At 36.0% G+C, this 947145-nt stretch overlaps 3 protein-coding genes, 1 non-coding gene and 6 pseudogenes across 4 annotated transcripts; 3 read left to right on the forward strand and 7 right to left on the reverse strand.

The window, feature by feature from the left end:
* Positions 1–88160: 88160 nt before the first annotated feature.
* Positions 88161–88591, reverse strand: LOC110208656 (small ribosomal subunit protein uS10 pseudogene; annotated as a pseudogene).
* Positions 88592–159309: 70718 nt separating this feature from the next.
* On the forward strand, positions 159310–160611 carry LOC110208652 (NADPH oxidase activator 1-like; annotated as a pseudogene).
* Positions 160612–182130: 21519 nt separating this feature from the next.
* Positions 182131–190817, reverse strand: VIP (vasoactive intestinal peptide). Its single transcript, XM_020986772.2, is given in 8 exon segments — positions 182131–182926; positions 183877–183950; positions 184252–184333; positions 184336–184370; positions 184574–184678; positions 185973–186116; positions 189351–189464; positions 190599–190817. Coding segments are annotated over 7 exon segments (519 nt in total). The 5' UTR covers positions 190607–190817; the 3' UTR covers positions 182131–182926; positions 183877–183919.
* A 6055-nt stretch (positions 190818–196872) lies between these two features.
* Positions 196873–197826, forward strand: LOC110208640 (F-actin-capping protein subunit alpha-1 pseudogene; annotated as a pseudogene).
* Positions 197827–224590: 26764 nt separating this feature from the next.
* MYCT1 (MYC target 1) lies at positions 224591–303086 on the reverse strand. Its single transcript, XM_020986622.2, has 2 exons — positions 302909–303086; positions 224591–227213 (listed from the first exon to the last, which is right to left on the reverse strand). The coding sequence occupies exons 1-2, from the start codon at positions 302958–302960 to the stop codon at positions 226702–226704; spliced, it is 564 nt and encodes a 187-aa protein (XP_020842281.1). The 5' UTR covers positions 302961–303086; the 3' UTR covers positions 224591–226701.
* Positions 260497–261378, reverse strand: LOC110208633 (F-actin-capping protein subunit alpha-1 pseudogene; annotated as a pseudogene).
* On the reverse strand, positions 278077–279723 carry LOC110208558 (F-actin-capping protein subunit alpha-1 pseudogene; annotated as a pseudogene).
* Positions 297558–298905, reverse strand: LOC110208559 (glyceraldehyde-3-phosphate dehydrogenase pseudogene; annotated as a pseudogene).
* A 62104-nt stretch (positions 303087–365190) lies between the features above and the next one.
* On the forward strand, positions 365191–925997 carry SYNE1 (spectrin repeat containing nuclear envelope protein 1). The gene is given in 148 exon segments (XM_078155071.1): positions 365191–365332; positions 374231–374513; positions 470329–470390; positions 493468–493563; positions 502266–502349; positions 507144–507236; positions 508329–508507; positions 513236–513432; positions 517812–517921; positions 526449–526556; positions 528893–529030; positions 533570–533734; positions 547154–547266; positions 547827–547995; positions 555902–555998; positions 561824–562026; positions 566112–566276; positions 567673–567825; positions 571764–571907; positions 574580–574753; positions 578456–578614; positions 578977–579141; positions 581089–581223; positions 582092–582250; positions 582447–582655; positions 583934–584042; positions 587079–587243; positions 588209–588376; positions 590888–591058; positions 591511–591651; positions 601447–601607; positions 604444–604594; positions 608317–608544; positions 609008–609106; positions 609814–610001; positions 611228–611351; positions 613410–613576; positions 614296–614449; positions 622025–622424; positions 622427–622652; positions 623865–624044; positions 626088–626238; positions 626895–627053; positions 627898–628080; positions 629818–629919; positions 632679–632882; positions 635701–635908; positions 636841–636953; positions 638085–638290; positions 639930–640085; positions 643536–643827; positions 644631–644803; positions 646102–646411; positions 651294–651458; positions 655887–656243; positions 662082–662218; positions 662899–663076; positions 664190–664372; positions 667057–667134; positions 667136–667201; positions 667549–667704; positions 670778–670942; positions 681465–681637; positions 681909–682062; positions 683589–683732; positions 686232–686396; positions 692145–692462; positions 693256–693411; positions 693576–693746; positions 695248–695574; positions 697203–697355; positions 697917–698084; positions 702492–702668; positions 707080–707226; positions 711270–711395; positions 712883–713059; positions 717623–717888; positions 720725–722879; positions 726568–726905; positions 727144–727288; positions 728021–728239; positions 729052–729314; positions 731629–731794; positions 733826–733981; positions 736597–736749; positions 737892–738074; positions 741009–741146; positions 742219–742404; positions 742567–742689; positions 743754–743936; positions 746718–746861; positions 760485–760679; positions 761784–761924; positions 770389–770556; positions 770752–770913; positions 778848–779042; positions 779997–780170; positions 782863–783054; positions 787446–787577; positions 788776–788882; positions 796358–796514; positions 798059–798190; positions 798533–798688; positions 799246–799455; positions 806087–806188; positions 808213–808332; positions 810076–810276; positions 812656–812829; positions 817415–817546; positions 818225–818421; positions 820422–820554; positions 820981–821163; positions 821889–822038; positions 824108–824284; positions 824711–824866; positions 829047–829199; positions 830020–830190; positions 832917–833050; positions 833558–833762; positions 835034–835216; positions 836591–836737; positions 840249–840403; positions 840833–840980; positions 842858–842952; positions 848140–848374; positions 849240–849434; positions 853013–853138; positions 857508–857663; positions 861809–861967; positions 862802–862968; positions 876783–876945; positions 887219–887406; positions 888285–888435; positions 892360–892542; positions 892936–893073; positions 894527–894718; positions 895269–895602; positions 896107–896175; positions 898085–898227; positions 900924–901049; positions 902166–902378; positions 907598–907798; positions 910955–911083; positions 912206–912299; positions 912302–912417; positions 913398–913490; positions 915137–915195; positions 924865–925997. Coding segments are annotated over 147 exon segments (26403 nt in total). The 5' UTR covers positions 365191–365332; positions 374231–374443; the 3' UTR covers positions 925106–925997.
* LOC144458041 (U6 spliceosomal RNA) lies at positions 853488–853592 on the reverse strand. The gene has a single exon (XR_013487599.1). It is a non-coding gene; the product is annotated as a U6 spliceosomal RNA (small nuclear RNA).
* Positions 925998–947145: the final 21148 nt, after the last annotated feature.

Consider the following 947145-nt stretch of genomic DNA (forward strand, 5'->3'; position numbering starts at 1 on the left):
GAATTCATTGGGTGGAATAAAAGACCTAGAATTTCCAGGGAAATAATGAAAAATAAAAGAAGGAATGAAGGAAGAATAATACTTGCAAGCTTGAAATTCTACTATGAAGCAATAATCATCAAAGCTATTTAGTGTTGATAAAAATAATAAGTCACTGAAACAGAATAGATAAGAATCAAATTTCAGATTCTGAATATTGGATTCTACAACCCAGTGTCCATTAAGCCTAAGACATAGATTGGTTGGGAAGAAGTTCCTTATTTGGCAAGAATTCTGATAAAATGGAAAGTAACTTTGAACACATTAGTTTTGGAACAATATATAATCATTAATTTAGAGCCAGAAGGGAATTCAAGGCTTTCTAGTCTAATCCCTTCATTTTATAGATGAGGAATTAAGGAGGCCTAAAAATATTAAAGGATAGCTTTCCAGATAGTGAACAGGGGTAGGATATGTTTGGAATTGTAGGTGAAATCAAAGCAAAATGGGTTACTTTAAATCATACAGGTATTAAGTGGCCGAGTCAGGATTTGAACCCAGGTCCTTCAAGAACAAATACAGTTTTTTTCCTCCTATATAACATACTATCTCTAGGATATTTTAAATCATATATCACAATAAATTGAAAGGATTGCATAACCTTAAAATTAAAGGTTGTATCATAAAAACAAACAAATGAAAAACAGTTTAATAAGTAACTCACAAGTCAGAGAAAGTGCTCTTAACCAAGCATGGGTTAAAAAAGGGGAAGAGAAAGGAATAAGCATTTTTCTACTGTGTATTACATGCCAGGCACTATGCTAAATGCTTTTTACAAATATTTCATTTGAGCCTTACAAAAACTCTGAAAGGTAGATACAATTATTATACTCATTTAATCGTTGAGGAAACTGGGACAGAGGTTAAGTGACTTGCCCCAGGATGACAGAGTGCATGTCTAAGGCTGAATCTGAACTCAGGCCTTTCTGACTCTAGACTCTGATCTATCTACTCCACCACTAGTTGCTTCTAGCTGCAGACAAGATATAAAACAGATAATTTCAATTACAAGAATTTGAAAAGGTTTTGCACTAATGAAATTAATACAACTAGAATAAGAAGAGAAATTGTTGATTGGGGGGAAATCTTTGCATCAAATACCTCTGATAAGGGCCTAATATTGAATATAAATATAGTAACCTAACACAAGTACATAAGACTAGGTAGGTAGGTGATATCAAATAAAAAAGGTACTAATAAAATTGTTTTGAAAATTTGATAGAGAATTTACCCAAGATACATGTAGGTGCTTAATAAAGGTTGATTGAATTGAAAGGATAATGATCTAGGCCAGAATTATCATTTTAAACAGAAAGCAATTGGTAAGATATCACAATTTTTTAGTAAATTAACAACTTCTTCTCCATCTCTTATCCTCAAGCTAAAGCACAAGTTTTCCTATTCTACTCGGAATAGAAATCCCAATCCTATTCCTATTCTAGTCTTTAAGGCCAAGTTTTAAGAATATCTAGAGAAGAGAAAGAAGTTAATAGATATGTGATAAATCAGACTTACCTCTAGAGAAGAAGAAAAGGAATTTGCAGAAAAGTAACAAATTATTGGAGGGCCTAGAAAAGCAAAATTTAAATTGTAGTTTTTACTCACAAGAGGAAGTTGGTATGGTTGTCTAAATACAGTTGATATTAAAATATCAAGATTTATACTAAATTTTCAGTAATCTTTCAATATTAAACTAAATTATTATTGATCTATCATATGTTCATTAATAATTGATATTCAATAATAAAACAATAAATGAATAATTGTTATAACTAATTATTATTAAAATTAAATAAAATTAATTTTTAATATTAAATTTCAATATTTCTAATTGGGCCTACAAAACAAGCAGACTTAGAAAAAATCAGTCATTAATTAAGAACACATTTCAGAATTCATGTTTTTAAACAATTCACCCTTTTTTGTAATTTTGAAAATAATTTTCATTACTTTCTACTGCATGTTTCCCTGAATGATTTTTTTAAACTTTATTAATCTTTCCTGAAGGACTCAACTTTGAACATTTTAAAATTAATTAAAAAAACTTTATCAAACAAAAACTAACAAGATGCCCTTTGAAGTTTAATATACTAAATAATTTCTTTAGTTGATAGAGCCCCAAATTCTAATAACATGTACTTCATTGTAGCTAGATAAAGTCAGGAAGACTCATCTTTCTGAGTTCAAACCTGGCCTCAGATTATTAACTCTGTGACCCTGGGCAAGTCACTTAACCCTGTTTGTCTCAGTTTCCTTATCTGTAAATTGAGCTGGAGAAGGACACAGCAAACCACTCAGGTATCTTTGCCAGAAATAAAACAAAACAAAACAAAAAAACAAATGGGGTCACAGAGTCAGACACAACTGAAAAATGACTGATAAAGAATAAAAACAATGAGGATCAACTGGAAGTTGAACATTTGGTTCAATAGTTTGCTCCATCTCGTGTTCTTTATTTGACTAATTTTTTTTTTGTTGAAATCATATTTGCTGAAAAACAAGATCATCTTGTAAAATTTATAAAGCTATTAACTTTTTATTGTATGAGCTAAAAGGAAAGAGGATTCTTCAGTGTTTCAGTGGGTCTGTGACCTGATCCATTTAGGTATTCTCTTCACTTACATATTCCATTTATGCCTTCTCATCCTGAGTGATTCTAGTCTATATTCTTTCATAGGTCTTCCACAGAGGATCCACTCTGAGTGCTTGCTAGTAGCCTTCTTCTAGGTCCTTTTATAATTTGTGGATATCAGGGGATCATTCTGGTTGTCCATCTCTTAACTTTTATTCTCTTTGTCATTTTTTTCAATTACATATAACCAAAAATTTTAAACATTCATTTAAAAAAATTTTTAGTTCCAAATTCTTTCCCTCCATTCTTTTCCCCCTCCTTAAGAAGGCAAGCAATTTGATATAAATTATACAAGTGCAGTCACACAAAACATTTTCATATTAGCCAGGTTGCAAAAGAAAATGCAGACCGAAAAAAAACTAAGAATGATAAAGAAATTTTTTTTTAAAAAAGTATGCTTTAATCTGCATTCAGACTCCACATTCAGACTCCAGCAGTTATTTCCCTGGAGGTGGATAGCATTTTTCACCATAAGTCCTGCAGAAATATTGTATAGCTGAGAATAGCTAAATCATTCATTCACAATTGGTCATCATACAATATTGCTATTACTATGTACAGTGTTCTTTGGTTCTGCTCATTTCTTTTTGCATCAGTTCACATGAGTCTTCCCTGGTTTTTTTTGAAATCATCCTGCTCATCATTTCTTACACTACAATAGTATTAGTCCTCACTATTGTATATGGCTCATCTCTTTTTCAGAATGTACATTTCCTTAGTAATACCCCTTCTATATACTTCTTGGGCATGGTTAATCATTGGAAACACTCTTATGCCTACAGAGACAGCTGGTGGCACAGTAGATAGACTGCTGGGACTAGAGTCAGGAGTACCTGAAATAAAAGTTGTCTTTAGACACTTACTTGCTGGGTGACTATGGGCAAGTCATTTAACCTCTTTTTGCTTCAGTTTTTTTGACTGTACAATGGACATAATCTACCTAGTGCATGCCAAAGAGTAGGTGCTATAGAAATACTTATGCCCCTCTCCTTCCCCTTCATACTCTCTATCCCCTTGAGCTACTCACAATTTAGAACCTTTAAAGATTGTAGTGTCTTGGGGAGATCACTTGTGTTTAAAAAATAACAATGGGGAGCAACTTGGGATCCTTAAAAAAATTAATTTCAGAAACATTGTTCATGCCACTCTTCTCTAAGTCTGGGCATAATTCATGTACATCCACAGTACCTGTCATTTAATTTAAAGCAACAGCCATCCAATGCATTCTGTAGGCTGGATAAGATTAGGTTGAAGAAAATGTACAATCTCTTAAAAAATGACTATAAAAAGACCTCTCTACTCCATACGCACATTCTGTTAAAGTGTTTACCTAATATCTAACATATGACTCCTATCTAGCATTTACCATAAGTAGGGTCTAAATACCTAGCCTCAATCAGCTTTTTCCATAATCAAAAATAGTTAGAATTCTAGCTTTGATAATTCCACTGAGTTGTTCTACTAGAATGAGGTAACATGTCAATATCTCCATTACAAAGAAAGCTCTATTTTTTTCCTCACACACATAGATGTACATATGTACAATATATACAACTATATCTGTAGTATATCTGTAGGTAGATATAAGAACTATGTACACACATACACACACACACACTATATACATATATATATATACACATATACACATATATACATATATATACACATACACACACACACACACACACACACATATATATATATATATGTATGTATGTATGTATGTATCTTTATATATATTCTCTGCATCTCTCTTAAAATTTTTAAAGAGGGGGGCAGCTAGGTGGCACAGTGAATAGAACACTGCTCCTGAAGTCAGGACCTGAGTTCAAACCTGGCCTCAGAACAAACACTTGATACTTATTAGGTGTGTGACCCCAGGCAAGTCACTTAACCCCAATTGCCTAAAAAAAAATTTTTTTTAAAGAGGAAATCTGACTTTATTAGATACACTGACAACAAACTTTAAGAGTGTTTTAGTTGAAAAAATGCAAAATGGACTTTTGTTTCTATATCATCATAGTGTCATCACAAGAAAGCCAACTACATAATCCAAAAACTTCTTTAAAGGTGATAATGAGTACATTGACAGCCAAAACATTACTCTTTGCTCTGTTTCACTCCCTTAGTTTCTTTTTTTTTTGTTTAAATTATTTACTTCTAACTTTCTTTTAAACAAATTTTTGAATTACAAATTCTCTCTTTCTCCTGCCCTTCCCCCTACTGAGAAGGCAAGCAATATATCAATTACACATGCAAAACATATTTCCATATTAGCCATGTTGTAAAAAAAAATGAAAAGAAACATAGAAAGTGAAAAAAGTATACTTTAATCTGTACTCAGAGTTCATCCATTCTCACTCTGGAGATGGATAGCATTTTTCATCTTGGGTCCTTTGGGATTGTCTTAGATTGTTGTATTGATCAGAGTAGGTAAATCTTTCACAGCTGATTATCATTTAATATTGCTGTTACTGTGTACAATGTTCCCTTGGTTCAGCTCGCTTCGCTTTACATCAGTTCACTTTATATCATGTCTTCCCAGGTTTTTCTGAAACTATCCCCCTTGTCATTTCTTGTAATACAGTAGTATTCCATCACAATTATATACCACAACTTCTTCAGCCATTTGCCAATTGATGGACATCCTCTCAATTTCCAATTACTTGCCACCACAAAAGATCTATGACAAATATTTTTGTACAAATATATTCTTTTCTATTTTCTTTGATCTTTTTGGGATACAAACCTTATTGCTGGATCAAAGGGCATGCAGTTTTATAGCCTTCTGGGTATAGTTCCAAATTGTTCTCTAGAATGGATGGACCAGTTCACAACTCCACCAACAGTACATTAATGTACCTATATTTCCACACCCCCTTCAGCATTTTTCATTTTCTTTTTCTGTCATGTTAGCTAATCTGTTAGGTGTGAGGTGGTATCTCAGAGTTGTTTTAATATGCATTTCTCTGATCAGTAGTATGTTATCATATGACTGTAGATAGCTTTCATTTCTTTTTCTGAAAACTGTCAGTTCATGTCCTTTGGCCATTTATCAACCAGGTAATGGCTCTTATTTTTATAAATTTGGCTCAGTTGCAGGCAAAAATTCTTTATAATATTATAGTGGAATTTTAGAAATTTGATGTCATATTTGCTTAAATGGCTTGCCTAGAGTCACACAAGGAGTAATAATAACAATTTATATTTGTAGAGTATTTTAAAGCTTATAAAAATACTCATATACATTATCTCATTTGAACCTTACAACAGCTCTGTGTAGTAGGTGCTGTAGGTACTACAGGTATGATCATTCCTGTTTTACAAGTGAGGCTCTGAGACATTAAGTAACTTCAACAAAGCCATTCAGGAGTAAATATCAGAGGCAGGGTTTGAGCCCAGGTCTTGTTGACTCCAAAGTTCATCACCCTATCCAATACACCATGATGCGTTTCATATTGTGTAGTCACTTCTCTTATAAAACCTTGCTTTTACTTGCATGTGATTTTGTGAGGAATTATCTTGCAAATTGTTATTTTACATCTCTTAACCTGCAATTTGTCTTAGTTTCTTCTGAATTATTTTAATTCATCTGTCTAGCCAGTTTTAAATTAGAAATTGGTAATAGAGTATGAAATTTTTTTGCACTTAACACTTCTTAAAATTATATTTCTTCTTGCTGTAAACAATTCAAACCAAATTTTGAAGCAGATACTTTGAAGTCATTAATTTTCCCCTGAGAATGTTTCTTTTTTCCTCCCTAATTAAAAAAAACCCTCAAGGTATAATTAAGTCATAAGTGATTGAACAATTGTGTCTGAGCATGCCTAGGTGGGATTAGTTAATTTTTATTTTAGGAAGCTAACCACAAACCAAGATAAATGAGTTCATGAATAATGGCAACAGAACACATGGTAGTTTGCCTAAATGAGTTCAATCTAAATATTATCAATCTTATACTATGTAGTTTAATATAGTATAATTAATAAAGCATAAATAATGGTAAAATAAGTGAATTTACTTTTTAGGTCATTAATCTTTATGTGTCACATTGTATGAGTCAATGGCTTCCTTAGATATTGAAGTATACTGTTGACTGGAAAGTTTCTTTTCTTGTTTTTTGAATTTTTCATGCAAGCTGATAAAATGGGAAGGTCATCTTTCTTCTTCTTCTTAAATATATATATATATATACACATATATATATACACATATATATATACATATATATATATACACACATATGTATATATATATACATATATATATATATATATATATATATATATATTTCAGTTTTGATTGACCATAGTAGATACACCAAAACTAGAGGCATTAATTTTATCTCATCCTTTTATAGTATTTTTCTTTCTCATTGAGACCATAGATGATTGGGACATGCCATTTTTTGTACTTTTTTTTGTTTGTCTTTCTAAATATTGCCCAGCTTAAAAGTCAACAAATAATGAGAGAAATAAAATGCAGGAAAGAAAAGCCACTTGAAAATGGCTATTTTTGCCCCCATCAAGTATAAAATTTGTTGGGTAAATGTACCCTCTGTGATTTTTAAGGCAGCTTAGACTGAAATAGTTTCCTCCCTCAACAGGTTACAGAAAATGAATACAATCGGGTCAAGGTCAACTTAGTGTTCAAAGACCTCCTGATTAACTTTTACTGAAAAATAAATTGCATAGCTCCATGACACGTTAAAGTTCCATTGATGAAACAGGGTACGTGATGACCTAGAAATCTTTAGAATTTGTGAGATGGAAGAAATCATGACAATGCAAACTCTCTACATCTATGGTCAGTTCTCAGCGGATCAAAAATAACCATTATGTGAAGTTCTGTACTGCCTACCCAGTCTCTTTTCAATTGGTCAGAAATCCCTTGGATGACTGATTTTCCTCTTCAGTTTACCTTTGTGGATCACAGAACTTCTGTTGGCCTAGATTGGTTTCTGCACCTTGACTCATTTCCCATTAAGTTCCTGAAATGGACAATTAGTGATAGAGTAAGATACTGATGCTCAAATTTCACTCCACCGTCATTTGCTTTTTCACGTTTAATAAATTTTTGATTTTTGTGTTTGTTATTCTGTTACCTAAATAATCTTACCTTTTACTAGGGAAAAAAATATGGGATTTCATAGATGCATTGCATCCATCATTATATATATCGTCAATTATTCATTAAGGAAAGTCCTTTTTTGTTTGCTATATTCAATTACCTCTTGGGCAGCTAGGTGGCACAGTAGATAGAGTGTCTGGCCTGAAGTCAGGAAGACACATTTTCCTGAATTCAAATCTGGCCTCAGACACTTGCTAGCCTTGTGACCTTGGGCAAGTTATTTAACATTGTTAGCCTCAGTTCCTCACCTGTAAAATGAGAAGGAAATGACAAAGCACTCCAGTATCTTTGCCAAGAAAACCCTAAATGAGGTTACAAAGAGTTGGACATGACTGAACAACAACATTCTATTATGGCTATGCAAATTTGACAAGGAGTAGAAATTCCTCCTTCTCTGACTGCTTCTTTTTATTGATCCATTCTTTGTTTCTTAAATCTTTTCCTAGAGGGTAGAGAAGAATCATACTTAATATTTATTATTCTTCTAGTTTCGCTCTCTAGTATTCTTACCTCTCACTACACAATAAGCTGCCTATATACTATTTCTAGTCTCTTAAGGTCCACATACTTCCATCGTACTCTGACTCTGAGTACTTGGGTAACCATGGGCAAGTCATGACTTCTGCTAGAATGGAGTAAGAATAATTTTGTACCTTCCTCACAGGGTTATCTTTGGAGGAAAATGCTTTGTAAATACATGGAAACTCAACTCAAACCAGTCAGTGACTATAAGCGCAAAACTATGTTTGAGATAATGATTACATATAAACAAAAAGGAAAACATATTCCCTGTCTTCAAGAAGCATACATTCTACTAATAGCTTAAATAGAGCATTCAAATAGATAAATAAATTCAATTTAATTTGAAAGGAGGGACAGAGCATTACCACTTACAAATGTGAGTTATTTTTACTGACCTCCTTACTGATATTTAAGGTATGACTAGAGTGCCTCTGTCTCTATAAAATTCCAAATTTCATTTTATATGGATTTATGGCATATGGGCTAGACCAGTAGCATATAATCAAAGGGAAATAAAGAATTTGATTGAGTCTTATGATGATATGAAAAATTTAGTTACAACATAGATTTGCTAATTTTCTTGTTTGTATACATTTGCTCTGTTTCATTAATTGAAGGTGCAATGTGATGAGTTTTGAAAGGCTTTGTAGAAACAGTGGGTCCTGGGAGAAGTTTCAAAATAAGATGAGGAAATAACTTTCTAGGTTACTTGAACCTGGGACAGAACGAAAGAATAAGAAGATGTGAAATTGATAATATTCATTTTTTTTCACTTTCAAAAACAGAGTATTTCTGAGAAACAAGGAATGAGAGAAAAAAACATTAAATGCAAATAATTTAGATCTATATTGGCTGGCTAGATTTACTGTGTGTGCAGTAGCCATTTAACATGAAAAAAAGATGATGAAAATGAGGTTTGCTGGCATTGCTGCCCTTAGTACAAAGAGCTTGTGCTGACATCCTTATGAATACCATCACCAAGAATGTACAACTTGCGTCATTAGGAAGGTTTAGGTCAGAGTAAATGTATAGTAATATACTGTGCTAATTTTCAGTGTATAGCCATAATTTTTTCCTTCAGTATCTATAATAGTTTTCAAAACTAATATTGTAGAAATGAAACTTCCTATGGTTTGGAATGAACTTGTCATCTCTTTCACTGTTTTTTCAATACCCTTAATATGATATTCTTGGAACAAAATTCAGTCCTTATGGGACAAATTCAGCATCTAGTGTAAAGATTCAGTGGAGCCCAAGAGAGAGAATATTATCATATTTCAGCAGCCTGCCTCTTGCAAAGGACTGCCCTGGGATTCACAGTGAGAGCCAAAACCTAGGAGAAGACTCACAATGTACCACTTAGTGTCACCTACCAGGGCACATGCTACTTTTCTGTTTGCTTTTAAATTTCAAATGTTAATAATGATGCTTTCCTCAGAGGATTCTCCATGTTACAGTAATGTGTATTTAAGTGATGGTTTATCGCATAGATTCTCTGAGTCTCAGAAACTTTGGTTTGCTATGTCTACATTGGTTGACGCTACAATAGTAAAGCAACTTTATGGAGGCAAATAAGTGGCATAGTGCATTGGAATGCTGGGCCTGGAATCAAAAAGACCTCAGTTCAAATCTGACCTCAGACACGTACCATCTATGTGACCTTAGGCAAGTCACTTAACTTTTGTTTGCCTCAATTTCCTCATCTGTAAAATGGCATTGATAATAGTAACTACCTCCAATAGTTGTTTTGAGGATCAAATGAAATAGTATTTGTGAAGTGCTTAGCACAGTGTCTGGCACATAGCAGACAAAATATAAATGTGAGCTGTATTATTATTATTATTATTATTATTATTATTCAGTCCATCAAATCTTACCTCTTTGGATGTAAGGAATCCCATTGATTTACTGAGTATGTGACTTCATTTAAAATTCTAAAAAAAGGTAAGAGGGTGATTACTTGGCAATTGTCTGGGAAAAAAATTGAAGCCATCAAATATGAATAGGCTTTTTCCCCTCAAGCTAGACTGCCAAATGACATATTTTACCCCTATTTCTTTAAAGCTATCTTCTCTCAGTTAGCATTTTAAATTTCATCATTAATCCATCTTTCCTTTTCTGATATATCCACCGTGTAGATAGATGTCTAGAATAAATGCTTAGAATGCCTTACATTTGTAGTTGTTCATAGTTTGAGTGAGCAGCATGGTGGAGTAGATAAAGTGATGGACTGAGCATCAGGAATACTTGAGTTGAGGTCTGACTGCTGACCCTAGATTTATGACCAAGAGCAAGTTACTTACTTTCACTAAATCTAAATCTGTAAAGGGAATGGATTGGGTTGAATATCCTTTAAGGTCCATTCTAGACCTTAATCAATAGTCTCATGACATTCTGGACAATCCTAAAAAATGCCTCGGTAATTTTATATAGTTTTTAGACATGGGGATGAAAAGAAAGAAAATGAATGTAGAAAATTATATAGAATCATTTATTCTTCATAATTTTATTCCAAGATAGTAAGCATCACTAAACTTTTCAGTATACTCATCAAGCTTTTCTTTTGCAAGGTCAGGTAAGCCATGTCTATGCAAGTTAATGGGCAGTAGGAATATCAGAAAGGGCAAGATGGATTGGTGATGAAGACTAAAATGTTAATTAAAAGGAGATAACTTTAGGAAGTGGAAACAAGATGTTTCATTTGGCTCTTAAGCTTGAGTGGCAGAGGCCTAAATGTATTTGGTGGCTACAATTTCTTTCCCAATCAATTTCCAATTAATCATCCTTTTGCCCTTTCTTAGAATTCTAGATGAAATTACATGCTCATTAGATCAATTATGTCACAGGAAAACTACATTTGATTTGATAAACCATGTGGATGCATATCTTTCACTGCTTACATACAAAACAGGATGGTGTTAGTCCCAAGCAAATTAGACAGCAAAAACCTACTCCAAGTTTTCTACAGTTTTCTACAGAACTCCAAAGTTCCCTAAAGTTCAATGATATCTAGGTCCAGATGCTAACTTTGGCCAAGTTTCTGTTATCGTGACCAAAGGGTTTGTTTGCAAAGGTTTGAACAGGAAAATATCTGCCACTGAAATACTTATTCATTTGCTCAACAGTCATTTTGGAAGTTGAAGGGCTATTGCATAGGGTTGGGCTCTTACAGGAACCCATATATAAGTAACTATGAGAATACTGATAGGGTATCTCTCAGTGAATTCTATTCTGAGGAGGATTGAAGAGGGTCCAGCCAGTAAAGCCCTTGCCATATAACTTGGGGTATACAAGAAGTCTGCAAAAGTTTAACCTTCAGAGGATTTCTCACCCAAACTGCTCAGGTCAAAGATAAGAGTTCCCTATTTAGCAATAGTTGGCACTTTCAGGTAATTATGGTGTTAAAGTTTCATAGGTGTTAAAGATGATAGGACTTATCATTTTAAAGATGATAAAATAAGCCCAAAGAGATAAGGTGACTCAACCAAGGGCCCATCACTAATATGTGACCGAGGAAGGACTTGAACTTGAATCTCCTGGATCAATCCAGTTCTATTGCTACCACATAACAATTCTGGTGTCTCATCCCAAGAAACACTGGGGTGACCTAGGAAGATGGATACCCAAAGAGAGAGAAGCACATAGGGATTTATTCTGGTGCCTAGGCATTTTTGACAAACTAATATAATGTAAAAGCTGGGTACTGGATCGGAATCCTTCATCAGTTGCCTTAATTGCTAGAAGAAATTTTATCATTTCAAAACCCTGATAGTTTATAAAATAGAATTATAACTCTAGACTTGGAAAGGACCTCAGAATCAAATCCTCAATAAAATGAATAGATGCGGTAACTGAAGCTCAGGAAGGCTATGCAACATCCAAGATCACAGAGCTAGTAAGCCTCAAAGGAGGGATTTGAACTCAGCTCTTTATTATACCATCGTTCTACTAGAGCATGCTGCATCTCTTATATCACTGTTCAGCTTAGGTGAATGAGTAAGAGCAAGATGATTCATTTAAATAAAAATATGGCATAGAGGGTAGGAACTGGAGAAATTTGTTCGTGGGTTGATCCAAAGAATTGTGATTGTCTCAAAGAAAATGACTCAGAGTGAGGTTACTGTAACTCCAATGAGTTCTTTTAATATATTGAGATTTTGGGACAGGGAGTTGACTAAGAAACTTTCCTAAGAACTAGATATTTATCAGGGCAGGGGTCTGTTTGTTTTTGAACAGCACTGAAATCTGACTAGCAATGCAGTTATCTTCCCAATATGGCAGTGTGTGTGTGTGTGTGTGTGTGTGTGTGTGTGGTGGTACTTTCACAAATAATCATGAGAAATTGAGAGGGGCAGTGATAAAAATGTTTTTGTTCTTCCATAAGTTATGATTCTGTCCAATGTATTAAGAGCCTTCTTATACTCTATTGACATGATGAAGATGCCAGTGGAGTGTATGGGCTATCAACTGCTTATACCTCACTTTCACAGTGTGACCAGCTCATCATTTTGAGCATGTATTTCTTTTATAACATCCTTTACATCACTTATGTGCAATCCTTTCTTTGTAATGTTCTGCAGCTTGCCCATGCATATTGTGTATTTCTTTGTGCTCTCTTGTGTGATCTTCATCTTACATCAGGGACTGACATTTTGACTGATTTGCATTCATAAAACATCACTGGAAATATTAAAAAGATAGGACTTGGTTTCAGGTACAAGCTTGGAGTTTTAAAAGAACTTTTTTATTTCTCAAAGGCAATCTCAACTCCTTCTGTTCCTCCCTGCTTATAATGTCTATCCAAGATTTATATTAAGTTTCATTTAATAGCCCATACTGCCCTCAGATTTGAGTAAATGAGGCCCCTGCCCTCAGCCCCACATCTCTGAGGGACTTGGACTTGAAAGGCACTGCTCATTATAGGCACAAAAGTTATTAAGATAAAAATGAAGTAAGCTGAATGAAACAAAATGATTATGAATACCTCACAATCAAGTGAGTGTTACCTTATTTGTATGGGATATATTGTATGGACTATACAACATCTGAATACACCTAAATTAAGCCAGCCAATTGTTCTGGGTTAAATTGAATAGTTCCAGATTTACATAGCCCCAAATCTGTGTAGCAAAGACTCCCAGAACTTGTTCTACATTCACCAAATGTGTTGTATTTGCCCCGTGTTTTCACCAAATCACTTGCGAGTTTATAGATTTATTACTCATTGTTAGCTGTGATCAGTCACTTGAAAGTACAATGTATATTGTTCCCTAAATACATTGCTGTGGATGACAAGTTTAATGATAACATAAATGCTTATTAACATATCCAACAATGACATATGTAGAAGAACCTTATGCATGTAACTAGAAATTTGAGAAATGAATTGTGATTAATGATGCTAAGTTAGAAGTCAGTTACAATAGAAAACTTGAAATCTGGAAAACATTGACAGTAATATTTCAATTTATGACCTGAAGTCAGTATCAAAACATTGTTGTTGAATTTAAGGAGCTTCTTTTGACACCTCCTACATTTCAGGTTTATGACATGAAAACATATTTCATTAGGGCTTAAGAATATTAATCTTTAGATATTGATATTAGTAACATGATCCCTATTTTCTGAGTTTTTGATGTCCTATATTTGCTCCTTATAATTTCTAACATGTCCTGCTCTGGTTACTTAAAAATTCTGGTTGGCTTATCTAAATTCTTAATAATTCACAAAATAAACCATGATTTCTTCAAATTTGCTTAAAATATAACATAATCATTAATTTTATGACTATAAATACAATAAATAATTTTAAAAATAAGTTTATACCAAAAATTGAAATATGTCACTTAATTTCATTTTCTAAAATTATAATTTTGATGTATTTTATATCATTAATACGAAATGATTATTTCAATTTTGTGAAAAATTTTATTATCATATCTGGAGTTTCAAAAATATTCTCTCAAATATAAAGACAGAATTAATATTCCCTTCTCTGGCTTATTTGTACTGCTAACACAACAAATAATATTTTTAAATAACAATTGAAATTTTAATGTAAGGCAAAACATTATCTTTAAAATTTTTATTCTATGAAAATGAACATCATGATCAGGTTCTTCCATGAAGGGCCTTTTTTATGTGAAAACTGCCAAAACAGAATTTTGATCTACTAACAATTTTTTAACTGTATCTTATTCTTTGATACACACTGTTGCAAAAAAAAGCAACATTTTAAGTTTTTCTTGGAAGTGTATTATTGTAGTATAATTGCTAGTTATTAGAGGTATTTTAACTTCCAAGTATCAGGTATTAAATGGTCTTGAAGACACTTTCTGAAAATGAAGCTGTGAATATTTTTGCATGTTGAAGGATTGCAGGCAGTATAGGAGTGAGGTGAACCAATGTGAACTATTTTTCTGAAATATCTGAAGAATATTGTCTCAAATAGCAAAGAAGGTAGATTGGGGGGATTCACTTTTTAACCAGCAGTGGTTTTACATGCTGCATAGATTTGTCAGGTGAGTGATTATGTGGGCTGCAATATTAACCCAAATTTAGACATTCAGTTATATATAGTTTGGTGTTTTAAATTATAATACTTCCTGTGAAATGGTGAATGTTGTAAACAAAGTATTCTAAATTTTCATTAATAAATCAGAAGACCTCAGATGGGACCATGAATTCTATAATATATTTGTAATTGAGTTATTTATATAGACAGGTGCCCAACAACAACAACAAAAATTGTCTGGGGCCTCTGCACAGCCCACATGACTACACTGTCACCCACGTATGAATTGACAATTGACATTCTTCATCTTCTCATTTTTTTTTCTACAGGGATAGTTAGAGCAAACTCTTAAATGATTATGGATCTTATTTATGGGGGCTCTGCAATGTTCTGGGAATTTATGTAAGTTTCACATTATCATCAATAAACAGGATCATCTGGAGAACCTTATCATCTACAGGGAATCCCCTTTGTCTTGGAATCTGTTGGATTTCCTTCATGACAATGGTGAATAACTTTGGTGAGCATGTCTTTCTTTTGTATGCCTTATTAAATATAAATGATCACAGAGTCACTGAATAAGTTTATCAATGTAGTTATATCTTTCCAGGAATCTTATAAAATTTTAACCAATGCATGGAAAACACTTTCTGTGGAGTGGAGTCTTTAAAATGGCATTTTGTTCTACCAAATTAAAAAAAAAATTTTATTGTGTCAGACAATAAATAGAATGGGGAGGGTGGACCCAAAATGGTGGAATAAAGGCAGGGACTCACCTGAGCTCTCCCAAATTCCCCTCCAAACAATTTTAAAACAAGTAATTTTTGATTTAATATTCAACCAATTTGAAGTAGCCTATATCTACATATATACCATATGAAATCTGTAGAAATAATTGACTAATTTTAACAAAACATTAGGTAAAATATCTCATTCTAGTGTGAAAGGTAGAGTCATGTAGACTTTATTTAATATTTTATTTTTCCAATTACATATAGAAACAATTTTATATTCATTTAAAAAAAAATTGAGTTCCAAATTATCTCCCTCTCTCCCCTCTGGCCTCATTGAGAAGGCAAGTACTTTGATATAGGTTATACATGTGCAGTCAAGTAAACATATTTTTATATTAGTCACATTGTAACAGAAAATATAGATTCCCCCCCAAAAAAAAAACTCAAAGAAAAAATAAAGAAGGCAAAAAAAAAGGGTATGTTTCAACCTGCAACTCAGACTCCATCAGTTCTTTCTCTGGATGAGGATAGCATTTTTCCCCTAAGACCTTCAGAATAGTCTTAGATCAATATATTGCGGAGAATAGTTTAGTCATTCTCAGCTAATCATGGTAGAATATTACTGTTACAATGTACAATGTCTTCCTGGTTCTGCTTACTTCACTTTGTATCAGTTCATATAAGTCTTCCCAGAAGATGCCAGGCATCTAAAAAATACACATAGTGTAAAGAATTGGAGTAAATTTAATTCTGTAAAGATCACTGCTAAATTTTACATTTGGGTTTGAAAAATCAATTTTTAAAGTATAACAGGGGACAGCATTGTTAGTCATTTGCCTGGGAAAAATTTGATGGCTTCAGTGGACTGCAAGTCCAATATGAGTCAGTAGTGTGATATGGAAGCCAAAAAAAAAAGTGACTTTTGTTACTTAGAACAGTCTAACCAGAGGGACTGAGGAAATGGTAGTCCTCTAGACTCTGTCCTGGTGAGACTGTACCTTGAGAATTATTTTCAGGTCTATGTACCACCATTTAGGGAAGACAAACTGGTAAACTGGAGGGTGAACAGAGGAAGGTAACCAGTATGGTGAAGGGTCTTGACTCCATGTCAAATAAGGAAGGACTGATGAAAGAAATGTAATATTTAGCTAAGAAAGGAGAAGACTTGTGGGTCATGGGAGCTGCGTTGAAATATTTAAAGCTGTTACATGAAAGGCGAATTAGACTTTTTCTTTTTGGCTTCAGAGGGCAAGTGCAATGGGTGGAAGTGGGAAAGAGACAAATTTAGGCTTGATGTCAGGGGAAAATTCCCAACAGCTGGAACTATCCCAAAGTGGAAAAAAGCTTCCTTATCAGAGAATAGGTTTCCCCTCATTGGAGGTCTCCAAGCAGAGGCTGGATGCCCACTTGTTAGATGTGTTATAGTAGTGACTCCTTTTCATGTGTGTATATCTTTATTTCAATATAACTGGTTTTCATTGTAATTCTTTGGATTTTATTTTATGCATTTAAAAAGGAGGGGTCTATGACATAGAAAAAGGTTAATAACTCATGCCCTAGGTCAGTTCTACACTCTAGCCCAGTCTAGCTAAGGATCCTTCTAGCTCTAAATCCTATGATCTAATAAATAGAGTTCCCATCTCCCTCCTTTTACCTATTTTATGACTTCCCTTAAATTTGACAGTCAGGTATGTTTTTTCTCAGTGTAGCACATTCACATTTCTATATCTTGTTTACCATGCCCACTGCTAGTTTTGCCAGTCCCTGCAGTAGGATTTCTGAAAGAAATCTTGTAATCAGTGCTTCTTAAGTTGTGGGCTTCCAGCATCTATTAATGTCATTCTCTCCCTTTTAACATAAATATCCTTTAAAATTTCTCCTTTCTTAGTGTGCTCTTCATTTCAACATCTTTCAAATGCTGCTGAAAATTGTTGCCAAAATGAAATAGCAGCTACAATTGCAGGACTAAAATTCTCCAAGTAGATGTTCTTTTTGGGGTCCAAACTCAAGTGGGAAGCAAAGGTGACTTTTAAGAAGTCCTGTCCAGAGATTTCCCAGGTCCCCCACCGAGAGATTCAAATTGTTCTATGAAATAGCTGCGTTTCCTAGTCTCAATCAAAGGTTCAGTAGAGAGTTGAGGTTATGAAATGAAGGTTCAGAACTAGGAGGGCAGTCTATTATTAGAATGCACAGATGGCCTAGGGTTCTTTCAAGGGGTGGCTTTCTGAATCAGATCCATTGCAGCTGGGTTATGGATGAAGGGATCAGGTGGCCTTGGCTTATTTTCAAGAGAGTAACCACACCATAGAATTGGACCCTAATACAATTCTACTGAATTTCAGTACATAAGGCCTTGTGGTTCCACTGTTTTCTCTCCACAAAGAGGATATTTCCTCTTTTCCTCAGAGGGTCACCATTTTTGAGTTTGTGGAGTGCTGTAAGCTCTGTCATGTCCAAGGACATCTTGAGGTAACTTAACCTAACTGATATCAAGCTTTTACTTGAGGGAACTCTGTTATTGTGCCTTTGCATGAACCTTTGGGGAAGCTTTTGCCATTTATCCTCTTAAGAAATTCATACTGAAGAATAATTCAAAACCTTAATTATTGGGAAAGAGAGGCAATCAGGCCAGGTCTCAGTTTATGACTGCCTCTTCCTTATGTGCAGCATGCCATTTTCCTTAAACTTTCACATGTTCCTAAGAGATGTGGTTAAAAGAAAAATAGGCACCATCTACTTTCAGGCAGAAAAGAACTATTGCTCAATCTTGGCAGCTCTGCTTTGTACACACAGGTGATAACATCAGTGTTACTACTTGGTTGGCTTCCACAGAAAACAATGTTTGACTGTGAAATGATATAACAGAGAGGAAACTTCTTGACTCAGAATGTGATAACTGATGATGATAATTGTAGCTTTTGCTCCCAGAGCTATAGAGCTTTACAAAGATGTCACATAAATATACTGTATTCTGTCAGGCCAAGAAACCTTCTTCAAATATCTGCACCTCTGCTCTCCCCTTATAATTAACCTCTCATCATGCAGATCACCCTTCAATCGACTTCTATATTCCTTTATGCTAATTGTATAATATTTCATTGTCAGTTGCATGTATACTACCATCTTCATCATTTAACCAAAGCTAGATATTAAATCTAAGCCTTCATAAGGGATGGGAGCAAGGTGGGAGGTAGGGTAAATGAGAACAGGGCTCATAACTGTTACTCAAATGTATGTTGATTAAAAACGACTTATTTTCATCAAACTATGGAGAGGCAAGTTTTAAATGTCAATTCACATCTCTGTTATCTTCTTTTTTAACCCAATCACTTGCATCTTGAATATAGATCCAAAAGCTTATTTGAATTGAAAGGGGCCATAGACATTAACTTGTCAAACTCTTTCATTTAACATTTAGGGACACTGAAGACAAGAGGGTTAAGTGACTTTTCAAATATCACATAAAGGGGGCATCAGGTCAAAAATGCAGATTTTCTGACTCCAAGACTCTTTCTACTATACCATACTACTTTCTAATTTAGGGTTTCTCTATATTTTTTATTTGTAGAGCACCAAGTACAGTATTAAGAACACAGTAAGTATTTGATAAGGGCTTGATCAGCTCCAAATTTTACACTGTAAGTATACCCTGTGTTGAAAATTTTTCCATTGTCATTAACATATGTATAAAGGCAATAGCAGAAATGAAATGCTTTGAAATTGGACTTGTCAGAGGACCAAACAATACAAGAGGAAAGAAACATTTAGTCTGATAGGGCAAATTGATCAAACACATTATTTGCTGAAACAAATAGGAAAGTACAGGCTAGGATTGGGAAAAGGAGTTATCTTGAGTAAATTGTGTACATACCATTAAGGAAGTGATGCATTCAAAACTGGAAGCCAAGTCACTAGACATTTAATGCTGTGTTAAAATACTTGGAGCAATACTGGTAGAATGGAAAGGAAACTGACAATGGAAGCTTGGGTATGGAGCCAAATGTTACTTCTCATTCTTAACACTTTTCCTTATGGCAGTATTCCTAAATGCTTTGAAATTTTCCTGCATAGCTAAGAAAATGAGCCACCAAGAACTATTAAAGTTAAAAGAGTAAAAAAAGAAATAGAAGCAAATATAAAGCTGCCATTTTCTCTTGTGCCCCTCATAGCAGACAACCAAGGTCAGTGAGTCTCAAACTTTTTAAATCAAGTACCATTCTAAATCATCCTGTACTTTCCTGCCCCCAAATATCCTATGGTTCTTTATTCTCCATATCATGTCTCCACTAAGAAAAAGTAACCACAGTTATCCCTCTTTGGCATGAGAGCAGATATTAAAGACAATAAGGAATATGTAGAGAGGACCTAGGAAATTAGGAGACTGTTTCACTCAACTGATCAAGTCTATAGTTATATGGAGCCAGTATATGATTTTATTTTAAAACTATTCAGTTATTTAATAATTGTTTTAGTGCTTAATAATATCAAACCTCTCTTTCCCTTGGGAAGCAAATTGGCTTTGAATCAGTGGAAATGACAGGTTCTAAAGAAGTGATCAAGGAAGTTCTTCCAATCTTCAATGGATTATGAAAGTATGTCATTATCAGCTTTGTTCTTCCAATGCATTCTCTGTTCAAATGATTTATGTCCATGTCTTTCCATAAATCTTCCACAGAGGATTTGTCAAAGATCCTACATACTTGGATACCAAGAATCAAGCTTGAAAAAAGAGGTACAAAACCTAACCTAAGGACAAAACTCCCTTAAATCAGAATTGGCCAAATAGAAAATAATGATTCCATGATCCATCAAGAAATATTAAAATAAAGTAAGAAGACTGAAAGACAGAAGAAAATTTAAAGTATTTCATAGAAAAAAATAAAACCAAAACTAGAAACTGAACTGAAAATTAGGTGGAAGAGAGTCACTATAAGAATAATTGAACTACCTGAAAGCCATGACCAAAAAAAGAGCTTAAACAACACATTTCAAAAAATATATATAGAAGAAAATTATCTAAGTCTACTAAAATCAGGAGGCAAAATAGAAATAAAAAGAATCCACCAGTGTCTTCCTGATAGAAATTCCAAAATGAAAACTCTCAGACAAAATCCAGAGTTCCCAGGTCAGATTAAAAAAAGAAAATACTGCGAATTTCTAAGAAGAAAGAATTCAGGATTGAGGAACCACAGTCAAGATCACATGTGATTTAGCAGTTACATAAAGGAATGGGGAACTTGGAATAGGATAGGTGGGAGTTGAGGGGAAAGGGCAACACTTGAACCCCACTCTCATCTGAACTGGTTAAAGTTGGGTAAATCAAGATATTTCACCTAGTAGGGAAATAGGAAGGTAAGGAATTAAGGGAAAGGAAAATAGGAGGGAGAATAATTTAAGGAAGGGATTAGTCATAAGCAAAACAAACTCTTAAAAGTGACAGGAAACAAAGAGAAGGTAAAGTCATCAACCCTGAAAAAATAAAGCACCAAAGAGTTCACAGAGGTTATAGGCAAAGAAGCCTTCTTTATTCCATGGGAGGAGAAAAAACTAAACACATGTGCTGGGTCTATGACCAAGGAGACCCAAGGAAGTGAGTCTAAACCTTGATACATTTACATGTGGAGAAACAAAGAATCAAGCAATGGGTTGTAACGGTAGCAATGCCAAGTTTGTCTAGTAACAAAAAGTAACAAAAAGTTTATTTATAGCAGACATTCATGACTGAGATGTGGTTCCGGTAGGTGCTTTCCCAAGCTCAGGGAGCACTTGCGGCTGTTTCGGAGCCAGTTTCACATAGCAGAGTTCATCCAGAAGGTGATCGCAAACGATTGTTGTTAATTCCATACTCAGGACACAGCTTGCTTGCTGGGCCTTAGCCCTGGAAAGCTAGAGAGAAATATAAAATTAGCAGTCATAAGTGTGAATGTGAATGGAATTAACTCACTAATAAAATAGGAGAGGAGGACAGAACGGATTAAAAACTAGAATCCAACGATATGTCATTTATAAACAACATACTTGAAAAAGAACAATACACATAGAGTTAAAATAAATGGCTGGAGCCAAAAAATCTATTACACTTTAGTTGAAGTAAAAAAAAAAAGGTAGCGGTAGCAATTATCTCAGACAAAGCAATAACAAAACAGACCTATTTAAAAGAGAGAAACAGGGAAACAACCTTTTTTTTTTTAAAGGAACATCAATAATTAATTACTATCAGTACATACAGGCACCAAATGGCATAGCTTCTCAACTAACTTCTCAATGGAAAAGTAAAGGGGATTGTAGGCAGAAGTAGACAGTAAAATATAACAGTAGGAAGCCTCACTTTGCCTCTCTCACACCTAAACTATTTTAAAAAATGAAGGATCTAAATATAATTATAGAAAAGTTAGAAAAGAAAGACCTCTGGAGGATAATTAGAATAGAAAGTAGTAATACATATTTGTTAGCTGTGTGTGACACCTTCACAAAAATTGACCAGATATTAGGAGATAAAAACAAAGGCAGAAATATTGAATGCATCTTTTGCTGACCATAATGTAATAAATTGTATTCAATTCAAAGCGTGTGAAGCAGAGATTAAACATTAACTTGAAACTAAATAACTTAATCCAAAAAAAAGTGGGTGGACCAAAATCAGAGAAAACAATCAATAATTTCATTAAAGATAATGTCAACAATGAGACAACCTAACAAAATGTTGGGGATTCAGTCTTAGCAGTACTTAGAGGCAATTTTATTTAAACACTTTCATCAACAAAAGAGAGAGTAGGTCAATGAATTAGGTATACAATTAAAAAAATTTGAAAACATCAAAATAAAAATGCCCAACTAAACACAAAAATAAAAATCCTGTAAAATCAAAGGAGAGGTGAACAAAATTGACATAAAATATTTAATTAATAAAAGTAGGATATAGTAAGTAAGGATGAGGTAAGTGAGGGTTTTTTAAGAGTTGACTTTATGAATATTGTATCATTTGATCTTCATAAAAACCTTGTGAATGTTAGGAATACCATAAGTATGACTGATCATATCAATACAAAACCAACAAAAATCATATGATTATTTCAAGGGATTCAGGAAAAGCTTTTGACAAAATACAATGCTTATTCCTGACTAAAAAAAAAACAACACTACAAAGCACAGTTAAGGAACTTTCCTTAAACTGATAAATAATATCTATCTAAAACAAAGAACAAGCACTATCTGTAACGGGAATAAGCTAGAAGCCTTTCTAGGAGTGAAGCAAGGATGTCCATAACCACCATTATTATTCAATATTGTATAAGAAATGCTAGCTTTATCAATAAGACAAGAAAAAGAGATCGAAGGAATAAGCATAGGTAAAGAAGAATTGAAACTATCAATGTTTGCAGATGACATGATATTTTACCTAGACAACCCTTTTAAAGAGTCAACTAAAAAAATAATCAATACAATTGACAACTTCAAAAAAGTTGTAGGACATAAAATAAACACAAATCATCATTATTTCTAGATATTATCAACAAAATCCAGCAGGAATAGACAAAAAAAAAGACATTTAAAATAACTACAGAGGGTGTAAAGTACTTGGGAGTCTATCTGCCAAGACACAGGAACTATAAGAACACAATTATGAAACACTTTTCATACAGACAGATATAAATAATTGGAGAAATATTAGTTTCTCATGGTTTGGACAAGACAATATAATAAAATGCCAATATTAGCTAAATTAATTAATTTATTCATTGCCATACCAATCAAAGTATCAAATAATTACTTTATAGAGGTAGAAAAATAATAACAAAATTCATCTGAAGGAACAAAAAGTCAAGATTACTGAGAAGATCAATGGAAAAAAAAGGGGGAAGGAAGGAGGTCTCGCAGCACCTCTATAGTAAAGGTACTACTATAGTAAACTACAGTAAAAAACTAATCTTCAAAACAATTTCCTATTGGATAAGAAACAGAGTGGCTCATCAATAGAATATGCTAGGTGCACCAATATACAGAAGCAAATGAGCACAATAACTTAGTGTTTGATAAACCTGAAGATATTAGCAATTGGAGCAAGAACTCATTATCTGACAAAAACTACTGGGAAAACCAAAAAGTAGTGTGGCAGAAACTAGGCATAGACCAACATCTCACACTTTATACCAAGATGGGCAAAAATGGGTGCATGATTTAGACATAAAATGTGATATCATAAACAAATTAGTGGAGAAAGGAAGAAATTATCTGTTAGATCTACAGATAGGGGAAAAGTTAACAAAGAAACTAGAGACAGAAAGGTTCAGGGAGGTAAAATGAACAAATTTGATTACATAAAATTAAAAAGCTTTTGCACTAACAATAATTCCATAAATTAATTTACAATACAGACTCAAAGTATGGATTGAAGCATTTTTTTTCTTTCTTTTTTTTTGGGGGGGGACATGGCTAACGAAGCAATTTGTTTTGCATGGTTTTATATATTTCTAATAGGTTTTACTTATCTTACCTTCTAATTGGGTGGGAGAGGGAGAGAACTTGGAACTAAGCAAGGAATAAAAACTCTATGCTTTAAAAAAGGAATAAAAAGAAGTAAAAATCTAGTATGGATTCAGTATTTTTATTTCAAGTAACAAATCTTTTCAATTCAGCATTTATTAAGCACCTTATACATACCAGGCACCATGATAGATGCTAGAGATGCAAGAACAAAATAATCCCTTCTCTCAACAATCTTACATTTATTTCCAGTATTTTTCTATGTATACATAATAAAGAGCACATCAAATCTACAATATCAAGATTAAACTTTGAAAGCAAAGGGATTTTATAAAAATTAATTTCTGAACCCACCATTAATAAGTCCAAATATTTTAATTCTTCTAGGAGAATCTATTGGCCTTTGTGGAAAAATGTACTTCCTTAAAAAATGGTCATTAATTGAAGATTGATCTCCCACTTCTCACCCCCAACACACACATATACCAGACTGAGGTCTCTAAGTGTTAATATTAAAAAATGAATTGAAGTCTTTAGAATATTTAAAGATCCCACAGATTTTCAAAGACATATATGTAGTATGAAAACCTTAATCCATACACCTCGCACAATCCAGATATTTTCTGCCATTGCTTCAGATTAGTTCATTTGCTACGAGCTCATACCATAACACATATAATTTCTCCACGGGATCCCTTTGAGGGAATATACATCTCTGATAAAAGATATTTCAGATTAATTGAGTATCTTTGATCTTGAAAATTCTGGGATTTTTACTTGCTCTGTGGTCTCCAGCTGCTGAACTCAAATATTATGGCAGTCTTTAACAAATTCACCTAAAATTCTTCCCACATCTCTAAAGTGGCACTTGAAGAGTCTGTGTAGGATATATGTACCCCATGAGCAAATGCTGCAGTGGAATAAAGTGATTTCTATTGAACAGTTGATTGATTCACTTGACCAGATAATTAGTTGAAGTTTATTAAATTATCTCATTGCATTGTATCTCATAGCCAACAGATGTGTTCTACTATTAGGCAATTCATCTCTTATTAATGACGTACTTAGGTATCTGAATGAATCTTTAAAATCTATTCACACTGGAAAGCTGTACTATAAAGCATTCAGGTACTGATACAACAATTTTCCTCCATACAAACAAGTGCTTTGTTGTTCTATTTTTATTTTTTGCTCTACCTAAATTGCTGTTTTGTTGAAAGCTAGTTTCTTTTGAGAATTTAAAAAAGGAGTTCTATTCTATGCCTTCATCCAAATAATTAATTACTTTCTTTTCCCATATTGTTCTCCTTTTCAAATTAATCATCCATTCATGAAGAAATATCATCATCTTTAGGCCTGAGTTGATAGCAATAGAAATTCAATTTCCCTGCTGTTTCATTTCTTTGTGTGTGTGTGTGTGTGTGTGTGTGTGTGTGTGTGTGTGTGTGTGGTTTGGTTAGGCAATGGGGTTAAGTGACTTGCCCAGGGTCACACAGCTAGTAAGTGTTATGTGTCTGAGGCCGGATTTGAACTCAGGTCCTCCTGAATCCAGGGCTGGTGCTCTATCCACTGCACCACCTAGCTGCCCCTATTTCATTTCTTACTGCTATATTTATACCATAAATATGATATCATCAGCATGAAGAAGCTGTTGGGTAAATTGATACCAGGATTAATTCAAACATGATAACTCTTCTATAGTATGAAGTAAAACAATCATTTGTTGGTTAATTTTCATTGGAAAAATGAATTGAGTTTCTAAAATATTGGTGGAAAATTGGAGAGGGGAAGAAGTAAACTGGTTTTTGAGAAGAAATGGTGAGATCTCCTAGTGTAGCTGGATATTCTGGATTAGAAATTGGTAGAGAAGTTGGCTTACAAAAAAAAATTGGTATTATCTGTATCAAAGGACATAGAGGTAATCATTGAAGCCTTTAAAATGCAGCTGATAATAAAGAAATGTGTATTTGGTTAGATACTATTTTAACATATAATCAGACAATTTAGGTATTTTAGAAAGGGCAATTGTTTTTATGTTTCACCATTTCTATGGAGATCTATTCCCATTATATTTGTGATAGAAACCCTCCATTTGGATTATAAAAACTCAGTATCTAATATTGGGTTGGACCTGGTATAATAGAACACAGAGTGTTCTCATCTCAATCATTTCTTCTTATTTCCTGTTTATTTTAACCTTGCTCAAATCATCCACTGATCTAAACCATTTTGTACTTCTTTCTATTTTATGAGTTGCCATGGTCAAAGAATTCATTAACCAGTGTTCAACCTGTTATGATGATAGGTTCCTTGGATGCTTCTCAAATATCTGGACCTTGTTGTAGTTTGTTGGATGGACCACATTGTTACATATCATGTACCAGAAGTGTCTTATTTATTTATCCATATAGTAAATATTCATTGTATTCCTACTTGTGCAATTATCAGCTCTCTTCCAGAGAGCAAATACTGTTTCTCCTTAAGTTTCAGAAAAAAAAAACCTAGTATCACTTAATATTAGTAGTTGTAATCATCATCATCGTACTTGACATTCATAAACAGCTTTACAAAGCGCTTTTCTCCTGATGATCCTGTGAGGAAGTTACTTAGTGCAAGTATTGTTATTCTCATTTTACAGATGAGGAAATTGAGACTCAGCAAGGTTAAGTGACTTAACCAAGGTACCCAGGTAGTTGGCCAAAGAATTAGGACTTGAATCCAGTTCTTCCGTATCCAAGCTCAGATCAATCTGCTACAACAAATTGCCCATAATTTGTTGGCATTGACAAGGTGTTTAGTAAGTGTTTATTGAATGAATTCATGAATTACTTTGTTCCAGACTTTCTTTCTTGACTCTATTTTTTCTTTATTTTGACTTCCTTTCACTTTTTCTTATAGACTTTGTGTCTATATTCCAAGATATTCTTTATGGATTTCGAACAAAAATGTGTTGTCTACAGTCATTTCAGAAATTTGCCCTTATTTTGTGTGAGTTGTACTGAGTGGTGTTTGGGCTCAGAAAAATTGCTGATGTCCAGATCAAGAGGCTGAATATTTAAAACCATACCAAGGAGAGAAACAGTTAGCCAACCAACAAGCATTTATTAAGTGGTTATTATATACCAGATACAATAGTAAGGGCTGGGGATGAAAAGAAAAAGAAAAAACAATTCCTGCTTTTAAGGAGCTTATATTCTAATTGGTGAGAAAAGAAAAAGATCAATCATCACACATAAGAAAGGTACAGAATAAAAAGAAGATAACTTCATAGATGAAGGCATTAGCAGCTGGGGGGCTGGGTAGTACATATTAAGCATCTACTATATACTGAACACTAAAGTACTGAGGATACAAAGACAAAAATGAATCATTCATTCAACAAACATTTATAAAGTGGGTATTATATGCCAATCTCTGTGCTAAGCACTGGGGATACACAAAAACAGGCAAAAGAAAGCCACTGCCCTCTAGGAGCTTACAGTCTAATGGCAGAAAACAAATATGTACAAACAACGCATGTGCATGATATCTAGGAAATAAATTACAGAAGGAAGACACTAGAATAAGGAGAGGTTGGGAAAGGCTTCCTGTAGAAAATGGGATTTTAGTTGAGATTTAAAGAAAACCAGGGAAGCCGGTAGGCAGAAATGAGGAGGAAGAGAATTCCAGGGATGGAAGACAGCTCAATCCAAAGAAAATGTCCAGAGTTGAGAAATGGCATATCTTGTTCATGGAATGGCAAGCAGAGCAGGCTCACTAGATTGAAGAGTATGTAAAGTGTAAGAATACTGTTCAGGTAAAAGGGGCATAGGTTATGAAGGGTTTTGAATGCCGCAGTGTTTTGTATTTGATCCTTGAGATGAAAGGGAGCCACTGAAGTTTACTTAGTAAGGAAATAACATGATTGAACCAGCACTTAAAAAAAAACACTTTAATAACCGAATGGAGGATCAATTAGAGTAAGGAGAGATGTGTGGCAGGCAGACCTCCCAATAGGCTATTGTAAAAATCCAGGCATGAGTTGATGAGACCCTGTACCAGAGTGGTGGCAGTGTCAGAGGAGAGAATGGGGATATTTGAGAGATGTTACAAAAGTGATATCTACAGGACTTGGTGACAGATTGGATAGGGAGGTGAGAGAAAGTGAGGAATTAATGTTGTGAGCCTGAGGGATTGGGAGGATGGTGTTGCCCCCTATAGCAACAGGGAGGGTAGAAGGTGGGTAGAGTTTAGGCAGAAAATAATGAGTTTGGTTTTAGATACTTATTGGACATTTAGTTCAAGATATCCAAGAGGCATTTGGAGATGCAAGATTGGAAGTCAGCAGAGGTAGGGCAGGATAGCTAGATTTGAGAATCATCAGCATAGAGATAGTAATTAAAACTATGGGAACAGATGAGACATCAAGTGAAGTAGTGTAGAAAGAGAAGAAAAGAAGACCCAGGACAGAAGTCTGTGGGACACCTACAGTGACAGGGGATGATCTGAATGAGGATCTACCAAAGGAGACTGAGGAGAGCAGTCATGTATGTAGGAAGAGAACTCAGAGAGAATGCTATCCCAAAACCTGGCGAAAAGAGAGAAGTATTATATATATCAGGTGTCAAAGGCTGCAGAGAGGTCAAGAGGATTGAGGAGAGGTCACTGGATTTATCAGAGATCATCAGTAACTTTGGAGAGAACAATCTCTTTGGAGAGTTCAGTTCAGTGGAATGATGAGGTTGGAATGAAACCATCTCAACCCTCATGAAGCTTATTTAGATTCTATCAGGGGAGACACTATGTACGCTGAATATATGTATATGTTACATATACATACACATTTATGTATATGTATGCGTGTGTATGTACATACATAACACAATAACTTTTGCAAAGAAATATGTATTTCTAAATTGTAAAATTACAAACATACAATCTTTCTTCCCCCAAGATGTGGAAGGCATGATCATCTTCTCCCCTTGCATCACCTCAGCCTCTGGGGAGCTCATATCTTAGCTCTGGTCCCATACAGTACAGTCCCAGTTCCAAGTACCAAACCCCTCTTTGGCCCAAGTCCCAGGCACCGTGGCTTCAATGCTTGAGTAGTTTGATGTACCACCCTGCCTACAAGACTCAATGTCCCATGAGGATCATCTCTGGCACCCAAAACTGGGGAACGAGTACCACCAGATACATTCCTCAGAGCTGGGGTCAAAGAGAGGTAAGAAGGAGAAGGGAGGGAGAGAGAAAAAAAAAAGAGAGAGGGAGGGAGAGAGAGAGAGAGACAGAGACAGAGACAGAGACAGAGAGAGACAGAGAGACAGAGAGAGAGAATGCTCTACTGATTTACTGATGTGTATGGGCAACTGTTCTGTAATTTGTATATTCTTAGGCTGCCTAAAACAATAAGAAATGAAGTGACTTCCCAAGGCAGTCTCATAGTCACCAGAGGGAGCTGTAACACAATCAAGTGTTCCAAGCTGTTTAACAAGTCTTAATGGCCTAAGATTAGGCTGGCCTGAGATAATGTTCTTACTACTTCATGGAGTAACATTTTAAAAAATCTTAACACAAAACAGAATGAAGATGACCCTTTATAATTGCAGAATGCTCAAATATGTGCTGAATGTACTTTTTTTTGTTAAATATGTTTTTGTTGTTATCTTTTGTTTTTTACATCCTATTTTCCTTCATCTCCCAGAGAGTCATTCCTTATAATAAAAAATAGTTTCTTTTTAAAGGAAGACATATGAACAGAACTGATCAATATATTGAAAAAAATCCAAAACGTGTGTAGTATGTAATACTGTTTGATTTCCAACCTCCACTAAGGGTTGGGTTGGGGGTGTCCTTTCATATTTGAGTCATAATTGATCTCTTTGTAATTTTACTACATTCACTTTTAAAAAAATCTTTATGTGTGTGATTGTTTTTTTTCCATTTATATTATTGTAGTTACTTTGTATATTTTTTTGGATCTGCTTACTTTACTCTGCATCAGTCATGTAGATCTTTCCATGTTTCTCTATATTCATCACATTTATTATTTCTTTACATATCATTCATCCCAGTAATATTCCAGTACACCCATGTACTGACATTTATTTAGCCATTCCCCACTTGGGGATTTTGCTCATGTCTGCCAGTATTTGTTTATTTGTTTCTTTCTTTCTCTCTTTTCCTCCTTTCAAACAGAATCTTTTCTGTTCTTCAGTAGAACTGAAGCATCACTGAGCAGCTATACAACTGCCAAGTGCAGCAATATGCACCCTCAAAACACTCAATAAATGTTACATCAAATTACAGTGAATTACATTGATATAACAGGCAAAGTTGGTTTCTGAGCTAAGCAGGGAAATTATTACAATTTTACTACATTATTGCTCCACAGGGGGGAAAAGGTACACAGCATCTACTGATCAGCATAGTCTTGCTGTTCATCCTTACTTCTTGAAGAGGACCAATGACATCACAAAAGTGATGCCTTGACTTACACATGAATTACATTTAAGTGAAGCAGAACTGCACAAAGGTATCAACCTCACTCTCTCCTCTGGAGTCATCAAAGTGCAGTGGCAAGACCAGTGGTCAAGATGATTGGGGATGGCCCAGGATGCAGTGGGTGACCTTAGCCTTTCTAAGTGAAGGTCTTTCCCAAGTCTCAGTTTGTCTGAGGCCATGCCCATTCAATGACTAGAAGCAGGTGAAAAGGTTTATCAGCTACTTTGTAGAGCCATTCCAACACTAAGGAATGATGAGGCTGAAGAGAGTTTAAAGTTGTCACAGAATTGAGTCAACCTACCTGGATATCAATCTCTCTAACAGGCATCAGATTGTCCCACTGGGCAATTGACCACATAGGAGAACCCAACTCTTTACACACAGTAAGTGCTTGACAAATGCTTTTTTATTCATTTATATTTCACGTGTGAATTCTCTCTCTCTCTCTCTCTCTCTCTCTCTCTCTCTCTCTCTCTCTCTCTCTCTCTCTCTCTCTCTCTCTCTCTCTCTTTCATTCTCTTTCTCTCTGTCTCTCTGTTTCTGTCTGTCTCTCTCCCCTTTCTTTCTCTCCTCTTCCTCCTCCCTCCAATTTCTGTCTCTCTGTCTCTGATCTGTAATAGCTTTAAAATTGTCTGGACCTATGACTTTTGGCACCTCCACATTGTTCTTCGTGTTATATTCTTTAGCTTTAAGTATATATGTGCATGTGTAACTGCTTGTTATCTGTTATTAGCTATTGTTAATATCTCTAAAGTATTGTTACAAAGAAGTATTGTTATAACATTCCCAAGTATTGTTGACTAAACCTGACATTCATTTGACCAGCCATTTCACATTTAGTCATTAGCAACAATTGTACTCTAAAGGCTTCTATTCTTCCCACCATTTTGAGTTACCTATATTTACAACATTAGAATGTTGTTCTGTAAGATGATATTTAATGTCCAAGATGCTTTTTGAGCCATTTAAAGCAAGCTTTCTTAAGACCAAAAGGATCTGTTTTTCCCCTAAGAGATAAACATTTCCCTCTTTACGTTGCAAATGCACCAGTTGTGAATATAAAATTTGACTCATTTTGAAATGGTCATAAACTCTTGGAAATATATTTTTCCTGTTTAGGACTTTTATGCAAGGGAAACAGTTTTTTAAAAATGTCAAGCCCTTAGCTAATAATAATCTTATGAAACTGTATGTAAAAAGTGATAATAAAAAAAAATTAAATGGCTAAGTTTAGGTGAACCAAGGTGGGGAAAGGAACAAATGAAATGATAGACCATATTATGGCATAATAAAGGAAGGAAACAGATATTTGTTAAATACCTACTATGTCCTGGCACTATGCTAGATACCTTACAAATATTATTTCATTTGATCTTTAGGAATTTTGCTGATGTATGTCAGTCTTTCTTTCTTTCTTTCTTTCTTCTTTCTTTCTTCTTTCTTTCTTTCTTTCTTTCTTTCTCTCTCTCTCTCTCTCTCTCTCTCTCTCTCTCTCTCTCTCTCTCTCTTTTCTTCCCTTCAAACAGAAATTTTTCTCTTCTTCACTAGATATGGAGCTTTACTGAGTAGTCATACAACTGTCTAGTGCAGCAATATCCACCCCAAGATCACTCAATAAATGTTACTTGGAGTTACAGTGAATTAAATTCAAATAATAGGCAGGGTTGGTTTCTGAGCTAAGGAGTGGAGTTATTACAATATCTACTATATTACTGCTCACAGAGAAAAAGAAGTGTTGTCAATAATTCATTTAAATAGATCAGATTATAACTATTTTCATTGTATACTGTATATTTTTCTAATTCATATTCCTTCTTTGTAATAATTTAAATTTTTTTTTCTAAGAAGTCAGTGCTCTGGTTGTACAAAGGTGAGTCAGAAATCACTCCCACTATGTCATTTCCTTTTAAATAAGACCAATTTTACTTTTGCTATGCTATTTGGTGCTTGGTATTTGGTGCTTTTTTTCCTCAAAGAAAACATTCATAAGGTAGAGTTGTGAGGTTTCTGTATAGTCAATCATTGGCCTTTGACCTCTCTTATTTCTTACTTCTGGGTTTTTTTGTTTTGTTTTGTTTCATTTTTTCTAGGCAATGGGGTTAAGTGACTTACCTAGAGTAACACAGATAGTACTTCCCTTACTTCTGAACCATATTTTTTGGCCTCTGTCATCTTTTATTTCTGAACCATATCATTTAATGTATTTTCCTTTTCCTTCCTTAGGCCCACTTTTCATTGAACTCTCAAAGTATATGTTTATTTAATTTGGTTTTCACCAAGTTCTTCATAGAATTTCTCTACCACTCTTCTTCCTTGTAAATCTTTCACACATGGTGGAACCTTCCAGAGTTTATGGTCTACTAGCAAAAAACCCAGAATCATTTCCAAACCACAGTGAGGAATAAAGTTCTTTGTGTGAGCTATTATGAGACTCAGATTCAATATTGTGTGTAAAATGTTTTGTAACTGTTAAAGACAAGGATTATCACTATAAAATGTGAGCCATTATTCATAATAATGCCAGACAGCAGTTTAGAATGAGGTGACTCTTTTCAATTCATTTCAGCTCAACAAATATGTAGTCTGCTATGTGCAAGGCTTTGAACAGTAATTGGTTCTAAGAATATAAATGTAAGAGTGAGTCATTCAACCACACAATTATTCCACCTGTCTTAAGTAACTAACAAGATGCTATGCTCAGATACCTTAACCAGGTGAGAACACTTCTATTGAATCAATCAATAAAAGGCTTTAGACTAAACATGAAAAGTCCTTGTTCAATTTAGAAGTCCTTGAAAGCCACTGGATGAAATGGAGTAGTGTGATTCAAAAAGTATATTCAGATTGGTTGAGGAGACTTGGTCACCTCCTGTGAGGTTTGTTTAAAACCAGAAAGCTAGTTTGGAATTGCATATTTGAACATCTGGCAGCTTAGTGCTAGAAGCCTTCTTGCCAACCCCCTATGAAGAAAACTCTTGGGAATAGGGGCCTTGGTCTCTATTTCTCTTTGACCAGAGGAGAAACTTTTGGACTTTGGAGGGTCGGAGGATTTGGAACTTCTCATTGGTGTCCTAGGTCCTAGAAGCATTCCTAAAATAGCAGTAACTGGTGGCAGTGCCTGCCCTGGAGACGCAGACAAATTAGACATGCTAAGAAAAGGCTGCCTTAGAACTGTACAAGGATCCCAGCAGAAGTTACATCATACCATTGAATATCTTGAGGACTCCAATAAAAGAATTCCAGGAGCTGTAAGTTACCCCCTGTGCCACATCTAAGCTAAACTTCTATCTAGTTTCCCATGGACTCCGTATATATCGGGGGAAGAGAGTATCATAGACTTGGGTCAGAGGGGTTGTTTTGTACCAATTTTTTTTTTTACTGAGGTACTTTAGTAACTATAGCTAATTAAATCTGCATGACTCAATGGGGCAGGGGGAGGCTAAAGTAATTTTTAATGGAAACTAAGTTATTAATTATATAAGTAAATTTATATAACCCAAATACAGATATATTTTGACAAAATGGTCCACTGTGGGAAAACTAGGATTTCTAGGACTACAGCTTGAGGGAAGAGAAGGCAAAGTAGGAAGGACTTTCCTTCCCCACTCCATTTAGTAACTCTCCTTCATTCCCCTATTCTCACGAGTAGGGGAGAATCATCCTTGGACATCAAGTGTTGTTAGGAAGGAGGTAAAGCCAGAGGAGTTGAGGGGGAAGAGTATGCATTGTGGGCATGCTAAAAGACCCAAGGCAACACTGGAAAGCACCATAAAATAAAATACAAGAAAAATATTTAATAAGCAAATTTGTCTTTAGTAAATATGAACCGCCGGAGATGGATGGAGGAAAAAGGTGGAGAGAAGGAAGAGGAGTGGAGGAGAGAAACAATACCTTTACTACATAAAAAAAAAATCATCATGAGAAGATGGGAAGGAGACTCTGGAATTAAAAGGGGTGGAAAGATGGAATTTATAGTTGGGGGGGTTAAGTGGTGTCAGAGCAAAACTGGAAAAATTTCAATAATCAGTATTTCAATAATAATCTGATAAATTGATAATCATGGGAAGAAGTACACCAGTAGGGGCTCATGAGTTATAATATATTTTTTAAAAAGCCCACTACCTTCTAGTCTTCTGGGATACCCTTAGAGTAGAAAAGTAACTAGTTTTATTCTGAAGACTTGTCCTGCCAATAGATACACGGGGGGGGGGGGAAGGGAATACAACATGTGTGCATCTTAACATATAGTAAAAGAAGCCACTTAAGATGACCTGGAAGGAATATATGCATTCTAGAAGAGGAAGTGAGTAAAGAATCCATTGCGCATGTTTAAAGGGATGAAGGCAAGAGATAGAATGTAATTTAGGCTAGTTTGACTAGAATAGTTAATGGGTGAAAGGGAACAATATAAAATGAGACTCATAAGGTAGATGGGAGCTGGATTGTTGGAGGGCTTTAAATGTCAGAATGAGAAATTTATATTTTCTAAGATCAATAGGACTTCTGCTCAAAATCATGGAGGTTAACTATAAATTTTAGACATAGGCTTATTACAGTAGCAGACTATGAGGTCAATAGTAGCAGCCGCAAACCAAAAGACTGTCATGTCTGAGTGTTGGGAAAAGTATTGTCAATGCTATGGTTGTTTCAGGCCCAGAAGCACACCTGTGTAGTAGCAGTAACTTCTTTTGATCCATAAGAATGGTAGTATGTTTCCTTCTGTCCTCTTTCTCCCTTTTCCTCATGATACCATTCAATTGCTAACCAGTGCAATAAGCCACCACTAGTAACTCGGAACCATGAATAGTAAATGGCGAATGAAAAGTGAGTCCAATTCATTACAAATCTATGAATGGTGTTGTTGTTTGTCCTTTGTTCTTGAAGAGGACCATGACATCAGGGAGGTGATGCCATGACATGCAAGTGAATTGGATTTAAGTGAGGGAGGGCTGTGCAGAGTCACCAGCCTCAATGATTGAGCACCTTCTATGGGCAAGGCCCTAGAGAGAATACAAAGATGAATAAAGCTGAGTCGCTGCCCTCAAAGTGGTTACAATTCAATAGGAACGCTAAATAAGTATGACTATAGGGCACTCCTAAAGTCTTAGTGAAACCTCAAGTTTCAATAGCTTATTGAATATTTTAAGCTTTTAATAGATTCAGGGGCACTTTGTATAAATATAATTCAAACCCGACTGTATTTTTTAATATAATCAGAAGAGAGGTACTTGAGGTACAGAAAGAACAGTAAGGCCTATGCTCAACAGTACATCGACAGAGGAAAAGAAACTTCAAGTAGCAAAGATGTTTTTAAAATCAGCATTTATAGTTGCCAGCATAGTCAGAACTTGAATGCTAAGCTGGCTCCTAGAAACAACGAAACTCTTATTATCAGATTTTCCCTTTTTCAGGTGACCCTGACCTGGGCAGGATAGGAACTTGACATAAAAGAGAAAGGTTTTGTGCATATCTAATTTCCTCTTCATGTGGTGTTAATGAATATTTAGACATTTAAAAATTTATTAGAGTGGAATAGGTGCATGCTTAATTTACATGTAGGTGCAACTCTTGTGAGTTGTGGTGAAAGGCTCACACGACAAGATGTCTCATTGTACTGTAGAATTTGAGAGTTGGCAAGAACCTTAAGGAATTTTGTCTAGTCCCTATGAGAAAGGAGTATGGATTTCCTAACTATTTGAAACTAGCACTCATCCTGCTTTTGCTTGAATACCTCTAGAAGTAGGTAGCACCACATCAAGATGTGCTCCATTTTTTTTTTGGCAGAGAAGGAGAGCAATATTGTACATACACACACACACACACACACACACACACACACACACACACACACACACACACACACACCTCCCCACACACACACCCTCTGCTTGTTTGCTCCTTGTTCTGCCCTGTGGGGTCAACAATATGTATAGAATCCATTTATTACAAGATGTATCCACTAACACTTCAAGTTTTTCAAAGTGGCTATCTCATCCTTCCTGAGCCATTCTTTCTTCAGGCTATATATCTTCAGGTCCTTCACATGATTCTTACATGGCTTGTTTCTATACATTGCTGTTTGCATGTTGTCTTCCATATTAAGCTGTGAGCTCTTTGGGGGTAGGAGTCTTTTTTTTTTTGCCTTTCTTTGTGTCCCAGCACTTGGCACAGAGTCTCACACATAGTAGGTGTTGAATAAATGTTAATTGACTGACTTATCATTGTCTTCAGGAAGCATTCTAACCTTCTCTCTCATATCTCCCTAAAAATTTGGCACTTGTGACTAAGCATGACAGGGTCTGACCAGGGCAGAGTACAGAGGTATCATCATTTGTTTTGTTCCAGATACTATACTTTTCTAAATTTCCCCTAAGATCAAATTAGTTTTTTGCTGTTGTTGTTGTTGGTTTCCATAGCATATTTTTGCTCATGTTAAGTTGACTGTTCACACCCAGATCTTATCATATGAACTGCTATCAAGCTACTTCTCTGCCATTCTGTACTCATTCAATTGGTTGAGTTTTTTTTTTATGCCAAGTTTAGGATTTAGAAAGAACGTAGTTTTGTTTCCATTCAATTTGTTTATTTTATTCATCAAATGTTTTGTAACAATATTTAATCAATCAATTTTTAAGCACCTACTATGTCCAAGGCATTATGCTAGCCATTGGGAGTACAAAGGTAAAAATGAATGGCCCTGGCCACAAGGACAAGGAGATTAGATTCCAGTGAAGGACACACACACACACACACACACACACACACACACACACACACACACACGTATATATGCATGCATGTGTATGCATGTATGTATATGTATATATACACACACATGAGTGTGTGTATAAAATAAATGTGAAGAAAGAAGCACAAGCAACTGGGATTCAGGAAGGGGATGGAGAGGAAAAAAATACTGTTTGAGCTATGCTTTAAAGCAAATTAGGGATTCCCAGAGGTAAAGGTGAGAAGAGAATGCGTTTCAGGCTAGTTTGGCTGGACTCTGTAGTGTGTAAAGGAGATTAATAAGGCTGGAAACTTAGGTTAGAGCTAGGTTGTATATGGATTTAAATGCTAAGTGGGATTTTCTATTTGAACCATGTAACTAATATGGAGCTACAGAGTTTATTGAACAGGGAAATATCCATAGTTAGATCTGTGTTTTAGGAAAATCACTTTGGCAATTGTGTGAGAGGGGAGGGACTTGAGGTAGTGAGAACAATTAGGACGCTATTGCAATAATTTAGGAGAGGTGATAAGGCCCTAAATTAAAGTGTTAGTTGTGAGGGATGTTGCGGAAATAGAATTAACCAGGCTTGGCAGCTGATTAAATATGTGGGGTGAGTGAGAATGAGGGATTGAGATGATTCGGAAGTGGCAGTCTGGGAAATGGAAGGATGATGGTGCCTTCAGGCAGAAATGGGGTCTGGTTTGGTTTATGGTTCAATAAATTTGAATTCAGTTTGTATTGATTGATTAGACTGTTAAGTTCCATAAGGTCAGAGATTGTGATACCTTCATGTAAATTAATTGAATCATATCACTTTCAATAATAAATAGATAAGAAAATGGAATTTTGAAGTCATGATAAAGAGAAGGAGGAAAGGGCAACCCTGGAGCATGAGACAGATTAGTCCTGGTGAAAGTTAACTATGAGGAAATTTATTAAGTCAGAAGGCAGTATAAAGAGCTGGGGGTGAGGAGAGATGAGAGGGATCTATCTATCTATCTAATCTAATCTATCTAATCTATCTATCTATCTATCTATCTATCTATCTATCTATCTATCTATCTAATCTATACATATAGATATAACAGAAAGAGCTTTGGAATGGAATATAAAATCCTCAATAAAATAACCCCAAGAAATCTGAGATCACAGGAGGACTCTTTTCCCACTTGCATTCTAGAAATCAGTATGCGAAAATAAAAGATCTTTATAACTCTCACTTTAGAGAAGAAAGTTGCATGGGTTTGGGAATCCTTGAGTATAGAAAAAAAATAGAATCCTAAAACCCAAAAGAGCTCAGAAACTTGATCTATCCACAGAATGAAACCAAAATCATCAAGCTTTCCATGATCTTCCCCTACCCTAATCCTCAAAGACATAAGTGATTTCATTTTCATTAATAAATCAGAGTTTTCAAGATGGAAACTTTCCAGTACAGTACGTGCTTTTTATTGCTACCAAGTCCTGTTTATGCTTAGTTACTGTAATTACTTTTCAGCAAGGTAATAATGCAGGCCACATAGCATCATGACATTTTCATTTCTGGGGGAATTCCCACGAATCACAGTATTATAGAGCAGCTGGTCCATTGTAGAATTCTCTTTGCATCATTTATTTTGATAAAGTAAGCAGAGAAAATAAAATAGGAAGATCTAAACCAGGGAAGGAGGCAAAGAAGTCCAAAGAATTATTGTGTTAAAGTACAGGGCAGCATGTAAGATTATATTAACAAAAATATATGTCCTCCTGAAAATTTATGACTAACTTCCCAAAGGCAAAGTTTACATCACAAGGGTATCAGGTTCAGCCTTGGGGGGTTGATGAGATGGGAGGGTCTGATGACCTCCTTAGCAGATATTCTATCTAGTGTTCTGCTGACTAGAACTAAAGATTAAGCTATCTGTTAAAAGAAAGGTTAGTTTTCCAGGTTAGAGCATGTTTAGGAATAATCTATTTTATTTCAGGATTTTCTTTCCATTTGAAGAGCTGCTGTGTTTGAAATAAGTTTCCTCCTCTACTTTTCCTTTGATGTTTACTTGTTTAATGTCTAAAGAAAAACAGCAAGAATACTATTTTACCTACAGATAATAATAGTTATTATGTTGGGGTTCCATAAGCTACTAGTTTCACTTCTCTCAGTTCCCTTCTCCTATCCTGGTTTGACAATGAAGAATTTCAATTTTAAAGAATAATTTCAATTTTAAGTTGGGGGAAGGTAAGTGGCACAGTGGATAGAGTGCTGAGTCTGGAGTCAGGAAGACTCATCTTCATAAGTTCAAATCTGGCCTCAGATGCTTACTAGCTATGTGACCCTGGGCAAGTCACTTAATCCTGTTTTTCTCAGTTTTCTCACCTATAAAATGAGCTGGATAAGGAAATGGCAAACCACTCCAGTATCTTGGTCAAGAACACCCCAAATGGGTCACAAAGAATTAGACATGACTGAAATGACTGAACAACAACAAATTTCAATACTGAGACAGAATTGCCAGAAGGTCTTTTTTTCCCCCCCTTTCTCTTTGAATATGTGAAAAGACAAATGAATAGTATAGAACAATGTTTGAACAGATATACAAAGTGGTTTACCCACCTAGGCATAATCTGAGAGATGGCTTATCTTTCAACACATCATAAATAGCACGTAGTAGGCTCAAAGCTAAAAGACCTGAGTTCTAATTCCAGCATCTCTAGGACACTTAACCTCTCTAAAACAAAATCCCTATTTATATAAATGGAAGCAAAAGTCAGATGCTCAAAGTTTCTGCCCCCAAATGTTGTGAGAATCAATTATATCATATATGTGTAATATTTTGAACACTTCAAAGACAGGCATAAAATTCAAGACATTCACCTTTTTGTCTCCTTTTGTGTGCACGTGGAAATGCTGGACCAATGTCCTTTCTGACTATAGAGCTCCCTACAGGTAGATTATGCAGGAGGTTGTGTAGGTAGTGAATAAGAGCAATGAATTTGGATTTAGAGGAAAGGGGCTGAGTGCTATCTCCTACTATTTGTATGACTTTGGAAAAATAACAACCTCTCTAAGCCTCAGTTTCCTCATCTTTAAGAATACAATAGTAAAATCTAGCCTACCTAACTCAGGGGTTTCTTGTAAGGCTTAAATGAGGTATAACTCCTCCTCTAGTGCTCACTCACTAACTCTAACTAGCACTTACAGGTTAAGACTCCACAGTGGTAACTGTTATTTTCCACTCCAGATTCTTATGTTAAGTTTAGTTGGGTCTCCTGGGTATAGGTCTCACAAGCAAATCTGTTTAAGCATATAGGAATGGATTAGCATGTGGGGTGGTTACTCGACTGAAATAAATACAGGGGACAAGACTCCTACATGAAATAAATATATTTCATCTAGGGGCAGCTAGGTGATACACTAGATAGAGTGCTTGGCTTGGAGTCAGGAAGCCTGAGTTCAAACATAGCCTCAGACCCTTACTAGTCATGTAACCCTGGGCAAGTAATTTAACCCTGTTTGCCTTAGTTTCCTCATCTGTAAAATGGAACTGGAAAAGGAAATGGCAAACCACTCCAGTGTCTTTGCCAAAAACACCCCAAATGGGGTCATGAAGAGTCAGACACAAGTGAAACTACTGAACAAAAGATCTGACATCACAGGTGCTAGAAGAGGTCAAAGTTCCTACAGGTCAAACTGACTTGCTCAGGTGAAGGTGGTTTTCAGAGTTAAGCCCACACTCTCAAGTAAGAGTTGACCAGGGCCTGGTGATGACCACATGTAAATTCCAATAGAGAATCTCCAGGAGACCTATGTATGAGGTATATGTATATGTATATATGTGTGTGTATGTATGTGTGTGTATGTACATATATATATGTATATATATGTATGTGTGTATATACACACACAACACACACACAGATATGTATTAAAGGGGTAACTCATAACTCTTTGTGGTCAGTAAGTTCTTTCTTTTTGTTTTTGTTGGCTAGGCAATGGGGTTAAGTGACTTGCCCAGGGTCACACAGCTAGTAAGTGTTATGTCTGAGGCCGGATTTGAACTCAGGTCCTTCTGAATTCAGGGCCGGTGCTATATCCACTGAGCCACCTAGCTGCCCCTAGTAAGTTCTTTGTTTAGTCCAAAGTCAACCTTCTCGTCTGGTGCAAGAGGGGTATATTCCTTGAAGCTACCTTCCTCTCTGGGTGACTTTTTGTTTTTTGTTTTGTTCATTTGTTTGTTTGTTTGGTTAGGCAATGGGGTTAAGTGACTTGCCCAGGGTCACACAGCTGGCAAGTGTTATGTGTTTGAGGCTGTATTTGAACTCAGATCCTCCTGATTCCAAGGCTGGAGCTCTATCCTCTGCATCACCTAGCTGCCCCATTGGGCAACATTTTTTTTTCACGTCTGTCTGTCTTTGGTGTGCACCTCCGCTCCTGTCTGGATATGTTGTCTGCTACTAGTCCAATCTCTTTGATTCCCAGCAAGATGCATTTTGTGCTCCTGATCCAGTCTCTGAATAATTTAACTAGGGTTACTACAGTAAATAAAATAACAAAAAACCTATAGACATTGCACTATCATTGTGTTTTTGCCAGTATCAAGGAACAACTAACTATACGTCCCAAAATGCAAGTGGTGCATTCACTAGTGAAAAAATGAAATGGTAGAAGGAATGTCCCTGTACTGTCCTGTACTATTAGGGATAATTTCTGGACAAAATGAAAAAAAGCTTCAATGGGAGAACAAAGAGGAAAAAGAATCTAAAAAAGTAGACAGGAATTTCAGTCTACTTCATCAGATTGGAGGATAAAAAAAATGTGTCAGAGAAAGAAGAAAGGAACTGCTGAACCTTTGGAGCTTATGTCTGAGACTTTCCAACTATTTGGGGATGGGTTGGAATGTAGATGAGTATCTATACATAACAACAGGAGACTTAACTATTCAGTACTGGAAAGACCTGAGACATGATGGCTTATGATTCCTTCTAGAGAGTTACTGGGGCAGTTGTGTGTCCAGTGGACATGAATAATAGTTATTTTGACTTCCTAGAGCATGTAGCTGGGACATGACACTTTTTGTTTTTTGGTGAAGCAATCAGGGTTAAGTGACTTGCCCAAGGTCACATATCTAGTAAGTGTTAAGTGTCTGAGGCTGGATTTGAACTCAGGTCTTCCCTGACTCCAAGGCCAGAGCTCTATTCACTGCGCCACCTAGCTGCCCCCTGACACGACACTTCTTGAGACTTGTTAAGACTACTGACCACCATTCAAGTGGAGACAAGTGGCAGAGGAAAGCTAGAAAGCACTTTTGGAATTATAACGTACTGGCCAATAAACTAAGAGACAAATGGAGACTTTTTTTTTTTAGCTGCTGATTGAAGGTAGGCTTTTCAGAAGAGAGCAGATTATTTGATAAGTGATTTGATAAATTTCTGGACTGTGGATGAAATTATAGGAATGATGATTTCTCAGGTAAACATCTTGTTCATCAAACATGGACCAGGACTGGAGACTTTTGAAGATTTGAATAAGAGGATTTTGAGCTGAAAATGGAGACTAAAGAAAGAGAATGCCTCAAACATCCACCAAGCCAGATGACACAGTGTAGAGCAGGCACAACCTAAGAGGAATGTCAGGGAAGAACAGTAATTTGTAATTCATACGTCAGTAGGAGGAACATTGTGATCTCAGGTCTCTATCCATAAGTGAAGAGTATGACTCATAAATCAGACGACCCAGAGATATTTATTCCGGAGATAAATTCAATATCGCAGAGGTATCACTAAGACCTAGGACTTATAACTGGAATTTGGCAGTGTATAATTTGTTGAGACTGAGGCCTCTCAACCACTTACCCACTCCATGCCATGTTGCTCTGGGCACTGCTTTCCTGTTCCCCTCCTTTTATACATTGAGTTTTCCCATTAGAAAATAATCTCTTAGAGGGTGGGTACTATCTCGCTTGTATTCATATCCCCAACGCTTAGCACAATGCCTTGCACATAGTAAATGCTAATAAATGTACTTATCTACGTATCTATCCAAGAGAATTTTTCAGTTAGAAGAGACTTTAATGACCATCTACTTCAAAACATAACTCTTCTAATGGAGAACAAAAGAAAAACAAAACCCATTACAAACACGTATAATCATATAAATTTCCACATTGGATGTGTCCAAAAAATGTTTATGTACTATTTATACGTTTATATACCGTAGCTTACTTTATACACACACACACACACACACACACACACACACACACACACACACACATATAACTTACTAAGGCCCAATTTATTGATACTCTCTCAGATTGCATCCTTTGCCACCTCAAAAAGAGTTATAAATATTTTGTAGATCCTTAGAATTTGTTTTGCCTAATGTTAATCTTTTCCTTGATCTACCCTCCCTCTAATTCCCACCACACCTTCTCCCATTTCCCTGTCTCCCTGTTGAGTGAAATGTATTTCTGTACCTAACTTTGTGTGTATCTCTGCATCCAGTTTCCTTCCTTTGACCAGTTCAACTGAGAATGAGGTTTGAGTGTTAGCTGCTCCCTTTTACCCCTCTTCTTTGTCTATATAGATGTGTACTTGTGCACCCTGATTATGTGAGATCAATTTCCCTAATTTTACTTCCCCTTCTTCCCTCCTACTCTCATTAGCAAGGCGGCACAATGGATAGAGTGCTAGACCTGGAAGGAGGAAGACCTGAGTTCAAATCTGCATTCAGATAACTTACTAGCTGTATGACCCTGGGCAAATCATTTAACCTGTTTGCCTCAGTTTCCTCAAATGTAAAATGGAGGTAACTATAGCATTTACCTTCCAGGGTTGTTTTGAGGATCAAATGAGGTAATATTTGTAATAAGTGCTTAGTGCAGCGTTTGGCAGAAAGTTTGTGCTATATAAAGACTTATTCCTTTTCTCTCCTCCTTCCCTTCTTTCCCCTCTCTCTTAATTCTTCAGATCATCATGACACAAAAGAAAAATTTCCAGGCTGTGTTTAATTGTACTCCTTCAATGAATCCTGATGATGTTAGAGTTCAGAGGGGACATGTGCATTTTCTCCTCATATTTGAATGTAAGCAGCTTAGCCCCTTCTCATTGTGCATTTATGCTTAGCTTGCTATGTTTCTCTTCACTTCTACATTTGAACTTCAAAGTTTGTCTCCAGCTCTGACATTTTCACCAGGAAGGCTTGGAAGGCCTCTATTTAATTAAAGGTCCATTTTTCCCGCTGTAGAATTGTATTGAGTTTTGCTGGATAAATATTCTTTTCTATAAACCCATATCCTTTGCCTTCTGGGATATCCTACTCCATATTCTCTGGACTTGTATAATGGTGGCTGATAAAACGTGAGTGATCTTAACTATGACTTCTTGGTACTTGAATTCTTTTCTTTCTGGCTGGTTGCAGCATTTTTTTTCTTTGACCTGGAAATTCTAGATCTCCCAGAAATTTTCACTTCAGGGTTTTTTTCAAGAGGTGACCAATGGATTCTTTTTCTTTCTAGTTGAAGAGATCTGGGTAGTTTTATTTTAGAATTTCTTGAAATATGGGTTCTTTTTAGGAGTCCAATGATTCTTAACTTTTTTCCTTGATCTATTTTCCAACTCAGTTGTTTTTGCTGTGAGATACCTTACATATTGTATTTATTTCAGTCATTTGTTTGTTTCAATATTTTTTGTTGCCCCAATTGGCTTCTACTTGGTCCATTCTAATTTTCAGAAAATTTTTTGCTTGGGCAAAGTTTTGTATCTTTTATGTTTTTAAGGCTTTGCAATACCTCTGGAGGGAAGTTCTAGACTGGTCCTGTTGTTGTTTGGAGAGGGGAGTGTTATTGAATGTTGTGTTATTTTAGGATCTGACAACCTGGCGACCTGCAGGTTTTGGGTGCTTCCAAAGTGGTCTGCTTCAGGGCAAAATTTGATTGCTGTCCCCTCGCTCTGAGCTCTGCAAATTCTGACCTGGGTTTGGGTCTGTGCAAAAGGAGACTGCTGATGGATTTAACCCCTATCAGCCAGTTGTTATAAGTTATAAATGAGTTGCTAGTCTTCATTAGTGGAAGGAGTTTTCCACACTGATAAAATCACAGTTATGTAAAAAGATAGGGAATTTACTGCTGTATAATATCATCAGTGATAGTATGAAAATAAACATGTAAAAATATACTAAGTGACTTAAGAATAATTGCAAAATAACCTTTCAACAAGTGCCAAATATTATAAAGCAAAATGAATACAGACAAATGCTATGTAATCATTGAGATAAGAAGCTTAATCAAGCTCAAGACAGACTTACATAAGAACTGGGCAGGCAGCCTCCAGCTGGACAAGACCTAAGAGACTTGACAGGAACTGCAGTTCAAAAACATTCCTGACATGGTGATATTTCTTACTGGTTTCTTTAAAATGGCAATCCCTCACACACACAGCACTTTGTATCATTGGATCATGGGCTCTGTGAGGGCAATAGTCTTTTGCCTCTTTTTGTATCCCTATCACTTAGCAGAGTGAACTAGTACACAGTGGTTACTTAATAGAAGCTTATTGACTAACTTTTGAATGCTTTCACATGTATTTGGCTATTTCAACGAATAATGGTAACTGGAGTGGTCCTTAGCAGCCGGGCAGAAACATCCAGCCCTGGAAAGCGTATGTTGCCGCTAATTTGGACAGATGCCAGCAAAGGTAAATTGCCTTATGATTTTTAGCTTTATCCATCTTTTATGCAAAATATTTTATGCAAAAATATCCTTCTTTCCTTAGGTATGGCATGTAACTAATGTTCGTGTAGTCCTTAAGGTTTGTGAAGCACTTTTCATGCATTATTTCACTTTACATATGAAGAAACTGAGGCTAGAGAGGGTAAGCAACTTGATAATATTCATTGCTGGTAAGTGTAGAACATAGGATCCAAATGCAGTTGTCTCTATCACAAGTCTATTTACTGCCACTTTGAGTAAATGATTTGCCTTGCAAGGTAGAGAAATAATGAGCTGAAGTAGATAGCAATGTTAAACGTAGAGAATGGCAATTGCTACAATAAATTGGATTAAAAGTGAATGGGAGGGTGCTAGGTTGAATGGGTTCTTCTAAGTCAAATGCAGTCAGTGATGAAATGAATTTATTTTAAATTGAAGTCTAAATCTTTGCAGAGAATTAATGAAGAGACGACCTGGGTTTGAATCACAACTTGCCAATTACTGTTTGTATACAAAAAACATCAATCTCTCCAGGTTTCTGTTTCCTCAATTATAAAATAAGGAGAGTTGACTAAACTAAATCTGTGATCTTTTTTATGGTGCATAATTTCTCAGCAGAAACTATGGTCCAAACCCACATTAAAGACTTCTGGGATTTGGATTTTTTTGTAAGTGTGTTCATCTCTTGATATAAGTAAATATCTTCTGGTATGCTGATGGGAGCAGGTCTAGAAAAGAGCCCAGAAAAGGCAAAGAATAAACATATGGAGAGAAGGTGATGTACTGCCTCTGGGCAACTTGGAGAATCAGACAGGAGGAAGAAGTAGTAAAGGTGGCTATAGAGTAGGGGAGCTGGAATAGCAGAATGAACAGCAGCCAGATATTAACATTTCCCTTCCCTGTTTGTTGTTCAGTCATTTTTGAATTGTGTCCAACTCATCATAATCCTATTTGGAACTTTCTTGGCAAAGATACTGGAGTGGTTTGCAACTTTCCTTTTCCAGCTTATTTTACAGATGAGGAAACTGAGGCAAACAGGATTAAGTGATTGTCCAGGTTTACATAGCTAGTAAGTGTCTAAGGTCAGATTTGATCTTAGGAAAATGAGTCTTCCTGACTTCAGACCTGGGACTCTTTCCACTACTGTCTAGCTTCTCTTCACCCCCTCAGGTCACCAAAAAAGGAGGGAAAAATAAGGAGGAACAGCAAAGGAGGTACTATAGTGGCTGATCACACCTCACCCATTCCACTGGGTGCAAGTGGTACCTATTTCTAGGCCTATTTCTGTACTTTCTCATATAATTGTGTTATCTCCTCATCAGCTCCTGCGGTCAGCCCAGGCACGTGTATTTCCTTGTGTCCATTAGTTCTAGGCGTGAAGGTATAGGGACAGTTCTGGGAACAATGCAGGACAGATAAAGATGTTTCCTAATTCAGGGTAGGGATCCTCACTAGAGCCCATTGTTAAAGTCTCTTCCACTTTTTCTTCTTCTTGTCCTTCTCCCTCAGATAATCACAAGACATACTGTAACTAAACTTACAAGGGCAGAATGAACAAAGACCTAGGCCTTTCAGTCTGCCTGGTCAGACTTTAAGCCTAACCTTTGGTTTTGCTGTGTAATTCAGGTGCTTTGCTTACTAAAGAGGGTGGGTGGTGGTGGTGGTGCTGCTGCTGCTGGAGCTCCATAGTGATACCCAGTGTTGTAGATGAATAACAAAATGCTATTTCTTCTTTTGTTGTTTTGTCCCAAGTCATTTGCATATTAGTTTTGAGTAAAATGGGATAAAAAAAGAAAAGGGGAATAAAGTCAATTTATAGAAAAAAGTTAATAAGCTAGAGGAAATTAATGGATAAAAATGCAAAGGACAGGGGATGATTGCCAGAAGAAAGTCTTTTGGAATGTAAACTTTAAGAAATTGTTTCACATATAGCTTTGTATTCCTCATGCCTGGCATAGTGCCTGGTATGTAGGGGTCTTTAATAAGTGCTTAGCAGCTAGTTGATAGGAGGAGGTAGAAGGAGATCAATGAATTAATCAATCAAAAATTTGTCAAATGTCTACTATGTGCCAGCAATTTTACCAGGCTCTGGGGAGACAAGAAGGAAAGATGAAACAGTGCCTGCCCTCAAGGACTTTATATTCTATCAGAGGGGACAGTGTGTGTGTGCATGCAAGTATTGCAAAATATAAGATAATATAAGGGGAATCCTTAGGAACTAAGGGGGCCAAGGAGGATCTCATGTTGAAGGTGGCATGGATGAAAGTGGAGTCCTAAATAATCTGGAGATTCTAAGAGGTAGAGATGAAGAGAGAATGAATTTCAGGCTTGGGGAGTGAGGGTGCAGGCTGGGAAAAAGTTAGAGACAGGAGATGGAGGATTGTTTGTGAAGAATAGTTTTGCTAGATTGTATAGAGTTCATGAGAGGAACATTATATAAAGCTAGAAGAGTATGTTCAAAGATACTGTTGGAGAGGTTAATCATGGCACAGAGGTAGGCCAATTTTCACTCTGAGACAATGGAATAAAGAAGAGGATGAGTATAGATACAATGGGCTTTTGAGGTTTGGAGAAAGAGAATTGAGGGCTTTCAGGTTGGAGAGCCTTAATCTTTCCAATCAAGTAGGAGCTAAAGCCATTTGCTTAGGAGGAGGGACTGCATTACTGATGGGCAGGAGAAAAGATGGGAATAACCACCGGCAATGTAATAGGAAGTAAGGAATCTATAAAAGAGAGCAGCTAGTGGTTAAAATGGATGGAGTGCTAAGCCTGAAGTCAGGAAGCCTCATTTTCCTGAGTTCTAATCTGGCCTAAGGCACTTACCAGCTGTGTGACCCTGAGCAAGTCATTTAACCCTATTTGCTTCAGTTTCCTCATTTATAAAATCAATTAAAGAAGGAAAGGACAAACCACTCCAGTATCTTTGCCACGAAAGTTCCAAAATGGGGTCACAAAGAGTCAGACGCTATTGAACAACAATGATCTATAAAAGGAATGCTAATCATTGGTGAAGGCTCAGCTGAAGTTACTTAGCATGAATCTGCTATGGACCTAATCAACACAATTTCATGATCCTTACCCCCTCCCCAATGCCCTAGAAATCTCTTGCAGTCAGGTAATAATAAAGAAAGAGAGTGATAGGGGCTACCCTAAGCTTGGGAATAAAGGTGGATATGGACAAGGGATTGAAGGATTCTAGAGTACTATCAAGAGCATTACTCATCATGGAATTTAGGATGGCTATGAAAGCAAATGATGCTAGAATGTCATCTACTGATAGACTTGGAACATATATGGCCAAAGGTCTATGATGAGCAGAAAAAGCAGCTAGAAGAGTATGTTCAAAGATATTGTTGGAGAGGTTGGTCATGGTATGGAGGTAGACCAATTTTCACTGTCTGAGACAGAATGGAATAAAGAAGAAGATAAGTGATTTTTTTTTACTCTTTGGGAGTGAATTATTGGGAGAGGTGGGAGGATGCTCATGGTCTGAAAAGAAATTTTGGAATTTGAGATCTTTTAGGCCAACTGAATAGTTCTGACTGATAATGAAGAGATGGCCATACAAATACACTTGGACAGAATAATTTACTGAGAAAATTATTAGCTATTGAAATCATTAAGTGTGAATCAGTCAATTAAATCTTTTCTAGCATCAGAATAGCTGAGAGCTGGGAAGGAATAGTACCAAGCACATATACCTTTCGATGAGATGAGAATGAAGAAAAATCTAGAAGGTGGACATAGTCCTAGGAGGAGCACTGACAGCGAGGTAGAATCTAGGACAGTCAGGGAGTGACAAGAGGACAGGATAAAGAAGAGGGGAGGGAAGAGGAGGATAGCTACATGGTTGGGAAAGGAATGCAAAAAGGGGATGTGGGAGGGAATTAAAAGTTAACTTTGTTCCCTTCAAAATGTTGTCCAGTTGTTTCACCACCTATGGGCCCTCTTCTCTTCCTTTTTAATTATATTGCATTTATTTATTTGCTTAAATGTTGTATCCTTTCTCTCCCCCCTCAATAGAACATAAACTTGTTTTTGTATTGTCTTTGTATCCTTTTGTGCCTTGCACATAGTAGGTGCTTACTAATGTAATTTCATTGAATCGATTTTATGAAATGATAAAGATGCATCCAAGAGTTTAATATCTATCATCATAGGTACAAGGGAGACTTTGGTTTTCACAATGATATTGAACAGTAAACAAAAGATTACAGAGGCAAGGAATCTGGTAGGTTAATAAAAGAGTTTATCATCCTCCAGCTGGGAGGGGATCAGTGACTTAGGGTAACATATTGCTGTTCATTTGCTGGTTTAGATGAGATAATTCATCTAAAGATCAATTTAAGGCTGACATACAATGTATGAACACAATGAGTCATTTTATAACAAACATACCATAAGAAAATACACAAATGAATATGAAAATAACTGGCATTTATATAACCTAGAAATTGTTAACCTGAGTTCTTTCTCCCTTAGAATCAGTCTGTCAATCAACATTAATTAAGTACCTACTAAGCCCTGAGGATAAAATAGAGGCAAAGCAGCTGACAGTTCCATGAATAGAGCATTGGATGTGGAGTGAGGAAGACCTGAGTCTATATCTGACTTCAGATACTTACTGTATGTATGACCTTGGGCAAATCATTTGGCCTCTATTTTACTCAGTTTCCTTAACTGTAAAATGTAATAATAGCTTCTCAGGTTTGTTGTGAGGAGTAAATAAGAGATTTGTAGAAAATTACTTAGCACAGTACCTGGAACATAGTAAATGCTATGTAAATATTTAGTTCCTACTCTGAATACAAAAAAGAAAGATAGTCACTTCCCTCAAGGAGTTCATAGTCCAATGGGGAAAGACCACACACTGAAACACAAATTGAAAGGTGGGAAGGAAAAGATACATAGTACATAATGGAATCTAGTCCAAAGGAATATAACTAGGTCGGCAGTGAAGAAATGGCTAGTCTGAGAGCCCTCTTTAAAAGGAGGCTTTGGAAGGAAGTTTTTTCCTCTTCTCTCTAATAAGAAAAGTAGAGGGCACTGATGAGGTACCGTTTATAAGAGTCCATTGATAGATTTCAGGAGCTCCATAGCATTGGATGGAAACATTTTTTTCTTTATTTTCACTAACCTCTAGCTGAAATTTAGCATTTCCTTAATTATGAATGCAAGAAGCAAAACATTACTCTGAGAAGGATCTGTAGTTTTCATTGGATTGCCAAGAGATCCATAACACAAAATAAGAGTGAGAACCTCTGATCTATCCCTTTAAAGCTTGTGATACATTTTACATGTGTTATGTCACTTGACCTTTATAATAACAGGTGCTGTAGGTACTACAGATATTATTATCTCCACTTTACTAATGAGGAAACTGAGGCTCAGACAGGTTAAGTGACTTGACAAGGGGCACACAGCTGCTAGGTATCTAAGTCAGGATTCCAATCCAGGTCTTCTTGCCTCTGAATCTGGCATTTTATCCACTCCCTCAGACTCCCTATTTTTCTACTTTTGATTGAACAAACTTTGAATTCTTTAGACTCTTTCAAATATGATAAAGTCGTTAGACCTTTGGAGGCTCATATGCCTTACCATTAAATATCTGAATTCAACATTTCCCCCCAAAATGTTTATTTCAACATACCCTCATTGTAAGCAAGAGCTAAAGGGTTTGTGGTTTTTTTTTTTTTGCTTGAGTCATCCTTCTTAATAGGCAGCTGGTCTCTCTTACCAGCTGATATTTCATATTAAATTGTCCTCCAGATATTTCATCAAAGTGGTTTGTGGCATATACCCTGCATTTACCTCATGTCCTTTGTGTGGCTCATTGTAACTTTGCACAATGGGGGAGTCTGGGTGGCAGCTGCAAATTTTCTGTTTCTCAATACACATAGCATATTTGTCAGCAATTATGTCTCAGCTTCTCTTTTTGCACTTGTATTCTTGGTATAGAGCAGAGATGGCAAATTAATTACTACAATGATCTGCACTGTGCATTCCCTTCTCTTTAATGCACACTGAAACCCTTTCAATTTAGCCACAAAGAGCACACACACACACACACACACACCCCAAAGCAAAAAACATGGCCTCAGTGTGATAGAAAATTCTTTATGTCTCCAGAACTTCTATGCCCAAGGGTGGAAAATATTTTTAGTAATTTCTCTCTTCCTCTCTCCCACCCCAAATAAATGGATCACATTATTTCTTGGTCTATAGGAGTCTTCCCAGGGAATCTAAGTTACCTCTGCTTTCATTTTGGGGTTTTGCTGATCCCCTTAAAAAATTAATTGACACTAAATTTTGCCATCCTAGAAAACATTTATATTTTATAAACAAACATGCTGAATTTAGGGTCAAAGGACCTAGGCTTAAATACTGGCCCTGCTACTTCCTACTTGTGTGACCTTGGGTAATTTACAACTCCTCTTCACCTCATCTCATTGTTTGTATGATGAGATGGCTTTTCTAGATGCTCTCCAATTCAATCTTTAAATCAACAAATATTTATGAAGCACCTACTGTGTGCAAGACAGTATTAGGTTCCAGTGATGTGGAGACAAGAGTGATGTAGTCCCTGCACTTGAGGGGCTTATATTCTGTCAAGGAAGACAGTATATACATATATAAGTGTATGTAAAATAAATATAAATTGATGGGGGAGGGTAGAGGATGAACTACTATTTTGGGGGCAGGAGAGGGCTAGTATAGAAGGTGACATTTAAACTTAGTTTTGAAGGACAATAAACATTATAGGGAGGCAGAAGTGGGAACGAAGTGAAGTCCAGATATGAGAAACAACCTATGTAGAGTGAAGAAAATAAGAGACAGAATGACATAGGTGAGGAACAGAAGAAGGATAGTTTGGGCTATACAGTGAGTGAAGGGGAGTAATAGAATAAAATTAGAAAGATCTGTGGAACAGATTATAAAGGGGTCAAAATGTCAAAAAGAAGATCCTAGAAGTAATAGGGAGTCACTAGAATTTATTGAGTAGGGATGTGACATAGACCTATGCTTAAGAAAAATCACTTTGGCTGCTGTGCAGAGGAGAGGGATTCTATTTTCCATTCCCCTCCCACCAGTTTGTACACTAATAACTACCTTAAAAAATTAAGCTGGTGAACTTGTGAAATCACTGAAGAAAATGTTTCCTTTGAAGCTATGGCATTAGGAAACCCATAAAGTGAAGACCCAATCACAAATAGCAGAAAGCACCTATGAACAGAGGCTTTCGGCAAAACCAACAGATGATCTTCATTGATGTGTCATGTTGACACATTTCTATGTTCAACCATATTCACACACATGATCAAAAATGCCCAAAGTAGTAAAGTTTTAAAACAGATACCTCTCTGTCTGTATATATATATGCATACATACACTGAAACTAAAGGCTTACTTTGCTCTGCCTTCTTTTCCAGTAACTCCACATCTTAGCTAATCCTCATCCTTCATCTACTTTTCATGAAGGACTCATTAGATGTTAGTCCTTTTAGTCATGTGACATGATATCTGGGTTCCATCTATCTTTTACTATTAACCTAGGTAGGCACTAATTTCCCTAAGATCACTATTCATCCTAAAAGCTCCATGAATACGTCATGATTTACAAAGTAAGCCTTTTGTTGTCTCATGTTACTTTATAATTTTAAAGAATCCAAGATTTAACATGCAAGATGCACAGAGGACTTTGAGAACCCAATATCCTTACTCTTGCCTTCAGCTTAACTTCAATCACTCTTAAGGTAGGAACACCTCAATTTCCTGTCAAATAGGCTTGTGAGTTCTCTTCTAGTTCTCAGTTCTTATGAACACCAAGGACAAAGCCTACACCTTTGCTTGGTTCTTGTTTTGGCCTTCTTCATTGACAGGTACTATTAGATTCAGCACCAAATTTCACTACCCAGAACCCAAGCAGTTTTACTATATGCTGGTTCCAGCACAGGGACACCTGTTGATGTTAGCATAACAAGAGAGGCAGTGTGGCTGAACCACATGGGCAAGGAGGGACAGCAGAAATCAGCCACCCTGGGGAATTCACCAGCCTCCTTTCTAAAATCCAGCTCCAACTGAAGCCAAGTGCATTTATTCAAAGCTTGGACTTCTGCAGCTGGTATTTGTAAACAAGAATCCCACCATTCTGGAGAGCAGAGCTCTTGTTGTTGCAATTGTTGTTTTTGTTGTTGTTAACACTTTTGAAGAGGACCAGTGATGTCTCGGGATGATATCTTGACTTGCCTTGAATTGGATTTAAGTGAGTCAGAATTACAAAAAGTTGTCAGCCTCACTCTCTCTTCCAAACTCATCTAAGTCCAGTGGCAAGACAAAGTGTATTACCTTGGCTTCTTTGATGTCTTGTGACCTTGACGCCACATGTGGCCTTCTAAATCCTTAAGTGCAGCCTTTTGAGGGAAGGGGTTCAGACTAAAATTTTGTCTACATGTCAGATTGAATCTCTTCTGTCAAAAGGCTGAACTTAAGGATCTAGAAGGCCACAAGTGGCCTCAAGATTACAGGTTCCCCACCCCTGCTCTAAGCGTTCCACAGTGTCTGCTTCAGCCGCCTTCATAGTTGTTGGAACAAATTGTTCTTATCTGCCCACTCCACTAGGGGAAGTCTTCACATGCTTGGGGTAGATATCTCTCTAACTCACCTGCAGGTTTGAGGCCCATTGGTTACCATCAGCTTGGTTTAGACAGCCTGCCAACAAGGTTTTTCTGGGGTGTGGCTGCAAGTTCTTGGAGTCACAGGTGAGAGTTGAATGCCAGGTAGACACCAAAGGAGGATGAACAGCCCTGAAGAGGGCTCAGCAAGCCCTCACATAAGAGGTGCCAGTCCCCCTGTGCTCCCTGCACATCCCAAAGAACAGAGCAATAGGTGTAGGCTCAAGGGCAGCAGATCGGACTTAGGTGGTGAGAATCCAAAGCATATATCTGTTCTTCTTTATATGTATTAGCGATTTCTGGTTCACTGACCTTCATAGATTAGTTTCTGTCTTTGCTGTAGTTGAGATGTTGCCCTGGAGTGTTGCACACTTAGCACTTTTCAGGAGTAACTGTGATGACACTGTTTTCAGGGCTAACACATGTTAGAAACTGCCCAATTCCTATCCTAGACTATCCCCCTTTAAAACATGATTGTTAGGTCCTAGAATGTGACAGGAAATCTTGGTTATAGGCATGTTTGAATTGTATTAAACTGAATTATCCCTGTGTGACTCCACATTTGAAGGAAGGATGCAAACAAACATTTATTAAAAGCTGACTGTACACTAGGCTCTGTGGTAAGTACTTTACAAATATCTTAATTTTATTCTCCAACACCAGGTAGGCATTGGTATTATCCCCATTTTATATTTGAGGAAACTAAGGAAGAAGTTAAGACTTCTAATAACAAGTAAGTGTTTCTGGTCAGATTTGAACTTGGGTCTTCCTGACCCTAGATTAAGGGCTAACTACGATGTTACCTACAAACTCCCCCTTACAAACATTTTTCGAAATCCGACTAGAAAGGAAAATATAGAAATGAAATGACAATAGATCACTATGTCTAATTTGATTAGGATTGAAAATTACTGTTTCATGGTATCTCTTAGCTTCTCATTACAGAAAGAAGTATGCTAGCTATCCACTGGGATTCATATATGCAGAGATGACTTTTGGGTGGGCATAAGAAGAAAACATCCTAACAATTAGAGGTTCCTAAAAGAAGAATGGGTAGCCATGGGAGGAAGGATTCCTTTTCCTTAGAGGGCTATAAACATAGGCTAGATTTGTTGGGTATCTCCTAGAAGGGATTATTGTTTAAGCCTCAGTTGGACTAAACGGCCTCTAAAGTCCCTTTCAGGGCAGCTAGATGGTGCAATAGTACACAGAGTGCTGGGATTGGAGTCAGGAAGACTCATTTTCCCAAGTTCAAATCTAGTCTCAGACACTTACTAGCTGTGTGACTCTGGGCAAGTCACTTAACCCTATTTGCCTCAGTTTCTTTATCTGTAAAATGAGTTTGGAGAAGGAAATGGAAAACCATGCTAGTATCTTTTCCAAGAAAACCCCAAATGGGGTCATGAAGAGTCAGATGTGACTGAACAACAAGGTCCCTTTCAACTCTGATTCTTTGATTCTCTATTCTAGCAGAATGTAAGCTACTTGAGGGCAGGGAGTATGTCATGTTGACATGATAGAACATTTATTAAGTGCTTACTATATGTCAGACACTATGCTAAACACTAAGTGTATAAAAACAAGAAAAGATGGTTCCTTCTCTCAGAGAACTTGCATTCTAATAGAGGAAGACAAAACACAAAAAGAAATTGGAAGACTAGGAAGGAAGGAAGAGAGTAGGGATGGAAACTACTCCCTTGTGGGCCAGGAATCCACTATAGAGGTAGAATAGGCAGGAAGGTGAGCCAGAGGAACCAGAGCTTTCTCATGATATAGCTGTTCTCATCAACCATTAAGTCAACCTCAAAGTGGGGTCTTTGTATCTTCCTAGTACAGATCTTTGCACATTTTTTTTTTGGTTTGTTTAGAGGGAGGAGAAGGGGTCCACACTCACTGGGGACATAGGAAACTTCTAGTGTGGAGACTTCCTCTGCCAATGTACACAGGAATGTCATCTATAACTTATAGTTCGAGAGAATTATCTGAGAGTGCTGAGAAGTCAACTTGCCCGTGGTCATGCAGATTTGAACTACATCTTGTTTCCAAGGCTGTCCCTTCATTCTACAGCATACTGCTTCTCTGCCATTCACATGGTCAATATTTAGCAAATTTTTGTTGAGTTGCATTCACACTCCTGGGTTACCAAGAATGGCTGAAGCAAGGCATGAGTCTCTACTTAACTGAGCCCACTACTAATTTGTGCTACTAGCCTTACTTGAAATTTTACTGCTAAAAGGGCAGAATTGGAAAATCAAGTATATTTTCTCCATTTCATTCAGATGTAAAATTAGTGTAGGTTCACTAAAAGTTATTACAGAATTTCTGGAAATACTCTTTTTCAAACATGAAATGGTATTATTTATAAATATATTATTATTGACGTATTATATAATATGTAATTAATATTAGTATAGAATTAATAATATATAATTATTAATACATCTTAGCACTTGTCCCTGTTTAGACACCAAGAGAAATTATTATTAATAGCAAATGATTTGGGGAGATCTAGAGTTTTCCCTTTTTCTATGGTCCTCATTTCAAAGTTCTGCCTCTTGAAGGACATTACTGATAATAAGATTGAATTAGCTTTCCTCAATCTTGGTCAGACCCCACCTAACATTAAAAGGAATTTAATTCCATTGTGTTCTACTCAGGTTTTGGGGGGGGGGAAGTGAATCCTTTGATTGAATTTCTGAAGGCTAGGGGTAATTTACAAGTAAATCACATGACAAAGTTCATTAGAATAAGTCTAGCCCCTCATCATAATATTCATTCCCTCTCATTACTTGTTCACCAGTCAGAGTTGATTATCACCCTCTGGAACATTGGTTTTTCCAAGGGCGTATAAGCCTTTAGCCTGCTGCCATGATTGTCTTTGGCATTTGAGAGTGTCACTGTCCTCTTTTATTAAAATGCTAGCATTATTAACAAAATGCCTAATTACTCAGAAATTATGTCTCTCAAACTTTTTAAACATCACGATAGTCACACACGGAAAAAAAAAGTCACTAGAAGTAATCACGCTTAGAAATGGACGTGTTCCCTATTGGTCCACATGCCTTTCATGTGTTCAAACAGTCAATCAGCAAGCATTTGTTGATCACTAGTTAAGTGCCAGGCACTATAATGGGCCCTGGGGTACAAATATTCTTATTCTCAAAGAGCTTGCATTCTATCAGGAGAGACATGTATAGTATCTTTTTAGAATATACAGTATTATTCTGCATATTCATATACAAATAGGAATAAGGATAGGGACTAGAACAAAAATTCTTTTCCTGGAGTTGGTGAACTTGTTTAGAAAAAAATTTTGATAACCATATAAGTTGATTTCCTTTGTAATCTTTCTGCATTTTATTTTATGCATTTAAAATCATTATTCTGATAGGAGTCCATAGGTTTGAATAGGCTACCAAAGGAACTCCTCTCGCAAAAAAAAGAAGGACCCCTAGACTAGTCCAATATAGAGGGGTGATAAAAATGCCCACTACCAGTGCAGATGTTTTCTACAACTTAAAGTCTTTGAGATCAGTGATCTAGATCACCTTTAGATCACTGAGAGGTTAGGTGATTTGCCCAGGGTCACACGGTCAGTATGATTCAGAGATAGGATTTGGACCCAGATTTTCTTGCTTCTGAGGCCAGCTACTAAGCAACACAAGCAATATAATGTACATTTTTGGTCATGTTCTAGGCACTTCATAGCAATGGCGAGCAGGGAGAATCCAAGCTAAGAATGTGAGGTCATTATTTCTATTTCCTATTGGAGCTTCCTCCAACCTTTCTAACAAATGCTTATCCAATCTGTCTGCACACATCCAAGAACACCCTTGTAAACAATACATTTCATTTCTGAACAGTTTAAATTACTAAAAAAAAAAACCCCTTCTATATATTGTGCCAACATATAATATAAGGCAGAATTAAAGTATTTTTGTGTGATAGGATGTTTTCAAAAAGATTTCTGGGTTTCAGAAATCTGGATCAATTTTTCAAAACAACTCTAGCTAATAGCTTCCAGTTACAGATTTTAAATAAGTACATTTTTATTTCACATCTAGAAAATAAAATTTCCTAGCCATGCAATAGATAATAAGAACAAGAACATATTTCTGAAAAATAACTAGTTCATAATAATAATAGCTAGCATTTATATGGCACCTAGTATGTTATAAGCACTGTGCTAAATAAGCGTTTATTAAATGTCTACTATGTGTCAGGCACTATATAAAGGGCTTTAAAAATATTATCTCATTTTATCCTGAGAACAACACTGGGAGATAAGTACTTTTATTATTTCCATTTCATAGTTGAGGAAATTGAAGCAGGGAGAAGATAAATCATTTGTCCAAGGTCACACAACTAATAAATTTCTGAGGTCAAATTTGAACTCAGATCCGCCTCACTCTAGGCTCAACATTCTATCCCTGAGCAACCTAACTACCTGGGTGGGGAGGAAGAGGTATGAAATTAAATTTCAAAGAATTCACTGATTTCATTGTTATTATCCATTTTTATAGTGCTTTAAAGTTTACAAAGCTCCTTACACATATTTTCCTATTTCATCCTTATAACAACCTTGTGAGGTGGGTACTACTTATTACTGCCATCTTATAGATAAGACGACTGGGTCTAAGAAAGATTAAGAGACTTGCCTAGGGTCACAGAGCTAATAAAGTACCTGAAGCAGGATTTGAACTCAGGTCTTTGTGACAGCAAGTCCAGCAGGCAATATGCTACCTAGCATTGCCATCATCACTATCTACATTCTAGGCCATGTACAAGGAACAATCCCCATCCTCTAGAAGCTTATAATATAACAGACACCATCAACAGACACTGACCAGCTGCCAGACCAATGGGTGTGTTGTATTAATAGGGTATGAATTCATATTGTAGTATTTCATTATATTTCAATTTAGGCAAAGGACAAAAGCAAATGTAGAAAAACTTGAAGGTATTTCCCTTCAAATATTTATGTACTGGGATCTCTAGAGGAATTTAAACTCCCCATCAAGGTATATTTGCTTCACTTAGAGTATGATGATTAGATTTTCAAGTCTCTGAACAGCAGCTACAGATACATATTTCTCCTATTCTTTTTCATTACTAGCTGATAATTCTATCTTACACTGCTTTGGAATTCATCTCACAAAGTACTATAAGTTTTCACACTCAATTGTCCTCCTTGTTGCCTGATTCTCATTGACAACCCGCACGCATGATGAAAAGCTGGCCATGTTATTTCTGTGGCAGCATTTGATCCCTGAAACATTTACCAGTCGAATAACTAAATGAATGATGGTGAGGATGAGAAAGGGGATAAAGCTATGCCCAGGGGAAACTGTGTTTCCTCTGAGATTTTTAAAAATGGAAATTGACTTATAGACACTAAATATATTCACATAGTTGAGACATTATAGATATTAGAAATGAAATCTCTGCTGAAATGTGGTCACAAATGACAGATGATGGATGGCCTTTCTCATGATCCAAACAGAAAAGAATCACAGAGAAACCATCTTGAGCTCTGATAGGTGGGCTGTCATATTATCTTTCCTAAAATCAAGACTCCATCTCATTTTGCAGCCAGGTTGCTCAGTGGCTAGAGCACTGGGCTTTATCAGGTCAGGAGGACTAGACTTTAAATCTGGCTTCAGACATTTACTCTCTGCCTCTAAAATCAGGATGATAATAGCACCTACTTCCCATGATTGTTGTGAGGATTAAATAAGTTGATATTTATAACAGTAATAGCACAATGCCTAGCACATAATAGGTGCTTAATACACATTTGTTCCCTTCCCATTTCCATTCCTGACCATCCATGGAAGCATGCTGCCTCCATTCCAGTCATGATATGGCTAGGGAAGTGGGGAACCTCCTTCACAACAGGCATGTGGAGCCCTCATACTCCTAGATTTTTAGCTCCCTTTTATGTATTATTTCCTGACAACAGGGACTATACTACTTGCCTGTTTTGTATTTTCAGCACTTAACAGAGTGCCTGCCACATAATAATTATTTCATAAATGCTCTATCTAAAAATGAAAGTGTCATAACAATGGGCTGGTCTTAGTGTTAGGCAGAACAAATCCCTTCTTACGTTGTACAATTTTAGGGATGCCAGGAAGAAATTTTGGTTCTTCCGAAAATATACTAAATCTGATCCTTTAAGAAGGAAATTTGACAAAACATTTCATTTTACGATAAAAGGTGGGGATTAAAATGTCAATATCACTCTAAATGGAAATGATAGATTTAAATTTCACCAAGATATAAACGATAAAAAGCCTTTAACTGGGAGCAAATATTGATATGAGGAAGAATGGAGAAAAATGAGGGAACTGGGAATTACAGTGGGAAAGGGTGTTATGGGTAAACAGTGTCCATGGACAGTATAGAAAGTGCAGAGAGGAAAGACTGAGTTCCTAGAAGATAAAGATTGTCTAAGAGAAGCAGTATTGTGTATGTATTAGAAAAAAGTAGGAAAAGGAAAAGTGACCTTGGGAGCCAGAAGACCTGTAGGTCTTGTAAGAGCAAGAATTCCCCTCTACCATCATGACCCTAATTTTCTGTCTATTCCTCTTCCTTCTTTTAGTGTTGTTCTTCCATTTTCCCTAAACCCCTTAGTTGGGGGGAGGGGGAGCATAACAACAGCAACAACAACAAAAACCTGTTCCTATTTTGGAGAAGTTTGAGAAGTTGGGAGGATCAAAGAAAATAGCTAATCTTACGTCTTGTTGGTCACATGATCAACAAATGGCTTCCCTGTATGTTCATGTTATGTAATCTCAATTAGATCCTTGCTCCTCCATGGCTGTCCTTTTCTTTTCCCCTAATTGATTCTCCCTTGCACTTCCCACAATAGATGATCCAAACCTTTTCTTCTCTCCTCAAATCTCCTTAATTACCACACCTTTCTGCCTCTCAGCGGAAAACCTCACCTCCTATTTGACTCAAAATACAGATGCCATACCTTATGAGTTTCCTCTTACTCCATCGCCTACTTTTCAATTTGGCATGTCTAAAAGGGAATTTAGTATTTTCTCTTCTAAACTTGCCTCTTCTCCAAAATTTCCTTTTCTATAGAATATACTACCACCTTTCCAGTTACACAATTTTGCAACTTCCGAATCATCTTTTATACATCTTTTACCCTCTCAAATCCAATCAGTTTTGGAAATTCTTCCTGCACAACACATTTCTCATCCCTGTTCTTCTCTTGACCACGTGGTCACCATCCTATAGCAAGCCTTTTCTGAACACCTAGTTGTTAGTGCTCTTCCCTTTTCTCAAATAATCTTATGTATGTACTTAGCAGTTTAAGTTTTATATCCTCCCAGTAAAATATAAAGTACCTCATGTCAGGGTCTGTTTTTCATTTCTCTTTTGTGTCTCTAGCATCTAGCACAGTGACTTTTACATGCTTAATAAATGCTTGGTGCTTTGGGTGTCCATGGCTGACATCTATTGCTTATTTTCTGGATTTCAGCTGCTTCATGGCCTTTTCCTCACAGGGGAATGATCTCTCCAGTTCTTCAATCTTCTTAGCCCCTAGTTTATTTCAGCCTTTTTTGATTCAGCTCCCTGGATGTAGTCATCCAGTCAGCCAAAGAAGATCTTAGTAATTGTCTTTTGAATTTTTTTCTCCTTCAGTTTCCCCTTTTGATTTCAGTCTGTTCTTCAAATCAGAGTGAAAAGTTTTGTTTAAATGTCCATAATTCCTGTCGTTCTTAACTGAGCCTATCCAAATCACTATCACATTTTCATTCAGATAATTTGAAGGTTTGGGAGAGAGCAACGTAGAATTAATAACATTTTTTTTGTTCTGAAATTCTGTCAGTGACAAAATCACTGTTCTCAGTACACTGACAATTTAACTGCAAATATAACACATAATTGCATTTGTAATTAAAATGGAGATTTGTTGGGGGGGGAGTTTCCATGGAATTAGAGAAACTGACCTTTATAAAATTGTTAAAGCAAATTTAAGCCAGTGGCAAATGTGATTTGTATCCTTTGGTGATTCAGTACTTCACATATATCTATTAAGTAAGTGAGAAATCCCTTCATTATTAAAATATTAGACAGGATTTTTAAAAATAATTAAGGAAAAGCAATATTCTTGCTCATTGGAAAAAACCTCTGCCTGATCTTCCACATTGCACAAAAGAGAAACAACATTTCATTCTGAGTATAGTATTTCTGCAAACAAAAGTGGGCCTTCACTTATTTCTTACCTTTATTATTGGGGCACACTCCTTAGGTATCAAAACAAGTTTGGTAGGTATCTAACCAGAAGGGACAAAATATGCAAGGTATATCTTGTCTCTCTAATTGTTTCACTATAGCTTTACCTCTCCAGTGCCAACTGTCACTAATTTTCTCTATTTAAGAAGTATATCATTTTGCTTCTCTTTGTACAGTATCACTTAAAAGTTTCCATTATTAATGATGAATACACATAATAGAGCATGATAGTGCTAAACTGCTACTAACTGTCTGATTGTGTTGAGGAACCTTCTTGTTTGGGATAGAGGTTTTTCAAAATTTGGATCCAATTTCACCTTGGGAAATTTAGAAACTCAATAACCTGCATTTTGATTGATTAGTTTTCTCATAGGTTCATGAAGACAAGCCTTTTTTTGGGGAAATGGCATACATTAAAATTGAAAAAAAAAGTTCCAAATATTTATAAATGAAAATTAGAAATTTATCAGTAAAAGTCTACTTTTCATATAATGGCACAAATTTTTGTTACCAATAACATATTTGAGGCATTAGCAAGTTCTACATTTTAAAAGTCACAGAATAAATTGATGAGCAATATCTGAGAAGGTTTAACTGACTACATTTTTTTTAACCAGAAAAATAATTTAGATAAAAGCACCATCCTTTCCCATGGGAATTGATTGCATAAAGAAAAAGAAAGATTAGAAATTTTTTTATTCTGAAACTTAGAAATTTCAAGTGAAGCCCCAAGAGGGAATATCCTCATGGATGTGTTAAGGTACTTTTTATTCTGTTCATACCATTTTAGTCTAGATACTTAAAGATAGCATAGTCCAGTGACAGAGAGGTACTGAGTGCAAAGACAATGTGAAATGATTAGAGGTGGAGTCTCTAGGGTTGGCACAAAAGGTTAGCTGAACCTAACTAAAGGGAAAGGATCTCCAGGCAAAACAAGGCAATAATTGCTTTCAGAGAACCATGACAGACTAGGGGGGAAAGGTTTCTGCTAGAAGGTCTTGTCTCTGCTAGGAAATTCACTTAATTCTTTCTTTCTCCCATTTTAATGTTAAGCAGCAGAGCAAAATAACTGCTGTATCTTTAAGGAAAAACATTGCTTATAATTATCTTCCCTCTTTTTTCAGTGTCTCTGGAGGCCTTTCCTTTGCTAAACATCAGAGTTTTGTTGTTGTTGTTATTGCTGCCCCAAGCTAACATTGAAATGACAAAACTATCTATGAAAATTATCTTCAAGATAGCTGGCTGTTTGAGGCAAAACTAAAATAAAGGGTCAAACTTTTTCATGGTTATGTAGTTTTACTTTCAAAGTTTTATGTGATATTCCTCCTTATCAAATTTTCAATAGTATTTTAATAACAAGAGCTACCACTTATATATCTCTTTAAGGCCTGCAAAATGTTTTACAAATATTATCTCAACTTAACCTCAAACAACCCTGGCAGATAGGTGCTAAACACTCAGTCTACAGATGAAGAAACTGAAGTAAAGAGAAGTTAAGTGACTTGCTCAAAGTCACACAGTTAGTAAATGCCAAGGCTGGAATTGAAATGTCTTCCTGAGTCCAGGCTTATAGCTCTCTATTCACTGTACACCTGGCTGCCTAAAGCAAGGGGAGTATAGTCTATGTTGCAAAAAAGTCTCTTCAGGAGAGCCAGGAATAGAGAGGAAAGTGTGGGATTCCTGTTTGCACTTGAAATAGAGCTTAACACCTTATCCTACACTCTTCTCAGAGCCTCAGAGACCTAAACTACAGAATTCAACCCTGTAGCACCAATACTGCAGTTCTCTGAACTTCTGGTGTCAGGCCAAAGATCTGAGACAATGGAACAGGTCACTGGAAAAGGTTGCTTTATGTTTGTGTATGGAGAGGGGAGGAGGGGTGGTATGGCACTCCACTAAGCCTGAAAGAAAGAGCTCAGAATCCAACTGGGGCAAGTTCTACACCTCCAAAAGTCATTTGGGGGCAGAGACCTAGGCTTAATTGAGATCCCAGACCCAAGGAAACCACCATCAGAGGACAGGGAGTCAGAAAGTGAGCAACAGGGGAAAATAAGAGAGAAAAAAAGCTGAAATTACCAAACATTTCAGGAAGAAAAAACTCAAAGACTTTGAACATAATCAGATAAAACAATAAGAAAAACACCAAGAACAGAAAGAAATATGGCCTCTAGATCTAGTAAATTAATTCAAGTATCTATGGATAAATACTACAAAATAAAAGAAAATGGTCCAACACTGGATGAGACAGAAGACCTTGTGGAAGGTGAGGTTTGTGGAAGATGAAGAGAACATAGTCACAATACATTATACCTGAATGGTTCAGAAGAGATGAGAATGGAACTCACAGCATGCACAGCAAAAATAACAGGTAGAATAGAAAAACTGAATTCTATCATGGCAAATCTCACCCATAGGCCACATGTTTGACAGCTCTACCTTACATCAACATAGTTATACCTACTATTCTTCCCCTTTCTCCTCCCAAACAGCTATTCCTTATACCAAATGGTATTTTTTTAACAAAGGAAAAAAAAACAGTGTAATATGCTGATACATTGAAAAAGTCCCAAGATCCATTTAACATGTAACACCTGTGCACCTCTCACCTTTATAAAGGAGTGGGTCAAATCTCAAATCTCTTAATTTGAGTGGTTCTTGATCGTTATAGTTTTGTTACATTTACTTCTGATTTTTTTAGTGTGGGGTTCTTTCTATTTCTACTATCATTACTATTGCATGTATTGTTTTCTTGGCTCTACTTACTTCACTTTGCATCAGTTCATCTAGATCTTTATCTGCTTCTCTATATTCATCACATACATCATTGCTTATAGCACAATAATATGTCATTACATTTGTGTACTACAATTTGTCTAGCCATTTCCCAATCAATGGGCATCTATTTTGTTTCTAATTCTTTCCTATCATGAAAAATACTGCTAAAAATATTTTGGTGTATATGGAAACTTTCTTCATGTCAATATCTTCCTTGGGATATAATCCCACTAATGGAGTCTCTAGTTCAAAGAATAAGAACTTCTTAGTCACTTTATTTACATAATTCCAAATTGCTTTCCAAAATGGTTGTACTAGCTCACAACTTCACCAATGTGGTTTTTGCAAGTCAGTATTAGAGATCAGACTTGAAGCTGTTCTTCTGTCTCAAAAATATTTGTCATTAAGGCCTATTCCCTTAATAGTGTAAGTAGGAGTCTACATAAAAGGCGTGTTATAAATGTAATACAACATAATTTCAGATTAATCCTCTAAATTTGTAACAGTGCACCAAAGTCTTGTTCTGGTACCTCATGATAATATAGAGGTGACTGGATATTTGAAGACTATGTCAGTGGAAGGTAAGTTCCAGAGAGCTCTGCAAAACTGGAATGCTCCAGGGATAGACCATATGCCTGTCATTTGAGAACCAGCCTAGTAAAATAGGAAGAAGTTTATAACCAAGTCATTATCAGGGTAATGAATTTTTGTTATCTCATAAACATTCAAAGATTGTTTACTAATCATAAAGAGATTTCAAATTGCATCATTGGGCAGGGCAGCTAGGTGGTACAATGGATAGAGCATTGGCCTTGGTCAGGAGGCCTTGAGTTCAAATCCAACCTCAGACCAAACACTTGACACTTCCTACCTGTGTGACCCTGGGCAAGTCACTTGCCTAAAAATAAAAATTTAAATTTTTTTTTTTTAAATTGCATCATTGGAGGCCGCAGATAAAATCACAATTCCTAGAAATGTTTATTTTTTCCTGTAACAACCAGGGCAGGAGTTTCAAAGCTCCTGCTATATATGGTCTAGTGATCTGATAAGAAATTGTAGTGGCAATAGTGACAGGTTGGAAAATGGCCACGGTTAAAATTCATCATAGAATCATAGATCTAAAATTGGAAGGGACTTCAGAGGCCATATAATCTGAGTTTCTCATTTTATAGAAGAAATAGAGACTCAAGGAGAATAAGGGATTTATTCTCTAACCCAAGAGTATGATAAGGCTAAATATGGTCAGGTGTAACCCATCAGCACTGCCTAGTGTCATTGTGTTGCTCTCTGATAGGCCTGTTCACTGCTTGTCCTTTGGTATTGTGTAACTGTCCCTATTGGTTTTTAGGTATCCAGATATTTTCAGTGTCACCTAATGCTCTGTTTGTTATTCCTCAGGGATTTTGCAGTAAGTGAACCTTTCTAACATGAAGGAGGGCTGCAAGTTTCTTCAGTCACCTTTCTCATGCAATGGTGATAAACTCTCCCCTTTATACTGCAGGTAAGTGAAATCCAGGCTAAGATCACATTGACCTCTTCCCTTTGGCATTGTAAAATGGTTCAACATCATTGATCAATGGCAATGATATTAAATAAGATGCATTACCATCTGCCTTGCTGCTGTATGCAAGGACTTCAGAGCCTTTCTATGTGACTTGCTGATAAACCTCTTTTATGCGTTGTCTTCACCATTAGAATGTGTGAGCTCCTTGAGTTGTGCTTTTCTTTTGGTATCCCCGGGACTTAGCATAGTATTTAACATATCACATAGTTCCTCATTCACCCCATCCATTAATTCATTCTCTGAACTACCTTCCCTTTTACTATCTCCTCTGAGTCCTTCTGTTCAACTTATATCTGAACACATTTTTGCAATTTTTTCCTGATAAGTAAGCTTTGGGAAGGCAGGGACTATTTCATGTTTATTATGGTATCCCCAGAGCCTAGTGTAGTCCTTGGAAGTTGGTAATTGCTAAATAATAAAAGAATAAGGCACATCAAATTGTGACATAAATTATTATAATTTGACATTGGAAAAAAATTTGCCTTTATTACTGTGATGACTTGGTAGATAGAGCACTGGCCTAGAGCCATGAAGACCTGAGTTCAAATTTGGCATCCACTAGCTGTGTGACCTTGGGCTAGACACTGAACCTCCTAGGGTTGTTGTGAGGATCAAGTAAGATAATATTTATAAAGTGCTTCACATAGTTCCTGGTGCATAGTAAACATTATCTAAATGTTATTTATCATCATCATTATTATTATTTGCACTGCATTAATTAATACCATTGGATCATTTGAGATATTCCTAAGTCCTTGTATTAATGAATGCTTCTAGATGATTGATTGATTATGGTTAATCAAAAGCCCATTTTAGTGCTTAGGTCTTTTCTAAATGGATGAGGAAAATATCCCCAAAGCTCTATAATTCATAAATTCTATGGACCTTCTTCCTTTGCAGAAAATTTTCCCTCAATTCAAATGACTGCCTTGGCCCTCTCCAAGTTTCCCTGTTTAGGCAGTTCAATATATATTTGATTACTTTAAAGGAAGAAAAACACAAAGAAGTAAAAAAAAAAATCCATCCTTTCTTAGCTTCAATAGCCATGGTTCTCCTGAACTTTCTTGAGTTTCTGTGCTTATTTATGGAAAAGCAACTTTGACCTCTCACTAGTCTGTCTATAGACTCTGGTTTTCACCAAGGACTTAGTTAGCCCTTTATCCCTTCAAAATTTGCCCTGAAGATAGAACCTTAAAGATTTGAGATCTGATAAGATGTTTGCTTTCTCTTACAGAACTAAGAATTTCTCTAAACAAGTGTTTTGGGTGGGCTAAGCTTCCTTTTATCTTTCTTTTCTTTATGAAATTTCCTAGTGCTACTTCCAGTCTCCTAATAGGAAAATAACATTTAGATCCCAGGGTGTACAACTCAATTGTGAGACTGAGAACTGACCTCTGGGTTCTGTGTGTCTCCAGTACAATTATTTTAGCTATATAACATTAAAAAACTCAGCCACTCTGTCATTTTTTAGCAATTTCCTGAATAATTTCCAATTTCCAAGTCATTTGTACACAGGAAACTGCTGTTTAACAAAGGTTGTATTCAATGAATTCGAGAGCAGTCCATCCAATTATCAACTTGACCAGACATAACTTTTCATATCAGAAAACAATAAGATGGAAATGATAACATAGGATCATAGGTTCATAAGTTTAGATCTGGAAAGGATTTCAGAGGCCATCTATCTAATTCTCTAGTTCTATAGATGATGGAACTGAGGCAGAGGAATATTAAGTGACTTTCCCTAGGTTTATAAGTACTGAATGTTAAAGCTATTCTTGGGTCCAAATCTTTGTGTCCAATGGTAAATCATTCATTGCTCTGAGCTCTAGTTTTCCCATCTGCACTAACCCATGGTTGTAATGAGGAAAATATTTTGTAAACTCTTAAGCATTTGAATGAATTATCAGCACTAACCTGTCAGTGAAAATTTCAATAATGGAGGGAAAAAAAGAGAAAAAAGAATATTGTATTTAATGTCTTGGTCAATTTGGAAATAAAGTGAATCTCCAATAGGTGTCACCCAGTTAGTTCTCATTTATCTCAAATGTATGAAGGGCTAAGGGCAGCTAGGTGCTGCAGTGGAGAGAGTGCCAGGCCTGAAGTCAAGAAGACTCATCTTCATGAGTTCGAATCTGGCCTCAGACACTTATTAGCTGTGTGACCTGGGGCAAATCACTTAATCCTGTTTGCCTCAGTTTCCTTACCTGTAGAATGAGCTGGAGAAGGAAATGGCAAACCATTTTAGTATCTTTACCAACAGCAACAACAAAACCAAACCCAAAAGGGGTCACAAAGAGTTGGACACAGCTAAAAAACAATTAAACAACGTGAAGGGCTAAAGGGAGATCCTGAAAGGAGATGAGTGCTAAAGATGGTAGACTATGAAAAGAACCCTCATAGAAAATGGAGACAAGCTATTACACTGCCTTACTTTGCCTTCCCCTGGGGTTCGTTACTCCACTCCTGCTGAAGGGAAAATGGAATATGACTGTTATAAATATCTAAATGAACACAAAGAACACATGCAGTAAGATGCTTTCTGTATCCTGAGAAAGAACTGATAAATAGAAGCATGTATAGAATGATTTTATACATGTATGTATTTGTACATGTATGTGTTTGTATATACACACATATTTATGTCTAATAGAAACCGTCTCTAGGGTGGGGGAGGGGAAGAAGAAAAAGGAAAAAAATAAATTTATATCACAATATATATATATATTTTTTGGCTAGGCAATGGGGTTAAGTGACTTGCCCAGGGTCACATAGCTAGTAAATGTCAAGTATCTGAGGTCAGATTTGAACTAGGGTCCTCCTGAATCCAGGGCTGGTGCCCTAAACACTGTGCCACCTAGCTGCCCCCAATAATTTTATATATTTAAAGGGAACAGCAAGTTATACATAATTTGCAGTTTCATGTCCCCTGCCTTTGCCTCCCTCCCTTTTCAACTTCCTTTTGTGTATTCCCCCAGTTGACTATAAGCTACTTGAGGGCAGAGCCTGTCTTTCTTTGTGGACCCCAAAACTTGGCATAGTTCCTGGTACATTGTAGGCACTTAAAAATGTTTATTGGCTACTAATATTAGCCACTAAGAACGTATCCAAAAGGTGAATAAGGAGCTAACTAGAGATGACCAACTGACAGGTTAGAGCAACCACGGTTGAAGATGAAGATGTCAATGTGCCAGGCTTGTGACACTATCAGGTGCTGCGACAAGACCGTAGCTGTATGCTTCATTTGCAAAAACAAACTAAAAAACCCAAACCTATTTGTGGCAAATACACAACAAAAAGTATGCAAAGCATGATTCCTAAATAAGGAAATACTGAAGCATTTCAGTCATGTCCAACTCTTCATGGCCCCATTTAGGGTTTCCTTGGCAAAGATATTGGAGTGTTTTTTTTTATTTCTTTCTTCAGTTTGTTTTCCAGATGAGAAAATTAAGGCAAACAGGATTAAATACAGCTAGTAACTGTCTGAGGCTGGATTTGAACTTAGGTCTTCCTAACTCCAGGCCCAGCACTCCCTCCACTGTCCACCTAGCTGCCCACAAGGAAATATATTTGATGATAAATATTTTATTTCTCTTATCTGTGCAAATGTACTTTATATACAAATAATTACAAGTAAATATTCAGTTTATCTGATGTAGCTAGCCAAGTTTTAAGGCTACTTTACTGAAAGATACACAAGACAATAATTCGTAATTGATCATAAGTCGGTGAAAGTTTTTATATCAAAAAGAGGAATCTCTTTTAGGCTAAGGATTGAACCTGTGAGTTCATCTACAAAGGGAGCTTCAAAGTGAGGGAATGCACTCTACCAGTGCAGGCCTGAATCTTCTGTGCAGTTTATTGACTCTTCTCTATTTACTAGGCCACACTACCTCTCATAATTGTTTACTATTTTTTTTTTGGCATGGTTTTAGGGGAATTATTTGATTTCATTATTTAAAATTGTGCTATGTGTGCAATTTCAAATAAATAATGAAATCAGCTGCCCTAAAGAAACCATGCCAATGATTTTCAATCAATCAAAGATTTAATAAGAGCCTACTGTGTGCCAGGCATTGTACTATGCACAGAGAATAAAAAGAGTCAAAAAGCAGTCCCTGGTCTCAAGGAATTTGCAATCTAATGGGGAAGGCAACATGCAAATAATATATAAAAACAAGTATTTATTAGATAAACAGGAGGTGATTAAGAAAGGAAAGGCACTGGGATTAAGAGGAGTTGGGGAAGGCCTCTTGTAGAAGAAGGAATTTTAGTTGGAACTTGAAGGAAATCTGGGAAGTCAGCAGTTTGGAGAGGAGGAGGAGAATGTTCCAGACACAGGGGACAGCCAGAGAAAATTGGAAGAGCCCTGAGAGAAAGTGTCTCATTCCTGGAACAGCCAGGAGGACAATATTGCTGCATCCAAGAGTACTTGTGGGAGAGTAAGATGTAAGAAGACTGCAAAAGCAGGAAGGGTCTATGTTATGATAGGCTACCAATATCAAACAGATAGTTTTGTTTTGTTAGATCCATTTGCAGTTATGTCTCATAAAATTGTGCTTTCTGGTTGACAGTATTTATCCTGGAGGTGATAGGGAGCCACTGAGTAGGAGGGGTGACATCCTTTAGCATTTTGGAGGACAGATTGGATGAGGGGAGACTTAAGGCCCACCAGCAGCAGTTTGATTAACTAGTTTTATACAATTATTTTTCAGCTAGACAGGACTAAGAAAGAGGTCTTCCTCAAACTATATTTGTTACCTCCAGCCTCTGTGCTTTTGTGTAGCCTGTCTGGGTGATCCCTCTTTTCTGACCTGATCTTCAGGTTCTCCCCTGCCTAGATTTTTCTTGAGCTCCTGGTATCTAGCCTTTGAACTCATTATATCCCACCCTGCATTACAGTCATTTTCATACATGGCATAACTTCTAAGCCCCACAAAAGCAGGCATTGTGTCTTTATTTCAGTAGTGGCAATGCCTAATCAACAAGCATGTATTAATAGAGCCTCCTATGTATCAGGTACTGTGCTGATTTCTGGGGATAACAACACAAAAGGGAGACAGTCCCTGTCTCCAAAGAACTTGTATTTTACTTATGGGAGGCAATGTATTGACAGATGATTAAATACCTCATTTTGAGCATGTTCAGTTTACCTAATAGGGAGCCCAATGTGTCCCCTGCCACATGGGTGGGGTAGTGTCCTTTGATTGGTTGCCAGTGCCTTTAAAACTGGTGAGCCTGAGTCATAGTTCTCTCTTTTCACCATTTTTCTGGCTGCCTTCTGGATGCAGGCAGTCAATTAGAGGAGGCTACCATATTCCACAGATAATCAGAGGAGGCTAACTGAACATACTTAAAGAGGGGTTCCATGTACAAAATAAATGCCCAATGATTTGGAAGATCCAGGCCCAAGACCTAATGAGTAAATGACATCACATTCCTTAGATTATCTGTTAAATTGTTTGTATTCTTTCTATAGTTCAATTTTAGTGTTTCTAGACTTCAAAAGCATGGACTTCACCACTTTTACTTACTAGCCTATTTTGTAGTTTTTCACTGATATTCTATTCTGTTTAGAAATTTTTTTGAGAAAGTTCTGATTGCAAAAATAAAACATTATTTCTTTATGAATGCTTTAAAGCCACTTTCTAATAATAAAAAGAAAACTGATGGTGGGAAAGGAACAGAAAGCACAGGACAGATTGAATTGGACTCCTGAAACATTAAGTAACATGTAATGATAGTAATTGCCTTGCTCCTGTGATATCATCTGACATTAATTAAGGGATTCCATGAACAGGATGAAGCAGTGACAAAAGGTCTGCTTTCATCTACTGCACATTCAAGTAGCTTATAACATGTTATGCAATAAGACAGCTGCTTCCAAGTTGTGTAGAGCATGCCTGCTTTTGTATGCTGTCCACTTCTGAAAAGTTTCCTTAGCTTTTAAATAAGAATGAAACCTGGGTGGTTATTTGAATTTACAGCAAATTGCGAAGCCACTTGAAAGATTCCCTGACATGTGATTCCCTCACAGGCAACCATTTTTCTAAGCATTGCCGTGTTTAGTATTTTGCATTAACAAAATTGATAAATTAGGAGGTAACTTCATTTTATAAAACCTGAAGAATAGTGGAAAGGTGCTAAAGTTGAATTAGAGTATCTAGGCTAGAGTTCAAACTCTGATTCTAGTAGTATGACATTAAGGAAATCTTAATTTGTCTGATTCAGTGTCCTTATCTGTAAAATGGAGAAAATAATACACTCTTCAATTGGAGTAGATAGCGGCACTTCCATTTAATGTGATACTCACTTCGAGTTCAATTTGATGTTCAGCATATGTATATTGAAGGAGAAGGAAGAGTAGTTATATTATAGTTAGTGGTATAGCCTGGACTAAAACCTAGAAGGCCCAGCATTTTATATGACTGGCTTCTATGTCTTCCCCTTCTCATTACGAGTTTTTGATTCCATATACTGGTGGAAGTTCTTTTCTATGGAAATATGCCTCCAATTTTGCTGGCACACATCTATTCTACAGAGTGATGGACCTCTGTAGAGTATCAATCAGTCAATAAATCAGCGAGCATTTATTAAATACTTACGATGTGCCAGACACTGTGCTAGGTACTGGGGATAATACAAAGACAAAAGCAAAATAGTTCCTACCCTCAAGGAGCTTACATTCTACTAGGAGAGACAAGTATGTATGTGTGTGTGTATGTATATCTGTATATCTGTGTATGTATGTGTCATATATACACACATATTTATATATAAATACACATATGTATACATGCATACACATATACATGTATGTATATGTGTGCATATATTTCTATATATATGACACAAAATAGAAATCAGGTAATTTCAAAGAGGAGGAAGAAGAAAGAACTCATGGAGAAGGTGGAATCTGGGCTAATTCATGAAGAAAATTAGGGAGTTTAAGAGAAAGAGGTGGAAAGAGATTCTATTCTATATAAAGGCATGGAGATGGGAGATGGAGCTGTGTGAAGAATGATGAGGAGGTCTGGACCTGGAAGAAAGACAGTGGAGTAATGTATAATTAGATTGAGAAGGCATGTTTTGGCCAGGTTGTAAAAGGTTTTAAAGATAAACAGAGAGTCCTGAAGGTGAGAGGGATGCATTGGAGTTTGTTGATCAGGTGAGTGAAATAATCAGATTGGTATTAGGGAAATCGCCTTGGCAAGTCTACAGAGAATGAATTGGAATGGAGAGGGTCTTTAGGCAGAGAGAGCAATTAGGAAACTATTGAAATGACTATTTCATGCCTTGACTAAGGCATGAAGTGATGAGGCTAGGGTGGTGGCTATGTGATCATGGTGAAGAGGATGGATACAAGAATTCATGGAGGCAGAAACAGAATGATTTGATGATTGTGCTACAGATGAAGTGAGACAATGAAAAGTCAAGGGCACCCTGAAGTTACAAATGTGGGTGACTGGAAGGATGATGGTACACTTGATAGTTCAAACAAGAGGTGAGCTTTAGAGGGGAAGATAATGGGTTCTGCTTTGGACATGTTGAGTTTGAGATTACACAGGGCATCCGATTTGAAATATGCACTAGGCAAGTAGTGATGCAAAAGAGATAGTAGAATGATTTTGTTCTTTCACTCTTTTCTTTAATCTTTGCCCAGGTGTCCAAGAAGTGCTCTGAATGAGAGATAAGTAAATTATTCTGTTTTCAGCAGTGGAAGAATTGATTTGTATTGTCCTCCAAAAGCCCAACACCATCTTCTAAGCTATAAAGGCCCTTGTCTATTTTTCTCTTAACAATAAATCAAATGACATCAAATGAGTGAATATATTTGCCAATTCTGATCATTCATCCAAATTTTCTCTTTCCTCAGCAATTGTGTTTTTGATCTTCAGATATCCAAATAACTGCCTCTATGATCACCTTCATTTTGACTATGAGACACAATTTAAAAGATTTTTTAAACAAAGTTTTCACATTTACCCAGAAATTTGTACTGTTTCTCATGTCTTACAAGTACAGAGTTCTTTATGTCTAACCCAATTTTTCATGGTTCAAGTTAAATACATTTCCTCTCTTTCCATTCTTCTTGGCCCATTGAACTAACAGTCTAAATTTAGACAAAGAGAAAAGAAAGGACAGGAAGGGAATATTTTCACTCCAAGGAAAATGTTTGTGAAGATATGAAGGTCAACAGTGATGAGTAAACCTTTTTTTGTGATTTTTTTCTAGGGATTTTTTTTTAAATTCTGGGAATTCTGTAAGACTATTTCTTCACCTCTGGCTCCGCAAATAACAAGTTCAGAAAGTACTGATAATCTTTATTAGTGTGTTATAGGAAGAAAATAAAAAAAACAAATCTAATCTGTTCAATGATCACCCTCCATCAAATGTGATGTTTCGATATATTGTGAATTTGACTGTTCCTTTTTTAGAGTTTTGTGGGGGTTTTTGACTGCATTAATCTTTTGAAAGACTTCAGTCTAGATCATATTAAAGAATTCAATTAATCAAATATTTCTTGAATGATTATTATGCCTGGAATGCTCTCCTTTCTCATCTCTGCCTACCAGCTTCTGTGGCTTCCTTTAAGTGTCAACTAAAATCCCATCTTCTACCACAAAGCTTCCCCAACCTCTCTAAATTCTAGTGCCTTCCCTCATTAAATTACTTCCTGCCTTTCCTGTATCTAGCTTGTTTGTACAATTTATTATCACTCCAATTCGATTGTTAACTCCTTGAGGGCAAGGAGTCTTCTCTTTTTCTTTCCCTATAAAGAAATTACTTTTTTTATGCTCTAATCTCAGCATACTGCCTGGCCTGTAGTAGGCACTTAAAAAGTGTTTATTGACTCACTGACTAAATGGCTTGATCTGGATATCATCTGGCAGCTGTATTGTATCTCATACTCCTCTCCACCCCTCCCCCGACTACTTCCTGGAGTGATGGTTGGAACCTAAACAAACCAAAATGTACCTTTTCCAGTAAAAAATTCTGGATTTCGAGCAACATGTGCACTAATTGGGGACTGCTTTCATCCAGGAAAATCTTTAGTCATATAGCTTGCAATAGAGGCAGTACACTATGCATTGTTTATTGTTTTTACTGTTCTTATGCAATAAGTAAAACACTATATACAACTAACAGTTACCATAGGAGCAACTTTATTATGCAATAAGTGTTCATATTCAAGGTTTCCAGGAGAATGGGACAGGAAAGAGGTGGCTCAGAGCTTATTTTGATTACATAAATCTCACTAGTCAACACCCTAGATGGACAAGGTCATCCAAAGAGAGGTAGAGCCTGGCAGGTAGAAGGCTAGCCACTCTCTGAGAACCACAGAGAATTATGTAATTCCTCAGTACTTCCACTTAGTGGGATGAAGCAGATAGGTACCAGGGTGATAATGGGACTTTCCTAGATTTGTATCTTCAGGGCTGTGGCTACTATTATGGACTCTACATGAAGTATAAACAATGGGTTTCTATTGTATGAAGAGAGTAAAAAATTAAGTACCAAATGGTAAACCTCTTCACTGCACCTTTGGCTGTATTTTTATTTGGGAGTCAAATTGTTCATATTGGGGCCCATGATAAATGGAAAGCTGTTGCTACTGGTAACATGTAAGAGGCCATGGGAAAAGTGGAGGGGGTGGCCCTAGAACGGAAAAAATGATAATCTCAGTACATAGAAAATTGTTCTAGCAAGAACTAAGTATTAGAATTTTTTATTAGCCTGAGCCTTCTGTTTTTAATGCATCTGTTCCTCAGGCAAAAGCTGTTCTGAAGAGAGAAAATGTTACGTTGTTGAGATATACAACAGTGTACCATACTGCCACAGTTACGGTCAGGAACAGAATAATTTCTTTTCTGCTCAAGACGCACCAAGAGCAAAAAATCCCAACAAAACTAAAAACTCCACCCCTTGGCCCAGAATAGATTTGTTCTTTAAAAGATACTTTAATCTTTAGTGCAAATTATTAGGAAATCACTGTTCTGGTGTTTCTTAGATTCAAAGCAATTTTGATTCTCTTAAAAACAACTGTTGCTTTCATAGTATTTGATGAATTGTAAATGTTTTGCACTTTTTATCTTGTTTGATTACCAAAACCTCTTTATAAGGTAAGTACTCTGAGACCTGACTGCAAGTAAGTTATCCTCATTTTGCAGATTAAGAAACTGATGCTCAGAGAGATTAAACAACGTTTTCCATGGCCATATAACTAGCATATTCCGGAGGCAGAATTAGAAACCAGTTTCTCCTAACTGTATTTCTAGTAGTCTTTCTACCAATTCAGATTGCCTCCCTCTACTGCTTTGAATAGGGCTGGCTGAAGTCTTCTGAGTATAGAAATCTTCCTCTGGGTAGGTGTCACTTAAAAGAAACCGTGTTTGTAAAAGTGCTTAGCACAGTGCCTGGCATGTAGCATGCCCTATAAAATCCATATTCCCTTCCCTTTTGCCCTTTTTTATGTATACCATAAAGATTATCTCTTAAAATGCATTTCTTTTAGCGTTGCTGGACTATGAGAACAGGCAGATTTCTTGTAAAAGAAAATAAAAATGATGATAAGCATTAACAGAAAGTGATCTTCAATCCTCACTTGACCAGAGCAAACTGACCATCATGCCCTGTCAGAGTTTATACTCTGACACAGAAGATATGGACAGATGCATTAGGAATATGAATGGAACACTGTTTTACCTTTTCTGCTGTTATCCCCAGTATTTTGTACATTGTGTGTGTGTGTGTGTGTGTGTGTGTGTGTGTGTGTGTGTGTGTTAGAGGGAGAGCTGCATAAAGTGAGGCTGAGAAAATGAGCAAACAATAAAATAAGAACCTGACTATAAAAAATAGTTACTATGGTTACAGGAAAGATCAAGACCCAAACTCAGAAGAAGACAATGATGTCAAAACAGCTGCAAGAAAATCCTCAAAGAAAACTGAATTGGACACAAGTCTAAAAGGAATTCCTGGAAGAACTCAAAAAGATTTTAAAAATCAAATAAGAGAAGTAGAGGAAAAAATGGCAAATAAATTAGAGTGATGCAAGAAAATTATGAAAAGACCCTTAACAATTTGATAAAAAAAAGCATAAAAAATACTGAAGAAAACAATATAAAAACCAAAATCAATCGAATTGTAAAAGAGACACAAAAATCCACTAAAGAGTAGAACTCCTTAAAAAGCAGTATTGGCTAAATGGAAAAAAAAGATACAAAAGCTCACTGAAGAAAATAATTCCTTAAAAATTAGAATTGGGCAAGTGGAAACTAATGACTCCATGAGACATCATGAAACAACAAAATGAAGTCAAAAGAATGAAAAAAAAAATAGAAGACAATATGAAATATCTCATTGTAAAAGCAACTGACCCAACCCAGCAATGCCACTTCTATGTCTGTATCCCAAAGAGATCATGAAAATGGGGAAAGGACCCACATGTACAAAAATATTTATATCTGTTCTTTTTGTAGTGGCAAAGAATTGGAAATTGAGAGGCTGCCCATCGATTGGGGAATGACTGAACAAGTTGTGGTATATGAATGTAATGGAATACTATTGTGCTTTAAGAAATGATGAGCAAGTAGGCTTCAGAAAAACCTGGAAAGACTTATATGAACTGATGCTGAATGAAATGAGCAGAAACAGGAGAACACTGCACACAGTAACAGCCACATTGTGTGATGACTGATTTTGACAGACTTAGCTCTTCTCAGCAATGCAAGGATCTAAGACAACTCCAAAAGACTCATGATGGAAAATGCTATCCACATCCAGAAAAAGAACCACAGAATCTGAATTCAGATGGGAGCGTACTATTTGCTGTCCTTTTCTTTCATTGCTTTGCTTGATTTCTCCTTTCTTGTGGTACCTCCCATTAGTTCCGATTCTTCCATACATCATGACTAATGTGAAAATATGAAACCCACAATAAAAAAAAGAACCTAGACTTCATATTTCAAGAAATTATCAAGGAAAATTTCCCTGATATCCCAGAATCATAGGGTAAAACAGAAATTGAAAAAATCCATTGATCACCTCCTGAAAGAGATCCCAAACTGAAAATTCCCAGGAATATTACAGCAAAATTCCAGAACTTCCAGTTCAAGGAGAAAATATTGCAAGCAGCAGGAAAGAAACAATTTAAATATCACAGAGTTGCAGGCAGGATCACACAAGATTTAGGTGCTTCTATATTAATGGACCAAAGGCCTTAGAATATGATATTCTAGAAGGTCAAGGAGCTAGGGAGGATTACAACTAAGAATAACTTACCCAGCAAAACTGAATATGATCCTTCAGGAGGAAAAATAGATATTTAATGAAAAAAGGACTTTCAAGCATTCCTGATGAAAAGACCAGAGCTAAGTAAAAAATGTGATTTTGAAATACAAGACTTGAAAGAAGCGTTGAAAAGATACATGTGAAAGAAGAGTCGTAAGGGATTCAACAAAGTTAAAATGTTTACATTCTTATGTGGGACAATGATACATTTAATATTCCTGAGTCTATATTTCACAATACAATGCTTAAACTAAGAAATATTCACTGACACCCAAGTTACTAATACTGTTCAGGTTGGCATTTGTAATGTAAACTGACAGAGAACACACGAGAATATTTGAGGTATTATCTAAAACATATTAACATGACTATAGTAAAATCAAATTGAATCTTCAAACTGAAACAGAGCAGTTAAGGTAACATGCACTAGCCAGTAATCAAACTAAGGCTTACTAATTGAATTGAGCTTCAGGAGATAACAACACACTTGACAATGCCCAGCATGTTCTGTAATTGTTGGAAATTGCTGCTACGTTTGAAATAGAACAGTAGCTGTATTTTGACTGTTTTCCAGGCCCAAGAAAAATGCCTGAATATCATTATAGATTGAGAGATGCTTGAGGATTTAAACACTATATATTTTAAGAGAATTATTTCATACTTGTGGAAGATTTTGGGTTTTTTCCCGTTAAAATAAAGGGGTCAGTGAATGCAGTCTACCTTTCCAGCCTTATTTAACATATTACTAACTTCATGCATTTCTCGGGTTCAGCCAAACTGGACTTCTTCTCACACATCTATCTATCTCTCATCTCCCCAGTTCCATGCCTTTACAAAGGCTGTCCTCTATGCCTGGGACATACTCCCCTTTCACCTGTACCTCTTAGAATCTCTGGCTTCCTTCATGACTCAAATTCCACTTTCTAAATGATGCCATTCCTGGTCAAGACCACCCAGCTCCTACTATCTTCTCCTGTTGACATTTTCTTGTCTTCAGTATGTTGTGTATACTTATTTTTATCTTTGTATACTTAGCAGCTAACCAGGCCTTGCCACATTATTTCCTCACCTGTAAAACAGGGTTAATAATAGTGCCTACCTTGGAGAACAGTTTTGGAACTATGCCCAACTATACAAAAATGTGCATACCCTTTGATCCAGCAATAGCACTTCTAGGGCTATATCCCAAAGAGATCAAATGGGAACAGGACCCATATGTACAAAAATATACATAGCAGCTCTTTCCGTGGTGGCAAAGAATTGGAAACAGAGGATGCCCATCAATTGGGGTATGGCTGAGCAAGTTGTGGTATATGAATGTAATGGAATACTATTGTGCTGTAAGAAATGATGAACAAGCTGACTTCAGAAAAACCTGGAAAGACTTGTATGGTCTGATGCTGAGTGAAGTAAGCAGAACCAAGAGGACTTTGTACACAATAACAGCCACGTTATGCAATGACTAAGATTGTTAAACTGAACCTTTCTCAGCATTATGAGGATCTAAGACATTTCCAGAGGCCTCGGGATGGATAATGCTGTTCACATTCAAAGAAAGAACTATGGAAGTTGAATCGCTATCACTTATTTTTACCTTCTGTTGAGTTTTGTTTCATCTTTCTGATGGTTCCTCCTATTGGTTTTAATTTTTACTTACAACTTCACTAACGTGAAAATATGTTTAATGGGTATGTAAATGTAACGCCTGTATCAGATTGTGCGCCGTCTTGGGGAGGGTGGAGGGGAGGAAAAGGGAGAAAAATTTTAAACTCAAAAGCATATGGAAAAAAAAAATTAATAAAAAAAAGAAAGAAAAAAATAATAGTGCCCACCTTCCAGGGTGATTGTAAGGATCAAATGGGATAATATTTGTATAATGCTGGAGGCTTGGCCCGTAGCAGGCATTATATAAATGCTAGCAATGATGATGATGACAATCTCAGTTGGTGCTGATTGATAGGTTGCGTCCATCAAATACAAACTATAGCCCACCTATCCCAACATTATTAATCTAAAAGAATAATCTAAAGGTCTAGAGCACCATACTATGGTGTTTCAAGCTTTGCAAAGTGCTTTCCTCACAGGTAGCACTATAGTAATGCAAATATTATTTCCCCAGTTTTACAGATTAGGAAAACTGACCTGTGAGATTAAATGAATTAATCATGTAGAAGAAATTATACATCCTTGAAATACTTAAACCTTGAAGAACACCATATTAACTCCTTTGGCTGCTACATTATAATGTTAACTCACATCCAGTGTAAAGACAAACCCTAGGCCTTTTTCACATGAATAGCTTTCTCCCTCAAATCTAATTGCTTAGTGTATTTATATTTTTTTATTTCCTTGGTAAAATGAACTCAACAGACATGAACATCCCTATATACAAAGAGCAGAAAAAAATGATTATATAGGAAATTGTAAATCTCCATTTTATCTAATTTGCTAAATTTAGTGTGACAGTAACAATTCTTCCATGTTTCTCTCTGTCTCCTCTGCACTTCCTTCTACCTTCTTTTGTGTATTTTTAAATATTTCATTGATATTTTTCCTTTATTTTTTTTGTATCACTATTACTCTTCCCTCATTTCTCCCCCAATGCTCCCATCAAAAATAAAATAAATCCCTACTTTGTAACAAATTAATATAGTGAAGCAAATAAATTCACATATTTATCATGTCATTCTGAGCTTCTATTTCATCACCTCTCTGCCAAGAGGTGAGAAGCATGCTGTTTAATTAGTCTTTTGAAATTATAGTAGATGATTGTATTGATTAGAGTCTTTAAATCTAAGTTGTTTTCCTTCATATTAATTTAATCATTGTTTAAATTGTTCTCCTGGCTATTGTTCACTTAACTCTTTATCAGTTCACACATATCTTCCTACTTTTCTCTGAAGCTATCCCTTTTGTTATATCTTATGGAGCAATAATTTTCCAATATGTTCAAGCTATATGACCATTTTCCAATTGAATGACATCTGTTTTATTTCCAGCTCTTTGCTACCCAAAAATAAAAAAAAGTCATTATAAATATTTTGAACTTACGGATCTTTTCGCTTTGTCCTTAATCTCTTTTGGGTACATACCTAATAGTGGTATTGCAAGGTCAAAGGATACATACAGTTTAGTGACTTTTTGAGTATAGTTACAAATTGCTTTTCAGAATGGTTGGATTATTTCATAGCTCCACCAACAGTGAATTAGGGTGTCTATACTCCCATATCTCCTCCAACAATAGCAATTTCCCTATTTTGTCATCTTTAGCAATCTAATGGGTGAAGCTATTTTGAAATTTTCTTCCTCTTAAAAAGAAGTTGGAGTATTTCCCCATGATTTTTGATAGCTTGCATTTCTTCTTTTAATAACTTCTTACTCCTGGGGCAGCTAGGTGGCACAGTGGATAGAGCACCAGCCCTGGATTCAGGAGGACCTGAGTTCAAATCTGGCCTCAGACACACAATAACACTTACTAGCTGTGTGATCCTGGGCAAGTCACTTAACCCCATTGCCTACCCCCCCAAAAAAAAAACAACAACAACTTCTTACTCCTATCATTTGATCATTTCTCTATTGGGAAAGGGCTCTTTGCTTGATTATTTCTATCTGTTCTCTCTAATGGCTATAAAGCCTTTATTATATACTTTTTTTGCAAAGTTTGTTTTGGTCACATTAATTATATAATGCTAACTGCACTGATCTTTTGCAAAAGTTTTAAAATTTTACGTAATCAAAATTATCCATTTTATCTTTTATTATCATTTCTAATTTTTGCTGGTCAAAAACTCTTCTATCTATAGCTATGAAAAGTATCTCCTTCCCTTCTCTAATTTGTTTATGATATGATTCTAAATATCTAGGTCATATATCCATCTGGAGTTTATTATAGCACATAGTGTCAGGTATTGGTCTAAACCTAATTTCTCCAAAACTAAAATTTATTGAATAATTTTTGTTGAATCTCAGTAAGGTTAGGGGTTTATCAAACACTGTGCTATGGTAGTCAATTGCTTTTAAGTCTTATCTATCTCCTTACCTAATCTGTTATGTTGATCAACTGTCCTATTTTCTAATCAGTACTATATAATTTTGATTATTACTGAATTGCAGTATAAATTGAGATTTGATACTGCTAAGATGCTTTCCTTTCATTATTTTCTTTGAGATTCCTTAAGTTTTGCTCTTCCAAATTAATTTTGTAATTTTAAATAGTTCTATAAAATAACTTTTTGGTAGTTTTATCAGTATGACAGTGAATCTGTAAATTAATTTAAGTAATATTGTTACTTTCTTATATTACTAAAATTAGACAATGAACAATTAATATAACTCTAAATATTTACATTTCCTATTATTTCTATAAAGACTGTTTAGTAATTGTATTCATGTAATTCCTATATGTGTCTTAGTACATGATCTTGCAGGTATTATGTACATTTTGTAGTTTTTAAATGTAATTGATTTTACTGTCTTTTCTATGAATCTTGTTGGTAACGTACAGAAAGAGTAATTATTTTGTGGGTTTACTTTATATTCTGTTACTTTGCTGAAGGAATTATTTCAATTAATTTTTATTGTTGAAACTCTAGGGTTCTCTAAACCAGTTTATTTGTTTCTTCTTTGCTTATGTTTGTTCCCTCAATTTATTTTTCTGGTCTTATTGCTACAGCTAACATTTCTAGAAAAATATAAAATATTTTTGACATTATAAAATATATTTGACAATAGAAATCCTTGTTTCATCTCTAATTTGATTGGACAGACCTTTAGTAATGATAGTCCATTATGAGTAATTCTAGTTCTTGGTAGATATTATTTAGCATAATAATTTATTTCTATGCTTTTTTATGTTCTTTACATAAATAGATTTTTAATTTGTCAAAAGTTATATCTCTTATACAATTAGATTATATATAATAGCTTATATTCTATTGATGTAATCACATTCATTTTTGTTTTAATAATGATCTATTATGTTATTGTTTCTGTATTATTATTGTTTCTTTTTGGTAGCTGTTATTTCACATTTTCTGTGTTGTTTCTTTGATTTTCAAGAATACTTATTTTTGGTTTTAGTTTTTTCATTTGTTGCTTGTCAATTTTTTTTTTAGACCTACATGCTGAATTCATTGAGTTATTCCTTCTCTTTTCTGTTGGTGAAAGTGTGTTTAGATATGTAACTTTTCAATATTTCACTACTTTGAATTCTAAAAGTTTTGTTTATGTTGTTTCATTACTTTTTTTTGGTGAAATTATCTTTTTTGTTTCTTTGAGTTGTTCTTTGACTCGTTCTTGACTCACAGGTTCTTTAGGATTAGTTATTTGCTATTTGAGATTATGAATTCTTTGAATTCTTTCTCATTTGTCCTTTATTGATTACAATTTTATTGTGTTATCATGTTTTATGTTATGTTTTTATTGACTACAATTGTATTGTAAATGTTCTTTAAATATGTCTACTTTTTATATTGATTTATGAGTTTTTATGCCTTTATAATGACATCACTATCCTTCTAAACACTCAGCCTTCTTTTACTTACAGTCTGCTTTTGATTCTTCTCTTTCCCTTAGCTATTCATTCAACCACTTGCCGTGTCTTGATGCTCTATCTCCACAATATCCTTTTTTTTTTTGGTGAGGCAAGCAGGGTTAAGTGACTTACCCAGTGTCACACAGCTAGTAAGTGTCAAGTGTCTGAGGCTGTATTTGAATTCAGGTCCTCTGGACTCCAGGGATGGTCCTCTATTAACTGCCCTACCTAGCTGCCCCTGCCACAGTATCTTTCAAATGAGTCCATTCCTTTCCACTCATACTACCATTCAGCATGAGTATGAGTTGGGGCTCAGAACCTCCTTACCACTTACTTGACCTCTTATCTTCCTTCTCCAATCCATCTTCCATATATCTGCCAAAATAATCTGACAGCATAGGTCTTACCCTGTCACTTTGCTACTAAAACACCTTCAGTTGCTTTCTATTTTCTACAAGATAAAATAATAAACTACTTAGCCTAACATTCAAAACACTGTACAATCTCTCACTCACTCATTAAGCTTTATTTCATTCTATCTCCCTTCATATTCCCCAAATTCTAGCTTACCAGTTCTCAAGCCTTTTGATCTCAGGACTCCTTTATGCTCAAAAATTAATCAGGACCCCACAAAGAGCTTTTGTTTGTGTGGGTTTTATTTATTTATATTAACCATATTAAAAATTAAAACATTTTAGTGTTGTAAAAGTTTTTGCCCTGTAGAACCCCTAAAAGGTTTTTGAGTACCCCCACAAGTCCACACATCATAATTTGGAACTGATGGTCTTATGTAACTGACCTACTAAGCTATTTACTGAAGTTTTCCCCCTCCCCTGCCTAATGCATTCACACAGGTTATCCCCTGTTCCTGGGGCAAACTCCTTATACTTTTCTATCTACTCAAATCCCTTCAAGGACAGGCAGCATAGTATTGAGGAGAGGGGGGGCTGCATTTGGAGCTCAAATCCTGAATCTGCCATTTGCTACCTATATGACCCTTAGGCATATCATTTAACCACTCTGAGCTTTAGTTTCTTCACCTATAAACTGAGGCTGGGCAAGATGACATCAAAGGTCCCTTCCAGTTCCAAATCTATTATCTCATGAAATCCCAGAGTGAAGTACTACACCTATATCCTTGAGGGAAAGAACTATTTACAACAACAACAATAAGAAGAAAAAGTTTAGTTCCTCAGTACCTAGCTCAGTGCCCTGAAAGTACTGGATGCTTAATAATACCTGTTGTATTGAATTCAATCAAATTGAATTAAATGGAGGATGTTAATAAAATGTGAGAATGTCTCTCAAGAACCCTTAGCTATGGAAAGAAGATGTATGTGTACCTGAAATAATTAGGAACAATATAATGCAATAGATATTTGAGCACTGAATTATGTGGAATGGTGTACACAGGACTTAGAGAAGGTACAGTGAGGTAAATGGAGCTTAGAATGGACAGAGAGACTTGACCCAAACCAGGACTTGAAAAATAGGTTGGATTTGAAGAAATGGAAAGTAGAAGGCTCTCTTTCTCTCCAATCATGTAGTATGGAGAGAGGAGAACAATAAAAGCAAACGTAGAGGCTGTATCATGAGCAAGACATATGCGGGGCCAGGAAAAGAGGCAGCTTAGACAGTAAGGAGACCAACCTTGATTAATCTGGTAATTTTATCTGTGTCTGATTAAAGTCTCCAACTTATTCTATTATTTTTTTCTTTTGGCCTAGATAATAACATGACCAGCAAATGTCACACATCCCAGGCCTTTGTGACTAGCCTTGTCAGAATTGTTTTAATTGCATTTGGTGGCTCCTGGAGGTTTAGATTACCAGAATCCCACATCTTTGGCAGGCCAAATGACAGCTCAGAACTTCCAGGAAGAATCTTGACCATTTCCCTCACAGAATGTGGAGGTGGGTTTTGATGAGAGAGAGACTTGTCTCCTCCCATACAAGTTTTTGTAGTTTGAAAAGCAGGTAAACAATAACAAAGAGTCCATAATTGTCCCTGAAATGGCTAGGAAGAAAATTCTGGCTGCCCTAATGACTAGAAATGAGTTTTGAAGTAAAAAAAAAAAAGAAAGAAAGAAAGAAAAAAAAGAAAAAGAAAGAAATTCAAAGCTTCCTTTCAGTGCTCTGACCCTAACATTCTTGTGGGTAGGACCATGAACACAGGAACACAATTTCACAAACACAGCATTCTTTTCTTTTCCACAGGGTATACACAGCTACCTGGCACAATGCTTTTGATAAAAACCACAGAAATCAGAAAGGAAAAACTCAAATGAAAATAAAAACCAACTGGACATACAAACAATAACTAGGAGGTTCACTTATTTTAAATGAAGGATGGAAACCATATGCTATGCTTTTAATTGTTTTTTTAAAAGAATAACTAAGCAAAATTAAGCTTCAGCAAGTAAAGGTCCTAAGACAGTTCCTCAGTTTCCAGTTGGAATCTGTGATTTGTATTCAATTTATTCTTCAGAGAATTAAAGGAATATTGGCAATGACCTTTCTTTTTTTTTTTTTAGTGTTCTACTGAGTCAAAGGATGCTCTTTGGGTTTAGCACCTATTGGCTGGGGGAAGGGGAGACCCTCCATGTGGCATTCAAAAGATTCCCATGCCATCTGTGACTGAAAAAAGAAAATATTTCAACAACTATGATCAAATAAACATTTGTTGAATGCCTACTGTGTGTTTAGCCCTCCTGTGAGGGATACAAAAAAGCATAATACATAATTTGTACCCCGAAATAACTCACAGGCTAGGGGAGATGAGATATCTCCATACTATGTTGCCTGTTCTCCAGTCTTCATCCTTATTCTGATCTCACTGTCACCTGGACTCTGCCTTGGGGATTCCAAGCTCTGATAGGTGATCTTTTGCTGTATCTCACCCAGACTACATCACTTCCCAATCATCTCTATGCCTTGCTACTGTACCGTGCATCCCTTCTGCTTCCCTTTACATGTTTGCTTCCTTACTAGAATGTCGTAAGCTTCTTGGGGGCGGGGAACCATCTCGCTTCCTTTATTTGCGTCCCCAAGGCTTAATACAGTGCCTGAAACACAGTAAGTTCTTTTTTTGTTGTTGACTCCAAAGATATCAAAGAAAATTTAATAGTTGCAATCAATTTATTAAACGAGATGATTGGTTAGGCATCTGCAATGGTGACTTCAACTTCTACACCTGGTTCAATGCTGATAGAAGTGATCTGTTTAACAATTTCAGAAGGACTGTGCAAATCAGTAAGGCGTTTGTGGATTCTCATCCGGAACCGATCCCAAGTCTTTGAACCTTCACCGCAAGAAGTTTTTCTAGTTGTGATTCGAAGTGTCTTAGTGGGCATTCGAACAGGTCCCTTCACTTTCAAGTTCTTTTGTTTGGCTCCTCTAATTAGGTCAGCACACACTTTCTCGAGGAATTTCATGTTGTGGCTGGTGAGGGTGACCCGGATTCGGTGAATGGCCACTTCGGGCTCCACGAGGGTCTTGCCGGAGGGTGTTGCCAGTGTCTTTGAATGCCATGGCAGTGGAGCGGCTTCCTGACCAACTTATTCCTCGGTGAGAGCGAACAGGGTGAGTCACGAGGAGGAGAGGCAGCGACTGCCGGCTCCACGCGGCTGCAGCGGCGATCCCTTCATCAAAGAGACCATAGTAAGTTCTTAAAAGATGCTCTAGTTATCCATTTATCTGGCAGCTATGTGGTGCAGTGGATAGAGAGCCAGACTTAAGTCTGGAAGATGCAAATTCATATCCTGCCTCAGGTGTCTACCAGTTTGATACGGGACAAGTCATTTAACTTCCCTCAGCCTTATTTTCCTCATCTCTAAAATAAGGGACAAATAAGTGTGTCATATTTGACAGTGTTCCTCTACCCTTTGAATTTCTACTTATTTGTCCAGGTCACTTATTTGGTACATTATTTTCAACCTGGTACTACCTTATCTTTCTTTGACACAGATGATAATGACAAAAACTGGCATTTATATAGCACTTTAAGGTTTACAAAGCAAGTTACATATTATTTCAACACTGTGAGGTAGATGCTCTTATTATACCCATTTTAGAGATGAGGAAAATAAGGCTGAGGGAAGTTAAAGGTTTACAAAGTTAATTTACATATTATTTCAACCCCAAGTAACAGCAATCCTAAATTATGCCTAATAAATGTATCCAAGAAGAGAAACAAATACTATAAGAAGTCAGAACTGGTAGAGTCTTGGAAGAATTCCAAAAAGATCAAAATTAGACCTTAAAAAGCTACATATGATCCGAAGAGATAGAGAGGAAAGTGTTGGCTTCCAAGATGAGCCACAAGCAAAGGCAAAGAAAGAGCTTAGAGTAAAGGTAACAAGGTCAGTGTAAAGAGTAGGCCAATCTGATTAGGTTAAAGGGCTTGTTTAGATCAGAACAATAATGATAGTAGAGTTAGACTCCTCCTCTGGGCTTTGAAAAGTTGTAGTTGAAATGAAACAGTTATAATACTGAAATGTGATTTCTAATATCTATGAATCCCCTAGTGACAGTCTGTTTATGAATCTCCGTAATTATAGCGAACAGAGGCTTGACTTGTAACACCGGACTCTTTTATAGCTCAGGTGAATAGCTGATTTTGATGAATGTAAACTAATCATAGTGGCTTACCCATGGAAGTTTGGTGTAAATTCTGAAAGCAATGTCCACATCTCAGTGTCAAGCCCTCTATCCCCAAATGGGAATTCTTGCTTATATTTAAGTATCAATTCTTAGTGTCTGTAAATGTTACACCCAGACCTTTTGATTTTTTTCTTGGATTGCTTCAACAACTTGTAAGCACAGTAAATGTTTATCCAAGTATGCTTCCACCCTTATGAAACTTGTTTATTGTGGTACCAAAATATCTCTTGCCTGGTACACGCTTCTTGTAGACTCAGTAAATATAGTCCTATTTGTGTAAAGAGATGATCTTATGGTAGTTTAATAACTTTTCCCTTGCTTTTGACAAAGATAAAGTTTATTAGGGAAACTTTTCTTTTTGATCTCCTTAAGTAAAATTATCATGTCCTGGAAGTGTCAATTATCATTATCTCTTAAAGTCCCTTCCATCTTTTTTCTCCTGAAATCTCTCCCTTTGTTCAAGGCCCAACTCAAGTGCTATATCCTTCATGAAGCTTCCTCTGATCACTTAAAGTGAAAATGACCTCTCCTTCTTCAAATATATCATGACTCATTGATAGGTTTTATTTTGAAATAAATAATTTCTGAATAAACCCTTCTTCATTTCCTAACCCAGTGAGTTCTCCCTTATAATCATCTCCATTGTGCTCTATCTAGGATAAAGTTATTACCAGGTAATCTCATCACCAGAAAACATTATCATCATCATCATCACCACCATCATCATGGAGACTGGCTTAGTTTTGCTTCTCACATCTCATCAATACCTTCAATTGCTTCAACCTCTCTGATTGAAGGGCTGGAGAAAGGAGCAAAAACCTCCTCCCACAGCCTCTTTTGATAGAGGGCTCAAAACTCCAGCCATCCCTTCATTTGCTACCAGCTCTTCCGCTTGGTTTCGACTTCACCATCATTTTTATCATTGCCTCCTCTCTTGCATTATACCCTCTGTCACTCTGTCCCTTTTCACCTTCCTTTTGTATGTTGTCTTCAGCCATTAGATTGCAAGCTCATTGAGGGCAGAGATCATGTTTCCTTTTCTTTTTTGCATCCCCAGTGCTTAGCAAGTCCCTGGCAGATAAGTAAGTATTGATGAGGAGTGAGTAACCCAAAATGACAAAATCTTAACAGCATGATGAGTTTCCTGAACAGCAATGAAAATACAAATGTCCAAGGTCCAAACTAGTAAGATTTGACCTCCCCATCTCAAAGCCCCATGAATTTGTGATATGTGATATTCTTGTGAAAAATAATGACTGTATCTGAATTTATTTTGTTTTTGCTCAGTGTGTATGCACACATGTGTGCATGTGTGATTGTGCATGTGACTATCTGCATACCTTCAATATACTTTGTTCCTCTGATTGGAGGGCTAGGCAGAATGAAAAACTCCTCCCCAATTCTCCACTTAAAGAGGGATCCCAGAACACCCAACTCTTCGTTTCCTATCAGTTGTATTCCTTGGACCTTTACTCTACCATCATCGTGCTCCCTTTTACCATCATTTCATCAGCTTTAGTACTCACATTCTTCGGTACCTTCTACCTTTTTATTATCCAATCATAAAAGAACTTTTACTATAGCCTCCATTTAAAGAGGGATATCAGACCAGCCAGCTCTTGAAGTTATTGTATATATTTTTCCTAGTTCTGTTTACTTCACTTTGCATCAGTTCATTCAAGTCTTCTCACGTTTCTCTGAATCCCTAGCATTCATGATGTCTTATGGCACAATAATATTATATAACTTTTATGTACCACCATTTATCTAGACATTCCTTAATCAGTGGGTACCCACTTTGTTTCAAATTCTTTGGTACCACAAATAGTGGTGCTATGAACATTTTGGCATGTATATATTTCTGTCTTTCTTTGGGTATATTCCTAACAGAGGAATCTTCAGATCACTTATTTCATTACTTTTTTTTGTAACTACAATTTTAGTCTCTTAGTCCTTTACCCCATCGCCTCCCCCACACCATAATACCAACCTGTCTTCCGGAATAGTTGGACTAATTCATAACTCTATTAACAATTAATAAATGTGTGTGTCTACCTGCAGCTTCTCTAACAACTATAATCTCCAACCTTTGTTATTTTTGCCAATTTTCTGGCATAAGGAAAACTTCAAAGATATTTTAATTTATATTTCTCTTATTAATTATTTGAAGTAATTTTTCATATTATTGTCATTAGAATTATCTGTTCATATTCTTTAATCACTTATATATTGAAAAATTAACCCAGGTCCTGTATATTTTCATTAATTCCCTGTGTATCTTGTATATCATAACCTCAGAGAGATAGTAGATGCAAAATTATTCCCTATCTTTAGCTTCTTGTTCTTCAGTTACATTAATTTTGTCTGTGCAGAGACTTTTAAATTTCATATAATTTAAAATCTATGCTTTATCTTTTGTGATCTCTTCTATCCTTTATTTCATTGAGAATTCTCCCCCTGTCGATGGATGTGAAATGTACCATTTCCCATTTTTCTTCAATTAAAAAAATAACAGAATATTTTGAAAGGACCTTGCCTTGGTACTTACCATACTCTCTCTTAAAGTTATTTGCATACGTGTCTTCCCTTTCCTCAGTACACTATAAACTTCTGAAGAGTAGGATATATATATATCTTCATAACCCCAGTGCCCTGCACATGGTAGGAGCTTATGTATTTGTTGGATTGGTTTGAATTGAATTATATTGAATTGAATTCATTGTCAAAATCACTAAATCTTTTATTTATTGCTTACAAGATTATAATCTTACTCTTACTGGCCAAAACATCTGTGGCTGTAGAATCAATTTTGCATTAGCTGCAAGAAATGTCTATGTGTACAGGATTTATAGAATTTCTAGATGTCTTAATATCATACTATAGTGTGTTCAAGAGCTCTGTTTTATCTATGATTGATTTTGACATTTCTATATTATTTTTTTTAGAGAAAGAAATATATAGCAGTTTTATTTCTTGTCCAGGAAAAGAAGATCAGTTTAAGAGTAGACAATGAGTTGTAGATTGGGTTTAATAGAACCAGCAGATGATTCAAGGAATCAAATAACAGGATCAAAAGAACCAACTATAAATAGTTTTGTAATGTCCTACCTAAGCTGTTGGTTGAAAGTACAAAGAAAAGTGGATGGCAATTTTTTATTTTATTGAAATTTTTTGTCTCAGTCATGTCTGACTCTTCATGACTCCATTTGAAATTTTCTTGGCAAAGATCCTGGTTTGCCATTTTCTTCTTTAGCTGATTTTCCAGATTAGAAACTGAGGCTGCAAGGTTAAATGACTTGCCTAGGGCCATATTGCTAGTAAGTGTCTGAGGCTAGATTTCAGCTCAGGAAGATGAGTCTTCCTGGCACTCTATCCACTTCACCCACCAAGCTGCCCATTTCATTGAAACATGGCATGCAAATAGATGAAAAAAATAGATAATTATAGAATATGGAGTCCATTCTTATTTATTTGTTAGGGGAGATGAACCATGTATTTTAAACATCTGGATTTGTATGAATCAGCCTTCCTTCCCCCCGAGAACCTTACCATTTCAGGATTGCAAGCTGAATGCTCTATAAAATGATTCCATCACTTAGAGATGGTAAAAATAATTCTCCTTGCCATAATAATTAAATTGAATTCAGCAAAAAGGACTACATTCCACCAATAATTTCATAAATGGATGAAATTTAGCCAGCTAAGGATTTGACTTTCTTCTTAATTTAAGGACTGAAACAAATTCTTATTGCAAATATGCCCAGTATCAAATGAAAGCATTAGACTAGATAACTTAATGTCTCTATCAGTTCTAAATCTTACAAATTTTTTGGCCCCAAATCAATTATAGGAGGCCATGTTACCTGTTAGTGCATCATCTGTAATTGAAGTACAAAAATTATATAGTCTCCCATTAATTCTGATAACAAAAAATGACCCACTATATTTACATAGACTAAGAGTTAATATTATTCCTGAATGAAAGTATTAGATGCTTTTTTGATTTTTGAACTCTGGATGATAAAATAGCCATATTGTTGTAGGAAAAAATAAAACAGACAGAACACTCAATTGGGAATCTGTTGGCCTGTTTCTGGTTGTGACTTTGCACTGGAATAAATTTTGTCTAAACGGTAAGCTCCCTGAATGCAGGAACTATGTTTTATATTATTCTATTTTCACAAATTATATCTAGTTCAGTACAGAATCAAAATAGATATGAAAGCAGTATAATTGATTGTGTGACCTCAGAAAAATTATTAAATATTTATGTGCCCTGCCCATTATGCAAATGAGAGAGAGGGAGGTAGGGAAGGAGGGAAAGAGAGAGAGAGAGAGAGAGAGAGAGAGAGAGAGAGAGAGAGAGAGAGAGAGAGAGAGAGAGAGAGAGAGAGAGAGAGAGAGAAAACACTTTTGCCTTTACCCTGGCATATAGTAAGCATTCAACAAATGCTTCTTACATGCTTGCTTCACTTTCCCTTGTTATCATTTACTTGTTTACTTCTTTTTCTCTGATGCATTAGATAGATTCTAAGTTCCAAAAAAGGAGGAATCATATGTACATCTTTGTACCCTCCCACCTAGCACAGTGTTTTGAACTTTTAATCACAGAATCACAGAGTAAAGAGAATTCCAATAGGTTCTTCTACTCCAAATCATTATCTAAACAAGAATCCCCTCTGGAACAATCCCAACAAGTAGTCCCCTAGCTAGCTGGTACAGTGGATAGAGCATCAGGCCTGGAGTAAGGAAGAACTGAGTTCAAATCCAGCCTCAGATAATTACTAGCTGATTGATCTTGGGTAAGTCACTTAACCTGTTTGTCTCAGTTCCCTCAACTGTAAATTAGGGATAATATTACCTACCTTCCAGGTTATTGTGAAGATCAAATGAGATAATATTTGTAAAAGTGCCTGGCACATAGTAAGCATTATGTAAATTTTAGCTTTTGTTTTAGTAAGAGAAAACTAACACCCATCTGGCACAGCCCATGTCCATGTCTAAACAACACTAATTATCAGAAAGCATTTCTTTAAACCAAGTTGAAATTTATCTCTTCAATTTCTGCCCAATGCTTTTAGGCCTGCTCTATGGGCTTCAGGAAAAACAAGTCTACTCCCTTTTCTACAGTACTTAGCACAGTACCAGGCATATTCTAGGAACTTAATAAATACTTGTTGACTGACCAAAAAACCTTCCAATAAAATGGCCCCATGAGTGTGGAAAGCAGACTCCAGCTTTGGAGTCAGAGGACTTGTGTTCAAATCCTGGCTCTGGCTTTCCTATTTGTGACTTTTAATAAGTCGTCACCTCTAGGCTTCAGTTTCCTGATCTGTAAAATGATAGTGTTGGATTGGATGATATCTAAGAACATCGGAATTAAGGATTGTCAGCCTCCTTGTTACCATCACTGAATAATCAAGTCACCAAAATCTTAGATTTGAGAGGGACCTCAGAGACCATCCATTCCAACTTATCCTTGAACACAGATTCCATCTACAATGTATCCAACAGCCTGTGCTTGAAGATCTCTGGGAAGTGGGAACCCATTACTTTCTGAGGCTACTCAATCTGCTTTTGACTAGCTATAATTTAAGGAAGTATTCTGGCCAAACAGAACATATGTAATCCATCTTCTATGTAAAAACCTTTCAAATACTTGAAAAAGTCACTCTAAGTCTTCCCTTCACCAAGAAAGCAGGAAATAAACATTTATTAAGTTCTTACTTCATGCCAGTTTCTGTGCTAAGCACTGGATGTATAAATACAAACAAAAAGAAAGACTGCGTCTGCCTTAAAGGAACTTATAGTCTAATAGAGGAAGGAAATACATAAAAAAGAGCTGAAAGGTGGAGAGTGTTAGAAAGTACCCATGCTTAAGAATGGGGGAAATCCAGAGAATCAGAAGTACAGCAGGGAGCAGAATGAAGCTTGATTAATGATCCTGTCTCCAAACCTAGAGGTCCCTGGAAGAAACTCATCAATAGGAGAAGGGGGCTGGCATAGTAGATGAATATTCCATAACAAGAAGGTGTTAAGTTAAACATCTCCATCAATTTTAACTCAAAAGCATGTGATCAAGTCTGTAAAATCATAAAACACATTAAAATAGAAGGGACTGGGTGGTGCAGTTAGATAGAGCATCAGACCCTTCTCCTAGTGCATCCATCTTTCTCACTCCATTTTTTTTTGTAGATCATTCCAATATATTTGACTCACATCCATGTCTCTGTCTATATATACTCCTTTTAACAGCCCTAATAATGGTAAAGTTATTAAGAATTACATGAATCATATTCCCACATAGGAATATATACAGTTTAATCTTATTGAATACCTTTTGAATCCTCTTTCATGTTTACCTTCTTATGTTTCTCTTGAGTCTTGTGTTTGAATGTCAGTTTTTCTATTTAGCTCTGGTCTTCCCATCAGGAATGTTTAAAAGTCCTCTATTTCATTAAATATCCATTTTTCACCCAAAGGATTATATTCAGTTTTTCTGGGTAGGTTATTCTTGGTTGTAATCCTAGTTCATTTTCTTTCTATGATATTATATTCCAAACCCTCTGCTCCTTTAACATGGAAGCCACAATATTTGAATTGTTTCTTTTTGACTGCTTGCAATATTTTCTCTTTGATCTGGGAGCTCTGAATTTGGTTACAATATTTTTGGGAGTTTTCCTTTTGGGATCTCCTTCAGGAGATGATTGGTGAATTATTTCAATTTCTATTTTACCCTCTGGAACTAAGTAATATCGGGACAGTTCTCCTTGACAGTTTCTTGAAATATGATGTATAGGTACTTTTTGAAATCGTGGCTTTCTGGTGGTCCAATAATTCTTAAATTATCTCTTTCGGATGCATTTTCCAGATCAATTCTTTTTTTTTTCTGATGAGCCATTTTACCTTGTCTTCTATATTTTCATTCTTTTATTGTTTGTTGATGTTTCATGGGGTAATTAGCTTCCAGTTGCCCAATTCTAATTTTTAAAAAGTAAATAATTTTTTTCAATGAGCTTTTGCGATTATTTTTTTACATTTGGCCAATTCTATTTTATAAGGAGTTCTTTTCTTTAATTTTTGTACCTCTTCTACTATTTGGTCAATTCTATTTTTTAAGGTGATATTTTCTTCAGTATATTTTGTGCCTCTTTTACCAAGTTGTTAATTGTCTTTTTATAATTTTCTTGCTTTATGTTAATTTCTTTTCTCAATTTTCCCTCTACCATTTTTATCACTTTAACTCTTCTAGAATTCTTGTTGGGCTTGTGTCCAATTAGCATTTTTTCTCTGAGGCTTTGGCTATAACTGTTTCACATTGTTGTCTTCTGGATTTGTGTTTTGGTCTTCACTGCCACCATAGTAGCCTTTTAGGGCCATGTTATTTTTGTTGTTGTTTGCTCATTTTTCCCCAGCCTATTTCTTGACTTTGACCTTTTTGTTAAAGTTGTAGCTCTGCTCACCTGGAGTGGGGAAGCACTATCCCAAGCTTCATGCCTTTTTGTGTTACTGTTTTCAGAGCTAGTTCTGGGAAGTTTTTGGTGCTTCCACAGTGGTGTTATGCTGGAAGAGGTGTGGTCATTGCTTTCCTTATCTGCACTCTGGTCTTTACCTAGAAAGGGTCTCAGCTTCCCTGAAGCCACAAGCATTAGAAGCCCTCTTGTCCCTGGAACTGTGACCAGGGCCCCTGCTCCCCTGTGACCAACAATAAGCACTCTATTTTATTTTAGGACTGCAACCCAGAACTGCACATGGGCATCAGAGTTACCAGTCAGTACTAGCTGTACCCAGTCCCAGCAACAGGTCTCCAGTAATCTCTTTTGACTAGTTGTCTGACCCTCTTACTGTCTGTGGACTAAGAGCTCCTGAAACTGTGCTGCTGTGGCCATAGGCCAATGTGTGTGTGCTCTCTGGACAGGCTACCTCCCCTGTGTCACAGACCTCTCCTGTTACCACCCTGGTGCAAGATCTCATCACCTTATACCTGGATTATTGCCGTAGCCTTCTGGTTGGTCTCCATGCCTCAAATCTCTCCCTTCTCTAGCCTATCTTCCACTCAGATGTCATATTGGCCTTTTTAAAGCAAAAGTCTGACCCTACCATCCCAACTCTATCCCTATTCAGTTAACTCCAGAGGCTCTCCTTCATTTCTGAGATTAAATATAAAATTCTCGATTTGGCTTTTAAAGCCCTTTATAAGCTGGCCTATTCCTCCATTTCTAATCAGCATATGCCTTATTCTGCCCCTTCTCTCCACATATTCTGCAATCCTGTGATACTGGTCTCCTTGCTTTTCCTTGAATAAGACACTTTATCTCTGGACTCAATGCATTTTTCCTAGCTATCTCTCAATCTTGGGCCACTCCCCTCTCTTCATCCCTGCTTCCTAGCTTCAATTCCTTCAAGTCTCAGCTGAAGTTCTATCTTCTGTAAAAAGTCTTTTCCAGTTCTTCTTAGTCTTAGTACTGTCCCTCTGAGACTATCCCAAATTTTTCCTGTCTATATCTTGCTTATACATAGTTCTCTGCATGTTGTCTTCCCCATTAGATTGTGAATTCTTGAGACCAGCCCTTTTTTTTTTTCCTGTATATCCTGAATCCTTAACACGTGATGGCACATAGCAGGTACTTAATGGATGACCTACTTATTGACTGTCAACACAAGCAACCTTCCTTCACTTTGTAGTTGGTTCTTAACAAGTTTTTCTGAGCAAAAGAAAAAAATTTGTTTTTAAATTTTTAAATCACCTTTTGACCAACTTTCTGGTAGATCATAGGATCATAGTTCCAGACTTAAAAGGGACTTTAGAGGCCATTCTGTCCACCTCCTTTTAAAGTTGAAAACACTGTGGCCCACAGAGGTTAAGTGGCTTTCCTAAGGTCACACAGTTAGTAAGTGAACATTTTGAATGGGCTCAGGGCTGGAGCCTTTCCAGGCTAAAACCTGCCTGTGTTTGTACACTGCTGGCATGACCTTTGAGAAACCAAGGTCATCACTTCCATGCCAAGATGAGACATCGGAACAGGACTTTAGTGTAAGGTGACACACTAAAAATATTAAATTGCCCTGCAATTACTCAGGGATGAGAAGAGATGATAGACCTAGAAATGACTCAGTTGAACTAGAAGAGATCATGGCATGAAATGACAGGCACATCACTCATGTCACTGCACAGTAGCCTGTTTAGTGTCTGCTCCTGGCTTACAGCCAGCCTTTGCAAATTAGTGTCTGCATTTTTTTTCTCTGAGCTCACTCAAAAGGTCCTACTCATAGGAGAACTGCAGAAATCTGAATAGAGAGACAATAAAATTGGATTCCTTGAGAAACTATCCTTGTTCATAGGCCTGTAATACATTTAATGATTTTGCTCTTTTGGTTTACATGGATATCTGAGCAAATCTAGTACTCCAAATTTCAGCAGCCTGACTCAATAGTGATAAACTCTCTTCTCTTTTATCCTTCGGTATCAACCAACATATCGGTCTTGCGATCATTGAATATGTTTTTATATTGTATGATCAACCTCCCAAAACAGGTCAGGAAGACTTTAGTTCACATTCGTCTCAGATACTTACTAGCTGTGTGACCTTGGACAAGTCAATTAACCTCTGTCTGCCACAGCTTCCTCAACTATAAAATGGGGATAATAAGAGCACCTACTTCACAGGATTGGTGTGAGGATCAAATGAAGTGATATTCGCAGATCATTTAGAACAGTGCCTGGCACATAATAGATGCTTAATAAATACTGGTTTCCTTCCTCCCTTCCCTTACTAAATTGTAAGCTCCAGGACTTAGAGGCTGCGTCTTATTAGTTTTTGTGCCTCTCTGAGGGTATTGTATATAGTCACCATTTAATAAATTATTGTTAGATACAATTGAAATTATTAGAGCATTGTGTCATTAACAGGATTACTCATTTTCAAGTAAAGATAATTTTTGGATTATACCTAGGGGGTGAAAATATTTCTTAGCCTATTTTCTGATGATGGAAGTATTTGTAAGCTAATACTTTGAGGACATGTGTGATATATACATTTTTGTTTTGGTTAGTTTGGGTCCTCACCTATGATTTCATTGATGTAGATAATTCCAGGTGAAGAAGTCCCTCTACCAATATAGACTGGCACTTGCTGTACTAGTCATAATCCTAGTTATTTATTGCCCAGTGTTCTAGAGTCAGTATGAGTCAGAGATATGATGAGCCCAGGCTGGCTCTCTATCTGCTAGTCTAAGCTATACTGCATAAATACATATATGCATATGTACATATATTATATATGTAAAATAAATATCCAAAGTATTACCATTTAAAGATGGCAAAAGAAGCTTCTTTTGGGTGCTGTTTTCAAAGAAATTGTTTTGTTTTATTTGGAGATCAGAGCTGCTTTTATGTATATGTAAGCAGAGCTAATTTACAGATTTGGATAGATAGTTAGATAGACTAGTTATAACAGCTATGTCCATATTTACCTCTTCTCATAAAATCCTTAACAGAGTCCACCCAAATCAAGGCATGCTATTTCACTTTTGGAGTTCAGACTGAATGACCAGAAAGGAAACATAAAAGCAAACTAGATAAAAAGGGTTGTTTTAATGTCTTTAGGAGCAATGCCAGGCCCATCTGGACAAATCACTTGTATTTAAATCAACTTTGGTCCATTCCAGGATTTCCCTCAGTATTCCAGACTAAATTCAGGAGAGCTCTAATCCCAAAGATCCTGAGAATGAGCATCAATTAGCATCATTAACAAAACTGAGGAAGCTAGAAGGAGCCTTATAGCAGTGAGGTTTACTGGAAGTTCTGGATTTGAAAACAGAGCCTGTGTTCAAATACCGGTTCCGCCATTTATCATCTATATGACCTTAGATAAGTCACTTAACTTGTCTGAAACTCAGTTTCCTCATCTATGGAATGAGGGAATTGGAGTAGGTTACCTCTAAGTTGACTATGATCATGTGAGTCTGATCTAACACTCTCATTTTCCAGGTAAGAAATAGCCTAGGGGTATTAAGTGACTTCTCTAAAGTCATTAAGGAAATGAATTACAACAGCTAGAATCTTGGTTTCCCAACCCTCCATTCTGATGTTTTTTCCATTATATTCCATTGCCTTGGTCTCCACTTAAGATTATTTAAAGGCCACCAGTAAGGAGAAACTTGCTACCTTCCCAGGCTTCTCTCTCTCTCTCTCTCTCTCTCTCTCTCTCTCTCTCTCTCTCTCTCTCTCTCTCTCTCTCTCTCTCTCTCTCCTTCCTTCCTTCCTTCCCTCCTTTCTTTCTTCCTTCCTTCCTTCCCTTCTTTCTTTCTTTCTTTCTTTCTTTCTTTCTTTCTTTCTTTCTTTCTTTCTTTCTTTCTTTCTTTCTTTCTTTCTTTCTTTCTTTCTTTCTTTCTTCTCTATTAGGAAGAATGGAAAATATGATGGAAGGAAGGATTGATGGAAGGATGTCATTTCATGCCATGATCTCCTCTAGTTCAACTGAGTCATTTCTAGGTTAATCATCTCTTCTCATTCCTGGTAATTGCAGGATAATTTAATCTTTTTAGGTGTTACTTTACACTAAAGTCCTGTTCCACTGTCTCATCTTGGCATGGAAATGATGACTGTGTCCTCTCAAAGGCCATACAAGCAGGGCACAAACCCAGGAAGGCTTTAGCCCACTGGAAAGGCTCCAACACTTTCCAAATGGAAAGAAGGAAGAAAACAAGCGTTTAATTTATTAAGCACCCACTATGTGCCAGGCACTGTATTAAGTGCTTTACAATTATTATTTCATTTGATTCTCCCAACAACCCTGGGAGGTGGTGCTATTCTTATTCCCATTTTATAGTTGAAGATGCTGAGGCAGACAGAAGTTATGTAACTTACTCTGGATAAGTAAGAAGATAAGTAACTTAGCCTTATTACTGGAAGATAGCTTCTCTTAATTTAGTTCCAAATTTCATTAACTTTCTTAGCTGTTATATCATTTATCTAGAATGTGCAGTTTATTAAAACTCTCAGAACTCTTCCAGAAAAAGTGCTGTCTTCCCATTCCCCCTTCCTACCCCCTCATTATACATGAGAAGTACTTCATGATCCAGTCACACTGGCCTGAGCAAGGAAGAAAAGAGTCATCTTATTATCAAAGACTGAGAAAATATTAAAAAAATACTATTAGCTTCAATATGCAGATCACACGTTCATTTTGAGTTATGATATATGGTGTAAGATGTTAGTCTAAGCCAAAGATTCTTAAGCTAGACCTAGTTTTTTTTAAAAAAAATCTTTTTAACTGTATTTCAATATAATTACCTTCCTCGATAATTTTGAGTATTTTATTTCTTTTTATTTAAAAATATTATTTTGAGAAGACATCCATGGGTTTCCCTACACGGCCAAAGGGATTTGTAACACACGTAAAGGTTATAGACTCCTGCTACTTACTAATCCCAGGCATCAGGAAACCTGGAAGCTCACTTTCCTGACATTTTGAAGCTCACAAGTCATGGTCCCCAATCCCTTCCTAAAACATAGACTAAACATAGAGTTAAAGGACCAAGGCCTGTTTCATAGGACCAAATATTAGCCTCTATGAGGAGAGCCCAAGGCCTCCTCCTTTACAGCATTGTCTCTTAGCAGACATCATCAGTAAAAGAGTCAAACAAAAAGAAAGCAGCCTAAGAAAATGGCCGAAGTTAATCAGAGCCTTTTGAAGGCACATGTAGGCAATCAAAGTATCCTCTCCCAATCATGTTTTTAGCAGACCACAGTCACAGAATGTGTAGACACGCTCTGCACTCTCTCCAAGGTACCTCTACCACATGTCATCATAATTTAACTGGAATCAGGCTCTCAAGTTTTCTCCACATAGGGAGATGTCACCAGAGGCATTCTGTGCACATGCCAATCCATGTCATGACTAAAGCTGTAAATTAATTTTAGTAGACATGGCCTACCCTCCTGGGGCCCTATTCCAATCATGTACTCCAACTTACCATATCTACCACGGCTCAGGGAAATAATTTGCTTCTTTGTATTAAGCTGCTAGAAAAAAAATAACGTTCATTTGGAAGAGCAAAAAGTCAAGAATATCAAAGGGACTAACAAAAAAAAGTAAAGGAAGGAAGTTTAGCAGTACCAGATCGTAAATCATATTATAAGGCTATAATTTATCAAAACTACCTGGTACTGATTGAGAAATAGAAAGGTAGATCAGTGGAACAGAGTAGACACACTTCACAGCAGGAAATAAATATAGTAACTGTCTATTTGACAAGTGTAAAGACAAGTTTTTGGGATACGAATTCATTATTCGGTAAAAATTGTTGGGAAAACTGGAAAGCAGTCTGGCAAAATTGGGCATAGACCAATATCTTATACCACTTGCCAAGATAAGATCAAAATGGATATATGACTTAGATATAAAGAGAGATATTACAAGAAAATTTGAAGAACATGGAATATGTTACCTATTGGATTTATGGATAGGTGAACAATTTATGAATAAGCAAGAGATAGAGAGCAAAGTTAGATGTAAAATTGATAATTTTGATTGCATTAAATTAAAAAAGTTTTCTGCAAATAAGTGTACCCAAGATCAGAAGGAAAGTAGAAAATTAGGGAAAAAATTATAGATAGATTCTCAGATAAAGATCCCTTGCTTCTTTGCATGGATGTTTCATCCAGGCTCGTGAATTGCTGGGTGGCATAATAGATAGAGTGCTGGTCTGGACTTAGGAATAGCTGAGTTCAAATCTGGCTGTGTGAACATGAGCAATTCACTTAATCTCTGTTTGCCTCAGTTTCCTCATCTGTAAAATGTGGATAATAACATCATCTACCTGTCAGCATTGTTGTGAGGCCCACATGAGACAATAATGGCACAGTGCCTAGCACATAGTAAGTACTATGTAAATGTTAGTTGTTGTTGTTTTTGTTATACATTGCTTTGGACTCTCATCTTCAAGGAAAAGTGGCAATGAACTATGAAGTTGCCTGAAAATGACAATGCTGCAGGTATATTAGCCAGCTTGATTATGGACTCTTCTTCCAAAAATCTGTACCACCAGATTTTGTCTACAAGTGGTATCAGGGCAAACCTCTCATCAACCTCACAGCAGTCTTATTGAATTGATGAATGAAAGAGGGTGAACACAAAAAAAGGTGGCTCTTCTCCCTTCCTAAAGAGGAGAGGAAAAGAATCAAACCTAATAATGATGTAAAGACTCAGGGAAAATCTACTATTAAATACTATATGTTGATTTAGTGTTCATTGCTATAATTCTTTTTTTCAAACCTTTTATTAAGGTCAGACATATTTAACAACTAAAGAATAAGCTGCTTAATCTTGTCATCACTTTTACATAACTGAACTGCCTTAAACAGCTCTAAAGGTACACAGAAGTCGGTTTTCTCTAGGCTGTAACAAAATTTCAAATCAGTGCAAAAAATTCATGTGCAATGCTTTTTCTCTAATAAAAATATCCTGTCTTTCAGTAGTGTCCGTTTCAAGGGCCAAGCTAATTTTTATATTGATTCAAACTCCACAATTTCACTGTTTTCTCATGGAAGTGATCATTAATTTTGCCATTAAGTGATTCCAATTCATTGCTTCATCTTTAAATACCAATTGAACTTTGATCTAGTGGGATATGAGAGAGGGCTGAAGACGGGGAAAAAGAAGGATTTGGCAGCAGGAAGAGATGGGCAGAAGAAAAGGGATATAAGGGATAAATAGCAAAGAGGAAAGCAGAAGTAGATCATAGGATTTAGAGCTGAAAAGGACATTAGAGAATACCAGGTCAAATACTTTATTTTACATAAAAGAAAACTGAAGCCTAGAGATGCAAAATTTCTTGCCTAAGTTCACAAAGGTAATAATTAGTGACTCTGAACTCAATTCTTTCTTTATTCTATCAGAATTCCATAATGATGGAAATAGGAATGGGTAAAAATTTGAGTATAAGGATCATTTAATATTTAGGTTTTTAAAGAATGCAATTAAGATGAAATCAGTGGCAAACTGTAAGTACCTAACTAGATCCATAGACCTATGTAGCCCATAGGGATAGGACATCCATCCAATTTTGTTTGCCATGGGAATAGTTCACAAAGTTTCTATAACCATACCCTTGTGACCCTGCTCCCACATATTACTCAGAAACCCACCGAGAGCTTCACCACAGGGCAGAGCTAACATTCTGATCCTTCCTCTTATTCACAGATGAGGTGCAGGGTCAACTGAACTCATTCCTCTGAAACATAAATCTGTGAGCATTAAAAGACTCTAGTAGCTTAGATTAAGAAAACTATTCAGTGTAAGCCTTTTAGACAACACCAGAGGCTAAAGATAGTTGTAATCACATTCTCATATATAGTCGCTAAACTTAACCTTCGAAAAGATATCTCATAAAAATGCACTAGCACTTTCAGAATATAAGCTTTATAAAGTCTTTTAAAATTGTGACTCAAGGGTAAGAGTCATTGTTAATGTATTTAAGAGAGCCAAAAAACATTAGAGAAATCTAAAAACAAATCTAATCTAATGTTAAAAACACTGAAAGAGTCTCTGCAATATCATGTCTAGTGAGATAACTGATGGGAAAAAATAGAAAAGCAGTGCTGACTTTACAGTATTGTCTAGGACACCATCATCCTCCCAGTCACCCAGGCTTCCAACCTGTGTCATCATCCACTTATCACTCTCACTCATGCAACATGTATAATCCATTGCCAAAACTTGTCATTTCTGTCTTCCCAATATCTCTTGTATGAGTCTCCTGTTCTCCACTCATGCAGCCATACCTCTCATTCAGTCCCTTAGAATCATTTGCCTGGACTATTGCAATAGCTTCTAATTGTTCTCCATGCCTCAAGTTTCTCCTTTCTTCCTTCTCCTTCTTTTACTCCATCTTCTACTTAACTATCTAAATAATTTTTCTACATCATAGGTCGGACCATGGTACCATAACTACTCAATAAAGTCATAATTCCTTTAGAATCAAAAATAAAGTCCTTGGATAGGCATTTAAAACTCTTTGTTATCTGTTTTTCTTTTCTTATCTACTTACTGTTTCTTGAAGAGGGTACTCTGTCTCCTACCTCCATATTTTGGCCCTAATTGTCCCCTACTCCTAGAGCCTCTCTCTCCTCATCTCCAATTTTTGATTTCTCTGGCTTCTTTAAAGCCTCAGCTCAAATCTTACCTTCTTCAATGCCATTGTCTTCCTTCCCCTGTGATACTACCTTCCATGTACTCAGTATGTATCCTATATATACCAAGTTATATACATATATTCTCTCCCATTATAATGTACACTCTTTGATGGCAAGGATTGTTGTCTTTCTTTCTATCCCCAGTGCTTAACATAAAGGCTGGCACATAGTAGGTACTTAATAGATGCTCATTGACTTGAGTGGGCAATTCTTATTGTTCTGTCTGTTTTCAAAGAGGAACAACATCATGAAGGTCTTTGGGCCCCAGTCAATTGGATTTAAGTGACTCAGAGTTGTATGAAGTCATCAGCCTCACTCTCTCTTCCAGAGTCATCAAAGTCCAGTGTGAGATAAACGATTATTAAATAACCAAATATTGGGGAGACACAGGATTTCTCCCCTTCCTCATTTGGAGATTAGGTTAAAACTTAGTTCTCTGAAGGCCAGGGCAAATAATGAGATGAATTCTTGCAATTGTTACCCCACCCAACTAGAGAACCTTACAAGACTTTAAGGTGAATTCCAGCCCAATCCATACCTTTGTTCTTCATGCCTAGAAAGTTACATTCCCCAACCCTGGACACTTCCAACTTCTGCTATTGAAATCTTATTCTTCCTTAAATGCCCAGCTCAAATACTCATTTCCCTGATTCTTTTCTCCCAAATGAAAGTGTAATCACTCTTCTCAATTCTCATAGTATCTTGAACCTCTCTTATGGATGAATTGTGCCCTGCTTTGTATTTTGTTTATTTGAGCATTTAATTCATTGCGCATTTTATCTTCCCTATTAGACTATCAGTTCCTTGAGGGCAGGGACTGTATCTTATTCATCTTACACAGGACCTTATACAAAGTAGGCTAATTTTCTAATGGAATAAGTGAATGAGGAGAGGAAAATTGGACACAGAGCAAATATATTGTAATAATGTGGAAGGGAGAGGGTATGCTGTAGCTTTTGTAGAAGGGCAGGCCTAGATAAGGTGCTACAGTTGGATTTTCTGGGCAGACAGTGCCAGATTATGGAGATGGAACCCAAGGATAGGCTGCTAGGAAGGAGAAGGGAGTAAAGTGGACATGGGGCAAGGAACTAAGGAAATTTTGTGCATTTCAACATTGAGCAGCAAATCAAGAGAGTTGCTGTCATCCAACAGATGGGCCACAAACCTGACATTGTAGGGTGGATTGAGAGGGACCATGTCCTCTTCAAAGAAAGCTTACTAATCTCCTTTCAACAAATTTGATGTTTGTGAAGCTGCCTTTCCATGTCCAACCATAACTCTTCCTGAAAAATAAGTTCATGGGTGAGTAGTTGAGGGAACAAGAACTCTGAGGAACAGCAGACCTCACATCATGATAATCAAGGAAGGAAGAGATCAAGGGGCTCTAATGTTCAGCTCCAAACAGAATGAAGATCAGAGCAAAAATAAATAAATAGAAATGCTCTTTTGTCCTCATATCCCAAAACAATAAAGAGCTGGGGGAAGACCATCAACCAAGGAATGGTTGAACAAGTTGCGGTATATGAATGTGATGGAATACTATTGCACTATAAGAAATGACGAACAGGCAGACTTGAGAAAAACCTGGAAAGACTTACCTGAACTGATGCTGAGTTAAGTGAGCAGAACCAAGAGAACGTTGTACACAGTAAGTCACTTTATGCAGTGACTAACTTTGATAGACTTATTTCTTCTTAGCACTGCAAGGATCCAAGAGAACTCCAAAAGACTCATGATGGAAAATGCTGTCCACATCCAGAAAAAGAACTATGGAGTCTGAATGCAGATTGAAGCATATTATTTGTGCGCTCTCTCTCTCTCTCTCTCTCTCTCTCTCTCTCTCTCTCTCTCTCTCTCTCTCTCTCTCTCTCTCTCTCTTGTTTCTTCTTTCTCCTGGTTTCTCCCATTGGTTCTAATTCTTCTTTATAACATGACTAATGTGAAAATACATTTAATGTGAATACACACATACATATGTGTGTATATATATGTATATACATATGTACATATATGTTGAGCCTATATCAATTTACATGCCATCTTGGGGTGGGGGAGGGGAAAGATGGGGAGAAAAATTTGGAACTCAAAACCTTATATAAGTGAATGTTTGGGTTTTTTGTTTTTGCTTTTTGGTGAGGCATTTGGGGTTAAGTGACTTCCTCAGGGTCACACAGATAGTGTTAAGTGTCTGAGGCTGGATTTGAACTCAGGGCCTCCTGACTCCAAGGCCAGAGCTCTAGTCACTGTACCACCTAGCTGCCACAGAAGTGAATGTTGAAAATTAAAAATAAATAAATAGATTTATTTAAAAAAAAGAACTGGGGGGCAGAAAGGCCATATAAACCCCAGGGGAGGATAAATAATGTCAGCCAGAGGAAAGGGAAACACAAATGGCTTAAGAATAGCCACAAAAAGTAGCAGAATAAGAACACAGATGATCAAGGAAATGAACTGCCTTTGGAAGATTAAAGGAACTAGCAGGTGTATAATCACTAGAGGGTGATTTTATGAGTGTATAGCAGACTATCCATTCTTCTCCAAAATCACAGAATAAAATTATGCAAAGGGAAAGAAATAGAAAGGGCAGATGACAATGAGAAGCATTCATCTAAGATCAAGATATTCCATCTGTGCCTCTCCCATAATCACCTACCTTCTGGCTAATCCACAAACAGGCATATCAAAAGTGGTAGGAGAAAGTGAGTGAAAATACTTTAGAATATATTATTGAATACTTCTGTCAAAATAATGTGTTATATTCTCATGTGTTGGTAAAGGAAACCAAATAATGTAAGCTTATTTGTTACGTACTATACTGAGCACTTGCTACTTTCTTAGAAAAATCTTCAAAATATGATATTAAATTTCAAAGATTATTTTATTCACCATTGGGTTTCTATTGGAATAAATTGACTTCATTTATATTTCATTTACCTTAAGAAAGAAGCAATGGTGACACAGGACCTAGAGGGCTTCCTTCAGGCAGGATAGAGATACACTATGTAGTATACACTCATGCAAGGAGATGTAGCCTGGGATGGAGAGGAATTTCTAAATGGCATTATGGAAAGAGCACTGAATTTGAAATCTGAAGTCTGGATCCTGAGTTCCAGTGTACCACTTTCTAAATGACCTCAAGTTGATTGTAAAATGATAGAATATTAAGGTTGGAGGAACTTTAAGGATATTTTCTTTCACTGGGTTCTCATCTTCTTTTCAAGGATTTACTACATGCTCAAGGTTCTATCCTTATCCCACTTCATTTCTCTCTCTACACTCTCTCACCTGGCAATCTCACTCCCAGCCCTTTGCTGATGTTTTCAAAGATACATCTCCAGTCCTAATTTCTCTTCAGAGCTTTAGACCAGCACCTCCAATTGCCTATAGTGTATGTCCATCTCAATATCCCACTAACATCTAAGACTCAGCATGATCATAACTAACCTTGTTATCTTTCTTCATAAATCTGCTCCTTTTGACTTTACTATTTTTCTCTGTGAAATCACCATTAATTCAGCTTCTTACATTTAAAACCTTGAGTTTATCACAGGATCCTGAAATAATAAATTTAGAGGTGGAAAGGACATTAAAATTCATCTAATATGGTACCCCCACTTTACAGATAAGAATCCTAGAATCCAGGGAAATTAAGTGATTTCCATAACCAAGTTTACACAGGTAGTACGTGAAAGATTCAAATTCTTTCATTCTTCTTCCTAACTTCTTATCAGTAATCAGCCCCCAAATTCTATTGATTTTGTGTCCACAAGATCTCTCACACTACCTTTCTCCTCTCTCTCTTTTTCACTGACACAACTTTGAGGCAGGCAAGAATTCATGTGAAGATCAATGGAGAAGGGAACAGAAGTGATTTTGTCATTGAAGGATACTGGAGGCCACTTAGAAGAAATTCGTGAGAAGTTTGGGAAATAGATCACAAGCTTGATGGAGCAATGAGAAACTCTCAAGAATAAAATTCTAAGGCACACAGAGAAAGAATTCTGAGGAGGAGGAAAAAATGAGAGTTGTCTGAAGAAAAAGAAAAAAGAAAAACTGCTGTAGATGCCCAGGAAACTCACCAACTTACTGTCATTTAAAAAAAAAAAGATGGATAAAAGATGAAAACAAGGAAATGTAATTGGGTTGTGCAAAAATTACATCATCAGTACTAAAGCTTAGAGTGATATGAACTTATGAAGGAAAGCTAAAACCAACAATAATTTTTTCAAGTTATATTGAGGAAAAGAGGAGAACCAGAGAAGGGGGGTGCTTAAGGAGGATTGGACAATAATAACTGACAACAGAGAGAGAAAGCAGAGCTGTTCAATTCTCATTCTGTTTCTGTTTTGTCTGCCAAGGAGAATGAAACTTTGCCCTGGAAATCACAGAACAAAAATGACTAACAGAGAGTTGATTTCCTAAGATAAGTGAGATGATAGTTGCTCTTTAAGAATTCAACTCACCTGGACCAGATAAACTACATTCTCAGGTACTCAGAGACCTGACAGATGTGATTGCTGAGTCAGTGTCATTGATGTCTGAAAGATTGTGGAATATAAGAGAGATGCCATGAGACTGGAAAAGAGTGAATGCTGTACAGTGTTCACAAGATGATGATCAACATGATAAGAGTATCATTTAGCCAAGAGAGAAGGCTTAAGGGAAAGAGAGGTTTCCAGTTTGGGAAGTCTAGGATCATTTGCTGTGGTCTGCCTGTGTTGTATACTGACCCCCTTCTCCTATTTCACTTGACCATTTCTTATATAGCTTGTATATAACAAGTTGTATAACTCAGGCTAGAAACTTCCATACCCTTTTACTCACAAGGCTCAGACCTCATTGGCCAATTATTAGCAGCTTCCTAACAGCAAAATCAGTAACATATAATATGTAATCCAATTAGATATCCACAAGTGAGAACTTACCCCTTCCCTAAAAAAATCATGACCTTTCTGACCCTCTACATATTGCCCTAGTGTGTTGACAAAGGTCGCGGACAGGCATTCCATACATTGATAAGGCACAGTGACAAAAGCTTGATAGAAGCTAGATGAGCCAAGGCTAAAGGCAGCCTCTTGCAAGACCATTGCTGAATCTCATCCTCTTGCTGATGCCTGATAACCTTGTCCTCAACATTTTTAAGAGTCTGAATGTATATGTTTCTCTTGTGCCGAACTCTCTAATCCCTTATCCCTATTCCCCCTTATCCATACTCCTAGTTTTCTTATTTTACTCCTTGGACCTTCCCTGGAATGAGTTAGTATACCCCAGAATAAGACCTACCAATCTATGCATTATTGGACAGTGCCTGTCTGTCTGTCTCCCTCCCTCTCTCCTTTTGTCTCTTCCTCTCTCTCTCTCTCTCTCTCTCTCTCTCTCTCTCTCTCTCTCTCTCTCTCTCTCTCTCTCTCTCTCTGTCTCTCTCTCTCTGTCTCTCTCTCTCTCTCTGTCTCTCTCTCTCTCTGCCTCCCTCTTTCCCTGCCTCCCTCTTTGTGTATGTATGAATCTCCTTAAGTCCTAATACTATGAAATGAATTGGGAAGGAGACATAATTATTACATTCAATTACTTGAAGCTCTGTCAAATGGGAGAGGGATTACTTTTGTTCTCCTAGGCTACAGAGAACAAAACTAGGAGAACTTGAAGTAATAAACTAAATCTGTAGAGACATATTTACGCATAATATTAAGAACTTCCCAATGCTTGGATCTGTCTAAAAGTAGAAGGTGCTACATTAAGGGACTGGGAACTTCCTATCACTGCAAGTTCTCAAGCAAAAGCTAAATAATCTAGACTTCTGGGGATGCTTTAGTGAAGATACCTACTAAGCTATAAGTCAAACCAGATAACTCTAGAGGCCCTTTTGAGATAGGAGGTTCTATGATTTTATAAGTCTATAAGACTGCCTGCTAAAAGTCACATGAGAAAGGTGTAGCTATTTTTTAAAAAAATTTTTAGTTGGATAGAGAAAGTTGTCTCCCAGTGAATTAAATTTTGGTTAATTTAATAAGCATTTATTAAGCACCTACTATAGCCCTTTTCTATATAAAGGCAAAAAATGAAAGAGACTTGTTCCTCAAAGAACTTACATTCCTTTAATAAGGAAAATGTACAGAGATAAATAAATGTGTAATAAATAAAAAGTAATTGTTATTATTGGAGGTATTACAGATATTAATATTTATTAAATACCTACTATGTGCCAGGCACCATGTTTAGTGCTGAGGATTTTTAAAGAGGGAAAAATTTTACTACAAAGGACATAAGAAGAAAGGTGATATCTGTATCCAGAGAAATAAATGATAAATAGAAGTATGTATAGAATAGTTTTACATATCTAAATGTATTTGTGTCTAATGGTAGCTATCTTTAGGATAGCAGGAAGGGAAGAAAAATAAATTTGTATGATAATTTTTTGTATATTTGAAAGCAAGGTGTACATAGTAGATTTGCAGTTTCATGTGCAATCATCTTTTTTACATTATCAAATGCTTGTTTTATTCCATAAGTTAAAAATAAAATTATTTTTAAAAAACCTTATGAGATGGGCAGCTAGGTGGCACAGTGGATAGAGCACCGGCCCTGGATTCAGGAGGACCTGAGTTCAAATCCAGCCTCAGACAAATAATACTTACTAGTTGTGTGACCTTGGGCAAGTCACTTAACCCCATTGCCTAGCCAAAACAAAACAAAGTAAAAACAAAAACAAAAAGCTTATGAGAAATATCAACCAGAAAAAAAGTGGGAAAGATAGTTCTTACCTCAAGCAGTTCATGCTGTAATGGAGAAGACAACAAGCAAATCAATATGTACAAACAAGCCATATGCAAGCTAAATAGGAAATAATTAAGAGAGAAAAGGCAGCAGAGTTAAGAGGTATTGACAAAGACTTTCTGTAGGCAATGGTTTTTTTACTTTGAAGTTGAAGGACACCAAGGAAGCCAGGAGACAGAGACAGGGAAGGAGAGCATTTCAGGCATGGGGGACAGGCAAAGAAAATCTCTCTTGTGGAGAGATGTAGTATCTTGTTCACAGAGCAGTCTGGAGGTCAATATTGTAAGCCAACTGGAAAGGGGCAGGGAGGGATTCTGGGTTATGAAGGAGTTTGTACACCAAACAGATAATTTTATATTTGATCCTGGAGGTGATAGGGAACCACTGGGGTTTATTGAGTAGGGAAATGTGTGACACGGTTGGATTTGTGCTTTAGGAAATTCATTTGGGCAGGTGCATAGAAGGTGGTGTAGGGAGAGAGTTAAGGCAAGCAGACTCACTACTAGGCTATTGCAATAGTAAAAGCATGAAGTGATAAGGGCCTCTACCAGGGTAACAGTATCAAAGAAGAGGAATAATATTCAAGAGATGTTGAACAGATGAAATTGACAGACCTTGGAAACAGATTGGATATGGGGGTGGGGGAGATAGTGAGTATTTGAGAATGACACCTAACTTGTCAACTCGAGGGACTGGGAATATGGTAGTGCCCTTGACAATATCAGTGAACTTGGTTGGGGAAGGCTTAGGGAGAAAGTTCCGTTTTGGACATGTTGAGTTTAAGACGGCTATTGGAAACCCAGTTCAAGATCTCTGAAAGGCAATTGGAAATGAGAGACTGGAAGTCAACAAAGAGAGTAGGATAGGGTAAGTAGTTTTGAAAATCATCAGCATAAAGATGATAATTCAATCTATGGGAGCTTGATGAGATTACCAAGTGAAGTAGTATAGAGGGAGAAAAGGAGAGAGCCTTATGTGTAACCTATAATCAGAGGACTTGACTTGGACAAGAATACAGCAAAGGGACTGAGGAATGTTCTGATAGGTAGGAGAACCAGGAGGCAAAGATATTCCAAAAAATTAAAGAGATGAGAGTATCAAGGAGAGAGTTATCAGTAGTGTTAATAGCTGCAAAGAGGTCAATAAGAATGAGGATTGAGGAAAGGCTGTTGGATTTTGCAATTAAAAGATCACTGGTAATTTTGCAAAAAATGGTTTTGGTGGAATGATGAGGTCAGAAGCAGAGTTTTAAGGGATAACAAGAGAATGAAAAAAGAGAAAGTGGAGGCACCTATTGTAACCTATTGTAGATGGACTTCTCAAGGAGGTTAACCACGAAGGGGAGAAGAGATATAGAAAGAAAGTTATTGAGAATTGAAGGATTAAGTGAGGGGTTTTTTGAAGATGGAGAGAAAGGAGCATATTTGTAGGGAAGGAGCCAGTAGACAGGAAGAGACTGCAAATGAGTGATAATGAGAATGACAGAGGAGACAATTTATTGGAGGAGATGTTATGGAATGGTATCACTGGTGGAGGTAGAGGGGTTTGTTTTGGTAAAGAGTAAGGCCATCTGTTTGTATGAGACGGTAGTAAAGGGGGAGCTAGAGACAGAAGGCACGTGATGATATAAGATGAGGAAGAGGAGAGAAGAGGGGGTCCACAAAAGTGGCCTCAATTGTTTCTGTAAAACATAAGGCAAGTTTCTTGGCTGACAGGGTGTGGGGAAGGAGATCCATGGGAATTTTGAGGAGGAATAAAAAAAGTTTGGAAGAGCTACTATGGAGAATGGGCTAGTAGTGAGTTGATAAGGAAAGTGTAGAAAGGTTGCCTAGCAGTGTTGAGATCCTATTTGAAGTTGTGTTAATATAAATTTGTAACAGAATCAATCAGAATGAATGTATGATTTTCTCTACTTTCATTCAGCAACATGTGTGTAGAAACAAAGGTGATGTGGTGGTGTTCTAAAACTAATTGATGCTTAGCAGGGTGCAATTAAAGATATGATAAGGATTCAAGAGAAAAGGACACTGTAAAATTGAATTTGTTGAAAAAGAGAGAGTGGCTAGTGATGGACTGGGAGAGAATTGAGGGTTAGAGAGATCAGGGGCCATGATATGGATGAAGGGTAGGGTTTGGTAAGGAAAGGCAGAGGGAGAGATGGAAAACCGTAGATTATGGTTAGATAAGGAGATTTTGAATTCTTGAACATGAAAATGTTGCAGTTGAAGGTGATGGCAAGATCAAATGTGTTACTATCTTTGTGTATAGCTGAGTGATTAAGATATTCGAGAAAGAAAGAGTTAATATTCATGTTGAAGTCCCGAGCATGAGGGCCAGAGTTAAGGAGAGAAAATTATGAGCCATGTATTGAATTCATTGAGGAAAGAAGGAGAGTGACTTGAAGGGCTGTAAATAACAGTTCTCAAGATTTTGTTTGGGTAGTAAATATGGATTATATGAACATCAAAGGAGAAGTTACTAAAAGTAATGAAGATGAGCAAGACCCTGGAAGTGGCATTGGGGAGTAAGGAGTATTTTAACTCCCCCACTTCAATCAGTGAGCCCACAGGAATGAATGAAAATACAAGTACTACTGGAAAGGGTAGCCAGGGAGGCTGTCATCAGCAGGATGCAAAGTCTACATGAATTCTAGAAGATGGAAAGAGAAGGGGAAGAAAAAAATTGGATGAAGGAAAGTTTGTTGCCTATGGAACTAACATTCAAGAAGCACAGTAGAAATAGAATAGGACTTTGAAGTAGGAGAGTTGAGGGGAAATGAGAATAAGGAATCAGGAGATGGGAGTGGGGAATAGTGTTTAGATGATGACTTACAGGGGTTCAGGATCACTAGGATGTGTAGTGTGAGAATGTTCTTCATTCACTGAGTGAAAGGCACCACTCTGCTTCACAGAAGAGGCTGGAGATCAGGCAGGAGATGGAAGGCACATGGTCAGATGGGAAGAAGGGATGGAGATTAGGCAGGAGACTGTGCAGTAGGAGATGGAAGTCCTCCAAGAAACTTTCCTCTTCTTCTTCCTTCAGAAGAAACCTGCAGCAGGAGATGGAAGGTCAGTGGAAGGGGCCTACTGTAAAAAGTGGCACTTAAGCTGAGCCTTGAAAGGAGTAAGAGATTCTAAGAAGTGGTAAAAAGAGAGAGGATCCAAAATTTCGGAGACAAAAGGGAAATGGAATGTTATATACAGAAAATATCACTCACAGTTTTGTTTGGAACAATGATTGCATGAGGAGGAAGAATGCATAAGTTTTTCCTGGAATCTATATTTGATCTGTAATCATACATATCCAATTTATATTATGTTAGAGGTAATAGGGAGCCACTAAAGCTTCTTGAACAGGAGACTAGCATAGTTAGGTTAGACTTGTGCTTTAGGAATAACCTAGGAGAGATGTGATGAGGCCTAAATATGAATGATTTTGGTCTTAGTCAACAGAGAGATATTTAAACAATGTTTCAGAGGCATAATCAATAAGACAGTAAGTCATACAGGTAAAAGAATTAAAAGATAAGTGTCACAACAATCCATGGAGGAAACTGTGCCAAAGAAGATGGAGTGGCCAGCAATTTTGATCATTACTGAGAGGACAAAAAAGGAAAAGAACAGAGAAAAGTCTATTTGATTTGGTGATAAAGAGGTCTGTAGTGATCTTGGAGAAAACCATTTTAGTTCCGTGATGGGGTTAGAAGCCAGACTGAAAGGTGTTGAGATCTAAATGGGAGGTGAGAACATGGAGGCATGTGTACACAGTTTTTTTCTAGGTATTTGGCTAAGACAGGGAGGAGAGATTTTGGAAGACAGCTTGAGGGGATGGTGAAGGTTCTTTTTTTACGTTGTTGTTTTTTTAAGGTTGGGGAAGATCTAGGTATGTTTTCTTAGCAAGAAAGGAAACCCAGTAATGAGAGATTGAAAATTAGGGAAAGAAGGGAGATGATCAGAGAGATAAGTTGCCAAAGGAGGTAAAATAGAATAATAAAGGTATAAACTCTGAGTCACTTATAGGATGGTCTAGATGGTCCTTGGTGTGAAAGTCATTGTAATTATTATACCTGTGATGCTCCTCATTTTCAGTTATTAAGATCATGATCTATAAAGAAGGTAATTTGTTTTTCCTAAGTACCTTACCTCATTTTTATTTTGTCTTTAGTTTTTTTTTTCTGGAAGTTAGGTGAGAAGTAGGCAGAGGGAGGTGCAATGCATTAATATTTTATTTACTTAGAAGTTTTCTTCAGAAAACAAAACAGGATTTCACAATATGAAATTTCCAGTTAGTTTAAAATGGAAACCAACATCAGTGTTCCTTCCTTTGACATTTTTGTTTCTGACACTGAAGGCTATTTGATTTCTAGTGAGATGCTTGGGAGACGTAGGTTTGGGAGATGTTGTGTAGGTAAGAAAGCTCTCTAAGATCCCATAAGCCTACCACGAATGACAAATCTGTGTTTTTCTTCTTTTGGAAACCCTGGAGCTTTGAAGTAATACAGATCTAAGACGGGCTGTCATCCTTAAATCATCTAAGCTGGAAACCAAGCAAGACCCCTAATCTTGACAATTCTTTTTAATATGTGCCTCCCTGTCGTCACCAAAGGTCGGCACTACTGACTCATGCATCCTGCCCCTCTGGCTAGAGATGGAGCTGTCTATCTTTTGAGTGTGAGTGTGTGTGTGTGTGTGTGTGTGTGTGTGTGGTTATTTTTACTTGTTGTGTTCACTGATGCTATATCTTCTGATAGCAGATTTGAGATTGATTTTAGGAGGCTGTATCTTGACTTCTTGTGGATAGAGATAAGACAAATCCTAGGCAAACAGTCATATGTCAAAAGGGACCTGATGTCAAGGGTCTGCAAAGATAACATTTTGATTAGCCATTTCTAAGATAGCACATGTGTATGAGAAACAAGTTTGGGTGGGTGATCTCTAAAAAGCAGCAAAGAGTTCCAATAAGGCCTAGTTTTTTGGCAATTTTCACAATCAGCCTCTCCTTGCTCCTCTTTTCCTGACACTAGGAAAGTGACAGAGTAGGGATTACTCTGTAGGTGACCTCTCTAACTCTGGATGGAAATGCCTGCTCTGCTTTTCAGTCTTTATAGCATATCCTTGCATGGCACAGTTTGAGGGATGCTCTTGTCTTTGTTCTCCCCATCACTCTCTTGCAGGTCAATGATTTGTCATGAATTCCTTTGTTTTAAACATACATTTCCAACTTCAATGTTCTCTTTTGTTTTAATTAGTTTATTTTGATTTATCAACGATCACTTCCTTATGCTTTTGAGTTTAAAATTTTTCTCCCCCTCTCTCTCCACCTCCTTCCCCAAGAGGCTATACATATACATTCCTATTAAATATATTTTCACATTAGTGATGTTGTAAGTAAGAATTAGAACCAACAGGAGGAACTACCAGAAAGAGGAAACAAAACACAACAGAAGAAAAAAAAAGGAAATAGTATGCTTTGATATGCATTCAAACTCCATAGTTCTTTCCTCTTTATGGATAACATTTTCCATCACAAGCCTTTGGAGATGTCTTAGATCCTTGTATTGCTGAGAAGGGTTAAGTTTATCAATATTAGTCATCTCACAATGTGGCTGTTACTGTGTACAATGTTCTTCTGGTTCTGCTCATTTCACTCAGCATCGGACCATACAAGTCTTTCCAGGTTTTTCTGAAGTCAGCCTATTCATCATTTCTTATAGCACAATAGTATTCCATCACAATTATGTACCATAACTTGTTCAACCACTCTCCAATTGATGGGAATCTTCTTAATTTCCAATTCTTTGCCACCACAAAAAGAGCTGCTATAAATATTTTTGTACATGTAGGTCCTTTTCCTATTTGTATGATCTCTCTGAGATATAGCCCTAGAAGTGCTATTGCTGGGTCAAAGGGTATGCACATTTTTATAGCCCTTTGGGCATAGTTCCAAATTGCTCTCCAAAATGGTTGGGTCATTTCACAACTCCACCAACAATACATTAGTGTTCCAATTTTCTTCTCCATCTTCTCCAACATTTATCATTTTTCTATGTCATGTTGGTTAATCTGGTAGGTGTGCTGTGGTAGCTCAGAGTTGTTTTGATTTGCATTTCTCTAATTAATAGTGATTTAGAGCATTTTTTCATATGACTATAGATGGCTTTAATTTCTTCATCTGAGAAGTGCCTGTTTATATCCTTTGACCATTTATCAATTGGGGAATGACTTGTATTCTTATAATTTTGACTTAATTCTTTATATATTTTAGAAATGAGGCCCTTATCAGAGACACTGGTTGTAAAAATTCTTTCCCGATTTTCTACTTTCCTTCTAATCTTGGTTTCATTGGCTTTGTTTGTGCAAAAACTTTTAAATTTAATGTAATCAAAATTATCCATTTTGCTTTTCATAATGTTCTGTATCTCTTGTTTGGTCACGAATTCTTCTGCTCTCCATAAATCTGATAGGTAAGCTATTCCTTGCTCTCCCAATTTTCTTATAGTATCAGACTTTGTATCTAAATCATGAACTCATTTTGACTTTATTTTGGTATGTGATGTGAGGTTTTGATCTATGCCTAGTTTTTGCCAGACACTTTTCCAGTTTTCCCGGCAGTTTTTGTCAAAGAGTGAGTTCTTATCCCAGAAGCTGGGGTCTTATAAAGTCACTAACTTCCAATTGCTCTATTCTAATTTTTAAGGAAGCATTTTCTTCAGTAAGTTTTTGGACTTCCCTTTCTGTTTTTTAAGGCCAATTCTGTTTTTTAAGGCATTCTTTTCCACATTGGCTTTTTTGACCTCTTTTGCCATTTGGATTAGGCTATTTTTTAAGGTGTTATTTTCTTCAGTATTTTCACTATTGACTTGTTTTTCGTGATTTTCTTGCATCACTCTCATTTCTTTTCCCAGTTTTTCCTCTGCTTCTCTTACTTGCTTCTCAAAATCCTTTTTGAGCTCTTCCATGGCTTGGAACTAATTCATATTTTTCTTGGAGGCTTTGGATGTAGAATCTTTGATATTGTTGTCTTCTTCTGGTTGTATGTTTCGATCCTCTTTGTTACCAAGGAAAGATTCTATGGTCTGACTTTTTTTTTGTGAGGCTTGGTCATAATCCCAGCCAATTACTTGAGTTTTAAACTCTTTGTTAAGGTAGGGGTCTGCTTCCAGTGTGGAGAATGTATTGTCCCAAGCTTTGAGGGCTTTGTGCAGCTGTTTTCAGAGATACTTCTAGGGAAATATAAATTTTCAGCTCTTCCAAGGTGGTATGATAAGGGGCGAGGTGTTTACTCCTTTCCTGGCCTGTGCTGTGGTCTATGAGTGACTACAAGCACTCTTTTCTGCCTTAGAACTGTGAAGAGGGTTTTATCCTCACCACTAAAAGCTCTACCTCCTCCTCACCCTAGGACCGCCACCCAGAACTGTGACCCAGATCCAAACATGGGCAAAGCAAGAGAATCCTGCTTCAGCACCAGTAAAGAGATCCCTGCAATCACAACCAAAGGGAACATCAGAATCTTCCCAAAATCACATTTTACCTGTGACTGACCGATCAGTAATATTCATTGAGTGTCTCCTGTTCACAAGAGCTCTCAGGGATCTATCATTTTAATCCACATCTCCATGACAATAAGTGGAGAATTTTTTTCTGGGAATAATCCTGTACACATGGTACCAGAGACAGTAGTTCAACTAGAAACTGATTCTGCTCATTTCATCTATTTTTTACTTTCTATCTTATTGAAAAGACTTTTTAGTAAAAGGAATTCTGACTGATAGTTTCCCAGAAAACAACTTCTTGAATAGCTATGTAGACTCTGGGTCCCGTCTTCTCTTGTCTTTCATACCTTTTCTAGTCCTTAATAGACAAATAATACAAGGGATGATTTGCATGAAACATAAACTCTGGTGGGGTAACAATTAGCCAACACTTGTCTTTTATTCTTTGTCCTTATTTTTAGATCTCTTTTTTGTGCTTTCTCTACTTCTTTGCACTTGACCTTTTGTGACCTCTTTCATTAAATATAATGGTCCAGATTCTACCACTTCCTATAGTGGCACAATGTTTCAAAGGATAAGATGGTTGGAGCAATGGTTCCAAATGGTTTTCCAGAATAGCTAGACTAGTTCACAACTCCAGTGCATGGCCATCTTTTGACTTTGTCTTCATTTAATCTATGAAAATCAGAGAATATTTTGTGAATAAAGCCAAATGTAGTTTTGACTTATATACAAAGATTTAGGAATATACTTCCTATTTTAATTATGTGATATATATATGGAGGCAGTACAGTCTTTAGCATCACACTTTACTCCATTGTACTTTCATTTATTTACAACAGTGGGATGTGGCAGAATAATTCCTTGGCTTGACATCCTGCCTCCTGGTCCTGGCTGCCTTGAAAGATTGACCACATGACTTAAAATTTTTAAGCATCAATCTTCCTCTGATAAATAGGATTAAGTATAACCTACCCTGCATCTACCTTACAGGGTTATTGTGAAAATGTGCATGAAAGTGTATCGTAAATTATAAAGTGCTATCTACAAACATAAGGTATTATTATTATTGTGATACAGTGGAAAAATCATGGATTTTGAATTAGAGTGACCAGACAGCCATTTGTGATCATTGTAAAGATCCTTCATTTTGTCACTGAGTTAGATTAGATGGCTACTGAGGTCCTTTCCAACTCTCAATTTCTGTGAAAGACCTGGTTTTTGAGAAGCTCTTAAGAACCTATTGTTCCATAAGGAACCTCAAGAGCTTTCAGGAGGTTTTGGAGGATATACCACAAGAGATCAAAACTTTTACATCTTGAAAAATTCATTTTATGAAGAATAATTAAAGCATTATCTTCATGTAGAAAAGGAAATTGTTCATTTTAAATATTAGAAAAACTAAAACAAGGTATAGATGGCATATCAGAATAATTGTTTTTATGTCAGAAAAAATATTGCCTAGATAGAAAAAATGTTGAAAACATATATAACTAAAACTCAATATTGCAATGTCAATAGGAATAGATTTCATTTTACCATTTGCCAAAATTTTTACAAAGAACTGTTAGTCCTTTGAAGCAAATAATGGCAAGGCCTGGGAATTCTTAGGCTGAATTAGAGCATCTGCCTGAGATGCATTGTTGTTCTCTATGTGAAATGAATCAATCTTTCATGACTTAATTTTACTGAATCACATTCAGATTAGATAAATGAGATTTCTTCTGAAGTACATACATAAATACATACACACACATACATATTATATATATGTGTGTGTACATATATATATACATGTACATACACATGCTATATATATATATATATATATATATATATTAGTCTTACCATTTTGAAACCAAATCTCTTTTAAAAGCATCAACTAATTTTCTGATTCAAGAACATACTTGTCTTCACAAAAAACTTTTGTTTCTATAGCATCTCTCTTCTACAAAGTTCAAAGTTTTTAATAGATGGTCTTACTTAAATTGTGAATGTGAATTATTGTGATACTTTAATGAGTATCTGCTGAATATCCATATGAAAGAATCAATGCAATTTAAAATGGATGCTTATCATTTAGTTCATTGCATTTTCTAGAACTGCTAAATGCACAGGCTTGTTGGATGGGAAGCACAGAATGCTACAATTTATATTTTGTTTCATGCCATATATGAATTACCCGAAGTTTGATTTATTTTACCTTATTTTACCTAAGTCTGAGAGAGGGAAGAAAGAAAACAAGCATTTCCTAATGGCACTATGTGCCAGACACTATACTAAGAATGATACAAATGCTGTCTTATTTCATCCTTATTTTACAGTTGGGGAAATTAAGGCAAATAGGTTAAGTGATTTGTTCAGGGTCACATAGCTAGTAAGTGCCTGAGACTGAATTTGAACTCAGGTCTTCATGACTCTGGGTCCCAGTGTTCTATCTACTGTGCCACCTAGCTGTCTCTGACACACACACACACACACACACATACACACACATCAAATGCTTTGTATATAGGATAAAAGATTATACATAACCATTATGCATCAATAGAAAGTAATATCATCATTCTTTTTTCCTCTACAGCAAAATGTAGAGACTGAAGAGGCTCTCATCCCTACAGGCATCTTGGAGTAGAAAACTCAGGCTAAAGCTATCTGCTCTACTTACTGCTTCAGAAACTCAGGGAAATTCCAAGAAAAGGTCTGCCCTTCCCAGCTTCTCAATGTATTTTATTTATTTTTCTATCTGAAAGTTTCCTGTAGATAAATATAAATACAAATTAGGGCAGAGAAAGAAAGAAAACCTCTGCCTAAATGTTGGGAAATTTCCTAATTTGGAGATCTGATTGATTATGATGGTACTTCTAACTTTTCATTTAACACAGACTCCATAAAGCAACAGAGGAGGGGATCACGTGGACTTGAGTGGCTATCTTATTATCCTTTGGCTTAAAAAAAAGCCAATTATTGTAACATGGTATGGCTTATTAAATCCTCAGAGACAGAGAAGGTTGGGAGGAGAGGGTGGTAATGATTAAGCCAACAACCACAACCATTACAGGTACAAGCATCTAAGTGTCTTCTCTAGATTACCTTCCCTGTCCTCTGTAGATATCTTGTATGTACATAGTTTTGGTTGCATGTTATCTTCCCTATTAGAATGGGAGGTCCTTCAGGGTAGGGAACACTTTTTTTGCCTTTTTTTGTATTCCTAGAATTTAGCACATTGACCAGCACATAATAAGTACCTAATAAATTCTTATTCACTGACTGACTCTGAAACAAACACTGGATTCAGATTCAGGAAATGTGTGTTTTAATCGAGGCTCTATTGTGTCGCCTTGAACAATCCACTTGACTTCTTTGGAGCTCAATTTTGTCATCTATAAAATGAAAAGTTTGGACTAGGACCTAGTCCTACATCCATGTGGCCCTCTAGGTCCTCAATGGTGGCCCTTTGCCTAAATCCAAACTTCACAGAACAAATCTCCTTAATGAAAGCATTTGTTCTTTAAAACTTGGATTCAGTCAAAAGGCTACGCTAGAAAGCCACATGGTCTCAAGGCTGCAGGTTCCCCAACCCCAAACTAAGTGATCTCTAAGGCCCCTTTCCAGTACAGTCATTCTAGGATAATTCATGTGAAAGAGTAAAATGGAAAAGAAAAGAGAAGAAAAGAAAAGAAAAGAAAAGAAAAGCAAAAAGAAAAGAAAAACAAAAAACTAATCTTACTTCCTAAGAGGATTCTGAATGATGAGAAGAAAATTCCATTTTCTACCCAAAGATACCCTAAAAATTATAATTAAGGGGAAAAAAACAGATTAGTTGTACATAACATAATTTGTTTTAATTCTTTCTGTCACATAGATAAACCATTTTTGAACATATTGCCAACCATACCCTTAAAAGATACCGGTAATATTTTAAGCCATTCTGAAAACTGAGAATGAGATGAATTCTCACCCTGAGGCAACAATAATGGTTAATCACTTTTCTTTAAAGTTTATAGATGAGCCAGAAGTGCTGAAGGTAGCAAACATTCAGCCCAAATGCATTTTGTCTACTCATACTTGGATTAGGTAATCTGTTTGGGACTACTAAAATGATAGAAAATAGCCGTACATGTTAAGTACAAAATAACATTTCTAACAGTTTGCTAATGTTATGTGATGTCTGAAGCTGAGAATAAGGATTTTATTGGAAATTCTACTTCAGATACTGTTTCCATCCTCAACTCTGTGATTCTATGATTCTTCCAGGTTAAGGATTTAGAGTTTGTCTTAGAAAGCTGTATCTATTACCATTTTCTGTAGTACAACCAAACGTATGTGGGTGGAGCCAAGCTTTTTACCATATATATGAGATCCAAACAGCCTTTCAGTGTTTGTATGAAATTCAGAAGTATAATAAATAATAATAATAATAATAACTATGGAGTGGTGGTGGAAATATGAAATCCATTTAGGATGCTTCCTCAACCAAAGTCTCCACACCAGTAACATTTGGAGAAATCCTTGTGGAACATTTATAGGATCATAGTGGTCATGAAGATACAGTATGGGTGGGTTATGTCACTGCTATCAGTTTTATAGGAATGCTTTATCAACTAGATCACAGAGCCTTCAAAAGAGAACTTTTAATCTCAAATATTAGTAAGGAATATGGGAGATCTACTTATTTAAAGCAAAATAACAGGGTTAGGAATATAGGAATTCTATATTACTATAGAAATGAGAAAATGCACAAGTGATGGCAATGATCATAGTGATGATGATGATGATGATGATGATAACAAATCAATTTTTTTTATAGCACTTGGTGGTTTACAGAGTACTTTCCTCACAGAAAAGAAGCAGTGAATAGAGAGGCAGTCTCAAAGCCAAGAAAACCTTTCTTGGTTCAGGACAACTAGGTGGCCCAGGGCATAGAGCACTGAACCTGGAGTTAAGAAGATAACCAGAGTTCAAATCCAGCCTCAGACATTTACTAGCAAGTCACTTTAACCTCTGCTTCAGTTCCTCATATTCTATAAAATGGGGATAATAACACCTATTTCAGGTTGTTGTGAAGACAATGAGATAATATTTGTAAAGCACTTTACAAACCTTAAAGTACCACATAAATGTGAGTTGATCTTGTGGTGGTAATCTTGGTGGTGATGATGATGGTGATGATGTCCCACCTCTGACTCATAGTAACCCTGGGCACATGTCTTAACATCTCAGTTCTCTAGGCCTTTGGTGTCAAACTCAAATAGGAATGGGGCCATTAAATCCTACAGGCTGGTATCAGGTTAGAAAGCCACATGTTAACATTATCTATGTTCTATTGTATTTTATTTTGTTATATAGTTCTCAATTACATTTTAATCTAGTTCTAACACACTCCCAGAGTCCTGTGGGTTGCAATGCCACTGGAAGCTTCTTGTTTGACACCTCTGCTCAAAGCAACTCTATAAGATTTTATGTTGCAAGAAAAACAAAGTACAGACGTGCATTGTTAGAGGAAATTTTTTTTACCATGTTTATCAGTTATAGCTTCCCTCTCTGTTCAAATCCCAGCCTCTATCATTCCTCTTGATCAATTTCTTTTTTTATTTCTCTAACCCTCTTCCAACTCACTACTATATTAATTCAACCAAAGGTCCAGTCCCTGTTTTTCTTCAGAACAACTGTGTAAGGAAAGTAAAACACTTCTTATCATCCTCATTTTACATGTGAGGAAATGAAAGATTCAGATACATCAAGTGGAGTGCTCAGAGTCACAAAGCCAGTAAGCACAGGAGGAAGAACTCAAAGAATGGTCTAGTTCTCTTTCTACTCTGTCCTGTAAAGCTTAATTTGCTTGATTTCGTATTTCTAATTCTGGTTAAGTTAGCATAGGGAGAAATTAGCACTGTGTCTGTGTGTAAGGAAGCAGCTATGTTAAGGAAATATAAGGCCTCTGACAGAAAGGATTGGAGGAAAAGAGTTTTCCTTCACACTGTCAATCAGCCTTGGTTCCCAGGTAGCAAAAGAGAAAATGAAGGTCAACTTTCTTCAGTACTCCAGTATAGATTTGTATGTCTTCAGTATTGCAGTAATAGAAGTTGATATTTGATATTTAAGACTTTTGTCAAAAGCTAATTCATTCTGCCCAGAAAACCTTAGCTTTCCTGTAGTACTTATGAAGAATTCAGTTCATTTCAGCATGGCAGAGAGTATAAAGAGCCAACCTCAGAACCAGGAAGGACCTAAGCTTAAGTCCTTGTTTTGACAGGAGGGAGGAAAGAATGAAGGAAACAAGCATTTAATAAGTACCTACTATGTGCCAGTCACTGTACTAGGCACTTTTTAAAATATCTCATCTGAATCTCACAATACTGTTTTACAATTGGGGAAACCAAGGCAGATGAAGTGAGTCGTTCAAGGTCACTGTTGGTCTACTGTCCAGTACACCAACTAGCAGTTAATAATTTATTAAGTGTCTATTTTGTGTCAGGCACTGTCCTGCACTCAGAAATACAGAAAAGACAGTCCCTGCCCTCAAGGAATTTACTGTGTAAAGGAGCTTACAATTCAATGGGAGAAAAGCTATAAAGCAGGTAAGTATGTATGGTAAGGGAGGTACCTTACATGGGGCCATGGTGTAGGAGTCAAAGAAAGTTCATCTGAGATCACATTTGACTGAGGTCTTCCAGACTCTGATCTAATTTCTCTATCAACTATACCATCTAGCAGCAGCTTAGGTGTCAGAGTTTCCCATCTTTCATAAATACAGAGAAAAGGTAAACCGAGTCTTGAACCATTTGCATAAGCGTATCATCACAGTCCCACCTGGACTCATATGTTACCCTGATCTTCATAAATTCCTTGCAGGACCAGACTTTGAGTTGATTCTCATGGCAGATCCCACTTGGGCATCTCCAGTGATGGTTCTGACAGGTCCTAGTTTCTGATGTTGGCTCACTGTTTTTATTGTTTGCTTTCAGACTTAAACAATATACACCTTTGAAAATTATCTCTACCTTCTTTGACCTTGGTCTTTGGCTATCCTTTGTGGACTTCTGAGCACTAAGCTGCTAAGTAGCCCCAGGCTGTGACAGCTTCAGCATGAGAGAGCCAGGAATCATCATCATTATCACCATCATCATTATCACCAAATAGTATTTATTAAGCAAGCATTCATGTGCACATGGCATTGTTCTGGGCGATTTGCCAGGATAAATTTTACAAAGATCTTGACTACTAGGGTTTACAATCCATAAATAGTATATATGTTACAGCTTAAGTCTAAGCCAACAAAATGTTAACATCAGCTGTGCCTTTTGGTTAATGTCCAATGTCTTTTCAGGGAATCAGCAGTTTCATCTTTATCCAGCTAATGTTGATATTAGGGGTTTAATTCATGTAAAGTTTAACAAGCTCTGGTTCAGAAAACCATATATTTTGATTCCTACTTAAGCCATCTGGGTTGAGGTAGTGTTTCTGTCACTAATCTTAAGCATTTGTAGATACTTCCCAGAACCTACTTTGTTATTCTTCATGATTGAATATGACATTATGGAGAAGTACTACCTGTATTTATACATGCTGTTAATTTTTTTTTTCAAATAGCCCTTTCTGTACTGCACACATTAAGATTGTTACCTTACTTGCCACTAAAACAGTTTCTGGAAAGGTCTATCTCAGTTTGCCTGTTAGAATCATCCACCCAAACCCAACCCTCTTTGCTGTATCCGAGGCACCTCCCATTTTCAAGTTGTCCACAATTATTTTCAATGTTGTCCAACCTCTTGAATTATAGTCTAATATATTTATGTGTGTATGTGTGTGTGTATACATATACAGACAAAAATAAAGGCAGGTATTTTATCAAGATGTAAAGGAAGAAGGATATTTAAATTGCTTGTTTTATCATTTTCAAAAATCATTCCTTAAGCACCCACTTGAGTTTTTTCTATTTTATTGTGATAATAATAAATGATAGTGAATCTTTGTAGGAGGGCTCAAGGAGTTGGTATAAGAGCAACTAGGAAGTAAGTTGGAAGAAAGTTAAAGAATTAAGGGAAGAGAAGTCTCATGAGGTAAAATGCTATCCACATGCAAAGAACAATAGAGTTTGAATGCAGATCAGAGCATACTATTTGCTTTTTTCTTCTGTTTTGTTTTGTTCTTTCTTGTGGTTCTTCCAATTGGTTCTAATTCTTCTTTACAACATGAATAATGTGAAAATATGTTTAATAGGAATGTAGATACAGAGCCCATATCAGATTACATGTCTTCTTGGGGAGGAAGGTGGGGAGGGAGAGGGAGAAAATTTAAAACTCAAAGACTTAAGGAAATGAATGTTGAAAACTAAAAATAAATTAATTAGTTTAAAAAAAGAATTAAGGAAAGAAACTGAGAAATGACAGAGGCTGGGATTTGAGCAGATAGGAAAGCTATAACTGGTGAAGTTTTGAATTCATTATTTGGGATAATAATAATAATAACAAGAAGAAATAGTAGCAGCTGTATTTATATAATGTTTTAAGGTTTGCGGAATACTTGGCATACATTATCTGATTTGATTCTCACAACAACCCTTGAAAGTAGGTGATATTATTATCCCTATTTCAGATAAAGAAACTGGGAGAGGAGAGTTTAAGTGATTTGTCCAAGGTCACACAGTTAGTAGGTGTCTGATACAAGATTTAACTCTTGTCTTTCATGACTCTAAGTCCAATGTTCTACCCTATAGTTCAAGCACATGACTAAGAGATTTTATATAATAAACAATATAAAATATGCCAACTGTTACTCCATGTTTTTTCCCCTTCAAATATATGAAGTAACATCAAAGTGTATATAGAGGGGTGATCAGAAGAACCTCTAGTCAATTATATGACTCCCCATAACTAAACTAGACAAGATTTCAAAGTGTGGATCTTTGTTAGATGGAGTAACTCTCTTGGAAATAGACATGCTCCCTACCTCACTAGAGAGGGGACTTCTCTGATTAGTTTCCTGTAACTAGATCTGATGATTGGTGGCTGAGGCCCATATTTAGGAACTGCCCTTCTTGTACTCCACAAAAGTAAAGTTTAACCTTTTTACCCTAGGGACCCTTTTTCAAACGTTCTGTCCCTTGGGTTTCTAGACTGAAATGTAGTGTGGTGGTGGGGAAGAAGAATTTCATCAATACTTCCTCCCTTCCCCCACAAAGCAATGGCAATGTAAAGAAGAAACACATGACAAACACGGCCTATACTTGCATAGGCAAGCCTGAAACTGGAGTTTCTACACCTCCTAATTCCTGGCTGCCTTCTTCTGCATTTTTGTTCTTTTTGTGATCATATCAGTGGCTAACAATCAGACACAGGGAAAATGTGATAACTGTCTTCAGCTGTTTGAAGGATTGTCATGTAGTATAGGAATAAGGCCTGTTCTATTTGACCCCGGAGGGCACAACCAGGAGCCTGAGTGGAAACTGCAGAGGCAAATTTAGGCTTATAATCAGGATAAACTTTCTAACAAAAGTAGAACAGACTAGTTCCAAAGGTAATCAGTTCTTTCTCCTTGAAGGCATTCAAACAGAAGTTGGATGACCACTTGGGAGGTATGTTATAGTAGGGACTCTTTTGGTATATTGGTTGGACTAGAAGGTCACTAACATACCTTCTAATCTCTCCCCTCCCAAACCCCAATATTTCCAGTCTTCTCATACATCACTCTTTTCCATGTTCTATTTGACCCAGTGACATTAACTTCCTGGCTACTAAGGACAAGACACTCTGTCTTTCTGCTCTAGGCATTTTCTCTGGCTATCCACCAAGCCTGGAATGTGCGCTCTCTCTCTCTCTCTCTCTTTCTCTGTCTTTGTCTACTGGCTTCCTTGGATTTCAAGTCACAAATAAAATCTTATCTTCTACAGGAAGGCTTTCCCAATTCTCCTTAATTCCAGGACTTTTCCCCTCTTATTTATTTCCTATTTCTCCTATATGTAGCTTTTTTTTTGTACATATCTGTTTGGTTGTTATCTTCCCTCTTAGACTATAAGCTTCTTGAGAATAGGGACTGTCTTTTGCCTCTTTTTGTATCCCCAGTCTTTAGCACAGTGCCTGACACATAATAGGCATTTAATAAAGATATATTTCAACTCTCAAATTCTGTGATTCTGTAGATCTGGTAATGTCCTGTAGAAGAAATGGCAGGAAGTAGATGGGAAGTGGGGAAGGGACAGAATGCTAATTACAGAATCACTTATCTTTATGTGGCATCTCAAAATTTACAAGAAATAGCTTTTTTTCTTTAATATTTTCCAAATCTAGAAATCAGGAGACTTTCTATTTCCCTAGATATTTTAAACTATACAATTAAGTTATAGATTCCTAAGCATTTCATTTTAACTGGATAGACAAGATTTGGGAGTTTTCATGAATTATAATTCAGTATGAGTTAATAGTGTTGTATGATAGCTAAAAAAACCCAAATAATGCAATTTTAGGCTTCATTGAAAAATACTGTCCAGTTTAGCAGGGCATCCTCTCTTAACTGGTACCTGAACCCAGAGATCAGACAGAAACTTAATAGAACCATCTGGTAGTGAGATTGTGGTGAGATTGTGCTGCCTGATGCCACACAGACAGACCCCAGTGCAGGAATCTTTGTGGTACAAATGAAACAGTTTCCAGTGGGAGTATTCAAAAGACAGTTAGCTGATCCATTAAACACCACACTTGGATGATATTTGCTGAAAGTATCTCTTTGTAGTTCTTATAAGCAAATGGTAGGAAATTTTAAATGTGTTATTTGATCTCAGATAGGTAACTTTTTTTATGAAGTATGTAATCCATTAAGCAGTAGACACCAGCTCAATATTGGCTTTACATACTAGATGCGAGAGAGTCATTTCAAATATATATATACATGAAGTATATATGCATATATTTGACATATATACCTACACACACACACACAGAGACACACACAAATCCACATATATACACATACACACATATGTGTGTATGTGTATATATGTATACACACACAAACTATTTTTTGTGAGTTTTTCCCAACCTTAATGTCATATTGTCTCCTATGCTCCACATGTAAAGGAGATAAATCCAGGTTTAAGAAGTGAATATGACTTTTCTTATCTACTTGTAGTCAATCAGTCAATAAGTATTTATTAACATTAGAAGAACTAGATATGTCAATTACCTCTACATGTATTTATTATAATTTTAAACATAATATATTTGTATCTAATGGTAGCCATCTCTAGGGCAGGGGTGGAGAAGAAAAAAAAAAGAAAGTTATATGGTAATTTTATTATATATTTCAAAGAAATAGCAAGTTGTACATAGCAGATTTGCAGTTTCATGTATAATCATCTCTTTTCTATTCTGTTGTTATGGAGATCCTTATCTTATTTCTTAAGTTTAGAATAAAATAAATAAACTTTAAAACAAATATAAATATATATACACACATAAATTTATTATGATTTCTCCTACTGGGCAGATATACTTTAAAAAACAAATGATTACAAGCAGATATTTTAATTTTACTTTGAAATAAAAGCTTTCATCTATCTTGATTTCCTTTGTCGTACACGTTTTTTTTTTTTAAATGCCCTGTGTCAATTGACATAGCTTGGTCCTTCCAGGTATTCCTAAATTCTGATTCTTCTAGTCTATTAAGCACCTTCTAGATACCACATAGCTTAACATAGTGCCTGGCACATAGTATGTGATTAACAAATGTTTTTTGATTGATTGATTGAATGAATGTAGTGTAACAGAGTGCCTGTTTTGAAGCCAAGAAAGCCTAGTGTTATGTTCAGCCTTTAACTCACTCTGCTTGCATGGCTCTGGGTTTGGCATTTAACCTCTTAGTGCCCTCCAAGCATAACTCTTTAAGTCTACAAATCCGAGGAAGGTGCTGAGCTGAGTTCAGAAGGTTACTTCTCTGAGAAGTAACAGAAGTAACTGATTTCACTCTACTAGTGAAATCACAGGTTGGGTCCTACCCCCCTGGGCTCAGACACTATATGATGTTGGTTGTTCTTCACTTGTGTCTTACTCCCTTGAACCCGCTTGGGGTTTTCTTGGCAAACATACTGAAAGGGTTTGCCATTTCCTTCTCCAGCTCATTTCAAGGATGAAGAAACTGAGGCAAATAGTGTTAAGTGACTTGTCCAAGGTCATACAGCCACTAAGTGCCTGAGGCCAGATTTGAACTCAGGACAATGAGTCTTCCTGACTTCAGGCCCTGCACTCTATCCACCATGCCACCTACCTGCCCCAAAATTGAAATGTCTATTGATTAATCAGAACATAATTAAATGGCATACGAACAAAATTGAAAGTAATTGGATTAAAAAAACTTTTTAAAAAATAGTGAAAACGAAGAAAATGAGTAAGGAAAAAAATCAAGGTAACAAAAAATGATGTTCCCCTGGTTTAGGTATTTGATTAGCAGCCAGATGAAACATCTTATCTTTTCTTCAAATGATTCATTGTTGCAGATTGTTAGAGAGCTTATCATACTTAGTGCTTAGGCTTTAAAAATGTAGAGCCCAAACTCAGGATTTGGGTCTATCCTGGGTCAACCCAGGAACAAGATTTATTTTCTTATAAGGAATAAAAACAGTAAAAAGTCTTTTTAAAGATACCAAATCAAAATGAGCTGTAACTGAGATTATTACATGGAGGAATTACCTTGGAGAACTCTACTGTTCAAGAGAACTTTGAAAAGATCACAGCTAAAAACTAAGGGAGAGACCCAATTAAAAATAAAATGAAGTAGGAGAGAACAAAGGCTGTTAAGTATTCACATCATCATGAATAAAAAACATGCAAAGAGGGAGAGGTTCTGTGTTGTAGATTAAAGCAGATTATTCAAATCAGAGTTCCTCTTTCTCTTCCTTTTTTCTTTCCTTTGTTCTTTCTTTTCTCTCCCCACCTCTCTCTCTGCCTTCCTCCTTCCTTCTTTACTTTTTTCCTTCTCTCCCTCCCTCTCTCCCTTCCTTCCTTCCTTCCTTCCTTCCTTCCTTCCTTCCTTCCTTCCTTCCTTCCTTCCTTCCTTCCTTCCTTCTTCCTTCCTTCCTTCTTTCCTTCCTTCCTTTCTTCTTCCTGCCCACCCTATAACTTCATATAATGGCACTCTGAATTCCAGACACAATATATTCTTTAAATTTTCTTCCCATTGGATCTTTGGTTGGACAATCAATCAACTAATATTTAATCCACTTTCTACTATATGTTAGACATTGTGCTAAGTGCTTGGATACAAAGAAAGATAAAGACAGTCCCTGACGTTAAGGAAGTTATGGTCTAACAGGAAGAGACAATATGCAAACAATTATGTACAAATAAAATGAATGCAGGATAGATTAGATATACTAGCATTAAAGAGGAGTGGGAAAGTTGAGACTTTAGATAAAACTTGAAAGAAGCTAAGGAATCCAGGAAGTAGAGATTAAGAGAAAGAGTTCCAAACGTGGGGGGGGGGGCAGTGAAAATGACCTGAGTCAGATGGAATATTTTGTGTGAAAAATAGTGAGGAGGCCAGTGTCAATGGATCACAGAGTTCTTGCAGAGGAGTAAAATTTAAGAAGACTGGAAATATAGAAAGAGGTTGGATTCTAAAGAACTTTAAAAGCCAAATACAGGATTTTATATTTGATGCTGGAAGTAATAGGGAGCCACAGGAGTTTATCAAAAGGGAGGTTAACGTGGTCAGATTTGCACTTTAGGAAGATTGTCTGACAAGAGATTGGAGGATAGACTAAAGTGGAAAGAGGTTTGATGCATGGAGATCAATCAGGAAATTAATTCAGTGGTCTAGGTGTGAAGTGATCAGGGTACCAAGATGGTGGTAGTATCAGAGGAGACAAAGAGGTTCCCTCACAAGAAAGAAAGGAAAATTCTAATGAGATAATGCAGTTTTTAGGGATAACAGTTAATTGTGTCTGCAGGTACTGGAAATATTTTTACGTTTCTAACAGCAATTTTCTTGACTATTGTCATGGAGTAATTGCATAAACGTGGTTTGTTTTATCACTGTTTTGCAGGTGGCTTCCAAAGTAATTTGTTTACATTGTTTTTAAATTTCCAGAGAGAGGTAGTAAATAATATTTGTATCTTCTAGATGCTGCCTGCCAGTCTGCTTGCCCTTCCTGTCACAAGGGAGTTAATCACTGAAATCTGAAACAGGTGTGACTGAATTCTGTGAAGAAGGAAGCTAATGCAAAATAGATATTCTAGAAGGAATGGGAGGAAAATAATACCTTAGTGAGTGATAGAGTTATGTAGTCTACACTACATGGACTATAGAATGCAATTCTTAAAAAGTTTTTGGCTACTCTATTTTGTTAAAGCCCAACCAGGGCATAACAGGAAATGAGGGATCAATAGCCATCATCTCCAGAGGAGAACAGGACTGGGAAAACCAAATTCATGAGATTATGGTGATTAAAAGGGGAGGCAAGGTAGAAATCAGAAATTTCCAATCCTGTGACAAAAACCAAACGTGACCAAAGTTAATAGAAACAAATGAAACTATACTGGACAGATGACAAGGAAATTCAGATCTGAGAAACCAGGCGTCAAAACCGTGGAGGAGCTATATAGATGTATATGATTCTGGATCACTTTGTACATAAATAAGAGCCTCCATTTGTTGGAGCTGAGTGGCCAAAACTGGTATCTTAAGAATTTACTATATAGGAAGCCAGACATATGAACCATGTTGTTGTTCAGTCAATCAGTCCTGTCCAACTCCTTCTGACCCCCTGGACTGTAACACACCGGGTTCTTCTATTCTCCACTATCTCTCGAAGTATGTCCAAGTTTATGCTCATTGTTTCCATGACATTATTTATCTATTTCATTCTCTGCCATCCTCTTTCCCTTTTGCTTTCAATGTTTCCCAACATCAGGGCCTTTTCCAATGAGTCCTGTCTCTCATTATGTGGCCAAAGTACTTAAGCTTAAGCTTCACCATTTGACCTTCCAATGAATAGTCTGAATTATTTTTTTAAGTATTGACTATTTGATCTCCTTGGTGTCCAAGGAACTCTCAAAAGTCTTCTCCTGAGCCACAATTCAAAAGTATCAATTCTGAAGCTCTCATATTTCCTTATACTCCAACTCTCACAGTCATACATTGCTGCTGGAAAAACCATAGGTTTGACTATATAGACCTTTGTTGACAAACTGATGTCTCTGCTTTTTAGTATGCTATCCAGATTTGCCATAGCTTTCTTTCCAAGTAGTAAGCTTCTTTTAATTTCATGGCTTCAGTTGCCATCTGCCATGATCTTGAAATATGTGGTTCATGAATTTTGTGCTTTTTTCTTTAAATCTTATGTCCCACTCACTGTATGTTTCTTGGAATACATTATATGCCTGGTTCTGAAAGAATTTTTATATCATTTTCATATTGATTGTTTTTATTCACAATTAGGAAATTATTTTTCTATTCCTCTAACCATTTGTTTTCTGATCATAATTTTAGGCTTGTCTCATCATCATTTCTGAACATCTACTTCATGCAAGACCTTGTACCAGCAGAGCATAATGCATAAAAAAAGCCAGATTTTTCCTCAACAGTTCATAGTTTAAGGTGGGAGGGAACGGAAATGAAGTTGAGTGATAGGCAGAATTGTGGAGTAGAATTACAGAATCTGAGAAATGGAAAGGATCTCCAGAGATCCTAGAGTCCTGCATCAACATCCCAGGTAGCAGCAGCAGCAACAGCAGCAGCAGCAGCAGCAGCAATGTTGAACCCCAACCATGTAAAATAATGGAAAGAGCAGAGGGTGAGGAATCAGGAAGAGTCATAGATAGATATATAGACAGGTAGGCAAGTAGGTAAGTAGATAGATAGATAGATATACACATACAGGTATGTATGTGTGTATATATAAACATCTATCATTATAACAATCTCTATACATATATAAAGATCCATAGATCTCTATAGATAGATGTACTATATACTCTCGATATGCTATATACATGTTTATGTGTGTGTGTCTATAGATACACACACATATATGTAGCATTCCCCTTGATATATCTATAGATATATAGATATGCCATATAGATACATTTATGTGTATATGTGTGTATACACACATACATATAGCATTCCTCTTGATGTATTTATAGTTAGATCTCTATAGATAGATGCTAACCTAGACTTTTGAAAGGTGTTTTATTCTCATGTTATTCTATTGGAAAATATATAGAAATGTGGGCTGGACTACTTTTAGTAGTTGATTGAAAGACCAAGCACAAAAAGTAGTCATTAACGGCTTGATAACAACTTGGTAGGGGTTCTCTAGTGAGTGTTTCAGGGACTTGTGCCCAGCCCTGGGCCCTTAACACTTTTTTTAGTGAAGTCACTATATTCACTATATATCAATTCACTGTGTCATTTGCAACATGCTTAACAAATATGCAATTGACAAAGCTTAGAGGGATAACTAGCATACTATATGATAGAGATGGCATCCAAAAGATCTTACTAGGCAAACATATTGGGCTTAATTCAGTAAGATGAAATTTAAATTGAAAAAACAAATAAAGTCTTACACTTGGGATCCAAAAAATCAATTTCACAATTCCAAGATGAGAGAGACAGGATGAGATGGCAGTTTGACTGAAGAAGATCTGGGATTTCAAAGGACTGCAAGTTTAATATAAGTTTAACACTAGAATATGGAAGCCAGGAAAGTGAATATAAACTTCAGCTCCATTAAGAGAAGAACAAGGATGCAAGAGTCTCATTATATTATGCTTTGATCTGACCACATCTGAAGTATGATCCTTAATTCTGAGAATAACATTTTAGGAAGGATATTAATTAGCTGGAGAGCATTTAGAGGTGACAAGCAGGATAACAAAGTGTCTAAACTCCCTGATGCATTAGGATTGACTAAAGGTAATGGATTTACTTAGCTTGGAGAAAAGAAAACTCTAGGGATAAGTGATACTTTCAAGTTCATGAAAGGCTCTCATGAATAAAAGTCATTAGGCTTCTTCCATTTGATTCTAAAGAACAGAACTGTGAGTAATGGGTAGGAGTTGCAAAGAGGCAAAATTAGGCACGTTGTCAGGAAAAACAAAACAAAACAGAAACTTGCTATCAGACCTATTCAAAAATGAAATGTGCTGCCTCCAAAGGGAGTGACTTCTCAGCATCTACGTTCAAGCAAAGGCTAGATGATTATTTGCTAGAAGGGATTCTTCTTCAAGTTTGAGAGATGATCACTGAGATCCCTTCTAGCTCTGAAATACTGTGTTCCTATAATTTTTTTTATGAACATAACTATTCTGTATATGTGCAAGGCTGTTATAGGGACACAAGATGTTTTAATTTCTCATCTACTTCACTCCTTTGAACTTCCTCATCACATACCCAGGAACCCCAAAGATAACCACATTCTACTTCTAGATTGCATTAGCCTTGGTACTCAATGCCTCGTGTGCCTCATCTATACCCTCAGTACTCCCTGCCCTTCTGTGGAAAGGCTGAACAAAGAGCTCCTTCCAAAGTTTCCACTTAAGAAGGACACTCGGGCCAGCCATCTCGTCATTTCCCCAGCTAGCTGTACTCCTATGGACTTCATCACGTCCTCTGGTAGATACCATCTTCCCCTCTTAACCCACTACCCCATTTTCAGCTTCTTTTTGTTCTCTTCCCCCAATAGATTTTTTTTTGTATCCCCAGTTCTTAGAATGGTAACTAGCACATGGTAGGTAATTAATAAATGCGTATTGAGTGACAAGAGAAGCATACATACACATATTTACTCCATGGCTTGGTTGGGTTTTTTTTTTTTTTTGCATACAATGAAAACATATTGTTTTCACTGAGCAAATTAGAATTTTTTCTCTAAAACATTCAATTGATTTAAGGCCCCAGGGTACAGTGATTTAAATCATGGCATGGAAACCTTCTCAAGCAAGACTCCCTGGGTCTCCATTTCTCCATCCGTAAAAGGGAGGATTAGGCTAGAAGGTCCTCAAGGGTCCTTTTCAGTTCCAAATCGTCAGTCTAATAATATATGTAAATAAGAGGCCAATTTCTTGTTAAATGAAATCTTTCTAATCCTTAGACCTATTTATTTAAACAGTTAGAATATGCATATGCATATTATCAATGACCACTAGTTTGTGTGTGAGAGCATGAGAAAGACAGAGACGGGGAAATATAATCTTTTTTAACTATGTAAATGTTAGTGGGGCAGCTGGGTAATGCAGTGGATACATTACCAGGAGCCTGGAGTCAGACAGACCAGAGTTCAAAGCCTCAGTCACAGATTAGCTATGTAACCCTAGACAAGTCACTTAACTTTTTTTGCCTTCAGTTTTATCATCTGTAAAATGAGCTGGAGAAGGAAATGGCAAACCACTCATATCTTTGCCAAGAAAAGCCCAAATAAGGTCATGAGGAATATTACTGAATATTAGTGGAGTGGCTAAACCAATTGATAATCCAAAAGTAATTTATTCTTGGCTTTGCAAACGATTGAAAATTGTACTTAAAGATTTCACCTTACCACTAAATAGGTTCTACCCTCATCAGTTCAGAGTGGGGGAGATTAGAGAAGAAAGGTGTGTTTTAGAGTCCAGGGGAGAACCTGTGGTCTCCAGGCCACATGTGGCTTTCTAGGTCCTGGGTGTGCCTTTTTTGATTGAGTCCAAGTTTTACAGAGCAAATCCTTTTATTAAAGAGATTTGTTCTGTGAGGTTTGGATTTAGTCAAAGGGCCCCATTTGAGGACCTGGATGGCCACAAGTGGTCTTGAGGCCGCAGGCTCCCCACCCCTATTAGACAGTTGAAATAGATTCATAGAGAAGGAATCTAGTAGTGATAGACTACAGAACTGTTCATTATTTGTCGGTGATAGGAGCATTGAAGAGATATAAGAATGAACCTGTACTGTCCAGGGTAAGCAAAACTGTGGTAACATGAGCAAAGGAAGACAGTGAAAAGAGAGATATAAGGTTCAAAGTTGTTAAGTTGTGTGAAGATGAAGAATAGGGTTTTAGAGCAGATGGATACCTCAATTCCTGAACCACAAGTGTCCTTTGAGGAAGCTGGGTGGAGGTCAGAGGGGTGCCACAGAAAGAAGCACTAAGAGAAAGCTATGATTGAAAAGGGGCAGAGCTGAGTTAGAAGTAGTCTTGTGCTAGTGAGGCCAGTGTCAGAACACCATCAAGAGAAATGGGTGATTTAAAGGCCACCTTGCTTTCAGTGAACCTTGGAGTCCATAGGGCATAATTGAATTAAAGGTAATAGGACTTTTCTCAGGAAACAGCTCACTTTCCAGTGGATCTCTTGGAAATTGCAGGTGGATAATTTTGTTTCTGCTTTGTGAATTCAGAGAGTCTAGACCACTCAGCCTCAAACAACTCATCATACCAAGCCATCATGGTTTCAATGATAGGGCTTCCTGAGATGCCCCCAAACTCATACAACCCTTTGATCTCTTCAAATTACCTCCAATTCTTGGTGATTTAGGTTTGTTTGCAATGTTTTCACAGAAGACCTAACTGAAAATAAGGCTGGAATAACCCCATAAAAGCATTCAAAGTTCACCTGAGATTTGAAAGCAGATTTGAAATGACAAAATTAGAATATCTTTTTCTCAGAAATCTTGGAGAAATTTCTTTGCTTTATCTAGAAATTATTTATATATTTTTTAATTAATGTGTTTATGTGAATCTTGTAGAATATGTTATAAGATGGGAATTGTGAGGGGATGCTAATAATTTCACCTTTAAATAAAGATGCTTTGGGTGATCTTACAAGTAGTTTAGGATTTGAGGCTTCATACTAAAGTCTGTCTTACTTCAACTTTCTGAATTCTCACAGTATAGTTCAGTATCTATTCATTTTTATGGTGTTAATGTAAGAGTAAGAGAAGCAACCTGGGTTGCTGTAAAGTTGGGATGACTATAATGGAGCCTGGGAGGTAGAAGTATTGCTTTCCTCTCTAGCAACCCAAAGTGTTTTCATTTCAGGGCCTGGGGAAGGGGATGAAAGGGTGATTCAATTCCAGGAAATCTTTTAAGTCAAAATAACTATATAGATCTCTGGGAGGTTTCGATTCACTGGAAGGGGAAAGAACATTTTTTTTTGACTCTTTATATGCTTGGGTGTGAGCTTCTATTCCCTTGCCTCAAGTTTATCTCTTTTCCAAACCACACAGCTGCAAAAGTGATTTTCCTAGATTAGATTTGGTTGGGTCCTCTCTGTTCTTCCACCACCCTATCCTCTCCCCACCCCCCCAAAAAAAACCTTCTATGTTTCCCTTTTATTTCCAGAATCAAATATAAACTCCTATTAGGCATTTAAAGCTCTTCATACCCTAGCCCTTTCTTTCCTTCCCAGAATCCTAATATATTACTTCCCTCTAAATACTCCAGAGATCAGTAACATAGGCTTTTATTAATAACATTTATTAAGCTCCTACTATATGCCAGGCTTAAATTTTACTCCTATTGTTATTGTTGTTGTTCAGAAATTCAGTCATGTCTAACTCTTCATGACCCTATGAAGCATACTGCATATGGGGTTTTTTTGGTGAAGATACTAGAGATGTTTTCATTTCCTTCTCTAATGTATTAAGGCAAACAGAGGTTAAGTGATTTGCTTAGGATGACACAGCTAGTGTCTGAGGCTAGATTTGAACTCAGGTCTTCCTGACTCCAGGCCCAGAGCTCTATCCACTGGGGCACTGGGGCGCAGGTTGTTGAGGGAGCAATGAAGTCCAGGAGAGCAAAGAGGTAGAAAATTATAGTTACCTCTTTCCCCCATTTAGTAAACTCCAGTGACTCCCAATCACTTTCAAGATCAAATATAAAATTTTCTGTTTGTATTATAAAACCCTCCTAGTATTTTCTTTTCCGTTCTGACCCCTTCCTCTGATCCGTTCCTAGTCTTTTCCTTTCTGTTCTTCTTTCATTTCATCTCCTACCACATACTCTGCAATACATTAATACTGGTCTCTTGGCTGTTTCTCATGCACAACGTGCCATCTTCTAGCTCTAAGCATTTTCATTGGCTGTCCCCCATGCCTAGAGCTCTCTCCTTCTTCATCTTTACCTCCTCTCTTCCCTCGTTTCCTCCAATTCTCAGTGAAAGTCTCACCTGCAAAAAGCCTTTCTAAGTCTTCTCTAATCTTAGTGCCTTCTCTCTGAGACTACCCTCAACTTATCCTGTCTGGATCTTGGGTGAACATTGTTTGCATATTGTCTCCCCCATAGACTATGAATTCCTTGAGATCAGGGACTGTTTTTTGCTTCTTTTTTTATTTTTTGCTATCCACAACACAGCACAATACCAGACACATAATAGATGCTTAATAAATGCTAGTTGACTGACTTAATAAATATTTTTATTCATTCATCCATTCATTTAGTTCTTTTGCACTGTCTGTCCCTTATGCATGGAATTCACTATGTCCTAACCTCCAACTCTTGGAATTCTTGATTTCCTTTAAGACTCATCTTAAGCACCACCTGTGCAGGAGAACTTTCTTAGTAGTGCTTTCTTCTCTAAGGCTACTTTCTTTCTTTCTTTTTAAATACAGTTTTATTTTATTTTCAGCTCCAAATTCTCTTTCTTCCACCTCTCTCTATCCCTCAATGAGAAAGCAAGAGACATAAAACTTGTGTACACATACATATATATACATATATATATATATATATATATACACACACACACACACATGCATGCACACACACACACACATCCACATTTGTGTGTGTGTGTGTGGTCAAGCAAATCAGATTCCTTTATGAGCCATATTCAAAATTTGTGTGACACATCAATCTGTACTCTGAGTCTATCACCTCTATATCAAGAGGTGGGTAGCATGCTTCATCATGAGTCCTTTGAATTATGGTTGGTCATTGCATTGATCATATTTTCTAAGTCTTTCAAAGTTGTTTGCTTTACAATATTATTATGTAAATTATTCTCCTTACTTCATTCTGCATCAGTTCATAAAAGTCTCCCAAGGTTTCTCTGAAACCATCTTCCTCATTGTTTCTTATAGAACAATAGCATTAAGTCACCTTTATATACTATAATTTGTTCAGCCATTCCCTGATAGATAGACACCTCTTCAGCTTCCAATTCTTTGTCACTGCATAAAGAGCTGTTATAAGTGTTATATACATATAGATTCTTTTCCTCTTTTTTTTTTTGATCTCCTCAGGATATAGACATAATAATGATATCTTTAGGACAGAGTGTATACAGAGGTTAATAGGTTTGGGACCATAGTTCTAAATTACTTTTAAAAATGGCTAGACTAGTCAAAAACTCCAATATTGCATTAATGTATCTATTTCCCCCAAAAATTTGCCAATCAAATGAGTGTGATGGGTAACTTAGAGTTGTTCAATTTGTGTTTCTCTAATTATTCGTGATTTAGAATATTCTTCATATAGCTATTGATGACCTGGATTTCTTCCATTGAAACCTGTCTATGGCTACATTCTGTCTCCTTTTTAGGAGTTTGTATATACATAAATGTATGCATGTACATGTGCATGTACACACATATACACATGTGTATGTATGTATGCTATACCCATATATACATATACATACATACATGTATATATACATATATATACACACATATATATGTGTGTGTGTATATATATTCATTCACGTCTCCTCCATTAGAATGTAAGCTTTTTGAGAGTAAGGGCTGTTTTTGCTTTTTCTTTGTATCACTAGTGTTTTGCATGATGCTTAGCACATGATAAATGCTTGATGCATGCTTGTGTGATTGCTTAATTTATTAAAAAACCAGTAGTAAAATTATCTATAGATCCTAAAAGCCTAGAAGAAGTTTTTATTAATTGATCACCTAGTATCACTCAAAATAAAAGTTTAGCCAGACATCCTGAATAACATATTCATTCCAAATCAGCTAATTGCCTATTGACGAAATCATTACTTGGCAGGAATTTAGGTACTTTCACAGATATATTTTCACTATCCCACTGAGGTCCTGGGGTAAATGTAATGCACTGAATTATTTCAATTTTGACCTGCTGGGTGCTGGGTGATATACAGTAGTTCTTTTCCACATGGGTTTTGTAATCTAGTAGGTGAATATGACACACACAATAATAACTACAATGTGAAATAATATGTAGATTATTAGATCAGTGAAAAATAAAGCTACATCCCAATCTTTGGCATTTGTTATCATTTAAAGGACAAACCAAAATATTTTAAATTAGCTCCTTATATTTACTTCTTTCAGAGGTGAAATGTGTATTCATATATGAAAACAAATATATTGTAGATTCATAGATAGATTAATTCCCTACTTGCATGAATTGTTTGTGAACTCTTCAGAAAGCATCATGTTTTCCACAGTGAAAAATGTAAAAGAGAGGGCAGGGGAGATTGAAAACTCAGGCTTAGCTCAAGTGCCACCTCCTATTGGAGGCCTTTTCTTTTCTGATCCTCCAAAGTGTTAGTGAACTTCAATTTATTTTTTATTTATTAATCTGTGTACATGTGTACACCTTCCAGTAGAAGGTGAGCTCCTTGAAGGCAGTAGCTCTTTCCTTTTTTTTTTTTTTGTCTCTATATGCTAGTCACCTAGGACAGTGCTTGGAACAAAGTATTTAATAAATGCATATTGAATTACATTGAGCTATATCATTATATTACCTTCCTATAAAAGAAACAAATGTATATTAACATATTTATTATTCATTTAAAAACTCTGCATTATGGTACACTTTTCATTCACCAATATGGGGAATAGTATTATAGGAGCCCAGTCAAGGGTGTGCTGGAGCCAGTTCAAACTGGCTGACTAGGGCTGATTGTTAAATTTTCTGCAGGAGTATTTATACCTGAGAACCTAGCAAATGCTACAAATCAGAGTTTGATTTATTGTTTTGTTATTTGTGTAGACTTGAATAAAATGATGGAGAAAATGTTAATGATGCAGATTCAATTTAAAAGTGTATTATGTACACATTTTTTGAGAGTCAGTTGTTAAACATTCACCATCATGCTGCTGAACCCAGCACACAATGAAAAAACATGAAGAGTTTTTTTGAAAGAATGTCACCAGTTACACAAATCAGGTTACATAAAACCAAATCTCATCTTTTACAGTCATGTAACATAGAAGCATGCCCAGGCATCTATGTCATAATGGGAAAGAGATAAACTGATATTCTATTCTTTTAATATTTCAAGTTATTGCTGTCATGACAAATCCATTGTGGGTCTAATCTCACATGATTTAAATAAGTCCAAATAAAGAAAGTCCTTGAAAGTATAATTCTCTAATGTGCTTTAGTCTGGAGTGGGGTCTTATTAATTAAATGAGTGAATTGTCCTCTGACTGAATAAACAGTTTAATTGAATGATCTGTACAGTATCTAACTCTATAAGAGCCATGAGCAGGAATAGTCAATTAAAAAACAAACAAAAGTAGGATTGTCATTAATCTCTAAGCAGAGTTCTGTTCTAAGAAGAGGAAAGGAAAGGAATAATTACTTATATAGTGTTTACTACATGCCAGACAATGTGTAAGTGCTTTTACAAATATTATCTCATTTGATCCTCACAACAACCCTATTGTTATCTCTATTTTACAGTTGAGGAAACTGAAGCAAACAAAAGTTAAATGCCTTGCCCTGGATCACATAGTTAGTAAGTATCTGAGGCCAGATTTGAACATGAGTATTCCTGACTCCAGGCTTTACTCCATCCACTACACCACCAGCTGCCTGTAAAAACAATGAAGAAAACTTGTGCCTACAAAGTGATTGACAGTTATGAAGTATGCCCATATGGACATACATATGCACATGCGGCGTGCGCACACACACACACACATATCAGAGTCCTTTGAGATAAGTATTCAAGGAAGTCTAATCTAGATGTGCAAAAGATGATAATGGATTCATTCAATCAGCATTTATTAAGAACGTACTATGAATGAACTAATAAAAAAATTCAAGTGTTTACTATGTGCAAAGTACTGTACTAAGTTCTAGGGACAGAAATAGAATAGTGAAAAAGTCTCTGATCTCAAAGAACTCATTCTGAAAGGGGGAGATCACACAAGTAGGTTTTGGCTTCAAGTCAGATGAAAATGCTTCATGACGAGGAAGATATTAACCCATCTGCTTTTGTGTTATTTTTACTCATAATATGGTATTCATTTTTATGGTGATGGTGCCCAAAGACTTTAGTGGTGAGAAAATGTTCTTTTCTAAGTGTTGAGGCTGGCCGACAAGGACTGAAAGGTTATAACACCTGCAGAAGTAGTTGTTAGGTCCAAACTCTATAAGGGTTGATAGTTGGATGATCGTTATGTGAACTGGTCTAGAAGCATTGTGGTGGTCTGAAGGACTATTTTTCTTGAGGTTCTTGGGATCAAGATAATGAGTGGACTCCATATGGATTGGAGGGGAGATATTAGACATGGTTATCCTTGACCTGGAACATATCCCTTCCTTTTTCTCCTTCAAGGTACATTACTGTTTCTGCTAGACTGACTTGCCTGTCCTGTAGGTGGCACTTGGTTGGTGATTGGTAGAGATGGTTGACCCTTCATCTACACTGGCTGCTCCCCTTGATGATGTCTACAGAGACCAGGACAAAAGGAGGGCCATGGTCTAGTTGAAACAATGCTATCCTAAGCTTCTTGGGCTTAGGATCTTTGGCAGTCTCCAAGGGTTTTATGGGAAGGTGGTGGTTGAAGATGTGACAGTGGTTTTCATTTCCAGGCACATGCCACCTCTTATACCTTGCTGCTTAAAGCTCAGTCCTATGATGCTAAATATTGTCTACATGGAAGAAGATGTGATTCCCAATTGACAGAAAGACTGAAGTAACTAAGGAAAAAGGAGAAGTAGATAGAGGAGAAACAGATAGAGATTGGGAGAAAAGTATGACTTTTATTGGAAGACAGAAGACTTTTTTTTTTTTGGTTAGGCAATTGGGGTTAAGTGACTTGCCCAGAGTCACACAGCTGTGTCTGAGGCTGAATTTGAGCTCAGGTCCTCCTGACTCCAGGTCTGGTGCTCTATCCACTGTGCCACCTAGCTGCCCCAAGACAGAAGACTCTTGTGTGTTCTATCTTGCAATATAATCTATTTAATGTCCCCAATTACTATATTACTATTTATTTTGATAAGTATGTTTCGTTGCTCTCCCTGGTTGATGTAGTTCTGGAAGTACTATCAATAGCAATGAGATGTGAGAAAGAAATTAAAGTCATAAAGATAGGTTAAGAGGAGATAAAAATTTTCCTATTTGCTGATGGAATACTTGGAAAAATTCTAGAGATACTAGCTCAGATACTAACTAAGGCAATTAACAGCTTTAACAAAGTTACTGACTATAATATAAATCCTCAAAAATCAGTGGCATTTCTAACTAATAGCAAAATAAAAGAAGCAATAATAGAGAAATCCCATTCTAAATAACTACAAAATGCACAAAATATCAGAGGATTGACCTATCAAAGAACATAAAAGACTTGTGTAAATTAAATTATAAAGCATTCCTTAAAGAAATAAAGAATAGCCTAAATAACTGGAGGAATATTCAGTGTCATGGCTAGGTCATGCCAATATAATAAAAATGACAATACTACCAAAAGCAGTGGACATTTTCAATGCTATACTAATCAAATTATCAATAGTTTACTTTCTAGAATTTGTTAAAATAATAATAATATTCATTAAAAAAAACCTAAAGGGGCAGCTAGGTGGCGCAGTGGATTGAGCACTGGCCCTGAATTCAGGAGGACCTGAGTTCAAATCCAGCCTCAGACACATAACACTTACTAGCTGTGTGACCCTGGGCAAGTCACTTAACCCCATTGCCTAGCCAAACCAAACAAAAAAAAACCACCCCTAAAATATACAGGGAAATGATGCAAAGAAATAGGGACTAAAAGAGAATAACACTTTCAGATCTCAAACTATTATAAAGCAGCAGTCATCAAAGCCATCTGATGTTGGCTAAATAATAGAGAGGCTGATCAATGGAACAGACTAGACAAGAGAAACAGAAATAATAGAATTGAATAACCTGGGGTTTGATAAAGTGGAAAACATAAATTATCTAGGAAAAATTCCTGATTTGGAAAAAAAACTGTTGAGAAAATTGTAAGGCAATCTGGCAGAAATTAGACTTAGACAAACATCTTATGCCATATTTCACAATGCATTGTAAACAGTTATCCAACCTTAATTTTAAAAAATTATTTCTTGTTCATATTAAAATTTTGTTTTAAAATTTGAGTTTCAAATTTTCTCCTTTCTCAGCTCTCTCCCTCATCTACACAGAAGGCAAGCAATATGATATCAACTATATATGAGAAAATTATACTTAAATTTGTACTCAGTTCATCAATTCTTTCTCAAGACGTGTATAGCATTTTTCATCAACAATCCTTTCAAATCAATTTTGATCATTGTATTGATCAGAGTAGCTAAATCTTTCACAGTTGGTAATCTGTACATATCGTAAGCAATATTGACTATTATTGGGTACAGTGATCTCCTGGTTCTGTTCATTTCACTTGCATCAGTTTTTATAAGTCTTTCCAGATTTTCTGAAACCATCCTGCTTATCATTTCTTATAGCACAACAGTAGTCCATCACAATTGTATGACATAACTTGTTAAGCCATTCCCCAACTGATAAGCATCCTCTCAATTTTTAATTCCTTGCCACCAAAAAAAGAGAGGTCATAAATATTTTTGAACATATAGGTCCTTTCCCTTTTTTAAAAATCTTTTTTAGGGAAAAAACCTAGTTATTAGTATTGCTATATCAAAGGGTACACACACACTTTTGTAGCCCTTTTGGCATATTTTCAAATTGTTCTCCAGAATGATTGCATGAATTCACAACTCTACCAGCAATTCATTAGTGTGCCTATTTTCCCGCATTCCCTCTAGCATTTGTCTTTTCTGATAGGTGTGAGGTAGTACTTGGGAGTTATTTTAATTTGAATTTTTCTAATCAGTAGTGATTTATAGTACTTTTTCCTATGACTATAGGCAGTTTTGATTTCTTCTTCTGAAAACTGCCTTTTCATATCCTTTGACCATTTATCAATTGAGGAATGGTTCTTATTTTTATAAATTTGACTCAGTTTTCTCTATATTTGAGATATGATGCCTTTATAAAAGAAACTTGCTCTAAAATTTTTTCTATGTCACTTCATTGTTTATGGCACCTTTCAGCAAAACGTAGTTTCCCTGATTATCTCTTTAATTAGGTGTGGTTTAGCTTTTGCTTTATCTAAGGTCATGATTGCTACCCCCCCATCTTTCTCTCTCTTTTTACTTCAGATGATAAAGATAATAGATTCTGTTTCAACCCCTTATTTTAATTCTTTGTGTATTTTCTCACATGTTGTTGGATTCTGGTTTCTAATTCATTCTGCTCTGTTTCCATTTTATGGGTGAGTTCATCCCATTTACATTCACAGTTATGATAACTAACTAACTGTGTATCTCCTTCCATCTCATTTTCTTCTCTTTCTTCTTCCTTTTCTTCTGCTTCTCTTCCTGTTCCTTCTCAAAAGTCTATGTTGTTTATTACCATGGTATCCCTTAACTTACTCCTTTATATTATCACCTCTTCCTGTTTTTCTTATCTCCTTCCCCTCCTACTTCCCTCTTGGGTATGTTAGATTGCTATACCCAATTGAGTGTGTGTGTGGTCTTCACGTTTTGAACCAATCTGATGAGAGTGAGGTTCAAGCATTGCCCACCCTCCCCTGCCCCCATTTTTCCTTCCACTGGAAAAACTCTTCCTTCCATCCTTCTTTTATGTAAGATAATTTCCCCTATTCTTTCTCTCTTCCCCCTTCTCCCATTGCATCCATCTTTCTCATCCCTTTATTTTTTTGAGATAATCCCAACATAATTGACTCACACCCATGCCCTCTGTCTATGCAGACTCTTCTTAACTGCCCTAATAATAATATAGTTCTTAGGAGTTACATGTATCATCTTCCCATACAGGAATATAAAGAGTTTAACTTTATTGAGTCCCATATGATTTCTTTTTCATGTTGATCTTCTTATGCTTCTCTTGGGTATGGTGTTCAAATGTCAAATTTTCTATTCAGTTCTGCTCTTTTCATTAAGAATGCTTGAAAGCCTCTATTTCATTAAAAATCCTTTGTCTCCTAAAGGATTATACTCAGTTTTGCTGTGTAAGTTACTCTTGGTTGTAATTTTAGCTCCTTTACCTTCCAGAATAGCATATTCCAAGCCCTCCATTCCTGTAATGTGGAATCTACTAAATCTTGTGTGATCCTGACTGGCTCCACAATATTTGAATTATTTCTTTCTGGCTATACGACTTTAATGTTGAAGAATATATCATATTAAAAAATAAAAGATAAACAGGTCATATGTCTCTCATAGCTATGGGTAAGAGATGTATTTTAAACCAAACAACAGTACAGGCAATTACAAAAGATAAAATACATAACATTGATTACCTGAAACTGAAAAGCTTCTCTAGAAAACATAACTAATGCACCTAGAGTAAGAAAGAGAAGAAACAATCAATTGAGGAAAAAAAAAATTATTTGTATCTAGTTTCTCTGATAAATGTTTGGTATTCAAGATACATAAGTAATATATTTATCAATAATTTTCTAATAGATAAGTGGTCAAAGGATATGAACAAACAGTTCTCAAAAGAAGAAACTGCACAGTATTCAAAACCATATAAAAATGCTCCAAGTCACTGATAATAAGAGAATGGCAAATCAAAACAACCACAAGATTTTACTTCATACCCTAGCAGTTGGCTAAGATGACAAAAAAATGGCAATGGGGCATGTTGGAGGGATTGTGGAATGATAAGCACATCAGTACATTGTTGGTAGAGCTGTAAAATGATATAACCACCTCGGAAAGGATTTTCCAGTTATGGAAATAAAGTGACTAATATGTCCATATGCTTTAAACCAGAGGTCCCATTACTAGAATTGTACCCCATGGAAGTCATGAATAAGAAGTCCCCATATACACCAAAATATTTATATAGGTATTTTTTTCACAGCAAAGAATTGTATGCACATTAGATACCCATCAACTAAACAAATTGTGATGCGTGAATATAGTGCAATATTACTGTGCTGTAAGTAATGATGTGTGTGATGCATGAAGAAAAGCATGGAAAGATCTGTAGGAACTTATGCAGAGTGAAGTGAGAAGAGCCAAGAAAAGAATATACAGAGTAGCTCCAACAGTGTAAATGGAAATAATGACTATGCACCAAAAAAAAAAATCAAAAGTGAATCTAACAAAATTATAAAGATCAATCAGGACTGGAATGAAGAGATTTGAGAGAACATCTCTAATCCATTCCTTTGTAGTGGTGGGAGGTCCACAGGTATTACACATTGAATGTAATTTTGGACTTTTCCATTGCTATATGGGACTGCTCTCTGGGAGGGGCAGTGGAAAAGATATTTGGGATAACTATGATGATGTAAGAAACAGATGATATTAGTAAAAACTTATTTTTTGAAAAATTTACCTTTCTATAAGTAGTGACCCCAGTAGTCCTCATATTATTTTCCCATAATCCCCAAATAATTATTTGACTCATATTTTGTTTTTAAAACCCTTAAAATTCTAAGTGCCATCAAATGAACTGATGGACTACAAAATCCTACAAGTATCCTTACCTCACTCATTGCTCTGACTTCAAACAGGTCTTCTCAGTAAATTCATATGAGGGACAGTTTTCTATCTGATCCTCAGAACAATCTATCTGTTTTCAATATTTTACCTAAGAGATTGATTTTTTGTCATTTTTCCTCCATACAAACATTCTTTTCTGGCCCTTTCAGCAACTACACTGTTCATATATGAAAGGGGTAATGCTTTCCTTTCACATGGAAAAAATGACATACACAATATAGGGTATACATGGTCAGAAACAGAAGTTAATCAGTCATGTAACAAGAAGAAAAGATAACAGATGGGCAGGGTTCTATCATATGTGAGGAGAAGAGTCAATAACTCAACAATAAGCATTTATTAAGTACTATGTGCCATGCATTGAACCAAGTGCTGGATATACAAATACAAGCAGAAAGAAAGACATTCCTTGCCCTCAAGGAGCTTATATGATGGGGAAAGACAACATAATATAAGAAATCTATAAAGAATTGTTGTGGGTGGGGCAGACAAAATAGCTGGGGTCTGAATTCCATGGCTGGAGTTAGGCTTTAGGATAAAGAGCTGAGGGGTGGTAGAGGAAGTCCAGAACACATTCTTCCAGGGAATAAGAAATAGCTGACCTGGGCACTCTTCTTAAATGGAAGTTCTGAGAAGAGCCATCTAATCAAAAGGAAAGGCCTCTTGGATGAAAGGGCTTTCTCAATAAAGCAGATGCTAAGATCCTTAAAGTGGTTGGCTGGATGGAATACTGCATCCCTTGAAGGCATAGACTTTTTCATTTTTTTCTTTCTATCTTCAATATCTAGCACAGTACCTGGCACATACTATACACGTAAGTTTTTACTGAATTGAATTTTTCAATATTGCTAATAGAGGAAAGAGTCAGGACTATAACCTAAGTCTCCTAGGACTTTTCCATTGCATTAAACTGCTTGTAGCCGTAAAAAAAAAAAAATTGGAGAAATGGAGAAAGTGGAAGATTATCTTTATTAGGAACTTTTGAAACTGAAGCTATTCAGAGATAGGTTCCAGTTCAGACAGGTACCCAACTTGGCTTTCCAAAATGAATCTAACACCTGGGTTCTCTTGTTTTAGAAATTTCCTACAATTAGTTTTCCATTGTGTGTGTGATTTCCATAATTATATACTTCAGATATGGATTTGATTAAATTGACATATCCCTATGAATTTTTTTTTTAATTTCTAGAAAGAAAAGGGAAATGGAAATCACCTTGAGTATCTTGCATTATACAAAAAAGAAAAAGATTCTCATTTCCACTAGACATAGAACAAAAACATTTTCTTTGCTTTTGTATGATTGGAATATCTGTTTTGGTTCTACTTTGTTTAAGGTTAAAGATTTGTGTAAGATTTTTCTCCTTGTTTTGCGTTTTTACCTGATTTTTGCCTTTGTTGATAGTTATTAATTTTCTCACTTAAAGAGACTGTTAAGTTGCTTTACTTGAGTAAAAGGTTTTATAATATACTTTTATACATACCAAAACACATAAATAATTTGTATTTTCTCTAAGGAAAGGATAAAACATTAAGAAAAGCAGAAGAGAGAACATTTTGTTAGATGAGAAACCATTAGCAAGGACAGCTTTTCATCTACTGATCTATCTCTAGCACTTGGTAAAACCAAGCTCTTAGAGCTAGTGAATGAGATAAATATTCACTAAATGTGTCAGCAAAGCCTAATCTGATGCTTGCCTACAGAGGCTGTGCTCTAGGAGTGAGTCTTCATTCTGCCCAGGAAGATTGTAAAACTCTTTGACTGAACTTCAATCAGAAATTGGACTTATTCTTCAAGGAAGTAATATTCATATTCATGGTAAATGCTATTGAATTTCCAGCCAACTAAACAATATCTTCAGAATGTTAGCATTTTTTCCCCTCTAAGGTACATAAGATTAAACATGTGTAGTCACCTCTGTTAGAATGATTCGTGATTTATAAGTCAATGAGCTCTAACCTGAATAGCTTTCTTAGTTGGAGCTCTTTATTCTTACATAGCAGCAAACTAATAATGTACAAGGAAATCAGCCCAGTGAATTGACTTAGCGCTTAATAAAAAATAAATTTTCCCCACCCCTACTCACCATGGCTGTCTTTGAAGCAGCTAGGAGGTGAGCTGTATTATCAATCCCCCACAAACTCCAAGCTCAATTGATAGTCATTACATTTCCCTTTCCATTTGTTTCAAATTTATTCTGGGTATATCCTATGTGAGAAATGGTGACTCTCTTGGACAAAAAGTCGGGCTCCAAATCTCATTAATCAGTACAATTTCAGTTGTTCACATGCTGTGTAGGCACAGCTAGTAGAAAAGCCTAAGGTTCTTCCAAGGTTATCCTATCCCTTGTTCTCTAAGATAATGATCTTTAATCATTCTCACACTTGGATATTCCCTCTGCTTCTGTCTCTCTTCCTACTCTCTCTGGACACTTGAAAGACATGGTATTTCTCCTGAAGCTGAAAGTGTGGACAATTTAGAGGTTGCTGAGCCTGAATTCAGTGGGAATGCAAAAGGGGTCACTCTCATTCTCTCTGTTTCTGTCTGTCTTTCTCCTTCTCTCTCAACTTTGAAAGTTCTTTGCTTCCCAGAAAGCTGAATGGGAGAAGGGTTATAGCCTGGTTTCCCACCAGCCCATGTGTGAGCTCATAGTCATCTCTTTATATCTATTCTTTCCTGATCTTAGGTGAACAAGTATCCCAAAACGGAAAGTGAACATTTGGATTCAAGAGATTCAAAATTCCCTCTAATGTCCTATTGGTGGTCACAGCTGAATGATTTCAATAACCAATAGTATTCATTGAAGTGGTAGAGGTCAGTAGTTGTAGGATGTCTTCATTAGGAGTAGAAAGACACAGTGAGGACAAATAGATGAAGAGAAATGGGAAGTGGTGCCAGTCTCTGGCAGTATGTCCTGTCATGGCAGAAAGAAGTACCAGCTATTGACTCAAAGAAGATACTGATCCTGGGAGCCTGACTGAATGGTCTGGCCAGTAGATAGCTAAAAGAAATTTCAAAAAGACACTAGAAAGTGGAAAAATGACTTTTAGGGCCAGGATTTTTGAGGTACCCCACTGTCACACATGTTCTTCATGTACATATGTATATATATATATATATATATATATATATATACATATATATCCCATACTACTATTGAATTTTAATAATAATAATAGCTAACATTTATGTAGAGCTTTAGTGCAGCCAGGTAGGACAGTGGATAGAGTGCAGGGCCTGAAGTGAGGAAGTGTCTGGCCTCAGACACTTTACTAGCTGTGTGATCCTGGGAAAGTCACTTTACCCTCTTTGCCTCAGTTCCTTATCTGTGAAATGACCTGGAGAAGGAAATGGTAAACCACCCCAATATCTCTGCTGAGAAAACTCCAAATGATGTCACGAAGAGTTAGACATGCCTGAAACAAGTGAACAACAAAAAAAGAGCTTAATCTGTGCCAGTTACTGTGCTAAGTTCCTTATAATCATTATCTTTAAGTTTGAGCCCATGTTCCCCATGGGTATTGTATATATATTGTGGAAGAAGGCACCATAGGTTTGTGGAGGGGAATGTTTTGTATCAACTGTTCTTGCTATATTCCTGTATGAAATATCTTTTCTAAAAGCTAATTAAATCTGGAAGGCTAAAATTTTTCATGGGGAGCACATTAGTTGGAATTCAAGATCTTTATTCCTAGAAACACAGTCCCTTACCCCAAACTGAGTGTGAGTGTAGGTCATGAAAGTACTCCAGAGGGGTTATTATATCTCTCTCCTTTCTCTCCTTCTATTTCTCCATGTATACATATATACCTGCCCACAATTTTATACATATATATATATACATATATATATATATATATATATATATATATGTATACACAATCCACATATATATGTGTGTACATGTACATGTACGCATATACATATACACATACATATATTACCCCTATATATGCATATTATGTATATATGTATGCACGAATGCATATATTTATGTATGTATTTGTCTCCTGTATAGAACGCAAACTCCTTGAAGGCAAGGACTCTTGCCCTTTTGTCTTTGCCTCCTAAGCACCTAGCATTGCCTGGCACATAATAGATATTTAATCAATGCTTGATGATTGTTTGATTTGTATAATGATTGTAAAATCTTATGAGGTGAAGTAGGATCCTTGTGACTTATTTCCTCTTTATCAGAGACAATGAGCAAAGAGCATCACTGTCTACTGTGCCATACCAAGAAATGTGAGGTTAGTATGTCCTCAGAGGAAAGGGAAGGTCATAGAAAGATTCTTCAATTAACAGTTGGCTAAGTTTTCTGGGCTTTTATCTCATCATTGGTTAATTCCTTCAGTGTCGGCTTTGAGTGCACCTTGCCTTCGTGGCACTAGACATATAAAACACATGCTTCTGTGGCTATTATACAAGGAAGACACACATAAAATGCATTTCTTCATCTCCTTTCTAGTCTGGAGGGGGTGTAGTGAGTTACATAGGACATATAGAAGGCATTGAAGGCCCTGAAGAGGATGAACTCCCTTATGTTTGTTTCTCTTACAATTGGACTGGATTTCATGCTACTACTGTAAAATAGTACTAGCTAGTCTAGGATATAACAAGAGCTAATAACCTTGAAATTCTCAAATAGCCTATCATTGATTACTGTTGCCGCAGCATAACATTAGCACTAGGAGTCCACACCTGTATTCAGGTCTCTTCCCCCACTCTCCACCATTGGAATAAAAATTCTTCTCTCTGTATCTGTTCTTGTCAGGATTCCCCTTCCCCACCCTTTTAGGGCTCCTTCTCCCTTTCCCTGATGGGTAAACAGGCCCTCTTTAGGTACTTCTCATTGAAATGGCCAATCTATTCAAAGTTGGTGCCCTCTGTTTGTTAAAAGGTCTGAATTTTTGGTCTTTCTCCCTTCCTAACTGATACTTCATTGATACTACTCTTCATTGATACTACTATTGTTTCTCTTACAGACCAAGATCTCTTGTACTATATCTTTTTTCTGATTTACTCACTACCAAATGGGCTATTGTCACTCTTGTGGCAACTGCGGGAATTCTGGTTGGCATACAGATTTGATATACTATACATGAAAAATGAGGGTAGTTCTTCCTGGACCTAGATGGTTCAGAGAATCATAGAATTTGAGATTTGGGAAGGATTTCACCAGTCAATCCATACACTAAAAGAATCCCTGCTGTTTCATCATACATGACAAGTGGTTGTTCATTTTTGATCAGGTTGAGCATTTAAATCTCTGAAATGGCTCCAGTTTCTGGATAGCCAACCCTAGAGGCCCTATTATTCTCTAGCAAATGCAGATTCTACTGGTTCCAAAAAGGAACCTTTATTTTTCCATCAGTCTTCATGCCACCTCTAACATGTCATTCAAGCTTTGTTTTGAAAATATTCCTCCCTAGCTAAGGCGACCTCATAACATATCTGTGACATAGAGGTTAGAGGTATAGGTATAGCTTAACTTTATATAGATGGACCCTTTTTACTTCTTTTCCCTAAAGGACAAAGTGCTGTTGATTTAATGCTATTCAACAAGTATTTATTAAATGTCTCCTAAGTTCCAGGAGCTGTCCAAGGTGCTAGAAGTATAAAAGCAAACAAAAGGAAACAGTCTCTGTCCTGAAGAAACTTCCATTCTACTGGATGGAATTAACTTAGACCTCAGTAAGGAAAACACAATATGTACAATAGACATGCAAAATAATTTGAGAGAAATATTAAAAGCTAAGAATCCCTTTTACAGAAGGTGGCACCTAAACACAGGTGAGGAGTGAGAGCCCTATGGGTATGGAGGAGAGCCTGTATGTAGGCATGGAGACAGGCTTCCTAGGACATGAAGTGCTAGTAGACTGGCTGGATGGTTAGAGGGAAGAATAGTATAAGATTCCATGGTGATAAATTGAAAGTAGCAGAAGGCAAAGGTCTCCAAGGGCAGAGAGTAGGAGTGGGAGAGTTAGGAGGCAAGAGCATCCACTCATACTGTCAAACATGCCAGCTCAATGTCTTGGGTGCACAGTCCTCCCAGCCCTTCTGTGGCTTGTTCCAGATGGGTAAGGGGCCCAACCCTTGGCTGGGGCTTGATGGCTTGATTGCTCTATGCTGATGATCACTGACTTTCTCTACCTCCCTTAGAGAAATTTGGGCCTATTGGAATCCATTAGAAATATTTCTGTGATCCCCCTAGAGAAAGGCAGAACATGGAACAAGATGGTATTTGTTTATAAAGTATTCTTAAATAAACATGCCCTTAAGTGTGTTCCTTTGTTACTCATTGCCTCTAGGAAGGAAATACCTATGTGTTTATGCATGTGTGTATGTATGTATATGTATACATATACACATACATATAAATTTCATTTAAAATATTATTTTCAAATAGATAGATGGATGGATGAATAAATATTTAAAGAATCCGTCAGCAATAATGGCTCTAATCTCTGTCCTTCTCTCCACTAACTCAAGTTATGTCTTGCTTTTAGTAGTATCCCATAGTTGTTATGCAGGAAAGGAAGATGCCTCTTTTCTGTCATCCCTTTTGTCTTCGTCAGAGCAAACCTCTGTTGACCCCAGACCTTAACAGTCTGATCACTAGTAGGAGGAACAATTGTTTATGCCTTAGGGTGGGTACTGGGACGAGGAACAGAAAAGAATAAAAGTAATCAAAGTAGAAGGCCAAGTTTTGAGGCAGGGAGAGAGAGAGAGAGAGAGAGAGAGAGAGAGAGAGAGAGAGAGAGAGAGAGAGAGAGAGAGACAGAAAGAATTGCCAAGCCAATGGCAACAACAGAAGTAGAAGTTGAAAATTTGGGATAAGTCAAGTACATAGGGATACAAAGTCCGGACAAAGAAAAAGAAATAAGGCCATGACAAAGTCAGGAAAGGTAACTCAAGCTGGGATCACAGCTCCCAGTTGAGTAACAGTTGCTTGGCTGAGAGTGCGCTCTAGTAGAATGTTCTTTGTTGGTAGTTTGTTGTATGATGGATGTCGTACCTGGAACCAGGGTGGGATGACTTAAGATTTGCCTTAGGACTTATACATTTAGACAGAACTGACAACACTTGTGGTATTTCAACATCAAAGACACATCTAAGTCAAGTCCTGGTGAGCAAGATTAATATGTTAAAATAGGAAGTTACTTAATGATGTATTCCTCTTCCTGGTGGCTACATCCTAGGTGAGATCTTTGGTGCCCGCTCCGGACTCATTTCTCCCCCATACCATTTCCTGTGGTGAGCCTCTCATTGTTACAGGCTCTATATGCCTAGAGGATGGCCCAGGATTTCTGTCTCCCTACTACAAGGCTGTGTCCTGTAGTCTCCCCCACCCCCTCATCTCCAAGAGCCACAACATTTGTCTTTCAAAATTGATTTAAGAACATATTATTCTTTTTGCCTTGTATAAATTTTGTACTCCACAAAGAACAATTGCTACTTACACCTGTCACATGTATTCCATTCTCTTTGTATCCTTTTTCTCCTCTCCAAGACTCAGAGACTAGGCCTTCAGAACTCCTGTTGGGTGAAAAGAGCAAGGCTGACGTGTGCTTTATCCTGCAACCCTACTATCGCAAAGGGAAGGGCCACTCCTGAACTTGATCCATTGATGTTTTCTTCAGGCAGAGGGTCTCATTAAGGCCTTACTTAAAAAATTTGGTTCTGACTCAAATTTATCTCTAAAAAATTTATTCTCATGACCAATGTCCATTTGTAGTCTAATAAAATAATCAACCAACTTTTTATAGTGAGTGCTCCCCCAACCCCGACTATGTGTCCAAATTCTCAGTCCTTTCCACTTATATGTTAAACATGCATGGCCTTGTTTACCTCTCCTCAGGGAACATAATGATTGATGTTTCTATTGCTTTTCAGCTGTTGAGGAGATTCAGTCTTTTTCTGGCATTTGATAATTTGATTTAGCAAGGGTTTTTAACTCAGGTTCTGTGTTTGTGTAGTTTGTTTTCACTTTTGATAATTGTAATCCAATATAATTGGTTTCCTTTGTAATTCTATTTATTTTATGTATTTAAAAAATCATTGTGAGAAGGGTCAATAAGCTTCCCCAGATTGCCTAAAATGAAAATGATTTAAGAACTCCTGATCCAGAGGAATCTTTGCAATCCAATTTAATTCAACATGTGTGAGTAGAACACTCGCTTTGTACTTGCACTGTCTGTGTGCTCTGGATTATATTAAAAATTCATAAGAAATAGATTATAAATAACTTGAAGGAAAAACAGTTTCTGGAAAGAAGACATATATTGTTAGGTATAAAAATGAATGCTATAGACAGCCTTGCAGCTATAGGGTGCTCACTCTATACCTTTTCAAAGGCTCTTTATTTCCCAAAGAGTAGCTAGGCCAGCGTACTTTGGGGTCATCCTTAATGTCATACAGAGATTTGGTGAAGGGATGGCGTGAAGCTGTCCAGACTTTGTATAGGGAAGATTGGGATTTGGCCTTGGAACTATCCTCCAGAATTGAAGAATCTTCTTCCAAGATCTGCTTCAACATGGGCTGTATGCATCTACTAACTGGGAATCCAGACACAGCCCTGCAGGCATCGGATCAAGAAGTGACTAAGGACTCTTGTCTGGCTGTTGGATTCTTCCTGAGAGGAGTGGTTCTCTTTTGACTAGAAAAGCTCCCAGAAGCTCTTTCTGATTATGTCCTGGCCTTGGTCAACCTAAGAAACAATATATTCATTGACTGAGTTTACAATACAAGCTACAAGCTTAGAAGGTGTTGTACAACATAGCAGCTGTGCAGGGCCACTAGAAGCTTAGAAAAGGCCATCTCCAAGAGGCCAGAGGGGAGTTCAGTCAGTCTATAGGCTGCCCTGTACTGGGTGCAGAAACAAATCTTTTTGGACCTTCTGCAAATTCCTGAGGGTCAGATCTTTCACCCCTAGAAGAAGGATGCAGAGCAGCTGAATTCCATGGATTTCCTGGAGAAGCCCAAGGTCATTTCATCTGTCAATACTAATGACAAGTACATTGGTTTTGAGCCTCTCAGGCCACAGAGAATTGACTGGCCACTTTCCCTGATGAAGCCCTTCAACCATGTGAAAGGGGATAAAATGGAAAGTCACAATGGAATCCCATATTCACCCACAAAAGGACTTCCCAAAAAGTCCCATTTAAACCAAGTTGGAAAGCCAATTTCTCCACTTCAAGGACTCCCTCCTCCTAAAGTATTCAGCCCAGGCTCCATTGGTACCATCAGCCCAAGGAGAGGTGTCCAGCAGCCCAGACATTTCTGGGCTTAGTGGGCATTGTACCTTCACTGTAACCTTGGAGGTGAAAAGGAGACCATCTGTGCCTGTCCTCACAGCCCTGCTGAAAGACAAGCTCTTGCAGCAATTAGAAGGTGCACAACTTAGTTATAGCCACCAGGACAGTGGGGAGTTCGTTACAATTTCTGAGGAAGAGGCATATAAAAAGATGTGGCAAGCAGCAACAGCCGAAAAATGTGTGTTCTCTTGAATGGTTGCTCAGTACAGTTACTCTGCACAGGGACCTGAAGACATAGAGTTCTAGAAAGGGATGTTCCCTCTGACGTGAATGACAAGTGGCTGGAGGGCCATTGCTGGGGTCACATTGGGATTTTCCCCAAGTGTTTTGCTCACTTGGCTAGTGTGGCCAAAGAAGAAACCCCAATTGAACCACCCATGATGTACAGCTTCTGAACACTCCTCCCCAGGACAGCCAGGACCAGGGAGTGCACAAGGATCAGGCTCCTTGCCATCACTGGAGTTCCCATTCCCACACCTAGAGTATTCCCCTGTAGTCTCATGTACATGAAGATTTTCCCCCCAACCCTCCCCCTTACTTTTTTAAAACATTCTGCACTTTGTTTTAATAACTGAAAACTGCACCAAGATGCTTTGGGCACCCTACATACGCCACTACAATAATATCAACAACCCAGTATACACCACGGTGAAAAGAACGTATAATGGCACGGTGAAAAGATTGGCAGAGATTTCCTAGAGATTTTGGAATCTTTTGTTTACTCTAAAATCCTATGAGAAAGAAAGGGATTGATTGGACCTGTGATCACATTGGTATAAGGGACTCTCAGGTCAGAAAATTCCCTCTGTCAGTGCAGATGTTGTCTGGAATTTATGGTCTTAGAAAGTTGTCTAGAGCACTGACAGTTTCAGTGACTTGGCCAGGGTCACACAACCAGCTTGTCTCATTTACTTTAGAAGACCCAGGCATCTAGTTCCTGGGAAGAAATTACTTCCTAGGACATCTGCTTCCTAACTAATAGGATCATAGGATTTCGAACTGGAAAAGGGAACCTGAGAGGTCACTGAATCCAAATTCCTCATTTTATGGAGGGAGAAAACAAGGCTCAGAAAAGAAGTGACTTGCTCACAGTCACAAGACTAAGAAATAACAGAACATGGATCTGAACCTAGGTCCTCTTCCTCTAAACCCAGTGCTTTTTCCAGTGCCCAATAATTATTGAGGTAAAAAGAAGCTGGAGGACAGCCAGATCATTCCTGACTACCAGCTTTAGAACCCAGGATTCCAGACACCTAGCCGATTGCTTTAGGTATGTTCTAGACTGACCTCTTCATTTTTCAGATGAGGCCAGAGAGGAAGAAACTTGCATAAGATCAAACAGTGGCAGAGCCCAGACTATACTTCTTCATCCTCCAAAGGGGAAAATACCTTATGAAAAATATTATTACAATTGTTAGCTATTATTTTAAAAAATCTAGCACTATATCCAATTCATGCCTACAGTTAATAAAAATAGCAACATTTGTGTAGTACTGTTAAAAAAAAAGTGAGGTGGGGAAGTAAAGCAGATCCCCATTAATTCAGGGAATGGCTAAACAAATTGTGGTAAATAAATTTGGTAGAATATTCCTATGCTGTATGAAATTATGAATATGAAGAATTCAGAAAAACGTAAGAAGGGGGATGGATCTCTACATCTTTTCTGGCTCTAAGAGGATTTACCTGTGCTCTGACTCAGGGATGAAGGATTTGTACTTTGGGGTGACACAGCAGACCCTTCTTGGTCCCTATGATTGGGGGCTTTGTCAAAGTGGACAGGAAGAGCCCCACCCCACCCCACTCAGTAAGTTGTAAGCATCCAGCATCTTTGGGTCCTGCCTGGTTTAGAACACAGATCTCCCTTGGGCTTCTGGCAATTGGGAAAGGGGAGTAGGAAAATAATTTCTATCTCCTCCCCCCAACCCTTAGCAGCAGCTAGAGGCACATGATCCACCAATGCGTACTTGCCTAGGTGAACCAGAGACTGCACTTTAAGACCTTAACCCTCTCTTCTGTTTTAAATTTCCTCCTCTGAGCATAAATAACCAAATGGAGATCTTAAGAGATGAGCATTTCCCTTCCTTCGGTTCTATTTCTTGAGTTTGAGAGATTAGGAGATCTTGAATTAGTGCTGATTGCCCAGAAGATGACCATCTTTCGGTGAGGGGAAGAACACTACTACCAGAATTCAGCAGCCAAAGGACTAAAGCCAAGAGCCTTCTCCAGATAGACTGCAGATTAAACAGCATAGGTGTGAGGTAAAAGTGAAATGTTTGTTCAGCAATCCCACAAAGTACCTTTACTTTTGGGGAAAGTACGATGTGTGTGTGTGTATGTACGTATGTGTGTGTATGTTTATGTGTGTATTTATGTATATATACACACACAGTATTATACGTTTATGTTTCAGGTATTTATTAACATATACTCATGGATCTTGTGTGTTTTAAGTATTTCTCTTATAGTGGGACAAAAAAAATTAGCTGCCTTATACCTGATATCTGTTTATTATATTGAATACTTTTACTAGAAGGAACAATGCTAATTCTTTTTAGGGTAGACCCTAGACATGAGCTTTACCTAAGCTTTATTGTAGAAATTTTCCTTAGGACTCCAGAGTAGGTATATAACAAGCAGGAGAAAATGTGAATCCCTAGACCTAGGGCATATGCTTGGCTCCAACTCCTGCTAGAGAAGCCTGGGGAAAATTACATGAATAAAGATAAGAACAAGGAAAAACAATACACACAATGACCATAATAATGTAAGTAGAAAGAATGAGAAAAGAAATTATGTATAGGGGCAACTAGGTGGCACAGTGGATAGAGCACTGATCCTGAAGTTAGGAAGACCTGAGTTCAAATCCAGCCTTGGGCCTGTGTGACCCTGGGCAAGTCACTTAACCCCAATTGCCTTAAAATAAATAAATAAATGAATGAATGAATGAATGAATGAATGAATGAATGAATGAATGAATAAATAAATAAATAGCTGTAGAATTATGATTACGCTTAACCCTAGTGAAGAGATGAGAAAATGCATTTCCCCTCTTTGCAAAGGTGGCAAACTATGAGTCTGGAACAATGCAGTGCCTGGCATATAGTAGGCACTATATAAAGGTTTCTTCCTTTCCCTTCCCCTTTTCAGTTGATATTAGTCCTGCTAAGAAAACATTTTTTTCTCTTTTTATCCTTTGTTACAAAGGGATAGGACCTTCAGTCCCTGGCTACCTCTTCTGTTTTGTATTTCTTTCCCTGAGCACAGGTGAGAAGAGGAATATATGCAGAAATAAAGTTAATGTATTTAAAAAGTTGTAAATAAAAATGTTTAAATTAACAGAATCCTAACAGTACTTTTCATAGTAATGAAAACTAGAAGGGAAAGTGGGTGATTGTCAATTGAAAAATGACTGAATAATTGTGGTATATTAACATCTTTATACTTTTAAGGAATGACGAATATAAGGAATTCAGAAAAACATGGAAAGGCTTGCATGAATTGATGCAAAGCAAGCAGAACAATATACACAGCGATTAGAATAATATAAATGAATACTACAATAAAAGGCAGCCAGATTCAGATTAATTGCAGTGTTGACCAGTATTGCTCCCTAGAAACCAGGTGATAATATACTTGTCCCTTTTTTAAATATAGAGGTAGGAGGCTTTGTGAACATAGCATTGCATGTTTTCAGATACAATCTTTTTGCTGTCAGTTTTACTTACCTGTTTTTCTTTATTACTAAGAAGCAAAGTTAATGAAAGATACCCCCCCCCAAAATGAATGATATAACAATAAGCATTACAATAAGCAGAGCAGAGAGAAATCAGTAGCAGCTGGAATAGTCAGAGAAGGCTTCCTAGAAGAGGGGAGAGTCTAATGGATAATGTTTGGATTAAGAAAGTAGAAAACTGAAAATGGACATTCTAGGTGAGGAAAATAGCAAGAGAAAAGGCATGGGGACAGGAATGAGTAGGCTTTGAAGAGATCAGCCTAACTGGAACAGAAGAGACATATTGTGAAACTGGGGAAAATAAAGACCAGAGCTCTTTTTAATATTTTTTTTAATTTATGGACTAAAGCATTCCCATAGCATAATGTGATTTAAAAAAAAAAGATGATTGGCATTATGCCCAAATATTTATAGCAGCTCTTTTCTGGTGGCAAAGAACTTGAAATTGAGAGGATACCCATCAATTGGGGAATGCTAAACAATTTATGGTATATGATTGTGATGAAATACTATTGTGATATAAAAAATGATAAGCTAGATGCTCTCAGAAAAACCTGGAGAGACTTACATGAGCTGATGTAAAGTGAAATGAGAAGAACCAGAAGAACATTGTACACAGTAACAGCAATATTGTAAGATGATCAACTGTGAACAACATAGCAATACCATGATCTAAGACAGCTCTGAAGGAACTATCATGAAAAATGCTATCCATCCACAGAAGAAGAACTAATGGAGCCTGACTACAGATCTAAGCATACTTTTTTACTTTCTTTATTTTTCTTGGGTTTTTATTTTGGTCTATGTTTTCTTTTACAACATGACTAATATGGAAATATGTTTTGAATGATTACACATGTACGACATATCAAATTGCTTGCCTTCTCAATGAAGGGGGGTGGGAAGGAGGGAGGGAGAGAATTTGGAATTCATTTTAAAAGTGAATGTCGAAAATTGTTTTTACATGTAAATGGGGGAAAATAAATAAAAATAAAAAAATCTAAAAACCTTAAAAAATAAAAAAATATAATTGTACATATAAAACTGCAAATCTACTGCATACAACTTGCTATTCCTTTCAAATATATAACAAAATTATCATGTAAATTACTTTTTTCTTCCCTTCCCCCCCACACTCTATACATGGCTACCATTCGATACAAATATATATATGTAAAATTATTCTACACATACTTCTATTTTTCAGTTCTTTCTCTGGATGCAGATGGTGTCCTGCTAATTTGGGTATTGATAGTAGACAAAAGAACTTATTTGCTCAAAGTCATTCTTAAAACAATATGCTGTTACTATATCCAGTGCTCTTTTTTCAGGTAAAGACTGAATGCTTTGTCTTCTGCTACAAGTAGGTCACCCAAAATAAGGCCAGAGTTGATTTTGAAATTAGTCACTTCTTGATTAATCCATGGTAACAGAGAAGAGTTATAGCATTAGTAATATAGAAGTCATGTATACCAACAACTTCAATGAATTTTTTGTTTGTTTGCATTTGAGAGTCTGTCTGATTTTGTGAGACCCAACCCTCATAATGAGAAGGCTATAAAATAATTCTGCGTTCCATTTCATTCTCAATTCCACTCATCCTTCACTTCATACTTCAAAGGATAGTGATGACATTGATCTCTGCTGTGGTGTAGATTACAACCCACCTATGATTTCTTCCTGTGTGATTCTTGCCAATGTCTTTCTGTAAATCTACAAAGGTTCTACTCAGGGTACTAGAGGCCTGCCTCTACAAACTAAGGCTGCTCTCCATCATTCACACCAAAATCAATCCCCATCCTGTTCTAATTACATATTTCCTATGAGATACTTTGTAATACTTTTTATGTGAAAGCATGCATTAGTAATGTACTATTTCTATTTTAAAGAATCAAAGATTAGAACTATAAGAGAACTTAGTGACCTTAAAGTAAATGAGCTTAGAGGTTATAGAATGAAGTCCCCTCCAGTAATTTACTGAAGAGGAAACTGAGGCATAGAGTGATTCAAATGACTTGTCCAAGGTAATGGATATTGTATCAGGAGCTAGGAATGGAACCCAGGCCTTCTGTATCTAAAGCCATTATACCATATATCAAATAGCCCTCTGGGATCCAAGGTATAAAAATCCAAATGTAGCAGTTCCTCTCTCATTGGTAGTGAAAACTGTTTATTATAACAACTCTGACAAATCTATCCTTTTTCTTTTAAATTTTGCATGTGAAGATTTTTTTTTTGTCCTTCCCATTTTATCTATAAATGCTCTTGGAATGCCTTGACGCAACTGTGTCTCATGCCAAGCATTCCGCTGGCTTGTTTGGTTTGTTCCCCCTTCACTGCCCTTCACTCTTTTGTGTGGCCATACTGCTTGTAATCTTCTACTACACTCCTCTGTCATGTTTTGCAAATGCATTTATATTCTAGACTGGTGTTGCCCTTGGCTGTCATGTCTCTCCCCAGGCAAGGAGATCAACCATTTTATTTGCTGGCTAAAGTTTTGGGGCCTGCTTTTGAATTAGTTAAACTTGTAGAGAATTTGGGTAGTCCACATCAATGACCAATGTCCTTTCCTTTGCCTATTTCCTATTTTGGGCATGAATGGCTCATTTGCCTGGGTTAGGTTAGAGCTATTTCAGCTTTTCAGCCTCTGCTTCCTCTTAATTTGATGCCAACTTTGATCTTTGTTCTGCCACTATTTGTTCAGTGATCTGACTGTGTAGGGATGATTCTAAAATGACTCCCACATCAGGATCATTTTCCTTCTTTCAAGGTGAGCAATACAATTGTGTACGTATGTGTGTGTTTGAGGTATATATTTTCTATGATTACTACCTTTGGTTTTCTTTTTGAAGAAAATATTTTTGAGTTATGATGCTTCCGTATATTCTACATGTCTTTGACTTATTTAATTTCTTAATCTAGAACCATATTTTGTAAAAAATCTTTACTGTACTCTCTATGCACACTTCTCAATGCATGTGTCAAGCTGGTTTGAAGAATCTTGCCAAGTTCTTCATGTAATTTCTTTGCCTCCCCATCCTCTCTTGCTTTTACTAAAGTCCTACTCTGATGCTTCCTCATGGCATTGAGGTGGATTCTTAGAGATGATATCAACAGAATAAAAGTTCTAGAAGATTCTGTGGAGGTAAAAAGGCACTGAATATAGTCTTGGTCCCAATTATACCTGTTATCTAAAGACCGGTCCAAATAATTATGGAGAACTTCATCATTTATGGTCTAATTTCTAGGTAATGAATTCTTTGGCCATAGTAATTCGTCAAACAAAAAAAAATGGTTTTCAGTTTTAAATAGCCTTCATCTTTTGCAGTGGCAGTATGGCAGAAAAGAAGGCAGAGTGAAGTAAGAATCACAGTTTAAAAACAGTTTATAAAAATTAATTAGTAATAGCCAACATGGCGTAGTGGATAGAGGGCTGGCCTTCAAGTGGAGAAGACCTTGGTTCAAATCCTGTTTTTGATAAGATCACCAGTGATGTTGACCATGAGTAAATCACTTGACCTCTCAGCATCCCAAGGTGACTTTCAAAGATTCTAAGCAATAGAAGAGTTGCTGATCTCAATCAGTGAAGGGAGGCTCCACATTAGGAATTCTGTGCACTGATAAAATTATACATCCAGACCCTACTCTGCTCCCTCCCCCAATTTGTGAGATCTTTGTTCAATAAACTTATTCACATTAATATTCTATCTATAAATGAAAAAAGTATACAATACAAAGTGGAAGTTACATGGACGTTATAGTCATACAGAAGGATGGATCACAGGTCTTCCTTTGGAAAGGAAATGAAAGAGTTAACAGAAATGGTGTCATTGTGCAACCAAAGGCAAGAAGAAACATAGGACAGTTGTTCATCTTTTCAAAAGTGATCAATGAGTCTATCCTCTATTATAATGTTCTATAATTGAGATAGCTAGGTAGTAAGTACAGTGCATAGAGCTCCTGGAGTCAAGAAGATCTCATTTCAAATCATATTTCAAATATTTTCAGTGCATTAAATTCAAATATTCAAATACTTGCTATCTCTGTGACCCTGGACAAGTCACTTAATCTCTGGCTGCCTCATTTTCCTCAACTGTTAAGTGAGGATAACAATTATACGTACCTCTAGATATTGTGAGGACAAATGAGATAATAGCACAGTGCTTAAGTAAGCACTTAGTAAATGTTTATCCCCTTTCTTTCAGCTATGGTATGAACCATAGCTGCAAGTTGGAATGGAATACTATCCATTTTTTTAACATGATTTTTCCTGAAAATGTTCCTCATCCAGGACCCTTTTGTTCCTAGATTCTGTCAGTATATCTCATATGGCATTATAAGAAAAAAGGAAAAAAAAATTAGAGAAATGTAGAGCTCCAACTGAGCATGGCAATATTTGAGACCGCTGCATCTCAGGAGCAATTGATGTCATCTGTACATAATTCTGGCATTATAAACAGAAGAGGCAGAAAGGAAGATTGTTCTAGCCCTGAGAGGTTCCATTTATCAAATTGTTATATAATGATTTTTGATTGCTGGAGATGAATTATTATTGTTGTTGTTATTAATAGCTAAAAGATAGTACTTTAATGTTTGCTAGGAGCTTTACCTATTTATTTTACATTATTTGATCCTCATGACAGCCTTGAAAGATACTATTATCATCCCCATCTTACAGATGAATAAACTGAAGCTAAAAAAAAAAAAGTTAAATGACTTGTCCAAAGTCACATATCAAGTGAATGTCTGAGACAGAATTTAAACCCAGGTCTCGCCAACACTAACACTATCAACTGTGCCACCTAGTTACCATTGCAGGGCTGATCCTATTGAGACGAGAGCAGCCTTTGGGAACCATCCAAAATGCTTCAATAGGCACATCAGCGAAAGGTTGTTTCTAGTGTATAGCTACAGTCCAAATATAAAATCCAGTTTAGACTCCTTTGCTGAAGATTTACAGAATGCCCCTAGGGACAAAAGGCCTAGTGCAAATAAGATCTTTATCTTCTTGATGATTGGTTCACAGAAAAGTTAATTCACTTGCCTCAGGTTACTTAGTGCCATAGACATTTGATAAGGTCTTTTCTTAATGGTTATCTTACTATCTTGGATATGGAGTCATTTCCTTGGGCCTTCCAGACTGAGTCTGACTTCAGGATCCCAACTGAGATGAGACCTGATGTCATGTGGAAATCTGGCTTATTCAGGCCTGCAATAGCCCATAATCTAATCAAACGATCAGTAAACATTTATTAAGCAGCTATGCTAAGTGCTGGGGATGAGAATCCCAGTCCTTAAGAAGCTTGCTTACAATTCAGTGAGAGAAGACAGCACACAAAAGAAGGGGAAGAGGGGAGACAGAGAAGGTATCACAGCAAGAAAAGATGGAGGATATATAAATCATAAGCAGGGAGTTTGTTGTAAAAGTCACAGGTTTATTTATTGACTATCCCACTGAATAGGGCTTCTGAACACGAGACCCGTAGAGCTATTATATATTAATAATATAATATATATATATATATATATATATATATATTTAATATATATATATTTATATATATATATATATATATATATTTATATATATACAATTGCATTTTATCATAATTGGTTTCTTCTATAATTCTACACATCTTGTTTCTTGCAAAATGTGTGAAATATGATTTTTCACCAGGGGTCTATAGGCTTCACCATACTACCAAAAGGGTACATGAAATTAAAAAAAAAAAATTAAGAACCCCTGCCATAGAGTACCCTTTTCCTTGTGTATAATGTGAATAAGTTAACTTAATGCCTGATGTGATTTTTAATATTTGTCCACTTTTAAATTGTCTGCCTTTTCCTATTCAGCTGCACTTCTTTTGGACTTCTCCATCATGCTCTCATGAACCCCATCATTGGGAAATCTCATCTTCATGGAGATTGCTTCAGTTTTGGTGCTCATAACTCATCAGTACCCTTAGTTGCCTCTGACTGTCTTATCAGCAGCTAGGTGGCACAGTGAATAGAGTTCAGGGCCTGAAATCAGGAAGACTCACTCATCTTTGTGAGTTAAATCTGGCTTCAGGCATTTACTAGCTCTGTGACCTGGGCAAGTCATATAATCCTGTTTGCCTCAGTTTCCTCGTCTCTAAAGTGAGTTGTAGAAGGAAATGACAAATCACTCCAGTATCTTTGCCAAGAAATTCCCGAATAGGGTCACAAAGAAACAGAACTGAAATGACTGAACAACAAAAATTAAAAAAAAAATTAGAATGCCCTACTTTTCTGTTTTCCCTTCTCCCAGAATACACTCTGTTGATCCCTTCCTACATCAGCCTCCTTTTGTCTTCTGCATAAGACTGAAAGCTCTTTGAAGGACTGTCTTTCTTACTTGTGTTCCCAGCACCTAGCATTGTGCCTCGCTCCTAATAAGTGCTTGATAAATATTTATCACATTGTATTGTAAAACCATGAACTCCTAAACCTCTATTTAAGGAGGGGCCCAGGGAAGTTGATTCATTTCCCAACCCTGATTAGTATAACAGACGTTTCCCATAGACCTTCCAAGATGTCTTGGGCTGGAAATTTGTCTCCCTCTTTTTGTGGGTTCTGCTGCTCTAGAATTTGTTTAGAGTATTTTTTACAGATATTTGAGGGTTTGGGGGGAGAGCTCAGGTGAGTCTCTGCCTTTACTCTGCCATCTTAGCTTCACCTCCTCGACTCCTTGTGTTTTAAAGAGGTGAGAGGTTTGAGACAATGCTGACCTAAGAGAAACAAACCATCAGGGTGGGCTTCAGCCTGCTCCAGCTGTACTTACATTTGTGTTTTTGTTAGATTTATTCTGTTAAGGAAGATATCTGCCAGATTTGATATTATTTTTCATAAACACCTGTGGGCTAGCCTATTCTCTATTGCTAGATGTTTCTTTGTTTACAGCATGAAGCTACATAGGATCCACACAAGAGGGAGTCAAGTCAAGTCAATAAGCCAATTAAGCACTTACTATGTGCTAGCCACTGCAGGGTTTTAGAAAATTTTGCTTTCTAACTGGGGGCATAAGCATGAGCCATTCTATAATCAGGCTTGTAAGTGCAGAATTACTAAGAATTTAGGCCGTATTTTGTAAATCGGCCTCATAGATGCCAGCCATAGATTACATATACATGTACATACATACATACATATATACATATATACACACATACGTACATACATTATATATATACAATCATTTGTATCCATATATACATGAAAAATATGTTGTTGCAGTAAGTAGGTACAATCCTAGACCTGGAGTTAAGAAGACCTGAGTTCAAATCTGCACATGATGCGGTTTAGGGGTCTTGGGACCCCAAAATCACAACAGACGGGTCCTGCCTGAAAGAATTTGACCCAAGCCTTCTTTCAGCCAAAGACAAGGTTTATTAGAACATCTATCATATTGGGCAGACTTATTGGCTTATTGGCTAGATTATAAGAATTTAAACAGTGGCTAGATTTTGGGACTCTGAGCAGTGGCTAGATTATAAGAATCCCAGCATCTTAATGGAGACAAGATGGACTTTATATACAGAAAGACTGTGGGAGAGATCTAGGAGTGGCCAAGTAATCCATGAGGTAATAGAATTACCAAAGGTGGGAAGTGGCCTAGGGCCTTAGGGAGGCAAGACAATGGAGGTGAGGATTATAGCCTCAGGGGAACACCAGAGATTTAGCCCTGCAGGAAAGTCCAGGGTTTTTCCTTTTGGAGCTCAGATCCCAACCCCATCAGATAGATAATAGCTATGTGATCCTACCCAAGTCACTTAACCTCTTTCTGCCTCAATTTCCTCATTTTTAAACTTGCTACAATAATAACACCTACCTCCTAGAGTTAGAGTGATGATAAAATGAGATAATATTTGCAAAGCAATTTGAAAACCTTAAAGTGTTATGTAAATGTTGGCTACTATTGTTGTTATTATTTTATACATATATGTGTATTTTATATGTGCCTCAGTTTCCTCAACTATATAGAATTCACCTATAATTTCATTAGTACAAGAAACTCCAGATGAGAAAACTCCTTTTACCATGTAGGTCAGCACCTTCTCTGAAACTTAGTTGTATAAAGTTATCTGGAAGTTGCTGCAAGCCAGGCCGTTTGCTTATTGTATTTAAAAACATACAAACCATCCTTACCTGGTGGGCTCATTCAAAAATAGGCAGATAGACAACACAAGAAGGGGTTTGCAAACCCTTGATCTAGAGCATAGAGAATTGTAACCTGCTTAGGGTTGGTGCCACAGCTACTATATGTCAGAGGTGGGGATGAAACTCGGGTCTGCTAGCTCCAAGACCATTTTTCTATCTATATTGTTATTCTGCCATTCAATTCTGATTCTATATTTTTTGGGGAAAAAATCAGGTAAATGTCTTGGGAGTGAGAATTAGAAATTGTAGTTTTCAGAGAAAAGAAAGAGAAGTTTCCCTATCTGTAAAATGAAAGACCATGTGCTCTTTGAGGTCCCTTTCATCTTTAACATTTTCTAAAATTTCATTATCCCAAGTCATATAGATGTAAGAAATCAAAATTAAGAAACTGAACTTTAATATATTTCAGAGGAATGACCTGAGTAAAGATAAATTAAACTTTTAAGAGTAGAATTTCTTTTCAAACACAAAAGCAAACCAGCATGTAGGAAGGGCCAGAAACATATAGCAAAATGTCAAACTGGCTAAACCCATAATGATAAAGAGTAGAAAAGCAAATGAAAAAAGGAGCAAGATGTTGAAACCAGGGTAGGTCACCAAGGAATAGTATAAAGAAAGTGCACAATTATGTAGGGGGTGAAATGAGAAAAGTTAGAGGAGGAAAGGAGATGAAGCTTGTAAGAGCAAACAATGGTAAAAGAAAACCATTCTTTTAAGAAGAAAGAGAAGGCCCAAAGAAAATGTCTCTAGCATTCAAGAAGGGAAAGTTGTTAACAGAGAACTATAAAAAAGTAGATGCTTTGTGTGTGTGTGTATGTATGTTTTCTTATCTCTTTACAGAAAGTATATCTGGGATCAATTGTCTACACTAAGCTCTAAAGCTGAAGTACAATAGGCAAAGAAGTAATCAAGGTTTAAAAAAATACTATGTAGAAATCTGTACTTCTTAGCATTCTTAGGAATTGGAGGATGCTATTATGGAGCTACTATCTGTGATTACCAAGAATTCTTGAATAATAAGAAAAGTCCCCGAATCTCAGAAAGGATTAAATAGTGACCACTCTCTCAAAACAGCAGAAACCAAGAATCAAAAAGAGAAAAAGAAAACAAACTTTGGTCATTACAAATTAGTTAACCAAAGTGCCTCATATATCATTAGACCATTAAACATATGGAATTGATTATCCAAGAGATTTTGTTGGCCTAAAATTAATATATACATATACATATTTATTAAATGGTTTAGATAATTTAATAGATGATAGATTGACAGTTGGCAATAAAAAGGTAGGGACATTGAAGGTATGCTCCTATTCTATGAGGATGCCACATAGCAAGAAAATGCCCTGCTTTGACACAAAATAGCCCTTAGTGGTGCTGTCAAATACAGGACAATAGATTGGATTCAGAAAGGAATTACTAACATCCATGTATCTTAGATTCAATTCAGCAAATATTTATTAAGTGCCTGCTTTGTATAGAACACTGCTAGGTTCTGTGGAAGAGGTACGAAATTCAGATTAAGATATGGTCCCTGTTTTCATGGAGTTTACAATCTATAATTCTGAAACAACACATGCACAAAGAATGATAATTAAAATCATTGGTATTTATTTACTAGTGATGCATAAAACAATGTGCTCCATATGATATGGGGGAGAAAAGATCATTCACTGACTACAGTGAATAAATAATGAAGTAAATACTAATGAATAATAAAGGCAATAATATTTGAGCTGAATTCCAAAGGGTTGGTAGAAGTCCATAAACCAAAAAGGGGAGGGAGGACATTCCAAGCAAAAGGAACAGCACGATTAAAGGCCCAAAAGAAGGCAGAACAGGTTTTTCTCAAGTTTCCAAGTTTGACTAGAATGAAGGGTATGCATGAGATAAGGGGAAAAGGTTGAGTGGGATCAGTTTGTATAATGCTTTGAAATGGAGGCAAAGGAATCTGAATATTACTCAGTAGGTATTAGACAATCATTGAAGATTAATGAATAAAGGACTTTTTCTATGAGATGGCCTGAGCCTTTTCAGCAAAAAAAAAAAAAGGGGGGGGAAAGGATCTAACTCTAGGAAGTCCTGTACTCATCTGGGTGATTTTTGACATCCCTCTCTCTTCCACTTATTTGCAAGTGCCATTGGTGGGGAAAGTGGGTAGTGTAGGTATGTGTATGTGATCCAAATTCTCTATGGTTCCCATAGATGGGACCAACTTCTATCTCCCAACTCTGTCTCTCTCTCTGGATGGTTATGCTAACTAAGCTATCATGAGGATATGGATTATTGTTGATTTATACAATTAGAATCAGGTCTTGAACCCCCTCCTCTGGCAAAACCCATCTCTTCTCTAAATTTATTAGCTTTTCCTAAGTTCTACTCTCCATAATGATGGACAAACATCTTTCTTCATCATCTCCATTATAATTTAGATCAAACAAACATTTTAAGGTTTACAAAACACTGTAAGTATGTTATTTTAGTTATTCCTCCCAATAACCCTGTGAAGGTGGTGCTATTATTTAGACAAGAGAGGTTAAGTGACTTGCCTTTAATGTGACTATAGTCACATAGTAAATATGTCAGGCAAGGATTTGAACTCAAATTCTCTGGAAGTGAAGTCCAGTGCTATTTCTACCATGCCAACTAGCTACTTCTTTGCATAGTAAATGAAACATCTACCACAGAGCTTCATTCTGAAATCTCTCCCAGATCTAGGCTAGCCCAGTGAGGTTGAAGACAATTCCAAATCAAGGAGTTTTGGGATAAACACAATTCGGTTTTTATTAAGTCCCATAGCTTATCCTTCTGTAAACCTCCATAGAATTGTAGACAACATAAAATAGTTTGCAACCAATATTTAAATCATGTACAAACAGGGTCAGTTGTTACATGAAGACTAAAGAATCTGGTACCAAGGAGTGAGAAGTACTTGCGTGAAGCAATAGAAAGAGCACTGAAATTGTAGCCAAAGAAGCTTGGTTCAAATGTTGCCTTTGCCACCTACTGTTTGTGCAAATCATTTAACTTCTCTAGAAATTAATTTATGTCCTATAAAGTGAAGGGGTTAAAATGATTTATAATTCAAGATCTAAATCTACAATTCTATGTTCTGTCACAGCATGGAGTTCAGAGATTCAGGATATGGTGAGAGCTGAGATTCCCAAACGGCAGTGCTTTTCCATTGGATGTCTTATCACTGTCTCAAAAACACATTGGCATGATTAGTTCATCAAAGAGCAGAGGGATTACATTCATCCACCAGTCCTGGCAAGGGGAGTCATAGGGTATCAGAATGACACACCTTTTCCAGGAACAATGAGAAAACTGATGATGGTTTCAAAATTGGAAAGGAGATAGGAGGGAAGGAAATAGAGAGTAAACATTTATACGGTGTCTCCAATGTGCCAGGGCTACTATATGCCAGACATTCCATTAAGCACTTTACAAATAATAATAACCATAATAATGATAGTAAGAACATTCATATAGCACTATGTGCCAGATACCATGCTAAGCATTATGATAATAATAGCAAAGAAACAATTATATAATGTTTACTTTCTGCCAGACACTACACTATGCACTTTACAATCATCATCTCTTTTGATCCTCACAATAACGTCATTGTTTCTGTTTTACAAATGAGAAAACTAAGGCAAACAAAGATTATACGACTTGCCCAGAGACACACAGCTGGTAACTGTTTGAGGTCAAATCTGAGCTCAGATTTTCTTGACTCTTGGTCCGGTGCTCTATCTACTGTACTAATTGCTTCTAGGGAGGAAAGCCAGAAATGTGTGTGTATGACTATATCTTCATTCTATCCTGACACTTCTCTTTGATCTCGAGAACTTAAATCATGGCAAATCTTTCCTATGACCATTTTCCATCACTTTTCTGTTGCATATTTTGTTCTCATTCCTCCATTGGCCAAAAACTCTCTGTCTCTATGGAGATGGTGGGAAGGTAGATAAACAGAGCAGAGGGATGTTAGTCACATGACCAAATTTTCCCATAAGGAAGAATAGCCTTGATTTGTATGAAGATGGATTAGGTTAGGGGATTAACATCCTAAGACAGTAAGTGGTTTGATATAGATTATGCATATGCAATCATATTTCCATATTAGTCATGTTATAAAAGAAGAAACAGGCCAAAAAAGAAAGAAATATGAAAAAAATAAAGTGAAAATAGTGTGTTTTGATCTGCACTCAGACTCCAGCATGGAGGTGGATAGCATTTTCTATCATGAATCCTCTGGAATTTTCTTGGATCATTGTATTGTTGAGAAGAGCTAAGTTCATAGTTCATCATTGCACAACATTGCTTGTACTGCATATAATGTTCTCCTGGCTCTGCTCACTTCACTTTGGATCAGTTCATGTAAGTCTTTCCAGTTTTTTTCCGAAATCTACCTGCTTGTCACTTTTTTTAAGGCAATTGGGGTTAAGTGACTTGCTCAGGGTCACACAGCTAGTAAGTGTCAAGTGCTTGGTCTGAGACCAGATTTGAATTCAGGTCCTCCTGACTTCAGGGCAGTGCTCTATCCACTGCGCCACCTAGCCACCCCATGCTTGTCATTTCTTATAGCACAATAGTATTCCATTGCATTCATAATATACCACAACTTGTTTAGCCATTCCCCAATTGATGGGCATCCCCTCAATTTCCAATTCTTGGCCACCAAAAAAAGAGCTGTTTTAAACATTTTTGTACCTATGGGTCCTTTTCCCATTTTTATGATCACTTTGGAATACACACCTAGATGTGATATTACTAGGTCAAAGGGTTACAGTTTTATAGCCCTTTGAACTTAGTTCCAAATTGTTCTCCAGAACGGTTAGATCAGTTCACAACTCCACAATAGTACATTAGTGTCCCAGTTTTCCCACATTCCCTTCAAAATTTGTCATTTTCCTGCTTTGTCACGTTAGCCAATCTGACAAATGTGACGTGGTATCTCAGATTTGTTTTAATTTACATTGTTCTAATCAGTGGTGATTTAGTTCATTTCTTCATATGAATATAGGTAGCTTCAATTTCTTCACCTGAAAACTACCTGTTCATATCCTTTGACCATTTGTCAATTGGAAAATGGCTTGTATTCTTATAAATTTGATTCAGTTCTCTTTAAGAAAGGAGGTCTTTGTCAGAGATACTGTGAAAATTGCTTTCACCTTTCCCTCTAATCTTGGTTGCATTGATTTAGTTTTTGCAAAAACCTTTTAACATAATATCAAAATTATCCATTTTACATTTTGTAATGCTCTCTGTCTCTTGTTTGGTCATAAATTTTTCTCTGTAGATCTTACAGGTGAATTATTCCTTGCTCTCTTATTTGCTTATGGTATCACTCTTTATGCCTAAATCATGTACCCATTTTGGTAGAAGATGTTGGTCTATGCTAGTTTTTGCCATATTGTTTTTTAGTTTACCTAGCAGTTTTTGTCAAATAGTGGGTTCTTATCCCAGAAACTGGGGTCTTTGGAAAACACTAAACTCTTAATACTTTTTCTTGGGCTGGCAATATCCACACTAAATCTATATCTTAAAGGCATCAAAGAAATAGTAAAAGGATCCACATGTACAAACCTATTTATGATAGCCCTTTTCATTACAGCAAAGAAATTTGGAGAATGACTGAACAAATTATGGCATGCAAACGTAATGGGTTATTTTTATAATATAAGGAACTGATGGAAGCAATAGTTTAGAGAAATTTGGACTTTGTCATTGTACCACAAATATGTAACTGTAAAAAAAAATGTAACCACCCTTCTCTCTTATCACTTCTCTGAGCAATATCAAGTCTTTCTCCTTCCCCAAACTTGATTCAGATCACAGTGCTTGTAAGACAGCAAAACTTGCAAGTGCTTTTTACAGCATCTTTTGCCCTTTGAGTGACACTTTCCTGAATTCGTTAAAGCCAGCCTCAATAACGATGAAGGTGAGCTCAACAGACATCTTAGGATAATTTTCAGCTATATTAATATTAATAACAAAACAACAAAAGCTAACATTTATATGGCACTTACTATATGATATATCTGTATAAATATGAATTAAGGGCTTAAGTGTGCTCTGTAATTATTATCTCATTTGATCCTCACAACAATGTTATTACTCCCATTTTATAAATGAGGAAATTGTGGAAAATAAAGGTTAAGTGAATTGCCCAGGGTCACCTAGCTAAGAGTGCAAGGATAGGTTTAAACTCAGATCTTTCTGATTTCAGACTTTGTACTCTATCCACTGTACCTTTTAGGTGTCAGTAAATTAGATACTGGCAGGAAGATATAAGCACTACCCCCCTCATCCCAGGTGCCTTCATTGTTTCTCTTTCAGTACATACAGAAAAGTCATCACCTCCAAACACAGTGCCTTCAATCTTGTCTCACAATGTCATGACTTTGAAAGTGTCCAACGCCACCAGCTACAGGGCTGAAAAAAAGGCCTGCTGCACACCTCCAGCCTGCAACTGAGATTATCTCCCTTTGGGAGGGCCTAAGCCTTCCCATCAGGACCTGGATACCCCCTTCCATTCCAGTGGTTTCACACTTTCTTTAGGAAGAAGGAAATATTGCTTGGGGATTTTTGTTGTTAGTGTTATTGTTAGGGACTGGGAGGGAAGAGAAAAGAATGGAGAAGTACCTTACAGAAACTGCCTTGCCATACATTGATCTGTGGAAAGTCTTGTTGTTGTTTGTCCTTTGTTCTTAAAAGAGGACTGTGACATCAGGAAGGTGATGCCATGACTTACAAGTGAATTGGATTTAAGTGAGGGAAGGCTATGCAAAATCACCTGCCTCACTTTCTCCTCTGGAGCCAGCTGGGTCCAGTGGCAAGATATAGATCAGGAGAACAGGAGATTGCCCCAGATACAGTGGCCTTTTTAAAGTAAAGTCTTTCCCAGGTCTCAGTTTGACTGAGGCAACACCTACCCAGTGGTTAAAGATAGGTAAAAAATGAGGCAAAGACTGGCCTCTTTTACCGAGTTAAAAAAAAAAAAAGAATCAATCTAGGAGGGGAAGACCCTTGGTGTTTCTAGTCAAAACAGAAACAATTACTATTTACGATTACTCTGAGCCTTCAGGACACAGACAGTGACCAAGGGAAGCTTGGAACTATTGTTGGCCAGTCAATGAGAGCCAGAGTGATTTGGGTTTCAGAGTCTAATCCATGGGAGGAGAAGGGGAGAAAATAATGAAGAATATAAATTCTGTGCCCTCTAAGACTTCCCTGAATCCACTTCTTCAATTACTTTTATTTGTATTTTAGGAAGTTCCTTTCTAAGTTTGGCCCCAGTGTTTCTGGGTGACTATAGATATATTCAGAACAAGCTTTAATACTGTATTCTTATCTTTGCTGTGAGCAGGAAGTACAGTGCTATTCTGAGGGAAAGAGATAAAGAGATTATCTGAGGTTGATAGTGCTGTTCTCAATATTGTGTTCAGCCAAGACATTCCTCTAGCATGGCTGTACTCAAATCCATATCTTATGAAATGGAAAGAATTTTTAGGGTTTTTACTTGATTTTTTCTTAAAAATTAACTCCATGATAAACTCTAATTTAGTCTAACACTTATTCCTAAACTTTATAAGGCATGAACAGTGTCATTGAGTATGAGCTCTGAATTTTGCCCTTTCTGCCATCTAGACCCTGGGCTCACACATACCCAAGCCTTAGCTAGGTCCTGTACTTTCTCATGTTACTGAGAGGAAAAGGGACTTGTCCAAGATCACTCAAGTAGTGAATATCTTAGCTGACATTTGAACAGAGAATTTCATATTATAAATCCACCAATACATCATCCTCCCTCTTCTACTTACTATCTGTGTAACTTTGGGCAAATTATTTCACCACTCTGAGTTTCATATTCATCTATAAAATAAAGGAATTTGGTTTAGGAAATTTCTGAGGTCCTTTTAAATCTCCAAAAGTCAATTTTATACAATTTAGTAGCTATAATTATAGAGGTAGCATAACATAGGTGATAGCACATTGGTCAGGAAGACCTGGGTTACACCTAACTGTATAAAGAAGGGCAAATTGCTTAATTTCTCTGAACCTCTGATTCCCCATCTATAAAATGGGGAGACAAATACCTGTAGTGTATACTTGAGATGTCTTTTTGAGTCTCAAAAGAGAGCATATATACAATATTCTATGCAAACCTTAAAGTGTCTTATAAATAAGAGCTTTAATTAAGCATATAATATTCACTGGACAGAATATACTGTGATTCACATCTCCAGAGCAGATCAGACAAAAGGCATTAGGCTTCAATTTTTGTTGTTGCACAGTTATGTCTGACTTCATGACCTCATGGAACATAGCTGTCCATTGAGTTTTGTTAACAAAGGTGCTGGAGTGATTAGCCATTTTCTTCCCCAGTGGATTCAGTGGATCTTTTTTATCAGTCAAATAGAGGTTAAGTGACTAGCCTAGGATTGCACAGCTAAAAAAGGCTCTGAGGCTGAATTTGAACTCAGGTCTTCCTGATTGACTCCAGTTCCCAGTGCTTTATACACTGAGCCATCAACAGCATCTGTGGCTTCAATTTTAGGGAAAGTTTAAATGTGAAAATTGAATCAAAGGGTTCATTGAACATAGAACTCATTTGGAGACAACATATTTTAGAAATCACTACATTTTTTTTTCAATCTGATGATTGTTTTTGGCATTGAATCTTTCAAGGAGAGTCTTTTTATAAGATCATTGACTGTCTGTTCTGTGCCATGGTCAACTTTATCCTAGTCCCACAATGGGCCAGATCCTTGGCTTCCCTTGCATAAAGCATGATGTTTTCCCAATCATGTAGTACTGTATATTAGAAAGAGTAAAAGAAGAAAAGAAAAGAAGGAATAGAAGTATTTCCTACTTCTTAAGAATATATTTATAATTGTGTTTCTATGACCCCCAATATCCAATCAGTTGCCAAGTGCCACTCTTTCTTTTCATACCTTTCAAATCTATCACTCTTTCTTTCCATTCAGTTGTCACCACAGAAATCCAGGTTCACATTTACACTACTGGAATAGCATCCTTATTAGTCTCAATCATTTCCCCTTTCTGATTATTAATTCCTCCTAGATTATGTTCCTAGAACACCAGTTTCATTGCTCAAAAGACCTCAAGTGGCTTCTTCACATCCTGTCTACAGACTTAAGTCCAAACTCCTTACTCACACCTTGTACAATCATGTCCCAACCTACTTTTTCAGACCTATCTAGTATTCTAGATGGACACATTCTGTTTCTGTCAAATTGGTCCAGCTCATCCAGCACACATACTTCAGGTATCCCCTGTGATTCCTGCCCTTTGTTATTCAGTTTCCCCACCTCCGCCTCCTCTCTACCTATGAAACTATTGTACCTATAATTTCAAAGTCTAATTCAAATGTTAATTTTTTTCTGCAAACTCTCCCTTGACCACTTATCCAATAGTGACCTCTCCCTCCTCACCTGTTGCCTCTGGTAGGTTTTAGTAACTTTATGGTATCATTATCATTATATGTACATATTTCTTAGATCCAGAACAAGGATGTTATTTGAAGGCATGAATAGTGTCTCATCCTTTTCTTTTTGTATCCCTAACATAATGTATTATACATAACTGATTCTCAATAGAGAATATTCATAGGGTACCCATAGTCAGATACAATGCAAGCAAAGGATATAGTGTGTCCAGTTCACCAATGCTGATGAAACACCCCTTCAGTGGTGCAATCTGGTATTTGTGACTTAGTGTCTACTTTTGAATCCATGTATATTGGTTATGGTGGCAACACTTGAATTAACCCAAAACATAGACTTATGTTTGAATCTGCTTTTTTCATGTAAATGCCAATCTATAAGTCATTACTTTTTAGTCAGTTCTCTAAGTATCTACATTTTTCTGAATGTCCTTTTCATAGATGGCTATGAAGCCCTAATTGATTCACTGAATCAAACACGTAAAAATATTGACATTGAAACTCAAATGTCTTTATTGTCTACATTTCATTAGTTACATTCATTTGCGGGAAAAAAAATTGTGTCTCTGGATCCACCTTCTCTATGAGACTGTTAATGTCACTGGAGATTTATAATGAGAGTCAATGGAGAAAAGCTTTGCTCCTTTAGAACAATAAGCCTGTCTATCCCAAAGTCATTGCATACCTCCCCAAACCCAGAATCCAATGAGAGTTACATGCACCAGAACAACATCCACAGAATCAAGTCCCTAAATCAAAAGTGAATCTATTCCAATGCATATGCATGCTTTGGAAATTGTAAAGCTAAATGTGGATAGTTTCTAATGATGCTCTAATGAAGGCTCTCTTTAAGAGCTGGAGTAAAAAAAAAATCCAAAAAACAAAAAGATGCTAGGTTCCATGAACATGAGGGCATACATTACTTTTCTTACTTATGTTTACAAATTATGGATAGTAAGCAGAACCTCATAGCACAGTTTCTTATGATTTTTTTTCTCTTACCATACTTCTAAAAAGCCAGGAAAAAAGGAATATTGAAAACCAGTGTGCACTTCTTTTTTCAATGCATTTATTAAAAGAAAGGATACATAACATATGAAGCTATAAGGTTTTACTGATTCGAATATAAGATTTAGGCAAAGATCTCTAAAATGATATTTACAGTGTAAACATCACTTTTATTACATGAGAAGCAAACAATCACAACTTTCACTACAACATATATTTATTTTGGTTTTGATATTGAAGATGTTTCTTTGATAGATTTACGTAGAACTCAAAAAATTGTCAATTTGTTCATCATGGATTTCTTTCAAGAATTCTGAAAAATAAAAATAATAATTTTAAGAACCAGCATAATTTTATTTCAAAATTTTAGTTTCATTTTAATAAGAAAGCTCTTAAAGTTAATCAACACACTGTAGGTAATCACAGTGGCTCAGAAAGGGATCTACTTTTCAAAGAATATGACCCTAACACAAGGAAATGAAGTATTAGAGGCCTAGCAGGTATAGCATTAAATATTGGACATTTCTATACAATGAATCAATAGCATTCTGCCTCAGAGAAAATTTGCATATATTAAAAAGATATCTAATCAGAGAGAAAGAATAAGAATAGACTTGGCTTAAAAAAAAATCAGGACTTGGTTCTCAAAGGAAAATTTAATTTCTGTTCCACATTTCAGCACAAGAAAATTTGGGGGGAAGGGGATGAATGGAATCAGGGCACCATTCAGAATATCAAACTGCTCCCTCTTAACTCTTGACACAAGTGATGATAGGAAATCAAAGTGAGTTATTCTAAGCTGATTAGTGGATTGGGTTCTACATCAATAGAAACCAAAATCATATAGCCTGAAGTGGTCCACTAAAATGAAGTGCCCCACTCTTCAGAGGAGATATTTCTCATAAGGAAGGAGCATGTTCATGCAAAATGACTCTTGGATATAGAAGGGGAGAAAGGGAATAGGAATTCGTATAATGCCTGCTGCATGCCAGACCCTATGCTAAGTACTTTATATATATTATTTATCTGATCCTCACAACACCCCTGGGAGGACAATAATATTCCTATTTTAGTCAAGGAAACTAAAGCAAAGTTAAGTGATTTGCTGAGGGTCACCCAGCCTAGTAAGTGTCTGAGGCTAGATTTTAACTCAGGTTCCTGCCTCCAGGCCCACTACTCTGTTCATTGTGCAACCTTGCTGTAGACTTAGAGGGTGAGGCAGTTGTCCCTACAGCAGAATGATTAATGTTTAGTTAGACTTACCATTAGGAAGCAATGCATCAGCTCTACTTCTAGAGCATCACTTTCAAGGTTCCAGGTTGGGATTATCTTCTTCACTATGACAGATCAGGGAAAAATGCTTTTTGAGACTCTTAGACAATGAAGGTTGGGGCCCCCTTTACCAACATTTGGGAAAACCTAGATGTGAGCTGTACCCTGAGAATAGTTAGAGTGACCCCTGGAGGTGAAAGCAATGAGCCACCATGAGAAGATGGTGGTCTTGTGGATAACTCCTTACATTGGAACCAGTAGACATAGTACTAAGTCTTGGCATTAACTTAGTCCATTTACACACACACACACACACACACACACACACACACACACACACACACACACACACATATTGCCCTTTACCTTCTCTTTCCATTCAGAATTTTTTCTAAATATTTCTTCAATGCCTCCTTCCTCAGGAATTGGCTGTAACTGTCAGTGAAACTGAATCAGAGTGACGCTTTTCTAGCATACGGAGCTTGCTAAGGACAGTAAGGGAAAGGAAACATGTCAGATTTAAAAGTTTTAGCAGATATGCCAACAATGCAATAATTCATAAGTGTGAATAGACCAAAAATAATAAAATAATTTCTATTTGATGCACAAAAATCAAATATCATGTTTACTGAAAAATAAACTCATGATTGTTAGATTAAAAATCAGTTAGTAAAAACAAATAGCTCACCTATCTCCTTTTTCAATAAGATATTTAATGAATTGTCTAGCAGCAAGTTCCTCCAAGTATTTGCTAACATCACTGGTGTACATCCCCTTAACATGTCTCCTATTTCTAAAATGGGGGGAAAGGTCATTTAAAGGTTAAATATTCATATTTGCTTGAAAGATAATAGAAAATAAGTGTTGCCTTTCAATACTATGAAGAAAATTATTTGGAATCAATTTTTAACAAATTATTTTAGTGCTTTAAATGACAATTATTATTTCAATCTTATCACATTAAATGCAAAATGATCTTTATCTAAATTTTATGACAGTGACTTCTACTTGTTAAAGTTCCAATATATCCAATTACAGCTTTAAAATAATTTGGAAAATAACCTATAGTCAAATTTATAGCTTACTTTTCTGCTTTTTTGAAGGGATTCACACCCGATTAAGCAGATTCTCACACCTAACTGCATTCATTGTCTTTATTTCTAATTGACTGACAGTTTAAACTTGTGTTAAGGTGAATGGAACAAAATACATTTGCTATCATAGAATAGTGGAATAGTCATTAAAGTCTAGGCCAATTTGAGTAAAGAATCTGCTACTCTCCTATTCTCAAAAATTGACCATCCAAATACAAATAATTCTAGTGACAAGGAACTCACTAACTTTCAAGACAGCAAGTTCAATCTGAATCAACGTAATGTTTTTGATTTCATCAACCTAACTCATTATAATGTATACAGCAAACCCATAATAGTAGGGAATAAAGAAATAATGGTATATGAATGAGCTGTGGTGAACTATGTTGATCAACTTTATGGTACACACAGTACTACCATGTTATGGTATAAGAATGGCTTTCAGTAGTACAATATACAGTATCTCAATGCAATAATGATGATGATAATGATAATAACAATAGCTAGCATTTATATGATATTTTATGGTTTGCAGAGCAGTTTGCAAATATGATCTCATATTGTCCTCACAACCAGCCTGGGAGTCATGTGGTGCAGTGGATAGAGTACTGACTGGAGTCAAGAGGACCTGAGTTCCATCCCAGAATCAGAACTTACCAGCTGTGTGACTCTGGCCCAAGTCACTTAACCTATTTGCCTCAATTTCCTCAATGTAAAATGAGACCCCTAGAGATGGAAATGGCAAACCACTCTAGTATCTTTGCCAAGAAAATCCTATAAAAATGGGGTCATAAAGAGTCAGACCTGACTAAACAACTTAACAATGACAACATTATGTGTTTACAGAGAGGAAACTGAAGCAGCAGTTGTGATCCACCTAGGTTTACAAAGCTAGTGAGTATCAGCTCAGATCTGATCTTTGGTCTTCCTGACTCCAGGATCAGAACTCTGCCTAAAATTCTCAAATAACAAAACAAGTATAAATGACCTCACCTGTTCAACACTCGGGGAGCATCCAAAAAAGACAAGTAATTTTCAGGTAATGAACTTTCCAGATGATCATTTTCCATATTTAATAAACCTAGATTTTGATCAGGTTCATTAGGGCCATCAAACAGCATACCATTGCCAAGCCTACTGGAATGGAAAACACCATGAGCTTGCTATAAACTACCATATGACAAAGCATCCTAGAAATATTAAAAACCATTCTAAGCAAGACACTTACAAATGTATCCTAAAACTAATTCTCTATTAACAGTGAACAGATAATAAATACAGAAAATTATTTACTTTCCCACGATGTGCATGCATGTGTGCAATATAGATTATACAAATTGAAAAAATACCAAGCAAGGTCTGAAGCATCTATTCCTATCATGGGGTAAAATGAAAAAACAAAAGGGGAGTTGAGAATGACTATCACTAAAAACAAAAGAGGGAATGGTGGGGAAGAGTGTGAAAAAAGAATGAAATGCAAAAGATGAGAATGCCTTGTTTCAGGCTGATTTGAGAGACAAAAATATGAAGTTCCGAGGAAGACAGACAAGGCAGTCAAACACAGGAACAAAAAAAAGGAAGATGGAAAGATATAGAAGGAAGAAAAAGGCAGGAAGAATAAAGTTGTAGGAGGAATCTATGTTTGTAAATGTAGATGAGGAGGAACCTTACAGATTTTTAAAGTTCACAAAGTGCAACAGGTGGCACAGTGGATAGTGTGTTGGGCCTGGAGTCAGGAAGACTTGAGTTCAAATCCAGCCTCAGACATTTATTAGACACTTAGCTGTGTGACCCTGAGGAAGACACTTGATCTCTATTTTCCTCATTTTCCCCAACTTAAATAAGGATAATAATAGCACTTACCTCACAAAAGGTTGTTGTGAAGATCAAATAGATAACATTTGTAAAGTGCTGGGGACTTTATAGGGGAATGCAATTTGGTAAGCACTGTATAAATGTTTATGCCCTTCTCCCATCTCCCTTTTCCCCTGACAATCCAGTGATGTGTATAGTGTCAGTATTAGTATCTTTATTTTGCCAATAAGAAAAAGGCAGGCAGAAGTTAAGTTACTTGCTCCTGATCAGATAGCTAGCAGTCCATGTCAAAGCTGAGATGTAAATACAGGTCGACTGGCTTCAAGTCCACCAGTCTTTCTACTTTACCCTGCTGCATCTCATTCTGCCCACATATCTCACACACACACACACACACACACACACACACACACACACACACACACACATACACACACATAGATATATACATATATAGAAAAACATATAATACTGATGTATTTATGTGCATAATACATATAGACTTATATTTGCATTATGGATGCTATAAAAATGTGAGGAGTAAATTGGATATGTAAATTTTACTTATACTTTTTTTCTCCTTAAGACAGACATCCATTACATGTATTAAGTCAATAAAATGATCGTTAGATTTCTCGATTACAAGACAGCAAGATGCTTGTTGCATTCTATACCTGTAAATGGATTAATGTGCAGCCAGATTCTGCTATCGTATTTTCTAAAACTTGCACTCCTCAAAGTGATTTCATCTGGGACTTGTCTAAGGCAGAAGAGGAACTGTATGAATATGGTAACTGCCCTCTGTGTAATAGTAATTGGTGAGAATTTGGTGTGTGTATAACAAAAGTCTTCTGCCAGAAACTGTGAGTTTATTCTTCCATTCACTTGGATTTAAATCAGGATAAAAATTAGAAGAGCTAGAGAGGAGCTCTCCTTACAGCTAGTTTACTAAGTTATCCTAGGAAATGTAGGCTCAGCATTTGTTATTCTAGATATCTGTGACTGGCTATGCACATTCTTAAAAGAGCCAATAGCATGAAATGAGACATCATCTCTTAGCATTCCTCTGAAGATTAATAAGCTCCAGTGTTGTTTCTTGGAATCATTGCATTTGGCAGGTAGCTGCCCCCTATATTTGTGAACGGGAGTGCTTTTACTACAGGTAGAGACCATTATACAGTAGGCAGATGGGGAAGATGTGCATATGAAAAAAGAACATTTTATATCCCAAATTATTAAATAAAACTGTGTTTCTAAGAACGAAATTAGGAAGTTGGTTTGAAAAATCAGACCATACAAATAATAGAAGCCTATTTAATTACATCAGCCTATTCAAAACAAAGTGCTCAAGGAAAATGTCAGAAAGTGTCAATCTTTTCAAAGTTCTTAAATTGTGCAATGGTGCAGCATCCTACATGGGAACGTACTCCTCAGCAAGCAACATTGGTCAGGACTGCAACCTGCGCCATGAAGGTGGGTGGCCATAATAACTTTGTGTCTTACACTCCAGAATAGTCTGGTGGTGCTGCCACTGAGCTGCCTCAGAAGTGACTGCTTTCTGGACAGCTTTCAGAGACATACAGGAGCCTGCTATATTGATTGACTGCCTTGGAGACTGAGTACTCCTGATAAAAGAGCAATTTTTACTCAGCTGCGTAAAATTCTGATGAAGGGTTCTAGGGGCTTGCAAAGGATTTTATCTACAAAACTAGGAGAGATTCAGACTGGGAATTTTTTTCTTTCCATTTTTGAGATTTAGCACAAAATTACTTTATATTGACCTCCTCTCAATTAGTATAGGAATTTTTTTTAAAGCTCTGAAATGCGGCATCCATGATAGAGGATGGAATAGGTAAATATTTAGGAATAAAAATCAAATCATATTACAAATGGTTTACACTATATATGATTTGCTTTTAAAAAAGACCTTGTATTGAATTAATTCTGTCGATATCTATTGTGTAGAGCTTTGAGTCATTTTATTTATATATGCAAAATTATCTTATCTGTTTTGGTTGTAATACACAATGTCAGAATCATGGCCAAAGTGCCACAAGTGAAAATTTTGGATAAAACCCCCAATATTGATATCTATAATATTTCCTGAAAATTTTATCGAATATGTTTCAGAAGAAAGTAACTAAAATGAAAATGCCATGCAGATAATTGAAGTTACATGAGAAGGTGCACCAAGTTAATGATGGTTACAAATATTTTGTACTAATGATACCCTAATAATGAAAGAAAAGAAGAAAAGCCTACTTTGGGATTATATGGAGATGTGTTCTGGCCTACCTACAGCCTACATCCTAATACTTTAGCTGGTGCTAGAGAAGTGAACTCCAGGCACCTTTATAATCATTGAGATTGTAGTCTGGAATTGATTGGAGAGAAAAATGAGTAAGAACATCAAATCACTGAAGATCAGCAAATAAAAAAAAAGATTCATCTGAAATATCTCTAAGTTTAAGTGGTCAATAAGATATGTCCCCTCATCCTACTTCACAGCAGAGATGAGAGAGAGATAGCAACTTCTCAAGTTAAAAGACACCTTACCTCATGGCAGAATATGTTTCAAGAGGTAATGCCAGTGTTTGTGAGCAGAAGACACTAAGAAACATCAGTGATACCAGGAGATGGGAGTTACTTCTGGCTTCCATCTTTGTGTATCTGAAATAAATGAAAAAGAAACTTTTAGATCACCTTCAGAAGCTACAGATGTCATCTGCTAAACAATCCAGAACATCACATAGAAATATACGAAGTTTTTGCCAAGTTCAAAACAGGGGACTGTCATTCCATCCAAAGAGATAAAACTGTACCAAGGTTACAGATTCAAGCTATAGAATTTCTACCATTTCCCCCCGTCACTTTGAATATAAATTAGCCTCCAGTTGTATGTAACACACTACATATGGATTTCACACAATTATATACTATATACTGGTTTTTCAAAGAAGCACATATGAATCCAAGGGACACTAACCCCTTTTTGAAGAGAGGCATAAGTAAGCAGTGAAATTGAAATTTTATTCTAACCAATGAATAATTGAGCTCTCATGCAGTTCTTATCTTAATTATCTAGTAAAGATGAGAAAGTTATGGAGAAGCACATAGACTGAGTTGTTGAAACATAGATTTACTCTCAACTCTCTTCCCTTGGTCCTGCAGTCAGACACCTTAAACCCTATTAATAGTAAAAAAAAAAAATAATGCTAAGTTCCATTGAAGAACATATTATCATTCAAGTAGTTATTCTTTTAGAGGTATATAGAGGAAGTAATGGGGTATTTATATCCTTTCTCTTAACATATTTCTGCAAGTTTCTAAAGAGAAACAGAGGATTTTAAATTCTCCTTCTATAGGAGGATTAACAAAATGAAATATTTAAAACTGCAAAAAGCAAAGACAATTTCTGTCATAATGAAGCAACTGAATATATAATAAAAACTTCAGTGCTTGAACAAGACACAAGTTAAAATCTTGTCACAACCACTGATTAAGGAGTGTTCACCTGCAAGACATAAAGAAATTAGTCTTGAATCAGGAGAAATCATGCAATAGTAACTAAAACTGAATGAAGAAGAAAGCAGAATAAAATATTTACAAACCAATAGAGTGAATAAAAGCAACCTATATAAGATAAGCTTTCCCACTTAAGAGTATTACCTGAGAAACTTGGCTTTGTTAGTAATGTAAGGGAAAAAAAAACACATGGAAAACTTCTTGTTAGAGAGAGAAAATTCTATATAACCTGTGGGAAGTTCCAGAGAAAAGAAAAAGAGAAGTAGCGTTTCTACTCACCCTGACATGTAATGTCCTCTCTGTGATGAGGTGTGCTCCCCTCTCAAAGATGCTGGTGAATGTTTAGAATCTTCCTGTGCAGTGAATTCCTGTGAAGCCACAAAGGACTTCACCTGTTCACTGAAGTAGATCTTAAGCTTGGCTAAAGGGAATGCTTTTCTTCCTAACTCCTGAGCTGACTCCTCGTCTCTTCACTATACTCTGACCAGCATTTCAAACACCCTCCTTTTTATAGGGCTTACACATGGGGCCAAGCAATCACATAGCTATCTGTGATAGACGTCACAATTGTTACTCCTCCGGATGAATGAATGATTTCCCTGCTTTGTGAGGTAGAAGATCCTATGTAATCCATGAAAAACACGCAATGTTCTTATTATGAATGATTTATATTAACTTATGATGAGTAAGTTCAAGATGTAAGGTGCAGGGGAAAAACTCAACTTATTTAAATAGCCATTAGGCCCATTCTTAATAGGAAATAGATTTTTTTTCTTTAAATGAATGTGAATATAATAAGATAATGATTATTTAAGTGGGTTTTCCTGGTCATGAAGCAATGTTTCACAAGAGACATTTTTCCTGAAAAAATTTCAAAGGAATTGGAAATAAGATCATTCTGTGAATCAAAGTAATGGAATCATTTGGGAGCTGTGTGTATGTCTATGTCTGTGTAGTCTCATGTGCAAAGACATGCATCACATATATGAAATGTTAACTATGTGTTATTACTTATTCTTATTCTATCAACAAAACACTATTGTTTGTACTTTAATTATTTGTATTGCATTTATGTTATTACAATTTCTTTCTCTTATTTAGTGACATTTATGAACTATGGTGAGGCTTTCAGAACAAATTCAGGGTCATTTGGACATTCAGGGGTTATTGATTAGTCCCTACAGAATATTGTTTTAGGACATTAAGCCTCAGAAGTTTCATTTCTTTAAACTAAGTTATTTTCACATTTCCTCAGGTCTCCCATATACTATAGGGGTATTTCATTTTATCTGTTAGGTTTTTATTTCTTATTGAAATCCAACCTTATCCATATTTTCTGAATAATTTAACTCAGTGCAATATTACATATATTACTCTAAGTACAACTCTAGTTTCTAATGTTTTACCATTGAACTTTGAGAGAGAGAGAAAAAAAGAAACTCATGAAATGCCATGTTAGTAGAGAGTTTGTCTTTGAAAATGGGATGTAACATGGATTCCTGGGATGGATTTGGAATCAGATGTCTTGGGTCTGAATCCTCTCTCTTCCACTAGCTTAGCTGTAAGTTCCTAGAAGCCAATCCCTTAGTTTTTCAGTGGATGAAATGATCTCCGAATTCCCTTCTACCCCTAGAATGATCATTTCATCACCTACTATTTTTCTGAAAGGAATATTCCCCAAATGCCCTGCATCAGAACAACTAACCTTGTAAAGGATGTAGGGGTTTTTTTTGTCCTCAAAATATTTCAAAATCAATCATTGTGGCTCAGAAAGTTACAAGGAAAAAAAATGGAAAAGGCATTTTATAATAATCTCCTTTCTGTTTATGAAATATTCCCATTATGAAAGCACCATGTAAGGGAGGAAGAGATTTAGGTTCAGCTAAACAACTCTATGGACATCTAAGCAAACTGTGATCAATCAACTCCTACTTTTGGTTTCCTGTGAATGTCCTTTGTGCGCTTGTTTAAAGGTACCTACTGGGAGAATGACTGAATCTCCCTCCTTATTCTTGTTTTCAGAGTTTAGTATATCTGTTTGATTCATTCTAAGATAGTCTGGAGTAGCAAAGGAATATTCTGCTATTCTTAATCACATCATCTAATCCATTTACATGAAAAATTAAATGAATTAAATTTCCTAATGTCTGGAAATTTGTTTCCCAGCTGACAGCTCTGACTTAAACCAGAGTTCCTGTAGTGGCTTAATTCCAGGAAATATTTTTTTTACCTTATTATTATAAACTGAAGATCAAAATAATTCTCATTTGGAGGGGAGGAGGTGGCATTATTTCTTCATCTTCTAGAATCCAGTGAAGTAGTTTTATATATGATAATCACTATTGGACTGCATTTGGTTGATTGAAGCAATGGATTAAGCACTGGATTTGAAATCAAGAAAACCTCAGTTCCAAACTAACCTCAGACACTTACTAGATGTCTGACCACAGGCAAGTCACTTAAACTCTGTCTGCCTCTTTTTCCTCATCTGTAAAGTGGAGTAACACTAGCACTTGCCTCCAAAGTTTGAGAGGATGAAATGCAATAATATTTATAAAGTGGTCCACAAACCTTGAAGCAGTAAGTAAATGTTATCATTTTTATTGTTGTTTTTATAGTCACGGAGTTTTCAATGATAGGTAAATCATGGGAAGGAATCAGAGAAAAAATAGACAAAATTTCACTATAACTAAAAAAAATGTAAGGAAAAGGCAGGATACTTAACTTTTTCAAAGTGAAAATCTTTCAGTTAAAAAAAAATCTTATACCACCAGTTTGTTAAAAAAAAAAAAGAAAATTATACAACTTCTAAAAAATATTATTAGAGACACATAAACTCATTTTTTAAAACTAAATCAGAGGTCCACAAAATGAAATAAAGTAAAAGGATATTGTTGTTTCCTAAAAACTGAATCTAAAAAAAAGTTCAGCCTATAGTTCTAATGGTATCAGAGCACCATCTACAGGCTAAGACTCTCATTTCATATATTAGTAAAAAGGTGGAGCTCATGCCTTCAACTTTTCTAGGATATTTGAAGGATGGCATTTGTTTGGTCTTAAAAAAAAACAAACAAAAAAACCTATTAAAAGAGATGTTGGGGAAATGTTTGATTTAATCTTAATATCTTATTATTTATGGAAATATTATAATCAAGAAAATGCAAAAAATTTGTATTACTATGCACAACCGTATCTCTCCAGTTTTAGATCTTATCTGCTCTGATCCCAGAATATTTTAAGAATTTAGAAGTTTAATTCCAATGTCTATGATTCACACATCTTTTTAACTACATCTCACTTTTTAACTGCAGGTTCACTGATGTGGTAGTGTTTACAATGCTTAGACCCATCATCAAATTTTAGAGCTCAATTCATTCTGAAAGATTATCTTGTCCAACCCCTTTCATTTTAAAAATGAGGAAATTGAATTGTCAAGAGATTTTAGAACTTGTCCAAGGTCATATAGATAGTTAATGGTAATACGGGGTTGAGAACACAAATCTTTTGACTCTTGGTTCAGTGTTCTCTCTGCCACACCAAAACGCTTTTGAGTAATTTGCATAAATATGAAAAAAAATTCAAAAGGGACACTATCTCATTTTTAAGTGGAAGAAAGTAGACAGAAATTCAGAATTCTTTTTGAAAAGATACTAGAGATAAGGAGAGGAACAGTAGTGTGAGGGATGGAAGAAATTTTTTAAAATAAATTTTCATTTATGCTTTCTGCTGTTTTTTTTTAAATTGCCATAGTTATCTCCACTATCCTTCCCCTACCCATTCCAGAGAGCCATCCCATATAACAAATGGTATTTTTAACAACAGAAAAAGAAAAAGAAAAAATTAGCCCAACTAATCAATATATCAAAAAAGACTGAAAATACGTGCAATATGTAAGAACTGTGGACCTCCCATCTCCGTGAAGGGATAGGTTTATGGTATCTTCCTGTATTGATTGCTTCATTACAGGCATGATTTATCTGGATAATTGTGTTACATTCAATTTTCACTTTTGTGTATGTGTATGGTTATTCTTTTCACTTACATGCTCTGGTAATTGTGCATATCATTTTCATGGCTTTCCTTACTTTAATATCCATCTATTCATATAGATCTTTTCACGTAGCTCTATATTCATGACATTATTTCTTCTAGAACAGTAATCATTTATTATATTAAGTACCACAATTTGTTTTTCATCCCAACAATCAATGGGAATTAACTTTGTTTCCAATTCTTTGCTATAATGAAAAATGTTGCATAAATATTTTGGTATATATAGAGATTATTATCTTATCAGTGATTTCCTTGGGGTATAAGGTCCAGTAGTATAATATCAGGTTTAACAAGTATAGATATTTTTATCACTATATTTACATACCAATTCTTGGCTCCACCAACAACATATTTGTGTATCTACCTCCCCACAAGATCCCCAACATTGCCATTTTTTGTCATCTTTGCCAATTTGTAGGATATGAGGTAACACCTTAGGGTTGTTTTAATTTTCATTTCTCTCATTATTAATTTGGAGCATTCTTTCATGTGGTTATGAATAGTTTGCAATTCTTCATTTGAGAACTGTTTGTTCATGTCCTTTGACCACTTATATATAAGAGTATAGCTATTAGATATAGATAGTTATATTCACATAGATTATATATATATTATTTCTATCTTGGATACCAAAGACTTAGAGAAATTTAGTACCAAGCTTTTTTCCCATTCGAGTGCTTCCCTTCTTGTCTTTGTTGCCTTAATTTTGGATGTGCAGAAACTTTTTAGTTTCATATAATCCAAGTTATTCTAATTTATATTTTGTGATTGCTTGTATATCTTGTTTGGTCAAAAATATATCTCTGACTAATATCTGAGAGGAATATTATCTGCTTCTTTTATGTATATTTTTTCAATAGAGCCACTAGGTGGCTAGAGTATTGGGTCATTTGGGTCTCTGTCTTTTATTTGTGGTTCCTGAGCCCAATATTTTTATTACACTGTAGTCAATAAAGGATTAACCATTTCTATCTTTGTACATTTGTTTGAAATATTTTTGTGCACTAATACATGTTCATTTTTTGTTTAAAAAAGTTCCATGTGGTGATGAGAAATACATAGATTCTTTCTTATTCCCATTTAGAAGATACCACAGGTTTTTTAGCTTTAGTTTCTCCAGCATTTTTTTTAGTTCTATGTTTTCTCTTGTATTTACCTTTTTGTTGGATTTATCCAAAACTGAAATTGGAGTTTCCCTTCACTATTCTATTATTCTCTGTGTTCTTGTAGCTCAGTTAATGTTTCCTTCATGAATTTGGATGCTAAGGTATTTGGAGCATATACATTTATTACTGATATTGGTTGGTTGTTTATGGTTCTTTTGAGTATAATGTAGTTTCTTTGTTTATCTCTCTTAATTTTTGAATGTTTTTCTTTGTCTACTAAAAGGACTAAAACTCCTGCTTATTTGGATTCACTTTATGCTTGGTAATTTTTTCCATCCTCTCAGTTTTATTTTGCAGTAGTGTCTTTGTTTTAAAAATCTGTTTCTTCTAAGGAGCAGATTATAAGATTTTTCTTATTCAATCTTTTACTCTTCTCTTTTATATTTTATTGGATTGTTTAATGCATTCACATTTATTTATGAAGTTATATTTACTTTCCTTCATTTGTCTCTAATGCTGTTTTTTAAGCAATGATTTCCTCCTTCTATAAACTAAGTGTGATGTCTCTTCAGTTACTTTAGTTTAGTCTTCTTTTAAGGCAGTCCCTATTCTCACTGTCTCTCTTTCCCTTCCCTCTAATCACCTCCTCCCCTTTGTTGCCCATTTCCTTTTGGAGTTTTGCTTACTAGAGTCATTAACTTTTTGGGGTGTGTAAGTTGTTCAGGGAGGACAAGATAGTCCCTTTAGTGTGAGGGTTTCTGAGCTCTTTTAAGTGTTGCTCATATACCTTTGGTGTCTACCTGCCACCAAAGCTGTGGCTCCAAGAAGCTGTAGCATGGACAGTGGCCACACTCTAGTGCCAGGTGATCTCAGCAAATGGGCTAAACCAGGTTGAGGGTAACTCGTAGGACTCAAAAACATCAGTGAGTTAGGACAATGTCTATCCCAAACATATGAGACTTCCCTAAGCAGAATGGGTAGATGAGAATAATTTGTTTTAATGGCCATGAAGGTTGTTGAAGCAGGCACTGTGCAGCACTTAGAGCCTGATCAGACATCTGCCAAGGTCCTGGGCCATTACCAGTAGTCTTGAATTTGTCTAGCCACTGGACTTAGATGACCAGGGAAGAGAGAGTGAGGCTGATGACTCAGTGCAACTTTGCCTCACTTAAATCCAATTTACACAGATGTCAAGACATCACTCATTACCCCAACATCATGATGTCACTGATCCTCTTTGAAAAGGAAGGACAAACAACAGAATCTCTTTTACTTTTCCACTTTTATCCAGTCATTTAATTCTTCTCCTCTTTTTCCCTCTCAGTTAAGCAGATTCCTTCTTCCTCTCCTCCACTTCACCTAGTCCCATGAAAATTTCTTTCACAGAGCAGCCCAAGATGGCCAGCTTTTAGGATCAGGTATCAGATGAGGAGAAGGTACAGATAGCTGCCAAGTTCATCACTCATGTTCCCCCAGAATAATTTAATAATTTAAGTGTTTAATGATGTCTGATTACTACTTAACAATGAAAATCTTCTTTGAAAAGGGGTAGTTCATGCATTTGCCTATTATAATATGGATAGTTCACTCTAATTTAGATAGAAAGATATGATGAACAGGTCTTCATTATAGAATATGGTGACCTGGGTAGTGGCAGATTTTTAGATCCAAGAATAAAATTCCTTTTAATTTTGATCATTTATGGAAAGAAGCAAGTGACCCACAACCTGAGGACATAGTTGGAACTCTGAAGACATGGAGGGAATCCTGTGACAGGGCATTAAGGGCCTATGTGAAAGATCGTTATTCTGATGGCTTTTGTACTGATTATGCTAAAATTATAGATGGGCAGAAGACTGTTATTGCCTATATTGAGAGTCACCAATTTCAGGCTAAAAAACTTCTGCAATGGTCATTGGAGATCAGAGTGGAAGTTTCCCATCACAATACCTATAGCTCAGGTGGTTGGAGTACTAAAGATTCAGGTCCATTGCTATGAAGATGGCAATGTTCAGTTAGTTTGTCACAGAAATGTGCAGGATTCAAAAACTGTAACCGATAATGTACAAGCTGCCAAGGAATTTATTAAAATTATAGAACATGCTGAAAATGAATATCAGACTTCAATTAGTGAGAACTATCAGATAATGTCAGACACCACATTCAAGGCCTTGCACCAGCAGCTTTCAGTAACCCATACCAAAATCAACTGGAACAAGATGCCCTGCTACAAGATTGGCAAAGAACTGAAAAAATCCTTAAGGGTGGATGTGAAATTCTCCAATTGTAACATGCAAAAACAGAAAAAGAAGGAGGGAAAATTATTCAAAGTATGGTCTTATAAGTAGGTAGTTTATAAACAAGTGTTAGCCCATCTCACTTTCATTTTTACCCCTCTTTCCTTATGTACATTTTGAAAGAAATCTCTTTTGTTAGTGTGTTGCTGTTGCTATCTTTAGCTGATCCATTCATTCACCCCTCCTGCACTTCTGTTGTCTAGGATGTTTGAGAAGCAGATAATCTCTTCAGTTCTGGTTTTCTTTTCTAAGATGGTTTAAAACACCTCTTTATTCTTGAATATCCATCTTTTTTTTCATTTCTGATTAAGCCAAGATTTGCAAGTAGGCTGCAACTTGAGCTCCATTGTTCTTCAGAACACATTATTACATTTTCTCCCACATTCTCTAATGTGTACAGAATAGTCTTGTATTATTTGAATTTCCTTTCCTTTATATTTGGAGATCTTTCTCCTGATCACTTGCAGATTTTGCTGTTTCTCAACTGAATTGACCATAATATTTCTTAGAGGTTTTTGCCATGGGAGTTGGTCTTTTTTTTTTGTTTTGAGGTGATCTATGAATTATGTTGACTAATATTTCATTTTCTGTCTTCAAAAGTTCTGGACATGTTCCTTGTATTTTTTTTTACATCATGGTGTCTAACATTATATTTAGTTCTTTTTAGTTGTGTTTTACTGGGAGACTTAAGATTGTTAGATTTCATCTATGAATGCAGTCTTCAAGATCAATATGTTTTGCTTAAATTGAGAGCATGGTTTCTTTTAATGCTTTTTTCTTTGACGTTGTCATCACTTCTGCATACTTATATTCTTAATATGTTATTCTCTCTTTTGTTTCTCTGGTGAGACTTGCCATTACTGATTCAAGTTTTTCTATTTCAACAATTATTTCTGCTCTGCAGGCCAATAAATTCTGTTTTCAGAATTCTCATTTTTCATTTAATCTACTTAGGAACAGCATGTTGGCTCCTCAAGTTCCACAGGGTCCTCTGTCTCATTCAGTATTGAGTCATACTTGTTTGCTTTAGTAGGATTTATTCATAGAAACTTGTTTCCTTCTGCTGTTGATTTTTTTCCTGTGATTTATTTGCTTATGTCTGAGGTCTTTGAGTTTTCTTCCTCATGAGATTTTGGCAATTTTAGACCTTTTTCCCATTACTTTCCCCTATTGCTCACTTTCTGAATCCCCCTCCCTCATGGCAGTTTGCTTGGACATTTGATCTAAAAGTACCTCCGACTTTGGGTAATTCACAGTTCCCCAGCCTAAGTCTCTGCCTCAAATGACTTCTAGCAGGACAGTACTAACCCAAATTAGTTGGTGGACTCTTCTCTTAGGCTTACAGTCTCCCATGCCCTTCCCCTACCCCACAATATCCTGTCCCATTCTCTCTCTTTGTCAGTTTTTTGACCCAGGAAGACAGAACACTATAGCCAGGGTTGACTTCTCTGGTTTGGGGTGTAGATTTCCTAGGTTCTGGGAAGAGGGGTATTAGTGTGGGGTTGAACTTTAATTCAAGCCCAGATATGTGTCTTCCCATTTACTCTGTTCTTCCACTGTCTTATATAGATCTTTTTGTAGAACAGAGTGTTGCCATGGAGCTTTCCATGAAGGCCCCAGAAATCTTCAACAGACTAAATTATGGATCTCCAAAGGACTAGAAAGAGGGAGAGAAGACCAGAGTCTGAGGTTGACTTTTGATGTAAAGGCATGGATCAAGCTGGCTCGTGAAGCCTTGCTGCTGGTAGTTTGGTAGGTAGGAGTGGGAGAGAGATACTAAATGAACTCAAGATAGATATTATCTCCTGGGCGTTTCTTAACCTTCCTTTGTGTTCTTGGTATCCTAAACCATGCTGATAGCAGAAATTGCTTTATTTTTGGTGCATATTTCCCATTTTGGAAAGGTTGGAGAATTGTCAGGATCAGATAAAATGTCAAGTCACATGACCTAGAAGTCAGGAGGAATTTTTATTCATTCTTGCTTCTTCCCTTATTTTCTGGGGGGGGGGGAGGGTGTTTGCTACAGTCTTTAATATACGGTGGATCTTCCCTGGATAACTCCTTTGCTCTCATGTATTACAGTTGAAAGTTAACAACCTCCTTCTTTACATACATTGGAGCCTGATTATTGATTTATATGATAGTTTCTGAGTCATAGACTTCTAGCTCTTTTCCCTAGCTGTTGTTTTAGACCTCCCAAGGGTTCTGAGGGACACTTACATCTTCTAGTCAATATGGTTTTTATTAAGATTTTGAAACTAAGGTCATTATAAGAGATGAGGTTGACTGTCCCTTTCCTAGCCCTGTAATATTACTATTCCATTTGACAAGATCTTTGTATCATGAGAAGTACTATGGTACTTTGGACAGAGAACTGGACTTAGAACCAGAAATACCTGTGTTGATGTCCTGATTCTTACACATACTAGCTGTGTAACTCTGGACTAGTGACTTCCTTTCTATTGCTCTAATACATTTCTCAAGACTTCAGAGAAGTGGAAAACAGGGGCTATATTTATAGAAGGGGTGATTCTTTTTTGGAATTTCCTTACACCAATGATATTATAAGCTTAGTATCTATTCACCTTTGTATCATCTTCAAATTCTTCCTTGTTTTAGGCATTGCACCTTTCATGGAGAGTCCTTGTACAGGATAATAGACTGTGGCTATTCTGTGCCATGGCCAATTTTGGAATCTTAATCCCACCAAGGGCCAAGTCCCCAGCTTTCCTTGAATAAAACATGATGTTTTTCCCATCATAGTATTGGATATTGAAAAGACTATATAGAAATATTTCCTACCTCTTAAGAATCTGCTTACAGTTGCGTTTATATCATCCTCAACATTTAATTAGTTGCTCATGTACTATTGCTCTTCATGTGCATTCTGTTGTCACCATAGAAATTAGGTGCACATTCTCTTACATCAACACTATTGCAGCAGCATCCTTATTGGTCTGTATTTCAAGGCATTCCCCCTTTCTGATTCATTTCTTTATATTGCTCCTAAATCATCTTTCTAAAATGCCAATTTTGCTATGTCACTTTATTGCTCAAAGGGCCTCAAATGGCTTCCTCATATCCTGTCTATAGAATAAAGTACAAACTCCTTATTCAGGTATTCCACAATCATGTCCCAACCACCCTACCTTTGCAAATTCATCTCATGGTAATTCTATAGATGGACGCCTTCTGTTTTTATCAAATTGGACTGTCTCATAAACAGTGGTTCAACATCCCATGTGGTTCATGCCTTTTACTTGACAGAATTTCCCCGTCCCCTCATTCTATCTAAAATGTCAAAGTTCAATTCAAATCCTAATTTTTTTTTTCTATAAAGGCTTTCTTTATCACCTAACCCAAAGTAATCTTTTACTCCTCTCCTTTAGCTTCCAGTAGGCTGTGGTAGCTTTGTGGTCTTCATCTTTTGTTTTACCCAACATGTAGGGCCTTATATTAGTCATTATCATTTTATATAAATATTTCTTAGATCCATAACTAGAATGTTCCATAAATGTAGAAATAGTATCTTTTCCATTTTTTCGTATCCAAAGCATGATGCCTTGAACATAATTGGTGCTCCATACTAAATATTCATGGATTGACCCAAAGGATATAGTTGGCCCAATTCCCTATCACAGGTGAAACTGCCTACTTAATGGTAGAAACTGATATTAATGATTTAGCCTCTACTTTTGAATCCACATATATTGGTTGTGGTGGCCACACTTTAACCCAAAATGAAGATTTATGTGTAATTTTGTTCATCTCATATAAAAGCCAATCTATGAATTACTACTTTTTAGCCAATTGTCTAAATATCTATATTTTTCTGAATGTACTTTTTGTAGATGGCAGTGGCACTGGTATCTTGGATCCTGGAGACTCACAGCTAAATCAGTTCATTGAATCAAACCCACAGAAAATATTTGCAATGATAATTAAATGTCTTTACTCACAATGAATGAATAATGAATACAGATAATTTTGGTCATTCCATGATATGTGTGTGTGTGTGTGTGTGTGCGTGTATAAAATACAGATCATATCAACTGAAAAAATACCAGACAAGGACTAAAGATCAAAATGCTATCATGTTGCAAAATAAACATAAAAATAAATACAAGGTAACAATTAAAATCAGTAGAAAAATGGGAAATTGGGAAAGAAGCCGAAAAAACAATGCAGATTATTTCAATGCCATGTTTAGACAAATTTTTTGGCAAGAATATGAAGCTCTGAGGGAAAAAAGGTCAAAAAAAGGAAGAAAATGGTTCAGCTGGAAAATATTCAGTATAAGAGACATGGGAGAAAAGATAGGGTAGGAAGAATAAAGCTAATGAGAGTGAGCTTATATTTGAAAACCTAGATGAGGAGCTATTGTTCTAGAATACATTTTAATAACATTTTAAGATTTACAAAGAACTTTCTTCACGACCCAGTGATATGGATAGTACTATATTATTTTTCCTATTTTACAGATGAGGAAACAAGGTTTGAGAAATTAAAAGTTTAGTCTAGGTCACACATTGAATAGGTATCTGACTGTGGATTTGAACCAAGTTCTTTCTGACTCCAGGTCCAGCATTCTATCCACTGCCTCATTTATAGACCTTAGAAATATTCTTGGCTATAGGGGCAGCTAGGTGGTGCAGTGGATACAGCACCAGCCCTGAAGTCAGGAAGACCTGGGTTCAAATCCGGCCTCAGACCAAACACTTTACACTCACTAGCTGTGTGACCCTGGGCAAGTCACTTAACCCCAATTGTCAAAAAAAGAGAACTATTCTTGGCTAAACAATGGGCAACATAAAGAACTCACCTGTCCTTGGCTTTGATATCCTCAACATAGGACTGCTGATCTTCAAGTTGTGAACTTTACTGGAGATCATTTTCCATTTTTAATGAAGCTTCAGTTTTACTAAGTTCATTTTGCACATTAAGCTTTCTTCCTTTACTTATCATCTTATAAGGGAAATATATCATAAAATTACTACCTACTATATGACAAAATCTTTCTATGGACTTTAAAAGTCATTCAAAGTAAGTCCATTCTGTTCACAGTGGATGAATAATCAATAAAGACAATTGTTTTGTTATATCCTGATGTGTGCACATTGGTACATTTGGGTGTACATATGTTATATGTTGGTATGTAATGGAGATACAAATTGCAATGACACCAGAGAAGGATTAAAGGTCTAAATCCTACTATGGAATAAAGTAAAAATGAAAGTGTGGAAGAGAATGTGAGAGAGAGAGAGAGAGAGAGAGAGAGAGAGAGAGAGAGAGAGAGAGAGAGAGAGAGAGAGAGAGAGAGAGGAAGGTCAAACCATAATGTAATGCAGATGATCAGAATGCAATATTTTAGGAAATTTGGTGGACAAGAACATGAAGCTCCAACTAAGATAAAAAAATTAACTTAGACCCAGAAGAAGGGGGGCAAGATGGAAAACATTTAATTTCAGAGATGTGGGAGTGAAAAAGAGAGAGGAAAAAAAATGGTGATGGGATGAATGGGGGGCCTAAATTTCCCAACAGAAGAGGAGGAGCTATTCTCATAGTTGACAGTTTTATATAGCTTTTTATGGTTTGTAAGGTGCTTTCCCCACAATAACTCTGTGAGGTAGGCAGTATCAACACTATCATCCTTAATTTACAGATGAGGAAACTGAAGCTTAGAGACATTAAAAGACTTGCCTAGAATCACAAATATAATAAGTGTCTGATGATAGATTTGTTTGATGATCTGATGATAGATGATAGATCTGATGATTGAGTTTTTCATAACTACCTGTTCAGTACTCTATCTATTGTTTCACCTAGCTGCATGAAAAACATTCTTGGACTGCTAATAACCAATATAAAAGAACTCACCCCTTCTTGGATCTGGGGACATTCTTAAAATAGGGCCTCTTGTTTTTTAAATTGTGAGCTTTGCTGGAGATTGCTTTCCCCTTTTAATTCTGCTTGAGTTTCAACAAGTTCATTTTTTATATCAAACTGTCTGCCTTTGCTCAATGCACTGGAAGTAAAAAAGGACCATGAAGTCACTATATATGACTAGATAATAAATATAATTTAAACATCACTCAAAGAAAGAAATTTATAAATGAATTCTATAAAAAAAACTGTTCACAGTAGATGAATAATGAATATAGACAATGCTTTTTTTAAAAAAAAATTCCATCTTATACATAGGATGTGTGTCTGTGTTTCTATGTATGTAATGCAGGTTATAAAAATTGAAATAATGCCAAGCTTGGTTTAATCATCCAGTCCTATGATGGGAAAAAGTGATAAAAAATACAATAGAAGGAAATTAATACCTGTAGAAAAAATGAGAACAGAGGAGAAAGATGTGAAAAAATGAGGAAATATAGACAATCAGAATGTCATATTTTAGGCAGATACAATGGGTAAGACTATAAAGTTCTGAAGAAAAAAGAAAAGGTCAAGAATAGGAAGAAGCAGGTCAAGACAGAAAATTTTCAGTCTAGGAAATATGGAAGAAAAGAAAGAATAGGCTGAAAAAGGGTTTGAATGGGGAGTCTATGAGGGAAAACATGAGCAAGAGCTATTGTTTTTGCTCATATTTGCAAAATATTTTAAGATTTCCAAAGAGTTTTCCCTCGAACAATCCTGTGAAATGGGTAATGTCAGTATTACTATCCCCATTCAACAGATCAGAAAATTGGCACTTTGGTTAAATGACCTACCCAGAGTCACATAGCTAATAAGTGTGTGAGGATGGATATGAACTCAGATTTTCCTGAATCCTGGTTCACCATTCTATCTACTGTACCACTTAGTAGCCCCAAAATTATTTTTAGATAACCAACACTCAATGTAAAAAAACAAAAACAAAAACCTCATCTTTTCTTGGATCTGGATTTCTCAAAATAAGACTACTAGTTTTGAAGTTGTGAATTTTGCTGAAAATCATTTCCCCCTTCTAATGCTCTTCAACTTTCAGTAAATTTATTTGCACTTTCAAACTGCTTTTTTTTTTTTGTCCAGCCTACTATAAGGGAAAACTCCATTAAGATTAAAGTAAACTACCACATTACTAAATGTTTCTACAGATATTAAAAGTCAGTCAAAGCAAGACATTTACAAGTATTTCCTTTAAAAAAATTCTCTATTCATAGTAAATGAATGATAAATGCAAAACTTTTCATTACCCCATGATGTAAAATGTGTTGGTATGTATGTAATATAGATCACACAAACTAAGGTAATATTAGGCAAGGTCAAAATCCTATCATGGGTCCAAGTGGGGGAAAAGAATAGAAAAGATTCATATTAGTAAAAAAGAAAGGAGAAGGGAAGAGAAGAGAAGAAGATAAAAGAAAAATGGAATACTAACAATAAGAATACTCTATTGCAGACACATTTGTGGACAATAATATGAAGCAGCTAGACATTTACAAATGTATCCTTTAAAAATGCTCTGTTCACAATGGATGAATAATGAATAGTCATTTTTTTTGTTAATCCATGGTGTGTGTGTGTGTTGTCAATTCTACAAATTGAAATAATGCCAGTCAAGGACTATACATCCAAATCCTATCATGTTATAAAGAGAAAAATGAAAAAGTGGAAGAGAATTCTTAGTAGAAGAAAAGAGAAGGGAGGGGAAGTATAAAAAAATCATTGACTGAAGATGATTAGAATGCCACATTTTAGCATGTTGTATTGATAAGAATATGGGGTTCTATGGAAGATAGAAAAGGAGGTGAAACATAGAAAGAAGGGGAGGATAGAAAATATTTAATTTAGAAGATATGGAGGAAAGTGTAGGAAGAATGTTTTTGAAATTTTTTAATTTAAAAAAATTAATTGTCTGGTTTTATTAAAGATAAATTGTGTCTTTCAGGATTAATATGTGTTTACTTACTATATAACATATAAACATCTGTATTTGAGAGCTTTCCATGAAATTTCTGATGACAGCTATGACTCTTAGTACTTAATTAGGACTCTCTTCTTTCCTTTTTAAAAAATATTTTATTTTTAATTTATGGAATAAAACAAGCATTTCCATAACATAATATAATAAAAAAGATGATTGCACATGAAATTACAAATCTTTTGCAAATGTATGAAAAGGAACTATTGCTATAGTCCACATTCATAAGCACTTTATGGTTCACAAAGTACTTTTGCTAAACTGCAAGGTGAGTAAAATCAGCATTATTAACGTTCTTTTACACATGAGGAAACAAGTTTAGAAACATTAAATGCCATGCCCAATCAATAGGTATGTGTGGCCCAATTTGAACTCGGGTCTTCTTGATTCCATGCCTTGTACTTTATCACTGCCCCACTTAGCATTCTCAAAAGTATTCTTGACTAAACAATATTCAGTTTAAATGAACTCATCTCATCTTTGCTTTGGGATTCTGAAAAGGAAGCTGTTCATTTTGAAGGAATAAACTTTGCTGAAGATCACTGTTCTTTTAAATGCCCCTTGAGTTTCACCAGAGTCATTTATGCTACTAAACTGCCATTTTTTTGCCCATCTTACCAGAAGATAAAAACATCTGATAATTCTAAATTACCACATGACAAATAGTGTCTATAGAGTTCAAAAGTTATTCAGAGCAAAACATTTGCCAAAATATCCTGAAAAAACATCTCTAAAAAAACTCTATTTCTAGTGAATGAATAATGAATATAGACTATTCTTTATTGTGTGTGTACATAAGCATGGGAATAATACAGATTATAGAAATTAAAATAATATCAGACAAGGACTAATGGTCCAAATCCAATCATGAGTTAAAGTGAAAAAAAGTGAAAGAGAATTAAAATCAAGAGAAAAAAAAAGAAGCAAAAGGGGAGGAGGGGAGAAGAAGGTGAAAAAAATGTAATGCAGATGGTTTGAAGATGAATATAAAATTTAAAAAAAACCAAGATCTTGGTAACTGGTCCCACCATTTCCTGGCTAGAGAGAGAAGAAATTGAAGCAATGTCAGATTTTATATTCTTGGGCTCAAAAATCACTGCAGACCATGACTGCAGCTATGCCCCATTCATCGTACTCTGGTAAGTAGAATCATATAAGTGACGAAAGGAGTACATATGGCTTCTGGGGAAATAAATAATGAAGGCAATAGATTTTCATTTTTCTTCTACTATAGGAAAGTCATAAATGGGTGGGTATTTTAATTGGTTTTGAGAGTTGTAATATTTGATCCTAATTCTATTTTTAAACCTTTCCTATGCACCTGTACTATTTAGAACACTAGATTAGTTAGCGGAGGAGATATAAGCTTTTAATAAGGAATACTGCTCTTCAACTTTAATTCAGAAAATTATAGAAGCCAGAATAATCAACGAAGTTGTTATGTATCAAATAGGAAAATTTGGTCAGGCATTCACTAAAGACAGAATTAAACTTAAAGACCCTGACTCAAAAGACTGCTCTTGTATTTCATTTTCTCATTTTTCAGTGTTACTGATGTTGAGAAATTTTTTAAGTGGTTAATATGATTACTCATACTTCCATAAAAAGCAGCATTGTGTAATGAATTCAAAACTGGTGTTAGAGTTAGTAAGATCTGAGATGAAGTTCTTTATTTGTCACATCCAGACTCCGACCCAGGACAAGTTGTTTAATGTCTCAGTGCTTCCTGCAAGGTGCAAAGCAATTACTGATCTGCCTTGTTGGAGGGAGGGAGTATCTTTTTCACAGGATTGTTGGAAGGAAAGCTCTTTAAAAATCTTAAAGTGATGCATAAATATGTCATGTAATAGATCATCAGTTTTGTTGAAACTGTGACTATACACATCAGAAGATGCAGAAGTGAAGCTGGTTAATTGAGTGCTATGCTAGCAGAGTGTGAGCAAGTCAGAAAGGTTTCCATAAAGGTTTTAGGACAATCCCAAGGATTAGCTCAACTTTTTATCATGAGAAGGTTAGCAAAAGATAATTATTTGGAGGGGAACAGAAACTTAAGAAATGCATCAATGAACATATGAAAGGGTTATGAGCTACATTTGGGAAAGATATATAGTTTGGGCAACATTGAAGATTTTCTGAAGGTGAAATGGGTATAAGACTATACTGGGTACTTTTAGTTTACAAAAATAATGTCCCATAAGATTAATAATATAATCTTCCTTGAAGGACAGTTCTGATTTCCTCATCATGGGAAGAAGATGACCTTCAGGCCTTGAAAGTTATGCTATGGCATAATTTCTAACAAGCTCTGACATACTGAAAAAGTTTCAAGTACAGGCCTGCTATAAAAGCACAAATGTTGTTGGTTTAACAAATCTCATAACTAGGACACTGCTAATTCATTTTGGCCAAAGCAATTCATAAAGATTATTTGCTGCATCAAGGGAGAGAGCATCCATGTCATTGTGTGATACTTAGACCTCTTAAGGCACTGCTTTGTAAATTTAGTACTAAGAGGGACAGAAAAGGTTTTTGGTGGTGGTAGTTATTATTTGCATAAAAGAAGAGACAAATCAGTAATGAAAAGATTTAAAATATTGCTATTACTGTTGATGCACATTTTGGTGCTTAAAGGAAAAGAACTTTGGTTTAACAAAAGTGCTAAAACATGTGGATGAAGAAACACAGCTTTCAAATGGGATTTGAGCAGTTTGAGGCAGAAAATGAACAGTGCCATCCAAATAAAATCACTAGTGAAAAATGTAGGGTGATGGCCCACTATAGATGAAGATATTGATTGTTTAAATGGACTGAGAAATAACTTCTATTGCTAGCTATGAGAAATAGCAACTCCATCCCCTCTTCTCCCTTCTTTCTATACATACATACATACATATACACATATATATACATATATACGTATATATATATATATATATATATATATATATATATACGTATATATACATACACACACACACACACACACACACATATATATATAATCTATCTATCTATCTATCTATCTATCTATCTATCTATCTATCTATCTATCTATATATCTTAAATGATCTTTCTTTTTCTTATTTAATTCCCTCCATAGGCTTTGAAGACATTAGGGTTCTGAAGGGATGCTTGTTTCTTCTCCCTCACTAGAATGTGAGCCCTACATTACCATACAGTTCCTTTTAATGGTTCAAGTAAATTTACATTTCTAGATTTTTTGTTCTTGCTTTTATCTTTCAAAGTTCCTACTCATCTCTGGTCTTATCATCAAAAATATTTGTCTTGTATTTCATTAATGCTACATTTTCCCCTATGTAACTTTATTGTTTTTCAGGATAAATTTTTCTTGTTTGTAAGTCTAACTCTTTTGCATTTTAGAATATTGTATTCCTCATTCTCTCCTTATTTATAATACAAGCTTCTAGTGTGATGCTGTATGACTTTGTCTTTCCTTGATTCTTAGACTATTTCTTTCTAGATTCTTTTGGTATTTGTTTTTCATTGATGTGGAAGTTCTGGATTTTGTTTATTCCTGAGACTTTCCCTTTGGGAGGCCCTTTCAGGAGGTAATCGGTATATCACCTCCACCTTTCATTTTTGTTTTAATATATCTGAGCAGTTTTCATTTATGTTTTCCAATGATTCTTAAATTTTCTTTCAACTTGTTTTTTTCTGGCATTTTAAAAAAAGCAGATAACTTACATTTTCTTCTATTTTTCTGCTTTTTGAATTTATTTCAACATTTCAGTTTCATAGAAAGATTTATTCATTTCTGTTTTCTCTGCTCTAGTTTTCAAGGACTCAATTGCCTGAACAAGGGTTTTCACTACATCTTCTAAACCATATCTTCTAAACTAAATTCTCCTTCCAGTTCTTTCATCCAATACTTTAATTTCTTTTTTTTCTTTCTTTCTGGATTGTGGGAAGTTCATTTTTGTCCTTTGTCTTTTGCTGCTTCTTCTTGAATATCTCTACCTCTACCCATACATTTAAGACTCTAGATGGAATATATATAGATACATATATGTATATGTGTGTATATGCTATATATACTTACATATATGTGTGTATATACATACACATATGCACATATATAATATAATTTATATATTATATGTACATAATATATAAGCAATATATTAATAAATATGTGTGTATGTATATCTCTTTGTCTATCTATCTGTCTGTCTGTCCACAAATATTAGTTGTTATTTTCATTGATTTTCTTGTCTCTCCAGCTTTAGTTTCTGTACTAAGACTTTGTACCAGGGCCAGGCTCTGACACCCCTCCCCCACACTGTGCTTTTGGGTAGTTTTGTGTGTGGTGTCTGGCCCTGATTGGTCTCACCCCTGCGTTCTTGTGCTGGCATCTACCTCCTGGAGTTAGACCCCTCTCCCCACTCACCCCCCCCCCGCCATAGAGACTCAAAGTGCTAGATCACCAGGGCCTTATCTGCCATCTCAGGACATTGTGTTAGGGACTGTGGAGCCTGAGTCTGGCCTGGCCTGTTCTGGGTCCTAGGACACCACAATATTTGACACTACTTGTCACTCTTCACTGCCTGTTGCTGTTTCCTGTGATTTCCAAAGTCCCCACCTGGGAGCTTTCTCAGGAGATACTTCTGTGGGCTTTCTCAGGAGAGCCTTCAGTTCTTGCTGACACTGGATACAGCCTTGCAAGCTACATATGTTCTATCTCTGGTTGAACTAAATCTCACTTTCCTCAAGGGGCTTTGTGTCCCTTTGCCATTGCTATGACCTGTAGGCTTCTGGCTTTCTGGACAGTTCTGGGCACCCTACTAGCATTCTGTACTGATAACATTCCCTTCCTAGAATCCTATTCCCAGATTCTTTGTCAGCCTATCTGGTACTACCTTGCCAAAACACGAAAAATGGAATTTGGAGGTTCTTACTGGAGATAGTAATGTAGCCCACACATTAAAGATTCAATACCATGTCTCAGGAATATATATTTGAGGGCAAGGACTGTCCTTTGCCTTTTCATGTATTTATAGCACTTAGGACAGTGCCTGGCTCATAGTAGGTACTTAATAAATGCTTATTGATTGATAGAATGTGTGCATGTGTGTGTGTGTGTGTGTGTGTATACACACACACACACACACACACACACATATATATACACATATAAAAACACTATGCAGACAAACATACAAATATCTATATCTACATATTCAAACAGATATGTGAGAGATAAGAGGAAGGAAGGAAGAAGAGAGAGAGAAAGAGAGGGGAAGGAAGGAAGGAAAAGAAAGAAAAAAGAGAAAAAAAGAAAAGAAAGGAGAGACGGCTGAATGAAAGAAAGAAAGAAAAAACTGAGTGAAAGGAAGATCATGACATAGATAAAATTCCATGACCTGAAATTCTGTAGGGTAAACCAGGCCAAAACTTTTGGAAAGATGTCAAGATAGAAATTGTGAAGAAAGCAAGCAATTTTATTAGCAAGGAAATGGAGAGTTCCTCACTCTCTATATCCAGGCATCCTTTCTAGACTTGTTAAACATTATTCCCCTTCACTTACTCTTCAGATTATCCAAACATGATTTTCCTCATACGCAATACTCTGTCTCTCCTCTACGTACTTTTGAATTGACTAGTTGATGCATTGAATGATTATCTAAAGAAACTTATTTGGTTGCATGGTACCACTTGATTTGTAATTAGGAGGTCCATGGATTTGAATTCCACTTCTCTTACTTGGTAGCTGTATAACTATTGACAGATTAATGAACCTTTCTGAGGTTATTGTTGTCAAAAAGAACTAGCAACAAGGAAGATACCCATGTTATCTAATTACTCAATAAACTGCTCTGGCTCTCTTTTATCTCCAGGATCATTTATGAAAAAAACTCTGTTCGGTATTTAAAGTCCTTCAAAACTTGACTCTTTCCTATCTTCCCAGGTTTGTTGGGGGTTTTTTCCATATATATATGTGTGTATGTATGTATATAGATATATACATGTATGTGTGTGTGTGTGTGTGTGTGTGTGTGTGTGTGTGTGTGTGTGTGTATATATATATAATGTATTCTCCTCCACACACTCTGAAATCCAACTACACTCACATATTTACTGTCCCTCCCACAGCACTCTATCTCCTTACTCCTCCATTTCATCCACTGCCCTCTCTGCCTGAAATGCTCTTCCTCCTCACCTTTGCATCCTGGCTTCCCAGACTTCCTTCAAAATTCAACTAAAATTTTACCTTCTGCAGTAGGGGCCCTCTCTCTGGTATTGCCTTTCATTGACTAAGAGGAAAATAGCACAGTAAATAGATCCTGGCTCTTCACTGAGGAAGACTTGAGTTCAAATCTGGCCTCAGACACTTAGTATTTGTGTGAACCAAGTCACTTAACCTCTGTCTGCCTCAGTTTCCTCTGTGGTAAAATGGGGAAAATAATAGCTCCCAGACTTGTTGTGAGGACCAAATGTAAAGTTCTTAATACAGTGTCTGACAAATAATAGGCATTGAAATGCTTACTTCCTTTTTTGTTCTATCTGAGATAGCTAGGTGGCTCAGTGGATAGACTGGTATGCCTAAAATCAGGAAGACCTGGATTGAAATGCAGTCTCAGATATTTACTAGCCATGTGACCCAGGGAAAGTCATCTAACCTCTGTTTGCCTCAGTTTTCTCATCTCTATAAATCATAATAGTAGCACCTATCTCCCAAGGTTATTATCAGGATCAAATAAGATAATAATTGCAAAGTGCTCAGTTAACATAGTGCCTAGCACATAGTAGGTACCATATCATCATTATTATTATTTATACAGTACATATAGATATACATAGATATACATATCTTCAAAAATGTATTGTGTATATATTTGTTTGGATCTTGCATCTACCATTAGAATGAGAGCAGGGATTGTGTTTTTGTCTTTCTTTGTAATTCTAGTTCTTAGCACCATTGAACAAGGACATTGAAAGTCCTTGATAATTCCTAATGATTCACTTGTTTGCTCATTGGCTGTAAAAAAAAATAAAAACAAATATATTTAGTATCAGATGATCTCACTTCCATCTTCTATACATGTTTCGTTTTATACCTGAATGAACCCCTGAGTTTACTCTAATTCCACATCTGTATCTTTACACAACTCCCCTTTTTTCCTAATCAGAATAATTTTCTTTAGAATCTCATTTTTGAAAACTTTCCATATTGCTCGAGCTGGTTTAACACATATAATTTTAGGCCATGGAATCTTGATTCTATTTTCTCTGAACCCTCTGTAATTAGCTCTGTTAATATCCCAGATATATGTTTGACCCTGTCTTTCTTTTGAGGCAACTAGGTGGCACAACAGTTGGAATATTGGGCCTGGAGTCAGGAAGATCTGAGTTCATAACCCAGTCTCAGATACTTACTGCCTGTGTGACCCTAGGCAAGTCACTTAATCTCTGTTTGCCTCAGTTTCCTGAACTGTAAAATGAAGATGATAAAAATGCCTACCTAGTAAGGTTGTTGTAAGGATCAAATGAGATAATATTTGTAAAAGCATTTACACTTCAAATTTCAGGGCAAGTACAGATTCATTAACTGGCTTAATAAAAGCAGTTTCTTATGAGGAGATAAGAAATAAGAGATGTGAAATAAGAATTAAAATTTTGTCCTTCAGTAAATAATCTTAGCCCATAATAGGAAGATCATTCAAGTCAAACCAAGTGGAAGAGCTAGGGAAAGAAAAGTGGAAGTTTTTTATGGATGGGGCATTTATTTTAAAATGGCAGTAAAAAAGGTAGAACTATATTATTTCTGGTTTTTTGTTTTGTTTTGTTTTATGTTTTGCTATGTTGTTGAAAAGTTCATCCTTCAAAAGAATCAAAGAAAGGAACTTCTTCTGAGGATCTGATTCTCACCAGAAAAGGAAGAATTTATTTCTGAGGTAAACATATATAGCAACCTTTATGAGGAGTAACCATTTCTTGTGATTTGCAATAGGAAAGAAGAGGAAGGGGATGGGAAATGAGCATTCATATAGCATGTGCCAGTTACTATAACAAATGCCTAACATGCCTAAGTGCCTACTACATGCAAGACACTATACTAAATTCTTAGTATGTGTCAGAGGTGAGACTTGAACCCAGATCCTCTGTACCCTGAGGCCAGTGTCTATGCACTACTTCCTACTCTTCCCAGAATGATTTTTTTTAGGCAATTGAGTTTAAGTGACTTGCCCAGGATCACACAGCTAGTGTCAAGTGTTTGGTCTGAGGCCAGATTTGAACTCAGGTCCTCCTGACTTCAGGGCTGGTGCTCTATCCGCTGTGCCACCTAGCTGCCCCCCAGAATGATTTTTAATATATGTCTGACCATATCACTCCATTCCCTACGCTGTCAATAAACAATACCTCCCTGTCATGTTCAGGATCAAATACAAAATCCTTTAGCGTTCAAAGCCTTCATAACCTAGCCCTCCCCTATCTTTCCAGCCTTCTTAACACCTTTGATCCTTCCATCCCTCCACCATATCCTTTGATCCAGCCACATTGCCCTCCTACCGTTCCATGAACAAAGCACTGCACATCATTTTCCCTGACATGCCATTTCACATTGACATTACCCCTGCCTGTTCCTTACGCCTAGAATGAATTCCCTCTTCATCTCCACTTCCTGACTTCCTTCAAATCCCACCTTCTATAGGGAAGCCTTTCCTTCTAATTCTAGTGCCTTCCTTCTGTAACGCCTCCCCCCCCCCCCATTTGTCCTGTTTGCAGCTTGTTTGTATATGTGTTTGCTTATTGTCTCTCTTATTAGATTGTGAGCTCTTTGAGGTCAGGGGCTGGAATTTGCCTCTTTCTGAATCCATAGCAAGAAGCACAGTGCTTTAATAATATAATAATAAGTAATAATTTAGGAAGTGTTTAATAATTGCTTTTTGATTGACTGACAATCAAACTCATTAATAATCTGATTTTGGACAACTATCCCAAATGTAACCCTTGTTAAAATGCTATCAAAGTTAAGAAGTACTTCATGTTGTGGTTGTTGAGTTTTTGTTTTTGTTTTGGTTCATATACATTTGTAGGGCAGGTCTACGCTAAAATTTATTACAATTAAGAAATCATCTCAGAAATCTTAAGAATCACAGAACTCTGTTACTAGAAGGAATCTCTTATTTGATTAATGAATCAATAAGTATCCCTTTGTCCAGATGAAGAAATGGACACTCAAGGAATGAAATTATTTTTTCAAGGTTACACAAACAGTGAACAGCAAGGCCAGGATTTGAATGCACATCCTCTAAATCCAAATCTAGCATACTTTTCACCATTTCACACCAATTAGAGGACTTCCTTTCCAAATGTTTTACTGCTTCTAGTCAGAGCCAAAACTTAAAATTCTTGGCTTGTTTTAGGACTCACAGGCACCTGGGACAGGAAGAGTCTATTAAGCCAGGATGTATGGTCCTCTGACCTTTTCTTCAAAGTACAGTACAGAAAGTCACAACAGGAACCCTGAGCACTGTAATTCAAATGATGAATGGCTTTAGAATAGAATGAATAGCATCTGGAAAACCAGTTCTAACCTTTGCTAAATAACTGCCCCCTTATAACTTCTTAAATATGGTTTATACTTGGGTGACTCCAAAATCCTTAAAGCTTTGTTATTGGCAAAGAAAACCATAGAATCAAAATTATAACCTTTGAGGGATTCTTTAAAAATAATGTACAATAAATATCAGTCACTGAGTGAGTCTTCATAGATGACTGCTGTTGTTTTAGTTGTCTGTCAAAGACCACCATCACCACCACCACCAATACCAACAATCAGGCCTAATAAGAAGTTACACCTTTTTTAGTTAATTTGATAGTAATAGTTAAAAGATTGGAAGTACCCTTAAAATTTCCAGTTATCCCCAGAAATAGTAATTTTTAAGATCACTAGGACAATCATGTCCTTAAAAATCCTCCAACAGATAAAGGTAAACTAGCAAACTTTTGGATTGTGAATTAAAGTGAACATGTTCATGACAAAAATCAAGATTGGATGATTCTGGGAGCTAAAAATCTCTCAACTTCTCACAAGGGTCAGGGACTTTATATCCCATTTAGATTTTCCTGTTTTGGAACAAATAAACATACTAGACTTCAAAAACCTTTGCCAAGATTATAAACATGCGGATTACAAATTGTCAGAGTAATTCATTCTTCCTTGGCAGGAACCTGAAGCTATCGTGCACAAGAATTATTTTGCATCAGTTCTTCTCCGAGACTGCCATAGTGGTTACAAGTAACATTGAATTCAGTTCTCTCTTACTTTGAACTTGGTATGCTCCTTCCACTCTGACTTAGTCTCATTGGACCAAGTACTTAACACCCAAATGGAAGAGGTGGGCTAAATAGAAACAGAATAACCACTGAATACATAAAGGTATCCACAAATGACCAAAGGAACCTTGCCAGCCACTGCATCGGTTCTTATCCAGAGAGTCATGATTCAAAAGTATGTAGCATCTACTTATCCAAGAATTGTGCATTTACAAATGGCTGTAGTTCTCGGAAGACTCTTATTTCTGTATGTAGTCTCAGAATATTTGACTAGCTCCTGAATGTACTTCACATGTTATTTGGCATGTTCCAATATAGGATAAAGGAATATCCAGGTAGTTCTGTGGTATCCTTTGCTTTCACACCAATAATTTGTAATTAGATAAGTTCTCTGTTAGCATGAAGAGAATCCCTTGACTGGATGGAGGAAAGCCAATGTAGACCATAAGCTGAAAGAGTCCCTATGGATATTAACATCATCTATATTTTCCTGCTTATAGACAGCATTACATTTATTATGTAATGTGCTACAACTCTGCAGCCTCCTAAACAGATGAGCAAGTACTCAAAGTAATCTCTTCTAACAAGCTTCGCAAAAAAAGATAAATGGATGGAAAATGTCTCCAGATTGTGATTAGCAGTTAGATAGAAATCAAAAGATCCTATCAGTGTATACATATATCTATATCCTATATCCTGTATCCAACCTTTTAAAACACTCCAGAACCAACCTATTGTCCATTGTAAATGTCTCTGTCAGAGACTGGACATATAGGATAGATATTTATCCCAGGGAAAGGCATAATAAATTCACAACGAGTTGCAGCCGAAAATAGGCAAGAGGAAGAGAGGAGGCTAAATTTCAAAGCTTCTTTAAAGAACCCAAAATTTTTCAAGAATCAAAACCCCATATTTTTTAAGTACCGATATCATACTTTTTTGTAAGATGCATGTAAGATATGGAGTAGAACAGTTTTTGAAGAATTGAAAATAACAATTACATAGAAAACAATAGAAAGAAATGGGAGTGTGAATATATTTGAAATGATAAAGTGTGAAGGGTGGCTTTACGATATATGGGTAACACTAACTTTGAGTAAACTTGAGTTTCTCTTAGAACTTTAATAAACTCACATAGCACTGGTTTATAGTTAGGCTTATATATAATTCATATTCCATTTTGCCTCTGGATCCAGTCATAGCAACATGGCATAGGGCAGCAGGCATCATGTTTTTTGGTCTTAGGACCCATTTACACTTTGAAAAAATTACTAAGGACACCTGAAAAAACTTTTGTTTATGTGATTTATATCTCTCAATATTCACTGTATTGGAATTCAAATGTCTTAATAATACAAGAAAAATAGTTTTGACCTTGTAACCCTCTGGTCTCCAGGATTCTTAGAGGTCCCCAGACTATGCTTTGAAAAACTGGCATCTAAGAAGAAATATAGTCAGATGTAGTTAGATAACTTGGTTTTCAATTCTTATGCAATATGCTACTTTTAACTTTCATGTTACAGATGAGGAAACTGAGACCCAGAGAGATTTAATGATTTGCCCAAGGTAACACAGCTAGTAAGAAGTAGAAACAAAGGTAGAACTTTAACCTAGATTCTCTGACTTCAGACATTTGACTCTCTTTGCCTTGGCTCTTTATCAATGAATTAATTGGATGGCACTAATTTCTAAAGGCTCTTCTATTTCTGAATCTATTATCCTATAATTCTTTGATTAGAGACCTCTCCTTATATAAGCAAATCTCATTTTCTCCTCTATGTCCATTCTCTGTGTTGTTTACCCTCATTATAGCATCATTGGTAAGCAACGTTATTATGCTGTATATGTTTAGTAAAGGTTACAACTGGATGGTTCCTCTGTCATCCTTATTCTACTGTACTTAAATTTTGGTGATTCTGGCTAACTTGACCTTATTTCAGCTGATTCTTCATTCCTTTGATCTTCTTGTGGCAACCTGTTCCCTTTTCAAATCTGATGAATATTTATCAGCCTGAAAGCAGAAGTTTCCCTCTCCTTTGTCTCATGTCCCTTGAATCCCTGAGATAGTATGTTGACAATAATATATTCTTAAAATAAACCTAAAAAGGTTAGTACTGATACCATTGAGAATCCCACCTTCATATCCTGAAACCCTGAACCTGCTTCTGTCTGGCTCCCACCACCTCCAGGCCCATCCATTCTCAGTTCTTAACTACTAACTTAACTCAGTCCCTTAACTACTAAAACTGTTCAGCTAACACAAATATTCTCTGACTCTATTGACATGGATTAGCCACAGCCAACAGCCTATCAAAACATAATTCTAGCAGTTTTGAAATATAGTAATTTTTTATTTTGTATTCCTAGTGCTTAGCACATTCCTTGGTACATATTTTCCTTTAATAAAGCTTTGTTGAATAAATGAGTGAGTGAATGAATCAATGAATCAATGGTGAACACATATTTGTGTATATTCAGTCACAATAAGCATTTCCTCCTCTTCTGGCATTTGTTTCTACTTTCTGCAATTTTTTGTTTTTATTGAAAATAATCTAAATTCATTCACAATTTATAGCTTTCTTCTTCTTCTTCTCCTCCTCCTCCTCCTTCTCATTCCTCTTCTTCCTCCTGTCTACTATTGAATGCAGGCAAATATGATTCTCTTTTTTTAAAAATGTGCCTCAGTAATGGTTCAGATAAATTTCATTCCTGGATCCTTTTTCGGCAGTAACATTACCTCATGAGCACCAACTAATTTTATAAAGTGTCTGTAGATCAGGGATCTGGCATATTTCATTTTATTTTTGAGAAGATATTTCCAGTAAATGCAGTCTTCAGTTTACACTTATGAAGTCAAAATGCCAAGATGAGTCAGAAATCATGTTAAATTGCAAGTGAACTTTGCAGATTTGATTTGGCAAAGATAGAACATATTCAAAGCAATTGTATACCCACAGTATGCCTGAGTAAGCAATCAGAAATCATTTAGTAAGAAAATGTCAAGAGATAGAATGAGAGCCACTTACGTTAATATCTTAGGTTGCAGCAAACTTATTAGAGGATTTTTTTCTGACGTGGAAAAATAATTCAGGCCAAGTCATGTGAGATATACTACTGGTGTGTCTCCTCTAAAAAGTATCCTATAAGGAGTGATCTATGAAAAATCTTGCTTTTCTAAAATCAAAGATAAATCATTCCCATACTCAGAGAACAAAATCATAGATTTGGACCTAAAAGGAACCCCCACCATTCTTTAACTCTAACCCAGTTTTCCATGTGAAAAAAAAAGGGATGACTAGCAAGATTAAGTGATTTGTAGTACCATGTGATAGGTGAAGTATTTTGATTCAATCAAATCTAAATCCAAACAGTCTTCCTTCTACACCATAGTGCCTACCAAGTATTGGGAGAAATGTTCTTTGAAATTTCTGCATGTGATTTACATAAAACTAGGGTCAATCAATTAAGATATACTTTATAAACATGTCAATCGAAACATACTCTCCCAGTGTGTGCTTTTTTTTTGATATTTGAAAGGTCCATTCAATCAACATTTATGTGGACATGCTCTTAATAAATATTTCTTAACGCAGTTTCTTCAAGTTCACTGATTATTGAAGGGAAACAACATATGCACAGAAAAACAAATATAAAAATATGTAAAATAGATTAAAGTATGACTTCTGAAGGAAGAGCACTAGAAATTGTGGTGGTGGTGGGGAGACACCAAAATAGGCTTCTGATTGGAGGAGCACTTGAGTTGAGTTTTGAAGGAAGCTAGGGATCCTACAGGTTGGAAATAAGAAGGGAGTACATACATTTCAAGCCTAAGGGATTATTGGTCAAAAGGCTCGATGTGGGAAGTGGAATTGCATGTATAGGGTAAAGCAAGTAGGCCAGTTTGATTGCAACATTCAATGTGAGAAGCAATGTACATAATAAGTAAAAAAAAAAAGTATGCTGGAGCCAAAGCATAATGGGCTTCACGTGCCAAATAGAATTGTTTTTATTTTATCCTAGAAATAAGAGGTAACAATGAGATTTTCTAGAGCAGAGGCATGACTTAGTCAGATCTTTGATTTAGGAATATTGATTTAGCAGCTAATGATGTCATTTTAAATGATTAAGTGTACTCATACAGGTAGGGTTTATGAGTGGGGAAATGGGTCCCAGGACCTTCTCCATTCCATTCCATGGAGATTGTTGTAAGGGCAGAAAGAAAACTTTCCTCTAATCCTTTTGATGCGTACTCAGTTCCAGCTTAGTGACAAATTAAAAGGCCTTTCATTACTACCTAGTAAATTGATAGGAAATAAAGAATGACCCTCCATGCTCTGAAGCAGGGAAAGGACCCTCCATCATATATCTTCTCATGAAGACTCACCAGTCCCTCATGTAGATTGCAGCGTGTAGGACATATTGTTCATACTTGAAGGATTAGACCTGCATTTGGCCCAAGTCTTTGTTATACCCTCACTTGCAAAAGCCTGTTTGCTGAAAGAAAATCTCCATAAAGCAATAAATCTGTGATCTTATTGATGTGGGTACCCTTTGCAGATCACAATCCATCCCAACCTTCTTATTCTATGTAATTTTTATTTTTGTCTTCATTTAAGTCCTCCACTGATAGTCTAGTCAACTTACGAGGGGAGTTCCAGATTTCTTGGCATTCTTGAAATATTTGCAGAACATAAGTTTGTCCTTTTGATGGCTTCTACTCTTGCTCCTTGTTTTGGATCACCTGCCTCCTTTAATTCTTTGGAGTCTATAGTATTTTGTGCTTCACAGACATATATTATCTCAAGAAGGATACTGGTCTTTAAGAGTCAGTCAGTAAGTAAACATTATAAACATCCTATGTGCAAGGCTAAGCACTGAAGATACAAAAGAGGCCAAAGACTCCCTGCCCTCAAGGAGCTCACAATCTAATGGGACAGACAAGCAAACACACACATACATATATGTAAACAAGTATAAGCAGGATAAATAAGAAATGATTAAGAGAGGGAAGGCACTAGAATTAAGAGGAGTTGGGAAGGGCTTCTTGCAGAAGGTGGGATTTTAGCTGGGACTTGAAGGAAGCCCTGGAAGCCCTGGAAGACAGAGATGAGGAAAGAGATCATTCCGGATGTGGAAGGCTGCAAGAGAAAGTCAATAGATTGGTTAAATATGGGATTTCTGAATTCTTGAACATGGTACACTTGTGGTTGATAACAAGATCAAAGTTAAGACCATTGCTATCACAAAGCTGAGGCAGGATCAGGAGGCAGGTCATAGGAAGTAAGTAGTTTGAGGAATTGAGTGGTGATGTTGCTTGAGGGAGAGTGAATATATATATTGACATCCACAAATATAAAAGCAAAAATTGAGGAGGAAAGAAAACTTATGAGCCAGTTACCACACTCAGTGAGGAAGGAAGAGAAGTAATATGGAGGTCTATAGATAAGTTACCAGGATTTTAATGGCAAATATAAATTATGTGACACTCAAAGGAGGAGAGATTACTGAGTGATGGAGGTAGAGAAAGAACTTTGAAATGGCAATAGGGAGGAAAGATTATTCCAACTCTCAGCCAGTATTAAGGGGAATGAATGAAGATACAGCCAGTAATTTAGAAAGGTGCATCATTTCTAAAGGGAGGTCATGGAGGCTGTGTCATCAGTGGGAAGACAAATTTCAGTAATAACTGAAAGATGGAAGGAATAAAAGAGAAAAAGATTTAGGATGAAAGGAACTTTGTTGACTATGGAACAGACATTCCAGAGGGTATAGTGTAAAGGTTGGGTGGTGTTTGATTGGAATTTTGGTGTAGGAAGGTTGAAGGGGATGGGAATAAGAAATTGGGTGGTGGGGATGAGGAAGGTGGTTTAATGATGACCTACAGGGATTCAGAATCTCTGGGATACGTAGAGTATGGCCAGGTGTAAAAACATTCATCATTGAGTGAAAGGTGCCACTCTTCAGAAATGTCTACAGATCAGACTGGAGAAAAGTGGAATGAGACAGAAAGCAGATGGTTAGAAAAGATGTCCCATTTCACTGCTTTTCTTCCCTCTGAAGGCTGAAGATTAGGCAGGAAATTGCACAGAAGGAGATGAAAGTCCTACTCCCACTGACTGACATCGCTGAAGAGAGAAGATTGAAGTCATTAAAAGCACTGCTCAATTTCCCAATCATAATACATCCTTTTAAATACAAAAAGATAGCTATCATGTCTCCTCTCTGCTTTTTCTTTTCCAAGCTGTCAAAAATTAATAATAAAAAAGATTTATTGAGCATATACTATGCATCAGACCTTAAGCTAAGCTACGGTCTTGATTCTCCTGAAGCATTCTATAATCACTGCCCTCTTTGTTCTTCGTTGGACACATAATGACTTATACTTCCTTGCTCCTAAGGAGTATTACGGTAAGGCATTTAAAGCCTTCCACACTTTGGCTATCACCTGCTTCTTTTAAATAAGTTTTATGTTAAATGAAACAAATTTAATATATATTTTCCCTTCCCACCACTTCCCCTGCCTTTGAAGACATTACCAACCTGTTGAAAGACAAAATGTACTATTCCAGGGTAACTCATTAGCATGGACTACAGAAGACTTTGCTAATCATGAAACTTCTTTAGGGCTTTTAGATTATTTTGTACCTTGACACTACTTATGTTCCCCTGTGTTTTTAATACAGCCAAGCATAATTGTTTAAGCCTTAACATTTACCTTTATTTTAATGCTAAGTTCTAATTGAGCTGTTCAGTATGCTCTGACTGACAAAAAGCTCTTTAAAAACAACTGCTGTTGTAGCTCTCCAGGTTTAGGGTTCCAAGATTCACAAAGGAAATACCCTGTTCTTGTATGAATGTTTCTTCCTTGGTCCTCAGCCCATCTTCCAGAATGAAAGAGAATAAAAAACCTCTCAGCTGAACAATCATTAACTCCAAAGTTATCCCTCTACACTTACATGTGATGACATTATTTTTTAAAAAATTTGGGCATTTGGTTAATGCTCATTCATTTTGTATACCTACAATCTTACCTGCATAATAGCAAAATAAGTTATCAGTTCAAATGAAATTATTTTTTAATCAGAAAAAATAGTTATTTAGAATGATATAGACAGACCAGTCAATTGAGGGCTTAAATTATTTTCATTTTTCCAACACAAATAGAACTAAAAGATAGCTATAACAAACATAATTAATAAAACTTTTCTTTTTTTATCATCCTCAATACCATATAGCTTTATATTAAAATGCCTGGAGGCAATATAGGGCAGCTAGGTGGTACAGTGGTTAGAGTGCTGGGCCTGGAATCAGGAAGACTCTTCTTCCTGATTTTAAATCCTGACTTAGACATTTACTAGTTGTGTGACCTTGAGCAAGTCACTTAACTCTGCCTCAGTTCCTCATCTATAAAATAAGATGGAAGAGGCAATGGCAAACCATTTTGGTATCTTTGCCAAGAAAACCCCAAAATGGGGTGACAGAGTTGGATACAACTGAAACAACTGAACAACCACAACAAAGGAGTCCATATAACCTCCTAATTATTCTCTCTGCCTTGTCTCTCTATTTTCCATGTGATCCTCCATGCAGATGTCAAAGGAATATTGCTAAAGTACAAGCCAAATCACTTCACTACTCTGATCAAGGAGTTCTAGTAGCCTCTGGGATGAAATACAAGCTCCTCTCTTAGGTATTCAAAGCTCTATGCAATATGGCCCTATCCTTACTACCATTATTTTTTCTATGCTTATTACTATTCTCCATGCATAGTTTCTTCTGGATAAGTTGGCTTATTTATTGTTATTCATTCACCACATTCCATTTCAGATCTTGTCTTTTTACAGGCTATTCCCCATGCCTTGAATGCACTTCCTTCTTATCTCGGCAACTTTAAGTCCTTTTTTCATTTCAAAGATCAGCTTACAGGCTTTCCTGGCCCTGCCCCCACTGCTAGTGTCTATCTAATTACTTTGTAAGTATTGTACTACATCTTCTGTTATTTGTACAGATGCTATTATGTTACAATATTCATGTGGATTTCCTCTGATAGGATGTAAGCTACTTGAGGGCAGGAATTGATTTATTTTGTCTTTATATTCCAGTGCCTAATACAGTTCCTAACACATGATAGGCACTTAGTAACTTCTTGTTTATTGATCAATTGACCCAATGACTTTGTATATCATTCAAATAAGTCCAATGTATATTGTGTCTTTTATCCTCTAAGACAGTGATAAAAGTTATTCATTGAGATATAATAAATGGATGACTGTTCAGCTATGCCATCTGGTTTTCAGCAACATTTACTGTAGTTGGATATACAACGACAAAATCGATGGGAAAAGAATAATTAGCCAACAATTACTTGACAGTTAACTCATGCATAATTGGGGAGGGAGCTCTAATTTCCCTCAGTATGAAGATATTTTTTTTCTGAATTATGTCAATAATTATGTCAATTATAGCTGCCTTCTGACTTTTCAAAAATTGTAAGTTTCATTGTAGTTGTTACCAAATAATTCCCAAATAGTTCTCTGTAATGTACAAATCATTATAAACTAAAGCTGCAATTAGTTTTAGTCAAATATTTACCCAAGAAAAATGTTTATAGAAAAACAAAAGATTTTATTTTGGTCTCCCCCCCCCCAACACACACACACATACACACACACATATACACATACATTCTACGGTCTCTACCATCTTTACAAAATACTTATTTGATGAATGTTATGATTATTTTTTTAATCATCCTACCTACCAAGTTGTTAAATGTATTGGAAGATTTTAGTTTTTGTTTCCTTTATGGTAAGCCTTTTATTTCCAGTGTAAATTTCAGACTAAAACCAAAATAATATGTATTTTTCATTCAAGTTACAAATGTAAAGCTTTCTTTAAAATCTGTCTTATTTTGATAACAAAAGCTCATCTTTAAAAATCAATCCTCATTAAAGAGCAACTTTTATCAAATCCATTATAGGATTTTCTGAAAGAATATAACAATAAAGGGTATATATCTGAAAGGCAATATTCAGAATAAACAATTTCACTTAAAGAACAAAAAGACATAAAATAAGTCTAATTAAAATTATTAAAAAGATCCTAAGTAGAACATCAGAATTAATTTTTAAAATCAAATTTAGGCCCATATTTAGCTACTATTAATGGTACCACTCATTGACTTTTAGAAAAAAAGATGAAAGATCAATCCTTAACAAAATGTACAATTTTTATCTGAAAAATAAACTGTTTTTTCACTATAACTGAACCCAACTATGGGTCTCATTTATGTTTTGAACCCATTGCCTGACAAAGGACACAGCATCAGCATGAAATTGGACCAATTACATTTCCAGCAGCTGGAGACATGTTCTTTAAGAGGATGACAACCTATAAAAATAAGTCCTTTAAACTGCATAGATCCATGTGCCCTACGTATGTACCCCATGCAATTCAATATACTTTATCATTAAGCAAAAAAATCATAGGAGATTTTGCAACCAACATATCATATTGGTAAATTAGGAATGGTTTCTTTGAAACAAAAGTTAACCTTTATTTTTATAAAGGATAGGATACCTTACGTGCAAAGGAAAAAGATGATGATAGAAATGCATATTTAGATTTTCTGAGATATAAATCAGATCTAAATGTTAGTGTAATAAAGAAAAGCTTGTCCTTTAATGCCATAGAGTTTTATTGTAAAATTCATTCCTTTCTTGGCATAAAATATAGCTGGATTTTTTTTTCAGTGATGACAATTGCTAATAAAAAAAATGGAAGGTAGTGATAACAATGAAAGCTCTAATATCCAACTAGTAGAGCAGTGGATAGAGTACTGGACCTGGAGTCAGGAATATCTAAATACAAATTTGGCTTTACATATTTGCTAGCTAGGGGACCCTGGGCAATTCATTAACTTCATTTTCTTTAATTGTAAAATGGGAATAATAATAGCACCTACTTCCCAGGGTTGTTGTAAGGATCAAATGAGATATTTGTAAAATATGCTTACCACAGTTGGCACATAGTAGCACTATATAAATGCTTGTTCCCTTCCTTTCCCTCTATGTATGAGAACTCCACAGTGACTTTATTGACATGAAAAATCATGAATGAGAAAAAAAAACTGTATAATGGAGTCTCTCTGGAAATGAAAAAGTCTAATACTACTTCTGATGATTGTTTTCTTATGGTATCATTTCACAGGTCAATGCAAATTAGTCTCTTTTTGTTACAATTTTAAAGCTACCAGATGATTTAAAAGTGTTTTGAAATGGAATTTGATGTCAAAATGAAGGGAGTTTTCTCAAAAAAAAAAACAAGTTTTCATCATGAAGCATAAGGATGGATATTTAAACATTTTCCCCCACAATAAACATAAGACAAAGCAGAAGTTTCTTAAAAACATAGATTCATCAGTTATGTTAAAAACCACTAAAGGGGTATGTAATATTTCAGCAAACCCTTTACTCTATTCTAAAAGCTTTATAATACAGGAATATAACATTACATATATGGTAGAACATGAAGTTTTTGTGGCACATAGGCACTTTCTTTGGAACAAACCAAACAGTGCATTAATTTCCAACATTACCAGAATAACACAGTCCTGGGGACCCTCTAATCATCTTGACTATACCCCCTTCCACAAAATTTATTTAATTTATTTGTGATTATGTCTTACAAAAAAGAAAGCACAGATAATCCTCTATTCAAGAATCTGGGAATGCCTTTATAATAGACTCATAAGCTGGTGGAGGAGTTTGTGTTGAAAGGCCAACACGAAGGCTATTATTAGACCAATGAAAGTCTGGGCGGCTCAAACTGTGTGTGGCATTGATGATGGCGGAGGTATTGGTGGAAGGAAGAGTCATTAGTTGACTGTCAGTTTCCACAGGTAATGGAGGACACTGTAAGAAAGGGTGGAAAGTAGAGGCCCGGAAACTTGATTTTCTAGGAAAGGAATTAGCTTGTTCCAGGGAAGCTTGTCGCTGGAAGGTTAGGCTGGCCAAGCTGAGGTTGCTGCGACGTTCACAGCCACTGTGCCGATAAAATCCAGTCCTGTTGAGACTATGGGAATAAGGTCTGGAACGACGACTTGAACTCCATCGGGAGATGGAGGCGCTGGCTCTTCGTCTGGACAGACAGACAAGCAATGCCCAGATGATACCTCCGATGACAAGCCCAATGGCCATGGATACTGTGAAGGACATTATAAGATCATCTAAAAGAAAGAAAATGTTGAAGTAATTATTTAAACATTCAGCTAAAGAAAGTGGCAAAATACAAGGTTGCATATTATTCAAATGATTTTAGGAATTCATTATTCAATAGAATTACTCAAGTAAATAATGAATGATGGCCAAAGTAGATCCAATTATTAAAACAGTATAATGCATAATGTAGTTCTTTAGTAGCCCTGAATATGTTATTGTTTGAGTTATTTTGGCTTTCTGAAAGAACTTAAAAATAAACATTTCTCATAGGGGCATAATAAGTTTCCAACACTTTGTCAAAAGACTTAGTTGCAAGAGTCCAAGGATTTCCAGAACTTTCTTTGAGAGATAATCCCCAAATAGACCAAACTGGAGGGTGGTAGTCAGGGTAGAGAAATGATTCATTCAGGTATACTTTGCTGCACTAGGTACCAGAAGTACACAACTTCCAGTTGAAAAAGGTAGTTTCACAGTTAACAATTTTACAAAGACTCCCATTAAAACCTTCTTTAAAATTCTCCTATCCAATGGGACTCTTTTTTTTCTTTTGATGCTTTGCAAGATACATAATTATACTCAAGTTGATTCTCCTTCCACTAACTCATATCACAAGCCCTCTATATTTCATGAGGTATGGCCAGGAAAACATCATTTGGATCAACCTTCTGAATAGAAAGGAGTCAGTGACAGCCCTTGTGACTTTTCTCTGAGGACCAGCCTCACTTAGCCACTTAGCTAGTCCCATCATTGGAGAAAAGTCACAGGGTCTGCTACTGACTCCTTTCTACTAGGAATTTACTGCCTTAGCTAGAAATAATATTTTAATCTTAACTCTTGCAAAACTTACTGGTTATGCCATTCATTTAGCATTTATATCTGCTGTTTAATTTATCTTCTCAACCAGATTATAAATTCTAATATTCCATGATTCAGAACATTAACAAATTAAATAAGCATAGTTATAGCTTCCTATCTTCTCTTCTTCCACTTGATAATCTTCAGCATCCAGGCACAAGAGAATTGGACTGGGATTCAAAAGACCTGGGTTCAAATCTTGGCTCTGCCATATACTGGCTGGTGACCTTGGGCAAGTCATTTAACTGGTTCCTTTAGGAGATGATTTTAGGTGAAACAGTGTTATGAGCCAGCTAATTTTGTATTAACTGTACTTTAAATGGATGACTCATCAAATTACATTTCAAGGTTTTCCCATTTTAAAGTGAGGTTGGTATATCAAATTGCTTACCATCTTAGGAAAGGAGGGAAGGACACAATTTAGAACTCAAAATTTTATATTAAAAATTAATGTTAAAATTATCTTTATATGTAATTGGAAAAAACAAAATACTATTTAAAAGAAAAAATAAAATGAGGTTAGGTTATTGCTTATTAAAATGTTATTACAAAAAATGTTTTGCTAATACATTTTGTTTTGCTAATGCATTCATTATTTTTGGTAATGCATTCACTATTATTCCCATTACTAATGGTACCAAGGTACCATATAAACTGTTGTATGATGTACTGAATAAAATTTGAGTAATCATTGACTTCATTATTGAGAAGTCAGTAAACCCACAAGCAAGCAGTTGACAAGGACTCAAGGCTGTGTATAAAGTGCAAAAGATACTAGACTTAAAGTCAATTATGACTTCAGACAAGTAAGTCACTTAATTTCTCTGGACTTTGATTTCATTATATACTTAAGAAATGAGGAAGTTGGTGCAGCTAGGTAGTGCAGCAGATAGAGCTCTGGCCTTGGAGTCAGGAGGACCTGAGTTCAAATGCAGCTCCAGAAGCTTGACACTTACTAGCTGCGGGACCCTAGGCAAGTCATTTAACCCCGATTGCCTCACCAAAAAAAAATATTAAAAAAAGAGAAATGAGGAAGTGGTACTCACTAATCAGTAAGATCCCTTATAGCTCCACTTTTATAATCCTATTCCCTGGTAACAATCTTAATTTTTTGCCTCATTGGGATTATGCATACTTGAAATTCCTCCATTAATTGTGTGACTATAAAGATGTGTTCTGCTATAGAAAATGATCTTCCTTTTTTATCATCTTACAAGGTTAACCTGATATATATCATTCTCATAAACATTTTTAAAGGATGGGAAAGTAGATACATGAGTTGGTAATTGTTATGTCTTGTTGGTCACTTTTTATTTATAACTGTACCACCTGGGATTTTTTCCCCATTCTTTTGGAAACTACACATTTTTGAGATAGCTTGAATAATAATCCTGAAATGCCTTTAAAGATGTCTTAGGGGTGAGGTCCAGTTGAATTTTCAAGCTTTATCTGAAGTGCCATTGTCACATAGCAGATGCTAAAGTGGTAGAATGTGAATGATCTTGGTCCATTGATGAAGAAAATAGACCATCCATGCATTCATTTATCTATTTTCTTGTTCATTAATATTTTTTGTTGTTTGTTAATTTAGTGTTAACTTGTGATTTTATTGCTATAGGCAGTCCCTATATAGAAATAGTACCCTGTATAGGGGAGCTAGGTGGTCCAATAAATACAGTGCCTGGCCTGGAATCAGGAAGACCTGAGTTCAAATTTGGCCTCAGACACTTACTAAATGTGTCACCCTGGGCAAGTCACTTAACCCTGGTTGCCTCAGTTTCCTCATCTATAAAATGAGCTAGCGAAGGACATGGCAAACCACTACAGTATCTTCACCCAAAAAACCCCAAATGGGGTCACATAGAGTCAGACATGACTGAACAACAATAAATATAGAAAACTCCATCTACTTATGCAGATATGCAGAAAATCTTCTGAAACTTTTGACCTTAGAGAGTTACCTGTAGCAATAAGAAGCTGAATGCCTTGCCCTTGGTTGCATAGCTAGTAGGTGCCAGAGGAGAGATTTGAAGGCAGGTCTTCTTTACAACATTAAGCAATTATTTTTAAGGCAAAATCTTAGCATTCTATTGTTCAAGTCCTTCTGTTTGATATGATGTATTTATGTAGATGTGGGTCTTGACCTGTGATTTTATTGCTATATGAAATTCCCAGCAAATTCCTTTTTTAACAATATGAATGAACTGTTCTATTAGTCATAAGAGAGTTTGAGGCACTGAGAGATGAAGTAACTTGAGCCACAGTCATTCAAACTATGTATCATAGATAGGACTTGAAATAAAGTCTTGCTGACTCTGATTTACTATAGGATGCTGCCTCACTGGTCTGCTAGTAACAGAAATAAAAACACTAATGAATTCCAACAAATCAATCAATATCTATTTACTGAACTCCTATAAATTATAAGACATTATGCTAAGATTAGTGAAAACCAAGGAACATAAGTTTATGTATCTGGAAGCTTACACTTGTTATCAGGAAGAGTTGTCAGAAGGATTGTCAGAAGGGAGTGAAGTAGATTGAATCATATTAAAAATATTTTTAAGATCCACAAGTGTTGCAATTCGCATGTGTTTCTGGACTTTTTCAGTGTATTGATCCTTTTTTTTGGTCTTTGAAAGTATAATTTCTCATATGAGGTGGCTTTGGGAGGAAGAAGGGTAGTGATATTGGTGATAACTATGATGATATAAAAAAAAAGATATCAATATAAACTTATTTAAAATTTTTAAAAATTATAGCCAAAAAACCTTTTTAAATTATCAGTGAAATTAAGGAGTAATAACCTGCCTCTCCCTCCATCACCCACAGAATAAATGGTTCACCTTGGATCTTACAGTCCAAGACTAAGAATCTGTTCCTTCTAAAAAGAACAAAAGAAAAGGAATAAGGAACATTTTAACATTAAAAAAATAAAGTTGGTAATACACAATAACTATAAGAAACAATCTAAAATTTTCATTATTGTTCATTGGAAAATATAAAATTTAATTAAAAAAGAATAGTCTAGCATATACTTTGATAGAAAAATAACCTTTATGTGATACAGAATCAATGTCAAAAAGGAAAAAAAATGCTATAGCTTTCTTTGAGTGTCAATGGATGCATTAAGAGAAGAATTAAAAACTAAAATCTTAATATTTATGAATATTATCCCTTCAGAGTGCATCCCAATAAAATTATTAAAGAATATGGAACTGACTAAACAATATAAAATATTTAATTGTGTTGATGTTGTTATTTTAAAGACAAAAAGACGAAACACAAATGTGTCTGGAAGCCTTTGACTTCAGATGGTTTGTAAACAATTGTGACATGGTTACAGGAATAAAAATTAGGAGAGATCTCCCTCTAGTGGCCAAAAATTCATGCCTCCCACATTTGAAAATAACTGCAATCTTGAGGATTTTTAAAAATATTAATTTCTTTTTATTTTTATTGACCAAAATTTTCCCCTCTTCTAGACCTTGTTATTAAAGCTTATAGGTCAGTGGCACAGTGGAGAGCATACTGGGCCTGAAATCAAGAAAGTTCATTGTCTTGATTTCATATCTGGTCTTAGATACTACCAGCTCTGTGACCCTAGGCAAGTCATTTAATCCTGTTTGCCACAGTTCCTCATCTGCAAAATGAGCTAAAGAAGGAAACAGTGAACCACTCCAATTATCTTTGCTGAGAAAACCCCAAATGGAGTCATGAAGGGTTGGACACAGAACTGAAAAAAAAACTGAACAATAAAATAATAATTCTTAATATTCATAAAGATCATTCAAATTAATATCAAGATTTACTGTGCTTTCTAAATCATCAAAGGTTATATTCAGCATTATTTTAGTGTTATGTATGATTACCAGCCTCTGAACAAATGGAGCAGCCCTCATATAAAAGGGTAAGAAAAGTAGTTCTGAGGTATAATCTCAAAAATAACAGAATGATATTTGTTCTAATCCAAGGCAAACTATTCAACATCACAGTTATACAAGTCTATGCTCCAATCACTGGTGCTGAAGAGGCCAAAGTTGATCAGTTCTTTGGGGTTTTTTTGTTTGTTCGTTTTGAGGCAACTGGGGTTAAGTGATTTGCCTAGGGTCACACAGATAGTAAGTGTCAAGTATTTGGTCTGAGGCCAGATTTGAACTCAGGTTCTCCCGACTTCAGGGCCAGTGCTCTATCCACTGCTCCATCTAGTTACCCCAATCAGTTCTTTGAAGACCTACAACATCTTTTGGAAATAACACCAAAAAAAAAAAAAAGATGTCTGCTTCATCATGGGGGATTGGAATGGTATAGTGGGAAATCAAAAGATAATTGGAATAACAGGCAAATTTAGCCTTGGAGTACAAAATGAAGGAGGGCAGAGACTACTAGAGCTTTGTCAAGATAATTCACTGGTCATAACAAACATTCTTTTTCAACAATCTAAAATGCAACTCTGTACATGGACATCACCAGATGGTCAATGTAGAAATCAGATTTATTATATACTTGCAGCCAAAGATGAAGCTATATACAGCCAGTTCAAACAAGATCTGGAGCAAACTGTGGCTCATATCATGAGCTTCTTATTGCAAAATTCAGACTTAAAATGAAGAAAGAAGAGAAAACCATTAGACCATATAGGCATAACTTAAATAACATCCCTTATGAATATGAAGGAGAAGTGGCTAATAGATTTAAGAGATTAGATAGAGTATCTGAAGAACTATGGATAGAGGTTTATAATAACGTACAGGAGGCAGAAACCAAAAAAAAATTCCAAAGAAAAAGAAGAGCAAGAAAGCAAAATGGTTGTCTGATGAGGCTTTACAAATAGCTGAAAAAAGAAGGAAAGGGAAAGGGAAAGTAGAAACTAAATGTAGAATTCCAGAGAATATTGAGGAGAGATAAGAAAGTTTTCTTAAATGAGCAATGCAAAGAAATAGAAGAAAACAATAGAATGTGAAAGACAAGAGATCTCTTCAAGAAAATTAGAGATATCAAGGATACTTTTCATGCAGTAATGGGCATGAGAAAAGGAAAAAAATAATAGAGATATAAGAAAAATGGGTGAGAAGAAAAAGAACTACTGAAGAAAGATCTTAACATCATCAATAACCACACAATTGTGTGGTTACTGATCTAAAGGCAGAAATCCTGGAGAATGAAGTCAAGTGGGCTTTAGGAAACATTGATAACAATAAAGCTAGTAAAGGTAATGAAACTCCAGTTGAGCTATTTAAAATTCTAAAAGATGATGCAGTTAACATTCTGTACTTAATATTTCAGCAAATTTTTGAAAAGTCAACAGTGGACACTGGACTGGAAAAGATCAGTTTGTGTCCCAGTCCTAAAGAAGAGCGATGCTAAGGAATGTTCTAGTTATCAAACAAGTGTGCTCATTTCACACACCCAGCAAGGTTATGCTTAAGATTCTACAAGCTAGGCTTCAGCAATATGTGAACTAAGAATTAACAAAAGAGCAGGCTGGCTTACAAAGAGGTAGAGGAACTAGAAAAGCAATTGCCAGCAGACACTGGATTATGGAAAAAACAAAGCAGTTCCAGAAAAAAACATCTACTTCTGCCTTATTGACTGCACTAAAACCTTTGACTGTGTGGATCACAAGAAAATGTGGCAAGTCCTCAGAAATGGGAGTATGAGATCATCTTACTTGTCTCCAGAGAAACTTTTATGTGGGCCAAGAAAAAAACATTTAGAACCAAAATGGAACAACTGATTGGTTTAAGATTGGAAAGGGAATATGACAAAGCTGTATGTTGTAACCTTACTTATTTAACTTATATGCTCAGTACATCATGTAAAATGCCAGCCTGGATGAATCAAAAGCTGGAATTAAGATTGCCAGGGAAAAAAATTGACAATCTCAGATATGCAGATGATACCATTCTGATGGCAGAAATTGAAGAGGAATTAAGAAGCCTCTTGATGAGAGTGTAAGAGGAGAGTGTGAAAGCTGGCTTGGAGTTTAAGATAAAAGAACTAAGATCTTGTCACTTGGTCCCATCACTTCCTGGCACATAGAGAAGAAATGGAAGCAATATCAGATTTTATATTCTTGAGCTCAAAGAACACTGCAGACCATGACTGCAGTCATTATATTGAAAGATGCTTGTTACTTAGAAGGAAGACTATGGCAAATCTGGATAGCATACCAAAATGCAGAGACATCATCTTCCTGACAAAGGTCTGGATAGTCAAACCTATGGATTTCTAGTAGCAATATATAGCTGCAAGAGTTGGATTGTAAAGAAAGCTGAGTGCCACAGAATCAACACTTTTGAATTGTAATGCTGGAGAAGACTTTTGAGAGTTCCTTGGACAGCAAGGAGATCAAATCAGTAAATATTTAACAAAATTCAGACTATTTATTGGAAGGTAATACTAAAGCTAAGGCTTAAATACTTTGGCCACATAATGAGAAGATGGAACTCATTGGAAAAAACCCTGATGTTGGGAAAAATTGAAAGCAAAAAGAAAAGGGGATGGCAGAGGATGAGATAGATAGATAGTGTCACAGAAACAATAAAACTGAACTTGAACAGACTTTGAGAGGTAGTGGAGGATAGAAGGGCCTGGTATGCTATGTTCCATGGGGTCATGAAGAGCTGATTGAATGACTGAACAAAAACAACAACATATGTTACTGCAGTCTTATTTTACAAAATGTGATCTACAACTCAATTTCAAATAACAGAAAGTCTGCTGTAACTACATTTATTTCATTTTGATTTTTCAAATTTCAAAACCTTTAACATCTGTTTTCTTATTTTTATATCACAAAAAGTAAGTTAAGGAGTACACTGATTTTACAAAGAATGTTAATCTTTGCAGGAATTAAAGGATTTCATGTACCTAAAGACACACAGTGAGTGGGTGTGAGACCTAGGACTAAATCTAAGTCTTCTGACTTCTTTTTCTCTTAGAGGATATTGCTTTCAAGACCCAGAGGAGTGTGGGATATTCACAGCCTTGACCTAGAAAATTGTCATAGTATATGTTCATAGGAGATGCTATGATTTGTCTCTGGGTAATCTTTATATTTACTGAAGTCATCAGCTTTTTTATCACTTTCAGGTTGCCTGCAGTTAGTAGAATAAAGGAGATAGTTTCCAACCAAACAGTATAATTCTGAGAAATCTAGAGTTATCTGTGTGGGTTTCCCCATATCTGTGTTTATCTGTGTTTCCCTGTGCTGTGTGTGTCCCTTTGGGAGTCTTGCATATCAGGCTATGTTGTAAGTACCTGAGGTCTTAAGAACAGAGCATATACCAAGGAGAACTGCCCATAAGTCTTTGTCTCAAGGTCAAAGGACAATTGTATTCCTGATGAGACATTATGAGTTCTTTCTTATCTATAAGGTGTATGTCAGACAATTTACAGGACCTTAGCAATCAGCAGTTGTAGGACCCTTATATTCAGAGGCCTACATAGGGAGGGGGTGAGCAGTGATGACAGGGAGAAGAAGGGAGGGGCAAAGAGTCTATACCATTAACTGGCAATAAAACCATTGCACTTAAAAAAAAAAACTATTGCACTTATTACTTTGGGGAAAAAAAAGTTTTGTTCCAAGTTCTAGGTGAATAATAAATTATATTATATTTTCACCTTATAAAAGAGAAGATATAGATAGACTTAGGGTGCAGATGGAGAAATAATTTGGGGGACATCTAGTTACAAGGAACTGATTCTGCTTGACTGTTTATTTCTTCAAGAGTTTTGTTTTTCTTTCTTTTTGAATGGGAGAGGAGAGGTGAAAGGGAGGGAAAATAGATTTTGTTTACTAAAATGAAAATAATTTAAAAACTTTATTTCTTCTCACTATTATCATCACATAGTTTTGAGACATTTTGGACTATGTTAATCTATAATATAGGCTCTATACTGTCAACATTGGACCCATTATGTGGAACAATCTTCAAAATGTGTGGAGAACTTAATAATGAGTAAGAATAACTAAAAGTAGTATAGCCATGCATTGCTTACATCGTTTACTTGGTATAATTCTGAGAAGGGAATTCATTTTCAGGTGTAGGAACAACATATACTGTTTAAAGTTACAACATGTCATGTTCCCTATCAAAAAATTGTCAGTGGTTTTCTATTAATAACATTAACTCGAGTAAGATCCAAACTCTTTAACATGACCTTCAAGGTCCCCCATACTATGAGCCCAACCAGATTTAGATATGGTGTAAGGGGGAAAAAATCCCTATAATGAGATCTATCTGAAAGTGAGCTGGACTGTGTTGGGAACTGGTAGCTTCTCCTTTACTAGAGATTTTTAGTAAAAGGACAGATGAGCACTTTTTGGATATTTTATAGAAGAGATTTTTATTAAGGTATTGGTCAAAGAAGATAACTTTGGAGGTCCCTTCAGACTCTGATGCAGTATTCTATAAAACTGGAATACCCTTTTCAGCCTTATCAACCACTGTACATATGTTGGAACTATAACCAAATTTATCTGTCAGCTCCTTACAGTTCCTCATTTCCATATGCTTTTTCTTCATCTTTCCATGTTTGCTCTTTTAACTTACATGTGGAATGTTCTCTAACTGGGACCTCTATCTGATGAAACTTCTTCAGTCCCTCAAGACAACTCCTAATGTTCAGCTACCATTTCCTCCATCAAACTTTCACTTCCTTCTGTGATTGGATGTGATGGTTCCCTCTCTCTCCTCTGAATCCCCACAATACCTTGTTTGTATCTCATTTGTGCCTTTGTATTCTGTCTTATGGTATAGGTCTTTGTACTTAGTTTACTCCTTTGTGTGATATAAATCTGCCTTATTTACTTTTGCATTCTTCGTGGTGCCTTGTACACAACTCCTTGAAAACAGTGGATGACAAGGCTACCCTTTTAAAGAAGTCAATGACAAAAAACAAACAAATAAACAAAAATTCACATGAACCAAAATATTTTTAAGAGTGTAGTGTCAAAGAACCAGAAACACAGGAGATGCCTATTAATTGAGAAATGGCTGAAAGAGTTGTGGTACCTGAACGTAATGGCATATATCTGTGCAGTAAGAAATGATGAATATGATGAATTCAAAGCATGAGAAGACTTACATGATTACAACAATGAAAATAGATATAATAAAAACTAATCAAAATTCAAAATGATAAAATTGAATGACTAAGCTTTCCCTCAAAGAAGATAAGAGAAAGTACCTTGCCCATTTTATTTTTACAGAGATAGGGGACTATGGGTGTGAAACATTTCATACAGTCACTTTTTTCACATTAGTAAATTTTGCTGAATTGTTCTTTTTTCTTTTTAAATTTTTATTTAAATAAAGACTGTCTCCTTGGGATAGAAAAGGAGAAGGAATACATTGGGAAGTACAGGTGATATAACAATAAAAGAAATCCAAGACAATTTAATAGTTAAAGAAAAATAGTGTATACCCAACAAATATTTGTTGAATCTAATTTTGTTGTCTTTTTCTTAATTCACACAGTATTTTTTTTTTGCTGAATCTATGATTTCATTGGTATACGGAGGTTTTAGAAAGAACTCATTTTACCTTTCACACATCTACTCTGCAATTTATAATCTTAAAGAGTTGTCTTGGACTCTGAAAGGTAAGTGACTTGCCCAGGGTTACCCAGGCAGTTTGTATTCAAAGATGAAAGTTGAACCCAGGTCTTCTTGGCTTTGAGTCTACTAACTGAGGCTCTCAATTATGTCCCTGCCACTTCATCTCCATACTTACATTAAAAAGAATAGCAGTCTATATGTTGAATAGTTTAATCTGAAAGAAGTGAATGCAGTGAAAAATATAAATTCCCATCATTTGATTTTAGAACCTTGTGTTATTATGACTCTTTGTTCCTCACAGGGAAGAAACTATGCATTACATTCTGACATCATTTAACTTGGTATTGGGATTTAAGTTAAATGGAAGCTTTTGTTTCTGTAAATTGTTGATTCATCAACAGTGCATAAAACCTTAAAAACTGACAAGTGTGACTCAACAACTTTAATTGTGGAAAGCTTCAGGTATTTTTAGTCACATGGGAAGACAACATCCTCAGAGCAAAAGTATAGAAATGCCGGGCACAAATGTAAGCATTTCAAATGAACTGATCATATCTGACAAATCATTTTGCTTCTAACAGTAGTCAATGGGAATAATGTTCTGGTATGCTGAGCATGTGATGTCCCTGCTTATTACTGCACTGTGGAAGGAATCCTGGCTCATATCCTCTTAGGATATGATTAGCTAACTGTCCATGATACAGAAACATAAAGAAATTGAGATAGAGATAAAAAAAAATGAGCTTTAGCAAAGAAGTAGAATATACTGGTGAGGAAATGTGGTGATGGTGCCTTATCTCAGGAAACCTTGCAATCTCTGAATAAGACAATGCAATTATGCCAACATTATGATGTCTGACCTGGAGTGGATAGAGTACTATTCATAATGTGGAAAATAGAAGTGAGAGACAGGCAAATGTACTGGTTTTCCAAAAGGGGAATTGTCCAGGTTCTTTAAATTATATTCTAATGAACTGGAAAAACTTTTGTTGTTTAGTTATTTCAGTAATGTTTGACTCTTCATGACATCATTTGGGGTTTTCTTGGCAAAGATACTGGAGTATTTTGCTGTTTGCTTCTCCAGCTCATTTTATAGATGAGGAACCGAGACAAATAGAGTTAAGTGATTTGCCCAGGGTCAGACAGCTAGTAAGTATCTGAGGCCAGATTTGATCTCAAGAAGATGAGTCCTCCTGACTCCAGGTCAGACACTCTATCTACTGTGCCATCTAGCTGCCCCTGGGAAAAAAACAAAAAACAAAAAACAAAAAAACTTTAGAATGCATTCTTAAGGGCGAATGATTTTGTGAACACTTGGAAAAAGAAATGGTGATTGTGGTGAGCTAATATGAGCTCATCAGGAAAAAAAAAGTCATGCTAACCTCACTTCCTATTTTTGATAGGATTACTAGACTAGTAGTTCAAAGAAATAGGGTATTTCTGGATTCCAGCTAATTATCAACAAAGCTTCTACATGATACTTTTATGAGTGAGAAGGACAGATGAAGACAAAATGATAGTATCAACAGTGGACTCAGAAACTGGTTAGCAATCAAACTCAAGGAGTATTGATTGCTTGATAGAGGTTAATCATTAAATAAGGTCTCATAAAGTACTACAAGGTTCTGACCTTGGCATTGTATTATTCAGTATTTATATCAATGACTTATATGAAATCATTACTTGGAATGACAAATATGAAGATGACATAAATATGAAGTAGGTAGCTACTACATGGTTGAATGATACAATTATGTCCAAAAAAGATTTAAAAAAAGGCTGGTTCAAAAATGAAATATGACTAAAAATGGTAAGATGGAATGTCTTGGTTTATAAAAATAGCTTCAGAAATGGCTTGAACAATGGGGAAATTGTTGGGAAAATCACTCAGGTCTGATGATGAATATATTTAGAGCTAGATGTTTTCTTATTCTTTCCCCATTTTTTGAGGCTTCAGTTACCAAAAAAGAAATTTATTTGGTATTTCACAGTCTGAAATCATTGTCCTTAATAGAAAAAAAACAGAAGCAAAATAAAAGTTCAAAAGTTCTGATGCCTCTGCCTATGGTTATATTTCTTTCTCTCTCTCTTTTTAAAGTTTTTGGAGGCAATCAGGGTTAAGTGATTTGCTCAGGGTCACACAGCTAGTAAGTCTCAGAGGCCAAATTTGAACTCTAGGCCTGGTGTTCTATTTGCTGCACCACCTCGATTCCCTTTGTGGTCATATTTCTATTATTTTTTCAGACCTTCAAAGGTGACTATACTTTGAAAAACAACACACACATTTGCATATATATGTTATCCCATGTTGGTTAAACAAATCTCAGTATTTTATAGGCACACTTCAGATATCTTATGTCCAAAGACTGGGTGCTTATTGTTATAGAATGTCAGGGTTAGAAGGAATCTCAGATGCCTTCTAAAGTTCAACCTAAGCCTAAACAGAAATCCTTTTTTATAACCCTAATTGAAGGTCTTGATGTTGGGAAACCTTCCAAAGCAATCAATTACATTTTTTAATAGTTTTCAACATAAGGGAGTTCATTTCCTCATATGAAGTTAAAATTTATCACTTTGCAACAACTCAACTACCTCTTCCATATGACAGCCCTTCAAATATTTGAAGACAGTTATATTTTTTCCTTCTTTTTCTCTGTGGCATGGTCTCCAGCCCCATCTCCATACTCTTAAAGTTCTTCAGGACAGAATCCAGTTCATAAAATGTGGTGCCTAAAACTGGTCTAATCAGTGAAAAGGAGCACTGACACCGTGCTTTCACAATATAGGCCAAAACTGAGGTATTTTTGATTGTTATGTCACTTGACTCATTAATCTTGTAAACAATTAAATATTTTTAGCCCCTTATCTAGTCATCTTTCCTTCCTATATTTATTCAGTTGCTATTTTTAAAGCAAATGCAAAACTTTTACATTTATTCCTAGTGACTTTCAGCTTCTTCAATTTCATCTGATTCATCTAAATATATTCAGCCTTCTCAAAGCTCTGGTCTGATACCTCATTGTGTTATGGTGGTGACTCTGCATTTCTGAAGGCTATATCAATGAATTATAATCTTTGGTAAATTCTGCTGTGCTGGAAAGTCTTTGAGTATGGCACTAGTAATAGACCAAGTCTGTTTCCCAAGGACCAAGCAAGATAATTATATAGATGCTCACCACTAGTAGTGTGGCCACTTGTTGATGATTTAAGAGAGAAGAGGACTGACAATACATGATACAAAGAAAAAATTTTAAATGGTTCTAGTCCTGTGCATCCCTCCTTTCTAACTAAGGTCAACAGCAAAGAAGAGGAAAAAGGGATAGAAGATGTTAAAAATATAAAGTTCAATTTGACTGCTGGTATGGGACAGTCTTGTTCAATGTCCAATGAGTTGAATGAGTTGATCTATTACTGGAAAAGCTAAATCAGATCAAACTTGATAGTCTTTCTACAAAGGAAACCAGAAAATAAGTAGCCAAGGTAGAACAGAATTGGCAAAGACGGCCTTACCATATGTTTAGAGGCAACAAAAATATTGTTTTGCAGGATAATAAGAATTAAAATAGCCAACATTTATATAGTGCTTACACTTCACAATTATTTCATTTGATCCTCACAACAACCCTGGGAGGTAGGTGCTATTATTACTGCCATTTTACAGAAAAGGAAATTAAAATAAATAGAGGTTAAGTGATTTACCAAGGGTGACACAGCTAGTAAGTGCTGAAAACTGGATTTGGGCTATTGGTGATCATCTATTTTAACACCAAATACACAAATTTGCAAAGAGACCATTCTAAAATAATTGTAGCTTATACACCAATATCCCTTGCTGAAGATAAACTGGTAGAAAATAAATTTGTGAGGAATTTGATAATTGCCTCAAAATCAACATTTAATATTTTGTGACTTCTCTGCAAACATAGGAAAATATGGGAATAGGGAGAAATATATGACAAAGTGTGGTACATGAAGAAAGAACGAGAGAAGCCAACAATCTAAAGATTACACAAAAATCTCATACCTCTACATCTTGAACACTGTCATCAAAAAAAAAAAAGAATTGGTAGACATTAGATATGGTAAACACCAAATAATACCATGAAGAATGCAATAAATTATAGTTTGGCAGACAAGAAAAAAAAAACTTGTTATGGACGTAGGAGTTAAATCTGAGTCAGACGTTTGTGTGTAGTCAGACCACTGACTCATCAGAGTTAAGAGCAGAATTAGTTTCAATTTAAAAAAAAAAGCAGGAAAAATGAGAAAAAGATATTTCATGCAAGTGAAATGACAGACCTAAATCATTTAAGCAGTTAATTACTCAGAAAGAATGCACCACTAGGTTATTGAGGTTATTGACAAAAAGAAAGGTCCCATATACACCAAATAATTATAGCAGCACTTTTTGTGATAACAAAGTATTGGAACAAAGTAGATGCTCATCAACTGGAAAGCTAAAAAAAATTGTTAATTTGAATGTGATGGGATACTCTTGTAATATAAGAAACAAGGAAGAGAAGCATGGAAAGACTTACATAAATGGGACAAGAATGAAGTAAACAGAGCCAGGAAAATAATATACACAATTTCTACAACAATGTAAATAGATAGAGCAATAACTATTAAACAATGAAAATTGAATGTTATGAAATTATAAAGGAAAAGCTCGGCCCCAAAGAAGATATGAGAAGACACCTCTCCCCAATTCATTATAGAGGTTGAGGTTCACAGGCATATAACATTTGTAGTATTTCCATAGTCTACAGAGTTTTCAATATTGATCTATTTTATCTTTTTCTCTTATTTCTCTCTTTCTCTCTTTGTAACCAGTTATTCTTTGAAAAGGAAGAAGAGGAAATATAGAGGTATGTATATGCAGATATTGCTTTAACAACTAGCTTTCTGGGGGAAAGTGTATGCATGACATAGTATTAAGTTTTATCTGCATTAACATTTTCCCTTGGTCATTTTCTTAAGTCTAAAACAATCAACAAAACAATAAACCAAGCCTTGATTTGCAGCATATGTCAATTTTGAGGTGTAAATAATACTGAAAATTTAATAATCATCCCTTGTGAGCTAGTATGAACTGACTCCTGCATACCACTAAATACAAGGGGAAATTCAGGCAATATAGAAAAAAAAATCAATAAAATCTTTTTTTAAAGTAACTAAAGAAAACCAACTTCTTGATAAATAAGGGGCTGAAAATCAAAACTATGACAGGACAAAAGAAATGACATTGACACCAACTATAATAATTTCATCCAGAAGTTTTTATTTCTTTTTTTATGAGGCAATCATAGTTAAGTGACTTGCTCAGAGTCATATAGCTACTGAGTGTTATATGTCTGAGGCTGGATTTGAACTCAGATCCTCCTGATTCCAGTGCCGGTGCTCTATCCACTCTATCTAGCTACCCCTAAAAAGGGTTTTGTAGTTGTGCTCATATAGTTCCTAGGTTTGTTATTTTATTTATTTTTTTTGTGAATAGTTCTGGAGTTTAGGGTTCCTCAGTTTTATTTCATTTATTTATTTATTTTGGGCAATTGGAGTTAAGTGACTTGCCTAAGGTCACACAGTGGTAAGTGTCAAGTGTCTGGTCTGAGATTGGGATTTGAACTCAGATCCTCTTGACTCCAGGGCCAGTGCTCTATGCACTACTCCACCTAGCTGCCCCTATCCAGAACTTTAACCAACATAAATTAATTCCCACAATGAAGAGATCAAAGAGACCCACAAAGTGCTTTACTTGGCAAACAGCTGACTCATTGACCACAGGCAATATGATTGACAAAGTAACACTGGATAAGACGCTAAAGTCATTTATGAAAATCTTACAAAGAAGAACGATTAGTGATTATGATGAGTATTGTCTTATTAACTTAAGGAAACTATGAAAAGTAAAACCAGTTTAAAAAGTTTAAAGAAAGGTTGGCTACCGAACAAAATCATAAAAAGGGTATTCAAGGATAAAAATGATAGGAGGATTACAAACAGAAGCAAATAGAAAGTATTTGTAAAACCAGCTTATCAGATTGCTTTTTCCCATCAAAGTCGGTAGAACCACACACTTGGTTCTTAACAACACAGTATCTGAAGGGTTTATAAACAAGGTAGAAATGGCATTCAAGATAACAAAAAAAAAAAAGCTAGACTAGACCATACGTGCATGTATGTATGTAGAGATATAAATATATATAAATATGCAAAGGTGTACTAGAGCTAGCTTGAACTTGGTAAGAGTTAAGTTAGCCAATTACAAACTGGTCAATTGTTAAGTTTTTTATATGAACAATTTCACCTCAGAAATAAGCAAAAAACTACAAAAAAGGACTTGATTTATTGTCTTATTCGCTGTCTAAACTTAAGAAAATGATGAATAAAATGTTAATAATGCAGATTAAACTTAAAGTATGTCACATGTACTTTTTATTGACAGATAGTTGTTAAACATTTACCAGTATACCCCCTCATGTATGTAGGTATGTATACATATATATATACATATATATATATATATATATATATATATGTATACATATACATATACACATACACATATACATACACTCATGCACACACACACATATATTCAGGGGTTTTCTGGTAAATGTTTATCAACCAGCTATTGAAAAGATTGAAACTGCACTAAGACTTTTTGGATACCCTGTATATGTATCTTTTCCTTAGATATTGGTCCCTCAACTCCATTAGAATTATATTACCTCTGGCATGTGTGTGTATATACATATATTCAGTGGCTTCAGTTTTCTTATCTATTAAAGGAAAAGGCTAGACTACACGATCGCTAAGATTCCTTCCAATATTAAAGTTCTTTGTCATATTTTCATGTATGAATTAATTGTGACAGGGAATTTGAAAAATATTTCCTCCAATAACTTCATAAAATGATGTTTTAATATACTCCATACTGATGGCTTGGACTTTGTTAATTAATGCTTTGCTTCCGTAACACACATTTATGCTTATAAAAATAAGGTTTTAAACATTTTAGTAAATTTCATTCAATACTCTGCTCATGCTGCTAACAAGATTGCTTCTTTCAGAAAATCATCATGTTAACAGTGTTGAACTGAATTCAAAGACCTAGGTTCTGATCTTTGCGCTGTCACCTTTTCCCTATTAGAGGGCTCATGATCTTTTTTGAGTCTTAGTATCCTCAACTGTAAAATGAGGATAATAATACTAATAATAACAATACCATTTAGATAATACTTTACAGTTTGCAAAGTGCTTTATTTTGGGGAATGTCTAAACAAATTGTGGTACAGGAATGTAATGGACTATTCCTGTGCTATAAGAAAAGATGAGAAGTATGGTAAGATAGACATACAGAAATGTATACAAAATAAAGTAAGCAGAGCCAGGAATATAATATGCATAATGCCTACAACAGATTAAGCAGCATTGCTGTGAAGATCAGATGAGATCATGTATATCAAAATGTCTTGATACATGTATGGAAGAAAAACTCTGTACTTGGCATTTTAGTCACATATCTGCCAGAAAGAAATTCATTAATTAAATAATTCTAAGAATTTCTGCATAGAGAAATAAAACCCAAAGGGACAGAGATCCAACCTGCCTTTGAAAATCTTTCTGACTTTCCATTAAAAAGGTCAAGAACAGACAAATTCAATAATCAAAATCAAACCAGGGTCAAAGTCTAAGGCAACAGTTTTTAATTCTTCACCCAGAGCAATAGTCACTTAACTGTTGGGGAACCCTAGAGAATCATTTTCTTAAAACCATTCAAAATGTTTTTAACTATTCCCCTTAAAGATTTCTCTTTCAGCCTCATCAAAAGTGAAGAACTCAAGAAATATGTCTATTAATAAAATGAATGAAAATTCTTCTTCCTTCTCTTACTCTAATTATTACCCTAATGAATTTCAGAGAGGATTCCTTCCAAAGTTGATCAGGCCCCAACCTTTGATTAGGTCCTCAATGAAAACAATATTAAATTTTTAAGCACAAGGTATTGTTTCAGAAATGTAAAGGAAAGACTAAGATTTCTCCTACAGATTAATAGTTAGCATTTGTACAAGGCTTTAAAGTTTGCAAAGGGCATTATATATGTTATCTCATATTGATCCTCACAACCTGGTGAAGTCCTGAATCCAGGGCTAAAGCTCTCTACACTGTGCCACCTAGCTGCTTTGATTAGGTCAAGAATTTTAAAGTCAGATTATTTTGTAATATGGAGCATTGTGGGGGAGGGGAGAGAAAAAAGTGTTAGTATTCTTATATCTATCCCATTTTAGAAATATTTAATTTCTCACCACAATAGAGCATACTTGCAGAATTTTTCACTGGCAAAGGACCATAGCAATTTTTCTAGTCCAATCTTCTTGTTTCCTATACTTATTTCAATACATCAAGGATCTGAAATCCAAATGGGATTTTAGTGAAGGCATTCTCTCTGTGTCAGACTGAATTTGGAACAGTGGCTAATGCCTACTCTGGGGAAGAACAACTACTAAATATGTTAAATTTTGAATTCAATGTATACTATGATCAAGGTACGATATTTCTCTACTCTCCAATCCACTTTCCATTTGGCTGCCAAATTGATATTCCTAAAATACAAATCTAAGAACATCCTTTACTCAAAAATGTTCATCAGCTCCCTGTTACTTCTGATGATAAAATACATGCTCCTAGATCAGCATTTAGAACAATTCACAATCTAGCTTCCATCTACTTTCCCAGTCTTATTTCCTATTCCTCTCCTTCATGTTTTCTGAATTTCAGGCAAATTGACTTTTTAATGCTTCCTACAACTTCATTAATGGCCCAGTAGAAAGATGACTCACTGACTCTGAAGGCAGAAAATCTGAGTTCAAATTCTATTTCTGGCATGGGACATTAGGAAAATCACTACCCCCTGGGCCTCAGTTTCCTCAGCTGCAATATGAGGTCAGTGGACTAGATGGTCTCTAAGGTTCCTTCTAGCTTTAGATCTGTGATCCCATGTGCCTTTGTGCAGGCTTCCCCTCATACCTGAAATATACTAGCCCTTTTGAGGTTTACCTCAGGTACCATTTGTTCTGCAGTTTTTCCTGCTTTCCTCATTTGTCGTCACTCTCTCCCCTTGTTTAATTCCTTTGTACCTCTTTATATATTTGTTGTATCCTTCTGGCAGGCTATAGGTTTCTTAAAGTATTGAGGGTACACCTGGGCTGTAATTCCAACTGTGGCCTTGGATAACTTATTTTACAGCCTAGTGACTCAGTTTTCTCATCTATTACATGAGGATATGTAATATTTGATGTTTAAGGACTCCATTTCTCATTTGATCCTTTCCTAAAGGAAATTACTTTTTGGCTTTCTTTGCCAAATATCTACCACAATACCTTGGACATAGTAGTCATTTATTGTTTGCTGGAATAAATCAGAAATGTAAACATATATGTAACTCACTTCTCTCCTTCAAAAGGCTTGCAGTGTCAGTGACAAGGAACCAAGTCATCCTTAATTAGAACATGATGGCACATACAGGGTCACAACACTCCACAATCCATCTCAGAGTACAATAGGCAACAATCTGCCCCCCCCACATACATACAACACACATTTCTGAGCACAGAACCAGGTTGGTTGCTTATGAATTAGCTGAAGTTTATCCTAAAACTGTAGAGAACTCACCACCAAGATGGGAAAACCTGGATTCCCAGAGAGGAAGAAGTGGTGTGAGTGAGTGTATGTGTGTGTATGTGTGTAATTGTACTATCAAGTGAATCTAACACTAAGGCTATTTTAAGTATACAGTGTCAAAGTCAGATTTGGGTCAGAGTTCAGGATCAATGACAGTGTTACCACCACCCTCCCCTACATCCTAGTCTTTGTCTATTTCCCTGTAAACAGCAAAGATAGAATAGAAGTTTGTCTGTGTCCAGCACTGGACCCTCCCAATGTGTCTGGCAAAATTCAAAGAAATCTCCTGAGATGAAGACAAGCTTCAGGCCTACTTTACATATGAGAAGTAGGTATATGGCTATGAGAAGAGATTTGCACCAAACTTAGTCCTTATTCAACATTACAGAATCCACATTGGTGAGAAACTCTATGAACGTGATCAGTATAGGAAAACTTTCACCATGTACTCCACCCTGATGGACCTTCAAAGAATCCATCTTATGAAAAAGCTCATGTAATGAGTGTGATGAGTGTGGGAAAACCTTCAGTGTAAATGAACATCTACACATGGGAGAAAAACTCGATGAGTATGAGCAGTGTAGGAAAGCCTTTAGTATGTGACTCACCTTTATTGTATATCACAGAACCTACAATGGAGAAGGAAACCCTATCAATGTGATGTGTGTAGGAAAGTCTTTGGCATAAGGATACAACTAATTACGCGCCAGGAATCTACAATGAAGAAAAACACAATGAACATCACCAATGTGGCAGTCTTTAGTCTCAGCTCAAAACATATAAAATGTATAGGAGAGAAATGTTATGAATGTCATTGGGTGGGAAAGCTTCCAGTGTGGCCTCAGTGATGAATTATCAGAGAATCCACACTGAAGAGAAAACTAATGAATGTGGGAAAGACTTTTTTACGTGAAATTCAGCTTTTAATAATCATTAAGAAATTTACTCTAAAAAAAAGTCTTCTTGGTGTGGTGAGGATGAAAAATCTTTACTCAAATTTCAACCTTTATTTGCTACCAGCATTGAAAAGAAAACTTATAATAATAGCTAGCATTTATATGGGATTTTCGGGTTTGAAAAGTGTTTTACATATGTTAACTCATTTGATCTTATTTAACCTTATTAATCGATGTGTGTGAGAAAGCTTCCGATGGGAACTTAAGCCTTACTAATATCAATGAATCCACAAAGGAGAAAAATCTCATCAGTGAGATGCATGGTTAATTTTGGACTTTTTTAACATCAAGGAATTATTGAGGAAAAGCTAATCAATGTAACAGATCCAGTTTTATTGACTGATACTCATTCTTTTTAAGATATTAGAGAAGCAAAATTGGAAAACAAAGAAAAAAGGCAACAATTTAAAATAAAATTAAGATTCTGTTAAAGACTTTTATCCTTTTAATTTTATAATATAATTTCTAATTAACTTCACTGATGGAAGGTAGCACTTGTGTAGTTTTATACACCCAATCTAGATAATTCCAATTTCATAATGTATTCTCCCTCTTTAAACATTCCTAGAGCACCTTGTCTGTTTCACTTTTGCTCCCATCAATCTATGACCTGGTAGAATAATTATCTATGTAACTATTCCCATTCCCAGTAGAATTTAAAGTCTTTGAACCTATCGTGTTTTTGTCTTTTTTAATTTTTAAATTTAAAGTTATATCCCTTGCCTAGTAGAATCTCATTTCGAAGCTGTTTTATATTTGTATTTGTATTAGTGTCACATCTGTTTAGTACAACTCTTTACCTACAACAAATATTTAATAAATGTGCTTTTAATTTAATTGCATTACCTTTTGGGCACTACATTTTTAAATGGGTGCCAGCAAACTAGAGGCTATCCAGACAATCCAGAATAGGGAAGACACTCAAGAACATGCCATACAATGATGTAAGGACTGGCCTATTACTAGACAAGCTATGCCCCAACCAACAAAAGTGCCTCATTGTTTGATCACTGATTGACTCACCTACATACTGCCAAGTTCCTGTGAACTGAGACATTCCTATGTACCCAATGTTTATTTAGTCAGCTACATTTAAGTAATAAACATAAGGCTTAAATGAGCATAATCGGTTTAACAAAGTTCAGCTAAACTAGATATACAAGTTTGGCAAACCTTTCTAGTCTTTTAAAATGCTTTTATTATTAATAAGGGGTGCAGGGAGAACTCACAGGCCAGACCACCCTCTTGTTAACTGCCCATAAGGTCCCCCTCCCACTCATTCCCTATGGATCTTCTCAGCAACAACAATCAAATATGAGAGCAGAGATCCAGAGATCTAGTTATGCATCCTACTGTATATCTGTTCTACCATCTGTGATCCCTGTGGGACTGTAAGTCTGGGAAGCAGCAGACTTATATGCTTGTGAGAAATGAACAGTTATCTTTTGAATGCTTATGTTCCTTTTAGAGTAGACCCTCTCACACAATCTCCTTAGGAAGGATCAAAAAAATGCACTGGGGGTGGGGCTGGGAGGCTGGAGGGCTGGGGAGGTATTTAAACTGGAGTAGAGAAATCTTAAAGGGAACACAATAGCTGTCTAAGTATTTGAAGGCTCTGCATGTGGAAAAGGGACTAAGGGTGTTTTGCTTCTCCCCAGTGGCCAGAAAGTTTCAGGGAGGTAGAGTTAGTCCCAATGTAATTAAAAACTTTCTAAAAGAACCAACCCCAAATTATGTAATGTACTGTCCCAAGAGGTCTTCAAGCAAAGGCTGGAATGTGTTGGGAATATTTTGGAGGGGATCCTTGGTCAGTTATGGGTTGGGCTAAATATCCTTTGAGATACTTTCCAATTCAGATATTCTGAATAGAATCCTCCTGGTGAAAGTGAATAATAATTTTCCCCCAGAACATAGTTAGTGAAGAGCAAATACAGTGATTACCACTTTCCTTTGGCAATAATAATGCAACTGTACTGATCATAACCCTGTGGAATCACATTTTTTCTTTTGTTGTTTTTAAAAGCCAGTGAAGGTCGGAGGTACAATTGGGAAAAGATTGCTAAACTATATAAAATATCTAAAACAATGACCTTTATGCTAGCATCTAAATACCCTGTAGTTATTAATTAGTGTTATCCAACCTCTATTTGAACTTGTAATTCTCCCTTGTACCACAATTGTATTAATTAAAAGTATAAGATTACATACTTTAAGATTAGAGTGGATTCAATTCGTCTTGTTACTCAGAAGCCATTTATTTTATTTGAATTTATTCCTAATTGAAAGAAATATTTGAAAATGAAGTGGTAGGATTTCACACATATACACACACATGCATACTGAGTATCTAGTTTACATCTCTATAAATGAGTAAAGTGCCTTATCAAACTTAAAGCATTGCATGAGTGCTAGCTGTTATTACTAAGAATGACCTATTTCTCTATTTCAAATTCCTTCTAGAATGGGAACATGAAGATAAAAGATTAAGAAATCTAAAGAGCTTTTACTTTTAGATCACTAAACATTTTTATTACTAAATATTTACTAAATGTTGTGAGAAAATGAGCTATCTATATCTAGTAACATTTATGTAAGAAAATTCCTCAGTGAAATTTTCATTATAAATTTTTATTTAAAGACAAATACTCTGTAAAAGCCAAGACCACAAAATGTGAATAACTTAAAACACTTCATAATAAAAATGCTGCTTAAGTCATATAAACCAAGGACTTTAAATTTTAAGTTTTCAGAAGTAAATAGAACATGAAATAGATCTAAAATAATTTATATGTAAGAAATTCAAATTGCAGGAAATCTGTAAATATACTGTAAACAGGGGAAAACACAACAAAAGAGGCTTATGCATTTAAATAAATAAATCACACAATATTTCCATACTTCTGTTCACACCTTAACAATTCCCAAGCCAGATTCCCTCACTAATTATGCAGACTTCTTTCTGAGAAAAAAGTGCCCTTTTTGATGCTATATTGCCTGTTTGAGGCCAGTGGGATCTGATCTAGTATATTGGAAGAAATTCTTGAGAGTACTTCAGTTAGCTAACTGTTTATTATAATAGACAATTATTAAGCAAATATATACAAGATCTCTAGTTTTCTAGGTACTGGGGATACAGAAGTGAAACAAAACACATACTTTACCTTGAAGAATATAGAATCTAATTAGGAAAATAAAACATATATACAGATAACTACAATGTCAGTTAGAATGTGAAAAGCACAAGGAATTCAAAAAAAGGCAGATTTGAGGAGGTAGAGATCAACTGTGTTTTAGGGTAGTCAAGTATATCTATCTTGTCTCTAAATAATTTTTTTATGTGTTGAAGAGACAATAAAAATCTCTCCTCAATGATCAAGGTAACTATTCTACTTTATTCCATTTAAAAGAAAAATATTATTATCCAGCTGGGATTCAGTGGTATATTTGGTGTAAGCTGTGGTTCTAATTCCATTTCCTGCCAAATTAACAACCAGTTCTCCAAACTATATTAGTTAAATAGTGAATATTTTCTCTAATTTAAATATATGTACATATGTACATCTATCTCTATATATCTCAGTCTATCTATATATGTACATAATGTTTTATTGGTGTATCTGTCCTTTGATATCAGGAATTCAATCCATGACTTGAAAGGAAATTGGATTTAAGTGAGAAGTTCATAAGTAAGAATGCTAGAATCGTGATTGTCAAAGTCAAAGTTTTTTGATTTATTGATTTAAGGTATAGTGGGTGTGGTTCTCTCTTTTGGGGGGCAGCTAGGTGATGCAATAGATAGCTGCCCCCCAAAAGAGAGAACCTTGATAAAACCAATAATTATCTCTGTAACATTTCCTGAAAGTTTCTATCCATTTCTTAAAGTAGACAAACTGGCCCATCTTTTGCCTCATTTCTTACCTAGCCCTACTCACTGAATGAGTTTTGCCTCAGTCTAATTGAGACCTGGGAAAGACTCCAGTACAGTTCACAACTTGAAAACAAGCAATCCTATTTTGAGGATGCCAAAGCCAAGGAGAGCTGAGTTCTTTATGTTGACTATTATTTAGCCAAGAATACTTTCTATGTCCTATAAATGGAACAGTGATAGAATGCTGAACCTGGAGTTAGAAAGAATTTGGTTCAAATTCATCGTCAGATAACTATTCAATATGTGACCAGGACTTACCTTTTAATCTCTCAAAATTTGTTTCCTCATCTGTAAAAGAGGAATAATAATACTGACACTATCCACCCCACAGGGTTGTGAGGGAAGCTTTTTGTAAATTTTAAAATGATATTAAAATGTGTGAACTAAAACAGTAGCTCCTCCTTATCTGTTTGCAAACATAAGATCACTCTTATAACATTTATTCTTCCTACTCTATATTTTGATCTTTAGTCCTTATCTGATATTTTTTTCAATTTGTGTGATTTGCATTACATACACACACAAACACATGCACACACACAGACATATACACACATGCACACATCATGGGATGACAAAAATTGTCTGTAGTCATTATTCATCCACCGTGAGTAAAGAATTCTTTTATGATACATTTTAAAATGCCTTTTTTTATTAATTTATTTTTAGTTTTCAACATTCACCTCCATAAGCTCCCGAATTCCAAATTTTCTCCCCCTCCCTCCCTGCCTCTCTCCCCAAGATGGCATGCAATCTGATATAAGTTCTACATATACATTCCTATTAAACATATTTTTCACATTAGTCAAGTTGTAAAGAAGAACTAGAACCAATAGGAAGAACCACAAGAAAGGAGAAACAAAAGAAAAGAAAAGAAAAAAAGAGCAAATGAGTATGCTTCCATCTGCATTCAAACTCCATAGTTCTTTCTCTGAATGTGGATAGCGTTTTCCATCATGAGACCCTTGGAGATGTCCCAGATCTTTGCATTGTTGAGAACAGTCAAGTCTAACAGTTAGTCATCACACAATGTGGCTGTTACTTTGTAAAATGTTCTCCTGGTTCTACTCACTTCACTGAGCATCAGTCCATGCAAGTCTCTCCAGGTTTTTTGTAAGTCTGCTTGTTCATCACTTCTTATAGCACAATAGTATTCCATTACATTCATATAACACAACTTGTTCAGCCATTCCCCAATTGATGGGCATCCCCTCAATTTCCAATTCTTTGCCATCACAGAAAGAGCTGCTGTAAATATTTTTGTACATGTGTGTCCTTCTCTTATTTTTGTGATCTCTTTAGGATACAGCCCTAAAAGTGCTATTACTGGGTCAAAGGGTATGCACATTTTTATAACCCTTTGGGTATAGTTCCAAAATTGCTCTTCAAAATGGTTGGATCAATTCACAACTCCACCAACAATGTATTTTCCACATCTTCTCCAACATTTATAATTTTCCTATTTTGTCATGTTAGCCAATTTGATAGGTGTGGTGTAGTACCTCAGAGTCATTTTTATTTGCATTTCTCTAATCAATAGTTATTTGAAGCATTTTTTCATAAGACTGCAGTCATATCCTTTGACTATTTATCAACTGGGGATAAAATGCCCTGCTTTGAATGAATTTTAGTCCATAGAATTTTTTGTTATGCTATAGATTAGGGTGACCTTATGAATTCTTTCCTTCCAGTGAACTAAGCAAAGGAAGGCAGTTCAAGACCCAAAATGACTATGATGAAATTGAAGGGGCCTTAAAAGAGAAAAGTGTTCTTCAGCAACGTTCTTAACATGAAAATGAGTAGTCCTATTTTGAGGATTCCCAAGCCAAGAAGAGATGAGTTCATTTAAATTAAGTATTGGTTATCCAAGTATACTTTTTAGAACATATATATATTTCATTTTTAATTTATGGAATAAAATAAGCATTTCCATAACATAGAATAATTAAAAAGGTGATTTCATATGAAACTGCAACTCTATCGTGCTATTCCTTTTAAACACAGAATAAAGTTCTCATGTGAATTATTTTTCTTCCCCCTCTTCCATCCCACCATAGAGAGGGCTAGCATTAGACACAAATAAGTGTGTGTGTGTGTGTGTATGCAGGCATGTATCTAAAATTATTCTATGAATCTTATCAGTTTTTCCCCTGGATGCAGATAGTGGCTTTCTTCATACATTTTTTATTTTTAATTTGTGTATTTGTAATAGTCAAAGTGACTTAGTCACTGAAAGTTGTTCTGAAAATGACAATCCTGTTGCTGTGTAAAATGTTCTCTAGGTCCTTCTCACTTCTCTTCACCATTTTGTTCATCTTTTTTGCTTTTCTGAGATCATTGAGCTCATCATTTCTTATAACACAATAGTATTCCATCACAACCCTATACCACAACTTGTTCGAACACTACCCAGTTGATGGAGACCCCTGTAATTTCCAGTTCTTTTCCACTACAAAGAGAGCTGCTATTGACATCCTATTCACAAGTCTACTTTTGGATGCGCTAGGTGGTGGAGTGGTTTGAGTGCTGGACCTGGAGTCAGGAAAACCTGAGGTCAAATCCAGCTTCAGATACTTTTTAGCTGTCTATCCCTAAACTTCTAGTTTCTTATCTATATAATAGGAATACTGATACTGAAACTGGTGTTTTAGGAAGATGATCTAGGAAGTAATGTGAAGAAATGTATTAGAAAGGAGGAATGACTTGAAATACACTGACTAATAAGGATGCTCTTGCAATTGTGTTGATGTAAGAGCATATGTACCTGATTTCTGTGCTGACAATGGAATGGAAAAGAAGAACAACAGATATAAGAGGTAGTACAAAAGAAGAAAGAGTAGGACTTGGCAATTAATTAAATGTCGAAGGTGATGTAAACACAACTGTAAATAGATTTTTAAGGGGTAGGAAATATTTCTATATCATCTTTTCAATATCCAATACCATATGATTAGAAAAATATCATGCTTTATGCAAGGAGAACTGGGGACTGGGGACTTGGCCCTTGGTGGGATTAAGATTCCAAAATTGGCCATGGCACAGAATACCCACAGTCTATCATCCTACAAAAGGACTCTCCATGAAAGGTGCAATGCCTGAAAGAATCAGCATTTGAAGAAAGTGATACAAAGATGAATAGATACTAGGCTTGTGATATCATTGGTATAAGGAAGTTCCAAAAGAGGATCATCCCTTCTATAAATATAGCCCCTGTCAGTTCCTTCTCCACAGTTTAACATCTTGAAGAATGTATTAGAGCCAGAAAAATGAAGTCACTAGTCCAGAGTCACAGAGCTAGTATATCTAAGAAGCAGTACATGAATCCAGGTCTTTCTGGTTCCAAGACCAGCTCTCTGTCCAAAGTACCATAATACTTCTCATGATACAAAAATCTCATCAAATGGAATAGTAATATTACAAGGCTAGGAAAAGAAAAGTCAACCTCATCTCCTGCAATGACTTAGTTTCAATATCTTAATAAAATCTATATTGACTAGAAGATACAAGTATCCCTCAGAACCCTTGGAAAGTCTAAAACAATAGCTGAGCAAAAGAGCTAGAAGTCTATGATTCAGAAACCACCATGTGGAGTCAGTCTCCTAGGTATGTGAAGAAGGAAGTTATTAACTTTCATTTGTAATATATGAGAGCAAAGGAGTTATCCAAGGAGATCCATTGTACACTAAAGAACCTAGCAAAAACCCTCCCAGAAAATAAGGGATGAGGTAAAAGTGAATAAAAATTCCTCCTGACTTCTAGGTCATGTGACTTGACATTGTATCTGATCCTGACAACTTCTCAAACGTCTCAAAAATGGAAAATATGCACCAAAGATAAAACAATTTCAGCTGTTGCCATAGTCTAGGATACCAGGAACCCAAAGGAAACTTGACAAAACCCATGAGATAATATCTACCTTGAGTTCACCTAGCATCTCTCTCCCACTACTAACCACCACAGTACCAACAGCAAGGCTTCACAAGTCAACCTGATCCATGCACTTAAATCAAAAGCCAAACTCAGACCCTGGTCTCCTCTCCCTCTTTCTAGTCCTTTGGAGATCCATACTTTAGTCTGTGGAAGATTTCTGGTGCCTTCATGGAAAGCTCCATGGCATCACTCTGTTCTACAAAAGATCTCTATAACAGTGGAAGAATAGAGGAAACAGGAGAGGACACATATCTGGGCTTGAATTAGTGATCAATCTCACACCAATGCCCCCTTTTCCCACAGCCAAGGACTTCCAAACCTCAAACAAGGGAAATCAACCCTGGCTGTAGTGCTCTGTATTCCTGGGTCAGAGAACTAATAGACAGAGGAATTGGGACAGGACCTTATGTGTGGGGAGGAGCAGGGAGAGACAGTGTGGCACTCCAGTAAGCCTAAGGGAAGGGGCGAGCATCCAGTATGAGTTACTACTGTCCTGCTAAAAGTCACTTGTGGCAGAGACCTAGGCTGGTGAACTGTGAATTGCCCAGAGTGGGAGGAGGCAGAGATGCTTTTTGATCAAATGCCCAAGGAAACCCCCATGAAGGAGGAGGAGTCAGAAAGTGAGCAATAGGGGAAAGTAATGGGGAAAAAAAAGGTCTAAAATTACCAAAATTTCATGAGGAAGAAAACACAAAGACCTCAAACATAAGCAAATAAATCACAGGAAAAACATGAACAGCAGAAAGAAATATGTTTCTATGAATAAATACTACTAAATAAAACAAAATATGACTCAACACTTATTGAGACAGAGGACCCTGTGGAACTTGAGAAGCCAACATGTTCTTCCCAAGTAGGTTAAAAGAAAAATGAGAATTATGAAAACAGAATTTATTGGCCTGCAGAGCAGATATAATTATTCAAATGGAAAAAAAAACTTGAATCAGTAGTGGCAAGTCTTCCCATAGAAGCAAAAGAGAGTACAACATATTAAGAATGCAAATACACAGAAGTGATGACAATATCAAAGAAAAAAAAGCATTAAAAAAAACCATGCTCTCAATTTAAGCAAAATGTATTGACCTTCAAGACTTCATGCATAGATGAAATTTAACAATCATAGGTCTCCCAGAAGAACACAAATCAAAAAAGCTAAACACAATAATGTAAGAAAAATATGAGAGAAATGTCCGGAACTTCTGAATGCACAAAATGAAGTCTCAATTGAAATAATGCATGGATCACCTCAAAAAAAAAAACACACCCATAGCTAAAAACTCTAAGAAATATTGTGGTTAAATATAAAAGATCTCCAAATATAAAGGAAAAGAAATTTGAATAATATAAGACTTTTCTGTGCACATTAGAAAATGCAAGAGAAATGGAATAATGTGTTCTGAAGAGCAATGGAGCTCAAGTTGCAGCCCAGGGTGATCTTCCTTGCAAATCTGAGTTTAATTATAATTGAAAAAAAAGATGAATATTCAAGAATAAAGAGGTGTTTGAAACATTCTTAGAAAGAAAAATAGAACAGAAGAGATTATCTGCTACTCAAACATCCCAGACAACAGAAGTGCAGTAGGGGTGAAGTAATGAATCAGCTAAGGACAGCAAGAGCAACACACTAACAACACAGAGACCACTAATGGATTTCTTTCTAAACATACATTAAGAAACAGGAGTAAAGATGAAAGTGAGGTGAGAGGTAACAGTGAAAAGGTAGGTTGTGGGGCATTATGGGTGGAATTTTGTGATTTTTACCTACTTTTGAATCAACATTTTTTGTGTGTGAAATTATATTACAAAATGATAAGATGCATAAAAAAGAGAGAGGGCAACTGAAGATAAAGGAGAGTAAATGACATATCTGGTTAAGATTGAGTCCTAGCAATGAGGATGAAAGATGATTTCTTTGGTATTTCATGAGGAGAAGAGCCTACAAGGAAATATCTGAGGAGGAAGGGGAAAGGATTGAAAAGTGAAGGGAAGGAGAAATAGGACTTATTTTGATAGTGGGAATGGGTTCCACTGATGAATGCTCTCATGGGTAAAAAGAGATATTCTGTAAAGGAAGATAGGGCCCATGTGTTGGGTATTGTCTGTGGGAATTTGGTACTTTAAAACTGATCTCAGTGGGATGGCAAAGGCAAAAACCCACTGAAGAGATTTTGAAGCAAATAGAAAAGGAAGATAACCAAAAGGAGAGTGTTAGAAGATGGACTTCATAATCAGAGACAAAATGGTGGAGATGGTTGCATTGGGTAGTGTCTCCTAAATTCTAAGAATAGATATTTTTTCAGGGAGTGGGAACGGAAAGGGGAAATCTGAAGAGTAAACTCTACAAGGTAGTGGCAGAAACTGTTTAGAGTAAGAGTACAGAATGGATACCTCAGAAATTTTAACTCTTTGAGGAATACAGAAAATAGAGAGAGATTATATAATTATCGGCGTCATGAACCAGAGTAGGATGATCAAGAGTAGACAAAAAGAGAGGATAGATAATGAAGAAGGTGAGTAAAGGAAATTTTCTTTTTTTTTTTTAAGAACAAAACCATTATATTTATACTAGCAGGCATAAGGATTTTGTAATATGGAGGGATTTTATGAATGGCAAATAATACAAATACTCTTTATTTTGGAAAAAAATAAAGTTTACTTAAGTAATGGGACACTTCAGAAACATTCTTGCTTAACTATGTTACTGAACAAAAACAATGTCACCTTAAGCACAAACATCCTCCTCTTCAATGTGTATCTGGAGATAGGAAGACAGCACTTGGTTTTAAAAAAATGACCTCATGTTAAGCCCTGGTCACTTAAGTGTAAACAATGTAGAATGATTTCACCACCCATAGTTCTGATTACTAGCTATGGCAAATCTGTAGTGCCTCTGTGTTTTGAGAGCTATGGGACACATGTCTTCACTCAACCTCCTGGAAGGGCTACTGCATCATAGTCTAAGTTGAGTTCTTGGTAGGCAAGATGGAAGAAGAATATCAAACCAGTTTTACAAACCATTTAGAGTGAATTGCCAATGTTCCCATTAAGAAACAAGTAACAATAGACAGATATTGTTTAGAAGTTATTCTCACTTTAGCGCAAATCTTTTTTGTTTTTATTTGTGATTTATGCACTTGTCTGATTCCTACACTTACAGTACAAACTCTAGTAACCTGCCACAAGTCATTACAGCACACAATATGCCCATTATTCCTTAGGCATCTGCATTTTTCAAGGATTAATGCTTATTCTTCTATATCCAGACTGTCAGCAGTTCTTGAATATTATGTATGTACATATGTATGTATATATATGTATATATATATATATACACACACACACACATATATGTGTGTGTGTGTATATATTATGTGTACATATAGATAGATATAGATAGATATATTAATAGGGTAACTATGTTCTAAAAATGCATATGCCAATAACAACCATGTTACCAGGGGGAAGAGAATTTTCAGAAAAGGGGAAAAGCAAGTAAGTTCCCTCAGAGAGAATGCGGTTCAAGTCTTTGGATTAAAAAATAAACAACACAGTCCTCCATCCCTCCAGAGAAACTGGTCATTACGGAATTTCCAGGAAATGCCCTTTTTCCACTAAAGGACTTTAAAAACCCCATTGCAAATATTTAAAAATCTACAGCTACCAGGTTGCCATTAATTGGCAATCAGCAGTGAGAAGAGAAAAGACGTCTGTTGGTACATCTTGCAGCATAGAATCTTTAGCTCTTGGTTGATCTGTAAAAACCACTGGTGTACCAAAAGTGCTATTGAGGGTGAGGGTGAGGGAATATTGAAAACTTTATCTGCCTGTTTGTGAGATGGCTTTCATGGCTAGGAAATTTTCTAACCAGTACAAAAATTCCAGGATATATCTCTTTCTCTTTCTTTTTTGTTCTTAAAAATAACCTAATTTTAAAAAATTGTTTAAGTAGATACATTGACAATAGGAAGTTATATGGCAAGGACCATACACACACACACACACACACACACACACACACACACACACACACATGCATGCACATACAAAACCATGAAGACAATGCAATTGGTTCAATAGTGTTCCAAGAATGTAGAAAACCAGTTAGCTTTGAAAGCCATAGCAAAATACCACTTGATTATAAACCACCTGCTTGTAAGACCATACTTTGAATCATTTTTTTCTTTCTTTTCTTCTCCCTGTTCTTCTCCTCCTTCTCCTCCTCTTTTTTCTTCTCCTCCTCCTCCTTCTCCTCCTCTTTTTTCTTCTCCTCCTCCTCCTCTTCTTCTTCTCCTCCTCCTCTTCTTCTCCTTCTTCTCCTTCTGTTCCTCCTTCTCCTTCCTGTTCTTGTTCTTCTTCTTCTTTTTCATGTTACAGTTGGAGAATTTCACATCCAGCCTTAAACATTTTGCATATCTTTGCCAATCTTATAGCTGGCCTTCTTGTTCCAGGAGATTTTGGTGTGGGTGACTGGAATCCACTGGCACAAGGCCTTGAATGTGGTGTCTGACATTGTTTCATTCTCAATACCACTGGTCCCATACTGATTTTTGTCACGTTCTGTCATTTTAATACATTCCTTGGCAGCTTGTACACCATCAGTAATAGTTATTGAATCCTATTCATCTCTGTGACTAACCAATTGAACCTTGCCATCTTCATAGTAATGGACATGAATCTTTAGTACTGCAAGCACCTGAGCTATAGGTGGTGTGATGGGAAACTTCCACTCTGATCTGTAATGACCACTGCAGAAGACTTTTAGACTGAAACTGGTGGCTCTCAATACAGGCAATAACAGCCTTCTGCTCATCTCTAATTTTAACATAAACACTACGGAAGGCATTAGAATTATGATCTTTTACATAGACCCTTAATGCACTGTCACAAGATTCCCTCCACGACTTCAGATCTCCATCTGTGTTCCCAGATTGGGAGTCACTTGCTTCTTTCTATGAATGATCAAACTTAAAGGAAACTTTATTTCTTGGATCTAAAAATCTGCCTCTATCCTGGTCACCACGCTCTGTAATTAAGATCTAATCATCCTAACCTTCTATCTTCACTGGAGTGAACTGAACCATATTAATCTGGGCAAATATATGAGCCACCCCTTTCCTGACAAGATTTTCCTTGTCAACTAGTAACTGGACATCATTAAACACTTCATTAAATTATCCTGGCAGAACATGAGTAATGAACTTGGCAGCTATCCGTGGCTTCTCCTCCTCCAACACCCAATCCTCAAAGTTGGCCATCCTGGACTACTTTGTGAAGAGAATTTTCACAGGACTAGGTGAAGGGGAAGAGAGGAAGGGGGAATATGATTAACAGAGAGGAAAAAAGAGGAGAAGAATTAAATGACTAGATAAAAGCAAGAAAATAAAGGGGTTTCTGTTGTTTGACCTTCATTTTCAAAGACCAATGACATCATAATGTTGGGGAAATGGGTGATGTCTATGTAAACTGGATTTAAATGAGGCAGAGTTGCACAAAGTCATCAGCCTCACTCTCTCTTTCAGAGTCGTCTAAGTCCAATGACAAGATAATTGGCAATGGGCCAAGATGCAATGGATGACTTTGGCAGATGTCTGACCAAGCTCTAAGGGCTCCATAGCACCTTTTTCAACCACCTCATGGACATTGGAACAAGTCATTCTCATGTACCCATTCTGCTTGGGAAAGTCTACATATGCTTGGGGTAGACGTCCTCCTAACTGACTGATGTGACCTACCAGTTACCTTCAACCTGGTTTAGCCCATCTGTCGAGATGAACTAGCACTGGAGTGTGGTCACTGTGCATGCTACAGCTTCTTGATTCCACAGCTTGGGTGGCAAGTAGAAACCAAAAGCAGATGAGCAACACTTAAAAGAGTTCAGCAAACCCTCACACTAGAGGTGCTAGTCCTTACACACCAGAAAGTAAAAGAATTAATGAGCAAAGCTCCAAAAATAAATGGGTTACAAAGGGGAGGAGATGATTAGAGGGAAGAGGAAGGGAGGCAGTGAGAATAGGGGCCAGATTAAAAAAAGATTAAACTAAAGTAACTGAAGAGATATCACACTGCCTTACTTTATAAAGGAAGGGTGAAAAATCATAACTTAAAAAAATCAATATTACAAAAAAATGAAGGAACACAAATTTAACTTCATAAACTTAAATGTAAATCAATTAAACAATCCAATAAAACAAAAAAGAGAAGAGTAATAAATTGGATAAGAAAAACTCAATAATCTGCTCCTCTGAAGAAACAGATTTCAAAAACAAAAAGATATACATAAAATAAAAGTGAAAGGATGGGGCGGAAAGCTACTATGCATCAGGTTAATCCAAAAAAGCAGGAGTTTCAGTCCTTCCAGCAGACAAATAATAAACATTAAAAAATTTAAGAGCATAAAAAAACTACATTATGCTGAAAAGAAACATAGACAAAAATACAATATCAGTAATAAACCTATATACTCCAAATTCCTCAGCATCCAAATTCATAAAAGAAACATTAGCTGAGCAACAAGAACACATAGAGAATAAAACAATAGTGACAGGAAACTCGTTTTAGTTTGGGGTAGGTCTAACAAAAAAGGTAAACAAAAGAGAAAATATAGAACTAAAACATGCTGGAGAAACTAAAATTAAAAAGCTTATGGCTTCTTCTAAATGGGAATAAAAAAGAATCTATGTATTACTCAATGCCACATGGCACATTTTTGTTTAACAAAAATTGAACATGCATAGGGCACAAAGATATTGCAAACAGATGTACAAAGATAGAAATACCTAATCCTATATAGACTGTACTGTAATAAAAATAACCATTAGGTTCAGGAACCAGAAACAAAAGACAAAGATTCAATGGCCCAGCACTCTATTTACCTAGCTGCTCTATTAAAAAAAAATTAGAAAGAAGCAGATCATATGCCTCTCAGCTGTGAGTGAGAAATGCGTTTTTGATCAAATGAGACATCAATCCAATTGCAAAATATAAATTAGAATAACTTTGATTATATGAAACCAAAAAGCTTCTGTACATCCAAAATTAAAGCAATTAAGACAGGAAGGGAAGTAGTTGAGTGGGGGAAAAAGCTCAGTACCAAATTTCTCTAACAAGTCTTTGGTATCCAAGATATGAATAATATATGTAAAATATGTATAAATGTGTGTACATATGTAAGTGGTGAAAGGATATGAAGAAAAAGTTCTCAAATGAAGAACTGCAAAGTATTCATAAGGACATGAAAGAATGTGCCAAATTAATAATAAGAGAAATGAAAATTAAAATTACCCTAAGGTTTTACCTCACAACCTACATATTAGCAAAGATGAAAAAAATGGCAATGTTGAGATCTTGTGGGAAGATAGACACGTAAATATGTTGTTGGGAGAGTTAAGATTGGTATGCAAATATAGTGATGAAAATGTCCATATTTGTTAAATCATTGATTCTACTACTTGACGTTAAACCCCAATGAAACCACTGATAAGAAAAAAGTCTCCATACACACCAAAATGTTTATAGCAACCCTTCTTGTGATAGTAAAGAATTGGAAACAAAGTAGATGTCCACTGATTGCTGGAATGGTAAACAAATCCTGGTACTTAATATGAGGAATGATTAGTGTGCTATAAGAAATAATATCATGAATATAGAGATACATGGAAAGATCTACATGAACTAATGGGTATTAAAGAAAGTAAAGCCAAGAAAATAGTATGCACAATTGCCACAGCACCTAGATGGAAAGAACAACCATACATATACACAAAAGTCTAAATTGAATATAACACATGGCTTCTAATGAGTATATAAAAGGGGAAACTGCAAACCCATTCATTCATGCAGGTGGGAAGTCCACAGTTGTTACACATTGCACATATTTTCAGACTTTTTCAATATATTGATTAGTTGGGTTAATATTTTTCTTTTTTTCTGTCATTAAAAATATTATTATTTTATGGGATGGCTCTTTGGATTGGGTAGGAGGAAGCATAGTGGAGATAACTATGATGACAAAAAAAACACAGAAGAAGGCATCAATAAAAAATATATATAAAAAATTCTTTCTATCCCTCACATTACTATTCCTCTTCTTACCTTTGGTATCTTTTCAATAAGAATTCTGAGTTTTATATCTCTGCCTTCTTGCATTTAAAAATGAAGTAGTGTCCCTTTTGAATTTTTTCATGTTTATGCAAATTACTCAAAAACATTTTGGTGTAGTGGAGAAAACATTGAACTGAGTCAAAAGACTTTTGTTGTCATCCCAGCATTACCAGTAACTATCTTTATCAACTTGGGCAAGTCCTGAAATCTCTTGAGAATTCACTTTCCTCATTTGTAAAATGAATGAGGTGGGACAAGATAATCTTTCAGAGTGAATTGACCCCTAAAATTTGATGATGGGCCCACACACAATAAGCACTGTTACATCAATGAAATTCCAGCTAGAAAATGAGATGAAAAAAGATGTTATTCATAGGTGTGGTCATTGGACTTCTAAATTCTTGAAGTACTGTGGGAATGGAGGATATGTACAGACATGTCTGTGGTTAGAAAAGTAAGATTTTTGCATTTTCTTGATTTATAATTTTTTTCATAAATAATGAAACATTAAAATTAAATCAAAATTTCTCCCCCATCTCTATTTATAGGTTTTTGGATTTTAAGATCAAACTAATACCATCCCTAAAATATCCTTGAAATGTTGAGGGCTTGCTCACCACCTTTTTATTAATATATGAAATGAGAATCTCAGACTGCAGATGGTACTCTGATACCATGTAGAATTATAAGTTAAACTTTTTTAGATTCAGCTTTTGGGTAACCATAATATTCCTTTACTTTATTTCAATGTTGTTGACCTCTAATTTAGTTTCAAATTTTTAGTTCATGTACCTCTAATAATAATTTCAAAGTTTCCATAGTTTTCATTTCTTTTTTAATGAATTAGTATAATAAGATTTTCTTTTCTTTTTTTATATAAATTTATTTTTGGTTCTCAACATTCACTCCCACAAGTTTTTGAATTCCAAATTTCCACCCCATCTACCCCCTCCTCCCACCCCAAGATGGCATGCATTCTGAATATCCCTTCCCCTAGTCTGTCCTCTCTTCTATCTCTCCCCTTCTCTTATCCCCTTCCCCTTCTATTTTCCTGTAGGGCAGGATAGACTTCTGTACCCCATTTCCTGTATTTCTTATTTCCCAGTAGCATGTGAAAATTTTTTTTAAACATGTTTTTAAAACTTTAGGTTTCAAATTTTCCTCTTCCTCCCTCCCCACCCACCCTCATTGAAAAGGCAAGCAACTCAATATAGGTTGTACATCTGCAGTTATGTAAAACACTTCCATAGTAGACGTGTTGTGAAAAACTAACTCTATTTCCCTTAATCCTATCCTGCCCTCCCATTTATTCTATTCTTTCCTTTGACCCTGTCCCTCCTCAGAAGTATTTACTTCTGATTACCCCTTTCCCAATCTGCCCTCCTCTCTATCATCCCCCTGCTCTCTTGTCCCCTTCTCCCCCTATTTTCCTGTAGGGTAAGACAGATTTCCATACCCAATTGAATGTGTATGTTATTCCCTCCTTAAGCCAAATCCTATGAGAATAAGATTCACTCATTCCCTCTCACCTTCCCCATTTCCCCTCCACTGTAAGAGACTTTTCTTTTCTGTTTTTTTTTGTGAGATAATTTACCCCATTCTACCTCTCCCTTTCTTCTTCTCTGAGTATAATCCTCTTCATCCCTTAATTTTATTCTCCAGATATCACCCCTTAATCTTCAACTCACCCTGTGCCCTCTAATTACTATCTATCTCATTATCTATCTATTCTCATCATCTATCTATCTATCTATCTATATCTATCTATCTATCTATCTACATATACATACATATAATTTTTTCCTCCAACTACCCTAATACTGACAAAGGTCTCATGAGTTATAAATATCATCTTTCCATGCAGGAATGTAAACAGTTCAATCTTAATAAGTCTCTTATGATTTCTCTTTCCTGTTTACCTCTTCATGTTCCACTTGAGTCCTGTATTTGAAAGTCAAATTTTCTATTCAGCTCTGGTCTTTTCATCAAGAATGCTTGAAAGTCCTCTATTTCACTGAATGACCATTTTTTCCCCTGAAGGATTATACTCAGTTTTGCTGGGTAGGTGATTCTTGGTTGTAATCCTATCTCCTTTGCCCTCCAGAATATTATATTCCATGCCCTGCGGTCCTTTAATGTAGAAGCTGCTAAATCTTGTGTTATCCTGATTGTGTTTCCACAGTACTTGAATTGTTTCCTTCTGGCAGCTTATAATTTTCTCCTTGACCTGGGAACTCTGGAATTTGGCTAATATTCCTAGGAGTTTTCCTTTGGGGATCTCTTTCAGGAGAGATCTGTGGATTCTTTCAATTTCTATTTTGCCCTCTGGTTCTAATATATCAGGGCTGTTTTCCTTGATAATTTCTTGAAAGATGATGTCTAGGCTCTTTTTTTGATCATGGCTTTCAGATAGTCCAATAATTTTTAAATTCTCTCTCCTGGATCTATTTTCCAGGTCAGTTGTTTTTCCAATGAGATATTTCACATTGTTTTCTAATTTTTCATTCTTTTGGATTTGTTTACTGTGTTTGATTTCTCATAAAGTCACTATCTTCCAATTGCTCTATTCTAATTTTTAAGGAAGTATTTTCTTCAGTAAGCTTTTGGACTTCCTTTTCCATTTGGCCAATTTTCTTTTTAGGGCATTTTTCTCCTCATTGGCTTTTTGGACCTCTTTTGCCATTTGGGTTAGGCTATTTTTTAAGGTGTTTTCTTCAGTATTTTTTTGGGTCTCCTTTAGCAAGCTGTTGACTTTTTTTCGTGATTTTCTTGCATCACTTCAGTTTTTCCTCTACTTCCCTTACTTGCTTCTCAAAATCCCTTTTGAGTTCTTCCAAGGCCTGAGACTGATTCATATTTTTCTTGGAGGCTTTGGATGTAGGAGCTTTGACTTTGTTGTCTTCTTCTGGTTATATATTTTGATCTTCTTTTTCACCAAACTAAGATTCTATGGTCTGACTCTTTTTGCAGTGCTTGCTCATGATCCCAGCCAATTACTTGAGTTTTAAACTCTTTGTTAAGATAAGAGTCTGCTTCCAATGTGGAGAATGTATTGTCCCAAGCTTCAGGGGTTTGTATAGCTGTTTTCAGAGATACTTGTAGGGACCTGTAAATTTTCAGTTCATCCAAAGTGGTATGATAAGGGGGAAGGTTTTTACTCCTTTCCTGGCCTGTGACCACAAGTATTCCTTTCTGTCCTGTAACTGTGAGGAAGGGTTCCTTTCCACAGCCACTCCAAGCTCCACCATGCCAGCGTTCCTCCTTACCCCAGCACCGCCACCCAGAGCTGTGACCCAGATCCAAACACGGGCAAAGAGATCCCTGCAGTCCTCCTCTGATCAGCCACAGTCTGTGGGCGGGAACTAGGGAAGCAGCTGCCCGCTACCAGGGCCAAGTTCTTGGGAAATGGAGCTGAAACCCCACCTTCCTGTCTCAGCACCAACAGAAACAGACTTTTCCCACTGACCTTCTAAGTTGTCTTTGGCACTGGTGGATTGAGGAGTCTGGAAACCTCCACAGCTGCCTGAGATTCAGTCCTCTGAGGCCTGCTCCAGGTTCGCTGCGGCCTGCGTGTCCAGCGCGCTGTGCTGTGCTCCCAGCCTGGTGTGATACACCTTTCTGATCAATCAACCAGGTTGTCTTGGACTAGAAATTTGTTTCACTCTGTCTTTTTGTGGGTTCTGCTGCTTCAGAATTTGTTTAGAGCCATTTTTTATGAGTATTTGGAGGGGTTTGGAGGAGAGCTCAAGCAAGTCACTGCTTTTACTCTGCCATCTTGGCTCCACCCCCATAACAAGATTTTTTTAAATTGAAATATATTTATTTGAAAAAAAAGATAAGGATGCTCCCTTTTTCTTAGATTTTTGCTACCATTTTTGTTTTAGTGAAATTTTGTCAATTTTTTCTCTTTGTCTTTCCCATGATTTACTTATAAAAAAACCTGAGATCCCTGATTCCCACATTTGCTGCTTTCATAATGTGTATATTTCATAAACAGAAATGAGAATATTATAAAATATCCTTTCCAATTTTTCTTTGCAACTTTCTAAACCACGGTGATTGATTTGGAAGTGTTTGGAGGGTAAAAATAATCTACACCATTACTAGAATAGTTGCTCTGATGCAGGCCTTTGGGGAATATTCCTTTCAGAAAAAAAAAAAAAGTAGCTGAAGTAATCATTCTAGGGGTAGAAAAGAATTTGGAAATCATTTAGTCCACAGAGAGGCTAATTGATTGGCCTAGGAACTCACAGCTAGTTAGTGGAAGAAGAAGGATTTAAAGCCAAGGCCTCTGACTCCAAATCCTACATCCTTCCCAGGAATCCACGTTACATTACATTTGGAAAGAGAACCTTTCTACTAGAGTGGCATTTCACAAGTTTCTTTCTCTCTCTCAAAGTTCAGTGGTAAAACATTAGAACCTACACTTGTACCTAGAGTAATAGATGTAATAATGTACCAAGACTTATATTATTCAGAAAGAATCAATATGGTTGGATTCCAATGAGAAATGAAACTTAACAGAGAAAATAAATTCCTATAGTATATGTGAGACCTGAGAAAATGTGAGAATAACTTATTTTAAAGAAATGAACCTTCTGAGGCTCAATGTCCTAAAACAGTACTCTGCAGGGACTAATCAGTAGCCCCTGAGTGTCCAAATGATCCTGAAGCTGTTCTGAAAGTCTCATTATTATTTGTAAATCTCACTAAACAGAGAAATTTTAATCATAGGAAGGAAATACAAATAATTTAAGCTTGAACAACATTATTTTTCTCTTACAATAAGAATAAGACATAATATATAGTTAATATTTCATAAATGTGATGCATGTCTTTGCACATGAGATTTCACAGACATAGAGACACACACAGCTCCCATACAATTCCATTACTTTAATTCATAGGATGATCTTATTTCCAATCCCTTTGAAATTTTTTCAAGAAAAACCTCTCTTGTTAAACATTGCTTCATGACCAGGAAAACCCACTTAAATAATCATTATCTTATTATATTCACATTCATTTAAAGAAAAAAAAACTATGTCCTACTAAGAATGGGCCTAAAATTATTTAAATAAGTTGATTTTCGCCCCCCTGTACCTTACATCTTGAACTTATTCACCATAGGTTAGTATACCTCGCTGATAATAAGAACATGGAATGTTCCTCACGGATTACATAGGATTTTCTACCTCATAAAGCAGGGAAATCATCCATTCATCTCCGGGGAGAGTAACAATTGTTACATCTATCACAAAAAGCTGTGAGACTCCTTGGGCCCATGTCTAAGCCCTATAAAAAGGAGAGTGTTTGAAATGCTGGTCAGAGTATAGTGAAGAGGAAACAAGGAACCAGCTAAGGCATTAGGAAGAACAGCAGTCCCTTCAGTGAACAGGTGAAGTCCTTTGTGGCTTCACAGAAATCCAATACATAGGAAGATTCTGAATATCCACCAGTGTCATTGAGAGAGGAGCATATCTCATTACAGAGAGGACATTACATGTCAGGGTAAGTAGAAACTCTACTTATCTTTATCTTTCCCCTGGAACTTCCCACAGGTTATGTAGCATTTTCTCTCTCTAGCAAGAAGTTTTCCACATTTTTTTTTCTTTACATCTCCAAATGGGTAAATGGGGGCACATCTCCAAATAATCCAAAAGGAAGCTTTTCTTCTTTTTTTTTATTAGGGTCTCATTAGTACAAAATATTTTAAAACCATTATTGCCTTGATGCACATTCTCATGTAACATTCATTATCTTCATGGTATTTTTGTTTCATTTACTTCTTCAATGCATTAGATAAAAATTTTAGGAAATATTACAAATATCAGTAATGGGGCTTTTTTCCCAAAATTTTCTCTTTTAGCACTTTGGCCATGTTCTGATATTGTGTTACAACCAAAAGAGATAAGATCTTTTTGGATGTATGAATAAACTGACTCAAAGCTCTAAACCATATTGTCAGAATTAATATGATAAGAATAGATAAGGTAAGAATAAGATAGATATAGATAACATAAGAATATGATATATTAATAATATAATATAAAAATGTTATAATAATGTATGATATAATATGATAAAATAGAGTACAACATAATAAACTATAATATATATAATATAATATATAGAAATTAATAATATAATACATAAATGATATTATATCATTAATAATGATAAAATACATATTATGATAATATGTACACTATAGAATAACATATTATTGTATAGTATATATTATTAATAATGATGCTGTAATATGTTAATGATACTATAATATATTCAAATATATTATATATAATATATTCTAATATACTTAAGAATACAATATAAGATATATAATATATTATAATATCATGTAAGATAAGATAAAAATAAGATAAGAAGAGAAGCTTCAGGCCTTACTTGGTATTTTTTCAATTTGCACACTCCATTTTTGCACATACATGCGCACACACACACAAATACACACACTTGCAAATCATAGGAAAGCAAAGAACATCTTTATTTATTATCTAGTCATCAGTAATAGATAATTATTTTTAGAATACATTTGTAAATGTCTTGTTTTAAATGGTTTTTAACGTTTCTATATTTGTCATGTGGTATTTATAGCAAGCTCATGATGTTTTCTATTCCAGCAGGCTGGGCAATGGCATGCACTTTGATGGTTCTAGTGAACCTGACCAAAATTTAGGTTTATTAAAGGTGGAAAATGATCACCTGGAAAGTGACTTGTCTTTTGGGGATATCCTAGAGAGTTGGTCAGGTGAGTCCATTTATACTCATTGTTTTGTTACCTGAGAATTTTAGATAGAGTTCTGGACCTGGAGTCAGAAAGACCAGAGATCATATCTGAGCTGAGATACTCACTAGCTTTGTAAACCTAGGTGGATCGCAATCTCTGCCTCAGTTTCCTTTCCATAAACATAATGTTACTGTTGTTCATTTGTTTAGTCATGTCTGACTCTTCATGAGCCCATTTTTATGATATTTTCTTAGCAAAGATACCGGAGTGGTTTGCCATTTCCTTCTCCAGGGTTCCCAGTTTACATTGAGGAAATTGAGGCAAACAGGTTAAGTGACTTGGCCAGGGTCACACAGCTAGTAAGTGTCTGATGATGGAATGAACTCAAGTCCTCCTGACTCCAGGCTCAGTACTGTAAGCACTGCACCACCTAACTCCCAGGCTGGTTGTGAGGATGATAGGAGACCATATTTGTATACTGTTTTGCAAACCATAAAATGCTATGTAAATGTTAGCTATTGTCATTATCATCACATCATTATTACTACATTAAGGTGCTGTATTACTACTGAAGGACATTTCTATGCTACATTGTAGTACTGTGTATACCACATAACTGGTCAGTCTAGCTCTCCATAGCTCATTCATATATCATTACTTCTATATCCCCTACCTTTATGAATTTGCTAGGCACCTCATAACGAGGCAGGTTGATCAGATCTTTCAATAACACCCAGTTCTACAATACTCATAATGTCTTAGTCTGTGACATCCACTAAGAACATTAAATGTTCAAGGGCTAAATTAGAGTTGCTCTCCATGCAGCCGAGAGATCTTAGCTTGATCCAAAGAACATTCAAAAACTATAGATAGGCAAAAATTGTACTTGCCGTCTAGAAATATAGTGAGTTGCCTGTCATTACAAATTTTTTATTTGCATGACCATTCGTTAACAATGGGAGAGCAGAAGATTTTTTACTTAGATTGGACTAGACTTTAATGTCTAATTTCATTCCATCATTCTAGGATTGCAAATGTATTTTGTTCCATTCACCCTAACACAGTAAATTAACCAATTGAACTATCAGTCAGTAAGAAATAAAGATAATGATTGCAGTTAGGTGTGTGAATCTGCTTAACTGGGTATGAATCCCTTCAAAAAATGCAGAACACAAAGCTATAATTTTAAACAATAGCTAGGGTCCTGTCATTTTCCAAATTGTTTCAAAGCCATAATTGGATTTATTGAAACTTTAGCAATTGGAAGTCATTGTTATAAAATTTCGATAAAGATAATTTTGAATTTAAGGTGATAAGAATGGAATAGTAATTGTCATTTAAAGCACTAAAATAATTTGTTAAAATTTGTTTTCTTCATAGTATTAAAAACATCTACTATGTTTCAAGCAATATGATTATTTAACCTTTTAAGGACCTCGCCCCCATTTTAGAAATAATGGCTTGATGAGGGACATCCACCAGTGATCTTTCCAATTATTTGGAAGGACCTGCTGCTAAAGAATTCATTCAATATGCTATTGACAATCTATCTTGGCGAGCTATTATTTTTACTAAGTGCATTTTAATCTACTAGTCATGAATTTATTTTTCACTAACAATGATAATTTATTTTTACATAACAAATGGATCTTATTTAAGGATTTTTTTGGCCTATTCACACTCATAAATTATTGTTTTATTGGCACACTTGCTAAAATTATTAAATCTGATGTGTTTCCTTCCCTCCATAGCAAGAAATCAATCATGACCCATTCACTAGAAAAGCAGAACGCTGATGCAGACTTCACTAATGAGTATACTAAATTTCTGGCGAAGGAGGGACTGATGAAATATTTAGAAAGCATTTTCAATGGGACTTCTAGGTAAAGGAAATATGTGTGTGTATATGTATGTGTGTATATATACATGTATTCACACATATACATATATGTGTGAGTATATCTGTGTCTGTCTCTCACTATATATGTATGTTTACATGTATGTATGTATATGTGTATGTGTGTATATGTATATATGTATAGGAATAAGGTGACAAACTATGCATTCCCAGACTTAGTACTGTGTCTATTGGACACAGTGGAAAGAATAAACCCAAATGAGAACCCTGAAACTGATGCTCTAGAATCAGTGCCAATGCATTGCTTCCTCATGGTAAGTCTAACTAAACATTAATCATTAGGCTCTGAGGACAATTGCCTTACCTTCTAAGTCTACAGCAAGATTACACAGTAAACAGAGTGCTGGGCCTGGAGGCAGGACAACCTGAATTAAAATCTAGTCCCAGACACTTACTAGCTGTGTCATCCTCAGCAAGTCACTTAACTTTGCTTACCTTATTTTAATTTTAGTAAAATGGAGATAATATTATTGACCTCCCAGGGCTGTTGTAAGGAACAATGAACAATATATATATAAAGTAGTTAGCATAGTGCCTAGCATGTAGGAGGCATTATATGAATTCCTATTCCCTTCTCCCCTTCTATATCCAAGAGTTTTTTTGCATGAATGTGCTTCTTCCTTAGGAGAAATATCTCCTCAAAGAAGTGGGGCACTTCATATGGCTATATCATTCTGGTTTCTATTGATCTAGAACCCAATGCAATAATCAGTTTAGAATGACACATTTTGGTTTCCTATCATCACTTGTATCAAGAGGGAGCGGTTTGATATTCTGAATGGTTCCCTGATTTCATTTATTCCTTTCTCCCCAATTTTTCTTGTGCTAAAATGTGGAACAGAAATTGAATTTCCTTTTGAGAACCAAGTCATGATTTTTTCCTTAATCCAAGGTCCATCTGTACCTTTTCTTCTTAACACATACGAATTTTATCTGGTTCAGTATACTATTGATTCATTGTATAGAAGAGGCCAAAAATTAATTCCATACCTGCTAGGCCACATTTCCTTGTGTTAGGGTCACACTCTTTGAAAAGTAGATCCCTCTACAAGCTAGCATGATTGCCTATAGTGTGTTGATTAATCTTAAGATCTTTTTTTATAAAAAAAGAAACTAAAATTTTTAAATAAATTGATGCTTGTTCTTAAAATTGTTTTTTTTACCTTTCAGAATTCTTGAAAGAAATCTATGATGAACAAATTGACTATTTTTAGAGTTCTACATAAATCTATTAAAACATTCAATATCAAATCAAAGCAAATATATGTTGTAGTAAAAGCTGTGATTTGTTTGCTTCTCATGTAACAAAAATGGTGTTTACACTATAAATATCATTTTAAAGATCTTTGCCTAAATCTTGCATTCAAATCAGGAAAACCCTATGGTTTCATATATTACGTATCTTTTCTTTTAAGAAATGCAATGAAAAAAGAAGTGCATACTGGCTTTCAATATTCCTTGGTCCCTGACTTTTTAGAAGCATGACAAGAGAAAAAATAGTATAAAAAAAACTGTGCTGTGGTGGTCCAGTTATAAACTATCCATATTTTGTGAACATAAGCAAGATTAGCCCATCCCAAAGGAAAACTAACATTCCCTCATGTTCACAGAAACTTATTATTTTTTTTTCTTTGAACTTTATTCATTCTAACTGTAAAAGACAGCCTTCATTAGATCATCATTGGAAACTACCCACATTTGGCTTTGCATTTTCCAAAGCATGCAAATGCATTGGAATAGATTCACTTGCGATTTAGGAGACTGACTCCATAGTTTTAGCTCTGGTGTATGTAACTCTTACTGGATTCTGGGTTTGGGGTGGTGTGCAATGACATTGGGATAGATAGATGTGTTGCTATAACAGGAGCAAAGCACTCATTATAAATCTCCAATGACATTAGCTGTCTCACAGAGAAGGTAGATTGAGAGACACAACTATTTTTTTTCCAAAATGAATATAACTAATGAAATGTAGACAATAAAGACATTTGATTTTCATTGTCAATATTTTTATGTGTTTGATTCAATGAATCAATTTAGTGATTCAGAGCCTTCTATGAAAAGCACATTCAGAAAAATGTAGATACTTAAAGAACTGACTTAAAAGTAATGACAATTACTTTTCAAATGGAAAAAAAAGCATATTCAAACATACATCTGCATTTTAGGTTAATTCAAGTGTAGCCACCATAACCAATGTACATAGATTCAAAAGGAGGGGCTAAATCATAAATATGAGATTCTACCACTGAATGGGTAGTTTCACCAGCAATGGTGAATTGGGCACACTATATCCTTTGCTTGCATTGTATCTGACAATGGCTACTACATGAACATTTTCTATTGAGCAACATTTATTTACAACTCATCATACTAGCGATTCAAAAAGAAGGATGAAATGCTTTCATATAACTTCCTAGTTGTGGATCTAAGAAATAATGTACACGAAATATAATAAGGGCATAAAGTTACCAGAACTTACCAGAGGCTACAAGTGAGGAGGGAGAGATCACTACGAGCTAGGCAATCAAGGAAAACTTTGCATAAGAAATTAAGATTTGAACTGAATCTGGAAATTAAAGGTCCAATGGTTTCATACGTAGAGAGGAAGTAGAGGTGGGGAAACTGAATAACAAATGGCAGGAATCACAGGAGATACCTGAAGTATGTGTGTTGGATGAGCCAGACTGATTTGATAGAAACAGAATGTGTCCATCTAGAATATTAGTGTAACATGAATTTGGAAAGGTAGGGAGGTTGAGACACGATTCTAGAGGACCTAAATACCTGAATAAGGATTAAGGTCTTTTTTCTGTAGACAAGATAAGGAGGAGCCTTTTGATAGGAGCCATATGGAAAAAAAATGAATCAGAAAGCAGAAATTACTTGAATCATCGAGACTAATAAGGATGCTATTCCAATAGTGTAAATAATATAAATGTTCTTTCTGTGGTGGATTTCTATAGTGACAACTGAATAGAAGGAAGAGCAATAGATTCTTAAGAAGTAGGAAATATTTCTATTCCCTCTTTTCTTTTCTTCTTTCATTCTTTCTAATCACCAGTACTACATGATTGGGAAAATGTCATGCTTTGCAAAAGAGTAGCCGAGGATCTGGTCCACTGTGGGACTACAATAAAGTTGGCCATGGCACCAAACAGACGCAGTCAGTGATCTTATAAGAAGACTCTCCCTGAAAGGTACAAAGCCAAAAGCACTAATCAGATTGAAGAAAAATGTAATGATTCCTAAAATGTTGTCTCTAAATGAGTTCTATGTTCAATCAACTGTTTAATTCACTTTTCATTCAGTTTAAGTGTTCCCTGAAATTGAAGCTACACAGGCTACCGATGTCTCAGTGGATAGAGCACTGGGCCTGGAGTCAATCAAGAAGACTTGAGTTCAAATTCAGCCTCAGACTCTTTTTAGCCATGTGATCCTGGGCAGGCCATTAACCTCTATTTCACTGACAAAAAGATCCACTGAATCAAATGGAGAAGAAAATGGCAAATCACTCCAGTGTCTTTGCCAAGAAAACTCAGTGGATCAGCTATATTCCATGGGGTCATGAAGAGTCAGACAACTGTGCAACAACAAAAAAGATTTTTGTCTGATTTGCTCTTGGGATGCGAATTATAGCATGTTCTGTCCAATGAATATTATGTGCTTAATCAGAGCTCATATTTATAAGACACTTTAAGGTTTGCCTAGAATGTTGCATATAGGCTCTCTTTTGAGGCTCAGAAAAACACTTCAGGCACTACACATATTTGTCTACCCCTTTTGAAGATGGGTTATCAAAAGTTCAGAGAACCCAGGTCTTCTTGACCAATGTGCTATCACCTCTCTAATTATAGTTATTAAATCATTATGGAATTGACTTTTGGAGACAAAAAGGACCTCAGAAATTTTATAATGCAAATTCCTTTATTTTATAGATGAATATAGAGCTCAGAGTGGTGAAATAACTTCTCAAAGCTGCACAGATAATAAGTAGCAGAGGAAGGGTGATGTATTGGTAGATGTGTAGTAAGAAGTCTACTGTTCAAATGTCAGCTAAGACATTCACTACTTGTGTGAGCTTGGATGAGTCCCTTATCCTATTAGTAACATTGAAGATTTCTTTTGTTTCCCTTCAGTTCACTGCTATTCTCTTCCCTTCCCTCCCCTTTTCTTCCTGTCCATATGTATGTGTGTGTGTGTATGTATGTATATACAGGTTAACTATGTCTAAATTGCATATGCCTATAACAACCATGTTACTAGAGGGAAGGGAATTTTCAGAAAAGGAAAAATCAAATAAGTTCTATTGGAGGAAATGTGGTTCAAGTCTTCGGATTAAAAAATAAACAACATAGAACCCCCGCCCCAGATTTTCCCCAGAGAAGCTAGTCCTTATGGAATTTCCGGGAAATGCCCTTTTTCCACCAAAAGGACTTTAAAAACCCCATTGCAAATATTTAAAAATCTACAGCTACCAGGGTGCCATTAATTGGCAATCAGCAGTGAGAAGAGAAAAGACGTCTGTTGGTACATCTTGCAGCATAGAATCTTTAGCTCTTGGTTGATCTGTAAAAACCACTGGTGTACCAGAAATGCTATTAATGGTGAGGGTGCGGGGGTATTGAAAACTTTACCTGCCTGTTCATGAGAGGGCCTTCATGACTAGGAAATTTTCTAACCAGTACATAAATCCAAGGACATATCTCTTTCTCTTTGTTTTTTCATTCTTGAAAATAACTGAATTTTTTAAAAAATCTTATACGTAGACATAGTCACAATAGGAAGTTATATGGCAAGGACCACACACACACACACACACACACAAAACCATCAAGACAATGCTATTGGTTCAGTAGTATTCCAAGAATCTAGATAACCTGTTAACTTTGAAAGCCCTAACAAAATACCACACTTGTTTATAAACCAATTATTTATAAGACCATACTTTGAATCTTTTTTCTTTCTTTCCTCCTTCTCCTCTTTCTCCTTCTTCCTCCTCTTGTTCTTGTTCTTGTTCTTGTTCTTCTTCTGCTGCTGCTGCTCCTCCTCCTCTTCCTCTTCCTCCTCCTTCTTCTTCTCTCTTCTTCTTCTTCTTCTCCTTCTTCTTCTTCTTCTCCTTCTTCTTCTTCTTCTTCTTCTTCTCTTCTTCTCTCTTCTTCTTCTTCTTCTTCTTTTCTTTTCTTCTTCTTCTTCTTCTTCTTCTTCTTCTTCTTCTTCTTCTTCTTCTTCTTCTTCTTCTTCTTCTTCTTCTTCTTCTTCTTCTTCTTCTTCTTCTTCTTCTTCTTGCTATAATTGGAGAATTTCACATCCAGCCTTAAGCATTTTGCATTTCTTTGCCAATCTTGTAGCTGAGCATCTTGTTCCAGGAGATTTTGGTGTGGGTGACTAGAAGCTACTGGCACAAGGCCTTGAATGTGGTGTCTGACATTGTCTGATAACTCCCACTAACAGTAATCTGATACTTATTTTTGGCATGTTCTATGATTTTTATACATTCCTTGGCAGCTTGTACATCATTAGTAACAGTTATTGAGTCCTGTATATTTCTGTGACTAACCAACTGAACATAGCCATCTTCATAGTATTAGGCCTGAAACTTTAGTACTGTAACCACCTGAGCTATAAGTGGTGTGATAGGAAACTTCCACTCTGATCTTCAATGACCACTGCAGAAGTTTTTTAGGCTGAAATTGGTGGCTCTCAATACAGGCAATAACCGTCCTCTGCTCATCTCTAATTTTAGCATAAACAGTACAGAAGGCATTGGAATTGTGATCTTTCAAACAGACTCTTAATTTACTGTCACAGGATTCCCTCCATGACTTCAGAGCTCTATCTATGTCTTTAGGTTGGGAGTCAGTTGCTTCTTTCTATAAATGATCAAACTTAAAGGAAATTTTGTTTCTTGGATCTAAAAATCTGCCACTATCCTGGTCACCATGCTCTATAATTAAGATCCGATCATCATATCCTTCTATCTTCACTGGAGTGAACTGATCCATATTATCCTGGGCAAATACATCAGCTGCCCCTTTCCTGAGAAGATTTTCCTTGTCAACTAGTAACTGGACATCATTAAACACTTCCTTAAATTATCCTGGCAGAACATGAGTGATGAACTTGGCAGCTATCCATACCTTTTCCTCCTCCAACACCCAATCCTCAAAGTTGGCCACCTTGGGCTGCTCCATGAAAGAAATTTTCACAGGACTAAGTGAAGGGGAAGAGAGGAAGAGGGAATCTGCTTAGCTGAGAGGAAAAAAGAGGAGAAGAATGCAGCGCAGGGCCTTGGCAGATGTCTGACCATGTTTTAAGTGCTCCACAGTACCTGTTTCAACCATCTTCATGGACATTGAAACAAATTATTCTCCTCTACAGATTATGTTTAGAGAAGTCTTCACCTGCATGGGGTAGATGTCCTTCTAAATCACTAATGGGTTTGAGACCTACCAGTGACCTTCAACCTAGTTTAACCCATTTGTTGAGGTGACCTGGCACTGAAGTGTGGCCACTGTGCCTGCTACAGCTTCTTGATTCCACAGCTTGGGTGGCAAGTAGAAACCAAAGGTGGATGAGTAACACTTAAAAGGGTTCAACAAACCCTCACACTAAAGTTGCTAGCCCTTACATCCCAGAAAGTAAAAGAACTAATAAGCAAAACTCCAGAAATGAATGGGTAACAAAGGAGAGGAGATGAGTAGAAGAAAGAGGAAGAGAGGCAGTGAAAATAGGGGCCATCTTGAAAAAGGATTAAACTAAAGTAACTGAAGAGATATCACACTGCCTTACTTTACAGAGGAAGGTAAAATATGATTACTTTAAAAACAATATTAGAGACAAATGAAGAACACAAATGTAATTTCATAAACTTAAATGTGAATTCATTAAACAATCCAATAAAACAAAAAAGAGAAGACTAACAAATTAGATAAGAAAAACCCTATAATCTGTTCCTTATAAGAAACAGATTGTAAAAACAGAGACATGCATAAAATAAGAGTGAGAGAGTGGGGAAAAAATTACTGTGCATCAGGTTAATCCAGAAAAGCAGGAATTTCAGTCCTTCTAGTGGACAAAGAAAAAACATTCAAAAATTTAGAGGAATATGCAATGAAACTACATTATACTTCAAAGAACCATAGACAAAAATCCCATATCAGTAATAAACTTATATGCTTTAAAATCCTTAGCATCTAAATTCATAAAGGAAGCATTAAATGAGCTACAAGAACACATAGAGAATAAAACAATAGTGAAGGGAAACTCTAGTTTTAGTTTGGGGTAGGTCTAACAAAAAAAGTAAACAAAAGGAAAAATACAGACCTAAAAATATTACTGAAGAAACCAAAGCTAAAAAGCTTTGGTTTCTCCAACTGAGAATAAAAAAAATCTATATATCTCTCAACACTATATAAGGCATTTTTTAAAGCAAAATTTGAACATGTATTAGGGTACAAAGTTATTGCAAACAAATGTACAAAGATAGAGTGAGCCTCTATCTTTTAAACACTATATACTGTAATAAAAATAACCATTAGGTTCAGGAACCACAAACAAAAAACCCAAATGGCCCAGCAGTATATCTATGTAACTACATTGTTAAAAAAAAAATAGAAGAGAAGCAGGTCATGTGCCTCTCAAGTATGAGTCAGAGATGTATTTTTCCCAAACAAGATATAAAGCCAAGTACAAAATATAAATTAGAATAACTATGATTATATGAAATTAAAAAGCTTCTGCACATCCAAAATTAAAGCAACTAAGACAAGAATGGAAGTAGTTGAATAGATAAAAAAGGTCAGTATCAAATTTTTCTAATTAGTCTTTGGTATCCAAGAAAATATATGTGTAAAATACGTGTATGTATGTGTATGTATGTGTGTGTGTGTGTGTGTGTGTGTGTTATATACACACACACATATACACACACACATATATAATGCACACATATATGTGTATGTGTGAGTGTGTGTGTGTGTGTATATATATATATATATATATAAACAAACTATATTTATATCTAATACTTATGCTTCTATATATAAGTTGTGAAAGGATAGGAAGAAACAGTTCTCAAATGAAGAATTGCACAGCATTCATAAAGACATGAAGGAATGCTCCAAGTTAATAATAAGAGAAATGAAAATTAAAACAACTCTAAGGTTTTGCCTCATATCCTATACATCGGAAAACATGACCAAAAAAATGGCAATGTGGTGATCTTGTGGGAAGACAGATACACAAATACATTGTTGATAGGGCTAAGATTGGTATGCAAATATAGTGATGAAAATGTCCTTACTTGTTAACTCTTTGATTCTACTACTGGAGCTTATACCCCAAGGAAACCACTGAGAAGAAAAAAGTCTCTATATACACCAATATGTTGATAGCAACCCTTCTGGCGATAGTAAAGAATTGGAAACAAAGTAGATGTCCATTGATTGTTGGAACGGTAAACAATTCCTGGTACTTAATGTAATGAATGATTACTGTGCTGTAAAAAATAATGTCATTTATAAAGACATACATGGAAAGATCTACATGAACTGATGGATATTAAAGAAAGCAAAGCCAAGAAAATGGTAGGCACAACTACTACAGCACCTAAGTGGAAAGAACAACCACACATATACACAAAAGTCAAATTGAATGTAACACAATTATCAAGATAAAGCATGGCTATCTCATGAATAGGTAAAATGGGAAATTGCAAACCTATCCCTTCATGGAGGTGGGAAGTCCACAGTAGTTACACAATGCACATATTTTCAGACTTTTTTCAATGTATTGATTAGTTGGGTTAATTTCTTTTCTTTTACTTTTTCTATATTTAAAAATAGTATTTGTTTTATGGGATGGTTCTCTGGAATGGGTAGGGCAAAGGATAGTGGAGATAACTATGATGATTCAAAAATTAAAACCATCAGAAGGCATAAATAAAAATGTATATAAAAATCTTTCTATCACTCACACTACTGTTCCTTTCCTTACCTCTGGTATCTTTTTTTTTTACCTTTTTTAAATTAACTTATTTTGAATGTTCAACAATCACTTCCATAAGCTTTTGAGTTGTAAATTTTTCTCCCTCCTGATCTCCCTAAGTTGGTGCGTAATCAGATATAGGCTATACATATGCATTGCTATTAAACATTAATATAAAATAATATAAAACATTAGTGATGTTTTAAGTAAGAATTAGAACCAAAACAAAAAAAAAGAAAACAAAACACAACAGAAGAAAAAAATAGCAAACAGAATGCTTCTATCTGCATTCAAACTCCATAGTTCTTTCTTCTTTGTGGGTAGCATTTTCCATCATGTGGCCTTTGGAGATGTCTTAGATTCTTGTATTGCTGAGAAGGGTTAAGTCTATCAATATTAGTCATCACACAGTGTGGCTGTTACTGTAAAAAACGTTCACCTGGTTCTGCTCACTTCACTCAGCATCAGACCATACAAGTCTTTCCAGGTTTTTCTGAAGTCTGTCTGCTCATCATTTCTTATAGCACAATAGTATTCCATTACATTCATATACCACAACTTGTTCAGCCATTCTCCAACTGATGGGCATCCTCTCAATTCCCAATTCTTTGCCACCACAAAGAGCTGTTATAAATATTTTTGTACATCTGGATCCTTTTCCCATTTGTGTGATCTCTTTGGGATATAGCTCTAGAAGTGCTATTGCTGAGTCAAAGGGTATGTACATTTTATAGCCTTTTGCATATTCCTTCTGGTATCTTTTTAATAAAAATTCTGGGTTTCTATCTCACTGCTTTCTCGCATTTAAAAATGAGATACCATCCCTTTTGAACCTTTTCCTGTTAATGCAAATTATTCAAATGTATTTTGGTGTAGTGGAGAAAATACTGAATCAAGAGTCCAAAGACTTTTGCTGTCATCCCAGCATTACCAGTAACTGTCTGTATCACCTTGGGCAAGTCCTGAAATCTCTTGAGAATTCACTTTCCTCATTTGTAAAATAAATGGAGTGGGACAAGATAATCTTTCAGGGTGAACAGATCCCTAAAATTAGGTGATGGGCCAACACACTATAAGCACTTTCACATCAGTGAAACTCCAGCCAGAAAATGAGATATAAAAAAGACGTGCAAAGGAGCAGCTAGGTGGTACGGTGGATAGAGCACCATCCCTGAAGTCAGGAGGACCTGACTTCCAACCCAGCCTCAGACCAAACACTTGACACTTACCACCTGTGTGACACTGGGAAGTCACTTAACCCCAATTGCCAAAAAAAAAAAAAGGTTGTGCAAATTGTAGGTGTTGGTATTGGACTTCTAAATTCTTAAATTGCTGTGGGAACAGAGCACATATGATCCAAAACTGTAGAGACATGGCTGTGGCCAGTAAACTAAAATTTTTGTATTTTCATGATTTATATTTTTTTCATAAATAATGAGACATTAAGATTAAATCAAAATTTCCCCCATATTTCTATTTATAGGTTTTTGTTTTTTTCAGTTTTTAAACCAAATACCATCCCTGAAATATACTAGACAAGTTTAGGTCTTAATCACCACCTTTTTTACTAATATATGAAATGAGAGTCTCAGCCTGCAGATGATGTTCTGATACCATATAGAACTACAGGTTTACCTTTTTTAGATTCAGCTTTTGGGGAAACCATAATATCATTTTACTTTGTTTCAATTTTGTCGACCCCTAATTTAGTTTAAAAAATTTAGTTCCTATATCTTTAATAAAAATTTTTAAAGTTCCCTAATTTTCATTTCTTTTTTTAATAAACTAGTGGAATAACACTTTTTAAAAATGAAAGATCTTCACTTTAAAAAAGTTAAGCATGCATCCTTTTTATTAGTTTTTTGTTACCATTTTAGCTACCATGAAATTCTGTGTATTTTTTCTCTTAGTTCTTCTCATCATTTACCTATAATTGAAAACCTAAATCTCAGACTCCTTACTTGCTGCTTTCGTAATGTGCATAGTTCATAAACAGAAATGAGATTTTTATAAAATATACTTTCCACTTTTCCTTTGTAACTTTCTAAACCACAATGATTGATTTTGAACTATTTGGAGTGTAAAAAACAACTACTTCCTTCGTTAGGATAGCTGTTCTGATGCAGGATATTTGAAGGACATTCTTTTCAGAAAAAAAATAAGTTCTGAAATAATCATTCTAGAGGTACAAGACAGCTTGGAAATCATTTAGTCCATAAGGAGGTTAAGTGATTGGACTGGGGATTCACAGTTAGTTAGTGACAGAAGGAAGATTCAAACCCAAGGCCTCTGACTCCAAATCCCACATGATTCTCAGCAAGCCATGTTACATTGTATTAGCAAAGAGATCCTCTCTACTAGAGTGACATTTCATGAATTTTCTTTTTTTCTCCCTCAAAGTTCAGTGGTAAAACATTAGAACCTACACTTGTACCTAGAGTAATAGATGTAGTAATGTACCAAGACTTATATTATTCAGAAAGAATCAATATGGTTGGATTCCAATGAGAAATGAAACTTAACAGAGAAAACAAAATATTGTTATAGTGTATATGAGACCTGAGAAAATGTGAGAATAATTTATTTAAAAGAAATGAAACTTCTGAGGGTTAATGTCCTAAAACAGTACTCTGCAGGGACTAATCAGTAACCCCTGAGTGTCCAAATGATCCTGAAGCTGTTCTGAAAGTCTCATTATTATTTGTAAATCTCACTAAACAGAGAAATTTTAATAATAGGAAGGAAATACAAATAATTTAAGCATGAACAACATCGTTTTTCTCTTACATTAAGAATAAGCTATAATACATAATTAACATTTCATAAATGTGATGCATGTCTTTGCACATGAGATTACACAGACATAGACACACACAGCTCCCAAATGATTCCATTACTTGGATTCACAGAGTGATCTTTTTTCCAATTCCTTTGAAATTTTTTCAGGAAAAACCTCTCTTGTGAAACATTGCTTCATGACCAGAAAAACCCACTTAATCATTATTTTATTATATTCACATTCCTTTAAAGAAAAAAAAAAGCTATGTCCTACTAAGAATGGGCCTAGAGATTATTTAAGTAAGTTGATTTTTTTTTCCCTGTACCTTACATCTTGAACTTATTCACCATAGGTTAATCTAACTCACTGATAATAAAAACATTGCATGTTCTTTATGAATTCCATAAGCTTTTCTACCTTGTAAAGCAGGGAAATCATCCATTCATGTCCGGGGAGAGGAACAACTGTGACATCTATCACAGATAACTATGTGATTGTTTGGCTCCACGTGTGAATTCTATAAAAAAGAAGTGGTGTTTGAAATGTTGGTCAGAGTATAGTGAAGAGGAAACAAGGAACCAGCTCAGGAGTTAGGAAGAACAGCAGTCCCTTCAGTGAACAGGTGAAGTCCTTGGTGGCTTCACAGGAATCCACTACATAGGAAGATTCTGAATATCCACCAGTACCATTGAGAGAGGAGCACAACTCATCACAGAGACGACATTATATGTCAGGGTAAGTGGAATCTCTACTTATCTTTATCTTCCCCCTGGAACTTCCCACTGGTTGTATAGGCTTTTCTCCCTCTAGCAAAAAGTTTTCCACATTTTTTTTTATTCACATCAATAACAAAACCAAGTTTCTCAGGTAATCTTCTGAAGTGAGAAAGCTTGTCTTATAAAGGTTGCTTTTATTCACTCTACTGGTTTGTAAATATTTTATCCTGCTTTCTTCTTCATTCAGTTTTAATTACTATTGCATGATTTTTCTTGCTTCAAGATTCTTTCTGTCTTACAGGTGAACACTCCTTAATCACGGATTGTGACATTTTACCTTGTGTCATGTTCAAGCATTGAAGTTTCCATTTTATAATCAATTGCTTCATTGTGACAGTAATTAAGTCTTTGCTTTTCACAATTTTAAATATTTTATTTTGTTAATCTTCTTATAGAGGGAGAATTTAAAATCCTCTGTTTCTTTTTAGAAACTTGGAGAGACGTGTTTAGAGAATGGATATAAATACCCCTTACTTCCTCTATACACTTTCTAATTTCTAAAGGAATAAATATTTGAAGGACAATAAACTTTTTTTTTAGGCAATTGGGGTTAAGTGACTTGCCTAGGGTCACACAGCTAGTAAATGTCAAGGTTTGGTCTGAAGCCCAATTTGAACTCAGGTCCTCCTCACTTCAGGGCCAGTGCTCAATCCATTGTGCCACCGAGCTGCCCCATTAATATACTTTTCAAAGATAATTTGGCATTATTTTTACCATTAGTAGGGTTTATGGTGTCTGACTGTGGATGCAAAGGAAAGAAGTTCTGAGTAATCTTTCTGTGTTTCAACATCTCTGTCTATGCATCTTCCATACCTTTCTCATCTTTACTATACAATTAAGATAAGAACTGGAGCAGAAATCAATTATTCATTGGTCGCCTTTTTGAAACTCATTTCTTTAGTTAGGAAAGGATTTCAAGTTGTCTGCTTACTTATGCCTCTGTTCAAAAAGGGGTTAGTGTCCCTTGGATTCATTTGTATTTGTTTGAAAAACCACCATATAGTATACAATTGTATGACATCTACATGTAGTGCTTCACATAGCTGGAAGCTATTTTATGTTCAGTGATGGAGGAAAATGACAGAAATTGTGTAGCTTGAATCTGTAACCATGTTGCAGTTTCATCTCTTTCGATGGAATGACAGTCCCTTGTTTTGAACTTGGTAAAAAGTTGATATATTTTTATGTGAAATTCTGGTCTGTTTTGCAGATGACATCTGTGGCTGCTAAAGGTGATATAAATGTTTCTTTTAGACTTATTTCGGATACACAAAGATGGAAGCCAGAGGTAACTCCAAGCTCCTGGTATCACTGATGCTTCTTAGTGTCTTCTGCTCAGAAACACTGGCATTACCTCTTGAAACACATTCTGCCGTGAGGTAAGTTGTCTTTCAACTTGAGAAGTTGCCATCTCTCTCCCAACTCTGCTGTGAAGTAGGATGAGGGGCCATATCTTGTTGACCATTTAAACTTAGAATTATTTCAAAATGATTCTTTTTTATTCATTGATCTGCAATGATGTAATGTTTTTACTCATTTTACTCCCTAATGAATTCCAGAGTATAATATCAATGATCATAGAGGTACCCTGGAATTCACTTCTTTAGGGTTGGTTAAGGAAGTAGGATGTAGGCTGTGGGTAGACCAGAACACATCTCCAAATAATACAAAAGGAGCCTTTTCTTCTTTTCTTTCATTATGTGGGCCTCATTAGTAGAAAATATTTTTAAATGATCATTGCTTTGATGTACCTTCTCATGTAACATCAATTATCTGCATGGTATTTTCATTTCGGTTACTTTCTTCTGCAATACATTAGATAAAAATTTCAGGAAATTTTACAAATATCAGTAATGGGGCTTTTTCCCCAAAATTTTCTCTTTTAGCACTTTGGCCATGTTCTGATAGTGTATGTTGCAGCCAAAACAGATAGGATCCTTTTGGATGTATGAATAAGCTGACTCAAAGCTCTAAACCATAGATAGTGACAGAATTAAGTCAATATGAGGTCTTTTTAAAAGCAAACTATAAATAGTATATACCATTTGGAATATGATTTGATTTTTCTCCCTAAATATTTAGCTATTCTATCCTCCATGATGGATTCCATATTTCAAAGCTTAAAAAATTTCTTACACTGCTTGGGTAGAGCTCAAGACAAATGTATATCTTTCATGGTGTTGTATAAAGTAACTTCATGGTAAATCTCCAAAAGGAAAAGAAAAAATTTCCAGTCTGACTCTCTTCTTCTGATTTCATAGATAAAATCCATTGCCAGCCTCTATAATGCTTCCTTGTTCCCTACTCATCAGACTTTTATCCAGCTGAGAAAAAATTGCTTTTTTGTCAGGAATACTCAGTCACTAAGGTAATCAGTCAAAGTAGGCTTCTGTATGACTCTGAAAGCTGCACAGAAACCAGTCACTTCTGAGGCAGAACAAAGGCAGTACCAACAGAGTATCCTGGAGTTTAAGTCACAGTGTAATCAGGGGTCATCCACCTTCTTGGCCCAGGTTGCAGTCCTGACCAACATTACCTGCTGAGGAGTACACTCCCATCTAGGATGTTACACGTTGCACTTTTTACGAACCCTAGGAAGATTAACACTTTCCTTGAGCACTTTGCTTTGAATAAGCTAATGTAATTAAGTAGGTTTGTGTCATTTATGTGGCCTGATTTTTCAAACCAACTTCCTAATTTCAATCTTAGAAACACAATTTTGTTCAATAATTTGGAATGTAAAATGTTCATTTTTCATACATACATCTTCCCCATCTGCCAGTTGTATAATGGTCTCTACCTGTAGTAAAAGTGTTCCCATTCACAAATATAGGGGGCAGCTACCTGCCAAATGCAGTGGTTCCAAGAAACTACATTGGAGCTTATTAATCTTCATGGGAATGCTAAGAGATCATGTCTCATTTCATGCTATTGACTCATTTAAGAACGTGCATAGCCAGTTAGATTTCTAGAATGACAAAAGCTGAGCCTACATTTCCCAGGAAAGATTAGGAAACTAGCTGTAAGCAGAGCTCCTCTCTGGTTCTTCTCATTTTATCTTGTTTTAAATACAAGTAAATGGAAGACTAAGCTCATGGTTTCTGGCATGAAACTTTATTAGACACACCAAATTCTCACCAATTACTATTACACAGAGGGCAGTTACCATATTCATACAGTTCCTCCTCTGGCTTAGACAAGTCTCAGATGAAATCACTTTGAAGAGTACAAGTTTATAAAATACAATAGCAGAATCTCGCTGTGCATTGATCCATTTACAGGTGTAGATTGCAACAAGCATATTGCTGTCTTGTAATCGAGAAATCTAATGATCACTTCATTGATTTAGCACATGTTATGGATGTCTTTCTTAAGGAGAAAAAAAAGTGTACGTAAAATTTACATATCCAATTTACCCCTCACATTTTTATAGCATCCATAAGATACTAGAGTGGTTTGCCATATCCTTCTGCTGGGTTCCCATTTTACACTGAGGAAATTGAGGCAAACAGGTTAAATGTCTTGGCCATGGTCACACAGCTGGCAGGTGTCTGATTCTGGGACAGAACTCAGGTCCTCCTGACTCCAAGCTCAATACTCTATCCACTGCACTATCTACTAACTCCCATGTTGGTTGTGAGGATTATAGGAGATCATATTTTTAAACTGCTTTGAAAACCGTAAAATGCTATGTAAATGCTAGCTGTCATTATTTTCATTATCATCGTCATTATTATTACATTAAGGTGTGGTATACTGTACTGCCGAAGGCTATTTCCATACCACATGGTAGTACTGTGTATTCCATAAAATTGGTCAGTCTATCTCACCATAGATCATTCATATATCATTATTTCTATATCCCCTACCATTATGAATTTGCTAGATACGTAATAATGAGTCAGGTTGATCAAATCTTTCAATAGCACTCAGTTCTATAATACTCATAATATCTTACACTGTGCCATCCACTAAGAAATCTTAGCTCTTTCCAAAGAATCTTCAAAAACTATATGTAGACATAAATTGAACTTGCTGTCTTGAAAAGTAGTGAGTTGCCTGTCGTTACAAATATTTGTATTTGGATGACCATTTGTTAAGGATGGGAGAGCAGCAGATTCTTTACTCAGATTGGACTAGACTTCAAAGTCTAATTTCGTTGCACCATACTATGATTGCAAATGTGTTTTATTACATTCACCTTAACACAATTAACTAATTACTTAAACTATCAGGCAATAAGAAATAAAGATAATGATCACAGTTAGGCATGTGAATCTGCTTAATTGGGTATGAATCCTTCAAAAAACACAGAACACAAAGCTATAATTTTAAACAATAGCTAGGTTCCTGTCATTTTCCAAAATGTTTCAAAGCTGCAATTGGATATATTGAAACTTTAGCAATTGCAAGTCATTGTCATAAAATTTGGATAAAGATCATTTTGCATTTAAGGTGATAAACCTGGAATATTGTCATATAAAACACTAAAATATACCTTAAAAATTTATTCCAAATAGTTTTCTTCATAGTTTTGAAAGGCAACACTTATTTTCTATTATGTTTCAAGCAAAGATGATTATTTCAATCTTTAAAGGACCCTCCCCCATTTTAGAAATAGAAGACTTGGTGAGGGTACGTCCACCATTGATGTTTCCAGTTACTTGGAGGGACCTTCTGCTGAAGCATTAATTCAATATCTTATTGATAATGTAGCTTGGTGAGGTATTTATTTTTTACTAACTCCATTTTAATCTACTAATTTACAAAATTATATTTCATTAACAATGATAATTGATTTTTGTGTAACAAATGGATGTCGTTTTAAAGGTTTTATTGGCCTATTCACACTCACAAATTATTGATTTATTGCCATATTTGCTAAAATTTAAAACTTTGATGTGTTTCCTTTCTCTCCATAGCAAGGAATCTAGCACAACCCATTCACTAGAAAGTTGTCAATCTGATGCAATCTTTACAGACATGTACAGAAGATACAAGGTAAAGCAGAGATTGGAAAAGTATTTAAAAAAAGTTTTGGGAAAATCTTATAGGTAAAGGAAATGTGTGTGTGCATTTCTGTGTGTGTGTGTAAATGAACAAAGGATGAATGCCAAGATTTAGTACTGTGTCTACTGGTGCCAACACAGGTTGCTAAACCAAGAACACCATCTTTTCATGATGGTTCATTGTTTTCATCTCTATGGTTCACTCTAACTATACTCAGGGTACTGCTCATATCTAGTTTTTCCCAAATGTTGGTAAAGGGAGCCCCAATCTTCAGTACAAGTAATTATGGTTGTCTAAGAATCTCAAAATGCATTTTTCCCTGGTCCATCATGGAAGGAAAAATAAACCCAAACAAAAACCCTGAAAATGGTGCTCTAGAAGAAGTGTCGATGCATCACTTCCTCATGATAGTCCAGCTAAACATTAATCATTCTGCTCCATTGCCTCACCCTTTAAGTTTATGGCAAGGTTGCACAGTGGACAGAGTGCTGGGCCTGGAGGCAGGATAACCTGAGTTAAAATCTAGCCTCAGACACTTAATAGCTGTGTGATCCTCAGAAAACCACTTAACTTTTACTTGCCTTATTTTCCTCGAGTAAAATGGTATACATTATTGACCTCCCAGGGTTATTGTGAGGATCAAATAAATAATATATAAAGTACTTGGCATAATGCCTGACATGTAGCAGTCTTTCTATGAATTCCTATTTTCTTCTCCTCCTTCTATATTCAAGAGTCATTTTGCATGAAAATGCTTCTTCCTTAGGGGAAATATTATGGGACACTTCATATTAGTGGACCACTTCAGGCTATTTAATTCTGGTTTCTATTGATGTAGAACTCAATCTAATAATCAGCTTAGAATAACTCATTTTGCTTTCTTATCATCACCTGTATTAAGAGTTAAGAGTGAGCAGTCTGATATTCTGAATGGTGCCCTGATTTCATTTATATCCCTTGCGCCAATTTTTCTTGTGCTGAAATGTGAAACAAAAACTGAATTTCCTTTTCTGAACCAAGTCATGATTTTTTTCTTAATCCAAAGTCCATCCTTACCCTTTCTCTCTGATTAGATATCTCCTTAATACTTACAAATTTTCTCTGAGGCAGAATACTAATGATTCATTGCATAGAAGAGGCCATAATTTAATGCTGTACTTTCTAGGCCTCTAATACTTTATTTCCTTGTGGTAGGGTCACACTCTTTGAAAAATAGAGCCATTTGTGAGATTAGCTACAGTGTGTTGATTAATCTTAAGATCTTTTTTATTTTAAAAATGAAACTAATTTTTTTAAAAAAATGAGATTTCTTCTTAAAATTATTTCTTTATTTTTCAGAATTCTTGAAAGATGAAAAATTGAGTATTTTTTAGTGCTACAAAGTCTATCAAGAACATATTCAATATAAATATCAACACAAATATATGTTGTAGTGAAAGCTGTGATTTGCTTCTTGTTTAATAAAAGCGGTATTTACACTATAAATAAAATTTTAGAGATCTCTGCTTAAATCTTGTATTCAAATCAGGAAAACCGTATGGCTTCTTATGCTGTGTGTCCTTTCTTTTAATAAATTCAATGAAAAGAGAAGTCCACACTGGTTTTCAATATTCCTTGGTCCCTGACTTTTTAGAAGTGTGGCAAGAGAAAAAATATTATAAAAAACTGTTCTGTGAATATCCAATTACAGACTATCCATAATTTGTGAACATAAGATTGTTCCTTCCAGAAAGAAAACAAATATTCCCTCACGTTCACAGAACCTTATTTTTGTTGTTGTTGTTCTTTGAACTTTATTTATTCCAACTCTAAAAGACAGCCTTTGTTAGATCATCTTTGGAAACTGTTCACATTTGGTTTTACATTTTCCAAAGCATGCATATACATTGGAATAGATTCACTTGTGATTTAGGGGCTTGACTCTGTCTGTGTAGCTCTGGTGTATGTAACTCTCACTGGATTCTGGGTTTGGGGAGGTGTACAATGACATTGGGATAGATAGGTGTGTTGCTCTGCAGGAGCAAAGCTTTTGTACACAGGCACTCATTATAAATCTCCAATGATATTAGCAGTCTCACAGAGAAGGTAGATCCAGAGACACAAATATTTTTTTTTCCAAATGAATGCAACTAATGAAATGTAGACAATAAAGATATTTGATTTTCTCTGCCAATATTTTTTATGTGTTTGACTCAAATAATCAATTTAATAATTCATAGCCATCTATGAAAAGCACATTAGGAAAATGGAGATACTTAGAAAACTGACTAAAAAAATGACTCATAGATTGCTATTTATACAAAAAAAGCAGATTCAAATGTAAGTCTTCATCTTGGATTAATTCGAGTGTAGCTGCCGTAACCAATATACATAGATTCAAAAGTAGATGCTAAATCACAAATACCAGTTTCTACCACCGAATGGGTAGTTTCACCAGCAGTAGTGAATTGGACACACTATATTCTTTGCTTATATTTTATTTAACTATTCCTTCCCTTCTCTTTCCTTTCCCTTCCCTTTGGTTCAAGATATAATAAAATTTAAATGCCTAAAAGAGTAGCTTATACACAATCCTGTAGGTAAGCAGAACCCTTGGGTCTACTGAGCAAGGGAAGTAGGGTGATGACAGGTTAGGATTTATGATTTAGGAAAATCACTTTGGCGGTTATGTGGAGGATGGATTGGAGTGGGGAAAGACAAAGCAGGGAGATCAATTAAAGGTAATTACAACAGTAAAGTAGAGTGCTGGGGAGGGATTGAATTAAGGTAGTGGCTGTGAGAGTGGAAAGATGGAGAAGCAGAGATATTATAGAGGTAGATGTAACAAAATTTGGTGAATTATTAGAGAACAAATCATGGTTAACAGAACAGGTGGCTGGAATATAGCCAAAAAGAAGTATGAGGAAAGGCTAGAAAAATAGGCCAGAAACAGACTGTGATGGATCTTGAGTGTTGGAATAAAGAGGTTATATTTCAACCTGTAAACCATGTAGTGGTAAACAAGGATTTGAGAAGAATGATGAGAACAGACCCCGGCATTAAGAAGTTGTTTGTGTTTTTTTTTCTTTTTCTGGAAGCAATTTATCCATTCTTTCAGTGGGTATTTCCATTTCTGTGTTCAGAAGTTCTAGGCACTTTTCTTATATTTCCTCTTGCATTTTGATATTTAGGTGGTTTTTTGTTTGTTTGTTTGTTTTTAACATTCCATGTTCTTCTGGACCTTAGGTTGTCTCTACATATCTGTGTTCAAGATCAGTATGTATTGATTGAATAGTAAATATATTTTCTTTTCATGTTTTTTTTCTTCTCTTCTAGATTGTTCTTCAGTCCTGCATATTTTCATTGCTAATCAATTGTTCTCTCTTTTCTCTTTTGTTTATTTAGTGAGACTTGCTATCCTAGATTCATATTTTCTATTATGCCAATTATTTTTGCTGTGAAGGCCATACATTCTTTTCTCATAATTATTACATCTCTTTTTAAGCTACTCTATAAGCAGTGTGTGGTCATTCTATGTTCTCAAATTCTGCAAAGTCCTCTGTCTCATCAAATATTAGATCATTTTACATTATTTTGTGGTATTTATTCACAGAAACCTGAATTTGTTTACTAGATTCAGAGGCTACATTTCTTTCTGTTGTTAATGTTTTCCCTGTTGATTCAGAAGCTTGTGTTCAAGGTCTTTGAATTTTCTTTTTCCTGACATCTTTGGTTATTTCAGTCTGCCCCTCCCCCTTATTTTCCTCTATTACTCACTCTCTGATTCCCTTCCCTTCAATGGTGGTTTCCCTTAGGGCTGTATCTCAAAGGTTCTTAGTCTCTTCCTATGCTTGCTGGATAATTCATGGTTCACCAACCTAGGTCTCTACCCCAAATGACTTTTAGAGGGGACAGTACTGGCCCGAGGTGAATTCTGGTCTCTTTCCCTCAAGCTTAGTGGCATGTCATGCAGCCTCTCCTCACTTCCCATGCTCATGGTTTCTTGTCCCATTCTTTCTGTTCCTCATTTCTATGGCCTGGCAGCTTAAAGCACTGCCACACTAGTGCCACTGTATCTGACTTTGAGGCTAGCTCTCTATTCATTATGCCATACTGCTCTTAGTCTGTAATGGTTCTGTGCTTAGCAGAAGACTTCTATTTTCTGTGACTACCTCCTTCTCCTGTAAGTATGACAGGTAGGGATGAGGGACATGACAAAAAATATTCAAAGAGCAGCCAGTTAGGAAAAAAACCAGATATTCTGTAGGGATCTAGTGGTGAACGTCTTTTGATGGCCTGATGGGAAGTTGGAAGTACTGTCCTCCTCTTGTTTTTGAAGGATTTTTATCGTATGACCTTCTAACAGCTGAGACTTACTTTCATGTTGAAGCAGTCCAGTAAATCTTCTAGTCCTGCCTCTGACACATACTGACTGTATGACTCTGGACAAGATACTTAAACTCTCAGACCCCTGTAGGTTATAAGTTAAATAGAAGTTGCAGATTGGCACTGGTAGACAAGGTTCCTTTAGTGTTATTTCCCATATCAATAATATCATAAATTCAGTCAAAATAAATATTTTAGAGAATTATCATAGACCAGCTCCCAAATAGTGTTCACTATTTTAAGACCTTTATGTTTGATGATATGACCAGTGCTCATCAAGATACAATTAGTAAAATAATACACATTTCATTCCTACCTAGATGCCTCCCTCATGTACCAATAGAACATACAAACACACATTGGATAAAAATATGCAAGGAACTCAAACCACTGCAACCATGCCTGCTTCACTGCAATGCTTGTCCTAATCACCTCCTTTACATTCTATTTTCTCTGTTTCTTTGCCCCTCAGAAGTCCTATTAGACTTATTTTCTATAATATAAATAGAAAATTCATTAAAGATATTTATACATACATATATGTATATATTAGATATGTGTATACATGTATATGTGCATGTACATATATGTGTGTATATATACACACATACATATACACACATATAAATATATATTTGTATGTGTTTATCTATATGTGTGTATATATACATATATACATATATATGTGTGTCTATATATACATATATATGTGTATATATATGTAGTGTGTGTATATATATATGTGTGTATATATATATAATACATATATATGTGTATATATGTATGTGTATATATATGTGTGTGTATATATATGTTGTGTATATATATACATATATATGTGTATCTATGTATGTGTATATATATATGTGTGTGTGTGTGTATATATATATATATGCATATATATATATATATACACACACACACACACACACACACACACACACACACACATATAAAATGATTCCTCTGGTCTCATTCCTAGATGGAGCCAAGGCTAGAATTCATCTGAGTAGGAGATCCCTATAGTACCAAATAAGACTTCCCTAGCTAAGAAATAGCAATAAGTTCTGGCTAGACAGTCCTACTTAGAGAAAGTATAGAAGCATTATCAGTCATAGACAATGTGGGATCAATTACCAGGGATTTTACAGTTTCCAAGTCAATGAACCAGAAGTGGGAGAATATAACGTGATCAGAAGTACAAGTCAGCTTCAGAGCTCAATATACGAAAGAATAGATACACTTTGGGCATCTCAGGCTAAAGGGTTCAATATCAGCAAAACAGATAAAGTTGTAATTCCATAAAATGAGATATAATTTGTACTTCCCAACTTCTTATGGACGTGGTGAATGATTTCATGAACTCATGAATGAGCTTAGTATTGCCTTTTAGCTTTCTCTGACATTGCTTTATCTGAATAGCCCTGCCACATTGTCATTATTATTTGGTTTCCCTTGGTTCAAAATTTGTTACTATTCAAACTGGACCCATAAAAGTTTTCTCTTTCACTGACATCATCCTATTTTTTGTCAAGAGCTAAAAGCCTTCTGGGTTTTGTCAGAAAACTTCTTAGAGGTCTGTTCTCTTTCCTCCAGAGGCAGCTAGGTAGGTGGTGCAGGGGATTGAGCTCTGGGCTTGGAGTCAGGAAGACCTGAGTTCAAATTTGGCCTTAGATTCTTACTAGCTGGGTGACCCTGGGCAAGTCATTTAATCTTTACCTGTTTCAGTTTCCTCAGCTGTAGAGTAGAGGTCATCATAGCACCTGACAGTTGTAAGCATAAAATGATCATATTTGTAAAGCACAGTGCCTGTCATATAGCAGATACTTAATAAATGCTAATTCGCTCCCTCCTCCAGAGGTAGAGCCAGGCTGACCTGGCTATCCACTCTCTCTAAGCCCTCAAGCTACTCTGATTCTATACAATTGGTAAAGGCAGGTCTCAATACATCAGCAATTGTTCTATTGCTTCTCACAACATAAATATGCTAGTACATCCTCGTATCTTGTGCCTGACAAGGCATATGCTCTCCCAATACCACCCATGATGCTCAATCGCCTTTCTGTTTTATTGTGTTAGCATTCCACCTGCCTTAACTTTTGGCCTATGCTTCAGTCCTCCTACCTCCTGTCCTTGTCCCACTAATACTTGACCTTGAATCCTTTATGCATCTTTCTTTTAGATGTTCATTGCTGTTAAGCAAGTGGTCTCCTCCCTCTCAAACTCAGTCTCTCTCATTGCTCCCACTATAGTCAGTCAGTCAAGAAACATTTATTAAACAGTATGTGCCAGGTATTATGCTAAGCACTGGGGATACAAGGAAAAGCAAAATAGGTCTTGTCCTCAGGGTTCTCATAGTTAAATGAGGGAAACACATGGAAATAATGGTACATATCAGTTGTGTATAGTGCAAATAGAAGATAATCTCAGGGGGAATTCCCCACTAGCTGTGGGGAAGGGGGAGGGCAGACTACCTGTAAAAGGCTTCCTGTTGAGCTGAGTCTTGGAGGAAGCCAGGGAAGCCAGAAGGCAGAGCTGTAGAGAGAGTATTCCAGGCATGGGGGACACTAGTGAAAAAGAGTAATATTAACTATCCGTCTGAGTAAGGCTCTCCTGCCCTCTAACAGCATGAGTAAAACATATGAATGTTTTTGGCTCAGTTCTTATTACGTCTGTCAGGCCTAGAGCCCTTCCTCGGGTTGAAACTCTGCCCTCCTTAGCTAGAATCCTAGTTTTATTTCCTTCTGTCCAGCCCTGGCTACTTAGAGCTCTTCCCTCAGACTCTAATCAGGTAAGCAATCCTACACTCTAGGCCCAGTCACCAGAGATGCATGCTTCCCTTGCCTTTGTTTTTTCTTTTTGTATCCCCAGTGTTAAGCACAGTGCCCGCAATTTAATAAGTGCTTAATAAATACATGTTGACTAATTTTTTTCCACACTGAATATGTTGACTTTATTGATGGCACACACCACAGGACTCTACTTCTTCCCACTATTATAGGGGTGTTTGGAGGCAAGGACAGTGAATGAGGCATGGGATCCCTGTTATAGGAAAATAGATTAGATCTGTGGGCTCTCTTTTGGCTGGAGATCAAGACCTGTGATTTTCCACTTTTTTCCTTGGAGGCCATATAGATCATTAGGTCTACTATTTGGTTGCTGTGACTATATTGATGTTGTACCAGGAAATGAGCTTGACAAAATGGTCATTGAGGATAATACCCGTGCCAGCAAGAAAGATAGAAGAGTGGGTGTCATTGTTAAAATCACAGGATACAATTTGGTCTTCTGTGTAGCCCAAGATGCACTTCAAGGGACCTCTGATGCTTGTTTCACCACTTCCTTATTACTGTTGTATTTGGCAGATTTCTCCAGGTGACAGGTCAGATCCACAACAGATGTACTGGGAGTAGGAACGTGGAAGGCCATGCCTATATTCTACCCACTTAGCTTGGGTATGACCTTGCCTATCGCCTTAGCAGTAACAGCGGAAGCAAGGATATTTTATACAGTACCATGACCATCATGCCACAACTTGTCAGAGGGGCCACCTATTGTCTTCTGGGTAGCAATAATGGCATGGACTATGGTCATGAGTCATTCCACAATGCCAAAGTTGTTATGAATAACCTTGACCAGGGGTCCAGAAATGGATAGTGTAGGAGGCGTTACTAACAATCTTAAAGGAATTACATTTCTCATGATTCACTTCTATCATAAATGTAGGGGCATCAGGAAAAGAGGAAGAAATAATGACACTTAGCTTCATCTTTCAAGTGAGCCCCATCTTTTTCCATGGTGGTAAAGATACCAATGGACTCCACTACATACTCAGCTTCAGCATCTTTCCATTTAGTATTGGTGGGATCATGCTTCTGGAAGATAGCAAGGGCTTTTCCATTGATCACCAGCTTTCCATTCTCAGCCTTGACAGTAAGCCTGAACTTGCCATGGGTAGAATCATATTGGAACATATAAGCCATATAGTTGAGATCAATGAAGGCATCACTGATGACCGCAATATCCATTCTACTTAAGGTAAATGCAACCCTGGTCACCAGGCACCCAATATGGCCAAATCCATTGACTGCAACCTTCACTACCTTATCTTAGAGATGTGGCTGCAGAAATGGATCCTGACACCAAGCTTGGAAGAAGAGCTGAGACAGACCCTAACCAACTTTTCCTAAGAGGTTACAGCACTGAGGGTTGGAGGAAGAGGCCTTAGCTATCACTTAGTCCTCCTCTCTTTAACAGAGCCTAGAACCTCAACTAAAGCAGTATCATTAGGCATAAGGAAACGTATGCTTTTTCTGGCTCTTTTGAAGATCTACCAAGAGGATTGTCACATTGCCTTTGGAATGTCTTATCCATGTTGCCTAAACTTTGCTCCATTGCTAGGTGTCTCCTAGGTTCAAGAAACATCTCCTGATAGATCTGGAATGTTAGCAACCTGCACCTCTTTCTGATGATGTTGAATTTATGAAAAGTTCTCTTCCCCTTGACTCCTAGAAAAGGAAATCTCAATGTTTCTAAGCTGTAGAAACCTAGATTTATTTTGCTGGAACCTGACTCATGTGTACATCCTGAAATATAATGTTCTTCCTTTGTAAAAAAAATATTTGGTTTCTGTTCCTGTTGTTTTACAAGCACCATCTTACTTGGAAGGCTCTCCCTCCTCCCTTTCACTTACCTGGTGGATCCCCAGCCTCCTTCAAAATTTGGCTCAAATCCTACCTTTTGCAAGTGGCCTTTCCAAGTCCCCCCCCCACACTGCACTGCCTATGCTATGCTAGTGCTTTACCTCTAAAATTACCTCCTATTTATGCTTTATGTTTTTATATAAACAGCTTGGTAGTACAGTAGACATAGTACTGGGCAGGGAATCAGGAAGACCAGAACTCAAATTCAACCTCAGACATTTGTAGTTATGTGATCTAAGTCACTTAACCTATCTGTCTCAGTTTCCTCAACTGTAAAATGAGGGAAATAATAGAATTTACCTTCCAGGGTTGTTGTGAGGAGATATTTGTAAAGCATTTAGCACAATACCTGGCACATAGTAGGTGCTTAATAAATGTCTAATTTCTTTTCCCTATTAGTACATTGCGTATTGTATCCCTTCCTCTCTTAGAATGTGAGTTCTGTGAGTTCAAGAACCATTTACCTTTCTCTGTACTGTCAGTTCTTAGCATAGTGCCTGACACATAATAAGTGATTAATAAATGCGTATTGACTGATGACTGACTTCAATTGATGTGACTAACTTAGTCTCGTCATAATCCCTTCTAGGCTGTAGTAGTGGGCTGTGGATGAAGCTGTCTAAGAATAGCATTTATATGGCACTTGAAAGTTTGCAAAGCACTTTCTGTGTTATCTCATTTGATCCATTAATCCGGGGATGCCCACTCTACGAAGCTTCCTGAGATCACCCCAGCTGGAAGCATAGTCTCCTCGTTATGAATTATAGTAATACATAATTTTGTGAGTATTCTTTCATTTTTTTTGTCTATGCTCATGATTTCATTGATACAGAGGACTCTAGATATGTACCCTCTCCCATCCAAAATTTAGATTAGCAACTTCTAAGCAAACTACAGTCTTAGGGAGTCTTCTAAGGCTGTAAAAGGCCAAACACCCCCAGAGTCACTGCTTAATTAGTATGTAACAGAAGCAGACTTGAATTCAGACCTTCATGTCTCTAAGACTGCCCTTTTCCAGGTACCTCTCATTTATCAACCATAAGATGTCATTTACTTGTCATTTTTTTAAAAAATTGCTTACCTATATTTTTTCATTTAGAGTTGTTTCATTTTTGGACATATTACGGAAGTACTAACTTAAAAAATAACTTGTTTTAAATATACCCTAGAAATTTGCATGTGTATTTAGTACATTCAGTCTCTTCATAAGTGAAAATAGCAAGCCACATTGTATCAGAGATAACTTCCTTAGGAAAGAATTAATTTCACGGAAAAGACTTCACAGTCTAAGGCCGGTTATTGTTCCTTAGTGTACTTATTGGAATTGGCTAGCATATGAATACTTGACTATTTTTACAAACATAATTTACTTTATTCAAACCAATTTTATAGATTTTTTTTCTTAGACCAGAGATTCATCAGTATAAGGAACTACTAGGTGAGAAAACTCCCTCTACCCATGCAATTCAGCACCTACTCTGCAATTTAGAATTTTTGAGAGTTTGCTAGAGCCCAGAGAGGTTAAGTGATTTGTGTAGGGTCATACAACCAATATGGATTAGAGGCAGAACAAAGGTCTTCCTGGCTCTGAGGCTGGCTTTCTATTTACTATACCACACACATATTATGAATAGATTACATTCCTAATATCTATTGCTTTAACTACTCACCTTTTAAAAATTGTTATTCTTTTTATCTTTTCTACCTTCGAAGCTATCTTTCTTTTTATTCAACTTAACAAACACTAAGTAAGATGAGCATTGCCATGTACAAAGCAAACCATAAAAAGAGGATTACACATGTAGCCTCAAATCTGCACAATGCACAATTTGTTTCTCCCCCAAGTACACAACAAATTCAACATGTTCTTTTCAGAGCTGCCCTGATTGTATTTTATACTGATCGTACTGTTCTTTTCTGTGTAATTTTAAAAATTTTATTAATTTTTTTCATTTTGATAATCGTATTGCTTGCTCCCAATTATCTCTACCCCATTGAAATAAAAACAAAACATAGAAAATACGCATAGTTGAGCAAAATAAATCCCCACATTTCTCCCCAAAACTAATTGGGAAAAACATCTGTGACACTAGACCACTAGGGGGCAATTGCAGGAGCAGCATGCCTTTACTGCTCACTATCCGTCTTCTGCCAGAGAGATGGAAAAGCACATTTTACTCCTTAAGCCAGTTAGTAAATTGTCTCAGATTTTCATATAAATTAGAACTGGAAGGAAACTCCAAAATCTTCTAATGTCAGAGGTTCTTAATTGTGTGTGTGTGTGTGTGTGTGTGTGTGTTTTATGATCATTTGTTGCTCTGATGAAGCCTATGAATCACTTCCCAGAATATTTTTAAATGTGTAAAATAAAATACACAAGATTACAAATGAAACAAGTTATATTGAAATAGTTACCAAAATATATTTTTAAACCAGATTCCTAGATCCTAGTCTTAAAAAACCCTGATTCTAGTCCAACTCCATCATTTGCTTCATTGATACACAGTTATAGAATACCCTATGAATTTAGGATTAAGCTCAGAATTGCCTCTTTATTTCTAAAACGACTTGTGATCTCAAATATTTCATAGAAATTGCAGCTTTCCTTATTCTTTCTCTCTCTGTTCCTTTAGTATATCCTCCTTCCAACTATTATACTTTCCCTGCAATGATTGCCATCAGTAACAAACTTGCCCTCTGTCCCATACTCATCAATTTGCTCTTTTCAGATCTCTACTGAAAACGTTTTTCTCTTATTTATTTTTCAAATTTTCTTTACCCCTGATATTATTTCTTTAATTATTAATATATAGCAATATAACCCTATATCTTGTATTGTTAAGCTACATTTTACATTTGGCTTCATATCTCCATAGCACGTATATTTCACCCATGTCTATAGTTCATGCGTACTTAAGCCACGTACAAAACAATTTCCTTAAAACCAAGTGTGTGTGGTTTTTTTTTTCTTTCAGGTTGGATCTGTGAGCAAATAGCAAGAACAAAGGAAACATGACTGAAGGACTATTAATCCTATGAAACAAGGACACACATTACAGTGTGTGCTACAGTGACTAATAAAACAAACTTTGTTTCCAAAAAATTATAACACTTTTCCATTCCTGAGTTGCCACTATGACCACTCCCTTTCTCTTCCATCCCAGTATTAATTTTTAATTCTTTCTTGAACTCTACTTACTTTATTTCTGTGTCCTGTATTCTTTTCCAAATACGTGTTAAAAAATGAGATGTTCTGTTATATCCATATAGCCAAATTATGCTAACTTCACTCAGATCCTAGGAACCTACTTATTTGAGAGATTATGAATGCTTAACAAATTAGGCAAAATCTTTTTCTATACTAATTTAAATTAAAAACAAAGAAAAGACCTTACCCCAGAAATTTTCCGGCCATGGGCTTCCTAAAGAAGTTGTCTTATTAGCCATAATATCCACAAGAAAGAGAGGAGAGGGAGGGGGAAAAGGAAAACTGAGAGATCCAAAAGGAGGTCTTTGATTCTATGCTTTGGTTCAGCCCAGGAACAAATACCTTACCACTGCCACTCACATACTTTTGTTTGCATAAAAGGAAATAAGAATATCATGTTTCCTGCTTTTATACTCAAATTAGCAACTGTTTGTCTTATCTTGGAATGCCACATGGTTCCCGAGACAAAAACAGTTTCCTTCTCGTCATTTCCTCAGCCCAGGAGTACATGGACATGGGGTTAAATTACTACATGCCCTCCTCTCAGAAATTTTCAAATCTTGGGTTGAAGAAGGGGATTATTTGCTTTCATTTCTTTCCCTTACTGAATCTGCAGAGGAAGACTCTACACAGCTATTATGTTGTTGTTCTGTTGTGTCCAACTCTTCCAGGACCCTGGTGATTTCTTGGCAAAGATACTGGAAGGGCTTGTCATCATTTCCTTCTCCAGCTCATTTTACAGATGAGAAAACTGAGGCAAACAGAGATAAGTGACTTGCCCAGGGTCACAGAGCTACTGTCTGAGGCCATGTTTGAACTCATGAAGATGAGTCTTCCTGACACCAAGTCCAGTGCTCAATCCATTGTGCCATCCGTCACCATCATTATAAAGAGATAGAATGTATATGACACTTTAAGATTTGCAATATTTAGAAATATTATCTCATTTTATCCTCATAATAGCCCAGGGAAGTAGCTGCTATTATTATCCCTATTTTAATTCTGGGAGGTAGGTGCTGTTATTGGAGCAGCTAAGTCGGCACAGTGGAGAGATTGTGGGGTTTGGAGTTAGAAAGACACATATTCCTGAGTTCAAATCTGGCCTCAGACACTTGCTAGCTCTGTGATCCTGGGCGAGTCATTTAACCCTCTTTGCCTCAATTTCCTCATCTATAAAATGAATTGTAGAAGGAATTGGCAAACCACTCCAGTATCTCTGCCAAGAAAATGCAAAAGGGGGCACAAAGAGATTGACATGACTGAAAAGATTAAACAAAGGTGTTATTATTACCTGCATTTTACAAATGAAGAGAAAGAGGTGGACAGAAGTCAACTTAACTTCTTGCCCAGAGTAATACAGCTAGTAAGTGTTTCAAGAAGCATTTGAACTCAGATCTTCCTGACTCCAAGTTCATTGCTTTACCCCCTGTATCACCTAGCTGTCTCTTAGAAATAATAATGGATAATTTGACAAAAAAAGAGAAAGGGAAGATATGGATGTCTTATAAATGACTGCTTTATATATATTTGTACACGTGTAATAGATTTAAGTTCTATTTCAATGCTTGTAAGTCATCTTTAGTCAATTAAGGAAGAAAGACTAAAAAGAACTTAATCCTTGTGTATGCTGCTTTATTGAGGAGTAGAAGTGGAAGGAAAGCACATCTCAATTCCTGGTACGAAATTCTCTCCACCTGTGCAGGTCACCACCTTCTCTGAAACTTACTGAAAGTTGCCTGGGGACACGGAGAGGTTACTCAACATGTCCAGAGTCACATGGCCAATGTGTCAGAGGCAGAGTTGGAAGTCAGCTCTTCCTCATTCTTAGGCCAGCTCATTACCTGATATTAAGCCATTCTGCCTCATCCAAATACAAATAATGATAATATTTTACTTTACTTCATAACTCTCTTCTTCTCTAAAAAATCAGTCATATTTATTCCATCTATATGTCATCTCTTCCTCTTTTTTGTAACTATTCATTATAATTTTAGATAGATCAAAGGTAATTTTAAAATATTGTCAACATATTGTATGGAATACCCACTGAACACTAATATTCACCGTTTTCATGCTAAAGTTGTTTAATTAATGGTGCCTATGAGATAATAATAGGTAATATCAAAAGGATTTGGATTTAGTGATTCAAGTTGTCTCTGTGCAGAGGATAATCCAGGGTGATAAGTCAAGAGTTACTAGAAGCTACATTAATCCTTATACTTGTTACTGGAGTACCACTGGGTATACTCAAGGAGTAAGTGTATTTTCAAAATGACTCATAGGGTCCTGAACAGTTTGTGAACTGGAAAATGTAAAGGAATGCATGAAGTTCATCCTAAAATAATTCTTTGAAGCTCTATTTGTCTTTGTGTTTGTCTATCCAAACCCTCTGAATTTAGCAGTGGAAAATTATCTTAAATGGATGTTTGGAATATTTGTTACATGAAAACAACCATATACAATCGATAAATTAAAATGTTACACCAAACACTAGGTGGCACAGTTAACAGAGCATTGAATTTGGAGTCAGGAAGACCTGACTTTAAATACTTACTAACTGTGTGACCCTAGGCAAGTCATTTCACATCTCTCAGCCTTTTTTTTCAGTAATCATGAAGACTTTTCAACATAAAGATATGTAACATATTGTCTATGTATATGTAAATATTCATATATTTGCATGAAATACCTCTATGTGTATATTTCTAATTGAAACAATCTTGAAAACCCTCCTATTTCTTCAAAATTACTTTTGGATATTTTTTTAAAAATTAAAAATATCATCATTATAGGACCTTATCAAAATAAACAACACAAGAAGATTGAACTTGAACTCCATCTGGGTTTAAATCTTGTCCCAACTCTTCCTAGCTGTGTGGCCTTGGGTAAGTAACGTTAGTTCTTTGGCATCCAATTTCTTTATCTGTCAAATGAAGGGGTTGGAAACTATATGATCTTTAAGTTTCCTCCTAGCTCTGTGATTCTATAATTTCAACAAAATCTGTTTACATGAATTATAATTCATTAATTACATTACATTAATTAATAATTAATGGTGTAACTATAGATGTTGCTATAGAAACAGATAGATATAGTTATCAATATTGACATCAATATCAATACATAGATTGCATTTTCCCTCAAACTCCCCAAAAGAGGAGTGAAGTCAATTAGACTTCGGCTTTTAATAAATTATCTCTTGTACAAAACAGCAGTCTTTCCAGCTAAGGTTGTGTTTTAGGCTGGGATTTCCTTTCATTGTTTCATGCTTTAGTCATTTAATATTTTCCCTGTTGGCTTATAATTTTACAGATGGCCAAAGCCTGAAAAGTCAAACTTTACAGCAGGAATTGGAGGTAGAATTAGTTTATGTACCACTAAAGTAAAATTTCCAATGACTTTGGGGGTCAGAGAATGGAAGGCAAGGGGGTGTCCTGTTTCTGTAATGCAAACATCCCAGCTGTTAACAGTGCTTAATTATCATTGGCAGAGATCCATTTGTGTGTCTGTGTATATGTGCACTAAGTAAAGCACATATTTATGGGAATCCTGTGACTTATAAACCTATACAGGAAGTTAAGTACTAACATTGCCAAAATGTACATATGACTTTTCCTCTATTTGTCGCTGTGCAATAGAACATTTAGATCTGGTATTCCCTGCTGCTAGCAAAATAGATTTTTCCTTAAGTTTCCTCACTTCCATTAAATGTTTCTAACACTTTAAAAAGGGAAGCTCAAGGGGGGTGGAGCCAAGATGGCGGAGTGAAAGCAGTGACTTCCTTGAGCTCTCCGCCAAACCCCTCCAAATACTCATAAAAAATGGCTCTAAACAAATTCTGAAGCAGCAGAACCCACAAAAAGACAGAATGAAACAAATTTCCAGCCCAAGACAACCTGGTTGACTGATCAGAATGGTGTATCACACCAGGCTGGGAGTGCAGCGCGGCACGGCGTGGGCGCGCAGGCCGCAGCAAGCCTGGAGCAGGCCTCAGAGGACTGAATCTCAGGCAGCTGTGGAGGTTTCCAGACTCCTCAATCCACGAATGCCAAAGACAACTTAGAAGGTCAGTGGGAAAACTCTGTTTCTGTCGGTGGTCAGAAAGGAAGGCCGGGTCTCATCTCCATTCCCCAAGAGCCTGGCCCTGGTGGGGGGGCAGCTGCTTCCCGAGCTTCCGGCCCACAGACTGAGGGGGAATCCAATGGCTGATCAGAGGAGGACTGCTGGCATCTCTTTGCCAGTGCTGAGGCAGGAATCATCTGCCCGTGTTTGGATCTGGGTCTGCGGTGCTAGGGTGAGCAGGAACGCTGGCATGGTGGAGCTTGGAGTGGCTGTGGAAAGGAACCCTTTCTCACGGTTACAGGACAGAAAGGAATACTTGTGGTCACAGGCCAGGAAAGTAGTAAACACCTCGCCCCTTATCATACCACTTTGGAAGAACTGAAAATTTACAGGTCCCTACAAGTATCTTTGAAAACAGCAATGCAAACCCCTGAAGCTTGGGACAGTACACTCTCCACATTGGAAGCAGACTCTTACCTTAACAAAGAGTTTAAAACTCAAGTAATTGGCCGGGATCATGAGCAAGCAGCCAAAAAGAGTCAGACTATAATCTTACTTTGGTGAAAAGAAGATCAAAATATACAACCAGAAGAAGACAACAAAATCAAAGCTCCTACATCCAAAGCCTCCAAGAAAAATATGAATCAGTCCAGGCCTTGGAAGAGCTCAAAAGGGATTTTGAGAAGCAAGTAAGGGAAGTAGAGGAAAAACTGGAAGAGTGATGCAAGAAAATCATGAAAAACAAGTCAACAGCTTGCTAAAGGAGACCCAAAAAAATACTGAAGAAAATAACACCTTAAAAAATAGCCTAACCCAAATGGCAAAAGAGGTCCAAAAAGCCAATGAGGAGAGAATGCCCTAAAAAGAAAATTGGCCAAATGGAAAAGGAAGTCCAAAAGCTTACTGAAGAAAATACTTCCTTAAAAATTAGAATAGAGCAATTGGAAGATAGTGACTTTATGAGAAATCAACACAAAACAAATCCAAAAGAATGAAAAATTAGAAAACAATGTGAAATATCTCATTGGAAAAACAACTGACCTGGAAAATAGATCCAGGAGAGAGAATTTAAAAATTATTGGACTATCTGAAAGCCATGATCAAAAAAAGAGCCTAGACATCGTCTTTCAAGAAATTATCAAGGAAAACTGCCCTGATATATTAGAACCAGAGGGCAAAGTAGAAATTGAAAGAATCCACAGATCTCTTCCTGAAAGAGATCCCCAAAGGAAAACTCCTAGGAATATTATAGCCAAATTCCAGAGTTCCCAGGTCAAAGAGAAAAGATTACAAGCTGCCAGAAGGAAACAGTTGAAGTACTGTGGAAACACAATCAGGATAACACAAGATTTAGCAGCTTCTACATTAAAGGACCGCAGGGCATGGAATATAATATTCTGGAGGGCAAAGGAGATAGGATTACAACCAAGAATCACCTACCCAGCAAAACTGAGTATAATCCTTCAGGGGAAAAAAATGGTCATTCAGTGAAATAGAGGACTTTCAAGCATTCTTGATGAAAAGACCAGAGCTGAACAGAAAATTTGACTTTCAAATACAGGACTCAAGTGGAACATGAAGAGGTAAACAGGAAAGAGAAATCATAAGAGACTCATTAAGATTGAACTGTTTACATTCCTCCATGGAAAGATGATATTTATAACTCGTGAGACCTTTGTCAGTAAAAGGGTAGTTGGAGGAAAAAATTATATGTATGTATATGTAGATAGATAGATAGATAGAGGGCACAGGGTGAGTTGAAGATTAAGGGGTCACATCTAGAGAATAAAATGAAAAGATGAGAGAGGATGATACTCAGAGAAGAAGAAAGGGAGAGGTAGAATGGGGTAAATTATCTCACAAAAAAAACCCCAGAGAAGTCTCTAACAGTGGAGGGGAAACGGGGGAATGTCAGGGGGAATGAGTGAATCTTATTCTCATAGGATGTGGCTTAAGGAGGGAATAACATACACATTGAATTGGGTATGGAAATCTGTCTTACCCTACAGGAAAATAGGGGGAGAAGGGGACAAGAGAGCAGGGGGATGATAGAGAGGAGGGCAGATTGGGAAAGGGGGTAATCAGAAGTAAATACTTCTGAGGAGGGACAGGGTCAAAAGAAAGAATAGAATAAATGGGAGGGCAGGATAGGATTAAGGGAAATAGAGTTAGTTTTTCACAACATGTCTACTATGGAAGTGTTTTACATAACTGCAGATGTACAACCTATATTGAGTTGCTTGCCTTTTCAATGAGGGTGGGTGGGGAGGGAGGAAGAGAGAAAAATTCAAACCTAAAGTTTTAAAAACATATGTTTAAAAAAAATGCTTTCACATGCTACTGGGAAATAAGAAATACAGGAAATGGGGTACAGATGTCTATCCTGCCCTAAAGGAAAATAGAAGGGGAAGGGGATAAGAGAAAGGGAGAGAGATAGAAGAGAGGACAGACTAGGGGAAAGGATATTCAGAATGCATGCCATCTTGGGGTGGGAGGAGTGGGTATATGGGGTGAAAATTTGGAATTCAAAAACTTGTGGGAGTGAATGTTGAGAACTAAAAATAAATAAATTTGTATTAAAAAAAAATAAAAAGGGAAACTCAGAGACCAGAGACTCAGAGAGTGGACAGAGCAGAAAAGGTACAAAGAGTAAAATTCATAGCAAGTGAGAGCTCGAACGCACCTTAGAAATCATCTTGTTCAATGCTCTCATTTTACAGATGAGGGAACTGCTCATAGATTTAGAGTTGGAAGGGACTTCAGAAGTCATCAAATCTTATGGGTAAGGAAACTTAGAATTTAAATGACTTGTTTAGGTTTATACAACTACTAAGTGTTCCAGGGACAAGTTGAACCTAGGTTCCTGGCTCCAAATCCAACAAGTTATCTACTATACCTTCTACTTTTGGTATTAACCAGATTGAGACCTCAAGATTATTTTTTTTCCTTTATATTACAGGTCACACTAATAAAAAGCAAAATAAACTACACATCGTTGCATTTCACTCACAGTATTTTTAGTATTAAAATGCTGACGTTTCCTTCTTTGGTTATTATTGATTTTTTATTTCATTTTCATTTTGTTAAATTTTTATTTATTTTATTTTTAATTTATGGAATAAAACAAACATTTCCACAATAGCATAAAAAAAGATGATTACATATGAAACTGAAACTCTACTACATACAAATTGCTGTTCCTTTTAAATATATAATAAAATCATCATGTAAATTTATTTTTCCTCCCCTCTCCCTCCATCCTAGAAATGGCTACCATTAGACACAGTTTCTTAAATATATTCTAATGACATACAAAACAGTTAGCAAAGGGGCAAGTTTGATCTACACAATTTAACTGGTAGTACTCATACTACCACTCTGAGAGAATTGACATTGCAATATATTGTTTGGTCTACCCTTAGGGACCCAAACAAAAAGGAAGTTTACCGTCTGCAATGACAAGAGAGTTTAGGGGAAAAGGAAATAAAAGCATTAACTTATTTAGGATTGGTGGGTAGATTAACTAGAAAAACTGTTATCTCCTCAAAGGGGAGAAGTTAGGAAAATTGGGAACTTTGGGTCATAGATTTAGAATTGGAAATGACTGCATAGACGATCTAGTCTAGCCTCTTCATTTTACAAATCAGGAAAGTGAAGCCTAGAGAGTTTAATTGACTTCCTCTTAGTGAAATAGATAGTAAGGAACAGAGCTATAATTTGAACATAGACATCATGTCCAGAATTAGAGAGGTGATGGATCCTCTGTACTCGATCCTGACAAGACCATGTCTAGAAGACCATCTTCCTTTTGGGTGTCACATTTTAATAAGGAAATTGATAAAGATCAATAAACATCCAAATTAGAATATTTAATAAACATCTAGCTGAGGGAATGGCCTCAAGTTCATGCTGCATGAGGATCAGTTGAAGAGACAGGAGAGGGTGAGTTTGAGGAGAAGAGAGCTATCTTCAAGTATTTGAAGATTTGTACAGTTGCTAAAAGAATAAATAGTTTCTGTTTGGCACCAGAAGTCAGAAAGAAGAGCAGTGAGTGGAAAGTTCTAAGAAATAAACTTAGGCTGGTCTTAAAAACTTAAAAACAACAACAATAATTTCCTATCTATCCAAAAGTGAAATAAATTCTCTTGGGGAAAGGGAAGGGAAGGGAAGGGAAGACACCCTCACTGGGTATCTTCAAGCAGGCCACATATTGGTTAAGCTGTATCAGGAATTCTTTCCCACATAAAGCCTCTTCCAGTTCTAAGATTCTATGATTCCCTGAACCCAGGACCCTTTACTTCAAAACCTGTTCTCTTTCCACCACTTTGGTTTGTTGCTGAAAATTACAGGAGTGACAAAAGGAAGGCCCTGAAAGTGATTAGTACCTTAATCCCCAAAACAAACTACATGACTAGCATTAAACTGTACTTATAATATACCTTAACTGTATATAGTTGGTAAAATGAAATTTCACTTTATTCTAGTAAAGTTCAGGTATAATCTTGATTCAACTACATACATAGGAGTACAGAGGACAGGTTATGAAAGGAGATATTGTGGAGGAAAAAAAAGGAGTGGGGAAAAAGCACCAAGAAGGCCATGATCTTTAATGAATGAAATCTCTCTCCCCACTTTACTCTGGGTAGCAGCAACAGTTAGGAAATATAAGAAATATCAATGGATCAGAAGGGATACAATCCCATGTTTTGTCAGAACTTGCCCACTCTCATAAATTCAATTTTTTTCTTGATAATGATTCCTACATAATCAGAATCACAGATCAAAGGGTTTTAAAGATGGAATGAACGTTACTAGCCGTTCAATCAAATCATTCCTAAAACAAGCCCCCTCGTTATAATAAATCCCAACTGTTATCTCTTCTAGTTGAAACATTCCCCATTACATGAACCAATCCTCTTGTGACTCAGACACAAATGCCACTTACCATCCTGTCTGCCATCCTCTCATGCTCTCTACCTTCCCAGTGACCTTCATAAACTCTAGTGGCCAGCACTTAACACAATGTTAAAATGTAGTCAGTGGAACTATTACTTCATTCTTAGAAGTTATGCTTATTTTAAAGTAGTACAAGATTATATTAGCTTTATCTGGAAAATAACATTGGTGACTCATCTTGAGATTACAAGTCACTAACACCTCAAATCTTTTAATAACTGCTATCAAATCATACCTCAAGGGCTGGCTCAATGGATAGAGTGTTGGGCCTGGAGTCAGGAAGACTTGGATTCAAATCTAGTCTCAGATCCTTACTAGCTGTGTGACCCTGGGCAAGTCACTTAACCTTGTTTGCCTCAGTTTCCTCATCTGTAAAATGAGCTGGAGAAGAAAATGGCAAACCACTCCAGTATCTTTGCCAAGAAAACCTCAAAAGAGGTCATGAAGAGTCAAACATGATTGAAAAATTACTAAACATCAAAAATCATGCCTCTCCTGTATTTTATTTGCAGAACTGATTTTTGAACTCATGTAAGACTTTTCACAACGAACACTATTGAATTGCATCTTATTATATTTCACCCAATGCTTTAGCTTAGGGGTCCACAACCTGCAACCTGAGGCACAAATTAGGCCACTAACTCATTTTTTGTGGCTTCCAAGAACTGGAGGTTGGAAGATGAGAATGTACAGAAAGAGGCAGCAGGCCAGATTTGGCCTTTGGGCCATAGTTTGATAGCCCTGCTCTATGCTATCAAGATCTGTTTGGATCCTGTCTCTGCTGCTCTATCCCTTCCAATTCTGTGTCATCTTCAAATTCACAACATACTAGGAACTGTCCCTTGAAAGTCCCTTTCATATGGAGCACTTTAGTACTGAAAAGGGAAAGAAAAAAATGTAGAGGAAAAAAATAAATCAATTAGTAAAAGGTATAAGATATTACTATTCTCATAAATGTGCATTTTGATGCCTAAAAGGAATAGGAAAAGAACTTTGGTTTAATAAAAATTGTTAAAATGTGTGTATGAAGAAAGTTTTCCAAAGGGATTTCGAGCAGATTTTTTTGGGAAAATGCATTGTAGAGTAAACATAAAGACATAAATCATCTGTGAAAGAAAAAGTGAGTCCTTGTTTGCATGTAAACAGTTTTATGTTTTAAGAGAGCAGATAAAGAACTTTCATTTGTTAAAAATGGGAATACAAAGAAATAGTTTCAAGAACAAAAAATGAGATGAGGACTATGTCTGAAATTTAGCACAGCAGGGACCATGGTCCTTCAGCATCGGTTTATGACTAAGGAGGGTGAAGATTTAAAAAATGATTAATCATGTGAATATTTGGAGACTAAGGTACAATTTTTTAAAATGATTAATTTCATAGGAAAAATTTGTTGTGACCTTTTAAGGGAAAGATTCATCACTGAGGGCCAGGAGCCTCTGTTTTGAGGCATGTAAGTATAGAGGACAGAGATACAGGCTGATGTTGTGAACAAATTTAAGAACCTAGAAAAAAAAAAAAAAAAAAAAAAAAGAAAGACCAGAGCCAGGAGCAACTAGCTGACAGAAAGCTTCGACTATGTCATTCCTGATTGGCTGGAGAGAATCCTCATTATACAAGAGCTTTCTGTTCCAAATACTGCTCCTCAGCCCCCTAGAGCTTAAGAAAATTGAAATTTCTCAAAAGTGAGTATGCTCTTTGCTGCTCTCCTCTGAATTGAAAGGGGAAGGAAGGTACTGCAGCAGCTTTGCTGAATGAACAAAGTTAGCTAGACTGATTTTCTTCACCTAGAGAATCAACTGAAACTTTTCACAGTAAGCTCTGTTTTTATAGGATAACATGATCCTAGTCAGTGAAACACTGGTTAGACTGATCTGTGGTACCCAGAGACAGTCAGCTTGAAAACTTTGTAGTTCTCTAAATTAATGAGAGATGCTATGCAATGTAAGAAGTTAACATTTTCTAATCATTTTATGTGTGATTGCAAATTGAAAAAATAGCTTGCAAATGCTACATTGGCTTGGATACAGTAGGGAAGGAGATTTATTTAACTGGAGAGCAGTGAGAACCAACTGACTAACAGCAGAGAATTGGTTTTGTGTGGCAAAGATATTCCTAAATGGACCAAAGACGACAAAGTCTAGAGTTCAGAGTTTAATGAAACCATGCACATGAGTTTCTCCTACCTTTTGTGCTTCCCTGCTAGATTTATGTAAGTGTGCCCATTTTTCCCCCAGAATGCGTTCTTGGGACTGGTCAGTTTGTATAAATAGAAATGCATTGATGGGGGTTTAAGAGCTAAATTGGTGAATAAGGGGATTATATTCTCTTTTTTAAGGATTACTTCTAAGACCCTGGGAGCATTTGGATGTTTCCCTGTGCTGGTAATCTGTCTCTGGGAGCCTAGACCTGCCAATGTGAGAGCAGATTGGAATGAGATAGGCAGCTCAAAGAATGAGGTCACATGTCTATGTAAGTGGTGAGTATGTAGTGATCTCACCCATTTTACCACATATACCCCATATAGGTAAGCGGATGGCAACCCCACTCACTCATTACAGGAGCATTCCATCTCTTCCCATATCCAAGTCACTGATAAAAAAAATGATAAAAGTAAAGTACATGGAAAGAGCACTGAATTGGGAGTCAGAAGATTTACATTACAAAAATATATATGATCTTTCTGCCATTTATAGCACTTGTGACGTTGGGCAAGTCACTTAATTTCTCTGGACTTCAGTTTCCTCTTTCGCCAAATGAAGGGGTTGGATTAAATGAGAGTGTCTTACTGTTACATCCTAGATACATGGCATAGGAAGACAGCATTTGGTTCTCATAAACAACCCTGTGAGGTAAGGGCTATTGTTATTACCATTTAGCAGACCAAAAAAACATGATGAGCAATTAAATGAATTGCCCAGGATTACATAGCTAGAAAATGTCTCAGGCAGAATTCGAACTCAGTTTTTCCTGACTGAAACTCAGCACTCTTATCTGCAGTGCTAAAGTAACTGTAAGAATAGTTGATACAAAATCATTCTTGCCAAAAGTCTGGAAATATTCTCACATAAATACAACATGATCCAAGGGAAAGTAGACTCAATCTTAGCACATGTGGCAAAATGATTCCGAGTTGGATGACATCCTTTTCTCCCTTTTTTGAGTCTTCATGACATTCTCCTGAGGTGTAGCTCTTTATTGGACTCCAAGGTTTGAAGCTCTTGTAGAAACTTGAAGCTGCCTTTCTTCAATGTGTATAGTTTGTCCTCAGCTTCCTATACAGCGGCTGTCATTAGACACTGCTGTTACAGGGACACTCGTATTGCCATGAATAGGCTGTCAAAATCGTCTGACCTTTTAAACTTTACAAGGTCTCTTCCCCTTGAGAGTCTCCCTCAAGGACACAGCTAGAAATGTTCTTCCCCTAGGCTGGTCGACTATTGAAATCCTGGATTCTGAAATAGCCTCCTGTTTTATCCACAACCCACCAGCTGTGACTGATTCTCTTCAGTCTGTTCCAAAATATATAGTGTCAAGTAACTTCATTTGGCTGGAGGCATTTCATCCCTTCCCTAAAAGTAATTAAGGTCTTTTCCTATAACTAGTTTATAGTTCTGATTGATTAATATATTTGATAGAGGTTTATAGGAATTGTTTATATTCATTTTATATCTTTGATGGATTATGCTATCACATTTTAAAAGTATAAGCACTATAGCATCTTGATAATTACCTTCAGGTTATGAGTAATAAACATACCTTTTAAAATAATCCTCTCTGTACCTCGTTTTCCTTCACAGTAAATGAGGAATTTGGACAACATTTTTTTCTAAAATATCTTCTAGTTCTAATGTACTATGGCTTTATAATTTGACTTAAAAAAAAACATTTCCTATCTCCAAGGCTTTCCTTTATGTTATTCCCAAGGTGATAACTAGCTAATCTGTAGAATTAGTTCTGTTAGACTTCACAGAAGAACTTGGAGAATGTAATTTACTGAATATAGGCCAGTTTCTATGCCATGGAAACATTAATTTTTTTCTGAATCCCTTGCTGATTTTTTCATATTCTTAGGTGTTATAGATCTAATGCAGGAAAATATTTTTTTAGCTCTGTCATCCCAGAAGGCCAGTGACACTACATCCCATTTTTCTTGGGTTTTGACATAACAGTAATGAAAGAGATGTACATACAGATAAAAATATTAGATTATGGTTCTTTAGTCTTTAATGTCTGAAGGCCTGCTGGATCAATGTTCCAAGTTGGAAAAGAATGCTACATTCACCATTTCAAACCTCTTCCTCCACTCTGTATAATGCATGCTTGAAATGTATTCTTCTCCCTTATTGACGATGCCATTGATGAGGATGGTTTTGTACTAAAATGATTTGGAAAAAAAAATAGGGACTTTTAAATTAATTGACTATTCATCTGAATAAGTTGTCTACCTCTAAAATATCTTAATAATAACACCCTTCCACAAAAGATAAGGAATGGAGGAATCATATACCTGAAGACATTATTTTCATACAAACTGAATTTTGTTTTGTGTTTTAATTTAAACAAAGCACTTGATAGTGAAAGAGTAAGAACAGAGAAGAGGGAGTCAGAAATACAATTGTAGGAAATAGCTTTCAATGAGCCTTAAGTAGAGCATTTTCATGATCAGCACAATTGCATTGCATTTTGCACAATGGACTATTTCTTCAATATTGAAAATAATGTTCATTTGGGGGTTTTCTTGGTACCTCTAAATATCTATTTGAATCCTAACAAAAAAAAATCTGTGTTTTCCCATAGAAATTATTCTGCTTCATAACTGCCATTCATTGGAAGGAAATTCAGCTAAGGGGAGGTAATATCATAAAAAAAGAAAAGGCTGGTGTGAAGGCAGAGGGTTTGGCTTTGAATCCCCATCTCTAGAACTTGTTTACCTATTTGACCATGGTCAAGTTACTTAACTTCTCTGGGCTTCTGTTTCCTCATTTGTCAAATAAGTGAACTGAATTAGATAACCTTCTACCTCTAAGACTAGAATCATAATACTGAGACAATTCCCCCCAAACTGTGAACTATTTCTTTAGCTGAAAAAATTGGAAGAATATTTCTAGTACCTAACTCCCAGGGTAGTAGTGAAGAAAGTAGTGAAATTGGGCAGCTAGATGGTGCAGTGGATACAGCATTGGCCCTGAATTCAGGAGTACCTGAGTTTGAATCTGGCCTCAGACCAAACACTTGACACTTACTAGTTGTGTGACCCTGGGCAAGTCACTTAACCCCAATTGCCTAAAAAAATAGTGAGGAAAAGAAACACATTCATGTTCTATCTTTTATTATCATTTTTATTCTATTCCTTTCCTGTAGCTAAATGGAACCTCTTTTGAAGTTTAGAGTAAAACACTATAATATATTGACAGTACATTTCTTTAAACAACCTAGTTTTCTTCTGACTTTCTAGTCATCATTCTTTTTTCCCCTCTTTTCAGGGAAGCATTAAGATTTCTAGAAGAAAGGCAATTTTATTGCTTAAGCAGTTGTTTTTAAAATTCATTAATTTTTTCCCACAACTCATTTCCTCTTTCTTAGTGTACAACCTGGGAGAAGAATTCCTGGGCAGGACATAACAAAAAATAGGAATGTCCTTAAAAGTTGCGGATAATGAGTAGATCTGTATTCGTTGTGTTTTTTAAAAAAAAATTAGCACTAGAAAGACCAGGTGATTCAATGAATACAAGTTTTTTTTGTATTTTAAAAATAATTTAATAATTTTATTTTTAAACATGTATATTTAATATTTAAAATATCTTATGTAAATTTTATTTAAAAGCTAAAATATTCTAAAATATTTTTAAAATTATGGTTATAATTTATGGTAACTTGGCTATGTTCACATAGGGAACCAAGTGGTAAACATGAGGATACAAAGCCAAACCCTCTGACTTCACACCAGTCTTTTCTATTGTACTACCTCCCCTTCATTGAATTTTCTTCTGATGGATGGCAGTTATGAAGCAGAAATTTCATATGCTTATAATTATATGGTTTATAATTGTATATCATTATATGTGGTTGTTATTCTTCTCTCTCTAAGATATACCTTAAATATATGTAATAACAAGCAGATATTAAAATTACTCTTTGAAATAAAAATTTTCATCCTACTATCTCTAGTACACACAAAGGCACTGTATCGATGGACACAGATTAATCAATTGAAATATTCAGCTCCCATCCTTCTCACCCATGTATAGTCACAGTGGATAATGGCTACCTATACATCTAAAATCCTCAGAGTCCCAAGCTTTCCACCCTTCAGCTGAGTTTCTTTCATCCAGTTCTGTATATATAAAATCTACCATCTGCTTCAATTCAATCTGAGGCAGCTCTTGCTAAAATGATTGCCAATCAATCAACAAGCATTTATTAAGCAACTACTACAGGCAATAGACATGTTCCAGGTAACTATACGCATATCCAAGTTTGATTAAATAGGATCTCATTTTCATTATCCAGGGGAAGGTCTCTATTTCTTGATGATAAATCTTTTTGTAAAGTGAAAACACCTTTTGTGGTCTTTATTATCCTAATTATCCTAATTCTTTAGTAAGTATAAAACTCAGTATCTTAAAACAGGAAATCATAATTCTCTAAATATCTTAAAGCAAACATGGAAGAAACAGACTTTTAACTTGGAATATTAGTTTTATTTTTTTATTTTTGAAAGGATTTCTAGGAATAAAGAGGTCACTATTTGATTCTCAAGGTTTTCCTTTTATTTCTTTAGTTCACTAAACACTGAAAGCTAGAGTATGTTAATGTGGAGGTGATACCTGAAGGTGTGGAAAGAATAACGTCAAGTTTATTACACTTTTAAGAGCTTAATATACAAATACTGATGCATACAAAGACAAGGACTGATGCAAGGTAATAAATAAAATCAAGTGCTAATTAAAAGGTGTTGAAGGAAAACTCTATTTCACATTAAAGCTAATTAAGGCAATTGAAAGCAAAAGTGGTAAAATTTTAGCATGAGAATTTTTAAATGGAGTTAAAAGTAAGCTAAAGTAGGAAAGATTTTCTATAATGACATAATGTGATAATAAAACAGCATTTGAGGGGAAAAACTTTTCCAAAAATAATTTTCATGATAGTACTCGTCAAGAATTTATGAAATTTCATCTCCCTACCTTTGCCTCATTGATATAAATGTAAGGAAAAGTCAGAAAGGATCCAGTGTAGAGGGAATAGTGCTGTATGGGGACAGGTGAGGGAACAGAATGGAGCAATTCATTCTAACAGAGATTGAAAGATATATAATAATTGGATTTGGAAAAGCAATTGTAAACTCCCTCCCTGCCCATGCAACACCATGGGCCAGTTTAATCAAAGAGCACATATGGCTTTGGGATGTCATGGAGGATTGTTGCCCATATACTTTCTCCTCCTCTCCTGTTTCAGTGGAAAAGATGGTCCTACTTCTTGCCAAAGCATACTTTTTGATCCCTTTTCCTCATGTCTTCCCTGGGACCTCAATCCTTTAGTTATCCCCTCTTTTTTCTTCTTCCAATGTTCTCTTCTATAATGACTATGAGAACTGTCAGTCATTTTACTCTGCCCCATCTTTTTGTGGTCTAGGCCAGTTCACCTTTGGAATAAGTCTTTCTCTTCAATCACACCCTTGGCCCATCCCTTCTGGAGACTGGTTTGCTTTCAAATTAGGTCATGGGCAATGGAACATACCTGTTTCAATTCTAGCCAGTTAGCTTTCTTCACTTTTTTTTTTAACGCCTAGAGAATCTTCAGAGAATGTATCTCTCTGCACTGAAATATTAGTAAAATAAATCAATAACTCTCTCCTTTGATTCTGAGTGCTCACTCAGAAATTTCATTGTGGTAGATACCACAGTTTTAATTTTCGCTCTCCAATTCTGTTGCTTCCAATACTTCCCCTCCCCAACATGAAACATTCAAGGAATAGTTTCTACAGTTTAGCCAACATTTCCAGCTTAATAAAGAAAGTAAACTTTTAAACACACAAGAATAGGCATCTCCATAGATCCAGGAAAGTACCTTAGGATAGACAGAAAAAGGAAAGGGGGATCAAAATCACTCACCCAAAGGCATTCTAGAAGTAAGTAGGCCCTGTTTCTGATTGTAAAAATAAGGCCAAATTCAGCCACTAGAAGTCTCCCATCTTTTCTTCATGGAGGTAACTCCTCTGCTTCTACCTCTCCGGCCCCCAAAGCCCTTCTGACTTCCTACTTCCTTAAATCCAAAAGGTAGGTGATATAAGCTTAGGAGTCAAGATCAATTACCTCCACCAGTGAAGGTAGATGTCCCCTCCCACATCTCTTGAATCACTGTTCCCTGATGTGCTCAAGACCTGTGACAGTCTTCCCTGGGGTCAAGAATTTTTTAGTGCTTTGAAAAACACTGGTAAGTCAATCAGTAGCCGTGGCTCTTGCCCATACCTCAGCTGTTATGTTGTGAAATCTATGCCCGGTGAAGTTTTTGCATGTATGAGAAACGCCACACATTGACTGAAATTTTTTCTAGTCTTAGTATCCCTAACATGTTTGGAAAGTATGCAATTAAAATGCTGAGGTTCTGTGTTTCTTTGTGCTTGGTTCCAATTTCATTTTTCTAAAAGTGAAGAGTTACCTTAGATTATAGCAGACTGAGGTGGAGAGGAAGACTATTAAATCAGGCCCTGAATTAAGAATTAAGAGAGAATGTCTTGGGAGTCAGTAAATAAGAGCTACAAGAATTTGGATTGGACCAGAAATTTAGATTGAGGGAACCTTAGAAAATGAATGTTGATGGGATAGAAGAGAAAGGGAGATACAGTCTGACATGTAAAGTTTTTTTTCACCACCTGCTTGGAATTCCTCCTCTTCTCCAAATCTCATTCAATGTCTCCCAACTGCCCAATTATTGATTCCCACCCACCTAATCCCCTATTCTATACTCCAGATCTGTCAATGCCTTTTATTGCACCCTTTGGGTTCCACAATTAACAAATTGTTACCCTAAACTTTTTCTTTTCTTCTTCCTTTTATCTATTGGTACTCATTGAGACCTGGTTTCATCCTGATGATACTATATACCCGGAACTCCTTCCCATACTGTTTACCCTTTTGCTCATACCCCTTTAGTAGTAGAGCAATAGGAATTCTCTTTGATCCCCATTGTGGGTGAATCTAAGAGTTGGAGGAACCTCAGTAGCAAACCTAGACACCAAAGAAATCTCCAGTAAAACATATCCAAGTCTGGTGATCTCATTAGTTCCAGTATATTCAATTATCATTTCTATGCTATGATGATTCTCAGATCTACATATGCAGTTCTAACCTCTTTGCTGACTTCCAGTCTCTTATCTCCAACTGCCTTTCATACATCTTGAACTAGATATCCATATCTTAAATTCAGCATGTCCAAAACTGACCTTATTATCTTTTCCAAAAGTTCTCCCCAACTCCAAAGTTCTCTGTCATGCAAAGGACACCATCATCTTCCCAATCACCCAGGCTCACACCCTAAGTATCATCCTTTGACTCCTCACTTTCTCTCAGTCCCCTCTCCCATCACCAAATCCAACCTGTTGCCAAGGCCTATTGATTTTACCTTTGTAATATCTCTCATACCTCCCCTCATCACCCCACTCCTAGACTTATTGCAATAGTCTGCTGGTTGGTCTCCCTGCCTCAAGTCTCTATTTATTCCAACCTGTCCTTCCACTCAGTTATGAAATTAATCTACTTAAAATGCAGATCTAACTATGTCAGCCTCTTCTTCAGTGAACTCATGTTTTCCTAGCATCTCTAAGATTATTTTTTTTAAAAAAATCTTCTATTTGATGTTCAAATCCCTTCACAAGCTGGCTCCTTCCTACATTTCCATATTTCTTATACTCTATTCCCTCTCCCCCTGTCCACGTGCTCTGTGATCCACTGAATGGCTTCCTTTCTGATCCTTGAAAAAGATTCCCTATCTTCCTACTCTTGACATTTTCACTGGCTATCCCCCATGTCTGTAATGGTCTACTTCCCCATCTCCACCTCCTAGTTTCCTTGGCTTCCTTCAAGTTCCAGCTAAAAATCCATTTTAAGAAGCATTTTTTTTTCTTATTCCCTCTTAATCCTAGTGCCTTCCCTTTATTGTTTATCTCCAATTTATTTTGTAAACACCTTATTTGACTATAGTTGTGATTTTTTTTATGTTGCCTCCCAGATTAGATGGTGAATTCCTTGAGAAAAGGGCCTGTCTTTTCCTTATCTGTGTATCTTCATTACTTAGCACAGAGCCTGGTAACAGAAGTAGTGTTTAACCTCTTTGGAAATCTGTTTCTGAAACTAATGGACCCCAACCCAGAATAGTGCTTTTTTTAAAAAAAAAATAATTGGAACAAATTCTGAATTTCAATTATAGGTAATGAAAATGAAGACATAATTCTTTCCCATCTAAGTTCATAGACCCCCTGGTGTCTATGCTTGTTCAATGACTCAAGGTTAAAAACCCCTGCTTCATGTTATCTAACTGAGGGAAATAAATGGGGAGTCTTCTCCCATCCTTTTTAGTTTAATGGATTTAGTTTAAATCCATTTTAAATAATATTTTCCCCAATTACACATTTTCCCAATTACAAATCATAAAAATATTTTTAACATTCATTTTTAAAAATTTTGAATCCCAAATTTTCTCCCTCTCTTTCTCCCCTCCCCCTTCTTGAGATGGTAAGCAATTTTATATAGGTTATACAGGTGCAATCATGCAAAACATATTTCCATATTCATCATATTGTGAGAGAAAACAGACCAAAAAACCCCCCACAAAAATAAAGTAAAAAATAATATGTTTAGATCTGCACTCAGAATTTATCAGTTCTTTATCTGGAGGTAGATATCATTTTTTCATCATAAGTCCTTCAGAATTATCATGGCTCTTTGTACAGTATTACTGTTACTGTGTACAGTCTTCTTCTGGTTATGCTCATTTCACTTTACATCAGTTCACATAAGTCTTTCCAAGTTTTTCTGAAAGATCCAGCTTGTCATTTCTTATAGCACAATAGTATTCCATCACAATTATATACCACAACTTGTTCAGTCATTTCCCTATTGATGGACATCCCCTCAATTTCCAACTTTTGCCACCACAGAAATAGCTGCTATAAATATTTTTGTGCAAATAAGTCCTTTCCACCCCACCCCACCCTTTGTTTTTTCTCTTTAAGATACAGACCTAGTAGTGGTATTGCTGGGTCAAAAGGTATGCACAGTTTTATAGCTCTTTGGGCATAGTTCCAAATTGCTCTCCAGAATGGTTGGATCAGTTCACAACTCCACCAACAGTGCACTAGTGTCTCAATTTTCCCACATCCCCTCCAACATTTATAATTTTCCTTTTCTGTCAGATTAAGCAATCTGATAGGTGTGAGGTGGTACCTTAGAATTTGCATTTCTCTAATCAATAGTGATTTAGAGCACTTTTTTTATATCACTATAGATAGCTTTGATTTCTTTATCTGAAAACTGCCTGTTCATAGCCTTTGACCATTTATCAATTGGAGGATGACTTATATTCTTATAAATTTGACTGAGTTCTTCTCTATGTATTTGAAAAATATATAGGCCTTTATCAGAGACACTTGATGTAAAAAATTTTCCCAGCTTTCTGCTTTCCTTCTAATCTTGGTTGCATTGGTTTTGTTTGTACAAAATCTTTTTAAATTTAATATAACCAAAATTATTCATTTTATATCTTGTAATGCTCTTTACCTCTTGTTTGGTTAGAAATTCTTCCCCACTCCATTGATGTGATTGGTAAACTGTTCCTTGCTTTCCTAACTTCTTTATAGTATCATCTTTTATGTCTAAATAATGTACCTATTTTTACCTGCATAAGATATTGAGCTATATCTAGTTTTTGTCATACTGCTTTCTAGTTTTCCCAGAAGTTTTTGTCAAATAGTGAGTTCTTGTTCCAAAAGCTTGGGTGTTTGGGTTTATCAAATACTAGACTACTGTGGTCATTTATTATTGTGTATTGTGTACCTAATCTGTTACACTAATCCACCGTTCTATTTCTTAGCCAGTACCAGATCATCTTGATGATTGCTACTTTATAACACTGTTTGAGGTATGATATGCTAGGCTATCTTCCTTCATATTTTTCCATTGATTCCCTTGATATTCTTCACCTTTTGTTCTTACAGATGAATTTTGTTATCTTTTTTTCTATCTCTATAAAATAACTTTTTTCTTTTTTTTGCTAGTGAGTGGTATGGCATTGAATAAGTAAATTAAGTTAGGCAGAATTGTCATTTAAATTATATTGGCTTGGCATACCCATGAACAATTGATATTTTTCCATGTGTTTAGATCTGACTTCGTGTGAAAAGTATTTTGTAATCAGGTTTATATACTTCCTGGGTTTGTCTTGGCAGGTAGACTCCCAAATATTTTATAATGTCTACACTAACTTTAAATGAAATTTGTCTTTCTATCTCTTGCAGCTGGATTTTCCTAGTGATATATAGAAATGCCGATGATCCATGTCAGTTTATTTTATATTCTGCAACTTTGCTGAAGTTTTTCATTATTGCAACTAGTTTTTAAATTGATTCTCTAAGCTTCTCTAAGTATATCATGATATCATCTTTAGACTGATAGTTTTGTTTTCTCATGACTATTCTAATTCCTTCAGTTTATTTTCTTCTGTTATTGCTATAACTAACATTTCTAGTACAAAATTAAATAATAGTAGTGATAATGGGCCACTCTTACTCTTATTAAGAAGACTTTTAGCCTATCCCCATTACAGATAATGCTTGCTTATGGTTTTTGATAGATACTATTTATCATTTAAAGGAAAGCTCCATTTATTCCTAAGTTCTCTAATGTTTTTAACAGAAATGAGTGTTATATTTTGCCAAAAGCTTTTTTTCTACTTTTATTGAGATAATCATGTTTTCTATTGATTTTTTTTGATATGGCCAATTATTCTTCTAGTCTTCCTAATATTGAACTAGCCCTACACTCCTGGTATAAATCCCATCTAGTCATAGTGTATGATCTTTATGATATATTGCTATAATTTCCTTGCTAGTAGTTTATTTAAACATTTTTTTCATCAATATTCATTAGGGAAATTAGTCTATAGTTTTCTTTTTCTGTTTACACTCTTTGTGGTTCAGGTATCAGCAAAATATTTGTGTTGCAAAAGGAATTTGGTAGGACTTCATCTATTTTTCCAAATAATTTATATAATTTTAGAAATAATTGTTCTTTAAATGTTTGGTAGGATTCATTTGTAAATCCATCTAACCCTGGGTATTTTTTCTTAAGAAGTTCAGTGATGGCTTGTTCAATTTTCTTTTCTAAGATGGTGTTAAGTATTCTATTTCCTCTTCTGTTAATCTGGGCAATTTATATTTTTGCAAATATTTATCTGTTTTGCTAAGATTGTCAGACTTATTAGCATATAGTTGGGCAAAATAGCTCCTAACAATTGCTTTAATTTCCTCTTCATGGAACATTAATTCACCCTTTTCATTTTTGATACTGGTAATTTGGTTTTCACTTTTCTTTTTTAAATCAGATTAACCAATGCTTTATCTATTCTGTTCTATTTTTTTTCTTAAATAAAACCAGCTCCTAGTTTTATCTATTAGTTCAATGGTTTTCTTACTTTCAATTTTATTAATCTCTTCTTTGATGTTTAGGATTTCCAATCTGATGTTTAATTAGAGATTTTTAAGGTGGTGTTTTTCTAGTTGTTTTTTTAAGTTACGTGCCCAATTTATTGATTTCCCCTTTCTCTATTTTATTGATGTAAACAATTAGAGATTTAAATTTCCCCCTGAGTATAGCTTGGGTTACATCCCATAAATATTGGTATGTTATCTAATTGTTGTTTTCTCTTTAATTAAATTATTGATTGCTTCTATGATTTGTTCTTTGACCCACTCATTCTTTAGGATTAATTTATTTAGTTTCCAATTAATTTTTAATCTCTTTACACACCCTTTTATTGTAATTTTTATTTCATTATGATCTGAAAAGGATATATTTAATATTTCTGCCTTTCTGCATTTGACTGTGAGGTTTTTATGCCCTAATACATGATCAGTTTTTACATAGGTGCCATGTACAGCAGAGAAAAAGACATACTCCTTTCTATGCCCATGCAATTTTCTCCAGAGGTCTATCATATCTAAGTTTTCTAAAATTCTATTCACTTCATTAACTTCTTTTTTGTTTATTTTTTGGTTAGATTTATCTAGTTCCAAGAGAGGAAAGTTAAAGACCCCACTTGTATAGTTTTACTATCTATTTTGTCCTGTAACTCATTTAACTTCTTTAAAAATTTGGATGCTATACTATTTGGTGCATATATCTTTAGCACTGATATTACTTCATTGTTTATGGTACCTTTTAGCAAGATATAGTTTCCTTTCTCAGCTCTTTTAATTATTTTTTTATTTTTTAAGATTTATTTTATTAATTTATTTTGATTTATCAACAATCACTTCCATATGCTTTTGAGTTTAAAATTTTTCTCCCCCTTCCTCCCCACCAATCTCCCCAAGACAGTGCACAATCTGATACAGGCTACACATTTACATTCCTATTAAACATATTTTCACATTAGTGAAGTTGTAAGTAAAACTTAAAAAACCAATAGGAGGAACCATCAGAAAAAGGAAACAAAACTCAAAAGAAGAGAAAAAAAGATAGCGATTCAACTTCCGTAGTTCTTTCTTTGGATGTGGATAGCATTTTAGTTCATCCCATTCACATTCACAGTTATGATTACTATCTGGGTCTTTTTCTCCATCCTTTTTTCCCCCATTTATGCTTTTCTTTCTCCTTTCTCCTTCCCACCCCACTAGTGTTTTGCTTTTGACCACCACCTCCTTCAGTCTCTTCTCTCTTCTATTATTCCTTTCCCTTTTCTTCCCCTTTACCCTTACTGCTTCTTCCCTCCCTTCTATCCCCCCCCTTTCCTTTCCCCTTTTCCCTCCTACTGCCTATAGGGCAACTTAGATTTCTATACCTAACTGATTATGCTATTCTCTTCTTGAGCCAAATCTGATGAGAGTAAGGTTCAAACAATGCTCACCCCTCTCCCTTCTTTCCTTATGCTATAATAGGATTTTCTGTCTTTTCCTGTAATGTAATTTACCCTTCTCTGCCTTCTCCTTTCTCAGTACATTTTCTGAGATCAGGCTAACCCACTTACTTGGATCCATTTAACCCATTTGATTAGATTTTTTTTTTATCATTACACCAAAGTCAACTAATATCCACCCCCTTTATGTATACTCTTTTAACATGGTGTAATAACATATAGTTCTCAAGAGTTGCAAGTGTCATCTTCCCTTGTAGGGATGTAAACAGTTCACCCTTATTAACAACATTTTGTATCTTTCTGTCCTGTTTACCTTTTTATGTCTTTCTTGAATCTTGTACTTGAAGATTAAATTTTTTGTTTGAGGTTTGGTCTTTTTATCAGGAAGGTTTGGAAGTCCCCTATTTTGTTGAATATCCATCTTCTCCCTCGAAAAATCATGCTCATTTTTGCAGGGTAGTTGATCTTTGGCTGTAATCTAACCTCCGTTGCCTTATGGAATATCATGTTCCATGCCCTGTGGTCTTTTAATGTAGAAGCTGCAAGGTCCTGTGTAATGCTGACTGTGGTTCCATGATATTTAAATTATTTCTTTCTGGCTGCTTGCAGCACCTTCTCTTTCATCTGGTAATTTTGGAATTTTGCTATTATATTCCTTGGCATTGTCAATTTGGGATCTCTTTCAGGTGGTGAGCAGTATATTCTTTCTATGGTTATTTTACCTTCTGGTTCTAGGACTTCCAGGCAGTTTTCCTTTATGATTTCCTGAAAGATACTGTCCAGGCTCTTTTTTTATCATGATTTTCAAGTAGTCCAATAATTTTTAAATTGTCTCTCCTGGATCGATTTTCCAGATCAGTTGTTTTACCGATGAGGTATTTTATATTTCCATCTATTTTTTCATTTTTTTGCTTCTGTTTGACTGATTCTTGCTCTCTCATAGAGTCATTAGATTCCATTTGTCCAATTCCAGTTTTTAACAGATTGTTTTCTTCTGTCAGTTTTTTTTTACTTCCTTCTCCAATTGGCCAATTGTATTTTTAAGGGATTTGTTTTCTTCAGTATATACTTTTTTCCAGTTTGCCAATTGTGTTTTTTAGGGACTTGTTTTCTTCAGTGTACTTTTTTTCCAATGGGCCAATTGTATTTTTTTAAGGACTCTTCTACCTCTCTCATTAGACTTTTAAAATACTTCTTGAGCTCTTCTGAGAAGGATTTTTGGGCTTCAGACCAGTTCACATTCCCTTTTGATGTTGCAGATGTGGGTGTGTTGACAATGTTGTCCTCTTCAGAATTTCTGTCTTGATCTTCACTCTTCTCATAATATGAATCTATGGTGTGTTTCTTTCTACTCATAGTTTCTTTATTCTCTGGCCCTTAAAAAGATTAGCTCTTCTGCTGGGGAACAGCAGGCACTGACCCAAGCTTCTTGTGTTGGGAGCCTAGGTCTTGGTCGCTGGCTTTGTGTCCTGGGGCCTCTTATGTTGGCAATTGGAGGTTGTAGGGTTCTGGAAGCTTACCTCGTGTTGGGCTGGAATCAGCAAGGCTGGAACTTTCAGGCAATTCTAGGTTGCCTGATTTTCCTTTCCTTTAGCTTTCTTCAGCTCTTTTTAAATGGTGCTGCAGGGTGTTTATCTTTCTGGGGCCCCTTGCTATGCTGACTCCCTCGTTTCTGCTAATGCACTGGGAGATTCCTTTGAGGCATAGTGCCGAGGCACCTGGTGGTTTTCTGAGCTGGTTTCCCCCTGTTCCCCCACCTTCACTGAGGCACTCAGAGATCCAGATGTTGGTGTTTGCCTGCTCTACCACCTAGGCTTCAGGATCTCCTCCTGGTTGACAGTTGGAGGCTGTAGGGCTCTGACAGCTCACCTGGTGTTGGGCTGGAATCAGCCAGGCTGGGACTTTAGGAAGACTACAGGTTGCTTTCTTCAGCTCCTTTCAGATGAATGCTGCAGGGGGCTTGTCCGCCTGGGGCCCTTTGTAGTGCTGCTGCCCTTATTTTTGCTGAGGCACTGGGAGATCCCTTTGATGGGCTACCGCACTGCTGTTCCCCACCTACCTTCTGGTTCAGCTGTTCCAGGGTTTTTTTTTTTCTGGGGTGATGTTTTCTGGGTTTTCAGGGGCTGATAGGGGAGGGTGAGAGCAACTACCTTTTTACTCCACCATCTTGGCTCCTCAGCTCTTTTAATTGGATTTATTTTTTCTCTTTTTTTTTTGTCTGAGATCATGATTGCTACCCTTGCTGTTTTTCTTTTTACTTTACTTCAGCTGAAGCTTAACATATTCTGGCCCAGCCTTTTAACTTTATTCAGTGTGTCTGTCTGCTTCAAATGTGTTTCTTATAAACAATATATTGTATGATTCTGGTTTTTAATCCACTCTGCTATCCACTTCCATTTTATGGGTGAGTTTATTCTGTGCACATTTGTAATTATGATTACTAATCGTGTATTTTACTCCATTCTATTTTCCCTATTTATTCTTCTCTATCTTCTTTTACCCTGTCCCTCTTCAGCAGTGTTTTGCTTCCTTCTATTTCTTTCCCTTCCTACTTCCCTGTATGGTAAGACAGATTTCTGTACCCAGCTGATTGAGTATGTTAATCCTTCTTTGACCAATTCCAATGGCAGTAAAGTTCAAGTGATGCCTCTCCACTTCCCTCCTCCTGTAATAGGTCTTTGGCACCTCTTCATGTGAGATAATTTAACCCATTCTACCTTTCCCTTCCCACTTCTCCTAGTGCAATCCTCTTTCTCACTTCTTAATTTTTTTTATATCATTCCATCAAAGTCAACCTAAACCTGCACCCTCTATGGATAATCCTTGTAACTGCCCAACAGTGATAAAGTTCTTAAGAGCTACAAGTGCCATCTTTCCATGTAAGGATGTTAACATTATGACCTTATTGAATCTCTTATATTTTCTCTTTCCTGCTTGCCTTGTTATGCTTCTCTTGAGTCTTATATTTGAAAAATCATATTTTCTGTTCAGTTCTGGTCTCTTCATCAGGAATGCTTTCTAAGTCCTCCATTTCATTGAATATGTATTTTTCCCCCTGAAGAATTACACTCAGTTTTTTGGGGCAGGTGATTCTTGGTTGTAATCCCACTTCCTTTGTCTTCCAGAATATCATATTCTAAACCCTTCAATCTGTTAATATAGAAGCTGATGAATACTGTGTAATCTTGGCTGTGACCTCATGATATGTGAGTTATTTCTTTCTGGCTACTTGCGATGTTTTCTCCTTCACATGGGAGCTATGGAATTTGGCTATAATATTCCTGGAGGTTTTTATTTTGGAATCTCTTTCAGGAGGTGATCAGTGGATTCTTTGCATTTCTGTTTTACCCTCTAGTTCTAGGATATTAGGACGGTTTTTATTGATAATTTCTTGAGATATAATGTCTAGGCTGTTTTTTTTTCCCATAACTTTCAGGTAGTCCAATAATTCTTCAATAATCTATCCCAGAACTATTTTCCAGGTCAGTTGTTTTCCCCAATAAGATAGTTCACATTTTCTTCTATTTTTTCACTATTTTTGTTTTGTTTTATTGTTTCTTAATATCTTATGGAGTCATTAGCTTCCACTTACCCAATTCTAATTTTTTAAAATTTATTTTTAGTTTTCAACATTCACTTCTACAAGATTTTGAGTGCCAAATTTTTTCCCCATCTCATACCTCCCCCCACCCCAAGATGGCATGCATTCTGAATACCCCTTCCCCTAATCTGCCTTCCATTCTATTTGTTCCCTCCTTTCCCCTTCAATTTTCCTGTAGGGAAGGATAGATTTCTATACTCTATTTCCCATATAACATTTCACAGTTGCATGTGAAAACAATTTTTTAACATTGTTTTTAAAACTTTGGGTTCCAAATTTTCCCCCTTCCTCCATCTCCACCTACTTTCATTGAGAAGGCAAGCAACTCAATACAGGTTATACATGTGTAGTCATGCAAAACACTTCCACAGTAGTCATGTTGTGAAAAACTAAGTATATTTCCCTTCATCCTATCTCATCCCCCATTTATTCTGTTCTCTCTTTTGACCATGTCTCTCCTCAGAAGTGTTGGTTTCTGATTACCCCCTCCCCCAAATCTGCCCTCCCCTCTATCATCCCCCTGCTCTCTTGCCTCCTTCTCCCCACTCATTTTCCTGTAGGGTAAGATAGATTTCCATACCCAATTCAGTGTGCATGTTATTCCCTCCTTAAGCCAAATCTGATGAGAATAAGATTCACTCATTCCCTCTCACCTTTCCCCATTTCCTTTCCACTGTAAAAACCTTTTCTTGTCTGTTTTGTGGGAGATGATTTACCCCATTCTACCTCTCCCTTTCTCCTCCCACTATAATCCTCTTACCCTTAATTTTATTCTCCAGATATCACCACTTCATATTCAATTCACCCTGTGCTCTCTAATCATTGATCTATCTATCTATATATACATACATATAATTTTTTCATTCCAACTACCCTAATACTGACAAAAGCGTCATGAGTTACAAATATCATCTTTCCATGCAGGAATGTAAACAGTTCAACCGTAATAAGTCCCTTATGATTTTTTATTCAGCTCTGGTCTTTTCCTCAAGAATGCTTGAAAGTCCTCTATTTCACAGAATGTCCATTTTTTCCCCTGAAGGATTATACTCAGTTTTGCTGGATAGGTGATTCTTGGTTATAATCCTATCCCCTTTGCCCTCTGGAATATTATATTCCAAGCCCTGCCATCCCTTAATGTAGAAGCTGCTAAATCTTATGTTATGCTGATTGTGTTTCCATAATACTTGAATTGTTTCTTTCTGGCTGCTTGCAATATTTTCTCCTTGACTTGGGGATTCTGGAATTTGTCTACAATATTCCTAGGAGTTTGCCTTTGGGGATCACTTTCAGGAAGTGATCAGTGGGTTCTTTCAATTTGTATTTTGCCCTCTGGTTCTAAAATATCAGGCTAGTTTTCCTTGATAATTTGAAAGATGATGTCTAGGCTCTTTTCTTGATCATGGTTTTCAGATAGTCCAATAATTTTTTAATTGTCTCTCCTGGATCTATTTTCCAGGTCAGTTGCTTTTCCAATGAGATATTTCACATTGTCTTCTATTTTTTTCATTCTTTTGGTTTTGTTTTGCAGCGTCTTGATTTCTTATAAAGTCACTAGCTTCCAATTGCTCCATTCTAATTCTTAAGGAAGTATTTTCTTTAGTAAGCTTTTGGACTTCTTTTCCATTTGGCCAATTCTGCTTTTGAGGGATTCTTCTCCTCATTGGCTTTTTGGACCTCTGCCATTTAGGTTAGGCTATTTTTTAAGATGTTATTTTCTTCTGTATTTTGTGGGTCTCCTTTAGCAAGCCGTTGACTTCTTTTTCAAGATTTTCTTGCATCACTCTCATTTCTCTTCCCAGTTTTTCCTCTACTTGTCTTACTTGCTTCTAAAAATCCTTTTTGAGCTCTTGCATGGCCTGGGACCAATTCATATTTTTCTTGGAGGCTTTGAATATAGAATCTTTGATATTGTTGTCTACTTTTGGTTATATGTTTCTATCTTCTTTGTCACCAAATAAAGATTCTATGGTCTGACTTTTTTTAAAAGGTTTGCTCATGATCTCAGTATATTACTTGAGTTATAAACTACTTGTAAAGGTAGGAGTTTGTTTCCAGTGTGGAGAATGTATTGTCACAAGCTTCTGGAGTTTTGTGTAGCTGTTTTCAGAGATACTTCTAGGGACCTGTGAATTTTCAGTTCTTCCAAGGTGGTATGATAAGGGAAAAACTGTTTACTCCTTTCCTGGCCTGTGCTCTGGTGTATGAGTGACCACAAGCACTCTTTTCTGCCTTGGAACCGTGAGGAGGATTTTCTCTACACAACCACTACAAGCTCCACCACACCGGCACTCCTCCTCACCTGAGGACCACCTCCTAGAACTGTGACCCAGATCCAAGCACAGGCAAAGCAAGAGAATCCTGTGCCAGCAAAGAGATCCCTGCAACTCCCCTATGATCAGCCACCCAATTCTCCCTCAGTCTGTGGGCCAGAAGCTCCAGAAGCAGCACCACTCCAGGGCTGCCGCTGGGACTAGGGCTGGGACTGAGCTTTTCTCTCACTTCAGTCACAGGCTTTTCCTACTGACCTTCTAAGTTGTCTTTGGAATTCATGGGTTGAGAAGTCTGGAAACCACCACAGCTGCCCATGATTCAGTCCTCTAAGGTCTTCTCCAGGTCCTCTGAGGCCTGTTTTGCTTGCATGCCCAGACTGAACTGTGTTCCTCTCCCAACCCAGCACAATATACCTTTCTAATCAACCATCCAGGTTATCTTGGGCTGGAAATTTGTTTCACTCTGTCTTTTTGTGGGTTCTGCTGCTTTACAATTTGTTTAGAGCCATTTTTGCAAGTATTTGGAGGAGTTTAGGGGAGAACTCAAGCAAGCCACTGCTTTTACTCCAAAATCTTGACTCCACCTCTGATTCTAATTTTTAAGGAATTATTTTCTTCAGTGAGCTTTTGTACCCTCTTTTACATTTGGCTAATTCTGTTTTTTTTTTTAAGGATTGTTTTCCTTCAGTAAATTTTTGTAAATCTTTTTCCATTTTTTGTGTTTTTTTTTTACCAAATTGTTAACTTGGTTCTCTTGAATTACTTTCATTGCCTTTTCGTGATTCTCTTGAATTACTTTCACTTTTTTTTCCATTTTTCTTATATCTCTCTTTTTTGATTTAAAAAAAGAATGATCTCTTCCAGGAGTTCTTTTTGGGCTTGAGACCAATTTACATTTTTCTTTGAGTCTTTGCACATAGGCATTTTGACATTGTTGTCCTCTTCTGAGTTTGTATTTCAGTCTTCCCTGTCACCATACTAACTTTCTATGGTCAGGGTTTGTTTTTTGTTTATTTGTTTGTTGCTTACTTTTCTAGCCTATTTTATGACTTTTAAAGTTGAGCTCTCCTCCTGGGGCAGAGGGGTTACTGTCCCAAGTTTCTTGCACCAGAGGCACAGGGCCTCCTATTGCACTTTCCCTCATCAAAGCCTCACTTCTTTTTTCTTTAGGAATGCTTCTTTCTCCCCTACAATCTAGAGTGTGGAAAAGCATTCTTTGAGTCTCTTCCCCTTCAGGAGAGAGATCAGCAGGAACACATATGACAGTCACTTGATTATGGCAGAAACACAAACAGTATATTCTCAATTCATTTCACAATTTTCTCTACTCTTTATAGTAGTTGAAATTTATAATGGTGCCTCTTTGACCTACTTGTGGGTGTTTACGCCTCAACTCTAGCATCTGGTTAAAATTTGTATAGCCGATTATCACCTCTTAGTAACTTGACAGTTCTTCTTAAATTATTTTCATTTGTCTCAGTAACTCCACTGCCACAGCCATATCCAGCTACCTTTCAGCCTTATACCAATCTCTAGTCTATTGCAAAATTTGCCTCACCCATCAATCCACTCTTTTAATATGCTTAACCCTTTAATTGTTTCACTTACCTTTCCTTACTTACCTTTCTCTGGTATTGCCATAAACTCTCTCCTCACCTTTCTTTGACTACCTCTTCAGACTTTAATTCTCTCTCAGCCTCTTAACCTTTTAAATCTTCCATAATATTTTTATATTCTATTTAATTTTCCTTGATCCTGCTTATCGTTCGATCTGGAAAAATAACTTAGAACCATATCAGGGTCTGTAGATTTCTTCAAAATTTCCCAAATTTCTCCTCCTCATAATCAAACTCTGAGCTATTTCATTAGTTCAAACCCCCTCAAGATTTTCTTCTTATTTATCTCAAGTTCATTTCTCTTTCCTACTCCTTTTCTCCCATTGCTCTCGTAAAGACCAGAAGTAAAATGCTTCTTTTTAAAAAAAATCCTGATCATAGGTGATCATTAACATATATGAGATAAAAATAACTTTCAATTAACAAAAATTACCTTTCTCCTAAAATTCTTGAAAGAACAATATTACCCTGCCAGTAGGAATATTTATCTGTATTTTCACAACCAGAGCTTTCTTAAAAGAAGTTGATTGCCCTGGCCATATAGAGAATAATCTTCCAAATCGTACTTTGATTAGTGTCATGTAAAAAATGAAAACCTTATGAGAGCAATATTACTCAGGCTTTCTATGCATCTACCCTAAAGACTGACCATGGTTATTAGTCACATGATTCCTAGTATCTTCCAGCATGTATTTAAATCCATTCCAAAAGCACACTGAGTAAGTAAGCAGAACCAAGAGAACATTTATACAAGAACAACAATATTAGAAAAACAAATAACTTTGAAGGACCTGGTAATTGATCAACAAAATGACCAACCACAATTCCAGAATGCTCATAATAAAACATACTGCTCACCTCCTGATAGAGGTGATGGACTCAGTGTACAGATTGAGACATATCTTTTTGGATATTACTAATGGAGGAATTTGTTTTGCTTGACTATCCATGTTCATAAGGGGTTTTGTTCTGTTTTTATTTTCTTTTTTTCTCTTTTTCTCTTTATTTATTTTTTTAAATTAGTTTTTAGTTGAGTTTTTTTAGTTGGGGTAAATGACTTGCCCAGGGTCACATAGCTAGTAAGTGTTATGTTTTTATTTTCTCAGTGTGGGAGGAGGTAGGGAAGATGTTCAGTTGAAAATAAAATTTAACTTAATTTTTAAAATGTAATTTAATTTAAAAAATTAAATTTAAACAAATTTAAATTTTAAAAATTTTAATGTAATTTTAAAAGTAATTTACAATCAAAATTAAATTATAAAGAAGCACACTATACAAGACAAAAATTAAACTGTCCCTGAGTTCAAGGGACCATACTGACATCATAGTAGAAGGTAAAGTGGAGGAATACAGTTATCCCTTTCACATCATGACTTTCCCCATTGTACTTTCAATATATCCCAGGTTGGCAGAAGAAATTAAATGAGGATATTTTGGAACTTTTGCAGCAGTCAAAGATTATATGTGAAGGTGAGTAGATGACACAGAAAAAGTTTAGAAACTCAAGAAATACCTAAAATATGTGCAGACGATTGTATATTATCAACCCAAATTTCACAATAAGGTACTGTAAACACTTCATAAAAGAGAAAGAAAAAAAGCAGATTTTTTCTCTGATATGAAGGGAAGACCAAAAAATTTTAGGAAAAAAATTTCTAGATCGCACAGGTGCTGGACCCCAAACCCAGGTGTGATGTGAAAGGCATAATTCTAGTCACTTTACTAAACAAGCTTTTCTTCCTTCCGTACAAAATTGAGTACCTAGTTATGATTATTAAAAACTGGGCTCTAAAGTTTCTTTCTAAAATTCTGTGATCTTTAAATAAAGCCTTTAAAATTTATAAAATGCCTTTTGAATATAATACTTTATAATTTTCAAAGTACTCCCATCTACTTTATCCACCTTGATCCTCACCTTTTCCCTGTGAGTTAGTTTAGGGTAAGTATTATTATGAACCTTTTAAACATTGAGCAAAGGTCTTCTAACACACTTCACATTGGCATGGCATTTATTATTTTGAAACTCAAAATTTTTCTCCACTACATGGTGGAAATCTTTGCATTATATTGAATTTTCCATTTCAAGCTCTTCCTGCCCTCAATCTTTTTGTACATGACTTGCTTTAATTGTGGCATCTCTTTAAAGGCTGTAGGTCTCATTCTTTCATCAACAAAGTATTAATAACTACTTTGTGATGTTAATAGAAGAGAAATGTACTTGCATAATCATTAGACCTGTCTCTAATTCAATCTGACACTAACATGTGTGGGCTTGGACAAGCTACTTCATGTCTCTCATTTGCAAAAGATTGAGTTGGGACAGAGAAATTGATGTTTCACATTATGTAAAATTCTGTAACTTACCAGGAGGTGGCAGCAAATAATTATGAATAGACTGCTATTTAGGGTTGTATAAATCGAATGGGCACAAAATTGTTATTTAGCCTTAACTAATATGACCATTACCATAGCAACCTGTTGCTTTATCTTTTAGCCTGATTCTTTTTCTTTCTTTCCTCCTCCTTCCTTCTTTCCTTTCTTTTGTTTTCCTTCTTTCTTTTTTCTTTCTCTCTTTCCCTTTCTTCCTTCCTCCCTCCCTCCCTCCCCTTTCCTTCCTTCCTTCCTTCCTTCCTTCCTTCCTTCCTTCCTTCCTTCCTTCCTCTTCCTTCCTTCCTTCCTTCCTTCCTCCCTCCCCCTCCCTCCCTCCCTCCCTCCCTCTCTCTCTCTCTCTCTCTCTCTCTCTCTCTCTCTCTCTCTCTCTCTCTCTCTCTCTCTCTCTCTCTCTCTCTTTCTTTGTTTCTTTCTTCACCAAGTGGTATCTGTTGTCAGGATCAAAACATTTATAATTTTCAGATAGTTTAAAAATAGAATGAATTACCTCCATATTTAAGGATGGAAATCATTTTGCTACCAACTCATATACAAGTTTCAAAAATATAGGTTCCCAAGAAATTCTGTGCACATCTGTAGAAAAAAAAATCTGTCTTTGAGATGTTAAAACTATTTTTATATATTTATCATTGCCTTAGAGAAAAAGATCATAGAATTTAGAGTTAAAAGGAACCCATATCCTTCCCTCTATAGAGGAAGAAACTGGAAGGTTTCAAGTAAAGGAACTTGCCCAGAGTCACACATATGATAAGGGGTCAAAATTCCAGGCCAGATTCTCAGATATCTAACCGAGGATTTCTTCCACTGTACCATGGAATATGAGAGCAGTGTTTAAAGATATAGTGTGGAATTTCATACTAAATAATAGTCAGCACTTGTTGATTCATTTCTGTTAAACACGTACTTGTGTGTTTACTGTACTGGAAAAATTTCAAGAATGCTTCATTTTCTTGGAAGCCACCAACCACAAGGAGACCCTTTTCACACTCACTAACAAGACCAAAATGTGTTGGTGTTCTGATTCAAACCTGAGGTGTAGGAGCCCTGAGGCTCCTACTTTTAAAAAGGAAAGCCGGTGAGAAATATGAATATTTATTTCTGACTTAGAAGAATGACTGTGGATATAAGCACACTATTAATAGTCAAAAAAAAATAAGGGATTTTAGATTTTGTCACCTAGTGACAGAAAATTGGGTCTATCAAGGAAGATTGAAGGAAAATATTTGCTTGTTCTAAAAGTCAATTTGATTTCAAGTCATAGTCAATATTAGACTGATTTCTACGTGGGAGTACTGAAAGCTTCTGGAGTTGACACTGTGGTAATGAGGTTAGACATATCAAACCATTATGCATCTGGCCAGGGCTGTGCTAGAGCCAGCTTGAACCAGCTTGTGAAAGAAAATTATTAAATGTTTGGTGTGAGCATTTATTTATACCTCAGAAAACTACAAATCAGTATTTGAGTTACTCTTTTGTTGGTTGTCTAGAGTTTAAAAAGTGATGGATTATTATATAATGCAAATTATACTTAAAAGCATGCCATGTGCACATTTTCCCCAAGAAAACTGTGTAAGTATTTATACATCTCTGTAACTAGCCCTGAACTATATCAAAAAGATATTGTGACAATGAAGATATTATGGTATATCATCTACAAATTAATCTAAATCTTTTTATCATTAGGATAACCTATTACAGAGTTTTGTCATCTATGAATGCATCTAAATATATTTGTATTTTCAGTCTGTATCACCTTTTTGGGTAGAGTTCCACAAGTTTACTCCTTGCTTTATAAAATGGTACTACCTTTGATTTGTTTTAAGTTTATGTATTTAAGATAAATATCTTTTTTTTAAATCCTTTTAAATGCAAATCAGCAAGATGTTTTGGTTTGTTGCTTGATTGCTTTGGTCTTAATTTATGTATTGCTGTGAGGAACCCATATGGTAATTCTTAACTATTAGAGGGAGGTAGATAGTAAATGAAAAAGCCTGGGACCTAGAGTCAAGAAGACCTGTGTTCAAATCCTGCCTCCAAAACTTACTAATTATGTGACTAGTTATGTGACCCCAGGCAAATCATTTATACATTCTATGCTTCAATTTCTTTATCTGTAAATTGGGAAAGATGATCCCTCACAGGGTTGGGAGGATCAAATGAGTTAACATATGTAAAGTGCTTTTCAAACCTTAAAACAATATACAAATGCTTGGTAGCTCTAATATTTCTTGAGACTGCTAAATGAGTCAGCATTTGGATAAAGACTGGCTATAGAAATCAGGCAGGGATCAGCAAAGAAGTAGGCCAATATTTAGCTATCAATAATCAGATTTAATAAGTGAAGTACCTGAAATTTCTAGGAAGTATATGGGAGTACAGTATAGGAAAAAGTAAGAAATAGAGATGTTAATGGTTTTATAGAAACTATATTTGAGGAAGATGGGAATTAGCTTGAGTAATAGGGGTTTGCGGATGTGATCTGTGATAAAAATAACAGAACACTAAACCACCAGAGTCGAAAAAGTGAGCTCAAGAAAGGTATAAATTCCATCAGAAATGCTGAAAATAATCAGTCACAGTATTTTCTAGTTATAAATTATTAGGATCAGAGGAAAAAAATCTGTGGACCATGCCACAATGAAATAAATTCTATCCTTGATCTATTAATAATATTGGATTTACCACTGATAGCTTATGAGCCATTAAAACATTGAAGAGTAAAGAAGTGTTTTCTACTCACCGCCTCCCTCAGGCTACTATTACTCAAACTCTGCTTAAAGCTAAACTATATCTGAACAGACAGAAGAAATCAATTGTAAAACCACTTGACTTGAAGACACCCCAGAAGTAATCTATCCAGAAATCTAGAGAGACGTATGGAAACTTAGGCCAAAATCTCAATGAGCCCATCTCTTTTTGTGATTCTCAAGGGAGCCACCCCCCTCTTCTTCTCATCACACTCACTTCTTTGCCACAGCTCTAAATGTCATAACACGCATAGCCCCATGTAGGCTAGTGGGAATAACAGGTAAGCCAGTCAATGGAAAATATGTATTGGGCTTTTACATGCTGCCTGTCCTCAAGGAACCCATATTCTGAAAGGAGAGACAACATGCCAAAAAATATGTACAAGATTATATACCCATAAATGAAAGATCATATTAGAAGGAAGGCATAAGAGGGAGGTGCTAGAAAAGGCCTTTGCAAAAGGTGGCATTTGAGCCTTAGAGGAAGCTAGGAGGCAGATAATTTCAGGGGGAGACAGTTCATTGGGGGAAACATATACACACATACACATATAGACATATACATATATAGACATACATCCCTATTCACATGAAGACACATATACATATATACATATATACATATATGTATATATATATATATAAAATAGCTTGAGAGAAATTACTATTAACTAACGATTTGGGGAGATTCAGAGTTCCCACTTTTTCTATGTTCAAGACCTCAATCTCTGAAGGTTGAGTCAACCTTCTCTGTCTGACCCCACTCAACCTTACAAGGAATCTCTAGTATCAGGTGAATTCAATTCACTCAAGCGAGGGTGGAGACAGCTGAGGGTGGTCTGAGTATAGAGGTAGCCTCTCTGGCCAAGGGTGACATGATGTCACTCTCAGCCCCTCATTGTAATATTCATCCCCTCATTAATTGTTAACCAATCAGAGTTGATTCCCACCCTGGGGAACACCTACTCTTTGAAGGGTATATAAACTGTGAACCCACTGCCATAATTGTCTTTGGTCTAAGAGAGATGGCCAAATGACCATCCTTTTATTAATAAATGTGCTGGCCTTATTCATGATTAAATCACCCAGAAATTATGTCTTTTGAACCTTTTTAATCACCACAAGCTGATTATAAATATATAGAGTGCTTTAATGTTGACAAATCACTTTACAAAGTTTACATGTGTTATCTCACTTGTTCCTTACAACAATCCTGGGAGGTATTATTATTATTATTATTATTATTATTATTATTATACCCATTTTACAGATAAGGGAACTGAGGCTGAGAGGTCAGATCACTTTTGCAGATTATGAGAATACACATAAAAGAAAGTTCAGATGTAGGGCATATATGGAAAGGCCTAGAAATCCTAAGGAGGCAGCAGCAGTTCAAATGGCAAGATTCAGGGGTTCTTAGGTTAGATAAACAGGTCAGATTACAGTATCAGGGGACTACTAGGTAAGGGAGAAGGGCAGATGATAAGACCTGATGGTCCTTCACAACATCAGAAGGAATAGATCTGTTGACTTCTGTCTTATCCAAATTGCCTGAGTAGACAAGCAGCCCGGATGAAGGAAGAAAGTAGGAGAACCCAATACTGGAGGGTCTTCCCGCTGTCTTAATGATCTTGTGAGTTAGAAAGGTCTGTAGAGAGTGATGGTGGAACACAGGTGGCTGGCAACAAGGAAAAGGTATGTATCAGAGACTATGACCACCAGAACTGGCTACACCCTGTATAACTGGCATATTATAGACAGAAATATTAAGATAGTGAGCGATAAGCCAAGGTTAAACATAAAATGGAAATTTAATAATATTGAAAACTGTTTTCTCTGTTCTGAGGAAGTTTAAATATCAGCCTCCTAGCAGGTAATAACAGTTGTATGCTGTTGCTGACCTCTGTTCTAATTTTTCTGTGATCCCTTTATCCTTAGCATTCCCCCTCTCCATTTTATTTATTTATTTATTTTTGTAGAAATATATTACCTCTTCCACCCTTGATTCATATTGTATGCAGCCTTTATAAGTTCTGGGGCTCCTCACCCCAATTCACACTCATATTAATGAGTCAGGCTGTCCAAGTGTCCCCCTCAGGATTCTCAGACACCCCTAAAGGGTTATAAATGCTCTCTGTCCAATGCTAACCACAAGTGATTAGTCACTAGTTTCATGTAACCAATTAATATTAATTGGCTTTCACAAAAGTGTATTTACTGAGACGAATAGGGAGAAAAGAAGCTACAAACATATGCCCCCCAACACCCAAGGACATCTTCTTTCTTATATTCAGGACTGGGGGAAGGGAGGTAGGTTCCAAGGCACTTGTTACAATCATTTGTTTTACCAAGCTCACTTCCTAATTTGGCACAGCTGTCTGCCTTCAATTGATGTTGGGTCAAATTGGGTACTCAGACTTTGCTATTCTGCATCTCAGCTTCCAATAAATTCCAACATAGATTCTAGGTCCTGGACTTCTGGCTCTCACTCCTCTGACCTTTTGAAGCTCACAAGGTTGTAACAATCTCACGGTGGTATAGCTGATGGAAAACAGGGTTCTACAGAGGAGTTTGCTGATGAGTGTTTAACAATAGGTTCGGGGCAAGAGAGAATGTATGCACAGTACACGTTTAAATTTTAATTTAATTTGCACTATTAACATTTTTTCCATTAACTTTTTTTAAATCTAGACAATCAACAAAATAATACATTTAGTCCTGATTTGTAGCTTGCTGAAATCTGAGGCTCACGTTGAAAATTTAACAATCTGATTAGTGGCTACCTCTAGCACATTCCTGGTCTTGCAGGTTATTCATCAAGGCTTCTGTTTCTACCCAGCCACACTCAGCCGCAAGCAAATCCTGAAATGAGCTCTGGCTCCCAGACCCCTGGTAGCTGACCACTCTAACAAGGTCATGACCACTTCCAATGCTCCTTCACCTGAAGCAGGAAAGAACAAAGAGGCAGAGAACAGAGGTCTTATTTAAAGGCCTCATGTCAGCCCCAGGTGAGGAGAGCTAAAGACCTCTCTACATCATAAGGCTTATACTTAGAGCATATCTCTCTTTCTCTCTCTCTCTCTCTCTCTCTCTCTCTCCTCTCTCTCTCTCTCTCTCTCTCTCTCTCTCTCTCTCTCTCTCTCTCTCTCTCTCTCTCCCCCTCCCCCATTCCCTAAACTGCCAGTCAGAAAAAATGAAGACCAAGAGACTTGTTTTGGTGGGATAATGCCTTTTGAATATGCCCCAGTTTCAGGTCAGCAACCAACATTTTACCACTTTGCCGGGTGGTTAGCAGACCAATTACAGAATATCTGTACCTGCCCCAAATCAAGAAGCAGGGTTTTTCTATTACATGTCATTATGTTTAGCTGGAGGGCACCTAGATGGCACAATGAATAGATCATTGGATCTGGAATCAGGAAGATCTGAGTTCAAATGTGGCCTCTGATACTTATTACCCACATGACTCTGGGCAAGTCACTTAACCCTGTTTGCTTTCACTTTCCTCATCTGTAAAATGAGTTGGAAAAGGAAATGGAAAACTACTCCAGTATCTTTGCTGAGAAAACCCCAAATGGGTCATGAAGAGTTAGACATGACTGAAACAACTGAACAACAAAATGTTTTCTGGAAGTAGGCTACCCGTATTTTTCTATGTGGAATGGCAGCAAATAGAATACACAGTACATGCTCAGGGATAGAGCTTTGAAACCCTTTGTTAATTCTCTTCTTTGGGGGAAACCAAAGCCATTCGAGCCATAATATCCAGGACACTTTTGCAAACCAAGGAATTTTATAAAAGGGAGGTCCTTCTCATCAAAAGCAGATTGCCTGGGCTGAAGCCAGATAAGGTGAGAACCAGCTACAGGATCTCCCTTAATCCCAGAGGTTGAAGGAAAGAGGAAAATGACTTAAAAGATTGTAATAAAAGGCCCTGATCCTGACCTTTGTTCCTCCATCTTCCCATTTCTGCCAGAGTGAGAAAAATAGAAAAAAATTTTTTTTCATTTGAGACTCTTTCCATACTATCCCAGACTAGATTTGTAAGGGTACCAAAGCAACCCTATAGGACCAATTTGAAAAGCAGATATTCCTTGAAATAGCCCTTCTCCCAAGCTCTACCATAACACTTTCTCAAAACTGTGCTTCTTAAGGATGAAAGGAGATAGCAACCCTACATGTAGCTACTACTCATCCTCAATGTTTTTCAGGTTGCATCAGTGGGACTGCAGGGCACAGCCTAGTACATGCTAACTCTTGAGTTTCTAGTATCACTTGAGTAGCCTCTCCATCAAGCTCCACCTATGCTCATCCTTAAGTATGGTTGAAGACTCTGTTGACAGCACCTCCAGGGAACTGACTCTAGATAGAGAAAAGATTTTTCTGTAACCAAGTCCAAAAAAGTAGAGATGACAGAAGTTTCCAGAAGTCCTATAATGTATCATTTCTACCTCTTTCTCTTCTTAAGAACAGAATTTCCTGTTCAGAAAACCTGTCCAGAGATGGAGGGCAAGGCCTAAGACAGGGTTGCCTCAGACAAAATCATCACATGTTTGGCTGATGACCCTGTACTCTTCTAAACTTAAGTGGGAAGTGTTTAACTTCCTGTCACCTTCTACCAGAGGATTTTGGGACCTGACCTGTGCATAGGCAGGATATAAGAGCTCTAGATCACTAGCTCAATGACTCAATCTTACTGCTGGTGCCATGTACGTCTTGACTGCCCATTTCCTCAATAATTCGAATTCTGACTTGTTAAACTGTGATAAGACCCTTGCCGTGCACTAAATTTCTCTTGTGACTCTATTTCTTTTATTTCAACTTTTTGGATTAGACTTGTTAGGTATCTTAGATCTCTCATTCTTGAACCCTCTCCCTCTGACTGGTCCTTGATTTGAATAATCAGTTAATCAATCAATATGTTGCAGGCTGAGAGGCTGAGAGGTTGTGACTCCTCAAAGACTGAAGTACATGGTGGGTCGTCTGGAATGAATTCACTGACTCAAGCATTCTTTAAGTCAAGGTGGCAAAGTTTATTGTTACTCTTTTCAGCGGGCAAGGATTCTTAAAGGATCCTGCAACCTTAGAGAGGTACAGTTAAAGTTTATATAGGATAAAATACAATAAAACATGTGCCAAATATGCTAACTAGGGGATTTAGGGTGGGATTAGGGAGTGCTTAAGGAGTGGTCAGTTCTTAAAAGAACATGCACTTCTTGTACCTACTACACAGGCGTTTTACCCAGAGTTCATTAGGAAAAGCCCATAAGGGGGGCCACATGGAGGTGTGGTTTTAGGCCTGCTATGTCACTAAGTGAACTAGAGTTCAGGGTAACTGAAAGTTGTCCAGTCTGCCACCAATCAATGTCTTGTTTGACAAGATAGAAGTAGGGAGTATACATATGTCTTAAGTCTGGAATACAGTTAATGAGGAGCCCAGGATGTAGATAATGAGGTAGGGGGTAGGATAGTATAGTAGTGGGTAAGAATATCTTTATGACCCAGTGCAAAGCCAGTTTAAACTAATAAATCCTTCAGGTGCTGTTTGGAACTGCACCAGGGAGAGAGATGAGGGTTTTGCTGGGGCCCACTCATGAGTAATTGCTAAGCACAGGGTCCTTGGGCTGGGGAGAAACTGTCAGGGATAGTGTTTCTGAGACTAGGGAGAAATTGGGGTCCAAGGATAAGCACCCAAACACAAGCACCCAAGTACCCCATCAAATACATATTTTATTAAGTGGCTATTATGTGTCAGACACTGTACTAGGCACTGGGGACAAAGAAAAAGAAAAGAAACAATCCCTGACCTCATGGAGCTTACATGCTATCAGGGTAAATAACATTTGTGAAATAAATACAAGTTACTAGGACACAGGAGGCATTAGTAGCTGGGGAAATCAGGAAAGGCCTCATGAAGAAGGTGTCAGCTGAGCTGGGCACTGAAGAAAAGAAGGAATTCCCTATCACCTCTAGGATCAAAACCAAAATGCTCTGTTTGGGATTTTAAAACCTTCAAAATCTAGCCCCCACATGCCTTTCTGGTTTTCTTACACCTTATTCCCTGACATGCACTATTCAGACCAGTGACACTGGCCCCCTCCCAGACAATCTTTGCCCTGGGCATTTTCCTTTGCTGTCCCTCATGCCTGGAATGCTATTCCTCCTTACCGCTGCTTACTCCCTTCCTCAGCTTCCTCTAAGTTCCAACTGAAATGCCACTTTTTCCAGGAAACCTTTCCCAATCCCTCTTAGATTCTAATATTTCCATTCTTTTTTTAGGTATTTCCTATTTAACCTCTATATAGCTTGTTTGCTTGTTGTCTTCCCTTTTTGTTATCCCTTTGGGGCAGAAATTGCCCTTTACCTCTTTTTTGTATACCCAGTCCTTAGCAAAGTGCCTGGCACATAGTAGGTGCTTAATAAATGTTTATAGATTGAGTTCAAATAGGTGGATGTGAGAAAGGAGTGTATACTAAGAGTGAAGGATAGGTTCAAAGACAGGAAACAGAGGGTTGTACATGCGAAAAACAGTAGGAAGGCCAGTTTAGCTGAATCAAAGAGTATTTAAAGGGGAGTAATGAGTAATATATAATAAGCCTGGAAAATCGGGATGGGGACAGGTTGACCTTTCCAGTGCCCTGCAGCAATACAACTGTTGGAGACAACAACTAAGTTAGTGCATTCATTTGTCCCCTAGTTTATTGTCAGATTTTACCTATACCATACCAAACTAATGGCTACATGAACTACACCAAAAGATACAAGGGAAAAAATAAATAACATTTTTTTAAACACCCTTCACTGACAGGAAGTTCATCCTCCTATTTAATCTAAATCTTTCCGTTAATACTTAAATCCATTCATGTGTAATGAAGAGAGAGAACAAAACATCTCATTTTATAGTTGAGGAAATGGAAGCTAAAGAGATTACATTTATCCAAGTTCATTCAGGGAGTAAAAAAAAAAATGAGGGAGATTCATATCTGGGTCATCAGCCTCCTCCAAACTCTTGTACTCTCAGAAGGGAAGGGACTGTCTTTTGCCTCTTTTTGTATCCCCATAACTCAGCATAGTGCCTGGCACATGATATGCACTTAATAAATGTTTATTGATTGTTTGATCGATAGTACCAAACTGCTTCTTTCCTAAGAGCTAAGCATGTGGATCGATTAATTGGCCAACATCCCCTATTCTACTCATTACAGCCAGTAGAGATAAGACTAAGCATAGATAAGCAGGCTTTCAGATACATATGTGAACCTAGTTATTGAGATAAGTGAAATTTGTTTTGAACATGAGATGGTTAGGAATGTTTGGTCCACATCTACACTCCAAATATTACCTTTTAGAAATGATTGATGTATAAATTGGTTAGATATTAGCTCTGTTTAAATGGGAGAGGCAGCTTGACAGGTTTCCAAGCTAGGAAGACCTGGGTTCATTTGCCGTCTTAGACAATACTGGCTGCAAGATCTTGGGCAAGTCACTTAACATCTCAGAGGTCTTGGTCACTCTCTAGCACTATAAGATGCAGAGAAGGTGCTGACCTGAGTTGGTGGATGGAGTTTTCTACCTGGAAATTTTAGGATAAAATTGCAGGTCCAGTCTCTATCCTTAGCCTCTCCCTACCTCCCTATGAATGACAGACATAAATAATCATCTAAAAGAGCAAAGTATTATTATTATTATTATTATTATAAGGTTTAGGTTTTTTAAAAATCAAAGTCCTTACCTAGACCTTAGTAATGATAATAAAAATTATAATAAATATAATAAAAATTAGCTAGTAATAGCTAACATTTACATAGCTGTGTGGCCCTACTCAAACTTTCTCTCAGTTTCCTCATCTGTAAGTGGGAACAAAAACACCTACCTCCCAGAATTGTTGTGAGGATCAAATGAAATAATTATAAAGATTTTAGCATAATTCCCAGCACATGGTAAGAATTCTATAAATATTAGTTAGTATTGATTATTAATATCATATAATATCTACTATGTGCAAGCACTGTACTTTTTACAAATATTATTTCATTTGATTCTCACAAAAATCCTGCAAGGTAGGTGCTATTATTATTCTCATTTTACAAATGATGAAATTGAAGCAAATAGAGGTTGAAACTTGCCTAGGGTCATACAGCTATTAAGTGTCTGATGCTAGACTTGAACTCAGGCCTTCTGGCTCAAAGTCCAGCACTAAGGTAGATGAAATTACAAAATTTATATGAAGTATATCATAACTGTAAAGCATTATGAAATTATGGGCTGCTATTCTTCACACATCCACAATTATAGCATCATACCCTATTTCCCTGTGTATGTACATCTATGTTTCTGGTTCAGGTGCATTTGTATGGGCATGTGTATGCATACACACACACACACACACACACACACACACACACACAGAGGAAGAATAGAAGAAGGGATAATTTTTTTTAAAAATCAGGTAACCAAAATAACTTTTATCATATTCAAATCAAAGGATCTTAGGATTTAGAGCTGAGGGGAAGCTTAGAGATCAGGGAAACAATTCAGTATTGTTAAAAGAACACTGATGGGGGAGCTAGGTGGCACAGTGGATAGAGCACTGGCCCTGGAGTCAGGGGGACCTGAGTTCAAATCCGACCTCAGACACATAACGCCCACTAGGTTGTGTGACTTTGGGCAAGTCACTAATCCCAATTGCCACAAACACACACACACACACACACACACACACACACACACACACACACACATCCACATGGCAGGATTCCTTTATGGGGACAGTTAGGTGGTACACTGGGTAGAGCACCAGCCCTGGAGTCAAGAGGATCTGAGTTCAAATACGGCCTCAGACACTTACTAGCTAGCTGTGTGATCCTGGGTAAGTCATTTAACCTCCATTGCCTCCAAAATTAAAAAAAAAACCACTGAATTTGGAGTCATAAAACCTGTATTCAATTTTAGGCTTTGCTACTTAATAGCTTTGCAACCTTGGATAACTCACTTAGTTTCTATCAGTTTCCATTTTCTATATGTCATAGAACTCTGTCCTAGATACCTAGGTTCCTTCTGGTTCTCAGTCTACAATCTTATTATCTTGTCCATTCCCTCTTATTCTACAGGTGAAAAGATTGAGACAGAGAGGTGAAGTGATTTGTCTAGAAGATCACAGATAGCAAAGGGTAATGTAATTAGATTTGTCCTCTCCTCCTTCCATCACACCATGCTGCTCACTGTATGTTTCAAGAACTCCTAACACTTCAACCATGGGGCCATTGCCCAGATTTAAAAACACAAAACAGAAAGCTATAATGATCTCAACTGTCAATTCCTTCTGCTTCATTATCTCCAAAGGAAATTCACCATTTCTCAAGTGTAAGGCCTGGAACCAGTCTAAATTGAGTCAGTCTATTCAGTTCATACATTTTAGGCAATTAAGTGTTTGATTTAAAATGCTTCCTACTGAGTGCTTTTAGGATAAGTCAAGTAAGAGAGAATAAAAGCATACCATCAAGCAATATTATTTACTCTGTTTAATTATATAAATAGATCTTTAAAGCAGGATTTGATGGTAATAATCTAAAAAAAGGATAATCCATTCACACTGATCCCATTCTCTTCCCTGCTCCCACTCCATCTCTGTCTCTATCTTTCTCATCTATGTTTGCTGTATAAAGACCTAGGGACCCTGCTGGATAAGATTTATAACCACTCAAAAACTTATCACCCTTCACTCAGATGTCAAATTGACCTCCCTAAAGTGCAAATCTGACCATGTCATCCCCTATTCAATAAACACCAGTGGCTCCCTATTACCTCCAGGGTCAAACATAAAATCCTCTGGCTTTCGAACTCCTTCATGACTTGACCCCTTCCTACATTTCCATTCTTCTCGCAGCCGACTGCCCTCCACATTGTCTATGATCCAGTGATACTATCCTTGCTGTTCCTCAAACATAACACTTCATCTCCTGACTGGGCATTTTCACAGGATGTCACCCACACCTGGAATTCTCTCCCTCCTCATTTCTACCTCCAGGCTTCCCGGGCTTTGTTTAAGTCCAACTAGAATTCCACCTTCTGCAAATAAGCCTTTCTCAGTCCATCTTATTGTTAGCACCTCCCTTTGCTGATTAGCTCAAATGTATACTGTATATATCCTGTTTATTCATAGCTGTTTGCAGTTATCTGTCCCCTTAGAAGGTGAGCTTCTTGAGAGAAGGAACTATTGTTACTTTCTTTATATTCCCTAGGGGTTAACACAGTGCCAAGAACTAGAAGGCACTTTAAAATACTTGTGACATGACAGTATTTTTGTTCTAGGGGTGGGACACCTGTGGCCTGAAGGCCACATGTGGTCTTCTAGGTCCTTGGGTGTGGCCTCTTGACTGAGTCCAAGTTTTACAGAAAAAATTATTAAGGGGACTTGTTCTGTGAAGTTTGGATTCAGTCAAAGGATTGTACTTGAGGACCTAGAGGGCCACATGTGGCCTCAAGGCCACAGGTTCCCCACCCCTGCTAGACAGATACTACAAATGGATAATGAGTTTGGCCCACAATTAAAAAAGCAGTGGAGAACATTATGGATTGCCTTTAGAAAATTGCAAAGCTCCTGTAGTGAACCCAAACTTCTCCCTCAAATAAAAGCTCATTTTTTAAATACCAGTATTTTATCAGCATTGCTTTATGGCTGTTAGCCGTGGATCACTGTCGTTTCCAAAATATTAAAAATGATTATTATTCAGAATGCAATGAAAGTGTACATTCCAAGTTGCAACACATAATAAATAAGAAAATATAAAGAAAACTTAGGTAAAGGGCGCCGTCAGAGAATTTGCATGATCAAAAAAGATGGTGTAGTCGCATAGAGAGTGGGGAATGACTAATGGATGACTGTGTGCTGCGTTGGAATCCTCTCAATGTCAAGAGAAAGTGAGGAATATTCCCAAACTTTAAGCCCCTTTTGGGGAATAATTCAATTTTATTTTGTTTTCAGCTCCGAATTATCTCCCTTCTAGCCTTCCTATCTAACCTCTTTGAGAAAGAAAGAAAAAATAAAAGTTACAAACATGTATAGTGAAGTGAAACAAATTCCTGCAACATTCCCCCCAAGCCCTCCACCAAATGGCCTCGCCTTTACCCTGATCCTTCAGTTCTCTACAGGGATATGGATAGTATGATTCATCATGGCTCTTCTGGAATCGTGGTTAGTCAATGTATTGATCAGAGTTTCCAAGTCTTTTAAAGTTATGGTTGTGATTGTATAAATGGTTCTCCTGCACACTTTACTTTTCATCAGTTCATGAAAGTCTTCCCATATTCCTCTAAACCATCCCTTTCATCTTTAATTATAGTACAATAATATTCCATCAAATTCACATATCATAAATTGTCCAGTCATTCCTGATTTGAGGGGCATTTTCTCTGTTTCCATTTTTTTTTTACTAAAGTGAAAGAGCTGCTATCAATATTTTTGTGCATGTGGTCCTTTTCCTCTTTCTTTGATGTCTTTGGGGGGTGCAGATGTGGTAGTAGCATCACTAGGCTAAAGTATATGCACAATTTAATAGCTTTGGGGGCATAGTTCCAAATGGCTTTCGAGACTGACTGCCCACTCACAGCTCCACAAATAGTACACTAACGTAACTCTTTTGCCATAGCCCTTCCAGTATATGTCATTTTTCTTTTTTTTTCCTTTGGCCAGCTTTGTCAATCTAATGGGTATGAGATGGGACCTCAGAATTATATTAATTTGTATTTCTCCAATTATTACTAATTGAGAGTATTTCGCATATAGCCATTGATAGCTTAGATTTCTTCCACTGAAAATTGCTTATTCATATTCTTTGGCCATGTATCAATTGAAGAATGGCTCTAATTCTTAAGAATTTAAATCAGTAACATATATGTATCTATACATATACATATGTGTATGTATACATATGTTTATATAGTATGTATAATTATGGCTTTGTAATACAGTTTGAGACCTGGTGCTATGATCTAACCTGCTTTCCAACTATTTTTCATCAATTCCCTTGATAATTTTCATCTTTTGTTTCTCTAGATGAGCTTTGTTGTTATTTTTTTCTAGTTTTATAAATTAATTTTTTGGTATTTTGATTAGTATGGCACCAAATAAATTAAGTAATTTAGAGTAACATTGTCATTTTTATTATATTGAATCAATCTACCCTTGAACAATTAATGTTTTTCAGTTATTTAGATATGAGTTTATCTGGGTAAAGGGCATTGTGTAATTGTGTTCATATAGTTTTTGTGTGTGTCTTCACAGTTGGACTCTCAAGTATTTTACATTATCTGTAGCTGTTTTATTTTGTTTTTTAAAATAGTATTGTATTCAGGTAGAGCCAAGATGTCAGAATAAAGGCAGGGACTCACTTGAGCTCTCCCCACCAAACCCTCCAAATACCTTTTAAAATGACCCTGAACAAATTCTAAATCAGAAGAACCCACAAAAATATGGACTGAAACAAATTCCCGGCCCAAGACAACTTGGAGGATATGCACAAAAGGTCTGTTGCACAAGGGTGAGAGAGGAATATAGTGCAATACAGACTGGGCTCCAGCAAACCTGGAGCAGGCCTTGGAGCAACTGAATCCCTGGAAGCAGTGGCAGTTTCCAGACCTCTTAACTCACAGACACCAAAGACAACTTAGAAGGTCAGCAGGAAGGGGCTGTCACACCTGGGTGAGAGTGGAGTACAGTCCAGCACAGGCTGCACCATCACAACCTCAGCCCCAGGAAACCAGAAGCAGACTTGGGAGCCACTGAATAAGCCGTGGCAGTGGCAGTGGCTGCTTCTGGAGCTCTCAGCTCACAGATGGTTAGGGGATCAAACAATTGAGTGGAAGGAGACAGGCAGGGCAGCTAGGTGGCACAGTGGATACAGCACTGGCCTTGGAGGTGGGAGGACCTGACTTTAAATCTGACCTCAGACGCATAGCACTTACTAGCTGTGTGACTCTGGGCAAGTCACTTAAACCCAATTGCCTCACCAAAAACAAAACAAACAAAAAAAAAGGAAATTGCAGCGGTCTTTTTGTTAGCACTGAGGTAGGACACTATTGCTTTGCCCATACTCAGATGTGGGTTACAATCCTGGTTGGTAATCCCAGAGCAAGGAGGAGCACTAGCACACCAGAGCTTGCAGCCACAGTGGAGGGAGCACCCTTCTCACAGTTCTAGGGCAGAAAAGAATTCTTGTAGAGGCTCACAGAACAGAGCACAGGCCAGGAGAGTAGTAAACACGTCTCCTTAGATCATCCCACCTTGGAAGAACTGAAAACTTACAGGTCCCTACAAGTATCTCTGAAAACAGCTGTACAAACCCCCGAAGCTTGGGATAATACATTCTCCACATTGGAAGCAGACCTCTACCTTAATAAAGAGTTTATAACTCAAGTAATTTTTGGCTGGGATCATGAGAAAACCTTGCAAGAAGTGTCAGACCATAGAATCTTTTTTTGGTAACAAAGAAGATCAAAACATACAACCAGAAGAAGACAATAAAGTCAAAGCTCCTACATTCAAAGCCTCCAAGAAAAACATGAATCAGTCCCAGGCCTTGGAAGAGCCCAAGAAGGATTTTGAAGAGCTAATAAGAGAAGTAGAGGAAAATTAGGGAAGAGAAATGAGAGTGATGCAAGAAAATCATGAAAAACAAGTCAAAGGTTGGGTAAAGGAGACACAAAAAATACTAAAGAAAATAACACCTTAAAAAATAGATGAAGCCAAATGGTAAAAGAGGTCCAAAAAGCCAATGAGGAGAAGATTGCCTTAAAAAGTAGAATTGGCCAAATGGAAAAGGAGGTCCAAAGGCTCACTGCAGAAAATAAGTCCTTAAAAATTAGAATGGAGCAAGTGGAAGCTGATTATTTTATGAGAAATCAAAAAAAAATAATAAAATAAAACCAAAAGAATGGGAAAAAGGAAGACAATGTAAAATATTTCACTGGAAAAACAATTGACCTGGAAAATAGATCCAGGAGAAATAATTTAAAATTGTTGGACTACCAGAAAGCCATGATAAAAAAAAAAGCCCAGTTATCATCTTTCAAGAAATTATCAAGGAAATTATCCATTTGGCCAAAATGAAAACTCCCAGGAATATTGTAGCAAAATTCTAGAGTTCCAAGGTCAAGGAGAAAATGTTGCAAGCAGACAGAAAGAAACAATTCAAGTATGGTGGAGCCACAGCCATGATAACACAAGATTTAGCAGCTTCTACATTAATGAATAAGAGGGCTTGGAATTTGATATTCTGGAAGGCAAAGGAGCTAGAATTACATCCAAGAATCACCTACATAACAAAATTGAGTATAATTCTTCAGGGGGGGTGGAAATGGACATTCATTGGGATAGAGGATTTTCAAGCATTCTGGATGAAAAGACTACAGATGAATAGAAACTTTGACTTTTAGATACAAGATGCAGGAAAGAGAAATCATAAAGGACTTACTAAAGTTAAACTGTTTATATTCCTACATGGGAAGATGTTACTTATAACTCATAAGCACTTTCTCATTATTAGGGCAGATAGGAGTATACACAGACAATGGGCACAGGTGTGAGTTAAATATGAAAGGATAATATCTAAATGATATCTAAAAAAATTAAGGAGTGAGAAAGGCATATACTAGGAGAAAGAAAAAGAGAGAGGTAGAGTGGTCTAAATTATCTCATGTAAAAGAGGCAAGAAAAAGCTTTTGCCGTGGAGGGGAAGAGAAGGGAGGTGAGGCGGAATGAGTAATCTTACTCTCATCAGAATTAGCTCAAAGAGGGAATAACGTACAAACTCAATTTGGTATAGAAATCTGTCTTACCCTACAGGAAAGTAGGAAAGGAAGGGTATAAGAGAAGGAGGAAGGGTGATAAGAGGGAGAGCAAATTGGGGGAGGGGGCAGTAAAAAGCAAAAGACTTTTGAAGAAGGGCAGGGTGAAAGGACAGAGAGCATAGAATGACTGAAGGGGGATAGGATGGAGAGACACACTAGTAACTGTGAAAAAAATTTTGAAGCAAATTTCTCTGATAACGGCCTCATTTATCAAACATATAGAGAACTGAGTCATTTATAAAAAAGAAGAGCCATTCCTCAATTGATGAATGATTAAATAATATGATCAGTTTTCAGGTGAAGTAATCAAAGCTATCTACAAGCTATATGAAAAAATACTCTCACTATTGATTAGAGAAATGCAAATGAAAACAATTCTGAGTTACTGCCTCATACCTATTAGATTGACTAATAGTACAGAAAAGGTAAATGACAAATGTTGGAGGGGATGTGGGGAAAATGAGACATTAACACACTGTTGGTGGAGTTGTGAATTGATTCAACCATTCTATAGTGCAATTTGGAACTGTGCTCAAAGGGCTATGAAACCATGCTTACCCTTTGACTTAGCAATACCATTAGTACATCTGTATTCCAAAAGAAATTTTAAAAAGGAAAAGGACCTGTATGTACAAAAATATTTATAGCGACTCTTTTCCGGGGGCAAAGAATTAGAAATTGAGGGATGCCCATCAATTGGGAAATGGCTGAACAAGTTATGGTATGTGATTATGATGGGATACTATTATATTATAAGAAATAATGAGCAGGATACTCTCAGAAAAACCTGGAAAAACTTGCATGAGATAATGCAAAGTGAAATGTACTGTGTACAAAGTGACAGTATTATTGCAATATGATCAGCTGTGAATGACTTAGCTATTCTCAGCAATGCAATGATCCAAGACAACTCTGAAGGACTTAAAATGAAAAATGCTATCCACCCCCAGAGAAAGAACTGATGATGTCTGAATACAGATTGAAGCATACTTTTTTTTACTTTATTTAAATTTTTTTTGTTTTTCTTTGTTTTCTTTCACAGCATGATTATTGATAGTTTTGCATGACTATACGTGTATAACCCATATCAAATTACTTGCTTGCCTTCTCAATTGGGGGTAGGAGGGAGGAAGGGAGAGAATTTAGAACTCAAAGTTTTAAAAATGAACATTAAAATTATTTTTACATGTAACTGGGGAAATTAAAAAAAAACAAATAAAAATAAGTATTTTAAAAACCCAATAAAACTATTGAAGGACACAACATATAACAATAGACTCTGAGCAGTCAACATTAAAAAAAAATAGTATTGTATTTTTTCCCAGTTACATGTCAAGAAAATTTTTAGCGTTCATTTTTACAAGATTTTGAGTTCCCAATTTTTCTCCCTCGCTCCTGTCCCTTCTTCTGAAAATGGTAGGCAGTTTGATATAGTTTATATATGTGCAATCATGGAAAACTATTTCCATATTAGTCATGGCTGAGAAAAAAGAAACAGATCAAAAGAGGGAAAAAAACCACAAGAAAGAATAAAGTGAAAAAATATGCTTCGATCTGCATTCAGAGTCTCTCAGTTCTTTATTTGTATATGGATAGCATTTTCCTTCAGGAGTCCTTTGTACTTGTCTTGGATCATTGTGTTGCTGTGAGAAGAGCTGAGTCATCCATAGTTGATCCTGTAGCTGTTTTAAATGGAATTTTTCTTCCTCTCTTTCTGTTAGACTTTGGTGGTAATATGCCAAAAAGGTAATATTTTACTTGGGTTTATTTCATTTCTTGTAACTTTGCTGAGATTGTTAATTGTTTCAATTAATTGTTTAGTTGACTCTCCAGAGTTCTGTAAGTAAATCATCTGCAAAAAGTGATCTTTGCATTTCCTCGTTGCCTGTGCTTATTATTATTGCCTAATACCAATTTCTTTTTGTGTCTTATCACTACAACTAGCATTTCTAGAACTATATTTAATAGTAATTTAATAACAGTCATCTTTGCTTTACCCATAATCTAATTGAAAAGACTTTTTGCTTATCTCCGTTATAAATAATACTGGCTCTTTTTTTTTTTTTTGTAGATACCAGTTATATTAAGGGAAGATCCATTTATTGCTATGCTGTTGGGTACCTTTAACAAGAACAGGTATTGCATCTTGCCAAAAGATTTTCTGTACCTTTTCTCTGACATCTCTTTCATCAGCCTGGCTCTTCCATGAACAAGACACTCCTAGGACACTCCTCTCATCTCTGGGCTTTCTCTATGGCTGTCTCCCATGTCCAGAATGCTCTCCCTCTCCCTACTGAATTCCCTACCTTTTTTTTAAGTCCCAAGAAAAACCCCGTCCTCTAAAGGAAGCCTTCCCCAACCCTTCTTAATTCTAGTGCTTTCCCTCTGTTAATTTTTCCCTATTTATCCTGCATGTAGTTTATTTTGTATATATTTATATACATGTTGTCTCTTCCATTGGACTGTAAACTCCTTGAAGATAGGGACTATCTTTTGCCTCTTTTTGCATCCTCAACAATTAGCAATGTACCTGGCACATATAAGATACTTGATAAATAATAATAATCATTGATTAATCCTAGAAGTTTTTGTTTTTGCAATTAATGTGGTCAATTATTTTTATAGTTTTCCTAATACTGAATCAGCCCGGCATTTCTGGTATAAATCCAGCTTGGTTGTAGTGCATAATCTTTGTGATATTTTGCTGAACTACCCTTGACAATATTTTAATTACACCAATATTGATCTATAGTTTACTTTTATTTTTTTTAACTCTTCCTAGTTTAGGTAGCAAGACTATGAATGAATCTTAGAATGAATTTAGACTCCTTTTCTTATTTTTTTTCAAACAGTTTATATACTACTGGAATAAATTATTTTTTTTATGTTTGAAAGAATTTGCTTATAAATCTATCTGGTCCTGAGGTTTTTTTTCCTTTGGAAGTTTATGCATGGCTTGTTCAATTTTTTTTTGTCTAAGATAGCTATATAAGTACTTTATTTCCTGTGCTGTTAATCTAGGCAATTTATAATTTTTGTAAATATTTATACACATTTCACTTAGATTTGAGTATTGGAATATAACTGGGCAAAATCATTCCTATTGGTTTCTTTTATTTCCTCTTTCATTATGAATTCACTTTTTTTTCATTTTTGATACTGGTCATTGGCTTTCTTTTTTTGTCAAATTTTCTACTAAGCTCAGGTCTTTCATCAATAATACTTGGAATTCCTCTATTTTACTAAAGTTCCATTTTTTTTCTCATGTAAGATAACTAGTCAGTTTTTTGGGGGGTAAGTTATTCTTGGTTGTCAACTTTAATCTTTTGCCTTCTGGTATATTATTTTTCAACCTCCCAGTTCATTTATAGTGGTGGCAGCTAAATCTAACATGATCTTGTCTGGCTCCTTGATACTTGAATTCTTTATTTCTACTTATTTGTAGTATTATTTCCTTGATCTGAGGATATTGGATTTTAGCCATAATATTTCTGGATGTTTTCATTTGGGTTCTCCCCCACTCCCTGGGAGGTGACTGGTGGATACTTTCAATTTTTGCTTTGCTTCTGGTTCTAACAGATCTGGGAAATTTCCTGATCTCTTGAAATATGATGTCTAAGATCTTCTTTTGGTCATAGATTTCAGCTGTCCAGTGATTCTTAAATTATCTCTTCTCAATCTGTTTTTTTTTTTGGTCACTTTTTTTTTCAGAATGTATTACCTTACATATTTTTTTCTTTTAATCTTTTGACTTTTTTTTTTAATATTTCTTGGTGCCTTATGGAGTAAAGCTTCTATTTGGTCAATTCTAATATTTAAGGAAGATGTGGTTTTGGGTTGGGTTTTTTTTTTGGTAAGGTTTTATACCTCTTGTTTTAAGTTGTTAATTTTTTTTCCTTTATCTTTTTTTACATAGCTCTCACTTCTGTTCCCACTTTTCCCCTACTCCTCTTATTTGTTTTTTAAGTGAATTTTTGGCTCTTCTTCACCTAATGCTTTATCTCTTCTATGACTTGTGGTTGAACTTGTGTCCAAACTAATTTTTTTTGACACTTTGCTTATAGATGCTGTGGAGTCATTTTCTTTAAGTTTCTATGTCAGCTTCCCTGTTACCAAACTAGCACCTTATGGTGTTATTTGTTTGCTCATCTATCCAGTCTACTTCTGGGCTTTACACTTTATGTCAGTGCTAGGTTCTACTCCTGTGGGGAGGGCAGAGAATATCTGGGCTGAGTTTCTGTCTTCTTCAATCCTTCTACTGCTCTTTTGGAATATGGAGTGAATACAGCTAAGATGGGGGACCTGCAAGATTTTGTTGCTCCCAAATTGATATGATCTAGAGTGAAATCTGTTCACTGCCATTCTGGCAAGTTCCAGATACAGGTTTAGGTCTGATCAATACTTCTGTCAGTATGTTCCTGCCTGGAAGTTTGAATTGAGTGCTGCTGGACTCAAGCACTATTACCCCAAAGGGCAACTCTACAGGTTCTGATTAAGTGAACTGCAGGTTCTCCTTTGGCCTGCTATTCACATCCTAGTCATTCCGCTTCAGGCTACAGCCAGAGTTGGAGGCTAGAAGACAGTCTTGACTCTGCTCTGGAATCAGAGCTACATAGCTACTATTTATTTTTCTCTCTGTACCCAGATAAGCCTCATGTCATGACTGCCCCTCTTTGCCACTCCTAGGTACAGATTCCTCTCCTTAGACTATCCTGAATCTATAAGCTGGAACTGGGTAATGAGCAACAGAGTTGCCAGATGGCACCATTCCTTTACCCCGTACCAGTTTAGGACTCTCTGGGGACCTCTTTCTGTTGTAGTGCTTTCTGTCCTATTATCTAGTCTCAGCCCTCTTTCAGCCTTCCCTGGGTGATGGAATGCTCTGCATGGTGCTCAGGGACAGGCCCTGTCCCCAGTGTCTGCAGACCTCCCTATGTATCTTCCTAAGCAAATGGAGTAGGAAAAAAACCTCACTGTCATCTTTTTTCTTGAATTTCTCATTCAAAAGTCCATCTTTTTAAAAGATCTTTATGGAGCAGGTGTGTGTTGGTGGAAATTGGCTAAGTTACATTTCTTCCTGATACTTCTCCACCTTGACTCTTCTTCTACCAATCTTTATTTTCTACAAAGCCTTTGACTCATTTGTTCTACACTAATGACATAAAATAGATTCAAGGAGAGTGAGAATGCTACAATATTTGATGGCCACATGGAAAACTGTTTTCTATTTTAAATATACTACCAACAGAATAATGTCAAAAACAATTTATAAAATGTGTCATCTTCCAAGTGGTGTAACACCAAAGCATTTTATTAACCACTTGATATATAGGGGTGACATCTAGTTGTATTGCTCCAGTGAAAAGCATATTAAACAGTTACTTCATTTTATGGAAACTTTCTTCAGCAATATCAAAATGTAATTTGAACTTGATAAATGTAAAATTCCTAAAGTTTGAGAAGTTAAATCTGATTAAAAAAAACAAAGATTAATTGATATTTTCAGATGACATGATTAACAGTTAAAAAATTTACAAAAATATTTTTAGGATAAATGCACCTCATAACACAAAGCAATTATAAAGCCTAATAACAAGTATTCACAATTGGATCTATCAAATATTACTGAAAGTGGTTTATCTTTGGATAGAGTTTATGAAGCAGCAAAGACCCAAGAGTGGAGTCAAAAAGGTGTTATTGGTCAACACACACACGTGAATGAAACTAACATCATGTCAGCAAAAGAGTATTAACAAATGGCTAATACAGCCTGGTGTGGCAGCTCATTTCTGTAATCCCATCTACTGGGGAAGATGAAGGTGATGGATGACTTGAGTTTAGCTGGACTGGACTAACCCAAACTAGATCTAGCATCAATTTTGCAAGCTTCTGGGAGTAGAGGACTACCAGGCTGCCTAAGGAGGGGCAAACTGAAATGGAGTGGGCCAAAATTCCTATGCTGTGATTGTGTCCTTGAATGAGTCCTGCCCTTCCAGCCTGAGTGTGATAGGGAGACCTAGTTTCAAAGAAAGAAAGGAAGAAAGAAAGGAAGAAAGGAAGAAAGGAAGAAAGACAGAAAGAAAGAAAGAAAGGAAGAAAGAAAGAAAGACAGACAGGAAGGAAGGAAGGAAAGAAAGAAAGAAAGAAAGAAAGAAAGAAAAAAGAAAGAAAGAAAGAAAGAAAGAGAAAGAAAGAAGGGAATGAGGAAGGAAGGAAGAAAAAAGAAAAAGAAAGTAAAGGACAAAGAAAGGAATGAAGGAAGAAATGGCTGAATCTGTTCATCAAAACAGAAATGTTTATGATAGCAATCCAGGATTGAGTCATTTTCATCAGAAATTACAAAGAAAACCATAGACTCATTGATTGATGTAGATTTTGGAGTTAAGTATAACTGTACTGTGTATCACTACAGGCTGCAAAAAAAAAAAATTAGTATCTACTGGATAACTAGAATGGCAGGATCAAGTGGTTGGACTTTTACATCAGAAGCTCATTTTCTTTTGTTAACAGATGACAAATCTCCATACTATAACTATAGACCCTAAAATAGAATTAAGAATACAGTGAATTAACTATCCTGGAAATGAAATATCCTTATAGACAACACTATTTCTCAAAACCACCCAAATACAATATTGATATGCAAAAATAATTTAAAATTAAATAAATGTTACCATGCCAAATACTCATAATCTCCAAACTATATGGGATGAAAAGCTTTCAAAATGTGGAAGCCAAGTAGAATAAATTAAAATAATGTGGAAACAGGACAAGGTTCATGTCATCTTGCCATCCTGTCTGCCACTTGAGTTGCCCAGAAGATACTTTCAGTAAGTCTACCAAAGATAAACTTGCATCCCAATGATCTTCTCCAATTACATAAGGCAGTCATTTTGTCTATTTGTGCAACAGTCTCAGAACATTAAACATAAAATGATGATAGCAGGTCACTGACCTATTCCAGGATCATTTCTGTTGGTTCTATAGAGCAAAAGATGAGAGCAAAATGCATGATAACATAAAGAAGGTAATATTTTGACAGGTAGAGATGGAGAACAATAGGATTCTGAGAGGAGAGATCAGCATAAACAAAGTCGCAGAGATCAGATGTTCAGGGATCCTTTAGAGAAAGTTATTTATCCTTTCTGCCTAGTAGGATTCTTACCTATTTAAAATGAGGATATCTATGAAAATTAACTATAAAATAAAGCAGTCTATAAATGCAAGATTATAGGATCATGAAGTTAGAGTGAGAAGGAACCTTAGAGGTCATCTAGTTCGTCTCTCTCTCTCTCTCTCTCTCTCTCTCTCTCTCTCTCTCTCTCTCTCTCTCTCTCTCTCTCTCTCTCTCTCTCTCTCTCTCTCTCTCTCTCTCTCTCTCTCTCTCTCTCTCTCTCTCTCTCTCTCTCTCTCTCTCTCTCAACTAAAGCCCTCAAGTTGAAGTGACTTTACCCAAGATTGCATAAGTAGTGAATGGCAGAGACAGGATTTCAACTTCCAACCACAAATCTAGCACACATTCCTCTGTGCCATCTGTGACATATTAACAAATTAGCTGGGCTCTAATCCAAGCATCTCTTGAATGTTGTCAACATTTGTCTAGCCAGAGTGATCCACAGGTAACAGACAGTATGTAAAACAAATTAGAGGACAAATATTCTCTAATCTAAGTTAAAAATTTTTTCTTTGTTCAATACTGCTGCTCTTGTGACTTCTTTGCCCTCTGAAACCTACCTATCCAGCCTACCTGCCATGGCTGAATTCACTGGATTTAATCCAAAAGCTATATAGACCCTTGTATATTCTAAACCCCACGTGCGTGGCTAAACTCTCCTGCTTCTGACTTCCTGGGCAGCCCTCCCTATTCCTGCTTGCATTCTAATGTGAACAAACTGTATTTCATCCTACTTGTTTTAGGACTGAAATTCCACTCCTAAGGGTTTCTCTATTGGATTAAGACATTTGAATCCAAAAGACTATAGTTCATATGTAGCATTACTTGTGTGATACATTGTTATCATTTTTAACCATTAACACAATAGTGTACATTAGTTTATCTGATTATTAAGTTAAAGCTCTAACAGAGGGAGACGAGGGGAAGGTACAGTGTGGCATGGAAATCTAGATTCTCATATGTTTTGCCAGTGGAGCAAAAACTCCATTAGGTTTTCATTCTATAGCCCTGGACACATGCTAGGTAAGGACTAACTTAGCTAAGAAAGGCTTCTTGGTGATGATTCTTTTTTTTTTTTTTTGACCATGGTGACCCACAAAGCAAATGTACACACACATACATATATTCACATATATATATACATGTATATATACACACATATATTTATAATGGCCCTCAGTCCTGTGTATTCCCCTGCTAAAACTACAACAGTTATGGCGGAAGGGCAGAAAATGGATAGAAGGTATCGAGAATCATAGTTTTTGGATGATAAACAAACTTTTATTAACTATGGGTACTCTAAATGTGTATGGGAGAAGTAGGAAGTGCAGTGGATAGAGCACAGAGCCTGGTGTCAGGAAGATCTGAATTCAAATCCCACGTCAGATACTTACTAGTTGTTTGAACCTGGACAAGTCACTTAATCCCTATTTGCCTGAGTTCTCCATTTGTTAAATGGGGACACACTGGAGAGAGAAATGGCAAACCACTCCAATATCTTTGCCAAGAAAATCCCATGGACAATTCCATGGGATCATGAAGAGTCAAACACAGCTGAACAACTGAAAAACAACATTCTAAATATGTGCTCTTTGTCCCTTGGCCAAAGGATTGACATATTGATGGAGCTGCTAAATCACATCAGTCTTGACATTTTTGCTGTAAAGTAAAAAAAGAACAAGGAAGTCACTGCCAAACACAAGTATTTCTTGGAGAGGTGAAGAAAAGGGTTGACAAAGTAGGCTTTATTGTACAAATCAAAGACAACAAGAAACATTATTTTGTGGTATGTTTGGTCATCAGGTATTGCATTAATGCAACCAGGCTGCAATATATAACCAATGAGGAATTCTGAAGGACAAAATAAAAGAGCCTATCAAAGAATTGTATAATTGGAAGAGAAAATTGGTTGGTCATGTATCAAGAGTAAGTGATGATCCCAAGTGGACAGTCAGAATGCTTCATTTTCCAAGATCCTTAATCTTTGCAAGATTAGGAAAAATTGAGAAAGGTCTCCAACACACTAGATGGACCCCTATAGAGAATTTAAGTGAAGGAATGGACAATACTCCATAAGCTGGCATGGATGAGTTACAATTGTCATCATTGGCAGGAATTGAATCAATAAGATCACAGACCCATTTAAGTATTTTAGTGTGAATTTTATTTTGTTGATGTGTAGTGTGAATGAGTTAGTCAAATTCTTTTCTAAGAACATATTTTGAGAAAAGGGAATAAGGACACTGGATACATGAAGAAGCATGTGGAAGTACCACTGAGTATCATAGTAAAGGATATAGAAAGGTATAGGATGGGCAACAAATTTGAATTTTACATTTTACCTACCTCAAAACTTTTCCTAATGTTGAGCATTTCAATTTGCAAATCAGAAACAAACTTTTGATTTGGTTGATAAAAGGCAGACTATTTGTAACCCATGTATAAACCTTTCAGTAGGGAGAACTGATCTTTGAGTTTGTCACAGTTGTTGGCAGGATTATTGCTTCCAGGTTTGGTTAGTAAACTATGATTTAGAGATTTACTTCAGCCATCTGTCACCACTGACTCATTTTCATATCATCTTGAAGAAGCAGAAAGTCAAGGCCTGAGGAAAGAACATTGGTGATCATCTAATCTAAATCCCTCATTTTACAAATGAGGAAACTGAGACCCAGAGAAGACAAGTGATTATCTAAGTCCCACAGCTCACTCTCAGTGCCAGACCTGGGATCCAAATCCAGATTTTCTGACTCCAAGTTCAGGGTTCTTTCTTCTTTGAGAGGGCAGGCAGGCCTATGATTTCTAATGCATATGTACTCTATGTAAACAAGTTTCCTCTACTTACTCAAATCAGAAACTATTCTGTGGCTTTAGTTTTAGAGAGTGGCGGGGGGGCAATGAATAGTAAAGACTTACCCAAGGTCACCCAGGCAATTATATACCCCAGACAGGTTTGGAATCTGGTTTTTCCGGATTCTAAAGCCAGTTCTCTTAGCACTACTCCATAAAATGTATTTTTCTATTCCCTTAAAATACCATACTTTCATCTCAAACATATCAGCAAAGTGGGTCATTTTGTAGCATATGTGAAAACAGCAACATATTGAAAAATTAACCGAAGGATGACTAATGAGACAAAGGGCTTTGGAATGTGTCAGTTTAATTACTGACATGCAGCTTTTCACCTTCAGTTTTAGTGTTTACTGTTTGACCTGGGTCACAAAACAGATGGTTAAATTAGTGACTGCTAACTTCCATGAGGACAATCCGCGTGCACCCTTATTATGAAGCCAACTTAAATTGTGCAGGGGGTTGAGGAAGTGGTGCACTGAGGGGCCACTTCGTTGCTCCGGAATCCCTGCAGGAGGCTTATGTTGGAGGAGCTGAGCAGCTACCACACCAGGCCAAATCAGCTCTGAGCGCTCCCACAGCTGCGGTATAGCAGAGGCAGCATCTCCCACTGACATTTCCGCTCCGCCCTCAACCCCAGCAGGCAGGTCCGGAGTGGATGGGAGGGCGTAGGGGAGGGTGGAGGACCCACACCACTTAGTCTGCTTCTGAGAGACACCACCAGGGTGCAGGCGAGGTTGTGTGTATTTCAGCTAAGGGAAAGCCCTTTGCGTAGCTGCCCTCCCTTGTCCCCGCCCCCAGCTCATCCAGGGGGCCGATGCATCCTTTCGATAGCAGAGGCTAACTAGGACGTCCAAGCTGAGCCAGCCAAGGAAGGGTGGGAAGGAGAGGGATTGGAGAGCGACCCTGGCCAGAGACACTGGAGTTTTCCCTTGCCTCTTCTGGACCAAGAGCGCGAGAGGGAGGTGAGAAAGCAAGCTCAGGTTTGATGCTGGGAGGAGAGGACACTGGTCGGCAGGGCCCGCCAGGGATCTGATTGCTAGAGGGAGGGAACGACACTCCGGCGCTGCTAGGTGCAGTAGTGAGTGTGCGTGCGTGTGTGTTGTGTGTACACGCTTATGTGTATCTGTCTGCTCGGATGGAGCTAGGGTGGGATTGTTGTACCCAGTAACCAGGGAGGCCAAGGCTTCCCGTCAGCACCAGAGTTCTCGTAAAGACAGAGGGAGAGAGGAAAGAAGGGGGGGGGGCGGCTGCTGCTGCTGTGCTGCTGCTGCTGCTGCTGCTGCTGCTGCTGCGCTGCTGCTGCTGCTGCTGCTGCTGCTGCTGCTGCTGCTGCTGCTGCTGCTGCTGCTGCTGCTGCTGGTGGTGGTGGTGGTGGAAAAGAGCAGGATTGAGAGGAGAGCACGAGCGCCAGGCACAAGAGCGAGCTCTTGGGCATTTCCCGCGGAGCCCGGGAGAAGCAAGCCAAGGTGATTTTTCAACCGCTGCTCTTGGCAACGGTGGAACAAGACGAGCCAGCCGCCTTAGGAATAAGGTAAAACATGCAAAAACGAGGACACATCCCTGGCAAGTTTGCGCGTTGTACTCTAGGGTCCTGCCCAGCTGAGGGTAGGGGAGGTGGAAAAGAAGGGAGATTTTCTCCCTGCAATCAGGTGCCAGGAGGTTTCTGCAAATTTCTCCCTCTTTCTATATTGTCATTTCCGCCCACGGCACATCCTTAAGCCCATACTAGTGCAGAAAGAAGCGAAAGTCCCCCTCTCCCCTACCCCACCCCCCCGACCCCAACATCCCCTGTCATTGTACCGGTGACTGTTACTATCAGATAGGAGCTCTAGGGCGTCAGACAGATTCTTGGAGCCTCCCTTCCTCCGCCTTCCGTGCTATTTTAGGAAAGGTTGGGGAAGGGGAAATAGGTAGCAAAGCAAGAATTGTGTGCGGGGCTGGACCCATCGCATTCCCCTCCCTGTCACCGGATCAGTGCACTAGCGCTGTCTGCACTAGAGGGCAAAATAACTTTCAGCCAGCCTAGTCGAAGACTCGTTTTCCGACTCAGATTTTACATCACTGCCCAGGGTATGGGGTGGAATGGCGATTCAGAGAGGGCTGGTGCACTCACTGCAAAGGACAGTCAAATAACGCAAAGGCAGCAGAAAGCAGCAGCCAGGGAAGGCAGAGAACTTGGAGAAAAGCTGTCCTATGGACTAGGTTGGTGTAAAGATTTTTCGTAGGATGTGATAGACTCAGGCCCTCTTTTGTAGGTAATTTGGGCAGGCTTTCCAGGGGTAGCAGCTATAGGCCAGTCTTACCATACTGGCATTTTTTAATATAATGTTTTATCACATTGGGCTGGTTAGTTTTTCTTTTTCTGAGGCTGTCCTAAAGCAGTTCCAAAAATTGAGGGAGAAATGCTTCCCCTCCCTTTGAAAATACCAATGCTCACCTAATTTTGTTGCCACATTTTAGTAGCATTTTCACAGGAAGGTCAAATCACACCAAGGCATAGTGTAATGATAGGCAATGAAACAAGAGTGTAAAATATGCAGAAAAGCTATGTTAGATGTGAGTCATGAAGATTCTTGGATCTGGCTTTTTGAGAGAAATGATGGGATGTATTGCTTAGGATGTCTTGACACCCAAGGAACAGCATGCTTTAAATTCCCCTCTTCTTCACCACCTGTTCACTGCTTTGAGGTAGATTTAGAACTAATGCTAACTTTAACTATGTAAACTTAAAATATGTTCATGTTAAAGGGCAGGAGCTGTTTTCAGGATATTCCAGATAGTACTGATACTATTCTTTAAAACTTTTACCCCCTGGGCTATGGCATTCTCCTCACTTTTATCCTTCTCAAATAATAATTTTCACAAAATGGGTTACACCTGCTCACCATTTTCTCTCTCATATATTCTTCTGTACTTGATTCTCAATGTTACTTTTCTGCAGAGAAAGAAAAAAAAGAGTTGCCTTAAGCTTAGAAATCTTTGAAAAATGCTTGCCACAGTAGTGCATAGTATAGCCTTCAATCTGATGATCATTTGCCAGGCAGCTTCTTGGAATGGAAATGGGGCTGTAACTGGAAGAGGTTGTGTAAGAAATACATAAGTGGGCAAAGGCATTCCATTTTTCTTTCACTCCAGCTTTAGTTATGGTTGACCCCACCCTACAGACCCCATGGTATAAGGCTAGCACGTATGACATGGGATCTAATGAAATCCTGACTACCTTTCTTCTTTTTCCTTTTTTTTTTTTCCCTACTGTGGCCTTCCATTTGGCATAGACTAATAAGATCTGAAACATGGGGTTTATTTGGGTTTTTGCTTGGTTTTAGTTCTTAGATGTGTTTATTACTTTAAAAAAATGCACTCCTGGTAAGTATATGAGAGAATGGTAACTGATAATCTTTTTTATTGGACAACTGCTAATCCTCTTGATCAAACTGAATCATGACCTAAATTTCTTTTTACACTAATCAACTGAGTACTCTGTCTTTTGGTTAGAGGACACGTACATCAGATGTTCATTATGCATTCATCTTCCTGCTGAGTAGGGACAGAATTCAGAACACTGCCACCCACCCCCTGGGTACCCAGCACATTTTTTTTTTGTAATGATGATGCAGGAGCTGAATATCCAAATACTTTGCTCCTCCTCTTCTTCCTCCCTTCTGTATGCTTTTGGCTATGTTACAGGTTGCTAATTCCATTCTTTACCCGTGGGTGTATAGGGTAAAAAAAAGATGAAGTAAAACTCAAATATTTTTTTAAATTTATGAATGCCAACAGACCTTAATGAGTAATGAAATTGAAGTTATTGCTTAAGTTAACTGAAAAATGAGCAGATTTCATTACCTATTCTATTAATGAATAACATTTGTATAGTTTATATAGAGTTATATTGATCTTTAAAGCCTATTGCTGTTTTCTGACCTGAATCTTTACCTAGTAACCTCACGTTAGTTTATCTGTCTTTGGTTAGAAGTGAGTCAGCCCATCTCTGCTCTATGGTCTAAAGTACTCAGTTGTTGCTTCCTGGGTCTTAATACCTCAGCTTTTTTTAATTGTTTGAAGTTATACTTCAAAGTGTCTTAATAATTTGGCAGCTAGGAGATTAATGTCCATGCTAAGAAGCAAAGAAGGGAAAACTTATTGTGGTGTTGAAGCAGAAGACGGAGCTTGAGGATCCTCTGGGATTAAAAAATTGGTGGAAAAAATTATCTTAAACCCGTCTCTCCTAATTGTGAGGTATTCATCCCTATTACCACAACTGGGAAGAACCATCATTTGGTAATCAGTTCACTCATGTCATAGTGAAAAAAAGGAATGAGTTTAGAACTTCTGGTTCTCCAACTCATCACCTGTGATCTTACACAAATCACTTCCATCAATAAGCATTTATTAAAATCCTACTATGTGCCAGGCATTGTGCTAGGCACTAGGAATATAAAGACGAATGTTAAATAGTCACTAAAGGAACTTACGTTCTAATGTTGGATATACATATACAGGTATATTCAAAACATATACTAAGTAGCTATGAGGTAACCTTAGGGAAGATGGTACTAGCAAATAAGGCAGGGAGAGGGCACCAGGAAAGGTCCTCTATAGAAAGTGATCTTTGAGTTGAATCTTGAAGAAAGCTAGGGGTTCTAAGAGATTCAGATGAGAAGAGAGAGCATTCTAGTCTGGTTGGATAGCCAGTGCAGTGGCAATGGTTTGAGGATAGGGGATGGAATTTTAGAGGTGAGAAAAGGCAAAAAGGCTGGATTGTAGAGTGTTTGGAAGGAAAGAGTGTTTAATAAGCCCCAAACAGTAGGATAGGACCAGGATGTGAAGAGATTTACTTGCCAAACAGTAGAATTTTTATTTGATGCTACAAATATTTGAGATATGTGATAGAAGAGATTCTTCTTCATATATGGGTGGGAATAGTAGGCTTTTGATAGGTAGATAGTCATGAGGATTTATTGATATGTGTGGGAGGGGAGGATAACTCAGGCGAACCATCACTGGAAGAAAATCACTTTTGCCATTGTGTAGAAAAAGAATTGTTGTGTAGGGACACGAGGGAGGGAGACTAATTAGGAGGCTATCGCAATAGTAATAGAGTGAGGCTATAAGAGCCTAAACTGAGGGGGTATGAGTGGAGAGGGGACCTATTGGAGCAATGTTGAGGAAATAGAACTTGTAAGATAAGACAATAGATTGGATATGTGGGTTGAGGGAGAATGAGAAGTTGAGGTTGTGAACTTATGAGACTAACAAGATGGTAGGTGTCCTCAAGTTCAACAGGGAAGTTCTCAGGGCCTTGGCTTTCCTCTTAATAAAATGAGGAAGTTGTACTGCATGACCTTTGGATCATAGGATTTAGAGCAGCTCTAACATGCTGTGATTCTGAATAAATTGGACACATTTTGAACAAGCTATAGCTCTAAAGATGAATAAAATTCATGCCAAAGATTTGTTCAGTGTTTCAAAAATTAATTTTGCCATATGAATACTTTGATTTTTGAAATATGTTGACAAATCCATAAGGACCTTTCACCTTGGTGTGGCAGAGGCAAAGGGGAGGTGTTGTAAGATAACTACCATCCCTAGTTGTTAACAACAGACTGGTTTTTTTTTCTTTTACAGAGCAATCCTTTTATTAAGGGGATTTGTTCTATGAAGTTTGGATTCAGTCAAAGGACCACACCTGAGGACCTAGAGGGCCACATGTGGCTTTGAGGCCACAAATTCTCCACCCTTTTGTAGAAAATTGAAAATTCATTTGTGTGTCTTCAGAATAGATTCATGTCTTGGTCCTTGTTATTCCACATCCCAGTCTTCATTTTGTAGTCTGGTTTTGTTGTTGAGTCATTTCAGTTGTGTCCGACTTTTCATGACTCATTTTGGTGTTTTCTTGACAAAGATAGAGTGATTTACCATTTCCTTCTTCAGTGGATTAAAGTAAGCAGAGCTTATGTGACTTCCTCAGGCTCACACAGCTAGTAAGTGTGTGAGGCTGGATTTGAACTCAGGTTTTCCTGGCTCTAGTCCCAGCTCTCTATCCATTGAGCCACCTAGCTGCCCCAAATTAGAGATCTATCCAAGCCAAATAGGCTAGCTGCCAAGGTAGTGGGTTCTTCCTCTCTAAAGTTCTTTAAGCAAATATTTGAGATATGTGGTAGAAGAGATTCTTCTTCATGTATGGGTTGGAATAGTGGCTTTTGAGGTCTCTTCCAACTCTTTTGCAAACTGCGAACAGATGGCTTTTGATGAAGATTATGGGTATTTTTTTTCTTTCTATTAATTTTCTTATGTCATCTCCCCGGTTCTTTAACTTATCTCCTTTACTAGTTCCTTCTGTTCCCTTCACACATTAAAAATGAGAGTCAAGTTCGGTTATATTCATTATTATTTCCATGACACATTATGTACTCAGCATCATGTAGGGTGCTATGAGAGCACAATTCTTCCATATTTTGATTGATCTGTGAGCGCAGTGATATGGATGCATCCTGACCAGATACAGATTACCACCCATTCCACCTTTTTATTCTTATTCTAATCTTGTCCATGTTATAAATCCTTCCTAGAACAACCACCCAACAACACTAGAGGCCTTTCTCTGGAGATCCTTTAGTGTATCACATTAAGACATTTCAGCATAGAGGCTACCCAATTGTTATCATACTTCATTTTCATGCAGTGACCAGCTCATCTTTTCTAGGCACACACAACTTTTGTTATATCTTTTGCCCTACATCTGACATCCAAGTCATCATTGATAATGTGCTATAATCTACTTACACCTATCATGTCTCTTTCCATTGCCTTTTGGGTCATTTCCAATTTTAATTCTTCTGATATTGTGGTATCCCACCATTCAATGTCATATTATATTACTGAGAAATATTCTACAAAAGATGAACTTTTATGACAAAGAGAAGCTTGAGATTGTCAAGAACATCATGTAGTTTGCCTAATAATAATAACACCATAACAATAAATTTTAGGGCTTATTTATATAGCATTTTATGGCTTTGCAAAGTGGCCTGAAGAACCTGCCATGTTGGCCAGACTATTTTTTCATGAAAATGTGAGGAAGCTGTCCTCAAGACTTGATTGGTCTAGCAGATTTAGGCTTGAGCTGTTGATGTGCCTTCCTGATTACTAAGGGCATTAAAGGGTCAGTCAATGGGGAATCAGTGCCCTTTAGACTTGACAGATGTTTCACTGCTATGTGCATCAGCACACTTTCTGACCAGATGTATTTCCATATGGAGACAAGGTAGGAGGTTGCGTCTATCTGGACAAACTGTGTATCCTTTTCTAGGCCATGGCAAAGTAAATTTCTTTTTGTTAACTGTCTATGATAGATAGTGTATGAGTATCTCATTTTGTTTCAGTCCCAAACTTCAACCACTGGATTGGCCTCAGTTAGTTCTGGCCCACATTATCAAGGATTATAAATTTAGATATTCATGTTCAAAAATTTTATTCTTCTCTCTGAGCAGAGATTTCCAGTGTCATATGAAAGTCAAATGGTCTCTAGGTCTTCTGTCTTTACAGCTAAGACTTATATGATGATTTCATCATACTCTATCCATGAGATATGTTGATGGACTCGTTCTAGTATTCGTATACACAGGTTTCTTAAGTTATAGACATCTCACCTTATGTTTAAATACTAAAGGCATATTATATCATAGGGATTATAGCTCGATAGCTAGATGGGACAGATGAAGAAACTGAAATCCAGGGAAGTTAAATGACTTTCCAAATGTCACATGGGTAGTGTAGGCTATCAGAGGCAGGATTTTAACCTAGGCCTTCTGATTCCAAAGTCTATGCTTTTTCTACTGTATCACTCGGCCAGGTAGCAAGACCTGTCTTAGCTCTATTATTCTATATTAATCTTTCAATGAGGAAAAAATGGATTTTAAAAGATATCCCTCATGTGCGAGAATGGATATCTAAGTAAATGGTCTGATGGATAATGTTCTTCTGCTTTGAAAATGTAAAAATTCTGGTCCCATCTCTAGTCAGTCAACTTTAATTGTGTGTCTATTCATCTCTTAGATTTGGTGGAAAAAGAATTGGCAGAACATACTGATGGATTAGGAGAGGGGAAGGAAAAAATCTAAGGTTCTTGGGTGAGACCTGTAAAAACAATTTCTCTTAGGGACTGTATGGCTTATATCATGTCAGAAATCACTAATCAAATCATAGGTTGTGTCAAAGGGAAAAGTCCAACAAAAGTTGTAGCTTCAGTACTGTATGTTTCTTAGTATCTGCATCAACATCAGCTATATCCCACCCCCTTCATTAGTAACTAAAGAATGATTCTCCCACCAACTTAATAGAAAATCTATTAAGACAATATTTTCCAAGTTGATACGGTCACAGAACACTTACGGGCTTGAGTTATAATGATAGAACCTATATATGCTTGTCTGGGGATTCTGAGGGGGTGAGTGATGGAATGCTTGTGTATACAATGACATGTATTTCTGTACTGTATTAGATCAGACACCATGGTGATCCAAGATGGAAATAAAACATTGTTACTGCTACAGAGCCATCCTAAGAATACTTTAGACTACAATTCTTAACCTTGTTCTCCTCAGTCTCGGGTTTAAAAGAAAGAGATACTCTACTCTGGGAGAAACTAACACATCTTCATTGCTGGCTTAAGCTGGCTTTTTATTAGTGAGATGTCTAGATATATGGGGTACACTGATTTTCAGAATTCCTCCTTAAATTTCTGTGTTTAGTAGCTTTTACATACTTTGCATTATTAGTGACTTTTACTGCACTGAGCAAAGACTGTGTTTGGCCACCATTGTTACTCTTGATGAACTTTCCTGACTCAAAGGGAAACTTTTTACATAAGTTCATTAGCAAGATACAAAACAAAATGCATGTGACATCTGGAAGGAAGCCTATAACCAGCAAAGGGGTTAAGGAAGCTGTATGGAAAAGGTTGTATATCAGTTAAGTTTTAGGGAATGGAGAGTTAAATGGCTGGAAAAAGAGGTTAAGATTATGCTCTGACAATATAATGAAGAGAGAAAACATTTTAAAGTTTATATATACATATATATGTATATATGTATATATATATATATATATATAATACATATACACACATTATATGTGTGTATACATATGCGTATATATAATATATACATACACACACATGTGTGTGTGTTTCCTTACTGCAAACTTGTAAGGTGGTCAGTGCCAGTTGTTTCCACTTTTACAGATAATAAAACTGAGGCGTAGCGGTGTGAAGTTGCTTACTTACAGCCTCACAGCTAATGAGTCAAAGCTGGGATCTAAGCCCAGGTTTCTTGATTTCTGGTCATTCACTCTCATATGTGCAAGGCTGACTGAGATACTTAAGATTATAAAGAATTGGAGAAATATTAAGAGTTACAAGAATATTTACTTTACTTGATAAAGAACACATTTTCTTTTTTTTTCATATCAACTGTTATGAATGTTAAACATAAAGGTTGAAGTAAAACAGTTGTTTCTCTTTTAGCTTTCAAATATCTACAGTGGGTTAAAAATGCCAAAATAGCATGCCAGACAACAATACTCCCCCTGACATTATGTTTGCATGAGTAAGAACATGAAGAGCAAGCCCAGAGAAGTGTTTGTGAGCTAGATTTATAGCTGTTCATTTTTATAATAGTTCAAATAATGGCCATTCAGTAGAGTTCCTGTATCAATTGCATTCAACTATAAAATGCTTTCTTGAATATTGAACATGTATATTTATATCTTTAAATTTTAGAATAACTATTTTTGTATCTTTTTTAATATACAAAGGCCCATATAAATTATTTCTAAAACCTGTCTTTTCCCCATGACAGGGTAATTCAGAGAAGGACTTCTGAAAAGAAATGACTTAAACTTTGAAAAGGCAGTCTTCTAATCAGCTGCTGCCCAGGGATGGATCCATTTACGGCCTCTCAGATCTGAAAAGAAAAGTGTCTAGATGAGAGTAGCATAGAATCTCCAGCTGTCAAGATTTGTGGTTTCATGGGAGGATTCTCTTGCTGGAAGGTGCCTACCACAGAAACATCATGGCCACTTCCTCGAGAATGCTATCAAGATCTCCTCGAGACATTGCCAATGTGATGCAAAGACTCCAAGGTAAGTGCCAGATGTCTCAGAGGCGAAGTCTGTTCTGATTTACTGACATCTGGATACAGACATTTATTTCTCCCATTTAAAAATATGTATTTGTTTTCACTTTTGTGAAATTGTAACAGCAGGTGGTAGGAGAATTTTTTAGAAATTTCTAGTAATAAAGATATCAGACATGTTTGTGATGACTTTTAAAAATCAATATAGGCCATTTCTTCAGCTGTCTTCCTTTTATTTAGCAAGTACTCTGCCTACCCCAATACCAGAATGAGATAGACCCTGTCTGTGTTTTTCTTATGCAAGAGATGTATGTGCTTCAGTCTTTATTAGAGAGATTTTAATGTGAATTCATATCCTTCAGGCAAGGACCCTGAGTTATAGCTGTATAAATGACAACTCTGTCCTTCAGAGACTGAGAGAAGCAGAGCTGCAAGAATAGGCCAGCAAGAAGCGATATGAATGATGAGTGATGTTAGTTCACTAGTGACTGGTGTCATATAAATAATGAGTCTGTGAGTGAGTCAGCTTAGCATAATACTATCCTAAGATGATATGGGGATTGCTCATTATCTGCTTTTGCTTATGTATTACTTCAGGGGAAAAACAAACAAACAAACAACAGCAGCAACGCTGGCTTATTGCCAAAAATGTATCAAGTATATATTTATCCACCTATGGGGATATAAAAGTTTGATGTCTCCTTTGTTACTGGTTTCTAAATCTAGAAATTATTGCTATTCAGGGTCATTTTAGGGAAGGTGATGTTCTGCCTGGGCCAGATGCAAAGAATGGTATGTTCAGATGGGGTAAAAAAAAAATCATTGTTTTTTTTTGAAGACAGCTCCAGAATTTCTGATAAACCGGTCGTTTGACTCCTTGTACAATAAACTAGTGGGTTACTAGATAAACTATTAAATTACTAGATTCATTGGGGGCAGCTAGGATGTGCAATTGATGGAGTATCCAAGCTGGATTCAGGAAGACCTGAGTTCAAATACAGCCTCAGACATTTATTAGCTGTGTGACCCTAGGCAAGTCATTTCACCACTGTTTGCCTTAGTTTCCTCATTATAAAATGGGGAGAGTAAAGTACCTACCTGTCCTGGTTTTTATGAGGTTCAAAGGAGATAACAATTGTAAAGCACTTAGCACAGTGCCTGGCACATAGTAAGTGCTATATAAATGCTAGCTTTGTTATTATTGAGTAGCTAGGTAGCACAGTGGATAGAGTGCTGGGTCTGGAGTCAGGAAGACCTGAGTTCAAATCCAGCCTCAGATGCTTACTAGCTGTGTGCCCCCGGGCAAATCACTTGACCCTGCTTGCCTCAGCTTCCTCATCTGTAAAATGAGCAGGAGAAGGAAATGGCAAACCACTCCAGGATCTTTGCCAAGAAAACCCCAAATGGGATCACAAAGAATCTGAAACAACTGAACATGTGTTATTGTTATTATTATTATTGTTGTTGTTAATCATCATGACAGTCAATTGACAGCTATCTCTGGGGGCAGTCACTGCAATCCTTTCTAATTGTCTGGGCAACTTGAACTTTCAAAAGACTGAAATTCATGCTAAGCTCACGTAGAAGTCTGTATGAGGTGAGCAGGCAGTGTTATATAGTGGAGAGAGCACTAGATCTGAAAGAAGAAAGCCTAGGTTTGATTCACATTTCCAATATTTAGGAGCCAAGTCCCTCATCCTCTCCATATCTGTTTCCTTGCTTTTAAAACGGAGATAAAATACTTTCCAATTCTCATAGGGTTGTTTTGAAGAAAATATTTTGTAAACTGAAAACTGTGTAAGTGTGAGTTATTATTAAGTGGGAGTACTGTCTGAATACTCTATTGCGGTAGTTTTCAAAAGTTATGCTATTGCATGCTAATATACTAGTGACTTTTATTCAAAGTGCCACACAATTTTGGATATTACTTTATTGCCTATTATACATATGCAGGAGAATTATCTCAAACCTTGAACTCATAGAGAACTCAATCAAAATGGCTGTTCTTATTGAAGAGAAACTGCACATATATGATTCCTAAAATTAATATCCCTGAGATTAAATTAATGTATTATTTAATCAATTATTAATTTATATTATTTTTATCAATTAGTGATATTATATTATTAATTAATAATCTTATTTTTAAGATCTAATTAATTCTAAGATTAAAGAGGATTTTTAGAGCAGGAAGAGGCCATCTACTTACACTAGCTCATTTGACAAAGGAAAATAGTTTGGTGCTAAACAATGCTAGAAATGAATATGGAAATGGAATTAAAAGCAAGAGAGGAACAACACTGGTAAATGTTGATAGTATCAGTGCAAGTCTGGTCCAGTGAAGACTGGGTACAATTTACTAATGTTTATTTAAGTGCACACTTATTTTCCTTTTATCTATGTGCATTATTATTATTATTTTCTTTCAGTGCCTAGGTGATGGTAATTCAAAACAGATGAGGGCTATGGAGACTGAAAATCTTGGGGAGCAGTGAGGAGGAATGTATCTGGAGTGGTTCAGGCCATATCCCCTCCCCCTTATCTGTTAAAAATTATCATTGCTTCTGGCCCTCAGGTAAAATGATAATACTTATTCAAGTACATGTGAAGGCAGTATATTTACTCTGCTTACACATATCATTTATAATACTGTACTATATAAATCCACAGTATTTTACTCTGTCAGATTGGAGAACACAGTGACTTCACTTGAAAATGTCCCTCCTTTTCTAGCATAAGTAGCATTTGTAACATGTGAAAAAAGAGTTCAGGGTTAAATTCTGAAAAGAATCCATAGAGTTGAATGAAAACAAATAATTCTTGGTGCCAGTCCCATAGAGTTAAACCCTAACATTGAAAATCTACCTCCTATATAGATTAGTGATAGACACAAATGTAGAGACCATTTTACTATGTGTAAGCTTGTAAAAAAGGCCAGCAAAGCAAAATGGATAATTGTTGTAATTATTCAGATAAGTCAAATAAAAACATTGAGAACAAATCAGATTCTTCTCTCCTGAGAAGTCTAGTGTGAGAGTTTGTAATAATCAAACCCATCAGTTCTCTATTGGTACATAAGTCTTAGAGAGAAGGCTTTTTTGTTTTGCTTTGTTTTACTTTTCAATCTCAATGATCACTTTATACAACAGGACCTATGTGTTACTAATGAAGAAAACAGCTTTGTCTAGTGTAATTTAGCCTTTCTGTCACTCGCTTGGTTATATTCATTGCTATTGAGTTTGGATATTTCTGTTTAAACTCTGTTTCTAGTGCTAAGAAGTAAAAAAAAATACATCCATTTGGCATCATGATTTAGCTTCTGCAGCAGCAGTGGTTCAATATTTCACCTTTGCCGAGATTTGTTGTAGTTTGAACATAATCTTTGAGACTGGGATCCTGAATTATGGATGAGCATTCAGTCTGCAGTGATGATTCTCATTAGTCCTTAGGAAGAATGAGTGTCTCGGTCACCCAAGTCAATTATAATCTCTCTATAAAGGCACAGAGATGGAAAACAGGCTTATATAATAATACCTAGACTTCAGTTGCAGCTAACTAGGATATGAGCTCTGACTATGAAGTAATAGAATTGATTCTTCTGGTGAGGCTTGTACAATCAACTTTATGGATAGCCCCTGTTAGTGTCTTTTCTTCCCTGTTACGTTCTAAGCTTCTTGATGGTGGGGACCATCTTTGGTATGTCTTTGAGTCTCCCATATTTCACCTGTTAGGCACTCAATGAGTAGTAGTTGATACATTTTTAGGAATTTTAGTCAATTTCTTTACTTAAAGTTAATTGTCTAAACTCCTTAGGACTTTATAAATTAGTGAACCATTACTGGTTATTTTAAAATTAATACAATTAAGTGTCCGGAAGTAAATGGTAAAATATCAGAAACAATTTACAATTGAAGTTGTAATTCACATTGGAGTTGAGTGTAATAGAGAACAGTTGTCAACTAGAATGTTATGAAGTCCATGTTGGTAATTGCAACGTTGATCATGTACCATTTCCCCCAAAGCATGACCCTTTTCTCTTTTTTCCCACAAGATCAGAGAGTTTTTTTTATCCTTGATGATACATCAATAGCCTTTTGAAATTTTTTGATGAGCCAGCCATCTTAAAGTGCTATTGGTTATAAGACAATTTCCCCCCTAGGAATTCATTACTCTATGAAAATGAACCATAGATTGGCTAGTCAAGATTGAAAGCAAAATAGAATAAATATTTTAGAATTTTCAATGATTTGTTTGGGTTTTGTTTTCTTTTGGACACATCATAGGAAAGGAAAACTTACCATCTTATGAGAATTGCATTATTTTAGCCACATAAGAGATCAAGAATTTGATCTTATATCTCTGACTTTCTGGCTACTTCTTAATGGATCATAAAATGATATTAAATAATCCATGTATTATATCTACAATGGAATTTCTATTTTCTTTGCTAGCTCTTGCTCTGTTGGCCAAGAATCTGTTGTTTGGTAATTTCTCTGTTAAAATGAGATAAAGAATTTGGTTTAAAACCATTACTATTGCTTGCAACGCTATGTAGAACTATATTAGTCATAATTCCCAAATTACAGAAATTGCAATAAAATTAGGCCAGCCAAAAAGAGAGGGGAAAGAAGATAATCAGTGTAGGAGAAAGTACAATCTTATGGCTGATTTGTCTCTCTTACTCAGGTATGTTTCAAAAGCAATGCACTTCAGCTAGTTATAGAGTCTGTCTCTTACCTACTCACCTCTACTGCAGTGTACTTTTTAATGGTTGTTGCCTTAACCCTTTATGCATGTTTTCTCCCTATGCCAATTTCTGCGCTATTTTATTTTCTTAATAGGCTATTATTACATATATACGCCAACTTTGTATCCTCTAATCCACTCTGTAAGCTGGCCTGCTATTGTCAAGTAGATCCATTTAAAGTATTGCTTCAGTTTTTGATACCTCTGTGCTCAAAATCTAGTGGCTCCTGAATAAAATCCAAACTCTTTACCTTGGCATGCAAGGCTTTTTGTAGCCTAATCCCAACATCCTTCCCTGCATGTACTGTTTGTTTCAATTAAACTGAGTATTTACTTAAATCTTTCTTTTATGTTCTTGTCTTTGCACCTTTATTCGGGTAATGCTTTCTACCTGAAATTGCTTCTTGGACACGTTTATTTAACAAAACTCTACCCTTCCTAAATTCTTACAGCATTTTGTTTATACTGCTCCTAGAACAGTTTTGTGTAGTGTTTTGTTTTGACTTATATACATATATCACCCCTACTAGACTTTAAACTCTTTGAGGAAAAAACTCTATCTTATTCATTTCTGTATTCCCAAGAGCACCTGACTCTGTACCTTGTACATACTAAGTATAAGATATTTTATTAATTACTTCATTAATATATAAATCATGCATTGAATGATCATTTATCTGTTCAATTTCTACAGAAATTAGTATTTTTATTCAGAACTTAAAATTTTGAGGATATTTAAATTGAGGATATTAAAAATTGCTCCTAGATATGGAATTAAACTAAATGATTCTCAGTAGCCCCCCATTTTTATTACCCAGAGGACATTTCTGTGAAATATGTGTAAAATTTGCAGATGGATTTCTTTACACTGTGTTGTTATAGATTTTAAAAAATTGCTTCAGCTCTTTTGGGTGTCAGCATAGGCAACAAAGACAGAATGAAAAGATTACTCAGTAAGTTGCTTGTTGGTGGAGTTCCAAGGGCTGAAAAGTACTGATCTGAGAGTATTACTCCTTTTTGATCTTGAAATAACATTTCTCTGAACTAAAATTTGATTTCCTATATGCTACACTCTCTCAAGTTTCTTTTTATCTGCACTGTGGGTTACATGAGTCATCACATACTAAAAATATATCTATTTGATTTGTTTACAATTCACTCATTGCCCTATCTTCTGATTCTGAGAAATTGCTGACTAAGAGGAAAAACAACTATCACCAAGTTTAGCATAAGATTGTAGAAATTGTTGAATTACACACACACACAAACACACAAACAAACACATTTTATACATCTTTTTAGGAAAAGCAATATCTATTTTCCCCACTTTTTGGGGGGGGAGGTTGGAGTGGAGTGGGGAAATAGGGATCCTTAGTTATCCCTGTAGTCTATTTCTCTTTATTTACTTATTCATTTCATATTGCCTGAGTAGAAACCACTGGTTTATTTGTTAAGCACTAAAACGTGGATGCATGCAGATAGATAGATAGATGGATGGATGAATGGATGGATAGATGGATGTGTATATATACATATGTATACACACATATGTGTATGGGTGTGTGTGTGTGTGTTTGTGTATATGTGCACATGTAGATGATATGTGTGTAAAGAGATAGAGAGCAAGAGAGACAGAGACATAGAGACAGAGAGAGGGAGTTAGCAATTGGAGCCTGGATACTGGCATAAATACATTGCTTTAGAGCAGGAGTTTTAACCTTTTTTTTTTGTGCCATGGACCACTTTGTTGATCTGATGATGTCTATGGACACCTTCTCAGAATAATGCATAAAATAAAATAAAAACATAAGATTGTATTGAAATACAGGATCTACTTATTTTTTAAAAAAATATTTATGGACAGAGTGCTTCTAAGCACATGAATTCCTATGACCAGGATTTGGAAAAGTCATTGAATAGTCTCACACCAATAATAAATACTAGATGGCATTTCTGATCAGAGGTACCATCTGATAATCTGGGAGCAAAAGGGTAAGGGGTATTATGAGATTTCAGACATTTGTGGGCAAAAAAAAACCAGGTCTTTCAGTTATTTATCAAGGTTCAGACTTTCCTTAAAAGGGTTAAAATTAGGTCACCATAAATTTTTGGGCAAAGCCTATTATTCATTTACCTAGAATAGATGAATACTATTTCTTCTTCTGGTACGAGGAGGGGTATAGTGTCACTGTGCCTCAACTTTGTGCTCCTACACAACTTGAGTTGTATAGACTGATTTGAGACCTTGAATATACATAGTACCATAAAGGCACACAGATCTGTTTTCCCTACCAGTTTGGACAGACTGAAATTCTACTAAAATAATTTGGGAAAACTTAATGATTGTGTGTGGTAGCTACAAGTTGATCACTTCAGTTGTCCACTTAAAAAGGGAGTAAGTCTAGGTTTAGTGGAGAACTGAGAGAGATATAAAGTATTGGTTTTTCTGTTCACAACTCAGCGAAATTGATTGGGTGTGTGCTGTGGAAGCAGAGAGGGAAAATTAAGATAATTATCTCCTTCACATTGCCAGGATTCAGTCAGCATTTTTTAAAGGCAGTGACCACTCCATACAGCTGCCAAAGTTATTTTCCTAAAGCTCAGGTCTCATCATGTCATGCTCCTCAATGTCTATGCAGTAAAATCCAGGGGCTTCCTATTTCTTCAAATATAAGTACCTCCTTTTTGCATTTGAAACTCTTCACAACCTGACCCCTTCTTACTTTTCCATTATCCTTACGTATCATTCTATGGTCTAGTCACATTGGCCCTTTAGTTCATCCTGGAACTGCCTTCAGAGTCTGGAGCCTCCTTGCCCTAGAGTGGTCTACCACTTCCATGCCCCACTTACCTTGCAATAGCCTTCCAAAAGGCCCACCCTCTTTCTCCCATTGGAGCCTCCATTTTATGGAGGGTCCGAATCTAGCCTGCCTTGATTCTCCTCTTGGACTTGTTTTTTATTTCTTCTGGACTTTAATTCCATGACTTCTCCCCTCTCCTGCTTTCAGTTCCCTTTTGTATGTTTTCCCTCATTAGAATATAAGCCCTTTTGAGGATGGGGACTGTCTTTCTTTTTGCTCTTATTTGTATCCTCAATTCTTAGCACAGTTCCACGCACATAGTAAATACTTAATATATTCTGGTTTCCTTCCTTCCTTCCTTCCTTCCTTCCTTCCTTCCTTCCTTCCTTCCTTCCTTCCTTCCTTCCTTCCTTCCTTCCTTCCTTCCTTCCTTCCTTCCTTCCTTCCTTCCCAGTAAGAATATTGGTGACTTTTGTACCACTTCCCCAAATTTCTCCCCAACAAATCCCCCAGCCTTTTCTTTCTGTAGTTCCTTTATAACTCATCACTCACTTGTTTAGCCTGAGGGACACAGAAGAGATGGGCACAGTTGTTCCTTTGTATAAGTTTATTTTAAAATGAAGTAAAACTTAGTATTCTGGTAGGATAGATTCCCATTGCAAAACAGAACATTTAATTAACTCTTAAGCATAAAAATTCATTTAATCAGTGATATAGGTTATTTAGAAGAAAAAACTAAATGTATCCATATATAGCTTCCAGAACTAGCTTATGGATAAATAAGTCAGTTTTTCCAAAATACAGTGGAATAGATAAATAATGAATTTTAGCTTTTCTCTTTTTTTTTCATTTTTGTTGAGGCAGTTGAGGTTAAGTGACTTGCCCAGAATCACACAGCTAGTGAGTGTTGCATGTCTGAAGCTGGATTTGAACTCAGGTCCTCCTGAATCCAGGGCTGATGCTCTATCCACTGTGCCACCTAGATGCCTCATGAATTTCAGTTTTATTTCTACTAAGATAATTATGAAAATAACATGGAAGAAGATATAACTTGATGTGCTTCATTGGGTCAGTAAAGATCTATATTGGAGAAAGATTTTCACTGAATGCAGTAGTCTAATAAGTATTTTTAGAATGGTTCTTACAATACTTTAGTAGAGAACTTTTTAAAATTTATTGTTCACAATGCCTTTTTAGAATTTAAAAACAAACAGATCCTTCCTCTACTGATACTAATCTTTCAAGTTTGGTAAATACTGGTATACCTCACTTTTTTCCCCTTTGAGAAACATGCAGATGTACTGATAAACCTAGAGCTGAGAGGGCCCTTAAAGGGGTATCTAGTTAAAGAGTTAGAAATTGGAAGACCCATTAGGGGCTCTCTAGTTCAACCCATGCCTGCACCAGAAACCCTCCACAATATTCCTGGCAAATGGTCATCAAGCATCTTAAAATAATAACATGACAGGAAACTGACCATGTCCAGAGGCAGCTTATTTTTTTGACAGCTTAGTTATTGGAAGTGTTTTGTTTGTTTTCCTTACAGGGAGCTAAAACGTGGTTCTCTGAAAGTTTTACCATCTAAGACCATAAAGAACAAGATGTGTTTCATCCATTTAGCAACATTTCAAATCTTTAAAGACAGCTCTCATATCCCTTCTAAATCTTCTATTCTCCAGGCTAAACGTGATGCCTCTCTTAATGTGGCATAAAATCCCATTAGCTTTTTTGGCTGTGTCACAATGATGACTCATGTTTATTGCAGTCCACTAAAATCCTCAGAGCATTTTTGCACAAACTTTGCCTACCTATATTCTTCTAGCTTATGTTTAAAGTTGATATTTTGAATCCAAATATAGGATTTTGCTTTTATATGTATTAAATTATATCTTATTTGGCTTGATCCATTATTTTAACCTGTTGAGATTATTATGGATCTCACTCTGTCATCCAAACACTGGATTTTACAGATGAGAAAATTGAGGCTCAGGGATGTACGGGATTTGCCCAAGGTCATACAACTAGTAGGTTTTAGAACCAGGATTTAATCTCAGGTTCTTTTACTCATAATTGTCTTTGATTTATTTGTTCCTTCCACTCACCATTTGCATGTGATATCTCCTTTACAATATTCCTGGCAACTGGTCATCCAGCCTCTTGAAATTATTATGGGAGAAGGAGCTCACCGTGTCCAGAGACAGCCTAATTTTTACAGCTTTCGTTATTGGAGATTTTTTGTTATCGAAACAGTTCTTTGAATATTTATATCATTTAATATTTGATTATATTATCACCTGGTCTTTGAATTTCTAGGAGCATTCCAGAGCCTATATATGAGCTTTCTTCTTTCCATCTTCTTCATCCTCCTCTTCCTCCTTTTCCTCTTCTTTGTCCTTCTTTTCCTTTTCTTCCTTCTTTCCCCTCTTCTCCCTCCTCCCTATCTTTTCCTCTGCTTTTTCCTCTTCTCTTCCTCCCTTTCTTCTTTTCCTTTTCCACCTCCATTATTATTATTTTTTCATATAACTAGTTGCAATATATTTTCATAGCTGTGACTAATTTAAAGGTGTTGGCTGGAAGAGGATGGGAGGGTTTGCCTATAGAGTGATCTCTTTATCTAAATATATACATTCCCCCATCAAGTTTTCACTTTGCTGTATTACCCTGGCTGAAATTCCAAGAATTTGAGTTCCATTTGAGATCATAGAATCTTAGAATTTGAAAGGAATAACCTTAGAGGTTATCTTGTTCAAATCTCAGCTGAAGGATGAATCCCCTCTGCAAGATGCCTGAGAAGTCAGCCACTCCCTACTTGAAGACTTGTACTAACTCAGAACAGATGACCTACTGAGGCAAAGAACTGATACAAAGTAAAATAAACAGATCCCACCAGTGTAAATGGAAGAGACAGCAACTGTAAAACAATAGAAACAATGTTAATATGACTTCACATGCTTCTCAGCATTCACCGTATGTTTCTTACTGCATGGTACTCTTCCACTACATCCATATACCAAAATTTATTGGGCTATTCTTTAATTGGTTCACAGCAGGTTTTTTTTATTTTTAATAAATAGTTCAGGGATAATTCAAGGGCCATTCATCATCTAACTGAATGATTTCCTAGGTATTGAGATCTTCTGTGTTTGAGGGAATGAGAGGTTTAATTATAGGGGAAAGAAGTAGGTCATTTGGAGTACTTCGGTATGTAGTTCATACCAAGTGGTGTGCCCCTTTTTTTTTTTTTTTGGACAGTACTAGGGTATTGTGAGGTCATTAGGACAGCAACACAGCGTGAAAAGGAGTAGAATGTCTTTGGTTTTTTAAAAGCTTTTTTTTAGCCTTTCTGTTCTCACTCCTTTCTCCTTTTTTCCTTTCCTTATTTCCCTCCTCTCTTTTTCCCTCTACCACCCCTGCTGAACCCTCGAGTGATAAAATTTAGAGCTCAAGATCAAATATGGTCTGTATTAATAAAGGAAATTCCTTTCTGGGAGCTCCCTATATTGATTAAGTCATGACTTCAATAGGGGGAAAAAGATACAAGTTGATTTTGATGGGGAACCTCTAGTAAATGAGGTTGAGGCAGGAAAGTTATCTCACATAGTATATCTGGGAAGATATGGAGTTAAAACTAAGCTTTGAAAAAAAAAATTGGGGATTCCAAGAGCCAGAGTGAGTTAAAGGATGTCTGATATCTTGGTAGGTGTCTTAAAGTGGAGAATGCAAGCTTTGAACGGGTACTTGCACTATGTGGCATAGTGGAAGTCAAAATACCTGTGTACAAATCCTATCTCTGACACTTACTATATCTGTGACCTGTACCAAATCACTCATGGGGACTCAGTTTGCTCATCTGCAAAATGCGGGGTTGGACTGGATGACTTTTAAGGTCACTTGTAGTTCTTAATCTATGATCTTCTTGTAGCATCCTCTCTGATGTAATTCCTAACCTGCCACTGGCTTTGGTGAGCAAGAGTTCTACAAGGTTGGCTGATTATTTCTCTCTTCAAGGTTCTCTTATCTCAGGTTAACCCTGAGAGGGTGATGATTTCTAGTTATTTTGTCATGAGCCCTTGTTGGTGTAATTTCCATCAACCTTAGCCCACAAGATTTCAAAGTTAGTCAAAGTATGCCCCCAAGAGTCTAGATGCACTCTCCCCCAATATGTACAGGTTCGTGGGAGAGTGTATTCTAACTATCTGTATTTATTTGTGGACAAAGAGTAAACTCACAATTACTAAAAGTCCTTGATTGAGTCTATAGTTGTCTTTTTTTTTTTTGATAAGGAGTTATATTCCTTGAAGTAGCTTCCTCTGGTAACACTTTCCATTTGTCTCTGTTCATATTTGTGTTTTTCTTTGGTGTGTGCCTCTCTCTGTTCCCTTTTGGATATATTGTCTCTTACTGGTCCATGATATGGTCAGTAATGGCAGAGGGGAGTTGGGGTGGGTGAGTAGTGCATCAGTCCTTCCCAGATTACTCTTCTCTCTTTCTCCTTGCTATCCTCTGATACAGGAGTAAGATTCTGTCTCCTCAATGTATTCCTGAGCCTGAATTGACTGAAATTATTCCAGATATTTAAATCCCTCAGAAGTATGATTAATATTTTAGTTAGCCAGTTAGCTCTTTGTTTGTTTGTTTTTTTGACCCAATAGAAGATATTTACACTGAAACAATTGTGTTTACACATTTAAAACTTCTTCATGCTCTTTACTGACTATATTATGTTAATTGATATGAGAATATGGAGCTATGATCCTATGAGGAAGTCCTCTAATCTTCCTCATAGGATCATAGCTCCATATTCTCATATCCAATTCAACACCCTTAATTTACAGATGAGGAAAAAAGACCAGAGAGGTGTAGCTATTTGCCTAAGGTAATGCAACCAAGAAGCAGTAGAAATGAGATGCGAACCCCCATAAAATTGATATTATTCTTATTATTAGTACTATTGCATGCTTAAACTCTGTTTGAGGTCTGGTTTGAGAACTTTGCTATTCATATCATCTTGCCTATGTGAAAAATGTTTTCCAAGTTCCAAATAATTAACTTACAAAATCATTTTTGGAACACAGTCACTGCTTAAATTGGAGGCTACCTATACATAATATTTTATGAGAGGGAAATTAAATATATATATATATATATATATATGTATATATATATACATATATATACATATATATACACATACACACACATATATATGATACACACAATTTAAATGCATATGTATATGTATGTATGTATATGTGTGTGTATACCCAGAATTTGACTGAATTCAAGTTTCATTGAATTAAGTTGATAAGAAGCTAAAAATTACCCTGAATCTTCATATTTCTTGTTTTATTGCTTTGTTTTTCCTGTGTCATGTAATTAGTCATACTGCAATCTGTTTGTAGCAGATGAGTTGCATGGTACATAAAATTTTTAAGTGAAGTTTTAGACATCTGATATTTATTATTAGTAATGAACATACTGAAAAGTCCATCAAGTATATTGTTCTTGCTTTTACTAAGTAATGCAGCATGGAGAGACCATCTGAGCAAACATTACCAAGCATGAAGGTGTTGTAGATATTAGAGAAAGATTTGATGATATCATTCTATTATTTTATATGCTTGTTTTTATGATGCTTCTTCAGATACATATTTATTGCAAATTAGACACTTTAGTAACGTTAATGAGCTTTAATCACAGTATATCTGTAGGATATATTTAGAAGAATGAGATGGCCTTTCTTATACAGCCTTCCTTTGCTGAGAGTTTTATCTGGCTGTACAACCACGTTTATTTTCTATGATGTGAATGTGTGTATCTGTTATAAATAAGTGTCTTAGTTCATATTTTGTGATGAAGCTGCTTATTTTGATAATATGCATCAAATTCCACTCAGAAGTACATAGGACATAACAACAGTAATAACAATTATAATTATATATATATATATATATATATATATATATATATATATATATATAATATGTGTATACGTGTGTGTGTATATACATATACGTATGTATATAAATGCCTTACCTTTTATTTGGTTTTATTTTTGACTGAAACTGTGGTTTCAATAGGGGAGAGAGCTCATGTTGAGGAACTTCCTTTACCAATGCAGATCAGTATTACATTGTTATATCAGTTTAAAAAATAATTCCCTGTTCTCTCTTTTGGTCCTTAGAACAGCTCAACTAAGACAGAGAGACAGACAGATAGATAGATAGATAGATAGATAGATAGATAGATAGATAGATAGATAATGACCTTATTGTCACCCCTTTGTAGGTGAAACAAAAAACTTAGGCATAGGGAAGTTAAATGAATTACTTTGTTCTCACAAGTGGCAGATCAGAGTCAAAAGATGTGGTTTCAAATTCTATAGCTCTGATGCTTTCATGCTAATTTTGCATCTTCGGTAAATGACTTAATCTCCCAGAGCCTCAGCTCTTTATCTTTAAGAAAGGGATACATGATATCTGCCCTATCTACTGCATAGGGCTTATTGTACAACTTAAATGAGGTAACATAGATGAAACACTTTGACAATTATAAATCCCTGTACAAATGTAAAGTACCATCATCATCAATCCTCCATTCCAGGTAATCTAATCATGAAAAGTCAAGTAGGAATTTTAGATGTTGTGTTTTTCCGGTCTGTTATAAATTGTGTACTTTACTATCATTATATAATGTTCATAGAGCTCAAAGGAGCTTTTGGGATCATGTCATCCTATTTCCTTTATAGATATGGAAAGTGAGGCCTGGAGAAATTGTGTCAAACAGGTAGTGAGTAGCCGAGCTGAGATTCAAACCAATGTCTTCTAATTTCAGAATCGGTTCTTTTCTCATTATGAAATGTTACCACATGCTTTAATAAATAGAGGCATGCTTAATTAAAAATGACAGATAATTGAAAAAAATCATTTACATGTGGCTTTGGATTGTATCTTTGTCTATTTGAGTAAATGTGTATATCAGATGTACTAAGAATTCTTTTTAAACAAATAATAAGGCTGTGATGGCTAAAATGTTTTCGGAGAGAAGTCCTATTTCTCTATTTCCCAATGTATACTGTCATACTCTATCTGGTAAATAGACTGTTATCAGAGTTCTATATTTTTAAACTCCTTCAGAAGCTGGAGGAGTGTTTGTGGCTGCATTTGGGTTTTAAAGTATTCTTTTAGCATGCAAATTACAAATGTGGTTAAGAAGACAACCAAAATTTTTAACATGTAGACAAAGGTAATTGACTCCATGTATTTCCACTGGCTATTCATCATTCCTGGAGTGTTTTCCCTCCTCACCTTCACCCCCCAATTTCCTTAATTTCTTTCAAGTCTCATCTATAAATCTTACCTTCTCTATGAAGGTTTTCCTATACCTCCTTAATTCTAGTGTCATCCCTCTGAGCCTGTCTCCAATTTATCTTAAATATGCCTTGTATGTATATAGTTAATAATAATTATTAATAATAATAATAGTTAGCATTTTTATGGGGCCTGCTATGTGCCACAACTATACTAAGTACTTCATAAATATTATCTCAATTAATCGTCAAAACAACCCTGGGAAGTAGATGCTATGATCATCATCATTTTACAGGTAAGGAAACTGAGGCAAACAAAGGTTAAGTGACTTGACCAAGGTCATATAAGTCATAATTGTCTGAGGATGGAATTGAATTCAGCTCTTTCCATCTCTAGGACTGGCACTCTATTCACTCTGCCACCTAGTTATTTACATGTTGTCTTTCTCCATTAGAATGTAGGAATTGTTTTTATCTCTTTCAGTATAGCCAGTGCTTAGCACAGTACCCAGCACATAATAAGCACTTTATAACTACTATTGACCGGTTAAGAGTTAAAGAAATATTAAGAGTTAAAGAAATATTTAAATATTCAAAAATATTCATTTTGGGGGGCAGAGCCGAGATGGCAGAGTAAAAGCAGTGACTTGCTTGAGCTCTCCCCCAAACTCATCCAAATACCTATAAGAAAATGGCTCTAAATAAATTCTAAAGCAGCAGATCCCACAAAAAGACAGTGAAACAAATTTCCAGCCAAAGACAGCTTGGATGGTTGATCAAAAATGTATATCACACCAGGTGGGTAGAGCAGCACAGTTCACCATGGGCGTGCAGGCCACAATAAACCTGGAGCAGGCCTCAGAGGACTGAATCACAGGCAGCTGTGGTGGTTTCCAGACTTCTCAACCCACGAATTCCAAAGACAACTTAGAAAGTCAGTGGGAAAAGTCTGTGTCTGTGGTGAGAGAGAAAAGAGAAGTGGTCTCAGCTCCAGTTCCCAAGCTTGGCCCCTGGGTGGCAGCTGCCTCCTGAGCTTCTGGCCCACAGACTGAGGGGGAATTGAGTGGCTGATCAGAGGGGGATTGCAGGGATCTCTCTGATAGTGCAGGATTCTCTTGCTTTGCCTGTGCTTGGATCTGGATCACAGTTCTGGGTGGTGGTCCTGGGGCAAGGAGGAGTGCTGGTGTGGTGGAGCTTGTAATGGCTGTAGTGAGAAAATCCTCACAGTTCCAAGACAGAAAAGAGTGCTTGTGGTCACTCATAGACCAGAGCACAGGCCAGAAAAGGAGTAAACCCCTCACCCTTGATCATAGCACCTTGGAAGAACTGAAAATTTACAGGTCCCTAGAAGTATCTCTGAAAATAGCTGTACAAAACCCCTGAAGCTTGGGACAGTACATTGTCCACACTGGAAACAGACTCCTACCTTAACAGAGAGTTTATAACCCAAGTAATTGACTGGGATCATGAGCAAGCAGCGCAAAAAGAGTCAGACTATATTATCTTATTTTGGTGACAAAGAGGATCAAAACATACAACCGGAAGATGATGATGAAGCCAAAGCTCCTATATCCAAAGCCTCCAAGAAAAATATGAATTGGTCCCAGGCCATGGAAGAGCTCAAAAAGGATTTTGAGAAGCAAGTAAGAGAAGTAGAGGAAAAACTGAGAGTGATGCTAAAGAGACCCAAAAAATACTGAAGAAAATAACACCTTAAAAAATAGCCTAACCCAAATGGCAAAAGAGGTCCAAAAAGCCAATGAGGAGAAGAATGCCCTAAAAAGCAAAATTGGCCAAATGGAAAAGGAAGTCCAAAAGCTTACTGAAGAAAATACTTCCTTAAAAATTAGAATAGAGCAATTGGAAGATAGTGACAATTTGAGAAATCAAGACACTGTAACACTAATCCAAAAGAATGAAAAAATAGAAGAGAATGTGAAATATCTCATTGGAAAAACAACTGACCTGGAAAATAGATCCAGGAGAGAGAATTTAAAAATTATTGGACTATCTGAAAGCCATGATCAAAAAAAGAGCCTAGACATCATCTTTCAAGAAATTATCAAGGAAAACTGCCCTGATATTTTAGAACCAGAGGGCAAAATAGAAATTGAAAGAATCCACTGATCACCTCCTGAAAGAGATCCCCAAAGGAAAACTCCTAGGAATATTGTAGCCAAATTCCAGAGTTCCCAGGTCAAGGAGAAAATATTGCAAGCAGCCAGAAAGAAACAATTCAAGTATTGTGGAAACACAATCAGGATAACACAAGATTTAGCAGCTTCTACATTAGGGGACCTCAGGGCATGGAGTATATTCCAGAGGGCAAAGGAGATAGGACTACGACCAAGAATCACCTACCCAGCAAAACTGAGTATAATCCTTCAGGGTAAAAAATGGTCATTCAATGAAATAAGGGACTTTCAGCATTCCTGAGGAAAAGACCAGAGCTGAATAGAAAATTTGACTTTCAATTATACAAGACTCAAGTGAAACATGAAGAGGTAAACAGGAAAGAGAAATCATAAGAGACTTATTAAGGTTGAACTTTTTACATTCCTGCAGGGAAAGATGATATTTGTAACTCATGAGTCCTTTGTCAATATTAGGGTAGTGGGAGGGGAAAAAATACATGTATGTGTAGATAGAGGGCACAGGGTGAGTTGAAGATGAAAGGGTGATATCTGGAAAATAAAATTAAGGGGTGAGAGAGGATTATACTGGGAGAAGGAAAAAGGGAGAAGTAAAATGAGGTAAATTATCGCACATAAAATAGACAAGGAAAGGCTTTTAAAGTGGAGGGGAAATGGGGAAAGGTAAGAGGGAATGAGTGAATCTTATTCTCATAGGATTTGGCTTAAGGAGGGAATAACATATGCAGTGGGGTATGGAAATCTATCTCAACCTACAGGAAAGTAAGGGGACAAGAGAGCAGGGGGTTGATAGCGGGGAAGGCAGACTGGGGAGGGAATAATCAAAAGTGAACACTTCTGAAGAGGGACAAGGTCAAAAGAGAGAATAGAATAAATGAGAGGTAGGATAGGATGAAGGGAAATATACTTAGTTTTTCACAACAGGACTACTATGGAAGTGTTTTGCATGACTACACATCTATAACCTGTATGGAGATGCTTGCCTTTTCAATGAGGGTGAGTGGGGAGAGAGGAAGGGGAGAAAATTTGTAACCCAAAGGTTTAAAAATATATATTAAAAATAAAAAAAAATAAAAAAATATTCATTTTTGAAAATGAAGAAGGAAGAATGTTATTTTTTATTCATTTGTTCTCATGCTTCTTAACAGATGGGTCAATGTCCATGGCAACTTTGTCATTTTTCTTTTTTCTTTGGTTTATAGTAACAGCTTGTTTGTATCATTCTGAACTTAGAACTTAGAGGTTGAGGTTGGTTGAAACTTCTTAACATTATTATGAAAAACTTTTTGGAGAGTAATCTCAAATATAAAAATCCATAGTTGTGCCAATGGGTCTCATACAGAAAGCTCAACTGTATTGGAGATCTATGAACTACAATTGTGTGTCTTGGGCAAGTCACTTAACCTCAATCAGCCTTACTTCTTTCATTTGGATTAGCTCCCTCACAGGATTCTCTAAGGAAATTACTTTTTAAAGAGTAAAGCTCTGTTTACATATCAGCTAAAATTGTCATTTTCACCTTGTACTTATTAAGTCCACATGTTTCTTGGTGGACTTACTAGGGAACATATTTTGTTTACTACTGATAATTAGGCAATGTCTAAATAAGCAAAACAATGGGACACTAACAGGAAATTATATAAGAAATTTTGAAAGTATAATTATAGAAGTAAATTTTTTGAAGTGAGATCTCATTAATGCCTTCCAAAGACATAGATCACAACATATCCATGCCTTCTTATCCTGTGTGATTCTTGTTCATGTCCTTCCATAAAAATTTCAATAGAAGATTTTTAATAGTGTGGCATATATTTTGCTTTAGTATTTTCTCCTGATATGTACTGTACATATCAATGTTGCTCTTGGCCTGTGATTTGCTTTTGCTACTTAACATGTCCTACTCATTTTTTCAGCCTGCATTTCCTAGGTGATATTTTTTAAATCTCTTCTTGCACACAAATAATTATTGCTAATATGCTGCATTCACCTTAAATTCATTACATATTGCTACATTGCCATCTAGCTCTCCTATGGTTCGAATTCTTCAGAGGTTATGGTATTACATAAACTGAATTATTCAGACTAAAAATACATGGATCTTTAATAGTAAAGTTTTCCCCAACACCACTTTTTGCCTTAATTACTTGGATAATTGCTTCATGTCTTCATTTTGTTTAGGTTGATGGAATGAATTATATGCTTATTCTGTGATTAGTAGGTAGAGAGAGAGGTAGGATAAGGATATCCCACAAGTGTCTCAAATTAAATATGTACAAACAATAATTCAATATCTTCTTCCCCAAAGCTTCAAGCACCTCAAGCTTTCCCTGTAACTTTAGAGAGGGTTCTTAGCTGAGGATTCACAGACTCATTAATTTTTTTGGACAACTGTATTTGAATATAATTGGTTTCATTTGCACTTCTATGCATTAAATAACATTATTCTGAGAAGAGTTCCATCATACAAATGGGAAGACCAAATTCCCTATGTTTTTCCCCTATATTAAAGGGTAGCCCTATCCTTCCAGTTTCCAGGTTTGCAAACTTGGAGTCATTCTTGACTCTTCACTCTTTCTTATCCTCCATATCCAAACAATTGCCAAGCATGTTAATTCTATCTCCCTTCACATTGCCTCTACCCTAATTCTTTTCACCTCTTGTGTAGACTGTTGTAATAACCTTCCAATTAGCCCATTTTCCCCAAGTCTTCCTCTCTCCAATCCATGATCCACACAGCTACAGAAATGGAATTTCTAAAGTCCAAGTCTGATATTGTTATTCCCATACTCAGGAAGCTCTAAGGGTACCTTGTGGTCTCTAAATTCAAATACAGACGTTCTTAGAGTACCTTGCCCTTCCTAGAGTTATTATTTATTACTCTCCTTCACTCACAGTGTGGTACAGTCAGATAAGCTGAAGTATATGCTGTACTTCACTCAAGATATTTCATATTTTGCCTCTGTTTTCCATACTTGGAATGCACTCCTTCCTTACCTTCACCCCTTAGAATCAATCAGCTCAAGTGTCATATCTTACCTGATCTCCCTAGTTAGGGGCTCTTCCAATTAACCTGTATATTCATATGGGATAATCTTTGTAAAAAGCACTTAGCAAGATGCCTGCACATAGTAGGTACTCTATAAATGTTTATTTCTTCCTCTTTCCCTCCTTTTAAAAAATAGTTTGGAGGAGCTTTAGAACATCTGCTTATCAGCCAAAGCATCATTTGTTAAAAATGATGTTCTACTTTCAATATAATACCAAAGTTATTTTTGATTTTAAAAAAAATGTCTTTCTGCCTGGAAAGCTATATACTAAGTTTTAACCTCATTGGCTCACTTATTAATACCTCAAAAATGAGGCTTATAATGGAAATATTGACTCATCCTTGAAGTGCAGGCTTGAATTGCTATAATGCATTTCTTCTTGAAAAGATTGTTCCTGAATTGACATCAGTGTTGATTTTTATACATTCAAAGAACCTATTAGTTGTTATAAAAAGGAGCTTCTAATGCGCATCATTTTATTGATAGGGAATATTATAATCTAGCTTTACGTTTCAGTTATAAAATGTTTTCACAGGAGTTAGCTATCAATTGGATTTTGTTTATGATTTTGTGGACTATATTTATCATAAATAATAATTATATTAATAGTTTATATTTACTTAGCACACTAAGGTTTACAGTGTGCTTTCTAGCTAGTATTTGACTGGATGCTCACAATATTCCTGAGAAGTGTTTCATGTATATTTGGGCTTATAATTTCATTGGTGTAGAGAGCACCATGATATGGAAACTCCTCCAATGCAGATCAGCACCTGATAGTCTTAAAGAGTTGTCTGGGAAAATGAGAAGTTAACTAACTCATTCAGGATCACTGAGATATTATCTGTCAGAGATCAAATTTGAATCAAGGTCATTATCTCCTATGCCATCACTTTTTTTACTTCATAATACTTGGGGCAATTATTATTATCCCCATTTTATGGATAAGGAAACTGATGCTCAGATATATTATGTGATTTTCCTAAAAACCTATTAAATGAAAAAAAATATAACTATTTTTGTTTGTACATCGCTGTTGAGTAACAGTCATTAAAAATAAAATAAATTGGTTTCACATTCATAAAAATACCCAGTAAATTGTATTTTATAAGGTTTATCTAGGTCTGTCACCTACCCCATCTTGGGGAAGTACTTACTGGAGTGTTAAGGGAGTAGCCACCCACAGCTGGAGCTCATGTTAACTATATGTGCATAGGCCTTTGTGCATGAGTATGCACATCTGTGTGTATGCATATGAACCTATGTGTGCATGTGTGCATACTTGTGTGTGTATGAACCAGAGCCTGTTCTTTTATAGACAAATAAAGTTCTAAATCTAAAAACAAATAAGTCTATGTAGTCCATTCGCTAAAGTCCTGTTCTGATACCTAACCATGGCGTGGAGGTGATCTTGAAGATCAGAAGATCTACTAAGTTCTGAGATATTAAGTCTGCGAGAAATGGTCATGTGACAGTTCCAAGGATCAGCCTGCCCAAATTCAAACTGCTCATCATCAGTTGGCCACAGTATGATAACAATTTTTTTTGTCAAAACAACTCATAAATACATCAACCAAGATAACAAGGCATTGTACTTTCCATCAGTGGAGAAGCTACTGTTGCTAAGGAATTTGTGGTTCTTTGAAATATTAGAGGCTAAATGGGAAAAAAAAAATAATATGGCATACTCATTTTAAATCAGTTAACAGGGTACTATTAAACATAGGATTCTGCTCCTTTACTGTTAGCATTGCTGTCTCCTCTTGTTATCCAAGATTCTGCATTGGCTCTCTTCTCTTTCCTCCCTACAGTCTTTTCCTTATTGATTTCTTCCAGACCCATGCCTTTAGTGATCACCTGTATGTGGATGACTCCCAAATCTGTATATCTATTTCCCAATCCTCTCCATAATTCTAGTCATTTACTTTTAACTTCATATTGGTTAGATCTACTTGTATAACCTTCTGGATTTGAAACTTACGATGCTCCAAACTTTTTCCTTCCCCTTCTCTGTTTCTGATCATGGATTCGGCATCAGTCCAGGTTCCTGTTTCTATAACCTTCAAGTCATCTTTGACTCCTGCATTTCCATCATCCCTCAAAGCTGACAATCAGTTGCCAAGACTTATTGATTATACCTCCACAATATTTCTACCATTTGTCCCCTTATCTCTATTCACATTGTAATCACCCTACTTCTGTCCTTCATTTCTTCTTGTGTAGGATATTCTACTAACCACCTGCCATCATATGATTGTTATTATTGTAGCTGCCAGTTTGCTCCCTCTTCAAGCCTTTCTTCATGTTGTTTACCAAATCATCTTTCTAAAGCATAATCCCATTCACATTACTTTCATATTTAAACATAAAAAAACCAAAAACTTCTGTATTGCCCATAGAATAAATTATAAAATGGTCCTGGCATTTCAGGATTTCCATAGTCTGCTTCCACATTTTCTTTCCATTCATTTCACTGACATCTTTTCCTACTCTCTCTAGTCTACACCCTTGTGCTCAAGCTATTCCTCCTACTTCAAATGGCCTTCCCAAAACACAACAAATCTTTCTGCTAAAATCTCTACCCAGAGTTTTCCCTGTTCCTTCTAACTGAAAATGTTCTCTTCTTCCTCAAATTTCTCATAGTACATTGGTAAGTAGTACATAGAACAATATGGATTTCCACATATATCCTCCTCTTTCTTCTTGTGTCATAGTTATTTTTGTAAGTATCATCCTACCCCCTGCCCCATTTAGTTGTAAGCTCCTTAAGAATATTACCTGCCTCATATTTTTGTATCCCCAATGCCTGAAATAATGCCTGACACTTAATAGGCGATTGATAAGTGTTTGTTAAACAGAATTTAACTTAAAAAGAACAAATACAAGACCAATCACAGCAGTTAATTCATGTAAACCACTGGGAAACAAACAAAAAATAGATTTGTTTGCCAACTTTTTACCATAATTACAGTGTTTTCCTCACATGATGTAATTGAAATGCATTTAGTGACTTTCAAGAAAAATATTTACATTTTCTATTACTCTGAACAGGTTCTAAGTGGCAGATCAAAAATCATATACATATAATTTATTCGAGTCAGTTATTTTCTGTTAATACTGAAAAATGATGATCTAAAAGCAATTCTCAAGAAATTGTGGCACTATTCTTGGAAAAAGACATTCTTTCTGATATCTGGAAAGGAAGTAGAAGTCAAGGAAAATTACCTAGAAATAGTTGATAGTTTTTTTCATCTGACCACATTAATTAGCTATGTGGCTATGGTGTCTCAGTTCATTAACTCTTATTTAGGTTCCTGATATAGAAAATAGTGAGCAAACTGTACAAAACCTAATTATAATAAGGGCTTGGAAAGTTTTAGTAATACAAAAATGACCTTGACATTGTCTTTTGCACAAACAAGTCATGCAGGCCTAGACAGTTAGAGAATGTATGACCAGGGCACTGTTCATGTGGTATTAGAAGTTGAGTCCAAGCTACAGGCCTCCATATAGTCCTTATCTGATCAATACATAGCAACAGTTAGTTTGGGGTGCCCAGAGTGCCAAAATCTAGGCAGAGAATTCACTTCTCAGTGACCAGCTTACCTCATGTGAGACTGACATGTTCAAGGCCTTATCATTGTGCCATACAATCTCCCATTATATGTCCAGAATTTAAAACTTGAGAACTTCCCAGCCCTCACGGACTGACTGCTGTCAAATTTAGTCCTTAGGATTTGTTCTCTGAATCCTGAGCAATAAAGGAAGAAAAGGATTAGATGGGATTTCTCCATCTGGCAAAATAAATGTTTGAATTTTAAAAAAAACCAACTCACCATGTATCATTTTTGCACACAGAAATATTCTATGCATGTATATTCTCTGCACACATAAATTATAAATACACATACACATATGTATCACTCATATTTATATACTTAGATGAGTGTATATATGTGGATACACAAAATACATACACACACATACATATATGTAAATTTGGAATTGTAGTTTCAAATCTGTCTTCTATCACTTGCTACCTGTGTGACCTCGGGCAAGTCATTGAATGTCTTTGTATTCTAGTTCCCTCATTTGTAAATTGAGGAGGTTATACTAGATGATCTCTAAGGTCTCTTCCAAATCTAATTCTATGACCTTATGACCATATAAACAGACACTCACGAATCAGTCAGAAAACAATTTTAGTTCTCCACACTCCCTTTTGTGTAATAAAACTTCCTTCCGGGTTCCCTCTCTCTAGTATGCTGTTTCTACACACTGACTGCCATGAGAATGACCCCATCCTATTGCCAATCATCAGGATGACTGGTAAGTCCTTGCTCAAGAGAAGTACATAGTGTCAGAAGTCCCAACCATGCTGTTCATTTCTCTCCCAGCTCACTCTCTGGTATGCCCCACATTGGCTGCCTTGTCCTGGCCAGGGCTGCCCTTCTTCTGACCTCTTCTTTAAGTGATATCTTCCATGTTAGAATGCAAGGGACTTGAGAATAGGGAATCTGTTTGTTTCTTGTGTTTGTAACCCCATTGCTTAGCATAGTGCCTGGCACATAGTAGGTACTTAATAAATTTTTTTAATGTCTAATAAATGATTATTGGTTGATTAATTTTTGTTGTTGTTGCTGTTGTTGAGTTGTTTCAATCAAGTCTGACTTTTCATGTCTTCATTTGGGGTTTCTTGGCAAAGATGTTGGAGTGATTTACCATTCCCTTTTCCAGCTCATTTTACAGATGAGGAAACTGAGGAAAATGGGTAAGTGACCTGCCCAGAGTCACACAGTTAGTAAGTGTCTGAGGCTGGATTTGAACTAAGGCCTTCCTAATTCCAGACCTGGTGCTCTATCCACTGCTCCACTTGTCTGCCTTGACTGATTGATGAGGTTGAATAAAAAGTCTTTTAAAAAATATATATATGCAATTTTATTGTCTTGGAGGACTGGAAAGGTTTTCAGGATGGTCTTGGTGACCTGCTTTCCTAACCCAAGGAAAAAAAATGGAAAGGAAGATTGGCCAAAGAGTGATTAATTTTTTGGCCATAGTAAATCATAAACACAGTATGCTACTGTGGGGTTGCCTGTTCTGTATCCACAGAGGAAGGCACCACACCAGCAAGATCCCAGCTCCTTGAGATATTGAAATAAGTAATGTGAAAGTAAGGGGCAGGGCAGAAAAATAAAATTGGCACTGTCTAGAGAGGAACTAACATCCATCTCTTCCCACTTCCAGGAAATGGTGCCTACTTAGATTTTCTGTGTTGTCTGCCTATAGAGAAGCCTCGTTATAGGAAGGAAATTGAGCTATCTCTTTATGTTGATATGGGATAAGGAAAAAATACTGGGGAGAGTGCCATGGGGTGAAGGACTTCTTTTGTCACTTTTGAACCACTTTGATTTTATAGGGTTATATTTGCATGTAAATAATCCTACCACAAAGAATTACCAGAGCTTCCTTCTGGGCAAGCCCAGCCCTGCTTGCTATTTTAAATCATCTTCAAGTAACTAGGGAAGAGATAACTTAGATTTAAAAAATTGTGTGTGTGTGTATGTATGTATGTTTTGTGGGATGCTTTAGATATATGAGTGAAACAGTAGGGGTAAGCAGGGCTTTGGCACAGTGTCTCTAGAGAGTTCTGGTTGTTTTGAAGTTCATTGCCAGTGGTGGTTTTGCTCTCTGGCCTCTTGCCTCTATACTATTTCCTTCCTCTATTTCCTACTCAATAATTCCAGAGATGCCTTGAATTTATCTGTCATTAAATCTTTTGACGCATAGCATTACTAGTGAGAGACCTAGATATTTATAGCTTAAAAAAGGACGGTAGAAGTAATCTTTTAGTCCAGATCTTGTTCAAGGTCACCCAGTGAATTGGAGGCAGAGCTGGGAAAGTAGAACTCGGATCTTCTGACTTCTAGTATGGTGTTCTTTCCACTAGACCCCACTGCTTTTAATTTGAATCTTCCAAGAAGTAAGACAAATATGATTCTCTTGTTCAGGTGGTTGTCCTGTTAGGCCAAGAGTAGATAAACAAACAAGAAAACTTCTTTGGGCAAATAATAGGATATCAATATTTCCTCTTGATTCAGGTGGGGTTGGGTCGGGAATTGTCATATAGGATAGACTCAAGCAACAAGGATTCTGTGATACGAAAGCTGGTAGTGATAAGAATTATTGTGTTATTTCCAGAGATACTGGAGCAAGTCACACAATGTTTAGTTTATGTGAAAACAAAAATTGTAATAATACTGGGCCGTCTGTTGGAAACGTTGTGGTAGACAGTTTAGAAAAAAGCAAGGCCACGAGTTCCATGAATTATTGTTATTTTTGTCATATTCCTTGGGGAACTAGAGACAGGTTTGATGTTCTGATAGGAGTGATATGCCTACTTCAAACAATGTCTTTGTGTGGGAGCACTTAATGTTGTCACGGAAAGGGAAATGGGGGGAGCCCTCAAAAGGCCCCAGCAGCATGATAACATTGGACAGGCACTACTAAAATATCGTACAGCTGGAAGAGACCTTAGAAAGCATCTAATTTTGTTGCAGATGAGGAAGTAGAGGCCTAGGGAAGCTAAATAAATGACTTGCCCAAGGTCATTCAGACAGTGGCAAGCATGTAATTTTTTAAAAAAAATTTTGAACTTAACATTGTCTTTCTACCCACCCTTCAAAGGAACATTATTTATAATTAGAATAGAACAAAAAAGGTTTTATAAAAAACAAATTATTCCGTATTGTTTGCTTTTAAAAAATAAAGTGTATAACAAGTTCAACTCATTACTTCCAATAATACTCTTTCCACAAATCAGGCCCTACTCAAGTCTGTTATATAAACATTTACAAAACAAAGGTCTCTGTGGCAAGTTAATAGAATTAATATTAAGCAATGAACTCCTCCTTTTTTCAATTTATAACTGCCTGGTGACCTTCCAAGGACTTTTAGATGTATCTTTTAACAAATTAAGAAAAGTGTGTTTCTTGCCAATTATACTTTCATTATCGGGGTCCTTAATTTAACCAGCTAGTCACTTTTCATTGATCAGGTTCTTCAAGAAATTTGTTTCAGATGAAGAATAGAAATACTAAATGTATGTTTCTGACTATTATTCTCTTGGCTAATTGCTTTGGAAGACTCAGAAAGGGTCTCTGACCTCTTATGCTAGGGAATGACATCACTGCAAGTTATTAATGGTCCTGCTTTCATCTGTGACAGAGATGAACAATATCAAAGCATAAGTTTCATAAAATCATAGGATTTTAAGCTGAAAAGGACTTATCAGGAGTGAATTACAAATTGGAAAATAACAGAATAAATTAACTTTTGGAGCAATTCTGTGCAATCTGTTTGTCATCAGGTTTTGACATAATAACTTGTGCAATATCTAATTTTATGGTCTACTCATTATGTATAATATTTTGTTGCTACTCAGTTTCCTAGATTTCCTACATAACAAATGTGGAGGGTTATGAAGAGAAAAATAACTCTGAAAAATTTTTTGAACTGTGCAAAGGAATACAACAGATAATTCAAAAAGAATCATAGATGAGCAGGGCATTATTGAAAGTAATGAGTTTAATTTATTATATGTTTTATTTTTTAAAAAGCAAACAGCATGGAATAACTATATTTTTCTATAAAACCCTTTTTCTATTCTAATTTATATATGGAAATGCTCCTTTGGTGGGAGGGTATAGAAGGGTGATATTAAATTCAGAAGTATTATTATTTACATATACAAAACTGCCAAATTCGTTTTCAGAAGCCTGACCACCTAATAATATTGCATAATAATTGTTTTAAATTTGAAAATCTTGACATCATTAGTCTCTAACCTTTTCCAAAACCTTGAGATCACTGTGGGGTGGAGTGTGATGACAGTGAAGTCCCTGAAGGCAGTTCTAGTAGGAAACAAACTTTTGCAATATGCTTTGAGACTAAAGTTAACTCTCCACATTGATCAAGTTAAATGAATAATGTCCCCCTCTTCACTCCATCTTGTGTTACAGATGTGAACATGGGGTGTTCCTTTTGTCAAATAACTGCAAGCTGTATGCACCACATCTGCACAATGTTGTTTTGAGTTCCTGAAACTGAAACCTCCATTGTTATTGGTGATATTACTAAGAAATATTGGGTGTCTGACAAGCTGCCTGCTGTGTCTTGAATAATTAAATAAATTAAGCAGGACTGATTTTAGTGTTTATGCTAGGTTCCTAGGATACAGACCTGAACCTTTTCCTTCTAAGCCCAAGAAGCTACATTTGCTTTCTCTAATGTGAACAGTACAAATAGAATACTCGTGCCTTAGTACATTATTGTGACTCAACTACACAGTGGTTTGACTTGGGGGGGGTCCTCTAAAATTAGGGAACATCAGTGCTTTTCCTTATGGTTGGAGAATAGGCCTGCAAGAGGAGAAAGACCTGTCAGGAGTCTTTGATGGAATGAGTCCCGGAAGTGTGGCTAAGCAAGCAGTAAGGAAAGATCATTTTAAAAGGAAATATTTAATTTAATTTGTATACTTAGTGATGAATATTTAATTTAATTATTATATTTCATGATAAGTCTTTTTTAAAATATTGAATTCAATCATTAGTTCCAGTGGCCTTTTCTTAGTCCTCATCCTTGTTGTCGTTTCTTCAGCTTTTGACACTGGTAAACACCTCTTTCTTTCTGTGTGCTCTCTCCCTGGGTTTTCATGACATTTCTCTGTTGTGGTTTTCATCAATTGTTACAGTTCTCTCAGTCTCATTTAGAGGATCATTATCCATGTTCTGCTGCATTCTTCGTTGGTGTTGAGAGAAATGATCACTAATAACAGTGATTTGGGGAGATCCATACTTCTCACACATACACCTTTTTTTCTAAAGTCATCATTTCAAAACTTAGTCTGAAGATTGAATGAACTTTCTCTTCCATCTTGGTCAGACCCCAACCAACCTTATAAGAAATTTAATCTAAGATGGGGAAGCCCATTTTTCTCTACACAGGAATTGGTGAAGATGAATTCTTCGAACAGATTGCCCAAGGCTGGGCAATTTAGAAGTAAGAGACATAGTCAAAGTTCATTATAATAGGTCCAGCCCCTCAATGTAATATTCATTCTCTCTCATTATTCTTAACCAGTCAGAGTTGATTGCCACTCTCAGGAACACCTATTCCTCCAAGGGTATATAAACTATAAGCCCATTGCGACGAGGGGTCTTTGGCATTTGAGAGTGCCACTGATCTCTTTTATTAATAAAATGACTAATTACCTAAAAACTATGTCTCTTGAACTTTTTAAATGTTACAGTGTATGGCCAAGGTTCTGTCTTTTCTCTTTCTCTGCTCTCTTTTGATGGCCTCATCACCACCAATGGATTGACATATCATGTCTGTGCAGATGACTTCTACATTTATATATCTGGCTCTCATCTCTCTCCTGAGCACTAATCCTATATTACCAACTATCTTCTAGATGTCCCACATGTATTTTAAGATATGTCCAAAACATTACTCATAATCATTCCCCCCAAACCCCACCTTTCCTGCTAACTTCCCTGTATCTGCCAAGAATACTACCATTCTTCCAGTTACCCATATTTACAACCTAAGAATCACCTTCAGCTTTTCATTCTCTCTCACTGTCTTACTCCTAATATCTAAACACATGCCAAGTCTTAGAGAATCTACCTCCATAAATATCTCCTGTATCTGTCCCCATCTCTCCACTCATATAACCACCACCGTAACAGGTTTGACCTTGATCACCTTTCACTTGGACTATTACAATAACGTTTTAATAAAATTGTTTAATATTTTGTTTTAACATCACGTAAGTTTCCCCTTCAGTCTCCCCTATACTCCCTCCCAGAGAGCAATCCAATAAAACAGCAATAACAAATTAAAGAAAAATAAAAAGGAAGAACAAATATCATCAAAATGGATTAACACATGGGGAAAAATATCTCACAGTATACACTATTTCAAATGGGCAGATCCACTTAACTCTGTAGAGGAGGTTTGCACATTGCTTCCTTGGGTCCAAACTGGCTTTTTGTAATTTTGCGGCATTTAGTTGCAAATTTCAGTTGTTTCATGGAAGCTATTTTTCCATTTATATTGTTGTAGTTACTGTGCATATTATTTTCTTGACTACTTCATTTTGAATGAGTTCATATAAATCTTTCAGTGTTTTTCTTTATTCATATTTGTAGGTTTTCTTTTAGCATAAAGAAATACTCCATTATATTCATACTTAAAATAAGGTCAACGAAAGCAATATGGAGAGGCAACAAATGTCTGATCAAATACAGTGGATGGTCAATATTAGTTGGTTGTTGTCCTTCCTTCTCGAAGAGGACCAAAATGACATCACTGTGCTGGAGTCAAGTTACAGTGTGTCCCACTGTGGCTGATCAACATTAGTACCATATTGTTAAAGGAAAAGGATATCCCTCCTTTCACTTATACTGACAATCAGGAATAACAACAACAAAATAATAAATATCTAACATTTATATAGCGCTTTATCTAGTATTATCTCTTTAATTCTCATAGTAGCCCTGCTATGTAGAAGCATGTATAGTGTGTGTGTGTATATATATATGTGTGTGTGTGTGTGTGTGTGTGTGTGTGTGTGTGTGTCACACATACATATCTATATATAATGGCTATACAGTATAGGAGCTACTACATTATTAATCTCCATTTTACATTTGAGGAAATGGATTAAGAGACATTAAATAGCTTTCATAAGATGACATTGCTATTAAATAGTTTAGGCAGGATTGGAATTGGGGCCTTCCTGACTCTTTGTAAGAAGATTTGTTTGGTTGTTTGTTGGACAGTTAATATCTTTTACATCAGAATAAAATATGCAACAAATTTGGAAAGAAAAAAGAAATATTAATTTTCTGCAAGGTTCAAGGTACCTGAAAATTCATTAGCACTTCTTGAGGTGTTCTGCAAAATTCCAATGTTAATTAGATTCTCTACTTCAGAGTTATTCTCTGTAAATCTTTTAGTTATGTAAGAAAATTTAAAGGGTAGTATCAAGAGGGGGCATTTCCTCATTTCAGTAGACATAGGGAAATATTTATGCCACAGTTATTAGCATGGAATGCAGATAATTCTTGTTTTATAGGGAAAAAACATATTCCTGAGGTTTGGGAAGTAATGCTGTTATTGGCATCAGTGACCAAGGCTTATTTTAAGGCTTTACTGTTCCTTATCTTTTTCTTCCATTATGTATTTATAGAATAGCTGTTTGAAGAATTGTGGAAAGTAGAATTTAAAAAAAATCAAAATACATCATTTACCATGTAATAGAACACTTTGTAAGTGTTTTATGGAATGCCCTCTTTTTTTCTAGGAGATAGAACTCAGAAAGAAAAACCTCAGAGATTTTTTTTATCACCATTTAATGTATATACTGCCTGAGTATATTATTGGGAGGCAGTATGGTTTACATATAAGTGGGGATACAATGCCTGGCATCAAGTCCTTGGACAAATTCCTACAAACCTGTGCTTCTTTTGAAAGGGATAGGAATGAATTGGATTGAATGGATTGAATGAAATTGGATTGAATGAAATATAACTGAATCTTTGATTTCACCAGTATAGGGAGCTTCCAAATGAGGAAACTCCTTCTAACAATGCAGACCTATACCTTCTTTGAAATTTATGGTCTTAGAGAGTTGCCTAGAGCATTGAAGGTTAACTGACTTGCCCAGCATCATGTGGCCAGTTTATTTCAACGGTAGGACTTAACCCAGGTCTTCTTGGCCCTGAGAACAGTTCTTTATTCATTCTACCATTCTATCTCTTTAAAAATGGGAATGATAATACTTAGTGCAAAACTTCCTCCAAGGATAATGCCTTAACTCCCATTCACACTGTCAGGATGAAAATGAATTAATATAGAATTTTTAATTATAATAACATACAGTATAATAATCTCTAATAATATACAATATAATAATCTCTAATAATAATAATGAAAATAATAATTGCTAACATGTATTTAGCTTTAAGTTTTGCAAAGCACTTTGCATATGTTATACAATTTAATCCTCTGAGATCAAATCAAACAACTCTGGAAGGTAGGTGCTCTTATTACCCTTATTTTATAGATAAGAAAACTGAAGTACAGAAAGTTTAAGTGACTTGTCCAGGATCACACAGCTAGTAAGTGTCTGAGGCAGGATTCAAACTCATGTCTTCCTGACTTCAAGTCCAACACTCTATGCACTCTGCCACTTTTAGCTGCTTCTGGGTCACCTAAAAGCTGCTTTACTTCTTCTGGGGTTATAGGTAATTCTGAAGGTTTGGAGTTTTTTCTAGTACTGTTACTCACAAGCCCCTAATTAATGTGTGTTTCTCCCTCCCCCCCTTTTAACCCATTGATTATAAGTTAGGTAACCAGAGTGAATTAGTTTTTAGAAATGAATATTTGCTAAACTGGCATAGAAAGAAGAGTTGGCACAAAACATTCCCATCCAAGCAGCGACATACTCTGCCACACGTGTTAGTCCTTTGGAGACCAGGCTCCGACTTAGAAAGCACATGTGACCAAAGGTTAATTCTTGGCTCCCGGTTATTTGAGGTCCTTCTTTCCCATCACAGAGTCTTCATGAAGGGTTGGCTCGTAGGCACAGGTATAGCTCTTAGTAATAGTTCTCTACTGGGCTTTGAGAGTTTGTGCCCTTTTCTAATTTGTCATCTCTCATCTCCCTCCAAGATGCATTGTTTGTTGCTGTTCAATATCATGGTCAGTGGGGCTCAGGGAGTGTACCATTCCCTCTGAGTTCACTCCCCCTTTCCATTGCTTCTCTCTGGTTCAGGCAAATGAGGTCTGCCTCTTCAATGTGTGCCTCACCTTGACTTCTTTCATGCTGAAATGCCCTCTCTAATATGCAAAAGCCCAGACTTACATCTAGCTCTTTCAACCAATGGCAATATATTTTCTTTTTAGCAGTTTCAGATGATTTTGTCTAAGCATTCCATTTCCCTCCCAAACAGATTCACATCTCTCCAACTTGCTCAAATCTAGTTGATATCTTTGATTGCATGGTTGATGTTGCACTGAAACTCAGACCATAGTCACAAAGCTAGTACCTCTTCTAAAAGGTAGAGTCCTTCTTAATATGATTATAGACTATAAGTGGTTAAACTGATGTGATTACAGATTATTTGTAACTGGCCAGACTGCCACAGATAAATTTAAGTGGCAAAGTGAGTGGATAGAATTCTTATTGACTTGGAGTCAGGTTAGGAAGACCTATGTTTGAATCTCATCTTAGACATTTACTAGTTCTCAGATACTGGACAAGTCATTTAATATCTGAGTTGGACTCGATGACCTCTAAGATCTGTTCTAGTTTTAAATCTATGATCCAATGATATTGATGCTTTAATTATTTAATTGGTGTAGACTAATTATATAGTGGTATATAATTAAATAGTGCAGACTGGATCAGAGATTCCTTATACTGGAACAAATCCCAATCATTCACTAGTTTTCATCTTGTGGTAATCTTGCCTGTTTCTTCCCAGAAATCCACCATAGAACAGCTACCCAGTGTCTGGAGTCCTTTAAATTTTTGTGGCTGTATTCCAGTACTTGGGCTGTTATACTGGGTGTTTGCTACATAGCCTACTTCTTTTTTGAGTTATATATTTCCTTGATGGGGAGCATTTCTAGTCATCCTGATCTATATCTTGCCACTGGACCCACATGGCTCTGGAGGAGAGTTTGAGACTGGTGACTTTGCACAGCCTTGCCTCACTTAAATCCGATTCACTTGCAAGTCATGACATCACCTTTCCAATGTCATGGTCCTCTTCAAGAGCAAAGGACAAATAACATTTCCTTGATAACTCTTATTTAAAATCTTGACCATCTTTATATATGTAAATTGTAGTTATTTTTGTAACATCTCAGATACTATTCCAAAGAGCTCATCCCTACATTAGAGAATTAAAAAATAATAGCAATAAATAGTAGTTCAATTGAGGTTTCATTCTTCCTCATTTGCTTGTAAAGGTACAGTCAAATTTCATTAAGTTGGATTCCATTCATTCTGAGTCAGTTTTAATTTAGACTGTACTGCTGGGAAGCAGTAGGATATAGTGGAACAAGTCCTATTTTTGGAATTAGAGACTTTTGTTTGAATTTATCTAAGTCACTTAATAACTTAGTGAAGTCACTTAATTTATCTAGGCATCATCTGATACCTTTATCCTGTCTATGAGGAAAGGATAGACAAATTAATGACATTTGTAAGGCTTCAGAGGAAGGATTCTTAAACAATTTAAGAGAGTTATTTTCATGTACATAAAAAGTATGTACGTATGTATAAACAACCATTTGACTGTAACACCCCAGCTCTTACCCATCTAAGTGAATAGAGATCTTTCCCCTATTATTCAAAAATAATTGCCTGCCTTGTTAGGAAGAACTTACTGCAATATCATGCAATTTAACCAAGGTACCTCCTGACTGTGTTTTCTGAAGCCTTATCATCGATAATTTTGAGAGCCTTTGCCTTTAAACTTCCATCACAAATGTAGAGTAAGAGCAAATATTCCCTTCTCCCAAGTTTTCCATTTGTTGCTCCATTTTGAAAGTCTCTGATGTACATCTTTGATTTTTCACTTTAGTTCAAATTCATTTGCTCATCTTTACAGCTATCACCTTCCATAAATTCCTAGAAATTCAAGTTTGAGCAAACATACAGAATTAGGTATTTAGCTATAGTGAAAAAGTAACAAACTGATCCTGGCACTAAAGACCCTAGATTTGAATCCCATTTCTGCCATTTACTATCTGTGTGACCTTTGTCAAAGTAACATCTTCGACCTTCAGTTTCCTCAATGTGCATGTTGGTGTAGATGACTTCTAAGGCACCTTCTGGCTGGCTAAAACTATAATCCTAATGTTAATGACTTTATGGTGAGCAATGTATTCTGTTCAGTTAAGCTAGAATGCTGGACAGAGTCAAGAAGACCTGAACTTGGGACAACTAGGCGGTACAGTGGATAGAGCACTGGCTCTGGAGTCAAGAGGAACTGAGTTCAAATCCAGCCTCAGACACTTGATACTAACTAGCTGTGTGACCCTGGGCAAGTCACTTAATCTTTGATTGCCTCACAAACAAACAAAAGAAGACTTGAACTTGAATCCTGCCTCAAATACTTACTATGTGACCCTGGCCAAGTCACTTAACCTCATTTAGCCTTAGTTTCATCTCAAAAATGGGATATCTTATAGGGTTGTTGTGAGAATCAAATGAAATAACATTTGTAAAATGTCCTTTTTCACATTTAAAAAAAATTCCTTATAATATGTGATTTTAAAAAGCTTGCAATTTTATTACATCTTAGAGCTACTTTTTTTTAAAATGAAGAATACATATTCAACGTGTAGAGAAAATCATTGGGAAAATAAAAATCTGATATGGAAATTTGGTTTGCAGAGAAACTTTCAGAAATAGGTCTATTCATTCAAGTAACATGTACTTGTATTCACAGAATACAGGAAGGCAGAGTACCCCACTGGATTGGTCCAATATATTTTCCATCTAATCGGTTACAGTGGATTTTACTACTATAAATGAAGTGCCCGATCAAGATAGTCAAAATGGGTTATCAGCCTGAATGTTTTGCTCTCTCTCTATATGTGCCTCAGAATTCATGAGTTAAAAATGGGAGCCTTTCCTGAACCAAAAGCTATCAGATTTCTCTGAGTGATGTGTAGTTAAATTTTAAAATGTTGACCTGCAGATGTCACAGATCCCTCTTCCCAAGAGTTCATAAACAGATACAATTGTAGGCCTTATTCTATTTCTATTCTTTTCCATCTTTAATTTCTACAAAGTAGCAGCATATTTTAGGTGAATTAATTTTCAGCAATTAGGAATCTAGGATAAAGTGAAGAATCTTCATCCTTAATGGCTTTTGATTCATGTTCACCATTAAATAGGACAATATAATAATGCAAAATTTCTGAGAGGAAATTATTTATAGTGCCTGGTTACCTTCCCCCCACTTATCAAAACTCAGCCTAGCACATTTTAATATTATACAACTCTTTGATATTTCAATCAAATTACTGACTGATGCCTACGGCATTAAGAAAAGATGAAAGATGAGAATGGAAGCATTAACATTTGGGTACTTTTATAACATAAGATATATTCTACTTTGCCGGAATTAGAGAAGAAAAAGAAAAATATACATGATTTTCTTTTCTTTAGACAAAAATATGAACATTGATTTTATTATCATTGAAACTCAGAAATATAAGGCTTAACTTGCTCTAATTGTGGAAAGAAATTATTTCAGTAATTAAGAGTACATTCTAAATATGTATGATACAGAATGTTAGACTACCAAAATTGATTTTATTTTACACTGATCTTCTATGTACATCTATGTAAATTGGTATTGTTAATATGCAAATTAATTCTCTTCTTTCAGGATTTCAATCACTCATATCCAGATATAAGTAATCATCACCATGTAAGGTGTAATGTACCTAACAGATGAAGTGTTAATGAGTACATCAGAATCCCTGAGTAATACTGGGTGGGGGCCAAAACCAAATCCATTTTATATATGTAAGGCATTTACTATGTGCAAATACTGTATCTTAAAGGACATGAGTGGATTTGTTACAATAGATTTCTATGATATTTAAATATAATTTTTCTCATACCTTTCAGAATAGTCAATTAATAAATATTAAATGCCTACTATGTGCCAGCAATGTGCTAAGTATTGGGGATACAAAGAAAGGTAAAAGATAGTCCCTGCTCTTAAGGAGCTCACAGTCTAATGGGAGAGATAATTTGCAAACAACTGTGTATAAACAAGAGCTATCTATCTATCTATCTATCTATCTATCTATCTATCTATCTATCTATCTATCTATCTATCTGTCTGTCTATCTCTCTGTCTATTTATCTATCTATCTCTGTTTATCTATCTAATTTATACATAGTTGTTGCATATAGCGGTATATATATATATATATATATATATATACATACATACACTATATACATGTGAAATACACACATATATATCATATAATATATACCATAATATATACAATGCATATATAATCTATGCAATGTATATATATACACTGTATTATGTAATATATACAGTGTATATATACATATATGTATATATGAAATTGGAAATAATTAACAGAGGGAAGACACTAGAATTAAGGGGTATTGGGAATGGCTTCCTGTAGGATTTTAGATGGGACTTGAAGGAAGCTTGGTAAGCCGGGAGAGCAGAGATGAGGAGAAACAGCATCCCAGGCATAGAGGACAGCTAGTATGAATGTCTAGAGTCAGGAGATGAAGTATCTTATGGGAGAAAGATCAAGGAAGCTTGCATCATGCACCCCAGGGTACTTATAGGGGTATAGGGTAAAAGGAGACTAAAAGGAGGGCATAAGTTATGAAGAGCTTTGAAAATCAAAGAGAAGATTTTGTATTTGATTCTGGAGGTGATAAGGAACTCTTGAGTTTGAGTATGGAAGCAACCGTTTCCTCATCTGTAAAATGGGGATAATAATAACAGCACTACCTCCCAAGGTTTAAGGATAAAATGAGATTACACACACACACACACACACACACACACACACACACATATATACACACACACACACTTATTTATGGCATTTTTCAGACCTCAAATTTCTACAGAAATGCTAGTTATCATCATCATCATCATCATCATCTATGTTCATCAGTCAGAAATAGGAACAGAGGTGGTCAGGGAGTCACTGAAGTTTATTGAGTAGGGAAGTGTCATGGTCAGACCTGAATTTTGGGAAAATCACTTAGGCAGTTGTGGGGATGATAGATTAAAGAAGAAAGAATCCAGGTAGCATTATCCCAGTATTATAGGTAATATAACATAATGTTATCTATAATTATTGTAAGTATTATATTACCTGTAATACTGGGATAATGCTACTCCAGGTAAGATTATCCCAATATTATAGGTAACAAAATATTGGGATAATACTATCTGGATTCTCTCCTCTTTAAAGAAACTAGCTTAGAAAAGTATTTATCAGAGTCATTTAGCTAGTATGGGAGTCATCATTCAAACACTGGACTTCCTGACTCCAAGTCCAAAGTTCTTTCCATACTACCTTACTTCCCATACAACCTCATGTTTTGGGGGTTTGTTGGAAAGAGCACTGGGATTTGGAATAAAAGGAATTGGCTTCAAATCCTGCCTCAGACCCTTACTCTCCATGTGACAGAGAGCATCATCTTAACTCTCTGAGCCCCAGTTATCTTATTTATAAAATGAGGACCTTGGACTAGATGACAGAAAAATAATTTCCCGGCTCTATGATCCTATGATAATATAAGAATGTTAGTAAGGTAATTTCCTTAAATTCCTGCTTTGCTCTTGAAAGATTTTTTTTTTGGCTGAGAAATTACTTAGTCTCATTTTGATAGATAAGAAGAACAATAACCTATTAAAGAATTGACTCAACAATCTTAAAAAAGTGTTTTTCCAAAGAAATTATCCATTAAAAAATCAAACTTGATTAGTCTTTTAGAACCACAAGGCAAGTAAACTTTTAAGAGGGCCTTCTGTCTGGAGTTCTAGATACAGATCTAGTTTATTTCTCTGCTGGTTCCAGTGTGTGAGAACCATATTGCTGATGAGTGATAATGTTTTATCTGTGTTCTCTGCCAACCTCCACCTCCAAAAAAAAAAAACCCTTTTAAAACTCCTCTAAAACATTTGATAACTTTAGGGAGCAATCTAGGACCTGCCTATACTATATTTGAAAGAACTAAGCCATAGCAAAACAAAACAAGTTATAAACAAATGAACTACCTATATTGAAATAGAATATTGTGATTTTTTTTTGTAATTTTCCCCCAAATATATTTCCCAGCTTGTTTCTCAGCCAAGGTACATACTGTAAAGTAGTATTGCTTCAAGGGCAAAATTACTGTTTCTGATGGTATTTGATCCTTATTAGTTTTTCTTGTGCTTCCCCTCCCCTCATAGTATCTCTTTATGTTACAGGAAGAAGGAGTCAAGACTTTCTTAAGGTGTAAAGGAATTTGTCATGCTCAAAAAATCAAAATATGAACGTAGTCCCCAACTGGTTTCTTTGTTTTGAATTTTAAAATTGACTGTATCATAAAGCAAATTATCCATTCTGACAACACTTACTCTATTCTATGTGCCCTATCTTGTGTAGTTCTATTATGTACCCTTGGAGACTCAAGAGAAATTAATAGGGTCCTTCTCAAAGAGCTTAACATATAGTTCAAGAAACAAGAAAACAAATACTGAACAAGTGGCTTTTGGTAATTTGGTAATTGCATCATAAATATAGTGGTTTCTATGTGCAATGTGTTGAGTTGGAAAGGGTTAATCAAGGAAGTCTTCTTGGTGGAGTTGAAGTAGATTCTGAAGAAAAGAGTGAACATGGCTGAGTCTACGAGGGGCATATAGATGCATATTCTGAGCAGAGAAGATAGTAAGAGCCAAAAGCACAGAAATGGTAATGAACTTCTACCGGGGAATGGTTAAAAGACAAATGTGAATTGAATTGGGGGGAGGGGCTCTTAAATGAGATAAACATGGGGAGGTCAGTTGAAAGGCTTTAAACACTTAATGGGCTTACTTTTGATCTTTAAGTTTTTGAGCTTGTATGTAGAAATATAGTTGTAGAAATATAGAGATGTAGAAAAACTGTGGTGTTTAAGAAAGATCCGAGAATCTTCCAGCAGGAGAGGCTGGAGGCAAGAAACATGGTTAAGAATAATAATTCCATATTGCAGGGATGGTGAAAGTAAGGAATCCATAATTTACTTTCCTTTGGCAGTCTGATTACAAAGCAGTACATCATTCATGGACATTTCATAACTCCTGATAGCCAGTAAGAACAAAAGATGGGAATAAAAATCAGCACTATAAAGTGATGTTGGCAAAATGTTTCCTTTTTGGTTAGAAATGGTCCTGTTGAATTCTGCCTTTTTGTGTCAGTAAGAATTAAAAGTGAGGACTAGGGACAAATTGAGGGGCTCTTCTCTACTTACTAATCCTTAGAGATGTGAAATATTTTCTTGAGAGAGAAGTTTTAATCACTCCTGGTAAAAGTACCTCAAGGTGTTCTGCATGAGAGCGGATGTGGGAAAGGAAAAAGGGAAGAAGTTATTAAATAAGAGGAACTTGCTAAAGATATTAAGTTCTGTGTATACTCTTTTTCTGCCTGAGCAACAGACCTATTGCAAATATTAGTGACTGGCCTCTTTTGAACATTTGAAAGGCAACTTCAACTTTTGTCTATTTCTCATCATTGCTTGCCACCTGTCCAAACAGGTTTCTATGAATCCTAGTCCAATGTCTTTATCTTCTCTTTTCCAATAGCTTTCCAAGCTTTTTAGAAAATAGATCATTGGGAGGAGAGGAATCTTCCTTTTTCTATGGAAATGACAATTTAAAATTATTTAAATTCAAATGATACTTCTTGATTATAATTTATACTGTCATTTTTATTACACTACTACTATGACATAATGGCTAAAACCCTAGAGGTTGAGTCAGGATGACCTGAGTATATACTTATATATACTGAGTATATACTTGGTATACTGAAAATATACTTAGTGTTCTGAGTAACCTTGGCAAGATGCTTAAATCTCATTCAACCTCAGTTTCCTTGTATGTAAAATGGTAACAATGATAGCAACTACCTTGCAGTGCTGTTGTGATGATAAAATAAGATAATGATATATGGCACTTTTCAAACATTAAAATATTGTATAAATCTTATTAATTATTATTGTTATTACTGTGATTCTTTATCTCAATAATTTATTAGATGTGGTGTTGTACAATGTTCTGTAAATAAAGTATAAAAATAGTTTTTCAGGCAATCATTTAGGGAATGGTTGGAGAAATTGTGGTATACGAATGTAATAAATACAATTGTGCTGTAAGAAATGAAGAAAAACAATTCTAGAGGTGCCTGGGAAAACTTGTATGAAATGATGCAGAATAAAGTGAACAGAATTGAAAGAAAAATTTATATGATAACAATAATATTATAAAAACAAACATATGTGAAAAATGTAAGAACTTCTCCCTTCCTTAAGTCCTTAGGCGCCTACCTCCCCTTACCTCTATGTTCTTGACTCCTGATAGGATAGTGAATATAAAGGGTGGTAATAAAAATCAGCACCATGAAATGATGTTGGTAAAATGTTCACTTTGAGGTTAGAGATGGTCCATTGAATTCTCCCTTTTTGTGTCTATGAGAATCGACATAGTTCTCTTTTTTCCCTATGTTTTCTTTTCAATCTCCCTTATATGTGTGGTCTTTACCCATTAAAAAAGTAAGGTCTTTGAGGATAGGGGCTGGGTTTGTTTGTTTTTTGTTTTGTTTTGTTTGTTTATTTTTTGCTTCTATTTGTATGCTTAGCTCTTAGCACAATATTAATGCAGAGCAAACACTTAGTAAAAATGACTTTGAATGATTAACCATGATAAAGAAAAATGTTGCTGGCCTAATGACAGAGTGATGGGTTCTAATATACAGAATAAGAAATACATTTTTTGGATATGTGGGAATTTGTTTTGCTTATCTAATACTAGAATTACCTGTTGGACATATCCACCTGGATGGCCCACAGACATCTCAAACTTGTTATGTCCAGAACTCATTATCTTCTCACTTTAAATTTGTTTCTTTTCTGTTGAGTATGCTACTCTCTTTCTTACTACCCAGCCTCAGAAGCTTGGAATTATCCTCAACTTTTCTCCTTTGCTCCCTTTAGCCAATCAGTGGCTAAGTCTTGTTGATTCTATGTATACAATATATCCCCAGTCTATCCTCTTCTTTCCACTCAAATTCCTGTTTATGACATAACCACCACCTTCATTCAGGCCTTTATTATGGTCCACTTGAACAATTTTAATAACCTATGCATAGGACTTCTGGCTTCTTGGCTCTTACCTTACCAATCCATTCCCTGCATGGCTACCACATTAACGTTTATAAAACACAAGTCTCTTTCTTGTGTCACAAGACACTCCTCTGCTTAAGAATCTTCAGTGGCTTTCTATTGCTTCTAAGATAAAATAAAAACTCCTCATACTGGTATTTAGAAATCCCCTAATAATTTAGTTTGAGCCTAATTTTCTAGGCTTATTTCCCTTTCACGTGCCACAATGTGAGATATCATAGTGTAATAAATAGAGAGAACAAGCCTCTGGGTTAAAAAAAAATTGGCTAGGTTCAAATACTGAATCTGACTCATATTGGTTATGTGACCCTGAGCAACTTAGCCTCTCAGTGCTCTTAGGTGGCTCTTTAAAATGGTGAGGTACAGTGAAGATGTCAACCTGCACAAATAGACAGAATTTCATCATCTGAGAGTTGCTGATACCAATGAGATCACGGATCCAGTTCCTATCCCATCTCCTTATATTCAACATTTCAGCCCAACTGCCCTACTTGTTCCTTCTGCTGCATCTGTGCTGTTACATAAGCTATCTCCCATACTTAGCATTCACTCTATCTTCCCTTCTACCTCTCAGAATCCTGGGTTTCCTTCAAAGTTCATCTCATATGCCTCCTCCGAGGAAAGGCTTTTATCTTCCTAAATGTTAGTGCTATCCCTCCTGAAATAATTATGTGCACACTTGACATGTTGTGTCCCTCCAATAAAATATAAACTACTTGAGGACAAGGGCTTTTTCTTATTGGTCTCTGTATCCTTAGGTGGCACAGTGAATAGAGTGGGCTTGGAATCAGGAAGACTCATCTTCATAAGTTCAAATCTGGCTTCAAACACTTACTAGCTGTATAACCCTGGGCAAGTCACTTAACCTTTTTGCCTCAGTTCCTCATCTGTAAAATTAGTAGAGAAGAACATGGCAAACTACTCTAGTATTTTTGCCAAGAAAACTCTAAAATGGGGTCATGAAGAGTCGGACACAACTGAAATGACTCAACAACAACAAACAATATACTCAGGATCTGACACAGTGCCTCGGACATAGAAGTTGTTTGACACAAATGCATGTTAGGATGGATTGCAACCCCGTGGCTTGGTATCCATGAATCTAGTGTTAATGTAAAAAAAAAATCATTCTGTGACCTAAGATAGGATAAATTTTTTTGTAACTTAGCTTTGCTGGTCCTCAGGGGACAATCATTCAATTCATCACCAATTCCATAATGGAAACTTTTCAAGCTTAGTGCAGGACCTGCCAGGACATGGCTTTGGTTGGCATGACCTTTGAGGATCCAAGGTTATTTCCAAGGCAAAACAAATTAGTGAAGTTGCTTGTCCACTGAGTATACTTTGATCATAATGATATGCAAGTTAAATTGACTTAATTTCCTCCTTTCAGAAAATAAACTTGACCAACCCTTCCTTCTGTAGAAAGGCAGTATATCTTATCAGCTGCCATTCTTTATTGTCTGCCTCTGAGTATGTTAATTTGTTTCAAGTTGTAATTCATTATAACCTTGAACCATCTCAGCCTACCCTTGCCAAGTGCTATTTTCTTCTTCTAGCTCAGCTCATTGTTAGTTTTCTTATCTTGCTATCATTATTTTCTTTCTGCTCAGCATAATTGATTTTCCACAATCATGACTTCAGCTTTTAAATCCAATGTCACATCATTGGAGATTTATACCTTAGCATTATTTCATAGCCCTGTGCTTTCTAGACTTTGGTTATAGGCAGGAATTTGAGGCCATCTTGCTGTCTTAACATTGACTGATAATGTCAAATGAGACATTGGATTTCCTAATTCAGTATTCTTAAAAATAATTAATAGTGTAGTGTTGTATAGGATGTTGTTGAGGTAGCTAAGTGGCATTGTTTTCAAATCTTGTTATTCTTCTAGTGCATACATTCTATTGTCCTTTAGTGCAATAAAATATATGTGGGAAGTTTGTACAGACTTAGAAGGAGATTTGTAGAAAGGGAAAGAATTTTTAGAGATTGGAGGGGACAAGATTCATTCTTAGTCTCAGATTATTTGTGCTATAATCCTTTTCCTACTATGTTTCACCTTTTTCTTTTTATGATACTAGTAAACTGTATACCATGTGATAAGTAAGGGTCCTTCCCCCCCCATACCAACTTCTAATATGAATTATTTCTCCATATACAGTACTTATGTTCATTTGGCAGTTGTTAAGAGAGTGATCAGAGCACTTCATAGCCTAGGAGTGTTAACTCTTAGATGGTCACACTTCATGTTCTCACTATAATAACATTGCCTTTATTTCAGAGACATTTATCTTCTAAAGGAGGACTAAATATTTTTCAGTCAAAATCACATACATGGTTAGAATTATGTAGTGTATTGATCCTACCAATTGTGCTTACTTCTTGGATAGGTTATTTGCAGTTCAGTTAATTGTCATCTTTTCAGCAGCAAGATCATAGATTTAGAGCTTAAGGGATCTTGATGATAATACAGTTCAATCCTCTTGTTTGACAGATGAAGAAACTAATAGGTGAATGGAGTCCTCTGTCCAAAGTCAGACAACTTGTTGGTCATTACCATTTCAGTTAAAAAGTAGCAGAAACCAAACGGAAATAAAGATTGTGAAACAATTAAATTTGCAATTCCTAGAAACAGAAGGAAGAAAAGGAAAGGTAATAGGGAGAGAAGGGAAGAGAGCAGAAAAGAGGGAGACTGATAGGGAGAGAGAGAAACAGAGGGAGAGAGAGAGAGAGAGAGAGAGAGAGAGAGATACAGAGAGAAACAGAGAGAGAGAGAGAAAGTGATGAGTAACTTAGCTTAGGCTGAGGTATCTCCATCTATAGAATGGGGTGATATTTCAGGTGAAATGAACAAGAGGGCAGGAGACACCTTTTTTTGTTTTTAGTGAACTGAGTCTTCATAGAAAGTGTTTGTCATTTGGTTTGAAATGTTCTGAACTCTTATAACATCAGACACATTAGTATTCGAATATAAGAACAAAAATACACCAAAGGAAAATCTAAATGTATGTTTCATGTTTATTTTTTGTATGATCATCTGTACCATGCATAAACATATTTTTGAAGTGGTTAAAATTTGTCTTCAGCATCTAGACTCTCTGTCCTCCCTTTGGTGTTCTACCCATAGAATTAAAGACTTCAAGGGTGAAAAAGATCTTAGAGGGTAGCTAATCCAACCTCCCCGTTTTATAGGTGTGCTGAGACTAAGGAGAGATTAAGTAACTTGAACGAGGTCACACAGGTAGTAAATGGCACAGTATTTGAACCCATGTCCTTTGACTCCAAAGCCTGTTCTTTTTCCACTGTAGCGTCCTCTACCAGTGCCCTATGCTCTCTTTTATAGGCTGCTAGGAAAGATTCATTATTTCCTTAATTCTAATGTGTAAATACTATAGAGGTGTTATGTGTTACTCTTTCCAGGAGTTATTTGCAAGATGACAAATTTTACGCCAGAGAAATAAATTTCTAATTAAGGATTTTTAGCCACTGAAAAAAGTGGTGATTTGTGTGATTCTTATTGTTGTAACTTTACTCCTGCCTTTGAATTCCAACTGCTTAGGTGGCCTGGAGGACAGATAAAAGAGCAAACTCTCCCAGGATCTCTAAGTATGTCAGCATGACCACAGATTTAATGAATTTATAGTAAATTTATAACTGGACAATCATTAATTTGTTATTGAAGTTTATAAGTCATGCTTATTTCCTTAAACATGTCACAGCATATAAGATAAAAACACACACAAAGTCTAAGAAATACAAAGTTTTCTTTGAACAACTCATACAGATTTTGCTGGTATTACAACCAGATGTGTGCTAAAATAAATGTTCTGACATGTCAACCCATTAAGTAAAATACACTGTTCAATTACTGTATTGTTTTTGGTTAATAATGAGACAGAATTACTGTATGTAATGAATAATTATGGTTTTTTTAGACTCAAGATGGCATTTTTATTTCTGACTTCTACACATCAGCCAATGTGGGCATTACCAAAATGTAGATGGCAAGTACTGTACTTACAAAAGTATGATCTATGAATTCTATGCTGTTATTAGTAACTTTACAAATATGGGATTATCTTTTATGTTGTCCAAAGTAAATAGTTTTTTTCCCCCTAGGAGTGAGTAATAAAACATATATTTTTTTAGAATTATATTTCATACTCTTATTTGTGAATGAAAGTTGCCATTTCCATTTGAAAAGTCCTTTGGAAATAGTGAACCACAAGAAAAAATTTATTGTGCCATAATGTATATTCTTTTTGCCTCTGTGTAAGTCATCTCCTTGCTTATGGCTTTTCTTATATTTAAGCTTCCATTTAATAACATATACAGAAGACATTTGTAGAGGCTATGTTAAAGGAGAGACTTTACAGCACCTTCTTGCTTTTTCTTTTTTCTTTTTTTGTTCCATTGGGTTAATTTATTTTTTTTTGTGATTAAAAAAATACATAAGAGACTGCTTAATGCCTTGAAATCAATTGTGTGATAACGGATATAGTCTGTTGGGGGAAAGCCTGCATGTTCTCTTCTCATATTTTCGCCAAGAATATTCTTTAATCTGTGTATTGACCCATAATCTCCATAAAGCTTTTATGGAGATGAGAAAGGTAAGTGGGGTCAGTAATTGATGATATCTTCTCAGTCACCTATTTTGGTCTACTCAATAATCTTTTTCATTTTTATGGGCCCTACCTGTCATTATGACTGCTTGAAAACCAAACTCTGAGTATCTTTCAATTTTTGTCAACTTCAGAACAGATGATTTCTTTTTTAAAATTTTTAAAATTAATTTATTTTTAATTTTTGACATTCACTTCCATAAGATTTTGAGTTTTAAATTTTCTCCCCCTGCCTCTTATCCTCCCTCCCCAAGACAGTGCACAATCTGATATAATCTCTACATACACATTTATATTAAACATATTTTCATTAGTCATGTGTAAAGAAGAATTAAAACCAATGGGAGGAACCACAAGAAAGAAGAAATAAAACAAATCAACAACAACAACAACAACAACAACAAAAGAGAGCAAACAGTGTGCTTCCATCTGCATTCAGACTCCAAAGTTCTTTTTTTGGATGTGGATAGCATTTTCCATCATGAATCTTTTGGAATTGCCTTAGATCCTTGCATTGCTGAGAAGAGCTAATTCTATCAAAGTTAGTCATTGAACAATGTGACTGTTACTGTGTACAATAGAACAGATGATTTCTAAATGTATTTGGTTATGTTCAGCTGCTCCTTCAACTTCACATTCTTAAATCCCATTGCCAAGTACATCAAGTGTTGACTGAGATGTAAAAACCCAACTGCAGCAGTTGTGCTATAATAGGTGAAAATAGATTTCCATAGAAATGAATCTTTAGGGGATTTTGCATTTGTTTGTTTACATTTTAAATCACCTACAAAGGTTTAGAAATGAGCTTGTGCTGCAAGCTTGTGATGATCTGTTTTGCCATATCTCTCAGGTTGGCATAGAGGTCAAGCGTTACCCTCTGGAGATAATTTCTGGGCTTGTTTGCCTTTTTATTGTGATGACTCTTTTTCAAAAGTTCTTTAAAAATTTCTTTAAGAAGTTTGTTAAAGTTAAGAACTTTTTTCTTTTACGGAACAAATCCTTTTTTTTGGTTGAATTTCTTTTTTTTTTAATTAATTAATTTTTAGTTTTCAACATTTGCTTCCACAAGATTTCAACTTTCAAATTTTCTCCCCATCTCTCCCCTCCCTCCACCCCAAGACAGTATGCATTCTGGATACCCCTTCCCTCAATCTGCCCTCCCTTCTGTCACCCCACCCCCTTCTCTTATTCCTTTCCCCTTCTATTTTCCTATAAGGCAAGATAGATTTCTATGCACCAATTGCCTGTATATCTTATTTCCCAGTTGCATGTAAAAACAATTTTTAACATTCATTTTTAAAACTTTTGGTTCCAAATTCTCTCCCTTTCTCCCTCCCCACCCACCCTCACTGAGATGGCAAGCAACTTGTACAGGTTATACATGTGTAGTCATGCCAAACACTTCAATAGTAGTCCTATTGTAAAAAACTAACAATATTTCCCTTCATCCTATCCCCCCCTGTTTATTCTATTCTTTCTTTTGACCCTGTCCATCCTCAGAAGTGTTTGCTTCTGATTACTCCCTCCCCTAATCTATTCTCCCTTCTATAATCCCCCCCTTCTCTTATCCCCTTCCCCTCTATTTTACTGTAGGGTAGGATAGATTTCCATACCCAATTGAGTGTGCATGTTATTCCTTCCTTAAGCCAAATCTGATGAGAATATGATTCACTCATTCCCTCTCACCTTTCCCCACTTCCCCTCCACTGTAAAAGCTTTTTCTTGTCTGTTTCATGTGAGATGATTTACTCCATTCTACTTCTCCCTTTATCCTTCTCCCAGCATAATCCTCTCACCTCTTAATTTCATTTTTTTGATATCACCCCTTCATCTTCAACTCACCCTGCACCCTTTATCTATCTATCTATCTATCTATCTATCTATCTATCTATCTATCTATCTATCTATCTCTCTATATCTATATTTGTCCCTCCAACTACCATAATACTGACAAAGATCTCATGAGTTACAAATATCATCTTTCCATGTAGGAATGTAAACAGTTCAACTTTAAGAAGTCCCTTAAGGTTTCTCTTTCCTGTTTACCTCTTCATCCTTCTCTTGAGTCTTGTATTTGAAAGTCAAATTTTCTATTCAGCTCTGGTCTTTTCATCAAGAATGCTTGAAAATCCTCTATTTCACTGAATATCCATTTTTCCCCTGAAGAATTATACTCAGTTTTGCTGGGTAGGTGATTCTTGGTTGTAATTCTATCTCCTTTGCCCTCTGGAATATCATATTCCAGCCCCTCCAGTCCCTTAATGTAGAAGCTGCTATATCTTGTGTTATCCTGACTGTGTTTCCACAGTACTTGAATTTTTTTTTTCTGGCTGCTTGCAATATTTTTTTCTTGACCTGGGAACTCTGGACTTTGGCTGCAGTATTCCTAGGGGTTTACTTTTGGGGAGCTCTTTCAGGAGGTGATCAGTGTATTCTTTTGATTTCTATTTTATCCTCTGGTTATAAAATATTGGGGTAGTTTTCCTTGATAATTTCTTGAAAGATGATGTCTAGGCTCTTTTTTTTATTATGACTTTCTGATAGTCCAATAATTTTTAAATTATCTCTCCTGGATCTGTTTTCCAAGTCAGTTGTTTTTCCAATGAGATATTTCACATTGTCTTCTATTCTGTCATTCTTTTGGTTTTGTTTTATTCTTTCTTGATTTCTCATAAAAATCATTAGCTTCCATTTGTTCCATTCTAATTTTTAAGGAAATATTTTCTTTAGTATGTTGTCAATAACAACTTGTGCATAATTATAATGTTAGATGAGATATTTATTATCATGGATATTTATAATTAAATAATAGATATTCACAATCAATAATTTAAACTAATAAATATTTATAATTACTTTATAATATTAAAAAGTGGTTGGCTGATCATGTGGTAAGAGTACATGGTGGATTGATAACCTGAGGACTGCTATGTCAGCTTTGGAACATTTAAAGAGCCAGAAGAAGGTCTCTGGGATGTTGGATGGGCCATTTGTGGAGGATTAACAGAATGACATGGATAGGAGTATCATTGGATAAAAGGGCATAACTGGATTGTATTCTTAATCGTGGAGAGAGTACCCACACAAACCAATGAGATCTTGGATGCTTCAACACATTTAGTAGCACCACTGTTTTTTAAAATTTAAATCAGTAGCCATTTGGACATGTACTACACACACAGGGATATTCTGAGTAGTGTGGGGATAAGTTTTATGAGACATGTGTCTTGTTCTCAGAAGACTAGTAGCACAAATAACTATAATGAATGACAACATAGAGGTTCAGAGAGCTCTCATTGAATGGGGGGGGCAGAAAAGCCTTTTGTTTGGAACCTTTAAACACAGACTTTCAACAGATAGAGTTAGGGAGGAACAGTATGAACCAGTAAGTAACAGAGGGAAAAATCAAGACATATGTCTAGGAAATTTAGAGTACTTCAGTTTTATTGCAACAATCCCATCAAGAGAATGCACTCAAAATGGGAAGGCATAAAAGATAAGAGATGCATATGCCAGGAAGTTTACTGTTAAGTCAAGCCAACAAACATTTATTAAGTGCATACTTTGTGCCAGGTGCTGTGCTAAGCAGTGGAGATACAAAGAAAGACAAAAGTAATTTGCTCCTAAGGAGTTCAAAGTGTAATAGGGGAGATGACGAGTAAATAACTATACACAAATAAGATATAGACAGGATAAATCGGAAATAATCTCTGAGGGAAAGAATTAGCATTAAGCAAGATCAAGAAAGACTTCTTGTGGCAGGTGGAATTTTGGCTGAGACTTGAAGGAAGCCAGGGAAGTGAGGAGATGAAGGTGGGGAGAGAGTTCCAGTCATGGGGAATAGCTAGTGAAAATACATGGAATTGGGAGATGGAGTGTCATGTGCAAATAACAATAAGAAACCCAATGCCACTGGATTTTAGAGTATGGGGAAAGGAATAAGGTGTGAGAAGACTGGGAAGTTAGGAAGAGGACCAAATTAGTAAGGGCTTTGAACAAAAATCAGGATTTTATATTTAAATCCGGAGGTGATGGGAAGTGACTGATGTTTATTAAATGTGAGGGAGGTGTTGACATGATCAGGAGTATTTTTAAGGAAAATCAACTTGATGACAATATGGAGAATGAACTGGACTGGGGAGAAATGAGACAGAGAGACCAACTAGCAGGCTCTTAAAATAGTCCAGATGTGAAGTGATAAGGAACACAACAGGGTGGGGAATTGGTAAAAGCCATCATGAATGCTGATGTTAGATCCTTTGTTGTTGAGGAAAGTCCCATAATTCTGCCATTGTGGCAGAGTGAAGCATTTTGGGGGGTGAAATTCAAGCTGGTGCCTCCATGGCAAGATATTGAAATCCAAGGAGCTCCCGAGTCGCTTTTTCTTTGGTTTCATTTTTGTTTGTTTGCATTGCAAAAGTATATCCCTTGTTACTTCCAGTAATACCTTGTGTACCTTTTGTCATCCTACCAGTCAAACAGCTCAGGGATTTATGTATCAGGAATACCCAAAGGGAATTGGCTGTAATTAATCTTTGTTACAAGATCAGCAAAAATTATGTCTTTGACAGTACCTTCTGAGACACTCTTTCATTGGGCATGCCTATATCAAACACACAAAATCAGTTTGGCAGGAGCAGGTATTGTATGGAAAGGAGTGGGAGATAAACCTGTAAAGATAGGTTGCAGCCAGATCATTGAGGGCCCTAACTAGAATGCCAGACTAAGGAGTATGGACTTAATCTCATAGATGATGAGAAGCTCTTAAGGCTACCAGGTTACTTAGAACAACACATTTATTCTCCCACATCCTACGCACATCTGAACCTGTGTCCCTGAATAAGGTATTATCCTCACCTATACCTGTGATATGTCTGAGAGAGACAGCTGTAGCTGTGTCCTTTCCCAGATTCTCAGCATCTTTCTTTTTCATCCATCACCCATTGTTTCTGTCTGGCATAGAATCATAGGTTCTATGTAAACAGGACGGAACCTTGGAGCTTATCTACTTTGGCCATTAAATGAATTGTGAATCCCTTCTACATCGTATCTGATAAACAAATGAAACTGTATCCAGATTTCTCTTAGCACTCTGTCTAGATCTTTCCTTTGTATGTCTCTACTAGCTATTGTAGCTGTGGTAGCTATTGCAGGGATATTGTAGGGGAGTGGCATGACCAAAACTATTGTTTGAAAAGCTTTATCTTAGGTCACTATCTTGAATAGATGACAGAGTGGGAGAGACATTAGGAGATCACTTAAGAGGCTGTTTTCAGTGGTTTGAGTGAGAGGTGATGAGGTTTTTGAACAGATGAAAGACTTGATAGAATTTAAGCTTTAGGAAGCTTTGCAAAAAGTAAAATGAAGAAGGGAAGGGAGGAATCTGAGGCAGAGAGACCAATTAGGAGATTATTTTAACAGGTAATGTCAGAGTTGGTAAGGGCTTGAATATTAGGTGGAGGTCAGTTTGAATGGAATGGTGGGAACTAAGGCAAGAAAGATTTTTTTAATTCAATTAACATATCTTGGCAACAAAGTGAATTTGAGAGGTGTATAGGAAGGAAGAATCAAAGATTATTTTAAGATTATGAGATTATATGAATAGATTAATGCAGTATCATAAATGGAATGGGAAGTAGAGAAGGGGAGCAAGTTTGAGGTGGGGAAGATGTCAGGTTCTATAAACCGAGGATCATAAGTTTAGACCTGGATGGAACCTTAGAGCCATTGAGTCCAATGCCCTCATTTCACAAATGAGGTAACTGAGGCACAAGGAGTTTAAGTGACTTGTCCGGGATCACACAAGTAGTAGGTATCTGAGTTAGGAATGTCCAGCAGCTTCTACATTCTGTCATGCTGGCCCTTCAGTATCTCAAAAGGGTATGTTGAGATGCATGTGCCAGAGAGGCATCACGATGGGCATATATAGTAGGCATTTGGAAATGTAGGAGTAGAGCTCATGCAAGAAATGGGGATGGATGTAAAGATTTTTGGAGTCATCTGCACCTAGGTATTAATTGTAGCCACAGGAGCAAATGAAATTTTTTAAAAATTCAATTTTGTTTTATTTTCAGTTCCAAAATTTTTCCCTTCTCCCCTCAGTCAATTAGATAAGATACTTAAAGCAGACAGGGTAAAGGGAAGAAAAAAAGGTTCAGGAAATAGCATTGATCAATGCTTATTGGATGTGAAGCAGAAAGAGAAAGAAGAAGCAAGACTAAAAGGGAGAAAAGGAGTTGTCAGATGAATGGGAAGCAAACTACAAAAGAGCAATTTCATAGAAATTGATGGAGAGAGTAACAAAAAGGAAAAGAGTTGGATAAATGTTCCCAAAAAGGTCAGGGAGGGTGAGAATTGAGAGCAGTTTCAGTAGTTTGGAAGATAGATTGAAGGGAGGTGAATAGTAAATAGGTGGAAAAGTTGTTGAGACACTTTTAAACCATTCTCTTGAGATGAGCAGTTAAGAAGATAGATAAAAGGTGATAGTTTGATAGGGTACCAGGGTCAACAGTTTTTGTTTGTTTTTAGGATTTGGCATATCTTAGCATGTCTTTGTTACATGCCTTTAAACACCATACACACATTGAAACATACTCACTCCAAGATACTATATCCACTATGGACCACTGAACATACATACTCCTACATTTGTTCTGCCCCTCTATCTTTTCTCCCTGTCAGACAGTAATATCTTTCCTGATTCACTGTCTTCACTCCAAATCAGTTTAACAGGATTGTGAATTAATGTGGGCAATTTCTTCCACACTAGAAGCAAAGTAGTAGGGCAGCCTGAGTGTAGTCAGCATACAATTAGCTCTCAGACTAGAGAGCCATGGTATAAATATGGCTTATCGGTGGGAAGAACATGAGGTCATCGTGTTGGAAACTGAAGTATGGCAATGAGTTGGAGTGTTGCAGGGCTTGTTTCCAGGGGACAGTTTTTATTCCCCTCATCCCCGAACCTCACCTCCCTACAATCTGGGAACCCAGCATGATACTACCTGAACTCCAGTGGACATTAGACCTTTCCATGTGCCTATCATGTTGATGAGATTCCATTTGTCTAGGAGGCCAATGAAGGGTTAAATTAGCTGCCAATTAGGACTTTGGGAAAATCCTCTGTGAAACTGTTCTTTGCATAGAATTCCAAATACAAGTGGTTCTTGTGGGTTGCTGGGAAAACTCCTTGAATTCTTAAAATCTGACTAACTTCGCACAGTAGATTTAGTAAAGTTGTAACCAGTTTAGTTTGGAACAAGTAGAGAAGCCTCTGAGAAAGCAACAATTAAAGATTGTATTAAGAATTGTCACATTTGTCAAATAGCCTAGTTTATTTTTTAGTCTCTTAATGCTTGAACATATTAAGGAAAACAGCCAAAATATTTATTTAACTTTATATACAGTGAAGCAAATTGGTGCAGAATTAGATGAGACATGAAAAATACAGGGTCATTAGCTCTGTGGGAGCTATTCATTTGGATGATTTAGAAATCTGAAGCCTAATTAATAATTTGGATAATTAAAGTCATATCTGTTTATAGAGACTTAGCTTTTCTAAGGAATTCCTGTGAAAGAGAAAATGCTTTTATTGTTGAAAATTTGTGAAATAGAGAAATACTTTGCTTAGCAGAAAAAGAAATGCATTGTTTTCATATATATATATATATATATATATATATATATATATATATATATATATATTGGCTACCCAGTAAAAGATTTATCATACATGGTAACTGGTTTCCCTGACTTCCTTCAGGTCCTAGCTAAAATCATACTACCTGCAAGAAACTTTTCTTGACCCTCCTTAATGCCAGTGCCTTCCCTCTTCTGATTATCTCCAATTTGTCCTGTATATATATTGTCTGTATAGAGTTTTTGTATCTCGTCTCCCCCATTTTGTCATGAGCTCCTTGAGAGTATGGATTGTCTTATGCCCTTCTTTGTATTGTCAGCATTTAGTGCAGTGTCTGACTCATTGTAGATAATTAATAAATTCTTATTGACTTGAAAGTCCAATTCTACCCATTATTTCCCTCTATGCCTTGGATGGTACAGCCAAGTCTGACTTTCTTTACACATAATATCTCCATCTTCCATTTCTTTGTCTTTGCCTGGCCTGCTCAACTTCATCTTCCCCACTTGATTTTAAGTGTCCTTCAAAACTCAGCTCAAAACTTACAAGGAAACAAGAAAAGATGGACAGCTCTCAATACAATGTGAAGTGAATACTATATAGGCTTTCTTGAAATGGAAATTTATTGCTGTCTATTTTGAATCCAGTCTTACATTCTGCTGTGCACATGGCAATGCTTTTTTCTTTCTTTTCTTATTTTGTATTTAAGTTTATAACATGCTTCACTTTATTTCCTTATTATATATTTAAGTCTAAAAAAATTCCAAAAAAGCCACTCAGCTCAAGCATCTAACACCTTTTTCTACATGAAGCCTTCCTGGACCCTCCCAGATGCTAATATTTTTCCTCCCAAAATTGTATACATGCATACATACATGTATACATACATATATAACATGTATGTATATATATGTATGTATGTATGTATATGTGTGTATGTATGTATATGTATATATTGTGTGTGTGTGTGTGTGTGCGCAAGTGTATATACACATCCCCTTTATTTTTGCTACTTTATGTTCATTTTGTGGTGATGTTCTGTTTGTGGAGGAAATTTGGAGAGCCAGGAAATTTCTCATCTACTTCACCATCTCCCCAGAATTCCACCTCATTTTATATATTTGGTATATGCTAATAACAATATATATTGTTTCTCACTTTGGGATATGAGGTCCTTGAGGGCAGGGACTTTCATTTTTATATTTCTATTCCTGGAAGCATTCAGCTCAACACAAAGCAAGCCCTCATAAGTTCATCCCTTTAACTATTGCAATAACCTTTCGGTTGGTGGTCACTGTCCTTCAAGGTTTTCCTCACTCCAAGCCATCCTCCATGCAGGTGTCAAATTGATCTTCCTGAAACAAAGGTCTAATCATGTCACCTGCTATTCAATAAAGTCCTTTGGCTCCCTATCACTGCCAAATTATCTTTTTGGCTTTCACAACCTGGTCCCTTCCTGTCTTTCCAGTCTCCTTCCACCTTTCTTCCCACCATACTCTTTGTGATTCAATGACATTGGACTATTTACTATTCCTTGTATGAGATATTCCATTTCCTGACTGGCAGCATTTTCACTAGCTGGCCCTCCATAGTTGGAGCATGTTCCCTTCCTTGTCTCCACTTTCTGGCTTCCTTGCCTTCCTTCAAGTCTCAAATAAAGTCCCATTTCCTACAAGAAGCCTTTCCCAATAATCCTTAATCTTAGTGCCTTCTTTCTGAGATTACCCATAAATTATCTTGTATAATCTTGTTAGTATGTAGTTATTTGTATATCTCCTCCATCAAATGTGAGTTTCTTCAGAAAAGGAAATGCTTTTTTTTTTTTTTACCATTCTATATATCCTCAGCTTTTAGTACAGTGCCTGTCACATAGTAGGAGCTTAATAAATGCTAGTTGACTGATGGACTGGTAGTCACAATTATTGATTGACTGATGGTCATTAGTTAGCCTTGAACTGCAACTTTCTTGAATGGGCTATCCAGATTTAAACTCCCAGCCCTTCAGGTATAGTGGGGAAAGGGAGTGGGAAAAAAAGATATTCTAACATTTAAAATTAACTCTTTTTTCCCCCTCAACCATTTGAGGATGTCTTTCTCCAAAATATTCTTATTTTAGAAACAAGGCTGGAGGCTAGAGTCTAACAGGAAGACATAGCATGCTAGGGGATTGAATTAAAAGCAAAGAATTAAAATTTTAAAAATTAAACAAGAAAATTAAATATTTTATGTTTTACCATTTAACCAAAATTCAGGGCTATCTGTAGAAATTTTGTCCTAATGAGTTTGAGAAATTCTCATGGGGCATAGCAGTGTCATGGACTAGCTGAGCTGATACACATTAGGCCAACTAGCCCCTGCTTAATTGATTATTAAATTGTACATGACTGACTTGATTATTGGACCAGCCAGGGATAATGCTAAAACCCAGAAATCTGCTTGATATGTAGCCCTTCTTGCCCTCCCTTCCTCAGTGTCTTCATATGAACAAAGTCATTCACTTTAAGGATATAAAATGGCTACTTCAATTCTAGAAGTATTTTTTTCAGGTTTCCTTTTTTAATTATTTTTTTAAATTTTAACATGTGTTTTTAAAACTTTGGGTTATAAATTTTCTCCCTTCCTCCCTCCCCACCCACCCTCATTGAAAAGGCAAGCATCTTAATACAGGTTATAGATGTGTAGTCATGCAAAATACTTCCTTAGTAGTCCTGTTGTGAAAAACTAAGTATATTTCCTTTCATGCTATCCTACCCCCACATTTATTCTATTCTGTCTTTTCACCCTGCCCCTCCTCAGAAGTGTTTGCTTTTGATTATCCCCTCCCCTCTATCAACCCCCTGCTCTCTTGTCCCTTCCCCCCTTATTTTCCTGTAGGGTAAGACAGATTTCCAAACCCCATTGTGTATGTTATTCCTTCCTTAAGCCAAATCCTATGAGAATAAGATTCACTCATTCCCTCTCACCATCCCCCATTTCCCCTCCACTGTAGAAGTCTTTTCTTGTCGGTTTCATGTGCAATAATTTATCCCATTCTCCTTCTCCCTTTCTCCTTCTCCCAGTATAAACCTCTCACCCCTTAATTTTATTTTCCAGATATCACCCCTTCATCTTCAACTCACCTTGTGCCCTCTATCTATGTATACATACATATAATTTTTTTTCCCTCCCACTACCCTAATACTGACAAAGGACTCATGAATTATAAATATCATCTTTCCATGCAGGAATGTAAACAGTTCAACCTTAGTAAGTCTCTTATTATTTCTCTTTCCTGTTTACCTATTCCATGTTTCACTGGAGTCTTGTATTTGAAAGTCAAATTTTCTATTCAGCTCTAGTCTTCCTCAGGAATGCTTGAAAGTCCTCTATTTCATTGAATAACCATTTTTTACCCTGAAGGATTATATTCAGTTTTGCTGGTTAGGTGATTCTTGGTCGTAGTCCTGTCTCCTTTGCCCTCCGGAATATCATATTCTAAGTACCCTGATCCTTTAACGTAGAAGCTACTAAATCTTGTGTTATCCTTACTGTGGCTCCACAATACTTGAATTGTTTCTTTCTAGCTGCTTGCAATATTTTCTCCTTGACCTGGGAACTCTGGAATTTGGCTACAATATTCCTAGGAGTTTTCCTTTGGGGATCTCTTTCAATTCTAGAAGTATTAAGTAGAGGGTTTGTAACATGGAGTCTGTGAACTTTAAAAATATATTTTGATAACCATATTTCAATCTAATTGATCTCCTTAGTAATCCTAAATCTTTTATTTTATGAATTTAAAGGCATTATTCTGAGAAGGGAGTCTGCCAAAGGAGTCTGTGACACAAAGAATGTTAAAAACCCTAATATTAGAACAATAGCTACTTCAAATCTCTCTCACAATTCAATAGTTTGATTCAACATAAATTTGTTATGTGCCTATCACATCCAAAGTACTGTATAAGGCATTGGAGATACAAAGATGAAAGAAAGAAAAAAAAAAGTTCTGCCTCTAGCAGTTTTCATTTCACTGAAGGGAAATTCATGTATACAGTGCTTATAATTGCCCTTCCATAAATAATTATGGCCTGGAGGGAGGGATTGGGTTGTACGTTGAACATCAAGCTGGGAACAGTTATGTAGGATAATGCTTTGAAATTCCTCATTGGTTACAGCCCTACCTGGGTATGCCTTTCTGCACCAGAAACAGGGCAGATAGTAAGTATTGCAAGCCCTGAAATTATCATTTTCTTTTATAGACTTTTTCTCAAATAAACACACACACACACACACATATGTATATGTACATATTCACACACATAAGTCCACCAATCCAAGATCATTATTTCATAGTTTTATTGCAAAACCACAGCATTATTTTTTTTTATCATTTTTGTTTGTTGTTAGGCAATTGGGGTTAAGTGACTTGCCCAGGGTCACACAGCTAATAAGTGTCAAGTGTTTGCTCTGGGGTCGGATTTGAACTCAGATCCTCCTGACTTCAGGGCCAGTGCTCTATCCTCTGCACTACCTAGCTGCCCCCACAGCATTATTTTAAAAGGAGACATGGAAGGAAGAAGTTGAAAGGAGAGGCTAGGGTGGGTAAGTGGTAGAGGCAGGATAAAGCAGGATAACAATTTTTAGAAACACTTTTGTTTCTGATATCTAAGTTGAAAGAGAAGTCTACTGGTTTTTGTACTTATTTGCATATTTCTAATAGAACAATGGAACAGCAGCGAGACCTACAAGATACTGAAATGAGTTTTGGCTTCATTACAAATCTCGTCTTGAAAAATGGCAGTATAGAGTAGTGTAGCATTTCTATTATGAGAATCTGTTTCCAAATAAATATATTATAACTCAATTATTTTTTTAAAAATTGATTGTTCTCATATATCCAATCGATTTGAGTTTTTTTCAACATCAATATAGTCAACACCATGCTGGATTTCTGGTAGTTGAAGCTATTTTTCAGGCTGAAAGGATGTAATAAGGAGGAAATAGAGTAGCAGTGTGATTTGCCCAAGGTCACACACTAATTACAACTCCTTTGAAGGTTCTTTATATGAGTAAATCCATTACAAGAAGTTTTATTTTTGGTGAAGGAACAGAGAATATTTCCCATTCTCAGTCATTACCAGTTGGTTGTCTTTTCTAAATGTTCATTTTTCTCAAAATTTCACATCTTTCCTTACTATGAATTATTTCGATTGACAATTGGAAGGTGATATCCTATGTCTTTAATCATTATATCAAAAAACATATTTTTAACCTTATTATGTAAAAGTTTAGTTCAAAATTTAGATTAGTTCAAAAGCTATTTTTTGCATAATTCTTTTCATTAGTGTTAAACAGGTTCTGGCTTACACTCATGTTTTTTTTTTTCCTGTTTGAGAGATACCTTTTATTATTCTGCTTAGATTGTACTGTTAGGTAGAAAGGCAATGCTAAATTTTCCCATTGTTTCATGAAGAGTCAATTTCCAAAAAAAACAAAATTTAAGATGATAGTCTCAATTTCTTATAGCGGCATTCTTTTTTAGATTACCAAGGTCAAGGATCTGGCTTTGTGTTTCTATACCTGCTGTGTCCCAGAATGGTTTGTCCGGCTGTTGACTGTTAAAAGCACTTGGGTCAGTTTGTCTTTGCATCCTGTGGAGATGTGTTTGTCTTTGAGAATGTCAGTTATGCATGGTAGATGGAAAAAAATGTTAGAATTCATATGAGTGATTCATTATTTACAGAATATTCTAATTGTTAGTACAGCTCAATTCTGGCACTTACTGACTAAATGTAAGAAAATGAGCCCCTTAAAGTAACAACACATGATAGGTATGGATATCAATCATGGAGATTTGGGCCAATTATAATGTTTTTATTACACATATGTGAATGTGAGCATAAAAATGTCTAAAACATAAAGTAATAAGCACGTATTCATTTCTGTCATAATTTCCCATAGCCAGTTATGCCCCATCTGTACTTTCATGCTGTTCTAAGATAGCTTACTAATGTTATGAATGCTTTTCTTTGCCTATTAGTAAGTGTGTTCCAAAATTAAATGCCCTAGGATAAATAAATTTGAAATTTGGGTGAGAGAACAAAGTATTCCAAAAATTAACATTTCCATATTGAACATCATTGAGCTGAAATGACACTCCATTAATTTAACTGCCAAGAAAGGGAGATCGCAGCCATCTCTAATATGTCTCTGATACTAGCTTTAATGTTACTATTGTGTATTTTGCTTCCAATGTTGGCTTCATTCCTGTTCCATGTATGACCTATAGACCATCATGTATTTGACCGGCAATTATAGATGCTCATGAGAAATCATGTAAATGAAAACATATTTACACTTATTTAAAGGAGAGGAGAGATTCTCAAAGGTATTTTGTAAGGATGGATTTATAAAGCAGTTGATAGATTATATAATTTTTCCATTTTGTCAAGAATTAATTTTTCTAGGTGCTTTCCATATCAATAGAATAATAAAATATGATATAATAATTCACAAAATGAAACAATGTATATTTCCTGCTAAAACTTCCCTTCTTCCAAAATTCTCTTTCTTTTCAGGGCATAATCATCCTCCCAATCACTTAGTGCTATCCTTTACATCAAACCTACTCTTGACTCTTCTATTTATCATATTCTCCAACAGTTACCAACTCTTAATGTTATCTTTATAATACCTCTTTCATACATTCTCTTCTTTCCATCCCTACTGCTGTTGCCATAGTGCAGACCCTTATATTTTCTCTCCAGATCATTGCAATAGCCTCCTGATTGGCCTCCCTATTTTTAGCCATCTCCCCTTTCCAACTCATTTCTACACACTGCTATCAAAATTCTTTTTTTCCCCTAAAGCACAGGTCTGATCATGTTGCTACCCTGTCCTGGAATCTTCAGTTGCTTCTTATTTCTTCTAGGCAACGTAAATTCCTCATATTGGCATTGTACTCAGTCTGGGCCCATCTCACAGACACACACATTACTTATCATGTACTCCATGTTCTAGCCATACTTGCCTATTTGCTGTCTCCAACATTGATATTCCCCGTTCCACCTCCATGCCTTTGTTCATGCTGTTCCAAGTGCCTGAAAGAAATTTCTTTCTCCCTTCCACATCTTGGAACACTCATAATTTCCTTTTGTGTTGAACTTGGGTATTCCTTTTCCTGATCACCTAGTTGTTGGTAATAATAATAACAACAATAGTTAACATTTGTATTGTGTCTACTGTGTGCCAGACCCTGTGCTGTCTTTACAATTATTATCTCATTTGAGCCTCACAACAAGCCTGCAAGGTAGGAGCTGTCATTATTCCTATTTTATAGTACCCTTCTTCCTTAATTTATCCCTAGTGAGTAGACTGTAAAATCCCTGAGGGCAAAGGAATGGTTTTATTTTTGTCCTTATATCCCTACTATTTGCCTTTGCACTTAGTAAGCTCTTAATTAAAAACTTTTGAATTGAATTGAATTAATGATTATCAATCTATCTATCCCAACCCAGAAGAAAAACAAATAGTAATGTTCTACAGAATTTGGTCCCAGGTCAAATATTGCATAATATTTTCATTAATGACTTGGATAATGATATTACGTATGACCCAGGTATCCTCCACAGGGAAAAGGCTTCATTCTGGGATCACATGGATCCAGATTCATCCTGGAAGGGCCTGACCCAAAAAATGTGGTTCTATAGTTGGCTTTTTGTCTCCATCCCAGAGTAAAACTCTAGATAAGTATCTTTTTAAAAAAAGAGTTAGGTATGGTTTATGTCTCGAATCTCCTCAAATACGGGCCACTTCCAGAGGAGCTGCTCAATTTATATCATCTGGGTCAGATAAATAAATAAACAAACAAACAAACAAACAACAAATAAATAAATGCATACATATACATGCATATAAATATACATATATGTGTGTGTATGTACATATTATGTATATATATATATATATATATGTTTAAGATGCAAAGATTCATAAGTACACATAAACAAATACAGGACATTATATTCCCCATGGAAAGGTAGGAACATCTTTGTAGGATTACTGAAGAAATATATCACTTTTTTTTAATTCACCTTGGACCTTCACTGGCTAAGTAACTCACAAGGCCCAGATCTCCAGAGCTAGCCAGAACATGACTCTCTTTCATCTTTCAGCCACTGGGATTCTATGGGTAGTTAAATTCTCCACTAAGAAACAGTTCTGTTGTGGAGATCATGTTTTGCTGGGCAGCCAGCACCTGACTCACTGAACTCTTAAATTCACCAGGTAGCTGACAAAGCTGAAACATTTCTTGGACTTCCTGGCAAATGACCTGTGCTCAGGGAAGGAAGGAGAAAACAGAAGAATCCAGCAGCATGGGCCCTAGGCTTGCCCAAGCAAGCCCATATTCTAGTAGCCATGGTCTTGTACCCATAATTACATGGAGGGTTATAGGAGAGGAGAGAGAAATTTCCCTTTTCTCTCACCCACCCTTGCTGAAAATCCAAAGGAGAGAAAACTCTGTAAATCTTACAAAGAGCAGCACTTAAAAGGAAGAGGCATAGCAGTTATTTTCACAACTCTTTGTTGTTGTGATGTTAGTAGTTAAGTCATTTCAGTCGTGTCTGACTCCGACCTTATTTGGGGGTTTGCTTAGGAAAGATACCGGGGTGGTTTGCCATTTCCTCACAACTCTGATAGATGTTCAATTGCCAATTATCTTCAAGATAGCCTCCAATCATTAGGAACCAATCAGGGGATGCTTTGTTATCTCAGGAAAGTGCATGTTCTTCATCAGGAAGTAAAATGTATATGTCCAGCTGCGTTTGAGGTACCTCTTTCTGACAAAGGTCTCTACCCTGTAATTTCATCAAGTGGATTGGAAACTCAATTGACCATGGGTCCTGTTGATCACTCATTTCCCATAACGGAATAGGGAGTATGCTCATTTATGTCATAAAATACACTAACATGTTCCTGATTCTCTGATGTTATTTTTTAAAAAGATTAAGATTCTGAATATCCATATGAATTTTATTCATCACACATTACATTACAGACTGTAATAGAGTGAGCAGTATGTAGGGGAGAAACCAGGCATGCCTTTAACATTTTGGGCAAGGCTAAGGAAGCTACCAATATACTCTTTAGAAATCCAAGCAAAGGCTGGTCTAGGTTATTTCTCAAACATTGAAACGTTTATGGCTTAAATTAAGTAATGATAAGAGAAGGTAACAGAATATGTATTCAAGATTGGTAAAGATGGAGGATAGGGCACCTCATTTGGGTCTGTTGCCCAAGAATAAGAAGATGATCGTCTTCTTGTACTCTATGGGAAGACCACATGTCAAGTACTGGGTTCAGTTCTGTATGCCACATTTTAAGGAGAACATTGACTCCATTCAGTGGAAGGTGGTGAGGTTGATATAAGATATTGATCCTATGTCATATGAGTATCAATTGAAAGAAGTAGTTGTGTTTAGCCTGGAGAAGAGAAAGGATTGGGAGGTAGAATGGAGGTGATAGCTGTCTTCAAGTATTTGAGGCATTATTTGAAGTATTTCAAAGAGGAATTAGATTTATGGCCTCAGAGGGCATGACTAGATGCAGTGGGTAGAGGCTGCAGATAGGCAGATTTAGGTTTGATCAAAGGAAGATTTCCTAACAAGTAGAGCTGTGCAAGTGTGGAATGAGTTAGCTCATACTGCAGTGGGTTTTTCCTCATTGGAAGTCTTTGAGCAGAGATTTGATAGCCATTTGTCTGGCACGTTGTGGAAGATTACAGTGGACATAGAGCTGGACTTGTAGTCCAAAAGACCTGGTTTTTGAATCCTGACTCAAACACTAGCCATGTTTCCCTGGGCAAGTCACTTAACTTCTCTTATCCTCAGCTTCTTGAACTGTAATATGGGGTTTATAATAATATCGACATCATTGGATTTTTGTGAGAATCATATGAGTGTAACATATGTAAAGTGCTTTGCAGACCTTAAAGCACTATGTAAATGCTAGCTATTTTTGTTATCAGAGGGGTTCTTATTCAGTAACTAATTGAACTAGATGGCCCTTGAGATGTCCTGAAACCCTCAGATTCACTAACTCCATCATTAAAAATGGAATGAAAATTTTTCTCTATTCATCTAAATTCAACAATCCCTAAATTCCTAATTATAGAAATGTACAAAAATAGAGATATAAAAATGTATACAACATACAGTAGTCCCTACTCTCAAGGAGTTTACAACCTAATTTAAATACCATTCAGTGAGATTATAAAAATCTTATAAAACCATACATACTCTTTGATTTAGCAATACTAGTACTAAGTCTGTACCCTAAAAGAGATTTAATAAAACAAAAAGAAAAGGACCTATATGTACAAAAATATTTACATCAGCTCTTTTCTGGGGGTAAAGAATTAGAAGTTGAGGAATGCCTATCAATTGGGGAATGGCTGAATATGTTGTGATATGTGATTATGAAGGAATACTTTTGTGCTATAGAAATGATGAGCAGGATGTTCTCAAAAAAACTTGGAAAGACTTGCATAACCTAATGCAAAGTGAAATGTACTGTGTGCAAAGTAAGAGCATTATGGTAAGATGATCAGCTATGAATGGCTTAGCTATCCTCAGTAATACAATGATCCAAGACAACTTGGAAGACAGCAAGAGCAACTTAGGATGAAAAATGCTATCCATCCCCAGAGAAGGAACTAATGGTGTCTGAATACAGATTGAAGCATTTTTTTTAACTTTCTATATTTTCTTGAGTTTTTTTTCTCTGTGTTTTCTTTCACAGAATGACTTACATGGAAATGGGTTTTGCATGACTACACATATATAATCTATATTGAATTGCTTACCTTCTCAATGAAGAGGGAATGGATGAAGGGAGAGAATTTGGAACTCAAAGTTTTAAAAAACAAATGTTAAAAATTGTTTTTACATGTAACTGGGGAAAAATAAAATACCAAATAAAAGCAAAAAAAGAAATAAGAAAAAAATCTTGACTCTTACTAACTCTAGGTTTCTGTGTCAGTTTCTTTCTTGTTAAGCTCTCCAGAGAATTTCCATTCATTCATAGTAAAGTACTGAACAGGAAATAATAGGCTTCAGAGTTGGAAAAAACTTTGGAAATTATTCATTCCAACCCACTTATTTTAGAAATGAGAAAATTGAGGTTTAGTCAAGTCCAGTGGCTTTGGTCGTACAGGTATTAAGTAGAAGAATTGTATTTAAACTAAGGTTCCCTGACTCTGAATCTCTTGAGTTTTCCACTCTATGTCACACTGAAACAATTTGAAAACTGAAGGCACCTTAGGGGACACTTACTCCAAAGTCCTCATTTAAAAAATGAGGGAACTGAGTTTTGTTGTTCAATTGTTTTGGTTGTGTTAGACTCTTCATGACTCCATTTGGGGTTTTCTTGATAAAGATACTGGAGTGGTTTGCCATTTCCTTCTCAAGCTCATTCTACAGATAAGGAAACTGAGGCAAACAGGGTTAAGTAACTTGCCCAGCTAGTAAGTGTCTGAGCCTACATTTGAACTCAGGAAGATGACTATAGGCTAGGAGCTCTATCCATTGTACTACCTAGCTGCCCAAACTAAATTTAATCCAATGCAATTCAGCAATCACTAATTAAGAGCCTATGATAATCAAGGAAGGCCCTGTTGATACAAATGCAAGACAACCACAACTACTAAATAGTTCTTGACCTCCAGAATGTTATATTTTAGGGGGTGAGAGTGGGGACAAAAGAGCCAAAAAGTTGCACGACTTCATTGGTTTTCTTGTTCCTAGGGCAGTACATCTTGTACATGCTTGATAATTTGATGGATGTAAGAGCACCAAAGTGTATGGGTATCAAGAAGAGGAGATGCTCCATGAATTGAACCTTAAAGGAAGCTAGGGATGCTAAACTATGCTGCTGGGGAGGGATTGTGATTTAACCATGGGGACAATATAAGCAAAAGCATTGAGGCCAGAGGTGAAGTGCTGAGCTTGGGGAATAAATGAATGAGCGAAGGAATGAAAGGAAAAATTATCCAGCATATTTTGTGTGCAGAGCTGTGTGATAAGGACTAGTGGTACACATAGAAGAGACAGTCTTTTACTTCCAAGGAGCTCACATTCCAAAGGCAGTGGCAGTACAAAGGGAAGACTGGTTTAACCTACAAAACAGATGCAAAGGTCCCTTGGTCCCTAGAGTATTAAGGCAAGGCATATGTAAATGCTTCTTCTTCAATGTCATTTCCATGGTTAAAAACATATCAGTTTCTGATGTTGAATCATTTGACTGTGCCAAGGACTTAGGTGGCAAGAACTTTCTTTTCCAGGTCTCCAGGAGCTATAACTGCATGTATAGAAGCATATGCAGTATCTCTACATGGAATGCTTCCCAGGATGAGGGATAGGGAGAAGGATTGTAGGGAGGATAGAAGCAGGACTGGTGCCACTCCCAAGAGCCACTGATACTCTTGAGTTGGATAGCAGTTGGTGGCAGTGGTAGTGAAAAAGTTAGGCCTCTTCTCCACAGTGCTTGCTCACCTCAAAGAAAGAGATATAAGAAGATATCTCCTTTGCATAGGTGAACAATAAGCTGACATTATCTTATAACCTCAGAACTTAGCACAAGGTTTGCCACATGATAGACAATAAATACCTACTACTTGATTATTTGAGAGATATTACAAAACCATATTATGAAGGATTTTAAATGTTAAGCCAAAGAGTTTATATTTTTTCCTTGGGACAGTTCAAAGCTATGGAAGGTTTTCAGACAGGGGAATAATATGTCAGACTTATGCTAGGTCAAACATAGTATTTTGGCACATATGCAGAGGATAAATTGGAGAGAGGAAAGACTGGTAGGTAGGAGGCCTGTTTGGAGGCTCTTGCATTAATCCAGGCATTGAATGATGTGAATTTGAACTAGTGTGTAAGTAGAGAGAAGGGATGTGAGAGATGCTGTGGAACTAGAATTGATAAGACCAGTTGCTTATGTTGCACAAGGGAGATGGAACAGTTGAGATTGACTTCAAGGTTGTATGCCTGGGTAACTAGAAGGATGGACCCTCAATATAAGCAGGGGTGTTTACAAGAGTGATAGGTTTAGGATAGAAGGCAGTGAGTTCTGGTTCGGACAAGTTGATTTTAGACATTGAGTAACTTCTAGAAAAGTTGAATCTTCTGACTCCTGGTTCAGTGGTTTTTGTTTGTTTTGTTTTTTCTACTATACAGTGAAGCAATTGAGGAGGAGAAATGCTTTTGGAAACTAGAAACAAAATAGGTACCTAATGAGAAAGGGAAATGAATAAGCATTTATTAAGGACCTACAATGTTCGACTCTAAGCATCTTACAAATATATTGTTTGATCCTCACAACAATTGTGTGAGGTAGGTATTATGATCAACATTTTTTTTCACTTGAGGAAACTTCAGCAGATAAAGGTTAAGTGATTTCCTGGAATCATACAGCTAATGAGTATCTGAAACTGGATTTGAACCCAGGTCTTCCTGACTCTAGGTCCAGTATTCTTTATCTGCCATGCCACTCACTGACTCAATGGTTAAAGAGTAGCTGCACAAATTACATGTGAATATAGTGGAATAATACTGTATTGTTAAAAATGACAAATATGATGAATACAGAGACACATGGAAAAGATTTACATGAACTGATGCAAAGTGAAGTAAGCAGAGCAAAGAAAAGAATGTACATAATGACTACAACAACGTAAATGGAAAGAAAAACAACTTCAAAACAGTTGGAAATAAATGCTTAAAGCGACATGAAAAGATACCTTCTCCTTTGCAATGATGGGAGTCCAGTGTTGTAGAACATTACATATAATGCCCTATTGTTTTCAGGTATTGATCACTTTACTGATTTTTCTTCATTTTTTCCTCTTTTTATTTTCTAAGATTCTTTGTTATAAAGGATTACTAGGGGAAGGGGAGAGGTTGAGATTCAAGGACAATTAGGCTAGGTCAAACATAGTATACCAATAAAAATTTTATTTAAAACAAAAGAAATGCCTTCATCTTTTCCATTGGTCCCCTTGATGCCTGACTACGTAGAATACTGATGCTAATTACTTTTTCACTTGACAGTTTTTATTGTAACTGGGTCTCTTGGTATGTAAATACAAAGAGAAGCAAGTGTGTATAGCAAATTCCTGACTATTAATTAGATTTATCATTATGAGAAAGATGGATCATAATACGCATTCACAAAGTGAAACAAAAACAATTCAATAGTTGGATTCATTTGCAGAGAACCAGGGTCACTTGTTTTCAGAGAGACATGTTTAGGCATGTTGGCTGGCTAGTGAAGCTTTAGTTTGTTCTGCTTTGGCAAGCTAAACAATAGGCTGGTCCCACAGCATTGCTAAGCACCCTGAAAGAAGAGGATAGCTTTAATTGATAAGTGTTTGTCAAAAACTTAAAAGTGATAAAGTTGTTAAGAAATTTGGTACTTGAAAAGTGATAAATTCCATATAATTATTGACCTATGTGGTTATAATGAAAGACAATACCACTGCCCTTTGAAATTTATTAGCAATTTAAATGATCTTTATGTCCTCATAAAATGAAGAATAATCAGGATCTGAAGTGGCAGCTGTATTTTCTCTTTTGAATCTGCTATTTTTTTTAAAAAGATAATATACATAATTCATGACAATCCATTAAAAAGTGGCCTTATTTAAAAATAATATTGCAGCTTTACATTATAAGATAGTCCTTGTTACAGTATTTTACATTCACTAATAGAGTGGCAGAATGAGTCAGATAATCCCAGAGCTCACATCCTTCCTTTGCCATGTGCATTATCATTTTCAGCCCACAAGAGTATTATGAAGATGATCAAAACTAACATCCTACCCTAGTTGCCCAGGTTAAGATTACAACAATAATGTTATTTACACCTTGAGGCAACTTTTTGCAATAGAATATGAGCTTTTTGAGAGACAGGAATGTCTTATTTTTGTCTTTGTGTCACTAGCACAAAGTATAGTACCTTCGAAGAGGGTAAGTACTTAATGTTTGCTGAATTCAGTGTCAAAAGTTCCATATTCATATTCTGAAAATATTAATAATTTTTCCTAGCTATTTATAGTGTGATCAACAATTGCTTTGATACGGCCTTTTCTCAGCAGCTGAAAAGAATATAAAGACCTCAAGTCATAAAATATTAGAGGGGAAATATTGGAAAGTCCTTTCCCTTCTGATACAAATGAAGAAACTAAGGGCTAGGGAGATCAAGTGACTCACCAAGAGACATTCATCTACTCAGTAGCAATGCTACAATGTCAGTTCCAAAGAAATATAGATGGATCAAACATTAGACTATTGGAATTGGAAAGGACCCTAAAAATTTCCTGGTCCAACCTCCTCATTTACAAAAGGGTAAGGTAATGTTGAAGAGAAAATCTACAGTTAATACCTCTGTATTATCATGTTTGATGAACTTGCTTTAGTTTAGGTTGATTGGGTTTTTAGGTTACCAAATGGTGCTCATGATTTCAAGGTCAATGATTGTATCTTCAAACAATTCATATTTCTTTTCATAGGAGGAATTGTGCCGTAGCTTCGGGATGGAGTTTCCTTGTCAGAGAGTCCCCTGTGCCCATGAAATCTTAAATTCCATCCTTATTCCTGTCCTTGACAGCAAGCTACTCAGCCAGCCCTCCTAGTGCAAGTTGTTACTCACTAAAGAAACTGAGCAAGAGAAGGGGAATACTTTAGCACACATTTCTCCTCTATTAGAAAAATAACTGAGTGGATCATACACTGAACTCTGAAGTCAGAAGAGCCCTCTTAAAATTCGGGCACTTTTTTATAGTGCACTAACTGATATTATGGTGTCCAAAAAGATTTATTGTTTAAGCACTTAATAACAGAGAATTATTTAAGTGTACCTCTTGAGTACAACAGAGTCCTAATCTGTGAAATAAGGGTACTACTACTACTATGACTGCTAGCACTATTATTATTACTACGACTACTACTACCTGTACTGCAATGATAGTAATGATAATAATAATAATAATACTATACCTCACAGAATTGTTGGGAGCATCAAATGAGATAGTGTACAATGTGTGTTAAAACCCTTAAAATATTATATAAAATGAGTTATTACCTAAAATGTAGATGATGTTTGAGAAAAAAATAGTTTCTTTGCTATATACTCATCTGCCTATAAGCAAATATTTATTTAATTCTACTATATATGCTTATGACTGTCTTCATAGTGATGTGGGAGTTTCAAAAGAAGTAAAATTTATGGTTCCTGCTCTCAAGGAGCTCTCAAGGGTCACACAGCTAGTGGCTGAGGCTGGATTTTAACTCAGGCCCTCCTGACTCCAGACCTGGCACTCTATCCACTGTACTACCTAGATGCCTCCTTTAGAGTAATCTAGTACCTCTCTTTTAGAGATGAGAGCACTAAGGATTGGAAGAATGGAGTGATTTATTCAGCATCACCCCAGCAAGTCAGGGACACAGCCATAACCCTAACCCAGGTCTTCTAAGGCCCAATCCAGATCTACTCTACCACTCCATCACAACTTCCTCATGATCTAGTTGGGGAGACTGAGGAAATAAGTAGCAAACATCCAGCTGTTAAACTGTAAGACACTGACAGTAAGAGCAGTAGGTTTCCCAAAAAGGGGCAATCCATGATGGGTGCCAGAATGAGAGAAGGGTTCATGGAAGAGACCAATAGATATCATAACTTCCCTATGGCTTCCCTTTCTTAAACTAAATAATTGCAGGTCCTTTGATTGATCCTCCCGTGGCATCCTCACCATCCTGTTCACCATCCTCTGGAATCTGCCAGCTTATCAATGTCCTTCCCAAATGATAATGCTTTTGCCTAAACGTAATTCTCCAGTGTAATACTAACCAAGGGTAAGTATAGCAGAACCATCAGCTCCCTCATTCAAGAACACTGGTTCTCTAAATATGGTCTAAGATAGCATTAACTATATTATGCCATTGATAAGTGAACTTAGACTTCTAGGACTGGTTTGTGTGTCTCTGTGTGTGTCTGTCTGTGTCTGTGTCTGTGTGTGCACGTGCACATGTATGAATGCACACTTGAACACTCATGGGCATGGATGTCTAGTTAGGAGAGAAGATAAAACAAGAACCAGTATCGACTGGGGAGTGTATCAGAGAAGGTATATCCAGTACCTTATAGGATACCCAAGAATGCAGGGATGTCATAAGGTGGAAGCCAGGTCTTAGTGTGATCTAGGAGATGGAAGAAGATACAAAATGAAGGAAAGCTTATAACTTATGGAATTGAAATTCTAAACTCCAAAGGGAAGGAAAGGGAAGGGAAAGGAAATAAACATTTATTTCTACATTTATTTCTACTTTGTTCCAGGCACTGTACTAAGTGCTTTATAAACATTATCTAATTTGATCCTTACAACCTTATGAAATAGATTTTGCAGTTAAGGAAAGTGAGGCAGAAAGTAGTTAAGTGGCTTGCCCAGGGTAACACTAAGTGTGAGGCCACATTGGGACTCAGGTCTTTCTAATTCCAGGACCAGCTGTCTATCTACTGTGCCATCTGGCTACCTATAAACAGTTGAAATATGCTCAAATGAGACTTGGCAAGTATAATCATTGAATAAGATGGGGACAAGAGAATGGGAGGTGGGAGCTGAGGAAAAAAGGATTAGTGTCCTATTAGGCAACTGGAGATTTGTCTTACAGAGACTGGGAAATTAACACATGATAGGAGTTTGTCAATGACAGTGGGTAATAATGGGTGGGAAGATGGCAGGCTCTCGCTACCTGTGTCAGCAGCTTCACCCTCAGGAAGAATATGGAGAGGGAATTCTACCATCCTGGCATGGTCAAGGAAAAAGGAGGTCTTTCCCCTCCTTGCTGGATGGTCAGAGCAAAGGGTAGTTAAGTGGAGAGATGTTTTCATCAGGGTGGTGGGCAGGGTAGACTTCTAGCTGTAAGTCTGGTCTTCAGGGGGGAGCAAGACAAGGCAACAAGCATTTATTAAGCACTTAATGTGTTCCAGGAATTGTACCATGGATAGAAATACAAGGAAAAAAAGATATTCTCTACCTTCAAAACCCTTATATTCTAATGGAGGGAGATACCACATAAAAAGGAGATGAAAAACTGTGTAATGGTAGGGGGAAGAAGGAAGGGAGAAGGGGGCTTATTCATTGTTCTAGGGTGAAACAAACCAGGCACTGAGACAAGTTCCAGAGTGAGAAGGGCAGCGTACCCTGCCTACCACCCTAATGGAAACATCTCTTTTCTTAACCGCCCTTTGCTCTGACCATCCAGCAAAGAGGGGAAAGTCTTCCTTATCCCTGACAACCCTAAGGTGGTAGAGTCCCCTTCCAATACTCTGCTTGAAGACGAAGCTGCTGACATGTTGGCAAAGTGTGAAGGAGGAATGAAGCATGGCTGACCTGGTACCAAAATAGAGTGCTTGAAAGGAGCTCACCAATGAGAGAAGGGCACCACTGTGACAGAGGGGAGCTCTAGGGTGAGAAGACCAAGGAACAGAGAGAAGTTCTAGGGTGAGAAAGCCACTGAGTTATGGTGGCAATATCTGGAAAGTCAGAAGCAAGCTGGGAGAGGAAATGTCTTGTAAAATTTCTTCCAGCTCTGGTGATCTGTGGTAGGCAAATGTATAGGGCCTTTTCCTTCCTCCTCAGTGTTCCCATTTATATGGGGAATGCAATTATCTTCAGAAGTCAGATCTTAAAGCATGGGCAGCCACGAAACGCATGCTAAGGATATATGATAAAAAGGAAGGGGATTCCCCTGACTCTAGCCAAGGGAGGAGAGAGGGAGGAGGAAGAGGTGAAGAGGAACAGTAGCAGCAGCAGCAGCAGCTTGCATTCATACCTCCAGCCCTACCTTGTTCTTGCTCTGCCTTCCCCAGGATCCCATGTGGAGATGACCCTGCCTGCCTCAGAAACATCAGGGACCCAGAAAGCCAAGCTGAAGTAGTAGAGCCAATTTTGCTTAGAGACCTAGCCTCAGTCAGGCAGCTCGAGGTAGGGTAAATGGTCCTCCACAAGCTGCTGGTTGTTCCTTTTCTCTTTTTCTTTCCTTACCCTGATGGTATAGCCCACAAATTTGAGAGAAGGGAGGGAGAGACATTTGGAATCCCATAGGTGCAATCTTATTGGAAGAAATCCAGCTTTTGTTTGAAGACCTGTAGTCAATGGCAACATACTACCTCCTGGGATAGCCTACAGAGACTATCACTTCACATTTTTGAGCCTATAGAGATTGTCACTTAACATTTCTGAACCTTGCTTTCCTCATTTTAATAGTAGGTGAAAGTACCTATAGTACCTTACTCACATGGTTGTCATTGTGAGTATCAAATGATATGGTAAATGTAAAATGCTCAATAAACCATAAAGAACTCTATAAATACCAACTATCATTATTACTGTCATGATGCTGTGCTGACTTTTTGTCACCACTCATCTTTTTAGACATTCACAAATAGCCCATTTTCCCAGGAACCCATATGTAACTCAGTCCTCCATACTTTGTAAAGTTCAGAATGAAGTCACTTTCTGTTTGTTCAATTGCTGTTTCCTCTAATGAGAATGCTGTGTCATGAAATAAAAGAAAGGTCTCACTCTTCCGAATCTCTGTCTCTTACAGACAGATAGGAAGTCAGCATTGTTTAGTAGCAATCAGTCAGATGTTTTCTATCTCTCCTTTTCTGTAGCCCATAAAAGCAGTTCAAGCCAAGGGGAGAGGGCCATGGTTTGAAACCACGAAAGACAAATCTAAGAATGTGGAGGAGTGTCTACTTTCCTCTGTTTTGCTTTTTGCTAATAAAGTTAATAACAAGTTTGGAGGAAATCAAAAAGGCCATTGTCAGGTCACCAATGAAGAGATGAAGAGCCAGAACTCTCCAGCAGCTAATTGGATCATTCTGTACCTTTGATTATAGGTGCTAATGTTCCCTTCCTAGAGCAGTGATTACTTCTAATTTGTTCATCTCATTTGTGCTGGAGATTTATTTTGTAGAACTAACATAAATATGCACAGAATTTTTTTAAATAAAATTGTTCAATTTGTTTTGGTTGTAATAGATTACCTTAATGATATTACCCAACACTGAAAAGTTTCATGTGATTGATCTTCCTACGGTACAATTGTAATGTATATTATATATACACTGATATATCAGTTTTTCACCTTCCTTTCAAACTCTATAAACAGAATTAAGTCTATGGTAATGAAGTGCATTCTTTTCACCCAGGAAATTGGGGGAAATAGTTTTGTCATTTTTCTTAGTAACAGGATAATTAATTAATTAAGTAAATAAGTAGATACACATATATACATGTATATAGATAATATCTATGTGTATTATATGTGTGTGTATGTATTACAATTGCAACCAGAAAGCTCATTATAGATACAGATATTTGTATTAAAGTAGGGAAAATAATTTGTTATAAGAAATATGCTATATTCTTTGCAGAATATTCTCTTTCTAGGCTATAGAGGACTCGGAGATTACATGGTTTCTTGATCCCAAGCTTTAACTTTTGCATTTTCACCCGCCAGTTCTCCTTTGTTAGAAGCAAGTTCAAAACAACGGTTTTCCTTTCCCTTCTATCTTCTGAAAGAAGAAATTCTCAGTAATGAAATTCAGTTAAGCAAACATTTATTAACTGCCTAGTGTGTGCAAAACATGTTGACTGACAGTTGTATTTAATGGAGAGGTACTATTTGGCATACATTCAATTAGTTCTAGTATTCTATTATAATTATATTCTTGTTCTACTTTTGTGAACTTGATGGGGAACTCATTAACCATTGTTTCCTTCTGCCTAAGTGTCTTTAGTATACTCTTGCCACATTATTATTCCTATTTCTCCCTGATTTTATTTTTTTCCCAATGCTTTACTTTTTTAGGTTTCCATATTTCCAAATAGCTGGATATCTTCTTCACTTACTGTTCAACTTCTCTTACCATTTTCATCAGGTTTTCTTTCTGCCTGGCCACAAAATGTCAAAAACAGTGGGTTAGTTACCCCAAAAGTTTAGATTTCAGGGAGGTATATTTCAGCTTGCCATAAGAAACAAAAAGACATAAAAATAGAATGGGCTTGGGCAGCTAAGTGGCATAGTGGATAGAGCACTGGCCCTGGAGTGAGAAGGACCTGAGTTCAAATCTGGCCTCAAATACTTACTAGCTGTGTGACCCTGGGCAAGTCAGTTAACTCTGATAGCAAAAAAAAAAAAAAAAAGAATGGGCCAAAAATTTGAATGGGCTATCCTGTTGGGAGGTAGGAAGGATGAATTGCAAATGACTGGACATATTTAAGTAGAAACTGGATGTTGCACATGAGTAAATTGAGTTAGTTATTTAGTGACTCCCCTTCTAACTCCACAATTCCAAGTGTTTGAAAAGTCACTTAACAGAGACAGCCAGGCAGCTCCATGGACTCCACTGGCCCTGGAGTTAAGAAGACTTGAGTTCAAACCCAGTGTCAGACATTTACTAGCTGTGTGATCCTGGACAAGTCACTTACCCTCTGTCTCCTTCAGTTTCTTCAGTATAAAGTGGGGATAATAATAATAGCCCATACCTCCTAGGTTTGCTGTGAGGATGTTATACGTTAATATCTTCAGTTTTGTTTTTTTTTTCAAATTACAAAACACTTTCATAGTCCTGCCCTTCTCTTCTTTGCTGATGTTTGGTAATGCTTAATTTACATTGTGGTTATGTATTCATAACTCAAGAAGTGATAGAGGATTTATAGACGATTCTCCCTTCATTAAGGAACCTCTTGTTATTTTCTGGTTTAGCATTTTGTTAATTTTTTTGCCTATAACTTAATGTAAAGCAAAACCGGAATGTCCTTATTGAGTAAGAGGTCAATGCAGACCAAGGTTGTAATGTTGAAAAGGACACTTTGGCCATGGATACTTTTTGCCCCTTTTGTAGACAAATCACCTTGGATTAAAATGCAAAGGAGGGAACTTTGTAATTCCAGTAACTGAAATTAAATCTCAAATTTTAACAAATTGCAAGATAATGTTTACTGTCTTAAGCCTATGAAAATAGGTCATTGGAATTTACATTTGCCATAAGAATGGCTGACTTGCCCAGGGTCACACAGCTAGTAAGTATTTGAGGCCAGATTTGAACTCAGATCCTTCTCACTCCAGGGCCAGTGCTCTATCCACTATGCCACTTAGCTGCCCAAGCCCATTCTATTTTTATGTCTTTTTGTTTCTTATGGCAATGTAATGGCTGACAATCTCTTTCTTGAGGTAAAGGATGTATATTTCTTAAGTATAATGAATTAATTAACTTTAAAAAAAGCATTTTAGTGTCAATTTCAGCCTCTGTAGTTCACTCTCCTGAAAAAGGGTGTAAACCTATTTTTGGAAAAGAATCACTTTCTCACACCCAAGTAGTCAAGAGGCTTTGTTGTTTGTCCTTTGTTTTTGAAGAGGACCATGATGTCAGGGAGGTGATGCCATGCTGTGCAAGTGAATTGGACTTAAGTGAGGTAGGGCTGTGCAAAGTCACCAGTCTCACTTTCTCCTCCAGAGCCGTCCAGGTCCAGTGGCCAGATATAGATCAGGACAACTGGAGATGGCCCTCCCAGAGGCTTTGTGTTCAACCACTGTACCATAAAGATGTCCACCTCCAAAGTAGAAGTGGGTCATTCTCAGGAATGTGCCACCAGTTCTGAGTTCTTTGAACTTTTAGGAAATACTATAATGGCACAGTGAAATAATATAGCTTTATTTATTTCCTGGGTGTGCAGCTGTTTTCTGTAAGCTGGGAGTTCTATAAGCTGGATAAACCCAATTATGCCAAGGTTTATATAACTAGAAAAGTATGAGAAACATTTGTTTGTTTAAAGGATTATAACCCTTTCCTCATTTATAAAAAGAATTGGCTGAGATTCAATACAATTAAACAAATGATTATTAAATATCCAGCATGTAGGCAAGACACTTTAGTAACAAGAAGGTATCCAAAGATAGCTATGATACAGCCCTTATTCTCAAGGACCTTACTGTTTAATAGCAGATAAAACATGTCCACCAAAGGTGATTTAGGGGAGAATTTTGTAAAATGAAAGCTCAGTATGAGTGAATATGCAATGTATTAGGCAAAATAGGCAATTTGATCTTATGGTACATTAAGAAAGGCCTCATTTTCAGGAATAGGGAGATCATAATTCCGCTATAGTCTAATCTTCTTCATTCAGTAGTCAATGAGGAGCTACTGAATAAAGAAGTGATGTACTCAGAGTTGTAGGGAGATTATTTGGGCAAAAATGTGAAGTGTGGTTTGGAGAGGAGGGAATAGAATCATCTAGGATCAAAAAGACCAATTACAAATATGTTACAATAGGTGAAGCATGAAGAATTGAGGCCCTGACAGGAGGGTAGTTGCAATGAAAATGGAAAGGAGGGAACTGAAGAAGGAGAGAAAAAGCCCAAATAGGAGTGATTGAATATGTGATGTGAGACTAAAAGCCTGTGTGCCTGGGAGGATGGTATTTTATCTTTAATAGATTAAATCTACACAAAGACTTTTGGGACACCCTGTATATCATCCAGGAAATGCATGATTGGGAAGGAGGTGGGCTGGTCTTATTTCAAGATTTTTATGATTAAAAACCAATATGTTGTTAGATAACAAATTAGTCCATTTAACACATCATCAAATTAACCAAGAATTGGTGACATTTTTTTCTGTTACTATGAAGATGAACATTTTTATAACAAGAGTCACTCTGACAACTATAGTTCCTGTGAAATTAATATTTTGAGTCAGGCTAAGTACTGTGTTGACTAATCCTCTACCGACACCTTGCTGAAACAGGAGCCTGTGGTTTTTCTTCCTGCCTCATGCCCATTTGGCAAGCACACTCTAGATATAAGCCTACAAAATGTCATCGTGGAGCTCTATGTTGTTCAAGACTTGCTGCCAAAAATGCTATTTTAACTATCTGATTGCTCTTCACTTGTCTTTTTATTTAATTTAAAAAGCTATTTTTTCAGATTCCTCTCTTTGAAAACTTCCTTGAATGGGTGATATCCTTCCCTTCCCCCCACCTTAATTTTCAACCCCTCAATGAACATTTAGAGATTAAGATATATGTTTTCCCATCCTTACTCCTTCCTCTTTCTCACCACTACTATTTTTTTCTCCTTTTGATCTTGAAACAAAGCTCCATTAAAAGTTTGTTGAATTTGTTAAACTCTTGCCAGGGGAGGTTTCTTTGAGTAAAATATACTTTTCTCCTTTTCTAATGTAGCTAAAGAATTAAATTAAAGGAGTGGCTGGCCTCCTGCCACTGAATCAGGACAGAAGAAATCTTCACTCTCTTGTCTAACTGTTCTTTACCAATCCCTTCATGGAGAGGTCAATAGAATGAATAACTATGAAAGTGATAAAATTAGGCATCTTTTGAATCAGTTACTCCCTTTCTGAACCAGGGGTGGGGACCTTTCTGCCTCAAGGGCAAATGTGGCCCTCTGGGTCCTCAAATGCTGTTCTTTGACTGACTCCAAACTTCACAGAACAAATCCCCTTAATAAAAGGATTTATCTGTAAAAGTTGAACTCAGCCACACCCAAGGATGTAGAAGGCTACACATGGCTTCAAGGCCACAGGTTCTCCACCCCTGGTCTGGAATACTTACTAAGTATCTACTTTGTTTCAGACCTTGTGCTAGTTGCTAGGGATACAACGATAAAAAATGAAACAGTCCCTGTCTCCATGAAGTTTACATTTAAAATATTTTGATGTACATAAGCCATGACTCAGAATTACAATCAGAATTCCAAGCCAAGGAATATGGGAGCCTTGAAGAGAGTTTTGAACATAAGGGCCTTTCACTGGGATAGAGATCCAGAGGTATTTTCCCATATTGAGGAGACACAGGAAGGTTATAGCTAGGCCAGGAGTGGGGAATCTGAGGCCTTGAGGCAGCATGTGGCCCTCTTGGTCCTCAAGTGCAGACATTTGACTGAATCCAAACTTCACTGAACAAATCCCCTTAATAAAAGGTTTTGTTCTATAAAACTTGGACTCAAAGGGCCACACTTGAGGACCTAGAGGTGCCACATGTGGCCTCGAGGCCACAAGTTTCCAACCCCTGAGCTAGAGGAAGGAGGAAGAATTGGGAATGAATTCACTTAGGATGAGAATGATGATGACAGAAGCAGTGTCATCTCTAGTTTACTACCTTAATTAATTCATTAACCAGGGGCTTTAAGCATTAATATCTTAAAACTGCAATAAGACCTTTGGGACACCCTATATTACTCGGGGCCTGTATACGTCATTAAAAAAAAAAAAGATGAGTGTATTTCAATATAATTGGTTTTGTTTATAATATTATTTATTTTATTTTATGTTTTTAACAGCATTATTTTGAGAAGGGGACTGCCAAAGGGGTCCGTGACACAAAACTTTGGTCTTCAGACTTTTTAGTGTTGTGGGCTTGGAAACAAGCTTGCATAAGTCTGAGGGCTAGTCTCAGATATTAGACCCTGCTTGTGAAACTTAAGAGCCTTATTTAAAAAAAAAATTCCCAGCGATGTTCCTGGCTAGGTGTCTCCCTAGATAAATGAGTAAAGAAAGTACAATTCCTCTGCTTTGCTTATCTGACACACTGGTATTTAGATGCATCTTAGAACAGAGCAATTACTAATTTTAAAATTTTTGTGTTACTACATTTAGGCCACCTTCACTGAAATCTTGCTCTGATACCTAACCATAATGTTGAGGTAATCCAATTTATAGGTTATGCCATAAAATGCCACTCTAGGTTAAGACATCCTTACCTATTACAACAATGAAATACGGCTTTTTGTTTAAGGTCATGGGTCATGGGTCATGGACCCAGAGAGGTGAAGTAACTGTAAAATTCACAGAACTAAGCATTACGGTAGTAAAGCCAGGACATGAACCAATAGTTTTCTGGCCTTCTACTCCAATGCTTTCCCACCATACCATGCTGCCTCTTTCCAAAGGCACTCAAATGATTTTTTTTTAGGCATGCATTGTCATTATTATCTGATAAGCTTTCATTTTTGTAGAGTTTCTTAAGTAGCCATTATTTTGTATTCTTCTGTAAATTAAAATTTCACCCACATTCCCTGCTTTTAAAAGAATCTATATGACTCCCACAGGAACAACCTTTTACTACGTATTTCTAATTATGATCACTGTAATTCCTTAATGTTTTTCTTAACATCAGATGTTTGGAAAACCTCCAGGAAGTTCAAAGAACAAATAAAGCACAAACAACTATGACTTGTAGAAATACCATCATAAATTAAATTCTCTTCCAGTAGTGAGATAGAGAGGAGAGGTAGCTTGAGATGGTAGCAAGAAAACACCTGGGCATTGAACTTTCCTTCCAGATTTTCTATATATAAAGTATGGAGGCCTTAGGCCCATCAAGTAAGTCTCTTATGTTCAATTTTTTTTTATGTCCACAAAACTGGGGGCAGAGGAGTGTTAATTCCTGTCTACTCATAGTTTCGAATCCCACATTTTACGTATGAGGCAATTTAGGCACAGAGAAATGAATCAACTCAACCAGGGCCACACTGCTAGTAAGTATCCAAGGTAGGATTTAAATCAAATTCTTCCTGACTCCAAGACCAGTGCTCTATCTCCTACCGCCTCTACTAATTGTATTATGGATCAAGTGAGATAAAGTATGTGAAAGTACTTTTTATAAACTCTACAAGAAATGTAAAGATTTATTTTAAAAGCATTTAGAATGGTAGACTGATAGAGTTGGAAAAGGAAACAACCATCACCTAACCCTGTTCCTCTTGAGGAAACTGAGGCCAAGAAAGATTGCCTTCTCTACACATCTTGTTCCACAGATATGACTAGATCTCATATCTCTTGACTGAAAAAGTCTGTTTTGTTTTCTAGTGACTCCCTCCTTTATTTATTTATTTATTTATTTTTTTTGGTGAGGCAATTGGGGTTAAGTGACTTGCCCAGAGTCACACAGGTTGGACCTGTGATTTCATTTGTATAGGGAACTTGCTAGAGCAGCAATTCTCAGAATGTGGTCTGGGCATGGTTAAGGGTCCCTAGGATCCTTTTACAGGGTCCATAAGGTCAAAATTATTTTTACAATAACACTAAGATACTTCAATTTCTCATACAGTATGAAGTTATAACCCACATAAACAAAAGCTCTTTGGGTGAGAGTCCTCAGTTTTTTAAAAATGTATTAGGGTCCAGAGACCAAAGAGAGTTTGAGGATCTTTGCCCTACAGCAGTGCAGACTAGAATGTCTGAGAAATTCGTAGTTTTATAGAGTTGCCTGGGGCAATGAAAGATTAAGTGACTTACCCAGGTTCACACTGTCAGCATGTGACTGAGTGGGGACTGGTCTGCCTTACTCTGAGGAAGGTACACTATTGCTAGCCTTTTCATCACATCACCTCTCAATAGACCTAACGTAGTAAGGAATACTTTAGGGGGCATTAATTCAGGAGACATTCCTGTAAGACTATTGGTTAATTTCCACATGCTGAAACTTTTAGGTATCATAAATTTTAATACATCAACATCAACACTTGAGTAGTCGTATTCTTCATTGAAATTGCATGCATGGTACCTTTTTTTTTTTCCACGATGTGTGAAGACAGTGTTTGTTGAAGTGGCTCTCACTTAGGAAGCAGTGCAGTTGGTCAGCAAGCAGGGGGTAGGACCAAAGAATGAGAGAAATAATGGCAGCACATTTAACTGAGGTGTTGCTATAGCAATGCCAAGAGGATAATGCTGCTAAGCTGGTTGGAGGTTTCCTTGGTGAAAACCTGTGTTTGGTTTGGATCCTGATTGAATTAGGGCTGCTTCCAAAACTCAGTAGAACAGGTGGAATATGTTGAAAACAGACTTTAAGACTCACAGCAAGATAAAAGGTATTGTTTTTCTCTGTGTATGTAGTTTCTTTTCATTCTGAATTCCAGTCATAAACTTGGTTAAATGATGTAAAAAACCAAGTGTCATGATGTGTATCAGGCTTTAAAAATGAACTCTCTCTGGTTCTATAGATGTTTACTCTTGCTAAGTGGGATTTTAGTTATTGGTGGTGGAACTGACACTAATTTTATTCTTATGGGATTTGAATGCCTGAAATCACTATGAACAAAAACCATCATTGTGAAAAATATAAAGAATTTTTCATTGAAACCAGGATAAAGTCTGCTATGAATATAAATCTGGATGATCTTTATATATTTCTCTGTTTATTTTTTAAGTTGTAAAACATTCATATGAAAATAGGTGCTTTGGATAAAGATGAAAATCATCTTTAAAAATTCTTTGGAAAATGGAGTAAGGTATGTTTATCACTATAAAGGTATTATTAATTTTGTTTCTAATACTGGCAATTGGCAATTATTTTACATTTACCATATGTAAAACATGTATACTTATGCATGTATTATATACACATGTATAATATATGCATATTACCTGGACATACATAAATGAATTCAGTAGAATTATTTCACATGTAAAATTAATAACAGAATTATTTTAGTTGATGTTTAAACTCTAATTGAGTTTGGAATTTCCACAATTTACCATTTTTCCTGTCAAACTGAGGTAGAGAGCTCAAAATGATCAGTTACTAGGTTAAGCCAATATTTGAACTGTGGAATAAACAGGCCCAGATACTTTTCAGTGCTTTACTGTAGAGTTAGGGAAATCTTCTTCCTTCACCCTTCTGATTTTCATTTGTGGAGAGATGGTCTTGACAAAAATAGAGTGTTGTGAAAGTATTTGGCAGGCACCTCTCCAGAGAAGGTTTAAACCACTTCAGATTGTCACTATTTTGTTGTTTAGTCATTTTCAGTTGTGTCTGATTCTTTGTGATTACATTTGAGACTTTCTTGGCAGAGATACTGGAGTGGTTTACCATTTCTTTCTCCAGCTCTTTTTATAGATGAGAAAACTGAGGCAAACAGAATTAAGTAACATGTTCAAGGTCAGATACATACAGCTAATATGTATCTGAGGCCAGATTTGGATTCATGAAGATGAGTCTTCCTAACTTCAGCACCAACTGTCTGTCTTCTGTACCACTTTGCTGCCTTTGATTGACTCTATAATTCCAGTTAAAAAAGACTTCATAAAGGATGTGTCTCAATGCTAACTCATCTTAAATTTGTTCAGTTGACTGAAATTTGGAATAAGATTTTTGATTATATGTAAGTAAAACATTTGACTTAGTTTGCATTAATATCTATGTTTTTCTAAAATATTCACTTTTTCATAATGTGCAGCCCATTTTTGCCACTATAAAGGCAATGTATCAAAATAGGAGGAATTTGGTTCAAATTTTGCCTCACTCACTGTGTGGCCCTGGACAAGTCACTTTACCTCTCTGTATCCCAAGAAACTCTGTAAGATTTATCTGCTAAATCAGCCATTTTCTATCTTTTTGGTTTCAGAATCCCTTTATACTCTGAATAATCATTGAGGACCCCCAAAAGAGCTTTTGTTTATGTGGGTTATATCTGTCAATATTTACTCTATAAATATTAAAACTGATAAAATTTAAAATTTCAATTCCTTTAAAGTAATAAATCTGTTTCATCTTATTATAATAACATATTTTTCAAAGAAAAGTTTAATGAGTGATGGTGTTTTATATGTTTTTGCAAATATTTTAAAAAAATCAAAACAGCTGGATTCTTGTGTCTACTTCTGAACTCAATCTGTTGTGATATTTTATTTTGGTTGTAGTATCTGAAGAAAATCTGGCCTCACACGGGGCAATATAAACTGGAAAAGGCAGGAGCATTTCAATAGGCAAATGATGTCTTAGCGTTAGTACGAAAATAGATTTGACCTCAGGCCCTCTGAAAAGATCTCAAGAGTAGATCACACTTTGAGGACTGCTGTACTAAATCATAGACAGCATATTGATGAGGGGAGTTCAGAATCACAGATCTTTCATGTATGTAGTTTTTTATCCATTAATTACTTCTGAGATAATTAGAATGATTCCATCAAAAATGCTCTATAGATTCTTAGTTTGAGTGCTTTCTGGACCAATTTTTCTGCTTCTCATCATGCTGTATTCAACCCACTTCTCAGTAATTAGCTAGCAGATATCATTGCTTATTATCTGCTTGTATTTAGAATTCTGCATTCAGGTCAGCTTCCTACTTTAGTTTTATGTGTACTGGAAAAGAACAAGGGTTAGTATCAGCTTTGCCAGAAGAGGGAGAAAGCTGTGCTTTCTTGATTTTCAATTCAATCTGATAAGTATTTCTTAAATGCTGGTGTTTAGAAGTCTTTGCTAGACGTTAAGGAAATATAAAATTTACATAAGGCCTGGTTGGTCACTGCTCTTATGGAGTTCATAATCTTGTGTGATATGAACACAGAGAATTATAAAATATAATAATACATTGGTGCCTTAGAGAAGTCTTGAGCAAAGTGCCGTGTGGGTCAATTGAGGTCATTATGGACAGGAATAGTCAGAGAAGGATTCATGAAAGAAGTTATATCTGAGTTGCCCTCCAGAATTGGTGAGAATCTGTGTAGGGTAATGGTTAGAGAGCTGGCCTTATGATCTGATTAACCTGGATTTAAGCATGGACTCTGCCATGTATTGACTGTTATACTGGGGATATCACTTAATGTAATATACAGTCTTACAAATTGCAAAGAAGGTACTGATTTATATTGGGAGTTTCCTACAATCCCGAAATCACAGGTTTAGTTTTTTATAAAAATGATTCATAAGCATTCAGCAAGTGAAGAAGGGGATAGAAGGCATTCCTGGCATATAGAACAGGATTAGTAAAGGCAAGGAAGTGGAAATAGATGAAGGGAGTGTTATTACATTTTAACTCACGCTTGAAATGGGAGGAAGGGAGTAATATGACATAAGAATGGAAATCACAAATGGTGCCAGATTGTGGAAGGTGGTGATATGGATGTGTGGCACCCTGATTACAAAATACACACCGTGGAATTTTAATTTTATCCCATCTGTGCTTTATGTTTACTTCCTGCATTTTCCAAGGATTGGACTGACCATCATTGCCTGGGGTTTATAACATGGTGTGAGCATTGTGGGTTATGAGAACCAGAAAGAGGGCAGAGCTGGGAAGCAGTTTCTATAGGTGTCTGGGCCAAAAGGTCTTCTTCTATCAGTTTTCATAAATGACCCTCCCTTTGTATTTCTATTTGCAGCATTCTTCTCCCTAATCCCCATAAATGTATGAAAAATGGGGTTTTTTGGGGGGGTTATTTTTGGGGTTTTTTGTTTGTTTTTGTTGAGAAAAGCTAGGAGACAAATATGAGGAGGGAGAGTTTGATTTGCAGTTATTTGCTTTTTGGATTCTACTCTCCAATCTCTCACTCATTTTTTCAAGAAGGTGAATGATAACTTCAAAAAAATATAACTGTTAGAGAAAGAACTGATGGAGTCTGAATGCAGATTAAAGCATACTTTTTCACTTTATTTTTTTCATGTTATGGTTTTTTTTCTGGGGAGGATGTCTGTGTTTCCTTTTACAACACGACTAAAATGTAAATATGTTTTACATGATTGCACATGTATAACCTATATCAAATTGCTTATCATTTCAGGGAGGGAGGAGAGAGGAAGGTAGGAAGAGAGTTTGGAACTCAAAATTTAAAACACAATGAATGTTAAAATTGTTTTTACATGTCATTGGGAAAAATAATAAAATATTATTCAAAAAAGGGAAATAGAACTGACAAATAAATACATAGTAGTTGGAAAATAGTTTCCTGAATGAATGTAGAAGAATAGGTATTTATAAGCAAACTTGGTATACATATATATGTGTGTGTGTGTGTGTGTGTGTGTGTGTGTGTGTGTGTGTATAATATATATTTATATGTATGTATTCTGAAAAAAATGGAAACCCATGTGTAAAGCAAAAAAAAAAGATAGGCCCAATTGAGAGAATATATAACATTAAAAATCACTTCAAGATGACTTTATCTTGTATTACAATAATTGACTATAGTTAAATAATGAATAATTTTGAAAAATTAAAGGAATGTGTACATAAAGTCCTTTCCATTTGAACAACATTAAATACCAACTGAAATAGAGAAAACATGAAGGTTTTGCTTCTTTTCCCTCTCTTAATCTGAGAGTAAAGCATTAAATCATTAAAATTTAAATGAATTTCCATGTTCAAATAAAACACTTGACAAAAAGGCATATGTCAGGAAATTTTTCGATACTGCCTTCCCTCCTGTTGTGCTGATGCTGATAAGCAGTCCCAAAAGGAAACGATTGCACACTTGTGGTAGCTTTCTTGCAAAAGTAGGCAACAAACGCATCCTTTGATAAGTTGGAACTGCATGTAGCAAGTAACAAGTTGGGCCGGCATAGAGTTCATGTTCCCATTCAGAGGCTAGGCTGTGTTTGCATTCTCTAGTTTAAAATGCAGACTGTCATGCTTTTTAGTAAGTATATTTTATATGTGGTCCATTAGTGGAAATAAAATTAAAAGCAGAATTTTTCCCATGGATCTATTCTAGCATGCAGCGTGTATTCTAGATGGTCCCCTTTCAACATTCACATTGTTTTTCATGTCATAACTGTCATTATTCCATCCATCTCTAAAGTCTTTTCCAACACATCTTCTAACTTTTGTGCTTTTGTATAACTTGGACTAGGAGCCCAAAGGTCTAGAATGAGGGAATGTTAGAGATGAAAAGGATCTTAAAGACTATCCAGGCCATTTTGAAAATAAAAATGCTAAGGGCTAGAGAAGTCTTCTCATTTCAAATAATAATTACTAAAGCTCTACTATGTACAAGGCTGTATATGTGCTGGCTATATATATATATATGCAAAGATACAAACCAAAATAACAGTCCTCAGGCTCAAAGAGTTTACCTTCCATTTGGTGTTAGTCCTGAAATAAATCAAATTCATAAGTGGAGGGAAAAGGCATTTTTAATCGAGATAAAGAAGTTCACGAGTCTGAATCAGTCACCCACATATCTGAGTACATGGATATAAACCAAGAAAACTCCAAAAAGGTTTATATACTTTCAGGAGGAAAAGGGGGGTGGGAGTCATAGGAGGATTGAGGCCTAGTCATAAGGCCCCAGCTGCCATTGGCAATTGGAGCAAGAAAATCCATTTCATTCTGATTGTTTTACCCTTCATGATCTAACTCACCACAAATCTTACTGAAAGAGGCAAGGGCATTTTTGGAGTCACTTTTGATACCCCATGCCAGCCTCTGTCTATTGGTGGTTGTTGCCCTTTGATTTTGAAGAGGATCAACATGACATCACTATGTTAGAGTCAAGTTACAATATGTCTGACTGCGCTGATCAGACTAATAAAAACTCAGAATGCTGTAACATAGGTGAGGTATACATAGACCATGTGAACATTTGGTTTATAGGATAAACAGAGTTAAAGATCCCTAGGGTGGAGCTAAGTCCAAGCTAGTTGGAAATAAAGTACCTCTAGAGTTGTAATGCAAGACATTGCCAGGATTGTTTAGAGGGGAGAGCTTCACTTACTGCCAGGTTGGCTTTCAACACAGAAGGCAATATGGCATTTGATACTAATAATATTAAAGTTAATTTTCCTGCCACTCATAAGTGGAAATTCAATATGTAAAAAAATAAATAAATAAAAGGTGATTTCAAGGACAGAGTACTAGCAGCTACAGGGATTAAGAAAGGCATCTAGTTAGAGGTGATACCTGAATTGAACCACTTTGAAGGAGTCAGGGAATTCAAAAAGGGAAGGGGGAGTAAGGAGAAGAAGTGTACTCTAGTTATGTGAAAGAATCTCTGAAAAAGCATAGAGTTCTCTAGAGATGGAATGTTGAGTTCAGAGAATAGCAAGTAGTTCTGTATAACTGAAATGTAGAATGTGCATGTAGAATGTAAAGGAGAATAGTATGAAATAAATCCAGAAAGGTAGATAGGAGCCAGATTGGCACGACAAGCTAGAGGTGATAGGAAATCACTGAAGATTTTTAAGCAGGGAACTAACATGGTTAGACCCGTGTCTTAGATCTATTACATTCGTAGATGTGTGGAATATGGACTCAAGGGGCATGGAGAGGGCAGACTGGAAGCAACCAATTGATCACTCAGTAGCCATTTATTAAGCATTTACTTCATGCCAGGTACTGAGCTAGATGGTTTGGAGATGAAGGTAAATGAGACGGTCCTTCCCCTCAAGGAATTTATTACATTCTCTCTGAAGAGAGGAGAATTAGGAAGCAATTTCATTAGACCAGATTAAAAGGGATAAGGGAATAAACTAGAGTAGTGGCTATGTTAGTGGAGAGGATGAGACAAATCTGAGAGATGCAGAGACAGAATGGAGAAGTAGTGGCAACTGAACGGATGTGGAAGGCGGAGAAGGAAATTCACGGATGACTCCAAGGTTTTCAACCTAGGTGGCAGGAAGATTGGTAGGGGAGGGCTGAGCTTTGGAGAGAGATGAGTTTTGTTTTAGACATGTTGGATTTCAGATTCCCATCAGACACATAGATACCCAGCAGGTAGTTGGTGCTGCAGGGATGGGCTAGGCATATAGATTTGGAAAATGTGTGTGCGTATGTGTGTGTGGTGTGTGTGTGTGTGTGTGTGTGTGTGTGTGTGTGTGAGAGAGAGAGAGAGAGAGAGAGATTTGGGAATACACATACATATATATATATATACATACATAATTTGGGGATCATTTGTACATAGATCATTGAACCATTGGAAGTAGATGAACTCACTAAGGTGGGCAGGAAGGCTGGTAGGAAAAAAAGGGGGTCCATTGCCTTTCAGAAGCTCACACAGTTAATAAGTTGCCTGACAATACCCAACCTGACAAAGTGGTGAGGATCGAGTGAAATTATGTACTTGAGAGCATTTTTAGTTTGATCATTAGGATCACAGATCAAAAATTGGAAGAGGCATATAGAAATTCTTCACTAATTCAGTGGATCTGAGATCTCACTGAGGGGGGGAGAATGGGGCTATATACTCCCTCCCTTAGGACAGTCCTCAACTCCTTTTTTATTGTGTGTGATTCTTGTACCTAATTATATACAATATCACTATTAGCATATATTTAATCAATAAATGGATCTCTTTCTAAAACAATAACCAAAGGAGTTTTGGAAGACAAAACTCTGTCCAGACTATTTAAATTTACTGCCTTCGTGAACGATTTTAAGGTAACAAATAACTTCCCATAATATACGGTGGTATATTTTTAATAATGGAAAAATTTTAAATAATCTGCAACATTTGCATATTTTTCTTTTTTTCCTACTTATGAGACTGGGTCTCCCTAGCTTCCTCTGGCGGTGGTGAAGGGGCACTCACAGACCTGATCCCACTGATGATCAACACAGAAACTTTAACGTGATCAGTTTCTGACCTGCCCAGGGTTTAGTCAGGCCTTAGTCAGGCAGATTCCTTGCCCCCTCCCTGCCAGAGGACTCACCATATTGTTGTAGAACTTTGTACAGACACCCAATGTGCTTTAGCCCTGTTGTTAGCCTTAGAGCTTCCGAACTTAAGTAATTCACCAACCCCAACAGCAGGCGTTATAAGCAAGTATATCCATCCTTGGCTGCATTTTTTTACTTTTGGAGGGGAATATGTTGACATTTGGCTTTATGGCACTGTTAACACTTGTGACAAACTTGTTGGTGGTGGGTTTTTTGTTGTTTGTTTTTGTTTTTGTTTTTATTTACAGTAGCATGTGAGCTGTTTCAGGCCACAGAGAAATGCTGGAGACCACTTCTTACTCATATATTTCTTTTAGTGCCCTTCTCTTCTGCAGATGGTTGGTTGCATTTTCTAATTTTCATTGTCAATTTTGCCCTCTAAAAACCTATACTGCATGCAACTTATTTTTTTTTTCATCTACAAACTTAATAACATTTGAGCTTTAAAATTCCCTAAATTATATAAATCACTATTAATTAGTTGAACGGCCCTGGAAGCCTTGGCATTGATAATGTAAAAATACAGCATTGAATTGGTCATTCTGATTATTTTAACCAACTTACCAGTTGTTAAAAGCCAGTTATAGCCAAATAGACAAACTATTAAATTTTAATAGTGTGATAGCCCAAGCACAATATCCAGATATATACTCTCTCCTTAGTTTCCCACCACAAATCTGTCTCTGTTTCTGTCTCTGTCTCTGTCTCTGTCTTTCTTTCTCTCCCTCTGTATGTGTGTGTCTCTCTCAATCTTTCTCTAACACACACACACAAACACACACACACACACACACACACAAACCACCACTCTGATCCCCAAGTCTTTTAGTGTTTACATTACGCATTTCATTCAAAGAGCAATTTTATTTTAATTAGAAGTGTATGATTTCCAACCCTGAGTCAAGGGTACACTAAATTATTGGCACATCTCAAGTAGGTGTATTATAGAATAGAAGGCTTTGTGCCTAACTAGATACATGAGTTATGTCAGTAGGCCGGCACAACATGCAAATATACGGTTACATTATTGACTGTTTACAATAATGAAGAACAAAATCATTTTACTGGAATTTTGCCACAATGGCAGTTCTATCTGCTTAAACAAAATACATTTTGATGTCCACACAAGGACATGGTTAAGTGTTTCAATGAGTTGCCTCAGTTTTCTTTTCTAAAGGGAAAGGCTTAGACTAGAGATAGCAATGTTTCTCAAACCTTGTGGTTGCTGAGCAGGATATTCTGTGCAATGGGAAGAGAGATTATGTGAGAAAATTTCAGTGCTGATGATATTTTCCTTTGTAAGCTATATGATATAAGATACAGAATTAATTATAAACACAGAATTTTTAAGGGTGAAAATAAGCTTAAGTTTCTCTACTTCACACATTTTTTTAATGCTTCCCGCTCCTATCCCTTATCTACTCACAGGATGAGCATTTGTAGATTTCCTCAAGATATTTCAAACCCCAGAGTATTCTTTGGCCAGATTAGTTTGGACAAGATGAATTCTAAAGTTCTTTCTAGCTCTAATTCTGTTTCCATGAAATGCCTAAGCTTTATTTGCCTGAAGTTTTAGTTTCAGTGAGCCATGAGATTTTTGTATAATTGGACTCCTACCATGCCATTTTATTTTGAAAACTATTGTTGTTAAATAATAGAAGTAAATGGAAAATTCTTTGGAGATGATGGTTCAGTGGTGATTTGAATTATTTAAATAGTATAAAAATTTGATAGTCATAGAACCTTAATTTCATTTCATTATCCTACTATGTTTGATATTCTTTCAGTCACTAAAGAGTACCTAAACTATTATTATGCAAAGGAGGTATTTGATAGTTTTTCCAGGTAAACCGCTATTTTGGTTAATTTATATACCAAAGGGGATCTATTAGCCAGCATGATCTGGTTTGACTTTTAACATTCATCATATTAAGTAGATTATTACTAAATTTGCGTTCATATTTTCCCTCTGCTTTCAGCCTTTACAAATGTGTCCAAAAGTCAGATCTCTGGGGTCTTATTCTGTCTTTCATACCAGTTCCACTTTTCAGTTTGATTTAGTTCACAGTTTTAAAGGAACTACTCTGAGCAAAGCACACAGTGCTAGGTGATGAGGGGAATACAAAATTTAGATAAGACATAGCACATGGCTATTTTCACGGAACTTGCAGACTAGTGGGCCAGATAGAATATGATTTTGTGTCTATCCAATGCTTGCATATCAATAGGCATAATTATTATGAAAACACTGTTTAGCAGATTGGAGGTCAGCAAAAATTCATACTTCACTGCTGGATCCTTCAAATAGATAATTTCATTTGTCTTATTGATTAAAGTAATTTCTAATACATAAATTATTTGTGGATAGTAAATCATGTGTTTAATTGTAATAGGTCATTTTGATCATTATCTGACTAACTTACTGACCCTCTCTGGATAAGACTAAATACACATTTTAGAGAAAAAACTGGTATACTTAGTCATCGGTGCTAAGTTTGTCAAAAGAGAAACCTTAACAAGTATTTCTTTGAAATCTTAAAGCTATTCTACGCAAATGAACAGAAGCATACACAGGTCTAGTTACATATTCTCTTTTTAAATAAAGAATAAATTATGTGACTAGAAATGTTGAGAAAATGCATTAAACAGTGGCAGACATTTTTTTCTTGAGAGACAGTGTGGGGCAGCTAGGTGGCACAGTGAATAGAGCATCGACCCTGAAGTCAGAAGGACCCGAGTTCAAATCTGGCCTCAGACACATAATACTCACTAGCTATGTGACTGGGCAGGTCACTTAACCCCAATTGCCTCACAAAAAAAAAAGAGGGACCGTTTGGCCTTGTGGGTAAAGAATTGGCCTTGCATATGGAAGACTTCAATTTAAATACCATCTCTGACATACTGGCTGTGTGACCTTGGGCAGACCAGTTAATCTCTCAGTGCTTTAGGCAATTTTCTAAAACTATAATTTCCAAAGAAGATGCCGACCTACTTTGCCTCTTTTATGAATAACCTATACCCGGGGTGGGGAGCCTGGAGGCCACAGGTTCCCACCCCTAATACTTTTAAAATCACAGGTCTATTCTTTTCACTTATCTATCTATCTATCTATCTATCTATCTATCTATCTATCTATCTACCTATCTATCTGTTTACTTACTTATTTATTTATTTATGGCAATTGGGGTTAAGTGACTTGCCCAGGGTCACATAGCTAAAGTGTTTGGTCTGAGGCCAGATTTGAACTCAGGTCCTCCTAACTTCAGGGCTGGTGCTCTGTCCACTGTGACACCTAGCTGCCCCTTGGTTTATTCTTTAAATACAGAAAAGTTCCATGATTGATAAAATTGCTTATTTTTATATATAATCATGTAATATCTTCTTAAACACAACTCCATGTACAGTGAAAAAATCCTACAGTTCTATTTGTCCAACAAGATATTATAAAGAATCTCTATGTTTATAGTTTATTATGCATACCATTAGACATTTATTTTCAAGATTTTCCCCCAGTGCATATTTTTTGGTAAACTTTATGGGTAAAATATTTTGTATATGTGTGTGTGTGTGTCTGTGTAAATTTTCAGCATCTTTGCATTACAACAAATTGTAAAAGCCCAAGAATAATTTTTAATTTTTGACAGGTGAAGAAATGCTGAGTTCATGAAATTTAAAAAATTAAACATTTCTTTAGAGAAAAAAAAATAGTAGGAAGAAATGATGGCATCAAAACTGGAGGGTTCTTTTTCATTTTGTTTTGTTTTTTTGTTTTTTCTTCTCTTTTTTTAAACAGGATATAGTTGACTTTGTCTGACTATATGAACTAAAAATATATTTGGAGATCCCATTAAGATATGTTTTCACAGTTCACATATTGAATGGAAAAAAAGTGTAGAGGGATTTGTTGGCATTTAAAAACATGTAATGCTACAAGAAGATATAATCTGAGCTTTCCAAAAAAAGGTCTTTTAGCTCAAGTCTAAATATAAACACAGAAGTTCACTATCAAATGGAGCAGCAACAATAGCAGTGGTGGCTCATGAAGGTGGTGACTGACATTTTCCCTCCCTCCTGTGCCAGATTTTCTTTTCTGAGAGCCTCAGATGCCTCTTGAGTTGTTTTCCTTTTTATAGCCTTTTCACCCAGATGTCCTTCATCATGCCTGCATCTTAAGCACGTGAATTTCTAAAAAGATGAGTCTCTTCTTTTGAATGTCTTACCACCAATACCTTTTCTTTCAAATTGGCTTTTTTTGAACAGGGTCTTCCCTGTCATCACCATCTTCCTGCCATTAATCGCATCCCATCCCATCTTGCCAGGCCTATAGAACTGTTTGTGTCAAAGTTCCATGGTGCACTTTGTTTCTCACCCATTCTCTGCTTACACAGACACCTGGAACCACATTCATTGCTTATTCATTGCTATTATTCCTTATATTCATTATTCATTTTGTTCTTTTTCCTTGTGAATTCCCCCCACACACACACACACATGAACATCATACTTCTTTCTCTCTAGGGTATCTGGTTTTTAAATTTTTATGTAAACATTTCTCTACCTCCTCCTCAAATGTAAGATTAAGTCCTTTTTAGTTTAGATTGCTAGATTTTAGAATTTCCATGGGTAGAGGTCCTGTAATGCCAACATTGGTAGGAGGATGGAGCACAATAGGTCTTAGAGTTGGAAGAGGGTACAGGTGGTGCCTCCTGCACAGTATGTGGGAGATTCTCCAGGGATTCACCTTCCTTACTCAAGTTGCAGGGCACAGCAGGAAAAAGTCTATTTTTCTGAGTTGATAAAACACCTACCCCTCCCCCACCCCTACCCGGGCAGTTAAGCCCATTAACCACTTACCTACTGCACAGGTTCATAAGAAACCATTTTAAATGTTTTCCTCTAATTTTAAAAGGAAAATATAGTAGTAGTACTTTAACCCTATTGTGCTCTATTCTCCTACCAATCTAAACTAGACTATCAGTTCTAAATTTATGATTTTCTAAGGTTTTCGAAAATGTGGTTTTCTAAAAATGCTCTAAATCCCAGTAGAATGTGAGTTCCTTAAGGGCAGAGACCATGTTAGTTGCCTATTTGTATCCCAGCCTTTAGTACAGGATCTGGCCAATAGCAAATAATAAATGTGTGTTGACAACTTTTTCCTGTGTCCAGTCTCTCCCCTCCAAAAATCCTCAGCCTGTTGGAGCTTTCCACAATTTAGCTCCCACCTACCCTTTTTTATTTCATAAAATGATGCTCATTCTGTTTCAGAAAAAGTGACCTGCTAGCTATTCTGTCTGTAAGTCATTCCACCTCCCAACTCTCGGTCATTGTCTATAATTCAGCCTTTTCAAATTCCTGGCTTCCTTTAAAACATAGCTTAAGTATAACATCCACAATGGGATCTTTTTTGATACCCTGAGTTACTAATATTATTGAATTTGAAATTTTCTTATATTATTTTTTATTTACTTACTTGTAAATATGCTACAATCCCCTAGGAGAAAGTAAGCCCTCTAAGATTAGAGAGAATTTAGTTTTTTTTCTGTGTTCCCTGTCTGGCATTGTGACTTACACATACATATTAAGTGCCTAAGAAGAGTTTTGAATTGAATTAAACTTAATCTTCATTTATTGTGATTTCTAGCTTTTAGAGAATGTCTTAAAATATAGTAATACCATCATAGATGAAGTAATTTGTCATAAGCTTGACACATTACAGGAAGGTTCAAAGTCAGTGTATATTTATCACATAATATAATTGATGAAATTAATGCATATTAATTGCATAATAATATAATTGATGAAAACCCTTTGAGGTTACTCTTCCTTTACTTTCAAGGAAATTGCAAGAAAAATGAATAAGGAGAAAGAACAATTGTTTCCTGTAGATATTTATTATGATGATGTTTTCCATGCTGTCAGCTCTTAGTGGCCTCTGATATATCTAATGAGTATCATTATCCTTCTTTTTCAGATGAGCAAGAGATAGTGCAAAAACGGACTTTTACAAAATGGATCAACTCTCATCTGGCTAAGGTACTAAATACTATTGTATTTTAATTATACTTGGTGCGTGATATGAAGAAAGTGTTATTGTTACTTACTCAATGAAATTCATGGTTTAGTCCAGGTCTATGAAACAGTGCAACCTATTGGTCAGCAACCAACTGGTCAACAAAGAATAAGGATAGTTTCTTTGTTGTCAACTTTGTAAATCCTTGTCCTATATTTCAACATAGGATCTTTTCTAAATTATGTGTTTATTAGACATAGATTTACTAGTGGGAATATTTTTTTTCTGTCATTGAAACTCCCAAAGGATACATAGAGCTCCATAAGAATATTTCAATTCATCTGGATAGTTGTAAAAACATCATAAAAGTGTTACAGAAGAGTTACACCTTAGCACCATGATCCTTTGGTCCAAATCATTCTCACAATGGAGCTTCAGGCATTCTGACCTCATTGAGCTTTTAGTAACTCCACACATACGTTGTAACCTGTTTTTCATGTATGTTGTACTACATGGTTAATCATGATCCATTCAGAGAAAATCCAGGTCAGTACAAATCATCAGTGCAAGTAATGAATGCCCTTAGCATTATCCAGATTCACACTGCATATGTTTATTGGGCTTGAACCAATGACCATATTTTATACAATACTTTGAAGAGTGTTAATGGGGAGTGATTTGGGGTGTGGGGGGGGGGGGGAAGAGGGGATTGTTGGTCATTTTTCTAACTATTTGGGACTTAAAACAAAAATTACCTCAGAAGTTTTTGTATTTCATTTAGAAAAACAAATACAGACTTCAAGAGAACCTCTGAATTCATCCTGTCAGGATCTTTGGGTTGAGGCTATCTTCCCTACACTGACAGGATCAATCACTTGAGGTACCACTAAAAATAGTTTCTGAATTGATGATGGGGGGCTGAGGGGAGGAGACTTCACATAATGCCTCAAAATCCATTCTTTTCCTTCTCATTGTCATTTTCTCCTTTTGTATTTTTTTAGACAAGCAAAGGGAGAAAGGGAGAAAATAGTGTAAAATAAAGATCCCTCTTCTCCATGTGGCCATGGTGGTTGCTTGGTGTCCAGACTAACAAACAAATTCTGCAGCTTTGGAAATACTTCTTGATTGGGGTGGGTAGGAGAGAGGCAGGGCTTGGTGCAGAGCTTCCTTGAGCCTATCTTGGCAGGTTTCAAGGCTGAGGATCATTTGTATGGGATGTTGATAAATCTGATGTATCCAAGTACCTAATGCCTAAGTGAGGATAATCTGCTTGCATGTATGCAAATGCCTTTGCATTTAATGTGGGGGTGAATTTTCTTTTAAAAAGCATTAAAGTTTTCACTATATTTTCACTCAATTAGAGGCATAGGAGGTAGAGAAGAGTTTTGCTGATTGAGAAAAAAGTTATTAAAAAACAAAAATGTGAAATGGTATCGAGTCATTATACTTTCATACTTTTCAAATTGACAATGAAAATGCAATGAAAAATGGCAGAGTTCCCCATTTGTAGGACATATAGGGCAGATTTATCAATACTTCCTCCTAGTCTTATTAGCAGGTAAATATTTCATGAACTCCAGATGAAATATAATCTGTCTTCTTGATTGGATTGCAGTATAGTTGCTGCTTATGATTCAGCAAGTTGTATCAGGCATGAAATGACCTTCAACACCCTTGAAATGGTAACTCATTAGTAGAAAATTTTTTAAATTGTATTTAAGACTACATTTTAGTTTAAGACGTGTAAATGTTTTTAGGGGCTTGTATTCTTCTATTCCTAAAATACTGAAACATGGTACTAAATATTTCTAAGATGTTTATTTTTATTAAAAATATTTATTTTGATTTGTAGTGTAACAATAACTTTATTCTATTTCATGTTATATTAACCCATTGTGCGTTGATTGCCTGTTTTGATAAATGAAAATACTGTTTGGAAATTGCATTGGACTTGGAAGCAAGAGAAAGCTAGGCTGAAATTCCATCTCTGACACTGAGTGATCATTGGCAAATTGCTTGATTTCTCTCAGCCTCAATTTTCCTTACCTACAGAATGAAGTTAATAATAATAATTGTAGTATTCACCTCAGAGGGTTTTGAAAATTAAATAAAATAATGTCTTAAAGTTCTTTGCAAACCTTAAGGAGCTAAAGAATGTCTATCACAACAACTAGTGCTACATCTGCTGCTACTACTCTATGATAAATGCTGTTTTTCTCACTGCCCCAAGAACATTACATGTTCATTCCTGGTCATGTTGTTCTCCATCTTCTGACTGGGATGTTCTCTGTTCTTCAGAATAAAATCTTACTTATCTTTTAAAGCTAACACAAGCTGTGTTTCTACCCTGAACTCTTTCATAACCAAAAGAGAACTGATTATGTAGTTGGAGGACCTGAGTTCTGATCCTGCCAATTGAACTCATTACCTAGATTTTAGTTTGCTCAACTACACAATGAGGGAGTTAGACCAAACAGCCTCTAAGGTCTCTTCCAAATCTAGATCTATGAATCTAACACATTCATTTATATTCCTATCCTTTAAATCAGTCATTCACTCAAGAATTATTTTTTGAGTCATAGTTTTCCTGTATTAGATACTTGTGGGGAATACTAAGAACTCCCCTACAATGTAGTTCTATACCACATGGATGAGTATTTCATCCTATGTTGTCTTGTATTTTTCATTGTAGTTTTTTGTGTGTTAGTTTGGTGTCTCCAACTAGATCACAAGCTTCTTAGAATCAGTCATTCAACAAACAAATGTCTATTAAGTGCCTACTACATGCCAGGCACTGTGCTAAATTTTGGGGATATAAAGTAAGGCAAAAACTTAGTCTTTGGTCTCAAGAGAGTCTTTATAGCACCTAGTACAATTTTTTACAGAGAGGTAGCTCAAAAATACTTTTTAAATAAAAAAATACACATCAATTGAATACTATCTTGCTCTTATTTTTAAAAAAAAAAAGATCAGTGCAAGTAAGGTATATGGCCTGTGTAAGCTATTGTCATTTTAAGCATATGTCACTAATCTGATTCCCAAATTAGCCTTAGATTTAAACTAGTGTCTGAATATTTATCTAGTATCTATCACAACTAGCCAATCAAGGTATCATTATTACTAATTTTATCTGGCTAGCAAAGTAGCAATGTAATCATAGAATCATAGAAGGCATGTAATTCCTTGCCTCCAAGATAAACTCCACATGAACTGTCTCTGACATGCACTTTGTTCAGATTTTTCTTAAACATCTCTCAGGAAGCAGAAAGAACATAATTTTATGGTCTTCTGCAGGATTAGTTTACTATGTCACTATCGAATTGATCTATAGTATAGGTATTCCTGGCTATAAAAAGTTAGAATTTTAAGGTAATTTATGTATAGCTTAAGGAAGATATTGATTGAGGGAATACATTTTCATCATTGTAAGATGAGAAGCATAAAAGAAACTTTGAATAAGGATGTGGAGCAAAAAATAGAAAATCCAAAAATTTCAATCTTTAAATATTCATGTATTTCAGTATAAAATACTGAAACGCTGAGATGTGAATTGTGACTATCTGGGATTTTATACTTCATAATGACAAATTTCCATCAAGTCCCACCACCATGCACTGCAACCAGAGTGGTTAAGCTGCTGTTTACAGTGGTCAATCTGGGATATGTAAGGGTTGCTGTGAGAGTTTAACATATGTTACATTATCAATAGGAAAGCCAGTGGTCAGGGAGGGAAGCAGCAAAAGAAAGGAGCAGAGGAAAAACACAATCCATGTGTGAAATAAGATGACATGTTGAGAAGTAGACACAAGAGGGGACAAACAGTAGGAGAAGTGGAACAGTAAAGCCAAGAGTAAAAAACCGGGAAGAAACCAGAAACTGGATTGGCCATGGTGGACTTAAGGTGTTATTTAAAAGGCGTGTTTGCCAACAGCCTTCTTTTGATCATGAATGAGATGCTTTCGTTTTTGTTATACCCTAAAGCAGACTCTACATTGAAAACTGGGAAGCAGAAATCAGCTCTATCCATACTATGCCATACTGGAGTCCAAAGTTTTAGCTTAATGAGGTGCTATTGTAAATGTTACCCTTCTGTACCTGAATATTCTAATCAATACAAGAATATGTAAGCTCCTTGGAGCAGATACTAGTATGTGTGTATGTGTGTGTGTGTGTGAGAGACAAAGAGAGAGAGAGAGAGAGAGAGAGAGAGAGAGAGAGAGAGAGAGAGAGAGAGAGAGAGAGAGAGAGAGAGGTGTATGTGGTATATATGTGTGATTTCATTTTGTATCATATGTACTTTATCTAGTACCTTTTATATAGTAGATACTGAATTTTGGTTTGGTTTGCTTTTTGGTTTGAAAGAGAGAAGGGAGGGTCCAAATGGAAGACAATATGACTCCATACCACTACTTTAGATGTATTTTGCCTCACCTAGAAATGGTGAGTGTGGATCCAGGTTGATCAGACACAGAACAAAAGTGAATTGTTGTTTGAGTTCAACATATATGTATATGCTCAGTCATAAAAGTCACTGCAGGAGGAAAATCTATGGGGGAAAAAGTACATTAGGGGAAGAATTAATGGGTAGTAATAGCACTACAAAAAAGAAAAAGAAAAAAGAAAGAATTCCAGTGAAGCATTAAAAAATATAGCAGAACCAAGTAGTTCGGAAGGGGACACAGACAAACAGAGGACTTTTGTTCCCATCATGTTAAATTTAATATACACTTAAAACTAAGTATCAAATTCACAGTTACATGTAAAATCCTCTTTTCTGTTCATCTTTGTGTTTTAAAATATGCATGTTTATGTTTGTGGAGTTCATAATAAAACAGAAAATTGAATCAAAAAAGCAAAGCAAAGACTTAATTGTCAGTGTTAACCTGTAACTTAAGAAATTTTTGTGGGATTCAGCTTCATAGGTAACTTCCAGTTGAGCATGACACTAACTTCTCTTCCACCCTTTTATAGGCTATATTATGCTTTAGTAACTATATCTCTTCCCAGCCAAATTCATGCCTTTCTAGTCTGAAAAGAAATGTTGGTCCCAGAATTAGGTTAAGACAGCTCTGAGAATTCTGGTCGGGGTCTTGGGAATATATGAATATGCTATATAGAAAAGACAATCATCTCTTAGTCTAGAGAGTAATGGGAAATATCATTCGTGAAATACTGGAAGACTGCTAGAGCATTGAAAAATCTTGAATAGTATCATGGTGGATTTGAGCTGCATCCAAGGTCTGGCTTGTAACTTTCTACTCAAGTTTCTTCCTTATTTGGACCAAATTTAAGTTCCCTAGAGATACAATATAATAAAAATATTAAACCTACAGAAAGTCAGGGATTAACAGAACAAAGTATCTACCATATACTGTAGTTGTATTTAACCCTCCAAAGCTATGGCAGTTATGTTATTATTTCCTTCCTGTTTCTCCATGAATAACTCTAAGGCCTCCACAGGAAGTAGAGATTGCTAAATGAACCCCCAGATACAGGCTGCTATTCAGAATCACAGAGGTCAAAGTTCTAGGGTCCAGTTCCATAGTACAGATACCAGACTAAGATCTGTGTCCCCTGAAAAATGTTGACTACACAGTTACATAATTTGAGTCCAAGCATATGTTAGTAAAATATCTCAAAACCCTAATACTAATTGATGAGAACTGGAAAAACATTATTTTAATGTTGGAGACTGGAATATTCTACTAGAAATGAAAATACTGTATATAATAAAGTGACATGGATACCAGCAAAACATGTCCCCTAAAATGTAGCTGTTGTAGAGGCCACATCAGTATACCCTTAAGATTACTAGGAATAGAAAGTAGTATATCATGTTCATCATGAGCATTTCATGCTGAATCTCATTATGACTCTTCAGAGCTTATGTTTCATGGGTCAAAAACCCTAGCCAGAGAGGGGCAACCCATCAGTTGGTACCACCACCTATCAACATATATGCAAATTTATCTGTCTCCTTTCTCTCTACATCACCTCCCTCTGAATTAAAGTCTAGGATGTTCAGGTAAAGTTGTATAAACACAAACTTTGATGGGGATAGGAATTACTGTTGTGATGGCTGATCAGATACACACACACACACACATACACACACACACACTGGCCATGGGGACTGTGGCTATCATCTTGCACTCTGAGACACAGAAAAAGTATACAATCAAGAAAACTCAAAAATAGGTCTTAAAAACACTAAATCTGTCACTATTTAAGCTTTGGGGAAGTTAGTAGAAGTTGTAAGTTCTTGTGTTCCATTGATAGCTGATGAGATGTCTTATCCCCTCTAAATGGGGCCTGTAGGCCTCAAAGAAAATAATTCCTTTGTTACAAGGAGCTCTTTCTCCCCAGTGACATTATTTTGCTCTGTTGGTTTTGATTTATATGAAAAAATAGGCCTAGAGCTGCAGTAGTTTGGAAAAACCACCAGCTTGAGAAAGGATGACCCTGATAATGGAAATCAGTGCATCAATCTATGGCAAAGATATTGATTGTGCAAGTGACAGTATCACAGATTCTATGAATTCTAGTCAAAACTTCTTGAGATTCAAGGGAGCCTCTGCCTCTGGGGCTCAATGAAAAACCTTCTGATATTTGAGTTGATCTGCCAGGGTTGTCATTATTGTAGAGAATCACTAAATAAAATAGCATCACCATCCCAGGAGCCCTAGGGAGCATGACTAATCCTTCATAATATTGGGGGTACCCAATTGGAAGCCGGTTTCTACTTTATGTAACTCCATTTTTGTCCCTTAACGACATAAACAACATCCTAAGAACTACATTGCATATTTATTTTTAAAGCTGGCACTTTTTGAGTTTGACAAATGGCATATGCTGACATTACAGCTTGAGGACTATGCAGACCATTTGGTCATGCTGGGAAAGATTTTTAGAGTAAATCAAGATGTCACTAATGTGCAACACCAATTTTCAGCTCAGCAGGTTTTGAAAAACGTGGTTCATAAATTTCGGGAATGCTGCAAGGGCAAATAACATGATGTATATTAATACTGTGAAACCAAATTTAGAACTCTGTCTTTCAAACACCTCCATTCTGAATCCTTATCATATTGTAGGTCCCCTATAATTCTAGCTTGCTGAATATTGCCACTAGTCCTATTGCAGAGGGGGTGGTTGCAGAAGATAATAGCAGTCTTGATGAAATAGTCATAACACAGATAGTAAAATGGAATTTGTGCATATGTACAATATATTTATAGCAGATCTCTTTGTTATAACAAAGAACTGGGAGATAAGAAGGTAACCATCAGTTGGGGAATGGAATACTATTGTGTTGTAAGAAATGATGAAAAGAATGGTTTCAGAGAAACCTGGGAAGATTTATATAAACTGATGCAGAGTAAAAATGAGAAAAAGGGAAACAATTTAAACAATAATAACAATATTGTAAAGAAGTATTTTAAAAATACAAGTACTCTGATCAAACCAATTACCAACCACCATTCCAGAGGACCACATATAAATAATGCTTTATTCCTCCTAACAGAGATAGACTCAAATTGCAGAATGCGACATAGATTTTTCAGACATACCCATTTGTATTTCTTAAATGTGAATATTTCTTGCAAAGGTTCTGTTTTTGTTTCTTGCTGAATTTGGGGGTAGAGTAGAAAGGGAGAGGGGATCTAGGAATGGGGTTGCCCTCCTCAATAAAGAAAAGTTGCAGAAAGATGTTTTTTGAAATGAACAGAAGAGTATATTGCTGCATAGTTGAGATTATTTTTTGATCTGCCTAATTTGTACAATCATATTAAGTCATTTCTGTTCTGAGAGGAAGAAAAGAAAAAGGTCCTAGTTTAAGCTTAAAACTCTAATTGTGTATCTCATTATAAATTTGACAATATTCATTTAAAATATTTTTCATAATCAGTGTTCTGTGGGAGGACTTTGTCATTTATTTTGACCTTTTCACCAACAGAAGTAATAATAGTCAATAATAATAGCAACTCTCTAAGGTTTGCAAAGTATTTCCAAGTGTTATTTTATCCTCACAATCCCCTGGAAATAGGTGCTATTATTATCCCCATTTTAGAGATAAAGAAATTGAAGGAGATAGAGGTTAAGGAATTTTCCCAGGGTCACATAGCTAGTAGGTGTTTGAGGTTGATTTTAAACTCAGGTCTTCCTGATTCCAGTTCCAATTGTACTACTAGGTGTCTCTATACAAAAACATGAAAATTAAATAAAATGTGAACATTATTTAGTTCTTTTCAAGGGAATGGTGCCATTTTGAATATTTCCAAATTTTCTGCAGTTTATGCCTATGATGACAGTTTTCTTTCTTTCCCCCAGAACATTTCCTGTATTGGTGGATATAGGAACCATCTCAGAACCTTGACTCTGCTGCACTAATTTAAGGCTATTTTATGCCCTTGGTCACTGATCTTGGTATCTTGACTAGTTCTATGCATATAAACTTAGGCTAACAATACTACGTAAGAAGCAGTTGTATGAACACAGTAGAAAAGGCATATCTTCTGAATGAGGTCAAAAGCAGAACTCAAATACCCATGATATTTGGAAGGCACAGTCTAGCCAATAGACCTCATGGAGAGATGATTCCTTTGGAAAGCAAGTTCTTCAAAAAAAAAAACATGCATTCTCTATCCTTTGTGTCATTGTTCTGAAGTAATTCTCTCAATTAGATTAAGAAGAAATTAATATCTATATCTGAAATTTATATGGCACTTGAAGGTTTGTAAAACATTTTACATATATATCTCATTTGATTGAGATTATATCTAGTCCTAAGAGAGTCTTGCTACTTCCGGGTGTTTAGTACTGGAACTCTGAACATACTAATGCGAAGAGAGCTAAACTATGGAGGGCTAGAATGGATTTATCTGTGTCTTATCTGTGACCTGGGGCACATATAATGCTAAGCAGTCAATGGTCCTGCTAACTAGGCAGATTCAGAACCTTAGACAGCTCCTACATGCATAACCAGTAATGCAAAGCATAAAATTATGATCTGACTCTTAGAGTATGGGGGGGAGGAGAAAGGGAGGGGGAAACAATACTTTCTGTAGTAAGTATAATTTTACTTTCTGCAAGGGAAGGTAATTTACATTCATGTGCTGTGTTTCAATTTGTTTGATCAGATTTTTCCCTGGGTACTGGTAATTTTTAGGAGAGTGAGTAGGGGTTAATAGAAGGTTCAAGAGTTAGATCATTGGATCTCCTACTGTTGAGTAGATATTTAATTTTATGATTTATGATTTTATAATTAATATTATGGAAAAAAGTTGAAATGAAAGAAAAAATTGAAATTGAAAAGTGGAAAGGGGGGGAGAATTGAAATGAAAGAAACCTTAGGAAGTGCTGTTTAATATTTATCTTAGGAAATTTGTAGTAAATTAATTTTTAGTAGTTCTCTTCAATTGCAAAGTTGTTTTAACAAATTATCTTCTGCTAAATAACAAAATAAACTCTAACTTTTACCAATGACATTATATTACATTGTAATACTTCTGTATTATAAATATTATGACAACAGTGAGATGAGACAGAGTGGAAAAGGATAGCACAATCTGTTCTCAGAAAAAGCCCTTATAAAAGTAAAAATGCTTACAAAAGCAGAAAGATATAATCAAGCCCTCCATTTTTTAGTTTTCCCAGATGTGAATTTTCCAAAATTGGTGTAATTATCTGGGTTTTTTTAGTTTTGTTTTGCTTTCAAAGCAAAGCATTCATACTTCCAAAATATGTAAAACATTACAAATTAAAATATATACTCTAGTGTATTTATCTGCAGAAAGAATAGTATTTGTTTATTTAATGCACCTGATAATTCTTTCTAGAAATTAAGAGGTTTATCCTTAGTATAAAACCTATAATTTTCTGAATACAAAAGAAATTTAGACATATTAAACTTTTAATTCCCAAATTTTAAAGATGCCTGTTGTGGTGGCACATATACCTGTAATCCAAAGTACTGCAGGTGGCTGAACTTTGGAATTCTGAACTGCTGTGGGCTAATCTGATCATATATCTGTGCTATTTAGAATTAATATGGCAAAGGGGGGGGGCAACTACCAAGATGCCTAAGTCAGAGCAAACTGGTCTACCCTGGAAATAGTACAGTTTAAGGCTCCCATATTGATTAGACTGATTACATTGATTAGAAGTGTAGACCAAACTTATGAATAGCCCATGGTATTCATAGCCTAGGTGAGATAGGGAGACTCAGTCTTTAATCTTAATGTAATAAAAGAAGATGTGGTACTTTTAATTAACTCTAGATTGATAATAAGATAGAATTGTTGACTTTAAGGGTAATGATTCATTTTCAGTTGGCCACTGATAAGCTATCTGAAAGATATTCCTAGGTTGAATTTAAGCTTAATATTTTCCCTTGTCTGTTCTTATTCACTAGGTTGTCAACCACACAAATCAATACATTAAGTGCCCATAAGTGCTTTTATTTTTCTGCTCCTGAAATGAATGCCTGAAGGGAACATAGCCTTTCTTTCTTTTTTTTTCTTTTAGGCAATTGGGGTTAAGTGACTTGCCCAGGGTCACACAGCTAGTAAGCCTCTAGTATTTGCTCTGAGGCCGGATTTGAACTCAGGTTCTCCTGACTTCAGGGCTGTTGCTCTATCCACTGCACCACCTAGCTGCCCCAAAGATATCATTCTTTTCCTTTATTCTTTTTTTTTTTTGGCAGTTGGGGTTAAGTGACTTGCCCAGGGTCACATGGTTAGTAAGTGTCAAGTATTTGGTCTGAGGCCAGACTTGAACTCAGGTCCTCCTGCATTCAGGGACAGTTCTCTATCCCCTGAGACACCTACCTGCCCCAACATAGCCTTTCCCTTTCATGAATGGAGGTAGTATTTCCAGAATGTATGTCTCCAAGTGATTATTCATAGGAAAGCATGTAGTGTTCCACTATGATAACTCTAAATACACTATTCTTAGCTCTTTGAACATAGGCTGCCTAGACAAACTTTGTGGATCTTAGGCATAAGGCTCTAAGAATTGGGAATGGTGGGAGATCAAGGGGTCTGTGCATTTTTTTAAATGAAGTTGATATTTAAAATGATTACCATTAGGTTCATTTAGATTTAGATATCAAGGCTGATACTATAAGCAAATTGGGAGAACAAGGAATAGTTTTCATATCAGATCTGTAGAGAACAGAAAAATTAATGACCAAACAGGAGATAGAGAACATTATGAAAAGCAAAATAGATAATTTTGATTACATTAAATTGAAAAGTTTTTTCCCAAGCAAAACCAATGCAACTAAGATTAGAAGGAAGGTAGAAAATTGGGAAAGAATTTTTACAACCAGTCTCTCTGATAAGGGCCTCATTTCTAAAATATATGGAGAATTAAGACAAATTTATAAGACTACAAGCCATTCCCCAATTGAGAAATGGTCAAAGGATATGAACAGACAGTTCTCAGATGAAGAAATTAAAGCCATCTATAGTCATATGAAAAAATGCTCTAAATCATTATTGATTAGAGAAACACAAATCAAAACAACTCTGAGGTACCACATCACACCTATCAGATTGGCCAACATGACAAAACAGGAAAATGATAAATGCTGGAGAAGATGTGGGAAAATTGAAACACTAATGCATTGTTGGTGGAGTTGTGAAATGATCCCACCATTTTGGAGAACAATTTGGAACTGTGCCCAAAGGGCTATAAAAATGTGCATATCCTTCGACCTAGCAATAGCACTTCTAGGGCTATATCCCAAAGAGATCATACAGATGGGAAAAGGGCCCACAAGTACAAAAATATTCATAGCAGCTCTTTTTGTGGTGGCAAAGAATTGGAAAATGAGAGGATGCCCATCAATTGGGGAATGGCTGAGCAAGTTGTGATATATGAATGTAATGGAATACTATTGTGCTATAAGAAATGATGAACAGGTTGACTTCAGAAAAACCTGGAAAGACTTATGTGGTCTGATGCTGAGTGAAGTGAGCAGAACCAAGAAAACTTTGTACACAATAACAGCCATGTTGTGTGATGACTAATACTGATAAACTTAACCCTTCTCAGCAATACAAGGATCTAAGACATCCCCAGAGGCCTCGTGATGGAAAATGCTATCCACATCCAAAGAAAGAACTATGGAAGTTAAATTGCTCTCATTTTTTTTCTCTTCTGTTGAGTTTTGTTTCCTGTTTCTAATGGTTCCTCCTACTGGTTTTAATTTTTACTTACAACTTCACTAACGTGAAAATATGTTTAATAGGAATGTAAATGTATAGCCTATATGAGATTGTGTGCCATCTTGGGGAGGGTGGTGGGGAGGAAGAGGGAGAAAAATTTTAAACTCGAAAGCATATGGAGGTGATTGTTGATAAATCAAAATAAATTAATAAAATTTTTAAAAATGGCAAAAAAAAATGATTACCATTAGTCCTCATGAACTTTAGCTCTCTAAATAAAACAAGATTCTAGTTGGGAACAAGATCTGAGTTTTAAAGCAGTGAAATAGTTGTCTCATTTGTTGGGAAAAAACTAATTCTTATCACTGCTTAGTAGATTTTGCTATATGACATCATCACATAAGTCAATTTCTCCCTTTTCTTCTTCTTCTTGTTCTTGTTGTTGTTGTTGTTGTTCTTCTTCTTCTTCTTCTTCTTGTTCTTGTTCTTCTTGTTCTTCTTCTTCTTCTTCTTGTTCTTGTTTTTCTTGTTCTTCTTCTTCTTCTTGTTCTTCTTCTTCTTGTTCTTGTTCTTGTTCTTGTTCTTCTTCTTCTTCTTCTTCTTCTTCTTCTTCTTCTTCTTCTGCTTCTGCTTCTGCTTCTGCTTCTGCTTCTGCTTCTGCTTCTTATTATAAAAGGTATACTGGATGCAGACTGGTTTGCAATCCAAAAGACCTGGTTTCAAATCCTGACTTTGACACACATTAGCTTAGTAGTCCTTGAGAAGTCATTTAACTGCTACAGGCTCTTGTCAATCTCATTTATAAATTGCAGGAAAGGTGCCAACTTGCATTGGTAGAGAAAGTTTTCTCACTTAGAAAATTTTTATACCTGAGAAATCACCATCCTTATATCTATAAATTTAACAACATAAAAATAATAAAACAAACAGAAGTAAAATCTTACCTCTACCCCCAACCCTCAAGTTTTAAATGGTGAAACCAAGTGAATTAATAAATAAGCAAAAAATGTGTTTGTTCTGAGTCTGTTTTCAGGCGTTTCTAAAGTTTTGTTCCATTTGGCCTTATTTTTCTTGTTTATTTCTTTTCTTCTTTTTAAATAAATATGTATACGGTTTTGGTTTTGCTGATTTCCTTTATTCATTTTTGTCAAAATACTTATATTTTTATGTGTTTTAATTTTTATACCCTTATTCTATCATATTAATATGCTGCCATAATTTACTCACCTATTCTCTAATAACTTGGCATATAGATTCTTTTGAAAATTATTTTCTATTGCAAACTGAGTAAAAATAAATATTTTCAAATAGTAGAGATTTTTTTATTTTTTACTTCTAATTGAGATAGAGCCTTAGCAAAGGAATTCCTGACCAAAAGATAGGGTCAGTTTTGCGACTCTTACTGTATATTACAATATAATTCTCTTTAAAAATTTTTACCCTTGAAAAATCATACCCTAAACATATTAGAGTTCCCATTTGTCAACAATTTTGCCAGCTTTGGATTTCATCATCCTCCCTCCTCATATTTTTGCTGTACTAGTATATGTAATTTCGTCTTGACAAATTCCAAAGATAATTGTGGAATTTGAGCATATTTTCTCATGGTTATTGTTTGTTTTATTATTTACTTTGTAAATTTTTGGCTTATCTCAATGTCAAAATTTGGAAATAGATCCAGGAAATCCATTTTATAACCATTAATCATTATACTAATTATCATTTTAAAAATCTTTTTAGTGTAACTACTTTCTTATCCAACAACATCTTTTAAAATGTATTTTATTCTAACATTTCTAACTTCCAAATAACCAACTTTGAGAATGTATTTTTGGTTTTTTGTTATAATATGCTGAAAGGATTTTTACTACATAGAAAATAAGTGCTACCATTCTTAACTGTGGTATTTTCCCTGCTAATTTCAAGCAGGACTAAGTTATTCGCATAGTTACATTTTGGATGTTTCCTCTAAATTGACAGATAGTGGTCTAAGCCATTGAGGAGAGGGCATCATGATTCTTTGGGAAAAAAAAACAAAGAAGAAAGGAAAAGGAATAATGCTCTACCTTTGCTAAGTGGCAATGGAAAATAATCACAGTGAAGTGTTTGGTTTTTATTTTCAACAAGGAATGAGGTAAAAACAGCTATAAATAATTAGAATCAGAATTCAAACAGACTTTCATCTTCTTGAATCCAAAGCTATTTACAATATTAAATTGTGTTAACATTAAAATGTTCAAACTATTTGGACATAGAATTCACTTTACTCAGCTACTGTTTGTTATCATAACCCAGAATTTATGAATCTCTTAATTGCAAGCTTGGAAATTAGTTTGACAATTTGCTAAGGGTGTAGAATAGTCTCTACATGTAGACTTTTCTCTCTATTCACTGTGTCCTGTATTTATGCTTATTTTTTTTTTTCAGCATGCAGCTGTGGCTGCTATTTAGTGACACTTTATAAACTAGCTTTGGCCCAGGGTTTTCCTCCTGAATTCTATCAGCCTGTGGAATGGAGTCTACCTAAAACCAAAGCTCCCAAAGTTGACTGTTGGTTCTTGTAGGGGGAGGGCGGACCTGAGCTGGGTTGTGATTCTCACTAGTACCTGACTTGGGCATTGTCCACCTATAGCTAATGAGGGAGGGGGTGGATGAGAAACAAATTGCAGTATGTGAGAAAAGAAGTTTGTGACAGTCTCAGACTGTGAACCTGAATCACAGCAAGCACTTGCTGGCCAGCGAGTGCTTGCTCTCTCATGTTTTCAGCACTGATATGAACTAAATATAAGGTAGTGATATCAGTATCTATCATATCTCTTCAGATGGTATTTGCTAAGGGAATACTTTTAGGCAAACATGGGGAAAAAAACTTTGCATCCTGCAAAAAAAAAATTCTATTGAACCAACTTTCTATAACATGAGATAACATTTGTAAAGCATTGTGCACAGTGTCTGGCATCTAATCTTTTTTTAAAAAAAAAAATCCTTCTTTCCTTTTTGCTTTTTCTCTATATCTATAACACTTAGTACCAACCCTGTCACATAAAAAATAATTAATAAATACATAGATGATGTTTTAGTTAACAGAATCAAATCATATTTGGAAAATACTTTTTTTTTAAATGTAGGTACTATTCAGAGAAAAATAATGATGTAAATACCTATGGAGCATATTTAATGCTAATTAGTAATGTGTTACAGAGTAGACTAAATTAGGCCCAACTTTAGTGCTCTTAGAAAAAACTAATTAGAATATTTTGATATTTAAATAAAAATTAAATATTACATATGAAATATTTGATATTTAAATAATTTTAAAAATTAAATTGGACACATTGGACAATTCATTAGTGAAAGTATTTTATGATATTCACCTTATGCATTGATGGTGGCAGAAAACATAAAGAGAAAAGTTTGGACTTAGGAAGACCTGGGTTCAAGTCCAACTTCTGATATGTATTGACTACATGACCATGGACAAGTCACTTAACTTCTCAGGGTTGTAGACTCCTATGTTGCTGAGCAGATGCTGATCTGCATTGAAAGAGGGTATTTCCTCACTGGAAGTTCTGTATTCAAATGAAATCACAGACCTGGACCAAAAAGAAAAAAAATCAGCCTTCAGCACTGAATACTTTATCCTGGGGTAAAAGAGTATGTTTTGAATTTAGGTGTTATCTGAAGAAAGAGAGGTAGTATGCTAAAGTAGAAAGAGTAATGATTCTAGAGTTCACATTGTTCAGATTCCACTTGTCACACTTAGAACCAGTTGATTCAGTGGATAGAGCACTGGACCTGTAGTCAGGAAGATCTGAGTTCAAATCCAGCTGCAAACACTTCCTAGCTGTGTGACCCTTGGAAAGTCACTTAATCTGACTACCTGACAAAATGGATCCACTGCAGAAGAAATGGCAAACCACTCTAATTATTTGTAGAAACACCAATCATTTTGTATATGCTTTCAGAAATTTCCAACATGTCTATATAGAAACATACCTCACTTTACAACATTTCAACAAACAATAAAACCCTCACTTCTCTTCCCACTTCTGGGGAACACTACAAACTTGTGTGAGTTAAGGTGATGGATCTGGATTTTTGGGCAGGGGAGAGGAAGTGTATCAAGGAATCGACCTGTATTATGACCACTCTCACCCATGAACCTATGTCCCCTAAGAGGCTGTCATTGAGTTATCCTAACTGTGTACCACAGCATTTCTCAAAAAGTACATGTATCTTGAGTTTTGTGAGGTATGCTGCAAATCGTATGGAACCTACACTTATAATTGCATATACATTCATGAGTTTCCAAACTCCCCTTCATTGTGTCATGATTGCTAATGACAAAAAATAATAGGAGATGTAGTAAATAGAGTGCTGCTCTTAAAGTCAATAATACCTGAGTTCAGATCTTGCTGGTTATATGACCCTGGTCAATCTCTGTCTGCCTTAGTTTACTCATCTGTAAAATAGGGATATTGATAGCAACAATTTCCCAGGGTTGTGAAGATCAAATGAAATAACATTTAGAAAGCACTTTGCAAACCTTTAAGTACTATGTAAATACTAACCTTTTTAGTAATCATAATTATGATTATTACTACCAGAAATTAAGAAATGCTAGTGTGACACTTCCCACTGTGCACAAATCCTTACCAATTTCTCTGACTGCTCCACTAGTTGGCATAAGGAAGTTACCTCATCAGCATCAACAGAGATTGCTACCAGCAGGGGAAAATGAGTCTTTCCCTGAAGCAGGCATAAGGAATTATACCTCCCTTTGGCAAAGCGATAATCTCTACTCCAGTCTTGGAAGGGTGCCTTTTCTATCAAAGAACCAAGATGAACAATTGACTTCTGTCACATAGAAACTGATTTCAGCTTTGTAGTAAGGTTCCTCTAACAAAAGTGAGGTTAATGGAACATAGAAAAGAGATGCACGATTATAATTCTTGTTGAGAGAGAGATGGAGAATGAGAAAGAGAGAGAGAGAGAGAGAGAGAGAGAGAGAGAGAGAGAGAGAGAGAGAGAGAGAGAGAGAGAGAGAGAGAGAGAGAGAGAGATGTCAAGGGGAAAATTTTAATTGGTCTTTTATTATAAAATATATGGATTATAGTGGTCCAGAAATGAAGTAAGGATGCTGTGATCATAGAAATGAAGATGACTACTTTTGGCCACATAATAATTTTGCCTCTGATCTTTCCATGTTTAATAAGATAATAAAATTTATAGCACAAAAATACATTAGATATCAATGAATCCATGCCCTTCATTTTACAGATGAAGAAAATAGGCTTGGATAGTTTAAGTGACTTGCCCAAGGTCACATAGTAGAAGACCTAGGATCTATACATCCCAACTCATATCCTTTGATTCTAAATCCTAAATATTTTTGAACTGGTTTTATCATTTCATTAATACAGGGAGCTCATCCCTAAGGAAAAATCTCCAGGGCCAGATGGATTTACAAGTGAATCCTACCAAACATTTATATGAGGAATGCTGGGCTGGCACAATATTAGGAAAGCTATCAGCATAATTGACCACATCAACAAAAAAGTAACAGAAATCATGATTATCTCAATAGATGAAAAAAAGGTTTTTGACAAAATACAACACCCGTTCCTATAAAAACACTAGAGATCAGGAAGCATTATATGTAATGGGGAGAAGCTAGAAGCATTTCCAATAAGATCGGGAGTGAAATAAGGATGTCCATTATCACCACTGTTATTCAATATTGTATTAGAAATGTTAGCTTTAGCAGTAATAGAAGAAAGACACTGAAGGAATTAGAATAGGCAAAGAAGAAACAAAGCTATCACTCTTTGTAGATGATATGATGGTATACTTATAGAATACTAAAGATTCAAGTAAAAAATTACTTGAAATAAACAAATTTAGCAAAGTTGTAGAATATAAAATAATCCCATATAAATCATTGGCATTTCCATATATTACTAACAAAGCTCAACAGCAAGAGATAGAAAGAGAAATTCTGTTTAAAGTTATAGTAGACATTATAAAATATTTGGGAGTCTACCTGCCAAAACAAACTCAGGAACTATATGAACACAATTACAAAACACTTCCACAAATAAAGTCAGATCTAAATAATTGGAAAAATATCAGTTGCTCATGAGTAGGCTGAGCTAATATAATTAAAAAATGACAATTCTACCTAAGCTAATTTACTTATTCAGTGCCATACCAATGAAACTACCAAAAATTATTTTATGGAGCTAGAAAAACATAACAAAATTCATCTGGAAGAACAAAAGGTCCAGAATATCAAAGGAACTAATGAAAAGAAATGCTAGGGAAGGTAGTCTAGCTGTACCAAATCTTAAATTGTATTATAAAGCAGCAGTCACCAAAACTACTTGGTACTGGCTAAGAAGTAGAGGAATAGGCTAGGTATACAAGACCCAAGTCAATGACTATAATAACCTACTATTTCATAAATCCAAAAACTCCAGCTTCTGGGATAAGAACTCACTATTTAAGAAAAACTGCTGGGAAAACTGCAAAATAGTATGGTAGAAACTAGGCATAGACCAACATCTTATACCCTATACCAAGATAAAGTCAAAATGGGTACATGATTTAGATATAAAGATAGATACTATAAGCAAACTAGGAGAGCAAGGAATAGTTTACCTATTTGATCTATGGAGAAGGGAAGACTTTATGGCCAAACAAGAGATAGAGAACATCATGAAATGCAAAATGGATGACTTTGATTACATTAAATTGAAAATCTTTTTCAAAGACAAAGCCAATTAGAAGGTAAGCAGAAAGCTGGGAAACAATTTTTACAACTAGTATCTCTGATAAAGCTTTCATTTCTAAAATATATAGAGAATTGAGTCAAATTTATAATATAAGTCATTTCCCAATTAATAAATGTTCAAAGGATATGAACAGGCAGTTTTCAGAGGAAAAAATTAAAGCTATCTCTAGTCATATGAAAAAATGCTCTAAATCAATATTGTTTAGAGAAATGCAAATCAAAATGATGGTACCACATCACACCTATCAGATTGGCTAACATGACAAAATAGGAAAAAAATATTGGAGGTGTGAGAAAATCGGAACACTAATGTATTGTAGGTGGAATTGTGAACTGATCAACGATTTTGGAGAGCAATTTGGAACTATGCCCAAAGGGCTATAAAACTGTGCATACCTTTTGACCCAGCAATACCACTTCTAGGTCTGTATCCCAAAGAGATCATAAAAACAGGAAAAGGACCCACATGTACAAAAATATTTATAGTAGTTATTATAGTGGTGGCAAAGAATTGGAAATTGAGGGGATGCCCATCAAGCTGTGGTATGTGAATGTAATGGAATACCATTATGCTATAGGAAATGATGAGCAGGCAGACTTCAGAAAAACCTGGAAAACCTTATATGAACTGATGCTGAGTGAAATGAGCAGAACCAGGAGAATATTGTACACTGTAACAGCCACACTGTGAAATGACTGACTTTGACAGACTTGGCTCTTCTCAGCAATGCAAAGATCTAAGACAACTCCAAAAAACTCATGATAGAAAATGCTATCTACCTCCAGAGAAAAAACTATGGAGTCTGAATGCAGATGGAAGTACACTATTTGCTCACCTTCTCTTTTCTTGTTTTGTTTTGATTCTTTCTGTGGTTCCTCCCATTAGTTCTAATTCTTCTTTACATCATGACTAATGTGAAAAAAAATACAGGGAGCTTAAAATAGTACAACTATGGCTTAACCTCTCAATTACCCATGCAATTCTCTAAGATATATAAGTTTAGAACAAGTGCTCACCTGTATATGTATGAGGAGTTTCCTTAGTATATATCAAAGGTAGAATCTGAAAGCAGATATTCCTGCTTCCAGTGCTGACACTATTCCAATAATGAATGCAGTTTTTTAGTATACAACATATTATATGCATGGCAGACATTTTCTGTTGTTAATTTTCTTTGCCTAATTCATGCGCCTGCTGAACTGCTTTAATCTTCTCATAAGGGAAATGTTTTTCTAGAAATGAAAGTGTATTGCTGTCTTTACCCTATATGGTATGATATCTAATAATTGTCTTCTGTGTAGAAAAATACCATTTTCTAGCACTTATTTTGTCTGATATTTGTAGTAGTTATGTCTCTGTAAGGGCTGACTCAGCTATATCCTCAAATCATCAAGTTGTATCATAAAATGCACTGATCCTAGCTGCATTATGCTACATAGATTTTAGTGTAATTAACCATGTATCAGAACCAGACATCTAAGCTAGATTAACTAAACATCATTATTTGAAGTGTGCGTAATATTCTGTCCCAATTTCTGTTTAGTCTGGAGTACTTTTCACAGTCAAAACTTCTAGCACATTATATTGGGATAGAATTGGTTATGACATATTTAGAAAGCACCTTTTTTTTTTCTGGTGAGGAAATCAGCGTTAAGTGACTTGCCCAGGGTCACACTGCTAGTAAGTGTCAAGTGTCTGAGGCCAGATTTGAACTCAAGAAAGCACCTTTCTTATCAACACACTGGTACAACTCCTCTCTTCCCACTTTTTGTCTTGCTTACCTACATTTCTTGTCTGTACTTATTTACACACTCCCTCCAATTGTTTTTTAGCTAGAATCAAAGTGTATTTGGATTCTTGCAACAACCCTGTAGCTGCTAAGTCATCAATATCTACTGCACAACCTAGCCAGATTAATCTTTTGGAAACATTACCTGATTCAAAAACCCACAATGCCTACCTTTTGTTTATTGGCTCAAGTTCAAACTATTTTGAAATATCAATTGCTATACTATTTATCAACTATTGAACTAACCTATAAAAACTATCATACACTTGCTTATATACTATCTTGAATTTTTTTCTAATTATTGCATACATATATGCCATAACTCTCTGACTAGACTGCAAAAATTTAAGAATATAATTTGGAAAGGTGGGGGCCTATGATTGCGTACCATATGATCAGACTCAGTTGGTAATGTTGATTAGTTTTCCTGAACTGCTTTTTTTCTTCTTTATTTTTTTTTTTATTCTTCATAACAAGGAACAACACCCCAGGGTAGGGAAATGTGAAAGGTGCTGTATTTGGAAATAAAGTGATATAAAAACAAAAGACACACACGTATGGATAAGAGGACATTGCGATAGCATGTAAATATGTATATATGTTTTATATATCCACATAGCCATATAAGCAGATAGATTGGTTGATAGATGATAAATAGATACATAGATGATATAGTTAGGAACCAGGCCGTTTATCCTTTTATAGCGGGCAAAATAGATACACCATGTATGGTGTTGTGCATGTAGTAGACAGTACGTGCATATTTTATACATTGCTTAATCAATCTGATCCTTCTTGGAATGAGTAAAGGAAAATAATAACTTTACCACATGTATATTCCCAATAAGATGAGTATCTGCCATAGCTATTTTTACCTTAAGAATGATATGGAATGTTTGTTCTTGAATTTTTTGGTCTGCGAACTACTTTGGTGGACCAAAGAATCACCCACCATACCTGGTGACTACTTGCCAACACTAAAAATTTACTATTCTCCACTTAAAATAGTTTGGGCCTTATTATTTCTTTCTGAGGTGGGATAATAGGGACTGAGAATGTGGCTGAAGGCCACAAACACTTCATAGTTGATAGAATCCTTACTCTAATAATTGCAGAAGAGAATCAGATTCATTTGTGATCTCACAGAATGTTAGAGGTAGAAGGGAACCATAAGGATCATCTACAACTGTGAGGTAAAAGGTTTTGTTCCATGCTGAAGCAATTTCACATACCAGTGAAGAGGTTGGGGGGATTTTTGTAGTCAGGGATGCCCTCAAATATTATATTGGTTCTGGTTAAGTCTTAACAGCATTTCTATTTTGAAAACTGCAAAATTCTTGACATGGTTACCACCAAGTTCCCTTTCCCGTCTCACCATCACAGTTTGTAATCTGTTATGATAGATCAGATAGAGAAGACAATGGAAGGGTGACCACAAAAACAGAATGATTGACATATGAAAATATTTTTTTACTTTTGGTTCAGTATAGGCAACTCCTGGGGTTCAGATATTCTCTGTCAATACAGACAGGCCACTGGTCTTAGAGGTTGGCATGCCACACAGAAGTTAGGTGACTTGCCTCTGGAAAAAACTACATCTGACAAAAAATTTATGCATTTATCTTATTAACTTAATCAACATCTAATTATAATAATGATAACTAGCATTTATATAGTGCTTTAAAATTTGCAAAGCATATTACATATATTTCATTTGATCTATATGGCCACTGATACTTTATGTTAACTATAGAAGAGATAAAATGGTTTAATACAGTGTTCCTCAAAAGGTGTTTCATAGGAAATTCTTCTTGATTGGAATTAGTCCAGTAGCCAGAATATAATTGCCCTAATTTTCAATCTGTTTCTGGATCTACGATTTGACCCTTCATTGATTGGCAGATTGGCCAAGACACTGCCTTATATCTATTTGTTCCCTGAGTGCAATTGTGACCTTAGGCAAGTCACTTAACCTCTCTAGGCCTTGGTTGTTTGTTTGTTTTCATCTCTAGGATGAGAGGGAATGGATGGACCAGATGATCTCCAAGGTACTGCCCAGCATTAAAGCTATAATCCTAATATGCTATAGTCTTTGTCTATATTTGTGCATAAACCAACTTCCATGCAAGTTTTATTGAATGAACTCTTATTCATTAAGTCCTTTCTCTTATTATTTTAGTATCTTAGGAGTTACTATCTTATCTCTAGAGCTGTTCATCTGTTTTAATTGTCTACTACAAATAAAACTTAAGTTATGCTACCTATTTCTTTTATAACTTTTAGTTAAATTGGTTGGAAAATATTGACTCAAAATTTTTGATAACTTTTTTTATTTTCTTTCCAGCGAAATCCCCCAATGGTGGTGGATGATCTTTTTGAAGACATGAAAGATGGGATTAAACTACTGGCCCTCCTGGAAGTTCTATCAGGGCAGAAACTGGTAAGTATTTTTTTTTTCTCTCTGACTCAGCAAATAACAACAACATGAATAGCAAAAAATAAGAACAAACAAACACACTTTTCACTGGATGTGTTAAATGGTCATATTCATGCTTAGGAATGGAGGTTGTTTTGGAGGAGGAAGAGTCTGGAAGGCCAATTAGGTTATTGCAACAGTGCTATGAGAGGGGAAGAGAGTTTGGATGAGAATAGGATGGACAAGAATTGTCAACTGATGAAGAATGGAGAGTGATGTGGCAAGGATGATGGAAGTCACAAATACTAGTGATTAGAATTGTGGTGCCTTTGATAGAAATAAGGGGATTGGGGAAAATAAGAGGAGTGGGGACAGATTTGGGATTCTATTTTAGACATGTTAATTATGAAATACTTGTGGCCCATACAGATGAATATGCTCAAAAGAGATTTGGAGATTCATGACTGAGGCTGAGAGAAATAAAGTTTGGACATCTTAAGTTGGGGGTTCACCAATGATAGTTGAACCCATTGGCAGCTGATGGGATCACCAAGTGAGAACATATCAAGAGAAAAGAGAAGAGATTCCAGGGCAGACTTTATGCTTTCATCCACTGATTGGGGACTGCACACAGAGGATCATCCAGGAAAATAGAGTTGAAATGATTGGCCAGATAGGTAGGAGGAGAACTAAGAGAGAGCAATATCAGAAGAAAAAAAAACAAAGAAAAGAGCACCTAAGAGGGTGTAGTCAACAGTATCAAAAACTGCAGATAGATTAAGAAAGGTAAGGATTCAAAAAAGGCCTTTGTATTTAACAGTAAGAAAAGTATTGGTGATCTTGGAGAGAGTAGTATCAGTCAAGTGACAGGGTCAGAAGCCAGGCTTAAAGAAGTCGACATAAATGAGAGATGAGAAAGTGGAGGCATTTACAATCCCCCAGTAGTTAAGTTTTAAGCTTCGTGGCTTCTGGTAGAAATATGCTCGAAGGCTGCTTGCCTGAACACCCACCCCAGTGACATATTTCAGGTTACATTTTTAGTTGGAAGCATATTTACATTTCATAAAATCCATTTGACCATGGGTAGTAAGATAAAGAAATTCATAGAATCATAGAATATCAGAGGTAGAAGGGGACTTAAGGGATTATCTAACCTAACTCATCCTTAAACAGAAATTTTCTCTCTAACATCTCTTATCAGGCAGCTTCCACTTGAAAATCCCCAGATGTTGAGAAATCACATATCATGGCATCCAATTCTACTTTGGAACACTTTTTTTTCCTGATAACAACCTTTCCCATTCCACTAACCAGCAAGTAATGCCTTATGAAAAAGAATAAAACAGAAAGAGAAAAAAATTATTTCAGCCAAACTGATCCACACATCAACTGAGTCTGGCAATATATGTGCAGTGTTATAGTCCCGTACTCTTCTATCTATGGAAGAAGGAAGGGCAGAATATTTCTGATCTCTTTTTGGGGGCCAAACTTTATCTTAATTACACAGTGTTCAATTTTCTTTTTTTTGGGGGGGGTCTTTCCATTTAATTTGTTGTGATCACTGTATTCTTGGTTCAGCATACTTCATTCTGTATCAGCTCATATAAGCCTTCTCATGTTTCTCTGAATTTGTTATATTTATTATTTCTTATAGTATAGTATTTTTCCACTGTGATCATACCATAATTTGCTTAGCCATTCCTCAGTCAATGGGTGTATAATTTGTTTCCAGGTGTCTGTAATGCCCTGGTAAGGTAGCACACCTTCAAAACATTAATATCAGGACAGTTAGCTAGCCAGCATTTATATAGGCACTTAACTATATGTAAAACACTGCTAAATGCTAGTCATGTAAAGAAAAAAAAACAATCTTCTTGTCTAAAGGAGCTCACATTCTGATGGGGTATAAAACATGCAAATTACTGTGAACATATAAGATCAATGTATAGATGGTACAGGAGACAGAGTGTTGGACCTGGAGTCATGAAGATTCATCTTCCTGAGTTCAAATCTACACTCAGACACTGACTGTGTGACCCTGGGCAAGTCATTTAACCCTGTGTTTGCCTTAGTTTCCTCATCTGTAAAATGAGCTGGAGAAGGGAATCTCAAACCATTCCAATATCTTTGCCAAGAAAACCCCAAAGGAGGTCACAAAGAATTGGACACGACTGAAAAATGACTGAACAACAAATAGCCACCCCAGTACTTCAGAGGAGTGACTCACAACCAGTAGGATTCAACTCTTCTTCTTGTTATCAGGACTGCAAGTTCCTTATCCTGGCAGCACCCATCTATCCTCATAATTGTTTCCTGGGGTATGAATTGCTGCTTCTTCCTCAGAGGGCCCCGCTTTACTTACCATAGGCTAAAAAAATCAGACCTATTACATAGCTTCAGAGGTTTCATCGTCGTTTTTCTTTTCTTTCTCTATGCTGTATGCTTCAGGTTTCCAACTTGGATTCTCCTCTGCCTCATTAAACTCTGTTCTCCCCCATATCTCCTTTGAAGCACCTCTTTCATTCCTTAAATTCTTCCAAGGAATACTTCATTCCTCCTAGTGAGTTGGAAAGAAAAGAGCATTTCTGTAGTCCTTTAACTCCCTCCAGTTCACCATGACCAAGGTCTTCTTTGATTGCATTTGCACTGGCCTTTTCCTCCTGGTCACAGGACAGAATGTTTTCTAACAAGTTATCAGGTAACAAAATATCTCTACTCCTTTGTTTGAGTTAATATAATGGCCCCCTTAGAGAATGGGTAGGGTTTTCTTTGGTTTTGGGTTTTTTTTTACTTTATTATTATGAACTTGACAAACAATAAACATAAATACACCCAGATACAAAGTCTAAAAAAAATAGGATTGCAGTGTGAATCTCTATTATGTACAGCTATTTAGAAACAAAAGTTGATATTAAATGTAATATTCCCTGCTTGTCTATATTCCCATCTGAACTTCCTTTGAGCCTGTATTCACGTTGACACTATTACTACTGCAGCTTGAGCCTCTTCCATTTTAAAGTGTGTCTAGCTTCAAGTGTTCAGAGATTGCATGAGGTAAAACATGTACAACCTTAGCAGCTCAGCACCAAGTTCTACTTTATGACACCTTCAGTTTCTATAGCTCCATTAACTCACAGAGCCTCATAAGCATGGGGAGAGCTTGAAACATGCTCATCTGTGACATGACTAAGATTAGGGACAGATAGAGAGATAGACAGACGGATGATAGGTAGATAGATGATAGATTGATAGAAAAGCAGATAAATGCACACACACACACACACACATATATGAGAGTATCTTTGAGATTCTGATGTTGAGATCAATGGGTAAGCATGTGTACAATACAAGCATATGTACGTGTGTATGTGTGTATGTATTCTTTGAGATTCCAGAATATATTACTCTTATATTTGTACACAAGCTGAAAAACTTCATTGACTGTAATACTAGTATTAATCTCTGTGCTGTTCTTTTTCCAGTTGTGAAGAATGACTGGTTTATACCTGTGTGGGGGTGGAGGAGTGGAAGGGGGCAGAAGGGAATGAATGTGGATTTTTCATGTTTGTGTTTACATAGTAGCAGCATCAATCATCACCAATGAAAGGACAGCTTGTTCAAAAGTATGTGTCTTATTGGAGCCACCAAGCCAATCAACATAGGAATATTGACAATAAAATATTAAAAACTGCCCTTTTAGAGTGTATTTTAAACAATTAAAAAATAGATTTCTTTTGTTTGCTTAGGTTTATTGATTTCAGTGCTATAGAGCAGTAGATAATTTATGTTTACAAACTCTATGTAAATAACATTATTAATAGTTGGACAAAAAGGCTGAGAACATAATCCTTAAACTAGTGTACAGAATGGTAGAAACTAAATCCCAGGTTGGGTATTTTCTTTCTGATTTTACTCTTGCTTTTCTAGCCACAGTTACATAATCATAATTATACATGTAATTTATCTTTATAAGTTTTTTTTTTGCTTGAACAATATAGGTACTCCCTTAAATCTATAATTAATTTTGTGGTTAAATGAGTTTACAAACACACACACACACACACACACACACACACACACACACACACACACACACACAGAGGTAGGTGGTACATTGGGAAGTGAGCAGGAAGACCTGAGTTAAACTCCTACCTCAGACATATACTAGCTGTATTACCTTGGGCAAGTCAGGTAGCTTCTCACAGCCTCAATTTCCTCAGCTGTAAAATGAGGATAGAAGTACTACCTCCCAGGGTTTTTGTGAGGATCAAATGAAATAATTTCATATATATAGATAGATAGATAGATAGATGGAGAGAGAGAGAGAGAGAGAGAGAGAGAGAGAGAGACAGAGACAGAGAGAGAGAGAGAGATATACATATATGTATATGTGTATATGCACACACATATATAAACATATGTGTATATATATACATATATATAACTTTTTGAACCTTAAAATGGTATATAAATGCTAGCTATTGTTTTTATTATTATGTATATGCTTTGTAAAATGTAAAGTACTACATAAATTATTATTACTATTACCTTGGGAAATTATTTCTTTGAGAGTTTTATAAATAGGATAAGATGATTTGGAGAAGCAGCACTTAATTGTTTACTTTGAGCACTTAGTGGCAGACTCAAAAAAGAACTGTATATGGAGTCAGAGACCCCAGTTTGAATTTTGATCTGTCACTTATTATCTGTGTCTGTTTGGGCAAGTTACTTCCCTTCTCTGGTCCTTCATCTGTAAAATGAGTGGGTTGGATTGGATGATTTCTAAGGCTGTTTCCTTCTTTAAATCTGATCCCAAGATTTTGATAGCAAGTATATAAATCAATTCAAATATAGAAACTTTATTATAATTTTTAATGTTTTCAAGCTGTACTTGAATATCAAACCACTTCTGCTCCAGGTTCTCCATTCTCAACATTTGTTAATTTTTTTATTGTCACTTCCGGTACGGGCCCAACAACATGAACTGAGTTCAAAAGTTGTCAGACGTGTAATGTGATCTTGTTTTGCTTAAGCAACTCAATCTAAAAAATAAACAAAAACCAAACATTGTTTGAATTAGAATCTTGCCTTCTAGTAGAATCTATACCTCTCCTATTTAAGGCATTCTGTTAAAATAATAGACTTTTACAGCTGGAGGGGACCTTACAAACCACCTTCCTCCAACTTCCTCATTTTTTAGATGAGGTGTTCAAGTGACCTGACAAGGGTCATGCTTACAATTAGTGCCTCAGTCTGAAACAGAATCTGAGTCTTCTAACTCTCAATCCAAAAAATTGTTGACAACACATCACAAAGTATGGAATCATTCTCCTTATGTATTTCAAGAGTCTGGCCTATCCAAACTGAAATTATTAAAATATCTTAAATTACAGTGCTGCTTTAAATTTTCTCATTCGTGTGCATTTTAGCGGTTCATCCTTTCATGTGAATTTTTATAGTTACTGAGGAAGGGCAGTAAGATTTAAAGCCAAAAGAGGGGTAGTACAATCGGAAGAGATAAATGAGCTGATGTGGGGTTTTGCTTCCCGTTCTCTCTCTGCTGACCTCTGAATAAAAATATGCTGCCTGAGACATCCTTTCCATGAGCCTCCCCCTTTTTTATCAAAGGCTTGTGAGGGAGGATGTTTCGTTTAGAAGCATTAAAATTTCATTGCGAATTTGAAATTATATGTTTTCAAGTGTTACGTAATTACCTGCTGGGTAGAGCTATTTTGGTAATATAAGAACATAAGAATCACTACACTGGGTCAGCCCCACTATCCATTCTCTCCAATGTTCTGTATCTCACCGCAGCACCAGGGGATATATTATGGAAAGATATGGTTGTCCTTGACCTCAGTTGTGATACAGTAGGATATGTCTGCCAATATCCTAGTTCCTTTTAATAATTCATTATAAATTCTTCATCTGTGGATTTATCTACAACTTTTGAAAACAATTTCCATTTTTACTTTTGACTTTAATATTAGATTTTCTCAGTACTTAAGGAAACCTACTTTGCTTTTCTGTTTAGTAGTCCAAGAAACCTTTTTTTTTCCCCACTATAATGATAATTATCTGTTCTCACTTGTAAATGAACATAGGATGAGTAGGTTTGATTTTAGATTTCTGAATTGCTAAAGAATGTTATTAATTTCCATTAATTTGTTTGGACTAGACATGCAATTTCATTGATATAAGGGTCTCCTAGTGAAAAAATTCCCTTCATTAGTTGAGAATAGCATTTGCTTTACAACTCAGAGCCTTGGACTTAGAAGAGAGTTGCTTGAGGCACTGATAGGAGGTCATATAACCAGAAGCAGGACATGAGCCTGGAGCTTCCTGACTCCAAGGCTAGGTTTCCCCACATTACACCAGAGCTGCCACTCATTGAAAAATTACATATAATTAGAACAATCTGAATAAAGGTCAAGCATTGAATTAATTATTATTCTGAAGTATTTGGAAAGTAAAAAAAAAAAAAGAAGCTATGAGATGCTTTTTTCTTTTATCTCTATCAGAGGAAACTGATATTTTTCCATAGAGGAATGAATCATATCTGCTTAGATGTTCTTTTCACATTTCCCGTTGGTCAAAGAATGGATAATATTTACCTGTAGGAAATCTCCATGAGTATTAAGGATCCTTTTTTTTTTTTTTACCATTTCATGTTATTGAAAATCAGAAACTCAATGAAATGTTAGAGCCAGGGGGAGACCCTGGCCATTAATCATTCATCAAAATATTTATTTAATGTCTATAATGTACTGCTCTGAAGCGGTTACAAAGATGGCTGAGCCATGTTCCTTGCTTTTAAGGAGCTTATGTTATAATAAGGGAAATAAACCACATACAGTCCAGATATCTACAATACATGATCATGGCGAGTACCACAAGGAAGGTACAGTTGAAAGATGAAAACCAAAGTCTCTGCCCTCAGATGATATATAGTCTGTGAAGTGATTTAACAGTTCAGAGGAGAAAGAGATAGTTTTTGATTATGTGGAAAATTTCAGAGTGTCTGAGTTGGTCCTGGAGAGCCTACTTCTCCTCATGGAATGTGGGGTGTGTACTTTCCCTAACTGAGAAGATACTCGAAAGAAAAATTGAGTTCTCTGCCTGAGATGGTTATTAAAATCACTCTCCATTTACAAAAAAATGATTGGAGGATTGTTTTAATGCATAGTCTGTGTTCTTATTGGCTTTCCTTTTCTAAAAATGATGTGGTTATATCGAAGAAGATCTGAGCATAAGGAAAATGGCACATTTTACATGTTTTATAGGTCCCAGAACAGGAAATGTACCTATGTAAAATGACAGTTTACTCTATCAGTCTGAGATTTGGTGAAACAGTCCCTCTAAGTTAAAGCTAAGATTCTATCATGTTGATTTGATAGAATCCCAACTCCTTACAGGAAGAAAAGGACCACTAAGTCATAGTCTACTTTGATTTGGTTGTCATCTACGTTAGTGGAGGGAATTTATAAACTGTGAGCCCCCACATAGAAATGAGAACCTACGTCTATATATGTATTTCCAGTAACTAAGCATTAAAGTCAGTTGTTCAGAGTGTTATTCTAGAAGCCCAGCTAGTATAGGTTGGAAATGGTTTGGTAATCCTTTTAGAAAAAAGATGAAGGCATTTAGAGATAGAACTAAAGGAAGTCTTATATGCTAAATATATTTCTCTCCTTATCCCTCTCAGGATAGAAAATCCTAAATGATACAGTTTCTATCCTTAAGGGGATTACATTCCATCAGGGGAGCTAATTTGTACATTCATGTTTATAAATAAATACAAAGTAATTTTGATAGTGGAGGTTCAGGGTGGTTGTAGGAAGAAAAATCAGGAAAGCTTCATGTAGAAGGTTGCACTTGAGCTGATTCTTGAAAGAAATAAGATATTCTAATATTCAAAGTGAGGAAGTTGTATAATTAATACAGGGATAAGGGAGAGAGAGAGGGTGAAGAATAGCAAGAAATCCTGTTTGAGTAGCTGATCCAACCTTCCTCCTTCAACTTCTTATCTCTTCCTTGTCTCTCATAGATATAGAGCTAGAAGAGCCCTTAAAAACCCTCTAGGTCAAACTCCTCATTGTTTAGATGAGGAAATTGATTTTGGAAGGGACCTTAAAGGCCTTCTTGGTCAACCCCCTCATTGTACAGATGAGGAAATTGAGTATCAGAGTGGTTTAGTGGCTTTCTTAGGGTCATAAAACTAGTGTCTTTATATTGTCTTTATATGAGTTTTATATTGTCATAATACTTTGATTTTAGTGTGGCTGAAAAAGTTATTGTAGGCATGCTTTCTGTGTCAGCTGGGTGACCCAGTGGATATAGTGCTGGGCCTGAAGTTAGGAAGACTCATCTTCCTGAGTTCATATCTGGCATCAGACATTTATTAACTATATGACCCTGGCCAAGTCACTTAACCCTATTTCCTTCAGCTTACTCATCTGTAAAATAAGCTGGAGAAGGAAATGACAAACCACTCTATTATCTCTGCCAAGAAAATCCCAAATGGGGTCACAGAGTCAGACACGACTTAAATGACAGAACAACAACAAAAGGTGTATGTAGTGTGTATGTATTGGTGATCTCATTTTTCTCGATAATAGGTATTTGTGCGTGTTGTTTGTATGTTAAAGGGAGTTTTATAATCAGAAAAGAGAATCAGGCAGCTAATAATAATCAATTGTGATCTTTTCATTTGTATTCTTTTTCAGCCATGTGAGCAAGGACGCCACATGAAAAGAATTCACTCGGTGGCAAACATTGGTACTGCCCTTAAGTTTCTTGAAGGAAGAAGGGTAAGTAGGTAATGGGGAAAGAAAGCATTGAGTTTTTTGTTTGTTTGTTTGTTTGTTTTTTACCATTGCTTTTTTGAGTTTGGTTTACGTTGAAAGTTTGGGACCAAAAAACCTAATTTATCATAAATTGATATTTAAAATTATTAGAAATGAAGAACACTTTAAGAAACCTCTATACAACTCAAATAACAAAATGATGATGATAATAATGATGATGATAAATACTGAGCTTATTACTGAAGAAAGCATCATTTGATCTTTTTGGTTTTCCTAATTTAGGAGCAAACTGAAATAATTGGTGATTTCTTTTACTTGTTAAAATATGCTGCTAGGCAAATATATGAAAAGTAGTTGTATAGATGGTTACTCCAAAAGCTACTGGGACTTACTGCAATGATAGTGATTGGGTCTCCATTGATAAGATATTTTGTATGAGGACTGTTAAAGCAGCTAGGTATGATTAGATTTGATATAAGAAGGGTTGGGATGGGGAGAGAAATGTGATAGCTGCCTTCAGATATTTGAAAGGTGGTCATGTCAAGGAGTAACAAGACTTTTTCCGTTAGATGTGAGAAAGCTGAGCTATGTAGGGGTCAATATGGGCTTGATATCAGGAAAAACTTACTAACTGTTGGGGAGGAATAGGATGTCTTTAGAGATGATGGACTCCATCTCCTTGAAGTTTTCAAGCAGCAGCAAGATAACCACTTATTGGATATATTATAATGGGTTTTCTTTCCACATATGGGTTGGTCTACATGTCTACTGAGGTGATTTTGCAATTCTTCAATTCACATGTCCCTCTGTGACATATAGACTGCATAGGAAGAAAATAATTGTTCTTGTGCAATATTGGCCAGTGCTTTGCCAGCTCCATGCATTCTGAAAGCACTTCACACAATCCATACCCCCTTCCATGGATCTTTTGACTGCAAATAGGGCAATGTTGATCTGGGCATTTAAAACATGGTGGCTTTCCTTCTCTTTCTTTAAGCCAAATAAACCATGTGATGCTATAACACACAAACATTCTGAGCCGTTGTGTAGTAGAGAGAACACTCATTTAGGAGTCAGAATAGATGATTTTGAATATTAGCTCTTCTGTTTAGCTACCTGCATTACCTTGGTTTAATTGATCAATTAATGTCTCTAGGCCTTAGTTTCCTTATTTATATACTGATGGGGGTTAAATTGTCATTTTAAGGTCCTTTCTAGATCCAAATTTCATAATACTAATTATTATTATGTGGGAAGATTTAGTATTGAAGATTTAGTATTAAAGATTTCATAAAGATCATTAGTCACTCTATGAGATTGTTGGTGATGTGGATTTTTTTATACCACTGACTTGTGGGAGCTATTGCCTGTACCTTTGAGGAATATTCTCTCTGCTATTAAAAAAATCAATATTCAAAAGGTACATTTTCACAAAGCAACTCCTAGGGATAAAAGAAAACCTTGTTTTTTATTTTTTCTTTCACTGAAATGTAGGTCAAGTCCTTCGTTAATTCTAGATGAATGTATTTTGTTTTGTTTTGTTTTGTTTGCAGGATAAATCTTGACAACAGATAGGATATTGGGGGATGAGTTGAAGAGTTGAAGATGACACTTAGGTTGTGAGATTGGGGGACTGGGAGGATGGCAGTGCCCTCTACAGTAATGGGAATGTTTGGAGGGGAAAGGGAAGGGTTGGGGGAAAGATAATGAATTCTGATTTGGATATGTTGAGTTTAAGATGGCTACAGTACATCTAGTTTGATCTGTCTAAATAGTGCAAGAAGGGCAGTATTATTGCAAAACTAGGTTGGGGCCAGGTTCTTAATGGTTTTAAAAGCAAACAGGAGTTTATATTTTATTCTAAAGGCAATAGAAATCCATTAGAGTTTATTGAGTAGAGTCAGTGACATAGTCAGAGCTATGTTTCAAGAAAATTACTTTAGTATATGCATAGAGTGGATGATTTGGAGTGGAGAAACACTTGAAGCAGGAAGAATAATGCGAAAGCAAGTGTAACAGTCCAGGTGAAAAATTATGAGAGCTTGAACTAAGGTTGTAACTATAGGACAATAGAGTGGAGAATGAAATGAGAGATGTGGTAGTAGAAAACACAAAATGGGACAATTGATTGGATAGGTGGGGCAAATGTAACTAAGGATGTTGAACATACAATTTTCACAATAAAGAAATAGATATCCATAACAATGCACTTCTCTCCCTACAGAAAGTTCCCCTTTTTCATATTCTAAACAACCCTTCTTAAATCTCTGAAATCCTATTTTTGAGACTCTCAGATACCTAGTTCTGTGATAGAGTAGATTTAACAGATATGCCATGAAATCGGTAAGCCTTATGTACTTTGTCCTGACTCATCCACAAACTCTAGCCATCTCTTGATGTGCAGGTTAATTAGTCCAGGCCCTCACACACCCCTTGGCATATGGAAAAGAATTGCTTTGTACATTTTAAGTATTAAAATAGGGAGGGAGTAGAGGGTGAGAAACTTGTGATGGACCAAATATTGGCAAAGAATTTTCTTTAGAAGTAGGGGTACAATTTAACACTAAATTCTTGTTTAGTAGGTACAACTATATTGGGAAAAGATCATCTATAAAGTGAATATAGGCTAATTATGAGTTATTGATATAATTCAGATCATGGAAGAGGGTTGGCATTGGACAAAACCAACTTGGTACTGAAAACTATTAATCAGAAAGATAGTATAAAAGGACAAAGATTAAACATTCCTTTGTCTTCTACAATGATCAATTAATTTATTGTAGTTTTCAGTGCCTATTAAAAAAGGATAGGAAGAGTGAAGATGGAGATTAGTTAGAGGACAATCAAAATAATTAAAATGATCAAAGATTGGTTCTTCGAGGAGTGGTTGAAGCCATCAGGATTGTTGATTTAGCATTTATTCAAAATATTTCATGTTTGCTGTATTTCTTGTACTCTAGTAAGTGCCCAAAAGAATCTCAATAAACTTGTCTAGAAGATGAAAGGCTAATAATTCCTGTTTCTAAACATTTGAAGTCTTCATCTGATATTTCTAATATTCCTATTATTTAATATTTAATACATATTTTCTAATATTTAAATACATATGTACATATCTGATTATGAGAAAGTTTATAATATTTACTGAATTATTAGTCTGCATATTCAATAAATATTTTTGATTGAAACCAGAGCTAGAGAAACAAGAGAGCTTAAATTAAACTGATAGGATTTTAGGTAGATAGAAGAAAAGACTTTTTGATCATCAAGATAATAAAACATGCAAATGGGTGACTAGGGGAGATTGAGAAATTTCATGCCTTGGAGAGCTTCATGAATAAAATAGATAGCTGTGTGTTGAGATGACTTAGACATCACAGAATCACATTATTTAAGAGTTGGAAGGGACTTCAGGAACTATTGAGTCCAATCCACACATAAAAGGAATCCTCACCATAACATACCTGACAAGTAGTCATCCAGCTTCTGTTTGAAGACCTTCAGGGAAGGTCGACTAACCTCCTTTGGAGGCAGCCCTTTCCACTTTTGGGCAGCTCATATTAGAGTGAAGTGTTCCTGACATGAAGCTCAAGTTGGCCTCCTTGCAACTTCCTCCCTGATCCTGGTTCTGCCCTCTGGGTCCACATGAAACAAGTCTTACCCTTCCTCCAGATGGTGGCCTTCCACATAATTGAAGAGAGCTAGCTTGCCTGGTTGTCTTTCATTTTTCTAGGCTAACCTCTTTCAACCAGTCTCTGTGTGTTGTGAATTTGAGGTCATTTAGCATCTTGGTTGGCTTCCTTTGGAGGCTATCGAGTTTACCAGTGTCCTTCTCAAGTCATGGTGCCAAGATATGAAGATGATACTCCACATGGATTCTGATGATGGCAGAATGCAGTGGAATTATTGCCTCCCCATTCCTAGAAGTTATATCTACCCCTCTTAATGCAGCCTTACATTGTCATATCATTTTTAGCTGCCACATCCCATTGCTCATTAATTAAACTTTCAGTCCATTTTCCTTTTAAAAAACAATTGTGGTTTAAAGTCACAGGGCTGGACTACATGAACATGAGGTCTATCTCAAATCTTTTATGGATTAAAACAATTTCCCTATTTTTTTCTTAGCTTTCTTGTAAGGACCTATTCTAAAATTAATGTTTTAAACAAACTAAATAAAAATTCTGCATTTCAAATTGCTCCTCTCTATAGTACTTAGCTAATTTTCCCTTTGACCAATCAATGCTGCTTTTTTATAATATGTATGTCATCTTTTTCCTTTGTTTTCCATGTCAGTCCATGTACAGAGGATCACCGGTTAGTACAAGACTTTGTAGAAACTTTAATTCCTGATTTCTTATAGGTAAAAAAGAACCTAAGTTACATGATATTTCAAACTTCAAAGTAAGTGCATCATTTTAAACCACTTGCCATGTTCTTGGGTTCCAACCAGCATTCGAAGGGAAAGAGTTACATCTTCTCTGTCTGACATTTTGTTGGTAATTCTTTGCATGATGTTGCATTTTTTTTTCACCATTAAGTAAAGCAAGTATTCACAAATACTTGACGTTAAAAAACAAAAATATCTTTTTGTAATGCACCTAATGAATGTCACTGAAAATTCAGCCAAGATTGTCTACTTGAATGTTTTTATGAGTTCAACTCACATTTATATACTATTACACAGGCATGCTTAAATTTCATTGTTATCTAATAAGCTCTACAGGGTTATGCCAATAATTAAAATATGATTTTCCCTGACTTATGGTAATGATCCACTTTTTATTTTTTAAACAGATTAAACTAGTGAACATAAATTCCACTGACATTGCTGATGGCCGACCTTCTATTGTCCTTGGCTTGGTTTGGACCATTATTCTGTATTTTCAGGTATGAAGATAGAACATCATTACCATTTTGCTATATTATTAAATGATGAGGCAGTAGTTCTGCATTTTCCCTACTGTGAATTGAGAACTAAGCTAGCAGAAACATAACCTAGAATGGCAAATAAAATTGCTATGACTGAAACAATAATACCTCTACCTCCCAGTACTTATTCCCCTGCCCAGGTCCAACTGTATGTTGATACAAGACCCTCAAAGTAATGGTTGGAAAGAGAAGAAGGAGCACACTGGGATGAGTAGTGTTCCAGTTCAAGGTTGAATTTCTACAGAGAGAAGGCTGGAATTGGAGGTAGAAGGGTGGGAGTGGAGGCCAGATGAGGTAACAAGTAGAGGATATACTTCTTAAAAAATAACTCTCTTCAAGGTAGAAGATTATCATTTAACTAGTTACTAGGATTCTTATAGATGTGGAAGAGGAAATAATTCACCCTCTTCCCCTGAAACACTGTACCAACAACAACATTCAGTACAGAAGAACAGACATATGAAGCTTAATTATTTTGTTCACATCTCGTTTGGTTTGTATGTATGCACATCTGAGGCAAAATAATTGGAGATAATTTTTTAAAAATGTTTCATTTATAAACTACATTTTCCAAAAGCCAGGCAATATCAGTGATATACATCATGAATAATAAATTACATATCTAAACAGTAATTTGTACCCTAAAATACAATTGTACAAATTAATATGAGGAATAGGAAAGGTTGTAAGGTGAATTGTGGAATCTAGCTGTCACCAGCTAAACTGAGTGATGACACACAAATCTCTTTTCTTCTGTTGACCTCCATTTCATTATCTGTTTTAATTAGGCACATTGGCTTATTTGGTGCATGGGATGCCTTCCTGCTCTGAAATTCTATATTTTTGTAATACTTCACCATTTCAGATAATGTATTATTATTAGATCATTATGAGTGTTTTGCATTATAGTTCATCTAATGAAAGTCCCATTTGATTATATTTCTTTTATAATTCATTGACAGCACACTTAGCACTCAAATACAAAATGTCCAACAGGGAACTACAGTGCCAGTATTTATACTGTAACTGGCTTTGTTCATTCATGAACAGATTGAAGAGTTGACGAGCAACCTTCCACAACTCCAGTCACTGTCCAGTAGTACATCTTCTATGGACAGCATCCTCAGCTCAGAAACTGCCAGCCCACCAAACAAACGGAAGGTGGTGACCAAGGCCCAAGGGAATGCAAAGAAGGCCCTATTAAAGTGGGTGCAGTACACAGCAGCAAAGTAAGTGCCTCCTGAATCCATTTTGATACTGATCCTAGAGGTAGCAGGATGAATCACTGAGGCTTTTTTTCTGTTTAGGCAAAAGCTCCAAGAAATGTTTGAGGGGCTTTCCTGTTGCTCGCTTTGCTTTGTTATTGAAAAAGGGAATGTTTAATAAGAAGTCTAAGCTTGTTTCTTCACGCTTCTTCTTGTATAAGAGTCATTAAGGGGATTAAAATTTATGCTTTTCTTAATCGATAGAAAAGATTATGACTTCTATTTTAAGTCATTGTTGCTGATATTTTTGTCTTTACAATTAATCTTTTGAGAGTTAATTCGTAGCTTCAAAACTGTCTAATTCCTCTTCAGGATTTTCATATCCTTTTAGGCAAATGATCTGAAGTTCAGCTTTTTAAAAAAACTGAGTTCTTTGCTGTTTCATGTTATCTTTTTCAGTGACTAGAGTTTTCTTTGCTTCCTATTTTTTTTTTACTTTAATTGTAGATTTCATTGTAAAGCCCATTTTTATGCCTTTGGGGATGAAGATTCACTATTTGTTATCAGTGTTTATGGAGGCATAGCACAAATGCATGCTTGAAAAAAGAAAAGACTGGAGTTCTTTTGGAACTCTAGGAAAAAAAAATAACAAATGATTACTCCAAAATGGTTGTCTTCTCAGATAAAATAAAATGAGGGGCTTATCATTCTAATAACTCAAGAGGAAAGGCACCAAAAAACATTTTTGGTTCAATTTTCTGAATATTTCAGGTTCAAGTAGAATGGATTTTTTTGTTGTTTAGATTATCAGCAGGAAAATGTGTTGTTCTTTACCTTATTTTGCAGTAGTTGAAATTCCTCTTTTCTATATCTGTGAATTAAAGGTTAAAAAAAGTATTGTTCCTTGAATAAAATACCCACTTTACTTGGGACTTGAGAAACATGATGCAATGGAAAGATTACTGGTTCTGGAATCAGAATCCTTCCTCTGGTTCTTACTACCTAAGTGTTTTAGGCAAGCTACTTAACCTTCCTGGGCTTCAGTTTCTTAATTTATAAAATGATGGGTTAGAAAAAATGAAATTAAGGTTCTTTCTAGTTTTAGATTAATAATGTTTGGCTATTTTGAACATTAAGGAGTTTCATTCTCAGAATGTTTTGGAAGCTTCAGTTCAAATGGTTTATATAAAAGCAGAATGTGAATAATGTGTTGTCATAGGAAGTTAAGTTTTCTGGATTTTGTGGTAACTAACATTTTTATGGCATATATTAACATAAAAAAACTATTTCTAAAATGAACACTCTGAGGTGGATTCTAGTTTAAAAAACCTTATGTTTCATCCAATCTGTAATAATCTAGCTGTTACTAATATGTACATATTAAATCTTAACTGTGCAGGAGGAGCAGAAGGGCCTGGTAAGTGGACACTGGAATATACCTGCCATGCCTGCAACGGTCTTGTGATGGTTTTCCAATCTGTCTTAATATGGTATCTGTAATCAATAGTGTTGCCTTTGTACATTGCTTCATACAGCATTAAATTATGTGACTACGAAGTAAATGGATCAGCATTTAGAGTTTCATCAGTTTGAGATAAACCAACTCTCAATTTAATGCTGTCAGAGCAGTCCTTCATTTTCTGTTGTCTCTCCCATATTCCGTTAGGCTTCAGTTATGTGCCAAGTTACGATGTGTGATAAGTTCTAAGTCACTCCTACAACTCTCATACTTTTGTGATGTCAAATTAGCATTTTTCTATCTGATCTGTGCATCTTTCTTGTTACTTGAGGACTGAGTATTTTTCATTTTATTATTCTAACAAAGGGATATGTAACATGTTAGAATTGCCTGTTATTCAGGGCATATTAATCACTGTGAATCACTGTAGTAAGTGGTTGTTTTGTAAATGTGTCACATCAAATTTACAAATGGAATGGAAAGTCTGTGGATAAGGAAGATTGCTTTAATGATTAGTAAGTAAATCACTGCAGATAAAGTATGATTTCTATAAAAATCTGAAAATAATACTATGGAGATAGAAATATATCCTAATACCAGGCTATTCCAAAAACTTCAAATTCAACAACATTTATTAAGTGCCTACTATGTGCAAGGCACTGTGTTAGGTGGTGGAAAAGCAAAAATAAAATATAATTCCTGCCCTAAAAGAGTTTAGAATGTTATGGGGTGGTGGTAGTGGGATATACACAAAGTGTTATATATGGAAGTACAAAAGAAAGGCAAAAAGGTATGAGACATTTGCACCTGAGCTCTAAATCTTGTGCTGCCTTATTATAGTATAGAGACTGTAAGCCTAAGATCCATGCATTTTTAAAACATATTTTATAACTATTTCAATATAATTAGTTTCTTTTGTAATACTATGCATTTTATTTTATGTATTTAAAATGTTATTCTTGGAAGGAGTTCATAGACTTCACCAAATGACCAGTGGGGTCCATGGCACACAAAAAGCCCCTGCTATAGTAGAAAAAGTATAACATCTTTGTGGAAACACTAATATATATAATATTATGTAAATTACATAGTTATATATTCCATAATTTAGCCAAACTAAATATAAATGAGATCAATAATTGCAGATTCACTCATATCAGTTCTAGAAACCAAATCCTAGAATGACAAAATCATAAATATCGAGAAGCCTTTTCATGAAGATTTTTTTTAACAAACTAAAATTTTACAGAAAAGTTTTAGAACCTAAATACCTTAAAAAATGAAAACAAAAAAAAACCCTCAAGAAGAGAACATTCCCTGCCATTTGGAATGCAACATAGAAGAAATGTTATAATTTATAAGGAATAGACTTTGCTAGAGTTCTTCTTAGAAGCCTCATTATAGAATATTTTGAAGTTTAAATTGAGGGCTTAAAGCCTATGCCAACATAGTTTGCACTCTAGAAGGACTTACCAAGTGAGACAGTCTAAGTGTGGATCCATTTCTATTTGTTGTCTAGGCTAAGCTCAGAGAAGCTCAGGGAGTTAGTGTAGGGCAATGAAGAAAAGTGATGGATTTGAGAGTTTTAATTTGCAATTCAGCAAAATCAGAAAACATATGGGAAACTCATGAATGAATGGTTAAATGAAGTGAACAAACAAATAAATTATACTGAAGTTCTGCTCTTCTATATGAAATATCTGGTAATAAGCTATGCCTTCAGGTTACCAACTATAACAAATGATAAAATTCCTTATGCGAAGTAAAAACCCAATAAACCTTAAAGTTTGGACCAAAACACTGCAGGAGAGGTTAGTACTGGTATGCTTCTAGTTTATCAGAAGCAACTTTTATTTATGTGTACAGTTAATAAATAAATTCATTGAAGAGAGAAATATTTTCAGCACAAATAATTTTAATGTCTTTTTCATACATTGGCTAAACACCACTTAAGGTGGAATATTCACATTATATTTCAGCTTTAATTTTGCTGAGTTTCAGGCAACATTTTTATGAAGCAAGCTATTCTTATCATGATTGTGGTCATCACATATTTTGACTCGCAGTGAAAAGAAAAACTTAAGAATTTAGTTCAGGAAGAGGTAATCTTATACTAAATGTAAATCAGGTGTAATTATATAATAACTAGACCAATTTTTAAATACACAAACATACCAAGATTAATTTGCCCTAAATAATGTGATCCTTTGAAGTCGGCTGCAGGACATTAACTTAGGACTTATTCCAGTGATTGTGCTATTGCTCAAAACATTTTTCAACACATTTTTTTGGGAATTGCCCTCAGAGCAAGTTTATGAACCACCAAGAAACTAAAGCAGTCATGTTATTTTATTCCTTTTTTTAAAGCAACAACCAAAAAAAAGCCTTTTATTTTACTTAGTAGATTTGGACTCTAAGTGATTTTTTTTTTACTATTTCCAAAACTCAAATTCACCCTCAAAGATAAAGATTTGCTATCACTGAAGAGATTCAAATATGTGACAGTCTCTGAAGGCAGTGCTGAAAGAGGAGTTGCACAAAGGTTTCATGAAATTGCAGCATTTTTTAGAAAAACATGCATACCTTTTCATGATTATAACCTTGAAAAGGGAGGCAGCAATCATGCTTATTAAAATATTGGTGATGCTACTTCATAATCATATTTTGCTTATCTTAGGAAGTTTATTTTCTTCAGGGAATACTGGGTAGGTTTGCTTTTTTAGGAAATCATATGATGGGGACTTACCATGATTTTTGGAGTATTTTTGCCTCCACTGCCTATATTCATATTTCCTTAGCTTCTTTGCCCAACTTTCTTTTCATTTACCGAGGTTTTTTCTTTAAAATGACAACAAATAAGCAAATAAAAACAAATATTATGAAAATATAATTCTAAACTTGTAATTAAACTGATGGAAAATCAAATAAAATATACCCTAAATGAAGGAATTTGATTTTTATTGTCTTAGAAAAATAATTATTTTAACAAAAATCTACATTTTAATATTTATGAAGCTAGAATGATCTTTTTATATGCACATTATTTATATTGAAGAATAATGTACTCGCATGAAACAGTATTAACTATTGTCTGTTGTTCAAAATGCTAATTATTTTCATATAAATGGAGCAACAAATTTCTTCTTTCCTTCCTTTCCCTTTACTTTTCTTTTTTTCTTTCTCCTTTCTTTTCCCTTCCCTTTCTCTCCTCTTCATTTCCTTTCCCTTTTCATTCTTTTATTTTATTCCCCCCCTTCTTCTTCTTTTTGTCCTTTTTATTTAAACATATCAAGGCAGGTTGGGATTGAAGTAAAAGATTTCGGACGAAGTTGGAGAAGTGGTGTGGCATTTCATTCAGTTATTCATGCTATTCGGCCAGAACTAGTGGATTTGGAGAAAGTGAAAGGAAGACCTAACAGGGAGAACTTGGAAGAGGCTTTCACCATTGCTGAAACAGAATTAGGAATCCCAAGACTCCTAGATCCTGAAGGTATGCTGGGATTTGCTCTCCTACCACTGTAAATTGATGGGCATGTTACAGTCACTGTACAGATGTGCAGTGCTGTAGAGTGCACCAACAATTAAGGGAGAGAGAATAAGGGAAGACTTTCCATATGAAATAGCACCTGAAATGATCTTTGAAAGAAGCTAGACACCAGCAACATGTGCTATATTGATAGCAATATGTGCTATCAAGTGTGATAGACTTAGCTCTTCTTAGCAATACAATGATCCAAGACAATCCAGAAGACTCATGATAGAAAATGCTAACCACATCCAGAGAAAGAATTACGGAGTCTGAATGTAGATCAAAGCATACTATTTTCACTTTTGTTGTGTTTTTTTGTTTCTCATGATTTTTCCCTTTTGCTCTGAGTCTTCTTTCACAACATGACTAATGTGGAAATACATTTAACATGGTTATTCATGTATAACCTATTATCAGATTACTGGCTCTCTTGGGTAAGGGGGAAGGAAAATTTGGAACTCAAAAATCTCACATAAATAAATGTGAAGCTTTCTCTGCATGTAATTGGAAAAATAAAATACTATTAAGTAAAAAAGAAAAAAAAGGAAGAAAGAAAGAAGCTAGAGATTTCAAGAGATGGGGTTAATTAATTCCTGGCTTAGCAGAGAGCATGTGGAAAGGCAAAGGGATGAAAGCTGGAATGTCAAGTTGAGAAGATAGCCAAAACAGTGCATGTGAAAGGCAGAGTGCAGAAAAATGGGTAAGATGAAATAGTTTAGGAAAAGAAAATGGGAGCCATATAGCAAATTACATTTTAGAAAAGTTAAGTTTGATATAGTGACATGACTTCTGAAAGGAGATGACCAAAAGGCAGTTTGTAATGTAGGACTGAAAGTGAGAAACATTAGGGCTTTGTATTTAGATCTGGGAATCATCTTCCTAGCCATGTCAATTAATTAATTAAATTAATTAATTAATTAATTTTGAATTATTAACAATCACTCCCATAAGATTTCGAGTTTTAAATTTTTCTCCCCCTCCCTTCCCACCTCCCTCCCCAAGACATAATGCAATCTGATATAGGCTATATATATACATTCCTATTAAACATATTTTCACATTAGTGATGTTGTAAGAGTTAAAACCAATAGGAGGAACCGTTGGAAAGAGGAAACAAAACACAACAGAAGAAAAAAAATAGCAAATAGTATGCTTCAATCTTCATTCAAACTCCATAGTTCTTTCTATTTTATGAATGACATTTTCCATCATGAGGCCTTTGAAGATGTCTTAGATCCTCGTATTGCTGAGAAGGATTAAGTTTATTAGTATTAGTCATTGCACAACATGGCTGTTATTGTGTTCTCCTGGTTCTGCTCACTTCATTCAGCATCAGACCACAAAAGTCTTTCCAGGTTTTTCTGAAGTCAGCCTGTTCATCTTTTCTTATAGCGCAATAGTATGCCATTACATTTATATACCACAACTTGTTCAGCCATTCCCCAATTGATGGGCATACTCTCAATTTTCAATTCTTTGCCACCATAAAAAGAGCTGCTATAAATATTTTTGCACATGTGGTACCTTTTCTCATGAGTATGATCTCTCTGGGATAGAAGTGCTATTGCTGGGTCAAAGATTATGCACAGTTTTATAGCCCTTTGGGCATAGTTCCAAATTGTTCTACAAAATGGTTAGATCATCTCACAATGACATGATAATTTAGTCTACAGGAGATATTGGGATCACTTAAGGAGGGTGTATAGAGAAAGAAGAGAAGAGAATTTAGGATAGAGTTTTGGGGGCATGTCTATACTTCATTAGATGAGAAACAGCTGATGAACCAGCAAATGAGATGGAAGATTAATCATATAGAGAGCAAGGAATAAGGGGAGCAGTGTTATAGAAGCCAAGAGAGTAATGAATATCCAGGAAGAAGGCTAGTCAACAATGCCCAAATCATAAAAGAGGTTAAAGAGAATAAGGAATGAATAAAGTTAATTGAGTTTAGCCGATAAATGTTGGAAGCCAAGTTGCAAGGGTTTGAAGTGTAGGAATAGAGGAATGATTGCATCAGAGTATAATTTGTGAAAGGCAAAAAGATGGTACTTGAAGGGATGGTAGAGTCAAGTGAAGGGTTTTTTTTTTAAGGGTGGTGGATACTGGATGTTTGTATGCAGCATGGAAGGAGCCAATAATGTTGTTATTGTTTAGGCATGTCTTACTCTTCATGACCCTGTTCACTATAGCATGCCAGTACTGTCCATGGGGTTTTCATGGATAAAATACTGGAGTGCTTTGCCATTTCCTTCACCTGTGGATTAAGGCAGAGGTTAATGCATTGTCCAGGGTCATACAGCTAGTAAGTGTCTGAGACTGGATTAGAACTCAGGTCTTCCTGACACTAGTCCCAGTACTCTGTCCACTGAGCCACCTAACTGCCAATAATGAGAAAATACTAAAGACAGAAGCAGGAGAATAGTCAAGGATGTAAGATCCTGAGAAGGTAAAAGGTGATGGGATCACAGATGGAATTAAAAGTTTAGGTCTTGAAAAAAGGACCAAATCTTTGTCAGAGCCTAATTGAAAGCAGGAAAGAGTGAGGGATAGTGTAGAGATGTTTTGAGTTATGAAATATGGGAGAAGATGGAGCTCAAGTGAGATGGCCATAATTTCCTCATTAAAGTAGGAGATGAGATCCTCTGCTGTCAAGGAAGTGAGAAGATGTTATATAGGACCTTGCTGAAAGAAAAAAAGTATATAATAACAATTGCTAGAAGTGTGATATTCAATCAGGGAAGAATAAAAAGAATTTTGTGCAACTGCAGGAGTCTTTGAAATAAATTGTAGTGGACTCTGACAGTATGTTTTAATGGTTCATTAATAAGAGCAGAGGAGGCACATGGTGAGGTTAAGCCAAGGTTGGAGTTTTGCTAAACATAAGTGGAAATAGAATGAGGGCACATGGGATTCAAGGATACAAGATTGTATATAATTTAACTCTTCAAATACAAGGTCAGGACTGAGAAGGGAAGAAAATGAAATGAAGAGCAGGAGTGATAGACTGGAAGTGTGGAGGGTTTGGAGGTCTCAGTGACAACCACTGAATTGTTTAAAGAGAAATGATACAGTGAGAAAGAGACCTTTCATTATGTCACACTCAGGATATAAAAAAGGAATTTGCAGATATTAGTAATAGAGTGCATTTTTATCAACATCAATGAGCCATGGCTGTTTTGTAACAAATATAATAAAAGCAACGTGTGTTACATGAAAAGAGATTTTTTAAAAAGATTTCAAAATTCTTAGAGACTAGTCTACTCTTTTCTAATCTCTCTGTCCACTCTTTCCATAACCCAGATAACTGCCTTTTAGAAATAATTTTGTCACTGGGTGCTTATAAATTGAATCAAAGGGTCCTTGGGATGATTTTTCCAAGTAAAGCACAGTTTTATTTTAAAATGGCACTTTACTCAAGAGATTTGTGAATTATTGATCTGTCACTAGTCAGAAAAGGAGAGTGGGAAATTAGGTCCTAAATGTAGAACTGCAGAGATAACCTTGGGGACTTCCCAGGATAGGCAGCTGTAGCTACCTCCTTCAAAGTCTGATCCCCAGTGACTTCCCTCTGACTTTAGGGCAAAGGGTGGAGTATTTGCCACTTGAGAAGTTTCCATTATACTATTAGACAACCAGGGAGTTTTTTCCAGGTTTCAATAAGTTGACTTGGTTCAAGGAGCTGCCATAACCAGGTCTTCCTCTCCCAGCTCCAGAGGGTATAGTAGAGCTCAGATCTCATTGTGGTTAACTTCCTGAAAATGGAGTTAGGTGAAATCATGAATGGGGACCACTGTAGGAATTTCAGGTTTTTGTCTGAAAATAGAAGATTAAGACTACACACACCTGTTGCAACATTTTTTCCTTCAGTCCTTTGGCTAAAATTGTTTTAAGTGCAGCATTTTTTAATCTAGATCTGAGGCTTGCAAATGATTTATACATTAATAATTAGGCAAAAGTATAAGCATAGAGAATATCAGATTCCTAATACTCATAATTCTGAGAAGTATTTAAATGGGACATTCATCACATGCCCAAATGTTCCTTTTTGCATTTTACCCCTTAAATATTCAGCTATTTTCAAGTCATGGCCTTTCCAAATTGTCTTAAATACACTAAATTGGTTCAAAAAAACAAGCTATATGAGCAATAGTATGTTTTTCTGCATTCAAACCTCTAGTTTTTATTATATTATGTGTATAGGTAAATTATTTGAGTAAAGTAAGTTTGTTTTTGCAACATAACACTTTTTATTATATTTTGTGTGAAATCAATTAAAGCCATCATTCCCTTGAAAGTGTTACTACTGATTAAGTATTTATATTTGTTTTGTGTTTTTCCAGATGTGGATGTGGACAAACCAGATGAGAAGTCTATTATGACTTATGTAGCCCAATTTCTGAAATATTATCCTGATGTTCATAACACAGGCACTGATGAACAAGAAAATGATGTAGGTATTTTGTTAGAAAATGTATAAAATATATATGTATGTGTATCCTATACATATATGTATACATATATATTTTATACCCATATATTATATTTGTATCTTAAATGTATATTTATATACGTATATGTATATATGGTTAGATATGTGTTATTTATTCATATGTATTTTATATATATATATGTATATATGTATGTGTTGTTGTTCAGTCATTTTTCAGTCATGTCCATCTCTTTGTGACCCCACCTTTTGGGGTTTTCTTGGCAAAAATACTGGAGTGTTTAGCCATTTTCTTCTCCAGCTTATTTTACAGATGAGGAAACTGAGGCAAACAGGGTTAAGTGATTGCCCAGGGTCACACAGCTAGTAAGTATCTGAGGCCAGCTTTGAACTCACATCTTTCTGGCTGCTGGCTAAATGTTCCTGGTCTAGTGCACCAGCTAGCTCTCCCCATATGTGTGTGTATTTTAAGCAGAACTATGTAATATTTGCTTTTATTTTAAAAACATTCTAATAAAATAGCATTTGAATGTAATTAAATCATAACTGAATAAAGAACAGAGGGAAACAAAGAAAGTAGGGTGAAACAATTTGGCTTCAAAGAAAAAGGCTTTTTGGTCGTGAATGAGGAAGAAAAGAGAGAACCCCATATAGGAAATCATATTTCTAGGAAAAAAATAACAGTATTGGAATTTTGATGATTTGGTAATGTAAATGATGTAATATATGTTGCTGTTTGCCCACCAAGATCTTGATTCCAACCCTAAAAATAATTGCATATGAAATTAATGCTCTTTAAATTTATGGAAGAAGCGATCTATTTTTAGATTTTGAATATTAACGATGACACAACTCATAGGAAACAACTGTGATCAATCCTAGTGCCAATCACTCAGGCTATCTCTTTGTTTTCTTACCTGTACCCCTGGCTCAGTTACTTTTCAGATTATATTTTTCCTAAAACAACTTCACTATTCCACTTATTGGTGATAGGGCTGGAAACAAGCTTATTTACTTATGGTAAGCTTATTTACATCTAATACTCATTTTATTACCCTTTTGTCACCGGCACCTTGGAGATTGTGCTGTTTGTAGTGATCAGATGGATTCTTATACAGGGAACAGCTTGGAATAAAAAAAAAAAAAGTACTGTGATGCCTCCCCAAAGCTTTTGTTCCTGCCCTCTTGTTAATATTGAATTCTGGGCCCAGCTCATTGTCTGTATATAGTACCTGTCCCAAATAAAGATACTGATGTACTAACCCAATAACAATAAGCATTTTTCATGCATGTATTTTTCCTGTATGGATTACTGCTTTTACCTTTTTTGAGTAATTATGGATCTCACTGAGTTAGCCTGAAAGGTCTTAGGGTTTGATATAATTGGTAGAATATCATCTACAGGCAAGGAACATTTAGAGGACCATACCAATTGTAGGAAATACTGTTTCCATTTGTATCTTTCAGGTTGGTAGACTATCTTATTTTTTAAAGTTTGTATTAATGTTTTTCCTTAATATTATTTTTCTCCAATTATATGTAAAGGTAGTTTTAAACATTCATTTTTGTGAAATTAGGAATTCCAGATTTTTCTCCCCCACCACGTTCCCTCCCCTCTCACCAAGATGGCAAGCAACCTGATATGTTATATATGTTGTGTTAGTATTTTTAGTCCTTTGAATTCCCAACTTATATTCTTCAAAAAATAATATAATTATCTAAGTGGAATACTGTAACTTTCCTTATAACTCCAACCTTTTAAAATTTCAATTAGTATTTACATTTTATACTATGGTCACGTCTAATGCTGGAGTGCTCAGAAAAGACTGCAAGCAAACAGTGAATCAGTTCCATATTAAATAGGCCAAATAACATAGGGAGATATATTAAAAGGATTTGTTAGATCTGTGAAGTGATCTGCTTCTTGTTCATCATTGGCCAAGGCCAAACTAAAAATACTCATCTCTATTTGAAACATATAATTTAAAGATGTATGTCAGTCACTTAATAAATTCATTGTATGTCAATCACTTTTTAAGTTTGCAGAAGAGGATAACAAGAGTGATCCTAGGTTTATGAGACATGTTTTCAGACCAGAGCCTGAAGGAAGTGGACTGATTCAAGCAAGGAAGGAAAAGCTCAAGGAAGCATGATAGATGTTTCCCAATATACAGTATTGCAGTGATTTAACAGCTATATAACATTGGACAGATAAATACAATACATGATTTCAGTGGAGAAAAAAATGATTCTAATGAAGCATTAGGGAAAAAAGCATCTAAATTTTCTAATGTGGAAGTTAAGATGTTAATCAATTAACCAGTATTTATTAAGTGACTGCTACATGCTAGGTGCTTGAGATATGAAGGCAAACATAAACTAATACTTGTTCTCAAGGAATTTGTGTTCTATCAGCAGAGATAATATGTACATATCTAAGTATGTACAATGTAAGTAAATAAAAATACCTACAAAATAGGCCTTAGATATTTTTTTTCTTTTACCTCTGTAAAAGAGGTACAAAACCCCTCAGGGAATCAGAAAGATTTCATGTGGGAGGTCATGTTTGAACTGAATTTTTAGAAAGCTAGGATTCTAAGAGAGAATTAGGAGTAAGGAATGTGTTCCTAGAAAGTTAAGTTGGAACCAAGGTTGTGAGGGGCTTTGAATGTGCACGAAGTTTTCTGAACAAGGCAGTTATATGGTCAGATCTGCTTTAGAAAAATCTCTTTCAGAGGTGTGTGGAGGATATATTTATATTGCAGGGGAGAGAGATTCAAGGTCAGGGCACTTCCTAACCCAGTTAGGAGGCTGATGCAAAGAGGCAATGAGGTCCTGAACTAGCATAGTGGTTATAGGGGTAGAGGGAAAGGACAGATATGAGATGTTTGGAGAGGAAGGATTGATGATATTTGGCAACTGATTTCATATGTAAGGTGAAGGAGAATAAGAAATCAAGGATGATTCCAAGGTTGTGAATGTAGGTAACTAAATGGTGACAAGATGTCCTTTCCAGAAGTAAGGAAGTTTTTAAGAGGTCTAGATTTGGGAGGAAAGACAGTAAGTTAAGTTTTGGAAATTATGCATTTGAATGATTACAGGACATCTAGGTCAAAAGGTCTGGCAGGCAGTCATTGATGCAAGAATGGAGTTCAGAAAAGAAACTTAGGGCTAGGTGTACAGATCTGAGTCGTCTACATAGATAGCCATAATAATCATAGCCAGTATTTTTATCACATTTTAGGGTTTGAAGGAAAGGTGCTTTACAAATATTACCTCATTTCATCTTCACAATAACTCTGAGAGGGAGGTATTATTATGTCCATTTTACAGATGAGGAAACTCAGGCTAAAAGAATAAACGTGTTGCTCATGGTAATAGAACTACTTAAATGTCTAAAACTGGATTTGAATTCAGGTGGTTTTCCTGACTTGAAGGTCAGCACTGTTTCCACTTTGCCACCTAGCTGATAAGGTCATCTCCAAAGAGAAGAAAGGGTGACCTAGAGCAAAGCTTTGGTGTATACCCACATTTAGGAGCCAAGATATTAATTTTGCTCCATAAATTCAGATGTTCTCAAGTTCTGTCTCTGCACCTGGATCTATTTGCTATTCTTAGGAATCTTTACTTATTCCTCACAAAAGACATGTGGCATATATATTCATATCACTGAAAATCAGGATATACAGAATGCATGTTGTTCATGTCTGACAGGCATTTCTAAAACTGTTTAAGTGAAGCCACATGTCATGTTCAGTTCATGTAACTCTGTTGCTGCAGGGAACTAATTCTATTTCTTGCCAGCCACCTTTCGGGAAGACTTTTCCCACTGGACCTAAGGCATAAATAAATAGGGAAAGCAGATTTCACTCAGTAGAGCTGCTGAGGGTTTTAGTGGGCACAGCTGCTGACAGGAATTGATATTTTTACATCAGCCCTCTTTATAGTGCTTGGTGTTTGGCTCTTTTGTTATAACAGGGAAATGCTTATTGTTGGATTCTAGGTTTGTGGTTTACATACTCACTAAATCTGGACACACAGAACACTGGCCTGTCTATCCTATAGCCTTAAAGGAACTTGGTGTGTGTAAACCTCATCCCCACATCATACAGAAAATCAGAGTCTTTTATGTAGCAATTCTGCTCCTAGAAGGCCTTCTTTTATTGAATTGATTTTCTTTCTTATCCCTTTTCTGAATATCTATGGTTTTATTATCTCTAACATTAATAGTTTTTCTAGGTCAATAAATTAATTTCTCAATACATGGAAGGGAATCAGAGGATGCTTCAGTTAGTGCATGTGAGCAGAAATGTAATGTATAGTACCTTAGAGGCTTTTTTAATGGCTATAGTCTCCCACATCAGACCCCACAACAAGAACCCACTTTACCCCCCAATGATTGTTTATTTACCAAGAGTAAAGTCACTGAGCCTTTTATTTGTGACTTAAAAAAAGGAAAATGCATTTGATTTCTTCTGGGATATTTCAGAAATTGGTGCTGACAGATATTTATTGTGATTTTTAACTCAATTTAGTTTTTTTTACTTAATTTCTTCTGTACATGGAATCAAAAATAACATGGTATTAAAGAGAAATTAAAAATTAAAGCCTAGCATTTCAATTTAAAAAAAAAGAAGGTACAATGACCACCAGAAAAAAGCACATTTGAGGGAATATAGTTAGAAGTAGTTGGAAGCTACTGGTATAGAGAATACTTAAAAACAGAGACAGGTCCTCTACAGACAGAGTATCCAGATCACACCACATCTTCAAAGCTGCTGTCATTAGAGAAAAGGTCTATAGTTATCTGAGCTTTTATGGAGGACATTTCTAAATAACTTCCTTTTACTTGTTCCATATCTTTTTAACCCTTATCTCAAATGTGATTTATTGTGTGATTTCCTCATAAGCACAGTTCTGATCACAGATGTAAATTTGAGGTCTCTAAAAATGCTCCTTGTGTTAATTCCAAGGATGTAACACTTAGATAGTTTAATAATGAGATATGATTCATTTGTTGTTCATAAATGATTAATGATTTAGGTGTGTAGTAAAAGCTTTTAAGAACAACAGTCTTAGAATGATTTAATTATAGAACTATGTAAATAATATTTTATATATCTAGCGATATATATGTGCATATATACATAGATGTATAAATTGACTCATTTTTCTTAATTTGGCATATAAAGGATATTATGTTGGTCTATTATGCCTTATCACAAAACACTAGCTAGGGTTAGAGGTTTTCTGATACATAAATAAATGTTCTAAATATAGCATATATATATATATATATATATATATATATATAAAACATGATAGATAATAAATATATATTCTGCTATAGATAGATAGAGATAGAGATTTTAAGTGTAAATTGAGAGTTAGGCAGCTAGGTGGCATGATGGATAAAATGTCAGTCCTGGAGTAAAGAAGACCCATTTTACTGAGTTCAAATCTGGCCTTAGACATTTACTGGCTGTGTGACCCTGGGCAAGTCACTTAATCCTGTTTGCCTCAGTTTCTCATCTGTAAAATGAGCTAGAGAAGGAAATGGCAAACCATTCAATTATCTCTGCCACGAAAACCCCAAATGGGGCCCCAGAGAGGCAGACATGACTGAAAAAACAACAAAATTGAGAGAATGTATAGGAGAAAAATAATGTTATGGATGTACTTTAAATCTGGATTTCTTAACTATTTTTTTTTTTGTCATGGACCTCTTTGGAAGTCTGGTTAAGCCTACTGACCCTTTCTCAAAATACATTTTGAAATTTATAATTGAAAAAAGTTAAATTTCAGTCAGAGGTTAGATAAAATCAAGATTATATATAATATGTGCATATTTGTTTATTTGACATTTAGCCCAGACTCCCAGGCTAAGAACCCTTGTCAAAGCAACACCATTAAGATTTTCTAGCATTGTGCTGTTTTGAACTACAAAGAACTAAATATGACTTAATTGGGCAAGACTTTTAATAGCAGAGAATACTGTTGAGCATTGCAATTAAAATTCAAAAAATATGTTATTTTGAATAAATATTTTTCTTCCTGATGATTTACTAAAAGAATCATAAGTACATCCAACATAAAACATGGTTTGGGATTCAAAACTAAGAATTTTAGTTACCTGCAGAGCAGCAGGACCTCTATCACTGTGCTCTGAGTACAATCCTATTTACAGTCTTCAATTTACCTTCTAAAACATTGCTTCAGAAGTGTATCAATAGTAACACCCATGAGTATGAGATTAGTTAACACCATGCTTTGTCTTTCCTTACCTTATATGATAAACTCATAATCTTGGGAGATTCCCCCTTATTTTTTCTTATGTACAGATAACTTTTAAGGAACACTTTAGTTAGATAAGAAAGGGCTCATTTGGAGCAAAATCCTTATATTCATATATTTTAGTATTTTTCAGTACTTTGGTGGATAAGTGATCTCATCAGTGCTGGTCCTCTCTCTAATGGTGTAGCTCTTACCTCACCAGCTTCTTCTGGTCCTGTGTGATTCTTGTGCGTGTTCTCTCATAAATTATCCCCAGGGTGTCCATCTACCCAATGTGCTAGGGACTTTCCTTCCTTTAGGTCTTGCTACACTGTTTGAATATTAATGGAACACCCAGACCATCTATCGCTTCCTTCTTGCTCACTTTACATAAATTACTACTCCCTTTTCCAGCAAGACTGATATCTTTTCTACCAGTTCCACTGTATAATTTTTCATTAGTTATTCTCATGTGTCTTTCCATTGCCCTTAAATGATTAACTTTAAATCCTTGGAGACTGTTATTTCATGTTTTGATTTCATATAGCTGTTAGGTGGTGCAGAGGATAGCATGCTAAGCCTGAAGTCAGAAATATTCATCTTCATGAGTTCAAATCTGGCCTCAGATACTTACTAGCGGGGTGACCCTGGGATAGTCACTTAACCCTGTTTGCCTCATTTTTCTCATCTGTAAAGTGAGCTAGAGAAGGAAATGGCAAACCATTTAAGTATCTTTGTCAAGAAAACTCCAAATGGGTTCATGAAGAGTCAGATATATCTGAAAAAAAATAACTAAATAACAACATTCCTATGGTAATACCATAAGAATATTGATATTAAAAGATGGGCCATCATTTCAGGTAGAAGTTTAGAGCCTTCAAAAGTATGGTGCTATTTCCAAAATAAAAGAATAGTTGGTTCTCCTCTCCTTTCTATTCAATTCCAGGCCAGGTTCATCATGACTCTTACTGTGGCTATCCATGATGTATTTACTGATCAGCCAGCTCTATGGACTGTCCAACCAACTACACATTATAATCTAAACAATAGGCATTCTTCTTTCAATTATTTGTACTGTGTATTTTGTCTTTTATTAAGAAATTTATAAAATTGGGGGGATCTCAGGGCAATCAGGAGCAGCACAAATTGAGTATCTGAAATATTTCTCCATATAGAGAGAATGCTTTCTCCATTTGACCTGTGCCTAAGATATACTTTACGACAGAGGTAAATACCCAAGGGAGTATTTTTGCCTTGATTGAGAATAAGAAGGCTGTCGAACAAATTTACCTATATTTTGGGGGGAATTAAATTTTTTATTTTACTTTAGTATTTACAAATAGACATTTTCTCCCACTTCCTCACCCCAACTAGAAAAAAGAAGGAAAACAAACAAAACTCTTGTAAAAATATGCATCTTCAAGCAAAGCAAGTCCCTGTGTTGTCCATGTCCAAATATATATGTCAATTCAGGTACAGTGGATAGAGCACTGTGCCAGGAAGAGTTGAATTCGCATATTTTACTAGCAATATGACCCTTGGCAAGTCACTTACCCTCTGTTTGCCTTAGTTTTCTCAACTGTAAAATAGGGATAGCTGTACCTAGCTCAAAGGGTTGTTATGAGGCTCAGATGAGATATTTGTACAGTATTTAGCACAGTGGCATGTAGTAGGTACTATATATGTGTTTATTTCGTTCCCTCTTTCTCTGCATCTTGAATCCATCATCTCTCTATCATGAAATGGGCAGTATGCTTCAGTATTGGCTCCCTGGAAGCATGATTGCTCCTTTCATTGATCAAAGTTCTTATCTTTCAAAATGTGTTTGTATTTATAATGTTTTTCTTTTTGTATAAATTATTCTCCTTGCTCTGCTCATTAGACTCTTCAACACTCAATACATCTTCCTAGGTTTCTCTAAAAGCATCATGCTAATGTACCTTTGGTGGATCTCTGAATTGGTATAGTCAATCTGGAAAGTAATTTGGAACTATTCCTGAAAAAACTAAAATGTGCGTGCCTTTTGACTAAGTGATACCACTACTAGGCCTGCAATATAAATGTCAGGTATTATTGTGCTTGATAATAAGCTAGATATAGGTGAAAAGAAATTGAGACCAAATTCTGTTGGTAGCAATGATATACGATTTTTGAAAGAATGAACGTAGCCATGTTGTTTAAAAAAGATAAGCTAAAATGCCTTTTTTCTGTGAAGTTGGAACTATGTAACAATAAATGAATATTTTCCTCTTTCCAGAGGGAAGACAAACTAGTGCCAAGAGAAACAAAAGTTTGGATAGAACAGTTTGAAAGAGATATGACAAGGGCACAAATGACTGAAGCGAGTTTACAGGACAAATACCAGGTAACAAATAGAAAAGTAACTTTTGAATTCACAAAATGCCTTTTTGTAACTAAAGTTCATATGTAACCTTGAATCTGTGTTCAGTTTTCTAAATAATGGCAAGTAAACAATTAAGGAAAGCTTCTGTGTGAGTTTAGGCTTTGTACTATTTCTTGCTCTGCAGAGTTAAGCATTTACCAAGTCCCCACTAAACAGAATTGTGGGTTTAATTCTTATTCTTAAAGAGTCTTTAATTCTTTAGGGTTAATAAGGGAGATATGTGGCCATACACAGGCATACAACCACACATGCATACACCTCAAACATGAAAATGACTTCAAAAATCATTATATAAATGAATTCAAATTCATATATACAACACAAGCTAAGTTGTACCAAATACTTTCTACATCCTTCTAATTTTCCAATGCCTAGAACTCTTTGAAAGAAAAGTGAAATGAGCCCCCTAAGGATTTATTTTTATATAGCTTTTATGGTATTTTGAAAGTTAATGTTAGCTTGGAGGGAATGGAAGATAAAATGTGCAATGAACTTTTATTCACTATCACCACCCAGTGTTCATCATGTGAATTTACGGCCTGCATGATCCATATTAAATTGCTTGAAATTGTAGTTTTGCAGAACACAGAATTTACCTTGTGTTTCCTGCTTAGCTTAGTATAAAGGTCACTAATTTCTCTGCATCTCTTGTTAATATTGACAGATTACAGCCTATTTTTAACCCATTCACTTTCATAGTAATAATACTGTGACTCTTATTTGAAGACACTCTTAGCTGGCTGTGTAATATAATAAATTCATTACAATATGTACAGTGTTTTTCAGCTTAGTGTTTTATTCATAGGTGAAGCTACTTCTAATAAATTTATTTTGTTTCATGGTTTGATTGACATTTTACATTCAAGAAATATATTACTATCTCATTCATAGTTTTATATAAGAGATAGTATGTTAAAGTCAAATTCTGGCAAGTTATGTAACATCCAAGCTACAAATTTAGTTATGATTTATCTGATTTTCCAAATTTTCAGTTTTTACAATTTGAATATTAGCTATTTATTTTTAAATTCAGTCCAGTCATCTCGCTGATCAATTTGAATAGTTTGAAAAATTTCCAGCTTGCAAATTGCTATTTTGAATAAAGATAAGTCATACTATTTATTATACTGGTTTCATTTTCGTTATCACGTAGTTATAAAATACTTTAAACTGAGCTTTTCTTACAACACTCATGTGAGTGTAGATAAATCAATACCATTTGGCAGATGAGGAAAATGAGGTTTAGAAAGTTTAAATGATTTCCCTAATACCTCGTACCAATAAGTATTAGCACAGTACCTTGCACATAACAGACTCAATATAGATTTATTGACTGTTAGTGTTATTGTAGTTAGGTGATGTCAGACTGACTTACGGAATGTCAGATACAGAACTCAAACACAGATCTTTTGACTCCTTGTCCGCTGATTTTTTAATACAACAGTTTTACAAGTAAGTGACATGGGGTCGATAAAGCGCCAAAGTCCTAAGTTCAAATCCTGGCTCTACCACTGATTGACCGTGTGACCTTGGGCTTGATTTTTCTGACCCTCAGATCCTCATTTGTAATACAAGGATAATAACAGCTTCTCTGTCTTCCACATGAGGGTAAATGTGGATGTTCACTGAGATGATATATATACATAAGTAAATTCATAGCTTACATGCTCTATAGCTTTAAAGAATTTGGAACTAAAAATCTTATGAAAGTGAATGCTGGAAACTGTCTTTGCATGTAATTGGAAAAAAATTAAATACTGTTAAGTGGGAAGGGGAAGCATTTGACTTCAATATACTATCTCTTATATAAAGATCACCTCTGTGAAATTTAGAAAATATAAAATATTTCATTTCTTGAATGCCAATTTTCAACCAAATAATGAAATAAAATAATTTTATTAATAATCTCAAGTATGTCTAATACCAAGTTGATAAATTCTGTCCCCACGTTAATGAATGCACTATATTGAACGTTATGCTAGCAGTGTCCTCTGAAAGGATTCGTATCATCATTCTTTCTATGACACTTAATGGACTAGAATGGGCTCTGTTCAGTCAATACTACCCTGAGAAGGCAATCTGAGGACAAGAAATGGCTATATCAATACTAATTTGATTTTCTGTGCAAAATTCATGGAAAACCAAAAAAAAATGCTGAAAGAGTAATCCATAGATCATTAAGAGTATCAAAATATTATTAAGGAAGGACAGATTCTCATATCAATGCAAATGAGTAAAATGGTCCAGTTTTCCTCATTTGACTTATTGCCCTGTTGTTCCTGCTTTTTCTCCTTTAGTCATTTAAGCACTTCAGAGTTCAGTATGAAATGAAGAGGAAACAAATTGAACTTTTAATTCAACCACAACGCAGAGATGGCAAATTGTCACTTGATCAAGCTCTGGTGAAGCAGGCATGGGACAGAGTGTCCTCTAGGGTAAGTTTCCCCAGATTACAGTAGCAGTGTGTACATTTATTTGTAGTATATTTTTAATGTCACTTCAGTGGTTTTCATCAGGTTTTGAAGTTTCCTTTAAGAGATGGAGAGAGTACTTTCCTTTTTTTGGTGTTGGGTTTTTCAATTTGAAGGAAGCTTAACAGCTCAGGGTTATGCATATTATATCTTCTTGTTGATTTTTTCTGCCTGTCATTTGGAATGTTTATTCTAATCCTTTAGTTGTTTTGCCTTATATTCCTTGCTTACCCTCTTCTCTTTTTTCTTTGCCCTCTGATTATATAATTCAATGAAGAGAGGATATCATTGATGGAAAAAATTTATCTTCACTTAAGGGAATATCCAAGAAGACTTCTAGCAATAAGGCCTCCACAATCTTTCCCTATAGTCTATTATAACGTTGCTACTGTTGAAATGACTCAGACAGCAAATAAATTATCACTATAGCTTAATATGATCTCTTCTGGTTTAATTTGAGTAACTTCCTCTTGGAATTCTAGACTTTGAAGGCACTTTAGAATGTCCAATCTCTCCTTGAAATAGTATTCCCTTTTGCATCACCACCATCAAGTATGCACATGATCTCAGTTTGAAGACTTTCAGAAGATGGGGAGCTCATTATTTTATGAAGCATTCCATTTTCAGATAGCTCTAATTCTTAAGAATTAAATTGAATTAAATCTTAGGCAGTTAGGTGACATAGTGGACTGGACTTGGGATCAGGATGACTCATCCTCATGAGTTCAAATCTGGCTCCAGATACTTACTAGCTTTGTGACCCTGGGCAAGTCACTTAACTCTATTTGCCTCAGTTTCCTCATGTATAAAATGAGTTGGAGAAGGAAATAGCAAACCACTCCAGTATCTTTGCCAAGAAAACCCCAAATGGAGTCACAAAGATTCAGGCACGACTGAAAATGATGGAACAACTAATTCTTAGGAAGCTTTTTGTTTTCACTTTAATGGATCAATTTTACACAGAGCCAACTTCTATATCCTTCATATGAAATCTTTATCTGAAATTCTTCATATGAAGATATATTCTTTATATGAAATCTCTTCATGGGTTTGAAGACAGAAATTAAGATAAACCTCAAGCTTTTTCTTCTAATAGCTTTTTATCAGTGGCTTTAAATTTTCCTTTTTTCTTTCCTTTAGTATTTGTCATTCTTCTCTGGAGTTATTCTTCTTTAAGAGTCTAGAGAACAAGTTAACTTCCATAGTCAGTCTTCTAGCTTTTAAAGCTCTTGTTTGATCCTCTCCCATGGCTTCATTTATCACATCTCTGTAGATGAGTAGTAATTTATGAATCAGGGCTGGTCTTTCTACTGACATCCATTTGCATATTTCCAACTGCCTTCTGAATGTCTTCACCTGAGTATTCCTCTTGGACTTTGACTCAACATGTGCTAAACTCAATTCATTATTTCTCTCCCAACCCTCAACCCTACCTTTGCTTCTAGCTTCCTTATTTCTACTTCTTATTTCTACTGACTTCTCAGTCACTCAGGCTCGAAGTCTTGCAGTCTACCTGGACTATTTCTCCATTTCTACTTCCCAATACCCAGTCAGTTTTTGGTTCTTGTTGAATCTGTCTTCACAGTAGCTTTCACATCTGCATTTTCTCTACTCACAGCTGCAGGATCCTCGTTCAAACCTTTATGTCATCCCACTTGAATGAGTTTAAAAGCTTCCTAACTGCAGCTCCAGGCTCTATATTCTCCATTTCATTCTCACACAGCTACCAAAGAGATCTTCCTAGTGCACATGGCTGAGCATTTCACTTCTCTACTCATAAACCTTTTGGGACTCCCTGCCACTATTAGGATCAGATATTCCCTAGAGTCTTGCCCCATCCTGCCTGGCCAGATTTTATTTCATACTCTTTCCTTTCATATATTCTACATCCCAATGAAATGAACAACTCTCTTTCATGATCTTGTCCTACACTGCCCTACCTTCAAGAAGTAGCACAGCTCCTTATGCCTGAGGTGCACTCCTGCCATATCTCCAACCATTCAAACCCCATTTTTCTTTCAAGGTCCACTTTAGATACTATCTCCTGCATGAAGCTTTCCCTCATAACTTGCCATAACTGAAAACACTCTATCCCTCACCAAATTTTCATATAGCTCCCTTTTTGGATCTCTTTCTTGGCTTTATCATATTCTACCTTATCAATGTGGGGAGTAGTTATATGATGCAGTCAAGTAAAAAAAAACATTTATTAACTTCCTCCTAGTGCCAGGAACTGGGATCAACAATGGGTATACAAACAGTATCTCCTTTTGAGGATATCGTAGTCTAATAAGGTGACTCTTAGGTTCACTTAGGGACAATCAGACCAACCCCACCACTATCCACTATTGATTTGTCCCCTTATCAATGATCTCTTTTTAGGTTCAAAGATAGTCTAGTGGATATACTATGAAATGATTTTAGAAAGTACCATAATTGCAGAGATTCTCTAAATGACTTCCCCTACTCAGAGAAAAACCAGGAAAATCTCTTTTCCCATTAGCTATCTTCCCATGTTTTAATCTTGAAACTCAAACTTATAGATTTTGATAAAATCACTATTAACTGGCATGGAATTTATTAGAGGTATCAAGTAACAGTCATATAAACATTCAGACAAGGCTGTTATTCCTGGTTTCTTTTCTGACACTTGGGACATCACCATCATAGCTCAACTACCTTCTTACTCTGGAAGTTCCCTCCATCTCTATGACCTTCTCACCCTAAAAGATCTTTCTGCCCTGGTGGGGGGGTCTTTTCTCCTATAAATGAGTTGCTCCCAGAATTTCTATTTTAGGAATGGGCCAAGCTAGCGATCTTTTGTTCCTCTCCTGGTTCTGCTTCTGATTCAGACTTTACAGTTATAGCCTTGAATGAGTACCCCACCCCAGCCCCACCCTTACCTTTCAGCTCTCTTTTATATGTTGTCTTCCCTCATTAGAATATAAACAACTTGGGAACAGAAAACTGCTTCTCTTTTTATTGTACTTGTATTCTTAGCACTTAGCACAGTGCCTGGCACATAAGTGCTTAATAAGTGCTTGTTGACTTGACTTGACTTGACTCACAGCCAGAGTCATCTCTTTTTCCCTTCCATCACACTGTTTCCTACTGGGCTGAGATGAGTTTAGTGAAGAAACAAATTGAAATTTAAATTATGGAGATAAATTCCCAAAGCATAGGGCTCCAGAAAAATGGGAAAGAAAAAAAAATAAAGTTGTAGATTGGATTTCACTCTTACCAATTGCCACAACTGGTGATTCAGCCTGATTTAAATTCCTGAAAACTCCTGCTATGTATTTTCTTTGTCTCCTCTCCTCTGCACCCCCATCCATTTACTCATCTGCTCTCATCTCACACTTCCTCTCTACTTCCCCATCTGGTGCCCCCAACAAATTGGGCTCTCTTGAATTCCTGCCAGATCTCTAGCTTACGAATTCTCTATTATCCCACAAAGATCCTCTAAAGTCTCTGTGATCCCAGAGAAATCCTTGTTAGGCTATACTACCTCATTTTATTATTATTTGTGTGCCTGCATACTTGATTAAAAGCCTCTGATTGTCAGGAACTACATCATTTTTTTATCTTCTTATCCCCAGGCCCAGCACATGATCTTGCACATTGCTTAATAAGTATTTGCTGTATTAAAACAAATTTAACTGAAAGCTCTCATCTCTATCCTGTTAAACTTCTGATGCTATGAGATGGGCTTTTCTGGGGAGTGTGGGAGAGTGAAAAGCATTCATTTATGTAGGAGGAAGATCGTAAGAGACTTTTTTTTTAACATAAAATGATAAGAGTAGGACAGAGTCTAAAAGTTCTTCTCTATCTTTGGAACTGCCAAAATGTTCTGGGGCAGTTATAATGAGGAGTGGGCAAATGGACTTGATTACAGAAGTCCAAAAATTGGTCCAAACTTCAGAGTAGTGTACTGGGATGCACTGCAATCTGGTTTACATATGCTTCATTCAGATATTATGAGATAATATTTATAAAGTAATTTAGCACAGTGCCTGCATATAGTAAGTACATAATAAATGCTTATCCTCTTCCTTCCTTCCCCCATTAATCATACACAGAGTCCTTAAGTTTGCCAGAAGGTCTAGCCCATTGCATGTCAGTGAAAATGAAGTCTTTGTACCCTCCAGTGATTTTGTACTTGTGGCAAAGGAGAGGAGATCACTAGTTACATAGTAAGAGCAAGGGAAAGCAAGTGGACAACTTGTGTTCTCCCTTTGCAACCATCTGTTATCTGGAGAAAATCAGGAAGGACCCAGGACATTGGGTGGCCCCCCTGTGGTAAACATGTAGGAAGGAATAGACATCCAGTATGAACAGGCATAGTTTGGTTATAATCTTCATCATTAGAGGGGACATCCCACATTGATGAGATCCCAGATCCACTTGAATTCTTCTGAACTGAAAATTCTGAGGTGCTGCTGTCACTTTGTCAACTTCCCTTGAAAGGAATTTTGTTTATTCCTGATTTTTTTTTCATTTCAGCTCTTTGATTGGCACATACAGCTTGATAAGTCTCTTCCTGCACCACTAGGCACAATAGGCGCCTGGCTTTATAGGGCAGAAGTTGCCTTACAGGAGGAAATAACTATTCAGCAGGTCCATGAAGAAACTGCAAACACAATACATCGGAAGCTGGAACAGCATAAGGTAACAAGCCTAGCATAAGAAATCTATAAGCCTAATACTCATAAGGGGCTTCCCCCAAATGTTAGCTACACATTATTTAGCAACATTTGTTATTTTAATTAAAAGCTCTTTCACCTTTTCTCATCCTTTCTAAACATGGCTTTATTATTGGGTATGCTTTTCAGATCAATTGTTTGCATTACCTTTTTCGAAGGATGATTTTGTTTTTATTGTTGTTGGTTGGGACATTTTTCAGTCTTAGAAAATATGTAAGAACTGTGAGACAGATTGAGAAATAGGCCAACTACTGTGGTATATGTATAATTAAGCTAATTAATGTCCTGGATAGACTAATCTGGCACCCCACCAACTGATATATTTTAAATATATTAACCCTTGAGATAAGAAATACAATACGCTATAAATTATGAAGCTAGATTATGGCAGGATCATTGGATTAAAACCACATTCCAGTGAACCATGAGATGTGAGGTCTTAAATCATTTAGTAAAAATGCGAAAAATTCTGAGTCTGGTCAAAAGAAGCACACTTATTACTAACTGGTAGGATAACTTTGGACAATTCACTTCACCTCCCTTAGAAGTTAGCTTCCTTGTCTGTAAAATAAGAAGGGAAGGAATAAATTATCTTTCAAGTGACTTTCAGCTCTTAAATTTTTTGATCTTCCATAGCCTGGCAAGGTGTTACCTTGTTTTGTTTTAATTTGTTTAAAACTAAGAATCAGTCTTCAAATTGCTTTAACATGTCTATCTAGGAGCTGAAAGAAATTGATTTTTCTGTTTATAAACTTAATTGCCTTTTTGATTGCTTTTCATGGGGATAACTTCTAGATAAGTAAGTGAAATATTGTTCTTCATGACCATGAAAGAAAGTCATCCAACCTTCTCATTTTCTCGTCTCTAGACATGGTAAGGAATCTTTTTTGTTGCAAGGAAGTTAGGCTATATTAAATGTGGGAGAGGGCAAGAAGGTTTGGAAGGTGAAAGAATGACTAGCAACATTCCCTATGTTCCCTTTATCTAAAATATCTCATTGTGAACCACCTATAGAACATATTGCTGTCTCTGGTTATCTCCCTACTTCTTTCTGGGCCTGGAATCAAGACCTAGGTGCAAATGTAGCCTTAAATATTTACTGATTATTAGGTATGTGACCTGGGCAAGTCACTTATCCTCTGTTTTCCATAGTTTCCTGGAGTGTAAAATGGGGATGATAATTACACTCCCAACACATCTCCAATGAGATATTTGTAAAGCACTTCACACACTGCCTAGCACATAGTAGGCACATAGTACATGCTTATTCTCTTCCTTATTTCCTTCCCATGACAATGCCTTGCTTTACACCTTCTTAATAATACACTTTGTAATTATCAACCTCTCAGAACTGCTTTCCCCTCTTCTTTATTCAGGGATAGATAAATGCCTAGTTTGATATTATACTGCCTCTAGAATATCAATAATCTATTTAACCATATGTATGTTTCTATCCTGCCACACACGTCTTTTCTTCTCTCCCTTTTGTCCTGGCTTCCTCTTGATTTTATTTTATATTTCCCCCTTTTAAAAATATTCATTTATTTTTAGCATTCTTTTCTTTTTTAAAGTTTGAGTTCCAGATTCTCTCTCTCCTCACTCTTCCCTTATCCACTGAGAAGGCAAGGTGTACAATAAAAATTACACATGTGAAATCATGCAAAACATATTTTCCTATTGTGAAAAAAAGTAAAGTGAAAACACTGTGGTTCAATTTACACTCAGAGTTCAACAGTTCTCTGGAGGTGGATAGCATTTTTCATTATGAGTCCTTTGGAACTGTCTTGGATCACTGTATTGATCAGAGTAGCCAAGTCTCTCACAGTTGATCATTGTTATAACATTGCTATTACTGTGCACAATGATGTCACAGTTCTTCTCACTTAAATTTGCATCAGTTTATATAGGTCTTGCCATGTTTCCTCCTCATCATTTCTTTTGTTTTATTTATTATTTATTTATTTATTTGTTTATTTATTTGGGAGGCAATTGGGGTTAAGTGACTTGCCCAGGGTCACACAGCTAGTAAGTGTTATGTGTCTGAGACCAGATTTAACCTCAGGTCCTCCTGACTTCAGGGCTGGTTCTCTATCTACTGTACCACTTCACTGCCCCCTCATCATTTCTTATAGAATGGTCATATTCCATAACTTATTCAGCTATCCCCCAATTGATGAGCATCTCTTGAGTTTCCAATTCTTTGCCACCACAAAAAGAGCTACTATAAATATTTTTGTACGTATAAGTCCTTTTCCTTTTCTTTGATCTCTTTGGGGTTCCATTTGATTTTATGAGGGATAGTTATAATGATACTATAGCAAAAATCATAGAAATATTAAATTAAGAAATACTTTATCAAAAATCACATTTTACATGAATATTGATTCTCCTGCTCATATTTCTTACAGCCTCTCTAACTTCTGAGTTGACATGTGTCTTTAAAGGATAATGCCATTTTAAATTTTAGTCTGAAGTTCTATTCCTTCTTTGGGGCACAATTCTCATAAGAAATGTATGCTAATGGAGATCAATATTTGTTGGGTTCTATCAAGTGGGAAAAACTTCAAGTCTGGGCATAAGGTTATTATTCTGATTAGCCAAGCCAGTTCAAAGAGGTCATAGCTAGTTGACTAAAGGATGATGAAAAATTTGGCAGTGGAAACTCTTGAAGATATGTAAATATAATTTACCTAGATTACAACCATATGATTTGAGACTGTTTTCTCATGTTAGCATTGTGGAAAAGATGGAGAGATGTTTGTTAGATGATATTGGAGTTAGATGAACAATCAAACCCAAAGAGTAGTTATTCGTGGCTTGAAGATATCTAAAGGAATGCCCCTGGGATGTCCCGACCCTGCAATATTTAATGTTTTTGTTGATGATGTATGAAAAAAATATAGATGACATTCCAAGAAAATTTAAAATGACATAAGACTGAGAGTGATAGCTAATTCATTATGTGTCAGTTTCAGAAACCAGAAAGGTGAGAATATCACACTGAATCTAATGAGATGAAATTTAGTACTCATAAATGTAAATTCTGATACTTGAGTATACTACACAAATTATTCCCAAAAACTAAGAAAGAAAATACTCTCTAAATTCCTTTTATGAGACAAATATCACAATATACTTAAATCAAAAGGATAAAGAAGCAGACCTATAGACTACTATCATTAATCACTACTGATGCAAAATTTTAAATAAAATCATAGCAAAAGGACTAAAATAAAAATATTTGAAACATGATTAAATTATTTGTACCAATCATGTAAGGATGGTTTGATTTTAGGAAAATAATTATTATAATCATATTAAATACAATGCCCCCGACTATGAATATATCAATAGAAAAATTATTTGAGAATTGAGATGACCATCGATTTGGGGAATGGCTAAACAAAATGTGTTATATGACTATAGTGGAATATCATTGTGATAAAGAAATGATTACTATCAGGAAGTATGGGAAGAATTATGTGAATATATGCAAAGTTAATTAAACAGAGGCAGAGAGTTCAAATCCAGCCTCAGACACATAACACTTACTTACTAGCTGTGTGACCCTGGGCGAGTCACTTAACCCCAATTGCCTTACTGAAAAGCAAAAACAAATCAAAAAAAAAAATAAACAGGGTTAGAAGAACATTATATATAATAACTAAAATAGTGTTGATGGAAGAATAAATGAAATTGAATTCTTTTTTTTTGTACTGAAAATTGATTTTTAATGATAAATTACAACTTGGACACAGGGCAGGTAATAGGACAAGAGCTGGATTGTCTGTGGACTTGCATTGTGCTGATGGTCTGCTCAGGGGCTGGGGCTCCAGGTCTTGCCAAGAGGCTTCTCAGCCTTGGAGACTGGCAATCTGGGAAGGCAACAGGGCCTTTTTGTGGCAGGAGAAGCAGTAGGGTGACTCCTTTAAACATAATGTTGCTTTCAAATTATAATTACTAGGGTTGGCCCAAAGAGGATCTGAGAAAATGTCCCTGTCCCTCATCTTTGCTGAGGTAAGACAGCAGGGAGTGGGCAAAAGTTGTGGAACATTGTATATATTCTCAGACCCAGTTCATGTGTTGATTAGTTGTATTGAACTGTTTTCTTTCCTCTTTCTTTTTTTATTCATTGTTACAAGGTACAGAACTCTAGGGAAGTAGAAGGGAGAATATTCACTAGTAAATGAGCATTTTGTAATGAATGTTCTATTAATTTCCTAATGAATGTTTTATAAAAACAAAATAATTGGATGGATATATGTAAGCATGGATACTCCCTCTGCTGTCATGGATAGCAATTCCTTAGTAAATTAATCAGTCATAGAACTATATAATACAGAAAAACAGATGTATACACAGACATAGTATTAAATTCTGGGAACCACATTTTAGGAAGGACTGGCAAGGTGGATATTGCCCAGAAGTGGGTAACCAAGAGGGTGAAGGGCCTTAAAATCATACTAAAAGTGGCTTGGTTAAAAGACCTGATGATGTATAGCCTGGAGAAAATAAGGCTGAGGGAATTATGATAGATATCTTCAAGTCTTTGGGGGACTGTCCTGTGGAAGAGAAATTAGACTTTTTCTGCTTGGCCCTAGACAGCTGAACTAGAAGTGTTGGATAGATGTTATAGAGTGGTGGGGTGTGTGTGTGTGTGTGTGTGTGTGTGTGTGTGTGTGTGTGTGTGTGTATGATGCTATATATAGCATCAGCCTGATGTCATTCATATATCTATTTATAGTATCTATATAATTTATCTAACTTATCTATGAATGGGGCAGTTACATAGTACAGTAGATGGAGTGCTGGGTCTGGAGTCAGGAACACCTGAGTTCAAACCCAGCCCCAGACACTTAGTAACTGTGAGACCCTGGACAAGTCACTTAACCCTGTTTCCTTCAGTTTCCTCATCAGTAAAATGACTTGGAGAAAGAAATGGCAAATACTCTAGTATTTTTTCCAAGAAAACCCCCAAAGTGGTCACAGAGTCAAATATGACAGAAAAAAGATTAAACAACAACAAAGTGAATGAATATTTTGTGTGTGTGTGTGTATATATATATATATATATATATATATGTATGTGTGTGTGCGTATATATGTATATGTATGTATGTATGTATGAGTGTGTTTGTATATGACAATTATAGCTATGAAAAAATAGAATGGGCTGCCTTTAAAAACAGATGATTCCTCTTACTAAAGATTTTCAAGATATGGAATGGATGACCACCTTTGAGGATACTGGAGAGAAGATTCTTTCCACAGTGAAGTACCTCTAGATTTATGCTGTGGTTCCTTCAACCACTTCTATAATTAATTAATACTAAAAAATTATAACCTCTAATGGTAGAGAGATTACATAGTCACAGATGCTTGCAGTATTGAAGATTTTAAATTAGTCTTTTTATTTCCTTAATTCCAATTGTCATTTAAATTCATTCTTAACTTATTTGATAAACTATTCCAGATTTGAGCTCAAATGATTACAGGAATATTATTGGTGGCAGTTCTTATTACTTTAAGCAAGGCCTTAATTTGCCCACATAATTGATTTATTTGCCCTCTTGGCCAAATGGTAATTTTCTATTTCTCTAATGGCTGGACTATTCTGTGTTATGGTTTGAAATTATTTAACAGACTCCTGCTTAACTGAAGAGTGCTTATGGTAAACCCTTAATATTAAAACCCAAGACCCTTTTTGACTCTGTTGTAGTACTCTGACATGTGTGATATACTCAATGAAGTAAAAGTGTGAGGAATACAATACAACCTACTCAATATGTAATTCCTTTCCTTTAGATGCTAAGTTTTGGATCTTGTCCAGTTGTTTTTTTCTTTTTCCATAGGCACATGACTTAACTTTGCTGGGGATTAGTTTCCTTCTCTATAAAATGAGGCAGCTGGACAATATGACTTCTCTGGTTCAATATAATATGCTCTAAAATTCCCTGGTTATGTGAAATTGATAGCTTTTTATCCCATATTTATGCCTTATATTGAGGTCATTTCCTTTGCCTACTTAGAAGTCCCATCTGATTCAGTGTAACATGGAGATGACATGGCATTCTTGAAGACTATGCCATGAAATTCTGTCAAACTAGAAAAGCCTTGCAATGTGTTAAGCTCTGACGATATTAAAAGAGGCAAAAGAAAATCCCTCCCTTCAAGGAGGTCATAAAATGATAGACAAATAGTAACTAAATACAGCACTGGTTTAGAATTAAAAAAAGATTTCTCTAATGTTAAATTATTATCCAAATAATTGGACATTAGAAGAGTACAAACAATATCTACTCAAAACAATGAAGAATGATGGTAGATACACAAAATATTCAGACAGCTTATTCTAGGACTCAACTAAATCATATCACCCCATGAATATGTTTAAAAAAAAGATGAGATGAAAAACAGAACAGATTATGTCAAATTTTCATAATGGGCTATTTTAAAAATTGATTATAGTGAAACTTCCACAATTTAGAATCTTATATCTCTGATGTACCATTGAAGAAAGTACAAATTTCACTAAAGAAGGCAGAGGTAGGAAGAGGATTTGATGGGTACACATACTCACAGAAGGGGAAAAAAAACCTATACTTTTGGTGATATAATTTTGAAAGTATTAAAATTTTAAGATATCTAAAACAGAGGAAGATACCAATAATTGGGGATAAAAGCCCATATATGCTATTACTACCTCTCTCCTCCCCAAGGTGATTAAGAAGATAACAATAGCTGTAAGTGTATATTCTGTTTTTCATGACTACAAAATCTTTGTGAGTATTATCTATACAAGTATCAAGGATATCTTTAATGAAAATGGAAATAGAAGTTTTTGATGAGCTGTTATTTTTTAACAGACAATGTCTTCACAAGATATTTAGATAATACAAGATATTGCTATATTTATTATTATTTTAAAAAGCATTTGATTTGTGTAATGAATGTTCCAGCCTAACTCTTCCAGAGCAAGGCTGGTTGTATCACTTTCTCATGGTTGTAAGAGTACCCTTCAAGAGTTGGGGATGTCTTTCTCTATTACTATTGTGTTGGGCCTCCAAGGACAGTGTCATCCTCCCACATCTGCCAGTAATTAACTTTCCAGTTCCAGTTAATCAATTCACATTAATTAGCTTTTGCAAAGGGATACTTACTTTGGAGATACTGCAGGAGTAGAGTTACAAACATTTCTGCTAGTACTTAGGAACACACTCTCCTCTAAACCACCTCAGTCCTTAGGCCAGCAGATTCACACTTAAATCAGTTTCTACAGAGCATTCTCCCCATATATGTCGTATGTTACCATAACTAGATAAGTCTTGCATTCCCACTTCCACTAGGCTGAGATCACCATGTTGTTCTTCCGTTCCTTGATGCTAGAGTAGCTTGCTGCCAAACCCACCATGGACTCTATTCCTGGAATGGCTCATCTTTACAACTTTTTGAAGTTCACAGGGGTTTAGTGCCAATGCCAGCAAGTCAGAAAGAAGCCCATGCTAAGAGAACTAATGAGTTTTGAATGCATCCCAATTCTGGCGATGCAGCTAATCCTATTTTTCTTCATCATATGGCTAGCAGATAAGAACAGAATGTCTGCACATGTTCCAAATCTCTCCATTCTACTTCCATTACAAGTCATCATGTTTTTCCAGAAGCAGACACCCATTCTTTTAAAAAATATTTGTTTTCTTTATTATTACAAAGCATTTTAACATCTTTTTTTAATTGTTTTGAATTCTCTTTCCTCCTCCTATTCCTCCCCCACCCATTGTGAAGGCAAGAAATGTGATATTAATTATACATTTGAAGTCATACAAAACATATTTCCATGTTAGACATGTTGAAAAAAAGAAAAAGAAAGAGAAAAAAATATGACTGATTCTGTATTCATGCTCCATAAGTTCTTTCTCTGGAGGTAGATAGTATTTTTTCATCATATGTCTTTCATACTTTTCTTGCATCATTAGATTGATCAGAATAGCTGTCATTCACACTTGATCATCATGCAAATTGCTGTTACTGTATACAGTATTCTGGTTCTGCTCACTTCACTTTGCCATGTAAATCTTTCACTTTGTTCATATAAATCTTCCCAGGTGTTTGTGAAATCATTTCCTTAGTGAATTTTGATACAAACAATTTAAATAAAATATTAGCAAGGAAATTATAACAATATATTACAAAGATCCTACATTGTGATCAGGTGGGTACTGTCTAGGAAATAGAATGATGGATCAGTGGAATAGATTAGGTACATGATATAGAACAACAAATGACCAAAGTAATCTAGTGTCTAATAAACACAAAGATCCATGATTTTGGGATAAGAACTCACTATTTGATTAAAAATTTCTGGGAAAACTGGAAAGCAGTATAGTTGAAACTAGATACGGATCAACATTTCACACCCAAGATAAAGTCAAAATGGGTACATGATTTAAGATATAGAGGGTGATATCATTAAGCAAATTAAGGGAGCATGGAAAATTTTACCTGTTGGATCTATGGGTAAGCAGAAGAATTTATGACCAAATAAGAGATAGAGAAGATCATGGGATGTAAAATGGTTAATTTTGATTGTTCATTCATTTTTCAGTTGTGTCTGACTCTTTGTGACTCCATTTGGGGTGTTCTGGAGTGGTTTGCCGTGTCCGCTAGCTCATTTTACAGGTAAAAAAACTGAGGCAAACAGGGTTAAGTGACTTGCTCAGAGTCACAAAGCCAATAAGTATCTGAGGCCCAGATTTGAGCTCAGGAAGATGAGCTTTCCTGACTTCAGGCCCAGCACTCTATCCACAGCCCCTTATTTTGTATTACATTAAATTTAAAAGGTTTTACACAAACAAAAACAATGCAGCCAAGATTAGAAAGAAAGAAGGAAAATGGGGAGAAGATGTACAACAAGTTTTGATCAAAGAAAAAGGAAAAAAACCTATTTGTACAAAAATATTTATAGCAACTCTTTTCATGGTGGCACAGAATTGATAATTAAAGGATGCTTGTCTGTTGAGGAATGGCTGAACAGGTTGTAGTATATGTTTGTTATGGAATGCTATTGTGCTACAAGAAAGGACAAGCAGGATGGTTTCAGAAAAAGCTAGAAAGACTTATATGAACTGATGCTGAGGGAAGTGAGCAGACTCAAGAGGACATTACATAGCAAAAGCAATATTTTATGATGATCGGCTGTGAATGACTTAGCTATTCTCAGCCATACAATAATCCAAGAGAGTTCCAAAGGACTTATTACAAAAAATTCTACCCACCTCCAGAGAAAGAACTGATTGAATCTGAATGCAGATTGAAGCATAATTTTTTCACTTTCTTTTCTTTCTTTTTTTTTTTTTTGGCGATAGGGTTAACATGGAAATATGTTTTTTTTTATGATTTTGCATATAAACTTGATATAATATTTCTTACCTTCACAACAGGTGTGGGAGAAATGGGAAGGAGAATTAATTCAGAACTCAAAATTTAAAAAACAGGAATGTTAAAATAAATATTTTTTGAAAAGGAAATCTATTTGGAATGTAGACCATGGCATATTACCAATGATGATTTGTAAGCAAGGATTAAAAGTAAGCTCTTTGTGGGCAGGAACTCTTTCTTTTTTTTTTCTTTATATCTTCATCACCTGGCACAATGCCTAGAATGTGTTAGGTGCTTAATAAATGCTTTTTGATTAAAGAGTTATCATCATAGATGACCAATGTTAGCTTGATTCTTCATTTTACAAAAAAAATTATCTTCTTTGTTTAAAATAGAAATTGATTTACATTTGTCTTATTATGTGCATTTTCTTTTATTATTACATCATTTGTATAAAGTTTTCACTACCCCAGTTTCTCCCATGAAGGTCCTGTAGAATGACATAGTAGCATGTTCACTTTGGATCAAACTTTAGAAGTGTTAGCAAAGTTATTCCTTCAGGGGGAAAAAAAGCAACATATGCCCATGACATTATGTTAGCAAACTGTGGAAATTCATTCAGAAACTCTAGGGTAGGTTTCTCTTTTAAATTTAAATTTATATCAATTTTTTTCAGATTAATTTAAACAAAACATCTTTGGAATCTTTGGAGCCCAGTATATAAGAAACATGATATAAGGACACAAAAAAGTTCATTAGACCCCTCAGTATTCCTTTTAAAGTGATACTTTGATGCTACAAAAGTAGATCTTTTTAAGGATCTTGTAAAAATTTGACAACAGAAAAACTTCTGAGAAGGAAAAGGAAAATAGGGCCAGTCAAACCCTTAGTTCAGTTATTTAACTGTTAGTCAAATTCTTGTTAGCATATATATTTCATCCATATTCACTCACAATTGTACTGACTCAAAGTTTTGATTAAGATAAAGGTCAGTACAGTGATAATTGGTAGCAATTTTAAACTTAGCCTTTTAACATTTCAGGAAGCTTCTCTTTCAATTCCTTAGCCCCAGGTGTAGCATTTGCAAATGAGCCAGGGTTATTGGAGATGAGTAACAAGGATTGTTGGGATTTCTTCTAGTGCATCGTGAAGTAGAGATATTCCTTATTAACACTGTAGCAGGGAAGAAGCACTTATTAATCATCTACTATGTACCAGGCACTTTTGTTGCAGGTCTAAGACATTGCTTTAATAACTCTTTGTTCAGCTCAAGGTAATTCATAATGTTGATCCTGTGAACATTCATTCAATTTAGTATGTAGTTATTAAGCACCTAATATTGCATGGCTTTATGCTAGATGCTGGAGACATAAAAATGAGAATGAAACAATCCATGCCCTCTAGAGATGGGAGAGAGGGAGACTATGTAAATAGTTAAGTAAATATATAACATATTTTAAAATACACAGTAATTTTAGGTGGAAGAACTATAATGAAATCATGAAAGATTTGTTGTGGGAAATGGCACCTGTGCTGACCCTGAGGGGAATTAGGGATCCAAGAGGTAGAAGTGAGGAGGGAGGGCATTCCAGGTAAGGGGAGATTTGTACAAATTGATTAAACGGATGAAAGGGAACTTTACAAATATTTGTTAATTGGTCAAATTAGGACATATAGAGATATGATTTCATATGAGGATGTTTTATGTGGGGAAAAATAGCATGATATACCGTCAGATCCCTTTTGATTCTTGGAATTGGAAGGGAATGTAGAAGTTTCCTGCTACAATACTGTAATTTTATAATTGGGGAAACTGAGACCCAGAGAGACAAAATGATTTGCTCAAAATCATTGCATTAGTGGCAGAGCTTGGACAAAAACATAAGGTGCTGGCCCATCATCCTATGATCTTTCTGTTATACCATGTTGGTTTGAGTGGGAGGAACAAGAAATGAGATCTAAAAATATGAATATATCATATGAGATCTTTCTTTTAGGAAATCATTAATTTTTTACTTGATTATTAATCTTCACTCTTTCCTAGGTTTTACATTTTTTTCTCAGCATGAAAGTTCCCCCGTACTATGTTTAGTGATAAATTTATGCCTATAGTCTTTATAAACTCTGAACTTGTACTTGTGCAGACTCCCACTCTCACTGGCAGCTAGCTATATGCTGTGCAGGTCTTTATTCCAACTCCCACTGTTACTAACAAGTCAAGTTCCCAGAACCAGATTCTATCTTCCCCTTGGGGTTTTAGGGAAAGAGGTTCTAATGCCATAGGTGCTAGTCCCCATTCTGGTGTGCTGTCGCCAATATTGATTGCCAATTACAATTACTATTTCCCTTCTACCATTGATTAACCCAGCGATTGGCACTATTATTTAACTAATTATGGTCAATTATCTTTGGCAAAGCGATATTACTGAGAAGATAAAGCATGAACAACACTAACATATCTCCCTATACTGAAGGCATCTCCTCCCCTATACCATCTTAGTCCTTGAGAGATCAAGCTGAAACTTAACATGGTTTCTACACAGTATTCTCCCTATCAAATTCACTTCTGAATATAGCACAGTCAACAGATGAGAGATTCTCTCTTGGCTACCATTGCTCCGCTCCTGTTCTGGGTCAAGTAGGTTGCTAGTCACTGGGCTTGACTGATGGCAAATTATAGCATGCATTCTCACCCCTAGACATCTAGAGGCTTATTCTTAAAGTAGGTCACTCAGGCTGTCACCAAACTCTGGTATAGACTTCCCACGTTTTGAAGCTCTCTAGGTCATGGGAGTCTTCAGTGCACTTTTACTCAAGAACATACAAGAATAGACATAACAGAGAAGCAACAGCCAAGGCATGTGCTCACCAGCGTTGGCCCAGGTTGAATGTTGGGCAACTGGCAGCAGGAGGCCTCTACTGCTCCTTCTTCTTTTGCTACCACTTCTCCTCCAACTCAGAGGTTTAAAATAGCCCTTACTTCCATACTGGAACATAGCTGGGGAGGAAAAAGACCAAGTTGCCCCTTTATGGGGGTCTTTTGCATGAAAAACAAATTCTGGCTTACCAATTAGTCTAAAAGATGGGGAATAATTATGGAAATGTCTTGGCATGCTCTGAAGTGGAGTTGGATCCTCCATTGCATGTGTCCAAAGCTAGGCTTGTCAAACATTCACATGTGTGCTCCTAGGACTAGACTCTCTCATTGGCCAGCCTCTCATCATGTTCATGTATATTTATCTTTTTGATAGTTCATAGTATCTTTCAGTTGTTAGCAAATAGCTATAGACCTAGCAAGGGACTTAGGGTAGCATCTCCAAAAAAAAAAAAAGTAAAATGTATTCATTCCCCTCCCTCCCCATCATTTGGTCCTTTTTCCTCATTCTTTGATGAACCACAAAGACAAAACTCAGGCAAGTGTTACAAACCAGATATATATGAGGCTGATGACAAGGAAAAATCACCAGATAATACCATTGTGGGGCTGAGAGTCAGAGCATAAATTTGGTTTCAAGTTTTACAAGATGTGATCTGGGAGAATTGATTATTGCCACTAGGTAGTGACCAGTCAGTAACAGAATCTGTTACTATTAAAGGGTTAACTTAGTTGCATTTGGTTTTATGTTTTAGTTTTTCAAAAATGGATATATCCAAGGAAAATCATGGGGACATTAGCAAATTATTTGTGGAATCAGTTAAATTTTCTTTTTGAGTAATCAAAACCATGTCATGTTTCTTTAAAATCTCAGAATGAGATTGTTGTGCAAGTGTCATGTGTGTTTAAAAGATGCCATAATTATTAGATTCTGCTCCAGCATAATGTCTTACATGTAAGTGCTTGAGCCTCTGTAAAAGCCCGGAGCCTGTGATCAAAAGTAAGCTGCCTACAAATGTGGCAGCAGGACCAAATTGTTGAATACATTGACTCATCGTTGCAGGCTTAACATTATGCTTCTTAGCCTCCTGTGAGCAGTATTTCTTTCCTCTCTTTCTTTTAAAACCATGCCAGGATCTACTTAAAAACATAGATGGCCACAGAAAGGCATTCCATGAGATCCACCGGACCAGGTCTGTTAATGGTGTCCCTGTTCCACCTGAACAGTTAGAGGACATGGCTGAAAGGTAAGGAAAATCTCTGGCTTTACATTGAACTCTCTCTTTTAGAATGCATAGTGACTGCTTGTTGCTTGGCATTTTTCAGCACACATTTTCCAAATCATGATTTGCTTTTGGTGAATAAACATGGGAGCCATTAGCATCCCATAGTTTCCTGATCCTTGTGCCAAGACAGCTAGGACTGATTTATCAATAATGGAAAAGAAGAAATCTAAATGCCTTTGAAAAATAAGGGAATGATTTTTTTTATAGGCAATACTGTTTTTCAGAACTGTAAGGAACATTATGTAATGTTGCAAAAGGAAACAGATGAAGGATGAGTTGGCAGGGGAAATAAAACTAAGCCAAAGATTTGAATAGATGATTTATGCCTTTAAATGCACAGAACTAGAAAAGGAATGCTTTTTCTAAACCAGTCCTCAGGCTAGTGAAGCAGCCAGAGTTAAAAGGAGGTTTGATCATTGCATTATGTTTCATATTAAACACAGCTCACACCTAACAGGTTAACAAGCTTCACTCTGTTACTATTGGTAACATTCTCTATGTGGAACACATTTCATTTCTAGGTTTAATTTTGTTTCATCTGCCTCGGAACTCCACCTAATGAAAATGGAATTTCTGGAATTAAAGTACCGGCTGTTGTCACTGTTAGTCTTAGCAGAGTCGAAGTTAAAATCATGGATTATCAAATATGGAAGAAGGGAGACAGTGGAGCTACTTCTACAGAATTACATTGTAAGTCATGTTTCTTTTAAATGAAATGGTAAAAACTTAGGAATTTCATTTTTGATATTAAAATAAATGGAGAAAGAAAAACATCAGGAAACATTCATTAGATTAGATGCTATCCTATGACTTTTCATATTATTTTAAAGTGGGACACTTATTTGTTAACCCTTTGTAACCAGGGGAAATTGATGGCTTCAGGATGCATGATTTTTCTTTGGCAAGTTTATCCCTCAGGGGGACAGGATGTCTACAGTCCCTAAATACTGCTTTTCCAGCTCATCATAGATTAGACTTACAGGTCATAACCACATCTCCCTAGACACAGTCAAGTGCTGTACAGATGCAATCTTCCCATGTCTTCAGGGAGAAGATTCACTTTGTGGGTAAACTGTAGCTAACGTTTAATGTTAGGCTGTGTTCTGTCACTCAAATGGTAGTCTGCATCCATCAAGGAAGGCCAAACAAATTTTAACATTAATTTAAGTAAAAGATGATTAGGAGGTTAATTACTTTTGTGATGAAAGTCATATGAATTCAGTTTTCTTATCATTAGGAAACTAAGTGGTATAGTGAATAGAGTATTGGACCTGTAATAAGGAAGACCTGAGTTCAAATCTGACCTTAGATACTTTCTAGCTTTGTGACCTTGGGTGAGTCATTTAACTTTTGTCTAGCTCAGTCTCCTCTACTGTAAAATGAGAATAATAATAGTATCTGCCTTCCAGGATTGTGGTAAGGATCAAATGAGAATATATTTGTAAAGTGCTTAGCACATAGTAGGCACTTAAATGCTTGTTTTCTCCCCCTCTCTCAACTGAAAAATTGTTGTAAAATTTGGACTGTATAATAACCCTCCAAACTTTAATGGTAGTATGAGTAACAGAGTTATTTATAATCTTTTTTTTAAATTATCTGCAATATTATATTATCTGAGTTATTCTTTTGTAAGCTAGGACCTGTGATTTCATTGATATAGAGAATTCCCAGTGAGTAAACTTCCTTTACCCACTGAAGTCATTCCCTGTTCTGCAAGTAAAAGTCATAGTGAGTTTCCTACGTCCCTGAGAAGTTTCTATTTGCCTAGAGTCACAATGGCCAGTAGATGTCAGAGATCAAACTTAAACCCTAGGCTTATTGGCTCTGAGTCCAGCTTTATATACAATATACCAGGGTATTTCTTACTTATAAGCATAAATCATTGGTATTCAACAGTATTTAAATATAAGACCTCTTTAATGAGTTTTTGAGTCTGAATTTGAACTCAGGTCATGCTGACTCCTGGAAGCTAGGTGCATAGTGGATAACACTGAGCCTGGAGTCAAGAAGACCTGAATTCAAATCCAGCTTCAGACATTTACTAGCTCTGTGACCCTGGGCAAGTCACTTAACTCTGTTTGCCTCTGTTTCCTCATCTGTAAAATGAGCTGGAGAAGGAAATGGTGAACCACTCCAGGATCTCTGCCAAGAAAACCTCAAGTAGGCTCACAAAGAGTCTGATATGACTGAAACAACTGAACAACAACAACCCAACTCCAGGCCCCGGGTTCTATCCACTGCCATCTAGCTGCCCCTTAGGAGTTTCCTACATGAATGAATTTATAAGTACAGACTCCTCCCCCCACCCCAAGTATGTACAGTAACTAGGACCAATTGTTAATAAGGAGTTCAAAATGTAGATCCTGTCAGACTTATTTTAATGAATAAATTAGACTCAATCTGAATTAGTTCACTATTTGCATATAATTAATGTATTATCTTCTGAAGATATCTTTTCTTCTTAGTAAGTTAAACCTGCCCTATTCTTGTCCATTGATCCACGCTATTAACTTAATTAGCAATTTTTTCTCAGTAAAGTTTTTCTTGATAAGGCATCTCAATCCTGGTCATGACATTTCAGGTTAAATCACACCAATTATAAATGAATGGGATCAAAATAAATGTGTGTTTATTTTGTTTTCCTGTAAGCATTCATATAGCCATGTTAATTCCCTTTACTCTGGCACTGTCTTCCTGGAATAGAAATAAAAATTAACACTCTTAACTACTGCATCATAGAAAAGTTTTACCATTTTTGCCACATCTTTATTTGACTATATCTCACCATTTTATCATATATTCATCTTACCTCATAAGTTCTAAATGAACAGCATCTACTTTAAATCCTGGTCAAATGCAAATAGTTATATTTAAATATTCATATATAGTTATTAAAAATTGGCTAGGGAACAATAAGGTATCAATTCTTTCCTATTTAACTTTATTTTGGATCATCCAAAATAATACTAATAGCTTTCATTTTTATAGTGTTTTAAAGTTTATAAAGTGCTTTTACATGTGTTAATTTATTTGATCTTTACAACAACTCTGTAAGGTAGGTGCTATTATTATCTTCATTTTAAGGTCATAGAAGCCGAAGCACAGAGAAGTTAAGTGACTTGCTCAGGGTCACACTAATAGTAAATATCCAAGTCAGAATTTGAACTCAGGTCTTCCTGACTTCTGGTCCAGCACTTTATCTATTGTGCCACTAAAGCAATTACATTCAGATACACACACACACACACACACACACACATACACACGTATGTAAATTGTATATACATAGTGTTTGTGTCTGCACACAGACATATGCATACATGAAAGTTCATTCATATGTAATGATAAACTGTGAATTCAGTAGGTAATTTTGGAACTCTCTGCTTTGTTACAGCTCTTAAGTGATAGTCAGACTTAAATAGATAATGTGAATCTTCTACCACATTAATGTAAATGCTAGCTATTATTAATGTACCAATATAACAATGTTAGTAATGTTCTTTGAGCTCCCTAGCATACAGGTTATATAAATGTTGAATTATTAATTACTTTCAAAGATAATGCTTACTGCCTACACGTCGAAGTTCGTGTGAGGTTTAATAACTTGTTAATTTTCAAATGCTTCCTGATGCTCAAAATAATTATTTTAAATGCAGAACTTCATAAATACACAGTGGCTCAGGGAACTCAGCTATTTTTTTCTTATTTTTCTCCTCCCAGTAGGAGTTGCTAAAGAACTATAAAATCTTGGCTACATAGCTCTTTGTTCTCTTGACTCATTGGATTATTTCAAGTACTGTACAATGTTCCAGAAGGAGATTTCATTGAAAAGCCAGAAGTCTTGAATATGTCTTAACTGTTTCCATGTAAACTGTCTCACCTCAATAAGAAATCCATTCAGTACTTTCACGTATTTGGCCATTCCTGCACAGAAGCAAAATATTAGCTTATACATTACAGGCCATATTCTTCATAGCTTCTCTGTTGCTTTACTGGATTATCATTCATTAAAGATGCAACCATTCTTTTATTTTCCTTTTATTTCCTTTTATTTTTTAGTTAATAGGAATTTCTTTCCTTCTCTCCTCTCCTCCTTCCCCACCTGTCTTAAGAGAAAAAAAAAAACCCTTGTAACAAATATTCATAGCCAAATAAAAAAATTCTCACATTGTCCATGTCTGAAATTATGTCTCATTCAGGTTCTTGAATCCGTTATCTCTCACATATAGTGAAATCCTGACTAGCAGAAACAATGGATCACATGTGAAAATGTGCACCAAAAATCTGAATGATGTGACCAGTTCCAGGGATTCATTGTTCGTACTAATTAGGTCCTAGCTGTAGTACTTATAGAGCTGTACATTTCTAGTCACTGTGGGGAGTTGAAGAAATAGTCCTTACCTGCTAAGAGCTTAGGAGATGAGTAGCATAGTTCATCATGGGTCCTCTAGAACCATAGTTAGTCATTACGTTGATCAGTGTTCTTCACTCTTCCAAAATTGTATGTCTTTTTAATATTGTTATTATTGTAAAAATTGTTTCCCTGGTTCTTCTCATTTCATTCTTCATTAAGTGATATAGTTCTTCCCAGGTTTTTATGAATCTGTTAAACCTTATGTCTTTTTTAATAGCTCAATAATATTCTGTTATGTTCAAGGTACAGCCATTTGCAATGGTTCATTAACTTAAAAATATACATGAATATAAATATATATGTATTTTTCTTACAATATTATGAGTAAGGTCATCTTTTATTTGCATCCTTAATGCGAATATTTGTAACTACAGATATTAATTCATCACTAAATATTTGTTTATACTGAGCTCTCTCCTCTTGCAAAATACAGCAACAAATGCAACTGTGAAGAAATAAGGACTTCATGGTAGGGTTTCCCTTACTTTGACTTTATTAAGTACATATATTTATCTCAGAACTAGACTGTAAACTATTTAGCAGGCAAGGACTACATAGCTTATTTCCTTAGAGTGAGTGCCTAGGACAGAGATAGAGCTGTATTTGTACTAATGCTTGATAAGGGATTGGTAGGTGCTTCTTAAGTATTTACGAAGTTGAGTTCTGCTGCCAATAATATTTACTCTAATGAATTTCAGAAACTATGGCTTTCACGCCTCTCAGCAGTATTGCCTATATGTATTCTGGTTTGGTATCTATCACATTGGAACAACAAATTCATCCCTTTCCAAACTTCCTTATTTCTGTCTAGGGCACTACCCTTCTTCTAATCAGTGAAGTTTGCAAACTTCAGGTCTTTCTCTACTCTTCACTTTCTCTCACCTCCTATAATCAAAAAGTCATCAATTCTGTAGTCACAACATGTCTGTTCACTGGATTTCAATGTCTCTAGAAGAGAGAGTAAGGCTGATGATTGTGTAACTCTGCCTCACTTTAATCCAATTCATGTGCAAGTCAAGACATCATCTTTGATGTCATTGGTCCTCTTTGAAAATGAAGGACAAATAGAAGCAGCTAGATGGCACAGTGGTTACCGTACTGGCCCTGGAGTCAGGAGGACCTGAGTTCAAATCCAGCCTCAGAAGCATAACATCACTTACTACCAGTATGACCCTGGACAGGTCACTTAACCCCAATTGCTTCACCAAAAGAAAAAAAAAAGGATGAACAAGTGTCTTTACTCACAGAACTATCCTAGTTCAAGTTTTCATCACTTTTCTCTATATCATTTCAACAACTTCCTAATTAGTTTCTCTACCTCAAATCTTCAATCTTCCACACAGCCTAATGGTTGCTATCCATAAGATATTTCATCTTCAGACTCAGTGCCTTTGCCTGTGCCTAAAAGTACTCTCTCCTTGCCTTCCTCTCTTAGCTTCTTTCAAGAATCAAGTAGAGATGTGGCAATTGCACAGTCACTTAATTTAATTCACATGCAAAGCTAGTCCAGATAATTTATTCTTCAAAGTTATTTGTTTGCTGTCTACATAGTTAAGCAAATTGTTATATAATTGTGAAGTACCTTATAATTGTTATAATTCATATGCTGAGTAACTTTGTATACTTTTCTTTTTACCCAATGGCAGGAAAGGTCTAGTCACATTGACTAAAATGGAGAATTTTGTGGGATTATAGTTAGAATGTTTTTTTGAAGCACCTTCTCTTTAGAGCTCCTTTTGCCAAAATATTTAGTGATAGCATAATTCATGGTCCCAAGTCTTTGCTGGAAGAATGATCCAGGCAATTATCGAATTAAAGTAATTTTGGCCGATAGTATAATTCATGTTCCCGAATGATTCACCTTAAAGTTACATATCTAAGACAAAAGAATCTAGGGAGAATGTAAAATAACACATACATAGTCTACCTATATTCAATTCATTACTTGGCTAAAAGGAAAATTTTTAAAAAAGTCTTTTCATCTTTGCAAGTATGAGAATCATGACATCTCAAATTTAGGAAGTGCTCTTAGATCTACAAAGTTCTTCCCTCAGGAAAATAAATAAATAAACACACACACACATATAATAAACAGTTTTATAGTGTTTTAGGGCTTATGGAACACTTTCCTCACAATAACCCTGTGAGATAGATAATAAAAGTATTAATGTCCACATTTTATAGATAAAGAAACTTAGAGGCTTAGAGATATTAAGTAACCTGGCTGCAGTCATAAAGCTAATAAGTTCAGTACTCAGATAAAAACCTCTCCATTCCCTCACCCCCATGTCCTTAGGTCTCCTAACTGTTCACTACATTATGTTAAATATATTTTTCTTGAATGCCTTAGCCTACTAGTAATCTCAAAATGAACAATTCCTTTTTGCTCATCTTTATTCAATCTTTAAAATACTCTAGCACATCAATTATTTTTTTCTTACAGGATCTCAATTTGTTTGACTTATTTGGATTATGAAGCCATTATTGTCATGATTGTTTAGCCTAAGTGTCAGATGTTATCATTGCTATTTGATGTAAAAATGATAGGACTAATGTCTTCTTTATAGTTTAGACTTAAAATCAAATTAAATTCAATACATACAAAATGTGGGGCTCATCAACTGAATCCTGTTGATTAAGGAAGTTTTAGAGTAAGAACTGCTTCAAGGAAAATAGAGATTTTTTTTCCCTTAATCCTGACCTAGGTCTTTTCAGTTTTTGGCCTTATGTGCTTGAGTTTTAGATAGAAATTTGCTGACTTGATTAAGCCTTATTTGGTTTTATCTACATTTAGATTACTAAAACACATTTCAATTTTTTTCAAAGAAAAGTTTTTTGTACTTTTCTAGGAACATCAATGATGTTAATAAACTAATTAGAGTATGGTTTATTTACTTCAATATCAACAATACAGTGTTTTGCAGTTGCTAAGGAAAGTGGTCACTATGTACTCTTATCCATGAAAATGAACAAAGCTTGTTTAAGGGCAAATTACTTACTTGTTCTTCCAAAAATGGCGTATTGTGCATGAATTCTGTAGTCGTCTTGAAGTATACTAAGTATGCATCAACAACGGTCTGCATGTTTCTTCCTATGAAATTGCTATAAGGGAGTTTTATATCTACAAATAATGTACTGAGTACTCAGTCTGATCTTCAGGACTAATTTTACAACATACATTTGATCATTTTTGTTAAAATGATGGAAATTGTGAGAATTCAGCACATTGACAATTGAAATGTTCTTTACTCTTTACGTAACAAATATCCCTTCTTCCTTTCTCCCAAAACATCTGCCAAAAAAATCTCTTCTTCCACTGGTGCAATTAGCTTTGACCTGGATATCTATATAGTTGTCTAGTTTTTCTATTTTATTGGTCTATGGGTAAGGACTCATTTCATGTTTCCAAGAATACAGTATCAATTACATTTAGGTAATTCATTAATATTATGCTTTGGTGCTTTGTTTTCAAGTTTATGTTTTTGATTCATTGATGTTTATAATGTGTTTTTTATGTATCTAGAAAAACATTTTTTTGTTTTAATTTTCCAAAAAAAAAAGCCTCATGCTATGAATTGCTTTGTGTCTAGGAGCTTTGTGTTGATCATTGAAATATGTCACTGTGTGGAAAGAATGAAATGTTATTTTGATGTATTTTCAACACATAAAATAGACTTTTTTTTCTATAAGGAAATGTTTGAGCACTGCACCATTTTGTTTTTAAATTGAAGTACCCACAGAGCAATCACTTAGGAGTAAAGAATATTCTGAATGCAAAGGAATCCCAGTGCTGCATGTCAGCAGAAGGCTTTAAAATGTACCTCTTAATTTAATGCTTTGAAAATGCTAGGGCTGTTCTCTCTAGGGATCCTTCATCTTTTCCAGGAGCAAGCCCAAGGGTCATGAAAGAAAGGATTTCTTTTCTTAGAACATTAGAGTCAACTGTTAGGGGAAAAAAACAAAGTGGAAATAGCTAATAAACACAAGAGAATCTTTGTTTAATTATAGTAATGAAACCATTTGATGTGCATTGGTGAAGGATCCCCAAATTACAGGGAAGATGGGCCACCTACTTGCTTTGAAGAAAAAGGTGGCAGATTAAATCTGTGTTTAATTTTCCATATAAACATGCCTTTTGTTTTGTACTAATTCCCTTTTGCCTTCTGATTCCTTCTTTTCTAGTCTTTTATAGAAAATAGTAAATTTTTTGAACAATATGAAGTAACGTACCATATCTTGAAGGAGGCCGCTGAAATGTATGTGAAAGCAGATGGCTCAGGTAAAACATCTTGCAATATCTCCTACAATAAATAGTAACATGGTTTTTACATGTACTGCCTTTAATCTGCCTTCTTATTAACATACTAAGTATGCATTTAGTAGTTGACTCCACAGTGGGGTGGCTTTGACCTGCTGAGCAGAGCTCATTAACTCACCTGCAATAAAACTGTACAAGATCTACATAGAATTCTGTGTATGACAAAGTATCTTCATTGACAAAAGAGTATGTATATTATACTATACTATTCTTTGTTTTGATCAAGAAAAGAAAGTGATGATTTTCTTTTCAGAACTGTACTTTTTTCCCCCTTTTGTGTTTACAAAGTTCTCTTAGCCTACTTTTGATGACTTTTGATAATGACAAAATTATAAATATTGTGATCAGTTAAAGATGAATCTTAATTAGTGAAAAGACATCAATTAATATACATACATATATTTTAATATCATGATATGACTAAATATTAACAATATAGCCTTGGTGATGGGATTGAAACATACTTTTATCATTATTTTCTATGTATGACCTTGGACAAGGCATTTTACCACAACTCTCCTCCTTCCCTATATGGAAAATTGAATCAGGTCATAAGATAGAGGTATGGTAGTCACATTCTAGCTATTGAAGAACAGAGAAATAGTATGACCCATCTTAAACTGATCTAATTACAGAGTTTATTGAACAATTTATGAAAATCACTGATCGACATACTAATAGAAAAAGAATACAAGTCATGCATGTTGGCCTATCTTATTATCTGCTCAGGGAAATGGGACCTCATACCCAAGCAACAAATGATTCCCAAAGGTAGACTCCATCCAGACCATTATCCCATCCCAGATGGCTGAAACAGTTAAGAGCAAATGGTGCTGTTTTTTATAGAGAGGTGAGCCAAAGGATGCTGGGGCATAGCCAAAGACACCAATCTGGAATAATATATTACAAGTCTTTCCCCAACCCTCCACACCTCTATGGGCTCATCAACTTACATTCAAATCAAGGTGAATTGAGGCTGATACAATCTATTTGGTCCTGGTAGCTCCCGTTTGTGTATTCCCCAGCCATGTATCTATTAGTCATCCAATACTACAAAGTTAGGAAGAGGAGTGAAGTCAGACAATTTGGAGCAATAGGTAAAGATCTTTGGAATTTTTAAACTACTCTCTTAATATAACATTATTTGCAATGATTTAATATAACAGGCATCTCTTGGGTATCTTTTATATAAAGTCACAGTGTTAGGGGCTGATGGAGATATAAAGATGAATTAGGTATGGTATCTACCTTCAAAGTGTTTACATTTCAGCAGAGGAGAAAGACAAGTACACAAAATAACTATAACATAATATGTGATAACTACAAGACTGATTCAAACAAGGGGTTAAGGAATTCTAAGAAAGGTGAATCACATTGAAGACGGATGAGCAGGGAAGGTATCGAAAAAGAAGTGGTATGTGAGATGATCCTTGAATGGCAGGAAAGATATTTGGAAATGAAAGCACAGAACACTGCAGCCTCTTGGTGTGTCATGAATGAAATGGTAGGGGCAAGAAAGCACACACACTGTATAAGAAAAGATGTATGCATTCTCTGTGTGTATGTGTATGTGTGTGTGTGCGTATATATATATATATATATATATATATATATATATAAACACACACACACACATGTATATACATGTATACATTAAGTATTCTGTGACTTAAAATATTATTACTATCTTAAATTTTGTTAATGAAATGACACTTTCCTTCCCCAGATGAGAAGGTAAGAAAAACAAAACCCATGTCACAAACATATGCAATCAAAAAAACATAAATTCCTACTTTGACCATAATCTATCTCTGTGTGTATCCACATCTGTCTATACACACACACACACACACACACACACACACACACACACACACACACACACACATATATATATATACACACATATATATGTATATACATATATGTATGTGTGTATGTTTGTACATATACATCTCTCTCTCTCTTCTCTCTCTCTCTCTCTCTCTCTGAACACATCACTTCTCTGACAAAAGAGTGTTTCATGAGCTTGCTGGAATTCTGGTTGGTCATTGTGTTGATCAAAGTTCTGGCTTCAGGTTTTTAGGAATTTTCTTGTTGAAGAGACATTTGAATTTCTTTCTCCTGATGGGGAAAACATGATTAAAAAGTTACAAGGGCAGGTTTTAACATATAAGTAAAACATTCTTGCCTAATGATTACAAATGTCTAAATTGTGAAAAAGAGGTCTTTGGGGGTAAAGTATTGAATGCCCTGTCATCTAAAATTTTTAGGAAAATTCTGGATAACTACTTACTGGAGACAGTGTAACCAAGTTTCATGCTTTGAATAGGGATTAAACAAGATGACTTCTGAGGTTCCTTCATATGCTAAAAGTGTATGATTTTGTGGTTATCCATATTGGTTGACAATATGTGTGTGAATGTGTGTTTGTATGTATGCATGTATATGTATGTGTGTATGTGTATATGCATGTATATATACATATACACATACAAATATACATACACACATACATACATACCCATATACATATTCCCATAATGACCTTTCAATAGTCCTTTATTTAGGCTTTCGAACATATTTGTGAGTGGTTTTTTTTTAGGGGATGAAGCTAAAAAATACATTATTAAATGATAGTCTAAAATACTTAAGATCACTAAACCACTCATGTCTGGGATGAAGCCATAGTGAGTGTCATGGAATTAGTAATTACAGTAGTGACAACTGACATTTATATGATGTTTCAGGGAGATAAAACACTTAGTATATATCACCTCATTTGAGTCCTTTTTAGATGACCATTGAGTATTTCATTTCTAATGGAAGCCAAGTTAAATAATTTAATGTTTTCTATGCACATCTAATAAAAGAATATTGTTGACATGGTGTCTCCTCTTCAATTTAAGATTCTTAAAAGCTGTGTCAGTGGAGCACGAGCTCTAGCAAAGTTTTGAATACAGATTTATTATTGATAGACTGCATGCTTGCCATCTAAGGACTGATATGCTGGAGCCAAATCCAAACAGGCTTACTACCAGAATGTTTGCCACCAACTATAGGTCCTTTTTTTTTTCCTCCAACAATTCTGGAATGTCATCTATGAGGCTAGAGGGGTAGCATTCTGAATGTGTAGAGGAAATATCCACATATTTGAAATCATGGAACTTTGAAATGTGGAAATAAGTTTGAAATAATGTTTTTAAGTTATATCTATCTACATCTGTATCTATATATCTATATCTGTATAAAATATATATGTATACATATATATATATATATGTATATATATATATATTCCAGCTAAAGGGGAAAAAAAGGTGCCAGCTAATATCAAGATATAGCTGGTTGTGTTGCTATGAGCCATGGCAGTCTATTTTGTACTTCTCTCCACTCCCAAAAAGAATGTTGAACTTTGTTTTCCGAAACAGCCAAAGAAACCATGCAAAATGTTGCAAAGTTAGCTCATTGTCCTCTTTCTTAGTGTTGTTAGCCACATCCTTTAAGTTAATTTCAATAAAGCTTGTATTCTGTCTTCAAATATGACATAAAAGACTGCCTAATGATTAAAGTCAGCCACTAAAATAAAAATTAAATAAAAAAAGACCAAGTTAAACAAGTTATTAGACTATACTGGTTGTTATCTACCTGTAGGTGCACATATATATTTGTTATAACAACTCATTAATATACTAATTTACACATATAATACACATCCTCTTTCCCCAAATAACTATAAGATCTCAGTAGCTTAGACCAGTATTTGTGAAGGCCAATGTAAATTAGTGAAGTCTGAATGACAAAATATTTTAAAGAATGTTGAATATTATAAATATTAAATATTTCAAAGAAATGCCATTTTGAGACTATAAAGTACACACATTGAGCAAAACTAGATTAGCAAAATTATCGGCTAATAGAGGTTCCATATAATAGTTGCTTTTATGAATAGATAAGAATGATTTGTCAATCATTTAAGGCATTAGAAATTGCTTAAAAGAGGACAGGGAGAAAGGAACAAGCACTTAAGTGCCAGGCACGGTGCTAAGCACTTTACAAATACAATAGCGCTGCAAAGTAGGCACTATTATTATTATTACTATTTTATGATTTAGAAAACTGATGGAGACAATTAAGTTATTTGCCCTGGGTCAAACAGCCAGTAAATGTCTTAAGCTGATTTTCTTCTTAGTTCTTCCTGACTCCAATGCTTCATCCAGCACCACCTTGCTGCCCCAACAGTTTTCTGTTGTTCTTTGTGTAATCTCATTCATGTCATTAATCTATTTAGAAAATATTTTATTTGGAGCTACTGCTTTAGTGCATCCTCATCTGTAATATTAAGTTACTAGAATCTGAAATAAAAAAGGTTATATTTTGCATATCATAAAATTTGACTATCAAGGTTAATTATTGGATAACACTGATGGCTGTTTTGTCCTCTAGAGGTTAAAAGGAGGTTCTTCAAATTTTGACATTTTGAAAAAGGATTGCTGTTTTTAACCTTATCCAAGATCTGTTTAGCAAATGACATTATTAGCAGCATCTCAAAAGTTAAATGAAAGCCATGTAAATGTTAGGATTATGATAACTTTTGTCAGAAGTGAACTAAACCATGAAATATCTCGAGTGATAACATGGCATCATACTTCTACTGTATGCATGATAAAGACTCAGTTATTATGGTGGTAACCATATTGGTTATAATACATGGTAACCAATATTTTAAGGGCTTACTGCTCGTTTAAGTGCTTATTATCTTTTCTAAAGTCTTACACTGAGACTTCCTTGTGGTGTCGTGTGGACCCTTGCTTCTTGAACTCTAGGCCAACAGAATGCAAGCTCAAACAGGTCTTATAAAGCTATAATGGAAAGCGTTAAGTGTAGGTCCAGGGGAAGATTATATGTCTGTTACATTTGGACCAGCTCAGCTAAATCCACGGAGGCTTATCTTCAGAAAGTTGGCTTCAGAGTGGTGAATTTTTCAGCTACATCAGTTTATGAAAACCACTTACTGAGGTATGTTGAGGCTATAATCAGAACACTTGAACAAGAGGAATAACCATTCTAGTGAAATCACAGCTCCTTGAAGGACTAAAGCCATTTTCGTTTTCATATATGCTCAGTGCCTTTGTACAAAATAATCCTTGCATTTGGGTTCTCTCTTTATAAAGCTAGCCTGTGCTATTTCCCCCAGAAGTTCCATGACTAAGTCACAAGTTGAGGTTGTGCTTCTATAATCTTAACAATCATTCTTAGAAATCACTGCTAGGTAAATCTGATGGAATTGTGCTTCATGACTAGTAGAGTTTAGTAAATATTTATCTATTGAGCTGTATTAATTTCCATGTTTTGGGAAGCATTTGTCACTCAGTCCTATTAAAATGCCAAGGTATTGTGTCTACTAGTGGGTAGAATTACTATGATTATAGGATCATAGATTTAGAGCTGGGGGGGGAACTCACAATTTACTCCAATCCTCTCATTTTACAGATGAAGAAACTGAGGCCCAGAGGGGTTAAATGACTTTCTCAATGTCTCACAAAGCTGAACTTGACAGAGGTGGAATTTGAACCTGGGTCCTTTGATTCCAAAACCATTACTTTTTCTGCCACTACCATGTTGGCTCTCTTTAGAATTGATGTTTAAAGTAAAAATCACTTTCCCAAATCCTTTATTATTTAAGGTCTATGAATTTTGACTAGATAGCTTTCTGATCTTTGCCAGATGCATCTATTTCTAGAAAATCAGTACCTAAAAATTCCATCTTGCTTCATCTGTTTCAGTGGAAGAGGCAGAGAATGTGATGAAATTCATGAATGAAACAACTGCTCAATGGAGGAATTTGTCTGTGGAAGTGAGAAGTGTCAGGAGCATGCTAGAAGAAGTCATTTCTAACTGGGACAGGTACAGCAATACTGTGGCCAGTCTACAAGCCTGGCTGGAGGATGCTGAAAAAATGTTAAACCAATCAGAGCATGCCAAAAAGGTAAGCTGACTTCATGGAGTTGAACATTAATTTGCAAGGAAAAATAGTGTAGGGTAATTATTCATATTTATACCCTGCTTTAAAGTTTACAAAGCACTTTCCTCACAATCCTCTGAAGTAGGGGATTGAGATAAGGACAAGGTGTGTCATTTAATGGTAAAGGGAACTCCCAAGGTAGGAAATTCTCTCTTACCAATGCATTTAGGCATTTCCTATGCAATTGAGTCTTATTAAAAGTTACCCTTAGATCTCTGAGAGGTTGTGACTTGCTCAGGGTGACAGAGCCAGTTTGTGTCAGCAATTGACTCCAGGCAGTCAGAATTTTATTAGGTACCTACTATGTGTCAGGCAATTTGCTATGTGTTAGAAATACAAAGAAAGGAAAAAGATAAACCCTGCTCTCAAGGAGCTCCCAGTCTAATGGGGAGGAAACAAGTAAACAACTATGTACAAATGAGATATATCCCAGGTAAATTGGAAATAATCAATAGAAGATAGGTGCTAGGATTAAAGGGATCAGAAAGATTTCCTACAGAAGATGGGATTTTAGATGGGACTTGGAGGAAGCCAAGGAACCCCAGGAGGTTGAGATAAAGAGAGAGAGCATTCCTGACGTGGGGAACATTTAACGAAAATGCCCAGTCGGGAGATGGAAGGTCTTGTTTGAAAAAGAGAGAGGAGGCCAGTGTCACTGGATTGGTGGGTAGTAAGGTGCAAGAAGACTGAAAAGTAAGAGGAGTACAGTCAGGAAGGATTTTGAACCCAAAAGAAAGGATTTCATATGTGATTCTGAAGTGATAGGGAGCCGATGGAGTATATCAAACTCATTTTTACTAGAGTAAACATTAACCCAGTTACATTATACATGTACTAGTACTGCTTAATTGGCATGTGTATGTCTGTCTGGTTGTACTTCTGAACACATATAGCAGCATGGGATCATGGGATTTAGAGGTAGATGGGGTGGCTAGACTAGATAATGATTAAAGTTGGAAAGAGTATTCTATTTGGCACCAGGAGACCTTGCTAGGTTCAAATCCTAGCTCTAACATATATGTGACCCTGGTCAAATCATTTAAATCTCCCTGACCTTTAGTTTTAAAGATGAGGAAAAGGGCCCACAAAGATGAAATAACATGCTTAGAGTCAGATCCAGAAGATAGCAGAAGGAAGATTTGAAGCCAGCTCCTTAGGATTCCAAATTCAGCTTGCAGTATTCTGCTTTAGGTTAGTTACTTTAATTAATGGAGAAATTAAAAAAAAAAAAGCAGTTAATCTCCTTCTCAATATACTTATGTCCCAGTCTTCATTTAAAAAAAAATTTAAGGCAATTGGGGTTAAAAGGTTTTTTTAAATTTTTTTTAGGCAATTGGGTTTACCCATTCTTCATTTTTGCATGTAAAAGAGCATTTGCAGTTAATGGCCATTCTGCTAATAATGGGCCATGCCCATGTAGTGATTATCTCTTCTAGGTCCTTAAATACTTTAGGAGGAATGGGAATCAAAAAGCTTGAGTTGTAGATAATTCACTTCACTTTTGGACCTCAGCATCCTTGTCCATAAAATGAGGTCTTTGGACTAAATACCTTTGGACTATCTACCTTCAAAGTGAAGTTGAACTTATACTCTCTCCACCCTTTCTTGGTTGAAGGTCCTTCAGGTGCCACCTTATCCATCAATCCCTAATTTTCTATCTAACCTTTACCTACATATTCATCCATCTTACATTTAAAATTATTTCTCTTAAACATTCCTGGAAAGCTCCCCCTTCTGCGCTCTGACTATTGACTTCCTTGGCTTACTTTAAGTCCTAACTAAAATCTCATCTTTTGCTGGAAACCTTCACCAACATCTCTTAATTACAGAGTTTTCCCTCTGTATTATTTCCTATTTATGTTGTATATAGCTTGCTTTGTATGTATTTGTTTGCATATTGTCTCCCTTACTAGACTGTAAGCTCCTTGAGGGTAGTGACTGTCTTTTGCCTCTTTTTGTATCCTCAGTTCTTAGCACCGTGCCTTAGGCACTTGATAAATGTTCACTGATTGACTCTTTATTTCATATTGCAATATCTCTATTTTGTACTTACTATATTTTCACTGGAATCAGTTACTTGGGTGAACATATTCTTCTCCCACTTTCAAATTCTGAACTTCTTAAGAGTATAGCATGAATTACATCTATTTTGAGTGTTCAGTGCCAACTCTGTGCCTTGTACACAGCAGGCTTTTATATGTTTGTTGAATTTGAATGACTATTTTGGTTTGCCATAGCAGATAAGTTGGCATGTAAAATATCACTCTAAATTTGTCCTCTAAGCTTATGTATGATATAGGCAGAGCAAATTTACACATCCTCTGATGTGAATCAGTTTTCATATAGATGCCATGTTTTTGGGGTAGCTAATGATGGTAGAGTTTCCATTCCTATTCCAATTAGGGCTGTTCTGATAAGGTGGCAGTGTGCCAGTCAATGTCATATGTGTTGAAGCTTTTGTGAAGTGAATCCACCAGAAGCAGAAATGTTCTCTTCTATTTATGTAGGGGAACCTCCTACACACAGGTTATTATTAAAATAGATTTTAAAAGACTTAAAATGCAAGTGAGTTATATTTGCCACCTTTTGTCCATTTGGGAGATTTTTAGTTGGCATAAAGGGGTAAAAACAAGTAAATTGAGAGGGGTATCATTGCCTTTATGTTAAGTATGTTATTCTGGACTCTCAATGAAGGAGGAACAACCTTGGGATGTACTGTAAGCATTCTTGACTCTTTTTAATTGTCATTTGATTGTATTTGTGATACAAACTAATCCACTTGGAATAATATTCAATTTAAAATTTTTAAATGACAGGTGGATCAAAAGTTTTCTCTAAACATTTTAAAAGAGATGAATTGCAGCTATCTAGTACGATGGATAGAACATTAGATGTGTAATGAGGAAGACATGAGTTTAAATCTGGCCCTAAAACACTTACTAGCTTGTGCAATCCTGATCAAGTCACTTAATTTCTTTCTGCCTCAGTTTCCTCATCTATAAAATGAGGATTTTCATAGTACCTACCTCCCAGTGTTGTTGTGGTAACGAGATAATATTTGTAAAGCACTTTGCAAAGCTGAAAGTGTTATATAAATGCTAATGATCTCTCTCTCTCTCTCTCTCTCTCTCTCTCTCTCTCTCTCTCTCTCTCTCTCTCTCTCTATATATATATATATATATATATATATATATATATATATATATATATAGTAGATAGAGCTCATTTTAGAGTGATTGAAATCCTATCTCTGACATATACTGGCTCTGTGATACTGAATAAGCCAATTATCCTGTCAGTGTTCTACTGTTTTAGTAAAGGGAGTTTCCTCAGCTGAGAATTCCCTATGGCAGTGAAATCATAAGTCTTGTCCTTATCCTGCCTTCCTGTTGTAGAATGCCACCTTGATAGTCAGTCAACAGAGTTTATTAAAGCTTACTATGTTCCTGGAACTGTGCTGAGCCCTGGACATACCAAGAAAAGCAAAAACACAATCCCTGCCTTCAAGAAACTCACATTCTAATGCAGACAATTATGAATATACAGGATCTATGTGTATATATGTATATGTGTGTGTGTGTGTATACGTGTGTATATATATATGTATATATATATATAGTGTATATATATATATATATAGTGTATATATATATATTATATATATATATATATATATATATATATATATATAGAGAGAGAGAGAGAGAGAGAGAGAGAGAGAGAGAGAGAGAGAGAGAGAGAGAGAGGGCACTAGAGAGGGGAAATGGAAGTGGAGGGAACAAAGAAACACCTCTTGAAGAAGGGGGGATTTGGGCTGAGTTTTGAAGGAAGCCAGAGAAAGCAGACAGCAGAGGAAGAACATATTTATCAAACATTTCCCCAAATTAAAGAGTCATAAAAAATCACCTATAATAGGTGATATTTATAATATATAGCATGATGTATTTATAATATTACTATACATATATCATCACCATCATAAGATAATATTTTTGAATACCTACAGGTTTTTTGTTTTATAATTTATAATATCATGAATTTTTCTTCAGGATTTTTTCCGAAATTTACCTCATTGGATCCAGCAGCACACAACTATGAATGATGCTGGCAATTTTCTTATTGAAACATGTGACGAGACGGTTTCCCGAGACCTTAAGCAGCAATTGCTTTTGTTAAATGGACGTTGGAGAGAACTGTTTATGGAAGTGAAACAAGTAAGTATTTCTCAACCATTTAAAATTGTTAGTATGATTGTCATATTGTGTTATGGTTTAAGAAGTGTTTTGTCATTTTTCTAAAGGGCATATCAATTGCTAAAGTTTGGCTTATATTTGCTTAGAATTGTTATAGGTTCTTTTCTATTCTAGTCCTTTTTGCATGCTTTATTGTGATGTGGAAATAACTTTAAAAGGCATCTAGAAGGCTATTCCAGTGGAGCATTAGGTATGGAAAGCCCTCATAAGCTGGAAAGACTTTGAGCACTGGCCCAAAAATAGATATTCTTCTATTAACCAACCTATCTAAATTCAGCATTCATCCTCAGAAGTTTGACCACCATCATGAATAAAATATTTTGGCCACAACACCTCTTCAAACTGTCTGCTAAGTATGCCCAGGTTACAGTCTAAATAGGTGATGAGGATATCCAGAGTTGGTAGGGACCTGCTTTCTGTGGAGAGAATAAGGGAACATCTGTACATTGGAATATCTCAAGCCTAGCAAAGACTGACAGGACTAGCTGGAAAGAGTAAGCCTGGTGGGCAATGATATTTACACCAAGATCCAAGCTTATGCATAGAAAGCTAGGCAGATATCAAAGCCAGCAGTTCAGAGAGCCAACTCATGGGGCAGCTAGGTGGTGCAGTGGATAGAGCACTAGCCCTGGATTCAGGAGGACCTGAGTTCAAATCCAACCTCAGGCACATAACACTTACTAGCTGTGTGACCCTAGGCAAGTCACTTAACCCCATTGCCTAGCCAAAAAAAAAAAAAGGCAGCTCATCTAGAAAACTAATCACGGAATTGAGAAAATGAGTCTGAAACCAAAGGCCCAGAACTCAAGGAAAGCCATAAGTTTTAAAATCTGTAACAAGATTTAGCAGAGGGACAGCACTAACAATGTTTCTCATGTGAGCAGTCCATGGCAGCATACTAGCCATGGCCCCTCTAATCTGCGCTATTTGCAATTGTGGGATGAGATAGCATGAATGAAACCATATATCTTCTGAAATAATGAAGAAATCTTCATTTGTATTTGGTTACCACTTTTTCCTCTCAGTTGTTTTGTTTCAAGGACACTAGAAATATAGGCATATTAGTTTAAATTTTAGAAGGAGATTAAGGTGTTTTCCTTATCCAAAATACCCTTACCTTTAAAATTGGCTTGATTTGCCTCTCTGGTAAGCTCTTAGTTTTTATATGTGTTACTTCTCTTCCTCACCCATGGATAGTAGTAAATTATTGTCTACTCCAAATTTAAACTTCTTTAAGATAAATATCAGAATTGGAACTGTTCATTTTTTTAAATGGAACTTATAAGAGATTAATGGTTTCTTCAATCTCTGTACAACAGTGCTTTGATAATATTGCACTTTTGTATTTTTCTTGCAGTATGCTCGAGCAGATGAGCTTGACCGAATGAAAAAAGAATATCTAGATTATGTTACCACATTGTCCGTTTTTACCGCTGAAGCCAATGGAAAACTTTCTGAGCCTTTAGATGTTTCTTTTCTTAATGTCAAGATGTTATTTCAAGATTTAGAGGTAAGATACTTTTTTGTGACATGAAATTTCAAACTCAATCTAGTCTTACACATATCTCCAGTCCTTCTCTCCCTCTGCCCAAATTTGTCATAAAATAACTCTTTAGCCTGCCTTCTAAATTTCTACTTCCCATAACTGTTTTGATAATAACCAACCCTGGAGAAATTCCACTATCCATCATGTATTCTTTCATTCCTCAGCTGTCAAATGTTTCTGGATAAAAAAGTCATGAAATTCTATCAAAAAGGTCCAATAATCCATCCTTACCACTCCAAGGAAAGTATTCCAATCCAAAGGTCATCAAATGACCTTTGAAATGCCAAAGTCAGTGATCTTTTTTCTGCACTTATCTTTTTAAATGTAGATTCAGCGTTTGACACTGTTGAGCATCACCGCCTGGTTACCACTATTATTTTCTAGAGCTTTCATGATCCTATACTCCCCTGAATCTGTCTGTCTCTGTCTCTTTCTGTCTTCACTTAGCTATTCTTTTTCCTACTTTCCCCTTTATGTATATGTTCTTCAAGGTTCGGTCCTCAGCCTACGTTCAATGCATTCTCTCATTGTGATCCCACCTATCCTTACTAATTCACTTATCACCTCAGCGCAGTTGATTCCTAAATTTATATCCATAAGCCAGATGTTCTTAATGTCTTGTTGTATCAGTGATCCCTTCAACAGTCTGGTGAAACCTATGGACCCATTTTCAGAAGAACGTTTTTAAATGTATAAAATGTATAAAACATATAGAATTAAATGTATAAAACACATAGAATTATAAAGAAAACAGATTATATTAAAATATAGTCGTTATTGTTATTATGACATCATTTCCCTTGAGTGCCCAACACTGCTAGATTCAATTAAACAAATTCCTTCTTAAGCACCTGCTATGTGTGGAGTGCTGGAGGAGATATCTAATTTGGATAAGAAGTTTTGGCCCTCACTCTTTATCTGAGGATGTTACACCAAATTAGCCATAATACAGGATAAAGTAATCCAAGTAGTGCAAAACCAAGTGCTTAGCTATGTGACCCCAGGCAAGTCACTTCACCCTGTTTGCTTCAGTTTCCTCATCTATAAAATGAGCTGGAGAAGGAAAAGGAAATCAGTCCAGTATCTTTGCTAAGAAAACCCCAAATGTGATCATAAAGAGTCAGACACAACTGAAAAACAGCCACCACCACACCAACATACAGGGAAGGCTTTGTGGAGATGCCATTTATGTTGGGCGTTAAAGCAGGAGTTCAGTAGGTAAAGGGGAGAAAGGACATTGTAGGCTTAGGGAGCAATATGAAGAAATGCATAGAGGAGAAAAACATGATATGTGTTGGTCTGGGGGGCAGTGTTTGGTTGGAGTGCAGAGTATGAATAGGGAGTAGTATGAAATAAGGCTTGAAAGTTAAAGGGACATTAGACTGTCAAGCATCCTGAATGACATATAAAAGAGTTTGAACTATAATTGATTGCCAAATAAAGAGGCACTGAACATTTTGAGCAGAGAGGTGTCATGATTGGATTTATGGATTTAAGTGAGGATGAGTTTGACAGAAGCTTGAAGGATAGATTAGACAGGGGAAAGAACATATATGGTAAGAGCTTTAAGAGTCTATTGAAATAGTCTAGACAGATGGTAATGGATGTTGATTCAAAGTTGGTCTCTGTGGGCATAGAGAGGAAAGAATAAGTTCAAGATGTATTGTGGACTGAATCAACAGGACTTAGTGACTTATTGCGTATAGATAGTACCAAGAATCAAAGCTAACACTAAGGTTAGCTCAATGCTTTGCATATAGTAAATATTCAATGGTTTTTTTAAAATTAATTCTATGTTTTGGATGATTTTGTATGTGTATGTATGTATATGTATATGTATGTATATATGTACACACACACACACACACACACACACACATATATATACACATACACATAGACACATTTTACAGCATGTTGGTTTTTAAAATAATATGGCAAGTGCTATAAAAAAGATTTATTTTATATGCACCTAATCCCTATGGGTTGATTATTTGTTTTTCAAAGGAAAAAAAGTATGGGGAGGTTTTTTAAGCTAAATTGAGAGAGAACTTTATTTGTTGTTGTTGTTGTTGTTTTAATTTTGTTTTGTTTTTGCGAGGCAATGGAGGTTAAGTGACTTGCCCAGGGTCACACAACTAGTAAGTATCAAGTGTCTGAGGTCGTATTTGAACTTGGGTCCTCCTGACTCCGGGGCCAGAGCTCCAACCACTGTGACACCTAGCTGCCCCTGGGAGAACTTTAAGTATGAACAGAGGCACAAAGCCTTTGCCTTCTGCATGACTCTAGAAAGAACCTGCTGGCAGCTATTGATCAATTTGATTTTTTTCCCCAGGGACACTAAGAAATGATGAGAAATATAAATAGCTTCAAATCTAAAGCAACCACAAACTCCCTCTAATAAACTATGCAGAAACAAAAAATCTGTTTTGAAGGCCTTGTAGGTTGGAAGACTTAGAAGATGACTTTAATAGAATTGCTACTGTTGGGGGTGTAGACCATTCAAGAGGTAAAAGAGGTGGTTTTTTGAAGGCCTAAGACTATTTTCTGAACTTGGTATTACTAGATTTAATGATGTACATTTTTTTTAAAAATTCAAATGCCTGGCATATATATGTATACGTGTGTGTGTGTAAATACATATATATATATATATATACATATATATATGCATATATATAAAACCTAAATAAAAATGGAATGAGTATAAAAAAATTAATGGTTTGTCATTTCCTTTTCCAGCTCATTTTATAGATGAGAAAACTGAGGCAAACAGAATTAAGTGACTTGGTCAGGGTCACACAGCTAGTAAGTATCTGAGGCCAGATTTGAACTCAGGAAGATGAGTCTTCCTGATTCCAGGCCCTACACTCTATCCACTGGGTCACCTAGCTGCCTTGTACAAAGTAGTTACTAAATAAATATTTGTTGAATTCAAATAAATAGAAATGGATACTGCCTAAATATGAACCCTTCCACAAGCAGTCAATAAAAAAAGCATTAATTAAATTCCTATTATGTGCGAGGCACTGTGCCAAGTATTGGGATTACAAAGAATGAGCCAAGGAGGCAGCTGGGTGGCGCAGTGGATGGAGCACCACCCTGGAGTCAGGAGCACCTAAGTTCAGATCCAGCCTTGGACACAAAGCACTCACTGGCGGTGTGACTCTGGGCAGGGCGCTTAACCCCAATTGCGCCACATAAAAAAAATGCTGAACCAAAAAAAACATTAATGGGACAGACAAAGAATGAATATAATCAGTGGAGATAAAAAGAATCCTAATAGGGGAGATGAGGAGTACAGTTAATAAATCTGCATTTCAAAATTATACTTCTTTAGATAAAGTCACATACTTTAGTAGTAATTGCTTTTAGTTATTCACTTTAGTGGCTTAAATGTAGATTTCACATTCTAAAAGTACACTTCAAGAAAAAAAAAGAAAATTTTTATATATTGCCTCTACATGAATGTAATAAATGATAGCCTTTAAAATGGGGAGGAAGGTTGTCTTCTAAAGTGTTCATTTTAAAGATTGTTATTGGCATTTACAAAAATAGCTGATCTGCATATATTTTAGAAATATAAATCCTATTGCAGCTAATCTGAATGTTTTCATAGTATGAATAACAATTCGTAGTATTTAAATCATAGTATTCATACTTCTTTGGAGATATAATATTTTTGTTTACTGATTGATTGACATGAATCTCAGCGATGAGTGATTGTGACTATAAATGAATGATTGTCCCCAGGACCTGCACAAATTTCTTAAATGTGGAAATCTTTATAAAATACATTTCTTCATTTCTATGCTTAGAAAAAGCTGAACAGTACTTGTATCCCTCATATTAATAGAAACAGTTATTTCCTACTAATGATTCCTAGTAATGATTCCTGACAGGATATTAAGCAGAAGATGCCTGGGATGGAAGCTCAATACAAGATTATCACAAGGACAGCACAGCTTATTACAAAAGAGAGTCCCCAAGAAGAAGCCCGCGAAATCCTTGCAACCATATCTGGACTCAAAGATCAGCTAAACAAGGTAATCCATGAGGTTTTTGTTTTTTAATGACATTCACAATGTACAGAAAAAGGCAACTACAATTGCTTTTGATCTGTTTTTTATGATGTTGACCCACAGTGCCAGTGAATTCATCATTAAATAAGGATAGAGGTTTTTTGTTTCTCTCTGACTCTTTCTCTCTCTGTCTCTCTCTTTCTCTCTCCGTACATATATATATATATATATAGATTTTTACATACATATATGCACATTACCTATGTATATTTGTATATCACATTCTTGTAGCACTTTAAAGTTTAAAAAGCGATTTTTCCCATAACATCCTTGTGAGATCTATAGAGCAAATGTTTATATATACATACATATATGTATATGTGCATGTATGTATGTATATGTATACATGTATGTATGTGTGTGTATATGTGTATATATATCCATTTATTTGTAAAAATTACATTCCTAAGAACTTTCAAAAATAAAAGCACAATTATAAGGCACATTTATACAATGTTTTAAAATATGCAACATTCTTTACATATAATAGCTTCTTTTATCCTCACAAAAACCCTATGAAGTAGGTGCTATTATTATCCTCATTCTACAAGAGAGGTAACAGAAACTCAAAAACGTTCCATTTAAACCAGGGTCACCCAACTATTAAGTGCCAAGCAGGACCTGAGCCAAGGTCATGTTATATTTAATCCCAGGTCTCTCTTTAATATTATACCATGCCTTACAAAGACAACTTCTCCAAGCCTGAATCTTCCACATTTGTCAGTGGATGCCCAGGGCTTAGCACAGCACAGTGCCAACATTGTTGTTGTTGAGTGTTTCAGTTATGTCCAACTCTTCATGACCCCATTTAAAGTTTTTTATCAAAGCTGCTGAGTAGTTTACCATTTCCTTCTCCATCTCATTTTACAGATGAGGAAACAGAGGCAAATAGGGTTAAGTGACTTGCCCAGGGTCACACAGCTAGTTGAACTCAGAAATATGAATCTTCCTCACTCCAGGCCTAGTACTCCATCCACTGAGCCACCTAGCTGCTCCCCTTACCCTTAGTAGGTATTTAATCAATTTAATGCAGTAAACTTTATTATATTGCCCTTAGTGGGTATTTATTAAAGGTTATTGAATTGACTTGTTGAAGAAACAATTGCCTCTATCAATTCAGAAGCAACTAATAGCTTTTTAAAATTTTATAAAAGAAAGACCCTTGGAGGAGCAGGGGGTAGGGAATGAATGTAAGTGTAGACCGCAGTTTCTCCACCCTTGGACTGTAGAGGATACCCAAGTCTGGCTTGTTTCTGGATGAGACAAAAGTGTCAAGAACCCTTAGAATTCTCTGTAAGATATATTGGGGATCTTTAACATGCTTGGTTGTCATTCATTCTGCTGTTTTTGTGTCACTGAGCTTGTCTTAGGACATAATCTATTATACCCTATGATATTACCAAAAACAATGCAAATACTTTTCTTCCTTCCCCGTTAGACTTTGAAAAAAGTCTCAAAATCAGAATAGTTTTTGTACTTTATAGGATTTTGAATGATAAGTTATCAGTTAAGAATAATATTAATAGCTAACATTTATGTTGGGCTTTAAGGTTTGCAAAGTGCTTTCCTTATGTTATCACATTTGATCCTCACAATATCCCTGTGAGATAATTCTATCATTATCCCCATTCACAGAGAGATTTATATGGTATTAAAACAGACACTTGGAAAATAGAAAAGTAGGAAGATCCCTGATTCAGAATCGAAAGACCTGGACTCAAATTCTAGTTCTACTATATCCTAATTTTGTGACACTGAGTAATTTATTTAATCTGTACTTATCTGTAAAATGAGGATAATGATTCCTGAGTTGAGGTTCATAAAAGATAAAAATTTTGTAAATTTCAAAGTGTTTCGTAAACATCAGCTGTGATTGTTATTTTGTTATTATTATTAATACTACTATGACATATACCCATAAGGAGCACTTTCTATTTCTTTTGGGATATTTATCCTTCATTCTTCAAACTCTGCCACAGTAGACATGTAATTCACATTTCAGTTCATATTAATCTCAAAACTTAGTACATGAAAAAGAAAGCTATTTATAAGCAACCACAACCAAAAAGTTTCTGCTTATGAATGCCAAGTTTAAAGAACAGAGCCTCTCATCTTTGATAATTTTCATATCTTATCTATGTACTCTGTAACATACATACTATATACCTCTACCAAAAACAAACAAACAAACAAAAAACAAAACGGAAGCCCTCCTACTGGTCAGTCCTGTTTGCTTTCCTTTTACTTGGGATCTGAAAAGAATTAGTGATTTGCTGACTGAATGATAATCAGGGAGATTCATTGATGCTGGAGGTTTCTAGCTCACTCTGTTGTTTAATTCACATTTATCAGCAATTCAATTCAATTCAATTCACATTTATCGGCAAATAACTAACCATTCATTTAAATCCTAACCCCCTGGATTTCATAGTATAATGCCTGTATTTTAATTCAGGGAACTATACAAATCCCTTGAGGATCACATGAAGGTAAGACATTATGGGTTTGTAAGTGCCAGCTTGCAAAATTGGTTTAAGGTAGTAAATAAGGAAAATGTTATAACAAGGTGACTACGAGATTTCCTCCACTTTGGCACATTGCTATTGGATGGAATTGTTGTCTTTGTCTTTTTGAAGGTCAAAGAATGTTACCCTGCATTACTTTATGAGACTCAACAGCTGCTGATTCCACTGGAAGAATTAGAAAAGCAGATCACACTCTTTTATGAGGCACTTGAGAGGATCAATGAAACTATGTCACTCCTTGAAAGGGAAGCACAAGCTACCACCCTTTTTAAACAAAAACATCAGGTAAGGAAAGCTGCCGTTTACTTGCTTAAACTTGAGTTTAAAGAGTTTAAACCAGTGTAGTTTGCCATTTCCTTTTCCATCCCATTTTACAGATGAGGAAACTGAGGCAAATAGGGTTAAGTGACTTGCCCAAGGTCACACAGCTGGTTGAACTCAGGATTATGAATCTTCCTCACTCTAGGCCTTGAACTCTATCCACTGAGCCACCTGACTGCTCCCCTTACCCTTAGTAGGCATTTAATCAATTCAATTCAGTAATCTTTATTACTTTGCCCTTAGTGGGTATCTATTAAAAGTTATTGAATTGACTTGTTGAAGAGACAATTGTCTCTATCAATTCAGAAGCAACTAGTAGCTTTTTAAAATTTTATAAAAGAAAGACCCTTAGAGGAGCAAGAGGCAGAGAATGAATGTACTTGTTTAAAGAACAACTCATAGTATTTCTAAGGAGCCCAGACCCCAAGATACAAAAGTAAAATTAATGACATTCTCTTGGGGGGTAGTTTAAACACTCCCAAACTGTGTTTTGCCTCCTTAACAAATATGGCTCTGTTGGACCATTGTCAGTAGAACATGTATTTGAGTCTCCTTTCCACTGTCGAGGGAGCCATTCATACTTATTCTCTCCTCAGCTTCCTTTTGCTAATCTGAAATAGGCCATGGAGAAGATAGTCTTTTTATCCTGGAATCCAAAGAATAAACTCAGGGCTGTGGCTTCATTAGTTCCTTGTTCAAACCAATTAAGTTCATAGGACCATAGATTCAGAACTGAATGGTATCTTAGAGACCACTGAATCCATCCCTTTCATTTGACAGATGAGAAAATTGAGGCACAGAGGATGAAAAGTGACTTTCTCAGGTCACAGTGTTTCTAAGTTTCTGAGGCAGGATTTGAATGAAGGTCTTCCTGATTCCAAATCAGATACCCTATTCACCATTCCACATTGCCTCCACATTAGACAAGAAGGACATTTATGCAATATATATCTACCCTACCCTTTGCATAATAAGTAGGATACAATTGGAACATTAATCCAGATAAAGTCCTTAACTTTTTGCAATTAGTTTGCATAGTAAAGATTTTGAAAAAGAATGAGGAAAGAAACATATGCCATTTTGTTATAGTGTGTGTTTGTGGCTAGTTAGAGCATAGTTCTGACTAATTTTTAATAATCTTAAGTGGAACATAATTAAGAAGACAGTATTGCTTATAAAGGGCTTTAAAAGCCCCAAAGAGGATTTTATATTTGATCTTGGAGGTAACAAGCCACTGGAGTTTATTGAATGGAAGAGGGGTAGATAGAAGGTCAGACTCGTACTTTAGAAAGATGACACTGATAGCTAAGTAGAGGATGGGCTAGATTTTGGGGGGGAAGATCTGGAGATAGAAAACCAATTAAGAGGTATAACAATAGTGCAAGTGTGAGATATGGAGGCGGTGTCAGAGAAGAGGGGTTTATGTCCGAGAGATACTGTAAAGGTAGAATCAACAGGACTTGACAACGGATTGGATATAGGGAATGAGAGTAAGAGGTTGAGCATAACATAGTTTGTGAGGGTGGTACCCTCAACAGTATTAGAGTGGTTAAGAAGATGAAAGGTTTTGGGGAAAAGATAATGAGCTCACTTTTTAATATGCTGAGAATATAACGTCTGCAAGACATCCAACTTGAGAAGTTCGATAGTCAGTATAGGTGCAAGAGTGGAAGTGAGGACAGAGGTTTTGTTGTTCTTCAGTCATACCAGTCATGTCTGAGTCTTCATGACCCCATTTTGGGTTTTCTTGGCAAAACAAGGTTTGCCATTTCCTTCTCCAGTTCATTCTACAAATGAGGAAACTGAGGCAAATAGGGTTAAGTGACTTGCCCAGGGTCACAAAGCTAGTAAATGTCTGAGGCCAGATTTGAACTCAGGAAAAGGGGGCTTCCTGACTCCAGGCCTAGTACTCTATCCACTGAACCATGTAGCTTCCCAGGAGGGAGGTTAGGGCTGGATAAATAGATCTCAAAATCAACTTCATAGTGACAGAGTTGATCCATCAGTTCAGGTTTCTTGAACAGATACTGTTCATGGAGGGTGAGGTAGGCTCTGAATTAAAACATACAATTTGTCACGCTAAGTCAGCCATCATAAAATGTACTTAGGATGACAAGCTGTATTTTTTATTGTCTCATTATAAACACACCTGTCTTCCCTAAGAATGTTACCCCTCCACTGAGCATAGCTAATTATTTTATTTAATTGGTATTTATTGAATGAAACCCTCTGTCAACAGATAGAAAAAAAAAAGTACTTCTAGGGCTTAGCAATACTTAATCTAAGTCGAGGTTCTTAACCTTTTGTGTGCTATGGACCCATTTAAGCAACCTGATAAAAACCTTCAGTCACCTCCTCAGAATAATGTTTTTAAAAGAATAAAATACTTAGGATTATAAAAGAAAATCAATTTGTATTCAAATAGAGTTATCAAATTTATAACAATTTATAACAATGGACCTAGGTTAGAAGCCCCTGATCTGAATGAATTCCTTGACAGAAAAGATCACTTGGGTGTCTAAATCACTCAAATGCATTCTTTTCATTCATGACTTTTTTCATCCTTAGATATAGTCCCATTTACTGTATCAGCAAAATAGTTATGAAATCCTTATGTTATGTATGCCACAACCCAATTAACATGTAATAGTATATTTATAACATAATTCCTATCCGATTTCCCAAATCTTTGGAGGAAAAAAAAAGTGTTGTTTTTTTTTTCAGTTTGTAAAGGCAAAACTCAATAACAAAGAGATTATACCGGTCAGATTTGCATGTATTTTACAAAAAGAAAAATCAAACTCATGCATTTATGAAAAAGGTTTTCAAAGCCTGTTACATATGTTATTGCTAATTTGATCATCACAACTAGTAGGGTTATCCCCAATTTACAGATCAGGAAACTGAACCTGAGAGAAGTGAAGTGACTTGCCTAGAATCAATAACTAGTCAGATATACCCTGGCAGAGCTACCTTGCCCTCCCCCATCAAGCAGTTTGGATTGATTGATATATAATAGAGCCACTAGAGAGAACTTCAAAGACCTGAAGGCCCTGTTGCTCATCTACTTTTGAAAGCACAGAAAAATACAATTGATTCCATGAGTCTCTGATCCCCTGGGCACAATCTGCCTTTATTCTGCAGCCTGTTAGCAACAATGAGAGATTCTTCAGTTTTTATAGTACTATGGGCATGATGGCATGTAAAACACATTTTCTGCTTCTTGTTATTTCAGTCAACTTCAACTTACTAAATTAAAAGACCTTTCAGCACTTTATAATCTGATGTGCAGGTTAATTTTAGTAGTGTCACTATCATGACATTAGCATGAGCCCTGTTGGTTGCATGAAGCCAGAAATTAGGTGGTTATTATAATTTTGATTCTCTGTTTGATTCTTTTATTCTATTATTTCCACTATAGCGTTAGATCAGATGTGAGGATATGATATGAGACAAAGGTAAGATGTCAAAAAACCACTTTTGACATCTGATCTAAAATGGAGCAACTTTAGTGATTGCTGAATCCTTTGATTAAAAGATTGTTTCTTAATAATTTATTTTGAAAATGAAATCTTTTAACATTGATTAATCTATATCCCTTTGATAACCTAAAACTGAACAGTTTCTTGTTCTTTTGTAATATTATTGGGTTTTTTTTCCTTGTAGGAGTTGTTATCTCATCAAGAAAGTTGCAGGAAGACTTTGACACTAATTGAGAAAGACAGTCAAAATGTGCAGAAATTTGTGGCCTTGAGTAAGGTGTTAAAACACTTTGATCAGAGCATGCTGCAAAGGAAGGTTGCTGAGGTTCATGTTGCTTTTCAGGTAATTTATTTTTTCTGGTTTAAATTGCCATTTGGGAAAATGTTGGTGAGAGAAAGGCAGAGAAGAATCTATTATTGATTATGCCTCTGGTTTTCTCTTTCTTTTTTCTTTTCTTTCTCTCTCTCTCTCTTCTTTTTACTACTGCATGGAAAAATCAATATATTCCACTACATATTCATAAGCCTCAAAAAGAAGTTACCTGTATCATTATTTCTGTTTACTTCAGGGTCTGTGATTGCATTAAGGCTTCCTGTTAAATATTTTATTAAAAACATAAATACTTAATTGGTGATGCCTACATAGACACAACATGCTGCTTTCATTTTTAAGAAAAATAATTTTCTTTTGACTTTGTTATCAAGAATATGGTAAAGAAAACTGGTGAGTGGAAAAAGCACGTAGAAACAAATAGCCGTTTGATGAAGAAATTTGAGGAGTCCAGAGCAGAACTGGAGAAAGTTCTCCAGATTGCCCAGGCCAGCATAAAAGAAAAAGGGGATCCTGAAGCACTTCTGAAGAAACATACGGTAAATTACATCCTTTAATGTACATTCAACATGAGCCATATGGGCAGGCTTTTTTTTTTAAATTTTAACTGGACCTGTGATTTCTTTGTTTTTGGAAAATTCCAATAAGGGAAATCCCTTTACCATGCAGATTGACACCAGCTCAGTAATTTGCAGTCATAGCGAGTTGTCTGGCATACTGAGAGATTCAGTGACTTGCTCAGAATCACACAGCCAGTCTGTGTCAGGAACAAGGCTTGAACCTACATTTATCTTACTCTGAGGCCAGCTTTGTATCCAACATACCACATTCCTTCTCAATGTAGATTGTCTAAGATAAAAGATGGGACCAAAGAGTATTTTCATCTAATCCTGAGGGAAGATATGAGGAGTCCAAAGCAGAATTGGAGAAAGTCTTACAGATTCTAGCCAAAATAATGGCAAATGTTGATTTCTCATTGACTTGTTATCATACTTTGGAAAGGTGTAATTGATTCAGGATCAGAATCTTTAATGACAAGTTCATAGAAAACAAAATGTAATGGAGAATATAAAAACTGTAGAGATTAATAAAGATAATTCAGACCTTCTGACTTGCCCCTTATTTATCTAAGCAATTAAAAACACAAAAGAGTTCTTTCTAAATGGATAATTTCAGATTTATGGAAAGATCTTTCGATTGCTTAAACTCTAACAAAATGAAGCAGATTGGTAAGCACTTAAGAAGGCATGATATCATATGACATTTGTGGGATATTGAATGACCTTCTCCCAGTGTTGAAACAGGCTATTATTTATCCTTAATAAGCATGAAATGAAAACTAATAGTATTATTTCTAAATGAGAATAATTTTGCTGAACTCTTTCCACTTTGAAGGCATGCCCTGGGTGCTGTTAAATCAGCAGTATGTATCAATGTATTGGCAGATTGGTCAACCCATGTCTATGAGTGATGTTGTAAATCTGTGCAATAATAATTCTTGTCTGGGAGACAGAACAAAATTTATTAAACAAAAATTGAAAAGCATTATTTTTGAGAGTGGGTCTCCCAGGCTGGAAGTGAAGCAGCCACTAATAGGTACACGCTCATCACTAATTGATATGGACTTTTGATCTGCTGTTCTGTTTCCCACTTTGGCCAGATTCCCCCTCCTCAGGCTTCCTGGCAACCCCTTGCTTTGAAGATTCACCATATTCATGCTAGTATTAATTTGGACAGCTGATTAACTTAGCACACTACAGCTCAGAATTCTAAGAGATCTACCAGTTTCAGCCTTCCCCAGTAGGGAGAGTTATAGTCACTGCTTAGCTCACAAGTAGATTTTTATATAATTACCTCCTTTAATTAGTGTATATCAGTGTTGCTGTCCCCTTTCTTCCAAAGTAAATGTCATGAAATGATTGTGAATGTATTAGTAAGCTATCTTTTTTTATCTTTTCTTTTGAGGGATGGGGCAAAAACCCTTTGGGGGAATGCTTACATTTAATGGAGCATGAGGGTCTTCAGTATAAGTTAATGTCAAGAATAAGATTGTAAATTCTAGCTCTGACTTTCTTTTAGCTTTTTCTGACTGGCCTTTAAAAAAATAAGTGTAAATGATATGACTCACTGTCATCTTAAGCTTATAGGTTAATAATCTCTCCTTATCTTATTAACTATGACTGCTCCACTGATGTGCATACTTTCTAATCTGGGAATTGTAATTAATCCCCCTCCCAAAAAAAAAGAAATACAAAGTATTAGATGAATTCTAAACATGGCAGCTACTGAATCTTAATTGCAGCTAAATAGAAATTCAACCCTTATGTGAACTAGTGTAGAGCTTAAGCTAGCTCATGTTAAGAAACTTTATTACTTCCTTAAATAACATTTTATGATTACTTTCATATCAACTGGTTTCTGTATTAACAGCAGTAAATAGATGGAGCTCTTAATTGCTTTCTTCCTCCCCACAATCCCCACATCAGGAGTTTTTTAGTCAGCTGGATCAGAGGGTACTAAATGCCTTCCTGAAAGCTTGTGATGAGCTAACTGACATCCTCCCTGAGCAAGAACAGCAGGGTCTACAGGAAGCTGTTAGAAAACTCCATAAACAATGGAAGGTGAGTAATTATGTGAAAGAAATTCCATTTGCCATGATTGAAGAGTATTAAATCCATTAAATCCATTAGCAGCAGCACCAAATTTCACTGACAAAAGTATGCTATCAAAAATATTTAGGAAACTGACACAAATATAGAAGACCCTGAACCACTCACTCCCCAAGAGGTAAGTGATTAAAGGGTATATGAGCAACATTTTTTAAAAGAATTGCAAACTATAAATGAACACATGACAACAAGTTCCAAATTACTAATATTGAGACAAATGCAGTTTTAAACATTTCTGGAAGATTTCACATCACACCATTCAAATTAGAAAAGATTGTAAAAAAATGTTAATAGTTAATATTGGACTATGGAAGAACAGTCACAACAGTGCAGTGTTGCTGGAGTTATGAAGTCGCACAGCAATCCTGGATATCAGTCTGGAATTATGCAAGAAATGTGGCAAAACTGTCTATATCATCCAATCCAATGACCCAAAGATGTGGCATATATCTCAAGAAAATCAAAGATAGGAAAAAAGTCAAATACATGCCATACAGTAAATAGAAACACTCCGAAAAATTTTGCTAAACTTTTCTTTTTGCATCATTTACATTTCCCACTGCATTCCTCCCCCTGTCCAAGAGAGCCACGTGTTATAATAAAGAAGAAAATAAAAAAGGAAGAAAAAAGTTCAGTCAGAATAATCAACATATCTGATGTTACATGCAGTTTCCACATCCAAGTACCTCAGGATATTCAGGACCCTTTCTAGCTGGAAAATAAAAAACAAATTACTTTCTATAGCTTGCTATTTCAATTCAAATCTCTCTCATCACAATCACCATTGTTGCACTCCCTTGGTCTTCTTTGTGAAATGTAGGATCTCCAAGGAGAAGCTCCCTATCACTTACTTCACTTAAAGATAGACGTGGAGAAAAACAGATTTCTGGCTTCAGTAGAAGAGTGCAAATCAGAGCTTGGTCGAGAGAACAAGTTGGTGCTACAGGAAGGCAGTGAAAAGATCATTCAAGAGCATAAGGTATGTCTCATGCACCACCAAGTGGACATTAGTGGAATTTTGTGGAATTCATGCAAACTGATAGTCTGGCCTGAGACTGAAATCACAAAATGGCTCAATTTTCCAAGGGAGAATACTTTTGTTTTCTGTACAAATGCAGACACCTTTTTGCAGCTTCCTGTATGCAATACTAATCGTGTCAGCTATTTCTCATTAGATTTTCTTCAGCGACAAAGGACCCCATCATCTTTGTGAGAAAAGGTTACAACTGATTGAAGAGCTCAGTCTGAAACTTCCAGTCCGTGACCCTGTTAGGAATACACCGGAGAACTGTCAAGCCACTCTCAGAGATCTTAAAGCTATGATTGATAGCACTTATAAGAAATTGATGGAAAACCCAGATAAATGGAGAGATTACAAGACTAGGTAGGTATTTCTTGGGAGTTGGACAAAAGTTTTAATAGAACAGTTCTAACATAGTGGCTATATTAATTTTGTTGTACATTGACCAATTGTTTGTAAAAAAAAAAAACCAACACATTTTTTCTGTTGCCTATAATGTCCAAAGGATTGTGTTTGGTGTTATGGGGAAATACAAAAGTAGATAATACACAAGGTTTTCCCCCTCAGGGAACTTACAGTCTGATTAGGGAAGATGACCTAAGATGTACAAAAAATAATTATGATATGACATGAATTTCATTTTATTTAATAAACAGGTGAAAAACAGGTGTCACAATTTTAACTTTCTTATGTATATAAATATTGCTATTAATAGACTGTAAAACTTCCAGTAGCTCCATTAATGCCGCATTGTAGAACCACTTATAGCATGGAGGTGCCCCCAGTTCTTCAAGGATACATCAGAAAAGTATGGCCATTTGGAAAGAGTTGGGTGGGCCTAGTGACAGACCATGTATCTGTTGTCCAAGGACCATACTAGCTACTTTTGAGGTGGATCGTCACCATGCTGGCTGCAGAGTATTGACTGCTTTAGTGACTGCACATCTAGGAAAAGCCTTTTTGGAACACGTAGAAAGTTTGTGGCCTATTACAATAGAAAAAGTACACACCCTGATGAAAATCATAGGTTCTCAAAGTACAGGAAAAAATACTTCTATGTAGCACATGGCATTGACAATACTTTGTTATCAGGCACTTGACCACCAGAGGTAGTGAATAAAAGAAGCATACTATAAAGAGGCCTTAGCATGCCTTCCAGTATGGGGATTCTGGACCTGCCATTCATTGTCCAGGAATTCTCTACCCCCTACAGGATTTGAGGGCAGGCTTCTCAACCTTCTAGGGCCAGTTGAAATAGTGCTTCTTTTTTGGAATAATCCTCCACCCAGTGTTGTGAAGATTAAACAAAATCAACTTGTCTGACCCAATTCTGGGTGATTGAGATATGGGAATTCCAGGAGTAAGGCTAGACCCAGGCCCCAGGGCAAACCTTCACCTGAGCAAGACACCAGCACTGACAGCCTATTTAACCACTATTAACCCAAACCATCCTCCTTGCCCTCCAATAGCAAGGTCAACTTTGTTAAAAAGAGACTTTTCTTTTCTTCAGAGGACATATTTATTGAAGTGTTGCTGAATTTGGGGGATTTAAAAAAAGTAATATCTGAATAATTAAGTACTTATGTACCACTATGACATCCTTTTTTTTCTCTTCATAAGATGATGATTATATTGTTTTAGATTTTCTGAACTCTCATCTTGGATATCTGCAAAAGAGAGAGAGTTGCAACTGATGAAGCAGGAAGCCAAAGATACTGCCACATACGGAAAGTCCAAACTTGCTGCAGAGGTTAGTTCCTGCCCTGTATTTATATAATATCTGAAGATTTCCTTTTTCTTTTCTTTTTGCTTGATTAGATGGTACAGCAGTAATCTTTTTTACTTTTTATATGTAACTACTGGCAGTATGTGATGAATGAAAAACCTGAGAGACAGAGTTTCTAAGTAATTAATAATCTACTTATTAATTAGGCTAGCTAATAATAAATAAATTGATGGTCAGTGGTTTTTAATCTGCAACTAAAGGCAAAAGACAAGGAAAGCCTGAAAGCTTTAAATAATCCTTTAAAGGGAATTCCCTTGACAACTGAAAATCAGCCTTGATTGGTGGACATTTAATGAGGAGGCGGACTAGAAGTCTTCAGCAATTCCTGCTGAGAATGTGGCTTGATCATGAGATTCAGCCTGCTCCTGCAATCTAGACTGGGGACTCTATCTCCATTCAGACCACTCTGGTTGGTTTTCTTCTTTGTGATCTGGATCACCCTAAACTCTAATGGAGGGGTGCAGGGATAGGGGCTTTTGTTGTAGGAATCTGCCTAGATTGGATTTCTGTTCATACTCTAGAGTAAAGTCTCCTAGTTGGGTGGGATCAGGTCCAAGATTGAAGAGCATGTACCTTGAGAGCTAAGACAATCTCATCAATTAGTCATATCTTTCAGAGATTGACTCATTACAGGGGCTCCATCTTAAAGGAGGAAATAAAGGAGAAATGTGTGAATCCTAATTTAATAATTGATTATTAATATAATAGTAAAATAATTCCTCTCATAATGTAATGATAGGTATAAGTTAGAATACTTAGGGGACTTCCTCTGAGAGTTATTTAAATTATGTATATTATTTGGGTGGCTTTTCCTAGTTTTCCTACCAAAAAAGGTTAAGAATGATTTTTGTGTTGTGCACAACTATCGAGTGAAGCTGCTTCATGAGGACGTTAGGATTTGGTTCTGCCCAGGGATAGTTTTCAAGGTGGGTCTCAACAGAAGATTTGTGTGTACATGTAAATATTGCAACAGAAATATAAGAGAACAATATTACACAAACCAAGTGTAGTATAGGCAATAAAGATTGATGTCTAGATGTACAAAGATCTACAAACTTCTCTAATCCAAGCACGTTATTTTTCAAAAGAGGAAAAAATTGCTCAGGGAGGGTAAATCTCTTGCCAAAGCTTACATAGTAAGTCAGTGACAGAGCTGGGATTTAAATCCAAATTTCTTCAAATCAAGTAATTTCCTGCCCTTCAGATTTTAAAGTATTACAGAACTGATAATTCTGTAATACTTTAAAGCCTGAAAAATACTTAATATATATTATGCTATTGTTATACCTCACAACCATTCCCTCAGGTACTACAAATATTATCCAGACTTTATGGATGAAGAAACTGAGTCAGAGAAGTTTAGTGATTGACACCTAGCTCACGTTACCACTCACTTCTCTCAGAGTGGGGACACAGAAAACTCACCTAGGTCCTCTGTGCCCGTGTATTTCCTTCTATTTTCTTATGTCCTATATTATTCTTCTCTCTACTTAGTGTGTAGAGAGAAGCTGTGATTTCCACAAGGTAAACACCAGCAGTGTTTATTAAAGGTGAGACTTGAACCCAGGTTCTCCAGATTCTGAAGCAGCCCTCTGTCTATTATGCTTCATGATAGCTAATAAAAATGAAATTGCTAAATCTAACCCATCCACGTATAAAGATTGTAGTCTGTTTTGTGTGCACTAAGCTAATTGCATATATAGGGTAAGAACATCTCAGCTAACATTTCTCTATAGCATCTGGAGATTATATGGACACAAATGAAAATAAGTATGGAATGCATATTGGATTTTCTGATACCTCTATCATTGATGACAATTTAATTCAAAACACTTTTATTGAGATGCCCAGTACTAAGTGAACACAAATTCCACTCTCAAGGAGATCAGTAGCAGGAAAAGCAAATATATAAATATAACAAAAGGGAGAATGAGAAGTACAAAGATGGAACGCAAGCAATAGGATTGGTTTAGACTTTGAAGAATTTGGCAACTGATTAGGGCAGCTAGTAGTGCAGTGGATAGAGTACCAGGCCCAGAATCAGACATGAGTTCAAAACTAGCCTGTGACACTTATTAGCTGTGTGACTCTGGCAAGTCATTTAACCCTGTTTGCCTCAGTTTCCTCATATATAAAATGAGCTGAAGAAGGAAATGGCAAACCACTCCATTATCTTTGCCAAGAAAACCCCAAAAAGGGTCATGAAGAGTCAGACACGACAGAAACAGCTGAACAACAAGTGAAAAAATAACTGAAATTATGAGTCTCAGTAACTGGGACAGTGATGACACTAGCAACAGAAATAGATATGTTATGGAGAGAGACAATTTTGGGGGGGTAGATGATATATATATATATATATATATATATATATATATATATATATATATATATATATATATAGAGAGAGAGAGAGAGAGAGAGAGAGAGAGAGAGAGAGAGAGAGAGAGAGAGAGAGAGAGAACATAGATTTATAACCAAAAATAACTTTAAATAGCACCCGGTTAAGCAGCATCTACTCAAGTCACTTCTTTTGACAGATGAGGAAGCTGAGGCTCAAAGAAGTTAAACTGAATCTGAGGTAACAACAGAGCTTCTAAGTGTAGCCCTCCAGAACTCCACTGGAAATATAAAACAGAATCTCTGGGGAGAGGTTAGGCATGTAAGGGGTCCCAAAAATCTCAGTTCGGTTTTTTTGGAACACATCGTATCTTTGGCAGTTTTCATCAGAGGAGTGATAATCGAAGCTATGGGACTAGTTAGATAAGATCCCCTGAATGGAGAGACTGTAGAGGAAAAGGCCAAGATTCTAGAGAAACTTAGGACACAGTCATGTTTAAGGGGCAGAAGTATGAGTGCTAACAAAGTAACTGGAGGGGTCAGAGAGATGGAAGGAAGGGAACCACGTCAAGAAGCATGACCATTGTATCAATTGCCCCTTAGATTTTGTTGCACTTAACCATGGTTCACAGGTAATGTTTTGATGAATTTTCTATGCAGGAAATTAGAGATGAGATGAACAAACAAGGAGAGAATCTTGGTTGGTTGAAGGCTAGGCTGAAAACTCTTACTGAAGTTTCTGCTGAGAAAGAAATCCAGAAGCAAGATGATGAACTCACAAAACTCTCGAGTGACTTCAAGGGCCTCATAACTTTGCTGTCAGAGGTAAAGTTATATATTTCAGTAATGTGCAGCTCTTTTGAGCTTCCTTATATGGAGAGTTTTAATTTGTTTTAACCAAAATCAGAGTAAAAGATTACACTGTGAAATATTTGTTATTAATGCAGAGGTTGCCAAAGCTAATCTACAGTATTAAAAAAAAATTGTGCCCCATTACAATATTGATGATTTAATTTAAAAATTTAACAGACATTTATTTTCTCTTCTTCCCATGTATCCCCCATAGGAAAAATAAAATAAAAGTTAAATCCTTTGTAATAATTAGGGTAGTTAATTTTGAAGTTTTAGCAAAGTTTCTAGGTTAAAATTAGTGTACTTATTCAGTTTTCCCCTTCAACAATGACAACAAACCCACAAATATTTTAATAGTAATTTATGCGGCCTTCCTCTAGGACATGTATTATGCTTAATTGTCAGGTGTCTTCCTACTTTTTTTTTAATTCAAAACTTTGGTGAACTATGAAATACAGTCATTTATTTAAAGGGAAATGGTAAAACATTTATACCGTTTCACACTGATTCTTAAAAAGAATGATTTGGGGCAGCTAGGTGGTGCAGTGGATAGAGCACTGGCCCTGGAGTGAGAAGCACCTGAGTTCAAATCCAGCCTCAGACACGTAACACTTACTAGCCATGTGACTCTGGGCAAGTCACTTAATCCCAATTACCTTGCCCCCCCCAAAAAAAGAGTGATTTTGATCCAGTAGAATGTGTCAGATGAGGTCTTTTTTCCCTGAGTGCTATGTATTTAATATAGTATTTTCACTTGAAAGCATAATTAGAGATTTATAGATATGCCATATACTACAAGAACAAAATAAAATAATGTCCATTTTACTTTTGTTTTTAAGTTATTAATATCCTTGAAACATTTCAACATAAAATAGTTCTATCCAGTGTTATATGGGTCATGGATTTATTTGTGTGTTTCTTTTTTTTTTTTAATTTAGGTTGAAAAGATGCTAAGCACTCTTGGGGATCGTGTCCAGTACAAGGAAATTGCAAAAAGCTCCCTTGAACAGTTAATTAACACCTCCAAAGAAGTTCAGGAGCAAGCAGAAAAGATCTTGGACACTGAAAACTTAATTGAAGCCCAGCAGTTACTTCTACATCATCAGGTGGGATGTGTCTTTAATTTTATTGTATCTCCTAGGGGCAGCTATGTGGCACAGTGGATAGAGTTCTGGGTCTGAAGTCAAGTAAGCCCTGAGTTCAAATCTATTCTCAGACATTTTTCCAACTGTGAAACCCTAGGCAAGTCACCTCTTTGCCTCAGTTTCTCCTTTTGTTAAAAAATTGGGATAATAGCAGCACCTAGCTCCCAGGGTTGTTGTGAGGGTCAAATTAGGTAATAATTGTCAAGTGCCTAGAACATAGCAAGTGCTATATATGTGTTATCAATAATAATAATTATTATTAATATATTTTGTATTATTAATTATTGATTATTATTTCTATTAGTGAATCAAACCCAGAGAGATGTATAGACCAGAGGTGTCAAACACTTGGTCTGCTGGCCACATATAACCCACAACAATCCTCAGAGGGGCCAAACCAGTAATTGGGAAATAGTTTTTGAAATAAAACTATTATAAAACAAAGTTAATATTATATTTTATAACTAAGTCAATGGATGGCCTTCAGGAATCCTTACCAAAGGTTCTGTGGTCCCTGTTTCTATTTGAGTTTGACATCAATTGTGTAGAACACTCACCCATTCAGAAAATCTGGGCTGCATGGTCAAAGGATTTGGTGACATTCTGTTCTTAGCTGAAATGTCTCAGTTGATACTGAGAAGTATCTTCACATTAAGGAATATGGTGATGACAAAAAGGAAAAGAAAAAAAATAGGAACCAAATATCACATTAACTTTGAAAACCTCTCTTGAAAGTATTGCCTCTAATAGAAAAGAGGAATGTAAGGATACTTTATTGCAAGCTCATTATGCTAATGTAATTATGTTAAAAACTTTTCTGTTTCCTTCCCTCCCCCACTGCATTTCCACTCCCTCTTTCTCTAATTGTTCTTTCTTGAACACATATACTACACATTGTCATACCATTTGCTATGCCTGGTATGCCCTTTTTTGAATCTGCCTTCGAGGCTTCCCTTCTTCCATGAAACTTCAGACTTCCCCAGCACAGAATAATTATAGTACTTGTTTCCCTTATGTACTAATCACTCTTTACTTTATATTATGTTTGTTTGATTTTTCTTTTTTTTTTTCTTTGAGCAGGGGTGGGGAACTTGCGACCTTGAGGCTGCATGTGGCCCTCTAGGTCCTCAAGTTCAGCTCTTTGAATCCGAATTCACAGAACAAATTCTCTTAATAAAAAGATTTGTTCTGTAAAACTTAGACTTAATCAAAAGGCTGTTCCCTTAGAAGGCTACATGTGACCTTGAGGCCTTGACAAGGATATGATATTATTTACACTCATTTCTCAGATCCCCATATTCATCTAGTGTGACACCTACACACATTAGACATTTAAATGTTTGTAGAATAAATAAAATGGGGCAGTTAGGGGGCGTGGTATATATAGAATTCCTTGCTTGGAGTCAGGAAAACTCATCTTCCTGAGTTCAAATCCAGCTTCAGCCACTTACTAGCTGTGTAACTTTAGGCAAGTCACTTAATCCTGTTTGCCTGTTTCCTCATTTGTAAAATTACCTGGAGAAGGAAGTGGCAAACCACTTCAGTATCTTTGTCAAGAAAATGCCAAATGAGGTCACAGAATTGAAAACAATTGAACAACAACAAAAACAAAAAATACATTTCATATATTGTTTTCTTGTCTCTGCTTGCTTCACTTTGCATCAGTTCCTGTCTTCCCATGGCATATACTTTTTTTAAAGATGCAAAAATAGTTGTTATTTTTATAAACTTCACTGTTACCTCTGAAAAATAATAGGTCAGTGGCTGTTTTAAAAGTTAATGTGCATGAAATGAAAATTTGTTTGCATATTGCTTTCATTTATTTTATGTTGTTTGTATGTTGATGAAGAGATTTTAATTTTGTGTTGTTTTAATTTAGGGAACAGCACCATCGATATTTTTATTTCTATTTTTACGTTTCTGAAAAATCCCTGTAGATTTTTTTTTGCAGTTTCTACAGATTAATCACAAACCCTAATGTATTCACTTTTTTCTACATTAGCAAAAGAGTTACTTTGGATTTGGTCCTCTTTTATTTTTTAAGTAGTAAAGGAATCTCTTTCTCTCTCTCTCTCTCTCTCTCTCTCTCTCTCTCTCTCTCTCTCTCTCTCTCTCACACACACACACACACACACACACACACACACACAATTTTTTCTTTTTCAACAAATGAATTATTGCACCAAATGCATTTCATGTGTAAAGCACAAAACAGATCTTTTGATACAATTTTAAGTGATGTAACTCTTGTTTTTCTTAACTAAAATATTTATAAATAATGTCCATCTCCACCTAATGTAGACTCTTTGTTGCTATTAATAGTTATTCCCTCACTTAAAGTATAGTTACTGCCCACACTGCATGCTTTTGTATGCACTTTTCCATCCTCTGTTCAAGTGTGGGCGTGTACTTCCCTTCTCAGCTGTGGGAGAAATTAATATGCATATCCATCTGTTTAACAAATCCTTTCAGCAAAAGACCAAGAGGATTCATGCAAAGAAGAAAGACGTGCAAGAGCAGATTGCCAGGGCTAAGCAGGATGAAGGTGGGCTACCTAGCAGAGTCCAAGAGGACCTGAAAAAGCTGGAGGATACTTTAGAGAACATGGAGCAGAATAGGGAAAAGCAGGAGCGCCGCCTACAGGTGAGACTTAAGAAAGCAATGGTCTCTTCAAAAGTTCTCCCCAGTGAAAAGATGATGTTGACCTACCTATTGTTGTCTAACTCTAAGTAGCTCTTTTTACCTTGGCAGTGTACAGAAAAAAGCATGGATATTTTTAGTCCTGATTTTTCTGTTGGAACATAAATGTTAATTTTTGTAATTAGGTTGATTATATCCAGAAAATACCTTACAGACGAGCAAGTCCAACTCCTTTTCTCCCCCATAGATGAGGCCTAGAGAGGTTAGTCTCTACTAGAGACTGGACAATAAACTTTCTTAGAATATTAGTGTATTAAATTGGCAGCTGAATAAAAGTAACTGGAAGTTGAAGGGTTGAAACTCTCCCAGTTAGGGTCCATGTAAAAAAATGATTCCTTGATATACTTCATTAATTTATAACTTATTATATTATTTAACATTTTTTTTCTCTTTAGGTCACAATAAGAAAGTGGGAGCGCTTTGAGACAAACAAAGAAACAGTGGTCAGATACCTTTTTCAAACAGGTTCCAGCCATGAACGTTTCTTGAGTTTTAGCAGCTTAGAGAGCCTGTCCTCAGAACTGGATCAGACAAAGGTATAAGTGACATGATCTAGTCCTTTGTTAAACATTTAGCCTGAAATGATTCCGTGTTTCCCCCTTTTTTTTCAGAAAAAGAAAAACAGAGCACATTTTCCCAGACAGAACAATGAATGATTGTTAGTGTTATGTGTGGGTATCAAGAGGCTGGTTACCACTCTGGCTAAGATGATGATTTACTAAGCTAATAAGATACTAGATACTAAGATGGTGTTACTAGGTACCAATAGCAGGTATACAGTTTATATTTTGGTTTATATTTTGTGAAGTTTACAAGGAGGGTGCTAAGTTCAGTTCAATTCATTGCACTCATATTTAAATGATGCACAGAATTGTTGAATGCAAGATTTTTAAGAGAACTCAGAGGCCATCCATCCCAACCCAGCCTATGGCTGAAAATCTCTTTCTGCTATGTAACTAACAAGTAGTTATCCAGCCTTTTCTACAAGACCTGCAGGGAGGGGGAATGCTCTTCCTTCTGAGGCGTCCTATTATAATTTTGGATACCATTAGAGTAGGAATATTTTCCTTACATCAAGCCTAAATCTACCTCTTTGAAACTTGTACCCATTCTGCCCTTTGGAGTAAAACGGAACAAGCCTCTTCTACATGACAACCCTTCAAATATCTTTTCGAGGCTAAACATCCATAAATGGCATGAATTTGGGGACCTTACTTATCCTAGTTATCAATTCTCTCCATATTATCAATGTCCTTCCTAAATCAAATGAGATGACATTTATAAAGTGCATACAATTCCTTACAACCAATAGGTGCTCAATAAATGCTTTTCCCCTTCCCTTCCCCCTAAAATATGATACCCAAAATAGAACATAGTGATACAGATGTCACCTTACCTGGACTGAGTACAGTAGGATTATACAGTATTATACAATAGGCTATGGCCTACCAAAGAGGTTTGAGACTTTGTAAGAACAAAGATAATGTTCATTTCTCTCTGAATATTCCATTTGCTCATTTGATTACCATTAGGAGGGTTCTGTCTCTCTTCCTATTATTAAAAAGTTTATATGAACACTTTCTATAAACTCTTGAAGATTTTTTCAGTTACAGTTCTATTCTCCCTTAAGGCTGCATAGGTTTGTAATTTCTTCATATCATGTCATACTTGTATTGTACCATACCATACCATAATGTACCATACTATAACATACCATACTATGTCATACTATGCTATGCCATGCCAGCCCAAATCATATCAGATCATATCATATCATGTGATATCATAACATATATCTCTCTCTGAATACTTGCATTTGTTCCTGCATTATTTAAGAATTCATTTGTTCTTTCTATATTATGAATTCTTAATTTTTGCTAATTAACAAAACTACTCTGTAGTGGAAAAAGCCAAAGGCTAGTAGATTATTAGAAAGTCTAGGCTCTGCATATGAGTACTTTCTTTAGTAGAGAGTCAAAAGATATTGAATGTGATGTGTACTGAATAACATCATAAAAAATGAAACTGACCATATCTTAATGGATTTGAAATTACCAATTACAGATATTATCAGTCATTTCAGAATTAGCTCTTTGTAATCAGATCATTAACTGGTTAGCCTGATTAAACAACTATAATACAAAAAAATTAATCATGGGGCCAAGAATTAGAACATACTGCTTGAGACTAAAAATTGACTTTAAAATAACAGCAAAAAAACCCCTGTTTTTTTAAGAAGTTCAAATGAGACACTAGTTATAAAACCCTTTCCAAACGTTAAAGTTTGACATAAATGTTAATTGTGATACCATTAGTAAAATGGAAAAAAAAATTAAAGATGTTGAACCTATCAACATTTATTTGAGAAATTTAACCAATACTAAAACGTTATTACTATTAGTAGGTTAAAGGAGTCCAAAAAAATCACTTCACTCAGTAAATATTTAATCGTCTTTCGAAAGAGACTTAGGAGCTGAGTGCAACTCACTTTCTGGTACAAATCGATTTGAAAAACATTATGATGAAGATCACAGCAGAAAGAAGCAGAGGATTATCCCAAGACTATATGTCAATAAAATGGAAGAAAGATAAACAGACTTAAAATGAAACAGATCTGCTTTCATGTTTATTGTCATGTATTGTTTTTGACAGTCATAAAGCTATAGTATTTGTATCCCATTGCCTCCATTTTATATTAACTATGTTTGAAAATACCAGTAGTGATTGTGACTCATAAATCAGGAAGACTGGTTGGATCAGATCAAATACATATGGCAGAAATCTATGTTGATGTTGATACCAATTTCAAGGCATATGGAAATTAATTTCAAGATATTATACATACAGGAAAATTTTAATAGAATAAGAAAGATCCTAGATAGGTTTTTTTTTATAGAGTAAAAGTGATGGGGGCAGTTAGATGGCAGAGTGGATAAAGCACTGACCCTGGAGTCAGGAGGACCTGAATTCAAATCCGATTTCAGATTCCTATTAGCTGTATGACCATGGGCAAGTCACTAAAAGAAAAAAGGGAAGGAGAAAACACCACCAATTTCTGAACCATATATTTGTTTTGCTCATCTATAAATAAGAATGGCATATTTATATATCAAGATCATTCTTGCTAAAAACATAAAGAGGATACTTGTAGGCTTTTTCAATCATTTTCTACATTCGACTTTCTGGCAATGAAAGGAGAAGTGTTGAGAATACATGGTACCACTTGTATCTATTTTTTATTACAAACTTAATAACTATAAAGAGAATAACCAATATACAAGAAGGGATGAACTAATATATTAAAAACCTAAGCCTATTGTACTGTATTTTTAACAAAAAAAAAAGAAGCTTATTAACAAAACCCAAAAGTGTATTCTTCTGTGTCCTCTCCTGAGATTTGAAATTATTTTTCCTTTGGTTTTCATTTTTTAAAAAAGTTTTATTCAGTATATATAATTTTGTTTGCTGACCTTCATTTTTTCATCACTTCTCATAGATAAGTCTTTATTTCTTTGAACTTATATTTATCATCATATAATACCATAACATTCCATTATATTTATATACCAGCATTTATTAGGGAATGTTTTCATTATTATGCATTATTTTAGATCCTCTTTGGTAGAAAAGAGCTGTGTATCATGATTCTTAATTATTTTCTTAATTTCTTTTGCCCTCATGATCTCTCCTTTTTAATTTTTAAATTTAGTTATTTTTGCTTCCTCTTTTCCTTTATGTAATTAGATTTGTTAATTGTTTATCCATTTTGTTGGTATTAACAAAAATTAGCTCTTGGATAGATTTATTATTTCATTCATTTTAAAAACATTTTCAGTTGTATTAGTATCTGTTCTGATTTTGGTTACAGATCTTTTTTTTTTGATAGTTGTATTATTGCTTTTCTTGGGCTTTAAAATGCAAACTCAATTAATTGGGTTCTTTTTTAAAAAGCAATATGGTCAATCAGTGCCCTAAATTTTCTTCAATATTGCCTTGAATTAATATCATAGATTTTTATATGTGGTTTATATGTTATTACTATCTTTGAATTCAGTTTTCTTATAATTTCTTCTTTCAGCTGGGGGCTTATTTGATAAATAATTTTATGACCACTTGTATCCAAAGATTTTACTTATTGTATCAAAATTTACTGTTAATGTTTTTTCCTACTGATTTGATTGCATTGATATGTAAGCAGAATACATAAAATCTATGGAATTGTTTATTGATCTAAACTTTCTTCATATCCTTACATAAATTTTTTCTGTAATTTGTGCATGTATAATATATAATCAAAAGATTATATGTATTCTTTACTCTTCTCATTGGGGTACTTCAATACATCTACTAGATCTAGTTTGACTAATACTTGATCAATATATGTAATTTCTTTCTTATCTTTTTGTTGGATCTGTTATATTCTCATTAGTAGGGTGTTAAAATATCCTTTTATTATACTTTTATATGAGATAAAGCGATTAAATCAATATATTTGTGGATTTTCACATTTTATTAGAAACTGATTTACATTGATTTACTAAAAGTGATTTAATTCAACTCTTGTCCTAAGACTCTGTGTCTCTGTTAACTTTTCAAAGACTGAATCTTCATGAATGTGTATCTCATATCTTTACACAGCATATAATTTTTGCTGGGTAGATAAATTCTTCGTTCATGATCAGTGGTTCTTAAAAGTTTTATGGCACAGTCCAATTTATTTGATCATTTTTATCTCCCTTGAGAAGTCCACTGTGATCCTGATTGTTGTCCCTTGGTATGCTACTTTTATTCTTTCTTTTTTGATATTAAGATTTTTTCCCCATTGGAGTTTGCCTATAATTTGTTTAATCTTGGGTTTTCGCTTATTAAGGTCCTATGTACTTTTCCTGGGGTTTTTTATGTTTTCAATCATTTTTGCTAATTCCAAAAAGTTTCCTAAATAACTTGTTGGAATAGTGTGTTCTGATTCTTTTGCTTTTCTAAATTCTCTGGGATGCAAATAATTTGAGATTTCTGCATCCTTCCTTACTATCTGGGTTAGTCACTTAAATTTGCATGATTTCAATTTTTTTCCCTGACAATTGTGTCATTTCCTAAGCTTCCCACTCCACCCACCTCCAATGGATCTGACTTCTTTGCAATGCTATTTTCTGCTGTGTTTGGTCTGATGTTATTGACTGCTTCTCTTTAATTTTTGAGAGTTTCTGTCATGTTCTCCATATTGGTCATATTTTAAAAAAAATCCTCCTGTTCTCTTTTTTAATGCTTCTTTGAATTCTATGTCAGTGACTTCTGTGATTTTTTTCTAAATTTTTTCCCCTGATACTGTGATTTCCTTACCAATGTCAGTTCTTTTAAAGTTTATTTGAATGTGCATTTATCTACCTGGGGACCTTTTCAGTATTTCTTGCATCATCAATTTTCTTCCACTTTTAATTTTTGGTACTTTATTTGAAAGTGATCCCACAGAATATTATTATTTGTTCACTTTGATAATTTCCGGTTTCCAGATGATTTTTATTTTCTTGTGTTTGTGTATGTGTAAATTTTACCTATTTTCTTTGCTGTTTCTACTCTTATTTTTTGAGAAATTGGTCTCTTATTCAAACTCTAATTTGGCTATATTAATAGGAAACTGTGCCTTTGTCCGTTAATTTAAAAACAGCATTTGAATCTCTAGAATAAAATCATGGACTACTCAGTGACAGATGCAACTTTAGGAATGACTTTATTCAAAGAGCTTTTGAATATTTCTGTAAAGTGAAATGAAGGAGGTATAAATTGGAAAACTCATTCAATCCAGGTATTTACCCAAGTTGATTTAATTAAATTCAGCAAGCCACGTGCAAGGCGTAGTGCTTGGTGCCAAGGATACAAAAACAAAATGAACATTCATAGAATATGTCATGTGTTAAGCCTAAATAAAATGGTTCCCCGTTGAAATTGATGGACTACAAATGACATCATTTTTGCACAGTACTTGACCTGATGCTAATTGTTTCTGGTCTGAAAGACTACGAAGCTTCCTTATTAATTCTGTAATGTGAACTTGACCTAACCACCACGCATACTGGAAAAAACAAAATACGTGAAAAACATTGCTTACTCAATCATATGTGTGTATGATGTGTATATATATGTATGTGTGTGTGTGCATATATATATGCGCACACACACATATATGACAAGAATTTCAGAAAGACAGTAAATGAAGCCCAGAATTGAAGAGAAGCTTAGACTGTGTTGCATATGGGAAAATTGTAATTTCTATGATTCTGCACACTTCTTCACTTCTGTAGAAACCCATCTTTTTTTGATACTAGTATTCTTCCAGTGGTGACCTATTGTTTTGAATCATGGAACAGAAGAATTCTGAAGGAATCAAAGTTAGAAATAACATAAAGCTCAATGGAGAGATGTTTGGTTGGTAGAAATAGGTCTGCAGAATATTATTAGTAATGGCCTGAAAATTGACATGACATGAAAAATGGCATGAAAAATTGGCTAAAAGATGTTATCAAAAAAATGGATGACAAGGAAAAGAACTCCAGAAACAACAGAGGAATAGTTACACTGGTATATTTGTACTCCTCCCTCCTCTAACTCCTGGTATTAAAAGAAAAGAAAATCCTACAGTGATTGGGGTTGATTCTTTATGGAAGATTTATGTAAAAACATGAACTAATTGAATCAGATAAACAGGCAGAGAATGAGTATAATTTGTAAGAGTGGAAGGGATGCCAACACAGAAGAAAGCATGACTCTAAGTACTAAATTAAAACAACAATTCCCATTTATCTACTACTTTATGGTCACAAAGCACTTTACATACTTAATTTCAAAGCACAACACATCAACCTGGGGAAGTGGGTCAAGCTGATATTACCATCTCCACTTTATAAAATTCACATTTATCTGAGGCCCCTAGGACAAAGCACTGGACTAGGAGTCATGAAAATCTGAGTTCAAATATGGCCTCAGATACTTAATACTCATTGACCTTAGAGATAATAGTGGCACCTACCTTCCAGGGTTGTTGTGAGAATCTAAATGAGATAATATTTGTAAAGCACTTAACACAGAATCTTGCACATCATAATACATACATAATAGGTGTTTTATGAATGTTTATTCCTTTTTTCATATCTACTACTTTACAGTTACAAAATGCTTTCCATATATTATCTCAAAACACAGCATAGCACAACCACCTTGGGAAGTAGATCAGGTTAACATTATTGTCTACATTTTACAAATGAAGATCAATCAATGATCAATAATAAATAAGCATTTATTAAGTAATTACTATATGCCAGGCATTGTGCTAAGTGCTGGGGATACAAAAAGAAGCAAAAGGTAGTCCATTCCCTCAAGGATCTTACACTCTAAATGGTTGAGGCAACATACAAATAAATATAAGATAAAAAAAAAACTCAACTCAGTATCACATATCTAGTTATAAATAGAGTTGGAGATTCAAACCCAGATCTTCTAACTCTTTCTCTCACAATTTGTGACCACATTCTAAGTAGTTCTACATTATCCATAATTTCCCTTTTTTCTTTGATTATGTGCTTCGCACTTAATTATGCATCTGTTTTCACCATATTCACTTTTCCCTCAGTCCAAAAATCAGTTTATATGTAAGTTTGAAAATGTATAAATTAAGTATTTTTTAACATCCTCTAAATTTATTATGAACCATTCGCATATGGTGTTGAAGTTTCCTATTTCTCCTTTCCTATTCTCATGAAAAGAAAGTCAAACATCAATTAGTAAAAGCAATCTGACAAAATAGAACTTTTTATTGCTCTAAAATGTTAGGTGTTATTCTACAAACGTTTAACTACTTACCAACATGTGTGTACATGTCAGCTTACATCCATGTCTAGGTGAGTTATTTGTATATATTGAGCATGTATGGTATATATCACATGTTAAAGGCTCTACATACAGGTTCAGTGGTAAATTATGCACAATATTCTTGATGTATCATCTTTGGAGACCTACAAATGGCTCCCTACGTTAATTTAATGACAAATTATGACATGTGGCTATAGGCAAAACAAGTTTCATCTTTGCAATTTTGTTATTAAAATTCTTTATTCATAACCTGACATCATTTAGGCAAAATCTAATTTCTTTCAGACTGTCATCCCTTTAGCTAGCTCATTGCTGATTTGCAAGTTCTGATCTAAAACAACTGTTCTATAATTGGTCCTTTTCTCCTATTTCTGATTTGTTTGTCATCTTAATAGATCTTTCATGCCATCTGGCAACATTTGAGTGCTTATGTTAACTCTGGTTCTTTCCCTGAAATAAGATTCAGCTCTAAGAATTTGTTCTATGTGAATGATTTGCTTTTCTTTTAGTTAACTATCTACTGCCTTAAAATTCTCTAGCCTTATCGCATTTTATTTTGAATCATGAAAAAATAAAATTTATGATTACTCATGACACATGTTCTTCCTTGATTTAGTTTGTAAGTAACAGCAACATACATATACATCACTGACTGTTAAAGGAAAGAAGCTAAATTGCATATTTTGAAAGGAGGACACAAAATAATCAATCTAATTAAGAATAGGATTGATTTTTACTCAACCCAAATGAAATTCTTGTTAGCAGCAGCTAGAAGTGAAGGATTATAGCACAAAGGTGACTGTCTTATTGAGGGTTTTACTGCAGGAACAAAACAAAATAATCTGAGTCTTCTTTTAGTTCGTTATTAAACCCATTTGTTAGGCTACCTCCAAGTAGTTAGATGGCAGAGTGGATAGAGGACTGGGCTGGGAGTAAGACCCAAGTTGAAATCCAGCCTCAGATACTAGCTAGAGTCACTTAACCTCTATTTGCCTCAGTTTCCTCATTTGTAAAATGGAGGTCATAACTGCACCTCCCTTCCAGTGTTGTTGTGAGGATCAAAGAAGATAATAATTGTAAAAGCACTTAGCACAATGCCTGGCACACAGTAAGTGCTATATCAATGTTAGCTATTATTACATCATGGGTCTTCAGAAAATTATTATTGAGACTTGGTGACCTAATGTCATTTGCAAAACTATGCTATGCATTCTGGTATTTCTTTGATAAACATTGTACCTATCATTTACTGTTGTAAATGTTTATTCTACAGAGTATATGTGAAATTACATAAACTGGGCTCTGCAAGAAGCTTCTGTGTTTTCAGAGCTAACCATTCCATTGAAATTCAAGTCAATTTAACAAACATTTAATTTGCTTCTGCTGGGTAAGATAAAAAAAAATAGATGATTCATGGCTCCTTCCTTCATGGAGCTTATAGTCACAAGTTCATGTGAATGAACGAAAAAGCATTTATTGAGCACATATTATGTGTCAAAAAATGTGCTAAGTCCCTTCCCTTTTTTTATTATCTCTCAATATATTCTGTATAAATCTTGTTTGTACATGGCTATATGAATTGTTGTTTCCCTCAGTCTGTGAGCTCTTTGAGAGCAGGGATCTTTCTTCCCTCCTTGCTTTGTATCTTCATCTCTTAGCATGATGCCTGACATATAGTAGGCACTTAATAAATGTTTGTTGAATTGACTCAGGATTACAAATAGAAAAAGTGAAGCTATCACTGCTTCCAAGGAGCTTATACTCTTATCGAGAGAGACAAGTTAAAAAAAAAAACAACTCAGTTTCAATGCAGATGGAAAGGCCTCAAGTCCTGATGGTGAAGTAGTAAGGATGACAAGGTCTTTAGGTCAGATGACATTGCCAGAAGCCCATAAAACATAGAAGCAGGGTAGATGATAAGGTCTGGACTTAGGAAGCAGTGACAAGGCTGGTGGCCTTCCATTTCATCAAAAGGAATAGTTATTGAATCATACACACACACACACACACACACACACACACACACATGTATGTATATGCATGCATGTCTATATGTGTATATATGAGTGTACATGTACATACATGTATACACATACACATATGTGCAAATATATGCATGTATAGATGTATAAACACAATATATACATACATACATATATACATATACACACATATATACATAATACATATATAGGTATGTATGTATAGATAATATACATACACATATATGTACACACACATATGTGTATAGATAGATAGATAGATCAAAATAGATCAAAATAAGATTTTTTGGCTCAGAAAATTAAATCTCAGTATTTTTAAAGAGAACATTACAGATTAAAGGAAAAATTTCCTCAGGGGATACATAACTAAAATGAAGACAGAATTGACAAATGGAACACTAACAGTATGAATGAGAAATTTGCCAAGAAAGATTCTCTCTTAGTAATTCCAATCATTTTTTTCAGGCATTTTCTAAGCACACAGAAGCCATTGCAGTTCAGGCTGAGAATCTTGTGAAGGAAGCGTCAGAGATACAGCTGGGATCGAAGACTAAGCAGACTCTTCAGCAACAGGCCAAGTCAGTCAAGGAACAAGTCAAGAAATTGGAAGACACCCTTGAAGAAGAGTACGTGCTTGACAAGTCCTAAACTTTCTTCTCTGAGATAAAGTTTAATATAAGCTTCCCTGTATATTGTGTTTAAACTATTGTTTCAAAGTGTCTGTGTATTACAGCATGTTCTGAGGTAGTGACTCATTAACAGGAAGTGTCACTAAATTTAGAAGCTAAAATTTCAAAAGCAGCTACAAAAAAAAGGGATGCAATTTTTGCAGCCTAAAATGATTCTATTCACAAGAAAAAGCCATACCTATTCAATTCTGTGGCCTTTTGTACCCAGACATTTGTGACTGGATCTCAAGATGGTGCCAATCACTGAGCAGGATTTTTACTGGATTAGCTAAGAGTTAGCAGATTGTGGAAATGCAGTTGATTTGCAGGAGTGATTTAACATTCTAAGACTGTTAGCACAACATGTATAGCAGTTGCCACTAACTAAAAGAAAAAGTTTGCAGTGACTCATCACCATTTGTAGTGATGCCAAATTGTCATTGGTTCATCTGCTATTTTTTGTAGCCATCTATAAGAAGCTATTGCATTTTTTTCAGGCTTTTGCTGTTTTTTTTTTGAGGCAAGAAAGTATAAATGGGCTATTCTGTGATTTGCTCATCCCCAGGATTTAGAGCAATGTCTATGTCTTCCATAAATGGTCTCCACTATCAAGACCTGTCTTCATGACTTTGCATACTGAATCATCATCAAGACTTTGTCATGAAATATGTTTAAAAAAATTCTGAGACAAAAATATGAGGTTACAAAGTTTATAACACAGATAAAGCCGACCAGTTTTCCATATTATAGCAAAGAACCACCAAAATACCTTCTGTAACATATTACTCACTAATTTATAGATATCTTACTATTCCCAAGATGAATTTTAAATATATAAAGTGACATAGCATGGTTTTAGTGGATAGAGTTGACTTTGAAACCAAGAAGCTTTGGCTGTGTGACCCTGACCCAAGTAACTTAACTTCACAATGCTCAAGGCAACTCTCCAAGAAGCTCTTAATTTGCAGAGTAGGTGCTGACTTGCATTGGTGAAGGCAGTTTCTTCATAGACTATCTATCCCAATCTTAAAATATAGTTTAAGTCCTAATTAGTATAAACAGCAAATCCTATGAATTGGTGACATTTTTTGTATTTATACTGCATATCCCAACTGAGCTGGAACTAAGTATTTTGGTTTGGAAAATAGTCTATGTAATTATAATTTCAAGTAGAATATATTTAATATATTCAACTGCTTCATGGGATTCAGTTTTTGCACTAATGAAGCCATGTCTTAACATCCTCATCCAATTTTTGCATTTCTCTGAAATTTTAATTTGCTAATAGTTTGACTTTCAAGTGATTTTTTAAGCAAATAATAAATTAAAACTTCATAGATAATATAAATTTTCTATCAAATATAATAGACTATTTTATTTTATTTAGGCCTGTCCTGATTTAAATAATGAAACCACAGCAACTTATTTACATATTGTAACAGTTGATCAGTTACTATCTATTTTCATAAAGGACAAACGCTATAAAAATATAGCTGCCATAAAAATCACTATAGTCTTTCTCTCACGTTCTACTCTTGCATTTAATCTAACTCCCATAAGCTTCAAAGGACAAAGGTGCAGCCATGCTTTGGTGACTGGAAGCTGCATAACCATTTCATTTGCCCACGAATCACGCCACTTTTTTTTTTTCTTGAGATCTTAAAGTGCCTTTTGGGAAGCAAGGAAGTCCTTTAATCTTGGTCTAACTTGACACACATTCTTAATAAGATCCAATTGGTTGCTTAATCTTTTTTATAGATAGTAAGACATAAATACAAACACATTTACCAGATCACATGAATGGTGTTAATGCAAACTAAGAATTCAAATGGAAACATTCACTTCATATGTTCATAAAAAGTGAATCCTGAACTGTCCACAAATAATAAGTAATTCCTCAATAACAATAGCTGCAAAAAAGGGGTTTTGTGGTCAGAATCCCACAAGAAGTATAAAAGTAGTTGGTGTCATTGCATTTCAGGAGTTTGAGGATTAGCTGCAAGAAGAAAGGACACTTTCTGTGTGACTAAGTGTCCTCACTTAGGTTTTAAATTTACTTATGATACGTAAAAGTATATTTTGTGAACCAAAGCATAAATTTGTCTTTAGAGTGAGCATTTTTAATTTCCCTTAAAACTTAGGGATGTTATGATGTGAAAATAAGTCATTTCAAAATGCATTGCAATGTATTTTAAATCTTTCCACTATTAAGATGAAAGGATCATATAGTTAGTTCTGGAAGGGACCTGAGACATCACTGTGTCCAACTCATTTTATTGATAAGTAAATAGAAGCTCAGAGAGATTAAGTGACTTACCTAAGGCCACAGAGTTAGTGAATGTCTGAGGTAAGATTTGAACTCAGGTCTTTCTGACTCCAAGGCCACAGCACTACCCAATCCACTGAACTCCCTAGTAGTCTCTCTTCCTTCTCCTTATTACATAGATTCAAATTCTTTTAGTTATAGAGGCATTATTTTGTGTGTGTGTGTGTGTGTGTGTGTGTGTGTGTGTGTGTGTGTTGGGATGGTACCATTGTTACATAGTACATTACAGTTGATTAAGTCTTTATATCATGCTTCTATTTGTTCTGCATGTACCTATCATGCAAAATCTCTTAATGGGGAAGATGAAGTCCTGTCACTTCTGTTTATACAGAAAAATAAAAATGTGGCCAAAAAGTCAATATGGCCACAAATGTCTTCACAAATTTTTACTTCATAATTTAAAGAAAACATTAATGATCATCTTTATTAAAATATTGCATTTTGTTCACTTGATCTGGTTAATTTTAGTATTAAAACCATGGAAATGGTGAAAAACAAGTGGGAGCATTTTGGCAATAATTTTGAGGCCCTCTCCGTCTGGATTACTGAAAGAGAAAAAGAGTTGGATGCCTTGGAAACTTCATCATCTCCTTGGGACATGCAAATCAGCCAAATTAAGGTGATCTGTTCACATGTTATGTTACAATTCATACACGTGTAGCATTGAAGAAACCCTCCCTTTTTTTCCATTTCTTTTCTTGCTACTGAGGGCTGATATTTTTGGTGTGTGGTTGTATTCAATTTGTGTGTTACATTTGTAAAAAAAAAATACCAAGCTTGAGGGTTTTGATGGAAACTGTGCAAAACTTTATAAATTAAGTTTTCTTCTATTAGTGTTTGATTTATACATACAAAATTCACACTGTATGTGATGACATTAAAAAAATATGGTTGCATAGTTCTTTTCTTTGACTTTGAATAAAACCCTTTGGGGTACTCTTGTTTATTCATTTAGGCAACACATTGGGAAAAAATGTTCATCTTTTAAAACTATTATGTTAAAGAATCATTTCAGATGTTTTAATAACATAATAATAGTAGTTGCCTTAAACAACCACAAGGAGGAGATCAAGCAATTCTATTCTCACCTAGACATTGGAGCATATGTTCAAATGACTTAACTCTCTAGATCCTTTCCTGCTTAAAATAGCACCCTGTTATGTTATCATGTATGATTGTAGCTGAAAAGGTTAAAGTGAGAATATGTTAACTTACATGACATGTAGTATCCTTGATCCCAAAAGAAGAGGAAATATTGCCATACAATTAGTATTGTTAACAATACCTACTCATTTTTCACAGATTTGCTTAGTTCCTTTATAATGCAAGAATCCTCTGTCCTTTTATCAGGGTAAATGTGAGCACTGATAGAGAAACACCATGCATCATTATATCTTAGGACAAGAAATAAATAGGTGCATGCAGGGGTAAGAAAGTTACCACCTACTGAGATGGAAGTTGATTCATCATTGCTAATCACACATGATGTGCAAACAAGTACATACACCTTTTTTACATACAGCCTATATGTCTGCTATAGTTTCCTAAGGATAAACTGATTCTAATTACCTTGGACAGATTCATGGAAAATTCTTAACCCTCAAAGTTGTGAAAAGTAAAAAGAAAGCTGCCTTTTGTTTCACTAAATGAAGTTCAAAGTATGTGGCTGAAGCTTAGAAAACATAAAACTATTATATTTTCTCTCTCAACATTGCTATTGCTTCTTTCCTCCACCCTGTTTCCGAATTTATGTACAACTTTTAACTTACCAAGTTTTTTTTTCATAAGTTTACCTTGATATCGGCAATCATTCCACAAACACTCTAGAATTGTGTATCAATGATCATATCACATTATAGGAAAAGAAATACTTTTCATTTTAAAGACATAGATTTTAATTGCTTGCTATACTTTAGAAATATCCACATAGATTAGAAGTGTATTTGGTCCCTGTATAGCATTTGGAAAACTTTGGAATCTCATGAAGCTTTTCCCTGTTTGTTAGGGTCCTACTCTTATCCTTTCCCCTAAAAAAAATTACTTTGTATTTATTTCAAATATATTTAGTATTTACTTAGCTCTCTACGTAGTTTATTTTTTTCTCCAAAGGAATGTATGATATTTGTGGAAAAGGATAGATTCACTTTTGTGTTTTATATTCATAGCATCTAGTACCCTGTCCATAGTAGAAGCTTAATAAAAGACTATTGAATGAATGGATGGATGAATGGTCTATATTTTAATATAGAAAACAAAGTAATTTATCCCAAATACATATAAATTAAAGATATACTTTCTGTAACAATACCCATGATAGCATGGAATTCAGTATAAATAAAATTAGGGTATTAGAATTTTCACCTATACAACAGATCAGCGAAATGAACTCTAGGAAACTAAGGCTCTAATATTTGCATAAGCATATACACTTTAACCTCAGCACTTGTTGTAAATCTTTATCCTCTTTTTAGTTTTCATTAAATATCCAGTTTCTAAAATATGAACTATGATATGTGTTCCACAGAATTTTCATAACATGATTGTGCAATTTTGATTAAGAAATATTTTATCATTCTACATAGAACTATCAAACTAACTCATCTTAAAAAAGCTTTTAGAAGTGCTAAAACCTTTTATTTTCTTAAAAGTTCTATTGTGGACATGTATATCCAGCTCAAGAACACATATCTGGGGCAGCTGGGTGGCACAGTGGATAGAGCACTGGCCCTGGAAGACCTGAGTTCAAATCCAGCCTTAGATGCTTGACACTTCCTAGCTGTGTGACCCTGGGCAAGTCATTTAACCCGACTGCCTCACTGAAAAAAAAAATACACACACAAAACACAAACATAGTTACTTCTTTATCTTTTCGGAATAAACAAGATATTTAGACACTGAAATGTAGAGACTTTTTTATGTTAGCAAGAGGAGAAATCCCAACATCTTTCATCTTAATTATTTGGACATGAGATTTCTGTCTAAATTTTTTACTTTTCTTTGGCCTATTTCTTCAGAGGAGTGAATATTAATCATTTGAGAATGAACACGTTTCTGTATTTGCAAGTGAGGCACCATGGATGTTATATAACCACTACGTAGTAGCCCAGTGAATTTCATTACTTTTTTATTTGGTTCTGAGTGTGGAAAGAGGGTCTAGACCTGTAATCCCATCCGTGTAGTATAGAAACTCCCCACTGATGTGGATTGACTACTCATCTGTAACTTTGAGTCTTGGAAAGCTGTCTGGGGTACTGTGAGATTAATAGACCTGCCCATGTTCACAGATAGTATCCTAACTCCAAGTATTCTAGTGTCCTAACTCTACTACCAACCTTTATCCACTACATTACTGTGTACTTTTTCCCATAAATGTAACACTGAAATTCTCATATGTAGGATTCACACTACATAGCACAATAAAACATATTTACAAATGCACTGAAAGTTCAGAAACATCTTTGTATTTTGTAGTAGTATAAGTATATGGAACACACATGCTTGATTTCATGACCATTTTATGTTTCTCCTTTGAAGAAACTGAATAGATACCATATTAGTTTTCCTGTAAGTAGTTGGGAGCTTTCCCTTTCCTCAAATCTATAAATTAAATACTTTGGTTAAATAAGGTGAGCCACAGATCTTATCCATGATCTGAGCTGTATTCCCAGACTTGACACATAGTATGAGCATAATACTGTTATAGTATTAATTATATTAATAAATGCTTTTAACTTTGCTTTGACTTGAGATATGTTGTGGATTATGTATACTAGCTCTTTATTCCACCAAGCCCCTCATGATTACTTCACCACATGCACAGGCAGGCAGTCCCAATCAGTGTACATTCCACCATCTGTTCAGTTTTTGCAGATTTTGTGGGAGAGAAAGGAGAAGGGGAGGGAGAGGCATTGGGAGAGGGGAGAGAGAGAGAGAGAGAAAGAGAGAGAGAGAGAGAGAGAGAGAGAGAGAGAGAGAGAGAGAGAGAGAGAGAGAGGGAGGGAGGGAGGAGGGAGGGAGGGAGAGAGAGAGGGAGAGAGAGAGAGAGAGAGAGAGAGAGAGAGAGAGAGAGAGAGAGAGAGAGAGAGAGAGAGAGAGAGAGAGGAGAGAGGGAGGGAGATGGTGGGAGAGAGGGAAGGAAGAAAGGAAGGAAGGAATGAAAAAGAGAGAAAGAGGGAAAAGAAACAAATGGGTTATAATTATGGTACTTCCCAAATTATTCCCAAATATATTACAATTACTATTCACGAAAATTTGGCACTTGTCTTAGCATGGTACAAAAATTCCTTTATAGGAAAAACAAAGTTAACTGGGTCTACATTGTCATTTTATTTCAAAACTTAGGTTATTCTCAAGAGAATAGAAAATAATCAAAGTGACATTCCAAGATTAGAAGAGGAAACTCAATCTTTCGCTCAGTTTATCACCACTGGAGAATCTGCTCGAATTAAAGCCAAATTGACACAAATAAGGAGACGTTGGGAAGAGCTCAAAGAGCATGCTCATTGTCTGGAAGCCACACTCCTGGAAAATGAATCTCAGCAACAAAAGTTTGAAGAAAGCCTCAAAAAGGTATAAGATTATCAGAATTGATTCATCTTACTTACCTTATATCATTTATGGAGGATGAAGATTTTTGTTCCAAATATATTCTTACCTTCCTGCAGTACTCCAGTTCCTAGACTACCTGAAGTAAATATTGAATTAATCTAATTTATATATTCCCATCAATTATATTAGTAAATTTAAAGTGATTTTTAAAATTCCTTTTTGGACAACATATAAATGTCATATTACACTTTGTTTAATTTGGCTCTGAGTTTGAATAAAGTATCTTTCAAATGATGCAGCAGTGAAGCTGTTGATTTTTATCTTAAATTTTTCAGTTTTCAAAATTTGTCCTCAAATTATAAAATATTTATATAGCAACAAATGGGCATGTCATTCACTATTTAATAGCTGGACTAGATTGGGTTGTATTTTGCCATAATACGTTATTTTTATCATTATACTTGCATCTACATTAATGTTTTAGGTCCAACAATCTGTGTTTGAATTTGAAAATAAGTTAAATGAACCAGTTAAAGTATGTTCTTCAGCTACAGAGACATACAGAGCTCTCCAAGAACATATGGTAAAAAAAAATTTATATTTTCTGTTTAATTATCAACTTAGAAATGTGAAATACTGCATGGTTACACTTTTTATTTGTGCTTAGAAATCTTTATTTCTTGAAAGAAAAAAGTCGAGATTATCTATTAGGTCAGAATTGAAACTTTATTACAATTTTTAAAATATTATGGTTTGAAAACTTGAACAATACTACATTTTGGAAACATAAATGTATAGACATTATTTCATAATAAGAGATTGTTATATCAATGAAACAATTTGTGACCAGAGAGTTTGGGTGAGTGAGAGTGAGAAGTTAGGATGACACAGAAGTTGTTGTGAATCTAACACTGAAGTAGTGAATCTTTAGTTTTATAATTGGGAAAAATCACTTTACATCTCTGGACTTCAGTTTCCTTATCTCTAAGTGAGGGTGCTTGGACTACACAATGTTTAATGTTCCTTCAAATTCTAAGAAGATTTCCCACCCCATTTTTTAGGAAGGGAGGGCATAGTAATTTTCCACTTACTGATATGCCTGCAATATCTAAATGATACTACTGGGTAGGGAGGGGAACTTTTTTTTTTTTTACCACTGTAGGCTGCATTTGAATAATTGAGGTAATAGTTCTGGTAATACTATATATTTTTTTAAAAATTACTTTGGATATTTCTTAGCATTTTTTTTAATGTAATTCTTTCTTTACATTCCTTTTCCATGATTGTCAGGATCTCTGCCAGTCTTTGGAAACAATGAGCAGCGCAGTTACCTCTTTGTCAGTGAGTGCCCACAAGGTTATTAACAAAGATTCATCTGTTCAAGAAGCAATGACTCTCCAGCAAAGACATGAGAAGATGATTAGTATCACTAAGGAACAGCAAATGATGCTAGAAAATCTATTGGCTCACTGGCAGAGGTGAGGCTATTGCTCTAAGGTTAGGTGGCATCACTCTTTATCAGCTGGTGAGAAATGAAAGGCATAGACTGAACATTTCTATGGAACCCTTACTTAATATGAAAAGACATTTCTGGCCATGCATAGACAGTTTCCAAAAGAGAAAACACAAATTATTAATGACCACTTGAAAAAAACTCAACCTTTACATGAAAATTAAAATAACTTTAACTCATAACCATCAAATGTACAAAATATCTAAAAGCAATGAAACTCTTTGCTGGCAGGGCTGTGGAGGATGGGTGCAGTCATACATTTCTGGTTATTTGATTGCAAACTTCTGGAACCTTTTTGAAAAATATTCTGACTGTACACAGTAAAAATTACAAACATCACAAAAATTACCAAAAAATCATACGCTTTGACTCAATTATTGCACTATTGGGAATGTGCCCTCAAAAAGCAATTTAAAAAAAATGAAAAAAGACTTACAAAAAAAGTAAAAGAAAAAAGAAAAAAGAAAAAAGACTTACATGTTCTAGTTTTTTTCCAGTAACATGACATATAATCACAAAAAATTGGAAATAGTCTAAATGTCTAAAAATGAGAGAATAGTTAAAGAAAGTGTTGTACATTAATATAGTAAAGTATAATAATGAAAATAATACTAAGAATGAGGACTACAAAAAAATTCTGGAAAGGTCATTATAAAATAAGGAAAATTAAAAAAAAACTAAAATCAGAAGAATTAGCTATCCACTGATCATACTGTTGTTATTTGCCCTTCATTTTTGAAGAGGACCAATGACATCAGGGGGTGATGTCTTGATTTTTAGAACTGTACTTTACTTAAATCTAATTCATGCACAAATTCATCAACCACAGTAGATAAAAAGTGAATGAAAATCAATATACTCCAGAGGACTTGGAGTAATTGATTAATTATACATTTAATATAAATAGTTACTAAGCAAGTTTGATTGTACTTGTGTTTAATATTAGATTTTTTTTTAGTATTAAGCAAGACCTCCCTGATGTTCAATTTAAGGTACTTCACGTTCTGAAGTGATTCTGACAGGGAAATTTGAAAGGAAAGAATCCTTCAGCTGTAAAATCTAAAATAACCTGCCATGCTTTTACTTGTGGATTAAAAAAAAACAATCCTTCACAACTCTACAAGCTTCAAAGAAGATAGTTCTTCTAATAAGATTAGTTTTAAACGTTTTCCTTAACTTTACTTTCTTTAGGTTAGAAAAAGAACTATCTACCTTTCTGACCTGGTTGGAGCGGTGTGAAGCCGGAGCCACTTCCCCAGAGAGTGGCATTTCTGCAGACAGAGGCAAACTGGAGAGTGAACTTCAGCTAGTACAGGCAAGTTTCAGCAAACAATATGAGTAGGAAAATTATATCTTTGAATGTAGTGAACATGTTGAAGGAATTGCCCAATGTGTAGCTTGCCAAGATACTCGAGGTTTTCAACTTGCCTTGGAAAGAAGTCAAAGAATGTTACTAGAAAGATGATGTCACTCCTTGGTAGAGGTTGATGCATATGACCTACCAAGGAGAACTTATGATATAGAATAATGATATTTCTGCATAAATAATTATTGTTTATGAGAAATATTGAGAAATGGCAGCCTATATGCTAAGAAGAATGAAATAGAGGGTTTAACTAAGTGTGCTTAATGTTTCTTCATTGTTGACAGATTTCAGTGGATATTTATGAAACAGGGATATTCTAGCTAGCTCTATCTGTACAAATAGGGAGGTAACTCATGTAGCTAAGTAATGAAGATGGTAAGGGAGCTAGCAGATGGGGCTATTGAGTCAGGAAAGTGTAACGGGATGTATGGACTTTTTATTTTCTTATTGTTGGTGTTATAAAAGAACAAAATATTATTCTTTATTATTGCTGATATACAATTATGAAGAGCAAAGGAGAGGAGACTAGTTAAGAAGAAACTTGGTTAACATTCTTTAGTGGTGCGTGCTTGTATTCTTGTGGTAGGCTGGGAATTCTCCTTTCTGGGAGGCAGAATCATCAGGGTACATCCCCAAGTTGTTTGGAAGTATGGGTGCAATTACTACCAATGGAGTGAAGCATGTGGTGAATTTGTGTATTTGAGTTTTGCAATTATCTGAGGTCAAACTATTTGTGAAAGGATACTACAGGCAACAGTGGTGATTTCTGAAAGTTAGGGGACTTTAAATGTTCATTGTGAAATAAATGAATGAATGAATGGTCATTCTGTGCTTGGCAGAAGATCCAGAGATGCTATTTATTCATTATTCAACACTTATTTAAATACCTACAGTTTAAAAATGCATTGATAGGTGCTAGGGATGGGGAAAAAAAGGACAAATAAGAAAAACACTGTTCTATCCTTAGAGAAACAATGCTTATCCTCTGGAAAAGAGTAAGACACAGACATAGATAAATGTAATGCATAATATTACGTGGTAAATATATTCTTCTCATTGACAGAAGACGCTCCTCACTGTTAGCTCCCTACACTAATGGAATCACACATCTGGTCCCAAAAAAGAATTATAATTATAATAACTCTCAAAGTACTATATACCCACAAAAATGTACAATAATACTCTGAAATGCTTTTCAGGTGGTATACTTCATGTGAACAGGGGCGGTGTATCATTTTCTGTCTCCTAATTTCCTGAACCTAATTTCTTGTTTTCCCTCACCACCAGCCTGCCCATTCCCACACACTTAGGGCCTGGCACAGAGTACTGAGGTGCAAGGGGAAGTCCCATCTTGACTTGAGGAGTCAGGGAAGTGTTCATGACATTTGATCTGAGATTTAAAATATGGGTGAAATTTAGCAGTCAAAGAAAAAGGTATGATATTCTAGGCACAAAGGGTAATATTAGCCAAAACGCTGAAAAGTACAAGACAAATTGAGGGGAAAGAGATGACTGTGGGTGTGCCTCATGTTTTTTTGGGGAGGGGCTTTCTTTTTTCTCTACATTCTTTCTTGAGTAGCTTGCATGGGTTCAAAAAAATCTATACCTATGACTCCCAGATTTAGATATTCATTCCAGTCCCAGAAATTTTGGATTCAGGGTTTCTTAGGCATCCCAAATTCAATGCATCCAAAATAATACCCACTTAATTTCCTCCCAAACCCACCTCTCTCCTTGCCTTCTTTATCTCTGTTGAGGGCACCACCATATTTTAGACATCAAAGTTCACAACTTGGGAGTCATTCTTGATTTCTCACTCTCCCTATCAGAGGAAGAGCCAGGAGCAGAGTCCAAGAAGTTGGAGTGAGATGAGGATAATGGCTGGAGCATAGGCAGTGTGACTGAGAGATTTGAAATGAACTAGCTTTTCCAACTTAGATCCTTGAATTCCTAACTAGTAGTCTGTCCTTTCATAACAATATGTAAAATCTTCTCTTTTGCCCTCAGGCACTGCAGAATGAAGTTGTATCCCATGCCTCATTGTACAGCAATCTCTTACAGTTGAAAGAATCTCTCTTCTCGGTGGCTTCTAAAGATGATGTGAAAGTGATTCAGCTACAGCTAGAGCAGCTGGATGAGAGATGGAGAGTTTTGCCTCAAATAATTAGCAAAAGGTTTGTTGCTTTTCCTGAAAACTACTCACTTTGACTCATGAGTAGACAATGGGCCTCCTAAATTAAGAAAGCTGGTTATCGGTTGAACACTGCTCTGGGAGTCAAAAGATAAGACTTTTTGTGCCTAGTCTTCCACTTTGTGATTTTGAGCAATTCACTTCCTTTCTCTGGACCTTATTTCTTCTTATAGGAATTCCTTTTTATTATTTTAACCCTTGGAGGCAAAATGGTATAATGGGGGGAGGGGAGATTTACTTGACCTTGATTTGACTATGAACTCTGAAATACACTAGTTTTATGAGTCTGGATAAATAACATCTCTCTTAGCCTTGGTTCCTCATCTACTAAATACTACTTGCTCTAATTCACAGAATTATAAGAATAGTAGCTAGCATTTGTGTAATGCTTTAATGTTTGCAAAACTTTACAAATATTATCTCATTTTATCCTCAAAATATCTCTGGGAGGTAGCTGTTATTTATCCCCATTTTACACTTGAGGAAATTGAGGCAGACAGATAAAGTGAGCTGCCCAGAATCACACAGCTAGAAGTCAAATTTGAGCTGTCTTCCTAATTGTCTAGTGCTCTATACACTGCGCCACCTAGCCATCTTTTGAGGTAAATAAATTGTAAAATGTTAAGCTCCACATAAATGGAAATCACCTCAGATTAACTTTTGAATCTCAAATGCACTCTCCCCCTTTCTCTTTCTGTACAGAATTAGTTTCCTCCAATCTGTAGTTACTGAACATCAGCAATTTGATGAACTGCTACTTTCATTTTCTGTCTGGATTAAGCAGTTTCTCAGTGATTTACACTGTACTTCTGAGATCAGTATAATGGACCATCAAGCTGCTCTAGTTCAACATAAGGTAAAGCATAATTTTTTTTTTAAAGATTGAAAAAACACGTGAAAAAACATACACATGAATGAAAGTCCAATCAATAAGCACTCATTAAGCCCCTACTATGTACCAGGCACTGTGCTGAGCACTAGGCATACAAAGAAAGGCCAAAAAAAAAGTTCCTGCCCTCAAGAAGCTTATATTCGAATTAAAGGGGCAACATGCAAACAACTATGTATATACAAGATACAGACGACGAGTAAACTGGAAATCATCTCAGGGATAGCACCAGTATTAAAAGTTTGGGAAAGTTTTCTTAATAGAAGATGAAAATGAAAGCATTTACTTAGTATAGAATAATGATGCCAACAAAGTTAAAAATTTATTAGGTAGCCATTGAAATCATCATCATTATTACTAGTTTTTTACTTAAAAATATTATGCTCCTACTATATGCAAGGCACTATGCAGGTCACTGGGTATAAAGAAATAAAACTTATTTGTTAAATGTCTTTTGACTTCATTGTCAATGGAAAGAACAATGGGTCTGATTGTCAAAAGATCTGGGTTCTAATCCCACCTCTGACCCTTAACACCTGTGTGACCTATGGGCCAAGTCACTCAGCTTATCTAGGTCTCATCTTCCCAACTGTCAAATGAGGAGTTGGAATTGTTGGCCCCTGAGGTCTAGGTCTATAATCCTGTGATTTTAAGTACATATAAACCCATCTAGTTTTTGTTCTCTGAGCTATACAAAGTTAGTTAAGTAAACTATCATTAATTCCACTACCATTTTGTTAATTAACAGAGATAGCAATCCTATTACTTGTTTTCCCTCCCACCCCTTTTAGCCCCAAAGCTAGATGAAATAAAATTTAATGTGAAATATTAAAGCTTATTATTATATTGTTTCTCTTGTTCTCATCTAATTAGAAAACCAAGACTGTTGTCTTGGCCCATTTCCCACTCTAAACTCTTACTTAGCTTAAAAGTGGTTTCCCCTATATGTACTAAATTTTTTTACTATTATAAAACATTTCCTACTGATAGTTAGCCTTTCATAGTATACTTCACAGAAACATGAGCCATTGATCACAAAGTTCCTTCTTTCCCTCACAGTGGTCTAGGAGGGAGAATGTGCATACTACTTTATTTCCATTGCTACTTCTATGCCCTTTATTTGCCACCATCACTCAGTAATCTTTCCACTATTGACCATGTTTATCACCTAGTCCAGAACCTCATTACTATCATTTGCACTGGCCACCCCTTATTCCACATCCCATGCATGGGATAAACTTGGTCCTCCACTCCAGCTTTCAGAATCATTTTATTTCTTCATGGCTTAGCTCAGGTGCCTTCTCCCTCCCACTCATTCCCAGTTATTATTGTTCTCTACCATTTCAATCTTCTTCAGAGTCTTCATCTTATCTTTTCTTCCCCCTCCTCACTCCCTCACCTATGTTATACTTATTTGTATTCATGTAAAATGGAAGCCCCTCAGAGGTAGGAGTGGGGGAGGGGACTCTCCAGTTATCCTGATCTATATCTTGCCACTGGACATAGATGGTTCTGGAGAGAATGGGGCTGGTGACTTTTCACAGCCCTCCCTCACTTAAATCTAATTCACTGGCAAGTCATGGCATCACCTTCTTGATGATATGGTCCTTTTCTAGAATGAAGGACAAACAACAATAAGCCCCTTGAGGGCAGGGAGGAACTACTAAATTTTTCTTTTTGGTCTTCCAGCACCTAGTAGAGAGCATTGGAAAAAGTAGACTCTCTCTCTATATAGATAGATAGATAGATAGATAGATAGATAGATAGATAGATAGATAGATAGATAGATATAGATATAGATATAGATATTTATATATATATATTTATATATATATATATATTTTTATATATGTACATATCTGTTGAATTAAAAATTTTGGAGATAAATACAAATACATATGTACATATATATCAATGGTTATAACAACATTAGCATAATAGTTTGTGTTTTAAATACATTAGATGAAGTAGATTTCCAATTTTTATGAAATTCTATTTTACTAAAAATCCCAACTTTATGAAATAAAAGTGATTATAGCCATTAGCAGATTCAAATCATTGTATCACCAGAAGCAGCTTTGAGAGACTCAAAAAATTTTCACCAGTTAACATGCTTTGTATTCATGATTTTCATTGAATTTTCATATTCTGTTTAATAATCTCAGTGATCTAATATAAAATTCCTATTATTCTACAATGTGACAGGACACTAGAGGAAATGTCAGCTTTCCCTCTTTGGGCTATTCTCTCTCGTATATATTAGATTAAGTACACTTGAGTCCACATTAATGTTTAAGCATTGCCAAGTTTCTTCCTACTTCTTCAAGATTTTGTTAGAATAGAATGCTTCTATTTTTATGTAAAATTCTATTTCATATGATTACCTTACTCCTAATTCATTATGTAAAATTAGAATTATGTGACAATCTGGATTTAGAAGACATTTAAAATAACAGCTTTCCTTGCAAAGTATTCTTTTCCTCAAAAAAAAAAAATCAGTATGTTATTCTCTAAGAATATCCCTATTGCATTTAAAGTATTATTTTAGTTTTTAATCCCTACTTTATGAGGTTTTCTCTCCTTATCCCTCTAAACTATATCTCTGTATCTTCAAAAAGTATCTTATTAAAAATAAGTTCATTTATTCATTCATGTATGCATTCACCTATTCATTCATTCATCAACTTAATTTATTTATTCATTCATTCGTTTAGGTATATATCTGTGTGGAACAGAGACCACTTACTCAAAAATAAAAACAAAGACTTAGATACCTTGAAAGTAGAAAGGAGTTTATTGCTTTCTCATGAGAAAGGGTATCTTCTTAGTTGCCATTTTGGGCCAGGAGAGTATGAATTCGCTATAGAAATCAAGGCTTATTTATACCCTAATGTGATTTCCTAACCCACTTCCCTTTATCCCATTGGCTGAGCTTTCAGGGGGCCCAATCTATTCATGGAAATCTAGAACAAAGGTAGTTGCACAAGTTTGCCCAGAGACAAGAAAAGGTGGGAAGTTTTGCAAGGGCAAGCAGTTCAGGTTGGGGGGAGGGCTATTCTTTCTGTTAGTTGCTTAAAAACAGGGTCTGAGCGGGGAAGGATTTTGAAAGCAACAATCAAGAACTATTAACAAGAACAATTGATTCCCTGAGGAGGCTTCACTTCTGAGAGATCATCTCTCATAATCCCCCCTCTCATTTCTTACAATTTGAAGCCTCCTCACACCCACTAAACCTTAATAACCATCAGGGCGGTCTCAGACTGGCACTCAACCTTGACTCTTCAGAACCAGCAGCTTGATTTCTCCTTTCCCTTCTATCTTAACCAAGGTGGACAAGGAGTCTTGCATAGAGGGGAGACACACTGGGAGTGTGGGATAATAACAATTTCCCTCAAATTTTACAATCTAAGAGTTTTAGAAATACAATACAATTTAGAAACAGTAATAACTTTTGTAACAAAAACAATAAACTTCAGGTAACATCAATTGCATTTCCATATTATCACATATAGAAATTATCACTCTTATGGTACCTTTAACACTTGGCACTCTTGGTACCTTTAACAATTACGTATTCTGCATTTTAACATATGCATCCTTCTCTAATTATACTTCAGAAATTGAATCTTTTACATACGATAAATTCAAACACCGATTTTACTCTTATTTAGGCCATGAGATGACTACAATTCAGATCAAAACAGAAAGATCTCACATACTTCTTTTACTGACCACTTGCTCTAATCAGAGAAATCTACTATAAAAGGAAAAGTCAGGGACATGTGACATGCCAAATATAACAAGATAGAACATCCTTAGCTCTGTTTGAATTCAGATAAGAGTCACAGTTCTCCAATCATGCAGTATCAATTCCATATCATAGCCAGACTCAGGAATAGTCAGGTGGGAAACATTCCTTCTCAAAGGAACACAATGGAGAAACTGAGCCAGGAGGATCCCATCCTAGATTGAGGCTAAGATTGTCCTCATGGCTTTCTCCCAGATGCAGACCTCCACCTACAGGATCACATTCCCTCTGAGTGCTTTTCTTTCAGATATTGATTTAATGCAGACAACTATACCCAAATTCAGACTCAAAACAAAATTATAGTCCAAAGAGCCTTTTATCTTAAACAGCAAATTTCACTAATTACAGCTTAAAGCCAGATATAGTTAATTTTGCTCCCATGGAGTTGCAGTAATCAATAAAAATTTACCAGGACTCACATCTCAAATTTAAGCTTGTCCCGGTATAAAAGCCAATCATTAGAAACTTACAACTTCTCAGCAAGCCAAGTTCATTGTTTAGGAACTGCAAGTTCTTTCCTCAGGGCAGATATACTCTGTTTTGTCTGTTCCTTCTTACTTTCCTCTACCCTGGCTACATACACTTTTGGGGCTGTTTCTAGCAACTCATCTAAAGGCCTGTTCTGCCAATTCTCCAACTTTTGCAAATTTTTATTAATATCTGGCCAGGAGTTAGTTATAAAATATACTCTCAATAAACTTTGTGTAGTGGAATCCTCAGGTTCTAATCCTGAAAACTTCCTCATGTTCTCCTTCAGCCTGTCTAAAAAGGAAGAGGAAGTTTCCTCTTTTTCCTGTTTGATCCACATCACCTTATTCTTGTTCTGGCTTTTAGGGATGACGTTTCTAATTCCCTGTAATTTCCTCATGTTCTTTCTATGGGCCAGTTTGTTATGGTCTCAGTTTGGGTCTACAAGGGCGAACTTCTCTTCTCCCCTTGGTTCCCCTTGTGAAAGGCCAATTGATGGGATTATAGCCTCAGGCAAACACTAGAGATTTGGTCATGTGGGTTTTTTTCCTTTCTGGGGCCCAGATCCTAACCCCCTTCATTCAAACAAATGGCACCCAAATTCTTTTGGAGTAAGGGGCTAAGGTCTCGGCAAACTGTTTCGGCTATAACCCTTCTTTAATTACAGATAAAGGTGGTCTAAATAGCAGTTATATTAAAAAATTACAAGACAGGGTTAGCAGGACTGACTGGTTTTACACAATTTTTCCACTGTCCTTTAGTTTCTTTCAGTTCACTTTAATAACATCCAAACTATGAAAAGCTACTTGACATAACAATACAAAACTTTACCAATTTGAAACAATAGTAGAGGTTTAAAACTTTAAACAGAAACATTACCAATCAGGTGGCTCCAATTCTGTTGACTATATTTCCAACTTTCCTTACATAGAAAATCAGGCATCTCTTCACCATTTGCATTATATACTGGTCACATCTAATTAAGGAATTAATAATAATAGTTAACATTTTTAGTGTCTGCCCTCTGCTAGACATTATGTTAGGCACCTTCCAATCATAACAAATTTCAAATTCATACATTTTCCCAATTTACCTTAGTGCCAAATGGTGTAACATCACATTTCATTTAAAATATTACCAGAATGAATAAGTTGGGGCTTGTGGGGAAACAACATGACCTCAGCAGCCTCCAAACCCAGGTGTCCCCAACAAGCCACCGCCCTCCACACAGCCCTGGGCTGCCCATAAATTATCTTTCGTTTGTGTTCTGGTACACAAAAAAACTTTTTCTCTTCTTTCTTTCCACATTCAAAATTTGGCCAGAATTAGAATGCTGAGAATTTTTTTTTCCAAAAGTTTCCAAACTTTTTACTATCAAACACTGTTAACACTCATACACACCACAGACACAAACAGGAACACAAAATAGACATACAACAAATTGCTGTAGAATCCTCAAATCATCAAATCATATTTAATCATTTTCTTTTTATGTTTCCCTTTATACTTTGGCAAAGTCCAATTAGCTATCGTCCATAACATATGGAAAGGAACTATGTTGCTGACCACCTGCTTTTGGATGTCCCCATGGCTCACCAGTTCTTGCCCTTTAAGGCTCACCATATGTTGCTGTGAGATGGAGGCTCACTAGTTCTTGTCCTCTTTCAAGAACTCATCACTCTTGCCCCCTTACAGGAGGGGAAGCTGGCTAGATCTTGCCCAGGGCTCACTACTTCTTGCTATCTGTAGAAAGCTCACCAATCTTGCCTTCTCACCTCACTAAGCTCAGCCTTGTTTCCCCTCCCCTGGTCACCCAGACAATCACTACTTCTTGCCCTCTTTAGGGGGCTCACCGATCTTGTCTTTCCTGGGCCTGTGTGCACAAGTTACATAACCAATTCAAATTCTTCAGCGGATGGTGGTCACTGTATGCTTTCCGAGGTTTATGCTTTCATTTATCTGCCTTTCTTCGGGTCCATTCCTTAAAAGTGAAAGGAAACTCACAAACCATTCCTTGGACAGCTGGCAAGTGGCCAGCGGGCACCTGTCCTAGGAATGGCTGGGAGGCCCTTCTCAGATAAGGAAGGAAATCCCAGAGAGCCCCAAGCTGTGTGGGACAGAGACCACTTATTCAAAAATAAAAATGAAGACTTTGATACCTTGAAAGTAGAAAGGAGTTTATTGCTTTCTCATGAGAAAGGGTACCTTCTTAGTCGCCATTTTGGGCCAGGAGAGTATGAATTCACTATAGAAATCAAGGCTTATTTATACCCTAATGTGAGTTCCTCCTACCTAACCCCCTTCCCCTCATCCCATTGGCTGGGCTTTCAGGGGGCACAATCTAGTCATGGAAATCTAGAACAAAGGTAGTTACACAAGTTTGCCCAGAGACAAGAAAAGGTGGGAAGTTTTGCAAGGGCAAGCAGTTCAGGTTGGGGGCAGGGCTAATCTTTCTGTTAGTTGCTTAAAAACAGGGTCTGAGCGGGGAGGGATTTTGAAAGCAACACTCAAGAACTATTAACAAGACCCATTGACTCCCTAAGTAGGCTTCACTTCTGAGAGATCATGTCTCACATATCGAATCTACCTCTCCTATCCACATCCAATGTTAGTTACTATAAGGTAGAGATTGTTCCTTCTTCTAGCCTTCTTTCTAGCCTTCTAATATATATTATATAATATGTGTCACATAATACATATAATACATATTCCCCATTACACACACACATACATCTTCCAGCCTTCTCCTGTCTAGCCTTTATATAATACATGTTCCCCATCACACACACTATGGTCACTCCAACCGGCATTGCTGACACAAGATATTGTCTCCCATCTTGGAGCCTTTGCCCTGGCTGTCCCCCCAACACCCCCATCAGAAAGACACTCCTTCTCACCTTCACTACTTAGAATCCCTAGTTTCCTTCAAGGCTCAACTCAAGTGCCATCTTCTACCTGAATCCATATCCTGATTCACTCTGAAATTGCCTTAAATCTATTTTACTTGTCTAGTTGTATATTCTCCCCTTACTAGATTGTGAGCTACATTTTTTTTCTTCTAATCCCCAACACCCAGACTTCTTGATTGATTTTATTTTGTTTTGTTTTGTTTTATTCTACTATCCCCAGAATTTAGTCTAGTGCCTTATATAGCAATGGTTGAATGTAATTGAAGTGGATTTAAATTGTAGAATAGACCTATTGTATAAAGGGAGACATATCTGTAGCAGGCTAGACTGCTTTTAATTATTTATTCACTTTTTTAGGACCACTCAGCAGAAGTAGAGAGCAAGAAGGAAGAAATTCTTCAGCTAAAGGCTCACTTAGGAAAGTTATGTTCTTTCAGCAGAGGAGAGGACCACCACACTCTCCAGGGCAGGGCAGAGGATTGCTTCCAGCTGTTCCAAGAGGCCAGTCAGATGATTGAGAGAAGGAAACTTGCATTGACAGAGTTGACCCAGTTCCTCCAGGCCCATGCTTCTTTATCAAGTGTTCTCCATAGGCTAAGGCAAACTGTGGAAGCTACTAGTAACATGGATAAGACACAGTCTGAATTATTGGAGAAGGACTTAAATGATGCAATTATGGATGCTAAAAATTTAGACTGCACTGCAATTAATCTAGATGGAATTCTCACAAAAGCTCAGTATCACCTGAAAAGTGGCAGTTGGAGCAGAGAGCTTCCTGTAGGAAAATGGCAGATCAACTTGGTTTGGAATTAGAGAGCATCCAGAATCTCCTGGGGACCAAGCAGAGTGAGGCAGAGGCCTTTGAAGCCCTGAGAAAGGCTTTTGTAGATCACAAGGAAGCCCTCCTGAAGAGTCTTGAAGATATTGAAGAAAGGGCTGACAAAGAACGGTTGAAGGAACTCACCCAACAAGCTGTTCAACAAAGGTAGAAGAAACTTGTGCTCAGCTTTTCTTCTTTTGTTAAAAAAAATTTTTTTTTGCTCTTTCTATTAGAGATTTTCTTTTCACTTTTTGTGGCAGCCAGGGGCCTCTTTACATATGGGTCTCCAGAAAGCTACTCCAGCTTTAGCTCCATGGGTCAGAATCTACTCAAAATTATATTTACTTTTATTAGGCTAGCCAGAGGGTATATTCTTGCAAAACAAAAGACATTTATTCCAAGTGCATATTAAATTAATTAAGAGGAAGATCTCACACCCACTCACCCCACCCCTTCCACTCAAAGTTATACTTTCCCAAAGATTCCCAAGCCACCAATAGGGGATGAAACACACAAAGAGGACACATATGAATAGAAACATGCTAAGGAAGTTGTGTGGCTGGGTAAATCATCTGACTAATGCTGCACAGCCACAGATGTCCTCTAGTGATGACATTACATTGCTTTCTTATGTACTATTCTGATTTTTTTTGGTTGATTGTTTCTGCTTTGTATTGCTTATCTTCAGTTCTTTCCCAAGGGAAGAGGCCTGCAAAATCTTTAGTAAAAAACTCTTGAGGGTGTATTAGCTCTCTTTGGGTGACCAACATAGATCTCAGTCATAATACCTACTTAAAATTAATCCCCGCAATCATTTCAAATGTCTTTTTAAGTCCCTTTTCTCCTGTGACTTTCCAAGCTCATTTGGTCTAAATTCTTATTTGTCTTAAAAATCAGAATATTTTCTTTCAACCCCTTTCTACTCCCATGATTACATGATAGGCAGAAGATACTCAAAGGGAATGGGGACTTTGCACTACTTTTTTTTTTCTGTTGTCCTGTTGACAATATTTTTTTCCATATTATATAGATTCAGCTTTCACATAAGTACCAAATAAACCTTTGCTAAACTGAAATTTATTGAATAAGTATTTTGGAATGTAATAGGTAAAATTAGTGATTCAAGTAATTTGAAGTTCAAGAAGTCTTTTACCTAGATAAATTTACCTAAAGGGTCACTATCAGGTTGGTTAGAGGAGATAATTTTTTTAACCACAATAACTCTCAAATGCCATCTACTAAGTCCTAGAGGGATTGTGAATTATCCTGGCAAACGGGAATATCCACACCAATAAAATTATGGATCATTAAAATACAGACAAAGTCTTTGGATAAATAAATTTTAAAAGGAAGGCAATTGAACATTTTCATTTGTAGGTTGCGAGTTTTTAATCAGTTAGAAGATGAGTTGAATTCTCATGAGCATGAATTGTGGTGGCTGAAGGACAAAGCTAAACAAATAGCTCAGAAAGATGTGACTTCTGCACCAGAATTTGATGAAGAGATAAATCGTCTGGAAGCTACCTGGGATGACACAAAGAAGCTGATTCATGAAAAGTAAGTCAAATGTTCTCAGAATAATTGGGTCATTGCATGTGAGCAAAGCTGTGACTGAATCTGCTGTGAGTAAAGCAGATGTTGGAATTTAATGTCTTCTCAATTTTGGCTATTCTGTATTCTTCCAGATATTTCTTCACAATCATTGGCTTATTTTTGAGACATCACATTTATATGAAAGTTAATGTTTTGAGGAAGGAGTTGGGAACTTTAAAAGAGAGTGAACCTAAAAAAAGTGCACCTAAATTTCTCTACTGTTCATTAAATGTCATGGAGGCTGTGAGGATAGGGAATGCAACTCTCAGGAGCCCCAGGGGAAGGGAAGTAGTATCATTCTAGTTCATGTAAAAGGAGAAGCAGTGAGAAAGAAATAGAGAAACAATTTCTTTTAAAAAGTAATATTTTTTCCCTCAATTACATGCAAAACAATTTTCAATATTTAAAAAAAATGATATAAGTTCCAAACATCTATCTTTTCCTCCCTTGCTCCCCTCCCTCCCTGAGACAGTAAGCAATGTGATATAGGTTATATATGTTCAATTGTGTAAAACATATTTCCACATTAATCATTTTGTGGAAGAAAACTCATGAAAGAAAAAGGAGGGAAGGAAGAAAGGAAGGAAAGAAGGAGGGAGGGAGGGAGGGAGGGAAGAAAGGAAAGAAGAAGGGAAGGAAGGAAGGAAGGAAGGAAGGAAGGAAGGAAGGAAGGAAGGAAGGAAGGAAGGAAGGAAGGAAGGAAGGAAGGAAGGAAAGAAAAAAAGCAAAGAAAGAAAGCTTCAGTCTGCATTCAGATGCCATCAGTTCTTTCTCTGGAGAAGGATAATATTTTTCATCATGAGTCTTTTGGGATTATCTTGGATCATCGTATTGCTGAAAATAGCCAAATCATTTGCAGTTGATCATTATACAATATTACTGTTACAGTGTACAATGTGGGAGAAACAGTTCTAACAAACAATAATAGTGGGAAGGGAAACAAGATGGCAGGAACCAGCATATGTTTTATTTGAAATTTCCTGCATGACACCTCTGACCATGTATCATAAGTTGCCAAGCTCCATTTTAGAGCCAGACTGTTACTAAAGATAAAATGTAGTATTAGCACATGTAGTAAGAGAGACAATAATATAATAAAATTAGTTCAATCCTTGAAGATCAAAACACTTAAGAGATCGCTTTATTTTTAATGTTTTTTTTTCATTTGGATGCTTCTTGAATAGTAGTTTTTTAATTTCATTTTTCTGTTCTCTATTTCATAAATTAGATGTCACAGATATATATATATATATACATACACATATATATACACATACATGTATATATGATATATATACACATACATATATATTATATATGATATGTATGTTATCCCTCCCTTTTTCCTCTTCTCTCCCTCTTAGCCTCCTTCCCTCTCTCTTTTGTGGGGCTTAATAAAGAAAAATAAAAGTGAGGGTTATTAAATATAAAATTCAAAGTAATTTCCATGAAGAATATTAAGCATTCATATATACATAGGGATACATATATGTATGTGTTTACATACACATTTACATATATTCTCCCTTTCCTTTCCCCTAGACTTTAGGGTCCAAGTCTGTTTACAATATTTTGTTTTTACATTACCTACATTTCCCATATTCCTCCACTTTCACTTTCTAGAGAAAATAATAAAGAATAAAAAATGTAAGGGGAATAAAGGTCAGCAAAACAAATTTAAAAAATTTGGATGGTATATGTGCTATTCTGAACCCCTCAGTCCCCTCACTATAGCAGAGAAGCAGAGAGTTTTAGTAAAAGGTATGCAATCGTCATTCAAGGTAAATATTTTAAGCCAATTAAATGTGAATGAAGAGCATCACTATGACTGTAGGAGCTGAAGGCAGAAACAAAGTTATGGTTTTCATTAAGTCTCCAAACTGTTCCCTTTGATAAATCTGAGACAGGTTTCGTTAGATTAAACCTAAAGGAGTAGTTCCCTTGTGCTGTCTTCCCTGAAAAGTGATACTCTTCTAATTCTTTTTTTTTTCTCTGTTACCATTTCAGTCAAGGTCAGTGCTGTGGACTTATTGATTTGATGAGAGAATATCAGAATTTGAAGTCAGTGGTATATAAAGTCCTAGAGAATGCCAGCAATGTAACTATGACCAGATCTACTGTAAAGGATCAGGAGGACATTAGATGGGCCTTATCTAAGGTGATAACTTGACCAATGCTTGATTTTTATTGAAATAGATTTATGTTTTTGGTCATAGATTTATGTTTTTGGTCATAAAGGGCTTATTTGGTTGGGACATTCTCCTGTATGTTAGAAATGCTGGGCTCTACAGAACTCCATGTCTACTTTGTTCTAGAAAAGATTGTGTTCTAGATTTTCAGAGAGCCCCTCAAGAGGTCATTTGTAATGACCATAATCCTACTGTGTGGGTGTAAGTGGGTTGTTAGACACTTGATAAATCTCATTGGGATTATTAGCCTCTCTTTATGAAGCCAAGCTTGGCCTGGAGCTCTTAGAGACAGGTGTTAGTGAGCAATACATGCACACACACACACACACACACACACACACACACACACACACACATGCATATGCACACATGCATACATAAAATATATATGCATATGTAGAAGGATGTGGTTTTTTATCTTTCTTAATTTAATTTTTTTTATTTTTTTCATATGCTTTTGAGTTGAAAATTTTTTCTCCCTTTTTCTCCCCCCCTACCCTCCCCAAGACGGTTCACAATCTGACATAGGCTTTACATTTACATACCCATTAAACATATTTTCACAGATAATGTATTTTTAATTACTGGTTACTTTATTAAATGAAAGAATTGTTTATTTCCACAGCATGAAACTGTCAAGACTGAGATGAATGGGAAGCAAAAGGAACTGGATGACTTTACAAGTAAAGGAAAACACTTGATATCTGAACTGAAAAGAACTCAAAGCAGTGATTTCATTCTGGTGAAAACAGACATGGATAGCACTGTGGATAGATGGCTAGATGTAAGGACAGTCACTTTTTCTTTGTATTAATACTGCTAAACATTAATTTTTCCTCATAGCTAAGTCTACCATACAGTGGATAATATTAGGGTAAAAATCTAAAATACCCCCAAAGAAGCAGATTCTTCTTAGTATAAGGATAGGGACTGGATCTGTAATTTCCCATGTGAGCAAACTAGCCACCAATACAGATTGGCACCTAGAACACAAAGATGATTAAGTGACTTTCTAAACTTATCTTCCCCTTAAATAATATGCATTCATATACACATATATATATACACATACACACTTATATATGTATACATATATACATATACACACATATATGTGTGTGTACATATATGTGTGTGTACATATATGTGTGTGTGTATATATGTATATATATGTGTATATGTATATGTATATATATATGTGTGTGTGTATGTATATATATATATATAGATATATATGTATATAGATATATATATATAGATATATATAGATATATATCTCAAATAAAGCCAAATCAGAGGCACAGCTTGAAATTAAGTAGTTCTGAATAAGAGGCCAGTTTTCTATACATGTTGTCATTCTTTCGTTGTTAGCATAGTAATACTTCATTTAAAGATTTGTTCATATATAGTGCATGAAATTTAAGCATGTGGCCCATTTCTGTGAGAGCTAGGATTGATTTCTGTGCTTTTTATTTATTAATTTGTCTGGGCAAGTTTTAAATATTTTTATTTATAAATAAGAAAATAATTGAGGACTAGAGAGCCATCTGTTTTGGGACTTATTTGCAAGGAATTTTCGGTGGTGCCACCACTTATTTACTGACAACACATTTTCTTGTTTCTCTTAGATTTCAGAGAAAATTGAGGAGAACATGGATAGACTTACCATAAGCCTGTCTCTTTGGGAAGATGTGCTTGCAGCTAGAGATGAAATTGATGGCTGGTCAAACAGCTCCATACCACAGCTGACAGAAAATATTAGCAACCTCAGTAGTAGCCTCAAAACAGAAGCATTCCTTAAGGAATTTGAGGTCAGTGAGTCTAACTTGTTCATGTGGACTATGAAAGGAATATGAAAAGTGACCTCTTTTTCTTTCCTCTTGATAATCTACCACTTACCCAAGGATACCATGGCCATTCCAGGACTTTTTCTAAACTCAATGTCACTGCATTGACTATATTTGTGACAAAAGCAGTTATCCATCTTTTTTGTTGCATCTTTCTATATGCATTTCTTTCTATTTTGGCTAGGCAATGGGGTTAAGTGACTTACCCAAAGTTACACAGCTAGTAAGTATTATGTATCTGAGGCTGGATTTGAACTCAGGTTCTCCTGAATCCAAGGCCAGTACTCTATCCAGTGAGCCACCTAGCTGACCCCGCATTTCTTCTTAAGATGGAAAACATGAATAAAAGGGAAAAGAGAGCTACAGAAAGTTGCTAGCTATGTTTGATCCCAAGATAAATTATGCATTGAGCAAGATTAGAAAAGTCTTATGATAGTCAGTCACATGGTCTTCTTAAAGCTATGAAATTTTGAGGGAAACATCACAAATACAAATAATTGTAAATCTTAATCATAAGCCTAACTTTTCTCAATAATCCACAGTATTAAGATATTGAAGAACTATATATGAAGGTACTTGAAAGGACCTAAAAAATATTGTGTATTTCTTTAAAAACTCAAGCTTCTCCAAGGGAATAATTGACTCAAACTGGGTCTCATGTTCAGCTAACCCTATCATAGAACCAACTCATTCTTGAACAATCATTCGCCTCTCCAACATCCTGGCAAGTGATCAATTAGGCTTTACCTGAAGAACTTAAGGAAAGCAAAGCCTTTATTCCCTTTGCAAACTATTCTACTCACAGATAGGTTGAATTATTAATAAGCCTTTACTTATATTGAGCCTTAATCTGCAGTTTCTATTCAGCACTTTTATATCTAATGAGATAAGTGAACTACTTCTTGGGAGTCTGGCTATAGGGAAATTGCTAAATTTATATGGAATTCCAACATATTATTCAGGCTTTAAGAATGGGTCTTTCCTGACCCAAAATAATTACTTTACATTTTAAAGTGTCTAATTTATTCTATAAGAAGCAGCAGGCTTGAAGAATTTTAACCCTTAGCCTTTGCTCATCCTGTATTTTTAAAATATATTTGCACTTAAATGTACAACATGATGAAGTATGACAATTTTCTAATTAGATTTCACTTCCATAAAAATAAATATTTGTTACATGTAGCATATTTAAATGATGTATGAATTACATATGGTTATGTTTTGAAAATGAAATACTACTCTGAGAATTTAATGAGGCTGCTGTAATGAACTATGGTATTTAAAGTCTCCATTGAATTAAGAATTTTGGTTTGAATTTATTTTTTCCCAGAGATTTCTTTTCTATAATAAAAAACCAAAAAGTCCATGGACTGCTTTATATTCCATTAAGTGGAAGCTAATAGCAACAGCTTTTCCAGACTCATAATGGCTTTTCTTTTTTATTCAGAAATTGACTTTGAAAAATGTTTTGGAAAGTGACATAATGTTATGTATGTGTTTAAAAGAGTCTCAAGACTCAGTACAAGTAACATGTTCCCACAAATATGAAAATAAGAATGTGATCAGTCATTTGTGTGTATATATATGTATATACACACACACACACACACACACACACACACACACATATATATACACACACACACACATATATATATGACTATCAACACTTTTTTTTGTATTTTTTCTATTTGGGGGCAGTGTGAAGTTAAAAATAAAGGACTTAAATTGGAAGAACTTCATTCAAAAATTTTAAATCTTAAAGGACTGACCAAAAATCAGGAAACACCTCCAGATCTTCAGGTGAGATGACTTTTAATATTGCTGGATAATGATCACGATCATGATTGTGATGTAAAGTATGTATTGAGTCATTATCTTATGCAAGTCATTGTACTAGTTAATATCTGTAGAAAAACAAAACCCAAAGCAAACAAGATGGGCCTTGCATTGGGTTTAAAATATCAAAGTTCTTGGATTTGGTTGGTGCCATGTTGACAATATCTAGTGTCAAAGATTATGCTAAGAATCTGTAAAAATAGCCTTCGAAAAGTCAGGGTTATTTTAATGTCACTGTGGGATATTAGGATAGGACTTTGTGATATTTAAAATTATTTGAGAGGCATAGTTTCTGGGTAATTTAATCATTTTATTAATAAGGCCAGCAGATTTTTTTATTAATACAATAAATAAATAAAATAACTAGCAAGTTATTAATGAAAGGATAGTCATTTGGCCATCTCTCTTAGATCAAAAACAGTCATGAAAGTGGTCCAAGACAGATGGCCAAATGACCATCCTTTTATTAGTAACCTCCTGGCCTCATTAATAACCCTTCCAATGAGGGGCTGATGTCACCCATCATCATGTCACCCTTGGACAGAGAAAATATCTCTATAACAGACCACTCCCAGCCTTGAGCTGTTCTAGACAAAAGGATGTGTCTCCACCCAAGTTTGAGTAGACTACAATGGGCTTCCCCACCTTAGATTAAATTCCTTGCAAGGTTGTGCAGGGTCTGACCAAGATCTAGGAGAGTTAATTCAATCTCATTACCTTGGAGAGACTGATTTTTTTCTAAAATCAGAAATTTGAAGAAAGGGAGAGCTATGAATCTCTTCAAGATATTGGTTCTTAATAATAATTTTTTCTCAATCTCAGTATAAGATAAAGCCTTTATAAATCACAAAATAAGCTATTCTGCAAGTTAAGAAAATTATTGAAAAATATGCAACACAGAAATCACCTAGGAAATGAAATTTAGTGAATTTTTTAACCAGATTATGATTATGAGGGCAATTATTCCCTTCAAGAATAGGTATATGTGATGTTTGAACTTTTATATTAAAACCACTCAAACATTAAAAGCAATAACTTATGTATATATTTGGGACATGTTGACTTCCCCTAACTGAAAAGGAAGCAGCATTTGTCATTTAAGTCATGAAATGGAAAATTCAGAGCAATGCCTTGAAGATAATTTACTATAAATTGTCCAGAACTATCATACCACTACTACAATGTTCCAATTACTTTTCCTCTAATGCTTTATTTTGTTTAGGTACATTTTATCAAGGTCTTTGTGACCAAGGTCCCTTCCCAATTTTTATAAAACAACTAAAAAAAAATACAAATAAGTGGATTCTGACCTTATCAGGAATCATATTCTCCTCTGATTACTGGAGATACTGACAATAAGCCAGCACAGTGAGAGACTCTGAAGGTCCAATTAAATCCAGAGTGCCTGGCCATGCAGAGCAAAAATAGGGAGAGAGGTCTGAAGTTCTCAAACTTAAAAGATAACAGCAATCTTAATGGAGCCATCACAGCAGCCATTTTTCATGACTGCACCATATTATTACTACAGATTAAGAAATGAATGGCACATCTTAAATCAGGTCAGGAATTCTGCTTGCAAGGGCACTGGGATGTTTAAGAAAAGTAAGGGATACCAAGGAAGGAGCAGTGGTTGGAAGACACCAAGTCCAAGCTAGGATTTTTGTTGGGATTCAATCTTTGGCATGATAGAGGGAACAGAAGTATTAATAGATTTGTCTGATTATCTGGGAAGTACAGCAGAGTTAAAGAACCATAGTAAGAATCTTTAATCATCTTCCTTAAAGATTACTCGGACTTACCAGCTTTTTAAGACCATCATGACCATTCCCCTGTGATGGGCCTCAATTGTTAGTGATACCATAGACCACATGCTCTAGATAGTGGTTTTTAATGTTTTTTTTGTTTCTTTGTTTTTGTATTGTGGACCCTTTTGGCAGACTGGGGAAGCCTCTGGATCCTTTCTCAGTAAAATATTTTGAAGTACACTAAATAAAATACATAGTATTTCAAAGGCAAATTCATAGACCTAGTTTAAGAACCTCTGCTTTAGGGGGTTATGCATTAACCATTAATTAACCATTCATAAACTATTCATTAACTTCAATCCTTTATGCTTCCTTGTACACATTCCAGATTATGTAGACATCTCAGACTATGAACTATGCCAATTCACTTCAAAGTAATAGCATTCATTTCACCAAATATGTGTTAAATACCTATTCTTCACAGAGTAGGCACTTAATACATATTTGCTGAATTGGTGAATTTTCTAGATACTTTTTGCTTTATTCTTGTTCAATTATATAGCTTCCATAGCAACTTACCATATTCTTACTTACTTAACCACTTTAGATTGGATGAACTCCCTGGATTCAGGGTAAACTTTGCAGACGCCAGTGGCTGGCTGACCTAGATACAAAAATTTTCTATGATCTTTTCCATTCATGCTTCTCCCATTTCATCAGTTACACAACATTCCATTTTGTTCCTACTAATTTCCTACTTTCCTAGAAATAAATTAAGGGCAAATAAAACTTTTGTGGTTGTCTTTGTTACATACTGCATTTACCAGATTTTTTTTTTATGTATGAAAGGAATCCATTAAAAGCTATCTTTTCTCTATTCATTGAAAAAAGTGTGAACATTCCAATGTATAACAGAATGAGAACTCCAGGAGTGTATTCATATGACCCTGATATCAATCTTTTTTTTTTAACTTTTAGTTTATAGAAAAAGATTTAAGGCAAAAACTGGAGCATGCCAAAGAAGTAACTGAAATAGCAAAGGGAACCCTGAAAGATTTTACTGCCCAAAAAATGCAGTTAGAAAAATTTATTCATGAAGTTGAAACTTGGCTTACAAAAACCGAAGAATCTTTATTGAACTGTGCACAAACTCAGAACTGTGAAAGCTTAAAAAAAGTAAAGGTGAGTGATAAATCTATCTTTAAACTATCTTGTTTGATAATCATATTTAATAATAACTTATTGTTATTAATCCTATTTGTAAGTTCTTGCATTATGTAATTTCAACCAGTATGATAAACCAACTCTTGAGGAATTATGGGAATGTTGAGTATCAGAAGAAGAGATTACTGAAATCATAGACCCCATACAGAATAAGGGCCACTTGAAAGAAAAAAAACCCAGTTCTTCTGGTCAGAGCTTCAAGGTTTCTCTAGGTTAATACACAAATTAGATAAACCATTGACAAATGTTGAGAACATGCAATGCTGTATCTGCATTACAGTCATTACAGACTGCTAATAGTTACTAATTCTTTGTAAAATTTGGAGCTTTTCAAAATCTATTGTCAGGCTTCTAAATCATACCACCTTATTACATTTATCCCTTCCACACATAAAAATTTTTGGTCTTCCCTTTTACCAGAGAAGTCTGAATTTTTTTTTCTTTTTCTTTTATGGGGTGTTTACAATGTTAAAAGATAAAAGATGTTGGTATTATACAATACTATACATATATTTTATTCATTTCTGAGTTTCTAAACTTTTTTGTGTCATCTGCTGGCTTTCGTGCATCATCTGTGGTTTCTATGAAACTCCCTAAAAATTCCCATTTAATTTCTTCTGCCAACCAGCGATATAGTGAAATCTCAATGGGGAAAGTTGCAATGTGGAAGGGATAACTATTAAGTTTCTGGCATAGTAGAAAGAGTATTGGATTTGTAGTTTAAGCACCTTGGTTCAAAACCTGATTGTGTGATTTGTGTGAACTTGGACAAGTTTCAGTCTCACTGGGCCACAGATTTAGGTACATTAGATACATTCATCTATTCCATAAGAGTGTTAGACACTTCCAGGTCTACAGCCTATGATGTCTCTCAAACCTTCCCTATTGACAGATCAGAAGTAATCTTAAAGGAATAAACCAGAAATAGCCACCTTTGCTGAACCAGGACTCATCATAAACTGCACTCCAGTAGCCCAAGTGAAACATTCATAGAATACAAGAAAGATAATGCTAATGACAAGTACATAGTTATACCCTGAGTTACCTGGTCCCCAGAATGATTCTACTCCACTGTGCCAAGGTCTTACCTTCTCTTCCTTCTCTTTCCAAGTGCTACATGATTTTATGAGTGCAATGTTGTGAAAGCCAAGTTTCTGGTCTTCGCCATTGGAAGTCCATCATCTCCTTGCATAACTGTGCTGGCTAAAGCTGGTCTCACAACGAATGGGAAGGGAAAGATGGTACTCTGCCATAGCTGCTGATACTTTTTCCCTCCCATAACTAATTTGTATTTCTTTTGTATGTGTTCTCTCCCCTGACAGAACATAGCCTTCTTCAGGTTGGTTCTGTCACCATGGTGCCTAGAACTGTGCCTGGTACGCAATAGGCATATAATAAGTGTTTGTTGCTATTTCTCTTTTTAAAAAGGTTTTTATTTTTTTATTTTTTTATTTTTTTAAATTTTATTAATTTATTTTGATTTATCAACAATCACTTCCATATGCTTTTGAGTTTAAAATTTTTCTCCCCTTTCCTCCACCCCACCTTCCCCAAGACAGCGCACAATCTGATAGAGGCTTTACATTTACATTCCTACTAAACATATTTTCACTTTAGTGAAGTTGTAAGTAAAAATTAAAACCGATAACAGGAACCGTCAGAAAGATGAATCAAAACTCAACAGAAGGTAAAAATAAGTGAGTGATTTGACTTCCATAGTTCTTTCTTTGGATGTGGACAGCATTTTCCATCCCGAGGCCTCTGGAGATGTCTTAGATCCTTGTAATGCTGAGAAGGGTTCAGTTTAACAATATTAGTCATCACATAATGTGACTATAATTGTGTACAAAGTCCTCTTGGTTCTTCTCACTTTACTCAGCATCAGACCATGTAAGTCTTTCCAGGTTTTTCTGAAGTCAGCCTGTTCATCATTTCTTACAGCACAATAGTATTCCGTTACATTCATATACCACAACTTGCTCAGCCATTCCCTAATTGATGGGCATCCTCTCAATTTCCAGTTCTTTGCCACCACAAAAAGAGCTGCTATGTAAAAAGATTTTTATTGATGTGCTTGTTTTTATATTGCATACATTTACAGATTATTACCACTTCCTGAGATATCTCTTGTAAAACAATTAAGAAAAACTAATAATGGAGGGACTTCATCTGAAAGTAGCATTCCATATCTGTAGCAGTCCCTACCCTTCTATTAAAAAAAAATTAATCTATTTTTTCTCCTCCTCACCCTCTACCTTATTGGAAAAGAAAAATAAAATTCTTCTGACAAATATGTATAGTCAAGCAAAACAAATTCTTTCAATGGTTGTATGCAAGTTATATACATATATATATATACATACATATATATATGCACATATACATATACACACATATCTCTGTGTGTGTGTGTGCATGTATATGTACATATGTCTTCTGACAGACATCTCTAAGCTACTTGACTGGAATTACCAGTACAGTCTGTGACCACAAAATGGAGTGCTATAGTTCCCTGATGGTAGCACCCAATAACTGAATTCTTTAACCAGCCAAAGTAACTAGCTCTTCAGGCTGAGATAATTTAGTCTGAATGGCTAGTTATGTTATTATATTTTTTAATTGTCACAGGCAGCAATCCTAACCCTGGCCAGCCCTCCCACCTGCTGATATGTGTACATTAGATCATATGTGGGATCAAGGAAAAATGTGGATGTATCAGAGTACTTTCACTCCTGTGTGGTGTGTGTAGCCTTCATAGCTTACTTTTGTTCTTTAGGAAATTCAAAAAGAACTTCAAGGTCAGCAGAGTAGCATCAATTCTACACAAGAAAATCTCAACAGCCTATGTCGCAAGTACCATTCAGCTGAGCTGGAGACCTTGGGCAGCACAATCACTCTCCTAATAAAGAAGCACGAAGCTGTCAGTCATCTTGGCTCCAGAACACAGGCCAGCCTACAGGATTTTCTGGAAAAACACTTCACTGGTGAGCCATTCTGGGTGTTATAGGGAACAGTTAGCTCACAGGAATGGTACTGATCCAAATACTGCCTCAGAAACTGCCAACGGAAGGTGGCAAAAGGGTTGCAGGGGCATCTTTTGAAATTTTATATTTCTTTGAAATTTTAATAAAAGCATTATGAATCATGTACAACTCGTTATGACCTTAGTTATTCCACTCACCCTCAGAAGGTAGAAAAAAACATGCCCTCCTGATGGAGGAAGTCAAAGTACTCTCTTTCCACTCCTCCTCATCATTCATTCAGGGAAAGGAATTCCTTCCCTAAAGCCAGAAGTCTCCATTTCCAAGGGAATATGCTGCAAGTCTCATTTGCCATAGGAAAATCAATAGAGGGAATTTATAGGGAAGCTATAGCACCAGATGAGCTAGAAATTTACCATTGATGTGTAATATGAGTTCTGCCTCTAGGATATACAGTTGTGGTTGTGTTCCAATAGTTCAGCATAATGGCAGTGTGCCCAAACATGACAGAAAGCGGAAATGTTCTCTCTCCCTACTGTATGAGAACATTCCTCGACTGGTTTTGGAGAACTTGAGATTTCCCCTTAATATACAGAAATAACTACTATATATTTCAAGGCACATTTTTCTTTTTCTTTTTTCTTTTTTTCCAATAAAAATGTTGTCTTCTTTCTTCCAATAGAAAGGAACCGTGAAAGAAAATAATGGATTTCATTCTAGAAACTGTTCACACTTCTATGGTCATTTCCTATCATTATAATACCAATTGTGACTATAGAAACCATCTCTATTGTTTTCATTGCAGAATGTTCTTATAATGCCAAATATTACATTTCATTAGGATAAGATCACTGGATTTAAATTCATTGTGGTAATTTTTGGAAGCTTATTTCATCTTTTAATATTTATCTTTGCTCTTTGTTCTCTTTCAAAAGAGTCTATGCAGGCATTCCAAACATGGTTTTCTGGTGTGAAGGCAGCAGTGAGAGAATCATCAGATAGATCTGGGGACAGCAAAGTCATAGAGGCAAAGCTACAGAATCTACAGGTGGGTGCCCCGGGGTCAGCAAAAGTTCTTCCTGCCAGGCTGGGGAGATGGGGTGCTTCCAGGTCAAAACTGAGCCACAGAAGTATAGAATCTCAGAGCCAGCTCTATAATTGTGGATTTTATGCTTCTGTCTTCTCCCATCTCCTTCTCTTATTTTTTCTTTTCTCCCCTTCTACTGGGGGTTACATTACCTAACTTAAGAAGTGATGGGCATAACATAAAGGAGAAATGAAAGAATCCATATGAGATATATACTATTTCTTTTTTATGTTTTTAAATTAATTTTTTCCATTTCTAAATTCCCTCCCCCTTCCCTCCTCTTGCCCATCGAGAAGGCAAGAAAAATAAAAATCATTTCGAATATGTATAGAGATACACTATTTATGATTCTTGGTTTTATCATTATTCTTTTCTATTCTAGCATTATCCTTTTCAAAAGTTTATTTTTTTTTCAATCTGTGGCCCATATTGGGCCATTTTTTTAAATCATAGAAAACTCAACATTTATGAAGCATATGTTAAAGGCATCATGAAAGAACTGAATGGCAGAAAGAGAAGACAGACTGATCACCTGGAGAGAGCAAGGGATCACAGATAGATAGCCAGAGTGATCTGCCAATAGGTGTCTTCTTGATATTAGGAAAAAAGTGAGAAAGTCCTTCCATAATATTGGAAGTATCCCTTGTGGCAGTCTTTTGGGAGGGCATGGTCAAGAGTTGGATGGGCAAGAATGGCTGGCAATTTGCATTAGCAAAAGGAACTCCAGAATTGATGAGATCACAGATCTAAGTATGGCATTGCTATTGAGCAAAGTACTACAGGGAAAGAGCCGGGAGAAAGGGGGGAGGGGGAGAGGGTGTGTTTAAGAAGCAGAATATGTAGACTTTTTTTTTTAGAATTTACAGTCTAGTAGGGGAGATACCATACTACTTGAATGAAACTAAAAGCAACTCAAAGCCATATGCAGGTCAATGCTAGATCCTAGATTTTGTGTTAGTGGAAAGAAACAAAGTATGCCATAGGAGTTCCAGAAAGGAAAAAAGAATCATGAGCTATCCTTGCCGGGTTTCTTTGATGAAACCAAGAAATATCTTATACGTTGTTGTTGTTTTTGCTGTTTTCTTTAAATAGAGCATTTTGGACTCGATCAGTGATGGCCAGAACAAACTTGATGCAGTGACTCAGGAAGGACAGAATTTATATGCTTACTTATCTAAACAAATTGTGAGTAGTATTGAGGAACAGATTACAAAAGCTAATGAAGAATTTCAAGCATTCCTGAAAGATTGCCTTAAAAATAAACAGGCTCTTCAGGACTGTGCTACAGAACTGGGGAGGTAAGTTATACTGAATAATGTGTAGAATTTATTTTCATTTGGCTAAGGGATAGGGATCATTGAGGATGAGCAAAGAAGATTCAAAATTATGATTTTAAATAAGAGAAACGTTTGTTTCATTCATCCAGTCAACATACCTTTATTTATTACAGTGAGTCAAGTACTCTGCTAGGAGCTAAGAATACAAAAACAAGCTAAAAAAAAAAAAACAAACCAGTACCTGCCCTCCAAGAATTTACATTCTATCCATGTTTACCATGGCTTAATTAGGGATGAACTTAAGACATGGTCGATACTAGGATAATAAACAGTTCTGTGCTTCTGAAATCGTTATTTGCAAGGAGTTAACTTCACTGGCAAATTGAGTGGCATAGATACATAAAGACTACTTGTATGTGTATATGTGTGTGTTTTTATAGTTAACATGGGATTATGATAATAAATAATACATAAATTCAATAAATATAATCATAATCTCCTAATTAATTGCAGGGTTGTTGGTTATTCTTCGTTTGTTTTAAATAAACATTTTGGCCACTGATTGAAAATATAAATGCCTATATCCACTGAGTCTGGTGACAAACATCATGTGCCAAATTCCTTATATTTCTGCCAGATTCCATTAAGCTTGATGTGAAGTCCCCCTTACCTTGTATTAGAATCAGAAAACACAGGAGAGAACCAATGTCACAATAAATGCCAGAAGCCCTGATGTGGCACAGTGTGGGAATTGGCCCCACTTGCTTCTTGGATTCTTTGGGAACTTGTGTAGTACCGAGGTTACTGCAGCCAAGTTGAGATTCCAGTAGCTTCTTCTCCACTAAAGTTCAAAGGTCAAATTCAGCTCCTTACATCTCCTTCCCTTCCCCTCATTTCTCCCTCTTCATTCATCCCCTTGTTCCCATTCAGTGATTTTTGTCTTTCCTGGTACTGGGCCTCTAGCAGATTGCATAATAACTGGAAAATTCATCCTTATTGGTAATAAGTCTTCATTTCTGTCTTCAAACTTTTGACTTGATGAACAACCTTCTGATCTTGCTATATTGACAATAGAGGGTTCTTATCATTTTTTCCATATAACTTTTTTACTTTTCATTTTTTGATATATTTTGACTCAAATAACTTGACTTCAAATTCCAGCTCTCCTACAGTACTTACTAGCTTTGTAGCCATGGGCAAGTTGCTTCAAGTCTTGGGGGCTCACTTTCCCCATATGTAAAATAAGAGCTTTTGACTAGATGACTAATCTAAATACTTTGGTCCTGTGGCTTGGACAGGATTGTTCTTAAAAGTTTCTTTTCTCTAGTTTTCATAGAGTTCTCCAAAAGCATCACATAGAAGGCACCTGAGGAGGTAGTGGGTTTCCTTTCATTGGAGGTCTTCAAGCAGTGGTCATAGTTGTTGGCTGTTTTACTGTAGGAATTCCTTTACAGGTGTGGGTTAAACTAGACAGTTTTTGTGATCCCTTACGACTCTAAAATTCTGTGATTCTCTATTGTTGTATAAACTCTTAATTTCCTGTTTTGTATAACTTAAACCATCATTAAGAACTCATTACAGAATATAATAGTAAATCTTGCAGAATAGAATGGTAAAAATTGAATAATTTATTTTCCTAAAATGCTGTTATTTATCATAGTTTTGAAGATCAGCACAAGAAACTCAGTCTGTGGATTCATGAAATGGAGGAAAGATTAAGCACAGAAAATTTTGGAGAGTATAAACAGCATATTCCTGAGAAGAAAAATGAAGTTCATAAAGTTGAAATGTTTCTGGGGGAACTGCTAGCTGCAAGGTATAATGGAAAAATGTGTTTGTACCAATCACTGAGGGTTTTTTTCTTATTAATCTGGTTGCGTGTCTAATGTGCAGGTGAACTTTACACTATTTCCTTCATGACACTGTGGTATAGTTGAAAGATCATCAGATTGTGTTAAATCAGGAGATCTAAGTTCTTGTCCTGCCTATGAGATTCTCATTAACCTTGGGCATGTAACCTAATCTCCCAGGGTCTTGGTTTCCTTATCTGAAAAATGGGGATAATAACACCTATCCTACCTATCTTAGGTTTGTTATGAGGATTTAAGGAGATATTAAATGGGCTTTGAAAAGTATAAAATGCTCCAAAAATATCAAGTTACAGTCATAATGATTTATATTGTGATTTATGAAAGATGACATGGCATGGTAGATAGAAAGCTGGATTGAGGCAGAAGACCTGATTTCAAGCTGTACCTGAGACATCTATTGGTGCCATGGCCCTAGGCAAGTCACTTGATCTCTCAGTGCTCTTTGCCGGTCTCTAAGACTGTAAGGTACAAAGAAGGTGCTGATTTGCTTTGGTGGAGGGATGTGCTCACCCATAAGTTCCCTCTACAAATGAATTTGCATACGCAATCCCTATCCCTAACCCCCAAAAGTGCTTTGTAGTTTACAAAATGTTTTTCACGCTATAACCATCAAAGAGCTTAAAACCAGTAGGGATGATAAAGAATATATGCAAGTAAAACCAGACATGGTATGAAGGTCATAGGAGAGATATGTGAGATATTTATAATAATTCATAGGAGAAAGAGATTATATGTAAATGAGGAAATCCAGAAAGGTTTGATGAAAAAGAGTTCCAGAATCCCAGAATTCAAAATTTGGAAGGGAGCTCAACAGTTATATAGTATAACCAATATACTTATTGTATTATTAATATTCATTAATATTAATAATAATGAATTATAAAAGTAATAATTGCAAAATATTTTATATATGTGATCTCATTCCATCCTCACAACAACTCTGGGAGGCAAAGGCTGTTATTATTCCCATTTTAGAGATGAGGAAACTGAGGCCAAGAAGTGATAGAAATTCCCATTATAACACATATGACATTTGAAATTGTTTTTGAAAAATGACTAATCTTTTAAAACTCCTTTTGCTTGCATTTTAATTTCTCTACAATCTATCCAACATAAATTTCCTCACTATTTCTAAAATATCTCATTATTTCTCAAAATGAAACTCTCCACGTCATACAAATAGGTTATAGCCTGAACACTGCACCCACATGTCTTGGATATTGCTGCTCCAGGACCCTTATATACATTGCTCCCTGGTTCCCCTGACTCCACCCTGTTTCTCCACTTGGCCAACTGCTGCCTATTCCTTAGGGCTTTTACTTGACCATTCTGGCCCACAGTGATCTATCTCCACTTTCTGTGAACACACAGCAATTCTATCTGCCACAATTTGACAATTAATTATAGACTTCCTTGTGGCACTTTTGGTGTTTTTGTCCTTTATTGTTCATTTATGTTTAGCTCTGTATTTTTTATTATTTAACTGTTTATGACTGGGGAGTCAATATGGATAAATCTAAGACTCAGGCTAACCTGGGTTCAAATCTTGCTTTTGACACTTACTAGCTATGTGGCTGTGAGTAAGTCACAGCCTCCCTGAGCTTCAGTTTCCACATGTGTAAAAACACCTCTCCTCCTCCTCCTTTTTCTTTTTCTTCTTCTTCTTCTCCTCCTCTCCTTCTCCTTCCTCTCTTTCCTCTTCTTCCTCTCCTTCCTCTTTCTCCTCCTCCTCCTCCCTTCTCCTCCTCCTCCTCCTGCTCCTCTTTCTTCTTCTTTTGTAGATTAGAGGTGTAAGAGACCTCAGAAGTCATGCGGTTCAACCATTTCATTTTATGCTTGAGGAAAACTAAGGCCCAAAGTAACTTACCTAAGGGCACCTATATGCAATCAGCAAAGCCAGGATGTTTGCTCAGATTTTCTGCTCTTTCTACATTATCTCTCTCTTGTCTTGAATTATGCCTTATCTCCTGCAGTAGACTGCACAATTCTTCACAGCAGGGTTTGTGTTGTATATGTCTTTTAAGCCACGCTGAGTCTAGTACAGTGCTATGTACATGGTAAATGTGTTCAGTAAATATTGACACACTACTCGTTACTTTAGCTTGGTTTTGTTTGTTTGTTTAGTAATAGCAATGTCTTCTGTTGAGCCATCTCTTTTCTCTTACCTAGTTTCCCATAAAGATAACACTTATAGTCTTGGTCTAATTAACACTCTACTCTAAACAGCCAAATTAACCAGCGCAAATACTTGTACATGGATACATATTTACAGTGATAGCCTATGTATATATCTACAGTCAGATAGGAGACAGCACAATTATGATGGCTCAGTATTATCTGGATGTAGATATATCATCCCTTCCTCTGAAATAACCAAATTAGGCTACAATTAATTATTCTTTAAATGTGTGGTGTCATCTGAACTACTCTCTTTCATCGCCTTTCTACCCCTCTGTTTTCCTGCCCTTCTTTGAGATTCAGCTCAAATACCTCACCCTCCCATCTACAGGAAGCCTTTCCCAGTCCTGCAGCTGCTAGTGGCTTCCCTTCTGAGACTTTTAACTACCATCTATACTGTATATGTCTTTATGTATAGCACATAGGTGGAGTTAATAGTCTTTGAGTAAAGATTAGAATTCATATCCTGCCTCAGACACATATTAGCTGGGTGAACATGGACAAGCCACTTAACTTCTCTCAGACTCAGTTTCCCCATTTGTAAAATGGAAATAATAATAGTATCTGCCTCCAGGGTTGTTGTGAAGATCAAATGAAACAATGTATGTAAAGTGTTTTATAAACTTTTAAGTTCACAGGTAGCTATTGTTGTTGTTGTTGTCATTATTATTATTATTAAATGCACATAATTATTTACATGTCTCCCCCATTAGAATATAAATTTCTCAAGGGTAGGGACCATGTTTTTGCCTTTTTTTTTGAATCCCCAGACCTTAACACAGTGCCCGGAACCCAGTAAACAATTAATACATGTTTCTTGTTATCTTTAGCACAGTGTCTAGTATTGATGAATGATAGCAAGATGTTGAAGTAGATAGAGTGGCTGGGCTTGAAATAAAAAACACTTTAGTTCAAATCTGACTTCAGATACTTGACTAGCAGTATGACCCTTGGAAAGTAATTTAGACCTCTGTTTACCTCAGTTTCTTCTACTATAAAGTGAGGATAATCATGACATCCACCTCATAGTGTTGTGATGAACAAATGACATTATACTTGTAATGGGCTTAGCACAGTCCCTGGCACATAGCAGGCACTTAATAAAGGCTCGTTTTCTTCTTTTCTTCCTCATTGTCTGATTAACTTCTTCACTGCTTCAACAGTAATTACCTGTATTCCTGAATTATAAATTTCTTTTTTCCCCCCCTATTTTTTAGAGAATCCCTTGATAAGCTTTCTCAGAGAGGGCAGAATTTAAGTGAAGAAGGACACGGGGTTGGAAAAGAAGTACGTCTGGCTGCACAGCTCCTCACTGGTTATCAGAACTTACTCAAAATTACAAAGGAGAAATTAAGAACTTGCCAAGTAGCTCTGCAGGAACACCAGGCCCTGGAAGAAGCCCTTCAAGGCATGTGGTCCTGGGTGAAAGATGTGCAAGACAAGTTGGCTTCCGCAGAAAGCACTGTTGGCAGCAAAGCCATCTTAGAGAAACGACTCTTACAAATCCAGGTATACACCTCCTGACAAGTAGAGAAGATTGCGTGCACGTGGGGGTGCACACACACATGCGCGTGCGCACCACACACACACACACAAATGCACTCACACACAGCCAACTGGCCAATTGTCTGGGATCCTATTCTTTCTGTGTTTATTCTGAAGGAGAAGTCAACAAGCAAGCAATCATTTATTAAGCATTTACTCTATGCCCAGCACTATGCTAAATGCTGTGTCCTTTCCCTCAAAGAGCTCACATTTATAACGGACAACACAACATGCAAACAATGATGTACAAATAAGATATATGCAAGATAGACGTGAGTAGTATCAGAGGGAAGGAACTGCTATTCAGGGGAATGAAAGGAGAGAGAAGATATAGTCAGTTGCATTTTTAAAATGGAGTATGTTTAAGGATCTGGGATGCTTTATAAAACCAAATTTTCCAACTGCAATAGAGCTTCCTGCTTCCCACTCCCCACCCTCAACTGATTTCATTCTATACTTGCCTTTTATTTTTGAAAACAATTCTCAAATAATTGTTTAATAGTTTATCTTAATAGTTTTAGTTACACATATCCACTTAGCAGATCATTTTATTGTGAGAGGTTTTAGGAGTTCTACACTGCTGTTATAAAATCTTGGAGCCACTGAATTGTTCCCACGCTTGATGCATCACATAGTATCCTTTTTCTGCTGAACAAGCATGGACATTGAGGCAAGGGAATAATGAAATAAAGAACTTGAGTGTAACTGCAGAAACAGTGTGCTTGAACATTGTTGTGAGTTTATTTAAATCTGTTTCCTTTTTACAGGAGATACTTTTGATGAAAGGTGAAGGTGAAGTGAAATTGAATATGGCCATTGGGAAAGGAGAACAGGCCTTGAAAAGTAGCAACAAAGAAGGCCAGAAGGTGATTCAGACTCAGCTCCACACACTTACAGATGTGTGGGATAATGTCATGATCACTGCTGTCCGTGCTCAGAGGTACTTTTGTTTTTTCTTGCATTTCCTAAAGCAACATTCCTTGGTTCAGTAAGATGGAATTAACTGAGTATGACATGAATTAGAATCAACATGTTTTTGGAAGACTTCCTTAGAAGCAGCTGACTGACTCTGCTGTTTTCAGTGTGTGGCTCTCTCTTTGCACATTGCATAATATTACCGCACAAAATTGTCTGTTGAAAAGGAAACCTTGGAGCCAAACTGACATTAATTGGGGCCACTAAAATGGATTAAAAGAGGTAAAGAAAGTCACAGTGAGACAGGGTATTATAATATTTGGTTGAATCTCAGCTATGTTGTTTATATGTCTCAGACACCACATTCAATTAAGGCACATGCTCCCAACATAAACATGCCAGTGCAGTGGCTTAACATCCAATCCTGGATCCTAAAGCCAGAAAGCAATATTTTCAGAAAAGTTACCAAGTAGGCAAATGTCCAGGAGTGCCCCCACAAGGCAGGGACCATTTGGATGATATTTCTATTCATCTAGTTAAGGCAAGTAAGTGGCTGTATATATCAGAGCTACCTGTCAACTAAGGATGATCACCTGGGATTTAATTTATCAGGTATTCAGGGTGAAACTTGGTAGAATTTCAGTGAAAAATGAATGCTTTTTTTTTAATCATTGACATGTGGGTGGGATGTTCCATCACTCTACAGAGAAGCAATATTTTTATTGCACTGATGCAGAATTTAATCTTTTTAAACATTTATTTGTTTATTTTTAATTTATGGGATAAAACAAGCATTTCTATACATAGTATAATAAAAAATATTGCATGTGAAACTGCAAATCTATACTGTACAATTTGCTATCCTCTTAAATATATAATAAAATTATCATGTAAATGTCTTTTTTCTTCCCTCCCCCCACCCTAGAGATGGCTACCATTAGACACAAATATGTATATGTACGTACAATCATTCTATACATACTTCTATTTATAAGTTATTTCTCTGGATGCACATAGCAACTTCCTTCATAAGAACTTTGTGGTTAATTTGGGTATTTGTAATAGAATGGCATATTCACTCAAAGTTGTTCTTAAAACAATACTATTGTTATTGTATACAATGTTCTCTTGGTTCTGCTCATTTTGCTCTTCATTATTTGACAATAATAATAGTGTTACAGTACTTATCTTTGTGTTACCAGTAATTAGCACAGTGCCTGGCACATAGCACTTAATAAAAATGCTTATTGATTGATTTGATTTGATTTGATTTTAAGCTAACAATAAAACCAACCTGCACTCTACATGACTTTTTTATTTTAGCTCTTTGGAGTCTGTGATTACTCTGTGGAATGATTATATGGAGAGGAAGGTCCAGTTGGAGCAATGGATGGAATCAGTGGATCACAAAGTGGAACATCCCTTACAGCCCCAGATGGGACTGAAGGAGAAATTTTCCCTCCTGGATCACTTTCAGTCCATTGTTTCAGAGGCAGATGATCATGTTGGGGCCTTCCATCATGTAATTGAAAAATCCATAGAGCTCTATGAGAAGACCGAGGATGATTCACTTAATGAAGCTTCTCAGGAGGAACTGAGAACACAGTTTAATGATCTCAGCACTGTTGCAAAGGTATTTATTTAAAAGAAGAAACCAACCAAAGAAACCAAAGATAACTGCCAGCTTTGGCCTCCTTCCCTCCTTCCTTTTGTAACTGGAATCCTTGATGATTGAATGTTGTGGAAAATTAGCTGTTTTAAAACCATTAGTACATCCCTTGAGCAAAAGATTTTTATGATACTGAGTTCTTATCCATGTACTTCATTGTACTGTACTTCTAAACTTTGGAATGGCTCTGACTTTGGCTTGTTTTCTTTCTCTTCTTCCATTTCTTTATGTCAACTGTAGGGGAAACTAGGTAGAGCAGTGGATAAAGTGCTGAGCCTAACATCAGGGAGACTCATTTTTCTGAGTTCAAATCTAGGTTCTGATATTTACTAGGGCAACTAGGTGCACTGGGTTTGGAATCAGGAAGATTCATCTTCCTGAGTTCAAATTCATCCTCAAACACTTACTAGCTGTATGACCCTGGACAAGTTATTTAACCTTGTTTGCCTAAGTTTCTTCATCTGTAAAATGATCTGGAGAAGGAGATGGCAAACTGCTCTACTGTCTTTGCCAAGAAGACCACCGATGGGGTCATGAAGAGTTGAATGTGACTGAAATGACTGAACAACGGCAAGTGCTATGTTAATTCAATCAACTCTATAAACATTTGCTAAATGCCCACATGAACGATGGTATACTCAATGCTAGGAACAGAAAGATGAAAAGCAATATCATTCTTACCCTCCAAGAATTTACAGTCTACTTAGAGTTGTACCACATATACAAATAAATCATGGCAGAGCATGATAGGGATTAGAAATCCAGATAAAATATTATTGACACAATGACTGGCACAAATAATCAAGTGCTTAAAAATGCTGTATCAATCTATCTTGGTATAATTGAGAAAGGAGGGACTACTTTAAGCTGAGGAAATCAGGGAAAGCTTCAGGGAGGAGTTGGCATTTGCAGTAAGGTTTACCTACGTAATTTCTGGAGTCCTTTCCAGCTATGAGATTTTCTAGGATTCTGTGAGTTGCGCTAATGTGAGAAGCAGCTAGATGGTGCTGTCAATAGAGTACTGGCCTTGGAGTCAGGAAGAACAGAGTTTAAATCTGACTTCAAACACTTACCTAGGCAAATCATTTAACTTCTGCCTACCTTGGTTTCTTGCCTGTAAAATGGGGATAATAATGCATGTATGAAATAAGTTAATATTTATAAAGTGCTTTGCAAACCTTAAAGGGCTATATAAATTTATTTTCATTATCATCACCATTATTAACATTAATAATAATAATACATAATAAATAATAATACCACCCAGATCTCTTTAATCATCCTAGGATGACATTCTTTTATTAGTGCTCTTACTAATATTGATAAGTGATCAGTAGACCCACCACAGAAGTCCTTCTTCCCTCTCCTCCCTCCCTTCTTTCTTTCTTTCCTTCTTCCTTACTGACCTCCTCCTTCTTCTTTTTGCCATGATATTCAGTTAGTCAACAAGATTTATTAAGTGTATCCTATGTACCAAGAACTGTTCAGGGGAACAAAGAAAGCCAAAACCAGTCCTTGTTCTCCAGAAGCTCATAAAAGCCCAAGAAATACACAAAAATATAAAATGTCCCTCAACCCCCAAAGCTTTTTGTTCAGGAGACCAGCCTGAAAGCACCTGTTCAGTGACAGTGGCAATTTGGTATAAAAGGAGGCAGGTGTTAGGAATCACACAGTTTTTAGAACATTTGTAAACAATTACTGATCCTCTAAATGTTTCCAGTGCACTTAAACCAGCACTTGTACAGAGTGGGTGCTACATAAATGTTCATTCTGTTCTTTTCTTGCCCTCCAGTGGCTCAGGATGGAATGAGAAATTGAACTTGTTCTGCAACAATTAAATTAAATTCAAAAAGTTTCTATTAAGCACCCTACTATGCACTAGGTATTGGAGATACAAATAAAAAAAATAAATATACCCCAAAGAACTTGCATTCTATTGTCTAACTACTTAGAGAAAGAGAAATTATTTTTTAAAGGAAGAAATTGTTCTAGGTCCAGAAGTCTGGTTTCAGAGCCTGGAGAGGTAATAATTCTCTTCTGTCTCTTCCTCACCATGTAGTACCAAATGTATTCTAAATGGCTGGATATATGTCAAGCTTCTTAAAACAAGAGAGAAACCAAAAAGACAATCCATAGTAAAAACTTACATATCAGGTGCCAAATTTATTGAAGACCACTTGGATTCACAAACAAATGGGTCATAAAATACGAGCTTGGTTTGCTCAGTGCTTTCCTGTAACTGGAGTTATTTTTACCCATTTTATGGGGTTCCCCAAACCCTAAACCATCTCATGACCCTGGTACAACACGTAGGTCCAGTTTGTAGATGACTCCAGGGCAATGTCATAACTCTTCCCTTAAATAGAGTAAAAGTCCCATCTTTAATGTGTATTGGTGATGACACATCAGTTTTCCCACTTCTTAATCTTCCATAAGACTTGACTTTCCAATTCTTTAATTCATGTGGCAACAAGTTTTATCTGTTCTTTATATTCCCAGATCTGTACTCTCAATCTTAAGTTATAATCATTGGTTAAGGGAGTAAAGAACAGAATGAAAGGGAAGGGGTCATCCCATGACCCTGGAATTTGTATGGCTTTCTGATACGTAGATTCTGAGAGTGGAGAGGCACACTTTCTGCATAGATAGTCATTAAATCACTTTTGATTGATTGATTATCTATGCAGCTGTAGCTCCATGGGGGTTTGGCTAACAGAGATAGTGACTGAGATATACAAGTTTAGCAAATTACAACAACAAAGATGTCATGAAGTTTGTCCATATCCTAAATTTATGACAACTATTAACCATCATAAGTCAGTCTCCAGCATTTAAAGAATGATATATAGGTGCAATAAACAGGTTTATTTAGGGCATTTCATTAGCACTTCACATATCTGGGTGTCTTGCATCTATAATATCAATTGACAAATATAGTAGGACTGGAAAGTGCTTCCAGTGTAAATGTGAACATACTTTACTGTTCTTCTTCAGTCATTTCAGTTGTGTCTGACTCTTCATGCCCCCATTTGTGGTTTTCTTTGCAAAGATAGTGGAGTGGTTTGCCATTTTCTTCTCCAGTTCATTTTACAGATGAAGGAACTGAGGCAAACAAGGTTAAGTGACTTTCTTATGGTCACACAGCTAGTACGTGTCTGAGGTTAGATTTGAACTCATGAAGCTGAGTTTTCCTGATTTCAGGCCTGGTGCTGTATCTATTGTCCACCTAGCTGATCTGTATGTGACATACACACACTCTCAAAGAAAAGGCAAAATGATATTTTTCTGGGGATAGTAGCAACTGGACGGCTTCAGGAAAGGCTTCGTGAGGATATTTACACTGAAACTGATGATCCTGGAAATAAGCAAGGCATCCTTAAAGATGTGAAAAAGGAGAGCATCCCAGGCATGACTAGGTGGGGACCTATGCAAAGATACACAGGAAGTTGGAATATCATCTGTGGGGGAGAGAGCAAGCAAGTTTGACTGGGACATAAAGTATATGGGGAGAGTTACTTGAAATCAGTCTAGAATAGTTTGGAGCTAGATTGTTAAAAGTTTAAATGACAAAAAGAAGAGTTTTTATTTTATCCTAGTGGCAATAAAGTTTCTTCAATAGGGGCCTGGAATGATTACACCTGTGCCATGACAGTGGAAGTTTGGTGTAAAAGAAGGCAGAAGGTGTTAGGAATCATGCAGTTTTTAGAACACTTATAAACAATTATGGATACTCTGAATGTTAGCTCCTTGTCCGATGTGCTTAACGCAGTGCCTGGCACATAGTAAATGTTACATAAATGCTTCTTCCCTCCTCTCCTTCCCTTCCAATGGACAATGAGTTCATATACCTTTGGGAAATGGAATAATATTTAAAAAATGCCTATTATAAACAAAACCAGGAGATATAATAAGGTTGCATTTACATAGAAAGATGGCTCACCATTTCTCTTGGTCAGACAAAGGAGTTTGGCAGAGTTGTTTTGATTACATATCAAAAGAAAACAAGGAATTCATATAACCACTCCCCTATTTCAGACCCTAATCACTTCTTAGCTGAACTATTATAATATTCTCTGAATTGTTTTCCCAGATTCTAATCATAACCCTTTCTAAGAAAGCCTATAAAGAGTTGTCAAAATAATCTTTCTAAGAAAAGATCTGACTGTGTCACTTCCCTTGCCCCCTAAATCTTCGGGGTACCTCTTGCCTTTGAGATAAGATACAAATTCCTCAGCCTGGCATTTAAGGCCATCTGTGTTTTGGCTTCAACCTAATTCCATTCCATAGTCTAAGTACATCTATGATTTAATTGGTATAGAGAACTCCTGATACGGAAACTCCCTCCCTGATGTAGATAGGCAGCCTATCAGTAACTTATAGTCTTACTGAGTTCCCAAGGCTCTGACCCATTAATTGACTTGCCCATACTCACATAGCTTATATATGTATATTGGAGCTAGGACTTTCACTCATGGCTTCCTGACTCCAAGGCCAATGGTATTTCCACTAAATTTTCAGCTATATATTTTTCTCTTCATTATATTAGTGAACTTCTATTAAATATGTGTATTTTGTTGATCTTATTATTACTTGTTAGAAAATGTTATCCAGCACTTGGTACATCGGAGCTGAATATAGAGAAAGAAAGATATGATCTCTTCCTCAGATCTCTCCATTTACATCCTTTATCTTGAGATATTTGAGATACTTGCAAAAAAATTTCTTAGAAGGTCAAACTGATAGTTTATTGGGATATATTACAAAATATACATGAAGCCTAATCTATTTGTCTAGTTCTTTAATCCCGACAATTTTTGTTCTGAGCAGCTTTCTCTTTCATTGCCAGGAGAAAATGAGGAAAGTAGAAGAAATTGTAAAGGACCATCTGATGTACATGGATGCAGTTCACGAATTTACAGATTGGCTCCATTCAGCAAAGGAAGAACTTCACCGCTGGTCAGATGCATCAGGAGATTCATCTGCCACCCAGAAAAAATTATCCAAAATTAAGGTCTGTATTCCCTGAACAAAATATGCTTAAGATGCAGAGTACATTTTAAAAGCAAGTTTTACAAGATACATTTCCATTTTTTTTAAATCACATTGCACTTACCCAGTTTAAAGCATACTTTTCCCTGTATCAGATTACTAATGAGTATGCTGGAGAAAAAGGGAATTAAAAAGACATTACACATGTGAACAAAACACAACATGGTTCCTTTATATTCCCATATGCAACAGTGTTTGTTGGAAAACTATAGTGTGAAAGGCTGGGAAAATAAATCCACTTGGGTTGGCTGAGAAATCCAGATACTGTTTCCTAGCACAGTGAAAGGAAACTCTTTGTTAGGTAATCTAATAAGCACAGGTGAATAGTAACCTGGTAATGTCACTGTAGATGTCTGGTTTTGCTACTGTAGCCAATAGTGAGCTACCATATAAAGGACAGTCCCTTGCAGGGGCATCAGTGTTTTCCTCTAACTTTGACACACACACACACACACACACACACACACACACACACACACGTCATTTGATAGAATTTGCCATAGGTCTCACATTGTGAAGGACTTCCTTTTGACCTATTGAAAAAAGGATACAGATATAGTGTAGTAAAAAGGGTGTTGATAAAGACCAACTTTTTTTTTCCTTGAAAATTGAAGTAATGGATTTTTACAAGAAAGACTAGACCAAGATGGATTCATCAATGATTTGGTCACATGATTTATCATAAGAACATGAATGAGGCAAGGAAGTAAAGTGGTTTAGTTGAAAATCAGGCAGCATCAGATTTTGGATGTAAATGACTATGCCTTATAACCCAAAACATAGAAGCATTGAAAGTTTCCTGAATGGTAACTGTAACCATTGCACCCAAGGTTGCATTCCTTTAAACTCTGCTCATGTCTTAATTGTTAAATATAAATTTTCAGTATTTTTGAAAAAGATTGCCTGAAATTGTTCCCAAATACCTTAACTACCAACTTAACACAATAACATGCATGGAAAGATTTTGGGTTGCAAGTTGTGAAAAGAATGAAGGAAAGAAATATACAAACATTATTTAAACCAAGTAATTCAAATCAGGCCTGACCTAGTCACTTGAGATGTTCTTTGTTGGGATAAGACCTCAATGAAGAAGACAAGAATCCTTCATCCCCTCAGCCCCAATCTACCATCTAAGTCAACCACAGGACTCATAGTTCTTCAGTTAAGTATGGAAAACTGTAAAGTAAAATATAAATCTATTTCAAATTATTTAAAAATCTATTTCAAATCCCCATTTTCAAAATAGATTTCAGATCTGTTTATCATATATAGTAAATTATATATATATATATATATATATATATATAAAATTTTAAAACTATAAATTATACTGAAATGAAGGAGCAGGATCCCTTTCAACCTCTTTATTTCTTTGGTCCCAGTCAAGCATTCCAAGTGCAACTTGATTAGAAGTGGAGAAAAGGGCAATTGTGGAAGAGATACAAAAAACTGGATTGCAGTGCTTTGATGCAGGACATAACTGGGAGAACATAGAGCACTGTGGGAAATTTGTTTGGAAGCAGATTTTGAAAGCTGACAACCTATGATCTCCAATTGTGAAAAATTACTTATGAATGAAAATTGATTATAAAAATTGAAATGCAAAAATGTGAAGCCACTCATTTATATGAACATCTCAAGTCTGTTCACCAAATTATTTTCTTAGATGCTGCAATAAAAGGAGGGGCAGGGTAGCTTCTCAATAAAAGTATTATAGGGAAAGGTCAGGACTTGATATATGTTAGAAACTGGCTGGGAAATCTGTGTGTACCAATAGAACCTAGTATGTATGGTATAATGGACAGAGCATTTACCTTGGAGTCAGAAAGTACAGGTTTCAAGTGCTGACTCAGAAATTCGTGAGCTATAAGCCTCATTTCTCTCACCTGTGAAATAAAAGAATTTGATTCTGTGATCCCTAAGGTCACCTTTAACTCCAAACCTAGGATCCTATAACTCATGATGTAATAGGTTCCTATTGTGTATTATAAAAGGGCATAATTAATTCAGTTTATTTGACATGGTCGGTTTTATGTAGCAGTAATGTATGTGGCATATAATTTATTGCTAGCATGTATACCACCTTTAGACCCCTGGTTTTGGTGACATGCAGTTGTTTGTTTTTTCTGTTAATCTATAACTTTCACACTAATCCTGATCTTATTCTCATTTGGATACAGAAGCAGTTTGAATGAATGAATGACCAAAAATAAAAACCAAATAGAAAACAAAAAAAAAACAAAAAACACAATTTATTAAGGTCTCACTGCCAGACACAATGCTAAGCACTGGGTTGTACATTTTTTAAAAAGCACAAAAGTCCCATCCCTCAAAGAACTTCCAGTCTAATGAGGGGAGATAACACATAGTAGAGGAGGGAGTAGTAGCCAAGGAAGTTTGTTTTGGTTTGGGAAGTTGCAGAGATGATGAGTGAATTCATAGTTCAGTTGACAGACATATGCTTTCTAGGAATGGTAGTAGTGGTTTGATTGTCATTCTCAGACTTGGAGGGAAGAGATGGAAGGTAAGATAGCATTTTGGGTCTCGTTCATATGGAGAACTTTCCTATGAACTGGGTGCAGGCATGGGGAATTTGTGGCCTCAAGGCCACATGTGGACTTCTAGGTCCTTGGATGCAGCCTTTTGGCTGAGTCCAAGTTTTACAGAACAAATCATTTTATTAAGGGGAGTGTTCTGTGAAATTTGGATTTGGTCAAAGGGCAGCACTTGAAGACCCAGAGGGCCGTATGTGGCCTTGAGGCCTCAGGTTCCCCACCCCTAATTTAAAGGAACCCAGAACTCCAGGTCAGGAGATAGAGCTCAAAACATTTTTGATACAGTATCTCATTTAATTTTTGCAACAGCTCATTGCTTTTATTATCATCCTCATTTTATAGATGAGGTTGCCCGGGGTCATATCACTACTAATTGTTTAAGGCAAGATTTGAATCCAAAGCTTCCTGACTCTGAATTAAACAGTCTATTGATTCTACCCTGCTGCCATCTTGAGAATCATTTTAAGGACAAAAATTCAAACAAATTTAGCTGACAGTAATACTAACTAAGGCTTTTCAAAAACATCATCTATTTCCTCTTGATCAACATTTTTTTGTTTCATCCATATTATACCTCCTAAAATAACATTTGGGACTCTAGTTTTCTTGGTGGAGATTGACAGAAGCATGTGAATATATAGATCATCCCCCTTTTAATTTATTCTGTCCCTTTCCATCTCTGTGGAGTTGTCTGTTATATGGATTAGGAAATCATGAATAAAAATGAAAGGATCAAAACAGGATCCAGTATTTTTTTTTAATATTTCTTTTGGTCTAAGCAATGGGGTTAAGCTACTTGCCCAGGGTCACACAGCTAGTAAGTGTCAAGTGTCTGAGGCCAGATTTGAACTCAGGTCCTCCTGATTCCAGGCTGGTGCTCTATCTACCATACCACCTAGCTGCCCCTGGATCCAGTGTTTAAAGTAACTCCTTAGGACGTCAACATCAAGCATAATCACTAACCCGGGAGTTAGAACATCGTTCTGGCCCTGATCACAAACATTACCTAGTCCTCTTTAAGCCTCACCCCTTTCCATTTTAAAAAGGGAGAGGGGTAGACTAGTTGACCCAATTAGTTGACTAGTTGATTCTACAGTTTTAGACGGCCAATACTTTTATAAAAAGACAAGCAGTAATAAACCAGACCAATTAATGACGTTGAACTTTTAAACATTTCTTTTGATTTTTTAACTTTGTGGTTCTCAAAAAATAGTTCACTTAGAAAGGAAGTGATTTGAATGGAAAAGTTTGCTTTAAAAATTTGCTTATTTCTTTTATTGCCTGCACTACATAGGACTAATTTTTGCTTATGATTTGTCATGATAGTATATGACTTTGCTTTCCTGTAATATCATGAAATACAATATGAGTTGCTGTCTTGTGAAATGAGATGAGACTGCAGCTCAAACCATGTGCATAACACTGGTTCTCTGCCACTCCTGTTTATATGCCCTTCGACCTAGAGGGAAAAAAAAGTGGTGAAGCTTTATTTACAGAGACAAAATGCCACAAGGAAAGTATTTTAATCACAATCAAAACATGTTTGGATACTTTAACAATGCTGTGTTTTCAGGGTCCCTGCTTAGTCTATTTCAGGATATCAAAGCTTCCTGAGGTTAAAGTTTCTCCTCAAATGTTGACAGTCTCCGCCCACTATAATTTAAGGGGGGGCAGGGTATGTGGGGTGGGTGGGTGGATAAAATGCTTCCCATTCCCTGTGATACACTTGCTAGAAGTTCCTAGCAGGATGGGGGTCCTTCCATGTACCAATTTAGAAATGTTCTGCCAAAGTGAATCAGAGCCTTCTTGGTTACCATGGCAATATTCCATTACAGGAGTTGATAGATTCCAGACAGATTGGTGCAAGCCGCCTAAACAGAGTGGAGTTGCTGGCTCCTGCAGTGAAACAGAGCACAGCTGCCAGTGGGTGTGAACTTATGGACACAGAGATGCAGGCCCTTCGCTCTGACTGGAAGCAGTGGGAAGACAGCGTCTTCCAAACACAGGACTGCTTGGAGAATCTCATTAGCCAAATGGCCCTATCGGAGCAGGAGTTCACAGCCCAAGTGGCCCAGCTGGAGCAGGCCCTGGAGCATTTCACTACCCTTTTGGAAACCTGGTCTCAGAAAATAGCTCTCTTGGAAGGGAAGAATACAGACCAAGAAATAGTGGATTGCTGGCACCAAGAAAAAGTAGGTTTCTCCATATGGTAGTTATGTTACAAATGGGTTAAGTTCTCCTAGGCTACAAATAATATTTGCTGGTGGAGAAATTAAAATATCAGACTTTGTGGGAAGGAAATATTTGGGCGCCAAGCCAAATCCGTTGTATGTCTTGTCCCAAAAGTCTTGGTGCAGTTTAAAGTCTTGAAACTTAAACACTTTGAGTTTTAAACTGTTGAAACTCAAAAATGCACTAATATTTTGGGGACATTCATATAATCTCATAAAACAAACTTTGTTTCCAAAGAAGTTATTTTTAGAGCCATCATATGTCATACGGAAAGTTTATTGGCAATAAAAACAAGTTACTTTTTCCCCTGTGGTAGGAGGTTGTAATACGTTTCATCATTTAGACGCTAAAAAAAAAAATGGCCTCTCTGAAGGGGCATAAATAGATTACTGGTCATAAGTGCCTGTGTGTGTGTGTATGCATGTGTGTATGTATGTGTGTGTGTGTTTTACTGGCTACTTAATTTAGAGTGATAGAGTACTGAATTACAACACAGAGTGGACAATTGGATTCTTTTAGAGAGAATGCAGAGTGATTGCCCTGCTAAGTTTCCTGTCTGTGGTTTTTGACAGCTGTAATTGAATTATTGTGTTAATAGAACTCCTATTTCATTCCCATTCTTTCTCTCCCTGCCTGTTTGTGGGAGTGTGTGTGTGTGTTGTGTATTTGTGTGCGTGTGTGTGCACATGTGCACGTCTGTGTCTGTGTGTCTGTCTGTCTCCTATTTTGCTTTACTGGCCATTTCTTTGGGTTGAAAGACAGAAAACAGTAAAAGGGATAATGGATTTTTTTAAATGAACTTTTACCGTCGTTTCCTTTCTCCATTTTGTTTTACTACTTTACTAAGTAGACTGTGAAATTCAAATGTGCAGTTTTGTGTACTTATGAATCATAGCTATCCTTATAAGGAAGCCTAAGGAAACTTCTGTGTTTCCATTTCTGTTAGATCTACTTCAGATATTGTCAGAGAGGAAAGGCGTATTTTAGTTTTATTTTTGGTGGAAAAGATTTGATCATAAAGAATTTATAAATACAGATTATTATTATTGTTAAAAGTACATCTCCTCCTCCTTCTCCTCTTCCTTCTCCAGCTGAGGATTAATTCATCTAGAACATTTTACTGTCTGGCCACTAAATGAGACTTCCTAACTAACTGCTTATGATTCCTTTTTTTTTTCTTTAAGTGGCTCTTGGATTTCTTCTTTCTTTTAGACTCTTTTTGTCATTCAGATTTTAAGGGCCTTAATAAAGATTATCAATCAGTTCAAAGAAAGAGGACTAAGGAAATTGTAACACCATAAATAGTCAATGTTAATATTATACTTAACATGGAAAAATCACTTGTTTTAATATCTGCTTTGTGTTACATTGGATCAGGTTTATTAAGTTAATTAACTAGCATCATTCTTTTAGAAGATAAAAAAAATCTATCTAACCTTAGAATAAAAATTTTAAAAGGATTGGCTCATACTTAAATTGACATTACTCTTTCAGAATTAATTGCTTTTATACAACTACTATTGGTAAAAGTAGTATAGCATAGATATGCTTCATGGACAGTACAAAGACTGACCTTTAAGGATACAAAAGAACACAGAGAGAACTAGTCTTTAATCTGTTCTGTGCTTTCACATAAAGACATTTCAAGCTGAAATAACTGAGTCTGAATTATTTTTTAAAGAAAGTTGGTACGCAAAAAGACAATATGAAAACAAAATTTTAAGTTATAAGTGTTCACTTTAATTACATTTTAAAAGAACCATTAAGTATCTTTATGTTGAGAAGTCGTACTTAAAAATGGAATAACCAAACATTTTCTCCCTGTGGTCCATGTTTAATTTTGATTACATGCTTGATAAAATAGTCTTTGTTGATACTTTAAGCCTTAGACTAAAACATAATTGTGAATTCCCATTTATATAAGGTTTATTCTCATGTTCATTTTATATGCCATCTGTCCTTCATTAGTTGAAAGACACAATCACCATGTTTCCACTTCAGCTCAATATACTTCATTTCTGCTTAGGAAAATAATTTACTTTTTTGTCATCCTTAGTTTCCTTCTCAGTGAGTCAGTATTTGAATGTTGGCATGGATTATCAGTCTTTAATCCTGCTACAAAGTAAACTTTTTTGCTTTGATGCATCAATGTGTCCATGATTTCACATGGTGTTCACTGGTGGCATTGATGCATGGATGCAATATGTTTTTATTCTTAGAGTTTTATTTAATTTATTCGTACATTTCAGTAACTGCTGATTTTCATTTAAAAATAAACATTTTATGCTTAAAATATTGTATAGTGTATTGTCTCCCAGTGTTACTCCTAGTGTTATTGATGAAAGTATTGTATTGGAGAATGGACACATTTTGAACTACCATAAATTTTTAATGAATCTCAGAAAGATTTGATTTCTTATGCACTTGTGTAGAAATGACTTGGGAATTATGACTAACCATAATACTAATCCCAGAATTTTGCAAGCTTTTCCATTCCTCAGGATAAAGATGCTAATGTTCCTGTCCCCCTTATTATACAATGGTTGTATATACATACATATATATATATATATATATATATATATATATATATAGAGAGAGAGAGAGAGAGAGAGAGAGAGAGAGAGAGAGAGACATATAGACATACACATACATACGTATATCTGCTTCTGTGTGTGTACATATACACATATAATATCTTTACATATGTGTATATATCTATGTATGTATAACAGACTCTCCTAAAACTTGGCCATTGTATTTCAAAAGGCATATTTGCATTACTGATGACTTTTAACAACCACTGAATGCTCCTGTTAACATTTTAATAAAGTGAATATAATTTGGTAATGCCATAAATAAACCCTTACTATAGAAATGAATCTTAGGATTAATCTGGCCTGATATTTGTAAAATGAAAACTTTATTAAAATGCTTTATATTTTGTCAATAGCTTAATATGGAGCCTTAAGGTTTAAAGAACTCTTTGCCACAAGCTTGTAAAGTAGGTAGTTCATATATTATTACACCCTATTTTGTAGATTCATTTATCAATGAACAAACATGTCTTAAGTACCTCCTATGTGTCAAGCACTATAGCAGGCTGGGGGTGGGGCAGAAGCCCCATAGAGAGATAGATAGATAGATAGATAGATAGATAGATAGATAGATAGATAGATAGATAGATAGATATGCAGAATAAATACAAGGTAGTTTGGAAAGGAGAGCAATTAGCACCTGTTGAACAGGGGGATCAGGAAAGGCATCATGGAGAAGGTAGTGTTTAATCTGCCTCTTGAAGAAATTGAGGGATTCTAAGAAGTGGAAGTGAATTTTAGATCAGAGAAGGTAAATGATTGCCCAAAAGTATCATCATTAGTACGTGTCAGGGTCAGTATTTCAATCCAGTTAAACTAACTCTAGATCCTATGTTCTTAGCATGAAACCATACTTTTGCCTGCCATTGGTATCACCAGTCAATAAGTAACTGCATTCCAGATTTTTGTGTAATTTTAGTTGTAACTTATGCCATATTTTGCTTATGATCTCCCCTTTAAGTAAAGTTCCTGTGCCATTTACTGCACTGAATTATTCTCCAGATATGAGTGATTTGAGAATGTGAAATAAATGTTTTGATTTATTTTCCTGAAAAAATTAGAGCATTTCTTCCTATGTAGATTGTCAGGATCTTAATCAGGTTATGTAAGAGGAATGCAGTTTAAAATTAGCCATTTTCTGAACCCAAACCAGACCTTGAAAAATTAAGTATAAGAAAGAAAGAAATATTCCATATGTACAATGCCTTTAATGTCTACTTTCATCTATAATTCTTATGAATAAAAGGACTTTGAGCTTATAAAGCAATGTCAAATAATGTATGACTTTTAGATTATATAATTAATTTACCTAATTTCCCACATAAAAGATACTTCAATCAATCCATCAATAAGGATTTATTAATATAATAAAACCACACTTGAAATCATCCTATCATATACTTTAGAATATATTGTCTGCTTCTCTTTAAGCTCAATTGTTCTGAATTAATGATGTTTCATTCCAGCAAAAAGCTGCCTTTTGCCACATAGTGCAGTGGAGTTTTGGGTTTGGAGTCATGACCTAGATTTGAATCCCAGTCCTGGTACTTACAACCTGTGTGACCTCAGCCAAATCCCTTGATTTCTCTGGTCCTAACATTCCTCATTACCAAAATGATGGTGTTAGATGCAATAAATTTATATTCTATACATATAATAATATATATTCTAGCAATAAATCTACATATCATGAATGAAGGAAATGGTAAGCTCATAAACTATATATTTGTGGTGAAACTTCTTAGATATTTTATGCTGAACTAAAAAGCTATTTATTCAATAAATGGCTTTGTCAAATATTAGTTTACTGTTAAAAATTGCCTCTCCTGAGTTCTGAGATGCTACCCAAAGATATGTCAACAACAGAGAACAATAATACAATAATTAGGTACAGCCAAATTAAAAATAATCAAAAAATCTCTTTTGCTTTATAATTTTTTCAAAATGTTGTACAGTTATCCCTTTCATATTGCAGGGGTTAGGGGCATGGCACCCCCCACAATCTGGAAAATCCTTGTAAATTTTTTGGCCCCCCCTTAGGACCAGAGAAGGCTGACTTTTTTTTTTATGGGGTGTTTATAGTACCTTATTTTAAAATTTGGGTTAAGCATTTGGTCATAGGTTCTGTGTTGTCTGTTGGCTTTGTATGTTGTCTGTAGTTTCTAGAAAACTCCCAAAAAATTCCCATTTAGTTTTTTATGCCAACCTGTGATATATTGAAACTGTGATGAGAAGTCATGATTTGGAAGGGATAACTGTACATTATAGGTGCATTAAATTGATCCTACTAATGAGAAAAGGAGAAAAAATAAGACAACAATTTAAAAACTATAGCTCATTGCCCTCAAAACAGAGGTTTATGTTTTTATTGGTATACATAAGAGAAACATTTTGCAATAGCTAGAGAGCAAGCCTTGAGCCAAGAACCCCTGCGTCTGAGTCTTAATATATAATACATACTGGCAGTGTGACTGTATAAGTGACTTAACTTCCCAATGCAATTATCACCCTCTCTAAGACAATGAGTTGTAGGGAAAATGTTGGCCAGTATTGGGAGAGGGAGCTTCCTCATCTGGAAATTTTCTACATTAGTGAAATCACAGATGTGTGCCGCCCTTTTGGTATACAGACTATAAAAATCTATCATCTGAGATCATTAGTAGTCCAGCTTGTGTATAGGAAATTTTTAAATACAAATATAAAAGTAGAACATATGAGTTGTCAAATCATTGCTTTTCTTTTTTGTTATGTTTATTATTTTGTTGTTGTTTACTTGTTTCTTTTATATTTGAGAGATGTGGTTCTTTCAATTTAAATAGTTCCTTTATTTTTTAGTGTAACAAGCCTTCTAGTATAACACAGTTTTATTCTGTGGATTTAGCACACCTAGAGTATTAAGCACTTTTTGTCCTTCTTCCTCTTTCTCACTGAATCTTATTACTCATAGTGATCATAGTAGAGTACAGCTAGGGCATATAAGAGAAGAAAGTATGATGTTATTGCTACTTATCAGCATGGGTAATGGTCAAGGAGAGTGTTGGATTATTGATTTTGATTAATCATTAGTTTTCAATTACTCCCATTATGTTTTCTCCCTCCTCTTTTCCCCTATTAATACAGAGAGAGAACTGAAAATGGAAATTATTTTTAAAATGGAAATAATACCACTAAAATGATTGTTACTGTTTTATTACCCAATAGGAAATATTGGATGCACTGGGGAAAGCAGAACCCTTGACTGATGAGCTCAAATCTCAGTTAAATGATCTGTGTAGATTTTCTAGAGACCTTAGCACTTACAGCGGAAAGGTTTCTGGTTTAATTAAAGAATACAACAGGTAAGCATATTTATATATGTATAAACATATATTTGACCAGGCTAGATCAATTATTCATATTAATATCTCCTTCTCTGAACTGTTCTTTCCAGATTTGCCTGTTAATTATTGTCTAATGGGTTTATTATGTTCTTATTTTCTAGTGATAATGATTGATATTTCTTTTTTTTCTACAGGTCCTAGCAAAAAGGAAAGTAGGAATAGGCAGGGAAGGTTGACTTTTATGTTTCTATGATGTTTCCCAGTAATTCATCAATATAGATATTAATTTTGTATTCATAAATTTAATATAAAATGGATATGAACTATTTAAGGAGGCAGGATGATATAATGGAAAGAACTCTGACTAGAATTCAGGAGAGCTGGTTTTGTCTAATTCAGCTTTGTCATTGATTCGATGTATGAGCTTAGATAAGTCACCTTATTTCTTTGAGTTTCAATTTCTTCATTGGTAAAATGAGACTATGATCTGTAAGTTTTCTTCTGTCTTTGATGGATCCATCTCAATGGTTCTGTGATTTTTTCTTAAAGTCCCTTCTAGTTTTAATCTCTTGCTGATTCAATTTAAGGCAAATAATTTGAGGTGGGGGTGGTGATCAATTCTCGAAATGTATATTTCCCAAGCGTAATTTTAAACCTTCTTTATTTTCCCCTTTCATTTTGCTCTCTGCTTTGCTTAGTCTTTGTTTGCAAGTATCTAAGGACTGTCAGAATAAAGAGCAGATTTTACAGCAACGGTTCCAAAAAGCTTTCAGGGATTTCCAACAATGGCTAGTCAATGCCAAAATCACTACAGCCAAATGTTTTGAAGTTCCTCAAAATATTACTGAAGTATCAACAAGTCTGCAGAAAATACAGGTAACTTACTATTCGGCTCTGCTAAATGCATAAATCCATATCTAGTATTTGTTATAAATTACATATTACCCGCTTCTGGAAGACAGGAATCTTAGAAACAAATCCTGACTTTAAAAAAGAAAAGAAACCAGTCCTGATTGAAAGGCCTAAGTGAATTTAAAGAGAAGCTACTCTACATGTATAAATGTATGCATTTTTGTCTGAGTTGGGAAGGAAGGGAGCATTATGTGTGGACTTTCATTAAAGCAGTACCTTCACAAACATTTTACTTAGGTAGCATCTTTCATTTAAACAATTGTAGGGATCCTGCTAAGATAGTATGTAGTGCATAGAGTCCTGGACTTGGAGTAGGGAAAACCTGAGTTCCAATCTTGCCTTGGTCCCTTTAAGCTATGTGACCCTAGACAAAGTCACCTAACCACTCTGTGTTTCCTTATCAGTAAAATGGAGATAATAAGAGCACCTCATGTGCACTACTTTGCAAACCACAGAGTGCTATATCAATGCTAACTTTTTTATGGGTATCAGCCTGAGAGTATGATCATAGAAGGGAGAGAAAAGGAATACCAATATCATCATCTTCATCATCATCATCATCATCATCATCATCATCATCAATATTATAGCATCTACTGTGTGCCTGACACTGTGCTAAGCTCTTTACAATGATTATTTCATTTGATTCTCACAAAACCCTAGGAGGTAGGTCTTATTATTATCTCATTTTACATATGGAAAATTGAGGCAAAAAGGTACTTAACCTTTTTAACCCTTTTTTAACTTGCCTAGAGTCACATATCTGGTAATTGTCTGAGACTGGATTTGGACTCAGGTCTTTCTGAGTCCAGGGCTTGAACTCTATCGACTGCACCACCTAGCTTTTTTTAAGCACCTGCCTACCCACAGTACCAGGTACTGTGTTAAGCATTTTTACAAACTGTGTCTCATTTGATCCTCACAACAATCGTGTGAGGTAGGTGCTTATGTAAGAAGATGTCTGAACTAAAAATAGTTTATCCAGTTATCTTGGATTTTACTGGAAGCTGGAGAGAAAAACCACATTATTGTTGTTTTAAATGTCATTTCATTATGATTAACCCATTTTCTTTGTAGGAATTTTTATCAGAAAGTGAAAATGGGCAGCACAAGCTAAACATGGTTATATCGAAAGGAGAACTTCTGAATCCTCTTATCACAAAAGAGAAGGCTAAATCTGTCCACGACAAAGTTGTCACTGCAAAAGAGGACTGGAAAGGCTTTTACTCCAACCTCTGTCAAAAGGAGTCTGCCCTAGAGGTATGGGACCAATCTGATGGAAACTTTCTTGTTTTTGATTTTTTTGTTTGTTTGTTTGTTTTTTTGTAAAACCACCTGCCTAATAATCTAAACTGTTCTGTCCATAATTTTCAGTCATTATCCCTCACTAAAAACTGCCCAATAACTCATACAAATCTCAGGACTGGAAGCATACGCCTTATCAAGAAAGTGAATTATAGCTGCATGAATAACTTATATTACAGATTTATTAAGTCACATTTCAAAATAACAATAAGATTAGAATTTAAACTATACTATGTACCCTAAATGCATTATTTGGGGAGTAGAGTGGCAGTCACACCAACTCATGAATATCATTTAAGATTTTGTAGAGAAGTTACAATCTCTATTAGTGGAAGGTGCACTAACCCATTGAAAACACAGATTCTTGATGGTTTGAAGCAATTGTTATGATCATTACTCCAGTTAGAAAAAAACATTTCATCTTTACTTGAAGAACAAGGGCTATGAACCTGGAAATCAGCTCTCACCTTTCCAGGAAATATGTAAGCAGTGCTGGACTTAGAAGGCAGTTAGTTGTCTTAGTATCAAGCACTCAGTTTTGTTTCTCATGCACGATGCTACTCTCTCCTCTAGTTGAGCCACACCCCAACCCAGAATTTTGGCCTGCCCTTTCCTACTCCTTCCAGGTTGGCATATGACAGGCAGATAGATGCTTAATGGCTGACTGAGCTATTTGATTTCTTTCACTCCCAAAGAAGTAATAACAATATCTTGACCGTGTGTAGAACTTTTAACTTTGAAAGGCACTTTTGTACCCTTAATCTCATTTGATACTCCACATTCTTGTAAGATAAAAATACTATTATCTCTAGTTTACAGGTTTGGATTCTTGGGGATACAATGCTCAGCATGATTACAAAGGCAAAATGACAGACCTGAGCTTAGTGGAAAGTACTGGCAGATGTGTTCTAGTATATTACCTTGTACAATTATAGTCTGTCCCTTGAAGAAGAGACCTCAGATATTATTTAGTATAATGCTCCATTTTAACAGGTGAGGAAGATGATGCCTGGAGAGAGGAAGTGACTTACTTCTTGTCTCAGGGTTAAGCAGTAGAATCAGGATCCGGCACTCCTAACTATGCACCTAATGACAATTCCATGAGGGCCATACAACATGCAGGAGTGGTCTATCATCTCGAAGGCATTAGGCAGCATAAACAGAGACAAAAACAGCCATTGTTTAAATTTCATTTAAGTTACCTAACTCCTAGCGAGGGAAAATACAATTCTCTTTATATCATGTCTAGAAGGCTATCTCATATTAACTCTGGATCAGAAGAGAGAGTCAACTCTTAGACGTGAGGAACCTCTACATAATGAAGCTACATTCTGAAATACCATGAGTGTTGTAACACTATTTTTAAAATAGCCATAAACGGTAGCCTATGGAGAATGACACCATTGCTAAGGTACAAGGGGGTGGAAGTGCAGGAAGTTCCATATAAGACTTGATAAAATTTAACTTTAGTTTCTGTAAATTGTGTATCCGATGATGGTGAAAAAATCTTACTTGATAGTATTTATATACTTTATAAATAAGTACAAACATGATATATCTGTATATTGATTTCATTAGTTAAAAAACTCCTGAGTGAAGAAACTCCCTCTATAATGGCAATTTGGTACCTTTTCTGCAACTTATTGTTCCAGAGCATGGAGAAGTAACATAACTTCCCCAAGGTCACATAGTGAACCAGTTTGTATCAGTGCTAGGACTTGAGCCCTGGTCTTTCTAGCTTCAAGCCTGGCTATTTATCATGCCATATAAATGACATGATTTAAATGATAAATGACATGCATGTATATGATAAATAGCATATATAGTACAAATTCTTATAAAGTATCAATTTATGCTATAAATTACTTTCCAATGAAAATTATTGAGCAACTACTATATGTAAAGTATTACAATATGTAAAATATTGGAGGGTAAAGAGGGATATGAGAAACACAGTAAGCACTAACTAGATATAAAGGAAGTTTTAGTCTCCTTGGAAAAGCTAATACAAACATAGGTAATGAAAACTAGTAATATAATACAGTATTTGATAAGGGGAGGCCGTGTTGTATAGTGGAAAGAGCATAGGCCTGTGGAGGCAGCAGTGTGGTTTCTTATCACATATCCAATAGGAGCTTCCTATGTGACTTTGGGAAAATTAGTTCAGTTCTCTGATCCTCACTTTTTTTTCTGGATAATGGGGTAATTGGGCTATACGATTCCTAGGAGCTCTAAGGCCGACATTCTATAATTATATGAATGAAGCAATAAGACAAAGCTTAGTATTATTACATAGTTCAAGAATCCAGAATTATAAGGTCAGAGACAAGGTCATAAAGAAGGTAAAATTTGTAGTAGGCTTTGAAAGATATTCTGGAGATGGAGAAAAGGAAGGAAGGCATTAAATCTGGAGGGAATCATTATGGGCAGACAAAGTCATGGTAGTTTCAGCACCCAGATGTTGGGCATAAGGTTCCCAGTGTTGAATAGCAGGCCATATAGGTGGGAAGATGTCTTGGGTCTGGATTGTGAGGGTCCTCAAAAGCCAGGGGAAGGAATTTTGACTTTGTCCTCGAAGCAGCAGGGAAACATTGAACGTTTTGAAGGACTGTCTTTATAGTGATCTGCTCTCTTTGAAGAACCTGAAGATCCAAATGAAGGACTTTGAAGTGAGTGCAGAGCCGGTGCAGAACTGGCTGAACAAAACTGAGAAGATGGGTACGAGAAAGCAGCAGTCGACTCCATGATCTGCCCGCGAAGAGGAGAGAGCAGCAGAAGCTTCAGGTGACAAGACCCTATGATCCATTTTGTCTTTAGGAAACCACAAGGCATACATAGTGCATGCTGAACCCGATGTAGGTCTGTTGCTTCAGTTCTTAGGATAAATTTGTTCTCTTTAATTTTGCACAAAAAAAAAAAAGTTTTATATCTTCTGACTTGGCCCTGAGAATTTCTTAAATCTGTTTTCTTCCTTTCCTACTGTACTCCAGGTAAACTTGAAAAAAACTGTACAGCCTCCAGGAATCCCTTGTTGCTTGCTAGTGTGGATTTCTGCTGTTTGGGCCAAAGCTCTGTCTGTGGCATGCTTTCCCCCCCAACCCCTTAATAGTAAACTTGCTTGTGCTTTACAGTCTGTCCTTGAGGAAATAAACTGCCATGAGCCTCAGCTCACCAGGCTCAAAGAAAAAGCTCAGCAGCTGTGGGGAGAACAAGCTGCCAGCAAAAACTTTACGCACAGAGTGTCTCAGCTGTCTTCTCAGTACCTAGCACTGAGCAATTTAACAAAGGTAATGGATGCAGTGTGTGCACTTTCATGCAGGGAATGTTAATGTTACTAAAATGAAAAGCATAATGGGTTAAAAATGTGTATACGTATACATTAGGATCAGGATGTGGTCTCCTGTCCCGCTGCTGTGTTGTATTTTGTGTCTGGTCTATCCACTGTGTGTCCCAACGCTGCCCAGGGAGTGGAGAAAAGGACTCATTAAGTGTGATTTTCCCGCCTAGCGTGCCAGCTGTTTCAGCTGCATCATCTTACTGTGGCTTGTTTCCTAGGGACAAGAGAGACTTCATGGAATAATTACAGCTAACATTTACGTAGCACTTACTGTGTGTCAGGCACTGTGCTAAGCACTTTCCAATTATTATCTTGTTTGATTGTCACAACAACCATGGGAGGCAGGTGCTATCATTATCTCCATTTTATAGATGAGGAAATTGAGGCAGACAGAGGTTAAATAATAACAATTATAGGTAGCATTTATATAGTGCTCACTATGTGCCAGGCACAGTGCTCAGGACTTTACAATTATTATCTCATTTGATCCTTAACAACCCTGGGAGGTAGGTGCTATTGTTATCCACATTTTTCTATTGAGAAAACAGAGCCAGACAAAGGTTAAGGAACAACAACAACAACAGCAACAACAACAACAATAATAATAATAACGAACACATAATGCTTACTATGTGCCAGGCATTATGCTAAATGCTTTACAGTTATCTAATTTGATCCTCACAACAACACAGGCAGATAGTAACTATTATTATCCCTATTTTAGCAATGAGGAAACATAGGCAGACAGAAGTTAAGTAGTAGTGGTAGTGGTGATGGTGGTGGTGGTGGTGGTGGTAGTAGTAGTAGTAGTAGTAGTAGTAGTAGTAGTAGTAGTAGTAGTAATAATGATAATATTAATAGCTAACATTTATATAGAGCTTACTTCCTGCCAGGCACTATTTTAAGCATTTTGTAGTTCTTATCTCATTTGATCTTCATAGCACCCCCGAAGGAGTTATTATTGTCCCTATTTTACCAATGAGGAAATTGAAGCAGAGGTTAAGTGACTTGCCCCAGGTCAGAGAGCTAGCAAATGTCTGAGACCAGATTTAAATTCAGGCTTTTCTGATTCCAAGTCAAGAAGGCTATTTACTGTGCCACTTCTACTCCTTAACTGTAAAAATATTCTAGCTTAATAGTTAATTCTGTGGAAGAAAACTTTGATTTTAAAAGCACAACTCATGAATATATGGGGAAAATTTCATTTCCTCTTCCCATCCCCCAGTATGTCTAAAAAAGTGGATCACTTTAGGAAAACATACTTCAAAGCATTTTAGTTTTAAGGAGATAAAATTAGATTAATTTTTTAAAAAACTGTTTTTACCCTGAATGCCTTGCAATAATTGAATCTATGTAGTAGATAATAATGACTCACATTTATATAATGCTTTAAAATTACAATAATATTGCTACTATGTTGATTAGTTATTGCAAGGCATTTAGGTCACTTCAAAAACCTCAGTTTCCTAACTGAAAATCTCATCCAATTTTGTCTGCCTAAAATTAAAATGCTTTAAGCTATGTTTCTCCAAAGCATTCTACTATGCCAGTGGAGTGTAATGGATTTGCTAAGTGGTCAATGATGTAATAATAACTCATGTAGTGCTTTTAAGTTATACTGACATGACAAATTAGATAACTCAAGTTCAGCATTAGAACAAGGGCCCGACTAATTAACTAGCACTGAATTTAATACTTTTGGTGCTTTGGTTGAGAATCTCTAGTTTGAATGGCTTTGTATGACAGTCCTAGCTCATAAATTGTAAGCCCAATATCATTTAAACCATTGTAATCTGGAACTGTAGAATAATGCAAGAGAATGAACCATATCTGGTGTGACAGCTCCCAGCCCTGTGGTTCTTCTCTCCTGCCTAACCTCCACTGACACTGTCACAGAACTGCTTTAGTAGTTCAGTTTGGTCACATTTAGGTCAGACATTTCTCATATTTAATGTGGACTCATCTGTATCGCAGTCTTCTCTGTAGAAAGCAGATGGGAGTCCTCAGGGTAAAAACTGCTGAATTGGTCTGGATGGAAGTTGTTTTCCAACCTTCTCAAATTATAATGAAATAGGAACATTGCAAAGGAAGATCCTTTTTTTTTAAATAATGTACCTATAAATCAAGATGCCAAGTAAAATTGAAACAGCTTACCTTAACATAAAGGTATGTAAAAGATGCATATTACATACTATTGTGTTAGACAAAGAAAATATTCATTACTATTTATAATGTGAATGAAAAAGCAGCAAGGCAGAATGGACAGAGAGTCTCAATGAAGAGTTTGAATGAAAAAATGAAGCATTCACTTCCTACCTTTAATGCATGCTGTCAATTTCACCTTATATAAATCCCTTAACCTTTAATGCCCCAGATGACTCTCTAAGGCTGTAAGTTGGAGAATTGTAGTAGGTCTGCATTGATAGGAGGTTTCATCTTTAGAAGTTTCCTACACCAAGTAAATGAAAGACCTAAATCTCTCTCCTGGACAACAAACATATATCCTTAATCTACTTAATATGAGAATGTAACTACTTTGCATACAAGCAAATTGCTAGAGGACTTTGACTTGCATGAATCTGATAATATGCAAATTAAGATGCATCTATTAGTCTGAGAAAAAGACCAAAATGAAATATAAATGCAAAAAATAGGTAGTAACAGAGTAGTACCTATTAATTATGAACAAATTTTATCATTGTCCAAGACTAGTGACTAAAGTAGGGGGCAGAGGTGTTAATAAAAATAGGAAGGGATTTTTTGTTCTTAAGATTGTATTAGGATAGTTTATTTGCATATTTTCCTAATTGTTCTTGGTATTTAACTTAGTGTATAATGCAGCCATACTATAACCTCATATCTCAAAGGCCATAAATTTCTACCTGTAAATATCATCACCTTTCTTTGGTGTCACCCACAAAACCACTTCTTTTCAAAATTTTCAGACAGTTTATTATTTTGGGCACCTTAAATATTTAAGTTATGAAATTCAGTGGAAGCTAAAAATCTTTTGTGAATTTCAGGAGAAAGTTTCACGGTTGGACAGGATCGTAGCTGAGCACAACCAGTTCTCCCTCAGTGTTAAAGAGCTACAAGATTGGATGGCAGATGCAGTTCATATGCTGGAATCCTATTGTCAGCCAACTTCGGACAAAAGTGTCCTGGATAGCAGAATGCTAAAGCTGGAGGTAGGCATTCTTCCTTGCTTTCAGAGTTTGAGGAGTCTATTTCCCTAGAAATATTGTCTCCATTTTTCTGGGATAGCTTACATGTGATCTTATTTGAAATCAAAGGTTAGATTAAATTAAAATTAAAATTCCAACTCTATTATTTATCATCATGTACTGGGTGACTGTGGCAAATTATGTAACATCCTGGGGCTTTGGTACTCTGATTTATGAAAGGAGTATATTGTAATGGAAAGAGCAGTGGCTTCTGAATTAGAAGACCTGTGTTCAAATGTTACTTATGATTTACAATTATTATGTCATTTAATCCCCACAACCTACTCCCTCTGTGTCTGGGCAAGCCCTTCAACCTCCCTGGACCTCAGTTTCCTCAGGCATAAAATGAGGGGGCTGAGCTGGTCCATGATCCTATGACTACATTAGTAGAGTCTATGAACCTGTGACTATATTATCTCTAAAGTTACTTCCAGGTCTAAATCATGTTGTCCTATGACTTTAAGAACAATGAGAGCTGATGTAGGGGGAATCTGCAGAGATCCCTGTGTCTGTGGTCCAGGATAAGAATTTACAAACATTTACATATTATTTGACCCGAAGTATTTTTTCATCCACTGCCAACATTTGCAATGACAGCCAGATGTGAGCTCATGGTCTAGAATCCACAAACAGAAACATATGCATTTGAAAGAGATGTTTTGACAAAACATTCTATAGGGCAAAACATTTATCATGTTTGCCAGCTAATATATATGTTTTATATTAATTGTTTCTTTCACAAGCTTTATTGGCATACTTTCCCCTCTAACTTTTAGATTTGTTCCCTACCTTGGTATAAATTCTAAATTAGGAGTGGTATTGTTATTCAACAAATGTTGAAAACTTGAAATTTAAGGTGAATGTTAAAAATTTCTTTAAACATAATTGGGAAATATTTAATGAAATATAGTGCATATTTAATAAAATAAAATAAAAAAATGAAATATAGGGTGAAAAAGGATCAAATTCCTATTGTATTCAAATTTCATTTAATAGCAGGAATGTAGTTCTATCTTTGGTATACATGTTTGGTTCCTGGACTAGGAAGTCATGTTTAGAGTATCAACAGTTAATATTCATAGGTGGTCTAAATCCTGTATAATTATTAGCACCCTACAACCCCTTTTCTTTTATCTCCTTCCTCTCCTACTTCTCTGCTGGATAAGATAGATTTGTCTACCCAATTTTGTTGTTGTTCAATTGTTTTTCAGTCATGTTTGACCCTATGTAACCCTATTTTTTTTCTTAGCAATGATACTAGAGTGGTTTGCCATTTCCTTCTCCAGTTCATTTGATAGAGATGAGGAAACTGAGGCAAACAGGGTTAAGTGACTTGCCTAGGGTCACATAGCTAGTAAATATTTGAGGCCAAATTTGAAATGAGGAAGAAAAGTCTTCCTGACTCTAGGCCTGGCACTCTATCCACTGTGCTACCTATTAAGTGTGTATATATTCTTCTCTCTTTGAACCAATTCTGATGGGAGTGAGGTTCAAGAATTGCCCTGTACTCCCCCTCCACTGTAAAAGCTTTTCCTTGCATGCCTCTTTTCTATGAGATAGTTTTCTCCATTCACTTCTTTCTTACCTCTTTTCCCAGTGCATCCCTCTTTCTTATTCTTTCATTTTTTTAAAGCATCCCAATATAATCAATTTATATCTGTGTCCTTTGTCTATGTAGATTCCTTCTAAGTGCTCTAATAATGATAAAGTTTTGAGGAGATACACATGTCATCTTCCTGTATAGGAATGTAAATACTCTAACCTAATTAAATCCTTTATGATTTCTCTATCATGTTTAATTTTTTGTGCTTCTCTTGAGTCTTGTGTTTGAACATCAAATTTTTCTATTCAGCTCTGGTCTTTTCATCAAGAATGCTTGAAAATTTTCTATTTCATTAAATATCCATTTTTTTCCCTCAAAGGATTATATCTAGTTTTCCTAGAAGGTTATTTTTGGCTATATTCCTAGCTCTTTTGCCTTCTAAAATAACGTATTCCAAGCCCTCCATTTCTTTAACCTAAAAATTGCTGAACCTTTTGTGATCCTGATTGTGATTCCATAATATTTGAATAGGTTCTTTCTGACTGCTTGCAATATTTTCTCCTTGAACTGGGAGCTCCGGAATTTGACTACAGTATATCTGGTAGCTATCATTTCTGGATCTCTTTTAGGAGCTGATGAGTGGACGTTTTCCATTTTTACTTATCTAAGATATTGGGTCAGTTTTTCTTTATAATTTCTTGAAATATGATGACTAGGTTCTTTTTCTGATCATGGCTTTCAGGAAGTCCTATAATTCTTAAATTATATCTCCCTGATCTATTTTCTAGGTCAGTTGCTTTTTCTGATGAGATATTTCACATTTCCTTTTATTTTTTCATTCTGTTGACTTTGTTTTATTGTTTCTTCATGTCTCATGTAGGCATTATCTTCCATTTGGCCAATTCAAATTTTTAAGGAATTATTTTCTTCAGTGAGCTTTTGTAACTCTTTTAACATTTGGCCAGTTTTGCTTTCTAAGGAGTTCTTTTTTCAAAGAATTTTTCTGCCTCTTTTACCATTTGGCCAATTCTATATTTTAAGGTGTTATTTTCTTCAATATTTTTGTGCCTCCTTTTTTTTTTACCAAGCTGTTAATTTTCTTTTCATAATTTTTTTTTGTATTACTCTCATTTCTTTTCCTATTTTCCCCTCTACCACTCCTCTCTCTTTCTTTAGCTCTTTCACAAATTCTTGTTAGGCTCCTGTCCAGTTTGCATTTTTTTTCTTCGAGGCTTTTCTTGTAGTTGTTTTCATGTTGTTGCCTTCTTCTGACTTTATGCCTTGATTCTTCCTGCCATCATAATAGCTTTTTTTGTTGCTTGCTCATTTTTGAACTTTATTTTAAAGTTCAACTGGAAGGGGTGGGGTGGCTGGCAATGTCCCAAGCTTCAAGCTATATTGTGCTGCTGTTTTCAGAGCTCATTCTGGGGTCTTTAAGTTTTCCATGCTTCCAAAGTGGTATGATCCAGGGAGAGGTATGTATAGTCAGTACTCAACTTGTCTGTGATCTTTACCTAAAAATGGTCCATGCTACCCTGCAACCACAAGCTCTTCTGGGTCCTGGAACCAGGTCCCTAGTTCTCCTGAAGCTGCAAGTTCTGGTGCTCTTCTTTGTCCTGGAACATCTCTGGGCTGAGAGCTCTGGCTGCTGCTGCTGCTGCTGCTGCTACTACTGTTGCAGCCACGTCTAAAGCCTACTGCTGGTGTGCAGGCTAGGCCCCATCCCAGTGTCACAAACCTCTCCTTCTAACTGTCCATGTTAGAAAAATGTCTCACTCTGACCATTTGTTAGTTGTGCTGGTCCAGCATTATTTTTAAATTGTTTGGAGAGAATATTAAGAGAGTTTGACTGAGTTGTTGCCTCTACTCCACTACATTGGTCCCCATGAGTTGCTTTTCTAAGTTAAATTAAACTCTGTAGATGTAATTATTCTTAAAGTAGAAATCTGAATGTACCAAATCAGAAAGTTTTCTAGCTATTTATCAGTTACTTAAGTTAGTTTGTGTGTGTTGCCTAATTAGAGTTTCTTTGAAAGTTATTTTTGGTTTCCGCTTCTGGGAGCCAAGATGGCGGAATGAAAAGGTAGTAGCTCTCACTCTCCCCTATCAACCTCTGAACCCAGAAAATATCACCCCCCAAAAAAAATGCTGGAACACCTGAACTAGAAGAAAGACAGGGAGCAGCAGTGCAGCAGCCCAGCAAACGGATCTCCCAGTGCCTCAGCAAAAATAAGGCAGGCAGAACTACAAGGGGCCCCAGGCAGATAAGTACCCTGTGGCAGTCATCTGAAAGGAGGTGAAGAAAACAAGCTAAAGGCTTCCTAAAGCCTTGCTGATTCCAACCCAACACCAGGTGAGCTGTCAGAGCCCTGCAGCCTCCAATTGTGAAGAAGTCCTGAAGCCCAGGTGGTAGAATGGGCAAACACCAACACCTGGACCTCTGAGTGCCTCAGTGGGGGGGGGGGGAGAGACCAGTGGAAACCAGCTCAGAATGCCACCAGGTGCCTCAGCACTCTAACACAAAGGAATCTCCCAGTACATTAGCAGAACCGAGGGAGACAACACTGAAGAGGGCCCCAGGCACATAAACACCCTGTAGCACCCATCTAAAAGGAGGTGAAGAAAGCTAAAGGAAAGGAAAAGCAGGCAACCTAGAATTGCCTGAAAGTTCCAGCCTTGCTGATTCCAGCCCAACACGAGGTAAGCTGCCAGAAACCTACAGCCTCCAATTGCCAGCATAAGAGGTCCCAGCACACAAAGCCAGTGACCAAGACCTAGGCTCCCAACACAAGAAGCTTGGGTCAGTACCCTCTGTTCCCCAGCAGGAGAGCACAATCTCCTTAAAGGCCAGGGAATAAAGAAACACCATGAGTAAAAAGAAACATACCATAGATTCATAATATGAGAAGAGTGAAGATCAAGACAGAAATTCTGAAGAGGACAACATTGTCAACAAACCCACATCTGCAACAACAAAAGAAATATGAACTGGTCTGAAGCCCAAAAAGCCTTCTTAGAAGAGCTCAAGAAGGATTTTAATAGTCAAATGAGAGAGGTAGAAGAGTCCTTCAAAAATACAATTGGCCAATTGGAAAAAAAATACACTGAAGAAAACAAGTCCCTAAAAAACACAATTGGCCAATTGAAGAAGGAAGTACAAAAACTAACAGAAGAAAACAATCTGTTAAAAACTAGAATTGGACAAATGGAAACTAATGTCTCTATGAGAGAGCAAGAATCAGTCAAACAGAAACAAAAAAATGAAAAAATAGATGAAAACGTAAAATACCTCATCAGTAAAACAACGACCTGGAAAATCGACTCAGGAGAGACAATTTAAAAATTATTGGACTACCTGAAAATCATGATGAAAAAAAGAGCCTGGACAGTATCTTTCAGGAAATCATAAAGGAAAACTGCCCAGAAGTCCTAGAACCAGAAGGGAAAATAACCATAGAAAGAATCCACAGATCACCACCTGAAAGAGATCCCAAATTGACAACACCAAGGAATATAATAGCAAAATTCCAAAATTACCAGATGAAAGAGAAGGTGCTGCAAGCAGCCAGAAAGAAACAATTTAAATATCATGGAACCACAGTCAGGATTACACAGGACCTTGCAGCTTCTACATTAAAAGACCACAGGGCATGGAACATGATATTTTGTAAGGCAAAGGAGCTTGGAATGCAGCCAAGGATCAATTACCCAGCAAAAATGAGCATCATTTTTCAAGGGAGGAGGTGGATATTCAATGAAATAGGAGACTTCCAAACTTTCCTGATAAAAAGACCAGAGCTCAACAAAAAATTTGATCTTCAAGTACAGGACTCAAGAAGGACTTAAAAAGGTAAATGGGACAGAAAGATACAATATGTTGTTAATAAGGGGGGGTGTTTAAACCCCTACAAGGGAATATGACACTTGCAACCCTTGAGAACTGTATTGTTATTACACCATGTTAAAGGAGTATACATAAAGAGGGTGGATATTAGTTGACTTTGATGTAATGATAAAAAAAAATCTAATCAAGTGGGTTAAATGGATCCAAATAAGTGGATCAATCTGATCTTAGAAAATGTACTGAGAAAGGAGGAGGCAGACAAGGGTAAATTACATTACAGGAAAAGACACAAAATCCTATTACAGCAGAGGGAAAGAAGGGAGGGGAGCATTGTTTGAACCTTACTCTCATCAATTTGCTCAAGAAGGGCATAACATAATCAGTTAGGTATAGAAATCTAACTTGCCCTATAGGCAGTAGGAGGAAAAGGGGAAAGAAAAGGGAGGGGGAAAGAAGGGAGGGAAGAAGCAGTAAGAGTAAAGGGGAAGAAAAGGGAAAGGGATAATAAAAGGGGAGAGGGACTGAAGGAGGCGTGGTCAAAAGCAAAACACTAGTGAAGGGGGAAAGGAAAAAGGAGAAAGAAAAGCATAAATGGGGGGAAAGGATGGAGAAAAAGACACAGATAGTAATCATAACTGTGAATGTGAATGGGATGAACTCTCCCATAAAACGGAAATGGATTGCAGAATGGATTAAAAACCATAATCCTACAATATGTTGTTTACAGGAAACACATTTGAAAAAGAGTGACACATACAGGGTAAAGGTAAAAGGCTGGAGCAGAATATATTATGCTCAGCTGAAGTAAAAAAGCAGGGGTAGCAATCCTGATCTCAGACAAAGCAAAAGCAAAAATAGATCTAATCAAAAGAGATAAGGAAGGAAACTACATCCTGCTAAAAGGCACCATAGACAATGAAGTAATATCATTACTAAACATATATGCACCAAATGGTATAGCATCCAAATTCTTACAGGAGAAGTTCAGGGAGTTACAGGAAGAAATAGACAGCAAAACTATACTAGTGGGGGACCTGAACCTCCCCTCTGCACTAGATAAGTCTAACCACAAAATAAACAAGAAAGAAGTTAAGGAGGTGAATAGAACATTAGAAAAGTTAGGTATGATAGACCTCTGGAGAAAACTGAATGGGGATAGAAAGGAATATACTTTTTTCTTGGCAGTACATGGCACATACACAAAAATTGAGGGCATAAAAACCTCACAATCCGATGCAGAAAGGCAGAAATATTAAATGCATCCTTTTCAGATCATGATGCAATAAAAATTATATGTAATAAAGGGCCATGGAAAGATAGACTAAAAAATAATTGGAAACTAAATAATCTAATCCTAAAAAATGATTGGGTCAAACAACAAATCATAGAAACAATCAATAATTTCATTCAAGAGAATGACAATAATGAGACAACATACCAAAACCTATGGGATGCAGCGAAAGCAGTTCTTAGGGGAAGTTTTATATCTCTAAATGCTTACATAAATAAAATAGAAAAAGAGGAGATTAATGAATTGGGCATACAACTAAAAAAACTAGAAAAAGAACAACTTAAAAATCCTCAACTAAACACCAAATTAGAAATATTGAAAACCAAAGGAAAAATTAATAAAATTGAAATTAAGAAAACTATTGAACTAATAAATAAAACTAAGAGCTGGTTTTATGAAAAAACCAATAAAATAGATAAACCTTTGGTTAATTTAATTAAAAAAAAAAAGAAAACCAAATTACTAGTATCAAGAATGAAAAGGGCAAAGCTACCACCAAGGAAGAGGAAATTAAAACAATAATTAGGAATTATTTTGCCCAACTATATGCCAACAAATTTGACAATCTTAGTGAAATGGATACATATTTACAAAAATATAAATTGCCCAGATTAACCAAGAGGAAGTAAAATACTTAAATAACCCCATCTCAGAAAAAGAAATTGAACAAGCCATTGATGAACTCCCTAGGAAAAAATCTCCAGGGCCAGATGGATTTACATGCAGATTCTATCAAACATTTAAAGAACAATTAATTCCAATACTATATAGACTATTTGGGAAAATAGGTGAAGAAGGAGTCTTACCAAATTCTTTTTATGATACAAATATGGTGTTGATACCTAAACCAGGAAGAGTCAAAATAGAGAAAGAAAATTATAGACCAATTTCTCTAATGAATATAGATGCAAAAATTTTAAACAAAATACTAGCAAATAGATTGCAGCAACTTATCACAAGAATAATACACTATGACCAGGTAGGATTTATACCAGGAATGCAGGGTTGGTTCAATATTAGGAAAACTATCAGCATCATTGAGCATATCAACACAAAACCAACAGAAACCACATGATCATCTCAATAGATGCAGAAAAAGCTTTTGATAAAATACAACACCCATTCCTATTAAAAACACTAGAAAGCATAGGTATAAATGGAGTCTTCCTTAAAATAATATAGCATCTATCTAAAACCTTCAGCAAGCATTATATGTAATGGGGACAGGCTAGAAGCATTTCCAATAAGATCGGGGTGAAACAAGGATGTCCATTATCACCACTGTTATTCAATATTGTACTGGAAACCTTAGCTTTAGCAATAAGAGAAGAAAAAGAAATTGAAGGCATTAGAATAGGCAAAGAAGAAACAAAGCTATCACTCTTTGCAGATGACATGATGATATACTTAGAGAATCCTAGAGAATCAAGTAAAAAACTACTTGAAATAATAAACAACTTTAGCAAAGTTGCAGGCTATAAAATAAACCCACATAAATCATCAGCATTTCTATATATTACCAACAAAGCCCAACAGCAAGAGATAGAAAGAGAAATCCCATTTAAACTTACTGTAGACATTATAAAATATTTAGGAGTCTACCTCCAAACAAACCCAGGAACTCTATGAACACAATTACAAAACACTTTTCACACAAATAAAATCAGATCTAAATAATTGGAAAAACATCAGTTGCTCATGGGTAGGCCGAGCTAATATAATAAAAATGACAATCCTACCTAAGCTAATTTACTTATTCAGTGCCATACCAATCAAACTACCAAAAATTATTTTATAGAGTTAGAAAAAATAATAACAAGATTCATTTGGAAAAAAAAAGGTCCAGAATATCAAAGGAACTAATGAAAAGAAATGCAGGGGAAGGTGGCCTAGCAATTCCAGATCTTAAATTGTATTATAAAGCAGCAATCATCAAAACTGCTTGGTACTGGCTAAGAAATAGGGAGGTGGATCAGTGGAATAGGTTAAATATGCAAGACACAGTAGTCAATGACTATAGTAATCTATTATTTGATAAACCCAAAGACCCCAGCTTCTGGGATAAGAACCCACTCTTTGAAAAAAATGCTGGGAAAACTGGAAAAGAGTATGGCAGAAACTAGGCATAGACCCAAATCTCACACCATATACCAAAATAAAGTCAAAATGGGTTCATGACTTAGATATAAAGGCTGATACCATAAGTAAACTGGGAGAACAAGGAATAGTTTACCTATCAGATCTATGGAGAACAGAAGAATTCATGACCAAACAGGAGATAGAGAACATTATGAAAAGCAAAATGGATAATTTTGATTACATTAAATTGAAAAGTTTTTGCACAAACAAAGCCAATGCAACTAAGATTAGAAGGAAGGTAGAAAATTGGGAAAGAATTTTTACAACCAGTCTCTCTGATAAAGGCCTCATTTCTAAAATATATAGAGAATTAAGACAAATTTATAAGAACACAAGCCATTCCCCAATTGATAAATGGTCAAAGGATATGAACAGACAGTTCTCAGATGAAGAAATTAAAGCCATCTATAGTCATATGAAAAAATGCTCTAAATCGTTATTGATTACAGAAATGCAAATCAAAACAACTCTGAGGTACCACATCACACCTATCAGACTGGACAACATGACAAAACAGGAAAACGATAAATGTTGGAGAAGATGTGGGAAATTTGGAACACTAATACATTGTTGGTGGAGTTGTGAAATGATCCAACCATTTTGGAGAACAATTTGGAACTATGCCCAAAGGGCTACAAAAATGTGCATACCCTTTGATCCAGCAATAGCACTTCTAGGGCTATATCCCAAAGAGATCAAACAAATGGGAAAAGGACCCCATGTACAAAAATATTCATAGCAGCTCTTTTTGTGGTGGCAAAGAATTGGAAATTGAGAGGATGCCCATCAATTGGGGAATGGCTGAGCAAGTTGTGGTATATGAATGTAATGGAATACTATTGTGCTATAAGAAATGATGAACAGGCTGGACTTCAGAAAAGCTTGGAAAGACTTATATGGTCTGATGCTGAGTGAAGTGAGCAGAACCAAGAGGACTTTGTACACAATAACAGCCACGTTATGCAATGACTAATATTGTTAAACTGAACCCTTCTCAGCATTACAAGGATCTAAGACACTTCCAGAGGCCTTAGGATGGAAAATGCTGTCCACATCCAAAGAAAGGACTATGGAAGTCGAGTTGTTATCACATATTTTTACCTTCTGTTGAGTTTTGTTTCATCTTTCTGATGGTTCTTTCTATTGGTTTTAATTTTTACTTACAACTTCACTAAAGTGAAAATATGTTTAATGGGAATGTAAATGTAAAGCCTATATCAGATTGTGCACTGTCTTGGGGAGGGTGGGGAAGGGGAGGAAAGGGGAGAAAAATTTTAAACTCAAAAGCATATGGAAGTGATTGTTACTAAATCAAAATAAAAATAAATTTCTTTAAAAAAAGGTTTTTTGGGGGGACAGAGGGGTAAAATTATCAAGTTACCTTATTATAGGCCAAGTAACATATTCCTGGGAACTAGGTAGGACAGTGGCAGGTGTGATAGAGTGATGGGCCTGGAATCGGCAAGACCAGAGTTAAAAATGTGCCTCAATCACTTACGAGCCCAGTCATTGTGGGCAAGTCACTTATATTTTGTCTGGCCCAGTTTCCTGGTTGTAAGGATCACATGAGATACCATTGTAAAGTGCTTAGCATAGTGCCTGACACATAATAGTCGTTATATAAATGGTTATTACCTTCCCCCTGCAGATAATTGTTCCTTTGTTTTAGGCACTACTTTCTGTGAAGCAGGAAAAAGAGATTCAAATGAAAATGATACTGACCAGAGGAGAATGTGTTCTACAAAATACCTCTCCAGAAGGTGTTCCTGCTATTCAGCAACAATTACAGACTGTCAAAGACATGTGGTCTTCTCTTTTGTCCACTGCCATCCGTTGTAAAAGGTAAGAGGAGGTAGGGTTAAAAAAAATCAGAATTATGTTCCAAAATCATTAGGATTACAATCTTTATACCAGTCCATCCTCTCACCCTCCCTCTTTACCTTCCTCTTTTTCCTCTCCCCTTCCTTTCCTCCTCCTTCTTCTCTTCTTCCCCTTTTTTCTTCTTTCCTTCCTTCTTTTCTTCCTTCTTTTCTTCATACTTCTATTTCTCATACTCCAATGTTGTTTTAGATTTATTAGCATTTTATGTATATATTTTCAAATTTTATTTTAGTCAATTGGAAGGAGCTCTGTCTAAATGGACAAGTTATCAAGATGATGTTCGACAGTTTTCCAACTGGATGGACAATGTAGAAGCTAGTATAAATGAATGTGAAAGGCAGTGGGCAGAACTTCGAGATAAAACTATGGCCCTTGGGAAAGCAAAGGTTTGTGCCTAATTTTATTTAAAATCTAAAAACATTTTGAAATATAATTACAATTCCTATATAAAAATGTTTGAGAAGTTGGTATCTGGGGATGTGGTTAGAGTTTTGAAAACTTGATTTTAGGTTGTTGTGTTTTTATTAATAATGAGATTCTTTCCCATTCCATGTGTGAAAACTACCAAGTGAAAGCAGAAATTAAAAATGCTTTTTCTCTAATCATTTTATTTTAGTGATTCTCCACAAGATAAGAACCTATACTGTTTTCTTTTTATAATCCTGGAGGGACCAAATGTATTTTATATTTACTTCTAAAATTTTTATTTTTTTCCTATATTTCCTTACTTTCTATGTGAATTCTTTATGATTAAAAAAAGTCTACTTTTAGATTCTTTTATGGCATTATCTTTCCTCATAATAATTATCCTTTTTGATATGGTAAAATTATTTTTACAACATTAATTTTTCCACTGTGATATTCAGATTTAATATTCTCAGGGAATTAATATCCTCTGATGATAAAACAGTAACTTTTTTGAAAAATGACACTTTATTTTTTCAGGATTATAGTGACCTTTTAGATTTGACTTAAAGTTCTCAATCACTATGAAAAATCTGATATATTTAGCAGTGGAGATAAAAAGAATACCATACTAAAAGACTTTGTGCTTTTAAAGGTACCATTTGGCTTTCTTGCATACATATATAATGCATGTATGCATATATGTATGTGTGTATGTGTTTATACATACATATACAATTGCACGTGTAACATATATGTATATGTATGTATGTTATGAAGTGAATCATTTGCCCCGTATCATATCCAGGGGTGTGTGAGAACCAGCATCTACAGACCTCAAATAGCCAATTAAAAAAAATTTTCAGCGTAAGCATTTACACCTTGGAAATCAGCAAATGCTCTAAAATAGACTTGATTCATTGTTATGTTGTTTGTCCAGACTTTAAAAAAAGGGATAGAGAAAACGCAAGCTAAACTTTAAAATGTGCTGTGCATGTATTTCCCCCCCAGAGATCCTGTTATGTGTTTACCAGAATAGTATTGCTCACTTCCTTTATATTATATCCATTCTTTCTCACTGCCATGAGATATACATGAGTGCTATAGAAGCCCAGAATTGTCCCGGAAGGAAGGAATTTGTCCCCACTGCCAACTTGACTGTAAGAGCAATTAGCATTATTAACCACCACAAATTTCAAATCCAATGATTTGTCTACATTTCTTGCTGTTTTTCCAATTAATGATTATTTTTCCACTGTTTTATATGGACTATCCATCATGGAAATGTCGAATGAGCTCTCTTTTGTATCTTGCTAGGTATTTTGATATTTCTTACTCTAGTGTAGTGCCAGAGTTGTTTAACAAATATTTCTTGGCTGGCTCATTAAAATGTGCTTTTCAAATAGACACTTTTAATTGAAATTTGAATGTGAGTCAGTGCATGTGGTGAATCCCTGCATATTGGTTTGTGGTTTTTTTGTTTGTTTGTTTTGCATATGTTTTCCAGTTATTGAATGAAGAAGTACTGAGTCACAGCAGCTTGCTAGAGACGATTGAGGTAAAGGGTGCCGGAATGACTGAACACTATGTGACACAGTTAGAACGTCAGGATCTCCAAGAACGGTACAAAGCAATTGAAGACAGGACCAAGGTAATGTCCATAGTAATCTACAGCAGTACTGCAGAAAGAAGCAGAGGTTAGAATTCTATATCTTTACAAATAAATTATTTATTTATTTTTACTAGAGTTTGAAAATTTAGAAGCCAATTTAATGCACACATTGGTGAATACATTAAATATTTTCATTACAAATAGATACATAAACTTAATACTTCATCAGTTACATTAAGGAAAAATACCTAAATTACAGGATTATGATTTGGAGCTGGTAAGGGCCTTGGAGGTCACTTAGTTCCTAGTTCAAAAAGTATTTTTTTAGGTAAGGAAACTGAGACCTAAAATAGTTAAATGGCTTGTCCAAAGACACACATTAGTAAATGATGGAACTAAGAATCATACCCAGTTTCTCTGATTCCAAGTCCAACACTCTTTTCACTGAAATACGCTGTGATAATATTTTAATACAGTAAAATAAAAATGGCCATAAACACCTAATCAGGTGAATTCATGAAATGGGGGGAAGTCCTGGCTTCATGGTAAGGCTTTATCAAGGTTGTAATTATTGTGGAATGATTTATTCAAATGCTTGTTCCAGAGTCTTGCTCTGTTGAATCCTCATGGTACTTTGTTGACTCAGTTTTCTCTAACACACACGACCAGATGCAATGTCACCAGAGAGCAAGCCTGTCCCTGCCTAGTTATGAAGTGGCTTTCAGTAAGGTCTTAGTGATGGACTGGTTAAGTGTCTGGGGTCACACAAATTCAGAAAGGTTCGTTGCCAAGTTGACTGCAGGGTGATGAATTTTTTGGGCAAAGTAACTTTGAAAGGCCAATTTTTATGTTCATCAAGGAGTTGTAAACTGTGTCAATGAAGAGAGTAGCCACTCTAAAGGATTCATAGATCCTTGAAACTTTGCATTTTATTTTAAATTGAGTTTTCTATAGGAAATAATAAAAGCCTTGAAGATTTATCGTTCTCTAACAATGGCTACCAAACAACAAAAGCATTTTACCAATGAAAGTCCTGTTTGGCTAGGGTAAATTAGTAAAGTGAGCTGTTGCATTTTGATCAAGTGTGGTGATAAGCTTCTGTGATACTCTGAAAAAATAAATTGACTGCTGAGTCTGAAATGTCAGTTAAGCTTGAAAAATAACAACAAATCAACTTAAAAAAATAATCATAGCTGCTAATAGTAGCAGAATTGACTTAGTTCTTTCCAATCCATGTTGTTTAATAGCAGCAGCAGCAGCAGCAGCAGCGTCACTACCATTCATTTGTATATCACTTTAAGGTTGCAAAATTCTATATCTTATTTGATCCTCACAACAATCCTGAGAAATAGATCATATTATGATCCTCATTTTACTGCTAAGGAAACTAAGGCAAACAGAGGTTAAATGGCTTGACCAGGATCACACAACTCTAAGTGTGTGAGCCCAGATTATGAACTCAGGTCTTCATGACTCCAAGTTTAGCACTGCATACATCGTGCCATCTAGATGGCTTTGAACACTGAATGAGGAAGAGCAAAAGATAATTCCAATAAAGGATAGCTATGCGTTGAATAATTAAGAATAGACTCATCTCTTTTGCAAACAAAAGCTGTAGCAATGAATCTTTGAGTGTCCCATATAAACTAATGTTTAAGATTTCTTGCTTCTTTGAATCCTTTCAAGGCTTAGTTTTTGTTTTATTTTGTTTTTCCCATGTATTAATAAACATGCCTTTAGTCTGAAATGTTAATAGAGTTTCCATTTAGAGAATCATTATGAAATCGGATAATTCAGATAAATCCAAGCCTTGAAGACAGGTTAGCTCATTAGAAAAAAATTAATTTATAAAAAAAAATTGGCCCATTAAATGGGCTTCAGAATTGGACATAACCCAATAAAGAAACAACATTGTCCATGACAAAATGTCTCATCTTGCCTTATCACCTTGCCAGCAGACTTTTTGTTTAAGTAACTGGGCACTGGAGGACACAATTATTTGACTTGTGGACTTACTGGTATGGTTGTGTAGTATGATGGAAAGAGGATCCTTGCTCTGTAACTTACCATGTGATATGACCTTGCCCTATTGGTGGAAACAACATGCACATACTTAGTATCCAAAAATTGTGCATTTTTAAGCTTAAAACAGAAAGTAACCTAAAAGTCTCAGTGCAGTTTGCTCTAAGGCTTCTAGGACACCTCATATATTGGTATTTACAAAATGTATAAAATGTAACTTTAGGGAGAAAGGTACTAGGAGCAGCTGGGGAAACCAGGAAATGTCATGGTTAGGATAACATTTCAATTAAGTCCTACATGAAACAGAAATTCTGGGAGGTAGAGGTAAGGAAGGAACACACCTCAAAAATGGACAACAGGCAATGAGAAGGCAAGGAGATGGAGTGTGGCAGGAAGAGTCAGCTTCACATATGCTTAAAATGGATGGTCAGTTCATTGGATGGTTCATTTTTAGTCAGATACTAAGGCTGCATTTTAAAAGTGTAACATCAAGCTTACATTTATTATTACTAATAGGAAGCAGTAGCCAAGTGTGAGAGGCTTGTTCGTCTTCACCAAGAATACCAAAGAGATCTCAAGGCTTTTGAACTTTGGTTGCAACGAGAACAAGAAAAATTAGACCACTTTTCACTTCTTGAAGGTGATGCTAAGACTCATGAGACAACATTACATGACCTACAGGTAAAGTCAATTTAATTTTGAAACAATTGACATTTCAAAGCTATTTTTGTGATTATTGCAAGTAGTGGGCATGTGATATATCTATTTTTAACTCCAAACATAACAATTGCAATAAAAATCTTTATTTCACAATTTTAAAATAATAATTGTATTTATGTAGTGCTACAAAGTTTACGAAGCACCACATATATGTATATACATAAGTATTTATAATTTTGTGTAAACCTCATAAAATCTTCATGATGTAGGTATAAGGAGTATTATTATCCAAATTTTATATATGAGGCACAGAAAGGTTAAGCAGCTTGTCCATGGGTCACACAAATAGAGTGACAGAGTCTATAAACTCAGGTTTCCCTGATTTCAAACCCCCACACTCTGTCCACTCTTTGCCTAAGGAAGCATCATCAATTACTTGAAAGAGAATAGGGTTAGAATCTACTCTTCGGCTCATAATTACTGTTTTATAACTTTAAGCATGTGACCTACCTTCTCTGTATCTCAGTTTTTCCATCTGCCAAATAATGGTTTCCCATAGTTTTTGTTTGACTCAACCTGTGATTTTTCTGCAAAGGAAGCTCCTGGTAAGGAACCAGTTGACACTTCTCTGAAACTTACAGTCTTTAACAAGTGTCTAGAAGCATTGCATAGTTAAGTAACCTGTCCAGGGTCACAAAACCATGTATGTCAGAGGCAGGATTTGAATCCAGATTATTGTATGTTCAAGACTAGCTCTCTCTCCACCAGGCCATACTGGTTAACTTACACAGCATGAAAAATTCCATTTACATAAATATAAGCTGTTATTATTATTGTTATTAAACAAAAGGTAATAAAAGAGTTTTCAGAGTCTTATTAAATGGTCTAATGATCTCTGAAAATTTTAAGGTATTAATGCAGCTATGCCTACCCAAGAGTTAGGAATTCCTTTTAACAGTACTGACTTTTCTTTCTCTTAATGACCCATATTGGTCTTGATGCCAGGCATTTTTGACAAGGAAAAGGACAGCATTCCAAGCTTCTGTTCTTAGAAATCCATCCAATAATTAACTTGTGGCTTTTGGGTGTTTCTTGTTTTCAGGCCAAATTACTTGAAAAATGTTCAGTAGTCACTCAAGTATCAAATTTGAATATATTCAGAATGTAGCTCACATCATCAAAGAATTTAGGTTTAAATTTCATTTAATTTTATTTATCCAACAATCAATGACAATGGTGTTTTATCTTCTAGTTGTTGATGGTAAAAGAAGACAGTTGATAAGTATTTTGCTGCTATTATATAGAACATATATAATGCTTAGTAAATACCTTATACTTATTGTGGTTGGCACACTTTCTTTTGATCAAGTCTACTAGAAAAGTTTCTAAAAATGAAATGGCTGTTGCAAAGGGGACAGTCTAAATTTTGCTTTATATGAATTCAAAATTCTGAGCCTAACCGGCTAGTTCTGTTTGTGTGTGTGTGTGTGTGTGTGTGTGTGTGTGTGTGTGTGTGTGTGTTTAAAGGCTATTATTATGAACTTTGGCTTCTAAATCATTCAGTAGCATCTTGTTACCAATATCTCTAGGGAATATTGTGCAATGCTATTGAATTGTGCCCAAATTTCATTATCCTCATATGATTATGCACACTGTAATATTTTATAGTAAACGTCATCTTCATCACAAGAAGGCTGGCCACAGAAACTCATAAGGATTATCTCCCAAGTACAAAGAGGTTGTAATCATTACTGATGGAGTATGTATACCTTGGAAATTACAGGCTCTTAGAAGTATTTACAGATAGTCTTTCCTTCCTCAAATATTTCTTAAACTTCTGTTTTATCCTAGTGATCATGCTAGGTTCTAGGGCTACAAAGATTTAGTTTTTAATTTCTTCCTAAGGAAGTTTATATTTTATTGGGATGAGTTATTTAATAGACAATTTGATATTTAATTCCATGCACCAAACATTCATTAAATGCCTACTATGTGCCAAGCACTGTCTTAAGCACTGGAAATACAAATAAGAAAAAGAAAGATAGCCTGCTCTCAAGTAGCTTACAATCTAATGAGTGAAGACAACACACAAAAGGAAACTGGAAATCGAGGTGAGGGGGTGAATGATATGGGGTACTTGGTGCAGGGTAGTATCTTGTTCCATGGAGTTCAAACCAAGCAGAACTGCAGAGGGAAAATGAAGAGTGAGCTGGGAAGTTCAAATCCTGCCTTCTGGAGAGGGAAGCTTTAGAAGGTGTTCTATTCATCAACCCTCAAGTCAAAGGGGAAGGAGGCCAAGGGACTTGGAAAGGTGTTGAGCACCTCAGGCTGAGTTAGATAGCATTATGACAAGATATCAGATGCAAAGGGGAAATGAATGTGTAATGAATGCTGAAATTTTTACAACGTGATCTTTTCAGGTTATACTGAGTTATTTCACACAGAATGAGAACAATGTCCACTATATTTACAACAACATAAAGTACCTATGTATCTCTGTTACTTCAACAGATAACCCACTGATGTGGGTATTCTTTTCATTAATATAAATGGCAGTCCATCCATGTCTCTCCTGCCTGTGTGACTCCTGTCCATGGCCTCCCATCACTCTGCCACAAGAAGTCCAGTTAACATCTCTTGACAGTCAGTTTGCCAATGGAAAATATGGACTGGCAAGCTTATCTTCTGAAAAATTTGTTTTACATCCTTCACGCTGCTTTTTCTGTGTAATTCTACGTTAATAGATGCTGCAGCCTATTTACTCATACTGCATGCTTCTCCTTTGCTCTTAGAGGAATCCTTAACATCAGTTCTCCAGAGCTTATAGTGGTCAGTGACTCCTAGCCTTTTAACACCTCCAAAAGAACATTGGTATTTAAAAGATAAGCCTTTGTTTCATGGAAAAGATTGGGGTCATTAAAAGAACTCTGTAGTTTCTCAAGGGCCATCTGGCCCACCCTCTTCTTTCTGTTCACTTCAGGGTTCGACTTGTTTTCCATTTACAACCAAATAACTTGGTATAGGTAAGAGGACACAACTCAATGTCTGAAAACCCTAGATTCAAATCCTGCCTCAGACACTAATTGTATGACTTTGAGGAAGTCATTTAGCAAACATTTATTAAGCACATGCTGTGTGCAAAGCACTGTCATAGATTCCCTGTATCTTTGTTGTTATGTTTATTACAGAATCCTCTAAAATCTTTATATTCATTGTAGATATATTGATGGAGAAGAACTTTTTTTTTTGGGGGGGTGAGGCAATTGGGGTTAAGTGACTTGCCCAAAGTCACACAGCTAGTGACTGTTGCATGTCTGAGGGCAGATTTGAACTCAGGTCCTCCTGACTCCATGGCCAACGCTCTATCCACTGCGTCACTTAGTTGCCCCAAGAAGAACTTTTATATCAGCATTCTGGTCTGTTGAGTCGTTTTTTTTTTATGTAGTCAGCAAATGAAAAATGTAGTGAAATCTTGTAGTCTATTAAACTTTACTCAGTTGTATAATGGTTAACATGTGTCAGCCTATAAAAGTTGCAATACTTCTGATACTGTCATCACATGTCACACGAATAGGAAAGTAGGCATATCAATTGATAGTTATTGACGTTATTTTATTTACCTTTTCGGTAGAATACAAGATATAAAATCTTTGTTCATGTTTTTCGTATATTTTTCTCCTGAAGATGCCTTGAGAATACCTCAACGCTACAAAAATTGTGTTGCGTCTAGAATTAATACTTCCTTCTATATAATTAGTCTAATCTAGCCACCTTCCACCATGTTTCTTTTCTCCAGGGCCTATTTCCTATTTCCTCTTGAAGACTTCCACTCCCCTTGTTAGTGAAAAAAGTTTGTTGTAAAAGGTTTGTTACAGATTGTTTCCATTTATTGCTTATTGTCCTCTTTCGTTTTTGAACTTGGAAAGATTTTCTGTAATTATATCACGTAATTTTAGAGCATGTGCCCAAAAAGGATCCCCGTGATAACTTATCTGATGTGGCCATCCAGTCTCTGCTTGAAGACCTTCAATGAAGGCAGGGTATAACACCTCCTTAAATAGCCCACTGTACTTTTGGGTAGCTCTAACTGTTGAAAAGGTTTTTTTTCCTTGACATGAAACCTAAATTTGTTTCTTTGCTTACTGGTGATGTACTCTTGGTGCAAACAAAACAAATCTAATCTATCTTTTACATGACAGCCCTTCAAATATTTGATCACAGTGGTAATGCCCCTTTTCTTTAGTCTTCTTTCCTCCAGGTAAAACATCCTCAGTTCCTTGACCCTAATTTTAAACTGTGTCCCCTACTCCCTACTTCTACTTTATGTTTTATGAAGCTTATATAATATCCCACAATCTTTCTCCATAAGATTTTACAAATGAGTCTGTATTGTAAACTGTTGTTGCCCTAGTCTGCTATCCTTTTCTTTTCATAAGGGAGATCATTGGTTAACTTAGTTGCTTAACTAAGGTGGTTTTTAAATTCTTTTGATCCCCATGTTATGGCAATTGATTTATATTGGTTAAACTCGTTAAGCAAACTTCTGTACAGATTATTATATTTAGTGTCCAATGTCCTTCTTCCCAATTCCCATCTTATCAAATGAATAATTCACTTAAGCATGGAGTTATTTTAATTGTACAACATATCTTTTTCTCATTTTTATTATTTTTATAGTAATTTTGATCTTTACTGTAGCAAGTTGGTGATACATATATACACAGATACGTGATCCAGAAATGAGCCTTCATAATGAGTCATTTGGGGCGACTTGGTGTCTCAATGGCTAAAGTGCCAGGCCTGAAGTCAAGAAGCCTCATCTTCATGTTCAAATCTTGCCTTAGACACTTATTAGCTGTGTGATCCTAGGCAAGTCACTTAAACCTGTTTGCCTCAGTTTCCTTATCTGTAAACTGAACTGGAAAAGGAAATGGCAAACCACTCTAGGATACTTGCCAATAAAACCCCAAATGGCCTCATGAAGAGTTGGACACAACTGAAAACAACTGAACAACAATGAGTCATTTCCTGTCTATTACAATATCATCAATTTCATTATTTTGAGGTGTTATTTTGTGTTCATTATGTCAAACACCTCAAATTTTTTTCTCAAAAGATGTACTCATGATATTTCAGTATGTAATTGGATAATATATGTAAAATACTTTACAAACTTTAAAGTTAATGATAGTCAGCAAGCTTATAGGATCATAAATCTGGAGGTGGATGAAACCTCAGGGGTCATCTAGTCCAACACTTTCATTTTACAAATGAGGAAACTGAGACCCAAGAAGACTAAAAGACTTGCCTAAGGTGGCCTAGGGTATGACAGAGGTGGGGTTTGTGTGTGTGTGTGTGTGTGTGTGTGTGTGTGTGTGTGTATGGAATAGAATTTTCATTTTTGAAGAGAAAGTAATATGTTGGGTGTATGTGTATATTTTCTTTATAAAGTAATATTGCATTTTTCTCTGTATTTTATTTACTATAAAGTAATTTTGTACATTTTTCTGCATATGGATTTTCTTTCAAATAAAATAACACATTGTACTTGAAAAGGAAAATCTACATTTATTACATATTTACTTTAGAATTTTTCCTCTGAATGACCGGGCAGCACTAATCTCATCAGCTATCCTTTTACATTACCATGGTGAATTGAATGAATGTCTAATGAGATCAGCCTGAAGCAGTTGTCATGTGTGAGACATGATTACCAGTGGTCACATAAAAGATGAATAAGTTGTAACAGCCATTCGCATTCCCTTGCAGGAGTTACAGATACACTGTGCAGAGGGGCAGGCATTACTGAATGCAGTACTTCATACCAGAGAGGAAGTGATACCCTGGGGCATACCACAGGCTGAGGATCGTGTTTTAGAGTCCTTAAGACAGGACTGGCAGACATATCAACAAAAGCTGTCAGAGACTCGAACCCAAATCAACAATATAGTAAACAAGCTGAGGCTGATGGAGCAAAAGTTTCAACAGGTTGATGACTGGCTGAAGACTTTGGAAGAGAAAGTTAATGTCAGCACTGGACGTCAATCTAACCGAGCAGTAAAGGAGATGCAGCTACATCAAATGAAGGTAGTAGAAAGTCATTTAAGATTAATTCCAGTGAAATGTCTCTGCTGGGCAGAATAATGTTACTCTAGTGTCAATAAAATATTTAATAGTCTTTTTTAAAACATCACGTGTTTTGCAAAACCTATTTCTTTATATCTAAGAATTTTTAAATTATTTTTATTGTTCAAGTAATAAGCATTTTTATTAATCCATCCCGATTGAGAATTTTTTTTTAAAAAAATCAATACATAATACATTAGTGACATTTGGGAATTAATGTTGTTGTGGATGTGGTACAGATTCTTCCTACTTCTAGTATAAAATATTATATGTGTATACGTAATATATATATTATATACATAATATGAAATATAAAATGCAGCTAAATGCAAAGCAACCTTGCCATTGTTCTATTGTTTTAATAACATTTTCATGTAAGAATTTTAATTCATTTTCAAAATTATATCTTAGAATAAGTTTCCTAAATCACAGCTAAAAATCACAATTTTTCCGTGAAGTCATTCCCAAGCCCTCTTAATTCTAGTGCCTTTCCTCTATTAATTATTTCTTATTTATTCTGTGTATGGCTTGCTTTGTTTGTACATATTTGTTCACATATTAGCTCATTTATTTGACTATAAATTCTTTGAGGATAGGTCTCTTTTTGTCTTCACAATACCTAGCATATAGTAGGCACTTAATAAATGTTTATTGACAAAGCAAGTATTTAAAGTATTACTTATTTAGAAGACATTTTCATTCTAGAGTTCTTGACATAACCCCAATCTTTCTCTACATGTTCAAACAAATTCAGAAGTGGCATGAAGAGATCGCAACATACAAAGATGAAGTTGAGGAAGTTGGATCTCGAGCTCAGGAGATATTGGAAGAGACTCAAGTGAGCAGCAGAACAGGATACCAAGCAACACAGTTAACCTCTCGATATCAGGCCCTTCTTCTTCATGTACTAGTGAGTAAAAGAACATCTTTGTGAGAGTATTTTTATAATCTGTTAACGGGAAGCAGCCCTCATTCATTGAAGAGGTGATAGATTTGTAGAGGTCATAAAATTCTAGCTGCAGATATTTGTTTTCCAACAAAAGTCACCTCTTGTTTAATATTTCTTTTTTTAAGGAGCAAATCAAGTTTCTGGAGGAAGAGATTCAGAGTTTAGATGAATCGGATTTATCTTTCAGTGCCTACACTGATTGGTATGGGTCCACTCATAAGAACTTCAAGAATATAGCTACTGAAACCAACAAAGTGGATAAAATCATGATGCAGAAGAAAATGAAGACATTAGAGGTAGGCTAAAAATGTGGTTGCACCAAGAAGACTTTCTTAATTGAGCTATCCTATTTCTTGTTTTCTTTGAGTTCTTTCAGGATTTATGAAAATTCCTTCCCCACTGGCACGTAACTGTTCATGTGTCATTTCCTATGTGTATCTTACCTTTCCCTTCTTTGTATTACAAGCTCATCAGAAATGGAAGGACCACATCTTTATTTCTTCATAATTTCCCCAATATGCTCTGTGTACTGTAGGTGTTCACTACATTCTATTTTATTTTCATCATTAGGAGAATTTCATTTGTATGCACCTTTTGTACCCTTAGAAAAAGAATTTCAGGATTTTTTTCTGCTATGTTTTAATCTTGTATCCTCATTGTCCATGATGCTAGCTGAAGTTGTAACCATAATAATCCCCAACTGATGGGATAATAGCAAATCAGTCAGCCTCTTCTAGAGCTTTCAACTGAACATCAAATCTGGGGCTGATTATACCAAAGTTATTTAATCTTCCAGTGTTCATGATACACTTGACTAAAGGTTAGGTAAACGCTCAAAGTTTTATTGGTAAGAATTTTGTACCTCGAATGTTTGGCATAGCATCAGTCAGTCAATACACATTTATTAAGCTCTTATGATGTCCTACGTATTGTGCTACACCCCAGGAATACAAATGCAAACAGAAAGAAAGGTAGTCCCTGCCCTCAAGGAGTTTACATTAACAAAGGAAGGCAACACATAAAAGAAGAAGGGAGAACAAAGGTAAAAGGGGGCACACATGATAGAACAAGTCCAGAGTGGTAAGGAAGTTTTGGGAAAAGCCATCCAATCAGAGGGAGAGGCTTCAAAGGTGGAGGGTACTTCCAATGTGTGAATTCCAGGATGGATTAAAGCTTTCTGCCTAAGGTCTTAGCCTGATTCTTTGGGGATTTTGTGAGAGGTAGAAGAAACTTGAGTTTCTGACTGATTGTTTTTTAAAGTTTTTAGTTTATTAATTATACTAAGCTTTTTTTGACAATTAGAATGAAGTTGTTTTTCTTTGGGCTTCAGTTTCCTCATCTATAGTATAATGGAGTTGGACTGGATGACCTCTAAAATCCCTCCAGCTCTAACTCTATGATTCCATTTTCCTCTATTATTTTTTTTAGGCAATTGGGGTTAAGTGACTTGCCCAGGGTCACACAGCTAGTAAGTGTCAAGAGTTTGGTCTGAGGCCGGATTTGAACTCAGGTCCTCCTGACTTCAGGGCCAGTGCTCTATCCACTGCACCACCTAGCTGACCCAATCCTCTACTCTTAAAGTACAGAAAAAGAAGTAATATGCTGTTTGTTCTTAGGAATTATTACAGGTCAAATCTAGGTACAATAAATGAAAAGGGGATGCCTAGTGTTGGTCAGAACAAGTGGGCCAAGCATAAGTCTTGAAGCTTGAAAAACCTTGCTTTATACAGACTTTCACTGAAATAATGTTTGTTCTCTTGGGGCTCAACCTGTCCTTCCAATTGCTGTCTTTTTCAGTCTTTGCTGAATGAGGTGGAGAAAGGTCACAGTTTGCTGAAATCAGCCAGGGAGAAAGGCGAGAAAGCAATTCAGTACCTGGAGGGTAGTGAAGCTGAAATACTAAGGAAAGAGATCAGCGGTCACGTGGAGCGACTGGAAGAGCTGGCCAGCACTGTCAGAAAGGAGCACAGGACCCTGGAGAAATGTTTACAATTAGCCAAAGAATTTACAGATAAATATAAAGTACAGAGTCAATGGATAGCTGAATACCAGGCTGTACTTCACAGTCCCGAAGACCCCAAGATGGAATTATATGAGAAAAAAGCCCAATTGTCTAAATTCAAGGTAATGAATGCAGTATTATTTCATTACCCCTAGTAAATATATCCTGCCTATCTGCCTTTGAGCTTCTTAATGAATGAATGAGTGTTTTGGGAAGTGAGGAGGGAGAGGGAGAAGGAGCAGCAAATGATTACGAGATAGTTATGGCAATACTATGTAATGATGGAGAAACCCCAGGGGAGAGAATAACTAAATGGAGTGCTCAACTGTGTGAAGTACTGGAAAGAAATGAAGCATGAAGCCTCAGAAGAGGCTTGGTATAATGGAATGAGATTGGATGGCATAATGGCAACAGCATTGGATTTGAAATCAGAGAACCTGGGTTTGAATCCCAGTTCTTCTACTTATTGCTTGTATAATCTGGTACAAGTCACTTTACCCATCTGGGCCTCAATTTCCTCCCCTATAAAATGAGGTAGCTTGATTAGGTGATCAGTAAGATTCCTTTGGGCAAGGGCTTTTAACCTAGGGTCCATGAGGTTTTTTTTTTACAACTACATTTCAATATAATTGGTTATTTTAATTTTACACACTTTAAAAAAAAGCATCATTCTAGGAAAGGGTCCATAGGTATCATCAGACTGCCAGGGGAGTCCATGACACAGAAAATTAAGAACTCCTGCCTTAGAGGATAGTCTCTTAGAGATAAACTCATCTCCATAGTGAGGCTGCTTCTCAGAAACCAGGTAAAGTCTATTGTCTAGACCATACGTCAAACCTTTCCAGCATTTTTAAACTTGTCAGAGCTTGTACTTCATAATTTTATATTGTACATATATTGGCAGATGTCTAAGAGCTAGTGAAGAGAAGGGTGACTGGAGCAAAGTCCTAGAGATGGCAGGATTTGGTGGGGCCAAGGGTAGGGGTAGGACTAGTCTCAGAAGGTAGATCTAGTCTCAGCAAAGTATCTTGGCTCTAAAAATAGAGGAAAGGATGGGTAAATACAGTCAAGGTCTCAGGGGAGTCAAAGGAAGAGATGAGAGAACTCAGACTGGAAAACCTCAATCTCCTTGAAATAGGAGGTGATACTGTCTCCTATGAACAAAGGAGTTAGGTGACTTTCATAGAATTGAAGAGAATGAAGTGAGAATCTGTGATGAGAGAATGGATGCTCCATTCTTTTTTTAGTTTAACAAATATTTATTAAATACTTAATTTGTGCCAACCACTCTGATAGGCCCTGAAGGAAATGTAAGACTCTTTCCTTTATGGTACTTACAGTCTAATATAGTGTAATTTTTTTTTCTTTGTTGCATTAATAGCATTCATCCATTGGAATACATCAGGGGTTCTTAAATATTTTGTGTCATGGATCCTGTGGGGGAGCCTGGTTAAACCTATGGACCCCTTATCTGAATAATGTTTTAAAATGCATAAAATAAAATCCATAGGATTACAAAGAAAATTAATTATATTGAAATACAGCAATAGATCAGTAGATATAGATATAAAGAATGATCCTTAAAGAGAATGAGACTTTTCTTTAAAATTATTTAAGCACCCTCTATGCCATATAAATAGATAGATAGATAGATAGATAGATAGATAGATAGATAGATAGATAATGTATACACATACTTGTGTGTGTATGTGTATTCACTTTGCCTTCTTTGTTCTTTTTGCACATCAAGTCAATCCAACAGATGGTGCTATCTCATGAGCCATCAGTAAAATCTATAAATGAAAAAGGAGAAGCCCTTCTGGAACTGGTACCAGATGTTACTTTAAAGGATAAAATTCAGAAACTTCAAACTGATTACCAGGACCTTTGCAATGCAGGGAAGGTAAGAGAGAACAGGAAAACTATCATACATTATCATGTTATTTACTAGGAAAAGCAACTCCCATTTTTATTAAGGGACATATTTTAGGATAGTGAAGGCTTAGTTTTCTTTCTTCTCTGATGTCCTTGTATGCAGATAACTAAAGTGAAATGTATTAAGTGTACAATTTTCCTATGACTAAGTGAGTTGGCTGTCATTTTATAGTTGTCATTGAGTCATTTCAGTTGTGTCTGACTCTCCCTGAACCTGTGGACCTCGGTTCATTAGGTTTCCTTGGCAAAATACTCCAGTGGTTTGCTATTTCCTTCCTCAGTGGCAAAGAGAAGTTAAGTGACTTGCGGAAGGTCACCCAACTAGGAAGTTTCTGAGGTTGGGTTTGAATTTAGGTCTTCTTGATTCCAAGCCAGCACACTATTCACTGAGCCACCTAGCTGCCCATTTTATATACGTATATGCATATTACTCAATCTAAGAAGTAGGACACATTTACAAATGTAATATAATGTCAAGTATTTCTCTCTTTGTGCTCATCTCTAATGTTTTGTCATTTGGAATCAACAGGAGCATGTGATGAGCCTGGAGGTAAAAGTGAAAGAACATGAAGAGTATAATAATGAGCTTCAGGAAGTGGAAAAGTGGCTGTTACAGATGTCTGGCAGGCTGGTAACACCAGACCTCATGGAGATGAGCAGCTTAGAAACAATCACCCAGCAGCTGGCCAGCCACAAGGTATAACTGGCATGTGGGCAGATGGGATGAGAATTTCTTCAATGATTTTATGTAGACATTTCTGTTGTAATTCCTTTTTAGTAAAGCAAACACAGGTCAGTAGGTTCAGATCACTGTAGAGAGTGGGTGGTCCAATTTGTTAATTTTAAAAATGTAAAAACTGAGGCCATTTGGGTTTTGTTTTTGCTGCTTTCTTTCTTTCTTTCTTTCTTTCTTTCTTTCTTTCTTTCTTTCTTTCTTTCTTTCTTTCTTTCTTTCTTTCTTTCTTTCTTTCTTTCTTTCTTTCTTTTTTGTCTTACTGTTTAACTTAAAATCACATGGCTAGCAGGTAGATTTTGAACCCAAGCCAAGCTAAGTCCTATGCCTATCATACTTCTACATTGCTGTCAGCTCTAGATAAACTCATTTATGTTAAAATAAATGTCAGAACTTGTCAGATGTCATTCTAATGAAGTTTCAGATCTAGAAAAAATATATAATTTTCTGTAATGCATTGAATAATTCAGAATGAGTCTCTTTATTTCCAAGGCACCATTGCCTAATTCACTGGATGTCATGAGCAGTTTTTCATTACATAGGATCAAAACCTTACAGTTATCTTTAACTCTTCCCTCTCCCTCATCTTCTTTCTCATTTTAATCTGTCAATTTTACTTGCATTATCTGAGTTTATCTCCTTTCCACTCATACCAGCACTCCACTAGTTCATCTACCTTTATTTCTTAACTAAATTATTTTATTAGTATCTTAACTGGTCTCCCTGCCTCCAATCTCTTTCTTCTCCAATACTTATTTCAAATAGCTGCTGAAATAAAATTCTTAAGACACAAATATAATTGTGATACTACACTCATATTAAGCTGGTATTTTGAGACCTCCAAGATCTGATTCCAACCTATCTTCACTTCATAGACTCTACTTTAATAAACTGAACTATTAATTTTCCTATTAGGTCACCATGCCCTCTCTCACCTCTGTGCCTTTACATATATTCTCCCTCATATCTGCAATTCACTTCTATTTTAACCTGTTGACATTTTCTCTTCATGTCATTCCCCACTCAGATATCATCTCTTGTAGTTTTTCTTTAATCCTTCTGACTGAATTTTGCCCTCCAAAATTTTGTTTAGCACTTCACTTTTATCCTCTTCTACTTCCTATTGTTCTTATCTATTTACTCGATTTATCCCCTCTTCTAGACTGTAAGTTTTCTGAGGAGAAAGGGTTGGATTTTGTATTCCCAGTGGATTGTATATACTAAGTCTAATAAATGTTTGCTGAATTTGAGATTGATAAAATACTCAATATTACATTGAATATGAGATACAAAACTTTTCAGTAGAGTAAAAGTAACTTTAAAATGAATTAGTGTTAAATGACAATGATATAAGAATAGACATCTTTTATTTCCCTTGGTAGGAAGCAGCAATTGAAGGCATTGGACATAGTTCTCTAAGATCTTTTGACTCTCCAGAAGTCAATTAAGCCCTAAAGGCGGCTCATTTCCTTTAGAGAATTATTTATTAGTGCCTGAAAAAGTGAATTTGCTTTAATACCTACTTTCCACTCAAATTTAATAATCTAGGTTATTAGGTGCAGGGTGTAAATGTGATGCCATTTATCATTGAGAAGAAAAGCATCTGAATATAAAGGCTGATACTGTAAGCAAACTGGGAGAGCAAGAAATAACAGAAGACTTCATAACCACACAAGAGATAGAGAACATTATAAAATGCAAAATAGATAACTTTGATTTTATTAAATTGAAAAGTTTTTATACAAACAAAGCCAATGAACCAAGATTAGAAGGAAAGTAGAAAATTGAGAAAGAATTTTTACAACCAATGTCTCTGAAGAATACAAGTTATTCCTCAATTAATAAATGGTCAAAGGATATGAACAAGCAGTTCTCAGATGAAGAAATTAAAGCCATCTATAGTCATATGAAAAAATGCTCTAAATCACTATTGATTAGAGAAATGCAAATCAAAACAACTCTGAGGTACCACATCACACCTATCAGATTGGCCAATGTGACAGAATAGGAAAATGGTAAATGTTGGAGATGTGGGAACATTAGAACACTCATGCATTGTTGGTGGAGTTGTGAAATGATCCAACAATTATGGAGAGCAATTTGAAACTATGCCCAAAGGGTTATAAAACTGTGCATAGCCTTTGTTCCAGCAACAGTACTTCTAGGGATGTATCCCAAAGAAATCATAAAAATGGAAAAAGGACACACATGTACAAAAATATTCATAGCAGCTCTTTCTGTGGTGGCAAAGAATTGGAAATTGAGAGGATGCCCATCAATTGCGGAATGGCTAAACGAGTTGTGGTATGTGATTGTAATGGAATACTATTGTGCTATAAGAAATGATGAGCAGGCAGACTTCAGAGAAACCTGGAAAGATTTGTATGGTCTGATGCTGAGTGAAGTGAGCAGAACCAGGAGAACATTATACATGGTAACAGCCACATTGTAGCTAATGTGATGACTAATATTGATAGACTTAACCCTTCTCAGCAATGCAGGGATCTAAGACATCTCCAAAGGCCTCATGATGAAAAATGCTATCCACATCCAAAGAAAGAACTATGAAGTTTGAATGCAGATCGAAGCATACTATTTGGTATTTTTTTTCTTCTGTCTTGTTTCCTCTTTCTCATGGTTTCTCTTATTGGTTCTAATTCTTACAACATCATTAATATAAAAATATGTTTAATAGTAATGTATATGTATAGCCTATATCAGATTGTGCACCATCTGGGGAGGAAGGTGAGGAGCGAGGGGGAGAAAAATTTAAAACTGCAAAGCTTATGGAAGTGATTGTTGATAAATGAAAATAAAATTTTTAAAAAAGCAAAAAACAAATAAAAAAAATGAATTGGAAGCCACCTTGGAAAAAAAGGCAATCTACAGTAGATACCTCTACTTTCTTTTTTTTCTCACTGTCTTCTAAACCTCTTATAATCTGGTTTCTGACTTTATCATTCCATCAAAACTGCTCCCTCTAAAATTACCAGTGATCTCTTAGTTAACAAGTACTATGAACTTTTTTCTATCCTTATTCACTTTGCCCCCTCTGCAGCTTTTAATACTGTTGATCATTTTCCCTTCTTCATACTCTCTTCTCTCTATGTCTTTTAGACACCACTGTTTCCTGGTTCTCCTCCTACCAATCTGATTGCCCCTTTTCTGTCCCCTTTGCTGAATCTTCATCCAGTTCATGCCCTCTCACCATAGATGTCACACAGGAATCTGTCCTGGACCCTCTATACAACTTCCCTTAGTGATCTCATCAGCTCCCACTGCATGTCGATTTCACCTTTGTAACATTTCTTGAATATGTCCCCTTTTCTCCTCTAACGCTTCCACCACTCTGGTGCAGGCCTTCACCTCACACCTGGACTATCGCAATAGCCCACTGCCTGCCTCCTGTTTCACCCCAATCCTATCCATCCTTCATTCAGCCACTAAAGTGATTTTCCTAAAGTATAGGTCCAACTATGTCACCCACACACGCAAACTCAATAAGCTCCAGTGGCTCCCTGTTGCCTCAAGGATTAAATACAAAATCCTCTGCTTGGTACTAAAAACTCTTTATAAGCTAGCCCAACCTTTCTAGCCTTTTTTTTACACTTTATTATTTGCCACATCCTCTTCAATTCCATGACACTGGCCTCCTTGCTGTTTTGAAACAAGACACTCCATCTCTCAGCTTCACACATTTTCACTGGCTGTCCCCTTGCCTGGAATTCTTTACCTTCTCATCTCCACTCACAGGCTTCACTTGCTTCCCTTAAGTCTCAGCTAAAATCTTGTCTTCTATAGGAAGCCCTTCCCAACCCTTCTTAAGTCTAGTGCTTTCCCTCTCATCTCTTATTTATCCCGTGTATAGCTTGTTTGTATATATTTGTTTGTTTTCTCCTCTATTAGATTATGAGCTCCTTGAGGGCAGAGATTATTTGATCTTTTTTTTTTATCCCCAGTGTTTCCCACATAGTAGGCACGTAAGTTTTACTGATTGATTGATCCTTTGCTAGTTATTTCAAGACCTTAGATAAATCCCTAAAGCTCTCTAGTCTGCCTAGAGAGAATGTTGGGCTAAATAATCTGTAAGGTTCCTTACAACTTAAACATTCTACAATTCTATAGCTAAAATTGTATTCATCAACTCCTATGTCAAATTCAGCTTCCAATTTCAGCTCTCGAATTTCTGCCACTGATATCACCATTTCTTACAGCATATACTAAGTGAAAAAACTTCAAGTGATTTTTGAATTTTATTTCTCCTTTATGTTCTATAGACAATAATAAAAATTACTCTCTTGTTTAAAAAAAAAAAAGAATAGCATCTGGAAATCCTCACAGGAACATTTATTTATTTTATTTTATTCCTAGGCTATGATGGAAGAGATTGCAGGGTTTGAAGACCGTTTGAACGATCTGAAAACTAAAGGGGATCATCTGATCAGTCATTGTGCAGACCAGCTTCAAGCCAAGCTTAAACAAAATGTACAAGCTCATTTACAGGGCACAAAGGATAGTTACTCTGCTATCTGCAGTACTGCACAAAGGGTAAGTTTATCAGAGTGACTTTATATAAATATTATGAATTATTGAGAGAGGACTGAAATCTAGTGACTTTAAAATAGGATAGACTTTTATGTCTTTGGGACACTTTTGGTATGAATCCAGCCTGAAGGCAAGAAGTCAGACTACACAGTATGGTGTTGACATGGCTAATGGATTGGCTTTTTGGCTGAATTGCCTGGATAATGAGATTCTGACTTCTAGTTTAACTGCTCTTACTTTCCCTCACTGAGTTTATTGGTTGGTTTTGAAGCATGTATGCATGTGTGTGTATGTATTTACACTATATATGTATATATGTATGTGTACATATATATGTATATATACATATGTACATTGTGCCTCCTAGTTCTTCCATTTCAGCATTGAAATAGTAGCTCTTTACATCATTTAAAAATAATAATTCATTATTTTATAATTGAAATATATAGCAAAAATTGTACTACATAAAACTAATAGGTACATCAAGTATAATTTTGTACATAACATTGATGAGTATTTCTTTAAAAACCGACTCCATGAATGCTTTGAAAATAAATATTTAAAATGTCAGATAGATTAGACTTTTTAAAAATCAAAATTTAGAAAGATAAGTTTATTATTTTTACTTACACAAAAATAAAAATAAATGCATTGTAAGTCTGAATGTCTTACCAAAGATAATAGATTCAATTTACCTAAATTCATCTAAAACTTTGAAGATATATAGTTGAAAAGATGGGAGCCAATCTATATAGCTAGAGGAAATTCCTCATTGCAAGCTCCCTAAGCCAATGAAATCATAAAACCAGTTCCTTAAAAAGAGGAAAAAATAAAGAAAAACAAAACTTCAAAAGGAGGCCCTTCACCTAATTTCCTCCTCCTCCTCCTTCTCCTCCTTCTTCTCCTTCTTCTCTTTCTTCCTCTTCCTCTTCTTCTTCTTTTTATTTGGAAGACCAAGGAGGAAGAATGGTTGGTTTTGCAAAAGTGATAAGAACCTTGGAAGAAAATAGAAGTAAGAAAATGGAAAAAGTGTGATACTTTTGTGTAATACTTCAAAATATAATACAGTTAAAGGATGAAGTAATTCTGAGAGAGAGAGAGACTACATTATGATTCATTCACAACAATCTGACTGCATTACCTTTTTTATAGTCAATGATAAAAGTAATGAAATCCTCACTATACAATCCTGAATAATTAAAATGAAAAAAGAAAAAGAAAAGATAACTTATGAAGGCAAAAGCATAGGAAGCTTTATTGAAAGAGTGGCATAAATTTCTAATGATAACATGAAGAGAGTCCTCTATGAAAGACAACAGAAAGGACTTCAGCTATTCAGAATAAGAGAATAAGGACAAGATAGGTCTGATGTTTGTGGAATTCAACAGATCAGTAGAAAGAAGATGTAATTATTGGTGTATCTGACATCTATAATACAGAACATGTTTCTCAAATGAGAAAGGACAGAATGTTGATAGCAAAGAGGAAATTCAGACTTTAAAGACGTGAGGTGATAGTTAAAGGCTGTAGTCATTTTAAATAAATTCAAGTCATTGGTCCCAAATTTAGATCTTGGGTTCTTGAAAAAGTTTGCATGTCCCTAAGATATGGAGTGTAAGAAGGCTTGAAGTATATAAGTGCTGCCCTGATTTTGATATAGGACAAAAGTGTAAATTCTATGAACTAATACTCTTTTTTTGTTGTTGTTGTTGTTGTTATTGTTGGGCAATGGGGGTTAAGTGACTTGCCCAGGGTCATACATCTAGTAAGTGTCAAGTGTCTGAGGTCAGATTTGAACTCAGGTCCTCCAAATCCAGGACTGGTGCTCTATCCACTGCACCACCTAGCTGCCCCCTAAACTAATATTCTTGAATGTGGATGTTGTTTTGTTGTCGCTGTTAAGTCATTTCAGTTGTGTCTGCCTTTCCATGAACCCATGTGGGGTTTTCTTGGCAGACGTACTGGAGTGGTTTGCCATTGCCTTTTTTAGGTCATTTGACAGATGAGGGAACTGAGGCAAACAGGCATAAGTGACTTGCCCAGGGTCACACAGCTAGTAAGGTCTGAAGCTGGATTTGAACTCAGGAAGATGAGTCTTACTGACTCTAGACCCAGCACTCTATCCATTGTACCATGTTAGGAAAGTTCTAAAATGGACAGTCAAATGTGTGGTGTCTGAGAATCTGGGGAAGGATGTGATGCTTGCTAAACACTTGCCATAACTCCTTTTCAAAATAGGTCAGTAGGTTATTAAGACAGTAGAATACCATAGATTTAATCTATCTTGATTTCAGAAAGTTTTAGTACAATAAAAAAGAGCAAGATAATTTTTCTTCCCAGTGGAAGGAATTAACATAGAACTCTGCAGAACATATTTAAACTTCAGGGAGCCATTAATATTATTGGCATTTATGTTGGGATTTTTCTGCTACTGTCTTTAGGATCATAGCTAATAGAGCTGGAAGGCAACTTAGAAGTCATCTACTCCAACTTTTATTTTACAGATGAGGAAACTGAGGCCAAGAAATTTTAAGTGACTAGCCTGAGTCAGTCAGTGGCAAGCCAGGTTTTGCCTTTTAAGTATTCAGACTCTGAATTTATATCATTTACACTGATCACAGCTGCCTCCTTGCTGCAGAATGAGACAGTTTTTTTGAGTGACCTAAGAGTGTGGGGAAGTGAAAACAGAGCATAGTAGCAATTGGAGGACAATTGAGGGATTCTCCAGTTATTTCCCCTTTCTACCTATGTTGTATCCTTTCAGGACACATTGCCTTCTTCTCAAGAATAAGTTTATATGTCAGTTGTTGAAAGACCCTTGACAAAGCATTTGAACAAGTCCTTCACGCAGCCTGAATGATAGTAAAATTAAGTAAATCCCTGTACAACTGCCTGAGAAATTATCCTCTGAGGGTTTAAATTCATACATTGATGTTAATCTATAAAGAAGATTTCACTGGCATATAACAATATTCTATGGCCTTGTTCTGTTGGATACATTTATCAGCAACTTGGATAAAATCAAAGAAAGCATATATATAAAACTTGTGCATATTATAAAACTAAGATGTAAAGCTAATAAATTGAATGACAGGATCAAGATTTAAAATTATATTTGACCAGTTAGAATAATATTTTGAAAACAGGGAGATTAAATTTAGTGGAGATAACTGTAAATTTCCTTATTCAGGTTAAAAAAAATCCATGTAAGCACAAGATTTGGGGAGACCTAATTTGACCACATCTCATGTGGAAAAAGGCCTGAGATTTTTAGTTGTGTACAGTTCAACTAGAAACAATAGTGTGCCATAGTTGTTAAAAGGCTGGTGTGGTTATTAGGGTTACCTTAATGGAAGTATAGTGTCCAGAACAAGTGAGGTAATTAATTCATTCTACCATGTACTAGTCATATCATATCTGGAATTCTCTGTCATTTCTAAACATCACCATCATATTTTGGGAAGAACATTAACAGAGAGGTCTGTATCCTGTGCAGTATAACCATGATGGTAAGAGATCTAGAAACTATGTTACATAAGGAACAAGTGGAGAAATTGGAGGTGCTTATTAAGGAGAAGAGGGGAAAAAAGTGGAATCTTGATTACTCTCCTAAAATAACTGAAGAATTGTTAAGAGGAAGACGTGGTTCTATGCAGGGTTGTTTTGGAGTATAGAGTGGAGATCAATCAGTGGAAGTTATAGGGAGGCTAATTTCAGGTCAGTATGGAGAAGAACTTCTTGACCATCGGATATAGAATATGGAATGGGGTAGGACTATGCTGTAAAATAGTAAGTTCCCTCTCACCAAGAAAGCAAAACACTGGCAACTACCTATCAGGAATGTTGGGGAAGGAATAAGTACATGAATGGGTATACTAACTAGCTTCTCAAATCCCTCCCAACTCTGAATTTCTGTATTTCTAATTCTACTTATTTACCATTATACTTCTATATCATGTTGCTATGTATGGACAGAAAATGAGAAAGAAATGGGTTCAGTTTGGTATTTTCTGGGGTAATTTGTTGCTATAGCATAAAGTGCTCCAAAGTTTCCTAAGCAGGTAGAATACACTTTCTTCTCATTGGTTCTTCAGCAAAAGCTCAGCAAGCATTTTTGCACTAACAGAGACAAAATCTAATCTGAAAAACAAAAGACATGCTTATAAATTTGTGTAATTTAAAGACACTTTAACAAGGTTAGAAGTGAAGACAGTTCATATTTAATCATTCTGCTTAATTCCAACAAACTATAATTATTTTAGCTCTTAAAACCTCAGTAAATCAAGAAATCAATCAATGTTATATTTTTAGAACTTGCTAATATGCCTGTCACAGGAGGATATACTTGCAAAAGCAAGACAGTGTATACTCTCAAGATGCTTACATTCTATTTTTTTCTCTTATTTTGTCTTAGGTTTACCAGAGCTTGGAACATGAGCTTCAGAAATATGTCAGCAGGCAAGATACCTTGCAGCAATGCCAGGCATGGCTTGGTGCAGTTCAACCAGATTTAAAGCCAAGCCCTCATCCACCTTTGAGCAGAGCAGAGACAGTTAAGCAGGTAATAAATACTTATTTAAGTAATCTGAAAAAGAGAAACCCATTACCTATTGAATGGGTTCTTCTCATTCTCCTTTTCTGCATCTTCATCAAGGTCATGCCCATTAACTGGATGTCCACAAGGTTCTATCCTGGGCCCTTTTTTTCCCTCCCTCTATATTATTTCAACCTCTCTCCTGACCTAATCCTGCATCTCCAACTGCCTATGTGATAAATCAAATGAGTTCTGTTAAACATCTTAAATTTTTAATATCTAAAACTGAATTTATTACCTTCCCCTTCTCACCCCACCCTTCTCCTCAACCCCTAATTTCCTTTTACTAGTGAAGGTGCCACTATCCTCCCAGTCATCTGAGCCTACAACCTACATGTCATACTCAACTCCTCATTCTCTCTTATTATTCATATCTAATTACTTTTCAAATCCTGTTGATTCTGCTTTCACCACATTTCTCCCACTTCTCTCCTTTGACACTACTAGCCGGGTGCAGGACCTCATCACCTCATGCATGGGCCATTGTAGTAGCCTTTAAATGATTTCCTTGGCTTAAGTCTCTCCTTGCTCCAGTCCATCCCATGATTAGCTGTTAACTGAATCTTCCTAAAACACAAGTCTTACCATGTCTTCAGTCAACACCAGGGGCTCCCTATTGCCTCCAAAATCAAACATAAAATCCTATGTTTGGATTATAAAACTCTCCATAATCTGGCCCCTTCCTGCCATTCCAGTCTTTCTACATATTACACCTTGGCCCCCAAAATGTTCTGACATTCAGCGACATTGGCCTCCCCACTTTTCCTTGCACAACAGTCTATTTTCCAATTTCTAGCTTTTTTTATTGGGTGCTTCCCACCTTCTGCAAGAGTCCTTTCCTCTCAATGCTGATGCCTTCTTTCTATTGATTATCTCCAATTTTATCCTGTGCATACCTTGTTTGTATATAGTTTTTAACATGTTTTAACATAGTTAACATAGTTAAAACATAGGGTTTTTTTTAACATGTTTCCCTCATTAGACTGTAATCTCCTTGAGAGCAGGGGTTGTCTTTTGCCTTTCTTTGCCTCCTCAGTGCAGTGCCTGGCACATAACAGGTGTTTAATAAATGCTAGTTGATTGACTGACTTATAATTACATTCATTCTTGCTGGCATCCAGCTGAAGTTTTTTTTTTCCTATGAAAATAATGTAACAGATTCTATCCTCATATCCTCCCCCAGGATTTTAAAAATATCCCTAGAATAATAATAACAAGAATTGAAGCAGATAACTTGTGCCTGTGCAATTTATATAGTGAAAAATTATTTGGGAAGAATTCCTTGGCTTACCACCAGACTTGAACAGTTGTCACTGCATGACTTAGCCAGGTCTTTTTTTTTGTTTTGTTGTTTTTGATTTTCTTTTTGCTTCATTTTGTTTTGTGTATATGAGCAGAATTTAAAATAACTTGGTTTTTCCCTGTAATTCACCCAATCAAAACTTCACATTTTAGAAGAATTTGATTGTAAAACTAATATTGTTCCAGATATGGATGAACATCGTGTAGTTATTATAAATTCATGAAACAAAGATACTAAATAATAATGATTCAGGCTAGGTAATGATGAAAGGAAAGGAAATCTCTTTATGACTCTTCTCTCTTTGTTGTCCTTCATTTCCTTTGCCAGATCCTCATCTGTGTCATGCCCATTAACTATAGGTGAGCCATAGTGCTGTACCTTGTATTATCTTCTTGTTTTATACTTATATTCTCTAAAGGAGAATATCTCATTATCCCATTATCTCCCATAGATTGTTATCCCCTTTAAGCAGCCAAATCATAAGCTGTATATCCAATCTTTGTCACTCTCCTGTTCTCGACTCCTGCATTGTGAACTGCCTATTGGACATTTTGAACCAGATATCCCATAAGTATCTCAAATTCAAAATGTACAAAACAGAACTAATTGTTTTTCTCCCAAACTCACCCCTCTTCTTAATTTCCCTATTGCTATTAATAATAGCACCATCCTTCTAATTATGCAGGTTTGTAACCTCAGTGTCAACTTTAGCTTCTCATTGCAACTCCCTCACTCTATATATCTAATCATTTAACAAACCTAGCTATTGCTTTATCTAAAATATCCCGTGCGTATGTGCGTGCGTGTGTGCATGTGTGTGTGTGTGTGTGTGTGCACACGTATACATATACCTATCCACTTTTATTTACTCAGTCACAACACTAGTTCAGGCCTTTATCACCTCTTAACTGGACTATTTCAAGACTCTTCTAATTGGTCTCTCTACTTTAAGTCTTTCCCACTCCTATCTATCCTCCAGTCAGTCAAGAAGCATTTATTAAGAACTTATTATGTATGCTGGGCACTATTCTAAGTACTGGGAGTATAAATAAAAGCAAAAACATGGTCTCTACCCTCAAGGAATTCACCTTCTAATGGTAAAGACAATATGCAATTAACAACATGCAAGAGCATATGTTATAAATGGGAGCTACTTTTAGAGGAAAAGCACTAGCGTTGTTGGAGAGGAATGGACTGGGAAGGGAAAGAATTGAGTCTTGAAGGAAGCTGGGAGGCAGATGTAAGGAAAGAACATTTCAGGCGTAGGGACAACCAGTGAAAATGCATAGCATCAAAAAAATGGATTCTTATGTATGAGGAACAACAAAAAAGATTGGAATGTAAAGAAAATGGAGACAAGCAAAATTTAAGCAGACTGGAAAGGTGAGAGGACCATGGTTGTAAAGGGCTTTAAAAGCCAAATGGAGAATTTAATATTTGATCCTAGATATGACAGGGTGCCACTGAAGTTTATTGAGGGAAGTGTGATGGTCAGACCTCTGCTTTAAGAACACTTTTTCAGCTGAGTTGATGATGGAATCAGGTGGGAGGATGGGGGGAGGGGAGAATCAAATTTGAGACTCCTGGTCAACTAGAAGACTGTTGTGATAATGTAGATGTGTTATGTGATAAAGGCTTGCATTAGGGTGTGGGACTTGGGAACAGATTGGATTGGGAGAGAGTGAGAAGTCATGGATGACACTGAAGTTGCAAGCCTGTATGACTGGTTGAATGATGCTGCTCTTGACAGTAAGAGGAACATTTGGAATTGGGGAAATTTTGAGAGGAGAGATAATGAGTTATTTTTTTTATATGTTGAGTTAGGTTGACTTTGGACATACAGTTTGATATGTCCAATAGACAGTTGGTGATATGAGATGATAAATCAGAGCTAGATATATAGGTCTGAAAATTATCTGCGTAGAGATGATCATTAAACCCATGGGAGGTAATAAGATCAACAAGTTAGTATAGAAAGAGAAGACAAGAGGGCCCAGGAAGAGCCTTAATGAGCTGTAGGAGGATATTCAAAGGAGATTGATAAGGAGAGGTCAAACAATTAGGAGAACCAGGAAAAAACAGTGTCAGGAGAACCTAAAGAGGAGAGAATGATCAGAACAGAGTGATGAACAGTGTCAGAAGTTTCAGCAAGGTCAGAAACAATGAGGATCAAGAATAGACCATTAGATTTGGCAATTAAAAGTTCATTGTTAACTTCTGACAGAGAAGTTTCAGTTGGATAATAAGGTCAGAAGCCAGACTATGAAAGGGATAGAATCAAAGGAGAAGACAGGAAAAGTAGGTACCAATTGTGGCATGCTTTAAAGAAATATAGCCATGAAAAGGAGGAAAGGACAATAACTAAAGGAGATGTCAGATCAGGTGAAAATTCCAGAAAAACATGTAAAACTCTAGCAATGATTTTCCAAAAGGACAGGTTTGACTATGTCACATTACTACTCAGTTAACTGTGGAGGTTCTCAGTTAATAGTAGAGGTTCTTTATTAACTACAAGATCAAGTACAAGGAACTCCCTTTGGCATTTAAAGTCATTCAAACTGGAGATAAGTTGCCTTTGGAACAGAGACAATGGGAGGGGAGAGGGAGGGTGAGAGCAGCAGAGAGGGCAGGAGAAAGAAGGAGGTGGATGGTCAGAGACAGAATAAACAGACATATCTTTCTATCACTCTGACACTTGCCTTTTCAGGTGAAACATTTCAGAGCTCTTCAGGAGCAAGCCAGAACCTACTTAGACCTTCTGTGTTCAATGTGTGATTTGTCCAACTCATCAGTGAAGACTACAGCAAAGGACATCCAACAGACAAAGCAAACGGTACAACATAATTATAAGTTTTACAATTGTTTTTGAAGTCATTTACATGTTATGGGTTTTAAAGAAACTACCTTTCTACGTGTGTCTTATTTTGACTTAGAGTTATCCTAATGACAAAGATGTATTTGCTTTGAGGTTAAAAAGTTCAGGCAAGCATGAGTAACCCACCACGTTGCATCCAGTGAGGGACACCTGGGAACTAGTAGCAATCTGCCACTTCTCAGAATTTATATCACCTTTAGTTCTTTTTTTTTTTTAAATTTGGCCATCCTTCATTCTTCTATTTCTTTCTCCATTTCTGCCTTTTCCTATTTAGTCATTTTGTTAGTGTTCAGGGATAAAATGGTTACTAATATTTGATTTATGTTGCATATGTTACCTTTAAAGAAAAACTGTTAAATGGACCACAGGTAATTGGCTGGATGGCTAGCTCTATTGCTTTAGTAATGTTACTCTCATTGTTTTCAGGTGTCATACGGAATCAAAAATAGCTTTTACAAAAAATCTGTATTAAGTTTTTTCTGTTGTCTCACTGTTTCTGTTGTATCTTTATCACCAGGGAAAATAGTTCTAGAATTCTTATTTCAAGGATCTTTGAAAGATTTCAAACCATAGCCATCTTTGGCAGAAGGGATGTATTAAACGAAATGCTATTGTTTTCAAAAGCAACTAAATTTTCACTAAAAATATATATATATATATATATATATATATATATATATATATACAAAACATCAACCACATAAATTTCATTATTAACCTTCATGTTAATATTTTTTGTGACTAGAATACTCAAACTAAAGAGTATTTTAAAGACCTCTCTAATTCACTCCAGAGTCCTGAAATCTCATTAAAATTGAATAGGCATGCCAGAATTAGAAAATATGCAAATCTATGTAATCTACAAGATGCCTTCTGATCCAATCCACAATAATGAAAACTTATCAGAGCTTCAGGAGAATGTTAAAAAAAAATGGACCAGCTAAATATAATGAGCCACTTAAGTAAAGCCTTCTGGAGACCCAGATCTTAATAGCATCCTGCTGTTTACTTGACAAGCAGGTGAAATCTCTTCGAATCAGGTCAGAAGTGATGACCTATTTGCATCTGGAAAGCATTACTCCTGCTCTCCAACCCCTGCTTTCCCCCCATATTGAATATGTATAACAAAGGATGATAGATAGATGACATGATAAGGTATTGCAGCAAGATGCAATACTTTGTTTCAGTGGGATGTGTAGATGACAATCTGAGCAGATTCCAATGGCCTCTTTAAGAAGTTTAAGGGAATTATCTACATCTTCACCATATATCTTCACTTTTTCTTGAACATTTCCAAGGAGAGGATTTTAATCAAATTCTTTGTATAACTTTGTGTCTACCCAGATTTTATTTTGAGAGTGGGCTGTCTGACAGAATGCTTTATAACATGTGAAAATCTTTATATAATTGTTTTTCTTCACCTGCTTGTTTTTTTTTTCTTTTAGATTGAACAGAAGATAACAAACTCACAGAGTTTAACTCAGGGCTGGGAAGAGATTAAACAGATGAAGGCAGAGCTTTGGATCTATTTCCAGGATGCAGATCAACAGCTGCAGAATATGAAAAGGAGGCAGGCTGAATTGGAGCTAAATATTGCACAAAACATGGTTTCCCAAGTAAAGGTAAATAGTCATTTTTTTTTCTGTAAGATATTATAGAGGTTGCTGACATGGTTGAAAGGAGAATATGCATTCATATGTTCATACTCTCATTGGATTAGAGCTGGAAGAGACCATAGAGATCATATTGTCCAATACCTTCAGTTTTCATTTTACAGATGAGAAAACTGAGATCCAAAGAGATTAATTTACTAGTGGAACCATTATGCAAACCAAAGTTTTCTGATTTCAAATCCAAGTCCCTTTCTACTATACCACAGATCTCTCTGAAAGTGTTGGTAATTAATCCTTAGGAAATTAAGAAAGTATGATGAAATAGGAACACATTATTTCGTTTCATTTTTTACGTTCAACTAAAGAGAAACTGACATGTAATTCTTGGCCTGTAACGAGTAGCCAGAGAACTCCACCTATCACATTTAGTCTCTTTCTTTACTTACTCTTTCAGTTGTAGAGTTGATATAGTCTTATTTTAATCTTAATAACCTACATTGTGATATTTTTTACGGACTTGTTTTCTTCAGTGCACTTTTTTTCTAGTTGGCCAATTGTATTTTTTAAGGACTCTTCTACCTCTCTCATTTGACTTTTAAAATCCTTCTTGAGCTCTTCTAAGAAGGCTTTTTGGGCTTCAGATCAATCAATACCTCGTTTTGAGGTTTTAGATATGAGTTTGTTGGCAATGTTGTCCTCTTCAGAATTTCTGCCTTCATCTTCACTCTTCTCATAATATGAATCTATGGTACATTTCTTTTTGCTCATGGTGTTTGCTTATTTCCTGACCTTTAAAGAGATTGAGCTCTCCTGCTGGGGAGCAGAGGGCACTGACCCAAGCTTCTTGTGTTGGGAGCCTTGGGCCTGGTCACTGGATTTGTGTGCTGTGGCCTCCGATGTTGACAGCTGGAGGCTGTGGGGTTCTGGCAGCTTACCTTGTGTTGAGCTGGAATCAGTAACACTGGAACTCTAGGGGTAAGATTGGGTAGTCTGGCCCCTGGATGTTGTTGCCTGCTTTTCCTTCCCTGCTTTCTTCAGCTCCTTTCAGATAGATGTTGCAGGATGGTTATGTGCCTGGGGCCACTTGGAGTGCTTCACAGAGTTTTGCTGAGGCTGGGAGACTGCTGTAGAATACCGAGTCACCTGGTGGTTTTCTGAGCTGGTTTCCACCAGTTCCGTCACCCTCACTCTCACTGAGGTGCTCAGGAGTCCAGGTGTTGATGTTTGCCTGCTCCACTACCTGGATTTCAGGATCTCCTCCTGGTATGCTGAAGTGGGGCTTTCCACTAGCTTGCTGGGACACCTCCCAGTTCTGTAATGCTCCACTTCCCCCAGGGCAAGAGGGGCCTTTCTCATTAATCCCTCAAGCTACCTAGGCTACTGTACTGCTGCATCCCATCTTTCTTCTGGTTCAGCTGTTCCAGGGTTTTTCCTGGGCAATATTTTCTGTGCTTTCAGAGGTTGGTAGGGGAGGGTAAGAGAGACTTACTTCTTACTCTGCCATCTTGGCTCCTGGAAGTGGAACCTGCATTGTGATTAAAATGTAAGACAAAATTATTCTGATCAATTTATATCAATTTGTATGAATTAGAAGGTAATTATATGGATCTAAATATCCTTCCTCTGTTATTTTCCCAAAGATTTTATAACTAATAAGCATCTTTACATAAACCCTGGACATTGTTTTGAACTGCCAAAACATAATGGAGAATAAAAAAATATTTTCTCAAATGCATACACTAAAATCTCTACAAAGGATAGCAATAAAACTTTATTTTTTGCGATTGTTACTAATATATAATCTATGTTGTTTTCTTCTACTAATGCTTCATAGGGGAAAAAATTTACATAGAGTAATTTGTGGGCTGATGTGGTCTGGTGTCTAGTAACAGTCTGTCAAATGGCTCTTTGTACAAATAAGTCTGCCTTGGAGATCTTGGAGAATGGAATGGGCAAAATCTGTAGCTTGCACGGCCAAATAGTTCTGCTTTTCACACATATTGTCCTCCTTCTGCCTACTCTACATAGGACTTCACTGTTTTTCTTGTCTGCCACTTATTACCACTAAAATTCATGCATTTCAGAAAGATGGCTATTGACTTTAGAATGCAGAAGAATGGGCAACATGAGTGTTGCTCAGAGAGATCAGCCCACAAATAAATGTGATAGTATCAAGTTTATTCTTCATGTTCTGAAATTTCTGCAGCATTTAGCACTGCTACACACACACCATATTTACTCATTATAATATTCTCCTAGACAGGCAGCATGGTATAGGGGATAGAGAGCTAGCCTTGGAGCCATGAAGACCTAGGATCCAGCCTTATACCTTGCCCCATCTTGGCTTTGTTACCTTAGCCAGAGGTGGAGAACCTGTGGCCTCAAGGCCACATGTGGCCTTCTAGGTTCCTGAGGGTGGATTTTTGACTGAGTCCAAGTTTTACAAGAACAGATCCTTTTATTAAGAGGATTTGTTCTGTAAAGTTTGGATTCAAAGGGCCACACTTGAAGACCTACAGGGCCACATGTGGCCTTAAGGCTGCAGGTTCCCCACCTCTGCCCTAGGCAAATCATTTAATCTATCAGGGCTCTAGGCAATTCTCTAAATCCAGAGAATTGCAGAAAAGGTACCAACCTGTGCTGGTCAGGGGTTTCTTTGTGAGTTTTCTACAGCAATTAAATAATGAGTCCCTGTCTTTATCTCCCCATTCCAGTATCTTTGCCAAGAAAACCCCAAATGGGTTCCTGAAGAGTCCAACTGAAAAATGACTAAACAACAAAATTCTTATTTCTAATTTACTTCTAACCATCTATTTCAGTTTCATTATACATTAGAAAAGACAAGTATCTAATGGGAAAAAAACCCAGCATACCATGAAAAGGAACACCACTTTATGTATTCCTTGCAATTACCAACCACATCCTTACCATCTCACAAATCACATTCCCTGAGACAAATGGGCATCTAGTGATGTTTGATAAAGAGTATCTTATGTCCTTTGATTTTTATCAGTCAATGATGCTATCTGTCTGGCTTTAATGAGTTTAATCAGAGATATCTCTATTTCAAAGGTACTAGATACTATGTGTCAAGTGGCACTCAGTACATTGGAGATCTTGAACGGGGTAAAAGATCTATAGTTTGCAATAATTAGTCCTGCTTTTCATACTCATTTCCCTTCTAATCCTTGCATTTTCCTTACAGTGACTTCACTGTGTTTCTTTGCTACCACAGAGCACTCTCAGTTGACTTCCTTGATTCTTTGTCTCCAAATTCTGTTGTACCTTATCTTCCTCCTTAACTCCCTCTCCCTCTTTGGTCTTTGTATCACCAGCATCTAGTATGATGTGCCTGGAAAATGGTAGGGATTCAATAACACTTGATAAAATGAATTGAATTGAACTGAACTGAATGTTTGACCAACTATTCCTCTACTCCATCAGTCACTCCTCATATCCAAATAGTTGCTTGTTGATTTTACCTTCACAATATGTCTTGCATAGTTGCCTTCTCTCCTCTGACACTGCTGCTACTTTGGTACAGGCCCTCCTTGCCTCACACCTGTACTATTGCAAGAGCCTGTTTATGAATCTGCCTGCTCTATGTCTCTCCCAACTCCAATCCATCCTCCACTTAACAAGGAAAGTGATTTTTCTAAAGGTTGTTGTGAACTGATCCAACCATTTTGGAGATCAATTTGGAACTATGCCCAAAGGGCTATAAAAATGTGCATAGCCTTTGACCCAGCAATAGCACTTCTACAGCTGTATTTCAAAGAAATCATAAAAATAGAAAAAAGGACACACATGTACAAAAATATTTATAGCAGCCATTTTTGTGGTGGCAAAGAATTGGAAATTGAGAGGATGCTCATCAGTTGGGGAATGGCTGAACAAGTTGTGGTATATGAATATAATGGAATACTATTGTGCTATAAGAAATGATGAACAGGCAGACTTCAGAAAAACCTGAAAAGACTTGAATGGACTGATGCTGAGTGAAGTAAGCAGAACCAGGAGAACATTGTACCCAGTAACAGCCACATTGTGCAGTGACTAACTTTGATAGACTTAGCTTTTCTCAGCAATGCAAGGATCTATGACATCTCCAATGTCTCATGATGGAAAATTATATCCAAATCCAGAGGAAGAACTATGGAGTCTGAATGCAGATTGAAGCATACTATTTGCTCTTTTTTTTCTTCTGTTTTGTTTTGTTTCTTCTTTCTTGTGGTGCCTCCTGTTGGTTCTAATTCTTCTTTACGACATGACTAATGTGAAAAAATGTTTAATAGGAATGTATATGTAGAATCTATATCAGGTCGTGCACTGTCTTCAGGAAGAAGGTGGGGAGGGAGGGGGAGAAAATTTAAAACTCAAAAGCTTGTGCAAGTGAATGTTGAAAACTAAAAGTAATTAATTAAAAATATGGCTTTTTATATATCCTATTTTCTATTATGATTTTGATTCAATTATTTTCCATAAATGTAATGTTTTAGGCCCTTCTGGACCTGTAAATCATTTATTTAATAAGTGAGTGTTCAAATTTAATTTTATTTCTCTATCCTTCAGGAATTTGTTAAGAAGCTCCAATCCAAACAAGCAGCCATAACAGCTGTAACTGAAAAGGTGAATAAGCTAACACAAGGACAAGAGTCTCCTGAACACAAGGAAATAAATCATTTAAGTAACCAGTGGATAGATCTCTGCCTACAGACCAACAATCTGCACTTGCAAAGAGAGGAAGATCTTCAAAGGACAAGAGATTACCATGATCGTATGAATGTGGTTGAAGTATTCTTAGAAAAATTTACCAAAGAGTGGGACAAGTTGGCCAGGTAAAGAAGGTTCTTGTCCAGGACAAAACTGAAATGTTTTACCAAATAGAATCGAATTCTTATCCTAGATAAGAACTTTTTATTCTCTTTCTTTTTTGTATTTTTGTTTGCTTTCAACCAGAGGAAATACAGGAGTTAATTACAGGCTGATCTTACTGTCCTGGTGTGCTCTGTTTCTAATCTAGTCTGTCTCCCTCTTCTTCAAGCAACCTAGGTATTCACCATATTAACCCAACTGGTTTAACCCAGTGCAGCTCAGAACTCCCCAAATCAAGCTTTTTGTTTGTTTGTTTGTTTGCTTGCTTCTTTTCCTTACTGTAGTGTGTTTTCTCAGTGACTGACTCCTTACAAATAATTTTATTTCCAAGCTTTGATGTAATTAGGATTGCTGCGACTTAGTAAATAAAGAATTTTGCTATTTAAAAAAAAAGCCAGCCTCAACCTCCCTGGCAGCTAGGATTACAATTTTCCTCCAACAGAATACAGCATGTTGGGGTTTGTTTTTTTTTTTAACTAAAATTGAGAGATGGAAAGTTCTAATATAACAGTATTCCTGCATTCTACCTGTTTTTTTTAAGTTGCTACTATTTGCAAGGAACCATATGATATAGACAACTCTTCCTCACTTAAATCCAATTCACTTTCATGTCACAGCACAACCTCCCTGATATCATGTTCCTCTTCAAGAATGAAGGACAAACAGCAGCAGCAGCAATAATGGTATAGAAAGGAGGATAAAACACAGTTTTTGCTTTCATGAAGCTTAGGTATTCACTCAGCCTGTATCGCCTAGACAAGCTGCTTGTAATTTTATTACTGCTAGGTTCCTCTTTCTTTCTAGAGGAGTACAATGCCCAGCTCACAGTCTTCTTGTTTACTTTTACGTAGATTCTCACGCTAAAGGAAGACAGAATAGTATGGTGGAAAGAGCACTGACCCTGGAGTTAGAAGATGCAGGTTCAAATCTTGCCTCTGTTGAATAATTTTTGGTCATTTAGCTTCCTTAGGCTTCATTTTCCTCAGCTGTAAAATTAGAGGGTTAGGATAGAAGACCTCTGAGGTTCCTTATAGCTTTAAATTCATTCTTTAATTTTGAATATTTTGTGCATCTATCACTCCCTACTCAATCCCCATCTTTTCATCTCTAATAGAAGCCCTCCCTTATACCAAATAAATATGGTCATGCAAAAAAAAAATCACTTTGGCTATGTCTGAAAATGGATGGCTCATTCTTTTAGACTAATCTCTCCTCTCTCTGTCAAAAGGTAGAAGGAATTCTTCATGGTCAACCTGTCTTCATTCTCTCACCTCCTTTTCTCACACAGCTTCAGGTATCACTTATATGCAGGTGATTTAACTTCTCTTCCAACCTCCAAGACCAGAATCTCCAGCTATGGAAAGAACATCTCCACTGTAATGTTCCAACCACACCTCACAGTCGAACTTGCACAGATAGTAACTAACTTACGGTCTTTCTCTGAAAACAAAAACAACCCGCTTCTTTTCGTGTTTTCACTATTTCTCTCAGTAACATTACCATTCACTGCAAAACACTGTAATCGAAACCTTGATGCTATCATTATGGGTTATGTGTATATATACATACATATATAGATATATGTGTGTGTGTGTGTGTGTGTGTGTGTGTATATATATATATATATATACACACACACACACATATATAATATGCATATATGTAAATGTGTTATATACAACATATTATTATATATTTAGATTATATATGGTATAGAGAGATTTCCATTTCTCTTATCTCTCATCTCCAACTGCTTACAAGTGAATTCTGTCTCTTCTTTTTCTTGCATATGCCACCTCCTCTTTATTTCCACTGACATTACTTTAGTATAGGCCTGAATTACCATTCATCTATACCACTGCAATAACCTCTTAATAGGCTCTCTCCTCCTCCTTCCACTCTCACTTCTCCATTCCATCCTTTCATCTGATACAGACTAGTATTCCTTATGTGGAGATCTAGTCATGTCACTTCTCTGCTCAAAACATTGTGATGGCATCCTATTGCCTACTGGGTAAAGTTCAAACTCTTCTGCTTGACTTTGGGGATCTCTATAGTTAGGCACCATTCTGCTTTTCCAAACCTATTTTAATACTACGCTTCGTGACTCTTGGACTATTCACAGTTCCCTTAACATACCCTGCTCTTTACTTTCCTACATCTCTATCCTTTATTTACACTGTACCTAATATTTGGAAGGCTCTTCTTCCCTGTTCCTTAATTTGTTGAATTCCTACCTTTGTAAAAGAATTCCATCCTTTTTAGAAGCTCAGTTCAAATTCTAACTTCTCTTCACTGATTGTTTAGGCTGGTAACAACGTTTTCCTCTTCAGACCTTAAAACCACTTTGTTTCAGAAATTTCTGTTTTTTTGTTATTGTTGTTATCTGTCTTTTTGTCCTATCCCCTTTCTAGCTTGCAAGCTCTATGTGGTCAGAGAGTTTGTATTATCTAAACTTTACACCTTGTCAATGCTTAGCACACTGCTCTATACACATTAAGTATTTAACAAATATTTATTGAATTGAATTGAACTGACCATAGAGTACACAAAGGTGAACAGTATGAAATAAGACTGGAGAGACATATTTGACCTAGATCAAGGAAAACTTTGGTACACTTGGCAAACGGCTATCAAATGGCCTAGTTGAAAGTTATTTGTTATACTATTTACTTTTCAAGAATTAAATACATATAATTGGAAAAATAATAATATAAAATTATTTGAATTGAATATGAAAGTTCTTAGATACTGGATGAACATATTTACCTGATTATACGTGTGCCAATTTATTTACAGATCAGATGCTGAGAGTACAACTGTGCACCTTGAGTCATTGAAAAAGTTAACATTGGCATTGAAAGAAAAAAAGCACATTATTGAAGACTTGAAAGACCAGAAACAGAAAATGATAGATCACTTGAATTTAGATGACAAAGAGTTAGTCAAAGAACAGACAAGTCACTTTGAACAGCGCTGGTTTCAGCTTGAAGACCTTGTTAAGAGGAAAATCCAATTGTCAGTCACAACTTTAGAGGAGCTAAATTTGGTACAGTCCAGATTTCAGGAACTAACAGAGTGGGCTGAAGAACAGCAGCCTGGAATAGTTGAAGCACTCAAGCAGAGCCCTCCCCCTGATCTAGCTCAAAATTTGCTCATGGATCACCTTGCCATCTGCAGTGAACTGGAGTCCAAACAGATGATCTTAAAATCACTCATTAAGGATGCTGACAGAGTGATGGTTGATTTAGGCCTCAATGAAAGACAACTAATCCAGAAGGTACTCTCTGATGCACAATGCCACGTCAGTTGCCTCAGTGATTTAGTGGGTCAGAGAAGAAAACACTTAAATAAGGCATTATCTGAGAAGACCCAGTTCTTCATGGCAGTGTTTCAAGCTAGCAGCCAAATTCAGCAGCATGAGAGAAAGATCATGTTCCATGAGCACATTTGTCTATTGCCAGATGATGTTAGTAAGCAGGTCAAGACTTGTAAGAGTGCCCAAGCCAGCTTAAGAACTTATCAGCATGAAGTCACTGGCCTTTGGGCTCAAGGGCGTGATTTAATGAAGGAAGCAACAGACCAAGAAAAGAATGAAGTATTAAGTAAGCTTCAAGAACTTCAGGGCATCTATGACACTGCTTTACAGAAGTGTAGCCAAAGGTTACAAGAACTGGAGAAGAATTTGGTTTCTAGGAAGCATTTTAAGGAAGATTTTGATAAAACTTGTCATTGGCTAAAACAAGCAGATATCATTACATTTCCTGAAATAAACCTGATGAGTTTTAACCTTCATGGCCAGCTGGCAAAATACCAGTGCCTTCTTGAACAATCTCTTGAATTTGAAAACCTTCTGCTAACCCTCCAAAGAACTGGACAAGCAATCTTGCCATCACTTAATGAGATGGACCATTCCTACCTCGATGAAAAGCTGAATTCTTTGCCCCAACAATTTAATGTTGTTGTGGCCCTGGCTAAAGATAAGTTCTACAAGGTACAAGAAGCTATCCTTGCTCGGAAAGAATATTCCTCCTTGATTGAATTGACTTTCCAATCTCTAAGTGAACTGGAAGACCAGTTTGTAAACATGAACAAAGTCCCCACGAATCTGTCAACACAAGAAGCCTCGTCTCTTCAAGAAGCTTGTAGAGTTCTTCTTGGAGAAATTTTAAGTCTTGGGGCAGCAGTAGATGAGCTGAACCAAAAGAAGGAAGGTTTTCGTAGCACAGGTCAGCCATGGCAGCCAGATGAGATGCTCAAACTTGTTACTTTGTATCACAAGCTGAAAAGACAAACAGAACAAAGGGTTAACTTATTAGAAGACATGACAAATGCTTACCAGGAACATGAAGAAATGTGCCACCAGCTGGAGAAACAGCTAGAAGCTGTGAAGAAAGAGCAAACCAAAGTTAATGAGGAAACTCTTCCTGCAGAAGAAAAACTGAAAACATATCATTCACTGGCTGGAAGCCTTCAAGATTCAGGAATCCTTCTTAAGAGAGTGACCGGGCACCTTGAAGATCTTTCTCCAAATGTTGACCCCATGGCTTATGGGAAGGCAAATCAGCAGGTTAAGGCATGGCAAGAGGAGCTCACATTACTGACTTCAGGCATTAGCGAGACAGTAATGGAGTGTGAAAATCGACTGGTTCAAAGCATAGACTTCCAGACTGAAATCTGCCGCTCACTTGATTGGCTAAGACATGTGAAAGCACAACTTAATGGAACAATATGCTTAGATACGAAACTTCAGAATATTCAAGAGGAAATCCGAAAGGTTCAGATTCACCAAGAAGAGGTTCAGTCCAGCCTGAGAATAATGAATGCACTGAGTAGTAAAGAAAAGGAAAAATTCTTGAAAGCAAAGGAGCTGATTTCTGCTGACTTAGAAAACACCCTTGCTGAACTCTCTGAACTAGATGATGAAGTTCAGGAAGCCATCCGAACCAGACAGGTCAGTATATTGAGTTATACACACTGTAGTTGTTGGATGCGCAGAAGAGCTTGAGGGATTCAGTTATGTATTAGGCTTTTGTGGATCTTTCTTTTCAGAAACTTTGTATGGATCATAAAAGTACCCTGATAAAATAATTTTATTTGTTTTTTCCCATGGTCATGAGTGAAAACAAATCTTTCCTAACAAAATCTAAATCTTTTACAGCAAAATGTGACCTCGAATGTCAACAAGACGCTTATCTTATTGATGGGAATATGAAGGAATTTCCCTCATCATTTCAACCATTTGTATTGAATATTTAGGAAAGACCATGCTTCAAAGCCTAGATAGTATTGGCAATCCAAAGATGATATATATCACCAAATGATAATACAACTGACTTTCCCCCAAATCGTAAGCTGCTAGGTGGTATAGTGGATACCTCAGCCTGATGTCATGAAGAACTGAGTACAAATGTGGCCTCAGCCACTTACTAGTTGTGGAACTTTGGGCAAGTCACTTAGCCTCTCTCACACTCAGTTTTGTCATCTGAAAATGAGGATACTAGCAGCATGTACTTTAATGAGTTGTTGTAAGAATATGAGATGTTATTGTAAAGCATTTTGCAAACTTTAAAGTACTATAAAGAACTAGGGATTGCTTTTATTATTTTTCTATTTTTAAACCAGTAATGCGATGAAAAGTGCTATACAATAAATAAACTTAATTAACTCATAAATTTCCTTCCAAAAGAGCATTTCGTATTATGGCTAATACCTTGGTTTATAGATTGAATTGGGAAAATAATGTTGGCAAACAAGGACCAGGTTAAATTATCCCTGTCATTCTGATTCCTCAGAGTGGGTGCTGTAGTTGTCTGTTATTAATCTTAGGTTAGCATGAGGTTCAGAAATGATCAATCAGTGAAGATACAAACATGTGATACATCTACTCAGAAAACAAAACAAAACAAAAACTTTGCCCATCCTAGTCCTTGCACGCCGATGTTACTTTGCCAGTTCAATCCATTAAAAAAAAAGTAGAAAAATAACAAATTGAAAATACCCAATTAAACACCAAAATGAAAATCCTTGCACTTGGAATCAATCTGCAAATATGTGCCACCTTTAAAAATCCAGGAAAATTAAGTCCTCCATTTTCTAGAAGTTATATTTTAATAATAATAGTAATAATAATAATAACAATAATAATAGCTAACATTTATATGGTACTTACTATATGCCAGGCACTACACCAAGTGCTTTACAAATATTATCTCATTTGATACAACAACTGGGGGGTAAGTGCTATTATTATCCCTATTTTACAGTTGAAGAAACTGAAGCATACAAGTTAACTGATTTGCTCAGAGTTTCACAGTAAATACCTGAGGAGGGATTTTTTTGAACCAAATTAACTGATGGTTTATTTATTGGGTTTCCCATAAAACCAGCTCCTATTTTATATTTGTTTTATTTATTAGTTCATTTATTAGTTTTTATTTTCAATTTTATTCATCTCTCATGTTAAAGATTTTCATTTTGGTGTTTAATTAGGTATTTTAATTTGGTTTTTTCCTACTTTTTTTTAGTTGAATGCCCAGTTCATTGATCTGTTCTTTCCCTCATTTAATTTATGTAGGCAGTTAGGTATAAGAATTTTCCCTTAAGTACTGTTTGCATCCCACAAATTTTGGTATGTTGTCTCATTATTCTCATTCTTCTTAATGAAATTGATTATTTCTATGATTTGTTATTTGACCCACTCATTCTTTAGGATTAGATTTTTTAGTTTCCAATTAATTTTTCATCTATGCTTGTATAGTCCTTCATTAAATGTAATTTTTATTGCAGTATGATCTGAAGAGGGTGCATTTGATATTGTTGCTTTTTTGCATTTGTTTGTGAGGTTTTATTCCCTAAAACAAGATCAGTTTTTGTGAACGTGACCTGTACAGCTGAAAAAAAGGTGTACTCCTTTCCATTCTCATCCAATTGTCTCCAGAGGTTTATCATATCTTTTTCTAAAATTATATTCATCTCTTTAATTTCTTCCTTATTTTTTTGTAGTTAGATTTGTTTGTCTCTGAGATGGGAAAGTTGAGGTCCCCTACTAATATAATTTTACAATTTCCTCCTGTAACTCATTTAACTTTTTCCTTTAAGAATTTGGATGCTATGCCATTTTGGTATATATATGTTTAGTATTGACATTACTTCATTGTCTATGAAGCAAAATGTATTTTCCCTGCTTATTTCTTTTAATTGGGTCTATTTTTGCTTTTGCTTTGTCTGAGATTATGATTCCCATCCCTGCCTTTTTTACTTCAATAGAAGCATAATAGGTTCTGCTCTAGCCCTTGTTTTAATTCTCTGTGTGTTTTTGAGTTTTAAGAATGTTTCTTGTAAACAACATATTGTAGGATTCTGGTTCCTAATCTATTCTGCTACCCATTTCCATTTTATGGGTGAATTTATCATGTTCATATTCATGATTACTAACTATGCATTTTCCTTTATATTTTTTTCTATTTATACCCTTTTCCCTCTTTTTATCCTGTCCTTCTCAGAAGGGACTTGAATTTAAGACTTCCAGTCTTGACTCCAGTCTATCCATTGAGCCACCTGTTACATCCTTTTCCTGCTTAAATATATAAGGTTTTTCCTAAAATTCAGGGCACTTAATTCCAAGGTACTGGCTACAATCAATTTTGGCAAGGCCTTAAAGTTTTCTGCAATTTTCTGGCTCATTGACTGATTTTCACTAAGAAATATTGAGTATCCTCATCTTTGGTCCCACTTAGAATCACACAGCCCTCTAATCAGAAATACACTAGTAGTTCAATTCAACCTGTTCTTCATTTCAAAAATAAATTGTGAAGCCTGTTTTTTCCATTCTAGGTTAGCACTGTTCACTGGACAAGAGATTGAGACATATTACACAAAGTCTGGAATCTATCTATTCCTAGAATAATTTTTGTCTTACACTTACATAGCTGTATATTACCACTTTGTATAGACTACTGCATTAGGACAGGACTCTTCTCTTTACTGGTTTGTCACTGCAGGACAATTTTCTTCATGCTCCTTCAGACTAATGGCTAGCAAGGACATGGTGGAATTTGATTATATGATCTCTAAATCTATAATTGTTCAGCTTTTATGTCCTGTTGCATTAGTCAACCCCACCTCCTAACCTCATTTTATACCCATTTTATTGTTTCATTTCTTAAATCTTCTTTCTTTAAAACATTTCTTTGGAAATTTCTCTCGCACTTTGTAACATTTGCACAGAGACTTGGCTTTTGTAGCACTAGCAAGTATTAGGAGCTCTACTTTTCTTCAAGTTGGCCAACTAGGTAATCACATTGAATTGTTGAGTATGCTTCTTCCCTTCTTCAGCTCATCAGTTCTCCTCTGCTGCTTTTGGCATTGCTACCTTCTTAGGGACCATTTCTGTACTACCAGAACTTTAAAAAAAAAATCCTGTTCAGATTCAAGGCAGTTCTGGTTGCTTAAGGTTGTTGGAAGACTGACTTCTGGATTGTTGAATGGCTGTTTTATTCTGAAGAAACATTTAGTTTGTTGCCCATTATTAAATCACCTAATAATATCAGTGATGCTATAATAGGGATCTTATACATTTTAATTCAGACTTTATTCTTAAGTCATTGAATTTACTTTATCTACAATTATTGTTTTTATAGGCCACATTGACTAAAGTATATAAATTGTGTCAGAAGTATTATCAAGTATTTCAGGCAGCTAAAGACTGGCTTGAGGATGCTCAAGAATTGTTACAGCTGGCAGGCAGTGGATTGGATGTGGAAGGCTCAGAGGAGAACCTGAGAAGTCACGTGGAATTTTTCAGTACTGAAAATGAGTTCCGTAGTCATCTGGCAGAACTTCAGGGTTTGGTTTCTAAACTGGAACCATTTATCAAAACCACTGGAAAGGAAGAACTATTGCACAAGGTGACTTCCTTGGAAGAAAAAGGCAAGAAAGTCATTCAGGAATCCCAAGTCCAATTAGACCTACTGCAAAGGTATCTCTTTGGTTTTCTATTTGTTTGTTTGTTTTTTTATTTTTCAAGTTGAATGAAGAGACTTTTCACAGTAGAAATCAGAGCACACTAATTATATACATTAGTACCTACATTTACTCTAGGTTCTTTTGACGTCTTTAGATGTAATTAGAACCAGAGCTCTACATAGTAATGTGTGATTCCACGTTATTTGTTCTCTGTCAGTGCTTTATTGGTATCACATCTTTTCCCCCCTCAGATGTGCAACTCAATGGAAGGATTACCAGAAATCAAGAGAGGATGTTATTGAGCTGATGAATGAGGCCGAAAAGAAGTTATCTGAGTTTTCTGTATCCAAAGCTTCTTCCAGTTGTGGAGCAGAAGAAAAATTACTGGATCACAAGGTAAGATCTGTAGGATTGGCCTTATGTAATTTCAGTGAGCTTCTCTAAAAGAGGCTACAAGAAAAGTTCATTTTAATCTTTGTTTCATTTTCATCCAAGCCCCATAAATGTGAATAATATACATGAATCATTTTCCAATTAATGATAAGTAACTATCATCAGTCATTAGGATCCTCCATCTGAAATTCCTTTCCATGATTTACAAATAGAGGCACTTCTATGATTTTGTAAGAAAGCATGTTGACGTGGCATGCCTTTGAAAGGCATGGCAGTCAGTGGGTGCCAAGCAAATGCTGATTGCTGGCGATGGTACAGAATGGTTCTAATCTATCCAATAAATTAAAAACTACAACTCTAGGCTCTTTTGCAGTAATTTCAGTAAAGCCTGAATCTGAATAAACCTCTGTACCCAGTCCTGTTCAATTATTTTTATGAAACTAGTTAAAATATGGACTCAACAAGATATCTCAAATATTGTGGGGGGAACAGTCACTTTTAATAGATAACCCTGTTCTCCTTTACTTAAAAATAATAATTTATTCTAAGATACTTTTTAAAAATCAAGAAAGCCTCTGTAACCTCAAGACATTTTTAAATTTAGGGAAAATCTTTCTGTGGAGAAGTATAAACCCTTTGGCACCTACCCCATTCAAAACATTCTAAGAATTAAAATTTGGTATCATTTATTGGCGTATTAAAAAAAAACTCCCCATCTTTGCTTTATTGTTTCAGTCACTAATATCTCTAGTAAGCTCCTTCCATGAGAGGATCATAGCCCTAGAAGAAAAGGCTTCTCAGTTAGAGAAAAATGGAAATGATGCCAGCAAGGCAACTATCAGCAGGTCAATGACTACAGTCTGGCAACGCTGGACACGCATTCGTGCTGTAGCTCAGGACCAGGAGAAGATTCTGGAAGATGCAGTGGATGAGTGGAAAAGCTTCAATAGCAAGGTAATTTTCCTTAGTACGTTAAGGATCATGAGGCTAACTTAGATCATCTAGACTAAATCCTTGGGCCCAATGAGACTACACAGCTCACCTCAGAGTAAATCGCAGAATAAAAATTCTAATCCTGATCTGCTGACTCCCAGGCTCTTAGTAAATGGAACGGGTTTTTGTTGGCTAGGTCACTTTTACTATTTTAACTTCTTGGACAAAAGAAACAAATATGTGATGTTAGAATATATTATTCTATCCAAGTTTAGAGTCAGACTAACTTTAGAAAATACTAGGTGAAATCCCTTTTACAAGGCTTTCATATAGAATGTATAGGGTTAAGCAGGTTCTTGTCTGTCTGTCTTCTCCAGCTGGCTGTAGAAGAGTGTAAAGTGTGCAGATTAACTAAGGAAACATGGAACATAGCCCATTGCAGTCTGAATAGTTAAATCATTTGTCAAATTTCCTTCATCTCTAAAATAAATAAATGCTTCTAGATAAAAACTGAAAATCTCTCCATTCAGCTTTTGCTAAGAGTATTTCCAAGAATAATTTTGACTTCCCTATAACATTGATGGCTCCTGGCTATTCTGACATTGGAACATCTCCCTGAGATGACAGGGAGTTACCCCTGTCTAATTCTGGTGTGATCCTCCAGCCCTTGAGAGGTTACACATTCATTCTTCAACTGGCCCTAATATGTCAAGGCCAAGTTTGATAGAATGGCAAGGCCTAGGGGGTAGAATTGCCTTTATTTGAATGTTTGCTCCTCTTCGATTTTCAATAGTTTCTTTTGTTATTTATAAACATTTTATGTGCATCCTTAGGTTCAAAAAGCCACTGAAATGATAGATCAGCTACAAGATAATTTACCTGGAAGCTCAGCAGAGAAAGCCTCAAAAACAGAGCTCTTGGCACTCCTTGAATATCATGACACATTTATTCTTGAGGTGGAACAGCAGCAGGCAGCTCTAGGTGTACTAAAGCAGCAGGCTCTGAACATGCTACATGATGGGGAGGTAGAGTCATCTACTGAAGAAGAGCTACCTATCACTCAAGAAATCACAGCAATGCAAGATAGATGTCTCAAGTAAGCATTCAGTCTTTCTATTATATAAGAATGACATGAGAACATAAAAATAAAATAATATTGCTTTTTTAAAATCTCTATATCATTGGTACCTAATGCAATGCCTTGCACATTGTATGAATGTCTGAATAAATGAAAAGGCATGTGTGAACAGCTTGCTATGTGCAGAGCCCTAGAGGTAAAAATAGAAAAACAAGACAATCCCTAAGCTCAAGGAACTAACATTCTAATAGGGGTTGTGGGACAACCTTATAAGAGGCTTCAGCTACAAGGCAGATTTAAGGGCCTTATCATTCTAAATATGCAGTAGCAAAACTACTATGCAAAAAAAAGTTTAGTGCACCTTTTTTACTGTTATTTCCATCAATAATACCAGATCTAATCTTAATGTTGAACCATTTGATAGTACCAAAGGTCCTTTCCTGGGTCTTCTGTAACCTATTGCTGCTGAGAAGATGAGGGATGCAGCTGCCAGGCTGCTTCTTTACAAGGATTGCCCCACTAGACAATGGTTTCAGGGGCTTGGCTGGAATCAGGATGTGCAGGGGTGTTGCTGTTTTCAGGACAATAAGGCTAATCTGTCTTTCAGTGACAGTTGGTTAATGGTTGGTGTTGGTAATGATTGCTAAGCATGGTGGGCCCTTTCTGCAAAAGGTTTGCTCTCCTTGGCGATGTCCATGGGGTCAGGCTGGAAGTAGGAGTGGTGGTCTTGAGGGGTACTGTTATTTTGATTCTTTGGGGCAGAGGATCCTGGGAGGTTTTCCCCAAGTATGAAGGCATATGGTGGTAGTAATGTTTTGCCCCACTTAGAACAAGCTACTTGCTGATTCCCCCTCAGGATGTCTTGCTACTTCAGCTAACCTGACTTACCTGCCTGTTGTAGGCACTTAATAAGCTCTTTTGTGTAAAGGAATTATAGGAGCTTTGCTTTAAGATGGTGCTTCTAGAAGCCCTGAATCAAATGGAACATATAAAAGAGAACGCAGGAATGGAGATGTGAAGACACTATTGCAAAATCCATAATGAAAAGTGTTGATGGATTAGATTAGAATAATATCAACATGAATGAAGAAAAAATGATGTATATGAGATTAATTACAGTAATAGAATTGACAGTACCATGTCACAGAGAGAAGGAGAGGAAGGAATAATATAGCTGAGATTTCAAGCCTGAGTGACTGCATCATTAGCAGAAATAAGGAATTCAGGAAGCAGAACAGATAGAGGGATATAGATGAAAAGTTATATTTTGTACATGTTGGGTTTGAGGGGCTATCAGGACAGCCAGGTGGATATGTCTAGTGGAGAATTTGACATACAGTTTCTTACTTTCACTTGTGTGAGCAGCCAGGACATGATATACTACTTTCTGGAATCATTCACAGAGACTTGATAGTTGAAATCGTAGGATTAGCTATAGTTTAAAAATATTGAACCGACTAAAAACTAAGATGTTAAGTATAGCATTATCTTATTGTATGCTTTGTTTTAAAATTTTGGATGAAGTTACTTAGAATAAATAGAGCTATCCATTGGCTAGATACTAGAATTATATGTAATTATATATAATATAAGCAGCCAGGTGGTACAGTGCATAGAGTGCTGAACTTGGAATCAGAAAGACCTGAGTTCATGTACTGCCTCAGTTATTTACTAGTTGTGTGACCCCAGGCAAGTCACTTAATCAACTGTGCCTCAGTTTTCTCATCTATAAAATAAAGATAATAATAGCATTTGGTTCACAGCTTTGTTATAAAGATCAAGTGAGAAAATATATGTAAAGCTTTTTGAAAATCTTCAAGTGCTATATAATTATTACTTATTATGAAGCTCTTTCTAATTATTATAAAGCTAAGCAAACATGCCTCATTAAAATGTGACATATGTTACAAAGCAAAATGAAGTGGCTCCCTGGTGAAGCCACAGAATAGTTTAGTTGAAAAAATTAACCGTAACTAAGTGGCACAGAGATTTAGTCAACTCTTAATTTTCCATAGTCCAAATTGGAGTCTGTTTCATACCTTCATTTTTTTTACATTCCCTGAAGTAAACTGCATCAGGAAACTGTTAGGTAAACACAATACATACTTGCCCAATAAAATTCATGCCACATCATCTCTTTATTTGTAAAGTTGTAGGTTTGTTGTTGCTGTTTTAATTTTAGGTTTTTTTCTTGGAGATATGTATTTGCTGGGTATGACGATCCTAGATTTCAGAGGTTTGATTTTTTTTCTTTGGACTTTATGTTTTAATATACCTATTGTTTATTCTACCTCAACTTCACTTGAAGTTTCTCCTTTTGATATTTCTGTAGCATGCAGGAGAAAGTGAAAACAAATGGGAAGTTGGTTAAGCAAGAACTAAAGGATCGTGAAGTAGTGGAGACCAAGATTCATTCAGTAAAGTCTTGGATTCAGGAAACAAAAGAATATTTGGTGAATCCTACAATGGAAATAGATGCTCAACTTGAGGAACTGAAGGTACAGAAAGGCTGTTTTATACCCCTTCTGAATATCCAGGCATCCCTTTTGGTATTACAATACATTTGTGAAAATTGTGAGTTGAACCTTTTCACAAAATTGTAGAGCACATCGAGTTTAGTAGTGGTTTTGGCTAAGTGAGTTGAATGTTAAAGTTAAAGAAAGTGTTAAAGAGACTGAGATTTTGTTCAGTCATTTTTTCAGTCATATCCAACTCTCTGTGATCCCATTTGAAGTTTTCTTGGCATAGATACTGAAGTGTTTGACTATTTCCTACACCAGCTCATTTTACAGATGAAGAAGATGAGGCAAAGAGGTTTAAGTGACTTGGCCAGGGTCACACAGCTACTAAATGTTTAAGGCAGGATTTGAACTTATGAAGATGAGTTTTCCTGACTCCAGGCCAGGCTCTCTATCTACTGTGCCACCTAGCTTCCCAGATAATGAGAAAGTAAAGTAAAGTAAATGGAAGTAAATGGAAGTAAATGAGGGAAGACTCCTAGTTTCCACCACCTATTGAGGCCTTTATACCACAGAATCTTTTTGGAGAGCCAGGTTTCCTACAATGTTTTTGCCTCAATCTTAGCATGTCTGCAAAATGACCCTGGAAAATAACTACAGGGTTTTTTTTAATAAAAAGAAACATTTAATACATATTATCAAATGATAGAGAAATTCTTAGCTTAGAAATGTATATGCCAATCTAGTATAAGTTTAAACTACTAAATATGAACCATAAAGGGCATCACTGCTTAACAGCATACAAACTCAATAATAATCACCTCTATATAATAAAAATAGAATTTTTAACAATAGCCTTAAACATGTAGACCATATAAAAATTCAGTAGATTGTAATGGACACCCATCCTAAATTTAGCAGTGCTTGCCTTGAACTTTAGAGCACATGGCTTTTCCTTTCAATGTCAACAGGAAGGGAGTGGCATACAACAAAATCTGTAAGTCCCCTCTATTTCTTCCTAGACATAGCAAGGGAAAAGGTCCTGAGTAAAGCTCAAAAAGTTCTAATCTCATCCACAGCCAAAAAAGAAGAGAGGTTAAGCTCCTGCTCCATCTAGAGAAGGCAAAAAAGAAAGAAGTAGGAGCAGAGCCTTCAGGCTCTTGCCCCTCAGGGCAGTCAGGAGAGAAGACCAGGAAACAAAGGCAAGGACTAAAACTAGAAACCCTGCCTCCTATTTCTGGTTAACCTCCTTCACAGCCTCCTACTGGCTTCTCATCTCTCTATATATGAGAATGAGACAGTGTTTATCTTTAGTGAAAGGGCCATTGGGAAGAAGCCAGTTTGGAAGGAAGGGAATGTGACACCTATTAAGGGATCCTTTATGAAGGATCACTTTCCTTATGACACTTTTCTCAGGATTATATTCTTTATAGGAAATTTACCTCTCCATGACCATCTAAAGAATATCCCTATATTGGCAAGAGCCAGATGGGGGAAGAAGGATTATTTTACCATCCTCTCACCATGAAAACACAGAAGGTATCAACTGTCCAGCAGTATATTACCAATAACTGGAAGAATTTAGAACATAATTCCTGAGCATACAGGTATTAGTAATGAGAACATTACTAAGGAAAGTCCTCTCTCAATAGGTTGATGAAACCTACCACATTGCCCATCACACAAAGAACTGAGATGACCCTTAACAGTGTCTTTGTCACTACTATCCACAAATGTGGGCACAAGCTAGAGTTTTACATGGTTTTACCCTATTTTTGTACCCAACTACAAGTTGTTATGTGGGGAAATTCTTAGCTTAGCAATGTATATGCCTATATATATAGTATATGTATACTATATATGTATACTATATTTATATATATATATGTGTGTATATATATATATATATATATATATATTATATATATATATATATATATTATATATATATATATTTATATATATATATGTATATACTATGCATCATATGCAGACCGCTATTCATGATAAAGTTTCCTCTTTATAATATTAGGTGATCAGAAATGATTTGATTTTTGGTTTTGTTTATAGGGTCTCATGACTGAAGCCACCACTCACCACCAGGCCATTGAGAAAATGACTGAAGAGCAGAAAAATAAATACCTGGGTCTCTATACCATATTACCTTCTGAGCTCTCTCTTCAGTTAGCTGAAATAACAATGAACATAGAAACTATACGTGATCAGGTAAAGGCACTCCACCTCTCCTTTTTTAAAAAATAGCTTAAAAATTAACACCGTAGGAAGTTTCCTTCTTTTCCAGAAAACACTCCTAGGAACTTTATCATGGCAGATTATTGTAAAGCAATATGTATTTTTCCATAGGGCTACTGTTATTTGATAAATGTGTTCCTGACCAAAAATATAATATCCAGTAATAGATAGTTATGGGGTTTACCATTAAAGCAAAAAACAATGTCCCCTCCCTCCTTCCATGCTCTTTTCCAACCACTGTAACCCCCTAAAAATCTCCAACTGCCATAAGCCTATCACAAATGTCTTAATGACATTTCAACCAGTATTTTCCAGCACAGTGCTGATTTTAAGACAAGAAAGTACCTTTAATGAGTCTTTGTAAAGGGAACATCCTTGATTAGATCATGAATGAAATGCTGATTCAAAAAGCATGGTCACTAATTGATATGCCATCAGTTCCTTTGAGTTACTTATACTTGTAAATATTGCTTAATTAAATTTTTTTTTTGCAAAAAACAAAAAAATCCATAAACCTCTGATAATTTTAAATCATCAAGTTTTGCTTCAAGTCCTATAAAATGTACACACATATACTGTATATTTTGATTATGTAAAGGGGCCCAATGTATATAAATTACATTATATGTTAATATAGCAGAACTCCATTAGTGGCCATTCCCTTCACAGGTGCACTGAATAACTCATAGGAATCAAAATGATAACAGCCTGTTACCATATATAGTATGTACATAGTCTTTGAGGATTGCCGAGGCCAAAAATTCATTACCTTAGTGGTCAAACTAGTGATGAGCCTTTCCAAACTGAACTTATTCTTAGACAAGAGACATAACTGATAGAGCTTTTGGATAATTGGCATGATAAAGAGTGAGGATATAAGATTGACTCTGAAATTATGGACCTGGATAATGTTGCTCTTAAAAGAAATAGGAAAGTTTGAAATAAAGGTAAGCTTGAGGGAAAGGATAATGAGTTCTGATTCAGATATGTGGTTTGAGATAGCTACAGGACATGAAGTTGGAATGTCCAATGAATCTCTAAAGGGATTATTTTCTAGTGGGACTAGTGATTAGGAGGGAGACTAAGATCTTGAGAGGTATCTATGTAGAGAAGATAGTGCCCGGCCATGATGGTTGCTGAGGTGAGAGAGCAAGAATGATAACAAAAAAGCATAGAGAAGAAAAGAGGCCAGGACAGACTCTCGGGTCCAATCACAATAAAGAGGTATGATGTGAATGATGATCTATCAAAGGAGACTGAGGAGCAATCAGACAGGTAATTGGAGGTAATTGGAGGACCAAGAAAGAGCAGTGCAATGAAAACTGAGAGAGGAAAGTATCTAGAAGGAAAAAGTGGGCAACAGTGTCAGATGTTTTAAAGAGACAAAGAAGGAAGGTGGAGAAAAATCACTGGATTTAGCTCATAGCTGTAAAGGATGAGAAAAAATGCCCAGCTATGAGGTTTACAGTTTAAACCCACTGAAGGATTTTTGAATGAGAGAGGATCATAATCAGACCTGTGCCTCTGCAAAATATTTTGATAGTTATGTCAGTGATGGATTAGAAAGGAACAGACCAGAGGCAGGGAATCCAGCTAGGAGCTTATACAATAATCCAGATGAGAGGTGATGAGTACATGAATTAGGAAGACAAAGGGGTGTAGTTCTGTATTGTGGAGGTGGAACTCAGAAGAGTAGTCTGTCCATTTTCTGTGAAGCCAGTAAAAAATTTGAGAGGGAATGGCCAAGATAATTCTAAGCTTTGGAGTGACTCTATAAATGCAAAGAGGTTTGGAGAAGAAATGAATGAAGGAGTAGAGATGAAGAGTTCTGCTTTGGACACACTAAGTTTGAGACATTGCCAGAATATTTGAGTTAATATGTACCAGAAGCCTGGAACTGAGGATTATAGTTCAGGTGAGAGAACTGGCATGGCTAGATAGCTTTGGGAACCATCTGTACAGGTGTAATAATCAAACATTTTTTCCATTTCACATTCCTCTTTAGTGTATTTAAAGTTTTAAGTTTAAGCATTCACTGTAAAATCAAAGCAGTGCCACCAGTAAGAAAAAATACTGTTGTCATTTTTTCTCATCCTTTACAGCTATGAGCCTATTGAAATTTTGTTGACATGCCATCAGGGCACTTCTTACTTAGAAATTTTTTTTTAAATCATTAACTGAACATTAACATGAAAGTCAAAATATCTCTTAGTGGAGAATTGCTAAAAAAAATTGAGATAATAATTCAGTCAAGTATTTATTAAGAGCTTATATGCCAAGCGCTATGTTAGGCACAGATATATTAACAATATACTGATTATACATGTGTTTTTATTCAGATAATAAATGAAATATCCATAAATGTGAAGAAAGGCAAGGTGTTAGGTTTGATTAATCATTATTAAATGAGAGGAGTTTTAGAATCTGTTGCTGTGAAAAGTGAGATGTGGCTGTTCTTGATTTAAACACACTAGTCCAGAGTTTTAATAACTACTTCAATTAGGGAACAGTGTCATTGCAGGTGTTCGATAAGTATTAGTTGGTGGTCATAGTTATTGTGGTTGATTTTGCTGTCACTGATCTTTTAGATCCAAGCCAAAGAAAAAGAAACCCAGAGAAGCAAAGCAATGAATCAGGAATTCAGCCAAAAAATTCAGAAGACAGCAAAAGAGCTCACAACTATTTTGACCAAGCTGAAAGCAAAAACAAATGATTTAGCTCAAGCTAAAATTGATCAGAAGGTAAGTAAAGAAGAACAGTACCCTGAGTTGATACTTTTAAAAATAGAGACTGAAAGAATGAAAAGAAAATTAGGTGAGAGTGATTATTGTACTGATAACAGCATACAATACCCCACCCCCCTCATTAGCATACTATAAGAAAAAAATAGAAATCATTCAGGAGATATATCATATTATCAGGAATTGTTATCGTTAGGCACAGTATAATTTGTAATTATGACAAGATTATATTTAGAAAACTTTAAGTGAAATTAACTTATTTTATAGGAAAGAAGCTCATGAGAATTCATGCAAATTAAGAATTTCAAAGAATTCCAATGTGGACTGTATCATATAAAGTAGCTCAATTTCACATCTCTATTTCTTTGTCTTTGAAATGAATATAAGTATTCAAGGTGACTGACTATTGTGAAGAGCTAAATGAGTAGTGATGTAGAAATTCTGGAAGTTTATATATGTCAGTAGATAAAATAATGTAAAATAGAAAATCATATAGGAGATTATTTTTTTGAAAAAATATAATGTATACTTCTTAAATATTGTGTACAATAAATAAATAGTACTAAAATGTTTCTCTATAGCTGATTAGATTCCTTGTAGGACATAAATAAGTAGGCACTTAGCTTTGGGTTACAGCCATTTTGACCTTGGCTCCTTACTCACATGTAGTCCTATCTATAATGCTTATCATCTCTCCTACTTCTAACGGCACTGATTTGGATAACAACAACATGCTAAACCATTGGTAGCTTCAGAACTTAATGAAATTGGCATGTTTTAGTTCCCATAGGAGTAAATGTAAATTTTAACTTCTTGCTTTTAAAGATGAACAGAAAGTAGGTCAGGATTTAGGGAATTGAGTTATTCACTGATTCATCTTGGGTGGAGCAATAAGAAGGAAGGAAAGGAAAATGTTACCCACCTCTCTTAGGCTCACAGGAAATAAACATCAAGATGATCCCATATCCACTCTGCCTTTTTAGCCAGAGAAGTAGAAATAAACCATAGTCAGAGTAGCACAATTCCTAAATGATATAAATAATAAAAAGTAAATTTTAAGACCACAGTCTTTTTGAATCTGGAAAATTTGGAGGAGTGGATTTGGGGAGGTATAATGTTTTTGATTTTGATATTTATTCTAGGCCCTTGGAGAGGAATTAGATGGTTGTAATATAAAGCTAATGGAACTAGATGCAACTGTGCAAGATTTCACCGAACAGAATAGCCAACTGGCTAAGCAGCTGGCCAAGAGGATTGGGAAACTGACTGAGCTTCACCAGCAGACCATTAGGCAGGCTGAATACAGGATCTCCAAACTCAATCAGGTAGGCTTTCAAATCTACCAATCAGTATCCCTTAGGCCCTTCAATGTTTCTGTTTTTCTTTTCTTTTTAAAGATTGTGACTATTACATATGACTTGCTATAGAAGGGTTCTTGAAAAATTGTACATAAATCAAAATATTTTAAGTCAAATTACATTTCACATGCACTGAGAGGCAGATCAGATAAAACAAGTATTTGATGAATCCTTTTGTGCTGTGAATAAGCAGCCTAAGAAAATGCTGGAGATCTCTGTTTTCTGATCACAAGATCATAGACATTGTAGTAGGTAAAATATATGTATCACTTTCAGGTTTGCAAAGCACTTTACAAATAGTCCAATCCCTTCATTTTAAAGATGAGGAAACTGAGACTCACAGTGCAGTGCTTAGAAGACTTACTCAGGGTCACACATTTACTGAGTGACGGGTATTAAAATTCTCCTTACTCCAAAGTTCAGTGTCCCTTCCATTGCACTTTGGTGAATATCAGTGCTAATGGAAGGAGCAGCACAGGTAATACTACAGAATGACCTACACACATGTTTTCCAAGACACTCTGGGTATTAGTTCATGCACTAAGAAGCGTATAGTTAGATCATAAGTTTATTTTTTCCAGAAAGTTTTGCCAAGACTATCTTCTTAATACCCTTCTATGTCAGTTAGTCAATAAACATTTATTAAGTGACTGTTATTTGCCAGGCACCGTGCTAAGCTCTAAGGATACAAAGAAAGGCAGAAAACAGTCCCTGGCCTCAAGGGTCTTACAAGCTGATGGAGGAGAAAAGCATGCAAAAAGCTATGCATAAAAGAGATATATCTAGGATAAATAGAAAATAAGCAATAGAAGGAAGGTGGTAGTTCTTCATCCTTCATTCTTGAAGAGGACCAGTGACATCATGACTATATACAGAAGTGATTTAAAAGATATGTGTCAGAGGCAGCTAGGTGGAGCAGTGGATAGAGCACCGGCCCTGAAGTCAGGAGGACCTGAGTTCAAATCCGGCCTCAGACCAAACACTTGACACTTACTAGCTGTGTGACCCTGGGCAAGTCACTTAACCCCAATTGCCTAAAAGCCAAAAAATAAAAAAAAAATTTAAATAAAAAAAAGATATGTGCCTTCACATTTACCATTTTAAAGGAAAGGTATTAGAATTAGGCAGACTGAGAAAGGCTTCTCGGATTTTAGCTGAGACTCGAAGGAAGCCAGGGAAGTCAGGAGGCAGAGAAGAGGAAGTATTCCACTCCACGAATGAGGGCCAGCCAGGGAGAACGCTTGGAGTCAGGAGATGGATTTCTTTTTTGAGGAACAGCAAGGAGAATGATATCATGGATTTAAGAGGACATGGTGGAGAGGAAGGTGTAAGAACACCAGAACAATGGAGACAGAGGGCTAGGTTATGATGAACTTTGTATGTCAAGCAAAGGATTTCATATTTGATCTTGGAAGTGATAGGGAAGCTCTGGAGTTTACTGAGTATAAGGGTGACATGATCAGACCTGCGATTTAGAAAAATCATTTTGGCAACTGAATGGAGGATGAACTGGAATGGGGAGAGACTTGTGGCAAGCAGACAGCCAGCAGGCTCTTGCAATAGTCTGAGTGTAAAGAGATAAGGTCTGTACCAGGATGGTAGGTAGCAGTATCAGAGGAGAGAAGAGGGCATATTTGAGAGAATCCAAGATATAGGGGACATGGAAAGATTGAGGACTTGAGCTTAACACCTAGGTTATGAGCTTGGGGTGCTAGAAGGATAGTGGAGCCTGACATATTAATATGGAAGTTCAAGTTTGAAAAGGGAGAGGATTTAAAGGGAAAGATAATGAATTATGTTTTAGATATGTTGAGTTTAGGATGTCTATAGGACATATAGTTTGAGATATCTAATAGGCAGTTGGAGATGTGAGACTGGACATCAGCAGAATGATTAAGTCTGGAAAGGTAGATTTGAGAATCATCAGTGTAGAGATAATAATTGAATCCATGGGAGCTGATGAGATAGATCACCAAGTGAAATAATAAATAGGGAGAAGAGAAGAAGGCCCAAGGAAGAGACTGTTTGAGAAATTATCAGTTTTGTTTCTTATGATTGTTTTTTTTCTTATTCAGTAACTCTGATATGCCTATGCAAATAATATCACATCTTCATTCATATAGACTGTGATTAGTTGTTCCAGTTTTAATTATCACGATTTAAAATTATTCTGCTCAAAGTATTAAAATTTATATACAAAACCACAACAGGCTAAAAATATATTTTGATTCATGGTATGATCCTTATTATGCATTTCCCTCTCTAATGGAACAATGATTTGCATATAGCAGGTACTTCATGTTTATTGACTAAATAAACATAGCCTGTTTACACCCTCTAGTAATTAGAACTTTTCAGTAAGCAAGCCCTTGTACATTTGTTTCTGACTTTTTCAATAAGTAAGCAATCAGGAAAATCAAGTCAATATAAGTTAACTGGTTATAGTTCTATCTCTACACCCTTAATAGTCCTTAATGACAAAGGAGGTCACATCAAATTGTGTGGGGTAGAGGTAATGGAGAGGAATAGTAGCCCTAACCACAGAGAAACTCTAATGTAACAAAAAGAACTTATTAAAATGATCGTAAAGTCATGTATATTTTTCTTTTTGGTTTTTCTTCCAGGTAGAATTCATTTTTTTAAAAATTCAATCTAATTATATCCTATTCTATTTCATTTATTTATTAAGTAATTTTTAAAATTTATTTATTAATTAGATTTGTGTAAAATTGATTACTGAGGTAGCTATTGAATTCATGTAAGGCATAATCCTTAGAGAGATTATTGTCTATGACTATGAAATTATTTTAAAATTACAAATTATAGTAGCTTTACAAGGACAGTGTAGAAAGCTTTGATTTCTTTAACCAAAAAGTCTTGTATCATGTTGATTTTTTTTAGGCAACTGCACATTTAGAAGAATATAATGAGATGTTGGAATTCGTAATGAAATGGGTAGAGAAAGCTAAGGTCCTGGTACATGGAAATATTGCTTGGACTTCTGCTAGCCAGCTTCGAGACCAATTCATTTCATATCAGGTAACTTTGAGCATTTGCTTTCAAATAGCACCTGAGGATATAAGTTGACATAAAGTTTCCTTATTGTGTCAAATACAATAGGGACATCATGAAAAAGTATGTCCAGTTGATTAGTGAAAAGGAGGTTAGGTAGAACCTAGAAGTTTGTTTTGTATTTATTTTTCCTCTGCAAAGTTCTAGCTCATTCAATTTGTCCCATTTCCCATCATGATTTGGAAGTGATTTGAGAATCATGATTTTGGCAGCCAACAGAATATCTATCCCCTCCGGATTCCCATTATCTACAAATTTGACAAGCATAATGTATCTCTCTTTATCAGAGTCATTGATAAGAATGTTTTTTAAAAATGTCCAAAGACAATTGTGAAGTGTGCCACTAGAAACCTTTCTCCAAGAAGAATTGAACCATTAATCAATGTTCTTTGGTTCCCGTCATTTAATCAATTTTAAATCCACCCAAATGTGTTATCATTTAGCTTATAGCTCCCCATATTATCCACATAGATCTCATGAAAGAGTTTGTTAATCACATAAATGAAAATTCAATACATTATATGTTGTATTTTCTACCTATGTTGTAGAAGAGGCACTGAGGCGTAGTGGTTAGAGAGATAGCTACAAAACCAGTAAGACCTGAGTTCAAGTTCTGTCCCTGACACATACTGGCTGTGGTACTCTTGGAGAAATCATTTAACCTCTTGGTGCTTGAGGCAAATTCCTAAGGCTGTAGGTTGCAGAATGCATTGATAGAGGAAGTTAGCTCAGCTGGAATTCCCTATGAAATCATAGGTCCGTTCTTTATCCTTATTCCTGTGTTGTATCCACTAGTTATCAGGGTGTTGAAGGGGAGGAGGAAACTACTAGGTATGATTTTTTTTAATGAAAAGTTCTAGCTCCAAGTTATCAATATTTCCTTTTCTTAATGTTCATAATTAATTCGCTTAATAAAAAAAATAATTTAGAGACTTGACTGTTTAATGCATCTTTAACTTCTTTATCTGTTTTTTTATCTGTTAAATAGACAATTTAAAAAGCTGAATTTGATATCACAGATAATTTCTTCTCATTCCAGACCATGCTAGAGGAATCTGGAGAAATTCACACTGATCTGGAGGCCATGAAAGAAAAGATAGAATATCTCAGCAGCGTTTATTGTACAGAAGGCATGTCTCAGCAAGTGTCAGAACTGGGACGAGAGACGGAGGGGTTACGGCAACTTATCAGATCACGTTTGCAGAGTCTCCAAGATGCTGCCAAGGTAAATGAAGGACCCGTCATTCCAATACTTGTCATGCCACCATCAAGCCAATATTCAACTCTGACATGATGGCTCTTTCTTGGTTAACATTTGTAAAACTTTGTTCTTCGAAACACTCATAATTTATATTATACTCTGGTTGCTCTACTTTTGGTTTTCTAGGATATGAAAAAATTTGAAGCTGAGCTAAAAATCCTACAAGCTGCTCTGGAGCAAGCTCAGAAAACTCTTACTTCTCCAGAGTTGGGACGTCTAAGTCTGAAAGAACAGCTTTCTCATCGACAGGTAAAGAAAAAATAAAAATAAGGAAGTGATTGAATGGATAGGTACTGTTTCAGCAATGTAGCCTTTGCAAAGAACGATGTTTGGCTTGAATTATAGTCCTAGTTATACATAAATTACTTTGAAAAATTTTTTATCTTGGGAATAGAACCTTATGACCACCAACCTTTTTCATGAATTATTTTTTCAGAAACTGAGATAGAATGTTAATTTTCTTCAGGAATTTTTCAATTTATAACAGTTTTTTAAATGTGTTCTTTTTCTATTTTGTTTGCTGACAAGAATCTGATACACTTATGAGAAGTTTTATTTTATATCATTTGTTTGGTTTTAGGTCTGTTTTATATAGATTGTTATATCTAGGGCCTGGGACTTGGTTTGATAATCTAAAAAGGTCTTAGTTACATGTTAAAATTAGCTGTTACTTAGTTAAAATTTCTTAGGGAGATTAGATCTTTGAAGTCAACATTCGTCTAAAGGAAATAACCTACAATTTGGGAGCCCTAAAATAGGGCTTTCAACTAATTTCTTGCCACAGCCAGATATGCCAGCCTGACTGGCAATTTTTTTTTCAGTTTGTAAAAAAAAAAAACCTAGAAATGAAACATCAGTAGTGATAGAATTAAAAAAAAAATCTTAGTGGTTCCTTACAGAACCCAAGGAATTCATATAAAGAATTCATTAAACCCTTTAGGATTTATTGATTTATGTGCTTAATGATTCATATTAATGCTATTTAATGATTATCCTGTGTATTACTGAACAGTTTAGATTAATGTGAAGTTAAAAATTGGAGTAGCCAAACTGGATAACTGTCTGGAGTGAAAAATAAAATGAGTATAGGTATGGATTGAACATATCTCAGAAAGCTAAATTTATTCTTTTTTTTTCTATTGCCAGTGAAATTTCATTTAATTTTTAGAAAATATGACCTACCTGGACAACAAGTAATGAGACTGTGGTGTGATTTCCTTCATTTTGTGTCTGCCTCTTACCATAATTAAACCTTTTTATGTTTTAAATCTTATTCACAACTCAATAAAATGTGATTCTTTTTTTTCCCTCAGCATCTTCTGTCTGAAATGGAATCACTGAAGCCAAAGGCGGAAGCTGTGCAAATTTGTCAGAGTGCTCTAAGAATCCCCGAAGAGGTGGTCACTAACCTGCCTATATGCCACATGGCTCTCAGACTCCAAGAGGAAGCCAGCCGTTTACAACACACAGCTATTCAGCAGTGCAACATAATGCAGGCAAGTGTCAGACACACAGAGGGCCTTCTCTACTAACCTCTATTGTATGATATGGAGCACAAAAGAATGATTTACATGTTTTTCTTAGATCCATGCATTCTTGGCAGCCCAAATATACCCACAATGTTCAATTTGGCAGACTGTGTCACATAAAATGCAAAGATTAAGCTGTGAATGAATCCTCTATCATTTGGATCAATTGAAATAAACTAGAGAAAGCATTGGAGTAAATAGTAGAAAAAGTTGAAAAATTGTAATGTTTACATAAACAGGGATATGTAAAAGTTAATTTTGTATGGCATTATCTCTGAGAAGTCAAAATATCTTAAAATAACACTGTAACAGATATACTCCTGTGCAACATAATAGTTTCTTCTTTACTTTTTAAAATATTAGCAAACTTTCTTACGCAAGCTTTAATTCTAGTTTCTATGCAAAATACATGTAAATCCCATTTTGAGTCTTCATCAACTCACATCCAAGTCTTCTTCCTATTCAGTTACATCAAAAACAGAAGCTTACTCTTTTCCATTCTGCTCTCTTTTTCTACCTTCTTTATTTTTAAATTATTTTCATAATCAGTAAAGTAATTGATTAATAAGTTTTTCTTAAGTTCATATTATATGCTAGATATTAATCAAAGAAAAAGAGAAAATGGTCCATGCCTTCAAGAAGCTTACATTCTATTGAGAGAGGGAACGTGGTACATAAATGAGTGTGTGTGTGTGTGTGTGTGTGTGTGTGTGTGTGTATGGAAACATACATATGAGATAGAGATTATGTATTTTTGTATACACACATATTTTTATAAATATGTAAATATAATATATAATAATATAAATATAAAACATATAAATATATATGTGTATACATTCCTATGCTTTGGAACTCAATTTTTTTTAAATTAATGTAAAAAAGTTTCTACATGTAATTGAAAAATATTAAGCTGAATAAATAATAAAATTATAAAATTATAAAGCAAAGTAAAAAAATATTAAGAAGGGACATAATAAATGTTGCTTTGCACTTTTCAGAAAAATTTTAGGATTTTGGACAATTAACTATAGGCTTGACCCCAGCTCTGAGTTCAACTCTAGAGAAAATTTCTGAAACAAAGCTTTGTTTTGACTCATGTTCCTTCCTAGAAACATGCTCCGTAAACAAAGTACATCAAGCAAAGGGCAGCGATTTATTTCCTCCACCACAAAAGCAATACTTAGGACATAAAAGACTGGCAAATATTTAAATCAGATACAATACCCTATCACTTACATTCTCATATATTGATTCTTAAAAAAAAATTAAAACAAGAAACACTTTGTGCAACTGGTGAGTAAACATTTCACTTTACTTCTGATCTATATTGTTTAAGCAGATTATTAAAGGTCCATAGGGTCCATATTTTGTGTCAAGTCAGGTATGGCTTGGGCTCATTATCCTATCAATGTATATATTCTCCTATGAGAAGTATTTCAGAGGTTACCTCCTCCTGGTTAACAGGCACTGGGACTCAGGATGTCCTAACTGGCTAAACTCACTCATAAAGTTACCAGCAATGTTGGAAAACATCCATTGGAATCCAATGTTGAAAAATATTAGTAACATTATTTAGTCACCTATCCTCAGGAAAAAAAACAACAACATAAAATTAGAAGAAGCTGCTAGAGACTTGTGGTTCTGTCTTAGATTCACCTAGAGAGCATGAGCTCTGTCTGCTGCGTGTGAGCAGCTTCCATAGATGCTTGGGGAAAGGAGATATCTCCTACCTCCCCTACTTTGGAAGTCTGCAGGAAAGCTGTAAAAGTCCCAGCATGCTTGAGAAATGAGATGAGAGAGTACAGTCATCAAAGTTTTCTATCTCTTTAAAATCCCCTGACTTGGCAGTTCTTCCCGTTCAATAGCTGTTCCTCTTTGAAGCAACACTCTCCCCCACCTCTAGCTGTCATGATGGGAACTAAAACGATTGCTTCTTCATCCTACAATGCAAGTCCACAGTGACCAATAGGGGCTTGTTGTATCATCCCAAAGCACAAATTCTTCAATGCTGATCCAAAAGCCCACGTCTCTGTGGAAGTGATCTAGGGTCCAGCAGAGCCAGGGAACTCCCTTAACTATACCCATTACCATTATAAAATGTATTGCAGATAAGCTAAAATCTTAAATAAGGAACATTGAATGCAGGCCATCTCTCTCTCCCTCTCTCCCTCTCTCCCTCTCTCTTTCCCTCTCTCTCTCTCTCTCTCTCTCTCTCTCTCTCTCTCTCTCTCTCTCTCTCTCTCTCTGGCACACGCATACACACACACACACACACACACATGCACACCCACAAAGAAATATACATGCACACAAAATTTTGTTTTGTTCTGTTTTTCCTTCAGCTCAGGTGTTACTGACTCCATGAAACTTCTCTTGAACCTCCTTCACACCTAGTTATTAATATTCTTTCTAGGTGTTATTATTAATATTGTTAATAACTAGTAAATATTTTTTTACTCCTCCAATGATATTATGTTTGCTTCTTTGTGTACAGTGGAATATAAACCCTTTGGAGGGTAAGGACTGTCTAATTTTCTTTGTAATTGCATTCTCAGTACTTGGTACATAGTAGGTTTTAGTGATTTTTTGAAAGAAAAGGAAATCTAAAATGACCTTCCGTGTGACATTAAAGCTTAGAACAGCAATGTTACCTTTGTCTCTATTTTCCAGCATTAAATGAAGTTTCATCATATATAATTTCATTTTATATAGTAATTGGGGAAAAATGGAACTTTTTTTCTATAGGAAGCAGTGGTGCAGTATGAGCAATATGAACAAGAAATGAAGCATCTACAGCAATTAATAGAAGGAGCTCATAGAGAGATCCAGGATAAGCCAGTGGCCACCAGTAATATCCAGGAGCTACAAGCCCAGATTTCTCGTCACGAGGTAAAAACAGAGACTCGCTTCAAATGCCAGACAGAGTATACTGCCTTTGTCTTCAAATCATTTTTCTTTAACCATTCCTCTGATTTATTTTGTAAGTAGGAGAATAAGCATGGATTACAATGTCTAGAATCTGAAACTAGTTAGAATAAGTAAATATATTTTATAAACCACCACTCGCTCCAATATTGTATTTCAGAATAATGATATTTACATGCAAAAATATAATGTTATGAGTATGGAAAGCATATGTTTGGAAGTTATAAAATTGTCAATTTAAGTTTAATGAAAGGAAAAAGTTCCTAACAATTAGAGGTGTCGAAATGTAGAGTGGGGTCCCTAGAGAGGTGAGAGGTTCTCCCTCACTCAAAGTCTTCAACAGAGGCCAGGTGACTTCTTGTAAGGTATATCGTATTGGAGATTTCTTTCTTGTATAAGTTGAACTAGATGTCTTCTAAGGTGTTTTCTAACTATCGTTATTATTATTAACTTTATATAGTGCTTAATGTATGTCAGGCACTATGCTAAATGTTTTAAAATTACCTCATTTGATCCTCACAACCTTGGGAAGTAGGTGCTGTTATTATCTCCATTTTACACGTGAAGAAACTGAGATAAACAAAGATTAAGTGACTTACCCAGGGTCACCAAGTTCCTACATGTCTAGGGTGAGATTCTGTGATTCTTGATCTGTAACATCGTCTTGATTAGTAGAATCATGGTTTTGGCTGAATAATATTGTTTGACTCATCAATACTATTTAATCCATCTTGTAAGATGTTGATTTTTTTCTAGAGATCTTCAAACAATTTTGTTAAAAAGATCTTCAAAGTTAAGCGAATGAACATGTTACATATATCCATACTTTCATATACATTATATATATATGTATATGTTATACTTAAAGTCTTTCCTACTTGAAATAAAGTTACACTGCCTCATTATGGAATTGAGAGGTGACTCTAAATTCTTGAATCTGTGCCAGTGGAACCTGAGCTCTGATAGAAGCTATGAAGCTGGGAAGGTTTCAAGTTCCATTTTGTTAATAGATTTTTATCTGCTGTCCTAGCTAACTACCTAGAATCAACCTACCTAACTTAGCATGATGAGGCTCATTCCAAGAATATGGGCCACTATGTGATGACTTTTTTGGCCAGGTCTACTAACAAAAAGGGTGAAAATTAAAAACTAATTTCCTATTTAACATATTTCTCATTTTTGCCATGTTAGTGGGAGGAAAGGGAGCTTAGGACACTAAACACTTCATTATGGGACTATCAGCAAACATCGGTTAAACTGATTACATTCTTAATGTGTGATCTTTATCAGTGATCAACAAGTTGGCACTACTGCATTGAGAATCCTTGCTCTAAGTAAAACCAGAAAACATAAAGAAATTGAAGCTAAATGAAAAGAAGAGTCCTTGATAAAAGACATTGATGTAATTTCATTGGTTTCATTGTATCTCCAAAGCCAACATGAAACATCATTTCAGTGGACTTTCGGTCACCTCTCTTTAAATTACTTATTTTAAGTATGTAAGCAAGCACAGTACTGTTCTGGTAATTGCAGCTTATATACTATCATCTATTGCAGAGGATGAAGAAGTAGGAATAGTCTATATATAACTTGACAAGATACTATGAACTAAGTCAATATAGATCTCCATACTTGGTAATTTTAAATGTGAAAATGGGAATCAAGGAAGTTAGCAAAATATGTATATTTGGCATGTAAGTGTGTGTGCATATACACATGAAAATATAGTTCAGAATCAAGAAATTTTAAAAAGTCAAAATTAGATTCCCATCAACTGGGGAATGGTTAATGGAATATTACTGCACTGTAAGGCACAGTGCATACAAGAATTCAGAGAAGAATGAAAGACTAGAACTGAGGCAGAGTGAAATTAGCAGAACCTAGGGAAAATACATGCATATACATACATACATATATGTGTGTGTTTATACATACATAGATACATATATATGTATATAACTTTAGCTACGTAAACAAGCAAAAAAAATTTCATACTGTGCAATTATAATGAATAACTGGTCCTAGAGAAGAATTTAGAAAAGTCGACCTCTCTCCCTTCTTTGAAGAGATAGAGTTATGGGGGTGAAATATTGCATATACAGTCTTATGGAGTTGTTGTGTTGGGCAGTTTAAGGAACTCTTATTTCTTCTTTTTTTTCTTGTTACAGGGGATAGCTTACTAGGTAGAGAAGGGGAGAGTGATATATTCAGAAATAAAGGTGACTTAAAACAGGGAACAATAAAAAGTGTTTTCAAAAAAGAAAGCTGTCAGAAACCTAATATTACTGCATCATAGGTATATGAATGATGGAGGGATAAAGGGAGGGAGGGAGAGAGAGAGAGAGAAAGGGAGAGGGAAAGAGTGAGGGAAGGAGAAAGAAAACACATTTATTAAGCAATCATTATGTTGCAGCCACTGTGCTAAGTTCTAGCAATAGAAATTGTATTGCTTGCTCCTCAATTCCCTTTATCCTCAGATCTAATTAGGGGAAATAATACATGAAGAGGAAATGGGAAATGGTAATGGGAAGAGGAAGGGTGCCTGTGTAGGGGCAGCTAATAAGGAGTCTTGAGAGAGTTTAGTGATGAGTAAGGTGAAGCATGGTTGAGACTCTTAATAAAATGGTGGTCCCAGAGAAAGAGTCCCCAGTGGGGGGGGAGTCCCAGTGTGAGGGGTTCTTGGGGTGGCAATTTGGCAAGCAAGGAGTCCAGAGAAAATCTGAGTGTGAATGAAATACATCATGAATACTTTGTCCAAGAAGAAAGTTTGAAGTACATCACACACACCACACACACACAAACATGCACGCATGCATATACACATACACACAATGTATTTGACTGTATCTTACTCAGCAAAAAAAACTAGTTATTGATGTTTGAGTCATTTCCGAAATCAGTTCTCCCCAATTCAATTAGATCACTAATTAATCAGAGCAAAGATCAAAATTAACCCCAAAATAAAAGAGAGAACAAGAAGTTACCACCAAAAATTATAGCAACTCCAAGCTGACCTGCTTAATCAAGCTGTGGACTCCCAGTGCATAAAATGGGCAAAAGTAAAGACTTTGACTCTGATTATCACCATTTTAGAGAAGCTTTATTTTTGCAAAACATATTCCAAGAGGCACTCTTCAGCCATCAAATCTACTTTAGCCATCAAACATTTAACTTTTTTAAAGAAAACATGCCTGCACACACATGCACACATACATGTTTGTGTCTATATACATTTATAAAGATATGCACACATACATACATATACACGTGTGTTTGTGTGTGTGTGTGTGTGTATGTGTATGGTGGTATAGTAGATAAAGTATTGATCTTGAAATCAGGAAGATTCATTTTATGGCCTGAAAAACTTACTAGCTATATGACCCTGGGCAAGTCACTTAACCTTGTTTTCCTCAGTTTTGTTACCTGTAAAAATAAGCTGAAGAAGGAAATGGCAAACCACTCTAGTATCTTTGCCTAGAAAATCCCAAATAAGGTCACGAAGTCAAACATGACTGACATAACTGAACAACAACAACAAATATCTATCTACACATCCACATCCACACATATGTATCTATGTATCTATCTTTGTATATATTCTGTTTAATCCAGATTTGAATAGGAAGAGTATAGGAAATGGCATAGTGATTTGAGTGATCTTAAGCTGCTTACTGCTTTTAAAATTCTGTCTTTTTAATAATACTGTTTTCCCCTTGATGGTATGTGACTATACATTATTGAATGTAATCAGATTAATAAAAATTATAGGTAACTGAAAAAGTAATAGACAGATATTTATAGTGGAGAGAGAGTGACTCTGCAACCTAATTAATGAGTCATTTTGCAAAAAGAAGAGGCATAAAGCACATATCAAAGATATATATCTTGAAGAAAAATGAAAGTGAGCTGATTAATATAGTAAAAGTGATTGATAATGGTGAAGGGAATCTTCATACTGATTAGGTCATAGATTTTTAAAGTATTAAAAATTAAAAGTATTAAAATACATATAAAATCCCTATTGGCAATAAAGTTTAGTTACAGTTTTTCTGTATCATGTAATTTTTATTCAAATATAAGAAGTGAACTAAATTTGTAGAAACTAATTTCAACCAATTGTACTATGACCCCATAACTTTCTCTTTCCTATACAACTAAAGCTTTTAGAAATCTGAATCATATTAATAAAAAGTAATTTTAATAAAATTAACTAGTAAGAACTTAAGTATTGATAATACTAATTACTGTTACATTTTGCACTATGTAAATGATAGCTTGAGTACCAATTAGTGAAGTTCCAAAAACTCACCACAAGATTTTCCACAGGGTATTAAATTCTTTTGTTCAGAACAATTCTCAAAAACCATCTTCTTCTTCTCAGTTATAGAAATGTTGGCGTATACATGATAAAAGAATTGCAGATCAGTGAAGTGATAAAGAAATAAAAATCTTGCTCAAATAACATGGTCATTACTAAAGAGAAATTTCAAATTGTGAATTTAATCAATCATGTTTTAAATATTCATTTAAAAACAATTAGTCTTTGCCACCTCATAAATCTGTATCCTACATATAAATCCTGGTTGACATTTCCTAGTCAATGACATTATCAGTGAATTTTGTTGATAATAGTACCTGTGTCAAAATCATTAAGTGATCATTATTACATTATTTGTCAGTATGCTAAATTACCTGAGTTGTAAATGAATGGTGAGGAAAAGCATTTATTAAGCATTTTTATTGTTATTGTTCAGTATATGTCTGACCCTACCTGACTTGTTCATGGAATTTTCTTGGTAAAGATATTGGAGTGGTTTGCTGGATCCTTCTCCAGTGCGTCCCCATTTTGCAGTGAGGACTTGAGGTAAATAGGTGCGAGGTGACTTACTGAGGGTGGCACAGCTAGTAAATGTCTGAGGGTGGATTTGAACACAAGTCTTCCTGATTCCAAGCTTTATCTTCTGCACCACCTAGCTGCCCCAAGCATTTACTATGTGCCAAGTACTGGGGATACAAATGATAAAGCAAAGTTTCAAAGAACTTATATTCTAATGAGGAAAAACAAATAAAAGGAAGTAAGGTGGGTCATTATGGTCCTAGAAGTTATAAGATGGTGAGTGGGAGGCAATTTGGGAAGTAGATTGACATGCCCCACATAGTAACAATGGCAGAGCTCATTTGATCATGTTAATTGTTCTAAAACAAGCAGAGCAGCAAATTACTAGGACAGAAGCTCCTCAAGGTCATAGTCTCTCACTTGTGCTACTACAGCGTTTTCAAAGGTTATGGAGGAGGCAGGGACGCAGAGGAGTGAATGAGGGTGTTATAATGAATCTGTTTTCATTTCTTAGATATGTGTTGTTACCGTTGTTGTTTAGTCATTTCAGTCATGTCTGAATCTTCATGGCCCAATTTGGAGTTTCCTTGGCAAAGATACTGGAACGTTTGCCATTTTCCTCTCCAGATGAGAAGCTAAGGCAGACAGAATTAAGTGATTTGCCCAGAGTCATATAGCTTGTAAGTGTTTGAGGCCAAATTTGACCTCCAGCCTTTCTGGCTCCAGACCTGGCACTTTATCCAATGGACCACCTAGATATTGCAGCTAGTCTATAAAATGAGCTCATGGCAAACCTGAAATACAGTTAGTTATCAGTAACTCCAAGGAAGAAAGATATGTGTTTTGAGGTATGCTGAATAAGATAATAACAAGAAAAAAACTGTGCTGGCCAACAGTCAACACGCATTTATTAAATGCTCTGTATATATACATACACACACACACACACACACACACACACACACACACACACACACACACACCCCCAATGTGCTAATTACTAGGGTTGCAAAAACAAAACAAAACCAGAAGAATGTAAATAATGGCCTTTGCCCTCAAGGAATCAGAGTCTAATGTGGAGATAACAGGTCAACAACTATGTACAAACCAGAAATATACAGGATAAATTGGAGGTAATTTCACAGGGAAGGTGCTAGCCTTACAGGGAACTAGGAGAAGCTTCCTGCAGAAGATGAGATTTTAGCTGAGCCTAAAAAGAAGCCAGAAGAGTGAGGAGACAGAGATGAAAAGAGAGAGAGAATTCCAAGTATGAGGGAGAGCCAGTGAAAATGCATGGAGTCAGGAGATTGTGTGCCTTGTGTGGGAAATCATAGAGCATGTGGAAGGGTAAGAAGTAAGAAGACTGGAAATGGAGGAGTGGGACAGGTTATGAAGGACTTTAAAAGACAGAGGATTTTATTTTGATGCTGGAGGTATTGAATGGAGGTGATTGAATGGAGGAGGGGGAGGGTGACATGATAAGATCTGTGCTTTAGGAAGATTACTGAGTAATGAGGAGATTCCGTGGAGAGAGACTTGAAGCAGGAAGATTAACCCCAGGCTATTACTTTATTCCTAGTGTGAGCAATGTTGTGATGGTTGAATCAACAAGACTTGGCAACAGATTAGATACGGGGGTGAGAGAGTGAAATAACTGTTTCACTGTGAGAATGGTAGTGTCCTCGACAGTAATAGAGAAGTTGGGAAAAGGGAAAGGTTTGGAGGGAAACTAGAATGAGTTCAGTTTCGAACAGGCTGTGTTTAAGATGTCTATGGGACTTCAAGTTTGAGATGACCAAGAAGCAATTGGAGGTTCTGGACTTGATTAGTGGTTAGGACTAGATCAATCGTCCTGAGAACCATTAGCAAAGACAAGATAACTGAAAACAGGAAACCTGATGTAATAAGCAAGCAAAATAATAAAGAAGAAAAGAGGTCCAAAGTCAGACATTTTGTGGACATCTGTCATTAACAGATCTGATCTGAAGGAAGATTCAGCAAAGTAGCCTGGAAAGGAGCAGTAAGACAGGTAGGAAGAGAATTGGGAAATAGCAGTATCATGAAAAACTAGAGAGAAGCGATCTACAGTATCAGAGGAAGGATAAGAATTGAGAAAAGAGAAGAGGCAAAAACATTTATTAAACACCTGCTATGTGCCCAATATTGTGCCAAGTGATTTGCAAATACTAACTCATTTGATTCTCCCAGCAATGATGTGGGGTGAGTGCTATTATTTTCTCCATTTTACGATTGAGAAAATGGAAGGTAGAGGTTAAGAGACCTGTCCAGGGTCACACAACAAAGTGACTGAGGTCACATTTGAACTTGGGTCTTCCTGACCCCAGACCTAGCACTCCATTTCCTGTGCCATTTGGCTGCCACTCAAAAATGGCCCTAAAGGCCATTAGATTGGGCAATTAAGACATTATTTGGTACTTTGAAGGGAACAGTTTCAGTTGAATAATGAGACTGGAAGTAGGACTACAGAGAGTCAAGAAGTGAGAGTATGTGTGTGCATATATATGTAGACACATACACATACATGTATGTATATATGTAAGTATATGTGTGCTTATATTATATACTACTTAATATATAATCATGGCACAACTCCCTTTCCAAAGAATCAGTGGAAGCAGAGTCAGTGGGTTAAATGAGAGAACAAAAGATTAATCCCTGTATTAAAGCCTATGAGAAAGAATTATAATTGTACCCCAAACTTTGCTGTTTTCTTGCAGATCTTAAGATCAAGAACAAGGAAATGTGTTATCATTATTTCTTCTTACCTCACTAATCCTGTATATTTCATTGTATAGTTAATCACATTTTCAGAATCTTTCCGGTAATCTCTTAGGACTCTGTATCACTTATGTCACCAGAAATCCATGTTCAATGAGATTTTATTACTTTTTCCCCTTCTCCTTACCAACCTCCTTCCTTTTACTCTGCCACATTAGAACCTCTGGCCGTCATTACCATCTAGACTGACATAAGTTAGCATGATAGCATTCTTAAGTCACCAAAATCTCTAGTTGTTTGTACTTAGTGACTCATAACAATTAATTTGTCTTCCTGACCTATCAACTTCTATTTAGGTCACCATAACTCTGGATGTGGTTTGAGGTGGGTCATATCTGTGATAAATCCGAAAGAAGTGACTACATGATATATTGTTTTTATACCGTACAAGAGTTTGAAGGTCATTTATGTCTTTTTAAATAGTGGCAACAGTGTTAGCTAGAAAAGCCAACGGCAAGTCTGTGTGTTCTCTCATCAAGTTAATAAAACTGCAAAATTATTGCCAAAAATATGTATCTAAGTTGTTGGCAAACCACATTTGTGAAAAAATAAATATCATTCCTGCTTATCTGAGTATGCAAGCGATCTAATTAGTGCCAGGATTGTAAAAGAAATAGCAGATGGCATTTGCTTGCTTTTTAAGGAAAGCATTTACTTTGCCTTTTGTTGGAAAATGGAGAGGAGCTCATGAGAATGCATTTCTGGAATTTCCTGATCCTTCTAATATCTGAGCCACTTAATGGTTTGCAAATATTTGAACAGGAATTTAAAAAGAAAAAACAAACTCCGTTAGATTAGTACTATTCCTATCACCATTTCAACTACTTATATCAATAACTTTTATTTTATTGTTCAGTTGTTTCAGTCATATCAATTTCTTTGTGCCCCCTTTTGTGTTTTCTTGGAAGAGATACTGGAGTGGTTTGCCATTTCCTTCTCCAGCTCATTTTACAGATGAAGAAACTGAACCAAACAGGGTTAAGTGACTCGCCCAGTGTCACACAGCTAGTAAATGTCTAAGGCAGGATTTGAACTCATATCCTCCTGACTCCAGACCTGGCCCTTTATCCACTGTGCACCTAGCTGCCCTTAAAAAATCATGGGGCCAATGCATATAAAACCCCTCTGCCCCTAATAATATAATATGGCCAACCAGCAAATCCTTGAACTCTGTATTTCATTTTTCCACCTCTGTGTAATGCTTGACCCATATTCCCTCCTCAAGAACCTTTAATAATCCTTAATCCTTTTCTTCTTTCTAGGCTTACCTCCTGGAAGCCTTTCTTGATTTTCTAGTGATTAGTGCTTCCTTCCTCTTTAAATTACCTTCTATTTACTTATGTACATTTATCTTCTCAATAGAATGAAAGCTCATTAAGGTCAAAGGTTTTATTTTCATCTCTGTATACCCTTCACCACTTAGCACAGCAACTTGCACGTCAAAGATATTTAATATGTGCTTGTTGACTTTAAATCAGGATATATAAAAATTGTTTAACTGAATGGTTAAATAATTCATACTTTTATCTTTAGGTTCACTTACTATGTTCCGACAAGTGTGCTGAGTGAAATAAAGTAGAAAAAGCTAGAAAGTGCCTGCTTTCAGTGACTTTACACCCTATTTTGGAGGACATAATACAGAAGAGAAAGTGCAGGATGCTTAAGAGAATACATAAGAATACTTAAGAGAAAGTTCAGGGAAGGGGGAAAAGCCTGGAATTCCTAAGGGTCTGCAGTGCATGTCCTCAGGGTAAATGTAATCCAGAAGGACATTAAGAGAAGTGACGGATGGCAGTCCTCCATTTATCCGGAAGATACAGAGTTTATGAGTCTCATTACACCCAAGTCAGGTGAACAGTCAAGAATCCAGGATGGATTTTGGGTGGCCCTACCTGGAACAGGGGAGAATGACAGAAATGGAGAAACAATGTCCCTTATTTGGAATCTAAAATTATGGAATTTTAAAGCATGAAGAGGCCTTTTAGATTGTATGGTATAGTTCTATAGTCTGTCCTTTTTCAGATTTCTTTGCAGCTGAAAGAGATTAAAAGATTCCGCTAAAATCAAATGCTTAGTGTCCTTACCCAGACTCAAAATACAGGATAAGACATATTTGGAAATGGCCAATGTTGGAATTTGTTTTGCTCAACAATCGTGTTTGGTCATAAAAAAAAGTTTAGTTTTAGGGAGAAGTTTAAGTTTATTGAAAGATCTATGCAGTTTCATAGATGTAGCCTGGCCTTTTGTCTTATTCCCATTCATAAAATAACATTAGATGTTATTGCTGGAGGAAATATTGTTAGAGATCAGTTACTCCAGGTCCCTCCTAGAATCATGGAATTTCAATTAGAAGAGACTTCAGAGACCATCTCATGGATTATGGGATCATAGATTTAGAGCTACAAAGGAACTTTGGAAGCCATAAAGCCAAATCACCTCATTTTGTAGATGAAGACATTAAGTGATTAAGTGACATACGTGTGTGTATTAGTGTGTGTTACATATAACATTTATAATACATATAATGTTATTTTCTATTTATATTTTATGTATCATTTTATACATATACACACATTACATTGAGAATTAGAAGTTAGAAAAGTTTGACTCAGATCACACAGATAGGGGGCAGCAGAGTCTTGACTATAACCCAGGTTCTCTGGCTTTGTTCAAGAGCATCGGTTTCTTTTCTATACAACAAACATTGAGCTGCTTTCCCGCTTTCCATCCTTCCTTTTCTACATATAACAGGATGGTCCTGTAAGTGTGCTGGTTGATGACTCTGTGGCAAGATATGAGAGGGAAAAGTTGTTAGTTTGTTTGTTTTCCATTCACAAAACTCTTTTGTTAACTAGTCTGATAGTGTGTCTGAAAACCCCTATCATTGCTGTTATTCTGTTGGAGTAATTCATTATTTCCACCAAAATCTACTTGAAATAGAACTATGTTGCCTGGGAAGTATACCACTTGGTTAACCCATTAGCACCCATTTTCATGGATTAGCTTATTTCATTAGCTACCCAAATATTATTTCTATGCTGATGATTTTCTTATATCTATTTATCTATCTCTAACCTCTCTTTTAACTTCCAGACTCCCATCTCCAACTGACCCTTGGATATCTCAAACTGGATAACTCCAATGTGTCCTAAACTAAATTCATTATTTACCAAAGCCTGTTAATTTGACCTGTGTAACATCTCTTGTATAAGTTCCCATCTCTGCCCTGATACTGCCACCACTGTGATGCAGATCCTCCTCACCTGATGTGGGGACTTCCATAACAGCCTATTCGTTGGTCTCCCTGCCTCAAGTTTCTTCCCCTTCCAGTCAATCCTCCACTCAACTGTCAAAGTGATATTCCTAAAGCTGGTCTGACCACATCATTCCCTGTTCAATAAACACCAGTGACCCCTTATAATTTCCAGGATCAAATATAAAATCCTCTGATATCCAAAGTCCCTCCTACCTTTCCAGTCTTGTTTTACTCTACTCACACTTATATATTTTGCAGTGCAGTGACACTAGCCTCCTTGCTTTTCCTCCCACAAGAAAATTTCCATACTCTGTTCATTTTCCTGGCTGTGCCCCATACCAAGAATTCCCTCTCTCCCTGTCTTTGCCTCCTGACATCCTTCATGTCCCAGATAAAATCCCACCTTCTACAGGAAGCCTTTCCTGATCACCATTAATGCTAGTGCTTTCTCTCTGTTGAGTATCTCCAGTTGATTGTTTATACCTTATTTGTGCATAGGTTTGGATTTTTTTTATTGTCTCCTCCATTAGTCTCTGAGCTTCCTGAGAGCAGCAACTGATTTGGGGTTTTGTTGTTGTTGTCTTTCTCTCTATCCTTATTGCTTAGCACAGTTCTTAGAGTTGTTTAACTGTTGACAGACTGAATGACTTTTGTATAGTGAGGAATAGAACACAGGAGATCAATGTTTTCATGAAAAGGAGGTTTGGATCACAGTAAACTCTCACAGAAGTCTTGTCTATGTGTACATTGTGGGATAGTGGCCAAACACTAGGCACTAGAAGTTTGGCAGAGGTCATCAAAAGAAGAGAGGAAATTCATTCTGAGAAGGACTGAGCTTTGAATGAAGTTGTATATGAGGCAAAATTAGAATTTTGTCTACTACCAACTCTGAGGCTTTAGAGGGTAAGGGAAATATGCCAAGTATATAATGAATGATCCTACACAAGATAAGAAATTAACCTCTCTTTCACATGAAACAACTATTTTATGATTATTCACATTGCCTTATTAAATAAAACACTCCTGTCCCCAAGAGGTTCTAGCCAAAGGCTACAGCTGACATTCAAAGATTAAAGTCTTTGCTCCATAGACTCAATCTTTTGAGTCCTGAGGAGCTGTACTGTTGTAAATGGACTTCCTTTGCCTGCTGGACTGACTGTATCCCCACCCCATTCCGTCATCAGCATTGTGGCTAGAAATGAGAATGTATGCTGTAGTCATTCTTATGTTAATGTGAGTGACTAGTTCCAGTTCCCAGTTCACAAAACAGGAACTGAACAAACCCTAACAGGAAGCTCTGTTTGTTTTTAAGCCAAATGAAAAAAGGTAAAGGGTGACAGTTCATGTTCTGTACTCCATTTGTCTATTCAAGCCTTCCACTCAATGTATAGAGTGAGTGGAATTGGTCAATTTGATTTGATATTACTTAGCTTTCCAAATATTTTTTCCAGAATTTAGAGGAGGAGCTATGGTGTGGTAGAAATACAAATGGTCCTGAACTCTAAAAAACTGGGTTTGCATCCTGGCTTCTTCTGTCTTCGTGATCTTGGGCATGCTATATCATTCTCTCTAGGTCAGTTTTCCTACCTATAAAGTGGCAAGAAAAAACTGGAGATGAACTAGATAACTTCTAAAGGTCTCTTCCGACTGTTCCTTGAATCTGTTTGGTAGTTGTTAGTTTTTCATTTCTTCATATATATATATATATATACACACATATACAGATATGTATTTTATATACATATCTGTATATACATATATCTTTTAAGAGAATGTCATACATGTATTTGGGGTTTATTATAGTCTTTAAGTTGACTCAGAGGTGTCTTCTAAATACCACAGGATTCCCAGAAGGCATTTTTAAGTTTGTTTTTAATATTAAGTCCATTCTCCCTTTAAAATAAAATAGGAGCAGTTACTGAAAACAAATTCATTTAAATGCCAAAAGGTTTGAACCCAAACTTAATTTGTAAAGACTAGCTATCAAGAGTGGTAAAAAGATGAGTTCTTATTACTGTCTGAAATGTATATGGAATTTTTAAAAATAAATTTTTTATAACTTATATGCTTTTATTAAACCCAAATGATTGGTTCAGCTTACATAAGAAAAGTAAAAATAGGCCTGCCTTCAGGCGATATTTGTCACACAATTTACCTTGCTACAGTGAATGGCTCTTTTCTCTGTTCATTGTATTCAATATGGTGAGAGCTGAGAGCTGCATTTTTTATAGTTTTAGTCATCACATGACCTAATTTCCGTGGCATGAACCATCTGAGAAATTTCAGCGTCTTTGGGCATTTGCAAAGAGTTGCTGTTTCTCAAGGACAGCACAAGTTTAAGCTCCTGTCTGTTCTGTGCAGCTCTCCCAGCGAGCAATCAGTGATCAACGTCATCCTCTTTCTTTTTGCCACCTAATATAGCTTTCACAGCAGTTTTTCCGGGTTCACTGCATCTCTCTTTGCTTTGTGGTTTAGCTGTGCTGTGAGATGCAGCCTGACTTGTTCTCTTCCACAGTCCACATCCTGCCTTTCAGCTACTGCTGCTGATGATGTCTGGCTTCTGAGACACAGAGCTGTGATTTTATTGGCTGGCCCTGGAGAAGGCTAGCCTGCCTGCCTAAAGGAAGATGAATGCTACTAGTTCTGTTTCCTTTTGATGCTGCTCTGACCCACACAAAAAAAAATGTTTTCTCAGGAGCTGGCTCAGAAAATCAAGGGATACCAGGAACAGATTGCCTCTTTGAATTCTAAGTGCAAGATGTTAACAATGAAAGCTAAGCATGCTACCATGCTGTTGACAGTGACAGAAGTAGAAGCGCTTTCAGAAGGAATGGAGGACCTGGACACTGAGCTCCTCCCAACGCATCCCACACATCCCTCAGTGGTTATGGTAAGGACCAAGCTGGTATCATTGTCCTCTCCTATTAGCAGTACTACAGTCTCTCTCTCTGTTGCTTTGCTTGGGTAGAGCCAATGCCCACATTCCCCCTCTCTGTGCCTGGCTTCACCACTCTACCTTGGATGTTGCAGATTAGAATGGACTGAGAGTTCTTCATTAACTTTCTATGGCTACACTTGTGTTGTGACTGAGCTTTTACACTGCAACTAGTGGGCTTGCAATGAAGTTATATGGTGAAGAAAGGGATCAGTGTGATTTGAGTCTGCTCAATTAATAATATTTATAACCAACACTTAGGATGTTCAGTGTCTGTCTCTAATTATGCATGTTGACTTCTATGTACATTTTAAAATAATGTTTTGTGTGGTGGCTGGTTTATTTGGGGGAGGAAATCTGATAACAAGTTTTTTTATATTCTCTCTGATGTAATACATGATGGTAATTTCTGTACCCTTTTTGGTTGTAATAAACCCAATTTTATTAAGAATTAGAAGAAATTGTTATTATAAGGAGAGTTACAATATAGAAGATGAAAAGAAATAAACTCCATTAAGTTCTGTTCTGCAACATTCAATATCTCACACTCACCCCAGTACAAAATTACTGGCAATAATTTAATTAGCTATTGTGACTTTTGACATTTTTTTTAAAATACAATAGTTATCATTTAACATTTGGCCTTAACTTTTTTGTGTCATATATTGCTTTTGGATACCCTTCAGTTTCCTAGATTATTGTTAGAATTATGAGATGATCCAGAAAAATTTAATTCTGTTTCATAGACCCTCTATAGTTGCATGGAACAAGGTAATTCTAGCCTTTATGAACAACAATAGTTTAAAAAATTAGAGAATATTAGTTAGCTCTAAAATTTAATAGTGTAATATCCAACATCTTTGTTGGTTCAACTAGTGGCCATATGCATCCCATCAATCATAGAATTGAATCTTCCAAATTCTTAATATAAAATGGATCCCCAAAACTGTATCTCAGGAATTCTAACATTACCTGTAATTTTACAAGTTTTGATTTGCACCTAATTAGCCTTTTTTGTTGACATGTTCCTGTCCTTTGGGCTTGCATTTCCTGTGACAGATGACTGCGGGTCGCTGTCACACGCTGCTTTCACCTGTCACTGAGGAATCTGGGGAGGAGGGAACCAACAGTGAGATTTCCTCTCCACCTGCCTGTCGCTCTCCTTCACCTGTGGCTAATACAGATGCTTCTGTTAACCAGGTACCTCCTACTTGGCACTCACTCTGGACAGATGCAGGACCCCATCCTGGGTATTTTGCAAGCTGTTTCTATGCTTGTGGATTGATTGATTTGAATACCATTATGGTTTTTTTGTTGTTGTTATTGACGATGGGCACAATATCATTTATTAACGCAAAGCATGACTGCCTTGTGAAATTCATTTCATAACTTGGAAAATCACCTTAACTGTCTCTTTGAAAGTGAGATGAAGAAAAACTACATTCCTGGAAGTGAAAGCATTGTGAAGAGCTACTAAATGCTATATGAAGGCCTCACTTTCTATTTATCTATGTATAATGGATACTGTATCCTAACAGAGAATGAGGTGGTATGACATACTTATTGTTACTGATTTAACTACCACTGTGACTGCCATTGTTTTCCTCACAAGCATTTTAAAAATTACAATTAATTATAATTTAAATTATAATTAATTATAATAATATTAATTTGAGATTTTATATATTCTAAATATGACCAAAGTAAGAATAATAACTCACAATATAATGCTTTAAGGTTTACAGATCACTCTGCTCACAACATACCTGTGGGGTAGGTGGTTCAAGTATTCTTTTATACATTGAGGAAATTGTTCATGTCAGAGATTGTGATCAAATCTACATCTCCTAATTCTTAGGTCAACTCTCTTTCTACTACAAGACTCTTTTTTTTGTAACACATGCTAATATTATATGATCATGATTTGGAAACTCAACAACAACTTTAGAATTTTTTTTAAGGGAGCAGGGTCTACTCCTGGTGTGGAAATTAACTCAGATAATCAGTTCATCTGCAACTTCTAGTCTTAGATTGTTGCTGAGACATCAAGTGGCTTGGACATATTCCCAAACTAGTATGGTCAAGAGGTAGGACTTGAACCCAGGTCTTCCTTATTCTGGTGCCAATTCTCTCATCTATGGTATTACAGTACCCTGGAAGATTTTACAAGAGCTTACATTCCATTGACTTAGCCTTTTAGAATCTAAGGCCACCTCTATGGTAATAAGATATTGGTGGAAAGACTTTAGTGAAAGATGGAAAATTTATCCTTTTTCTTAAAATGTTGCATTTTACACACAGTCTACCTCAAATTTAAATCTCTTGGTATTCATTTTTTTATAATTTTTATCATTGTTCGATTTGTCATAAAGTTTCATGGAACTAGTAAAATGACATGATAGAACTAAATTATTTCCAAACTTTCTTCCAGTATTAAGATTCTCTGAGTTGTTTGAAATAAAGAGTATTTTTGTTCTCAAGTACTTCTTGAGTTATATGGGGTGAAGTAGATTGGGCTTAACTAGAGTCCAAAATGATGATCATCTGTATTATTTTGATGCAGTTTTAAGTATGTAATTAAAAATTACTACAATCAGTGTTTGGATTATACTGATGGGAAATTAGGAATTCTTGGCTAAATCTATATAATATCAAATATCCAGATTAAATCCAAAAGTAAATTTACTCCAACAACTAGGTATTTTCCTATGCATCTGAATATTTGGACAGATCCAAATAATTGGCTTGAATCTCTGGTTTTCATCTATACTAGGAAATATATAGATAGCTCCTTGGTGTGTTTCACAACATTTTCCAAGATCTATTAGCAAGACCATTTCTCCTCAGCTATTTTAATATAAATTGCACATAATTTAAAATAGTTACATATTTAAATCATTAAATGATGTGGACCAGTAGAAAGAGCATTCATTCTGGAGTCAGAGGACCTAGGTTCATATTTTACCTCTGCCACATTAGCTGTATGACCCTGGGGAAATTATTTAACTTTCTTGTACCTCAGTTTCCTCATCTGTAAAATGAAGAGGTTGGATAAGATCCCTTCTGTGAAGTCCCCTTCTAATTCTATAATCCTCTAATCTTGTTCATTTCCCCATATTCTGTGGGGATTGGCAAAAATAAATAAATTTTGTTTCCTACTGATAAGTAGCATTACTGTTTAATTTTTGTTTTTATATCTACAGTGCCTAGTACATAGTTCATAATAAATATTATGAACAACACTGCCTTACCACTGTGAATATGTATTTGGCTATATTTGAAATTGAAAACTGTTTTAAATATGGTGAATGAGGCAGCCCTGGACAAAATTGTAAAACAGGAAAAAAAATTCTCTTGATCTTAATCAGTACTCCATTCCACTACCCACCCCCATTACCCATTCCTACCTAGAGAATTTCCCACCATTCACCCGCTCATTTTGCAAAACCTATTTTCATACTTTTTATTCTAGAGTATAAATGAATAATAGTGTGATAAAGTATTGTTCACACACACACAGTATCTACATTTTAGTAAGGATGAAATATCTAAACCAAATGGGTTTAAGCTCTATTTTAAGCATCAACCAATATGTATGGGGGTGATGATGGTTGTCAGTAAGTTGAAAAGTATTTATTGTGATATGTGAAAATTATGCTAAGCATTAGGGACACAAAAAAGACAAACCATGGTCCCTGCCCTCAGGGAGGTCACATTCTAATGGCAAAGACAACATGCAAACAACCACAAATGGACAAGACATATAGATATATACAGTGTAAATTGGAGGTAGTTTCAGAGGGAAGCCATTCATTCACACTGAAAGGTGGGAGTGGGGAATGGGAAAGGTCTATTGCACATGGTGGGGATCTAAGCTGAATCTTGAAGGAAGCCGGGGAAGCTAGTAGGCAGATCCTAGGAAGGAAAAAGTCCAGGCATTGGGGAGCAGCCAGACTCCCAGAGTTGGAACTTAGATTTTGCAGTATAAAGGACAATAAGAATTCCAGGCCAGTGACACTGAAATATAGAGTATATGGAGGGGAGTAAAGGGGAAGAAGACTGGAAAGATAAGAAAGGACCAGAATATGACCAGTTTTGAAAACCAAACAGGAATTTTTAAAATTAAGTCCAGGATAAAACAGGGAACTACTGGAGTTTTTGAATAGGGGAATAACATGATCAGACTTGTCCTTTAATAAAATCCACTTCAGGTAAATCAGAGGAGATAAGGGGATATATATGAGAGATGTTGCAAAGGCAGAAATGACAGAACATAGCACCAGATGGAATGTACGGGGTAAGATTGAGGCATCTAAGATGACACCTGTATTGTGACCCTGGTGATGAATGATATATTTCTTGATACATTGGGACAGGAGGAAATTTGCCCGTAGGACTCATTTGCTTATGTGGTAGGCCCATCTTCTAAAGTATACCTGTATGTATATATGTAAATATGTATGTGTGTGTGCATACGCACATATGTCCCATTAAGAGACAACCCAATACCTAGAATGGCCTGTCTTTTTTAGATGGGTTGTGAAACTTGGGGTACCCTCGGCTACCACCTGAATTTAGACCCTTCAGGAGGAAGAAGGGACGGCGAGGTTCATTCATTCACTAATTCATTTATTCATTAATGAATTAATCTTCTATTGCATAGTGTATTATTCACTGGGTGTGATATAAATTTTAAATAAAATTCTGTTCAATAGCAAAACCACACACCAGCAGTTAGAGGAGACATATTAACTTGTCCCTTCCTGTTTCTACACATCTTGACCTTGAGTAACAGAGTTTTTCATTCTTTCTAATATTTCTCAGCACATGGTAATGGCCTGTGTGTGCATTTAAAAAAAAAAAAAAGGAAAACATATGTCATTCTATATAAAAGAGGCACTCTGGAATGGTAGACAGAGTACCAGCCTCAGAGCCAGGAAGACTTGCATCAGTCATCACTCACATCTATAGGCTGTATAACCCTAGGCAAGTCACTTAATTTTTCTGTGCTATGGATAACTTTCTGAAATTGTAAGCTTTGGAGAAGATGTAATGTATTTTGGTAGAGAAAGGTAGTCATTCTAGGAATTATCTATGGCAGTAAAATCACAGGTCAAGTCCCTCTATACCATGATATTAACACCACCAACATCACCAAAATTTTGTTCAAAACCTAGTAGAGAGACATAAAAAGTTCAGTTCTTAAGTCGACATGTCTATAATATAAAGCCTTGATATAAATTATCTCATCATATCACCCTTTTAAATCTTCATAACAGCCTTCTAAGACAGGTGTTACAGTTATTATTCTGATTTTACAGAGACTGAGATGTATAGACTAAGTGACTTACCAGTGGGCACGTAGCTAGTAGATCTCAGTGGCAAGATATAAACCCAGTAATTATTCTTCTAAATACTATATCCGTGAATCTTAAATTCTTTCCAAAACTTTTTATTAACTAAAATGTACATTCTTATCCTAAAATTTGTTTTCTGCAAATGTTGACTTTAGAAAAATATTGTGGAAACAATTCTATTTTGAAAATTTTACTTAAGCATTATTTTCATCTAAATAGTATATGTAGTCACTATAGCTTATAGATTCATGTATTGAAAACAAACAAATCATAAATCCTCCATGTTTGTAAGCAAATTATATCCTTGTACAGAAATATGAGTTAATGGGGAAAGGGTGCAGAAATATTACATAATATCTGTTGCATGATGCCTACTGAATTTCAGTCTGAGACTACAGAGAGCATTTTCATAGTAATTAATCTTAAGCATTAGTACTCAGGCTGAAAATACTTTAAAAATCACCCAGAACTGAAGTTCATTATTCTAAGTCAAAAATAGCAGTTTCTTAATAGTTGCAGCTGTTACAAAGGAAAGAGGGTTGGTGTACTTGTTCTAAGTAAACTTAAATTAAATAGCTGACCCATCCCCACTCACAAGTCATATTAACTGTAGCTATTAGCCAACTTATACCAATAACTAGGTTTATTCTCAGACAGAGGCAACATGACAAAAGCAGAAATTCAGCAAATACCTGGCATTCTTTTGAAACACACTTGGGTTCTATCTTAACCGAAAAGCAAAGTAGAGGGATAAGAAAAAGGTGTTTGGGGCCTGAATTTCTGAAACTTTTCTCTCTGACAATTCAGCAAGCTTTGTAATTATCCATTCTCCTAATTTAAGAATTTGCAGATGTCATGGTACATTTCTTAATGATAGGTCTTAAGGACCTTCAGTACCTAGAATATTCAAATTAACTGAGGTCTCCTACTTACTTTACTGAGTTTATATGAGTCTATGAACTCTGTCTCTAAGTATACCCAAATAAATCCTTTTTTTATAAAGTGGGATCAGAACACAATTTTGACAAATTTGAAATTGCATGCATGTCTAGACTAGAACTTTCATGGCAAAATGCTTCATTCAGTCTCAAGACCAAAGACTTTGATAAGACGTATTTGAGAAAACAGCTATTATAAGGGTACTGCTAACTGTAGCACTATATATATTAAAAATGAAATGTGCTCTTCCTCCATGCATCTCATAAAAGTATATCAGAGCTCCAACATAAACAATAAGTCAGAAAAATAGTTTATTGTTTTTGTTTTGGGATTTTTTGTTAAGGGTGTTTATTATTTGTTAAGGATATTTATGAGCCTTTTTATAGGAAATATTTTATTTAAAGTAATTGGCTAATTACTTTAACACCATTTAAATGTGATAAAACTAAATCACACATATTTCAAACCTCAGGCATAGATTAAAGCATAGATTAAAAACTTCATCATATAGAACAGCTTGAAAATTTATGAATTTGCAATACATGCCAAAAAAGGAAAACTTAAAATTTTCTATTTTGAGACTTCCTTTGAGCTGTTGACACTATATCCGTGTTGCACAGAACTTATTCATAAGTAACTGTTAGCAAATTCACTAATTATATTCATATATGTGATTCTATTATGAATGGTAAATGTTTTATTAAACTGAGTTCAGTTGTTTATTCACGTCATTTATAAGGCAGAGATAACGTCCTGGAATAAATACTACTTGTATAAATTGTGTTTCCTAGCAAAGAGAAAGTCATAATGTACAGAACGGCCATTCTCAGTAAGATACAGTCTTTTAGAACAATGAATGGTTATCCTTCCCAATAAATTAAGAAATAAGGCAATTCATAATTAATTTCCCAATACATATTTTCTGTAAGGGTATTAGCCCAAATTTGATTTTATCTGTGACACATTTGTCACATTTTATTTGTGACACATATGCAGTCATCCACATTCCTATGTTATCTGTCCACTTACAGTTAACTTCTGTTTTTAGCATCAGTGAGGGAGGCCAACGAAATTAGTCATTCAAAAAGTTCCTGTCCATTTGGCTTTATCATGCATTATTCTGTTACTGGATTAACTAAAGGGCTTTTTTCCAGTTTCCTTTTGTCTGGTACTAACTCCTCCTTTGAAAAGGTGAGAGAAACAGACCTTACTCAGCCTAGAACATCCCATTACCTATTGAACCAGCTGAGCTAGGCTATTATTTAGCTCTTCCAGATCAGAAACCTTCACCTTGAACTCATTTCTCAGGATGAATGTGTGTTAGAAGTGCTATTCAAAGTTTGGAAGAGATATGGGAGGAAGTAGTCACTCTAAGGAGTCACCATTTTTAACTGAGAGATCAGAACTCATGAAGCATAGATTTAGAGCTGGAAGAGATGTCAGAAGCCATCTTGTCCAACTTCTTCATTTTACTCTTGAAACAATTAAAGCCCACAGACATTAGTGATTTGGTTGAGGTCACAAAGGTAGTCAGAAACAAATGTGGGATTTGACCTCTTTCAGCCTATAAATCAACATTATTTTTTGCTGTATCAGATCCTAGACTATTTCCTAGAACAAACCCAAGAGAAGGTGACTAGTACAAATAGATATTACAAAGGTAAATCTGCCATATTGTTTCTAGATACTTTTTTTGGTTAACTTTTTTTTCATTATTAGGTAAATAAGGGAATGATCCATAAATACCAAGGCAATTAAATTTGTTTTGTTCTTGTCATCTCAAACAAAGATGATGGATTTCAATTTGTTGAATCAATCAATGAAAAGATCTGCTGCAACCAGGAGTACAAAACTGACAGGATTTAGGATATTTATAAGATTACTTCCAATTTTCCCTAGTCCGATCTCCTCAAGCTCTTTCCTATATCTCATCAAGTTTGATGCCTTCATAGGCACTTCCAGGGCTGGATTGAAAGAGAGAGTGTGCACAACATAATTTATTTTGCTGTAGCATATTTTGCTTTGTTTTATTAAATGTTAAAACATCTCAATTAATTTTGTCACTTCTAAGTACACTGAGTAAGCAATGAACTTGGTGACCTAGTCTGTTGCTTCTTCTGCGTACTTGTATATCAGAGGGAAATTATCTTTTTTGTTGTTAAGTCATTTATTTAGTCATGTCCAACTCTTGACCACATTTTTTCTGGACATTTTTTCTAGAGTGATCTACCATTTTCTTTTCCAGAGTCCCCATTTTACAGTTGAGGAAGCTGAGGTAAACAGAGGTTAAGTGACTTGCCCAAGGTCACATAGCTAGTAAGTGTCTGAGGGTAGGTTTGAACTCAGGTCCTCCTAACTCCAGGCCCACCACTCTATCCATTGCTCCACTTAGCTGCCTAGAAGTCATCTCAGGAAACACAAATTTAGTCATGATAATTAGAATAGAAATTATCCATCACTGACAAAATCTGAAAGAAAAAATTGACCTGGATTTAATAGTATTTGAAAAGAGGGAGAAACCCTTTTGCAAATATTTTTTTTTTCAATAGAGGAAGCATAGTATAGTGGATAGTGTACCAGCTTTAAAGCCAGGAAGACCTCGATGTATGCTTGGCCTCTTCTACATGCAAGCCCTGGAACCCTGAAAAAGTCAGTAGCCTCCCTACTGCTTTTGGCCACTTTAAAATTTTAAGCTGCAGAAAAGGTACCAACCTGCATTGATAGAGGTAGTTCCCTCACCTGGGGGTTCCCTCTTCCTATTCTCTTAAATGAGGCAAATTTTAAAGTGATTTAAGTCATAATCTAGTAAAGAAAATAAAACGATAAACAGAGAAAATTTTAGCTCAATCCTCTGCTGCTCTAATTCAATTCACCACATTTATTGATCACCTATAATAGGCAAAGGACTGCACTAGATGCTATAAAAACAGTGTAGTATATTAGTTGGAGGATGGGTTAGATACAAAGATGATGACCTTCAAGAATATTGTGCTTTAGAGCTGAAAAAGAACTTAGATAGCAACTAGTTCAACCTTTTAATTTTGCATACACTCCACTAATCACTATAAAAGTAAGCAAGTCACTTCTATTCTCCATGATTTCATTTTATTAAATAGTAAATGAAGATTTCTGCTGCAAGATAGGATGTTATTTTTTAAGAAAAACCAATACTCAGAGACCCTCTTTACAGGGTTACATTGACCTGATATCCCATAATTATATATGGTACCACAAAAGAATAGCAACTCACTACTTATTCTGTTATTACAAAAATACAGAATCCATTCCCTCCCCTGATAGCATATAGGGCATGTTCACAAAGTGCTCCATCTTTCTTTTGAATGCAATGTTGTGCTTCACAATCGTAGGACATTGCTTATTACCAAGCCTTATCTGCTGAACAGTTGCAGAATGATGCTGCCAGAATTCAAGCCAGCACATCATCAACTCAGGAGTTCTATGACCCAGGGCTAGAGTCATCTACCAGTGCTAAACTGGACGATTTGCAGCGTTCATGGGAAACCCTAAAGAATGTGGTAAGTCATTGAGCATATTGAATTATAGGTATGTTATCAATTTGGCAATTGTATTGTGAAATAAATGTATATACTTTCTACACCAGATATACAACATTGGGTTTCAGAGGCTAAAAAAAAGTGAAGAAATAAATGTTGTAATCAGGATGATAAGGGCTTGTGGAGATATTTGGTAATATCCCTTTTCTTATTTAGATCAGTGAAAAGCAGCGTACTCTCTATGAAGCTCTGGAACGCCAGCAGAAATACCAAGACTCTCTTCAGTCTATTTCTACAAAGATGGAGGCTATTGAGGTGAAACTGAATGAAAGTCTAGAACCTAGCAAGAGTCCAGAAAGCCAGATGGCTGAACACCAGGTAAAAAAAATTAGCTACGACTTTCGTTTTCTAAATGATTGAATAGGTGCATAGTTATAGTTTGTCTAACAGGCTCAGGAAATGAGACTGAATTTTTTTTCTTAGTATGCTACTTCTTTGTAGAGCAAGAAGGTATTCCATAGCATATTTCTTACCTCTCAAGCTATGAAGTGAAAGCAAAGTCAGGGAGGAAAGACAAGTGTAATCTCCAATAAAAACTGCAATTGTAGGTATTTTGATCTATTTTTAAAGCCTCACTTAATTTTCACCAAAATACGCTTTTCCCTAATGTTCCTCAGGTATTTATTTTATATTTTAATACATTGCAATATTGACTCTGGGTTCTACTCTACCGACCCTTGCTTGAACTGGGAGGTTAGGTCTTCAGAAGGAAGATAGCTACATCTCTCCTTAGTGTTCTAGGGGTGTCACTGAGGGGGTGGGGTTGTCTTCTAATGCTAGTTCTCTTAAGCTCCTATGTGGTATATTTCCCTCTAATAGACTCACTATCACTTAATAAGCATCATAATGTTATTTGACCATTTGATAATTTCTTAACATCAGTAATAACCAATTAACATTAATTAGATTTTACAAACAGAAATTTAATAAGAAAATATAGTGAGGACAAAAGTACAAACACATCCCCTTGAATTATCATATACTCTCCCCTTTAAAGCGCAGTCCTTAGGAAGAATAGGTTTAAACAAAGTGGTTGTTACAAATTCTTCCTCCCACAAAGTTTCCTTCTGAGTGAGACATAGCCAACAAACAAATCACTCTCTTGCTTTCAAGAATTGCTTTCTCAGGGGCAGTCAATCTGCTGCTGGGCTGGGTCAAGCAGGTGATTTATTGGAGCTTTGCTGGTATCTCTCCCAGCTTTGCCATGGCAGGTACTGGCCAACTCTGCCATGCACTCCAGTTTTTGACCTCCATTGGTTCTTCTGAGCTCATGAAGTTGTTATATCTTTGACACTCATCTATATGGGATCTGGGAAGAATAATTACATTAGAGATGTAATGGAACTGCCTAGTATTCATGTCCACGTAGAGGCCTGAGTGGGAAGAGTAAGCAACTGGGCCCAGTTGATAAGTTCCCCATTATACTCGTAAATACATAAAATTCTGCCTTTTGTCTCTATGCCTTTACACAGGCTATGTCTCCTTCATGTTTTTCATGTACTTCCTTCTCGTCTCTACCTCTTAGAATTCCTAGCTTCCTTCAAATCTTAGATCAAGCTTTACCTCCAACATGAGGCCTTACCTGATCCTCTCAGCTGCCAATGACTCCCTACCAGAATCACCCTAGAGTTACTTTGTGTGTATGTGTGTGTTAATACATGTACATGAATAAGCCTGACACTGTTTAACAAATACACATTGATTGATTGAATTAACATACATGGTACAACATTAAGCTAGATCTGAAGATTGTTTTCCCTTGTACATATATATGCATACATATATACACACACACATATATGCATATACACATACACATATACACATGCATATAGATATATATGCATACAAACATACATATATACATACACACATACATATATACATACACACACACACACACACACACACACACACACACACACGTATTTGGCAAGGCAATTGCAGTTAAGTGACTTGCCCAGAATCACACAGCTAGTAAGTGTTATGTGTCTGAGGCCACATTTGAACTCAGGTCCCCCTGACTCCAGGGCTGGTGCTCTATCCACTGCACCACTAGCTGCCCCTTTTCCTTGAATATTTACTTACAACATAGTGGTTGTAAGAATACTGCCCTTAAAAACACATTTTTACCAGAGACAGGAGTCATAAAGTAAAGAGATATCTCTCAGAATGAGTTATAGAAAATATTAGGAGTAATGCGATAATGTAACTGAGATCAGAAGATATTTCTTAGGTTTAGAAGTAACACTTTATACTTATCTTCCATTTTAGGGTTTACAAATCCATATTTATATGTCACATCTTGAAACCTGCTATAAATATCTAAGAAAATATTGTAATCTGGCCATTCATAGGCACTGAACAAGTATATATCATACAGATAATAATGTATGTAGTAATACGTATAAATATTGTGTTGGACTTGGAGTTTAGAAGAGCTGATTTAAAATCTTGCCAACTAGCTGTGTGACCCTGCACAAGTCACTTAACTTATCTCAGCCTCAGTTTTCTCATCTGTGAAAGGAGCAGGTACTACGTGATGGCCTCCAAGGTCCCTTCTAGCTCTAAGCCTATCATCTATGATCCTAGTGCAAGATCATTTCAGTTTATCATAAAACCAGGTCATAGTGACCATTGGGAAATACTATGGCTTCAATTCCATCATACTCATTTTGTTCCTTAAGGTAAGAGGCAAATTTATGTAGTCAGAGAATTTCATCACCCTGGCACCCAGCCAGTCTCTCTGACCTTTGCAAGATTGATCTTCAGATAGCAGCCACATAGTCATATCTGCCTGTACTTGAAGGCTTTTCATCTTAGAAGCCTGCCAGAACTTTTGTCCACCTTTCCTGGTCTTCAGAAACCCTGTCACAGTGAAGCATTAGGGTATGGGTCAAGTTCAGAAGTAGGGAACCTTGAGGCCACATGTGGCCCTCTAGGTCCTCAAGTGCAGCCCTTTGGCTAAATCCAAAATTCACCAAAGATTCTGTCAAAGGGTGGCACTTAAGAACTTAGAAAGAGACATGTTGCCTCGAGGCCTCAAGTTCCCCACCCCTAGTCTAGTTACTATTTTAATCTTGAATTGAAAACATAGGCATGTAGAGTGGATCTATAAGTATGCTTCTTCAACACAGAGTTCAATATTTAGACACTCATTTAAGATCTTTGAAAAATGGTTAAAGATGTTCAGATCAAAACCAAATGGAATTATAATTTTGTGCTAATTTATTTTAAACTTTTGATATTTTTATTAGGTGCCTTTTTTAAGTTGACATTTTTTATGTGTCATAATATTCCGAAGCTTAATTCAGCCATTCAATCAACAAGCTTTAACTAAGATCCTACTATGAGAATATAAAGACAAAAATAAAACAGTTCCTACCCTCAAATTGGTTACTTTTCATTGACAGAATGAACATTTAAGTATACAGGCACACCTCAGAGATACAGCAAGTTAAGTTCCAGACCACTGAAAAAAAGTAAATTCACAATAAAGCAAGTCACATGAAATTTTTTTTTTTGGTTTCCCAGTGCTTATAAAAGTTAGGTTTATGCTATACCGTAGTATAATAAGTGTACAATAGTATTAGCTCTAAAAAACCAATGTACTTACCTCAATTAAAAATATTCTATTGCTAAAATATGCTAACCATCATCTGGGCCTTCAGTAAGTCATAATCTTTTTTGTTGGTGGAGGATCTTGCCTCAATATTGATGGCTGCTGACTGATAAGAGTGGTACTTGCTGAAGGTTGGGGTAGCTGTGGCAATTTCTTAAAATAAGTCAACAGTGAAGTTTGCCTCATTGGTTGACTCATCCTTTCACTTGAACACTTAGAGGCAATTGTAGGATTATTAACTGTCCTAATTTCAATATTGTGTCTTATAGAATAGGGAGGCCCAAGGAGAGGGAGAGAGACAGGGGAAAGTGGGTTGGTGGAGCAGTTGGAATACCCACATTTCTTGATTAAGGTCACCATGTTAGTTTTACAGTTATACCCCTACCTCTCTTACTGGAAAAGAAATGAGAGTGAAGCAAGAAAATCATGAAAAAAGAGTCTACAGCTAGATAAAGGAGGCACAAAAAATACTGAAGAAAATAACGCCTTTAAAAACAGAATAGGTCAAATGGTAAAACAGGCACAAAAACATGATGAAGACAAAAATGCCTTATAAAATGAGGGGATTGGCCACCACGGTCTCTAGATTTCCTCTTAGCTTTATCTTTGAGCCCATGATTCATTGTCCCTCTCTGCAAAATGAGAGGGTTGACTCAGTAGCCTCAGAGTTTCTTTGTAGCTCTAAATCCATGATCCTTTCATCAGTTAAAAAGCTGTCTTGATTCCAGTGTTACATACTCACAGGCTACTGATTGAATAACAGAACATAGTAGCAACATAAGTGGCAGCTACGTGGTGCAATGTTTAAGATGTTGGACTTCAGTTAGGAGAACCTGAGTTCTAATCCTGTCTAAGATACTCACTAGCTGTGTGACCTTTAACTTTTCTCAGGCTTAGTTTCCTAATTCATATAATGGGGATAATAATAGCACCAACTTCACAAGGTTGTTCTTGGATAATGTATAGAAATCACTTTGCAAACTTTCAGGCTTTAGGGTTTTTGTAAATATCATCATAGCATCATCATCATTCATCATCACATGAAGCTGATGATCTTGACAGCTGTCAAATTATACTTTATTTCCACTTGTGTTCACTGGCCCTTAAAATTTTAAGGTAAGACTGGATACCCTGGTATAAGGGTGATAAGACTCCACATTTGCAAAAACTGAATAGAGTCAATATGCTCACCCATCTATCCTTGCTATGTTACATGTATGAACAGAGCCTAAAACCTTTGTTCTATGGCTGTTGAATGAACACGGGTGTCAATAACCTTCATTTATTTTCAACAACACTTCTGGCTTCACAAACAGAAATAACACAAGAATAATGGTCAGCTCATAAAGGATAAAAACATAACTGGTCAAAACATGTAAAGTTAGACACTTAACGCCTTTTAAGTGTCATCATATAGGAGGCATCTTGATCCTAACATGCCCCAAACAGAATTCATTGTCTTTCCCCAAAAACCCACCTCACTTATTGAATTTCCCTATTATTGATAAGGGCACCACCATCTTTCTGGGCACTTTTGTTCACAACCTCAATTCCTCACTCTCATTCACCCCACCTGTCCATCTAGTTAACAAATCTTGTCATTTCTATCTTTTTTCAAATTTTTTAAATTTTATTTTTAGGCAATTGGTGTTAAATGACTTGCCCAGGGTCACACAACTAGTAAGTGTTAAGTGTTTTGGTCTGAGGCTGGATTTGAACTCAGGTACTCCTGACTTCAGGGCTGGTGTTCTATCCACTGCACCACCTAGCTGCCCCTTGTCATTTCTATCTTGAAAACATCTCTCACACAGCCATCATTGTGCTTCAGGCCCGTATCACCTCTTTTCTGGACTATTACGATAATCCTATGTATTTATTATCCCCTGCCTCAGTTCTCTCCTTTCTCCAGTGCATCCTATACACAGTCTCTGAAATGATTCTCTTAAAGTGTGACTCTAATCATGTCACCCTCCTCCTCAATAAACCACGATGAATCCTATCATTTCTAGAATCAAATATAAACTCCTCTCTTTGGCATTTAATAATTGTTTGTTGTTCAGTCATTTTCAGTTGTGTCCATTCTTTGTGACTCCATTTGAGGTCTTCTTGGCAAAGATACTGGATTGATTTGCCATTTTCTTCCCCAGCTCATTTGACAGATGAGGAAACTGAGGCAAACAGGGTTAAGTCACTTGTCCTGGGTCACACAGCTAGTAAGGGTCTGAAGCCAGATACAAACTCAGGAAGAGGAGTCTTCCAGACTATCTGCTGCTTTACTTAGCTGCCTCTTCACAAAGTGTCTGCTGCCTACCTTTCCAGCCTCATTATACTTCACTCTCCCCAATGCATTTCATTATCTAGTCATCATTGCTGTTTGCCATAGGGGACACTCCCATCTGCTTGCCTTATACCAGTTGTCCCCATGCTGCCTGCAATGCATCCCTAATTACCTCCCCCATGCCTAGAGTTCTCTCACTACTAATCTACACTTTCTGACTTCCTTGGACTATTTCAAGTTCCAACTAAAACCCTACCTTCTATAAGGAGCCTTCTCTCAACCCCCTTAATCTAGTACCTTTCTTCTATTGATTATGTCTAATTTATCCTGCATCTTGTTTGTGAAAGTTGTTGCCATGTTGTCTCTCCCATTAGTCTGTAAGCTCCTTGAAGGCAAAGGCTATTTTCATTTTGGTTTTTTGCCTGTCTTTGTATCCTCAATACAGCATAATGCCTAATACATAGTAGGCACTTAATAAATGCTTGTTGACTTGAATCCCTACCTTTTGTTGTATCTGATTTCCTTCAAATCAGAAAATATACCTCATTGAGGGAAGAAGGGGGAGGCAATTGGGGCTAAGTGACTTGCCCAGGGTCACGTAGCTAGTAAGTGTCAAGCGTCTGAGGCTGGATTTGAATTCAGGTCCTCCTGACTCTAGGGCCAGTGCACCACCCAGCTTTTCCTGAATATACCTTATTTTACATAAAACTTTATTGATTCCTCCAACTGCTAAGTGTCTTTCCTCCCCAAACTACCATTCCATATGTATTTAAATATGCAGATATTCCCTACCCCCTTTAAAATGTGAGCACCTAAGGACAGAGTTTCATTTTTTTATTTAAATGAATGAATGGGTGAATGAATGAATGAATGAATGAAGCATTAAACCCTTACAGTATTCCAAGCACAGGGCTGGGGCTACAAATACAGAAAGAAAAGGCAGAGTGTTCCCACAAAAGGCACTTGCAATTCTCATGGGGGAGACAACACACAAAAGGGAATGGTGGCCAGGTGGGAACATTTTGAACTGGCAAGTTACAGAAATGCGGAGAGGTGGGCCATAGGGAAGGAGATTGACATGCCCCATCAAGAAACTAAGTTCATCATGTTTTCAGAAAGAAGAGAGAGAGGGAGGAGGGGAGGATAGGCAAGGATGCAGGGGAGGCTATTAAAGAGGAAATGGCCGCAGAGTCAGTCAAGTGAAGTAATTTATTCTCTAATTCAGAAATCTCCCTTCTCCTCTTTGCTTTTTGGACATCATGCCCACCACTAGTATACTCCTCCCACAAACTGTCCTTTCCTCCACCTCCCTACCCCCCAGTGCTCAGCAGAGTGCCTGGAACATAGTAAGCAATTAAAAAAAAAAAAAGCTTGTCCTGTAATTCAAGTGCTTAATAATCTAGATTTCTGATCTCATACAATTTACAATTCAGTCCAAGTCAATGACTATTAAAAAACCTAATACAAGGTCAGTGCTATACTCTAGGCACTGTAGAGACTTCAAAAGAAGATAAGGTCTTTTTCTCAAGAAGTGTATACTTCCATTGGATAGGTAAGACTTTTGCTTAAGTGCAGCCAAGTGAAAAATAAAAAGGTATTCTGGTATTAAGTATTTAGTTAGATTAGAACAGGGAGAAGGGCAGCTAGTGTCACAATGCATAGAAGGCCTGGAGTCAGAAAGACTCATTTTTCTGAGTTCAAATCTGGCTTCAAATACTTACTAGCTGTGTGACCCTAGGCAAGTCACTTAACCCTGCTTGTCTCAGTTTCCTCATCTATAAAATGATCTGGAGAAGGAAATGGCAAACCACCCCAGTGTCTTTGCAAAGAAAACCCTATATGAGGTCACAAAGAATCAGACATGACTGAAACTACAGAGCAGCAACAACAAAGAATAGGGAGACACTTCAAAGTCATTGTAACCAATTATAAGGCAAATGTAGCAATGTAGCATTAGGTAATTGAAAAGGGAAGGAAGGTGGACACAAAGGATCATTTCAAAGAACTAATTGGTGACTATGATGACCATTTGGATATGCAGGATGAAGAAGCCTGAATTTAAAAATTATTTTAATTGCTTGGGTGTCTAGGAGAACTAAGGGTACTATGTATCAAAATGGTGAAGGTGAGTGAGTCTAGTCAAGTCAATGCAATAAACTTAACTATGTGCCAGGTACATGTGAAGTCATCCATGATGGAAGAAGATGAGTTTGAGTCAAGGTATATTGAGTCTGTGGCTATGAAGAATAGTTAATGAACTCTTTTCAAGACAGAGATATGGAGCTAGCATTTGGAATATTCTTTTTCAGTAAAGATGAATTAGTGATCACCATTTTACTACTTTTACCATAGGCCTTGATGGATGAGATCCTCATGCTTCAGGATGAAATTAGTGAACTGCAGACGTCTCTAGCAGAAGGGCTAGTGTCAGAGTCTTTGGAAGCAGATGCCGCTGAACAGCTGGCCTTGCAATCCACCCTCATTGTCTTAGCTGAGAGAATGTCTACAATCAAGATGAAAGCTTCAGGAAAACGACAGCTGTTAGAGGTAACAAACTGCTAAGTTACTGTCAACTTTCTGAGTCGAATATCAAAATTTATTGATTTGTATATGTTATTTTCTTTTCAGCACTAGTTTTTCTTTCATCCCACGTATCAAGTGTCAGTTGTCAATTCCAAGCATAATCTTGTACATTGAGCAATGAATTCGTGTTTCTCCTTAATTGAATTGTTTTGCTAAGAGCATCATATTTTGAGTTTATAAAATTTGGGTTTTAGTTTTAATACCTACATAACATATAAAAATTAGTTGTATAAGGTACTTACAGAGGTTAGAAATGTTCAGAATAAAAGTATTGAATGAATACAAATGACTACTATACCATTTGTGTTTTGATCACTGCAACTACTAGAATAACTGAATGAGGAGTCATCAAAGGAATTTGAGTGAGGGAATAATAAGATGACATTGCCTTTTAGCCATTTCAGACATTTTACATTCATGAAAATATAAATATTTAAATTTTCAACATTTGCTATTTTATACCATACTTGATTATTAATTAATCTTGCTTAACCGAAGTCTTTAACCAAATAAGCCTTATGTTGTTTGACTTACTTGGTTATGATTATTGATTCATTGATTATTTCCCTTTGCACTGGGAATCACTTGGACTTGCAAAATTGAATTTTTGTTCTACAAGTGTGTATGCTATGATTTGACTAGTTCCAATTGAAGAGAGATGCGGACAGTAGAAAATATGGAATGCAATAATGAGATACATATTATATTACAGTATTTATGTTATTGTAATAGAGTAGTGTGCTAAAGCATAGCTGAAATGTTTTATGCTGGAAAGAGAAGTACTTTTAATTATAAAGTTAGATTCCCAGTGACAGTTTTGACTGACATAAAACTGTGTCTTTTGTATAATGTTGTATCTAAAACACAGTTATTGTTTCACTAAGATTTAACCAAATACCATTCCACTTAATTGATTAGGAAAAGTTAAATGAGCAACTTGAAGAACAGAGGCAAGAGCAAGCTCTGAAAAGATATTGCTGTGAAGCTGATGAACTTGACCATTGGTTATTGAGTACTAAAGCTACTCTGGACAGTACATTGGTTTCACCCACAGAACCAATGGACATGGAAGATCAGCTGGTTGACTGTCAGGTAAAAAATAATAATATATAATAATAAATATAGTTATGCATATGTGCACTGTATTTATATCTCTAAGAAATATACCTTAAATTAAGTAGTAGGAAATAATATATTCTAAAAATTTAAAGTCAGTCATATTTTTAATAATATTTTGAAAATTTTCTTATTAATTGAAGTTGAGACTGAAGGAAAAGATTTTTTTTTCTATTTTGGAAGCTCATATCAACAAGATGAAATTTAAAATTGAGGATTTTGACTTGTAATTTATTTTTGTTACAGGATTCATCATTTTTTTTTACCAAAACAAATATAAGCACAATGAAATAAATAAATTGTGGTAGTTAACCATACTAACCCAAAAGTAAGAACAAAAAAGTTTTCACAGGTCTAAGAATGTTATAATTCTCTTCCATATATATATACATATATATATATATATGTGTGTGTGTGTGTGTGTATATGTGTATGTATATATATGTATGTATGTATGTATGTATATGTGTATATATACATATATGTATATATGTATGTGCTATATACATAAATGTGTGTGAGGGTGTGTTGTGTGTGTATGTGTGTGTAAGTGAATATATGTGCATACTATATGAATTTGGAAATTTCAGAGGCTGGCAGATGGACTGGGCTGAGGAAGTACAAGTATACTCTATGACAGAGGGCTTACTTGTTACCATTTATACAAGGACCTGAAACTTTTATAAGTTAAGATTAAGGTTTACTGATGTTTACACTAAATATTATTACTATGATATATGCCCTAATATATTTCTCTGGGTTTTGAAGTGGTTGTTATAAAGCATTTTGTAAATGCTTATTAGTTTCTGTAAGTTGAGCAACTTGGTCTCTTTGAAAGGAATCGTATTTCATGTGACTTGCAGGACCAGTTGACTTTAGTACATTCTGAGTGTTTGTAGTCAGGGTTTATGAACTAATATTTCTGCTATTTGAGGCTTGACAAATAAGTGAGAAAAAAGCTAATGAACAGGGTGAAATCTGTATTTTTTCCCTAAAGAGTAGATGTATCAATTTATCTTTATTATTCTTATTTTATTTGATATTGTGAGTATACCCAGGAGGTTATTATATACTTTCTGATAACCTAAATAAATCCAATGATTTTTAATATTGCATGTTATAAAAAATGTTTCCAGAAAGTTAACTCTGTGAGTCAAAGTTATTATTAATCTTGGCAATGATGTTTCAGAACAATTACAGAAGGTTACATGGGGGTGTTTTGTATTCTCTGTATTATCTTTTCCACCTCTTCTTTGAGGAGGCATCTATTTTTAGTATTCTCTTCTAGCACTTGAAATAACAAAATTAATGTTTTCCCTAAACTCGCTAGCATTTGAAAATCATGTTGCATCATTGGTCCTTCATTTTTCCTTTGGTTTTATATAGCATGCCATCAATGCACAAAAAATCTCATTCAGGTAAGGACATACATTTCATTGAAGTATTTCTGAATATAGACATAATAATTAAGGGTCATTTCAAGATTAATCACAACCCTGCAGCAAGAAAATCAAAGAAGAAGTTATAAACTTAATTAGATTTAAAAGCACATTTTGAAATAAACTCTAACCCAGGAAAGGAGGGAAAACTGCATTTCACAGGGACCAAACATTCTTTGGTAAAAGAATCCTGGTTTAGTTTTAGTTCTACAGTTTAATGAGTATAACTTTGAAAGGTTAATTATAAATTTGTTTTTAAAATCCATAGTAAAATATCTATTTTCCTATTTTTGTGATAAAACAACAAACTCTTTAAGGTAATATGTTTCTTATAATCTATGCATTATGAAAATACAGGTCTTTCTTTAGGTGAATATTAGTGTCCTTGTATTTTTTTTTTTGGTGGTGATAGGGGAGGACTTTGGGGGGGAGGGTTAGTTTTATTTGTTTTCATCATACTTTCTTGGAGAAAAAGCTAAGCTTTAGCAGTAAAGTTGCCATGAGAAAGTAAACTCATTTTTTTAAAAATAGATCTTTGAGCAATTCAAGGGAAAAGTCTACAATTTTTATAGTGTCTTATTCAAGAAGACAGGATCTATTCATTGAAAGGTAATTTAGGAAAATAAACAAGGCAAAGGATTTATCCTAGGAACTTGTCTCCAGATTAAAGAGGATTATTCAGAGCCTCTTAGTGCTATTTAGACACCAATAAAAAAAAAAGAGCAAGAAAAAAATCTCATCAATACAAATTATGCAACGTGAAACTCTTTGTCTCTTTGAATAGACAGGAAAGGAAAGGAAAAGAATAGTTATAACTGCTTCTGTTGTAGGCCATTGTCATTAGCCACAGGTGTCACAGTCAGACTCTGACAAGGGATAACAAATAGCTAAACCACTGGACTCCTAGCAACACCCCCACTCATGTAGATTATCCTTTTTGTGCTCTGTGTGTGTGTGTGTGTGTGTGTGTGTGTGTGTGTGTGTGTGTCTCTCTCTCTCTCTCTTCGGTTTTTTTGAAGTTTCAATAAGGTGATACCTGAACTTGTTAGCCAAGGAGGAAAAATTAAGAAATACTGAGGAGTTAAATGAGAACTTCATTCCTCCTAAGCTTTTGGAAAGAAAGTAAATAGAGAAATGGAAGTTGAGAGAGGCATTGGGCCTCCATACTGGGAGACTGCCTAGATGCTGAAAACATGTATGAATTTGCCTCGTTATTCTTACTGCTACAGAACATGTTGGTGGAAATAGAACAAAAGGTAGTGGCCTTATCAGAGCTCTCCATTCACAATGAAAACCTGCTCATGGAAGGAAAAGCTCATACCAAGGATGAGGCAGAACAGTTGGCAATCAAGCTGAGAACCCTAAAAGGAAGTCTCCTCGAACTGCAGAGAGTACTACATGATAAGCAGATCAATATTCAAGTAAGAGTTTTTGTGGACTTTTCTTTAAAAGAATCTTATATGCTTGGTTGATTATCTTCTGGTTCCTTGATATACAGAGGGACAAGCAAAAGAAGGAGCATGGAAATGTAGGTTTCTATCATTTTTACCAGTTTGTATCATAGAAAAATCACTGCATTTGGAACCAGCCAATCTAAGTCCGGATCGCACCTTCACTGTTTCCTAGCTATATGCCTGTGTGCAGTTCTCCTCATCTATGGGTTTTGGTTCCTCAGATGTAAAATGAAAAGACTGGACAAGATGAATCTCTAATATCCCTTCCAGCTCCTGCAATTACTATAGTAAATTTAAAATTGGTTGCTACAAAACCAGGTAGATTATTATAATTTGTACATTGATTATGGTACAATATATGCCTTCAACTATGTTAAGTAAGGACTATATTTGCTCCTGAAGCCTCCAGCAACATAAAATATTTGAAGATAATTTGCTAAAAATGTCAAATGCCGCAATTATTTCAGTTAAGAACTGTCTGTGGGTTGGCAAAATACACTTCACCATAAACATTCTATTTTTGTCCAGCCTCTTTTTCTGCTTAAGAAAATCTAATCTGTATCCAAAAGAATCATGTTTTGCTACCAGTCTTTGTATATCTATTAGGCCGGCTTAATGCAAAAATAGCAAGGGAAGGAAGACTGTATTCTTACATAAAAACATAAAGCCTAGTTTGTTATATAGATTTTTTTCTGGACTGTAAGTATGTTTATAAATATGCATTTATTTTTTTCATCTTAAAATTCTAAAATCATATTATGTTAGAGTAGATATTGTATCCTACAATGTACAAATGATTGTAAAAGTTAATCTATAAACAAATCTATAAGTAATTAAACACACAATTTTATTCAAATACTGTGATCATATAAGAGAAGGGGAAAATGCTGGTTTGCAAATTAAAGTAGGAATCTACAGTAAGATCACTTATGGCAATTCTTGATCAAGGGACCAATGGTAGAATATATAATTTAAGCATTTTTAATATAACTATAAGTTGATAATATCGAGGAATAGCTCAGTTCAGATTAAATGAGATGTCTCTAACTACTTGAGGAGAAAAGTAGCATAGAAAAATCTAAAAGTGCAAAATCTAAATTTACATTTAGTTTGAAATACATTATATGTATCTATATACACATATGTATATATACTAAATGCTAATATATACACTAATAGGCACATGTACCTAAATGACATATGTGTAAATACTATGTGTAACACATGCATGTGTTTTATCTCTGTATTATATACCATAATCCCAGTTTACCTTTGGGAGATGTTAAACTTATAGTGACTAGCAATATTAAATCACCAATGTTTCATAAGATCAAATATGTATTATATGGGATCTGATTTACCTTCCTAAGTATACCTTACTTGAGCTAGTATTAAAATGAATTGTCAATTGATTTTTTTTAATGACTTAGAGGTAGCCCACAAAATGACCAGGGTACATCAGCCTGAGTTGCTTAAAACATTTTCTGGAGATAATGGCCATTGGGATAATGAAACTAGAACTACCTGGAAAGAACTGACAGCTAGAAGAAGCCCTTTTCTTCACGTTCAACAAAGATTATAAAATGCATGCCTGTAGGGAATCTTACAGAGCACTCAGTCCAACTCCTCCATTTTATTGATAAGGAACCAGGCTTAGAAAAGTAAGGTTAGAACCTTTACAAGAGTTTATGGGAAGTGGCCATAAATTTGAGACTTACCCAAGGTCACCTCAATCCAGAAGTAGAGGGATTGATTGGGGGATTTTTTTGTTTGTTTGTTTAGCTAGACTCTTCATAAGTTCCTGATTTTTATAGTCATATAATTAGCAAAGCTACAGAGAAATTCAACCGCTTGAGAAAGAATCAGTTACATAGATGATAACATACTGTTTTCATAACTATTTAAGGACTTTGTACCTGATGTTAGTGCTTCAGGATTTAGTTCTTTGGTTCCTGATTGTAGAGCATGGCTCAGTATATGTTAAAGTGCTATGGATTTATTTAGGTTATACCCTTCTTCATTACCTAAGAGAGAGGATTTTAACTGAACTTTTAAAAGCATGAAATGGGTGTGTGACACATGAATGTAAAATTTAGGATGAGTTGCTATGACCAAGCTATTACTGTTCACAGAGAGTTATTTCATAAGGAGCTACAAAGGAAGCCCTTGAGGTGGAGATAATATTAACACTTAAAAACATATATGAGGTAATTTGAAGTCTACCTTATTTGCATATAACTATTTACAACTATTAAAATTATTAGGTTTGATAACAAAATTTAGTTAATTAGGTCAAAATAACTCCTGCCTTAATGTGTATTAGTTCTTTTACCTTTCTGATTCATCAAAGTAAAAGGTTCAAAGTCTAAATGTCTCATAAGCACCTTAACTTTAATAATAATAGCATTCATATGTTATATAATCCTTTTTAAAAGTTCTTTCACATACTAATTAATCTGGTGCAAATAGTCCTGAACTTATTAGGAAGCATAGGGAGAAGTAAATGGTAGGAAGATTATAGCCAGAGATGGAAGTTTCAGGGTTTCTAATTTAGGGAAGTAGAACGCTTTTGAATAATGAAAAGATCCAGTGTTTAACTGTACCTATGTGTGACTGAGGTAGAGAGAAAGGATAGGTCACAGGTCTTAAGGAAATAGGGGAAATGAGAGGTTAAGGAATTTGAGAAAGCATCTATAAGAATATTAATGCCCCCATAGTATAAGTGCAAAAGTTGGGAAGGAGGTGCTGAATTCATTGAGAAAGGAGGAAGAATGTCAGAATCAGCATAAACTACAACTACTGTTATTTTGGTTGGATGGAAAATTTTAATTGTATGGACTTCAAAAGAGGAAAGGTAACTGAATGAAGGACACAAAGGAAGAATCTGGAAGTGACAATGAGGGAAAAAAAAGAATATTCTGACTCCCTTTTCAGGACCTGTGTGAGAAAAGGTATCCAGGGATTGGGAACCTAAGGCCTAGAGGCCATATGTGGCCTTTTAGGTCCTTAGGTACGGCCTTTTGACTGAGTCCAAGTTTTACAGAACAAATTTTTTTTATTAAGGGGATTTGTTCTGTGAAATTTGGATTCATTCAAAGGGACATATTTGAGGACCTGGTGGGCCACAGGTTCCCCGCCCCTGGTAGCAAGTGCTGGAGAGGGTAATGAGGGGCATGGTGTCATCAAAGGAGAGCAAGGTCTTGATGAAGGCTATTAGATGGAAAAATTATGAGAGAAAGAGTTCTAGGATGAAGAGGAGTTTGTTCTCTATGGAACAAGAATTCCAAAGAGCACAATGTAAGGCTCAAATTTGGACATAGGTGAAATCAGACTGACATGTCAGAAGCATTATGCCAGCATATACCTGATTAAGAGAGGTTCATCAATGTTTAGAGAATCCCCAGAATAACTGAAATTTTTGGATGCAAGTTGGGCCAGTCTGGATGGCTTCTTTTTGAGAGGATATTTGATGACAGTTGTGAGATTCAATAGGATTCCCCATTCTTAAACTCCTATGCCCCTCCCTGAAATGAGGTCAGCTTCACATGTTCAGCAGTTCTTCTTGGAGGTTAGTGGCTATAGGAATTGAGTGGTCCATGATCCATAAGATCATATAAACTTGGGCTTAAAATGTACAGTTTGAACAGCAGAGTAGGTGAAAGCAAAAATACAGAATTAAAGAATATTAATGCCATAAAGAGCCTTAAGGATCTTTTAGTCAAGAGGTTCTTAATATGGGCTCCATGGATACCCAATGGATCTGTGATTAGATTTCACAAATTGGTATGGAGAAAAAAGTACATCTTAATTTTTACTAACCACTAACTAAAATTTAGCATTTACATCATTTAAAAATGTCATTCTGAGAAAAGTTCCATAGGTTTTAGCAGACTAGCAAAGGGGCCCATAACCTCCTAAAAGGCTAAATACCCCTGATTTATTCCAACCCTTTCATTTTGCAATTGAAGAAACAGGCCAAAGACATGAAATGGTTTGCTTGAAGGCATATCTTTGGTGTCAAAGCTGGAACTGAGAATCCAGGTCCCCTAATTCTTAATTCACTTTCTCTTATGTTCAAGACCCTGGCTGTTATCATAGAAAAAGCAAGTCCACAACATAGGAACGGATATTGGTTTGTTAAAATGATGAAAACCTTAAATAGAAGGAAGTTCTAGGCATTTGCAAGTGCATCCATTCACTTTGCTCTTGTCCCTGCTGACGATGTGTCTTATTTCAATGTATTTGTATAAGCAAAAGGAGTGACTCTGGTGTCATTTATGCAAGCCACACACAAATATTTTGAATCTCATTTAGGCCTTGAGTAAAAGGATCATTGCTTTCCTCTTCATAAAAAGCAGGCTACATCACAAGAGAAGGAGGAGTGTGAAGCTGACTTAACAGCCACCCAGAGCCCAAGTGTCCAGGAATGGCTGGCACAAGCCCGAACCACAAGAACCCAGCAGCAACAGAGCAGCCTCCAACCACAAAAAGTGAGCACTGAAATACCACTTTAGCTTGCAACCGCTGGCCTCAGAGAGAATGTGTTTGCGGAATGTCTTCTAGAGTGCTTGCTTCTTACTGTATGCACACTTTCAGAGAAATTTTCTTTCCTTTAGTCCTCCTGGCTCCATTGTCACCTTTCCTCACACTGAAGTCTATTTCTTATCTTGTACAAATGAATGGATGATATTGTATGTGTGGGTGGATAAATTATCTTTTCCAGATCAAAAAGGATATTTAATAAAAGATGTTCGATAAAACCTCACTGACCACAACTATAGTAATCAGGAAAAAGGGAACTAGGAATTAGGGAAAATTTGGGATTATGGACTAATCTATTATTTAGGTCTATAATCTCCTAAACCATGGAAAACAATCCCTTCCATGACTTGGTAGATAAATTCTAAGGAGAAGCCTAAGGTACATACAGTTCAATGGCTTGTTCAGGGTCGTAGTTGTCAAGTGTCAGAAGCTGAATTTAAACCCAGGTCTTCCTGACTCCAAGTCTAGCATTCTATCTGCTGCCTCTATAAAGAAGTGCAGCTGTATTGCTTTCAGGTATATGCTATGTAATTTAAACTAGGTTTAAAAATTCACTCAATAGAAGCCTTTGGAGAGCCTACTTTAATAAATAAGTAATGACCATTTCTAATTGTCAATATTTTTATCTGTCAATAAGTTCTCAAAAAAAATCTTTTAAGTAATATAAACATATATCCATGTGTAAATCTCTCAACAGCATAAAAGTAAAATTTAGCCAGAGTCCAGACAGTTTTAGATTCCAAATTAGGAGGACCAGAATTAAAGAAGTTTTGTGCTAATAAAAGGGCGGGACATCTTATTCTACGAGAAGCTGCCATTCATACATCATAGGATGTTTTCACATTGATTTATGAAGTCTATTTTTAATCCACTTGGGGGCACTACAGCCCTGCAAGATTCTTTTTATAGTATTAAAAGAACTGTGTTGCATTTTCATAGACAATCATCTTTCATCAAAGATAAAGAGTGATATCAATTAATATTAAGTAATATTATGATACAGAGTATTTGCCATGTATGTTTTCATACTTTATACTGTGTATAATTGAAAAGTGAAAACAGAAGAATTATCAGTGCTATAGGACATGGTGGATGATTTTTATTAAGCTCACAAATATTTTGACATTTTTCTCTTTACTTGACTAGGAGCTAGAACAAGAGTTAGCAGAACAGAAAAGCCTTCTTCGATCAGTAGCAAGTCGTGGAGAAGAAATTCTAACTCAACATTCAGCTGGAGAAAGTGCTGGCATTAGGTGTGTTTTATTTTTATTTTTATTTATCTATTTTTTTGTGAGGGAAGAGGAAGGGACAGTTGTGATTTCACTGGTGTAGGGAACTCCCAGTGAGCAATCATCCTCTGCCAATGCAGTTCAGCATCTCCTCTACAACTTAAAGTCTTAGGGAGTTTTCTAGGACACTGAGAGGTTAAGAGACTTGTCCAGGGTCATACATTCAGTATATGTCAATGTTAGGACTTGAACCCCTCTTTCTAATTTTGAGACCAGATCTTTATCCACTATACTATGCGCCCAAGTATGTTTTAAGACAATTTACCTTGCTTTCCTTTCTCTTCCACTTTTCAACTATTTGGAGAAAATTTTATTTTCTCTTATCATATTCTAAATGTTGTTTATTTTTTGTTTCATTTCACTTCAGAATATTAAATGTATTCAGAGTGCATACGATGCTTTTTGGGGTAGTCTAAATCTGTCTCATATCTGTAATACCTTTCATATATATATATATATATATATATCCTCCCAGAAGATAAGGCAGCTAGGAAGAAAGGGCATGATTCCTTTTTTAATAAAATGAGAAATCCAATACTGAGTTATACCTTTGATCCATCCAGACCCATGTTCCACTTTGTGGATAAACATTAAAACATCACTCCTGAAGGACATAGAATTTAGAATTATAATGGACCTTATAGATTCTCCATCCATCTTGTCCAATCACCAATGAGAAAACTGAAATTTTAGAGAGGGCAACTTGCTAGGGATCACACAGGTAGCAAATAATAATAGCAATAATTAATAAAATTCAATTTATATAATGCTTTAACTTCTGTGAAACTTTACATATATTGTCTCATTTGATCAGCATAAAAAGCAGAAGCACAAAATAATGCATCCTTTGTAGTATAGTATAATGGAAAGAAGACTGGATTTAGAGGAAGTTGATTTGAGCTTTTGTTCTGGCTTTGTGATGTTGGAGAACTCATTTTATGTCTCTAGGTCTTCATCTGCAAAAATGAGCAGATTGGAGAGATTGATATTTTGGGTTATTTCAGCCCTGGGATTTATGGTTGTTTGACTGCCTCTGAGATGGCTTTAAATCAAAATACCTTATACATAGTAAACATTTATTAAATTTTTGTTGGATTAAGAATTATGAAGTAGACAAAGGTTAATTCAGGCCTTTTCTATTTTGTCTATAATGCCTCTCATGGTCTTTGCTACCTTTGTTTTTCCTATCAGAGAGAAGCTGCCCTCTCAGATAATTCTTCCTTCTTTGGATTTTTCCTTGTCCTTTACCTATTCCCTACTCCCCCTACTCCAACTCAATCAAAGCTTACCTCTTCTTCAGTGCCCTACTGCAGGATTGAATCTAGCCTTGGAACGACTAGTTCACAATAAGGTGATAGTAACAAGCAACATATTAATAATGTGTTTCCCCTTTGCATATTTCTATGATAAACATATTATTTTCCACATACTTTGGCAGATTGGGAGCATTTTGGCACCTCTTATGTGACAGCACAGAGGCAGCTACCTATTCTACCTTTTCGTAAGACCAGCTATTGCCTACCTCACCTCCACAACTATTTCAACTCGGTCATTGTGATATTTCAGTAACAGGAACAAATCTCACTGCTGCCTAAGCTATCCTTGAATTGGAAAGTAGTTGGAATTTTATATAAGAAAGATGCTGAAATAAGAAAGCATAAGAGAGAAATGGAAGGAGAACATAAGGAGATATAAAGGAAAAGATAGAGGAGAAAATTTCCATCCCATAGGTATTTATTATATACCTACAATGTAAAAGGCACATAGAGGCACTTAGGCACTAAGGGGGATAGAAGACTGAGAAAGAAAAGGCAAGAAGGAAAATAGCTAGAAAAAAAGAGCAAGTGAGTAAAAAACATTACTCAGGAAAATAAATGAAAGAAAACAGGCCACATTTACGGTTGTAAATAGGTAATTAAGTCATCATCTGTCTGTATATTGTAACAAATAAAACGTAGACATAATTCTGATTTCAGGATGTGCTTATCAATAACAGATCTAATATTCACCTTCAGAATTCTTCACAAATAGTATTATTACTGTTCTATTGTAAACACAAGCTCATTAAGCCAGAACACAGACAATGTTGAATGTGTCTTATTAAGTCACCAGAACAGGAGGGTACTTTTGAGACTGTAAAAGATCTGTGCTTTCATCAGTATGCTGCCTCTAGTGCAGATGGCAGACATTTCATGCCTGTTTCATCCTATATAAATCCTCCGTAGAACGCCTAAAGCTTAAACAGTAGAAAATAAATGCTAAGAAAAACATGCAAATAAAAATGCAAGTACAACACATTCTACTACCCAGTCCTAGGTCTAGCCTTCCTTACTGAAATGAAAGTTAAACAAAACTAAACTTCAGTTTGGTATTAAGAAAGGGCTAGATCCCAAGAATAAGGAAGTAATAGGTTCTTTGTACTCTGCCTATGTCAACCCACACCTGGGATATTAGGTTCACATTTTAAGGACATCATAAGCTAGACAACATCCAGAAGAAAACAACAAGGATTATAAAAGAGTTCCAAGTCCATGTAAGATGAGGATTGGTTGAAGGAACTAGGAATGTTTAATATAAAGAATAAGAAGAGACATGATTGCTGTTGTCAAGTACTTGGGTGGATAGCTTGTGGAACAGGGATTAGATAGACTTCATCTGTTTGGTCCCAGAGGACAGAACCAGGAGCAGTGAGTGGAAATTGCAAAAAGTCAAATCTATGCTTGCTATAAAGTGAATACCCCCTCTAGGGCTACACTTACCTTAGCAAGCACATTTTGCAGATTGAGTGTGGGGAGGTGACTGCTGACTCCAGTTCAAGATACACTATGGATCTGAGTTCCTATAACTATAGATCACAAGCCCCAACTAGTGTGTTTATATTTATCAGCCAATAGACACAATTAGTTCAAAGTAGACATGTATTGATATAGTAAGAATAGTAGCTACAAAGCATTCCACCCTAAATCTGTAGAGCTCTCTGACAATAGTGAACACATATATAAGAGTATCTGGTAGAAAAACACATACATAGGGAACTGAGAAAATGTGAATCTCAAGCACTTCAGGGCCTTTAATGTTCTTTCTCTTCTTATGGTATCAACACACTGTTTCACCCACCACTCCCCGAGAGGTAGCATCTTTGCTGGAGAAGTTGTTTAGCTGAACTTCCTTGTCCTGTTCATCTCCACAGTTCAAATGCAAGCTGTCAGGTCTAATTCTCTCTTGAATAGCTAGCTCATTCTCTTCTCAGATGCCATTAAGATGATCTTTTGCCTCTCTTTTCTTGCTTCCTGCTAGGTATGGAATCTCCAACTGGTTGAGAAATTGTGTACAAAAGACATACTTATGTAGCCAATGGATAGAAGGGGGAAGGGAGGAAATAAAAATCCCATCCTATCTTGCTGTTCCCTGATAGAGACACAAGAGGAAAGGGCAGAAAGTGATAGCCTCTCAAGCTGCTACCAAAGAGCTGTCTCAAATGACTTCACTGTCATGAATAAATTACTTTATAAACTTTAAAGTGTCACATAAATATTAGCTATCATTATCATTGTCTTCATCCTCCTAGCTATTAAACTAAAACATTAATAAAACAACTCTATAAATCAGATACTAGAAGGTAATCAGAAAAATAAATGGGAATGTTCACAACTAGAAAAATGAAAAAGGGAAGAGTTTTAGCTAGCATAGAATAAAGTATGGAAATGCAGCAAAGAAATTATTGCTATAATGCCCACAGATAGAAGAAGAAAAAAATGTACCAAAGCATTCCCAATGCCAAAAGAAATAGTGAAAAAATGATTAAGGATAATTTATTAGATTATCGTATTTCATGCTTTATGACATTGGGGCATAAGTATTTGCAAATGTATCTAATAGGCAAAAGAAATATGGTACAAAGTATCTTCCCCCATGACTACAAGTAAAGTTTATTTTATGTATTTCAGATAATGTCTCCTTGGTGATTCTTTTAATTCTTTAATTTGTACCTTCTTTAATTCTTCTCATTTACACCTCACTGAAAATCATTGTTAAAGGAGCTAGTAATATAAAATCCCTCCCTCCTTCCCCTTCCCCTCTTCCTCCCCCACTCTCTCTCTCATTTAGACATATGCAAAAAGTAGATACTTCTGCTTATCTCTTACTGTTTTTTCCACAGACTTTTTTATTTCCCCTGTTTTATATCCTCTTAATTTGGAAATAGTCCAAAGGAAAGGCAAGCAACTCCAAATTACATTCTTAGACATAAAAATGTTATTCTTTGACCTTCTCCCCCTTACTCCAAAAGAATTTGGGTCCCATTTGTTCGAGGGGGGAATGATGAGGATGGGATCTAGACCCCAAAAAGGAAAAACCCTGGACTTTCCCACATGGCTAAATCTGTGGCTTTCGCCTCAGGCTATAATCCCACCAACTGGCCTTTCTTTGTGGCTACACCCAACCTCCCAAATTCTGTCACCTTTAACCAAGCCTAGACCTCCCTATGTCCCCAGGCTACCTCCCACCCTTCATCCTATCTAGGCTCCATTCTCCCTAGGTCACCCCAGGAATTCTATTACCTCATTGACCACTTGGCCACACCTAGATCCCTCCCATAGTCTTTCTGTATAAAAGGTCCATTTTGTCTCCATTAAGATGCTCTGATTCTTATAATCTAGCCACTGCTCAGATTTTTACAATCTAGCCAATAGCTCACTAAGATTCAGACTCCTTAAGAGTGCCCAATATGACGGATGTTCTAATAAATCTTTTCTTTGGCTGAAAAAAAATATTATTCTTTTAAAGAAATCAGTGGTCAGGCACTACTCACTTTAAGGGGTAACTTACAAGGACTTTTTTTGATTTATTATGCTTATACCTTATTTTTAAAAATTTATGTACCTGATTATGCACCTGATGGGGTTGGGATCTGGGCCCCAATCATAGGCACAACTATCCCCTCCCTTACTCATAAATGCCACAATTAATATATCCAGTGGCCAAAGAGTAAAAAACTCATAAAAAGGGAAAGAAAGAAAGAAAGAGAGAAAGAGAGAAAGAAAGAAAGAAAGAAAGAAAGAAAGAAAGAAAGAAAGAAAGAAAGAAAGAAAGAAAGAAAGAAAGAAAGAAAGAAAGAAAAAGTTTTATTGGCAAGCTTCTATTCAGCCTCTAAATTCACCATTTTATAACACTATCAAATTATCAAATGTGGATTTATTTATATAAGAAAAATTTTCCAAGAGCGTGACCCTCTCCTTTTGTTAGGACTTATCACCCAAAGGATGTGTGTGTAATATAATGTACATATTATACATTTAATAATGATATATAAATGTATAATATAAATTATATGCATACTGTCTATACATTTATACATGCATACATACACATGGATAGTGATAGGAAAATGTTACTAGAATTCTCCAAAGATTATTAGGGAAAATTAAATGAAAAGAAGAGTATAATATGAACATCTAAGAGTGAAAGCATAATTTCCCTGGATATCTGGAAATGAAACCATACCATATAACTTCCTTTCCAATTGATCCTCACCTTTGAATATGTTGTTATATGTCTAAATATCTGAACAAAATAAGATTCAAATAAAATATATCTTTTGGGGACACAAAAATGCTGTGCAAACACTGCAGGAAATAAATATATTTGTGACATACCAGGGACTGCCAACAAGGCAAGAGAAAATGTATTAAATGCATCTATTTTTATAGGAAAATTTAAATATTTTCCCCTTAAGTTCGCTGTTGCTTATTCAAAGCATAGACCTTTAGAACAGTTTTGAAATAATCAAAAATAGATGTCTTCTAGTTTTAACATGGTTTCAATTACATGGACAAATGTCTCTTACCTGACTGTGTATACACGCTGTACCTATTAATGAAATGTAACTCCTAAAGGACAAGAACCATTTCATTAATATATGTGTATATATATATATATATATATATATATATATATATATATATGTATATATATATATGTATATATATATATATGTGTGTGTGTGTGTGTGTATGTATATTATATATATGTGTGTGTGTGTGTGTGTGTGTATATATATATATACATATGTGTGTGTGTGTATATATATATATATACATATGTGTGTGTGTATATATATACATATGTGTGTGTGTGTGTATATATATATATATGTATATATATATATATGTATGTATGTATTCCCAGTGTCTAAGACATATTCAGGGTTTAAGAAATCTTCATTGATCAATCAACTGATCTTTGTATCTCTAATGTTTAACATTGTACCTTGCATTCAAAAAGCATATAAAAATATTTATTGAGTTAAATTGAATTGAATTGAATTGAGTAGAATTATATTTCCAAGAATCTAGCCCATGAAAATTCCAGAAGAATGAAAAAATAAAAGTTTCTTTATCATTTTGAGACTGATCTGTCTATCTATCAACAAGCATTTATACAGTGTCCTCTGTATGCCAGGCACTGTACTAAGCATTAGAGATACAAATAGAACAAATAAAACAGTCCCTGTTTGCAAGGTGATTGTATTGTAATGAGGGAGACAGCAAGGATATGGATAAGGATTTTAATCAGGGTAAGATCATTTATTATCAGCTATATAGAGAGCTCTGAAAGCCATATAGACATTTCATTCAAATTTAATTTTATTTAATCCCTAAATGTTATCTTAAAATATTGATTTGCTGGCATCAAAAAAATGGAAATGGGCCCATTTGTACAAAAATATTTACAGCAGATTTTTTCGTGGTGGCTAAGAATTGGAAATTGAGGTAATACCCATCAATTGGGGAATGGCTGAATAAGTTGTGGTATATGATGGTGATGGAATAATTTTGTGCTGTAAGAAATGACAAGCTGAATGATTTCAGAAAAAAACCTGGAAAGACTTAAATGAGCTGATGCAAAGTGAAGTGAGCAGAACCAGGAGAACATTGTGCAGTCACAGTGATATTGTACAATAAGAATTGCAAATTACTTAGCTATTTTCAGCAATACAATGATCCAAGACAATCCTAAAGGACTAATGATGAATCATGCTATCCATCTCTACAGAAAGAACTGATGTTGTCTGAATATAGACTGAAACATACTATTTTTCACTCTCTCATTCCTTTTTGAATCTTCTTGTACAAAATGACTAATATGGAAATGTTCTACATAAAAAAAATTTACTAATTTGTGATAGTAATGTGAATTAGAATATTGCTGAATGTCTATTCTTTTCTAAATGTTTGTCTTTACTTACTGTTGTGAAAGTTACCTAGCCTGGCACATAATAGACACTTAATAAATGCTTATTGATTGATTCCATATAAATTAGCAATCAGAACTGTCTAGTACCAAATTTAGAGGTTAATTTTTGTGCTTTGTAATGTTTTCCTTTGGTCGTTGTTTTTGTTTCACAAACTGTAAGATGAAATTATCTGCTCTTGAAATAGTGAGAAGCCTGATGAAATATCCCAGGAGTTGGCATTTGAAGGGGAAAAAACCTCAGCAGAAGGCCACATGCGTATGAAATGGGAAAGTCTTCATCAGGAATTTAGTACCAAGCAGAGACTGTTGCAGAATGCTCTGGAGCAGGAACAAGAGCAGATGGTATCTGTGTTTGCTTTTTGGTTATTGATTGTTGGGAGTGTGTAATAAGGCAGCTATTTACAATTTCACTGTAGTAGTCCAAGAGAAATAATAAAATATACCATATTTCTGTCACAGTTTTTATAAGACTATTATATTATTTATTATTATTTATAAGAATATTGGGTGGAAGAAAAAAAGGAAAAAATTACATGATAAATTTGTTGTATAGTTGAAAGGAAGAGCAAGTTGTAAATAGTAGATTTACAATTTCATGAACAATCATCTTTTTTATTGTACTATGTTATGAAAATGCTTTGGTCCATAAATTAGAGAAAAGACTATTATTATACAACATTTCCCCCTAAAAATCCCATTTTTCAAAAGGAATTTTCTCTGACTGCTGAATTTTCAAATTATTTATTGTTCTTTTTACTTCTACTTGAGTATGGGACATAAATATGTAAAACAGCACAAGGGATAGAGTTCTCTCCATCATCTTATTAAATGCAGTTAGCTAAATGATGATCAAATTAGGATCCATAAATTAAATGTATATTTTTATTGTTTTCTGAATGATAGAATTTTGAAACAAACATTATATTTTACAAATGGTTGTGAACTCTTATTATCAAAGGAATCAATCTGTAAAGGCCTCTGGACCAGTCATATTTTTCTTTGAAATGTCATCTTCAATGAGTTGTTTTTCTTTCCTCTTTCCTTCCCCACTAACCGCCATATCAAAATATCTCCCAAAATTTTGTCCACTCCTTTTTTTTTTAGATTTTTTTTTTCCACTCCTTTTTGAAGTCATAATTTGATGGGAATGCTATAAGTCTAATTTGGCAATTAGGCAGCTGTGACAATGACTATTAGATATATCAGAAAACACAATTTTGTAACAGAAACTATAATCAATTTTTAAAACTTGCCTTCCCAATATATATTCATTCATTCATCTTTTTATTCAACAAACATTCACTGAGTGCCTTTGTGTGTAGCACCCAGCCTTTGGTAGGGCAGAGCAGTAATTCATAGAAGTATACTCTATGAGCCCTAATATTTAAGAGCTTACAGTCAAGCTCTTAAATATGCATTGAGAAGATAGAAAGTGATATAAAATACAAGAATTTCCTTGTATTTTATATACAAAAGGAGTACAAAATTAAGTACTTGATGAATGGTAAATAAATACTAGAGGAGTTCAAATGACAGAAGTTTGAGAGATATGTTACTAAATGAGCGACCATTTTTTGGTGGGTGTGGTAGAGGAAGAGTTTCATGGTGGATGTGAAACTTAAGTTAGGTTGGATTTGAGGGAAGAGAGATGGAAGGTAAAGCAATAAGGAACTTCCTATATTAGGAAGCTACTATTTGGTTTTTTTTTTTAATCATTGAAAGCATTGTCATTCATAAATATGAAATACTAAAGTTTGTATATTCTGCACTCTAGAAATTAATTTTGCCTACAGTTACATAAGGACCCTTTCCTCAATATTTGTCCTGTGTGTTTCTGATACAGTACTGTAGAATTGTCCTAAACAACTGTCCTTATTCCTATATAGCTTTATAGCAGGCCGAATAGACTGCTGCCTGGTGTGCCGCTGTACAAAGGGGAAGGACAGACTCAAACAAAATCCTCAGTTACATCTTTGTTGGATGGTTTGAACCAGGCTTTTGAAGAAGTTTCATCTCAGGTATCTCATTCTTGGTTTACTTGAAAATTCTATTCTGCAAAAGATTTATATTATTTTAAAATGTAGATTTTTAGCAGCCAGCCAACAAAGGTCACTAAAGTGAACATTAACAGGTCAGTATGGTTATATTCTGGACTCTTCTTATGAATATCACAACCCCACCCTCCTTCCCACACAAGAAACAAAAGTCAAAAAATAGTATTTTGTATTTTGTAAGGCTTGCAAAAAAATTTATCTAATTGGAACTGTTTACTGACAACACATTCCTTTTTTTTTTCAGATCCAGTATTAAATGTATTAGAAGACTGACCTTTTCTTCTCCTTTTGAATTTCTTTTCCCAGAGTGGAAGGACAGGGAAGCAAAATTTTCACTTGGAACAGAAATTATATGATGGAGTTTCAGCTACCTCTACTTGGCTAGATGATGTGGAAGAACATTTATTTGTTGCTACAGCCCTTTTACCAGAAGAAACAGAAACATGTCTCTATAACCAGGAAGTAAGTTTGGTAACATACCTCCATGACTACATACCATTAAACAATTAAATTCTACTTAATTTATCTTAGATGTAAGCATGAGATATTAAAAAAAAAGAAAGTAGAAAATTAGGGACTCTTAAAAGAAGATGATGAAGAAAGTTAATTAGGACTATAAACTTGGCAGAAACCTTTATATTCTGAATTTGAATTCTTGATCTAGTATACATAAGAAAGAGAAAAGAACATTGAAGGACTCCCTATGGAAATGTCGGTGCATATATCACAAACCCATGTAAGGGATAAAAGAAATCAAAAATAAATCACTTAATTTCTAAATAACATTTTATATTTTTTCAGTACTTAACAGAGGGCATTCCCGGTAGTGAATATTTACTAAGAAGATTTCATCTAGTGAACTCCAAATATGTCTTAAGGTCATTGAAGTCAAGTTAAAAAAAAATCAAAAAACTTGAATTAGTTTTTTGAATAACATTAATTCATTGTCTTTTCAATGAGATGATAAAAGTTGATAATGAATGTGTTAATGTATCTGATATCCCCTTTTATGACTCCAGACTCTTGCCAAAGATATTAAAGAGATGTCTGAGGAAATGGACAAGAACAAGAACTTGTTTTCCCAAGCATTTCCTGAAAATGGTGATAATCGCGATGTTATTGAAGACACTTTGGGCTGTCTTTTGGGGAGGCTATCCTTGTTAGATTCTGTAGTAAATCAGCGATGTCATCAGATGAAAGAAAGACTGCAGCAAATACTAAATTTTCAGGTAGGGTCATTCTTAAATTTTATTCTACAAAATTATTTATAGTTCTGTGGTCCTATTTCATCATCACTAAACAAGTTGTTTAATTTGAGTGATGTTAATTAATGTGTGATGCAAAGCCAAAATTAGTAGTTTAGGAATTTAACCAAGCAATTTACTTATGGAATTAGAAAATTTGAAATGTCATGGTCCTTGCAGAGATATGGGAAAAACACATGATAACTAGAATTACTTGAGAGCTTATAACATTAAATAAATTGTATTGGAACTCAGGGGAATTTTCTAATATAAATATTGACTAGTGTAGGCTTTAAAAATGCATTACAAAATTATGCAGAAAATATTTTAATTTAAAGACATATATCCTTTAAAAGAGCTAGTCATATAATCACTTTGCCTCTATTTAAAAGTATATTGCATTTTTAAAACATTAAAGATCTTAAGGTTTGTCATATTTTTTACTTTCAGTTGAGATTTTCAAATATACACCAAATAAACATGCCTGGACATTTCCATGACTGGGTGAATAGGGAGAAATGAGGTTTATATAATGGCTGATGATATAATTTGAGCTTTAGCTTTCGGTGAAAATTAAACCACCTTTTACAAATAAAATTCACCTTCTTAAATATTTAACTATCTAATAGGAGGATGTTTTCAAAAGTACTTTATAATAGATATAATTTAAAATATATTATTATACATAAGCTTGATGGAGTTTAAATTATAATTGTGATCAATGTCAAGTATACACTTTGAAAATGTTATTTTCTGGATGAGAGAGAGAAATAGTCATTGGCTTCACTTAAGCTTTAGTACTTTGCTTCCTGAAGTCTAAAAAAGGGATATTGTATATTGTTATACTTACTGAAAAATTTGGTTAGAACATACGAAAAGTGAATGGTAAAATTATTTGCAAGTATATAGTCAGGTTCATCGTATATTTGGAGCATTTTAAAAAATTTATGTAATTTAAGATACTGCTAAAAATTTTAAGATTGTGAAAATATTGGAAAATGCTTAACAACCTCATCTTTAGTGAAAATAAGACATACTTTATGGCACCTCAGTTATTGTCGTGTAGCATTATGACAATGTACTTTCTCTTATATTTTTGCATGTATGATAAGGCCTTCCACAGCACCTGTGTACAGGAATATGTGACTGAAGAAGGGAGTGTACATGGGGTATGCTAAGACTAAAGCTGAATGGAACTGCCATAAATTCAGTTAGTACAGCAGAATGGTCCTGCCTAGTTATTATAGATGTCTAGAGAAAAGAGTCTTAGACTATACAGAAAACATGCTATGTGAGCATGTGTGTTTTTTGTTGTTGTTGTTGTTAACTCAGTTATTACTATAACATGTAGTTTTCAAGATATAACATCAAGGAGTTGGTGATGGAGGCAAAGTGATAGCTCTGTGATGGGGAAGTGACTGGTGATCAGTGAGGATTTAGGGAAAGGTGTCCAATCTGTGAAGTAAGGGATGTCATGTCAGCTTAGTTAACTCAATAGTGAGGATCTAAGGGCAAGAGTGGCTAAGAATACAGATTCAGAGGAATGGAAAGCAAAAGAAACTTTATAACAGTTATGAACATTCATATTAAATAAATTCCCACATTGGCCATGTTCAAAAATATATATCTTATTCTGTATCTTGAACCCATCATCTCTCTCTCTCAGGAGGTGGGTCACATGTTTCATCATCAGCCCTCTTAAATCATGGCTGATCATTGCCCAGATCAATGTCTCATTACTTTATAGCAATATCTTATGTGCAATAAGTTGTAATTGGATTCTAGTACATTAGCCAAGGAGGACATTGATTAATACTATGTATTTGTTAAATGCCAATAGTCAATCTCTTTTGGGAGTCCTATACTATATATTTTTCCGGTACCTTTCTTTTTTTTTAAGGTAATTGCTATAGCTAGTAATAAAAAGAACCCTAATAATTTTTATTTATTGTGTTTTATGACACTAAACGGATAGCATGCATTTGGATTTTTTTAAAGATGGTATTTTTAATATGCTTTGGGGTTTTTTTTGTTTTTTTTTCTTTTTTGTAGAATATTACCTACTTAGGAACATATTTTAAATAATCAGTCACACAGTGGCCAGCTCATGTGCAAAAACTATTGCATTTCAAAAAACTTTATTCTCATTTAATTAGAGGAAATACTTACAATATGAATATGATTTAAAGGTAAAGCCACAAACATTTTTATTCTCCTTAAGTACCAAATACCTGCTATGCTGGCAGAACTCAATGCCTGTGGGAATGGTATGTCTTTGTTTTTTATTTGCCCATCAAGTATTTATAGCCGCAATAGGTCTGGCTTTTTCCAGACCAATAATGAATAAAATGAATTCTGTGTGTGTGTGTGTGTGTGTGTGTGTGTGTGTGTGTGTGTGTGTGTGTGTAAAGGAAAGCCTTTATTATGCCTCTCACCAGAAGTGGGCATACCACATCCTAGTGGCACATGCATGCTGGTACAGAGATAGAATCAACTTTCAAATGGTTAGTAGAATCCATACTCCTCCCATCTGAGCCCAGGATTGGACCAGCTCATGGAGATTCTGCTAATAGCATTGTTGTAGTCTATGGATTCATTCATTCTTGACAAGTTTCAAATATTTTATGAGGTGTTGTCATTCTTTTTGCAAATACAGTCTGTCTTTTGCCTAATTGAAACAGTTGTTCCTTTCAGTCCCTTGGGCAGTTTATCATTGTCTCCTTTTTTCTCACGTTCAGCATTCTTATGTTTTTATTCTGTCATTTGTCTCCATGAGCTATTTGCTTTTCTCAGTTGTAAGAGTGGACAGCATAGTAGATCCTTTGAAGCTTTATTTGTTGTTCTCTATGTTTAAAGCTCACCTTCACCTGACTATAGCACCAGGTTTAGCACTCTGATGAAATTTATCCATATTCACTGAACTCACCAGAGAGAGGCTATAATAGGCATGGCATGGATTTCTGCTAATGTGATTATTATAGTATTATTTTGTTAACTAAAAGATAAGCATATCTATTTGTCTTTCAAATAAAATTTAAGAGGTTATAACTGTGATTTAGTATTCCAATTCAAAATTTTTCCTTTGGAAAAGACACTTTAGGACAACTGTCCTCATGGTCCATTCTTTTGTGGGAGCACCAAGACCATCATGATTGAAATTCACTGTTTTTGGCAATAAAATTAGGTTGAGGGAATAAATATAAGTCTCAACCAAGACATTGTCCCTTCATAAATCCCTCTAGTTACTTTAAACAATTCTTTCCTTTAAATTTACAAAAACTATTGTGTATACCTAACTGAATTTGTGAAATCAACAAATAAAATGTAATTATTAAATAGTGTGGTGCTGTTCTAGGAATCTAGTTTCATGTCTTTTCAAAGAACAGTTTTAAAATCCAATCTTTAATGGGATTTTTTTAATTGTTAGAAGTAATGGGGGGTGGAGCCAAGATGGCAGAGTAAAAGCAGTGACTCCCTTGAGCCCCCCTGCCACCAAACCCTTCCAAATACTGTAAAAAATGGCTCTAAACAAATTCTAGAGAAGCAGAACCCACAGAAATACAGAATGAAACACATTTCCAGCCCAAGACAGCCTGGATGGTTGATTGGAAAGGTCTATGGCACCAGGTTGGTAGAGGAGTGCACTTCAGCCTGGGCATGCAGGCAAAGACCAGGCCTCAGCAAACCTGGAGCAGGCCTCAGGGGACTGAATCATGGGCAGCTATGGCAGTTTCCAGACTTCTCAATCCACAAATGCCAAGGACAACTTAGAAGTTCAGTAGGAAAGGTCTATTGGACCATGGTGAGAGAGAAGCTAGGGCCCAGCCTCAGTCCCGTCTTAGCAGGGTGGTATCTGCTTCTGGAGCTCTCAGACCACAGATGGAGGGGGAATTGCGAGGCTGATCAGAGGGGGATTGAAGGGATATCTTTGCTGGTGCTGAGGTAGGATTCTCTTGCTTTGCCCATGCTTAGATATGGGTCACAGTTCTGGGTAGCAGCCCTAGGGAAAGGAGGAGCACTGGCATGGCAGAGCTCATAGTGGCAGTACAGAGGTAATCTTCCTCACAATTCCAAGGCAGGAAAGAGTGCTTGTGGTCACTCATAGACCAGAGCATAGTCCAGGAAAGGAGTAAACACCTCACCCTTGATCATACCAACTTGGAAGAACTGAAAATTTACAGGTCCCTAGAAGTATCTCTGAAAATAGCTACACAAAACCCCCAAAGCTTGGGGCAGTACATTCAGCAGACCCCTACCTTAACAAAGAGTTTAAAACTCAAGTAATTAGTGGGGACATGAGCAAACAGTGTGCAAAAAAAAAAAAGTCGAACCATAGAATCTTTCTTTGGTGACAAAGAAGATCAAAACACACAACCAGAAGAAGACAACAAAGTCAAAACTCCTACATCCGAAGCCTCCAAGAAAAATATGAATCAGTCCCAGGCCATGGAAGAGCTCGAAAAGGATTTTGAGAAACAAGTAAAAGAAGTAGAGGAAAAACTGGGAAGAGAAATGAGAGTGATGCAAGAAAATCACAAAAACAAGTCAACAGCTTGCTAAAGGAGGCCCAAAAAATAATACTGAAGAAAATAACATCTTAAAAAAATAGCCTAACACAAATGATAAAAGAGGTCCAAAAAGCCAATGAGGAGAAGAATGTCTTAAAAGGCAGAATTGGCCAGATGGAAAAGGAAGTCCAAAAGCTCACTGAAGAAAATACTTCCTTAAAAATTAGAATGGAGCAAAAGGAAGCTAGTGACTTCATGAGAAATCAAGACATTGTAAAACAAAACCAAAAGCATGAAAAAAGTAGAAGATAATGTAAAATATCCCACTGAAAAAATAACTGACCTGGAAAATAGATCCAGGAGAGATAATTTAAAAATTACTGGACTATCTCAAAGCCACATTCAAAAAAAGAGCCTAGACATCATCTTTCAAGAAATTATCATAGAAAACTGCCCTGATAGTCTAGAACCAAAAAGTAAAATAGAAATGGAAAGAATCTGCTGATCCCCTCCTGAAAGAGATCCCCAAAGGAAAACTCCTAGGAATATTGTAGCCAAATTTCAGAGTTCCCAGGTCAAGGAGAAAATATTGCAAGCAGCCAGAAATAAACAATTCAAATATTGTGGAAACACAATCAGGATAACACAAGATATAGCAGATTCTACATTAAGGGACTACAGGGCTTGGAATATGATATTCTGGAGGGCAAAGGAGATAAGATCACAACTAAGAATCACCTACCCAACAAAACTGAGTATAATCCTTTGGGGGGGGAATGGATATTTGGTGAAATAAAGGACTTTCAAGCATTCTTGATGGAAAGACCAGAGCTGAATAGAAAATTCGACTTTCAAATACAAAACTCAAGAGAATCATGAAGAGATAAACAGGAAAGAGAAATCATAAGGGACTTATTTAAGTTGAACTGTTTACATTCCTACATGGAAAGATGATATTTGTAACTCATGAAACCTTTGTCAGTATTAGGGTAGTTGGAGGGAAAAAAAATAGATAGATAGATAGATAGATAGATAGATAGATAGATAGATAGATAGATAGATAGATGGCACAGGGTGAGTTGAAGATGAAGGGGTGATATCTGGAGAATAAAATGTAAGAGTGAGAGAGGATTATATTGGGAGAAGGAGAAAGGGAGAGGTGGACTTGGGTAAATTATCTCACATAAAACAGACAAGATAGTGGAGGGCAATTGTGGGGAGGTGAGAGGGAATGAGTGAATCTTATTCTCATTGGATTTGGCTTAAGGAGGGAATAATATACACATTCAATTGGGTATGGAAAGCTATCTTTCTACAGGAAAATAGGGGGGAAGGGAATAAGAGAGCAGGGGGATGATAGAGGGGAGGGCAGATTGAGGGAGGGAGTAATCAGAAGCAAACACTTCTAAGGAGGGACTGGATCAAAAGAGAAAATAGAATAAATGGGAGACAGGATAGGATGAAGGGAAATAATTTTTCACAACATCACTACTATGTTTTGCATGATTACACATGTATGACCTATATCAAGTTGATGGCCTTCTCAATAAGGGTGGGTGGGGTTAGAGGAAGGGAGAAAATTTGGAACCCAAAGTTTTAAGAACAAATGTTAAAAATTGTTTTCTCATGCAACTTGGAAATAAGATATACAGGCAATGGGGTATAGAAATCTATCCTGCCCTACAGGAAAATAGAAGAAGGGGAAGGGGATGAGAAGGAGGGGGGTGATAGAAGAGAGAACAAATTATGGGAAGGGGTATTCAGAATACACACCATCTTGGGGTGGGGAAGGCATGAGATGGGGAGAAAATTTGGAAAAGAAGTAATGGGTTTTTTCACAATCTTATAAATGATACCTTTAATTCACACATAATGAAAGGCTTTGATTGACCATTTTGCTTTTAAGTTATACATTATTTGTGCATTAAAGTTTCAAATGCTTGTCAAATTCCACATAACCAACAAGATAGTACAGAGATCTTGAGACCTGTATGTGCTACATCTTACTCCAGATATTGAGTGGCTGCTACCATTAATCTGTGAGTAGTTGGTTATGTGGGTTTCTAAGATGACTTACCTATCACTCTGTTACTTTTTTCCTCCTTCAGAATGATCTCAAACTGCTTTTGACATCACTAGCAGATAACAAATACATCATTCTGCAACAACTGGCCAGTGTGGTGGAGAAGCCTGCAGCAGAACAAATAGAGGTATTTATAGTTACCTGTTTCTGAAAAAGGAAGACACATGTAACAAAGTAGTGGTTATGGAGCACATCAGCTCAAATAGTCACCAGAAAATCAATATATGGCCTACGAAAGAGGGGAAATGAGTCTTTTTTTAATCTCCAAAGATGGATGAAGCATATTCACTTCCAAGAATTAATAAGCCTTATTTAAGCCAGGACAAAAAGTTAGTTTCCATCTTCCATGAGTTTATTGGAGTACACTAGAATTTTATGATATTTTAGGGGCTATTATGGACACTACTATCTTCTTTTCCTAAAACTGAAGAAAATAGTTGTATTCAGGCAAAACTACTTTTTGAAGGCTTGTGGTCCTTTGTACATTCCTTCGTCATATTGTTTAAGATATCTTTTTGCTCCATAAATGTTAAATAGATTGTAAGTATTAAAAAGACCATAAGAACAATGTTGGCACCATCAAATGTATAGAGAATACAAGCAAAAAAAAAAAAACAACCCAATTCCGATTGGAGCATGTATTTTAATACCAAAGTATCTAAGGTGAATAACTATTTCTGCCACTGAAAATGTCTATTTAAGCTAAAAAACAGATTCTGTCTTCACTCGGTAGTGCCTGCTTGTCATCTGTGATAGAGACTCTACTTTAGTCCAACCATTTTATGATTCTCTCAGGCACAATAAATGTTCATTCTAACCTCTGTGTTTTTGCTAATGTTCAACCCCTTGCCTAGAATGCCCTCTTCCTGTTGATCTAAATCCTATAAAGTCTTCCAAGCCTGATTTGAGTACCACTCTTGCCATAAAAGCCTTCTCTACTATTTCCTTTGCTAACCTCCTATAACCCATATGTCCTTTATTATAATTATTTAGTACTCAATTATGTGCCTTTTTGTAATTTGTCTAATTAGAATCAGGATTTGTAGAGCCAGAAGGGACCAAAAAGATCCCTGAGAGCCAAGCCTTCTCATTTTACAGTTTAAGGAAATGAGACCTAGAGAGATTATATTATTTGCCTTATGCCACTGCAGCTAGTAACAGAACTGACTTGAACTTTTATCTCCTGACTCTTGACTGCAACTTTTCCTACTCTACCATGCTGCTTTTGAGGTGTTTCATGTGTATCATTCTTTTTTTCTTAAGCAAATTGTAAGTACCATGAGACCATGGATCACACCTATATTTCTTCTGTAATCCCCACAGCAGAATCAGAATCACATGATTTTAGAGGTGGAAGGACAATGAGAAAGTTTAAAAAAAAAAACCTAATTGATAGATCATGTAGATTGTACAGAAAATCCAGAATTTGATAGATCATGTAGATTGTACAGAAAATCCAGAATTTGATAGATCATGTAGATTGTACAGAAAATCCAGAATTTAAATAACTAAAAGTAGGTATTACAAGTAGTAAATAACTAAGCCAGGATTCAAATTCAGGTCTTCTGACTCCAGGGCCAGTGACCTTTCCATATTTAATAAGTATTTTAGATATTTAATAAAAACTTTCCCCATTTGATTCCAGAGAATGTCTATATTCCCTAGTCATGCAGATGAGAAAATTCTAGTTATATTTGTACTAGAGAATATACCCTGCTCAAGGGCAAAACCATCTGTGTTAACCAATCCAAAGAAGATAGTGTTCCATACGTGCTTTCTGATCATATAGGAAGTTTTTACCATATCACAGAAAAGCAATGAGGATTTTTTAAAGAAATATAGGTAAGCTTTCTCTTCATCTGTTCTTTTCGTGCACACTCCATTTTCAAGTTTTTAGTTGAACAAAATACACTATTTGTCCTATCTGGCCATTATTCCTTACCTTTTAAATCCTCTGCATCACTGTTGAGGTGGCTAGCACCTACACGTTGGATGCTCTTCTCTTCTCCTTATAATAGATTGTTTGTAGTTTTCATGTATTTTTAAACACCACCATTTAACAATAGGGGTGCAGGTTGGGGTAGAAAGAACAATTAAGTCGACATGAATACTACAGGAATGTTACAAAGAAATGTCATTTATTTGATGCAGGCAATACAGCAGGCTGAAGATGGTCTGAAGGAATTAGATGCAAGTATCATTGAATTAAAGAGACGTGGTGATAAACTGCTGATTGACCAGCCCTCTGTGCAAGAACTCTCTAAACTCCAGGTAAATATGCAGTCAATGGCCTTTTTATTCACATTTTCTGTCTTATCCCATTCTTCACTCGGTACTCTAAACATACTGTACACTTAATGTTTGTCAAAACAAATGTGACAAAGTAATGCAATTATTAATATTTCATAGTTCATATTAATAGAAATTGGTTTCTCTATTACATCCTTGATTTTTTGTAATGAAATACATATTGCTTAGGTACTAACTGATGAACAAAATTTTCTGTAACCTCTTTTAATAATGTCTCTTTAGGATTTCTCTTTCCTCCATGATTTTTTCAGAACTATGCTTTTATTTGAAAATAGTTATATACTTCACATGATACAGTTCCCTAGAAAATGTGTTATGAAGCCAGTCTAGTAATAAAGGGAAACTTCTGTAGCTAACTTTCCATCTTTATTTCCTACCTGCCCTAAGTTTTTTTAGAGAAAAAAGAAGACTCACATTATGCACTTTGCTATGTACTCTGTTTAATAATAGCTTTGAGAGCTAAAAATATAGCCCTGTCTTTATAAGTTTCAAATACTTATAATGTATCTGAAACCTTGCATCAGAACTCCCTGGATCATTCCAAGAGGTCTGAAAATCTAGCCTCCCTTTTCTAGACCTGTATTCTTGATGGGTTACCCAAAACCTGACACAGATGTGATAATAGAGGCTGCCACATTTGTCAGTGGAATGCCATATTTTATTAAACACCAAGCTGGCATGGAAGTTTCTGTATTCCAAAAGTCTGCAAGTGGTTACCAATAAAACCCTGAGTTATCGTTGTATATCTTACTACAACAATGTTAGAAGGATATATAAACTCAATTAAGATTCACAAGTCCTTTTAGGGAAATAAAATACATCCTTATTAAACAAAGAGAAAGGCTGATTTAATTGGCTTCATTTCTACACCTAACATTTCAAAATTCCTTATGTGGAGCCCTGTCTGCAGCTTCTTCGGTCATTATTCCAGATTGTTGGACATGAGGGAATAAAGCCAAGTAGCATACTTGTAACTGAGCATGAGCATTAAATTTTACCATATTAGGCATTTTTGGTCTTCCATAAACATTAATGTGATACATTAATTCACTCTACAACCTTTCAAAAATTCTTTGGTTGGTATATCAACCCCTATTAAAATGTGATTCCAAGTCTAATAGCTACTTATTCCACTCAGTTGACAAAATATTGTCTAAGTTCCTTAAAAATCTCTCTTTGCTTCCATTTAACTAATTAAAAACTAGTTTCTTTGAAGCTCTACAAAATTAGGTTGTAATTTATTCTGTAAGATATTAAGGAAACTGAACACACTTTCTCTAAAGAATAGTGTTAATTGTCTTTCCTCCCTGTTATTATACGTCTCATAGGCCAAATTTCTACCTTTTTACTCCTCTCCATAGTTTTCCCAAAGTCATATAAGGCAAGCCACATCTACATTCCCCCTATGAACTGACACTTGGCATCACTAGTAGAGCTATTATCAGACCACACTCACAGGTCACATTTATTGATTTATTGAAGTGTTAAAACATTAAGTTCTTCTTTTTGGACATGATTTCCAAATATTTTTAGATGCATTAAAGGCAAATAAATTGCTCTACCCAAAGGCTCTCCTAGAAATAGAGGATATCTGGGCATAAATAAACATGATATAATCTCATTGTTTAGATCAAATGACATGTTTTTACCCTGTTATTTGCCTGTATATTAAATTATAATCTGTTGCTTTTTCTGTTCTCTTAGGACATGTATGATGAATTGATGATGGTCATTGCTTCCCGGCGCAGTGGGCTAAATCAGAATCTAGCCCTTAAGAGTCAGTATGAACGAGCTCTGCAAGACCTGGCTGACCTCCTGGAAACTGGTCAAGAAAAGATGGCAGGAGATCAAAAAATGATTGTATCTTCCAAAGAGGAAGTTCAACAGCTACTTGACAAGCACAAGGTACAAAAGAAATAAATGCAAATATGTGTTTCTAAATACCCATTATTACACACTGTCATTTACATATTAAAACATAGTATTCTCCATCTTTTGATTTCTTATTTGTACTTTGCTTTACACTTACGTTTTACTATTCAAAGTAAATTAAGGCCATTGAAATAGGAAAGAACAAAGATTTCTTGCAAATTAATTGAAATGGGATCTTGAGAAAGTTCTAAGTTGAAATGCATAAATTTTTAGTAATTTTTCAAAAAGTAGATCCTTACTGGCATACTCTATTCTCTCAATGGAAGATAATCAAAGAATAGAATTCTTTAGAGAGAATCTTTTCTTATCTCATATTCTTATTCCAAAGTCTATTCTACCTGCTAACACTAATTACCTATTTTTTCTCATAATTTAGCTTTAGAAACATATTCCTTCTTAGTTTCTTCAGCCCAAGGGCAGCAGCTTTCCCATTTGCCCTAGGAATAAACTCCTTCTTAGACTCAGAGATGAATTCCACCTCCATTATAGCTATAGATGCATTGGTACAGAAAAAGATGTTTCTTCCTCCTCTGGCCTTGAACTTCCAGACATCTTCCTGGGAAAATAGAATCCCTATTTCTCTAAGTGTCCATTCCACACAATCATATAGGGTCAAAGAATAAGGGTAGCCAAAAAAGATGAGAAGAATGGCAAGATAATAATTCACATTTTAAGGCATTTTAAGGTTTACAATGCATTTTACTCATGAACTTTTATTTACTGTGTATGAGGCAGGCAATAACAACATTCTTACGAATGCTTTGTTATGGAGGAAGAAACTGGAGTTTACAGTTGTGCAGTACCTAGGTTTATGCAGCTAGTAAGCATAGGTGGAAGGAGTTGTATCTAAGTCTTTCCAACTTTTCCAGGAAGAGCACTATTCTTCCCACTATTCCATGTGACTTCTCTAGAAAAGTATTCCCTGAGGTTGAGGTGAGAAACCAAGATTACAGCTATTATGAGATCACTAAACAAACTGTAGAACAACATCTTCATTCATTTCCAGATACTTTATGGGAAATGTTTTTAGCCTGCATGTAATCAGATACGATCTGTACTGGTTTCATGATAATTATACTTGGTCCATTTGACTAAAAGTTAATGATTGTGATTTTGTGTGTGCCAAAGCGGAGATTTAACAGTGACTGAACTGAAAATGCTGATGGGATGCTTAATGAACTTTTCTTAGTCTGTAAAATTGCTACTTTAGCTTTAGGATATTGTGCTCAGAAATTATTTATGGTGGATGACAGCCTAAAAGTAAAATAAATGTGACTGAACCAAGTTGGTAGTATGCTTTATATATGAGTTCATTTTTTAAAAAAGAAAACATGTTTAGCCAAACTGTCTTCCCGTTGCTTCTGGTGCCACATAATCCATTGCATTCAGAGGGATGAGGGAGGTATAATTTTTCAGTGCTCATTTTTTTCTAGATACTTTCATCTAAACCTTTATAATTTATTAAGGTTTTGTTATTTTACCATGAAAACATTTTTTCAGAGAGCTACTTTTTCCCCTCATGTCTTTGACATTATAATGAAAGATGAGTGTCAATTCAAAAGGGTAGAAATTTATGAAGAGACATATTTTGACTCAAAGTCTTTCTCACATTCAGGGCCATCCACCAATTAAGTGGGCTGCCTCTATAACAGTAAGCTCCCCGTAACTGAAAGTGTTCAGCTTGAGCTGTGATACCTGATTTTGTAGGGATGTTGCAGAAGGAATTCCAACAACAAATTATCTGAAAGATTTCATGACCTGCAGATTAATTTGAGTTAACACCATGCTATGGCAATGAAGACAACTAAATTTCTTAGTCTTTAAGAAACAGTTGGAGCTTTGAAGAAGGAAGTAATTTAGAACATGTAGAGATGAAATATTCCAGGAAAGGAACACATGAGTACAGACATAGAATTAGAATGCACTTGGTGCAGGTATCCAGGAAACAGTGCAGATTTGTTTGTTTGAAGCAAGGAATTTGTATAAGGGAATAAGGGAAGATAGGTCTTTAAAACATGACACTAAACAATTTGGACTTTATATTGTGGAAGACTATGAGCCATTGAAGGTTTTCATGTAGGAAATACTCCATAAAAAGTGATCTCAATTCTAAAATATCTTTCGGTACCATTGAGGAACGATTCTTAAGAGCATAAGAAGATTGTTGAGGTAAAATCAGATTTGGGGTTTGGAATGTGATGGTGACAGTGAGTTTGGAATATTGTTACATTGCTCAAGCTGAATATTATTTTACATTAACCCAATTCTGTCAACACTGCTTGGAAGCAAATTTTACTGGAAAAGTAAGATGTGAATAGATTTGTGACCACTTTGTTTTCTGAAAATTTCTAGGAGTATTTTCAGGGCCTTGAATCCCATATGATCTTAACTGAAACACTCTCCAGGAAGATAATCAGTTTGGCCATCCCAAAGGAAAACCAGGTCCACATGGAGTTGATGGCTCAGGCTTCAACTGTACTAAAGCAGGCTCACAAGAGAGGTGTAGAGCTGGAATACATTCTTGAGGTGAGAGTTTGGTTGTAACTTACTTTTCTGTTGTAAACAAATGCAAGGATATTCATTAAGGCAAGGTTTGTGCATCCATGCAGTGCATTTCATACTTTAAGGAGGAGCACCGTGGTTTCATCAATGTTTGTTGTTGATATTTTCCCTGGGGTTCTACCACAAATGGATTTTTACACAAATTCCATACTTACATAATCTTCAGAAATGTGAGTCCTAAGAAAGTATTATATAGTGCCCTAATCTTATTAATAAGGTAGCAGCAATGTGTTGAGCATGTGACTGTATGAGCACAGAATGTGATTTTGAATGCTATTAACCCTGTTGAGCACTAGGCATGGAATAGAAACTGAACTGTTAGCGCATTGTCTACAAAATCCAAAAATGGAGGTGGGGGGAGTAGCCCTAATATTGCTACCAGTGACTGGCACCATGGTCTCAGTCTTTCCTGGGTATTTGTCTTTGATCAACTCCAAGAAGTGTTTTCCTCCTTAAAAAAAATCCTTTTTTCTCTAGAACCCCCAAAAGCTTCAGGTGTTTTCAACCTCTTTCACACCATCATAAGCACACTTGAGTGGTATAGATAGCATGCTTAATTTTTGCTACATCTCATTATACATTGTAGACAAACACTGGTATGTCTACAATACAATACATGATTTTTTTTGTGCTTCCAAGGAGGAAGTTTCCAGTCCACAATGATTTGTTGTGAAATGGGATTTAATGTTGACATTAGGAAACTTAAATTAAGTGAACAAATGAAGATTTGACATTGAGAAATTGTTGAACCTTATTCTAAATCACTTTCTAGATAAGCATCAATGATCTTTCACAGTGAAACTGAAATCATATTTGAGTATGAAGTAAAAGGGTTCGTATGCTAATGTAAAGTTAATATCATGTATTAATTTTAAAACTTTCCTGTTTGAATAGTGACATTTCTTCTAAGAATTTATTTCCTCAAATAGAGTACACCAACTCATATATTATATGAAGTACAGTTGATACGCATGGCTGCATATAATCAGCTAGCATCTGTTGAATGCCTCCTATATGCCAAACACCATGCTATGTATTGTGGTTACAAAGACAAAGATGAAAAAAAAATTCCTACCCTCAAGAAGCTTACATTCAATCATAGAAAACAACATTTACATACTGAACTAAATAAAGTTTGTACAAAGTCATTTTAGGGAAATTGAAAGCAGTAACTTCTAGGAGGGTCAGGAAAGGCTTCATGTAGGGCATGAGATTTGAAGAAAGCTAGGAATTCTAAGAGGTAGAGATGTGAAGGGAAAGATGAGAGGTGAAATGGCTTCTGTGAGGAACAGCAAATGGACCAATTTGACTAGACCATAGAGTGTATATGAAGGAACTAATGTTAAATAAGCCTAAAATATTAGGCTGGATCCAGATTGTAAGGAGCTTTAAATGCCAGGCAAGTATTTTATTTTGTCATAGAGGCAATAGGGAGCTACCGGAAGTTTTTGTTTGACATGGTCAGACTTGTACTTTAGGAATATTACTTTGGTTTTTAAAAAATTCTTTATTAATTTATTTTGATTTATTAACAATCACTTCTATAAGCTTTTGAGTTTAAATTTTTTCTCCCCATCCCTCCCCACTTTCCTCCCCAAGATGGCATGCAATCTGATACAGGCTTTACATGTACATTCCTATTAAACACATTTTCACGTTACTGATGTTGTAAGGAAGAATTAGAACCAATAGGAGGAACCACAAAAAAGAGAAAACAAAACAAAAGAGAAGAAAAAAAAAGCAAATAGTATGCTTTGATCTGTGTTCAAACTCCTTAGTTCTTTCTTTGGATGTGGATATTATTTTCCATCATGAGACTTTTGGAGATGTTTTAGATCTTTGCATTGCTGAGAAGACCTAAGTCTATCAAAGTTAGTCATTGTACAACGTGGCTGTTACTATGTACAACGTTCTCTTGGTTCTTTTCACTTCACTCTGCATCAGTCCATACAAGTCTTTCCAGGTTTTTCTGAAGTCTCCCTGCTCATCATTTCTTATAGCGCAATGGTATTCCATTACATTCATATACCACAACTTGTTCAGTCATTCCCCAATTGATGGCCATCCCCTCAATTTCCAATTCTTAGCCACCACAAAAAGAGCTGCTATAAATATTTTTGTACATGTAGGTCCTTTTCCCATTTGTATGATCTCTTTGGGAGTGCTATCTCTAGAAGTGCTATTGCTGGGTCAAAGGGTATGCACATTTTTTTAGCCCTTTGAGCATAGTTCCTCATTGCTCTCCAAGATGGTTGTATCATTTCACAACTCCACCAACAATGCATTAGTGTTCCAATTTTCCCACATCTCCAACTTTTATTACTTACTTGTTTTGTCATGTTGGTCAATCTGACAGGTGTGATGTGGTACCTCAGAGTTGTTTTGATTTGCATTTCTCTAATCAATAGTGATTTAGAGCATTTTTTCATATGACTATAGATGGCTTTAATTTCTTCATCTGAGAACTGCATGTTCATATCCTTTGATCATTTATCAATTGGAGAATGACTTTTATTCTTATAAATTTAACTTAGTTCTCTATATATTTTAGAAATGAGGCCTTTATCAGAGACACTAATTGTAAAAATTCTTTCCTAGTTTTCTACTTTCCTCTTAATCTTGGTTGCATTGGCTTCATTTGTGCAAAATCTTTTCAATATAATGTAACCAAAATTATCCATCTTGCATTTTATAATGTTCTTTATCTCCTGTTCGGTCATAAATTCTTCCGCTCTCCATATATCTGACAGGTAAACTAGGAATATTAGTTTGAAACCTTTGTGGAAGATAGATTGAATAATGAAAAGAATTGAAACAGGAAGACCAATTAGGAGACTATTAATCTAAGCAAGGAGTAATGAGGGCCTGAAATAGGAGAGGTCAGGGGAGAGAGGGGACTGTGTGAAAGGGGGAAAAAAGGGATGTGTCAGAAAGGTTGGAAAGACAGAATTGAAAAGACTTGGTAAGTGACTGGATATGTGGAGAAAGAGTGAGAGAGAGTGAGGAATTGAGGATAACACCAAAGTTGCAAAGTCTTTTTTATGGCTAGAATAATAATGGTACAATTGACAGTATTAGAGAAGTTAGAAAGAATAATAGGTTGGTGGGGGGAAGTAATGAGTGCAGTTTAGGACAAGTTTATATGACATCCAATTCAAAGTGTCTAATAGACACTTGATTATGAGGGCCTAGAGAAAGAAACTACTGACGAATTCTCAGATCATAGATATGGAGCTAAAAGGGATTTTATAGGACCCAATTTTTTTTTTTGCATAGCAATAACAGTTGATAGGGGCAGCTAGGTGGCACAGTGAAAAGAGCATGGGGCCTGGAATCAGGAAGACCTGAATTCAAATCCAGCCTCAGATACATATTAGCTGTATGACCCTGGGCAAGTCATTTAACCCTATTTGCCTCAGTTTCCTCATCTTTAAAATGAGCTGGAGAAGGAAATGGCAAACCACTTCAGTATCTTTACCAAGAAAACCCCAAATAGGATCATGAAGTTTCAGACACAACTGAAATGACTGAACAACAACAAACAGTTGAACCCATGAATGTTGATGAAAGAGCAGAGAGGGAAGATGAGAAGGTCCAGGACAGATCCTAACCAACAATTAGAGACATGAATGATAATCCATCAAATGAAACTGAGGAGGAGCAGCCATACAGATAGGAATAGAACTAAGAGAAAGCAGTGTTAGGAATTGTAGCGATCCAACAAAGGGCCACTCACTACAACAGTCTGATTGGGAGCTGTTTGTATGAATTCTAGAAATTTTAAAATGAGATCGCTTGCTCAGTTTATCCTTGCCTTCACTGCATTTTAATTCCCACACATGGTGGCAAAGGCCCCTCCAAATGTTTGGCAAATAAGCATTTATAATATGGAGAGAAAAAGGAGAAAACTCACACACCAGGCTTACAAGTCCAAATGATATTTATTAAAGAATCATCTTCATAGCCCACTGGAGCCAGGATGGATTATCTGATGATTGACTTTGGGTGTTTTCTCAAAGAAATAGGAATTTAATCTTTGTGTCTTTGGCTAGACTTCTGAGAAGCTCTCCTATCACAGGTGGTCATGAGTTCATAATGAGAACAAAGATGCCAAAATTTGTTCATGGCCTGAATTTCTGACTTTATTCTTAGCTTTCCTTTGCCTGTCTCCAGACTCTAAAGTGTGCAGTAAGCTCAGCAAACAGGTTGATGTTCACTCAGGACCTTTTGTTGAGTATTTCATATATCCCATCTGTCAGATGGGATATCTAGCTATGCAGAGGTACAATAAAGCCTAATATATCATCTTACCCAAACTTTATATATCCTCTCACTTTCTTTGAGTGCTTTGCCTTCCTGAATAGCAATCTACAATGTGACAAACAAATCAAAAATTGCTTTTAAAATAGCTATAAAGATAGTTTCTGAAGCTCATGGAACTTCGTTTTCAGAAATCAGAAATATAAAAGAAATGTCTTTTACAAACAAGTTCTCACCAGCACTTTGCTGTCTCACAAATTTAACACATGTATATTAAATGTCTGTATAGACCTGGTCCCATTTGGAGGATGACTTTCAAGAACTCACCAGACAATTGGAAGCAGTTGAAAATAGCATCCCAAGTGTTGGTTTGGTGGAGGAGAGTGAAGAAAGATTAAATGACCGGATAACGCTGTACCAGGTTAGTTATCACTGAAAAAAAACACTTATTTTATAGAGCTAGCCAAAGATCCACTAGATATTTCTTTCATAGAATCAAGACAAAATTGTTTTAATTGTATACTTTTATTTGTATTAAATTATACACTTTCCTAAGAATAATGAAATTTTATATTAATATCAAATTGACCATTTGGAGAATATATGTGAACATATATGTGCATATATACATGTATACATATGCATATACACATACATGCATGGTTCTTAACCTTAAATGCTTCTCTATTAACTAAAATCAAAGGCATTCATTATATATCTATATAGAAGATGTGTGGAACAATATGGAGAGACCATTTAGTTTTCTTTTTTCATACTATATCTATTTCCTGAAGTTTTTTTTTTTCAATGAACGTTTTCTCCAGTTTGGCCTGGAACTTGATCATTAGCTAAATGTTTCAATTGGTTAAATTTGAAAAATGTCTGTTATTTACTACATAAATGTTTGTTGAAAACTAAGGAGAGGATTAGAGCTTAGCTGTTAATGGAAAGTTGAAGTTTTCAATGTGGTTGTTAGCACAGAATATAACTAGGTTTAGTGTCAATAAAGGGTACTTTGGGGTACTGGAGAAGGTATAAGATTCAAGAAGGGAAAACGTAAGCTGTCAACTTCCTGACCCAATGTTTTCTATCATTTTAGCGGCTGAAATCAAGCTTGTCTGAATACCAGCCAAAATTATACCAGGTACTGGATGATGGGAAAAGACTGCTAATTTCCATTAGCTGTTCAGATTTAGAAAGCCAGCTAAATCACCTTGGAGAACATTGGCTGAATAATACCAGCAAGGTTACTAAAGAACTGCACAGATTGGAGACAATATTGAAACACTGGACAAGGTAATAATATATGTAACCTTCATAAGATCAGAGGCCGTGTTTTATCCATACTTTGTGTCAGCCCTGGTGTGTAGATCAGTATTCTAAAAACAGTAGTGACTTCATAATGTGTACAACAGCTAATAATCTGTTGCACATAGCATCTTCTAGTTAGTACCGTTTGGGCTCTATAGGTTATGTTCGTACCAAACTTGTAGAAGATATACGTAGCCTTTGACCTTAGTGACTTTCCTATTAACTAAAATCAAAGGCATTCATTATTACACATTTTGTGTAAGTGATAAACTAGTTAGGGCTGAGTTAATAGCTCCCTCTGCCTGTTTCTTTTAATAAAGGAATACTTTCCAAAAGACTGAAAAAAAAGACTCACAAGAAATCTTAATGGATTAAAAAGTGGTAGTTGATTTGGCAGAGAAAACAACTTTGAAGAGGGAACAAGTGAAGGATATACAAAATAGTTCTGTGTAAATTAACATTTTCTCTTTGTATTCCATATTGTGAGAGGTAGCATGGTACAAGGGAAATAATACTGGCTTTACACTCGAAAGAGATGAGATAAAATCATTCTGTGACCTTGGGGAAGTTCCTTAGCCTTCGTACTCTTCAGTTCCTTACCTATAAAATGAGGGGATTGGACCGGATGACATTTGAGGTGCTTTCCAATTTTGGATTTATAATACCATGACTGATGTTAGAGTTAGGAAAGCCTGGATTTAAGTTCTGTCTCTGATTCGGACTGGCTGTGTGACCATGAAAAGTCACTTAAGCTTTCAGTATCCCAGGCAGCTCAATTCAGGCATAAGCTACAGATGAATCATAGAATTTCAGAATTGAAAGGTGTGTCAGAAGCCAACCAATTCAATTGATATACCACCACCCCCCTCCAAAAAAACAAATCTCTGCAACATAACCAACAAGTGGCTAGTTATTCAAAGTCTTCCACTGAAGGGGGAACTCATTGCCCATTGCTTGAAGTCTTCCACTAAAGGGGAAATTTACTAGTTTACATTTTGGATTATTATTTTGAAAAAATTTATGACATCATACCTAAATTTGCCTTTGCATCTTCCACCTATTACTTCCCCTTTCTGATTTACATTAGTGAAGGGAGTTTCTATGCCCAGAATTTCCTGTACCAGTAAAATCACATGTCCATCTTCCACCCCCAACAAACAAACAACCACAAAAAAAAAAATCACATATGGTATTCCAAACTGCCATCTTCTCAATTTATGCTAGTAAAATGGCATTTCTGCTTTAAGGAGCAAGAAACAAATAGTATTATCTGTCACTTATAGGTAAGGAAATTCAAATATAATGAGCCTTTTAGTGTTTTGTGATTTGCCCAAAGTCACTGCATTATAGGATTAAGAACAAAAGAGACCTTAATGATCATCTAGAGGCTAACCCTCTAACTCTATATATTAGGAAACTGAGTTAGAATGACTTGTTCAAGATCACACTGACCACAAGTAGCAAAACCAGATGTCATATCCAAGACTAGATAATACATGTTGTTATTCTTATCCCTGTGCTTTTCCATTAACTATCTACTGCTTCCTCTAGTGAAACTGCTAACATAGATTATAAAGAAAAAAATAGTACTAGGGGTCAAAATAAAAGCAAGAATTATTATAATTAATCATGAAATAATTTTTGCTTTTAATTATTCTTTAGTAAATATAAATTTATTATTATAATGTATAACATTGCTATGTATTATTAACTGATGTTTATTAATAATTGTTTTTATAATAATTTTACATTTACTAAGTACTTTCCTCATAGCAACCTTTTGAGTTAGTCAGTACAAGTATTATCCACATTTTCTGGATAAAGAAACAGCCTCAGAGAATTTAAATAACTTGTAGATGATCACCCACCAAGTAAATAGAGGAGCTAAAATTCAAAAATTGTACGTCTGACTCTGCACCATACTCTTTCCTTAGTTGCCCTTCAATAGATGTTTATATATTTTGCTGTCATTAACTTTCTTACAGATATCAGAGTGAATCTGCTGACCTCATTCATTGGTTGCAGTCTGCAAAGGACAGGCTAGAATTTTGGAATCAGCAATCAGTGACAGTTCCACAAGAATTAGAAATGGTTCGAGATCACCTGAATTCTTTCCTGGTAAGACATTTTAAGAGTCTGAGCCATTTAGTCACATATGGTCCTTCCATCTGTTTGATTCCATCAACCATGTAAACCCAAGTAAAGCAAGCAATGGTGACTTACCTTGTGGCATGCATGTAATCCTTATTCAACATAAATGGCCTTAACTTTCTATTCTTAAATTTTTCCTTTTTGATTTTGTTCTAGAGTAATATCCTCATAAAATATGTAGCCTTCATAGTAGTACAAGGACTATGCTATTTTTTAATTGTGCTTTTTTTATTGCCTCTATGATTTCCAATACAACACTGATATAATATATAGACCTATAAACCAATTATTAAACCTAATGGCAGACCATTCTTAAACATAACTCCTCCTCTTGTGGAACTAAAACATTTTTAGTTCTATAACATTTGTTCTCTCAATTAATTCTTCATTTAGGAATTTTCTAAAGAAGTTGAAGCAAAGTCTTCCCAGAAATCTTCAGTTCTTGCCACAGGAAATCAGCTCCTTCGACTGAAGAAAGTGGACACAGCAGCACTTCGATCTGGCCTGTCACAGATTGACAACCAGTGGACAGAACTGCTGGCACACATTCCAGTAGTACAAGAAAAGTTGCATCAGGTATATAATGAAAACACTCTTAAGTTACTTTAATCTTCTAAGGCTGAATAAATGTCCCCACATGGGGAAAAAATGGTATTGATTGAAAACACAGATTAATGCGCTATTTTTTCTTTTTAATCTTACCTTGGAATAAATCTTATCTTATTCCACTAATCTCTATTCTTGCTTGGGAAAAAAAATTACTCCATGAAGTAGTAATATCTTAAGTAAAATTAACTATGACATTTTAGGTTCTGACTGAATTCCAAAGAACTACTATAGAAGTGCCAAAAATCAAGGGGCTTGTGCCTTTCACTTTTGGGTTTGTTTTTTTTTTTTTAGTATTTTCTTTTTATTTGTACTGTCCTGGGATAGAATATCAAATGATTTCATGAGATAATTGATAATATCTATCATCAATTGAATTTTCTGTAGTTTTTAATACCTCACCCTTTCAAAAGAATTTTAAAAAGGAAAAGAGAAATTATTTACTTCATGCTGGTGTTAAAATTAATTGAATGCTTATGAGGTACTTAAATCTTAGATGCCAAATTGAGTATAGGTAGTTTTTAATGTTCAATGTTTTAATGATGCTTAATTTGAAAGCTGCTATTGGAATTAAAATGTAGGAATTTTTTGGAGAGCTATTTAATGTATAAAGCAAAATTGGCATTGGTTACAAGTTAGCAGGAATTGAGTTGCATTTTAAAACTTGTATCTTTCTCTAAATGATACTTGAACAGCTACAAATGGATAAATTACCTTCACGTCATGCTATTACTGAAGTCATGAGCTGGATTTCTCTTATGGAAAGTGTTATCCAGGAGGATGAAGAGAAAATTAAAAATTCTGTAGGACACAAAGCAATAAATGAATACCTACAGAAATATAAGGTAATTAAAAGAAAAGGCTTACCTTTGTATCAGATAAATTTCAATTTATTTTTAAGATAGTCAGATTTTTTTTGGCAGAAGAACTCAATGTATAATAAAATTACCAAAGTACATATATTAATTAGCTAAAAACTTGTGAGGTTAATGTGTATGTGTATATGTGTATGTGTATAGATAGAGACATCTACACATGCACATATAGATTTATTGCACTTATATATGTATTCATGCATATGTAAATATGTACATATATGCTTACACTTATATATGCACATATGTGTGTGTCTCCTGTGTGTATAGGCACTGTGCCTATGCATGTGAACATGTATATATTTGTGTATTTTAGATGTGTGGAGATGTACATGTGTGCACATGTACGTAAATTTTGATTTGATATTCTGGTCCAAATATTCTGAGCAATAAACACACTTCCAATACCACAGTAAAACAGCCAAAAGTAACTTCCCAGTCAGAAAAAAAGAGGCATCACCTGTGGTAGTTATACAGAGATTACTCATTATGAACTCTTCTTTTTTTAAGATTCATTAATTTATTTATTTTTAGTTTTCAGCATTCACATCCACAAGATTTTGAGCTCCAAATTTTCTCCCCATCTCACCCCCCCCCCCACCCCAAGGCAGCATGCATTTTGAATACCCTTTCCCCTAATCTGCCCTCCTTTTTATCTTCCCTCCCCCTTCTCTTATCCCCTTCCTCTTCTATTTTCCTGTAGGGCAGGATAGATGTCTATACCCCATTGCCTGTATATCTTATTTCCAGTTGCATGTGAGAAGAGTTTTTTAACATTTGTTTTTAAAACTTTGGGTTCCAAATTTTCTCCCTTCCTCTCTCCACATCCACCCTTATTGAGAAGGCAAGCAACTAGATACAGGTTATACTTGTGTAGTCATGCAAAACACTTCCATAGTAGTCGTGCCGTGGAAAACTAATATATTTCCTTTCATCCTCTTCCACCCATCCCTGCCTCCATTTATTCTATTCTCTCTTTTGACCCTGTCCATCCTCAGAAATGTTTGCTTCTGATTACCCCCCCAATCTGCCCTCCCTTCTACCATTCCCCTGCTCTGTTATCCCCCTCCCCACTATTTTCCTGTAGGTAAGATAGCTTTCCATACCCAATTGAGTGTGTATGCTATTCCCTCCTTAAGCCAAATCTGATGAGAATAAGATTCATTCATTCCTTCTCACCTTCCCTCACTTCCCCTCCACTGTAAAAGCCTTTTCTTGTCTGTTTTATGTGAAATGATTTACCCCAGTCTACATCTCCTTTTCTTCTTCTCCCAGTATAATTTTCTCTTACCCCTTAATTTATTCTCCAGATATCACCCCTTCATCTTCAACTCACCCTGTGCCCTCTATCAATCTATCCACACATATAACTTTTCCTCCTCCAACCCTAATACTGACAAAGGCCTCATGAATTACAAATATCATCTTTCCATGTAGGAATATAAACAGTTCAACCTTAATAAGTCCCTTATGGTTTCTCTTTCCTGTTTATCTCTTCATGCTTCTCCTTGAGTCTTGTATTTGAAAGCTGAATTTTCTATTCAGCTCTAGTCTTTCCATCAGGAATGCTTTAAAGTCCTCTATTTCATTGAATGCCCATTTTTCCCCTGAAGGATTATACTTAGTTTTGCTGGGTAGGTGATTCTTGGCTGTAACCCTATCTCCTTTGCCCTCCAGAATATCATATTCCACACTAATAACTCATAAGAATGGCTTTTAAATAATTATTTTAAAATAAAACAGAATACTAAATGACATTTCATCAAACATAGAAATGACACAATATGTGAGGCAAAACAAAGCATGTGTTTTTTCTAACCCCCATCTTATAATTAAAAATGACAAGCAAAACAAAAACAAATGTCTGTCTGAAAATTATGAATCATAGAAATGGTCACCATGTTTACACCATTTGAGCTAAAATATGGTAGTGACAATACCACTTCACAGCACTTAGAATATCAAAACTCTTATTAAAATGAGAAGATATATTTAGATGTGTCTTATATTTCATATGTTCTCTGTTTTTCTTCTTGTAGGGTTTTAAGATTGACATAAATTGTAAACAGTTGACAGTGGATTTTGTGAATCAGTCAGTGCTACAAATCACCAGTCAGGATGTGGAAAGTAAACGTAGTGATAAGACAGATTTTGCTGAGCAGCTTGGAACAATGAATAGACACTGGCAAATATTGCAAAGTCTAGTAACTGAAAAGGTAAGCAAAGTGACCTATTGCTTATTTATCTTCCCTTAAAAATAGTAATAAGATGTACAAAAATAGTCATTAAGTGAGTGGGCTATTTATTCCAATAAGCCCAAAGTATATGGCAAAAATATAACTTCTACATGGCCTCTGGAAACCTATTCATTCTTTTCCATTCACTTTTTAAATAAAAAAAAATTGATATATTTTAATGAATTTTGGCTTACAAGACAGGTGAATTTCACATAGCCAATAACTACATAAACATAAACATTATTTTATACCTTACATAATTAGACTTGTCTGGGGCATATGTTAAATTGTTGGGACACAGTTTTGATAAAGTAACTAGTTACTCTTTGAAAATTTAATCCTAAAACATATTTACTAATTTCTTATGGTAAATGTGCTCATGTCCTTTTTTTCCCCTTGATACAGATCCAGATGCTGGAAGGTTTATTGGAATCTTGGACAGAATTTGAAAATAATGTGCAATGTCTAAAAATCTGGTTCGAAACCCAAGAAAAGAAACTTAAACAACAGCATCAAATTGGAGACCAGGCTTCAGTTCAGAATGCAATGAAAGACTGTCAGGTAATCAAGGCAGTTAACTCACTTGTTCTGCATCACAAACTCATGAAGTATGTCTGAGGAAACCAACAGCAGAACAGTATAACAAGAATAGTCAGTAATAGTCTTCACTGAGAGCTTGAAAATTAGTCATATTATCTTTTGTCATCAGTTTGCCCAATTATAAGTTTTTTTAACCATTGTGTGCTTTCTCTTTAATAAATTAGAAATACAACTCCACTCCCATTCTATACTCAATTAAAAAAACTTCATAACTGTTTATGTCTTTTATAGCAATAAAGCAAAATGTAAATAAGCAATAATAAACATAATTACATATCAGAAGAGAGAGCTTTCACCATACTCTGAAAAATAAGTAAAATTAGACTGAGCTGTAAGAGAATTCAAAAATAAGAACTCTCTCAGGAAAATATATATAATGTCCAGATTGTATGAAGAACTTCCTTCCCACAATTAGTCTTAGGATGGTATAGATTAAGAAAGAAAAGAAAAAAAAACAGTGGAGTAAGCTGAAATTTATCAATTAAAATAAATATCTTAGGTTGAATTTAGATGTAAATTGATAAGACAGCAAAGATTAGGAAGAATATGTGCCTAGTTTTCTACATTTATAATCTGTGCAAATGGCTTTCTACTTTTTGCCAAAATCAGTGATTGAAAAGTAAGGGTGCCACAAAACTAAAAAGGAAGCATATAAAACCATAAAGAAAAACATGACAGGCCAACATTCACATATTTCATGAAGATTCTTAAAATTAAAAGTATACTTTCATTGCCTGAAAATAAACGTGGAGAAAAACTGAGGAATACATTAGTCATGGCTACATAAATGGGATAAAAGGAGGTAGCCTGAGATCATTTTCCCCTCATTTCTCATTGATCAATAACATGACTCTCTAAATAGAACTGTGAATCTGAACTCTACAAATAAATTGATGTTCCAAAATTCTATTTAGAACGTGAAGAGTCACAGTCCTTTGTAGTATTCACAGTTAATACCCCTATTTTCAAAGGCTATATTTTATATTACAGACCTAATAAGAGGATACTTGTTGTTGTATTATTACTATAATCATTATTACCAAAAAGCTCAAAATACATATTACTATATATCTTCTATCATTTTTCTTCCTTTTGTTTTCTTGCTTCTTTTCTACTCATTCATATACCTTTGTTGTTCTTACTTTTTTGTTTTTCTCTTTCTTCTCTCTTTTTATTTCTGTCCTGTAAAAGATAACAGAAGCCTTGCCAAATAATAATATTGTATCTTTCTAAATTTCAATCAAAACTGAATGGCTGTGTCAACAGTAGGGAGTTTTAAATGTGGTTCTTTCAAAGCAGACACTTTTCTTTGAAACAACTGGCAGAAAGAAACTAGTCTACATAATTAAAGTATCACATAACACATCATGGTGTAACTGGAAGGCTTGATTTGACAATACTCTAGACCTTAGTAAGATTTGTTATTTCTTCTGAGACATATATTTTCCTAAATATTGTAATCAGGTAAAAGACACTGAAATTAGTTGTCTAGATTTCAGTCTCTGGTTTTGATGGTATCATTCCTTTAACTTTTCCCCCCCACAATGTGAAGAGACTTTATTAATTTAAACTAACATAGAAGTTGAAGCTTGGCTATTCACATATTAAGATTAGCTTTTTCCTCTCTCATTTTTCAAAATCAGAATTTGTTATTTGATTAACTCGTTGAAAATAAAAAATGTACTGTATTTCATTTCAGCTGTCAGCTACTTGTGACCATGTTAATGGTTGTATTAATTAATGGTTGTATTAATTGGCTATATTAATCAAATGTATTTGACTTTATGAGTTTTAATGACTTAAACTGTGCCCAGGGTATTTTAGCACTATGTTTCCGAGCCATGACTTGTGAGCATAAATAACATTTTATCATCACTTAATAACATTAATAACATTAGATGCATAATATTAAATTTTTGGCAACTGAATTTCATGCCAATGTTAGCAATATGATTGAATAATTATTTCCAGTTGTCTCATAGTTAGTAGAAGTGTGGGAGGGAAATATTTTGTATATTCTGAGATAAAAAAAATTGTGGCGATTATTAGAGAATATAAACTAGAATGATTTTTTTTTGGTTCATTCTACATTTCACATACTTTTCTAAGCATTGTCCATTTGTATTTCATTAGATTCATAATAACAGATAAAATTCATATAGCACTTTAAGGTTTGCCTAATACACATGTCGCCTCATTTGCTCCTCACAACAACTCTTTATGTGAGGTGCTATTATTATTATGTCTGTTTTACAGATGAGGAAATTTGGGTCAAGAAAGTTTAATTTGTCCAAATGTCACACAGCAGATAGGTGTCTGAGGTAGGATTTGAACCCAGGTATCAAAGTATCAAAATTAATACATTAGTAACATTGAAAAATTATACTTTTAAAGAATAATCCTTCATAGTACCTTTTTTTGCCCCATTTCAACTATATTTCTGTCTGTCTAGCTTTTAGGCAGCATAATGGATAGAGAGATGGACTTGGAATAGATGGCTTACATTGTGCCTAGAGTCAAGAAGACCTAAGTTCAAATCCTACCTCAGAAACTTACTGGCCATTTTACCCTGGGCAAATCACTTAACCAACATCTCTTTGTCTTAATCCACTGAAAAAGAAAATGGCAAACTACTCCAGAATCTTTACCAAGAAAACTCCATAGACAGTATTGGTGTGCTGTGGTCCATAGGGTGATGAAGAGTTGGAACAACAACAACACCACCTGAGTTTAAACCCTGGACATACCCCACATAAGGGCTCCTAATATATTATAACCAAGTACTCTCTTAGAGCTATAAAAGTCCACTGCACTATCATTTGACAAATTATACCTTTATCATGCATAAGTTAGAATTTTATGTTGAATACAAATTACAGACAAAAAAAAAGAAAATTCTATATGGGATTACTACTATATACTAAAAATGAGGTCAGCAACATTTTGATGTTTAATAAGATACAGGGATCTGATAGATATCAAATAAGTATATCATCTACATCTTATCCCATTGCCAGGCATGGTCCCTACTTCCACCTGTAACAATATGTAATCTGTCATTATGTTTTGAAATGATCTGATGGATTCTCTATCATCTTTTAATTGATCCTATTCATAATTAATTGATTGTGTCTTATAACTGCCTATAAATCGTGGTTCTTTGTCTCTGAACGAAGTTTAGAAATTCAGCTGGCCTGTAATGAGTTAAGTTTAGAAATTAAATTCTCCTGTTAATCACTATTCTGTTCTTACCTCAAAGAAATCTGTTATCCTTGAGGGATGCCAGTGGATACAAGGGAGTCTGGACTAGTAACTTTACACCACCAAGCTGTCCTTCAAGGATGTCTGGTTTGTTATCCCAAGAAGTCTGGTTCACTATCTCTAACTTTGCAGGTAGACTCAAATAATGAACATTTCTTAGTCACAGGACAGAAGGAAGGGGTTGTTGCTATAACCTCATTCCCAATTTCCGGACAATCATATTCCACACTGCAGGTCTATAACCAATCACATTGATTTCACCATTCATGACGTTGAGCTCCTGTAATCAATCATAACTTGTTCCTCACCTACGAAGTCCTGTTCTTTGTTCTGTGCTCCCCAAAACTATACAAGAGAGCTGTCCCCTTTATTTGGGGTCTTAGCTTTGCTGAGGAAGCTGAGATCCTATTTATTTGTAAATTCATATTTTGCTAATAAATTGATAATGCTCAGGTTACCTTAATTTTACTGTAACAGTTTTCACATAATCGAGTCAAACAAGTTCTACCTGTATAATTTAAACTACCTTCTACTCATTCATTCCTTCATTCAATAGTCATTTATTAAGTTTTTGTTATTTACTAGATACTATGCTAGATACTGGGGATACAAAAGACAGAAATAAAACTGTCTCTACCCTAAAGGAACTTACATTCTGTGGGGGACAAAACACATACCCATACAGCTAGCTCCAAAATCTATACAAGGTTAGTGCAGAATAACTGAAGAAAGAAGAACTACTAGCTGTTCAGATTTGTGAAAGCTTTTTAAAGGACTCAATAATTGACCATTTTTACTTTTCTGTTCCTTAAGATTTTATTATGCCCAATTTAAAATTCCACTAATTCATTATCTTTTTTTTAATTTTTTTAATATTTAGGAACTGGAAGATTTAATTAAAGCCAAAGAAAAAGAAATAGAAAAAGTAGAACAGAGTGGACTTTCTTTGATTAAGAACAAGAAGGATGTTTCTGGTGTCATCATGAGTAACCTGCAAGAGCTCAACCATTACTGGGCAAATTTAGACCACAGGGTAATAATGTATAAAAGAATAAGATAATAAAGCTTGCACCAAGATTTTAGAGCATATTTCTTCTCTAAATACCTAGTGATCTTGGGATTGTGCCCATCTTGACAGTAATGGAAAAACACTGATATATTCTCATTTCCTAGAAGCTTTCTACCACTACCCTTCTGTCATGGCCTGGGAGCAAATTAAAATTGTTGGATCACAGCTTATTCTTACTTTTAGACCCATTGAGTAGATTTGAAAAGAAAATATGCTAGTACCTTGAAGAGATTCAACAAATCAATTTATTTTATAAAACATAGTTTGGGTTGAGTTAATTCTGCAGAATGCCTGACTTATCAACTCTAATTTTGGAGGGTGACATTTTTTAAAACCATCCCCTAAATTCTGACTTGGCTATAGGCTCATATGCACTGACTCTATAGATGTTACATAGGGCAGCAGAAATTGTTTTATCTGTTAGGGTTGTACTGGCATAAGTCACATTTATCGATATAATTCCTTTTCTTTTCTTACCAATTAACTCCAAATGCTGCCAAATATAATGGGCTCTAAATGACAATGCATCTTCATATAGTAAATATATTCACAGTTCCCTTAGCAACCCAGTGGCTTATGAAAGTTAACCTTCCAAGAGATTACAAAAGAGTGTCTTAAATTCTATGCTTTGCCTCTTCCTGATTTTTATTATGTATGTTGCATGATTCTCATTATATAGTCTTTAATGGCTCTAGACATGTGAGTCAATGCATAGGGTTATTTTGCATTTCTTTTGTGGAATTATCAATGTATAATTCTCTCCATACACACACACTTTCTAAAGGTTGGACAGCTAAAGATACTACTACAGTCAGTGTTTGATCAATGGAATATGTACAAAGTGGCTTATGAGGAAATGAACAGTTACCTAATGGAAGCCAGGTACTCTCTTTCCCGTTTCCGGTTGCTGACTGGCTCCCTGGAAGCTGTCAAAGTGCAAGTAGAGAACCTTCAGGTGAGGAGCAAATAGTAAATATTTCATTGCAATGACTTTAAACTTCTGGAAAAAGGAAAATAGAATACTTATATAGCAGTTCATTAACCCTATTCTTTAAGCTAAATTATTTTTAAAAATTTAAAACCATTATTTATATGCTTTGTTTCTGAAACAAACCTCTCTGTGGATTTCATTTCTTCCCCAGGTATTTCATAACTAGGTGATGCTGTATTCTAAATATTTTATTTTCTAAGTTTTTTAAAGTAAATATTAATTACTGAATATTCATAGGTTTCTAATTCAGCACTATTTCAAAAAGTCTGTTTTGTGCCTATAGCTAGGTAGCTGTGGATAGGGTGCTGGATTTGAATTCAGCAACACCTGAATTCAAATCCTACCTCAGATGGTTACAAGCTGTGTGACCCTGGGCAAGTCCATAACCATTCTGAACCTCAATTTCTTCATCTATGAGGGAACTGGATTTGTTAGCCTCTAAGGTCTCTGTCAAAATCTACAAAGCTTCTGATTCCAGTATTCCTTCATTTTTTACCTCTAAGGTCTCTCTTAGCTCTAAACCTATGCTCCTATGGTCCACTTTCCACCATTCACATCTTTCTTTCAAGTTTTCTCTTTTTCTTCTCTTCTAATCAGTCTCCACAAGTTAAAGGATTGAAAAAAAAAGCAAGTTGAAATGAATAGAAAAGCTATTAACCAGCTTTTTAAAGTATTTTCCTTGCTTTCCACAAAAAGCTAAGTGCCTTGTTCTATGTGCGCTCTCTTCCTTATTGCTCTGTTCTTCGTTGTATCCATTATTGATAATAACATCTAAAATGGCATTCCTACCATAGATGAAGATAGCCTGCGAAGTCATACTGCCTCCACTAAACTGCTGCCTCAGGGTCTCCAATACTATCAGACATTCTAATTTGGGCACTCTCTCCTATCTCCTGCTATCTGTACTTGGAAGAATGGGTACCGTATGTATTAGGGGTTGGAAAAGGGTGCGTAAGGGCTGAGGTGCACAGAACGTACCCTTCCCCACTTCTAACCTACTCTTGCAACCTGGCACAAGTTCAAATACTGCTGATGCAATGTCTATTTCTTCTAAAGGGAATTTGCTTTCTCTAACATTTAGTTCCCAAATACATCATACAGTGGAATGTGCCATGTGAGTCCTTCTTAGTATGAACTGCTTATGGTGATGGCATGATTAGTAATAATAGCTTTGGGAGATTTAAAATAATTTTATAATCCAAAGCATTAAAATGTTCTTTTGAACCTCATTGTATCAATGCCAGTTTTATTGGCATTTCCTCATTCTTTGCATGATTCAGTGCCTTCTTTGTGAATTTTAATAAGAATAATAGACGAGTCAGCACTAGTTTTAAAAAATACTGGACTTTACTGTTTCACTTATGAATATGTCACCTGGTGTTACATATTGCTGGGAGTCCATTCTGTAGTTTTTTTGGATACCATTCCGTCATCCACCCTCCAACTAACCCGTATTTCCCCACTCTCCTAAGGTTTTAGGAGGCCTTATTTTGTAGTCCCTGGGTTATTGGCTCTGTCATCACATTCCCTCCTGTCCCACAAGCTGTGACCTACCAAAGAGGTAGGTCTTGTAGGAAAATATAGTTGAAGACTGTTTCCCAGTCAAAAAGTATCCCAGAAAAAAGGTAGCTTCTTACATTCTAGTTCTCTGAAGCATGTTCTGGAGTCCTGTAGGTACTACAAAGAATAGCAGAATCTTGCTCTTCTGGAGCTCTATTTTGGAATCTTTCCCAGAGTAGCATTCAGAATATTCCTCCATAGGTCTAAGCATAGAATTATATCATTTTAGATCAGGAAGATCTAAGTAGTAGAAATCATCTACTTCAATTCCCTTTGTTTTACAAGTGGAATGGGCCCAGAGTCACAGAGCTAATTAGTGACAGAAATAGGAATAGTATATAGGACTATTGATGTCCAGTTCTACACTCTTGCAAACATGCTAAAGATATTACTTTCCATCTTCATCTCTACTTCCTGGCTTCCTTCTGTCTCTGCTAAAATCCCTTGTTCTACAGAATGTCTTTTCTAATTCTAATGCTTTCCAATTCTTGATTATTTCCAGTTTCTCCTATATATATCTTGTTTCTTCATAGTTGTCCGTATGTTGTCTCTCCCATTAAACTATAGCTTCTTGAAAGCTTCTGCCTTTCTTCATATTCCAAGCTCTTAAGACAGTGCCTAGTACATAGTAGGCACTAAATAAATACATTTTTGTTGACTAATTGATTAATTCTAGGATGACAGCTCCAAAGTAGAGATGAGAATTGAAAGGGAAGATATCTACACAAAACTTTCTTTACATTGTCAAATCAGATTAGCTAGCTTGCTGAGGTTTTTTTTAAACTTACCTTCTTGTAATCATTAGTGCACATATCTTAGAGTACTAAGAAAAATCATTAAAGAAAACCAATAAAATTTATTTGAACATTACTCATTTTTATGTACTTTCAAAAATACCTGGCAAGAACCTATTTTAACTTACATATTTAAAATTCATTTTGTTTTTAATTTATGAAATAAAACAAGCATTTCTATAAGATAGTAGAATTTTTTAAAAAGATGATTGCACCTGAAACTGCAAATCTAGCATGTACAACTTGCTATTCCTTTTAAATATGAAATAAGTGTAATTTTTTTTACTAACCATTTAGATACTAACACACCATTTGTCTGTCCTTTTTTATGAATAGAGTCTACAGGATGATCTAGAAAAACAGGAGAGCAGCTTGCAGAAATTTGGCTCTATAACCAACCAGCTGTTAAAAGAGTGTCATCCACCAGTGACAGAAACACTTACCAATACCTTGAAAGAAGTAAATATGAGGTATGGCATAGGCTAATTCTAGTGTTGCCTTCTTAAAATATCTCATTCTCAATGCTACCAACTATATATTTGAAAATCTTTCGAATTTTAGTCTTAAGTTTAGTAAGGTTTTGTCCCAGTATAGTCATCCACTCTCTTTTGAAGTTTAAAAATGATGTGTTTTGTAAGAGGAAACTGCATTGATTGATTTGGAACTACTACCTACATAAATGGAACTGTTACTGATTCAAAATATTTTCATCCCTAATCCTCTACCTTCAAAATAAAGTTATAGGCCACTGTCGAAATACGATATCTTTTCATATTTAGAAAAGGATGGTTGTGCACTATTTCCATTTGCACAATATAAAATTTTATTTTGCATCATAATTAATAAGCCATTCAACAGACATTAAGTACCTATTATGTTCTGGGCACCAGGGCTACAAGGACAAGAAGAAAACAAACCCTGCCATCAAAGAACCTACATGTTAACCTACCTGTATGTGTGTTTCCTATCATTTCCAGGTGGAATAATTTGCTAGAAGAAATTGCTGAGCAGTTACACTCCAGTAAGGCCTTGTTTCAGCTGTGGCAAAGATACAAAGATTATTCTAAACAGTGTGCTTCAACAATTCAGCAGCAGGAGGATCGAACCAATGAGTTGCTGAAGGCAGCAAATAATAAGGATATTGTTGATGATGAAGTTGCAACCTGGATTCAAGATTGCAACGTACGTTTCGCAAACATTGTGTTTCTCCACTTTTCCTTTCATCAGAATCCAAGCTTGCTTAACTTCCAAAGTTTTACCTAATGTTACCTCAGAATATAAAATAGTTATTTCTTTATGAAGGTGAATGTACCAAAGAAGTGCCACGTTTCTGAGACAGGACAGTGTATGAATGAGATATGACTTTGCCTTAGGAAAGGAAGTATGTCTCTACCTTCACATGCTTAACTGCTTTAAAACCTAAGCTGATTTTCATTAAAAGGTCTGAAAGATTCTCTGTTTTCCTTCCCTCATGGCTTGTCCTTGCTATGTAAGGACTTTATAATCTTTTTTTTTAACTCAAGAAAGATGTTTAATGTTTAAAACTGAGCATCATTTCAGTTTGTTTCTGTAATGCTCATGTCACAGTTAAAGTAAGCTATTTAATTTAATCCCACATGTAATCTCTACTGATAAGGCAAATAAACCTGATTCTCCCTTCCCCATTAAATATATAGATATAGATGTATTAGAATCAATGGTGCAAGTCTTAATCCACAGATAGATGGGAACTCACAGCATAACCTAGTCCAACAATTCTTAACCTTTTTTTTTTATGTTGTAGACCCAATTGTCTATCTGGTGAAGCCAATGGACCTCTCTGCAGAAAAATGTATAAAATAAAATATACAGCATTACATTTTTAAATGTATAAAATATATATTTTAAATGCATAAAATAAAATATACAACATTACAAAGGAAATCAATTATAATGAATTACAATGATATATATGTATGTGTACACACATTTATTTATTTGTTTGTTTGTTTGTTTACTTATTTGTTTGTTTGTTTATGGCAATTGGGGTTAAGTGACTTGTCCAGGGTCACACACAGCGTGTAAATGTCTGAGGCCAGATTTGACCACAGGTCCTCCTAATTCCAAGTCTGGTCCTCTATCTGCTGTACCACCTAGTTGCCCTCACACATATATATTTTAAAGTGGATGGGCCCCATGTTAAGAACCCTTGCCCTTGAGAATAAATAAAAAGAAAACATATTCTATTCCTTGAGAAATATTTATATACATTATATACATCACTGCTGTACTGTAGTATACCTGGATATTAGTGAGGAGATTTAGATTGGCTGAATAAGTACACATTTATATAAACTTACTTGCACCAGAAAAGTGAACTCACTGCCTATATGATGATAATAAGAAGGAAGGTGAAGAGATTCACATGAAGAGTTGTTTCATGGTAGACATTTTCACTTTTCCCACTTCTTTAGGACCTTCTCAAAGGCCAGAAGACTGTTCAGGATTCACTGTTTGTGCTCCAAGAGCTGGGAGAGCAACTCAAGCAGCAAGTAGATACTTCCGCAGCAGCAGCCATTCAGTCTGACCAGCTGTCTCTGAGTCAACACTTGTCTGCCCTGGAACAGGCTCTTAGCAGACAGCAGAAACTACTGCAGGTAAAAAGAAAGAGAGAGAGAGAGAGAGAGAGAGAGAGAGAGAGAGAGAGAGAGAGAGAGAGAGAGAGAGAGAGAGAGAGAGAGAGAGAGAGAGACTTTTCAATGCATGTGAGAACCTAATCTTTTATTTGTCTTTGACCTTAAATATGGAAATATTCATAAATAGCAAACTGATTTATCATCTAGACAATGCTAAATCCTCCTCAGCTCTCCCCCAAATAAATAATAAATGATGTCCAAATCTTTAAAAGAGCAATTTTTAAAATATATAGAAATCTGGTTTTGTTAATTGTAGTTTACATTCCTTCCTACTGCATCAATTAGTCAAGCAAGCAAGTATTTATGAAGCACTTATACTATATGGTACTGGGGATACAGGACAAAAATGAAATAATCCCTGCCTTCAAGGAGCATAGATTCTAACAGGTGATTCACAACACACACATATAGATATATACAAATGTATATATGTGAGGTAACCTTAGAGAAGAAGGCACTATTATTTGGGTGGGTAAGGGAAGAGTTGGAGAGTGGAAAGGTCCATCATATAGGGAGTGGCACATGAGCTTAATCTGGAAGAAAGACAGAGGCAGTAGTGCGGATGGAGAGAATTCATTCCACATAGAGGAAAGAGCCAGTGCAAAGGGACAAAAGCAGAAGATGAAATATTGTAAATAAGGAACATCAAATAATCCAATATGACTGGACCATGTATTGAAGCGAATAATGTGTAAGAAGGCTGAAAGTAACATGGGGCCAGTCTGTGAAAAGCTTTAAATACTAAACAGAGGTGCTTATGTATGAGCCTATTAATAATATGGAACTACTGGAGCTGGTTGTGGGGAGATGAGAGATCACAGAGTCTGACTCACACTTTAGAAAAATCACTTTGGTGCCTATAGAGGTTGTGGAGAGGGATTGATGAGAGGGGAGACCTGAGTCAGAGAGACCAATGAGGAAGCTAAGGAAATACCCCAAGTGTGAATGGAGAGGAGACAGGTGAGAGAAGTAGAGACAGAAATGACAAGATTGGCAATTGACTGGATATGTTAGAAGAGTGAGAGTGAAATGTTGAGAATGATATAGAAGCTGGGAACCTGGTGACTGGAAACATGGTAATATCCTAAAAAATTTGGACATTTGGAAATTGTGTAAAGCTAATGCTAGATAAAAGTAATCCTGTATTTTAGAATAAGTAGTTAAGAGAAGGCATACTCAACTTGAAAAATTACTATAGCAGAAATTTTAAGAAAAGCTTTTGTAAAATGGGAAAGTGAAACCAAAAACAGAGCAGTTGCCTAAGCAAATTAATAAGTAATAATAATACATCTAAATATACTTTTTTATAAAATTCTAATTTTTTTTTTGCAAAAGGCTGGCGTTCTCGACTATGAAACATTTTCTAAGAGTTTAGAAGGACTGGAAGGCTGGATTTTAGAAGCTGAAGAAGTGCTAAGAGGACAGGACCCCAATCATTCATCTGACCTCTCAACAATTCAGGACAGGATGGAAGAACTGAAAGTGAGTATTAGAAAAGTCTTCCCTATTTTTCTATATCACAAGACAGCAGATTATATTATGATGAACAAATGAATAAGAAAGCATTTATTCCGTATACTATGTGCTAAGCATTAGGATATAAATAAAAAAGTAAGACAGTCCCCGCTCTTAAGAAGCTGGTACTGTAATTACAAGTGAGAACACAAACAAGAGAATTCAGCTACTGGACACATACAACAGAACTGAGTGCCTCAGTGGGATGGATGGAAAGGCCCAGGGGTCCTTATGATACATGAAAAAGTCAGATGTAAGTGAACGAGTGTCTGGAGAATGAAGAAATAGGGCAAATGATAAGGCCCAAAGGACTGAGGATGTAGGGGCAGGACAAATAGTGGGTCTTACACAAACACCATCTTACCATAAGAATTCTGATCCTTCAAGTGGTATCAGCTGGTTGAGTCCTCCAGCAGAGTTGAGGGGAGAGGGTGGGTCTGAAGACAATAATCGTCAATAAACATTTATTAAACACCTACTACTATATTTCAAGCTCTGTGCTAGAAAAAGAAAGACAATCCCTGCCCACAAGAGACTTAAAATCTAAAGGAATAAGACAACATACAAAAGAAAACTGAAAAGGAAGGGAAAAGAGAACGTGGCCCAAGGGCATGATGGAGAAGCCAAAGAAGTACAAAAGCCAGTGCTATCAGAGAAGTAAAAGAAACCCAAAATGAGTACAACCAAGGAAATAAGGAGATACCTGAGATATTCAGCCCTGCGTTGTTGTTATTGTTGTTCAGTCATTTTTTTTCCAGTCATGTCCAATGCTTTGTGACCCCATTTTGGGTTTTCTTGGCAAAGATACTAGAATAATTTTCAATTTCCTTCTCCAGCTCATTTTGTAGATGAGGAAACTGAGTAAAACAGGGTTAAGTGGCTTGCTCAGGATCATACAGCTAGTTAGTGTCTGAGGCAGGATTTTAACTCAAAAAGATGAGTCTTCTTGACTCCAGGCCCAGGACACTATCCACTGTGCCACATAGCTTCCCTGTCAGACCTGTCTCCCTCTGTAATTGGAGGTATTTAGGGTTTCACCCTCTAATCAGAGAGACAGAGGGTATTGAGGTATTAGTAACAAGGCTGATTGGATCTTACAAGATGATGGAATTTCCCAATGATGAGGATCTGGAGAGATCTCTGCTCTTATCATCAAGAAGGAATCACCTTCCCTTGCCTTCACCTCCCACCCAAGTAGATCCTAGATCAGGGGTAGGGAGCCTGTGGCCTCAAGGCCACAGATTCCCCAATCCTATCCTAGATACTTCTTCCATCTGGTATCTATGCTCTTAAGCAGCTTCATAAATGGAAAAAATATATCACTTCAACATGAAAATAAATAATTTATTTTAATAGCAGGTGTCTTGTTATATTCACCTGATTCATTTTGTTCAGTGGTTTTCAGTCATGTCTGACTCTTCTTGACCCCACTTGAAGTTTTCTTGATGAAGATATTGGAGTGTCTCGCCATTTCCTTTTCCAGCCCTTTTTACATATGAGGAAACTGAGGCAAACGGGTTAAGTGACCTGCCCAGGGTCACACAACTAATAAGTATCTGAGGCTAGAATTGAACTCAGGAAGATGTGATCTATGATATTAAGGTGCAAAAAAGGAATGATGAAGAGATTATACCAAGGAGGAAGATGTGCTTAAAGGAGAGAAAAGAGTTGGCAGTGTCTAGATAATTCCTCTATTACTTTACTTTGTCCTTGATGGAGCAGACAGTAGTCTAAAATCAAACCTCTCTAAGAAGGTGTTGGTTTATTCATTCTGCAGAATCATAAGGACCAAGCTCAATCACAGTGGATATGCCTTCCTCTCTTTGTTGCAGAGATAGGAAATTATGGATATGGAATATTAAATAAACTATCTGATGAAATCAGTGTGTTGGTTGGTTTTGCTGAGCCATTTCTATTTCCCTTTTTATTCTGTATGACAAAAGAAGACTTACTAGGGTGGGGAGGAGGAAATTACATGTTTTCATAAATGAATGTAATATAAATGCAAAAAGAGAAATATTTTGAATAATTTAAATATTTTTAAAATTCTGTAAAATAATAGAATAAAATGTAAGTTCCCTAATAAACCTGGTTATTTTTAAAGAGCTTTTTAATGAACCTCTTTCCTTTACTTAAAAAATTGGGGGCCTGTGAGTGGAAAATGTTGCATATACTGTCTGACTTCACTGTGTTAGTTGTTTTGTCTTAACTAAATTTCTTTGTTTCAAGGGGAATTTCACTGTGGATGGAAAAGTAGATCCAAAAATTACTGTAAAAACAAATGGTATCAAACCAAAAAAATCAAACATTTTAATTATTTCCCCCCTACTGTGCATAACTTGGATGGTTAATAGATAAAAATGTCCTAATGATGGAAGGGTGCACGCAAACTGTCTAAACTTGGGTAGGAAGAAGCACATAACCTGCTTTGTTCTACTTTTCCATTATGGAGGATGTAAAGGGAAGAGGAAGATAGAAATCTGCTGTCCATTAATTCCTTCCTTTTTTCCTTCCTTTCTTGTTTCTTTACTTTATTCCTTCTTTTTATTCTTTCCGTTCTTCCTTCCTAACTTTCTTTTTTAAATGTTAGAGATTAGTTTGAGGCACAGAGAGATTAAGTGACTTCCCGTGGTCAGACAGCCTCCTGTCATAGGCAAGACTTGAATTCAGGTCTCCCTTCCTCCAAGGTTAGCCCCCCTATCTGCTACAACTAATTGCCTCTCTTATGTGTATTAACAGATAGAGTTAATTCAGCTTTTCTAATTTTAAAGGGAAGGGAAGCCTGCAGTGTTCTTTCTCTTTTAATATTTGAAGTTCCTTTTGAGGGATATAGGGAAAACCAACACAAAAATGTTGAAAAGGTTAGTGAAGAATGAACTGAAAGGTTATTGAGGAAATAAGGTTGAAATGGTACAAAATTCTAATGTCAGATTTTTCCATCGTATAAATCTCTGTACATCAGCCATCCCAGTCAAGGCCAATGTGGAGAAAGAGCAAAACTTCAAAAAATAAAACAGCTTCATCTTTCTTCTAGCTGTTCGGGGAAGAAAGGAGTAATAAAACTTCAATTAAAAAAAAACTTTAAAGTGTCATTTATACTGCTAGTCACTGGAGCTATTTCTTATCTAACTGAACTATGGTGGAATAATGATGTCAAGATTGCCATGTATAAATTGTCTGAACATGTAAAAACAATTTTTAATCATTAGTGTCATTTTCATCCTTATCCTGGCACTTATGAAAGCCATTTTTTGCAAATCACCAAGTCAATATATCTTTAGTGTCTTATCTTTTCCCCTATTTTCCTGAAATGCTGTTATCGTGTGGTCTAAAATTTGTCAAAAGAATTTCACAGGTAAGGAATAAGAGGGATTCACAAATCTAGGTAATAAGGACCTAACTGGACACTTAGGCTGTTAGTAGTACTTCAGCTTCACTGTGCATGGTGAAAAGTGGAGTCTTTGCTGTTTCATTTCAGGGACAGATGTTAAAATTCAGCAGCATGGCTCCAGATTTGGATCGTCTAAATGAATTGGGATATAGATTACCACTAAATGATAAGGAAATCAAAAGGATGCAGAATCTGAATAGACACTGGTCTTTAATCTCCTCTCAGACCACGGAAAGATTCAGGTACAAAAGCTCAGAAATTTGAAATCAAGTAAAGTTACTTTTATGGCTTTTTAAAGCTCTGTGGATTTATAAAATATAACTGCCATAATTTGGGGGGAAATTGGGAAATTAGAATTGAGTAAAACACAAGTTCGTTTTTACATGATTTAAGTATTAAATATTGCTTTCCTTTAAAATTAAAATTATTTTAAAATGGTGAATTGAAACTTTTAGTGCATTTTCATTTATTTTCCTAAATATATACAAATTGATGATTTAGACTACAAATATTATTGTAGTATAAAATGTATCTGTGTGGCAGTACAAAAATGATGAGAGTTGTACTATTGGTAATGCTGGGGAAAATTTGGTGATTATTTCAATAAGATAAAGTTATTTTCTGATCTTAACTTTTTTATTCTTTTTATTTCTTACTTCTTATTCTTTCAGTAAGTTACAATCGTTCCTTTTGCAACATCAAACCTTCTTGGAAAAATGTGAGACATGGATGGAATTCCTGGTTCAGACGGAACAGAAGTTGGCTGTAGAGATTTCAGGCAATTATCAACGTCTTTTAGAGCAGCAGAGGGCACATGAGGTAGGTATTAGAATTTTGGAGAATATCAATTCTGAGCTGTTTAAAAAGTGTTTTATAAATCTACTATAACAGAAGGGGTATTTCACTTGAGGAAGAACAGCATTTTAAAATATAATAATATTTTATGTAATATATAATATGTTATATATTATAATATATGATATATTATAATATATTATAATAATATAATAATAATATCATATTCATGCCTACATCAACCATATTTTTATTAGTAAAATATCTATCAGGTCCTGCCTCCTCAGCTGGCTGTACACATATGATAAAATATATAATTTTATATTTTAGTATTTCAGAGCCAACCCTATGACTTTCATGTGTATACTCTGACTGATACAAATTACAGTCCTACGTAAGCAAGTCTATGATTTGGACTTACTACTACTACTACTATTACTGTTACTACTACTGCTACTACTACTGCTACTACTACTACTACTGCCACTACTACTACTACTACTACTACTACTACTACTGCTACTACCGACAACAACAATAACATCAATGACTATTATTAACAAGTCCTTCATCTTCTGTCAATAAATCTCTCCAAACATAACTAATCTAACTTTCAAAAGATAGTATACCACCAGATCTATACATGGACCTTCCCTATTGGCCAGAAATGCCAGAGCTTAGATCCAATAGATATAGCCTTCTAAAAATCAAGATGGGATAGAATTTTAGTGGAGGATAATAGATAATAACAGTGGGAATCGTACATATGTAAGAATTCCTATACCTTTTCTTATACCTGAGGTAACTGGTGGCACAGTGAATAAAGCTCTGGGCCTGGACTCAGGAATATTTGAGTTCAAACTGATCCTGGGCTAGTTACTTAAGCTCTGTTTGTCTCAGTTTCTTCAATTATAAAATGAGGATAATAACAGCATCTGCTTTTGTAGGGGATTGTGAGGATCAAATGAGGTAATACTTGTAAAAAGCACTTAGCATGGTGTCTGGCATATACTAGGTGCCACATAAATGCTTATTCTTTTCCTTTTCCCTTATCCATAGCCAATTTATGAGTTGTTTCTTCTCTATACTTTAATAAAGCTAATAAAACAAATAGAATATTAGAGGTAGAAGCAATATTAGAGATAATTATTAGCCCCTTTATTTTACAGTTGAAAAAACTAAGGCCCAAAAAAGGTAAAAAGTTCTCTTAATTGTAGACTGTTAAGGAGTGTGTTTTGTGTGTGTGTGTGTGTGTGTGTGTGTGTGTGTGTGTGTGAGAGAGAGAGAGAGAGAGAGAGAGAGAGAGAGACATACACACAGAGAGAGAAACTATTATTCCTTAAAGATGTGTGTATACACATACATATTACTTATTATCATATCATTATCTTCTATTCTTTGGTAGAAAGATTTGAAAATCTAATCTATTCTTTTATATGAATCTTAGATAGATACAAAAACTAGAGAAAATGTTACAATTTTGCTTGGTATTAAAAGAAAGAGCATTTTTTTCAGACTTATAATAATTAATCATTTCAAACAAAAACTTCCGTCTTTCAATTACGTGTATCTATAGTGATTTATTTAAAATAGATTTAATTTTTACCCAACCTCAGGATTATAATTTTTTCAGTCAGAAATAATTCTTATGACTTTCCTTATTTAAAAATTTGGCACTACCACATTTATATATTATCATTTATATTCTAGTATATTTTATCAATTATTATATGAATTAAAACAAAATATGTTCTTGTCTTAGAAGACAGCAGTAAAAGTAAAGTTGAATATCTGGAAAATTAGGATAGAATTGAGTTATCTATTACTAATTATCAAATTGGAGGATTCTAAAGCATATTATTGCCATCATTCTCATTTTCATATATTTATTTTTGTGACAGTTGTTTCAAGCAGAGATGTTCAGTCGTCAACAGATTTTGCATTCAATCATTATTGATGGGCAGCGCCTGCTAGAACAAGGTCAAGTGGATGACAGGTAGGATTTTGAATACTTGTGAGGAAAGTTGCCAATGAATTAAGTCTTCAGTAGTGAGTAGCCAATATACATAAGATGTTATACTTTTCTGCTAGGTCTTCCTGCCTTCACTCTCTTCCCCATCATTCTGAAGTTTATGCTACTGCCAGAATAATTTTTCTTATACATAGAAAGTGTCCCTCACCTACTCAAAAATATCCAATGGCTCCCTATTTCATCCGGAATCAGATGCTATTTGACCTTTCCAGCTTTATCTTATATTACCATCTTCTACCCACACCAGCTTCTGCTCACTGAATGCATCATTTATTTGCCTAATGTCATGCCTTAGCTGTTCTCTGTGCCTGGACCTGCCTTCTGATTCATCCCCACCCCATTCCCAACCTTATTTCCCTTCACTTAACCTGTTGAATGCCTATCTAGAGAGATAGTCCTATATAGTGAAAGACAAGGGTTCAACATGATTCTTGTTCTGTCATTTACTACCTGTATGATATTGGTGAAGTTGTTCAAACTCTTTGGACCTCAGTTTCCTTATCTGTACAATGAGAAATTGATAGCTAGCTTTCCTTCCAGCTTCCAATCTGTGATCCTCTCTACAAGGCCTTCTGTACCCATTAGCAGTGGGATCTATCCCAAGGCTGATGTACTTCTAGCCTGGCTACACCCAGAAAATAAACAAACAAAATTCTATGCTCCTGTAATCTATCATTTAAAGTTTTATATAAATGCTACCACTTTCATGAAATCTTTCCTGATATCTAAAGACCTTTCCAACTATGGCTTTAAATCAGTCCATAAGCATGTATTAAGTGCCCCCATGTGCCAGAAAGTATGCTAGACAGTGGTCATGCAAAGACAAAAGAGAGAAAGTCTGGCTATGAAGGAATTTCTATTTAACACATAGCTTTTTTGTCTTACACCTCTAATCTACTCACTATGATTGGCACCAGTATCCTCACAGTGGATAGAGCACTGGGACTGGAATCAGGAAGACTTGAATTTAGATCTGGCCTCAGATATTTAGTAGCTGTGTGACCCTGGGCAAGTCACTTAACCTCCATCTGCTCAGTTTTCTCAGCTATAAAATGAGGATACTAGTACCATTTGCCTCTCAGGGTTGTTGTGAAGCTCAAATGAGATGATATTTGTAAAGTACTTAGCACAATCCCTGACACATAGGCATTTAATAAATATTTCCTCCTTTCCTCCCTCACTTCCTTCTCTCCTTTCCCTCTTTTTTTCTTCTTTCTCTCCCTCTCCTTTACCTTACTTCCTTTCTTCCTTGCTTTCTCCCTTCCTTCCATCCTTCCTTTCTTTCTTTCTCCCTTCTTTTGTCCTTCCCTCTTTTCCCTTCCTTTCTTTCTCCCTTTCTTCTTCCCTCCCTTCTCTTTTCCTTCCCTCATTCCTTCCTTCTTTTCTTCCTCCCTCCCTCCTTTACCTTCCTTCTTTCCTTTCATAAATTATTAGCCTCAAAATTATTATTTATTCTTCCCTCCTTCCCTCCATATATTTCAGCAGCAGCAGGTGTTTTTTTTCAGTTATACCTCCTTTTCCTGCATGCATTCTCCTGTCTTGGAACCTCATTGCTTCTTTCATGAACTATTATTACAATAGCCTTCTAAATGGTCTCCCTGTTTTCAGTCTGTCCCCCTTTGCAGTCTATACCCTACACAACTTCCAAGATAATCTTCCTAAAGGACATACTCACTGTACTCTGAACCCAATATTCTATCGCTCTCCTCTACACCTTAACACAGGCTGTCCCTCAGACCTTCAATGGACTCTCTCTTAGAATATTTCTTTCCTTTTAGAGTCTTTTGCTTCTTTCTGCTCATGTACTGCACACTGTGAGAAGCCTTTACTGCTCCCACACAGTTATGCTTTCTCCTCAAAATAACTTTTCTTTAACTATTGGCTGAATGCAACCATCCAGTAGAACGTAAGCTCCTTGAGAGTAAGAACTGTTTTTTGTTTTGTATTCTCTAGCATCCAGCACACTGGCTTATTAGTTAATAAACTGATTAGTGAATTCAACTGCAGTAAAGCCTTATTTATTCAAACTAATTGGAAGACATTTATTAATTATTGAAATGCCCAAATTATAAAACATGACATTTTGTTACTTCATGTGTTCCAAATGTTTAAAATTTGTTGTTGTTAGTCATTTTTAGTTGTGTCCAACTCTTTGTGACCCCATTTTGGGTTTTCTTACCAAAGATACTGGAGTGGTTTGCTATTTTTTCTCCAGATCATTTTACAGATGAGGAAACTGAGGCAAACAGGGTTAAGTGACTTGCCCAAAGGTCCCACAGCTATATAGAAGACCCTGCATAAATCGGTAAAGCAAATGTGATTTCACAGGTCAATGTTTGTACTTCTGAGAAGAATAATGTCTGTGACTGAGGCTGAATATGAATTCAGGTCTTCCTGACTCCAGGCCCAGCATTCTATCCATTGAAAATAGGTCAGCAAATTACAACTTTATTTAATGAACAGATAGGATGATTTGTAAATAGCATTATAAGTGCTATTTAATAGATGTTTCTGAAATGCTTTACATTATTCTCCTAAATATAAACATTAACCTTTGAAATCGTTTGCTTTATTGATTTATATGGTAAGTGTCTTCTCTATAGAAAACATAAAGGTAAATTTGTATTTGTCCAAATAAGCAAAAGATGAATTTGTCCAGTTTTACTCTTGTCTATATTTTCCTAATAGTATTATTTATTAGAATGTCATTAAAATTACACATAAGATCATAGGATCATGGAACAGATGAAAATGACCTTAGGGACTTTAGGGGCAATAGTTAGATGCTTTTTGTTTTCGTATAGACCTATTGCTTTTGTTGACATACATGTGTCTATTTTCCTATTGTGGGAATTATTATAACTGTTAATAATAACTAAACATTTTACATGAAATATTTTGACAATAATGATAAGTTTTCATGCAGTTTCTATGTTTGGGGAAAATAATTTAATGCAACAGAATTGAGATAATAATAATTAAGCAAAATAGAAACACAATAACATTTAATGAGTTTTTTAAAGCTATCTTGAAAGCTGGTAGTTGAGGGAGAAATTTGTTATTGTTGTTCATTTGTTTTCTTGGCAAAGATATTAGAGTGGTTTGCCATTTCCTTCTCCAGATCATTTTTTACAGCTGAGAAAACTGAAGCAAATAAGGTTAAATGATTTTGCCAGGGTCACAAAGGTGGTAAGTGTCTGAGGCCACATTTGAACTCAGGTCTTCCTGACTCTAGGTCCAGTGCTTTATCAGTTGTGCGACCTAGCTTCCCTGAGGGAGTATTTAGATTTAAGTAAAGAAGAATAGGGAGGTAGATGGAGATGTTTTTGAAGATTCTGTGGGTGAGTTTTAGTAGGGTTATGTTACCAGGTCTACTCTCATACTAACTATTGGTGATTAAGCCATTTTTAATGTTTTAAAATATAATGAAAAGGAGAGAAAAAACAAATGATAATTTTGGACATGCTTTGGAGGAGAAATGGGAAGGAAATTAAGTTTTAAAATATTTGTTCAGATATCAAAAGATAGAAATGTATTTAACGGATTATGAACTTTAGAATAAAGAGGAAAACTGAAGACCTTGACACATATTAATACCATGCCTGATTAAAATTAGAGGAGGAATGTAGTGGTAATAAGTAACATTTATGTAGTTAAAACTTACAAAGGTCTTAAATATATTATGTCATCTGATCTTTACAACATACACGTGAAGTAGATGTTATTGTTGTCCTCATTTTACAAATGAGGAAGCTGAGTCTGAGTGATTAAATGACTTACCCAGGGCCACACAGCTAGGAAGAAGTACTATCTGATTGTCCCTTCAAACCTTACAAGAAAATTGTACCTTGAGCCTTGTAACCCAGAAAGTTATTCTACAGTTTTTTTCATCACATGTGAATGATGATATTTTGGTATACAGGCAGTAGTATTCCCTTTCTTTAAAAAATGTCCTAGAATAATTATTATTAAATATTAATTTAGAAGATACATCAGAAGTTATCAAGTATAAATGCCCTCCATAATGATCAGTGGATCACTGTAAATATAGGAGGATGTAAGAAGGTTGTTTTCCTGGGCTTAATTCTACATCCAGTGTTTTGTGTACTCTTTCTGTCTCTCTTTCTCTGTCTCTCTCCCTTCTCTCACCCTTCTCTCTCTCTCTCTCTCTCTCTCTCTCTCTCTCTCTCTCTCCTCCTCCTCTCTTCTCTCTCTCTCTCTCTCTCATCTCTCTTTCTCTCCCTTCTCTTTCTCTCTTTTCTTTTTCTCTCCCTCCCTTCCTAAAGACACTGTTATCAAGAACTTATTAATGTAGAATAAAGTTGTCTCATTAATCTAACTGGCTGTGAAAATACTTTAGAAGCAGAAATCAGAGGGAATTTGGTAAATGGGGAAAATATCCTGAATCCAAAAAAAAAATCAAGCTCAATGCCACAAAGTTCAGGATAGTTTCTGGAAAGGATAATTCTTAAATAACATATAATTAAATTTTATATAATTATAAAATAACAATGTCCAGATATTCAAGGTAGATAAAATAATGCCACAGCAGTGTTTAAAAAAGGCAAAATTAGAGCAGAAGGAAATAAAGGTAAGGATATATAAATTAGAGTTAGACATTTAAAGAAACTCATTTTACTAGTTACAATGTAATACTGTAGCCCCACAAATTGAGTGTTCTAGAAAACTTCAAAAGTTTCATTGGGAGATTAGTTAGGAAGAGTTATAAGAATTAAGGTTCTTATGCTCAAAGAAGAGAAAACTGAAGGAAAACAACGATGTCTTCGGGAGTATTGGGGGTTCTTATGCAAATATTTTTTTTCCCATTTTCACTGAGATAATATGAAATGGATGTGATATGTAGAATGGGAGATTTCAGTTAGGTATGGGAAAGAGTGGGCTGAGAATTTGGGTTGTCAGACATTGAGATAGATGACTAAAACAGATTATAGAGTGCTATTCTCTGATTTTTTTATTAATAATTTCATTCATTTGAAATGGTTTAAGAATGACCCTGCCTGATATCAAGAGATGGACTAGATGCCCACTCAAGATCTCTTTTAGATTCATCCAGACTGCAAATTTTATCTTATTAGGGAAGTATATATGTATTGGCCGTGGTCTTTCACAGTATGGCTACTCTATCAACAGGGATGAATTCAACCTGAAGCTGACACTTCTTAGTAACCAGTGGCAGGGAGTCATTCGCAGGGCTCAGCAGAGAAGAGGGATCATTGATAGTCAGATTCGACAGTGGCAACGCTACCGGGAGATGTCAGAGAAGCTTCGTAAATGGTTGGTTGAAGTGTCCTATCAACCTGTGAGTGGACTGGGAAGTGTCCCTATGTCATTACAGCAAGCTAGGACACTGTTTGATGAAGTACAGGTAGGTGCAAAATGTTTTCTTCCTCTTTTACCCTTCTTAGTCTCCCTCTCCCTTCACCTTACTTTTCCATTATTTATTGCAGAGTGACTTTGGAATTAGGAAAGTTACAGTGCTCCATTGTCCAATATAGTAATGAAAACATAGAACATTTCTTAAATTTCTGCCAGTACTCAAGTTGTCCGGCTCTTTAGGCCTTCTCACATTCCCTCTACGATATCATCATTTGTATATGTCTAATGAGTCCTATCTGATTGTAAGACACTTGGGTGACAAAAATTATCTGCTTTCCAAATAATGGCTGAAATGAATTGAAATGGTTCCTTGATTGTGCAAAGCCTAGACTAATAATGATAATGATCAGATAAGATAGCAGCCTTTCCTATGGACTACTTTCAAGTGCCAAGGGATTCTGCTCAATTTAGAATGACATTACCGGATTATAAACACAAGGAAAGCTCGTGGTGACTATGTTTTCCATTTAAAATTGAAATATTTCATTTAAATATTACAGAAAAGGTAAAAGTGGTCATTGCTTTTGACATCTCTCAGCTTTCTTCCTATCCTGACTCTTGCTTTCACCTGATTAGGAAGGCACTTCCATTCACCATCAACAGCAAAAATATATTAAATACCTATTATACATAATGTCCTATATGAGATGCTGGGGAAAATACCAAGATAAATATGACATGGTACTTATACTTAAGGGTCTTATATAAGTAGCTTCATGCATGTTGGTCAGATTTCCATTCCACTAAAATCCAAAGTCCTACACAAAAGAAATAAGAATCTTCTTTCTTATGGTGAATTTAGAGCTCCTTTAAAGGAGAAAAAAAGTGAGACATTGAGAATCTTTTCTTTTCAGGTCAAAGAAAAAGTTCTCCTTAGGCAACAAGGGAGCTACATTGTGACTGTGGAGGCTGGGAAGCAGTTGCTGCTTTCTGCTGATAGTGGGGCAGAGGCAGCCCTACAGGCTGAACTCATGGAAATCCAGGAGAGATGGAAATCGGCTAGCATCTGCCTTGAAGAACAGAAGAAAAAACTTGACTTTCTGTTGAAAGTAAGTTCAGTTGCTCATCTAGAGAGGAGGAAAGAGCTTGACTTCTTAGTTTTTAAAGAGCCTTTGTAAATGTGTCAGTTTCCCCATTACTATTTGAATAAGATAACTGGAGAGAAAGCATAGCACTAGCGGACAGAGACCTAGTCTTGGAAACAGAAAAATGGGTTTCAAGTTTTGCCTCTGACTCCATACTGGCTGTGTGACCCTGAGCGACCACTTACACTCTTAGTAGCCCAGGCAGCTCTCTAAGATTCATTTTAAAGCGGGTACTGATGAACAATGGAAGTAGTTTCCTTAGTAGGAATTCTCTTTGCCAGTAAAATCACAGGTCAAATGCAAAATCTTCTCTGAAAAAAGAAAATCTGAAGCCAATTACATAGTGCCTCATAATATTTCCAGCATCTAGTCCCCATCTACTCTGTGTGTGTTTTATATGCACTTAGCATAGTGCCTGGCATGTAATAGGCACTTAATAAATGTTTCTTGATTGATTCATATGCATATAGATAGATGGTTATAGGTTATAAATAGATATTGTCTTCCCCTTTAGAATGTAAACTCTTTGAGGACAGGCATTATTTTTGTCTTTTTCTATGGAACTTGGTAAGCACTTAACAATTGCTTCTTGACAGATTGATTTAGGGCTTTAACATTGGCTATTCCCTATATCTGAAATCCTCTTCTTCCTCACCTCTACCTACTGGCTTCCCTGGCTTTCTCTGGAGTTCTGCTCAAATTCCACCTTCTTTGGGAGGACATCCCAGATTGCCTCTTCTTTTCAGTCTCTTCCCTTTGAGATCATCTTCACCTTCCACTTGTAGAGTGTGTGTGTATGTGTGTGTGTGTGTGTGTGTGTGTGTATGTGTGTATGATCTTGTGTGTGTGGATAGATAGATAATTTGCATGTTATCTCCTCCTTAGAATGTGAGCTTACTGAGGACCAGTTCAGTGTTAAGTCAAGGCAGCAAACATTTTATTAAGCACTTACTCTGTGCTAAGTACTAGGAATACAAAGAAAGACCCTTCCCACCCCCAAAAAAAGTTTCTTCTCTCAAGGAGCTCACTGTATAATAGGGAAGACAACATGCAAATAGATATGTAAAAATAAGATATACATATCTATAAACGCACATATATACACACATATTTGTGTGTGAGGGTATATGTATATGTATATGTGTGTGTGTGTGTATGAATGAATGAACGATAAATTTGAGATAATCTCCACCAGAAGGCACTAGAATTAAACAGGAATGGGAAAGGCTTCCTGCAGAAGGTGGAATTTTATGTGAGATCTGAAGGAAGTGAGGGAAGTCAGGAAGTATTAGGAGCAAGAGCATTCCAGGCAAGAGTACCAGCCAGTAAAAAAATTCATGACTTTGGCCAATGGAGTGTCCCTGGCAAGGAACGGCTAGTGTCGCTGTATTGATAGGTTAAATGCACAGAAGTAAGGTATAAGAAAACTGAAAAACAGAAATGAGCCAGTTTATGAAGGGCTTTAAAAGCCAAACAGAGGAATTTATATATAATGCTATAGTTAATAGGAAGCTACCGGAGTTTATTGAATAGTGGGGTGGCATGGTCAGACTTGTGCTTTAGGAAGATCAGTTTGACATCTGATCGACTGAAGTAAGGAGAGATTTAAAACAAGGAGATTAACCAATGCACTTGAGTGGTAAGAGCCTACACTGGGGTGGTGGCAAGGGCAGAGGGGAGAACAGGGCATAATATGCAGATTCCACTAAGGTAACTGTTTTTACTTTTCTTTGTAATCTCAAGTGTTTAGCACAGTGCCTGGTACATACTAAGTATTTAATAAATGTTTATTGACTGGCTGGCATGTCACCTACATTATGCATTAGTGAAATCTACTTTCCTAGAATAGAGCAATAAGGAAAGAAAGCTATGGATAGAAAAGACATGGATTTATCACTCTTCAAATGCTCATTCACTAATCAAAATGATTTAATTTTTTTTGCTTCTTATGCTTCTGAAATAAATCAGATAACAGATATTATAAAAAGGGCACTCCAATTTTATTTTTATTTGATTTTATATGATATTTTATGTGAGGTTATTTATAGATTATATTATATTACATATTATTACATTATATGTTATTTTATATGATATTAAGTAAAATTTTGTGGATGTATATTATTTACTATATTAATATTTAGAAAAATAAACTTTTAGATCAGTAAAATGTTGAGCACATGTATGTAGATATGTATGTATAGGTAAGAGATACATATATGTGATTATAGGATTATACTTATCAGTTATCCAGTGCTTAAATGGGAATTTTCTCTTTTTTCAAACATTAATTATTATTACATTTTCTAGAGCAGTTTTTACTTTGGCATACTACTTAGTTTGTGATCAGATGATTACGAAGAGCTTTAGAACCTATTAATAAGCCAAAATATTTTGATGACATTACCTACCCCATTTGTTCTCCTTGTACTCTTCTACTATTTGTTGATTTATATGACATATCAACTAGCTGGAGGACTGCAGCCCATGGAAAGAATTCATTTGTAAATTGTATGGTGGAAAGCTTTTAGTTGCAAATTCATACTACAAATGATCTTTGGAAAATGGAATCCCTATTCAACTCTTCTGAGAATATATTTAATTTTGTATTAGTCTTTCATTATTTATTATTATTGTTGTTGTTGCTATTAGGCTAAGGTGACATTTGTGAAGCCAAATTTTAATGTTGTCTTCTATACCACAGACATAAAAACATATTTTTAGCTTGTTGGTTGTTAATGTTTCCAAGCAAATGCAAATAAAATTAGTTCAGTGAGTATGCAGTGCAGAAAATACACTCATTATAATTCAGTTCACTGTAGATTAGAAAACTGAACCACGTGTTCACCTTTCTAAGTCTCTATTCTGATTAAGTGGAATAAGAAGCTAATACAGTGCTTTAATACTAGGTAAAACTTATTTACTGTTAGCAGATTTCAGCTTACATATGGTAGGTTAATTTGAGAATTTTGTAAAAAATATATATGTAATATATACACACACATATAAATTCATGATCAGATAAAGGATTATTATTGTTGTCATTTCCCACCACCTTTGAGCATGTTGCATTGATTTGTTATTTATTACCTGGAATCAGTCTTAAAGATATTTAGACAGGAGAGATTTCCTGTAAAGTAGGAAGAAGCAAGGGTATCCCAGGAATGTGAGGTAAGTACAGGATTTTGAAGGAGTGGAAGAGAATTTTGGATGCAGTGCAAAGTTCTTTAGGATGCCCCTACTGAGCCCATACAGGAAGAGAAATGGACAATGCTACTGGTAAAGAAAATGGTGTTATCAGGTTCAGCAGTTGAGCACAGAACTGTTTCTGTATTCCACTGCATATTGTTCTGATGACATAGATCCTTCACAGCACTCTCTCTGCAATCTTAATATTTCATTTTAAGTACAGGGCAAACCTTAGAGAGAATTTCTTTTGCAAAATAATTTTTGAAAGATTTATTAGACAATTTTGTTTTAATTCTTCTTAATTCCAAGTTCCCAGTGGGAGACTCATGCAGTTTCTTCTTCCTTCTGTTTAGGACTGGGAAAAATGTGAAAAAGGAATAGCTGATTCCCTGGAGAAATTGAAAGCTTTCAAAAAAAAGCTTACCCAACCATTGCCAGATCACCATGATGAGCTGCATGCAGAGCAAATGCGTTGCAAGGTAACCTTTGACCTTTCACCTCTAGAGTAATAAAAATATTGAAAGCATAATCAATATCTCATATTTATGGATTGTTTTAGAGTTTATAAAGTGCTTCCCTCAGGAGACCATAAGGTAGGTGGTGCAAGCATTACTCTTTTCATTTACAGATAAGGAAACTGAGACCCAGAGAATTTAAATAACATGCCTAGCTTCCCACAACTAGTAAGTACCAGAGCCTGAATTCCAGCCCATTTCTCTTAATTCCCATTCAAGGATTCTTTTCATTACTTGCTTCTTCTTTGTAAATTTTTTCCAGACAAAGTTGTACCTTCTCTGCCACTTCCCCACTCCTACTCCAACATTGAGAAAAAATACAGAACACTTCTCAAAATTGCACATCAGCCTTGCTTAGGGGCCATCCTAATTTTCTTGTATCATTCCAGCTGTAATAATGGTGTTGCGAAGTGAGCACCTCGCTTCTAATAATAAAAATAAATCCTTACATCTATTTACAGGTATAAACAAGTTACTGTTACATTACATAAAGGTAGATTATTTTAGGGAGAATTATATATATCTGATTTATGGCAAGTGATGGAATTATGCCCCTACCTGTACAATACAAAAATGAATCCTAAGCATTCATACAGATGTATACTTAAACTTAGCATGTGAGCATAGAAGGAGTATTATGAACATAACTAAGGAAATGTATCTTCTAGTCTGCCTTAATTATTAACACACCAAGGGATTGCCAAACCAAGAAATTCTACAGACAGTTGCCTTCTAAGGAACACACCCTGTCTCCTGGTTCCTATTAGCTGGCTTGTGGAAACAGTAGCTGACCTCATATATACATTACATATATTAAGAGCTTTTGAAGGGAGATAGCATTTTCAAATTTCCAAAGCTAAAACTATTAACAGATTACAATCAGCACCTTAAATTGTACTTGGAAACAAATCAGTAACTAATACAGACTACTCCCTAAATAATGTGCTACTGAAATTAACATCATTGAGAAGCCATAATTTAGTAATAGATATACATCTTAATAGGAAGGAAGAAAACACTCATTTATTAAGTGCCTAATGTATTCCAGGTACTTTACATGTATCATCTCATTTGGTCCTTAAAGCAATCCTGTGAGGTCTAGGTATATTATTATCCCCATTTTATAGTTTAGCAAACTGAGGCAGACACAAGTTAAATGGCTTGACCAAGATCACACAGTTAGTAAATGTATGAGGCTGGATTTGAACTCTGGGCTTTTAGTCTCCAGGTCCAACATTCTATACTCTATGCAAATTCAGTGCCTATAGTAGAAATGTAATAACTTGGAGTTCCTTTCAATATAACTTCATTATTTGGCAGTTGAGTAAACTGACAACCAAGGTAGGGAAGTGGCTTGTTCAGGGACACGCAACTAGTCAGTGGTAGAGACAGAATTAGAAAACTTTTTCAAAATAAACTGATAAATCAAAATTTAAAAAAAAGAAAACTTTTCTTTTTTAGGGAAAAAACGATGACTATGAAAGTTGTTCATATGAGTCAGCTCTAACCAGCCTTAACATATTGCCTGACATATAGGAGGTATTCAGTAAATGTTTGTGAAATCAAATTGAATTCAATTTCCCAGCCTCCTTTCTCTTAGCCCCAGACAGCAAGAGATAGACACAAGATATATATGGATGAGTTTCATAGTCTTTTAAAGTTGCAAACCTTATTATTCAGGCAATAAGGTGGCCCAGCAAAGTAAAGTACTAGCCCTGGCGTCAGGAAGACCCACATTCAAATGTGGCTTCATATGCTTCCCAGTGTGTGACCCTGGGCAATTCACTAACCTCTTAGCTTCAGTTTGTTCATCTTTAAAACAGAGATAACAATGGCACCTACCTCTGGAGATGTTTTAAGGATCAAATGAGACAACCTATAAAGATAATTGCAAACCTTAAACATCTGTATAAATATCATTGTTGTTCTTGGGCAGAGATTGAAATTTAAAACATAAGATAGTAGTTTGGATAGATATCTGGTTTTGAAGCCATATATATACACATATATATTTGTTTGTTTGTTTGTTTATTATGTATGTATGTATGTATGTATGTATGTATGTATGGCTTCAAAACTATATATTATTATATATATACATATATTAAATATTTTAATGAAAAACAAAAGATGTAAGCTGTTTCATAAATATAAATTTAAGCTCTTAATATACATAGAAACATTTTTTAAATCTTATATAAATAGTTGTAAGATATTATAATTCAAAAATATGAGGAGGGAATTGGAATTCTGACATACTTCTACAATATAGAACAATAAACTTTTGTAAACATTTTAGGAAAGCTGAATAGAAGCATGTTCACCACAGTCTATAAGCTATGTGTTAGTCCTACTTCCTCCTATAATTACTTAGAAAAATTTAATAAAACTATTCTATCTAGTGAAAATAACATTCAATTAATCTATGAAGTTGCTTTGGATATGAAAGTAATGCTCCAGAGGTGAAAGAAAGATTTTTTAGCAGTATCACAAGAGATGATGGTTAACAGACTTAATCATTTTTCACCATCTTCCTGCCAAGTTGGCATACCTAAACTCTAGTCCTTTACTTCCTTCAGAAAGTATAAAGTTCATCTTTACCATTTAAAACAGCTGAAAAACTTTTCATATTAGATATTAATCCTTAGTATAAGAAAGTTCAAGGCTACTTAAAGAAATTATATAATCTCCTTTAAATGTATAACTGATAACCATCTATGGAATTCTGCTGACTTAAAAAAGAAGGACCTCAAGAGTGATGGGGAAAAAAAATCAGGATATTGTAGCATACTCCATTTTGGAAATTCGACGATTCTCCAGGCTTTGAACTAAAGGCAAAGGAGAGATGTCTTTGATTAGTTTTATTTTCAAGATGAAATCAGCTCTCTGTAAAGTTATTAATGATAATATTGTCACTTGGAGAATTTGGTGTCTGAGCTGACTATTGTTGCTTTGGGACATGATTCGCCATCAGAGAACTAACGTCAGTGTTGGAAACAAAAGTGATGATCTTATTATTTGGATCCAGATTAAAGAAACTTTTTTCCTGTTCTCTGCACTCCCCTCTAATACTCTGCCACCCTTAACAACAAACTGAAGGACTGATATTGGCCAAAGTGTAACATATCCACATTATCTAGAATTTTAGTCTCACATAGAGTTGCCTGGATTTTATGCTTTCTTTTAAGTATCCTGGACTCTTTGTAAAGAGCCAAAAACCTATGTAAAAACCTATATAAAGTACATTGCTTATTTGATCTATTAGTTGGAATCCTAACATCAGAAGACTGTTAGAGAATAAAAACTATGCGAATTGCGAAAAGGGGAACCTGCCAAAACATTGTAAGGGCAAAGTTGAGGCACTAGAATGTCGTTATTGGGACAGTGTCAATACCCACATTAGAATACAGATGACATTAGCTTCATCAGTAGCTTGAATAATTAGATTTGCAACAATATTAAGTTATCTTTCATGAATAATAACAGCAAGATATAATTTTCTGCATATTTTACATGTATAGTAATAATAGCTACCAGCACTTACAGAGCATTTCAAGGTTTGCAAAGTACTTTATATACATTATCTTATTTGATCTTCACAGTAACCCAATAAGGTAAGTGCTCTTATTATCCCATTGTACAGATGAGGAAGTTGAGAAAAGCAGAGGTTAAGTGACTTGCTCAGGGAAACAGCTAGTAAGTGGCCAAGGCAGGATTTGAACTCATGGCTTCCTGATCTGGTTTATCACTCTGTCCACTGCAACTAATAGATGCCTATAAGTACATGTTTTATGTCTTCATAGTGTGAAAAGGAGACTGTTTCATAAGATAGATATTTCAAATATGTGAGAGATTAAAGATAGAAAGGTAAATCTAGGAGTCAGTCTTTGTAAAGGCATCAGGATTATTCCAAAGTAGAAGAGAAAGAGTTTAAATGGAGAGCTAGAACTAAATGGGACCATGTGAAGAGAGAGAAGGGATGAATGGAAGGAACTGTCATCACAAGAATTCAGAGCAGAAACTTTGCATTTTCCCAGTAAAATTTGCTGAACTGCCAAATAACCAGGTAGTAATTTAATAATGAGGTTGACAAAAATTAGGTGTTGTGGTTTCAAATATCATGGAAATAAAGGAAGTTTGAGTAGTGAGGTGCCCAAGGTAGAAGAAAGAAACCCATATTTAAAGAGCTATATATCAGAAATATACTCTCATAATGTGGAAATATAATGATGTGATCAAAGTAATAATACCATTTATATGACTTGATAGTTTTATGAGGACTTTCATGTTGAGGAGAAAACATAAACATTCAAACTGATTTCTTTTCATGCAGGAGTTAGAAAATGCTGTTGGAGGCTGGACAGATGACTTGGCACATCTGGTACTCCTAAAGGATACTCTCTCAGCATACATCAATGCTGATGACATCTCTATCCTCAATGAACGCATAGAGTTGCTACAAAGGCAATGGGAAGAACTCTGTCACCAGGTAAGGCACTTTTTTTTATTTAAGTCTTCTATCTTTATATGCTAATTATTTAACTCTCCATCCCTCCCCCAGCCCTGGACATGTTGAACCTTTGCTTGTGACAAAAAAAAAAAAGCAATTGCGCCATACTATTAATTACCTTGTTTGTATCTAGTAGTGTTCACAGTATTCTATCCTACTAGAGCCCCATCTCTCTTCTTTGAGGGAAGGTATATGATTCATTATTTAGTGTATTGAACTTCTGTTAGCTTTTCAGGAACATAAGAGTTCAACTTCATTTTAGTGATTATTTACTTTGCATAGTTTTAGTCATTTTGAGGATTTACTCTGTGTTGGTTAATAAAAAAAAAGTTTCCATGTTTCTATGAATTCCTCAGATTCATCATATCTTACTACCCAGTAACATACATTAATGTTTATTTATGGTGCTTTAAGTTTGCAAAGGACTTATGTTGTCCCATTTAATCCCCACGATATCATAGACTTCTTTTTCCTCTTTATTTCTTCTGAGTTTAGTGAAATAACCCCAAATGTTATAGTCACAAGAAATGCTTAGTAAATGTTTGTTATTATGGTAGTTCTTGATGATGATGATGATGATGATGATAAGACTCTCTGACCTAAAGGCAGTTATTAAACTTCTATATACTTGTGATCCTTCCTTCTGAAAAAGAAGAATAATATTCCTGATCAATTCTAGGATTAATAGAGCCGTTCTTATAAATATAAATAAATATGTCTCCTAAGAGTAAAGGTGTTATGTAAAATAGATGTGGGAGTGTTACTGTTAACTGTTAGGTGGACAGAGAATATATGTTAAAGCTATTTTTCATATATAGACACCTAGGCACCAATCTGTTTGGAAACAAATTTAGAATTCTCCGGCTGAGATGGGTGACCAGGTGATATGCTCTAGAAAAGAATCTGGTCGATTAGCTACTAGAGTTATTGCCTGCTGGGAACAGACTAGGATTTATTAGGGAAGAGATGGTCTGGAATAAATAGTTCTGTTTTTCATTGTGTGTATAAATATATAAAATCTTTACAAATCATGGAGTCTTATGGATAAAGTTAAAAATCAACCTTTGTCTCCTTATCTTTTCACCAACTCTAAGCTCGACAGAATGGTTCTTTTAGGTAGTTCTTTTCTTAGCTACTATTTCAGTTTTTAACTGAGCAAGAGTAATATGCTTTTCTTACAAGTTTTTGAGTTAGACATTTCCGGTGAATAGACATCAAGGTTAAAACCACAAAAGGAAATGAGCTTGTATCCGTGTTTCACTTTAAAAATCAAATGTAAATAGTTAGAAAATGGCATTATACCTCTGTTGAAGAGCAGTTGCTGTTTTTGTACTCCACCTAACTTATTGATGGAAATTCAGAAGTAACTGGAACTGCAGGTGATAATGAGGAAGTAAGCTGCTGTAAGTAGATATTGTTCCTGTATAAATGTATAAAATTACTATTTTTCAGTCTGAAAAGGCAGTTTGTTATGCTGTATACAACTGTGGCTTATTGGTTCATATTCCTATGTATAGCTTGATGGATTTTGTTTTCTTTTGTTTTGTTTTTGTGTAGGTCACAGGGAAGAATGGAAAGGTCATTACTGTATTGGCTTAAGAATTTTTTTTTCCTCAAATGTTTGTTACTTAACTCATATTTAAAGTAGAGAAAGATATGTTTCCTGTGTCAGTATTGTTCAGACAGTAGGCTGCAACCTATTCTTATCAACTATTGGTACTATAACCTTTTTTAAATACTAAATTAAATATAAAGACAAATGTAAAGTCATCATGTACTATAACCTTTTTTAAATACTAAATTAAATATAAAGGCAAATGTAAAGTCATCATGCATTCAACAGAAATGCAATTCTTTTGGATGGTAGGTGGCCTCCAAAGAATGGTATAATAATGTTCAATTGTTGCACTTCTTAAATAGACTCTTTAAATTGGAAAAGAGTATATCATTGATGTTATTTTAAAGCACTTATAATTTCATCAGTGTGATTGCTTTCTCTCTGCCCATGAGCATAGCAGCACAGAGAGCAGTGGTTCTGAACCGTTTTGGGGGCCTGGATCCCTTTTTCAGTCTGGTGAAGCTTGTCAGCTTATATTTGAAGGAAACCAATTATATTCCATACAGTTATAAAAAAAATTTAAACCAAGTTCATTACAATCTCCTGCCTTAGAGGCTTCATGGAACAGTGGGAAAATCAGTAGCACTAGAGTCAGTGACACTGGGTTCAAGTGCCAGTTCTTACATTTGCTAGTTGTGTGGCCTTGAGCAGCACTAGGCCAAGCCCAGAACCTTGGAGTGCTTTGCTAAAGATTTTCAATGTGAATCAATTCTTGAAGAAAGTAGGGGAATAGCAGGAGTGTGGGGAGGCAGGGTATTTGAAGTATATTCAAAGGATGGAATAAGCAAAATCATAGAGGGGAGAAATAGAATGAGACTGACAGCAATAGCTAGAATTTATATAGTATTTTAAGGTTTACAAAGAGCCTTCCAAATATCTAATTTGATCCCCATAACAACTTGGAGAGGTAGTTGCTATTATTATCTCCATTTTACAGTTGTAGAAACTGAAGCAGACAAAAGGTTAAGGGAATTTGCCCAGAAACACACAAGAAGTGTCTCAATCTGAATTTGAACTCCTGTTTTCCTTATTACAGATCCAGTGCTCTATCTACTGTGCCACCTAGTTGCCTAGTAGAGTTTAGCATAAACATAGAGTACGTGAGTAGGAGATAAGGTTGCAAAGGTACATTGGAAGCAGATTTTGGAAGACCTTGTATGTCAGGATCAAGTATTTAACTTTGTTAGTTTGACAGTAGGGAAACACTGAAGATTTTTTTAGTAGAACAATGACTTAATCATTGTGGTGCATTGAGAAGATGACAGCTAGTAAAATAAAGTATGATTGCAACATGAATAGTCTAGGGTAAGACTACCAGTTAAGATGTTATTACCATAGTCTATAGGAGGTATTGGAGTCCTAAGAGTGGAAGTTATGTCATTAGCTCAGACAAAGTTGGGGAATTTTTATTTTTAATCAGGGTCTTTTAGTGGACATTTAAATTACCGTGAAGGAAGCCAGCTATTGTATTCATGCCTTGATTTAGACAAGCTCTGCCTAACAAAGTATGGTGCCTATTACTTTCTCCTAAATAGGAGCCTCGTGGATATTCTTATCCTTTGGTATCCTTGGGATATTCATAATAAAAAGGAAGGAGAATAGGATTTGGAGTCAGAAGATTTGGATTCAAATTTCGCACCTTCCATTTCCCTCTGTGTCATCTTGAGCAAGTTCCTTAACCTCATATGTAAAATAAGGGGATGGTACCAGTCAACCTCTAAGAACCATTATAGCCTTAAACCTGTGGTACTGGGATTGTGGAAAGAAGGGGACCAAATAGTCACTGACTTTTTGAGTTGGAAAACACCTTAAAGATCATCTATTCCTGTCCCCTCGTTTTATTGTTGAAGCCTAGAGAGAAACAAAATGATTTAACCAAGATTACACAAGAAGTCGGTGGTACAGCCACTACTATAGTTGCATAGTGTTGGTATAGCCAATACTGTATTGTTGTTTTGGGGGTTTTCTTGGTATTTTTTAGTTGTGTCTCACTCTTTGTGACCACGTTTGGGGTTTTCTTGGCAAAGATATTGCAGTGGTTTGCCATTTCCTTCTCCAGCTCATTTAACAGATGAGGAAACTAAGGCAAATAGGGTTAAGTGACTTGGCCAGGGTCACATAGCTAGTAAATGTTTGAGGCCAGATTTGAGGAGTCTTCCTGACTCCAGGCCCCACTCTATCCACCTCAGCACCTAGCTGCTCTGGCCAATATTAGAACCCATGCCTTAACTCAGTATAGAACTCTTTCAAAGTTCTAACAGTAGTACACTTTATCCCATGTTGAAAAGCACATTAGATTCTGTATTCTATGAATCCATCATAATTTCAATTTTTACTAAACAATTCTCTCTCTCTCTCTCTCTCTCTCTCTCTCTCTCTCTCTCTCTCTCTCTCTCTCTCTCTCTCTGTCCTTCTCTGTCTGTCTGTTCTCTCTCTCCCTCTCTCTCCCCCCCCTTTTCCTCCTTCATTTTCTTCTTCTTTGTTCTCCCTATTTCAACACTGGCAGGTATCTTTACGTCAGCAGCAGGTAAATGAGAGATTGAATGAATGGGCTATCTTCAGTGAGAAGAACAAAGAGCTTTGTGAATGGTTAACTCAAATGGAAAGCAAAGTTTCTCAAAATGGTGACATCCTCATTGAAGAAATGATAGAGAAGCTTAAGAAGGTATGGAATGTTCAGCTTTTGATGTCTTAGGGTTTCATATTACTTATACATGTCTTTCTAAGGAACTACATGGATTCTTAGTCTACATACAATTTTCAGCAAAAAAAACTCTTTATTTAACATTAGAGTCATTCTCGATCCTTGTTGGAATCTCTTTTCCCCAGGGTTCAATTTTATAGCATAGCCATGTTGTTTGCCCTCCCCAACAACCACAGACAGATGGCCATCCAAACACCCCCTGTCATCTTAATTATTTATTGTCCATTTATTTCTACATAATCTCCATAGAGTCTTTATTGAATACACTGGAGACTTTCCTCTGTTTTAGGATACAAGTGTCATAACGTGGGCTAGCCTTGTGTTATCTCTCATTCTCATTTAATAAACAGTTGACAAAAATGCTTGGCAAATGCATATGTAAGCATCATTTACACTTTTGCACAATGATTCCCCTAATGTACAGTGGTGAACCAGTGTCTAGTATCATAAAGAGCAATAAGACATTGTGGTCTCTTTTATTGGGAGTCTTCTTATAATAATTATCACAAATTAACCCATTATATTAAATGACGTGTTAAACATATCCCAATGAATAAAAACATAAAACGAAACAGCTTTTTAGGCATTCTATAACCCCCACCAATAGAGCTATATAATTATATTTACAAATAAAGTAACTGTTTTACTGATAAGAATTTATAATCCTGTGGAAATTCTGGTAAATAAAATTATTCTGAAGTCAATACTATAAAATTGAATTTTTTTCTAGTAGTTCATAGGTGAATGCATTAAAAATAAGCCTCCTGATCTTCATGACTGTTATTTATTACTCAGGATTATCAGGAGGAAATTGCAGTTGCTGAAGAGAACAAAATCCAACTACAGCAAATGGGAGAACGACTTGCAAAAGCTAGCCATGAAAGCAAAGCATCAGACATAGAGTATAAGCTAGGAAAGGTCAATGACAGGTGGCAACATCTCTTGGATCTGATCGCAGCCAGGTAAAAAAGGACCCTCTTATTGCCTTCACTAGAGTTTGTGTGCACTGAATCAGAAAGAAAACATTTTCTCTGAATACAACACATAGATTCCTTTCTTTACTTCCTTATTCCATGCTTTTAGCTAAAGTTTCTCTCAAAAATTAATTAGCTTAACTCAATAACCCTGGTGATAATGACATTTAAAAAGGAAGTTGTTGATTAGCCTTCCCAGAATGCATGTCTAAGAGTGATTTCCTTGTTTATTTCTGGGTCAGAAGACACACCTAAAAATCTCTTTAAGAATATAGGGGCTATGGACAATAGAAAAGAATTTTTTTATCTAGTCTTTGCAAAGAAAGTTAATCAAATTCATAAACTAGCATTGCGTTGTCTCATTAACAGTTGTCCTTTTATGTTAAACATTCTGTTAGTTACATACTTCTGCATAATGGCTCAGAGAAAGATAAGGTATAATTATTGGGGTAAAAGAAGTATTAATATTAATTTTAATAGCTCACATTTACAAGACACTTTAATGTTGACAGAACATTGCCCTGTGAAGTTGGTTATGCAAGCATATTTATACCCATTTTACAGATAAATCCATTAATAAGTATTTGTTAAGCACCTACAATATGCCAGGAATTGTATAAGGTGCTGGGAATACAAACACAAAGAATGAAGCAGTCCTTATTCATGAAGAGTTTATGTTCTAATGGGGAAGATAACAAGTACATGTATAAATATATACAGCATAAATACAGAGTGGGGACTAAGCTTCAAGGAGCTAGAGTGATTTGCTGCAAGAAGTGTCAGAGCTAAGACTGTAATCCAGGGGTAGAGAACCTGCAGCTTCAAGGGCACATGTGGCCTTCTGGGTCCTGGATTGCGGCCTTTTGACTAAGTCCACAGAAGAAATTCTTTTGTTAAGGGGATTTGTTCTGTGAAGTTTGGATTCAGTCAAAAGGCCACATTCAAAGACTTAAAAGGCCACATGTGTCCTGGAAGTTGTAAATTCCCCATCCTTCCTGGGTCTAACCCATATCTTCTGACTTTGAGTCCAGTGTTCTTTTCCTTAAAAGCGATGAGCCCACCCTTCATTCTTCTCCCCCTCAAAAAAGAAGGGAAAAAAAAGAAAATTCAAGAAAGCTCCTTCTGGAGGCATGTGGCATCTGAGATAATTTTAGGGAGATAAACGAGCAATTACGATAATAATTGCAATAATGCTAATGATAAGGGATTGTCTGAAGGCAACTATTAGGCAGATATTGGAGAGAGTTGATTATCATTAAATTCACAAGGGAGGAAGGGATTTGAATGGTAATAATTCCTTTCTCTAATTCCCATTGGCATCAGAACTGTCTCAACCCTATTTCTGAGCAGAGCTCCATTATTCATTAATGTTATGCTACAACCCCTGTTCAAGTGAAGACCTGCTCACAGAGCATGCAAAGCATTTCGTAGCTTATTAGAAGGTCATTGAATTCAATGACATTCAAGATGTCCTATTTATAGAGGAGTTGCACAACACTTTCATTTATAAAAGGATGCCCAATTTTGGAGGTAGGTGAGATGATTAGGATTTTCTTGGTTTCACTGAATAGGAAGGCAAAAAGGAAGTTAATGCATGTCATCACTTAAGGGTTTTGGTTTGTTATAACAACCTTATACATCAAGATTGTCTTAAGAGCTCCTTGAAAAAAAGGTAGCCAACAATTTGGTTTCATTACAGTGAATGTTATTTCTTTTATTATGTTTACTTTGGGGTTCTTCTCCTTACTTTGGGTATATGTAATCCCAATTAAGATTTAAAAATCTACTACTATTTTAGCTTTATTTCATTTGTATCCACATGAAAACAAACTTCTTTCAGAAGGATAAATTCAGAATGCATTCTACAGAATACTCCCTCCCATTGGAGGAGCTGAAATATATGCACAATTGTTGTGAAATATTGGGTTTTTTCTAGATCTAGATAAGAAAGATTAGATTAAATAGTATTTTAGAATAACCCACTGAAGCCAGTCAAAATTCTTTGATGCCATTGGCTGAGACATTTTGAGAAAGAAGATACATTGTAGAAAAGCTTAAGCATTTAGATGAGCAATTTAAAATATTCTATAGGTATTAACATCAAGCCAAAATTAGATTTACTGTTTTCACTTCAAAAGAATTTTTATGTATAATACAGACTTCCCTGAGCATTTGATTTAGAAATCTCAAATATTTCCCTAGCCTTTAAAAATAAAATATAAATTGCCTAACATGAATAGGTTTATAAAGCATCCACCATATACTCTAAAATTTGCTATGATATCTTTTGTATGTTCCCTACTTAAACAAAATAATAAAACCCACCACTTACTTTAAGAGACAGAAGAATGAGCCCTAGAATCAGAAAACTTGGATTTGAGTTATGACTATAACATTTATTTGCTATGTGATCTTATGCAATCACCTTCTCTCTGCAAGTCAGTTTCCTTATGTAAAATGAGGATGAGGAGGGGAGAATGGCTTAGCAAATAAAGAACCAGTCTAGGATCAGGAAAACCTGAGTTCAAGTTCCCCTCTCTGATTCATAATGCCCATGGGACTCTGGGTAACTCACTTAATCTCCCAGTGTCCCTAGAAGTTCTGTAAGACTTAACAAGAGTTGATCAGCATTGGTAAAGGCATTTGCTTCACAGGGAGTTTTCTATGCTAATGAAATTATTGGTCAACTCGCCCCACCTCTATGGAATTAATAGTATATGTACTACCTACTACTAATACCTACCTCTGTGTGTGGGTGGGTGGGTGTGTAATATATAGAAAGTTATTTGGAATCTGTAATGTGTTTTTTTTAAATGTGAGCTTTTTTGTGGACTTGGGGGCCAGAGGGTTATTTTGTTATGGGATTATTTTTGGCTTAGAAGGTTTGGGGTTTTTTGCTTTGGGGGATTACTTCCTCTGCTTCTTATTCTCATGATATTTCTATTGCCTTTATTCAGAAAAGTTGCCCTTTTTCTAATTATCATATGCCAAATTGAATAGCAACTGTAGATGGTTAGTTGGTTTTAGGCTTTCATGCTTCATTGGATCCATTTTTTTTTCTAAACAACTTCCCAAAGGACATGTTGACCTTATAAATTTGTTTTTCCATTTCCTTGTCTATCAGCGCATCATTAGACAGTGTATTGGCTGAGTAGCAATATCCAGTAATAGTTTTCAGCTGTACCTTATCTGTAGCATCTTCAGCTGCACGCAGTCTGCTTGTTTATAATGCAGGTTTATGCATAACCCATTTCTTCCAACTTGTTGGACCTTCTTAATTTTAGCTGCCAATCCTCTTCTGTCCTCCAACTTGTCAAATCCAGGACGAAATCTGTAAAATAGAATTGTAATCTTTTGCATAAGTTCTGTTATGAATGCTTTGAAAGCTCTGTTCACATCAGGTTACTATAGTTCCAACATTAATGACTCAAGGACATTTGTTGTTATCCATTCACTTGAAAGATTTCTCCTAGCAACCAAAATTATGACCTAGCATGGATAGTAGAAAGAACATTGGATTGAGTCAGGAGACCAGAGTTGTAATGAGTGAATACAAATAGTTCATTACATGTCAAACACAGTGCTAAGTAAGTCCTGGGGACACAGATACAAGCTGGGGGGAGTCCCTTCCCCCTAGTAATTTAGAGTTTTTGAAATGAATGAAATCCACCTCCTCCCACCTCAATTAACAATAAAGTCTATAGCCAAAGACTTTCATCAACTAAGAAGGGCCCAAAGCTTTGAATGGGTTTTAGAATCAATCAATGAACGTGAAGTATAAACAAGATTGCCTGTAACCTGAGATGAAAAAATCTTTAATTGAAGAAGAGAAAATTTATCAGTAGCTAACCAAACAAGCTAATCAAAGTATCAGAAGAATTTCAGTAGTTTCAAAGAAGGAGAATCTAGCATAGCAACAGAAGATTTCTGTTACTGATGTGAGTATTCAAGATTGAGCTGAGACCTTGAGAAAGAGCTGCTCTTGGAGAGGAGGGGAGAAAGGAAACAAGCATCTATAAAGTACCTACTGTATGTCAGCAAATACACTAAATGCTTCAAAATTATCAAATCTGATCCTCACAATAAGCTTATGAGGTAGGCGCTATTACTATCCTCATTTTATTGTTGTGTAAGCTGAGGTAGAGGTTAAATGACTTGTCCAGTTATTCAATCATCAACAACAATTCTCAGATCTACCTATCCTGCCCCAACCTCTCTCCTGGTATCCAATCTACAACTGCCTTTCAGATATCTCAAACTGGATATTCAGTAGACATCTTAAACCCAGCATGTCCAAAACTGAACTCATTATCTTTCCCCAAAACCCTCCTTCCCTCACACTTTCCTTAGGACAACATATCCTCCCAGTCCCTCAAGCTTATAATCTAGAAGTCATACTCACTATTTCTCACCACCTCATATACCTCACTATTTCTCACCATCCCATTCCACATCCAATCTGTTGCCAAGGCCTGTTGATTTCATCTTTACAATATCTCTCAGATATGTCCCCTTCTCTGATACCACCACCACCCTGGTACTGGCCCTCATCACCTTGCTCCTTAGTTATTACAATGGCCTGATGGTGAGTCTGTCCAAGGGTCTCCCCAATCCAAACCATCTTCCATGCAGCGACTAAAGTGATTTTCTTAAAATGAAAATTCAGCCATGTCACACATACCCTACTTGACAAACTCCATGGCTCCCTATTGTCTCCAGGGTCAACTACAAAATGTTCTGTTTGACATTCAGAGTCCTTCACAACCTAGCTCCCTCCTCCTTTTCGGTCTTAATACCTTAATCACAGCCGTGTATTCTTCAATCTAGTAACACTGGGTTTTTTTCAGTTCCTCCAACAAGACATTCCAATCTCTCAATTCTGGGCATTTTCTTAGGCATTTTCTTCCTCCTGAACTCTACCTCCTGACTTCCCTGGCTTCCCTTAAGTCCCATCTAATATCCCTTCTGAGCCTCAGTTTCCTTGTCTGTAAAATGAGTTGGTTGTATTAGATGGCCTTTAAGATGTCTTCCAGTTCTGAATTCATTATCCTGTGACTCTTCATCCCATTGTACTCTAAACACTGTCAGCATACTATTTCATTTTCAGCATCTATACCTAGACTACTGTGTACATATAGTTCCAATTGGTGAACTTCGAAAGAGACTTAATGAACGTAAGAAGTAAGATCAAGGCTTCTAAAACTAGAACAGATTAAAAATCTTACAATTCTAGTTCATAAAGATACAATGAAATATGTAATAAAATAAAAATTCATATTTATGTAGCCCTGTAAGGATTACAAAACATTTTTATAGCAATATTTAAAGCAGCTAGCACTGGTACTATTATTTCCATTTTATATAAACTGAGGCATAGAAAGATTAAATGGTTTGTCCATGATCACATGGCTAGTAAAGTGGCAGTGTGATAAGGAGGGAAATCCATTATATTTGGAATCAGAGAACCTGTTTATTCTATAATTTTCCCATCTGTAAATTAAGAGAGTTATACTCATTGACCTATAGGATCTTTTCCAGCTTTTATATTGTGATCCCAAGTGGCAAAAGCAGGACTGCAACTAAGGTACCCAATGTTAAAATCATTATTTTTTTCTACTTTCCCTTACTTTGCTACACAGACTATTGAGAAGAAATACCAGTAGGGTGAAATCATTTTGCTAATGATGAAGATAAAAAAAAGCAATAATGACCAAAAAAACCCCAAACTCCTCAGTTTTAAAATTAATTGGCCATTTTTTGTTGGGAAGAACTTTTAAAGAAATTACTTTACAAAGAAAGTAAATGGTTAAATGTTATAGAAAATCGGATTTCAGCTCAAAAGAAAAAAAAAGATTTCAGGATAAGATGGAGTGGGCTGCCAAGCAAGGTGGCATCACTTGTGAATCTCTAAGCAGAGGCATCATGACTATTTATGGGCACCTAGGTGGTGCAGTAGATAAAGTACTGGATCTGGAGGCAGGAAGATGAGTCTTCCTGAGTTCAAATCCAGCCTCAGACATTTACTAGATGTGTGACCCTTTGCAAGTCACTTAACCCTGTTTGCCTCAGTTTCCTTATCTGTCAAATGAACTTGGGAAGAAAATGGCAAACTATTCCAGTATCTTTGCTAAGAAACCCAAAATGGGGTCACAAAGAGTCTAGCATGACTGAAACAACTGAACAGAAACAACAAATCATGAATACTTGTCAAAAATTCAAGAAAAAATATATCAAAATAAGTGACTTCTGGAAACCACTTTTAAAGCTAAGATCCTGTGATTTTTGAAATAATTAAATTTTGAAATTCACTCGAAGCTAGTATTAGTTAAAATGGAAAATTTTAAATCCAAAAAAATGGCAATAAAATAAATAAATGAATGGATGGATTTTCAAAATTGGAAAGTGCTAAGGAAAGTAATAAAATCCATCAAAACAGAAATTAAAAAAATAAATCTGTCTTGGACATCCACTTTAAACAAAGCCAATATGTGAAATTCTAGTTTTCAGTAAAGAAATTAGAATTCCTCTTCCATGCTGTGAAAAATAATTCACAATAGAATTCCTTTACATAAAAATTTCTCTTAGTGAATTAAAGAATTATTTGGTTTGCATGTAAGTTCAGGGAAATATTCATTTCACAAAGAGAGATATTCTCTATAATTCTGTGTATTTACAAAGCACATTTCCTCCTAAAAACTCTCTCTTTATTTCAGAGAAATCTAAAGAAGTTTATATATGTCATTTTCCTTTAGGTCTCACTTTTCTCAATGGCCCTATGTTTCAGAATTTCTCACAGTGCTAATCACTAGTGTCACTGAGTAAATAATTTGAGGGACTGATTAAGCAAATTTAAATAAGGAGAGGTTGTGTTGGTTTTGCCTTAGAGTTCTCAAGCCAAGGCTGTAAGATCATTATTAAGGTATGTCCCTTCCTGCCCACCTCATCCCTTTTTCAGCCTCCTTTTGTTGTCTTCCCCTCCTCCTTACATTACAAGCTCCTTAAAGGCAATCACAATCTTTGTTTTTGGTTTTTGATTTTTTTTTAATTTTGTATTTGTATTCCCAGTATTCAACACAGTGCCTGGCACTTACTAGGTATTTAATAAACATTTATTGATTGATTATAATATATTTATTATCAATGTCCAGATATAAGTTGAGGAGATGCTGACCATCTGCGTGCATTACTTAACCTCTCTAGGCTGTGGTTTCCTCACTGATAAAATAACAGAGCTAACATAGATGGCCTCCAAACTTCCTTCCGGCTCTAGAGCTATAATCCCATGATGCCTTAAATTGTTTGATCCCTTCCAAGTCTAATAATTTCCAAATCTTATTCTTTCGACTGGTCTTTCTCAGTTTAAGCAGCCAAAAAGTGTAAGATATTTTAAAAGAACAAGCAAAAATAAAGCAGTATCTTTTTTTTTATTCCTACATTCTTTTTAAGGCAGAGTTCTTATGCTTTCAAATGTTTTCTCCCCACTTCATTATCTTCCTGCTTCTTCCTCTTGTAACTGGGACCCCACACTCCTCCAGTGGTTTGTTAGTAAATGTTTAACTAGCCCTCCAGGAAAAAAATGCAAGACAATTTTTTTAAATTTAATCTGAATTATTAACATTTTCCCCACCACTTCTTTAAGTCTATACTATCAACTAAACAATAAATCAAGCCCTGATTTTTAGGTTTTGCCAATTTCCCACTCACACCGAAGATTTAACAATCAGCTCAGCTCTGGAGAGCCTGTCAGAGCTGGCTTCCAGCCCCATCCTTTTTCACAGATGTTGTAAACAAAGAGAGAAAAAAACACAGACACTACTTGTTCTCCACTCTGATTTTCTTTTCTTACCCTCTGTGTATTTGGGTGGTTTCTCTTTTCAAAGAACTTTTCTGAATGTATAGAAAACATACAAAATGTAAATTCTCTTGATAATCAAGAATCCACATGCCAGTTTATAAGTATTATCTTTCATATCTGTCTTTCCTCTGGGCCGTAAGACTCCCACTGCTTGCAGATTACACTGAGCCTTTTTTTTTTTCTTACACTCATGGCCTACATTCCAGGAGATCAAGCCTGGCACATGTTGATGAATGTAAGTTTTATTTAGAAACATGACCACTTGTCACTGCTCAGTCTCATGTCATTAGACAGAAGCTACCACCATTTGTCTGCACCGAACATTTTGATACTTCTGTACATTTGCAAAGGAAAAAAAAAATCATACACGTGCAATCTCTATAGGCTTTTGGTCTGCATGGTGTTACTTTTGGCAGTGGAAGTTTTCATGGTGGTGTTTCAGGATTTGTGTACCGTGAGGATGGCAGAGGACGGCAGTGTGGATTCAGATCTCCCAGATTGTAACTGCGATGTCACAAGGCAGGAATCTACTTGAGTTTCTTTCATTGTGCATAGTTTTCATGGTTCTGTGTATAGTTTATAGGACGCTAGCTAGACACTAGCATTGATCCATAATTGTTTTGTGCCAACATTTAATAGAATATAATTGGTATGAGGAGATTGCCACATAGATATAATTCTGGAAAATAGACTTTTAAAAAGTTTATCCCTAATAGAAATAAGACTAAGTGAAAATGTTAATGGTTGTTATTATGACTGTTATTTCAGTTGTCTCATTACTGTATGTGTCATGCTAGGGGTATGGCTATTTTAGAGAGACTTGGACATGAAGCAAAGATTCATAAAAATGTCCTAACAACCTATTTAAAGAGTGGGGTTTTGATGAAAGTGAAATCCAACTTTACCCAAGGATAAGAGATTTTTCCCACTATAAAATTCAGATCTAGTCATATTTCCTGGTTATAAGAAGGGATTAGGAAAATAATTGCTTGTTGGGGGGAGTTGTTCATCTTGCATCTTATACTTTTTAATTAGTTCATTAAAGTTTACAACTCATTAAACGAATATCCAACTCTATGAACTGTAGTTTTTAAAAGTTTTTAATTAATCTGGGTGGAATAAGTTATGTAAAGAATTAAATAATCATATAACATTGTACAAATGTTTATGATTTGTTCAAGCTCTTTGTTTTGAGTTTCTGTAAGAACCCTTTTTCTATTTTAACACGCCATCCCAAATTAGAAATTTCTAAATTGTATTATTAAATATAATGCAATGGTATTTGAATTTCCTATCTTTATTTATAAACTAAGGAAAAAAGCATATATATATATATATATATATATATATATAATTTCCTTTTCAAAATGATAAAATCTTAATAAGTTCAAAATTTTGCATTTAAGAAAAATGAACATTAATAGCTAATGTGCACATTTTAAAATATAGACATATTGGCAAATTAGAGAATTTACTTCATAATAGTATTTTCCTTCCTAAGGAAGGTCAAGCCCCAAAACTATACTTGGGGCTATGAGAGGATAGATATAAGCAAGCTGCAAGGGGCTTATGGATTTATCAGACTTGCTAAATTTACTGAGCTGTAAGACATCTGTAAGTATCTATTTTGATTGTAATCCTGGATGCTACCACAAGGAATGTCCTCCAAACTTCTTAGTCTAATATACAGGTAAAACTTGATTTTTTAAAAAAGAATTTGCTTTATAAAAACATGAAAAAATAAATGTGAGGTCTATCTTTATATTAAAAGTAACACCTTTTCTAGAATTAAAGGACTATAAACTTGGAGGAAATTTGATAAGATGTTTCCCCCTAAAGCTGAATGTATTATACCATCAACAGTAACATAAGCTTAAATTGGGTATAGAGAAAGAACCCCTTTACCATGTATGTGTGTATGTATGTATGTATGTATGTACGTCATTCTTGTCCTCTGTAGACTCATGTTTGTTTTAAAAGGAGTTTGTCCCTAAAAGACCCTATGAACAAGCGATTTAGTACCATGATGCATGCCTCTGACAACTTGCATACACTGACAACAGCTTTTGTGCAGAGCAGAGCTATCAAGAATCAGTATAATACTCCTTGCCCTCAAGAAGATTACATTCTATTTGAGCAATGCAATTTCTCAGAGAAATAGATTCTTTGTACAACTCTGCATATAATCATAATTTCCTTAATAGTTGGGGAGGCTGAGGAATCATGAGGAAATCTCCTACAGGGGTAAAAAGTGTCTTTGACAGAAAGGGAGCACCTTCACAAAAACCGTGGAAGCTAGAGATGTCCTGTTGTATATGGGCAACCAACCGCCAGACCAGTTTTGTTGCTGCTCAGTTGTTTTTCAGTCATGTCTGACTCTTCATGACCCCATTGAGGGTTTTCTTGGCAAAGATACTGGAGTGGTTTTGCCATTTCCTTCTCCAGCTCATTTTACAGATGAGGAAACTGAGGCAAACAGAGATAAGTGAGTTGATGAGGGTCACACAGCTAGTAAGTGTCTGAGGCCAGATTTGAACTCAGGAGTCTTTCTGACTCTAGTCCCAGCACTCTAACCACTACGCCATCTAACTTCCCAGACCAGTTTTACTGAAATGGAAAATATGTGAACAGAAGTTATATTAAATAAGACTGGAAAGTAGGTGAGAACCAATTTATGGAGGGCTTTAAATACTGGGTTAAGGATTTTGTACTTTTGATCTTTGCAAATTTATTGTATTATAAGTCAGAGCAAATAAGAGTTTTTATAAAACCATACAGGTAACAAAGGTTATGATATCAGAGGTTTAGAGGTCATTAAGGCCACCCCCTTCATTTTACAAATGAAAAAGCTGATGCCCAAAGAGATTAAGAGACTTACCTTAGATCACACAGGTAGGAAGAAGTAATGTGTGGTACAGCTGAAATTTGAAACCGTATCTTCTGATTTTAGAATCACCATCAGAGTGGCACCTAATTACTTTTCCTTTAAATTATACTCTTGTGTTTTGCAGTTCTGTACTCACCAGGCATTCAAACTGAATTTCAGCAATGATTGGCACTCAAGTGAAATAACAACACTGTGAGAAACATGAATGAGCTCTGTATGCAAATATATAGGAAGATTTTCAAGAAATAATGAAAAGACAAGCACTTGGGGGCAGGGCACAGTCTAGGCTTTTAAAGCTGTTTAGGGAAGTCTCTCATGAATGAATCATGGTAACTCATGCTGCAAAGCTATGACTTCCATCCACTTCCTGGAAATACACTCTGCAGTGGATACTGACTGTACTCTGAAAAAACAAAATTGCATTTTTTATTTCAAAGTAAATTTCAACCCTTGCAGGTGGCCAAAAACATAACAAACATTCATTTATTGTGTCCTTTGCTTTACTTGCAGTAAATGTTCAGCAAATATGTATTGAACGAATGAAGAAAAGGAATATAAACAAATCTGAATGGAAGCTTTTTCTTCATTTCCTATATTTATTAAAATTAAATTATGCTTCAATGATATTTTTCAGTCAAAATAAAATTTGAATAATTATGAAATAAGCTGTTTCTGTGGGATGTATCTGAAGAAGAGGAAAAAAAGCATGCATTATTAAAATTATCCAGTTATGTGTTTGGCAGCTGTAATATTTATTATTACCCCAATGAAATGGCTTACACTGGAGCTTACAAAGTTCCTGTCTTTGTTATTTCAAATCATATCTTACTAATGAGATCATTGCTATCTGGTTAGCTTGATTAGAGCATTATGCAAATGCCATGGTCTTCACATATGAGAGTAACCTGGCCACACACTATATCCTGAGCCTTGGCCAACTCTCCTGAAAATGTGTGCCTGAGGCCATCGGGAGGAACAGGCAAAAGTATGAATGGACTTCCACTTCTAGTGGAAAAGCAATTCAAAACACATGGCCTTGTGAAGTGGGATCAGTGTCATCAGTTTTTTTGGTTTTGTTTTTTGACAAAGCACAGCACATTCAATAAAACAGGCTCCCAAAAACTGAGCCTTGAAAACATTAGATCATGAAATTAGTATATTTTCATGTAGTACTAGAATCAATTTGAATTGTAATAAAAATTTTAATACTATGTTTGTTGAGCAATTGGTAGTAAATCTAAAATTTCAAAATATTTAGATTTTTACAGAATTACTGTAATGTTTTCCAGGAAAAAAGAAGACTAGTCCATAATCTGAGCTTTTTCAACATGTTTTTTTCTTCATTTATTCTTTTCTTTTGGATCTACAATTTCATTGTTAGAGGTAACTCCTTGTGGGAAAACTCTATACCAGAACAGATCAGCAACAGTTCTGTAACTTACAGTCCAAGAGGTTAAGTGACTTGTTCAGGGTCACATAACCATTATCTATCAAGAGACAGGACTAGAAGTCAGGTCATTCTATCCCTTAGGACAGCTCTTACTCCACTGTGCCATACATATTATTGTTTTATTACGACAAAATTTATTTTAAATTGAGAACTACCGCAAAACTACAAAGTCTAAAAAGATTACCTTTACTTTTTGGCAGATCAGCACTATCACAGAGCTCCCATTTTTTAGTGGCAATGGTTTTTTTTGTTTGGTTGATTTCACTCTGAAGCCCTACAGTTAACATGGAAGATGGAGGCTACTTACCAAGCAAGCACAACGAGGTAGCTTGCCTTGCATCAGGTCCACGAATGACTGCTGTGACTATGCTCTGCTTACATTTCTGGCAGCAAAAAGTCTGGGATGTAATATGTCTGGAAACTGTCACCATATTATCCTTCCTGTACTATGCCCCCATTTCTAGTAAGAGATGAGGTGCGCTACATGTCAAAAAGATACCTACTGCCTTTGAAATATTAGAGAGGGTGATGATGATCTGACTTCTAGTTAGACTTTACAAAAGACTGGTTTAGGACTCTTAGTATCAAACATTCCAGTTATCAGCTTCTAAAAAATGCTCCGTTCCTGATATGGTACAGTGTTCACCACATGGATAGTATGTTTATTTTTTTAAATATGCTTCTTATAGTCAGGAAATGAGTGGTAAAAAAGGCCCTATTTTCACACAAGTGTTAGGTACCTGTGTTTTATTTGATCAAAAGATAAATTTTTACAAATTTCAAAAAAATTTATAGAGCTGGCCTCTTACCTTGGGATATTATGTCAAATGAGTTAACTGTAATAAATCAGAAGACCTGGGCTGAAGTTTTGGCCTATTACTTTTTAGCGTGCGACCTAGAACAAAAAGCTTAACCTCTAAGCTTGTGAAGACCAAATGTGAGAAACTGTATATAAAATTCTTTGTAAATCAAATAATATTATATAGATGAAAATATATTATTAGTATGAAGAAGCTTCATACAGGAAAAAAAAACTTTTTGGCCCCAGATTCATCTCTAAGAACAGAGCTAAAAGTGATTTAATGGCAGTAGATGGAGTAACATATTATGTGGTATTTGAATTTTAAAAGTACATTAGTCAAATACTTGACAGATGTTCAAACAGAATGGTGTATTGTTTGACAGTGGTGCATTACATTACATTTATTTTGTTCCCTAAAATGAGCTTTTCAATCTTAATGCTTGCTTACTGAGACCTATCCCACTAAATCAAAATTTCTGGTTTAGGACTAATTGCATTATAATATGTGAAGTGGTATATGAATATTTAATCCTGTTTTGTGACACTCAAGTATGAGTATCAAAATGTGGTCTACCATGTATCATAGGTTTAATGCAGTTATTATGTTCTCTTTGGATTTAGGCTTTGAAATCTGCATGTCAGGTAGAGGACAGAGTGGGTGAGAGGGCCAAATGTTGATGCAAAAACAACTTCAAATAATCAGACATCCCTTAGTCAATATAAAGTAACAAGTTTGCTTCTTGTTATGTGAAAGTGATGTCTAAATGGAGCTCTTTAATGAAGTCCAGTCCTGTGGTTTCTCTAATAGGGTGAAAAAGCTCAAGGAGACCCTGGTGGCTGTGCAGCAGCTGGATAAGAACATGAGCAGCCTCAGATCCTGGCTTGCACACATTGAATCAGAGCTAGCTAAGCCCATCGTCTATGACTCCTGTGACTCTGAGGAGATACAAAAGAAGCTTAATGAGCAGCAGGTAAAACTTAAAAAAAAAAAAAGAAGAAGGCAACAAAGAAGAGTTTTGTCTTGTTGTTTCGTTTTGTTTTGTTTTTTAATTATGAAATTGTTCACTTCCTGGCAGTGGGGCATGGTAATAGAGAAAACACAGCAAAGTGAGTGCTTGGGCAAACAGCCTTCTTGCCATTACAGAGCAGAGAAGGTGTTTTAAGACAGAAGGCACTTATAGTATCATTGGCTAATTTCAATTGTCTTTGTCCCTGGAGATGCAAAGGGCAGCACATTGAATTCTCCAATGGAAGGTGAGGCATGTCTGCCATGAACCATGCAAAAGGATATTTGCTTTATTTGTTTGTTTTTGCATCCCCTTCTCACATCTAAAAACTTAAAAAGGAGCCTTTTATTACTTGCAAGGTTTAGCGAAAACTTTTTTAAAAAATCATGTTCTGAGGTTTTCATACTTGTAGTTCTTAAGAGTGAATTTTATTATTGCAAGAATTTTTGCATGAACTATATTTAAACTACCAGGTACTTTCCTGAAGGCAGGTATAATGGAAAGGACACTGAACTTGGAGTAAGGAAGACTAAGGTTCAAACTCTGCCTTAGATACTTACCAGCTATATGACCTTGGGCACATCACTCAACTGAGGTTGTTTTTGTTTTTCCACATAAAATGAGAGGGTTAGATTCAATGTTTCTTCTAGCTCTAATTCTGACCCTACGATTTTATAACATGCTACTGATATATACATAGCAAATCTGGCATTTAGCACTGAAATGTAAGGTTGAATCATGCAAAGATTAAAAGATGATAAAACTGATTTTCAGTGTTATTTAATAGAAGTTTCATTTTTTATAAAATATATGTGTGTATCAAATAAATCTTGACATCCTGTTACTCATTTGTCGTTATACCTAATATTTAAGCATAGGTTTCAGATGATAAGCCTTACCAAATACTTTACCAGATAACTTTACCAGAAATATCCTATCTATAACAGTTCCCTTCAAGTCAGTCAGCATGCATTTATTAAGTGTCTAGTGCTAACTGCTGGGGATACAAAGTCAGACAAAAGGTAGGCCTTTCTCTCAAGACGCTCACATTGTAATGGAAGATTACTCACCCCAAGTGTACTATATCCCTTGGATTCATCCCATTGGCGTAATCAATGCCAGAAAATATCACATTTGGAAATCAGCTGGCTGACCAGTTTGTATACATTAGAGAATGCCTGAAGACACTATCAATTCTCCTCATTGAATTTTGAGTAAATAGTTACAAGAGAGACATTTGAAATGAGACAGAAAAGATAGGAATGAATCAGATTGTATAAGGCTTTATATTCAAGCAGAAAAATTTACATTTATTCTAGTGACAATAGGAAATCACTGAAGATTTTTGAGTAGCACAGTGATGTGGTCAGATTTGCATTTTAAAATTATCAATCCCACAATTATGTGGAGTCTTTATTGGAGAAGAAAGAGATTCAGAAACAGAGAGGTCAGTTAGGACACTGTTGTTAAGTCCAGTCAAAAGACAATGGATGAAATAATCTATACTTCCTTCCTTAGTTCCTTCCTTCCTTCATTCCTTCCTTTGTCCCTTCCCTCCTTCTTTCCTCCCTCCCTTTAATTTCCTTCGGCAAAAGTACACACACAGAAACACACAAAATCAGAAGGTTTCACATTATTTTATTTAAAAGGGCACTGGCTACCTATAGATTCTATATGAGCCTTCAAACCCTTACTGTTGATCTCTTCAGTCAGATTTACTTTTGCAAATTCTAATGGATATTCCATGCAATGATGTCTAGCTACAGTAGGACTTAAAATACCACCACAGTGTAGTAAATTCAATAACTTTCAAACTGGGTTCATACCTTATCACAATTATTATTATAATTCCCTTTGTAATCTCTTCATGTTTGAAATTAACCAGAAAATTCAGGATTTGAGGCACCCTTGTTATGGGGTTATGTAATGGAGGGGAGCAGGGTGAGACTTGTCAATGAAAGCCTAGTCCTAACACTTCACATCTGCTGGCTGCCAAGCGACATGAAAGCTTGGCCATCCTGCTTCTACAAATGATGATGGAGAGTGGCTTTACCAGTTTACTTTAGAGCATCTGCAGTCATTCTCTAAGTTTCCAAATGGTGACAAAAAGCCATTTGTTTGGCTGCTGAGCCAAAACTGAGGGTGCATACAAAGGCACAAAGAGATGAAATCTCTCTTTTTCTACCAACAGTTTTTGAACAAGGCTCTGTGTGTGGCTCATAGGCTCTGGGCCTGCTCTCCTAACCCACAAGCCCTAACAGGTCAAATCCCCAGAGTTTATCTAGTTATACCTCATCTTATAGTTAAAGGAATGATTGAGGCATTAGGCATATCTTTCTAGTCATATAATTCATGAGTCCCCATCCTGTGTGTTCTTCCTAATGCCAATAAACCTGGGAATGTTTAATCTAGAGAAGTAAAGACTGATGGGGGACATAATAACTATTTTCAAGTATTTGAAAGATTGTCATATAAATGAGACATTAGACTTGTTTCATTTGATACTCAGTATACACACACACTCCATCTCACTCCCCCAAACCCTCATACAACCATGAGTTATGGGAGGAAGATGTAACGGTAAAGTTAGGCTCCATGTGAGTAAACATTTTTTAGTAAATTTAAATTAAAAAAAAAACCTCCCTTTTAGAGCTGTCCAAAAGTGCCTGAGGCAGGGGCAGCTAGGTGGCACGGTGGATACAGCACCACTCTTGGAGTCAGGAGGACCTGAGTTCAAATGCGGCCTCAGACACATAACACTTACTAGCTTAGTGACTCTGGGCAAATCATTTAACCCCAATTGCCTCACCAGCACACACACACACACACACACACGTGCCTGAAGCTCTCTTGGGTGTTATTAGTTTATTGGCAGAGACTAGATTTATTCTCAGGTCTTCCTGGCTTCAAGACTTAACTTTCTCTCCACTATTCTACAACTGCTTCAGGGTCAATGTTTTTTTTAAAAAGACTATAAAAGGAAATTTTAAATAATAGTGGGTTGTTACAAAACATCTTTAATAATGAAATCCTTTAGCATGTAATATAAAAATATAAATCTTCCTGTTAGCAAATGAGATGGTACAATTTATTCTTGAGTATGCATACGTATGTGTATGCTGAGATTTCTCTGTTGTAAGCATGACTATTATTCATTTTATAAAGGAATATTTTTAAACTCATTCAACAGTGCTAATTTATTTGTCAAGGAAATGCTAAAGTTAGTCATACTTTCTCAAAGATAGATCATAAATATTTGAAATAATTTAATAAACAACCCCGTGCTTACGAGAAACTAATTGATGCATAGTATGCTCAGAATTTTAATTAGATTTTTCACATTTTGTTAATTATAGCATTGGTGTGCTTACATAGTTATTCTGATTCCACTATTATTGAAGATAATTTTTTTCCAATTAAACAAGTTTAAATAGTTTACGAATGTAAAGTTTTGTGCCATGTACATCACAGACATTTAATAAGTATTTGTTGATTTGATACTAATTTTTTCTTCTTAATTTTATATAAAATTTTGGCAATATTGGGAAATCTCATTGGGGCCTATTCAAAGTCTAGGTCTTTTTTCCTAAATCTATACAAAAGAAAAAGAATGATCTGAAAGAGAAATGTCAGAAAATTAATTGTCCAAGGACCGTTTCCCAAAGTAAAGGTAGATTTTTCAGGTGTTTGGATTCTTATAAATTTATGTCAAAAGTAAAATAAGCAATTAGAAATATTCACTAATGAAGAGTATGTCTCTTTGAAAGACTATCACTGTTACAATTTCCCTCTCTGTGCTTTATAAATAATTATCATTTAGTTGCTTTGATGTAATTAGAATGGCACTGATTAATTATTTTTATTAGTGTCAATAAAAGAAAAAGTTACTGACACATTATATTAGCTGTAAGATTAGAGATATTATAATATTTTTAGCATATTTAGAGTGTCGAAGAACAAAAGGCTTTGGCAAAGTTGTGGCCTTCATCTTGTCTAGCTAGGACTTACCAAAGGATTATTATTATATCTGTAGATACAAATATTCTAAAGGATAATTTGTTAATTTCATTGATTTCACCAGGAACTTATTAAAACAAGACAAAATATTTCTATATAAAATAATAAGAACAACTATAATAGCTAACCTTTATATAGTGCTTTAAAGTTGGCAATGCACTTTACGCTTATTTCACTTAGTTCTCCCAACTCTGTGAGATTGATGCCATTATTATTCACATTTTATAAATAGAGAAATTGAAGCTGAGAGTGGTTAAATGACTTTCCCAGTATCATACCACTAGTAAGTATCTACAGCAAGATTCAGATTCAAGTCTTCCTAACTCCATGTTCAGCACTGTATTTGTTATACTATGTAGCTGCTTCATAGGATTTGGAACAAGAAAAGACTTTTATCTATATCTATCTATCTATCTATCTATCTATCTATCTATCTATCTATGTTAGTGTGGAAACTGAGGCCTGAGGTTAAATGAATTGCCCAAACTGGGGCTGCTCAGTAAGGTCACACATTAGATTTTTTTAAGCTTGGAGTACTATTACTTGAGTTGAACTGGACATTAGATGCCAGTGAAGACCCTTCAGAGCTCAGTAGTTTCCCTCTAAACCTTTGGAAAAGGCAGTAGGAATTCAAAAGATGGAGAATACAATGAAACAGGACTGTTACACTAGGGTAGCTATGTGATCAGATCAGTTTTATGTTCACAACAGTTCTACCTATCATGTTACAACAATGGAAGGTAATCAAATCACTCAACAGCACCAAATTTTGCAAACAGAACTACAATTGTCTCTTTCATCAATGTGTTATGATGTGAGAATTATATGGAGGATTACATGTCATGGTGGGAGAATTATATTGATCATGCTTCCTTCTTCACCCAACTGATGTTCCAACTATCCCATTAAGCTATAATGGAGAAAGTTCATCACACAAATGATGCATAATTTCTTTTTTTCTACATACACATTATTTAAACCTCTCTAAAACATGGATTAATGGGAAAGAATATATTTGGAAGAATTGATACAAATGCCCTAGCTGAGTCTCAGTTTCCTCATCTGTCAAATGAAAATATTTGTAATATTAATAACCCATATTTATTTAACCCTTTAAGGTTTTCATAGCACTTTCCTCAAAATAGTACTACGAAATATGTAGTTACGAGTATTTCTATCCCCATTTTGCGGTTGGGGAGGCTGAGGCCTGGGAGATTAAATGATGTGTCTGTAGATACACAGCTCATAAATTTCAGAGATCTAACTTAAACCTGTGTCTTCTGACCTCTATAATGGATGTCAAGTTTAGTCATCTTTCTACTATGCATACAACATGGAGTTGTTTTGGAAAAGTGCTTAAACCACTATACAAATGAGTGCTATTATTCGTATGTCTCTATCACTTAAAATTCTATCTTATAGTTTGCATTGTATCCCCCAATGAATCATTAAGCTCCTCAAAATCAGGGATTGTCTTAGCTAAAATTCATGATTCTCCCAACATTGCATAGTGTTCTGTACGCAATGTCTCATTGATAGATGCTCACTGAACCTGTTGATTTTGTTGAAATCCTCCCAATATATGATTGAGATGTTTTATAATGACTCACTAGATTAAAAATGGTATTTTCGTTGTCATTTATCATGTATTAATATGTTGAAAGTGTCTATAGGAAGAACATAATTGAAAAATGAATAATAATGATGTGAATGAATGAGAAGGAAGGGAAATGCCTTGATTTGTGGTCAGCTGCCTAAAATTTAGGGATCCAAACCATTTTTTCACATTGTCTCAGATTCCCTGAGTCCTAATTTTAGTGCAAAATGACTAGTACAATCATCTTCCTCCCCCCAAAAAAGTGATGAAAAAAAGCTTCATGTTCTGGTCAAGAGAATACATTAACAGTTTTCTTGGTCTGAGAGTCAGGGTTAAATTTCATACTCTCTTTATTCAAGCAGCCCAATGCCTAGGAATATACTTATTTAGTTTTTTTGTTTGTTTTCTTTGCCAAAAAAAAATTGTTACATTAGAAGTGACAGAACAAAATGACTAATGGAGTTGATGCCCACAATATATAAGCAGATAGAAAGAAATTCCTTAACCATACCTGATGAATACATTTCTCTTGGCCTTGAAAACTATATCCTTAGGGCCTGAAAGAACTGGCGGATGTGATTGCTGAGCCACTGTAGGCAATATTTGAAAAATCATGGAAAATGAGAGAGATATTTCAAGATTGGAAAAGGGGAAATGTCCTGATTTTCAAAAAAAAAATGGACAAAAGAAAAATTTGCACATTGTAGGCCACAAGGGACTTGACTTTTGTTCTTGGGGAAATTTCAGCATGGATCATTTAAGAAATAGTTAGCAGATATCTAAAAAAGGGAAGCAGTGATTACAAAAACCCATTCATCAAAATTCATCAAAAATGGGTCATTCCAAATATTAACATCATTTCCTTTTTCCACAAGATTACAAAACTCAGAGATGAAGAGAATTCTGTAGATGTAGTTAACCTAGATTCTGGCAAAGTCTTTGATAAGGTATCTCATATTATTCCTGGAGAGAAGATGAGTAGATATGGATAATACAATCAGATTGACTGCAAACTGCTTGAATGGATAGACCCAAAGAGTAGTTGTTAATTATGCAATTCATCATATTAGGAGGTTTCCAGTAGAGTACCACAGGGATCCATTTTGGGCACTATGCTGTTGACAATTTTTATCAAGAACTTGGATAAAAGCAAAAATGACATACTCATCAAATTTGCCAATGACACAGAGCTGGGTGGGATAGGTAATACAGTATATCAAAGACTCGGAGTCCAAAAAGAATCTAAGAAGATTATAAATTCAGTAGAGATGGATGTAAAGTTGTTTAATTGGATACAAAAAAATCAATTTCACAAGTATGAGATTAATGAGTCATGGTTAGGCAGCAGTTCTGAAAATAATTTGGACATTTCAGTGAGCTGCAAGCTCGATGTGAGTCAGTAGTGTGCTGTGGCAACTAAAAAAACTAATCCTGAGCTAATGGGAGGAGGGAGATGAGAGTCCCACTCTCCTCTGCCCCCAGAAGAGTATTGACCTCATCTGTAGTATTGGGTTCAGTTCTGAGTGCCTTGATTAGCAAAGGATATTGATAAGCTACAAAGTGTCAAAAGGAGGGCAAAGAGATGAATGAAGTTCAGGTCAAGTGGGGATTAGTTGAAGGAAGTGGGCATGTTTAGCTTAGAGAAGACCCAGGGCAAGCAATGTGATCACTGTCTTAAGGCTGACACGTATAGCAGGGATTAGATTTTTTGTTTGTTTGTTTGGTTGGTTGGTTGGTTGGTTGGTTGGTTGGTTTGGCTCCAAAAGGCAGAACCAAAAGCATGGGAGGATGCAAAGAGGCCAATTTAGGCTCAATACCAGGAAAAAATTTCGAAACAATCAGAACTGCCTGAAAGTGGAACACATTATCTCAAGATGCCATAGGTTTCCTCTCCTGGGAGGACTTTAAACAGGCTAGACAACCACTGGCTGGGTGTGTCACAATACATGAATTCCTATGAATTAGACTAACGGACCCCTGAGATCTTTTCTAACTCTCAGATTATGTGATTCTGTGAAGATCATTATACAAATAAATGCCTGGAAGCTACATCTTCGTATGTGGTATACCATGCTATTTTCTTGGTATTTGATCTTTCATGATATTTCCATTTCATCCAAATCAGTCTTTTCACATGAAAGAACATTTTAGGGAAATTATGTGCAAGAGAAAAAAAATAGGACAACATTCACTCTGATGCTACATATAAAACAAATATAAATTTTAAATTGTTTCAATTTAAATAACTGACTAAAAAGTACATGGTTTCCTTTATTATCTTTATTAGTCTAGTAGAGGGTGGCAAGGCTATTTCCTAGTGAAAGCTATTATTGTGACATAGATAGTTGATTCTAGAAAATCTAGAGCAATTCAGAAATTGTGCCTTCAAGTACATGAAGATTTCTATGCCTTTATTACTGTAGTAAATCTATCTAGCATAGTATACTACTTTTTTAACCAAAATTGTGATTTTATTAGAATGGGAAATTCCTGGAGAGGCTTTGTCTACCCACACATGCTCATAGAAGCTCTGCAACTTATAATTTTAGAAGGTTCCCCAAGGGGTTAAGTGACTTCATCAGGGTCACACAGCCAGCATGTGTCAGAAAAGAGATTTGAACCTATGTCCTTCTAACTCCAAAACTAGTTCTTAAAACATTAGGCCATGCTCTCTCTTGTTGGGCTACATGGGGGTGTTATAAATAATACATGGAATAGCAGAGTTGAAACTAGATATGAATGTTTAAAATACCTTGGTGCCCCTAAAGAAAATGTACTATCTATATGTAAATGTAATCATGATAGAGTAATTATGAAAAACTTCTATAGATGAGCCATTGTAATAAAGAATCAACATATTGTCAACCAACAGGCCAGGACAGTGAAGCATCTTTCCTCTCTTTCTTCGTTTTCTCTACCCCTTTCTTAGGACAGAGTTTGGGTGAGTGAGCAGGCTGAGGATGGAACTTCTTACAGTTCTTGTGTGGAAATTTGACTTCTGGTTACTGCCAGACTTGGGAGCACATCTCATTGCTTAATGCAGATACAAGCTGCTGACTCCTCTATCACTAGTCCAGAGGTCCATAGGACTTAGATTACATTTATTCTGGCTGAATTTACTATAAATTGCAATTATTTGCCTTTTAATCGTGCTGGTTTGTCTAATGTAGTCAAATCTATATATTTAGTACAGTTGTCCTTAACCTAGCATCTGTGAACATTTTATTAAAATATTTTGATGGTTATATTTCACTATAGTTGGTTTTATTTTTAATCCTATATGTTTAATTTTATACATTTAAAACATTATTCTAAGAAGGGGCCCATAGGTTACACCCCACTGAAAAGCAATGCATGACACAAAAGTGGTTAAGATCTCTGTCTATCTATCTGTCTATCTATCCATCCATCTACTTATCTGTCTGTCTATCTAACTATCATAATGTATTGTTTTTATCTGTACATAAATGTTCACTATGTGGTACTGTTTATCTGTCATCTGGCTATCTTTGAGTGAATGAATGAAAAAGCATCTATTAAGCATATACTATTTGTCAAACACAATGCTAAGTGCTAGGCCCACAAATAAGAACACAAAATCTTTGTTCTTAAAGACTTCATACTCTGATTACAGGAGACAATACATATAGGTGGATTCAGCTTTGGGGTAGATGGCTATTCTATCAGTCTCTAAAAGTTATTTAAGCCTTTAAAAATGATATATGTGAATATTTTTTGTGGCTGAGTCATTTCAGTTGTATCTGACTCACCATGACTCCATTTGGGGTTTTCTTGGCAGAGATACTGAGTGGTTTGCCATTTCCTTCTCCAGCTCATTTTACAGATGAGGAAACCGAGGCAAAGAACACTGATTTGCCCAGAGTCACACAGCTAGTAAGTGTCTGAGGCCAGATTTGAACTCAGGAAGATGAGTCTTCCTGATTCCAGGCCCAGCACTCTATCCACTCTACAGTGGATAGCAGGCCCATACGTGAATATAGATACACACACACATATACACTTTCCTTTGCATATACATATCTATGTATGTATGTATTTATGTATGTAGTAGAAATGACTACTCAGAAATTCTTCTCTCAACTGTATGCAGATCTCTAAAATACAGAGTATCTGCTGGAAATGCACATAGTTTAGTCTACATATATACACATAGATCATTCTTAAAGGTTTAATGAGTTTAGGGAAGTCTGTCCTGGTATATCCTCACCTTGTAACTTACCTGGATCTATTAATTGAGTTCTGAAAATAGATTGTAGGCTCTTTAATGTCATCAACCACATTTATGCTCTTTAATATCATCAACCACATTCCCAGTTTAAAAAGTACTTTCCCCCAATAATGCAGTAAAGTATTACAAGTTCAGTGTTTTTCCTCTAGCTCCTGTGTAGCTTTCAAAGTGCCAGCTCTCAACCCCATAGTTCTTAGTCCTAGGACCCACATAAAATTTCCACAGGAAAAGACTCATTCTTTATCAGTTGTCAAATAAAATCTACAGAGAGCTGTTGAATGTTCATTATTTAAAAAGCACCTAGTTTTAGGAGTTGCCTCATTTGCATGCATGTCCTTTGATTTCTGACTGAAGCATGATGTATTCACCTACAGGAACTTCAAAGGGACATAGAGAAACACAGCACTGGTGTTGCATCAGTACTGAATCTGTGTGAGGTACTTCTCCATGACTGTGACGCATGTGCTACTGAAACAGAATGTGACTCCATTCAGCAGGCAACACGGAACCTAGACAGACGATGGAGAAATATCTGTGCAATGTCTATGGAAAGAAGACTCAAGTAAGGAGGCTACTTTAACTGTTTACAAAAGAGAATACCCTCCCCACAATCCCCTCAACCCCCCATACACGTTATTTGGTATAAAAATGTGTCACTATTCCCTAATGCTTGCAAAGCTAGAAAACATTTTTGATACCTCAGTTTTACTATAGCCTAGAGTGGGGCTGGTATGAGCGTGCAGAAAGGAACATAACCTTAACAAGCCAAGTTATTACTTCCTTAACTAGATCATTTACATTTGGAAAAATGTGACTTTGCCAAAAGGTCTTTGCTAAAAAGGAACATTCACTTTTTACAATGAAAATGTAACAAGTCGAAGACGATTTATCTCCCAGCTCTTGAAACTTTAAAGTACTGAAAAACATCAAGGTGTTAGGTAAAGAGTGGAATGACTTTAAACCCCAGTTTCAATGCTTTCTGGTCAGCTTTGCCCAGGAAAAATGATTATTCAGTTGCAAAAACATCCATTTTGTGAGGGTGACCCTGATCTTATGTTGGACTGCAGTTCTCAAACCTTATTTTTATTTTATTAGAATATTGGCATAAATGTAGACTGTAAACATAGGGTTGCATTTATAAACCTCTTTTATACAGACTCAGTGGAGCTCATATTTCTTGCTTACAGTATTCTGTTCTATAAATTCCAAATCCAGGGCTTCAGGACATAGAAAAAAAAACCACAGCTGTTTTATTTTAGCTTGAGCAGTTGTCTGTTTTCACCCTGGTCAAATTTGGGGTAAGGCACAGTTATTGTTTGGCACAACAGTTGCTTGTTTGGTCCCTCTCAGTCCTGTAGCTGTTGTCTTGCTCCCAAGCACCGCTCTTGTTTGTAAACAGTCTTGAACGATTAAATTCTGATACTTTTTTTTTGGTCACAGAATTGAAGAGACCTGGCGATTGTGGCAGAAGTTTCTGGATGACTATTCACGCTTTGAAGACTGGCTAAAGCTTTCTGAGAAGACTGCTGCCTTCCCCAGCTCTTCTGGGGTGCTGTATACAGTTGCTAAGGAAGAGCTCAAGAAATTCGAGGTGACTTACAAAGCTTGAAATTCAATATCTACTTATCCGGTTACAGCAGCCAACTGGTTGTCTCTTTGTTCCGGGGCAGAAACTGTTCACTAAATGCATTCTCAAATCATACAACTAAGTTGGTAACTGGACAGCTATCATCTATACTATTTTACAGTTTTGTATGTATGATGAACACTTTTTTTTAATTAAAAATCATAAAAGTTGCTAAATAAGTTGGTTGGTCTAGTCATCAGGCATCAGAATTGTGATGTTTCACTTAAGCATTTGGTTAAGGGAGAGATTTTAAAAGTAACATCAAGCATCATGGATACACAGAAACAAGCCGTGTTCCATGTTCTGTTTGAAAATACTCCCTCACCATTTTTCTTTTCTGAGAAACTTTTCAGTGCTATAAAGAAATCACAAATAAAATCCCATATTTGTTTAATTGTAGCTGATACATTCAAAGTGTTTTTAATGATAAACAGGGGTTTTTGCCCCTTATTTTCAGCCAAACATTTTAGTCATGATCCACTTATTATAATAAAAATTGGGTTGTACTTGGCATTTGTTTGATTAAGGTTGGGGTGAAAAAGTGAAGATGAAAAAACAATGGTATAATAATAATTCATTAAGAATGGAGTCATTCAATAATTTCTTCCAGGTCTGCTGCCATTTCTCAAACCTCCGTCCATTCCATCAGTTGCTATTTAATGAAACATTCATTTTCCAACCCTTCAGCTGTCTCCCATTTTCACAGCTGAACATTATTTATTTCAATTTGATGTGACTCCTCTCCCTTTATTTGATATTAATGGACAGATAGGAAGGAATAATTACTAATGAAAAATAAAAATAAAAAGCCTAGACCCTCAGCTAATCATTTAAAGCATTTTTCTTACTCAAATCAGTTGCAATTGAAGTTATTTTGCCTTTGAATGTTCAAATACTAAAAAATAGGACCACAAACCTAAACTCTATTGCTTTAATTTCTCTGAATACTTGAGTGTTTAGAGAGACATAAAGAAAACACTTACTTCCTTTGAGGAGCATATAATGTAATAGAGAAAAGGTAAGATATACATAGAAAGTCAGAAGAATGTATAGAAAGGAGGCATATAAACACCTAGTGGAATGTGACACATAAGTTTTATGTGGTCACAACCCACAGTTTAAGAAGCACTGATAGGGACGGTGAGTGGAAAAAGTTTCAGAAGTCTTGCACTAAATCATAGAAAATTTGCTCCCCTACCAGTCCTAATTCCTCTTAGAACCAAAAGCTTTGAAAATGGTACCAAGTTCTTTAAGAGACTTTGTACCATCTCATGAGAACCCTGAGATTATTGTGAAATCTTACTATAAAAAGGTACATTGCAGTCAGTTTGCATTCAGGGTAAAATCTTTTGTGGTTGTCTTATCCTAGTATAACAGTAATTTTAGATAATGTTTTATGCTATTTCTTGCTCCTTTTATGATATGTTATTCTGTGATTAGCTTAAATAAGTTAATATGCTTGAGCCCTGGAGCTTTTTTTTTTTTGAGGTAATGGGGTGAAGTCATTTGCCCAGGGTCACACAGTTAGTAAGTGTCAAGTGTCTGAAGGCAGATATGAACTCAGGTCTTCCTGAATCCAGGGCCATTATTTTATCCAGCCACAGGCCACTGCGCCATCTAGCTACCCCTGGAGCTTTTCTTAAGCAAGATAAATAATTATAAAATTAAATAAACAACAAAAAGAAAGAATGAAATTTTTTGTTGATGGAAAATGTGCAATAACATTTGTTAAGGGAATTCAAGTGTGTAGGAAGGTCCCATGAGATGGGGAGGGTTACCTACTCATAACATAGCATCACTTCTTTTTTGAGTAAATAGATATCTTTCTCTATTCAAGGGTATCAAATGCTATGTCCTCCTTCCTACGTTTTTGTAAGGGAGAAATACAAATCATTAAGGGGTGGAAAATAAGTAGAGTAATTATACATGAAAGAGTAATAAGAGTCTCAAAGAAGTATAATTTTAGGGATAGAAATTTGGCAGAACTCTAAATGATAAAATACATTAATGGTGGCCATGAGATTCAAATGTACATGCTAATTAATGATTGAATTGTCTTCCTCTTGCCTGGTCAAGAAGTAACAAAAGAGGGGCAGCTATGTGGCACAGTGGATAGAGCACCCGCCCTGAATTCAGGAGGAACTGAATTCAAATCCGGCCTCAGCCCAAAGACTTGACACTTACTAGCTGTGTGACCCTGGACAAGTCTCTTAACCCCAACTGCCAAAAAAAAAAAAAGAAGAAACAAAAGTTATATGCTTTGGTTTCATGTTGAAATGCCATAAGCTGATCATTAAATTAATACCATAGACTACATTTTTAAAGGACAGATAGAATGTCTAATAGTGCATATTATGCAATATGTATAAGGATTCTTCAGACATCAGCTAGAATATAAAGTTATTCTAATTAAATGTCCATGGTTAAAAAAATCGCTGGGTATATTTAAATTTTTGTAAAGCCACAAGAATGATCTATACATATCACCAGATAGATTTATCTGAAAATATTGTTTTTAAAAATTCCATCACAATTTAAAATTAATTTGTATATCTATGGATATATTTATGGAAATTTATAAATAACTGTACCTTCCCCAACTGCCTATTTAACTTTTATTTTATGAGCACAAGTATTCCAGAACTAAGTAATTTCTGAATCATATCTTGATTTTTAGGAAATTTGTTGAACAAATGAGTATTTGTTTTTAGTTCTCTCTTTTGCCTGATTTTCTACCAAAAAAGATGCCAAGCATTTTAAAATCATATACTAGATATTTAAATTCACTGAATTATTGAAGTCAAGGGTAATTCACTTTTCATTCTGTTTTTCTTATCTGTTTGCTTCATGGTATGAACAAACTTGTTGCCCCAAATGAATTTCCATTTGTATTTTATTTATAATCTTTAGAAGGAAACAGCCAACCAATATTTTTGTTATAATTACTAAAGAAAATTGAATTGCCATACTGTTCAAAGAAAAATCTTACATTACCTTTTTATTTATTGAAGTATTCTATCTTTTCCCCAATATGACCTGATTTCCAGCTCATTCCCCTTCAAATCCTAATAAGACATTAAATTCTTGAAATTGGATAGGGCTATCACTTTTTGATAGCTTTCCCAAATTAACCCTATGGAGGTAACATATTTGAAAAGACAGTCAATAAGAGATGAAAGGTAGCGCATTCATAATGTGTTCAGTACTCAAAGGATCTATGATTTCATCAATGTGGGTACTGTCCCTATTGATGTTCAATTGTATCCAAATCTTCCTGATCCCATTTGAGGTCTTCTTGGCAGAGATATTAAAGTGGTTTGCCATTTCCTTCTCCAGCTCATTTTACAGATGAGGAAACTGAGGCAAACAGGCCCAGGGTCACACAGCTAGTAAGTATCTGAGACCAGATTTAAACTCAGGAAGCTGAGTCTTCCTGAATCCAATCCTGGCACTCTATCCTCTGTATCACCTAGCTGCTGTGGCAGGAGCAGAGGGTGGAGACTTCTATCTGGTGTCCAACTTTCTGATGATAGGCCTCCCCAGACTTAACTCAGTTAATCCCTTAGGCAATAGATATAGATTTCATTACTGCACCCATACTCAATCTTTCTAGCACCTTCCATATCTTTCCATTTATAAGAATAGCCTTTGAGAAGCCATAGTCACCTTTAGCAGAGAAGCATTTTTAACTGGTTATTGGATATCTTAACACTTCATCTGTAAGTGAAACACATTGTCATTAGAATTTGTACTTTGTTCTTAAATAAATAGTAAAATGTAACCTGCCCCCACACTTGTGACAAAAAGAAGGAAACCAACAGACTTTTATGGAGAACTTTTCACATGATAGCATTTTGATATTATTCCTGTCTTGTTCTGTGGTGTCAGGCTTTCCAGCGACAAGTCCATGAAAGTCTTACTCAACTGGAACTCATCAATAAACAGTATAGACGCTTGGCCCGTGAGAATCGTACTGACTCTGCTTGTAGCTTGAAACAGATGGTCCATGAAGGCAACCAAAGATGGGACAATTTACAAAAGCGTGTCACCTCCATCTTGCGCAGACTCAAGGTGTTTCTCATGCTTTATTCTTAACTTGGAGATGCTGTGGGCAAGCACAGAGCTATCAGAAAGGAGTTTGTTATATATCTCTAATTTTACTATATTGGGATGGGTTAAGGGACAAGAAGGAAAAAGGTAGGGACATTTCTACTTAGTGATCTGGAGTAAGGATTCTTACCTTGGGTCTTTGAAATTTTTTTTTAAGATTTTGATCACTATATTTCAACAAAATTAGTTTCCTTTGTAATCTTACATATTTTACGAATTTTAAAACATTATTCTGAGATGGGGTACGTAGGTTTCACCAGACTGCCCACCCAGTTAAGAACCCCTGATCTATAGGCTTACATTAGGAAAATAGACATTGATCACACATTAACGTTATTTTCCTTTTCCTCTCAGCATTTCATTGGCCAACGTGAAGAGTTTGAGACAGCTCGTGATAGCATTCTGGTCTGGCTAACAGAGATGGATCTGCAGCTCACAAACATTGAACATTTTTCAGAATGTGATGTTCAAGCCAAAATAAAACAACTCAGGGTAAGAAATTGTGTGTGGCTCAGATCTTCCATGGGAGAGAGATAAAAAGAAGATTCATGGAAGCTTAGTTCTCTGGTACCTCTTTTGTACATCCGAATGAAGAAGACAAGAAAGAGGCCCATAACTGTTTTTACTTGGTATCAGGACTGACAGCAATCTGCTAGTTAATATTTTTTAAATGGAATCTACTGAATCACTGTACAACTTGTGCAATGATTCTTTTAATCTCTCTGCAATGTTTCATTGAGTTTTCAGGTGACATTTTTTTTCTTGTCTAAACTGCTAGTTAATTTTTTGTCCTGATCATTTCAAATATTTATAATGTAAAATAATCCTTCCATTCAAAGATAAACCTTGTAATTCTTCATTACAACTTATGACAGAATAAGAGGAAATTAGTCAAATTCGGAAGAGGAAGGTCTCAATAAGGTAAGAGAAGAATTTTTGATAGGAAGAGTTGATATGCACTTAAATGATTTACCAAGAGGGGTTGTGGAGACTTCTCAAGGGATTTTTAAGTGCCTCAGTACTTAATGGTCTAGCATAGCCTAAGGGAAATCTACACAATATCAAGATGATGCATTATATATTATCTCAATCATACCATTATCCTGTGATCATAGAAAATTATCATACTACACATTAACATATTGTATTAGCATTAAACTTCTGAAAAGGTTTTGTTTATTTGTTTACTCATTTGTTTTCCGGGGCATTAGTTATCATCCAACTGATTTATTCCCTACTTGTTGCCGGCATTGTGTAGGAAAGTTTTATTTTTTTAACCATATTTATTACTTCTTTAAAATACTCTAATTCAGTTACATTGCTCTGAATATCTGCTTTACATCATAGGAGTTGATGGAAAATATCTTCAGTTGGCTTCCAAGGCTATTTTTCTCAGATTCTATAAGAAAGCAGATAGATGTTGATAGACAGCATGGTACAGGGGGAAGAGCACTAATTCTGGCCAAGATGGAAAGACTTGATGCTGGCCCACCTGATGCATTTCTATCATTTGCTACCCATGTGACTTGGACAAGTGACATAACATCTCTGGGCCTCAGTTTCCTCACTATACAATCAGGGACTTGCAGTAGATGACTGATAAGTTCCTTTCTATCTCTGAATCTATGCCCCTATTATACAAAAGTGCATTAAGTAGCTATAATTAAGGGGGTTTTTTGGTTACTGTTTGTTTTTCTCATTCACTCAAGGGAGAGTTATATTTAATGAAAGCTGGTGGTTTCAACTCCTGGCACCTGAATCTGGCTTTATGTTTTCATTGTCTATTCTAGGAGGTCTCTGGCAGTCTCCAATTATGTCTGTGCAGAGTAAATATAATAGACTCATGGCCAAATTCCCTATAATGAACTAAAATATGTAAACAATTCATAATGATTTCACATGAATTTGTGCAATGACATTTACATGCGGTTTTTATGCTGTTTAGGCATTCCAACAGGAAATTTCACTGAACCACCATAAAATTGAGCAGATAATTGCCCAAGGAGAACAATTGATTGAAAAGAGTGAACCACTGGATGCAGCTGTCATTGAAGAAGAACTGGATGAACTCCGACGTTACTGTCAGGAAGTCTTTGGTCGTGTGGAACGATACCATAAGAAATTGATTCGCCTTCCTGTATGTAGCATTCAAAGCTCTTATTAATAACACCATGAATTTTGTTAAGTGGATTCAACTCTTGTCAGAGAGAGATATGGAGACCTACCAAAGGGTCAAAATAGAGCGATAATTGGCTAGGGGAAAAAAGTAGCTCAATGGAAGAGTCATGATAACAAAATGTAGGTGTATCTTTTTCTCTCTGAAAACTAGTATTTTCGTGTTTGAAGATCTAGAAGCTACCGAAATTATATGTATGTGGTGGGAAAAGGGTGGGCTGTATGTGTGTGTCTATAAATGTTAGAGGTGAGCTTGGATTTTGCTAGTATGTCTGTTCATTTGTTACATCCTTGTGTTCTATGTGAATTCAGATATTAAGCTAAAGATTGCCGCTGTTTATTCTCGTATGCAGTTTATACTTTTCAGATTAAGCTAAAGACATGGCATGGGGGTAGGGGTGGGAGGGTGGGGCGGGGAATGCACAGGTGAAGATTGGAAGCTAAGCAGAAGAGAAATAGAAAAGATAGTCTAAAAACAAAATCAATATGGCTGGTGTCACTTTTACTTTCAGCTGACAGATGATGAGCATGACTTGTCTGACAGAGAGCTGGACCTGGATGAATCGGCAGATCTCTCTGACATCCATTGGCATGACAAGTCTGCAGACAGCGTGCTTTCCCCGCATCCATTCTCCAACCTCTCACTTTCACTCCCCCAACCTCTCCGAAGTGAGAGGTCAGGACGAGATACTCCTGCAAGTGTGGACTCCATCCCTCTAGAGTGGGATCATGACTATGACCTCAGTCGTGACCTAGAATCAGCAGTTTCAAGAACTCTAATATCCGAGGACGAAGAGGGTCAAGAAGACAAAGATTTCTACCTCCGGGGAGCTATTGGTTTAGCAGGTAAGAGCACTTATTTTAAGGAAAGTGGAAAGAAATCTAAATCCCAGCAAAGGTGTACAAATGATCCTGGATTTAGAGGCCTACCTAACACCATTTTCTTTCCTGTAAAATCAGTGAGATTTGCTCATGAGGGCACAATTAATCCTGTATTTGACTAGCAGTTACTAAAGGGGAATGGTCATATGTTAACCTTTATAAATGTTGGATTCATTTCTAGGGGAGATTCCTATGACTCTCTTCTTTTCCTTTGATAGCTAATAATTAATAACCCAGATGTCTGACTGTTCTGAAAAGAAATACTGTTGCTCTGATTTACGGCTCTTCACTACAGGAGGCATTCTGGAAGTGAAATTCTTTCTTTGTATTCCAAAGGATTCATAATGTAAATTAGAACTGATAACTTGCTTTTTTTTTCCCCCTCCCTCCCAGGAAAAATATTTCCTCCGTAAGGAGAATGAACTTTCCAGTGCTTAGAAATCAACTTAGACTGTGCTTTTTTTGCAGATGTAGTGATCCCAGAAAGCCCTGAGGCCTATGTAAAACTCACAGAAAATGCAATCAGAAATACCTCTGGTAGGCACGAAAACAGCCTGAGCATAGCGAGAACCAAGTTCCTCACCCATACCTGTAACAATCTCCTTCTCTTAGCACATCTGCCCAACCTTGCTCAGCTTATGGCACAAGCATGTTCATGTAGAACTCTTCTCTCTTATCTCTCTGCTGGAAGATACTTGTCTAGTTACTCATTATCAAGAGAATAGATTTTCAAGATGAGATATGGCACCTTCTCAACATATGAGAAACTAACAACTTTTATCAAGGACAAAGAAAGATGGTCTTTAGCCTTTTGCAGGTATAATAGCAGCAGGTTACAGAGTGTAGTGGAATGAGCAATGGGCTAGGGGAGTCATGAGTTCCTAGATGTGGTTAACTGCTGACGTAAGCTTGGGTAAGACAGACTTTCAGCATCTCAGTTTTCTCATCTGCAAAATCAGAAATGCTAGCCTTGTTGGTCCCTAAGATCCTATTTTTGGTGCTTTAAAATTTTAATTCATTAATTCTGTTAAGTTAAAGAATTCTAGTTCAGTGATCCATTTTATAACATCTGGAGCCCTGGGTTTTCTTTAAAGAGAAACAGATTTCTTAATGAAATTTTCATGGCGGGGGGGGGGAGAGAGAGAGAGAGAGAGAGAGAGAGAGAGAGAGAGAGAGAGAGAGAGAGAGAGAGAAATTTCTTACCAGGCTAATAGGAACTGGCTGAAAGTCAGTAACTTTCAAGAAGGTGAAGAATTGGGTTTAAATTACAGTGTTAATAGTTTACCAATAATGAGAGATACAAGGACCAAATCATGTAAAATAACTGAATTTAAAAAAAAAAGAAAAAGAGCTTGATTTTGGGGAGACAGTGGTATGGTGGAAATTGAGCTGAATTTGGAGTCAGAGGAACTGACTTTAGATGTCAGCTCTGACTCTTAATATTTGCATGACCTTGATCAAGTTACAGTACCTATCATTTGCATCTTAATTTTCTCCTCTGTAAAATGAGGGGATTTAGACAATCTCTAAAGTCCTATATAGATCGAAATCTAGAATCCCATATAACTAATTCCATGTTGGATAGAATTTAAAATACATTTAAAATAATTTAAATTATTTTATACTTAAAATAATAATTTTCTAGTTAAAAATGCCAGTTGATTCTATAACAATTGTGTATTGGTGAATGGTGCTACCATTTAGATCATGGGCTATATAGCAAAGACTTTTCCTTTTTTTTTTTCTTTGCAAAAAGTGTTACAACTTGAATAGTAGAGGCAAAGGATCCAGCATTCTCAAGAGCATGTGACAGCATGACTGTCTGATTGGCAAAAGCTTTTCTCTCTCTTGGCCTTCTTTCAGATTTTGAATACAAGCCACTTACGTCTACTTTATGGTGCCTTAATCAAAACTTTATTTTTTTTCTCCTTAAAGAAATAATGCAGTTGCGCTGTTTCCCCAGACTGATATGTAAGGACAAAATAATGCAAGATATGGACTCTCTCTATTCTCTAAGAAAATTGATGAGAAGCAATTTTCCCTTACTTGAAAAGGGAAATGTGGACTCCATTGCAGTATTTCATGTATGTTTAATGAGGCCCATTGAGAATCCAGTTTCTCAGAGGATAAGACCAGAAAAGGGTGAAGAGTCACAAGTGTTTTCAGAACAGATTGCAAAACTATCCGCACAACTATCAAGGTCTTCACCAGTGCTATTAGGGGAAAAAAATCACTTAGATTAACTATTTTTCTTAAAAACATAAAAAATAAAAAATAAAAATTCTAACACATGAGCATGTCACTACTAAATTTGCTTTATAATTCCCTCACATGCCATTTTCATGCTTCCTTATCTGAGAATAAATCCTTAAACTTTTCTATAAATGTAAAAGTTGGACTGGGAAAAAAATCATGCTAAAGATCACTTTTGTTATGGTCACTCTAGGTGAGCCAGGAGCCTTAGAATCACATATCCGACAGCTTGATAAAGCCCTAGATGCCAGCCGTTTTCAGATGCAGCAAACAGAAAATATCATCCGTAGCAAAACACCCACCGGACCTGAATTAGATGCTACTTATAAAGGATATGTGAGTATCATGATTATCATTGCTCATAATCCCTTGAAAAAAATCTCTGGGACAAAATATAGTGTGTTTAAAGTCCAAGAACTTTGTCAGTTTTCTAAATACCATGCCTCCCTTGATCACATAGCCATAAAGTATCACTGAAAAAAGCAACCCTATATGATTGCCTTTTGTATACCTCTATTTTACTTTTAGCTTTTATTTTAAACTTAAACTGTATAAACTTAAAACTTTTATCTTTGTGTGTGTGTGTGTGTGTGTGTGTGTGTGTGTGTGTGTGAGGCAGTTGGGGTTAAGTGACTTGTGCAGAGTCACACAGCTAGTAAGTGTCAAGTATCTGAGGTTGGATTTGAGCTTGGGTCCTCCTGACTCCAAGGCCACTGTTCTATCTACTGCACCGCCTAGCTGCTGCCTACTTTTAAACTTGCTAAATATATCATCATCTTCATCCTATCCTGACTTGTTCAATATCTCTTGAGATTTATTTTAATGAAAGTTACTCGATGCTTCAGGACCAAGTTGTTATTTGGTTCATTTCTCAATTCAAATGATGATTTCTTAAACCAAGTTTATCGATGAGGCATGAAATTACTGTTTCCTCTTCTGGCTATACTAATTCACTTAATTATCCTTAATAAAATGTTTATTCTGGATGTTTTAATATCTTTCATGTGCCAGAGAAAATAATGCTGACATTTGCAACATGATGGACCATGTTGACCAAGTGAGCTAGTAAAGAACAGCACAATACACTACTATTTCTGTTATTACCTATTGTTTGCACCACTATGGGTAACTCTACAATAACATCACTTAGCTCTGGTGGCAATGAAGACATTTTTTCCAGGGAATTTGCTACTCCCTGTCTGTCACCAACTAAAGAACAAAAGCACCTTTGTCTTTTCTGCTTTGAACTTCTTGCTACTTACATCCAAAAGACCCCTCAGAAACATTGGGAAATACAAATTACAAAGTTCACAGCAGCTATCCCACTGTATATTTGTTCTTCTTAAGCTTAGCAAATAATAGACACTTAACATATACTTTCAGCTGACTGGTTGAGGACAAGGATGGGAATGAGCCTAGCTAATGTGTATTGGAGTTCATAGCTTTCTTAATAGTGGTAAAAAAAAAAAAAGTCCTATCAGTTCACAAGTTTCATTTTGCTCCACTTTAGCTGATAAAGCTGTTGCCCTATCCTTTTACAAATAGAATATAATTTGTTGTGGCTATCATGAGACTGAGAAACAGGAAGAAGCAAGAGAGAGAATATGCCTGAGAGTGTCAAAGATTTGGATTCAAGTCCTGCCTTTCATAGATCCTAAATGTGTGACCATGGGCAGATCACTCAACTCTTGATATCCCCCAGCAACAGTGTGGTATTCTGAATTACATATGTGAGTTACTGACCTGCCCTAGCAGAAAAAAATTCCAACCCTGGGAGCTCTTCTCACACTCATCTGGACCCTACTGAATAATCAATTTGGGGACTACTAAGTATATTTATAAAGCCCATTGAAGAGGAGAAGTTAGTTTGGTGACACTCCATCAAGGACTCTGAAAATAATGCTTTGTGGTCAGTGCAGCACTGAAATTATCCATTTCCTTCTTTTTGAAGTGTTGGCAGCATTAAAAATGGAATTAAAATGAGAGTAGAATCCAAGCCTTCAAATATATCATACGTTATTTTAATGTTCTCAGAAAATGCCATGAAATCCTAATGTCAGTGTGCCTTTTATGCTTTCCAAACACTTTAATCAGTCAATGCATAAAATGCTCCTGGGCGATTTGGGGGGAGCTTTGTCCTTCCCACTTCAGAGTTAAAGAAATTGGAAGATTAAATCACCTGCTAAGATAATATGGTATGTTCCAGGTTCCAGGGTGAGTTTGAACATCTCAGTTCACGTCCTAGTTCACTAGGCTACATATTCAGTCCATAATTTCAAAGGGAATCTCGAGGACATATGCAACTTGATGTACATTACATATGCTTTAAAGTATTTTTTGGCCTGTAGAAACCTACATACATACATATACAAAAGCCATCTGTGCATCATTCAAATAACAGACTAATAATATTTATTCAGTAGAGACTGTGTCACATAGTGGATAGAGAATAAGTCTTGAAGCCATGAAGACCTGGGTTCAAGTCTTGTCTCTTGACACATATCAACTGTGCCTTTGGGCAAGTCACTTAAATTCCAGGTGTTTTGGGAAAGTGGTTTCAAACTCAAATAGAAGTGGGTGCTACTGAGCTATCCATCAAGTTCCCTGCAGGCTGCCTACTGATTTAGTTTTAAAATGTAACATTGACTGTGTTTTATTGTATTTTTATGTATTCTGTTAACTGTTTCCCAATTACATTTGGACCAAGAGTGTTGCAGACTGAAGACCAAAAATTTGATATCTCTGCTTTAGGCAACTTTCTAAAACAATTAGTTAAAGAGAAGGTACTAACCTGTATTGGTAGAGTCCAGCCCCTATCCTCTATCCCTATGAATTCAGCAGCTATTTATTGAAACACCTGCTATGTGCATAGCATTGCAGGAGGTACAAGAAGAAGGTGTGGACTGACACAAAGCTACTTCATAGTGTCCATTTTGTATTGGTCTTTTTTTTCAGTTCTTATTTCTAGAATATTCAGTGTGAATGAGACCTGTGGGGTTTTCTGTGTTTTGTGACTGTACTTTTTTAAACAGATGAAATTGCTGGGTGAGTGCAGCGGGAGCATTGATTCAGTGAGGAGATTGGGGCGCAAGCTGAAAGAAGAAGAGGAGAAGTTATCTGGGTTCATTAACCTGAATAGCACAGAAACACAAACATCGGTAAGTAGCACCGCCCTGAGAAGAGAGAGGGAAATGGGATACCCTGAAGCCCTTCAAGCTCTGAAACAATGAACATTTTCCAAGTACAGGTTCTGATACCCATTCCTGGGATTTTGCACTAGTCAGTACTCTGAGCTTCTGTCATCACCATGATGATTGCCTGGGGGAGAGGGAGAGGTAAAGAACACTGTGTCGATCCATCCCATGCTCCAGGCTTCCAAATGTGTCATCTCCCTCCTGATATTCACATATGTTGTTCATGTCCCACCCAATCTGATTCAAATCAATAAACATGTATTAAATGCCTACTATGTACTAGGCACAGTACTAAGCACAGGAAATACAATTAATAAAAAGAAAGATCGTCTGTACTGTCAAGGAGCTTACTAATGGAGGGAGAGATAACACACAAAAGGAGGTAGAAAAGTAAGGGTACCCAGGGTTGGGGCATCTTGGGCTGTGTAACTGAAACCAGGCAGAGCAGCAGATGCAAAAACGCAAATAGAAATGGGGTCCCATGATCCGTACATAGGAAGGAAGGAAAGAAAGAAAGAAGCATTTATTAAGTACCTATCATATGTCAGGTACTATGGCAGGTGCTTTCTAAATACTATCTCAGTTGATCCTCCCAACAACCCTGTCAGGTAGGGATTGTTATTATTATTCCTATTTTATAGTTGAGAAAACTGAGGCAAGCAGAGTTTAAGTGACTTGCCCAGGTTCACACAGGTAGTAAGTGTTTGAGGCCTGATTTGAACTCAGGTCTTCTTGGCTCTAAACCCAGTGTTCTATCACCTAGATGTCTTAGAGGTCATAGAATCTAACCCACTTATTTCATAGAGGAGGAAACCGAAGCACAAAGGTGAAATGAATTGCTCTGAACCACACAATGAATGTGTCTGAAGAGGAATTCAAACCCAGGTCTTCCTGACTCCAGGTCCATTGCTTTATCATGGCACCATGCTGCCCGTCCACTTGCGATTCATCTTTGTCTCTAGTTCTTGATTGGTTTTGCTATTCTTTTAGTTTCAGGTGCTACATGTGGCAGGTCTCAGTGTGTTTGCCCAAAATGTCCACGTGCTAATGAATCTCACATCCCCACACTGCCCTGCTTTAGGTGTGATTGATCGATGGGAGCTGATCCAGGCCCAGGCCCTGAGCAAGGAGCTGCGAATGAAGCAACATCTCCAGCAGTGGCAGCAGTTCAACTCTGACCTGAGCAGCATCTGGGCGTGGCTGGGGGAGACGGAAGAGGAGCTAGAGCAGCTTCAGCGTCTGGATCTCAGCACTGACATTCAGACCATCGAGCTCCGAATCAAAAAACTAAAGGTAGCTTTAAGAAAAAATACAAAAAACTTCAGCCTTGCCTTTTCTGTTCATATCCATAATCTTTCCCTTTAACCACTGCACCATTGGACACTCCCTCAGAACTATACCTATGGTGTTAGAAAAGGTCAACAGACACAGCAACCACATGTCTGACACGCGGTCCCTCGCCTCCACTCCCTACCCAGTCCACCTAGAGAGGAAGAAAGACTATTCCCTCCTCAGTTGTCCAGGACTGAGAATATTAATTATCATTTATCATAATTGCTTTTAGTGCTATTAGCCTTTACATTATTGTAGGCATTGGGAAGATGACTTTCTTGGCCCTGCCTTCCTCATTTTGAATCATTTCCTGCAAGTCTGAAGGGAGCCTTCTTTCAAATGGCCTGTAGTCAGTCAACTAGACATCCATGAAACATGAAATTCCCATTTATAAGGAATTAATAATCATCATAGTTACAATGTAGGCTGTGAGGGTAAAAAGAAAAAGTCTATTAAAGCCAGAAATGAGCTTCAAGAACACTTTGTTCAATGGGGTCATTTTGCAGATGAGGAAGCTGAGGCCCAGAAAAGTGACATCATAGGACTACTAAATGGTAGTGATTGAACTCAAACCCAGGTCATACAGTAAGTGAAGGGGTGTCTAACTCGGAAGTCCATTGTTCTGTGTATTGTATCTTAGTAGAAAGAATGCTGATTTTGGCCTCAAAACTTCTCAGTTTGAATCTTGTCTCTTATACTCCCTACCAAGGCAGGGAGGTAGCATGGTAAATAATATGCTAAGCCTTGAATCACAAAGACCTGAGTTCAAATTCAGCCTCAGACAGTTATTAGCTCTGTGACCTTGAACAAGTCATTTAACCTCTGTTTGCCTCAGTTTTCTCATCTGTAAAATGGGAATAACAATAGCACCTATCTCTCAGGGTTGTTGTAAGGATCAAGTGAAATAATAATTGCAAAGCTCTTAGCAAAATGATTGGCACATAGTAAGCGTTATATAAATTTTTGTTAAAATAGTGATAATAATACTCTTATTACTTTGTGACCTTAGGCAATCATTATTATCTATTATTATATAGAATTATAATTATTATATTATTATTGCTTATTATTGTATAGTCTTATAGCTATCAATCATATTATATAGTTATATAGTATATATAATTGTGTTATTATTTATTTGTATTATGTAGTAGTATCACATATAATAATAATAATATTATTATTATTACCTTGTGACCTTGGGCAAACCATTGGCCTCAACTTTCTCATATATAAAATGAGGAGGTTGTATTTAGTGATCTCCAAGGCTGGTTGCAGTTCTAAATCTGTGACCCTATAACTGTCACAAATAAATAAGATGAATCATGCCTTGAGATCATGACATAGATTATGATTTGCTTAATGATTTGCTCAGGAAGAAATAAAATTGCAAATGAAATCAAGAAACCGAGACTTAGTGATTGGTCTAGTGACTTTGTCCTGGTCATATAATAGCAACCATCTTGATAATAGCTTTTTCAATACCTGCTGAAAATGATAATGGCCAGAAGCAGTAATGTGAAGAAGGGTGTGAAGTCAGCCTGTAAAAACAGGTAGAACCCAGCCCAGGGAGGGCTTTAAATGGCAAATAGCTGAGTTTGTGTTTTATCTTGAAGGTGATAAGGAACCACTGAAGTTTATTGAGTAGGGGAGAGGCATGCTCAGACTTGTGATTTTGGAATATGTGTGTGTGTGTGTGTGTGTGTGGATGATAAATTGAAGAGAGGCAAAGACTTGAGGCAGGGAGAACAATTAGGGGGCTTTTGTAATCGTCTAAGTGAGAGGTAATGAGTGCCTAATTTAACAGAGGAAACCAAGGCCAACAACAGTTAAATGATCTGCCTGAGACCACACTGGTCATAAATGGTGGAGAAAGATTCCAAACCAAGGACTCCTGACTCCAAGTGCCACACTCTTTCAGCTATACCACTGGTGGCCAATGGGTCTGACAAGGATACAGAGATGAAAGATACTGTGAGGGTAGAATGGACAATTCTTGAAGTTTGAATGTAGATTGAGGGTGGGAGGGGCAAGAAGCAAAAAAGAAATGTTGAGGATAATTCTGAGCTTGCAAACCTATGCAAGTGGAAAATTGGGAATACCCTGCATAGAAAGAAGGATATTGGGAGGAAGAGAAAACAGCAAGTTCTGTTTTGGACAAACTGGGCTCTAAATAATCACGGAATACCTAATAGAGATGTCCAGCAGGTGATTAGTACTGTGCTGTTAGAGCTCAGGAGAGAGATGAGATATACATATATGTAAATTTAGGGTTCATCTTTTAGGTGATGATCATTAAACCCATCTCTGTTGAGTTCATTAAGAGAGTATATGTTGTTGTTCAGTCCATTTCTAGTCATGGCTGATGCTTCCTGTCCCTATTTGGGGTTTTCTTGATAAAGATACTAGAGTGGTTTGCCATTTTCTTCTCCAGCTCATTTGACAGATGAGGATACTGAGGCAAACAATGTTAAATGGCTTGCCAAGGGTCACATAGCTAGTAAGTGTCTGAGGTCAGATATGAACTCAGGTCCTCCTGACTCCAGGGTTGGCATTCTATCCATTGTGGCACCTAATTGCTCTAAGAGAGTATATAAAGAGATAATAAATGAGGGTTCAAGTCACAATCTTGGGGGACATCCATATTTAGTGCATAGGAAATGAATGATAATCCTGCAAACATAACTGAGAAGGAACAGTTATACAGGATGAAAAAGAAGCCAGAGACAACAATACCAATAAAATTAAGGGAGGAAAGGCTATACAGAAGGAATGGATGATTGACAGTGTGATAAACTGAAGAGAAGTCAAGAAGGGTGAAAACTGAGAAGTCATTAGAGTTAGCAATTAAGAGATGTTCAGTAACCTTGGAAAGAGCACATTAGATCAAAAATGGTATGAGAAACTAGACTGAAAAGAGTAAAGATGGGAATGACAGGGGCGGATATAGAATCAACAAATGTAGACAGTTTTTAGTAGGAGTTATTACTGAGAAGAAATGCAAAACAGATATAATAATTTGAAGGGGGCAACTAGGTTGCATAGTGGATAAAGTGTTGGGCCTAGAGTCAGAAAGACTCCTCTTCCTGAGTTCACACCCAGACTTAGACATTTGCTAGCTGTGTGACCCTGAGCAAGTCACTTAACCCTCTTTGCTCATCTGCAAAATGAGCTGGAAAAGGAATTGAGAAACCACTCCAATATCTTCACCAAGAAAACCCCAAATGAGATCAGGAACAGTCAGACATGACTGGAAACAGCTGAACAACAGTAAAAGTTTAAAAAGATGGTAAGATCAAGTGAAGGGTTTTTCAGGAAATGGGGAGAGCGGCATGTTTGTAGGTGGCAGGGGAGGACCCACTATATAAGGAAAAATTAAAAATTCAATTTAGACAGGGGGGAAATCTATGGGATAAGCGCCAAAGGAGACTGAAGAAAATAATCCCAAGGGAATAAATAGAAGGGCCTAGCATTGCATAGGAGAAGCATTGACTTGTCTTCAAAAGCTGAAGCTAAGGAGAGAAAGCCTTTTGCCAAGATGGAGAAAAAAGAGATGGTACAGGTCAGTTGTGTCAAACTCACATAGAAAGAGGGGCCTCTAAACCATACGTATGTACCCTTATAAACATAGAAAACCATATGTTAAAATTATATATAGTTTGTTTTTATTATTTTAATTTTTAATTTTATTATACATATATATTTTAATTTTGTTAAATATTTCCTAATTACATTTAATCAGGATCGGGCTGCATGAGGCAGCCTGGAGTTTAACATCTCTGGTGTAGCTGACTGCAAAAGTGAATGTATTTGGAATTACTGCTGTGAGAGTTTTGCAATGAGTTAATTGGTGTAGGGTGTAGATTCCTAAACACTACATGATTCTTCTTACCCCAAAAAACTTTAAAGCTAAAAGTGTTTCCAGTAGGTGTTGAAGTAACATAACCAGCATCTTAAAGCATCTCCTACCTATTAATCTCCTAAAGATGATTTTTTTAAAATCTGAATTATCTAAGGCCTTTTTTCTAAGTAAATTATTTCAAGTTGTCTGTGAAATATAGGAACCAATCTTGCTATTGCAACCAGATCCATAGAAATGGCATGAAAATAAGGATGTTGCCTTAGACCTCAAAGAAATCAGGCCAGAGCTAATGGTGAGCTTGATGCATGACTGCTTTGCTTCTCTGTACTATTCCTTTTCCATTTTTCCCCCCTTGGAATCTCTTTATGGGTCAACTCTATGGTCTTTCAACAAGTAGATTTTCATGATCCCTTTGACTTCCTTTTACATAATGCTTGCAATGATAGAAAACTGAAAAATTCAGACGCTATATTTCTTATTTTCAAAGAGCCAGAGAAATAATTTGTTTCAGGGTTGGTTGTTTGGGTTTTTTTGTTTGTTTTCCAACAAATTGAACTGATTGACAGATAAAATTACTAATTTGGCTAATGGCTTTGGTATTATGTAGACATAATTCTTAGCCTATTGATATGGAAGCCAGAGATGAAAGGTTGACTTACTGCTGACACAAATGAATTTTGGAGAACCTGAGGATGATGATAATAATGACAATGATGATGAAGAGTCACATTTATATACTATTTTATAGTGGCACTGGACTCATAACCTTGCTGTGATATAGGAAATAAGTAGTATTGTCTCCAATTCACAAACCTAGAGGACATACTAGGTAGAACACTAAACCTGGAGTCAAGAAGACCTGAGTTCAAATGTGAGGTATGAGAAAGAGGATTAGATAGATGGTGTAGAGGCAGATATGACAAAACTTAGCAATTGCTATGGGTACTGAGTAAGAGTAAGGAATACAGGATTAGTCCTAGGTTGCAAACCTGAGTAACTGGAAGAATGGTGATGTTCTCAAGAGAAATAGGGAGGATAGGAGGGATTGGTAGGTTTAGGAGAAAAGATAATGAGTTCAATTTTGGATACATTAAATTTGAGATATCTGTGGGGCATCTGGGTAGCTGGTGAAGTAGGACTTGATGTTGAGAAATAAATAAGGACCAGAGATGTAGATTTGGAAATCATCTATATAGGGCTGAGAGTTGAACTCATGGGAGCTGATAAAATCACTAAGAAAAAGAAGAGGTTCCAGTGATCTTGGGGTGTGCATCTCATTCAAGTTCATTTTGATTTTTGTCTTGGTTCATCTTTATAGGAGCTTCAGAAAGCAGTTGATCACCGCAAAGCCATCATCCTTTCCATAAATTTGTGCAGCTCAGAATTCACACAGTCTGATAGTGAGGAGAGCAAGGAGCTCCAAGAGCGATTGGCCCAAATGAATATGCGCTGGGACCGAGTGTGCAGTTTGCTAGAAGACTGGCGTAGCTTACTGCAGGATGCCTTAATGCAATGTCAGGTTTGTATCAGGCTTCCTTCCAGCCTCGAAAGTCACCAAGGAACATCTAGCAAAAAGTTCCTTCCCTCCCACCTCATTACTCAAAAGACAGAGTATTTTTATGAGTATCATAATTTTCTGGGCTCTACAAGTACAAAATACTTGCAACATGTCCCTGGAGAAAACAGTCCCTGATTTAGATGTATGTGTGTCAGATTTTAAGTTAACAAGATGACAATTTCTCCCTAAAACTAATGTGAATATGATTACTTCTGTGACATAATTCTTCCCTTCAATATGGTATTTTTAGGTATAAATCTAATCAGAGATTGCAGATGTCCAGGTCTTATCACATTTTTGTTTTGTTTTTGTCTTTTAGTCAAAGGCCTATTACCAAGCCCTTTCCTTCAAAACCACACAAAAGTACCAGGTCTGAGAGCTTACGAAATCCCATATGATTTGAGGTCCTAAATGCACAGAAGTAACACTTAGATATTTCAATGCCTAGAAAGATGCGTGGGTTCATCACAATTGGTACTCCTTCCACTTTATATTTCAGTCTCTGCATGCGTTAGTAGATGGATTGGCCTCAAGTTTCATCATCAGACAGCCAAACTTTGGGTGACGTGTCTCCACATTAGCTAAACTGCTCCTTTTATGAAAAGATGTGGATAGGTCTGTATTTCAAACCTTTCAAACTTAGTAAGACTCATTTCAGCTCATAATCATTAACTGTATCAGTGGTGTCTAACATTTGCATGGCACTTTAAGGTCTACACAATGCTTTACATATAACCTCATTTGATCTTTACAATCCTGTGAAGTAGGTATTACAATCCCCATTTTACAGATGAAGAAACCGAGTCTGGAAGAGATTAATAATAATAAGTATCTGAAGCAGAATTTGAACTGAGTCCTTCCCAAGCCCAAGTACAAGACTCTATCCATTGTGCCCCCTAGCTGCCTAGCTTAGCTCGAGCTGGTACAGCCTTCCAGAAAGCATGGTCACCTCCATGACAGGACTTTTCATACTTCTGGCCTCTTGCTTCCAGTATAGCTGAAGGATTAAAAAGGGTTTCTATGGGATATTTGAAAGGCTAGTTTCATGGTTTCAGTAGTCTAAACAAATGAATCTCTTCTGTTCAACAAATACTAGTAGAGCATTCATTAGATGCATGGTAGTGTGCTAAGTGCTGTGGGGGACTCAAGGGAAGTAGAAGCCATGTCCCTATCCCCTAAGCCTAGATTAGTTTGTATAATAAAGCTACACACGTTAATTACTTATATAGCAAACTAATATAGCACATGAATAAGTATCCCAATCATAAGTAATAATAATAATAATGATAGCTAACATTTACATAGCGCCTACTATATGGCAGGCACTTTGCTAAGCACTTACCCATATGATCTTGTTTGATCCTTACAACAACCCTGGGAGGTAGGTGTTATTATTATCCCCATTTTACAGTTGAGGAAACTGAGGCAGAGATTAAGTGATTAGCCAGGATCACCCAGCTAGTAAGCCTCTGTTTTGTACTCAAGTCTTCCTCACTCCAGGCCCAACACTCAATTCTATCCACTATTCCATCTAGCTGAAGGGAGTGTGGAATGACATTTCAGTTCAGTAAGCTACTATTAAACAATAGAATTAAATTAAATTAAACAATACTATTAAACAATACTATGGACAAGGCACTAGGCTAGACTCTACAGGCAACAAAAATGAAAAACAACACAGTCCCTATACTCCAGTTCCTTACAGAAGCAATACTATATATTTACATCTAAGGTTAATACAGGATAGAATTTTGAGGGGGAAAAAGAGAAAGCTAAACAAAGCATGGTTGGAATATTAAAGAATCAAAGAACACTCTGGTGAAGGAGGGGAAAGTGTCATAAAGGAGGTGATTCCTCAACTGAGCCTTGGAGGAAGAAAAGGATTTTGACAAGTAAAAATGACATTAACAAGGTATTCGAAGGCTGCAGAAATGCATGCAGCATGACAGTTGATGAAGCTGCCTTCTTAGAATGGAACTACTGAAAAATTACAACAATAAAGGAACTTTATGTAGTACTCTAAGGTTTACAAAGTGCTTTCCAACATTATTTTGATGGGTCTCTCCAGGCTTCACAATAATCTTTTAAGGCAGCTCTCAAAGGAATTATCATCCCTTTTCTATATTACGTGAGCAGTAGGTGTTAGAGAACATTATTTGAAGTTAGGTCTTTCTGTCTCTAACTCCAGCACTCTGTCAAATATGCTAAGCTGCCTCTCATGTTAAGTAATTGAACTGAATAATGATTATGGTCATGTTTGTGTGTCCATCAGTACACACGCATGGGTATAAGTGTTTATGTGTGGCAAGAAAGGGACTAGATGCAAGAGATATTGTGGAGTAGAATTAATAGAACTTGGTAACTGATGAGATGTGGGTATGGTAAGGGTGAAGAAAGAATCCGGGACAACTCTGGCAGTTCAGAACCTGTGTGCCTGAAAGGATGCTGGTGTTTTAAAGGTGAGATAAGCTTTGAATAAATGACAAGAAGAATATCTTCTTTCCTTGGTATCTAAACATAGTGCTGTTCTTTTAGCCATTAAACATATAGATTCCAGTTTTCCTGTATCTAAATTACCACCAGGTAATAAGTTAGAGGAGGAAGCTGGTGACTCAGTGGATAGAGCACTGGGCCTGGAGTTAGGAAGACCTGAATTCAAATCCAGCCTCAGACATCTCTTAGCTGTGTGACTTTAGGCAAGTAAGTCACTTAACGTCTGATTGCCTGAAAAAGGGATCCATTAGATTCACTGGAGAAGGAAATAGCAAACCACTCTAGTATCTTTGCCAAGTAAACTCCATGAACAGCTATGGTCCATGGGTCATGAAGAGTCGGACATGACTGAATGACTGAACAACAAAATAAATTACATACACACCAAATCATTTGGTGTTAGAACAGTAATAATAATCTCATATATGGAAAGAATGATATGTATGCCATTAAAATGAAGCTGCTAGGAGAAGGCAGTCCATTAAGTACTAGCCAGGTGCAGCAATTAAAGAAGAAACATGTGACCAAAATCTGCATGTAGATGTGGGTATGCGGGCAGGTGGGTTGAAATGACTCGTCATGTATTGCTCAAGGTCACTGTAGATTCTCTTTTTCTTTTTATAGGATTTCCATGAAATGAGCCATGGATTGCTTCTGTGGTTGGAGAACATTGACAGGAGAAAAAATGAAATAGTTCCTATTAATCCAAACCTTGACTCAGAAGTACTTCAGGACCAACACAAGATGCTTATGGTAGGATGTTTGACTCCAGCCTCTGGGAGAGATTTAGAAATCTTTTTGGTTTCTTTAGTTTTTTTCATTTCACTGGAAAGAAGGATTATACAGAATCCAGTATTCTACCCTTTGTGCTTTAGTCTCTAAGTTCAAGCCCTGTTAGTGCCAAGTTATTTTTTACAGCTAAGTATATCCACAGGGCATGCCACCGACTGGAATTGAATTTCAGAGTTCTTGGTTCAATTTGTAAAATGTCTGTGACTGCCCTTTCTCTTACTCACTTATTTATTGGTGGGGGGAGGGAGGGATAGGGAATAGTGGATTTTGGTGGCAATGCATTCTTGTCTTCCATTAAGAGAAAATGTTTTTGTGCTAGCAACTTTCTGCATACCTGAAAAGGTTATATCTCATTTACAATCTATTAACTTAACCTAAGGACTTAGTAACTATCAATTGAATGCTAATACAAATCTTGGAAACTACATAGTTTTACCACTGCATTTTCCCCTGCATTATTGATGATAATGATCACCTCTGGAGTTTAGACAGCTCCAAGCATGGAACACACTCCTACCAGACTTTACCGGGAACACCCTCACTCCTTTAGCCAGCATTAGTCATTAAGTGGTAAACGATGTATCTTCCATCCATCTTAAAAATGTTTGACTATACATCAGGAATAAAAAATTGGCCTGAATAATTCCTATATTCACAGCTGGAAGGTTTTTCTTTAAAAATAAATTTATAGCAAAAAATTACTATGGATCTATGTAATGCTTTATATTTTTAAAATCTTTTCTCATTCATTGACACATATGATCCTCACAACAGCCTTGTGAGGTAGGTAGAATCATCATCCCCCTCTTGCACACAGAAAACCTGAGGGTGAGATAGATGTGGTGATTCGCCCAAGACCATGCAGCAAGTTGTGATGAGTAAAACTATCACCTAGTACTCTTTGCTCCCATCCCAATCAGTGCTCTTATTGCTATGCCATCATGGTGACCTTTCTACTTGCATGTATGACATTCCATTGCATGGGCACAGAACTGTCCTAGATTAAAAAGCTATTTTTCCAAGTTTTAGGAAACTGTCTATTGAAAAGTATAGGGGGAAAATGACATTTTACTATGTAAATAGCAAATCAGACGCGAGTTGCTGGAGTCTCAACTAAAGGTGGCATCACTGCAAGATATGTCCTGCCAACTCTTAGTTAATGCTGAAGGAAAAGACTGTTGGAAGCCAAAGAAAAAGTCCATGTCATTGGAAATCGACTTAAACTTCTCTTGAAAGAGGTTAGTCGTCATATCAAGGACCTCGAGAAGATCTTAGATATATCAAGCAGTCAACTGGTAAGTCTCTGATTCATCCATATGCAAACAGCTTAGTTCCCCTTCAGTTGCTGTATAGTTTGTGTCTAGAAGAGAAAATCTCCATTTAAACTGAGTGTCTTTAAATCCAGCTATTAAAAAAAATCAGAATGGGAAGGGCCTGATATAATGGACTTAGTGATTTGTTAGGTCCAAAAGAAAAATTGTTTTCACTCACAAAGGGATAACAGAACCCAACTATATTTTTTTTATGTATAAGTACCAATCACCTTAGGAGCAAAATTTCTGCCAGGAACACAGAGAGTCCATCTTTGCCCCAGTCCTCTCTTTTTCTCTTTGTCAAAGAACCGATTAACTGTAGCATGCAAATTACTTGGCTCCCTCTAGGGCTGAGAAATTAATTGCTTGTAGAAAAAGAAAGAGAGAGAGGGAGGCAGAGAAGGTGTATTGTTAAAAGATTCATTTGTGAATTCCTGTCATGAGTATACAAGATCTCTTATTCTTTTATAAGCATATAAGCATATATCTTAAGCATATAAATCTATCCCAAATAATTTGTAAGCATATAAATCTATCCCACATAATAGCAATGGCAGAAATAACATAATATCGTTGACACCACAAATGGATTACTAGGTGCTTTTGTCACAAATCCCAGATGAGTGAGATTCCCTCAGGGTCTAAGCCACTGCCTAGCTGTAAGTCTGTCATCTTTCACAAGCCATGTTTATTGTTGTACAACATAAAATCATAAGATCACTAAGGAAATCCCCAGTAGGGTTGAAAAAAATTTTAAGATAATAAATTGGCCTATAAAATGTTCAAGAGAAATAGATTTTCTTTGGAGCGCATTTCAAATTCTGGTCCTAAGGACCTCACTATTGGAATCTATAGTTTATTAAAATGTACTAAAAGTCTGAGATTCCCACACCCTAACCCTTGGGCTGGTGATATTCAGAGAGTCCTGAGATTTGTCTAATCAAATTCAATCTTGCACATAGGATTTATCCTCTTGGTCTTCTGCTGATGAACTGGACACCTCGGGATCTGTGAGTCCTGTGTCAGGAAGAAGCACCCCAAACAGACAGAAAACGGTAAATTGATAGTGGCTATCTTCTACCAGCTCTAGGGAGGACACACTAGGAAGTAAAAGGATTTGCAGCCAAAAACAGGGTTCACAGCATTTTCTCGAGGGAAAAGCAAACAATGTCTCTTCCTTCCCCCATAAGAGGTTTTCCTATAGTTTAATATTGCTTCCTTAATCCTGCTGCATTTCTACCATGCATGAAATTAGTAATGGAAGATAGTATCTTTATTTTTAAATTAAAAAAAAATCAGGGCTCAAAGTGTGGCTGGTGTGCAGGATATTTTTGTTGCTCAAATGACCAGTTCTAGCAGGGTCTTCATTGTGCCTTTGGCAGTTTGTCTCCTCTTTACCCCTTTACCATTATTTTTTTGGCTAAAAGATCAGGCTGCCACCTAAAAAAGACTCATCAAAACTTTTTTTTAAAGTCTTAATAAGGCTCTTGATTTAGTGAGCCTAATGATTTTATTAAAATATTTATAAATCTGCCTTATAAGGTTGTAAAATTCTTAAGTGACCAGGTAAGCTGTTCTCCAAAGATACTCCTGGCTTGTGGCCTAGAAGACTTGTGAATTGAGCGGTGGCTCTCTGGCCACCTGCTTCAATGCAAGTGATGCCTATTTGCCCATGGGCACTCCTGAAACAAATGAAAATCAAATCAAAACAAAACAAAACAAAAAAGCTAATTCTGTCCCTGCTGCCCTTTATACCTTGATCTTTGTATGTAACAAGAGATTTTTTTTGTCCTGCTTTATGGTTCCATTGGTTTTTATTATTATCCCATTCTCCTTAGTTCTTAGAATAATATTGATTTCATTTGCACATTTTATAAGCATCTAAGTTCTGTCTTGGTGAGCTTTACGATCTTTTTAAAATTGATTTTTGCAACATTCACTAGTTTCCTGTAGATCATAGTTTCAGAATGTGAAGGAACACTGGCTTTTCAGTAATTTCCATTTCAGCCTCTAGAATGAGTATTTAACTTGTTTGTTCTTTAAATTGCTTTTTATAAGGCATCCTCATGTTAATGTTTTATTAATCTACCAAGAAGGGGAAAATGGACACCTCAGCATTCTAGAAGGTGAAAAATACAACTGAATGAGATGATAAAGTAAACTCATATAAAATTTAAGTGGACAAGAATTTAGTTAAAAAACATGCCAACTAGAAATCTATTATATTTATCTTTGTCATCTGGCTATTTGGTTTATGTGCTTTACAACCCCATTCATTTATGTCCACATACACATTTTCCAGGCCGGACTCTAAAGGGTCCTTTGTTTGCCTTGAAAAACAGTATAGATGAATACTCAGAACTTCTTGCATAATGTGAATAAATTCTTAAATAATGAATAATCTATAACCTATACCAAAACATATAACTAAAAACTAAAATAAAATAAAATTGTGCCACTACTATGGACGTGGTCGGAGTAATAGATTTCATGGATCTTTTATAAATGCTAAGCAATTTGGACGTTCATTTCATTTGTTCAGCAGAAGAAAAGCCAGTTTCCTTGGTTCATGGGTATTGATCACTTCATTTGATTTGTGTTTTCCTTTGCTGCACTTTTAGTTTAATTTTCATCAGTAGCTTGCCTTTATTTGCCTGGACTGAACATTCTTCTTTCTTTACCCCCTGTTCATTGCAAACAGCCACGGGGCAAATGTAGTCTCTCACCGCCTGGACCCTCTGTCAACAATCCACATAGCAGGTACCTTATTCTCCTGGTTTCCACACTGTTCTAGAACTGCAAGAGGATGATGGAAAATGCCCTAATTGGGGCCAACCTGCATATAATCTGCCCTCAGAGGAGTAAAGGAATTACTTATTTTAGAAACACCCTTGCCCTCAATAAGCAGGTTGGCAAAAGTTTGGGTTCCTTTATGTATACCAAAATACTGGTGAATTTTACAGCACAAAGCTCTTGGTCCTCACACACACAAAAGAAAATCATTCTCCAACACAGGGACCATTCTGATATACCATGCTAGATGGTGATCCTTTATATGTGTAACATAAAGACCATGTAGCTGACTAGAACATAACACCATGGCATTCATGGCAAATAATTTTTATCATCCTCTTAGTTCTAGATTTTACATTAAGACAGGTGATCGAACAATGCAATATTTTACCATTTACAGAACCCACAAATATGAATAAAGCATACTAACACTCTCCCCCTTCCCCACTCCCAGCTTTTGATTTTTTTTTTTAACATTTTATTCAGTTTGTGGGTTTTGGGTTCTGGAGATTCTAAAAAATGAAAAGTCAGAATTTGGGTAACTTCATCTAAAAATCCTTAGCACCTTATCTCTTTGGCATTGCATTCTGCTCCTCTGCTATCAACCCATTAAGTCATTAACTGTCCTTGACACTCAGCAGAATGCTTCCATCTGCTTCACTCGGGGAGCAAGACCAGTGTCCACTACTCTGTGACCACTAGAGAGCAGACTTACAGCTGCCGCTTTTTGCTTTTCACTTTGTCTCCAGTAGTCTTATCATTTCTGCAGCTAACAGTGCTTTTGCATTTTTCCTTGTTGGTGTGATGTGTCTGTGTTCCTTCACTCTTTCACTGATCAGTTCATGTTTCCCCCTCTCCCAACCCCAGACAGTTTTAAAAAGACAGAAAGAAAGAAAATGATGTCCTCCCCACCAATTCCAGATTCCAGTCCTAGGTATTTCACTGTTACAGTTCAGCTGCCTGGGAGTTTATCTGGGCTATAGTAGAACTCTGAATTCCTAATGGGAGGGATAAGAGGAAGTCTAAAACTGCTAATAATCCTCATTTGCTATTTTCAGTTTGCCAGTTGTGACAATTATATATGAGAATTCTCACTCAGCTGCCCCAATGTATTGAAATTACACAATAGATATTTTGATGTGCCCATTTCTATTGGACTATACATAGATAGACAAACCGATACATGGATGTATGTGTGTGTATATACATACTTACATACACACATATATGCACACCTGTATTTGAAAACAAAGATTTTCCCAGCAAAATGGCCATTAATAAGTGCAACTGGCAAAATGCAGCTCTGCCACCGTCAGAGTGAGCTTCCCATTATGCATTCCTCTGCCTCTGCAGTAGAGGTAGGGGTGCTACCGTACGGGCAGACAATTGTCTTGTGGGTTCCCTCTCCTACCCCTTACCCCATCCCCCCCACATCCTTCTGCCCTCCCAAAGAAAAGTGATGTATCATTGATTTTAGCTTGGAGAACATTGCTGCCCTTCAGGAGGCAAAAGAGCAAGTGTGGCTCAAACAAAAGAGGAAGGGGAGGGTTACAAAGTTACAGCACAAGCCAGTCTTCCCCCAGATGATAACTGGAAGCTAAATTCAGGCAGAAGTATCTATTGGCCTTGTAGCTGTAGGTATAAGTTGATTCTGTTCCACTCCCCCTACCCCCAAACTCCCTCTCCACATTTCTTCTCAGGATTTCAGGCGTCTCTATGTGCAGGGCTGAGCAGGTGCTTCAACATGCATCTTACCAGCGCTTTGCAGCTTGGGGAACAGCCCCCCTTCTAGCTGGGGCATCCACGCGGCACCTTTCAGATCAGCTCTGTCCCGCACTGTTTATTAACATATCTCCTGAGCAGTACAACACAATGCTCAATTTGTTACTCAGACAGGCATGGAATACAAACGAGTTTCATCTGAATGGTAAACTTAATCAAACACACTAGGCAGACAGGTTGTGGTTGAGGTGGATTGGGTTTTTTAACTCATTGGCGCCGCTGTTTGGGGTGCACCCACTGTGGGCAGTGAATGCAGCTCCTGCTGGGAAAGGATTAACTTACAGTACATGCTGTCACATTGTTCTGGAATACTTTCACATCAGAGTACTTCGTATTTGATCTTGCCCTGGATCAGCAAACTTGAGAGGTTACAGTAGTTAGGGCAGAGAGAAAACTCCAACAATTTAAGAATGTTGACCCCAGAAGTTTAGAGCAGAAATTTTCAAACCAGTTTTTTTTGTTGGTTTTTTTTTACTTTTTTTTTCTTTTATTTAAGTGATATGAGCAGGGTCCGGGATCGGTGTAGAATTTTTTTATTTGAAGTCAAATATCATTTCCTTGTTTGTCAGTTTCTGTCTTCTGTGTAATGCAGTTTAGTCTTGCCATTATGTGTCTGCTCCATGAGCATGGTATTCAGTTTAGTTTACTACACAGCTAAAAAATTTAATGAATCTGGGATTCATAGTGAATTTTATGCTGAATTAATTGATGACAGCCCCTTACACACACACATAACTTCCCTTTCCACTTGAGATTCTAAGGCCATTGAAAAACTGTATGCATTCATATCTATAGTTACAAATTTTATCTAAGAATAGTTGTTTTAAAACATGTAATGTTGCCAGTGATGGTGGCACATACCTACTATCCCTGCTAGTAGAGAGATGGAGTCTTACTTGAGCTCAGAAGTTCTGAGTTGTAATAGGGCTCAAGCCAATTAAGTGCATAGGCCCTGGTAATGCAAGGCCACTTGGCTGCTTAATGAGGGGTCAGAAACAGCAAGTCAGATCAGAGGCGGATTGGGCCTATATCACTAGACACTGCCCTCCCAGCCTGGGTGATTTAGGGTGAAGTAGTCTCCAAAAAAATATTGTGTTTAATGAATTATATTCAAATTTTGATGTGGCAATCAGTCTCTTTCATCCAGCTCTGTCCAAATTCTAGGACTGAAGACCTGGTTAGTGATCATATATTGAAGCCTGTGGTCTCAGAGGTTAGCTAGTTCAGACCCCTTGTTTTATATATTAGGAAACTGGGAGCCAGAAAAGTTAAGTGATTTGCCCAAGCTTCTACAGATAGAATAAGTTCAAGAATGTGGATTAGAACCTATGTCCTCTAACCACTATTCCACAAAGATAGTATAACAAAAAGATATGTTAGGATAACTATGGACTACAGATAGTTTATACATGAATTCAGCTACACTGTGTTTAGATAGACATAGACTGGAATCTCACCATAAAACCTGTTTGCTAGGGAGTAGCATTCAGTAAAAGCTGCTCTCTGTCTCAGATCCATGCAGGAAGCCCTATTTATTAAATTCCGAAAGAAGTTTATGCAGCATTAAAATTATTGGTCCAGTACCTATCCCTCTCCATAGTGTCTACAGGAGTGGTGTCAAGCTCAAAAATCAATTTACTCTATATAAAGCAGTTCTGTGTGTTGAGTTCTAATGACAGTTGCAAATATTAAGGCTCTAATGCATTTCTCTTTCTCTTTTTTTTGCCCTATAACAAGGTTCTCATTAATACAAATGGTGAATTCCCCTAGATATGGCTTCATTAATCAAATTTGCACTGTGGGGGTTCCCTCTCCTCCCCTTACCCCATCCCACATACACACCTCCATGGGGCTGGAACCAATAACCACATTTTACATAATTGTAACTTTAAATGCTGACAATTTAAACAAATGTAACCATTTCTCTAGATTCATTATTTGTACTAATACTTCACTTGAGTTCCAAAATATCATAGGAACATAGATGTAGACTGACTTCACATGTCATCTAGTCCAATGCCCCTATTTCATAGGTAGGAAACTGAGCCAGAGAAGTCAGTTGTCTTGATTGAGTTCACATAGCTAGTAAATAGAAAAAGTAGGATTCAAACCCAAGAAAGCCCTGACTCCCAAATCTATCTCATTTGCTACTGTTCTGTGTTTCCTATCAGATAAATATACTACTCCTTGAAAATGTTAAGCACTTTACAAGTGCTTCATTCTGTGGTTGAAGTCACATCTAGGTGACTTCCACAGAATGCACCTAGAATTCAGTGGTCTCTTATTTCTTAGGTGGCTGGTCTGTTAATTCCCGTGATAACTCTTCACAAAGCTAGGTGATATAATAGAGTGCTGAACGTGAAATCTAGAAGACCTGAGTTCAAATCTTACCTTAAGATACTTACTAGGGGACACTCCATGGCACAGTGGATAGAACATTGGCTCTGGAGTCAGGAAGACCTGAGTTCAAATCTGGCCTCAGATACATAACACGTACTAACTGTGTGATCCTAGGCAAGTCATTTAACCCCATTGAATAGCCGCAAAAAAAAAAAAAATATATATATATATATATATATATATATATATATATATATATATATACACACATATATATATATATATATATACACATATATATATACACACACACACACACACACACATATATATATATATATATACACATACATATATATATACTTATGAGCTGTGTAACCCTGGACAAGTCACTTAGCCTTTCTCAATCTCATTTTCCCCATCTGTAAAATGAGGATACTAACAGCAACTACCTCTGAGGGTTAGTGTGAAGATAAAATAGGATAATATTTGTAAAGCACTTTGTGGACTTCAAAGTGCTTTATAAGTGCTAGCTATCATTATTGTTGTTGTCGTCTACAATTCAAGAGGCGGGATAGTATAATGATTAGCAACCTGGCTTCACAGCTAGGAAGATCTAGATTCAAGTCCTGTCTCTGATACCTACTTGACATGTGATCCTGGGGAAATCTAACCTTAACCTCTCAATCGTCTAAGACTTTAAATTTCAGAGCAGGTGCCAACCTCACTAGAAGAAGGAATCTCCTCAAAAGGGAAGTCCCTTATACCAAAGAAATTACAAATCCAGTCTCTATCCATTACCCCTATTGTTTGCAGCACCAGTGTCAAACCCAAATAGAAATAGGAGCCACTAAATCATACATAAGGATCCCCACAGGTCTCATGTTGACTTCTAAGACTACCCATGTTTACATATTTTCATTAATTTATTTATTTTATTAAATGTTTCTCAATAGCATTTTAATCTGGTTTAGTCCATGCTTGGGAGTATTTTGGGCCCTGCATGTTTGACACCTCTGTTCTAGAGCACTCCAGACCAAGATCTTGGTCATTCCTGATAATAAAGAATTTTAGTGATCAAGGTGGTATGGCACCAGTTCAGAAGCTTGGATTGGTGTATGGTGGGCCTGTGGTGGCCCTGGACCAAGATAAAATATTGAGTCTGGAATTAGAATGTATCCAAGCTTTGAGATTGCCCCCCAGGTTACAGGTAAAGGATAATGCCCTTTTCCCTAAAAACCTCTGCATATAATAGAACCACACATCTGTTTTTCCAGATATAGTTGCCACATAGGGCAAATCATGATGAATTATTTAGTTAATCCATCTCCCATGTTAACCAACAGGTTATGAAGTTCCTCAAAATATTTTTAACAACTCCTCCAGCAAAGTGTTTTGATTTGAATGATAATTGGAACAGATTGGATTCTTCTCATTTCCTTGATTGCAACTTTTTTTTTCAAAACAAGTCCTTTTTGATTCTTGCCTCCATCCACTCTTGTGTGCTGTTTTGTTTTTCCATTGGACCCATACTTACCCTGACAAAGTAAAGTGTGACACTGAAGCAATTTAAATGGGGAAAAAACCCTACTATTGAGAGGAAGGGGAATTTTTTTTATTAGAACTATCTTGCTTGTTTTCATTAATCAGATTTCTTGGTTCAGCTTCCATTTCATTTTGTCAGTGTAGACACATTCTAAACACAGAGCAGTAACCATGCCCATTAAGGTAGCAGTGCCAAGGGAAGAAGAAAGAAAGGAGCCAGAGGCTAGTCAAAAGGCTGCCTTTGTTCTTTCTCTTGGAAATCCTCCCAAACCTCCATTGAAATCCAGGTGTCTGTAAAGCCAAGGATAAATATTAAAAGAGTACTTTTCACCCCAGGATCATTAACCCTGTTGGAACTTTAAAGGCAAAAACCAGATTCACCATAAATAAGAGGTGACTTTGGTCACTCTTGAACCTTGGTGGTTCTCCACCCCCCCAAAAAAAGGGAGTTCTGTAAGGAGGTAGATTGAAGTTTTCAAGGGAAGCCAACTCCTCAGAAGGTAATTAAGCACTATGTGTTCCCTTTGTCCCTACCTCAGCCCATTAACTCTCAGTGTGTTGGCATTCTTAGACAGTAGAAGGCCTGGTCTAATTGAACTTTAATAAGGAATGCTCTGATGCTGTTAAATGTGCCATGTCCTTTCAGGGGGCTCTTTACAATACATGACTTTACATAACACAAGAATAAGCAACTTTTTGCTTTTGACTTTTTGCTCAAGAGCATCCTGTTGTTTAATGTGCAACCTTTGTTTTGATCTTGAACTTTGACCTAAACATCCAAGAAAGTGCATCTTCCCCCTGCCCCATAATTCAAATCTGCCAGGCAAATTTCATCACCAGTTATGTGCATAGGTCAATCCATCTCTGAAAGGCTTAAGAATCTGCTGCAAAAATGAATCACAACAAATTATCTTTCATTCTAGTTGAACATTAATAATTGCAGTATTATTAGTAATCATTAACTTGGCCATAATCAGCAGGTTCTAAGTAAGGAGCATCATCTTTACCTGAAGACTGATAAAAGTTGTCAAATCAATGTAAACTGAAGAAAGTCTATTAAATATCCATGATCACTTGAGACCACCCATTTAAGGATACGTTAAAGCAAGCCAGTGCAATACTGCTCCAGTAATCCTCTGATTATATTTAGAAAGCAGAGAAGGAAGCATGTCCATGCTTTAGTTACTTTGTGCCAAGTACTGGAGATACACAAGCAAAGATGAGCCCTGTCCTCAAGGAGCTTACTTTCTAATGAGGAAAACAAAACGTGGGAGTGGTATCTGATCAGTGGGAAATCAGATGGTTCCAAGTGTTTTCAGCTATGAGTACGCTCTTTAAGTTCATCCCAAAACCTTCTCCATGTGAGACAGCCATGTCACAAATGTGAGCCAGAAGCTCATATCTGTTCTTTCACAAACCAAGTCTAAATAAACTGAGGACACTGGAAACTACATTGGACTCAGAGTCAGGAGGCCTGAGTACTAGTACTGCCTCTGCCAGAAACTAGCTGTGTTACTAGCTTTTCTGTCAGATCACAAAAAGACTTTTCCCTCACAGTCTCAGTTTCCTCCCTGTTCCTCTTTTTTTTTTTTTCAATCTATTAAACGAGGGATTGGCCCAAGAGATCTCTACCTTGAAGACTCTGAATCTGTGACTCAGAAGCTGAAATTAAAGAGGAAGTCTTGCTTGCTGCTTTTTAATGTGTCATTATACTCTTTCTGTGACATTTCCACAGAATGAATCATTTTGTTCGGTATAGTATACGTCTGCAGTTTGTGTACCAGCCTGGCTATGTATTAAGAGGCTCAAAAGGTTGGCTGTAGCGTGATCCATTTTTTCGATCCTAGTAACTTTTAGAGAGCAACTGCTACTTTATAAAGAAGTTTCAACCTATGTCAATAGATGGAATACCCATATTTATGGAATCACAATTCCCTAAAGTTTTGAAGTATATAATTTTGCACAGCGCATGCATGAATTTACTTCTACTTTTAATGCCGGAGCAGTTCTCGGTTTGACCAGTAGATGGCAAACATTCTTTTTGCTTCCTTCATATAATCATAGGATTTAGAGCTGGACACTCAGAAACGAAGTGTCAATTTGCCCAGTCAATGAGAGAAGAATAGTTTCATTGCATCATAAAAAATCTTAGAGCTAGAAGAGACCTTAGTTAGACATTTAGGGAACAGGGCCTTTTTTTTTTTGTCTTTGTATATCCAGTGCCTAGCACACTGCCTTGTACATAGGAAATGGTCCCTGAATGTCTATTGAATTGAATTTTTGAATCTTGTAAAATTCCTCATTTAACTAAGAATCCAAGGTCTAGATAACTTGCCCAGGGGTATCTAGCAGATGAAATAGAGCTGGTACTCCCCAGGAGTTTTAATTCCCACTCTGGTATGGGATGTTCTGTAGACACTCTGAGCTTCCACACTACTCTTGCTGTTCCCCTTCCCAGCTGTGTTTGTTAGATCAGCATTAGAACTTCTGGCAAGACGTGGTTTCCAGCCCACCAAGGCAAGTCTGGGCTAGTTTTAAACATGTGCCGCGCTAGTGTTCTGTTGTTCTCTCTCTCTCTCTCTCTCTCTCTCTCTCTCTCTCTCTCTCTCTCTCTCTCTCTCTCTCTCTCTCTCTCTCTCTCTCTCTCTCTCTCTCCCTCTCTCTCCTCCTCCTCCTCCTCCTCTCCCCCTCTCTCCCCTTCCCCCTCTTCTCCCTCTCCCTCCCATCCTCTCCCTTTCCCTCTCCCTCTCCTCCCCCCCTTCCTCTCCTCCCCTTTATGTCAGTTTATGAACACACAGTAACCTATTTTCCATAACAGAGTTGAGCCACAGTGACTTCATTGAAACCAAAAGAATGCATGAAACTTACATGTTACGTATTATGACTATATCTCTCCACATATGGGTTTCTTCTACCTTTTTTTAACATGTTTCTTACATATTTTAGAAACAATATCTACACTCAACATGGACATTCTGTGGGGGAGAGGGAATGCCAGAACAGTAATGTGGTATCCCAGTAGAATATCTTTCACTTATCCAATACACCTTTGATAGCACACATAACTTCCTTTGTCTTTTGATTGTACTTCAACGAATTATAGTTACCACTAGTTACCTATCTGCTCCACAATAAAATATCATTATCAACAACAAAACAGAGCAGTGGAATTTTCATTCTCAAAGTCTTGGGGTATCTAAACCAGAATCCCATTTGGAAGATTCCATAGCCAATAAAAGAACTTTCCCAAGAGTTCCTGAAACCTGTGAGCTTTTTCTTTCCTACCAACTAAACTCAAAGCAATTATAGTCATTGCATTTAGCATCCTTAATCACTATAGTCAAAAACAAAAACAAAACAGTTATCCTATATTCCTGCAGTGAAAGCTTGCCAGGGCAAGGTGCTGATTCTGTGCAAAATCAAATTATGATGTATACTCTTTAGGCCTAATCAGGCTTCCATGGGTCTTTCCAAATTGCTGGGGACAGACTTTTGCATTTATTTCATGGGTTTTCGTGTACTGGAGATTGTTTATGATATTTAAATATGAGTAACCTTGTCTAAGATATCCCTTATGTTCTCAGCCTCAGTATGTATTGCCTCACATATTCATGTTTTAATTATTCTAGAGCTACTTAATTTCTTCTGGTAAATTTGTATAAAGCAATTATCTTTGTTAATGGAAAATGTTTTGCTGAATTAAGAGAAAAAATTAGTGGAATCTGAGCTCTAATTAGTTATTCTTTAGTTGATTGATTAAATGTTTATTTTGCATCAGTACAGTTTTCAAACAACTCTTTTGTTAGTGTTGGGAAAATAGCATGGGCTCTTTGCAAACCAGTGATGGTAAATTGGTCAGCTGAATTATGTCTGGCATATTCCTGTAGATTCCAGGAAGAGTAACCAAACCAAGAAGCAATGTCCCTTACAAGTGTTTTTGTTCATTCTCTGTGTTGGTTCTTTCCTCAGGTCCGTAAGAGGTGGCTCCGATTCCTCCCCTTCTGAGACCCAGCCAGCTCAGTCCTGCCAGGCCTTCCTCCTCCGAGTCCTCAGAGCCGCTTTACCTCTTCAGTTTCTCCTTTTGCTCTTAATTGGTCTTGCCTGCCTGGTACCAATGTCTGAGGAGGACTACAGCTGTGCCCTCTCCAATAATTTTGCCCGATCATTCCACCCCATGCTCAGATATACCAATGGCCCACCTCCTCTATGAATCAGAAGACTAGTATTCATGTGTACGTGTACTGTTAGCAGAAGAATCTGGCAAAAAAAATTAATAATAAAAGGCAAATATACACACAGTTACACAATTTAAAAAAAAAATAAAATCCATCTGAAAAAAGGACCTTTGCCAAATGGAATGCACATAGGGTGGCAGCTTCTTGTATCTCCTAGATCTCGTGTGCAGATCACCACATTGGCAGTAGGTCGTAAGGAGAGAGAATCGGAACAGAGCCAGTATTTTGGAAGAAACCTCAATTTCCAAACCCAGAACCCTAGCACTAAGAAGACTTTTAAGTAATAGCTGCCAGTGGCCTGGGATGTTTGCCACCTGAATTTTGGCCTTTGGCTGGTTCTGTGGATAGCCAAGGATTTTATTATACTGTTGGAGTAACTTTCCCATGTGCTGCTGCCTGGCTCTGTTAGCCAGTCATCCCAAAGTACCCTATCAGTATCATGGGATCTACAAATCAACCAGTGCTTAAGAGATTTTAGAATCTTGTACCATACAATTTTAAAGAGCTTCAATAGCTGCTTACTTTTTACCTTGGTTACTTTTTCAGGCATGATGTTCTAACTTTTGCTTTGGATGCACAGGCTGTAAATCTTAAAAGCACTTTTTAAAAAAGGTTTAAAGAAAACTGGATGTAATAAATAAGATCATGGAAGGTTTTATGAGAAAAAAAACTATTGAATGTTAAGTGAAAAAAAGGAAGATATTTATGTATGTACAGTTTGCTAAAGCCGTTTTGTTTGTATTGATTTATTTGCATTTATTATAGATACCCTAAAATATTTGTCTGTTCTTTTTTAATGATAATATTGAAAAATCTAAGTTTCAAGATTAAGCAGGGGAAATTAAAATATAACCATATGTATCTACAGATGTTTCATTTATTTTCCTCACAAAAAGTCACATTAGGATGACAGTCAAGGACAAATATAACAGCAAAGGCCTTTAAAATATAGGTACAGATTGTGGCCATCATAAAAGTAAAATTACTTTTCTTTTCTAAAAGAAAAAATTATCCTTCACTTCACTGGAATGCATTAGAAATTAGCTTTAGTTCCATGGGATGAATGAACAAAGAAAAAATTATTTATTAAAGGTTTACTATGTGCTGAGAACTGTGTAAATTTTGAGGATGTGAACACAAAAAGAGAGAGAGAGAGAAGAAGGAGGAGGAGGAGGGAGGAGAAGAAGGAGAAGGTGGTGGAGGAGGAGGGAGAAGAGGAGGAGGAGGTCCCTGTCATCAAGGAACTAACATTCTTTCGGGGTGCAACAACAAGAAATGGGGCTGATAGAAAATTACAGAGATGGAAAGGGGAGCGATGATTTCCAAGCTGCTTCAATTTTTAAAATATATTACTTTATTTGGATTTTGGTATTTTCTAGAATGCAGTTCTATAGGATACTTTTGGCGTTCAAGGGAGATATACCCTAGAGGTCTCTTTGAATAGCGAAATCTACAAATACTGGACTGAAAAGAGGGAAAGGAAAGATATGGAATTTATCAATAATCATCTACTAGTAGTATTAATAGTAATGTCTGTGATGGGCCAGGCACTGAGAAAAGACAAAAATGAAACAGTTTCTGCTCACAAGAAGCTTATATTCAATCAAAGGAGACATATATATGTATACATATATACGTACATAAGATATATACACAAGCCACATACATTGGATGGGAAGTCACTAGCAACTGAAAGGACCAGGAAAAGCCAAGAGAAAGACAATCATAGGAGAATAAGAGTCTGACCTAATCTTCACAGGCACCTGGTATATGTGAGTATTCCTCATTTTTCCTTAAAGAGATTGGTCCCTTTTTTTCCCCCTTCCTCTCTTTTTCCCTAGAAGGGATGAGTTGGGTTTTGGGTAAGGGAGCCTGATTCATATGGAGAGCTTGGACTAGCCCGAGCTGAGGAGATTAGACCAAGTGTTTCCACGTTCTAAACTGGTACTAATGCCTTGCAACTTTAGTCACCTCACAACCTCATGTGTGAAAGACAGCTCTACTAAATATTTGGTATATGCATTGTTACTTACTGCAAAGAAAATATAATTTGTCTTTGGAACCTCCCAATATCCCTTCACAATACTTTTCTACTAACCCAAGGTACCCAAGTTCCTCCTGCTCTCTAATTGTCCAAAATTCCCCATTCTGTCCAGACTTAGCTTTTCCCAAAGTGTCCTATACTTCAGAATTATCCCTCTCCCTCTTCCCTGCCTGCATTAAGAATGTCTATACCTCTGATCTTTGTTGCTGATTTCAGTGAGATGCTGATTTGACTCTAACCAATGTAAAAATAACTAAGAGGCTTGACTTGACCAGATGACTCCCAAAAGAGATGCTTCCTGATCACTCAATTGGATACTGGCTGAATATGTAACAATATGTCACAGGAATAGAAGCTGGGGAAACTGAGTTAGCTCAATTCAAGTCAATTTAACAAACATGTATTACATGCCTTCTATGTGTCAAACACTGAAAGTTTCTAAAGATCAAAAAGACAAAAATGATACAGTCTCTACCCATAGGAAGCTTACATTGTTCAGAGGGGACAACACAGATACTGATGAGTAAATAATTAAAAAAATATAAAATAAATGCAAAATAATTTTTAGTGTGATGGGATTAACAACTGAGGGAAGCAGAAAACACTTCTTATAAAAGAAGGCACTTGTAAAAAGCCTGAAAGGGAGTTTCGGATTCCCAGAAAGATCATCTAATCCAACTCCTTCACAGTGCAAATGAGTAAACAGAATCCCAGTGAGGTGAAGTCACTTGCCCAAGGTCACATAGCTAGTAAGTGGTAACAAGGTAGACATCCAGGTCAGCTATTTCCAAATCTTTCCACTACAACTTTCATGGGCATGTTAGGCTACTTCAACGCTTAAAAGATGAAAATAGTCAACAGCTATTCATTATATGAAGAATAGGAGAATGCAAAGAGTGTTAAGACCCATCATTTTGGTTTATAACTGTAACATCTCTCATACATTTCTTTTCTCCACTCACACAGCAACCACCTAGATTTCAGGCCCTTGTCACCACTTGTCTGGACTATTACAATTGTCTTCTAAATGATCTCTGGCCTCTGGTCTCTCTCTATTCCCATCCATCCTTCACTCAGCTGTCAAAGTAATTTTCCCAAAGCATTGGTCTGCACCTTTCCTGTCCTGTCAGTAAATTCCAGTGGCTCAATATTACCTCTGGGATCTAATAAACTCCTCTGTTAAGGTAAAGCGAGACCAGATTGTAGAGGGCCCTGAATACCAAGCTGAGGAGTTTGTACTTTAACTTACAGGCAAAGGAGAGCCATTGAAGACTTTAGAAGCTTTAGGGAAGAAAACACTTTTAGGAAGAATAATCTAGTTGAGTAATGTGTAACAAGTTAGAAGAAGGACATTCAGATCAGGGCTCCTTAGTCTGGAGTCTATGAACTTTTGAAAAATATTTTTATTACTATTTCAGTATAATTGTTTTCCTTCATAATCCTATGTATTTTGCCCATTTAGAAACATTGAGTAGAGGTCTATAGGCTTCACCAGCCTGCCAAAAATGGTTCATGATGAAAAAATAATTAATAACTTTTAAGAGACCAATTCTTTTAGATTACTGCAATAATTCAGGCATGAACCAGGTCTGGGAAACTCCCACAATAATGTCATTAGGGAGGGATTATTCTTCCTTTGTCTCTGCTCCATGCATCTGGACAATAGTTGACCATACTTCCTGGCAGATCAGTATTAAGGCTCTGATGCAAAAATCTTTTCTGAAGCTGGAGCATTGCCATTGTCACACACACACACACACACACAAATCCACATTCAAGCATAAATAACGCAAAAATTGAAGCCAGTGATAAGCTAGTGGGTGTTCCTCAGCCTTTTTTCTAGGAACTAGCCTGCTACATTGTGGGGGCATATTGCATCATTGATGAGTCATGGTTTAAAGGAATATGTTATTGATTAAGAAAACTTGCAGAGGATAGCCCCCAGTAGTGAAGAGGTCCAGAGATTTTGGGGTGCTGGGGACCCCAAGATTGTGGTACCGGACCCTGCCTGAAAGAATTCAACTCAAATCTTCTTCCAGCCAGAGGAAAGGTTTATTAGTGATAAATCACATAGGCCAGGTAACACACATGAGAACAAGCAGGCATGAGAAAGGCTCAGCCTCTTGGGTGTGATATTCTCAGCCTGAATGAGGGCCAGGGTAGATCTTATATACTAAAGTGACTTTGGGTGACCAGGGGAGGGTCTGGGAAAAGGGTGTGGGTGAGAATTCTGATTGGAAGGTCTGAGAGATTGAATAGACAATGGGAATAGATAATGAAATCAAAAAGGTGGGGCTAGGGCTTTCAAAGGGAGATAAGGGCTGGGGCCTGCAGACAAATAGGAATCAGATTCCCTTTGGGCAAGGGGCAAAGACCCGGGCTTGGGCCACACCCCATACAAAACAAAAAACATCCTAGCTCAAAGTGTCATTTACTTTCTCATTAATTAAAATCAAATTGAGTGACAAAGCATTAGAACATGAACATGGAAGTTATGAGGAAGTAGAACTTGAGAGTGACTACCTTCTGCAAGATGATGATTTATATAATAAGAGCTAGTCCATAGAGGGGAAGGAGACACTTACCCAGAGGCCTGCCCACCTCATTGGATATACTGAGGGGAAGGAAGTTCAAGAAAAGTTAATCACTCCCATGCAAATAGCAGTTTTTAGCAACATGGAAAGATAGGGACAATTCCATTTTCGTTAAAGTGCTTCCTGGAACTGAAAAAGCATTTAATTGATGAAGGAAAAGTGGTGGCTACTAACTATAAACTCATTTCTAGTATAGTTGATATGAAGATAGAATATTACTATTGCAGGGCCTGAGAGGTGGAAACCCAAGTGAATGAATGTTTAAAAAAAAGGGGGAGTGAGGGGGGAGGCTGGACAAAAAAAAATGATCAAAAAGATGAGATCCCACATTGCTAATCATTAGTTTGGGGAGATAAAACAAGGGTCATGAAAGGGCTAGAAATGGAAGAGCAATTTCAAAAAAGGCAGAAGAAGAAAGAATCCATCTGGAATTTGTGGTATTTTCAAATCCAGAAAAAAAGGTATTAGAAAATGGAAAATGGTTTTATAGCCAGAAATTATGGATAGGATTAAAGATCTTCAGGAAAGGCATATGTTTTAGTTCAGAAAGGTCTCTCTGGAAGTAAGACATTGTTACGCTTAATTTCTCAAAAATCAAGGTGATCATAAACTCCAGTCTTCCTACTTTCTGCAGGAAAAGAGAGAGAGAGAGAGAGAGAGAGAGAAGAGAGAGAGAGAGAGAGAGAGAGAGAGAAGAGAGAGAGAGAGAGATAAAAGTGGCAAAGAGAGCGTTTGAAGAAAGTCTGAGATGGAAAAGCCAGCACTAGTTCATGTAAATCTCCCCAGTTTTCTCTGAAACCACTCCTTTCATCATCTCTTAGAGTACAATAATATTCCATTAGATTCATATGCCACAATTTGTTCAGCCATTCACCATCCTTAGCTTCTAGCTCTTTGCCACCACAGAAAACAAAACTGTTATCAAGTACAGAAGGGAAAATTTCAGGTAGATGGATTCACAGCCTGCCACCTCAAAATGAATGTTAAGTAACAGGCTGTCTAGATAACTTGGAAGCAATAGCCACAATAAGCATAAGCTGGCATATATACTGGCAAGGTAGAGTTACTTGTATTACTAGTAGTTACTGTGCAAAAATGGGCCTTCAGGAACCAAAGGCCAGAGTCTCAAAATAGTCAGAATGGATGGGAACAAGAAAAATTCAGAATATTGGCTCTGCTGCCACCTGACCACTTCTTCTTTATTTTCTGCCTACAACTTTATCTGTAATGGAAGGTTCAAGGTTAAAGGTGGGGAGAAATGTAAAAGTTCTCAGGGTTTACATTAAATAGGTTAATCAGTAAGATTGGACAATGGCTGATTAGTGTGTATTTTCCTGAGATCACCGCATGTTTTGTTTGAATAGTTCTAAAGACACTGCTGAAAAAACAAACACACACACACACACACACACACACACACACACACACACAACAACAACAACAACAACACAAGCCAAAACAAAAACAAACAAAAACCTGGCATCTGGGCCCTGAGGGTACCTAGGAATGAGTTGTATTCATTTTATTTTGGTCCCCACCTATAGTGTCCAGGGAGCAGAGAGGAAAATTATAAGGAAAACCATCCCATGCAATATGGTGAAGTGCAAATAGGACTGAGAGACAGAAGGTCTGGCTGGTTTCAGGACTTACCACACTTCTGGAACTAATTAACTAATTATCTGTGTGACTTGGAACAAGGCATTTCACCTATCTTGGTTTCCTTGCATATAAAATGAAGGGGTTGTACTAGGGATTTTTGTAAGTTCAAACTTTCTAGGACCTGGCATCTGATAATATAATTGGGGGCTCTTCAGCCACCAGAAAGTGAACTAAACCTAGGGAAGCATACACAGACTGCAAAAAAGAAGAAATGGGGAAATGAAGAAGGGGGACACTTAAGTACACCATTACATTAAATGTACCATCATATTCTGATGGAAGATCTCTTCCCTTTCAACTTTTCTTAACTGTTTTGTTGCTATAGTAAGATGTGTTTTTGAGGAGTAATTTTTTTTCATTGTCAGCAGTGAAAACTAGCCTGGGCCAAGGGAGAAGGCAGAGGCATAACAGTACATAAGCTTCTGAAGCCAGAAGCTTCAGGGATTCAATGGCAGTGGGTAGGATTCAGGACAGCTTTGCAGCAAACCAGTTTCCTCTTGCTAAAAATTGTTTAGCATTGGATGGAATGTGAATGCAGAAAAATTCTAAAAGTAGGATGCATTGGTTTTACCTATTTTGGATAGATTGGTGAAGGCAGGGGATCGAACTGTAAGCCAGTAAGAGCTCCTTCCAGCTTTGGAATTTAAAAAGAACTGTATCATTGCCTAATTCTTTTGGGCTGGTGAAGGAGTGTCAAGATTCTCCCCAAAGCTTTTCTCTCCTCCTGCCCATTTCTTATCTTTTGAAAGTCTATAGAGTACCAGAAAGTTGAATGTGCTTGGGAGAGAAAGCCCAAAACCAACAACAAGAAGAGAATCTGTAGGAGAGAAACACACTTCTACTTACAAAGCTTCATCCATTCCCATTCTTCCCATTTTCATATCCCTCTGGGAAAACATATGACCATTTTCTTTGCCAGCATATAATGAGGAAATAGCTCCCAGCTATGTGAATGCCAAACTCTCTCATACCATCCCATTTAGTTATACTCACTAAGCTTTGGTTAAGTGCCTGCTAGGCAACTAGGTGGCACATTGGATAGAGCACTTGGCCTAGAGTCAGGAAGATGTAATTTAAAATCTGACCTCAGACACTTACTAACTGTGTGAACCTGGGCAAGACACTTCACTCCTGTTTACCTCAGTTTCCTCATCTGTAAAATAAGGATGATAGTAGCACGTTCCTTACAGAGTTGTTGTGAGGATCAAATGAATTATTATAAGGTGCTCAGCACAGTGCCTGGCACATAGTATGCATATAAAAATGTTAGGTATTATTTTTATTACTACTACTATTTTTGAGGCATGGGCTAGGGACTGAATCAGGGTGGTGACCAGTAGAGTGGAAAGAAGGAAATCAATATCGGACATGTTGTATATGTAGAATTGGTAAGACCAAACAATTGACAAAGATGAGGGGTTAAGGAAGAGTAAAGGGTAGAGGAATAATCCTGAGTTTGTGAACCTGGGCATCTGGAAAGATGTCCCTACCTTCGGCAGAAATTGGGAGGTTGAGAAAAGTGATGGATTTAGGGGGAAAGACAATGAGTTCTGTTTTCAGTGTATTGAGTTGGAGATACCTATGAGTCATGTAAATATATTATGTGTATATATATATATACATATATATATATATATATGTATATATCAGAGATATTCAGCAGGCAGTTAGCTATGGAGGACTAGGTTCAGGAAAGAAATAAGGGTGGAATATGTAGATTCAGGAGGCATCTGAACAGAAATAATAGTTGAATCAATGGGAACTAGTGGGATCACCTAACAAAGTGAGGTGAAGGAGTGTAGAAAAGAAGAGAAGAGGGCTAAAAAGAAATCCCTGTGCAGAGGAGAGGAGACATAGATGACAACACTGGAAGGCAGATTAAGAAGGATGTCAGACAGATGGGGGAGAACTAAAGGAAGGCTGGTCTTTAACAACCCAGGGAGGAGAGAACAATTAGGAGATAGGGATGAGTGTCAAACACTGTAAGAATGATGAGGTCCGAGGAAAGATTATTTCATTCAGCAGTTAAAAGATCAATTTTTGTCCTTTGAAGAGAAGTTTAGCTAAGTAGTGGAATCAGGAGACAGATCACAAGGACTTCAGGAATGAGCAACAAATAAGGGCTCAGAGACAAGGAGTATTGGTGGCTTTTCTAGGGGTTCTACTGAAAGAAAGAGAGAAGAGATATAGGAGGATCTTGAAGTGATGACAGTGTCAAGGGAAAGTATTTTTTTAAGGATGGAGATTTCAGCGTATTTGTGGGCAGCAGAGAAGAAAGCAATGAATACAGAGACTGAAGATTAGTAGTGTTAAGGAAGGATTATTGAAAGGGCAAAATCCTGAAGGCTACACCACTTGGATTGGCTTTCCCAAAAAGAAGGGGCACTTTTTTTCCCCAGACACTGGCACAGAGGTGGAGAAAATGGGGGATGATGTTGAAGGGATTTGAAGCATAAAATTGGAGAGAAGGAAGAATTCAGAGTGGATAGCTTCCATTTTCTTTGAAAAGTAGAAATCAAAATCCATTGCTGAGAGAGTGAGGAGGGGGCAGCTGGGTGACACAGTAGATAGAGCACTGGCCCTGGATTCAGGAGGACCTGAGTTCAAATCCAGCCTCAGACACATAACACTTACTAGCTGTGTGACCCCGGGCAAGTCACTTAACCCCATTGCCTAGCAAAAAAAAAGAGGGAGAGAGAGAGAGAGAGAGAGAGAGAGAGAGAGAGAGAGAGAGAGAGAGAGAGAGAGAGAGAGAGGAGATGGTGGCTGGAAGAGAGAGGACAGACATCATGGAAAATATACTGGTCAATCATGGAAAAGGATAACTGTCCATAGGATAAGGCTGCAAGGGATTTAAGGATAGAGGAGAGCGCAAAGTTGAGCTTAGCTATAAGATCAAGACTGTGGGGGCACAGTGGATATAGCCCCAGCCCTGCATTCAGAAGGACCTGAGTTCAAATCTGGCCTCAGACACATAACACTTACTAGCTGTGTGACCCTGGGCAAGTCACTTAACCCCATTGCCTAGCCAAAAAAAAAAAGGGACTGTGGAGGGAAGAATTTAAGGCAAGAGCAGGGTTGATGAATTGAGGAAATAGGGAGGGGTAGATTAACCAGAAATCACAATGAAAATAAAAAATAGATTTGTGAGGAGTGAAATGGAGGGGGAAATGGCAGGGTACAGAGATTATGGCTTGAGATACTTTTCATATTTTGGGCTATAGAGGTCTAGGAGTTATGGGTGATGGCAAGATGAAGAGCAGAACATCCCTTGGTGTAGATGAGGTAGAGGTACAAATAATAGGAGGATGATCAGTTAGGAGACAACGATGACTTGACTTGATGATATAAATATGGAAAATACAGATGTCTTCTTAGGTCCTTTCCAGTTGTAAATCTATTATCTATTCTATATGACTTTTCCATATTAGTTACTAATTCTGAGAACAAAGGTCGAAATGGAGAAGTCTGTGATTCTGCTGTTAAATTCCTTGAGAGATGAGAGGAAAATGATTTAGGAACCTCTAGACAGATGCCACAAGAATCTGGTTAGGGCAAGGTTTACCCTGGAGTCTGTAACATTGTTTTTCAATATTTTGATAGCTATATTTTTAATATAATTGGTTTCCTTGGCAATCCTCTGTATTTTACTTTATGCATTTAAAAACATTCTAAGAACTCCATAGATTTCCCCAGACTGAAAAGGGGGTCCGTGTCACACAAAAAATTTAAGAAGCCTTACTCTAGGATGATGCACACTGTCAGAATGAGCTTCAAAGGAGAGGTGCTGAAGGATTTCAAAGGAGGAAAGGTGTAGAAATGTCAATGAGGAGCAAGAAGTAAGCCTCAGTGTGGAGGTGAATATATTACTGGAGAGGGTGACAGTGATACTGTGCCTTCTAGTGAGAGCCAAGCTTCTGTGAGTGCAAGGAGATGTTAAGGGTGTGGAAGGAAGAGGTAAAATATGAAAGTCCAATTTGCTAACAATAGGATGGGGCCCCAGAGGGTATGATGGAGAAGTCAAGCCAAGTAGGATTGAGACTCAGGAGAGGTAGGTCTGAAGGGAATTGGTACGAGGGATCAGGGAGGCAGAGCCTAGACACAGGGACTTTGCCAAGATACCCTACGATTCTAAATCACAGAGTTTGTTCAGGAGGAGAGAATTTGTTAGTGATGGGGCAATAATAGATGGTCAGTCATACACTTCCCAATAAGCAATGGCTGCTCTGACATAGGACTTAGCTATGCTCCTGATTTGATTTTGTTCCTCCTGAAAGTGATAGGGAAAGGCTTTACTTTACCTAATCTCTGTGGATGCTCTGGTCCTAGTCTAGTTCAGGTAACTGGGTGGCCACAGCAACAGGCTGGGGCCAAGTGACCAAGTGGCAAGAAACTCAAATGTGGACCCTCAGTGTCTATATAGAGCACTTGGTCTGGAGTCAGGAAGACCTGAGTTCAAATCCAGCCTCATACAATTCCTAGCTGTATGACCCTGGGCAAGTCATTTAATCTCTGATTGCCTGACGAAATGGATCCACTGGATCTACTAGAGAAGAAAACGGCAAACCACACCAGTATCTTTGCTAAGAAAACTCCAAATGGGGTCATGAAGGGTTGGAAACAACTGAAGAACAATTGGTTATAGTGGCCCAAGGCATGGTTAGGTTACTTACCCTGTTCAGCCATTGCCACAGTACTTTTACCCCGGGTCCCAGCTGGTCTGTTAATTTGCTCAGGTACAGAGAGTGAGGGCCAATGTTTCAGGCTTTGAATTTGGGGACATGCTGGAAACTGCCTCAGGAAAGCATGGGTGTGTGGAAATAAAAAAGGAAAAAAAATAAAAATTAGTTCCACCAGCTGTCATTTTAAAAAAAAATCTGAAAATTATTTCTATTCTAAATCTGCCACCAATTAATTTGGTAAAGTCACTTCAAATCCAGAAAACATGAGTTTCCTCAGATGAATCTTGTCTTCAGAACCTCTTCATTTACTTCTTTCTCTACTTTTGACAGTAATCTTTAATTTGATTTTATTTATCTACAGATGTTTAGGAAATATGATTCCCCTTTTCCCTCAATGGGCTGGGCACATCTGGCCCATATATTCTGTGCATGACTAAGCCACCTTCCCAGGAAAACCATTCTCTCAAAATGAATAAATCTGGGCCACTGCCAGTGTTTTCTGAGAACTATGTCACCCCATGGCTGCAAGCAGTGAGGTGGGCTTATGACAGTGGGATTCCAAAGTCAATTTCACAGGTTACCAAAAGTAATGACAATAGCTCACATTGATATAGCTTTTTAAAGTCTACTGGGTTTTTAACTATGCCATCTCATTTGATCCCCAAAACAACCCAGAGAAACAGGTGGTTCAAATATTATTATCTATTTAACAGATGAGACTCACAGGTTAAGTGATTTTTCCCAAAGTTACACAGCTAGTAAATGGTAGAGCCAGAGCTCAAAGCCAGGGCTTCAATTCTGAATCCAGTTCTTTTCACAACAAAAGTTGCCAGAAAATCCCCAGGCAGATATTTGGGATTTTACTAGGAAGAAATAGTACATCTCCCTCTCCCCCGTCTTTTCTCTTTTCCCTTCTCTCCTCCCACTCCCTTACTCCAGGAGGAAAAAAAAAATCCCCTCCCTTTATAATGGTAGGATTTACATTTAATGTGACTAGCTGTCTGGTGACCTTTTGGAAATAAGGTTTCTCCTCTGAAGGGCTGATTTTCCTGACACATACATAAGGTTGCACAGTATTCTAACTGACTGTTGACAAGGCCTCTCTCCTGCTTGTTCTCTGACCCTGACAGTCATGTGGAGCTGGAAAATGACTCTGACCATACCTTCAGGCTACCTCCTTTCTCTCATAGAAGACAATATTTACATACAAACACACACACATAACCTACCCCCAAGAGATTCTTAGCACATCTATTTCTGATGCAGTAAAGCATCTTTGCTTCTGTGTGTCATGAAATTCCCAGGAGACCTGGAGCCAAATGGAATCTTTTTAAGGGAAGAAATGTGTAGCATTGGGGAATGGGCCAGGACACAGTTCAGACAGGTGGGATTCAGCTTGCCATACCTCTCCAAAACTGGATAAATGGTTTTCTTGGATAAATGAGTAAACCCTGGGGCTGGAAGCCTGCCTAACTTAAGCTGACTTCGGAGAGACCATGTTCACTTTTGCTAGCCCTTTGCTAACTGAAATAATACCAGGAATTTCAGTCTGTAATGGAGTCACTTTGTAGGACTCCACTTATATTATACGATTAGTTGTCCTGTGTTTTTGCCCCATGAGACAGCTAAAGAAGACTCAAACTCATTTATAAACTCTTCCCTTTCTTCTGCAGAATTCTGCATCCTATTTGTGGCAGCAAAAAAAAAAACCTGAGAGAAGCTAAATTGAGATGTCACAGAGTCATAGGATCTCATAGGATCATAGATATACAGCTGAAAGAAACCTTAGAGATCATTTCAACCACACCTCCCAGTCCCCCACCCCCACACAGACATTTTACAAATCAGGAAACTGAGACCCAGAATGGTTAAGCAACCTACCCGAAGCTCTCATTGGAGCCAGGATTCACACCCAGACCCTTTGACTCCAAATCCAGGGCTACTTCCCTGGTTCTTCTCAGACTCTGATCGTTGCTTACTCTCATTTCCATCCTAACCTCGATGGATAGTTGAGTTTTCCTGAAATGGAGAAACAGAAGTAGTGCAAAGCCTACCTGTGTGAAGGTAACGATTGTTTTGTTTTAGTCTTTGTAATCCTGCTTTTATTAGTTCCTCTTTTTATCCCCATGGACTTGGCAGGGAAGTGACAGGGGGTGAGAACTAGAGAAGGCCTTAAGGTGCCTCTCTTCTATTCTCTCCCCCTCCTTTTCTCTCTTCTCTCCTCTTCTTTTCTCATACTCTTCTTTTTTTTCTCTGTCGGTCCTGTGTTAACCCATGCCTCTATCTGTCTCAATCTCTTGCTCTGTCTCTTCAGTTTTTATCTATCTAGTGTCTGTCTCTGTGTCCTGGTCTCTCCCTTCTCTCTCCCACTCACTTCCATAGAGAGTAATAGGGCCCTAAGGCCAACATTGCCTTTCATTATGGTTACCATCGTCCTATGGGGATATGACTCAGGGACCTAGGAGAACAGGAAAAAGGAAGAAGGGAGGGGAAGGGGGATGTGAAGGCCCCAGGAAATACTTGAGAAGAATAAATGTTCAGACTTACTAATGTTCTCCCCAGTTTGTCTTTTGTTAAAATTCATTTTAGTCAGCTCTTTAACATGCTCTACTACGCTTTTGTTGCATCCTCAGGCTTCCCTACCCCTGCTTTAGGCATTTCTATGATATTTTTAAATCAATTTGTGGTTGGGTTGAGAAGAAGAAAAAAAAACTCTGAGAGAAAGATGAATGAGATCTATGTATATAAAAAAAAAAACCCAAAGACTAAAAGCTGCTTATTTTAAGGGTTATTACTCCCATTGTTCATCAGGTATGACTCTCAGTATGACTAGATTTGAAATGGTTGGAGCCTCTCTTAGGAAGAGCCCTCCTCGTTTCCTGGAATGGACTTCCTGGTGTTACAGGTGACTAAGCTGAAAATTGCCTCTGCTGTTGTATAGCTCTCTCCCCAATCCTTTGTATTCTCTGATACCAGTGGCTCCTAAGAAATGTGTCCCACAGTACCATTAAGGCAGTTTAGTATTAGAGAAGCTAAGAGAAGGGGTAAATCATGACAATGAAATTAGGGGGACCTACCCTGTGATTTTATTGCCATGAGGAGCTCCTGAATCCTTCTACCAATGCAGGTCTGTATCTTCTCCATACCTTAATACCCCCTCACCTCCCAAACACACAGGCTTTAGCACTAGGTATGCATTTATTTGCTGTAGTGTCCTAGGAGACCTTGAAAGTGTTGCCATGGAAGGATACAGAAACAGGAGCTCCTTCCCCTACCAGGGGTGGGGAACCTGTGGCCTTGACTGAGGCCAAACTTCATAGAAAAGACCCCTTTAATAAGAGGCTTTGTTCTGTAAAACTTGAACTCAGTCAAAAGGCTGCATCCAAGAACCTAGGAGGCCACATGTGGCCACATATAGACCCCTGCAGTCTATATCCATCTAATGCCAACCAATCCAAGCCCTATGTTGATTTGTCTGTTTGTTTTCAAGAAGAGAAACACTAACAAACTACCTGTTTTAAACTGTAAGTTTGAAAACAGTATCAATAGGAGGGTAATTTGTGTTCAAGGAGGCAAAGCCTGCTCTCAATGAAGACTGAAGGCAGCTCTCTTACTCCGTTTGGGAGAAAAGGCCTCACTTTGCTGCATGAGCCCCAAAGGCTGCCATGGATGAACCAGGCCCTGTAAGGACTGGGGCCCATGTGGTGAAGTGGGATGGCGAGAACTGATTTCACCAGGACTCAAATCCTTCAAGTGTGGGCCAGAGCCCCAGTACACAGCCTGGGGAGGCATTTCCATTTCAGGCAGAGTGGCTGAAGCAAAATCATGGACAATGCACATTTGTCTCTCCCTTTCTTTAAGGTTGTCCCTTTTCCTTTCTCCCATTTATCTCTATACTGCATTTGGTGGTGATTCTAGGGCATGTATTTCTTTCAGATTTTTTAAAGCACCAGCTTTCAACTAGGAGTCTATCAATCCAGAAATGAAGGCCATGGCTTCAAGCAGCCATGAATGTGTTTACTGGTTTATAAGCCTTTCCCACCGATGATTGATTTCCTAATGAAAAGGTATCTGATTACAGTGAGCTACATCCCCTAAGGGAGGATCAAGAAAGTATACAACTAGTCCTGACCACCTCAAGAACCCTTGCAGCCAACTGTCCTATAGATAAGGGTGAGGAGTATAAGCAGATATCCTTCCTTGAAGTGAACTGATTCCACTTGAAAACTACCCCCCAATAATCTGGCCAGAGCATTTGTCCAGTCTCTTTAATGGAGGTTACCTAATCTCATCTATCTATTAATCATCCATCTATCTATACATATATACACATATATTTAAGTATGTATATGTCTTGGGGCAGCTAGGTAACATAATGGATAGAGTGCCAGGCCTGGAGTCAGGACAACCTGAGTTCAATTCCAGACTCAGACACATACTAGCCACCTGACCCTGGGCAAGCCACTTAACCCTATTTGCCTCAGTTTCCTCATCTGTAAAATGAGCTAGAGAAGAAAATGGCAAACCACTCCAATATCTCTGCTAAAAAAATCCTAAATGGGGTCACAAAGAGTTGGATATGACTGAAACAACTGAGCAACAACATGTATATATCTGGACTATATATCATATATATGTACATACATATATAGGCATATGTATTTTCAAGTATACGTTTAAAAACATGGTGGCATGGTGTAGTGCCATGGTATCAAACTCAAATACAAATGGGGGCCTCTCAATTATACATAAGGAAAATCTGGGTTCAAATCTCACCTCAAATGCTTATTAGCTGTGTGACTCTGGGCTAATTGCTTAATCTCTCCAGACTTCAGTTTGGAGAGCGTGCTGAAGCCGGCTCTTAATTGTTAAATTTCCAGTGAGCTCTTACATAACTCAGAAAGGGAACTGCTATAAATCAGGGCTTAATTTATTGCTTTGTTGATTATCTAGACTTAAGAAAGTAATGGAGAAAATATTAATAGTGCAAATTGAACTTAAAAGTATGTCTTGCATATATTTCTTTCTGAGAGCTACTTGTTAATTATTTACTAGCATAGCCCCTGGTATCTCAGAGAGTATTTTGTTAATTATTTAGCAGCAAAACCCTGTTTTAAAGTGAGGCGGTCAAACTCAAAAATCTCTAAAGTCCCTTCTGGTTCTAAATCTATGATAAAAGCTCCAGTGTCCCATTGTAGTATGGGTTAAACTATTTTTAATTAAACAAATTTATTTTCTTTTTAATTTATGGAATAAAACAGGCATTTCCATAACATAGTATAACCAAAAAAAAAGATGATTGCACAAGAAACTGCAAATCTATCATGTACAACTTGCTATTCCTTTCACAAATATAATAAAGTTATCATGCAAATTTTTCTCCTTTTTTTCTTCCCTCTCTCTCCCCCCACCCCTGACCCTAGAGATGGCTACCATTAGACACAAGTGTGTGTGTGTGTGTGTGTGTGTGTGTGTGTGTGTGTGTGTAAAATCATACTATATATACTTCTATTGATCTAAAACACGAAGGCTTTAGCACTGGGTACACATTTATTTGCTGCAGCACCCTAGGAGACCTTGAAAGTGTTGCCACTAAAGGATACAGAAACAGGAACTCCTCCCCCTACACCCACCCTATGCCAACCCATCCAGGGCAATATGGATGTAGGAAGCATCTTCCTTCATATATCATTTGTAGTTAATTTGGGTTCTTGAAGGCCATGTCCACAGAGCACAAGCTGGAAAAAGCTTTAAGCATGTTCCCAGAGCAAAGATCATCCTAGGTAAATTTGAGGCTGCTCATCTCTAGATTGGCAGCAGGAGCAGCTGGGTGAATTTTTTTTGTTGCCAGACTTAAAGACTGTCTTTCAGGTTGTAGACAAGGGGTGGGCTACCTTCAGTGGCAAGAACACATAATAATGGAATCCTAGATCTTGGAAGTATTGAAAAAGAGCATAAATGTGCACAAGCTCCCAGCCTGGTTCATTGAGTGGTTTTCATAGCAGGAGCAGAGAGGTAGAGACTTGGGACTTGAGCCTCATTACTACTACCTCAGAAAAGTAGCTAAAGCTATGTGGGCTCCACATTGCTCTTCTGTAAAATTAATAGATTAGATTAGATGAGGGAATTGGAAATATTTTTCTTTCTGTCGTGGCCCTATTAAACCAATTATATTGAAATAAAAATACAATTTTCCCCCATCCAAGTTCACAGATCCCCTGACATATGTCCAAAGACTCCTTGTGGAGAGGAGAGAGGAGGGAGATATTTGTAGAATCTGCATTAAGAAATCTCTAGATTAGATGACCACTAGGGTCTTTGCCAGCACTAAATCGTATGATCTCACTCCTATGGATCCCAGATAATGAGCACCATGGTTGTTGTCTAAAATCTCTCTTTTTTCTCAAAGGCTTTCCTTTGTGTGTTGGGCACATGGTGGGGTTGGGAGAGGGCTGGATAGAAATGAGGTGAGGGGAGGATGCATGCTAAGGTGTCATCAAGCTCTGATTCTGGCACAGTTGTTAATGAGTTCAAAACTCTGAACATCAGTGGCTAGAAATAGAGCCATTTTCTCTGCTAAGGCACATACAGAAATCTTCCTCCAGTTCATCTCTATATTATTGACAGGGACTTGGCAGGGAAGGGAAAAGGGCTGAGAACTAGCAACGGTCCTAAGGTGTAACTCAGGAAACCAAGACCTGCTGTAGCCCCTCAATACCTAGTGTATTTTTTTCTAAATTAGGGACATCTAGAATATAGATGCAAAAAATTTTTGTGCCTTTCAGTTTAGTAATTGGATAACATGTGCTCTTGTTGGCCTCTTTCCATGGATTCCTCTTTTTCCTTCTCTCAAAGGGCTTGGTTGGCCCTGCTGTGGTCTGTGCTTAATAAATACTGTTAATTGACTACCCTTTCCTTTTATCACTTTACTATCTACCTTTCTGCGCCAAACCTGTTGTTTCACTCAAGAGCAATCAGTGTAATGGGGTTGACAATGGCGAACTTTTTCTTCTATCTGGGATAACTGGCAAAGCAGAGGTTTAGGCTAGAGCACATCTTCCAGACCATTTATTTCTTTGTTTCAAAAGCTAATTAACTGATGGGAGCAGGCCATCTTCTGCAGCATAGACTGATTGAAAAGTGCCAGTTGTGTAAATGCAGTGTCACAAAAGGCAATAAAATTGATTTGGGGGAGGAAAAACACATTTGCCAAATGTATATACCCAAATACATGCTATCTTTCAATATAGTCATCATGGCAGGCCATGTGCTTATTTGAACAGGGCTGCCTTCTCTTCCAACAAGTTTGGAACTCTTCAAGAACTGCCTTCCAGAGGTAATTTTCAAACCATTTAAAACTGAGCTCTGTGACTTTGTCATTGCATCTCATTTTCTACCCTATATGGTATTACATATATTGATCACCCACTATATTTGCTTCTCAATGACCTTGGAGCATTTCTAAAAATCAAATCCACCCTCAAAAGAAGTTTGTCACCATTTAGATTATTCAGAAGTACATACCGCAGCTCCAAAGACTGATTCTGGAGCAGGATTCCCAAAATATTTGGATCAAGGGGCAGTAAGTGAAGCTTTCTCATGGCATCCGGAAGAGTGTGATATTCATTTGAACAGTCAACTCCTCATGTTGTTCTAGACACTCAATTAAAATATAACCAATCTGCACATTGACACTACTGTCATCCAGTTAGTACTTTGACTTTTTATTCTTCCAATAGTGAGGGCTTTGGCTGACCCCTAAATGCATTCTTGACAACCTCGTGACAAACAGGGAGCATTTGGCAGAATGCTGTTCCCAGTTCCTCTGCTCAAGCTGTCTTCTCAAGCCTTGTTATGAGTTGGATGCAACCCTGACTTTTGAAAGACTATGCCTGTGAAGTAGCGGACTCTTTAGCAGGTCCTAACAAGAAAGAAAGTATTCAACTAATGGCTGTGTAATGGTCTTGTGATAGTCTGTATGTTTACCATCTAAGTATGAACCTAGCCTTATTCAGAGAGGCTTATCACCGGGTGAGCCTGCTCCTACACTGGGGAGGCCATAACAACCCTGAAAGACAATTGTAGAGGGATTGTTGGAAGAAGAACCCAGAATCCTGAAATCGTATGAGGTAATATGGTGAAGTGGAAGGGTGCTGGATTCCAAGTTGGAAGACCAGGGTTCAAACATTTAGCTCTTTTATATAATACCTATTGGACCTTTGGCATACACTTTTTAGCCCTGGGTCTCAAGTTCCTCATTAGTAAGGAAAGAAGAAAGTGAGCATTTTCAAAACACTAAATATGTACTAGGTACTTTCTTAAGAAACTGTCCCTGAATTTAAGGAGTTTATATTCCAATGGCGGAAGACAATATGCAAAAGGCAGTTGAAAAGCAGGGGGTCAGAAATGAAGCTGTCTGGTAGTGAGCAAAGGGTAAGGAGTGGGGATGGCATTGGGTTTTTTGTTTGTTTGTTTGTTTGTTTGTTTTTTGGGGAAATGGTATTGTTTTGATGTAGAGAGGAAGTCCTGGCCCCTGACATAAGGTGAGAAGGGGAATGAAGGCAGAACAACTTTTGTCTCTCCACAAAACAGAGACTTCAGGAGGTACTCACCAACGGCAGAAGGCAGGGTGAGCTTTGCTGATGGATATTCTATGGTGAATGAGCAGTAGGGATGGTAGGCTTTTCTAAGATGAGGAGGTCCCAGACATTGAAGGAAGTTCTAGGATGAGCCAACAGTAAGGGGAATGGTTTCAAAGTCCGGGAGAAATCAGGAAGAGGGCAGGAGGAAAATGAAGAATTAGGTATAAAATGGGAGGTTGGCCCTGATGCCTTCCAAAGTCCATTCCAATTCTCTTTCTCTGTCTGTCTGTCTCTAGATAGATAGACAGAGAGAAAGAGAGAGAGAGAGAAGAGAGAGACAGAGAGAGAGAGAGAGAGAAAGAGAGAGAGAGAGAGAGAAAGAGAGAGACAGAGAGAGAGAGAGAGAGAGAGAGAGAGAGAGACAGAGAGAGAGAGAGACAGAGAGAGAGAGAGAGAGAGAGACAGAGAGAGAGAGAGACAGAGAGAGAGAGAGGAGAGAGAGAGAGAGACAGAGAGAGAGACAGAGAGAGAGAGAGAGAGAGAAGAGAGAGAAAGGTCCTCTGATATGTCTAACCTATATTCGATGATACTTGAAGGACTGAAGCATTGCCCATACAACAAAGAAAGTCTAAGTAGTTTATCCTAGTTTGGTGTTACTGGAACTATTTTCCTTTTAAAATTATTTTTATTATTATGAATTTGATAAGCATCAACAAACATGAACGTTTCTTTATACAAGGAACAGAAAAATTATTTTGCATATGGAGCTCTGAATCTCCCTTACTTGTGGCTTAGGTTTTTGTTTTGTTTGTTTTATTTTGCTTTTTTTTTTTGTATGTTTCAGATTGAAAACAGTACTTCCAACACTGCACTGCATGTTCATATCCCTTACTTAACTCCTTTCTGCTACTGGCACTATTTTCTAATAAGTATAGCTTAAAATTTAAGAGTAGCCACAAATCTTTCTTCTGCTTCACAACTCTTAAATTACTTAGGATTATTTTAAGATCAAAGGATTAGAGGTGAAAAGGGACTTTAGCAGTCATGTAGTAGAGTGGTTTCAAACTCAAATAGAAATAGGGCCAGTAAACCATACATAAGGATCCCTGCATGTACCATATTGACTTAGAAAAACACATATTATCTATGCTTTATTGTATTTATTTTCTTGCAAAATGTTTTCCAATTACATTTTAATCTGGTTTGGATCATCCTGGGGAACATTGTTGGCCACATGTGGTAGCCTACAGACCATGTCTTTGATATCTCTGATCTAGTGTAATCCTTCATTTCACAGTTAAGAAACTGACTCTGAATAGGTGAAGCAACTCACCCAAATTCACACATAGTGTCAGAGCCAGGTTTCAAACCCAGTTCAGACTCTAGGTACAGCTCTCTCTTCACCTGAAGACAGCCCTCATTCTCCTATCTCACCCGCAACCCCCAGTCTTCTTTTCTTCAAATGAACATCCCCAGTTTTAAAAATCAATCATCATATGACATCAGATGACATGTCATTATTTATCTTTTTTTAAAAATTTCAAATAATATATCATTGTTTTTGTTAACATGTGGTGCCCTGAATTGGCCCCAATACTCTAAATGTGGTCTGATCAGGACAGAATATAGCCATGCTTATCATCTCTTTATTCCTAGAAGCTACAACTTGATACAGCCCAAAATTATATTGGCTTTTTTAGCTGGTTTAGTGCTGAAGAGGACCTTGGAGATCATCTAATCCAAACTTCTCATTTTATAGCTTAGGAAACTGGATCCTATAGAGGGGAAATAACATTACAAAGGCCATGGGTTTCTATTAGCATCTCTCCTTTCTCTTTCCGCTTTGCTGCAATACTAAAAAAGCTTGAGCCCTTAGTGTGAGCCCTGATCTTCAGATACTTCCCCCAGCTACATAAGGTGGGCATCCATTGGATTGTTGTCCTATACATACATACATACATACATACATACATACATACATATAATATATACATATATATATATATATATATATATATATATATATATACATATATAGTAATAGACAGTTCTGAGCATCAAATTACCTAAGATGTGCATGCTACTTTGACTAAGTCAAAACAATTAGATGTTAATTTTGTAAGGCTACCCCACACAAGCCATAATGGTGAAAAGGGGCTGCAAATATGGAAAGTTCATCAATTCTGAAATAAATCTACTCATTGTCAATGAGGCATGTCAAATTCCTGAGCTTTCACCAGAAAGTGGTGTATAGGATTCCTGAGAACCAGAAGTAAATACACTACAAGAGTGATGTTCATGCCACTCATCTTGGTTAAACTGAAAAGCTATTTCTTTGGAAGATTCTCATCAAGACTTAAAGAAATCCAAAGCCCTATGTAGCAGCAAAGACAATTCCATGTGGATGGGTCCCTAGAGAGTAGCAACCCAGGAATATACCTGGGAGATTGGGTT

Source organism: Phascolarctos cinereus, unplaced genomic scaffold, assembly GCF_003287225.1.
Source record: "Phascolarctos cinereus isolate Bilbo 61053 unplaced genomic scaffold, phaCin_HiC Scaffold_5;HRSCAF=322, whole genome shotgun sequence".
In the NCBI taxonomy this organism is placed as follows: Eukaryota; Metazoa; Chordata; class Mammalia; order Diprotodontia; family Phascolarctidae; genus Phascolarctos; species Phascolarctos cinereus.

Coding starts and splice junctions, on each gene's coding strand:
- MYCT1 (XM_020986622.2), bottom strand. CDS start 302,960: ATGGCTAATAAGACAACTTCTTTAGGAAGCCCATGGCCGGAAAATTTC. Junction 227,214..302,908: donor ATGGCCGGAAAATTTCTGGG/GTAAGGTCTTTT, acceptor TCTTTCTTTTAG/ATGATCTTATAATGTCCTTC.